Here is a 1,153,433-nt window from a genome sequence, read left to right on the forward strand (position 1 = left end):
ATATATATTCAATTTTCATTGGTAGTTTCTTTATATTAATTGTTTATTTTTATTTATTTTAAAAAAAATAACTCAAGACCAAATAACTACAAAAAAAATAAAACAATAGACATAAATACAATACTTTTTTTAGATGAAAATAAAACTCAACCAAAAAATTTTTTTCTAGCTACAAAAGTAACTAAATAATATATAATTTTTAAAATATTACAATTATAATATTTTTGTTACAAAATTATTGAAAATTGAAAATATCTTTAATTTCAAGTAGTATTATCATTATAAATAAATATTTATAAAGATTTTTTATGTTATAAATATAAAAATAGCAAAGTATCATTTCTCCAATTAGATTCTTTACAAATAATTTTATAATATTGTGAGTTGGCTATTTGATGTTGGGGCATCTATCTATAAAAAGGCCACGTAAAAAAATTAGAATAATAAAAATATTTTTATTTATTTTATATTTATTATCAGAAATTTTTTTTTAAATTTTAAATATTATTAATAATTTTTAGATATGTTAAAGTGCCTTTTATTTTTTGGAACAGTATTATTAATAATTATTCCTTCTACTAGAGGCTATTTTTTACACTTAGATGCCAATGAAGAACAATGTTTTTTTGAAAGAGTAACCGAAAAATCGAAAATTGGTGTTATGTTTGAAGTTGCTGAGGGTGGATTTTTAGATATTGATTATAAAATTGTTGATCCTAATGGTGTGATTGTTGCTAAAGGTGAACGTGAATCTTCTGGAAAACATACGGTTGCTGCTCAAGTTGCAGGAGTATACAATTTTTGTTTCTCAAATCAAATGTCTACAATGACACCAAAAACATTGGTTTTTGCTATTGAGGTTCAATCTCCAGATCAGGAACATCAAGGAACTAATAATGATAATAATATTGATAGTGATTCACAAAAATTAGAAGAAATGATTCGTGAATTGTCGGCTTCTCTTACTTCTGTTAAACATGAACAAGAGTATATGGAAGTTCGTGAACGTGTTCATCGTGCTATCAATGAAAATACAAATAATCGTGTTGTTATGTGGGCTGTTTTCGAAGCAATTATTCTTGTTTCTGTCACTTTAGGACAAATCTTTTATCTTAAAAGATTCTTTGAAGTTCGAAGAGTTGTATAAAAGATAGATATTTAATATCCTGAAGATAAAAATTTGGTACCATTTAATTTTGGTAAACCATTTTTTTTTGGATATAAATATGTAAATAAATTATTGTTTTTTTTATTGTGTTAATTTTTAACTATGATATTTTTTTAATTTTTAAAAGAAAATAAATTTTTAAAACACTATAAAATGAATTTGTATAAATGATTTCTAAAAATCTACAAAAGCCATAATTTTATAAGAAAATTTTTTTCAAATTTTTAATTTTTTTTACTTTTGCCATGGTAAAAAATTACGTTATTTAGGAAAAGTTTAAAAGTTAAAAAAAAATACATTTTTATATAGATATTGCTGCAAAAATGTTTAATTGCTGAATCATTATAATATAATAAGTTTTTTAAACAAAATTTGATATATTTAAGAGTACAAAAAGGTTATGAAAACGTTTGCAATGATAGATTTTTTGTAAAAATTAATTATGAAATTAGATATAATAATTTTAATTTAATTTAAAAATTTAAAATAGTTTATTAAATTAAAAAAAAATATTTATCATAAAAGACACTTAGGGGTAATTTTATTTTTTACATTTTCAGAACTATATTACATGTATAGCACTTTTCATTTTTGAAATGTTTTGAAATGAACTTAGCATTTTCAAAAATTTTAACCTTGAATTTCAGTTGTAATTAATCATAGCTTTAAAAAAGTAATCTTTACAATATAATACTGTAAATAATAATTATTAATTTATTGATGCTTTTTCGAATAAAAATAGGTAGCGTCAAAATCAGATCATACGTTCATGAGATATAAACTAGAAAACATCTTCTAGTTCTTACAATTATTTTTTATAATTTAATATATATAAATATAAAAAATATTTATAACATTTTATTTTGGTAGGAATAATTTAAACAAAAAATTTTTTTATTATTATACTTATTATTTTACAAAAAAATTATTATAAATTAAAATTTAATGGAATGATGAATAAAAATAAACAATTAAATAAAATATTTTAAATTTGACAATAACACTTGATAAAATGTTTTTGAAGTAAAAAAAGACTTTTTTATATATTTGTCTATAAATTTCCATATATATTACTTTATATTTAATTTTTTTTTTTTAAAATTTTAATGAATTTTTCTGAATATACTTAATTTTTAATTAAAATACCATGAATTTTTTAAAAGACAATAGAATCTTTTTGTGTTAAAGGAATGACTCAAAAATTTTAAATTTAAAAAAAAACAATAATTTCTTTAAAAAAATCCTTCATATTATATAATACTTTTTATGTTTTGTTTTTATAAATTATAAAACATTTTTTTTAATATTAGTTGTTAATTTTTATTATTGCTACCTTAACTATATTGAACAAAAGATTTAATATATATTTTTTATTTTTTTAAATTACAAAAAATTCAATTAATAACAAAACATGTCTACTGATAGCAGAAGATTATATATTTTTAATTAGCTAGTACGTCGCATTAAAAATATTTTTAAAAAATTAAATAAGATTTGTGAATATTAAAATTAATATGTAAAAGAATACTGATGAAAAGCAACAGAGATCTCTTTTAGAGTCACTGACGTACAAAGTTAATAAAAAATAAAATAAATAAAATATTTTAAAAGTTTTTAAAAATTTAATTAAATATATAGTAATTTGAGCATTTGATAGTTGATTAACAGTTAAAAAAAGTTTAAAAAAAGTTTTGGAAAAAATTTTTTTATATAAATAATCAAAATTATCATATAAATAAAAAAAAATAAAATTTTAAAATTATTTACTTTTTTTATTTATTTAATATGTAATCTTAAATTTTTAAATAAAATCTTTTTTTTTTTTTAAAAAAAATTATACATATATTTAATATTCGAATTCTCAAAAAAAATTTCTAATATAAAAGTGATTCTAAAATGAAGCAATTATTAATTATGAATAAAATTCATTCCATTTCAAAGAGTATCAAATAAATATAGTGGCAAATTCAAATTCTAAAAAAAAATTGTTTTTTTTATCAGAATTTTTAAGGTATGGTCGGTAATCTAGAATATTTTCAGCCAATTTCTAAATCTTAAAAATAATAAAGTTATAGCTATAAAAATTATTAATCTAGAATAACTTTTGATAAGAAATCGAATGAAACTAGTCTCATCTTCATAGGGTCATTATTTGCTGAGATACTGCAAAGTCGGGAACAATGAATATTTTAGAAAAATTTCCGCCCTTGGTCATATCTCGCTTCAAAATAAAGATAAATGAAAAAAGATTTCTGCAATCGTCTTCTAATGAGTTTTCAAGTGGGGTCTACCTTCAAAATATTTTTATATCTTTAACCACTTTCGAGATATAAAAAAATGATGACAATGAATTACGCGCGAAAAAGTGTCAAGTTTCATATCTCAACAACCATTGGAAATGAAAAAAAGTTTTCAACGTAGGGTACACCTTAAATTATAAAAGAAGCCTAGCGCATCAAATTTCATGGACCTATGACCTCATTAACTTGAGTTATCACTAAATTCTTAAAACTTTTTTTTTAAATCTATTTCTTATCATAACTTCATTTTTAGAAGTCCTATAAAGTTGTAAATAGGCTTAATGAATTCCCCGTAAAAAGGTGATCTAGAAACAACTGTTTATTTTTAAAATATCTCATTGTATCATGAAAGTCGAAATTTACAAAAAAATATTCCCCAATTTCGCCCTTCATCTTTGAATCCTTATAACTCTTGAATTATTAATTTTCTAATATTGTTGATTATATTCAAAATTCATCCCATTTCAAAGGCTATCGAATGAATATAGTGGCATATTCAAATTCCAAAAAAAGTTGCTCATTTTTGTTCACATTTTTAGAGGTAAAGTTGGAAATTTAGAAAATTTTCTGCCAATTTCTGAATCTCTGTAGAACATTATGCTATAGCTATGAAATTTAATTAACTAGACAAACTTTTGAATAGAAATCGAATGAAACTAGTCCCATCTTCATAGGATAAGTATTTTCTAAGATACTGAAAAGTCGGGTACAATGAATATTTTAGAAAAATTTCCGCCTTTGGTCATATCTCGCTTCATAATGAAGATAAATGAAATCAGATTTCTGCAATCGTTTTCGAATGAGTTTTCAAATGGGGTCTACCTTCAAAATTTTTTTATATCTTAAAGCACTTTCGAGATATAAAAAAATGATGACAATAGATTGCGCGCGAAAAAATACCAAGCTTCATATCTCAAGAAACATTGGAAATAAAAAATAGTTTTCAACGTAGGGTACACCTTAAATTATGAAAGAAGCCCAGCGCATCAAATTTCATGGACCTATGACCTCATTGACTTGAGTTATCACTAAATTCTTAAAACTTTTTTTCAAACATATTTCTTATCATATCTTCATTTTATGAAGTCCCATAAAGTTGTAAATAGGCTTAATGAATTCCCCGTAAAAAGGTGATCTAGAATAAAGTATTTATTTTAAAAATTTACAATATTGTTATAAAAATCGATCTTTAAAAAATATGTTTAACAATTTCGCCCCTCAACTTTGAATCCTTATAACTCCTGAAGTTTCAATTTTAAGATATAGTTGATTATATTTAAAATTCTTCCCATTTCAAGGGCTATCGAATGACTATAGTGGCATATTCAATTTTCAAAAAAAGTTGTTTTTTTTTAAATTTTTATTAAAAAAAAATTTTTTAATTACTTATTTTGCTTTATTTATTTGTTGTTTAGTACAAAGATTTTTTATTAATTCAATATTGTAATTTTATAAAAAAAATTATACATATGTATAATATTCAAAAAAATTTGCAGTACATCAGTAACTATAAAATTAAGCCGAGAAACAGTAGGATATAGTAAGAAATATGCTTAACAATTATTTCGTTGATTTCAATTAAAAAGAAATGAATAAAAATATAAATTTATTTTTACAGGTACTGAAGATATTAAAAGTTAGTTGGTTTTATATAATTCATATTTAAAGAAAAGAAAGACTGATGGAAAATTATTCTACTAAAACTGAAAAATATCAAAGGTTACTATGATTCCTTATGATAAAATTAGTTAATTTAATTGTACTTTAGAAATTATATTTTTTTGTCAATTTTTTGTGATATTTTTAAGTATTTACAAAATGATCGGGAAAAATATTTGTTTAAAAAATTCAAATAGTATATTATGATTAAGTTTAGTTGAGATAAAATTATGAAATTTTTTTAAATGATATTATAATTTTTAATAATAATTAATAATTTTTTTTGATAAAAAAATTTTTTTTTATGTTAATATATTATAATAATAAACAATAATTTTTAATTATTATATTTTTTTATAAATGTATCGAATATGATGACGTCAATGACATATATATATGTTTATTACTATCAAAATTGATAGTACTTATCAATTAATATTTAATATCAAAGTATAATCTTTTCAATCTTCAAACAACCTGACATTTTATACAAAAAAGAAAAATAAATATAACCTTGATACAATTAAGAGCACCTTATTTAAAAAGAAAATAATTTGATAAAAATATTAAATTTCTAACTAAAAAGAACCATTTGAAATTAATCAATGTTTGTTTGAATATTTTATTATAAGACTAATACTAGTATATACAATTTCTTTTAACGATAAACATATTTTATCCAATCTTCATTTTTGATTCAATTTCTCATTCTTAATAATTCATCATCCGTTTTCTTGTACAATTTAAATAATTTTAAAAAATATTATTTCATTATTTTAGAAATAAATATAATATTTCTAAAGACTATTTTGGTTTGGGGAATTTTTTAATGAGAATAAAAGTAAAACCTAAATATTTCCTATTCATTCTTCAAATAGCTTATTTACTTTTTCCATTAAATATTCACTTTATTTAGTTATTTTTATGGATATATATAGGAGTAATTTAAAATTATAAGATAACTACATTTTACAAAAATGTTTGCTTTATATTATATTTTTTTTATACCTTATTTTTTAATCTTTATGTCATATAAAAAGTATAATTACTCTTTAAATGGATATTGTTATAGTTTATTTCCTTTATTATATGTATTTAAAAATATTATGTATTTTAAAGTATTTTTATTTATCTTAAAAGAAAAGAATATATATAAAATATATTTTAAATCATATTTTTTATTTTATTTTTTTTTACCTTTTATATAATATTAGAAATTTATTTTCCTTAACAAAACATGGATTCAGAAGCTTTTAGAATTTATGGTAAACAAATGATTGATATTGTTGCTGATTATTGGGAATCTATGAGAGAAAGAAAACCATTACCTGATGTTCAACCAGGATTTATGAAAGATTTGGTAATTTTTTTTTTTTAATTTTTAAATAGTTAAAATTTTTTAGATACCATCTGAACCACCTATTAAAGGTGAAGAATGGAAAGAAATTTTTAAAGATATAGAATCTGTTGCATTGCAAGGAAATACCAATTGGCATCATCCACATTTTTTTGCCTATTTTCCTACTGCTTTATCATATCCTTCTATAATGGCAGATATATTATCTGGTGGTATTGCTTCAATTGGTTTTAGTTGGAAATCATCTCCATCAATGACTGAATTAGAGATGGCAATGACAGATTGGTTAATAAAAGCTTTTCAATTTCCAACATATTTTCTTAATTCTGATGATGGTCATGGTGCTGGAATAATTCAAAATACAGCTTCAGATGCAACACTTGTAGCAATACTTTCAGCTAGAGCCCGTGCTGTTAAAAAAATAAGTGATAGTAAGTTTGATTTTATTTTTTAAATTTATTATTTATATTGTCCTGTTATATTATGTTATTTATAATAACAAAAATTTTTATGTTTAAATGGCTATTTGTCTTATTTATAGCTTTGAGATATCAAAGTTCTTCAAAAAATATAAATAATGAAGATAATGTTATTTTGTTGTTAAAAAATAATATTACTTCTATTTTCATAGATAAATTAGAAATCTTAAAAAAGAAAATCATTTATAATACTAATGGTAAAGAATGTAATGAAAATATATTAGAAAATAATGATATAACAACATTTGAAGCACATAATCCATCATTATTTGAAAAATTGGTTGCTTATTGTAGTGATCAAGCTCATAGCTCTATTGACAAAGGAGCTATGCTTGCTGGAGTTAGATTAAGAAAACTCAAAAGTAGTATTGATAATAAAACAAAAAATTATACAATTAATTCTGATACATTAAAAAAGGCTATTCAAGAAGATATTAATTCTGGATTAGTGCCATTTATTTTAATTGCTACTGTTGGTACAACTAATACATGTGCTGTTGATCCACTTTCTGAATTAGGTCCAATTTGTAATGAAAATAATATTTGGCTCCATGTTGATGGTGCTTATGCAATATCCTTTGCTTTGCTACCAGAATGTAAATATCTTATTAATGGGATAGAATATGCAGATTCTTTTAACTTTAATGTTCATAAAGCTATGGCTGTTAATTTTGACTGTTCTCCAATGTGGTTTAAAGATGCTTCAGAAGCTATAGCATACTTTAATGTCGATCCTGTTTATCTTAAACATGAACATCAGACAAATTCCTTCGATTATAGACATTTACAAATTGCTTTAGGTAGAAGATTTAGAAGTCTAAAATTATGGTTTGTTTTTAGAAATATGGGAATTGAAGGATTACAAAAATTTTTAAGAAAACAAATTGAATTAGGAGATTATTTTCATGATATTTTAATAAAAGACAATCGTTTTGAAATTATAGTTCCACATCATCTTGGATTGACATGCTTTAAAATCAAAGATTCAACCAATGAAATTAATGAAAGATTATACACAGAAATTGATAAAGATCGTAGAATCCATTTAGTACCATCAAAAATTAATGGAATATATTTTCTTAGATTTGTTGTTTGTAGTCAATTAACAACAAAAGAAGATATTCTATTTGCATATAATGTTATAGTTGAAATTTACAATAAGATAATACAATGAATGATTAAAAATTTATTTCTATTTTTATCATAGTAACTTTTTCGTCTACTATTTTAAAAAAAATTATTTTTTAATGTGAATAATAATTCAATTTTATCATTTTTTGCTAAAACTGTAAAAAAATATTGTTTTAGAAATTAAAATTAATAATTTTTGGCTACAACATTTATATTTAAAAAGATAATGTAGTTAAATAATGTAAATAGTTATTGTTGAAAATAGTAAAAATAAATTACTTTACTTTTTATAACTTTTTAATATAAATATATTTTAACAAAAAATAATTTAAATAAAAATTAATTTATATATACATAAATAATTAATCAATTTAATAATGGTAATTTAGTTTTTATTATTTTTAACATTAAATTTAGTTGTTACATTTGCTTTAAAATATAGTAAAAAATATAACAATTTTTATTGTTTTTTTTTGTTGACTTAATAATTCTAAAAATAAAAATAAAATTAATATTTTAAATATCTAAATGGCATCTTCGTTATCAGAATAATCATTTTCATAAATATTATAAATTTCATTGTCAGATTCTCTACTTCTTGTTTCAACATCATCATTATCATTTATTTGAACATTGTCATCACGTTCCATTTCATTACTAGAATCAGAATCACTTTCTTTACTTCTAGTGTCATCGTTTTCTCCAAAATCCTCTTCAATCATTATATTATTTCCTCCATTAACAGAATTTGTCTCCGAATTGTCGTCATAAGCAACAATTACATCATCCATCATCATATCACTAGAACTATCATCATTAATAGAATCCGAAACATCAATAGATTCTGATCCATGTAATGAAACTATATCATTTTCATCTTCTTCATCATCTTCTTCGTCCTCTTCTTCATCCTCTTCCTCATCAATTCCAATCATTCCAACATCTTCAACTTCTTGTACCATATGTGCTATAAATCCATTACCAAATATATTTCTAATACCTAAATTAACAATTTGAAATTGATTTCCTTGTTCTAAAAGATTAATTCTATTTAAATCTCCACCAAATTGAATAACTGCTCTATTAATAATAGAACCATTGTATACTTCTTCTTCTTCTTCAGGTGATTCAATAAGTCTTCTAAGAATATGATCTTCAAATTCTGATGTAACAAAGTCAATATCAGTATCATCAAAAACAGGTGGTCTTTCATCATCAACATCTCTAACGTTTCTGGTAAAATAATATGTACATAATGTTCTATTTCTTTGCCATATTTCACCCATTTCAGTTAAATCATCACCATTAAAAATTGATGAAGATGGATAAATATTTCTGTCAAGAACAGCATAAAATATTGACGGAGTAAATACTCGACTTTCAAATCTCCATCCAAGAAAACTTTGACAATTTTTACAATGTAAAAATCTCCATTTATAACCTTCAAAATATGTCATACTAGGATTTGGTAATCCAGTAACACAAACAGCTCCAGAAACACAATTTTTAAATGTTCTTAATTGATGAATTTCACCATGAGGATTAACACGAAATACTGTTGTTCCTTCATTAGAAAAGCATTCAACATCATTAATTTTAAAAAGATCAGCTGAACATCTATAACATTTAAATGTATTTCTTACAATCATTTCTTCATTAATAAATATATTAAATCTTCTCATAAATTCATGAGGTTTTGTATATAATTGAAATCTACCACTTCTTGAACCAGTAAAATCATCTAATTCACGAAAATTACAAAATATTTTAACCATTAATTGATAAGGATCATACATAAAATACCATCTTTTTATAATATCTTTTAATAAATTAGATGAATAATTAATAAGTCCTGGTATATACACTTCCATTGATTTACGCATAATTCCATCAACAATAGTTCTTAATGGTAAATCAATATTCCATTCATTTTTCATAACTCTTGCTATTTCATAATAACAATCATCACATCTTAAACAATTTTTTATATGATCATCATCTTCATACTGATTTAAATCCAATATTCTATGATAATATGTTATATAATGATAATGATTTTTTATTCTATATTTTTTAAATATCCAACTTTCTAATGTATCATTAGTCAATTGACCATAACCATGTGTCCTTACTAACACCATTCTTCTATCATATGGTTTCTCTGTACCTCTTTCAATGGCTATAACATGTCCAAGTGTTAAACAACCATTTTCAGTTGTTGTACCGGTTCTAAATGCTACAATTCTTCCATACTTTTCAGCATAAGCCTCATCAAAATGATTTTTTTCACTAATAAAATTATATGGTATAGTTATTTCAAAACCTATAGGAATAAAATCTGTTGTTTGAACTTTATAACACCAAACTTCATCACCATCCCTTAAATCATATTGTGCTGGGAGAAATGTATTACATTCATCAAAATGTTTACACCATGAATCAAAAGATTGTGAAGTAAAATAATCTATTGGTTTATATAAATTACCATCATCTTCACGTTTATCAATATCATCATAATAACATATAAAACTTTCTACAGTTTCATTTATTAAATGAGGAAAATTATCCCAAAACTCATCAGTCATTATTTCATATGAAGATTGTTGTTGCCAATGAATAAGTGTATCATCTTCCTCTTCCTGGTTTTGTACTTGGTCAGCCATTTTTAGATAATAAATTTATAAAAAATAAAAATTTATTAAAAGTATGATTAAAATTTTTGATGTTGAAATGCTTTTATTATTGAATAAAACAGTATGGAAAAATATCTACCCTAGAAAATAAAAAAAAAGAATCTATATATTTATCCAAGAACAACCATATTCCAAATTTCTTTTTAAAAAGTATCTTTTATAATATGAAAATAAATATATAAAATCAAGAAAAAATATTTTTTTACTTTTCTAATAATTTTATTTTTATAATAAAATAATAGAAATATTTGATAATAATTAAATTTTTGTATATAAAATAATTACATAGTAAAAAGTAAAAAAGAACTTAAAAAATTCAAAGAAAATTTTGACTTTTTATTACTGATAACAATTTAAATCATAAATTAAGTACAAATACTAATAAATACAAATATTTTATATTATATATAACATTGAAAATAATTTATTTTGGACAATTAAAGTAGATTAAATCCATATCATCAAAAAGATAAAGTTTTTTAAATATATTTTTGTAATATAATAAAAAACTTTGTTATGAAATAACAACAAAAAGCATAGTACCAAACTATTACTTACAATTGAAAAATAATTAAAGATTCTCCAAATTTACATTTTAAATTTTAAAAAAAAATTTTATATGTCAAAAGAATTATTAAAAAAAATAATGTTTTAAAAAATTTAAAAAGTTATTATTTTGAAGAAAACCTACCATAAATTATCAATATTTTTATTGCTTAAATCAGATTATTTATTATTTCAAAAACCTTTTTCTTACATATATATCATATTTTTAAATAATTTTTTTTTTGTAAATTGCTGTGTATTATTTTTATTAAAATTTTTACAATTAATAAATCAATTTAATTTGTAAAATGCTTCTTTTTAATCGTATAAATTTTCAAAACAAAATGATAGAAAAACTTTTTAATTCCTTTTTTTATTCTTTCAAAAATTGGTAATATTTAAAAACTTTTTAAAATTATTAAAAAATTTTTTTATATCATTTAAAATATTTTAAGTTTACATTTTATTTTAAATAAAAGTAATTATTAATCAATATGGTTAATTAATGGTTACGCAACATATGTAAAATAATATTCTTATTATAATTATTTTATTACCCATATCTAGTTTCAAAATATTTTTTATTCAAAAAAAAAAAAACTATTTATCTATAAACTTTTTTTTCTTCAATTTGACCTTTAAAAAAAATAATTATTCAAAAAAAAATCTTAATTAATTATAGGAAACAGATTAAAACTTAAGATAATTGTTTGTCTCATTAATTAAAATATTTAAATATATAAAAGATTAATAGTTATTAAAATAAAATAAATATCCTTGAATAAATTTTAAAAACATTTTGTTTATTGAAAAAAAAAAACACAATATAATGACTAGTATTATGATATTTAATTAATGTACATAATAATTTTATATAAAAATAATAATTGGGATTTGAGATTGTATAAATATAAATAAAAAAATTATAAGGCAACTTCGTATGGCAATATATTTGAGTTCTTCTTCATTTATATGAGTTATCACTGGAAAGATTTTAATTTTTAATATTTTAAAAAGAAAATGACCTATATTTGTTAAAATTTTGTTTTTTGTTTTACAAATTTTTATACATATGTCATATTTCCTTCTTGACCGGTATTAAAACTCGTATTTGGTGAGACATATTTCTTATTCTTTAAATTCTTAGGACTTGAAATATGATGTTGAAGACGTGATGGTCCTGTTCCATATCCTGATTCTCTACCACCATGAGGATATTTTATGTTATTATGTACTCCAATTGGTGATATACTATTATCACTTTGATGTATCTTTTCTAATTCTCTTTCAATTCCAGAAGAACATGAACTTATATTATCTGATGGTAAAATATTTGTAATACATGTATCATTTTTATTTGATGATGATGGTGGTGGTGGTGGTGGTGGACATTTTGGGGGTGGTTTTCTAAATGTATGAATTGTTACATCTGGTTCAGCATATCCTGTAATATCATCATAATGTCTAACTGTACAATATCCTTCCTCTTGTAAAGGAAATCTTAAAGTTGTTGAATTTGATGGTCTTAACATATTTTTAGATTTATTTCCATTTATAGGATATGACATTTGATATGTAAAAATATCATGATTAGATGTACTTCCATACATTTTATTGTTTCCTTTACCCATATTTCTTAATGTTTTTTCATATGGAATTGACCAATTACCATTAGACTCACCAGATGAAGAAGAATTATTTAAAACAACATTATATTGTGGTGATGGTGTACAAAACAATGATCCACCACATACATCAAAACCGGGTCCAGTTGATGATAATTTTTTAATTGAATTATTTCTCGTTGTATGTTTAGATCTAAAATTAAAATGATTAGTTAATGATTATAATTTATTAGCTCTTAATTTACAAACATCTAATGTTTGTTAAAACATATATATATAAAATATTTTGATTAATAAATCTTAATAAATAACAGAAATTTATTATAAAAAGTTAAATTCTGTTGAGTTTTTATATATGTTTTAAATAAAAAACCAATCATAAAATTTTTTGGTGACAGAGATTATTATTATATATATATTTATAATAACTTTGATATAATAAAACTTACCTTTTATATTTTATAACAATAATTATAATTATTAATGCTGTTATAAGAATAAATAATAATGATAATAATATTATTGGCAATATTTCTGGTGAAATTTTAGAAAATTTATTTGTTATATCTAAAACTTCAAGTACAGGAATATAATTACATGATTCTAATTGTGTCTGTCTTAATAATGATATAGGTTCATCTGTTAATAATTCAAAAATAAATGATGGATCTGGTGGTGGATCCAAATCAAATATTGGTGGAGGTGGTATACATTCACAAACCATTTTTATATAATTTTTTTTTCTAAAAAAATATATTAAAATATATTAAAATGATAAAAATAAATAACTAAAATAATTTAAAGAAATTGTACATAAATAAATATTATAAAATATAAAGTTTTCTTATTTTTAAAATCGGATTGAAATTATAGTATTTGTTATTGTCAGTGATTACCAACAACAAATTATGTTAGCAATTTATATATATATAGAAAATCCTAATATGCTTATCCTTTTTAAGACTACCAAAACTGTTAAAAATACAATCATATCCTAATTTGTTCCTCCATCATTCTAATATCTTTAATTTGTAATAAAATGGAAATAAGAATAGGAAACAAATTTACTTATCATTGGTTGTCAAAATTATATAATTTCATTAAATAACAACAAATATATATATATATATATTTCTAAATTTGTATTATTTGGTATATATATATATATATACTTTTTCGTTGACATATATTAGCTATATAATAGTATTAAAGTTATTTAATTGTATAAGGTCATTTAAAAAAAAAAAGAAAATTAATGATGGATATTGTGGATATATATACTACTTATAATTTATATATTTTATTTATATATAAATATTTATTAGAAAGAATATAAAAAATATATATATATATATAATTAATATAATAATAAACACCTACAAATTAATAAGTACTCAATAAAAAAAAATAGAATTAACCACTGAAGTCATATATTTTATTGCCATAGCACCTGTTATTTTATACTATTAAAATCTTAATAAGGATAATCTTTAAAATATTGTTCTTTATTAATAGATCAAGACTATATAATTTAGAATGTAGTAAAAATATATTAAGTGGTATAAAAATGATTAGTAAGAAGTTAAGTATATTCTTTTTTATTCAATTTATGATTGAAACAATAATTCTTGTATAAAAGGATTATCTTTACTGTCAATTTAATATAATAAAAACAATATGATTATTGTATGGACAATTGACATAATCCTAATAATGATAGGTTGTACTAGTATATTAAGATATATATATGTGAAGCAACAGCTGATGAATAGAAAATAAGAATAATTGTTTTAAAAAAAAAATGGTAAAAATTTTTTTTAAAAAAACAGGTGTTAAAAGTTTTGTTTATAAAAAAAAATAAAGATAATAATAAAAGAATCTTTTTAAATATTCTTTATATGAAGGTCAAAAATATATTACATATTATTAGAAAGTAATAATATATATATATATATATATATAACTTCAAAATATCTTTTATTTTCTATCACAAAATCATGGTAAGAATGATGTATTAGAAAATAAAAAGAAGAAAATAATAATATGATAGATCAAGTGTCCAAATAATTGATATAAACAGATTTAATATATATAAACTAAAAAATATAATCCATCAGAAAAATAATAATATAAATGATGTGAGGAGATTATGACACTAAATTTTTGATTGATTATTTTAACAAATCATGACAAGGATTATAGTTTAAATTAATAATTTTATGTACTATTAAATATGTATATATTATTAATAATGTGATGAAAGTTTGTGACTTTTATAATTATAATGACCAGATGTATTTATTGATACAGAAATAATATTTTTTAAAATATCTTTTATATATATTTAAAATGTTTATTAATTAAAAAGATAAACTTGAAATGATAATAAGTATATAAAAAAAATTTAATTAAATATATTTATTTATCTAAAAGATCATGATTAAAAGTATATATAAGATTTAAAGGTAGATTAACAAGCTTTATTCTTAATTCTAAAAAAAAAATAAATAAAAGATCTTAAAAAGGTACCGGTGATTTTCTTTTTATACTATTTTTTAAATCTCATAAAAGTTTTAAATTTCCTTTAACAAAAGATATTTATAAGTAAGTAAATACTATGTAAAGAATGGCATATGTAAAAAGTTTTTATATACTTTATTATAAAGAAATCTTACTAATTTAATGAGTTTTAACTCCACCTTTTAATATAGTATCTTTTTATTATATATTTCTCAAGATTTAATTGTTTTTTAAGGAAGTTTGTTTAAGAAATAAAAACACCTGGATAATTGGTGTTATAAAATAATTTTCTCACTATAATAATTAAAATAAAGATGTTTAGGAAGTAAATTATCAACCTTCCAGCAGTGTTAGATTGTCCAAAAGAATTGTATTGTTAAAAGAAAAATTATTTAAACTTTGTAGTAAGGACAACTTTAAGCAGATGTCATAAATAAAGTATACCCCTGTTTTTTTAACAAGCTTTTCACATGCAATAATATCAAAAAAGAAGTTAAATAAAAAAAAAAATTTTATTAAAGTATATGTGAAATTAAATAATGATAGATACTTTATCAGGTGCCTATATCATATAAATGCTGTTATAATAATATCATAATATAAGACTTTTTCAAAAGTTTAATTTATGTTTATATAACAAATAGAGGAAAAAAAAAGAAAAAATTTTAAATGATTGTTTGTTAAAATATGTCCACATAAAAATATAAAAATATTTCGTATGTAGAAATGTAAATGAAGTGGAATAAAATTATGGTAAAATTTAAAGTAAAAAATTGAATGAATTCTTATATTTGTAATAGTGAACATAAAATAAAAATAGAAAATATAAAAAAAAAAAAATTTTATTTTATTAAATTTTAGGAACATCATTAACTGTCTCTTTCTAAAATGTGAATTATAATTTAAGACAGTTAATTTTTTTTATATCAAATTTTATCACTAAATCATCATGTTATTCATCCTTTCATGATTACATAATAAGAGAAAGAAAAGAAAAATAAGAATGAATAAAAAATAAGATTGAAATTGTTGAGAAGGGATTAAGAAAAATAAATTAAATTTAAAATTAAAAGAAAATTTTTAACATAAAATAGTTTAATCTTTTTTACTATATAATATATATATATTATTATTTTTTATAATAAAAAAAAATAAATATATATTGTTATTTTAGTAATAGCTTTAAATATAAATAGATTATATACATTTACCACCTGTTGTTAAAGGAGGAAAAAAAAAAATTAAGATAGAAATATAATATTTTATTATTATTGCGCAACTTATGACCGATTAACCTTATAAGAAGTGCCGATATGTCAAAGTGATAGGTAAAAAGTTTTAAAGTACCTTCTTAAAAAGATGTAACAATTGTCAAAAGTTGTAAGAGGTAGTTGTTAAAGAGTAAAAAAAAAATAATAACAAGTTAGCAGTTGACACATTAATGTTAACTGGTAGCGGGTTTTCTTACCATATAATTATGATGTTTTTCTATTTATATATTATTAAAATTTTCTACTTTAATAGATAGAAAATGCCGACCAATTGTTTTTGACATTCTCTAGATATATCTATGTAATTGAAGAAACAATAATGACAACATATTAATAATTAAAAAGAATGATACATGCTTTTAATGAGTTTAAAATAAAAAGAACTGTCATCTTCACCGACATTGGAGAATATAATTAACAATACTGTTTATTTATATTCATAGTTAATATCCTTGAAAATATACATTACTAGTAATTATAATGTTTTTTTTTTTAATATTATTTCTTTTTAACCGACTTTTGATCTAATATATAAACATGAATATTTAATAAATAAAGAAGTAAGTTATATTTGAAAAGATTTTCTAAAGTCTATAATTAAATGATATATCAACAAGTCATAAATTTAATTATTTTATATAATTGAAATAATATACAAAGTTTATGATAAGTTATATATATATATATATATTTTAAATATTTAAAAATAAATAAAAGAAAAAAATATATATATTTATTAGAAAAAAAGATGCCGGATCTTGAGAAAGAAATAAAAAAAAACAGATTGTAAATATACTGTATAAAATAAAAAATTTTAAAACATCAACCGACACTGTAAAAATTTTATTACAATATTTTATTAAAAGGTCATTAAACTTAATATATTTATATATGAACCTTTTGTTAATTTGATAAATCATTTTATTTAATAATTATAAAGAATAACAAAAATCATTAAAATAGATAAAGAGGTAAAATTAAACATTTGTTAAAACTATAAAAAGTTTTATCTTAAAATATCATGAATCTTTTTATTTTGCCATTTTAAGAAATTATAAGTACTATATGATAAAAAGAATTATTGCCGCTTTATATTATGAAGTGTTTTAAGGATAATAAAAAGTTTTAAATGATCATCAAAAGAAAGCCAGCTGATATGGTATGTAAATAATATTATAAGATTTGCACTTCAAAATAATTTTTTAAATAAATATTCGGAAAATTGTTTTTTTTTATGTTAAAAATATTTAATCTTATTTGTTATATATTATTTCATTGTAATATATAAATTTTTTTAATATAAAAAAAAATATTTTTACAATAGACATTACAATATATTTTATAGATCGGTTTTCTCTTTTGTGATTAATGACATTTAATAATAAAATATTTATTTTTTTTATCTAAAATATGTCATTGAAAAAAAAAAGAAAATTACAAATCACTTGAAACATTTAGAAAGACAAAATTTTTAAAAATATTAATGAAATAATTATTGAATTAATATATATATATATATAAAGATGTTGTTACTTTATATATATCTAATTACTTTTTCCCAGGCTTTATATAAATATTAATATAAGTTAGGTTTAAAATCATCTAATGACATAATTGAGCTTCTTATATTACTTAAAAATGAATTATATTAAAAAGTTTTAAGTTGAATGACATAATAATATTAATTGATTATCCTCATATGAAGTACCTCTTATATATAAAATCACTTATTAAAGGTACATTAATATGCTAACAGAAGTGTTAAAATAATAGTTAAAGAAAAATTTTTAATAAAATAAATATTGTTACTTGACACATATATTTTATTGTAATAAAAACAATTGCTATATTATAATGTATATTTAATGATTATAAAATAATACTTTTTTTTTAGAAATAAATTATAATGAATATATTTAACATATACATTAATAAAAAAAAATGTTATATATATTACTTTTGTTTTATGAAATCATCTAATGAATGTTTTTAAAAAAGAAGTTTTATTTAAAAAATATAGAAAATTACTCATATTATGAGAGAGAAAAAAGTTAATAATACATATATATATATTTGATCATGAAATAAAAATATTTTATAGATAAATAAAAATAATTAATATTGTATATGTTAAAGTTAAAAGTTATTTAAAAGTATTATCATTGACTACAGTATAAAAGATATATATATACATAAATATTTTAACAATAAAAGAAATAAAAATAATAATTATTAAAATTTATCTCTTTTAAATAGTTTTATAATAAATGAATATAAATTTTAAGATTATACTTCTCTTTAACTATTAAGTTATTTTCTAAAAATTTCCCATTAAATACAAAAGTTGTTAAAGAAGATTTATTACATGACATTTTTACCACTTTTCATAAGAAATTTATCACTTCTAAATAAGTATATATATTTTCTTTAACTATGATATTTTAACTATATATAGATAATTAATTAAATATATTTTTGATATAAAATTAAAAAAATGTTTACGACAACTATTTTATAATTATATTATAAAATTTAAATATGTTTTCTTACTTGATTTCTTTATAAATAATAAACTGGTAATAATAAATTTTTATGATAAAATTTTATAAAAAGAAATATAATTAATATTATATAAAATATTTCAAATAATTACAGTATATTTTTAATTAGCAATACTAAATGATTATTTTTATATTAAAAGAATGTACTTAAGAATATAATATACATTTATATATATATATATTATATTTATAATATGAACTATTTTTATTAACTATAGGTGGTATAAATATATCAAAAGAACATAATAATATATATACTCAATATATTTAGGAGTTTATTAATCAACTTGTCAAGATAAGGATATAAATGATGTATCAAAATAAGTGACAAATATAGTAAGAAAACCGTTATCTTATTTACCTGATCAACAGATTTAAAATATAGTATAAAATGTATTACATTATCAAAATTTTATTTTATACTTTATAAGTATTAAATATTTTTAAATATTAATTATAAGATAAAATTATTTTATTTAACTTTACAATTAATATATCATCTCATTTATACTGATAAGGAAAAATAAACATAAAGTAAATTGTTAACTTTCTCTTATTAAACAAATTTTTGGTGATTTAATCAAAAGTTATGTAGATTTAAAAGATTATCATTGATAAGCTTAAACTTATATTAGATTAACATAGATGATTAATGTAAACATAAATTGAGAATAAGAAATATTTAATTTGTTAATTAGATCATGTATAAATATAATAACTTAAATTAAAAGAAAATAATATTATTAAAGTTAATTTATTTATATATTATATTTTAATAAAAATAATTATTTATTTCTAATGTATATATGTATTAAAAATATAATAAATAATATTTTTATTAATATAAAAATTTTTAGTTTACAAAAAGTATACAAATATTATATGATTATATAATAATTTTACTAAAATCTCTGTAATACTTTATATTGATATATAAACATAGTATAATAAAATAATAAAAGAAAAATGGTATTTAAATAATATAATATTTATTACAATAATTATGAATACTTATATTTAAATCATATTTAATAGTTAAACAAATAATTATTATTAAATAGATAAAAAAATAAAATAAAAAATATGATTAGTCAATGAGAAGAAATAAAAAGAAATTTTTTTTATTGTATTTCAATATACTTTTACTATACACCATATTTTATATAAAAAGAATTTTTTTTTTTTATTAATACATTCATCCATATTTAGAAAATCAAAAGCTTTTCTTTTGTTAATTTTTAGTAATAACAGGAGGTTAGATAAAGTTTATTGTTATATATAAGTTATAATAAAAGTATTATATCATTTATAATGAAAAATCGGTTCTTTTGATCTTATGATATATTTTGATATAATAGTTAAAATATTAATTGTTATTTTATGGTTTAATATTGTATGGTTCATTTAAAAATAATAATAAAATATTTAAAAACAAATAAGTAGTAAATAAATAATATTTTTAGTTTTATTTATAAATAATTAAAAAATTGATATGCATTATATATTATAAAAAAAGCTGGATTTTTTTTTTAGATAAAATAATTTTTTTTTTATAATAATATATGAAAGTATAAATATATTTATTTGATAGAAAAAGGAAGATATATTAAATAATTATAAGAAATAACTTGTATTTTAGAATAATATTATGTTAAAAATATATAAAGGACATATTTTGAAAACACTTCAATTTTGAAGTATTCTATAGGTCAATGATACTTATTACAAAATGATAATATATCCTATTTTTATGATAAAATTATTAATCATTATATTTTAATAATACATTTATATATATACTTTTTTGATAAATATTTTATTTCTATTAATTTATGAGTTTTACAAAATATATGTTTTAAATAAACGATATATTAATTTTATATTTGAAAATACTAATTAATTATATACTTTAAAAATAAATAAGTTATTAAAATTGTTGTTAATATAAAAATATGTTTTATTTTTAAAAAGAAAAATATATATATGTTAACAAGATATATAATAATTTCTCGAGTAAAAATATAAAAGGTAACGGTTCAGAAGTGATAGGTATATATATTTATTAAATATGAGTCAAGGAAATAATATATATACATATATATATATAAATAAAAAGTTATTTACATTAAAAAGAGGAAATTGATAATTATATCATAATCTTTTAATAAGCGTAAAGTAATTATATATAGGTGATTTAAAAAGATTTTTCTATTACATCAAAATTAATAGAAAAAAATTTTTAATTATTTAAAAAAAAAAGATATAGAAAAGAAATTTTATTTTTAAATTGACATTTAATTGAATAAATATTATTATATTTTTTTTTTACTAATGTTATATTACTTAAAGTTAAATAAGATAATAAAATTACTCAATCCAGGTGGTAAAAGAGTTAATTATATCTATTTTTTTATTAAATCATCATATAGCAACAGTTAACATTTTTTACTTTTGTTAAAAATATATTTATAGATGAATAAATAAAAAATATTTAACAAAATAGTATAGTATTATAAGATAAAAAAATTTAAAGAAATACAATTACCTCATGCTATTGAATATCTACATTTACAATTAAAAAGAAAATAAAAAATTTTTACATGTATCATATATATATATATATAAATATATTTATAAAGTACAAAAATATAAAAAACTAATTATTTTAAGATTTGAATTGTGAGAAAAAATATAAATGTTTAAAAATATAAGAAGTATTATATAATAGAAAATTTTATATGATATTTAAAAAAGATTATATATTAGATATAATATTATCAATACTAGAATTATTATTTTTGTTAAATTATTTGGTTATTTTAATATACTTATATAATAACTCACGCTTCTATTAATATAAATAATTAACATAAATAATCATACCAGTTAAATAAATGTAATTGAATTGATATAAATTTAATTTATTGATAAACTTTTAAAATCATAAATAAAGTATGATTTTTCAAATTAAATATTTTGATTTTAAGTTAAAATAATAATAATACAAATGTGACAGCTTTTATAAAATATATAGAGATGTCATTTGTAATTAGGAAGTTTGGAGTATTAATTTTAATTAATTTAAATAAGAGGTTAAGAAAATGTTTCTTATTTAGTAAATTAAATATAAGAAAGTATTTTAAATTAAATTGTCACTAACAAAAGACATTTCCTTATTAAAAATAATATTATAAAATATTTAAAACTTTTATATTTTTAATTAATCCTTCAAGATCACACAATATATGTTATAGTTTATGATTAAGAAATAATGTTTACATATATATATATATATACAAACTCATGAAGAAAAATATTTTAAAGACTAATTATAATCTAAATAACCTCCTTAAAAGTGGTACTTATCTTGAAAATTGAAGATAGTGAAATGTTAATATTTTTCCATACATATTAACATACATTTGTTATGGATATAACTTTTGTAAATACAGTTCAACAAAGATTAAATATTTCATTTACATATCACAATACATAAATATTGTCCCATGATAATAGAAATAAAATATATCTTTATGTGACTAGTAAATGTAGATGTTAAATGAAGATGAAATATTTCTTAAAAATACAAAGAAAAAGATTTTTAAAATGAATTTTAACTATAAACACAAGGGATTTTAAAATAAATGTTTTAATATCTGTTGATTTGTCAAAAAAAAAAGAATTTTTTTTTTATTCATTTTCTATATAAATATAAATGAACATTTATATATTTTTCACAATATTAAAATATATACAAAAAGGAAAATATTTTATTAATATTTTTAAAATAAAGAGACTTTACATGATAATTAATCACTTATTTGTAATAAAAGATATAAAAGATATAAAAGAATATAATAAGATATTTTATAATGATAAAGATAACAAAAATTAATGATAACAAGATTCTATGATTTATGAAGTCAATCAAACATCAGATGAAAACTCTTTAATCTTTTTATTCTACCTAATTTATTACACTTCATATTACACTTTACCTTTTGATATCTCTTTTTATATAAATAATCATTATACCACAATAAAGTAAATTAAAGATATTGAAAAGTAAAATGTTACAAATTTACAAGGTTATTAATATTGTCATTGTCAACTTTTTGATTTGTCAAACAATTTCTGCCGACAATATATATATATTATTTTTAAAATAAATATTTAATTTCAAAACTAAAATATAACAAAAATATATAAATTTTAGTATTAGAAAATATTTTTGATAAGAAAAGTATTAAAAATTTTAATCACAAAATGTATAAATTGACTTTTAAAAAGAAGTGCAAAAGTTATTAAAAATTTTTGTCAAAAAGCCTTCTTTTATATTTTATAAGAAGGATGTTTAAACATTCTCGTCTTTTTAAATTTTTAAAATAAAAATAATGTAAAAATACATAATAATTCAGCTTTTCATAACAACCTAATGAATACTTAACAATATCCTTTTAAATTAATTTAAATAACTCCTTTGTAGAAAACCATTTTTACTTTATTTCTTTTTAACTATTGCCTAAAAGTTAATTAAAAAGAACATTATGATAATGATATGATATTTTTCTATTATATCAAAATATAATATTATGATTATAATATATAAATATATATATTATTAAATGATTAATATAAAATAGATATATAACATCTAAATTAATAATTTCCTCTTTTGAAAAAATAAATTAACTTTTAAGGTAAAATAGAAAAAGTAATTGACTAGTAGTTAATAAAATTGATAAAGCCAATTTGGGAAATGAATGACCACTTTTAGAAATATATTTTTAAAATCCATCATTTTAATTTTCTTTTTATTATATATTTTAGAAAATAATACTCATACAACATTTTCAATTAGTAAAAGAAAAACATTCATAAAAATTATTTTATAAAATAAGGATAGTATTTTTATATTATTTAGCGTAAAAATAAAAAGTAAAATATTCCATATGTTTTCAACTTTATAATTCTTAATCATAACCACCAACATATTGCTTATATTATAATATATACTTTATTTTAAGATATTTTCTAATAAATATTCATATAACTTATACAATATATAAAATAATAATTTAAAATAAAATCATTAATATATTGGTAGTAAAATAAAATATATTTAATTTGCTGTTAACAATCAACAATTTAAAAAAAAAAAATTTTTACTCATAAATCAAAGAAAGACAAAGATAATTTTGACGTTTTGTAATTATAAAAGTCACAAACTTTTGTTAATTCTTTATTAATCTAGAACAATAGGATTATATATAATTTTCCACATGCTTTATATATATATATATATAACTTTAAGAAGAACTAATTCTCAAGAGTAAAACTTTTCTATTCATCTTAAAAGTAATAAAATTATCATTAATTTAACTTTAATTTTATTATTTTTATAAATCATTTAATAATAATACATTTTTATAATCATCAGTTGATTATTAATTTTAATCACCACTTCTGTATACATCACTATTAGAAAGAATAATATAATTTTGTTTTAACAATAAATAAATTAATAATAATAATGAAATAAAAGAATAAAATTAATATTTTATTTTTATAAAAAATAATTAATTTAAAAAAAAATATTTTTTTTATACACTAATACTTCCTTCTCTAAAATTACTTTTACCAATAATAACATTTATTAAACTTGATTTATCTTTTTTTCCTTCTATTAATGCTTTTTCAATTGTTTGTTTAATTTTATCATCACTATCTTTTTCAGTTAATTCATATCCTTCTGCTCCAATAGCTTTGGCAATTTCATGATATTTTGTATGTGATAAATTTACAGCTACACTACTATTAAACATTGGTTCTTGTTCTCGGGCTATCTGTGACCAACAAGCATCATTTCCAATAAGTGAAATAACAGGAAGATTATGTCGTACATATGTATCATATTCCATTATTGAATATCCAGATGAACCATCTCCATAAATTATAAGAACAGGTTTATTAGGATAAACAACTTTAGCTCCAATAGCAAAACCACCACCTACACCTAATGTACCAAATGCTCCAGGATCTAACCATTGTAATGGACCACGTGGTCTAACTATATAAGCTGCTGATCCAACAAAATCACCTCCATCAGCTATAAGAATAGTATCATCACTTAAAATTGAATCTAGATGACTTAATACTTTTAATGGATTTAATCCACCATTAATATTTTTTTCTTCTATTTTTTTTTTATTTTCTTCTTCTTTATCATTATCTCTTTTTCTTAAAGTATCAATCCAATCATTAATATTTGGTGTTGTAGTATGCCTTTTACTATATAATAATTTTTTTAAACTACTTCCAACATCAGCTTTAATTAAAAGATCTCCATTCCAAAATACTTTTTCATTTTTTTTTAATTGTTCTTCATTTCTGTTAATAGAAATAATTTTTGCTTTAGATGAAAATGCTCTACCATAACTTAATCTAAAATCAGGAACTGTTCCAGCTAAAATAATTAAATCAGCTTCTTTTAAGGCATCTTTTCGACATTGTCTCATTTGAAGTTTATTATCTTTTCCTAATAATCCACGTGCCATACCACCAAGATAACATGGTATTCCTAAATCTTCAACAATTTCTTTTAATTCTCCAGCTTTAATTGGTGGTAATGTTGCCTGTGATCCTATTAATAATATTGGTTTTTTAGATATTTTTAATATATTAATAAATTTATCTATATCAGAATTATTAACTAATGGAATATGTACAGGAAGTGGATGTGTATTAATTTCATTCCAAGCATTACCAAATTGTTTTGAAATATTATAAAATATATATGTATTAATAATTTTTTTTATTAAACTTTTTGGATTTGGTATAATACCAGCTTCTTTAAGAACTAATTGATATGGATATAACATATCAACTGGAAATTCAACAAATACAGGTCCTGGTGTATCACTTCTAGCTATTTGTATAGCTTTTTTTAATATTGGTATAATATCTTGTAATCTAGTAATTCTAGCAACATATTTACATAATGGTTTAAATAAAACTATTTGATCTATATCTTGTAATGCACCTCTACCTTTCAATAATGATGGTGCAGCACCACCTAATAATAAAATTGGTGATTCAGCCATTTGTCCATTTTTTATAGCTGTTATTGTATTTGTAAGTCCAGGACCAGCTGTAACAGTAACTACACCAAAAGATTGTCTTAATCTTGCAACAGCATCAGCAGCAAAAACTGCTGTAACTTCATGTCTTGTATCAATAACTCTAATTTTTTGTTTTTCACATCCAACTAATATTGGTGATATATGTCCACCACATAATGTAAATATTTCTTGAACACCATGTGCCTAAAAATATTTAAAATAACAAAAAATTTAAAAATATTATTATGTTTAAACATACTTTTAACACTTCTCCAACCAACTCACCACCATGTCTTGTTGATTTTTCGTTAACATTAAAAATATTTGATAAAAAATATTGATCTTTTTTATAAATTATATTGTGTAAAGATTTTTGAAATTTTGTATAATTATCTATATCAAAGATATATCTTAGAATTAAAAAAAACAATAATATTATTGTTAATAATATGAGGAATATCATAATAAAATAAGAATTTACTGAAATATAAAGTTTTTTTTTTTTTTAGAAATTTTATTATAAAAGTTTATATAAACTAAAATTGATTACTTTATATATATAAGAAAAATTTTTTATTTCTTAATATATATACAAAAATATTTATATATAAATATACAAAAAAAACAACATTTTTTAAAATATTAATTATTTAAAAAAACATATATTTTAGATGCCATAATTGATAACAGTAATAATAAATAAAAAAGACAATTTAAAAAATAATTTTAATTTTATATGTTTGACGTATATTAACTATACATTTTATTGTTAATAGTTATATATTTAATAATTATAAAACATTTTATTCTTTTCTTTATAAATTAAAAAGAAACGATATGATTAAAAAGTAAATTATTTCGTTATCATTTTTGAAGGTTATTTTGTAGTTTCTTATGTATAATTACTTTATAAAGAAAATTGTTTATAACTGATAATAATTAACCTTTAAACTTTATTATTTTTAAATTAAAAGTAATGATAATAAATATAAATAATCAAAAATCATTATCTTTTTTTTGATAATTCCTTTTCTTTTCAAACATTTTAATTACATTTGTTGTAAGATTAATACTTTTATCACTTTCTTCATCTTCTGTTGATGATTCTAAAATTTGTATTAAATTTTTTGTACTATTATTAAAAGCCATTAATAATTCAGTAGATTGTTTTTCTTCATCTTTTATCTTTTCTTCTGTTAAATTGGTAAAATTTTTTAAATCATATATCTTTTTTTCACCATTAATCATTTTCAATTTTTCTTCTTTATATTCTTTGTCAAATTCTTGAGAAATTGTTTGATTTTCATCAATAGGACAACATAAATTAATATTACAATTATATCCATTAGGACAATCTTCATTAACTAAACAATTTGATGGTGTTGATAATGCTTCATGACCATTATAACACATTCTTTCAATATAACTTTTATTTGGTGATAAAATTTTAGGAGATACTGGATATATTGGTAAATTTGTTAATAATGGTGTTAATTCTGTTATTGGTAATGATTTTGAAAAATTTTCAATTGATGTTGTATTTAAAAAATTATTAAAACTATTAGAAGTTATATTTTCTAGTTCAAAAGAATTTTCTGAAATTGATTTTATTTGTTTAATTTTAATTTTATCTTCTTTTTCTATTTCTTTTAATTCCAATGGACAGCATCGATTTCTTTCACATTTAGCTGTAGTTCCACAATCATTATTAATAATACATGATAATGGAATAGTTAATGAATATAAACCATTATCACATAATGATGTAATTGGTCTTAAACAACATACACCATTTACACAAATACTATCATCAGGACATGGTTTATCAATTGAACATACTTCTTCAGCTAAAGGATCTATTTCACATTTATAATTTTTAAAAGTATTTTTTAATTTATTTTGTAAATCAATATTTTGAGTATCTTTAATTTTTTTTGACATTTCTATTGAAATTTCTGGTTTTCGGCAACATTTTCCACTAATACAATAACTATTAGATGGACATTGATAAATTGATGTACAATAATCAGGTTCAATAAATGGTGGTTTATTTGTATCAGGACATTTATATAAATGACAACACATAGTATTTTTTTCACAATATTCTCCATGATCACAAGTATTAAGTGGATAAGAACATCTTTTTTTAGATGGACATACATGAATTGGTAATTGTGTGGTTAAAATATTAGTAATATTATTAGGTTTATAATTATTAATTAATGTTGTTGTTCTTTCAAATTTATTATTATTATCATAATTATTGGTAATATTATTAGTTAAATCATCTATTAAATTTAATTTTTTTTGTTAGTAATTAATATTAATTTTATTGTTAGTATTAAAAAACGTACCTTTAAATTTTAATAAATCAATACTTGGATTTTTAAATGTAGATGCAGAAAAAATTAATCTTTGTCCATTGTTAGTAGAAATGTTTTTAATTAAATCATTATTATATTTTTGATCTCTTAACTTTTTATTTAAGATAATATTTTCATTAATCAAATACCTTTTCTTTTTATGACAACATTTTGTTAACTTTGAACAAAATTCATTTACCTTACAATCATATTTATTTTTACATTTTTCATTTGAAGTACAGTATATAGTAACTATTATGTGTATTGGAAGTAATTAATAATTTTAAGGAAATAGTATTAAAAAAGAATAGGAAAAAAGAAACACAGCAATTTATGATCAAAGATCTTTTTAACTTACGTGAAACACCAGGTCTATCAGCACCAATACAAGCTTGATGTTCAAAAGAAAATGTAGCCATAAGATTTTTACAATATTTTTTTATCCATACTTTGGTACTCTCATCACATTGGAGGAAAGAATTTCTTTCTGGATAATATGTTTGAAGACATGTCACAGGAGCAGAGCATTTACCACCTGGTTTTGAATTACTATCTTGTTCACATATTGTTGGTTGTGCCAACTTTGACATTGTCTTTGGTGGATCTATTTTAGATGAGGATGTCTCTTCTAATACAGTTGGTGGAGCTTTTGTTCCTGATGAAGCTGATCGTGATTTTACTACCCAAACACCTTGACCTTCTCCAGAACTATAAATAAATATTTAATAATAATTTATAATTAAAACAATTATACTTACTCTGAATTAGATTCACATTTCAAAAAAAATTGCGTTTGTTTTCCACCAATTTGAACATCAGGAGTACCAAGTTTACATGTTCCACCAATAACAGGTGTAGATGATTGTGTACAAGTAATTGTTGCCAATGAAAAAATGGCAATAAAAGTAGTCAAAAATTTAACCATTCTGATAGAATAAATAAAATTATAAAAATTGCCAGTAATTGTAGTTTTGTTAAACTATAAATAAAATTAAAAAAAAAAAATTATTTAGAATTTTATTAATAATTATGAAAAAGTTATAAAAAGTTTCGAATATTCATTTTATAAGAAATATATATAAATGTTAAGAGAACGTCAAATTACTTATGGTATATCTTATTATAGACTGGTACTTCATTTCACGTTAAAAAGTTTTCTTAGTAATGAGTGATATTTTTGTAAGTAAACTAAAAAGACACACCTTTTTGTGAAGATATTCAATAAATGAAGGGGACTCTTGACCATTAGTTATAAGTTTGATAAAATATAAAGAAGAAATGATAAGATAAATACAAAACGGTATACATAAGTTATTTAGAATAACTTAAATAATATAATTTGATCTTTAACTATATGAGTACATATACATATAGTTTTAATTAAATGTATCTTTGTTTAAGATTATTAAATATAAAAAGAAATTATTATTAGTTTTTAAAAATGTCATAATTTATCTTTTTACAAACTATTCAAATAGCATTAAAAAAAAATAATATATATATATATATTTGTTAAAAAATCTTTAAAATAATACAATAAATTTATTATGTAAAAATAATTCAGATAAATATAAAAAGTATCTTGTTTTATAAACAAAGATCTTTATCTCAATGTTTATATTAAAATAATATCTTTTTAAAAATATTCGTTTCACTTTTTAAACGATTCAAATAGATAAATAATAAAATAATTTAGTCTTTTTATTAAAATTATTTTTATAAATATACATATATCTAAATTTAGATTGTATATTTAATAGCAAATGATACATTTTTATATAATTTTTAATAAAATATATTTGTTATAATATGTAAATTAAAATTTAACAAGATAGTTAGATAAATATAATATATTATTTATCACATTCTAAAATTCTTTAAAATATGGAGTAAAAAGAATTACAAGACAAATAATCTTTATAATTCTTTTATATTTATCATTGACAAATCTTTTATCCAAATTATGTATATTACTAATATGTATGCTTAAACAATTATAAAAACCTTTAACTATTCTTAACTTCTTTCCAAATTATAATATTATTATATAAATATATAAAGGTTAGCTAATATAAGTTAATGTAAATATCACGAAAAACTTTTGTTTATAAAAAGGAACACTTTATCTTTTATCTTTATATATATGTGCCTTAAAATAGGTAGTGATGAAATTTTATAATATCAATATTATAGACAATATATATATATATATATATATTATAAAAATAAAATGAAATGAAAAGACAATTTTCACGTAAGTATTTTATATGAATAATTGTTAATGATTGTCACGAGGAGTCACGAATCATCTTTGCTTCATTCTTTTTTAATGTGATTTTTTCTTTAGTAGGTAGAAGTTGCTTAAAATATTATTATTTAAAGATTATTTTTTTAATAATTATAATTTTGAAAATTTTATCATAATCTTTTTAAAATAATCTAATAATATATATTTCTTTCTTCAAAAAATATTGCAATTTATAATTTAATCGTCATTTGATTACAATAAGACTAATAAAATCGTGTTTTTAATACACGATTTAAATAAAAAATCATATATAAATATTAATTTTAGATTAACAAAAAAAATTTTCTAAATATTTATAGATTAACAAAAGATTTTTAAAATTAAAAAGTTGTTTTGTAATAATAAAGTAGACATTAATTTTTTTACCTATAATTTAAAATTTTTAATGTGATAGAGAAAAAGATATTTCGTGATTATATAATATTTATCTTATTTTTAAAAATAGTTTTTAATCACAATATTTAAATAATAAATTTTTATAAAAATTTTTTTTAAATTAAAAAAAAATCTATTTAATACTAAAAATTGTAATATAAAACTTATTATAAAAAAAGATAATTTAAATTAATTATTAACCCTATAAAAATAAATTATATATTAAAATAAATATAAAAAAAAGGGTAATGGTGACATAAATTACTTTATAAAGAATGAATCTTCAAAAATATGCCACATGCTGGGATTGAACCAGCGACCTTCGGTTTACAAGACCGACGCTACTACCACTGAGCCAATGTGGCTGTGTTCACCGAAAAAAATTTTGAATGTAGTTTTAGACAAATTTACTATGTTTTTTTTTTATTTACTAAAGTTAGATTAATAAAAATTTATTAAATGACTATATACTTTTGTTTAGAAGAAAAAAATTAATATTTAAAAATTTGTTAATAAGTTATTCATAATTATCAATTTAGTCATTTTGTTAACTCAATTAAACATAGCTCACGAATTTTAATTAAAAAATTTTTGATTCAAACTTTAAATAAATCTAAGAATATATTTTAAATATTTTTTTTATCCCTTTTTGAAGATATTTTTTTACATCTTTTATAATCAAAAAGTATCTTAGAAATAACATTTTAATTATAACTAACACAGTGTAAAATAACTTAATAGTTATGCATCAAAAACTTTAATATTTTTCAACAATCAAAAAAGTTTTTATAAAATAAAAAAAATATTGGTTTAAGAAAATTAAAATGTTACACAACATTTGTCGACAACATTATTTAATAAATGGAGAAACAAATATTTAATGAATATTTTATTATTTCAAATAATTTAAAAAAATACAAACACTTTTGTTTAATATTAATTAAGATAATTATATAAGCTATAAAAATTGTTATTTAAAAAGTATGTTTATGTAAGATTTAATTCATTATTAATCACACAATATTATATACAATTTTTAGGTCATATTTACTTCGTCTTAAATAAAATTATTTATAAGCAAAAACAAAAGTAAATATTTTTAAGATAAAAAACAAAAATACATCTATTTGATAATTCTTGAAAAGTATGAATTTTAAAACAATTATAATTATATCAAGACAAAAACTTTAGACGTTGTGATAATAAAAATTAGAGGAAAAAGTTAAAAATATTTTTTTTAGAGAATTCGATTTTTATAATACTGCACAAAAAAAATGAAATTAAAATAACTAAATTAAATTAGATTTTTGAGAAAAAATGATTAAATCTAGTTATCTTTTCATATCACTTGTTGAATTCAAATATATGATAAAAATTGTATTTTAAAAAAGTTTCAATATTGAAACTCACAAGTCAGCAAATGAGCACTTAAAACTATGAAATTAAGTGTGCTAAGCTTTTTAATATTTTTAAACTACAATTTATGTTAAAAACAAATCTTAAATTTTATATATTTATGGAAAATTTTAATTCAAAATAAATCACTATTTTATTAATAAATTTATTTTTTTTAAACAAATTTTGCAAATAGATTTAAAAAATTTTTTAATTTTTGAATTGATAATTTTTTATGTTTTTCTAGTTAAAAATTCATTACTAACGAAAATTTGAAAATTGTAAACCACTTTTTCACAAAAAGTTAATTAATATATTTTTATTAAACTAGGATTTTTTTAACACAAAACATTATAAAAAAATATACTTAAGAATAGTTTTATTTTGTAATTTATCAAAGTTTTATTTTATTCATCTCAAATTTATTAATATTATTTATTATTTAGAAAGATATTTTTAAGTAAATAATTTTTTAGTAAATTGTAAAATATAATTTGATAGAAATGTTAAATATATTATTGTTAAAGAAATAATTTTTTTATTTACTTATTTTTAAAATTTCAATTTTTTTTAATTTTGAAGGATTTTTTTCGAATATTTTATATTCTTTTTCTTTAGAATTCTTATTATATTTCTTATTTTCAATAGATGAACCATTTTTATGAACATAAATTTTATATTTTAAATTTTTTTTAGGTTTACCTTCAGGAAACCATGGAACGGAATCACTTAATTTTGAAATGTTATCTGGTTTTGCTGCCTGAAATTTTGGGACAATTTTTGATAGAGGAGTTATGTTTTCATTGTCAATACGTACTTCTCTGTTTGATTTTTTCTTTTCTGTTATTCTTTTTTCGAAAATAAAACCATGAAAAGGTGTATATGATAATAAAATTGCAAATAAAAGAAAAAGTGATATTACGAATAAAAAAATATCCATTAAATTATTAATTACATTGTCTATCCTATTTATTTAACATATTAAAATTTAAATATTATTTAGGCATTTGTTATTCAATTTAAAAATTATTGTTTATTAATATTGTTGACAAAATTTGTTAGTAAATTTAAAAAAAATGTACAAAAAATTTTTAGTTTTCATAAAAAAGCCTATTTAAAAAGTTAATGTATCGTATTTCAAGCATTTCCCCAGTTTTAGGTGATTTAACTCCATGTCTTTCATTTTTTAATGGAACTAATTCATATGGTTTATTATATTCTTCTAGTTTTTTTATTAATTTTTCAATATGCTTATAATGAACATTATCGTCTAATTTTCCATGAACTAGTAATAATCTATTTGGTTCACTAGGCAATTTATCTACATCATTCAAAAGACCAGATTTAGTATAATGACATTCAGATTCCTCAGAAGAAGGTAAACCCATATATCTTTCAGTATAAATTGTATCATACATAAACCAATCTGTTACAGTTCCACCAGCAATAGCACCTAAGTAAACATTTGGTGCTTTTTGTAAACATCTTATACTCATAAATCCACCATAACTCCATCCTTGAATGACAACTTTATTTAAATCAAGTTTATTATTAGCAACATTTTGATTTACTACTCGAAGATATTCAATTTGATCTTCAACTTCAACAGTCCCAAAATTTTTATGAATGCAACTTTCAAAATCTTTACCACGATTAGCACTTCCTCTTCCATCAACAACTACCACTGCTATATTATGAGTTAGATACATTTGAAATTTTGCTGTAAGATCCCAATTATTTTGTACAAGTTGAGCACATGGACCATTATATACATACTGAAGTACAGGATATTTTACAGAATCATATTCATCTACACATTTTGGTAAAAATACACAACCATATAAATCATGTCCAGCTTGTTTTGAAAAATATTTATACATTTGTGGTATTACAATATTACTATTATGAACATATGGTGTAATAGATACTGAATCATTATGAATTATATCTGGACCTTGTTCTATAATAAAATCTCCATTAATATTATCTGAACATTTAAAAAAGACTAATTTTGGACGAACAGTAATACTACTAATATTTACAGCAAATCCAAGATCACAATTAATATCTAATGTTAATGTACTTCGATCATATTTTACAGAACGATCATTTGGAGTAATTTGTATTATAGGACTATTTTCATTAATATAACTTGTGTAACATAATTGATGTGTACCAGGTTCATTGTAATTAGCCACAAAAAATATATTTCCACGTTTTTGATCAACATATATAGGTATATCTTTAATAATACAAAATTTATTATTGTCCTCATATGTAAGATTAATAGATTTTTCTGAAATATACAATACATCTTTTTCAATGAAAGCATACTTAATAAATAAATGGTGAAAGTTTTCTTCTTCTGACCCATAAATAAAACCGTAAGCATGTTTATTTTTATCATAAAAACATTCAAGATGGTGGTTAACATTAATCCATGGATTACCTTCTATTTTAACAATTTCAAAAATTTCTTTATTTAAAACAGCAGTTTCAAAATTATCAAATGCATTTATAGAAATTAAAACAAGAGAAGATATGGTTTGAAGTCGATCTAATAGTTGAAGATATATATATTTACCATCAGGTGTCCAACCAATTTTAGCAATATATTCAAACCAAGGCCAAAATAATTTAAGATTTTGATTTGATACTTTTTTTATATGATATATATAATTTTCTGTTTCTAAATTTTTTTCTAACATCAAAAGACTTAAACTACTTATTGGATTTGAAGTGTTTACAAAAGGATATTTTAATATGGTAACTTCAGAGTCATCTGAATTTGATAAAGTCGTCGTTGATACATCACGTTCATCAACTTCTTCATATAACAAATAAGGATTTACTGGACTCCACCAAAATCCTTCATATCTTTCTAATTCTTCTTGAATAACATTAGCTGAAACACCATTGTAAATATATTTTGATTCTGATTTAGAAACATAAATTAATTTATTTTTATCAAAAACATAAATTTCTTTTCCCTCTGTCATAGCTATAAATCTTGGATCAGACGGAGCTAATCTTGCTCTAACAATAGGTTTGGATATTTTTTCACTCCTATTAATTATATCATTACCCTACAAAAAATTAGTTTTTTTTTTTTAAATAAATAAATTTACATCAAATTGTAGAACATCCCCTCCAGCTAGTAATAACATAATTTTTTCATCCTTTGAAACATGATATTCATTAATTCCATGTAATTGTGTTGACCTTAATCTTTCATACAATAATATTGCTTCTGAACTTTTTTGATTATTTGTTAAAGTATTTACTATTCTAGAAAATGGTAATAACTCTTTATTACATCTTATTTCACATTTCATATCAATATGCCCCATATAAATATGTTGGCTATCTGGAGCAGGACCAGGTGCTAATCCAACAACAACATTTTTATATTTTCCATTGAATAAATTTGAAAAAACTCGAGGACTAGTTAATTTTATAGATATTCCAGCTTTTGCTTCTGTTTTAATTTGTGAAATTTTTGATTTTATCTCATCATCCGAAAGATGACGACTATTTGCTCTTGGAATAAATCTCATTACCTCTAAACCTATAAAAAAATTAAACAAAAAATATTTTTATTAAAATTATAATAAGCAACGTAAAGCGTGTTTAAAATAATTTTTATTAAATTAAGAAAATGTTAAATATAAATTATTAAAATAAAAAAATATTAATAATACTATCAAAATCAATTTAAGATAATAAAAAATACATTTAAAAAAATGTAAATTTGTTGATAAACATTTAATTGTTAAAATTAATAAATATATATCACACACACACATACTTACCATAAAAGTCATTCATAATTTGAAATATTTTTTTTTATATAAAATGAAATAAATAAAATCTAAAAAAATATATATTTTTAAAATATATATATATTAAAAAAATTTTTTTTATTATATATATATAAATAGACTTTATAATTATTAAAATAAAATTATTTGTAGTAACAAATCTAGTTTATATATGTCTACAAAACTCAAAATTTCCACTCGAGATTGATAAAAAATTTAGGAAAAATTTCTTTTTTCACTAATATATTAAACATATATTAAGATAAATTTTTACATATAATACTACTACAATATATATTTATTTAAGTGATAAATGTTAAATTAATTATTTGAAAATCTCATTGCCATACATTATAATAAAAATGAAATCTAATTAATTAAGAAGGGATATTTTCAGTTATTTCAAATTAAACACATTATCCTAAATATAAATAAAGGTCATTTTGTCTAAAATTATTATATTTTAACATAAATTATTGAATAAAGTAATTTGTTTATTCTTTTATTATTTTTTTTAAAAAATTATGACAGTATGTATTGTTGATTGTCAAAAATTTTCTAACAAAAATAGTTTATTTTTAAATTATATAATATTGATGTTAATAATATAATTTAAAGATATATTATTTCTAGATGTTATCTTAATAATAATATAATAATGTTTTTTATTTATAGTATCAACAGTATCTTTAAATCACATGCCTTGTTACTTTTGAAACATTTGATCTACTATTGAAATATTATGAAGTTGTAGTATTTCATAAATAAAAGCATTCAACAAATTGTTAATATATATAACATAAAATATTTTTGTTGATAAAATGTAATACATACTCTAATTTACTGTCTGCAGAAAATAGGAATGTATAAATTAATCATACTAAAAATCGTGATCAATTCCTTGTCAAACTATATTATCCCGATTCATGTGGCTTAACATATTTTTATTATATAAGATATTAAAAAATAAAGAAATGTCATGAATAACTATTTATTTAATAAGACAACCCTTTTTGATTTGTATTGATGATTAAATATCTTTTTTTAAATTTCGTTCACTGTTTAGTTTTTTTTTTCCTTTAATACAATTTTAAAATATATATTTATCTTAATTTGTATCATATACCACTTTGTTAAAATAAAATAAAACATAGAGGAATAGTTTAATTTAAAACAGATTTTTTTACATTTAACCTTTGGCAAAAAACTTTGTTGGTAATATTTATTTCCATTAAAAGTATTTTTAGTTACATTAAATATATTACAATTACTAGACAATAACAAATAATATAATCTCTTTTTGTTGATCATTAAAAGACTCTCTCTCCTCCTTATGACATTTTCCTTGCCTTCTCTACTCTAAGTTGCAACTCACAAACTGACCTTGCCTCTTTCTTCTAATTTTAGAGACAATCGATTTCTCCTTGTCGAGTGATCTTTTTATTATATAAGGCTATCTAAATCCATGACATAACAATGTTGAAGATGAAAGCCAAGCGGAATTTTGTTATTCTGCTGGTTGTAGGATTTATCTTAGGATTTTGGATTCGTTCTACAAGATGGATAACTCTTCAACAATTAAATATTAATTCTCTAAGTTGCCTTTCTTTTACTGACAATAACAATTTTCTAACAACTAATTCTACTATTGATAATGAAAAATCTACACAATTATTACTTGTTGGTGTAATGACAGCTCAAAAATATGTTAATACTCGTGCATACAATATTTGGAAAACATGGGGACAAAAAATTCCTGGAAAAATAATTTTTTTTGTTGCTGAGGAAACTACTGTTGATTATCCTGATATGCCTGTTGTCAAATTAAAAGGTGTTGATGATACTTATCCACCACAAAAAAAAAGTTTTTCTATGATTAGATGGATGTATGACAATCACGTATGTTTATTATTATTTTTTTTCTTTTTTGTAATACTTTTTTTTTTAGTTAAATGATTTCCATTGGTTTATGAGAGCTGACGATGATCTTTATGTTAGACATGAAGAGATTGAAAAACTTCTTAGATCATTAGATCCTGATAAAGCTTATATGCTTGGTCAAGCAGGATTAGGAAATAGTGCAGAATATGGTCTTTTAGCTCTAGGATCTCAAGATAATTATTGTATGGGTGGTCCTGGTGTTGTTTTTTCACGAGAAAGTATTCGTGCTGTAGCACCACATTTACAAAATTGTCTTTTGAATCTTTTAACAGGTCATGAAGATGTAGAACTTGGAAGGTGTTTTAAACGACATGTAGGTATACCATGTACATGGAGTTATGAAATGCAAATATTATTTCATAATAATCAAACAGCAACAAATACTATTTCTGGTGAATTAAAACAACTTCGAAGTGCTATTACTTTACATCCACTTAAAAATCCTGCAAATATGAGAAAAGTTCATATTAAAGCATTAACACTTCAATTAAATGAATTAAGAGCAAAACGATTAGCTTTAAAAAATGTATTGAGTAAAGAATTAATAGAACATCGTAATGTATTAAATCGTAAAGTAAATAATAATACATATGATCTTAAAGAATGGGATTATCTTGCATCTAATAGTATATTATTTTGTGCTAATAAGGTGATGTGTCCAAGACATACCGTTGAACATACAATGAAATCTTCACTTGAATCAACTATTTCACAATTGTTTGATGAATTTAATTCTAATGCTAGACAAAGAGGACGATTTTTACAATTTGAAAATATTCAGTATGGATATACAAGATTAGAGGAAAGATTTGGTGTTGATTATATTTTAGATATGATACTGTGGTTTAAAAAATTTAGATTGCCTCATAGAGCAACATTATCAGTAAGAAGACATGCATATGTTCAACAAAAATTTGGTGATATTGAAGGGATATCAGAAAAGAAAGCTCGAATATTTGATATTAAAAGAGCCGGAAATTTTGTTAAAAATAGAAACGAACAAGTTGGTATGGATCTTAATTTACCTGGAACATCATTCATCTACCCATCAAAAATAATTCATATTGTTTTACCATTAAGTGGACGTTCCTCTACTTTAAAAAGATTTGCTAGAAATTTAAAAAATATTGTAAAAAGAGGAGAACTTGTTTTAAATATTGTACGTTATGATTCTAAAAATTCAACAGAAGACTATATAATTAGTAGTATATTAGAAGATTTAAAAAAAACAATAGATGTTAATGAAATTAAAATGGGAAATAAAAATTTTAGTCGTGGTGTGGCATTAACTGTTGGAGCTAGTAAATTATCGGATGACTCATTAATATTTTTCAGTGATGTAGACATGATATTTGACCAAGGTACACTTCATCGTATTCGAATGAATACTATTAGGGGCGCGCAGGTATGTTTATTTATTTTTTAAATTAATTATTAAATTTATTAAGGTATATTTTCCTATTGTATTTTCACAATTTTCACCTCAAACATGGTCTAGAAGTGATGTATCATATAAAGCAAACATTGATAATACGGATCATTATATTTATGATAATTATCGTGGTTATTTTAGACATTTTGGATTTGGTTTAGTTTCTATATATAAATCGGATTTTGATTTAATTGGAGGGTATAATTTAACTATTAAAGGATGGGGAATTGAGGATGTTGATTTTTTTTCTAAAGTAATTAATTCAACTTTACGGGTAATGAGAGCACCAGATCCTGGCTTGGTGCATATTTATCATGATGTTAATTGTTCCGGTGATATGCCCAAACAACAATATCATATGTGCCTTGGTTCAAAAGCGGCTTCATTAGCTTCATTAGATTATTTAATAGAAAAAGTTGACAACATTTAACATTTTTCTAAATATTTATAATCCTTTAAAATTTTTATAGATTTGTTTTGTAATTAAAAAAAAATAAAATATATATATGTATTTGTAAATATTAAATCTTTTTTTCAATTTAGTTTTGGTAGCAATAATAAAAATTAACAACTAATATTAAAAAAAATGTTTTATAATTTATAAAAACACAATATAAAAAGTATTCTATAATATAAAGAATTTTTTTAAAGAAATTATTGTTTTTTTTTTAAATTTAAAATTTTTGAGGCATTCCTTTTAAACTAAAAGATTCTATTGTCTTTTAAAGAATCCATGGTATTTTAATTAAAAATTAAGTATATTCAGAAAAATTCATTTAAATTTTTTAAAAAAAATTAAATATAAATTAGTATATATAGAAATTTATAGACAAATATATAAAAAAAGTCTTTTTTTTATTAATTACTTTTTTTTACTTCAAAAACATTTTATCAAGTGTTATTGTCAAATTTAAAATATTTTATTCAATTGTTTATTTTTATTCATCATTCCATTAAATTTTAATTTATAATAATTTTTTTTGTAAAATAATAAGTATAATAATAAAAAAATTTTTTGTTTAAATTATTCCTACCAAAATAAAAGTTTATAAATATTTTTTATATTTATATATATTAAATTATAAAAAATAATTGTAAGAACTAGAAGATGTTTTCTAGTTTATATCTTATGAACGTATGATCTGATTTTAACGCTACTTATTTTTATTCGAAAACAAAAACTGCATAATTTATTTCTTCATTATCATTTTGAAAAAATTATATTTTGAAAAATTTTGAATTATATTACTTTTTTTTACCAAACTTTAATTAATTATATTTAACTTAAAAATTATTTTTTACAAATAATAAAACTAACATAGAAAACGTTTTTACTAATCTTTTTTTTACTGTTATATCAAATTTTACTTTAAAATTTCTTTTAAATATCAATGTTGAATCAAATGAAAACTTTACAATGCTACTGCAATACCTATATGAAAACGTTACTTTTTTTTATAAATAGCACTATTTTTATCCTATAAAAAGAAAAAAATAAATAAAAATTTTTTAATTTAATTCTTGGTTATTATATGTATTTTTAATAAATTGTATGTAATAAAAAAAATATTTATTTTTAAAAAAATTCACCACATAAAACGTTGTAAATTATTTGGTTCAGAAGACCAAATAAAAGGTTTTAATAAAAATAAATACATTACAATATAATTAATTATTAATGATATTAAAAGTTCTCCTATTAAAGAAATTTTTGAGTTATAATGTATTGATAATCTCCATAACGCAAAATGTACAATAAAATAACGAAACTCTAATAAACCGGCTGGAACAATACATAATGCCAATGAAATAAAACCTCCTAATATTATTATTGGATAAATTCTTTTTTTTAAAGTATTAATTATATAATAAAAAGAGAGAAGATAAAATGGTGATATGACATATTTTATATATGGATGATAATTTATAATTCTCCGCCATATATAAAATGTGAAATGGCGATTGTCAGCAAGTAAATATGGATGGGCATATGTATATTTATAAATTAAAATATTAATAATAAATAATAAAATGATTGAAAGTAAAGAATTTTTGTACATTAATTTAATATTTTTTTTAATTGAAAAAATAAAAAATGGTAATGTTGATACAGAACAAAATGTCATAAAATAAAAAATTTGTGGAAAATGTAAAATTGGTTTATGAGCAGAATGATCACCTAAAACAATTTTTCCATTATTATAAAAAATAACAAATAATATACATAATAAAATCAAAATTATTTGAAGAAAAGCTTTTTTCAAAAATTTTAATAAAGAAGATATTGGATTTTTAATATCAATAATTTTTACAAATAATATGCCTAAATAAAGTAAACATATAACAACATTGGTTTGCCTAGTCAAAATAGCAATAGTAAAAAAAAATGTAGCAAGATATGGATTAGAATTGAATGCTAAAACTATAGAAATAAGAGAAAGTTGATCAGTATAATATAAAGTTGTTGACTGAAAAAATACTGGTAATATTATTACACATATAACATTTAAATATGACAAAAATATACTTTCAATAGTTTTAAAATAACGTCTTCTGAATTTAAGTAAAGCCAAAAATGTCAATGGATATAAAAATGTATTAAAGTAACGTTCATTGTAGCAAAAAAACTTATAAGATAATAAATACATTGCTGGTGGTGTTGTTATTTTATTATTCCATGTAAAGTTACCATTACAGTATCGACGATTTTGATCCATATGAAAGATTTCATCCATATAAGGTTCTGGAACATACTTATTTACCGTTGTTGTAATATAATAATGGATAATAAATAATATTTTGCAAAATATTATTGCTAAAATTGATAACAAAAAAACACTGTAATTTACTTACCAATAAAATTTTCTTTAAAAAAAAACATGAGAATAAAATAAATTTTTTTGAATTGTAATAATATATATTTCTCTAAAAACCACATAATTATTTATTTATTTAATGTACATATTAATATATAAAATTGATAAAAAATATACTCGAAAACAAAAATTTTTTTATAAAAAATTATGACAAATTTTAAACTCTTTTTAACACATTTAATTAAATATTCCAATGATAATAATTTTATATAGAGATTCTCAAAAACTATAATTATTTGAAATAAATTATAATGAATTTTATTAAAAGCGAAAAAAAAATTTATATATTTTATTTTTTTATAATATACAGTCTATAAAACATATTATTAATTAATTAAATATTTTTTTTTTATATATTTATAAATTAAACAAACTTATAATATTAAAAAATTATTTTAACAAACTAATGTAGAAATCTTAAATGGAAAAAAAAATTGGAACTTAACAATTTGTGGGGAATCGCTCCACTTATGTATTATAATGTCAGAAGAAGTGTTTGTAACCTTTAGAAAAACCAAAAGAAAAATTAATACGAGAGAAAGAAGTATAGATGGAGAAAAAGATGATTTAAACGTGTAAGTTTTTTTTTAATTTTTTTAAAATCAATTTTTTAAGTGAAACATTAGAAGAAATCTTGAAAAAACAAAAATCTCGTGAAATAAAAAGAGGCCTAAAAGAAGTAGATAATTCATTGAAAGAAGATTCTTCTAAAAGATGTAAAGTTACAAGATCAAAAGATATATCTTCAGCTATGATTTCTGATGAAAAAAAATCTCAAATAGCAGCAATTCAAATTAAAGATTCATTTTTGTCTAAATTTAGGCCTGAAGGTGAAGAAGAAATTATAACAGAAAAGATGTTTGTTTTTATATTATTTTATTTTAACTATTTTTTTTTAGGAACAAAGATAACGAATTAAGAAAACGAAGGGCACAATTAAATTTAGAAGATGAACCAGAGATTTCTCAAAAATTTACTACAACCACCTTTGAGGATGAGATACTTTATAAAGCTGCTGAAAAAATAAATGAAATTGCCGGTAAAAGTAATATAAAAGAAACTGGCATTGAAATGGATATTGGTATACCAGAAGTAGATGTTGGATTTGAGTGAGTTTTATAAGCTTCCAAAGATAAATTATTTTATTAAATTTATAGAAATAAAGTAAAAAGAATAGTAGAATTGGAAGAGAAAAAGAAAAAATTATCGTTTCTGAAACAGTAAAAAATGTTTATATATTTATATAGGCAAAATGATAAAAATATTTTTTGACTTTCAAATTGTATTTAACAAATAACTTCTTTGACTATGATAAATGAAGTTTAAATAAAAAATTGATATTCACATGTTTATGGCTTCAATAACATGGACAAAATTTTTTTAAATAAATCGGAAAATATTTTAATAAACCGCAACGTGTTTCGAGGAAAGTTATTACTTAAAAATCAAAAAAAACTTTATGAGGAACAAATTATTTACTTTGAATAAGTATAACTTTATAAATGCTATCAATTAGTTCCTATAATTTTTTACTGATTAACTTTACATTGTTTGAATAAATTAAATTAATTATAATAGTGTGATTATGCAATTATAAATAACAATTTCATTCGTTAATTTTTATTTATTTCATCCATTCGAAAACTTATAAAAATATTTTTAAAATATGGTTTTTTTTTTATTAAAAATCCCACTTCCCTGAGGTAGGATAAATATACTGAATTTTGTAATAAAAAAAAATTAAATACTAAGGAAAAAGCAAGAAAAAAATTACTTTGAGATTTCTAAACATTTCGGTATATTTTTTTTTTTTGGAAAAAAATGTTCTTAATTTAAAAAAAGACAAATATAACCAAAAAAAATACCATTCGAGAATATTTATCATCTAGGAGCCAATACGTTAAATAACCATATAACTCGTACATTATATAATTAACAACTCAAAAATGTTTAACAGACGACTGAGATATGAATACAACAACAAAACATTCGCTTGAAATAGCAAGCCTGTTTCCAAAAAAAATGATTTAATTTACTATTTAAAATATTAAGAAAATTTCCAACGATTCCCACATTCACGGCAAAATACAAATGTTGTCATAGGTTCATCCGCACTTCTAGTTTGTACTTGTGTATAAGTACAGTTATATTTTCTACATTTTCCACATTTAAACATGTCAGATGGAGTTCCTTCAGCTATAGACATTTGATGTTCCCTAATTGCCTCTTGTGTATACTTTTCTCGTTGTTTCTTCATTGCGTCTGAAGCCATATCTTCACTTGTCATAGTTGAAAATTTTTCAGGACTGATAACACCAGTTAATACATTAGCACGGAGATCAGGATTTTTTTTATCCCTCAAATTAAAAATTTTACTACGAATAGCAGCTTTGTATTTATCATTAGTATTTGTATGTAATTTAAAATGTTCCTCTTCAATACGTACCGCTAAATCTTCAGGATCTAGTGTACCTTCTGGAAGTTCAGCTATGTTAAAAGCACTTATAAACATTCCTATTACTTTGTTACGATACTATATCAAAATATATTAAAATTTAATTTATAAAAACTTACATCGTCTTTATGAATTTTTACATTAGCTGTAAACGTTTGTGATTGTGGTTGTGTTTTAGATATATTGTTTGTTGGCTTTTTAATAGTTGGCACACTCTGTTGAGGTGGAGGTGGTGTATTACTTGATTTCTTACTAACATTTGTTTCCATTTGAGATTTCCACTTTTTAACTAAAGACTTCATCCTTTTATTTAAAGCTTCATTTCCACTTTTCTTTCTTAATTCATTTACAGTGATACCAATAAGTGTTCTTTTAAGAATATCAATTGTTATGTCCATACTTTCTAATGCAGCAATCAACTCAGGAGCATCAACAAATTCTTTATGCCCATCAATCATTTGTTGTAGTCTTCTTTTAATATCAAGAATATCTTTTTCCGAAATTGAAGGCATGGCAGTAAGTCAAAAAAATAAAATATTAACGGAAATTAATTAAAATTGAATACAAGTTTTGTGTTTGAAAATGCCAATTTTTTGGAGAAATGTTTAAAACTAAGTAATCTCAACACTACAATTTAGTTTAAAGTGTGATACGAAATATATTACAACGATATGAGTTATCAAAGATAAAATTAGATCTAATAATTTATGAATCTGAAAAGAGTTAAGAATCATTTAATTTTGGATTTTTATTTGTTAAACATAGAAAATAAATTGATACTATATAATTTTTGTTTAACCATTTTTTCTAATAAAAACAAATAATGTTTTTTTTTGTTTTTATGATTTCAATGTCAATTTTTTAATTACTTATTTTTGATATTATTATTATTTATTCAAATTTTTATTATTTTTACTTTTGATAAATTTTTTTTAATATTTAATGTATTAATATTTTAGTTATATTATTTATTTTTTATTTTTTAAAAAATAGAAAAAGGAATTATCAAAAATAAGCATTTACAATAAAAATATTTTTTTAAATAGTCTTAAAAATATTTTAAAATAATACCTTTAATTTTTAAAATAACTAGGGTAGTGATAAATTAAATATATCAATTTATAAATTTCAATATATGTTGTAAAAAAGTGAGTAGCACTTTTCAAAATAAAGGATTATTGAAATAAAATAGAACAAAACAAAATTATTAAAAAAAATCAACAAGAATATTGTATAAAATTTAACATAGAAATTTTAACTATGAAATCTTCTATATAAAAATAAAAATATTAAGTTTTATGAATAAATTTGATGAATATAAAAATTGATAGAAAAAACATCATAATAATAATTATTATAATCAATAAAATGGTACATGATGTATAATAATTTAAATTGTCAGTTGACAAATAAAAAATTATGTTTGAAACTCTTAAAATAAGAAGATAAGAAACAATTTTTAACGCAAATTTTGAAAACTGCATAATATTATATTGAAAAAAAATTACTTGTGAAGTTTTCAACTATATATATATATGTATAGTAAGGATGTTAATAATAATTTATTAGGAAAATTTGAATCATTAAGTTTTATTTTTCATAGAAAAGTTTCAAAAAAACGACTAATAAGAAAAACAAATAAATAACATTTTAAAAATGCTGATATTAAAAATCTAATATTATAAAGTGATAAAAAAATTTAAGACCACATAAAGATTTAGAAATAAATTAAAATTCTAAAAGTAAATATTAAAATACAAAAAAGTTTTACAATTTTAAAATAATTCTAATATTAATTGTGTCATGGACATTTTTAAAAAATAATAATTTAAGAAACTATTCTAATAAATTAATAAGAAATAGTAAAGTGCAACTAGAATTTTTCTTGATAGCTATCTGATCAAATTTATTTTTAAACAATTAAAATTAACTGAATTTATCTCTACAAATGCTATGAAATATGTTTTTTTTGGTTTTATAAAATGTATATTGATGAACATTAAGTTTATAAAAAATAATCATATTAAAATTAAAAAGTACCAAGAAACTATGTAGAATTATATTTTTCAAATATATATATTTAAAAACTAAGCTTTAATTTTTATTTTTTTTAAATTTTCTAATCTACAATTAAAAATAAAACGATTTTTTGTATTTAAAATAGGCTATTATTAAAACTTACTTTTTTTAATACTTATCGAAGCATATACATAATTGTTATTATATTAAAAGATGTATTTTTGAATTTAAAAAACTAAAAAAAATTGCAAGTAATGTAAAATCACTTTCAAACTAGATAAAAAGTATTTTCAATAAAATTAATAAAAATTAAAACAAATTTTTATTACTTATTTAAATTTTATTAAATTAACAAAAATAAATTTTGTTCTGCAAAAATATTTATAATATTATTATTAATAACAATAAATAATACAAAATTGTTTTATTAATTAATACTATTAATTTTGTATTATCAATTTCCATATAAAAAAATATAAAATTATTACTTAATAAAAATTTTTTTTTTGATATATGTTGTAACTAAACTTTTTGTTATTTTAAGAAATATTTTAGTATAAATTATAATATAAAAAAATGTAGATAAACTATTAGTATAAAAGAATTTTAAGAAACTAATTAAAAAAATTAAACTAAATAGAAAACATTTATAAATAATAGTTAATAAGTTTACAATAATAATTAAATACATTTGAATAAATAAAAATATACAAATGATTTTAATAAAACTCTATAAATATATTTTTTTAGTTTATTAGTTGACATCTGAAATATTAAAAAGTTATTTTTTATTAAAGAATAGATATTTATTAATATTATAAAAAAAAACACTTTTGATTAAATATGACTATATTCGTTAAACTTTTTGTAAAAAAAAAAGTAAATTAATTAATGTTTTTTATCAGCCAATTCATTTAACTCTTTATCAATAAAATATTCTCCAATACCTGATCCAATACGTTGTAATCTATTATATAAAACGGTAAACATATTAATTTCTTCAATTTGTTCTTTTAAATAAAATTCTTCTATAAAATTTGTTAAATCGGAATCATTATTATTTGAAGCAATTTTATGAAGTTCAATAATTGAATTATTATTAGATTTTTCTAAATTTTGTGCAAATAATAAAGCTTCATCTAATGTCATTATATTTTGTTGAAGTGGTTTAATTGGAAATAATTTTACAATTCCACCACGTTTATTTACATAATCCATTAGTTTTCTTCCATGGTTTGTTTCTTCTTCACTTTGTTTATAAAAAAATTTTGCTGCACCTAACAAAGCTATAGTATCTCTGGCAAAAATATTTGCCATTGCTAAATAATGATAAGATGCAACTAATTCATTATTTATTTGTACATTAAGTGCATTCTCCACTTCAGTCACAAAGAATTGTTTTCCAGAAACAAAGCTTTTATTTTGCATATTACGTATATGAATTATAAATTGATGTTAAATAAAAAAAAATTTTTTTGATATAAATAATTTATAAAAAACTAAAAATTTAAATAATTTTGTAATTATATTAAAATATTATAATGTTATCCTGTATAATATTACTATTAATTGAAATAATATAAATATTCCAATATTTATATTAAATTTAGAAGAGTTGTTAAGTTCATTGACAAAATTATTACATCCATCTTCATCACAAGAACAGGCCTAAAAAATTAATTATTGTAAATTATATATTATAACTTACAGTTATATATTCATTACTTTCAATATGAGGCCATATTTGTGAAACCATTAAAGGTAAACAAATTTTACTTTTTTGTAAAAATTGTATTTCTGGTGAATGAATATCTCCTGCTTGAAAAACATCAGAAGCACATCCTCTAATATATAAATATGGTCTATTTTCATTAAGAATTCCACCAAAATATTGTTTTTCTAAAACAACAACACAATTTGTAGAACAATCTTTAACTGGAACAAAATTAGTTGTTTCATAACTGTTATCGCATGCATAATCAAATCGTGGTTGAAAAAGATTTTGTGGTTTATAATTAAAATTAAATGCTCCTTTTTTATATAAAGTTTCGTATTCTTCTGAAGCACAAGAGAAACATCTTAAATAATGTTAATTAAAAGAAAAATTAATTAAAAAAAGTACTATTAAACTTACTGTATTGCAAAAATGTATTGTTTAAAAAATGTGAGAAAATAAAATAATATAATGATTAGAAACATGATATATAGGTCAAAATATTAATGTGCTAATGAGAAGAAAAGTTGTTTATTAGATATTATGTTAACTTATATATAGTATTAACAATAGATTATCATTACCACTTTTTTATTTTTACTATATTTATATTCTAAAAATAATATAAAATATAATAATATCGTTTTTTTTTACTTAAAATAGTATATAAAAAAATCATTTAAATAAATTAAAAAAATATTATTCAATTTATAATAAATATATGATAAAATAAGCAATAATTTAATAATAATTATAAAAAGAATTTAATATTTTAGTTTAATTTATTTAAATTATATTTTTTATACAACTATTCTTTTTTGTTTAAATTTATTATCAATTTAAATGTGTAAAAGTTTTTAAATAAAATGATTTTAAAAAAAAATTATATTTATGTGAAAATATACAGTAAAATAGTTAAAATTTAAAAGTAACATATTAAAGATATATGAATTCATAGTTATCTTTTCTTCACACTGATACGATGTAGAAAATTTTATATAAAATAAAGAAAATCCTAAAAATGATATAGTAACTCATTATACTTGCTTTAACTCCTTTATATTATTTAAGAAAAGACAGAAAACTTTCGATTTCCGTCCCTAATTGGGAGGACAAAAGTTACATTTGATGTTTAGTTTTCTTTAAAAAGTTTAAAATTATAAACAAAAAGGATAGATGAATTGTAATGTGGTATATATGTGTAAACAATCATATTAATGGGAAATTGTTTAAGATTGTATTAAGGCCTATTAGCAGATCAAATTTAAAAGTAATTTTAAAATGTTAAAGTTACATGTAATGATATTGGCATTATATAATATATATATATATATATATATATAATATTATATATGTATATAAAAGAATATAAAATTGTTATTATATATATATATATATATAGAAGAAAGATGTAATACTATTTTTCAATACAAATTTTGATTGTTAAATAATGATATTTTAAGAAAAGTCTGTCTTATGAAAAAAGAAAAACTTAACTTCTGTTTCTAATCTTTATGTTTGTTATGAACAACAATAAGAAATGGCTTTTAAAACGTTAAAGTAATGTGATAAGTGATAAGCTCTGTAAGTAAATGTATGAGTGAAATTTTAAGTTTGGTATCATACTATACCAGAGAGTATATATAGTACATTATTTAACACTAATTATTCAATCAGAATTTAAGATAAACCAACTTCCGACAACCTTAAAGATAGAAAAATATTTTTATATTATATATATATATATATAAAGTATGGTTGTAAAAAATATCGTTATATATTTATGTGGTTTACGGAGAATTAAAATAATTAGGGTGAATTTGGCATATTTGGATATCTGGCACATAGTAAATATATAAAATAGAGATTATCTTTGATGAATTGGATATTTATTTTATAAACAGTACTGTTAAAAATGGGAAAGAAAATTATAAGGTGAATAAGTATTAAAAATTATTTATAGTTTTTTTTTTTTTGTTAAATAAAACTATTTATGGTATAATACGTTCTAAAAAGTCCTTACAGTCATCAAGTTCCTTAAAAAATTAAATCAATTTTAATAATAATAAAAAAGAATATATATAACTTACTTGTCTTGTGACAGAATGATCTAATCCTTTATAAATTTGAAATATTAATTCATTATTACATTTATTAATAATATCAATAGATTCTTTAACTAATGATATATCAATAATTTTATCATGATCTCCAGTACCAAGCCAAATTGGTGTTTCATTATTATGGGTACAAATTTTAGGAAAAAGGTGTTTTTGTAAAAGATAACATGACATTGTAATAGCACCAGCCAATTTAAAAGGAGCAGACAATGTAGTATATAAAGAAAGACAACCACCCATAGAAAAGCCTCCTAAGACAATTCGGTTATATGGAATGCCTATTTTTCTTTCTTCTTCTATTAATTGATAAATATATTGTCTTCCTTCTTCAACTGAAACATCATCTTCCATTCTTTTTCCGCTATTATTATGAACATCATACCAAGCTGTCATTAATTCTCCTCCATAAAAAGAATATGGTCTTCTTATTGCAGTTGGTAAAATATATTTTACATGTGGAAGTCTAACTTCATTTTTTAATGAATCAATCCATCCATATGCTGTATCACCACGACCATGTAAAAATATGACTGTAGCTGTATGATGTGTCAAAGCAGGAATAATAAGAGGTGGTATTGAAGTAACAGCTTTCATTCTAAACTTATTTAAATATTTAATAAAAAAACAAAAATAATTTATTTAATAATTTATAATAAAAATAAATCAAACATGTTAATAATAATTTAATTAAATTATAAAGTAAAAATATTACATAATATATTAAAAAAGTAAACTATATATAAAATATCATAATTCCAAATTATATAATTATATAGAAAAATCAAACACTGAATTCAACTAAAAAATAAGAATTCAAAACTATAGAAAAAAATAAATTATAATTAATCAAAATTATTTTATAAAAAATGATAAATTAAATAAATTAAAAGATAATACCATGAAATTGTTTTTTAAAAAATAAATTATAATTTATAAAATGACTGATTTTTTTGATTATAATTTATATAAATTATTATATGATAAAAAGATTAGTATATGAAATATTTATTATTTCTTAAAAAAAGTTAATATTTAAAAAAAGGATAGAATAAATTTTGATTTTTATATAATAACTTATGTTTGTTGTTTGATAAAAATGAGCATTTTATTTATTTGTTTTTTAAATTTTAATAATATATATATTTTTTTTCAAAGTACTTTTTTATATTAAAATACATAAATATGGAAAATATAGTATTTTTCTAAAATCTATATCGAAAAAGCAAAGTATTAACTATTTAATACAATTTTGAGTACTTTTCTATTTATATAAAATCATTTTTTTTAAAATACTATTTTTCTTAAATCTGAATCTTAATTAATTATTAGTTTGTTTTTTCTTTAGATAATTTTAGCAAGTTTGTTGTAAAAAATGTTTCTGTCTATACTTTACTGTTTTTTATTTCTTACATCAATAATCCTTTATATGTTCTTACTAAAAAAAATTTTTATGCACTAACAGATTGTAAATATTTTCTATTTTGTCTAATATGAAATCTCTTAAATAAGTAAAAAAATTAGTTAATTAAATATATTTATTTTAATTTACATTTTCTAAAGTTTTAAAGTAATGATACACAGGCATATCATTTGAAAAAGTAAATAATAAAATATAATTTTGTATACATATGATAAAGACATATTTTTATTGAAATAATATAACACATTTTTAATATATTTTTAATCTTTATACTTTGTTTAAAATTAATAATAATAATAAAAAGCATAAAATATATAATAAGAATATTTTATTTATCATAATTTTTAGAATTACAAAAAAAAACATAATTTTTTAAACATAAATATTACTTTTTAATTGTTGAAGTATGAAACATTTTTAAATTTGTTATCTTTTTATTTTAAATCAAAATTAATTGATTGTGATTTATATTATTTAAGTTTTTTTTTATTTTAAAACTTTATTAATTTTCTTTTATTTTTTTAAATAAATTTCAAAGTTAAAACTTCTTTATAAAAAATTATTTTATATTTAAAAAAAATGATATTTCTTATTATTATATTAAAAAGTTTAATAGTTAAAAATATTATATAAAGATTTTTTTATCTATTAAGAAAAAAATCATAATTAAAAATTAACACATTAAAATTAAACAAAAATATATTTAATTAATTTTATTTAAAAAAAATGGCCCTACCAAAACTGAATAGTACCCAATTTTGTTTTCTAAAGATTTAGATATAAATCAATTTTTCATTTTCTGTAGTTTCAGTAATTTTTGAAGAAGATTCATTTTTTTCAGAAGAATTTAATTCATCTAAATCAGGTAATGTTTCAATTGTTTTAATAAAAAGATCTCTATTTTGTTTCAATAGTTTGATGGATTGAGGTATTGTTTGTTTTGAAAGTCCATTATTTGTAATTTGTCCTGCCTCTGCAAAACTAATCCATTTATCCAGTTGTTCTTTAATTTCTTGTTTTTTAATAGAAAAATGACGTAAAATAACATCTTTAAATGCAATTGAAGGATTTTTTATCATATCATACATAGCCCATCTAATTACATTATGCATAATATTTAAATCATAATCAAATGATGCCTATAAAAATTATTATTTATTTTTAAATAAAATAAACATACAGCTTTTCCATTATCAGTATTTCGTGAACGTTCATAACCAGGTTCATTAAAATATGGATCAGAAACAAGAATTAATGATTGAATACTAACAAGAACTTGAAGAAGAGAACTAGTCTCTGAATTCCATCTTTCTTCAGGTCTTCCATGCCAAGTATTTAAAATAGAAAGGCAAACTTTACCGTCTTGATACAAGTTTGGATTAAATCTAACAGAACCACCACCCGTAGTTAAAAGTTTAACTTGTACAGGACTATTTGGATAATCATTTGGAAAATAAATATCAAATTCAAAACATCCATTTTCATATGGTGTATCTTTTGGACCAGTTATTAATGCTTTCAATACATCTAATCTTTCTTCACATGTTTTAATAAAAATAGAACTTCCAAATGATAAAGGTAATGAATTTTTTAAAGTTAACATTTCTTGTGCTATTCGTCGCATTCTTGTTCTAGAAGCTGTTTGTCCACCACCATTATGTGTAACATTTTGTACATAAAAATATGGTATAATAAAACGTTCATTTTCATCCATATAAGATATTGGTAAAAATTGATATTTTTTTAATTCATCAATATATAAATCTTCAATTGAAATAGTTTCTTTTTTGTCATTTTTATTATATAATTCTATATCATCATATATTTTTGATTTTAATGATATAAATAATGTTTCCATATGTCCTAATAAATTAGTTAAAGTTGTTTCACTTATTTCTTCATCATTTGATTGATCAGTAGTACTTTCATTTTCACAAATTTCATCTGCTTCAGTTTTAACTGTTGATATATTATTATCATTACCATATTTTATATCTTTCTTTGTAACTGTTACTATATTTTTAAGATTACTTGTATATGATTTTATACTATCATAAATATTGTTAAAATGAGTAAATATTGTAAAACCTTCTTTATTAAAATTAAGTAAAATTTTAATTAATTCTAATGTTGTTCCAGTACTTTCTAAATGATATTTTGATAAATTTTCTTTTTCATCTTCATTAAATAATTCTAAATATGAACATTGAATTGATTCACAACAAACCATTGTAGAAAGTAATTCAATTAAAGATTCATATACAACAATATGTTTAGCAATATCCATAACTGAATCATTAGAAAGATAATTTTTAATATTATTAGATAATGATGATCTAAATGCCATTATTAAAAATTCTAATGAAATAAAATATTTAGTATTACTTTTTATTTGTACATCCATAATATGTTCATTAATATCACTACGTTCAGATAAAGAATGCCTTGAAATACTCATTGAAGTAAAATCTTCAATACTTGTAGCAATTCCACTATTTAAAGTATTATTTCTTGATCTTGAAAGTCTTGATGAAGCTCTTGAACGAATTTTATCGTCATCAAAAATTTCACTTTTTATAGTCATAAAACTTGATAATATATCAAACATACAAGCAACAATTTTTTCTTCACTTTTTTTTTTATTAAAATATTCTTTTACATTCCAATGTTGATTAGTAGTACCATGTCCATAACCTGTACCTTTAGCCCAATAAGAATCATTATCTTTTTTATTTTCAGATCCACTATACATAAAATAATTTTCTTTATGTCTATTAGAATTAGATGCACTTTTAGCTTGTACTTCAGAAAGTTTAAATTCTTCATATTGTTGATGAAATATAATAAGAGAATTTATATTTATAACAGCTTCATCTGCTTTTTTCATTTGATTTGTTCTTAAATCTTTAAATTTTCCTTTAAGATGAGAATAATGAGAAAGCATAATAAAAACAATATCACAAACTCCACTATTTATTGCTTCATGTCTTAACGATAATGCTTCATTTTCTTGACCTTTATCTGTATTTATTCTACCAAAAAGAGTTTCAAGAACTTTAAATGGTAAAATAGTTAAAGCTTCTTTATCAATATCTTCATCTGTACTACATATTCCAAGTAAAATTTTAATCAAATAAACTGACATATCACGATTTTGATTAACTAATGCTTCAGCATATCCTTGTAATTTTAAAAATGTATTAAAAGCAATCATTACATATAAAGGAATTTGTTGATCATTTACAACAGATATTGTTTTCATATCATTAAATAATGCTGTTAAACCATAATAATCATTTCCTTTATTATTATCATTTTCTTTAGTAGATTTCATATCTTCAATAAATGTAGAAGTATCAAAAATTTCTGGAAATTCAGAACTAAAATCATTTTTTAAACCACCATTTGAAATTTCATTTATATATGAATTTTTATTTAAATTAACTTTTAATAATTGATTTTGCATATGACAAATAGTATCCATTGTTCCATGTTCAGATAATTTACCACTATTCAATTCATATTTTTTACCATGAGCTCTTTTTCTATTTAATTTTGAATCATTTGAAAATAAATTACATAAATTACTTGATTTAGATATTATTTTACGAACATTTTCTGCTATTTTACAAATATGATTATAACTTTCTGAAGTATTTTTTATATATTCAGACATAAGACGTAAACCACCATTTCTAGCAAAATGCATTAATGTTGATTTTGATGGTGAATTTGATTCAACAACAAATTTTAAATTTGAATTATCATTATTAATATCATCAGATTTTTTAATTTTCATAGTAACATTTGAACAATTAACAAATAATGAAAAGAAACCATCAGCTCTATCACCACCATGAATAGAATATCCAAAATTACAAATAGAATTATTTAATAATGATGGTGAAATACATGATCTTGATGTAGTACTAAAACTTGATTCAGACATTGCATCTGATTCATCATGAGAAATATCTTCCATTGTTGTTGTTGTATCTAAGAAATTATTACTTTTATCATTTAATTTTGATATATCTCTAGCATCACATCTTAAAGCATCAATAATTTGTCCTATTGTCCAATCATTTGAAAGATTATCTTTTATAAAACATTGATCTAAATATAAACCATAATTTTCAAGAAAATAATTTTCTATTTCATTTTCTTTTTTAACTAATTCTTCTTCTTGTTTATTTTTTACTAATGATGAATAAAAACCAGGAACATCTTCAAAAAGATCTTGTGCCCAATCAGTATAAGGAATTAATGATTTATCAAATTTTAATCCTTTACAATTATTAGAAGATTCTCTATCATTAAGTTCAAGTTCTTTTGATAAATCTTCCATTAAATGATTAATTGGTGAATAAAGTGATGCTCTACATAACATAGAATTTCTATCACATCCAAATAATGGATGTCTCATAATAATTTTTGAATTATCACGTCTAAAATTATTAGCAACTTCTTGATCTAATGAAATTTTAACATATATTCTTTCTTCATCTAAAACAATTCTATAAACAAGTTGTTTAGCTGCACTTGTTAAACTTTTTCTTTTTGATTGTACAAGAATTTCTGTAACAGCTTCTGCAATTTTAGCACGATGATTACCACCATATGATGTTAAATTATTCATTAAATCAATTACTCTATCAGTAATTTCTGAAACAGTAAATGTTGTTTTTTTAACATAATCATCAAAACTTTCAGAAGACATAAATGTTAATAATGGAATAATAAAACTAGTTGGTTTATAATGATCTAAATATTCACATGCTGCACCAACATAAGAAATTTTTGACAAAAAATTAATAATATTATAAAAAGTAACCATTTTATCTTTTGATGGTTTTGTACAAATTTGATAAATAACTTCAAGATATTGATTAAGTATACCTTTTTCTTTTAATAATTCAATTGCTGTTCCTGATTGTCCAATATGTTGAAGATAATATAAAAATGAACTTGTACTAATTTCCATAATATTATTTTTTTCATTATTATAACCAAATGCTTCTAAAATAGATGGAAATAATAAAGATGTTGCTTTGACAAATGAACACATTAACCATGCAAAAGCTTCTGTAATAGAACTTTGACATGATTCTATAAGTTTTGGAAGTAAAGGTATAATTTTATTACCAATTTCAATACATGTTGCTGCTGTATCATGTTTCATTAAATTATCATTAGAATTTTGCCAAACAATACAAGAAGCAATCCATATTAATGTTGAATCTAAATAATTACCAAAACCATTTTTTGGTGAAATAAGTACTTTATTAATAATAGAAGAAATTGTTTCTAAATAAATTTTTTGTCTTGCAACTGTATATGAATGAAGTAAATGAATAGGTAATTTTCTATTTGGTCCTTGTTTGACAATTGTACAAGATTGTGATATTGCTTCAGCAAGAAATTCCAAACAATCAGGATTAACATAATTTTCTTCTTGAAGATATTGAATAATAAGACTCACAGAACTACATGATAATGATTTTTTTTGTTGATCATAATGTAAAAATATTTTATTTAAATGTTTTTGTACCTCTTCACCACCACCATATACCATAAAATATTTAATAAATGAATGTGATAATTTTTCATATTGACTCCATACATTCACATCATCAGTAAATGTTTTACTTAAAATATCAAGCCAATTTATAAAATCACGTTCATATTTAAATTTAAATACAAGATTATCTATAGCTGGATATCCATTAATAATAATTTGAGATATTGATAATGATGAATTATCAATAGGTTTTTGAAAATATAATCTTACTGCATTAACAGGAAATGTACTTACATTAAATTTAATATCCATTTTTCCTTTACCAACAACTTTTTGTGGATTAAAATTACCTCTCCATGATGATAATGATGGTTCTGTTGCAAACATTGCTTGAATTCCAATACCATTACAATGATATGGTATAGCAAATTTAATTTGAATATCTTTAAGTAAAATTTGATGAGGAAAAGTAAATGTAAGATGACAATGAGCTTCTTCTGAACCAAAATTATATGTCCAATTAATAGCTCTAGTTCTTTTAGCATTTCCTGGAACATGTGACATAACACCATAAATACTACTATTAAGATTTCTCATTGAACCAGTTATATTAGATAATGGTGCATAATTTACTTCACGATCAAAATAATTTTTTCCTTTAGCTATTGATATTTTTTCTTCCATTCCAGTTACAGTATTTGTAAGTTTTTGAAGTTGTCCAAATAATTCTGTTGATGGTGATGATGCTATAAATGATTGTAAAGATGAATTAACATATCTATTTATTTGATCAGCAATTAAATCAACACCTTTTAAATCAGTAAAACATTTTTTATATTCAACATTTTTTAACATTAATTGATAGGCAAATTGTAGTGGTTTTGACATACCAATAAAATCTTTTCTTTTATCTAAATTTAATAATTCATATGAACTTATATTTTTTAATGAATTTCTATTATTTCTATTTAAATAAAATATAAATGGTTCAACAAATTTGCTTGAATTTCCACTTATTAAGTAACTGCTAAAATTAGTTAATTTTGATAATATATCATAAATATAATCTCCAAATGAAATTAAAGCTAATTGAACAGATTCAAGTGATTCAAAATTTATAGCTTTGTCACAATCACAATATGACAAGATATCAAGCATCTTATATAATAAATCTAATTTTTCATTAAGAAAATATTCAGCATAATTTTTATATTTTAATGTATTACTTAAATCTTGAATCATAGTAAATAAAAAATGTTCTAAATGAGAATCACTTTCATTTCCTATATTTTCATCTCTTTTTGTATTTTCATGTTTACAAGTTAAAGACATATAATTTTCATGTAAAAATTGAGCAGTATCACCTGGTAAAAAAGCACTAATTGTTGGTAATAAATTATTATCTACATCATTTTTGTTATCATTTTTTTTTTGTTTAATTTTAGTAAATCCATCATTTATAAGAGGATTTATTTTACCATTATTATATTTTTTTCCATTACAATCTCCCTCTAAACATATATCATTATCCATTACTTGAGTAAAACATTTATTAGGAGGAATAGTTGGCCTTTTTTGAAAACCATCTAATTCAAATATATCAAAAAATTTATTGTCATTTTCATTAAAAATTTTACGATTTTTAACAAGAGATAATATTCCATTAAGAATTGGTTCTAAAATATTAAAATAATGTTTATGTTGTTCAGAAAATGACATTTCTTGAAAATTTATCTTCATCATTATATTTGTAATGTGATTCATTACAAAAGCATTCTTTTTTAAAATATTATATTTTTCTTTTAATAAATAACTTATAACATTCAAAATTTTAGTTCTAAAAGTAGAAAAATTTGATTCATCACGTGATAATGTAATTAATAAATCTCTAACAGGAGCAAAAAATGCAGCTCCAAGATTAGTATTATTATCAAGTTGAGAATTGAAATATGAAATAAAAAATTCTTCAAAATATTCTGAATTAATAAGTTTCCCTGTAATTTTTGAACTAGCTAAGCATGAAAGTTCTATAAGTCTTATAGCTTCATGTGATATATCAATGGTATCAAAATTAAACCAAAATTTTTTTAAACTAATTAATGTTTCAACAGCAGATTCACTAAGACAAATATCTTCATAAAAAAATTTAGCTTTACCATGTTGAGAAATAATTGAATTTAATTTAGTTCTAACATTACCAAGAATATCAAAGAAAGTAATCAATATATTTTTTGCCAAATTGTAATTTTCAATAACACAATTAAAATCAGAAATTAAACAATTAAAAATATTGATAATAGTATACATTGTAATACCCATAAATTTTTTAGATATTGAATCTTCATATTCAGTATGTTGCTGTTTTTCTAAAGGTAAATTAGCAATATTACACCATTTTCCAAGACATTCTTTTAATATAATTTCATTATATATAATATCAGATTTCAAATTAACATCAGTAGATTGAGAAAATCTATAATAAACATAACTTTGATTAGCAGGTAAATATGGCATTATCAAAGAATCTTTGGCCCAAATTTTTTTGTGCAAATTTATAACTGCTTGTAAACAATTACCAATTCTATCAGATTCTAAAGCTTGATTGGTAAAAATATAAGAAGCCAAAACTTCTGTATCAACAATATTTTTTAAATCTTCAGTTATATTATCTATAAATTCATTCATCATTTCAATTAATACTTTTAATCCACTTCTTTTAATATTTTCTGTACTAAGTAAATGAATAAAACGTTGTCTTTGATCATTTAATTGTATTTCATACTTTTTAAGTTGATTTTCTTTAAAATTATTAAATGTTAATCCACATTCTGTTTCAATAACAACATCATCTAATAAAGATTCATTATTATCTTCACTAGTTTGAATATCTAACTTATTTTTTTTAGACTCTGATAAACTTTCATCTTCATCAGGACTTGAATCATCAGCTTGATCAGATTTTTCAGCATTATCAATAACATTATCTACACCTGATATATAATCTTTATTAGCTATTTCCATAATATCTTTTTCAGAAGCATTTTTTGATACATATGATAAAGAAACACTATTAGTTTCAACACTTCCACCTTTATTTCTACCAAAATATATTCCTTCAAAAGAACTAAGAGCAGACAATGCAGCTCGTGATTGAGTTGAAAATTCTATATCAAGTTTATAATCATCATTATCCATATATCCCATTTCTATAACCATAAAAGATAAATATTCTTTTTCAGATTTTGCTGTAAATGCAAATTGTCTTTCAATAATTCTTAATACATCTATCCATCTAAAAATATAAATCATTGATTCTTCTTTAAGAAGTTTTTTCTTTAAAAATTTTCCAACAAAAGCTGTTAAAATTGTAACACGTAAAGAAGATGGTATAGTACAAATTTTTTGATCTGATGGTCTTAACAAATACATAAGAATCATTAAATGTTCATATAATAATTCTTTATTTTGTGAATCAAAATTTGCCATTGAAAATATATCATGTGGAGTTGAAAAACCCCATTTTGATCTTTCCATTCTAGATGCTACAGCTGTATGTGATGGTGCTTCCATATTTTCTATGTTTATTTTAAGATTTGAATCATAATCAATTTCAACACAATCATATTTAAGTTGAGGAAGTTTGTCATGTGAAACTTGACCTTCCAATATATAATTTAATCTTTCACCAAGTGATAAATGTTCACGATTAGTGACAGATGTATGTAATTTCATTATATCTTCTAATGATTCAATAGTAATTGGTGTCATATCATAACCAATTTTTTGACAATCATTTAATATTAAAATATGTTTTTTTACATCACTAATTATAGCTGTATAAAAATCATTTGTTCCTTCTTTAAATTCATTCATTTTTTCAAATTTTGTATATGATGAAAGAATATTTTTTATTTGTTGCCTAAATTCAGCATCAATAGAATCAAAAAAAAGACATTGTAATGCATGTTTAAGCCAATATTGTGTTGTAGTATCAATCATTAATGATATTAAATTATATGTTTTTTCTTTAATAACAAGTGTCAAAGGAAGTGGATGCATTCCTCCATGATTACAAACTTTAGAAATTATTTTACATAAAAGAAGTTTTGTAACAAGTGGTAAATCAGAATTTGAATCATTATGAATTTCAAGAAGAAGATTTGTTAATGTATTAACAATTTCTTTACAAAAGTCAAATGGAATTTTTAGGCGTGCTGAATATTGTCGAGTTTTACTACTTGAAATATCTTTTTTATGTTGATGAATATTAAATTTTATACTATTTTGAATATTTTGAGAATTATGAAAAACTTTATTTGACAACATTTGTCCAAGATTAAATTGTTGTTGAACCATAAAAGTACCTAAATATGGTTGAGAAGAAGTTGGTGATGATGTTAACATATCACCTAGTGACTGAGCTATTGTTGATGATGGTACACTTAATGAAGAAAATACATGTGGTGGTAATGGCATTCCACCATGAGTAATTAAACTAAATTGAAGTGGAGGTGGAACAGTTGAAGGAGGAAATGTAATTGCTACTGTATTTTGTGGTGGATTTTGATTTGTTGTCATTGATATACCATTTTTTTTGTTATTTATTATATTTTGGGAACTTGTAGGCGATATATTAAAATCTTTTGTTTCTGATACATTTAAAGATGTTTTAGGAGATAATGTAGAAATTGCAAAATCACCAGAAATAAAACTCCATCTATCAGATTTTCTTTTATTTACCACAACAACATCAAATGCAGTTGAACATAAAGTTAATGTCCATGTAATTAATTGATGATTTTTATATAAATTCTTTTCAACACATTGTGATACTAAAAAGGTTAATAATTCTTTCATTGTTGATCCATATAAAGCAGGAAATTTTACAGTACTATGAAGTAAAAATGAGAACATCATAAAAAAATCATCATCAGTTTTATATTGAAAATAAGTATAAAATTTTTTAAGAACAGATGTAAAAAATTGTGGCCACCAAGATTTTGAATAACATGTTTGAAACAAAAGGCTTATTAATTTTACTCGTGTTTCAGCATTGCCAAAAATAACAACACTACCAAATATAGAAACAGCTGATTCAAGATCAAATAATTTTTCAACAATATCATTTACTAGCTGAGCATTTTTTTTTAAACCAAAATTGTCTCCAATACGTGTAGTAGATACTAAAGATCTTATTGATAGATTTTGTGATACTTCTAATAAAAATACTGAAATACTTTCGAGATATGCTTGAACACGTCCTAAAGTACAATCATAAAATGTAAAATTTTTAGAATTAAATAAATTTTTAGCATAATTTTGTTTTTCAACAATTTCTAACTGTGAAATTGTATTTGATTCCAATATTCTATTTATAATTCCATTTACAATATTCCATTTTAATTTTTTCATATGACAATTTTCTAAATTTTTTAATAAAGAATTTTGTTCTTCATCATCATTTTCAAGACATCCAATTGAAAGTTCAATTTCTTTTTCTAAATATCTAAAACTAGCTTCTAAATTTTCACGTAATTGAATTAAACTTTTTAAGTCATATATATCTGTACAACTTAAATGTCTATGTCCATAAAAATTTCCAAGACAAAAAATACTAGCTTCTTTTACAAAATTTTTAACACGTAAAACAAGTGTTACAAATTGAACAGGTGACTTAAGATTTATATTATTAAGTATTAAAGATCTTTTAGAAAATGTATTAGAACTTCCAATAATTTCATTTGGTGATTCTTCATTAAATTGACCAAGAATATCAATACTTCCAATAGCATTATTTGAAGGAATAATAATATGAGTTAAATATACAGGTGTTCCAAAATTAATAAGAATAGTTTTTTTAGAACCAACAGTTAATCTATCCATAGTAACAAGTTCTGGAACAGGTACTTGAATTGCAGATTGAAGACTTAAAGTAAATTTTTTATTTATCCAATCTGTTTCTTGTCCTTGTCTATTTTTTTCTGATGTCATTGATGATCCAAAAACTTTTACATGTCCAGTAGTTTCAACAATTTTAAAAATTAATGGTTCACTTTCTAAAATACCATTTAAAAATGTTGGATCAATAATTACATCACGCTCAAAACAATCATTAACATTATTTGATTCTTTTCCCATACTATTATTTATATTTACTTTTGATTCTATAAAATTAGGTATAGATGAACCAAAAGATTCCATTACAGCAACTGGAGGAAAAGGTGCAGACATACCATGTTTTTTTTGAGGTTTTAATTGATTATTTTTAGAATCAGATGAAGTATCAGAAATAGAAGAATTATTAAATGTTTGAGTTCCATTAATAATTTTATAATCTAACAATTCAAACCATTTTTTTGTATTAATATATGAAACACTTCTGATTTCTCCTGTACTTACATAACAATTCATATCATCACATATACTTAACCATTCATCAGTATTACCATATATAAAATTTTTTGCATCAGAATTTCCATTTCTTATATTACCATTTTGTATAAGAAAATCAAAATTAAAAAAACGAATATAATCTTCTTTTGTTGATTGAGAATTTCCTCCTAATCTATGTTGAAATCTAGATAAAAAAAATTCAGGAACAGTAGTTTTAAATCTATTCATGTTTTCTTCACTAATTGGATTAGGATAAATTTTAGTTTGATCATAATTTTTGTTATTAATTTTTTCTGTTGCATCTAATACATATTTTAAATCCTTATAAATAGAATCACCAGATTGTGCAGCTTTATATTGTTCAATAAGAATATTATAATTAGTTTGACTTGTATTACTAGCTGCATTTGTAAGTGAATCAGGAGTTGGTATTTCTGGATTAATATGTTTATTATTATATTTTCTATTCTTTTCAATAATATTATGTGATTCTCTGTTTGATTCACAATTTAAATAACTTTTGACTTTTATTATCGTTTTTGGCCAATCAAACATTTCAAGTTCAAACAAATCACCAGGATACGATATTGTTTCTAATTCTGTTAAAAACTTAGCTTTTTGACGTTTTTGATTATAAACATCACTTAATTTTTTTAATATAGAACAATATTTCATTATTGTTTCATTACAAAGTGCAATATTTGTTGTATCATTCATAAAGTCACTTGTTCGATCTAGTAATGTTGTTAAAAATATTATTAAATTATAAAATGAACTAGAATGATCAAAATTTTGTAAATGAGGAATAACTTTAGTTACAATTGTAATCATTGTTTTCCAATATTCAGAATAACAATTTAAATCACATTTAGAAGAATTCATAAGTTTTGTTAATAATAAAATGATATTATATGATAAATCTTTTGTAGAATGTACAAATCCATACTCTATAATATCCATTATAAAAATATCATTTTGAGACAAAAATAAAAATTTATTAACAATAGAAAGTTGAACTTGAATTGAATTAACTCCTAATATCCAGTTAAGAATTTCAATTGCTTTTATAGATGTTTGTCTCATTTCATTTATTGTAAAAGATTCATTTGTAAAATTAAGAGGAAATCTTCCAAAAGCAATGTTAAGTAAATTAATATGACATTCTGTACTTGTTAACAATGCATATCGTTGTATTTTTGGCATTTCAATATTATTACGATCAAAATCACAAATAAAAAATGATATTTCTTTAATTACTGCAAGTTTTAAATGATCACCATTTAAAATTTCGTATCCTTCACGTGATGTTTTTATTCCACTTACATCACATTTATTTGATTTTGTAGATTTATTTAATAATCTTTTATTTTTTGAACTATGAAACAATGTATGCATATTAAAAACAGAATTTTCTTTTGATAATAATTTTTGATATCTGCTAAGAGATGAAAATTCTGAAGGTACAAATTCCAGAATAAAATAAAAAGTTGTGACACCTCCAGGTTTTACAATAACTTCATTATTATAATCATAATCACAGGTATCTGCTAAAATTCTTTCAAAAAGATCTTGATATCCAACCTGACAAAGAATATTACCTTGATCAATATCAGAGTAATCAAGCAAATTAAAGAAACTATCTTTGTTAGATACTGGTAAAAGATGACTTTTAAATGATTCCATATTTTTTCTCAAAACTCTAGTATTTGTTTCATCAAAATATTCTAACAAAGAAGAAGATTTTTCACCTTCTTTTAATTTCATTATACTAAGTTTCATTTGTGGTAAAGGCATATTAATATCAGCAAGTTTAAATACAATATTAATATGTGAAAAAGAACTTCCACTGGTAAAAGAAATCTGATAAACTTGACAATATAAATCATCCTCAATACTAACAGTAGGATCAATATTAAATGATTTCATTGCAAAACATTTCATGTAATCTTTATTTGAAGATGCAGGTCCTGTTAACATGGAAAATTTGTGATCACTATTAATTTTCCATATTGGTGGTACTTGAATTCTATATTGACTATAAGTTCCTACATTTCCTTCTTTTTTAACAAGTTCACCAACTTTATTATAAATCAATTGGGAACAATTTTGATCAAATAAAATTGGTTGCATTTGAATAAGTTGCCATATTTTACAAACATTTTCATTATTAAGTTGTTTATATGCTAAAGTGTCTTTTAGATATTCTTTCATTTTATCTAATGTTAAATTTGTATCAGAAACAAGTTTAAACAAAATTTTTGTATCCACTTCGTTAACAAAATCATCTGGTACTGATTTTTCAAATTGAAATGACATTGCTTCACCATTTCTATCAATTCCAAGAATAATTTGATTTTTTGTTAAAGCAAAACTTTCAAAATTTACTCCTAATATTGCTTTTTCATTTGAATTTAAATCACATATTTGTAAAATACCATCATTAGTTAAAATTATTGCACTATAAACAACAAGTGGTGGTTTCGAAGATCTAAAAAAATCTTTATTTAAAAGTATAATTTTCTTAATTGTTCCATCAGATATTTCTTTGTGTATAATACCATTAGGTATTAATGTTTCTGTGCATAAGCAAGAATGGTTGACTTTGAATGATATAATGGCACTTGTTTTTGTTACATAATTATTTACAATGAAAAAAATATTTTTAAATTCAGAATCACCAATAATATATTCAATACAATTTGGATATTTCAAATAATGAATAATTGTTTGAGAAATTTTTAAGTAACCTTCAAGTTCAAATATTTGATTTTCAAAACTATATCTTATTGATGATTCTTTACTATTTATATCACATTCATTATAATCATTTGACATACTATCTTTAAACATATCATCATCTTCAGAAAAATCAGCAAAAGCAAGTGCTTCTTCCACTGTTATTGTTGTAACTTTAAATGGAGCACATACATCACGATCGTTGATATTTTTTTTCTTTTGAAGAAAGACATTTTGCAATGTAGTACGATAAGATACTACAACATTCTCGGTAATATTTCCATCACTAACTTGAAATGCTACTACTAAAAATGTAGTTGATCCATCGTTATAATGACCCGAAAAAACATTTGAATATGTTTTTTTAGATAAACCCGTAGAGTTATCATTGAGTGTTTTATATGATATTAAACAAAGCGCTGTAATTTTTGATTTTAATGATTTACTTATATCAATTCCAATATCAATAAGATGTTTTTTATAAAATTGATCATTAAGTAATCCTATCTTAAATTCTACAAAATCTCCAGGAATAATAGAATATGGTTTATGTAAAACAACTCCACATGTATCATCCTTATAATTAATACCAACTGGAACATATTTTGACATTGAATTAGATGTTCCAACAACAATAGAATTAACATTATTTAGATTATCAGATATAGGCCTTGCAACTGTTGATGAAATAGTAACATTCATTGGTATATTATATTGACATTCATTTTTAAAGTGACTACATTTTTGTGAATATCTTTCATGTTCTTGAATCGGATCATCATTAGCTTCCCAAGTAGCAAGACATAAGTTACATGCAAAACAAAAACATCTGTCAACAGCATCTCTATGAATAGAATGATAAAAACCAGATCGAGCCATATAACTAGGTACTGCAAGTGGAAAATTATTATGAGGCCAAGAATGAAATGATAAAAATCTTGCCATTTCACTTTTCATGATATGATTATCTTGTGTTTGAATAACTAATGGTTCACTAACGATACTCTTTAATCCCTGGCAATATGGATCAAATTCCCACAATGCAACACGTAATCTTTCAAGTAAATGATACCAAAAAAATTCTCTTTTCCTGTCATCATCATTTTCTTTAGTAACACTTATTATATAATCCAGAAGTTCATAAGGTTTTTTTATAGTAACAATCGTTGAACTAAATACTCCAGCACTAACAACTTGCATAGCTTCAAAAATACTTTTATCAAAATAATTTAATGATATATTATCATCACCATCATTACTACCTTCTGATTTAGATGAAAAATAAGCAGCCCAGTGAATAATTTCAAATGATCCCATTTCAATTTTAATTTCCTCTTTTTTATCTTTTTCCGGTTGTTTTGGAAGTAATGAATTCTTTAATAAAAAGGTAGATTCAAAAGGAATTCGAAAATTGATATTTGTACTATCTGTTATAAACACTGACTCATCATCACCATTAATTGATAAAAAAATATTTTTATTTTTAAATTCACATAAACACACTGGTATAGTTGATAAATCAGAATTTAATTCATATATAGAACCATTTTCATAATTAAGATAATATTTATCATTTTTTGGATGATAAAAAATATCTTTTATCTTATTTTTTGGTAAAGATACTTGAAGCCTATAAAAAAAAATAAAACAACAAAATAAATAAAATAAAACTTACTTTGATGGAGTGATAACTAAAGGACAATCAGTCAAAGGCTCCAATTGTATAGGCTTTTGGGTACCCATTTTCTCGGTAATAAGGAATATTTTATATTGATAATATCTAATATTCCCTAAGGAGGGATGTCTCGTCAAACTATAATAATCGAACCTTAATTGAGTAGCTACTATAAATAAAAATGTTAATTAATAATTAATAAAAATAATTATAGATAAAAATAGACAAAACAAAATAATAAATTTAACAAAATAAAAAAATATTTTTGTAATAAACAAATATATACATATAAAAAAATTTAAAAAAACAGTATAATTATAAATAAAAGAAAGATCATCGAAACTTAGTTATTTTACCAGTCGTTTTAAGATACAAATGAAAATGTCTCACTTTATATAAAAATCACTCATAGTTTCAAAAGGTGCAAAATACCACAAAAATAGCAAAGTACTTTCAGAGGGAAAATTGTTTTTATCCTATTATTTATCGTTTATATGGTGATGTAATTTTTAATTATTAATTATATAAATGCTTATCATAAAATAAAAAATATTTTTTAAAATTTATTTTGTTTTATTAAGATGATTATGTTTTTAAATATAAAATATATTTATATGATAAATTTTCTTTCAATAATAACATTTGTCAACCAGAAAGCACGTAAACATATGATGAGGACAAATTATAATAAAAATGGAATTTTTGTTTTTTTAATTATAACTACTAAAGTAAAAAATAATATATTTTTAAGGTGTAGTAATAAAATATTTATATAAATTAATTTTTTATTTTAATATAATATACATCAATAAATAATCAAAATTAATACAAAACAAAAGACATGCCAATAAAATAAAAAATTTTAAGATTATAATTAAGGACTAAAAGTACAATAAAGAAAATTCAAGAATTAACTAATTATAAATATAAAATTTATATTAAAAAGTAAATTTCATCAACTTGTATTATAAAATGAATAAATTTATATTAAATTATATAATATTAATAAATATAAAATATTATAAAGTAATAATGTTTGAAGTCACTTAATATTATAAGTAGATAAATTTCCAATCATAATTACTAGAGTATAGATACTTAGAAACCGTTAAGTATAAAATTATATTTAAAATAATGCCTGTAAAGATTAATATTTATGACTATTAGTAAAAAAATGTGTTATTGACCTGACTCATAAGCAAAATATTTTTTACCATGAATAATAGTTTTTGACCTATATCTAAGAAATATAATGTGATGTAGGCCGCGTCATAAATAAATAAAACAGAATTTTTTTTCATGTGGAATAAAGAACACGATTTCCTCAAGAAGAAAAATAATTTAATATTCATTTATACAAAAACAAATATTTTGATTTTACATTTGTTATCAAATAAAATAATTATTTTTTATTAAGAAAACTTTTAAAAATGATGTACTAAATTTATAATTTAATTTTTTTTATTATTAAAAGTGAGAATAATAATTTTAATATTAAAATAAAATAGTTATTTATCTTAACGGTATTGATAAAAAAGTACAAATAACAATCTGTTTAATTTACTAATTTTTCTATGAAACAATGATATTAATAGTATATATATTATAAAATATAAATAATTTTTAATTTCTGTTTTTTTTTTGTATCAAGATTTAATTAGGTATACTATATAAATGGTCAATTAAAGGAAAAATTTTTTATTCATATTTCACTTAAATAACCTTTACTTATTAAATTATATTTTTTTACAATATTTATATTTTTAAATATACAGTATGAAGATCAATAAAGTTATAATAATATTAATCTGTTAAACTTCATTTATAATAAAAATATTCAAAATAATAATAATAATTTGATAATTATTATAAAATTAATATTATTATTATAAGAATTTATGAAAGATATTTTCTGTATATAAAAAAAAACCAAACTGCATTTTATTTATAAAAATTTAACCAAAAAATATTGTTTATTTTTTTATTTAAAAATTACAGAATTTTCATCTACAATAATATATACTTTTTAAATATTTTCAGTATATATAAGAAATATAATAAAATACATTTGATAGCAACTGATTATAAATTATATAAGATAAAATTAAGGATTTTTGAATATGAATTATATAAATTTTTTTATAATTTAAAGGATAATTGAAATAATAATTATCCTTATATATCAAACACATATTTATACTAGTAATAAATTTGTTTTTATCGTTATTTATAACTATATATTTAAAATTATTAATAAAAATGGATTACGATCAATAAATTTTTTTTAGATAAAATACAAAAATAACAATAGAAATTAAAGTATTGAACTACTTTTTTCACTTTGGTAAATTTATAAAAAAAATTTTCACTCTTTTATTTCTCTAAAACTTTATTTAACAATATTAATTACTTATTATGTTAATTAAAAAATTTTACTATTAATATTAATTTTTTTAACAAACCTTTTAATTTTTATATAATATATAATATAGGTTGATAAATTTTGAATCTGAAATTTTAATTATAATTTGTTTTAATTAATATTATTTAATAAGAGTCGTCAATAGTTTAAAACTTAAGTTTATTAAATTACTTTAAAAATTTATTATATGATATACAAATATTTAATTAAAGTAATTGTATATTATAAAATTGGAATTTTTTGATTTCTATATCTTTAAGTAAGTTTAATTTTCAAAAAAATAAATAAATAATTTTTTTAATCGATTATTTTACTTAAAATTTATATAACATCAGAAAGCATACTTTCTTTTTACATTACAATTATAGATGTTAATTTAAAATGTATTTATTATAAATTTTAACAATTAGTCGTATCAAATATAAAAAAATATCAATAAGTTATCTAAATATTGTAGTTATAATTTTTTTTAATTATTATTTTTATATTAATAAAATATTTATATAAAAAAAATCTCAAATGTGTAACCATTTCAAAATTTATGTATATATATAGCAGTGTTTTTATATATTATGAAGTTTTAATTAAGGCTTGCTGATTTGATTAAAAAAAGTAGATTTTTAAGGTTTATATAAAATGAAGAAACATATAAAATATTAATTAAAAAAATTATTTTTATATGGTTAAGAATATATATTATTATTTATGTATAATATGTTGTAAAAAAGGAAAAAAAATTTTAATTAATTTATTTGTGTTTTTTTAAAATGTAAAAAACTTTAACATTATAAAAACTTTTATTATTTCCAAATTAAAAAAATTTTTTTACATAAATAACAAAAATTATCATATAAATATATAAAAATAAATTTTGAAATCATTTACTTTTTTTTATTTATTTATTTAATATGTTAGTTTAAAATTTATATAAAATCATTATTGTTTTTAAAAAAAAAAAACATATATCTAATATTCGAATTTTCAAAAAAAATTTCTAATTCATAAGTGACTTTAAAATTAAGAGATTATTAATTGTAAATAAAACTTATCCCATTTCAAAAGACTATCAAATGAATATAGTGGCATATTTAAATTCTAAAAAAAGTTGATTTTTTACCACAATTTTTAAGGTATAGTCGGTAATTCTGAATATTTTCAGCCAATTTCTGAATCTTTAAAAAAATGATGTTATAGCTATGAAATTAATAATCTAGATCAACTTTTAAATAGAAATTGAATGAAACTAGTCTCATTTTCATAGGTTAAGTATTTTCTGAGATACTGAAAAGTCGGGTACAATGAATTTTTCAGTAAAAATTCCGCCTTTGTTCATATCACACTTTAAAATCAGGATAAATACAAACAGATTTCTTCAATCGTCTTCAAATGAGTTTTCAAATGGGGTCTACCTTCAAAATTTTTTTTATATCTTAAAGCACTTTCGAGATATAAAAAAATGGTGACAATAGATTACGCGCGAAAAGATACCAAGCTTCATATCTCAAGAAACATTGAAAATAAAAAAAAGTTTTCAACGTAGGGTACACCTTAAATTATAAAAGAAGTCCAGCGCATCCAACTTCATAGACCTGTGACCTCGTTAACTTGAGTTATCACTAAATTCTTAAAACTTTTTTTCAAACATATTTCTTATCATATCTTCATTTTAAGAAGTCCTATAAAGTTGTAAATAGGCTTAATGGATTTCTCGTAAAAAAGTGATCTAGAATAAAGTATTTATTTTTAAAATTTACAATATTATCATGGAAGACGAGATTTAAAAAAAATATTCCACAATTTCGCCCTTCATCTTTGAATCCCTATAACTCCTAAACTATTAATTTTCTAATATTGTTGATTATATTCAAAATTCATCCCATTTCAAGGGCTATTGAATGAATATAGTGGTGTATTCAAATTCCAAAAAAAGGTGTCATTTTTTGTTAACATTTTTTGAGGTAAAGTCGTAAATTTAGAAAATTTTTAGCCAATTTCTGAATCTCTGAAAATAATAATGCTATAACTATAAAAATCATTTATCTAGACCTACTTTTGAATAGAAATCGAATGAAACTAGTCCCATCTTCATAGGGTCATTATTTGCTGAGATACTGAAAAGTCGGGAACAATGAATATTTTAGAAAAATTTCCGCCTTTGTTCATAACGCGCTTCAAAATAAAGATAAATACAAGCAGATTTCAGCAATCGGCTTCAAATGAGTTTTCATATGGGGTCTACCTTCAAAATTTTTTTATATCTTTAAGTACTTGCAAGATATAAAAAAATGGTGACAATGGATTACGCGCGAAAAAATAACAAGCATAATATTTCAAGAACGGTTGAATATTTAAGAAACTTTTCAACGTAGAGTATACCTAAAATCACGAATGAAGCACAGCGCATCCAACTTCATAGACCTGTGACCTCGTTAACTTGAGTTATCACTAAATTCTTAAAACTTTTTTTCAAACATATTTCTTATCATATCTTCATTTTAAGAAGTCCTATAAAGTTGTAAATAGGCTTAATGAATTTTTCGCAAAAAAGTGATTTAGAATAAAGTATTTATTTTTAAAATTTACAATTTTATAATGGAAGTTGAGATTTAAAAAAAATATTCCATAATTTCGCCCTTCATCTTTGAATCCTTATAACTCCTGAACTATTAATTTTCTAATATTGTTGATTATATTCAAAATTTATCCCATTTCAAGGGCTATCGAATGAATATAGTAGTATATTCAATTTCCAAAAAAAGTTGTCTTTCTTTGTTAACATTTTTAGGGGTAAAGTCGGAAATTTAGAATATTTTCAGCCAATTTATGAATCTCTAAAAATAATAATACTATAGCTATGAAAATTAATATTCTAGACTAACTTTTGAAATGAAATCGAATGAAAGTAGTCCCATCTTCATAGGATAAGTATTTCTTGAGATATTGAAAAGTCGGGAATAATGAATATTTTAGAAAAATTTCCGCCTTTGTTCATATCTTGCTTCAAAATCATGATAAATAAAATCAAATTTCTGAAATCGTCTTCTAATGAGTTTTCAAATGGGGTCTACCTTCAAAATTTTTTTATATCTTAAAGCACTTTCGAGATATAAAAAAATGGTGACAATAGATTGCGCGCGAAAAAATACCAAGCTTCATATCTCAAGAAACATTGAAAATAAAAAAAAGTTTTCAACGTAAGGTACATCTTAAATTATGAAAGAAGCCCAGCGCATCAAATTTCATGGACCTATGACCTCATTAACTTGAGTTATCACTAAATTCTTAAATCTTTTTTTCAAACATATTTCTTATCATATCTTCATTTTATGAAGTCCCATAAAGTTGTAAATAGGCTTAATGAATTCCCCGTAAAAAAGTGATCTAGAAACAACTGTTTATTTTTAAAATATCTCATTGCATCATGGAAGTCGAAATTTACAAAAAAATATTCCCCAATTTCGCCCTCAAATTTGAATCCTTATAACTCCTGAAGTTTCAATTTTCAGATATTGTTGATTATATTCAAAATTCATCCCATTTCAAGGGCTATCGAATGAATATAATGGTGTATTCAAATTCCAAAAAAAGTTGTTTTTTTTATTCACATTTTTAGAAGTAAAATCAGAAATCTAGAAAATTTTCAGCCAATTTCTAAATCTCTAAAAATAATAAAGTTATAGCTATGAAAATTATTAATCTAGAATAACTTTTGAAAAGAAATCGAATGAAACTAGTCCCATCTTCATAGGGTTATTATTTACTGAGATACTAAAAAAATCGGGAACAATGAATATTTTAGAAAAATTTCCGCCCTTGGTCATATCTTGCTTCAAAATCATGATAAATAAAATCAAATTTCTGCAATCTATTTTGAATGAGTTTTCAAATGGGGTCTACCTTCAAAATATTTTTATACCTTTAACCACTTTCGAGATATAAAAAATGGTGACACTAGATTACGCGCGAAAAAATACCAAGCATAATATTTCAAGAACGGTTGAATATTTAAGAAACTTTTCAACGTAGAGTATACCTAAAATCACGAATGAAGCACAGCGCATCCAACTTCATAGACCTGTGACCTCGTTAACTTGAGTTATCACTAAATTCTTAAAACTTTATGTAAAACATATTTCTTATCATATCTTCATTTTAAGAAGTCCTATAAAGTTGTAAATAGGCTTAATGAATTTTTCGTAAAAAAGTGATCTAAAATAAAGTATTTATTTTCGAAATTTACAATATTATCATAAAAATCGAGATTTAAAAAAAATATTCCACAATTTCGCCCTTCATCTTTGAATCCTTATAACTCCTGAACTATTAGTTTTCTAATATTGTTGATTATATTCAAAATTCATCCCATTTCAAGGGCTATCGAATGATTATAGTTGCATATTCAAATTCCTAAAAACGTTTCTAGTACGTCAGTGGCTTTAAAATTAAGTCTATTTTCATTAAAATTATTAACATATAAATATTTAATTTTAAATCACAAAAAAAAGTAAATGAAATAATTCAATTAAACTTTTAATTATTATAAATATTATTTTCTACGTTATAGATTTTGCAAACATTGTCAAATAACATATATCTAATCAGTTTATTTTTATGATAACAATTGATTTAATATAAGAATAATTAAAAAAAAGTTATTAATTGTAAAATTGACGTTTTTTTTATTATACAAAAATTGATTTTATAAATAGATTGTCAAAAGTCAACATATTTATGGTTAAAAAAATTATAAATATATTTGTTATAAAATTTTTTAAATAGTATGAAAATAATTTATAGTTCAAAATAATCCAAAAGATAAAATAAAAAAAAAATTTACATAACAAAATATTAGTAAAATTGTTAAAAAAAATTAATTTTTTTACTACTATTATGATTATATAGATTAATATAAGAATGATATTATGTTATATTTAAAAAATCAAACAAATATAATAAGATAAAAGCAAATTATCAAAAATAACAAAGGTATTAAATTTTCTTAAAAAAATATTGAAATATTTATAAAAAATAATTATAAAAGTGTATTTTTATAACTTTACTATAAATATTTAAAATATTTTATAAAATTTTTTATATTATTAAAATATTATAACTTTATTTATTTTTAATTAATTTTTTTTTTATTTTTTTATCCTTAATTAAATTTCATGAATTTTACTTTATTTATTATTCAAATTTTTTTTTTATTAAATAAAAATTTGTTATGTTAATTTATTATTTTATCTTTTCTAACATAATTGATGGATAAAGAAATTATAAATAATTTAAAAGTCATCTATATTGATAATTTAAAGTAAGAGACATAGTAGTAATTTAAAAAATTTCCTCAAAATATAATTATTTTTTAGAACTATTGTTAAAAAAACAGTTTTTGTTGCTGGTATTTGTATTGTTTTATCATATCCAATACTTCCATTAATATGTTATTTTTCTCCTAAAACAGCACAAAAAATTATTTTTGGTTTTTCAACATCCAAATCTAATGACTTATCAAATCTTAAAAAAAATGGAATAAAATCAAAAGGAAGAAATTTTTATTTGCAAAATCAAAAAGGTTTACGAATTGGTCTTTATCATATTTTTCCAATTAGTTCAATGTTTCCTTTTGATAAAAATAATAATACTGATAAATATTTTGAAGAAGCTTTAAAAAGTTTGAATGATCCAATAATTCTTTATTGTCATGGAATTGTAGGTGATCGTGGAAAAGATAGTAGAGTTAATATTTATAATCAAATGAGTTGTTGGAATTATCATATAATTACATTAGATTATTTTGGTTTTGGTGATTCAGATGGTGATGCTAGTGAAGAATTATGTGTTGAGTCAATTGTAATAGCTGTTGAATATTTATATTCATTTGTAAGAAGCAATTTTTTTGTTTGGGGCCATTCATTTGGAACAAGTGTTTTATTAAAAGCTCTTAATGTATTAGATGCAAAAGGAATCGTACCATTAGGTTGTATTTTAGAATCACCATTTAATAATTGTTATGATTCAATGAAAAACGATTGGAAATATATAATTTATTCATGGATCCCATATATTGACAATATAATGTTTAAACCAATTATAAAAAATGGATTTATTTTAAATTCCTCTAATTATATTCAAAAAGTTAATTGTCCAATTCAAATTTTTCATGCTCAGGATGATTATATTGTGCCTGTGGAACTTTGCCAAGATCTTTATCAACAAGCAAAAGATAGTAATCGAGATATTGAAATAAAAATTTTTGATGAAGAACTAGGACATGAAAATATTTACAAAGCTAAAGATTTAGGAGAAATTGTTGCCAAATTTGAATCTAAATGTCTTAATAAAAGAATTAGTCAAAATAGATTATGATAAACATTTAAATATTATTTTCTAACATTATCAAAAAAAAAATAAACAAAAAAATTTTGTATTTTTAATATTAACTATTAATTAATATTCTAATAATAAACTAATCTTTAATATAAATTTACAATTACTATTTTTTTTTTAATTTTTAATATGAAAATATCAATATTATTACGTAACATATCAAAATATATTTTATTTCCTTTAGCATTATATATATCATTTCCAGTACTTTTTAAATATGGTGGAAAATATTCACAAAAATTAATATATCTTACACAATTACAAATTCCATCTAATATAAAAAGTCCAAAAAAAAATGGTATTATTGGAAAATCTAAAAATATATATATAAAAGATGAAAATTTGAATAATATTGGTGTATATTATATTCAAGCTTATTCAGATTCTATTTCACATAATAATAATAATTACATTGATAACACAGATATTTTAAAAAGTGATAAAATTTTTGTATTATATTTTCATGGATCTAAAGGTACTCGAGCAAGTAAATCAAGAACAAATCTTTATAATATATTGTCACAAGAATTAGATTATAATATTCTTACTTTAGATTATTCTGGCTTCGCTGATTCTGAAGGTGAAGCTAATATGGAAAATATTATAAATTCATCAAAAGCTTTAATTAATTTTGCTGAAACAAATTTATCAAATAATTATATTGTATGGGGTCATTCATTAGGTGGTGGAATTTTACTAGAAACATTAGCAAAAAATTCATTTAATTATAAACATCTTTTAGGAATTGTATTAGAATCAACATTTACATCATTAAAGGATAGTTTATATTATCATCCATATACATTACTTTATAATTGGAGTAATAAAATTATGGAAACATTTATTATAAATCCTTTAAATAAACATGGAGTTATTTTGAATAATAAATGTAATATTTCTAAAATAAATGTTCCTATATTAATTTTACATGCTATTGATGATAATAAAGTTCCAATTCAACTAGGACAACAATTATATGAGGAAGCAATACTTAAAGGAAAAACTGTTGATATGATTGTATATGATAAAGATCAAAAATTAGGACATTCAGAAATATATCGAGCAAATTCTTTTAAAAACGATATCAATAAATATATTAATAATTGTATTAGTTTTGGTGAAAAAAAAATAGAAAAAATTTAATTATATAAATATTAATATTAAACTTTCATATAAATAAATTAATAATTAACTAAAAAAAATTTTATCATTATAATATAACAATAAATTTACTATAAAATAAAGTATATACAGTATATATTTTGTTAATTATTTTAAACTAATCATTTTATGAAAGTGATTTATACAATAAAAAAGTACAAAAATTATTTATAAAAACAAAAAATTATAAAATGTATAAACATTTATTAAAAAATAAATAATTAGTATAAAAATTTTTTATTTATGTCTTTAAAAACCTTTATAAAAAAAGAGTAATATTTTTAAATCTTTAGTATGACATTGTCCAAAGTATATTTTATTTTTCAATAAAATCAACTTGTTAACATTTCTCTTTGAAAAAATGTATTTTTTTAATGAAAGATACAACATTTATTATATCAGAAAAAAAATTTTTTTTTTATTTTTTAATCTAAAAAATATATTCTTTAATGTTTAAATTTAATAAATTAATTCATTTTTTAAATGTTATATATTTTTATTTTTTTTAATATAGTAAAAAGAGAAAAATAAATTGCGTGTAGTTTGCTTTTATTATATTTATTTATTCTGTTCCAAACATCCATATCATATCATAAACGATGTTTCCCATCATTTCAATATTATTAGTTGGTGGATGAAATCCATATGTACCAAGTTCTATAACATATGAATATTTTGATCCTACTCTTCCATAATAAAAATCCATAGAAGAACCATATACTCCATAATTTAAAAATTGTTTTGCTAGACCAGATTTATAATTTTGATTATACTTTCTTTTTATTTGATTTGCAACATAACTTCCCTTAATATGTAAATAATTCATAGATGAAGGAAAAACAAATTCAGGAAAAGCATATGGATAAATTATTAGATTTCCAAATGAATGAAAATCTAAAACAATATATGGTTTTATTAAAAGTGCATACTTTGCCATTGCACTACTTTCTGCTTCTGAATTTGAAATGTATCCAGGAAATGCTTCCGAACATTCATATGGATCTGCATTTCTATTAAAACTAAAATCAAAATTTCTATTTAGATCAACTCCAATACAACAAATATTTGAAATTTTTCCATTCTTCAAACATTGCCTTCTAGATCTATTTTTTCTCCAAAAATTATCTACTACCATAGAATATTCGTAACCATCTGGATTGATAACAGGAATTATATGTAATCTATATTGTTGTAAAATATTAATATTATTAGATAAGAATTTATTAAGAAAAAATAATGTTGACGAAACACCTATCCATTCTCTTGCATGAACACCACTAATAATAAAATAGTCTTTTTTTATTCTATTTTTATCAATATCAATCACCAAAACATATATTGGTCTTTTTTCATAAGTAATTCCAATTGTTTTTAGATTTGCTATATTACTATATGAATAAGCTACCCATTTTAAATATCTTTCTATTTCCGCAAATCTACTATATTTGTAAAAATTAAACGATGGATTATAGTTCACGTTTTTTCTCCATGTTATACTTTTAACAGTACAAGTAAAAATATTTAAAAAAATAATAAAAAATAATATTTTTATCATTTGAAAACAAATATATAAATCTTTAATGTTAAAATTAATACTTATTAAATAAACTTTGAAACATTATTTTAACCATTACAAAATAAAGTATAGCAATAGTTTAATATATTTTTTTATTACTAATTTGTTTTTACAATTATAAAATGTTATTATAAATATTTTTATTATCATTTTACATTATGATTTACTTCAAATAACAATAACACGTTCCAATTACATATATTTTAAATCATCAATTATAGAAATTTCAAATACTTTAGAAAACCTTTTGATTAAATTAGGTAAGACATCTATAACAGTAATATTTTTATTTATCTCATTAGATATTGTTGTTACTTCTTTTTCATTCAAACCACAGGGTGTAATTTCATTAAACCATTTCAAGTCAGTATCACAATTCAATCCAAAACCATGATAAGATATACCATGAGAAAAACCAACACCTATAGCACAAATTTTACGTTTTTCATTATCAATCCAAACACCAGGATTTATTTTTGATCTACTAACATTATTTATCTTAAAATCTTTTTTACATAATTCTATAATTGTTTTTTCTATAAGATAAATATATCTCTTAACACCAACATTATAATTTTTATATTCAACGTCTGGAGTTACACTTAAAGACGATATTTTTATAATTGGATAACCAACAATTTGACCTGGTCCATGAAATGTTATAAGTCCTCCTCTTCCAACACGATGAAATTCAGCACCTAGAGATTTTAAATATTCTTCTTCTTCAGTTGAATACAAATGATTACGAATACCAACTGTATACACAGGATGATGTTCTTGTAATAATAAATAACATCTAGAGAAATAAAAATATTTAAAATATTAAGTATATATTACTAACCGTTCAACATTTTTTTTTACTTTTTCTTTATAATAATTTTGTAATTTAATTCCTTCATTATATGAAATTCTTCCTAACCATATTGGTGTTAAAATACACTGTAATTTCGAAGTTTTTGTTGATAAAGAAATCATAATAATAAAAATATAATATAAAACAATAACAACTATAAAATAATATAATTATAAAAATTATTTTCTTTTAGGCAACTTAGCAGATGTCTGATAAAGTTTATCTTCACGTGTTCTTGTATACCATTCGTTTTTATTAGTATAAAACATCTCCTGAAGTACTTTATTTGATGGACCTTTATCAGTAGAAATTTTTAACGGATATTTTTCTTTTAATTCCTCTAATAATGGGCTTGTAGCCTAAATTAAAACTTATTTAATAGAAAATATTTTTACACTTACATTAGAAGATTCTTTCTTTATTGGTAATGAATTTTCATAGGGAAAATCTTGTTCAGGATGCCAGCAAAGAACGGTTCCAGATTTTGTTACAACAATACGATTTTTCCTGTAAAAAAAATTATTAATAAACATTTTACTAAACTAACTTTGCTTCTCTTTCAAGATTTAAACGCAAAATAGAAGATGATATCTTTCTATCTACAATAATTCTATTTCTAATTGACAATGAACAAATAGTTCCAAACATTTTTAAATATAAAATTTTATTAATTCTTACTAAAGTATCTAAAAACGATTGTTGTCAAATGATTGGAGTATCGTCACTTTACAATATTCATTAATTTAAATATAATTAATCTAATAATTAAAAAAATATACTTTTTTTAGGAATATTTTAAATCATAAAGTTATTTTAGTTTTTTGTTGTACTAGTGTTATCTAGATAGATATTGAAAAATGTCTACTATTATAAGAATATAATTATGTAGAAAAAAAATCTAAGTACAAATTGGAAATATAGAAACAATTACAATTTAAAGAAAAGTTTGTCAAAAACATTAATTTAACAACTATAATTTAAATAGATGGATTAAGTTACTTTCTCTTTTTTATAGGAATTTATTTTAAAACTAAAAATAATTTAATAATTTTCTACGAGAAAATAGCTGATCTTTCGAAATTGTTATACTCTGTCTATCAGAATAAGTAAATAATAAATTTTATTTTCAATAATAGTTTAAAATTATCTTCATATCAGTAATGTATTTTAAATGTTTTTAAACTTTTATTAAGCACAAATTTTAAAATAAATGAAAAAAAAATTTTCAAAAAAAATAACTGGGTATATTTTTATTCTCTACATTTTTGGAGTACTATACTATATCTATATCATTTGTATTCTCAAGATATTTTGAAGTTTATATAAAAAATTTTTTTAGCAATTTTAACAGTTTATAGCTTTTTTGCTTATAATAAAAGTTTAAAATTATAAAAATTTTTATTTTAAATGACAAAAGAAAAAAATTAAAAAAAAATAAAATTTTTTTGTTTTATTTAAAAATTTTTTCTATTGGCATAATAAAAAACAGTTCATTGAAATTAATCATCGAAATTAAAAGAAAATATAGCAACTTTTTTAATATTGAAATTTATCTTATATATACAACAAAATAAAATATAATTTTCTATTTATTTCAAAATTTACTTCCACTCTCAGATTTTTTTTGTATATTTAAAAAAATTTTGAAAAAAGAAAAAATAATAAAACTAATATTTAAAAAATCACTACCCTTTTAAAAATTCTTGTAATTCTTAATTAATGTTAGCTTATCACCTCAAGATAATGTCAACCAATGCATTCGAAGTATGCATTTGTTTTAATGTTTATAATAAAAAATTCCTTGTACTAAAGTTAAAAAGTATAAATTTTATCAAGTATTGCCACTAACAATTTAAAGATATTTTTTAAAATTACTATTAAATCTTTTTCGAAACATTTGAATCCACCCCCATAAACGAGAAAAAACAGGGGTATTTAACTGGATACCAACATTGATTCAAATGACCTTCCCTCCTTTTTTGCCTTTTTATAAAGCTCATATTCCGGCGACTCCTTAAAAAGTTCAATTCTTTTTTCAATACCACGAGGTGTATCCATGAAAACATTATCCTCAGATTCAGAAATAGCATTGAAATCTTCACCATATTTATCCAACATATCGGCACAGAATCTAATGTCCCTCGGGGCTAACTTATGTCGTCCATCCTGTCTCGTTGTACTATGACTAAATTCGAACCTCTGATGTAATGTATTCTTTGATGTCGAATTTAAAACGCTTTTGACGTAAACTAACACACTTTCAAAAAATTTAGCACCAATGGTAGAATGAAACTTAGAAATATTTGACATTTGTGATGGAAGATTTAAAGAGCCAGAAACAGTTTGCTGACTCGTGACAACATCACTATCAACAGGAATCTTCTAAAATTTAAACAAGTCAATAAAACACTACAACAAAAAGTAGTACCTACCATTACATTTTTTAAACCATTTGAAGTAACATTTACAGAAAGACAATTGCCAGTAGTTTTGTCCTCTGTTTCAGGAAGTTCCAGTACCACTTTTTCTTTAATTTTATTTGGTTCTGTTTTCTGATTACCACTATAAATGACATTACTTGTTGTAATCTAAAGTATATTAGATGAAATTTAAAAAAATTAGAAGGAAAAACTTACTTCATTTATACTATCATATTTATTACTAGTAGAGTTTGAATAAGTGGATTTCTTCCACTCCTTCCATGAAAGAAGTGCTTTTCTAACTGCACCTTTTTTATTTGATACATTTTTGTATCCATATTTAGCATTACAATTTCTTCTGACACTTTTGACTGAACGCATTGTGAAAGTAGACTTCAACAATAACTACTTTGAAAGAATGAAATCATCACCAAAAATTGTCGTATTTATATTTTACTATTAAACTACAAACAAAGTAATTTATCTTACTATAAACAACAAATCAAATAAAATGATTACATTTTATAGTAAGCTATATGATAAAAGTTTCTTCCTATAAGGTATAATACTTTTAAAATGAGTTTTGAGTACAAACAAATAGTACCAAAAGTTTTTTTTTCTAGAACTTTTCTTTTATGCAAAAAAAAGTTATATTAGCTTTTCAATAGTATATAGTATTTTAATTGAAAAAAGAATATATCCAGAAGGGTTTTTAAAAGGAATAATACAAAAGATAGTACAAAAAAAAGATTCATTGGGAATAATTTTGTACTACTAGTGTAAAGATTACTTATAAACTGTCTTCAGCACCAGGTAATTCGAAAAGTTATGAAAATTAGAAATTTATTATTTTATTTATATCAAGTATAATAATTTTTAATTTTAATATCAATTTGTAATATTAATTATAATAGTATAGTCTAAATTATAAATTAAAAAAATACAAAATATATAACTGAAGACAATGTAATATTTAAATTTTTACATCATACTAATGCATTTATGAATAATATTTTTTACAATTTTTAATATATTTATATTTTTTAACTATGTCTGTTAATGAATCTAAAAATACATGTAAAAATGATACATTAACAACGGTAAATTCTCTTATAAAATCGTCACCAGCAGATAAAATAAAAGGTGTACCTAAAAAAACTCCTCAAGAAGCAAAAAATTGGATTTGTGATATAGTAAATCGGTTATTTAATGATTGGATACCACACATTGCACCTGCTTTTTTTACAGAAGTAGAACTTATAGAGTTATGTTATAGAGGACGTGAATCTTTTTGGCAAGAAAAAGGGATAATTAAAGTTACACCACCTGTAACAATTGTTGGTGATATACATGGACAATTTCAAGATTTAAAAGCTATTCTTATTCATAATGGATGTCCACCAGAACAAAAATATGTTTTTCTTGGTGATTATGTGGATAGAGGACCATTTAGTATTGAATGTATCACTTTACTTTTAGCTTTAAGAATTCTCTATCCAGATAATGTTATTCTTCTTAGAGGTAATCATGAATCACAGTAAGTTTTGTTAATTAATAACAAATAATTTTTAAATTTCAGACCTGTTAATATGCATTACGGTTTTTTTGAAGAATGTAAAAAAAGATATTCAACAAGTTTATATGAAGCATTTCAAAGAGCATTTAATTGTTTACCATTTTGTGCAAATATCGGTGGAAAAATATTATGTATGCATGGAGGAATTACAAATGAAATTAATAGTTTAAAAGAATTAGAATTGATTGATATTCCTTGCGAAATTTCAGAATTAGGAGTTCTTGCTGAATTAACATGGGCAGATCCTAGTAATGATAAAAAGCACCCATTTTATTGTGAATCACCACGTGGTGCTGGTCATCTTTTTGGACCATTAGCTTTAAATGACTTTTTAAATTTACATAAACTTAATATGGTTGTTAGAGGACATCAAGTTGTACAAGATGGATATGAGTTTTTTGGAGATAAAAGGCTTGCAACAATTTTTAGTGCTCCAACATATACTGGGACACATAAAAATTTTGGTGCTATTATGCATGTATCAAATAATTTTACTATATCATTTACATGTTTTAAAGATAAAATTGTAGATAATGAAAATGAAGACAAAGATAAAACAAAAGAAATAAAAAAGAAAAAAAAATAATAAAATAATGAAGTAAGGATTATTTAATATGTTTGATATAATATTTACAATAACTAATGTTTTAAAGACAATATTAATTACAAATAATGAAATTTTATATTTAAATGCTTTTTAATTTTTGTTATAAATAACAATATTAAAAAAATGGCTATATATAAAAATTTTATTTTAAAATACTTTGTAAAATTGTATTAATATTACAAAGCACTTGTTGTTTAATTAATGAAATTTAGTAGTCATATTTTTGAATAATATTATATTTTACCAAATTAAAGTCAATAATAAATTCTTTTCAATTATAATTAAATTGATATTTACTTTTTTATTTGAATTTAAACCTTCACATTTGTTTTGAAAATTTTTGATTCATTAAAATTCATTATTTCAGCTAAATTTCCTTGTATCAAGTTAATTGAAATATACCTTGTATAATTATTCTTAAAAAATGTAGAAAAATAGTAGTCAAATTTTTTATTATATTTATCATGTTATTTTTAAATTTTAATACAATACTTTTTCTATTATAAAGTTTTTATAATTTCAATTTTATCAGCAAAAATTTGATTTGTTTTTTTACATAGTATCAAATAAAATATTTTTAAAATACATTTAATCGTTACCTTGATTTTTTTTCATTATCTTCAATTTTTTTTCATAATTTTTAAAACATTTGTTAATTTGTTAAATTTAATATATTTTCTATATAAATATCTTACATAATAAGATAAAATATTTAAAAATAAAAAATGAATTTTGTTAACTATATTTTAAACATTTGTTTCTTTGGACAAAAATATAAAAGAATAATATCCTAAAAATTTAAAATTTAAATCTTAACGTTTTTTATGATTAAGAACAATTTTATTTTTTATGTATAAAGAAAAATTTTAATAAAAATAAAAAAAAATTTCATCAGATAAAACAATTCATTATTGCGTACGTATTTTATTAATCAAAAATTTGTTCGTAATCATATCATCTATTTTTATTACAAATTTATAAAAGTAAAATATTTTATTTTTGTCAAAAAAAAAAAAAATACAAAAAAATGTAATTTATATATATGATGCACTTTTAATGTTATTTTTAATTTCTTTTTTGTAAGCAAAACAAACCCAAAGTGCGTGGATGATTTCAGGAACGACTCCAAGCAATGTAAAAAGATTATTTATTAAAAATTGACAATCAAAACCATTTTCAATAAGAACTGCAAGAGGATAAATAATTTAGATAATTAAGAAAAAACTTACGGGTAAGGAAAGTGATAAAACAATAAAACATATTGATAAGAAACAAGTTTTAGTCATTTTTCTGTTTTTGGTTAAAAAATAGTTATTGAAATTAAAAAATTTAACGCTTAAAATGTAAAAACAAATGTTTGATAAATATATAAAAATTGCATTGTTTAAAATTTAATTAATTAAAACAAGATAATTTAAAAATAATACTTATATCTATGAATAATTAAAAAAAATAATGTCTTAAAATTAAAATCTTAGAATAGAAGTTAAAAGTACGTAAAAAAAATTACTTTAAATTTCAGAAAGTATGATCTATTATATTAAAATATTAAATTAATCAATAATAACACTAAAAAATAAGACATTTTTTTACTTGAAAATTAATATAATCATTATTTACAAATAAAAAAAATCAAGTGGTAAAATATACTTATTTAAATTACATTTTTAAATTACTTTATTATAAAAACGTTAAATTTATCATAACATTTCAATAACTGTATAATAAGAATGATTTATTGGATCACAATTTACAATAATAATTTTTATATTCTAAACATAAAACTATTTTTTTTGCTAATATATATAATGTTAGAGATTTTAAAATTGTTACTTTTAGACAATTTTTAAAGCAATTTATGAATTATCTCTTATCATAAATCTTTAATAACGTTATTTTAAAAAAATAATTTGACATTTTTTACTAATAAGTTAATGAAAAATGTATTCATTTATTAAATTATTTGCATTCTTGAAACTACTTTTAGATTTAGATTAATTTCTGAAATATAATTATAGCATGAATCAAAGTTTTCTATATATCCCGTCAAAACCAGCCTATCATTAACTTCATTTGTAAAAAGGTTATTGATATTTTATTAAAGGTAATTTATTTATAAAAATTAAAATCAGAATCTAGACGTTAAAAAAAGTTATTTATCGGTGATTACTTCAATAACCAACAGTCTAACATTAATAAATTTATAACCATAAGATAAATAATTTTAATTATCCAAAACATTTTTTTTATTTTTAATTAAATTTCTATATTAAAACTGGTATGACCATTTATAATTCATCTTGAATCATGTTTTAAACAAAAAAAACGTTTTGAAATATTTTTAAAGTTTCATAAAAATTTCTTTACTATTGAATTATCTTAAAAATAAAAAAATTTATTACTTTTTAATCTCTATAAATTAAGTATAATACCGCTTTAAAATTAAATTAATTTTTTAAAATGTTTTACTAAAACCAATCAATTTTATATATTTATAATTTCCATGTTGACCGTATAATTTTTTCAAAAAGTTTTATTTTTTCAACTAAATTATATCATATTTAAAAATATAACATTTGGGAAAATATTTTATTTATTTGTGAAAAATATTGTTGTTAAAGTATATACATATTTTTTTAGACTAAATTTTATTACTTCATTTTTAAATAAACTTTTATTCTGGGGGTAGTGAAATAGTTGCTGAACGTGTAAGACTAACTGATTTAGGAGCGTTGTAATTTTTACTGGTAAGAAGATTAAAGTCTCTTAATGCTTTGCATTTTTCTTTTAAATTTTGCAGCTGTTTTCTTTTCTTATAAAGTTTTATTTTTATTGCTTCCACATCTTTTTCCTTGTCATCTACATTAACTTCGTTTTTTTGTACTTCTAACATTTTGTTTTTTAAAATTTTAAAATTGGAATTAATCTAAAAATAGTTTATAAAATTGAAATGTATAACTCACTCTTTCTTTCATTTTTTTATTCCATATTTGGCGTTGTCTTTCTTGAAAAATAGCAATTCTTAGCAATTTTGTTTCCATTTTTTTTATAACTGTTGACATGTCCTCAAATAATTCCTTTTCAGTCTCTCTCATACCTTTTCCAATATTTGTAAAACAGACATTCTTGGTACATACAACGCATGTGATTGTTTTTGTAGATATAAATTCACTAAATTTATTAACTAAAATAGATGATGATATTTTGATGAAAAAAAAACATACTTTTACTGAAACATTGTTCACAAATTAAATGTAAACATGTGAGAAGTAAAAATCTAACATCTTTAGCTTCTAATGGAGTTAAAAAACATTTATTACAACAAACAAGAGAGCTCATCATAAATTTGATATTAAATATTAAAATTAAACTACACAGGAAATATGATGATTTATATGTATAAAAAAAGAACATAGAGTTATTCAGATTGTATTCCATATTCCAAATTAAAATCCTACAAAGACACATATCTAAGGTATTCTTAAGGCAATATGAAAAAAATCCCTTCCAGCTTGAATGACATCTCGTTTTTTTATAGATGGATGGCTTGAATGAATTGAACAGACTTAAATAAAAAAAATAAAATGGGACAGATTACTTTTAGTCTATAGCTTTATAGCTATTAGCTAACTAATTACTTAGTCTACTATAAGAGTTTCGAGCCGGTAATTACTTACTTTCTAAACTACTTTAACTCAGCTGCATTTTAAAAATAAATATCAATTTTACCAGATATTATGGAAATATTTTTTGACTTTGGCGGGATCAGTTGCAGATGACAAAGTCATGAAGTTTTTGTAAAAAGTAAAATGCAACTGATGATTATTTTTTAAGTGTAGATAATATTATTATAAAAGATATGACTTTTATGATATAAATGGAAATAATATAAAAGTAAAAAAATTATTCTAGACTTGATTTTTTCAAGAAATTGATTAAACTCAATCTCGTTTTCGTGGAACTTTTTAATTTCAATATATGACAAAAATATTTTTGAAAAGGTTTCAAATACAAAACTACTAGCTTAAGTAAATGAGCTTTTAAACCTAAAAAAATAAATTTTTAAAATGTAATAAACTTTGAATATGTTTCCAGAGTTTCATTTATTTTTGAGATTTGATATGTGATATTTTTGTGAATTTAATCCTTTATCAAAAATTTAAATCACAAAAAAAGTTGATGATTAAAAAAAATTACGAATGTAAACCCAGCGTGAAAATCAAATGGTAGTTGCTTTTAAAAATTCACTTGTTTTTATTTTTATTTTAAAGCGACATATAAAAAAAAGGTAGAAATGTTTTCTAAATATTTAATCTTTATGACTCTTCATATTTCAACTGAAACTTGTCATATTACCATAGGACTAGTTTCATTCGATTCTCTCGAAAAAGTTAGATTAAAATAGTTAATGTTTAAAAAATTAACTTTACTATTCAAAAAAACTTATAATTATTTTAAATATATCTAATGTGACTTCAAGCATAAGTACTAAAAAAAATTTTTTTTTCAAATTTGAAAATAAAATTACATTCATTTGGTAGCTTTTAAAAAAATATGAATTATAAATATAATCAAGGCTATATTAAAATAAAACTTTACATGTTATGATGAGTCAAAGTTAGGGACGAAAGTGGGAAATATTTTTAAATAAAATTTGATTTCCATGATGTAACTGAAAATATTAAAATTAAGCAAACTATTCTAGATCCTTTTTTTATGAAAAAGAAATTTAAGCTAGTCTCATCTTTGTATCTTTTCTTAAATTCAAGATATGATGAAAAATTTATCCTAAAAAAGTTTTAAGAGCGAGACTTATAACTCAAGTAAATGAGCTCCTAGATACATGAGACTAAATGCGCTAAACTTCTTAAAACTTCTAGGATATAGTCTACGTTAAAAAAAATTTCTAATTTTCAATCGACCTTGAAATATTATTTTTGGTATTTTGTGTGCCTAATTTATTGTCTTCATTTTTTATATCTCATAAACTGTTGGAGATATAAAAATTGACTAAGGACAAATCCCCAATGAAAATTAATTATTAGTTAATTTTAGAAATTCAATTGTCTTTATTTATATTTTGAAGCAAGAAATAGAAGAAAGTGGAAGTTGTTATGAGTTAAAATTAAAAGTGAAAATAAATTTAAAAAATAAATGCTAATTGTATTTAATATTATTGAAACTCTTTAACCTCGGCGTGAATCAGTTGAACCTGACAAACTTATGAAATTTTTGTAAATGTTAGTTACCATTGATGATTATATTTTTTATAATAATGGTACATTACTTTTAAATGAGAAAAAATAATTTTTTTTTCTTTAAAATTTCTCTTGTATAATATTTTATAAGTGGTAAAATATTTTTTTTATATAGATTATGAATAATTCTAATCTATAAAAAAATTTTCTAAGTTGAATTATTTTATTTTTATATATCCGAATGCTCCATTTAACCTTATCTGCTTACTACTGAGTTATATTTTAAAAATTTGTTAAATAAAGTTATAAAATTTCTAATTATCTAATTAATAAAAAAATAATAGTTTAAAAAATTTTGATTTACTTTTTAACAGTATCTTTTTTTAATAAAATAAGTAATAGTGTAAATAAAATATATATAAATTTTTAAAATAAACAGTGAAGTTATTGTAAATGAATAATGTATAAAATCTGATTAAAAAAATTTTTTTTAGCAATAATAGTTATTCATATAACTTTAAAAATATTAACTATATTTGAAGTTTTTGATAACATTCAATGTATTCTTTGTATTGTTTACTTAATTTATTTTAAAAAAAATGAAAAGTTTATTAATGATGAATGAAATACATTTTTACTTATTAAATAATCATCTTTGAAATTAACAATTATATTTAATCTAAAAAAAGCATTTATTCATTATTATCAAGAAGTAAAAACTTTTTTTAAGGCATAATGTTTTCAAAATGTTGATAATATATAATATCTAATTAAACATTTAAAAAAAATTATTTTACTTTTTATACATTTTTAGAGACAATTATTATTTACTAATTTTTTTAGCAATTTACTGTATTTTTAATCGGTTGAATCATTTTAATATTTATGAACTTTATGTTTGTTTAAAATTTTAATCAATTTATTTTGATATTTGTAAAGTTTTCAACTTTATAAACCTATTTATCTATAAGGAAATTACTGAATTCGGTAATTAATTAACTATAAAAAAAATAATTTAGAAATTTTAGAATAGTTCTATTATATGTCTTGTTTACTATTTTTTATGTTTAGTTAATAAATCTATTTTTTAAATTATGAAATTAATAGTAATAATAAATATTTTTTCATTTTTTTGGTATCTGTCCAATTCTAATATTTTTATGAAGTTTAAACAACATATTATTATTTGTTCAAACTATATTTTATTATTCTTTACAAAAATATTTTTTTGATCTCTTAGCATATTTTTAATTGGATTTCTATGTATTCCATATGTATCTATTATATTTATATTTTTTTTTAAATTTATTTAAAACTTTTGCACAAAATAATTAAACTTATTTAAATGTATTATTTATAATATAAACTATATAATTTGAATAAATAATAATTAGTTTACATTATAAAACAAAAAAGATAAATTTTTCTGTCATTTGTTCTAGACTTATTTTTAATTCTTATCATATGTATAATTCATAATGTAATTTATTACTATTATTGTAAAAAAACATTGTTAATTTTTTTTTATAATTTTATTATCTTTATAATCTGATATTATTATTTTGTTAATGAGAAAAATTTTATATATTTAATATGCTTATCAGTGTATCAAATATAGAATACTTAACAATAAATAAAATTAATGTGAAACTTTATTTTGTTAAATTCACAAAATTTTATAGTGTTAAAAAAGAATTTTTTTTAAAACAATTTAGTGAAAGTTATTTAAAAAATATAATTAAAAAATTTGTATATTAAATTCAATATTATAATAATTTTTTAAAATATTTTTTTAATAATTATATACTTCCACTTGTCATTTCATCTGCTTCATCATTATATTTTATTAACCATTCTGAGATAAAACTTATTGGATCTGCTGGTCTTTTAAGTAATACTTCAGCTAAAGCTTTTGTTAATATTGGTGCTACTGTTCTAGCTAAATATAAACCATTATCAGATGTAGGCATTTCCATTCTTTCATGAATAAATTTTTCATATCTTTGTCTATCTATCTCATCATCATCATCTAATTTTGGAGACATTGGTTGACTACTACCTTCAGAAAAATATTCTGGACTTGGTGCTTCATCAATTTGTGGATTATTATCAATTATTAATTCTTCATCAAAAATATCATTTTCATGATCTCTTTCTTTTAACATTTTTAAATCAAAAACAGTATTTCTTCTATAATAATCAGGTGTTCTACCTTCATTATCAACAGCCATTGGATCAGCTCCAGCTTTTGTAAGAATTTTTAAATAATGTCCACCATCTTTTGCTGCAGCAGCATAATGCATTGGTGTTCTTTTATTATAATCTGGAGCATTAAGAACAGATGGAAATGTTGATGCTATAAAACGAATTATATCTGTTTTTTCATAAATAATAGATGTATGTAATGAAGTACATCCATTTTTATCTCTCGCTAAAGCTAATTTTTTTGTTGTCATTATTGTTTTAACTTTATCAATATCTCCTTCTTTAATAGCTTTATGAATATTTTCAATTGTATCAAGAACTTGTGGTAATTCTTCTAAAAATAATTGTGTTTCTGGATTAGTTGATGTTTTATTAACAAGTAAATCACCACAACCAGACAATACTAATTGTTCTAATTTTGGTATATTTGATTCTCTAATCCATTGTTGAATATTTGATTCTAAATAACTTGGTGCAACTCTATTATGTAAAACTTGTTTAAGTGCTTCTTTTGTATCCATTCTCATTCTATCTAAATCAATTTCACCAGGATATCGTAAATAATATTTTGCCGGTCTTCCATTACAATCAAAAATATTTGGATCAGCTCCAACTTTTCTCATTAATTTATAAATATATCCTCCATCTCTCATTGCAGCACTATAATGTAATGGTGTTCTTTTATTTTGATCCATAGCATTTACTGTTTGTGGATAATTTCTTAATAAATATTTTGCTATATCAATTCTATTAAAAACAATTGCTTTATGTAATGGTGTTAATCCATTACTATCACGACATAAAGCAAGTTTTTTTCGATCAGTTAATAATTTTACAGCTCTAAGATTACCTTGTTCTATAGCTTTATGAATTGAATTAATTTTAGCTTGATATTGTGGAAGAACTTCTAAAAATGTTATAGAATCTGTATCACTAACTTGTGATGTTCTCCCTAATAATAATTCAGCATAACCATTTAATACAAGTTCTTCTAATTTTCCAACATTTCCTGTATGAATCCAATCAGAAATATCTTCCTCTAAATCTTGTAATAATGGTCTATTTAATTGTCCTGTTATTAATTGATTTATAACAGCATTATCTTTAAGACTACGAACATTTAATTTTTTACCATGTGTACGGTAATAAAATGGAGTATGACCAAATTTATCTTCAATAAATGCATCACCACCAAATTTTTGTAGTAATTTAATCATATGATCACCATTTGGATCTGCAGCAGCATAATGTAAACATGTTCTTCCACAATAATCTGTTAAATTAACTATTTGTGGATATTTAGCTAATAAATATCTTACAGTATTTGTTTGTCCATGTAATAATGCTTTATGAAGTACAGACATTCCAAATCTATCACGTGCTGTAGCTAATTGTGGACGATCTATTAAACTTTTAACTCTTCTTATATCACCTTCTTCTACTGCTTTATGTATTGTAGAAATTTTAGCCATATATGGAGATAAACCTTGTAAAAATTCTTGACTTAATGTATTTATAGAACTTTTTTCAATAAGTAAATGACCTCTACCATCTAAAACAACTTGTTCTAATGCTGCAACATTTCCTTTATTTAACCAATCATCTATTTGTAATGATGATGGTGCATCTAAAATCAAATAAATTTTTTTTAGATAAAAAATTATAAAAATATAAAATATTTAAAAACCTTCAATTTCTATAATCATTTGAAATTCTTCATTTATTTCATTTTCATTACAATTACATTTTTCAAAAAAAAAATTACACATATTACAATAAATAAAATAAGTAGATGTTTCTTTAAATGTAATCTTAGAAATATTACGTACAAAATTTTTTTTAGAAGCCAATATTTTATTTTCGGCCATTAAAAAAGAAGAAAAAATTTTTTAATATAACTACAAATTTAAAAACCTATTTATTTTTACGTTTGGCTAATGTTAAAAAAAAAAAAATTTTTTGTCAGTCATAATTTATATAGATATACACGCCACCTAGACATGCAATTGAAGTACTTCTATAATATAATATTATTATATCCATTAAAAGTATTTATGATAAAACATAATATATTTTAAACATTATATTGATAAAAATATATTAACTTCTTTTTTATTATTTTTTAATAACAAAATTTTTTTTGCCCAATAATAAATAATAAATAAAGTCATTAAATATACATTTACTATTGTAATTTTAAAATAACAGAAATCTTATAAAATAATTGTTCCCTTACTTTTAATATGTGTTTTTACACTTTACACATACAACATTCTTAAAACAATACCGTATCACTATTAATTATTTCTTTCTATCTAAACAATAACTTGTAAGAATAAAATAAATGATATCATTTTAATACCTTCCGACATATCTACCATTATAACAAAAAAAAAATATTTCAATATCACTAATTACTATACTTTAATTATCGGCATCCTCTTTTATGTGATTAAAATAAAGTAATTATATATAAGAAACAATTTAAGTGCGCTCTTTTTGACATATATTTTAATTATAATTTTATAATACTTTTTGTTATTAAGAAAATATATTTTTCATATATATAATAAATATGTCAAAAGTTTTTTTTTTTTCTTTAAATAATTATAAATATTATAAATAAATAATAATAAATTTAGATAACTATTTAAAAAAAATGTGTAATACTATTTTCAAAATTTCTTTTAAATTTTATAATAAAATTAATAATTTTTTTTTAATACATACCGTTATCAATAATATGTTGAACATCATCTAATGTAGTTTTTCTATGTAATGTTGATGATTTTTTTGGTGAAACTGGTTTGATAATCCTTTCTCCTTTTCCTCTATAATAATTTGCTGTAAAACCATCCTTATCTCTAACATCAATAGCTGCTCCTTTTTCAACAAGAGTATCAAATATAGCATTTTGTTGAATAGCTGCATAATGAACAGCAGCTCTACCAGCTTGATCAACCGTATTTATAAATTTAGAAAAATTGTTTGCAATAAATTCAACAATTTCATGTTTTTCATTTAATACTGCATGATGAAGTAATGTTAATCCTCGATTATCTCTTGCTTGTACAAGTTCTTCATCTGCCATACTTCTTATCTTACGAATATCATTATCTTCAATTGCTTTTATGACGTTATTTAATCGATTTTGTACAAGACGATAATTATGAATATATTTTATTAAATTTTCATTATTTATATGTTTTTTAACAATTTTCCAAATTTGATCACTTTTACCTTCATAATTAATATTTTCAAGAACCCTGTATTGTCTTTTATTAAAATTTATTGACAATATTCTCTGTTCAATTTCAGGACTAATTGTTTCTTTATCATCTTAAAAGTGATAATTTTTTTTTATTATTTTACTTAAATATTTTATTACCTAATTAACATACCTTCAATTATTTCTTCACCTAATGAATTAGATCTTCTTCCTAATTGTTGTGAAATCATTTTTCGTTCCAATTTAATACTATTAGGACTCTAAATAAAATAAAAAAAAGATTAAAAAATATATTTTAATAAATAAAATGAAAAATATTGAAAATAAATAAAAATGTATATATACATATATATATATATATATATATATATATGAATAATAATAATAATAATATTCTAAACTTACAATATCAGCTGTATCTTTTGGTTCAGCTCCACTACTAAGTAATATAGATTCAAGAGACTCTATAATATCCGGCTTTTCATGACATATATGAACAAAATGCATTGCTGTTCTTCCATCCTGAAATAATATTTTTGCATGATTAACAAATATCAATTTTATTAATACACTCATGAATATGATAAACATTTATGTATCTGTAAACACTTTTTAAATAATCATTTATACATACCTTATTTTCAACAGATATACATTTAGGATATATCATTAAAAGATATTGAATAAATTCTTCACGATTCAAAATTACAGCCATATGAAGTGGTGTTTGTCCTTCAACATTTTGAAAGATAGCCATTTGATATGAATCAACTAATTGTTTAAATGTTTGTATATCATTATCAATAATAGATTGGTGGATTGCTTCACCACGCATCTGAATATCACTTTTCATTAAAGATGACATTATTAAATATAAAAAAATATTTAAAAAAAATAATATTAAAATAAAATAACTTTTATCATAAATATACTATATGTATATTTTGATACATGCATATTTTTAAAATAAATAGAGATATTAATAAAACTATATTTAACTTACAAAAAGTTCTTTTAACATTCTTACAAGATCTCTACTTCCTGGCGGAAATATACGATTTTCAATTTTATGCCATTCTCCATTTAAAACCATCTCTTCTAATTGAGGTGCATTCCGGTCTGTTATTAAACGATCTATTTCATCTCCATTAGTTATTGGATCTAAAAAAAAATTAAATTATATATAAATAAGATAAATATTTTATATAAATAATCTATATTTTTATATTTAAAAATATTTTTTTTTTAAATAAAAATGTATTATAACCTACATCTATTTAAACCTCGTATTTGTTTCATATCTAATAAATCTGGAACTTTTTTATAATTTTCTGGTGCATAACCTTCAGCATCTAAAATAGATTCATTAGCCATATGATCAATAAGCATATCATAAATTGTTGAATCATTTTCCATTCCACATATTGCTGCTGCATAATGTAATGGTACTCTTGATTCAACATCTTTTGCATTTATTGCAACTAATGGATGAGTTAATAATAATAAAACAATTTTTGGATGATTATGTATAACAGCTAATGTTAATGTACTACACATAGTAAATGGATGCCTTGCTTGAACACATTTTTTGTATCCAATATGTTCTTGAACACCTTCAATATCACCTATACAAATTGCTTCTAATAATTTTGATATTTTTCTTTTATATTCTGGTAATGTTCTTAAAAATTCTCTTGATCTAATATTAGATGATTCTTTACCATCAAGTAAATGTGCCTCACCACGTAATACTATATTTTCAAGTTTATTAATTTCTCCTGACAGCAACCAATAATTTATATGATTTGTTTCATTTGTAATACCTAAAATATTATATAAGAAAAAATTAATAAATATTATATTAATTTAATATAAATAACAATAAAAACAAACTAACCTTTAGTGCTAATTTCTCTTTTCAAAGGTGTTTTCATTTTATTTATACTATTATTCATTTTTATTTATATAAAAACATTAGTTTTTTTTTTAATCGAAAATTATGAAATTTCCGTTTTATTTTATTACTAAATTAATTAAATGAAAAAATATATATATATATATTTATATATTACAATTATAACAAGGAAGTAATTTTGAAAAAAAAAAAATTTTTTTTTATTACATTCAAAATATATATTATATCTTTTATCAGTATACTTTTCTATAGGACGAAGTAATATTGGAGAAAAAAGATTTTTTATGATGCTTTTATATAGATATATCATCTATCGTATAAGTCATTTTTGAATATAATAAGAATTTCAAATTCATTACCATGGTGACAACAAAAAGAAAATAATAAGGATGAGACATTTTTAATTTTAAAATTTATATTTTGTCAAACTGTAATATATATTTAATTATAAATATTATTATGTTTTTTTTTTTTTTTTTTCAAAATCATCTTATCCAAAAAGAAGATTTTAAACAGATGATGTAAATATTTATATAAAAATAAATAAATAAATAAATAATTTAGAATTTATATATTTATATATATATATGAATAAAATTAAATATTTCAAAAGTTTTACACATAATTAATTAAACATTTTATCATTTATATAACTTTATATATTTCATACATAAAATTTTATATACTTAAGATGTACTTTAAATATACATCATATTTTAAAAAGAATAGAATTTAAAAAAAAAGAATTACATTCTTACATGATATATTATGTCCAAAAAATTTTAATGTATCAAGTACAGTATAATTATTTATTCAACAAAATTTTTTGTTACTTTAAATTACACATTACTAATAACAAATTATTTTAAACTTTATTTTTATAATATTATCTTACAAGAATAAAATAATAATAATATATAAAGACATAAATTTCATGGTTGTCTACTTTTTTTTATGACACCATTATTAAAACAAATTAATTGAATCAACATTTTTTATCAATTATAATCAGCTTTAAGGTTACTAGGTGTTCAAAAGTTTTATATAATAATTATTATTTAAATATAAATATGTAATAATTATAAATGAATAAGATTTTATGATCTGATTACACGACAAAAGACGCCATAGACCACAGGAAGTAGTCATAAATTATTTTTTTTTTTTTTTTTTTTTTTTTTTGAAAATAGAAAAATTAAATTGAATTAATTTTAAGGTAAAATAATAAAATAACAATTGTAATAATAAAAAAATATATCATCAAAAAGGTTTTGAAACAATGAATATCTTTTTATTTTTGTCTTTTATTATTTATTATTACCTTACATTTTTCCTCTTTTTCAAACTAAATATCGACCAGTTCTTACAACTCTTTTTTTATCATTAATATTTATATGTATTATTATAATTGCATATGATTTTATGAGGCTGTCTCATTTATGACAACATTAAACTTTTTCAAACTGCTTCCTTTTCTTAATATTAATAACAATAAACCGAATATTATAGTTATTTTATGGCTTCTTATAATTCCTGAAGTGTGATATAATTGATGAAGGTAATTTGATTAAAATTGTCAATTATATCAAATACACAAAAATTAAAATTTATATTTATAAAAATTAACATTACCTTACAAAAATCAAAATAAAATTTTTTTTTATTTTTTAAATTAAAAATAATTTTTATATAAATAAGAGTATATATTTTAAATTTAATAACTATTACCAACCTTATTAATTCATAAATACACCTCACTTCAACAGTTAATGGACAAATAATAATTATTTAATAACAAAAAATATATATTATTTAAAGTAATTTTGGTCAAATCAAAATTAAATGAACAAATAAAGTTTTAATTATATTTAAGATATAGTAATTATTCTTAAATAAATATTTCAAATGGCATTTATATTATATCCATGAATTTAAATAAAAATTAAGTATCATAAATCTTTTAAATACCAGCTAACATTCATCACATTATTATTTCTTAATCATTTTTTTACCTCTATTATATAAATATTTTGACATTTCCTTACAATTATCACTTTCAAGGTAACAGAAATATGTTTTAAAATTATTGTATTCTATTTAAACTTACTAATTATTATATAAATCTTTCTGGTAAATTTTAGGAAAATTTTCGTGACATCTTACATGTCAATTAGATCTTTTTTTTCACTTTTAATTAAATGCTAATAGGGAGGAGTTAGTATAATTTATAGATGATTATACATTTATTGTGTTTATTACTCCTTCCGTTAAGCTATCTATACAATTTTAAATTTTTTAAGAAATGTATCAAGGACAGGTAAGCTAGATATATAATAATAATTAGAAAAGAAAATTATTAAAAGACTCTATTAACTTAATATATACCTAAATCAAACTTTTATGTTATAAAAAAATAATACTATCTTTTTTTTTTTTATAAATTTAAAGATAACATAATAAATTTTTTCATACTATTTTGTAACTAGTTATCATATCAATTATAACATCTTTTTATTTCATCCTATTATTTTTAATCCTAACCTACACTTTTTAAACAATTATGCCAAACTTCTTTTTTTTTTTTTTATTTATTTTATTACATGATCATAAAGTTACATGGAAAATGATTTTACCCATCAACCTAGCTTTCTTTACTACGACCACAGCAATTTATTATATTTCTTTACCGACATGATCAAATATTATATCTTTGAGGTAATAATAAATTTTTCTGTCTCACCTCATCAATTTCTTTTTGGCTTTTGTATTTTATTTTATATAATGATGGCCCGGTTTGGAGCCGCTACTATTTTTATATAAGGAACGGATATTTAATCACCTAGTTGTTTTAATATATATTATATATATATATATATATTTTTTTTTTATTATTTTCTTTATCTAAAATATTAAATGACAAGAAAGTATTAAAATTTTTTTAAAAAGGTTATAAGAAAGTAACAATTATAAAGAGATAATACAAAAATTACTTTTATTCATGGTCTCTACCTAATTTTATAAACTTCTACCGACAATCACCTATTACAACTATTACCAATTTAATATATTTGTATAAATTTCTTTTTTCTAAAGCCATATTCTTATTTTAATAATAAGTAACTACATCTTTTGTTAAGATACCTTTTTATTTTAATCATCATCCGACCTTGTCCTATCAACTTAACACTCCTTTGGCCTGAGCTATCCTTTTATGTCCTTACATTAATTAACACAACATCTAATAAAAGATTCTATTGTTTTGGTATGAGAAAACTTTTTTCTTTACCTCGAAAATGTCATTAGATCACATTTTTAAAATAAAACTTAAGAAAACTGTAAAGAAATTATCTTTTTTACCTCATATAACTAATATCCAGAAACATTTTGACCTTGAATTTTCTTTTATTTTTCTTCATAATTCCAAAACATTGATAAAATAAATATATATAGATAGGTTATAATAATTATTATTATTAATAATTTTCTTACACCTATCTACTTATACAAATATAATAAAAATATTGTATCAATTTAAAACAAATTATATTATTTACAATCATTCCATTATCTATATAGTAATACCTTAATAAAATAAAAAGAAGAAATTCTCCAAACCGTTCTTTACTCTTTAATTGGTAGTATTTATCTTAAAGCATAAATATCTCTTTTACCTTTACCCCTTGTATCATTTTTTTTATCATTAACATATATACTCTTTTTTTAAAGCAATTATAGCTATCCACTTTTTTTTTTCTGATCCATTCATTCATTCATATTAATTATATATATATATATATATATGTAATATACATATATATTCTTCAATTATCTATTAATAAAAAAACTGTTAAAACATGATAATATCTTTAATATTCTTTTTTTTTTCTTCAATTTTTTTTTATTTAATTTAATTTAATAACATTAGTTATCAAAAATTTTTATATAAATATTTTACCACCTTCAATATTATATATAATATTAATTTTTTATAATAATATCATCAACAATTGCGCAATTGTACTTCTTTTATTTTTTAATATAATAATCTAACATTACTTCTTTTTTTTTTAACAATATATAAGGCTATTATAACAATTTTTAACAATAAAAAGATCATCATATACAATATTTATACATTTTCTTCCTATTTCTATATAATATTATATAAATATACCTGTAGATATAAAACTTTTTTTTTAAAAGTAGTACAGTGAGAGACTGTAACTGTTTAACAGTTTAGTTATAAATATATTACCGTATGTCACGCCTTTTCCTATATAAAATTTATTGGGTGGGAGTATAATCATTCGTTATTATATTGTTGTATATAAAATAATCACTTATACAAATTAAACTTTTGTTACTTTTTAATATTAATAAATATTTATTATATCAATTAAAAAAATATAATTTTTTTTTTGATATAATATCTAAATTTTTTATTCTAAACCATAATATTTTTTTATTTGATAAATATTTTTTTTTTAAATTTTTTTTTGTAATTATAAATATATATATATTTATTTTATAGATAAAAATTATGTCAGCAATGTGGTTTTCAAATGATTTATCATTATCAAATGTATTTTCTGTAAATACACCATTGGCATCTTTTAATGGAATATTTTCATTACCAATTTCAAATCAATTATCATTTAATCAAGTTAATGAAAAAATTCATAAACAAATATGTATTGATATTGATAATAATGAAGATAAAAATATAAAAAAACAAAGTAATAGCTCATTTATGATTAAAAGTTTATTAAGTACAATTGTTGATGAAGAAGAACAAAAATTAAAAAATGATATAAAAAAATTACCTTCAATATCACAATCAATTTCAGCACCATTTTCTGTATGTTAAAAAATTATTTTATAATTTATTTTTAATTTTTAGTATGTTCCTGTTCCTCAAACATCAATAGAATATGTTAATGGTGGTTATGGTATTAAAAATCCTTTATTGTCACATAATAATAATCCTCCGGATGTTGATAGTACACCAGCTCCTACATCAAGTCCTGGTGAATTTATATGTAGAACTTGTGGTAAAAAATTTAGTTTACAAAGATTATTAAATCGTCATGTTAAATGTCATAGTGAAGTAAAAAGATATTTATGTACTTTTTGTGGTAAAGGATTTTCTGATACATTTGACTTGAAACGCCATACTCGTACTCATACAGGTGTTCGACCATATAAATGTCATAATTGTGATAAATCATTTACTCAAAGATGTTCTCTTGAATCACATTTAAGGAAAGTTCATGGTGAAATTCATAATTATGCTTATAAGCAAAGACGATCCAAGGTAAGCATTTATTTTATTTTATTTTTTTTTAAATATATATATTTATTTGTATTGTTATCAATGTTAAGTAGATTATAATAATACTAAAAACTATTTACCATATTAAAATCTTTTATATAAAATATGTGTATATTTCAGGTTTTTGTTTGTGAAGATTGCGGTTTTACATCATCAAATTACGATGAATATATATCCCACTTACGTGTTACACATCCGTTATCAGCAGCTTTAATGAAAATAACCAATCCAATTACACCATCTACATCTTCTTTCACTTCAACTCCATCACCAAATTCTTTATCATCTCCTCCAATTCATATGCCATTAATAAATACACCAACTGCGGATATGTCTGTTTTTACAACACTTCTTGCAAATACTATACCACAAAAAAATGTTAATTTTTTTGAACCTAATATCAGTCCTAGATTATCTTCAAATGGCTCCGCCATATCAAATTCACCATCATTTTCATCTAATTAAAATATAACAACAACAAAAAAAAAACACAAAAGTTTTAGTATAAAATGGTATTATAACAATCAAATTGACAAACTTCTTTTAAAATAAATAATATTTCATCAGATCATCCAATAGATATTTTATTTATGTAAATAAAATTCTCATTATGTTTATAAAATATTTTTGTATATTTAAATACAAATATTAAAATAGTGGCAGAATATATTAAGTTTATAGAAGATTATTTAAATAAATCAAAAGAAAAAAAAATTGTACTTTGGTTAAATATAATTAGAATTTTAATTAGTTGCAAATAAGAAAAAAAAATTGAATTAATTTATTTGTTTACTTAATAGTATGATAGTTAAAAGATACTTTGAGGTAGTGTAAAGTTTTCCACATCATATTTGCTTCAATAAATCACCGACACTGTTTGTAAATTTTTGAATGCCTTTGTTATGATAATATGTAAATATTCATAAAAAAAAATCTTTATTACAAATTACAAAATGTTATAATATATTAAATTTATTAAAAACTATTAAAATATAATGTGCAATAAAATTTTCTTTTTTTAATTTTTATTATATGGGAACTTTAAAAAAATTTCTTTGATATTTAAACAGATGAAATTTTTATCTAGTAAATGTATAAACTAGGAATTTATTAACGTTAATTAGAAAGTAAATAGTATAAAAAATGACAAAGTTAAATAAATACATATTGTTATTTATTTAAAGTTTGTTTCAATAAAAATACCAATAGATTCATAAAATGACTGCCTTTGTTCAGTTTTTACATAGACAACTGAAAAAAAAAAATATATTTAATTTAAGACTATATAAAACATACCATTTGAATCAAATGAATCTCTACGTCCCATATTAGTAGAATTTGGATCAATAACATTATCAAAAATTGAAGAAACACTATTTTTTATATATCCATCATCTCCAATTGTTGTACTTATAGGCATATGTCCAGTTATTCTGACAAATTCAATATTATTACCAATACCAGGAATTTCAAAAAAAATTGGAATTTTAAGAACATTACGACTTTTCTTAGATACCAAGTAACACTTCTTTATTAATGAAGCAAAAATATTAAAAAAATGAAGTGAATAAAGATAATGAAGATCCAATGTTGTATGAGGTCGAACGATACAATATTGTTTGGTAGCAAATAATTGTGATGTATTTAGATAATTATATGCCAATTCAGTTACTGCTTCTAACGATACCTTATAATCTTCAATAGCTTTTGGAATGTTTTCTTTCTGTGTAAAACCTTCAATAAAATTACTTAACAATGACCAAGCTCCAGTAATTCTTTTACAAGCAGATTCTTTTGTTACATTTTTTGCTATTTCATTACTAAGTATTCGTGCAAAATCATTAGCAGAATACTTTGTATAATAACCAAAATGTGCTGTGAATCCAATGTATCTTTTATTTTGATCTTCAATTAAAATTCCAAATATCTCTTTTCTTCTTTGAGCATTCAACGTTGAATAATTTTGGTTAACTTCATTTAATTCAATACCTAATTGAACAAGTAAATGTTTCATTTTTAAAAGTCCACCTTGAGTGTACAGCTTAGCTCTTGCAATGTAATTTTCTGACTGTGACATACTTTTTATTAAACTCCAATGTCTGTATAATGGCAGTAATAACCTTAAAATTATAAACAAAAAAAATAAATTTTATAAAAATTCCCTTACTCAATATCAAAAGTTAACCTTAATTTATCATCACTTTTATCTAATTCTCCTGTTTTAGTACTTGTAAATTTTTTTATTAACATTGCCAATCTATCAACACATGCATTAGTAAATGCATCTTGTGTAATAAGCTTATCAACCATTTGACTTGTTAGGCCTACAACACCACACCACATTAATTCAATATTTGATTTTCCCATATAATGTGCAAGTTCAATCATGAATACTGATGATCCAATACCTGTCCAACTAAACTCGTAATATTTTGCAAGTAAATATCTTTGATTTTGTTGATATTTTCGAACATTATTTTCATGACGTATAGTTCGTTCATAACCACTCTCTTCATTTTCAATGTCTTCTTCATCATTACTACAATAATCACAAATTTCACTATAAGATGGTATTTGTAAATCATCTATATCACTTTCTGAGAGCAATACACGTATTGAATCACGACCAAAAATATTATCTAAAGAGATGGGACGCCTTGAATCAAGAACAAAAATAATAGTATCATTGGGTGTTTCAATAGAGTTTAAATCTTTATTACCTCCACAATTAATTAAAAGTATAGCACCACCTTCTTGTATACAATCTTTCATTAAAGATTGTAAATCAGAAAAATTATCAACAGCAATAAATGTTATTGATATATCATCAAATTTTAATAATGTCTAAATTTTGAAATAATTAATTATTTTATATTTTCATAAACATACATTTAATATCTTAAAAGAACACAAAGCATCTACATCTGTATTAAATATAACACATGTTGGCTTAAAAATTATAAATATAATAAATTAATAATTATCTTACTCTTTGTGATATAACATCATAAAATTCTTTCTTAAATTCTTCTCTAATAATCATTTGAAAATTCAATGATAGTTTTTAAAAAAACAAAAGTAATACAAAAAAAATTTGAAATAAAAAAGAATAATAGAGAGCGCCTTAATTATGACATGGACCGCATATTCTTTTAACACGAATTAGTAAAATGATGAAAATGTATGATTAAAAATATTAATATAAAATAAAAATTAAGTAAATTATATTTAAATTAATAAAAATATAATAATTAAAATTAATTTTTGATTTTGTCATTTGAATTTTTTCTAAATGTCTATTGCATTTAAGGGTGTAGAAATTATATTTGGAGGAGTTTGTTTTTTTGTCTTTTATCTTTACTTTAGTAGTATTTATAGTTACAAAAAAAATAAAAATACAAATGAAAAATCAATTTCCAATGGTAGTGAAAAAAAATCTCTGTTAGTAATGCAAATACCTGAATATGATAGTACTCGTAAACCACCTAGCTCAGATACAACATGTACAGATATTGGATTTCCAGTAGAAAATGGTGACAGTACTTATAGATGTGTTGAAAGTTTACCAGTAGATGATGAAAATTCTCAAAAAATATCATGTAGAAAAGATATGCTAGATAAAACACCAATACAAGAGTATTAAAAAATAATTTTAACATATATTTTTAACAAATAAAAAAATTAATCTCAAAAATAATACATTCAATAAAAGGAAATTTTTAACGATTTTGTTTAAACATATCATTACTGGTACATATAGCTACGTAATTTTGTTCAACAGAATGTGTCCCAGCTGAATTTGTTGCAGTAACTTTGTAAATTCCTTGATCAGATTGTTGAGGATTCTAAATTATTTTTTATAAATATATTATATATTAATGAATAAATTTACCTTTAAATTCATAGTAACAGCCCATTTTCCTACCATTTTTTTTTGTTTCATAACATATTTATCGCCATGTACTAATTCTTTATCCTTAAAGAACCATTTTATTGTTGGTTCTGGATTAGCATTACACATACATTCAAATAATACAGAACCATCTGGTCTTACTTGAAGACTTGGTGCTTTTTCAAAAAAAGGTGGACAAACCATAATAAACTTTTTGATAAAATAAATATATAAAATGAGAATATATAAACTAACTATTTAATCACTGCCGTTGTCAATTTATTTATAACTCCTACGCCTCACTTCAAAAGATATCTTTATTATGTACACTAAGATTTTAATATCATTTTATCGAATAATAACAATAAGAAAGAAAAATTATAAACACAAAATGAAATGATGATCTTGTTAATAATATTATTCACAATTTAATAGAACACATATTAAAACTTCTGTCTTTTTAAAATATTAGGTCTCCATTGTAAAGGATGACTTTCTTCTGTTGCTGTTAAATCTTCTTTATACATTTTGATACTTTTATCAGCATCACCAGTCAATAAACGTGATCCTGATTTATCAAATGTTAAACAAAAAATACCTGATTCAGAATCAATAGAACCAGGTTGTGCTTTTACTTGATCTTGTTGAAAACAAAAACCACTATTCCAATCCCAAAAATGTAATGAACCATTATCACCACCAGAAACTAAAACACCATCTTCGTTACAAGCTAAAGCATTAATAACAGCTTGATGTTGATTTAGTGAACGAACCATTTCAGCATTTTTAGATTTCCATTGCCTAATATTATTTGTCGAACCACTAGCAAACATATATAAAGATGGATGTAAAGTTAGTGCACGGATACTTTTTTTATGATGAGTTAGTGTACACCAAGTTTTTCCTGCAGCTAAATCCCATAGACGTATTGTCGAGTCATGAGAACCAGAAATAATTTGAGGATTCGTTGCTTGAGTAGCAACACAAGCAACCGTATTTGTATGTCCTGTTAAAGTATGAACTTGTGCTTTTGTTCTTATGTCCCATACACGAACTGTACAATCTCTACCAGCCGTACAAAGAACATCCAGTGTTGGATGTATTGAAAGTCCCTGGACAGCTGAAAGATGACCATGATAGTGTCTAACAACTTTGTTAACTTCAAGATCCCAACATTTTACTTGTTTATCCTCTCCACAACTAAATAAGAATGGATGCCTAGGAGATATTTTAACTCCTCTTACAGATGATATATGTCCAGTTAATGATAATTTTAAATTACCAGTAGCAAGATCCCAAATTTTTATTATTCTATCAGAACCCCCAGTTACAAAATATTGATTTCCAGGTTCAACATCAATACACCTAACCCAACCTGTATGACCAGCAATAACACGATACAATTTCCATGGTGGATGCCATTTTGGTTTTACAGTTAATGGTGCTTTTGAAGGTAATAACATTCTAACATTATGATCACTAGATTCCCTATTATTCAAAATATCACCTGATAATTTATTTGTTGAACTACTAGAAGTTAATGCTAGTTGAGTCTTTTCAGTATCTTTAATACTTAATTGATTTTTAAAATTATCTACAGCTTGACCAATATATTGATGTTTTGGTAAATTCATTTTTTCATCAATAACAGCTTTTTTGTTATTCTCTATGGCTTTTTTAACAGATTTACATTCTGAGTTTAATTTATATTTTTTCCATAAATATACACTATAAATTATATAAATATTTAGTCTAAAAATATCAAAAATTACCTTTCATCATCATATAAAGTTGAATCATAATCATGATAAAATAATTCATGTGTTCTTTTCATTGAGTGACATATTGTATCTAAAAGTTGTTTTCTTTTTTCTAAAACATCTTGTGGTGGATTGATATTATTTTCAACATTACTTTCTATTGTTGTATCAACAGGTTGTAAAATTTCCGCCATAATAAAAAATAAACAAAGTGTACACTACTCCAAAATCTTTTTGTTTATATTATTAATAGATTTAAATCTTTTTGAGACTCCAAAATTACTAGCGGTTACTTATGAAACAATGATCATATTATTTTTAAATGAATTGTTTTAATTTGTAAATTTTTTTTTCGAATAAAAAATACCTATTTATCTTTTTGTTGCCAGTTTTTAAATATATTGCAATTTTTTTAGATAAAATTAAATATTTTCTCTTTCTATTCATGGATTGCAAAAGTTTAAAATCACCACGGTTAACTGAATATAAAAGTAAGCATGCTGGATGGAAGAATGATATTAGAAAGGAATATTTTCGCAAAATTCAAGAAAAAAGAGAGAATAAATTTAACTCTTTTAGGAACATTGAAGTGATTAATGAGGAAAAAGAAATTGAAAATATTGGTGTAGACATAATTAAAAATTTTCTTATAGGAAATTGCATTCCCCAAGATGAAGATGAGTTTATCACTATGCAAAAAGAATTATATGAAGAAATTTTTTCAGAAGGTTTGTATAATCTTATTATTTTATTAATATATTTTTTATTTTTAGAATATGACATTCTTGATGAATTTAAACGTCAGTATATGGAATATTCTATTACAGAATCGGAAATCGCAATAACATCTAGTAATGATGAGAAGAAATTTGTAATGTGTCCACATTGTTATAATGGAAATATTAAAGTAAGAAAAATTAGCAAATTTGTTGTTGTTGTTGCCTGCAAAAATTGTGATTTTGATCATACATTTTATAATGAACATATATGTCCCGATGAAGATGATATAAATGAGTTATTTCAAATTGCTACAGCTAAACATCAAAAAACTGGTTGTTACAAAAAGGCTAGTATTTCTTCTGTCAAAGGAAATGATATATTTGGGAAGGATAGTTTTTTATTTATTAAATGTAGTGAATGTCAATATGATAATAAATTTAATTTTGAATTTTTTTAATTTTTATCCTTTGTATATATAGACGATAAAAATAAAATGTGGACATTATTATTTAATCTTTTATAAACTTTTCTAAAATAAAAAAATAGTTTTAACAAAGAGTGTAATAATTTTATCAAAAAAGTATGTTTTTAAATAAATATTGCAAGAAAAATAAATTTTTAGTATCTGTTTACAAAATGATTGTTTGAATAAAAATTTAATTTAAGAGGTAGAAAAGATTGGAAAGTATGGTTATGATGTAAAATTTTTGTAAAAAAAATAATTTTGAAGTTAGATTTGAATTTTTCAAATACATTTTATTACAATTTTATTAATATTATTTTATATATAAAATATTTCAAATAACGAGAGGTAGAATTTATAAAAATTTGTTTAAACAAATGTTTCCTATAATAAATTTATTGTTAACTATAATATACAATATTAAATTTTAATATATAAAAAAATAGTATATTTTCAAATAACTAAGGTTAAATTAAAACTATTGTAAGCTTGATAATAAAGTAAATCTCAAATCAATAAATAAGTACGCTTATATAATAAAAAATAAATAAAAAACTTTTCTAATTATGATACCAATTTAACACAATAATAAAAAATATAATTTCCTTCTAAAAAATTTTATTTTTAAAAGTCAGATTCCGAAATAAATTTTAAAAAATAAACTATTTATATGAAAATATTAATAAACTTTTTCATATTAAAATTTTCGACACACAGTTTTTGGCAGAAGATAAAAAAGACTTAAAGGCATATTGTACTTGAATTTCAAAAATAAATTCAATATGCAAAGTTAATTATGAGAGTACAAAATAAGTAAAAAATTTAAACATTTTTCACACATTTGATAATAAATAATTATATTTAATTTTAAAATATTTTAATTTATTTTTTGAAAGTTAAAATATAATAAAACATGGTTTAAGATTTATGTTAAGGTATATTCTATGAATCACTTAACAAAAGATTTTTTAAAAAATAAAAAAATAAATTTATATTTGTAATAAAAAAATTATTTATTGTAATATTTTAAATTATAACTCAATAAGTTATTCTTATCATACACTTTTTGTTCTATTTTATTAGTCATTTTTAGACAAAATAGAAAAATATACTAAAGCATATATTATTATTGTAATATAATTATAACTTTATAATTTGGATACAAAGTTTGTTTTATGATATATTTTTTAAAATTATATTACATATTCGACGTTATTATTTCAAATAATCAAAAATTGTAAGTTAAAAAATTATATTTAACAAAACAAATTTTTTTTTTCAAAATTAGAAATCTGGAAAAGAATTGTTAAGGTATATGAATTCTTATTTATGGAGAAAAAATAATAACAACACAAATTTATCACAGTTGTAAATTTTTAGATATTTTCTAAAAATAATTAACTTGAAACTCAAATATTCACACTTTTTAAGGTAAAATATAAGTATTACATTATACTTCTGAATCTGAAGTTCACATCCAAAAAATAAAAATAATGTGAAAACGTTTGTTTTAGTGACAATTGTTTTGTAATTATTACTTCATGTTCTTTAATTTAATAGTTGAATATAAATTTTTATTGATTTGTTTCTTACCTAATATAATGATATTCTTTAAAAGAGATAAATACCATTTTTTAATATTTTAAAAATAGTATTTTTTTTTTTACAATATTCACCCCTTTTTGCCAACAAAAGAAAGAAACATGTTATAATTAAATCATTCAAATGAATAAGAATATCTTTTTATATAGTTGTTGTAGACAACTATAAACACAACTTTATAATATTATCATGGGAATTTAGTATTCCATCTGTCTTTTTATTCATTTGGTTCTTAAATTTTACTATGTTAAGGTGAATAATATTGACTTCTTAATTTAGAAATATAAATTGTTAAATTTTTATGATTATATTTTTTTAAGTACTGTTGTTTAAAATTTATTATGAAAAGTGCTTTATAAGGCAAAAATTTATGAATTTTAAATTATTCTTAAGTTCCTGTGAGTACATTTAAAGAAATATTTTTTTATATGTTTGTAACACAAAATGTTACTTAGGTGAATTTTTTTTAAAACAATAGTTCAACAAACTATAGAAATATATTTATATTCTATAAAAAATATGGAAATAGACAAAAAAATAATTTGTTTATTTTTATTGAAAACCATTATTTTATAAAATTTTATTAAAATCAAAATTTTACTTTTTTTTAAACATCATCAATATATTTATCTTTTTTTTTTATTATAAATTTCACAGAGTTATTTTATTTCTATTTTCTCCTACAATACTATATCAATTTTACATTTATATTTATCCATATCTATTTCTTTATAACTTAAATAGGCATCTTAACACACTATATTCTTTTATAAAAATTTAAGATTATTTTTTTCATTTTTGATAAATTATCTTATCATTATTATTGAAATATAATAATAAGATTGGTTTATTGATAGTATTATGAGGTTTATATATTTATATAATATCTTATTTTATGAATAAAATTTTAAAGAAAAAAAAACTATTTATAAAGGAATATTAATTATACAAAATGGAGTCTTATTGTGTGGACCATTCTTTAGGATTCATTTATCTAAAGTGGCATTTCAAAAATGGCATGTTTGTAGATTAGTGAAGATGGTGTTATAGTGTTGTACAAATGTCAACGACATATATTTTACTCATTTTCTGATAAAGAAAAAATTTTGCCTTTTTACATTAAAAAAACTGTCCTTACCATAAACATTCACATACATTTTGTCACTTTTATTTTTTAACTTTTTTTTGATCATTATCATTCTTGACGGTAATAAAATTTTTAAAACTTTTATTTACTTGTGATAAATGACCTTCTTATAATAACTTAATTGTTTATAAGTATTATTATTATTTTTTTTATCTATTAAAATACTTTTCTTATTTTTCTTTGATTATAGTACAATAACTTTCCGCTTTATGATTTTTTAATTGAAGCATTAACTTTGTATAGGTTTTATAATATTTACCAAATTATAATATACATGAGAAAGGCAATATTTTGAAAAGGGGTATATTTTTATATCATTGTATTGTTAAGATGCCATGAATAAAATACTTATAGTTAAAAAAGAAAATATTTAGGAAATATTAATTCATTTTTAACATTTTATTTACCATACTTCTAAATGTCATTTTTGTTGTTTAAATTTACAATCTCTTAGTAAAAGAAAAGTTAAATATTATATATTTAAGTTCAAAATTAAGAGACTCTTTTTTACTTTTTGTAATATTATTCGTTGTAAATTTTACCTTCCATTTGACAATGATTATTATTGACGACTATTATTTTCCTAGCTTACCACAAAGATGTTTTAATTTTCTTTTAATATATATATATATATATATACATAGTTTTAGTAATGTTATCGTCATTACATTAAAATCTACTGAAATCGCACTCAGCAACTTAAAATATTTAATTTAACTTAGTTTATTTAGTTTTTAATATATATATATATATAAATTAAAGATATCCTAATCATAATTTTATCACATTCTTTATAGAATATTAATTCTTCATTTATATTATTATATTTTTAAAACATCAAAAGAATAGCCAATAAATTTGCGATATTGTGGCAATAGCAATATTAAAATCTGGTGTTGTACTTGACACTTGAAATTATTGTTGATTTGTGAACGCATTTTGAAACTAAGACTGCGCATTACACTATTAACCTTTGCATTATATATAAATATATATATATATATTATATTATGATTGAAAAACAGTATTAATCTTCTCTGTTTATTTACAATAAATTTATATATATATATATATTGTAAGATAATAAAATGGTGTTATTGTATGATTTAAGGAAATCATTATTTAAGAAAGTTGATAGTACACATTTTAAGTGAAATGCAAATTTATTTACATTAATAACATATGCTTTCAATTTTATTATTCTCACATTCCAACTATAATTTATTGAATGATTGAACAGTTACAAACTTATATATTTTATACAATTTGAATAAATTTTTTTAATGTTTTATATATTTTTTGTATAGTATAATAATTAAAACAATAATACTGATTTGATAAATTTTTTATTTTTTTTTTTTGCTTGATTCATTTAAAACGTTATTTTTATTTAATTTATATATTATTATTGTAAAATATATTGTTTTTAAAGATTTAACAATATTTGTTATTACATTTTAAATACTAACATTATTTACTTTTTCTTAGTTTTCTTTTTATATAATGTAATAGTAACTATAGATTATTGAAGAGTTTTGGTAAAAAAAAAAATATTTAAGATTTTATTGTTTAAGAGTTACGTTACATGAATAATTTTAAATATTTTAAATAACATTAAAAAAATTTTTTTTTTTTATTTAATTATATTGAACACTTTTTTCTTATTGAAAATATTATTAAATAAATTTTATAAAGATTTTTATTAAATTTTGTTTCATTTAATTTTGGGAGTACCCTGTACAAATTACTTTAATATCTTTTATATACATTATCACATTATAATCTAAAAACTTTGTTTTCAAATTTTATTAATTATTTAATAACAAAAGAAAGTATATAAATTTGTAATTGTGTACTATTTAATAAAACCGGTCATGAATATATTTTTACTTAAATGCTACAGTTAAATTGATATTGACGCTAGCACGTACTGCAATTAGACTTTTTCTTTTATACATTTCTTTTATATAATTTTCACTACGTTTACTTTAATTAAAAATATGTCTTTTTCATTGGTTGCCTAAGTTTTAGAAAACTTTTACAAAATTTTATTTTATAATTTTTTTAATATATTTTGTAACATTATTTTAATGTAATTTTCTTTTCTTGTTTTTAAGTAACCAGATATTTTAGGATAAATACCCGAATGTTAGCTAAATTTTTGGTCAATGTTAATTGATGATTTTATTAGTTTAATTTTATAAAAACTAGTATTCAAATTGTAAAGCATGAACTAAATTTAAGTTTATTTCTATCATAAATTGTTTTGAAGTTAATGTTATAAAATATTCTTCTTCTCAGTACATAAAATTTTTGTGCTATCTTTAAACAATATATCTAATTTATTTTTATATAAATAATATTTACCTCTTTATTTAGTGATAATAAATCTATATATCTATCAATATTATAATATTTTTGTTATATATTGTAATTTGATATTTTTATATAAATATATAAATATCATACTTACAATTGTTACTGATTTATCATATATATATATTTTTTTTTTTTAAATTCTATATTTACAAAATTCGTTAGTAAAAAATTTACTTTTAGCATTTAAAAAAAATAGTTGTTTGTTAATTTACTTCTTTAAATATATCTTTATTCTTCTCTTCAAACTCTAGTTTATGAAGTATTTTTTTTTAAATATATATTGTTTTAAAAAAAAAATAATGTAATTATCTTACCTGTTTTTATTTATGTTAAAAGGATATATAATTTAATTGTTAATTTTCTGCTAATATTTTTTTAAATAAATTTTTTAATTTTATATAATAATTAAGTATTTATTAATTTAAAGTAGGAATAAAAGTTTGTTGTTTTTTTTTTTTATAATTTTTATCCTTTTGTAATTGACAAATAATTATATATATATATATATATATTAAATTACTTTTTAAAATATCTCTAATGTACAATGACTTTTTGCCAATTTTCTCTTCATCTACTATATTTATATTATTTATCTAGGAAGGGGATATATGTATTTTTATTTAACAGTTACATAAAAGGAAGAAAAATAAAAAAAGAGACATATTTATAAAGATGATTGACAAACTTTTTCACAAATTTCCATTATCGGTTCTTTGAAATCGGTAGAAAAGTTTTACGAGTACATTATTTATTGAATAATATAATATTGTATAATAAATATAAGATATTTTAAAAATGATAAAATAAATTTTATTAAAAATATAGAGAAAAATTATATTACTTTATAAAAATATTTCGTATTTTTCTATTTAAATAAATATAATGATGTTGTGATATGTATTTTTTTTTTCTTCTAACAATTTATGAACTTTAGGTGTCATAAAACTATACATAAATAAAATATTTTTATTTTTATAAAAATAAATTTACCTATAAAATATATTTTAAATTATTTTTATTATAATATAATGTCAAATTATAATTTATATTAATTTTATTATTGATGTAAATCTTATAATAGTCAGATCAATGTAAATTATTTTTATGAAAATATAAATTAACCTTGTATTAATATACATTAAATAACATTTACTTATTTATCAATATTCCACGTAATATTCTATAATGTATTACCTTATATATAACAAAAATTTGTTATTAATTAGTTTTATATTATTTTTAATATATTTTTTTTTATGTTACTTTGACTTTTTTAAAAAAAAAATACAAGTGATTCTCTTAAATAAATGGAAGAACTTATTTATTATTATATATATTATTTTAAATTTGTATTATTAATCAACTAGTCTTTTTTTTTTATTAAAATAATTAATAATAATCTTAAATATTATTAACTAATATCGTTCTTTTTTTTTTAAATAAATTTTTCATGTATATATGATAAAGGAAACAAACAATTAATAAATATTATTTATTTAGAGTATTATGAAAAGAAGAAAATAAATAAAGAATAAATAAAATTTCTGTCAATGATCCATAAATAATAATTAAATTTATTTTTCATTTGTTTTTATTTAAACTCACATTACTTTTCTTTACTAACATACTCCAATAATCAAATATATTATTTCCATAAATATTGAAAAATTTTTATCTCTAGTCATCATTTAATTTAAAATAATTTCTACTTAAAGTTAAATAATATATTTTCTTATTTAATGATACAATATATAAACTATATCATTGTCATTTAACTATAATATCTTTGCTATTATCTTATTGTCTTTCAGTATAAATAATATACTAAAAATACAAAATATATTTGGTGACTCACTAAAAATTGCATCATATAATTTTATAATATTTAAAATATGTTCATTCAACCATATTTTATTTTTAATACTATTTTTTAGATTATTATTATTTATATAATTTAACTATCAAAAAAAAAAAATTTTTTTTTTCTTCTATAAACATATATATATATATATTTTTTTTTAAATATTAATTCATTTCTATGATGTATATTCCTCAAGATCGTCTCTCTTGTAGAAGAGATAGTGGTAGTAATGATTATAATACAGTTGATCATACCAATCAAGGAAATTCATTTAATAATTTTGGTAGTTTACGTCGATCGTTAAGGCAGATGAATCCTTTTAAAAGTAAACTATTCAGGTTACCCGCAACACCAAGGTTATCAAGAAAAAATAAAGATTCTAGTGGTGTTGAAACAACAGGATGGAATTTTGAAAGACCTTCATCTGTAACTTCATTAAGAGAATCTATTTCTAATTTAGATAACAATATTTCATCACAAAATCTTTCAACTAATAATTATCATAATTCTCCATCATTAATGATTAGAAAAACAAATGGTGAACATATTAAAATAGAATCATTTAGAAAATCATCTGTTGATAGTTCATTTGATACAAAAAGCACTACATCATCAACACTTCGAAGTTCTTCATTTCGAGTAGGTCGAGGGTCTATTTCATCAACAATTCCAAAAGACAATAATCCTAATGGGCTTTTGCCACCATCGGGAAATATTCAAACATCAACTCATATTACTACTACTACTAATAATAATAATAATAATAATAATAATCGCTTAAGTTATATTGATAGTCTTAGAAAAGGACAAATAAATGATGAGACGGAAAAACAAAAAATATTAATCGAGGGTACAAGAGGATTACAATTATCTCCTCCTATTGATAAAAGAAATAGTTGTTATCAAAGATTACCAAATAATCAATATTCTTCTAATGGTGAAGTATATGATGCTCATTGGCGAACAAATTCATTAACACCACAACTTGATGTAATTCCACATCAAGGAATGTCATTTTCAGCACAAATACCTTCACCATGTAACTCAACAATATCTTTACTAGGTACTGCTTCTAAAAGTTCAATAAAAAATGGAAATTTTGGTTCATCATCTGTTAGATCTGCAAAAGAAGTTCCATTTCAAAGAGCATCTGTTTTAGGTTTTTTCAATAGATCTGAAGAAGGAACACAATCAGCTAGAAATAGTTTTAGAGGACCGACATCTCCTACTAATTTTAATAACTCGTTTGAAGTAAAAAGTTATCAAACATCAACTAATTCACTTCTTAAAAGTGAATTATCATTCAATAATGAAAATAATTCATATAGGTCACCTTTGGTATGTTTAAATTTTTAAAACTTTTATTAATATAAAAGAATATTTAATAGATTAAATTTGTAATTTCTTAATAATAATATACTTTTTTTAAACAAATAATAGATTCATAAAAAAAAATTACGTCTTTCTTTAATTTTTTAAAATGTATTTGTTATTCATTTTATTTTATCATTAATATATACAAAATTACTTTTATTAAAATGCCGAGTTTAAATTTTAAAAATAAAAAAAGAAAAATTAATAATAGGAAAATTTAGTAATAATTATTATGAATTAATATATAATTTTTATACCATTTTAAATTAAATTGTATATAAAAATATAATCATAAAAATGTATTTAAATAACAAAAATATTAAAAAATTGTTACTTTACTATAATTCAAAAAATATAAAAAATTTTTTATTTAAATAATGTATAAATAGATTATTTTGTTATTCTTTTATCCAAATTTTATAATTAAAGATGAATTTTTTTATTTATTTAAAATTAGATTTCTACATTAACTATTATTTTAATAATATATTATTATGTCGTCAAGTCATATTATGTTAATGTAAATATATTTACTACTTATATTTACGCAAATTAACTTTTTTTTTAATCTAGAAATTCGTAACCCTTAAAAAACATCTAAATTGTAGAAATGAATTCATATACTATAAAAATGAATCTCCGATTCGAAGGGGGGTGTAGCTCAGTGGTAGAGTATTCCCTTCGCATGGGAAAAGTCGCGGGTTCAAATCTCCGTCACCTCCATCAAAACACATATTTTATGAATCCAATCTTCTGTAATCTTTGATACTTTTTTTCAGAACATAACACAATTATTTACTTTGGAAGATTTCACTGTACCGTGTGAAATTGACACAGTTTTTGTTGGACGAGAATGGCTTTTTAAGGAACTTTATAGAATGTCAGTTATTGAAAAAACTCAATTTTGTGTTATTGAAGGAGCTAATGGATCAGGAAAATCTGCTATTATCAAACATATTATACTACACAGTCCTTTTTTCCTTAAAAAAGTATGTTTTAACCATTAAAATTTTTTCACAAGATGTACTTATTAAAAATTTAATTATTTAAATAGTTAAATAGTTATAAGAAAAAATGTTTAATGAAATAACTTTTTTTTTTTTAACTTTTTCTTATAATTCTTAAAAAATGTTTCATCTAAATGAATATCGATTTACAAAATATTATGTAAATATTTTAATTATATTGTCATTTTTTTAAATTAAAAACGATATATTCAATATTTTCTATTTTAATATATATTTATTTTTTTTACATATTTAAGTATTAAGAGGGTGATTCCATGGCCCTGTGGCCTAATGGCGAAGGCGTCTGTCTCCTAAGCAGAAGAATGTGGGTTCAAGTCCCATCAGGGTCGTTCTTTTGATAACATTTTATTTAAAAAATTACATAGTTGATAAAAATTGTACTAAAAAAGGAAGCATATTTTTATAAAACTTTTACATATGATTTAAAACATAAATTATAGTAATTTTTTTTATTTTAAAAATTATAAATTAAAAAAAAAGCTAATTTTATTTAAAAGATTATTATATAATTTTTTAGAAAAATTTTTTATTTTTATTTTGTTCTTATTATATTTTTTTTATCATTATTAATGATTGTTTTTAATGAAAATTTTGACATAACAATAATGATTTAAATAATAAAATATTTTAAATACATATTTCAAATGAAAATGTTTTTTTAATAAAAAAAATCATTGTAAAATAAGTACAATAGAAATTTTTATATTATAATAAGGATTATTAATTTATAATTTTTTTATATATATAAAAAGAAATTTAGTCATTGAGATATTTAATAAATTATCATCTTTCCTTTATCATTATAATATTGAAATTTCAAAAAGTTTATTTTAATATGACTACATTTAAAAAGCTAACATAAAAATTATCTATATTGTTTTATCATTTTATAAAAAAAAATCATATTTTTTTTAATAATAAACTTTTTTTTCTTTAGACAATCAATGGAGATACCGTAGATTCTGGTATAGTTTTAGAATCAAATGAATCATCATTGACATGTATAAATTTAAGCTCAAAATATTATGAATGGCTTCGTCAAATTTCTAATCGTGTTGTAGCATATCATAATTGTAGATTATATTCAGCTTCAAGTTGTGCAATACCAGAATTTATTTGTAATCTTGTAGCACAATTTGTACAATGTAGCAAATTTTATCCATTAACTGAATTTTTAAGTAAACCTGAAAATTCAAATTATCTTACAGCTGTTAGTAATCCAATGGAATGTTGTAAATATGATCCTGTAGAATTGTTTAAAAAAGCTATTGGGGAAATATTATGTAATATGCATGATTTAACAAAAGATGAACCATCTAATTGTTGTATTATATTAATTGATTCATTAGATGAGGCAGATTTTCATCGTCTTGAAGATGGTGAATCTATATCATGGTTTTTATCACAAATAAGAAGTTCTATACCTTCATGGTTACGTTTTATTTTAACTTCATCTAATCAAGATGTTATTCATGCTTTAAATATTCGATCAGTTCATATAGATGATTCAGAAATGGATGAAAGAATATTACGTGATTGTCGATTACTTATTGAAAATTCACTAAGCAGTTATTCAGATTGTGAAGAATATGAAGGATTTGTAGATAAAGTTTTACATTTTTCACAGGGAAATATGCTTTTTATTCATATGATTATTGATCTTGTAGATAGAGAATTAATTAAAGTATCTTCTCATGTACCAAATGATATTTCTCAATTATATTTAATATATTTTAAAAATATTTTTAAATCAGAAGAAACATTTGAAGCTGTATCTCCAATATTAGCTGTTATTATTGCATCATTAAGGCCACTTAAATTTAATGAATTATTACAAATTTTAAATTCAAGGAATGAGGAACCTTATATGACAGAGGATAATTTAACAGCATTATTATCATTAATGATACCTTTATTATCAAGATTACAAAATGGTTCTGTTATTATTAGTCATCAAACATTTAGAGAATGGATAATTAAATGTGCTAATCAGGCAAATTATATTGTTGATGTAAGACAGGGTCATATTCTTCATGCTATGAGTTATGTTAGAAATTATGATAAATTATCTATTGATCAAATTTTTGAATTAGCACATCATTTACTTAAAGCTAATCCTTATAAATATATGAAAAATGGAATTGGTGATGATTTACCTAAAGGAAAAGATTGTCAATTAGTTTGGTTACAAATGGCTGGACAATCATTAATAAAAACTTCATTACTTTATCATAAAAATATTATTTATCCTAATTCAAAAGTTTCTCGTTTACTTTTATTAGCAGGAGCTGATGCTAATGTTTGTTGGTCAGATTCACAGGAACCTATTTTATTTGGATATGCACGAACAAATAACGTCGCAATGATTCAATTGTTGCTACAATTTGGAGCAGAAGTTGACTACAGATGTCCTAATACTGGATCAACAGCTTTAATGGAAGCTGCTAAAAAAGGTAATATTGAAGCAACAAAAGTACTATTAAAATTTGGAGCAATATTTTATAATCAAGATGAAGAAGGGCTATGTGCTTTAAGTCATGCTGCTGCTGGCGGACATATAAATTTAGTTATTTTTCTTTTAGAAGAATCAGATAAAATTAATCACCAAAATAGTATAAATCAGGGTAATTTTAATGCACCAATTGCTTATCTTCAAAGTAGTTCTATAAATAAAGCATTTGAAAGTGCTGCAAGTTTTGGTAAAGTACAAATATGTAAATATTTATTAGATTTTACTGATGCTATAACTGATATGTCAACTGCTATGTGTTCTGCTTGTACTTCTGGTCAATCTGAAACTGTTCAATTTTTATTGTCTAGAGGTGCTTATTTATCTATGAATCAATATTGGAATGGAAAATCTGCTTTAATTTGTGCCATAGAAAGTGGAAGTTGGGATTTAGTTGTTAATGTTTTATCAACTGGTAATATTGATGTAAATACAGATCGTTGTGAAAATGCATATACACCGCTTATTGTTGCTTCAAGAAAAGGTCATGTTGGATTAGTAGATTTATTAATTAATCATGGTGCAATTTTGGATATACCAGATAATACAGGAAAGACTGCTGTTATTCATTCTATAATTTGTAAACATGCTTCTACTGCTGCTTTATTAATAGATCGTGGTTGTAATATTAAAATACTTGATAATGATAGAAATAATTTACTTCATTTTATAGGAGAGTATAGTAGTAAATGTTTAATAGATAAATTGCTTGATCTTGGATTATCTTTAGAAGAAAAAAATAATGATGGATTAAGACCTATTGAAGTTGCAATAAAATATAAAAATAGACTTGCAATGGATGGATTTTTAAGAAAAGGAGCCAGACTTCGTGCTACAACATGGAAATTGGCAATAGAAATTGATCCAGAAATGACATTAATTTTAATAAGAAAATTATTAGATGATGCATCATTTTTATTAAGAAAAAAATTAATAAATGATGCAATGCACAGATTTCATTATGCTTTAGCTAGATGTAATGAATTACTTGAAATATTTGAATCATCAAATCTTAGTAATAATGAACGTAAAAATTTTTCTAAAATTATTCCACAATTGAAACATTTTAAACTTCAAATACTTTTTGCTACAGCTCGTTTAAATCGTAAAAATGGTGAATTAATGGAAGCTATAGAAAATTGTAGCGATGCATTAACATTAGCACAAGACAATGATGATCATCGTTGTGAACTTTATTTACTTCGTGCTAAATGTTTTTTTGATGCACAAAATGTAAGTAGAGCTCGAAGAGATGCTGAAATTGCCAATGGTATAAAACCTGGTAATATAGATGTACAAACTTTGCTAAATATCTTATGTATGCCAACTGGTGACAGAAGTTAATATTTGCCTTATTAATTTTATTTTTTTTTTTGTGTATACATATATTGGAACGATTTTTTTTTTCTCAATTATATGATTATTTTGGAACAAAAATTTATATATAATAAATTTATTACTATTATATATTTTAAAAATTTTAATTATTAAATATTTTTCTTATAATTTGAAAAAATAAATTTATATTTTCTTTTAGCAAAACATAAATTTATATACTATTAAAAATATATTTAAATTTTTTTTTCAAAATAGTACAAATAATATAATAGTATATAAATTATTCAGCAAATATTATACCATATTAAAATTATTTATAAAAAATTGTTGTTTAAATTTTTTATTGTATTTTTCTATACTTAGAATTGTTTTTGGCCAAAATAGTTTAATTCAATACTTCTAAATATAAGAATAAAAAAAAAGAAGTTATGAAATTCAATTATTTAAAATAGTAAACTTTAACTGATAGAAAATCTATAATAATGAAATGAGAACAAAAATGAAATTAATTAAATAAATAATTACTTAGATTTTATTTTTAAAATTAATGTTTACATTTTATTAAATTATATGAAATTTAATATTTTTATTACATATATTAAATAAAATCAAATAATATATAATAAATAAAACTTTTTAAATTAATATTATAATCTAAAAATACGTTACAACTTATAAATATAAAAAAAAAAATTTGTTTAAATAGTATTTTTTTGATTTGGTTGAACTTATACTTTCGAATAGATTAAAATTAACAAGTTTTATTAAAAATAATTAGACATATTATCCAGTCAAAATTTTGAAAACAAAAAAAACATTTTTTTATTTATCAATAGTTTTATGCCTATTAAAATTTTTTAATATTATAATAAAATTTTTGTTTGCCTCATTATTATCTTTTAATAATTATTTTTTAAACATTGTTTTTATTTTACAAGTATATTATATCTCAATTTAATTAATTAACATTATTTTAATTGTTATTTTTTAATATATATATATTTAAATAAGTTTTATACAATACAAAATTAATATAATTTTTTTAGGATCATAATATAAAATTATCTTAGTAGATTTTTGAAAGTAAAAAAATTAAAAATTAAGAAGTTATAAAAAAAATTTAATTTAAAGATATGAATAAAAAATAAATTTTAAAAATAATTTTCATATTCACGTTTCAATTAAAAATATTAAAATTAAAAAATTGTTAGAGTTTTTTTTTTTAAAAATTTATTTAGTTTAATTTTATATTAATTAAATTTTTCTGAGTTATTGTATTATGAAATGCATAGTTTAGAATAACTTTCAAAAACATTTTCATAACATGATTTAATTAATTTATAGAAAAATAAAATTTGATGTGTCAAACTTTCATTAATTTTTTAAACATAATGTATAATGAAACACTTCTATAATTTAAAATTTTTTTAAGATACAGAATTTAATATTTATCCTCCTAATAATACATTGGTTACCAAATTTTGTATATCAAGATTAGTAAAATATTTATAAATACTTTATATGTGAATTCTATTATAAAACCAAACATATATCAATTATAAAAAAAAAAATTTTTTAACATTTTTTTTAAAGTATAACATAATCAAAAATAGAATTTTTTAAAGTAATATAAAATAAATTAACTTGTTTTTTTAAACCATTGTAATTTAACAATTATATAACAAATTTTTTATTATTTTATATAAATTTTCATAGTTTAAAAAACAATTAAAATTTTTGCTTTAACTTTTTATTATTTTAATAGATACTTTTAATTGTTAAAATAATTTTATACGAACCAAATAAATTTTTTAGGTTTAATTATTAAGTTTATTGTTAAAATAAATATTTGAAATTTTTATCATAAATTTTAAACAATACAAAATAAATATATACAATTTTTACAAATAAAAAAAAAATGTTTTTAATGAGATATATTTTATAAATATATTATTTCTTTACAATTTTTTTTTATGTAATATAGTTGGAATCATTTATTCTTAGTATTTTTATAAATTGGAATAATTTTTTAATTAAATTAATTACCAAATAACATACATTGTTTGTATTAAAATTTGAAAAACATATATTTTTTAAATAATAAAATTAGTTGTATTGTTTATTTTAATATAATTTTTTATTTTAAAACATTATGTAAAAAAAATGTTTGTTAATATATAACATTGCCATATTATATTGTTTTTTATTTTTATATAATTAAAATAAATTTTTATTAATATTTTTTTAATAAATAGTTTTTTTCATTATTTATTGAAGATTCTTTATAATTTTTATAGTTATTTATTATTATTATATAATTAATATATATGCTCTCATAATTTTCTGAGATATTTTTAATTAATAACAAAGAACACTGAAAAAATATATTAAAAAATTATTATTTTTTAATACTAAAAAAATTTATTTTTATTTTTAAAAATTTTATACAATAAATATATGTATAAATAAATATTTAAACAATATAAATACTTTTGTAACTTTAAAAAAATGAAATATATAGATAGACAATTTTACATAAATATTTTTATTTTAAGTTAAAAAGTACATATTATAATATTAGTATTAACCTCATTAACATAAAAAACCAATGTTTTATTTGCATAAAAAAAAAGTAGTAAAATTTGTTAGCAAAATTATATAAAATGTTTATTAAACAGAATATTTAACAATAATTTTATATGACAAGAGTAAAAAAATTTAGTTTTAATATCTTTAAATTGTTTTCTATTTTTCTTAAATTTTTTTTAAATATAATCAGAATAATAAAATTTTAATTTGACAAATATAAGTTACTTTATATTATTAATTGTTAAAAGTATTAATTAACATATTTTATAATAATTTTTTTAAAATATTTAAATTTTTACAACTTTTAAGTGTATGTTTAAACTTTTTTAACAGAAAAGAAATTTATAAAAAAATTGAGAAAAAATTTTTTTTTATATTTTAATTCAAAAAAGCTATTTACAAAAATATTTTTTATAAATATTTAAAGTTAAATTACTTTTCAATTAAATAAACAATCTTTTGTAATAAATAATTGCTACCTTAAGTAATAGTAAAAGTTAGAATAATTTAAAATGCTTTTTTTTAATGAAATATTGTTATAAAAAATTTTTAAATTTTCAATGTCAATTTACTTTTAAACCACTTTCAATTATTTTCCTTAATTTGGTTATATTTAAAAATATACATTTTGTAACTAATCCTTATTTTTATTTATTTAATACATATAAATTTTTAACATTAATGTTGAGATTGTATATACTAAAATAAAGCTAATATTTTAAATAAAACATTAATAAAGATTTCTTGTATGATAATATTATTCTTTTATATACTAAAAAATTCCCATATGTTCTTAAATTTCTTTATAATATATTGTTTTTTTTTTATTATTATTTCATAATTTTCAAAAGTTAAAATATATTGAAAACAATGTCATATGAATTATTACATTTAAAATTTATAGTTAATTTATAATTTTATAACAAACAAAATAAATATATTTTGGTTAATTTAATGAACTTATACAAAAATAAAGTATCATATTTCATTATAAATTATTATGTATAAATTTTTATAATCAAAAAATGTATTATAAATTATCTAAACTTATTAGCAATATATATTTAAATATTTATAAATTTTTATCTCTTATATAAGTTAAAGAATAAATGATATTATATATATTCTTAAATAATCATTTAAATCAAAAATAAAACCAAGTTTGATTACTATTTATTTGAAGATGTATATAGTATAAATATGTGTAGACAATATGATTTAAAATATCATTATCATTGAAGCATTTAACTCTTTTAAATTTAGTTTCCGCTAAACTAATTTTTGGAAACTGTTAAGGATAACATTATATTGTAAGTTAATTTGTATAGTTTTATGTGTTTACCCAATTTATTATTTGATTATATTTAAAAATATAATTATAAAATAAGTATAAGAGGCATTTGATGTGTGAAATATTTTGAATTATATGATATATTAAGAATAAAATTACTATAAAAATTGATGATAATATTATTTTTATATAATAAAGTTCAAATAATAATATTTTGATTTTAATTGCGTGTTTTTTCTTGATATTTTAAAGAGTATAGTATTTTTGAAGTTGTCGGCATTAGTTAATTTTATATCATTCAAAATTTTATTGGAATATAAAAATGTTATCTCATGGGTATTTTTTATTCTTTAAAAATCCGTTTTAACCTTTTACATACTTCTTCCAACTACTCATTATCTATTCTTTTTGAAAATTTTTCTATAACATCTTCTGTCACAATTGATAATGACTATATTACTTTTATTATTCTTGTCTTTTGTCTTTTTGATTGGTACATTTTAAATATTAAGTTTTTAAAAAGAATAGACACGAAAGATTATCTCATAATATTATATCTATTTTTAGTTTTATTATATTTTATATAGCATGCTTAATAATCAAAAGAATAATTTCTATTTATAATATATTAACAATATATATATTTAGCTTAAAAATTAGTTGTATAATTTTTAAACTTTTCAAACAAATTAAAAGATGTATTTTACAATATTATATACATATATTGTTGTGTTTTTTTTTAAATTATTTATTTAATACTTTCTACTATTGTTTATTAGATAACTTTTTTTTTATCAAATTTAAAATTTGTTTTACACAATTACAAATAAATTTAAAAAATATTTAATAATGATTTTTTATTTATCAAAGTAAAAACGTTTTAAAGATTTAATCTGATATTAGTCATCAAAAAAAAATATTTTATATAAAATTCATATTAAAATATTCTTGTAAACTATATTTTTTACATATATTTAATATAAAACCAAATTATTTATAAATAATTTTTTATCTTGTTTTTTATAATTCCTAGTTTTAAAACTTTATATACTAACTAATTTTTATCTTAATATTTGATTATTTTATTCTAAAAATAAGAATCCAATAAAGTAAAATTTACGAAAAAAAATGATAAAAAAAATAGCATTTTAAATATCTTAAAAATTAATGACAACTATTAGATTACTTTATCATGTAATAATAATGTCAAAAGTACTTTTCAATATTAAAATCAATTAATTCATAAATATTTGTTTGTTAAAAAAATATATTTAATTATTCAGAATAATTTCTATATAATAAAGTTGTAATTTATTTTTATATAAAATAATCAAAGAACGTATTTTAAGATGTGTTAATGCATCTTTTGACAAAAAAATTTTTAATGGGTGTGGTTTCCCTTTTTAAGAAAATGTCATTTTCCTTAGCATTATATAAAAAAAAATATTTTTATTTTTAAATATTTTTATTTACTAGTCGCTTATTTTAACATATAATGATCATATAAAATTAAAATTACTCCAATTTTGTAATTTTTAAGCAATATACTTTAAGTATAACCAAAAATAATTTGATTTTATATATAATTTCTTTATGAAATCTTCTTTAATGAATTTTCTTATGTAATTAAATTATGGATAATAAAATTTTTGTTATTATAACAATTAACCATAAATAATTTAGTCAAATTAAGAAGACATACTATTTAAAATTTTATTTAATCTTTTTTAATATCCGTTGCTATTTTATATTATTAAAAATAAATTATATGTATATTAATTATTTAAAAAATTTTTTTTATTAATATATTTGTACTTCAGTTTTTTTTTTCAATAATAATAACAATATATTTAATAATTTGCTAAAAAAATTGTTATCTTATAATGAAAGTAATAAATGTTATTAACTTATACCTATTCATTCAAATATTTCATACATATTTTGATAGTGTTAATACATTAAGCTGTCTAGTAATAAGACCTGGTATGTTTTATTTTAAAATACTTTTTATTATCTTTTATAATAAAATTTCAAATTCTTATTAAAAACATTTTTTGCAATCTCAAAAGTGATTTAAAAAATTTTACTTTTTTTTTTTATTATGTTTTTAAGAACAAACTTGTAAAAATTTAATAATTTATTTTATAAAACATTTTTAAATTCTTATAAATAAAGTTGGTTATTTAAATTTTTAAAATTTGTTTAAAATTATTTCCTTTGTCTGGAAAAAAAAAACGAAAGTATATGTATAAAAAGAAATAATTTTAATAATATTTTCTGGTAATATAATAGAACAAAATTTTATTCAACTATTTAAAATATATTTTTATTTTATTACTTTAATTTATGAAACATTTTTACAATTGTTTATTTTAAAATTATTGTATTTATAATAAAGTTCCTGGTTGTTAAAAAAAAAAATTTTTATTTTTATGCATTTTTAAATATATTTAATGACATAATATATATTATACTATAATAAAAATAATATAAATGATATATGAAAAGTTAAATTATATGAATATTATGAAAATTTAAATTACTACTAAATGAGAATAAATATATAAGAAAGTACAATAATTATACTTTATAGGAAAAGGATTAATGAGTGAAAGATGTTCTCAACATGCAGTTGGATGTAGAATTAGAATAGAGGGTGATACTATACAATGGTACGAATATTCAAAGTTGTATGACAGAAATCAATTAGTTTGTGTTCATCAAAATGAATATAATTTAAAAGAAATAAAAAAAAGTGGTTGTATAAGAAAGAAATCTGGTAGTGTTAGATGTTGGTGTTATGGCCAAAATAATTGCAATAATCCAGATGTATCAAAAATGTTATATCAAGGTTTCTTACAATTAGATGAATATGAATTTGAAAAAGTTATTGAAAAAGTGGATACAAACGATCAACCAGACTATGAAAATTTTGATGATGATAATATTGATAATTCTAAACAAAATAAAAGTAGTCTATATAAAAAAATAAAGCCTTTTTATACAAATACGTGGTCATATCAATTAAAATCAAATATGAATGATCCTATTCATCATGTTGTAAGTTTTGTTATATCTTATATTATTATTATTGTTAGGCACATCCAATAAGAGGAGGTAAAGATGCATGGCAGGATCCACAAACAATTAATAATACTGAAATTGTAGAAGTTAAACCAAATAAGTATGTTAATACTATAAAAAATGGTAAATCTTCTAGTGTAAATAAACAATCAAAGTATTTAAACATTAAAGAAAATGAAAAAAATGATAGTAGAAAATTAATACACAAAGGAATGCGACCAATTTCTTTAAATAATGGAGAAATTAATGAATTAGGAATATTAGAAATTAAAAAAAATAATATTGAAAATGTTGAAACTTTTTATAAAGGAAGAGGTGCAAAAGTTAGCGAACAAAAAAGACCATATATTCATGGTTATTCCACAACATCAAAACCTTTAAATGAAATAAAAAATAAAGAAAAACATTTATTTGATATAGAACGAAAAATTTTTTTATCACCAAATCCAGAGGTTACAGAAGATGAATTTTCAGAATTAATTAATAATGATGAACTAGTAAAAATTCCTTCTCAAATTTCATTTCATGGTGAATCTAATTATCCAGATATAATTGAAGGTACCTTAGATGAACCATATAAAAAGTTGAAAAATAATAATGATAATTTTACATTAAATTTAAAAAAAAATAACATTTCTGATAAAAACGAACCAACATTTATTTTTATAATAATTTGCTTATTAACACATTTCTTTAAATACATTTTGATTTTGTAATATAAACATTTTTTTATCTTAATAATATATAATTGCAATATTTTTTTTGTTAGTACTTTATAAAAACAAAAGTTTTTCTTATTAATTAAAAAAACAAATATAAATTATATAATTATAACAATTTATCTATCAAATATAAATTTCAAAATATATCAAAATTTAAAATTTTTCATATATAAATATTTTCACATTTGCCATTTTATATTTAATTTCAATTAACATTTATTATTATCATTTTTATCAATATAATTTAAATATAATAAAAAAAGGTAGTTTTTAATTATTATTTTTCAATAATAAAAGTTTATTTTATCACTATTTTGTGAAGAATATTTTTATAATTGTAGACGACAAAATTTTAGTACCATTCGATTTTTTTTAAAGTTACATTAAAATAATTAATGTTTAAAAAATTAACTTTACTATTCAAAAAAACCTATAATTGGTTTAAATATATCTAATGTGACTTCAAGCATAAGTACTAAAAAAATTTTTTTTTCAAATTTGAAAATAAAATTACATTCATTTGGTAGCTTTTAAAAAAATATGAATTATAAATATAATCAAGGCTATATTAAAAATAAAACTTTACATGTTATGATGAGTCAAAGTTAGGGACGAAAGTGGGAAATATTTTTAAATAAAATTTGATTTCCATGATGTAACTGAAAATATTAAAATTAAGCAAACTATTCTAGATCCTTTTTTTATGAAAAAGAGATTAAAGCTAGTCTCATTTTTGTATCTTTTCTTAAACTCAAGATATGATGAAAAATGTATTCTAAAAAAGTTTTAAGAGCGAGACTTATAACTCAAGTAAATGAGCTTCTAGAAACATGAGACAAAATGCGCTAAACTTCTTAAAACTTCTAGGATATAGTCTACGTTAAAAAAAATTTCTAAATTTCAATCGTTTTTGAGATATTATTTTTGGTATTTTGTGTGCCTAATTTATTGTCTTCATTTTTTATATCTCATAAACTGTTGGAGATATAAAAATTGACTAAGGGCAAACCCCTCATGAAAATTAATTATTAGTTAATTTTAGAAATTCAATTGTCTTTATTTATATTTTGAAGCAAGAAATAGAAAAAAGTGGAAGTTGTTATGAGTTAAAATTAAAAGTAAAAATAAATTTAAAAAATAAATGCTAATTGTATTTAATATTATTGAAACTCTTTAACCTCGGCGTGAATCAGTTGAACCTGACAAACTTATGAAATTTTTGTAAATGTTAGTTACCATTGATGATTACATATTGAGTGTAATTAATTTGTGTTTTTAAAACTTACATTGTTATATGATTTATATATGAAGTATATTTTTTAAATATAATTTTTTTTAACTATTTACATAAAAATCATTTATAATATTTTTTTAATAAATATATAATACTTCTAAATAACAGAAATAAGAAAAAAATTTTTGATTACTGTACTAAACACTTCTTATGAAATGCTTTGTTATTGATAATTTTTTTTATATTATGTTAAAAAAATGTTTTTACCAAAATTAGATAGTGCCAAGAATATGGTAATAAAATTCATTGATGAAGAAAATAAGGTGTTCTTAAAATTTTTATACTTTTTTTATATTTTATACATATGAAATTCTTCATTATTTTTGATAATTGGATAATTTTTTTTAGTTTCTAAAATACAGTTTTAAAAAAATAAATAAATTTGGAAAGTTTTCATTAATTATTTTTTGCTATGAGTTTTTGTAAGCATTTTGACAGAAAAAAAAGTTATATGTATAGAAATATTGTTTTTTTTAATTTATATTTTAAAAATTATTTTTTAATTTAAAGTTAAAATGTTATTATAAATAAGACATAAAAATGGATTTAAATTAAAATTAATTTGTTAACTATTTTATATATTAATTTTTAAATTTATTAGTAATTTTTAATGTAATACTTAAATTATATTTATATATAAATAATTTTTAAAAAAAAATTAATTTACATTATATAATAAAATATAATAGTTACTTGTATATATGTATTATTATGTTTTGATAAAAATATTGTTTTTTATACCTTTATCAAGAAATAAAATATAAATCAAATTATATATTTCTATAATTAACTTTATCTAATGACATTTTTTTTATTTAAATATGATTAGACTAATATAATTAGATAAAAAAAAACATTTATATTATTAAAATCATTTTATTTTTGATTATTAATGTACTTCAGTGTTTTTATTTTTTTGTTTAAAATAAAAGAAATAATAAATTTTAGTACATTTTTTATAGGTAAATAAAAGATTTTTCCTACTATTTATAAATTTATTTTCTTTTATTATTTTTTAAAATATAATAAATATATATTTATAATAATAAAAATTTATTAAAGAAACAAAAATTACCATAAAGAAAACTATGTGTACTCTCATTTATTTAAAAATGAAAATATCATAAAGAGGTGAATAAAACTTTTTATAAATATTATTCTATCTACTTCCATATTTTGTATGTGTAACTTAATTTTCTTAAAAAAAGAGATTTACATGTTAAATACTAAAAAACTTTCTATACATTATATACTTCTATAACATACAAATACGGATGATATTTTATGTCAAAAGTTTACATTAAAAAGAAAAAAAAAATTAACATTTTTTTTTTGGATAAAAAGGAGGTACCTAGATATATATATATATATATTTCTTTAGTAAAAAAAAATTACATTTTATAAAAGACACTGTTTAGTTATTGAAAAAATTAATTTGTCATTATTTTTATTTTTTTAAAAAAAAATCTCTTCTTACTTTATAACTTAAATTAATTTTTTTTTAGATATTATTTTTATTATTTATTAATATATATTATGAATCTTTTAACACTATTTTTAATTGCTATAAGATGTTTTGCTCTTTTGACAACTTTAATTGCTATGGCTTTTATACTTCTTGGACCAGGAGTTTGTTATATTGATACTGCAGTTAATGATCTTACTATATGTAATAATGAAGCTAATTTTAATTTTATTGAATGGAAAAATGTTTCATGGACTGTATATTTACATATACCAATAATTATAATTACTTTATCAGGTGTATCACCACCAATATATTCATTAATATATCTTTTTATAACAAATATATGGGAAAAAAAAAATATACAAATGATGAAACTTTTTAAAGGTTCATTAATATTTTTATTTTGTGGTATTATAGAAATATATTTATTAGTAACAATTGATATTCAATCAAAAGATAAATATTATGGAGAGGTTAAATCTTTTATTCAAGGATGGGCATCAGCAACAGGAATATATTTTTCAAATTTTATTCTTCAATTAATTGATATGTTTATTATATATATAAAATTTGATAAACCTATAAAAGGTTCTGTTATATAAAAATAATTTTTATTTTTTTTATTATTTACAATTAATATTTCTTTTTAATTAAATTTTATATATTAAAAAAAGTTAATAAAATAATAATAATAATAATAATAAAATAAGTTGTTTTTTGTTATTTCATAATACATATATAAATTATTTATAATCCCAATATGGAATATAAAATCTTAAAAAAAAGTACATAATAAATGAAATTAATGATATTAAAAGAATAAATCTAAATAAACAATCTAATAATGTTACTATAGATCGTGGTTTAGATTCAGTCATCTGAGAATAATAAGGTGCTTCATTAATCCATTTTGTCCTCTCATCATTTTCTTCATAATAATTTGAACGATTCTAAAAAAAAGAATTAATATTTATATATTTCTTAAATTGTTTTATAAATATTTATCATATATTTATTTTACATATATTTATAATATTTAATAATTTAAAGTACTATAAGATTTATGAGAATAAATAGATAAAACTTACTGCTTTAAGTGTAGGTGGGCGTAAGATTCTTTGGAAAGCACAATTTGTTATGAAAATAGATTCTGTCAAAGCACCAAATGTAAAAATATTTGTAAATAATGCCCAAATTTCAATAGCTTTTAAGTAAAATGTATTTGGTATTGAACCAAAATGATATAAAGTTAAAAAAAATGTTGTCAAAAAAATGATACTACCAAATATTATTCTATTAAATTTTGAAAATGGTGAAAAAAATAAAGGAATAATACTAATAATAGATAATAACATTGTTGGTATAAAATAATTAAATATCAAACTTTGTACATTCCTTTTTATAGTTATTAATAATGAATGATGTCCACGACTCCATGATACAGCTTGCCAACCACTTATCATTCTTATATTTGCTCCACCAACATCAGCATTTGATAGATATGACCATGATGCTCTACTATCATCATTTGAAAAATATATAGAACAATTTTTTATATCAAAAGGATAATTAATTAAACTACCATATGTATCAACAGTTATTTGATATTTTTGTTCATACTCTACCATACCATTAGAATAAACTTTAATATCTTCTTTACCAAGTCCAGTCATTGATATAGCATTATCTATATTTAATGATGGTGACCAGATATAATTTAAACTTCTGAATTTAATTGGATGTATAGAATCTCTAAAATTTCTATAAGATAATCTATTTTCAAGCCATTTTTGTTTAATTTTTAATTGTAATGAACAAACATCTGGTGAAGATGGTAAAAATTTATCTATAACTACAAAAACTGCAACAGAAATATTTGAAGATGAATCCGGGAAACGATAACGTTTAAGAATTTCTTCTATTATTTGTTTATCTGTCCATGGTGGTTCTGTAAAAATATCTTCTTCACCACTAAATATAAATATATTAGTAACAATATTATTATTATGAAAGTAAAAAAATGAATATAAAAAACTTACTTAGAATTAGTATCAATAAATAAATTATTATCATCGTTAGAATGATAAGATGGTGTTGAAGAAGAATTAATTAATGATCTAACTTTTCCATTATTTCTTAATCTTCTTCCTTGATTAAAAGGAAATATTAGGAGAAGAATTAAAAAATAATAATAATATTTCATAAATATTTAAATATAAAAAAATTCTTAAAAATAAGTAATAAAAATTCTTTTTAAAAATAAAGTTTTGTTAATACAAATTATTCTTTAATATATAAAATAATGTATGATTAATAGTAATATTATAAATATAAAGATATATTTAATAAAATTATTATTATCAATCATCACCTGCATGCCATCAACTATATATATATCAAAAAGATAGATTTAAAGATAAAAATCAAAAATATTATTAATACTTAGTCATAATATTGTATTATAATAACATTTATCATATCATATATTAGTTAATTATCGTCTTGATACATTAAAGATATTTCTTAAATATAAAAAGAAAACTGATCATCAAATGATAATATAAAATTGTACATACATTTTGAGGAATGTAATTTAGTTCTATAAAATTGACGTTAAACATATATATATATATATATATCTTTATCTTTTTATCACATGTACATATATATACATTTATTTTCGTCTTGTAATATGAAGAATAAATAAAATATTTTAACAAAATTTACCAAAATAAAGACTATCTATTGAAACAATTGGTAAGACAAATTTATTGACAGTAGTTTATTTTAAAATTTTAAAATTAAAACAATACAAAAAAATATTTTTAAAAAAAAAAAATGAATAATGTTTTTAAATATATCTTTTACCAATTTAAATATTACAAAACTACCATAGATAATTACAGATATAAGTATTAATTTTTTTATTATTATTTTTTTATGTTTATAAAAACTATCAGGAACATAAATATTTTATTTTAGAATAAAAAGTAATCTAATATAAATTTGATTTTTTTTTAATTTTTAAAAATATACGATAATCTAACAAATTTAATTATGATGGTACTTTTAAATAAGTTAACAATAAAAAAAGGAAAATATATATATATATATATATTAAATAGTACCAATATATAATATTTATGTATTATATAATATGAAATATATTTCTTTATTTTCACTTAATACATTTCATGTACATTTTATTACAAACCGTTTTTGACGACAATATATATGTATAACTATATTTTGTTAAAATATTTAACTATAGTACAATAAAAATTTATCATATCTTTGAATTAAAAAGATAAAAAAAATAATAAAATAAATATAAGATGATTCTTCAAAATAAATTAAGTTAAAAAAAATTTTAAATAGTATTATTAAACATTAAATTTAAAAAAAATTAACAATTAAAATAAAACTTTTAAATTTTGTATATTAAATTATATATATAAAAAAAATTATTATATGTCAATATATATTAATAATGATTAATAGATTAATATTATTATAAGAATTTGTTTAAAAACCTTTTTGAAGGGCAAATATTATAGTTGTATACAATTATATTTGTTACTTTTATATTTTATTAACAAATTTTAAAGAAAAGATGATTCTTGATATAATCAACTTTCTCCTCCGCCTTTTTTTGGTGTAATCTTAACAATCTTTTATTTGGGGCATATATCAATGTATATATTTATTTACCTGTCAAGATAATTCTTTTATAATATAATTCTATAAAATATCTTTTATAATCTACTAATATGAAAATATATATATCTTAATTTTCTTAATAAAATTGTTTAATATATCTAGAAAAGGAAGAAGCTTTTATCCTGAAATAAATATAATTTTCATCAATCAAAATAAATATATTGTGGTAATAAATTAATCTAATGTTGTATAAATTGTATACTTGTCACACCAACTTATTTTTATTTATACAAGTAGTATAAGTAAACTTTAAATTATAATGAATTAAACATTTAATTAAAAAAAAAATATATATATATATAATATTACTAGTTAATTTATGATTTCTAATGAATTTTTAATATTCTAACAAAATTTTTTAATAAAAAGGCAATATATTTTAAAAGAATGAAACTTTTTGGTAAATATTTTAAATCTTTTTATAAAATATCTAAATAATTTAACCATAATTGACCTTTAAGAAATAATATCTAAAACACAGATAATTCTTTAAGATGACAATTAAAATATAGATTAAAGTAATACAATAATAGGTAGCAGATGGCAATGAATATCAAGATAAAATTATTTTCTTTATATAGCTAACTAACTTGTTAATTTAATTGACATGAAAAGTATTCTTATTAGTTTATCTACAACCCTTCATTTTTTAGTATTATTTCTTTTATTTCCATTAAAAATATTTTTCTTTTTTTTATTTTAAATCAGCAAACTTTTTTTCATTATACTATACTATTTAATTGGTTCGTTAATTTAACTAATAGTATTAAAATATCATTAAAAAAAAAGTATTTACTATATATAATTTTTTGCCATTATACTGTGGTTTTAATTTATTTTTTTTTAACAATCACTGCTAGATTATATTAAATAAAATAAAGTCATCATGGAAAATAAGATTATTATTTTTATTTATTTATAAATATCTAAAAATAATTAAAAGTCATATTTTATTATCAAAAAAAAATTAATTATTAAAAAATTGTTTATATAATAAACATTTACTTTGTATTAAAAATTAAAGGATTGTATTATAATGAATATAAAAGAAAATATTATTTTATTTTTTTTACATATTTTTTAAAATACTATACTTTTTAGAACCATAAAAAAATATTTCAAAATAATTCTTATTTTATTACTAATCTACCAATATAATGAGTAATTGACATCAATTTGAGTATCATTTTTTTTAGTTTTTTGCTTATCATATTTAACTTTTATTTTACATTAAAAATATTATTTTAAAAAAATACATTTTTAGTAAAAAATGTTATCATAATTTTAAATATTTTTTTTCAAAACTAATGATAAATACATTATTTATTTATTTTTTTTATAAAAATAAAAATATCAATTTTATTTTATCGACTTAAAAGTACAAATTTTAACTTAATAATATAAATCTACTACTAATTTCTATTTTAAAATATATAGTATTTTTTCTATATGTTAAAGAAAGAGTATCTAAAATGTTGAATAAAAATTAAAAGAAAATGTTATAAAAATTAATATATTTTAAAAATAAATTTTACAAATCATTAAAATTTTATAAAACCATATAAAATAAAATGAAAAAAAATTTGAAATATATTTTACAAAATTATTTATTTATTATATAAATTGAATATCTAAATTTTATTTATATTAAGGTTGTTATGTTTAAATGTGGGATTTTCATTTATTATAGTTCAGTAATTTGGGATTATTTAAAATGCCATTATTGTTATTTTATAACATTTTTTTAATCATATAATTTTTTTATCAAAACTTATATATCTGTTTTTTGAATTTCAGCTAATGATTCATACCTTTCAATATCTTGTTTATCATCATTAGTACTTTCTTGTTCTATTTTATCATCATCTCTTGTTTGTGAGGTTGAAAATTGAGTTTTTTCCAAATCTACGTTGTTAAAATTTCTATTTTCAATAACATTATTAAATAATAAATTTACTACATCAACATCTTTTTCTTCTTTTTGTAGTGTTGATAGTTTATTCTCTACAGACTTTAATACTTTGTTATTTTTATTTTCTTTTTTAATTACAACTTCATTTTTAATATCTCTAACTTCCTTGAAACTTCTATTTAATGGAACTTTTTTTTGTTGAATTATATCAGATAATTCGTTTGTTTTAACATCAATTTCATTAACATATGAAACTTTATTTTTATTAATAATTCTACTACTTATTTTTTTCTCTTTTGAAATAATTTTTGATTTTTTTTCAGTACATTCATTATAGCTTATAATTTTAATTGATTTCTTTTTCATATCAATAGAATTTAATCCAAATGATCTATTTATATTTTTTTTAACAGTTTTAGGAATTTTTTTTTTTCTCGACATTCCACAATTAAATATTAATTTACAAAATAAAATTATTAATAAATATTTAGTCAATAGAAATAAAAATATTTTCATTTATGATATATATATATATATATATATTTGGTTTGACAACTGGAATTAATAAAAAATTATTATTTAAAATATTATAAATTAACACAAATTTTAATGAAATTTAAATTTATTTATTACAAATTTTATTATATCACATAGTTTTTTTATTACAATATTTATCATCAAATTTAGAAAAAAAAAATTTAGACAAAAGAAAGTAATCATAAATATAATAATTCATTAACCATAGTGCTACATAAGTTCATACCTTCAATTAATCCTTTATATTTAACAGAAAAATCTGTAATATCTTCCCTTTGTTCCCTTGTTTGATTGACTCTCTCACTTTCCTCATTACTTAATTCTCTAGGATCATCTTCAATATCACCTAAAATACCTACTCTTCTGGTAGCAGTAAACGGTCCTCTTAAAGTTCTTTGCATTTGTTGAAGTCGACGATTCATTTCTTCATCAACTGCATGTATACGCCTTCTTAAATAACTTCTTGATCCATGACCATTAATTCCATGACGATTGGATTCTGGTGGTGGAATATATCTTGGAACTAGATTTAATGTTTGATTAGGTCCTCTTACAATTGTATCACGAATAGGATCAGTTAATGGTATTGGATCCCAACCTCTTGATGAAAAAAAGTTTCTTTCAAAGTCAAGATATCCGGGTTCATATGATACTCTATTAGGTGAAAATTCCGTATTTGTTTGAGCATCAACACCTCTTCTAACATTATCACGTGAAGGTGATGTTTGAGTTCCAGCAGCAACTCTAACTCTCATTCTCATTCTAGCAAGTTCTACACGTTCATTAAAACTTTCATTAGAAGATGGACCCGGTCTTGTTGAAGATTGTTGACTTTCTGAAGAAGAAAGTCTTGTGCTTGTACTTGGACCCGGATCTTCTTCCTGTTTCTCTTCATTTTCATCTGGAGCAAATGGTCGACATGATGGATTTTCGTCATTAGGATTTATAACTATAATTCTTCCTATAGTTGAAGATGAATTACTTTCACTAAACTTTTTAAGTGGTGGGGAATCTTTACCTTTATTTATTTTTTTCTTATCAGCTTCTTTAATAATAACCTGTCTAATTGTATCCCTTTTTCTCTTACGTAAATTTAATTTGTTATCATCTGACTTAATCTCATTAGCATCATTAGTATCATCGGATAGGACATCTTCTGATTGAAGAATATGTTCACCTTTTACCTCTTCAGAAATTTGTTGTTCCTTACCTGAATGACATTCACAGCTACACGGACAATTTTCATCATTCTTTGATTTTTTTGCATCTGGTTCATTGACTGAAGAATTATTATCATCTTCATAACTACTTTGATTGTCATCATCAGTTTCAACATCGTCATCAGACGACATAGTCAATTCTCTTCTTTCAACAGTAATTTGTGTTTGATCAGGACCATCATGAATACTAACAACTTGTGTACCATATTCCTGATCTAATTCATCAACCATAATTGATGATGGAAAAGATGTTGGTGAGAATCTAGGTTGATAAGGAATAGAAACAGGACGTTGCGATTCAAAACCTTCACCTGATTCAAAAATTAAGGAAGGATTTATAGAACCTGCAAAGGGAAAATCACCAATTATAACATAACTGTGAATCTCACCTTCTACTCGATCAATAGAACCTGTAGTATTTCCACTTCGAGTTGATGGTATAGTTCTCCTATATCTCCTCATATTTCCTATATTATTATTTGGCAAAGTTTGTTGATCACTACTACTTACATCTTCAGCATCAGCAAAAAATCCATCATCAATATGATTATTTGGACCATTCCAACCACCATATCTATGAAATCCTATTCTTTGATCAAATGAGTACAAACATCTCCTTAAACGTCGTTGATCCCTTGCTCTTCTAACATACTCACCAATATCAATACCCTGGCGACTAGCTATTATTTGTGGTGGACGTGATACACTTTGTTGATTATTGTTACTACTACTACTAGATCTTGAATTGATACTACGATTAACTCGGTTTAATAAATTATCACGTAACATATGATCAACATGATACATTGCATGCCTTTGTAAATCATTTATAGTTTGTCCCATATCTCTCATTCTATTTAAAAATGGCTCTGGTGCAAGAAAATTAGCAAATATTTGATTATTTACACCTTGTCGACGATTTGGTAAACCATTTGCTTCCCTTTCTCTATCACGATTTTCATAAAAACGTTCTCTTTGTCTTATCCTTTCTTCAATACTTTGACGTTCTTGAGTAGCAATATCTCTAAAAACACGAACCCTACTTTCATCAGGTTCAAAATCTAAAGCCATCGTCGCTTCGACACGAATTCTACCACCACCTCTTGATGGTCTATTATTATGACTGTCGTCATCATTATCTTCATCGTCATAATCAGAAAATGTACCAAGATCTAAAAATGGATTACTTTTGTCATCATTATCATTACTTTTATTTTTTTTAACTTCTTTTTTATTTTCATCATCTTTATTAGTACTACTATCATCATCCATTTTTTCTTCTGAATCGTATAATTCACTATGTGATTGGGTACGATCATCATCAGAATATTCACTAAAAGGTGTTGATGAATTTGTTGAAGTACTATTGTTTTCCTCATTATTAGAATTATTACCACCACCTTGAGTTTGAGCTGTTCCCCCTTGTCCTGGCCTTGGATCAGGAGTCGGAGATCTAAATCTAATATTAAAATCAACATCTCCAAATATTTCAAGAAAATCAAATTGATCACCTCTCCTGTCTTCATCACGAATTTCAAAAGGATCATCTATTGGGACTCCGTTGTCATCAAGATTTATAACGACATTTTCATTTGGAGCTATTGGCTCTCTTTGAACTGGAGGATTAAGACCTTGCTGGTTTTGTCCTCCTTGATCATTAGTAGTTTGTTGCGCTCTTTGCATTCTTATACGATTAATCCTTTGAATTCTTTCATTTTCCTCTCTTCTCATTTCTTCCCTCATTAAACTTCTAACACGTCTTGGTTTATTTTCTTCTTTGTCTAATGTCTTCAAAATCATTTTTACTTTTACTTTTTTAGAAGTTTTCTCACGAAGTCTTTTTCTAATAACAATAACAGCTGCCGTAGCAAGCGTAGGCAACTTCATATCTGGTAATATTAATGGCTGACTGTCTTCAGAATTACTAGGAAAAAGATCAGCAAATGACACACGGGCAATAAACTTAAATTCATAACATTTTTCACTTTTCTTTACTACTCTAAAAAGTCCATTACGGAATGGCATAACACAAATTCCATTGATCTTTAATAATTTTGGAAAAAATAATTTTTTCCCTTCAGGAACTTTTGCTCCAACATATATTCTATCATATCTATTGACACAATTTTCATCAATATCAAAAGCATTTCCAGTAACAAATACAGGTCTACACCAATCAAAAAGAGACGTTTCTTTTGATAATAAAGTTTCACTACCTTTCTCCCTAGCATATTCAGTAATGTTTTCACGACATTCAATTCCATGATTTATACCATTACTTCCAAGCAAAAAACCAACAACCGTACTAAAATACCCTGTACCACTACCAATATTTAAAAATGATAGTCCTTTTTTAATATTTAAAGCCTCCAATGCCATAGCATATACACCAGGAGCAGAAAGATGAATTCTTATAGCATCATCATCACTAGCTTTCCAAGCTTGTAATAAATAAGCATTGTTTTTTCCAGATTGAGGAAAAAATCTTTTTCTGTCAACTAATCTAAAAGCAAGTTCATTTCTTTTTGATTTAATACTTGCTTCAAAAATTAATTCATCAACAAGATGGTCATTGTCAATAGGTGTACTTCCAGAACCACCCATAATTATTAAATATATATATATATATATATAAATATATATATTTATATATATGAAAAAAAAACGTGATTATATATGTATCTTTGATTACATATACTAGTATAAGCCAAAAATCTTAAATACAAAAAAAAAATACTGTTTGTTAAAAATTTGACTATACAATAACAAGTTATCTGTAAAATGTATAACAAGTATATTAAAAAAACTTTCAAATTTTTTATAATAATAACGTAATAAAATATCGATAGAAAATAGATACAAAGAATTTTCAAATATTTGTAGACAATATTTAAACATAAAAATTTGTATTCAAAAATCAGTAAAAAGTAGTATTGGAGTTATGTAGTGTAAAATGAGAAAAATGATAGATTATTAATAGGGTTTCCTTTCTCCACACTCATTTACAAACACTAACTTTATTCCAAAAATAACAAATATTGTGATATGATAATCGAGTATAAAAGAAATTGTATATAAGATATGATTATACTATGAAAATATTTGTAAAATCCAAAGGAATATTAATACATTTTTAAAAATTTAAAGTATAAAAATTATTAAAAAAATAAAGATTTTGCAAAAATACATAAAATTATAAAATAACTATAGTTGTACAATAATTATAAGTGAGTAATTTTATCAAGATTAAAGATAAGACCCCTCTATTGAATAATAAATATACCTTTAAATAAATATTTCCAGAAACACCGCGTTAAAATAATTTACGTTTTAGAGACAAAAATAACTACAAAATAAGTGGCGTTATACAACTGACCACAAATAGTAATTAATAGTCATTTTTACTTTAAATGTATAAAAGTGGTATTATATTTGTTGTGGTGTTATGGAGAGTCGAATGTTTTTAAGACACAATATTCTGTTTAAGAATTTTAATTGTTAATAAACGTATATATTTTTAAAGATTAACCAATTTTCTTTATCATATATAATAACGTAAACATTTTTTTTTCTGAAAAAAACATAAATTACTATCATAAGCTTTTACTACAACTACCTATGTAATGTTATTTTATTTAATTTATTTATAACTACATAGTGATAATAAATATAATATATAATTCTTGATTTTTATATAATCTTATTTAAATACTAATGTATATTTATGCTATTATAAAAAAAATTAATCGCCTTTTAAAGTTCATAATAAAATAAATAGTGTTTCTTTAATTATTTTTTTTTTTTTGAATTTTTAGATTTTTTTTCTAATAATTATATTATTAAAAATGGTATTGTAAAAAATAAGTTATATTATTTCAAGGATTGCATCTAATAATGAGGTTATTTACATAAAAATAATTTATTCAACAAACTGAATTTTTTTTGTAAATGTATATATTATAGTTTATTAATTCTACTATATTTTGTTTCCCTTATTAATTGATTGTTAAAATTATTTAATTTTTGTTTACCTACTGTATATTATTGTACATAGTTAGTTTTTTAGTGATTCTAATCCAAAAACAAAAATAAAAGAATAATAATTTTTAAATATTAATTATTTTAATATTAATGTAAAAGTATTGTGACATTACTAGTGTGATTTACTATTAAAAATAGTAACTTATAACTTGTTAAAAATAAAATAAAATAACCATCAATATTTTTAAAAATAACTATATTCGGCAATTTATTGTAAAATTTACATATGTACTGGTAAAAAATAATAAAAATAAAAACATCCGATTAAATTAATTATCTTAGAACAATTAAAAATTATTAAACTTACAAATAAGTGCATTTTTTTTTATTAAAAGAATATTTCCAATTTTAACATAATTATAAAAAAAGTAAGAAATTAATGAAATTTTTTTAATCATAACTTTTTAAAATGATAATGCTTTTTAATTAAATTATAGTCATTCGATAGCATTCAATTATAAATATTAAAAAGTTAATAAACCTTTAAAATTGAAAATCACATATAAAATTAATGAAAAAATCAAAATTTTTTAAATATAATGATTAATTTTAAAGTGTTATAAAATAATATTATGAATAGATGTAGAAAGATATAAATTATTAATTGAAAAAAATTATATAATTGTATAATTTTCTAAAAAAAAGTTATTCAAATAAGATAAACTTTTTTTAAAAAAAGCCATATGTAAATTATAATTTCAAATAAAATTTTTTGATCTAAAAGTCTGCAACTTTTTTATCATACAATAAATATAATATCATTACTACATTATAGGAACAAAATTTATAAAATTATTAGTTGATAAGTTTTATTATAAAATATTTTTAAGATATATTAATAACTACTCCACAAATATTGAAGAAATTATATCATTTATGAATAAAAAAAATATTTGATTGTTTTATAAGACAAATATAAAGCATACACAAATTTTTTTCTAAATAATATAAAAATTATATCCTTTAATTAAAAAATATTACAAATTATTGCAATAAAAAATGTAACATCTATATTTTAATCATAAGCATCATACTAAGTAAAGCAAAAAAAAAATTTTTTTTCGTGAACTAAAATTATTTATTCTTTGATTTATATCAGTTATTAAAAAAATATTTTAATTTTAAATAAAACAAATAGTTTAATAAATATTTACTTCTATAGATAATTTAAATTTATCATTTATAAAAAAAATTTTTTTAATGAAAAATGACATTTTACATCTTCGTTTGATGTATAAATCAAACAAAAATATATCAAGTAAATAAATTTTAATAAAAAAAAAAAGCTTTATAATTTAATAAATAAAATTTTTAATATAAATCAGTTAAAATATAGTAGAGAAAATAAATATAACTTTTAATATAAATTAAAAAGATTAAAATTGATATTATATAAAATAATTTAAGTAACACTACTATATTATAAAATAAATGATAAATTATTTATTGAATGGAAAATAACATTGAGTGTATTTTAACAATCATATATTAATAAAAAGATCTAATTAAAAATATAATTTATATATTTATTAAAATTCATACATATTAAAATTTTAATTATTAAAATGTGTTTTATCACTATTCGATGCAGATGTTGAAAGTTAAAAGTATATAAGAGTACTATTTAAGCTAAAATGTTAAGAAATGTGTTATAAAGGTATACTTATTGTGTTATATAATTAATAGAAATAAAAAAAAAATGAATAGTAAAAGTTAGTAATCAATTAAAGTAAAAAAATACATTACCATAGAAAATAATTTTTTTTATTTAAAATAAAATTAACTAATATATATATATATATATATATAATAAAATGACATGAAATTATCAAATTTAGTCAATTTTTATAAATAACAATTTCAAAATTATAAATAATTAAAAATAATTATTTAACGATTGTTTTAATTACTAAATTAAATAAAGATAACATACTATTATTTGAGATTTTATTTTTATAAAAAAATTATATTAATAGTTTAAATAAATTAATTAAAAAATAAATAATATAAAAAATGATTTTTATTAAAATGAAACCTTTTAAACTAACACATATAAAAAAAATTACTAATATACATTCAATCTTTTTAAAATTACACTACTTTAGTATAATAATAAAAGGAAAAGAAACAGAATATATAAAGGATCGTTAGAAAAATAAAATATATAAGATAAAAACTTTTAAAATCTTTTAAAAAATGATCGTATTTCAAGTAAAATGAATAAATGCATTATATATATAGCAAAAATAATAAGAGAGAAAAATTGAGGATATATATGTATTAAAAAGTTGGAATATTAAAAAAAAGTACCACCAAACAGAACACATAGAAGTGGTATCCCAAACATACATATATATTTGTGCTTATTTTGTTTTTTGGAGAAATTTTGTTTTCATGGTTTTTTACTAAGAAGTATTGATATTTGTTTTTATACAAAATAAAATAAAAAAATTTATCGATATAATTAAAAAAAAATATTGAATAAATTTTATTTAAAATTTTATAAAAAAATTTGGCAAAATATTTGATCAATTTTATGAGGAAAGAGATTTAAAATTAAAAATTTTAAATCAATATTATGAAATCAATACCCACTTTATTTATTATTTTAAGATTCAAAAACCTTTTATTAAAAAAAAAAATTATTCTAATTTAAAATTGTTTTGTAAAAATTTTTTAATAAGTAACATTTTTGATTACTTATTTATCAATAGAGAATTAAACAATCTTAGAAATTAAAAACAGACGATTAACCTAAAGTTTTTAAGTATAAAAATTAAAATTTTAAATATTTATTAAAGAATATTTTAAGAGAATTTATATTTTATGTTGGTAGATTAAAAAGTTTTTTAAAATATGGAAATAAACTAATACTTACAAATCATACCACAATATTTTAGAATGTAAAATATAAAATAATGCTAACAGTTGAAACAGATGTTAGAAGTATCATTTTTGATAAAAAAATAAATAAAACTTTATAATATGACTAAATTTTTAATATTATATAGTAATATTAAAGATATATTTGACTATGTTTTATTTGTTGTTTCAATAACATTTAACAATATAAAATATTACCACATAAATTCTAAAAAAATTTATAAGATAATATTTAAAAAAAAAAACAGTATATAAAAAGTTAGTCATTGTTTATAAAAGTTACAAAATAATGATAACTCGTTATGTAAAAAATTATCTACGTATAAAATAAAATTTATAATTAATAAAATATTCTAGGTTTATTTTAAAATAAAAATTAATTAAAGTGTATTTTATAGTTATATTGTTGATCGAATTAAGATATATAGCAATATTATCAAAGAATCAATCTTACAAAAATTTTGTTTGTAAAAAAATAATAAAAAATATTTTTAAAAAAACATTTTTTAGCGAAGAAAGTACATAATATTATAGTACAAACTTCAATGAAAACTCAATAAATAATCCATAATTAAACAAAGTACATTTAAGCCAAAAGAATTATAAAGAAATATAGATAATAAAAAAATTTTTTATTTATATAATAAACAGATGGTCTTAAAAAATTCTACTAATTAACTATTTTTATATAATTTAGTAATAAATTTATTTCTAATATCTTAATCATAAAATAAAATCTTCCCAATTTATTTTTTTATTCTTCTATACATTTTATTACGTTGATTAAATTTTAAAAATTTTTATACAACATTTCTTCTTAAAAAATTCTATTTTAAAAATGAAAAATAGTTTCACTGGTGTATCTTGCCACGTCTATAATATATACAATTTGGAAAATAGATACTGTCTTTTTTAATACATAATTTATCGTATTTTAAATAATAATAAGAAAAATGAATATGTTGTGCTATTGTTGAATTTTGATTTGTTGTTTTTATAATATTATTTTCATAATTTTTTTAATTATTCAAAATTATTTAGGTACCAGAATGGCTAATATTCAAAATTTAAACAAGCCTAAAGGTAGGATTTTTAAAAAAAAAAAAGTTATAACTATTTTAGATGCTTTTGAACAACTGGAGGAAGAAACAGGAAATTCTCAACAAATTTGTCACATTCGTATTCAGCAACGTACTGGAAGGAAGACTATCACAACAGTACAAGGTATTGGTACTGAATATGATCTTAAAAAAATTGTTCGTTATCTAAAAAAGGTATGTATCGGTTAAACAAATTTTAAAAAAATATATCTCTTGAAACGATTTTTCCTATTAACTTGGAACATGGTAAAGTTTTATTCATAATTCTTGTTATCACCTAATTTACCAAAATTCATTTTTTTGTCTTTGTTATGTATGTGTTTACTATTTTTTGAATAAGTATGAGTAAGGTATTTTATATTTGCTTAACTATAAGACTATTCACGGTATTTATTGTTTCTACTTCATTTGTTCCTGACGAATTGTTTCAATCATTGGAACCTGCTCATAGATATACATTCAACAGTGGTCATTTAACTTGGGAATGGAAGTTTGGGCTAAGATCACCTATACATGTTTTATGTGTTTCATTTTTATATGAGATTCTACGATTTTTTGATCTTGATAATCACAAGACAATTACCATGTTACCAAGAATTCTGCATGCTATTTTTTTTGCTTTTGGTGATGAATCTCTATACAGAGTATCTCGAAATATATTTAAAGATCTCAAAATAGGTCAAATTAGTTTATTTCTCCAACTTTCTTCTTGGTTTTTGTTTTATTGTGCTCCAAGAACATTGTCAAATTGTTTAGAGACAAGTCTTTTTCTCATAGCATTAAGGTGGTATCCATTTAATAAATCAGAATGGAAAAGAAATGAAAATTCATGGAAATATATTACTATTGGCATGTTATCAATAATTATAAGACCTACAGCAATTCTTTTATGGATTCCTTTAGGGTGTTTACATTTGTGGAGAGCAGAGAATCGCTTTGATTTATTATTTAAAAATGTTTTTCCATGTGGCGTTTTTATATTTTTAGTATCATTATTACTGGATTTTTGGTTTTATGAAAAAATTATTTCTTCTTTATACAATTTTGCAATGTTTAATGTTTTTACTGGTGGAAGTGCTTTTTTTGGAAGTAATTCATGGTATTATTATTTAATTGATGGTTTGCCGGGAGTCTTGACAATCAACATGTTATTTGTAGTTGGTTATTTTTTTGTTAGAGATTATAATGCTTCAAATGATTTAATGTATACATTGATTTTCTATGTTTTTTTCCATTCTTTGTTACCACATAAGGAGCATCGATTTTTATTGCCAATAATACCTATAGCAAATATTTATGGAGGATACTATCTAAGGAGTTTAATTACGAAAAGACGAAAAACTCTTTTCCTAGTTGTTATTTGTATTACATGTTTAATTAATATTTCATGCATCATATTCTTTTCTATTTTTCATCAAGCGGGACCATTACATATAGTAGAAAATTTACGTTTAAGAATTAATGACACAGAACATGTAAATATACTTTACCTAACATCTTGTTACAATCTTCCACAATATGTATATTTTCATGATAAGCCTGGTGTTTCAATTAGAGCCCTTGATTGTTCACCGAATTTAGAGATGAAAAAAGATTATTTTCTTGAATCTGATGAATTTAATGTAGATCCAATTTTATGGGCTAATAAACATGATAATTTAATAAATAATGCTAATTATATTGTAATATATGAGCATGTTTTTAATAGTATGAAAGAAATATTATTGAAACATTTTTTTATTTGTCACAAACAATACCATGGTCCAATTTTAATAAATGAACACGAAGATCATTATCTATATCTTTTGTGTAAATATTAATTCAACTAATACTTTAATTTTAGGAGTACAATTGTAATGGAACTATTGTTGAACATCCTGAATATGGTCAAGTTATTCAATTATCTGGTGATCAAAGACAATATATTAAAGAATTTCTCTGTAAAGTTGGTATTGTTAAAGAAGAAAACTGCAAAGTTCATGGTTTCTAAGTATATAATCTTTATCAATTTTTTTCATAAAATATATTTTATTGTTATGTACTTTAAAATAAATTTTTTTTTATATTTTACATAAAATTTTCCCTATTTTTTACTAATGACATTTTTAATGCAAAGAATTAATTTTAAGAAGTTTAAAAATTTTTTTTTTGCTTTTTTACTACATAAACACAAATGTACAATAAATATATCAATTTATTTACAAATATATATTATATTAAAAATAAACATTTAATAATTTATATTAAATAAAAACAATTTGAAATTACATATTATTAAAACAATGTTATATAATGATTTTTTTAAATCTTAATATTAGTGATAGATCTCTTTTAGAATCACTAACATATTAAATTAATAAAAATTAAAATAAATAAAGTATTTAAAAAATAAATTTTAAAATTACTTACTTTTATTTATTTATTTGATAAGTTAGTCATAAAACTTATACAAAATCATAATTGTATCTTTAGAAAAAATTATACATATATTTACTATTCGAATTTTTAAAAAAAATTTTTAATACAAGTGTGACTCTAAAATTAAGTAATTGTTAATTATATTCAAAATTCATCCCATTTCAAAAGCTATCGAATGACTATAGTGACATATAAAATTTTAAAAAAAAGTCGTTTTTCTTTGTTCACATTTTTAGAGGTAAAATCGGAAATCTAGAAAAGTTTCAGCCAAGTTTTATATCTCTGAAAATAATAAAGTTATAGCTATGAAATTAACATAACTAGACTAATTTTTGAACAGAAATCAAATGAAACTAGTCCCATCTTCATGGGATAAGTATTTGCTGAGATACTAAAAAAATCGGGAACAATGAATTTTTTAGAAAAATTTCAGCCTTTGGTCATATCTTGCTTCAAAGTCAAGATAAATGAAATTAGATTTTTGCAATCATCTTCAAATCACTTTTCATATGGAGTCTACTTTCAAAATTTTTTTATATCTTAAAGCACTTTCGAGATATAAAAAAATAGTGACAATGGATTACGCGCGAAAAAATACTAAGCACATTATTTCAAGAACGGTTGAAAAAAAAAAAAGTTTTCAACGTAGGGTACACCTTAAATTATGAAAGAAGCCCAGCGCATCAAATTTCATGGACCTATGACTTCATTGACTTGAGTTATCACTAAATTCTTAAAACTTTTTTTTAAACATATTTCTTATCATATCTTCATTTTGAGAAATCCTATAAAGTTGTAAATAGGCTTAATGAATTTTTCGTAAAAAAGTGATCTAGAATAAAGTATTTATTTTTAAAATTTACAATATTATCATAGAAGTCGAGATTTAAAAAAAATATTCCACAATTTCGCCTTTCATTTTTGAATCCTTATAACTCCTGAACTATTAATTTTCTAATATTGTTGATTATATTCAAAATTCATCCCATTTCAAGGGCTATCGAATGAATATAATAATGTATTCAAATTCCAAAAAATGATGTTTTTCTTTGTTCACATTTTTAGAGGTAATGTCGGATTTCTAGAAAATTTTCAGTCAATTTTTATATCTCTGAAAATAAAGATGTTTTAGCTATAGAAATTATTAATCTAGAATAACTTTTGATAAGAAATCGAATGAAACTAGTCTCATCTTTATAGGACAAGTATTTTCTGAGATACTGAAAAGTTGAGAACAATGAATATTTTAGAAAAATTTCCGCCTTTGAGCATATCTCGCTTCAAAATCAAGATAAATGAAATCAGATTTTTGCAATTGACTTCAAATGAGTTTTCAAGTAGGGTCTACCTTGAAAATATTTTTATATCTTTAACCACTTTCGAGATATAAAAAAATGGTGACAATGGATTACGCGCGAAAAAGTACCAAGTTTCATATCTCAAGAACGGTTGAAAATAAAAAAAAGTTTTCAACGTAGGGTACACCTTAAATTATGAAAGAAGGCCAGCGCATCAAATTTCATGGACCTATGACCTTATTAACTTGAGTTATCACTAAATTCTTAAAACTTTTTTTCAAACATATTTCTTATCATATCTTCATTTTATGAAGTCCCATAAAGTTGTAAATAGGCTTAATGAATTCCCCATAAAAAAGTGATCTAGAAACAACTGTTTATTTTTAAAATATCTCATTGCATCATGGAAGTCGAAATTTACAAAAAAATATTCCACAATTTCGCCCTTCATCTTTGAATCCATATAACTCCTAAACTATTAATTTTCTAATATTGTTGATTATATTCAAAATTCATCCCATTTCAAGGGCTATCGAATGAATATAGTAGCATATTCAAATTCCAAAAAAAGTAGTTTTTCTTTGTTCACATTTTTTGAGGTAAAGTCGTAAATTTAGAAAATTTTTAGCCAATTTCTGAATCTCTGAAAATAATAATGCTATAGCTATAAAAATCATTTATCTAGACTTACTTTTGAATAGAAATCGAATGAAACTAGTCTGATCTTCATAGGGTCATTATTTGCTGAGATACTGAAAAATCAGATACAATGAATATTTTAGAAAAATTTCCGCCCTTGGTCATATCTCGCTTCAAAATGAAGATAAATAAAATCAGATTTCTGCAATCGTCTTCAAATGAGTTTTCAAATGGGGTCTACCTTCAAAATTTTTTTATATCTTAAAGCACTTTTGAGATATAAAAAAATGATGACAATGGATTACGCGCGAAAAAATACTAAGCACATTATTTCAAGAACGGTTGAAAATAAAAAAAAGTTTTCAACGTAGGGTACACCTTAAATTATGAAAGAAGGCCAGCGCATCAAATTTCATGGACCTATGACCTTATTAACTTGAGTTATCACTAAATTCTTAAAACTTTTTTTCGAACATATTTCTTATCATATCTTCATTCTACGAAGTCCTATAAAGTTGTAAATAGGCTTAATGAATTTTTCGTAAAAAAGTGATCTAGAAACAACTGTTTATTTTTAAAATATTTTATTGCATCATGGAAGTCGAAATTTACAAAAAAATATTCCACAATTTCGCCCTTCATCTTTGAATCCCTATAACTCCTAAACTATTAATTTTCTAATATTGTTGATTATATTCAAAATTCATCCCATTTCAAGGGCTATCGAATGAATATAGTAGCATATTCAAATTCCAAAAAAAGTAGTTTTTTTTTGTTCACATTTTTAGAGGTAAAGTCGAAAATCTAGAAAATTTTCAGCCAATTTTCATATCTCTGAAAATAATAATGTCATAGTTGTAAAAATTAATATTCTAGACCTACTTTTGAATAGAAATCGAATGAAACTAGTCCGATCTTCATAGGGTCATTATTTGCTGAGATACTGAAAAATCGGATACAATGAATATTTTAGAAAAATTTCCGCCCTTGGTCATATCTCGCTTCAAAATGAAGATAAATAAAATCAGATTTCTGCAATCGTCTTCAAATGAGTTTTCAAATGGGGTCTACCTTCAAAATTTTTTTATATCTTAAAGCACTTTTGAGATATAAAAAAATGATGACAATGGATTACGCGCGAAAAAATACTAAGCACATTATTTCAAGAACGGTTGAAAATAAAAAAAAGTTTTCAACGTAGGGTACACCTTAAATTATGATAGAAGCCCAGCGCATCAAATTTCATAGACCTATGACCTTATTAACTTGAGTTATCACTAAATTCTTAAAACTTTTTTTCGAACATATTTCTTATCATATCTTCATTCTACGAAGTCCTATAAAGTTGTAAATAGGCTTAATGAATTTTTCGTAAAAAAGTGATCTAGAATAAAGTATTTTTTTTTAAAATTTACAATATTATCATGGAAGTCGAGATTTAAAAAAAATACTCCACAATTTCGCCCTTCACCTTTGAATCCTTATAACTCCTGAACTATTAATTTTCTAATATTGTTGATTATATTCAAAATTCATCCCATTTCAAGAACTATCGAATGACTATAGTTGCAAATTTAATTTCCAAAAAAAGTTGTTTTTTTTAATAAAAAAAGTTTTTTAATTATTTTTCTTTTATTTATTTGTTGCTTTAGTATAAAAGAATTTATTAATCAACATTTGTAATTTTAAAAAAAAATTATATTTATTTTTAATATTCACATATTTAAAAAAAATTTCTAGTACGTCAGTGACTGTAAAATTAAGCCATTGGTGATAATTCTCTAGCATCAGGTAGAGGTAGCAAATAGCTACCTTATGTTGGAGATGATATTAAAAGTATGTTTTAAACTTGTTAATGTTACAATTAATTTGAACAGAAATTATATTTTCTTTAAAAAAGGTTCTTGATTTATATTTGAAACAAAAATAATGATTTATATTAATTTTTTAAAATTTTCGTTTTAATATCTAAAATTTTTACCTAAAATATTTAAATATTATAAATAATAATAGTTAAAAAAGAAATAAAATGAATTTGTAAGATATTTGATACTTTAATTGATTTTGCTATTTACAAAACAAAAAATGAATGTTAAAGAGAAAAGTAATTGAACATTTAGCCCCATAAAAAAAAGTTGCTGAAGAGTTTCTATCATTTTTTTAAACATTTGATTAAATCTTTTTGAGTATTCTAACGTACTATTTTGTTTGTTGTTTATTATAGTATATTTTTGTTTTTTTTAGACAGAAAAATCAGGAATTTGGTTTAAGATAATTTATTTATTATAATTTATAAAGGATATTTCCAATGTAAATAAAATATTTTACTTAATTTAAACATTTTGCAATTTTAATAAAAAAATTTTTTAATTTAAAATGCGAAACTAGTTTTCGTCATATAATTTTTTGAAATTTTCTTCTAATTATCCAATTTTTTTGATTTTTTTTTTCTATTGCAAATGTAATGCTTAAAAAATGTATTGTTTTTTAGAGTTAAAACTGTTTATAAAGAAAATTAAGTTTTAAAGTTCAAATTAAGATCATAAAGATTTTAAATAAGTAGAATTTTTTTTATGAAAATTTAAATTCGACTAAATCAAAAAAAAAACTATTAGAAATTATTTATCAATCGAATGGCTATTAATTTCATCTTATTAATTGATTATTAAATTTAATAAATAATAATAGATAAATATTTTTTTTATTCTGTTGTTAAAAAAATCATTAACTTTATCATAATATCAATAAAGTTCTTATCTACTTATATAATACCCAATATACATAGAATACACTATGTATAAAAAATTTTTTCATTAAAAAAATTTATTACATTAAATTTACTTTCTTATTTAATGTTATGAATATTTTAAATTACCAGAAATATAAAAAAAAGTACTTATATATTTGAAAATTGGTTAAAAATAGTTTTTTTTTAATAATTACTATAGATACAAAAATGTCAACGACAATGAATCAATTTTATAAATAAAGTATTGAATTTTTATAAAGCATAAATAATTTTTAGTTAAAAGAAAAATAGTTTTTAATATTCAAGATTTCTTTAATATTATTATTAATAAAGAAACAGGTTATTATGAGAAATTGAATAAACCTTTCTTTTTAGTTAGCAAAAATTATTATTTATAATATTTAGATACTAAAAACTTTAAATATTATTATTTAGGAAATTAAAAAATATATTATAAAAATTAATAAATGTTTATTACTTAATAATAATTGTTTTAATATTTTTTTTTACTGATAAACCGTAAAACACATATCTTAAATTTTTTCTAAAATAATTGTTAACTTCTTATCAGAAACATTCATCAAACCATCTTTCATCTACAGATAATTGTTGTTGTTGGTTTCTTGACAAAAGGGAAGTGTTGTTAACACCTGAGGACAAAGCATATCCAGACTGCGACATCGGCGATCCTGAAGATGCCTTTGTGAGAGAAGAAGATGTTGAAGAGGAGCATGAAGAACGGTATAAGGGATGGTCTCCTCTTCCACCATGCTCTTTGTTATTAACTTTTCCTGTGATTGGAGTATTACAATTGATTCCTGTAAAGCTATTATCTCTTGATGACAATGGGGTTGTGCTACTTTCTCTGGATCTAAGCGAGCTAAATGCTCTAAAGGGCCTTAAAAATATAAAAAAATTGATAATTATTTAAATAAAGTGCAAAAAAAAAAATAATAAGCTTTTTTGGTGTGAGCATAACAAAAAATTTTTATAACTAGTAGCAAGTAAATATCTAAAATTTAACAGACCTCCAGAAACAAATATTTTACTATTATTTAAACTACAAATAATAAAAAAAATAATATTAAAATAAACCAATAATACAGGCAAGAAAATTTTTTTAAATAAAACTTACGTTTTAACAAGTGAAAGTTTCGAGGAAACAGGAATATTTGTCTTCTGAGGAATTCTACTTCTACTACCACAAGCACTACTTCTTTCCGCCAATATAAAATCATCTACATTATTATTTTGTTCTTTACTAATGTAATTAATATGTTCCATTGATTTATTATGAAAATTAGTATTATTATTAGCATTTGAAGCTGAAGATGTTGGTCTTGAAATATCATTGTTTTGAGCAATAGCTATACGTTCACGTGCTTTACATAATTCTTCCATCAATGCCATTTCTTGTTTCTTTGCAACAATATTTATCTCATCAATCTTTGCTTTATCTATATCATTACTTTTTTTTTGTAAATTTTTAGATTTTGGTGGTGTATTAGATGATGACTTGTATGAAGTTAGTTTTGAGAAAAATGATATCTTTTGAGGTGTTGTTTTTTGAGATGTTTTGTCATCAATTTCATAAATTAATGATGGTTGCTTAAGTATAAAACGATTTAATGCATTTCTTGATACAGATCTTGTTCTAATGTTTGTACATTGGGGTAGTTTAGATTCTTTTTCTCTACTTCTGTTCTTTTCAGCAACTGATGGTTGAATCTTATTGGTAGTATTTATAAATGTATTACTTGGTTTCATAGGACTTTTTGTAGAAGTATAAGATGAAATATTTGTTTTTGAATCAACTTCTGGTATGCGAAATATAACTTCATTATTTGATGCTCTTTGATTATTTATTTCTGAAAAGAAAAATATTTAACAATTAAAATATTCATACCAAAATTAGACAACAAATTTTGTTTTTTATTACTATTAAACAATAATTTTTCAAAAAAATAATCCGAAAATCTATTGAAAATACCCAAAAACAGGCCAATAGTAAATGCTACCAATAAAAGTGGGAACATTTATTGTTTTTAAAAATTTTTATATAAAATAAACTAAACTAAATAACATCTTCAATCTTCAGGAGTAATTTTTTTATGTAGAGGTATATTTCTCTTGCGTCATTACTTAAGATTACTTGAATTTTGATTGATGATAATGTAGTTAAAATATATAAAAGATATATTCTTTTTTTTTAAATACAACTTTAAAACAAAAATAATAAAATATCAATCATTTGATAAAATATTTTCTAAGTTATACTTTAATAAATTGTACCAACTATTTCTTTTTTAAGAATTGCTGTTTAGAATACTTACGTTTTGAAGAATTATTATACATTTGATCTTGTTGTTTATGATATTTTTCATTCTGTAAAGCAAGATCAATATTATCTACTTCAGACTCTGTATCTAATGATAACCACGTTGAATCATCAATACATTCAGGTATCCTTACAGCTTTAGAAAAATCTATTGACATTAAAGAAATTCTATCATACATATCCCCTCCAGACATTTTTGTAATAAATATAATTATATAATTTATAAATCTGAAATAAAACAAAAAAATATTGAAAAATATCCCAAATTGTGAGGGAGTACGTTGTAAAAAAAAACAACAGAATATATTTTCGATGTGATAGAAAACAAAAGAAGATTATTAAAGTAAACTGATGAATGGCAAAAAGAAAAGCCCACAACAGACTATTTGAATAGGGCAAATAAAGATAGATAACACATTAACAGATAATATAACACAAATAGAGAAAAGGATAACTCTTATAATATTATATTATCTTTAATTTATCCCTCATTAAAACGAAAAGATTGATAAAGATATTTTCAATGGTAATAAAAATTAAAATCATTAATGACAAAATACAAAATTTTATGTTTAATCCTATGATATAACAAAAATTCAGGAAAAAGAAATCCTAGGTTTCAAGTTAATAGGAAAATTAAGACGCTTTCCACAACTCAGTAGCCAAAACTTTCCAAAAGTAGTTCGGATTTTTAATTATTGTTAGATTTCTTTGGAACAATTTTACCATTCTCCCACTTTGAAATATTAAGAGCTCCCTCAGGTGCAGTCTTTCCCTGAGCTGATTTAGTACATTTACTGACTACTTTAGCAGCAATACGGGAATAATTAAGATAGGTAAGTCCAGCGTTTCTCCAAAACATTTTTAGCGTAAATCGAATGAACAGAAGAGTATCTTAAGCCTGAAGTTAAAAAAAACCAAGTGTGAATAATTTAATAACATAATTAAAAATTAATTTTAAATCGTAAAAAAAATACTAATATATTTATCGTTAAACAATTTTTGTATAATTATAACTAATATATCATAATTATTTTTATGAATAAAATAAGTAAATATATAAACAAATAAATATACTCATTTAAAAACAAAACTTCTTATTAGTAACTCAAATAATAATAATAGTGATTAGAATTTACTTTATCTATAAACACTTGTATTTTGGAATTATGTATTCTCTATGTATACTTTTCCACACTTGGTTTTGTAACGAAAACTAATGATTTAAATTTAGAAGATTTACAAAATTATGTTTTCAGTCATTTAGTTTATTTTAACAAAATAGAATAACTAAAAATTATTAGAAAAGAGGTATAGAGTAATTTCCCATGAGGATATACTTGTATCAAAAAATAAAATAATTAAATAGGAATAATAAAATTACTGTAACTAAAGAATCTTTTTTTTTAATTAACTGGAAAAAATATATTATCAATTTATTTTAAATAAAGAAACATTTAATTAATAAAACTTTTATTAAACTATTATAAAAATATAATTTTCAAGGTTTACTACAAGTATTAAATTTTAACTTTAAAAATTATAATAGAAAATAAATGGTCCATTACATAAAGATATATTTGAAAAATATAAAGAAAAGATTCGATAATTGCAACCACTTATATTTTAGGAAGATGATATAAATATAAAGTAGTGATGACAGGCGCCTTTTGCCAGATGGTTTCTGACAAATGAATCTTCCTTCTTTAATATATTTTCAAACACATAATTGAGTTAAATGAAATGATATAATGTACATAACAAAATAAAATAACATTATATTTATCAATTATTACTTTTAAAACCATATATTATTATATAGATTAAACTATTATTTATATATTAGGACAATTTAAATAATTGTTTTAATCATAGGCTAGTAATAAAAGAGAATTTTCAAATAAAAATTATTAATAAAATATAAAATTAAGAGTTTTCTAGTTATTTTTTTTTAATAATAAATTGTAAACAAAGAATATTAATATGATAGTTATCTTATTACTAAATTTTATTTTAAATTCCAGCAAATAGTTATTTATTATTAAAATAAAATATCCTACAATAACTCACTACTAACTAAACTACTCATATGTCTAAGCTTTTTACATTAATTTCAAATTACTATTTTATTAAAAAAAATTTTGTTTAAATAAAATGAGAAAAAGAAAACCATTAAAAAATAATGACAAATAAAATATTAGGCAAATTTTTCAAAATTTATAAAATAGCAAATATGTCAATATATATATATATAAAGAAATTTTCTGCTCAAAAAGATATATATTGCACCCGGACAATACTTTATAAAAGAAAAGAATCGATAGAAGTAAAATGAAATAAAATAATATTAAGAAATAATTTGAAAACCATTTTTAAATAATAAAAAGTTTCAATAATATGTTTTTTCCAAAAACAAAATATTAAACATGCCATTTTTCATAACAAACATAGGATATGACCTCGGTTTGACAATGTATAAGATATTTATCAAAAAGAATAAGAAAAGAAACTTTAAAAAATAAAAAATTTTCTATTTAGTCACAAATATCGTCATAGTTGTATTTGTTAAAAAATATATTAAAGTTTTACGTTAATATTTATATATAGAAAGTGTGGTAAAAGAAAATGAGGAAAAAAGTATATTTTATAATGTTATTAAACTTAATAAAAATTTTATTTTGATACTATAGCTATTGATAACCATTAAAAAAGTAGTCAAATTTGATAATATATTAATTTTAAAAATATTTGTTTATTATATATATATAATATTTTATAGTAGAAGTTTTTATCAATATAAAAAAATGACCAACAAAAGTGACTTAATATATAGTAAATTTTATCTAATGTAAAAGTTATTATAATATTAATATTAATTTAATTACACATAAAAACATAACAAGTCATAAATGATTTATTTACTAATAATATATCTTTAAATAAATTTTTTAAATGAAAAAATTTAATAAAGTATAATTTTTTTACAAATAATACAATAACAAAATTTAAAAAAAATATAACTATATTCAAAATTTTAATATCATCTTTTAAGAAAAAACTTTTAAACATAAGCATGACTTTAAAAATTAATTAAAACATATGTTTGATAAAAGAATAATAAAAAAAAGTCAGAAATAAGTATTAATTAAACACATGACGATTAATTAGTCATTTATATTATTATTATAATAAAATTTCAAAAAATATTTTAATAAGAATTATATAAGAATGGAAAAATATATTTATCTATTTTACGATGAAATAATTTTTAAACACTAAGATGGATAATTTCTATTAGTAAAAATAGTAAATTCATTTTAAAAACTACATAAACACCCACTTGCAAATAATATTAAGCTTTACATATATTGACATAGTTTAAAATTTTATATATTTTAATGATAAAATCAAAGATTATGGACAATAATCAAAATATTTAAATAAATTAAAGGCCAACTTCTTCTTTTATTAATATGTGCATATATATATGCCATTGAAACAGGCAATTGAATAAACTTAACTAAACTATTATCTTAATATTTTACTTTTACACATTTAAAAAGAAGTCTTTTTATCATTTACATTACTTTCTCCACCCCTAAATTTAGCCTTTTCTATGATGTAAATAAAAAATTTTTTACTCATATTGACTGTTTTCAAATCAAGTACAATAAAAATTGTTATTTCATTGAGGTGAATGAATAATATTATAATTCAACTACAAAATAATTCATCCCTTATTTATTTTAATACAGCATTATAAAATTTTTATTTTCAGCCTCAAATTTTAGTATAAATAATAAAAATAAAAATTTTTACATGTATCAAATATTTTTATTTTTAAAATTTAATAAATAAATTTTTTTTATAAATAATGATTTGTAAATAGTATACTTTTAACTATACTATAGAAAATATTAAACAAAATAACCATATAGTATTTTATCTTGAAATATTATCCAAATGACAAAATATATAAAACTAATTTGTTTTACAAATAAATATGATGAAATAAAGCAATATTCGACCTCAAAATCATTTATAATAATACAATATTAATAACTTAAAAAAATTTTTTTTTGTAATATAATGAATCATATAAAATATTATTAAATAGATCAATCAACTTTTTATTAATTGTTATTAAAATTAATTTATAAATTTCTCAATACATTATTTTCTATATACCAATTTAAAAACCTCTCCCATTCTTTTATCATTATTTGTTCTTATATTATTAATATTAATTATAACTTTACCTAAGTATAATATACTTGAAAAAGATAATAACAAATTAATTTTATAAATAAAATTATTTTTACGTAAAACGTTTTTGTTTTAAGCATAATAAAACTTTTATTTTTAAACTACTTTACTATACTTCAAATTATATAATTAAAACTATGAAATTTACCACTATCTTCAGAGTAAATTAAAAGTTTTTAAAAATATATTTCTTATACAATTTATTAAAATAAATTCTTTTGTTATCATTTAATCACTAAAAAAAATTATATTAATTTTTATTTAAATAAAGTAAAAAAGAAAAGAATCTATTCGAAAGTTTTTGATATACGGGATGAGATCTATAGAAATGGTAAAATGTCTACTTTATTGTTTATTTTGTTTGTTGTAATTGATAGTTAACTAACTCATCATTTAAGAAAGTTTATCTCTATAAATTATTTTAATATTTTATAATGGAATTTGATAAACCTCTTCTTAGACGTCTTATAGAAGAACAAATCCCAGATGGTAGATCTAAATTAGAGGAAAGTCATACAAATCTTGAAAGAGTTGCTGCTTATTGTGAAGCTAATTATCTTCAAGTATGATTTTTATTATTTATAATTTTAATTAATTAATATATTTTAGAGTGAAAATAAAAAAGTAGCATTTGAAGAAACTAAGTCATTTGCTATTAAGAGTCTTGGTAGTGTAGCATATCATATTAATAACTTAGCAGTCAATATTCTTCAAACATTAAATCTTCAAAATGAAAGAATAGACGAATTACAGTTAGAAGTATCAAAGGCAAATCATTTGATGAAAATGAGAAAAGAGAAATGTGGTAGAAGGCAAATAGGAATGTTAGCTGTTCCTAAAAAATCTTCAAATGATATTAAAACAGAAATTATTCAAAGAAAACCAGCACCACATTATGAAAGAAAACCTATTGATTATAGTTCATTAGATGATATTGGCCATGGAACTATTATACCAGATTATCATGCACCTCAAAATATAATGTCTGGTAATATTTATGCATCAACAGGAGAAAGAGTTATGTCACAAATTGGTACTATTGCTCGTGCTCCTAGTTCTATTTCAACAACTTATGCATCTACAACAGATCTTCAACATAAACGATCTATTGGAACGTTATCTAGAAGTGGTGTAAGATCAACTGTTAATGAAGGACATTACCGAGTACCACAAATAGCTCCAACACCTAAAATTGATCCTGAATTATATTCTACATTAACAAGAGCTCAAGCATCTCAAATGCGTCAACATTATAATAATTCTCATGAACAAGAAAGTCAATCAACATTATTAGGTGGTACAATTTATGCTCAAGCTAAATATTCACAAAATTATGATGATCGAAATGTTTATGGAGGTTATAACACAGGAACATTACGATCTACGGCACCACATTTTTCTGGAGTAAATCAATATGTACCAATATCAGGTATGAATACAATAAATAATACAAATATGATGACTGGTACATTAACTAGAAAATCATCTAATCCAAATGATTATTCTTCGTTGTCAAATAATATGGCAAATTTAAGATACATTGGTCAACAACCAATTTCTTCAATTCCACCTATTGATGATGATGATGGTTTACCAAATCCTCCACAATTATTTAATTCACAATTTTATAATAATATACAATCATCAATTGGTTCTAATGATTTTAATCATATAACATCAATAAATCAACATTCTAATGAAATATCTTCTATTAATGAACCATCATGGGCTCCAGTTACATATATTGAAAAAGGCGTTGTTATATATGATTATGATGCAGATAAACCTGATGAGTTAACACTTAGAGAAGGTAATATTGTTTATATATTAAGAAAAAATGATGATGGATGGAATGAAGGTGTTATGGATGGTACTACTGGCTTGTTTCCTGGAAATTATGTCAAACCAATTGTTTAATTAATTTTATATAAATTATTAATTTGTTTTTTATTGTATTTATAATTATATCTTATTTATGTATAAATAATCATATTTATCAAAAATATATTTTTGAAAATATAAAATATAGTACATAAATATGATAGCTAGATAAATTTTAATGTTATTTATCAATAATAAAATAAAAAAATAAACAATGTGCAATTTTTTAACTAATTATAAAGAGTTTTTTTTTTATTTTATCTTTAAAATATATTAAATATTATCATTGATAATGATAAAATGTCGTAATAATTAATCTTTTAGTTTAATAATTTTTTAATATATATAGTTATATTAATATTAAAAAATAATTTTTTATTTTCTTTATGTAGTAATAAAAAAGTTAGTAAAAGACACTTGTTTTATTTTAAAATAAATATTTTATAAAATATTATAACAACTATTTTAATAAAAGAATACATTTAAAAAAAATATACAAATACATAAAAAAAAATTACTAAAATTTGAAAGTATATTTTATCGCATTTCATGCCACATTTCTCTTTCATATTGTAATTCAGCTTTATGAAGTAAAGGACCATCACCCGCTCTTTTTCTTTTAAAGAAACCACATTTCCAACATATTAAAATAATTACTCCAAGTATTAATAAACCAACAATTATAGCTAATATAATTGGAAGAATAGGAACTTCTTGAGTTTGAAGTTTAGGCCTATCAGGATATGCATGTGTACTAATGGTAAAAAAATTATTTGATTGATCATCAACTACACCCTGTTCTGGTTTAACTATAATTCTTCCTGAGGAAGATATTTGAACATATTCAATATTTGTATAATAATCTATAAATGTTCTATTCCATAGACGCGTTCTAAATTCAATTTGTGCCGAAGATTCAGATTCTATATAATTAAAATAACATTTAACTTTAAAACACATAACATAATTATTTTTACAATGTACATCAACAATCATTATAGGTGAACCATTTGAATCAGTAGCCTCAATTGGTTCTAAACCTTTAGATCCAAGAAAACCTTTTGTTGAAATTTTTATTTCTGGTATATTAAATATTTTACCTTCTTCAACTTCTCTTTTATTTCTTCCTTTTTGTTTAATAATATTTTCAACTTTTAAACTTGGATCGATAATTAATTTTTGTGGATTTATATAATCATAAGCATCTTCAACAAGACAATGTCTTATTGATTTATCTGCTTCTATTATTGTCGGAGTTTCAAGAAGATATAATGCATAATTATTTTCACCATCCTCATGATCAATTCTAAATGGCCAATCAAATTCAACAGAAACATCTCTAACATAAAATGGTCCTTTATTTGTAACTGTATATTGATGTTTAACCATTGGACCAATATCTTCTTCATATTTTAATTCAGATTCAGGTAAACTATCAATTGTTGTACCAAAATAATTCATTTGTGGAGATGATACACCACTTAATTCAAGTTCAGCTTCTTTTATTATTTCTAATTCTTCTTCCCATATATTATCTTTATCATTTTTTTCAATACTTGTTGAATTAACATTAGCTTTAAAAAATAAAATATTGCTTGTTCTTTGACCTTCTGATTTAACTAATTTAAATGTCACATGGAATGTTATAATTTTTCCTGGTTCAATAGGATTACCAAGTGAAAATATTATTATATTATTTTCATAACTTTCTATATTAACAGAACTTAATTTTTTTGTACCATCTAATTGTGGAACATCTAATTCATCATGATTATATTGAAGATACATTCTTGATTCATAAGCTCTTTCACCTTTATTTTTAACAATAAATTTAATATTTATTGAATCTTTTTCACCAACTCTTGTTACAAATTTTCCTTTTTTATCTTGAGATATATCTAAAAATGTAGCTCCTAATTCTAAATCTGATTCACATTTATCATCATCACCACAACGTTTATTAAATGATATTAAAACTTCATGAGTTGAATTGTATTTATTTAAAATTGGATAATTATTAAGATTTATAAGAGGCTCCCCTTCATTAGGTAATGTAGGTTTTGATTGATCTTTAATACTTACACTAAATTTTAATTTTAATGGATTTAACCAATCTGTATTATCTTTAGATATAAAAAGTTTATGAGATTTTCGTTGTGATTGTTTATTTAAATTTTTTCCACATTCCCAATTTAATGTATATCCATCTTTTGAACCATAAATTTTAGCTCTTCTATCAACACCTAACTGTGAAGGTAATGTTTCAAGTTGGCAAATAAAAACATCTTTTGTATAATCAACTAATTTTTCTTTTGAATAACTTGGATTCATACTTAAGATAGTTGTAAATTCAAAACATGTTTTTGAACCTTTTGGACAATTAATACCACCATCAATATTTAATGAAGTATTAATCATTGAATGATCTGTAATAATATTAATAATAGGTTTTGATCTTAATGCAACAACTGTATCAGATAAAACACAACCGACTAAAAGATCTGGATATCCATTATTATCAATATCACTACCACCAGATAAAGAAAAACCACAACTTTTTAATGGATTTTGTCTTGGAGAAATACCAAGTTTAGAAGCTGAAATAATTTGAGCAGCTTTTATGTTAAAACTTTTTTCATCTTTACTACCAAAATAAATATAAATAACTCCAGCACCATTATCATCAAATGGTGCGCCAACAGCAAAATCATCATATCCATATTCATCTCTATTAAGATTACCTAATTTTGTTATAGAAATTCCAAATTGAGAATATTTTTCTTTACCTCTTAATATAATAGGTTTTTTAAAAACAAGTTCATTTTGATCTCTTGATTGAAATTTTCCAGAAGAAAAATATACATATACAGCACCATGAAATTCACTACCTTTTTCATCAATATAAAATTCGTATGGTGCTCCAACAATAAGATCATCAAAACCATCATTATTAAGATCAACAATTTCAATAGAATATCCAAATCCACTACCAATTTGTTTACCTTTTAACATAAATCCATCATTTGTTGGTAACATTTCTTCATAAGATTGATCTTGAATACTCATAAAAGGAAAAAACACTACAGAACCACTTTGATTATGTCTTGTTGATCCAGATACAATAGTAAAATTTTTTTTATCTTCATACCAAAAACCAAATCTTCCATGTTTAACACTATATCCAACATAATCACCTTTTTCAAATAATTTGTTTTCTCTAATTCCACCTTCTCTTTCCTCAAAACCAAGAGTTGTTCTATCAATATTAATAGAAAAAACATCATCAGATTTATCAACAAATGTTGCATGAACACCACCTGTCCATGCTTTAGCACCAATAGTACCTGTTAATATAACTTCTTCATCAATTGATGAACTAAATCCTTGCATACAAGCACCATAACTATTATGTCTTTCTTGTTTAGATAATCTTCCACCATTACAATTATGAACAATAGATGTTAATGTTAAATCAGTTCCAAGAACATAACAACTACCATCTGTATAACTAACACCTTCATGATATCTTTTTAAAGGAGCACATACAATAGCTCTTCCATTAATTTTACCAGATGAAGATACAGAAGCTCCTAATAGTTGATAATCATTACCCTTTGAGTCTATTGTAATACTACGATCATCTTTTGTTCTTGGTGGTAACTTATATCTTTCTTTATTTTGATATTCAACATATGTCTGAGAACACCATTTATCATTAATTGTTGATTTATATCGAAAATAACTATTTAAAGGACATGAATAAATAGCCCCAGCTGATATAGTTCCTGGTTGACTTGAATTAGCTTTTGGTGCACCAATTAAAAGTCTATAAAAAAATTTTTTTATAATAATAAAATAATAAAACATACATTGGATTTTTTCCATTAAAATGTTCTGCAACAGAAAAACCAAAATGTGAATTGAGTGGACCAACTTTATATGTTGGTGATGAAATATCAATATTAAATGAGAATATTTTATTAAATAAATAGTAGAAAAGTATAAAAATTAATCTCATTTTTATCTTTTATATTTTTTTTTTCATTAGAATTATATGGACAAAATATATATATTATAAAAATTATCAATATATTATTTTTGATGATTAATACAGGAAATAAATTGTATATGTTACAATGAGATCATATAGAATGACGAATTATAATTAGAAAGAATAATTATATAATATAAAACTAAAAATAAAAAATTTAATTTACAATAATAAAAAATAAATAAAATAAAGATTATATTTTATTTTAATAAAAATGAAAAAAAAAATTATAAATAATTACATACCAAATTGTAATATAAAACTAATAGATAGATTAATAGTTACATACAAAACGAAAAAATGAGCATCATTATATTTATTTATTATATAATAGAACATTTCTGATAATAATCATACCCTTTCAATTAACATATCATACTATGAATCATACAAAATATTTTTTATAATAAATAAAAATAAAGTTAAATAAATATATTTATCTATTTTATACAAAATCAACTTATTTTAAATGAATATAGCAAATGGATTAATTTGTTTTTTTATTAAAAATAACTTATAATAATATATATTATATTTTTCTCGGTAGTATTTTTGTATACGCAAAATAAAAAAAAAAGTCAATAAATTTGGCCATACATATATTTTGACAACTGTACAAAAATATTAATATATATTTTTTACTGCTTAAAATTTTATTTATTTTATTATTATTAAAAAAAATATATATATTAATATAATGCCATTTAAAATAAAAGTCAATTAGAGTAAATAAATAAATTTATATTCAAAAAGTAAAAAAAAAATAGAACTATTTAATAAACAAGAAAGATAAAATAAAAAGATACTTTATAAATTAGGAATAAACAAAAGATTTTATATATAAAATATTAATTTAGATTGTCAATGAATATTATTTTATAAAAGTAAATAGAAATAAGATATTTCAAAAGTAAAATATTAAATTTCAAATATAAAATAAAAAATATATTAAAAAAAAAATAATAATAATTTATAAAATAAAAAAAAATTTTTTTTTAAGAATGACATAAAAAGATAAATATTGAATAAAGATATTACTTTTTTTTTATAGTATATCTTTTACCTCTCAAACATTTTAAATGTATACATGAACATACATAAATATAGTTCAATTTTTGTAATAAAAAGAGTAAGACTACAATTATATATATATATACATATATATATATATATGCAGATGTAAATGGAAATGACCTTTTAGTTGGAGAATGTCCAATATAAAAAAGTAAAAGAGATTTAATGAATACATTTATATTATAAGGTGCTATGAATATTTATTAGATTTAGTCAAAAAAATAAAATAAAATATATTACTTATTTTAAATAGTTTGTATAAAAGAATATTTTTATTAATTTAAGAAAGAATGATTAGATCATTATTAAACAACTATTAAATCAATTATCTATTGTATAAAAGTAATAAAAATAAAATGTTTATGAAGAATTAATAATATATTACATAATATGAATCTTTAATATATTTCTTTCAAAAAGTTGGCATATTAAAAGTGTTATAAAAAGTTTTATTAGTTTTTATAATAACATTTAATTTAATAAATTTAAAAAAAAAGAGATAATTTTATAAGAAATTACAATATTATATTATTATTATCTTTAAAATAAATTACCTTATAAATCATTTATTTATAATATTATAATATAATAAATATTAATAACAAACTTTTATGAATCATTAGTTAAAACATATATATATATAATATAAATTAATAAGAAAATAACACTAAAAAGTATAAGAATATTATTTGTGTACATAACCTAGGTTAAGTTTAGTAACTAACAACTACTGATGATGATTCTAAAAATGAAAAGTATATAAATATACACATATAAGTTATGCTAATAATCTTCATAATACAAACTTTTATTTTAACAATATATCAAATAACATTATATTTACTATATTTAACTTTTACAATCATTTATATATTTCTAATATTAATCCATATATATCAATAAAATTAAAATATTAAGTTATTTAAAAATTATGATCTTTATCATTATAGTATATCAGAAAATATATTAAGCTTACAATAGAAATAGATAACTATCTTTTTTCTTCTTCAATATTTTCCATCTCTTAAAGATAAACTTTATAATGTTATAATATTGTAGAAAAATATTTATAAAATATGTCTTATAATACAACAAGTTGTCAAAAAACTTTCTTTAAATATACTCTATAATCATTTTGAATTAAATTTAAATATATTAGTTTTCTTTTCTATATAAAATAAATATATTAAAAATGTTTAATCTTTTAAAAATTTATTCACATTTATAGGCACTTTAAGATAGTTCTTCTTATTTATTTATATTACTATCAATTGATGGTCCTTTATCAGGAGAAGTGTACATCTCATACAAAAGTACAAATTTAGTATAATTTTTATCATTATTAATTAATAATACAAAAGTTTTACATTAAATATTAAATACCACTTAAACAGATGTTCTAAATAATTATATTAAAAATAAAATAAAGATTTAAAAAAAAATAAAACAATTTATTTATTAGTATGAAATATATTATTTATCTTTTTTAAGATTATAAAAATAAGATGTATATATATATATATAATCATCTTTGTTTGATAAAATTTTTATCTTTAAAAATAAATTATTTATGTTTTATTGAAAATAAATAAGAAGAATAAATTCACAAATACAAAAATATATAAATGGCTAACAAATTATGTAGACAAAAGATTTATTATTGTATTATATAAATAGAAACATCTAACAATATTATATATTATCTAATTTATGTATTTAAAAATATCTTTTAACAAAAAAAAAAATTAAAAAATAAATAAAAAGAGACAAAATTTAACTATAATTTTTCAAAAATATCAAGATAAATACAAAGAATATTGATAACAATTACTTCTAAAACAATTACTAAACTAAAAATAAAAACTATAAACAACCACATAAATAAACTTTTATTACATATACAATAACTTCACACTCGAAAGGTAAGTTAACAAAAAAAAAATAATTGGTTAAAAGGATAATTTTTTTTACAATAATATAAATACAATATTTAAAAAAAGATTTCATTTATATATCTTCATAAATATATATATATATATCTGTTTTAACTTTTTTTTTCTGATATTCATTTTTTTTAAAGATTATGATAAGAAGACCGTATACTGAGTATCTATATTGTTTTTTTTTTAGGAAAGATATACATAATAATTAAATACCTTAAAAAGATGATTCTTTTCCTTTTAATGGACCGTTAGAAAAATTTTTAGATAATAAATTTGTGTTAAAAAAATTTTTTAAATTAATCATTTGTTGAGTAATAATTTTTGGGTAAACTTTTGAGTAATAGACCTCACTTCGTCCTTTCACATCTGCTCTATGAATATAATTTACCTTTGACGACCCATTTCCTAATGGCATAATTAAAAAACATGAAAATGTTACGTCAGGAAAGATATTATGTCTATTAGATTGAGAAAATTCTTTATCATAAATACTTCTTTCAGCCAATACAACACCACCTCTTAATTCTGGTGAATCTTTTTTCCATGTTCTAAATAGTAAACATTTTTTAGAATTTTCTTGTCTTTCATCATAATTTTTGTATGAGATCAATTGAATATCACTGTCATTTGTAATAACAACCAAACTACTAGTATAATCAATATTCTTTTCCCAAGCTTGACGATTCTTATTTAAAACTTTCCACATTTCATGAGGACTTACACCAATTGTAAAAGATGCTCTAATTAATTGAAATTTACATTTTCCAATTGGTTTATGATATATTGTGATATCTTTATAACAACAATCTTGAATCCATGTACTCCAATCTAATCCATAATCATTAATTATTTCATTTACTAATTCTCTTATTTGATTTTGGCATTCTTTTATATCTCTTTCAGTTATATTATTAATATTAATTGTTGGTTGAGTATAACAATTATTGACATAAAAAGTAGTTCTTATCATTAATTGTTTCCATAAATCAGTAGGTAAATTAAATAATTGATCATAATGTTTTATCATTAATGCTAAAGATTTTTGTGCTCCTTGGTATTCCATTAATTCCTGTTCAGATGGCATTGCTATTGTCTTACGACGTTTCAAACGTAAATTTGACATTGAATTTGTTGTTTTATCTGATTCAGTATTTAAATTAAATAAAGATGGTGTAAAACAGACTGCTAAATTTTCAGCCGACATATTATTTTCAGAAGCCCATGAACTAATTTTATTTAAAAAAGAAAATAATGTTAATGCTGCATATCTATTAGTGTCTTCCATTAATATTAAAACATATCTTAATGCCTCAATTTGTTTATCATTTGGAAGACCATTAGCAATAGTAATAAAAAAATCACTAAATTTTTCAGAAAATAATTTACCCGGTATCTCACGAAAATATTGTTTTAGTGTATCAGCAACATCATGTACCTGTGATACACTTAAAAGACATTCACCAGTATCCTTGTAAAAAACTTTTTCATTTGGAAATTTGGTAATGCATTGAGATTTTAACCTTTCTATTCTACTTCTAACACCACTTTTTCTAAATATTCCATCAGTTGTTGAAGCATTATCAAGAATAAATTTCATTATTTCAAAAATACATTTAGGTAGGGTCTCACCTTCACAATACCCCTGAACATCACCTAAAGACATTCCAAAACAAGATGGTATTTTTGATGTTCTATAAAATGTTATTTCACCATTTTTTGAAGATTGTTTATTACTACTAAAAAATCTTCTTATATTATAACTAAATGCAGCAACTTTTTTTGTGTTAAGTAACCTAGATGTTGAATGTTTATCAAGTAATCCAAAAAGACATGCTGATGAGGTATCAACGAGAAAATCAATATTTGATACTGTTTGATAAAGTAAACTCCTATTTAAATGTATATCATTATCTAAAGGTGTTCCATATAATTTACCATCATCAGATGAGTCAGAGATAATTGATGTAGATATTTTTGTAATATTTGGTAACCATGATTTTTGATTATCAATTAATTGTGAACTATATCCTGATTTACTATTTTTCAATGGAGAAAAAAAACTATGATGATACGTTAAACTATTTTTTAAAGTTATTGAAGAATTTTTTCTATTGTTAGAATATTTTTTTGAAAGATCTGGACTATGTGAATAATAACCATCATCATTCACAACAAGAGATCTATAAAATTTAAAATAATAAAAAAAAATACATATATAGTAATAAACATACCTTAAAGGATTAACTGAGATAAGTGTTGAACTTTTAACTAAACCACCACTAAAATTTTTATCTTTTTCTTTATCTTTCATCATCAATTTATCAACACTATTATTATTCTTATTAATTGTAGATTGATGGTGATCTAAAAACAATAGATAAAAATTAAATAGACAAAAGATAAATTAATGATAAAATATATATACATATATCTACAAAAATTTTCTTTTAAAATATATATATATATATCAAAAGAAGAATTACAGTCACAAAAGATATATGTATATACTCTAACAATTACAATATTAACTATAATATAAATGACAACAATAGAGAAAAAGATAGATAGAAAGAATGATAAAACATAATAAACAACCCACCTGATGATAATGATGAAGATTGTAATAATATAGAAGAACTTTGTGAATATTCACCTTCTTTTATGTAGTGGTTATCTTTCTCCTTCTTCTCTTTTTTATTATTATTCTTCTTTTCTAGTATAATATTATTATTGTATAAATTTTGATTAGAATACCCATCAATTTTAACTATATTACAATTATTTGGTATAGAAATATTTGATGAAACTCCTTTTTTATTTATATCATCTATATGATGATTGATATTTCTTTTTAAGATTACCTCTTTTGGAGGTTCGTTTGCCTTATAATTTTTAAAGTTATTATAATTATGGTAATCTGGTGATGAAATAATGGATGATGTTGAAGATAATGTTGGTGATTCTCTTGATGAATTAGTAATCAAAATTTTTTTAGTATTATTTATATTGTATGTAGATTGATAAATAATATGAGAATCTGAATTAGATAAAGGTGATCCTAAATTTAATTTTTTATTTTGTAAAATATTTTTTTCCTCAATAATTTCATTATTATCCATTTTTCTTTCAAAAAATTTTTTATCTAATTCTTTACTAAATTTATTTCCCATTTCAATTTCTTTATAATGCCTTAAATTACAAATATTTTTTGATTCTTTTTCACTTTTTTGATATTGATCAATTGAGCAAAGTTCTTTAGCATTAACTAACATAGAAGACATAAATTTTTCAATTGTTCTATAAAAAAAATCATTTAATATAGTTATAAAATAAAAAATTAATTTAGCATAGGAACTTTGATTTGTGATATTTTAAAAATTATTAATAGATAAAAAGGGCAAAATAGTTATATAATTAATTGATATTCTTTACTTAAATTTTATAAATATCATTAATTTATATAAACTTCAAATAATTTAATAAATAATAAGTTTTCATTAATATATAAATATATAAAAAATATTAAATATATTAAGAAAAGATTTCAATATTTTAATATTTATATAAATAATTTCACATAATAAAATAATATTAAAAATCACTAATGTCGAGAAAAGTTATCTATTTTTAAAAAGTAATAATTTTTTTACAATTATAATTATTTTATATAATAATAAATATATATTTTTCTAGTTTGTTAAAACTAAAATTATAAGAAAAGGTCGTTACTTAGTCTTTTCCTTTTTGAAGGTAACTATAAAAAAAGAAGAAGAAAGTAAAATATATAATCCTATTTTATCATTATTTAATAAAAATTTTTATAATATAGTTTATAAAATTTATAACTTAAAATATATTTTATTATAATAAAAATAAAATTATTGAAAATAAAATAATAATATCTTATCTATATATTATATGATTATATATTTAATAATTAAAATGAAAAGATCATGATATTATAGATATAATGTATATTTGTAGAAAAATTATGTATTGAAGTACATATTCATTTAAACATAAACAAAATATGAATATTATCTCTATAAATTTAAATATAGATTGTATATTTAAAAATGTCTTATTATATTTGCGTAGGTTGGATTAAAAAAAATGATAAAAAAAAAAAGAAATATATATGTATAAACTTTATTTTTTGACATACCTTTCATTGAAAGAAGAAGAAAAATCACTATCCTCATTTGATGGTTTTACAAAATTTTTTGAAGGATTAATTGATAAAGAAGAAGTAGAAGGAACATCATCATATATAACATCATCATCATCATCATCTTTTATATTATTTTTTTCTTTTTTTGTATATTCTTCAATAGAAGGAGAATTTTTCAATATACATTGAAAAGGTACAATTTTTATATTTTGTTGTTGATTAGTTTTACCATAAAAATGAAATTTTTTTTCATTCATCTTTAATATTTTTAATAAAAGAATTATAATTAAAAAGGTTATCCCAATGAGAAAGGTTAGAATTTAAATTACAAAAATTATACTTCTAAAATGAATTGTTAATTAATTGATTATCAGTAAAAAAAATTTCACATAAGAAAAATTAACAAATTCTTGTTTTATTAATTAAATTTAAAATACAATAATAGATATTTTATTAAGAAAAATTATAAATTGTTAGTATTATTAAAATATTCACAAGATAATTTTTCTAAATTAAACTAATAAAAAAAAATTATAGAAAAAAAGTAAATATTAAAAAATATTCTCATTGACAACAAGAATACGTGTAAAAATCTCATAAATTTTTATACCATTTTATATCAATGTAACCAATAAAATTAAATGCACATATCTTCTTACTAATAAAATAAATTTAGGTACATATTATTTAAAAAAGTTTAAAATGTGTGCAAATGTGGTTAAAATAATATTAATATATATTTGTATAATATATTTAGATTAAATATATTAGTCTATAGATATTTTATAAAAGAATTATTATTAAAAACTTTTTTAAAAAAAAATATTTTTGACCTTATGAATAGGGTACCTATAAAATATTATATAAATGTGTACAAATATTATATATATTGTTTTAAAAAAAAAAAACCAACTGAATTTAAAAAATATATATATGTAAAATGACATTCATAATTTATAAAAGAAAAAAAAAGAAATTTTTGATTTTTTTTTATTAATAATTATGAAAGTATTTATACTTTCTTTATTAAAAGCAGGCTTTTAAGAAATGTATAATGTATTTATGACATTTTAAGACATTGACTCATTATCTTATATATTTTTTTATATATATTAAATTTTAAAATAAAACTGTCAAAATAGTACACATTTGTATATTGATATTTTTTTTTACAATAGATAATAAATAATAACATTAGATTAGATAGATGGCACAATCAAAATAAGAATAGAACATTTATATATCTATTTTTAAAAAAATATAGACAATTAATGATTTGATAATCATAATATTAATATTAATAAAAAGCAAAATAAATATATATATATTTGATATAATAATGTAATCAATCTTTATTTAAATAAAGTTTTGAAAAACTGAAGTAAAGAATGCATATTATAAATCATGAAAATTATCTTAATTAAGGTAAATGGAAATTAAAATATATGTTATAGTATATTAATATATATATATATTGGTACTTTTTACAAAATGACAAAATTACCATTTATTTCTATTTTTAAAAAGAAGAAATATTTTTTAACCAACATTTATCTCTTTATTATATCTTCATCTATTTTACAATAATAATAAAAAAAAAAGCACATGCGCTTTGTAAAGGGTAAAAAAAAAAAAAAAGAAATGTTAAAATAAAAAAGAAAATAATGATGGATGATACTTGTAAAACAAAGGTTCAGTAAAATATGTTAGTCATTAACTAACATTTATTAATGTTAAAATCAAATTGAGAATAAAATTAAAAATTTTGTAAGGAAACAAAAAGTAGGAACATATTAATAAGTATTATTTATTGTTATTATAAGACAAAAATAAACATTAAACGATGTTATAATATTTCTATATATTAACATTATATATTATATATAATAAAAGAAATTATGGTTAATTGATCATAAATTTACTGTGATAATAAGATAAAATGATATTGTAAGAAATTTTTAAATGTGTATAACTAATAAATTAAATAAAGTATTAATATTATTTTCTCTCTTTTACGCATAATTTATAATTCAAAAACATATAATAATATATAACTTTATTGTATTCTTCAAATTTATTTCTTAAAAGTTAAACTAACAATACAAAACACTTTCTCATATCATCTTTTTATCATAATATAAATTCTACAAGTAATATAATAAATATTTAACTAAATATCTACACATATATATATATATATGTTTTATCTTACTACAACAAATATATTTTGTTTAATAACTTTACCAACTTCTAATTACTACTACTATAATACATAACTTGGTCATTTTCATAACACTTAATTATATATATAATCATATCTAAAAGACAAATAAAATTTTTTAACTAAATAAAAATAATAATTTTAATAAAAGAAATACATATTTAAAATATTAAAAATTTTTTTTGAAATTATATTTACTTGATTTCAAAAAATAATTAAAAATTATCTAATATTTTTGGTTAAAAGATTAACATATATATTATACATATTTATATTTTGTATCAATAAAAACCATCTGATAGAATAAAAAAACTTTTTAAAATTTATTATCCATATAACTTTTAAAATAGAGAAAATACATCTGTTCTTCTTAGGTGTTTAAAATTAAATATATACAACTACTAGTATTAAAAAATTTAAAAGTCATATATAATATAAATATTATATTATTAATTGCTTCATAATAATTTTACAAAAAAAAAGTTTTTTTTTTTTAAAGAAATAATACTAAATAAATTAATTTTTTAATTTATAAAATTTTATATAAAAATCTTATTTTGTATATTAAAATAATAATAAAATTTTTTAATAAAAATTGAGTGGGATTTTTAATGATAGGCACATGTTTTACTTTTAACTTTGTTCTTTCTCTGTTTCTTTTATTTCTCCACCAACATATTTATTTTTGATTAAAAAAATCTTTAGATAGTAAATTAAGAAAGTACTGATAAGAAGAGATAAATTAATATATATTTATACATATACATCATAAAGATACCAGATGAAAGTTTTTTTTTAATAAAAGTATCTTTTATTTGTAAAGTAAAAGATTATGTATTAATAGTATTATTTTATACATATATTTTTATATATATTTATTTACAACAATAATACATAGTTAAATAAAAAAAAAGAAATTTAATCTTATTCCGGTTCGATGTTGTTTTTGTTATTCAAGTTTTACATTTTAAAATTTAAAAAAAAAAAAAAGAACTAATATTGGCGGGTCTGTCTTGAGAAACATTTTTGTATATATATTAAGTTATACTATTTTATTAATTTTTTACTTAATCAGATAATCGAAAATTTTTTCATATATTTTATAAAAAATCTTTCTGATATTCTTTATTGGTTTTTCTTTGTTTGTCAAACATTTACACTTGTTTTACTAATAATTTTATTTTCAATGACCATCAATTTTATACTATTTACTTAAAATTATTTTTGATGTAAATGATTATTTAATTTTTAAAAATTCAAAATATAACATAAAATTATGAAACAGTTTTTTTTATCTTTACTATTTAAGTTTATATGTACAATATATATCTAAAATAATTTATTTAAAATATTTAATGACAATAAAAAAGCGTTCTTTACATTACTATTTTTATTGCATTTTTTTTTATTAATATACTTAAATATTATAAAATTCATAGAAAATCTTTTACTGGTAGAATCTTATCAATAAAAATTTATTTTTTAAAAATAATTAATATCTAAAATTTTTATATACAACTTCATTGAAAATACAAAAACATGAAAAAAATGTCTTCTAATGATGACAATCATATTATTTTTAAAAAACAACAATTTAAACTATATAAATATAAAGCAACAAAAATATTTTGAGTGTCATTTTTTTATTGGTAAAGCAATTATTTCTTTTTTTTTTGTTTGAATAACGATTAATAAAAAAAAACTATTTTTAATATATTTAATAATAAATTTATACTTCTGTAAAGTAGTAATTTTTAAATTATTACTTTTATCTTCTAATAAAAAAAATCAAAATAATATAATGACTAAAATTTAATTTTTTTTTAATTGATGAGAATTCTATCAAGTAAGGCAAATGATTCTGAATATAAATAACATTTATCTATATATTTACTTTTATAGAAATATTTTAAAATAATTCAAATTAATAATTTTCATAATAAAATTCAAGAGTTAAAATAGTATGATTAATATTTTTGCTTATTAAAAAAAATTATTTTTTTAATAAATATTTTGATATCTGCAAACTACTTTGTAATTTTTATTTTAGATTCCTTCTTGTAAATTTTAAAGTAACTTTTTTCACAAATTTAATTCTTACTTGCAGTTTTTTTCATAGCTATTAGAACATTTCTTACTTTCAGGAATAAATTTATGCTAATACAGATAATTTACAACTTTTATTTTATTTCTAAAAATTACTTTCCACTTAAAATATTTTTATCAAAATATAAATTTACTACAATAGTAATTTTAAATAATATGTTTTATCATTATTCATTATTTTTATTTTAAGTCAAAAAAATTGTAGACAACTTTTTATCAGAAAAAAAAAGATATAAAATCTTTGTTTATTTAATAAGTTATTTATACTTTTTTTAAATCATTTAAAAGTTTTTAATAATTAATATTATGGACAAAATTTTATAATATACAAGTATAAAAATAGAATATCAATTTTTATAAATAAATAATAATTCAAAAAAAATCTATTAAAAGATTTTTCATGTTCAACTCAAATCTATAAAAAAAATTATCCTTATCTGATTAATTCTTTTACCAACCTTTTTTGCAATAAAATTTTTATCATTATTTACTTGTTATTTTTTAAATTGCATACTTAAATATATTTACAAAAAAAAAGTTTTCTTAAAAGATCTATTATATTTTTAAAAAAAGCGTCATGTAAATATAATATCATTCAAAACACTTATTATTTTGTTCACTTAATCAATTCTTCATTGTCTTTTATCATGTTTAAAAAGATCCTTTATTAATTTTATTTAAAAGAAGATTAAAAAAAGTTTTATGTGATAAAAAAATTTTTTTTGCCCTTTATTTTCTTTTTTCTCTTTTTTTCTATTTTTTTCTTATAATTTTTTGTTTTTTAGTGTAAAAAAAATTTTATTGATTGTTTTTATAACTAAAAATATAACAGAAATTATTTTATTTTAATTTATATATATTAATTATAATTTTTCTTCTTTTTAAAATAATAATACCACTCTTTCTTTAGAATATCCAATCGAGACCACAAATTTCCTTTACTTTTTCAAAATTATTCAAAATAATTTTGATTAAAAAAGTTATATGAGAGGGGACCAAATTTAAAAGAGATCACCCATGTTTTTTTATGTTTGAAAAACTAAGAAAATTTAAAAAAAAATTTTATTTAAAATTGTTATTTTAAGGGACAATAGATTTAAAAGAAATCCCTAAATTTATCAAACAACAAAAGGATTAAGCTCAAAAAATTCACCTTTTACATAATCTAATACGTTGGTAGCTCCTAATTTAGCATCAGTAAGATTAAAAGTTAATTTTCCAAAGCCATTTCTTAACAATTTTCCTGAATTAACACAAAGACATCCAGATATATTTCTATACGACTGTGGTAACAATGATGATAATAATAGGATATGTGGAATCTCCTTTATTTTGATCATTTCAAATGAATCTGGTGTTTGAATGTATGGTAATCCATTTAATGGTGGATATATTGGATAAAAATTCTTTTGTTCAAAAATATAAGATGTTAACCTGTCTAAACGATTTTCATTTTCAGAAATTTCACTTCTATAATAGTCAGATTTAGATATATGTAATAAACAATCAATTCCTGTAACACTAAATTTTACTCCATTAATAGTAAATGTAGATGGATCCGCGAGAAAAATAATTTTACTACTTATTTTTGATATTAATTCATCATTTAAATCTAGCCTTGGTGTAGGATAAACAGGAAATACACAAACATCACTTTCAACATTCGGTATAATGATTATTTTTAGATGTGACTCAGAAATGTGATTGTAAATTTGATTAAAAAGTTCAGCTAAATAAGTTTCGTGATCAATGTCTTTGTCATAAAATTGTCTTTCTTTTATAAACGGTCCAATCAAGATTAAAACGGAAACATTATCTTTTATTGAAATATCAATTATTGAATATAATGGTGAAAAATCACATGATTCTGGTAGTGAAAATGGCCCTGCACTTACATGAACAATAAAATTTTTCGCCTCAACATTCTTTGGTTCATTATATTTAGCATTTTCAATTGGTGGTAATCCAAGATCCTCAGTAACTTTAAATTTTCTAATTCCTTTTGTACCTCTATAAACAACTCTTTTACCAGAAAATAATGACACCTTCGACATATCATCGAAATCTAGTGGTATTATATCATCTTGAGTACATAATGAAGCACTTTTATCACTAACTTTACAATTTTCGTCTATACTTGTAATAATTTGCCCACAAATAATATCATCTTTTTGTTCTGTTTTATATACATAGTCAAAAATATTTTCATAATAATCATAATCAGCCGCTATAGTTTCAGCAATTTTATCATCTCCGATCATATAACTTTTTTTATCTTTAGGATTTTCTGTTATTATTGAAGTATTTATTGGAGAACAAATTACTCCTTTTTTATATTTCTTTCCACGATATTCAAGTAAATTTTTAACCATTGATCCAGATTTGTTTGAAGAACGTGGTGTTTTTACAGCAGAATAGATTGTTTTGATAGATGTTGAAATTGTTGGTTGAATACTAGAATTTAAATGAGTTGAATGATCAATTTCCATTTCATAATTATCTAATGGATAATTTTTATTTTCTCCCAAAACTTTTGGTTTAATATTTTGATCTCTGATAAAAAAAAAATAAAATAATTTACTTTACAAAATTTAAACTTACATTCCAAGAAATTCATTCTCAATTTCATCAAATTCATCATACCCATCCATTATAGAAAAATATTAACAAGATTCAAAAAAAATTTATTATACTATTTTAACAAGCATACAAAAGAAAGGCGGTAATGAAACATTTATATATATATATACGTTTTTCGTTTCAAAACCAATTATCATTTTAATAATTGTTTACATAAATAAATTTATATCTTTTTCAAATTTTTGCTTTACAATATTATTTACTTGAAAAATTTTTTTAAACAACAAGGTATATTACATTTTAATATTATCTAATTTTTATTTATAAAACTAAAAAATATATTATAGATTTTCAATACAACTAAATAGACCTTTTATTTTATACAAACTTTTGTGATATTCAAATTTGAAAAGCATTTAAAAAAAAATTGTCGTTATTTTGTTATAATTTTTAAATTTTAATTGTTAAAACCATAGACAATATTTAACTATACTACATTTTTTTAATAAAAATTAATTTTCTATCACGATTGTTTATTGTATTTTTATTATTTTCAAAATTTACTAATTCTGTTTCTATCCACTTTTTACACAATAAGATCTTATAGATAAATATATGTGTATATCAATTTAAAATCACAAGTTAGAAACAATCATTATTGACAATATTTATAATGTATTTTTTTTTTATATTTCATTAATTAAATGTATTTTCAAGACAAAAATAGATAAATCTAATATAAATAATAATTATTAATTAAATCGGTGTTCATTCTTTATTGTAAGAATTTTGTTGATTTATGTAGCATAATAATTACATTATATTAAATTTATGAAGTTATTATTTTATAGCTTTTTTAAAAATTAATTAAAATGACAGTACTTATATATATTATAATATTTTATGTTTATTAAATAAATATTTGATTAATTTTTATTTAAACTTGTAAAATACTTTCTTCATTATCCTATTCAAAATATTATAATGCTTTGTAATTCAATTTATACAACCAATTTATATGCATTTTGTAATTATTAATTAAAAATATTTTTTAAAATGAAATTATTTTTGAAATATTTCTTATTTTTGTAATATGATGTATTAATATATTTTTAAAGATTTTCTCTATGAATATACCAATGACAAAGTCTTTTTTTTTGGATGTTTAGTTGGAAGAGTGAAAAAGAGGGTCCATCCGTATATATAATATATATATATATAAATATTTTACATGTATACATGGACATATATTTTACATTATATTTCATTAATTTTTATCTTTTTATTTTATCTTGTTGTGATTAATTTTTAAGATAAACTTTTATTATATTTAGGTTAAAATCTCCACTTCTATCATATTTTATTATTACAAATTTAAATATTATACTAATTATTGTTGTATCAATTAATTAGTAAATTTGCTTTTTAATGTCTTCATCCAGAAATAGTCAAGCTGGTAGTATTTCTTCTATCAATACCAGTTTTAATTTAACTAATTTATTTAACAGTGAAAGTAATGGAACAAATATAACTATTTTAAAACAAGGTTGGCTTCAAAAATGGACGAATTATATTAAAGGATATCAACAAAGATGGTTTGTTTTAGATTCTAAATGTTCACTAGCATATTATAGGTAAGTAAAAAAAAATATTTTTATTTATTTAATTTAAAAAATTTATGTTATGACAACATTTAAAAATTACTAATATGAGAATGAAAAAAATTTTCTTGACTATATTTTAATATTTATTTATTCATCTTTTTGTAATTCTTGATCATTCTTTCTATAACATTCTCACCATTTAATATATCATGGAGTATTGAAAGGTATAGGATAGTTTTGTCAAAAATATATTTATATATTTGCGCAGAAAATATAACGACAATACCTGTAGACAAGTTCTTATAATACTAATAAATGAGTTGAATCTGGTGTTACGTGTATGTGTGATTCAAATGTTTAAATATATGATTGACTGTTAATACTACACTACATTTTGACTTTTTTATTTTAATTTTCAATAATCGTTACAATATCAAGAAATTTTTGACTTACTAACTTTTATTAATTTTTTGAAAATGTTTTTATGTTTAATTGATAGATGAAATATCAGGTAATGGACATAGATAATCATATAAGGAAGTTATATGAATATCATATATTAAAAAGGCATATATTAAATTTAAATTTTGTAAAATATTGTATATGAATCACATTATATATATATTGTCCTATCATTTTTATTAGATAGTCTTTATCAAAGTTTATCAAAAAGAGAATAGACATATTTTATAGTTTTATTATAATATACATAACTCGACATATCTATAATATATTTTTTATTTTTCTTTTAAAGCCTATTATAATTTCCATAATTCCGTTTTTTTTTATGTTTCTATACAAAAATAAATTTTTGTTTTCCTGAGATTTTTTAAATTATCATATTAGGTGTTATATAACTATTATTTTGTTATTAAAAAATGAAAATAAAAAAAAATATTTCTAAGGCTGTGAGAAGAATAGGATGCTTTAAGAGGTTTTTTTTTCTTTGCAATTTAATATTATAATTATTTTTATTTTAGAACTCAATCTGAAGTCAATCATACATGTAGAGGATCAATAAATTTACAAGAGGCAAGAATCGTCTCTGAAAAAAATACCAACAATATTACTATTTCAGCATCAACACAAGTGTTTCATTTGAAAACTCAAAATGAAAATGATAGAAAAAATTGGATTAATGTTCTGGAACAAGCCAGACATCAGGCCATATGTCAAGCTGAATCAGAAGATGACGATCTAGCGATAGGAAATGTTGAATGTGACTTTAAACCTGCAATTGAAAATTTTAATAAAAAACTTAATGATAAGATGAATGATGTAAGAAAATATGAGACAAAATCAAGTATGTTCTTTTATCTCTTTTTTGATTATATTATTTTAATATATTTATTCTAGTTAAGCATTTAGAAGCTCTTCTACAATCATTGAACTCTTTAGATAATGATAATGATAGAAAAAAATTATCATCTAAAGTAGATAAAGTTAAAGAATCAACTCGAAAAATGACTTTAGAAGTACAAACATTTATTGATGAAGCAAATAAAGAAATAAATAAATTATCAAAAGCTATTCTACATGGACAAGAACAACGAAAACAATTACAGGCACAATTAGAAGCTCTTGCTAAACAGCATTCAAAGTTAGAAAAGGCAGCTGAATACAACTCAAAAAAAAATTATTCTTCTAAAAAATCTTCAATTGATAGTGCTTTTTCATCATCAAATAAAGAACAAATTTCTCAAGATATTATTGATATGGATGATCATCCAAACAATAATGAATATTATGATGATGATTCAGATGATGATTTATTTGAAGACGCTTGTGAAACATTTAACAGAAGTGGAACAAAAATATCTCGTAAACAACAAGAAGATGATTCTAATTTATTTGACGCTAAAATTGTATCTAAACACAATGATGAGGTAAGTGATTGTTTTTTTTATATATATTTTTAATAACAAAAAGTATATTTTAACTTTACATGTAAAAATTTTAAGTATTTATACGGGTAGATATCATATAATATTGTAATTTGTATTGTCAAGATATTATATATTATTTGTATATTTACAAATTTTTTTATTTATTATAATTACTAAATTTGTTTTCATTTGCGAAAATTTTAAATACTATCTTTTTGACATGATATGTGTTATATACATATAAAACTTTACCAATACCCTTATTTCTATGTTTATTGTATCTATAACTTTTTGATTACGCCTTCCATTTTTAATATTTAATTTATTGATATTAATTGTTTTAAAAGGAAAATATAATATAAAACGTTAAGTATTGTTATTATCATTATTTATATTTAAAAATATTTAGTTTTATAAAAAAAATATATTTAATATTTGCTTGATTCTTAGAAATATTGATATATAATAACATTTACAATATATATATATTTTAACTTTATAAAAGAGAAAAATGTCCTATCAAAATAATAAAAAAACGATAAATGGATCGCTCTCTCTTCTATATACTTTTTTCTATTTTAATCGTTTACCCCCCTACGTTATTTCTTCTATTTTTCTAACGCATTGTATAAGTTTTTTTTTTTTTTTTTACTACAATTAATATACACTGTTATAACCTTTCTATTCATTATTTTTATATTGGAATAGTATACTCACTTATCATAATAATTCTTCTAATTATTTTAATATTATGTATATATATATATATTTTTTATAATATAATAAATTAATTATTATTCATATTTTTTAGAATCAACAGGTTCATAATCAAAACATCAATTCAAATTCAATTTTATCTTCAAGGACAATGAATGGAACAATAAAAATAAGACGTACAAAAATTCCAGAAAAACAAAATAAACCATTAAACCTTTGGAGTATAATGAAAAATTGTATTGGTAAAGAATTATCAAAAATACCTATGCCTGTAAATTTTAATGAACCAATATCATATTTACAAAGAATAACAGAAGATTTAGAATATGCTCAACTATTAGATATAGCGTCACAAAAAGATTCTTTAGAACAGTTAGCTTATTTGGCAGCATTTGCTTCTAGTTGTTATTCTTCAACCGGTAATCGTACAACCAAACCATTTAATCCATTGTTAGGTGAAACTTTTGAATGTGACAGGATTGATGATTTGGGATGGAGAAGTATAACAGAACAAGTATCACATCATCCACCAGCAGCAGCACATTATGCTGAGGGTAAAGATTGGGAATTATATCAAGATTTTCTTTTAACTTCAAAATTTCGTGGGAAATATCTTTCTGTCCAACCAATTGGTGCCACTCATATATTATTTAAAAATTCAAATAATCATTATACTTTTAAGAAAGTAACTACTACTGTTCATAATATCATTGTTGGAAAATTATGGATTGACAATCATGGTGATATGATTATTGAAAATCATACTACTGGTGATACATGTATTCTCAAATTTCATACATATAGTTATTTTTCACGTGAGCCACCGAGAAAAGTTACTGGATTTGTCAAAGATAAAAATGGATTTGTTCATTGGTATATAAGTGGTTATTGGGATAAGTATATTGATATTGCTAAGGTTACTAAGCAACCTAAAAATAAGGATACTTCTAATGGATCTATTCCTGTTATGGAAACTGGTGAAATGATTAGAGTATGGTCTATTAATGAACCTTTAGAAAATAGTGAAAAGATGTACAATTTTTCACAACTCACCGTTACGTTAAATGAAGAAGAAGATAGGATAGCTCCAACTGATTCTAGGTTAAGGCCAGACCAAAGGTTAATGGAAAATGGTGATTGGGATGAAGCGAATAAGGTTAAAAATTTATTAGAAGAAAAACAACGCGGTGTTCGCAGGAAGAGAGAAGCTGAAGCGCAAAGGGCAATGCAACTAGGTGAACCTTACAAGGAATATGAACCTTTATGGTTTGAAAAAGCTCAAGATCCTTATACTGGTTCAGTTATTCATTTATTTAAACATGAGTATTGGAAATGTAAAGAAGATCAGGATTGGAGTAGATGTCCAGAGATTTTTTAAATAAAATATTCGTATTATGATATTTGGGGGTTAGTTCCCTAATATTCTATTCTATATATATATATATAAACGAGAAACCAGTTGTGAAAATTTTTTTCAATTTTCCACTCTTTAATAAAATTTTCTAAGTTAAAAAATTGTACTAGAAACAAAAAAAAATAATGATTTTCTTCAAAAAAATTTTATTTTTATGTAGATATTGCAACAAGAATTCGACATTAACACATGTTGAAAATGGTTGTTTAAAATGATTTTGAGATTATATTTGGAGTTTCATAAGTTTTTAGTAATTATTTTAAACTTCAGAAATTTCTAGAAAAATTGCTTTAGATGATTTTTTCCTTTATAATTTGCTTGTTATTACATTTTACGTCATTTTTGTTATTAACATATTTTAGCAAAACCAAAATTTTTTTTATGATATACTTTGTATATTCATTAGATCATTTTTTTTATAAAGCAACTTTCTCCAATTTAATAATGAGGGGATAAGATATTTAATATTTCATATTTTTATAAATAAAAAAGTATTATTAGAAAGAAACATTTCCTTCTTATGATATAAATTATAAAGTATTTCTTTTTATTTTAAGATTTTTATCTAATTTTTTAGAGAAGTACTATAAAATCAATTTTTTTATGAAAATAAAAAAAAATTAATAGTAATCGATGCTGACTTAAAACTTGGAAAATTAAAAAAAATAATGCTTTCATAGTGTACAAATATTAAACCAAAATAATATTCATGCTTAAATATATTTTTGATTTTCTAAGAGTATTTTTCTTTAAAATGCTATTTTATTGGTTTTATGTTATAATTAAATATATTTATGATACAAGGAATAAAGTTTTGCAAAAAAAATTATTAATTACTATAATTTTACAATAAATTATTTACTAAAAAATTAAAAATAGATAAAAAAAAAAGGCAATTTAAAAATAAAAGGCAGTTAAAATTAAAAGAAATATTTGATTAAAAAAAAATGATAAAAAAAGTATTTATAAATAAATAATAAAAAATACTTGCAAAATATGATAAAACAATTAACATGATTAAATATAATTTTTTTCTCGATAAACTTTATGACTGTAAATCGAATTCTAAAATGAATCTTCAAAATTATAGTATTTACAAACAACATAAAAAACTTTATTGAAAATAACTGTTTTAAGATTTAGATATAATATATGAATCATTTGCAAAAATATAATTTTAAAATAAAAATTTTAGAATTTTAAATTTAAATAATAAAAATAAGTTTATTTTTGTATTATAAAAATTGTTTATTGTAAGTTGTTACTCAATAAATAATTATTATCATAAAATTTACATTTTATATTATCAGTCTTTTTTTTGACAAATTACAAAAATTTAAAATATATAAAAATACATTATATCAATATAATAAAATTATAACTTTAATATCTGAATGCAAAATCATAATTTATCTAGCATCTTTTAAAATGATATGTATTTGTATATCATTACTTCTTAAAAACTTAATTTTCATACAGAAACAGCTCCACAATCACCAAAAATTCATTTTTCATAAAATAAAATTAAGAAAATCAATATTTTTAACTAAAATGTAGTTCAAGTAAAATTTTAAATAATCATAACTTATTTTTTTTATAAAAAAAATTTGTTCAAAATCAAAACATTTTAAAATTAGATGAAACTTAAATAATTACAGATATATCGCAAAACTAATAAATAATATTAATATTAATACTAAATTTTACAAAAAAAATGTATATACATTTATTATGATTAACTAATACATATATAGTTTGTTATTAAAATACAAACATAAAAATGATATTTTATTTATGATGCATTTTTTGTCTAAAATTTCGAATATTTTTTTACATGACCACATTCCGTACAAATTTGTTTATACTCATCTTCAGAAAGTTGTATCTCGTCTCCATATGTGCACTGATGTTGAAGTTTCATATAGTTCTTATTGAATTTTTCTTTGTCTTTTAAGTCTTTTCTTATTTCATTTATTTCTCTTTTAACTTTATTTATCATTCTTTTATTACTTTTTTCAATAGCTATTTTTCTTGCCTCTTCTAATCCTTTGAAACCGCCATATACTTCATATGCTCTTTTTTCAACTTGGCTCTCTAAAAATAAAGCCATATCACCATACTTAGGATTCCTAGGATTTTTCTTTAAAACAAACCGTAACGCAGGTTTTCGAAGCTCTAAGTCTGCATCTTTTAAAAGATAAATTTGTTTAGCATCAGTTTTAGTAATGAATTTGTAATCTCCTTCATATTCTAATCTACAATCATCACAAACTGGCACACCATATGAAGCCCACAAATAACTTTGAATTAGATTTTTCATGCATCTACTACAATTTTCAGGTGGTGGATTTTTAAAATTTATTATTTCATTCTCTTCAGCATTTTTTTTTCTTTTCCATTGTCTATATCTTTCTCGTGATTCCATTTCATCGTTTTCAGAAATATCAAAACCACCCTTACCATCCCAATTTCTTTGTCTTTTTAAATACAATTTCTCCACATCTGTTAATCCTTTGTTTTTACTCATTTTTAGTATTTATGATAAATAAATTATTTTAAAATACTTACAATTATGTTCAACAAATAAATAGATGCAAATGTAAAAAAAAGAGAAATTTAAACAAAATATTTTTTTGGAATATAGATATCACATCAAATGTGTTATGTTAATACAACAACTATAAAAAATCGTTAAAATTATTATTTAAAAATTAATTCACAAAATATCAAAATAATTATAAATTATTAATAATAATAAAATCAAAAAATCTATGTAATACTTTATTAATATTTGAAAATAAGAATTAGTCATTATATTTTTAAAGATTGTTAATGGTATTAAATTTTTTTTTATTATAAGTATATAAAATAATTTTTTTATTTTAAATATTCATAACCAGTTTCTAAATTTAATAATATATCTAAATCATTGATATTATGTACTTCAACCTCTTCTCTATAATTCTGTAAAAATAAATTATTTTTATTTTCAGTTTACAATAAATTATCAAAACATTTATCTTATCAATTATTTTTTATTAATTTTTCTTGCCAGGAGCAAATTTTTAAGAATTAATTTGTTTTAAAAAATCATTTTTCTTACTAATATGTTTGTTTATATAGTTGTTCAAAGTTTTATATATAATTTAATCTAAAAAATGATTTTATAAAATTTTTAAAATTCTGGCTACAAAAATGTTTTTTCTTATGAATTTCAAAAATTCAAGAGTAATTTTTTTATATAAATTGTTTGTTTATTCTATATTATATACTAATTTAAGGATTATAGTTATAATCAATTAGTCATCCTTCTTTATATGAGATTTCTAAGTTAATATTCTTTTTTGCAATCTTAATATGTTGCTATTGAAGGTCTTTTTTACAATTTTTTTTGTGCTTAACTTCAATTAACTTATTTTTCTACAATAAAAACTAGCTTTTCTTTAACTATATTTTATTTCTAAAAATTTCTATATTACAATAAAATTTTGAAAATAAATTTATACTTTCAAAAATGATTTTTCTTATTATTAAAATAATTATTTTGATATTTAAAAGTAATGTTAAAAATATTTGTTTTAAATGTATCATTTGAGGTTTTTCATAGATACATATTTTTATTGTGAACATTCCTAAATGGTTATTTTTTTGGCGTTTTAAAAAATTGCTTTTTATAAAAAAAATAAAAAAATATTACAACTAAAAATAAACAAAAATTTATTACAGTTACAATGAGCTAAAATCTTAATATAAATAATTTAAAAAACATGCTTAAAATGAAAAAAAAAAATGAAATAGAATCAAAATATTTTTCTTAATTTGTATTGTATATATTATTTTAGTTCAATGAGGAGACATTTATAAATCAATTTGTATTCAAGATGAAAATAAAATAGATAGAAAAATACTTTAGATGTTATAATTTTTACTTGTTCATATAGACAAAATTTAATAGAAACAATATTGCTAAGTCATTTTCAAATGTAAAAATAATTTCTAAATAACAATTTTCACAATTTATCTTGAGAGCTAATAAAAATTCTTTAATAAAATTATCATCATTTGATAAGTATTTTTAATATCTAAAAATATCTTAGCAATTTAAAATTATTAATAATCCAAATCTAACCATATATTTTATTTGTTTTGAACTTTTCATATTAGAAATTAACCATTTAACCATCAGCCTATTTTTGTATAAAATTTAATTCTATGATCATTAATTTTAAAAAATGATTTTTTTGTTTTTTGAAAACCAAATTTGTATAAAAAATAATTTTTAAAAAAAGAAATTTTTTAACTGTCTAAAAATAAAAAAAAATTTTATTAGCTCAAATTCCGCTTATATAATACAAGGATTTAAAAAATTAAAACTACTGAACTTTCACTCCACTTCAACATCCTGAGAACTGCCATTATCACCATTTAAATCTTCAAAATCTAATTTAGCATCTTTAAGTGGTATTATTATGTCTACAACATTTTTTATATATTTCTCCAATATTGGTATAACAGCTGTCCAACCAACGGTGCCATTTGGTCCAATAATATTTTCTAGCTCCTGTTCAAAAGTTTCTTGTAAAGAACTTAACTTAATATCAAATTCTTTGTAATCTTGACTGAGAACGATAGCACTTGTTGGATTTTCTTGCAATATAGAAGAGTTTTCTTCATAAGCTGCTTGCATTGTATGAATAGTATGAAGAATATTTGTTATATGAAGAGGTTCACTAAAAGCAAGACCATTTTTATGCATATAATCATCATATCCAGGAGGATATGGTATTGCTGTATATCTTCCAGAACACCAATGATTCCAATTTTTTATTATTCCTTCATCCATCCAATTTTCGTTTATTAGTCCTAACATAACACTCATTTGCTTATTTATATCTTCGAGATCATCACCTATTTCAGATTCAGACAGTACAGGTGCTTTAGCAAGAACAAATCTCCAAAATGGTATAACATAATTAGGTGGTAATAATGGTACACAACACATTGATCGAACCCAAAATCGTATTGGTTCAAGAGCCGTGTTTGGATCCCCTAAATATTTATTTAAATGAAAATTTTTCGTTGTGTTAAGAACAACTCTTAAATAATCCATATATAAAACAGAAACAAATTGTGCACCAAATGCTTCAGAAGCTGCTTGAATTTGGTGACGATCAAACTCACAGAAAAACCTTTCAAATCGTGGACTAACACCCATTTCATGCCATCTTTGAGTTATTAAAGCAAATATATCAAAGAAATTTTTTTGATCACGTCTTTCAATAACTGCATATAATATTGGTACCCATTCAAAGGCATCAGCAATATTTAATTTTGCATGAACAGTATATACAGTTTTCTTACCATCTTCGCAACCAATTTCACTTGAGCTACGTCCACAAAGAATATCACTTTCACCGCCAAGACGAAGATCTTTGTCTGAAGCAAAAACAAGAATTCCTTGACCACGATCACACATTAAAAGAAAAGTTTCATCAGCACTATTTGTTTCTAAACCTCTTAATGTGAGTTTATACTTCTTCAACATATTTCCAAATTGTTTATCATCCATAGCCATTTTTGAGGCTTTACTTTGTTTAGGCTTATCAACTTTTCCCATTCTTTTATGCCTAAAATATTGCTGTTTTACTTTTTTATATGATGGAAAAAGATTGGCTAAAGCTTCATAACTAGGTTGTTCGGATCCTTTTGGCATATTAGCCGTTAAATGACGTACCAGCCTTTCTCTACCTTCAATCCAACTTTCATGAGGTGTCATTTCTCCATTACGTACACGTCTACGACAATCTCTATCAATTTGTTTAACAGTTGCTTCTAATTCTGTTATTGGTTTACATTCTTCATGATGAACAATACTTCTAAAATCACCAAGAATACAACCATCAAGAACTTTTATTTTTGGTTCAATAATATCTTTATACGTCTTGCGTAATCTACAACACTTACTACAACGATAATATCTTACTCTACCATCTTGTCTGGTATTTGTAAGAAAATACTCACGGTAAAGTCCATTTTCCTCTGGTATAGCTAGAATGGATTCAGTAAAACGTCCTGTTAGCAAAATTTTTACATTTAAACTTTCTAAGGGTGTTTTCATCATTCCATGAAACCTATTCTCTACATGATCATAGTTTTCTTCAGAACCTGCTTTTTCACCCATCCTTTGGTTAGATGGTTTTTTAAATATTGGCTTCTCATCAGCCGGTGTCAATTCAACAGGATTATATCTAGGTCCAGTTCCCGAACTATTGTCAACTTTCTTAAGCATAAAAACTTTTGGAGTACCAGTTGAAATTTGAGTAACATTTGAACTATTAAGCATAGAAGAATTTCCAGTCGTATTATGATAATCAGTACTCGTATCCTGATATTTTGAATCATCAGCATAACTATCCTGATCATAATATTCATATTCATAAGATTGTGTTTCATTATACTCACTACCTTCAGCTTCTCGAGCTCGTCGTCTTTTTTGAAGTTGTTTAAAAACAGTTGAGTGTGATATATATGTACCAGTAACAGTACTAATTTGACGTGCAACATCTCTCATATTACCACATCTTGGATTTTCTTCATATCTTTGAACAATTTCTTCAACTTGTTCATTATTCCAGTCAATTTTTTCTGTATTCCTACGATTTATTGATGATGATGTACCATCATATTCACTTAAACTTGTACGTCCTCTACCTTGTCCCCTAGTGTTATAATATTGCCTTTGTGGGGTTAATGGTACTGGCGTTCCATCAGACTGAACAGTAAAAACTCTTGGAGTCGATGATTGTGCAAATCCTTGAGACGAGTTACGTTTTCTACCTTTTCTTCCAATACTATCTTCTCTTTCCAATACATATGGTTGATTATTATCATAAACAATAGTTTCAGGCGGTAAACCATCATCACCTTCAACATCAATAAGCTCATCTTCTTCAATTAACTCTGATTCTTCACCAACTACTTCGCTATCAACAAGACCACTACTATCCATGCGTCTTCTCTGAAAAGTAGAAATTTATTATTAAACAAAGTTCCAAAAACAACATCGGAAGACAAACTTCTCCCGCCAAAAGTAACTTCTGTTCGGTAAAATAATTTTTATCATACTAAATTAAAATAAAAAAAAAATAAATTAAATTAATCATCACTATTAATGATAAATTTAAAAAAAAAGAATAAAGAATTTTAATTTTTAAACTTACTTTAACACTATTATATGCCTCAATTTGATCATCAACACCCTGTAATTCTTCTATTTCTTCTTCCTTATTTAAATTAACATTATCCTCTAATTCCTCTTCAAAGAGAGGAGTTTCATTTTGATCATTATGATTATCCATCTAAAATAAATAATTAACAAAATAGTGGAAAGATATAAACAAATGACAAACGATTGTTTATCGTGGACAAAATACTTGAGAAGAATATGGAGAAATGATTTGAGTAAACTATTGAATTGGACTGATGCGTCTGCAAATAAATTTCCATCTAAGAGTGGTTGTTGACGCGTATGCAATGGTAATATTTAAATATAGTAGACAAAGTGACATACTCTTCCAATAATATTATACTTTTTACCAATATAAAATGACAGAGAACACAGTGGAATGTCGCGTATATAAGATATATATGTCATTTTGCGGCTTTTAAATTTTACTTCATATGTTGTATAGGTTAGTTATAAACAAACATTTTGGGGATGAGAGACCTTTTTCTTTAAATTTTACACAATTTGCGCGGGCAAAAGAGAGAGACATATGTATGTATGATGATGTGTGATATAATTTAACGCTACAGATTATAACAAACAATGTGCTTTTTATTTTACCTTCTAAATAGAGGCCTCTTTAATAATAGAAGAATAGAGGGTTGTGTGTTAAAGATTGTGTATAGTTAACAATTTGAGTATCGACAGTTTTTTGTTAAATAATATTGATATAGTACATACTGGGTATCAGATATTTCAGGACGCTTCGAAATTCAGGGTACTAAAGTTACAAAAGAAGCTGGAGAATGTATATATTGTTTGCTGGGCTAGGGACAAGATATCTGTGGTGACATTTACATACAAACTTTTTTTTTCTTCTAATTTTTTTTCTGGCAAATTTTTATTTACAACTTTTTTTATCTCCTAATTTGGTAAAATATATTAATAACAGATAATAACTTTGTATTTTATCAACAAAAATAATGTTCTTTTCACACTTATCGATAAGTCAACGGTTAGGAGAGGTTTCTATTCAAAAGAAACAGAGACAATTGCAAAAAATTATGACTGAAGATTTTTTTGGTGTGTATTGTTTAATATCACAAAGTCCTTTAAAAGAATATCAAGGCAAATGTTATATTGGTTTCACAGTGGATCCTAATAGAAGGATACGTCAACACAACAGAGAATTGCTTGGTGGAGCTAAAAAAACCAAAAAAAATGGACCTCATGACATGGTATGTATTGTTGAAGGGTTTCCTAATAAAATATTAGCTTTACGCTTTGAATGGGCATGGCAAAATCCAAGTTTAAGTAGGAGAATTAAGCATTTAAATTTAAAGAAAAATTCTAAAGAGTCACATTTTAATTTTAAGATACGTGTGTGTTGTACACTACTAAATACAGCACCATGGAAAAGGCTTGCATTGTCTTTTCGATGGCTCAAACCCGAATACTATATTGAATTTTCTGATCCACAACCACCTAGACATATGCATATTTATAATGGACTTGTTATTAATAATAAAATTATTATACCTCAAGATCCATCTTTATATATGCCTATTCCTAATTGTTACATTTGTGGATTACATATTAATGCAGTAAGTTTATCACTAACATTGTATTTAACAGTTTTTATTTTATTCATAAACTAAATTTTTTTTTAGGCAGAAACATTAGTTCGATGTATCTCAAAAGAAGTTAAGTGTAAAGTTTGTTATCATAAAGTTTGTCTAGCAAATTCAATATTGGATGGTGAATGTAATCATTTGATACCATTGAAAGGTAAATGTTTATCATGCAAAAGTAATTTTTTATGGGGAGATTTAATAAGAGATAGTGAAACATTAGTAAATATGGAGGGCCTTAAACCTTCAATGGATGATGGTAGCAAAAAAATATTAGAAGGAAATTTTGAACGTATTCAATAATAAAATAGGATAAAATAATTTAAAGTTCACTTGATTGAAGGGGATTTTTTTAAAAATTTCTTTGAATTTTAAATAATTTGAGTACTTTTTTTTAAGTTTTTAATAAAGTAATGCTAGATTTATGTTTTTTTTTTTAAATGTTTTTAATTTTTGGGAATCCGTTCATAACTTTTTTTTATATATAAATAAAAATTTGAAACAGTAGGTTGTTTTTTATTTTGGAACTTTATAATAATTTTTTTTGGAAAAAAAAACATTATTTTTATGAATAAATTATGATAAGATAAAATTATGCACATGGATAAAAGGTGACTAATAAGTATTTTTTAAAAAAAAATTCTTTAGTGTTAAAAATTGCAATTTTTAAATAAATAGAAAATTATGAATAAACTTAAAAAAGTGTAATTTTAAACTCCAAATAATGATAAAATGTTTCAAAAGTAAAAAGTAAATAGTTAAAAAAAAACTGTTTTATTATTTTTTATAAATATATAAGTATATATTGTTTAAAATATATAAAATTAATAATAATTTAATTAAATAAATAGATAAAAAACTCATTATAAATAATGTTAGTTAAAGTTTATTATATGATAATAGTTAACAAAAATAATTTTAAATGTTGATATTAAGATCAAAAGTGTAAATTAATAATTTTTTTAAATATTTATTGTATTAATCTGTATTACAAATTTCTTTTTAACATGAATATTTTGGTGATTTATAAATTTATAAAATACAATAATAAAATATAAATATCATAAATATCATAAATATTAATAAAAAAAAGTAATTTTATCAATGAAATAAAATTTTTTTTTGATAATACATAATATTTTTTTTACAAATCTTAAATTTTCTGTTTATAAAAAGAAGTTTCATAAGTTTTTAAATTCAAAAAAATTATATATTTTTTTAAATAAATTTATGTTTGATATGAAAAATATTTTAAACAAGTTTTTTTTTTAAAAAAACTATGATTAATTTTTAAAAATTGGCATTTTATTGTACAAAAGAATTATTTAAAGTATAAACAAATTTTGAAATTTTTATTACTTAGAAAATATGAACATTTAATTATCTCAAATTTATTATTAAAAATGTTTGAAAATTTGTTTTAAATAGTTTTATCTAGATATTCTAAGCATTTTTTTTTATGAATTTATAAAGCAAAAGAAAAAAAAATTATTGAATAGTATCAAATTATTACTAAATATTTATTAATTTTGTTATTAAACATGTTTTAATAAAAAATTTAATATATTTTTTTTATATTTTCACTCCAAAATGATAAATTGTTAGAAATTGGAGAATAGTGAATTATTATACATATGATTTGTAACATTTAACCAAAATACATATAACTTTATAATCAATAAACAAAATTATTTGAGTAAGAAAAGATTGGTATATATTTATAAAAATAATAAAATATTGCGCATATTTTTTTTGTCTAATCTATTTTCCCTTTTAATCACTTGTGTCCCTCTAATATTTATATGTTAAAACAATTTCAAAAATTGCCAATAACCTAGGAATATTAAATATTTCAATTTTAGAAAGAACAATTTAAATGTCTATTGTTTACATTACAATATCAAATATTGTTTAAAAGTATGATAGATAATAATATCAATGAAGTGTTACTACAACAAAAAGATAATTTATCACAACAAAATATTAATAGCACATATTTATGTGATGGTAAAAGTCTTGTTGATTATGTTATGGTTTACAAAACAACAACAAATGATGAAAAATTAATAAGTGGAAGAAAAAATTTTGAATATAATTTAAGAGTACGTGGCTTAAAAATTGAGATAAGAAAAAGTGAAGAAGATTCTGATATTTGTTTCACTCTTATTCATGCTCCATTTAATGTATTGTTAAGACAAGCAGAAATATTATATTTAAGAATGCCTGTAAGAAAGAATGATTTAATTTTAAGTGAAAAAGATCAAGGAATAATTAATTATTTTTTAGAATATCTTGGTTTTATGAAATTAAATAAAAATATTAAACATAGATTACATGAAGAAATGTATTTTAAAGAAACTTTTAGACAATCAAGATTAACACATTTTATTAATCATGATAAACCAGATATTTTTTTTTCAAAAAGTGATAGATCAAGAATGGTTTATGATTTATTAATTAGAACACATTATAAATGTCAGGATCAGATTCATATGGGTGTTCAAAAATTATTAGAATCAGGAATATATTTAGCTGTTTTTCCTCCTCATGAAAAGTTAATTAAGAATCCAACTTATAAGATACCTATTGATCAGGCTAGTGATAGACAAATATTGTATGATAATTGGGCATCATTTACAAAATTTTATAAACATCAACCATTAGATTTAATAAAAGAATATTTTGGTACAAAAATTGGTATTTATTTTGCATGGTTAGGATATTTTACAAAACTTCTTTTTTGGCCAGCAATAATTGGACCATTATTTTTTATATATGGACTTACTACGGCAAAAAATGATATACCAAGTAATGATATTTGTTATGAATCATCGAATATTTCTTTAACATATATATGTCCATCATGTGATACATATTGTGATTATACTCAATTAAAAGACAGTTGTTTATATGGAAAAATAACATATATTGTGGATAATTTTTCAACAGGAATTTTTGCTTTTTTTATGTCAATATGGGCAACACTTTTTTTAGAAGGATGGAAAAGATATAATGCCCGAATTTCATATAAATGGGGAATTTATAATCAAGGTATTGAACATGAATTAATAAGACCTGATTTTCAGTATAAAGTTAAAAATAAAAGAATTAATCCAATAACAAAAGAATTAGAACCATTTATGCCAACATCATTAAAATTATTTAAACTTTTTTTTTCGGGAGTATCATTTTTATTTATTGTAGCATTAGCATTAGCTTTTATACTAGGTATTCTTGTATATAGAATGATATTAATGAGTACTTTTCATTCATATGAAAAAACAGATTTTAGACATAAATATGGTATGTTAATAATATATGTAACAACAGCAATAATGAATTTACTTTTTATTATTATAATGAATCTTGTTTATCATAAAGTTGCATATAAATTAACTATATGGGAATGTCCTAGAACAGATTCAGGATTTGATAATTCATATACATTAAAAGTTTTTTTATTTGAATTTGTTAATAATTATGCATCATTATTTTATATAGCATTTATTAAGGGAAGATTTAGTGGAGTACCAGGAAATATTGATAGAGAATTTAGAATAAGAATTGGTGGTTATAGAGTTGAAAATTGTGATGTTACAGGTTGTATGGCTGAACTAATGATTCAATTATTTGTAATAATGTTTGGTTCACAATTATCATATTCTTTTTTTGAATTAATAACACCATATATATGTATTAATTTACAAAAATATAAAATTTTTGTTGATTCAACACATAAATATTTTCATAAAAAAATTTCTAATAAAAATGATTTACCAGAGTATGAAAAAGATTATGGATTATATCAGGTTGATAATCTATTTCTTTTTGATGAATATCTTGAAATGATAATACAATATGGTTTTGTAACACTTTTTGTTGCAGCATTTCCTTTAGCTCCATTATTTGCTTTTCTTAATAATATTCTTGAAATAAGAAGTGATGGAAGAAAATTAATTTCTATGTATCAAAAACCTACACCATTACATTCTTCTAATATTGGGATGTGGCAAATAATACTTGAATATTTATCGAGTATTGCTGTTACTGTTAATGTATGTTTATTTATTATTTTATTTATATTATATTATATTATATTATATCAATAAGAAAAATTATTTTATTTTTAGGGACTTGTTATAGCTTTTACAACAGATGTTATACCAAAAAGTTACTATTATTATACACGTGGATCATTGAACGGATATATGGAATATTCTTTATCATATGCTGATACTTCAAAGTGGGATAAAGTTACAATATATACAAATGTTAATATGTGTAGATTTAAAGATTTTAGAAAACCTCCTTGTTCTTTGAATATAACAGATACAAACGGTGATTGTGATAACCATTATGGTTTTTCATATGAATTTTGGAAAATTTTAGCTTTAAAAATAATTTTTGTTTTTGTTTTTGAAAGAGTTGTTTCATCAATACAAAGTCTCACTTCTTATATAATACCAGATGTTCCGGAATCTATAACAATGCTTCAACAAAGACAAAGATATTTAAGAAGAAGATCTATTCTTGAGACTTGGGCTAAAGAAAATCAAGAAGAATGTATAAATATATCAATGAATATTGATGATGAAAATGACGATATTATTACAATACCTAATTGTACTAATGACGTATTAATTTTTGAAGATAATAATGATATAAAAAGTAATTATATAAGAAAAAATAATACAAACAGTAAAATTGAAACATTAATTAATTAATTAATATATTTTTTTTTTAATTTTTTTATTATTATAAAAATGTGAAATTAATAAAAATTTTATTATAATTGATAAAATAGTAGTAAAATGTTATTATATATATCTATCATTAAAGCATTCATTCTCCACCCTCAATAATTATTTAAAATATTTTATCTTTATAATATTATATATATCTTTTAACAAAAGTAGTGAATCGAGAATCTTCATATAATTGTTATAATAAAAATTGTTTTAAATATAATAATATATATATATATATATATATAACTAGCTTTTTGTATTATTAAATCTATATATACTACTATATATTACCCACGATTAGGTAAAAAGTTTTGTGAAGATTGCTGAAAACTTTGTTAAATTTTAGTAAAACTTAAGAGGTCCACTTAATTGGAGCCTAACTAAAAATAAAATTAATTTAAGCTTCCAATGGTTTGCTTTTATTATCTTTTTACTAATATATAATATTATATATAATAAAAGAGAGAAGATAAAGTTGATTTTATTTGTTAAAGTAGAGATAGATATATGGTGTAGTTTTGTGTCTATTATTCTTATTCAAAAAAATTTGAATTTTTACTTATTTTTACCTCAAATATTATATTTATTTTATATCAAAAAATTTTTTGATTAATTATTTTCTTTTAACAAATAAATAATATTAATAAAAAATTTTTTTTATTTAATAATAAATTTTTTATTAAAATTTATATAAATTTTATTGTATTTTATAAGTTTAGATATATTCTTAAAATGATACTTTTATGTAAATTAGATTTTGATAGATCATTATAGCTCATCAATTATTTATCTCTATTGTTAATTTATCTGCATAGTAAATTTATATTTTTAGTTAAAGATGATAGGTTAAAAGTAGGCCTTAAAATACCGAGAGTTAAAATTAAATACTGATAGTTAAAAGAACATAATCATTGAAAATAAGGACTCAATCATCCTTAACACTACTTTCTCTGGCTAAATATTTGTAATTGAGTGTGACAGGATAACTTAACATACACATCTCTTTATCAGCACCTCAACGGAAACTTCTTTTTCCTCAAGTTAGTTGTCAGCAATATATATATATATATATATATATACTTCTTTTTCTCTTTTACTGATAAAGTAAACTGCCAACAAATAGAGGAATGTCGGGAGTGGGGAATAAAAAAATTTTTTTACATATATTTGTTTCATTTCATCTCTCTCTCTAACACAATCTCTCCTACAAACTCATCTTTTTCTGAATCCTAAATTATTATTATTATTATTATTATTTCTTCTTAACTATAGACCCATACACCCTTACAACACCTCATTTTTCTTTTTCCCTTCTAATTGAGATGATATATAATATTATATAGATATATATGTATATTCTATATATTTATATATTGATAAAACCTAAATACTAACAAAATGATAAGAAAAGACATATGTTTTTTCTTTCCTTCTTCTTATGCCATATTGACAAAAAAATTTTTATAGCTATTTATGTATATATGTATTATTTTTTTTTCTTTTATTATAAAAGTTCATTTTGTATTAGTAAATTTTTATATTTAAAAATAGCAAACCTTATTTATTAATATTTGTTTTTGTTCCCTAATATTACATTTTTTTTTATAAGTATTACAAAGTTTTACTAAAAAGTAAAAGAAAAAAAAAAAAAAGAAAGAAAAATACATATATTATAAATTTTTTTTTATATATCTTTCATTCATCTTTGTACCAAATATCTTTCTAACCACCCACAATACATAAATTGTAGAAATATATTTTAAATATTGAGATAACACATATTTTACCCATTTATTTTCTTTTATAAAAATTAAAAATTTATAATAAAAAAAATGAATTAAATTAAATTTTTTGATTTTTAAATATTTTATTATCTCGATTATATATAATATATTATTATATTATTAAAAAAAAAACCTTATAACTACCTAAAAAATTGTATATAATACTTCTTTTTTTTATAACAAAATGTTTTTTATTAAGTAAATAAATTTATTTTGAAATTAAAAAAAAATATTAAAATAGATAGGTATATTTTTAGGGTACAAAAAGGTTATTTTTAATAATATAAAAATTAAAAACAAAATAGTGTAAATAAAACATAAAAATATATAAAAGCAAAGTTTTAAGAAAATTTTTAAGTAAAAAATTTCATTTTTTTTATTAAATTTTTATTTAAAATATTGATTTTGTTAGATATCATTTTACATAAGGGAATAAATTACAAAACAATTATAAATTGTGAATCCATTAATCATTCTTTTTTTTTGAATAAAACATTTTGAAAAAAATGAAATAAAAAGTTTTGTAAAAGAATTTTATAAAAAAAAAAGTTATCTTTAAGAAAATATTATATATATATATATATATATATATGTCTATAATTTAGCTTAACAAAAAAATAAATTTATATATTTCCTCCTCCTGTCGGTTGGTATAATAGTATATAAAAATATATCTGGTAGTAGTTTTCTTCATCATCATCATCATCTTCATATATTACCCTTCTCTTGGTAATGGTGGTAGTGGAGAGAGAGGCACAAAATACTTATATATATTATATAATAAATTTATGTGACATTTTTATATTCTAACATAACTTTATATTTTTCTTATATATCCCCCTTCTTTTTTAATCCCTCTCAATATATATTCTTTATTTTTTAAAAATTTATTTAAAGATTTTAAATTTTCTTTATTATTATTATTTTTTTTTTTTGTTATAATCTTATTTTTAATGTTTCAATAAATTTTTTCAATATATTAGAATTTTTTTTTTTAATTTAAACTTTAATAATACTCTAATACTTTATAAATTTAGTTTAAAAAAATTTTTTTCTTTAATATAAATTAATTTTTTTTCAGGAAAAAATTATAATAATACAAAAAAAAGCAATATATATATATTTTAATTGAAAGAAAAAACAAAGTTACAAATACAGACGGAAAGAAATCCAAAAATAAATTTTTTTTTTTTGTACAATATTTTTTTTTCTATTAAAAAAAGAATATAATTTCAATTACCTTTATAGAATAAGATACATAATTTTATTATTTTTTTATATATCTTCATTCTTATCATATTAAATATTATTTTTTCTAAAAAAATTATATTTTTAAAAATATTTCTATTTTTGGTTGGTAATATTTATATATATCTTTTTTTTTTATTGAAAAAAAATAACCGTTGATGGCAATGAAGATAAATTGCAATGAATGGAGGACGTTTTGATTTTGATGATGGTGGAACATATTGTGGGGGTTGGGAAGAAGGTAAAGCTCATGGATATGGTGTATGTACAGGACCACAAGGTAAAGGTGAATATGCTGGAGCATGGCATTATGGTTTTGAAGTTTCTGGAGTATATACTTGGCCATCTGGTAATACATACCAAGGACAATGGCAAAATGGTAAAAGACATGGATTAGGTATTGAAAATAGAGGTAAATGGATTTATAAAGGTGAATGGACACAAGGATATAAAGGACGATATGGTCAAAGAAAATCTTTAAATTCGCCTGCTAATTATCTTGGAACATGGTCTTCAGGATTTCATGATGGTTATGGAACTGAAACTTATGTTGATGGAGGTAAAAAAAAAAATATTTTAAGATAAAAATTTAATATAATTTTTTTAGGATCATATCAAGGACAATGGCAAAGAGGAATGCGATATGGATATGGAATAAGAAAAAGTGCTGCATATGGAGTTGCAGTAAAATTTAGATCTCGTTCTCATACAAATGCTTCAATGACTTCTCTTCGATCAGATTATGGAGAGGAAGAAGAAACTAAAGGAAAAGAAGATGATATAGATGAATCAGAAGCATGTAAAGGAGGTTTCGTTCTTCGATCTCGTTCTGATGCTCCACAAAGAAGGAGGCGTAGTTTATCTGAACGTAGTTTAGCTGTTAAAAGAACTATTTTAAGTGGCCTTAGAATTAAAAAACAACATTCAACAGGTGATATTCATCAACGTGTTGCATCAATTAGTGGTAGTTTAAGATCTTCTGGATCAACAATGAGTTGTGCATCAGTTGAAAGTCATGGTAATCATGGTATATCATGTAACAAAGGAATGGATCAAGAAGATAAAATTGATGATAAAACAACTGAAACATATAAAGGTGAATGGAAGAATGATAAAAGAAGTGGTTTTGGAATATGTGAAAGAAGTGATGGTTTAAAATATGAAGGAGAATGGTTAAATAATAGAAAGAACGGGTATGGTATAACGTATTTCAAGGATGGTACAAAAGAAGAAGGACGTTATAAAAATAATATTCTTATTTATTCAACAAGAAGGAAAGGTATAATGTTTGTTAGAAGTTCTAAATTACGAGAACGTATAGAATCTAGTGTTGAAGCAGCAAAAAGAGCAGCATCTATAGCGCAACAAAAAGCTGAAATAGCAGTAACGAGAACGATGACTGCAAAAGAGCGTGCTGAACTATCAATTGGTGTGGCTGAACAAAGTCGTGAGGATGCTGAATTAGCACGTATACATGCAAAAAATTTTGATCCAAGTTTTAAGCATCCGGGTAATGATACATTAAAAGTTAATCGTTCACATAACAGGCAACTGTTAAGTCACATATCAGGTAATACTACCAATCATGTATCATTTGACTCGAGTCTTGATCCTATATCAAATCAGGTATCTTTTGACTATTCATCATATAATCAGGGTAATAATACTGGTGGTAATGATAATATTCATACTATAGAACGCCCACCAATGTTTGGTCAATATTCTCAACATCCATCACAAGATTATACAACACCAGAAGAAGAACAAAATATATCAACATATGGACCAAAAGTACAATTTCAACAACAACTTCATCATCAAGATTCACCAATTCAACATCATTCTCATCATAATTTGAATCAAGGACCTAATAATCCTCATCAAAATCAAATACATTATTATCAATATAATACAAATCAATTAGGAAATAATCATATATCATTAGGCCAAAATTCTACTACAACATCTTCTCAATATTATTCTAACAATAATAATAACAATAATAATAGTAATAATAATAATGTTGCCCAACAACCTCCTACTAATATAATACAACCTGCTTCTCAAGATGCTGTTAATTACCACCAACAGTATAACAATAATATTAATCCTACTAGTAATAATGATACACGAAAAAATGTTACTAATGATGAAAATAATATTTTAACATCATCAAATAGGCAGCAATCAAATAACTATGAAATACGTAGAAATAGTAATACTAATAATAAAAATGATAATAATATTAATAATGAACAACAATTAATTACAACAAATAATCCATCTAATTCTGGTAATTTTACAAATTCTTCATCACTTATAGAAGATCATTCTTCAAAAGGACAAACTTTAGGACCAAATAGATATAACACTAATTTATCAAAAACATCTATAAATGCATCAAATTTTTCATTAAATGATGATCATTATGAACAATATAAATATTTAAGTGAAAATGATCAAGGATTAAAATTGAGAAGAAATAGGCCATCATTAATGAGACAGGCTGATGTTAATAATCCTGATTCTAATCATTTTATAAATAGAAGAAGTACATTAGCTGGATCAAGAGATAGACCACCAATAGTTGATACAAATATTATAGGAAATTTAAAAAAAGAACAATCATCATCATTTGATAGAGGATCCCTTCCAAATTTAGTTGATTTATCACAGAATCCAGTAACAATGCATAGAGAAGATGCCTCAAGATTAGCATCTCAAAGACGTCAAGAAGCTCAAAGATTACTAGAAGAAGAAGAAATGTTAAGAAATAATCCTTTTAGATATTTCACACATCCATCATTAAGGAATTGGTTATTAAGATATAGAATTCCTCTAATATTAATATTTGCTAATCTATTTCTCTTATATATTCTTGTTCAACTTCTCACTTACAAGAAAAATTCAGGCACTGGAGAAGAATAATATAAATTATTTTTAAAATTTATTCTTATTTTTGTTGATATAATATTTTTTTAAAAATCAATATGATTTAAGAAAATGAAAGCATGATGAAAAAAACCAGTGTTAATATTTCATCAATTTAACAGTACTTTCAAACAAATTATAACAATTTAATCATTATATTTATAAAATGGCACTTTATGTTTATAGATATATAGTTTTGAAATATATTTATATATAACAGAAACAAACATTTTTTTGAAATAAATATATAGTAGATCAAAAAAAAAACAACAATGAAAAAAAAATGAAAATTTTGGGTAAAAAAAAATCAAAAGTATAATATTCATTGTTAAATATAAAAATAATAGTTAACAATAATATTATATTTCCAATCTTTCTATTTTCAAAAAACTAATATTTACAACAAAAAGTTCTATAATATCAATTGAATTTAAAGAAAAATTTCAGACATTGTTATTAAACAAACTATACCTTTTTATATAAAAAAAGACAAACATCTTTTTTATTATTTCTACTATTAATTACAATAAAAAAAGAATAGCCATAAAAATTTAGAGATATGTATGTACAAAATTATTTTAAAAAATTTTTATTTGTATATTCATATTTCTAACTTTGTTATTGTATAATTTTTTTCCATTTTAAACATTTATATATATCAAAAATAATATAGTTTTTCAGAGAAATGGGGCCTTAATATATATTGTGACAAAAAAAAAAATAAATTTTTGATTATATTTAGTCATTTATAGATTGAATTATTTTATTTTTATTATTGTTTTTTTTTGTAAAGTTTGATATAAAGTTTCTTTTGTAATAAAATTTTAATTATATTTTTAATTTATTTAGTTTAATATTTATGTTATAAAGGTTGTTTTAATTTATGCTTGAGATTCTCAAATTTTATCTTGAAATCTGATAAATTAAGTTTAATAAAATAATCTTAAATAAATTTAAAAATATTTTATCTAGACTAATTTAAAGGTACTTCAATTACGCAAGAATTAAATAATATTTTTTTGTATAAAATTCTTTAAATACCAAAATAATAAAACATCTCAAGATCACTCTTAATATAAATAAAACAAAATGATTCAATTTTATTATTTTTAATTACATAATACAGTATTATCATCCAAGGTTTATTTAAATGTTTTCTACAATAAAAACTTTTCAAGTTATTGACAATAAGATTAGTTTTTTTTTTCTTAAATAGTTAAGAAGATTAATTAACTAAAAACAAAAACTATAGCAAATTGATTGTAAACTTTATTTTTCATTCTTATTGTCTTATTTTATAATAAAAATTTTGATAACTATAATTACTAATATAAATTTAAATAATTACGAAATCTTATAATTATACTTCTATATAAAACAAGTCCATTAAAATATATAAACAAATATAATAACTAATTCTTACTAATTGCCTTTTTATCTTATCTTTCTTTTCATTGACAATAAATTATAGTTCTTTGAGGGTAAAATTATCACTATCAATAGAAGAAATAATCATTGAAGCATAGTAGTTTATATTAATGCCAACCAGATACATCGATATAATATTATATATATTATACTAAATGATTCTTGATTAATATAAAATAATGCCAAAATGATCTCTTTTCCAATTAATACTTCATTTGTTTTATATAACTTTCCCTCGTTTTTTGTTTGTACCTTGTGTTATGTGTTTAAATTCTTTTTTTTAACAATAATTTTACTTGTTAAACATATGCTTTTTAGTGCACTTTTTTTTCTTCTTTTTATTTCAATTTCATGCTCTATTTTTAATGGTAAAAGATTTTATCATTTCTTTTTTGTTAATAAATTTTATTTAATTATCAGTTCTTGTCATCTTTTTTTTTTATAGTTTATTTTTTCTTTATTAGAAAAAATTCATCTATCAAATTGATTGGATTTTTTTTAAACAAAAAAAATTTTTTATTTAACGGAAAATTGTATGATATATTTTACTATTATTAACTTTCTAATTATTAATTTATTTTGTTCAATTTATTATACTATTTATAAAAAAAAATATTATACAATAGGGTTAATTTTGTCAAATTATCTATATTTATATATATATATATTTTTCGTACCTTTTTTTTTTTTTTAATAAATAATATTTATACCAAAAGAAGAAAAGGCAAGTTGTATATTTTGTATGTATGTTAACCTTTTTTAGTACAATTTTTATTATAAAATTCCTGTTATCATGTAACAAAAGTATAGTTTATTTTACTTTTTATCTTTAAAAGGAAAATTTTAATTGAGGGATGAGTATAAATATGTTGGTATTTATAATGTAAAACTATCTTATGATTAATTAAAAGGATATATCCATTAAGTTAAGTTATTTTAATTCTTACTTTTTTCTATATAGTATTTTCATTATGAAATAATTTTTTTTTTGCTACTTAAAACATAAACCTCATTTTAAATTACACTGTTGTTATATATAAAACTAGAACCTCTGTACATCTATATGTATTATATCTGAGTCCATGGTATCATGGATATATAAACCATTATTATAAGTTACATCAAAATCTTCATCTTATCCTTAATACTAGATTATTGCAAAGAATACAAGCTTAAAAGATATATATATATATATAAATATATTTTTAATTCTTGTAATATAAATTAAAGTATGTATCATTGTTATATAAAGATTAATATAATATATATTTTATAATCTATAACTTTTTATTTTTGATTTTCTTAAACACATATATTTAATAATTACAGTTTTAATATTTATATATATTATAACACAGTTAAAAATTTTAATCTTTCTCATAAATATTATAAATATTATCATTTTCGATTTTTATTTGTATATATTTTAATTATTATTGTTACACTAACTTTTCTTTTTGAAATTTATTTCATATTTTTTCAGTATAAAAAGAGAGTGGTATAATTTTATAAAAGATAACTTATAATCTGTATTAAGAGAAGAGATAGAAGAAATATAGAAAAAAAAAGAGAAGATTGTTATTATTGTAACTGAAAGAAAGTTTTTAAAAGCAACATTTGGTATTATAATTATATATCTTATGAAAAGAAAAAAAAAACGAAATTTGGTATTATTTATATAATTTAAAAAAAATAAATAAACTGTCATTTGGAGAAAGTTTATAATTTATTTTTTTTATTTACATTAATTAATTTTAATTTTATTATATTAAGAGTATAAAAAAAATAATATATTATAATTTTTTTTTTCATAACTATTATGGTTTATAGTAATTATATAGAAAAAGACAGTAATATAACAACATTACCAAAAATAGATTGTTATAGTCCACCACAAATAAATGAAGGAGAAAATTGTGTAAGTTTTAATTAAAAATTTACTTAAGATCAAAAAGAAAATATATATATATATATTTCTTTATTATAATTAAAATGTGATAAATTATTTAAAAGTAATTAATTTTATTTATTCTATTACATTAAAATATTAAATGTCTTCACACCTTTATATACATTATCTCATTTTTCTTATTTCTAATATTTTATATTATAAAGAAATTTATATATATATATATATATTATTTTCTTAACTTTTTGTTATGAAAAAAAATGAAAATTATAAATATACAAAAGTTTTTTTACCACTACGTAGACAAATGATTTTTTTTCAGCATTCTTTATCTACTTTTCCTGGTTATTGGGAACATTTTGAAATAACATTATTAAAAGTAAGTTTTATTTTCTTTAAAATATATCTTTTCTTATAATTAAATGTCAAAAGTTTTTCATTTTAAACTTAAAGATGATAATAATCTTTGTTAATGTTAAATAGTTTGTTAGTTTACACCTTTATTCCTATATTTAATAATAATAAAAGAAAGTAGATGTTAGCAGAATTTTGGTTTTGATCACCTTGGTAGTAACATATTTAAATAAATATATATGTATACATATAAAAGAGGAATAATAGTTATTGATATATAAGTTTATAGTTGAATTAAATTGAAGTTAAATCAAATGACAAGAGTTAAGGATATAATGATGATAAAATAGTTGTGTGGTAAGCCTTTAACTTTTCAAATATATACTATATCCCTATCAGTTGATCCAAAAGTAAAGTTTTACATTAAAAGTAGTGTCTTAGTGTTTTATCAAAACAAAGTATACTACCACAAAATACTTTATACTTGAACCATTTAAAACAATATTATAATGACATTTTATTATAACCCTTAGGGTCATATTTGTCTAATATTTCTTAAGTATATTCTAAATATTCTGTTGTAAATATGTATTTATAAAATATTTTACCAGAATAGTAAATTAATCATATCTTTTTTGATAACAAATATATACATATTTATATTTTTCTTATATAATAAGGATTTTTAAATATTTTTAAATACAATTTTTAAAATATATATGTATAAAACTTCTTACTATATCTTGTACTTCCTTCTTTTTCTATTTTCTTTTAAAGGACAAATTGACTATAATAAATTATACTTCTTTTAATATAAATATTAAAGATAAGAAAATTTTCTTTTGTTTCTATTATCCATATTTTATTTATATATATCTATTTGTTATATCATATATATATATGTATATATATAATTTTTTTAAATATATTTTAGCATCCTACTTTTGGTTTTGGTATTGCAATATCCGGTGGTTGTGACGATCCTCATTTTTATTCTGGAGATTCATCTATTTTTATTAGTGATGTTGTGAGAAAAGGCCCTGCATGTGGATTATTACAGTATGTTATTATTATTTATTAATAGTTAAGTAAATATATATATATATTCTTTTTTTTTTCAGACTTAATGATATAATAGCATCTGTTAACGGTGTATCTTTTAATAATATTGACTATATATCAGCTATTAATACTATTAAAAACGCTACACAATTAAGAATGGTATGTTCATTAAGTATATATTTTTTTATTAAAAAAAAAATAATTACAAAATTTTAGATTGTTAAAAGAAGAGTTCCATTACCATTAATTGAATTAGAACAAAGAACATTAAAATTTACTTTATCAAAAAGTAGAAAAAAAGATGATTTTGGTATTGTATTAGGTTGTAAATATTATATTAAAGAAATTACTAATCCAAAATTAGCTGAAAAAGATCCTGGATTAAAAGAAGGTGATATTGTTCTTCGAATTAATGGTCAACCATTAGATGATATATCAATTGATGATGCAACAAAAATGTTACAAAAATCAAAAGAAAAACTTAGTTTAGTCGTACAAAGAGATGTTAAAAGAGGTACACCTGGTAGTAGGTGGCCTTCACAAAATACTGTTTATGAAAGATTGGGTTCTGTTAATGGAACACCAAGACATTCTCCTAGTCCTATGATGACAAATTATTATGTATCAAATGATTGTACAGATATTAATGGACATATTTCTAAAAGACCCTCATCTTCAAATTCTACTAATACAAAAAAAATTTCAGATGATCATGGTAATTATAACAGTGGTGAAGGTTTATATATACCACCTCAATATTGTAATAATATTAAAAAAGATTCAGTAATGACAAATAGTTTAGGTATTGGTAATTCTGTACCATCAAATTGTTCATCACCTTCAATTAATATTGTATCACAATTTTCAAATAATAAAGAATCATCTAGACGTTTGGTAGTATTTAAAAAAGCTGGAAATAATCTTGGTATACGTGTTATTGGTGGTAATCAAGCTGGAATATGGATTAGTGCTATACAAGAAGGTTCACCAGCTGCTATGCATGGTATAAGAGTTGGAGATAAGATAATTTCAGTAAATAGTTTTCCCATGGGTGGTTTAACAAGAGAAGAAGCAGTAAATTATCTTTTGAATTTAAATGAAGAGGTTCATGCTCAATTGGAATTTTTGCCCCATGAGTTTGAACATATTAGAATTAATCAATTAGGGGATAGTTTTTATATAAGAACACATTTTGAGCATAATAAAAAGAATGATAAAAATGAATTGACATTTGATAATGGTGATATTTTCCATGTTAGTGATACATTATATGGTGGTAGTATAGGATGTTGGCAAGTTTCTAGAATTTATAGTGCCAATGAAAATGATAAAAACAAAGAAAGAGTTGGTATTATACCAAATGCTACAACTGCTGAAATTTTAATAAAACAACAAAAAATGGAAACTAATACATTTGCTAAATCATTATTTAGAAAAAAATTATCAATAAAAAAAAATAAATATTTACAAGGAAAAGATAGTAATGATAATGGAAAACAAACTTCAGATGGATTAATATTACCAGCATATGAAAAAGTATCTTTAAGACGTCCACCATTTAAAAGACCAATTATTCTTTATGGACCATTAGCTGATATTGCTAGACAATTATTATTAACTAATTATAGTTATTGTTTTGCTGGTATAGAAGAAGATAAACAAATACGTCTTTCAAATATTGATGCATTAATTAATCAAAGTAAGCATGGTTTATTAAATGTTAGTCCAGAATCAGTTGAACAATTGTCATACGCTCAATATGCACCAATTGTGATATTAATTGATGTTGAAACAAGAAGTAGAATAAAAGAACTTCGTCAAAGAGCTGGTGGTATACAAATAAGTTCAAGAAAATTAATTGAACAAGCAAATAAAATTAAAAAATATCATGGACATTTATTAAGTGCAACATTAGATGCTACAAAAGAAGATGGATGGTTTGAAGCATTAAGACAGTTAATTATTCACCTTCAAGATAGAAGTGTATGGATGCCAGAACATAAACCATCACAAGGAATAGAAGAATTAGTTTTAAATGGTTGGCATGATACAGAATCAGAAGAAATTGATTCAATTAAAGGAGGAGGAGATTATGGTAATATGGGTGAATATACAAATTATAGTATATATGGTGGTAATGGAATTTTAGATCGTGAATCACGATTTAAAAATAATGAATATATGAATAGAAGAGAAATTACACCTGTATCAGCATATAGAACTCAAACAGAATCTTATTTAGCTCCTGTTATAGGTCCAAGAAGAATTCATAATGCTACTAGTTACCATGAAAAATATACTACTAATAGGATTCCAGGTACTTATGATATAAACCAAGTATTACAAGATACTTTTGGTGATCAAGTTTATGGAAAATCTCTTTATGGTAATATAAATGATGGAAAAGAACAATTATTAAAACATTATGATTCAAGAAATTATCCTCGATCTCCAACAAATAAAATACCTTCAAATACAAAAAAACAATTAGTAAATGATACAGATATAACTCATCATCACACAAAAGATACAAGTACAGATAAAAGTTCATCATCATCTGAAATTTCAACAATAAATAGTAAAAAAATTATTGAACCAACAGTTATTGAACATATAAGTAGTGTAATAGATTTTAATGGAGGTAAATTATTATGTCCTGATAGTGGTGTAGAATTAATTATACCACCTGGTGCTATACCATCAGATCATAATCAAGAGATATACATAAAAATATGTAAAGATACATCAAATGCAATACCAATAAATGTTGAGAAAGAAAAATTATTGAGTCCTTTAGTAATGTGTGGACCATTAGGTTTAAAATTTTTAAGACCAGTTGAATTACGATTCCCAAAAACTTTTGATGGTTGTGATAAAAAAAATGAATCAATTGAAGCAACACAAAATAATTGTTTTGTCCTAAAAAGTAGTTGTGGTGAGGAATGGAAAAACTTAGAAGTTAGTAAAGAAAATACAAATAATGAAAATATAAATCAAAAATATGTTGCTGTATCAGTTATGAATTTTTAAATTAATAAAATATTATTTTTGGCTTTATAAAATTTATACATTATATTTTGTTAAAATTATTTTTGTCATTTTAAAACTTTTGATTGTAATATTTTTTAATAAATTTTTAAAAAATAATTAATTTTATCTTATTTTTATTTATTTGTAATTATCAAGAAACAAAGAAATTTTAGTAAAAAATTTTATAATGTATATTTATTATATAAATTAAATGTTTAAATATGAAAAATAAGACAATTACATATTAAAAAAAAAGTATTATATTTTAAATTAAATATCACTATATCATTTTATAACATTTTTGTTAAAATTATAAAACACAATAAAATTTATTTGTTTTTTTAAATTATTAAGTATTTAAAAAATTTATAATTATAATCTAATTTTTTAACAAAAAATATATTTTAATAAAATAATATTATTTTTATTAAATAATTTATTATTAATAATAAAAGTATAATAAATTCAAATTTTATATTAAATATTTTAGTACTTATTTTGTTCGTAATATTAAAGTAAAGTATATTTTATACAACTGCTTTTAAATATATCATTAGTCATAGCATAAAGATAAACCAATGGATACTATTAATAAAACTTTATAGAGTTAATATGATAATAAAAATTGTAGGTGATATGTTGTTTAAAGGTGCCAATTGTCTCTAGTATTAAAATTTCTTCATTACATACTATTATTTGCTAGTTTATTTTTAAAAACTTTAAATATAAAATTTTTAAGAGTATAAATAAAAAATATACTATGTCTTCATATGAAAGAAATTCAAGATTTAATATTCCTAATAAATATGGAGGTAATTCTAATATACCGGTATGTTTTTAATATTTTTATAATAAAAATTTTTATTTTTTTTTATATATAGAAATCTTCAAGTAGTTATATACCATTAAAATGTAGAAGATCATTTAGTCAAGATCCATTTAATAATAATATTAATAAAAATGAAAGAGCTACAAGTATTACTAATTCTTCTATATCTTCATATAAAAATCCATACTCTTCTTCTATTTGTAATAATTCATTACCTTCAAATAAATATTCATCATCTTCCTTCAATTCTTCAATACGGTATTTTTTTAAATTTTAATATATATTTATCTTAATTAAGAGTACGTTCTGGAAGCACAGAAAGATCAACTATTTCAATATATTCTCCATTAAAAAAGTATAATACAACAGATAAAAATAATATTATGTCCACATCATACTCTATTGGAGATCACAAACAATTAATGAAGCCACCAAGTGGTAGAAATACAAATGCTTATTTATCAAATACTTCATCTATATCAAAATCTTTATATTCATCTAAAAATTATTTTCCAATGAAAAGTTCTAGTTCTTGTGATATAAGAAATAAAATATTAAAAAATTCTATTTCAACACATTCATCTTCAATATCTGGATATAATAATTATCCAATAGAGAGATCAAGAACACCAAGTGGATCATCATATACTGATTATAAAATTCGTGACTATAGATCTATGTCAAATTTCGATGATAAAGAAACTTTTAATAATGTATGTAAATTAAAATAACATTTTTTATTAAATAAAATATTATTTAGATATCAGGAAAAGATTATCCTATAGACAAAAATTATAAAAATATATTATCTAAGAGATATAATGATATAAAGAGTGATAAAGAAACATTGTCAAAACCATGTTTATCAAATGATAATATTATTAAAAATGATAATGGAATATTAATAAAAAATGTTGATTTGAAGTCAGTTAAAAAAATTAAAGATAATATAGAAAATAAAGAGAAAATTGAAGAAAAGCTTAAGAATATAAAAATTATACCAGTTACAATCAATTCTAAAACAACATCTAATTCAACAGAAGATATAAATAAATTTCTTTTAAATAGCAAAATAGAAGAAAATAAAAACAACAGTATTTTAAAAAAAAATTTACATAAAAAAAATGATAAAGAATCAATTGTTTTATTAAAATTAGATTCTATAAAAAATAAAAATGAAGAATCATTAAATAAAATGAATAATAAAGAAAGTTTAAAATCACAATTATCATCTTTTACTCCTATAACTTATTTAACTGAAATTAACGAACAAAATGTGTTATCAATAAATAATGCTCTAAAACAAAATAAAAATGATAAAAAAATATTGAATAACGAGAAAAATAATTATATCCCAAATATTAAGATGAAAGAAGACATTAATACACAAAAATCAACTAATCAATTAATATCAAAAACTGATAAGAATATTTTATCTAAAAATATGGATATTCATAATGATACTTCTATATCTACAACTATTATTTTACCTGATATAACTAAAAATGATATTTCAAAAAGATTAGAAAGACAAGAAAGATGTAATGAACATTTGAATAATGATAAAAAGTTTATTAATCCACCTATTTTACTAGTAACACAGCCATCATTACCTTCTACACCACTTTCTCCTAATTCAAATATTAATTGGAATTCATGTATTGATGTTAATAAAAATAAAGATATTGATAATAATAGTGATGAGGAATTAACAGAAGAATTTTATAGTGATGAAGAGGTAACTGATGAATCATATGATGATGAAGATTTAACAGATTTTGAACAAGAATATTCATCTGATATATCAGAAACATTTACATTTTCTTTAGCAACAACATCAATTAATAATCCGCCACCAAAAGGTGATTTATATCCAATTAATGGATCATCACTTCACATTCGTTCAACAACACCATTATCCATTTCAAGTTATGGTTCATCATTTGATTTTAATCCACTTGAACCCGTATTTTCTAGAGCAGATTCTAGAGGTAGAGTTATGAGAGAAAGTATGGCTAAACCAGCACCAATATTTACTGTTTCTGTTCATTATGATGGTATGCCTGAATGGGAAGCTCCATCTGATGAAAGTATAGAAAATGAATTTACTGTTAGACCTAATAGTTCTGGTCATGGTATGTATCTTAGTGCTGATGATTATTCAACTGATGATTCTTATGATGGTGAAAGATTTCATGATACCGTTGATGTTGGTTATACTTTAACATTATGTGATAGAGTTGCAACTTCAAATGCATTAGAAGATAGTGATAGTTATTATGAAGAAGAAGATGAAGAAGAATATAGTTATGATGATGAAGAATATAGTTATGAAGAAGAATCTTGCCATGAATATGATCCTGATGTCTCTCCATATATAACTGAAAATGATGAAGAAGAAATAGAAGAAGATGAAAGTATTATTAAAAGATTATCAATATCACCATATCCACGTTTTGCTTCACCACGACCAGCTTCTGATATCGGAGATGAATCTGTTGATGAACTATCTAGCACATTTGAAGTTCCATCACAAAAATTAAGTGAATTCATTATTGAAAATGTTGGGCCTATTGCAACAGCTGCTTTAAAACTTGAACCAACATTTACTATTCCTATTATTGATAATAACATTGATGTTCATGATCATCTTCCTGAATTAGATGCTAAATATGAGAAAGAATCTAGTTTATTTGTCTTAGAAGAAAACCAACCAACAGAAATTGCAGAAATGAAAGTTGAACCTACTTTTACCAATCCAGTACCTAATGATAAAAATGTTTATTATGATAGAGCATGCCCAATGAGAACAGATAAACCAAAAACAGATTTTGCTAGAAAAGCTGTAATTCAACCAAATAAATTAGAAAAAGCTATTATAAAAGAAGAGAAAATTGAAATGAAAGAGATTAATAAAAATGTAGTTAAAGAAGAAGAAATTATACCTGAAAAAAAAATTGAAAATGACATTCTTGAAAATAATAAGACAAAGAAAGATGATATAAAAATTCAAAATAAAAAAGAAATTAAAAATACAATTCCAGATAAATCAGATATAAGAAAATCAAGTTTAAATATGAATGAAATAGAAAGAAAAATAGCAGAGGAGAAAAAAAATGAAATTGAAAAGAAAAGAACACGTGGATTTGGTACTGTATCAACAATGATGGAAAAATTTAAACAAGCAGAAGCTGATGCCATGACATATAAAAGAAGTTCATTATTAACAAAAAAAGATGAACCCAGAGTTAGAAAACCCTTGCCTGCATTAATAAAACCAGTTATTAATGATGAATTTGAAAAGCAGTTAGAAGAATTAAAAAAACAAATTCGTAATGATAATGATAAAATGCAATCTCAACTTATTGATGCTTCTAAAGGTTTATTTACCAGTTCTGAAGATGCTAAAAGAAAAATTGAAATTGAAAAAATTAGAAATAATCCTGATACTGAAATATTAATTAAAGCTGGTGAAGAATGTAAGAAATGGAAAGAAAGTAGAGATGCCGAAGCTAAAAAACGTTTAGAGGAAGAAGAAAATACCAGAAAGAAACCTATGACAAAAATTCAACAAATCCAAGAAACTAAAAAGAAAAATGAAGAAGAAGCTTTAAAATTAAATAATGAAATTGAAAGAAAAAGAACAGTTAGAAAAATTGTTAAAAAAGAAGAAACAAATAATGTTGTTACCAATGAATCTAAATCTATTTTACAGCCAAAAATTAATAATAAATTAGCTGAAATTAAATCAATTCCATCTTCTTTAGTTAAAAAACAAGAAATAGTATTTAAAGAGACAACAACAAAACCAACAATTAAAATTGAACCAACTATAACTAAACAAGTTAATGTTGATGCACTTGATGAAGTTATGATGGCATTAGCACCACTACCAATAAATAAGCATCAAACAACTAAAAAACTAATATCAACCGATAGTAATAATATTGAAAATATTACAAATAATAATTTTTTAAAAACAACAATTTCAGATGATACAAAAATTCAGCAAAATAATGATTCAAAATTATCACCAAATTTATCAAAAGTTCAAAACAAAATATCACGTACTTTTGAAGGAAATAATAATCCTCGAAATAGGTATGGTCAGAGAAGAAGAACTCAAGAATTGGTAAAATTTATAGAAATTCAAAATCAGCCAAAATTTCGTTCTTATCAATTTCATAGAAAAAATCGATATATAAAAAAGATTTATGATATAGACCAACTTTTAGGATGGGATAAAGAAAATAGTACATTTGAAAAAATGGAAGCAATGTTTCAAAAAGAAAGTCAAAATAAAATAATTTGGAAAGATAATAAAAATACTAAAAAAATAAAAAGAATACCACTACAAAAAATATGGATAAGTCAATTAAAAGATATTGATAAACTTTATAAAGTTAGTGAATTAAGAGATATTGAAAGAACCGTTAATGAAATATAGATTTATATTAAAAAAATTTATTGGGTCATTTAAATATTTATTAATATTAAAACATTTTATATACAATTTCAAAAATAACAACAAAAAAGTTTTATTTTGTAATTTATTTGCTTTTTTTCTTTTTAATATTAGCACTAACCCATCTATCAAATTCTTTTTCTTTTGTTTTGTATATCTCTAATGCATAATATGCATCTAACGCTGAATCATGAGATCCTTCCTGAATCTTAAGATTCAATATATGTTGAGCAAGTAACTTTAATGATGGTGTTCGTCTACTATTTCCAAAACTTGGTAAACAATCCAAAAATCCTTTAAATTTTGAAGTATCTCTAATAAGATGCTTTGGGTGTTTAAGTTTAAGAACACCAAAATCAGAAGTAAGGGAATGTCCAATAACAATTCGATTCATAATAAATGCTTGGACCTCTTTTTGTACTGTACTGAAATCTATACCCATTGTTAAAGAACTTGGTTTAATTCCACTAAATTTAGTTCGATAATCTACAATAGGTACTTCTGGTTTAATATATTTGTCATATATTGTTTTCCCTAAATAATTAACAATAGAAACTCGTGCCAATAAATCTTCTGAACCTAAATGTCCAACACCAACAAATTCACAATCTAATCCAATTTTTTGTGTTACTTCTGATGGCAAAGCAATTCCTCCTTCATTTGACATATTTATATCATTTAAAGATGTTATATTTGGAATTGTTACTTTTTGATCTTCGAAAGATTTTCTTTCCTTTTTCTTAACAATTTTAGATAAATTATTTATGCCATTTTGAATTTTTTTCTTTTTTTTTGTTGTATTACTAAAAATGCTTGTTGAAGGATTTTCCTTCTTTTCTTCAGCTAATTTCTAATAAATACATTACTTTAATAAAATTAAAATAAAACATTACCTTTTGAAGAACTTCCCAATTACTCATATTTAGAAAAAATATTTAAATGAAAAATAAAAATTTAATTCAATTTAACATTTTACCAATTTGTTAACTACCTTAAGAATCTTACAACGAAGTAAGTTATACAAAAACATTTAAAAGTTATTAAAAAATATATTTATAATAATTTTTACTTAGTAAAATTAGTTTTTATTAGATTAAAAAAAAGTAAATGCCACGTAGAATATATTCTGTAAGACATTGTCAACGAGAGGATAATATAAATGTAAATTGGCAACAAATATATCCAGATTTTAAATCAGATAATTCACCTTTAAGTAATAAAGGTAGAAAAAATCAAGGGTTAGCATTAGAAAAGAGGTTTGTTAAATTATTATTAAAATAGTTTAATTTTTATAGATTTCGTGATATAAATATTGATTATGTTTTTTCATCTCCAATGGATAGAACTTGTGAAACTACAACTATTTTATTAGGTGATAAAAAAAATATGATAAATATTGAACCAGGGTTAATAGAATGTTTAACAATGTGTTTAGATCCACCAGGATGTTGGGAAACAGAAAAATTAAAAGAAAAATATGATAAAATAGATTTGTCTTATCAACCAATAATAACAGAATATCCAAAAATTGAAAAAGGATGGGATGATAGTGTATGTAGACTTAGAATAAAATCAACAATAGATGGTATTTTACAGAAATGTTCAGGTATAAATGATCAAATATTACTTGTATCACATGCTTCACCAATGGCTGCAATTCATGATGTTTTAAATGGTCATTGGAACTACCCTTGTCAAGGTTCCATTTCAATTTATGACGAGGTAGGTAACGGAACAGGAACATTTGTTTGTTCCAAATTTAACGATACTACTCATCTTAAAATGCAGCTTTGGGTGAAATAAGTACACTTTTATTATAAAATAAAGAAAAAAGTAAATAATAATTTCAACTTATTGTAAAATTATTTTATTAATAAATATTTTGGCAGATATTTTTTTAATTGGAAACCTTTAAATTTGTAAATTTAATAAAAAAATAAACATGTTATTTTTTATATTTTTTTTATAAATTAACTTTTTATGAAGATTTGATTGTTGTTAATTTAATTAATTTATGATGAGGTTAGGTATACATTTTAAAAAAAGTGTAAAACATGATCATTTCAAAAAGAATATTCCATCTTTTCTTCCATCTGACTTATAAATTAAGATAAAAATAATAAAATCTTTTTAATCTATATATTTTTTATTCTATGATTTGATATATTTATTAGAAACTTTTAACTTTTATATAAATTTTCTAATATAAAAATTTATGAGAATAAATTACATATAAAAAATATGAAATATTGTATTTAGAAGACAGTTGAAAATTGGAAAAAATATGTTTTAAAAGTTAAGACAAATCCAGCACTTTTAATTTTATATTTATATTATGAAAACGTTATAGAAATTTTTTAAATATATTTTCTATTGTATTATTTCAATTATAAAAAGTTTTACAAAGATTAATGCAGATTTAATAAATGTTACTCAAAAAAATATGAATTAGAATCATTAAACAAATTTTAACTATTTTTCTTATATCAAAAAAAAAGTTTTTAAAGAAATAATTTTCACTCACTTTTCTAAATTTAATTTTTTTAACACTTTATTTTCTAACTTATTTTACATTGATGATTATACTCCAAATTTAAACCTTATAAAGGGTTTTTTTAAAAAGAGTACTTTTATTTTACAATTTAAAAAAATTGTTTTAACAACATTAATATTTATTTAGTTCACACAAACAATGTAGAAATGTATACCTAATTGTTTTTAAAGCAAAAAATATTCTTAATTAGTAATAGAGAATTGTTTTATATAATTATATTTAAAAAAATTAATAATTCTTAAAAACATTGCTTATAGAAAAAAACGTATTTTTTTTAAATTATAAATTATTTTAATTGTTTCTAATTTTGTCTAGCTAAAATAAAAACTTTAAAAGTTAAATGCTTAATATGTATTGATATAATTTTTTAAGTATTTTTATGAAAGAAAATTGATAAAAATTAGTTATTTTTTAAATATATTTTCTATTTACATGTAAAATCAAAAGTAATTATTATCCATGATTATATTTACTTTTATTAAATATAAAAATTTTTATGTTTAATCTACTAAAGAATTTTAAATAATATTCGGAAGAAAGTCTACTTTTTCTATTTGTGTTGAATCTAATGAAAATATACTTTTTTTACATTAATTTTTCTCTTTTTTTTTAATAATATGGTTCTAAAATATAGCCAGTTTCTTTTCTTTTAATTATAATTATACTTTTTTTTAGTAAAATAAAATATTTCTATATCTAATTCAAATGAAATTTCATTTTTATTGTATCTTTTTTAAATGGTAAGAGATATTTTAGTTGTAGGATTTAATATTTAAAGATTTTTAAGAGGAATTTTTTTATATCATTCTTTAAATTTAGTTGTACCTATTTTTTAAAATTTTTTATTTTGAATTTTTGACAGTTTACCATTATATATATTTAAAGAACTACTAGTACTATTACTGTAAGTCTTATTGACAAAATTACTTTCTTCTTTACATTTTTATTCTTGTAATATTTATTTGGTAAATTTTTTTTTTTTGCAAAACAATTAAATTTATTCATAAAAATTATAAATTTATATTGGTTAAAGATTTTAATAAATTTTTATTGTAATATTTTGAAATTATTTATATCAATTTTATAAGTAGATTTTTTAAAATTATCAAATTACTGTTTGATTTTTTTAATATTTTGTCAATTTTTGTTAACCAAATATTTTCTTGTACAATGAATTTTGAATTTATATATAATATATTTGTAATTTCATCCTTATTCTATTTACATATTTATTATTATCATAAAATTTAGTTTTTATATAAGTAATTCTTTTTATATTTTATATGTTTTGATTCAAAAGCTATAAATAAATTATTAATTATATTAATATAAATAATTTTTAATCTCAAAAAATATCACAAAACTTTGACGATTTTTTAATATTATTTGCACATTCAATAATTACATAATTTTTATATATAATTTTAAGTGATTACAAAATTAATTTTAATAATTTATTACAGTTTATATATTTTTATAATTTATTTAATAACATTTTTAAATTAGTAAATGATACATATAAAAAAAAATAGTTATCGTTGTAAGATATATAAAGTTTAATTAAGTTACACAAAAAATTATTATTTAACATTTTAATTTAATTATTAATTATATTTTTTTTAGATTGTTTTTAGTAATAATGTCTATTGAAACCAACAACTTTTATGTTGAAATTTGTGATCTTTGTCGATTATATCGCCTTATTTCACCATTAGCTGCTACTAATATTGAAATGACAATTGTTGTATCAAATGATGGTTTACGTTTTGTTACTGAGACAGCATTACAATTTCAAACTATTATTTATTATAATTCTAAAAATATTAAAACATTAAAATTTAATTCTGGGGATAATTTTGTAATTATCAAAATACCAACTAGAGATTTTTTAGATACCTTAATGGGTTGTGGACATAATAGTATTGTGGCAAAACTTATATACGATGAAAAAAAAAATGAAGATAGTCTTTATGTTATAATAGATGAAACGATAACAAAAACTACTTTTACTATTCCAGCATCATCAACAATCATAACTACAGTATTTAATGAAAGCAAAACAAATATAGTTCAAGTATGTACACTTCTTTCAAAACCGTTAAGTAACAATATTCAATATGTTTCGGAATATGTTGATAATGTTAAATTGGTTTTATCATCAGAAGGTATTTACTTTTTTTCAGAATGTGATGGATGTAAATTTGAGGTTAGTTTTATAAATAATAATTTATTTATATTTTTATAGTGCAATATTCTTTTAAAAAGTGAAAATATTATTGAAATTTCTTCTTGTTTTGTAGATATTTATTGGTATACTGCAAATTCACTTAAAAAACTTTTACCATATTTAAATTTAGCTAAATATTGTAAAATAAAAATATCTCGTTTTGGTACTTTAGAATGTAAAGTTGAATTTAATGATTCAAAGTTTTCTGTAAATACCGTTCAAATATGGATTGCTGGAATACATGATCCTAACATTGATATTAACAAAAAATAAAAATTTAACATTCTTTTGGTTTACTTTATAAAATTACAATACTTTGATATACTTTTTTTTATTATAATAAAAATATGTCTACAGTCTGTCTAACCTTTTTTTTTATTGAAATAAGTAAATGTTTTTACATTCATTGTATAAATTATTCATTTTACAATAACATTTATATAAAAATTATTATTAAGATGTTTTCAGATTACACCTTATAATAAAATAAATTTACAATATTTTGATTAAAATCATTTTTCCATCTTAGTCATAATAATTTTATTCATATAAACATATGTATTACAAACTGATTTAAATTGATTTAATAATTAATTACCATCTTTTCTTCTTTTACTTTATCTTTAAGATACCTATAATAAAAGAACAAATCTTCCAATAAATTTCTCTTCCTCTTTTTCTAAAACAGTTATCTGGCCCAATTTTTTCAAATATACACATATCTGAATATATATTTATATATGTACTATTCTTAACTAATTTTCATATCATTTTTGCTAACACAACTGTCTCCAGTAAGAAGGTATAAGAAATGCGTAACTTTTTTTATTATAATAAAATTTTAATGCCATTATTTAATATAATATGTGTATATATAAATTTTTTTTTTGTATATCACTTTATTAATAGAAAATAATCATTTTAAATATAAATTTCTAGACAAATTATTTTAGTAATTATCTATTTAACTTTAAATATAAAAGATATAAAAATGTATTATAATATATTTATCATCATCATATCATTATATAACATTTTAATAAAAATAATTTAAAAAAATTTCTTTTTAACACTATAGTATATTTTTATTAAAAATGATATAAATAAAATATTCATTTATATTTTTATTAATGAATGGCATCTGTTAATTGTATTCATTTTTTCTCTTAACCCTATTCATCTTTTTGTTTCTTTTTTTTTATATTAATCAAACAAACAAATATAATATAAAATTTTTAAAATATAATAGTTAATTACAAAATAAAAATCTTCATATTTTATTTCTTAAAGGATACATTTTATAGATGTGTTTTGTCTGATGTAATTATATTACAACTTCTGTCCTGTTTCTATTAAATAACGCCTTTAACATTTTACTTATCCCTCTTTCATTAATATTATATATATTTTTAACCTTAATCATTTTGAAAACTTTGATTTATAAAACTATCTGCCAATCATTTTAAAAACAATACTGTTCACAAACTTTTTTCTCATCTGACATTTGTACATTCAAGCTGTTGTAGTATTATTATTTAAGGTTATGCTTAATATACATAAACATTTATAATTCATTTTACTTTTATATAATACTTTTTAAAGCAATACTTTTTTATTATTAAATTTTTTTCTAATATATCATTTTTTTTTTAGGGATGAAAAGGATATTCCTTTATCAATACCTTTTAATATTAATTCCATTAATAATTAATGGATTTCTTGAACCACCACAATTTAATTTAGCTAAACATAAGAAAATTATCGCAACATCAACATGTGGTGAACTTCATGGAAAACCTTATCGTGAAATATTTTGTTCATTAGCTTCATCTTTACCATATACACCATATCAACAAATGACTAGTGCAATTGATGGAAATCCTTTCCGTGAAGCTCGTGCTGAACATTCATTTTTAAGAGAAGGTCAAAGTTGTGATATTTGTGAAGCAAATACTACTTTAGAACATCCACCATCAAATATGGTTGATGGTTCTAATGCCTGGTGGCAATCACCACCTTTATCAAGAGGACGAGAATATGAAAAAGTTAATATTACAATAGATCTTGGACAAGAATTTCATGTTGCTTATATTTATATAGCAATGGCTAATTCTCCAAGACCAGCAACATGGGTATTAGAAAGATCAACAGATTATGGAAAAACTTTTAAACCATGGCAATATTTTGCTGAACATAATAGTGATTGTGCAAGACATTTTGGTTATAATTCATTAGCTCCAATAACAAGTGATGATAGTATTGTATGTAGTAGTGAATATTCTAAACTTCAACCAATGGATAATGGTGAAATATATATTAATTTACTTGAAAATCGCCCTGGTAGACATAATTTTTCAAATTCTCCTATTCTTCAAGAATTTGCCAGAGCAACAAATGTTAGATTAAGACTGTTATCAGTTGCTACATTACATGGTAATTTAATGGATATTCATAGAGGAAATGATCCAACAGTTACTAGAAGATATTTTTATGCTATAAAAGAAATAAAAATTGGTGGAACATGTGCATGTCATGGTCATGCTAAAACTTGTGATTATTTAGATTCAACAAGATCAGATAAATTAATATGCCGTTGTGAGCATAATACTTGTGGTGATAGATGTGATATGTGTTGTCCTGGATATGAACAAAAAAAATGGCAATTATCAAGAAGTGGACAATTTTTTGAGTGTGAAAAATGTAATTGTCATGGACATACAAATGATTGTATTTATGATGAAGAATTAGATAAAATTAATGGTTCTTTAGATATTTATGGAAAATATTCTGGTGGTGGAAGATGTCTTAATTGTCAACATAATACTAAAGGTATTAATTGTAATGAATGTATTGATGGATATTATAGACCAGAAGGAAAAAAATGGAATGATATTGATGTTTGTAAAAAATGTAATTGTGATCCATTAAAACATACTGGAAGATGTTCTGAGGGTACTGGAAAATGTGAATGTTTACCACAATTTACTGGAGAAAATTGTGATAAATGTTCTATTGGATATTATAATGAACCTGAATGTAAACCATGTGAATGTTTTTATCAGGGTACTGTAAATAATGTTTGTCTTCCTATTGGTGAAAAATGTCCATGTAAAAATAATTATGAGGGACAATTTTGTGATATATGTTCATCTGGTTATTTTAATTTAACATCAGGTTGTGAAAAATGTCATTGTGATAGTGAAGGTGCAGCAAATGGTGAATGTGATCTTACTACTGGTGCATGTAAATGTAAAACAAATTATGGTGGAGATAAATGTGATACATGTGCTATTGGTTATTATAATTATCCAACTTGTACATTTTGTCAATGTGATCCATCTGGTACAGAAGGTGGTATGTGTGACTCATTAACTGGACAATGTTTATGTAAAAATGGATTTTCTGGAGATAAATGTAATCAATGTGAAGAAAATTATTATGGATATCCTAATTGTAAACCATGTAATTGTGATTCAGCTGGATCAAATTCAACACAATGTCATTCCACAACTGGTGAATGTCCTTGTCGTGAAAATTTTGCAGGTAGAATTTGTGATAAATGTTTACCAGGATATTATGCATATCCTGAATGTTTACCATGTAATTGTTTTGCTCAAGGTTCAAAAGGAAAAACATGTGATTCAAAAGGAAATTGTCACTGTAAAGATAATTTCCAAGGAAAAAGATGTGAAAAATGTAAAGATAATTTTTTTAATTTTCCTGTTTGTGAAGAATGTAATTGTGATCCAGATGGTGTTACAAAAGATTTTGGTGGTTGTGATAAAGTTACACCAGGAGAATTATGTGAATGTAAAAGTAATGTTATCGGAAGAACTTGTAATAAATGTAAAGAAACTTTTTGGGATTTAAAAAAATATCATGATGAAGGTTGTATTAGTTGTGGTTGTGATACAACTGGCACACATTCAGGTCTTAATCTTTGTGATGAAAAGAAGGGTCAATGTCAATGTAAATTATATATTTCTGGAAGAAGATGTGAAAAATGTAAAGATGGTTTTTATAATAAAAATGATATAAATTTTCTTGGATGCCAATCATGTAAATGTAATTTAGCTTCTTCTCAAGGTAATACATGTAATGCTGAAACAGGACAATGTCATTGTAAACCAAGAATTGGTGGTGAAAAATGTGATAAACCAATTGAAAAACATTTCTTTCCAACACTTTGGCATATGCAGTATGAAGCTGAAGATGGTAAAACTCCTGATAATAATGGTGTACGTTTTTCTATGGATTCTGAACAATTTAGTAATTTTTCATGGAGAGGTTTTGTTGTATTTTCACATATACAAGAAGAAGTACATTTAGTTGTTGATGTTATGAAAACATCTGTTTATAAAATTCTTGCTCATTATCATAATCCAACAGATGTTGATAATGAACTTTTAGTATCAATAACACCATATTCATTAACAACTCAAGAACAACCACAACAATCATTTGAAACTATAATTTCTCCAAGTTCAATGCCAACAACAAAAATAATTAATCCTGATAATAAACCAATTCCAATATCACATGGAAGACATATAATAAAATTAAAAACAAAAAAACGTCTTTATTTAGATTATATAGTTCTTTTACCATCAGAATATTATGAAGGACATAATCTTAAAGAGGATATACATGAAATATGTAAAATAAATCAAACAGATAATGAATATTGTGTTAAAATATTATATCCACAAATACCAAATACTATAAAAGTAGAAAAACTAGAAAAAGTATTTGATAATATTATTTTTAATGTACCAAATTCTGGTGAATATGTAGTATTATTTACTTATAATTATTATCGTCCAGAAATTGAACCTGCTTCAGTATGGGATGATCAAAAAAAATTTGAAGGTGTAGCAAATTTTGTTCATTGTCCCTATCAAACACCATGTCGTGAGTTAGTTGTTAGTAAAGGTACTCCAACAATATTTAATGTAACAAAAAGTGGTGAATATAAAATTGGTATAAAATATGTAATACAAAAAGATTTAGAAATTAAGAATATTGAAATTATACCATTAAATGAATGGAAAAATTCATATTTAAATGTTCATAAAGTTTGTATATCATTAAATAATAAATGTGTTGATCAATCATATCCAGATGCACAAAGTGGAATTGTAACAGAAATTGAAGATTCTGATGGAAATAAACCAACACCAGGAGAAAAATTATCATTTGATATAGCTAAGAAGAATAAAATTAATGTAATGTCATTAGATAATTCTCAAAATACTATTGAAGTTAATGGTATAGTTGATAAAGAAAATTATTATAATTTTATTGTTGATTATTATAATCCAAATGGTAAAGAAAGAATATTAAATATACTTTTTAATGATAATAATGAACATACATATGATGCTAAATTAAATATTGAATTTTGTCCTTCTCATTCTGGTTGTAGAAGTATTGTAACATTTGATCAAGGACAATTATATCAATATGTTAAAGATAAATATTCATTAACAATTATTGGTGAAGAAGATCTTTATGAACCAATATATTTTGATACTGTTACAGCTGTTCCATCACAATTATTTTCTCAAAATTTACTTAAATTACAACCATTAGAAATGTCTAAAGAATTTACAAATAGATGTTCAGAAAATTTATATAAAAATGATCCAGAAAATGTTGATGAATATTGTAAAGAAAAAATATTTTCACTTACTACTGATTTTAATGGTCAAGCACAACCATGTAGTTGTAGTGCTTCTGGATCACTTAGTTTTAATTGTCAAGAATATGGAGGACAATGTTCATGTAAACCTAATGTTATTGGAAGAAAATGTGATAGATGTGCACCAGGATATTATTCTTTTCCATCATGTATAAAATGTAACTGTGGTCCTAATGAATCATGTGATGAATATACTGGACAATGTTCTTGTCCTCAACATGTTGAAGGTAAAAGTTGTGATAAATGTGTTAAATATGCTTATGGATATGATCCATTAATTGGATGTCAATTATGTGGTTGTAATAAAGATGGAAGTGAAGGTGGTGAATTAGAATGTGATCCATTATCTGGACAATGTCTTTGTAAAGATAATGTTGGTGGAAGAAAATGTGAATCATGTTTACCAGGTTTTTATGGATTTCCTTATTGTAATGAATGTAATTGTGATACTAGAGGAACAACATCTGACATTTGTAATTCACAAAATTCTGAATGTATATGTAAAAAAAATGTTGGAGGAAGAAATTGTAATCATTGTTTAAGAGGAACTTTTGATCTTACTGATAAAAATCCAGAAGGTTGTTCTAATTGTTTTTGTTTTGGTACAACAGATTCTTGTATCTCATCAATGTTTAATGTTTATTATGAAGAATTTGATAATTTTGCATGGAAATGTGATGATATTAATGGTGTTGTATCAGGTGATAATGGTGAAATAACTTATACACCATCAAATGATAAATTAGTTAAAGATGTTTATTTAATATATAATCTTGAAAGTAATAATGATTATACTGGTATTTATGGTCAATCTATTTCATATTATGCTTCAACAATACCTAATGATAAAGAAAAAATTTTTAATAATGAACCTGATATAAGATTAATTGGAGAACATGGTATTGCTGAAGCATGGCTTCAATTACAACCATCTGATCCATCTAAAAAATTTATTGTATCTATTCAATTACTTCCTGAATTTTGGGTTAAAAAAGATGGTGAACATGTATCTAGAAGTGATCTTATGATGATACTTGTTAAATTAAAAGAAATTCAAGTTAAAGTTTCATATTATGAAAAACCTATCAAAGCTTCTATTTATGATTTTAAAATGACTAGAGCATATCCAGAACAAAAAAGTGATTTATTTACTGTTTCAAGATCATCATCAGTTGAGAAGTGTGAATGCCCACCATCATATACTGGTCCATCATGTCAAGAATGTGCTCTAGGTTATTATCGTATTAAGTCTGGTGATTATTTAGGTTCATGTGTACCATGTGAATGTAATGGACATTCAGATATTTGTGATAAAGATACTGGTATATGTCAAGATTGTCTTCATAATACAATGGGAGATCATTGTGAAATATGTATTGAAGGATTTTATGGTAATGCTACAACTGGAACAGAATATGATTGTTTATCATGTCCATGCCCATTAAGAGAAAATAATGAAAACTTTGCTATTGGTTGTGATGTTTATGAAAATGGTAGACCAGAAAAATGTTATTGTAAAGAAGGATATACAGGTGAAATTTGTGATCGATGTGATACTGGTTATTATGGCACACCATTCAGATCTGATGGTTCATGTCAAAAATGTTTCTGTAACAATAATAATAATCTTACTGTTCCTGGATCATGTGATAATGTTAAAGGATTTTGTAATTATTGTCAAAATAATACATCTGGAATGTATTGTGAGGAATGTGATGATTGGTATTTTGGTGATGCTATTAATGCTAAAAATTGTACTACTTGTACTTGTGTAATTGAAGGAACAGAAGAATGTGACAAAACAACTGGTAAATGTTATTGTTTAGAAAATGTACAAGGAGAAACTTGTAATGAATGTATACCCGAAGCTTATGGTTTTGATTCAGGTGAAGGATGTAAAATGTGTAATTGTGGTGAGGCATCATCTAATAAACAGTGTGATTTAAAAACTGGACAATGTGCTTGTATGCCAGGAGTTACTGGTTTACAATGTGATCGTTGCATGCAAGGATTTTGGAATTATAGTCCAGAAGGATGTAAAAAATGTGACTGTGAAGCTGATTTATCAAAAGGAACTGTTTGTGATGTTAATACTGGTCAATGTCATTGTCAACCAGGAGCTACAGGACCAAGATGTGATCAATGTATAGCAAATTTTTTAAAAATTCCAGATTATGGTTGTAGACAATGTGATAATTGTGTATTTTCATTAAGAGATATGTTAGATGTTATGGAAGGTACATTACAAACAGTTATAGAGACAGTCGATTCAACTCCACCAGCAGCATTAGTTGGAGCTAAATTAAGTAAATATGAAAAAGAATATAAGTTATATAATCCATTAGTTCAAAAATTAATAATTCAAAAAGATAATGAAACATTTTTAAATGAACTTGCTGAAGTTGAAGAATTAAAAAAAAATTCATCACTAAATGTTATAAGATCAAATATGACATTAACTCATCTTAATGAATATATAGAATCAATAAAAAATTTAATTCAAGAAACTAGTGAATTAAATGATGATGCAAAATACATGTATGAAACAACAAAAAATATTGTTGATGGAATAAAACAAATTCCAGGATTATTTATGTCGAAACAAAATATAGAAAATCGTGAATATTTAATTAAAGGTGCTTCTAATATTTTATCAACAATGACTTCAAATGATAATTTTGATATGAAAAAAATAGAAATTATTAAGAAACTTGATGATATTAAAAATAAAATTAATGATATAAATAAAATAACAAAACGAAATGAAAACATTAAAAAGTATATTGAAAAATTAGATAAAGAAATAGACGAATCGTCAAAATTAACAAATGAACAGTTGGATCAATTAATTAATATTAGTAGTATTGTTAAACAGTTAAATAAAACATTAAATGAAAATGTCTTATTTAGAATAAATGCAGCTATTAAAGGTCTTAATGAAGGAAATCAAAACTTACCTTCAATGATATCCAATATAGATAAAAAAATTATTGAAACAAAGAAAATATTGAATAATTATACTAACATTTCAACACAACTTGTTGATTTGAAAGAAACACTTCAAGTTTATATAAATGATTTAAAAATTGAAAATGATAAAATATCAAGAAAAAAGAGAAATATTGATAGTAGAAAATTAAATCAAAATGTTGGAAAATTAGAAATTCAATCAAATGAAATTAAGGAAATGTTTGAGAATACCAAAAGAGTTTCTGGAAATGCAGTTGAAGCGGGAAATGTTTACAAAAATATAACAGAAATTATTAAAAATGCTAATGATATAACATTAAAAGCATTAGAAATATGTGAAGATGGTGCCAAAAATTCAGATGGTCTTGAAAGTATTGTTAAAGAAATAAAAGAAGATAACGGAAAAGTTATGAATACTATCAATGATATAAGAAAAGATCTTTTAAATGATGTTGTTTTTAAAAATAACAAGATTAATGATAATTTAAATGAATTGAAAGAGAAAGTTGGTACATTAAAAGAAAATATTAAAAAACATCGTGATATACCTAGAGAATCTATTGATGATGAAGAATTTGTAAATAAAGTAACAGAAACAAAAAAATCATTAGATAATCTTAAAAATGATTTAAATTCAATCATTGCTAATAGTGATAGTGTTGTTGAAGCCACTAATAACTTTACAAATGATTGTTCTAGGGTTAGTCAAGAAATTCGTGGAACAAAAGTTCAAATAGATGATTTAATAAAAATGAGTGAACCAACAATTGAAAAAATGAAATCATTTGAGAAAAAAATGACTAATTTCACAAGTCATATAAACACTGCTCAAGCAAAATTGGCTGCTTTACGTGAAAAAATAGATATTGCAAGAAATATGGCTAATAGAATTAAGTTAGGAGCACATTTTGAGAAAGGAAGTTCACTTGAATTAAATGTTAAAGGAAAAGTACAAGATGTTGCTGGATTTAGTGATATTTCTTTCTATATGAAAACACGTTCTCTCACTGGTTTAGTAATGTATTTTGGTAACACTGGAACATCTTCATCTATTGAGTATATTGCAATGAATTTAGTAAATGGAAGACCAAAAATATCTATTAATCTTGGAAAGACACCGGTTGAAGTTACACTTAATACAATGATTAATGATAATAATTGGAGATTTTATAGAATTGAAAGAATTGGTAAAAGTATTTCAATTTACCTTAGCAAGCCTATGTCATTAGAGAATGAAGAAACTAAACAGCTAATATTACCATCTGATAGACATGTTTTTAATCTTGATCCAAGTAGAGGTAAATTATTACTTGGTGGAATAACAGATGAATTGATTCCAAAGAAGATAATTAGTAAAGATTTTATTGGTTCAATAGAAGAATTCCGTATCAATAATATTTATAATAGTTTATGGAGTTATAAAAGACAAGTTAATGTTACTGGAGCTTTAGTTAGACCAATATTTAAAGATGAATTGTCAAGTGATGGTGTTAGTTTTGATGGTAATGGTTATATTGCATTACCACATGAAAAATGGGATGTTACAAAAAATACTGCTTTTACAATGTCCTTCCAAACATATGTATCCAATGGTTCACTATTTTTCCTTGGTAAAGATAATGATTATTTAATGGTAAAAATTGAAAATGGATACATTAAATTATTAATAAATCTTGGATCTGGTGATATGGAAATAAGTAGTATTAAAAATACCTATGCTGATGGACATTGGCATTCATTACGTGTTGATAGAGTTGATAAAAAAGCACGTCTAACTGTTGATGATGTAGATAAAGTTGAAGGTGAAACTTTTGGAAGTATGAGTGAATTAAAATATGACAAATTATATTATCTTGGTGATGTTGGTTATGAAACTAAAAAAAAATACCAAGTAATTCCATTTAGAGGTTGTATTAAAAATTTTAAAGTTGGAAATAATTTTGTTGATCTTAGAAAAGCATTATCTTCTAAGGGTGTACAAATGTCATGTCCTTCACAAATTATTAGACTTGCTACATTTACTACACCACAATCTTCTATAAAATTTGAAAAAACAACTATTGATAAAAATATTGAAATTTCATTAAAATATAAAACTATTCAAAATAAATTAACATTATTCACACTAGAAGATGTTAATAATAATAATAATGAAATGAGATTTATTATTGATAATGGATATCTTTATCTTTTAATAAATGAAGAAGAACTTGCTAAATCAGATTTTATTTCAGCATCAGATGGAAATTGGCATTTAGCTTCTTTATTTATAGATAAAGATTCTATTAAAATATTTGTTGATGATATACTTCTTAAGACAATTGAAAAACCAATTTCTATTTATAACAACTTTAGAGAAGTTTCTTTAAGAATCGGTGCTAATGACGAGAAATGTGATCCTAAATATTGTATTAGTGATTTAATCTTTAACCAAAATCTTCTTAATCTTGCTGAAGGCATTGTCAATGATGTCAAACTACAGGAATGTAGTACCGTAACTTCTAATGAAGATTGTATCTCAACATTGAAATCATTTACTTCTAGTAATGAAATTACTTCTGGTGAAAAATCATCTACCTCAGCTGAAGAAACAATATATACTCTTCCCAGTGATGAAGAAGATGATGATTTATCTATTATAGAATCTACAACACCAAAAATTACATATAATTCAGAAGCATGTTATATACCAAAAGATAATAAAGAAAATAATGGAATAAGATTTGGTTTACAACAACATTCACGTGTTGAATATGAAGAACCTTCAATTTTCCTTTCATCAGATTCAATGGCAATTTCTGTTATGATTAAACCAACAGCGGCTAATGGATTAATTGCATATATTTCAAATCCTTTAACAACTGAATTTATGTCAATATATCTTATGGAAGGTTTTGTACATTTTACTTTTGGAAATGAAAATAATAACATTGACTTGAAGAGTAAAATAAATATTTTAAATGAAAAATGGCATACAATAAGAGCTGAAAGAGAAAAAAATGTTGGAATTCTTCAAATAAATAGTAAAACAGAAAATGAAGGACAAACAACTGGAGAAATGAATATTCTTGATCTTAAAGGACCAGTATTTTTTGGTGGTCTTTCAAGTGACATTCAAGCAACGTACTCTAAACTTTTCCCTAATATGACAATCAAATTTACTGGATGCATGAGTGAATTCAAATTAAATGAAAAAGATTTTACTTCACAAAGAAATGATATTGGTATTAAAAATTGTAGTGAGTCAAATGAAATAGGTATGTTTTTTGGTTCATCTGGAGGATATGCTGTACTTAATCAAGATTTTTCTGTTGGTTCTAACTTTAAATTAGAATTTGAAATTAAACCAAGAACAAAAGATGCTATTTTACTTTCTATTGGTGTTGATGATTCATTCAATTTCCAATTAATTAATGGTACATTAAAATTAACAGTTGCTACAGGAAATGTTCAAGAATCAATAGAATTTTCAACACCATATTCAGGATACTTTTGTGATGGTCAATGGCATAATATAATTTTATATAAAAATAAAAATCTTATTTCATTAAGTGTAAATGGTAAGAGTAAATTTTTATTCTTAAAAGGTAAGAAAAAGGTAGATGGTCTGGTAAAAGATGCTCTTTATCTTGGAGGTATACCAAAAGATATTAAATCAAGAGGACTTGAAACAACTTCATCATATCAAGGATGTATACGTGTTAGCACATTTGATAAGAAAAGTAAAAGAGCACGTAAACAAATTAATATTCTTGATAAAGTTCAATATTTTGGCGATATTACTCCAAGTATATGTCCCCTTCATTAAGAAGATTTATGTTCAAGATATTTTAATATAAATACTAATATAAACATTTTTACTATTTCATATTATAAAATATATCTTCAAATATTTTAGAAGTAATTCACAAAATAAAATGCATACTTTATTTTTATGAAAAATTTGAATCAAAAATATATATCTCAAAGGGTTATATATATATATTTATTTTCTTTTTAAAAATAAAATACACTAGTTAAAAAAATCTCAAATGACAAAATTATGATGTGATTTAAAAGAAGATAATTTAACAAAAAAGTTTATAACATATTTTTTCTTTTTTAAAAGTACAACATAACATATAAATTTGTACTTTTGTGTTTTTTTCTCTCCATAAAGTATTTCATTGTTTCTTTCGAATAATTTTTTAAATAACATCTCCATTGAATCTACATTTATATTTGTAGCTTTATTTATTACCATTAGCAACATTTCTTACTTATAAAAATTAATCCTTTTATTGACAAAAATTTCACAATATTTTCTTCATCTATAGTAATTGTGTTTTCCTTAAAAGATTCATTTCTATGAAATAAAAATTTATTTAAGTATTAATTTTGAATCAAATATTTTTTTGTTTTTATTTTATCAAAAAAAACGATACTAAAATTACCCTTATCAATGGTAGATAATGAAAATATTTTTTTTATTTATTAAACTTTCTTTATTTTTTTAATCAATTATCAAATATCTTTTAAAAATAATTATTTTCTTACAAATAATAAAATGTTAACTTTTATAAATTATGATATTTCTAAAAAAAATTGTTTAAAATATTTTCCATATCTAATATGAATTTATAAAAGAATAATACATCATTTTTTTAAATACACATACAATTTAGAATCTAAAAAAAAAATAAAATCGAAATTTCAAATATTGAATCATTTTTTTAATTTAAAAAATAAATGTCAGATGCATCTGACATTATAATAAATTTTTTTAACTTTCACTATATAATTGGAAATAATCAAATTAAAACAATTATTCTAGTTTAGATTTCTTCGAGAAATTGATTAAACGTAATCATATTTTAATAGAACTTTTCAATTCAAAAACATTACAATAAATATGTTTTGGAAAATTTTCAAATATGAAATTCATAACTCAAATAAATTAATATCTAAAACCATGAAACTAATTTTATTCGATTCCTTTTAAAAAATTAGTCTAGAACAAATTGTGTCCATAAAAATATTTTAACTATTTTCAAAGATTCTCAATTGGTCTAAATATATCCAATTTGACCACAAATATAAATACTAAAGAAGTACTTTTTTTTGGAATTTTAAAATGAAATTATACTCATCTTATAGTTCTTAAAAAAAATATAAATTTGTTCTAAAACATTTATTTTTCTTGACCAAAAAAAAACTATCATTTATATCAATTATTGTTCAAAACATTAATTATTTTCTACATATAATGATTCTTTATCATAATTCATTAGTTTATAAAATTTTCATTATTTATTATATTTAAAAGATATAGAACAAAATAATACTTTTAATAATTTAACTATAAGTATATTATATACAAAAAAAAATCACTTATATTTTAATATGGTAGAAAGATTATTTAATTATTTGGATGTGTCAAATTTTTAAAAGTTTTTAATTTTTGTTTAGCGGGAGATATATCCTCTCTAGATACTTTTTAATATAGACCATATGTGTGCTTTTCTCCAATAATAAAAAAATTTATGCGCTGAAATTGTTTATTAAATTTGTTTACTATATACATTTATTATTTTGTTTATTTATAATTTCTTCATAAGCATCTAAAATATTTATAATTTTTATTGAATTTGTCTTCATAAAAACATTGTACAAATATTATTGTTTGATTATGTTACGTATACATACATGTTCATGGATTAGTTATAAAAGTATGTTTTTTTTTATAAATTCTAGGATTAGCGATTATTATATTTAGATAATCAAATATATGGTATTGATATCCATCCAAATGGTAAAAAATTTGCTATTTGTCTTCAAGTTGATGGTGGAAAAGGTAATCTTGAAATGTGGTCTATGAGTCCAATATTAAATGACACAATACCCAAATCCACATCACCCTTATTTAATGTATCATTTCGATCCGGTTTAAATTCTGTTCGTTGGTCAAAATATGATTATGGAAAGTATTTAGCAGTATCAACAGAGGATGGAATTATATTAATTATTGAATATTTAGGTAGATGTCGTGAAAGTAAAGGATCTACAGGAGAAGACGAGGAGGATATTAAAGAATTGTACAAGACAAAGTATGAATTACATGGTCATTCATTGTCAGCAAATAATGCAGAATGGTCAAATGATGGAAGATTTTTGGCTAGTTGTGGTATGGATGGTAAAATTATTATATGGAATGTTAAAAAACTCCCAGAGAAAGTTGTTATTTTAAATGAAGCTTCTGGTGGACATACAGACAATGTTAATGGTATCTCATGGGATCCTATTGGGAATTTTTTAGCTTCACAATCAAATGATAAAACATTGAAAGTTTGGTCTGTTGATGATTGGAAAGTTAAAACTACTATTAGTAAACCTTTTGAAGGTGCTTGTAATTCAACAATGTTTAAAAGAATGGATTGGAGTCCTGATGGTATTATATTAATAGCTCCTGCTGCTATGAATAATAAGACACCTGCAACGCAAATAGTTTTAAGAAAAAATTGGGATTATAAAAAAGACATAATTGGTTTAAGGCAAAATTCAACTGTTGTTAAATTTATGCCTAGCTTAATGAAAGTTAAAAGTGAGAATGATGAAATATCAACAGTTATGGTATGTGCTATTGGTAGTAGAGATAGAAGTTTTTCATTATGGATGTTTCCAAGATATGAAAGACCACTTTGTTTAATAAGAAATTTATTTAATGATACTATTCATGATTTTTCATGGCATAATAACATTGTTGGAGCTTGTTCTAGTGATGGTAGTGTACAATTTATATCGTTAAAAGAGTCTGAATTTATTAAATTTTGTAGTATAGATGAATTAAAGAGTCGATGTCAATTTATTCATAAACAAATTCCAATTCAATTTAGAAGAGATGATGATATGTTAAATGATAGTATAACAGAAGATAGTTGTTTATTATATAAAGTTCCAAAGACGGTACCAGTTAAAACTACATCTATTATTTCTACTTCTTCTATTATCGTAGAAAAAGAACCTATAAAAAATAATGATAAAATTGAAAAAGAAAATTCTACGGAAACTGTTAAGCAACCAAAATTGATTGTAAGATCTAAAAATAATGCTACTGTTAAAATAACATCAACACAAATTATTAAAGAACCTGAAGAAGATATAAAAAATCAAAATGTCACAATAACACAACCATCAATGATATCACTTGAGAGATTAATTGATGAACAACAGTTTGTCAAACCAGCTTTAACAATGGAAGAATTTAATGTTTTATTAAAAACTAAAATTTTACAGGAATCTGAAGAAGATTTGTTGGATGTAAGTTTTGAATCGAATATGGAAACGTCAACTATAGAGCGTGCTGCTGTTCCACCAACTAAACCAATGAAAGGAAAATTGTCATTTACAATACCTGAATACAAAAAATTGTTAAAATACATAACTGAAAGTAAAGCTACAATAGTGGACTGTATTACAGCAAATAATGCTTGTCAATTAATGCCTGGTGTTAATATAACTAGAGTTACAGCAAAACTTGGACGTGTAATAGTTTGGGAAACAGTTATAACATCTAGAGTTGGTGTTGTTAAATTTAATGACCAATATACAGTTCTTGTATCATATGATAAAACAGTAACTATATTAGATTCTAAAACGGGTAGACAATTAATTCAATTTATTCCTAAAGAAATGACGTGTATAGTTTTTTTTAAAAATCATTGGCTTTCATTAGTTTCAGAGAAAGGAAAACTTTATATTTGGTATGTTTTTTATATATCTTAATATAAATTTTATTTTGATATAATTATCTTTTTAAGGAATTTACAAACTTTTCAAAACTCTATAACAATAAGTCTAAAAGCTATAATGCAAACAGAAAAGGAATTAGTAAATGTGTTAATATCACCTAATGGAATACCAATAATTTATTGTGAAAATAATCGTGTTTACTCATATTCAACAACAACTAATTCTCTTATATCAATTTCAAATACATCTGATGTAATAACAAGACATGCTTTAGCTAAAATATGTGGAGATCTTGATTCTCATTCTACGGGAGTAATATCGTCTTTGTTTGATTCTAATAAATTATATTCAAATTTAACGTTACCAGATGACATAACACAATTGTCAATTGAAAGGTCTTTAGAATCATTACTTACAGCCGCTAAAGCATTATCTGATTTTAGTGATTTCAAAAAATATTTACATTTATATGCACAGTCTCTTATTAATAATGGACATACTGAAAAGTTAGAAGGTTTGATAAAAGAAATAGAATCAAATAAAAGTTTAATATGTGGGCATGATTCAACTGAAGTTATAGACGAATTACAACCATACAAAGAAAAAAATCGTAGTTTTGGTAATAGTGCTTCTAAAGGTGTTGATTTAATGGAAAGTATTTAAATATGTAATGTTATCCTCCTGTTGGTATTGAAAAGTAGGAGAAGAAAAGAAAATGTAAAAAACAGATTTGGATTCGGAAAAGTCAGTAGTAGTGTGGTTTCTGAATGAGAGCCTTCAGTAGGATTAATTATTTTTGATATTTTAATATTTAATAAACTTTTCTAATATAAAAAAAGTATGTTGATAATAATAAGTATAGTTTTTTTTTTCAAAAAAGAATAGCATTAGCATTTTCTGAAAAATTGTTGTTTAAAATGATTCCAAAGTCAAGTTTATCTTTACGATAAAAATAGATTGAAGAAACCATTTTTGATGTTAATGTTTCGTAAATAAAAAGTTTTAAGCAAAATATAAGTTTCTGAAGTTAGTCTTAAAATTTCCTTAAATTTTTAAAGAGCTGTAACTTTTTTAAACAACGATTTATCAATGAAGTAATAAAATCACTATTATTTATCCAAATATACACTATATACTAATAAAAATGGTTTTAATAAGAAATTTTATATAAATTAAAAAAAAACTACTTTATTTACGATGATATCAATTTCTTTTTAGCAAATTTTTATTTATAAAAATATAACATAATGAAGAGAATAAACATTGTGTATTTATTGTATAAACTTAATATTCTACAATAATAATAAGAGTGTTTATTTTAAATCGGACAAAATATAATTAAATTTTTGAGAATATAAATGATAATACCGAATTCAAGTAATAGAATCATTGGATATTAAAAAGTTTTAAAATTTGTTCTTTTTAATCATATCAAGCGTTTCACATATTATTATATAATAATAGATAATAAAACTAGAGTAAAAAGTAAAAATTTTTCAATTTATTTATAGACATAAATCATTAATAGCTATAATATAACAGTAATTATCACTATAAAAAAGTATATAAATTAATTTAAGTTTATCTTGTTTTTTTTCTATTAAAAAATTTTTCTATTATATTAAATAAAATTTAAAAAAGTATTTGGAACAATTAAACAACAAACTAAAATAATAAAACTAAATTTTATTATAGATGTATAAAAATTGTTAACAAAATTAAATTAGATTTTATAAATTTAAAAAATACAAATATTTTCCATACTGAATTTTATGTTATTTCACAGATAATTATATTTAATTAAATAGTTTTAAACTAATTTATTGTGCTTTGCAATAAAAGTGCACGCGAAGCGTGCACCTGATTAAATAAGTAAAATTTTTAAACAAACAATAATTTTTCTGATATTTTTTCATTTTCAACAAAAATATTTAAGTTAAAAAAATAAATAATTTGAATTTGAAACAATATGATAAAAAAATATTATTTTTCAAATTTTTTTTTATTTTAAATTGTAAAATTAATTATTTATAAATAAATGTGTTAAGTAAATTGCTTAAAATTCGTGACTCTTAAAATTTTTGCTACATTCATATATAAATACCTTATTTAATTAAAATTTATAATTTCATAAAAAAAAAAAATTATTTTTAATAATTAAATTTAGCGAAATTTACTGTGTATTTTTAAAAAAAATCTTATAAGCAAAATTACTTAAAAATGACTAAAACTTGAGATATTCTATTAATTTTTAAAAGCATACAGTTATTTGGAACTTATAAACTTGTTGAGAAATTTCTTTTTGATAATAAAATTTTTCCATTTTTAAAAAACTTGAAAATGTAGATTTATAACGTCTACATCAGAACAGAAATTCTATTGCTTCCAAAACTTATGAAAATTTTAAATTCTTACTAAAAAAACCTTATTTAATCAATCAAAACTTTTTTGAACAAAATAATATTTCTGTGCTTTTTATTACTGGACAAATATAAACAACAATAAAAATTCAATTGTTGCAGCTTCATTAAACTGTTTAACATATTCGCTTCTTGCTGATTGTGTAAAGTTGTCAGAAGTAATTATTAGAAGACTTGAAATTATAGTAAAATAGAGGAATCAAAGTTTGGAAAAAAATATCACTGTTTTCATGGAATAGATGGCACATGAATACTCACATGGTAAGAAAAAAGTGGTCTACTAAATCAAACATCGATCTCACATCTTTTTTCTTTTATAATTAGATTATAATTTAAAAAAAAATTATATAGCCTTTTCTTTATTGAAAACAATTTCAAGATACTTTATTATATTCATAATTCTGAAAAAATATAAAACATTTAAAAAAATTATTATTTATGTTTGTAGAATTATTTAGTAAAAAAATAAACATCAAATACATTTATTTTTATTGTTTTTAATTATTAATATTTACAAAATGATATAAAAAATTTATTTTTTTAATAATTTTTAATAATAATCATAATTTATCATATAAATTTTTAATTTACAAAAAAAATAATTTCTTTTATTTATTTAAAAAAAACAGAAAATAAGAGGAAAAAACTATAAATAATAGCATTTTATATACAATAATATAAATAATCTTTTTAAAAAATAAAAATTTAATCTCGAGATCCTTAAAATGAAACTATTTCATTGATAAAATTTTAAATACTATCTATAATATTTTTGAAAAAAATATCTAAATCTATTTTTTTAAATTATTTATTTTAAGGTTAATAACAATAAAATTATTATAACACCATGAAACAAAGTTTAATTCATTAAGCGTTTTTAGTAAATATCAAAATTAGAAATTTTGTTTTATATGAAGAAAAACACTAACAAAAAAGTTGTGTAAAATGTAATTTTTAAACAATAATTAATTAACACATTTTGTTCAGGAAATGTGTTACATATATTAATGGCTTTCATTTTTTTTGGTAATTTTGTTAAAATTGTTTTTTAAATATTATACTATTTTCAAGTTAATTCTTGAGTAATAAAATATTTGTTTTTTTTTGCTAAAAGACTGTTTAATAAAACTATCTACTTGGAATGATTTTTTTAGGTTTGAATTTATTAAACATTTTTTTTTCTTAAAATAATTCAAGCATTTCCTTTGTCATTTTTATCATTTTCTTTTTCTTTCTCACTTTCCAAACTAGATAAACCAAAAAATTTTAAAATTCTTTTTCCTACAAGAGATGCTCTAGAACCTTTACGGTTAAATTTTTTATCATTATCTTTATTTTTTTCATGTTCTTTGTCAATACTATTTTTATGTAATTCAAAAGAACATCTTTCAATTCCAGCATCAAAACTTCCAGAATGGACTCCTGTAAATTTAATATTATCATCATCTTTGTAGTCATGAGCTGCCATAGAGTATGCTCTACCAATTCTTCCATAACTACCTCTTACTGGTGTTGAACTGTTTGATCTGCTATTATTGGCATAACCACTTCCTGGAGTAGTGGGATTGATAGACATTCTTCTAACATGTACATTACTTCCAGCAATATTATGTGGAAAATATTCTGGTACTGTTTTAATAATTAATGATTTTTTCCTTTCATCACAATTAATAATTAGCCCTATTCCAGTATTATCATCACTATGACTTTTTCTTCTTCCTCCATTATATTTATTACCTTCTTTTTCCTGTAATCTATCTAATAGTTGGTTATGCATTTCTATGCTAAAATTTGAATATTTAAATAAATAGGTATCATTTTAATTTATCAAATAATATATTTATTTAAATTTACTTAAAAATAAAAAAATACATTTAAATATTATTTTTTTAATTATCAAAAATTAATATTTAATAACATTTTTAAAGAAATAATATTTGTTTAAACTTACCTACTTCTTCTTGAGTATGGATCATTAATGATTTCTTGTTGCTTTAATTTTTCTTTCTTCTTTCTTTCTCTTTCTTTTTGTTCAATTTTCTATGAAAAAAAAAATTAAAAAAAGATTTAATTTAATAAAAAAAGAAGTGGACCTTTTTTTAACAAATAACAAAACTATTTTTAATATATAAGTATAATATAATTTTCTTTTTAAAATATAACTTACTTGTTTAGTTCTTAATGCCTGTGCTCCTAACATTTTTTTATTTTTTAATATAGTTATAATAATTTTTTTTTCTTAAATTTTCTAATTAAAATATTCAACAAAAATATTGAATAGAAAATTTTTTTTTACAATTAAAACAGATAATTTTTAATTATCTAAAGAATTAAATAAATATAAATAGTATTTTTACTGAAGTATTATAAAAAAAAAATAAGTTTAATACCTTTAAATAAAATTATATATTTATATATCTATAAAAATAAAATTAGAAAAAAAGAGATAAATTTTCTGAAGACAAAAGATCACTCTTCAATATCTTCTTTATATGCAGATTGTTTCATTTAAAAATTATAGTAATAAAGAGGAAATAAAATTTTTAACTTATCATGTAGAATAGATGGATGAAAATAGATTTATATATTCAAGAAGGAAATAAATTGTTTTAGTTTAATGTTATTTTTCTATCAGAAAAAGAATAAAAGACACTTGAAGAATGATGATTGAAATAATCTTAAAAAAAAGACACATTACATTTGATAAATTTTTCATGTAAAAAGGTTAAATAGAATATTTATTGGTTAAACTTTTACTATATATATATATATTTAGAAGAATATTATTGTTATATTTTTGTGGGTGGAAAAAAAGGGAGGAGAAAGTATAAAAATTTTGTTTCAAGATCCCAACGACGTTTTGATATTTTTGTATTTGGAAAAAAAAAATTGTAGTAAATGTTAGTCATAAAAAATTTATCATTCATTTTGTCTACAGAGATGTTTTTGATGTCTCCGTGATTTATGAAGTCACAAATATCAATAAATAATTGAAATATAAATGTTAGTATCAGATTGATAAAAAAAAAATTTGTTTTTTTTTATTAAAAAAAAGTAATAATAATTTTATTTTTGTTTTCAGGATATTTAAACATACTTTTTTCTAATACTATCAATGTTTATCTCAATAACAATATTTAGTTTTCACGTGCCCTTACAAATAAAAAAAATAAAAAAATATATTTAGTATATTATATAAAAATTTTTATCTTTTAAATATCTTTTATAAGTATAATCCACCAAAAATTAGATGAAGAAGATTGTATGTATGCGTATATGTATCATTGGTAATTACTGTTGGAAAGAAAAAGAATAGCAAAGTAGTACAATAAACATCCCTTTCTAATAAACTGTCATATCTTTTTCATTCTAGACTTTCATGTTAATCTTGAGTAATTTTTGATAGAAACAAAAAAAAAAAAGATTTATATTTAGAAACAAAATATATATAGATATTATTAAATGACATAAGAGAGAGATATAAAACAGAGATATGTAGTTGAAGTTATGATAATTTTTAAAAAAATCTACATTTCAATAAATGAGGGGTGTAAAAATAAAGAAGAAAAAAAAAGACAAATGGCACTTGTACTATGAAAAGTAACAAAAATTATTTTTGTTCATCTTTTTTCCATTATCATTCCATTATTTAAATTATACGTAATTAATTTTTACAATAAGTTAAATATTATTATTTATAAATTGTGATAATTTTTGTATATTTAGTAAAAAAATATTTATATAATATTGAGATTTATTAAAAAAATAAATAAATAAAAATATATATATATACATATAAATTAAAAAGAGTTCAATATAAGAACATAAATATAAAAATCTCTCTTGGGCATTCTTTGTCATTAGGCTTTTTTAATTCAATTTAATTTCCTATCAATATAAATTATAATATATATATATATATTTTTCAAAATATATAATAATATTATGAGGAAAAAGCTTAGGTAAACTAAAATGTTATCCTTAATGATAAAAATTATATTCTATTTTAATTAATCTTTATTTTGAAATATTATATTACAAATAAAAGAAAAATCAAATCTTATTTTATTTTATTAAAGATATAATAATTATGATTGTATTATATATATATATATAAATATATTAATGAATAAGAAAAATTTTAATGATCAACTAAACCTATTTCCACCTTTATCTCAACTTTTATTATATTGCATCACTATAACTTTTGATTATTTTTGATAATTAAAAGAAAAGATATTTTATATTGTTGATTATAGAGAATATAAAATATTTAATAAAAGATATGTCAAACAAATATTATAAAAAAAAATTAAATATCATTTTTAAATATATTTGTTTAAATTGATATAGGAAAAAAAAATTAGAAACACATATACAAAAAAAAAAATATATATATATATATGTTGCTGTAAACATATATATTTATTTCCAAAAAAAGTGTCATTAATATTAAAGCTCCCTACTCAAAACTTTATAAACAAAAAAAGGGACCTTTTTGTGTCTTCATCAACATCAAAAAATGGAGGAAAATGGAGACAAATATGTTTTATATTTTGATATCTTTCTTCTATTACTATAATATAAAAAAAAATATATATCTTTTAATTCGTCTTATATATATGCAATAATACTTAATATGTTATTTTTAAAAAAAAAATACTTGAAAGTAAATCAGTTTTATATTTAATAGTCAACGAAATAAAGTTTGTTTTTTTTAATATAAGATAATTATCACGGTTTACTAATTTTTAAATTATTTAGAACCACCTTTTTTTCTCCATTTATTATTTCTTGATACATTTGTCATTCAAATTGAATGTAATTATCTATATTTTTTTTATTTTATTTAATTTGTTGGTGAAATAAACAAACTTCAAAATTGTATATAAATATTCTTTACAATTTCAAAATTATAAAAAGTACAAAAAAGAAAAATTTTTTTTTAAAAAAAAAAAACTAAAATAAAAATTGCACTTTTCCAATCATATTAAATCAAAGAATAAGATTTATCTGTTATCATGAAAAATCAAATTTTTATGTTTTTGTTTTTAGGTCATCTATAAAAATAATTAACAAAAAAAGGTATAGTTTATATGTATAAATATAATTGAAAAGAATATAAAATTTAAAATGATTAAAGAAAAGTATTATAATTATAAGATAGTTTATTTTTTAATATTACAATTTTATCTATTATTTTTTTCTAATAAAATATGTATAGGAATCTCTTCAGAAGTAAAAATAAATGGTAGTTTTTAAAAGTATAAAACTACAAAAAAAGTACTACTTGTTTTTTTTTTTACAGTTAAAAGAACAGAGTATCCAAAAATTTTATGTGTTATATTTTCTCATCCAACAAAAGAAACATCAACACTTAATCATATTATAAGAACATGGTTAGCACATTGTGATAAGGCTCTTTTTATTACTACCACAGGGGAAAAATTTCATGATAAGGGAGAAGGAGGAAAAAAGATGAGAATTGAGGTGATAAAAATATCATCTGAAGGAGGGAGAATGGATATTTTGAGAAAAACAATAAAATCTTTTAAGATTATATATAGTAAATTTTTTAATAATACCACTAAACAGGAATATGATTGGTTGTTAAAAGTTAATGATAACTCATTTGTTGTTATTGAAAATTTGAAAAAATTTTTAAAGAATAAAAATAAAAATGAAAATATATATTATGGATATAATAGTAATTTTAATAAAATAAATAAAAAAAAATTATTGAACAAAAAATATATTTCTGGTGGATCAGGATATGTAATTAGTAAAAATGGAATTAAAAATATATTTGAAAATAAAAAAAATTTTTTAGAAAATTGTAATGAAAAAATAGTTAATGGTTATGAAGATATTATAATTGGAATATGTTTTAAAAAATTAGGTATTAAAGGTGGTAATAGTAGAGATGAAAATGGTTTTGAAACATTCTTACCACCAGTAGTTAAAAAAAAATATAACTTAAACCTTTTAAAACATGAAGAAATGTTTAATTTGTTCCCTGGTAATAAATATGAATGTCAAAGAATGTCTCAATATCCCATTAGTTTTCATAATATAGTTTCAGAAAATTTTTATATATTAAATTATATATTTTATAAAAGTAAAGTAAATATTAATATTTATAATGAATAAGATAAACTATTTTCAAAAATAAATAATTTTTTTCTTTTTTATTAATATATATAACAATAATTACTATAATTTTAGTAATGTTATGTAAAAAGAAAATCAAAAAACATTAATCCTCGATCATTATTTTTTTTTTTTTTTTCTAAATATTATAATGAATAAAACAATAATAACAGTACATATACATATCATTTTGACATTTTCTTATATATTTATTAGATATCATCATAGATACCTTTTATCTTTGTTATATTTTCTTATTTACTTAACTTTTTTTTTTACTATTTTTTGATACAAATTACGAAAATATATATATTATTTAAATAATTAACAAGATATACCTTTTTGTTGTTGTTAAATTTTAAATAACACTTTTTTTTACTAAAAAAATATAGTATGTTCTCAATAAATTTATTAAAATAGGTTTAAAATATTTTTAAAAAGATTAAGTTAAGTTTAAAACATTTGTTCATTTCTAATATAATTTTATTATATAAAAAAATGAAGGGTAATAAGGAAGTAATAATTTTTAGCATCATAAAAAAATTAATGTGAAAAGTTTAACAAAATGGTATTTAGTTAAGATTAATTTTTAATTTATTACAAAGAATAAAAATTATTTATATCTTGGTTAAAGGCAAATAACATAATTAGTTCAAAGGTAATTGGTAAAAATAAATTACTATGACCTCTTTTTTTAACTTTCATTAGTTCATTTTTTCTTTCAAATTAAATACTATTTTTAAGAGTATCATTTTTCAAAAAACAAGGAATATATTTTAATTCGATTATCTTTTATTTGATAAGTATTAAACTAAACTCTTTTATAAAATTAAATGAAAAAAATTTTGTAATAATAATATATTTTGAAAAATTACTTTTGTATTTTAAAAAATTTAAAAAAAAAAAAGATTTTACAATATTTAAATAATATAATTCATCTGATGTCATAAAATAATCTTGTCAAATATAAATAAATATCTTTTTATTATTCACATTACAAAGATACATTTATTATTCTGAAACAAAAATAAAAAAAATTTAATATTAAAATTAAATATACCATTAAAATCTTTTTTTTTTTGTTATAAAACAAATAAACATTTTGTCATCTATATTTATTAAAAGATTACTTCATATTTCAAGGCCAAAATTTCTATTTTTTACAAAATATAAAACATTTACAAAATTTAATTTTGAATCATCATATTTTATCTCAATTTTAATATTTTTATTATCATAATTATAATATAGTGAATAATATTTTGACAATTCTTATCACAAAGATTGACATTGAATATAGGTATATTTTATTTCATTTACTTTTATCAATCTTCAATAGACAAGTACATTGCTTCACTGATATAATATTTCTTTTAGTTTTTGAAATATATATTTATATACTTGAAATTTAAAATAAAGTTTTTGATTAAATTTAAAATTGATTCTTATATAAATATCTTTCCTTAAATTAAAACCTTTTATTTATTTTATTATTTTATAAATGAAAAAGTCATACTTTTGAATTAAAATTAAACTATCACCTAGTTATAAGTAAATAAGAATATTTATCAAAATTTTTAAAACTTTTTAAAAGATTAATATTATTTTATATACTATTATAATCAATTTTTAATTTAGATAATAAATGATGCTGTTTTTAGATCGTTTCTTAATGACAGATATTGATATTCCATATCAATTTGCTAATTGTACCTATTTTAAATACCCACATGATTTGAAATATAGAGACTGTTCAATATCATTAGATATGACACCGTGTGAATCATTAAAAGTATGTTTAAAAAAAAAACTATTTCAAATAATAAATATTATTTGTTTTTTAGTGGATTCATTTGGCAAAAAATTTTAGAACTTATTTTTTAGCAATTATTCCCTTTTTTATATCCATATTTGCTATTATAATTAATTTATATTTGGTTTTTTGTTTAATTAATCATTGGAAAAAATGTACTTCTGATAATGGAAATGAATATGCTTCTAGTAAAAAGAAACAATTAATTTTTTTAATTAATAAAACAATCACATCTATTGTTGCATTAATAACATTTTATATTGTTTTATTAGTATGGAAATTTGGTTCATTACAATATTCTAGTGCTAGTTTATTTATTATTGTTGGTTCTTTAAGTTTTATTACATTAATAGGTATTTAAAAATAATAAAGTTTCTTTTTAATATATTTTTAATTTTAGGTTTCTATTTTGCTACAACACTCTTATTATATTTGGCAATTGTGAAACCTGTTTACTATAGAACAGTTGTTACTACTAGAAAATGTTATATTGTTGTTGGAATTATATGGGTTGCTGCATTTTCATTTTCTGTAATTTTTTTTTTTTAAATTACATTATAAATAATATTTTTAACTCTAGATATTAATTGGAATATTGGGAGCAACACTTTTTTATCATGATACGTCACCCATTTCATGTCAATTTAAAACATGTCAAGATCCTATAGCTATATCATTAACAATATTTCTTGGTATACTTTATATTTTTGTAATATTTGAATATATTGTAATGTTATATAAGATGCATAAATATACAAAAAAGAATAGTAAATTAACAGAAGTTATCCAAAATAATTCACCATCATTTTTAAATAAAGAAAATATAAATGATAAAGAAAGAAAATCTTCATCATCATCAATGTCAAATAATATTATAGCAATGAATCGTCTTTCTATTAACTTATGTATTTTTGCCTTATCTAAACTTCCTTTTTTAATTTTGGCAATAGTAACAACAGTAAATTTATATCATTTATCATCACTTGGTGAATTGACAAAAACACCATGTAAAACGTTTCATTTTGGTAAGATATATTTTGAAGTTGAAGCATTAGCATCTTCAGCAGCAATAATATGGATAGTTGGAATGATTTGTGATCCGATTATTGTTTTATCAACAGATAAAGGATTGAAAAAAGAACATAAGAAATACTTTAATTATCTTAAATGCAAAAAGTTTGACTGGAAACCATTACCATGTTTAATTAATAAGATGTAATATTTTTAAACTTAAAATAATTTTTATTTCATTATCTTTGATCTCATTTTTATTAAAATTGTCAATGAATATATTTTTTATTCAATATTCAAGCATATTTATGTTATTTTTGTTCTTTATTATTTTAAATATAAACTAGTTTGAAAATGATTTAAATTTTTATAATTAAGTAAAATCAAAATTAAATAATAATTTAACTAAATTTTCTTATTTTTTAAAAAAAAAGTTATATAATTCAAAATGATTTTTTTTATTTATGAATAATGTTAAACTATCAAAATTTCAATATCTTAAATTTTTATCACTTTAAAATTGATTGTTTAAACATTTTTAAATAAGTATATAAGAAATGATTTTTTTTTTATAAATTACCCACCAAGATCTATTTATTATAACTAATTTTATAAAGTATAAATAAAAAATGAGTATTTAAAAAAAATTATATAAAAGAGAAGGAAAAAAATATATACTAAAAAAACATAAAAAATATTTTTAATTTATAAAAAATACTAAAAATATTAAAGTTATTTTTAAGAATGTTAGTAGTAATATATTATTTATAATTGATAAATATATAAAACTATAATTTAATAATATAAAAAAAAACAATTTTTTTTAAATAAAATATCACTAATTATTATTTAAAATTTTATTTTATAAAAATATATAAATTGTTTTTAAAATCAATGTGATCAATATAAAGTATTATTTCTAAACTAAAAGTTAAAATTAGCTTAATTTTGATTTAATTAAAAATATGATGATTAATATTTATAATATTTCTTGTAACGTTAGAAAAGATAAAAAAAAGCAACATTTTTTAAGAAATACTTTCAAATGTTTCATAATATTTTAGAAGTATTTGTTTTATTTATAAAAGTCTGCTGAATAGTATAATAAGTTGATTATTTTTATAAAATTTATTAAAAAAATTAAATAAATGTTTCGTAATCTTTTTCAAATTTTTCAAATAATTCTTTTACATCTGTAGATAATAAATCTTTAAAATTACCAATAACTACTTTTAGAATACAATAATGAATAAAAACATATTGTTTTTCAGTCTGTATAGCATGTTGTCTCATGGTTCTAAGAAAGTTTATATATGAAATTCCATTATCAAGTTTTTTATTAGATATAACTTTTTCTAAATAATGTTCTATTGCTATTAAACAACCTGTTCTTCCTATTCCAGCTGAACAATGAACTACAATAGGTGTTGTATGATGCCTAACTGAATCTAATATTAATATTAATGGTTTTATATCTTTAGGTACTGACCTATCAGGCCAATTGGTCCAAGAATAATGACATATAAAATGAATCATAAATTCATTTTTATTTTCATAATTAATTTCAAGAAATGTTTTTGTAACTTCTTTACATTTATCTGATATTGGTCCAATTTCAAGACATTTAATAGTAATATTATTAAAAGTAATTTTACCACCTATAACATTTGGAAAATATAAAGCACATTTATTTTTATTATTTTCTATTGTATTACATAACATTACTATTGTTTCTACATTATTTTCTATAATCATTTTCCAAAAATCTTTTCGTGTTGTTAGTAATGGTCCCTGTGTAGCAATAAATTTATCTTTCATAAATGGTGTAGAGATATAATTTGCATGTATAAAATCAGTTGAATTACCTTCTTTTTTTATCTTAACTCTAAATTGATCATTCATTTTTACATCATTATAACGAATTTTTTCTTTATTTTGTGAATCATTAAAATTTTCAAAAGTTGCTTCATTATTTATTTGATTTTTTAAAAAAGTGCAATAATCACTAGCTAGAGAATAGACACCATGATTTAAAATTTCATAGCACCAATCTACAGCATATAATCCTTCAAATGACATTAATAGAAATTATAAAAAAAAAAAACAAATTGTTGAATTGTATAACAAAAATTATATTATTTATAATAAGATATTTAAATTTTTCTGATAAAAAAATTATTGTGATAAATTTATCATTTTATAAAACCAATTAACTGATAAAACTTTAAAGTTAAATTATTTATAATTTAAAAAATTACTAGACATAACATTATCAAACATAAATAATTTTAATAAGTATTTTAATGTTTTACTATAATATTTATTTTATAATTTTAATAAAAAAAAAATATTTATCATTAATTAAAAGATTAAGTCTAAAAATAATTTAAAAAAATAAAAATTTAAAAATTATCAAAAACTTTTAAACATGCTTCACTAGCTGGAATATCTGCATAACAATTTACATTATATCTATCATTCATATTCCATTTCACTATGTTAACACACTTTATAGGTACATTTGACTCGTTTTCGAAAGCCTTTTTAATTCTATCGAGTACAAACCATAAATGAAAATATAAATTTCTTTCATTTAAAGAATACTTATCAAAAATTTCTTTAGGGGTTTTTATTTTTGTTTGGTGAATAACAGAATCTTTGTCACATTCTCCAATAACAATTTTATTACTATTAAGCAATATAGTTTGCATGTACATTTTTGATAATTGATTTAATTTCCAAATAAAGTCTTCTTCATTAATGTGTGAAGGTCTTATTTTAATAATAACAGGATTATCTGTTTTTTTATCAACACAATGAATAATTGAGTTATATGCAATTTTTATAGATTTATCTTCACCTGAACCACTGGGACATTGTAATTCAGAAACATATACTCTTCTATATTGTTTCCAAACATGAATTCCATCAATAAAAACTTTTTTATTGTCAATACAATTTCTCTTTAAAAATGCAGCATATTTTAAAATTCTATCATATCTTAATTTACTAATAAAAGATTTATTTTGTTCTGATGCAATTTCACTATCAGTAGTAGATAATGTTATATTATCATTAGCAAATGATCTTTTTTTTTCCAAAGTATTACTATCTACCATTACAATAACATTATCAATTTTAATACACCATACATTAATAAGAGAATGATGTAAATGGGATGTAGCAAATTTTGTTAGTATACCACTGGAACAATAAAATTCGGCATTACAAAGTGATTTATCTAAAGTAGATGTAGAAATTTTCAAGTTATTTAAAATGTTTCTTCTTAAATTTAATTCCATATCAATTGTTTTATCCTCAAATAAAATTTTATGAGATTTAAGGTTTATGAAAAATGTATCCTGATTAATAAACTTTTCATATAAGTAACATTTGTTTTCAATTTTATTTTGAAGAACATTACCATTTCTATCTAATGAAAATTCACCAATACATATTGGTTTAGAAATATATTTATTAGAATACGTGAAAACCATTATAAAAATAAATTATAAATATCTAAAACATTTAATAAAAATTAAATAAAATATTATTTATCATATAATTTGTAATAGAAATAAGAAATAAAATATAAAATAATATAAATATTTTAACAAAATATTAAGAATCATAAAAAAAATCGTGAACAAAATATCAACAATCATAGAATCTCGTAAATAAAATGATCATGAAATAAATTAATACAATTATATATAATTTTTTATATATATTATATAAATTAAAGCTAAATTTCATATAAAGTAAATATTTATTAAGTAAAAGTTTATTATTATTAAAAAGATTTAATTATTAAAATTATATATATTAGAATATTTTTATGAAATGTCTTTTTTAAGTTAGTTGATAAGATGATATATAAACATTTATCCAATCTAAAAACTAAAATTTTTTTTTTGGAAAATTGTCAGTTAAATTAAAAAATTTAATGGTACAATTTTAATCATAGAAAATTAGAACACATTAAAATGAAGTAATATGTTTTATAATATTTGATTCATACAATATGTATATAGTACAAAGAAAATATATTATATTCCTAAAATTAAATAATTTTTATAAAATCTTTTTTAATTCGTAACTAAAAAATATATTCTTTAATATTAAGTTAATCCCTATAAAATATCATTTTTAGCTGCCCATATTTGACAATTAGCAGAGATAATCTATTGATATATATGTCATTTGATTTGTCTAATTTATCTCTATAAATTGACAAGAAAATTATGATAAAAAAAACATTTATTTACCGTTTTTTTATCAATTTATTACAATATTTTCTTTAAAATTTTCATTTCTCTCCCTAATTTTTTTGAGCTATTTTTTTCAGTCAAACAACAGACAAAATTTTTCCCAGAAACTTTATTAGTATTTCATTCAATTTTTGAAACACTTGTTGCTCTTTTAAACTCATTTTGGAAAATATTGCAAAATTCATCAATACAAAGCATTACAATAAATTAATAAAAGAAAAAAAGATAATATTTTAGTATTTTTTTATCATAATATTTTTATCAACTTATAGGGATGATTTAAACAAATAAAATAAGATCCATATTATTATATTATCTTTACTAATTGTTAAATAATATTAGCTTAAAGTGATCGTTTATAAATGAGTCCATTTTATATTGGATAACCTAATAAAATAAAATATAACATTTATATAATTCTTTGGGATAAAATATATTTTTGAAAGATAATATTCGATTATTTTAACAATAAACATTTTATAAAAAATCTTAACTACAAAAAAGATTATTCAAGTACTTTTCTTAGATATATCATATAAAAAAAATTATATTTAAATTATAAATGATATAAAAATTTATTTTAATATTAAGAAAAATATAATTTTTCAAATTATAATTTGTAAATTACTACTATTTATAAAAATTTTTCTTGATATTTAAAACTTTATTTCTTAAAAATGTCGCGAAAATGTTTGAAAAAAAAGCGGAAATAATCAACAACTAAACTAAAACATTTATTTATTAATGTTAGAATATTAAAAAAGACTAGATTTTATTTTAAAAACTATTATGATCTTAAACCACACGTTCAAGATGTTATAAAAATGTATTATTTATTTTAAGTATAGTCTTTGTTATATGTTGCTTTTTTTTTATTGTGAATGAGATATTCATTCACAACATACTTCCATTAATTTTCATGAATCATTTTAATGTTTAATTTAAATTTATGTCAAAATTTCAATAAATCATAATTATTTTCTGGATGTCCAAATTTTGTATAAAATTCAAATGAAGCTTAAAAAATTTAGAAAAAATTATATTTATTCCTTGTAATCGAATATGTCTTGTAATAAAATCAGAGAGGAAAAAAAAAACAATAAAAATTGGAATATCAAAATACATGATTGTACTATAGGTAACAGGATAATGTATATAAATTTCACTTTAATAAACTTTTTTTTTTTAAATAAAACATTTACAATTATAAAAAATTAAATTTAATCAATTTGAAGAATTTATTAAATGAAAATTTAACTAAAATACTTTGAATCCAAATAAAAATGACTTTTGTTATGAGAAACTTTAATTTAATTTGAAAAGTTACAAAAACTAACTTATTAAATTTTTAAGAAAAAGTGAGGTAATTTTCATGATTACCTATATAAATTTCTTTTATATGATATAATTTTTATAACAAAAAAAGGTATTATAAATTTTTTTTAATTGTTAATTTATTGTTCGAAAGTACACATCATTTATATTTTTATAAGAAGAAAGAATAATATTTTTATTTTTTATAAATAAAAATAAATATTTTGATATGGGATCATATTTTTTTTATGTTTTATCAATTATTTTAAGCCGTAATTTTTTTTTGTACTTTAAAAATAATTTTTTCATAGTCAGAAATATTTTATAGTGATACATTTTTAAAAATAACATTAAACATAAGAATATTTATTTTTATTGTTTTTTTTTAGAAATTTATCTGTTAAGTTTATTTTTACACCAGAAAATTTGGATGATTTATAATATTAAACGACATATATTTATATTATTTTTAAAAGAAAGTTAGTATTTATATTAAAAAAAAAATTTAAATGTTTAATATTAGATTAGCCTTTGATTCATTTTGTACTGTATTTTGATTATTGATTAAAACTTCAAACAAAAAATTTTTTTTATTTAAAATAACATCTTACTTGATATTTTTTATTTCTCATAATATAGTAGCCATATTTTGAAAATATTAATAATAAATTGAAAAATATATATGAATATCATGTTAATTATCAACTAAAAGTTGTTGTTCCTTAATTTTAATGTAGCTTATTTGATTACTATTAACAAAATCTCATAAAAACATATCATAAATTAAAATTATTTATTAGACTTTAATAATAAAAAAAATTGTGATATATCTAATTGGGGGGATATACAATAATTATGTAACAGCTCATATTCACAAATAATATACCGATGAACGTTTTTATGCTTACAAACTATATAAACATTACATTTAAAATTTTTAAACTATGTATATATATTAGATTTCAATGAAATTTAAAGAGCTGTCATTGCCGAGATAAAAAATTTCTAATACAAAACAAATATTTTTTAAAATACCAAATTATGTAATTTTATTTTTAACATCAATTTACATTATAATCATTAGGGTAAAGTATTTTTTTTCTTTACAAATTTGTAACCAATAACTTTTCTTGGCTTAAAATAAAGATTATAATAATTATTTCTTTACAATATTTCATTAATACAGTTGACTAGAAAAAAAAATTTTTGATATTAAAGTTAAAAACAATGTTTTTTTTAATCAACAATATTTCTTATATAACAAAACTAAAATATATTTTTATATACATTTTATCAATAAATTAATATATTCCCCAGAAATACACACAAAAACCTTTTGAATTTTATTCAAGAAAATAATAATTTGACAATTTATAAATCTTTTAATGACAAATTATAAATTTATACTTTTCAAATGCTTAAAAATTTTTTTCTTAGTTTCAAAAGATTAAAAAACACTAATTAATTTTTTAAAAAAAATTCCAAACAAATATTTTTATCATAAAATTTCAAGCATTTTGACTAGTTTAATCTATCAAACAATAAATTTTTTTTATATTACTTAATAATTTGTAATATAATATATTTACTTTATAAATTCATTATAATTATATTTTACCTTTACAACTTTATCTGATAATATTTTAAAGAATAAAAAAAAAGTGTCTTTTTAATAAAACATATTTTTCCCTTAATATTTATAAATTTAACTGTTAAAAAAAATTTGTATTTAGATTATAATTTGATAATCAAAAGAAGATATTTTTTATAAATGTTATTAATACCTTTATATATATCGTCTCAATCGTATATTTATAACTAAAAAAATAATTTTTTAAAAAAAAAAGTTAATTATAGAAATTTTTTGAAGTGAATAATTGTTTAAAATAAGATTCTGTTAATGACATGGTATAACATATAAATTTGATTTATAAACATTTAAAGCTAAAAAATTTAAAAAACAAACTTAATAATTATATAAATTATAAAAATAGAAATATTTTTAAATTTAATTTGTAGTTTCATACACAGATAGCATAGTTGATTATTAATATATTCATGATAAAAAAAAATTGTAAACTAAGCTTTTTAATAAGATAAATTAAAACTATATTAATATTTTTACAAAACAATTAATTTAATATTTAAATGAAAATTCATTTTTAGTTTAAAAATATATTATTATATAAATTAATACGATTTTTTAAATTAATATATTAAATCATAAATGTCGAATATTTAGATAAACTATATGTATATATCATTTAAAAAGTAATATTAAAAAAAAACAGTTAATTTGATATAACTTTTTTAGAAAACTTTTAAGTTACTTAAAATATGTATATAATAATAAGATTTTTTTATTAACTTAAAGTAAAAACAATGTATTCTTTTTTAATTGAATAAGAATCAATTTTATAAATAAAAATAATAACTATATTAATACTCAAGAATGTTCTTATATAAAATCATGTAATATAAACATAAATAAAAGTTTATTAACGAAAGTGCATTTTTCATATTCATTAGATTTAAAATTTTTTATTTACAAAAAAATACGAAAGTAATATTTTCAAATATTAAAGAAAATTGTTAAAATGATATCATATACTTGAATAAAGTATATTGAAAACAAAATATTATAATATTAATAAATAAATTTAATGATAAAATAATATCTAAGTTAATTAAAAATGTACATAGTTATATATGTATAAAAAAATTATAAATAAACACAAAATACTGTATATAATAATTTATTTAACAAAAAAGCTAAGCTGCTATATAAAATATATTAATTTAACTGCAATGTATTAAAAAATATTTGTTTACATATATCTTTAAGTAGAAATATATTTCAATGAGATCACTATTTTCTATTTTTTTTTTTTATTTAAAAATATGTTTTAAAGGCAATATAACAAGTTAATTGTTAGCAATTGTTGCAAAATTTTTGAGATCACTAAAAACTTGAGTAAAAAATGTAGCTGATGTATTCAATTGTAGCATATCTCCAGAATATTTATTAACTATCTGAACACACATATCCCAAAATTTCGAACGATCCTAAAATATTGTATTATAAAACGGTATAAAAAAAAAGTTTTAAAATTACTTGTTGTGAAATGAATGGTTTTAATGGATAACTAATTTCATTACCCATGTAACTATAACTAATAAATAAACAAGTAAAGACAATCATTTGAAGATCTTCTAAATTATTTACAGGAAATGTTTCTTCATCATTAAGCATTGATCTTAAAAGCATAAAAAAGAATACCATATTAGCTGGATTTAAAAATGCAATATCTTGCCAACCCTAAATATATAATAATTAAATTATTTAATAATTAATTATACCTGAACAATTAAAGATCTATCAACACTTCTTAACCACATTGTTAATTGATTAGAAAAAAAATCTGGTACTTTATGAGAACATTTAGTTGTTATCAATAATGAAACACCTTTCAATAATTCAGTTGTTGATGCTTGTATAATTGTCCTTTTTCTTGTCTTATCTATAACATTATTATCATTTTTAATACCAAAATTAAATATTGCAGTATTATATAAATTTGAATTATTATTTCTATTTGTTAAATTAACATTTTTTAATGGTTTAGATAAATTATTTTCAATATTTTGACTTAATTTTTTATCATAATCATTAACTGTTGAGGATAATTTTAAATTATTTTTAAATTTATTTTCAATATTATAACTATCACGATTTATAATCATATTTCCATTTTCTTCTGTACGCATGACTGTTGATTTTGATCTTGTCATAGCTAAAATATGATCACGAACTTTGGAACTTCCTTTTTTTATATTATTTATTGGTACAGACATTATTCTACTTGACAAAATTGATTCTTTTTTTCTAGTACAAATAAATTTTTCATTAGTATTTAAAGGGCATATATTATTTAAAATATTATTATTTCTTTCATCTATTTCAAGATAAGATTCATTAGATGTTATTCCTTTTCTGGATATTACAATACCGCTATCACCTGAAGAGGAATTTGATGCAGTTGAAGAGTATGCTGATAATTGATCATTTGATGAATTGATTGAAAAACTTGAATTAAATGTTAAAGAAGCAGCAGAATCATGAGATTTTGATAAAGCAGATGACACTGAACTAGAGGATGATAGTCTATTTATATTTCTTTTTTCTTTATTAGGAATTCCCGTAGTTGTTTTTTTGGCAAAGTTCCATGCAATACCAAGCATAGAAGAAGATGAAGAAAGAGATAAATGTCGATTTTTAGAGTCAAATAAAAAATTATTATTTTTATTTTTTGAATTACCAGGTGTAACAAATAAATGATTGTATGCTGATGTATTATTTCGCTTTATTAAATTTTCTCTTCCATCAATAGAAGTTGGAGAGGAAGAAGTTGAAGATAATGTTGCACCCATAATTTAAAAAAAAAAAATTCACAAATATATTAATTTTGTTTTTTTAATATACTATATTTAGAAGTGCCTTTTCATTAGTATTAATAAGTTTTTCAAACCCGTGACGTTAATACTAAAAATATTTTAATTATTATATATAATTTAAAAAAAAAAATGTATATACATTTAAGTATAAGATTTAATAAAAAAAAATTATAATTTGTAAAATAAAAAAAAAAAAAAAAATTATTGAGTATATAATAAAAGAGACACTATGACATATAAAAATACAATAAAAAAATTTAAAACATTAAAAGAGATAAAAGAGATAAAATATTTAAAGTATAATGTTATGAGGGGAAAGAAAACTAACATGTTGGCTTCCTTTCTTATTAGTTAGCCATTTATTTTTCTATTTTAAAAGAAGAACAGTACTGATGATATAGTCATGCTTAAGAATATGGAATTGCGTATATATATATATATATATATATATATATATAGTAAAAGCCGCTGGGTACGCTATATTATACTTATATATGAAACAAAATGAATCCTCCACTTTATAGAAGGTTGTTATCATTAAAAGCATTTATATTTCTTTATAACATAGTTTAAACAAAATATGATAATTATTATTTATGAGAAGCAAATGATATTTAAAATAAATAATATTTATAATATCATTTAAAGATTTATATGTTTAAAAAGGTTAAATAATATAATCTAAAAAAAAATAATAATAAAGAAAATAACTAACTCATAATTTTAAAAATGGATTATAGTATATCATAATATATTTTGTTATTTATCCAACATTCAATAAAATCTTTATTTCATTTTATTTCATTTATTTAAGGCTATTTGATGAGGATAATTTAATAGATATCATGATGTTTTTTTTTAATGTAACTAAATTTAGATATAAAAAAATATAATAAAAATTTTTAAACTTCCTACGTAAAAGATAAATAATAAAAGTAAAAGCTATTTGTTATATAAATCTACATAAAAAATTTTATATAAGAAATTGAAAAAAATTATTTTAATATATTATAAACTTTTAATAAATATTATTTTATTTCAAAAATTAAAATATAATTTTATAATAAATTTTCAAGTAATGAAACATTATTAAAATACTATGTCACAATAGATTACAAAATTATTATTTTAGCCTTTATTGTCTACTTGTATTATCATCATGTAAAAAGGAAATAAAAGTGAATTTTATTTTTATCAATAGAATTAATTGATTCTCAACTAGTGTTATTGAGCTATACTTAAAAATACATATGAATCATCATTATTAATTAAAATAAAGTATTAAAAGAAATGTTTTTGAGAATATAAATATAAAAGAAAAGATGTAGTAAACAAATATAATATCTATAAAACCAATTATATTTCTATATAATTAAAACTAACATAGTTAGATCTTTGTATAAAATTATTATATAAGGAAATATAGAGAAATAAAAGCAGTTACCCCAATTTATATCTTAAAATGTATACATTGGGTACATTTTATGTCTAAACAATTCTCATAAAATAGATTTTAGTATGTATTTTAAGTCATGAAGCTTAAAGATAAGTTTTATAGATAATCTCTTCAAAATATGATTTTTACTTTTAAAAGTATTATATATATAAGAATTGACTATTTTGTATGGTTAAATAAAGATAAAATTGTAAAAAAAAATTTTTTTTTTCTTCCAACTTAAGCCAATCCCATGTTGGTTAAGATTAACTATATCAAAGTTGGATGCTTTTCTACTTCCACTAACTATTAATTTATCTTACTTTTCTACTGATAAACGTAATCAAATTTTGACAACCTAGTATATGCTATTTGATGGAAATTTATTTCTGTGACATCCTCCATATTTGTATTCATATTTATCATGCTCCAAAAATGATGGATATAAATATATATATATATATGTCTAATAGTCACAAAAAAAAATAAATTTTTTTTACTATAATAAAAATAGAATTAAAAAGTTATTAGTCAAAATAAAAATTTATTTATAAAATAATATTGTAAGAAAAATAAATTATTTATGTAATAACAACAAATGTTTTTTTTTTACCATAAAGTATAAAGAAAATATTTTATTTTATATATTTTAATTATAAAAAGAGAATCATAATATCATATATAAGTTTTAAAAAAATTATTCAGAATTTTAAAATATAACGAACTAAAATCAACTTAAATTAAAATAATTTCCCATAAAAAAATTTTTTTTAACAATTTAAAATATTTCTTAATCAACATTTTTAATCTTTCAATATTTGTATTTTAATTAACATCAAAAATTTATGATACAATTTATAGATACATTTATATTATATTCATTTTAATTGTTATAGAAATTTAAAATCAAAAATAAAGTTATAAAATTAATATTAAGAAAAATATAGTTCTATAGAAAAATGTTTATATTCTTTAGAATTAAAAATGACTCTATTTACATGTTTTTTTTTTTTGAACAATTTTGAATAGTGGTACATTTTTACTTAGAAATAGATTGCTTTAAATAATGATTATATTTTAGATAACAAACATTTTAACTATTTCTTTGAAACATAAGACAATTATGTAAAAGTTTTAGAATATTTTGTCTCTCAAAATGATAAATAATACCATCTATATAATAAATATATTATTTGCTATACATTTATTTTTAAAATAAGAAAAATAAATATTTTACAAAAATTAAAGAAAACATAAAAACAATTAAATATATAAAACTATAGTATGGGTAAATTAAAAAGATATATTATTATTAAATAATTTTAATAACATTTTAAAAACATTTTTATATATTAAAAATAAATAATTTTAACATAATCTGATAATTTAACATTAATCTTTTTTTAAATTATATTTTGAATGTATGAAAAATAATATTACTATATACGATTGATATTTTATTTTTTAATAATTCATAATTTAATTTTTTATAATAAAGTATTGCCACAAAAAAGCATTTTATATTAAATAAGAAAAAAAAAAATATAAATATATAGTATTAGTTGTTATTTTTTTAAAAGTTTAAATTAAAAAATAATGCATTTATCAAAAAGAAGAATATATATATAAATTTTTATTCATTGGAAAATATGAATGTTTTTTTTTTTTAAATTGTTATGTAAATAATTTTTTTTTTGTTTTTATCAAATCTATATGCATATATACGAATTAAATGATATCTATAGATAATATGTTGTGGAATAAAATATAATAATTTTTTTATCTGTTCTAAAAAATAATTAGAGATTTATCAATAATATAAGAATTGTTTGCTTAAAAATAATATTATCTAATATTTGTTTATTTGACAGTAGATACTTAAATGTGTGTAAACTTTATTTCCTCATATTATAATCATATTAAAATTTACATCTAGTTTAATGAAAAGGTATTATTATTAAATTATTATCATAATGTAAATATTTCTATCTATTTCCGTAACTATTTACTCTCATAAAAAATTATTCAAAAAAAAAAAATATATATATATATATATATATATTACATAGCATTATTCTTTTCACTACAAAATATTTATAATATAAAAATATATAATGTATATATAATTCATTTAAAATGTTACAAAATATAAAAAAAAAAAATTTTTTTATTTACATATTTTTAATGGTATACTTATTTTGGCATTACATTTTTTTTTAGTTAAAGAAATGAAAAATATACTTAAGATATAAAAATAATTTGTTAATGTTAAAATAACATTTAATGGTTGGTATCATTATCTATCAAAAAGGATAAGTATTTTAAATATAAAAATAATTTTATACTTAAAAAAGTTTTGTTAATGTATAGGTTATTTTATTTTAATAGATATATATATTTATCTTTTTATGACTAAAATTGTATTTGAAATGAAGAAAATTACTCTATTTATTAATACGGAAATATATTTTAATATTTTATATTAAAATAATTTAATTTTATACTAGATGCATATATTATATAGGGATATTTATAAAGTTGTCAAAATTGAATATTTAAATATTTTTGAATATAAAGATATTTTAAATTATTTATAAAAGATTATAATATTATGTTATACAATTATTAAAATTTTATATTAATATAATTAATATATGATAAATTACTTTAATGTTAAAAATAACATTATTTATAGACTTTTTCTTTAAGTAGTAATTATAAATATATATAATTTATTTAAAAAATATTAGTAATGAATATTAATAAAAAATCAAATAACAGTATTCAAAATGACAATTTTTTTAATTTTTATTTAAATAAAAAAAAACTTAATACTGTATCAAAGTTATATTCTTCTGAAAAATATAAATCAAATAATATAGATGATAATAATGACAATAAAATGCTTAATATACCAAATTCAAAAAGTATATCTTTAAAATTTTTAAAAAAAGGATATACACCAAATATTGAAAATATGAATTTTTCTAAAAGCGTTTTTAAAAATTATTATGTACTGGAGAGAGATAAAGTAGCATCTCGATTAAAAGTAAAGTATTGTGAAGATAGTCAAATAATTTTTATAGAGTGGTTATCAACGTAAGAGAAGTTAAAATTAAAAATTAATTAAAATATTTATTTTTAGATTCAATTCAATTTTTGTTTCACATATATTTTTACGATGCTCCAAAAGTCTTTTAACACCAATTCCAACATTTATAATTAGTCTTTGCCTTTTACAACTATCATTAATGAAAAAAAAAGAACTTTGTAACAAATCTTTAGAAAATGATAAAATAATAAAAATAAAAAATGTTGATGAATTCTTAGAACAAGTAATGAATATTAATGATAGGAAAAAATTTAATATTTATGATGTTGCAATATATAAAATAAATAATATGTTAAATAATAAAAAGAATTTTTTTGAAAAAATATATTTCTTTATTAAGAAAAGAGATAATGATAAAAAGAATGATAAATCTTATAATGATAGTGATGATAATGAATATGAGATAGAAGATGAAAATAACGATTTTAAATCATTATTACTTAATTTTTCTCCAAAAAATACTTTTGAATATTCTCATAATATAAATGATTATAATATAAAAATGATAATAAATCATTTAAAACCTTATATAAAAATTAATGATATAAATATGTTAGTAGAGAAGTTTAAAAAAGATTCAACAAATGCAATTGCTGTTTGTATATTTAACATTGATGCTAAATGGAAAAATGGAAAATCATCATTTGCTGGCTTACATAATTTTAAATCTCATGGTTATAATGAAATGAAAGATTTCTTTGTTTTTGAAGGTGAATGTAGGATTATTAATGGAAATGATATTGAAATTATATCAATACCATTATTAGTTGAAGGATCAGAGAATAGAAATTTAGAATTTGTTATGATTCGTCCACTAGATGGTGTTAGATATTGTGCTGGTCTTAAAAAAATTGGTGAAATTTGTCGCTTAATAAATATTGAATTAAATTTAATAGAACCATGTCAATGTAAAATTTTAATGCCAGTTATTCATTCGCCAATTGTAGATTCATTAGAAAATATAAATTTTATAGGTGAAAAAACATTATTTTATTCATGTACAAAATCAGCAACTTTTAAAAATATTTATGATTCAACGAATTTAGATGGATTATATTATTATTCTTCTTTATTTATTAATAAAAATGGTATAAAAAGTAATAATAATAATAATGAAAACAAAAATAATTCAATAACAAATGACAATTTATTAAAAGATAAAAAGTACAATATACGTATGGATATTCCATTTCATTATGCTATTCTTGATAGAACATCTAAGGATACTATTTTGATAGGATCTTATTATGGAAATTATATATCTAACTTTCAAAGAATTATAACAGTAGAAAATTTAAAAAAACTTAATGAAGAAAAATTAAAAAAAAGGATGAATTTATTAAAGAATACGCAGACAGAAAAAAATTACAATTGTTGTAGTTAGAAATCATATTTATTGTTGAGAACAAAAAAAAAATAGAAAAAAAAAAGTTTTTTCAATATTATAAAAACATGATATTATTTTACATTTAATGAGTACATCTTTTAATAAAATTTTTATTAAAATGTTTTAAAAATAAATACGGAAATATATGATAAAAGATTTTCTTTCATTTTAAATATTATATAAGATTATTTTTTTTTACTTAAATATAATTTTTTTATTAGCATAATATCTTATATCATGTAAAAATTTAATATTTCTACAAAATTAAAATATTCTATTAAAATTTTAAATAATATTAATTTTATAATCATTACGTATATTTTAATATCCGGTATTTTGTTATATCAATTTACATGATAAACTGAAAACTTTTAATGGTTTTTATTTATTATGAATATTTAACCTATACATATATGTAAGAAGCTATATATGATATTATTTAATTTTCATTTTTCAATCATCCGTAAACATCATTTCATTTTAATATTTGATGTTTAAAAGGAATATAACATTTTTATATAAGATAAGCTTTATCTTATAAGGTATTTCTACAAAAAAAAGCCATTCATTTTCCATTTGACTTAAATTGTACGGGATATATTTATCAATTTATTTTAATGTAAGTCTACTTTTAGGAATGCCAATTTTTCATCCATGTTAAAAGCTCATCAATCTTCAGTTTACTTTTTCATCAACAAAAACCATTTTATTAGTAACACACTTTTTATAAAATACCACATTGTTAATGGACAAAAGCATTCAGTTTCACCTCTACTTAAACTATTTCTACGTTGCTTTTTATATATATTTTAAAAACCTATACAAAATAAATGTAAATTTGTTGACTTGAAGTTAAAAGTTAATTGCTATTATAAAAAAAAAAAATATTTAAAATGTATAATTGTTAAAGTATTGAAGAAAATTTTAATATTATTTTTATTTTCTATAAAAAATTTAGTATTTCTAATTTTAATTTTAAATATTTTTAACTAAAATAAATCATCATTATATAATTTTCATTTCTACTTTTAATATATCATGAAAATTATTATTCTATAGATATAATATATTATATTAATTCCCTATATTTTGTCAAATATCATTTACACATTTTAGAAACCTTATTTAGTTTTCCCATTTTTATTACTTGAAGAGGAAAAGTGCTTCAACAAAATTAGTAAAATATTATCATGATATTAAATATTCTTGACACCTCTAAATACTCTTTTAAACTTATTTATTTTTAATCTTATTTTTTTTTATGGTTTAAAGTTTCTATTTCTACCAACTTATCAAAATTTAATCGACCCTATTTATATTAATAATTCTATGTAATTGTCATTGACAGCAACTCTTTTTTTCTGTCTATATGAAGTCATGTAACTTTTCTTCAACATGTGTGATGGATAGTTTTTATATTATGCATATTTTTATTTAAAATAAAAAAGAAAAAAGAAAATTATTTAATTTTTTTTTTTTATTTTAAATGTATGTCTAGTTATTTGTTTATTAAACATAAATTAGAAATATTTTTTTATTTAAAAAAAAATATATATATATATTTATTTAAATTCCGTTTGTAACATAATTGTTACACCCATTAACTTTCCTATCCTTACTCTAATTAACATCCCATATATAATTCTATTTCTTGCTTAAAAATCAGTAGGTATAACTTTTTTAAGCTAATAGGCAGACACATACAGTATTCTTTTTTATTTTAGTACATATAAATATATTCATTTTATATATATTTTTAAATATAATAAATTTTATATTAAATGAACCACAATTTAAAATATATAAATAAATTTTCAAGAAATAATTATAAACACCATCAAATATAATATAATTTTTCAGGTGATATAAAAGTTAATTAATTTAATATAAAATTATTAATTATATTTTTTTTTCCTTATTTTCTTATGCACTTTAGTACTTTAAATAAATTAATAAAATTCACCATAAAATTTTAATATTAAAAGGTATATTATTTTTATATATTTTAATACTTATTTACTTTTTGAAAATTGTGAAACTATATACGTTATTGAATGTATAATTTACTTTTAGAAATAAAATGGTTTCTCAAATTCCAACTACCTTTTCTGGAGTACAATCTAAATTTGTAGATAGTTCAAAAAATCTGTTAAAAGATGTAAAAAATCCTTTAGATTCATTGAAAAGTAATAGATATAAACAAAGTGAAAATGTAAAAAATAATCCATTACAAATTCATAGTAATTTTATATTAGAAGCTATGGAAAAGACTAGTTGTGTTAAAATTTCAAAACGATGGCAATTAGCACTTTTATCAAATATTGGATTTTTAATAGTTTTTGGAATTAGGTGTAATTTTGGTGCTGCTAAAAATAGGATGGCTAAAAATTATACAGATCCATGGGGAAATCATCATGTAACTTTAATAAATTTATTATTTATTTATTAAATATTTTCAGGTAAAAGAATTTAATTGGACAATAAATGAATTAGGAGTTATGGAATCGTCATTTTTTTATGGATATTTAGTTACACAAGTACCAGCAGGATTTTTAGCAACTAAATTTGCTCCTAATAAATTATTTGGTATAGCAATTGGAATGGCATCTTTTTTTAATATTTTTTTACCATTTGCTTTTAATTCACATTCTGATACACTTGTTGCTACTATTCAAATATTACAAGGTCTTGTACAAGGTGTATCATATCCAGCAATGCATGGTTGTTGGAAAAATTGGGCACCACCATATGAAAGATCTAAATTAGCAACAACAGCATTTACTGGTTCATATGCTGGTGCAGTATTAGGTTTACCAGTAAGTGCATTTTTAGTATCATATATAGATTGGTCAACACCATTTTATGTATATGGTGTTGCTGGAGTTATATGGTCTATTTTTTGGTTTACAATGACATTTGAAGAACCAGCATTTCATCCAACAATAACAGAAGAAGAAAAAAATTTAATTATTAATGCTATTGGTCCTGTTTCACATACACATCCAACATTTTCAACAATTCCATGGAAAGATATTTTAACATCAAAACCAGTATATGCTATTATAGTTGCTAATTTTGCTAGATCATGGACATTTTATCTTCTTTTACAAAATCAATTATCATATATGAAAGATGTATTTGATATGCGAATTAATGATAGTGGACTTGTTGCAGCATTACCACATGCTGTAATGGGTATTGTTGTTTTATTGGGTGGTCAATTAGCTGATTATTTAAGATCACATAAAATTCTTTCTACAACAGCTGTAAGAAAAATATTTAATTGTGGTGGATTTGGTGGTGAGGCATTTTTTATGCTATTTGTAGCATATACAAAATCAGAAACAATTGCTATATTATGTTTAATATTAGCTGTTGGTTGTTCTGGATTTGCAATATCTGGTTTTAATGTTAATCATTTAGATATTGCTCCACGTTATGCTGCTATTTTAATGGGATTTTCTAATGGAATAGGAACATTAGCTGGATTAATTTGTCCATTTGTTACAGAAAGTTTTACAGAACATGGATCACATGGTTGGGTTAAAGTTTTTCTTTTAGCTAGTTTAATACATTTTACTGGAATAACATTTTATGGTGTTTATGCTTCTGGAGAATTACAATATTGGGCTGAACCAAAACCAGAAGAAGAACCATGGAATGCAATTAATCAATCTTCCCATCCTACAAATAATAACAATACTATACAAAATTATGGAACTTCTAATACAATTAACAATAATCAATCTATAAATTCATATCCAATGACAGCTATAAATTCTAATATTAATTATCCTTCTAATATTCAAACAATACAACAACCACATTCTGTTCTAAATGAAGGAAATTATAATTATATTCCTGGAAATGCGAATCCTTTTACTTCAGCATGGGATAATCCTGTTAATGATACAAATAATTACAATAATAATTACCAACAAAATCCCTATCAATAAAAATAGAAAATTTATCTAGTTTAAAAAATTTAAAATTCTTATACTTAAAATTTTTTTACTTTCACCATATAATGTTATTCAAAGTTTTAGTTTCTTTTTTTTATATAATAATCTTTTTTCAATATAATAAATATATTTTACTAGTAAGAGCATTTAAATTGCATAATGTTTCAATATGAGTGTATTAAATTTCTTGATATTTATTAAAGAAAAGAAGTATAGAAGAATGTAAATCATCAATAACTAAAAAGATAAACTAGCTTATATAAATAATATAATGAACAAAGTAATAAGTAATGAATTTTACATATATATAATTTTAAAATAATACTAATAAACTAATATTTTATTTTTAACAAATTAATGTGGAGACCAATTGAACCAAAAGAATGGACCAAAACATTCAATAAAAATAGAACTGAAAATTCAAATAGTATAGAAATAAAAGATTTAAATGATTATAATGAAATAAGCAAGTTTATTTTTTATATTATTAAAATAATATATTTTAAATTTTTATTTATAGACTTACTTCAAGATATTCAAAATATGTCATTATTGTCAATCAATGATAAAGAAAATATTGAAAAAGTAAGAGAATTAGATCCATGGAAAATTATTCGTCTCCTTTTTATGCTTAATCTTATACAATTTGTTGTTCTTCTTGGTTTACTATGGTATATAAAACGTCGAAATAGATTTTTTTTCAAACATTTTATAAAAAATCAACAATAATATCGTATAATTTTATTTTTATATCAATTATTGTACCACTAAGTTATAAAACATTCCATATTAAAATGAAATGTATTGTTAAAATTTTGTAAAAAAAAAGTTGATTTCAGTTTTAAAACAAGTAAATATTATAAATATTCATTTTAAAATTAAAATAATCACGTTATTTATACGTACTTACCAATAGAATATAAATTTGTGTTAACTCAGCTTCTATTATTAAAATTTATATATGAAGACAAACTTTATATTTAATAAGATATCATACATTTTTAGTTTTTTTTTGTGTATTTTAAAAAGTACAAAAAAATACATAATCCATCTCTCCATCATTATTTTTGAATTTATAGTTTTCTTTTTCTAAATAAATTCAACAAGATAGCTCTAGCATATTCTTAACTATTATATTATTATTTCTTGTTTCTCTATCGTCAATCATTTATATTCGCTTATTAAGAAGAATGTCATATTCCAATATATTGTTAATATATTCTATTTTGTCAAATATAAGATTTCTGTAATAAAAAGTAATATAAAACATAAAATTTATGGTAAAAATAATATACTTGATGATAATTTACAATAAATAATTTCTATCTCTTAAACTGTTAGTGAGATATAAAAAATGATGACAAAAATTAGGCTCGCAAATATACAAAAGATCGTACCTCAAGAACAGTTGAAATTTAGAAAATATTTTCAACGTAGACTATAACTCAAAAGTTTTAAAAAGTTCAGCGCATCTAGTCTCCTGCTTCTAGGAGCCCATTTTCTTGAGTTATAAGTCTCGCTCTTGAAACTTTTTCAAAGTACATTTTTCAACATATCTTGATTTTAAGAAGAGATACAAAGATGAGACTAGTTTCAATTGACGTTTTATAAAAAAATGATTTAGAATAGTTGTTTTTATTTTAATATTTTTTATTGCATTATGGAAGTCGGATTTTATTAAAAAATATTCCCCATTTTCGCCTCTAACTTTGACTCCTTAGAACTCATTAAGTTTTACTTTTGATATAGCCTTGATTATATTTAAAATTTACCATTTTTCAAGAGCTATCAAATAAGCACAATTTCATTATAAAATTCTAAAAAAAATTATTTTTTTAGTACTTATACTGGAGGCCAAATTGTAAATATTTGAATCAATTGTAATCTTGGAAAATATTGGTAATATTTTTACGGAGATAATTTATTCTAGACAAACTTTTAAAGAGAAATCGAATGAAACTAGCTCTATGATAATCTGATAGGTTTCAGCCAATATATAAAATGTCGGTAACAATGAATATTTAGAAAAAATTTCCACCTTCTGTTGTATCCCACTTCGAAATAAAGATAAAAACAAGTTGCTTTCTAGTTTCCATTACTAATTAGTTTTTACATATACTAAACATTCTAACTATTTTTATATCTTCAATAGTTATTGTGATAAAAGAGATAATAGCAATTAATTTAGCACGTAAAAATATCAAGTATCATATCATAATAAGGGTTTGAATTTATAAAACATTTTCAATGTGAACTACAGTTCAAACGTTTGAAGAAGGTTTGCGTATTTAGTTTTATAGTTTTAAATGCTTATTTATTTAACTTATGAGGTTTGATTTTGAAATTTTCTTAAAATATAACTTTTTAGTTAAAGTAATATAAATATGAGATTAGGTTTAATAATTTTCTTAAAAAAATCTGATCTATAATAAATGTTTTAGTTCTATTTTTTCCAATTACTCTATAAAAGTTAAATTTTTTTTTAAATATTTCCTACACTCAAAAAATAATCATTAGTTACAGCTGATATTTATTTTTCAAATGTATAGAATCTATGTAAAAATGTAATTTTTATATTTAAAATAATAATACTTTCTGTTAACAGCAACTTCATTATACCTATCAACAGTTTTTAAAATATAAAAAAAAATTTATTATTCTAATTTCTCGCCTATATATATATTTAAAGAAATTGTTCTATTTTAATATATTAAAAAAACGAAACTAAATTTTATACTAAATAATATTATAAATATTTTAAAATTTTGAGTTTTTGTTGGATTTTATTTATGATTTTTGTTTCATTGTTAATTCCCTGACAAAACTATCTATGGTCCAAAAATGACCAAATACATCCATAACCTGCATATTTTCTTCATTTTGAGCAATAATTTGTTGAATAGAATTAGTCATTAAAAATAATTTTGCATATCTCATTCCACCCTCAGCAACACCATTTTTTTTTATCATATAATTATATAAATCTTTAACATATGTATCTCTTGTCCCTTCAACAATCTCTTTGGCATGAGAACTTAAATCAGGAGCATCTAAAAATTATCATAACGAATTTAAAATTATCTTACTCGGATTAAAAAATAATATATATTTAAAGGTAGAAAATTCTTTTAAATCAACTTTTAATTTTCTTAATGGATTCATAATTTCATCCATCTGCCTATGATAGATAGATCTACATCCAGGTATCATAATACCAACTTGAGGACTCCTTAATATATAAGCACCATTTGGATAAATTATTCTATCTGGATCATCATGAAGAGAATAATAAACCCTATTAAGAATATTAAAAGTAAATGAAAAATTGTGTAATAAAGCAAATTTATCATGCTCATGAAGTATATTAAATTCATTAAATAATTTAACCCATTCTAAACATATTCTTAATTCACGAATATTCCAAAAACGAACATCATTCATTGAGGCAGGATATAACTTTTTAAAAAATGTTTCAGTATCTTCATCAAGAGTATCTAGAGCATACAGTAATGTATTTTTTTTTAAAATTTCTTTAGCAGTTGACTTGTCAGGAAATGCCTTACTTCTCAATTTATTACACATATCTTCAATTTCTTCAAGTTGTAAAATATTATCACTACAAATACCTTCAGTAGATGAATCTGGACTTTGAAATACCTCATTACCAAATGACATATCAAATCCATCATTGATTATATTAACTAAATTTCCTTTATTATTTATTTTTGAAGGTTCTACATCAGATATTTTTTTAGTTCCTACTAATTTATCCCTATCATTTTGTATGGCATTAACATCCATTCCTACAGCGATACATTTATTAAAGCGACAATGGCGGCAAGCACATCTAACATCTTAGATAAAAAAAATATATATATATATTTTAAAAAATTTTAAACTATTACTAACATACTCTTATTAATATCACATTCACCATTATATTGACATACAAATTTCTGTGACGTTACAATTGTCCTTCGAAAAAAAGTTTTACTAGAAAAAAAAAGATTATAAAAATAAATGATAATTAATATTTTCAATACCATCCATTACAACTAGCAACTCCATAATGATATCCAGTAGCTTTATCTCCACAAACCAGGCATAACGTTCCTTCTGGTACCTTTCTCCCTACAAAAATAATGAAAAAATAAAAAACAAAATTGATTAATCAATTAAGCAAGACAATAAAAAAACTTACTTTGTGACATTTTTGATTACATAAACAATTTAAATGTTTACTTAAAAACAGATAATTGGGAACACTTGCATAATATAAAAGAAATATTTTCAAAATTACCGTTGTAGGAACTAGTATGGTACCTAAATATCCAAACAAATTTTCCTATTGTCTGAGAATGTAATTTATAAATAGATAAAAACAATAAAATGTTTATTAAAAAAAATATTAATAAATTTTTTATAATACAAAGGTAATAATAAATTTTAATTAAAACAAGATTTTTTTTTCAAAAAATATTTTAAATTACATTAAACAAACTACTCTCATTACACGTATACAAGAAATTGCCATTGATTATAGGATAATATTAACTTGGCTTTTGTCATTTAAATAGCATTTAATATTTAATGATAATTAGTGTTATAAATTTATTTCTCATTTTAATTTTTTTTATATAAACTAATTTATAAATAAAATTAAATTTTTATATATTTAAAACCTATTTTAACATATAAAAATAGGCATTATACTCGTAAATTTGAAATATTATACATGTTTAAATTGTTTTTATCGTTATCATCAAACAAAATATTAATAATACAATGAAAATTGTCTCATATAACGATCTAACGCCTTTAATATGTTTGTGTACATATATATATTCTTTAATAAATAGCGTCTTCTTCATAGACGTTATCGCAACCAAATGTCAGAAAATGAAAAAATCTATTTTTGCACTGAAAATAAATGAGAAAATAATGTGTATGTGAATAAGTATATAATTTGTCAGTATCTATATATTCATTTTTTAGCTTATTAAACAACAAAATTTCAGTGATTTGTTTTAAATTAAAGTAAAACTAGTAGTGATAGTGAACAAGAAGATTATTTCTAATTTTACAGAAAAAATAATAATGATATAGTTTAAATGTAATTCATGAAATGACTATTTTATAAAAATTAAATATGATCTAGATAAGAGAAAAGTCGAAGTGGATAACGATATTTTATTAATCTATCAAAATATTTTTAAGATAGAGTTTATGTTTTATATAAATTTTATATTTGTAAACTATATTTAATTACAATTGCCAACACAACAGAAATATGAAAATAATTTTTTGACTGTATAAATATTAACAATTAAATTACATAGTAATTAATTGTAATAAACAAATATAATTTTTTTTAAATATTCTTTCATATAAAAATCTTTTTCAATATAATATTAATTTAAACATTAATGGCAATTAAAAATATAATATTTTACATTTATGATAACACCAATCTTAATTCTTAATAAAATATATGTACTCTAGTTATCAAAAGGACGTTTTTAAAAATATACGTTTAAATGCACTATTAGATAGAGAAATCTACTCACTGTGACTAGATAATTTATAAAATAATACCCTTGTAACCATTATAGTTCTAAAAATATTTTACCTTCCTAATAACATATATTTAAAAATCGAAGGAAAATTTTAATGATGAAATAACATAAAAAAAAAAAAATTAATAAACTACAGCTTAAAATTAATATAAATACAAGTATAAACACAGATTAAAAAAATTATTCTACTCTAAATCACATGCTAGGAACACTGAATGATTATCTGCAATAGAAACCTTGAAGATCCTTTTTCCTTCTAAATGTTTTGATGAAATTTTCTTTGGCTCAGGTACCATTTTGTCATCATCATCTTCAGATATGCCTAAACCAAGTTGACCTGATGTATCAGCTCCCCATGACCAAGAATTTCCATCATCATCCCAAACAATTGAACATCCAAGACCAGCAGTTGCACCAGCAATCTTAACATCAAATGGAATTTTGTTAAGTTTACAAGACTTCCAATTTTCATTGTCATCTTTACCTTTCCAAGTACCAAGTCCTAAGGCATTATCAATATTCCTTCCAATAGAATAAACCTCTCCATTATCATATCTTACAATAATATGCTGTGCTCCACAAGCATGTGTTATTTTTAATCCCTCTTTAGCAAAAACGGGAGATTTCTTAAATGATGAGATTCTATTATCTTCTTCATCATTTTCTGGCGCCGGAAATCCAAGTTGGTCAAAATTATTCAAACCGGCAACATAAACATCACCTTCTTTGGAAACAGCCATCGTCCAATATCCACCAGCAAAAACGTTTACAAAAACGACAACTTTACCTTTGTTTAAAATATTTGGTACCTTCAATTTGTCCCCAGAATTATCCCCATAAAAAGCCCCTTTACGACTTGAGTATTTACCACTTACTCTTCCCAATTGTCCTTTGGAAAGATCACCAAATGTAAATAATTCCCCTTGATCAGAAAGACAAACAAGGTGATTTTCCCCTGCAGCAATCTTAACAATTTTATGACCTTTTCTAGCATCAATAAGTATCTTAATTCCTTCACGAAGATCTTCAAATACTCCATGATCATTCATCTCACCTCCAGCATCACGGAGATCTCCCCATATAACTACACTTCCAAACTCCGTAACTGCTGCTGAAAATGAAGCACCAGCATCAATAGCAACAAACTAAAAAAAAATTATAATTGTATATATAATATAATTTAAAAAAATTTACCTTCCCTAAAATAGTAACATCTTCATCATACTCAATTTTTGTAAATTCAGTTATACAATCGTCATCAGGTCTATCCTTAAGAGGTATAGTACCCTTTTCATTAATTCCACAACTATAAACATCACCATTTTCAGTTAATAAAACTGAATGAACACCACCAGCAGCAATATCAATTATATCTTTCGGAAGTGTACCCATAATACCACGAGGTTTTCGTGTGGTATTTCTTTGCCCATGCCCAATCTGTTCACCAGTCCCACACGTTAAAACGAGGTCTCCTATAACAGTATTAATGTAATTTTCAAGAGGACATCTAGGTGCTTTAGTTTTTTGTGTTGACTTATTAGGTGTAGGTCGTGGAGTTATTTCATATACCTCTGGTGGAGGTGTTGAAAATTTGACTTTTTTAATGTTTCCATCACTTTCATCATCTGGTGAACCTCTCCTACCACGCTTAGAAGGTGGTGGTCTTTCAATAGCCTCAGTTTTTTCCTCTATTTTATTAGAATTATTACTATCTTTTTTTTCCTTCAAAGTTGTTTCACCATTTTTTTTTTTACCACTAGCATTAGTTAAATTTTTCTTTTTAGAATTTTTTGAAGCTGACTCTTGAGAAGTTACCTTAATTTTTTCTATCTTTTCTGCTGTCTTCTCTGCTTCTAACATAGTTTTTTTTTTGCAAGGCATTATTGTTAAAATAAAACAACTAGAAAAATAACAAATCAAAAGTTTAAATGGAAGAAAAGATTTTTAAAAATATCAACAACAAAAAAAAAACGAATACATATTGAGATTGTCAATACCACACAGACTTTGAAATAAAAATAATTTACTTTTAAATGTAATCATTTTAAATTAAAACGTGAACATTTCTCCAAAAGTATAACCTTAGATAGACAAAATTTTAGTATACTGTTAAAAGTAAAAAAAAAAGAGATCTTTCAAGTACAAGACTTGTCTGATACATGACAATTTTTAATAAATACAAGTAATTGCTATATTTTTGTAAATAAAAAGCTGAGCATTAAGCTATCCTTTTCCCACCCAAAACTTCGGTTCAAGATAAAAACTAGAAATACGTTAGAGGAAATATTTTTTTTGATCAAACAAGTTATAATATAAAAATTAAAATGTTTACAAACATTAAAAATCATGATTATTAAAATTTATTTAAGCATTCGTCGTTTTTTGGTATACATCTGAGTGTTATCAAGATTTGATGAATTTCGTTTTCTTTCTTCTTCAATACTAGGTTCTTTGTCATCTGTATGGCCAACTACATTAAGAAGAACTTTAACTGCCTTAGTATGAACACATACACCAGAAGATGGGCAAGTGCATGAAAATTTTAGTTTTGATTTTGTCAATCCCATGTTTACAACAGACACTTCATCTCTATACGTAACTTGAAATTGACCTGGTGAAATTATTGTAATACATTTGTCATCAACTATTTGTTGAGCTATACTATCAGTAGCTATATTTTTATGAAAAGCATAATCCGGATCATTATCCAAAAGTTCAGATCTATTGGTAGCCCATGGTGTACCTTCCAAAAATGTAGTTGGATTTGATGCATCTCTATAAACTGAATCAACAATACTTGCTATAGGAACATAATATGGAGCTTCTTCCATTAAATCTCCACTGGCTAACACTTCATCAAAGATGGGATTTAATTGTAGTACACCATTTTGTTGATAACTACTTGATACTTCTTTAATATATGCATTACAAAAATAAAATAAACATAACATATTGATATCTAAAGGTAATTCCTGACCATTATACATTTCATGAAGATACTCTGATAAACTTGGAGGTTTTAGTAATAAATCATGAACTTCTGTGCAATCAATATTTACAACTTTTCCTCCATATATAGCATAATATTGCATTAATTGTGGGATAATTATTTCTTCAAAAATTTTAACATCATGTTCCCAATTTTTTATTGACATTGATTCTTTTAACATAACCCACTCGTTACTTATAGCTTCTGCACTTTCACATCCTAGAAGCCTTTCAAGAATATGAGTTGTTGTTTCTTCAAATTCTGAACCTTTCTCAACACCAAGTTCCATAAATGTTAACATCTTTAAACTTTTCCACGATTTTAAAACTTTTAAATGTGGAACATCTGATTCAAAATTAAATTCAAAATCATTAATTAATAATTTATTAAATTCCTCTACTGCAGGTATTTCAATTAAAATTCTTCTCAAAAATTGAGCATGACCATGTTCATTTTCATTTTCGTATAATCGAAATCCAAGAGGAATCAAAGGTTCATCAACAAAGAATGGATGTTTAAATGATAAAACTGACATTTTAAATGATCCTACACCAGGTATTCTTTCATATACTAATCGTGAAGTTTTAACATTTGACATTCTATGACATGTTGTAAATTCTGAAAGTAAAGGTGAACATAATAATGTTATGTTTACGCTTGGAAGTACAATTTCATGTACAAAACTTGATTTATTTCTGTATTTTAATAATTGCTCCATAATATAAATATTATAAACACCATCTTGTGTTAATCTTGCTTTTTTTTTAAAATATCTTATTACATTTTTAACTTGCTGTACACCACGTAAAGAATTACCTAATTCATCACCATTTCCATGTTCTTCATTTCCAATCATTTTATATAGTTCATCAGGGCGAACAACAGAAGAGAAACTACGTGCTATCTTACGTAGTACACGTGGTTGAGTCCTTAAAAATGGTTTTGCCTTCTTACTATTTCGATGAGGCATTGTTTGAGCAATTTCAAGAGCTTTTTTATGATTTCCAACATAATGAAAAAGAACAATACCATTTGGTTTATCATGATCCCATATTTCATAACGACTGAAACATTCATCACCTCCTCTATTTTCTGGACTATATAAATTTACATATCCTCTTTTTAATCCATTACAAAGACTTCTAGTTCCACGTGAACATGACCAACGGTATCCATCAATTCTCAGAGTGCTTCTAACATCGGCATCTGTTAAAACACCTTCTTTATCAATATCTGAACAATCATATAATACAATGCAACCTCCTTCTAAATGAATATAAGGAGGATCACGACAAATCATATCAGGAGTTTGTTCTGCTGTTCTTAATAATGTTAAGTAATCATCATATGGTAATTTTTCTGGTTTATTTGGAATATATACAACTCTTTTACCATCTACAATTTTTATATGAAGTGTAAGAACTTCCTGGCCTAAAACTAAACTTTGCTCAACTAACTGCCCTTCAGGTACTTCACTTATCTCATAGATTTGAATATTTTGTTCTTCCTTAATTTCACTTCCGTTTGAACCATAATCATTGTTGATTTGTTCCCTAAAATTAGGACGGACCGTAATTCATTAGTTCATTAAAAAAACCAGTAAACTACGGCGCTACGGAATCGGCCGCATTTTTACTTCGGCGCGACTGTACCAAAGTTTTAGAAATAAATTTTAAATTAAGCTATAAAGCTTATCATTTAAATATTTATATTTTAATTTAAGGATATGGATAGAATTTTATAGTAAATTACCTGCAAGTAATACTATGAGCATTTTCTTCAACAGCTTCAACATCTATTTGATCGTCAATTTCCTCATCTCCACTTCTTGGTAAGGTTGTATCTGAACATTTTTGAGAACTGGTGTCGGAATTCTTATAAATATGTACCATAGTTTAGGAATAAAAAACAACGCATATAAACCTAATTCCAATATACTTTCGTTAAAGGACCTTGTTAAATAAACTACATATGCATAAAGAGGAAGGATAAGAATTTTGGATGTATTTTTGTCCTAATAATTTTGTTTTCTCAAGTAAATTTCTTCTTTTGACCATAATCTTTAATAATACATAGACAAAATTAAAGTTGAAAAAAATTTTTAATAATTGTAATTTTAAAAAAACATTCTTAGGTTTATAAAAACAACAAAATTTATACTTATATATAACGTTAATTTATTAACTTCAAAAAAGTTAATTTTTATTTTTTTAATTAAATATTATACCTATTTTGTTGATAAAACGATTTTAATAATAATAACCTATTTTTAGAAATTCCATTGTAAAAAAATTGTATAAATGTAAGGCATGTTAAAAGAATGTTAACAATTTTGTTTAAAATAGGGATTTTGAAAATTGGTATAATAAAATTGTATATAAGACTTTCAAACACATCATATTATAATTTTATATAATAATCTTATTTTTAACCTTTTTTGTAATAAAATAATTAAAGAAAATAAAAATTTTCAATTAAATTCAAAGAAATATATTAAAAATTTGTATTTGTTGAAAAAGACAATCAATATAAAGTATGTGAAGTTAAATAATTTAATAAAAACATTTAAAAACTAACTATTAGGGAAAATTTTAAAAACTGTATTTTGAAGATTTATCAAAAATAGAATCATATGTAAATGTGATTTTTACACATAAAATAAGTAAAAAAAATTGTTTGAAAAAAGTGATAAAAAATAGAAACACTTTGGAAAATTAAAAAAAATACTTTCATTAATTGTGTAAACTTTTGAATCAGATATCCAATTGAGGTATTTTTCGTCATTTTCAATCAATATGAAAATTTTAATTATATTGGAAATTTTTTATCTTACAATATGCCATTATTTTGATTTATAATACTACTGTAATTTTTGAGATATTAAATAATCTTTAAAATCATGATAAAAAAAATATTTATTAAATGATTATGTAGTTTATGTTTTATTTAAGAATATGAAATAAAGATGTATTTAAATAATGAAAGAAATGTTAATTTTAAAATTTGATTTATGAAAAAAGTAAAAAATAATTTTATATATATGTATAACTTTTAGAGATACGTAAAAGTAATTTTTTTCTGATAAATATTATTTCCAATAAAAATATTGTTGTTGTTTATATTTTAATTAAATTTAAAATAATTTGAATTTTTTTTAGTTGTTATTAAGAGTTTTTGAAAATTGTTTTTGATGTTTTACATTTTATATTTAGCATTTTTAACATATAAAGTCCAATTGTATTCTCATCATAGTGATATTGAAAATATTGTTTTTAAAATTATTTTTTACTGTGAATTAAAAAAATAATTGTTTTTTATTAAACAATTTTTTTCTCAACTTTTATACCTTCATTTTTTATACTAAAGTTAAAGAATATAACTACCAAAATAAATTAATTGAATGATTTTGACAAAAAGAAAAATGATAAATAAAAATTTTTTCTTTCTATAATACCAATATTAAGATAAATAAAATAATGTCAAAAAAGTAAGAAAATGTGTCAAAAAAATATGTTTGTTTATCATGACACAATATTATTAAAAAAAATTATTATTTCAACAAATGATGAAAGTTATCATTAAGAAATTAAGAAATTATTTTTTAAATTTATTATTAAATTTATCAAACAACTTAAAATAGAATGTTTTCAAACAATTTGAGTAAAACAAATGTTATATTTTGAATTGTAAATATAAATATTTTAGAAATTATTTTTAATATGATAAAAATGTTTCTGTGTGTTGAAAAATTTTTTAAAATAAAAGAAATGAAAAAGTATTATTTTTATTTGTAATTATTTAGTGCTTAAGTATTATTGTTAAGAAAAAAATATGTTTATAATAAAGAAATGTTAAATTGAATTTTTTCTATTACTTTTTTTAAAATGTTATTGAGTCCGTTAAAGGAAAATGTTATTAAAAAATACTTTAATGTAAATTACTTCATTTTTTTGACGTTTGACTAATTTTCATTCTTCCTTTTGTTATTGAACCAACAAAAAATTCTAAATATTATATTTTATCGTAAATTACTATTTCTTTTTTTTAATGAAATTTTAAAAGTAATTGAAAAATAAAATCACGAAAATTTTATTATTGATAAAAAGTAAGTTTAACAACTTTAATATAGTAAATTGGAAATTTAATTTATACCATTTTAAAATATTTTAAAATATTTTACATTAAAATTTCTTTTTAACAATTGAAATCAACTAAAATTTATTAATCCTTATTGTAAAGAATGCTAAAATAAGATTTTTATCTTTTTTTATATTATCTTATATATATATATATTATAAATATGTTATCTTATTATCTTTTTATAATATTATTATAAATACAATTTTAACTAATTAATTGTTTATTAAGTTCAAATGAAATATTCATTTTTAAAGTTGATAAAAAAAATTTTTTACACTAAATGATTATGTGTTTTTAATCAATGAAAAAAAGAATCATATAAATATATATAGTTTTATCGGTCCTTAATGATTTAAAACAATATATTGTATCATGGTAATATATCAATTGAATTATTTTTCTATATAAAAACTATAAAAAATAAAAAGTAATAAATATTTTTTTTTTATATTGATATATATGTTTTTATTAGTTATATTAACTTTGTTTTTTAATAGTATAAATTATAAAATATTTCCATTAAATTAATTTTTTTAAGTTTGATTTAATATTTTTGAATTATTGTAAATTTCTAAGTTTTTTAATAAATAAAAATATATTTGTAGTTTTTAATAATTTTATCAATATAATAATGAATGAATAAATTAAAAAAATTATATTTTAATTTTGTTTATAAATATTTTTTATTACTTTTACACATTAATGTTTTATTAATTTTAATTTTTAAATAATACATTTTTATACATCTTATGTTTATTATTTCAAGATATTTTGTTTGTTGATAAGAAGAAATATTTTACAAAAGGTTAAAAGTAGGATGTTGTTTATGTAGTATTTTTTATCAGAATATTTTATCTATTATATAAGCAAAATAAAGTAATAAATCTCAATAATTTGTTTTGATAATATTGTTTGATTATTTCTTTTTAAAAAATATGTACTAAGAAAATACTTAGAGGAAATGTTTTAAATTGCTCTGACATTTCCAATAAAAATGTGATAAGAATTTTGGATATTATTAGATGGGTAATAGAGTTTTAATTCAATAACATCTTAAAAGATATTAAGAGTGAGAAAATAATTTATTTTTCAATAATATTAAGGGAAATTAAAAAACTTAAAACTCTTGTAATCCCACATTTAACCTTTAACCAAGTGAATGACATTTACGAAAGACATTATTAATGACAAATTAAGATAATTTTAAATTAACAAATATCATTAATAATCTCAATAAGCATTAACATTACACTATATTTTTCATTATTAGATCCCAACAATTCTTAAATTTTCTGTTAAATAGATAGGTTTTTATTATTCCTCTAGATGAAAGAATAATTTTATTTAATTACTTAATGCTTTTTATCAACTATAAATTTATATATAATATTAATTTATGATTTCTATTACATTAAAAAAAAACTATTTTAAATTCAAAAATTTCTAAAGTTTATTAGTAATATTTTATACATATAAAGGCAATCCAGATTCATACTTTTATTATAAATCTTCTCTTCCAATAACAATTGAATTTCTCTCTACCATTTTCCTGTCTTCAAAACTTTATCTCAGAGAATATTTTATTATTATTATTATTATTATTAGTTAAAGAACTCAATTGCTCCTATTTTATATTCATAACTCGCCCTTTTAGATTTTATTTTTGAAGAAGAAGTAATAACCTAATAAGTTGAAGTTTGTCTGTATGTTTTATTTTATTATTATTATTTGAGAGCTTGGTGTGTAGGAAGTTAGATTGAATTTAAAAAAAAAAAGAACTTAAATGAAGATATATAATATTTTTAGAATTATTTTTAATACTACTATATGGACAGGTTTGTAATATATTTTTTTAAATAAAAAAAATTTTTTTAATTTATTTTAGGTATACTTACTATAAATTGTTATGATTGTAACTCTGATACGGGAAATTGTAATGAAGGAGAATGTGAAGGAAAATTGTGTGTTAGAACTGAAACAGCATCATTAGATACTAATAGAAAAATTGTAATTAAAACATGTTCAAATGATGATGAACCTACAGAATGTTATCAAATACCTTTTGGTTCACAATTTATTTCAAGATGTATTTGTGATTATCCATTATGTAATGGTGATAAAGATTCAATATTAGATACTGAAAATCATACAACATTAACTAATTATTTTTCAATAAAATATACTTTTTTGTTTGTAATTTTTTTTATTTTATATTATATACCTATATTATTTTGAATAAAAAAATTAAGATATATTCAACTATTTGATAAATTATGGTTTTTAAAGATTACTAAAAACACCAGAAATAAATGGTCCAGGAATTTTTACCCATCTTGGAATATATCCTGCAACACGTGGATATCCAGCTAATTTTATAAGAAAAGAAGTATTTCTAATACCTAAAATATCTCTTCCATCAATATCTTTTAAACCATATGTATATCCTAAATCGGAAGTAAGATGAATTTTTCCACTTTTCTTAATTCTTTTAGGATCATTATATAATGATACAATACATTTTCCTGGAAATTCAATACTTTCTCCTTGTTTAATCATTTCTTTAATATCAATACCATCAACAGTACTATCTCCAAATAAATCTGAATCAAGAGCTTTCATAGACAATTCTGTTTTTACTGCACCAGGCCATAATGAAATCATTGTTACATTATATGGTTTTAATTCAACTGCCATATCAACTGCCATTCTATCCATTGCTGATTTACCAATACCATATGGAACATTAAAAAAATATTTTAAACCACCAGAAGAACTTATATTTACTATAAGACCATCTCTATTATTAACCATAAATCTGGATCCATAAACTGAGGCAAAATAATGACTTCTCAATCCAACATTATTAATTTCATCCCATATTTCTGGTTTACATTCCCAAAATTTTTTTCCAGTATTTTCAACAATAGCTGTTACACCTGAATAAGCATTATTAATTAAAATATCCAATTGACCATTGTTTTCATTACCAACTTTTTCAAAAAGATTTTTTACCTCATTCATATTATTATGGTCAACATAAACAGCAACACCTTTACCACCTCTTTCATTAATATCATTAATAGTTTTTTCTAATGATGGTAAATCATTTTGAAAGTTAGATAAACTTTTTGTTGAATCACGTCCAGTAGCATAAACTTTTGCCCCAGCTTCACCTAATTGAAGGGCAATTCCACGTCCTATACCACGTGAGGCACCAGTTACAATAGCAATTTTGCCTTTAAGAGACATTTTTTTTTTAAAATGTTACTATAATATAAAAAAATAAACTTTAAAATTGATTTATTTTAAAATTACAACAAAAAAAAATTTACTCAATTTTTGGAATAATAATATTATTATGTATAAACAAAATTACTATTATTTTTTTTTTCTTCTATCTTTTTAATATAATAAAAACGAAAGACATTAAAAAATATATTACTAGTTAATCAATTTAATAATAAGCATAAATAATAATTATATATACTTAACAAATATATCAATAAACATTACATGTTTAATATCTATTTACATTTGTTTGTAAAAATTAAAAAAATATATTATTTTTAATTGTTTATTAAAATTTCAGTTTTTTTATTTAATTCATTATATTTACAATTGAAGAAAAAAAAATATTTTTGATTTTTATTACTTTTGTCATTGATGATATAAAGTAAACCCTATATGATATAAATGTTTACATTGATAAATTCACATGTATTTCATCATTTATAAATGTAAAGTCATACATTCAATAATAATGATTGTTACATTTGTATAACATAAATGTCTTTAACGTGTTTATATTTCTCCTAAATATTTATAAATAAAATGGTATTTATTTTATGTATTTCTGGATGTACATGTAGTGGAAAGACAACATTAAGTAATGCACTTTTTAAAAAAGTAAGTTTTATTTATTTTTTAAAAATATATATATATATATATATAAATAATATGAATAATTTTTTTAGGGAATTAAAAAAAAAATTAATGTAGAAAAAATATCACAGGATGATTTTTATGTTGACAAAGAAAAGGTAAAACAAATAAGAAATAATGAAAATTCAGATATAATTTTTTATGATTATGATTCGATTTCTGCATTGGATAAAGAAAAAATTATTAATGTTATAGAAATGAAAAAAAATAATTGTGATTTGTTAATAGTTGAAGGTACTATGTTATTGGAGATTAATGAGATTGTTACAAACTATTGTGACAAAATAATTTATGTAACATTAGAGAAGAATATTTGTAATAAGAGAAGAAAAAATAGGAATGATTATGATCCACCTGATAATGAGGGTTATTTTGATCAAGTTGTCTGGCCATCATATCAAAATAATTTAGATATAGCAAAGAAGTTATCTCATATGTATGATAAAAATTTTTTTACTTTTGTTGATGGAGAAAGTATTAAATTAGAAGATATTGATAATTTTTGTAATTTTATTTGGAGGGATATCAAATTAAATGTTGTTAGAATAGTTGATGATACTAAAATTGATATAAATGTAGTTAATGAAATTGTCACAACACCATCATCTGGAGCTACTTCAATTTTTGTTGGAACAACACGTGATAACTTTAATAATAAAAAAGTTATACGTTTAGAATATGAATGTTATAAAGAGATGGCATTAAAGGAAATGAAAAAATTATGTTTAAAAGGAAGAGAAAAATTTAAAACAATTCATAATATAGCAATTTTTCATAGAATAAATCATGTTCCTGTGACAGAGGCATCCGTTGTTATTGCTGTTTCATCACCACATCGCCATGAATGTCAGGAGGCTTCTAATTTTTTAATAGATGAATTAAAAGTTTCTGTACCAATCTGGAAAAAAGAAATTTATTCTGATAATTCAGGTCAATGGAAAGAAAATTGTTGTAAAAAATAGATTTTTACCTGTCGTCTTTTTAAATATATATTTAAAATTTAAAAAAAAATATAGTTATTTTTATAAAATATTTTATTATTAAAAAAAAATAGTTACAAGGCACTGGCAAGAATCAAAAAAATATAAGGTTTTACAATAATAATGATAATGTCAATGATAAGTTTTGTTGAAAGACAACTGATATACATATATAAATTTAAACATTTTTTATCTTACTAAATTTTTCAAAAATATTTGATAAAAAAAAATAATTTTTTAAAGTCTAAAATTATATATGAGAAAGACCTTAATCTTTAAAGTGTTATTAAAATAAAAATATCATAATGCATTAAAATTTTGGCCTGCCAAAAATGCTCGATATTAAAAATTAAAATTATTTGTACAAAAAAAAAATGTTAGTTTAAATATAGATTAATGTTAATAGTTAAAATAATTGAAATAGTATAATAATTTTTTTTTTTTTGATATTAATAAGCTGAGACAGTAAAATGGCATTATTAATAGCGCTGGGATTATATTATGAGAACCTTAAATTTCTTTATAATTTTTTTCCTCAAATTAATATTATTTTTGATTATTATTATTATTACTAAAATATTAAAATAATAATCTTATTTTGTGGAGGCACTGTTGCTAAAATATGATTATATATTGTAGGGATTTTTAAAAAAATAATTTTGAGGCTAATATATATATATATTGAAAAAAAAAACATCCCTTCACCTTCTTATTGTCCACTTAATAATATATGTATAAATAATAATAATGATTCCATATAATACGTGCATTTCTTGAACCAAATGTGTAAAATAATATTTTGATTTACTTTATTACTTATTATTTTTGTTACTATTGTATGAAACTGTATATACTTAATTGATACTTTGTGCTCTTGTAAAATTATTAATTTTTCTATTAAATTATCATAAATTTTAAATTAACATTTAAGCCAAAGTTCGTATACCAGCTCTAGCACAATAGTTAATAATGTTCAAGTTTGACAAACAAACAAGATCCTTTTCATTTATAACTGATAATGAATCTCCAGATGGTGAAATGTTACACATTCTCAAACAACTAAAAAATAATACAATCAATTATACTATTTATTTTTATAAACTTACCGAGAACCAACTTCAAGATCTGGTGCATCAAGTCCAAGAGAGGAACAACATTTTCTATTGTCCCTATTTTGATTGGCACAGTAAAGAATTTTTGTTAAATATTTTAAATCACAACCTTCTTGTTGGACAGCTTGAATTAAAGTTTCAGCAGAAACATGTTCTCTATGTTCATAACTACATAAACTATGACAATTTTTTGGAACATGTTGTTCACAACATGAAAGGAATAATTCATCAACGGTTTTCCTTGAAATACATGGTGAAAATGGTGGTTGTGATTGTTCTGTACCACATTCAGGAGAAAGATCTTTATCGGAAACCTCAGTAATAGGATATTTTGGATTAAGAAAAGCATAATCACCACCAGCTTTTGGGGTAAATGAAGGAGCTGCTAATACAACTTGCCTTGGTACTGATACAGGTTCCTGTTCTATAGGAGCTTTAATTAATTTCTCAGAAAATCCAAATAATTTTGGTTTGACTTCTTTTGAAGTTTTTTGAATACGATTTGTTTCTTCAGTAGGTATTACTTCTATTGATCTATCATCATTATCATTTTTTTCATGAGTTGGAATTCTTTCATATTTATAAAGTTTATGAGGGCATTTAGAATGAATGTAATCAATACAACCTCCTAAACATTTTTCAAGTACACGATCAGTACAACAAAGTAATTTTGGTATGGAATCACATGGTGGTAAATTATCAGATTTTGCATAAGATGTTGATAAAATATATAAAGCGGAAACAAAAAGGCAAAGAATTAATGAACTATAAAAAGATTAATTATATGATAATAATATACTTACTTTTTTCCCATCATTTTCTAAATAAACCAAAATCGTTGGACGAACAACTGCAATTGTTAGATCCGAAGATTCCGTAATTATTCCCGTTCTAAAATTACATCAAATATTAATTATATTATTTAGAAGATATAAATTAAAGTTTAGAATAAATATTTTGACGACGAAGATTCTCGAAAACATTATAAAATGTCATTTTGTTAACATAATTATTTGTTGTTAAGTGTTATGTATTAAATTAATAATAGTAATAATAATAAAATAATTGTGCTATAATGGGAATATTGTTAATAAAGCATATAAAAAAAAGTATGTTATAAATTTTGATTTGAATATAATAAATAATAAAGATAATATTTTTATGTTAATCAAACCTGATTGGAATCTGATCCAAATATTCCTGCACCAGCTCCAGCATTTGTTGATGATGAAGAACCTTTATCAAAAAGACCAGCACCAATGCCACCGACACCTCTGGTGGACCAACCTCCATTATTATTTGATAATGATAACCCTGATATACCTCCACCTCCAACACCAAAACCTCCAGTTGAATTACTGGTTGATTGAAGATCTGAAAGAGCCAAGGCAGTGCGTGGTGATTGTGGTTCTGGGAGCATATTTTAATTTTGTTAAAATATTAATTAATTGAAATTTGTAATGTTTTCACAAATGATGTATAAAGATATATACAATTAATATAAGAAAACAAAAGCTTTAGGGTTAAATGTGATAATATTTTAAAATGTTGTCAAGGTTGTATAAAAATGTCAATATATATTTACTTGTAATTATTGTAGATATATATATAACTTTAAGGATGATCTTGAAAAAAGACTTTTGATATAAATAGTTATATTATATATATATATATAATATATATAAATACATATATATATATATATAGTATAATTTAACAGCGACAAATTAAGGTACTGGTAATTGGTTTGTTGATTAGAGACCTTAAATAGAAGATTTGCAAGTCTCCGATAGCCACTGATTTTGTTTATCTGGAACGAAATAATGTTAAATATAGGTAATATGTAGGTAACATAAAAAGAGCATATTAATGAAGATGAAGAAGAAGAAGAAGAAGAAATAAGTAAGTATATTATGAAGGGTCGTTCAAGATAGAGAGATGTATGACCGCCATAAAGCAAAAAAGAAGTGATATCTTTTCTTTTGTAATTTGAAGGTTAGGTTAAATTGTATTAGAAAAATGTATTTAGTACCAAGATTTAAAAGATAGGAAGGAATAGATACTTTTAAAGAAAGATTGAATAATTGTAAGGTTAAAAGAGTTAAAGAAATCATAAATTGTAGATCTTTCATTAAAATGTCTTTGAAGAAAAATTTTTAAAATTCCTTTTTTTTTTAATGAAATAAATCTTTTAGATTTAAAATGAAAGTAATTTATTAAAAAAAAATATGACAAAAAATATAACATAAAGATTAGAAAAGAATATACTATAAAAATAGATATTTATTATAATTTTTTATAATAAATATCAACAAACTTATGATGATAGAAAGTTTTAATACTATTGTTTATATACTCTTGAAAAGCAGTTACAAGTATACATAAAAAAAGAGGTGGGTGAAATTTTTGATGCAGTCTACGTATAGATACTCCCTTCATGTAAGCCTTTTTTGCTGTAGTTTTGAAGAAAGGCGGAAGAAAAATATTAAAAGAGAGCATTATACATATATAACTATTAAAAGAAAATTGAATTTGTGATAAATTAGATGGCAATTATATCTTGATGGTCAAGTACAACTATTTTTGATAGAAAGCAAGTTCATGGACATTCCCTATTTTTTTTTTAAATTATTTTTTTTTTTTGTATACACTTTCACGATAAAATTTTTAAGTTAGAAAAGTTGAAAAATTAGAAAGAAGGGATATATTTTAAAATGAATATTTGATGAGAAAGGTTAAAAATGAAAGAGGAAAATGTGTAGTATTAATTTTGATTTTAAAATTTGTTTTAATTTATTTCGACAAGTTAAAAAATTTGTATAAAATTAAAGATTGGCGCGATATTTTTTTTTTTTTTCAACAATTTTATATTTAAATAATTTAAAAAAAAAAAAAAAAAAGAATATATTAATATGTATGAGGAAATTAAAAATAATTAGATTAATGGCATTAAATTAATAATTAAATTAATAAATATGTGAACATTAATTATGAATTAATAATATAACTTTATAATAATCCCTCCTATTTTATGATAAATTAATAATATTATATTTGTATAAGAATGATATAAAACTTTCTCTATAAAATTGATAGGAATATGTGGCATGTTTAATCAAAATAAATAGAATTTAAATCATCTCTTCTATTATACTAATAATAATTATCTTTTCTTTACTATAAAGTACATATGAATTGCATATGAAAACTGTATAAAAGTCCTATCAATTGTGGCAAATAAAAGCATATATTGTGTCAATTTTATAAATATATAGTAATTATTTATAAAATAAAATAAAATATATAGATGATCTATGATGATTAACTATATTAGGAAGGGGAATTTCAAATATCTTGAGCATCTTTTATACATTTCATTGATATGATTTGTTTATTTCAAAAATTATATCATACTATTTGTACTTTTGTAAAAGTATCTATTAATAGTTACATTTGTGATATACTTTTAAATTAAGATAAAGAGAAATGATGATGATCAAAATATCCATTTAATAAATTATTATTAATAAAAAAATATTATGATATATAGAATAAACAAATATAATAAAAAAAATACAAACACAATAAAATTTTAAAGTTAAAATTTCTTTTAAAAAAAAATAAAAACCTTTATTTACTTTAAAATTTATTTTATTTTTAATTAAATAAAATATTTTATATATCAAAAATGTCACATTTAATTTTTTTAAAAAGGATTTCTTAAAGATATATGAATAAAAATAAGTTAAATTTAAATAAAACTTGTGATATAATTTTTTAATTAAAATATATTCAAAAATATCCCAACTAATTATTAATATGTTTAAAATTTAATTTTAATGATTATTTTTATATATACATATTTGTTTGTAAAAAAAAATTCAAATATTATTTAATGATTAAAGTACAAAAATTAATTATAAATATATTTTGGTTAAATATTTTTGGCTTACTCAAATAAATAATTCGGTCAAAAGATGACCCGCTATCCCAATTTTGTAGAAAATAATCATATTGTAATTAGAAGGTTTGATTAACAGAAAAAGATTTTAACTAGGCTTACGATTTTGGTAATGGTAAAATTAATTAAATAATAAACATTCCAAATATTCAAGTAGGGTAAAAAATATTTTTAAATATTTTTTTTGAAAAATAATAAATATATATATATATATAATTAAAAGATACATGAAGAAAAGTTTTATGAATATGAAAAATAGATAATGAATTAAAGTCTTTTAATATTTTGAACTTTTATATACAAATTTTTAACAATCCTCTTATTAAAAAGCACGTATCATATATTAATTGCATCAATCAAAAAAAGATAATTTAGTTATTTCATATATTGTTATCTCATTAAAATCTTATGTACCATTTATAATGTCAAGAACAAACTTTTTACCTAAATAGATAAAAATGAAAAATGATTAATTTTTTTATATAATTGAAAAAAAAATAAAACAATTTATACTTACGATTATACTTTAAAATTTAACAATAAAACATATTTTTTTAACCTCCGTGATAATGAAAATTTTGTTTTGATATTTAGGTCAGATATAGATTTATATTTATAAAAAAAAAAAATTTTGTGTTTTGATGATGTCTTTTTGAAACTTATGTAATTAAGTCAAGGTAAAGTATGAATCCAAAAAACCTTATTATATTTGGCAAGAATTATTAATAGTTGATTTTATTTTTTTATAACTTAATTTCTTCTGGAGCGTAAGGTACCAAGCACCGTTAAAATAGAATGTATTTATATATATACTCATGTAACAATATGTTTTTTTCTTTGAAATTTTCATGAGTACTAGTACATCAAAGATGATTAGAGAGATAAAAAGATTTTACAAATTGTATTTTTAATGTATCAAGTTCAGGGGCAGATGGCTGGTACTGCTTGTTAAAGGATGATGATTGACATAGGAATAAATTGTTTTTAAATAGAAAGATATATTAAATTTGGACAACTGGATTAGTCATTCCATTTAGTCGTTGAATTATTTTTATTATATCGTAGGTGACGTAACAAATAATAAAGTATTTTAGAACTTTTATATGGCTATATAACCTAAATTTAAAAATATTGTATTATGATATTGTAATATAAATATCTAAAATTGTATTACATATCAATCATTTAATATAATTAATTATCAAAACACCCGATAAATTTTTAATCTAATAATCAAAAAATTTTTTTAAAAATTAAAAATAAGTATTTATAATTGTTTTCATTATTATTTTATATTAAAAATATTGATTTTTTTTTAAATATTATAAAAAATCATTTAACAATAAATGTAAAAAAAAGTATAAAATATATATTAATTTAATATAATAAGTTTAATTTTATCCAGAACAACATTTTTTGTTAAAATTATTATCTATCTGTACTATCTCAATTACCTAGAAAAATATTTTATTTGACTTATTTCATTAATCATTATAGTTTTTAAATGAAAGTTTATTGTTAATGCCCATGAAATTTTAATCTTTGTAAAATAGGTAAAAATTTTATCTGATACCATCAAAAATGATAAGAAGAAACTCAGTATGCTTACTGAAAATTACGATTATATATAAGGTATATAAAAGATTAATTCTTAGGAAAAAAAAAACCTTGAAGTTATAAGTTTAATTCAGGGTTTGAGATACAACAAGTACCGGTTGGTACCAACAAAGTGGCTTATATAATATGCTTAAATGATATTTTAATTATAGCAGTAATTAATTTTAATATCAAGGTATTTGTAATAAAAAATTTCAAATTGTTTCTTTCTTTTATGATACATCTTTTCTTAAATATTTCAAGTATTAGCCTGACTTCAAGTACAAAACTAGGTCATCTATTTAAAAAATTATACGGTGAGAAGTGAAGAAATGTTAATCAAAAAATTTAAAAAGTAATTTTTCACACATATAAATTATTCTACCACGCAATAATTTTTCAACGTAATGATCATTACCTTAAATTTTTTTATACTATCATATATAATTTATAAAAAGCTTTTTAATATTATTTGTACTATAAAAGTTATATAGAAAAATGGCATTGTTAAAATTTAAAATTAGAAGGAACGTGGTTGTCTAACTTATTTGACTATAACAACGGAGCCTGGCACAGACCATGATAGCACAACATTTTTGAAACAATTTGTATAATTAAACAGTGTCTGGAACAGACATTCATTTGATTAACATTGAACAGTGCAAATGATAATATAATTTAAAAAAAAAAACTATAGATAATTAAAGGGACTTTGGTATAAAAAATTAAATAAGTAATAATCAACTTCCTTTTAAACATATTTAAAAGATATAAATTAATTTTTTTTTAAATATAATATTAAATAATATAAATAAAATATAATAATTATTATATAAAATTAAAATATTGTCATTTAGTATAAGGAATGTCAGGTTAATTTTTAGGTAACTTGTACTAATAATATTAATTACTACAATTGTTATATTCATCACTATAACAACAAAAATTTTAATCTGTACTTTACATTATATTATAAGATAACTTAAAAAAAAACTTTTTAATCTTAATACCAAATTATAAATATAATAAATTTTTAAATTGTAAAAATAAAAAAAAAACTTTTATTATTTAAAATGTTTTTAATTTTATTGTTTAAAAATTATGAGAAAAATAATTTTTTTAATTATAATAATCATGACTATTAAGTCTAGTACTTGATTATAAACAAAATATATATTTAAAAGGTTTATTAGCAAATGTCATTATTATATAATGAAATGAAGGACATATAACAAATAATTTGTCTGAAAAAAAAAAAAATTTTCTAAAGTATAAATGAATTATGCTATTATTTTATTTGAAAAACAATAAAAATAATGAATTTTTTTTAAAAAATATTTTTAGAAACTAAAAATTTAGAAATTAATAATTATAATGTTTAATGCTTTTTTTTTACGTATATACTAATAAAAAAAATAAATAAATAATAGAAACTATTAAAAATATATTTTGTATATATATATATATAATGATTTTTATCTTAGTATATTAGAAATTAAAATTTATTACGGATCTTTTATATTTTAAACCTATATAAATTTCTCTTTTACAGCTATCTTTTATATTATATTAATTATAATATTTAATGACAAATAGTTTATATCTTTTTCACTTTCAGAAAATAGTTCCCTTTTCTTTAAAATAAATCTTAGGTCATAGGTAGTATTTGGGTTAACTAATTGCAGTTTAATTTAAAAAATACAAATAAGGATTTATATAAATATTTTAAGTATTAAAAATACTACCTACATTAAAAAAAATACATTACAATAAGATGATAGAAATAAATATATATACATAATTGTCAGAAATAAAAATAATAATTTTATATTTATTACGTAATGTTAAGACAAAATAACCTTCGATTAGAAAATAAATTATAACCATATTATATATATTTTTGTTAACTTTAAAAGATTAAAAAAAATTAAAATTATTAATAATAAATATGTTAACAAAATTATCTTTAATAAGCAAAAAAAAGCAAGCTTTTTTCCATTTTTTCTTAATTAATATATGCTTAAATATGAACCACCTTTTACCATACCCCCATTATAAATCCCGCTTCTTCCAATACAAGTTCTATTTATCTAATTTATGTTCCACCAAATAGCAATCAGGTAATGCCATTTAATCAAATGTAATTTCTCAAATCTTATTATTATTATTTTAAAATAATATATATATATATATATATAAAATCACTATTAAAAATTTTTTTTTTATTATAAATATTTTATTTATATTAATAGCCTTTGGCAATATATTGCCTAATCATGATCCCTATTATTATAATTATGTATAATGATTATATCATACAACAATAAAATTATTGTGACAAATATATATATATATATATACTGGTAAACAAATAGCTATAATTCCAAGAGTTTTAATATATATTAATTGACGTTAAAAAAACACAATAATGTTATAATAACAATCTAATTACCATATATTATTGTTTCGTTGATTTCAATATCTATTTATTTTAGATATAATGATTTTTTTGTTTTTTATTTTGATATTTAACCATATTATAAGATAAACTTTAATAACCTTATAACGTTTATAATTAAGATACAAAAAAAAAAATATATCTATAATATATAATACATATTTCCGCATTATTATTATTTTTTTCTTATTAATTAATCAGCTATACCAGATTATGAAATTCCAACAACTGTTACAGATATTTTAAAATATTTTTTAAATACTAAAAAAAAGACATAAAAATTAATTTTCATGTATATTCACAGATAAACAAAAAAATAAATAATAATAACAATAAAATTATATAATAAAAATAAATACTTTTGTCATTGAAATTTATGCCAAACTGGGTAAGCGTATATTTATTTTATTAAATTTATATATATTATATACAATAAATAGTTGTTTTTAACAAAAGAATTTACCATCATCCATCTGAACTAATATAGGATTACGAAGTATAATATGATCAGCACCTCTAATAGGTAATTCATGATTTCTATAATATTTAATGACAGATGATATAGAACTAAATGTAGGACCTTCTCCTAAAATCCATTTTCCTGATCTTTGTTCTAATTTGATGTGAAGTATACCCGAATTACCTTTTAAAGACATTGCCATACTACCTTCTGATCTTTTTCTTAATAAAAAATATCCCGTATCTTTATTTTGGAGAATCATTTCTGCAATTGTTCTATCAACATTATTATGAATAATCATGTCTTCAGTATCTATTTTATTTTTTTTAATTAGATGTGAATGATATTTATTTGTTGAAGATTTTTGTCCCTGTACATTAAATGAAGGTTGATTATTACAGGTATTTTCTAAATTTGGAATGTCTATTGTATCACTATGAGATGATCGGTGATACGAAGTTGGTTGTTTATGATGTTTGGGAGAAGATGGTTTTGTTGTCAATATTGTTGTATGCCGTGAAAGAGGTGATGATTTCTCTTTAATAGTTGCTTTAGGAGATTGATTATTTAATGGTGATGTTGAGGATGGTCGTGTTGTAATCAAAACAACTTCAAATGGTGATGATGGATTCGAATTTATCGAGGTGAGTAATTTGTTATCATTACTTGTTTCCTGCTTTCTTTGTATATTACTACTATGATGATTACCATATTTCAAATCTTCTTTTAAAAGACAAGTTCCATTGTCAATTGCTAGTTTATAGTCAATTCTATTACTTATTTTATCTTTTTTACAATCATCTTTTTTGTTTGAATTTTTTGAAGATATATTATGATTATTGCAAAATATTTTTTGTGTATCTTTATCAATATTAACTGGGACAACAGTAGCTAAAATATTTTTTGAATTATTACAATTAATTGTATCATTATTTAATTTTTGTTCATAATTTCTTGGAGATCCTTTATCTGTATCTTTCTTTAATTTAATATCATCAATAAAACAATTATTATCAAAATTTTCTTTTGTAATTTTAATGGAAAATTTTTTTTCATTATTATTTAATGTAGGAGATGAGTTTGTAGATGATGATATAGATAAAGAATTACTTTCTGATATTCTTTTGTTATTACTATGCTTTGATGATATTTTAGTTGGTATAATCAAGTTTGAAGTGTTTGCTGTAGCTGCCTCAATAACAGCAATATTTTCAGCAAATGTCTTGTTTTTAAATTCCCATGGTGTATCATATAGATCTTCTTCCATGATACACAATAGCTAAAATATTTTATTTTAATTTAAAGTAAATGTAAACAAAATAATTTTTTTTTTATTAATATAACGTTTATGAAAAAAAGTAATAATAATAAAATAAAGTAAATTTATAAAATTTTTATTAATAATTTGTAAAAATATTATAATGCAAAAAGATAAATATAAACAAAATATTTAAAAAGTAAAAAAGAAAAAATATTTAAAAGTTATTTCTCACGTTAAAACAAACAAAAGATAAATAAATAAGAAATATAATCACCTAAGATTAATTATTTTCTAATTTTTACATGAATCATTAAAAATACTATAAAATAGAATTTTTATCTCAAAAGTAAACTTTTTCTATAACAATACAATTTATAGATATAATATTTTAAAGAAATTTAAAAGTAATATAATATTTAAAATTTAAAAGTAAACATGATGTTGTAGGTTATTATTATTATATTATTTCTTTTAATACACCTTAATTTTAATATTTGTATTAAAATGATATTATAATAATGAATGGAACAATGAAAGTTATATAAAAAGTTTTATAAAATAAACATGTAAATTACACAATGAATAAAAAATATATATTAATTATAAAAATTTAAAAAAAGATAATATTGAATAAAATAATAAATATAATATAATATGGCAGAAAAAGAAATAAAATACCAAATAACAGAAAGTAACTTAAAATTTATGGCTACTTTTTTAAAATATTTTCTTGTAACATATATTTTAAAAATAATTTTTAAAAAGAAAAATAAGCATTAAAGTGTATATATTTTTATTAATCATACTACTAATTTTTATATTCATCAATACTTTATTTATTTATTTTTTTTTCTAAATAATTTTATATAAAAATATAAAAAAATAATTTACGGTTTCTTTCTCAAGATCATAAATTTTTACAATCTACCTAACTATAAAATAAAAATAATGGAACTTTTTAATTAAAGTTTACTATGTAATAATATAATGGGATGAAAATGCAATGATATATAAATAAATGTTGGAATAATATGATTGCTATAGATAATGTGACTCATACTTAATATAACTACAATAAAAAATTACCTATAAAAACCTGTTAAAAAGTTTAACTAATAAAGCGCAACTTTTTAGAAGTTATATTACTCATATAATTAAACATTGATTAATAAATTATTTTATATTTTAATATTGTATCAATATATATATTTTTTTTTAAAAAAAAAAAAAGTTTTTTTAATATAAAAAAAAATTAATATAAAGTAAATATTTTGTAGAAAATAAAATAGAACAGTTTTTAAAAAATAAAAAATTTATTATATAAAAGAAGTAGAATATATATGGGTTATGAAATTTTAGAGAAATGAAGGATACAAATATATGTAACAATGCATTTTATATTTATAATACACATTTCTATTTTACAAATATGTACTTTTTGTAAGAAATAAAAAACATTTATATTAAAAAAAGTTAAGAATTAAAAATTTATAATAAATTACAATATAAAATTAAAATATATAAATATTTTATTATCAAAAAATAGGAAAAAATTAATGTTATAGTTAAAATAAATTAATTAACAAAAGATATATATATATATATATAATGGCATATATCTATTAATATACTATAAAATAAACATTTCTAATGACTTGTTTAGATATATAACAAAGTTTTTAAGGAACATAGATATATAAAAAGTAGAATGTTTAACTTTTAAATATATTTTGATAAACAGTTTCCTATAAATTTAAAGAGTCAAATATATATATATATAAAGTAAATGGAATGAAAGAAATTATTGGTATGCTATTTAAATAGACCTTTTATTAATCTGGATTAGTAAAAAAAAAAGAGATTATGATGAATATATATGTATATATAAATGTGGGATTTTTAAACTTATATAATAGAAAAAGTAAAAGTTTATTAATTCTATTTAAATGTAAAATAACTAACTAAAAATAATTTTAAATAAAAGTCATAAAAAATTTTCAATACTCAATATAATAAATCTTTATTCATTTTAATAAAACTGTAAAAATTGTATAAAAATGTGGTCTAATTAAATATATATAAATAAAAAAATTTAATTAAAACATATTTTAATATATATTAAAATAGTGGTAATAAAAAAAAATTATATTTAGGATTTAGCTATACAAAATTTGATACTATTTAAATATTTCAATCAGATGAAGAAGTATAAATAGTTTAAATTACAAAAAAAAAAATAAAATTATAAATATGTATATTAATAAATAAATTTTTATATAATATTTAAGAAAAAAAAAAGAAAAACATTCTAAAAAGATTTAAAAAAGTTATGTTTAAAAATATTTAAATATTCTTATTGATAGAAAAATGATAATAAAGAACATTTTGTTTAAATTAAAGTAATGTTTGAATATCAAAAAAAAAAATACCAATAAATATAAAATTAATATTTAAAACCATATGGAACATTTTTGTTTACTTGTATTGACAATATACAATAAACATAAAAGTTTTGGTTTAAAAATAAATTAAGATTATTCTAGTTATTAAAAAGTTTTTATTTAAAAGAAATAATAATAAAAATAATATACATACTTTGCTTATTAATATATAAGAAACTATATTTATTATTAATATTTTCTAATAAGTACAAAATTTTAAATATATATTTTAAAAATATATAAGATATATTAAAATTACTTATATTTTATAATATTGTTATTTCTATAACATTTCATGAAAAATTTTAAAGATAACAATTAAGTATAACAAAGAATTTTCTAAATAATTAGAAAGAAAGATAGAAATTGTTGTAGAATATATGATACAATAAAGATAATTTACTTATCGTAAGAAATGTCTTATATGTAAAGTAAAAAGCCTTGAGAAGATTATAGATTAAGATAACTTCCATGTAAATTGTAAATATGCAAAATAGTAAAATAAAATAAAAATCTTTAATTTTTTTTTACTAAAAGTTAAAATAAGTATTGATATTATAATATTATTTATAATATTAAAAGTTATCAGTAGTATTTATTTAATTTGACTCACAAAAATCTTTTACTAAATTTATACAAGATGATAATCATTTTCAATAGATATAATTTTTATATCTTTTCTTCAATATTTATAAGAAAATTAAATACAATAGAACTTCAATAAATTTTATAATGTCTATTTTAAAAGTAGGAATGACAAAGTTTGTAGTAGCTATTGTGTAATATTTGTATATTTGATAAAATTTAAATTTATAAGAAATGTAATGTAAAATTTATTTTGACATATGATAGTTTGTAAATAAGGTGATTTGTTATTTATTATTAAAAAATATATATATATATATTCTACAATAAAAAAAGAAATATTTTTTTTAAATAACTTTATTTTAATAATACAAAATAGAAAAACATTTTTGTATTTTTAAAAATAATTTTATTTATAACAATATTAAAATACATTTTATTTTAAATATATATATAAAATTATAGGTCTGGTTTATATTTAATCCACAATAATGTATTAAAAAAGTACCTAAAATATATGAGCAAAAGAAAATGCTATAAAACAGATAATAAAAATTTTCTTGTTTAACTGTTAAATATTCACTTTTTAACATTATATAAATAGTAACAAAAATATTAAGGGAAAAAAAAATTTTTTTTTTTGTACAATTAATTATAGATAAACAATAAAATGACATTAATACTTTTTGTTTATTATTTCATAATTAAGGTAATGAAATTTATGTTTATTGTAGTTGTCATATTTTAAAAATAAATAACATAAATGATACTTATATTGGACAGTTAAATAGTCTTGAATCATTCATCTACATTCTCTTTCTATTATAATATACCACATCTGTAGTAGGAATGAGCAGTTGTTTTAACAATGAGGTTCACAATATAAATGTTTAAACTACTATTACATGAATAAATACATTATTAGATGGCAGATGATTTTAAAAAGTATATTATAACAAAAGTAAAGAAAATTATAAAAAAAAATATATATATATATATAAATATATGTTTTTAATAATTTATATTTATATAAATTTAAAATTTAATTTTTAGATATAAAATATAATTAATTATAATACATCAAATTACCAATTACTTAATAAGTTACCGAAATTTTAAAATTATCTATTTTCATTTCTTTTTATCGTATTATAGAAATAACCATTAAGTATATAATACATTACAATAATTATCAAAAAGAATATAAATGTATTCGTTATCTTTTATAAACAACTCATACAATTTAGTAATTGATGTTTTATAATAAAAAAGTATCTTATTTGATTATTGTCTTATTATAAAATGGAAGATTATGAAAAAGATAAACAATTTCTAGATATGTCTTTTAAACCATATTTAGTTAATGAGAAAAAAACAAATTTAGTAAATCTTAAAAAAGTCAATGCATCAAAAGCGGCTAGTATTTTAATTTTATTACAATATAAAGGTTAGTATATTTTAATAGCACTTTTTTTTTTTGGTTAATTTATTAAATTAATATTCTACCAAATTTACTTTTTTAATTTATGATGTCAAATCGATTTATAATACAAAAGGAAACATCTTTTTCTCATATAACTATAATTTCATTTCTTTATAATTTATACTTAAATTTACAGATGGTGATTGGCATGTACTATTGACAGTAAGATCTGTCCATCTGCGCCGTCATCCCGGAGAAGTAGCTTTTCCCGGTGGTATGGTTGACAAAGAAGATTTAAATGATCCCGTTAAGACGGCTTTAAGAGAAGGAATTGAAGAAATAGGACTAGAAATTAATAAAATTGATATCATAGGACAATTACCATGGGTAAGAACTAGATATAATATCATAATACATCCAATAATTGGAATAATTAAAGAAAACTTAATATTAAGGTATGTAAAGTTTTTAATAATCTATAATAATAAATATAACATTTACCAATTTAAATATAATATTTATTAAAATGTTATATCTTTTTTTTAAAATAATTATTAATTAACTATTTTTTAGACTTAATAAAGATGAAGTATCGCAGTATTTTACCTGTCCACTAAGTATATTTCTAAAAAATGATATATATACAACATTTAATTTTAATAACTTTCAATTTCATTCATTCCAATATAAAGAATATAATATTTATGGAATAACAGCATGGATTTTGATAAAAATTGCAATGATAATCTATAACAAGAAACCTCAATTTAATTTAATGTATGTTGATGATAAAATGGACATCCAACAAATAATTAAAGAAAGTTTTAGAAAAGGAAAAAAACCAGTAGCAGTTACAAATGAAAAAAAAAATAAATTATAGATACTTTTTTCTTTAATAATTTTTAACAATAATTTGAATTAATATTATATAAAAATTCCTAGAATAACAAAATAAAAATTAATATTTAGCTATTAATTGTAAGATTCTTGATAAAACAAATTTATTAAGACCTTTTTCATTTGCTCCTTTTTCATTTATATAATAGAATGTTTCATTTGTTGGATCATACTCATCATACAAGGTATATGGTCCATCAACATAACATACATTTGTTCTGTTATTAACAAAATCTAGAAAAAAAAAAATTTAATTAAAATTTATATAATTAATTATACCTGGATTATCTATATTTATAGCAATTGTATTTAATTGACCTGTTGCAAAAGCAAATTTATGCCCATCACTAAGAATTAAATTTGAAACAAATGGTTTATCAAGATCTGTAAATTGTGTATATCCATTACAATGTGCTTGAGCATTTAACCAATTAAATAGAGAACTTATAGCAACACTATTATACATATTTTTTGATACATTTTCACCATCATTTACTACTTTCCAATAATCAAGACGTTTATTAATATCTAAAGTATTTTTTAAAGCTACACGACCATATTTATGTGTCTCTCCACAATCATATTCATATCCCGGACATTGCCATAATGGATCTTTATCAGGCCAAAGATTAAAAATTTTTGGTGAATAACAGATATCTTTAAGATCAACATCTTTATCAAAAAGTGGAGACTCAACAGTTTCATGATCATTAAGTGAAAATAAATGAGTCATAGGGTTTTCTTGTCTAATATGTATAGCAAATTCATCTCTCATTGTAAAAGCTAATTCTCCCAATTTTCTTCTATCATCACCAATAAATTTTTTCATTAATCGTCTATTTAAAATAGGTTCTTTCTCCCATATAGGTTGCCATTCATAAAAATGAGAAAAACCACCACGAACCCAGAATGACTCTATTCTTTCTGTTTCTGATATTCTTAAATTTTTAAATGATTGTCTATTAATACCAAGGTAACTTTCAGCATCCCAAAGAAGTGCCCTTAAAAATTTGTCTGTCTTTATTTTGTCTGAATCAATTGATTCAGTAAATAAAAAAGATATCAATGATTCTGTTACTTTTTTCTCAAATGCATTAGTTGGAAAAACAAGATTCTTAAACAGATTATCAAAAGATTTCTTATCATTAATTAATCTCATTTTAGTAATATATTGATAATATGATGAACAGTCAAAATATTTAGGAACCACAGGTAATGCCCATGCTTTTCTTGTTCCAAAAAGTTTTGGGTGCCATCTTCTATGCCATTTTTTTTCAACCCTAGTCCATTCTCTCTCATATGGATTAACAAAATCAATCTTTTCTTGTGGAGTTTCCAATGATTCAACTATTTTTTTAATTGCTAAATAGTCAGCTAAACGAGGACCGGTACCAGTTTTGTTGGCTTCAGGCATGAATTCTTCTTGTAACATATGTTTAGGCTCATGTAAAGGATATGTATTAAGATAATTTGGTGGTTTAACATAATTTAATTCTTGGTATGTTGATGTTTTATCTTCATTTTTAATATTACTATTTTCATCATTAACAGGAGTAGAAAAAAATCTAAAGTTTATTTTAGAAATAGTATTAATTGTTGACAAAGTTGTACAATGTCTTAAATACATTTTTAAAATAAAAAATAAAAATTTATTAACAATTAAGTATCTTAAAATGAATTTGGAATGATGTATGTATGTTACTTTATTCATTTTATTTAGTAGAATATAATAGACGAAACAAAAGAGAACAAAAAATTTATTACAATAAGTTTTATCTTCCAATGAATATGATTCCAAGGAAATAAAAAATATCATTAGAAAAAAATTAAGAAAATCACACTTTTGATAAAAAATAAACAAAAACAATTTGTTCAACTTTTATTGTAAAAGTAAAAGTTTGATAAATTGAAATACATATTGAATACATTTTAACAATCTTTTTCAAAGATGAAGACAATTGAATATAAATACAACAGAATCGTGGACAAAGACTTTAAAGAACACCATATTAAAATTTTATAAAATAATATTTTTCTAAAAATTGTTCTGATAATAATAAAACCATATAGCAGTATGAATCTTACAATAAAATTGAAAATAGTAATAAAATATTTAAAAAATTGATAAATTTAATTTGTAAAAAATTATACTATGCAAAATAATCAAATTGAGATACTAAAAAAATAGCAATTTATTAAATCTACTTTAAAATTTTAAGAATGTAATTTATTAAAAAAAAAGATTATAACTTTTATAAAAAAGAAGCTATTAAGAAATGATTTTTACTGAAGAAAAAAAAAATTTCGGAATGTATCATATTAATGAATCAAAAATATTTTAAATCTATTTGAGAAAAATACACAATAAATTTTAAAATACTTATTAAAAAGACTTTATTTTTAGATCTTTTTGAACATTGCACTTTCCCCTAATTTTCCTATGTAAAAAATTATAATTAAGGAAAAGGTAGCATTAGCAAACTCAAATAAAGTAGGCTTATTTCAAAAATGAAAACAGTATAATACAAAAAACCACTGTGTTCTTTATTTGGAACTACTTATAAATACAATTATTTTTAAATATTTATTAAATCACTTTATACAATATACATATTATTTACATTTAAATTTACAAACCTAATACTGTATCTCTAAATCCTTTTTCAATTGGTCTTTCATTACAAACAGTTTCTTGACTACCATTAGTTGCATAAACAATAGCTTGTAATGGATAATCTTCATTATTTTGAGGAACTTTACTCTGTTCTAATGTTGAAGTATTGTTTAACTCTTTTCCACCGTTAAATATTGATAAAGAAAAAACATCACATCGTATTTCATTTGCAATACGAATCTTTAAATCATATATTGTTTCAGTTGAAAACATCTAAAAAGTATACATAATTTGTCTACAAATTTTGTTAAAATTACCTTTATTGAAAGTTCGTTTTTCTTTGATCGCCTTCCAAAACGAGATACTTCATTTTTGTCACAATTGTTATCATCTTTCACAATTCTAACAAATATAGAACCTCCATCAGGATAAATGTATTTACTATTTTCTTGATCTTCTAATGCTTTATTGTTACAATCATTACAAAATTCATAACTATTAATTGTTTCTTCTCTATTTAAAAATATTTTCTTTGAATTAATATCAAAACCAAAATTTGAGATAGTTTCTTGTATAAAATTCCATTCATTTTCATTTACAGGAGCTAACATTTGTGAGTATTTTTTCATCTCTGGAGATAGATAAGGCATATTATGATCTTCACACAAAACACACTCTTGACAGATTCCAGTTATTTCATCTACTTTATCATAATTTCTAAAATTAATAAGATTTTTGAGAAACTGTTTACAAATTCCTAGTGAAAAAGAAGATTCATTTTCCATAATATTTCTATTTTCAATGGTTTTTAAAGTAGGACCAAGTGTCTTCTTAATAGAATATATCTTTGAGATATAATCCTGTCTTTTACTTTCTTCCATATTCTGAATTTCAATACATTCACAACACTCAGGTGTCTGATATGGGACAGCATAAAAGTCTGCAAAAGGTTTTACTAATTGATTCCATTCATTCTCAGTGATATACGTGCGTTTTTTGATAGTAGATAAATTACCATGTTGACATTTTAACGTTTCATTAAATAACAATGATTGAACTTTGTCTTGCATAAACAATTCAAGACCACTAAAAGAATCCAATTCAGAATTATTTTTTATTTTTTTTGGTGAAACATCAGAATTTTGTTGTTGAAAACAATTATCAGTATCTCCCATGCCAATATTAGATATGTCATTTGCAAAAGCCATTGAATAAGTAGAATTATCAGTTTTAAATTTCTCTCCAATACTTAATAAAGCAAGTTTTTCATAATTTCTCAATTCATCTTTTGAAACCCAATATCCATTATTAAGATTATCTTTGTGTATATTTGATATTAAAATTTTTTCAGGAACACGTTTAGAACACTCTAAAATAATTTTTTTTGCAATTTTCTTTGTTTCTTCAAAACTATTTTCATAATTTATTTTTTGAATAAGAATTTGAAAACACTCAAGACATATATTGTCAATTGTAAGAAGTGAACAAGGAACATATTCACTATCATTTTTAGATAAAAATATATTCATAGATAATAAAGATAAAATATCTTCTGCTGCCTCTCTTTGGACAGCTTTCATTTTTCCTGAAAGTATGAGCTCCATATGAACTTTCTGGTGACAACAAAGTTCCACTGATATTGATGGACAAGTATTTTGTTGGTAAACTTCATTTTCAAGACGATCTAAAACTCTGTCAAAATTATAATCTTGTTCTGGATACTCATTTATATCTAAAGAAAATGCTTTTTTTCTACTATATGATTGATACAAACACATATTAAATTCTTTGATTAAATTTGTTGGAAACCAAACAAAGTTTGTCATATTTTCTTTATTTATAATAACATTAGGTATTTTTAATTTATTAAAAATACGATAAACTATATTATAGTATTTTTTAAAAACATGTCTCCATAATTTATCACATAATGTACCTTCTTTTTGAATTTTAAATAAATCATTTAATTCATTTTCAATTAAACTTCGTTGATTATCGTCAGGATTAGGTATTGGCTCATCAAGATTTTTCATTTTGTATAACAACGCATAACAACCCTTCATATCGGATCTTATTTTACCAGTAGGTTCATCAATATATCCCGGAGTTTTTACCTCTTCAACAAGTCTATCGTTATATTTAAACCATTTTCCAGAACTAGGTTCTTTTATTATATCATAATAATGTCCACAGTGACTTTCTTTACCTTCATGTATCATTACAGCAAATAATTCATATTCAATTTCTTCATCCAGCTCATTATTAATCATTGAACTATTTATTATCATTGGATATTCAATTGGTGTCTTTATTTTTACATTTCTTCCAAGAGCGTCATATGATACTCTATTTAATTGAATCAATAATACAGGAGGGAATTTTGTAATTTTAATTTGCTTTTCAACATGTCCAGAATTAAAACACCCTGAACATTTAAAATCTTCTAATCTTTCAGTACTAAAATATTTATTAATAGCCATTGGCAAAGTTTTAACATCTTCTATATGAAGATGAAAACCACAACTTTCCATTGATTTGTTACTTTTATGACCACAACTACAAACTAATGTTTGTTCTTGCCTGCAATTTAAACATGTTTGTAGTAAATTTCTTAATTTTCCTCCATTTGGATGATTCTCAAGTCCCCGTTCTAAAGATGAAAAAAATAAAGTAGTAAATTCTAATGCATCATTTTGTTCATTATCTAATTTTAAAAGTGTAATAAGAGGTAATGCACAAGCGTCTTCAAAAGGTGTTATTTGCATAGTAATAAATAATTTTTTTAATGCCAAAATTATATCCTGGATATTCATTTTAGGATCTTTTGGAACAAAATCTTTTATTGGCATAAAATCGTAGATAGCTCTACGAAAAGGTGTAAAACTAAACCAAATTTGTATAAAGCTATTTACATAACAATGATTACCAGTATTATTCAAACCACATGGCTTATCTTGTATTGGTCTAAGATTTATATTATTACCTTCCTCTTCATCAATAACTTTTTCATAAATCTTCTTCCAAACATCATTATTAATGCATTCAAGGCATCGACTATATTGCTTACAGTTTGCCTTTTTATTTGGAAAAGTATCATGATCACATAGTACCTTATTTAGATTAACTAAATCAAATAATAAAGATTCATCAACAGCAACAATATTTTTGTGGTAAATTAGTTCACGTGTCAAAATATCACGCCTGTCAGGTACCTATAAGAATAAATGTTATATTATGATATCAACTTACCTTAGATATAGAATTAAATTTTCTTTTAATCTTATTTTTCATCATTTAAATAATTTATATTAAGAAGATAAATTTATAATAATAATATTCTTCTTCCAACAAAAAAGGCAGTTCACCTAAAAAATTTAAATAAAAAAAAAAACGATGGTAAATGAGAAACAAAAACATAATTAAAGAAAAAATAATAAATAAATAAATATAAATTATATAAAGTGTAATCATTCTTATGAATATACCAAGTGCGCCATATATAAAGTCTAAACTTTTTTTCGGTGTAAGAGTATTAATTGGTATATTGTTTCAAAACGAGACTAAGCTTAGTAAAAAATACATTTGTGTGTTGGCTTATTTTTCAACCATTATTTGTTGCTTTTTTTTAAATTGAGATTGAATAAAACTTTTTTAATTATAAGTTTATAAATTAAATTTAAAAAATTGCAAAGTGTTAACGATTTTATAACTAGTATTGAAATAAATTTGTCAAAGTCTTAAAATGTCAAATTATCAACCTAAGCCGGGTATTTATCATGTAACACATCCGACAAACAAGGTGCAGTGGTCTAATTCATCAATACCATGTACTCTGTACAATGACTCTAATACAAATAAATTAAACCCTGTAAAACAGAATACGTTACATCAACCTATCAATGGTCAATTTTCACACAATTATAGTGAGTTTTCAAGAAACGGTTCTTATAATAATCAATCAGGAATGTATATGGCGACATCTGGTTTTTCTTATAATTATTCTGGTCATGGTATGGTTTAAAGTTTGTTGTTTTTTTAACTATTATTTTAGAGGATACAACAGTAGCAAAAGATTCTGTTCCAAATGGTAAAAAGCGTAATGCATGTGACAATCGTGAAACTAGTATTACCAATATCAAAAAACCAAGAGTTATGATAATAGAGAAAGATGTTGGTGTTGAAGAGACAAATACTTCCGAACCAAAGGTTTCTGTTGCACCACAAATTGCCAGTGCAATATCATCTCATAAGAACAAACATAAGAGTCATTTGTTTTCACCAAGTTTTAAAGATTATATAAGACGGCAAAATGATAAAGTCTCCCGTAATGCTAGTGAGACGTATCTAAATGATGGTAGTTTAAATCCAGAACTTTTTGTTAATAATGATTCAGAAATTCCTAATTTTCATTCTAATGAAAAGATATTTTCTAATGTTGAAAGCAGCAACTATGAGGAAGAAGAAGATAGCTGCGATGATACTAGAGAAAGTTATCTTCCAAAATCACTGGAGTTACAAAATATTGTAGTTAATGCTGATCAGGAATTTTCAACTGCTAAAGTACCAGGTAGTAATGATGGACATATTAATTCAACATCATATCCTTTATCAGAATTTCTCGAAAGTGATTTTTCAAAAGTGGTTACTTCTGAAGATTTTATGACTGGAACTAAAAATATGTACAAAAATTTTGTCATTCAATTTCAACCTGTTGTAGATGGCTTAGTTGACAAAGCTAAAAGTACAAAAAAAGAGGATCGAGACAGTTTAGCTATGGATATGTGGCAGTTGGGATGCCTTGAAAATACTATTAGAAATAAGGTGGAAAAAATTGATGTTGCTGAGAAAAAGTTGCTTTCTCTTTTAAAAAGTTTGGAAAAAAGGAAATTTATATTAAATAATATTGAAAAAACAATACATGAAGGTAAAAGTAAGATCTATAAAGCAGCTGAAAAATAGTGATCCAATTATTTGATACTCATGTAAATATTTTAATATTTTCTTTTATTGTAAATATCTATTAAACAAAGATTTTTATCAGTCGCTTTTTTTTTATCATTGTGTTCGCGAATGCTAAGATTTATGATATCAAGACTCGTTGTTCTATTATCTTTTTTTTTAAAATATAAATGTCGTTGTTTTGGTATATTCATTCTTTTCCACACCATAAATTTAAATAATATTTATGTTTAATTTTACTTCAAATATTTCATTTTCAAATTTAAAAAAGCAAGAATATATTAGTAATAACTTTTTGTTTTTCATCTTAAAATATTTTTATTGAATAATTAGAACTAATTTTATAGATAGTCATATAAATTGCAAAAAGTATTTGTATTCAAAAAGTTCTGAAATTATGTTAATATATATCATATTTATCATATGAATTCTATAGTAATAATATAAACTTTAAACTAATATTAATTAAAAAAATTTTGTATATAAATATTTTTTTTTATGTTTTATACATGTTTATAAACATTAAAAAATTACTTAATGTAAGATAAATAGATGTTGTCATATAGTAATAAAAATATTAAAATGGTTTTATATAGTTAAGAATATATTCTAATAAAAAAAAATAACCATTATATTTATCAAAAGATAAAGTACAGAGTATAACAAATTGGTGAAATGACTCTTTATGTAATTTCTTTAAAAATAATTTTTAAAATTCCAGAAATATTTGTTAATGCGTTTATCATCTATTTTTAGAATGTATAACGTAGTTTTTGTTCTTGGACCACCAGGTGTTGGAAAAGGAACATTATGTACAATGATTCAAGAGGTTAGTTATAAAAACATATCTTTTTATAATTTTAGTTTTTCAGAAACTAGGGTACAAACATTTAAGTGCAGGTGAATTATTACGCCAAGAAAGAAATAGAGAAGGATCTAAATTTGGAGAGATAATTGAAAATCATATTAGAAATGGAACAATTGTACCAGTTGAAATTACCTGTCAATTGTTAAAAAATGCTATGGCTCAAAGTGGAAAAGGGAAGAGTTTCCTAATTGATGGTTTTCCAAGAAATCAAAATAATTTGGATGGATGGGAAAAAGAGATGAAAGATTGTACAAATGTCCAGCTTGTTCTTAATTTAACATGTTCTGAAGATATTTCTATTGAAAGATGTTTAAAACGTGGTCAGGGTCGAAGTGATGATAATGTTGAAAGTCTTAAAAAAAGAATTAGAACTTTTCACGAACAGACTCTTCCCATCATTCAACATTATAAAAAATTAGATATTGTTAAAGATATTCCAACTATATCAACACCAGAAAAAGTTTTTGATGTAACAAAAGTTATTTTCGATGAAGTTGAACAGCATGGTATTAAAATATGAGATTTATTCTTTAATCATTTAAGACAAATTTATTATATGAACTTAGAAAATTGATTATTTTTTAAAATTTATAATTATATATTTAACTTTTTAAATAATAAAACGAATTACCAGTTAAAAGTTACAGTAAACAAAAAAAGAGTTTTATAGACAAAAGTTTACAAAAATTATAATAATTGAATTTGCCAGTATTCAATATTAAATTTAATCATATTAACTGAAATATTAATATGGGATGTGTTCTAAAGTTGGTGACCCCTCAATGACTTTTTTAAATAAAATTTTTTTTTTAATTTTTTTTAGTTTGACTTAATTTTATAATCATTGACGTACTAGAAATTTTTTTTGCATATTTGAATATTATTCATATGTAAAATTTTTTTTAAAATTACAATGTTGATTTTATAAAAATATTTTATACTAAAACAACAAATAAATAAAGAAAAATAAGTAATTTAAAAAAAACAACTTTTTTTTAGGAATTTGAATATGCAACTATAGTCATTCGATAGCCTTTGAAATGGCATGAATTTTGAATATAATCAACAATATTAGAAAATTTATAGTTGAGGAGTTATAAGGATTTAAAGATGAAGGGCGAAATTGTGGAATATTTTTTTTAAATCTCGACTTTCATGATAAAATTGTAAATTTTAAAAATAAATACTTTATTCTAGATCATTTTTCTACGATAAATTCATTAAGCCTATTTACAACTTTATAGGACTTCTAAAAATGAAGTTATGATAAGAAATATGTTTGAAAAAAAGTTTTAAGAAACTAGTGATAAATCAAGTTAATGAAGTCACAGGTCCATGAAATTTGATGCGCTGGGCTTCTTTCAATATTTAAGGCATACCTTACGTTGAAAAGATTTTTGAATTTCCAACCGTTCTTGAAATACTATGCTTGGTACTTTTTCGCGCGTAATCCATTGTCACCATTTTTTTATATCTCGAAAGTGGTTAAAGGTATAAAAATATTTTGAAGGTAGACCCCATATGAAAACTCATTAGAAGACGATTGCAGAAATCTGCTTGCATTAATCTTCATTTTGAAGCGAGATATGACCAAGGGCGGAAATTTTTCTAAAATATTCATTGTACCCGATTTTTCAGTATCTCAGCAAATACTTATCCTATGAAGATGGGACTAGTTTCATTCGATTTATATTTAAAAGTAGGTCTAGATAAATAATTTTCATAGCTATAACATCTTTATTTTCAGAGATATAAAAATTGGCTGAAAATTTTCTAGATTTCCGACTTTACCTCTAAAAATGCGACCAAAAATGAACAACTTTTTTTGGAATTTGAATATGCCACTATATTCATTCGATAGCCCTTGAAATGGGATGAATTTTGAATATAATCAACAATATTAGAAAATTAATAGTTCAGGAGTTATAAGGATTCAAAGATGAAGGGCGAAATTGTGGAATATTTTTTTTAAATCTCGACTTTCATGATAATATTGCAAATTATAAAAATAAATACTTTATTCTAGATCATTTTTTTACGACAAATTCATTAAGCTTATTCACATCTTTATAGGACCTCTAAAAATGAAGTTTTGATAAGAAATATGTTTGAAAAAAAGTTTTAAGAATTCAGTGATAACTCAAGTCAATGAAGTCATAGAACCATGAAACTTGATGCGCTGTGCTTCTTTTGTAAATTAAGGTGTACCCTACGTTGAAAACTTTTTTTTATTTTTAATGTTTCTTGAGATATGAAGCTTGGTATTTTTTCGCGCGTAATCCATTGTCACCATTTTTTTATATCTCGAAAGTGCTTTAAGATATAAAAAAATTTTGAAGGTAGACCCCATTTGAAAACTCATTAGAAGACGATTGCAGAAATCTGATTGCATTTATCTTGATTTTGAAGCGAGATATGACCAAGGGCGGAAATTTTTCTAAAATATTCATTGTACCCGATTTTTCAGTATCTCAGCAAATACTTATCCTATGAAGATGGGACTAGTTTCATTCGATTTATATTTAAAAGTAGGTCTAGATTAATAATTTTCGTAGCTATAGCATTATTTTTTTGGGGATTCAGAAATTGGCTAAAAATTTTCTAGATTTATGATTTTACTTCTAAAAATGCGATCAAAAATGAACAACTTTTTTTGGAATTTGAATATGCCACTATATTCATTCGATAGCCCTTGAAATGGGATGAATTTTGAATATAATCAACAATATTAGAAAATTAATAGTTCAGGAGTTATAAGGATTCAAAGATGAAGGGCGAAATTGTGGAATATTTTTTTTAAATCTCGACTTTCATGATAATATTGCAAATTATAAAAATAAATACTTTATTCTAGATCATTTTTTTACGACAAATTCATTAAGCTTATTCACATCTTTATAGGACCTCTAAAAATGAAGTTATGATAAGAAATATGTTTGAAAAAAAGTTTTAAGAATTCTGTGATAACTCAAGTCAATGAAGTCATAGAACCATGAAACTTGATGCGCTGTGCTTCTTTTGTAAATTAAGGTGTACCCTACGTTGAAAACAATTTTAAATTTTTAACCGTTCTTGAAATACTATGCTTGGTACTTTTTCGCGCGTAATCCATTGTCACCATTTTTTTATATCTCGAAAATGGTTAAAGATATAAAAATATTTTGAAGGTAGACCCCATATGAAAAGTAATTTGAAGACGATTGCAGAAATCTGCTTGCATTTATTTAGAATTTGAAGCGAGATATGAACAAAGGAGGAAATTTTTCTAAAATATTTATTGTTCTCGACTTTTCAGTATCTCAGTAAAAAATTATCCTATGAAAATAGGACTGGTTTCATTCGACTTCTATTCAAAAGTAGGTCTAGAATATTAATTTTTATAGCTATAACATCTTTATTTTTATAGATAAAAAAATTGGCTGAAAATTGTAGGGATTTCTGATTATATCTCAAATATTGTGATATAAAAAACATAAATTTTTTTTTTGAATTTTAATATGCCACTGTAGTCATTTGATAGCCTTTGAAATGGAATGAATTTTTAAAATATTTAACAATGGTTTTTTTTAGAATCACGTATGTTTCAGACATTTTTTTTGAAAATTCGAATATTAAATATATGTATAATTTTTTTTTAAAATACAATAATAATTTTATATAAATTTTAAGCTAACATTTTAAATAGATAGATTGAAAAAGTAAATGATTTTAAAATTTATTTTTTAATAAAAATTTATTGAAAAATCTACTACAAATTTTCTTAATTTAATTTAATTTAATTTTTTTCTTATGATAATTTTGATTATTTATGTAAAACAAATTTTTTCTAAAACTTTTTTTAAACTTTTTTTATTGTTTATCAATTATCAAATACTTTAATTACTATATATTTGATTAAATTTTTCAAAACTTTTAAATACTTTATTTAATTTTATTTTTCTATTAATTCTCAACGTCAGTAACTTTAAAATAGATCCAAACAATTTATTTCATTTTGATACTGCATTTTTCATTCAAAAAAAAATCAAAAACTACATAATTTTTTTCTCCATTATTATAATGAAAAAGGTATGTTTTAAAAAGTTATAACTTATCAAAACGAAAAAAAGTAAATAAACGATAGATTTGTTAAATAATTTTACATATATCTTAATAACGAAAAATATTATAAATATTGTATAATACCCAAAATTTAGAAAATAAAATTATACCAAGACAATTTTTTTGATAATGACTTTTTTAAAAAAAATTTGAATTAATTTATGTTTTTTTTACCTAATTTTTAAATTACTATAGCTAAATTAAAAATTAATTTTTACAAAAACTAAGATCGGTAACGCTTTTCCCAACCTTTTTTACCATTATATCAATTTCCACTTAACAACGCTCCAAATTAAAATGTTGCAACAAAAATTTTTATTTATTGCAAAATATGTTAGAAAATGTAATTTTTTTAGACTAAATGACTTTAACGTATTTATTTCAGATATATAAAAAAGTAAAAGAATGACTTCAGTGTTCACAAAACAAATTTTTGTTAAAATTTTTTTTTTATATTTATTCAGTTTTATTGTAGAACTCCTTAACATATTCAGAATTTTTGACATCACTTAGTGAAGCTCTGGCGCTCGGAGCAATCTTCAATAACGATTGAATAACATCAGCTGCTTTCTTATGAACGAAATCAGGAATTGTAAATCTTGCCTGACTTATCTTCAATAGAGTATTTTTGGTAGTTGCATCGCCGAAAGGAGCTGTACCAACTAACATTTCATAAACTAAAACTCCTACAGACCAATGGTCAACTTTACTATCATAACTTTTGTTAGTTTGAGATATCATTTCTGGTGGCAAATAATCTAGAGTGCCACAAACAGTTTGACGCCGTGAATCAGGTGTATATACAGACCATCCAAAATCACCAATTTTAAGGTCATCCCTCACAGTAATTAATAAATTTTCTGGTTTAATATCTCTGTGAATTACACCAAGTCCATGACAATAATCCAATGCATCGGTTAATTGATAAAGATATTTAGCAGCAACAGCATTTTCTAATTTCTTTTGTTTTTGAAGATAGTTAAATAAAGTTCCTCGGGCAGCATACTCAAGAATTAGATAAATTCTTGTATCATCGTAAAAATAACCATACAATCTGAGGATATTTGGATGGCTTAAATTTTTTAACAATAGTATTCGTAAAAGACATAACTTACCGAAGATGAAATTGAATCTCTATTTCTCTTTTGATTTGTACACGAACTTGAAATTTCTCTATCTGTTCTTTAAATAAAACTTTTAATGCAATCACAAAGTGAGATTTTTTCTCACGAGCCAGATAGACATTACCAAATTTACCCTTTCCAAGATTTCTGCCAATCTCAAAGTTATCTAATTTCCACATTTTAACTTTATCTTCCTTTACTTTTTCATCTTTATTACCTTCTTCTTTATTCTGCACATTTTCTTTGCTAAAATAAAATAATAATATTAAAATTTTTTGAATATTCTTACCCATCTGCTTGATTATTTTCTTCAGTTTTTTCCAAATTTTCACATGGAATAAATTTGTTATCAATTGAAACAGGATCTACCGTGGTACTTTCAGCCATCTTACTTTTTTTTATACAAAAATTCAACTATTAAAAAATATGGGATTAGAAATAATGTTAATAGAATATCACAGAGGCGTTAAAGATGAATGAATACAAACGCGCCTATTTGTATGATTATTTTCTTCTCAAGAGTTGTAAGAAAAGAAACAATATTTTAAATGTCTACTCTTTTATGATAATATATTATAATATATCTAATTTGTATGTAAGATAAGAATAAAAATTTTGATTTACAAAATAATAAATATATATGTTGTTTATTTTAATTATTAAAATTGTTTTTTCCTTTTTATATGTACTTTATACAGACATTTTAGAAAATTCAAAAATGTTTCGGATAACTAATATTGTTCCTAAAATTGGAAATGCCATTTATCTCCATACAACTCCATTGGCAAGGTAACAAATCATTTAAAAAATAAAATAATTTATTTTTAGTTCATCAGTATTTATGAAACGTCAAAAACGTATAGATCCAGAAGTTGCCAAACAAAGGGAAATGAGAAAACGAAGAAAACTTGAAAAAGAGATTCGTTTGTTAAAAAAAGAAGCTAAAAAATTTAAACCCATAGAAGAACTTAGTATTATTGATGAAGAAAAAATTAAAAATATCAAGTAAGTAAGGTTCTATCTCTTAGTTACTTTATTATTATTTATAGAGAACGGCAACGTAATTTGGAATCACCCTCCAAGGATTGCTTGAAAAATGAGGTAATTCTTAGAAAAAAGTATAATGCTTTACAAAATAAATTATGGAGAATAGATGATACATGGATTAGTAATACCCTTAATGCACAAGAAATTGCGCTAGAAAGATTAAAAATTTTATCACCAGAGCTTTATGCTTCTGCTATCAAAATTGACGATGGTATTATTAAATATAATTTTCAAGGCCCACCACTAGTTCAATTCCATAAAGAATACAAAGCTCCAGATGGAGATTTTATTGATGTAACTAAAAAATGGTGTTAGTTTTTTAAAAAAGTTATAATACAACTTGAATTAATCTTTGAAAATAGTTTCTCCATATTTTATTTGTTATAAATGTATGCTTAATTCCAATAAATTTTTATAAATCGTTTTAATTTACTTTAAAATATTTTTTTAATAATGTCTAAATGTGTTAATTCATTGTACTCGTTACTTGGAGTGAGTGAAGATGCATCGTTATTGGATATCAAAAAAGCTTATCATTTATTTTTAAGAACTAATCACCCTGATAAAACGGGAATTCAAGGAAATGAAGATATAATTCAACAAGGAATGTTTGCTTGGAAGCAATTAGGAAATGAAGATACCAAAAAAGCGTATGATAAGTTTCTTCAGGAACAAAAGTTGCATTTGTTGAAAAATAATTATGAATCTACAATATCAAGTTGCCAAGTGTTAGATGAAGATGATATCACACTACTAAAAAATGAAGGAGAAATTCTTATTCCTTGTGTGAGATGTGATTATGATATCAGATTATCGTTGTCTGATTATTTATGTATTTTCAAAGAAGCATTCTTTGAATGCCCAGCTTGTTCTATGATTACAAAAGTAATTGTAAAAAATAATTATAGTAAATAAATCTCCCATACTTTTCTTTACTTTAAAACATTAATATTTTCTCCTCTTTGGTATGTTAAATTAATTCTAACATATATTTATTACGGAGAAAAATGATAAAATATTTATCTAATATATTGTTTAATGATCATAGATAACAATCCTAAATTTATTTAATATTTTTTATCTAAATATCTCTTATGGTTTCTGTTTTACAATAGTATAACTTAGAAATTTATGTTGGGTCATAAAATTATTGTGTCTTGAATGGAATTTTGGTCAATTTATTTTATAAAATAAGAAGTATATTCGTGGAGGATCCATTAATATTAATTGATTTTTTCTTGTGCATTCATTTATTAATTTATAAAATTAAAAATTATTGACACATATTTTAGAAGAAAGATGCTATTGTTGTCAAAGAATGTAGTAAAACAATATCGATACAATTCAATAATGATTAAAAAAATTGATCGTATTTTAATTGCAAATAGAGGTGAGATAGCGATGAGAATTATTGGTAGTGCTAAAAAAATGGGAGTTGAGACTGTTTCTGTATATTCTGAACCAGATAAGAATTCTTTGCATATGAAACATGCCGATTTTTCATATAATATTGGACCTGCTAACGCTTTACAAAGTTATCTTAATATGGATAAACTTATTGATGTTGCTTTAAAATCAAATTGCCATGCGGTCCATCCCGGTTATGGATTCTTAAGTGAAAATTCTGAATTTGCCAGAAAATGTAATGATGCAGGACTTATTTTTGTTGGACCATCACCAAAAGCTATAAGTGATATGGGACAAAAAAATGTAGCAAAAGATATAATGAGAAAAGCTGGAGTTCCCGTTATAGAAGGATATCATGGAAAAAGTCAAGATAAAAATAAATTACTTGAAGAAGCAAAAAAAATTGGTTTCCCAGTAATGCTTAAAGCAATATCTGGTGGTGGTGGTAAAGGAATGCGTGTTGCTTTAAATGAAGAAGAATTTTTTGAAAAAATGGAATCAGCTCAAAGCGAAGCTTTTAAGGCTTTTGGAGACAATAATCTTTTGATTGAGAAATATATAGAAAAACCAAGACATGTTGAGGTGCAAATTTTTGGTGATCACTATGGTAATTACGTTCACTTATGGGAAAGAGATTGTTCTATTCAAAGAAGACATCAAAAAATAATTGAAGAAGCTCCTGCTCCAAATCTTGATTTTGAATTCCGAAAAAAACTTGGAAAATTGGCTGTTACAGCTGCAAATGCAGCTAATTATGTTGGCGCAGGAACAGTTGAATTTATTATAGATCCTAAAAGTGATTTTTATTTTATGGAAATGAATACAAGATTGCAAGTGGAGCATCCAGTTACTGAAGCAATTACTGGAGTTGATCTTGTTGAGTGGCAAATTAGAGTTGCACAAGGTGAACAAATTCCTTTAAAACAAGAAGAAATAAAATGCAATGGTCACTCGTTTGAAACTAGAGTTTATGCAGAAGATACTGAATCTGGTTTTATGCCATTAGCAGGGAAACTTTCTTATCTATCCTTCCCAAAAAACAATATTCGAATAGATACAGGTGTTTATGAAGGTAGTATTGTTTCTGTACATTACGATCCTATGATAGCTAAACTAACTGTCCATGGAAATAATAGAAAGGAAGCTTTAGCTAAAATGGAAAAAGCTTTAACAGATACACACATTGGTGGATTAAAAACGAACATTGATTTTGTTAAAAATGTTGTTCAACATAAAGAATTTATTGATGGTAATGTATATACTGATTTTATTGCAGATAATGAAAAGATTCTTTTTTCAAAGAAAGATAAGTCTGAAGACAATATTTTAGAAGCATCTATTGGAAGTCTTTTACTTTCTGTTGGAAGAACGATTTCAAATAATCCTTTTAACATTGATGAAATTTACAGAATGAATTATGTTCCTGTCAAAAAGTTTAAAATTGACAAAGATAATATTGAAGTAGAAATATTACCTAACAATAATTTTAAAATGAAATTTAGAAGTGAAACATATAACATTTCAATAGAAAAAGTAACATTTAATGAAAATAACAACTACAAAGAATGCAAATATTTAGCTGAAGTAAATGGAAAAAAACTTAATGGTAAAGTAGTTCTTATAAATGATGAACTTATTACATTTGGAGTTGATACATGTGAGTTTAAATATCCATTTTCTGCTGTAACTGCTGGTGATGTTTCGAATGATATAACCTTTGGAGCCAAAGCTCCCATGCCTGGTATTATTGATAAAATTTTAACAAAAGTCGGTGATAAAGTAAAAGAGGGTCAACCTTTAATTGTAATGGTAGCAATGAAAATGGAATATATTATTAAAGCACCAAAAGATGGTTTGATTGAAAATATTTTATGTACCCCCGGTAAAAATGTTTCTAAAAATGCCATTCTAGTAAAATTTGCTGATAATTAAAAGAAATTTTATTGTTGTGGGTAATTATTTATAAAAAATTAATTATCTTAGTGGTTTGAATTGTTTTTAAAATAATTAGCGAACAAACAAAATAAATACTTTGGATTTCTTTTAGATCTGGTGTCTCCTAAAATAACTTTTTTAGATAAATTTTATTTTCAAATTTTCTTAGTTTTTCTGACATAAAAAAACATGGGGAATCAGATAAAAAAAAAGATTTCTAGATTAATTAAGTATATATTTAAAGATAAGTAACAGAAGATGTTTTTATCTTTCTACTACATTTATTACAGATAAAGTTAAATTAAAAATAGCTTAATTTAGTTAATAAACATAGCAATCAAAAAAAAAATCATCAGGTGATCTGAAATTTACAAAAATTTTATGATTTTGTCAGTAGAAACTAATTCACAACAAGATTGAAAAAAGTTTTGATAGCATCAGGCATACCTAACATTTATTTTTTGAATGCACTTTCACTCCTATATTAGAATCATCACAACTTCTCAACTTTTATTTTTAACATAACTACGGTTATATTCCAAATTAATATTTTTTTAAGAACTACCAAATGGAATAAAATATCATTATCAATTTTCAAAAAAATTTACTTTTTTAGTACTTATAATTTAGATCAAATTGAATATAATTAAGCCATTTGTAAATCTATTAAGATAGTAAAGATATTATTACGGAGAAAAGTTATTTTAAACTAACTTTTTAAATGAAATCAAATGACACTAATTGCATAATAATATAATATGTTTCAGTTGATATATTAAAAATCAATAAAAGTAAATATTTAGAACAAAAAAAACTTCCATTTTTTTTACATCTTGTTACAGAATAAAAATAAAAACAAACTGATTTTTTATTTTAACTAATAATTAGTTTAAATAAGACTTCTACGTCCAAAATGTTTTTATTCGTTAGTGAGATATGAAAAATGATGGCAATAAATAAAGCGCAGAAATATACAAGAGATTGTATCTCAAGAACGGTTAAAACCAAAAAAATTTTTTCAACATAGATTGTATTATAAAATTTTAAAAAAAACCAATGTATTTAGTTTTATTGTTCTAGATTTTCATTTACTTGATTTATAAGTTTAGTACTTAAAACTTCTCCAGAACACATTTTTTATTATATTTTGAAAAGAAAAAATAAACTATACTACCTCAAATTTAATTTATATATAAATGTAAAAGGATAATCTAAATTTAAAGAACTTAATTGTAAACTCAAACTACATAACGAGAATCACATAATTTTTTACAATTCAAGATGTATGGTTAATCAACTTTCATACAAGAGTTCAAATCACACAACAGTACACTTTAAACCATTTTATCCCGTAACGATCATTCAAATTAGCGCTATTACCATTATTCGTTTTTGTTACTTAAATCATAAGTTTATTAATCAGAATTTTCTGTTAACGATGGAATTAGTTCAAAACAAAAATGTTAGAAAAATTTTTAAGAAAAATAATGGAAATATAATTACTATCGTAAGTTTTATTCATGAAAACTCATTAAAAAATATTTATAGATGGCTGATGATGATAGTGATATAGACAATGGGCATGATTTACAAATGTATGCAAAGCCACCAACGGGACAAATTACAATATCTGATGTTGAAGTTTTATCTAGAAAAAGACTTAAGATTTTGCAAAAAATTGAGGAGATTCGTGAACGTTATCCAAAAAATAGTGAAGAATATGTTGCTAACATGGATTCTATGCTACGGGAATACTTACCAATAGCAATTGGTAATATAAATGATCCGAAGAAAAGAGATATCGCTCGAAGAGATGACTTAATTTCTCATTTTATCTTAAGATTAGCTTTTTGTAAAAATATTGAACAAACAAGATGGTTTTTAAATCAGGAATATGAATTATTTAAATATAGAATTTCTAAGTTATCCAGATATGAAGTTGAATGCTTTTTAAAATTAAATAATGTAAATATAGAAAAAGTTTCATCTACTGAATTGAACCAAATTGCAGATTTGTTATCTAAAGCTACATCTAGAAAGCTCTTGGATGTCAAACGATCGGATTATTATAAATTAAATTTTCTTGAAGCAATAAATCTTGTAAGGATTAGAAAAGTTTACTTGTCTTATGGTACTGCATATGTCAGTTTTAGTGACTTAGAGGATATCATGTCATCAAGGTTCAAAACAAATATTGCTGCAGCAATGGCTCGCCAAAATCGAATGCTTTCATTTTTGCAGGAGGAAGAAAGATTAATACCAATTCTTAAAAATGTAACCAGTAAAGCGTACCTTGGAAAAAAATATAATGGTCAAGATACTCAATTAGATGGAAGCATTACTCTTAATTCTATTGATCAAATGTGTAAAGATCATTTTCCACCTTGTATGAGAAATATTCACAATACATTAAAAATAAATAATCATTTGAGATATGGTGCTAGAAACCAGTACACAGCTTTTTTGAGAGGTATTGGTATGTCACTAGAAAATGCTCTTAATTTCTTTAGAAATGCGTTTATTAAAAAGATTGACTTTGATAGATTTAAAAAAGATTATGCATACAGTATTAGACATATATATGGACAAGAAGGGCATAGAAGAGGTTTGAACGCATTTTCATGTCCAAAAATTATACTTTCAAATCCACCAGGTCCTAATGATTGTCACGGTTGCCCATTTAAGCATTCTGATAAAAGAAATTTAATACATCTTTTGAGAAATATGGGTTTAACAACAGAACAAGTTGATGTGGTTCTTGAACAGATAAAAACAAATCGTTTTGACTATGCCTGTACGAAAACTTTTGAATTTTCCCATAAACTTGAAGAGAATTCTTTGGGAGAATTGATCATTCATCCAAATCGCTATTACGAATTATCTCGGAATTCTAAAACTTGTTCATTTGAGACAATGTAGATATGCAAGATACTTTTTGGAAATCTTTCTACTAAATCAAAATGTTATATATAGTACAAAAAAAAGAAAAACATTTTGACATTATTCAGATTTTGGTTAATTGTATTTTTTATTTGTATAAACTAATTTTTTTATAATGTGTTAATTTCTAATTGTGATGTTTTTTATAAATGTTTAAAAGAATTAGTGAAATTTTAATATCTACATACTTTATATTAAAAAATCTTACCTATAAAAACATTATTTTTATAATTTTTTTTTCTTCATAAGAATATTCAAATGGATAAAGAATCTAAAATTAAAGAAAATATGAAATCAAAAAAGGAATCACAATTCAAGAATCAACAAATTTTAGAATCAAATAATAATAAAATGAATCCACTTATTAATGAAACAAATTTAATTGACTTTTCTTTACAAACTGAAAAAAAGAATTATATAAATTTAAAAGATAAAGAAACGAAAAAAGAGAAAAAAAAATCTTCTGAAAAAATGAATAATGATAGTAAAATTAAAAATATAGAAAAAGAAGCAATTTTACCACTAGATAATACACAATCATTGATGTTAAGAAAAACAATTCCTGTTTCAATTGCGAAAACACCTGTTTCTTCTTTAGAAGTATTGATATCTGATAATTCAAAAGTTTACAAGAAAGAAAGTTTTAAAAAAAAATTAGATATGGAAAAGTGTATGAAAACAAGTGAAGATATACAAAAATGTGTTACAAATCAAATAAAAAAAAATGATTGTCTTACTAAAGTTATTTATAATACTGAAAAACTTCATCAAAACATAAAGAATAAACATTTTGGTATTAACAAAAATATTTTAAATATGACAAATAATGATAAAAATAACAATTATATACCTTTTTATACATTTACCAATAAATGCCGTATTTATGCTGACATGATATCTCCAAAAACTTTAATAAAGATTGATAATTATAATAACTATGGTAAAAAAGATTTAAATAATGAACCATATTATGTTGGAGTAATGAGTAGTAAGACAGCTGATAAAATAAAAATTGAAGAAGATGAATTTTTTTTGAGAAAGGTAGAATTTAAATGTGAAAGTATCTTTTTTATTAGTATTTTTTATAATAACCGATTAAGACATCATCTTATTCTAAAAACAGCAAAAGAAAATCTTTTTTATATTAAAAAATATTGTTTTCAAGTAAGTACTAATTTTTCTACAAATTAATAAATTATTTTTAAGACTGTACAAGAATTGATTAGATTTCATCTTGAACAAAGGGTACCAATAAAAAATGACATACTTTTGCATTCATGGGTAACTACTTTTTCTTGGCACAGACAACACAATGAAATACAATTAATCAAAAAAATAGCTAGTAGTTCGTTTAGTCAAATTTTTATTGGTAATTTAGAAGAAGGAAGTTTTGGTAAAATATTACAAGTTGTTATTAAAATTTTTACTTGTTCTAAAGAAAAACTTAGCTTAAAACAAAAAAATCAATTTATTTCTGATGCAAACATAATTATAAACTTAAAATCTAAATACCTTATTCAACTAATTGGTGTATGTATACAAAAAGAACCATTTGTTGCTATTTTAGAATATGCTTCTAAAGGATCATTGTCAAAATTATTAACAAGAAATGAAGTTACAGAACAACAGAAACACAACTATTGTTTACACGTTGCTTATGCTCTCAAATATCTCCATGATAATTTAATTATGCACAGAAATATTGCAGCTAAGAATGTATTGATTGGAGGCAATAATATAGCTAAGTTATCTAATTTAGGATTTGTTTTTCAAAGTTCTAGCAAGGATAAAAAAAAGGAAAATTTATTAAGATGGACTTCTCCAGAAACTATAAAGAATGGAACATATACATTTGAATCAGAATCATGGAGTTATGGTATTTTTATTTCTGAAGTGTATAATGATGGGGAAAAACCATTTTTAAGAATACATGATTGGAAAAATTTGGTTTCTATAATAACAAATAATAAAGCAAAAGATAATTTAATTATTCGAAAACTTCCTGATGATTTAAATAATGTTTTAATAGCGTGTTTAAATTTATCACCTAATGCTAGACCAGACTTTGATGAAATTATAAGTATGATTGAAGTTAAAAAAATGACAATTCATAAAGGCATAATTAACTGGACAAAAAAACTTTATAATCAATTTTTTGTTTCATTAAGTAAGAATCAATTATTTAATAATAAAGCCTTATATAAAAAAAGAATATATGAATCAATTTCTAATAGTAAAATTGAAAGCAACAGTGAATTATCAGTAAAGTCAAATTAATATTTTCATATTAATTTTAAAATATAAAATTAATGTAGTTATTCATAGGTATATATTTTCTTTCCAAATATTAGCATGTTTAACAAGTTATCAATGACTTCTTTTTAAGTTTATTAAAAACTTTTGAAATAAAAAAAATTAATTTACTAAATATATTTTTTTAATTTAGACTTTTTAATTTTTTTTTAAATATTGACATATAAACATATCACAAAATTTTGAAAAATGAGCGGAAAAATTATTTTATTGGATTACAATTTGTATTATTACAATTAAAAATTTTTTATTACAAGTATTATTTTTTTTAATTATATTTATTTTTTAAGTTTAGCGATTCTAAAATTACTATTTTTGTATAAATCTTTTAAAAATTTTTAAAAATTATATTTCATCATAAATTTTAAATAAATGTTACAATATCGCTTTTTTTAAAAAATTTGTAGCTTTTTTTTACTTCATCTGCATTTTTATAACTAATTTGGGAACTTAGATTCATTATTAACATTGAAATATGATATACTTCTAAGTGTTATTTATATCTTGTTGGATATTGCATATTATTAGTTTTAGTTTGAAAAATGTTATTAATATTTTCTTAATATTGTTGATTTTTAAAAATTCTTATCAGAATCAAGCATTTAATTATCATATTTTTTTTAAATTATCTTTTAAATGAAATCATAGACATTAAAAAATTTTTATCACATATAAATTATTATAATTTTTAAATTAGCAATAGTTTCAAAATTTGGTAAAATAGAAAAAGTGGTTTTTAATATTATTTTTTCTTTTATAATTAAAAGCAATGTTTTTTTAGTCTATATATTAAAAAAAAACATTAATAAATAAATAATTTATGTCTCCGTTATCATATTGTAAAAATTAATTTATAAAAATTTATAATTGATTATGTGTACAAAAAACATTAAATTTAAGAATAGTTTAATGTATTACATAAAAAAAAATCAACTAATCTATTGAATGATTGCTTCAGTAATAACAAGTATCTCTGCCAACATTTCATATTGAGCCCTATAATGAATAGATTCGAGAGCTTTTAAAGCAAAATCAGCATTATAATTGTAAATAGAAAAATAGACTCCACAAATAAGTTCTCTAAGAAAAATAGCGTTAACAGGAATCCTTCGACGATTTGAAAAATCTTCAATAACTTCCAACTGTGATATATTACCCAATATTCGAGAGCTTAATTGACTTTCAGGAAAATTAAATCCACATTGAGTAACTAAAATTGCTAGTATGCAAATTGATCGACCAACAATTTCTGGAGACAATCTTGACAAATTGGAATTAATACCACGTAAAAGTCTATTCAAAACAAGATATTTAGTTTCAGCATTAAATTTTTCAATTGCTTGATATGGTCCAATTTTAACAGTAAATAAACACTCAGGTTCAGTCTCATAAGATAATGATGAATTATCTCCATTGATTAATCCTAATTTTTTAGGATTATGATAAACAGAAGGTGTTGAGATAGAAGGTATTCTTATTTCTTCAACTTTCTTTTCCATATCACTTGATCCAGGACCATTAGCAAGAATTTCTTCATTATAAATTGCTAAGAAAAAATTTTCAAAAAGAATTGTTTTATTTTTTTGTTTTTTAGATAAAGCTGTGAAATATATAATCATAAAAGAAGGTATTAATTGTAGTGTAAAATATCTAAAAGCTCCTATAAAATATATAAATTATAAATACCTATATAATTTTACCTTTTTTATAATATAACATTAATATTTGAGCAATAATTGGTTGAATTAGGTAAACATCATTATAGTGGTTAGTTAAATATTGTATTAAAACTTGTGTATTAGGTATTAATTGATTAAGAAAATTTGTATAATCTTCTATTCCTACTGTAGGATCTTCAATACTTTTATAATTGTTAGATATTTCTTCTAACCAACTTTGTAACTGTTGTGAATTCATAAAGAAATCTACAATATTTTAGAAAAAAAAAATAAGATATAAGATTATTTATTGTGTTTATGGTAAAAAAATTTTTTTGACAAAATGTATAACAAATATGGACTTGAAACCAATATATTTTGTTCCAATAAATATGAATATAATATTTGTTTTCGTCGTAGAAATATATTTGTAAATTTTATAGAAATTTTTAACTATAAATACTTTGTATTTAAAGTAAATATGTTTTTTTATCTTTGTATTTAAATATGTATCTTAAATAATTAGATTATTAAATGAAAATATTTCTAGAAAAGTTTTATCATAAAAAAAATGTTATTTATTATAAAGAAATGAATGTTACAACATGTTATTAATAAATTTAAAAACAAATCACTTTAAATACATATTGAGATATTTTGCAAATTATAATAAATCATTTACTAAATACAAATACAAAAAACAACATACTAATATATATTCTTAGCACGATTTTATTGGAGATTAGAAAATTAATGCAATTGAAATTTTTTTTTGTTGTTTCCTGAATTTTATTATATATCTAAATGGTCAAACTAAAACACAGGTTAGTTTTTATATTTAAAATAATAAAAAGAAAATATTATTTTTTTAAAGGTATTTTCTAATTGAAGTTATTTTTGAAGATAACTTTTCTCAAGCAACACAATATGATATAATAAAAGAAATAAAAGATAAAGTTTTAGAAATGTATGGAGATTATGGATTAGGTACATTAAATTCAACATTTGGAGTATCTGTTGCAGAAGTTGGTAAAGGATTAATTGTTATTAAAGTTGGAGTTGAATCAGTGAATTTTCTTAGAGGTTCAATTCCTTTTATTGTAAAAGCTGGTAAAGCATCATGTATTTTAAAAATTTTATTAGAGGCTGCTTCAATGAGATCAATTAATAAAAAGATGGTTAGAATTAATTTGGATCAACTTTATGACAAACTTAGTAATTCCAAAAGTATCAAAGAAAAGATTGAAATACAAGAAGGGATTATTAAGGTAACAGGAACAAATAGTGAAAGAGTTAGATTTTAATTTTTTAAATTATAAAAAAATGTGTATGTAATAAAAATAAAACAATTTTATAAAAAAATGATTGATAACAAAATAATTTAATATTATTGAATCTTAATTAGTTAGTAAATTAGAAAAAGTAATAATCTTTGTTTATTTCCAATGGAATTTTTTACAAATAATTTTATAATAAAAAATTTAATTCTAACTTGTAAATGGTTTATAATTTAAACAAAAATTATTACATTCAAGATAATAAGGTATTTATAAAAATAAAATTAATAAAAAAAATTATTAGTATAAGTTAATGTATATAAATTTGGTAGCCCTAAAGAGGGCTTTTGGGATAGAAAAAAGCCAACAATTAAAGAGTAAAAAATTTAAGCACGTTCACCACGAATTCTTCTGGCTAATTGAATGTCTTTTGGCATGATAGTGACACGTTTGGCATGAATAGCACATAGATTTGTATCTTCAAAAAGTCCTACAAGATAAGCTTCGGCCGATTCTTGAAGAGCCATAACAGCTGATGATTGAAAACGAAGATCAGTTTTGAAATCTTGTGCAATTTCACGAACTAAACGTTGAAAAGGCATTCTTCGAATTAACAGTTCAGTTGACTTTTGATATTTTCTAATCTCACGAAGAGCAACAGTTCCAGGACGATATCTATGTGGTTTCTTAACCCCTCCAGTAGCAGGGGCAGATTTACGGGCAGCTTTTGTAGCAAGTTGTTTTCTTGGTGCTTTTCCACCTGTAGATTTACGTGCAGTTTGTTTTGTACGAGCCATAGTAATATGAAATAAAGATTCTAATTTTAAATAAAAATGGTAATAAGTAATTTAATTAAAAGCTATTTATAGTGAAAAAAATCTATACGCCTATTGTACACAAATGCTAAGAATGCGCTTAAGTATGTACACTCCTTATATGCACAAGGTCAAATTATTGTGTATAAAAAGAAAAGTTTTTTTTTTCTTATTATTACCAGTCATTTTGACTATATTATTTTACTTGTCATTAACTGATAAATATGTCTGGCCGTGGTAAAGGAGGAAAAGGTCTTGGAAAAGGTGGTGCAAAACGTCATCGTAAGGTTCTTCGTGATAACATTCAAGGAATTACAAAACCAGCAATCCGTCGTCTTGCACGTAGAGGTGGTGTAAAACGTATTTCTGGACTTATTTATGAAGAAACTCGTACTGTTCTTAAATCTTTCTTAGAAAATGTCATTCGTGATGCTGTTACATATTGTGAGCATGCTAAAAGAAAAACTGTTACTGCTATGGATGTTGTTTATGCACTTAAAAGACAAGGAAGAACACTTTATGGATTTGGAGGTTAATTTTTCTTTCTTATCAAATCATTCTTAACATTATCTTAATCCCAACGGTCCTCTTAAGGACCACTAAAAAAATTATTTACTTACTTTTTAATGATAAAAAAATTAATTTGTAATTATATCAATATTCTTTTGTTAAAATTTCAGTTTATATAATTTAATTATTTTAAAATTTTTGAACTATCTTTTAAAAATTTTGGTTTGTTTTTAAAGTTATTGCTTTGATTGAATAATTTTTGTAAATTAAAATACTATTAATAAAAATATTTTTACTTGATTATATATTAACTCTTTTTTTTTAATTTAATTTTTTGTTTTGATAATTGTTTTGAAATTTTAGTATTATATTTCTTTTTTAAAAAATGATAGTGATTTAAAAAATTTTCATGTTTACACAAAAATTTATCAAAAATATAAATTTTTATTTCTTTTAAAACAAAAAATTAATTGTATTCATTTTGTACAAACCATATTATAACTTTTAATTTTTACATAATACAGAAACAAAAGTCATATACACATAATATATAGTCAAATACAGCTTGTTAATTATCTATTTTCTTTGACTATGAATCAAATTTACTTTTGAAAAAAAATTATTTAATGTGGTGGCCCTAAAGAGGGCCTTTGGGATAAAAATTTTTTAAGATTTTCATAAACAACACTTTATTTGGAACTAGTAAATTTGGTGACAGCCTTAGTTCCTTCAGAAACAGCATGTTTTGCCAACTCTCCAGGAAGAATAAGTCTAACAGAAGTTTGAATTTCTCTAGAAGAAATAGTAGACTTTTTGTTATAATGAGCAAGTTTTGAAGCCTCAGAAGCAATTCTTTCAAAAACATCATTGACAAAAGAGTTCATAATTGACATGGCTTTTGAAGAGATTCCTGTATCTGGATGAACCTGTTTCAAGACACGATAAATATAAATAGAATATGTTTCTTTTCTAGCCTTTCTTTTGCCCTTCTTATCTCCTGGACGAACAGATTTTTGACTTTTAACAGCTTTTTTTCCTTTTGAAGCAGTTGGTGGAGCCATTGTAGTAATTTAACAATTAAAAAAAAAAACTATACTAGTTTTTATAATTATCCAATAAAACTTCTATTTATATACACCTTATTTGTGTAGTTGAGGTGGAGTGTATACATTGTGTTTTGACATAGTTCAAATAAAAATTATTATAAAATTGACCTAGTTTTTAGTACTGCCTTTATTACACAATTAATGTGTATATAAGCATCTAATTTTAATTTACAATTTACTGAGTTTTGTACTCATTTATTTTATTACTTTCTTACTTTTTATAATCAATTATGTCTGGCCGTGGTAAAGGTGGAAAAGCTAAAACTTCAGGAAAAGCTAAGAGTCGCTCCAGTCGCGCTGGACTTCAATTTCCAGTTGGTCGTCTTCATCGTATGCTTCGCAAAGGAAACTATGCTGAACGCGTTGGAGCTGGAGCACCAGTATATCTTGCTGCTGTTCTTGAATATCTTGCTGCTGAAGTTCTTGAATTGGCTGGTAATGCCGCTCGCGACAACAAGAAAACTAGAATCAATCCAAGACATCTTCAATTAGCCATTAGAAATGATGAAGAATTGAACAAACTTCTTAGTGGTGTTACTATTGCTCAAGGTGGTGTACTTCCAAATATTCCTTCATCTCTTGTTCCAAAGAAGTCCGCTGCAGATGAACCAGCTGAATAAATTCAAATAATCCTTTTTTTATATAATATTTTATCCCAACGGCCCTCTTTAGGGCCACACAAACATTTGATTTTCTTTTTGTTTATTTTTAAATTTATTTTAATGTTTTCGGTTGAAATATATTGTTATCTTTTATCAGAATTGTCAATCTTTTAAAATATCACTATTATTTGAATTTCAGGTACTTATTGTTTTTATCTTTCACATTTTTTTAACAGACATAGAGAATTAATAAAAAAGTTTTTTTTTTCAATACATAGTTACCAATAAAAGTTAACATAAAAGGTATAAACAATATATTAATTAAATAAATTATACGATTAAAATATTGCTAACAATTTTTTTTTGTAAAAATATATATTAAAAAAATAATTTAATATATAAAAAAAAGTTAAAATTTTTTAAAATAATCAAGTTAAGTATGTTTCAAAGAGGATAAAAAATTGGATAAATATAGGTTAAATTAAATTTTGATTAAATAAACAATACTTTTTAATAAATATATTTTTTTTATAAAAAATTGTTGTTATCTAGTGAATGAAATATTATTTTTATACTAAATTACTAATTTCAAAAAACCAATTTTTACAGTAAGAGAAGAATAATTTATGGTAACAAAAGAAAAAGTTATTATTATTTATAATTTTTTATTTTAATTTCATAATTAAAGTTACACTATAAATTTTTCTGCTTGAATTTACATATTTTGATATGAATATATTTGTGATAAACGATATAAAAAACAACTTATGTTATTGTTATTTTTTATCTACATCATAAGCATTTTGAAGTAAAAGCAATAAATATAAGAATAATTAATTAATATTTTTTTACATATAAATAAAGTTAATTAACAAATTATAAAAGTATTAAACTAATTTATCATTTAATATTGTTTAAAAAGATATTATATTAAAATAATAAAAAATAAAATAACATAGTACATTAAAAATAAATTGTTATATAAGAATAAATATTTCACATAAATTCATTTTTTAGTTTATCTAAATTTTTTATTCTAATCATAAAAACAAAGAATCTTAATAGAAAGTGTAAGAAATGTGAATCTTTTGATATTTTTCAAAAGAATACACTTAAAAGAAGTTTTAAAAATCAAAGATATAATAAAAAAAATTTTATATCATTAATGGATGAAATTGATAAAACTTTCTATGCTAAGAGAAAGAGTCACTTTAGAGGGATGTTGAAAAACAATGGTACTTGTGGGGAATATTCAAAGAGACCAAAGAAAGTTTTATAAAACCCGTTTTAGATAAGAGTTTTGCAACGTTGGTTGAAGTATTGAAGATAAAGATAACTTCAGAAATTATTATTATATCATATATGTAGAAGAGATAAAAGCAATAAGTACCAAACTTTGTTTTTAAATATCTCTTTTTTTTAAATTAAATATTTAAAATAATATTTATCACTTTGACAAAAAATTTATAAAATTTTTAAATATCTTTATTTTGAAAAGAATAATATTTTGGAAATTATAGTATAGAATTCGTTAGTATTTATAAAACATCTTACATTAAAAATTTTTGATAAATTGTTACTTGTATTTTATTATTTATTTCCTTTATCTTTTATTTTTCTTTCTTCTGTATCATTCTTAAAAAGTGTAAATGATACAACAAGTTGCCTATCTACATTCATTACAGCAGCAACATTATCATGAGTTCCTGTGTAACTTGGTGCACTAAATACTGTTACAAGTTTACGATCAGCAAAAAATTCAAATCCATCTTGTACAACTTGGTGACCCCTAACAATTAATTCCAAATTATGCCTTGCTAAAAAAGCTTCCAAAGCTTCTTTTCCAAATACACGAGCTGCACCACGTGGTGATTCTTCATATCCAGATATAGCACAATCAGGATCTGCCCAAGTTAAATCAGCAAGAACACCCAAATCAGGAATTTCACATGGTCTTTCAACACGATCTAATTGCCTAAGATCAACAAGATCCTCTGAAATTCCACCATGCATACACAAAATTTTTTTTCCTACTCTTGCACAAAATGGCATACAATTAAAAGCCCATTGAAAAGCATCATATAAATCGGATGAATATCTTTTCTTACATTCTGAATAAAAACCATAGTGCATATTAACAGGTCTAAAAATTTTATTTAAAATATAAGTGTTATCATTTTCAAAAACATACCTAGATTCATGGTTGCCTCTAAGAAGTGTTGTCTCTGTTGGATAAAGAACTTTAAGAACAAATAATAATGTAATGCATTCAATACTAAATGAACCTCTATCTACATAATCACCCAAAAAAACATAACTCTTAAATGGTGGAAAACCATTAAAATTCATAATTGCTAACAAATCTTCATATTGACCATGAATATCTCCAACAATTATAACTGGTGGATTGACATCAATATATGTCTTAGACATCCAGAATGTTTCTCTTGCTCTATAACATAATTCCATAAGTTCTTCTTCAGTAAATAAAACAGTTGAAAGTGAAGGTCTCCATTCATGAACAAGACGATTCATCATATCAGAGAGCCATTTTTTTAAATCATTTTTACTTTTTGGTGGTAATTTACTAAGTTTAATAAAAGCTGGAGACATTTTTTGAGTACTCTCATTTTTAAGTTCTGATTCAGACATTTTTTTTTGTACGTTTTTTAGGTCTGACATAGTCAAAATATATAACAAAATTGTTTTTTAACAATTTTTTCATATTTTTGATATAAATTATGAAAACAAAATTTTAATATTTTGTTGTATTACTAATACTCAAAAAAAAGAATAAATATTATATAATGCAAAAAATATTTTTAAAAAATTTACATTAAACAATATTTTCACCTTTTTTTTATTTTTGATAATATTTTTTATTACAACTTTCTATACATATTGTTCCACATTAATATCTTTTAACATCAGCTACAATAGACTATGAAAAATAAAATTTTAGAAAATTTATAATTATATATTCTATTTATAACTTTATTTATTGCTTATTTGTATACTTTAAACTTGTAAAAATTAATTTATGTTCTTGCAAAAATCTATTGACATTGTTTTCATCTTAGATTATTACAAAAACATAACAAAAATTCACAATAGATTTAATTATATCATTATCATAAAATTGTCAAAATTAAGTTAAATAACATGTTATTTATACTCAACAAATATTAAAATGTCCAGAAATTGTTTATTTTTTTTTTATAATTTTTTCTTCTATAAATTAATGATAATTTTAAAGTGAAATGTCTAAAATATTTTCTATATTTAACATTAATCTTTAAAAAATATGTAATTATTTTTTTAAATATAAAAACTTAAAAAATTCCGCGTAATATACAGGAGAATTCAAAATTTATGTAAAAAAAATCAACACCTGAAAAGAATGGATACATTTTTGCTTTATCAAAAAAATATTTATTTTAATCATAATTACTTACTCAATTTTTGTCAAATTTTATTTGTAATAACTTTTTAATTTTAAATAATGTAAATAATAAAATTTATAGAAAAATGAAAGGTTTTTTTTTTAGTCTAATAAGTTTTTTATATAATTTTATTTAAAAAAGAAAAACATTGAACAGTTATTTAAATATATAAATAAAGATGTTTTAGTTAATAAAAATCATTTTTTTGGTTTAACATCAAATGTACCAATTTATTTTATAATTGGTATATAGTCTTTGTGGGATTTTGATTATTATCATACTGTCACATTTACCAGAAAAAAAAAAAACTTTGGTTTTATTTTTACTGTATTTTTTTTTCTAAAAATTATATTTTATAGATTTATTATAAAAATAAATATTTTAAATGTAGAAAATTTTTTTATTTAGATAATTAATTATACTGTTTTGTTATTATGGTTCATGTAATTTTCGATTTATTACATAATATTTCTTATTTGCAGAGTGTGTAAAGAAATTTATTTATTCTGTTGACGTTTTATCTCACTTTCCACTAAAGATTTTTTTTTTTTTTGTTATACATTTCTTTTTAAATGTTTAATTTATAATTAAATTATCAATATATAAAATACTTTTATATTTTAACTAATTATAGAAGTATGTAATTTATCTAAAATCATTAATTATTGATATATTGGGTATATTAATTCAGTATGTATATAGTAATATTGATTGAATGAATGTTATTTTTAAAACATTACATCAGATATGTACGTATAAACGAAGTATCGTTTTTTCATTTGAACTCTAAACAAAAATAAAAAGGCTCATATTTTGTTTAGAAGTATTAATTTCATTACGATATTCAATATTAAATTTATTTAAATACTATAATAAATTTATTTAAAATGATAGTTACAATTATTGCTTATTTTTTTTATACATATAAAATTATGTAAATGTACTTTCATTTAATTTTTATTACAGAATTAAAAATGAGTGATTATCTGGGTTTGTTAAGGAAGGAACACGTTGAATTACAGGAAAAATATAATAATTTATTAAAAAAATATAATTCTACTATTGCAAATTCAAAGATTGTTAATGATTCTGAGGAAGTGTCTTTTATATATAAACTTGCAAAAAATATTTCTCAATTATTTGACAGTAAATTGTATAGGTATGTAATAAAATAATAAAACAACTAATCTTTTAATTTTTCTAGTGATGTAACTATTAAAATATCAGATTTAGAAATAAAAGCTCACAAAATTGTTATTACATCACATACAAATCGATGGGATCCAGAATTATTAGTATCCAATATTCTAGAACTAACAGGTAATAATTTTGAAGATTCCCATTGATCTCAAACATAAAACTAGTATTATTTTAATTTTTAAATATAATACTTATTTTCTATCATTCCGTTTGGGTACCAATAGAACCTCCAAAGATGTTATCAATAGGTATATTGTATAGTCAATTAGACGATGTCAATATCATTTGGGTTATATTAAATGAGACATGATAAAAATATAATGGTATTATATACCAACAATCTTTTATCATTATATTTAAAATCTTATTATCCTTTTTTATTAATATATTTTTTTTTCTTTTAAATAATATGTCATTTTTTATTTAATTTTAGATATAAAATATAAAACTGTATATATAATATTTAAATGGATGTATAAAGATGAATTGGATGATTCATTAACAATAGAAGAATATATGGATGTCTTATCAGGAAGCAAAAAATTTAAATTAGACTATTTGGTATATCTTTGTGAATCAGCTTTAATCAACAAATTAGAGACAGATAATTGTATTTGTATTTATCAATTTTCAGAAAATGAAAATTTAGAAAGATTAAGAAAACATTGTATTAATATTGTATCAGAAAGATGGGATGATTTCAAACCAGAACATTTTTCATCACTTTCTCCTAAATTATTATATGAAATGGTTAAGGGACATTCTAGTTCTGTTTTAAGTAGTATTATAAGATTACAACGAGAAGATGTTTTATTTTTATTTTTAATTGAAAATGGTCAAGAACTTGAAAAAGTTATTAATGAATATACTGATAAAGATGAACTTCCATTAGGATTAGCATTAAAATCAAAACAATTTTCAATGGCAAAAACATTAGTTGAAAATAAGTGTAATATTAATGCTACATACAAAGATGGTAAATATTTATTATTTGAGGCTATTGAGGATGATAATATTGAAGCTGTTGAATTTCTTGTTTCTCATGGAGTTCATTTAGGTGCTGTTCAACCAGAGACAAATGAAACTTTATTACATACTTTTGCCAGTAGTACTTCTATGACAGATGGTATGTTAAAATGGGCTACTAGTCAAATAAATAAAATGGATTTTGTAAATCAACTTGATAACAAAGGAAGAACTCCATTATTTATAGCAATTGATAAAAATAATAAACCTATAATAGATTTATTATTAAAAAATGATCAATGTGATGTTAATATATCAAATATTGATAAGATTACACCATTAGAAGTATGTCTTTTTGAAATAAAAGATTTAGAGATATGTGAAAAATTAGTAAAAAAAGGTGCTAATATAAATAGTAGTAATGGAATGGGTCAAAGTTTATTACATATTGCTGTCATGAATATGAATATTGAAGCAACAAAATTTATAACATCTCACAATGGTAATGTTAATATTTTAAATAATGAAGGTGAAACACCTTTACATATATTATTAAAATATAAAAATAATTATGGTTTAGATGAAATATTAGAAATATTACAATATCTAGTTAATGAAACATCTAATTTATCAATTCAAGATAATGATAATTTAGATACAGTTATTCATTTAGCTGTTGATAAGATAGAAGTATTACAAAAATTTTCTGATTATAAAGTAGATTTAACTATAATTAATTACAATAAAGAATCACCTTTAAAAAAAGCATTGATAAATAATCATTTTCATAGTGGTAAACTTTTAATAGATCTTGGTAGTGATATAAATGAAAAAAATGAGGATGGAGAAACATTATTAGTGTTAGCATTAAAAACAAAAAATTGTGAAATGGCTAAGTTTTTAATTCATGAAGGAGGTAATTTAAGTGATAAAAGTAAAGAAGGGTTATCATGTTTAGAAATTGCTGTTGATAATAATTTAACAGAAATTGTTGATACATTATGTCGTTCTGGTGTCAATATTAATAGGATGAATGAAAAAACTTCTTTACCTCCATTATGGAGAGCAATTGAAAAAGAATTATTTGAAGTTGCAGAAATATTATTTAATTATGGTTGTGATGTTGAAGGATGGGCTGAAGATGAAGAAAAAACTTGTATCCAGACATTACTTCATAAAGCTATCGATCAAAGTAATCAAAAAGGTGCATGTTTCTTAATTGAACATGGAAGTAATGTAAATGCATTAAAAAAATATCATTCTAGTAGTGATGATGATAAACAAAACCCTCTTCATATGAGTGTAATATGGGGATTAACAGATGTAAGTATGAAATTAATAGCAAATCCTAATATGGATTATGGTGCACAGGATGGTGATGGAAGAACACCAGCTCATCTAGCAATTCAGGAGCAAGATATTGAAATTTTAAAAATTCTTCTTTCAACAGATGATGTATCATTTTTAAATATACGAGATAAATTAGGAATGACACCACTTGCTTTAGCTATGAAATTAAAGAATGTTAATGCTGCAAAAGAGATTGTTAATCGTTTACCTCATGCTGCTGTTCAAGTTAATGGTAATGGTGAAAATTTATTACATTGTGCTGTTAAGAATGATGATCTTGAAGGGGTATTTTTTCTTTTAGGATTACAAATAGATGTAAATATTTTTACTCAAGATAAGTATAAATTTACTGCTTTACATCTTGTTGCTCGGACAGGAAATGAAATGATTATGAGAAATTTAGTATTAGCTGGTGCTAGATTAAATTCAGTTTCAGAGAAAGGTTTAACTGCTATGCATATTGCTGCTTATCATGGACATTCAACAATACTTCAAATATTAATTGAAAATGGTGCAGAATGTAATATTGTAGATACTCTTGGTAATAGTCCCCTTCATTCAGCTGTTTTAGGAGAAAACGATGAATGTTTTAAGAAGTTACTTATTGAAGGTAATACAAATCCTTTTATACAAAATATTTTTGGCCAAAATTGTCTTCATTTAATGGCAGGTGTTTCACCTAAAATATCAATTATAATATACAATATTTTAAAACAATTTACTCCTGATTATCCATTAGAAATTATTGATGCTGAAGGGAATACAGTATTTCTTCTTTCATATATTCATGGAAATGGAGATTTATGTAGATTATTAACAAAGTCAAACGTTTGTGTTGCTATTACAAATAATCAAGGAGAATCTATTTTTAATATTGAAACACCAACAAAGCAACTTTTATATGGACTTTTAGATAGTTTGCAAAATGAACCAAAATGGGCTGAAGGTGAAACATGTTTAGAGTGTAAAACAAAATTTACTTTAACTATGAGAAAACATCATTGTAGGCATTGTGGAAGATTAGTTTGTTCTAAATGTTCTGAAAAAACGATGCCTTTAATAAAATATGGAATTCAAAAACCAGTACGTATCTGTGAAATATGTCATGATGTTTTAACAGTAGGAGTGGAATTCTTTTAGATGTGGTGTCCCCTAAAATATCTTTATTTAAATAAAATTTTTTTAAATTTTTTTTACACTAAAAAACAAAAAAAAATAGGAAAAAAAATTTTGGTACTTTATAGTTTTAATCGTCCTCCATTTTCCGTTTTTTTTTGCATTTTCAAAGATTACATGATAAATTGTAAAAAATATTATAAATTAATGAAAAAAAGGTAATTGATAATTGAATTTTAATAAATAATTTTATAAGCAATAAAATTTGGATTTTTTGATAAAAAAAGGAGAAAATGGTAATTAATATTTGATTTGTACTAATTACTTTCATAATATATTTAAATTATTTTTGGCCTGTCCTCAATTTTTTTAATCTCTTTTTATTTCATTTTATTTTAATCATTTTTGCTTATTACATAAATAATTTTTTTTAAAATTTTGAAAATATTTTTTTTTTAAATTACAAAAAGAGATTGGAAAGGAATCTCATCTTTCAAAAAATAATAAAAAAAAATAAATGTTGAGGAAAGTTATGACAAATAGAAAATGGAGGGATAAAACCATAAAGTACCAAAAATTTAAAAAAAAAGAAAAATTTTAAAGCAATAATTTTTTAAGAAATTTAAAGAAAGTAAATAAAATAAATTATTTTTAGAAAAATTTAAAAAGTGATACAATTAATTGTAAATTATTATATACATTTATCATAAAAAAATTAAATATTTTAGAAAACAATTATTACTAACTCCTTGATATCCATTTCATGTCAATATTTTTTTTATCAATTATATAAAAAATCATTATTTTAATTCGTTTTGATATTTATTAAATTAGATTTATATAAAGTATATTTAATTTTTACTAAATATTTCACATATTAATTATTTCTTTTTTTATATTAATGAATAACTATTTGATGATTGGGACAAATTTTTAACAATATATTATAACAGTTGTCAATAATTGATACAAGTTTGGTATGTTAAAACTAACATTATTACATATATTTATTAAAGATTTTAACAATTCATTTTTTTTTGTATAATATTTACTCAAAAATAAAATAATATTATTACACAATTCATCAAATGGTTTTTTTTTTATTATTAAAGACTTATTAAATTTATCGATAAAAAAAAGTACAAAAAAAATATATATGAGTATCTTTTTATTGGTTTTTTGATAAGTCAATAAGAAGCTTCATTATTTTTTAAATATTAATGTAATGAATCTATTAAATGTAACAATTTTATAATGTATTTTGTACCCGTAAAAATCTTAACATAGTTTTTTTTCACACTCTTCTTAACATAATATTCTATGATCTTTTAAGTAGAAGTGATTATAATTCTATGGTATTAATTTATCATCGTAATAATTTATAAAGAATTTTATCAGTTCATTATTTCAATTAAAATTATCTATTTCATTTAATTTGAAATTTTTTTTATAATAGATTTACATTTTATCTTTATCGTTACATTTATAATTAAATTTTTTTTAATTAATAATTTAATTATATAATTTTAGTTTTAAAAATGACACCAGCTCCACAATTTTAAAGTTCTAGTGGAAGTGTAGATGTAGAAAATTTTGACAGTATGTTACCTTCTGAATTATTAAAGTATTTTAATGTAAGTTTACTATGAATGTTTTTTAATATATACATTTATTTTTAGATTTCTCAAGGTAATACTGAATTTGCTCCTATTAAAGATATCGGACATTCTGGAGTTTGTACAAATATTGTTACTAATGCTTTTGAAATATCTGTAAATAGTGTTAAAACATGGGTTTATCAATTTGATGTTGGAATTATAATTACAATTAAAAAGAAAAATGATCAAGTAAAAAGATACGAACTTAATAAGACACAACTTGATGGTATTAAAATGAAAGAGTAAGTTTTGATAAATATAATATTATGATTATTATTTTATAGTTATTATTTTCAAACATTAAAAATAATAATGGTAAAACTTTTTCCAATGATTCAACATATCTGAAAAGAAAAACTTCAAATTTTAAAATATTCTATAATATCTGACTTTCATTGCATATTTTTTACAACTGATGATAGTCGTAAAAGAGTGATTGAATCAAAAAAAGGATTATGGAATGTTGTTGTTCCTGATGAATATATTTCTTTTGTTCAAAGTCTTTCACTCAATTTACTTGAAAATCTTCAAAAAGTTGAGTTGGAATTTAAGCTTACCAATGAATTTGATGCTTCTGATTGTTTATTTAAAGATTCTGTTAATGATAAAAATTGCATTCCTTTTTTTTTTATTTATTAGTTGATATCAAAAAAAATTTAAATTATGAGGAATGGGCTAATTATAACAATGGTAAAAGTTGTTTTATTAATCCAGAAAAATATGAATTTAGTGAATGTGATATGCCACCACTTCCTGATGCAAAATATCTTTGGATAAGAAGTTTTAATAGTGTTAGACAAGCTGGTAATATAAAGAATGATAGTGTTGGTCTTATTTATATTGTTGATTCTATTAAAAACTGCATTTCATGTGCCACAATTATTAATTAAAAAATTTTATGAAATGATAACAAGACCTGGGACATGTTCAAGAATTGAAAAAATGAAATTTTGTGGAACTGTTTATGAAAATATTTCAAATAATTTTTAAGGAATAGTATGCCATTGTATTAATTTAAATAGAAAAGAAATAATTATTCATGATATTGATGATTATGGAGCTGATACTAAAACAAATTATTATTAGAAATGAAAAAATGACAATTCAAGAATATTATTTAAAAAAATATAATATTACTTTATAATTTCCATCATATCCATTGATTATACAAAAACTTAAACGTAATGAAGATGGTAAAAAGATAAAGGGTTTAAATTATTATCCAATGGAACTTTTAGAAGTTGCAAATTATCAAAGAGTTAAACTAAAATCTCAAACACCAGATCAAATAAGATATTTAATAAAAACATGTGCTATAAATCCTCCCACTAGACTTTTTGGCATACAACGTTTATTTAAAGCTCTCCAAGTAACAAATAATGAATTTCTTCATTATCATAATTTAACAGTACAAAATAATCCAATAAAAGTTTCTGGACGTGTATTGGAGTCACCTAAAATTGCTTATGCTAATAATCGCTATGTTAATACTAAAGTTGATAATAAATCATGAGATATTGATTCTCAAGATAAATTTATTATACCATTAAAAATTACTAATTGGGGATGTTATTATTTTAAACGAATTGGTATTTGAAAACTTACAATATCTGATATTAGACAATTTTTGATATTTATAAAAGTCAAGCAAGACAAAAAGATATTTTTATTGAAGATTGTTATGAAATAAAACGAGTTTTTTCAAATGAAAAGTATCTTGAAGATTTATTTATTTATCTTAATAAAGAAAAAGCAGATTTTGCTATATTTTTATCACCTGCTAAATTAACAGAATTGCATCAATTAATCAAATTATTTGAAAGAATATATGATGTAACAACTGAAGATTCAAGACATAATACTGTTAAGAATATAATTTTTAAAAAACAATATAAAACATTAGATAATATTCTTATGAAAACTAATGTTAAAGTTGGTGGATTCAATTATAATTTAATTAATTCAGAAATGGAATTAATTGTTAATAAAAATAAACTTATTATTGGAATTGGTTTTAATCATACAAGAAGTGGTACTTCTGATGGATTAACAACTGTTGGATTTGCTGCTAATACAACCAAAGATTCTTCATATTTCTCACTTTTGGTTATGGAAAACTCCAGTGGCCTTATAATAGTCAATGTGAATTCAGTAATGCAACTGCTTTCACATACTATGGCTATTTTCGTCGGTTTATGGCGGATTCTTTTGACAACGAAGATTGTGTCGTCGGTAAAAAAAGAATCGTTGTAGAAATCGATGGAAACAAAACAGAAGGCACCAGGTCTAAAATTCAACCGTAGGAGTTCCAAAAAACTAATTTATTAATATATATTATATAAATAGATATATTTAAATGTTTTTAAAAAAAAATTTAATAAACATATATAAAATGACACACCCTTAGGTTTTTTAATTTTAATAGAGATCTGTGTTGTAAATTTTTTAAAAAAGTAAAAAAAAAATTTTGTTAGCTGTACTCCTAAAGTTGAATTTTGTCTTTTTTTTTAAATTACATAAAATTAGAAAAATAGTTTAAAATAAGGGTGAATATTATTAATTTGTTTTCTTGCAAAATTAATGGTAAAAATGAACTTGATGAAGTTTTCAACATTGGATAATATTTTGTTTCTTTATACAATAATAAAATGATAACATTTTAATAATTAGAATGTTGGTGGTTCTGATAATTGAGTCCAAGGATTGTAAAAACCATTATTTGTTTCATCAGCATCACTTTCTTTTCTTGGTGATGGTAAATCATATCCTTTTTGTATTAAATAATCTAAAAAATGTTAGTAAAAAAAATAATTTATTCAATTAATAAATATTACCTTTAAGATATTTAGCTTCTTCTTTTGCATTTAAAAGTGCTTTAAAAAGCAATTGTTTAAATTTAGTTTCTTCACTTAAAGTATGTTGCATTCTTTCTTTATCATTGTTTAACATTCGAATTTTATCTTCATAATTTTTTCCTACTAATCCTATTTTAGAATCATATTCTTCTTGAAGTTGATGTAATTTTTTTGATAGTTTGTCATAAGAATCGTCTTTCGATAATAAATTTTGTTGTACATTTTTTAAGTCATTTTCTAATTCCAAAATTCGTGGTTTACAAGTTAAATTACAATCTATTTGTCTAAATTCTTTCAACTTTTGTTTTTCAACCTTTAATTCTTTTTCTAATTCAATTTTTTTGTTATTTAAATCAACAATTTTTTTTTCAAGATTAGTAATGGTAATTTTATCTTGTTCTCGACATTTATTAATATTAATATTTTCTGTTTCCAATTGTTCATATTGTAATTTAATTTTTGTTAACTCTGCTTTAGCACTTTTTTCAGCTATTTCACATTTTACTAATTGACTACGAAGATCTTTTTCAATTGAAGATTTCTTTTTTAATTGTAATTTTAAATTTTCAATTGTTTCATTGCTAAAATAATAAAAAAATAAATTTCAATAATAATTTTTTATAATACAAACCTTTCTTTTAATTGCCTAGTTGTTACATCTTTTAATTCTAATCGTTCTTCATTTTCTTTGTCTCTATAAAATGATGTTTTTGAGTTATCTCTTAGATTATCATTATAATTATATAAAATACTTTCACCATTATTTAATGCTCCATTTAATTTCAAAGGAGAATTACTATGTTCACCTTTTCTATTTTCTATATCACGCCCCCTTTGTCGTATTTTCTTTTTATCTTTAAATAAAATGGATCCACTTAAAGAAGGACTTTCACGAGAACTATAACAATCTTTATTACTTTCTCCATTTTCACCGAGTTGAAAGAAGTCATCTTCTTGTGTATTAAATTCTTCCTCACTACATTCTTCATATGTTAAAGAACTATTATCACTTAATGAATCAGAATCATTGTTTTTGATAAATATGCTATTTAAATATTGAAAACAAAATGTTGTCATATAAATGAAAAATTCATAAATATTTTTAAATGCTTCTGATTTATCTTTGCTTCCGACAGGTTTAACAAACTCAATATTTGAACCCCAACTTGCAGTTGAAATAGAATCTGTATCATCTAGTTCTTCTGAATTAATACTTTCTTTAGATGAATCTTTCTTATCAATTCCATTTATATTATATTGATTATTTTTATTATTTTTCCCGTTACATTTACTTTGTTTTCTAGAATTTTTATATGTATTGCTTTTTTGAATAGTTGAAAACTTTTTAATACTTCCTTCATTTGTCACCGTATCTATTATTGTTGATATAGGAAGATTTTCATAATTTTTGCTATTCTTAATTAATTGATTTTCTACAATATCATTATCATCAATATAAAAATTTTCTTTATCATTATTGTAATTATTTACAGTTTCTAAATTAATTCCTGTTAATTTATATCTACATTCATAATCATTTTTAGGTGAATTTACTGCTTCACACATAATTTCATAAATAGGTGAATTTTTAAGTATTATACGTTTTTTTTCTCGATCTTCTTTCCATAAATAATAATATTTAAATAGTGAAAATATAAAACATAACATTGGATAAGAGATACAATGTGCAGCAAAAGGTTTACAAAAATCTAAAACTGTAAATGTGAAATAATCTTTTGTATTAGAATTACTAAATGCATCATCACTAATATCGCCTATATATTCCATATTTTCAGTACCTTCAAAATATGATTCTGTCTTTGTTGTATATATTGTTAATGAATTTGGTGCCAAAAATGATTTTCCACTCCACACATGTGTTTCAATTTTATTTCTACCGTATATTTCAAATAAAACAGATAATGAAATTAAAAATGCCGTCATTATACTCCATGAACGGTCACCTATAATATATTATATATTATTATTAAATCAAACTTACTTGAATAATAAATATATTGAGTCCATACCCAAGCTGTAGCAATAATCAACATAAATGGCACCGGTACAAAAAGACAAAAAATGAGATCTACAGTTGCTATATGAATAAGAAAAACAAATGTTAAATCAGGATATTTCAAATATTTTGTTAAATTATTATTTAAATTGTTTTTCTCACAACAATTTTTAATATACAACCAAAATGGCCATAATAATTCAACACGAAAACCAGTAAGCATGTCAATTGAGAGAAAAAGTATCCATACTAAAAATAGTTTAACGTATTGAAAAAATGAAAGAGAATTAGATTCATTCCCCACAATTTTTGATACTTTCTTTATGTTTCTTTTAGGCTTTGGAATACCTTCACCACGTGCCCTTTTAATCATGATTTTTTTTGTTGTTATCAATTTAATAGAATTGTTAAAACAATAATATTTTTAATTAGTTTAATAGTCAATTTGTATTAAAATCATAAAGAATAGTTATATAAATATTAAAATATGTTTTAAAATGTCTATAGTAAAAATAAATAAATAAATAAATTTTTTATCTTTATGTTTTTAAAATATAACAAATTTTTAAAATAAAATAACGTATATAAAGCTTCGTTATTGACCTTCTATGATAAATTGTTGATACTATATAGAAAATATAATAAATATCAATAAATGAACCATTTACCAAAGACAAATGTGAGAGATTATATTATTCTTAAAGTTATCTTATTGAATTAATTATAATATATATATATATGTATAAATTTATAATTTAGAATAATACATTTTAAAGTCTTTTGGCGAAAAAAGTCCCATGCCTTCATTAGATAATATAATCGATAAAAATAACAATAATATATTTTTATATGTCTAAATAATTTTAATAATAAAAAATCAAATTATAAATTTTTTTTAATAAATATATATATATATATATAAATTATGGTAAAAAAAAAATTTTTTGTTTTAAAAAAATTTGTTTTTTTTAAACTAATTCTATAATTTTAACATCTCTCATTTGCTTTTCGATTGTCTTTCTTAGCTGAAAATATGTTGTTAGCACTACAACATCTAACATTATGCGGCCACTGACAACTCGAGAAGACAAAACATTAAGCCACTAGCACCAGAGACGCAATATATATGAATACTCTATAACATGGTAATGCAATTATATTCATTAATACATTAATAGTAAATATTAAAGTTATCAAATATAGTTTATTTTAATTAAAAACAATCAAAAAATTTTAAATTATTATACTAATCAAGAAAAAAGTAATTGCATTTTAATAAGAAAAAAAAATAGAATAAATTGTAATACTTAAAATTTATAAAAGATAAGTTTATTGATGAATAAAAAAAAATTTTTTTTTAAATAAATTTTTAAAATTTTATTAATTCCTATTTAAATGGCATATTTTTTTATAAAAAAAAATAAAATTATAAACATTTGTTGCAAAGTTCTGATAACCTTAATATCCCCATCTATATACTTTAGCGAATATTGATACATTTATTTATAAATATTAATATTTAATATATTAAAGTCAAATTTCAAGTTATACTATCTAAAGTGATAATTAAATAGTTAAAATTGTTGTTTTTAAATTTATAAAAAAAACTTTGTAGTAAAATGATATTAGTATAATCTTAGTTATACAAATATATTCAATCGAAAATTTTGAAAAAAGACATAAGTCTTTAAAATAAATTATTGTTATATATATAAATAAACTTTACTCCAATAATAATGTCGTTTGAAGATAATACAATAACAAAATTTTATAATATCCTCTATTTGATATATTAAGTGATAAAGATAAACGAAATTAAAGAAATGAATATGTAGTTAAATGATTGAAATCAATGTTCAAGAAGAATTAAATTAACAGTTAAGAGACGTGTGCAGTAATAGCTTGGTAACTGATAATTTTTATTTATGTATTAAAAAAAGCATTTCTAGAATAATTTTATAGTAGTTTGTTAGTTATTAATACAGATGATCTTTGAGCATTACTAAAAATTTCTCTAAATAATTGTAAAATACTAAAATAGAAAGAGATTGCTTTTCTGACCAAAAAAAAAACAATATATTTTGATAATTTTTTAAACTAATGATTTAATCAAAATATTATGATAATTTATAATTAAATAAAGTCTATTAGAAGTAATATTTTATCAATTTACTAGTTTTTTTCATTAACAAATGTTTAAAAAGAATTCTTTTTTTTAATAAAACTTATATTAGATTTTTTTAATAATTTATTATATAATTGTACTAAAGATAAAAAAGTAAATAATAAAATGTTGAAACAAGATTATTAAAACGTGTATTATATTAAGAGCATCAAGATTTCAAATTGACTTTTGAGACTTAAATGAAATAAAAAAATGTTCTAAATATTAGATAATTAAATTAATAATTGTGTTTTAAGCATGTAACTTGTTTGATTATTAGATTTAAAATTAACTTAATGAAAAAAAAAGATTGTTTTATCTTTTTTTTTTTATATATATAAAACTAAATTAAAAATATATTATTATTATAAAAAATTAATAATGAAAGATAGTTATATTAATATATAATAATTTGTTAATAATTTTACATGACAATATGGATAATATTGACATATTTATATTAATATTTCTTTAATAGAATATCCAGTAAAAGGAGAGAATGATAAAAATAATATATTTTAAATTATATTATTTATATGAAAGAAAGAGAGTAAAAATGAAATTTATGGCAAATTTTGACATTTAAAAACATTAAGGTGATATATATTTTTGTCAGTAGAGGAGTATACAAATTATTAAAGCCTAAATTTAACTATTATATTTTATGGATGGTTATATTAAAATTGTATAAATGTCTTTTTATAAAAATTATAATTTACATTATATATGCATTTTTTGATATTATTTAAAATATATCAATTTGTTTAAAATTTATAAATGTTAATAATAAAAAAAAATAATAAAGATAGCATAAAAAAGTATATTTTACATTAAATTTTTGTAAATATTTAATCATATAGATAAGAAATATATTTATTCTACAAAATTAAAATATTTGTCTAACTTTTTTTTTTTTTTAAATTTACTTAAACAATTAAAATTGTTTTAATATTAAAATAATTTATAAAGAAACACGTTAAAAGTTAAGATTTTAAATAGTATAACATTATATATATATATATATTTCAACATAAGAATATTTTTTTATATTGTAATATATTTGTTAATAATAGGAATAATGGCAATTGACTAAAGATTGGCTGTCAACTTCAAATTATATATATATATATAAATATATTTTTTTCTTTTTAAATAAATATGTAAATAATTAATAATTATATAAAATAATAGAATTCCTACATCATTAACTATAATATTCTTAGAAATTTTTTTTTTATTAAAATGAAAACATTTTAATGAAATTATTGATATGGTTGCCGTGGGAACAAAATAAAATAATGATTCTTAATAGTGTCTTAATTTATGTTATTCCAGTAGTTATACATAAAAGTAGAATGATATTTATAATTAAATGGCATTTAGTATTATATTTTGTATTTTTATTAATTATATTTTGTATTTCGAAAAAATTAATAACATTTTTAATAGATATAAATTTAAAATTTTGTCTAATATTTTTAATTTTAATTATCTTTTATCATAATTTTTATTATAATATATGGTTTAATGATTTTATTCAACATATCATTTAAATTTATATTTACATATTATTTAAAGTGATAATTTTTTTTTGCAAAAAGATTTTATAGTAATAATGATATAATTTACCTATTTTTAAATTGTTGATATATTCAGTTATACTAATTATAAATAAATATGAAAAGTTTGATAAATTTTCTTTTATATATAAATGAAAAAATTATAATATTTTCATTAAATAATTATTATAATTTTTAAAAATAAAATAAGTTTAACAATATTATTATTATTTTTAATATTTTTAATTGAAAAAAATAATTTTTTTTAAAACATTAAAAGTAGTTATTTTAAAAGATTAATGAAAGTTATATAAGTATACTTTTTTACATATATACTTCAATTAACACATCAATGTATTTTTATTATAAATTGTCAAAGAAGAAACAAATTCATAATCACAAGGGACTTTAAAAACTAAAACTATAATTCTATTTTTCATAGTATATAATATATCATTATATGATACATAAAAATACATAATATTTATAAAAATTTTAGTATATATTAATGATTAAAATTTTTATGAAACAATTTTATTACTAAATAATAAAATGAAAAATAATTTATAATTTTAAAATAAATAATTAATTCATTGTAGGATACAAAAAAAAAAAAAATCAATTAAATTAAGAGTTTTAAGAAAAGTAGGTATAATACATTAAAAATTATAATTTTTGTAAACAATTATAAATATATAGTGAAAGAATACTTATATAAAAAAATCATTTGTTAATTTATTTATCAATTTAAAATATATAACATCAAAACTTTATTTAAATAACATAATTATGTTAATATTATAATATTTAGTAAATATACATTTAATTATTTTAGGAAACATTTATATATTTATGGATAAAAATATTAGTGAACAAGATTCATTTAATATTCAAATAACTTTACGAAATGGGATATTATTTCCTGGTGAACGCTTACAACCAGTTTTTTGTAAACCAAAGTTAATTCCGTTAAAAAGTGTGACCCTTGAAAAGTTGGAACGAATGCAAGAAGAAGCATTAGATAAACTTGAAAAACTTGATAAAAATATAAAAGAAGATAAAGTAAGTGTTAAATAATAATTATATTAAAAAAATTTTTTTTAATTTTTATTTATTATACCTTATAACAATTAAAAAAAAAAAAGTTTTATTAGTTTAATAATATTTTTTAATATATTAATAAAATATTTATAGTCCATTAACTATAATTATATATTAAAAATAATTATTTGTAGAAATTTCTTATTTATTATTTTTCTATTTTAATTAGAAAAATTATATAAATAAAAAAATAGAATAGTAAATATAAAGCTTATAATTATATTTTAAAATAAAATATTATGTTAACAATAAAAAATACTATTTATAATGTGAATATTAAATTATTCTAATAAAAAAACTATTTTTAGGAAGAAAGCAATTTAAAAGGAAATTTAGGGAAAGATAGTAATGAAATTGAAGGAATGAAAAATTATTCTAATAAAACAGATGTTTGGAGTGCAGATGATTAAAAATACATTTTTATATTTATTATTATAATAAAAGGATAAAAAAGTTTTTTTAGATGTTTTTTTTTTTCTAATTTAGACTACCATATGCTAAATGAAAGATAGTTAAATTTTATTAAAAATTTTATTGAGTTTTATCTTTATCTTCTTCGTTTCTGTTTATTTGAGCTGCCTTTATTTTATGAGCTTTGTAAATTAAAGATATTGTACAGGCTATTATAAGAGAACTAACACCAATAACAGTCATTTTTTGTGAATCTTCAGCAGCATCAAGAACAAATTCTTTAAGTTGTTCATAAAATTGTTCAATTAACGTTGGTGGTTCTGGTACACGATGTCCACGTTGATCTTTAAATTTAGATAATGCAAATAATGTTAATGTTCTAACATCTTTGGCAGGATCATTGTATCGATACATTTTACCTCTATGAAAAAGTAAAAAACATGGTGTAAAATGTTCATCAACTTGAAAACGTTCAGTTACATCATCATTTGTTGATGTATCAACTTTTCCAACATGTACTAAACCTCTTAATTTATGTGCTACTGTTTCCCAGAGTGCAATGAATGCTCTATCATCTACATCATCACCATTATAAAACATAACAAACCAATCTAAAGAACCTTCATTTGGTTGATATGAATTAACTAAATTTTCAAAATTATTATCTGTCAAATCCCATGTAGCTATTTCATCATGAGCTCTAATCCATCTTAATATTGTTTCAGGATTATTAATTGGTATATCACATAAAACAGGATTACGATGCCTCCTAACATATAATAATGCTGGATAAGTTTGAATTCCAAACTCAATAGCAACTGTTCTATCATTTGTTTTGACAACTTCTATATATCCACTATCTTCAATAGCACTATCAATTTCTTCAATAACATTTAAAGCATCTTGACAATCAGGGCATTTTAATTTACCATCATCTTAAAATTATAAATATTAATTTATATCATATTTTAACTTACAAAAAAATATCACTAAGTTTTTAGAAGCTTCTTTAATAAAATCATCGATTTTGTCTTCATCAACATCTTCAATAGTAAATTCATCATCCATAATAGTTTGATGGTTTTTAGGATTACTTGGAATATAATCATTTGCGTCATTCTCTTTTTTTGATCCTTTATTTTTACCAGATTTTTTGTTTATTATAGGTGTAGAATGGTGAATTGCATCATCTGCAGCTGTGGCTTTTGTATGTGAATTCTTTTTTTTACATTCAATAACACAAATTAATGTAGAAAAAATAATGAATAATAACAATAATATAGAAAATATTTTTGACATTTTTATAATTTTCTTGTTAAAATTAAAAAATTTCGTTTAATCAGTTAGAAATTATAGTCTATTTTATATTAAACTTATAGTCTATCAAAAATGTTTAATAAGAGTTTTGTTGATAAATCAATGCCACTAGCAATAATCATTAACTTTATATTTTATATATCAGTAAATTATTTATGAAATATCACTCTAACGTTTTATTATATATATATATATATATTAGTTGAGACATTTAGAAAATTTATCTAACTTATTTTATTCAGTTTCAATTATATAACAAAGATATACGCTTTTCAGAGAGATGAATAATATTTACCAGACAAATATAAAAAAAGCGAGATATTACTTTTAAACATTGTTTACCTTACGTTATATTATTATTAAGAAACGAATAGCTTCTAAAGAAACAGTGCAATGATTTTGTATATAATATTTTTTTCATTTATAAAATAATTGCTTCTTTATTTGGATTTTCTTTTACTATCTTTCGTTGCTTACAAAGTTTTAAAATTTTATCTTTTTTATTTAAAATATTACTTAAAAAATTTGAAATTTTGCAAATATTATAATTTCCACGTTAAAATAGATCTTTAGTTTATTTTAATCATATTTTTAGTAATTGTAGTTGGTTAAAAAGTTAATATTTATTTTTAGATATTTGGTATCATATGTTCTAAATTCTTCTTCATCTTCTGATAAAAATTATTTATGAATATTTTTATTTTGAAAAATGTTATTAAAATTTTTGCTTTTTCAATTACTTTTTTGAAATTTTTTTTATAAAGTACAAAATTTCATGAATCAAGTTTAATTTGAATAAAAAAAATTGTTTTTATCAGTTGCAATTATTATTCTTAGTAAAAGTAGACTAAAGATAAAAAACATTGCTTTAGCTTTATTGCTTCAAACTTTTATTAAAATTGAGTCATTTTTTTTGTCATCTTGACTACTGATTTGAATTGACTACAAAAAAAAAACAATAACTGTCATCTGAAATATTAGTTTTTATTTACAATAAATATATACAGTAATTTACATTTAATTTTTTTACTACTTTTTAATATAATTTTTTATAAGATTATTTTACCTATTTTTCATCAATTATTATCTTTTTTTTAATTGTATTATTTTTAAAATAATTAATAACTTCTGCAACCTATATTAGTTATCATTGTCATAAAATATGAAAAAGAAAAAAACTATAGATAACAAAATTTTAAACAAAAAACGTTTATTTTTTAAAAATATTTGTTTTCAAGATTATCTCAAGAACCAATAGAAACAATTTAATAACATATAAATCATTTGATAAATAATTACAATCTCCAAGGGTGTTCTTTGATTTTTAACTAAATATATTTTATGAAGAAAGTTATGACCGTGCAAAGTAATTCCCAATTTTTTTGACCAATGAATTAGATATCATTTAAATATAATATGTTTTAAATATGTGTTTTTTTTTTGTAATTTCAAAATTATATCTGTGTAGACAAAGTAAATTATTTCATAAAAAAAACTTCTTGTTTGTAACCAGCAAGATTAACTAAATCAGAAAAGTTTTTTTTTATTTTAAAACTGAAAAAATTTTTATTAACAATTCCAATTTCACTCATATATTATTAAGGATATATATAACAAAATTACACTATAATCATTTCCCTGAAATATAGTGGCAAAAAAAATTTATTCAAAATTTTTACTGGTAAAACTTTTTTTAATCAACTCCTAATTCATCTACTGCTTTTTCAATATTTAGTATATCAGAATACTTTTTTTTAATATCACCAAATGTCTCTGTTTGAAATATTTCACGTAAAGATTCTTGAAAATTAAATTGATTTCCTTTTACTGTTCCTGATTTTTCTTTAACGAATGTAGTTACTGATCTTAATAAATCTTCAGCAGACACAGAATTTACATGATTTACATTTTCAATTCTAAACATAAATATATTTAAAAAAAAAAAAAATTACCCATGCATATTTTTTTCAAAATTGTCATCTAATATTTCTATACTATCAATTAATTCACCAACTTTATCAATAACGGCTATTCTAGAAATTTCAACAACATCTGCGCAACTTAAACCTTGTGATTTCGTGGCAATTTCATCTATTATATTAATTTTTTCATTATTTAAATCTAAAGATGGTAAATAATGTTTAAACATAGCTATTCTCGTTTCAGCATCAGGTAGAGGAATTTCAATTTTAACAGGCATCCTCCTAAGTATAGCTGGATCAATTAAAGTTGGTAAATTTGAAGCAGCCATTATAACAATTTTTGAATTAGACTCATTAAAACCATCCCATTGTGACATAAATTGAGCTTTAAATGCTTGATTAACTTCATTATCAGTCTCATTACGAGTACGAAGAAAACTTTCTATTTCATCAATAAAAATAATTACAGGCTGTAATTTTTGTGCCAAAGAAAACAAAGCAGAAATCATTTTTTGTGATTCGCCATAATATTTATCCATCATAATAGACATATCACAATTAATAAATCTACAACCACATTCTCCAGCAACAGTACGGGCTATTTTTGTTTTACCAACACCAGGATGTCCATACAATAAAACTCCTTTTGGTGGTTGTAGTAATTTATCATTTTTTTTGAAACTTAAAAGTAATGGATATACAATACGACGTTTAAGTGTTGATATGATATCAGAATATCCAATGATATCATTATAACTACCACCATCTGAAGGATCAACAAGACTTAATAAAATCGTACTTTCATATTCAGTAAGTGTTGGTGGATCCGAAAAACCCATTTTCTTCAATATATCACCTGCCTTTAAAAATTTTTTAAATATATAAAAAATTAATCTTACATACTTTATTTTTTACTTTTTTCCTTTGATCTAATTCTGGATATATATAACTAAAAGAAACTTTAAGAGCAATCAATGTTAATCCTAATCCAATAACTGATTGAGCAAAAAAAGTAATTATTTCTTCTTTCAGACGACTCATGATTAATTCTTAAAATCTATAAATAAAATTATAAAATAACTTGACAAGATCGTTATAAAGTGTTTAATTTCGACAAATAAACTTTGTAAAGTATAAAAATTTCATCAATTGTTATTGTAAATATAAAATAATCTTAAAAATGTTTTGATAAGATATTTCTGTAAATTTTAAAATTATAATTTTAAATTGATAATAAAGAATAATAATCGTGTTGAGTATACACTTCAAACATTATTCCAAAATAATTTTTAAAATTTATATAAATGGTGTTTTTTTAATTTTTTTAAAATAGAGCAGACAGCAAGTAGATATAAGCTTATTTTCATTTAAATTTTTCTGGTATAAAAGTAATTATATATGAGTTAAAATTATAAATAATACTAAATAATGATAATAATCATTTCTTATGTTTATCCTAATATTCATTTTTTAGGAAAATATTTTGAAATTAGAAATTATTTGGGTATATAAAAATTGATCAAAATTCAAAGATATATTTATTTTTATAAAAAAAAGCTATCCTAAATAAACATCTGTATTTAAGAAATTAAGAAAATTTATCAGCTTTTTTCATTATGTTTTTATGTTATATATTACGAATATATAAAATTCAAATGAATAAATTGTATTATTTTAAATAAATATTAAAAAAAAGTGGAATATTCTTTTTAAAAATTGTTTATTTTTCATTATCTTATTGTTATAAAATATATTTAACAAATATATACTATAATCTTCTCCCTAATATATAATGGTAAATAAAGTTTGTTAAAAATTTTTACTAATTAAACTTTTTTCCTAATCAAAAAAATTATTAATCATCTTCTCCAATATAATATATATTAGAATATTTTTAAATGATGTTGTTTACTGTATATGTTTAACATATTTTATGTGATTATTATTATAAATTATATAAAATTTTTTTTTAAAAATTAAATTACCAATTCAAAAGATTTTCAACAGATCCAAAAATTACATAACAATTGTTTCTATTTCTAACTTGTAATATTTAAAAAAAAAAAGTTTAATATAATATATTTTTCTGCTTTCTTTTTTTTATGCTTTTTCACATACAAATTTAGTAATTGGTTTTACAGTAATAGAAAACATTTTTACTACAATGGCAAAATTAATTATTAAATGTATAAAAATTTTTAATTGACAAGTTATGATTAATATCTTTTTAAAATTAAAACAAAAAATAAGATACAATTAAAAAAATCATATTATAACTATTTTGTTTTTTTTTTTATTTAGAGAAACTTATGCTTAGTTATAAGATAAACTTATATAATAAATACATTTTTTTAAATAACATAATTTTTTATGTTAGAAAAAAATTTGTTATTTCATTTCTTAAAAAAAATTACCCACAATTAAATTGTTTTAAAAAAAAAGTCTTTTTTTTTGTTAATTATTGATATAAAATATTTAACATATATTATTTCCACAATAATTTTATAGATATTAAAATTTTTCATTTTTATTTTATTTCTATCATAAAAATTTATTTTAACAAAAAAAAAGTACACTAATTTTTTGATAGCTTTTTTTCAAGTTTTAATATTTTAAAATATCTTAAAAGATATTAAAATTTATTTTAAAAAAATTTAAGTATACATGTAATTAGAAATTTTTGCTTTGTTATTGTATATCTTTCTTGAAAATGGTTAACTCTCATGTTAAATTAAAAAAAAATGAAAAGAACAATTTATTAAATTAAAATAACATTTGAGAAATGATTAAAAAAATATATTAAAGTTGGCATTTATATATTAGTTCTAAATTGATCTACTAATTAAGTTTTTATTGCATACAAATTGGTGTAATATATTGAAAATTTTTAACTATTAAAATATTGCCTTTCATACAGTTTAAAGTAAATAAATTAATGTACTAAAAATGATTTAATGATCATAAAAAATGTATTTTAATAATTAGTTAAAATATTTTTAAAAAACAAAACAAATGTTTTAAATATTCAACAGTTAAATAGAAATTTAATCATTACTTTTAGTGGCAATTTTTTTTATTGCAATAAATTATAGACTATAAGCTTAAAAATTTATCTATTTAATAAGTGTTTTTAATTTTAATAAAAAAAAGAAGTTTATTTTATAATTCAAAACAATATTTTTATATTTTAAAAATAAAATAGTTTTTTAATAACTGTAATCTTTTAGTTTATTATTATACTTTATAAATAATTTTTATATGATTATTATTGTTGATATTAATTTATTGAATTGTTTATAATAATACCTTTATCTTTTATAAATATTTATGTCATGTCACTATAAAGTTGTATAGTTTTTTTTTTTTCTCATTTCTTTAGATGTAAAATAATTTTATTGTTTATAATATATCCCAAACTTTCTTTTTAAAATTATTATTGTTCTTTCAAATTGAAGCAATTATTATTTAAAAAAAATTTTTTTTTAATGTTTACAATAAAATATTTCATAAACTAGCCTAAATAATCTTTCTATTTGACGTCCTCTAAGCTTTTTATTTCTTACCGTTTTATTAACTTCTTTTTTTTTCCCTAAATTATACAAAGGAATAAATATGAATAAAAATTAAAAGCACACAAAGTTTTTTTTAAAATAATAAATATATAAAATCAACTTAGTTATAGATTTTTTATATTTATCTTTTATTAATATAAGAGTGGTTTTTGCTAAAGTTTTGATGAGAAAATTGAAAAAAGATTATTTGATATTGAAGAAGGTGATTTGAACAACAAAAAAAAAGAATTTTTTTAAGAAGATCCAACATCTATATATATATTTTTTAAATTATGAGTAATTCAAACAATCTAATTGAGTTGAAGAGAGTAATTTAATATTTTTTCTCATATAAAAAGAAAGTTATAATATAATACTACTCATTTTTATATATCTTACAAATTACGGTTATTTAAAAAAAAATAAAATTTATTTTAAAATTATTATATATTCCAATTGAAAATATCATTATTTATCTTTAATAAATATTATTAATTATTATATTATAATATTAAAAAAAAAATTTTTTTTTACTATTCATATTTAGATTAATTTTATCATTTAATATTTTTTTTATATTAATCTTAATGTAGGCTTTTTATTTGCTATTACAAATGCTTTAAAATGTCACATTATTTTTTTTTTAAATTATATTATTCTTTTAAATTATAATCTTTTATTAAAATTTTTTTTATCTTTACATTTATATTATTACAAAATTAAAAAATCAAATTTTTTTATATTTACTATTCATTTTATTATAGTTACAATTTTTTACATAAAAATAAAAAGACTATTTTTAATATTAAAAAGCATCAATATTCATATATAAAAAAAAATTTAACTCTACCTTTTTACTTATATCTATTGATCTTGATTGATGATAAAAATTAAAGTATATACATATATACCTACATAATATAATATAAATAAAAAAAATTTTATTAAAGTATTGTTGATAGTTTTTTTTTTTATTATAAAGTTTAAAATATCCTACTAAGAATAGTTGTTATAAAAATCTTTATTAAAAAAGTAATTTACTATAATTCTTTACCGTAAAAAATGAGTTTTTAAGATTAATTTTTTTTCTGTACTAAAAAAATATAATAAAAACTGAATTTTGAAGTGTTTTATAAATAATCAAAAAATTATTTGTAGAAGCAATAAATGGGATAACATGATAAGGGTAATAAAATATCAAAATGTTATCATTATTTAAAGTTGGAACGACTTATGATTAAAAACATAATAATTTAAATAGGTAAAGTAATATAAAATGATATCTTTTGTGTCATGAGATTTTAAAAGTTATAAATTGAAGAAATATTGATAAATTTTAATAATAATCTTTTATGTGTCTGTTATATTTTATTATAAGTTAATGTTATTTTGTTTAAATATATTTTATAAAAAAAAAAAGATTAATATTTGATAATTAAACAAATTTCTCTAACATCAATTCCCTTCTTTTTTTTTTTGAATGTTATAAAATATAAAACATTATTAAGCTATGAAAATAAATTCTTTATTTATTTGATGACTTTAATTATTAGCCTTAAAGATTTACCTTACTAATCTACTCATTCAATTCTTCTCTACTACTATTTTGTTAAGTTAATGAAGATGTCTGAATAGAAAATGAAATTTCATTTGAATCCAACTAACTATTATACTTTATCATATACCTATATATATATATTATATATTGATAATAAGTTAACTATATAAATTATTATGTGAAAAGTGAATACACTTTTGCAGGTATCTCATTATTGGGACACCTAGGCGTGTTTAAACAAAAAATTTCACTTAATTTGTCAAAAGTTCTGAAAAGTAAAGAAGCTTTCAATATTTTTCTTATTGTTGTAATTTAAGAAATGGATTTACTTTTACTACAAACAATTTTGAGAAGATGAATTATTAAATGTAACTCAAAATCCATTTCTTATTACATAGTTATTCTTTTAAAATTCTTTTTACCAAACTTTTCTTTTCTAATTTTAGTTCCTAAAATAATAATAATCATAAAACTTTAATTCAAATATTGTTTTGTTGTTTTTAAATAATGATGGAGGAACAAGACAAAGCAACATCTCAACTTCTATTTGAAGTTGCTGAAATGAATGATAGAAATGAAAATAATAAAACTAAACAGTTAGGTATGTTTTTATTTTATACATTTATTATTATTATCATTAAAAAAAAATACTTATTTGGAAAATATTTCTTTTTATAACTTTTTAATAAAAAATAGTTTATAAAAAATTAAAAAACAGATTAAAATAAACATTTTATTTTTAATGTTTTTCTGGTAATTTTGAGAACTAAAATTAAACATGAGATAATAAAAGTGTAGGAAAGATATTGTTATTAATAAAATTGAAATGAAATTTTTTTTAAGGAATAAAAATAATAAAATTATTTATAGATTCATGGAATGTTCAACCAATGAGAAATACAGAAGTTTGTTTCAAAGAAAATAGAAAAAGAAATCGTTTAAAGTTTTGTAGTTTTTGTATATATTTTATATATGGTATATTAATGTTTTTATTTGGAATAATTGTTACAATTATTTTACTACATTTTTGGAATCCATCTATATCATCAGATCTTTTAAAAGTTATTTTTTTCTATATTTTATTAATATTAATAATTATATAATATTTTTTTTCAGATAATATCATCACCATTTTCAATTGATGAAACTTATGATAAAAATAATAAATTCAAAAGTTTTAATATTATAGAAGATTCATATAATGATGAGTTAACAATATGTTGTCCAAAATTTGAATATAAATCATTACGATTACTTGAATCAATTGAGCCTTTATCTTATAATATAAAAGTTTACCCAAATTTAGAAAATTTAAAATTATATGGAAATGTAACAATACATATTAACATAAAAAATAAAGAAGATATTATTGTTATTCATGCTGATAGACTTAACATGATAAATTATAACATTAAAATTAATGGTGAAAAAGTTAAAGCATTATTTAAAGAATGTACATGTCAAGAACAATGGTTATTTGAACCTTCTAATCAATTAAAAACTGGTGATATTGTTGAACTTTATATTGAATATTTAGGAACAATTCAAACTGATATGAGTGGATTGTATATTAATGAACATCGTAGTAAAAATAATAATATTATTAAATCAATTGTAACACAATTTGAACCAGCTATGGCTAGAAGATTTATGCCATGTTTTGATGAACCATCATTTAAAGCAATATTTAATTTATCTATTATAAGAGAACCTAATCATTTAAGTAGATCAAATATGCCTATATATTATTCTGAAGAATATGAATATAATAATGAACTAATGGTCGATTATTTTTTACCAACTGTTAAAATGTCAACATATATCTTGGCTTTGGGAGTTTTTAATGATTTTAAAAAAATTCGACGAATATCAAAAAATACCATTAAACCAGTAGAAATTAATTTATTTGCCAGTTCTCAAATAATTAACAATCAAACTGATTTTGGATTAACAACAAGTATAATGGCACTTGAATTTTTTGAAAAATATTTTAACATTGGTTATCCACTTCCTAAAATTGGTTAGTATATTTATTTTACCATACAAATAATATAATTTTAAAAATAAAATTTTTTTAGATCTAGTTGCATTGGATACATTTTTAGAATCAGCAATGGAAAATTTTGGTATGATTACATTTAGAGATTCATCTTTATTATTCAATGAAAATAACTCAACATCAAGAGCAAAACAACATATTGCTAGTGTTATATCTCATGAAATGGCTCATCAATACTTTGGAAATTTAGGTAAGTTATAAAAAAATATTTCGTTTAATTAGAAACAAATATTTATATAACAAGTATTTGTGATTTAAATCATTATAACATAATATTATTTTGTTATCTTTTTTTTTTTTGATATTATACTTTTTATTTTTAGTGACATTTAAATGGTGGAATGATTTGTGGTTAAGTGAAGGTAAGTTGATGTTAGAAAAATATTGTTAAACATTGTAATTTTTTTTAATATCAAAATAAATTAATAAAAAAAAAAATTAAATAAATAAATAAATAAATTTATTTATTAGGATTTGCAACATTTATGGAATATTATTGTATATCAAATTTATACCCAAGTTGGAAAGCAATGGAAGCATTCTATGTAGATAATTATATATCAAGTATGAATATGGATGGAATGCTTAGTAGTCATCCAATTTCAACAAAAGTAGATAATCCATCAGATATATCAAGTATTTTTGATGCAATAAGTTATAGTAAAGGTGCAGCTGTTATACAAATGATTAAAGGAATAGCAGGAGATGGTGCATTTCAGAAAGCAATACGAGAATACCTAGATATATATTCTTATAAAAATGCAGAAGGTCAAGATTTATGGAATATTATTCAAAAACATGTTGAAGTATCAAGTGATATTACAATAAATGATTTAGCTGATGCATGGACATTAAAAATGGGATATCCAATTGTAAGAATGACATGGGGAAAATCAAAATCAGAAATTATTATTACTAATCAAACACGATTTATTTTTATTAAAGAAGATAGAAATCATGAAAATGATTATAAATGGCCTATACCTATTCATTATATTACTGATACAATAAAAGATTCAAGATTAATATGGTTTAAAGAAAATGATGAAAATTTAAGATTAGATTTAGGTAAACATTCAAAATGGTTTTTAGCTAATACAGACTCAAAAGGGTATTTTCGTGTATTATATGATAATAATAATTATAAAGCTCTTGTTAAACAGCTTAAAATTAATCATAGAAAAATTAAAACAATTGATAGAAGTATTATTATTAATGATGCTTTTACTTTTGTTAAATCAGGTCATTTAGATATTGGTGAAGCATTAAATTTAATAGAATATTTATCAAAAGGTGTAGAAAAAGATAGATCACCATGGTATGTTACAAATCAACATTTACTATATATAGATAATATATTAAAAGATTCTCCAATATATGAAGATTATCAAGATTTTAAAAGACATCTTATATTAAATTCTTATGAAAATTTAGAATGGAATAAACCAATACACATTACAGATAAACTTTTTCAATCTGAAATTTTTGGTATAGCATGTAAATGTGAGATAAATCATTGTTTGAAACAGGCAAAATTATTATTTAAAAAATGGTCAAGGAATAAAGATTTAGTTCCAATTGATTTACAAAAAATTGTTATAGAAGAAGGTGTTCGACAAGGTGGTAAACAAGAATGGGAATTGGTATTTAAAGAATATCAAATTGCAACAAATCCCTCACAAAAAGATTTATATTTAACAGCATTAACACAAACAAGAGAAATAAAATTAATAAATAGATTGTTAAATTATTGCCTTAATCCATCTATAATTAGGCCAAATGTTATGAGTAAAATTATTGGTAATTTAATGAATAATCAGGTTGCCTCTGTACATGTATGGAGATTTTTTAAAATGAATATTAAAAAATTTAAAGAAATGTAAGTTAAAAATTTTTATAACATATTATTATAAATTTATATAGGTCCCCATCAATATATAGATTAATTCGTAGTTTAGTTTCAAAATTTAGTACTAAATACGAGTATAATTCATTAGTAGCCTTATTTGAAGAAGATAAACAATTAAAATTAACTGTTAGAAATTATGAAGAAATATTGCATTCAATAAAATTAAATATTCAATGGAGAGAATTAAATGAAATACCAATAAGTAATTGGATAAAAAAATGGAAATCCAGACAATATTTGAGAAATAAAAAAGTTAATGATTATTAGTGAAAAAAAAAAACTCAAATAGAATCTCGATAATTTTTTTTATAAAATTTAAAACGATTTATAATTTTTTACAAGTAAATATTATAATTACTTTATATGATTGATTTTTAATTAAATAATTTATAAGATTCTAGGCGAATAAAATTATTTAATTTTGATATAAAATAATTAAAAATAATAACATATTAATAAAAAAATATATATAAAATATCATTTATTATTTTTCTATTTATATATAGTTACTTTAATTATAAAATATTATTTATTTATTAAATTTAGTTGTAATTTATTTTATAGTGATAAAAATATATAAATTTAAAATAAAATATCTAAAGCACTTATATAAAGTATTTCTTAAATATCTAATATTTATTAAATTTATGTTTAAGAACTTCTTTATGGTAAATTGAATTTTAAAATGGTTATAAATATAGTTAGCCTATTTATAAATGATAAACTTTATATTATATTGAATGAAACATATATATTTTATAATAGTTTTTTTTCAAATAGGTATTTGTAATGATTCTGAGAATCGTTTATTTGAAAATCTATTTTCATCTTACTCAAAACTTATTCGTCCTATTCAAAATACTAATAATACAATTGATATTCTTTTTAAAATGAAATTAAATCAAATTATTGATGTTAATGAAAGGGAACAAATAATAAAAGTTTTTGGATGGCTTTACCATCAATGGCATGATTATCGTTTAGAGTGGGTTCCATCTGATTATGGTGGTACAGAAATGTTACATATTCCTGGTGAATTAATTTGGTTACCAGATATTATACTTTATAATAATGCTGGTGGAACTCCATGGGTTAGAACAATTACAAAAGTAGATTTATATTATAATGGTACCATTATTTGGGAACCACCTTTCATATATGATTCAGTATGTCCAATTAACACAAAATGGTTTCCATATGATGAGCAAGTATGTGGATTTAAATTTGGAAGTTGGAGTTATAGTTCATTAGAAGTAGATATATTTCATCCTGAAAAGCAGAAAATGGTTTTAGGATATGAAGATGACAAAACTATATGGTATATTGAAAATGCTATTGATATTGATGAGTTTCAAGAAAGTATTGAATGGGATGTTGTTGAAATAAGAGGATTAAAACATAAAGTTAAGTACCCTTGTTGTGAAAAATATTGGATTGACATAACATATTATATAAATATTAGAAGAAAAAAACTTTTTTACACAATTAATCTTATGATTCCTTGTATTGTTCTAGCATCAGCGTCTTCATTTGTATTTTACATTCCTTGTGAAAGTAATCTTAAAATTCAATATTGTATTTCAATTTTTGTTGCATTGACAATTTTTTATTTACTTCTTATTGAAATAATTCCACCAACAAGTACTTTTATTTCATTAATAGGAAAATATTTATTATTTACAATGTTTATGGTTGCATATAGCATATTTTTTACTGTCATTGTTCAAAATATACATTATAGAAGAGAACAAATGCCATCATTTATAAGACAAATATTTATTAATATTTTAGGAAAACGTATATTAATTTTTAGAGATTCTGAAGAAATGAAATTTCATAAAAAAGAAAGATATAATAAAAAATTGCCTTCACTATCTGCTTTAAGAATGTTAGAAAGACATTTTAAAAAAACATCTAACATTAAAGCTAGATATGAAGAAGAAAAGAAAAGTAAATTATTAATTATTAATAAATTATTTGAAGGAATAACAAAATCAGTCAATATTCAGGAAAAAGAAATTTCTAATATTAATGCTGATTATGAAAAAGTGGATACATCACAATTTGATAAAAGATTAACAAAAGTTGGTTATAATATTCAATACATTGCTAAATGTCTTCAACGTCATAGAAAAATTGAAGAGGTAAAATTGTTTTTAAATAAATTTTACAAATATTTTAGATTGGAGAAGATTGGAGATTTGTAGCAATGGTTGTGGATAGAATTCTTTTGGCTATTTTTTCTATAACAATATTAATTGGAACATTATTAGCATGTTTCTCAGCTCCTAGTCTTCGTGACTATAGAAAACCATTAAATAATCCATACTTATCAATGTATACAAAATATCAACAATAACAAAATAATTATATTATAAGAATAAATTGTAGTACTCATTTTATATAAGTTTTTTTTTACAATAATTTTAATAAATTAAATTTTTGTATTCTTGGGGAATCATATATAAATGAAGATCAAATTTTTTGAGAAAAAAAAATTTTTATTAACTCAAAATTAGCATGTATATAGAAAAATTCTTTCAATAAAAATTAATTATTAAAAAAAAAAGTATTCCTGCCAACGATAATAAATAGGCTTTTCCACCATACAACTTTTTTTTATCACTCCAATACATGAATTTTCAAATAAAAATTCAGTAACTTTAGAAATGTTATTTTCTTTTAAACACTCCAATTCATCCCCCTCTTCGATGTCATTAGAAAATGATTTTAATTCATTATCAGCAACAATATATACAAAAATTTTTGAATTTTTTTTTAACTTATTACAGTACAAGGTATCGTATTGACTTACAATTTCTTTATAAAGATTTCTTTGTTGTTTATCATTTAATGGTCCACAATTTTCATCACAACATTTTCCTTCTTTTCCTATGTGTAATGAACAAAATGTTATTGGTATTTTTATAATTTCATCAGGTTTATAAATGTTAGGACCAATTATCAAATAAAATTCTTTAACAATATCAATATTTTTTGATCTAAAAATTGATACCAGCATATTTTGAAACTTAAAAATAAATTTATAAAAAATTAAAAATAAAAATTACTTTTATGTATAATTCTAAAAATTTTGGATATTCTTTGTCATTGTAGTTAGATAAAATATTTGCCACAGGTTCACTAACAAATCCTTTACCAAAAATATAACATTGTACAAATATATCAATTATTTGAGATATCCCATGAATACAAAAACATTCCCCGCCAAATTTAATATTCATTCTAAGAGAAGTAATTAATAAATATATTAACCATTACATATAGTGTTTTAAAACTAAAGGCCGCGTCTTTTTTAATTAAATTATTGTTTCTAAGATCAAAAATGTTGTTGTTAGAAAAATATTCCAAGTTGTAGATTGTCTATCTACGTGCAAAATTAAAAATATAATTTAATATATATAAACATTTTCTAACTTTCTCTTTTATTAATTTTATTTTCTTAGTAAAAATGTTATTCCTGAAAAGTCTGTTAAATTCCAAGTCTTTGGTTATCAATACTGTTAAGGTATTTTTTTTAAAATCATTATCATTTTTTATAAATAATTTTAGAATTGTTCTAAACTGTATAAGTTAGGAAAACTTAATCATGTTGCTATAGCCGTTCCTGATTTAGAAAAAGCGGCTAAACTTTATCGGGATCTTGGAGCTAAAGTTTCAAAATCTGTACCTCAGGAAGAGCATGGTGTCTATACAGTATTTGTTGAACTGGGAAATTCAAAAATTGAACTTCTTCATCCATATGGTGATAATTCTCCTATTGCTGGATTTTTAAGCAAGAATAAGACAGGAGGAATGCATCATGTTTGTATTGAAGTATCTGATATTAATGCTGCTGTTGAAAAGGTACGCTCAATGGGAATTAGAACTTTAGGTGATAAACCTAAAATTGGAGCACATGGAAAGCCTGTAATGTTTTTACATCCAAAAGATTGTAATGGAGTTTTAACAGAATTAGAACAAGAATAAAGGCAATTTTTGCGAATATTTGTTCATTGTCTCGAGCTACATTTCTAATTACAATAAAAATAGAGATTTAATAAATAATATTCAATTGTTTTTAATGTAACTTTTATTAATTTTTTAGAGACTATCTTTAATCTTCAACAACATATATGAGGAAGATTAAAGCTAACCTAAAGTTTTTTTTTATTGATTTTCAACATTTATACTTTCCTTAGAGAAAAAATTGTGCCAATTATGAAAAAAAAATTAATTTTTTATAATTTTATTTTTACATAAATTTAACTCCAAGAAGGCAAAGAATTTTTTTTCTAAAATATACATTATTTTATATAAATTTTATACATAATTTAAATTTATTTCTAAAAAAAAACTTATTTTTTTGAATTAAAAACAATTTTAAATATCTATAATAACTTTTTTTATTGTCCCTGGAGAACATGACCATTTTTTAAAAAATATAATTTCATTAAATTAATTATATTTGTTACTGAGATAACTGTAAAAACAATTTTATCTATATACTATTAAAAATAAAAAAAAGATATTTATTAAAAAAAAATAAATAATACATTAGTGAGGATCATAGTTAAATGCCAATACGTTTAAACGCTTCTTTTAGTATTTTTCTTTTCTCTAATACCTTTTCTTCTTGATCATAAATATCCTGTTGTGTTATTTCAATTTTTTCAATTAATGGTTGGTCAAGCGTCAGAAGATATTCAGGATGTTTTATTAATTTATCATGAGGTAGTACCTGCCCTTCAACAGGTTTTTGTAATGTTGAATGTATAGCAGCACATAATGATGCTGTAGTTGCTTCTTCATTCAAAATTTCAGGAACTGCTGATACAATTTTTGAAGGTAATTCCATTTTTTCTGTAAAACATCTTACATTACCTGTAGCAACAGACATAAAATTATCAATAGGCACAGATGCTCTAAGATTTTCAAATACTTTAGGATAAAAAAGTTGATATGGTTTTGTATTCTTTGCTGCATTTGTACTCATACCCTTTTTAAGTTGTTCTGTTGTTGCTTTTTTAGTGTCGCGAGAAGTCGTTACAACAAGTGTTACAGGTTGTTGAAAAATTGACACTGTTTTTCGCATACTTGGAACATTTGATCCATCAAATCCCCTACGTACTGCACCACCCTTACCACGATTAGTTTTACGAATACCACCTGCTTCTGTTTTTTTATGCCTTCCCATTTTTTTCTTTTATTTTTTTTTATCTACACTAAAAATAGTATAATTAGAACATATTATTGTAATTTATAAAGTATAAATAACCGATTTTAACGATTTAATTACATTTAAATTAGTTGGCAAAAATATTTGTAAAAATAACAAAATTATTTAAAGCACTTAACAATAACAAAAACAAAACAAATTGTAGGAATAATAATATAAAAAAAACATAAACAATAAAAAAAATTAATCACTACGTCTTTTTTTTACATTTTCTTCACTATTGTTGTCACATTTTCTTTTAGCTCCACAAGATTTGTCACTATCACAACATTCATCTTTTACATTGCTGTCATTTCCTCCAGCAAGTTCCAAAAAATCGTCCAATGACATTTCATCACACTCATCTTCTCCACCAGCAAGTTCCAATACAACTGGATCTGGATTTCCATCCTTATCAAGATGATCAACAAATGTCAAACGAGGTAAAAGCTCAAATATTTTGTTAGCATAATCTGGAAGATTGGTAAGTTCAGAACCAGAAACAATTAATTTGCTTAAGTTTTCAAGATCTTTTAACGATGATAATTCATTAAAATCAGAAATTGGATTATCAGAAATATTAATAATAGCTAACTCTTGGCATTTGTTTAAATATTTTAAACCAGTTGAGATATTATTAGAAGATAAATCAATAATTTTCAAATTAGGCAAAGCAGGAAATTTTTCTAAACTAGTGATTTGACAATTAATAAGAGAGATAATCTCAACATTCTCAAAATCATCTGTAAGCCCATCTAATGTTGATCCATCACTATTATCTAAACCCAATTCAGTAACTAATTTCTTAGGAATATCCCGTATTTGTTGATCAATTTTTTCAGCAATAGTCGGAATTTTTTTGGTCGACATTTTCACTTAACCTACAAATGGACGGCATTAATTTTGTTTCAACAATAAAAATGGGCATTAAAAATAGATAATTAATACGTTAGATAATTTTCGATGTATAATTTAGTATATAAATAATAGAAAAATAATTTATATAATATAAAAAAATTCCATTATTAGAAAAAATTTTTTATCGTATTCTTTGAATAATAAGTTATATTTGAAAATCAATACATAACATCGTTGTGAAAGACGACAGCACTATACATTACTCCATTTTACTAGACTTTTATTAATTGGAGTGTTAATGAAATATGTGGTCTTAATTATATCAATTTAATGATAAATATATTGAAAATATATAAGGATGTTATAGGTTCATGTACAAGGTAATTTTTTTTTTGTAGTGATTGAATATATTATATAAAAGTAACTTAAAATGACATTAGCAAATTTAAATAATAATAATATATATATATATATTTAACAATGTAATTATATTAATATCTTTAATTAATATATTATAATAGATTTCCTCATAAATAGTAGTGAAATAAAAGTAATATAAATACTTTTTTAAAATATTTAAAAACTTTTAAATATATGTATATACATAGAGTAAAAATACATAAATTTAAGATAGATGGGCCTTTTGATTTGAATATAGGTGTTTTGTTTTGGCAGAAACAGTATATGTACAAAGTTTATGCGCGAATATGAATGCTAAATTTATGGGCATATATATATAGAGAGTGAATGGACATTATTCTAGTTTTTGTTATACATCTATGTACTATCTTCCTTATTTTTTCCTAGACTTTTCAACTATAAACTCTTTCTTGCCATTTTAATCATTTCGATAAAAATTTTTACACACAAAAGAAAGTAAAAATTTTATGTCATTTATTTCCTCATCATATATAACTCTTTTTATTTAAATATTTCCTATTGTTAAATATAGAATCAATAGATTTTAAATATTGTTTTTTTTTTCTTTCTAAAATAATTTATATATAAAAATACACCAATATATTATTTTTTTAATATTATTTTTATAATAAAAAATTATATATTTTTCTTAGCACAGTTTTTAAATAATTATTATAGAGACATATTAATAATTTAACAAAATATAAAAATTGAGACCAACTTTCTTTGTGTTTTAATAATACTAGTAATATTTTTGAAAAAAGACATGTAATTTTTAATAAAAAAAATTTCATTATTAGGAAGATTTTAAAATAAAAAATATAATATTAATTATTTCTCATAAAATATCTTTAAATATCCCATAATATAGTTTGTTTTTTTTTTATTAAAAATTTTAAAACTTTTAATGTATAATAATATAAATTTATGTCTTATAACACATATTTTAATACTATACAAAGCACTGTTACTATATTATTTTAACATTAAAATAACTATTGACCTTGTTATCCTAGACCATGATTCATCAAAGAAGCTAAACTTTGTAAGTATGAAGATTAACTATTATACATTATTCTTAGTCAAAAATATATTGATAATTTAAATGTAAATATTGCAATAAACTATATTATATATAAAATTTATAAAATATATATATTTTTTTTATATATGATATATTTAACATTAATATAGTATGTAATTTTTTTAAATATTTATAAAAATATATTTCTTCTCTAAAAAAATAATCCTTTTTATTAATTTTATATTAAATTTTTTTTAACTTCTTTTAGCAAGAAGTTATAAACAAAAAATATTTGTTTTTAGTTCTATGAGTTAAAATTGTGTAATTATAAGTCAAAATAAAATAGTATAAATATTGTTGAGAAACAATTTTTTTTACTAACATTTTATTTTAACTTTATTTTAAACTAAACAACTTCATTTGCTTAATTGTATCAAATAGCATTACTTATTTGATATATTACATAAAATACATTACAATTTAATAATATCAAAATTACTAACAATCAAACATAAATAATATGTTTATTTATAATATAAACTTTGATTTTTTTAGTACTGTTTGAATTAAATAAAAAATCTAATAACACAATTTTTTTTTGTTAATACTTATTCATTTTTTATTTGTCCTCAAATTTTGACTTTAAAATAGTAAAATTTAAATTTTTTTGGAGTATTTTGAAAATCAAAGTGGGATATAACAAAGATTTTGTCTTTTTCTATAAATATATTTTTTTCATACAAAGAATATTATCAAAAAATTTTTAGTACTTTAATTATTATTACATTATCTATTAATAGATTTTTTTTAATTGATAAAAAGTTATCATACAACCATAATACTAGATCTTTTAATGTAGTTAGTATAAAAAAAAAAGGTCAAAAATATATAAATAGAAATTTGACGAGTTGTTTAAACTTTGCTCTGCTTAGTTATATACCAATATAATATGATAATATTTATTACTTTCATTATTGTTACTCTCATTTTTTCCTTTTAAAATGTCTACATAGATAATTATTTAAGAAGAAAAAAATAAACTATATATTTTTAAATATTAAGTAATGGTCAAAAATAATTTAGGTAGATTTATTTTATAAATCATTTAGTTTAATATTTTTATATAGAGTTAAATAAATATTATATTATGTCGATTTAAAACTTTTTAAATTATTAATATTTATACGTCACATACCTCTATATGGATGTTCTATGAATTATATATATATATAAATTAACCAATTTTAAATAAAAAGACACATCAATAGTTTCATTATTGAGTAAAAGTAGTACTAGAAATATTTATTTATTTTGATAATAATATTAAAAGCCTAATAATTCAAGCGCCATATTTAATCAGTTAAATGTAATGTCTTGTTATTAAAACAAAATTTTTATATAATGATTTGTCAAAAAAATTTACATTCGTTTTAAAAATAAACTAAAATCGTAGCAAGACTATATCTTAAAGTTGAACCACAATGTATGTGTTATCCAGTTATGTTTCTGAATATTTGTTAATTGACTATTCTTCTTATCACTTTTGTTAAAATTTCCCTTTTTTTTTAAGAAAATAAAATAAAAATAAACAATTAATGTAAAAATGTATCTTAAAATAAACAAATTTTAATTAGTATTTTAAGGATACTTATATTTTTTAATATAATTCTGTAATTTTAACTATTTCATGAAAGTTTCGTTTTATGTAAAGTGACACAATATTCTATTTTATATAATAGATATGTCGATGTTGAAATTTGTTTATTGATCCGTTTATAATTTTTAATGTTTCAAAGTAAATATTTTTTTTTCCTTTTATATCATTTTTTTTATAGCAATTTTTTTATTTTAGATTTCTTCTACTTACCATTATAATATATATATATATTAACACCACCAATGTAAAAAGATGTCTGGTTCATTAAGAGAGGCAAAGGTAAAATCTTCAACAACAACATTTCCAGTATATGAAACAGCTCCAACAGATGATTTACCTCCTATACCTAACAATTTAAATGCCTCAAGTACGCCTTTTAATGAAAGTAAAGAAAAACAAAAATTAGGGCATAGAAGAATAGATAGACAAGGTGAAGTGTCTTATAAAAAAGTGCCAACAAATGCATTGATGGGTGCTGTCCAATTAGGGATAACAAACTCAATTGGATCATTGGCTAATAAACCAGAACGTGATATACTAATGAGTGATTTTCAAGAAATTTTATCAGTTGCTTTTCCAAGTGAAGGTTCAATACAAACTCCTTCACATCAGTACAATGATTTTCGTTTTAAAACATATGCACCAATTGCTTTTCGTTATTTTAGAGAAATGTTTAATATTAAACCTGCTGATTTTTTACGATCATTATGTACTCAACCACTACGAGAACTTTCAAATCCTGGAGCATCGGGATCTGTTTTTTATGTTTCTTCAGATGACAAATTTATTATAAAAACAGTTCAGTATAAAGAAGCTGAGTTTTTACGTGAATTATTACCTGGTTATTATATGAATATATGTCAAAATCCAAAAACATTCCTACCTAAATTTTTTGGCCTTTTTTGTTATCAGGTATAATTTTATTATTATTATTTTTTTTATTAATATAATACAGTAATTTATTAAAATTTATTTTTTTACAGAGTTTAGGAAAAAATATTCGACTACTAGTTATGAATAATCTTTTACCACAAACTATAACATTACATGATAAATTTGATTTAAAAGGATCTACTTATAAACGATATGCTTCCAAGGCTGAAAAATCAAAAAAAAGTCCAACATTAAAAGATTTAGATTTTAATGAAATTTATCCAGATGGTATTTTATTAGATCAAGCTGTTTATGATAGTGTAATAAAAATTTTAGAAAGAGATTGTTTAGTTTTACGTTCATTTCAAATAATGGATTATTCATTGTTATTGGCTGTACATAATTTAGATAGAGCTACATTAGAAGAATTTGAAGCAGAAGCTAATGAAGGACATGAAATTGAAGGAAATTATAATCCTCAAGATACTATTAGTAGTCATACAAGTTTAATAAGGTTAGAAAAATGGAAGAGGATTCAATCTCAATTTAATTCAAGTTTGTCTTCAGCGTATGTTTTTTTTATTTATTTTTTTTAATTTTTTTATATAGAGAACAGGGTATTCCTGCAATGAATAGTAAAGGAGAACATTTGTTGCTTTTTATGGGAATAATCGATATTCTCCAAAGATATAAATTAATAAAAAAATTAGAACATACATGGAAAAGTATTTTACATGATGGTGATTCTATATCTGTTCATAGACCTGATTTTTATAAGAATCGTTTTCAAAAGTATATCTTTCATACATGTTTTAAGAGAAGTGAAACTGGTCCTCCAACAATGAAATCTTCCCATAAATTTAGATCTCTTGTTCAAAGTTATTTAGCAATGCGACAATCGCCAATTACACGTTCAAATAAGTCAATTCCAACGTCAAATTTTGCTATTGATGAAAAAGAAGAAGATGAAATAGATTCAAGAAAGTTATCAATAGATCATGCTCCTTCTTTGTACCCAACAAGGTCATCTCTTTCAAATCGAGCGAGGAAAGTGGAGCGTTTATTTGCTTCATCATCAGCAGAACCAACAGATGTGGCATCGCGTTTTAACAATACATCACCCAAATCCAGCTTGTCATAAAAATTGACAGCAATTCTATATATATATAGACAATAAATCAGTTGTGAAAATTTTTTTTGATTTTCTAATTTTAATAAAATTTTCTAAGATAAAAAGTGTATTGATAACAAAAAGAGCAATGAATTTTTAAAAAAGAATTACGTTTTTATTACAGATGTTGAATCAAAAGGTGTAACATTAACATATGGTACAAAGTTGTTGCTTGATATGATTTTGAAAAGAAGTTTAATTTTAAGTAAAAAAGATTGAATAAAATGTTTTTAGTGTTAATTTCTTCTAAAAAATAATTTTGAGACAAAATAAAAGATTTCTAAGTCATACTTGAAATTTCTAAAAGTTTTAATAAATATTTAAAGGTTCATAAATTAAAAAAGAATTATTGTTGAAAACAAAAAAATATACCCTAAACAATTTCCTTTATTATAATTTTTTGGTTCTTAAAATATTTCAACATAAAATTTTTTTTTAAATTATAATATATTTTATATATTTATGAGATTACAACTTTTCATATAGCAGTTTATTTTTATGTCATAATGGAAAGAAATATAAACTTTAGCCATTTTTTGAATGAAACAAGTATCGTTGGAAAAAAAGACTTTTCATTCTTAAGATAGAAATTATTAGGCATTTATTTTCATCATAAAATTTTTTGGATTACTTTTAAAGTCACTGATGTACTGAATTAATAAAAAATAAAGTAAATAAAGTATTTTAAAAGTATTGGAAAAATTTTTTTATTATATTCATATTTAAAAAAATATTTTTTTACATAAATAACCAAAATTATCATATAAAAAAAAAATAATAAAATTTTAAAATTATTTACTTTTTTTATTTATTTATTAAATATGTTAGTTTAAAATTTATATAAAATCATTATTGTTTTTTTAAAAAAAATTATACATATATTTAATATTCGAATTTTCAAAAAAAATTTCTAATTCATAAGTGACTCTAAAATTAAGGGATTATTAACTATAAATAAGATTTATTCCATTTCAAAAGACTATCAAATGAATATAGTAGCATATTTAAATTCAAAAAATTGTTGATATTTTATCACAAAAATTAAGGTTTAGTCGGTAATCTTGAATATTTTTAGCCAATTTCTGAATCCCTAAAAAAATAATGCTATAGCTACGAAAATTATTAATCAAGACCTACTTTTGAATAGAAATCGATTGAAACTAGTCCCATCTTCATAGGATAAGTATTTGCTGAGATATTGAAAAGTCGGGAACAATGAATATTTTAGAAAAATTTCCGCCCTTGGTCATATCTCGCTTCATAATGAAGATAAATGCAATCAGATTTCTGCAATCGTCTTCTTATGAGTTTTCAAATGGGGTCTACCTTCAAAAATTTTTTATATCTTAAAGCACTTTTGAGATATAAAAAAATGGTGACAATGGATTACGCGCGAAAAAGTACCATGTTTCATATCTCAAGAACCATTGAAAATAAAAAAATGTTTTCAACGTACGGTACATCTTAAATTATGAAAGAAGCACAGCGCATCAAGTTTCATGGACCAGTGACTTCATAAACTTGAGTTATCACTAAATTCTTAAAACTTTTTTTTAAACATATTTCTTATCATATCTTCATTTTTATAAGTCCTATGAAGATATAAATAGGCTAAATGAATTTGTCGTAAAAAATTGGTCTAGAAACAACTGTTTATTTGTAAAATATCTCATTGTATCATAGAAGTCGAAATTTACATAAAAATATTCTCCAATTTCGCCCTCAACTTTGACAGCTTATAACTCATGAAATTTTAATTTTCGGATATTGTTGATTATATTCAAAATTCATCCCATTTCAAGGGCTATCGAATGACTATAGTGGCATATTCAAATTCCAAAAAAAGTTGTCCATTTTTAGTCGCATTTTTAGAGATAAAGTCGGAAATTTAGAATATTTTCAGCCAATTTATGAATCTCTAAAAATAATAATGCTATAGCTATGAAAATTAATATTCTAGACTAACTTTTGAAATGAAATCGAATGAAACTGGTCCCATCTTCATAGGATAAGTATTTTCTAAGATACTGAAAAGTCAGGTACAATGAATATTTTAGAAAAATTTCCGCCTTTGGTCATATCTCGCTTCATAATGAAGATAAATGAAATCAGATTTCTGCAATCGTTTTCGAATGAGTTTTCAAATGGGGTCTACCTTCAAAATTTTTTTATATCTTAAAGCACTTTTGAGATATAAAAAAATGGTGACAATAGATTACGCGCGAAAAAATACCAAGCTTCATATCTCAAGAAACATTGGAAATAAAAAAAAGTTTTCAACGTAGGGTATACCTAAAATCACGAATGAAGCACAGCGCATCCAACTTCATAGACCTGTGACCTCATTAACTTGAGTTATCACTAAATTCTTAAAACTTTTTTTCAAACATATTTCTTATCATAACTTCATTTTTAGAAGTCCTATAAAGTTGTAAATAGGCTTAATGAATTTATCGTAGAAAAATGATCTAGAATAAAGTATTTATTTTTAAAATTTACAATTTTATCATGAAAGTCGAGATTTAAAAAAAATATTTCACAATTTCGCCCTTCATCTTTAAATCCTTATAACTCCTGAACTATTAATTTTATAATATTGTTGATTATATTCAAAATTCATCCCATTTCAAGGGCTATCGAATGAATGTAATGGTGTATTCAAATTCCAAAAAAAGATGTTTTTCTTTGTTCACATTTTTAAAGGTAATGTCGGAAATCTAGAAAATTTTCAGCCAATTTTTATATCTCTGAAAATAATAATGTTATAGCTATGAAAATTATTAATCTAGACCTACTTTTAGATAGAAATCAAATGAAAGTAGTCCCATCTTCATAGGATAAGTATTTCCTGAGATACTGAAAAGTCGGGTATACTGAATATTTTAGAAAAATTTCCGCCCATGGTCATATCTCGCTTCAAAATGAAGATAAATGCAATTAGATTTCTGCAATCGTCTTCTTATGAGTTTTCAAATGGGGTCTACCTTCAAAAATTTTTTATATCTTAAAGCACTTTTGAGATATAAAAAAATGGTGACAATAGATTACGCGCGAAAAAATACCAAGCTTCATATCTCAAGAAACATTGGAAATAAAAAAAAGTTTTCAACGTAGGGTATACTTAAAATCACGAATGAAGCACAGCGCATCCAACTTCATGGACCTATGACCTCATTAACTTGAGTTATCACTAAATTCTTAAAACTTTTTTTCAAACATATTTCTTATCATAACTTCATTTTTAGAAGTCCTATAAAGTTGTAAATAGGCTTAATGAATTTATCGTAGAAAAATGATCTAGAATAAAGTATTTATTTTTAAAATTTACAATTTTATCATGAAAGTCGAGATTTAAAAAAAATATTCCACAATTTCGCCCTTCATCTTTAAATCCTTATAACTCCTGAACTATTAATTTTATAATATTGTTGATTATATTCAAAATTCATCCTATTTCAAGGGCTATCGAATGACTATAGTGGCGTATTCAAATTCCAAAAAAAGTTGTTCATTTTTGATCGCATTTTTAGAAGTAAAATCATAAATCTAGAAAATTTTCAGCCAATTTTTATATCTCTAAAAATAATAATATTGCAGCTATGAAAATTATTAATCTAGATCAACTTTTGAATAGAAATCGAATGAAACTAGTCCCATCTTCATAGGATAAGTATTTGCTGAGATATTGAAAAGTCGGGAACAATGAATATTTTAGAAAAATTTCCGCCCTTGGTCATATCTCGCTTCAAAATGAAGATAAATGCAATCAGATTTCTGCAATCGTCTTTAAATGAGTTTTCAAATGGGGTCTACCTTCAAAATTTTTTTATATCTTAAAGCACTTTTGAGATATAAAAAAATGGTGACAATAGATTACGCGCGAAAAAGTACCAAGCTTTATATCTCAAGAAACATTGGAAATAAAAAAAAGTTTTCAACGTAGGGTATACCTTAAATTATAAAAGAAGCCCAGCGCATCAAATTTCATGGACCTATGACCTCATTAACTTGAGTTATCACTAAATTCTTAAAACTTTTTTTGAAAAATATTTCTTATCATATCTTCATTTTAAGAAGTCCTATAAAGTTGTAAATAGGCTTAATGGATTTCTCGTAAAAAAGTGATCTAGAATAAAGTATTTATTTTTAAAATTTACAATATTATCATGGAAGACGAGATTTAAAAAAAATATTCTACAATTTCGCTCTTCATCTTTGAATCCTTATAACTCCTGAAGTTTCAATTTTCATATATTGTTGATTATATTCAAAATTCATCCTATTTCAAGGGCTATCGAATGAATATAATGGTGTATTCTAATTCCAAAAAAGTTTCTAGTACGTCAGTGACTCTAAAATTAAGTCAATTTTTATCTAATTTTAAACATAAATATTATGAAATCAATTTTTGAGGAAACTAAAAAAATATTCTATGATATTAATGCCGACTTCAGTTTAAACAAAATATTGTTACCTAATATTCATTTAAGTGACCAAAAAAATATATGTTCAAATTTTTAAACATATCATTTCTTAAAATTATATTTTATTAATGTAAAGTTATGTATAAACATATAATATGAAAAATAAAGTCTTAAAAAAAATGGAATTGAAAATAAAAAGTATAAATAACTAATTGGTTTAAAATACTTAAAAATTAAAATTAACACAATAAATATAATTTCTTCTATAAAGAATTTTATTATTATAAATTGGTTTTTAAAATAAATTTTCAAAATAAAATTTTTACAGGAAAACATCAATAACTTTTTTGAAAATAATAATGTTAAAATTCTAATTTATGATTCATGTTAAGATATAATCTATATAATCACTTACAAGTATATAATTTAAAAATTATTATTTTAAAGTTTTAAATTTAAAAAAAAAAGTTTATTTTTGTAATATAAAAATTGTTTATTGTGATAATGTATATTGAATATCAATAAGTTATTATTTTAATATAACTTGTTTTTTATTTTATTAGCATTTTTAAACAAACTAGATAAATTTTAAAAATTTTAAGAACCACGTAATAACATCAATGTAAAAAATATAATTTTTTTTAATCTACTTTACTAAGTCATATTTTTTTATACAATATTTAAAATTTTTGATAAAACTTTAATTTTTAAAAAAATATTTTTAAATAATGATAAATTTTGTTAATAATTGTTACATCAGTAAATAATTTTATTGTTGTTTATGTGTCTTCATATGCCGATGAAGATTACCAGATTGTGAAAAACGCATAGAACATAAAGTACAAGCATATGGTTTTTGACCTATAATTAATAGAAAAAAAAGTTAGTTAATTTTTTTTTAATACCTGTATGAGTTCTCATATGTTTCGTAAGAGTTGAACTGTCAGTAAAAGCCTTTTCACAATGAAGATGCCTGCATCTGTATGGTCTATCGTGAGTATGAGTCCTTAAATGTGTTGTTAAACTTGATGATTGTGAAAATGATCTAGAACAAATTTTACAAGTAAATGGTTTTTCTCCTGTATGTACTCTTCGATGTGCTGAATTGTAAAAACAACTTATTTTAAAATTATTATGTGAAATTAATATAACTACCTGTTAAATTAGCTGCTTGACTAAATGATTTTCCACAAACCTAAAAAAATAATATAATTAAAAAATTTCATACATACTTCACAAGTAAATGGTTTTTCACCAGAAAAATGTTGTTTCATATGAGCCTTTAATGTACTTTTCCTACAATATTGTTTACCACATGTAGGGCATATTAATAATTTGTTAATTTCATCCTCAACTTTTTTTTCCTCATTTTCTATATTTGGGAAGACATGAAGAGGAGTATTAAACTTTGGATTATACATATTTGTATATGTTGTTCTTCTTAATCCAAAATTTGTATTTGGAGTATAAGAAAATGTATTATTTAAATGAAATTGATTCATTGATAAGGTATTTTGGGTATTCCATACTTGTGTACTTGCTTGCATTTGAATAGGAGCATTTCTATGATTTGGAAGTACTATATGTGAATTATTAGATAAGGATGCTGCATCAGGCATTATTAAATTTTCAAAGCCTGCTGTTGGAGCATTACATGATGGAACATGATGCAATTCAGGGGTATAAGAATTCGGAAGCCAGTGATTATGTTCAGTTGATTGAGGATAACCATGATTAGAAGATAGAAAATTAGATTGTTCAATAAAAGAAAATGAATTAAAATGATTTACAGTTCCTTGTGGAACTGATGGTCCTTGTGAAAAAGGAAAAGATTCTAAAGTATTACTGTACATCTATACCATTTAAGAATAATAAAATGAATATATCTCAGGATATTATAAAATAGGTAGCTACAATCGAAGCCATCTTTAATTATATGTTTAATTTAAGAGATTCTAATCCTTTATTTCAAAAAAAGGGTTTCATCTTTTATTTTAATATACATTTAAATGGCTTCATAATTGATTAAAAATATCTAAATGAATGTAATAATAATATTTATTTTTAAAATATAATATTTTATAAATTTCTTCAAATATATGTAATTTTTAATGAAAAAAAAAATACAATTTAAATAAAAATAAATTTTTTAGGCAGGTGTTTTGTTTTACAGTATATTTATAACTTGTTTCCATCCTTCAATTATATATATTAGATTATCCATTTAATATATAAAAATAATAATTAAAAGATAAGAAGGATAAAAATTACTATAATCCTTGATCAATTTATTGAGGATACATATTCAATAAGTGTATCATGTGGAATGAAATTTCCTTTAATATTCATATCTTTCAATATACTTTCAATTTCTTCAAATGGCATTTTTTCTCCAAAATTATGAAGCATCATAATTAACTCTGTTACTGAGATAGATGATTCATTAAAAGTATCAAGAACGGACAATCCTTTTGATATTTCTTCAATTGGCATACATTTTTGTTGATTTTCATATAAAATTTCAAGAAATGTTGGAAAATCAATATTAAATTTATAATTTTTTATATAATTTTTTGATTCTATTAATGTTGGTGAGAATCCAAGAGAACGCATCAAAAAACGTAGTTGTGAATCACTTTTAATAATTTCATTTTTGGTGTATAAATTATAACATTCTTTATATCTTTCAATATCTTTTTGATTAAAATGATGAGACTAAAAATAAATGTAAAAAAATAATAAATATAATGATTAAAAACATACCATTACCAAAATAAGTAATCAATGTTATTCAAGTAACTGTATCGAAATACCACAACACTATATTTCTTATAAATAGTCTTTTTATTTTAATATTATTAAAGTCGTGAGATAAGAATAAATTAAAAAAGACTAGTTTAGGTCATTGGTATTGTCTTGTCATAGAATAATATATATAGTTAAGTAGTTTATGACATTGTTGATAAAACAATATATGTACAAATATTTATTATATCAACTAAATATTATAATTTTTACAAATTATTATATATTTTTAAATAGCAACTGTTTTAGGTTCTTTAATGTTATTACTATTAGTTACCGGCATTGGAGATACATTCTTTTTTTTAAATTGATAAGTACCTTTTCCTTTAACACAATCTTTATTTACATGAACCTCAACAATATCTGATTCAGGAACAAGAAAATCTGCCTCTCTTAAAACCCTTTCAATTATTGATCGTAAAGCACGAGCTCCTGTTTTTCTATTTAAAGCCATTTCAGCTATTTCTTCCAATGCGTCATCTGAGAATGTCAAAGTTGATCCATACATAGCAAACATTAATTGTTTTTGTTGAATTAATGAATTTTTTGGTTCTTTTAAGATACGAACTAAGGTATTTTTATCAAATGAATGAAATGGAACAATAATAGGGAAACGTCCAACAAGTTCAGGAATTATACCATATTTAATAAGATCATCTTGATCTGTTTTTAAAATTAATTTATCACGCTTTTCGTTTTGTTCTTTCATAGAGAGATCTTTATCTAAAATATTTTCATTTTGTTGCTTTGGACCACCAAAACCAATAAATCGCTCATCAAAACGCTTTGCAACCACTTTTTCAATTCCAACAAATGCACCAGACCCTATAAATAAAATATCCTTTGTATCAATTTGAACAGTATCTTGTTGACCACCAGCAGTTTTTTTACCATTCTTAACATTAGCAATTGTTCCTTCACAAAGTTTTAATAAGGCATGTTGAACTCCTTCACCACCAACATCTCTAAATGTATGATTGGCACTGTCTGATGTTGAAGCAATTTTATCTATTTCATCTAAAAATACTATTCCTTGTTGTGCTTTTTCAACATTACCATTTGCATTAATAAGAAGTTTTGTTAAAACACTCTCAACATCTTCTCCTACATATCCAGCTTGTGTTAACGATGTACAATCACATAATGCCATAGGTACATTTAATATTTTTGCTAATGTTTTACTTATATGAGTTTTTCCAACACCTGAAGGTCCTAATAATATAATATTACTTTTATCTAATTGAATATTATTATCATCAACATTTTTTGTTGTTCCTTCAATAATTGGTCGATTATATATACTATTGTTATTATCAAAATAACCATCCTTACTACTATAAATATTAATTATAGAAGAAGAATTTGATACATTTCCTTCTATTTGTGCTGTCTTATTTTGTGCTTGATTATGTTCAACACGAAGATAATGTTGATAAACACCAGTAGATAAAACTTTTTTAGCTATATCTTGACCAATAACATATTTATCCAAAAATTGTGTTATTTCACGTGGATTTGGTAGTTTTTTAGTTTGTTCTTGATGTTCAATTAATTCATTAAGTTGTTTAACAGTCGATGCAAATACAGAATTACAACTTTTACAATGGTAAAATTTATTACTACCTTAAAATTATTAATAAAAAAACAAAATTAAACATTAAAAAATAGAAAAAAAAACTTACTATTTATTGTTGAAACTGGAAAAAGTTCACCACCACATTCAGAACAATATTGATCACCTTTAAATTTTTTTCCACCTCCATCAGTGGTTGAACAATAATGCCTACGAATATAAGAATTTTGTTTTTTACTAGTACTATTATCAATATAGGCAGAATAACTCCTTCCCAATGAAAAAATTCTAGATAATGAAACTGTTAAACGGATACTCATAACTAAAACAAAATTATATAAGTTTAAAAATTATACATCAATAATTAACGCAACATATAAATATCATAAGATTGTATCAAATAAAATTTAGTGGTATTATGTTTGTATATATTTATATAAAAATTTTAAAATATAATCAAGAAAAAAAAATTAATGATAGAAAAAATCTACAAAATAATTATATTTGTTGATCTTGTTTTAAGATTTATTTCAAAAAAGATTTTAAAAAATTTTGATTGATTAATCATATTTTTTAAAAATAAAATTATTATATGAAATTATTAATAAAATTAAAACAAATGCTTGGTATGATAAGGTAAAATTAGCTCATAATTTACATATTATTAGTTATTACTTAAATGATTATTAAAAATATAACTATAAATATTACAATAAATCTTTTAAAAAAAATAATACCAAAATATAAAATTGTATCATTTAATAAAAATTTTTATTTATATAATAAAAAATAGAATGTTAAAATCACCAAAACATTATTGTTACAGACAAAACAAAAGATATAGAAATATTTATTAAAAAATAAGTAATTTTAAATAATATCAAATGAAATATTATGATGTTATTTATTTTGACATAATTTTACATGGTAAAAACAAATACATTCCTTGTAGGAAATTTTGAATGTTAGTATAATGATTCTATAAAATAAACTTTTTTTAAAAAATATAAAAAAAAATCTTATTACTTCAGGTATATTTTAATATAACTTAATTAATTGATAAAAAATATAACTTAAACGTTGTCAAAAATATTATTCCAAATACAATTTTTACTGGTACTAACTTTTCATTGGAAAATGGCAAAGCATATATATTTGTTAAAAAAAAGAAAAACTTTTATATATGTATAATTTGAGTTTTAAATTTTTACCACAAACACATTAAAAAAATTATTTAATTTTTGAACTTCTGTCTAATAGAATAAAAAAAAAAGTTTGACTATAAAATTTTTTTAATTTTTATTTCAAGGATAGAATACACGTAATCTACAGATTGTCTTATCTCATGGATGTATAATTCAAAAATCACAATGATCAAGTAGTGTTAATTATTATAAGAAAAAATTTTGTGAGATATAAGATAGACAGTAAATACAGCTACCTAAATTTTTCCTAAAGCTATATTTATAAAAATATTCATCATTCAGTAATTAATTTTTTATAAATTTTTAGTTAGATGTTATATTGTATAAATTAACCTATTTTTTTTTAAAATTTAAAACACATATAAAATTATTTTTTTTATTAATAATTATTATATTCAAGAAGATTTATAAATATTTATTATTCTAAAAACATTAATATTTTTTACACTTTAAATAAATAGTCAATTTATGTTATAAAAGTAAAAGATAATTAAAAAGTTCAAGGACTTTGTTAAATAACAAAATTAATTATCATTAAAACATAGTTACTAATAAAATGCAAAAAATAATGCTGTTAGTATAAAAATAAATAACAAAAATTAGGAAAAAATATATATAAATTAATAAATAACTTTGTAATATATTACTAAAAACTATAATTTGTATCATTTTCTGGTTGAAATAATATTTCTAATCTAATAGTTATCAATGGTAACATTTTTAAACCTAGTAAATAAAACAATATAATATTAGTTGAATAAACTATTTACGGTTCTTGGCTTGTTTACATATGTTTCCAATATGTCTCATTGTCAATGATAACCAAAAGTCATGTGATAAAAAAATACTTAGTACGATAATATAGATTTTAAATAATATAAAATATAATTGCAAGATTGATTTGAAAATGTGTGAGGAAACAATGCGACTCTTGAAGCGATGTTTGTTCAATTTTATTGGTAATTTAATATTTATGTTTGCAAAAAAAAACTTTCACTTTTTAATATACATTTGTTTTTTTATTATTATAATAACTTTTCTTTAAAAAACTTTAATTGTTTGAATTTTTAAATACGACATTTGTTAATATAAATTAATAATATTTATAATATAGATAATTATTAAAAGGTAAACTATATTATTTGTAGAAAATATAGTTTTATAAAAAATTCAAATATATTACAAAATGTTTTTAATAAATAATTCAATGAAATCTTATAATATCGTAAGTAATCAAAAAAATAAATTAAAATCATGGTATAATGCTAGCAGTTTCAGAAACCATTTTTTCCCAAACATTCAATGTCCTTTCTTGAGTTAAAACCAATGATTCTAAATACTCAATAATTGCTTCTTTAATATCAACCATTCTTTGGTTGACAAATCTGTTATATTCCATACGAATGTACTTTGAAATATCTTTAAAATCTCTTTCAAAATCATCAACTTTATTTTCTGCTTCCTTTAATTCATCTCTCATTGCTGCTGCTTTATCAGCTTTTCCTTGTAATTCTAATTTTGTTTTTAATTCTCTCTTTCTAACTAAAGATGCCTGAGCTGCCTGAAGATTTTGCCAAGTTTTAACTCTTTCATAAAATGTTTCTTTTGTAACACTAATCAAACTTAAATGTTCTTGAATTAATTCTAATAAAATTGCACTGTCTTTTACAACTTGTTGAGTTTCTATTTGACTTAGACATTCTTTAGTTTCAGCTAATTTGGATAAAGCTCGAGAAAGTGAGGTATTCTCTTCACATGAACTAAGAAGGGCTAGTTGCCTTGATAAAGATTCTTGACTATGGGCCATACTTTTTCTACTATTTACTAAATGCTCTAAAATGGCTTGAAGACGGAAGAAAACATCTTCATTTTCATCTAAATGTGTTTGAGCTGTTTCAAACCAACGATCATTTTCATCCATAGGTAATGTCAATTTACTAAATGTTTCAGTAATTGTTTTGAAAACTTTTTTAACACTATTACCACTAATAGCTGATGTGAAATTTGCTTTTATTAAATCACCAGACATAGTTAGAAAATCTCTAACATCACAATCAATTACTAATCTAGGGTGTTTAACAACCCTTTGCAAAAATCTCTGTAAACCACGCATTCTTTTTTCTGCAATATCAATTTGAACATGTTCATCACTAGCACCCCCACTAGGATTTACCTTAGTTTTTGCCATTGCAGCTATTGATTTTTCTGGTGCTTGGGGTATAATAATACCATATACTTGATATTTAATATGAAGCTTTTCTCTTAATCCTAAAAAATCACTAAAACGACGGTATACTTCGTACTCTTTATGATTATAACATTTGATTCCATCAACTTTTGTTATGATACGATAAACAAGATATGCACCAATACCATCTCCACGTTTTTCATAATCAGTAATGGAGATTTTAATATTTCCTACCATTTCAGGGGTCATTACTGGTGATTCTCTTGGTGAACTCTAAAAATTACTTATAAACTAATGATATTAATTATTAACATACAACTTTTATAGGTGTTTCTATAACAATATCACTTGGTTTGACAGTTGGTGAAGTATCAATTGATAAGGCAATCTCCTCCTTCTTAAAATCGATGATTGATGTCTAGAAATAATTAATTGTTTTTAAAGAAAATCATAGCAAATTTGTTTTCTTACATTTTTAGCATCTTCTTTTTCATCATGTTTAATATTTTTAACACCATCAAGTGTTAAAGGATCCTCAAGTACAGTTAAAGTAGATGGTTCAACTTTTGGTGTTTCAATATCATCATCATTTAAATTCAATGGTTCTCTAGTCATGTCTTTCTTAAAAATATAAAAATACTAATAATAATAATATATATAAATATTATATGATTAAAAAATATAAAAATGATAGTAACAAAATAAAATTAAGTTTAATATTTATCAAAATAAGTAGTGGAATTTCGTTGTCATTCAATAATCTGCACACGTCATATTTTTTTAGACCTATATATACAAATAATCCAAAGCCTATATTTAACAAATAATTTTCTATTAAAAAGTTAAATTAGGATGATAATTTAATGATAAAATAAAAAGTTAAATACATAAAATATTAGTAAAAGATTATTGGTTAAAAGTCTTTTTATAAAAAGATTTCATTATGAAAATTTTATTAAAATTAACTCACAATTATTAAAGTACTACTGATAACTGATGCGCAATTTGTTGTGTTAATAATGTAATTAATTAGTTTAGAATATAAACAAAGTAAAAATTTAATTTTTCAATTGTGTCAGATAAAATTCTATACATTTTAAATGAAAGTTGTTATTTTAAATAAACAAAACATTTTTATTTATCATTTAATATCAAATAACAAAAAAGTATACTAAAATTAATTATTTAAAACTACGAATTTAGAATTTAATTTACACAATAATGTAAATAAATGATAAATTTAATAAAAAAAATATGATAGGATATATTGGTAAAAGTAAGCAAAATTAGGCTTTTTAAAAATATTGAGTCTGAGTATTATATGACATTTATATTACCCTAATTAAGTCGTCATTTATACGTATAATCTAAATAGAAAATTTACATATGAATTTAATAAAAAAAAAGTGTAAATATACAAAGATTATTTAAAAAGCACATAAAAATACCAATGAAATAGTAGAAAATAAAAAATTTAATTTAACAGAAAGACTTTTTGAAAAAAAATTTTTATCCAGAAATATTTTTTAAAAAAAAAATTGAATAACTGAAAAAAAGAATAAATTTATTATATAAAATTGTCAAATTATTTTTTAGTTTTTATATGAAATTAATTAATATGTAATGAATACTTAAAAAATCCAGTTATTAAAAATCAAAAACTTTGCATATATTTAAATATTGTTACTAAAAGATTTTATAAATTAAAAATATTATCATTAAAAAAATTTAATTACAAATGATAATTTTTATAGTTATATTGGTAATGTAATAGTTAATTTTGAAATAAAAAACATAACATGATAAATGTATTTTATTCAATAATAATTTTAATAGTAAAACAAAAAAGTTTTTAAAATTTTTCTTATTTTTACGAATAAAAAATTGTTATTAGATTAATATAGGTTGAAAAAAATATTCATATTTCTTAACACTTTGTTAAAACTTAAATTTTTTTTTTTGGTAATACAACATTTAAGAAATATAGACGTTTCATTTAAAATTTTTTGTAGAATTTGAAATATTATTTTTCTTAAATTTTATATATAAAAATAAATATTTTTAAATATAGCCATTTGCAACCAATCTTTTTGATCATGTTTCATTGATTTTCAAAATGGTAGTTAGATAAAAATTTATAATTTAATTTATTTTATTGAAAGACAGCGTAAATTAGTATACATAACAAGGTAATATATAAATAAAATTATTTTATTATCAATAACATTTTTTTTCAAGATTTTAATTTAAAAAAAATTAAGTTTTGAAAAATATATAATTTCTTGCTTTTATTTTTATAATAAAATAAAATTATAATAGAAATTTTTAAAGCTTATTTCAATTTAAAACTTATTTATAAAAGTTATATATTTAAAAAATTCTGATTATTATAATCTACTAAATTATTTGGTTAAAATATTGTATCATTAATGTACACAAACTTTTATTGTTTAAATTATTTTCTTATCTTCTTTTTTAATATAAGATTTTTTTTTATGTTAAACAACATTACATATTGACTAAACTATGTATTATTAAATATCCTATATTTCATATTGTCTTTATAGTTGCCATAAAAAGTAGTATATAAAATATTGTAAAATTGCTTTAACATTTTATTTTTAAATACTTTTAGCAAAAATTGATTTTCGTTATTTTATTTTATGCCATAAAAATATTATGCTTTTTATTTTTAAATGTTTTTGATTTCACATTTTCTTTTTATTGGATTATTTTTTTTTTATTTCTAACATTAATACATCTTTAATAATTATATAAAATATTTTAATATATGAATATTTAAAAAGTTTTAAATTAATGAATAGAAAATAACTTTCGAAAATTTTATATTGTTATTTTGTTATAAATTAGATGTAATTTATTTAGTAGTGAAAAAAAGATAACAAAAATTCTTAAAAATATAGCTACTTTTTTTAATTAATTCTAGCCATTTATTACTCATTATAGATGTTATGTAAAATATATTATTATCATAACAAAGTCTGGTACCATAAAAATGAATAAACAGTTGTATAAAAATTTTTTTATGTTTAAATTAACATATAATAAAAATATATTATAAGTTTCAATATTATAAAATAATCTAAAAATTAAATTTTTTAATGTTAACTTGTTTTCAAAGTATTTAATATTAATGTAAAAATTAGATGATATTTTTTTTCTTCATTAAACAATTTTTTACTTCCAATAAAAAATTATTAATTAAGAAAAGATTTTTTTATGTAAAAATTGATAACATCTTTAAAATTTATAATAAAAAACTATATGAATATATTCTTTTTTAAGAATTTTTAAATTATTTCTATTAAAAGCATTGTTTAACTTAATACTAATCGATTTGCTATAGAATAAAAATAATTATTAAAATACTTATTTAATTCCTCAAAATCAATGATAAATTAAAATATAATATTTTTTTTAAGTTAATTAAAAGTATGTTCTCAAATACCAATATTTAGTATTATGTTATATTATTAAATTTTGACGTGTTTTGGTTGATAATTAAATATAATATAGTATCCTTATTCCAATTTATCTTATTTGTAGATTTTATATAAATATTTTCAAGTTTCAAAATAATATTTATTTTTTTAAAATGAGTGTAAGTTTAAAATTTGATAAAACATTATTACTATTTTAAAGATTATTTTAAAAGTTAGAAAAGTACCAACTGATGAATTGGCTGTCTCTAATTGTGCTGTTGTCAATAAAGATGATTTTGATAGTAATGGTATAAAACATATAATTATTCAAACAGGACCAGCACATAGATTTGCATTTTCAATAAAGAACCATCCTGGAGTTCCACGTGGTGAAATTGGTTTTGGAGTTCCTGCTCGTAAATGGGCAGCATTATCATTAGATCAAAATATTCAATGTAGTCCTTTTACTGTTCCAAATAACCAATTTATTGAATCAATCACTGTTGATATAGATTTTTTTACAAAAAAAGGTGTATGTAATGATGTATTAGATTCAGATGATATGTGCCGTGAATTTTCAATGCAATTTTCCGGACAAGTATTTACTGAAGGTCAACAATTAGTTTTTAAGTACCAAAATCCCAAAGATAAAAAAGAACACACTTTTTCATTGAATGTTATACAGATAACAGGAATGGACGTTAATGCTGCAATTGGTGGTGGTGGAAATGGATCTACAGGAAAAATTTATTTTGGACAATTAATGGGCAATTCTATGGTTATATTTGATAAAAGAGAAGGTGCACAATTAAATTTAACTGGAAAAAGTAAAGGAAAAACAGCTTTTAAATCAATTATTTCTCCTGATTGGGATTTTGAAAGTATGGGAATTGGTGGTTTAGATAAAGAATTTTCTGCCATCTTTAGAAGAGCATTTTTTAGTAGATTATTTCCACCTGAACAAGTTGAACAATTAGGCATGAAACACGTTCGTGGTATTTTACTTTATGGACCACCTGGTACTGGTAAAACTTTAATAGCCCGTCAAATAGGAAAAATGTTAAATGCTAGAGAACCTAAAATTGTAAATGGACCACAAATTTTAGATAAATATGTTGGTGAAAGTGAAGCTAATATAAGAAAATTATTTGGTGATGCTGAAGAAGAATTTAAAAGATGTGGAAATAATTCAGCTTTACATATAATTATTTTTGATGAAATTGATGCTATTTGTAAACAAAGAGGAACTCAAGCTGGAAGTTCCAGTGTTCATGATACTGTAGTTAATCAAATTTTGACAAAAATGGATGGTGTTGATCAATTAAATAATATTTTAGTTATTGGTATGACAAATAGAAAAGATATGATTGATGAAGCTTTGTTAAGACCAGGAAGAATGGAAGTTCAAATGGAAATTTCTTTACCAGATGAAAATGGACGTGTACAAATTTTACACATTCACACAGCTAAAATGAGAGAATATAATAAATTAGGACCTGATGTTGATATTAAAGCAATTGCTAAGAAAACTAAAAATTTTTCTGGTGCTGAAATTGAAGGTTTGGTACGCGCAGCTCAATCAAGTGCTATTAATAGATTAGTAAAAGTTGATGGAAAAGTTACTGTTGAGGCAGATGCATTTGAAAAATTGAAAATCACATCAGAAGACTTTGAATATGCATTACTTAATGATATCAAACCAGCATTTGGTTCAGCTGATGAAGTTTTAGAAAGATTCCTTAGTGGTGGAATACTAATGTGGTCACCAGAAATATCTAAAATTCTTGAGACTGGTGACATACATATTAATGATGCTAAAAGTCCTGATTCTCGTGGTTTTGTTACCCTTCTTTTGGCAGGATCTCCTGGTGTTGGAAAGAGTTGTTTAGCAGCACAAATAGCTAAAAATTCAGGATTTCCATTTGTTAAAATATGTACACCAGAAACAATGGTTGGTTATACTGAAATAGCAAAATGTCAAGCTTTAAGAAAAATATTTGAAGATGCATACCGAAGTCCTTTAAGTGTAATTATTATTGATAATATTGATAGACTTCTTGATTATGCTTCTGTTGGACCAAGATTCTCTAATCAAGTATTACAAGCATTACTAGTTTTATTAGGAACTAAACCACCAAAAGGTAAACGTTTACTTGTTTTAGCAACTGCATCACAAAGAACATTTTTAAAAGAACTTGATTTAATGTCAGCATTTGATGATGTAATTGATGTACCAATGTTAAGAACAATAGAACACGTAAGGCATGTTCTTGATGATTCTAATGTATTTACATCTCAAGATATACAAGCAATTGAAAGAGATCTTCGTTCAGCTGGAGATGTTATGTACATTGGTATTAAAAAGATATTAAGAATTATAGATTATACTAAACAATGTGATCCTAGATTCAGAGCTTCAACATTTGTTGAAAAAGTTATTAATTCCGCTTTTAATCAATATTAAATTTAATTTTTTTTGGCACTATTCACTTTTAGTATGGCTGTTTTTTTTTTTTTTGAAATATAATATGCAGAATAAAATAAAAACTTATATATATTATTAATATATATAGGCAAGGAACGAGTTATGAAAATAATTTTCGATTTTCCAATTTTTAATAAATTTTTTTCAAATAAAAAAATGTAATAATAAAAGGTGCAATCATTTTTCTTTCTAAAAATATTATGTTTTCACATAGATATTGCAACAAAAAGTACAAAAAAAGACGGTGGAAACTATTTTTGATGTTAATTTTTTTTACAAAATATTTTTAAAGCTAAATATGTGCATTTTAATTTAGATTTAAAATTTTCCAAATTTTTTAAATTTCTAAAATCCTATAATATTTTTAAAAAATTGTTTGTCAGTAAAATAAAAAAAATTTCCAAGGAATTCATAACTTTACATTTTGAAGACTATTAAATTTATATATTTTTTTGCTCATGAAATATTTTAGAAAACAATTTTAATTTTTATTAAATATTTAATAAGTCATAATGTTTCATAAAATAAATTTTTTAACATGATTATCGATTGATATAGTATGTTGCTTTTAATTTCTTTTTTGAATAAAATTAGTTTTACTAAAGAAAGACATATCGTTCTTGAGATATGGGCTAATAAATATTCATTGTTGTTTTTCTTTTAAAAGTTAAATAAATAATTTAAAAGAAATTTTTTAAAAAAATAAAAAATTTTCTTAAATATTATGGAGTTTTAATTTTAAAAAATTACAAGAAAAAGTATTGTTATCTAATATATAAATATGTGATCAAAATATATGTTCAAATTTTTAAACATACTATTTTTTAAAATAATATTTTATCAATGCAAAGTTATGCATAAATATACATTATGAAAAAAAAAGTTGTGAAAAAAATTAGATTGAAAATAAAAAAATATTAATAACTAATTGTTGAAAAATAATTACAAATTATAATAAAGCAATTAACACAATAAAAATATATTTAATTTCTTTTGTAAAAAATTTTATTACTGTAAATTGGATTTTAAATATAAAGTGTTCATAAAAAACAGTAATATTCTTTTTTTAAAATAATAATATTGAGATTCTTATTTATGATTTAAGTTAAGATATAATCAATAAATTACTTAAAAAATGATCATTAAAAAATAATAATTTTAATATCATAACATAAAATAAAAAAAAAATTATTTTCATAATATAAAAATTGTTTATTGTGGTAATGTATATTGAAAGCCAATAAATTATTATTTCGATATTTTTTGTATTTTATTATTACATTTTAAAATTTTTATGTACAATAATAAATAATATATAAATATTATACTCTTATAGAATCATAACCTTCTGCTTTTTTATCATTTTTTACTTTATTAGTTATAATATTACATTGTAATGGATTTTTACCTAAAATTGTAAAAATACTAACATTAGAAGGAAGATAATGTATAGCATTTGGAAAGATACTTGTAAAAAAAGAATGTTTCATTGCATCTTTAGCTGATTTCCTTTTATTTGGATTTAAATTTAAGAAACCATTTAATAAATCAATTCCATCACAAAGTTTTTCAAATTCTCTACTAATATAATGCCATGGTTTTTCATGATAAATATCATGATTTGATATGTATGTATTGTAGAGTGGAAGATTTTTAACATCTGACCATATTTCAATTGTTAATGTACCACGTATTTTAAATATCTTTTCTAATTGATCTATATTTCCAGATGTTCCTGGAAATAATGGTCTACCCATTGTCATTTCTGCAAAAATACAACCAACGCCCCTAGAAAAAAAAAAATATTTTTATACATTTAAAAATTTATTTTTAATTTTCTTACCACATATCTAATGAACAAGAGTATTCTGTTGAACCAAGTAAAACATCAGGAGGTCTATACCATAAAGTAACAACTTCATTAGAGTATGTTCTTGATGGAACACTTTTTGCTCTAGCTAAACCAAAATCAGCTAATTTTAATTCACCACTTTCTGATAATAATAAATTTTGAGGTTTTAAATCACGATGTAATATTTTTCTTTCATGACAATATGCTAAACCTCTTAAAAGTTGAAATAAAAAAATTCTTATTAAATCTTTTTCTAGACCTCGTTTAAAAAATTCCATATATTTTGAAAGATCTGTATACATATATTCAAAAGCAAGAATTAAATGATCTGAGTGATGTATTATTTGATATAAATGAACAATATTTGAATGATGTAAATCACGAAGAAGTGATGCTTCTCTTATAGCAGTAAATGGTAATCCTTCCATTTTTTGTAATTGAATTTCTTTTAATGCTACAATACGTTTATTTAAACGATCATATGATTTATATACTGTAGCATATGATCCTTCACCTAATTTTTCAAGTTTAGTATATATATGATTTAATGGTACTGTATATGCATCATGTAATGAAATCTAAAATTTTAATAAACTTAAAATTATTAATAATATAACTTACTTTTCTTCCATAAAGATCAGATTTTGAACCATTTTTACTTCCTACATATCTCATTGGTGTTCTACATTTTGTATTACCATTTATTATATCATCATTTGATAATGATGGTTTTGTAGATAAATCTCTAAAAACTGTACTACTACTTTTTGATCTTGATGGTTTATTACTATCAATATTATAATTAATTCTATTTGGAGTAAAACTTTGACTCATTATTTCATTAAATGAATTATTATACATTGAGGATTTTGTCATTAAATCAGTATACCATGATGATGACATTTTAATATTATTTGAAAAAGTATCACATTCATCTTTACAATTTTTTGTATTTATAAAAGTAAATTCATCATTATCATTTTTAACATTATTATTTTTTTTAGATTTTATAAAAGAACCAAATGTATTTGATATATTTTTTCCTTCTTTTTTATTATTATTGTCATCATGTTTAATTTTCATTTTTCCACGTTTACTTGAAAATGATTTATTAATTTTATTTAAATTTTCACTACTTTTAGAATTTCTCATAATTTTTAAACTTTTTTGATTTAATACTGTTAATGAACATGACTGTCTTAATTCATTATTCTTATTATCATTACTTGAAAATAAATTACCTAAAAATTTTAGTATATTTTTTGATTAAAAAAATTAAAAAAAAAAAAAACTTACTTATTTGACTAGAAATTTTATTCCATATATTGGCCATATTTCTAAAAAAAGAATAATTATACATTAGTTATGCCATTCTAAACATATGGTTTTTTAAAATAACGAAAATAATTGGAATAATTAAGATGAATAAAAATAATGATTAACATAGAGAATTATGTTTATGGGAATAATATATATATATATATATATACATCAATAACTCATTTTTTAGAATAAAAAAAAATATGGAAATAATATTATTAGAAATTATATATATAATTAGAAAATAAAATATGTATGTATATATTTTTTTTTCCACTTTGTTATTCTTTTAATCTTATTTTAATTATAAAATTTTCTTTTATAACTCTTTAACTTTTCACTTTTATTAGTGGCTTTTTACAATAGTTTTAGTATTTTAAGTAGTGATAATGTTAAATTTTAGTATATATTAGTAACTAAATGTTGATGCCGTGTTTCATTCATCTGTTCTTCTTTACCCATTTTACCACTACTTAGAAAATAAATATATTGTCATTTTGTGATGATGGAGGGATAGATATGATAACATTATAATCATTAAACTTTATTATGAAGGTGGAGAAAAAAAATAATGGATTGTGATATATAGAATGAGTAAAGGAATATTTGATAGTGATTATTTTTAAAGTGAAAAATGACATAAACTGAGAAAATAATTTAATCAAATACTAATATTAATTGAAAGCAGCTAATAAATAAAATTAAACAGCCTTCTCTTTTTCCTAGACGTTACATTTAATTAAGATTTTGATGCTTTGAACTATTTTATTACACTTATGTTTATTAAAATATATTTTATTAAAATGTATTATGTGCTTTTAAGTATTTATTATTATAGAAAAAAAAAGAGATGTAGTATAATAATATCAATTAATATAAAGAAATAAGAAGAAAAAAAACTTATGAAAAAATACATTCTTTTTTACTCTAAAAACAAAAAAAAAATGTATATATAAGTTAAAAAATTTATTATAAAAATGATAATTGAGAGTTTAAAGATAAAGTATTTTTATCTTATTTTTTAAAAAAAAAAAAAGAAATTTATATTAGATGGTATCTACTAAAATACTATACAAAATTATTTCGAATATTTAAGTAAAAGAGAAAATTTTTATATTTTAAAAAGGAAGTGTTATATATTTTTAACAATGTCATTAAGCAAATAATAACTATCCTACACTATTTAAAGAAACTTTTTTTTATATTTTATTTATGCCATCATGTATGGAATAAATTTATCCATTTAATTTGAACAAGTCTATGCTCTGACATCGGTTTTACCAAAATTTATCTTCTTTTAATATTTTAATTTAAAAAAATTTATTTCGGATTAATATCATCATAAAAATTAGTTATAAATATATAAAAATAAATTAAATATACTTTATATTTTCAATAAAATTTTTTAATTTAGCTTTTATACTTAATATATTTATTAAAATTTAGTTAAAAAATATATGCTTAAGAAATATTTTATCACGAAAAAGAACAATAATTTAAAGAAAAAGATGAATAGAAAATAATACATTATAATAATAAAAAATTGTAATTTTAAATGTAAAATTCTAGTATTATTTTGTGGCATAATTAATAAAGTTACTAATAAAATTATATTTGTAATATTTTATATATTACATATTTAACAACAACATTATCTAAAGTTTTCCTTCTAAAAATTTATATTTATTTAGATAGAATATATTAAATAAGGTTTCAATTCATGGTAATAAATTTAGGTAGTTACTTTAACTTATTTTATTTTTATTTTAACTTTCTAGGTTGAGTAATAACTTTTTACCAATATAGAAAAATAATTAAATAAAAACTATTCAATTTTTTTTTAAATATATTTGTTATATTTTAAATAATAAAAAAAAAAAAGTTATTTTTAAAATAAAAAAAAAAAAAAACACTGTGACATTTATCAATCATAATATAGTTAAAAGTACAATAGAAATTATAATTAATAATTGTAATATTTTAAACAATATTCATATTGTTGTAAATAAAAAATATATTATTAAAAATATTTGTTAAATATACTATTATATATAAAATATGTCATTAGTAATAATATATTAAACCTATAGTAAATATTTTTTTTTATATTTTAAAAAATATTTTGTAAAAAAAAATCAAACGAATGTTATTTTACTTATATAAACAGTTTAAAATTTATAAAATTTTAAGTAAAAAATACAAAAATATCATAGTTGTTTAAAATAATTATATCCTAAAAACTTTTCAACAAAAATTGATATTTATGTAGTTATTATATAAAAATTTTATTAGTTTTTTTGTAATAAAAAATTGTTTGTTTATATCACTTAATGATTTTATTATACTTTTTTTATTTTTATTTTTATCATAAATAAATGAACATCTAATTAATGTAAAACTAATTTTATTTCTCAATGATATCATTAAAAAACGTATTTATAGCTATGTAAACTTGTAATTTCTTTCTCTATATTTCTAGCTTTTAAATATTAAGTATCTATATTTTTTTTGTTAGAAATTATCATTTTAAACAATATTTTATTATTGTGGTGATTGTTTTAGAATTTTTAATAATTTTTATCAATTTAGATATTTAAAATTAGTTATTAAATAAGTAATATTGATGTAATAACTAGAAAATTTTATTTGTTTCTTAATTATTATTTATTTTTATATACAAGTTTCAATTTTTTTTTTTATTTTTATTAAAAATAAAATTTTAAATAGTAAGACTAAAAAATAAGTAAATATAAGGTATAAAAAATAACATAAAAAACTTATTAGCAATATTTTTTTAAAAATCATGTAATATTAATAAAAAAATCAATTTTCTAGAATATTTAATAATTTTACCAAAACCACCATAATTAATTTTAATCAAACATTTAAAAGTTATCAAAAAGATTGTAATAAATAGTAATTTCACAATCTTTTATTTTTCTTTTTCATATATCAATAATCACTTTTCATTCATTCATTAAATAATTGTTTTAAAAGAAATAAATTGAAATACATTTAATATTTTAAAAAAATATACTTTGATGATAAAATTATGTTAAAATTTTGTCAATCGGAAAAAAATTTAAATTCTTAATTGTTATTTTTGATATTTATAAAATTTATTCTAACTTTATTAAACAAAATATTTTTGATTATATGATAATTTTTATTTTACTTTTAATTTTGTAACTTATTGAAAGAATATTCAATTAATCTTTTTTATTTAAAAGAAAAACTTTTTCATGGTTGTTTAAAATTAAAATTATTAAAAGATTTAATTAATAATTGATCATAAATAAAAATTTATATATATATAAAATTTTTTTAAAAAAGAATACTAATTATCAGTGTAAAATAATAAATCAAAAAATATCTTATGACAGATGTACTTTAAATAAAAGTATATTTTTATGTTTGTTTAACAAAAAAATATATTGGTACAATTAGTAAATATATTTTTAAAAAATCATGATTAATATATCTTATAGTTTTTAAACTATTGTAATTTTATTTTATATAGAAAAATTTTTAAACATTAATAAATTTGATATAAGGTTAATAAAATTTATATCTTTTATCATTATAAAATATTATTATACTTTTAAGAAATTTTAAAAAATTTTTATTGTTACATATTTTATAATATATTTTAAAGAGTTGTTTAAGATTAAACTGACTTTAAAATTACCACGTTTATTTTATTACTTTTTAAAAACAACATACTGATATTGTTAAAAATAGTACAAACCACCAATATTAATGTAATTAACTAAAAAGTTATTATAAAAAATGTTTTATAAAAGATTTGCTTGACATTTTAATAATTTTTATTTTTGATCATAATAAAATTGTTTTTTTTTTTCATTCTTAATTTCTTTATATATATATTTTACTATAAATTTCTATAACAATTTAATGTTTAATTAGAAAATTAATTTTGTAAAAAAAAAACTTTGTATAATTTATAAGAAATAAAAAGTATCAAAAGATCAAAGTACAAATCATATAGTTTTTTCTTATACAAAATTAATAAAATAATTTTATTTAAAGTTTTAAAATTTTATTTTTTTTTTAAATAAAAAATTTTTAATCTATTTTACTTTTTAATTAAAATATTAAAACATTTTTTAAACAAAGAAAATTATTGTATATTGATTTATTATTACAAAAAAAAATCAAATAGTCTTTCATATTATTTTAATAATAAAATGAAAGATGATAATTTTTATTATATATAAATATATATATATATATATCAAATAAAACTTTTTTTGGTACTTTCCGGTTTTAACCCCGCCATTTTCAAATACCCATAACTCCCCCCAAAAGTTTTCTTTTTTTATAAAACTTTGAGGGATGAGATTCCTATCCAATCCCCTTTTGTAACTTAAAAAAAAAAATTGAAAAAAAAGTTTAAAAAAAAGTTAAAAAAAAAGTTTAAAAAAAAATTTTATTTTTCACTTAAAAATTCATAATAAAAGCGAATGTCCCTCAAAATGGACTCAAATTCTTTTTTTTTATTTTTTTGCCGCCATGTAAATTCATACATGTAGCCTTCTAACATGCTTCTCCGTGTTCCACATTGTCTTTTGGACCTTTCTTTCACGGATCTCCAAACTCTTTCAATGTTTTGGGTATGAGCATTTGTTAGTGGGTCCACAAAGTTATATTTGTGATTCACCTTCAAATGCTCATACCCAGAATCACTTACTTGAGAATAGCCTCTCCACATATCAGAAATAATGAGTGTTTCTGGAGCCACTCTTCTTTTCAAAACTTCCATTAGAGTTTCAGAAGCTCTATTTGCAACTGGCTCCACAAAACACTCCTTTGTTTCTCTGCAAATTCCACCAAAACACCATTGCTGCGGTAGGATTCTGCCACAATTATATTTTCTTCGCGAAAAGAGGGTTTCATCCACTTCAACTGTTAACCCTTTTCCTCCTATTTTATTTTCTTCCTTTTTCTCCAAATAAAGACAGACTTCCCTCAAATAACTGTTCCAAGCAACAACAGTGTTTTTATTCAGCCCCAATTCTCTCTTCATATCTTCCACAGACGATTGTTTGTGGGCCCAATAATAAATGAATGAAATTGCCTTTTGTAATGGCAATTTGGTTCCATCAAACCATGAATTCACCCTTATTCCACTTTCTTTGCGGCAACTTCTTAAATTACAACGCCATCTTATTGGATTCGTAAAATTGAGCTTCATAAAATGACCATTTTCACATTTTCTTACTGTTGGAAGTAGATTATGCTCTTGAAGATATTTTATTGCTTTTTCTTCATCAGAAATCTTTTTTGTAAGTGTAGAAATATTCATTATTCTGGAAAAAAAAGAATTATTATTGTTTTTGAAAAAAATAATTATTTTTAATTAAAATCAAATATCAAATACCTTTTTTTCTTTTTTTTTCCTTATTTTTTACCAAAAAAATTCAAATTTTATTATTTATAAAATTATTCATTAAAATCAAATATCAATTACCTTTTTTTCATTAATTTATATTCATTTTTCATTAAAAAAATCAAATATCAAACTTTATTTTATTTTAATATTTTATAAAAATTTTAAAAAATTATCATATAATAAATTAATATGCAAAAAAAAAATAATTTTTATATGTTAATTTTATTTAATCAGTATATGGCGGGGTTAAAACCAGAAAGTACCCTTTTTTTTGTAAAAAAATTTTATTAAAAATTAATCTGAGTTAGGTTATAAAAAAAAATTATTATCTTTTACAAGGAGTTGGTGCTCTAGATCCCTGCGTGCTGCTACCAAGAGAACCAAATAATTCAGGTCTACTATCATGAAGTACTACTCCTGGTCCACCTAATCGTGGTTGCCATACATCATAATCTAATTTTTTAAGTTCATCTTTAATCATTGATATAACAGTATTTGATGTATCAGGTTTCAGAAATGCAAATACACACCCACCTCCACCAGCTCCAGTCATTTTTGGATGAATTCCATAACGTGATAATAATGTACAAATTTGATCTACTTTAGGATGTCCAACACCAAGAGAAATTAATAATTGATTATTCATACGACATAAATCCTAAAAAAAAATAAGCAAAAAAAAAATTATATGTATATATAATTAAGTTATACTTTTATTTTAATAATTGTTAAATTAATTTTTCCCTGTATTATAATTAATCATTTAAACATACATTAAGTTTAGAAAAAACATCATTAAATTCTCCCCTCTCTTTTAGATCACTACTGACGGCACTAGCATTTGACAACCTTTTACCGCCAGTTGTATAAAGACTTAAACTCGAGGACCTTCCTCCTCCACCACAACTTCCATATGCAGCACTTGGATTAAGCTATAAAAAGTGAAATGTGACAAGACTTGTGTTTTTAAGCATTATTTTAAACAAACAAAAAGCGTAAAATTATTTTCCTTTTTTTATAAAAAAAATTAAAAAAAAAACCACTGACAAGTGATGCAAAAGCATTATAAAAAAAAATGGAAGAATAGTATTGGACAAAAAGTTATGACAATTTTTTATTTTTTTTTTTTTATTATTTTTTAATTAAAAAAAATAAAACTCAAGTTTCAAATATCCCACTTATATATAATTACATTTTTAACAACAATATTTAAAATGTTAGATATGCAAAAAAAGTTTAAGATAATTAAACTCACTTGTAAAGCACTATGATCAAATTCAGGCAATGGTGTATGAGTATTACTTCTATCTCCATTTTCTACTAATGAAATAGCATCTTGACTATCCTCTGGAACATGTGTTAAAATTCTAGCACCTTCTTTTGAGATTGCATCTATTGAATTAAAAATTCCCTCAATTACATCTTTAAATTTTTTTAACCTATCTTTGACTGTTTGTACCATTCTAGTAGTATTTCTCTCTACTTTTGAATTAACTAGTATAACTCTTAAGTCGGGAATGTTTTTCAATGTTTCTATTGGTTTCCCTGGTTTATAACTTGCAACACCCCCAAATGTGCATACAGCGGCATCTAAACCACTTGCTCTACCATGAATAAGTGATTCTGCTGCAGCTGACCATCGACGGATTGTGTCTAAGTGAATATCTTCCCATGTCATTGTTCCATGATCATCTGCAGGAATTGTTGGAGCTGGAATGATACCAGCTGTCTGAAGAAGCGCTGTTGCAACGCATACACAAAATGCACCTGGAAATTGAATGGAATCTAGGTTTAAATATGAGTTAACAATTGTTAATATGGGTAAATATTATTATTATGGGGAAATAATATATCAACTATGTTAAAAAATTATTAATAATAAATTGTTTAAAAATATTACTAATAACTTACCAGAAGATCCTAATCCTACACAAGCAGGAAGTTTAAATTTTACTGTTACTTTAACTGCCATTAGATCCCTATAATAAAATATTAACTTTAAAATAAAATAATACTAAAAGATATCAATTATTAAATTATAGTAAAATAACACATACCAATTAATATCATCATCAACAACATTACAAATAATTTCAAATATAAATATATATATATATATTTTTTTTTTTAAATTTGTTTTAATTACAAAACTTTCTAAAATAAGAATGACAAACAACACTAAATTTTATAATATATTATTATAATAAAAATATTTCAGGCAAAATAAATAAATAAGAAAATTGTTAATTATTTATAATAACTTACCGTTTTCTTTGAACAACACCTAGTAAAAGATACCAAAAAGCTAGTATAGCTAAATGTTGTACACCACATTGATCTTCACATGATCCTGAAAGTTTTCTAGCATATGGAACAACAACTTCTAAATTAGGTGGGCCATCATCCGGTGGATGTTCTGATGATAATCTTTCACCTGCTTTCAATAAATCTTTTAACATCCATGTTTTTTCTACACCTAAATCAGGTAATGATAAATATATCCTTTGATCTGCTGATGTAAATAAACTAGCATATGTACGTAAATCTATGGCCCCAGCTACAGCAGTCTAAAAAATAAAAAAAAAAAAATATTTAAAGAATATATAAAAAAAATTTTTTTTATCAAACCAACTCTTCCATAAACAACTGCATGTTCCCCAAACAGTATTATTTTTCCCGGAGCGCTAACATATAGACCACCGGAGGCACTGGTAAGCGACCGTAATGGAGATGCAGTTGAATTGGTACTTCCACTTAAAATATGTGAACCTGAAGCAGAGACTGGATGATGACTATTAGACCTTGCTGATGTAGATGAAGATGCAATATCGTCATTTTCTGTTTGGGCAACCATCGTTACTATAATATAAAAATAATATATTAGTACAATGTCAATATTTTTGTTAAAATAAGAAAATGTCGAATGATATATGTAACAAATTATAACAATTCTCTTACTATATTTTCTTGTTTTTTACCACTTAGAAAAAAAAAAAAAAAAGAAAACATTTTTTTATTTACATTATTATTAAGAGGAGTAATTTCCCATCTAATGTAATATTAAAATCTACATTTATAGATATATTAAAATCAAAGACACTACATATTTTATTATATTTAAGAAAATAAAAAAAAAAAAAAAAGAATTTTATATGTTAAAAAAAAGACTATAAAATTTTGAAAACATGAATGAGGTATTTAGTCGTTAAAAATTGATTTGTTATGTAAAATGTTAAAAGGATACATAAGACAGATAATAATGTGATAATGAGGTGATAACTAAAGAGAAAATCAGGCATGTTGTTAAGTTTTAGAATATAATAGAGCTGAAAATAAATAAGTAAAATGATGTAGAGTGTAAGATAAGAAGTTAAAGAGATTTTGATTAATAATAATAGGGAATTAATTTTTTACTATACTTACAAATAATAAGCATTTAAAAATTTTAATTTATAAATAAAATAATTAATATATAGTATTTAGTAATCATTTAAGAAAGTATAATAATGTACTTTTATAAAAAGATAATTATAAAAAAAAAAAATTAATAAGAAATAATATAGACAAAGAAAGTTATGAATAATAGTTAAATAAAAAATTTCTTTTTATAAACAATAAATTTAATATTTTAATATATATTTTATTTTTAAATGATCAAAAATAATTACTTTTGATAGATTCATTATATTATTTTACGGAAGCTTTATTGAGTTTTTATCATTTATATTAGTTATAGTAATATGTGTCTCTATATTGAGATGAAAAATGTATATTTAAACGGGGAAAGAAATTTCTTCTAACAAACTAATATATGAAGATAAAAAGTATATAACATGCAGATCTTTTAAATAGTTTTTATATAATGGACATAAATAAATATAAAATATGTTATAATGCCTGATTGAAAAATATAATAATAAGGTTATATATTTTAAAAAATAGTTTAGTAAGATGGAGTTTAATTAAGTTTTATAATTGAATAATATAGAAAATAGAAACATTGGATAAAGATATTTTGTTTTATTTAAAAAGGCCAACTAAAAATTTGGACATTATAGTCGTTGGGGTACTACTTTGTAATAATTAAGAAATGTAAAAAGACACTAACAATATATATATATATATATTATAATAATAAAAAAGAATATTTTAAGAATTTTATTAATCATCTGTATGTATACATACATTCTTTTTTTTTCGATTATTAATTTGTTATTCTTAAAATATTTATATTAAAAAAATTTATGTACATAATTAGTTGATAAAAGTATATCTTTTCAATATATAACTAGCTTATATCATGTGAATTAAAAAAAAAATTGTTAAATAATATATATTAAAAGATTATGTAATAGTTGTTGTATGCATATATTAAATTTAAAAATTAAAATTATTTTTTTTTTTTTAAAAAGAATTACCTTAAAAGAAATCTTCCTCAATCTTACATCTTATTCATTCTATCATTTAAAGTATATAAACTTTTAGTCATTCCAACTTCCCATCCCCACCCAGCTTAAAACTATGCTTTTAAATATACTACCCAGAAACAAGGCTACTGTCTTGCCAATTTTAATATATAATATATTCATATATATACAAAATTTATCCATTGAAAAATTGGGTTTAAAGGAGAGAGTGTTGGATAGAAGAGAAAAAATAAAAACAGATTTCGATGTTATAAAATAAATGATGGGAAATGAAATTTTTAAATTTTTATAGAAGAATAAAAAATTTTTTTAATAAAAAAAAGGTGTTGAAATATACTTATATGATATAAAATAGTTAAAATAAAAATGTTGTAATTTGTTTAATATTAAATATTTCCTATCATATATCGGCATTTATAGCTTAAAAAAAAAGATATATTAAAAGTAAAATATAATATAAATAAAAACGTAATATAACCAAATTTTTCATATCCTAATACTATAATATATTTTTCTTTCACTAAATAAATTTATAGATTAGAAAATACTCTATAAACATATATAAGATGTTTTTTTTTTTTAAAAAAACATTTTTTTTTATATATATTTTCTTATAATATCAATAAAAAAATATTAAAGTTCAAGAATGTTACAATGATATAAAAAAAATTATTTAATTGTAGGAAAGTGTTAACAAGACAATGAAAATAATACATTTAAATTATAAAAGGAAGAAAATATATCAAAAGTTTAAAAAAGATTGTATATTAAAAATGCATGAAAAAAAAATCGTACAATTGCTTGAATTTTAAATTATTAAAAATGATATAGTTTTATTATAATGTAAAAAAATCTTTGGTTTATAATTTAATTTTAATAAATGTATTCTATTAAAATTTTTAAACAAAGAGAATAGTTTAAAAATGATTGTAAAAAAAAAAGAAATTATTTAAAATAATTATGTATAGAAAAAAAAAAAAGCATTTTTAAAAGTGATTATAGTTATATGAAAAATAATTTTGCTTTTCTGATTAAGGTATATTGCAAAATTATATTCTATTTATTTAAAAAAAAAATTCATCTTTTTTTAAAATATTATGAATAATGTAAAATAATAACAATAAAAGTGATAATGTAGGTAATAAGAAAAATGGCATAATATTAATAAATATATTTATATATATATTGTTTACTCTGCAAAAAAAATGAAGAAGAGTTAAAAATTATCTCTTCAGTTTTCTTTTTAATAATCTGTTGGAAATTAAACTCTAAAGACAAAATATTATTTGATATGTTAAATATATTTAAAATATAAAATTATATTTAAAGGAGAAAAAATTTTTATTTAAAGCTATTAATTGCTCATTTAATAAAGTTAACATAAGTTATTATATTGACATTATCAATTTATAGTTCAGGAAAAGTGTTGGCATATTATAAATAACAATTATTGAACCAAACTAGTGGTTTTATAAATTTGCAACAATATTTAAAGTTAAAAATGATAAAAGCTGTCATATATAAAGAATAGAAAGATATATTTAAAATGATTTAGGTGAATAATCATGATTTGTATATAATATTTTAATCTTATTAAAAATAAAAGAACGTTTATTGATAACAATTATAAAATCAAATTTATATTCTAACTTTACTTTACATTTTAATGTTATCTTCTCTTATCCTCAATAACAACATTCGTTTATTACATACATTTAAAACCTCTTTTTGGTTTTCAAGTTTTAAAAGAATTCCCATCCATACGTCCCTATCCAGTACTTTATCATTTCATAAAAATTGACTTTATATTATCTCAAAAAAATTTTTTTTTTAATACTGAAGCTACATAAAAAAAGACATATTTATTTACAAAAAAAAAACAATGTTATTTTAAAAATAAATATATAAATTAAGAAAGAAAATGATATATATAGTTAATTCGTTTTTGTTAATCTGGAATAGCAGAAAATATATTTAAAAAAAAAAAAACTATATAAAAATTTTATAAATTAAACATTTATATTAACAACTTAAAGACTATTTTTTTATATAAAATATATAAATGTTTTGGTAAACCTTTTCTTATTTTTTTTTTTACAATTTATTTTGCCATTCTTCTCCAAACAAAAGAATTTTCATTGTTGAAAAGTATCATTCAAAATAAAAGCTTAGAAAAGTTTTGAATCATTTTAACATATAAAAAGATGTATATATATTTATTTATATATACACATTTCTGTCTATATTCTTTATTTATAAATATATGTAGAAGAAAGTGACCATGTAAGATAATTTTGTTTCTGTTATTTTATAAAAGAATATAAGAAAAGTGTCTATATGAAAGGGATGGAGTATTTTTACTTGTTAGAATTTTTATATAATTTAACTTTCACTACCAAGAAATAAAGATAAATTGAAAGCTAGATAAAGAAATTGGAGATTGATACTTAGAGAACAGAATTATGTACATAAATATAAAGCTTTTGGGAATTTACTTATTTTATTATTGTTATAACTTTTACTCGCACAATTTGATACTACTGAGAAAATTTTAAAATACTACTACAGTTATGTAATATATTCATATATACATATATCAAAAACGTGAATTATATTTCATTTCTTATTATAAATATATATATTTTTTCATATTTGATTATTTATATAATAACATTTTTAAAAATGTCATTTAATAAAAAAAAAAAAAAATAAAAATATCATATATTTTGTTAAAATATAATAGATAATAATTATTATTGATTAAAAAATATATAAATATAAAATATCTAAGATAACTTTGAAATTGAGACATCCTCAATAATATAGAAAAAAAAAAAAAAAATTTTTTTTTTACTTTAAAAAGTTCAATACAGGTAAAAAGGTAATATAGGAAACATAAAAATAAATAAAATAAAATAAAAAATTAATAAATATATGTACATACATTTTTAAATTTAATGTATGATAAAATAGATATTTTTTTTATCATAAATATGTATTTAATTTAAATATTCTAGATATTTTATTTTTTTTTAATAAGAAAAAGATAAATAAGTAGTCGATCAAAATAATTTCTAATACTAAAAAATAATAATATCAAATTTACTAATATTTAAGTCAATATTTTTTGTTGAAAAAAAGTATAATATTAACAAAACATATTTTGTGTACTTTTTGATTTATTTTATACAAAAAAAAAGTATGTAAATAAAAAATGTTTTAAATAAATTATATTATTTCTATCTCTACATTAAAAATAATTAGTTTACTAATTGGTCTTTTCCTTTTTTACAATCCTAAATAGTTATATTGTATAATTAAAAAATGCTTAAATTTTTTTAATTATCCAAAATTATAAAAAAGGGCAAATTAAGTATATTTGAGTTTACTTTTTTTTTTTTTGTTTTATTTTAATAGGAAATTTAAAGTAAATAAAAAAAGATACAAATAAATTTTTATGATTATATATATTGTATTTTATAAAAAAAAAAGTGTATAAAATTACTTTATTAAATTTTAAATGAGTATAATTTATTTTAAAAACATTTTGAGATAATTACATTGTAATAATTTAGATATATTTTAAAGATATTAAATATTTTATGTTTCAGGAATCGGTATTTCAAATTAATTTATTTTATATAAAAATGTTATATAGAAAATTAAAAGTGAGTTAGTATTATAAATTTAATAAATTATCGTAAATCGATGGAAAATATAAATCAAAATGTTACTGTTTATAAATGTTATATTTATGTTTAAATTTTTAATATTTATTGATATTTTAATGTTTATAATATACTATGATATTGAAAGTATTTGAAAAGAAATAATATATTTAAAATATTATATATAATAGTTTATAATTTTATAATTATAAAATTTAAAAAAAAATATTTTTATTTTTTAAATGTAGAAAAAGATTTACAAATGTAAAAATTTTATATTTTTATTAAAGTGGAGCTGAAGTTGTAAAAACTCGGGCACTACATACATCGGTAGCAGTACAATCTCCCATATCATTACAAACTTGGATTGGAGTTTTACCGGCTTCAAAGTCTTTGTAGATGGTGTCAATCATTTTATGTACTTGTTGAAGGCAGATTTGACCATCCTGTTGATTAATGTGTCCTAATCTTAAACATTCACGTGTAAGCTCATGAAGTAATCTGTTTTCTGGAGTTTTTTGGTGGAAATGTCTTTCAGCATGTCCAACGATGTGACAACAAATTCCACATGATGTCATGGCTCCAAGAGCAGTACAAATAATTCCAAAGAATGCAACAAAAGCAAGAATAAATTTCATTTTTCTGAAAAATAAAAGAAATGTAATTATATAATTATTTATTTTAAATAATTAAGAAAAACTTTCCAATTTATAAAATTTGTATGATACTATTTTACTTTTTATATTGGCATATTATCAAACTTTTTTTTATCATTGAACGAGATCTTTTATCAAGAAAATGTACAAATAAATTTAATAATCATCTAATTATATATGTTATCAATAAATTATAACTAAGAATTGAAATTTTATATACATTTTTGAATATAATATTTACAATGAATTTTATTAGTTAGTATCAAAATATACTTTACCTATAGGTAATGATCGTTGATTAAAAATTTTTTGCCGAAATAAATAATTATATTATCATTAAGTAATAATAATCATTATTACTATAACTTATTTTTAAATTATACGGAAATAAAATTTTTACCAATATTATATCAATCATAATGTTTGTAATTATGTAATAAAACTTCTAATGATTATTTAAAATCCGTTGACTAACGGAAAAGGAAAAAATAAAGTTTATTAAAAGATATCAATTTGTTAAAGGCAGATTACCAAGATTGTAAATTTTTTATTACTAAATATTAAGAATTATTCTTATGTTGTTAGAGTTTAATATTATAAGAAATATCATTAAATATTTATTTACATAACATTTATAATTATAATTTCCTTGTATGTTGACTTTTTAGTAACCGATAGCATGCTGTTGATGTAGTATATTTTTAAAAGATAAAAAAAAATTTTTTTTAATATATATTATAATAATAAAATTATTTTAATTAAAAATATTTTTTTAAATAAACATAATAAAGGTATATAAGATAAAATAATAAATAAACAATAAGATGATTCACAAATATATAAAAATTAGATAAGTACATCTATCATTTGCGTTACTTTTTCTATTTTTGAAAAACATAAATTATTTTTATATTTTTTTAAAATATTTTTCTTACAAAAAGTTAGCTTGTTTCAAATATTTACTGTAAATTATTATTTATTATGTATTAACTCTAATATTTGTGGTACTTTAATGTCTTAAATTCTATTTCTTTTATGATAAGTTACTCCGTCTGATCTTTTTCAACATTCTTTTCTTTAAAAATGTGTTATATTTTATTAGTCTATTAATGTTATTATCATTAACATAATTATTGTCAAATGTATTAATGATTTAGATGTGGAAATTAACATATTAATAGCTAATTATAAATACAAAGACTTCAAAATAGTATTTTTAGAGAATCTTTTTAGAATCATAATATTGTTTTTTTTAAAAAAATTACTGAGATTTTTTTCAATTGTTGTATGAAACTTTAGTGATTGGGTTTATTTTTAAATTTTCATTATCATATGAATCAAATCCTTCTTTTTTAATACTGTTAAATTAGATTATTTACAATGTTGTTTTAAAAAAAGTTGTTAACTTTTTTATCTTATCAGTTACTTTTTCGGAACTTTACTATTAGCAGTCAAATCTTAAGAATCAATTTTTTTCTCAAAGAATCATTTTTCTTATCAATATATAAAATGGTTTATGGAAATGTTCTCATTGCACTTAATATAATATATATTGTATTAGTAAAAAAAGTTTTTAAATATAATAAAATTTAAGATATGATAATTTTTTTGCAAATGAAATTTATTAATATAGAATGTGTATTTTGTTAAAGTGATCAACTGATAAAGAAATGAATATTTTTTAAAATTAATTTTTGATAAAACTTATTTAACTCAATTAATTTTTATTATTTCTTATGGTAAAAATAATGTTTAATTTATCCCAAATGGAAAATATGTACATATATTTGTCTGATAACAAACACCTTTATAAACCATCTATTATATTTCTAATTTTTGATTAAAATTATCTTTGTAGGATAACTTATTAAAATTTATATTGTCATATTTTTATTATAAAAAATCAATCACTAAAAAAATGTTTTGGATTCTTAAAATTTGTCGTCAACAGAAAATACTTTTTTACAGATCAGTCAATTCAAGTAAATGTTCCTTACATATATTTAAAAATATTTCAATACAAGTAAATAATACTTCAAATATACTTGGTGGTATTAACTCACAATTATGTATGCCTATTCGTTCAGTAAGAACTCAATTTGATAATGTAAAAAATAATTCTAACAAGAATGAAGATGGAACAAAAAAAGATAATTTTGAAAATCAAAAAGAACAAAAAAAAAAAACTTTTTATATTTTTACTATGATTGAATACACATGTTTATTATTTCTTTTCATAGTAAATATTTATATAGCTTATCTTTTGGCAATAATGAGATTGAACAAAAAGATTAAAAAACATCTTGAATTTGATATTCATAAAATGGATGATAATTCAATAATGATTATAACTTTAGATGACTTTATTGAAACTTATTTGCCAACCGGAGAAGTAAGTTTTAAGATTTTATATTATAATGAAGTTTAGGTTAAAAAAATTATACTTCCAATTTTTAAAAAAAAAATTCATCGTTATATGGCTGTTAAATTAAATGATAGTTGTGTTATAAATGATAGAGTTTTAAAAAATAATGTAATATTTGTACAACTTAATGGAAAATATAATAATTCTAATGAAATTGCTAAGTTAATAAGAGGAAAAGAAAATAATATGAGTATATCTTCATTTAATTGTATTCCTGTAATAAATACTGGAGATGAATTACGTCGTCTATTTATTCAAAATATTACAATAATTGGTTTCTTATATTTTATTGGCATAATGTTTAAACCCAACATAATAAAGTTATTTCAATCTATGAAAAAAAAAAATAATATTAAATAATATCCATTTTAACATTTTCTGGAAAAAAATAAAATGTTTTTAGTTTAAAAAATAAAAATTTATACATTTTTCTAAATGTTGATTTAAATTTCGATAAAGTAAATTGTTCCACTTAATATATATTATTTTTACAACATGTCCATTTAACATTTTAACAATATTATATTTAGTACTTTTTTCATTTGCAAATTGTTTTTATTTAATCAATCTTTTAATATTTTAATGTTTAGTTAAATTTTTTAAAAAATTTGATATATCCAAGCAATTTTTTAAAATATAATGTTTATTAAAAAACAGTTATATAAGTTGAAAAGCAAATTTTTAAAAGTTTTAAATTTTTGTTTAATATAAAAAGTACTTTGGTTACATTCAAAACTTATAAAATAATTTTTTTGATTGTTAATAGTTTTTTTTCTCCTAACAGTATATTTTAAATTTTAAAATTTTTCCTTTAATTTACCGGATATTATTTTGTAAATATTTTAAACATTTTTAATAGTAAGTATATTTTCATTAATCATATTAAGTATTGAAGAGTTTAAAAACATTATTTTTAACACAATTTTTTTTTTCAAATATGTTTAGTAAATTGTTTAAATTATTAAAGTTAAAAAAAAACTACTGTTTACAGCAGCTATTATTTAAATTTAATTAAAATTTTGTATTGAATTACAAGAATAATAAATTTAAGTAAAAATTTGTAAAACAAAATGACATTACATTAAAGTTGAAATTTTTTAAAATAAACATTAAGTGGTTTGTTGAAAATAAAAATTTATTAACTGTTTCAATTTTTAAAAATATACTTTATTATGTTTTATTTGATTCTCGTTATAATTAAAATAAAAACAATTTATTAGTCATGACAATATTATTAAAACATTTTAAAATATATATAGCTAAAATTTATTAATGTTTAATATTTGAATATTTATTTATTGGAAAAAAAACTTGTTAAAAGACATTTAAATTATAAATGATTGAAATATGTAAATAATAAACTTTTTTAAGTTTTGTTGAAATTATTACAATTTGATGTTTTATTAAATTCTGTCAAAAAATATTTTAATAAACCTTTTTAGACAGATCTAAAAATATTATAATTACATTGTTTTGATAGTATGTCAGAGATTAAAAATTTATTATCAAATTTTTGCTGTATCAATAAAAATATGATAAATATATGGAAAAATGAAAAAAAAAATAGTTGTAAAAAGTTTATTTTAAAATTGTTTTAGAATAATAAAAACAAAATATTGTTTTGAAATTTATCTACACTACAAGCTTTTCAATATAATAGTTATATATAAAAATTATAGAAAATAATTTAAAATATCATAATAATTAGCTATTAAAAATTGTACACATATGTTTTTTTTTGTTAAAACTTAAATTTTTTTTTTATATTTTCACTATATTCAGATTATTTTATTCATATCATCTGGTTTTGAATTGTTACTATCCAAAAAAATATTTTTATTTAATTATTAAATAAAAAAATAATTGGTAGTAAAAAAATCTATTATAGGAATGACTAAATAATTTCACAATAAACCATAATTTTATAAAAATAATCTAGTTTGTATTTTTTTTAATATAGCTTACAAACAATATTGCCGAAATTGTAATATTTAAAAAAAAAAGTCAAAATAAAATTTATTGTATTTCTAGTAATTTTTAATAAATGTTATATGATAAAATAAGAAAATTTATTTATTGTAATAAAACAATTTTTTTTTAAATAAAAAACTTATGAATTAGATAAAAATACTAGTTTTTTGTTTGAAGAACCATTTACATGATAATTTTATAATAAGCTAAAAATCATTTTAAAATACAAAAATGTAATTAAAAATTAATATTTTTTACAACTATGTAAAAATTTACAAACAACATTATCTGATAAAAGTATATTTATAATCAAGAAATAATACCAAAATTAATCATTTAAAATAAAAACGTTTTATAAATATTTTTTTGGTGTTTTGTTTGATGAGTGACCTTTCTCAAAAATAAATATAATGGTGCAATTGATAATCAAAGGTTACTTTTTAACATATAACTAATAATCAAACATATCACTAAATAGATGTGTTTAGTAAATATAATCATTTAAATTAATAATACTTTAAAGTTAATAAGAAAAGTTTTTTTGTGCCACTTAATTATTAGAAGATAAAAAAAAATATTTACTAAATTTTTTATAAATCGAATTTTTTATTTATTAAAAAAAGGATTAAATAGACTTTTATCTTATTGTTATATATCTTATTTTTAAACATATTATAAATACTTTTTTTTCTATCAAAGTTAAAATATGATAAATATTTTTTTTAAACAATTTAAATTTTATTGGGAGTTTCTTCTTTTTTATTGTCAAATTTTATTTTATCTTTATAAATATAAGATGAAGAAGAAAAAATTTATACTTATAATACTTTTAATAACTTCCTCTTTTAATAAATAACTTAAAAACTAGAAATATTTAATTCTATATAATAATACAATATTATATTTTTCACAAAAAAAAAGGATGTTGTCAAAAAGTTAGTACCCTTAAAAAAGTAAATTATTTGATAAAAAGAAAAATATACTATTACACATTTAATACTTTTTTAATTTTTTTTTTAAATTATTTTAATATTTTAACAATGTCAAATCATTTAATTTTTATTTATTTACAAGATTTTTACAAAAAATTATATAGTCTACAAGTTGAAGGTCAAGAGAGATTGACGCGTAGTATATGTCTTAAACAGTTTCATTTTAAATTAAATAAAATAATTTTTCAAATTTTATAGTAATATTATTTAAATGGCCTTCAATAATTTTAAATGCTTCAGGATGATATGAAATATATATTTATATTTTTTTAAATTTGTCATATAATATCCTTAAATTTTAGAGATTATTTTGATATAATGGTATTATTGTCTAATTATTCTATATTATTTATTATATATTGTTTATGTTTAAGTATTACTAGCCAAATTTCTCAGATAAATAATGATAGAAGAGATTCAATTAAAAAAATTAATTTTCAAAATTTTAATCAAAGAAATGTTCAATTTATACAATCAAGTGATGTAGTTCCACAATTATTAAACAAAAAAAAACAACCAATTAGAATTACAAGTGCTCAGGCCAGTAATATACCTGGATTAAGCATGCTAAGAGGTCAAAATCTTCCTCCTGGTACAATAATTCAAAAAAGAGGACAAAGCATAAAAGTTGTCTTACCAAAAATAGAACCATCTGATATAACAGATAGAGTACAATTACAACAAAAATCATTACAAAGACTATCTTCAAGAACAAATAATAATCTTCCTTTATCATCACGACAATTACGAGGACCTTTTCTTAACAGAGAAAGACAACAATTACCACAAAATTTTAAAATACAAAATACAAATTTACAACAAAATAAGATACATCTTCCTCGTCAACCTATTAAAAATGTTCAATCATCCCAACAAGTAACAAATTTATCATCCCCCAAACGACAATTTCTTCCAATCGGACCTTCACGTAATGAAATTTCATTATCTAATAAAAAACCAAATCTACTTTCAACTTCTAATACTCTTAATATTAATAATCATTTTATTCATACTAATGGTATTCAACCTCCAGCACCATTAACTAAAGAAATAGAGGAAAAAAGCCATGGTAGTCCACCATCAGAAGTACCACCAAATGATTTTGTTGTTGATGAATTAAATAAATCTAATAATTTCTTAGAAACTGCCCGAAAACTAGCTTTAGCTCACCGACTTAGAATAGCATAATAAAACATATTAAATTTATGATTGTATAGAAAAAAAAAAAACAATTGATATTATTAATTAAGAGGTAGAATATTTCATATACAAAAATTTATTTTTTAAAATAATATCATATTATTATAGTTTAAGTTTTATTATATCACATATATATTTTTTTTAAATGACAAAATTGTGTAAATAAAAATTATAAATTCACTACCTGTTTTTTTCTTATAATTATTTTTAGTTTCTGTTAAAATTAGTTTTCATTTTGAGTATAAAATTCTAATTTTTGTAGATCGTCAATAATCACATAATTACTAACATTTTCTCCACACATTGGACATATTTTAACAGATAATTTTTTAAATTCAGAAGCAAAAGCAGGAAATTTACAATTATTACAAATTGCTAAGTCGTCTTTAACTATATGTTTTCCAGTAATTATACAAAATGGTAGTGTCATTTTGCAAGAGAAACAAGTTAAAGAAAATTCTTTGACGGGTTCATTACAAAATGGACAGTTTGTAAAATTTTCAACAACATCACCCTTTGAGGCATTTTCTCTTTTCCTTGCAACTTGTTCAATTTTTTTTTTATATTTTTCAGCAATAAATTTTCTATTCTCTGGTTTCATTAATTCTACAGCTGCATTGTATGCTGTTTCAAATAACATTGCTTGAGCACAAACAACAACAGTAGAAGTTAATATTTGTATTTTATGAGATGGAAATTTTGAGATATTTTGTACAATTCTTATTAACAAACGACTCGCAATTTCTGGTCTTTTTGATGCCATTAAAGGTTTAACAAGAAGATAAGAATGAACTAAAACTAAGGATGATTTTATTGTATTTGGTAATCTAATATTTTTTTTGAATAATTCTTGTGACATTTGAAAAAGAAGATCTCTAGCAACACGATAATTCCCCTTAAATTGTTCATTATCAGATATAATAACAGCAACTTTGGCTGCTTCTTTATATTTAGCTGTTGAAATATAAAATTTAAATATTAATTTTGGGTCTTTTGGAATTCCATTTTTGTCATCTATTAAATGTTGCAATAATATATCCTGAAGTGATGTATTTTTACTTGCTGCAACACAATCTATAGCTATATATAAAGCATCATCTTTATTATCATTACGTAATAAATATTCTAATGCTTGTAAATAATTACCAGCAAGATAATAATATTTACCACATTTTGTCCAATTATTTTTTTCTTGATAATATTCAGCAATCTGAAGAAATTGAACACTTGTTCCATAACTTTCTAAAATATCTTCATAAATATCCATTAAATTTTCTTCTTCAGCTAATTGAAAAGCTTCTTTAAAACATTGTGAAAAAACTAGAAATTGAATTGCTGATTTTTTATCATTAATAGAACAAAAGAATTTTGAAACTAATTTAGCTCCTTCAATACTTCTACTTTCTTTAACTAATTTTACAGCACTTTCTGGATCATTAAGATAATCAAGGTAAATTCTTACAGCATTATCATAATCACTACCATTAATATATGCTTCAACTGCACTTTTATATTTACCTTCATTTTCCATTACTTTACCAAATTGTGAATGAATCTTAGGTGAACGTACATTTTTTAAAAGTTCTGTAACTTTTGTATAATTTTTTGTTTTTAATGATACAGCAGCTGCCCGATCATAAAAATTACCTAATTCAAAAAGATTGGCAGCATCAAAGTATTGTTTTTGTTGTTCTAATATTAATGCACATTCTTTTTTTAACGATCTTATTGGAATTTGAGATGCTAAAGCAATACCCTTTTTAAAATCTCCTATCTTTAAACTGGTTCTAGCTATACCACAATTACATATTTCATTGTGATGATACTCCTCTTCTGTTGTATTTTCATTTTCATCAAATAAGCCTTTTTCATAATATTTTAATGCTTCTTTGTAATTTCCCATAAATTCTAATTGTTGAGCATATTCTTTTGAGATTACTGGAACATCATTTGGTGATAGTTTACTTGCTAATGCCAAAGCTTTTTCCCAATGAAGTAAATCTCTTCTCATATCTAATGCTTTTATGGGATTTGAACTTTGCAAAAATAATTCTTCAGCTTTATCAAAATCTCCAGTAATCTGTAATAATGATGCTGAGAGTAAAATTTTTTCTTCAACATAAATTAGTTCTTCTAATGCCCAAACATAGGCTACTTCTCCTATATGTTGATATATTTTAAGACCTTAAAATTAAAAATATTTTTAAAATGTAACTTTTTTATATAAAAGAATATATTTATTAATATTGTTATAATGAAAAAAGTGTTTTTCACTCAAAAAAATAAACATCAGGCGTACTTGGAATTTATAAAAATTACACGAGTTTGTCAGATATAAGTAATTTGCATCAAAATTAAAAATGTCATTTTTTTACTACTTATTTTTGAAATCAAGTTGGAAATATTTAAACTTATTGTAAATCTTTAAAAATAGTGAAGTTATTTTAACAAAGATAATTTATTTTAATCTAAAGTTTCAAGGGAAATCAAATAAAACTTTTTCTATTGTTATCTGATATATTTCAGTTGAAATATGGAAATGTTTGGAAACAATAAATATTTGAAAAAAATTTCAACCTTCTTCAATTTCTTACTTCAAAATATAAATAAAGACAATTGAATTTCTAAAATTAACTAATAATTAGTTTTCAATAGGGGTCTACCTGTAAACAATTTTTACATCTCCAACAGTTATTGAGATATAAAAAATGATGCCAATAAATTAGGCGCGCAAAAATACTAAAACTTATATCTCAAGAACGGTCAAAATTTAGAATTTTTTTTCAATGTAGACTATATCTTAAAAGTTACAAGAAACCTAGAGCATCTAGTCTCCTGCTTCTAGGAGCCCATTTACTTGAGTTATAAGTCTCGCTCTTGAAACTTTTTCAAGATACACTTTTCATCATAACTTAAGTTTAAGAAAAGATACAAAGATGAGACTAGCTTAAATCGACTTTTCATAAAAAAAATAATCTAGAATAGTTGTTTTTATTTTAATATTTTCAATTGCATCATGTAAGTCGGATTTTATTAAAAAAAATTCCCAATTTTCGCCTCAAACTTTGACTCCTTACAACTCATTAAGTTTTGCTTTTGATATAGCCTTGGTTATATTTAAAATTCATGATTTTTCAAGGGCTATCAAATGAATATAATTTCATTTTGAAATTCTAAAAATATTTATTTTTTACTACTTTTGCTTGAGGTCAAATTGGATATATTTGGACCAATTGTCAATTTTTGGAAATAAATATGTTATTTTTACGTAGAAAACTAATTTCAAACTAACTTTTTAAAACAAATTTAATAAAACTAGTTTCATGATAATATGATAAATTTTAATAATATAGAAATGTTGAGAAAATTGAATATTTAAAATTGGTTTTCATCTTATTTTTATATAACGCTTTAGAATAAACATGAAAACAAACTATTTTTTTTAATTCAACGATTAATAAATTTCCATGACAAGTTTGGGTTCAAAATATTTTTATATCTTCAACCGTTAGTAAAATATAAAAAAAATAGCAATAATTTAATCGTGTAAAAATACTAAAAGTTATATCTTAAAAGCTGTTGAAACTTAAAAATTGTTTTTAATGTGAACTAAAAATAAAAAATGTTAAGAAGGCTAACAAATCTGGTTACAATCTCTTAGAAACTTATCTATCTGAATTATAGGTTTTCTTCTTGAAATTTTTCTAAAAATATATTATTCATCATATTTCAAAGTTGAGAAGTACTATGAAAAAAAAACTAAATCTAATTGATTTTTAGAAAAAAAAATCTAATCTTAAATAATTATTTTAATTTTACTATTTTTAATTACATCATAAAAGTTAAATTTTTTTCTAGATAATTCGCAAATTTTAAAAAATAATCATCAGATACACCTGACATTTAAAAAAATTTAATAAGTTTGTCAGCTGTAGTTGATTTGCGCCTAGACTAAAAAACTTTTGATAATCTCAAATACAGCTAACACACATCTTTTTGAATTTTCTTGTCAAAGTTTAATGATCCATCTCTGTATCACATAAAGACAAGAGTTCGAAACACGATCTAGTCGAGTTGCAATGAAGATTGTTATCCCTGTCTGAAAGGTAACATACAATATAAATATTATGTCGATAAAACTTTATAACTGAGCTATACGACTTTTTTTTTTCTTTTTTAAATTTATAATAAATTTTTGTAAGAATCTTACCTATTTCAACATTTAAATCTTTTAATACAGCTTGACCAAAAGAATGCCAGTGTTTCTTCATATTTAATTTTTCACACAATTTCCATGCATTACTCCACCTATAAAAATTTTTGTAACAATGGCAAAAATAATATTATATATAATAATTCTTTTATATTTTTAAAAGATATAAAATTGTTATAAAAATATAAATCGTAGAATATTTTCCTATTATTACTAACAAATCAAACAAACTTTTAATACAACTGTATATACAAAACTCATGTATTCATTGTATTATTCTGAGTCTTTTCTTTTATACAAAAATAAGCAGTTAACAAATAATAGCAAAACTAAATTAGGTGTTTAAATAGAGGACATGAAAATAAAATAAATGATCTTTTTGATTGTGATTCATAAATATATATATTATATATTATATATAATATATTAAATTAGTAATAATATATTTTCTAATCTTAAAGTTGGATTAGAAAAGGTTGTGTTTTGATATAATTTTTATAATTTACTAAATTATTTTATTTAATATTATGGGTATTTTAAAAAAATACTTTATAATATTTTTATTAAATTGTATTTTAAATGTTTCAATAAGCAGTGAAAATAAACTAAACAATACTTATTTCTTTGATTTATACAATATTTACGTTTTGGAACATTCATCTAAAGATTTATGGACATGTAATGATAAAGTTACGATATTCATTGAAAAAGAAATTTATGTTACATCTGCTACATGTTCCAAATCTAGTAATATTATCACTTTGACATGTGATGTATGTCTTAAAAATAGTTTTTTTTTTTTTTAATATTATATTAAATTTTAGAGTCATAAGGATGCATATCAATTTGTTTCATTACCTTCAAATACTATTAAAACTTTTAAAATTAAAATATCTGTTGGCAATGAATCTTTTGATGGAACATTTGATGCAAATATGACAAATTTAATGTCACCACAGATTGTTCTTATCAATGCAACAAATATTTCTGAAGATATATTAACAAATTCTACAGAAATTGAAAAAAATTTTTTTAATGCCTATATTGTTTTTATGATTGCTCCTACTAGTACTTTATTTAATAAAACACAATCACAAGGACAATTAAGTTATATTAATGTTGTATTTTTAATAATAATAATTGTAGCAATATTATCATCAATAATTATATTATGGATAATAATGTGGAAATATGCTAAAAAACGTTGTTGGAAGAAAAAAAATATTAATAATAATACAAAAAAAAGAAGTACAAAAGTATTATATAATGATAACAGTGCATGGATTGATATAAATGAGTTACCATCATTAAAAAATTTAAGCATTTCATGTGACAATTTTAATGAATCTAAAGAAGAAGAAAAAAAAAGAACACGACCGCAAAGTAGTATCATAGATAATCGACCAAAATTAATGAATAAAAATATCAATACATTTAGACAAGAATCAATTAATACTGTCTACCCAGTTTAAATAATTTTTTTTTTAATAAAAATTTACCTTTTTAATATTAATGTTTGTTCAAATATTTTCTCAATTTGTGGTATAGTTTTTTTATCCCATACCATATCCATTTTAAAACTTTCTAATAAAAATCTATTAATTTTTCCTGTTGATGTTAAGCAAGTAACAACACCTTTATTCAATAATAATGGTGTAACTCCATATGGAATTTTTTGAGAACCAATAAATATTAATTCATATCCAGTTACTTCTTTTTTTTCAATAATATAAACAAAAAATGCATAATCATCATAGGTAACCAATGAATTCTTATCAATAGTAAAATTTTCCCATAAACAATTTTTAAAATTAGCTTTTAATGATGTTGTGGAATTAAAAGATACTAATTTATTATTTAAAGGTGAATATAAATATGTTTCCATTCTATCATCAAAAAAACAAACACGTAAACCATCATTTTCTGCTGATATCCAATTTATAGAACAATTATGTTTATATTCATTAACAAATGCCCATTCTTTAAGAGAAAAATGTTTTATTTCACAATGTGTTGTAGCAAAAATAAAATATTTTTCAGATAAATCCATACAATCAATTTTAAGATCATTTTCTTTTTTAATTCTTTTAATATTCTTATCAAATGAATCTGGAAAAATTAAAGATTGATTTTTTGTATCATTAAAATTTAAATTATCAATAATTTTATGAAGTTGTACTCTACCACCAGCAATCATAGCTGCAGCATAATCATCATTTATTTTAAGTTTAATAATACTTGAAACATATTCATATTCACTTTTTAATTCACCACCTTTTTTATTATATGTATAAAACCAAACATGATTATTCATAGCTATTGCTATGTATTTTAATGAAATAGCAATAAAAGTTGGTTCGACTTTTATTTGAAATTTTGTTATTTCTTCAGATGTATGTGTATTTAATTGTACTGTTACCTCATTTAAAGATGATAATACAACTGAACAATCTTTATATGCACCACCAATAGCTGGTAATTTTAATAAAGAAACAAGTACATTACCATTTTGTCCAGAAATAAAAATAAATTGTCCATCACAATTAGTTCCAACTTTTGCTAAACCTTTTGTATCAATATCAATTTCTTGGATGTCTGTTACATCACCAATATTATCAACAGATCTTATTTTTAAATGTGAATCACCTATTGATAATAATTCATTTGTTGCTTCATTTAAATATACATATGATAATGAATTTTTAAATTCCTGTATAACATATAATTCTTGTCCAATTTCAGATGATTGTGCAGAAATACAAACAATATATCCATTACTAAAACCAAGAAGTATACATCCATCAATAAACCATAAATATGATACAATATCTCCATATTTTTGTTGAAATTGTAAATTAATAGGATTTTCAAAATCATTAGAATTGATTAAAATTATACTTTTGTTACCTATAATACCACTTATATATAATTCAGTATCATTTTCATTAACCTCTCTTGGTTGACTTTCATCACGTAATTTTTTAAATCTATGTGATTTTATTGTATCAGCTGGTGCATTACAAATTAAACATGCCATATTTTCTCCCTCAATATTTGAAATTGAAATTGAAGAATCCTCAGAGGAAAGAACAAGTAAATTATCCTCAGTAAAACAACCACTAATAATAGCTCTTTGGTGTTTTCCAAGTATTGGAACTTTTTTTGATGTTTGATGATCATATATAAGTAAATTTCCTTTGCTATTTCCAACAGCTAATAATGAATGTTCTCCTGACCAACACAAAAAACATGGATTTTCTTTAGATCCTATACTACAATCTAATCTATCAATCTTTTTTGTTGGTAATTCCCATAAAGTTAAATATGGAGAGTCAGTTGTTGTGATAGCTAGAATATTACCACTTTTATCCCATTCCATATTTATAGTTGGACTGGATAAAAAATTTTATTAAAATTAATTTATATTCTTACCCCTCTAAGTTAAATTCATCTATAATTTTACCAGACTTATCATATATTCTTATAAATGAATTGAAACTAGCAACGGCTAAATAGTTTCCTTCAGGTCTCCAACGACATAATGCTTCCCCAGAACCATTTTGTTCTTCTGTTAACTTAAATAGAAATTTCATTATAATATTTATTTTGGATTAAATTAAATGCCAAAAAAATTGAGTATCAATAAGTGTTGCTTAGTAACAGTTATGTACACTTAAATTAAATAATAATCCTTCTTATAATTAGTTAAATATAAAAAATTAAATAAAAAAAAAATTATAAAACAAAACAACAATTTATTTGTCACAAATCTGTTTAGATTAACAATCAAATAAGATAAAACAAAATTATGAAACAAGAGCAGAAGCAGTACTAGAGTCGTATTTCCAAGTTGGTGGGAGTTGTTTGGAGGTCTTGTAGTATCTAGCAAGACGATGAATTCTAGATTCTACAAGAATAAGTCTGTATTTTGAGTCAACATCTTTACGTTGTCTTTCTAAATGTTTTCTGATGTTAACAGCCTTCTTGATCAAATGGTAGAGATCTTCTGGTAACTCTGAAGCCATACCCTAAAAATTATTAATTAAAGAGATGTTTTGTTAGCAGTGTAATGAAATGAATGACCAATTTTGTTGACGTAAAGTTTATCTTTAATTTCATTTCAAAACCCCGTCTAAAAAACTAGTCTCTTTTCAATTTTAACATACTTTAGCTTTCAAGATACGAACGATTTTGTTTCCGGTGATACGGCGAACTTGGGCAACTCCATGAGAGTCACGAAGAACAACACCAATTTGTGATGGGCGAAGACCCTTTCTGGCTAATTTGACGATGTGTTCTTGAACCTCTTCAGAGGTAAGTTTCATCCATGATGGAACAGAACGACGGTATGGAAGAGATGAGCGGGAATTACCCTTTCCTGGATTGTGCATACGGCCCATGATTAAAAATATATAAACCTAGAATTAATGAAAAATATAAAGTGAAAAATATATATATATTTCTAAGATAAAATAATTATAAGTTAAAAAAATATTAAAATTTAAGTATATACTAGTCGACATTAAATTTGGGATATTAACACTTAACAATCTTTCTTTGTGAGAGACATTATATGTTTCTGGAATAAAGTGTATTGTTGCTTGTAAAATTTTATAAAATGTTTCTACCAATTAAATTATAAACTAAACTATTATTTACATTTAATAAAAAAAACCATATCTATTTTATAGATGTGTTTTGTAGATATATATGAAATGTTTTCATAACAAGTAAATTAAACTTTAAATAATTTTAGTTATAAATTATGTAATTATATAGAAATGCATGTCTAAATTTGTTTCAGTAATTTCTTATGATTTTGTGTAACTTTTTTCAAAGAAATTATTATAAGTATTTTTATGAGCAGATTAATTAATTTTTAAGAGTCAGATTACACTGATTTAGTGATTTTTTTTATTAAAATTATTATACAATTTCAATGCTGATATTTTAGCAATTTGTTTAGATTTTTGAAAATTGTATTTGTGATAGAATTTTAATTTTTTAAACACAAAGAAAGAACAATATAAAGTAAATTTTTACAATAAGAATGTGTTTTTTTTTTTGAAGACTTTCAAAAAATTTATTCAAATTAAATATATCTAAATAATACCTTTAAATGTCAAACTAATTGATATAATGATAAGTAATGCTTTTTTAAAAAATTTATCTATAACAAGAATGTTAAAAACTGTATAAGCTAAATTTTTAAAAAAACAATTTGACTACTAAAATCTTGTTTCTATTAGAAAATATTTAATGAAGTAACTGATAAGAGAAAAAAGTCAATAACTTTTATTAAAGTAAATATACTTATAATCTGATTTTATTGAAACATAGAATAGAGTTTAGACTACATGACATTAAAGATTTGAAGATAGATCTAAATACTAAAGATTGACACTAACATTTAAAAAATTCTTAGTAACATTTTAAAAATAATATTATTAATGATTCTGATTTATGATCTATTTTAAATTATATTATATAAATTATTAAAAAAAAAAACATCAATTTTAGGGTAGTTTACCGTAGAAGAAAAAAGAATTCTAAACAATGAAATAATATAAATATAAAAACTATGTAATAGTCAATATAAATTTAATATATAACTAACACAAAGTCTATAATAAATTTAGCATATAAAGATGGTTTTATTATTTGTTAGTTGAATATAGTCTAAATTTTACTATATATTAATACCGGGAAACTAGAAATAATTATTTTTTAAATATTATTTTGTGTGTTAACCATCGTTTATATAAAAAATAAAGACAAATAATTGATATAAATAATAATTAAAATCTTAAAATAATTGATTTATTGTTCGTTTCTTCATCTTTTATAAGGCTAATACCCTTTTCTGGTTCTATCATTAATTTCAGAAAATGTTTTCCACTTTCATTACTACTACTACTAATTTTTTTATCGTGATTACCATATATTTCAGTACTAAAAATTTCAGGTGGAGTTGATTTTACATCTCTTCTACCTTCATTATTATTTTTACATCTCATGATAATTTTTGTCCTACAGCCATTATTTTCATCGCGTATTAGAGATGGTTGTGATGTTCGTGTCATTGACTTTCTTACAAAATCTTCTTCAATTTCTCTTAATTTTGCAGAAAGTTTTTGATATAACATTTTTTCTTTATCATCATATGATATATTTGATTTATTTTCATTTCTTTGTCCCGAATAATCTTTTAGACAGTTTTTGACATTTAATATTTCAATTCTTACTATTGGAAAAAGGTGGATATTTTGTTTTTCAATATTTATTAAAACTCCAGTTTTATTTATTTTTTCTATGTCATTCTCTTCTTTTTCTAATCCTTCATCAATACAGTAACGAAGAATACTAATCAAATTGTTGATTAAAGTTAAATAATCAAAACCTTTGCAATCAGGATTTTTTGTTACAATTTCAAAAATATTCCAATTTGTTTTTAGAAGTTTTGTTACAAATTTGATAAATAAAGAAATATTAATATTAGTATTTGTGATACATTTCCATAAACAGTCATTTTTTATATTAAAAAAATGAAATTCATATGACATATAAGAATTTGTTACCTCAACTTTTTCAATAAAATCAAGCCAATAAATTGATAATTTATTATACTCTTCAGATGACTCTGAATCAAGAATCATTTTTTTATATGCTTTTGAACATAACATAAAAAGATCCCTTTAAAACTTAGATTAAAAAAAAATACTAAAATAACTTACAAATTAATTTTTTTTATTTGATTATTTTCAATTAATCTAACACATTTTGCATAACATTCATCATTATAAGCTTTCATTGCTTCATAAAAAATAATTCTACTAGTTTCAAGTTCAAATTCACCGTCTTCTTCACCATCACTAAAACCACTGGAACTACCAATACTTCGTAAAGTATCAGCTTTATTAATTTTAAATTTATTTAAAAAATTTCTATTAAATGAAAAAGAATCAAAATCTTGTGAATTAATTTCTTGACTATTAGTATCATCAAATGAAGAAATTGTAGAATTTTTTGACATCACCGAATTACAGTCGTCATAAATAAATTCAGAAAATAATAAATTTTTTATATTCTTATCCATTTCAATATTATTATTTGATTGAGTTGATAAAAGATGTCGAAGTAATAACAATTTCTATAAGAAAAGATTATTATATATATAAGAAAAAAAAAGTTATAAATAATATATTAACATACCTTACAAACATCATTTGTTAAATCTTTAATTTCAGGTCTATTTTCAGTAAAAATATTATATGGTGAATTTAGATCTTCAATTTTTAATAAAAAATTATTTAATGTTTGTAGTAGTGACATATCTTTATGAAGGTCATATACTTTATTGAGGTATAAATTTTTTTTATTCATTAAGTATTTTAAAATATTTTCTATATATTTGTAGCAATTATAAATATAAATAATTGTTATAAATTATGATTTCATATGGTAAAAAGATTATAAACAAAGTATCTAAAAAGGAAGAAGATTAAGGTATTGAAAGATAAATATATTTTCTTTTGATAAGAAATTAAGTATTTTAAAATAAATATAAGAAATAAATAATAATAGATATAAAAAGAAAGTTCTAAACAGTACAACAAATATGTAACTTTTTATTTAATATTAATAATAATATTAAAAGTGTAGGTCAAATATTTTATTTAAAATTTTGTAATGTTCACGCTTCTTTACTAGTAGATAGTTCTTAAAACTAAATGTTACAATAATAGACAATTAAGAAAAGTCCTATCTTAACATGTTATCGATATAGAATAATGATAGATTAGGTAATATAATAATATAACATAACATAAGTTACATTATGTTATAGTATAATTTTGATTAAATAAAATTTATTTCAAATTATCAGATTTAAAAGAATAAAAATAAAATATTTTTATTTAATTACACATAGACATGAAGCCTATATTATTAAGTATATGTTTAGATAACAAAATAAATATTAATATAAAAATATAGCACTTTATATGGTATTTATTTATGTATATGTAAGAATAATTGTTTTCAATTTTAAAAATGATAAAAAAAAAATTATACGATTGTGTCCTTAACTGATAAACAAGGTAATTGTATTATCAAAAACAAGAATAATTTTAATCATTTACATAAATAAACTTAACAAAAAAAAAGATAGAATAAAAAGTGGTAACAAAATAAATTAAAGATTAAAAATAAAATTTTGATTGATTCTTTGATTATCATTGTTTGTTAAATAATATAACACAATATAATTAAAGACCCTTATTTTGTCAATATTAATTGACAATATAAAGTTTATTAAATGTTAGGTAGATTTACTTTTGTTAGCATTTTATTGAAAAAGTTAACAAATTTAAAAGAACCTATCAAAGAAAAATAGAATATATAATATAAATTTTTATTCTTTAAATATAAAATTTTATAAACAATTTTTATTTTAAAAATTTTAACTAATTTTTAAACTAACAATTATGATTTATTAAAAAATTATTTTTAATAATAATAACAAAAAAAAAGCATAAGATATATACAATCATAAATTATGGAATGTTTAAAATTTTATTATTCATAAACATATCCTACATAATGTTATATAATTAAGATCATAAGAGGATAAAATATATAAAATGACATTAGTTATAAATAGTAGTAAGGAATTTACAATAAATTTAAATACATAAAGGAAGTTGATTATTAGTATGAATTATATAAATACTTTTACATTGAAATGATTCAAAATTGTTAAAACGATAATTTTGTGTTAATATTATTTATATTAAAACAAATTTTAGTTATATTATTAAAAAAATAAAACATTTATAATAATATTATGAAGGAGTGGTCGTAATAATCTTCTTAAAATTTCATAGATTAATATGACAATATAATATTAGCAATAAAAAATTTTAATTTTTTTCAATGAAAAATGAATTTATTCTGTATTTAAAAACATTAATATTACATTTTTTTCTTTTATAAACTAATAAAATATTTTGTTATCTCATTTCTTAACACTTTAAAAAAAAACATATTGTTATGTAATGTATGTTTATCATGTATAATTAATATTTTACTGATTGATTTTGATAACAACAATAAGTAAATTTTAGAAAATAAAATTTTTTAGAAAATAAACATAAAATAAATATTAAAAAGAAAAATAACATTATATTTTGAAGAAACTAAAGTAGTATTATATTTTTCATGCTTAAACTTTTAACTTAAATTGAAAAGAACGGAGTTGATATATTTTTATAATAAATAATTTTATTACATTTATTCTTAAATTCATTGAACCAGTTTTTATAAAAATTTTAAATCATAAACTTCAACGGAAGTTTATATAATTAAATTAATATAATTGAAAACTTGATATATATAATGTAAAAAAGTTTTTAGTAAATAATGTTGTCTACAATTTACATCATAGATTTTATAAATTCTGAGGTATCATTTTATATAGCACTTAATTATTTAGTATAAGTATAATATTGATAAAATACTTTTATAATAAAAAGATACATAATAAGTTAATATTTTTTTATATTAAAAAAAAGATTATTAATTTCACAGTATAAATAACTATTTAATTATAAAGGTTATCAACTTTTTTATTTTTTTACTTTTTAAATAGTAATTTATTTTAAATAAAAATATAAAAAAATTATAGTTTATTTATTTATTTAATAAAAATTAATATAGAAATAAATGTCACACTAAAATATTTCCATTTGTTTCATTTAACAAGTTATTTATCATATCAGGAGTTTCATATAAATTTGTAAAATTACTATTAATTGAAGTATTTGTGTTTACATTTAAATTATTTGGTGAAGTTGATGTTTTTATTGAAAATGAAATTGGTAATAAAGGTTGTTGAGTTCTTTGAATATTTTGATAATCAATTATACGTGTAGAAGTATTCGGTTGATTAATATTATTTTTAGAAGTTACTAATTCATGAGAAAAACTACTTTTAAAACTACCATCCAATGATTGGTGATTAGTATTGTTTAAATTTTCAAAATTTGTAGGAAAAGAAATGTATATTGAATTTAATATTTGAAATACTGAAGCAATATGAATAAAATTATTTGTATCTTGTTGTTTATTTTTATCTCCTAAAAACTTTGTCATATCAAATAATTTCAGACATTTAAATCCTATTTTATTAAAAACATCAAATATTGTACTTTGTGCAATTATTTTGCTTAATTTATTTGCCTGAAAATTATTTGAAGAACAACAATGATCTTTCAAAGCATTTATTAAGGTAGATCTTAATCTATCAACAGATGGTATATCTTGAAGATTAATATCACAACATTCTTTTCCTCCAACATCATCTAATTCTATTTTTATTTTTGAATTGACATTTGAATTAAATGTTTCATAATTCATTGCATAAGAATCATCTGTACATCTTTCATTTTTTCTGTTTAATAATTGTATTGTCATTAATGTTGAAAAACTAGCATGATCCCACTCTAATTGTGAATGAAATATTTTAGCTATTTCACCAATACTTTTAAATAATGGTTTAAAACATTGTTCAATTTCTTTAATATCAATTTTAATATTTGATGCAGAAAAATAAAAATAATGTCCTTTTTCATTATCTTTATCAATTATTTGTATTTTATTATATGGATAATAGTAACAAAGTTTTAATGATAAAAGTGAAAAAAAATTTCTACCTAATAATGTTGTAAAATCTTGTAATTTTAAACTTGAAATATCAGGAATTTTCATAAAAAATTGATACATTGATATATATTCATTATTTAATAATTTAATCATTTCATTAGATTCTATCTATAAATTAATATGAAATATATATGTTTTTTTTTTAATTTATAAATAAATAAATGACTATATAATAATTTAATATATTAAAGTTTATTAAAACATACCATTGAGTCATATTTTTTTTCTTCATTAATTGTATTATTTCCACCTTCAGTCCAGGCTCTTTGTATCATTGTAATAAGAGGCATTTGTGGAGATGGTGGTTTGTCTGTTGCCTGACTTTTTGCTTTAGATGGTAATCTTCCACGTCGACCCTGTAAACATCCATACCGTACAACCTCTTTTACCATACCAACAGCAAGACATTTTTGAAAACGACAATATTGACATCGAGAGCGATACCTTTTATCAATAGGACAATTTTTTGAACCAGCACATACATATTGAGCTTTTTTTTGAACAGTACGTTTAAAGAAACCTTTACATCCTTCACATGTTCTTGCACCATAATGTTGGCATACAGCAGTATCATTACAAACAGCACAAAGTTTATTTGAATTATCCATATTATTTCTATGATTTTGATCAATGATACTATAATTATTAGATATTATATTTGATGTTGTTAATGTAGTTGTAGTATTAGTAACATTATTTATATTATTATTATTAATATTTCCTGTATATTGATTAGAATTAATTAAAGCAGCAGCAGTAATAGCTGAGGCATTTGTTGAATTTTGTGCCGACATAATAAATGGTATATTTGTAAATGATGATGCATGAAATGGATGTGGAGGAATTGTTGTTGAAGTGGGAAATGAAGATGTATGAGATATTGCATGTGTAGACATTCCGGATCCAGTATATGACTTATCCGAAAATGGAAAATTTAAATTCATAAAATTATGACTATTATAGGATGTATTTGATGTAGATGTTTTTATATTTGAAGATATATCTGTTATACTTCTACCTTTTAAAGATAATGAATCATGTGACATATTTGTTGTATGTAAAGAATCTTGATTATTAGGAATATCAAAATGTGTTCCATAACTTAAAAATGGATTTGAATATGTATGTTGATCAAATGTTCTACATAAATTAGCTGTTGATGAACAAAAGTTTGAACCTGGTATTGTAATTGAATTATAACTTGTTGGAAATACAGTTGTCATTTGGTTTTGAGGAAATTCAACACTAAATAAAAAAAAAATAATCTTTTTTTTATCAAAAAAATAAATTTTAAAATACCTTGTGCCAAAAAACATATTACTATTATTATTAGTATTAGTATCATGATTCTGTGCAGTAACATTAAATATATCATTATAATTAAAACATCCTGGAGTATTATAATTTTGAAATGTTGTAGTATTAAAATCATTCACATTCTGAAATCCATTATTTGTTGTTGGAAGATTTATTTCTGTATTTGAAATAGTATTAATTAATCTTCCATTTATGTTTACATTAACAGTACCATCACTATCTGGACTTCTATTTGTATTAGCCTAAAAATGATATTTTATTTTAAAAATAAACTTTAATGTCTCCTTTTAAGAAATATCATATAATCTTAAGTAAGAACTTACAACATTAACACTATCACTGTCTCTTATTCTTCTGTCACTTTGTTCTCCTAATATTTGTGTTGTACCAAAGTTCATAATATTATTAGAAAAGTCCTAAAATTAAAAAGATGATATTTGATTGTGAAAGGACATTGGTGCATTCTGGATTTGTAATATTTTAAATCAACTTTAAGAGGAGGATCTAATAAAATTAGTAAAAAAGATTTTTTTTTTTTTCATCAAGATCAAGGAGGAGTTAACTAAAGAAAGAAATATAATATTTAAAAAAATAAAAAAAAAAATAAAGAAAGTACTATTTTTGTTGGTAAAGAAAATATAATTACATTAACAATTATAAAGATACAATTATTTTAATATTAAAAAGTTAGTAATCAGAATTATACATATATCTAACAATTATAATTATATAAGATCATCATACAAACATTGTAATAAAAAATAAAAATATTGGCATTTTATAATAAAGGTTATAAAAATGATATCAGTTTCAAATACTTTATAGACAGATATGACTCTTTAGAAACTACACATTACCCAATAAACCTTAAATTACCAAGTTATTTTACAATTAAAACAAAAATGAAAAAGCGGTGAAAGTGGGTTTAAAAGTTTTTAAGAAGGTAAGTTACAAAAATGTTGATATTTTAATGATTTCTTTGTGAGTAATCAAGTTTAATATGACTAAGACAGTAGCTTACATCTCTACATAAAATGACTCAAAAATTTTGAATTTTCCGAAAATTGTTAAAACAATTAAAATAAAAAAAATATCAACAATAAAAAAATAGATAATGCTTGTAATTATATTAAATATATATATATATTTTTTTTTTACATTAATAAATATTCATATAAATATTATAATATAAAAAAAAATAATGTGTGGTAAAAAATATCTTTATTAGATAATTTATATTAAAATCTATATATCTAAATTTTACATATTTTTTTTAAATTCCCAAAAGAAAAGATATTAAAAAGTAATCTGTTTTAATTAGGTAAATCATGAAGTATATTATATATTATCAGAAAAAGCATATTTTGAAATGATATCAGTTCTAGAAATGGACTCAATTACCTAGAGAGGTAATTATATTTCTATTAGGTAACTATTAAACTTAGTTGGATGATTTTATTATTAAAATAATTTTAAAGTAAAAAAATTTATATATATTAAATTATCAAAAATATAAAATTTTCTTTTTTTTTTTTTCTAATCAAACTATTAATAATATTTATAAATATGGTAGAAGAAAAGAAAATTTATAAATATTTTGCCAATATCATGTTACATAGGTGTTATTTTTATTTATGTTTAAAAAAAAAGTTAACTTATTATTCACTTATCACGCATTTGAAGAAATAAAGATGTGTAATAATTGAATAAATTGAAAAGAGTATAAAAAAGTATAAAGACAGTAGATATTGCTATAAATGTATTTTATATTAGAATGATGAGTTATATATATATATATATATTTATACATATATAGAATTTTTTGTACTGTTATTTTCTTTTATATAATGATAATGATTGTTTTTTATAAAGGTAACTTTCTATTGTTAATTTTATTTCCCTTTTTCTAATTGTTTAATATATTCAATTGCATGTATTTTAATAGACAATTTATTAAAAGCTTTGACCATTTATCACTTTTTATTGGAAGTTCTATCAATTTTATAACAATTTATTTTATTACAAAAAAAAAATTTAACTTAAATTTAATTACCATTGTCATTATTTAATAATATCTTCATTAAAAATCATTGAAATTTAAGTTAAGATACCTTAAATAGATAGACGCCATATTGGTTTATATATCATTAAATTAAAATGTGTGAAAAGGTAAATTTTTAAAAAATTGTCAACAGTTTATACAGTTTTTTTTTTTTAAATGTACTTTCATTATTATACATCAAATTTACACTTTAAATCATTCTCCATCATTTGACATTTATCTTTATTATAAATTTTAAATAAATTAAAAAAGATATATTTGTTATTGTAATTTATTCAAAAGAGTATATTTAGGTTTTTTTTTTTATTTATTTATTCATTTTTGAACATATTTCAAATATCAAACAGTAAAATTTTTAATTTTAATTCGTGCATATTTTTAAGGTTGTGATTACATTTATTATTTATTTATATTGTTTTATCAAAATATCAATCCATAACGAACTTTATTTTACATATCAAAGAGGTAATTTTTTTATTAATGAGCTACAGTAATACAAATTATACCAACACCCACTTTTGATAAAAAAAAAAGAAAAGAAGACTACCGCTTACCACATTTATTTTTGATGGAAGACAAACATTTTTCAAAAAAATATCATTTTGCTAAATACAATGTTATAAAGTAACAAAAAAATATGTTGTTGTAGTGTAAAATCAAATTATTGACAATTAAAAAAATAATAAGAAAAGTTTAATCAAATGATTAATGACAAAGATGGTCTTCATAATTTTATTCGGTACATTAAAAGTTAATTTATTGTTAAAAGATTAAAATTTAAAGCATATGTTTTTTAATTTTGAATAATAAAATATAAGATTATTATAATATAAAAGAAATACTGGGACATAACATTTTTTTTTGTTTGAAAATAAACCAAAGTTGAAATTTTCTTTTTTTGTTTCTTTATAGTTTTAGTTACCACATTTTAGTAAAAATCATTTTGATAATAATTTGATTTATTTTTTAATAAAATATCTAAATTTATATGAAATGAAAAATTTAAGAAATAAATTAATTACTTTTTTTTTCTTTAATTTATGTAAATAAAAATTTATTTTATCAACAATAAACAATATATTTACTATTACGTATTATGAGAACATCTATATTTGAAGTATATTTGTTAGCATTTAAATTATAAAATTAAGCAAGTAATGCACTTTTATTATTATAATAAAAATTTCTTTACTTCAAAAAAAGAAAATCATTTATTGTGGTTTATGTAAAGTATAAGAAATATAATATTATATAAAGTAACAAAATCTATAATGCAGATTTTAATATAAAATATATATTGAAAAAAAAAATAAATTTTTTATTAAAAAATTAATGCTTTTTCTATTCTTTTTAAAAATAAAATTTGTAAAAATTTTAAAGAAAATAATTTTATTAGATATATAATATAACAAAAAAAAAATTAATAAAATTTAGCTTTTACATTAAATTAAAAAGAGAAATATAGCAATATACTTAATTATTTTTACAACAAAATGAATGTATATGTATAAATATATTTCAATATTGAATATATTGACAATTTTCTTTTTCCCATTATTAGGAATACTTAAGATGTTGGCTAAGAAATATAGAAAAAAAAATTGTTCATGTATGCATATAAAAGTAATTTTAAATTTTAAATTTAGTAAAAAAGCAAAACTAACAAAAATGATATAAATCATCTTTAACACTTATATCAATTATAAAAATATTATAAAAATTTTATCATAATTATTTTATTTTAAAAATTAAAAAAAAAATAAATATTTTATAATACTTTTTTACTTTTACTTTCCTTATAAATTGAAACCATAAAGAGTTAATCTCCTTATTACGTCAATTCTTAATAAAAGATGTAAACAGGAAAATTTTTTGTAATAATAAAATAATTTCTAATAACTTTTTTTATTTAAAAAATTTATTTTGAGACTAAAATTAAAGTTTATCTATGAATATAATATTTTTAATGCTAAAGCTACTTTTATTACAAACATTTTTATTATATAAATGTATTGGTAAATCTTATTTTTATAAACTTTTTTTTTTAAAATTCTATAATAATAGTGTATAAATTCTTTGTTAATATTTAAAAATCTTCTTAAATTTAATTTTTTGTTAACTAATATTTAAATAAAGTTTTTTTTTTCTTTTTAAAAATTGAAAATATATAATATATATAATCATAATTTTACTTGTAATATGTTTTTTAATATTTTTTGTTTTAAAAAAAAAAAACTTGCTTATTGGTTTATTAAAATATTCCTACTTTTCTTTTATTAAAAAATGTATGCATAATTATTTGAATAACTTATAGTACAAAATTAAATAAAATATAGTGTTATTTTATATATGTATATCTTTATTATAAATTTTATCCTTTTATAAAACTTAAATATTTTAAAATTATTTTTTAAAGAATAATGTCTGGACATTCTTATTTTATATTTTATAAGAAATATATAAATGTTTTCCTTTTATTGAATAATAAATAATTCAAAAATAATAGAATTTAAAAATGTCACAAAATATAAAAGAGTCTTTTATATTGTATTTGGTAATTTTTTAAAAATAAATGTTTAAAATATATTTTATATATTTATTGGATATTTTATTATTTACTATTATTTTATCTTTTTTTTTTTTTCTAATTTTACTATATTCTATCAATATATATTTTCATATATGTAATATTAAATATCTCTAACTAAAAGTAGCATTTTATTACAAAACATATTAATTAATTTTACTGGAAAAATATTTTAATAAATTATTACTCTTTAGAATTTGAAGTATATAATAATTTAATAATAAATATTTTTTTTCTTCTGATAATAAAAATAAAAAATGTTTAGAAATATAATTAACATAATTTAGCATATTTGTTATTATATAAATATAAAATTTTAGTTTATAATTATTTTATTATACTAATAAATGTATATTAGATGAACTTAAAACTTTATATGTTTGTAAAAAATAAAACTAAATGAATATTTAAATATTGGAAAAAGTTTTTTTTTTAATATGAAAGATTATTATTTAAAAGTAAATTTTTTTTTAACTAATGATACTCTTATAAAGTAATAGTTTTTTTATTATATTTTTCAACTTTTTATATAAAAAAAAATCTTTTTTGATTTTAAAACATAAGATAATGTTGTAGTTGTTTTTAATGTCTCCCAAGATAATATATTTATCACCTTTACATGCTATAAAAATGTCAATAAGAAAAATTAGCTGTTTTTTTTTTCTATTTATATTGTCAAAAAAATTAATTTTTATCAAAAATTTTTTAAAACATTATTCATAATTTTTTATAATTATTATTTATAAAATAGCATAAACTTAAGTCTATCATATAATTATTGTATATATTTCTTTGGTATATAATAGTATATTTTTAAGTTTGAGTTTTAATTTTTCTTAATTATAATTATTATTATTTAAGTCTTATTTAAAGTAACCTTATATCATTTAATATTAAAATTGTGTATTGTTATAAATTGTATAAGTATTTTTTTTATAATATTACTTTTTTTTTATAAATTATAATAATAATTATAGTTATTATTAATAATTAAAATATTTATTTTAATAATATTATTTATTTTTTTTATATTTAATATTAATAACTTATATAATTGTAATAAAATTATGTTCACTTTGGTGCTTGATTGTAAAGATTAAGTTACATAAAACTTCCGCACTAATAGTGTAAGTTCGGTGTTTAACCTATGATGATTCGTTATGACCGCCCCAGACTGACAGTCTTTGACGAATGGTTCCTAACTGAGAATAACCGAATTAAACTTTTTACTTTTTTAATATTAAATATTTTATATTATAGATAATAAAAATTTCTACAATATTTTTAATATGATACCTATTAATTATTTAACAAGTACAACTTCAATAAATACTTCGAAAATAGTACATTATTCTATGGAATCATCTTCAAATTTATCACCAGAAATTGTTGTTGGAAAAAAATCATTAGAAATAAAAGAAGGTGAATTACAAAATAATTCAATAGATAAAGATATTAAAATAATACCAGAAACATGTTTAAATTCTAATGAAAATTCAATGCAAAAAAATTATAGTGAAGATGATGAAGATTCAAAAGATTTTTTGTCTACCAATTCTTGTTATTTTATACGTCAAAGTAGTGATACAAGTTATAATAATAGAAAACTTACTAGAAGTGAAGCTTTAGATGATGAAATTTGTGATTATGAACGCCCTACATCATGTAATTTGTATTCAGGAATTTCAAATAATAATAAAAAGGTAATTTTTACTTTATAAAAAAAATATAGTTAAATATATAAAAAAAATTTATTTACTTTTTTTTTATATTAAAAAAATTTTGTTAAAAAAATATTTACATGATTCAAAAAAAAACTTGATTACTAATAAATAATCTTTTTATTTTTTTTACCAAAACAATTAACTATATTTATATGGTAATTTTTATTTGTATACAAAAAAAAACTCCTAATCTATTCTTTAATTTTACTTTCATGCCCAAAGGAAAATATGTTTTATAAAAATTATTGCATTGTGGCAAAAACAATTATTATCTTCTTCAATATCAATTATTTTCCTTAAATATATTTCTTATACATATTTTTAAAATAATAAACTTTCAATATCCATATTCTATATTTATCTAATCTTTTTAAAGAAAACACTTTAAAGTATAAATAAAGTTATAAAAAAATTAAAATTTTTAAAAATTATATTAATAATATTATAAAATTTAATCAAACTTTAAATTTTTAATAAAAATAAAGTTCTATACTTTTTTTAATAAAATTATAAATATATAAAAAAAAATATTTTAATGGATTTTTCTGTTTGTACATAACACTTTTATTATTTTTTTTTTTTGTTCATATTATATTTTAGAATAAAAAGTTTTCTATTATTTCTTCATATTTGATATTATTTTTAGTATATAACAACATTATTCAATTTAATCCCTAGACATCTCATTAAATTTTTAACTTTTTGTCTTAACTTTTTTTATAGCCTATATAGTGAAAATCTTTTTTAAAAGACAATTTTCTATCTACTGATATAGTATTGTATTGTAATATAATGATAAAAGAAATAAACATAATTTTTTTTCTAAAAATAAAACTTTGATGAATATTCTATGAATTATATTAATATATATTTTGAATGATAAGTTAAATATAAATGATTAATAATCTTAACTTTTATTATTTATATATAAAAAAATAAATTTTTTTTTTGTTTATCTTTTTACTTATATTTATCATTATTGCTATTGAAGAGTGTCAAACGAGAACTTTTTAAAAGGAAGTCAAAAATGAGATGGAAGACTATATTTTTACTAATCCATAAAACTTCTTCACATCTTTTGAATATTGGGAAATTTTTTTTATATTTATTAGTTAAATTACATGTTATCAATTAATTATATTATCCTCTTACCTTAGTAATTTATTTTTTAATTTCTTAAATTAATCATATGAAATTTTAAAATATTTATTACCTCATAAATAACTTTTATTTTAAAATATAAAATTATATTTACAAATAGAAATCTATTTAAAAATATTATAATTTTTAACACAATATGTGTACTTTAAAAAGCTGTTTATACCTGTAATTCTCTATATTATAATATATTTATATATAAATATATTTTCCGCCACTTTTCAAATTGATTCTCAACTTATATACTACATTTTTATTTCTTATACCACAACACAATATTAAAACATCATATGTTAATACCTTTTGTTAAAACATTTTATATATTCAATATTCCATAAATGAAAATTTATTTCTAAATATTTATTTAAATAGAGTTTGTCACTTACATTTTTATTTGAATGATGAAAAAAAAAATATATATCTTTTTTTTTTTATTTATATTTTAATGGAATTGAATGAAATTTTATTAATTAAAATTTATTAACTAAAAATAATTGTAATAATAAAAATTTTATACATCAATCAACATTATTTTATATTTTAGAATTTTGAAATGTCTTCATATATTAATCAACATACTAAAATTTTTAAAAATATAAATACATCATCAAATTATGTTCAATTGAATCAGTATAAGTTAATAGAAGATATTGGTCAGGGTAGTTATGGAATTGTTAAGCTTGCTTACAATGAGAAAGATGAAAAACATTATGTATGTTAAAAGAGACACATACTTTTTTTTTTAATAAAATTATCAATATATTTTTAGGCTATGAAGGTATTAGATAAAATGAAGTTACTTAAAAAATTTGCATGTTTTCGGCCTCTTCCTACAAGAAGAAGTAAATCATCACCATCTACTAAAGCTAATCCATTACAATTAGTTCAAAGAGAAATAGCTATATTAAAAAAATTATCACATCCTAATATTGTTAAACTTGTAGAAGCATTAGATGACCCAGAAGATAAATTTATTTATATTATATTTGAATTAGTTGAGAAAGGTTCAATTATTGAAATTCCAACTGATAAACCATTATCAGAAAATAAGGCATGGAAATATTTTCGTGATACATTAAGTGGCCTTGAATATTTACATTATCAAAAAATTGTTCATCGTGATATTAAACCATCAAATTTATTATTATCTGAAACTGGTCAAGTAAAAATTGCTGATTTTGGAGTGTCTTGTGAATTTGAAGGAATAGATGCATTTCTAACGGGTACAGCAGGAGCACCTGCTTTTATGGCTCCAGAAGCTTTAATTGAGGATGCTTCACATTTTTATAGTGGTCGAGCACAAGATATTTGGAGTTTAGGAATTACATTATTTTGTTTTGTTTTTGGTAAAGTACCCTTTTGGGATGATTTTATAATAGCATTACATAAAAAAATAAAAACACAATCATTAGAAATTCCCAATGAACCAATTATTTCTGATACTTTAAAAGATTTACTTCATGGAATTTTAAAAAAAGATCCTGGTCATAGGCTTATGTTAGTCGAAATTAAAAATCATCCCTGGGTAACAAAAGATGGTAAATATTTAATGTTAAGTGAAGAAGAAAATTGTCATTTAGTTACTGTTACAGAAGAAGAAATAAAAAATTGTGTTCGTATAATCCCACGTTTAGATACATTAATATTAATAAAATCAATGGGACATAGAAAAAGATTTGGTAATCCATTTAGATCATCTTCAAAGTCTAGAACAATAACAAATCGCAAATGTAGATCTGTTAGAGATACAAATTATTCTTCAATAGGTTGTAAAAATATAGAAAACGGAATTAAATTACATGGAAGTTTAAGTGATCGACCAGAATTATCAAAAGAATCTCAATCAATTGATATAAGTGATAATAACTCACTTGACAAAAAGATAAAAGAAATTTCATTAAATTAAAAATTTATTGTATTTATTTTATACCCATTTATGTCAAAAACGTGTTATACTTATCATACAAAACATTTTATTTAGTAGTGAAAATTTTTAACAATGATTACTTCATCTTAACATTTAATATTCACACTAATAAAAAAATTGTATAGATGTGTAAAAAAGAAAAATAATATTTATTTTAATTTACAAAATGTAATTTTAAGCTTCTTTAAAATATTTTTTACTGTTTTAAAAATTAAAAATTGCCTTCTACAATAATAATTCTAATACCTTTAAGATATTATATATAAATATTCTTTTGAAATATATTTTTATTTTACTTTTTTTTTTTTTTTGTAAAATATATTTTTTTTTCATGTTTATAAACATGTATTGTTAAACTTACAATTAAACTATTGATTTTCTATTACTAGCAAAAATAAATTTTTAATAAACCAATTTATTGTTAATAATATTTTTTTTTTCTACTAGATAAACCTATTATTATAAATTAATTATTATACATTTAATTTATAAATAAAATTTTAAATAACAAGAATAAGATAATAAATAAAGTATTTAGCATCCAAAATTTTATCTTTTATCTTTATTATAATCAATACTTATTTATCCTTTCTAATTTAACTTTTTAGTTTTTAAATATTGCATTTAGAATATGTCGTCTATACAAAATTTAGAATCTATTGAAAAACTAAATTCAACTTTAAATACAACTATTAGTTATATTGAAAGTCCTATGTTTCAAAATGACTCTCAAAAATATGCTTTATTTTTATGTAGTATAATTATTGGAATTGGTGCTTGTTGTTATTTTATAATGGCTGTTATCAAAGATCGTAATATTAGAAAAGAGAATAATAATATATATGAAACAAGAAATAAATTGCCAGGATATGCTGAAAATGATATTATTGGTCAAGCAAAAGAAAGGTTTAAAAGAAATCAACATTAATAATTTTCTTTATATTTTTATATATGTTTTTAAGTTGTATCCATAAACATAAAGATTATTTTAAAATATTACATATATAGTATATATTATATAAAAAGAAAAATACTTTTTAAATATTAATATTCTTTTTCGTGGCGGCAATCGGCGAAATGGCCGAGTGGTCTAAGGCGTCAGACTCAAGTTTTCTATAACTTATGCATTAAATGCAAGTCTTTGGGCTTTCTGATCTCGTTATCGAGGCGTGGGTTCGAATCCCACTTTCGTCAAATTACTAATTTTTTTTTTTAAATTTTATACTATTAAATAAAATATTATTAATTAATTTTAAAAAATAAATTTTATTTAATAACAAAGTAAATTAAACAACAAATTAAGGATAAAACATTAAAAACTTTAAAAACGATTAAAATCTGTTACATAATCTTGCAAATAGTACTTTTGATTATCAGAAATTAAATTTGCTATTCCAACTAATCTATTTATTCCAAATTCAGTAGCAACAGATCCATTAGGATTTTTTGCGTGTTCAATAAATATATTGTTTATAAATCGTATAACATTGTAAGCATTTGCAAATATTGCAAAACCAAAATTTGGATTGTTATTATGAAAACTTATATATATATCCATTTCATACATGTTAGTATTTGTTTCATAAAATATTGTAAATTTAGGTCCATATTTATTAAATTTGTTAGCAAGATCAACAAAATCGTTTTTATATTTCATTATACTTTTTGTATCAATATACTCTTTATCACTAAATGGAGATATTTGATTATCTAATTTGGCAAAATGATCTAATATCAAAAGAGCATTTTTTTCAGGACTTGCTATATTTGGTGATGTATAACTGAAACTTATTTGATTTAAATATTTTTTTAATAATGATATATAACCACTGTTGAAAGGATATCCATCTAAATGTTCAAAACATTCTTCTAGTTTTATTTTATAATATTTATATGTAACAATTCCATCTTTAGTTTCATTTTTATATTTTTTTCTGGATTTTTTGTTTTCATCTAAATAATTTTCTTCTATAAGACTGTTTTCAATGAGTTTTTCAATATCAACAATTGTTGTATTTTGATCTCCACTATTATCTACAAAATGCAATTCACAATAAACCTTATTTTCTTTAATAAAAACATCACTAAGTGTAACCACTTTGTAAGTTTGACAACCATTACTAGAATAATATATTTTAACACCAGATTGTAATAATTCCTTACTTGGCTTTAATTTACCAGCCAAATTTTCACGACTATATTCTGACTTATCTGTATGTCCTGCCATTTTTAATAAAAAAAAAAAAAAGTTACACAAAAAATTATGTTATTTTTTATATTATAAGAAAAAAATTAATAAGTATCTTGTAGCGATGAAAAAAATGACTATTATACTTCTTTCTACTTAATAAATGATTCATTTTTCCAAAATATATCATAAATAAATGAAGTTTCCACTTAATGAGTTCTCATGGGATAAAATATTATATACAAATCAAAGTACATTTACTATTGTTTCACACAAAGATATTTTATGTTTTAACGTATATAAAAATCGTTTTTTTTTTTTGAATAGAAAATATTCATATTTTCTTATCTTTCTCAGTTATAATATAAAAAAGATTATTAATGATAGATCATTTTATTCTATGGAAAATTCCAACTCACTCAGGTCTACAATGGCCTCCATACTTTCTCAAAATCAGGCATCTGATAATGATAATCAATTTAAGAAAGCTATGGAACCATTACAAGAGTTAATAAAAGTTACTGAAAAAAATATATCAGATTTAAGTGAAATAAAAGAACATTCCACAATGTTATTAAAACATCTTAGTAAAAGGGTTCAGGGAAAGTCGAACAAAGAAGTATTTTTAGACTTTGTAAGTAGAAATTCACCAATAAGTGTAAAAAATTTGAATGGTATACAAAATAGTGATTATAGTGTTGAGGCTCTTAGAAATACTAAGTCACCTATTATTATGCCTCAATTACCACATTTTACACAGGAACGAATATTGAATAGTTTGGATGTTATTAATAATTCATCCAACAGAAGGGAAAATTCTTTTTATATTGATGATATTAATAATAATGATCAACAAAATGATTTTTCAAAAATTTCATATAATGAATGTTTAATAAAAACTCCAGAAAATGAAAAAAATTTAAGAAGATTATTAAATGTACAGAATTTTCATGATACACCTAAAGGTAGAGTATCATATAATCATTTAAATATTCATAGTGGTATTAAAATGAAATATGATGAATCACCAGATTTACGTTCATCATCTCATATAAGTAATGTTACAACATCTGATAATGGTAGTAAAATAGGATATGTAACATTTACCTCACCAAAAAGTTTGCCTTATTACAATCAGTCTCCTGTACAAAGTATTTTTAATAAAAATTATGATAAAGATAAAAAGATGTTTGTTGTTTCTATTAAAGCAATATTAAAAGAAACACCAGGAATATCTATAATTGGAAGATTAATTGGACCAAAAGGAATGAATATTAAATCTCTTGAAGAAGAATGTAGATGTCAAATATTTATTAGAGGAAAAGGATCATCTAAAGTAAGTTAAAAATAATTATAAAAAATAATTTTTAAATCTTAAGGATCCTGAAAAGGAGAAGAAATTAAGTAGACATCCATGTGGAGCACATTTTTCTGAACCTCTTCATGTTATTATTCAAACCTCTGATGTAGATTATAAAATTGCAAGTGACAGATTATTTGAAGCAGTAAATAAAATAAATACTGCATTAGATTTCACTAATAATGTAAAGCATTTAACTGTATTGGAAAATATTTCATGTAAACAAATTGATTATCTTCCAATAAATGCTGGATATTAAATTACTTAAAAAAATATTATACTTTTAGTTGTGATACATATTATCAGGATTTTTTTTATAATCCTTTTATTTATAAATAAAGACATAGATAAAATTTTTATCATTTGTGTTATTTATAAAAAAATCTTAAAATTATATTTTATAACTTTTTTTATTTAATATGTAATACTTTATGTATAAAATCAAATAATTTATCTTTAAAATTTGTATCTCTTAATAGATTAAAATTATTTTGACAGTAATATAATTAAAACACAACGTGTCAAATATTATTTTTTATGAATATTTTTTATTCAATTAATATCTTACTATCATAATTGATAAATGTAAAATAGTAGTAGTAATTTTAATAAAATTAAAGTTGTCTTATAAAAATAAAAAAAATTAATTATATTATTTAAATAATATTAAGTGATAAAATATATATAAAAGTATATATTTTAAAATAAAACTTCTAAAATAGATATAATATTTTATTTATAAATACATATTTAAAACTTTTAAAATATTTTTATTAATTTTAAGAGTAAAATATATTTTAAATGAGAAATATTATATAAAAACAAAAACAAAAAAATTTATTATGTATTTTGAATATATCAATAATAAAAATCCCGTATATTTTAGAACTCGCATTTATAGGTTGTTAGACAATTGCTTCAAGTCTAACTTCTATATCTTTTGAGTGTGGTGTAAAATATTGTTTAATCATTTCAAGAGTTATGTGTAAATATTGTTCTGGTTCTTTAGAATAAGCTTCATATATAAAAGGATGCTTTGGATGAGTAATAGAATCAGTATATGGAACAGCAGGTTCAATTTGTGTACCTTCATGCCATTCATTAAAACTAGTTATTGAAACAATATCTGCCCGAGCAGTATGTGCACCTTTAAAATGTTCTTTGTAATATTCTCCACCATTTCTTTTTTTAGTATTAATTTGATTCCATGGACGTACACGTTCGTCATTATATCCAGGTCCTACAGATGGAACAAATAAAAGATCATTTTTTTCGCAATATTCAGAAATATTTTTCCAGTTATTCATTGTACTACCATATGTAAAACCATCAGAAGCAAAATAGGTATAAATTCCATCAAATCCAGCTTTCAAAATTTCTAATTGATCAGACTCATTAACTAATAATCCAATTAAAATTGAATCATATCTAGAGTGTCTAATTGTTAAAGAACCATTTAATAATGTAAGTTTAGACCATTCAGATGAATCTATTAAATAAGAATCATAAATATAAAAGACAGGTTTTTCTAATTTTGCAATATCTTTAGCATCTTTTTCAAAAGAACTTCCTTTATTAACTTCTATTTTTTTTGGTTTCATTTTATATAATCCACTGTGGTTTCCATATTTATCAATTATATATACAATATCTTTGTAAACATTTTCTATTGTCCTACCTTTATATGGTTCCAAATGAAATGTAACTTTTAATTTATATTTAATAGCAGTATCCAAAATCATTTGAATTATATCTTCCCATGGTTTTCCTTCACTATCACTAATATCTTTTGGAAACCATGAAACAGCTATAGCATCAATTCCAGCAGAAGATATCATTTTCATATGCTTATTAATTATTTCTGGATCACGTGAAGAATAAGGCCCCAACAATGGATAATATACAGAAGCTATTTCATAAGGTGGTTGATAAGTGTATGATGGAACTGTTGAAGGATCATCCCATTTTTTCAATACATGATGATTCCAATGATAATAAGAACCATTATCAAATTTAGGTATACCATACCAAGGATAATAGAAAACATGAATTGGAGCACTTGTATGATCTTTTTCATTAACAACTCTTGTAACATTTGTATTTAATTTCGTTGTTTGAATAACTTTTTGTTCATCAATTATATTACTAATTGAAGAATTAGTAGTAATTTTATCTTTTATAATATCTGTTTGAATATTATTATCAGGTAATTTTTCAGGTGTCACTTTCATTTTTAAAGTAACAAGATTATCTGGTTTTTCTAAATTATTACTAATATTTATTTTTTTAGATTTTGGTATAATATCCATAAAAATAATTTTTTCTTTATTTTTTACAATATTAATGTTAATCTCTTCATTTTCATTGTTTTCATCTAATAAAACTTTTTTTTCTCTTACTTGAAAACTACGAATCTGTAGCGAAAAACAAAATATAATAAAAATTTTAAAAAAAATTATACCTGTTTATTATTGCTAGGATTCATAATAGCAATAAAACCTAAATAAAATGCAAAAACCATTGTGCATCCAATAAGAAATTTAAGTAGCTGTAATGGTCGCATTTTCCAAAATATTTCAAAATAAACATACAAACTAGAAAGAAAATAAATAATATATATACAACTGTCTTTGATAAATTTCTAAAATCACGTCTAAAATTAATAAGATATATATAAATAAATAAGAATACACTTTTCTTTAAAAATAATTTAATCATTCTAAAAGAAAAATAATAAAAATATTACAAATTAAATGACCACATATAATAACCACGTTTAAAAAAATTAATAAAAAAAAAATTGAATATTACACAAAACTATACATTTTATATAAAATATTTATATAATGGATAATTATATTTACTAAAAAAATAAAAAAAATAAAAAGTTCCATAAACATAGATGAATATAATAATCATAAAATAAAATAAATATTTTTTAAAAATAAAATTTATAAGCATAATTTTTAATACAGAATAATATTTAGTAGATATTATAAAGCATAATGATATAATTATTTAATCTTATTAGAAAATAATTATGATATTCTAAAAATAGAAAGTTTATTTATAAAATAGTGAGTATCGCAACTCCAATTAATAAAAACATGTGTCTTATTTCGAATGCTTGAAAGTACCGGTTTGTTTATAAATATATTAATTCAATTGTATTTAATTGTATTTTTTTTACTAATTAACACAAAAATTAGAATTTTTTAATATTTTATTTCTAACAAATTTAAAACTAATATCTTTTTAAAATAAATATGAGTTTTTATCAACAAAATTCTGATAATAAACAGCGGAAATTTTTTTCCTTTGATGAAAATGGACTTCCGAGTTGGAATGAAAGTCAATATTCAATTTTTTGTATGTTACAAGTAAGTAATAAATTTAAATATTTTTAATACTAAAGTTTCATTAGACTATCATTGATCCAAAACTTCGTGATGAAATAGCACATAAAATTTCACTACTAAAATTAATGCATGAAATAGAATATTCTGAGGAAGTTAATGATACAGTCACAAATTTTTTTAATGACAGTCAATATGAACCAATAACATTTGAGAGTCAAGAATCAGAGGACAACAGTTTATCCTCTAATGATACAGATTTAAGGTCGATTGTAATGTCTGAATGTACTTTTAATTTACCAGATTTAATGGATACTATAAAAAGTCGACTAGGTTATGATGAAAACAATGATAATTCTGTTGTTTTTTTTAATGATACATATCAAGATTACAATGATTTTAGTTTGAGTCCTTCAATTAGACTGTCTGATTCATATAGTAAATATATCAAAAATAGTCCAGAAGAGTGTAATGAAGTTAATGAAAAGAAAGTTAAAAAAGTTCAGTTTAAAGATAGTATATTAGTGTCAAGAAAATCTCAATCTACTGAAGAAATGGATAGTTATTCCAATAATGATTTATCACAACAAAATACTTATTCTACTTTAAATAAAAAAATAAATTGTAATGAAGAAAATCCAAATATATTATTTGCAACTCAACAACTTTTTTTTAACAATAAAATTAACTTTGATAATAATAGTGATTGTTTAAAATCACCTAAAGATGATTATAATTTTTGTACATTATTTCAAACTCAGGCAGATTTTGCTGCTAACATTATTAAAGAAACTAATAGAGAGAATGAAGATATTAATATTTTTGCTTCACAAATGCTTGTTGATAACACTAAATTTATAACTGCTTCTCAGTTTCCAGTACCCAGTAGAGGTGACAAATTATTTAAAATACCTTCACTTCCAGGTATTGGAAATTCAAAAAAACAAATTATTCCAAAAGAAACATTTGCTTTAAAAAGATTTTGTACTGTGTTTGAATCTGTAATGGATAGAACAAAGGAAGGAGAAAATTTTATAAAAGAAGAAATAAAAAATGCGGAGCAAGATGATTGTAATTTTTTTGAATCCGACCACACAAGTGAAAGAAAAGGCTCACCTCTAGAATTAATTAAACCTAATGACAATATAAGTTTAAAGAAAGAAAACGATATAGAAAGAATTAATAATTTAAATAAGCAGAATGATGATGTTTTTATAAATCGTTCTGACCTTTTAGAAGTCAATAAAAATGAATTTTGTTATAATACTAGTGAATCAGAAACTATAAATTCTTTTATTGAAGAAAAAATTTTGATAAGATATGGGGATTCTACTTTACCATATTTAAGAAATAAATTTCCACTTTTAGATAAAGCATATATAAAAGAAAATGAAGAAAATTTTCCAAAAACTTTTATTGAAAGTCAATATATTGATAGAATATCTTTAGAAACAACACGACTGTCATTAACAGTTTCAGAACTAGCTTCTTTGAACATTGACAATAGAATAGATGCTTTTACTGAATTTTGTTATTTGCTAAAAAAATTTAAATCAACAATTAAATCTATTAAAACATTCAAAGAACAAAATCATTTTGATATAAATAAATTTGATAATTTTGGTATGACACCATTACATTATGCGGTTCTTACAAATAAACTTTCAATAGTTAAATGGTTAATTGAGGATTGTAATCATTATATAAATCCTCATGGTGGATTTGATGCTAAAACACCACTTCATTTAGCTGTTACTTTTAAAAGAACTTCAATTATTAAAGAACTTTGTTCTAAAATTGGTGTTGATGTTTATGCAAAAGACATTTTTGGTCTTACACCAATAGATATTTGTGATTATGATGATAAAATTAAATCTTTATTAAATAGTTCTAAAAGGAAATCATTTATAAAAAATAATTATTTTAAACTTTTACCAAAAATTTTGGTTGATTCTTCAATAAACATAGAAGTTATAAAAAAATGGAAACAAATACCTTTGAGAAAATCTTACGAAGTAACATCATTATCAAAAGTAACTACGCATTGGATAACAAAATCATTACCTTTAGATATGGTTAAAGAATCAGATTTATTATATGAAGCTTTAATTAGACGGGTATATGTATTACATGAAAATTCTATAAAATTAATTTTTGAATCTAATTCAATTGACCAATTTAATATTGAAGAGAATAAATATGTATATTTTAAAGGTATCCTTCTAGACAATGGTAAATATGAACATTCAAATTTAAAAGAGGGTCCAAAATCTAAACTAGCAATGAGACCAAATCTATTTCGTGGATGTTGTTTTTATATTCATAAAAGTGGAGTTGAGAATAAATTATATAATAAATTACAAAGATGGATTATACTTGGAGAGGGTGAACTTTTGAAAGATAAATGGTCTATTGAAGATGTACTTGAAAATAGAAAACATGTTGTTCCATTTTACATAACAAAAGATGATGCAAATAATTTTCATAATAATTTATCTCCCTCTCTTCCTATAAATACTTTTATAATTACGGATAAACCAAATGAAGATTGGATTCAAGATTTAAGTAAAAAAAATTTATTAGTAAAAACATCAGAATTTGTAAAACGTTCAATTCGCTCTTTTTCTCTTGATTATAATTATCCATAAATAGATTTTAAATATTCTTTTAAATATACAAACTTAAATTGAGTAAATAAATCTTTTTTTAGTTCTATATGATTATATCTCTTTCCTCTCCTTTTTAAGTTATTAATATTTATTTAAAATAATTTTTATTCTCATTTTTTTATGTCAAATTTTAAAATCAACTGACTTTTAGTATTTTTAGTAATTTCTTTTGAAAGTAGTGTTTTTTAGAATTTTTTACACATACATCACCTAACATAAGAATCCTTTTTAATTTCATAAAAAAATAAGTACTTTTTTTTAATTTTAAAGTTTTTTATTATTTATATTGTTTTCAACAAAATGAAAAATTACTAAATTAAGTTATATTTACAAAGAAATTGAATAGTTTTCTTTCCAGCAGAATTAACTTAAAGAACTTTCAGATGATTCAATATGTTGAAATATTAAAATCGATTAATTGGAATGAACAAAATGATAAAACAAATATCAATTTTATTTTATTCTTTTTTTATTATTTATATGAAAATTTAAAGTAATTTTTATCTTGTCAATGGAAGAAAAAAATTTTTTTTTTCAATAAAAATGGGGAGAGGATAAAATTATAAAGAGCATTTTTTTGAATACTTAAACATTTAAAAAACTTTTTTGAAAAAAAAAATTGAGGCAATTGATACTAAAAATTTTAAAATGAATATAAACATTTAACTTTTTTTAAGATTTTTAGAAAAATGACATAAAATAAAATTAAAAGCTTATTTAAATTTAATAATTATATTATTTCTAAAGATTTTAATTGCAATATTTATTAGTAGTATTTTTGTAAAAAAATAAAATACCAAATATTTATAGTTTACAGAAAAAAAAAAGTATTAATATTAAAAAAAAATATTATTATTTTGACAATGAAAGGAGTGTAATATACAAAATTATTTTGTTATTTATTAGAAACTACTTATTTATTATTATTGTAATAACTTTTTTTTTAATAGTAAAATATTTGCTTTTATTAATTATAAAATTTATGGATATAAAGATTTAGAAAATAATAACTTATTCAGATAAACTATCTCGTGAAGAGATAAAGATATATTGTGAATAGATAAGTTTATAATAATTTTAAAATAATATTTATTATAATATTTTTTTTAATCATAAATAATATTAGTATAATTGTTCTTATTAAATGTGATATCTATTTTTTATCTAAGTAATTATTGCCAATAAATCTCTTATTAAAAATTTACTTAATTTTATAATTATTTCTTATTTTTTAATAATATAGTTTTTGGTTTGTATATCTTTATTTATAATGCTTTCTATAAATTGTATTATATTATAAATCTTTTTCTTAATACTTATAATCTTTCATAAATTTTTAGGATAGTTTATATAAAATGGCAAACAATAATAAAGAACAAATTTTAAGAGAAAATAATATTTACTATGATATTTTTATTTGCTATAATAATAATAGTTATTTCTGGTAATGATATTAATTATAATTGTGAAATTTTAAATTTTTCTAATAAAAAAGGTAATAATAAATAATAATAATTTATTTTAAAATTTTAAGGAATATTGACGTCTCCATTATTCCCTCAACCATCTAATCCAAAAACTTGTAATATTTATCAGATTGTAGCGCCTGATAATTATTCAATAAAATTATACTTCTCTTATTTTTTATTTTTACCACGATCGCCTAGATGTACTGATTATATTAGAATTTATACAAATGTCAATACAACAGAAATTTCTAAAGATACAGAATCATTTTCAGAATATTGTAGTAATGAAATATTTTCAAATATTACATTTATATCAAAATATAATTATATGTATATTTTATTTTTATCAGAAACAGGAAAATCACATGGATTTGTAGCACATTATAATTTACTTGATAATGCTAGTTATAAACAAAATGCTTTACAATATAGTGATTATGAATTTGAGACTTATGGACTTAAAGGAAATTTATATTCTCCAAATGCTCCATATTATCCTCCAAATAATATTTTGGTACATTATTATATTCCAGCTATTGATGGTAAAAATTTAATTGTTAATATAACATTTTTTGATTTTCCAAATGATTCTTGTGAAAGTGATTATTTGTTGGTAAAAAATTTACGAACCAAAGAATTAATTGAAAAAATTTGTAGTGGTTTTAAATATCCTTTATATTATATTTCATCAATAGGATTTCAAATTGATTATAAAACAGGAAAAAATACATTAAATGTAAGAAATTTATTTTAATATATTATAAATATTATTATATTTTAGACATTAGGTTTTAGTTTAACTTTTGAACATCAACAATTAGAATTTAGTAATATTAGTAATGATACATCTTTTATTACTAACAAAAATAATAGTTTATTTAAAATATTTGAAAAAACAGATAATTTTCCATCCATTGACAATATTGTTTGGTATGAATTAACAATGTTAGCAGCTTCACTAAAAATAGATATCCAGGCAATTGCACCTCAATCACAATTTTTATTTTCTATTAACAGTAATTTAAATAATGAAAAAAGTAAGTACAAATACATATTTCTAGTATTTACTATATTTTCTTCTTATTTTCTTCATATTTAACAATGTCTCATTTTATTTCCTAAACTCTAACATTATTAATTTTCCAAAATAGATAAAAGCTTTTATTGACTATTTTCTTTAATATAACATTCACATAAAACCCTCAAATTTAAAACCATAAATATTTTATTAGAATAGTTTTGAAATGGTTCTTATTTTTTCATTTATTATTATTATATCTCACATTAATCATATAATGATATTAGGCAACAGAATTTGTCCTATCAAAATTATATCATCAAAAGCTGCTAATGAGGCTAAGAAAAATGAAGATAATCAACAAATTGTATATAAAGAAGGAATATTTGACTCTCAAGTACATGGATTATCTAATCAAAAATGTCATATTTTATTTATTGGTGCTGTTGGAGAGTATGTTCAATTGACATTTACAAAATTTAATTTAGAAGTTGGGTTATCTGATTACAATGTAAATGAAACTAAAGGGTAATAAATTATTTTTTTTAACATAAAATAAAAAATTTTTTTAGATGTCAAGATCATGATCATATTGGTGTTCATGTTTTAATAGGATCAAGAATGTCTAAAATAAATGATTTTTGTGAATCTCAAGAACCACCTCAATTAATGTCACCTAAAAATATTATTGCAATTGAGTATATTCCAAGAGAATCTGATGTATTACGAAGTCAGATGTCAAATCATGGTTTTCAATTAAAATATAGATTTTTAAATGATATTACTGAAACTATTAATATGGACGCTATTAGAGATACTTCAAAAAAATGTGCTTTTATATTTAATATGTCAAATCATGAATCTGGAACAATGATGTCAATAAATTATCCAGGATATTATCCTAGAAATTTAGAATGTGAATATATATTTATTGCACAGGATGGATATGTTGTGGCTATTAATTTCGATTATTTTGATGTAGAAGGTTTTGCTGGTTGTGAAGATTCAACACAATCTGACTATGTTTTATTTAGTAATTACAAAACAGTTGATAGAACAAATAGAAGATTTTGTGGAAAAACAAAGCCAAATTCTGTAATATTAAGTGAATCAAATTACTTCAGGATGTTATTTAAAACTAACGACATTTTTGATGCAACAGGCTTTTATGCTCATTATCAATTTTTAAATACCCGTAAGTTAAATTTACTTAAATGTTTTTAATGGCATATACACAAAAAAAAACTCATTTATTTTAACTTAATATTTACTTATTTTAGAAGAAAGTAACACAAGAATAAAATTTTCTGTTCCCGTTTTATCTAATAATGATAATAATTACAATATTTTTAACAAAATATTAACTTTTATTCTTTTTATCAAAATATTATTATTTATCATTTTTTAAAAAAATAAAAAAAATTATTGTGAAAAAAAAATAATATTATTGAATCATCATATCTTTAATAAAATCTCGACAAACTCCGTTTATACATTTAAATAATGGACCACAATCTCTTGGAGCATGTGAACAAAATGAACCTTCAACACGAATACATAATCCATTATCGCATCTTTCTCCAATTTGGCATACTGTATGTATGCAATCTAAAAAAAAAATTATTTTAAAAAAAATTTATTACTTACTATTTTTTAAACATTCACCATTAATACATTCATACCCCTCGGAACATGAATTTTCTTCACATAATAATCCTTGAATATTTGAACATAAACCTTCTCTACAAACATTATCATATGGACACTTATTTCGGCATTCTAAATCTTCAACACAAATACCTTGTTTACAAATTAAAACATCTCCACAATCACCATTATATGCACATTTTGTTCCTAATAAACTACTACAAACACCATCTATACATACTTCTTCTGCTTCACAAGCAATATTAACACAATTATCTTGCATCATACATTGACCATTTTTACAAATCATTCCAGGATCACAATTACATTTTTCTCTTGGTAATTCATCAATAATTTTACATTTATTATTAACACATTTAAAACGTGGTCCACAATTAAATGAATTCCAACAAAAATTATCAACAATTTTGTAACATTTTCCACCTCTACACATTTCATCTTCTTGACAAACCACATTCCAACAATGATCAATTCTACAACGTCCACTAATACATTTTCCTTTGCTACCACAATCTGATGTCATAGCATTAGCTACATCTTTATCAACTAATGTATTTCTATCACATGGAAGACCTTCAACAGGCCAACAAACACCATTAAAACATTTGAAGTCATCATCACAAACAACATTATCACATGTCTTTGATATTATACCATCTTTTTGACAATTTCCATTTATACATGTATAATTTTTTGGACATTCATAAGCTCCAAAAAATAATGGGCATCTTTCAGATAATGATAAATTAAAAAAACAACATAATAATAGAAAAATATATAGTAATAAGTTAAAGTTATATTTAATACAAAATATATAATAATTTTTATAAAGATATATCATTTTATCATTTATACAATTTTAAATTAACAATACAATAATTAATACGTCAAAACAGATTTTGTAAATTTTATATGAATTACTTTTTAAAGTTATATATATATCTTTAGAAAGAAATGTAATTAATCATCCATGATAATTTAAATTATATTGATATAATGTAAATATATAATAATAAAATATTTTAAATTTAATGAATCATTGACATTATTATAGCACTTATAACAAATTAAAAATAAAATTTCAAATATATATATTTCTTTAAAAGTGATAAATTTTAAATAAATCTTTAACCAATAATGTATTTAAATTGAAAAAAAAAATTAACAATTATTCTTTTTTACACAATAATATAAATAAAAAGATAAATATGTTTAATAAACCAGTTATTATTTGCCATCAATAATTTTTCACTTTCTTTATTCATTTTAAATTACTAATAATTTTCAAGATATATCTTATATATTCTTGTTTAAATAAATGTTAAAAAATATTAATTATAATTGTTGAAGTATACTTTAGTCATATAAATTTTGTATCAATATACATATTTAAAATTTTTTATGTTTATTTCCACACAGGAGATAACTAAGATAACAATCTTTAAAATTTTTTTTTCTATCAATCTGAATATATATATATATAATTTTTTTTAAAAATGGCTTCTTATTTAAAATTACTAGGTATATCTACATCTAGTACTTTGATTTTAAGAAATTTTTCTAAATTTACACAAGTCCTACATACTGTCTATGATCCAAAAATATTTATTGAACCAATTGTTGATTATGAAGAAGTAAGTTTTGGAATAATTATATAAATTATATATAATTTATAGCTTCAAAAACCATTAGCAAAAGATGATGAGAGAAGATTTAAACATGCAAAAGCAATGAATTTTGATCAATCACCAGTTTTTTACCGAAATCATGTAGTTGATAAGCTTGTTCGTGTATGTATGAAAGATGGTAAAAAAGATATTGTTAGAAATAATGTTTTAGAAGCATTAGAAATTATAAAAAGGAAACAATACAAAAGTTGGCTTAAGGCATCTGATAATGAAAAAAAAGCAATAGAATTAAATCCTTTTGTAATAGCAGAAGTAGCTATTTCAAATTGTAAACCAATGCTAAAACTTCAAAAAACTGTTAAGGGTGGTATATCTTATGAAATTCCACGTTCTATAACTGATAGTGAAGCTGAATTTAGAGCAATGAAATCAATGAGAGATATTTGTAGGACTAAGGCTCATCATGGAGAAAGTAATTTAGCACAAATGCTTGCAACCGAATTATTTGCCGCTTACAATAATGATGGGTTAACTATACGAGCAAAACAAGAATTTCATAAAACTTGTGAAGCTAATAAGGCTTATGTTCAATACTTGAACTGAATTAATATAACGTTATTTCATATGTTTTGTTTGTTAATAAATTTTTGTTCTTCTAGTTTAATATTCATTAATAAACGTCTTCAAAACACCAAAATTTTCGGAGTAAGACATTTTTTGTATTTTAATTCTATATAAATGTTAATAAATAAAAATACTATAATTGTTGGAACAAAAATTATTTTGGTTCCTTATACTTTAAAACATGTAGGAAAATATCATCAATGGATGCAATGTCCTATTTTGAGAGAAGAAACTGATTCTGAAGAGTTATCAATTGAGGAGGAAATTGAAATGTGTAAATCATGGAAGAATGATGAAGACAAGCTAACTTTTATAATATTATCAAAAGAATTATACGATAAAAATAAAGATGAGGTAATTTTTAATTTTTAATTTTTAGATAATATTTTTAAGGTTGGGGCAATGATTGGTGATATAAATGGATTTGTACACTCAGACAGTATTGAACTTTCGGTAATGATTGCTGAAAAAGATTATAGAAAACAGGGATGTGCAAAGGAAGCTCTGAAACTTATGATTAAATATTGTCAAATAGTGTTAAATTTTAATAATTTTTTTGCTATCATTAATGACAATAACATTAAAAGTATAAAACTTTTTAATCAATTAAACTTCACAATTACAGAAAAAATTGAAGTATTCAAGCAAATAAAGTTATCCAATAATCATATAAAAATTGAAGACAAATTAGAACTCAATTATTACGAAACAAATAACAAAACCTGAATATAGTTGTTAAAATATATTTCGATTAAATATTTGTATTTAATTATGTAGATATATCATAAAAAATTTCAATTCTTTTAATACTTAAATACATTATACATTGTATATAGACTGTCATAAGTTTCATTTAAATAATATTAGTAGTATTATGATATAATAAATGTAAAAAGTTAGATTACTCCCTACTTTGTTAACAGTATATTATTTTAAAAAACCTGCAATGAGTAGTAATAAAAAATTTAGTTTACAAATACTTTTTGAAAAATATTTCTAATTATTTAAAAAAAAAAGAACCGAACTATATAACAACTATTACTATAATATTAACAAAAAAATTTTAATGATAAAATTATTTTTTTTCTTCCTCTTTTTCTACTGGTATATATTCATTAACATCTACAGGAACATAAAATTGATTTTTTCCAACCATCATAACAGCACGATTTATAAAAGGTCCTAAGTTTGGGTCACGAAGATTACATAATGCCTGTATTATTGTCTTAATATTACATAAAATTTCATCATCTGTCATATTTAATGTTCCGATGACGGGAGTAGATAAACCCCATTGTGGGTATACAGGATCACCAACAACATTCATTCTTACACCCTTCTTAAATTTATCTATCATTTCAGGTAAATCTTCTCCAAAAGCTCCATTGTTTTTTGTTGGAAGTCTAGATTTGAGAATACCTCTTAATGGTAATATTGATGATCCCATATCAGAATGTGCCACACAAAAATCATAATCATCAATCCTAAATTGTCCTTTTATTATTTTTTTAATAACATCTGGTCCTAAAGCTAATTCAGCTCCACTTTCAACAGCTAATTCTTGTAATTGAGGATCAGCCACAAACGCTAAGATAGCCCTTTTCTCCTTCGTTTCAACTGGATAAGGAACAGGTATGATATGATCACTATTAGCAATCATTTTTGTCTTCTTCTTAGTTGTCATATTTAATTCTATTCTTAATTTTATAAATCCTTTAGGATTATTAAAAATTGCAGGTTGTTGGAGTTCTCTATGCATTTTTAATGCTTCAGTAATTGGATAAAATTGTGTTTTAACTTGATGATTAAAAAAGACATTTGTTGTTGGGTGATCAGGAAGGCTAGTTTCATTTTCAGGAATATAACGTCCTGGATGTTGTTCAGATGGTGAAAGTAAAGATTTCATTCTTCTAATTTGAATTTTTTCCATAAAATTATATTGTTTTCTAGCAGCTTCTTTAGCTTCACGTTTCAACCTTTTTTCTAATCTTTGTTGACGTGAGATAGTTCCTTTTAAACAACGTTTTCTACCTAAAATATTAAATAATATTAAACGTTTTACTAGAGAACTAACCTCTGACTTGAAAAATATCATAAGAAGAAGGTAGTAAAAATTCATTATTCAAAGTTTGGGATCCATTTTGATTAATCAATCCAAAAGCAGAGGAACGTGCCTTAGAAAATACAGAAAATGAATTCTTTAAAAAAGGCAACATTTTATAAACTTTTACTTTATATTATTTTCCAACTAAGATATACATGTTTATATATATTGGAATTATATTGACTCTATTATATATAATATATAAGAAATAAAATTATATTTAGTATGCCTTTAATAAAAAAAAAAAGAGGAATTCTTGATGATGTAAATATAAAAATATCTCCTGATATTAATAAGGTATGTTATTCATATAAATTTTTTAATATAAATATTTAGATAATGAAAAATTCAGTTGTAGGACCAGCAATTGAAAAAAATATAGGTCAATGTATGAGAGATAAAAAAATTGGTGAAAAGAAGAAAGAAAGAAAAGTAATTATAATATTTTCCTTAAATCATAAATTTTTTTTAGCTTAATCGTGAAGAAACAGCAGGAAAAGGGTGGTTTGACATGAAATCACCTGAAATGACGGATGAAATTCGTCGAGATCTTGAAGTGATACAAATGCGTGGTGCTATAGACCCAAAAGCACATTATAAAAAGAATGCCTCTAAGGAATTACCAAAACATTTTCAGATTGGTACTGTAATTGAAACGAAAGCCGACTTTTACTCAAGTAGATTAACTAATAAAGAAAGGAAAAGAACAATTGTTGATGAGTTGTTGGCAGAATATGATAAGAAAAAAAAATCTTAGTACATTTTTTTATTAATGTTTTTTTGTTATTATTTTTTTGTTAATACTTTGTTGTTAGTATTTTTGGGTACTTTTCAATTTTGATAGAACCATTTTTTTTTTGGATAAAAGTATGTAAATATATTTTTGTTTATTATTAATTTTTTTATTACAATCTTTATAAACACGGAAAAAAATTTTTATAAAACATTTAAATATTAAAAAATATTATAATCATAAGAGATATCATTTATTGAAAAATAAGATAATTATTTTGTTATTCGAAAACATTTTTCAAACTAATTTTTTAATCTTTTATACAAATACTAAAAGGTTTTAACTGATAAAATTAGAAAAATTAAGAGAAGGTAGTTTTTAAAAATTGCTATATCATTGGTTTAAGAATATAATTAAATATCTTTTAAAATCATTGACGAACTGAATTAATAAAAATAAAATAAATAAAGTATTTTAAAAATTTAATTAAATTTATACTAATTTAAACATTTGATAATTGGAAAACAGAAATAAAAAGTTTTGGAAAAAATATTTTATTATGTTCAAAGTTAAAAAATATTTTTTTACATAAATATCCAAAATTATCATATAAATAAATAAAAAAATATTTCTAATTTATAAGTGACTCTAAAATTAAGAGATTATTAATTATAAATAAAATTTATCCCATTTCAAAGACTATTAAATGAATATAGTAGCATATTCAAATTCAAAAAATTGTTGATATTTTAACACAATTTTTAAGGTTTAGTCGGTAATCTTTAATATTTTGAGCCAATTTCTGAATCCCCAAAAAAAAATGCTATAGCTACAAAAATTAAAAATCTAGATCAACTTTAGAATAGAAATCGAATGAAAGTAGTCCCATCTTCATAGGATAAGTATTTCCTGAGATACTGAAAAGTCGGGTACAATGAATATTTTAGAAAAATTTCCGCCCTTGGTCATATCTCGCTTCAAAATGAAGATAAATGCAATCAGATTTCTGCAATCGTCTTCAAATGAGTTTTCAAATGGGGTCTACCTTCAAAATTTTTTTATATCTTAAAGCACTTTCGAGATATAAAAAAATGGTGACAATAGATTACGCGCGAAAAAGTACCAAGTATAGTATTTCAAGAACGGTTGAAAATAAAAAGAAGTTTTCAACGTAGGGTATACTTTAAATTACAAAAGAAGCACAGCGCATCAGGTTTCATGATTCTGTGACCTCATTAACTTGAGTTATCACTAAATTCTTAAAACTTTTTTTCAAACATATTTCTTATCATATCTTCATTTTAAGAAGTCCTATAAAGTTGTAAATAAGCTTAATGAATTTGTCGTAAAAAAGTGATCTAGAAACAACTGTTTATTTTAAAAATATCTCATTGTATCATAGAAGTCGAAAACTACATAAAAATATTCCCCAATTTCGCCCTTCATCTTTGAATCCTTATAACTTCTGAACTGTTAATTTTCTAATATTGTTGATTATATTCAAAATTCATCCTGTTTCAAGGGCTATCGAATGAATATAATGGCGTATTCAAATTTCAAAAAAAGTTGTTTTTTTTGTTCACATTTTTAGAGGTAAAGTCCGAAATCTAGAATATTTTCAGCCACTTTCTGAATCTCTGAAAATAATGATGCTATAGCTCTAGAATTTATTAATCTAGACCTACTTTTAGATAGAAGTCGAATGAAACTGGTCCCATCTTCATAGGATAAGTATTTTCTAAGATACTGAAAAGTCGGGTACAATGAATATTTTAGAAAAATTTCCGCCTTTGGTCATATCTCGCTTCATAATGAAGATAAATGAAATCAGATTTCTGCAATCGTCTTCAAATGAGTTTTCAAATGGGGTCTGCCTTCAAAAAATTTTTATATCTTAAAGCACTTTCGAGATATAAAAAAATGATGACAATAGATTGCGCGCGAAAAAATACCAAGCTTCATATCTCAAGAAACATTGGAAATAAAAAAAAGTTTTCAACGTAGGGTACACCTTAAATTATGAAAGAAGCCCAGCGCATCAAATTTCATGGACCTATGACCTCATTGACTTGAGTTATCACTAAATTCTTAAAACATTTTTTCAAACATATTTCTTATCATAACTTCATTTTTAGAAGTCCTATAAAGATGAAAATAGGCTTAATGAATTTGTTGTAAAAAAATGATCTAAAAAAATGTATTTATTTTCAAAATTTACAATATTATCATGGAAGACGGGATTTAAAAAAAATATTCCACAATTTCGCCCTTCATCTTTGAATCCTTATAACTCCTGAAGTTTCAATTTTCGAATATTGTTGATTATATTCAAAATTCATCCCGTTTCAAGGGCTATCGAATGAATATAATGGTGCATTCAAATTCCAAAAAAAGATGTATTTCTTTGTTCACATTTTTAGAGTTAAAGTCGGAAATCTAGAAAATTTTTAGCCAATTTTATATCTCTAAAAATAATAATGTTGGAGCTATGAAAATTATTAATCTAGACCTACTTTTAGATAGAAGTCGAATGAAACTGGTCCCATCTTCATAGGATAAGTATTTTCTAAGATACTGAAAAGTCGGGTACAATGAATATTTTAGAAAAATTTCCGCCTTTGGTCATATCTCGCTTCATAATGAAGATAAATGAAATCAGATTTCTGCAATCGTCTTCAAATGAGTTTTCAAATGGGGTCTACCTTCAAAACTTTTTTATATCTTAAAGCACTTTTGAGATATAAAAAAATGGTGACAATGGATTACGCGCGAAAAAGTACTAAGTTTCATATCTCAAGAAACGTTGGAAATAAAAAGAAGTTTTCAACGTAGGGTATACTTTAAATTACAAAACAAGCACAGCGCATCAGGTTTCATGAATCTGTGACTTTATTAACATGAGTTATCGCTAGATTCTTAAAACTTTTTTTCAAACATATTTCTTATCATAACTTCATTTTTAGAAGTCCTATAAAGATGTAAATAGGCTTAATGAATTTTTCGTAAAAAAATGATCTAGAATAAAGTATTTATTTTTAAAATTTACAATTTTATCATGGAAGTCAAGATTTAAAAAAAATATTCCACAATTCCGCCCTTCATCTTTGAATCCTTATAACTCCTGAACTATTAATTTTCGAATATTGTTGATTATATTCAAAATTCATCCCATTTCAAGAGCTATCGAATGACTATAATAGCATGTTCAATTTCCAAAAAAAGTTGTTTTTCTTTGTTCACATTTTTAGAGGTAAAGTCGGAAATCTAGAAAATTTTCAGCCAATTTTATATCTCTAAAAATAATAATGTTGGAGCTATATAAATTATTAATCTAGACCTACTTTTAAATAGAAATCAAATGAAAGTAGTCCCATCTTCATAGGATAAGTATTTCCTGAGATACTGAAAAGTCGGGTACAATGAATATTTTAGAAAAATTTCCGCCCTTGGTTATATCTCGCTTCAAAATGAAGATAAATGCAAACAGATTTCTGCAATCGTCTTCAAATGAGTTTTCAAATGGGGTCTACCTTCAAAATTTTTTTATATCTTAAAGCACTTTCGAGATATAAAAAAATGGTGACAATAGATTACGCGCGAAAAAATACTAAACTTCATATCTCAAGAAACATTGAAAATAAAAAAAACTTTTCAACGTAGGGTACACCTTAAATTATGAAAGAAGCCCAGCGCATCAAATTTCATGGACCTATGACCTCATTAACTTGAGTTATCACTAAATTCTTAAAACTTTTTTTCAAACATATTTCTTATCATAACTTCATTTTTAGAAGTCCTATAAAGATGAGAATAGGCTTAATGAATTTGTCGTAAAAAAGTGATCTAGAAACAACTGTTTATTTTAAAAATATCTCATTGTATCATAGAAGTCGAAAACTACATAAAAATATTCCCCAATTTCGCCCTTCATCTTTGAATCCTTATAACTCCTGAACTATTAATTTTCTAATATTGTTGATTATATTCAAAATTCATCCCATTTCAAGGGCTATCGAATGACTATAGTGGTGTATTCAAATTCCAAAAAAAGTTGTTTTTTTTTGTTCACATTTTTAGAGGTAAAGTCCGAAATCTAGAATATTTTCAGCCACTTTCTGAATCTCTGAAAATAATGATGCTATAGCTCTAGAATTTATTAATCTACACCTACTTTTAGATAGAAGTCGAATGAAACTGGTCCCATCTTCATAGGATAAGTATTTTCTAAGATACTGAAAAGTCGGGTACAATGAATATTTTAGAAAAATTTCCGCCTTTGGTCATATCTCGCTTCATAATGAAGATAAATGAAATCAGATTTCTGCAATCGTCTTCAAATGAGTTTTCAAATGGGGTCTGCCTTCAAAAAATTTTTATATCTTAAAGCACTTTCGAGATATAAAAAAATGGTGACAATAGATTGCGCGCGAAAAAATACCAAGCTTCATATCTCAAGAAACATTGGAAATAAAAAAAAGTTTTCAACGTAGGGTACACCTTAAATTATAAAAGAAGCCCAGCGCATCAAATTTCATGGACCTATGACCTCATTGACTTGAGTTATCACTAAATTCTTAAAACATTTTTTGAAACATATTTCTTATCATAACTTCATTTTTAGAAGTCCTATAAAGATGAGAATAGGCTTAATGAATTTGTTGTAAAAAAATGATCTAAAAAAATGTATTTATTTTCAAAATTTACAATATTATCATAAAAATCATGATTTACAAAAAAATATTCCACAATTTCGCTCCTAAACTTTAATCCTTATAACTCCTGAAGTTTCAATTTTCGAATATTGTTGATTATATTCAAAATTCATCCCGTTTCAAGGGCTATCAATTGACTGCAGTGTCATATCCAAATTCTAAAAAAGTTGTTTTTTTTAATTACTTATTTTTCTTTATTTATTTGTTGTTTTAGTGTAGAAAATTTTTTATTAAAATCAACATTGTAATTTTAAAAAAAAATTTTACATATGTATAATATTCAGATATTCAAAAAAAATTTCTAGTACATCAGTGACTCTAAAATTAAACTATATAATTTAATGTATTATCACTAGATAACGTTTTGTCTCTTACCATTATTTTTCGTTTAATTTAAAATAAACTAGTTGTATTAAATGTTTTAAGCTACAAAATTTTCTATTTGTAATTCAGTTTCAAGAATTGACATTAAAGTAAATTTTAGTTTCAAGCTTAGTTTTAAACTAAATTTGAAAAAGTAAGTAGATATTTTGAAGTATTAAATTTTTCATTTAATTTTTTTCAATTTCATTTTTTTGAAACAATACATTACTTAAAAAATTTATTTTGTTAATGTAGATAACTTATAAGATAATTAAATTTGTCTATAGTTATAAAAAAAATTAATTTTTATTATTTATATTTGTTAGAAAGAAATTTTGTTATAAAATCATTTGTTTTTTTGTTGAATCAAATATTTATAATTTTTTCCTGTTGATTAATTTTTTTATCTTCTTTTATTATTCATCTTCAATAATACTTTTATAAATGTATCAAATTTTATTTTTGATAACTAAATAATGATATTAAAATACATTTTTAAATTAATTTGAGATAATTGAATTTTTACATAATCAAATTTACCATAAAAATATTTAAACGATTGAACACTTTTAGACTTATTTTATTATTATTGTTAATAAGTAAACAAAATTTTCAAATAAATTTCAAAACTAAAAAATATAAAAAAATTAACAATAAATAAAAATAATAATATATTGTTTATAATAAAAATATAATAACAAATAATATTTATTATAACTAATAAATATCAGATAAGTAAATAAAAAAAAATTACTAATATAACTAAACAATAATGAATTGTTTAAATATATGACTTAAAATTTATACACTATAATTTCATGTTATAATATAATTAATTTAAAAACATCTTTAATTTATTAAAATTTGCTATTAATTGAATAAAATCAAATAATATATTACATTCCTGTTTATTCTTTTTAAATAAAATTACATAAAATGATAAGTTTATTACGTGATAACAAGAAAATTTTTATTATAAATAAATGTTATTAAAATATATAACTTTTTATAATCTATATTTAATATACAATTAGTATATAATTTATAAACACATAATAAATTATAATTTAATTTATAAAAAAAGATAATTGTTTCAGTAAATTTATTTGTAATGTAAATACTTGATATTGTTAAAATTAAAAATAATAAATAACTTTGATTATAATAAAAAAATTCATTTTTTTATTCAACATATTATATAAAAATTTCTAAATAAATACTTAGTTATTACTTTATTTTTAAAATTTATAAAGTATTTTAAGTAACGTAAACTAGGCAAAGCATCATAAAATACTTAATTTTAAGGCAAAAAAAATATTTTCTATCAATCACAAACACTTGAAAATTTGATAGCATATTTAATTTAAGCTAGGCTGAATATTAATTTACTTAAGTCATTTGATTACTTTATTATACTAGAAATGTTTTAATTTCATCATTTACTTTAGTTACAATGAATAAATTTGTCTAAAAAAAACTTTACTTTTTTTTTTAAATTTTTTAATTTAAATACAATTAATCATAAAACATTAGTCATATAAAATTATTTGCTATATTTATAAAAATTTTATTAAATACCATATAATTCTTATAATCAAGTATATTTATAGTTATTTTCAATAATATTATAATTTATAATATTTTACTATAAAAATAAAATTTATAAGTTAATAAATATTATTATTAAACTGTATATATTATTTTGTTTAGTTACTAATTATTTTTAATATTCAATTTACTTATTTTCTTACGTAAAAAATATATAAAATAACAAAATTTTATTATTACTTTATATATTTTACTGTTAGATATTAAAAACATTAGAAGTTTTTTTTTTAAAGAAACAATTACATTATCTATTATTAATTTGAATTTTCTAAAAAAAATTTTTTTTTTACTATTTAAATATTAATTATAAGGTTAAATTTTATTACATATTTTAAATTAAATAGCCATAATTTTACGACAAAATCATTTGAAAACTTAAAAATACATTTATATTAATCTTTATTATTGATAACTTTAAAATTGTCTATTTGATTTTATTCAAAAATGTTTCTAGATATTTTCTTACCTCATAAATTTTTATTATTACTACATTAAGTTATTATTAATAAAACTTTAATACTTATCCATAAAGTTTGTGTTACAATTTTAAATATCTTTAACAATATATTCAAACAAAAGGATAAAAAATTTTCTTCTATATTTGTGTTAAAATGATTCAAACAAATAAATATTTATTTATTTAAAAATAAATTGGTATTTTAAAATAATTTTTTTTTGTTATATTTTATAACTTAAATTTTTTTTTGAAAAATTTTAAAATACCATAGGAGATAATCTTAAATAATATGTCCACTTGCCAATAAATAAAATTTATTATTATATAAACTTTCTTTACGTTGTCACATTAATATACGTTTACATATTAACAAAATCACAACATATTTCGATATCATTATTCCTTCAATCTCATTAATATAACAGCTACCGATTGCTAATATATTAATAGACTTACCACATTCTAACATATATTCTAGGAATATTTTTCTAGCTCGTCTTAAATATATCAGAATAAACATTATATTTATTACTTGTTTGAAGAAAAATATTAGTTGGTAGTAAAAAAAAAAGTTTTACTACGATATATTTATACTAAAAATATTTTTGTCAAAAAAAAAAAGACAAGTGGAATATATTATATATTATTTTTTTATATACTATATAATTTAAGAAAAGGGCAAAGAAATTAATGCTGTGTGAAAATTAGATATTATATAAAATAATTGAAATAATTTCTTTCCTTTTTTTTTTCTTTATTTAATAATAAAAAATGAGTATAACTAATAGAAATTCAAATACCTCAACAACTGGGCTTTATAGAAGAAAGTATAATGATAATTTATCTACTGGTTCTGAGTTACGAAGTCTTTCAGCAACTCTTCAACCACGATCTGTAGGAACAAGGTAAGTAAAAGATTCTTTTATCAAATTATTTTGATATTATCATGTTTATATAACTTAATTAAATTTATCTTATTATAATATCATCTAAATAATTAAATTTTCTTTTAAATTAAATATATTTAAATATATCATATATAGAATTGGGTACTTGCTGCAAAAATTTGGTGAAAATGTTAATGTAAACAGGTATAAAAGAATGTTACATTTTCAACTTTATTTACCAATTTAAAGTTTTTGCATTTTTTTTTTTTTTTGCTTATTTTGTCTGGTATAATATTAATTTTATTTAATACTTCTAATAAAAAAAATTATTTATTTAATATATTATTAAAAAAAAAACTTTTTTTTAGTTGGAATTCAGTACGGTGGAATAAAACTCAACCAACAGATGCATATAAAGGACATTCCAGTAGATTATCTAAGGCTTTCGAACCAACAACGTCAACTACTACATTGCCATTTAATTCATTTTCATTATCACCAGCAATAAAAAGAAATTTAGGTACAAAAACTAGTAGTAGTTTAATATCTTCTACGAAAACGAATAATTATACTGATACAAGTGGTTTAAAATCTACATATAAATTCGATACAAAAAGTACAATTGAAAAAATTGATAATACAATGAATAATTGTAAGTTTAGAAATTTAAACAAAAATAATGTTACAGATAATGGATATAAAAGTAATATAGGGTATAAACATCAATATGCATACCTAAATAATTATATTAATATGCCATTATCTTCAAGTAAATATTCATCATTATTTAATCAAAAAAGTAACAATAATCATTCAAATAGAAATAATAGATATAACGAAACATTGAATTATGGACGAAGTTATTGTAAATATATTTATTTGCTTTTTTATTTTTGCATTTTTTTTTTAATACTTTTTAATAGTTAGTAATAATATTCTAATATATTTTAATTTTAGCTTTACAATCAAATTCATATAAAAATAATAAATTAACGGTACCATATTTAAATAGCAGTAATTTAAGAGCATCATCATCAAATAAAATTGGAACCAATAATTCTACTATTTTTGATAGTAAAAAAAGAAGCGTATCTAATTTATATTCTTCTTCATTAACAACAAATTATTTAGGAAGAAGCAATAATTATAAAGATGGAGGAAATTCAATGGCAATTACTTCAGCAATGTCAAATTTGGGTTCTCAATATTCTACATCAAAAAACGAAAGACCATGGAGGCAAAGATTGGCAGATTCAGCGAGATTAAGAAATTTAGAAGGAACTGGTGAAATTGCATCAAAGGTTTCAAATAAATATATGATACATAGAGCTGCAAAAAGAGATTCATTAACTTCTGGTGATGAAATGTCAATGAATGTAAGACAATATCGTTCTGTATTTGATAATACATCAATATCTCCACCTTATTTATCTCCAAATGTTAAAATACCTTCTTCATTTGATAAATCAACTTCAGGAATATATAATAGTTTTCAGGATGATAATGATTCAGGTGTAATGTCAAAATCAATAACTTCACGAAGTTCTTGGAATAACAGTATAATTTCTAATAAATCTTCAACTTCACAATTAAATAAATCAATTTCTCAAATGCACAATAGTACAGATAATAGTATTAATAAAACTTCTGATATAAAAATAGATATTCTTAAAAATAAACATATGGATGATATAAAAGAAAGTGGTATAAAAATGATTAATAATAAAAAATCTATCAAAGAGAGAAGTAAGTTTATAGATGCTATGATAAAACTTATATTACTAATAATATTTTTATTTTGTATTTTTATATATATATATATATATAATTATTTTTATTCTTCCTATATATTAAATATAATATTTTCTTTTAAGCTGAACGAAGAAATTCTAGAAAAAATCTTCTTTCACAATCGTCAATTGATAATAAAGATAAGAAAAAAGATTACTCTTCATCATCATCATCATCAAGTGGTGAAGAAAATATGAATAAAATGAAAGAAAATCGTGATATATTAGGGAAAAAGAAAAGGAAACTTCGAAAAAAAGATAGTTTGATTAATAATGAAATAAAAAAAGAAAATTATGGTATGTTTTATAATTATTATTTTTATATATACTATTACTACTTACTATTTTTTATATATATATTATTTGCAAAAAACCATTGATTTAAATCTATATTAATTTTATAATTATTAAGATAAAATAACTTAAAAAAGTTTAAAGGTTGATTATATAGTTAATTTACTAACATAATTGTAGGCATGCTAATACGTTATTATACATTTAATATATTTAATGATAGCTTTCTTTTATTTATGCAATCAATTGTGTAAATTTTTTTTACTGTTTAACTATTTGATTTAACTAAAAAAAAATTTTGTTATTTAGTTTTAATAAATTTTTTTTCTATGCATAACAAAGATATTTAATTTCTTATAAATTATAAAAAAATTTTTCTTTTAAATTATATATTTTTTTTTAGAAGCACTAATAAATTTACAAGTACCTGAAAAACCAGTTGTAATAAAAAAAATTGTAAAACAGCCAAGTATCACAGAGTTTCCTGTAAGTTTATATTATCAATATATGTCTTTCATTAAAATTTGATGCATTGTTATTACACAATATATAAAATATTTAAGACTTTAATTGAAGATAAGCTTAAGTTTGATGTATTAGGTTATTAAAATAAAAATATACAAAGTTGATAGTAAATCTCAATTTTAGTTTTATTATAAATATTAAAAAATTATAATAAAAATATATTTTGTTTATTTTATTACTTAATTCTCTTTTTATAACTTAAAATATAAAATATTTATTATTAATACACTTTATTTAATTAACATTTTATATTATTAATAAAATTATTTATAAAAAAAAAACTTATATAATAATTTTAGCCATCAACACCAACTATAATTACACCTCTTTCAACAACTCTTGAAATTATAAATGATAAAAGTAAAGAACTTATAAATAATATTTCAAATAACATGAAAGAAAATAAAAAGACAAATGAAGTTAAAAAAGAATTAAAATATAATGCACCTAATACTGAATATATAAAAAGGACACCTGTAAAAACATTCATTAAAACAATTGCCGAAAAACCAATAGTTGTAAATGAAAATAAAAAAATTAATAGTAGTAATGAAAATAAAAAGGTAACAAATGACAATGAAAAAGAATCTTCAGATGAATCTAAATATAATGATGTTGTTCATTTTAAATTACCTTCAAGAATACCAAATATAAGTATAGAAAAACCATTAAATAAAGTAAAAGATAAAAAAATTCCTCCAATACCTGGTATTTACATTAATGGTAACAATGAAATAAATATAAGTATTAATAAATGTTTCAAAGCTCCAGAACCAAAATTTTTGGAATGTGAAAAAATTTCAAAAGTTATTTATACAAAAGTATTAAAAAATATTCATGTAAATGTGACTGGAACGTTTAAAGAATTAAAACGGAAAAAGAAAAAGATTCTTGTAATTCGATCTTCATTTGATTTAAAAAAAAATATAAAGGAACAATGTGAATTATTAAATTACACATATTATGATAAAAAGTAAGTTTTAAATGTAAAACATTTATCTTGAAATAATTTTATTACGAAATTTTGTATTTGTATATTAAAAAAAATAGTAATTAAAATTATAAATAATTTAAAAATAATAATAAAATACTAAAAATGATGATATACATAAAAAAAGGATTAATTTGTATAATAATTTTAATTTAATATGATAGTTTATTGTATAGTTAAGAAATTATATCTTTACAATAATTCTTAAACATCAACAATCCTTTAGAATATTCATTCACTTATTTTTACATCTTTTTAAATTCAAGTAAAGTGATAAAAGCAACACTTAGAATAATATTGTGACTACGATTTGTAAATCATCATAGTGCGCAAGAAAAGATGATAAAGTTCTTGAAGACAAGTTTTGTCGCATAAATATGTTATAAGACGTGTGTTTATATATAAACTTTAGTTCATATAACATACATTTTTCATTTTTATATATTTTATCAAAATTTTATTTAGGTTAAGAAATAAAGAAAACCTCAAAAAGAATTTTAAAATTCCTAAAAAACTTGTGGAAAACATATCTACTGAGAAATTATTAGTAAAAAATATTTCTGAAAAAAACGTTAACAAGACAAGTATTATCAGAAAAGTCAAAAGGTAAATCAAAGGTTATTTTTTTTATATCTTTTTTAGTATTCAACGTGAAAACTTTTCTTGTAAATGTATTTCACTTAAACAAAAATTATTGGACTTGGATGTTATCAAAAAATCAGAAGAAAAAGTAGCTAATGTAACAGTTATGACATCAAATATTACTGATATTAATTTCAATTCTATTTCTAAAAAAATTAATTTATATTCACCGATACATTCAATTGGTAGTTTAACACCAAAAGCCATGACTGAAGAACCATTAAGTGTTGATATATCATTAACATTACCTGTAAAATGTTTTCAAGAAATGAAAAGAGCATCAGCTCCTCCTGAATCATCATATAGAAGAAGAAATAAAAATAATGAAACAAGAGCTAGTATAGTTTTAAAGAGGTTAAGACTAGAAGATCCGTCAATTTATGATACTCAACCAACTATTATTCCTGAATACAGCCAAAAATATATCGTATGTTTACATTTATTCTTTTATATTTCAATACATTACTACTTTAATAGTTTCATTTTTTTTTAAAATTTATAGTAATAGTTTTTTTTTAAACAAAATTACTAAAGTTTTAAGAATATTTTAAATAAAATGAAATTTAAAAATATATGTTAAACGTTTATATCCGGGTTAATTAAACTTTGATATAATTTAATGGTATTGTTAAAATCAATTTATTACTTTAAGTAACGATTTATTTAATAAGTTGGCACTTTAATAATTATATTATTAACTAACTAATACACACATATCTTCTATTATTTATTTTAAAGTTCTCATTTATCTTTTGGCAAAAAGAAGGTAAAGAAATTGAGATATATGCATTTGTTAGCTCAAAATTGTCTATAACATTATATAGATGTCCTAATTGTTATAGGCTTACTGATGACTCTCTTATCAATAATATTTGAAGAATAAGATAGAAAATAAAAGTGATTATTAACTTTAAACAAAAAGGATACATTATAAAATACGATTAAAATCATTTTTAAATATTTTTATATATAGGAACAACTTTATTACTATTAAAATAATTGTTTAAATATTCTTTTTTTTTTTTTTACTATTATTATTAGTAAAAATTATACATATTTAATTAAATTTTAATACATTTATAAATTTATTTTTTAGCATTTAAAGGCAGATCCTAATTATATACCAGGAGATCCAATAATATTACCAGACTCATCTACATTAGAAGAATATGTTCGTAGAAAGAGAGGAAATTTAGAAAAATATATTCATGAACCAATTATAGAAGAAAATTCATCTTTATCATCATATTCTAATAATACATTTAGCCATTGTGATAGTCCTAGTATTGCATCAACAATATCTGAATATCATCCACCATTACCAGTTAAAATAATTGAACCTAATTTTGCACATACATCAAAAATAAAATCCATTAAAAATATTTCAAAATCACATATAACTTCTGTTGAAAATAATAATAATAATTATAATATGATTGATATGGTTAATTTTAACTTGAATAAACCAAAATTTGTTACTAATAATAAACAAAGTGACAATGAAAAGGACAATTTTTTAAATTTAATAAGAAGACCTTTAAGAAGTAGAGAACATGTGCCTTCAACAAATATTAATAAAGTTTTTGATAAACCACATTCTGCATTTGAAGAAAGAATGCAAAATCAAGCTAAAGCTGTTGTATTAAGAAGAGCCAATCCATCTATTACTAATTCATTTTTAGGATCAAATTCAAAACCTAATGAATCAATGGTTAGTCATTATTTTTTAACCTTAAATTATATTTACTTATGATATATTTTAGAATGCATCATTTGATGTTACTTGGTCATCACCAGATACTTTAAATGATAAAAGACATTTATCAGCTGACAGTTGTAAGTAGTGTTATCTTATATTTTCTAATTTTTTTAAATTATAATTATTCATTATTTATCTATCTTTAGCTAGTAACAATCAATCTATACATCAAACACATAATAATTTTATGACTTCAAGTAATACTCCAGCAAAACAAAAATTAGCACAAACTTTTGCTCATGCTGCAGCGGTAGCTTCACAACCTAGACATGAAAGATATGCAGCACATTTACCTGCATCAGGAAATTCACAGATTAATAGAGAATCAAATGGAAGACAATCTACAACAAGTGTTGATTCTAACAATAGGTTTGTTAAATTTTTAATATATCTCCTTTAGTAGTTATATATATATATATTATTTATTATCAAAAAGTTACACATTGTTCTAATAATATATTCATTTAACTTTTCATCATTGTTAACATAAACCATTTTATTTGATAAATAATTGACATAGGCAAGAAGAGTTTAATTCAATGTTGTACTTAAAACTAATCATAATGTTAGAAAATAAAATAACATAATTTAAAACATTCTATCAATTAATAGAATAGATAACTATTTTTTATCATTTTGTAAAATTATCTTTATTTTTATATAATCATAAAAATAAACATTATATTTTAGTTTTAATTTATATAAATATATTTTTTTATCCCATTAAGATGCAATTATATTTAAAGTTAGATAAAAATCTTATCCTGATTAATGATTCCTTAAAAATAAAATCACACATTTTTTACTGTTTATCAAATATTCTCATTATATTAATCATTTGACATTATTTTTGGGGTATCTATATACTATTCAATATTTTTTTTTACTAGTTATGTTATATTAACTTACATCATAAACTTATAAATGTATGAGATACAATCAACTTGTTTTTATTATTTTTCTTAACATAATTTTTTTTAATACCTATAAATTTAATGGCCATTTTTAGTTTGGTATTAGAAAAAGCATCAACACAAGTAGAACAAATGATTGATAATGCTAAATTTAAACATCAACAAACTCGAAACAAATTTAAAGATGCTATAGAATATTTAGATCAAATATTTGAAGATTTTAAAAAAGATACTATTATGGATGAAAATAAAAGAAAAACATCAATAGGTAAAGGAATAAATGTTTTTCCTACAACTGGATATGTTGGAAAAAATGCTTCTAATGAATTTAATTCATTAAAAAATAATAATAGAAGAACAATTGATCCAATAAAAAATATTACTCTTTATCATCAATCTAATGGACAGGTTTCATCAAATACCTCATCTCGTAAACCATCCTATTCACAAAATAATTCATTAATTGAAGATAATGTTGTTGAAGTTAGTGAAACAATTAAATTACCACCTACAAATAAAAAATTATCCTCAGATAAGTTAGATTTTACACAAAAATGGCTTGTTAATGATGTTAAATCATGGGTTCATTCACAAAAAAGTGAACCATTTAATAATAATGAACCTACTAATTTTGATTGTGATGAAGGTTCAGTTGGAAGTTGTTCAGCTGAAGTTGCTGCAATTAATTCTAAAGAAAGGGAACGTAAACGTATTTCTAGTGTAAATAATGATAGTAATAATATCAAAAAACAAGTACCTAATAATTATTTAATAAAACCACATCCCTGTAGACCACAACCATTTCCAATAGAAAATATGATGAAAAAAATTCCAAGTATAGAACAAATTCAAGGTAACATTTATCAACCAACAGGATCTCAATTTTTTAAACCTCCATCAATGGTATCTTTAAATGAATTATCCATAGGTAGAAGTAATAATAATAGAGCTCAAAGTCAAGAATATCAAGGAAATAATAATGAATATAATAGTGGAATTTTTATGAAAATAAATGATAAAAATGAAGACAAAAATAAGGCATATAAAAACTTTGGATCTATACAATCATTACCAGATGCAGGAATGTTAAGAAATCATAATGGAGGATCATTAAAAATTGTAAGAAAAAAAGATGATGCTATGAAAGCTATAGATGCATTGGTAGCTGAACTTGAAATGAATGTAAATGATGAAAATACAAAAAGAAGAAGTTTTCCTTTAAATGGAGGTAATAAAAATAATAATAATCAATATGCACAAATAAATAAAGAATATGAAAAAAATACATGTATAGGTTTACCAAAACTTGCATCTGCATCAAATTCATTATCTAAAAAACATAGGGCGAATGATTCACATCAACTTGATGAAATGGCAAATTTATTGACAACAGTAGCGAATGATGTTGGAAGTATACATTCACGTCGAGGAAATTTTAATAACCACCAGGTATATGAATCACCAATTAAAGGAACACATAATCCATTTGAAAAAATAAATAACGAAAGAATAGGAAGTAGTCGTGTCGAAGCAATGCATAGTATATTTGAAAACAAAGGAATGCAATATGACAATCATTATAATTCCGGAGGTAAGTATTCATTTTAGAAAAACAATCACTTTCATTGATCCCGATATAATTTGAAGATTATGTTATTTTATTATCAAAAATAAATTCATTAACATAAAACTATTTCTATACAAAAATATTTATTTGGAAAATGCTGACAGTGATTTAATTTTATTAAATCTTATACAATCAATAATGATATATTAGAGTATTGGCTTTAATATATTATTTATTTTTCTAATAAGGTTAAAATTAACCACATTATTTTTGCTATGCTTTTATTTGCTTTTTATTATTTTAAAGCTTTACCTTTTGCCAATTTAAAACTATTTTATTAACAAAAAATTTATTATTTATTTTTTAGCTAGTAGTCACTTTAATCAAGCTAATAATCAAAAAATTTCCGGTAATCTATGGAGTCGAAATTCTGCTAATCAAAAAAATATAAAACAAATTTCTCAAAATACCATTGAAGATGACAATTACTATGAGGTATTAGATTTTGATATAAATAATTCTAAACAAAAGGTACCATCCAAAGTATCATTAAATAATACAACAAATTCTGAATATATTCCATCGTATCCTAATTCACAACCACCATCTTTTCCACCACAATCAAAACCTACTTCTACAGGCAGTTTTATCAGTCTAAATAAAATGCCATTGAATGAACCAATAAATATAAGCAATAAAAGAAATAATCTTATGAAAAGTAACAGTTTATCAATGGAACATTGGGAAAAACAAGTTCTTCAAGGGCAATCTTCAGGAAGAAAATCTCCAGGGAACGCCAGTCAAACAAATAGAAAAAATACACTTGGAAGCAGAATAAAAAACTTTATTTTTGGAAGCAAAAAAAGTTTAGAAAATATTTAATAATTTAAAACAAATGTTTTATATTTTTTTTAACTATAATAATATATATTTCATTATTAATGCGTGTTATTAAGTTTTATTTTAAATAAATATCTTTATAATAATATTTAATATTTATTTTTTAAAATTGAGAAAAAAAATTATTAATAATAAAAAAAGTAATTTATCAAAAGTATAAATGTTAAATTTTCACAATTCCTTAAAATGATATAATAAAACTATATTTTTATTAGTAAATTTTATAAATTGTTTTAAAATAATTTCGAAATTTAAAAATAAGTTTATATTTATTTCAACCATTTTTATTAACTAAAAATGATAACATTAGATTTTTTGTGAAGCATGATATTTTTATAATGAAAAATATTTTGATAAAAAAAGACTAAATAAATTTTTATTTAAAATAATAAATTAATACAATTACAAGTAGCGTTCTTGTAACGAAAAATTGGATTGAAGAATGGCATCTGCATTTTTAATCTGAAGCTAAATTTGACATTAGTTATTTAATAGCTCTGAATAAATTAAAAAATAATTTATATTTTATTTATCATAGTAACTATTTATACGTCTAAAAAAGTATTGTTAACAGTTTGTTGTCTTAATAATAATAAAAATATTTACAAAACAAATTAATATTTTTTTTATTAATAAAAAATTTTTTAAATAAAATATACTGTGATTTTTATATAAAATTAAAATTATAAATTTAATTTGAAATTAATTTATTATGGATTATTTTTTAATCTATCCAATTATTTAATTGGTTATTTTAACAAACTTAATAAATTACATACAAATATTTAATATTTATAATAAAAAAGTTTTAATGATAATATACAAAATATTAAAACATGTATTATAAAAGTTCCTGTTTAATTTAATATTTTATCAAGTATATCATGTTTTACTTAATCATTTTTTTTCACTAAAATTTTAAGATTATTACTAAGAATAAAATTTTTTTTTGGTATAATTTTGATAGAAATATAATTGATGTAAAATAGAAAAATAATATTTAAAGTAATGCTAACTATTATTTGTTAAAATTTTTATGTATTAAAATATAATATCAAAAATATATCAAGGTTAAAAATTACCAACAATATTATTGATGACATAAGTATTATAAAAACTTCTTTTAAAAATTTAGATACTTTATTACAACATAAATGGTAACTAATGCAAATATCCATTTTTATTTTATTTTACCTTTAATATAACGTCATAATATATATATATATAAATAAATAAAACGTCATTTTAAATCCTGAATATTTATAACTATTATGTTAAACTATATATTTTTATAACTAGTTATAATTATATTTTATATTTAGAAGTTTCTATTCAAATTAGTATTATTTTTTCTATCCCTGATCAATAATTTAATTTATCATTATTTATTGTTGAATAGATACTCTTTATTAAAAAAACAAGCTTTATTTTCTAAAAAAGACGTTATTATATAATATTGTTTAATTAGTTTTGATTAATAAAAAATAACAAATTTTTTTTTATAGTTTAAAATATTTTTTTTTTTTGTTATTATTATATATTTATAATATAAATATTACATTATATTTTAACAATAATTTATATGATAGAAAAAAATATTAAAAAAATTTATGATCTATTTACGATTATATATTATTTAAAATTAGAAAGAAATTTTTTTATATTTAAAGATTTTCATACTTCTTCATTAATTTTTTAATTATATTTATTCAGCCCACTTTTTTTTTCATTTATTTATTTAAAAATTATAATTTGGTTAATATTATTTCATATTCATTTAAAATGTACATTTCTTCATTTCTTGAAATAAATATTAATTAATATCAAGTAAATTTGAATTGTTTGAATTTATAAGTCACGCTGTACCACTAGTTGTTATGACAATATAACAAAAAAATTTTTTTTTTTTTTATGTGATTAAAGATAAATGTTCATTTTTTAAAAATTTGTTAAATTTTATATTACTTGTTATACTATATATAATAAATAATAATATTAGAGTAATATTTATTTTATATTTTAAAATTATATATATATTAGTTATAAAGAGTTAGTATAAATAAATTCAAAGGTAAAAACTGTTTATGTTCATAACACTATTTTAATCGTTATTACAGTATTAGGTTAATTTTAATCGATTTAATAATATCTACTACCTGTGTCATTTATTTTTCTGATACAACTTTTATAAAAGATACAAAAAGATCCTTGTATATATATATATATGATAGATATTTGTTACTAAAATATATTGTAAAATATAAAATATTTAATCTTAAAATATAACGGTTGTTTGACCTTTATTTTAACCAATATTTCTTATTTATATAATATATATATTGCGCATTAAATTTATTAAATACTTTATTTATTTTTTTAGATTCACAATGAGATCTCATATACGAATATATTATTCTCTTTTTTTTATTTTTCTTGTATTATTTCCATCTAATGTATTAGGTAAACGTTCCTCTGGAGGTTCATTTTCACGTGGAAACTCTCCACAAAGTAACAGCAGACCATCAAGTCATTCTACAAATCAAAATGGTAATAGTGGTTGGAATACAAATAGTGGTTTTCAACCAGTTGGAAATCCTAGAGGAATGAATAATCAAAATAACAACTTCCATCAACCTAACAATTTTAATAACCATCAAGGTGGTGGTTTTAATCAACCTAACAATTTTAATAATCATCAAGGTGGTGGTTTTAATCAACCAAATCAAGGATTCCGTAATAATAATTTTAATTCACATCCTAAGTAAGTTTTTTTTTTAATATTTTTACAAATTTATTTATAGTGTACCACCACAAAAAAGTACTGGTCAATGGAAAACAGCTCTTGCTGCTGGTGCTGCTGGAGCAATTGGAGGGATGTTACTTTTCGAAGGAGCAAAAGCAATAATTAAAAATGCTGCTGAACCTTTTCATGTTCAAGGAAAAGATTATTATTGGGGAAATGAGAATTACAAACAACAAAATGGAATGTTTATGTGTAGTATTCCATTAGAACAATTACAAAATCAAAAAACAAAAAGAGATGTTGAAACAACAACAACTCCTCAAACTACAACTTTGTCAACAACAACCATTGCTCCTGTTAGTGGAAGTACACCATCACCAACTAATGTTTTACAAAATATTCAATTTGCCAATGGTGATAGACCAAAAAATGTTGTTTGGAGTTGTAAACAAGGTGTTGAAGTTTGCTGTGGTATGAACTGTTGTCCAAATCCACAAATGAATTCTCAAGGTGGTAATAATAGTAGTTCACACGGCTCTTCCGGACCATCAATATTTTCAATCATTTTATTGTCAGTTTTTTCTTTACTTACATTTTATACACTTCAATAATTTTTGCCTTTTTTTTTATTTTTATATATTTATGTATACTATTCTGTAATTATTTAATTTTACATATATGAAAAAAAAAGAAATGTAAAGTTGTAAAAAAAATTAAACATTCATTTTTCCAATTTTTTTTTATTTTCTTTTATTTTCAGTATTCTTTTTACTTTATTATTACTTGGATGTTGTACATGCGCATTAATTTACTGTTTTTGTAAAAGTTTATTAGATAAATGTATTGGCCAAGATGAAAATAATGACCAATACAATAATCAAAAATATGACAACAATTATTCACAACCACGTAAGTTTGAAGATATATAATATATTAAAAGAATTTTTTTAAGAACCTTCTTATCCGATGCAAAATTATCCACAAGAAACTCAACAACAGTATCCTTCTTATCCACATGGTAATCAACAACATTATCCAGCTTACCCATCAAATCAAGGTGGATATCCATCAAATAATCAACCATTATACCCTACATATAATTAAATTTTCCAGTTTTTATGTAAAAGTTTTTTGCCATACTATTTCTTATTATGAACAAATGAATTTACTTTTAAAATTGACGATCTATTTACTTTTTTTTTTAAATATTATTACAATTATTATTTAAAGATAAATAAACATTTTATTTTATCATACTAAAAAAATTTTTTAATTTTTCAAAATGTTAATATTTATTATGAAGTAATCATTAGTCAATTTTTGATAAAACAAATGTAGTATTTATTTATTAATATTTCTTTTTTTTATATAATGACATCTCATTTTTTTTAGTGTTTCAATATTTATATAAAAATGGTTTTGAAAAAAATAATTACTGACATTAACAGGTGATACAAAAGTTTATTTTTAAGTAAGCATTAATAAACAAGAAGGATTATATGGTCCTATTATGAAGATTTGGTGGAGTAATGTTTAATGTTTAGATAACAAAATATCATTATTATGTTGTGATGAGTATTGAATTCTCAAAATAAAAGTTATAATTTGAGTATAAATTATTTTGAATTATTGTCTTTTTTAATTATTTGTTTATTTTTTAAAATTGCCTTATTAAATAAATTACCATATACAATAATATGACTTTTATAGAAATGCCTGTATATCATTCTCGTTTCAATGACTGCCAAGAGATGATTGGGAATATGGCCTTATTGCCAATAAAAACTACATTTAAAGGACCAGCAATGAAATTGGGTAATTAAATTTATTTTACTTTAATAGCTTTTATTATTTTATTCATTTAGATATTAATTCAGATGAAGTCGACATTATTGATGAAGCATTACTATATTTTAAGCCAAATATATTTTTTAGAGAATTTGAAATTAAAGGCTCTGGGGATAGAACCTTGATATACTTAATTCTTTACATTTCTGAATGTCTTAGAAAAATACTTAAATGTACTGATAGAATACAAGCTCAAAAGGATTTAAATATGTTATCTTTAAATCAAAAAATTCCGATTCCAGGTGATACAGATTTTCCTCTTAATGGAATGTATAAAGCACCATCAACAAAACTAGAATCTGAAAATATGAGAATGTATCTTCAGCAACTTCGTCAAGAGATTAGTCAGAGACTTCTTGAAAAAGTTTATTCTAACAATGGAGCTGCTTTGAAGTGGTGGTTGTGTTTTAGTAAGAAGAGGTTTCTTGAGAAATCACTTATTCGTCCAGGTGTTGTTTTTTAATTATTTTATGCAATTATAATTACAAACACACTTTTTAAAATTGAAAAATATTTTAATCTCTTATAAATTATTTTTTTTATAAACAATTTTTTTTTATTTGCAACACAAGAAAACTTTTGGATTTCTTTTAATTGTGGTTACGCATATAAAAACTTTTTTTAATAAAAATTTTTTTACACTAAAAAACAAAGAATTATAAGATAAAAAAAAGAGGAAAATTAAAAAAAAAATCATCTTTTACTTGTCTTTTTTATAATATACTTTTTGTGTACTATTAAGAAAATTAAATTAAATTATAATTTTCTGTTACAATAACGATTAGTAATTGAAAACATGAAAAAATAATTTTTTTAAATTGCTATTTAAAAACAAACGTAATAAAGAATTTTGTTTATTTTATTTTATACTATTTATCTATCATTTTTTTGCTTATATTTTATCAAAAATGTTAAAACAAAATTATTAGTATTTCATTTATTTAAAAAATTTTAATATTAAATTTACTGAGAAAATATTCAGTAATTGTGATTCATTTTAAAAGATGCTTTTTAAAGTGAAATAGGGCACTTTTTTTAAATGAAAAAAAAATATAAAGAGGAAAATTTTAAAGATTATACTTCCATTTGATTAATTTCATTCGTTTTAAATTGTAGTAAAATATAATAAAATGTAATTGAGAGTTTCTAGAGTATTTATTACTCCTAGAACCTAGGAAGAAAATAAAATAAAATTTAAATTGTATACTTTTACTATAATTCTTATGAGAATTGAATATGGTAACATTATGTAATAAAGTATTTGCTTGAAAAATTTACTTTTATTTAAGACTTCATTTAACCAAAAAGAATTTCTTGAATTGTTTCAATTTTTATTTATATAAATTTTTTTTTGTAATGCTTCAACGAAGATCTTTAAATAATGAGTTACCTGAGAGGAAAGGTTTGTTATCAGATTTTGATAATAATGATATTCCTCCTGATAGTATACCACCTGCTCCACCAGATCCTTGGAATATTGATGATTTACTTCCAGAAGAACAAGTAAGTTTTATTTATTCTATTAAAATGTTATAAATCATATTCTATCATGGTAAAAATTTTTTATTTTTCAATTCAAATTTTATTCTTTAAGATAAATTAGGCTTCTAAAATTTTAATATATTTATATTTTTTAAAACAACACCAAAAATGCTAAAAGCATATCCTGTGGGATTATTTGTGATTAGAGTTATAATGTAACAAAAAGGCGTTAGCATATTTATAAATATTGTAACTTAAACAAAGGATAAAATTTTATCATAAAATCGGATATTTGATATTTTTTAATTTTCCATTTTTAAACTATAGAAAATATTTTTTCACATGTTAATAAATATATTAAAATGAAGGCGATAAATACTATGCATAGATTAAGAGCTCAAAGTGCAGCTTTAAAACTAAGCAAAAAACTAGAAGAGACAGAAAATGGAGAGGTTAGATATTTAAAAAAAATTTCATATTTCTTCTTTTTTTTTCATAAATTAATAATTTAATTTTAAGGAGTTTATAAATCCAATGCCATTATGGAAAAAGTATGGCAAATTAATTTTATTTCACATAGGATTATGTTTTTTAAGTTTATTATATATAATTGGTGGAGCCTTCATTTTTTTTCATTTTGAAAGACCTAATGAGTTAGCAATCAGATCTGAAAATATAAATAAAATAAATGAAGAAAAAACAAAAATGCTTAATCATGTTTGGGAAATGCTTAATGATGATACTTTATCAAAAGGTAATTTAAAAAATATTTTTATAATATTATTTATTTAAAATTTTTTAAAGAATATATTGAAGAACAGGCTATGGAATATATTGATAATGTTACAAGATTATTGTTTGAAGCATTTGATACACATTATATAACTGCAACACATTTAAATCAAGGAATAGATTCTAGTGAAGATGAATATTCATGGACAATTACTACTGCAATATTTTTTACAACAACTCTTTTAACAACTATAGGATATGGTAATCTTGTTCCCACATCATTTTATGGAAGACTTTTTTGTATTGTTTATGCTTTATTTGGTGTCCCTTTAATATTAATAACTGTGGCAGATATTGGAAAATTTCTTTCCGAAAATATAATTCGTTTATATGGTGCATATACCAGAGCAAAAAAGAAGATTAATAAGAAATATAACGAGAAAATGAACAATAATAACAATATCATTCCTATAGATGGCCAATTTGAAGGAGATGATGATAACACAAAAGAAAAAGACCAGTTAATGCAATTTGGTTTGGGAAATTATGTAGCAATTCCAATCTTACTAATTGTTACAATTCTTTTAAGTTATATGGCAATCGGAGCCTTAATAATAGCAAATTTAGAGGGATGGCATTTTTTTGAAGGTTTTTACTTTAGTTTTATTACAATGACAACTGTAGGTAAGTATACAATTTATAAAAATTACTTAAATATTTTTAATTTATACTAATTTTTATAATAATTATTAATTTTTAGGATTTGGAGATATTGTTCCTCTCAATCACCGTTTCTTCTTTTTTGACTTAGCATACATTATTGTTGGTTTAGCAATAACAACAATGTGCATTGATTTGTTTGGTGTTCAATATATAAGAAAAATTCATTATTTTGGAAGAGCAATTAAAGATGCTAGATTTGCATTAGTTAATGTTGGAGGAAAAATGGTTCATGTTCCAGATTTAATGAGATACGCAAGTGTATTACAACAAAAATATGGACAAAAAAAGAATAACAATGAAGATATAAAAGGAGCATATGCACCAAAAGATTTACCTCTAATACGATATATTGATTATGGAGCAATGGCATCATTAGATTCTTTATCAAGTATTTTTAGTACTGTATTTGGAAAAAGCAGACAGCCTAGTATGGTATAAAATATGTATATTTTAACAATATATATAATTAATTAAAGATAAAATGTTTTGTATTTAATGTTGAAAAATATTATAATTATTAAATGGTAAATAAAAACAACTGATATTTGGAAATATATTTGCTCATATTCTTTTTGATAATTTTCAGTTTTTGTATAGTCATATAACTTTGATTAAACTTTAACTTTTCAATATTGATTTCAGAAAATTTAATATATATTGTAATACCTAAAAAAATAGATTCACAACTTTTTTCTTTTATTTATATTTCAAGAAAGTATAAATTTTTTATCAAATTAAAGTTTTTTAATTTTATAAACATTATAAAAATTATATTTTAAGGTATCTTTTTTGAACGTTATTTAAGAAAATAATGTCTACTTTAAATTTCAATCTATATTTTATTTTTTTTGTTTGAAGTAACATAGTAATTTTTTGTCACATTATCAGCCTTGATACTAAAAAAATAGTACTTTATACGTTTTATTATTAAATAAAATATCTAAACTTTTTTTTAATCTTTCAAAAATTGCATTTCATTGAAAATTAAAAAAATATATGATAGAAATTCAGATAATAAAAATACTACTAGCTTTTAATAAAATAATAACTACATAATTTAAATTTTTGACAATATTTTTTTATATTAAATAACTTTTTTTTGATACAAAAATAAATATCCTAAATTAAAAAATATTCCATTTGTGTTTGTAAATATATTTATATAAATTATTTTAGATATAACAAATTGAAAATAAACAAAAATTTATTTAAAAAAAATTAAAAATTCATTACAAATACAATTAGCCAAACGCTGAGTAAATGATAATAATTAGCGTAAATAATTAAAAAGTTGACATTTAAACCGTGAAAATAATAAAAAAAAAAAAATTTTTTTCTATTTTATAAAAGAATTATATTTCTTTGCATATTTTTCTTCAAAAAATGGCCCTACCAAAACTGAATAGTACCTTATTTCATTTTCCAATTTAAAGCTGGTAGTAGAAGAATAACAAAATTCCATTTTTCTAATACATTATACTTTTTTTTTTAAAAATCATTAGAACTACTTTCACTGGGCATCATTTCATTCAAACCCAAATTTTGTAAATCTGGTCGATTTAAATTTCTTGCATACTCTTTTATTTCCTCATCACTAAAATTATCATAATCTGGTGAATCGTCTCTCATTGAACTTTTACTTTGACTGTTGATTGATGCAATAGCAGATCCAAAATTGTATGATGAAGGACTATTTATAACATCATCATAATTAGGGTAACGATTAGGTAGACATAAATTAGAAAAATCTGTTTGATTAGGTTTTTGGTTCTGATTATTAGCTGCACCAGTTATCCATTTATGTTGTAAACATTGACTGGCTGTAGCTCTTTCTTTTTGATCATATTCTAACATAGGTAAGAGAAAAGATGTGAAAGACCGAGCCTTTTCAAAAGGCCATTCATATTTTTGAGTTAAAACCTCAAGTAAACTCCATGGTCTAAGATGATGAATATGTTTCAACTGTCCATTTCTATTAAAAAATTCTCTCCAGTGTTTACCTTGTCTAAATACGTTACCGGGAATTTTGCCTAATAGTTCAATAATATGAGCTAGATGATCTTCATCACGGGAATATGTTTCTGAAGAGTGAGGTTCAAAGAGATAATCACCAGTAGCAAGTTCAAAAATCATACAAGCAAGAGACCAAATATCAGCAGGTGGACCATATCCAGCACCAATAAGAACTTCTAAACTTCTATATTGACGAGTTTGAATGTCCTCTGTAAAATGATGATCAACCCAACATGCATTTCCTAGATCCGCCAATTTAACATCAATTTTGGAAAATTCCTCTAGACCATCATTTAATTCTCCTTCTTCTGAATTTAGTATAAAACCACTTGGAGGATGTTCACTTCGTGGACTCGCAAATGCAGAAGGACTTAAAATTTCTGATGCAGAAACATCTCCATTTGGCATGTTTATTTCATTCAAAGTCTAGAAATAAATGTTAATTATGTTTTTTTCAATAAAATAAAAAAATTAAAACATATAATAATAGACATTAAATAACATAAAGCATGGTAAATATTTAATCGAGCAAACAGGACATATAAAAATGTTATTTAATAAATGTCTCCAAACCTTAGTAATAATAGAAGATCCTACTGTATTACAATTACTATTTTCTACTTGATTTGATACTATAGGATGTTTAATAAAAGGTTTTAAGCCGATTCTGGGTATCGATGGTATATTTGTTTTAAATAAAGATTCAGGCAAAAATGATTTTTTAAGAAAGTCAGATGTGTTTTTGTTATCTCTAATAATATTACAAGCAGAAGATGACTATAAAATAAAATATTAACCGTCACACAATTTTAAATACATAATTTCAAATGATAGAATATAAAATTTTTTTTTTGCAACAAAACTTACAATTTTTGAATCCGTATTCTTTTCTAACTCCATACATTCATCAACTTTTATACCAGCGACATCTTCTAATTGTTCTGTCAACTTTTTTAAATGCTTTTTCTTTTTCTTTCTAAGTTTCTTTTTTTGATTCTTATTTAATGGTCCAAGTCTACCATTGATAACACTTTTAGGAATTGATGCAACAGCACTTCCTCCCATATCAATACCCTTTTTCCTACAAACTATAGCTTCTGTAGCCATTTTTTTAATATCAGCATGTGACATAGTCACTAGTACATTCTCAGGCTTAATATCAGTATGAATAATACCGGCTTTTTCATGAAGAAACACAAGAGCTTCTAAAAGTTGTTTTGTAATTTCTTTTACTTGTTCCAAAGGAAGTCCATTGTAATTACTTTTTATAATTAGTTTTAAAAGACTACATCCTAAAACTTCAAAAACCATAACCACATGTTCTTCGTTGTCTTTCCCTGGTATGACAAATTGATCCAACATTTGAACAACTTTATCACCACGGTTATCATATTGCGCCATTGTTTTACAACGCAACAAAAGCTTTATCTCATCTAAAGCTGCATCACGATATTGTGAAGCACTTTTCAATATCTTCAACGCAACAAATCTTTTCTCTTCAGTATCCCAACAAAGCCAAACAGTTGAAAAATGACCCCAACCAAGTTTTCGAATAACATGATATCTTCCATTAAAAACATCACCAATGTTAACAAAATAATATCCACCTTTTCTGTAGTCATTTGGATCCTCTTGTTCTTCATCGTCGCTTCCTAATGGTGCCTGATATTTTGGATCTTTAGCACCATCAGGATCAACTAAAACCCTCGCTGATGGACTTCTATGATGTTGTTGATAAAATGTTTCATATTGTAATTGTTCGTGAGTTAAATCACCATTTTCAAAAAAATATCCTTGGTGTTCTTGAGATGGACTTGGTAAATAATTTTCTGGGGAATTAAGGGAAGAAAATTGATCCGGCTCCATAAAATCGCTTCCTAATTCTGGATGATTTATTCTAAAAAAAAAAAAGTAAAGAACAATATTTTAAGGAAGACAATTTATTTACAAAAATAATCTATCTTCTTTTTCACAAATACTTAGTAAACTACCAGAAAAAGATAAACTGTTATCTGATTCACAAACATCTAAATATATAGATTCATTTTCCCAAATAATACTATTGTCAATTTGCGTTAACTGTTCGTCTGATGTTAAACTAGAATTAGTATTTTTACAAAAGGGCAAAGGGAACAAAGTATGTGGCAATTTTTTTTCCACAAACTTATTAGAAAACGTGTACTCTGTCAGACCAATGTCCGTATATTCATACAAATTACTAAAGTTTCTATCTATTATTGGTTTAGAAGAAAATTCTATAGTACTACAATAACAATTTCTTTCAATGTCATTTTTTTCACAATTACAATTTAAATTAAATATACTAGGTAAAGCATCTTCTTTTGAAAATTCTCTCTCATTGTCAGAATAATTTGTGTCTACAACTGATTCAGTATTATCTATTTCTACTATATTTTCATCCCCATAATACCACGCATTAGTAAAAAAATTACATAATATTGAAAGTAACATTGCATTTCTATATAATTATCTCGAGAGAAATAAATTCAAAATTAGTATAAAAAAATTAATAAAGTACTTTCATCAATATCAAAAATATGCTATGAATTTGCTTAAGCATATCTCAAATATCTTACTTATCACTAAGAAGTATTAGGATATTAATATTACTTAAATCAAAAATTATGAGAAAAATAAATGAGCAATCAAATGGCTGCTACATGTACGTTTCAACATCTCAAAGAGATCTTAATACTAAGATATTAATTTATATATAACATAGTCATCGGACATGTATTGATAGTCATTAATATTTTTTTGTCTATAACATCTGACAAATACGAAATAATATTTCATAAGGTTGATTGAAACGTATAAAACAACAGCAATTCTATCGCATCATCACAATAAGTATACAAAATAAAAGAAATTAGTTTAAACTTTTTTTAAATAAAAAATATATATATGTATATATATATATCATATATCAAATTTTATGCACTCTGCTTTTTTACCTACCTATCTAAAAGAATTTGCTCATTGTTTTGATTATTTCCTTCAACAGTACTTTTCTAAAAATAATCAATATTACTAGGGAAAATAACAAACATACCTTTTTCTTATTCTTATTTTTCTTCTTCTTTTTTGAATTTTTAGATATATCAGGCTGTGTAACAAGATTATTCATATCTTCACAAAATTTTAATTTAGACAAATATGAAACGTTAATTGAAGTAGAGTATGTGCCTTTAGATGGGGAAAAATTTGGCAAATTGTGACAGAATTTCAGCAAACCGTCGGAAAACGTTTTTTTCAGATAACTATTATCACTGTCACAACTTTTCACCACTTGTTCTCTATCAAACGAACCAACTAAATATCTTTTTGTCTGATTTTCACTGTCGTCTTCAGCAGCCCTTCTTCTTTTCACAGATGACTTCAACATACAGCGGTAAATCACTATACCCTAATATCAATTTAAAATTGTTCACACACTTTGCTTAAAATAATAAGGTGATCCAGTTGTTCATAAACCACAAATTAACGCTATAAATATATAGTAAAATTAACATGAGTAATAATTTGAATTTTAGATAACATCAAACTACATATTTAGACCATTCAATTAAAATAAATCGTTGTAAACATCATAATCAAAATTTTAAAAACTCGTTATAAATAATTTGTTGAAACTCGTTCAAAATCAAGTATATTTAAATAATGCTAATTTTAAAATATAGTTACTATTCAAATGTAATAAAATATATATAAATATACATATGAACAAAATATTAAAACAAAGGTAAAGTCAACATAAATACAGAAAGAATGACATAAGTCATTTATTATAATGAAATAATAAAAAAATATTTTCAAACAAATAGTATTTACTACAAAATATCACACAAATTTCACAAAAATAAATCGATATTGTGTTTACTATTTTGGAAATTACCATCATACATTTATGTGTAGAATAGTAAATAAAATTTGAATACAACTACATTACACCCCAAGGACATACTTAAAACGTCTTTTATAAAGTAAGTACGTTAAATTTGTTATTGTAGACTTTATAGCTTTGTGCTTAGTAAATAAAGAAGGTCGACATTTAAAATAGTGGACGCATTGTATCCTACAACGAAAAAATTAACTTATGTCTTATAACGAAATTACTTTGGTATCATTAATATAATCTTATAAATCTATTGCAGAATTGGTTTACTTTATTTTAATATAAATAAAAAAATAAAGTTTTTATTAAAGAATTTATTATTTTGGTATTTGAAAAACGACAACTAAATTTTTTGAAATTGCAATAGATTCCTAAAACTTTTTATCTTTTAGAAATTTTATAAAATAATAAAACTTTAAAAACAAATCAAACGGAATTGATGTTTGTTTTTTCTATTAAATAAACTTTATTTTAGACGCGTCAACTATTTTCAAATTTTTTCCAATAAGAGTAGTAATATTCTAACTAGATAAGGACGCCTGCAAATTATGAAAAAAAATAATAATAACTAGTAGATAGTAGAAAATACCACGTGCAATGTTTTATCGATAAAAAATTTTTTTTTAAATATATGGAAAAAAATAACAACAAAGAAATGAGAAAATATTTTTAAAAACAAAATATATAGGAGAAAATCTTGAAAAATAAAATGGCATGTGTTGTGTCAATAAATAACTTAAAATTTTTCATCAATGACAGTTTCAAACGTGCTTACTTTTTTTATCTATTACTACAGATTTTATAAAACATGTGTAAATATAATTTTACATTAAAACTACAAAAAAAAACTACTATAAAAAAATAAAACATAGTAAAATGATAATATGAAAAAATTCTATTATTTAAAATTTGTTTTTAAGAGCTACAAAACATCGAAATGTTAAATTTATAAATAATAAGACATATTACAATACCATTCATTTATAGTTAGTATAAGTAAAAAAGTAATGTGGATTCATCATTTAAATTATTAAAAGTATTTTTATTTACAATAAAAAATTCAAATATATTGTTGTTCATGAAGGTCTTTCTACGTAAACTACTTTGTACATTCACTCCACAAATTTTTGCAATTAGTTAAATACAAATAGTATCTTTAGTATTTTCTTTGCTACAAAAAAATTTGATCCTTTTAATGGTTTTCAAAATTCTCTTATTCTGGAGTATTGATTATTCCAGAAACGTTTTCTGAAAAAGTTTTTGATTACTTAATATTTGTTATATTTGTAACACTATAATCTCAAAACTTTCTTTCTTCTATAATAAAGTTGTACCTTCGAAAATTTTCTATATCTTTTTTTTTCACAAAAAATGTTATGCTTTATTAGATTATTAATAACTTTTTTTTTAATATTGTAAAAGTCTTCTGAATGAAATTTTTATTTTGCAAAGATGAACTTATTTTTTAATTTTATTTCTAAATTTACAGGCTATAAAATTATTCTTTTTAAATAATCTTTATAAAAATTATTCATGAATTGTGTTTTAATATAAACCTTAAATTAGAATTTTAATATTTGTCTTTTTAAAAAAGCTACATTAAGATTTTTTATAAAAGATTAAATTTTTTATTATGAAAGTATAAAGCAATTTTTAACTTTTTTTTATTATTTTTGTAACTATCTTTAAACATTGAATAAATTTTCGAATCTTAAATATTATGTACTCCAAATAGTCCTATATCTTCTTATCAAATGTTGTTGTTGGCCTTTTAATTTTAAACAAATTATTTGCTTATTTTTTTTTATTAAAAATTCATTTATGTTGATTTTTTTTTAAATATCTTATCTTCAGATATCTATGGTTTTACGAACGAAAAAATGCATTGATTATATAATTATTTTAAAAAATAACACAACTATGTAAAAAAACAATAATTAAATGAAAACAAACAAAATGATTTTAGAAAAAAGAAATGGCAAAAATTGATACAAAATATTACATTCCAAATAATAAATATTTACATGTATTCGCCGTAAATAATAACAAATATTTCCAAAATAGTCATTGTTTATTTTTTGATATTCTATTCATATCAATCTTTAGGGTGACCAAAATAAAGTCAAATTTTAAATAAAGTTCAAAGTAATAAAAAATTGAGTAATTTTTAATATGGAATTATACTATTAAAAATATAAATTTATTAGTGTTTAAAAATAAAATTTAAGAATAATAATTATGAAAATAAAACTTAAATAATAATAACTATAAATTCAAAAAATGATATAGACTTATTCTAACAATCTTTTTGAAAAATAAATGAATTAAATGGAAACTCATAAGATCATAAAATAAATATCTTTCTAAAATCATAATCTTTAAAATTATATAAAACCACTATTACATCATTTTTTTTAGCATCCTTTTAAATTTATCATATAAGAAATCATTGTACTAATTTATGTTTAATTTTTATGAATTTAACTTTTATATCTGAAAATATTGCCCTTAATAAAAATTTTAAGTTTATGTATAAAATCTTCTACACTTAATTTTATCAGTGTGAAGTTATGAGTATACAAAAATTAATCCTACGACGATTTTTTTATAGATGTAATGTGAATAGTGCAATTGTGAATTTCAATGAAAATACTCCCTTCATATAGTTGTGTTCATATTTTAATAATAATTATTTCTCTGAAATTGTAAACAAAAAATCAACTTTTTTTTTAATATATTTTTTTTTGTTTAGGATTTTGTAAATAATAGGAATTTTAAAAAAAAAAAAAATTGATTAATATTATAAATTATATAACAGTGATGGGTTGTAAGATCAAAGTTCTATTTGTTTATTAGTTTGTAATAAATTTGGAGTATTTATTCCAAAAATGTATATGAATTTTAATTATAAATTTATTTATTGAATATGTGGTATTTTACAAAGTAATATTAACTTTCCAATCGTCAAATGAAAGCAGTGGATAAATGTTAATATACATTAGTATTACGTGTAGAATATTTATTGAATGATTTTTTTTGTTTATTTGTTTTAAAGATTATAAAGTGTGAGAAGTTGTTATGGACCATTAATCATAACCTTGAAAATTTATTATGTTGTTTCAGGTAAATTACAAATTTAGCTCTGTTCAATTTTAAACCGTAAAAATTTTTTTTATACTAAATTTGAAAATTTAATTACATAAAATTACTATAATATTCACTAAATAATAAAATATATGGTTAAATTTACAATTTTTATGTGTTTAAAAATATTTTAAGATACCAAACTATTTATTTTATATAATTAATATTGAATATTATAAAAAGCTAATCGCACTGAGTATCGATGGATTAGTAGTTTGTTATCTCATATTGGCCTAGATTCATTATAGTATGAAATGTCCAGTTTTATTAAATATTATATTTTCTTTCATCAATTTTAATAAAATTTATTATTTTTTTTGTACATTAATTTATAAGAAAGGTTTAATAATCCTTTATTATTTTTATATTATGATTAGAACTCAATTTAAAACTGTTTATCCTTTTGAAGTTAGTGGAAATCAGCTTAGAATGTTACAAGCTGATATTGAAGCAATAGAAGCAAAGGATATATTTGCTCCAGATAAAACAATATCAGTAGGTTAGTTTAATTTATCTAATGTTTATTATATATTTAAAATTTTTTTTAGCAACAGATATAAATGATAAAACTAATTCTAGTAATTTGCCTAACATTTGTAAAACAAATAATTCACCTCAATCACCAACTAATAATTTACCAAAAATTGGTTCTTTGAATATTCAACGTGCTGATTTAGATAAAGTTCAGGAAAAAATAAAAGTTATTAAAAAATGGACTGTAAATACGTTTAAGAATACAAAACAAAATGTTTTGGAACATTTAGGTAAAGTAGAGAAAACAATTGATATCGAAACAGAAGGACAAATTGAAGGACTGAAAGAATTACATAAACGTTACAATACACTTTTGGCAACAGCAGTAACTTTTCAAAATCATTTTACTGTTTTAAATAAAGCAAATAGAGATTTAGCTGAAGGATTTTATCAAATTGGTTTAAAGGAAACAGAATTGACTAATGAATGTAATGATAATCATGAAATTTTAAAAACTGTCAGTCAAAATGGCGAATTATTTGAAAAGGAAATTAATAAATTTATTGATGCTATGGAAACATTATGTGACAAGACAATGCAAGATACATTTATAACAATACAAATGTATTCAACAACACGTCTTGAATATGATGTTGCTAAATGTGAATTAAATGACTTAAAAGATAGTAACAAAGCTACAAATGCATCTATTGAGGAAGCGGAAGAAAAAGTTAGAGAATATAAAAATAAATATGAAGGAATGATAAATGATGTTAGAACAAAAATATCGCTTCTTAAAGAAAATAGACTTAAAGTTATGAAAAATCATATGCATGCCTTTCAACAGGCATTTAGAGCATATTCTAAATCTAATATGATAACGGTTAACTGTCATACAAGTACTTCAAATTCACAATCATTTCTGGAGCATTAATTTATTTTATTTATTTAATTCTCACAAATCAAATTTAATTATTCATCTTTTTTTGTTATGTGTGTAATTTAAAATATAATATTTAATATATTAATCAATTTCATTTCTAAATGATTTTTTTAATTGATGCCAAAGACAAACTGGTTGACCTTTTCTACGTATCATTTGTCTCCAATGAATACTACCTAAAGGTAATGATAAAGCACCAAGAACTGTAGTTCCTGCCAATTCACGCTTATCATTAATAGTATTATAAACTTCAATTACTAGATGATATCTATGAAGTGCTTTTGCATTTATTTTAAACAGAAAACTTGCAGAAATAGGTGTTTCAATTGTTTTGTTGTTTAACTTGTTATCTATTTTTACACTTAACCCTTTTCTTTTAATAAGGTTTATATTATGAATAACATTAGATTCAAATGCTTTTACTGCTTCAATTTCTTCATAACTTAACGTATTATGATTTTTGTCTATTTCAATATGTTTAGGAATTATATTTTTAATTGTTTCTTTGGGTGATGTTTTTTGAAGTGATGTAATATTTTTATTAATTGTTGTTTCTTTAATTTCCATTTCTTCAATCTTTTCTGATAAAGAAGATGATTCATCAATATATCTAATACTATCATCACTTCTTGAAAAGAACATACCATTTGAAGAATGAATAGAATCATTTTTTTTGGATACTTGTTCCTCTATTTCTTGAGAATTTTGACTTGTTCCATCCCATTTAGATGAATTACAACGTAACATGTGTGATAACTTTCTACTAACATTTTTTTTTAATATTTCTGAATCTACAACTTTTTCTTCCACCATTTTAATGCCATCATATAAAGTTACACGTATATATGGTTCTAAAATAAAAATATAAAAAATATTTAATATGCTAATACCTCGAAAAAATGTTGGGGCTCTTATTTTACTCATTGAAACTGTTATAAATTGTATTTGTGGTGCATAAGTTAAAATAGTTAATATTTCACTAGGAAGATATTCCTTACATTCAATAATTGATAATGGATTTTTTTTACTACTCTCTGGAGTAGAAGATATACTTTCTTTATTATTTTTCATGATTTCCTTTGCCTCAAGTGTAATATTACGTTTTATAGTTATTTTTTTATCAATAAATGCCATACTACAATCATGTTCTGTATCACCGGGTAAAAATTTCATCCAACTATCTTTATGAGGAATAATTTTTTCTTCTAAATAGTCACCATGTCTATTTCCCCATTTTTTGTGTTTATGTTTAGCTGCTTTTCCATGAGGTGGATGAGAATTATTAAATTCATTACTATTTCTATTTGCTCTTGCTGCTGGAGCAGGTTGATTTTTTCCTGCAACATGTATATTTTTTGGTCCCCATGAAGCAGATGGATCACAACCTGCTTGATTTGGACTCTTAAAATAAAATATTTTTAGTCCTTTTTTTTTTATTAAATAAAACGTACAGTTTTATGAAGATTTACTGCTTTGTATGGTAGATTAACAAATGATTGATAGTCGTAAAAATGTTTAGCTAATAAGTTCATTTCTAAAAATAACTTAATAAATATAATTTTTTTTTTATAAAAATTATGGATAAATAAAATACATATTATAATGTATTTCTATTTAAATATTTCTAAAAAAATTATAAAAAAAAAGTAAAATAAATTTTTTAAAATAAAGGTGGAAATTAGGTAAAAATAGTAAAAATAAAATAAATATTCAATATACTAAATAAATACTAATAAATATTTAATATTAAATTATAAATAATAAATTATAATTTCAAATAAGATATCATTATTACAAGAATATGATTTTTTTTTTTTACCATAAGATATATATTTATTTTAAAATTCATTATTGAATTTAAAATGTTTTATTTCAATTTTTTTTTGATATGTGCATTAAATAGAGGATAAAAAAAAGATTCCCTAGAATATAATAATTCACTTATCCATTTTCTTTAATTATAAATTACTTTATTTTTAAATAATGTCATTGTCACTTGGGTACAGTTAAAAATTTTGTTTTTATTTATTTTTTTTTAGACAAAGTAACAAGTGTAATGGTAACGTAAGTGGGAATAGGCATCATTATAAATGGGAATCCTTTTTAAGAATATATTTGTTTTTAAAAATTTAACACATTTTAGATAATTTTTTTTATAAAAATTAAAAGTTTCGTTTAGTTTAACTTTAAAATTAAAATAAGTATGAAAGGCCAAAAAATTTTAGTTAATAAAAAGTAAGTAAAATTAATAGAAAAGGAAAAAAAAAAAAAAACTTTTATAACATTTTATTCGTACTTATATTTTTTATTTTTATGCATGAAGAAAAATATATATTAAAATATGTTTAATTATCTTATTAAATATTAATAGGTAATGTAATTTTCTATAAATCTTATTTTATAAAATTTAATTATTAGTAATTATCATAAATTTACGTTAAGTTATTTTATATTTCTTATTGGTTAAATATAAAGATATAGTATTTGTACGAAATGATAATATAAAAAGTGTTCGACAATTTTTACATGTGACGACCGGAAACTTTTATATAAATAAAAACTTTATACAGAAAGATATTTTAAAAAAGTTCATCCTTAATTTGCTATAACAATTGCATTAAATACCAATAAAATTGGTATTTATATTTAAAAAGTATAATATTTCAAAAAATTTAAACAATTGACGATATAAAAATATATACTTTAAAAGGCTATTAAAAATTATAATTGGTAGATAAACATATAGTATTACATTTTTATAACTTTGGAAAAGAAAGTATAACATTTTTTAATTGTTATTTTTAAAGGGTATATTACGATCATAAATATTATTATTATATAATTTATATATTTACAAAATATAATACTTTTTCTATATATTATTTTTTATAAAATTTTTTAATTTAAAATATTTTTTAAAATATACTTTTTAACTTATTTAAATTTAATAAAAATAAATTTTTTTACAAAAAAAAAAATACCTTTAATATTTTTATTTATAACAATAACAAAAAATTTTGTAACACATAAACAAAAATTAATAATAATATTATTCTTAATATAAAATAAAAACAAATGAATAAATAATAATTTTTTAATAAAATTATTTTAATAAAAATTTTTAAAAAATTAAAGCATGATAAAAGTATTTTAATGAATATATAGTTATTATATGACTAAAATATCTTTGAATAAAGGTAAATATTTTGATTTTTTTATTATTTGTCTTTTTTGAAATATATGAGAATAAATGATTGAATATTTAATATTTTTGTAAAGTAAGCTTTGTTTTAATGGAAAAAATTTCTAATAAAAGTTATGGTCAAATGACATCCGTTTACTAAAAGTGTGTATTTATTATTTATAATAAAATCATTCTTTTAGATAAACAAAGCTTTACTACACTAATATATAAAAATATTTTTCCTTATTTTCTAACTGTTGCGTGGTACAATCAAATTACTAAACTTTTTAGTAGTAATTTATTCATTATCCCTCTCAAATTTATTACTTAATCTACTATCATTATAACTATATATATATACATAGAGATAGATAGATAGATATAGACTATTATCATCCTATTACATAATTTATTTCTTTTTTGGATAAGATATTTAGCTTGTCAGAATATTTAAGATTTTAAATCCAATTGAACAAGATGGACAATTTTATGGTTAGAATAGGGATATAAATATACATAGAAGTCATGTTATCATCATCTATTTAAAGTTTGATAAAATTAAATATAAATATTTGACGACGAAAATTAGTTAATGATAATTTAAAAATACTAAACTAAATTAACTCATAAATTTAAAAATATTAATTTTTAATAAATAAATGTACAATAAAATGTTTTCTAGTAACATTTCACAAAGTCAAAGCATACATCTTAAATTACTTAATTATAAATTAAATTAATGGTAAAAAGTTTTTTTATTTCTCATGAAAAGGAAAAAAAAGTTCATTTATCATAAATAATATCATTATCTTATCCGTTAACATTATATACTTATAAAAATAAATTTAAAAAAAAAAGAAAACTTTTCATTTTAAAGAATAACCTTTCATTATGTTAATTTTTTTTTAATTTATAAATTTATAACATGTTTTTTTTTATATTTCTAAGTTAAATTATTCATTTATCACAAGTTAAAAAAATTTTTAAAAACATTTAATAATTTAATGTTAATGATTTTATTTCATTAAAAGAAAAAAAAATGAAATTGACACTAGGAAATGAAAAAAGAAAAATAATCTTGTGAAGGTTTAATTATAGAAAAAAAGTAATTTGAGTGAATAATATTAAAAAAGAAATATGTAAAAATGATCATACATTAGATATAAAAGATTTGAAAAATGTAGAAAAATTTTGATAAGAAATTAAAAGAAGATTTTAGACAAGTATTGTGGGAACCATTAAGATAAGGATACTTAGAAAAAAGAAAAAAAAATGTTATTCTCATAGATATAATCTTTGAAAAGAAGATGAGTTTACTAATTTTACAAACATTGAAAGTATTAAATAATTTTTAAACAAAAAAAATGGTACTTGATAAAAGTTATTTTGTAAATATTTTTAAATGCTTTCATTATTTTCTCATACAATGTAAACAAGGATAATTTTTATATTCTCATTAATATATAAATTATATATTATAATAATAATGATAAAAAAAATTTATAGAAACTATTTAGTTGATCAATTGTTATTTTATTTATTTGAAATCAAACTTTTAAATATAAAATTGGCATATTTTAAAAGTTAATATAATGATTCTTTATAATTATTCTTAGAAAAAAAAAGTCTTTTTGTTTTAAATAATTAACTTTATATTCAATAGAACAATAAAAACTTTAAATCAACGTTATTCTCATTTTATAAATCCATTACTTTATACGGCATTATTATAATTACAGAGTACCATACCACTTAAAAATCTTTATACTTCTTCTTTTACAAAACAATTATATATATATTAATATTCATCTTATCTTATTAACTTCTTAATAACTCATCTTATCCTTTTCTGTCATTTTTATGAATCACAAATTATTACTAAATCATCAATCATCAATTACATATTAAGTTTATATTTTTAAAGATTAAATATAAAAGCATACTTCTTTATGATAAAATTAATTTAATATTAAAGTAGCATCATAGTAATTTTATTTTCAATTTATTTTCAATTTATTGAGATACTATTTTTTTTTATTATAATTATTGGTATAATATTTTTCATGGTAAGTTTTTATAGGTGTATTTGTAAAAGTTTTATTCAAAAAAATGTTATCGTTTGATAATGATTTACTAAAATACATCCTGAAATTTCAAAAAGCCTTCCGGCATTCATTTTTACTAAATAGGCAACGTTTAGTAAATGTTGAAACATTTTGTTCTCCTAATTTTCTAATTTTAAGAAAATAGTAAATTTTTATTGTTATAGTATTATATTCCATTCTATTTCATTTACTATTTTTTTATAATGATACTTTATTTGTATATATGTATTGATAATAAATAAGATTTATAAATATTTTGTTTGTTTATGAATGCCAAAATAAAAGATTTAAGATGTTACCAAAGATTTAAGAATTTATACAGTATCAAAAAGTAAATATTTCTTTATTTGTATTATTAAAAATAAACGTATATTACAAGGTTACCTTTTCTTTTTTACTTTTAAAATATTTATAAATATTGTATAAATTATAATAATATTAAATCATAAATTATATATAATTCTTTTTATTACTTAAGATGTTATACTTAATATATATTAATTTTAATAACTATAATAATTTTCCCATGATTTTATAATAAATCAAATTTTTTATTTTATAATATTTAACTTAACAATTTAACTTGAAATTAGAACATTATTTTTACATTTTCTTGTTATTTACTTTTCAATTTTAATCAATGATATATAATATCAAAAACTCTTTTCATTTACCTACTTGATAAAATAAAACTTTTATTCTTTATTATATTTTTTCGGATAAATTTCTTTTTTATTTATATATATATACTTTTTTTTATTATATTAACAGAAATTAATTTTATTTTTTAGTAAAAAAAAAAAATTAAATAAAAGAAGATTGTTACAATTTTTTTAAATACATTTTATTATTATATTTAGAAATTAAAAAAAAAACAATAATAATAAAAAAAATGAAACTATTTAATATGTTTGTTTTGAATAAAATTTATTGGATAAAAATTTTATATTTTTTTATTTTGTTATCACCAATAATAAATGTTATATCAGAAAAAGAGTTACATGAATTTTGCCCTCATATATATAATGAACAAATACAAAATTGTGTTTTACCAGTATCACAATATGCCAAAATTCTCCATCAACAAAATGGACAATCTATGACTTCAGAATTTAATCAAGCTTTTAGTATTCCAAAAGTTGGAAAAGATGTCTTCCATGAATTATGTAGATTAATTAGAAATTTTAATTCTTGTATAGTTAAATCAAGAGATGAATGTCCAAAACATATTACTATAAATTTAATTGATGCAAGCTATGGGTATTTATGTAATGAAGCACATGATAGTAAGTTTTTTTTTTTTAATTTTGACAAACATAATATATTTTTAATTGTTAGTTTTTTTAAATTCAGCAGAATGTCTTATGGAGCTTGATTTACAACCTGATATCAAACAATGTCATGATGAAACTTTACAAGAAATTGAAACAATTAGTACAACAACTGCAATAACATTACTTTTAAAACTTGATCGAATGTGTAGTGCATTAAATTATTTTTCTTCATGTGTAAAGATTCCAATTAAAGAAAAGTGTGGTAATGAAGCATGGCATGTTATATATCATGTTCTTAAACATACTACAAAAACATTAATGCCAGGTTGTACATTTAATTATAATCATCATATAGGAAAACATTATATTAAAAAAGTTTCTAATCATGAAGATATTGATAACTTCAATCAAAATTTAGAAAAGCAAGATAAAGAATTAAAAAATAATAATGATAATGAAGATAAAATAAAAAAATATAGTGAGAATTATTTTGATGCAACTTCTGAAGTAATAAATACTAATATAAAAAATGAAAATGATATAAATAATTATGATAGTGAAACTGTTGAAAATGTGAATGATATTATAAATAGCAAGACATCTATGATGAATGATAAAATAAATAACAGTTTAATAATAAACCATAAAAAATATCCAAAAAATGAATTTTTCAATAATTCAAGTAAAAATATTTCACATTTTAAAAATATAAATATTATTCTTGGAGTAATAGTGATTATTTTTATCATTTTTTATTTGTAGTTTATCATATTTACTGTTTATAATTACATAAGCTTTATTTTTCTTCTTTTTTTTATTAATTTAAGGAATTAAAATTATGACGATTAAATAAAAAAAAATAAATATTTTTATAAATAAAAAATAGTATATAAAGTAATAAAATATTTTATAATATTAGTAGAAAAAAAAATATGTCTATACTTAAATTTCTTTTTATTTTCCTATTATTTAATAAAATTTCTTTGTCATTAAATAAAGAAATAGATGATAAACTAATTAGTACTATTGATTATAATAATGAATTATTTGAAAGTACATCAAGTAAAAATAATCTTATGTTAAATTGTTTGGATACAAATCCACATTGTGAAAGATTACAACGAGCATGTCTACTTCCAACATACAAAATAAAAATGCAAACAGAATGTCCTTTAACGTGTAATTTATGTACACATTATGATAAATTTTCAAAAGATAATCATAATGTTGATTACAATTCTTCAACTTTTCAAGTACAAACATCATATTTACTTACAATTGCTTTAATTTTCTGTTTTACAAACTATGAATTTCTTCATTTATAATTAATTTTTAAATACCAAAAAAAATTTAATTAAAATTTTTTATATTTAATAATATATGTATTTTTTTTTTATTAGAAATTATTCTTAAAATAAATTTTTTACAGTAAAAATAATATTTAAACCATTTTGAGATTATTGATAAAGCTTTAAAATAATTCTGAGAATTTATAATTTCTAGTAAACAAATTATTTATATAATTTAGATTATTATACTATCAAACTTCTTTCATAATAGATGAAGATGATGTTTTACTCTAAAAAATAAATTTTCATTATTTTTAATTAAAATAATTGAACATTACCGTTGAATCAGTATTTATTTTCCCATATTTTTCAGCAGCTAACGAATTTTTGCTGTGGCTTGTTTTATTATATTTTTTAATAAATGGTATTTCAAATTCATTATTTATGCTAAATAATTTTATATTATATTAATATTTATAAAAATTTACTTACTTTCCAGAAGGAATATTTTCTTCTAACCATCCAATTATTTTAGATATCCACAATTTTCCAATTACTGAATTTTTTCTTTCACGATATGTTTCTATTTCACAATATGAATGGTATAATCTTAAAATTTATATTTAAAAAAAAAAAAACTTTTAATGCTTACGTAAATAGTCCAGTTGTAAGCCAATAGGCAAATAGAACATCAACTGTGTAATGTACTCTGCTAATAATCATACTAATCATACCAATAATAGCACATAAACCAACAATATATTTTATAAATTTATATTTATTAGGTGAATAGTATGAAACAGATAAAACACCTGTCATCATAATTAAAGAATGACCACTAAATAACATATCCCCACATAACATTTTTGTTTCATTATCTTGAAAACCAATAGCAATAGCTTGTCCCATAACACGTTTAATAAATATTTCTAAAGTTCTTTCTTCTGGAGATATTTGAGATTGACAACTACTATAATTATCATAATAACCAGAAGGTAATTGAGTACAAATTAAAGAAAGAGCTCTCATTATATATAAACTTGATACAATAAAAAGAATTCTTTGTATTAAAATAATGCGATGTTTATGAAATATGAATAAAAAAATTATTGAACTAAGACATATTGTTACCATAAAATCTCCAATTTTTAATGCCCATCTTATTTCTGGTATAAATGAAAAAATTATATCTGGTAATGCTGTTCTAAAAATAATAAATATAAAAAAAAAAATATTTATAATTTATTATTTTATTTTTTAATTTACCTTCCACTAAGATCATGAATATATGCTAATGCTATCCAATTTAAAAAACTAGCTAATATTTGTAACAAAATAACAAAAAAAATTTTTTTTGGTTGCAATAATACTTTTTCTCCATTTCCATTTTTATTCATACTTTTTCCTTCTAATCCTAAATTCAACTCAATGTCACTGTTAAAAGAGTTTTTGTTAAATGATTGTGATAATTCTGCTTTGTCGTAGCTGTCTAAAAGTAAAATTAGTACATTAAAAAACATATATATATTTTAAATAAATATTTTTAAAACATTGTATATTTTTTTATTATAATATTTAATTTTCTTAAATATATATAAAAAGTAAACAGTTATAGTGTTTAAATGAGTAATAATTTTTAACTTTTAATTATCAAAGTTATTATATTAAAGAGATTTATAACATTCAAACACAACTATTGCTAATTTTGGTATCTTTAAATATATAGTAATATTTTTAAAAAAAAATTAATTGACCTTGAGTCAAAAACCAAGTTCAAGAAAATGTCAATAGTTTTTAAAGAAAAAGATAAAATAAAAAAAAAAGATAAAATGTAAAAGTATGTTATTATGTGAAGGTAATATGAAATATTTGGTTGATAAAAAAGTTACCAGATTAAGTATCTTTTATTTAAAAGATTTTATCAAATATATATTATGTTAAATTTCTACTGAAGTAAGTATATGAATAAACTATATATAGGAGAAACATATTAAAAAAATTAATACATAAATATAAATATTGAAAACGCTTTATTAAAAGTAACATTTTATAACAAATATATGAATCATTACTTTATTTTTTTTTAAAGTTAAATATATATATTTGTTGGCCTAAAATTAATAATACTTATTCATTTTATAGTATTATAAAAGAAAGTTAAAAATTTTTTTTTATTCATTTTTTTCCAATAAAATATTTGTTTATATTATATATAAAACTATAAACAGGTAATAGTAAAAATGATCACTTTTTATATGGAATAAAAAATCGTTTTTTTTTATGTATAATTTTTTAATATTTTACACTTAATATTACTTTAAAATATACTAAAATTATAATTAAATAATCTAGGGAAGTCACACAAAAACATTAAAAATATATGTATGACATATTTATAATCTTAAAAAATTAATTTATATTATTTTTAATTTTAAAAGATACAAATCAAAATTTTAATAAAAAAAAAGTAAAGTAAAAGTGTAATTATTTATATAAAAAAATTTTATGTTAATCTAAATAAACATAATTAAGCATTGTATTAGTATTTTTGACCTTAACAATTTATGTGTCAATTCAGAAATATTTTATTAAAATAAACTACTTATGTGTAATAATAATATAATAAATAAATGTTATAATGCTAAAATTTGCCCTCACACCAACGCTATTTTCTACTATAATAATAATTAGATAATATTTAATCAAGGTATTAATAAATCGTTAAAGAATGTTGAGGAAAAAAAAATAACAAACATATTTCTTAAGGATATATATATATATTTTTAAAGTAATTGTTTAATGATACTTAATAACTTTAAAATACTACTTTTTATAGATAATGAAAAAAAAAAAAAAAAAGTAAAATCAGCATAAGAAAAATGTAGAATAGTTTTTAACAAATAATAAATAATACAACTTTGTTATGTACATAAAAATGACAGGTTTTTAATAAATTGTATAGTTATTTTTCATGTCAAGAAGCTTCCGATTCATGACATGATTTTATCTAAAATAACTAAACCGCATTTTTATGACGTTAATTTAAATATCAAAACATTATTTATACAAAGAATCACAATAATAAAAATCAAATATTAATTCCTATTCTATCGAATTTTCAACAATCATAAATAATTAGAGATTTATTTTTAATTATATTTTAAATAGAATTACATAATTAATATTATAAATATATATGCATCTAAAATATGTGAATTTATGATTTTGAAATGAGAGATTCACATTTGGTAGAATAATCAATATACATTAAAAATAATTCAATAGTACTTTAGGAACAATATTTAAGGTTTGAAGGTACTATTATATATATATATATATATTAATATACATATGAAAACTAAAATTGACTTTTCACTTTAATATTTTTTTTTTATTATATAATAAATTTTTTAAATGATACAGTTGTGTTTACTAAAATTGAACAAAAAAAAAATATTGTAAATATATCATGAAATATTAATCAAAAATTAATTGTTTCTAACGTAAAAATCAAATTTGTTAATTTTATTTGTTAGATATTAAAACTTTTGAAAGATAATTTTTTTTTTAATATTTTTTAGAAATTTTAAAAATTAAAAAATGAAGTACATAAAAATATACAAATATCATTATATTGGAATTAATATATATCTATATAAAATTATTATTTAAATTGATAAAAAAAACAATTTACTTAATAATGATATTATTTATTTATCAAGTAAATCAATTTTATTTTTTTAATAAGTAATAGATTTTTTAAAAAGTTAAATTAAATTGAAACAAAAAATATTATTAAATTTAAATAATATTATTTTTTTTTTCTATTTCTATTTTTTTATTAAAAATATTAAGCAATTTTAAATATATTAGAATATGTTGTAAATTTTATATGATAAAAAAAAAGTTACTTACTTTTTCTTGAGTTACAAATACCAATTTTAAAACTTTTCCAAATACGACGAACAAATTTCCTTTCATTTTCTAACATTAGCCTACGCATCCTGATACTTTTGATGAATAATAGAATAATATTTATCTTACTTAATAAATCAGAAAAGGTCATTAATAAAGGTGGTTGAATTATTTCTAAAAATTAGTTATAAATATAATGTTACAAAACCGTACAATCATCATAAGTATACTGATAAAATTATAAAAGTAAATCATGTGTTAATAGTTTAGGAAAGTTTTTCTCTTATATTTTTTGATAAAACTTTCTATACTATATGTACTGATAAATTGTTCAAAGGATCTCTAATCATTATAATTTTGAGAATATAATTATTTGATATACTTTGGAATCATTTAATAAATTTATATAATAAAATTATAATTTTTATTACATTTGATTATTTTTTCAAGTTATTTTACTGTTTAAATTAGTAAAATGTTACTATCTTAAACTTTTAAATATTATATGTTTTAAAAATAAAAATCTTTATTAACTAAATAAACAATATTATTTTACATTAAAAAATAAATGATAATTTAAAAATTTTAAATAAAATAATAAAAAATTAAAATAAAGAAAAAAAAATCACTTTTCTTTTGTAGTTTTTTTTTAAAATTTGTTTTTTAAATAAATTTTAGTTATTACTTTATTAGAATATATTTGTAAGAATAGATATAAAAGGTATTGTTATTGATATATATATTAAAATTTGTAATCTTGAAGAAAAATTACAGAAATTTTTATCATTACAGTAACATGTTGTTTGTGGAACTTTGAACATTTCCATACTTCTACAACCTAATTTGGTAGAATCTTGATAGATAGCATCTTTACTATAGTTACTTCCTCTAAAAGGTCCTCCAATTGTAATTGTATCTACACCACCAGGATAACTACTTGGAACGGGAGAATTTTTTACTCTTTAAAAAATAATAATATAAAAATAGTTAAGTTGAAACAAAAAAAACTTACAATGTTCTATTTTCACATCCTTTCGTGACATAACGCCCATCAACAATTGCCTTAACACAATAATCACCAATACATAAACCCGAATTACATTGTTCAGGCATATTACAATTGTAACACCACACTTTACCCTGTGCAATAGCTGCATCTTTTGTTTCTTGTGATATACTATCAAATTCTAAAATATTTTTAAAAAGAAAAAAAAAAAACTTAATCAATTATAAATTAAACATACCAACTACATTTTGTGCATAAAGTTTTATAGTAAAAATAAGGCAAAATAAAATTATGAGAAAAAGTTTCATCATAAAATATAACTTCATCTTTTTAAAATAATAGTATTTTTATAAAAAAAAAAAAATTTACAAAATATAAACTATTTGTCTTTTAGCCAATCTGATAATATTTTTAAACTCTGAAATTTTTTTTTCCATTACGTTATAATATAAAAAGTTATACTTTAATTGAAGCGTAAATTAGTTGTGAAAAATGAAAGTAACAAAAATATATGAACCTTAAAGAATTTTCTTTAACAAGTTTCTTTAAATTAACTAAATTTATAAGGAATAATGTATAAATAAATATATTGAAATAAATATCATACTGTGAAATGTTTATATAAAATCTTCTTAATTGAAGAAACAAGAAAATATATATCTTTTAATAACTATATATTAAAAGTAGGTGTGTTTTATAGTATTTAAAAATTTAAAGCATGCTTTATCACTTAATTAGCTTCATATTACTGTAATTTTATACAACATGCTAAATAAAATAATTTAAAACATTTCTGATTTATTTATTTAAAATTAATTTCATACTTTAATTTATTATACAGGTCAAAAAAGATATAATATTTTAATTGAAATTAAATATTTTATTTTATGAACACTTAAAAATATTATTTTCTAAGGTGTATATGCTTATCAATATATATATATATATATATATATATATAGAATTTCAAGATATAGATATAATGTTTCATGCAATTGTAAAAGACTAACTTAAGTTAAAATATACAAATATATATAATAGCTCAAAATAAAATTTATTTAATTTCATGATAATAATAAAGGTGATTTTTTTTAAATATTATATAATTTACAAATTAAATAACGCATTTTGTTTATATAATATTATCACAAAATGAGTGGCTATAAGTCTAATGGTTTTAGATATTTATCAAAAAGAATATTGAAAATAATACTATTATATATTTTATTTAAATAAATAAGATAATTGTAATAAATTGTGTTTCATTTTTTCTAAATAAACATGTCATAAATAATTAATGAAAAGTATTTGAAATAATTTTAATAATTCCTTATTGACAAATTAGCTACATTAAGTGATATTATATACTGAAGCAATTGTTATTAAGTTCGACAACATAAATTATCTTTATGAAATAAACAAAAAAAAAATTATCATTTAGTACTTATAACAAAAATAACATATTGATAAATTTTACAATATTTTGTAAGGATTAAGTTTGTTTGTACTAAAAAAAAAATTATATTTTTTATAACTAATATTTTAAAATATATTTTTAAAATAGAAAAATTCTTTACAGAATTTCTTTGAATAACTTCCTATTTAAAATAAAAAAAAAATCTTTCTCTTAATAAAAAATATTATTTAGTAATAAATATTTGCCAAAAAAGTATTTAACTTGAAAGTTAATATTTTAAACAAAGCTAATTATCTTTTCACTTCATTTTTAAATATTTTGAACAAATTTTAATTCTTTTTTTTTGAAAAACTTTCATTCTACAAAATTAATGGTCCTAACATCAAAAATAACTTTTATTTCATATATTTTGGCATATTATAGATAATGTTTCCCTAAAATTTGGATATCTAATAATTAATAAGTTACAAAGCAAAATACTAAAATTGTTTTTACTTTTCAATATTATTAATACTAAAAAGATACTTATTTTAAAAACTGTCAAAATTTTTCATTGTAATTAGTTTCATCACATTGTTGAAAAAGAGAATATAGATTTATTTAAATTTCAAAAAGATAAAATGGTAATTTGATAAAAATGTAAGTGTTTTGCAATTTGTTTTGTTCTTTAAAAAATTAGATTTACATAAAGTATATATGATTTTAAATTCCATCAAATATTTTATATATCATTTGTTTCTTTTTCTTGTTAATGGATTTTTATTTTATGGTTAAGACTGTTTTCAACAACATATCATAATAATTTTCAATATGGAATAAATTACTTATATATTATATTTAAGATTATTAAATATACCTTTCAAATATATTGATAAATTTTTTTTATATAATAGTAACCAAAAAACAATTAACATTTTTTATACAGTATATAATTCATCAAATAACTTCATTTTTTTTTTGTTAAAAAATAAGTTATATACAATAGTTATTATGTTTTTTTGAGAAGCTTCTGATAAAAAAAATTTATAGTTTTCTAATATTTGGTGATTTTTAGAATATCAATTTGTATATATAAAAAATTTTTACAATAAAATTACTTTAATATATCATAACATATTTAATTCTTTTAATATAATTCTTGTAATAATATTTTTTAACCCTTTAAGTAAGAAAAAATAGCTTTCATGGATACAATTTGCATAGTAATAGTATATAAAAAGTTTCATTAATTTATTATTTCAGATTAAATCATCTAACTTATTTAGTTAACATTTTTTTTTGTAATATGTTTACATTATATTTTTTATAATATTTTATTTTGTAATTTTAGTTATTAATGTAGTATTGGCTTCACAATTTTGTATTACTTACTTTCCAAGTCCTAGAAAATCATAATAAAATGTTAGCTTTTAATTAATTCACCTATTTTAACGTAATTTTTTTCCAATAATTTTTTAATATATATAATTTTCAGATTCCATGAAAATAACTGACATTTTAGAATTTGTACAAATATTGTGATGAAGGCTTTTGAAAAAACTAAAAAAAAAGTTAAAACCTAAGTCTATTAATTTATGTTAAAATTATTATTTCTATGTAGAAAGAAAAATAATCAACATAATAAGATACAATGTTATGATTATGAGATGAGAATGAAAGTTTAAGAAAAGTAAATAACTCCAAAAAAATTTTTTTCAATGATTTAATATATATTTAGTCAATTATTTTCATAATTAAAAATATTCTTTAATTTTTGATTTTTATCATTTATTTTAAATGATTGATAATAAACTTAAGAAGATGATTAAATCACAAAATGGATTATGAAATGCTTATGTTTCTAAAAGGTGCATTCTCTTTGTTAAAAAAATTTGAAACGGGTTCTAAAAATAAATAAAAAAAAAGTTTGTGGCACAATATATGACAAAATTTAAAAAAATCTTCAAGGATTGGTTTGTCATTATATTCACTTCAATTGAAAAGAAATCATAAACAAAGCCATTGAAAGTTGTGGAATTGACACTAGAAAAATCATTGTTAACAAATGAAATACTAAGAATATACGATGTAATATTTCAAGATTTGTGATATAGTACCGTTGATAATACAATTTATAAAAAAAAAACAAATTAGAAACATTAGACAACATTATTATGAAAACAACTTTCATTCTATACACTCTAATTTCCAAAATACTGCTAAGACACCTAAACATTGTACTCTCTGCAATGATAATAAGTATACATTTGATAAACTTAAAATTTTAACAAAACCCTTATCTTACGATTACCAAATTGTAAATGTACCAATTATAAATACACCAAATGTAAATATATCAATTGTGACTATGCCAAAAAGCTTAAAAATTCTTGTATAATATTATTAACTAATATATTAATTGTAATTAAATAACTTTGAAAAATCTTATAAAAAAATTAGGCTAAGAAAAATATATATTTAACAACAAAAGAATAAAAGTATAAGGATTCAATCGGATAAAGTTTTCTCGATACAAATGTATTATCTAAAAATCTATTAAAATAATTCTTTTGTTTTTTTTTGAGAAAAAGTGTTTCTTTCGTGTAATTAAAAATGGTAATAATAACTTTAAAATATTTTTACATAAAATTGTAGTTTAGGCATAATAAAGAAAATATCTGCTTTAATAATTACAACACAAAAATGTACTATACATTTTGTCTTCATTTTGCAATGAAAATTTTTTACTTTAAAACACGTTATAAAAAAAGTTTATCATCTAATATTTAACTATATAATTTTTATTTATTAGTTGTCAAGTTTGTTCTTCTATATTAGACTATGCCTAATCAATTTGATAATTATGAATAAAAATCACAAGAAATTTTAGAATTTATAAATTACAATAACATTTTTATTACATAAAAATTAAAAGTCTATTGTAATTTTTTAAATTTAAATTATGTTTTTTAATTTTTTTTATTAAGTATTAATAAATAAAAAATAAAAACACTAAATTATAATGAAAAAATTTTTTTAATTAAATTCTAACTAAATATATTTTTTCTAATAATTGAATAATATAAACATAGTAATAAATAGTTATGAAGAAGTACTAATTTATTTTTAATGTTAAAAAGTGTATTGGAATCATTAAAATTATTTTTTATTTATAATTATATTTGATATTATATTAAATTTAATGTTAGTTGCTGAATAAATGCTTATGTATATATATATACATTAAAAGTTTACCTTAATTAGAAAAAACGACATTTATAGTTCATATGAAATATTTAGATATATATATACTTAACTTATAACATGTGAAACGGTTTTTTTTTTTATAAATTAAATATTTGTAATATCTTATCATTCTGCTATCAATGTTTTAATTTTAATTTGTTATATTATTTATGATTTTTTTTGGTACGGAAAATTCTTATGAGTAGTTTTTAAATGTATAAAATAACCAAAATTTATTTGGATGTATTCAAGGCATATTCTCCTGAAGTGTCATTTGTTGGACAATTCTTTACATTTTTTTGATTTAAAACAATTACATATATTAATAATATTACTTGTTGAAAACATTCTTATCATGATATTATAATATTTAGAATACTAAATTTAGTGATGTTGTTTATCAATTTATAGTAACCTAACTGTCTTACCTAGTTTTAATTTTTATAATACTTGACATATTATACAATATTATCATGCTTCTAGTTTATAGAATAAAATATTCTTCTTTCTGTTAATCATTTTAATAAAATTTCCTTGAAACGATATAATATATTGACATTTATTAAGTAGAAGTAAATTAATTTTTCTAAGTTTTGACTATCTTATATTATTATTATTATTAAAACAATAAAAAATATATGGTACAATGTTAAAATCAATTACAAAAGTGGGAATGCTTAGTTTAAAGAATCATTCTATATTAATTAAGGTATTTAATGTTGTTTCTATCCAGTTTATTTTTAATTTATTCTTTTAACAAAATAAATTTTATGGTTTTTTTTTAGAATAATTTTTCAAAAATGACTGATTGCGGTAAAGTTTTTACACCATTAATTCCTGTTGAAAGATATCATTATGAAGGACAAAACATGCTAAAAGATTCCATTAAAATTGTTGATGAAGAAGCTTTTGAAATTATGAAAAATGTGAGTTTTAGCACATTATTATTATTATAAATTAAATAATAGGAAAAAAAACGTCAACGTCGTGGTCTTGAATTAATTGCTTCTGAAAATTTTACCACAAAATCTGTTTATGATGCTTTAGGATCAGCTATGTCAAATAAATATTCAGAAGGATATCCTGGAGCAAGATATTATGGTGGTAATGAATTTATTGATAAAATGGAGATTCTTTGTCAAACTCGTGCTTTAAAAGTTTTTGGTTGTGATCCAGAAAAATGGGGTGTTAATGTTCAGGCATTATCTGGAGCTCCAGCAAATCTTGCCGTTTATACAGGACTTTTGCAACCTAATGAAAGAATTATGGGATTAGATTTACCTGATGGTGGACATCTTTCCCATGGTTTTTATACTCCTGCAAAAAAAGTTTCTGCAACTTCAAGTTTTTTCCAATCACTACCATATAAGGTTAATCCTAAGACAGGATTAATTGATTATGATAGACTTGAAGAAAATGCTTTACTTTTTAGACCAAAAATTATTGTAGCTGGTAGTTAATTAATTTTTTTTTTTAAATTAAATAATTTAATTTTAGGAATTAGTTGTTATGCCAGACATCTTGATTATCCACGTTTTAGAAAAATCTGTGATAAAGTTGGAGCTTATTTAATGGCTGATATGGCTCATATTTCTGGACTTGTGGCTGCTGGATTGATTCCATCACCTTTTGAATATGCTGATATTGTAACAACAACAACACACAAATCACTACGTGGACCCAGAGGTGCCTTAATATTTTATCGTAAAGGAATTCGTTCTGTCAATGCAAAAGGAGTTGAAGTTATGTATGATATAGGACCAAAAATTGATTCTGCAGTTTTCCCAGGTCTTCAAGGTGGTCCACATAATCATACTATTGCTGGTATTGCTGTTGCTTTAAAACAATGTTTGTCTCAAGAATTTGTTGATTACTCTAAACAAGTGATTAAAAATTCAAAAGCTCTTGCAAATAGATTGATGGAACTTGGTTATGATCTTGTAACTGGTGGAACTGATAATCATTTATGTCTTGTAGATTTACGTCCAAAAAATCTTGAAGGTGCACGTATTGAAACAATTCTTGATATGGCTCATATTGCTTGTAACAAAAATACTTGCCCAGGTGATCAAAGTGCATTTAGACCAGGAGGTATTAGACTTGGCACTCCAGCTTTAACTTCTCGTGGTTTTAATGAGGAAGATTTTATTGTTGTTGCTAATCTTATTGATGAAGCTATTAAAGTATACATAAAATATCAATCAGTTGCAGGAAAGACAATGAAAGATTTTAAAGAATTTATTTCTACTAACGAAGATTTTAAAAATGATATTACTAATGTTGCTAACAAAGTCGAAAATTTCACCGAAAAGTTTGACATCCCCGGAAATGATGAATGTTAAGTTATTATCTTTTCTCTATATATGTTAGCAAAATTTAAGCTAATAAAATTTTCTTTTATTTAAAAAAAAAATTTCATCTTTAAATAGGTATGATTTTATGAACACAGAAAAATGTGTTGATTATAGTTATTTTTAAAAACGATACAATTACGTAAAAAAAAAACTTTTAATAATTAAGTAAAAACAAATTTATTTAATTGAAATCTTTGAAATCATAAGATAAGAAATCTCTTTTAAGCCAAATCTTTAAAACAATATAAAATATAAATCTAAATTCAGAAGGTAGAAAAATAAATTTTAAAAATACTTCATATTTGTAGCAGTAAAAATTGAATCTTGTTTTAAATATCTTAATAACTTTTTTAAAAATAATAATATTAAAATTCTAATTTAAAATCAATTTTGACATATAATTTTTAAATCATTAAAAAAAAATTTTTTTAAAGAATGATTTGAAAAATAGTGGTTTATAAAAGAAGAATTATTAATATGAAAACAATTTTTAAAAAAAAAATGTATTTATATTAGAAATACTATTTCTTGATTCTATGAAAATAAAATACAACAAAGGTGAAAGAAAAGAAAGTTATGATGAATAGAAAAATGATACAAATAAATACTAATCTTTAGGCCATTAATTGACAAAACCAAGATAGACTGCCTTAGTTACATTATAACTAGTTTTAAAAAAATTTTGCCATTTTAAATACACATAACTTAATTTAATTTTTACTAAATTTTGAAGGTTAATTTAACAATCGCCTAATCTTTAAATGTACTAGTTTATTTACTTTATAAAACTTTGTTAAAAGAAATAATAAACTTTTAAAAATTTCTCCGATTTTAAAAAGATCATTTATTGGGTTAAAGTAATAATAAGTTATTTAGCTATTATTCTACTTTTAATTTCATTACATTTTTAATACATCTGCTCTTTTAGCTTATCAATTACAAACTTTTTAACTCTAACATTTGTTTATAGTTTATTTTTATGAAGATATACAGTTTTAATATTACAATAAAATAAACTTTTTCCATTAATTTTTAATCTTATTATTTTGATCAAAACAATGTTAAATTATCAATCTTTATATATTTAATCACCAGATTTAATTATGATTTCCTTTAAATTATTTCACCTGTTTTTACACCAAACATTTCTTAACTTTTTTTTTTTTTATTTCTACTATCTATAAATAATTTGTTATTACAATATACAAATAGTGATCAACAGGCTTTATTTAATAACTTATCTTACATATTTATAAATGAGAATATTTATAGATTGACTTGTTATATATATATATATATATGTACATATATGCGCCTATGCCAATCTGATATATAAAGATGAACATCTTTTATAATTAATAATTTAGCATGTCTAAGAAGGATTACTTTTTTCTAACATTATAAGTATCTTCTTTAAAAGAAAACTAAATAAGTACAAGACAGGTGTGGTGTGGTGTTGTATTAACAATAAAAACTTATAAAGCATTCTTTTTTATTTATATATAATAAAAACAGGCGACAGTATTAAATTAAAAAGTAATATTAATAAATCACTATCAACTTCTTTATTCAACTAAAGATAAATTTTTATTTACTTTATTATCATAATTATTGAAACTTTATCCTATTAATTTTATTATCACTATATCATATTTCAACTCAAAATATTAATCCATTTTATTTTATTATTTTTGATTGTATCTAATCATAGATTATATTAATATCAATCATAGTATTTCCTTATCCTTTTTAGCTTTAATTATATAATATAAGAAAAGTTATATGTTACATTATTTAGTAACTTTACCATTTTATGCCTTCTAATATTCTACTTAACTATGAACATTTAATATTATCAGAAATAGTTTTTTGATAAAACATGTAATAGTTTGGTTGGATTTATAGTTTATTATTTTATAATATCATAAGATACTCTATTCTATTTCCGTATCATATACAATAAAATATTTAATATTTACAATTCATCATTCTTAACAATAAACCACTAACATATTTTCTAATTCTATATATATATATATTATTTTTTTTAAATAAAATACAAAATCTTATGTTTAATTTTTTTTTAAATTCTAATATATTAAAGATAAATTTTTTTTTATTTAATTATATATATTATTTTCATATTTTTTGAAAGATAATATTAAAAATCACTTATTAAAAAGTAAGTATGATGTTTACTAATGTATTGTTAAAATATTTCACATTTTGACACTACAATTATAATTTTCCATATATAATATGACAAAAGAATAAATATTTATTTTAAATCTGGTTGTAAAAATATTATTTTAACAATATTTAACCTATCTAATCACTTATTCAATACAATTAGCATCATACCAACATCCCCAAAATATAACCTCATATATCGTATAATTGTTCTTTAATTTCCTTCTCCTAGTGTTAACTAGTTAATATTATTCATATTCAATGAATCATATTTGCCATCTATCATTATCATTACAATCCATGAATTATTAACATTATTAATATATATCTAAACATAGTTTATTATTAATATTTATTACGAAGTTTATCATGTCGACATTAAACAGCTACTCGTTTATTTTTATTATTTTATATATTAACTTAAATTTATGGAAATTATTTTATAATAAATAATTTAATTTAAATCTTTTAAAATATATAAATTTAAAATCATTCACCTAAATTTAAAAATAATTTTTTTTAATGTACTATAATAATATATTAAAATACTAACAATTTTATCTATAAAATTTTTTTTTTTTTTACATTTATCATTTATAACTTTTTTTTTTAATCTTATTTTCAATATAATTGATACTTTTAAAATTATACTCTAAATCCCATTGGATTTTAAAAATTTAGTATAACATTTAAATATACAATATAAAAGATGTTTATATTTTGAAAAAGTAACATGACTTTTACCAAAAGTACGCAACCATACATATTTTTCACCATCTGTTAGCTTATGTCACAACTTTTTTTTTTTTTACCTAAAAACAATATAAATGAATATGATGAAAAGACTAAAAATGGTTGATACATTAATCAACTAAACTGTGAAATTTTCTTTTGATCCTTACCATATGACCTTTAATGTGTTAAATGAATAAAGAACTCATGTATACCATAATAATAATATTTAATTCCTCAAATTATAGTAAAAAAAAAAAACTAACTTTTAGTAGATTTTTCTTACTCTTAATTATATAGTTGTTGTTTTTTTTTTAATAAAGTTATTTAAATTTTATTATTTATAAAAATATTTGTGAAAAAAAAATTAAATTACGATATAGTTTTTTTTTTTTATTATTTAATACAATTTGTAAATTAATTTTACTATATACATTATATATCTTTCTTTTTTTTTTTTAAATTAATTTTAAAGTCTATTTATTATTTTAAAAACGTTTTTGCGATTACTTTTTTTTTTTCCATATAAAGTATATAATAAATTGTAAATGTATATATATATATTTATATGTATTTTATTGTTGATGCTATAAAGCATAAAGTAGTATTTTAAAGGAAGTCTATTATTCTTTCTAGTCTTCAAACTTTTTAATTCTCTCTATGGCTATTTTACTTTAATTTAACCTAATCGTTATTATAAATTCTCTATTTATATATATTATAAAGGTATTGTTTATGCTTTCTTTTTTTTTTTTTTTGTTATTTATAAAATATTTCTATATACATTTTACAAAATAATATTTTTCTAATTTAAATTTCTGTTTATCTAATCATTTCTAGTGCAAAATTTAAAAACTTTTCATTCTCAAACTTTCCACTTGACAATATCTTCTTTAAACTTATTTATCAAATTCATCATTTATCATACCAAAGTAGTATATATGGTACTTTTTGAAACTTGAATCGTATAAAATTAAGAATAGTATTAAAATATATGTAAAATATAATTCTTAGTTTACTTGTATAATTAAGGGTTTTATTTTTTAATGCTTTATTGGTAAAACATTTTTAATAATATAAAATTATTTTAAATTTACAAACTTATATTATATATATAAAGTTATTTTCAACTTAATTATATTATTATTAAAAAGTTATAAATTTATTAATATATTTCTTTTACCTTTATTATCATTTTTATAAAATTTTAAAATTCAATCAAATCTTATTACTTTTCTTATTTATTATATATTACAAAAATATCAATTACTTTACATCTATCAAACTATAATTTTAAGGTAGAAGAAGTAGATGGAAAGAGGTCATTACACAAATAATGTGACAATTTTATATCCACATTGATGTCAGAGGCTTTTTATCTTCTGGCTAATTTTTAGATAAAGAATATATTGATGAAAATAATTTTATATTCAATGTTTCTGTCTTATCAATAAATATATATATATATATTTATATAGATTATATATATGTATATATTTAAAAAAAAAAATTTATTAAAAATTTTAAAGAATAATTTCGTTTTAATTGATAAATGTTTTTGTTAATATTATTTCTTTTTTTAATAAATAATTATATATAATTTTTTTTTAATATTATTAGGATATATAAAATCAAAGAAATGCGATTTGGTACAGGATCTTATAATGTTAGACATTCAGAAGGACTAAATCCTGATATATTACAAAATTCATCTAACTCTAAACAAACACTAAATTGTACAATATATTTTCTCGATGATACAGAAAGAACTTTTACGGTTGGGGTAAATATATTAAATTATTATTATTAAAAATTAATTTTTTTTTTTTTTATAAATTTTAGAGAGGAGCAATAGGACAAGAAATGTTAGATAAAGTTTTTGAACATTTAGAATTAGTTGAAAGAGATTTTTTTGGTTTACAATTTTTATCATTTCTTGATTCACAGGCAGAACATCCACGAATGAGATGGCTTGATCCCCAAAAATCAATAAAAAAACAAATGGTCTGTTCTCCATTTAATTTATATTTTCGTGTAAAATTTTATGTTTCTGATCCTAGTAAATTAGCTGAAGAATATACAAGATATCATTTCTTTTTACAAGTTAAACGAGATTTAATAGAAGGAAGATTAATATGTCCTGAGTCATCAGCTGCTCTTCTTGCCTCATATGCTATTCAATCAGAAATAGGTGATTATAATTCTAGTGAACCTGATAATGATTATGTTGAAAATTTTAAAATAATTCCAAATCAATCTTATGAATTAACAAAACAAATAAAAGAACTTCATAAACTTCATTCTGGGCAGACACCTGCAGCTGCTGAATACAATTTTTTGGATCATGCTAAAAGATTAGATATGTATGGTGTAGATTTATATGAAGCTAATATTGATGATGGTATTCAATTGCTAGTTGGTGTTAACTCTTATGGTATTTGTTTATTTCAAAATGCACAAAAAATAAATGCATATCCTTGGTGTAGTATAATGAAATTAACGTTTAAAAAGAAAATATTTAATGTTGTAATAAGAATTTTAAATGAATTAAATGAAGAAGAGGATAAAGTATTTTGTTTTCATGTTATTACATCTCAATCATGTAAATTATTGTGGAAAAGTTGTATAGAGCATCATACATTTTTCCGATTAATAGCTCCTCCAATACCCCCACCAAAAAGTATATTTTCTCTTGGTTCTAGATATCGTTATAGGTATTTTTTTTTTTAAATAATTTTTGTAAAAAATAAATTTTTATAGTGGTAGGACAGAATTTCAAACAATGGAAGAGATGAAAAGGAGAGCCAGAGTTGAAAGAGCTTTCATGAGAGCAAATTCAAGAAATAATTTTAGTAGAGCAACTATTACTGGTATTGGTACACGTAGTTGTGGTTCTACAAGTCAACAAAATAATTTAGAACAAATTACTGAAAGGGAGTTTAATAATTTAGAGACAACATTTGATGATGCTGATAGGGGTGAATATACCTTAAAAAGCAATAATGGTATATACAAGTAAGTTTTTTTTTTATTTAGAAAATTATATACACATATAAAAAAAAATAAAATTAAAAAAAAAATATATATATATAATATTTTTTAATATATTTATGTCATGTATTTTTGTTTCCCTTAGCTTTTTGTGCTTTTAAATATGTTTTAGTTTTAAAAAATATGAAGATGAATGTATGTCAAATGAAAGTGTAAGAAATTCAATTACCTCACATACATCATGGGTAGCAAAAATATTTCCATCTGGACATTGGAAAAGAAAACAAAATTTATTAAGAAAAAATTTTACACTTAACAAAAGTTTACGAATTAATAATAATGGATCATCTACTTCTAATTCTAGTATAACATCTTTTTTTCATAGATTAATACCAAAATTAGAATCAAATAAAAGTAATATAGAAGTGAGAGATGATTATGTAGAGAAAAATCATCTTCGAATTTTGAATCATCGAAAAATAGATGAATTTGATGGATTAAATTATAAAAAAATTACAAAAAGGTAGGGTGATTTAGCTTTTTTTTGCAAATGTAATATAAGACTTGTTGTATTTGTTTATGATATGTAATATATCTGTAAAAAAAAATTATTAAAATTATCATTTAAAAGTAAAAAAAAAATAAAAACAAAACTTGTTTAAAAATATTTTTCAATATCCATAATTAAATAATCTATAAAATTTACAAGATATATAACCTTCCTATGTATATTCAATTAAAAAAAAAAAGTATTTTTATTTTCATATTTTCCTACTTTTGTCTTTTAACGCCATTAACATTTTATAGCTGATCATTATCATAAAAATGTTTAAATATTTCTTTTACTCTGTCTCTTTTATTTATTCACCTTTAAATGGGAAAAATTAGTTGACTTAAATAACTTCTAAGTTAATTTATTTTTTTTACTCTTATTATTCTGTTAAAAATATATAGTATATTTACAATTATTTTATCATATGAACTTATTTTTACATTCCTTTAATGCATTTTTCTATCTTTTTTTTTTCTAACAACTTTATCGTCAATTTTTGGTTAGATAATAGGTAAAATATTTTTGCGAAAGAATGTATATATAAAATATATATATATAATTATTGTTTTTAATTAAAATGGTCATACAAATTACATTGTATGGTATTTTTATATATCTAAACATATAAATCATTTAAAATTTCATTATATAAAATATATTACCTTATAGTTAATTATAAACATGAATTACTTTAAACAATACAAATTAGATAATAATCAGTACTTTTATATAAATTTATTTAAGATTAGATATTTTATTATAATTAATTATATATATATATGTGTACATATTTTTTTTAGTATACATTATTAAATTTTTTCATGTTTCATCAAAAAAATTTACCAACTGAAAAGTATGTATATTTACCAATATCTCCTGGTACTTATTGTACATTACCTAGAGCAAGACTTAAGAATGGAAATATTAATTCTTCATCTATATTAAATATTGATGATTCTAAAACATCTCCTTCTAAACCTCCTATATATTTAAGAAGAAATTATATAATTAATTCTGAATATACTCCACGTATTAGTGGTAATTTTACAAATAATACAAAAATAAAAGATAATGATCCAAGAAATATGAAGAAAAATATATATTTGATAAATTCATTTATATATCCATTAAGGTAAATTTTTTTTTTCATTTAATTTAATGAAAAATAGTATTGTATTTATGTGTAATGAAAAAATATTTTGATAAAATGATACAATTGTTTTATTTTATTTCCATATATAGTGTTTAATATAAAAATTAATATGAAACATATGTTTAATATTAAACTTTAAGATTATTTCTTAGTACAATATTATCAAAATTAACATAATTTTATGTTTAATTTTCTTTATCAAAATTCTTGTTATTTGTGAGTGTAAAGCTTAAATAGTTTAAAACACTTAAAATTATGTTTTATTTTTATCTTATATAACATATTCTTAAACTTTAAGGGGCTTAGAACTTTTTAAAATCTTTTTAGAAATATCTTATCATTGTTATCATCTTTTTATTATCCTTTTTATCCAATTACTATTAAATATTTAATCTTTCTATCTACAATTTCCTTTTACATCATTATAAAAATATATATATGTCCTATGAAAATGTATTAAGAAAATAAAAATTTCTTAACAATTCAGTTGTATAGTTGTAGTGATAAAGATATAAAAATATTGTTTGCTTATGTATTATTTTTAAACTCAAAAAATATTATATTTTATATTTCTTTATTTTTTAAAAAGTAAATTAAAATATAATCAAAAAAATATATATTTTATGTATGATTAATTTTTAATCAATATAAGATTAATGATATATTTTGGCAATAATTAAATTTTCCTATCAATATTTATTGCAAGTTTTAAAGTAAATATTTTAAATCAGAATTTTTAATAGCAACTTTTAATGTTAAATAATATATAATGTAATATTAGATTAAATAACTTTAAAATTTTGCCTATATTACCTCATAGATGAATTTTTATAAAACTAATTGATTGGCACAAATATCAAAATTTTTAATCTGTTCCTGTTCTTTCAATAGTGTTAGCGCATTTTATTTAACTTTTTATCTTGAAAGATATATCAATCATTTAAAAAGTCACTATTTCGAAACAAAAATACTTCATTTTTATTCTATCTTTGACTTCAAAAGCAGATTATATTATATTATAATAATCATTTTCTTTATCTCAATTATATTAAAAAAAAAAAAGTCTTTAGTAAAATAATAAGTTTATCTTTAAGATTCTTTATATTTTATTGTGTATGTATTAAAAACAACCACAATAAAATTAAAAGAGATATAAGTAAAAATATTTTTCGCTTTTTTTTATTTTCTTTTCACAAGTGGTTTTTCAAAATTTATAGGGTACTTTAAAAATTTAACATCCTCAATATTATTTATTTATTTATTTGATAGATCTTTTATTATTTTTAATTTTTAAAAGATATTTTATACAATTTCTATGTTAAAATACGCTATTGGCCCTTGGGTCTCTTCACTTTATGGCGTTAAACCGGAAACAGGAAAGTGCAATGATGATAAAAATAAATATGAGGAAAATTTGTTAAAACAAAGTTCTATTTATGGAACTACGAGAATAGTTAGTAAACCTCCAAAACCTTATTCTTGTAATATATATAAAACAATGACAACAAACATGAAAAATGGAATTGTCAGAAGAAGATGGTAAATTTACTTGTTGTAAATATTTTTTAAATTAATCCACCAATTTATCTATAGTTTTTTTTTTCTTTCTGTTATTAACATATTTATGCAATTTTATATGTAGGCGTAAGAAATTTATTATTAATTTAATTTAATTTTTCTTTATTTCTAATTAAATATGAAAATTTATGCATTATTTGTTTATATTTTAAAAAAAAAAGTAAAATTTTCTATTTTTTTTAATTAGAATTATTTACATTATTTATATCAGTTAATTATAAATATTTAATAATTTTTCCTATCACAATTATAATTGTATTAGAAAATGTTGGCTTTTCTAAAACTTTAATTTTGTTATCTAACTTTCTATCCTTAGAGTAAATAATCCAATTAAAATTTTTTTTAAATATTTTTTATCATAAGTTTAAAAACTTACTATTTTTTTTTTTATTTTATACTTAAAAAAATGGATAAAAAAAAGATTATTTTTGTAATTAATTCTCTAATGACATTTATATATTTATTTTTATAACACTTATATATTTGTAAAAGTTAACAATAATCAATTTATACCACTTTACTGTTCACTGTCTATCATTCAAACTACAAATAATCAACAATTGAGTTAATATAACAAATCATATATTATATAGAGGTACTAAATAAATAAAACTTGCTTCACACATATTTTATCGACGACATGTATATAAGGTTGATTATTGATATAACTATATTTTTCACTCATTTTATTGTTAAATATTGCCTATTTTTAGAATTGATTAGAAATTTAAAAAAATAATTTATATAAATTGACATAGATTGTGGTATTAAATTTAGAAAAAATATATGGTTAAATTATTTATGATTATTAATTTTATATTATTAATATCATACATGATTCTAATCATTTTTTACTTTAAAATACTTTAGAAACATACAAAAACTTGATTCTAATTTTATAATTCAAACATCTATTTCCCTCATATAAATGTAATTTCTTTTTAAATAAACAGTATTTGTCATTAACCAATAATTGTGTTAAAATAAAGAAAAGACGATATATATAATTTATTTTTCCTACTCAGCTTAATATGTTAAATATTATTCACTTATCTAATTACTTCTTAAACAATGTTATGTCATTCATAAGATTTTTTTTTTTGAATAATTTTAATGGATATTGAAAAAAAAAGAAATTATTTCATTTTTAATGCTATTACAAATAATTTGATGTTTTTAAAAATAAAAAAAAAATAATTTGTTTATCAAATTCATAAAATTTTTATTTCTTTTTTTTAGTGAAAGTGTTGCCCCATCACCGAGTAATACATTAGACAGAAAAATAACAAATTCAAAAAGTCATTATAGTCCAATAAGAAATCAAAAGGTTGGAAATAATTCTGATACGACACAAACTAAACACCAAATATATGATGACAACAAAATAAGTCTTCGACAAAATATGAATCAACGATATAACAAAAATACTCCTGATAGTAATTTAAGGAGACTTTCACAACCAAAAGAAACTACTTTTGGTGTTAGTGGTAACGATGAAGATGGAATAACATATTGTACTGGTAATTGGACTGTTCCACAACACAATGAAAACTATGATTCTGGAATCTCAAATGGTAGTAATAGTTATGGATATTATCAACAACCAACTAATGTAAGTTTTATTAATTAAAATTGATATTCATATATAATATCATATTATATAATAGAATAATATTACTTAAATAATTAATTTATTAAATCAATTCTAAATTTATTATATAATAATTGTCTATTAATATATTATGAAATAATAGAAAAATTAATTAATCTATATAATTTTATTGAAATTCTTTTTCTTATCTTTTCTTTGATCAACCTTTAAAGTTATAATATTACATCCACCGTAATAAGATATATAAGATATAAAATCTCGACAAAATCATATTATAAATATATGAAAGACAGCTTATCAGTGTCTACCACTTTAACATAACATTGTATATAGAACTTTAAGAACAACATGAACAACCTTAACATAATTATATTTCTTGATCTAAACATGTTGTTATATTAAATAAAAATTTCTAAATACACAATTGTAAAGATACTTATAAATAATTTTTCTATATTCTTTTTAAAATTGTTAAAATTTTATATATATATATATATGTATCATATATGAATAATATTCCTTATTTCCAATAATGAATCTGCTTAAAAATTAATTATAAAATCTTATTGACAAAAACATGTTTCTATAATTACTATTATTTTTTATTCATACTTTAAAATATATTTTTACAACTAATTAGAAGATTTAAAATATTTAATCGTTTTACAAATGTATTACTTTATTGTTTGATATTTAAACTTTTTTTTTTAAAATAAATTTACAATCATTTTAGTTGAAGACACAATTGTTATATGTTTTTAACTTTTAAAATACATATACTACTTTATTTTTCTTTCTCTTATTTTATATTTGTAACTGTTTTTCTAATTCATAAAAAAGCAAAGATTTTAGATAACTTTTATACTATACTAAATTTCTAATTATTCTTTATATTTACTTATTAATTACCTGTATCTTGGCTTTGTCTTTTTTTTTTACCTATTTATTAAACAATCTTTAACAAAAGTTAACTTTTAAAAACTATGACATCTCACAATATAGCTTAAATCCAATATTTATGATTCATTGTGGAATATATAAAATTATTTTTCTTCTCCATATTTTTTTTTTTTATTTTACTTTCAATATATATTATTTCTTAATTTAATATTATTTTATTAGAAAATATTTCTTTTAGTGTTTCTAAAAAAATAAATTACGTTGTACTAATTAATTTACTAGTATTAATATTATTATATTATTTAATATAAAAAAAAAGTAAAAATAATGTCTACAGCGGCATATTTTTTAAAAGCTACAATGCCTCAAAAAGTTCATGATTTTGTGATGCTTTCTAAAGAAAGAATGGAAAAAAATACTAAAAATACTAAAAGAGCTACTAGTAGAAAAGCAATACAACCAGGTATTGTTGCAAAAACTAGAGCACGCTTAGAAAAAGCTGAAATTTCAGTTGGTCCAAAAAAACAAATATTAAAAAAGATTACAAATAAAAATGATTTTATGAATCATGATTATAAAGAAGAAGAAATATTGGAAGAAAAAAATGTTAATGTTAAAGAAGAAATATTAAAAAAAGAAAAAGAATTATCAAATAATAATAATAATAATAATTTAAAAAAAATTATCTATATTTCAAATAATAAAATCCCCTTACCATATGACATTTCAAAGGTTGAAAAAGAAAAGGTAGTAGTATAATAATATTATATTTTATTATTCTATTCCATATCAAACATCATCATTTTTCTTTTATTATATTTTTATATTATTTACTAGTTAACTTTCCTTTACTCAAACAATTTTATCTTTTATTATTATCTAAATTTATCTTCGATGTGTAACTAATATTATTAAGTATCAAAAATTATATAGAAAAAAAAAACATCTATTAAATTGAATTAATGTACCATTGAAGATATGGATATATTATAAATATTTTTAATTTTTTTCTATAAATATCAATTTCTTTTTTAAAGTACTTTTTTATATGTAAATATTCTTATTATAATAATATCTTTTTTTTTTCTAAAATTTTTTCTTTAATGGTATTACTTCTTGAATATTTTAAATTTAGTCAGATAATTACCACCTCTTTATTATAAGTTATTATTATTGATACTAGTTTTCAATTTAATTATTTTCAACACTAGTTTAATTATTTAAAAATGTATAATTTCTAATTTCTTGTTCTTAAAATTTTAAACTTTAAAAGTTTTTGGGTTAACTGAAAGCGGATATGTATAGATAAAGATAGACCCTATCGTTAGAACTAAAAGACAATACAATTTTATTTAGTTTTAAGCTAGTCTTTATAATTTAAATGATCTTCTTAGATTACTTTTGATTTTATATTAGCCATACTATTTATACTTTAACAATTCATGATATAATATAATATTTTAAAGTTAGAATATATTTTACTCAAAAAATTTTTTGACACACAATATTCTTATATTATACCTCTTACTTTTTTTGTTTAAAATGATAGAAAATTTTTTATAAAATATATTACTATAATATATATCATTTTCTATATATTTAATATTAAATAATAATATTACAGTTAAAATATTTTTTAATTTAATAAGTTAAATATATAATATTTAAAAGAAAAATTATTTAAATATATTTTTAATTATCTAAAAAAAAATATATTAAAATTAAAAATTATTGTAAAATAAATTAATATTTATATTTATTATAGACAGGAAATGACGCTTCATTGCCAAGTACATTAAATAAAAGTACAACATCATCCTCCTCAAAAAGTCCAATAAACAATTCATCAATAAATACAAAAAATTGTCAAAACAATAATATAACAATGCACCAAAATACTATTAGTACGGGGAACAATTACAAAAGACCCAATATATCTTCAAATTCTTCATCTACAACAAGTAGTACATCATCAGCCTATGGAACAGCAGGATCTTATTCATCAAACAATTCTCACAATAATAATGCTATGTATAACAATAATTCATCTAATTCTTCTATTTCTAATCATACATTAACAAGAAATAGTAATAATCCATCGCGTGTGACTAATTCTTCAACTAATCCACCTAATGGTTCTCCATACAAAAATTCACCACGTATTTCACAACAAAGTGGTATTGTTTTAAATCAAATGAATGGATATTCACCACGATCTTCTGTTGCTAGGTAAGTTTTTTTTTTTGTTTATATATTATATCCAAGATATTTTCTTCTTTTTTTTTATAAATTTATTTCCAAGAGTATATATAAAAGTTGATAAAAGTGTAGTGTAGTAGATAATATATTTTACATGAAAATATATTTCTCAACATAAAACTATATAATATTTAATAACATTATAAATATCTATGACAATATTATTAAAAATTAAAATATATCTTATATCTATTATCAAATATATATTTCTATATAGTTTTAGGTAAGATAAGTTTAAAATAATGGTTTAAAAGAAAAAAATTTTTTTTTATTTCTAATCACTGTAGTATATATTATTGTGTTTTTATTATTATTGTATTGACACATCTTTTAACTTTTATATAATATATATACTCTATATGCCTGTCTCATTTATTAAAAATAGTATTTTCATCAAAACAGTCTAACTGAAATGTTTCCTTTTTAGTTATTCCTCATATACATCGTCAAATGGACTGCCTTCAACAAACAATCAATCGTATGGTGGTACTAGTAATGCCAGTAATAACAATAATATTTCAAATGGAACTTTAACTAATAATAAAACAATATCAAAAAATTTATCTTCATCTAGTCCTGTAAGACAAATTTCATCATTATCACAACGACGCTCACCTAATAGTGGTATTAAGCCTATAAATTGTTCTCTTGTAAATAATTATTTTGCTAATCCAGAAGAGAATCTTGTCACAATAAGAATGAGACCGGATCTTCAAGGCAAATTTGGTTTTAATGTTAAAGGTGGAGCTGATCAAGATCATCCTGTTATTGTTAGTAAAGTTGCAAGTGGCAGTAGTGCTGATAAATGTTATCCAAGACTCAATGAAGGTGATCAGGTTAGTTTTTTTTTTAATATTATAAAATATATTATTGTATTTTTATTTATTTTTTTTATCCTATTTTAAAATTACATATTTATATATATATATATATAAAATATAATGTATATGAAATTAGTGTACTTTATATAAAAGCACTTATTGTAATATATATTTCATGGCATATATAAATAATATCATCATTACACCATTACTAAACCCTTTTATTACTAAAGATGATATATACAATATTTAATATTTATCATTTTCACATTAACATTACTAATCTATATAATTTAATAACAAAGTTTTTTTTTCTTATAATATGCTAATATATTTTATATAGAAATATATACTTACCAATGATTATATTTTATTTTAAATTAATGCAATATTCTGGAATTTCTTTTGCTAGAGAGATTAAATATTGCTAGAAAAATTGATGTTTTATATAATTTTTATCTTTATATATATATATATATATATATGAGTCATAATGTTTATGGTTAATGGTAATATGATTTTACATTTAATGTTACGAAATATAAAATATAATAAAAAAAAAAAAAATTACATATAAATATCATGTGATAATAAATGTTATTTTAACTACATTTAAGTAATTTTTAATTTTATTATTTTGTTTAAGGTTATTATGATAAATGGTGAAGATGTTACTCATTGGACTCATGATCAAGTTGTAAGATTTATAAGATCAGCAAAAGATACACCTACTGGAGAATTAATTTTAAATATTAAACCAAATGTCTATAGATATGGAGAACACGAAGAACCTACTTCTATTAATATTCCAGAAATAAAACATGTAGCTGATAATATTCCTAGAAAAGATATGTTAAAACAATCTCTTCGTATATTACAAGAAAATTTACGAAATGGTGTGTGTGTCGAACAATTTGAAACTTTATATAGAGTTAACCCAGAAATGAAAATGCTTGATTCAAAATTATCTGATAATACTTCTAAAAACAGGTATGTTAATATTCTTCTTTTTTGATGGTAATTATAAATATTATTTAAGGTATCGTGATATTTTACCATATGATGAAACAAGAGTTAGATTACAAAAAAATGTTTCTGGAGATTATATTAATGCTTCTCATATAAATATAGAAATTCCATCAAGTGGTATTATTAATCGTTACATTGCATGTCAAGGACCTCTACCAACAACATGTGGAGATTTTTGGCAAATGATATGGGAACAGTCATGTAGTACAATTGTAATGTTAACAACAACTATTGAAAATGGTAGAGTTAAATGTCATCAATATTGGCCAAGATTATATGATTCACAAGATTATGGAAGATTAATAGTAACTTGTATTAAAGAAAGAGAAACACCAAATTGTTCTTATAGAGAAATTTCTATTAAAGATAGTCAAACAAAAGAAGAAAGAAGAGTTTCACAAATGCAATATACATCATGGCCAGATCATGGAGTTCCTGAAGATTCTAAACATTTTCTTGATTTTGTTGAAGAAGTTAGAAAAACAAGACATGGAAGTGTTGACCCAATGGTGGTTCATTGTAGTGCTGGTATTGGTAGGACAGGAGTTCTAATTCTTATGGAGACTGCAGCCTGTAAAATTGAAGCTAATGAACCAATATATCCAATTGAAATTGTAAGAAAAATGAGAGATCAGAGAGCTATGTTAATTCAAACAACGGAACAATATATTTTTGTATGTGATAGCATTCTTAAAGCATATGATCATAGAATGTTTATACCAATATCTGAATTTCACAAATTATCTCGCTAAATAATTTTCATAGCTATTTGTATTTCTTAAGAACGGGTTATTATCTCTATCATTATCTAATAGTTTCCAATAACACAGTTCTTTAAAATTTGCTGAAATTATTATAAAAATTTTCGGTACTTATATGTTAGTTCCCCTTCCTCAAATGAAAGGCAGCAAAAAACTTATTAAATAAAAAAAATATTTTATTTTTTGTTTGTAAAAATATTACTGTAAATTGTTTAAAATTAAAAATTAAGTACAAATAAAATTTTTCAAAAATTGATTAGTTGATTAAAATTGTTATAATAGAATATTTCTGTAATTAGACAAAATAATCTTCATTTATTTGAAATGTTAACTATTTTCAATACCAATTGCTATTATCTCTTTCACATATTATTAGAAATGATAAGAATTTTCTGTGGTTATTCTTGTTTCAACGCTTCTACAATTTTCGCATAACTTTTTTTTGAAAGCATTTCCACAAAAAAAATTTTGGTTTCCTACAGATTCTACCAATGTACCATTGTTGTTCAATGCCTTTCTACAATTATTCTTTCTTTTAGCAAAAACAGTTTTCTTATTTTCACCCATGAATAATATAAAATAATCTTTATTATATTTTTGATTTTTAACGTTTCTCTTAAGCTTATTTTTAAAAAGCTATCAGAAAACTTACATTTAGATTCTTTGTTTCCATGATAAAAATAAAAAATTTAGATAAAAGATGAATTTATGTGAAATTTTTGTTTTTATATACCAATTTATTTTATGATATACTATTTTTATATCTTTTATTCTTTTAATATTATATCTTTTTTAACAAAATTAAATGATTAATTACTTTATTATTTTTATAATCTATTAATTTATTTTATTTATATGTAAAAAATTCAATTATTTACTGTAAAATGAAACATTCGCTAACTAATCTTATATTATATCATTTGTTTAAAAATATTTGAGAACTAAATAAAAAAGTAACAATATTAATAATTCTTTTTTTAATCACTTATCACAAGCACATTCTTATCAAAATATAAAAATTCAAACAGAAAAAATCAGATTATAACTATTAATATAAATTTATAATAAAAAATTTAACAAAGAAATTGTAAGAATTTATTTATTTTAAACATTTATACATTAAATGAATCATAAAAAAATAAAAGTTTAAAATAATTAAATTATATATAAATCATAATGACTATTTCTTTTGTCAACATAAATTTTTCTTCCCTTACTATTAAAAATTGGTCCTTGAAATAGGTGATTTGATATTAAAAAAACATATTTATTAAAAAATTTTGTTTATTAAATAAAAAATTCATTTAACCTATATTTATCCAATTTTACATACTTAAATTGATTATTTTAAAAAATTTAAACATTTTTATATATAAAATATTAATTTAATATATTTTTTATAAAAACAAATTGTTAGCAGTATTTTAATCATATAGTTTATTTAATTAATATATTGTTTATACCCTGTATGTTAATTTTTAATAGAAACCAGTTATTGAAAAAAAAATTACTTTTTTTTATTAATTCCCTATGACAGTTAAAAAAATTATGAGAATAAAAACAATAATTACCCTATTTTACTATGAAATTTTTTTCTACAAATAATACAGAGTTTTTTAAGCTTAAGACTCTCTTTGAAAATTTTTTTATTTTTACAAAATTAATAAAATAAAGAACAAAAAAGTTTATTTAAAAGTTTGTCGTTATTTTAAAATGTTAAACGCAACAAACAATTTAAAAAAAAAATTATATAACTTTTAATTTACATAAAAAAGGAGCACACTGACTCTAAAATAGACTTGAATCTTTCTTATCAAACGCATCTTTAAGTAAAACTTCCACTAATTTGTGATCAATTGTGCTTTCAATATTTTCACTGTTGTCACCTGTTACATTCTCCTGAAGTTTTAACTTATTCTCTGCATTCGTTAACATTGGTTCTTCAACCGTATTTTTAGAAATAAAACGGTAGATATTTACCTCTTTTTTTTGACCGAGTCTATGGGCTCTATCTTCAGCTTGTTTATCATTTTGAATATTAAAATCAATGTCGTGTATTATAACATTATTTGCAGCAGTTAAATTTATACCAAGACCCCCAGCCTTAGTTGATAAAAGAAAAACAAAGATGTCATCGTTTTGATTGAATTCTTCCACCATTTGAAATCTCTCCATAACAGGTGTCGATCCATCAAGTCTTTTAAAATGATAACCTCGAATTTCAAGATATACTTCAAGTATATCCAATAACATTGTAAATTGACTAAAAATCAAAACTTTTTCGTTTGATGCTTTAATTTTAGGTAACAATTTATCCAAAGCATCAATTTTTGCACTTTCCAAAAACTTTGAATCTTCTAAAGCATAAATAAGTGTCTGATCAGTTGTAAGACAAAGTTTATGAATAGCAATATCGCTCATAAAACCTAAATCTTCTGCTAAAAAAATTGGATTCTTTTTTTTATAGGAATCATTATACATAACAAGTAATTCAGCAATCTTATGACACAATCCATCATTGTATATCCACCTATATAATAAAGGATGATTAGCAATTTGTCTTAATTGCATAAGACCACCCACACTCGAACCATCACCCCTATGATATGCCATCCGAATATCGTTAAGACAATAATCATATATTTCAACTTGTAATGGTTTTAATTCAACATACATAATTTCTTGATTTTTTTTTGGTAAAGATTGCAAAACATCAACCTTTAATCTTCTTAGCATAAATGGTGCCAAAATAAGTTTAGCTTGCTCAATTTTATGAGATTCATATAATTCATCAACAGTTAATGGTGTTCTATCTTCTTCACAATGTTCCTTTTCATATTCTTGTTTTAAACTTGTAACTGTATTTGTTCGCTTCCCGCACTGAGTTCTTATTTGAAACTGTCCAAGTAGTTGGTCAATATCATCACAATAGTTAAGAAACATCTTGCTCATTACAAAATATGTTAGTGAAATTAATTCAATCAAATTATTTTGTAAAGGAGTCCCAGTTAGAAGAATTTTTCTTTTTCCCTTAACTTTCATTAAAGAACGATATCGAGTAGTATTACAATTCTTTAACATATGACCTTCATCATACACAACATAATGAATAGAAAAAGCTTTAAAAAACTTTCTATCTTCTTCTTTTGACGTAATCATATTATATGTTGTCAAAAGAACATCTATATTTTTTGTGCCTTTAACTGCTTCTCTTCTTAGTCTTTTGCGTTCCTCCATAGCACCATAATAACATAAAATCTTCAATTTTGGTGAAAATTTAGAAAATTCGCTTTGCCAATTTTCAATAACTGAGGAGGGTACTACAATCAAGTGTGGTCCACAAACACCACTTTCTTTGAGATGTGTTAGAAATGCAATAATTTGTATAGTTTTTCCAAGACCCATTTCATCAGCTAATATAGCGTTGTAACCTAATTTATGCATTTGGATTAACCAATTAAGACCAATTTTTTGATAATCATGAAGTGAACAATTACTTAATGATGCTGGTTGTTGAACTACTTCTTGTTTGCTCATATCTTGAAGTCTTTTTGACATTTCTTTAGCTTTTCCAGTACAATCATCAAGAACTTTTTCAATAATTCCTCTATTTTCAAGGTAGTCAAAATATACCTCAATAGCCTGATTACCTCTTGGGACAGTGTTTAAAGCTTTTTGAAATTCATCAAATGAATTGAAAGGACGCATTGACATGATGAGATTAACCATCTTGTCGGATATTCTTGGTGTGCTACGAATATCTTCAATTTTTGCATGATTAAAAAAATCAATTGTTTTCTGTTTTAATTCAGAGTCAGAATATGTACGACAAACATCTTGATTGTCGTCACTATCAGAACAATTGTTAAATGTTCCACAGTAATTTTTATCGTTAACATCATCCTCTACTTCCTCTGCTTTTATTCTCTTACTTTTTTTAGAATTTTCTAATTTTTTCGATTTCATAGGTGACTTAACATGATCATCATCTGAACTATCAATAGTTAATTTTCTTTTATTTGTTTTTCCCTTAACGGGTTGTACATCTTCATCGTCACTACTTTGAAGAGCATGAATAGGTAATTCACTGGTCACTTCGTATTCAATTTCACCACTTTTCTGCTTTGAAATTTTTAACCGCACTGGTTCAACAAAATCTTCTATTACCTCTTCACCACTTGAATCAGCTACTATATCTTCCATTTTTTCTTCAACCTGATCCTCATCACTAATATTACATTCATAATCATCATCTTCTTCAGCAATAAACTGACCATCTTCTAATTTTGTAACTTTATGTTTTTCTAAAATTAATTATATTATAAATTCAACAAAATATTACTTTTAGAGTAAAGAGATTTCTTTGGTTGACATTTTGTAACATTTCTCCCTTTATCAGAACTATTAAGAACCTAATATAAAAATATTAAATTAAATTAAATTACACATTTAAAACATACCAATTTAAGTTGCTCTTTTTTTTTAGCTAAAGTCTCCAAAAGCCTAGAATTTGAAACAGAAGATACACCAACTCTTTTTTTATCGTCAAAGCGGTTCATTTTTATACGACCAGTTGTAGAATACACGTTTCCAATGTCTCTGTATACTCCCGCAATTCAAAATATCGTTGTAGGAATTTATTTCGTACGTCACTCTTCTTTTAATTGACATAAATATGGTTTTTTGTTCAAACAAAATATATATTTATTTCTATATAGTAAGCGGGAAATAATTTAACATTTAAATTCAAAGTACAGAATATTTGTTGTTATTTTATTATACATATAAAGTGGTTCATGAATGTCTTCCCAATAATTAAAATTATAAGAAAAAAAGAGAAAAAAAAATAAAGGTTATTAAAATCAAATATCACTAAATTATAGAAAAGACCTTGAAAAAAATTATATTTAAAGTTTCACAAAAGAATTTTTATTTTATAAGAAAATAAATTTTTGATAATATTTAAAAAATGTATAAAATGATAAGAAAAGACTTTCAAACAATAATAACCACACTCATTAAAATGGTACGTGATATAGAATTATGTATATATAATTTATACAAAAATAAATAAATTTATTTAAAAATCCATTTTTGAAAATTGCGTTCTATAATTTAAATCTTTAGAAGTATAATATTTTTAGAAATAAGTCAGTGATTTCTTCAAAGTTAAAGCTATTTACAAATAATTTCTATTAAATGTTATAGAAATTTTTAAAAACATTTTATACTATTGAATTAAAAGAAAAAATATTAATTTTCATGTTTCTCTTTATCATTCAAAATTTGATAAAAAAAAAGAAACAATAAAATTTTAAATATTTTTTAAAAATAAAAAAGTTGTAATATAAAGTGCTTTTAAAAATTGATTTAATTTTAATTTTCTTTTTAGAAAAATTTTTTTAAGGCTTTATAGTTAGCAAAAGGAGAGAAGAAGTAAACACAAATGTAGCTGTAGTTATTTCGATATATAAACTTTTAATATATAAAATGATTATGCTTTTTATTTAAAAGTACTTGTTATATGTATATAGCTATGCACTTTTAAAAAAAAATTATACATAGTATATTTTTAATTTATTCTAATTTTGAATATTAAAAATTTAAATATTATGTTGTTATGATAAGATTTTTAGTTTATAAATACATTTTATTAGATTTTCTTATTTATTACCATGAATAATAGTACCATTCCCCTTCATTACAACACATCATTATCACAATTTGAAATACCAGGTATTTCACGACAAGATGCTTTTGTGAATTCAAATGGGAAAGAAAAGACAATCGCATATAATTTTGTTATAATTTCATTATCAGAAATATCCTTTAAAATGAGAAACCAATTATATTTATTCGATTATTTTAATGAAGATAGTGGAATTAGATTGATAGGATACTGCATTCCTATATTTGTTTATCGTCGTTTTTTTGTTGGTCGAATGCCTTTAACTCATAAAGAAATTGTAAGAAGAAAATCTGGCAATCCAGGTGATTCACATGGTGTAAGTTGAATAATATTTATAATAATAATAATTCAATTTTTAGTCATTATTAAAACATGTAAAAATACCAATTATATCAGTTGAACCAAAATATCCAAAAAATTGGTTAAAGTACGTCATAAACGGATATTCTGATATTTATCCATATAATCAAAATCCAAGTAATTTGTACTATAACAATGATTATTATATGGCTCAAAAAAATGTCTTAAATTCTTTAACTCCAAATTGTGTTGTTGATTTTTATAATCTAAATAATTGTCCTTTTTTGATTCCATTTAGAACATTTGATTGTATAATCTGTTACATGTTAATATTTTCCAATTGTGAAAAAAGTAGTGAGGAGATAAACAAATCTTCTATATCAAAGTAGTTATCAAACATTTTATTTTATTTGTTTAGTATTGTTATAAATATTTTTTTTTAAAACTTTTTATTTATTATTTCAAATTGTATATGTTAATCATTTTTTTAGAATAATTTTAAAAGTATTACTTATCAATGCAATATGTCATTAAAATTGCACATAATTTTAATTTTTTTTTTGTAATTATAATCACATATATATTAGAATTACCAGCTCCGACATTAATATAATGCAAAATTAAGTATATATCAGTTCTAACTAGTTCTGTAGTACATTTTTATGATTAAAATTATCAATATAAAATGTTATATTTTGCATTATGTTTTAATCGAAGAAAAATATTTCGATTAGCATATACCAATCTACCTAGATAGTTATATACTTTAAAGTTTTTATAATAAATATAATTATTAAAATATTTTATTAATGTTTTTTTTTTAAATTTATTTAACAATTATAGGTAAAATGTTACTAAAGGAGATTTCTAATGATAATTTAGAAGATTATTCGAAAAAATTAAAAATATTTCCAAATCTTTTAACAATTTATCATTCCATTGACACACAAAGAAGAGGGTTATTTCCATATGCTGAACATTTTGTTTTCGAAGGGAAATATAAAAATGAAAGCATATATTTTGTATATAGAGAAAATATTTACGTTACTTCTTTTTTATTTATTGGTAGTACAGCAACATCAATAGAATTTGTTGAAAAACTAGAAGAAATATATGAAGAATTGTTTAATATTTTTCCAAAAATAAAAGAAGTTTCAAGTTTTTTGACTATTGGAGCTGCATTTCTTACCAGAACATTTAATAATTGGTATGGAAAATATTTTGGTACAGAAAAATCTGTTGAATATCCAACATATTTATATTATATGAAAGAAGAACAACAATTATTAACAAAAAAATTTATTCCTTCTTTTTCTAATGAATATTATTATGATAATAATATATCTGATGATGATTCTTTGATAATAAATACTACATGGCGTCATGCCAAAAAAGGAGATCTTGAACAAACTAGGTATATTTTTGTTTAAAAATTAAATTACTAATTTTAAGGGCTAAATTGAAACATTTACCTTTTGCTTGCATTAAATTTAAGGGTAAACCAGTATCATTTGAAATGAGCGATCCTTCTGGATTTTTAAATCATCAATTTACAATTGAAGAACATAGAAAAAAAGGACTTGGCTTAGCAGTTGAACTCGAATTATCAAAAAAAATTATTGATATTGATAGAGTACCTTACAAAACAGTTGAACTTTATAATAAAACTGTTTTAAAAAATAGTGATTTTTCACCATACTGGACAAGATGGGATGATGAAAGTGGTAATCCAATTGAATTTCTTTTTATTCCCATAATTAAAAATTGACGACATTATGATTAAATACATCCTAGAAACTTTGTTTTTATTAAAAAATTTTTAAATATTTAAATAAGTGTTTAAATAAATGATGAACATTAGAATATCAAAAAAATTTTTTACTTATCTCGGCATAATTTTAGAGCCACTGACGCATTAGAAATTTTTTTTTTTAATATTATAAATATGTATAATTCTATTTAATATTACAATGTTGATTTAACATAAAATGTTTTTTAAAAAAAAATTAAATAAAAAAAAAGTAACTAAAAATTTTTTTTTAAAAAAAATTTAGAAAAACAACTTTTTTTGGAATTTAAATATGCTACTATGGTCATTCGATAACCCTTGAAATGGGATGAATTTTGAATATAATCAACAATATTAGAAAATTAATAGTTCAGGAGTTATAAGGATTCAAAGATGAAGGGCGAAATTGTGGAATATTTTTTTGTAAATTTCAACTTCCATGATACAATGAGATATTTTAAAAATAAACAGTTGTTTCTAGATCAGTTTTTTACGAGGAATTCATTAAGCCTATCCACATCTTCATAGGACTTCTAAAAATTAAGATATGATAAGAAATATGTTAAAAAAAAAGTTTTAAGAATCGTGTAATAACTCACGTTTATGAAGTCACAGGTCCATGAAATTTGATGCGCTGTGCTTCTTTCATAATTTAAGTTAGACTCTACGTTGAAAACATTTTTGTATTTTCAATGGTTCTTGAGATATGTAACTTGGTATTTTTTCGCGCGTAATCCATTGTCACCGTTTTTTTATATCTCGAAAGTGGTTAAAGGTATAAAAAAATTTTGAAGGTAGACCCCATATGAAAACTCATTAGAAGACGATTGCAGAAATCTGATTGCGATTATCTTGATTTTGAAGCGAGATATGAACAAAGGCGGAAATTTTTCTAAAATATTCATTGTTCCCGACTTTTCAGTATCTCAAGAAATACTTATCCTATGAAGATGGGACTAGTTTCATTCGATTTCTATTCAAAAGTAGGTCTAGATAAATGATTTTCATAGCTATAACTTTATTATTTTCAGAGATTTAGAAATTGGCTGAAAATTTTCTAGATTTTTGACTTTACCTCAAAAAATGTGAACAAAGAAAAGCAACTTTTTTTGGAAGTTGAATATGCTACTATATTCATTTGATAGCCCTTAAAATGGGATGAATTTTGAATATAATCAACAATATTTGAAAATTGAAATTTCAGGAGTTACAAGGATTCAAAGTTGAGAGGCGAAATTGGGGAATATTTTTTGTAAATTTCAATTTCTATGATAATATTGTGAATTTTAAAAATAAATACTTTTTTCTAGATCAATTTTTTACGAGAAATTCATTTAGCCTATTTACATCTTTATAGGACTTCTAAAAATGAAGATATGATAAGAAATATTTTTAAAAAAAAAGTTTTAAGAAACTAGTGATAACTCAGGTTAATGAAGTCACAGAACCATGAAACTTGATGCGCTGTGCTTCATTCGTGATTTTAGGTATACCCTACGTTGAAAAGTTTTTCAAATTTTCAACCGTTCTTGAGATATGAAACTTGGTACTTTTTCGCGCGTAATCCATTGTCACCGTTTTTTTATATCTCAAAAGTGGTTAAAAGTATAAAAATATTTTGAACGTAGACCCCACTTGAAAACTCATTCGAAGTTAATTGCAAAAATCTGATTTCATTTATCTTAATTTTGAAGCGAGTTATGAACAAAGGCGGAAATTTTTCTAAAATATTCATTGTTCCCGACTTTTCAGTATCTCAGCAAATAATTACCCTATGAAGATGGGACTAGTTTCATTCGATTTCTATTCAAATTTTGGTCTAGATTAATAATTTTCATAGCTACGACATCATTTTTTTCAGAGATATAAAAATTGGCTGAAAATTTTCTAGATTTCTAATTTTACCTCTAAAACTGTGACCAAAAATGAACAACTTTTTTTGGAATTTAAATATGCTACTATGGTCATTCGATAGCCCTTGAAATGGGATGAATTTTGAATATAATCAACAATATTAGAAAATTAATAGTTCAAGAGTTATAAGGATTCAAAGATGAAGGACGAAATTGTGGAATATTTTTTTTAAATCTCGACTTTCATGATAAAATTGCAAATTATAAAAATAAATACTTATTTCTAGATCAATTTTTTACGAAAAATTCATTAAGCCTATTCACATCTTGATAGGACTTATAAAAATGAAGCTATGATAAGAAATATGTTTGAAAAAAAGTTTTAAGAATTTAGTGATAACTCAAGTTAATGAGGTCACAGGTCTATGAAGTTGGATGCGCTGGGCTTCTTTCATAATTTAAGGTGTACCCTACGTTGAAAACTTTTTTTTATTTTCAACCGTTCTTGAAATATAATGCTTGGTACTTTTTCGCGCGTAATCCATTGTCACCATTTTTTTATATCTCGAAAGTGCTTTAAGATATAAAAAAATTTTGAAGGTAGACCCCATATGAAAAGTAATTTGAAGACGATTGCAGAAATCTGATTGCATTTATCTTCATTTTGAAGCGAGATATGACCAAGGGCGGAAATTTTTCTAAAATATTCATTGTACCCGATTTTTCAGTATCTCAGCAAATATTTATCCTATGAAGATGGGACTAGTTTCATTCGATTTATATTTAAAAGTAGGTCTAGATTAATAATTTTCATAGCTATAACATCTTTATTTTCAGAGATATAAAAATTGGCTGAAAATTTTCTAGATTTCCGACTTTACCTCTAAAAATGTGAACAAAGAAAAACATCTTTTTTGGGAATTTGAAAACACCATTATATTCATTCGATAGCCCTTGAAATGGGATGAATTTTGAATATAATCAACAATATTAGAAAATTAATAGTTCAGGAGTTATAAGGATTCAAAGATGAAGGGCGAAATTGTGGAATATTTTTTTTAAATCTCGACTTTCATGATAATATTGCAAATTATAAAAATAAATACTTTTTTCTAGATCACTTTTTTACGAAAAATTCATTAAGCCTATTTACAACTTTATAGGACTTCTTAAAATGAAGATATGATAAGAAATATGTTTGAAAAAAAGTTTTAAGAATTTAGTGATAACTCAAGTCAATGAAGTCATAGAACCATGAAACTTGATGCGTTGTGCTTCTTTTGTAAATTAAGGTGTACCCTACGTTGAAAACTTTTTTTTATTTTTAATGTTTCTTGAAATACTATGCTTGGTACTTTTTCGCGCGTAATCCATTGTCACCCTTTTTTTATATCTCGAAAGTGCTTTAAGATATAAAAAAATTTTGAAGGTAGACCCCATTTGAAAACTCATTCGAAAACGATTGCAGAAATCTGATTTCATTTATCTTCATTATGAAGCGAGATATGACCAAGGGCGGAAATTTTTCTAAAATATTCATTGTACCTGACTTTTCAGTATCTCAGGAAATACTTATCCTATGAAGATAAGACTAGTTTCATTCGATTTCTATTCAAAAGTTGATCTAGATTATTAATTTTCATAGCTATAACATTTATATTTTTAGAAATATAAAAATTGACCGAAAATTTTTAGATTTCTGATTCTACCTCTAAAACTGTGACAAAAAAAAAATAACTTTTTTTGGAATTTTAGAATAAAATTGCATTCATTTGATAGTCTTTGGAAAATTATGAAATTTAAATATAATTAAAGTTATATTAAAACAAAAATTTTGAAATTGTTAAAAGTCAAAAATGTGAAAGATTCTTCAAAAAATAAATGTTAAATGTAATATTACTCTTATTCATCTAAATATTTTATCCAAGTTTATCTGTGAAGCACTAAAATGTTATAGTATAATAAAAATACTTTTTATTTGTTGATCGAATTATTTATTAATTAAATATATTATGTTTAACTATTAGCTTCAGAAAAAAAAAATAAATAAAAATTTATAATTTATTTAATAACTTAATATCTATCGTAACAACAATATCATAGATTATATAATTAATAAAATTTTAGTAAAATAAATAGTTTTAAAATGATATATAAGGCTATTTTATTGAGAATTTCTTTGTTTGTATTCATAATGCCATCTATTAAAATCTACATTAAAAACAACAATAGCTCCAGAATCAAGACCTGCCAAAATGAAACGTTGATTTGTAGGTAAAGATAAACTTCTAATAGGACTATCTGTTTGTTGGAAAGTATAGACTATTTGTAATGGAAATAATCTTAAAACACTAATACGTCCATTTTCTGTACCAATTATTAAATATTCACCATCTCTTGATAAGACTGCTGAAAAAATTTTTTCTGTTGATTTGTGTAAAGGTACATTTAATTGATAACCTGTTGATGTAAATGTTGAAACAATTTCGTGATTATATATTACCGTAATAATACAATCTCTATTCATCATTATATGTGTTACACCAGGATAATCATTATATTTCAATGGATCTAAAACACGTTGAAGATCTTGACTTTGAATCCTTCTTATCAAATCTCCAGAAACTGTATGCATAAGAACAGTACCATCAATACTACCACTAACTACTATACCATTTTCTGCAGAGACTGCCAATGCTGTGATTCTTGAATCATGTCCTGTTAAAATAGCTCTTGGTGCAGCAGGTTCTCCACAAATATTATATTCACCTGCTATAAAATTTGTTACAGTATTAAAATGCCATAATACAACTGTACAATCTATTGATCCAGAGACAACATAAAAGTCCATATTTGGTATTTGCTCTGATCTTCCTAAACATGTAACAACATCACCATGCCCATAGACAACTTGTTTTATAGTAGCATTTTCTGAATCAATTACCCTAAAAGAATAATCTGGATAACCACAAGCAATAATTATTTTTGAATCAAGTGATGTTACAAAATTTGAAGATGTGATTGGAAATCTTTGATCAAATGAATCTCCTAAATGTCTTTTTGGTAAAATTGTTGAAGGGTTTCCAATTGCTAATAATGGATCAACTGTAAGTGGTAATTCAGAAGCTGGAGGATTGTTAATAATTCCTGATCTATCTTTATCATCATTTGATATTGGAAATTGTGAATTAGGAGAAGTTTGATGAAAATTAATATAGTTGTTATTCCATTTATTTAATGAAAATACTAAATTTTGAGCTATTGATATAACAGTAGGATTTCCAAGAAGTAAATGTGTATTAGCAGATAAATGAACGACTGGTGAGTTAGATATAAATTTCATTAACATGCATAAATCATCGGTGACTGGTTGAAAAGAGAATGGTGATATTGACAAAAGTGATTGTCTAACTGGATGTGGTTCTATTAATAATTGTACAGGAGTTTGTCCAAATGATAATATTTGTTTTTCAATACCTTCTCTTGTTATAGGATCTTCAATAGCTGATTTATTAACACTACCTTCATAAGACAAATAATAAAAGACATTTGTTGCTCTAATGGCTTCTGGTCCTCTTTGTTTATAACCAAAAATTAAATCAATCCATTGATTTAATTGGCATGAAACTAAATCTGATTCTAAAGCTTGCCTATGAATTTGGATAAATTTTTCAGGTGAACCTTCTGCCCATGGAGGTAATTGAACATCATTTACAATTTGACCATTTTCTCTGATTCCAAGATCATATTTGTTTGTATTTTTCAATATTTCTGGTAAATAAAATAGTTCAGGAATCAATTCTTTTACATCTTGAGGATTCTTTTGACAATTTTCCCATGCTTGAGCAATTGAATGGAATAAACGATCTGAATGATCAAACTTTCCTGATTGTAAATCTAAGAAAATCGAAGTATAAGGTTCTTGTCTAAACATCCAATTTAATACAAAAGCTTCAGTTGAATAATGAGTTCCATAATGAAATGGTGGAATCGTTTCATCAACCCATGAATCAAATCTATCTTTATAAAATTTTTTCCTAGCTTCAGATAAAGCTCCAATTGGTTTTGTAAGATCTCTAAAATTACTTGGTTCTTTTAAATCTAGTGTTTCACTAGAGTAATTTGATAAAATCCATGGAAAAACAGGATACTGATTAAGATCATTATATGTACGACCAGAAATTGTATTTAAAAACATTAAATAATCAAAGTTAGAAACTTCACGACGTTGCCATTTTGTCGGCATATCAGAAAATTTAAAAAGTTGTTTTGGTTTCATAAGAGAAGTTTTTCTTTTTTGTGGTAAACCATATTTTACTCCAACTCCAACTGATGGTAGATGTTCTACAACTAATTTTACAGTATCATAATTATCAAATGAAAACATTATTGCCGTTCTAGAAGCAATAAAAAGTTCCAATGCTGTATATTGAAGCATATATCTCCTTAAGAAAATAGCACGTATCTCTGGAAATCTCCATCTTCCATGAAGAAAATCACAATATCTAAGAACCTAAAAAAAAATTTATTATAATGATTCAAAAATATGTTTATAATGAAATATTAAATTTTCTTTTTAGTTTTTTTTTATAAAACTTCTTAGTTTTTTTTAATAATATATTATATTGATAAAATCAATAAATAAAATATCTTTATTTTAATTTTGAATTTTCTAAAAAATTTTTTAAAGTTTCATCATAATTTTTAAACCATTAAATTATTATGAACATAAAAAACAAGTATTCTGTTGTTTTATTCTAGAGACTTTTAAATGATCAAAGAAAATTCTAAAATAATTATAATCATTTTAGATGTTATTTTGATATTTTTATTTAACAATTTTTTTTTGTTTAAAGTTTGAAACTTTACATTATAATAATAGTTAAATATTTATAAAAATGTAAACAATACATGATAAAAATAAAATCAGAAATATAGTTATTTTTCTAAATTTTTGTCGTACCTTTTTGTTTTATTTTTTACTATTAATTTAGTATTTTAAATAATATTCTAAAATTCTAAACATAAAAACGATAAACAAAATTAATTTCAAATTTTCTGAAAATAAGGTTCAGAGTATGAGTTATAAAACAAATCTAAAATCTATTAATCTCTACACAAGTAGATTCAAATTTTACTCAAGAAGTATTATTTCTATATTTCAAAAATAAAAACAAATAGACATGTTTTTTTTTAATTGTCCTTTTTATAACCTAATTTTTTAGAAAAACTATTATTACTTAAAACAACTAGTAATTATATCCTCAAATATCTTATCTATAAAATGTCTAAAATACTAATCAGACTTTTCTATCAATCAAAATATATCAGCGCAACATAAAGTTAAATTTTCTTTCTATCAATTATCAAAGAAACCACCGCCCTTCAAAAGTGTATATTTTTATATTTCATTTTTGGAGTAAGAAATATTCTTGAATGTTTAATTACACGCAAGCAAATTACAATAATATAATTCTTTATAAAATCTATAGTTATATACATGCGTGACTAGTTAAATATCTCCTTATCCATCATTATAATCTCATAATATACAAGAAGGAAAAGGTTAAATTAAATTAGTACTTTTATATTATATTAGTGTAGATGTTTCTTATTTATCAATTGATAAATAAAAACGCCAATTAAATTATGATGTGCCATTATAACCACCTTGACAGATTTAAAGATTTTCTCCAACGACTATAAAGTATATTATTAAATTAGAAAAAGCATAGAGAGAAACATTATCAAGTAACAAGTAATTAACATTTGAAAAGTGATATTCTTCTTGTAGCATATGTCGTGACAGAAGTGATTAAAAGTTAAGAAAATAAAAATTTTGTGATTTATTGATATTGGCATATAGAGATTATACAATGATATTCTTTAAGCACTTTTTTTTAAAAATTAAAATAATAAAATAATTTTCTTTCAAAGTAATTTATGTTTCTTCATATTAAAAAAAAATAATTTCAATCTATTAAATAATCTTAATAAAAAAAAAAAAGTCACATCAACAAAGTTATTTTATAACTATATAACTAAGCAAAACTATATAATTATTTTTATTCAAAACCACTTTATATGTGGCATTTATATTTTTAGATTTTTTCAAAAACATTATAATATTAATCAAAAAGAATGATTTTTAAGACAACTCAAAATTAACTTTGATAACACAATCATTCTCATCAATCAAACTTTTAAAATGAGATTACAACAGGATAAAGTAATAGAGGTATATATTTTCAAATTATTACGTTAATAAGTTTGGTATAAGCTTAAATAAAAATTGAATTATTCTATCGTTTATTTATTATTATATGTGTATTTATTGCTTTTAAATAAAAAGTAATATTATAAAAAAATTTTTATATTTTATAATTTAACTTTTTTCTTATAAAATTGATAAAGATATTTTGAAAATTAATAAATACTTTTGTATTTAATTTAATAAAATAATTACGTCATTATTATAATAAAAGATTAATTTTGTTATTAACATTTTACACACTGTTTATTGTAACATATTTTTACTCTGTTTTCTATAAAAACATAAAGAAGGACGTTACTTTTTAGAATATTTTACATATAACCAATATAACTTTTTTCAATTTTCCATGTAAGGCGGTACTACACACGCAATTTCCAGTGCACTGTCAAGTTTATAAAGAGAAAGTATATTACTGGCATATGAAGTATAATACTCATTTCAATTTCTATTAGTTAACTTAAATATATATATAAATTTATTAATAATATTTTTTTCTTAGTATTTTAAATTACTGTATAACTATTAAAATTATGCTTGGAAGAAATCCATCAACTTGTTATCAAATATCTAATTATTATTCAACAAAAGTAATTCGTAGAAAAAATCATATTCGTGAAACATGTGCTATGATTGCTAAAATAGCACAAGATATTCTTCATGATGTAGAAAGACAAGAACCAAGATTCATAAGTACAATAATTGAAAATCAACAAGGAAGATATGAAGGTGTAAGTTTATAATTTTTACTAACTATGCACGTTTTATAATTAATGGCAATTAACTAATTATAATCAATTATAACATTTATGCATGATGAAATACATTTTAATATTATCATTATATTTTTAATATATTCATTCATCAATATAAAAGTTAGTTATATTAACAAGAAAAGGGTATAAGAAAATATTATTAAATAAATTATCTATGCACTTGATATTATTATTATTATTTTTTTTTTTTTAAAATAAAAATATATTTTAGATCATTGCACATTCACCAGATGAATTTGAAATACTTTTATACTTAAATCAAATGGGAGTTTTCAGTTTTGTAGATGATGGTACAATACCAGGATGTGCTGTTTTGAAATTATCTGATGGTAGAAAAAGATCAATGTCATTGTGGGTTGAATTTATTACTGCTTCTGGATACTTAAGTGCAAGAAAGATAAGATCAAGATTTCAAGCATTGGTGGGACAAGCTATTGAAAAAAGTCAATATTCAGAATCTTGTGAATTGATTAAAGATACATCTGATGTTAAAATAAAAATACAAGATAAATATATTTTACAAATAACTTGTGCATTTAGATGTAATAGTATTTGGCCTCGAAGTGCAACTCATTGGCCTAATATTAATTTAATTTGGCCTTCCCCTCAAATTGCAAATGAAGTCAAAAGTGAAGGTTTTGATTTATTATCAAAAGAAACAATTGTTCATGGTGGACCAGGTATAATGTTAAATAATATATCTCAAAATGAACCACCATTACCAATACCTGGTAGTAAAGGAGGTAACACTGTACTTTCAGCAACTACAACATCTCAAAATAATTCTACTATGGAAGGTGATGCATGGGCTATGAATTTAACTCATGCAGAAAGTATATTAATATCTCATCCAACTAGAAAAAAAACTTTATCAATATTAAAATCTTTAAGAGATGATCATTTACAATTTCCTAATAGTCCAATAACAAATTATATAATTAAAACATTAATATTATTTGAATGTGAAAAACATCCACATGATTATGAATGGAAAGAACATTGTATTGGTGATAGAATATTAGGAGTACTTTTACAGTTAGTAAGTTGTTTACAATGTAGAAAATGTCCCCATTATTTTATACCACAATTGGATTTATTAAAAGGAAAACCATACCAATTGTTAGATGAAAGTGCTAAAGTAACATGGAAATTAGCAAGAACTTTAATGCTTGATGCTAGAGCTTTAGAATCACTTTGAAAACATTAATCTATTTTACCAAAAAAAATTAATCTTAATATTATTAATATGAATATATTCGGTATTAATAAAAGTTAAATAAAAATAAATTTTAATATATTCATTTTTAAAATATTGCGGTAGAATTTTTAAAGTTAAAAAAAAAATACAAAAAGATGTTTTGAATGTTTTAAAAATGATTGACATATGGGATAAAGACTTTTGACAAATTTATATTTAAAAGTCAATTCATATTAAACTCAATTTTTGTTAAAAAATTTTTTTTATTATAACTTAATAAACAAACCTTTGGATTTTGTTTTTCATACAAATCATCACCTTCATCTGCATCAAAATAAAAATCTGTCATTGTAATAGATATTGTTCCTGGTACAACTAAACCAGGAGCAATTAATTTACAGGGAGTTGAATAAATTGAATTACTATCTAAAAAAATTTTTATTATATTTATATTTTTAATATACCTTTTTTTGTTATTTCCATATCCATACTTTCTTCTAACCATTTACATATATCCGCATCTTCAACTTGATGTTCTTGTGAATTATTTCCAAGTGATGAAACAATAGCATTCCTTTTTTTTAATTCTTTTAATAATTTTTGTCTTGATTCAGATAAAGCTTCTTCAGATATATTACTTATATTTTGATGTAATCTTGCCATTGAAAGTCTTCCACCATGTGGATTTGGTATAAATCTTTTTCGTCTTCTTGAATCATCTTCCCATGTATCAAGTTTCCAAAATATAACAGGTTCTTGTTCATTATTTGACCATGCTCCATTTGGTGACATAATCATTGTTTTCATATTTTCTAACATTTTTTCTGCTATCAATAAATCTCTTCTTCTAGCAGATTCAATTAAATGTTCACATAATCTTTCTTGTTCTTTTCTTTCTTTTAATCTTTCATTTGATTCATTTTGAAATGCTGTATGTTTTGATACATCTTCAGCACGAAGACGATTTAAAATAAAATCAGCTTCATTAGCAACTCTTAAGATATGTTCTCTAGTAGCATGTGCCATAAGACGTCCTATAAAAAATCAATTAGAAATTATTCTTTTGTCGCATTATATAAAATAATAAATAGGAGGAGATAAAAGTCATAAAAGAAAAATTCTAATTAATAAATTATTAAAAATGATTATTTTCTTTGTACTGTGTCAATAAAAGGAATAGAAACATATCAAAAATGATACTATTATACATAATTAATATGTCATCTATCAAAATAAAGTTAAACATATGCTTACCTTCATTAACAAGTTCTATAAAAGCTAATCCGGCATGCTTTTGAAGAGATGTTTGCCATTCTTGACTACAAAGTAACATAACTAATTCTATAACAGAACCTTGAAGATTTTTTAAAGTTTGCATCACTTTATCATCATTCATTATTTCTTGTCCATGTGTACCAAGAAGACTTTTTTGAAGGTAATTTTTAAAATCAATCATTATTTCACGAAGAACAGGTGCTGTAGATTCAAGAGCTTTTTGTAATCTTTCTGTTAAATATGTTTGTTTTTCACTTTTTGTCATTGATAAAAATTTTATTGCATCAGAATTATTGAAATGATTTAATTGATTTGTTTCTTCAATTGTAGGTTTGTTAACAATTGTAGTATTATCAATTATTTTTATAGAAGCAATTTCTTTCAATGTTTTTTCTTCTTCTATGTCATTTTCTTCTTCATTATTATCTACATTTTCTATATTATGTGAAACTGTATCAGATATCTCATCTTCATAATTTAAAGAATTTTTTGATGATAAATTTTTTTCTACACCATTAATTGATGGTGATTTTAAAGTTTGTCCCGAATTATTAGTATCAAAAAAAGGACTTGGAGTTGTTGGTGGTTCAAGAATATCTCTATATCTTGAAACCATAAGAACAGACAAGAAATAAATTATTGCTAAAGCCAAAAATTGTGCTTGTCTTGGTTCATCCATATCACGATATACAATTCCACGAAGACGTGATAAATCAGAATTTTGTAATAATCCATCAACATCTGGAATAAAATTAGGAGATGGTAAACCATTAATTATATCAAGAACATTTTTGTAATTAGGAAAACATTCATCAATAAATTGTATTATAGCATCAGCACGTTGTATCTGTTTTTGTGTTGCATTATCTCCAGGAAGTATTAAAGAAGGTCTTTCATTTTTAGAAACACGACATGCAAGTATATTTCTAACAGCAACAGTTGCAGAAAGACGAAGCATTTGTCTTAATATACCCCCATTAGGCATATTTTTTTCTTGTTCTAATTCTGTTAATTGAGCAGCTGACATAAAAATAAATGAATCAGCTAGTATTGCAAAACGATGTAACAAACGAGCTGAATCATAAATTGCTAATCCTTGTTTACTTGTATCAATAATATCTAATTCTGAATTAGGTGATGTTGCAGCAGCAAGTAAAGGTAAAAGACCTCCACATGACATTATTAAAGAATCAGACAACTGACTAATAATATGTATTGTATTTGAAATAAAAGTTTGATTATCTATACCAGTTATAAAATCAGTAAATACTGGCCCAGAAGTATTATATTTACTTATTGTTGTTTCTATACCATCTAATAAATCATTTAACAATCGTAATTGAACATGACTCCAAGTGAAATCAGGAGTCCTATAACATGCAACATTTTCATCAGAATTTTCTTGTTTCATTTCACGTTGATAATTTTCCCAAGAAACTTTTGCATGTGATATTGCTAATGTATCAACCCATACACGCCAACCTCCAAACTCTATTTTTATAGCATGTTCTAAAAGTACTTTAAAAATTTTATATACAATTTCAGAAATATTTGCTTCAGCATCAGTTTTAGGATAGATAAATGCTAAAGATATTAACCATTCTTGCCATACAGATAATTGTAAAATTGTACGACGATTATCTTTGTTAGAAATACATAATTTTAAAAGATCTTGTAAAAAACATTTTCTAACTTCCATAGATTCATTACATAATTCAGATTGGGTAATTAAATTAGTAATAACTTTCAACATTTGAGGATTTTCAAAATTAATATTATTTATATTATTTTTATTTGTATTATTTTGACTTTTCATTTCAGAAGAAATTTCTTCAACTAATATTTCATATAATACATCATAACAAGCTTTTGATAAATATGTACAATTTTGTAACAATTTTTCACTAATTAATGCAAGTAAATTTTGATTATGAATACTATCATTTTTTCTTTTTACTGTTGATCTACAAAGAAAGTTTCCTAATATTTTTAAAATTGGTATTCTAATATTTTCATTTGGAGATGACATTAAATCATAAATTACACATATACCTTTATTGTTATCAAATGCTGGAACCATAATTGCAGCATGAACAGCTAATTGTTTTATTATTTGACATAATATATCAAAAAGATTTTCATCTCTTGATTCTGTTGCAAGAAAATTAAATATTATTTGAAATTCTTCATCACGTTTATTATCTTTATTTAATAATTGTTCTTTATTAAACATTAATTTATCTATCAAATCAAGAATTAATTTTCTTATAATTTTAATTTCTTCTACATTACGTTTAGTTTCACAAATTTTAATATTATTACTATCTTCAACATAGTCAGTTGGTCTTGCAATCCAATAATTAATTTTCAATGCATGTACTAATTCTAATACAGCTGGTGTTCTTCTAATAACTGTTCCTAAACCATTTTTACCTAATCCTTCATCAATTAAATATTTATATAATTCTTTTTGTACATCATATTTTGCACGATACCATAATTGTGGATTAAATAAAATATGATCAACTAAATGTTTTAATAATGGAAGTCCAGTATTATGACGACTCATTAAAAATTTTGCCATTTCAATTAATGTTTTTAAAACATCTAATGTTAAATGATTTGGAGATACATTACTTAATGTATGAGCTACAATAAGAAAACCTTTTGAATGAAATAATTGTTGCTGAGCACTTATAGAAGTTTTTAATAATAATAATATAACTGATAATAAATTAGCACAAATATGATAATCTATCATTTCATTATGATCAGTATGAAGCATATCAACTTGTGTAAATAATGGTAAAAGCATTTGTATTCCACCAACTGAATGAAGAGATGAATGAATTGAATGAGTTGTTACAACTTTGACATTTTTCAATATTGCATGAGGAACTTGAACAAAAAATGAATTCATAGCTTGTGAACCAGATGAAGCTTTAGAGGCAGTAATTTTATTAGAAGGCATTAAACATAATTGTTCATGACAATTTTTAGGACAATAAGCTAATACCATTGAATTATTAAGTGAACCGTCAAATAAATGTTTTTTATATCCATCAGGAAGATTACTTTCTGCATCATGTTTAAAATAACTTTGATAACCAGGTCCAAGACAAAATAAACAATTAGCTTGTTGAGCAGAAATTGATTGTGAAAAAACATATATAGCACATATTTGTCCACAAAAACTTTCATTTGCATTATTTTCATTTGGACCACAACCAATAAAACAACGATTAAAATGATCAGTTGTTGAAACTAACCAATTAGCTTCTAATGTTTCTATTAATAAACCATCAATATATACATTTATATCATTTTTTCCCCATCTTGAATAATTAAAAGATAATGCAATATGATGCCATTTTCTAGGTATTAATGGTTGTTTTATACATTTTATACACTCTTTTTGTCCACTACCACCATTAGTAGATTTAATACAACGTATAACAAGACATGAACCCATGAAATATCCAGAATATCCTAAACCCTTCTCTGTACAAAAATAAAATAAATATGGTGTTTCTCTTTCAAATTGAGCTCCATTAGATGGATCCATACGTAACCAAGTACTAAATGTCCATCCATTTTGATAGGGCCATTTTATTAAAGGAGGTAAACTTAAACCAGATGATTCTTTTCCTGGAAATGAAAAAAATACATCAGCAGTATCTTTTTTTGGCATTTCTTTCATAACTGATAATAATTTAACTGAATACCTAGGCCAAACACCATTTGTAGCATGTAAAGCACGTAAAAATCTTTTTGTTTCTTTGACAGTAATTGAATATGAAGACAAAACTGAAAGAAGTTGAATTATCAAATCAGCAACAGTATTTTCACAATTTGGTAATCTATCAAGTAATTTTGATATTAATCCAATTTCTGAACACGCTTCAAGATTAATAAAACTTTTTTTTACAGAATGACTAAATATTGTCCATGTTTTAATTTGATCATCAACAGATGATTTATCTAAAATTTTCAACATACTATCAATGGCTTTAGGATATTCTATTCTAAATTTGGAATCTAGATCAAAAATACCACCAACTAAAACATTTAATATTTCATCTACTATTACTCCTGCCTCTACATCTCCTTCATTAAAAGTTGTTTCAAGACGTTCTAAAATTTCATCAGGAGATTCATTATAATCCTGTTTAATATTACACAAAACAGGAGGTGGTAATGGTGATATTTTTCTTAAAACATCTTGATCATCTTGTTTATCTATTTCATGAGAAATAATTGTTAAATCTATATCTTCATCAATACTTCTAATTTCATCAATTGTCTTTGATAAATTAATATTTGAAGTTTCATCTGATTCTGAATAAAACTCGTTAGGTAAATTTATATCTGAATGTAATATTGTTTTATGAGTAGATTTTGTATATAGTTCAATATTTTGAAACTCCTCTTCTTCATTATCTTTCATACCAAGCGAACCATCATTATTTTTATCTTCCAGAGTTGAAGACTCAGGTGAATCTTCTGAATTAGAAGCAATATTCACTTCTTTGACAGAATTAATTTTAATTGGTGTTTGAGTAGTAATAGAGTTTTCATTATTAGATATATCATCTGTTAATGAAGGAATTTTATCAGAATTTTCGTTAAAATGTACATCTGACATCATTCCATACTGAAATTAAAAAAAAAACTTATTATAAAAATATTTTTATTACAATATACAATGAATTATACTCGAACACAGTAAAGAAATATTTTTTATACAAATAAAATAAATCAATTTATAATATCTAAAATAATTATAATATATATATTTTTAATTTTTCGTATAAATATATAAAATTTGAAAGTACAATTAGAAGTAAAAAATAATCTTAAATTCTTATAAAAATTTTAGAAAATAAAGTACATAATAAAATATCCTAATAAAGTATTATTAATATCAAAAAATTCTTCTTAAATTTAAATAGTTATAAAAGGAAAATAGATTAAAAAGTAGTCTTAGAATTGATAAGCAAGTCCAGTAAGTATCTTTAAAAATGAACATATTATAAATTATTAAATATAAGCTTATTTCTTTATTACTATTAATTTGTTAAGTTTTTAATAAAATTGTTATGAGATAAAAAAAAAGTTTTTATTATTAAGCTAGTTATATACTTAAAAATAAATAGTAACAAACAAATTAGATAACATCTAATACTCTCATCCAAAGTTACATAAATTATATTTGAAAAATACTAGTACAAATAATAAAATTAAAAAAAAAATAGATAAATAATTTTTAATAGTATACAATACTTTGTGGTTTTATCCACCACTTTAAAATTATCAAAAAATAATTAGAAATTAATTTTTTTTTGCATATAAAATAATTGTATGATAAATTGTGATAAATGATAGATTAAATAAAATAAATATTTTTTTAATCATTAGTAATATTAAAATTATTTTTCTTTTTTTGGGTAGATAATAAAAAAGTATAACAAAAAAAGGTGTTTTATATTTTATTTATTATTTTGTACAATAAAATTAATAATTTTAAGTATCTTAATATAGTAAATCTTATGAAACTTCTTGAGATTATCCCTGCTGAAAATAATGCTATTCAATTCCTTCAAAATAATAACTTAATTCTATAATTAATTAATAGTCAAATGGTCATAAAATATTGTTTAAAATTATAAATCTGATCACATTTTAGGAGACTTTTTTAATTTTACTAAATTTTTATAATAAACAAAAAAAAATTTTATAAAGCATTGTTTTTTAAAATATTATCAAAAATATTTAAAATTAATTTATTTTAATATTTTACAATAGATAAAAGATAAAAATGATTTTAAAATGTGGGAAATAAAAGTACAAAGAAGCTAACTTATTAAAAATTTATTTAAATAATGTTATTTTTTTCTTAATATCTATTTTATAGAGAAATATGGTTATTTATTACATAGTTTATATTGTTAATAACATTTTTTTTTCATAGTATTTTACCCATAAATTTAAAACAAATAAATGTTATCATTTAAATTTAAAGATAATCTAAAATATAAATTTGATTGTATTCAATGAAAACCAGAAAAAAATATCTAATAAAATATAAAATAAACTATAGTTCATTTTAAAAATTAAATTAATGTTGACTTGATAAATTAAAGTTTGAATACTAATAATTTTTATAATAATAAATTACAAAATTTTAAAGCTTTTTATACTATCACTAAATTTCTTTAGATTAAAATTTATTAAAAAAAAAAAGCTAATAGCAAAAATAACTTTTCTAGACATAAGCAACAAAAGATTAAATAAAAATATGTAAGTTACAAAAGACATTAAAATTAAGCTATACTAACATAAGTAGTTGAAAACTAATAGTATTAAACATTAAAAATAATCCACTAGTGAATTAACAAAAACAAAATTATATAGCTGAACTGACATCTAAGATTAAAAATTTATTAATCAGTTAAATGTTAAAAAAAAATGTAATCAATTAAAAACGTAACATATTCTACAAATTCGAAAAAAGTACCTTATAATATCATCAATATTAAATACTTCTAATTGTATAAAATATATAACATTTTCTGAAATTATGAAATAAAAAGTTGAATCATGCAGAGAAAATTTTAAACTTTTATAAATATTATTATATATATGTATATGTTAAATTTACATTTAAATAAATATCAAATTCAGTAATAACGTATTTTAAAAAGGGTAAAAATCTTTTTATTTATACAATTTTTATACTAAAAGATTGTATTTATGAATTAAAAAACAAAATTTACTACAATAGATTTTTTTTTTTTAAAACATCAAAAATTATTGTGGTAAATTAATTAATAATTTTATTTATATATTTGCCATAACTTATCCAAGTAATAATTTATAATATACTATTTATATTTATTTGAATATATTTGTTATTTGTACAAGAAAAATTTCTTAATAATTATAAAGTTATAAAATTCTAAATCTGTCTAACTAAAAGGGCAGAAAAATTATACAAATTCGTATTATTATTTATTTAAAACTGCTATAGTTAGAATTTAATCTAAAAAAAAATATAAAAAAAAATTTTAGATGTATAAAAAATATTTAATCTGATTAAATTTATTATCAAACTATTATTAACTAGTTATTAAAATGTTTTCAAAATAAACTCATTATTTAAATATAACATTATTAAAAGACAATTTTCAAAAATAAAACTTCCTTGGATATTTTCACCTTAGAATATTATTGAAAGAAAAATAAAAGAATAAAATGGTAAATAAATATTTCACTTAGACATTCTTTTTAAATAACATTTCTTTTCCAAGACTTCATTTTATTTATCTTTTCCTTTATAATATCCAAGAAATTTTCAATATTCAAATGCAAAACTTTTAATTGCAACTTAAAATATAAAAGACAGACAAATTAAATAAAAAAAAGGGAAACTTTTAGTGCACTTCAAAAAGATTTTTGTATAACAAGATCTTATCTTTAAAATTTAGATTCCCAAACTAACGTTTGATATATTTAGAGTTTAGAATATTATACTAAAAACAAAAGTTATCTATAATATATATTATAAAAAAATCTCTTAACAACAAATAACATTTTTAATTTTATATTTATTTTAATAATATATAAAAAAGAAGGTAAAAATAATATATCATTCTGATATAAAATTGAAGGCAAATAAATAGAATCCTTTAAAATTAATTAAAAATTATTTTTTCTTATATATATTGACAAAATTAAAAAAAAACAAAAAAATTTTTTTTTTTATTTTAAATAGAAAAATGCTATAAATTAAGAACGGCTATTAATAAGAAAAAGAAACAAACAAAGAAGGTAAATACTTATATAATATGACTCATTTAGTAAAAAAAAATATTAATTAAAAATATAGCTAGTTAAAAGAAGGATTTGTAATTAAAAATATATTTTATAATTATCATATATTTTTAAATGTCTAAAAATATAAACAAGCACATATATAGTTATAACTAAATTATTAAAAATAATATAATGATAAAAAAAAAAACACAGTCAAGTATAATAACTACATTTTTGAAAATTAAAAAATACTAAATTCATAGAAGATAAAGATATGTGCAATATTATATTATTATAATTTATAAACCACTATATGTAGCCATGTATGATGTATCTAAGGAAAAATATTCTTTAAACATATTTGGTCAGTTTGTAATAAAGAGATACTTGCATGGAGTGCCGTAAATTTTCCATACACACATCTTGTTATTTAATAACTTAACATTAACAACAATTATTAATATGTAAGTAAAAATGATTAGAAAAATAGTAAAAAAAATTAGAAATAAAATGCAAAATGTCTAGAAAAGTATATTTGTAAAATAAAACTATTAATAAATTAAGTTTATAATTAGATAAAATAAAAATAAATATTTTATAGTTAAAAAAAACAGATAAAATTAGTGAATAATATAGCGTCAAAAAAATATTCATATGAAAATGAAAAAAAAAAAATAATGAAACAGGAGAGCATAAATAGAAGTATTTTGTAAACGTTAAGAATATAAAACATTTTTATTGTAATGGAGCTATATTATCAACGCAAGACATTTACCCAATCAATTATCAATTATATATTAAATTTTTTTTTCCAACTGTGTCATATAGTGATATGATAAACATATAAAATTAAAAAAAAAGGTATTTATAGAGGTTTTCTTATTAAATATATGTATATATATTATTAATAAGAAAAAAAAAACTATATATTTAATTAAAAAAAAATACTAGTAATCTTTTTAAATTTAATAAAAGGCAATTCATTCTGGTAGATGGTAATGGTAGTTGATAAAGTGATAAAGAAATTATTTAGTTTTTTTTTCCTTAAAATAAAAAATAATAATGATATTTAATGTGGTAATTTTAATAAAGTTATGATGAATATAAAAATGTTAATAAAAATTTCTAATTTTTTTTTCCTGAAAATATAACAAAGATAATTGATAGTCAATTCTGGTAAATGATAATTAACAAGATGACAAAGAAAATATTAAATTTTTTTAAAGATAAAATAAAAATAATTTATAAAAAAAATATAAATAAAAGTTATTGTTTTTTTTTTTGTATTATTTAAGTAAAAGTTACCTATATGTTATAGATAAATAATTAATTTTACTCAATACAAAATTTTAAATAATTGTTATGTACTTTTGCTAGATACCAAGAAGTAATTCAAAAAAAAAAATATTGCTTTTATTTTGAGAAATAAAAAAATTTTTTATAAAATTTTCGAGTAAAAAATAACACTAATATCATATAAACAATGAAAACATTTTATTCTAAAATATACTCTAATAAATAAAATATATTATCAAAGAAATTTTTGATGAAAAGAAAAGTGCTTCTACTCTCAATTTCAAAAAATATGGTAAAATTTGATAAATTTTTCTTTAGTTACTCTTTGTCATCTTTTACATTTCATATAAATATATATATATATAAATAAGTTTATTTTATACTTGTAAATATTGTACAATTTATAAAAAATGTAATAAATTTTTACATGATATAAATGCGCACTAAATAATAAATGTTTGCATAGGATGATGCTATAAATTTAGTAGTTTCTATGAAAATCTTTTAAGTCAAACAAGTACAAGGAGGTTTTATGCCATAGTAAAGGAAATTAGAAAGAATGACACGTGGAGGAGAAATGACCCGTTGATAAATATATATATAACGCCTACAATTTAGACAGTTTTATAAACTTTTCATTGAAATGACCTATTATAGGCAAAATGAGGGAATCGTTTGTACATAATAATGCTATTATCAATTTATAATTCTTTTTAATTGATAGAAATTAACAGTAAAAAAAAAATTATTTGTAACAAAATAATATATATATCAATAAAATATTTATTATTATTGATATGATTAGTTGATAAAAAGTCAATAAACATGATGATAAAAAAAAAAAACTCAAAATAACATAAATAGATACAAAAAAAAATTATATTGACATTCTTGTTATACGAAGTAAATGATCATCTCCAACTGAAGCAAGAGTAGGTTTGGTAGATTGTATATTTAATGCTGTTTTATTAGATATAGGAAAACGTAAGCGTTTAACTGTTTTTCCGTGTAATTTTTTTGATATAATACATTCTAAATCATTATTAATGAATTTCCATACTTCAACTTTCCCTGATTCTAAACCAATAGCTATGATAGATGAATCTAAAGGACAAATAGCCACAGCCGTTATTGATTCTGAGTGTAAATAGCTTTTGACAAATGTCACTATCTCATTCTCAAACTTCCAAATCAAAAACTTTTTATCTCTTCCAACGGTAACAAAATATTGATCATTTGGAGCCCAATCACAATACCATATAATTCTTGTATGATTATTTTTTGAATTAGCTTCTGGTCTAGCAAGCAATCTCCAGTTTGTGCCATCACTATTCTCTTTTTTAAAAATAGACCAAGTTCGATCTCTGGAACATGTTAATAAATAATTACCAGAGTGAGAAAATTTAATTCCAACAACTGTTAGCTGATGACATGTTAATTCAGCTTTTCTTTTCCATGTTTCTGTATCCCAAATATAGACAGAAGCAAAATTAAGATGAGAAGCTTTACAAGCAGTAGCAATTAATTTTTTGTCAGGTGATGAATCAATGGCAAAAACTTCATAACCATGACCATATAACTTAAATTTTTCTGGCCACAAAGTATTTTGCATCAAGCAATCCTCTGTTGGAAGAGATGTTAAATTTTTTGGATGTGATGAAAAAATAGCCATTTCACTTGACATAGCATCATTTACATTTGATACAGGATTTCTATCATCATCAACATTCATTTCCTCATCAGAAACGTTGGTAGCTTTATTTGATAAACCAAGTGATGGAACAAAAGCTCCATAATCTGTAAGATTAGAATAATTATCAAATAGTTCTACTGGATTTTTATGAAGAATATTTGCTAAAGAATTGGCAAATGTTGTAGGTGCTTTAAAAACTCTAAATATTTTTTCTTCACCACCAGAAATAAAACAATCCGAGGAAAGAACTTTTAGACATGTTCTATTATGTCCATGCATTTGTGGTCTACTTAACTCTCCAATAACAAGATTATTGTAAATGGAAAAAATTCGAGTAGTTTGATCATTAGAACAGGTTATTACAAAATTTCCTCTAGGATCCCAATCAACATCTGTAACTGGTGCAGAATGTCCTGATGGCATAATAACACTATCCCAATCTTCATTTTCATTCATTTTCCAACAATAAAGTCCTCCATAATATGAATTTGCTATTACTTCATCTCCATTATCACCAAATGTAGCTCCATAATATCCAACAGCTTGACCACCAATTTCACCTAGTCGATGTTCTTCTAACCATACACCTCGATCATCTAATGGTTCCCAAATCATAATAAATTTATCTATAGAGCATGTTAAAATTGCTAATTTAGATGGATGCCATTTAACGGAATATATCCATCCTTCATGTCCTGATAATATTGTTTCAACATATACTTTCCATGAATTATTTTGCCCTTCAAATATAATTTCTTTTGTTTTTAAAACATTTTCTTCTTTTACAATATCCATTTTGTCTTTGTCAATTAATTCAAAATTCCATATTCTTACAAATGTATCTTGTGAAGCTGATGCTAAAAGTAATTGGTTTTCAAATATATTAAATGTTAGATCACGAATCCAATCTAAATGTCCATCTAAAAATATTTTATTAACAAAATCTCCACCATTTTTATTTTTTGTCAAAATAGCTATTGTTGAGTTAGATAAACTTAATGCTAAAATTATTTCATGAAAATATGCCATTGCCCCACACAATGTTATCATTTTTCCATATACAATTTCTTGTTTTTTTATAATTGTCCAGTTATTATAGTGTAATTGTATTGTGTAACAGTAAGTTTTTCCTTGATGAGAAGAAAATAATATATATAATATTTCATTTTCAATGAAACCATAAACAAATGTGACAGCATATCCTTTGGTTTCTTTAAAACATTCCATCTCTTTTAAATAAATTGATTTGCCTTCATTTTCCAATAAATTGATTTTTACTGTACCATCTTTATCTCCAGATAATAAAATTTTTTTGTTATTATCAACAAATTTCAAACAAGTCAAATCATTATCATGAATATTATAAACATAATTTGATGTATAAAATCCTTCAATCTTATATTATCTTCATCAAATTATTTTAATAATTAAACTTACTTTTTTCTGAAAAAATATTACATTATTAGATGAGGAGTATACTCCAGTTCCATTATTGTCATGATCAAGTACATGAGGCATTTGGCAAACACCTCCTGAAATAAATATATCTTCAAATGCCATTATTCACTAAATATAATTGTAATTAATATTCAAAATATAAAGTTAAAAAAAAAGATATCAAAGAACTAACACTTTTGTATTATTAAAAAACATTTTTAAAGTATAGAATAACAATTTTTATTAACAAAGAGATATTTTAATAAACATATATATTTAAAAAACTCCTGTCATTAAAATAACAATTCATAAACATGTTATTGATAAGCCATAGAAGAAAAATAAACTTAGATTCTCAACAACGTAAAAAAGATTATTTCATTTAATTAATTTTCTTTCTTAACGAAGTCTTCTGGCTTCACGTTCTGCTTCAAGAAGTGTAAGAACATCTCCCTCACGTACTGGTCCTTTAACATTACGAATAATTGAACGAGCAGGATCGTCAAGGAATTCAACACGAACCTATTAAAAAATCATATATTATAAATTATTTAATTAACTTACTTGTGTACATTGTCCTTGTGATCCAGTACGTCCGAGAACTTTTGTAACTTTAGCAAGTTTAATAGATTTGTCCATGACTTAAAGATAAACCTAGAATTTTATTTATATTATTATAATTTTTAAACAGATAATTAATTAATGAAAATTGATTTTAATAAAAATATTAAGTATTTTTTATAAATAAATATATAGAAAGAAATAATAAATTTAAAATAATTTTTTTTTATAAAAAATAAATAAAAATTAGGTAAAAAATAATCTTTAGAAGGAAAAAAAGGTAAAGAAAAATTAAAAAATTCTTCTAGGGATAACATTTTTGAGAAAACAATCGTTTTAAGAGTTCACTTCGATTAAATAAAACAGTTTGGAGAAATACTTACTTTTTATATTATTAAATTAACTTTTCTCTTAACTTTGTATGTCTAGTAATATAATATATAAATATATTTTCGACATTAAATAATTGGACTTAATAACAAAAAATTAATTACAATTAACTTTAGGACCAAACTAGTTTATTTGTTTATAATAATATTATTAAATATAAATCATTGTATGATATATTATTTTTTTTGTTAAATTTAAGGAAATTACTTGAAAAAATATGTTTAAAAATAATTTTTTTTTCTACCATATTGTATAGAAAACCTTTTAATAGTTAAGCTTTCATAAACATTGGAACTTTATTATGATGAGAAATTATTATATCACAGGGTTCTTGAAGCCATGGTTCACCATCGACTTGCATTGGAAATGTTTTTCTTGTAGTAATGTGAATTTTTTTAACCTGTGCCAATGACAATGGTTCTTTTACTCCAGATCTAAGAGTTATTAAATGAAACATATTTTTAAATCCAATTATTTCAATTAAACCATCATCAATACATTTAGGTGTAAACATTTGATCAGTTTTTATATTATGAAAATGTTTTTTAAAAAAATTCCCAACTCTAACACAAATTGATTTTTTATTACTATGAGACATATTTGTACCACCATGTATAAATGGTGTATTTAAAACACATATACCTTCTATACCGATTCCTTTTATATTTAAAGGATCATCATCACAATTAACATCTATTTCATGTGAAAATTCATTCCAAGAATTTGAAAACATTTCTACAGCACCAAGTTCTATATAGTGTAATTTGTTTTTCGTTCTATTTGAAAATAATTCAGGATTTGTTTGGCGTTTTTTATGAAATTTATGGCATATTTGTGCATCCTATGATAAAATATTTTTTATAATTAAAAAAAAAAATTATTAAAACATACAATACCAATACTAAAATAATTATTAAATATTGTTGCTGGAGGCTTTTTTTCAAATTCATTTTCGTCATTTTTTATTATATTATAAATATTTAATCTCCAACGATCAAGATAAACAATTTTACTTTTTTCCATTTTTCTTAATAATTTTAATGGTTTAACTTTAATAACACCACCACCCCATTTTAAACTTCTAGATAAATCATTTCCTGTTCCAATTGGTAAAATCATCATTGGAGGTCTTAAATCATTTTCAAAATTACATTTATCTAATGTTTCTTGAACCCATGTAATAGTACCATCACCACCACCAACAAGAATTCTAAAATTTTTAATAAATCTAAAATTATTGATAGCTTCTTGTGGTGTAATTTCATCTAATGAGTAAACTTGTCTAGGATGTAATAATTGTAAAAATTGTTTAAATATCTCATTGCCTTCATTACCACCACTTTTAGGATTAATCAATACAAGTACAGGTTTTCTATTAATATCTTTTGCTATAATATCTACTTTACCAGTATTAATATTTTTTTCACACCAATCTCTAGGAAGAATAAAATTTTTATAATAACCATATGTACATTTTTTAGAATTTTTTATACAATTTTGATGAAATGTTTCATGACACCAACGACAACGTTTACCTTGAAATGGTTTGACCATTAAAAAACAATTATTACATTTTTGTTTTTGAGCTATTTCTAACCAATGATGTATTGTAATATCTTCTTTAATTGTTACATAATCAGTTATACAATTATTTGGAGCTTCATTTAAACATGATTGATGACAAAAAAAAGAACAAAATTTACATATAAAACCTTTTTTTTTACTTAAAACAGAAGTTCTATTACGACAAACACCACAATACAATTTTGTTGAAATACTTGTAAAAGACCAATGGTGATTAGTACCATTGATAGATTGTTGATTTTCTTCTAGTAGAGCTTTAATAACATCATTATTTTTAATAATATTAATAGCATCTTGAATAATTATACTTCCATTTTTATCATACACCATCTCCTTATTTAATGTAAGTAAAATATTTTGTATAGAATCATTAAGTTTATTTTCTCCTTCTATATAAGCAATTAATTGATTTAGAAACAAGTTAATATCAACCTTGCTGATAATTCCATCATTACTACAATCAAAATATGAGAAAATGAATAAAAGCTTCTCTTCATATGAAAATTTTGATATGAGATCAACATTTTTGAGTATAGGATAAATATTATTTTTTGATATGTTACATGTCTTCAAATGTTCATTAATTATTTTTTTCATACGAAGAATATTACTATTGTTATTTCTATCTTTTTTATATTGACTATCATTACAGATATATTTAACATATTTAGTTGTTATGTCTTTCATTAAATCAACATTACTATTATGATTGTTATTTTCAATTGATTGGATTGAATTAATTTTTTTAAATATTTCTTTAGATGATGATATTTGAGATGATGTTGTTGGATCATTATTAGAATTTTTAATTAATGAAATATTTTCTCTTGTATTGGTTATATAATCATTACTTAATACTATCTTTGATATCTGATGTTTTTTTTGCTTATCATTAATTGATGATTCTTTACTTCTTTTATTTAATTCTATTGATGTTGTATCATTATCTTTAAATTGACCATTTACAATACATTCCTTTGTTACTGAATCATTTGGTATTGATATTAGATCTGAAAATGTATAAATTCCAGTATCATTCTCATTAATAGAAGTATCATTAGAGATTGTCTTTCCCTGAATATTCGAGGTTTTTTTTGATGATGTTCGTCGTTTCATAAAATAGGAATATTAAAAGGGAAACTATAAATGTCTATTATAAGAAGGCGTATTAATTATATGTACATTTTAGAAAGTTGCATCTTGTCTGCTATCACCAAATATTGATCTTTTTTTCTTTTCAAATTTTCCAATAATGTGGGTCGACCTTTTTCATAATAGATATATATATATATAATTTGATATACCAAACGAAATCTTTGTACTTTGATCAGAAAAAGATGATTATATATATATAAATATTATCAACACTTAATGATGATTATATAATAAAGGATAGTATTTGATGAAGTGTAAAATGATCATGTGAAACATCAATATGAATGTAATTTTTATATAAAAAATAATTAGAAAGAAACAAAATGTGGTAATTATTTCATTTTATTGTTTGATGACAATGTTAAGTGTTTGAAAATAATTGATAAAGTAAAAACAATTAATTGTAATGTGACTATTTAGTTATAACAAAGACGTCTTTTAATAACAAAAAAAATATTTTGAGGAAATTAAGTAATTTTGAAATATCAAGCAAATATTTAATTTTAAAGATTTTTATCATTTTAAAACAGGTATCATATATATTTTTTTACTTTTTGTCATTATAAATTATTTAAAAGATAGTTATCATTAAATATATAATTACAAACTTTTTTTATTTTATTAATTTAATAAAATATTTATAAAAATAATAATTTTTAATTATTTAAAAAGTAAATAAAAATATTTATATTTATTAAAGGTTAAAAGATTTTTATTTTTAAATGATATAAAATAATAAATGTTAACAACAATTACCTTGAAATTTTAATATTTTATCTTAAAAAGTTTTCATTTATTATATCAGTAAAACTTTTGTTTGTAGTGGATATTACTGATGACTTTTCTATTTTTTTTTGAACAATTTGTATTTTGTTAAAACGATAAAAAGTAAAAAATATTACCAATATAATGAATGAAACAATCATGACAATATTTAAAATAAAAATATCTTTCAATGAATGATTCTTTATTATCGAAGGATTATTTTTTTTTTCATTTTTAATTGTATGACTATTACTTTCTTTAAAATTATAATTTATTATTGGTATATCATTATTTATTTCATTAACAAAATCTTCAATATAATTAGAAACTTCTATCGTTGTTTGTCCATTTCTAAATATTTATTAGAAAAAAGTAAAACTTTATTCATCATACTTTACCTTTTATCAATAAATTTAATAGTATAAGGTGTTCCATTAAATTTGACGAATATCGTTGAATCATTACTTTCAATATATTCAAGTTTATTTATTTTAATTACTTTATTTGTTATAAAACTTTCTGATGTTATAAAATTATGATTTAACAAACTAATTATAATTAAAATATTCTCAAAAATATTCATATTTGACGGTAAAAAATATTTTAAAAATTATTTACACTATACCTTTTATTTTAAATTTATAGTGAAATTTTAATATTATTGTTATAAAAAAAAAATTTAAATTTATTTTATTTATAACAATTTATTAAAATGCAACATTGTATAGATAAATTTTTTAATTTTTTTAATTAACAAATGACATTAAAAAAAAGAATAAAACTGGAACAAAATATAAATGATCAGTAAGTTAATTGTACTTTTTAATGATAAAAAAATATAAATTTTAAGGATATATAATAATGAAGAGAAAATTATTAATGAGACATATTGTGATGAACCATTTCGTGACAAGTATAATTTTAATAGATTATTGGATAAAAAATTAAATTGTAATTCAGATTTAACTGTATCAAGTGACACTTCAATGGATATATCAACAACTATGAGTTTATCAACATTATCTTTACATAATTCAAAAGAAATTCAAAACCAACTTAATTGTACTGGTTTTAATAAAACATTATCTATTTTTGAGAATAATTTCAATGATACAAAAGATAATCTTCAAAATACCATATCAACAACAAACTCAAGTATGCCAATTAACACAATTCATTATTTAAATCCTAGTTTATTGGAAGAAAAAAATTTTTTAACACTAAATTCAAATGAAAACATAGAAAAATTAGAAAAAAGCAAGTTATTAAATGAAATTAATTTTAATAATAGTTCATTAAAATTAAATGACAGTTTTTCTATATTTAATAATTCTATAAAAAATAGTACAGCTTTAGTTTTTGAAAATATTTATTTTAAACGAGATATAGATAATATATTTTTTATTGAATATACATCAAATTATAAAAACTTAAAACAATTAGAATTAATATGTTTTACTATTACATGGATTCAATCACGAATATATGAAATTATTTTAGTTGTACCAAATTTAAGATATTTACATCAACATACATTAGAAAATAACTATTTACAACATGTTAAATATAAAAAAGGAAAAGGAAAACTTACGAAAACTGTTATAAAATCAAATGATCCAATAGAAGTTATTGAATCAATGGAATTTTTAGATATATCTTTATATAATGATTCACTTTATCAATATTTATTAATTAATCAATTATTAGATATATATTATAAATTTGTCTCTTTATATATATATTATTGTGATTTAAAAATTGAAAAAATTAATATAATTTTTGAAGAAAATAAATTATTATATGAAGAATTTATTAATTGTAATGAAGACAGAATCAATACAATTAAATGTCTTAATAATTATCTTTAAATAATAATAATATTTAAATTATTTTTACTAACATTATCAACTAAAATCACTTAAAAATAAATAATTATTAAAAATTACACTTTTAACAGTACACATATATAGTTAATTTAACTCTTATATTCTTATTTAATTAACCATTATAGAAATAACAATATATATTTATAGATATTTTATTATGATAAGATAAATATACAATGATATAAAAGAAAAAATTAATAATACTACTGGTCCAATAATTAAAGGACAAATAATTCAAGGGCATTTTATTTTGTTTTATTTCAAGTATTATCACTCCGTCAATATATTTATTTTTATCTTTTTAACTTTTACAATAACTTATTTCAATTGACGGTGAGAACTTTTGATTAAAGAATAGATGATTGATTTAATGGTATATAAATTCACTATACCTTTAAGTAATTATATTTATTTAATACACTTTCAAATAAATATAAATTTTTTTTTTATTCTAAAACCATCACGTTATTTATAGTTATTTTATATTTAAGAAAACAAAGTATGTTTTAATTAAGTACACACATTAAATTTAATTTTGAAGGTTAATTTTAATCTATTTTAATAAAATTTTATAAGACAAAAAAAAAACTTTATAAAATAAACATAATAAAAGTTTTTTTTTTTAATGTTTTAAAATTTGTTTCATTATAAAAATAATAAAAAATATATGTTAATAATGTTATTAATTTTATACATAAATATGATTAAGATTAAATTTATTTTTATATAAAATTTTTAAGATAAAATTTTTTAACTTTTAATATCATAATTTATTAAATCATTAAAACATTTATTTACAGAAATTTGAAATATTCAATTAGCCAAGAAATAAAGAACCTTGAAAACAATTTATATCTTTATATTTAATCTTAAAATTGTCCCTTTTATGGAATATGTTTTTTTTTTATCAATACTGTATCTTAAAACACTTTTAACAAAAGAATAATAATTTTCAAATGACATAATAAGGAACTATTTTCCTGATTAGCAACAATTGTACACAGTGGGTATAATTTAGCTACTTTTGATGTGAATTTTTATTATTGCCTTGACTTAATATTTTTTTTATAACAAAATTCTTTACAAAGTTTATTTTTTACAATTATAAAAAAAATTCTTGTAAAAAAGATATTTTTTACAAAAAAAAAACTATTTTTTTTTTAAATTTAAATACACTTGATCAGTGATTTCTTTTTATTTCTTTTTAAATTAAAATCATAATAATTTTTGAACAAATATATATATTTTTTAATGGCAAACTTTTTTAAAATATAATAATTCATAAAACAGTTAATATTTATTAAAGTATAAAAAAAATGTTAACAAGAGAATTGTATTATTAATCTTATTAAAAGAAGATTATAATATACATAATAAGATTAATATCATTTTACTAATCGTTTCAACACCCTCACATAAATTTTAAATTCAAAGTTTTATAAAAAGTTAACAAAACTTCTACATTTTTCTTTTTTAAAGTGTCAAATCTATTATAATAAATAGACTTATTATAATAATATATAATATATGGTAAAAGAAATATATATATATATAAAAATTTAATAAAATAAAAAAAATAATAAATAAATAAATTATATATAAATAAAATTCATCCCCTAAAAATTTCTATCCCCTTTACTCTAATACCAAATTTGGTAGGAAATCGCAATTTTCTAAAATTTTAGGTAGGCGATCGCATCGCAACATCGCAATTTATGTCTTTATCTCTCTTCTTCTTCTTCCATCATTTATATATTATTATACTTTTCTACTACACATTTCATGTGTCATGGTAAAAATAATATATATAATTTATTTTCTTGTATTAAAGTTTAGGTCTTTTAGATCTCTATATAGTATTTTATGATTTTTGTAACAGTAACCCATAAATGCTTAAATATTTAAATGAAAATATTATTTTTTTTTTGGGTATTCATTAATTAAACTTATATCTATACAAATATATTATTGTTTTATATTTAGATTCAATTATTGTATTTAAAAAAAAAAAATTTCAAGTTATAAAAAAGAAGAAAAATTATTAAAAAATAATATAGTAAAAAAAAAATGAATTTTGTTACTAGTTTGCTATCTGCCATTTCTCCATTGTCAGATGGAGATTTTGTTGATAGACTTAATTATTGTTATACAACAACAATATTAATAGTTTGTTCTGTATTTATATCAGGTTGGAGGTAATTAAAATAAAACATTTTTAATCACAACATTAACTTTTTTTTTTTTAATTATTTTAGTTTTGTTGGACAACCAATTCAATGTTGGTTTCCAGCTTATTATAAAGGATGGTGGATGGAATATGCGTTAGATTATTGTTATGTGCAAAATACATATTTTTTGGGATTTACAGATATTAAACCAGATAATCATTGGGATTTTGCAGAACATATCATTCCAATACCAAATAATATTACTGAAAGAGAAGAAAAACAAATTGGTTATTATCAATGGGTACCATTTGTTTTAGCATTACAAGCATTATTATTTTATCTTCCTGTTGTTTTATGGAGATCTATTTATAATTCTGTTGGTTGTAAGGTTAAAGTTATCTGTGAAACATGTTCAATCAAAGGAAATATGGAGAGTGATGAAAGATCAAAAAATATGGATATAGTTGCTAGATTTATTGTTCATGATCAAAGAATACATAGACAATTTAGAAGTTCATTAAGAAATAAAATAGAAGGTAATATTGTATCAACATCATATATTCTTATAAAATTTATATATCTTCTTAATGCTGTCTTTCAATTTGCAATTGTTAAATGGATGCTTGGTACTGATTCAATATTTTGGGGATTCCAAGTTGCAGGAGATCTTTTAATTGGTAAAGAATGGCCAGAAACAGGAAATTTTCCCCGTGTAACTATGTGTGATTTTGCTGTAAGAGTTTTAGGTAATCTTCATAGGCATACAGTACAATGTGTCTTAATGATTAATATGTTTAATGAAAAAATATTTGTTATTCTTTGGTTTTGGTTTGCTTTTTTGGCTGCTGTTACAACAATATCTTTTTTTAATTGGTTATATAAATATTTAAATGAAAGTTCTGATCATGATCTCATTATGTGTTATATGATGAAGGTAAGCATAAGATTATTTATAATTATATATATATTTATCTATAAAATTAATGAAATAATCTTTTAGATTTATCCTACAATTACAAAATCTCCATCAAAAAAGAAATTGTTACGCAAGTTTATTAAAAAGACTCTTAAATCAGATGGTGTATTTCTTTTACGTTTAATATCACTAAATAGCGGTGATCTAGTAACATGCCAATTATTAGACTCTTTATGGAAAGATTTTGTTGATTCAGAACCTTCTGGTGAAAATACACCACTTTTAATTACAAATGGTTTAGACACTCCTGATGCAGAAAAACAAGCCATGCTTTAGAAAACAATTCTTTTTTTTTAATTAAAATTTTGTAACATATATATATATATACATATAATTTTTAGTGAGATATATTATCATATATATATACATATAAATGATTATCATTCTCCATAAATTAATTCAACCTAAAATTTTACTATTCTTTTCAATTATCTATCACTAAACTTTCAATACAATAATGTGTGAAAAATCTCGATTATAAAAAATAAAATTTATAGATATAATTTCAATTTTGAATAATAAAAAAAATTTTTTTATAATATTATACTCATAAATCTTAACTTATTCTTTCATTGTACCATTTTATATTATCAATAGTCTTTTATATTCCTGTTTGTTTATTCATTCATTTTGAAATTTTATGATATATCAATCTATCACCAATAATATTGCCATTTATTCTAATAAAAATCATACTTTAATTGTACGTACCAAAATTATTATATTACCCTTGAAAATAACCATGAATCATAAAGTTTAATGTATATACAGAAGTGTGTATTTATCTTTAAATTTAATTTATTAGTATAAAAATTTTTATAGGTAAAATCCCCATCAACTTTATTCTATATAATCTATTGTATTTTCCTTAATATTACCTTTGAATTAAACTTATTTTTAAAACAAATGTTTTAATATGAAAAATAATAATTACTTATCATTATAAAAAAAAATTATTAATATAAGTAATTTTTTTAATAAAATAAATCTATAATTAGTTTTTTTTTTAACTAATATTTTTTTGATATTTTATTGTATATATGAAATATGAAATTTCAACATTTACAAAAAAAATTTTAAAATATAAAACATTATAAATAAAATTTTTGTACTTTTATCAATTTCAAATAATATATAAATTTATAATAATATTTATTTTAATAATTTTTTCTTTTATAATCTTTAAAGATACTGAAATAAATATTATCTTATTTAAAAAAAGTTAACTTTTAAAAATTAATTATTTGTTAAATAATATTTTAAATATAATAAATTTTTTTAATAAAAAATTTAATAATATAAAAAAAAACATTTTTATACTTTTTAATAATATAATTAAATATCCATTATATATATATGTTATTTATTCATTTTTGCTACTATTAAACAACAGTACTTATGCGACAAATCTTTTTACAAGGAAAGGTTATAAATAGTAAGGTGGTCGCTAAAATTATTTTGTATTATCGCATAAATATTTCTCTATACCGTTGAAGGACACAGCGATAATTTTACCATTTGTTATGCCTCTACATGTCTGTATAGTATTATTTTGACTTGAATCCACTTTTATTTTTATTATAATTATATGTATACATATATTCATAATCTTTTTGATAATACTTTTTAAAATATTTTGGAGTTATAAGAGAAGTCACGCCTTTTCTATCTTTAATAACTCAAAATTTTTCTTTTCTATGTTAACTTTTGTTAATACCTTCAAATATTTATAGAAAATTTTTGTTAATATTTTATGTATGATAATATTAATTTTATTAGTAATTGTAATTATTTTATGGTGATGAAAAATACAATTTTAATGAAGTTTTATGAGGTGATAAAATTTTAACATAAATATAACAAATTTAAAGGTTTATTATTTATAGTAAATTTTAATTTTATTAGTATTAAATTATTTTAAGAAAATTTTTATGATTAATTTAATACTTATTATAATATAAATTTTATAGGAGTAATGATCTTCTTAGACAAGTTCTTACAAGGTCTGAAACCACAATTTGATGATGATATTATAGATCGTCTAAATTATTACTATACACCAACATTATTTGTTATTTTTGCATTAACATTAAGTGCTAAACAATATGTAGGACAACCTATTCAATGTTGGATACCAGCACAATTTACAGGAGCTTGGGAACAATATTCAGAAAATTATTGTTTTGTACAAAATACATATTTTCTTCCATTACATCATTATATTCCAGCAGATGTTCAACAGAGAGAAGATCGAGAAATTGGTTATTATCAATGGGTGCCATTTGTATTAGGACTTCAAGCTATTGCTTTTTATCTTCCATCATTATTATGGAGAATTCTTAATTGGCAATCAGGTGTTTCTGTTAAAGGTATTGTTAATATGTGTCAAGATGTTAATAATATGTATATTGATAAAAGAAAAAATTCTGTTGAAGTAGTTGCTTCTCATTTATCTGATTCACTTCGTACTCAACAAGTTTTAGAACGTAAAGGTTTGTTTTTAAATAATATAAAATATTTCTAATTATAAAAAAAAAATTTTTTTTTTTTATAGGATTTTTATCACCATTACTAAGAAAAGGAAACTATTTAACATATTTATATATATTTGTTAAATTTTTATATTTTTTACAAGTTTTAAGTCAATTTGTTATTTTAAATAATTTTCTTAGTACCTCATATACATTTTGGGGTTTTGAAATACTTCGTGATTTAGCTTATGGAAGAGAATGGCAAGAATCAGGTCATTTTCCTCGTGTAACTATGTGTGATTTTGAAGTTAGAGCACTTGGTAATAAGCATAGACATACTGTACAATGTGTCTTAATGATTAATATGTTTAATGAAAAAGTTTACCTTTTTATATGGTGGTGGCTTCTTATTGTTGCTATTGCTACTTTATCTTCTCTTATTTATTGGATTATAATTAGTTTCTCTCCAAAACAAGGAGAAGCATTCATTTCACAATATTTGCGTGTCAATAATCTTATTAAAGGAAATGATGATCCAAGTGGTAAGTTTAAAATTAATAAAAAAAAAAATTTTATTTAAATATATTATTTTAAGAAGAACATGCTATAGGTAAATTTGTTCACAAAGAAATGAAAAGAGATGGAATATTTTTGCTGCGTATTATATCAGCAAATGCTGGAGATCTCATTTCAACGGACCTTATATATAAATTATGGGAAAATTTTTTAAGAAAAGAAGCTGCCAATAGAATGATTCCTTCTGCTCCAATAAAATTAGATGACAATGATTTTCCTTCAGAAAAAACACCTCTTGCGTGATGATGTCTAAAAATTTAACGAAATACTTACTTATTTCAACAAAATACTTATAAATGTTTTCAATTATAAGCTGGTTTTTGTACCTGTATATCAATTTATAGTCTGTACTTTCAAAACATATATGTTTTTATCTTAATTTTATATTTAATAAAAATCAAATTGATATTTTCAAAATAAAATGATTTACTAAATTTATTGTATATATAATTTTTATTTATTAAAAAAAAATAATATTTTATATAGTTTTAATCTTTAGATTAAAATAATAATAAAAAAAATCATTTTTAGAATAAAATTAACATCATGACAATTGTTGTTTGATATTAAAGATAATTGTACTAATATACTTATCATGGAAAAATAACTTGTACAAAAAAATGTTTCTGAAAATAAAAACTATCTTATTTAACAATAAACAACATATTTTATTTTTCTAGATTTTGGTTATAATTTAAAAAGAAATTAATTTTTATTATTAAAAATAAACGGTATTAAAAAATATAAAAGATATATTTTAATAGCTATAAAAAACAATTAATAAAAGATATTAAAAAAAAACCACTCATTTGTAAATTTTTATTGTTTAACTGTTTTAAAATGATTGATGTAATATTGCACAACATAATTGGTCTTTCAATAAATGTTATCAAAAAGTTATTATCAAGGGACGTATGTAAAAAAAAAATATTAGAAGAGGAAATAAACACAACTTTTTTTTGTTGTATTTTGAAGTCATTTATATAACTTTAACTACTAAAAAAAAATTTTTTTTTTTGAAATTATTTTTTTTCATATTAGATAACATTTCTAATAGAATTAACATTTCAATACATATCTTCATATTTATACATTAATAAATAAGAATTGTAAAATGCATGTTTAATTTTGACATATAAAAATATTGAAAATATTTAAGTATATTAATTTTTTATAATATAAAAAAAGAAACATTAATTTATTCCCAATTCACATCTTCCATTGACATATATGTCATCCAATAAACAATGTTAAAGATTAAAAATATCTAAAAAAAAAATAAAATAAATTTATAAATTATAAAATATTTTAAATTACAAATGGAAATGTTATTCTTGAATATTTGTCAATATTTGAAGGATTCAATACAACAAAACTACATTTTCCATTGTCATCATTTAACATCATATTTGAACACATCAAACTACCATTATTTATCATATGATTTTGAATATCATTATTATAAACAGAATTATTAAAATTAAATTGTGGTGAATTATCACCAGGAGAATCTTCCTCATCATCTTGTTCATTTCTCTAAAAGTTTATCAAATTTTTAAATATTTTAATAATAAATATACCTGATAACTTAATAAACTTTTTTTATTATTTGTAATATTATTTGAAAAAATATTATGAATATCATTACTTTCTAAATTAATATTTTCATATTCACAATTATTATTGCCATTAATAGTTAAATTTTTTTTATTTTCAAAATTAATCAAAGCAGATTTTGTCTCTTTTCTTTTTAAAATTATTTTTTTACGTTTTGTCATGTATCCTACAGCAGCATACTCAAGAAGTGAAGCAAAAACCATTAAAAATGAAAAACCAAGAAAAATATCAATTGATTTGACATAAGAAACTTTTGGTAATGTTGACTAAAAATAATTATATAAAATGATATATAAAGAATTAAAATAATAATACTTACATTTGTAGTTGTCATTAAAGTTGTCATAGTTAAAACTGTTAATACACCAAGTGATATTCTTGCTGGAGTAGATTCTCTTCTAATCCAAAAAGAAACCCAACTTATAATAACAATTAATATTGAAGGTAAATATATCTACATTTTAATATTTTATAAAATAAATAATAAGTTTACCTGTATAATATAATAACCAATATTTCTTTTAAATAAAAATTGACAAAATAATCTTGAATAACTTCCGGAAGTTAAGTTTTCAATCTTACTTCCTAATCTAACATCTTGTAGTATAAATTGTGGTAATTCAAATTCAGATCTTGTGACTGAGTCTTTTCCATTAGTAAATTTATAGTGTATATCAAGAACACTATATCCATAACTTTCAATTTCTAATGAACATAGTTGACTATCCATTGGAAATAGTTTAAGCTAAAAGGAATAAAAAAAAAAAAGATTTATTTGTATAAATAATACATATAAACTATAAGCATATTTATTATAAAATTCTTTTGGGAACAAACTTTTAATATAGTAAATATGAGTATTTAGAAATATATTCAAAATTACATAACAAAAAAAAGTATTCTATTTATGTTATATTAAAAGTATGTTATTATAAAAAAATAATTTTATATAAATTAAAAATTACCTTCATTGGACATGTTGCTGTTACTGTAAGTCTTTGAGAAGTAAAAACTGTTCCATCAGGTTCTATTCGTAAAAAAGAATTATGAGTTGTTGCTATATGAAATGATGATTTTTTAGTGTTTGGAAAAAATGTATCCGGTTTCCAAAGTTTTTCTAAATAATCAACACCAACCGTTAATGATTTTATATTTTTAAATGCTTTTCCTATTTCACCAAATGCTAAACGATTATCTTTATATGTTTGTCTTAGATAAAAATCTAAAGTAAAATCCTAAAAATATAAATGTAATTTTTTTTTTAAAACTATTTTTAAAATAATTATTTTACCATATCAACTTCAGATACAGCTGAAATAGAACTTATATGAAGTGTAATACCAACTTCAACAGCCTCTTCACCATATAAAGGACGTAATCTTTTATCATATCTTGTAGAATTAGTTAAATGATCAAGAATTTTAGATATAATAGTGGGATTAAATTTAGAATTTTTTTTTCCATAACAATAAATAAATAAAAATAAAAACAACAGAAAAGTTTGAAAAAATTTCTTCATAATAAACTAATTAATAAACATATCCAATTTTAGAAAATATAAATTTATACTTTAAAAAAATATTAAAAAAAAAAACTTTTACTCAGATATTGGAAAACATCATTACTTATTAAAAAAAAGGAATAAGTTTAACGAAAAAAAATATTTTTGTTTTCTTTTTTTTTTTACTCTAAAAAATGAGATATTTGTTAAAGCAGTCATATATTTTTTCTAACTTTATTTTCTTATATATACAAATAATTCCTGCGGTTATGAAAAGTAAAAAAAAAAAAAATTAAAAGATAGTATTTTTATTTTAAAATAAATATATAAAAAAAAAATTGTTTGAAATAGATATTGTATAAAGAAATGTTATAAAAAGTAAAAAAAAAATTGAAGTATTTTGTTCATTTAATACTAAAATAAAAATATATACTTATATATTTTATAGAATAAAATAAGATGAGTTATCTATTACATATATCTATTTTGTAGTAAAATTATTACTGAAAATAAAAAGTTCATGTTATCAAATACGTAACTTTTTAATAAATATAATATTTTGGTCTTTGACATACACTGTTTTCATGTTTTATAGTTCTTGAAATTTTATAAAAATGTTAGATAAAAAAGGGCATATGAAAGATGATTAAGATTTAAAATGAATAAATTGGCATTTTAATATTTGAAGTGATGAGAAACATTTTATTTTCAATAATATTTTACTAGACAAAAAAAAAGAAATGTTTTAAATTTTATATGATTTATAAATATAAAATATATATATATGTATAAATTTTAAGGAAATGAAATAAAATAAGATTGTATATATTATTTACTTATATATTAAAAGATTAATCTTTTATTAGTTAATAAAAATAAAGATTTTTTTTAACATAATTTTTTAACATAATCCTAAATGAAGAAGTTTTCTTATAGTACATGGACCTTCCCAGAAACCTTTTACTAAACCATTCCAATATAATGCTGGCATTAAATGAACTTTCATAGCAAAATTAAGATAACTTGGTATACTTTGATCTATTGGCATTGTTTCAACTGGTCCATTATAATCAAATTCTGCTAAAATACCCTTATCATAACTAATTAATAATGGACATGATCCATAACCAGTATATTGATTATCTACCTTTTTTCCATTCATTGCATTTATAACATTCTCTTTTAATATTCTAAATTGAGATGCTAAAAAAAATGTTTATAAATATAAATATGATATATTATGATATATTTTACTTACATATTGCAGCTGCAGTTTTTGCATTTGGAGTATTTGTAGCATCACCAATACCAAAAACATTTGGATATTTAACATTTTGAAGTGTAAATTTATCAACATTTAACCACCCATTTTTATCAACAAATCCATCATCATTTTTTGCACTTCTTATCATAACATCTTGTGGTGAACAAGGTGCTCCAACATGTAAATATGTAAATTCTTCCTCTACAAATTTTCCACTTAATGTACCATCATCATTTAATTGTTCAAAAGTTGCTTTATTATTTAATGGATCAACTTTAACAAGATTTCTTCTTGTATTTAATATAATTCCTCTTTCATCTACATGTTTCATAAGTGCTTTTGCATATTTATCAACACCAAAAATTTTTGGTAATGTTGTATTATAAATAACATCTGTATTACCTCTTTTTTTATTTCTTCTTTGATAATCTTCAAATAGGTAACATATTTTTTGTGGTGCACCAGCACATTTAACAGGAGTATTTGGAAATGTAAATAATGCTTTTCCTCCTTTAAATTGTTCCATTTTTTTAAATGTTTTTTCTGCAAAATGAGGTAAATATATTGAAACAACATTAGTATCATTATTTAAGCTTTCTTCAAGTCCCTCTATTAAATCATATCTTGTTTGGCAACCTGTAGCTACTATAAGATAATCATAACTAACTTTATCACCATTTGAAATTTGAATTAAATTTTTACTTGGTATCAATTCTTCAGCATTCTCCTGAATCCATTTAACATTTTTTGGTATTAAACTTTTTTCATCACGCATAAAAGATGAAAGTTTTCCTAAACCACTACCTACAAGAGTAAAACCAGGTTGATAATAATGTGTTTTTTTTGGTTCAATAATAGCAACACTTCCTTGAGGTAAAGTTTTAGAAAAATGACTTCCAACACATAAACCACCTGTACCTCCGCCAAGAACAACTAACTTAAAATGATCTATAGTATATAAATATTTTAATAATTATAAATTAAAAAAAATTTGCTACAAAAGGAGCTTACGTGTACTAGAGGACAATAAGTTTGTTAATTTCATTTCTAAAATTATATATATATTTTTAAAATAATATTAAAAATAGATAAAAAAAAAAAATTATACAAATATTTTAAAACAAAATTTTTCTTTTACAAAATAATTTTTCTGATTGTCACAAACTTTTATTTTAATATACTTTCTTTTTATAAACAACTAGTTTAATGATCAATGAAGTTACTTTCAAATCTATCTTTTTTCAATCAATTACACAATAAAAGTATGTAAAATCTTATTGCTTTACACAATTATTGACTAATTTTGTACTATTTATGTGTCTTTTTTGTTAAAATTTTTTTTTTATATAATAATTCTATTAATATATTTAATATAATATTATTTACCATTTTTATTGAGATTAAAAAAACCAACTAATTTATTATCTTACATTAAAATAAAAAAAAAATTTTTTTCTATCAATTTTTATAAAATTTTTTAATTAAATTTTGTTGATTACATTAAAAATTGTATAAAATTCAATGTATTTGTATATATACAGATTTAAAACTTAATTATTTGTATCAAAAAATTTATGAATAATTCATGAAAGTTATTAATAATTATATTTATAAAAATTTGAAATATATTTAACAGAAATATATGATATTTTGTGTACTTATTTTACTTAAAAATAATTTAATTTAATAAAAAATTTGAACTATATTTATTTTTAATATAAAATTTTGTAAAAAAATTTTTTTTTATTTATAATTATATTTAAAATTAATAAAAAAAAATATAAAATGGTATTACTTTAAAAAAAAGAAAAGATTTTTTATTAGAATTTTAGATTAATATTGTTGTTAAATTAATAGGTATAAAAAAATAATAATTAGTTCAAAAATAAATTGGCTAGAAATTTACAAACAATGTATTAAAAATAATTATTAATAATAATACTAAAATATGTAAACGGAAAAAATAGCCTTGACCGGATAACCGATATTAAGATGAAAAAAGATTATCCAATAATTATTATTATTTTATGAAATAAAACTTATATTACCTTAAATGTTAACAAAATATTTAAATGAAAATCTTTTCATGCTGTTTGAGGTATTATATTATTTTAACAAAAATCTATTAAATATTGATGATCATACTATAAGTAACTTTATATTTATAATAACTCAATATATAAATGGGTCAAAAAGGCATACCAATAAATTAATTTAATAGCATTTTTGAAAATAATTCTTGTAATATCTATATTTCCTCATTCTTGTATTATTATTTTGTATTTATTCTAATAATATGAAGAAAATATTTTTTTTATTACTTTTTATTTATCATATTTTTGGTGAAAATTCTTTTAATCGTAATAGTACACATAAAAGAAGGTAAATTTATTATTATTATTATTATCATAAATATATTATTAGAAGATATCGTAAAAAACCAAAATATGTATCAGAGGGAGCTTCATTTTTACCTACAATTAAACCATATACTGATAATGTTGATAAAATAATAACAGAAATAGCTGATATTTCTGATTCATGTTTTAAAAAATTTTCTCATACAACTATTTTTAATTCACAATCTTTTGAAAGAAAAAGTGGAATTTCATTAGATGAATGTAAAAAAAATTGTTTTAAAAATATTAAATATTCATTAAGAAAAAGAATTGATAAATCATATAAATGTCAAAGTATTGTTTATAATGAAGGAATTTGTGATTTATATAATCATCTCGGTGATGAGGCACCTTCTATACTAGTACGCCTCAATAACAGTCATTATTTTGAACCATCAATGACAAAATTATGTATTGAAGGAGAAAAAATAAATGAATCTAAAATAATTAAATTAAAAGAAATACCAAGAAGAAATCATATTTATAATTCAATTGAAGATCAAATAATTGAAAATTCTTTTCATCCTATAATAATTGAAACTCCAAGTGAAATAAGAAGAAAAGAATCATTGTTATCAAAAAGTAATACATTAAAAAAAGATTTTCCACCACCAAGACATATAAGTATGGATGTTAAAAAAAAAGATTTTCAAAAAACGTGTGAATATGATAATAAAGTTGAAAGTTATTTAAAAGTTTCTGGCTTTGAGTTATTTGACAACAATAAAATTATCCTTGAAAATACTAATTATGAAGAATGTGCAAATATTTGCAATTATAATAAAATTAATGACAAACAAGTCCAATGTAAATCTTTTGATCTATTTCAAACAACATGTCTTTTATCATCTGAGTCAGCAGTGCCTTTAGGTAATAAGCAATTAAAAAAAAATTTAGCCTCAAATTATTATGAAAAAATTTGTGTAGAAAAAAATTTAATTAAAAATTGTCAAAATGTTTTTGAAAGATATCCACAAAAGATACTTGTTGGATATGCTGAAATGGTTTTAGATTCCTCAACATTTGAAGAATGTTTTAATTCATGTTTAAAAGCTGAAAAACTTTTTGGTTTTCATTGTAAATCAGGAATGTACTATTTTGAGGAAAAAACTTTAAATTGTATTTTAAATACAGAAAGTAAAAATACCCAAACAATTTTATTTACAGATGAGTTAAATGACATTGTAGATTACTTTGAAACTGGTTGCATTAATAATAAGGTAATAGAAGATAATAGGAACCAAAAAGAATTTAGAAAGGAAGACTTGATATTTAAAGATAAATCTCATCCAAAACGAGGTAGGTTATTATCATTTTTGTCTAATAAAAAAGATGCATAATTATGTTATACTTAATAGATATGGATGAAGGAACACTTTTAGTTACGCTTCCATCTAAAGAAATGAACAAAGAATTTTTAAAAAATATGAATCCCAAATGGATTGTAGTACAATAAAACAAAAACAAGATAAATATATTAAATTACAGTTTTAAAATTATATTAAATATAATTTATATTTTTTTTATTTACTAAATAACATAATTAGACATTTTAACCTCTATTATTTTTAATTTAAATTGTATTAATATAAACAGTAATAATTAATATATTAATTTTCTAGCAATAGACTAATTGCAGAAATTAAATAATAAAAAAAAATTAAACTATTATATTTTTAATCATTAAACTTAATTATTGTAATTACATAAACGTTACATTATTACTATAAAAGAAAAAAAATATAAATTTATATATATTAAAATTTATATGGTTAGAAAATAACAAGTACAAATAATAAAAAAAAAAAAATTTTTTAGAACGTTAATTTTTTATTATATGTTTCCAAATATTAAACAATATTAATATTTAAGTTAAACAAAAAAATAACATATTATTTAAATTATGTCAATATTACGCCATATTTATTCTTTTTCTTTAAAAACCTGTTTAATTATAAATATATATCTTATCAAACTTTTTATATGAAAATTTTGAAAAATATTTGTTACCTATATTTAAAAAGTATTTAAATAATTAATGAAAAGGAAAAAGTAATGAGACTAAGAAAAGTTGATGACTTGGAGAAAAATTAATCAAATCTTTTTATTTTGTAAATCTATTTTTTTTTTTCAAATGATACATGTTGAGGTAAAAGAGAGGAAGATACCCAATTATAAATATAATTTATTTTTACAATTCAAAGAAAAAAGATATTAAATAAAAAGAAGATAAGAAGGTTAGGAATTTCTGAACTTTAAAATGTATTTAAATATCTAAAAATTCCATTTAACAATTATTTTCTATATATCTTTTTAAAAATTTATATTATTAATAATATTTTACTTTGTAATATATACGTTATGAATGAGAGTCAAAAATTTTCAAATATCTATAGAAGATTTTCAATAATTTCTGTTACTATTTCAACATTTACTGTTATTATTTGTATCTTTGTTGTACCATTATTTTTTAATTATCTTTTAAAAATTCAAAGTTTAATAAATGAAGATTCCAAATATTGTTATATTAAAAGTAATAATATTAAACTTCAAATTGAAAAAATTAAATTTTTAACTGAAAAAAAAGAATCTTTAAGATATAAAAGATCTGTTGATAAATGTTGTGGTTGTGGAATAGGACCTATTGGTAAACCAGGTTTACCTGGGCCTAATGGATTACCGGGACCTGATGGATTACAGGGAGAAAATGGAAAAGATGGTCTTGAACCTGTTTTATCAAAAGAATCACGTAAATTTTTTTATATTATTAAAATTTATTTTAATATTATTTTTTTTAGTTTTTATTGATTTTTGTTTTGAATGTGAAATAGGTAAGTAAAAATAGTGAAAAATTTTTAATTTATCATAAAAAATATTTTTAGGTAAACCAGGAAAACAAGGAAAACCTGGAGAAAAAGGAATAAAAGGTAAAAATGGTTTACCAGGAATAAATGGTAAACCAGGCATACCTGGTAAACCTGGATTACAAGGAGCAATTGGAATTCCAGGAAAACCAGGTATAACTGGTAAACCTGGTTCTCCAGGTAATTCTGGTAAAAATCATATTATATTTGTATATGGATTAGATGGAATTCAAGGACCACCTGGAGTTCCTGGTTTACCTGGAATAAAAGGAAATAAAGGACCTAATGGACAAAAAGGTGAAAAAGGACAAATTGGTTTTAAAGGAGAAAAAGGAAAACTAGGTATTCCTGGTAAAAATGGTGTACCAGGTCCTCCTGGAAATATGGGAAAACAAGGATCAACTGGTGTTTGTAATTGTCCTGTTCCACGAACGGCACCAGGTTATTAAAATTGTAAAAAATAAAAAAAATTTTTATGTAGTAATGATAAAATATTTACCTATATTATATCTTATTTCCTCAAATTTATTAATTTACTTTAAACTTTATCATTAGAAAAACATAAATTTCTAAAAACCTGTTCATTTTTACAATATTTATTAGAACATCAAAAAATGACCTATTATAGAAACCTGCTAATTTTTATAATCACCTGCCAATCATCTTTAATATTTTTGCCTTCACTCCCTTTCTTTCATTAAATTATCTTAAAACATGTTTAATGTTATCAAAATATGTTACTTATACTTATTTGTTATTTATATATATTTACAAATATAAAAACATATATACATATAATATATTAAAAATGATGAAATTACAATCTTACTTCTTCAGCAGTTAGTTGTTTTAAAAGTTTTTCATTTAATTTGAAATTTGTTTGTATTAACATTGCTCTTTCAATTATTCTTACACGTGGTTTATCTAATTTATAAAGTGGATGTATTGGAATTGGAATTCCCTCTTTTAACATATCATTAACCATTCGTTGTAAAACTTCTTTTGTTAAGATACCAGCTTGATTCAATTCCTGTTGTGTTATTACATTTGGTGATTCTGTTGTAAATTTCATATTTTCAATTGTTACTTTAGGTTTTGTCATTGTATTAGATAAACGCATCTTCATTGAACTATCGACTTCAATTATAAATGAACCAAATATTTTTTCTTCACCAGTATTTTCAATACCTAAAATTGTTATCTGACCAACAATATTAAATTTGACACCACCTGATGATTTTCCATGAAATTTCATTACAGGTGCATTGATTGTCTTATATAACATAGCTAATTCGCGATTTGGAAATGTTCTTTTAAGAGTTGGAAAAAGATCACCAAGACAAAATAAGACACCAGATGTTAAACTACATGATGATTTCATCATTGATGAAAAATGTGGTGTTTTTGAATCAATTCTAGTATTAAAAATACCAATAGTATGCCCATGATACATAAGAGTATTTGGAACAAAGTCTGAAACAATCAACTGCATCATGACACCTTCTTTAATATCTTCTGGATAGTTAAATTTCATTGCACCAAATGGTGTTCCACCTCTACCATTAAGAGATATTTCTGAAACTGAATCAATTTCTAATACATTTTTTATTACTCTTGGTTCTCCAACTATTCCATAATCTAATAATAGATTGTTTGCTTTTGTTAAATTAAAACTTGATGACAATGATCTTAATGCTTGCCTTTTTGTTCTTGAATATTCAGTATTACGTATTTGTCTTCTTCTTGATAACATTCTTGAGGCTACCTCTTCTAATATGGCTGTTTCAGCAAGAGTATTCATTGGTAATTTACTTGGTATTAAACTAAATCTATCATTTATTCGATCTTCAATTATAACTTCTATTCTTGAACATATCATAATTTCAAGAATTTCTTTATTCTCTTTTCCTATATTTAATTCAATTTTTTGTTTATCTTCATTACTTAATGTACCACTAGTAATCTTAATTTTTGGTGTTAAATTTTCTTTAATTTTACATAAATTTAATTTAATATTTGGTGTACCATGATTATTATTTAATATGTTTAATCCAAGTAATATTTCAAAATTATTATTTAATAATAAGATATCACCAACAAAATGTTTACTCTTATCAATATTACCATTAATTTCACCATTAATATTCATATCAAGATTAGAAACTTCAATACTAATATTATTTGGAGGAGTTAATTTACTATTTACATTATGACCACTTTTTTCCATTTTTACTTTTAAATTTTTTAATTCAACATTTCCATCATTAAATTGAATTTTATGGGGAGGTAAATTAACGGTAGCTGACATAATTTCTGTTATCAAAATATTGCCAACAACTTTTGAAATAAATGATACACCATTATTTGTTAATCTTATTTTAACACCAGGAAAACCAAGATTTTTTTCATCACTTAATTGATTAGGTATAGTAGTAATACAAAAATACAATGGTATAAAACATATTAAAAAAAACTATATATTAATAAGTAAATAAATTAAATATCATATATAATAAACTTACATTAGAATAACAAATAAATGAAACCATAAGAATTATAAGAAATTTTTATTATTAATAACCTCCAGAAGCTAGTAATAAAAATGAGAAGGTTAAAAATATAAGAATAAAAGGAATAATTTTTCTTTATATACACTAAGAAAATGCTATACTAAATATCTGTAGAAAGAGGTAGAATTAGTTAAATAAGTTGTTATAGGTTATATCATGAAAAATGGTAAATTTAAAAAAAAATCAAGACAATCCTCTTTTTAAAATTAAACAAGCCCCTTATATTAAATAATGTATATACATTATATTTATTACATAAAACTATTTCTTAGATAACATTTAACTTTTTAAATATAATAAAAAGGTGGTAATAAAAATGACAAAATTATTTTAAATTAATAATAAAAGAAGAGCTTAATTAGTTTTAATAAGTATGACCTGATATTTTTCTTTTCTATATTTAGTTGTCATCATCCTTTTTAATTATATCTTTTTAATAATTATTAAATAATTGAGTAATTTTTTAATGTCAAATTTTATCTAATAACAATAATAAAGATTCAAAATATTTTACCTTTATTTTTTATTTTAGTATTTTAAATTATACAATATCTTTTCTTTTATTTATTTTTTTTAAAATATAATAAATATAAAAATAACATTATTTATAAAAATTATCTATATCTAAATATTTTATTTATTAAAGATAAAATTTAAATTAATAAATGTTGCAACTTTTCTTATGATCAAGTTATTAATTGTAAACATGATATTTATATATTTTATATAAAATTTCTTTATCAAAAAAAAAAAAAAATAAAACTATATATTTGAAATGTTCAAGGTAGCTTAATTACAATTATCACAATTTTACCTGGTTTGATAGAATTAAAATGTTTGTATATATTAAATAATTTGTTATTTTTTTATTGAATATATAAATAAACGATTTTAAATTATCTTTCTAAACTTTTTTTTTTTCTTATTATTAATAATATTAGTGTTTAAATTTTAATTAAGTGAAAAGGGTTGAATGTTACATTTAATTGAAACAAAAAAAAAAAATGAAGGACTTTTAAGAAATTGGTTTCACATATCTGATATATATTATTTTTACCTGTGACGTTTTATCATTTATTTTTCTTTTGTTATTTTTTTTTCAATTTTACAAATTTTAAAAGGTTATTTTTACGATCTCAAAAAAAAAAAAGAAATATTATATCATATCATATTATAATCAAAATTATAAATATTTTGCTAATAACTTTAAGTAAAATATCTTTTTTCTTTTTTAATTTATATTTAATCCTTGAAATAGTTTATATAATTATAAATGACATTTTCTCGAATCAAGTCAAAGTTCAAACAGGTTTTTAGTTGATTGCTGGAACTTAGAAAATACAGGTTTACAACTCCCTCATTTTTATTTAGTTTTAGCAAATAAATTTTATCAAAGACAAAAATTCTCTTTTTGCAAACAAAACACGTGTCCTGATAACGCTTAATCAAATGATTTACATCATTTACATTTTTAAAAGAGTGGAAAGGTAGTTTATTAAAAAGAAAAACCGGAAATAACATTTTATTATAATATAACTAAAAAAAAAAATTTACATATAAATTTTAAAAAAAACGTGGCATAGCACGAACTTCAGCAAGTGTTTTATCAATTTTTTCTAAAAAACGATCTTTTGGTCTTGTTGTAAGTTGAACAAAATTAGAACCAATTATTCTAGAATCTTGATTTTTTAAAAATTGATGATCTCTATACATGTATGGTGATAATGGTGATGAATCAAATTGTTTATAATCAATTAACATTTGCCTATCATTATATCTCCAATCATGTTTGTCTGGGGCTTGATATGAACTGAAAGCACCCTTACAATCATCTGATGAATAAATTGGATATTGTCTTCTATTAAGAGTAGAAAAATATTCTGAACTACATTTTGGTTTATAAACAACATATTCAGAAAATCTTGTAGTTTCAGGTTTGCATAATCCAATTTCAGAATATAATTCATCCATTGGATCATGATGTTTTGAATCTAGATCAAGATGCATATCACCTATATAAATATATTAATTTTTTTTTTAAATTAATTTTATAATTACCTAAATTATCTAAAGCATGTTTTCCAAGATGTTGTTCCATTTTTAACATAGTTCTAGCAGAAATTCCTTTAGAAGCTTCAGTTACACCTTGTGGCATTCTATATTCTTCAGAAAAAGAGTCATCTTTATTATTTACATTAGAATTTTTAAAGATAGATTTAACATAATCTTCATAACCATTTGTTATTGGTCCACCAATAGAAGAATCAGTATCATACTTTTTATGAAATCTTATATAATCTCTATTTGGTTTATTTTCACTCCAACCAAGATATTCAGACATAACTAATCTTTTTAAAAAAAATAGTTATTTTAGATAAATATACTAGAAAAAATATAAATGATAAAAGATACTGAATTTACTTTGATATAAATCTGTTAATATTTTACAAAGAAAATATTATTTATCTTTAGAGTAAATATTGAATAAATTATTATATCTAAATGATATATAAATTTTAAAGTAAGAGAATATATATAAAAACTATAATACTTAACTTTGAAAAGATATAATGCTTAACAATTTTAAAATTTTTCATTAAGATAGATAATAAAAATGGCATAATATGAGATTAATTGTAAATATAAAAGAGATCATTGTATTGATTTTTTTTTTCAGTTATCTAATACAAATTTTATCTGAAAAATAATTTTTTTTTTAACAAAACAATATAACTTTTTATTTTTAAATGTAAAACAAAATACAATATAAAGATACTATTAAGAGGAAATTAAAAAAAAATTGTTTTCCACTATTTAAAAAAAAATTAAATATTATATATATTAATAAAAAAAAATAATTTTTTAATTTTTTATTACAATAATAAGGAGAATTTTTTCTTCCCTATAATAGATTAAGAATCATTTTTAGTTGGTAAAATAAAATTCAAATAACGTTTATCAAAATATTGTCATTTTACATCAAAATAAGATAATTAAAGAATTGTTCAGTTCAATTAACATCACAAGAATAGTTAATAAGAATAACATTTTATCAAAAAGTCTTTTATATTTACATATTATATTCTTTCACAAGATACTGTAAAAGATGTAGTTTATTTTTATTTATATATATATACATACTATAAATGCTTCAAAAGATAGAGAGAGTAGTGACAATTATGGATATTGAGGAAACTAAAACTTATCATTATACTATATATAGACACACCCCTTTTTGAGGTTAGATAGATAGTAAGAAATTAGTTGATGATTTTATCAAATTATTTCCTAATTCACCTCATTCATCACTTCTATCTCTATTTAATATTTTTATCATTATTAATATGAATAACGGAGATTCTATATCGTCAACTTCATTTTCTTTAATGGATAACAAAAATGATAACAGAGAATCTATTAATACTTCTGACAAAAAAAAAGGATTAATGACAGCATTAACTGTTGTACCTTCATTCTTATTCAATCCTCATTTAACATCTTCTAATGATAAAAGAAGTAAGTTATTAAAATTTAATATTATTTATTAATATTATATCAGATGATGGTCATGATTCATTAGAATCTCCTGAAAGTATTAGGTCACCTGATGATGATGGTAAACATAATCATAAAAATCATAATAATAAAAAACATTCTCATCATGAAAAATCTTCTTCTTCATTTAATAAGAAACAAAGAAGAAATAGAACTACATTTACAACATTTCAACTTCATGAACTTGAACAATCATTTGAAAAATGTCACTATCCTGATGTATATGCTAGAGAAATGTTAGCACAAAAAGTTAAGTTACCCGAAGTTAGAGTTCAAGTATGGTTTCAAAATAGAAGAGCTAAATGGAGAAGAATTGAAAAAATTGAAGCTTCTGCTTTATCAGATATTTCTTCAATTAAAAAACCTCTTTCGTTTCAAAATTGGAATTGGAATCAGGATGGTGCATCTCCTATTATTAATAATCAACTTAGTACATTAACAAATAATAATAATGGTAGAGATGATTTTATGGCAACGTTTCCAAACTTTAATGCTAATATAAATTCAACACTTAATATGGGATTATCATTAGATAATAATGATAAAAACTTAAGTAATAACTATTTTATGATATCATCACAAAATACTCCTGCAGCAGATATGGTCAATCAAAGTTTTAATAATCTTAATACTACTAATCCATTTTATTTTCCATATTTTACTAATAGTCAAAGACAAAATTACTATAACAATACTACGACACCTTTTATGGGACAAGGAAATATTTTAAATGTACCAGGGAATACAGCTTCTGAAAGTTATCTAAATACAGTATCTTCAATTAATACCAATTGTTTATCAACAACACCTGACAAAGAAAGAATCTCAGAAAATTGATATTATAACAAATAGTAACCATAATCTTGTTATGTAAAAAAAAAACTAGTTTCAATTTACAATATTCAAAATTTATTCTTTTGATAAAAAAGAAATTTTATTATATATTATTAATTGTACTTTTATTTACGTTATAGATTCTCATACTTATATAGTGTTCAACTTTAACATTAATTCTTTTCCTGACATTGACGTAATTTATAAAATTGAAGGAAAAACATTTAATTGTTTATAATTTCTATAAAGAGATTAAGATGTTTTGTGTAAAGTCAACCAACAACAACAAGCATCTTATAATCCGAGATTAATCTTTTAAAAATCTTCTTGTGTTATTGCATCTTATCTTAATCATACCCTCATTATTATTATTAAAAAGTTGATTAATAAAATTTTAATATTCTTTAACTATATAATCAGGAAGGCTTCTCCTAATCAGTTTATGTATATGTTTAACAACAATCATTAAATTATGGTACAATAAATCTTAGTAATACTTTTTAACTCTTTTGTTTAACTTTTATCAATGACAAGTGCCAAATTGACACATGATTAAATTTGACGGCAACTGGTGCTCCTATAAATGTAACTATGACTTGTTGGAAATATAATTAAGTGGATTTTTAAGTTAATAAAGATGAAGAAGAGAAAAGAATTAACTATTGGTAGGAGCATCTGATATATTAAAAATTCAATTCAATTTTCATTAAACAAATTGATGCACCTTATGGTTAAAAGGCATATGTACTAAAATTTTGATATACATTTTATCAATGTTAAAAATATTAGGGAAATTATTTAATATTATTACTATTATAAAATATTTTTTATATTTACTATTTTAAAAATATTAAAAATATTAAATATATATCTTTTTATCATGTCTATAGTTACATTTTATAGTTATTAAAGTAGAAACTCATATTTAATTACGTAATAACAATAAAGAGATTATACCTTTTCTTTAATTAAGTGTGTTACATTAAATCCATTAATTAAATAATATATTTGGCTGGTAACTATGGTTCAGTGAAATACAACACTTATTATAGTGACAATTATATTACTTAAAACATTAGAACATAATTATAAGTTTAAAATATTTTGTAATGTAAAACATTAAATCATCTGGTTTTTCTATTCTTTTCATTATTACTTTTGACTCTTCTTGGATTATAATCAATCATTTTATTGATACCTTTTAGAATTCTTCCAAAATGAGACATACCATGAGTTAAAAACCAACATCCAACACCAAAAAGTGCTCCAAAAAATTTGTGTGATGTTGTATGATAATATAATGAGGTTATAATTAATTGAAATATCCATATTAAATCTAATAATCCCATTAAACTAAATAATATTTGAGTTATCTTTTTTTTATCCCTAGTTTCTGTACGTAACCACCATTTATATCTTTTACCTTCTTCACTTAATATCAAACTTGAATAAATCATCAAAAAACAATGTCCTGAAATATCAAATCCATTAATCCAAATTCCACCAGAAGTATGACAAATCTCTCGACCAATAGATTTTTTAAAATTATTTTCAATTTTACATATTCCAGTTTGTTTTTCATGCCAAATAAAATATTCAGTACAAATATACCATGAAATTGTTGCAAATATTAGACCAAATAAATCTTTTATAATAAATTGATAATTACCACTATGATTTGTATGAGAAATAATATAAACAAAAGGTATCGTTAATGATAAAGTCCAAAACCATCCTAATTTTACTATAAATTGATTGAGAAAATTATGTTTCTATAAATATTATATAAATTATATATATATATATATTTTTAACGAAATAAAAAAAAAATAACAAACCTCAGAAAAATAACCTATACTTTCAGGTTGCATAAAATCTCCATAAAGAGATATAAAAAATACTAAACTAAATAATACAATACCTTTATACAGTGAATCTATATTTAATAATGTTCTTGATAAACCTGATGTAATGTCAAGAATTATTTCACTGGTTGTTTTTACTCCAGAAGGAAGTTTTTTTCTTGGTGATTTATATGTAGTTGACATATTATTATGAATCTTTACAAACTAAATTTATAACAATTATTAAGAAATGATATAAGTAGTGATAATTGAATGATTAAGACGTGGCAAAAGCTTTTGATAACAATTATATTCTCTCAAAAACATAATATCTTAGACAGAATTTGTGAACTTTTTTTTTTGGAAAAATATCACTTAATTAAAAAAAAAAGTAGAAATAAAGTTTTATCAAATATCAATATGAAATATAAATATAAATATTTTTTTTATAATTAATAATATATTAGAATTTAATATTGTTTCCAGGTCTTCTATATCCAATAGCTCCATGTGCAGTTTCATAGTCAACAGTATTAAGCATACTTTGTGCTATTTCAATAACTTCATCATGATCAATTACATTAGTAGTTGAAAATAGAAATTCATTTTCTGCATCAGCTATTTCACTTAAAGATTCAATTAATGTATTAAATCTATGAATGATCATCCCACAAGTTTGAACAACTAATATTCCCATTAAGAAAACAATGATGAATAATCCTAATGGATCAATTTTTAAAGCATCAGTTGTTGCTTCAAATTGTCCAGTCATTTCATTCATCTTTGTCCACTCAAAACCATTGAAAGGTCGGAATTCAAATGATAAAATATTTTTATGTTTTTGAAGTAGATAAATTGCTAAAACCAATAAAGCATTTAAAATTAAAATTGTGAAAGCAACTTTATTTCTAAGATCTATTAAACATTCAGCAGCCTTTTGATTTTCTTCTTTTGTTGTCTGTAAAGGAGCTAAATATGCATCTATAAGTTCATGCCAAAAAGTATCTTCTGCTTCTCCTAATTCTCCCTTACTACATTCACACAAAGTTTCTATATCCATCCATGTATAATCTTGATAAATTATCTTTTCTTTAAGTGGTGGTTTTGCTACTACATCATTATCATTATTATCATTCATTTCATTTCCTTTTATATTTTCATCATTATTGGGAGTAGCAAGTTTGTTTTCTAAACTTTGAATAGCTTTTTTAATTTCTTTATATTCTTCATTATTTTTAGTAAAACAGTTATAGAATATTTTTCCAATTTTATTTAAACCAATTTTGTTTGAAAATTTCTTACAAATTTTAACAATGGGGTCTTCAACGGTTGCAGTGGAACCAGTAGCTTTAGCAACAGCCTCTCTTGTACCCCAATTGATAACATTTAAATTAATTAAAGAATAGAGTGCCATAAAAATATAAGTAGAAGGAATCATTAAGAAAAATACAGATCCATAAATAATGTTTGTAAATTCATGTGGATGTATAACAGCAGCAAACAAAAATATAACGACCATATTTACGACAAACATAGAAGTAGGTGAAAAGATTGTTTCAAGGACAATCTGTGATGTCGTAGCTATCATTACTGATAACATAACAAATGCATAAATTATACTTATTGCTTTAGCAAATTTAAGTTGAACACTAGATTCATATAAAAAACAACAAGCTACAAAACCAAGAATTGGAATTGAATTGTACCAAATTGTTTTGTCAGAAGAAACTCCAAATGCAGCAGTTTGAGCAAAAACTATCATTGTAAATATAATTGCTGGACCAAACATAGAAAATCCAATAACAATTGCCTGATATAATATATAAAGTTTTGAGATAGCTGCATTATTTGCTACAGCTACTTTATAATCCAATAGTAAATCTACTGTATTAGCTATTGATGATGGAGTCCATCTTCTACGTTGATTAAAAAATTCTTCAAATCCTTCTGGTGCATATGTTTCGGCATCCGATGACGCAACATATTCTATTCGATAACCTTTTTTCAATAACAATGTTGATAACCAACGATCTTCACCTTGATCATATTGAACATATTGTCTTGCTTCTTTAGAAATTTGAGTATATTTATGCATAATATTATCATCCATTAATGCAGATGCACGGAACAAAGAAAAACAACCTGGAGCACAAAGAACACAACCAAAGACATGTTCAGCAGCTTTTTGAAACCAATGAGCAATAGCATATTCAAATTTTTGATACCATACCATTATTCCAGTACCAATAGGGTGTATTCTACCACAAGCACAACCAATATCATTCTTCATTCTCATTAAATTTAGTAATCTTAAAACAGCTTCAGGTTTAAATTTAGAATCACCATCCATTGCAAGAATGTATGTGTTATCAGCAACCATTTTTCTATCTTGAGAAGATATATCAGATGCCATTATTCTATGTCCAAGAAGGTAATACATGTACATAACTTGAGACCACCTTTTTTTATGCCTAATTTTTTGTTTATCTTTCAAATGAACATATAAAACAGTTCCATGTTTGAATTTTGTTACAAATCTTCCTCCATAAGCTGTTGATATAAGAATTCTAACAACTTCTTGTGATCTTTGATTAGAACCATTATCATCATCCTCTTCATTGTCTTTTTGAGGTTCATCCCAATTTAACAGTTCTCTCAGAAGATTATACAATGTATCAAAATATTCATTTGGTATTCTTCCACATAATTTGTTATCTATCCAAGCATCATCAAAAAATATGTGAGCTTCTAAATTAAAGAATGAATTTTCACCTGATCTTCCATCTTCAAGTCTCTTTCTTTCTTCATCTAATTTCATAATAGAATCTAACAATTGTTTCATTTCATTTTTTGTTTCATGCCACATTGTAGCACATGCATAAATTGTAGGTACATTATCATAGGTATTGTTAATAACATCATCAATTCTTTCACCATCTTTAATATGATAATCTCCCAACAATGCATCATCAATAAGATGCCCATCATCTAAATAGTTAACATTTCCTTTCTTTTTAATTCTATGACTAAAAACAAGAAGTGATTGATCAATAAAAAGTCCATTTGAATTTGGTGCTACAGCTTCTATATATTCATGTCGCTTTGAAGTTTTCTTTTTTTCAATAAAAGTAAAAGCCCAAATAATATGACAATAAAACCAAAGAACTCCAATATAAAAATCAAAAGCTATTAAATTACTTTCTGATGATGTATATCTATCACCTCTAATAGCTAAACCATAATCTGATAATAAAGTATCAAAGAAACATTTTGACTCTTCATATTGAGCAATATAAATAACCCAAAATGATGTTATTGGTAATAAAACATAAGGATGCCATAATGTTGTAAGTTGCATTTTCATGGCAGAAAGTAAACGTATTGAAAGTCTTAGTAAAGCATTTACAATGACAACTGCACCACTTAACCAAAATATAGACATAGCTTGTGTAGAAAATTCTAATTGTAATAGAAAACCAGAAACCAATACATCATTAATTTTATGATATTCAACAGCTTTACCAAAAACAAAACACGAAGCAAAAATTCTACATATTGCTGTGATGAGTCTAGTTTTCGAGTTAACTTTTTGTAAACCATATTTAATTCTAAACAAAGAATCAAAAACACCGTTAGCATTACTTTTAAAAATCCACGACTCCCAAAAACAAAATCCAAGAACAGGTATCCATAATAAAAGTGAAATATCATTATATATTCTGTAACCAACAAAATCCCATATATAAAATGTTGTAAAAAAAGAACAGCATATATAGGATAATGGTACACATACCATAAGCCATAACATCCTTTCACCAACACCAATATTATCAACTATAACTTTTCTCAATAAACTAAATATTTTCAATGAAATTGGTGCAAAAGCAAATGAAGATGTAAGAAAAATACAACGAAATAAATCAAGATTTGGAAATAAAAACATTACAATAACCAATGAAGCTGCTGAACGTAATGTTTCAAAAAGAATAAATGACTTGACAATTGGTATTGTTTCGTGTTTTGTTAAAAAATAACTTGAAAAACTTCTGATTGCTTCAACAAAATCAGGGAGAGTTTGAATAAACCATAAAGATAAAATGATTGCTGCTATTACATCATTTCTTTTTTCAGCATAATCCCCTATCTCAATACCAAAATCATTTGCTTTAGCTTTACATTTTTCTAAATCTTTTATTTCAATTTCTGTCATATTAGAAATATTTGTTGAAAGAAGATATACAACTAATCTTGAAAATATTGATCCTCCAAGTAATAAAAGACATGATATAATATAAACAGTTAACTGAAAAATATAAATTTTAAAAATTTCTTTAAATTATTTTAAAATGCAACATACACGAAAACATTGCAAAAAATAGTTTGATTTTGTACTGTCTTGGAGATGTGCTGTGTAAACAGCTCTAGGATATGACTTAAAAACATCCCACTCATATTGAGAATTTTCTTCAGATTCCGCTAATCTCATTTCTTTTCGTTAGTTAAAATTTAAGAAAAAATTTAGATGATTCAATAAGTTTATTACATATAACAAAATGAAAATGTAACGAAAAAAAAATCCTTTTTTTGGTATGACATCAAATCAATGCCAATAGTTATCTTTTATAAATTTACACATATATATGTTAAAAAACATCCGAAGAGTCATCAAAACATTCTGTTTTAATTGAAATTATAATTAAAAATTTGATAGTACATTATGTAGAAAAAAAAACCAATAAATATTTTAGAAATTGGTAAGGAAAGAACTGTACAGTTGTCTATAATCATTTGAAACCATATCTTTGCGCTGCAAGTTTTCTTTTACTTTTATTACTAGCCCATTGTTCTTTTAATTTCTCTTCATTTTTCATGGCAAGATCAGCAAGATACGTAATTTGATGTTTTTGTTTAGCCAATTTATTTATTGGATTTTTGGGATTTACTTTACTTGCATTAACAATTAGTGCCGCATTTCCGTAATGCATGTTGGCTCTTATCGTACTTTCAATATTAGGGCCTAATGAAGAATCCACATTAACATCTGTTATATGTGTTTCTACTCTAGCGGCAGCCTCTCGAGAAATTCCCCATTGTGCAAGTTCATGACGGTAAATTAATTCATTAGCTTGCTCTTTTGTTATTGTACCTGGAGTTGTATTAGATTCATTTTCATCTTCTATTGTATTTTCAGAAATTGTTGGTGTTGGTCTACACGGACCTGATATGTTATTATCCATAAAAATTTCTAAAACTGGTTTTGTTTCAATTTCTTCATATGAAGAAGATGGTAGAGAAAGAGATGACATACCAAACATATTTGTATATCCTTCATTACTATCTTCAGAATCATCTTTTATTTCTTCATCAACAACTATGGTATCTTTAACCTCTTTCTCTTTTTTTATTTTTCTGGGAACAAATATTAATGAATTGTTTGTTTTAATTTCTTTTTCTTTTGTATTAGATGGTTCTGGAAGTTTTTGTAATAAAGTTTTAGCATTAGTTTTTACTTTGGAAAATTTTTCTATACTACTTTCTTCTATTAATTCAGCTTCTTCAGCTTCTAGATTAGCTATTCCTAAAAAGAAAACAAAAAAATTAACATTAAATAAAAAATCAAACATACTTTGCTTTATATCACTTAATTTATAAAGTGATTTTAATTTATCTACCTTTTCTAATTTCTTTTTTTTTATTGGCTGTGGCATTTCTTCATCATCATTGGAGGAATCATTATCTGATGATGATCCATATTCCGCAACTAAATCCATAATATTAATTAATAGTATTTAATGGAGGTAGTAGAAAACAGAATAAAGAAAGACTAAAGAAGGTCTTGAAAAGAAAACATTATATTTGTTGTATAGTATGTCTTTAGTTTTTTTTGTTAAAAGCTTGTTAAAATACTACTATATTATGTATATTAATGTTACATTATTGTAAATTTAAGATATTTTCTCTAATAACATTTATTTTTTCTTTTGTATATATATTTATTATTTATTGTACACTATCTTTAAAAAATGGAAATAATAATTTTGATATAAATATTTATTATCAACCCAGAAAAATTATCACAAAATTTGAAGGTTGTACATTTGAAACATGTTTTGATTTATCAAAATGTAAAAGTGACAATCTAAAATTGTATGTATATCCTAACAATGAACATTCTCAAGAACCATCATTAGTTTATTCAAAATTTTTATCAATTTTACGTAAATCACATTACATAACAACGAATGCTAGTGAGGCATGTCTTTTTATTTTATCAATTGATACAATTGATAGAGATCGTATAAGTGAAAATTATGTAAGAGATATAGATATGCAAATATCAAATCTTCCAAAAGAAATATGGAATGATGGTAGAAATCATTTGATATACAATTTTTATCATGGTACCTATCCTGATTATGCAGACCACAATTTAGGTTTCAATTATTCTAAAGCAATGATTGCACGTTCAAGTTTTAGTGTTTCAAAATTAAGGAAAAATTTTGATATGTCATTTCCTTTATTTCATCCTGATCACACTTTTACAAAACTTGAAGCATCTAATGAAAAAAATAAAATGAAAAGAATTAAAAAAGAGGATAAATATTTTGTTTCCTTTAAAGGAAAAAGATATGTTTATGGTATTGGTAGTGAGACAAGGGATTCTTTACATCATTTACATAATGGTCAAAATATTATTATGGCAACTACATGCAAACATAATAATGATTGGAAAAAATTTGAAGATTCTAGATGTGAAAGTGATAATGAAATGTATGATCAATATGACTATAATGATTTATTAAGAAATTCTACATTTTGTCTTACTCCTAGAGGCAGAAGATTGGCTAGTTTTAGATTTTTAGAAGCATTAAAAGCTGGTTGTATACCAGTTATTTTATCAGATGATTGGGTTTTGCCATTTAATGAAATTATAAATTGGAATGAAGGTGTTGTTTATACTCCTGAAAATATGACATTTCTGGTATGTATTTTTCTAAATAAAATTTATTATATTTTTATTTTAGTTGATTGATCAATTAGGAAGATTAACCTTTAACAAAGTTGAAAAAATGAAAAATTTTGGTCAACAAGTTTATTGGAAATATCTTAGTAACTATGAAAGCATTATTGAAACGTCTATTAATATTGTTTTTGAACGGGTTAGGTTAGCACGAGAAAATATTTCCAAGACGTTTAGATAATATTGTTAATAATGGTATTTTTGTATTTATTTTATTTTTACTTTCAATTTGTTTACATGCTCGTTAGCTATAAATAAATATTTCGGTGATATATAGTTAATTTTTTTTTAATTTTAAAAAATTTTTTCTACTAAATCTTATGTACTACTTTTTAAATTACAAAATTAAATAATTTTATGTTTTAATAAATTAATCAAGTATTTGCTAAATTTTATATAATAAATAAATTATATGTAAATACTCAATGCTTCACAAAAAAATGGCTTTTGAAAAAAATTTTAATTTCAAAATTTATAACTTAAGTAAATCAGCTTTTAGCAACATTAAACATGGTGCGCTAAAATTCTTAAAGTTTTAACCTATAGTTCACATTGAAAATAATTTTAAATTCTCAATCGTTTTTGAGATACCATCTCTGGTTTTTTCACAAAAAAAATCTATTGTTATAATTTTTTATATCTCGAAAACAGTTGGAAATATAAAAATATTTTAGACAAAAACAAGTCATAAAAAATTATAAGTAGTACAATTTAAAAATCAGTTTGTTTTTATTTCTATTTTGAAGCAAGATATAATAAAAAGTAGAAATTTTTTTTAAATACTTATTGTTCACAATTTTTCATATTTCAACTGAAACTTATTATATTACCATAGAACTAGTTTTATTCGATTTTTTTTCAAAAGTAGGTCTAGAATATTTATTTTCATAGCTACAACATTAACATTTTTAGAGATATAAAATTGGCTGAAAATTTTCTAGATTTCCGATTTTTCCTTCAAAAATGTGACAAAAAATAACACCTTTTTTTGGAATTTGAATATGCAATCATAGTCATTCGATAGCCCTTGAAAAGGGATGAATTTTGAATATAATCAACAGTATTTGAAAATTAAAACTTCAGGAGTTATAAAGATTTAAAGTTAAAGAGCAAAATTGTGTAATATTTTCTTTAAATTTCGACTTCCATGATAATATTGTAAATTATAAAAATAAATACTTTATTCTAGATCTCTTTTTTACGAGAAATTCATTAAGCCTATTCACATCTTTATAGGACTTTTATAAATGAAGTTATGATAAGAAATATGTTTAAAATAAAGTTTTAAGTAGTTAGTGATAACTCAAGTCAATGAAGTCATAGAACCATGAAACTTGATGCGCTGGGCTTCTTTCATAATTTTAGGTATACCCTACGTTGAAAACTTTTTTTTATTTTCAACCGTTCTTGAAATACTATGCTTGGTATTTTTTCGCGCGTAATATATTGTCACCATTTTTTTATATCTCGGAAGTGCTTTAAGATATAAAAAAATTTTGAAGGTAGACCCCATTTGAAAACTCATTTGAAGACGATTTCAGAAATTTTATTTTATTTATCATGATTTTGAAGCGAGATATGACCAAGGGCGGAAATTTTTCTAAAATATTCATTGTCCCCGACTTTTCAGTATCTCAGCAAATACTTATCCTATGAAGATGGGGCTAGTTTTATTTGATTTCTATTCAAAAGTAGGTCTAGAATTATAATTTCTATAGCTATAGCATTATTATTTCCAGAGATTCAGAAATTGGCTGAAAATTTTCTAGATTACCGACTTTATCTTCAAAAATGTGACAAAAAAAAACATCTTTTTTTGGAATTTAAATATGCTACTATATTCATTCGATAGCCCTTGAAGCGGGATGAATTTTGAATATAATCAACAATATTTGAAAATTAAAACTTCAGGAGTTATAAGGAGTCAAAGTTGAGGGGCGAAATTGGGGAATATTTTTTTTAAATAACGACTTCCATGATAATATTGTAAATGTTAAAAATAAACAGATGATTCTAGATTAGTTTTTTGCGAGAAATTCATTAAGCCTATCCACATATTCATAGGTCTTTTAAAAATGAAGATATGATAAGAAATATGTTTTATATAAAGTTTTAAGAATTTAGTGATAACTCAAGTTAATGAAGTCACAGAACCATGAATCTTGATGCGCTGTGCTTCTTTTGTAATTTAAGGTATACTTTACGTTGAAAATATTTTTTTATTTTCAATGGTTCTTAAGATATGAAATTTGGTACTTTTTCGCGCGTAATCTATTGTCATTATTTTTTTATATCTCGAAAGTGCTTTAAGATATAAAAAAATTTTGAAGGTAGACCCCATTTGAAAACTCATTTGAAGACGATTTCAGAAATTTTATTTTATTTATCATGATTTTGAAGCGAGATATGACCAAGGGCGGAAATTTTTCTAAAATATTCATTGTATCCGACTTTTTAGTATCTCGAGAAATACTTATCCTAAGAAGATGAAACTAGTTTCATTCGATTTCTATCTAAAAGTAGGTCTATATTAATAATTTTCATAGCTATAACATTATTATTTTCAGAGATATAAAAATTGGCTGAAAATTTTCTAGATTTCTTATTCTACCTCTAAAATTGTGGTATATAAAAATAATTTTTTTTGGAATTTGAATACACCATTATATTCATTCGATAGCCCTTGAAACGGGATGAATTTTTAAAATAATTAACAATGGCTTAATTTTAGAGTCACGTATGTATTAGAAATATTTTTTGAAAATTCGAATATTAAATATATGTATATATTTTTTTAAAAATACAATAATAATTTTATATAATTTTTAATCTAACATATATTAAATAAATAATTAAAAAAAGTAAATGATGTTATAATTTTATTTTTATTTATTTATATGATTATTATGGTTATTTAAGTAAAAAAATTTTTTCTAAAACTTTTTTTTACTTTTTATTAATTATAAACATTCAAATTACTATATATTTCATCAAATTTTTGAATTTAAAAATATAATTATTTATAAAGAGTGAAGATTCATAATGATTTTTTTTGTACCAAACTAATTTAATAGGATAAAAAATAATTGGTTATTCTCATGTCTAAGTGTCATTTGTACCTGAAATATTGTCTCTAAAAATCTTTATCTCTATTAATAATAAAAAAATAATAAAATTAATTAGTGTAACTGTTTATAGATTAATATATTATTATATTATTCATTTAAAAATTAAAAAATATTATTGTTTCATTATTTTTAAATTACACGTCAAAGCGTTAATTGCACAATTTTGTGAATTGTTTATCATAATTTTTGTTGCAGCATCTATAATATCTTCTTTTACAACAGTATTTCCGTAACGATTTAATTCAACTTCTTCTTCATTTTTTGACATTGAAGGTTTTTGTTCATCAATGAAACGATCAGATATTTTAATTAAATTTTTTAATAATTCTTTATTTTCTTTTTCACAAGAAGAATATTTAAAAACGCTAAGTTCTTTATTACTTTTTCTAGTACAAGCTTGAAGTGTTTTTTTTTCTGTTTCCGTTAATGTATAAATAACATTAACTTTATAATAAAATGATTCCATTATTTCTGCTCTTATTGAAAATGGAATATGACGTGTCAGCTTTCCAACATTTGATGTTATTTGTCTTGGTTCATTAGATGATTTATCTTTCATAGAATCGAATGACTTTGGAGAAGTAACTTTTGATCTAAATGCATCCAATGAAATCATTCCTCTAACACTTTGTATTGGATCAACAACTATAGCTATACTTCTTGGATTCAATGCTTCAAATGACTTTTGAGTATTTATATCAATACGTGATAACCAACAACCATAACCTGGATGAGAATGATACCATCCTACAACTTCATCATCTCTTTTAGTCAATCTTAATTTTTCAAGCATCTGAAGTTGATATGCTGGATCGATACATTCTACTGTTGCTGTAGATGCTTTTTGTGGCATTCCAAATACATCAGTAACTTTAATTGTATATTCATCAACAAATTGCCCAAGAATTAATCCCATAACTTCCATAGGAATACCTGATTTAGCATGTTTTAACATTTTCATAGTAGCAAGAGGAGAAATATAAATAGATTCACAAGTATCTGGTTGATTTGGTCTATCTAAAGGTAACTTTGGAGCTCCATTATGAAATTCTTGTTGCTTTAAAAGAAGGTTCAATAGAGCAGTATCCATTATTCAGTTGTTATGTTAAATATGAATTAATGTTTAAATAATTTTATGATAAAAAAAATTTAAATAAAAAGTATTAAAATTTGTGAAGAAAATTTATATTTATAATAATTCATTAATTTTCTTTTCAATATTTACAGATTTTTTTAAGATATTTTATAATGGATAAAGGTGATCCTATTCCCATTAATAATGAAGAAGAGTTTACATCAAATGGTTCTATTGTATCACCACCAACATACACAGTTCAAGAAATTGATGGAAAATTATACAATTCTAATTTAGGTATTTGCTGGCCAAAAAGACCTCAATTTGGTTATCATTCATTAACTGAATATAAAAAAAGGAAAAAACAAATAAAAAATAAAATAAAAGAAGATTTAAAAAAACAACAAAATTTTGAGAAATTAGCTCAGATTTCTGAAGAAAATATGGCACAATTAGATTATGAACCTTATACCTATGTTGGATGTAAAAGTCGAAGTGAAATAACAAAACTTTTAAAGAAAAAGACATTATTTTATATTTACCATGAAAATGACGAATCTGGTAGTTTAAAATCATTGAATTTACCTTTAAAACTTGCTTACAAATCTTCCGATGGAAAAAATTTCTTCTTCAGAATTAATAGATCAAAGAGAAATTACTGTTACATTGAGTATGGACCAAAAATGCGTAGCGAAGTATACTCATGTTTGGAAAAAATGATAGAATGCTTAAGACTATATGGACATATGGATTATGAAAAAGGAACTTTTGATATGTTTCCAATAGCTGACATCGAAAAAAAATTAAACATAATGTAAACATTTACTTTTAGAGGAATGTTTCAACAGGAAAAATAAAACATTTAAACTAAAATAAATACTTATCATTAAAAAAATATAAAGTAATTTAATAATTTTTCGTCACTGTTTATTTTGTTTATCACATTATAAAAACAACCTATATTAATGTGGGATCTGTCTATTTCTTTTTTTCCTTTTGTAATATTTATATATATTTATTGTTGTGATGAAACTTTTTGCAAGAATGACGTAATACAATTATCGTATTCTCGTACTAAATTAGAACAGTTCCATGGCATATTTTTGTTACTATCGAGACAAACTAAAATAGAATTTTCATTTTGAGCACACTCATTTTCACGTTGAAACTTAAAAAAGCGATCATCGACACGCTTTGCTGCATTTTTAAAAACAGCCTTCTTTGCCTCAATTTCATTTTCAGAAATTGGTTGATTCCGTTCTATGATTTTAATTTCTTTTAATGGAATATATTTTATATTTTGATCATCTACTTTTGAAGTAGGTGGTGTACTAAAATATATAAGATCAATAAAATAATTCAAATAAAATGTAAACTTACGAGTTTTCTGACTTTTCATTTTGGTTATCTATATTTTCATTATTAACACGAGAAACTACCTGTTTAGATACTTTAACGTTATGATATTCTTCTGGTACTTCTGCTCTTTCAATAATAACAGTTTCACCAACCTTTCTAGCATTGTATTTGGTATTACTTTGATTAGAACCCATAATAAAAATCTTGGATATCTAAAGATATATGGAAAACTGCTATGAATATTTTTCTTTTCGAGAAAATCTTAGAAACAAAAATGGAGTTATGTATATTTAAATTGTTTCTTAAGAAGATTCGGAAAGTTCAAAATAATTATCATTATAGTTACATTGTTTTTTTCAATATTTTATAACTTTTTTTAAAAGTTTTTTAATATGTAGTGATTAATTTTTACTAATGTTGATAAAAAATTTTGACTTCTAATTTTAATTTACTTTAACATATTGTCCTACAATTATATTTTATCATCTGTAATTTTTAAAACAAATTGAAAAATAAATTTTTTTAATAATACTAATGTTTTTTTTTTTGAACATATTACATAAAAAAATAATTTCTACTACATTTATATTAACCTTTTATTAATGTAGGAAAATGAAGATCAACTGATTATAAAAAGAGCCTTTATTTAATAGCAAAAACATTTTTTAATTACTTATAAGTTGATGATAATATTTTAAAAATGATATTTTTTTAATCATAAAAATTTTTTATATCTCTTGGATATTATAAGTGGTAATTTTAATAAGTGTAAAATTATATTCATTTGATAATTAATACGCATTTTAAATGGCAAAAATATTTTATATTACAATATTCTTATAATATATCTTAAGTATTTAATAACATATAGAAGTTTAATTCACTGTAATCACATGCATAAAAATATTTTTATCTTTCATTTTGCTTATAAAATTAACTTAATTATATATTTATTATAAAAATTGAGCAAAAAAATTTTTTATAAACTTTTATTTTAATATTATATAAAGTATGATTTAATTTTTTAATGGTGGAGAAAGGAAATAATGAGTGATATTAAAAATTAATTATTCTTATATTTTCACCTTTTTAGAGAATGAAAATATAAATGATTTTGTTTTATAGCATTAAACATATTTTATGTTATACATTTATATAATATTAAGTAAAATAGTATAATTTAAAAAAAAAATTAATAATTTATTAGCTAAAATAATTTTTGATGAAGATAACTTTATTTACCATATAACATATATTTAAAATTAATTACAGATAATTTGAAATTTTACTATAAATAAAAATTAATGTTATAACTTATAAAGTTTAATAAACTTAATCAGAATTAAATAACATAAAGTATATAATAGTCACATTTTTTTTATAGAATTTTTATAATTATTTTTCATATTTTTTTTTATAATTGCTAACTTTATTTATATTTCCTTTTTTTAAATCTAATGAAGTAGCTATACTTTTACTTTTTTTTCAATTCTTTTTTCAATTTTTATAATAAAAGTGTTTGCTGTGAATAGTTTATCTTTGTTAATTATATCAACTGATAAGAAGGTAGTTTTGTTAAGTTATTTAATATAATTGAAAAAAAAATTGAAGTTTAGTTAAATGATAACATTATATATGTTAATGTTATAATATTTTCAGATTATTTTTATTAAAAATATATTCATTTATCAGCTTTATGTTCCCTTTAAAAGTTTTACAAAACAAATATTTTATTTTTAAATATTTAATAAAAACAAAGACAAAAAAAAATGATAAAGGAAAAAAATATAATAAAATATGAAGGAAGCCAATTAGTAATAATACAAAAAAACAAATAATTGCATGATTACAAACATCATAATATAATCATATTTCTATAAAACTACACCTGTTTTAAATATGAATAAAGACTATATAAGGATTATTTTTCATTAAAAAATGTTAATTAACATGATAAATTAATGTAAAAAAAAATGCTTTATTTACATTTATTTAAACAAAATTTATAGGCATTTATGATAAAATAAATACTGATTGTCTGTCCTTAAAATAAAGAATCTCTAGAAAAAAAAAAATAAATTACTCTTATTTAAGATTTTTAGTAAGTACATAAAACAAAAATTTTTTTTCACATATCTGAAGAATATTTTCGTTTTTTAATTGATGATGAACCATCATTAAAATTAGTATTATTTTGTAAATGTTCTTGTATTGAATGTGATTGATGAAAGTCTGATAATTGGTTTTGTTGAACATTTTTATGTAACTGACAATTATTCACCTGTTCCAAATGACGAAATGAAAAAGGTGACGTTCCTTGTGAAAAAATAGATGTAATATTGTAGGGAATTGTTTCCTTAGGAAATATTGATGACGGATTATGTAATTTTTGTTGAAATAAATGTTCTAAATTATTAATTGAGGATGATGTACCCGTATATTGATTTGATGCTACAGATGATGGAGAAGGATATGAAAAATTTTTTTCAATTGAATTTTTTATGCATTGATGGTTTGGTTGTTTAAAAATATTATTGTTGTTGTTAATATTATTATTTAAGGATACAGTATCATCATTCAATGACTCTTTTATATTTGGTTTTGGTGTTGCAATCAAACACACATCTCCAGTTTGAAGCTTTCTACATTCTAATCCATATACACTAAGAGATCTTACTGGATTACATGAAGACCACCCGTGAGATTGTTCAAAAAAAGGAAACTCAGAAACAGCATTAACAGTAACAGTGGAACTTGAACCAACCATTTTAAAGTTTAATTTATATTGAATTTGTGTATTTCGTAAATTATCAAAATTTCCAGAAACATCAATTTGATTAATTGTTAAAACAATACCATAATTTAATTCAACTTCTTTCATATTAGCTAAACTATTTTTAAAATCTTCTAAAACCATCATATTAACAGGTTTAGAAGTACCATCATAAAGTTGTATTTGTGTCCCTCTCATATAATGTGTAGGGTAATATGGAAAAGCAGTCAGTTCTCCTTTTAATGGTTCTATATCAATTTTCTCTGTCTTATCATCACCATTAGTAATATTTGTAAGTTGTCTATCCATACTTTCCTCCTGATAATTATTATTTGCAATTTGTTGTAATAATGAATTACTATTTTTCTCATTACTTTGGTTAAAGGTAAAAATATTTCTTGGTAATATTTTATTATTATTATTAGGTTCATTGTTAATTTGATAACAATTCTGTACATTCTCAACTATACTCGAGGCACCTGTTTGTGATAATCTTTCTAATTGTTCTAATGAAGAGTTTTTTTCTCCTATATTATTTTTTCCACTTCTACTTAAGAGATTATTATTAGATGATAGTGGATTATTAAGAGGATTTATATCTAAAAGTTATAAAAAGTTTCAATAAATTATATTTAAAAAAAAAAAAAATTATAAATATATAGTAATTACATATAAATAAATAATAATATTAAAAATAAAATTAATAATTGAAACATACCAACTGATGAATTAATAGCATTCATTAAAATCATATGTTGTTCAAATAAACCATTTGAAACAGGAGAACAATTATCTTTATATGTAGTTGTTGTTGGAGGAATTTGTTGTAATTGATGGATAAATAATTTTTGTTGTAATAATTTTTGTTGTTGGTCTATACTATTTTCAATTTGTATATGAGATGGAAGAGTTGGAATTTTAAAATGACCTGAGTTATTTGATAATAAATTATTAGATGAATTTTGTTGGCTATTAGTATTAATATTTTTTCCTAATATTTTTAATAAATTTTGATAATCATTTCTAGATAACATATTAGACAAATCATATGAAATTGGTTGTGTTAAAGTGGACTGAGAACCACATGAAGTAAGGTGCTCTAAAATAGTGTTATTGGATGATGGTTGTAAAGCATTTTGAATTAACTCAATTTCTCCAGCTGCTACTCTATTATTGGTGTTATTATTAGAAATTGTAGGTGTGGCTAGCTGAGAAGCTAAATTAAAAAAATAATTATTGGTAGTTCCAATATTAGAATGCGGAGTGTCAGAGTTCATGTGTTCCTATCATAAAATCAAAAACTAAAATAAATTAGAAATAGAGAATTATTTACATTATTAACAATAAATTTACGTGATTATATTCATGAAAATGTGGTAATATAATATCAATCAAATAAAAAATTAAATTTATTTGTTAAAATTATCGGAATAATATAAAAAAGAGTACAAACAAACATTTTTCTTATCGCTACCACATTATAGAAATAGTATAAAAGTTATTATATTCAGATGGAGCCTTTTCTTCCATTATATAATTGAGAAAAATGTCTATATGATAATGAGACATATATCATTGCTAGCATGTTTAAACGTGTACGTTATATATAAAGGTGTGAATGAAATTACACAATAAAAAAGTCCGGACATAACAATTTTTAAGTTTTATTATAATATTATTAATGATAAATATATACATATATCCACATTTATAAAAGTATTATTAAAAATATAAGAAGGGAAAATGTTAAAAAAATTTTTTACTAATTTCTTCTGCTACAAATTACACCTTCTTACGAGAGTATATGTCTGTAAAATAAGAATTGGTGTATGAACTTTTAGTAAACTGCAGAGAAAAAGCAATTTCTTAAATATGTAGGAGGAGCTATTTAAAATTAGAATTAATCTTATACGTTTAAATAATATAAACATATAAAAATATATTTATATCTAAGTTATATAAATAAAAAGATAAATATAAATGAGAAGAAATAAGGATTGTAATAAAAATTTATTGGTTGATGAGTGAAACTATGAAATATTTATAAAGACAAATCAAACTAGAAGAAAGATCAGTTAGTTTTGTTGATGAAAAATAAATATAAAACACAGTAGAGAAATAAAAATATATATGATAAAAAAGTGTTAGGGAAATCATGTTTGTCACTTTTAAGACAACCACGTAGCATTTTTTTGAAGAAGCGTACATATAAGCAAATGTGAAAAATAAATAATTATAAATTTATAAAAATGATTATCAATACAAAAAAATGATTATAAATTACAAGTGCACAATTATTCATATACCTATGTATGTATTAGAATAAATGTTCACGAAAATTGAAATATTTCTTCAAACTTTACGTCTTTTTACCACTGCATATATATTTTATATACCAAAATATGTAAGTCAAAAACATAGAAACATTAAACTTTATAATTATTAAGTTATATTTTTTTTTGTCTCTTTGCAGTTATGCTTGTATTAAGATATAAAAGTATGATAAGTGAATGTAGTGTTACTATAAAAAATAATTCTGAAACCGTTATCTATTTTAAATTATACAATATGAAACATGAAAATTTTTTTTCACAAACTATATTTTATAAGGTACTTCATTGACAGTTTTCGGCATAATCATTTTCAGAAGAATGCTAAACTTCATCAAATTGTCAATAGTATTTTTTTAGTTTAATAAAAAAATTATAAAATAAATAATTTTTATATTACAAATATGAATATATTTTTTAACTTTTATATTTAAAATTTTTAAAATAATTATTTTTTAAAAATAATTTTTGATTTAATTCATAATCTACATCTTTACATGAATCTTAAAATTGTAATAAAGATTTGTTTAAACTTTTTTTACTTTTTTTATATTTTATAACTACTTTGCGGATTTGAATCCATTTTTAAACTTTTAGTCTGATATATTTTAAAATCTTTCCTATCATCTTACAAAATTAGACTATTAGTACCTTTACTATGAAAATAGTTATTAAAATTTTTCAATTATCAATTATTTTCTCAAAACTTTTTTATAAAAGAAATATAATTTCGAAAAATTTTTTTAAAAATAATATTATAAAATTTATTTAGTATTTAGGAGAATTACTTATATTACTATACATCATATACTATTTCAATGGTTGAACTTATCATTACCTAAAATTTTTTTTTAATTATTTATATATTTTTTAAAATTTATTCTCAAATTTTAATGTTTTTGATTTTTAATAGAAGATTACAAAGTTAATATTATTTAAAAAAAATTCATATGCTGTTTTTAAGGGTTTTTTTTAAACTCTGTGTTTTTTATCTTAATCACATTTAGTTTCAGAAAAGTCACTAATTTTTTTTAACACATATTTTATTTCTTTAATAGTTTCTTGTTACAATGACATTTTTAAAATCATACTTCTTATCATTATACTAATTATTTTGAAATTTAAAAGAATTATGTGAAGATTTTTTTATATATTTTTTTATATTTTACAAGAAAAATATATATTTATTTTGTACAGATCCATTTATGGCAATTCTTTTTTTTGTATTTTAAATTGTTTTTTCCATTCAAATATTAAAAAAAATATCATAATTGATACATTAAAAATAAGCATAAATTTATTTTAAATACAATTAACTAAAACTTAAATAAATAAAAAAATAACATTAAAGTTACGGAATATTGTAAAAAAAAATGGTTCTATCAAAATTTAATATTACCAAAATTTTTTTCTTTGTTTGTACACTAAATATATACAATTTTGATTCGATTAGAAGGTCCTCGTGAACCACCTTACATATACATACTCTTATTGAATCGTCATTTTACACAAATAAAAGTTACTAACTTTATAGTTTATTCTTGACATGTGTAATTTTAATAAAAAAAAAAAGATATTTCTAAACATTAATTCAAATGTAATATTTTTATTCATCTTATCTTTACGTCAACAATCATATCTACTCCAACCATCAACAGTTGGTATATTTTCAGGTGACCAAATTAAAAGCTTTTCTTTTAATACTTTTCTTCTTAGTTCTTTTAATGGTTGATCAATTGCTTGAGACTAAAATGAGGAAAAAACGATAAGAAATAATAATCAATTACAAATGATAGTTAAACTTACCATATTGATAAGATAAGATTCTGAAAATTTATTATATCCAATAATACCTAAAGATAAGGCTGTCGAAACAAGATCATCAATAAAAATTGCAGATTGGTAACTTAACTCTTTCAATGAAATAGAAGAAGCCTTTTCTTTATATTTTTGTCTTATATAACATAATAAAATTGATTTCCAATATTTTCTGTATGCTATTAAACCTTGGTCAGATAATGGATGTTCTGGTGATCCAATTTTTTTTTCTCTTTTAGATAAAGAATAACTTAAATCAATTAATAATTGTCCATAACCATGACCCATACAATGTGGCATAGTAAGAATACATGACAAATTATTATTACCAGAAGGTTTCATTTCCTTCGAAAAGTATCCAATAAGACTAAAACCTACTTTTGTAATTTTTGTAAGAATGTAAAATTGAAAAAACCATACACTATAAGCTGAAACTTTATGTGGAATAAACAAACTGGCTAACCAGCATAATCTTCTTGCATAATCAGGTTTTTTTTTACCATCAACTTCAAAAATTGATATCATTTCTCTTTCATCTCTATATATTTCATTTCCAGGTGGATGTTTCCAGCTACATAATTTATCATGTTCTATGTATGCTTCTTTTTCTGGAAGTGGTGTTAAACAAAATCTACATACATATATATGTTCTTGACTTTTAATATCATATGGATATTTTGATGGAAATAATCCCTTCATAACAAAATTATGATAATGAAGTGTTGAAGTAACTTTTGGATTACCATCATTATCATGTAAATTAGGGGTATTTTTTTTTTTACTATTTATATATAATTTAAAATCTGATTCATGAGATATTTCTTTCATAATTTTAATTTTATCATTTTCATCCATTGATTTATTTTCTATTTCCATATCAAAAATTTTTTTTAAAGCTTTCTCCATTACTTTGGAAGAACAGTTTTTTATTGTTTTTGTATCTAATTTAATTTGAATGTATTGATTAACTTCATCTTTAAAAATTTTTTCATTTTCCATAATACTTTGTTTATTATCTTTTGAAATTTTTTTACTGTCTATACTTTTATTTGTACTACTCCTAAGTTTCCTTTTGATTAAATAATTTTCCTCTTCAATTTCTTCATCATTAGAAGATTTTTGTGGATTATCTTTTTTGCAAAAATAATTTTTACATATTTTACACCGTAATTTTTCAACTTTTTTACCTTGATTTTCAATACATGGACCACATATTGGTGAGGAACAATTATAACATTCAATAAACTCTGGATCAACTATCATTTCTTTACATATTTCACATGTTATACATTTAGGACATCTAAATTTTCCTTCATTGCATTTTTCTTTAAAAAAATTAATAGACTTTTCTTTGAATAATAAACACTCTAAATGAAATGGTCTATGACAAATAAAACAATTTATTTTGAATTTGGTATCATTTGGTATTTTACACAATTGACAAAAAGTTTGTTGAAGTTTGGCAAATTCATGTCTTGAAGATTTCTTTTGACTTTCAAAATCCATAAATAGAATAAAAAAAATTTATTTGTTTATAGATAAAAAGGCGTAAAAATGTTCCGTTTAAGAAAAAAGTGGAGTAAAGTCATTTCATGGTTTGTAATTTATTTTACTATGAATGCACCAATTTTCAGTTGTTAACTGTTAAGTTTTCATACAACTAAAATATTATTTGTATTCTCTGTCGTAACTTTCACTCATAACCAAATATTGAAACATTACTTATATAGTTATTTGAGAATTAGTTCTTCTTTTTTTCTCAATAACATTTTTTCTTCTTCTTTTTGATACACAAATCCAAAATATACGTAGAATATAAATATATATTTCACCTACAGAAATAATATTCATTCCAAGGAAAAGTCCCATACTTCCACCAATATTTGAAAGAACTTCTGATATTGTTGTTGCTTTTACTTCTTCATAAAAGGTATAAGAGTTATCTTTAAAAAATATATTTACTGCTACAAAATTATTGTTAATAAAATTTGGTGTCCAAGAATTATTTCTTCCAGCTAATTTATATAAAGCCTCAGAAGGAAAATTTCCACCATAAGAATTGTATGCTGAATAAATCCACGATTCACAATCAGGAGCACATTCTTCACATAAAGGTTGTGGTATAATATCATCTAAAGAATTTTTATTCTTTTTAATACAATTATATAATTCAAATGGAGTACATACAGCATATTTGTCATCAATGTTATATGAATACGGAGCACATCCACAAAATTCATTAAAATATTTAGCTCTGCATAGTGTTTTACAATTTCTAGAAGAGTATTCTCTGTTATCTTTATATTTAGAAGGCCATGTTTTTGTACAATTTCCCCAATCATTAGATTCTAAAAGTTTATTAAATTCTAATTTTAAAGCAGTGAAAACTCTTGTTCCAGGAGAAGCTGTACTATCTTCAGATGCAAAAGGACTTCCTGCTTTTTTTTCATGCATACTATATCTAAAACCTTTTTGAAAAATATCTCCAAATAAACTTTCTTTTGCAATATCAGTATCAATAAATAATTGTTCTTCTGAATGATAATCAGCTATTATCATTAAACCATTATCAACACCAAGTCTAACAGAATTGTGAAGCCATTTAATATATGAAGATTTAAGATCAATTTCATAACATTTACCATTCTTGGTAAGGATTGGTCTTGCAGCACTACAACAATCAAATTCCTGACCTCCTAAAGAACATATTCTAAGCATATCTTCACAATCAAAACCAGCATTAAATATGAAATTATTTATTGAAAAAGATTTATGTGTAGAATTAATATATTTTTCAAGCTCTTTTTGTCCTTTAACTAAATCTCTATAGTCTGCAAGATTCATAAGATCTGTAACTTCTATTAATGACATTGAGATATAATCTAACAATTCTTTACTAAACGTGCCAGTTTTATTTAATTTATTTACATAGCTGTATCGTATTGGATTGAAATTACAAAAAGTTATTGAAGGAAAAGGTAAACCTTCTTCTTCAAAAATTATTGAAATTTTAGAAAATGTTGGTTTGCTAAGAAACATGGCAATTAAAAAAGTTGATTGTAAAATAAAAAATGATGTACATAATATAAAAATAATTATCCAAAATAATTTTAGTTTTCCTTTTGATCTGATAATATGACCTGGACCCATAACTGATGTAGATGCTAAAAAATTAAATATTATAGATTTTTAAAAAATTTTTAAAGTTACCAAAGAATTTTTTTGTTTCATATTTACTTCCTTTTAATGAATGTGATTTTGTTATACTTCTAACTCTTTTAACATATTTTGTATTTCTTTTGATTTTAAAAAAAGGCCAAACTATTTTTTTAGAAACAACATCAGTACAGTTACTTTCCAAAGTACAAGTACTCATATTGATAATAATTAATAATATTAATGATAAAAATTGGTATAGTAAAATGATGTAACAAATGGAAAGACAATAAATAATATAATAAACTTTTGTATAAAATTATCACACGTTATGATAGGAACTTGTAAAAATTAGATATTACAAGAATAATAAAACAATTTTATACTTAAAATATATGATCATAAATATTTAAAAAAAAAGATAAATCATTTTATCAGTTTTTCTTTCTTCACAAATCGACGTTAAAGAAATAAAATTTATATTTTCATAAAATAAAAAGTATATTTTTATAAAACTTGTATGTGGGTGTATATTTATTGATAATTACTGATTATTTATATTTTTAATTACAGATACATTTAAATAAATATCAATACTACAAACTTTAAAATAATTCATTAAACTAATTTAATGATAAAAAAAATGAATAGCAAAATTTATGTATGACATTTTTAATCATAAATATATTTTCCATTGTTTAATATATTAAGTATAATAAAAAAAATTATTAGTTAAGATTAAATCAAATATTTTTACTTAAACATAAATATATTTTTTTTTTATAATTTCATATTTTCACATCATTTAATCGATTTAAATAATTTAGTTGAAAGAATTAAAATATTATCCTTTTTTATAATCTGCTAAAAAATAACAATTTTTAAAATTAAAAATAATTTTATGAAAATTAAATACCAACACTTTTAATTAGTAATATTTTTTTTCTTACTCAATCTACCGTATATAGTGTATCCAATTTTTTTTATTAAAAAAAGACATTTCAAAATTTTATATGATTTGTTAGAATACTTTTGATATAATCATCTACAATGCTTTATAAACATTACTTTAATATAATGATAAATTTAAAATTTTGCTTATTTAAAAATTGAGAAAACAAAAAAATATATGTTGATAATTTTATGTTCACAGTAAATGAAAGCATTACAATAGGTGTTAATCTTTATAAATAATAAAAAAAAATTATGTTAATCAAAATTATTTTAATTTTATAATGTTTCTATTATACTTTTATCTTTTTTAGATGCATTTTTTCTTAGAGATAAGTTTTCAATAAATTCTTTAGCAGTAATTAAAATAGATTTATCTTCTTCCTGTTTTATTACTTTGTCACAAAACATATCAATAATAAAATCTAAACACACTTCAACATATTCAATTTTATATGTAAATAAAATTATAAACATGCATAATCTTAAAAAATGATAAAATGATGTCAATTGTATAAAACAATTCAAAACAATTTCAAATATATTAAGAATTCCAAAAAATATCCAATATTTTCTACTAAGTACTGAATGTTCTTTAGTTTTATCATTAAAACTATCTATTGTTAAAACGATTGGTATAAAAAAAGCAATAAATTGACTTATAGAATAAAATCCATCTGAATTGTATAACAAACGACAGAATAAACATAAGATTAATCCAATTATTGTCTCTCTTTTAATTTCAAGTAATTCTTCATATGTAGAAATTTTTTTTTCTATTTGTGGAAATTTTTTTAGTAATGTTGTCATTTTTTTCATTATCAACTTAAAAACACTTTCCATACTGTTTTCAATTAATAAGAAAATTGTTAATTAGAAATTATTCTATAGATTTTCTTAAATTTATTCATAAAAATAATTCAATTTTCAAATTTTATGTTTATAGTCAAATTAAAATGATTCTATTAACAAAATTTTTAATACTTTTTTAAAAATTAATTTAGTATATATATGTAATTTATATGAAAAAAAAATACCATGATTTAAAATATAAACTTTTAATTATATATTGAACGATTCATAAAAAAAATATTTAAATTTAAATTATACTTTGCATACTATTAAAAAATATATATTTTTTTAATGCTCCATTTATCTTTAAATTTTAAAATATAGCATCATTTTTATTTAAAAAAATAAATAATATATTATCTTATATTTACACATTAATTATATAGTAATAAAAATTGAACTTTTATGCAAAGAAACAATAAATTGTTTCAAACAAAAAATAAAAAGATAACTTTATATTTACAATGGGATTAGATGTTAAGTTTTTAAAAAAATTAAAAGCTTAACAAATAAAGTCATTTAAAAAAAATCTAAAAGATAAAAAATAATAAAGATTATAAAATAAAAAATTTTGGATTTTTGCAATCAGCATGATTGTTTCAACTACAAAAATGTTTTAGATATTTAAAAAACAAAACAAAATTTTATTAGTTTAAACATCACCTATATAGTATAAAGATTAAATAGGTAAATTTAATAATTTAAAAAAATATATATACAAAAGCTAGTATTGTGATGACTCGTGATATCTTGAATCCCTTCCATACATTTGTTTTCTGTTATTAGCTTCTAATTTAGGACAATTAGAAATCTTATGACCTAATCCAGAACAATAAGAACATCCCTTATCTTCAGTAGAAATTTCTTCTTTATTCTCAGGTTCTTGTTCTTCACTATTAACTTCAATAACCAAATCTTTAAGAAATTGTGGTAATTCTTGATCAGCTTCAATTAATAGTTGTTTTAAATCTGCTAGTGTCGATAAGTCAGATTTTTTATTTATAAAAGTTGTTGCTAAACCTTTTTTTCCAGATCGACCAGTTCTTCCAATTCTATGAACATAATTTTCAATATCTTTTGGCATATCATAATTAATAACATGCATAATATTAGGAAAATCAAGACCTTTTGAAGCAATATCTGTTGCAACTAAAACATCACGAAAACCCTGTCTAAATCGATTAATTGCTTCGTGCCTTTCCTCTTGATCTTTTTCTCCATGTATTGATGCTGCAGCAATTCCTTTAGAAAGTAGAAATTCACATATTTTATCAACATCTCCTTTTCTTTCAGCAAATATTATTACACGTGGTGGTGTTTTTTGAAGATAGTCTAGAATTTTACGAAGTTTATCTTCACCTCTAACATATGTTATATCTTGAGTCACATTTAATGAAGCTGCTCCGGCTCTTCCAATATTAACAATAATAGGTTTTATTAAAGCTTTTTTTGCAAAATTTTGAATTTTCCTTGGCATTGTAGCTGAAAATAACAACGTTTGACGTTGCGCTTTAAAATATGAAAAAATATTTGCTAGATCATCCTCAAAACCTAAATCTAACATTCTATCAGCTTCATCTAAAACTACGTAGCGACAAATTTGAAGATTAAAAGTTTTAGAACCTAAGTGTGCCAATAGACGTCCAGGAGTTGCAACAACAATGTGTATTCCATTACTAAATTGAGTTTTTTGTTCTGCCATATTTTGTCCTCCAATTGTTAATGCTACTTTAATTTCAGGAAGACCACCTTGAAATATAGTACCACCAATATTTTTACATACATCATAAATTTGTTGAGCTAATTCTCTGGAAGGAACGACAATTAATCCATATGGTCCTTCATTTCTAGAAAAAGGCAATTCAATTTCTTGTTGAAGACAAAATGCCATCAATGGAGCTAAAAAAGTAATTGTTTTTCCAGCTCCAGTTGAAGCAATGCCAATCATATCACGACCAGATAATGCTACTGGCATACCTTGTTTTTGAATTGGTGTTGGTAATTTTATACCTTTCAAATTCATACCTTTTATTAAAACTTTTGGAAATTTCATTTCTTCAAAACTTTCTATTATTGGTGGTATATCTTCACCTTCTACAAGAATCATTTGTTTTTTTCTATTTTTTGCCCATTCTTCTTGTGCCATTTTACGATATCGTTTTGGTGGTTTCCAATTTGTTTTCAATGGTTTTTGATATGTAATACCTTTAGCTATTTCTGTAAATGTTTGTAATCCTCCTTTAGGACCAATTTGATCTATAATATCTTCATTATTTATTTCTTCATTTATTGGTTTTTCTAAATTTTTTAAATGCCTTTCAAGTAAACTTTTTACTGGTTCATTTGTCTTTGTAATTTCCTCTTCTTTAGGTTTTTTAGAAGGTATTTCAACTTCTTCAAATATATCTTCTTCATCTTCATCTAACAATAAATCTTCTTTCATTTTTCTTTTTTCCTCTTCTAATAATTGTTTTCTTTTTAACTAAATAATAAAAATATTTAAATATATTAATTTGAACTTACAGCATACTTAGATAATGTACTTTCAATGTCTTCATTTTTATTACACATTTTACATTCGTTTAGATAAAATTCAAACTTATATTTCTAAAATTCTACAGTGTCTTATACAGATATTGGAAATAAATTATGCCACTTAAAATATTGACTATACATACTTTAAGATCTAATTATTTATTTTATTACAATACCTTATAAATTAAAAATTTTCTATTAATAGTTTTAATATATAATTATTTTTCCATTTTTGTTAAACATTATACTTTATACTTTGTAGCGAAAAATAAGAAGTCTTATCAATTTATATGGCTTTATACGTAATTATTTTTACAACAGTCAGATCATTTTATTTTTTACTTTTGGTATTACATAAAATTATTTCTATCTATAAATCGATTGTCTTTCTTTTTAACAAATCATTTTTATTTTATTAAAATTGCAGTAATTATACTTTTTTTTTATAATTTTCAGATACATATATATATTAAAAGATGCTTTGTCCTTGTACACTTAAAATTTTTGGATATGGAGCATTGGGATTTATCTTATTGAAATTTTTTTTTATTCTTAAACGTCTGTTTTATCCATTTTTTATTGCATCCCCAATTAGTTTAATCAAGAAAGCTGGAGCTAGATGGGCTGTTGTAACAGGATCAACAGATGGTATTGGTAAAGCTTATGCTATACAGTTAGCTAAAAAAGGTTTCAATATTGTTCTTATTTCACGTAATCCAACAAAATTGCAAGATGTCAAACATGAGATTGAAAAAATTTCACAAGATATTGAAATCAAAACAATTGCTTATGATTTTACAAATGCTTCATTAAATGATTATGAAAAAATTATATTAAGTGAACTTAAAAGCCTTGAAGTTGGTATTCTCATTAATAACGTTGGTTTATCTTATGAATATCCAGATATTCTTCATAAGATTGACGGTGGACTTCAAAGAATAACTGATATCACTGTAATTAATACTCTTCCTCCAACATTACTTACTGCTGCCATTCTTCCACAAATGGTTGAACGCAAAAGTGGTATAATTGTAAATGTTGCTTCATTTGCCGGGTTTCATCAAATGCCAATGTGGGCTGTTTATTCAGCAACAAAAAAATATGTCAATTTTCTTACTGAAATTCTTCAGAAAGAATATTCTAATACGGGAATTTGTTTCCAAGCTCTTAATCCAATGATGGTTGCTACAAATATGTCTAAAGTTAAAAAGACATCATTTTTCACACCATCTCCATCACAATACGTCAAAAGTGCTCTTAATACAATTGGTAATGCTTCTAGTACTACTGGAACTTTTGCTCACCAACTTCAGGCAGAAATTTTAGGATTGTTACCAGAATTTGTTCTTGATTATATTTTTTGGTCTACAAGTAAAGTAACAAGATCAAAAGCTTTGAAAAAGAAAGAAAGGCTTGCAGCTGAAGGAAAAAAAGACTAGATTGTTAATAAATAATTGTTTATTTATATACTTATATTCTATCATTTTCATATAAATTTTTGGTTTCTGTTTTAATGTTTCATGTAAAACATTTAATAAATAACCTGCTATTTTATTTTTAATATTTTTAATTTTTACAAAATAATATATTATATAAAAAAAATTATTTTAAAACAAACAAAAGTTTACGATGAACATTCTCCCAATTGTTATCTTTATTTGATAAACTAACTGTTTTTTTTGCTTTATATTTATCGTCATATGTCTTTTATCAAATCATATATTTTTTGTTCATTACAAATGAAAAGGATACTAGTTATTTTGATATTATTTTTATTATATACTACATTTGTAAATACCAATAAAATATTTTGTAACCATTTAAATTTACCAATTAATAATAATATTACGGAAAAATTAATATTGTCAACAAATTATACAATTGTAACACGTATCACAAACTTTATAAATAACGAAACTTCTAAAGTTACCGAAAATAACTATACAAATTTTGGAACTTGGACATTACATAATAGAAATGGTTTACAAAAATGGATATTGGGTGAGTATAGTGATTTTGTTATAGAAAATTATACTATGGAAAATGAAGAATGTAGAAAATTAGAAGGATATAGAAATATAGAAGTATATGGTCTTACAGAATCTGTAAAAAAAATATTTAACATTACTTTTAATTCAATGGGAGAAATAATTAAAAAGCTTACAGAATTTTCATATGATACTTCTAGTTTATTAAAAGACAGTAAAGAATTAAATGGTATTGATACAATTACATGGATGGGATGTAAAAATTCTACATTTGATGATCAAAAAATTCAAGTTATGATATCATACTCTGGACAAAGAACTCAACAAAAACCATATGATTCAAAATTTTCAAATCCAGTACCATATGAAATTTCAATAATTGAGTATAAAGGTTAGTTATAAACATAAAATATTTTTTACATTTATAGATATCAAAAAAGACAACTTAACTGAAGCTGAAATTAATTCAAATGTTTTATTATCAATTGTTGAAATAGAAAAAAGTTCAGAAAAAAAGAAATATTTGGATATTTTACCTCCAAGAATGTCATTTTGTAAAAATTTACCAATTAGTGTTCTTCCTAAAAATATTCCTAATAATTTTGAAGCAAAATATAAGATGTATAATAATGTGAATAACAAAATAAGCAATATTGGTATATTTTATAGTAAAAAATATGATTTAAGTTCATATGTATTAGAGGATAACTTTAATTTTATTGCTCCATTTATTGGAAAATTTGAAGGAAAAAATAAATATAAAAAAGTTAAAATTATACAAGATTTTATTTATGGATATGAATACATACTTTCAGAGGAAGATAAAAAATGTTTAAATGTCAAAGAATTATCAACTGATTTCATAAATACAGGAACTAAAAACAATTTAATATATTTAAAAGATCCTCAAAATTTTATGTTAGATCCTTTGGGAGACAATTTTTATTATTATGGTTCAATTAAGACAAATATAAATTTAACTTTTGATTCATATGTAGCTAAAGATGTAAATGGTGGTATAATTGAAGTTTTATATACAAATGATTATTGGAAATTTAATGATTTGTCTGGACCAATTTTACATACAATTAATTACAAATCACCATCTGTAAATTACAAATTAGAATTAGTTTCATTTAAAAATACTACTAATGAATTATTTTCTACAATTAATTATGATATTTCATCGTGTTTGGAAATACTAGATAATTCATATTATTATATTAAAATCAAAAATACTACTACGAAAATTATTCAAAATCTTGGATTACAGAATGTTTATGATGAATTATCATATACATTGTCAAATAATTCACAAGTATCTTCTCCTTTACGTTTTACAAATTATTTTATAAGACAGTCAGATGAAGATGTCCTAATTTTCTTTTCTATTTCAAATAAAATAAATATTATTCCATCATCAACAATTCATTTCAGAAATCAAACGACAATTGATGAAATTATAGCTAATCTTAATTCAACATTAACAACAAAAGAAATTTCATTTCAAGTATATAAAACTATATTAACAATTCGTCAAAATTCTTTTATGAAGAATCCAACTACAGTACCACAACCTAGTCCAAGTCAATTTGTGGGATATACTGCTGCTTCATTATTTGTATCATCATTTTTTTCATTTGCTTTTGGTGTACTTCTTGGTGTGGGAGGAATTGTATTTCAATGGAAAAGACAGAGATTAACAAATTTATCTTATCAAATATTTGAATAACAATCACCAAAAAAATATCTTTAAAAACGTGTAACTACCCAATTAAGTGCTACAAGATACAGAAAGCTAACAAGCTGTATTTAACCTTTATTTCATGTATACAACTTATTAGAAGTATGTATACTTTCTCTATTTTGTATACACTTTATAAGCCGTATATTCTGTAGAGAAAGAATACAAATAATAAGATCCAACTGGATTTTATGAAGAATTAAAAATTAAAGACTTCACTAACGTCGAGAAATGTTCTTTTAATAATTTAAAATGATTTAATTTAAAAATAATTTAGTTGTTATAATTTTTTAATTGTATGAACGCTGTTAATTTTTAATTATTCCTTTTCTTATAAACTTTAATCACCAAAATAAAATATTAATTAAATAATTTTTTGAAAATAACAAAATAGATAATAAATTTTAAAATTTAAGCATTAATAAATTAAAAAAACATTTCAATTAATTAATTAATAATCAACTGCCTTTATTTGAAATATTTTTTAACTGTATACAGGATACATACAATTTGTATACAGCTTGTAAACTTTCTGTATATCATACAAATACAATCAGTATCTATACCGTACATTTCTTGTATACATTTTGTATATTGCATACGGCTTTAAACCGGATAAAATAATCAGTTATTGTTAAAATTAATTTACCTATTGATATACATTGTACCAAATATTTCTTTACAAGAATAAATCTGTAAATTGTTTTAATTTTTATAAATTTATCTTTATATTATTCTATTGTTATGGCTTCATCATCTACTAAAAATGCTGTTGAACGTGCATTGAAATATGTATCTTCTACCTCAAGAATTAAATTACAAGACCTTCGAGATAATCCTGGTGCAAGAGTTTCTGGACGTCAATTAAAAAAAGCTCATAATCAACATGGTCATACAATTGGTGAACTTCAACATGCTGCTAAACCACCATTAGGATGGGTTTGGGGAGATTTCTTTCGTCCATGGCATCGTATGTTTCCTGGGGAGAAACATTTTAATGGTGATATAAATTTAAGAAGAGAATACCCACCTATATCTTTAATTGAATTACAAAGATTAATTGATTTAAATTGGATTGATACAAATAAACTTATAGATATAACTACTTTATGTAATACAAGACGTATAGTAATAGACCCAAGTCAAAGACAATTTGGTGTTCAATTAAACGATGAAGGTGGAGAAGTTTTTGTTGCAAAAGTTAACCTCGAAGTTCAATGGGCAAGTGAATATACTATTGCAATGATTGAAAAAAATGGTGGAACTATTAGAACAGCATATTATGATTTAAATTCCCTTGAATGTGCTGTTGATCCTAAAAAATGGTTTTTATCAGGTAAACCTATTCCTCCTAGAAAAGCTCCACCACAAAGTTTAATGCTTTATTATACAAATCCAAGAAACAGAGGATATCTTGCTGATCCTAAAGAAGTAGAAAAGGATAGAATTGAATTAGCAAAGAAATATGGATATGAATTGCCTGACAGTACTGGAAAAGCGAATGAAATTAAAAAACCAACAGAAGTTTTTATGGGAATTGAATCAGGTTCAATTGTTAGTTTAACAGATAAAAAAGTGTTTATTCCAAAAGATCCAATATTAAAAAAATATTATACTGATGAATATCTTGCTGATTGGCAATATTAGTTTTTTTTTTGTTATTTTTTTTATAAATATTATAAGATTTGTTATTGGAAGATAAACTTTTATTAGGAAAAATGTAATAGTAGTAACAATTAATAAATTATTAAAGTATTGTATTTTTTATTTTTTGAATTTTGTCATTATAGAATGCAACATTCTTCCAATGTTGACTTTGGTTTTTAGATTCTTCCTTATCTAGTTCAAAATGTCCTTTTCCCAATAAAGAAAATTTATTAATTTTTCCAATCCATTTAACCGCAATTCCATTGAAAATCATTTTACTTTCAAAAGAAACATCACAATCATCATTAATAATTGTGTATTTAGAAACTTTTAAGTCTAAATTTATCCCTAATGAAGGAACAGTCTAAAATATGAAAATGTATGATGAAATTTTCAATCTTACAATTGGAATAGATTTTTTTTCACAATTTTGTAGAAAAGTTTCTTGTCTTTCAGATTCTCGTGCATGTAAGCAACCTACATAACTGATTGCTGTTTCATTACTTAATTGATTAAGGATTTGATCTTTTAAAAATGCTTCTTCCTGATTTTCATATATTTTACTCATTTGTAAATTTAAAAAAAAAATACAAAAAAAAACAACTATTGTTAGCGGAAAAATATATAAACAAATGTATTTAAGTCTTAGTAGAACATATAGAATAAAAACATCATAAGATATTCCGATATTAGTCAACAGACTTTCTTATTCATTAAACTTATCTTTAAAACTTTAATGTTTAACATCTTAAATGACATTGATACTATTTAAACAACAAAGATATACTTCTAATGTATATATAGTTTTGCTTTATTTATATTGAAAAAAAAAATCGATTTAAAGTAATGATTAAAATTTTGTAGAAGATATAACATATTGTTTAGATTGTTATTTTCAAATTATTTAATAACAACAATAAACTTAATGATGATTTAAGAAATTTATATTAATGATAAATTTAATCTACTAAATAAATGATAATTTTTAAGTTTTAGTATTATTATAATAAATTTTTAAAAATATTAATTAATAAAAAAAAAATTAAGCATAATTATTTATACATGTAAGGTAAAGAAAATATATTATACATTTATATAAATTCTTAATTATAATTTTTTTTTTATTATATTTAATGTTTCTCTTTACCATTCTTCTTTAAAACACCCAAATGTTCTTCTTTTAAACATTTTAATTTCAAAATTTATTTCTGTAGAAATAATGTATCAAAAATATAACAAAAAACTACAATTAGCTTGATACAATTTTTCATACATATATCATACCACTGAATATTCCTTTTAATAAAAACATACGTTTATAATTCTATTTCACAATAACTTTAAAAATTTTTTTATAAAGAGTAACAATTATTAAATGATTACTTTGTGCGTAAAGTTAGTAGAAAAAAAAATTTCTTATCATAAAATTCGTGTAAATTGAATACTAAAGTTAAATAGTTAGAGCATAAAATTACCAGCAATGACAAAAAACATTGCGTAGTATAATGTTATGTGCCAAAAGCCAGAAAGCAATAATGAGGCTGTTGGAATATACAGAGAGAATTATAAATAGATATTTACAAATGTTGGTATTTTGATAAAAAAAAAATAATAACTTCAAAAAAAAAGTATATAAATTTAGTAAATAAAGCTATAAAATTAAAACAAATCTACAATTAAAAAGACTAAGAGAAGATTAGTGAAAATATTTATAAAATCAGAACAGTATATAATTGTAATAATGTGGAAAGACAAAATTCCATATAAAACAAGAAATGAATATTCAACTAAGGAGTCCTTTAATGACGTAATGATTAACGGTAAAACTTTTATAATGTCAAGTTTTGATTAAGGAGAACAAAAGTTATTCTTATAATATTCAATAATAAAAATTATCAATTAAATAAAATAATAATCAAATCAAAAGACTTGGGGGAATTTTATGTATGTGTGTTGATTATGGAGCAAAAGCAGTGATTTTTAATTGAATGTGTTCTATGGATCTCTTTTTCCGTCGGTAATCAAATCAAACAATATAAATTTTTTTTGTATGTTTACATCATTGAAAAAATTATACGTATTGTTTGATTGCTTTTATAATTCGACGATTCAAATCTTTTTGCTAGAGATTGATAAGAGGCTAGCTAATTTAGCTGATTGAATTGATGTTAAGTTAAAAATTTATAATAATTAAAAAAAACTTTCAAAAAGACATTTTGGACTAATTGTTTAAATATGTCCATCTGTGTTCTGATCAATCACACCAAGTTGTATTCTTTTAAATTATGTTGTAATATTGTATCTTTTACTGCTGCGAATACAAACCGAATGTTCTCTGTGTCTAAAAATAAGAAAAAAGATAATATAACTTTTTTGTTATTAATAATAATAAACATACCAGTAGCACAAGTGAAATGTGAATAGATAATTTTATCAGCGTCAGGATTTAAATCCACAAACATTTTCAATATAAATTCTCGAGCAGCTATTGCATCTTTAGGAGGTCCGTCATATTCTGGAAAGTAATCAGCCAAGTGAGAATACATTATTTTTTCTTCCAGAAGATCTTTCTTGTTTAAAAATAATATAACAGAAGAATTAGTAAACCAGGGATACGTAATAATGGTTCTGAATAAAGCTTTTGATTCTTCCATTCTGTTCTCGTTGTCAGATTCTACAAGTACTTGATCGTATTCAGAAAGAGCAACAAGAAACATAATCGATGTAACATTTTCAAAGCAATGAATCCACTTACGCCTTTCAGATCGTTGTCCTCCAACATCTACCATCCTAAAAATAATTTGCTCCAAATCGAAAGGATATTCGATAATACCAGTCGTGGGAACACGAACTCGTAAGATGTCTTGTTCTGTAGGCAGATAATCAGGCACAGCTAACCGTCGCACATCACTTAAATAATATTTTGTGGAATCAGTAAGTTGGTATTCTCGCCTTCTATCGTAGGCTTCCTGAATTCCACTGTCTTCCCAAAGATCTTTAATATAGGACACATAAGGCTCTTCAAATGACGTTACATTTTCATAGTCTATTGCTCTTACTACATTCGCTTTATCTTCTGAATCTTCATTACCATAAGGAATTCCTAATGTGTCCATGGCACGAATCATGGATTGCATTGCCATAAAGACGTTCTGAAAGACCAATCGAATGTGCTGCCGTTTGTCGTCTTCTGAGTATCCCTGACCATGAATGATGCGCATTTGTTTAATAAAGGTTGATTTGCCGGACTCTCCCGTACCTGTAATAATTGATAAAGCAATTATAAAATTACTAATTTCTACATCTATCTTATAGTAAACAGTAATATTTTTATTTTACACTTAATCTATTAAAATATTTTAAATTTTTATTGGTCTCTTTCTCTAAATATATACTTATAAAAACTATACTGTTTTACCATATATGTCTATCTAAAAGTAATTATCTAAAATGTTAAATATCAACATTCCTAATCTAATAAAAAAAAATATAACGTTTATTTGTCAAAAATTATTGCCTGCCTATAAATAACAGTAATTTGTATGTTAAATTGAAAAAAAAAAAAAAAAACTAATCGAAATAACATTTTCATTTATTTAAAATTGTTTTAAAAAGAACTTAAAATAACCCTCTTTAATAATATATTATTTTATCTTACTTATCTTTTTATTCTATAAAATATAAGTAGACTTTTTATAGTGTTACATATTAACAGCTTTTCCTCACTAGTACTATTTTACTTATAGGGAAAATATTAGACAAAAAAAAAATTTTGGTTAAAATATAGTAAAGTAACTATCATTTAAAAAAACAACAACAAATATATATATATATATATATATATACATTACTGTACAATAAACTTCTTTTTTCTCTTCATTAAATTGATAATTAAAAAATACTTTAATATTCAAAATATTCATGCAAAATATAATGTTATATTAAAATATAGAAGAAAAAAAAAATCCATTAATTAACTTACCCAGTAATAAAAGTTTAAGCTCACGTCTGGCATTTCGTTTATCTCTCTGTAATTGTTTTTCAATTTCTTGATTTATACGCTTTTGTTCGCGAGCTTCCTCGCTTAAACAACAGGCCATGGGGCCGTCTTTGACGACCTGTAACAAAGAAGTTAAGTGTTTTGAAATAGAAAGTAAAAAATTTAACAAGGTTTCAATCATGTAGTTATACTTAGAATAAACGAAATATGACTGTTAAATATTATTTTTTCCCAAATTCAGCTTCTAGATATCTTCAGATTGAATATATAAAAATATGAAAAATTTTATTGAATAATATTTCTCCTTTTTCTTAACTCTTCAAATTAATAGACAATATGTTGTAAACATGAAGGAAATAGAATAAATTGATTAATATTATTAAGTATTAGTAAAGAGTTCTTTTAAATACAAAATTAGTAGTATAGAAATTATCAATAAATACACTATATTATGTTAAACAAAATCTATGATATCCAAATAAATATACGTTAAAAGATTTATACTAGTCAATGTATTATTCTGTTGATGTTTGCGGCGTCGTCGTCGTTATCATCATCAAGAAGTAAAACTTGGTATATTATATTCAACTATCTTATACATATATACATATATATATAAGATAGAACGTAATGGAGAAAAGAAAATCACGGGGAAAAATATTATAGTTTTGGTGATATACAACTGCTGCCTGATGGCGAAGATCAACAAATATTAACAATAAAAAGAAAGGAACAGGCTAGAGAATTTACTTGTATGTACAAGATGATCTGTCATTTACATAAGATGATCCATCCAAAATTGAATACTAACTTAGAAATGTAAACATTTTATCACTTCTTCTGGATATGTAAAATAAGAATAAAATATTAAAAAAAAAACACAAAAGATGTTATATTATTGAAGTACTATAGATATGACTGAGTATCTATTTAATATTTATAATAAAAAAAAATATTGGTAGTTAAGTAACATAAAACTTAAAATGAACTTATAAAATTTTTTAAACAAAAATTACTAAAAATCAATTTGTTAAAATTGGTTTATTAATGTATCTAAAAAGCAGTTGTATAATAAGTTAATAAAAATATTAAAATTTTTGTTATATATTTTTTGGTAAAAAAAATATTGGTAAATCGAGCAAAAATGTATCTCTTATATAGAAATTTACTAAATATCGAGTAATAGTATATATATATAACCTTATATAAAAAATACTAATATCATAAACGTGAATTTACCTTCAAGTACGTTATAAACATCTACTTAAATTTATAGGGTGAATAATAATATTAATTTAGTTAATAAAAATTAAATATATATATAATAATTTAAAATAAATAAGATTATGAAATTATAAAAAAAAAGAAACAAACACCTATAAATAATTTTGATGAGAACTGTTTTTATGTTTTAAATTTTATTGTCATCACTTTCAAAAGCTTATGTGTATCAATAGATGCACAAGACATACTAAAATATAATGACAAAAAAACTATATACATAAAATGGAACTTGGGAATGAGAAGTACTAACAACCGGACACATATTAGTAAAACTTTCTATTTACATATGCAAAAATCAAATTTAATGATAATTTTACTACCCTTAACAGTAATTCATATTTCGTTTTTAATGTATTTCTATATAAAACTACATTAATAAATAAAAAAAAATTATTTTTTCTAATATTCAATTAAAGCATGATTGAGAACAATATTATTTCTAGTACATTTAATAAAATGTACATTTACTCATTCATTTTTGCAAAAATAATCAAAATTGAACCTCATCAAAATAAAATTTCTATATAAACTGACTTTTATCAAGCACGCCAAGCAATTGATTCTAAAAAAAAAAAAAATACTAATTATATATTTAAAAAAATCATTGAAAAAAAATTTACCATAAAAATAGTTACCAGCTAATTACTTAGTCGTCGGCCGGCCGGTCTTCGCAATCGATCCTTCAAGAAGATACTGGTGATTCTTCCGGGCCGTGACGAAAGAGGTCTCTCGTAAGCGAGATTTGTGACAAGGCAGTGGTTAGGGCTTGTATATTGAAGATCCAGAAGAAGCCTAAAAATAATAAAATTTATATATACATTATCGACTTATATATACAAATAATTATATATGAGTATACATACATATGAAAAAGAAACAACATCATAATGGTAAACGAAATTAGAAAAAAAAAAAAATTATATAAGCATATATAAAAATGACATTATCTATTTGGTATTGCGACAAAATTTTCTAAAATTATTTTTAATTATATTAACCTGATTTATTTTAAAATATATAAATATAATAATTAAAAATATTTATATATTAAAATATAGATAACATACTAAGAAAAAAAAAATATTATCTAGAATATTACTATATTTTAAGGTTATCTTGAATTGTCTTTTTTTTTTATTGAATGCATACAGTTGTAGATATTTTTTTTAACTATTAATAAAGTGGCTTCTGGTTGTGTTCATCAATTCAATTCTTAATACGCTGTTTGCGTGTCACTAAATAAGACGGCATAATGATGAGGTTTAACTATAACTAAGATATGCTATGAGTGATGTTGTACAACTAATCTAATATCTTTTAGGGGGTCAATTAGCATTAAGCATCACCCTACATAGTACATTTAGGTTTGATGTACTATTTTTACTATCCTAAATAATTTTAAATGTTTTAATAATAGATCAATTAAAAAAAAAAATTATCTAGAAAAAAATAACATCTAATTACAATTCTTAAACAACAACTTTTTTTAAAATATAATAACATTCAATAACAATGTTAAAAATTAAAAAAAAAAAATCAATCTTTCTTGAACATTATAATATCTAGATAAACATTATATAATATTGTTTTTTGATAGAAAAAAAATATAAAAATGAATAAATTGCTTTAAATTTATTTAGAAATATTACAATTATATAATAAAAAAAGTTAAATCAAATAAATATATAACAAAAATAATAAAAATGTATTGATTATTAGATATGTAATAAAAAATAAACAGAGTTGTAGAAAATTAAGAGCTTTATAATATTAATTTTCTTCCACACATTTATTATTGAAATGTTAATAAAGGAGAAAAAATTTTAAAATATATAAAGATACTAAGGGCAAATATGGATTATTTAAGAAGTAAGAAATATTTTAACGTTTAGAAACCTTTGTCAAATAAAAAGGAATTATCAAAAATTTTAAAAATAAATAAAACCTTCTCCAAAAATAGATAATTATAAAAGATACTATTATAGATGCATCAGATTAGCTTATTCGGGTATTCTTTAAAAGGTATATTATATATATATCTATATATATATTTATTATATTTATTATATATATATATATATATATAAATATATATATATATATATACATGTATATAAATACATTTATATATATGTATATACAATAATAACAATAATAATAATAATATACATATATATGAATATATTGAAGGCAAAATAAAGCTGGTGCTATAATGAAAGATAAAAGGTTACGGCGAGACGAAAGCCTCTCGTTCGATGGTACAACAACTATAGCCATAGAAGCAGCAATACTGACAACACAACACAATATAATGTATAGATGATGTAGTCGATTGAAGATGTATCATTATAAAAAAAAAAAAGAATGCGACGACCGTTAGCGGCTAATATCTGCTACTCTGTTACCCATTATCTCACTGATAAATACTCTGGTTCTTATATATAATCCTTATATTAAAGAACAAACTAATGTAGTAGCAGGAAGAGATGGAGAACAAGTGGATATAGAATGTTTATTGTTGGCCGATGAATTATAGTTCGATTCGTTAGCACATACAATTTACAGCTTTCTCTTCCCTCAATGTTAAGAGGTCCTCGCTACTAGTTACATTTGTAGGCTATTTTAATCTGTCGCCTATAATTGTTTGCGATAATAAATAGTACCACAATGTATAAATAAAAAGCGTTAGTGAAACGCACATCGAAGCAGTTGGTTGAGAATACTTAGCTACTTCTCACTGGTAAGCGTTGTGTTATAGTCCTCATTGGTATAATGCGTTAAAAATAGGACTAGAAGAGTTCAATCAGAGTTTGCTAACAATTGCTTCGGTTCTTAGCTCTCGCTACACTCTTTAATGCTTACTTTTGATAGTCTTTTTCAGCCAATGCTTGCTTTATTTTCATTGCCGACTTAGCTTTATATTTAAGTATAGTTCTCCTGTTAGCTACTAAATTGTGAGGGAGAATTTGTATGATGACCGCTGTAAGGCTCATTTTTGCTTAATGAAGGCATACATAAAAAAAATTTATATCTTAAAAAAAATTTAAAAAAAAAAACTGTTTTTGGGATCTGAAAAAATATTTTTTTTTTAAATAAAAATATAGTAGTAATATTTAGAAATATTTATTTCAATATAAAATTTTAAACAATTTTTTAAAAGTAAATAATGTTTATTTACATTAATAAGTTTAAACTAATTTGACTACTTGAAATTTGAAGATTGAAAAATGAATTTACTGAGCAATAAAAAAATTCATTAATTTTTTATCAATAAAATAATATAAAGTTTTCTACAAATTAAAAGCAATTTAATAATTATCTTGGATGAATCTTTTTCTATTCTCAATAAATCTTTATTTTTATCCATATCTTTTTTTTTTTTTTTTATTTATGATAGTTTGATAAGACGATCTTACATAAATGTTGGAACATAAAATAGTTTGTACACTTAACATCATAAAAAAGAGGTCCTATCTGGTAACATAACACTCGTTACTGACGTAGTAGGGTTTATTGAGAAAGTAAGGATAACCTCAAATTGGCATATATAAGGCAGCTATTAACACAATAAATTCTTTATTCAATATTATTTTGGGACTGTTATATAGTCTTTCTTTGTCAGTAATAAAAGAAGAACTTGTAGATTTCATCGTTTTATCTAATTTAAATATATAGATACATATATATATATATATATATAAATATAAATTTTTTTAAAAACTATATGCAAGTAGTTGTAAATATTTGAAAAAAAAAATTTTTTTTTTTTTAAATAGAATCATTAATATTAATGATATGTTCCAAATTTTAAGTAAGGAAATTAATTATCAAAGGGAATTAAATAAAGAATTATTAAAAGATCAAAATTGTCGTTAAATTACAGGATAAATATCTAAATTATAGAAGAGGAAATAATGAATTAAAATTAATAGTAGAATAATCCTTATAAGAAATAAAATATCTTTTTATTGTATTACTTTTATTTTATTCCCAACTAACAGCATTTTCTATGTATCCTATTTGAAAAATTGTCTCTTTCTATACTTGAATAGTCTTAGAATGAAAAACCTCTAATAGTGTACTAAAAATTTAATGCCAATAATATTGTGCTTGACATAAAAGAAAACAAAAATGTTTCTATGGCAAATAATGTTCTTATAAATTTTTACAACCTGTATAAATAATTTTCAACATAAATCAACTACTAAGTATAATAAATTAATTTTAAAATTGATGAATTGTCAATTTTAATATATAATTATTTTCTATTAATATTTTGGTAGATTAAAAATGAAATTAGAATGAATAATTATGTAATTCAATAATAAGCTCGTTAAATAAATACTTAACAAGATTTAACAATGTTGCAATTATTAAATGACATATTATAAAAATGATAACTGATCGTCATATTTTAAAAAAGACAATTTCTATTTAATCAATTACAAGTTAAGTGTTTCTTTTAAAATTGATCTTCGTATCTTTTAACATATGATTAAAAGTCGGCATTTATGCTAAATCTTTTAAAAACAGAAGATATATTTTAAATAAGTATTAAAAGAAATTTTATATAAAGAAATTACTACCCTTATTTTCATCTCCTGGTATTCTTATCAATTTGAAAAGTCTTCTTCCTTGTCATATTTTTATCATAATTTTATAAGACAATTTTAATTTTCTAATTATCTAAAAAATTTATTCTTAATATATCTCAAGTGAACATTAATTTAAACAAGTGTCATAAAAAACATTTTTTTTTTTTTTAAGAGGGAAGGATTAGGACAAAATATTATTACTTCCATTTGTAAATCTTTTATATAAAGAAAGTTTATTAAAATACTTTTTCTTTTCAAATATTTATTTATAAGTAACATTACAATAAATGTTTATGTTGCTTTTAATATAAATAAAAATTTAATCTTTTTTTCTAAAAATGGCTTCTAATATTTTATTGTTGCCTTTATATTTATTTCCATTGTATATTCAATGGTGTGTTGATTATAAAAATGTACAATTAATTAATTATAAAATGAATTCATTGTACATTAATTCATCTAATAAAGAATTAAAAATATCTTATAATAATAATGATATTTTTATAAATGATCATATTATACCTTATCATTTAAATCAAACAACAAATGAATTAATATTAAAATGTAAAAATAATTATCAATTAGAATTTTTATTTGGAAATACCATATCATATACAATAATTTCACCATATTTTTGTGATTCAATTTCATTTAACAAAAGTAAGTTTATAAAAATTTTATCTAAAATATTAATTTTTTTTTTCTAGCATCAATTTATTTTGATTATCCTATATCTGATTTTTTACAAAATGTTACTCAAAATAATAAAATTTTAAAACAAAATAATTGTTCGTAAGTAACTTTATAAAATTAAGAATAACTTTTTAAAATTACTTTAAAAGATTTATGAAACAATTTTAATTACATACCATATGTTGAATGATTTATTATATATTTAAAAATCTAATAAATCTTAATAATTTATTGAAAAAATAATTAAGAAATATTTAATTATACTAATTTTAGAAGTACAATTAGCAAAAAACGATTGATGAGGTTTTTATCAAAAAATGACAAGAAAAGTCAACTTGCGTATGTTGGTGATATAATAAAAGTTTTTGAAGGAGATAAAGTACCTATTACGTGGAAAAATTTATATGTATTACCAGAACATCAAAGATTTAAACTAAAAAATTCTGATATAAAATTTAATATTATTGATCAACCATCTCATGGTATTTTACAATTTTCAAATGGTAATTTGGCAAATAGTTTTAGTTATGAAAATTTAACAGAAAATCAAATTTTTTATAAACATGATGGAAGTCAAATATCAAAAGATTCTTTTGATGTTCAAGTTGAGTTATTTAAAAAAGATGAGGAAATATTTAATTATGTAGATTTTACCAAAAATACTTTAACTATTTATATAGAAGTAATAAATATTAATGATCCACCAGTGTTAGAATTAGCAAATGATAAATATTCTATTATCATACCAGAAAAATCATGCCGACTTTTGACAATAGATCAATTGATTATTTTTGATGTGGATAATTCTAATGATGATGTATATGTTACATTATTAGAAGCTCAAGGTGTTCTTATCCAAACAAATTTATCAATAACTGTCACAAATTTTACATTAAATCAATTAATCAATCATCAGGTAGAATAATCATATAATTTATATTTAAAATAACACTTAATATTTTATAGATTTATATATGTGATGATAAAAGTGATTTAAATTATCGTTATATAAAATTACAAGCTTATGATCAATTATCAAATTCTAGTGTTCTTACACTTAATTGTTTAATTAAAAAAATTTCTTTTAATGAATTATATAATACTGGAGTTTTGGTTTCACATAAATCACATCAAACAATATATTCAAATAATTTAACATATAATATAAATATAAAAAATGTTTGTGAATTGGAATATTATATTATTGATGAACCTTCTTTTGGAGTAATAGAATGTCTTCAAAATATTGGAGAATTTGGTAAATGTTCAAAATTTGAACAAAAAAGTATTGATCAAGAAAAAGTAAGATACAAACATGAAGTTGACAATAGACCATTAAATGATACTTTTAATTTTATTGTAAGTTATTTTTAAATTTTAAAACAAAAAATTTAATTATTTTATAAATGTATATTGTTGGTAGATAAAGTTATGTAAAATATATAGAATAGTTTATAAAACAGTTAAATTAAGTTTTTCTTAACTACATAAAATATATTTTAACTTGTAATTTATTCAATTATATTATATTTAAAAAAAATTAGTTATGATAAAAAGAAATAGTCCAATTAGTTGAAATATTTTTATTTTATTAATTTTTCATTACATTTTTATTTTTATAATAGTAGCTAATAAAATTAATCATTATAAAAATAATAAATTATAATAATAGAGTTTTTACTTCTAATTTTATAGTTACTATTTTTCTCATAATATCTTATTAAATATTATAGTTTTGCAAAATTATATATTATTATTGTTATTTGATAATTAAATTAAGATATATTTATTTTATTTTAGTATCTTAATACCATTAAAAAAATATCAAATTATTTTACATAAATTAAAAATTTTAACTAATAAGTATTTAAATGTGATATATTTTTAAAAATTGTTAATAAGAAATATTATAATGTAATAAAGAAAACATTTATGGGGATACCAATAACTATTTAATATTTCTATTTAATATTTTATTTATTAACTTTTGACATATTATTAATTTTTTTTTTGTCATTTTAATGATACAAATTATTAATTTATGCAAATATAATATTAAATACATAAATATTAAAATAAATAAGAGTCTGTTTGTAAAATTCATTTACATGTATTTAATAAAGTTTTAAAAGAGACTCTTTAATTAAAATTTCATAATTATTCAAAAAACTATTAATTTCTTTTCTTATTATATGTTAAAATATATACAATATTTTTATTATTAATAATTAAAATGCTTATGTCATAATTTTGAAAATTTGATTTAAAACATTATTTTTTGCATAATTAATACAAGCTAATGGTAGTTTATTTATTTTTATGTGATTATAAAATATAACGATTATGTATAATGATATATTATTTCTTGGAAAATAAAATATCATTAATGGGTACAAAGTACTTTTAAAGTTTTAATAATGTTAATATAATATGAGAAATTGTCTATGTAATACGATATATTTTTATGATTGAAAAACATTAACAATTATTTTAACTTTTTATAAAAAAACATTTTGTTTTTTTTTAAGACAAAAAATAATTTATCGTTACAAACATATAATTTTCAAATATAAAAAAAGTAAATTTAACTACTACCAGTTATGAATATTTTAATAACAAAATAGAATAGTTTTTGTAAAAAAAATATATAAATTTTGAGTTATAATTTTTATTCAATATATAATTAATTCTTGGGTGTATAATATAAAAAAATAAATTGTATTTATAAAAAACTTTTTAACTGTTTAACAAATAGACATAAATATTTTACATTTATAAAATATAATTAAAAAATTAGACAAAATGTTCAAAAATTACCCAGATGTCGATTCCGTGGTGTAGTCGGTTATCACATCTGTCTAACACACAGAAGGTCGGCGGTTCGAATCCGCCCGGAATCATCCTTTTTCTAAAAATAATCTTATCATTTAGGTATCATGTAACAATATAACAAGTCAACCTAAAACTTTTTCCATTAAATTTGTTCCATTAGATATAGATATTTTTAATTTTAAACCATTTATTTTGAATAATACGGAACAAAGTTATTTGGAAAGATCCAATTTAGTAGTTATGACAAAACCACAAACGTTTCAACCATATGAATTAATTTATTATATAATAGAACCACCCAAATTTGGTATTTTGTCTCGTAAAATTAATGATAAAAAAAACAGGAGAATAGGTGTATCTTCAAATTTTACTCAAGAACACATCAATGAAAATCTCATTCAATATAAACTTCATTTTGTACAATATTCTGTTGTAAATGATTATTTTATTTTTAAAGTTTTAACTCCAACTAAGGTTTCTGAAATTAAAAGATTTGACATTATTTATATTCCAAGTGGGAATTCTGTACAACTTATTAATAGAATAATTTCAGTTAAAACATTTAGCAAACAACCAATTTTAAAAACTTCATTATGGTTAGAGACATCAGATGATAATGACTTTTCTTTTACTATTCTTATTCCACCAATGTTTGGTAAAATACTAAAAAATGATAATACAAAAGATTTAATAAAATTGGAAAAGAATAATTCATTTAATTCTGAAGACATTGTAAATGGAAAACTATATTATAAACATGATGGATTTGATAATTTAAAAGATAATGTATATTTAATTGCCAGAAGTATTTATAAAGAAAATTCAATAATCCCTTTTTGGGTTACATTTCATATGATTGAAACAGAAAATTTATCATTTATATTGAATCATGATGCATATGAGATACAATTACCTATAAATAATGAAAAAATCCTTCACCCATGGATGTTTTTAAAAAAAAATACAAGTAAATTACAATTTAAAATATTAACTAAAATGGAGAATTTTAAAATAGTATCAAATTTTGATAGAAAAAAAATAGTTTCAAGTTTTAACAACAATGATTTAGAGAAAAGAAATTTGTTAATAAAACATTTTGGTTCAAAGTTTAATGAAATTGTAAAAATATCTGTAAATAATGGTTTTTTAAATAAAACAATAAACGTTAGAATTTCAGCAAAACAACCATCACTTGAAATTATAAAAAATATTATTAAATATAATATAAATACAAATGATAATTTTAATCTAATTTCAAGAGATAGTTTACAATCAAATTGTAATCTAAATATTGATTTGTATGAAATACAATATAATATATTAGAAAAGTATGAATTTTATCGTCTAGAAAATGGACAATTAAATGAAATCCTTACATTTTCTCAAATGGATATAAATGATAATAAAATTTTTTTTAAGTTATCAAAATGGCCATCAAAGATAACTGTTGAGGTGGTTTGTAGAAATATTAAAAAATTAAGTGATATACATTTTGAAGAAAATGGAAATATAACAAATTTTGTAATTAGTAATATATCACCATTAAATGTCTCTTTTGCATCAATTGAAACAATTACAACTGATGTCATATCGGTTACTCCAATTAATGACGAAGATAAAATTGTTTATGAAATTATAGAATTTCCTAAACATGGAAATATTCTTATAGATATTGAAAATTTTTCTAAAAGTTCTAAATTTTATAAAGAATCTGTAAATCAAATTTCTTCTTCAATACAATCAAGAATGGAAATAAAAAAATTTACACAAGAAAATTTGAAATTTAAAAATATTTTTTATGTCAATAATGGTGTTGATGAAAATATAATTAATGATTATTTCTATGTAATGATTCATAAAAAAATGTCTAGTTTTGGTCCATTTAAATTAATAATTAATATAAAACATTCAAATATTAAAAAGTTATCAATTAACTTATATTTACAATGGAATTTGAAGAATAGTATGCAAGAAATACTACAATCATATTATCATTTATCAGAAGAAAATAATGTTATTTTTAAAATAATTAAACAACCCTCAATAGGAAAAATATTAAAAGAAAAATTACTTACAGAACAAAATGAATTTGTTAATGAATTTTATAATGATGAATTGGAAAAGAATGAGATATTTTATAGTACAGAAAAAAATGATAAAATAAAAAATAAGGACAAATTTATTGTAAGAATTTGTTCTGTAAATAGTGGAAAATGTGAATTAGATTTAGAATTTATTATCACAATAAATTCATTTGATATAAAAACAATAGATTTACTAAAAAATGAACGTTTAATTGTTTGGAGTAATAATGAACCATTTACTATAACAAAAAATCATTTATTTGTTCAAGATGATAATAAACCTTCAGAAAATATTGTATATTCAATTACAAAAGTTGTAAATGGATTTGTATCATTGAAATCTAATATATTAAAACCTATAAAATATTTTACACAAAATGATATAAATTCAAATATTATTCAATTTACTTTAACACAAGATTCAACGGGTGGTTTTGCATTTACTATATCAAATAGTATAAATAGAATTGAACCAGAATGGTTTACAGTTGAAAAAATGATAAAAAATAATATTATATTTGAAAATAATGCAAAATTATTTACATACCCATTAGGAAAAGAATTCATAACAACAAACTTGCTAAAAGTAGCTTATTTAAATAGTTCCAATGAAAATATAATTTATCATATATCTAAACAACCTAAATATGGAAATATTTTATTGAATGGTAAGATAACAAATTTATTTACACAATCAGATTTAATTAATAAAAATGTAATTTTTCAATCTACAAATAAATATCAAAAATATTGGACAATTAAAGATTATTTTCTCTTTAATATATCTATAAATAATAAAGTTTCTTCTGGAGTAGAAAAATTTAGAATTACAATTACATATGCTTTGATTCAACAAGACAATCAAAATTTATTTATACCTACATCAAAAATGTACGTTAGTGCTAATGGTGCTTCAATATTAACACAATCAATTTTAAATATGACAGATATAATAAAATATTTATCAAAAGAAAAATTAGCATTGGAAATATGGAAACCTCCAAAATTTGGGGTAATTAAATTTTTTAAAGGAAATGACAAAATTGATAAAATTATTGGAGATCAAATATTACATTTAGATAAATATATTTACTACGAAAATAATCAAAATAATCAAAAAGTTGATAATACATGGTTTTCTCTTTGTCCTGAAAAAGAATGCCATAAAAAAAGAAGTAGAATGAAAATTCATCTCCCAATTGAAATAATCTCTCCTATGATGAAAGAAATACAATTTGAAAATTTCGATGAAATTATTTACGTTGATGAAACAGGAATTAAAATTTTAAACAATCAAATTATAAAAGTGACACATCTTTTTTTATCATCTTCAAATTTATATTTTACTGTTGACAAATTAACAAAAAATACAACACATATATTTGTGGAAAACAAAAAAAGTACAAAATTTTCACAAAATGATATTGATAAAGGTATCGTTTCTATAAGAAAATCATTAAATTTTACTGAATCATCTGATTTAATACAAATAAATATAGGAGGACATAACAGAGTGTTAAAAATAATTTATCAATCTATAAAATTAGAAGTTACCAATAATTCAAATATTCAATATTATCAAGGTAAAACTTATGTAATATTAAATCAAACACATCTTAATGTTCAAAAAAATGCTAATAGAGATAAAATAATATATAATATAACAAAAATTCCAAACAATGGAACATTTTATAGAGTTGATGGTGATAAGGAAGTTTTAACATTTTCACAAGAAAATATTGACAATGGAGAAATTTTATATGCTCAAGTAAATATGAATGCTTTTCAAGATTATTTTGAGTTTTCAATTTTTTATGATGGAAATGAAATCGTTAAATCAAATTCTAAAATAACAATTATTCCTACTATCAGTTATAAACCATTTACTTTAGAGGGAGGAACGATGTCTAATATTGATATAAAATATATCAATGCTACAACAATATCAGAATTATCACCAAGATTTTATGTTATTATTAATCCAAATTATGGAAAACTTATTTTAAATGGTATTACTCCTTTAAATGAATCAATTAAATTTTTTACTTTTACGGACATAATTGAGCACAGATTATTCTATGATGCAATTGATACGAAAAAACCTCTTGTAGACAATATTCAAATCGAATTGAGAGGTGATTCAATACAACCTGCTAGATTTAATTTTACAGTCCACATAACACCAACATTACTAGGTTCACATGAAATAGATACTACAATGAAAAAAAAACTTTATGAAAATGATATAAAAATAGCTAAACCATCTATTCCAAAAATCCAATCTGATAACGAGAGTAATAATCTTTCTGTTATACTTGCAGTATGTATTGTTGTTATAATTATATGTGTTTTATTTTGTAAAAGATCATCATCAAAAAAAAAAGAATCACAGCCACAACTTCACCAATTAAATGATGATCAAAATCCAAATTTGTATAGAAGTTTGGAAGTCTTACAACTAAGTAAACAATTAAATAAAAATACAATTCATCATAAAATACCAACAACAAATTTATTAGAAAATACAGTATATGCAAAAGTAGGAGAACAAAAAATATTGGATAGTACAACAATGTCTCCTAGAAATAACCGAAAAACTCCAACAAAATTTGAATCGTCAAAAGAATCATTAAAACCAAATATTCTACAAACTTTTGAAACACCTAGAAGTATAAATAAGTACAATATATCAAGTAGTCGTTTGGTTTCATTCCCATCAAAAGAAATTGCTCAGATACATAAAACTGAATCTGAAACAAATTTTCATTCAAGAAAACAACAAGGAAATACTACTTTAAAAAAGGATCAATATTGGGTATAACGCGAAATTGTACTTTACTTTTCTTTTAATTTAATATAATCTTTTAAACACTAATAAATGTTATTTTCTATTCTTTAAATATAAGGTGTATAACAGCTTCATTTGATGAAACTCAGATATTCCCACCACGATAATAACCACATGCACCGAGTAAAATTTTTCATTTCTTTTCCGTATGGGACTACACATTGGTATCTCAGATATCGTAAGTTTTGAGTATTTCATCTCCAATATTGAATGTTACTTCGCTTTAGGGATAAATAATTTCTAATCTTTTTAAATGATTGTTGTAATTTTTTATCACCCATAACCCTTTTATATATGTTTATATGTTGAATTTAATTTTTAAAGATACGTTTTTTACAATGTCATCCTGTAGGTTTTCATCGTTTTTTAATATGATGACATGTGTGCATAAGTGGATAAATCATTTTTTTACAATTTTTTTTCTCCAAAAATCGTCATAAATTATAATTATTTCTATTTTCATCGTGTTTTCTATAATTTAATTACTATATATTTAATATTTTAGCGCTTTTTTGAAACAAATTATTTATTTCATCGTTGCTCTCGTGGCTGTAATTTGTTTTGCAATTCTCATCTTTTGATCGTTGCTGGAATTATCTCGTCATCATGTCTGGAGCTCCAACACCATACATTGGAAGTAAAATAAGCTTAGTATCCAAGTTAGATATTCGTTATGAAGGCATATTGTACACCGTTGATACTAATGAAAGTACAATTGCTTTATCCAAAGGTAGTAGTTTATTTATTGATTTTTAGATAATTAGTTTTGCTTTTTTAAATACTTTTAGTAAGATCATTTGGTACTGAGGATAGACCAACATCAAATCCTGTTCCTGCTAAAGATGAGGTTTATGAATACATTATTTTTAAAGCTTCGGATATTAAGGATTTAATTGTTTGCGAAACTCCAAAGCCTGTTCAAACTGTCGGAGGCCTCTATGACCCAGCTATTCTTCATATTTCTAAGGAGGCTGCTCCTTCTCAAACAAATCAATCTCCAAAGGTTGCAAATAATGAATCTAGTGGAGAAAAAAGTAAAAAGTCTACCAAAGAGACTGACGCTGGTAAGGGTGACAAAAATAAGTCTGTCAAAAAAGAATCATCTAAACCTCCACATCGTGAAAGTAGTGGAAAGCAAAGTCATGGTGGAAATAGAGGTTTTGGATCGAGAGGAAATTATCGTGGTGGATCTCGAGGAGGTCGTTTTAGTCACCGTGAAAAATTAAAGTTTGATTCTGATTATGACTTTGAAAAAGCAAACGAACAATTTAAAGAAACTTTAAGCCATCTTACTAATGATCTCGGTAAGACAACTATTCATGATGGTGAAAGACAAGAGGAATCAGAGAATGGGTCAAATATAGCTTTGTCTGATAGCAAAGCTGGATCTGAGGAAAATGCTAACAAAGAACCATGTTATGATAAACAAAGTTCTTTCTTTGATTCAATTTCTTGTGATGCACTGGAAAAACTCAAAGGACAAAATTGTCGTCCTGATTGGAGAAAGGAACGTATGACGAATCAGGAAACTTTTGGTCACACGGCTGTTCGTGCTCTTAATTACAGACGTGGACGTGGTGGATTCCGTGGATCTAATAGAGGTGGACCAAGTTATCGTAAGAACGATGGTAAAGGAGGTAGTGGACGTTTCAACAATGGTGGAAAACATTACTACAATCAAAAACGTTACAATACCAACAAGGCCCAAGCTGTTGAGACTAAATAATCGCTGTAGAAGAAGATGCTAGATTGTGTTTTTTCCTTCAAAAGTCAGCCTACGTTTATTACTTATTATTTTCTATCACTTTTATAACCCGCGTCATCTTTGGTTGCAGCACACTTCTTCTAACCACTTTTTCCGGTTTGTGTCATCTGCACAGTATTGTTATAATATTTTCTACGTATTCCTTTACCCTCGCGACGTATAATTTATTATTACTTTAATTATTTTAAAGATGATAACATTAATTTCTATCAAGTTGACAATCGGAAAAGACCTAAATTAACACAATAGTCTATTTGATTTTTATTTATGATAATAAACTATTAATAATATATAAATTGTGTACTTATAATATTTTTTTTTATTCTTCTACATCTGTAGATGTTTTTGTTCCAAATAGATTTCCTGGTTTTGGTGGTAATTGGGGTGGATGATGTTGTCCAAGTGATCCTTTTGAAAATCTTGGAAGTAATGGTGGAGGTGTTAAAGGATATTTTGTTGTTTGATTTAAGTTTCTTGTAAGAGAATTTGATGAATGTGATATTGAGGAATTTGTCATACCATCTTCTGTTAATGACAATTGTGAATCAACAGGTGAAGATGTTGTATTTGTTGATGATAAAGGAGGCAACACTGGAACTTTGGGAACATTAGAATTATAGTTATTCATTGTAAATGATTTACCATTATCATTTTCATTTGATGTTTGACTAAGAGACAAGAAAGCGTGCCTTCCAAATGATGGTGATGCAATATCTTGATCACCTACATTACTATCTTTATATGATGATGACATTTCATTATTCTTTTTATTTTTTAAGTTTCTTGGTGCTTTTGGTCTTCCTTGATTTAAATTAGGTAATGGAGATGATACAGGAAGGAGAGTCAAAGATTGAGAATTTTCATTTGATTTATCAATCATTTTTGTATTTTTACCTAATGAATCTAAAATTATATTTATAATTATTTTTTAAATTTAAACATACTATTTCTTATACTAGGCATTACTAGTGGTGTAGAACATCCATTTCTTCTAAGCATTTCATAATCTGGATTAGGTCTTAAATTTTCAAGCATATCCATAAATTCTTCACACATATCTCCAACATTGTGCCATTTAAATTCTCTAAAACAATCATTAACAGCATCACGTAACTGTTGTTTAAGAAAATACTTAACTGGATTATTTTTTACTTTTCCATTAAAGCCATAGTCATAATGTATAACCTGTTTTAATTTATCTAATGAACATAGAGATTCTTTTTCATATAAAGGAATTATTGCTTCTATAAATTTTTCTATGTTATTATTAACAATAGTACTATGATCATCTAAATTAAATTTTTTAACAGATGGAATAACATCTGATAAATGGTAAAGTATATCTTTTTTTTCTTCATTTAAATCTCCAACAAGATATGACATTTTGTGCTGAAATCTTCTAAATGTAACATGACATTTTAACATTTCTTTTTCTTTTTTCATGCGATTTCTAGCTAAAAGATCTTCAATTTGATAAATAACTGAGATTACTTTTGCTTTATCAGGTTTATTCATAGCTTCAGTAACATCGTAAATAGGATATGGTATTGATAGTAATTGGTGATTTAAATGTAATCCATTCATAATATCAATAAATCCTTCAAGAGAAATTTGATTTCTATCAAGTAACAAAGTTTTTAATGAAGTATTAACTTGAAGAGCTTTTGATAATAATCTAATAGTATATTGTCCTAACTCATTATTAGATATATCAAGAGTATGTAATGATTTGGACCATCCTAAATTATTTATTAAAACATTTATAGCACTACCAAGTTTACAATCACTAATTATAAGTTCTTCTAAATTTGAAAAATCATCTGATATAATTTTTGTTAATTCTAAAAGTGTATCTGACAACACATTTAAACTTTGTTTTGATCCTTTTTTTAAATGTAAAAATGTTGAACCACCAATGTCTAATTTTCTTAGAATTGGCATTCTACCCGTAGCGGCAATAATTTGAATCCAGTCACTTTCTAAATTATTATCTCTTAAATTAAGTTCAGTTACAAATTTTAATTGATCCATATGACATTTTAAAACAGAGGAACCTTTTTCAACAGCTCCAGCTAAATTTAAAGATAAATTTGTTAAACATTGATTATTTCCTAGACCTGTTATAATTGCTGTCCAAATTTCAGAAGGAATTGATGAATAAGCAAATGAAAGAACTTTTAAAGATGAAAATTTTGAAAATAATTCTTTAATTTCTGTAGTATTTTCTTTACTTTTTTTACTTATTGTGGTATTTGATAATATAAGATTTTCCAATGAATGAATTAAATTAGTTGAACTAATTATTGTAAAAAGTTTTTCAAGTGGAAATTGTGTATCCGACAAATCTAATACTCTTAATTTAGGACAATATGTTAAAAAGTTACAAAACTCCTTCACATCATCTTTTAAATAGTTATTTGATAAAATTAATTCATTTATATTTAAATGTATACCTTCTTGTAAATTTTTTATTACATTACTACAGAAATGATCCAATGATTTTTCATGAATACAATTACCAAAATTTAAATATTTTATTGTATCAGATAATGTTGCTATACTTCCACCAAATAATGAAAAAATTTTCTTATCATCAATAATATTTCCAGATAAATCCAAAGTTTCTATTTGACAATAATTATTTTGCCTTATATAAGCTGATAATGTATTTAAAAAATCTTTTGTCAAACCACATGATTTTAATATTAATGTTTTTAAATATGGTGATCGTCTAACAACACAAAGAATAGCATCAATAATTTCATTTGTAAGTTTAACAGAATCAACAGATATACCATTAAAAAAAGAAGAAAATTGTGCTACAGAAACAATTGCAGCAATATCTTTTGATGATAAATGAGTAAAATCTTCTAACCTTAAAATACTAATAGATGAAGCAGCATAAATTTTTTCTATATCCCAAATAACTTCTTCTTTAACTTGCTGATCATATAAATCACATATAGCTGCATAAGATTTTCTAAAATCATTACATGGTAAATATGGATAACAATTAGGTAATTTATCATAATCAGTATCCCAATTTTTTTCTAATTCAATAAAATTATTAATACATGGTCCAATTGTAGGAAAATAATGTTTCAATGAACCTAAGATATGTAATTGAATTTCTTTTTCTGTTAATCCTTCATCCGTCTTTATATAATACTTCTTAATAGAACCACCTTCTTCAAATGAAATTGATAATTGATTATTTGATAAAATATTTATAGCTCGAATACATAAAATGTTAAAAGATTTTTCAATTTTCAATGATGTAGAAGTTTTTCCGTTAACTAAAAATAAGCGAAATTTGGATATAACAAAAAATTTATTATCCAATTTTTCTGGTTTTAATGAAAAACTTAAATAATAGCATACTCTAACATTCCAAAATTTATGACCAAATAATTGAGTACTATGCTCTAAAATATAATAAAATATAAATTTTTAAAATTTTAAATACCTTTTATATAATTACAAATTTCATTCGTTGTATTTCTAGGCAAAGACATTATTTAACATAACTTTTCTAAAAAAAAAAAAATTTAAATATTTAAAAATAAATAGTTAATAAAATATTTAATTATAATATAAACGAGAAATTTTATATATTAAAAATTAAATGTAATATAAAAATAATGTATGCATAAATAAATAACACGTGAATACACTATATATTGTTGTCTTTAAAAGATAACCGAATAACTATTCCAATTATATTTAGTTGATTGTATTGAGACTGGTAGCAAAGGGTACGGATCTCATCCTCTTCAGCTGTCCATTGGACCAACATACATATATTTTTGTAATGAATATAAATTGCCATGTTATTTCTTCTTGGACACATACACTTAATAATAATTCAAATATCCTTTTCCCTATTAACAAGGATATATATTGGTAAAAGAAAGAGTCATATCCGAAACATTAATAAAAAAGAATATAAAAGCTTGAATATCAAAATAATATTAACACTAGATATTAATACATGATTACTATTACAAAAGCAAATATTAATCTACTTAAAAAGATTTATATTTTTATTAAATGTACATAAGTATTTAAAATGAGAATAAAATATTAATGATTACCAAGAATAGTAGTCATATTAAAAATATAATTTCAGTACAAATCAATAATCTGATTCATCAATAAGGCAAACACTATAATGTTTTAAATATGTATAAAATATATCATTTGTTCAAAAAAAATTTTTTAAACAAAAAAAATCAAATGAATTTAACATATAAACTATAATAATTTATTATAACAGTTTTTACTAAAAATCAAAAAAATTTTCTTTTCAATTGAGTCAGAAAATAATTTTTAAATAAAATACAAGGTAAAATATTGCTTTTTCAACAAAAAGAATAGTATATTTTGATATAATATTTATGACTCAATATTTTTAAAAAAAAAAACTAATTATAATTTTCCATAATCAATTTGAAAAAAAATATTTTTAAAATTCTTTTATATATTTTGTAAATAATATATATCTTTATTTACATTCATGATTACTGGTGCAATAATGTTAAAATAGCATTTAAAAATTATTAATTCACATGTTGCCTAAACTTTTTATTATAAAAATGAAAATAACTAGAATTACGATGCAATGAAAGTAAATATGGGATAAGATTGACATACTTTGGTAAATATCATATCGAATTAATATAAAGATAGATCATTTACTTTACCGTAAAACTATAACACATTTATATATTAGATTAAAGCAAAGAAAGCTTTACTATTTTCTTAATCAAATAATAATAATTTTAATAATATTTTAAAAAATAAAGTAAGAAAAAAATTATGACAATCTAGACACGACCCTATTAACAATAGATGTTATTACAGTTTATCATTAACCTAGTACCATCCAAGTCATATGTCAATAAATATAAATATTATAATGTCTTGATAATTTTATATTTACTGCTATCAATCATATTATTAAAATACTTCTTTTTTCTTTTAATTATAATTATCTTAAAAATTAAACTGGCCAGAATGCAAAAAAATAAATTTAATTTAGTGTAGTATTTTTAATGTAATGATTCTAAAACATTTTACACTTATTAAATTATTTTTTTATTTGCTAAAGATTTTATCTAAAATAAAGTTAAAAAGATAATAAAACATAAAGTTTTAAATGTAATTAATAATACTTATTTTATAAAAAAAAAATTAATGGTAATATAAATTAATAAAATTATAAGTAAATAACATACAACAATTCCAGAATACTTGCATTACAATAAAAATTAAAAACATCTTTTTTCATGAATTTACATCAGTTAACAGTGATGTTATACCTCATTTTTAAACTTATTTTTTTTTATTTTTTCTGTTGAAATAAAAACTTTCAAATCATTTCTTTCAGAAAATCTTTTTTGAGATTTTTTATAACTTATACTTTTATATGAATTTAATATTATTTTTTTTTAAAAAAATTATTAAAATTTATTGTAATAAGATTAAAATTTTTATTAATCTATATGTAAAACATTTATAAAATTTTGATTATTATTGACTTACATATCCACTTTCAGAATTTGGATTCATTTAAAAAATTATTGTATTATATACTCCAAAATCTTTTCTATAGTCATATGAAGTTAAATTGTAATTATTCTTTTTTTTAAAAGAAGTTATTAATTCTTATCTTTTGAAAATCTTCCTATTAAAAACAAATTTATATGAATCAAAAAAAAATATTTAGACTAAATAAAATATAAATAAATAAAAATTATTTTGATTTGATAATTAAATAAGAATAAGCACTTTAAAAAACTTATATATTTATAATAATATAAGGTTATTCCTACATCAATGAACATTATTCACTTAAACATTTCGTTTTCTTGAAACGAATTATTTTTGGTAAATTGTTTGATGAATTGTTGACAGAAAAATTTTTTCTATATAATTTTTAATTGATATAATGATTATTGTTTTTTTTTATAGGAATGATTAGAAACGTTCTAAGAACTTTAGGTGGAAATAAAAAACTTTATTGTTGTTCTGTTACCAGAGGTACAGTAACTGATACAACGAATACAGAAAAAAAACCACTACGTATGTTTTACATTAAAATTTCAAAGTCAGTTTTTCTTTACAGCACCATCATTTTATAAATTTAACGAAGTTAAACGTGATAAGCTTGCAAATTTTGGAAGATATATCGCACAATGCTTACCAAAATTTGTACAGCAGGTACAGTTTGCTGCTGGTGATGAGTTAGAAATATTAATTCATCCATCAGGTGTAATACCTGTAGTGACTTTTCTTAAAGGTCATCATTCAGCACAATTTACAAATTTAAATTTTATAACTGCAGTTGATGTTCCAACAAGAAAAAATCGTTTTGAAGTTGTTTATCAATTTATTTCTATTAGATTTAATGCTAGAATAAGAGTTCGTACTTACACAGATGAAATTTCTCCTATTGAATCAATAACTCCAGTCTTTAGGGGTGCTGATTGGTATGAACGAGAAGTTTATGATATGTATGGTGTATGGTTTAATAATCATCCAGATTTAAGAAGAATCTTAACTGATTATGGATTCGAAGGTCATCCATTTAGAAAAGATTTCCCACTCTCAGGGTATAATGAGGTTAGATATGACCCAGAACTAAAAAGAATTGTTTATGAACCAACTGAATTAGCACAAGAATTTAGGAAATTTGATTTAGACACTCCATGGGAAACTTTCCCAAAATTTAAAAATGAATCAATAGCTTCTGGATATCATGTTATTGACAAGGAAGATAAGAAAAAAGTATAGGGATATGAATAGGTTGTATTTCAAAAATATTTCAATAAAAATAAAGTTTTTTTTTTCCATTTAAAAGTAGTTTATTTCACTATATAATATTACTTATAGTTAAATGTTATCGGATTACATATAACTATATTTTTGGACATAAAAAATAAATATAAATTATGTATCATTCGACGATTTGATTTGTGTTATAAGTCTTCATTCTTAATATCACAAAAGCACTTTTCTACGAAAGGCTTGGAGCAGGAGATGCCGTACCACTATTTGTGGCTGATGTGGTAACACCACCTAAAGTTATTGATGGTTGAGGTTCTTTTGGTTTAATAAGATTATTAAAGAATGAAGCTAAAACACTATTAGATTGCATTCCAGATTCTGACTCAACAATATTAATTGGTCGTTTATTATTTTGTATTGGTTCAATGTTGTGGATTTTTTTTAAGAAAACTTGTTCATCTTCAACTTGAACTAATACTGGTTCTTTAGATTTTAATTTTGGTGTAAAATCAGTGGTATTGTGAAAAAGTTCTTCTGGATTTGTAATAGTTTCTTTTAAAATATCAAGTTTATTTTCATCATCCCACCCAGCAGGAATTAAAACACAATCACGTTCTGTAACATTTGGAGCTCTAAAAAAAGGTAAATTATAAGCTCTATGACATAAATATTTTCCGAGATACTGAATTTGTTTATCATCTTTTGTTGAAGTATAAAATAATGAAGCACCTATAGACATGCAAAATTTTCTAATATGATATTGGATTTTATCCATCTCTTCATTACTCATTTCTAATTGAGTATCGACTTTAGTTAATACAACAATAACTGATGCACCACAGTTATCACTAAGAATATTTTTTCCTAAAGGCAAAACAACATGATTATCCATACCAGAATTTTTTTCTAAATCTGATCCTTCTTCTTTAGGCTCTTCATATTCTTGCCATAATTTAATTTCTATTAATAAAATAAAATAGGAAAAAAAAAAATTAAACATACGATATTTTTGAGCCTCTGCAATTTCCTCTTCTGTATATCTAACTTTTAAAGCCGCATTAACAATATCATACCATTTTTTTAAGTTACTTAACATAGTTTCTGGACGTTCCCAACTAGCACATAAAATAATAATTGTCCTAGATAATTGAGGAATAAAAGCAGTTTGAAGTAATTCAGAATATGATTCATCGCCATCTAAGATATACATTGGCATATTTAATGAATCAGGTAAACTTAATGCTGTAACAGCACTCATTGTTCTATAACTATAACTAGATTCTTTAAAATCTTGTTGGACTGTCATAAAATTATACTCTAATGCTGCACCATATCCGGAAACTTTATCGTGTCGTGTTAAGCATTTTACCAAAGATGATTTACCACTTCTTGAATTCCCTTAAAATTATAAATTATATGAATTATAATATTTTTTACCTAAGACAATAACAACACTTTCTGGTGCTACCGTAGCTTTAGTTTGAAATAAAAAAGTCTTTTCTTCCTCACAAGTTACAATTTCAGCATTTGGAGACATTTTGAATTATTTGTTACTAAATGTTAAGATTATAGCATACGGCCGTCCAATAAAATGATGACTAAATTCGTTATAAGATAAAGTTGAATAACGGTCTTCATATTTGCAATATGTCAAAAGTGTAAATATTTAAAAAAGTTTTTTTTAACATTAATTCCTATAATATTATATATAAACAAAATTTGAAATAATAAAATTGTTATCTATTTTTAGATATTAAAAATATTTTTTTAAGAGGAAGTTACTTTACTTACAAAAAACGAAATAATTAGAAGAAAAATATAAATACAAAAAAATTGTAAATTATTATGCGTACTTATCTTTAATAAAAATAAATTTTTAGAAGAACTTATTGTTAACTTTTTGATATCAAATTTATACAATAATCAAAAAAAAACATAAAAGCGTTGAATTTCAAATAAAATTTAAAGCAGTAAAAGCTTAGTTAGATGTGCATGATTTTAATTAAAATTTATAGAAATAGTATTAATTAGATAAACGAAATTATTTTATCACTGTAAAAGTGTTTTAAAACTGATAGTGGTAAATAAATTAGTGTTTTATTAAAATAAATTAAAACAATTAATTTTTTAACAATTGTAAATATTATTGAATGAAATTTATTTAATAAGTACTTTTAATAAAATATTAATTTATTATAATACTTATTTTTTAACATCAAAGGAAAAGAATAAATACTGCAACTAACGAAACTAACGCAGCAAACGTATACATGGAAATTTTAATTATTTTTGAAATAATTGATGGCTGTTCAGTATCAACTATACCTAGATTAGATCCCATATTTTGTAACTTATTAATTATAATATTCTTATCATTGTTTTGTTTAAACATTTCTAATAAAGCATTTATGCTTTTGACAAATTCACTTTTTAGATAATCAATTGTATTAACTTTCTCACTATATGATTCTAATAATTGAATTATTTTCTCATCAAATTTCTTTATTTGGTCAATTTCGTTATTATAATTAATATTCAATGTATTAATTTTATTCAAAACATCAGTTAACAAAACTTTTATTTCTACATACCTATCTTCCAATTGTACTTCTTGTTTTGAAAAATTTTTTATTTCATCAATTTTGTCAACATGATTAACATTAAATTTATTAACTTTTTCCGAAACATCAGTTAACCAAACGTTCATTTTTTTATACATATCTTCCAATTGAAACATTTGTTTTGCAAATTTTTTTATTTCATCAATTTTGTTATCATGATTAACATTAATTTTGTTAACTTTTTCCGAAACATCAGTTAACAAAACGTTCATTTCTTTATACATATCTTCCATTTGAACTATTTGTTTTGCAAATTTTTTTATTTCATCATTTTTGTTATCATGATTAACTTTATTAATGTTATTTAAAATACCAGTTAACAAAACATTCATTTTTCTATATATATTTTCCAATTGAACTATTTGTTCTGTAAATTTTTTTGATTCATCGCTATCATGATTAAGATAAACTTTATCAATTTTATTTGAAATATCAGTTATTAAAGGTTTTAATTTTCCAGATTCTCCATATAAATCTTTCAACCTCTTATTTTTAATATAATCAATTATAATACTACCAAAAATTCCAACACCAGTTCCTATACATGTACAAAAAAGTGAAAAAAATCTTGTTTTTTCAACTCTTTCTCTTTCTTTTTCATGAGAATGACGCACTCTTCTTGATAACTCTTCAAATGTACTTTTTTCAATGTCAACAGCAATATTAAATTGTTTTTGTAAGGGTGTTTCCAATTTTAATAATGAATGCTCCTCTGTTATTAATTTTAAATATGCATCATGGCCACGAGGTGTTTTTTCCATTTCTATTGTTACATGTTTTATTTTGGTACGTAAATCATCTAGTTCATTTTGAAGCCCTTGTCGTTTCAGTTGAGCATCTATTAATGCTTTCTCCATTTCCATTACATCATTTTGAATTTTTTTTATTGTTGTTAATCCTACAACATCTTCATATCTTGATTGAATAATTTCTATGTAATTCTGTATTTTATCTAAAAATTTTCTAGGTTTTGGTATTTGTGAAGAGGAAAAAGCATAACAATTGATAACGTATTTGGATTTTAAAAAACATTTATTTACTCCTTTATACATTATCATATCTTCCTTTATACTTTATATATACTGTTATAATTTTACATTTAAATTTAATAAAAATATGATATTGAAAACAACAATTTTAAAACAGTTTTAAAGAATCATGTAGTAATTTTATAATATTTATTACCAAAATAATATATGTTTATGTCACATCCAATAAATCTTCTTTAGAAGAAATATCTTCATCATCATAAATTTCTTTCCCACTTCGATATATACTTTTTCTAACTCTAATTTGTTTTTTTGGTGTATTTACATGATTATTTAAAATATGTCTATCTAAATTTCTTTTTGTTAAAGAAGCATATTCACAAATCATACAATGATATGGTTTTTCTCCTGTATGTGCTCGAACATGTACTTTTTGAGCTGATGTTGTTCTGAACTTTTTATCACAGTAAGGGCATGAATGAGGTTGATCACCTGTATGAGTACGAAAATGGGCAGAAAAATTATGACGATAAAGCCAAAGACCACATGTTGGGCACTCCATTTTAGGTTTTTTTAAATGTTTTACTGTTCCATCCATATTAAGTTCTGTAATTCCAGAAGTTGAAGACGATACTAGGTGAACTGATTTTTCTTGAATATCACAATTGTTTACCGGTATCACACTTTTGCACGTTAAGGATACATCGTTAATATTTTTATTAATATGCTTTTGTAATAAATTAGAATTTTGAAAATTTTTTTCTCTAGATTGAAATGAAACATTATTTTGAGTTTTTGAAGTATTTAAAGTAGTATCATTTTGTATATTTTCACTATAACATAAATTGTCTGTAATATGTTCATTTATTTCATTAACTTTTTTTCCATAAATATCTATGGGTGTTGCTTTAATACCTTGAAAAAATTTCTCATTTTCATAATCATCATTATTTGAAGGAAAATTGTTTATTAACTGATATACTGGTAAATTAGAATGATTTATCATATCTTTTTCACTACAATTTTGCGTAAATAATGTTGTAGATTCTTTATTGTGATTATATGTCTCTTCATATCCATGAACTTCCCTTGAAATTTGATTTTCTCTTAAATACATGTCATAAATTGCTGATACTTCTTTCTCAAAAGCTTCAAGCATACAGTTTTCGACATGAAGCATAAGTTGATCTGTTGTATAAAAAACTCTTGAACATTCAGGGCATTGAGTAACCACATTTACATTTAATTGTCGATAGTAATCATTAAATATTGGTTCATTGACTTCAACAAAATCTTGTTGATCATATGAATTATCTTCAATATAATAGTAATCCTCTTCTAATTGAGTATTAGTATCACATTCAGCATCAATACTAGTGTGTTTTCGTATTGATACAGGATTCATGACTCTTTTAGTAGTTGAGGAACTGCAATAAGGTTGGTGTTTTATTCTATTCATTCTTTTTGCATTTCCTATAACATTAAATTTAATTTTAATTAATAAAAGAAAAACATATATCATTATTGAAAAAACAAATAAATTACTAATATTCACTAAAAAAATAGTTCATTTAATTAAATAATATACAATTCAAAATATGTCTAAATTATTAAAAATTTTTGCAAGTACTTCATCACGATTTAAATTAGGAACTGTATCTTTCTCATGATATTCATTAGTATTTAAATCCTCGTTTGAATATGAAGTGAAAACACTTGAATTATTTTCAGATGTTTCATTTAACATGTTATCCATATTTAATGATTTCATTTGTTCATTATTTTCAGAATTAACATCAATAAATGAATAATTATTTTCATTAGTTATTTTTCTTTGTGCCTGCTCCATTTTTTTTTCTTTCATAAATAATCTTCTTTTTTTATAATACTTGTCTTTCTTATCTCTTAATACTTTAACATATTTTTTGAAGAGATCATATGTATCAGATTTACCATGCTTAACAATTTGTCTTAAACTTTCCGTAACTCTCTAAACATCAATATTAAAATAAAAATAAAACATACCACGATATCAATAACTTGGTCTTCACAAATTGCTACCAAATTATCTCGTGCTTGTATTGGCCTTAATTGATTACATAAATGATGAAAATTAATAAATAATAATCTTAGTTGTTCAATTCTTTGAATTCTTTCTGGATCAGAAGGACAACGTATTAAGACATCTAATAAATCAAGATAAGCTGCTATCATACTCATGTTCAATTTTTTTAATTCTTTTTTAATATCTTCCTTAGAATTATATAATTGAGGAATTTTTAAATCTATTAAAGATGGTTCTTTATCATTATCCCGATCATATTCAATACCAAATAATTTGTATTTTTTAGGAATTGGTGGTGGATAACGAAATCGTCCTGATTTAATGTTATCAGTTGTATATTCTTGTGCATATTCAGGTGGAAGTGGAAAAGGTGAAATATTTATTGCTCCTTGATTTTGATCCATGTTGATTTAATAATAATATAATTTAATAATATAAAGAAGTAAAATAATTAATGCTCAAGGAACTTTGTATAAACTATTGCATAATCATTACTCCAAAAATGTTTCAAGATATATATGTAGATATATATTTAAGTTGCTCTTTCTACTTAAGTAAAAAATATTAGAAAATTATAAAATATGCTTTACTTTATTTATTGATATTTTAAATATATTTGTTGTATTATTATTATTTTTTTAATTTTAGAGATGGCTTTAAACTTGGCAAAAAAAGTTATAGGACAAAAAATTAATATTCTTCATCATTGTCGAATGGCTTCTAATATGACTGTTCGAGAAGCACTCAATATGGCATTGGATGAAGAAATTGCCAGAGATAGTAAAGTTTTTTTGTTAGGAGAAGAAGTTGCTCAATATGATGGTGCATATAAAGTATGTTTTTGTTATTTTAAATTTTTTAATATATTACTTCTTACATTATGTAATTTATAAATTTTATAGGTATCTAAAGGATTGTGGAAAAAATATGGAGATAAAAGAATAGTTGATACGCCAATCACTGAAATGGGTTTTGCTGGTCTTGCTGTTGGAGCTGCATTCCATGGCCTTAGGCCAGTTTGTGAATTCATGACGTGGAACTTTTCTTTACAAGGAATTGACCATATATTAAATAGTGCAGCAAAAACATTTTACATGTCCTCTGGTAGATTTAATGTTCCTATTGTTTTTAGAGGACCAAATGGTGCTGCTGCTGGAGTTGCTGCTCAACATTCACAAGATTTTAGTGCTTGGTTTTCACATTGTCCAGGTTTAAAAGTTTTAACACCATATGATTCTGAAGATGCCAAAGGCTTATTGAAAGCTGCAATTAGAGATGATAATCCAGTAGTATTTTTAGAAAATGAAATTTTATATGGTCAATCTTTTCCAATGTCAGATGAAGCATTATCACCTGACTTTGTTTTACCAATTGGAAAGGCACACATTGCAAGAGAAGGATCTCATGTTACTATTGTTTCTTTTTCAAAGGGTGTTCAACATTCTTTACAGGCAGCTGAAGAATTGGCTACACAAGGAATTAATGCTGAAGTTATCAATCTTCGTTCTTTAAGACCACTTGATTCAGATACTATTAAACAGTCAGTTATGAAAACAAATCATTTAGTAACTGTTGAGACAGGTTGGCCTGTTTGTGGTTTGGGAGCAGAAATTGCTGCACAAATCTGTGAATCAGAAGCATTTGATTATTTAGATGCTCCAATTGCTAGAGTTACAGGTGTTGATGTACCAATGCCATATACCTTGACTTTGGAACAAGGTGCTTTACCACAAAATCAAGATATTATTTCTGCTGTTAAGAAAGTACTAAACGTTCAATAATTGAGAAATTTTAGTTTCCTTATTAAAATTTAGGTTTTTACAAATAAATATTTGTTATTAAGTAGAAATAGAAATTATAACATATATAAAGGGATCTAAAAAAAAAAAACTATAACAAATTTCTTATATATTTAAAAATTGGATCTATTTTAGAATCGGTGTCCCCTTTTTATGTAAATTAAAAGTTAATAAAGTTTTTTTTTACATATTTGTGGTAAATTTGACATTTTAAAAACAATAATGAAACTTTAAAAAAATTTTTTTTTTTGTAAAAACTTTTAGATTAAATTTTTTAATGAATTTTTTTTACTAATATTATAATTTATTAATATAAAATTCTATCATATTATAAATATCTAAAATTAGTGTTAAGATATATATCAACATTAATAATGAAAGAAAATTTTTACTTAAATTTTCTTTTATAACTGTAAAATAGTATAAACTTTGTAAAATTATATCATAGTGTAAATGATCTCAATATACTATTGACGTAAATATTTATTAAATTAACTATAGTCATGATCATATATATAAAACACAGTAGATACTAAACTAATGTTTAATGTAAAAAAAAAAAGTTTTAAACAATATTTAATAAAAAAAAATACATATTATAATATCGTCATAACAATTTGCATAAAAATATTATTTTTAATTAGTAAACTAGCTATAGTATATTGTAAAATAAAAAAATTGTTCTTCCTAATATTATATTATTAAATTTTTATATATTTTATAAGAAAAGTAAAATAAAAAAAATTCAAGTTAAACAATTATTTCCAATGTTTTGCCAAAACTTCCATTATTGAATCATAGATGACAAAAGTAATGCCTACATCTAAACATACTCTACTTAATCTTGGTACAGTTCCTTTGTAGAATGCAAAGAAACCTTCATTTTTCCATATTTTTATTGCACAATCTAATGTTGATTTGTATTTATGTCTTTCAAGACTTTGCATTCTTGTTTTAACAACATCAATTGGTGTATTACCATAAACAGAAGCAGCTCCAGCCATTACACCCATCAAACCAACAATTGGTTTTGAAATACTTTTTGTATTATCACCATCTCTATACCAATCTTTTAATGTTTCCATTACAAAGAATCGTATTGCTTGATTTGATCCTTGTTTAGCCATAGTAGCAGTTAAACCCTGATATAAACCTTTCATTCCTTCTTGTCTTACAATACATCGCACTCCATGGAAAAATCCTTTAAATTTTGGTTCTTTTAATGTTTGATCATTAATAAATTTTACTTTTACTGTTTCCATTGGAGTTACAACAAAGAATGCCTCAGAAAAACCTGCACCCAAACCACAATAAAGTCGTTGAATTGGTGTTAAATTTCCTTTATCATCCATAACTTTACCTTTTAAATATTCAAAAGTTCCAAAACGAAAAGATGACTTTGGAATAGATCCATAAAGAAGAACTGATAGACCTCTATATAATCCAAAGAAACCATGATTGTTAACTGTTTGTTTAACACAATCTACTGGTCCCTAAATTTTTCCATGGTAAAATGTTTTTAAAAAATAAAATACCTTATATTTAGGTAAAACTGATCTTTCATCTAATTGAAGTTGTGTTTTAACATATTCAGTAGGATATGTTATACAAATTTCAATAGCACCAGTTAATCCACCAATAACAATTCCTTTTATTGTTTTATCTGATGGTAAAAAACGGCGATAACCAGTTAAAGTTTCTTGTGGATTTATATTATTTTCTTTATTTGAAATTTCAGATATACCCATGATATCTTAAATATTTGTAAAATAAAAGGAAAAAAAAAAACTAAAATTTAAAATTTATTTTAGATAATTTTGTAATATTAATTATAAAATAAATTAAAATAACTAAAAGAAATAATATAACATTATATTATACTTATAATGACCTAAAACTTGCGTTACATTTTCAAAAGTTTCAAAAAGAAACATGTCATCAAATTGTTATATACAATCAGTGATATCTTTTAACCCGCACTAAATAAGTAAATGACATAAGAAATTTCCTAAAAATTTAGTTTTTAAATAATATATATAATGAGATAGTTGGGTACCCTTATCAATAAATTTGGTTAATAGAAATTTATAATAATGATATTAATATATGTATTAAAAAAAAAAAGTTTAATTTTAAAGAACGAAAAAGAAATTGTTAACTAAATTTAGTTATCTTGATCCTAAGTAATATATCAATAATCTATAAAATATACATAGTATAATATTAAAAATTGTTTGATTAATTAGAAAAAAATTATAAATTTTAGATGTATGTAATATTAAATTCATCTTTGTACAAAAAAATTATTATAAAATGCTTTAAATAAATGGTTATAGGAATAATATAATTTATTTAAAAGTAAGAAAAAATTTGTTTTATTGAATAATATATTAATAATATAAATGCATTATATCTAAAAGAGTATTGATAAATATAATTAAAATATTAAAACAATCAAAATTTAATCTAAACAATTTAAAAAGTTACAATAACAAATGACAATAAATTTAAATATAAAAATTTTGAGTAAATTTTTATACTTTATAGTCAAAAATATAAAATAACTTTGAATTGATTCATATATTATTTTTATAAAGTAAAAATTTTAAAATACTACTTATTTTTGTACACATTTTTTTTTATTTTGAAAAATCATTAGTAAATAATAAGTATTAAAATAAGACCAATATAAATTTTAAATATATATCTATCACTATTATTTTAAAAAGAATAAGTTTGACAATGTAATATATTTAAGAGTAATCTTTTGGTAAGAGATTTTACGGAATGAGGATCATTCTACAGTTAAAGTAAACAAAAAATGATAATGATTAAAAAAAAATATTTTAAAATTGAAGAGTATTATTAAGGTTATTTTTACATTACAACATAATTTCCTCTTTTTATTAAAAACTTTTGTTATTTTTTGTTTTTTAGTATATTTATAATTTTATTGATTTAACAAGAAAACCATTTTCAAGGTATTAATGAAAACTTGTAATGTATTTGTTTATCACTATATAGACTAATATTTTGGGAAAATTTACTTTAATATGATCGTTAAAAAAGACTATTTCATTTGGTTTTATATATCAATGTTTTTATGATGTTTTGATTTTTAGTTATTTGATTTTACATTTAATTAAAATCTTTTTAATTATATATGTATGTATTTAAAATCACATGAGATATTTTATTAACTAAATAACTTAGAATTCAGTGGTAATATAGTTTATATTTTTATATATTACCATTATAACTCTTTTAGGTTATTATAATCTTTTTCTTTTAACATAAAGTCACTAATCAATGAAATGTTAAAGCTTTTATATTTATTATATTTTTATTTTAAATAAATATATACAATGTTAGATATAATATATGTTAAACTTTATTTTTTAAAAATACTTAATATTTAATTAACATTGTTTTGTTCAAAATTATTGACGTTATTTTTTTTAATAAATAAATATATATATATATTGTAAATACATATTTAAAATACTTATTTTATAAAGATATTATTATATCAATTAATTATTCCTTAAATGATAGTTAGTAAAAATCTTTTTTTTTTTATTTATATCATATACATGATATATGATATATATATATACATTAATAACTTTAAATAAAAGAAAAACGATATATCAGTATTATTGTTGATTTTTATAAATAATTTTTAAAAATATATATTATTTTATTTCATTATTAAAAACAATTTTTTTTTTATTTGAATAATTTTTTAGTTCAAATATGACTTCACCTTTAACTGAAAATGATGAGTTAGCTCAAAGGCATAACAATTTATTTTCTAATACAACTTCAGAATCATTAAATTCTATAACAGAAGACAATGAAAATGGAAGAGAAAGAACAATAACTGCAAATTCAATAAGTCCTGAACAGGCATTTATTCATATGATAAAAGCAATGCTTGGTACAGGATTATTATCACTTCCATTAGCATTCAAACATTCAGGTCTATATGTATGTTTATTTATTTGTTTAATTTTTTTTTATATATATGTAAATCATAAATATATATAATATATATATTTTTTTTTTTAGTTGGGATTAATATTATTAATAATAATTTGTTTTGTATGTCTTTATTGTATGAGATTAGTTGTTTATGCAGCACATTATATTTGTGCTAGAGATGGTAAAGAAACCATTGATTTTGCTAATGTTATGAGAAGTGCTGTAGAATCAGGACCAGAATGGATAAGACATAAAGGATATTTTGCTAAACAACTTGTTAATATATCAATGTTTATAGCACAACTTGGATTTTGTTGTGTTTATTTTGTATTTATGGCTGATAATTTGAAAGATTTTTTTGATTTAAATACCTCAATAAATTTATCAAAAGGAATTTGGATGCTTTTTTGTGCTATTCCTATATTAGGAATTTGCTCAATAAGAAATTTAAAATTACTTGCACCATTAGCATTAGCTGCTAATTTTTTGTATATAGGTGCAGTAGGAATAGTTATATATTACTTTTTTTGGAATCTTAAACCAACTTCTACAGTTGATAAATGGGGTAGTATTAATAATTTGCCACTTTTTTTTGGAACAGTAATGTTTGCATTTGAAGGAGTATGTGTTATTTTACCTATTGAAAATCGAATGGCAAAACCAAAACAATTTATAGCATGGAATGGAGTACTTAATACATCATCATTTGTTGTTCTTGCTATATTTGCTATTACAGGTTTTTATGGTTATTTAGCTGTTGGAGATGATGTTAAAGATACTGTTACATTAAATCTTCCTAATACTGTATTTTATCAATTAATTAAAATTATATTTGTTTGTTGTATTATGGTTTCATATCCATTACAATTTTATGTACCAATGGAACGTGTAGAAAAATGGATTACCAGAAAAATTTCTCAAGATAAACAAGTATTGTATATATATATTGTACGTTATTCTGGTGTATTGACAACATTATTAGTTGCTGAATTAATACCACATTTAGCTTTATTTATTTCTCTTATTGGTGCATTTGCTGGATCATTTTTAGCTTTATTTTTTCCACCAATTATTGATCTTTTAATATCATATTCAAGATGTTCTTTAGATGAAACAATATGGTTAAAAAATATATTACTTCTTTGTTTTGCAATATTAGGATTCACAACTGGAACATACTCTGCAATATCTGATATTATAAAAGCATTTAATAATTAAATGTAAATTTTATAATATTATTTGTAAATCAATATAATAATTTTAGAAAAAAAATAAGATTAAGGGTCTTTTATTAAATGCATAATTTATTATTAAATTACCAATTTTTTTTATAAAAAAAAGTTATAATTTTAATCTATTTTTATAATAAAAAAAATATGACAATTTATGTGATAATTTTAATTTTAACAAAAGTAATACGTTAAGGTATTAATTTGCATTTATACATAATTAAAACTCAAATATATTTGATATTATAAATAAATTTTTATACTAAAATATTTTTTATTTTATATTCATTTTATTTAATTTTAAAAATATATCTAATTAAATTAACCAATGATATTATTAATTAAGAAATGGATGAAAGTATAATATCATCTTCTTTTTATGTACCAAATATTTTATCATCTAAAGTATTAAAAACTGTTAAAATAGTAACAATTTCTGTTGGTGGTATTATATTATTAATAGGAGACTTTTTATTACTTTTTGCTCATTCACTTAATAGTAAATTTCTAGGAAATGATTTGGATTATGAAGCTATATCATATTATGTAAACTTTGGTGGAAGACAAATATTTTATTGTGTTAATTTTACTATAATTATTATATTTATTTTAGCTATTTGTAGTAAAAATATCAATTTATCAATTATATATAATTTATTTTCTGTAAGTATAAAATTAAATTTTATAGTATAAATATTTAGATAATTCAAATTTTTGGAAGAATTATTTGGTATATAGCATTAATATTATCTATTTTTGCAAGAACTATACTTGATATTAAAGATGAACCAAAAAAAGAAAATAAAGGTTTAATTTTAATAACAATTGTTTTTTCATATGAAATTATTTATTATTTTTTTTCTTTTATATTTATGAAAATATTTATTAAGCATTTAAGAAGACATGATCTTAAAGTTAGTAATAGTTTAAATTCTACTGCCGAAATTTCAAATTTTTCAAATGATTATTCATACCATAAATCATTTTTTTCAACAGCTAATGATACATTAAATTTTGAACATATATCATGGTTGAAATCAGACGATTATTCTTTAAAAAATTGTTACATTCAAAATGATATTAATAATAATAATAATAATAATAGTATATTGGATAATTCTGAAATAATATCAAATACTTTGATTGAAAAAAAACCTAATTTCTCAGAAAATACAAATAAATATTATTTAAATAATTTAATAAAATTAGATTATAAGAATTCAGATATTTCATGGCAATCTGACTGCTAAATTTTTCAATATATAATAATGTATTATGTTTTAATATTCGTCATAAATATAACTTATTAATAATTTTCCATTTATACACATACTACCAAATATGTATATATCCTATATTTATAAATGAAAAAAAAATAAATATTAGTATATATTTTAAACATTTTTCTATATGATATTTTGTAATATTTATGTAATTACATTTAAAAGTATATGTTTAATTTTTTGTAAATAATTTATATAAAAAGCAAATAGTAAAAATAATTTATTTTAGTAAAAAGTTATATTTCTTATTTTTTTATATAGATATGTAAAAATTATCAGTTTTTTTTTTATTGAAAAATATTAAATAATTATAAAAATAATTAATAATAGATATAGATTTAAATATTTGATAATTTATGATAGATATATTTTTGATGATAAAGTCAAAATGTTATTTAAGTGATATAATAATAAATTGAAAATATTTCTATATTTGTTTTACATAATAATGTTCGGTGTTTCAACATTTGATGAAATACTTTTATGAGGAAGAACACAAGCTCCATTTAAATATATTTCATCTTTTATAACAACATCATCACCTATTACACAATTATTTTCAATTCTTACCCAACTTCCAACTGAACATTCTCTTCCTATAATACTTTGATTAATCCAACTATGTGATTTTACTGTACTTTTTGAAAGAATTGTACAATTTTTAAGGCAAGCACCATCTTGAATTTTAACATCTGGTCCAATAACAACATTAGGACCTATTTTACACCCGTTACCAATATCAGCCGTTTTATCAATTAGTACATTACCAATAACAAAATCTCCTGTAGCTAAATCTTCAGAATTGTTATCATGTAAAAATTTTAAATACATAACAGTACCCTTTAAAAAATCTTTAGGTTGACCAACATCCATCCAGAAACCTTGTAATACAAATGCATATAAATCATTTTTTTCAACCATTAAAGGAAAAATATCTTTTTCAATTGATGTAGGTTTACATGAAATTTTTTCTAAAACTGAAGGATTTAAAACATACATTCCCGCATTTATTTTATTTCCCACATATTCTTGTGGTTTCTCAACAAATCTTTCAATTCTCCCATTATTTTCATTAAATACAACAACACCATATTTTGATGGTTCCTCAACTTTTGTTACAGCAATAGTTCCTTCTTTACCATGTAATTTATGAAAATGTAACATTTTTTCAAATGGAAAATCACATATAACATCTGAATTAAGAACAAAAAATGGTTCATTTCCTGTTAAAAATTCTTTAGCCAAAGCTAATGGACCAGCAGTACCAAGTGGTTCTGATTCTAATGAAAAAATTATAGTTATTCCTAAAATTTCAGCATGTTTTTTTATTTCTTGTTCTAATTGACTAGCACGATATGATACTGCAAGTATTACAGTATCAACACCAGCCTTAGCTAATGCTTCTATTTGATGAAGCATCATAGGTTTGTTTGCAAATTCAACTAAAGGCTTTGGTTGTGTTAAAGTTAATGGTCGAAGACGTGTACCATAACCACCTACTAATATTAAAGCTTTCATTTTCTAAAAAATTAGTTTACATAAATATCAAAATATATTGAAATAAAAAAAATAAAAACGATGATCATATCCTTCAGTTATATTATTTATAAAAATTAATAAGAATAAATATAATAATTTTGATAATAATTCTTTATAAAGTATTAATTGAATGCCATCATACCTTTAAATAAGGTAGTATAAAATTTTTTTACATAAATTTTAACATAGATATGATGTATTCTCATTTAACTTTAGCTTCTAAATACCTGACATTTTCATATTTCTACCCCTTAACAAACACGTTGGAGATGTTTGGAAAAATGTTTTGGTCAGGGCCGCAATACAATTATTATAAAATATTAATGTCCTATATTGTTCAAAAAATTTTTAGTAATGTTTCATGATACCGCCTACATATGGTTATATTGATATGGCCAAGCATTAAACTATATTTTTAATAGTTTAGTTTTTTTTTTTTCTTTAACTAATATATATATATATATTAAAAAAAATAATACATAATGAATTTTTTTGATATTTAAATACTTCCTTTTAATCGTTTTTAGATGTTTTGTTTTAATATAAAATATTTTAATCTTAATGTTATTTAAATATTAAATTATTATTTTTATATATATTAAAATTAATGAATTTATTTCTAACATTTTAAGTATATTTTTAATAAGTTTAACTCTTTTTTAAATATTTTTTTAATTTAATAAAATTAAAAAAAAAAAAAAAGTTTACACGTTTACAAAAAAATTTTGTCTACAAATATATATATATATTATTATTATTATTATTATTACTTTTTTTATAGGGTTTTTAAGGATGATATGTTTAAAATTTTTAACCATAGTAATATTCCTAACAAATTGTTTATTATCTTTTAGTCAAAATGTTGGTCTAGCTCCAGGATTATATTGTGGTTTAAAGACTTGTTATGAAGTACTTGGAATAGATAGAGATGATTTTACAAAAAGTGAACTTTCTAGATTATATAGAAATTTTGCCAAAAAATATCATCCTGATAGGGTAACGGGTGTTGAGGAAAAAAAAATTGCTGCTGCTAGATTTAGAGAAGTTGCCACTGCATATGAAACTTTAAAAGATGATGAAACAAAACAATTTTATGATCATTATTTGGATCATCCAGAAGATAGATATTATAATTATTATCAATATTATAGAATGAAAGCGGCACCCAAAGTAGATATAAGAATTGTAATAATTGTTACTATTATTCTTGTTTCTGCTTTTCAATATTTAAGTGCAAAACAAAAGTATTCAGAAGCTTTAAGTTATGCTATAACAGTTCCTAAATATCGACAACTTGCAACAAATATAGCTGTTGAAAGGAAACTTATTTCTTATGATTTAAAAGGTAAATTAATTAAAAATAAAGGTGTTGATTTGGAGAAAATTATTCGTGATATTATTGAAGAAAATATGGATATTCGAGGAGGATATAAGAAAGAATCATTCTATGATACATTACTTTTTCAATTAATTATTTTTCCATATACTTTTGTTAAATTAATATATTGGTATGGAAGATGGTATTATAAATATAATATATTAAATAAAGAATTAGAAATGGAGGACAAAATTTATCTTATTTGTAAATATTTAGATATGACTGAAAGTCAATTTCATTGTTTAGAAGAATATGAACAAGATTTAATATTTGAAAGATCTTGTTGGATAAAGGAAAATGCTAAAGAATATAAAAATGATAAAGATAGAGAAGAAAAAGAAAAATTAATGAAATCTGCACAATATAGAAGATACAAAAGGTACATGAAAAATAATGCTGGTAATACAATATCTTTCTTAGATGACTAGGTTTTTTTTGTTATAAGAAAATTAAATCATTTTTTTATTCTATTATTTTAATATTTTTATATTGTTAATGTTTTTTTAAAATAATGAAGAAAAAAAATTTTTACAATTTCAAATTATAAATAATTTTTTTTAAATAAATTTATTTATTGTCCTTTCAATTATTAAAAAATATCAAATTTTGAAATATAAAAATTAATATTAATAAAGTGCTTTAAATAAATTAAATTCTTTAGAAATTTATTTATTTTAATTTGGGTAAAGAAAAAACAATTATGTTTTTCATATTTGAATATTAATTAAAAAATATTTTTTATCATAAAAAAATAAAATTTGACATATTTAAGCAAAACTACAAATTGTTTTCTCAATTATATCTGCAGCTTCATTGATTTCTTTTTCATTTATAACTAAAGGTGGAGCAAATCGAATTGTATCTCCATGTGTATCTTTGGCTAATATTCCATTATCACAAAGACGTAAACAAACATCCCATGCCTTAATTTTGTTATCAATTACAATAGCTTGTAATAATCCTCTACCTCGAACTGTTTTTACTAAATTTTTAGGAAGTTTTTGTAATCTTTCTAATAAAATTTTTCCCATTTTTTCTGAATTTTCAGGTAAATTTTCTTCAATAATTACTTTAAGAGATTCAATAGCAATTTTACATGCTAATGGATTTCCACCAAATGTACTTCCATGAGTACCTGGTGTTATGCAAAGCATTATAGGATTATCTGCCAAAACTGCTGAAATAGGATAAGTTCCTCCACTTAAAGCTTTCCCAAGAACAACAATATCTGGGCGAACATTGTCATGATCAACACAAAGCATCTTTCCTGTTCTACCAAGACCTGTTTGAACTTCATCAGCAATGAATAAAACATTATATTTAGTACATAATTCACGTACTTTTTTTAAATAATCAGGTGATTGAGGAATAACAACACCAGCTTCACCTTGTATTGGTTCAATCATAAATGCAGCAATATTTTTATTAGATTTTAATTTTGTTTCCAAAGCATTAATATCATCATATGGTATTTTAGAAAATCCAGGAACAAATGGACCATACTTACCATAACTATCTGGATCAGTAGATGCTGAAATAGCAAAAATTGACCTTCCATGAAAATTATTTTTAACAAAAACAATTTCAGCCTCATTTTCTGGTACACCTTTAACTTCATATGCCCATCTTCTAGCTAATTTAATAGCTGATTCTGCTGCCTCAACACCACTATTCATTGGTAATACTTTATCATATTTAAAAATTCCAGTAATAAATTCAGCATACTCTGATAAAACATTATTATAAAAAGCTCTAGATGTTAATGTTACAACTGATGCTTGATCTTGTAAAACTTTTACAATTCTAGGATGGCAATGTCCTTGATTTACAGCAGAATAACCAGATAGAAAATCAAAGTATTTCTTTCCATTAACATCCCAACAATTTACACCTAACATAACAAAATATTATATATTAAAATTTATTTTTTTTTTACCTTTTGCTTTAGCAATAACAACTGGAAGAGATTTATAGTTATGACAACTATATTCAGCTTCTTTTTCCAAATAATAAGCTTCATTATTAGGAGATGTAGAAAGAGAAGGTAAAACTTTAGCCAAATTTTTTTGAGTACGAATAAAATTAATCAATGAAATATTTCTAGGAATAATCATTTTTTTTTTAATATTTCTGAAAAAAATTTTTTTTTATAACTAATAAAAGTATTCTAAAAATATACAGTATATATTCATATGTTAATTTAATGTTACATACATAACATTCAATATGGTAAATTAATAAAGATCTTTAATATTATAATAGGTCATAACATACTAATATTGTATCATATATTAATATATTAATAACTTTGTTTTTGAAATAGAGAAATATTAAAATGATAATAAGTTAATTATATTTTTCTTTAAACAAAACTTTCATATAATTTATAAAGAAACGCCTTTTTTTATATATCAAATATTGTAAAGTATAATCTAATATAAATAAAAAGAAAAAAAAATATTAGATTATTAATTAGTGATGGTATGAAATGTCAAAATTTGAATATATGTTTTTTTAATCTTATAAAATGCAAATTTAGAATACTTATCAATAAATTATATAAGATTTATAACCGTTATATGATTTAAAAAAAAAGATAATGTTCTGTCTAATTTTTAATTAACCTGTTGTATATGTTAAATAAAAAAAATATATTTTCGTACTAATTAAAAATTTCAACGTCATATTATAAATTAAAATATTTCTAAAAATTTCATTAAAATATATTTTAAAAATTAAAATCAAGGTGTATTTTGAAATAATTAATTGGAAGATTGATGATTACCGATTAAATAAAAATTCATTGGTTGTAATATTTATTACAATAAAAAAAAATGTTTAAGTGTAAAAAAATAATCGATAACACATGATTTATTCATAATAAAAAATAAGGAACTGTTGTGGAAAATTTTTAAAAACTTATTAAAAAATATTTCAAATTTACCTAAATTAAATAATCTTTAAAATGATAACAGGAATTAGAATCATAATATAATGTATCATAACCACTTATAATTTTCTTAGCTATTTCTAATCTATTAATAAATGTATAAATATTCTACAATATTTTATGATTAATATGTTTTAACTGATAAATGTCTAATCTTTTTGTACAAATCTCAGTTGCTTCAATAGCATCAATTTTATAACATTTAAAATCTAATAAATTTTTTTCTCTTATTTCTTGTGATATCCATTTATGAGGAATGTTTTAATAACTTAAAAACATAGCTAATATATGTGCAGATATTTTTTTATCAACAAAAATTAATGTATTTCTAAGTTTAAAACAATTTTCAAAAGTAATTTGTTGTTCTATTTTTAAACCTTCATAAATAATAATATTTTTATCTTTCCCTGTTGAATGAATAATTTCGTGTGCATTCTTTTTGCACACATTTTTTAAACGACAATTGATAATACTTTCAACATCGTTTTTCAAAATATTTTTGGTGTATTGTTTATAAAATAAATTAAACGCAGTTGAAAAGAATAATGTTATTCTTTCATTGTTCTTAGCTTGGAAATTTAAAATACATCTTTCAAAAAAAATCTTCTAATATTTTTGGAGTACCAAATAAAATATTATATCCTTTACTTATAAATAATTTACTATTCCTCACAACTGTTTGGCCAAAAACATTTCTACATGAAATTTGAATACCAAAACAATATTTACAAATTTGATTAAAATTTTGGATTGTTAATTCTTAAACTGGTATAATTACAAGAACATATGTAAAAACTTTTTGTTTTAGAAACCCACTTTTATCATTGAATTAATAAATAGAAAAAAATATGTAACTGTTTTCTCTTTTCTATTCTCACTTTTTGTTTTTCAATTCATATTTTTCATTATATAAAGTATTACAGAAGATTGAATCTTTAGAGATTTCACAAAACCAAACTTTTAAAAATTATTAAATAATCTTTCATCAAGATTACATCCATCCACGTGTAGTAAAACTCAATATTTTTGGAATGATAATTAGTTGTAACATTGTCATCAAATTGGATAATGTAATTATAATCTTTAAAGTTTGCTTTGTCATCATTAAATAATTCTTTATACTACCAATAATTAAAATATAATTAGATCATGATTTGCCTATGTCATTTTTTTTTTGATAAAAGAATGCATCATTAATAAAAACATTAATTTTATTTTTAGAAACTCCTTTTTTATCATTTAATTGATAATTACTAGGAGAAAAGACAACATACAGTATTGTTTTTGTAATATTCTCATAATCAAATTTTGACTCTAGTTCATATAATTTATTGGTAATACATGAAATTTCATACTTTCTAATAAATGTAACGTCTTTTAATATATCACTTTTATTTTTGTTACCGGATACATCTTTTTCTTTTTCAAAATAATTTTCATTTCTAACTTCTTACAATAACTTTTATATTTATTATATATATTTTCAAAAAATTCACTTGTAGTTTTTTCTTTTTCATTATTGTTAGTTAAATCGAAGTAGTCTTGCAGGTCTTTTAATTTAAAAAGTTTGTCTCAATTTTTTGTTTATTTTATCAATGACTTCAGTAATTTCTTTAGAAAAAAATAAGTATTATGTTGGAAAAGGAAACGATTCAAAATTTAGACTGTTTTTTGGTTCATCAAATAGTATATTATTATAATTTCTAAATTATTTATTAATATAAATTCTAATAAAATTATCATTTTTTATCCCAATAGATACTCTTGATCAAGATTCTATTATTTAAAACAATTTTTATGTATAGAAAATAAAGTGTAAGTATTAACAAAAGATATAATACAAATTAAGATTATGTGAAGTTTAAATAAACACCAAGTTCTTTACTGTTATTATATGATATCATCTTAACTTAACATCTTAAGAAGTTTTAAAATAATATCATTTATTTTATTAACAATGAAATAAAATGTGATGTAATAAATTAATTTTTATTGAGAAACAATTTTTATCATAATGATATCATGTACATTTTATTTTAATGTTACTATAAATATTTGACTTTTAATCGTTTAATAATATATTTTCAATACAACAATTATTTGTATATATTAAAAGTTATATTTATAAATAATTGTTATGACTTTTTTATGTTATAAGTTATTTTGAAAATAATTGAATTTGATCGAAAAATATAATTAATTTTCTTACTTATTTTTTTGAAACATTTATAAAATTCTTTAACATATCATCGGAAATTATTTTATTTTCTAAACCGTTAAATAATTCTTTTTAAAATATAATTTTTGTTGAAATAAATTTTTATGGTAAAAATGTAAATTACAAAATGATAACTTAATGTAATTGTTTGTACTTTAAAACAAATTAAATTATACTTATAAGTTTTTGCTGACTGACATTTCAAGGATAAAAATCTATTGACTTTAAATAAGTGTTATGCAAAATCTTTATTATTTTTAAACTTATAACATTTTTAATAGCATAATTACTTAATTAATTTAAAAAAAAAATATTTTATATGTTTCAGTATATTAGTAAAAACATAATAGGTAATGGATGTTACGTAAATCTATTGATGATTTATTAATGACACGTTTCTGTATTTACGTAAATAGGTTAACATGTCAATATAATAAATATATCATTGTTTCAAATTTCTACCAAAATTTATTAATTCTAATAAATCTATAAGTAAATATTTATGGTATAAAATATAATTTTCTTAATTATGGAAAAAAAACCATTTTTAAATTGCTATATTTGATAAATCTTTTCAAACTAGACTAAATATATATAAATTAAGCTATAAGTTTTTGAGATCATTATGGTATATAGTTAGGTAAAAATATTTTATTTATTTTAATCTGATTTTTTTAAACAACTATTATGTTTTTGTTAAGATTGTTATTTTCTTGACAAATACTGCAAGAATTTGAAAGATATTTATAATTTAAAAAAAAAAGAAAAGATTTTTCCATGATTAATATTCCTTGGACATTATTCGTAAAAACGTTTTTACGATAAAAAATGAGATTTTATTTACATCAATAATACTTCTTAAATAAGTTGTTTTCAATTTAATTTTTTCATAAAACAAAGGTGTTTTTGTAATTTGCGAAGTGATAAGTGTTATATATTCATTTTTGTTATCCTTCCCATTCCTAAATTTACACTCATACATACAGGTAAAACTAATGGACAAGTTAAAACTAATTTTGTTCCTGGGCGTTTATCCTCATTAATTGTTAGAAGAAAACCAATTAATTCTTTCATTCTTGAAGATAAGTGACTTCCAAATTCATTATGTCTACCCTAAAAAAATTTATAAAAATATTAATTATGTAATTCAATTTATGCATCAATTAAAAAAAAAATATTTACCTGAGTTATTTTCATAACAATAGAGGGTAAAGATTCACCATCAAACGCTCGAGTTAAATGAGTTAATTCATATAAAATACATCCTAAAGACCACATATCACTTTTTTGATTATATTGTCTACCTAAAAAAAATATATTAATAATTAAAATAAAACCAACCTTCACAAATTTCTGGAGACAAATAATTTGGTGTTCCAACAACAGTAGAAGCTACACTTTTGGTGTTTAATTGTTTTGAAATACCAAAATCACTTAATTTAACAATTGTTTTTTTTTTATTCATTAATATATTTTGTGTCTTCAGGTCTCTATGAAGAATAAATTTATTGTGTAAATAATCAACTGCCATAGTTATTTGTGTAAAATAATTTAATGCTACTTCTTCTTTTAACAGAACACCATTTTGATCTTGTAAAAATTTTGATAATGTTCCCCCTTCTGCATATTCCATAACAATACTTAATGCTCCATCTGAAGAAAAATATTCTATGTATCCAATAATGTTAGGATGATGTAATTCTGATAAAATTTTTACTTCACCTTAATTAAAAAATATATTAAATAATTTAATATTTATTTAATTACATACTCATTATACTTGCTTCTTCACTATTTTTAAGTCCTAATGTTGAGACAGCTTTAACAATCACTTTTTGCCTAGATATATCTTTTTTTTTACGGCATAGCCAACAAATTCCATGAGCACCTCTACCTGCAACTGCTATTTTTTCATATTCTTCCATTTATTATCTAAAAATTTATTACATTTTAAATAAACAAAATTATTGTCATTTAATAAAAAAAGTTTTATAAACAATTTAGAAAGTATCATATAGAAAATTATAAAAAAAACCACACTTTTACAATAAATATATTAAAAAGATATATGTGAATTTTTCTAAATTAATTATTATAGAAAATAATAAAAAAAAATTAATAATAAAAAATCAATTTGCAAGTTTTATAACTAATAAAAAAATGATCCTTTTTATATAAATTTTTTTTTGTTCTCGTTTGTTTTTAATTATAAAATTGTAAAGACATTATTGGAGTTATTACAAAGAAGCAGAAACAAGTATTTTGATAATATTTTTTAAATATTCATGAGTTAATTTGTGTTGCCAATTAACTAATAATATAACAAAGCTTCTAAATATATCAAATTTTAATCAAAATTAGCTATAACAAAAATTTTAAAATGGAGTCATAACTAACTGGTAAATTTATTTTCTTCTATATATTTATAAATATAGTGTGTCTACCTACGCCTACTTTTTTTAATATCACTACAACATTCCTTCTTAACATACTACATTAATAAATTAATGGTCATTCAAAAATTTACCTTTTTATATCGCAAAAATTATATCTTTATAATTTAACAAAAGAAAATAAAGATATAGATTACTTTAAAAACTTTAATTTTTAATAATAAAAAAGATTTCATAAAAAAAAAAATTTAAAATATTAACAAAAATTATGCAAAACTATTAATTGCACAAAAATAATAGATTTTTTCATCAAAATGCCTTAGGCATATTGCAGCTTTATATAAATGATCATTTTTAGAAAATAAATAAATTATAAATTTGACTGCGTTAATATAGTAATTGTAACAAGGTAGTTAAAAATATTTAATAATAATTAATTAGTATATATTCGAAGGAATTTTATTTTTTTTTTATTAATTTTAAAGTGAAAATTAAATTACTTATTTTAAATATAAAAAATTTATTAATAAAGTCACATACACTTGACATTAATAAATATTCTATTGTAATTGTAATCAAATTCCGTTTGGCCAATAAATTCATTCAAAAAAAATGTCATTGCTTATATAAATAATTTATAAACTATTTATTAATCATAAATTATATTATAAATTTATTTTTATCATTGAAATAACATTTCTCTTTTCTTTTTTATATAGTTGATTCATAGTAGTAAAAGTTTTTTTTTTAATAAAAAAAAATAAAATAAAATTTAATAACAGCAGTTAAAGAAACTTTGTAAAAATAATCTCCAAAGTATTACAATTTATTTTCATCAAAAATTTTCTAAGAAAAATTGATAAATATATACAATTCTATTAAAAACAAGTTTAGTAAGGTTAAAGCGCAAACAATAAAAGATTGTTATTATCGATTTAAATTGTTAAAGTATAAACTGTGGTTGATAGTACTATTTGAAAAATTATCAATTGTTTAATGCCAAAACTGTCAAATTAGATTTGTTATAATTTCGATTGAATAGTAACTTAATCTTTCAATTCTATTGGTAGAGCGTTTACTAAACAATTGAAGACAGTTTACAATAATAATAATTACTTATTAAAGTTTTTATTTATCTAAAAAAAATTAATGACAGAATATTATTATTATTTATTTAGATAATATTCCTTTAATTTCCATATTCACGTGCTATATTATTTTAAATTATTATTAAATATAATACTAGTTAAAAAGTTATAATTTTGGTATTAAATTTTTTTTAAGAACTTGATTAACATATTTTTATGATATGGGAAATAAAGATTCTTATTTAAAACGATCATATGATGATCAAACTGATTTTGATATTCCTATAAAATATGAAGAAGCAGTTGAAATATGTAAGTATAAATAAGTTAAATAAATTTTATTCATATAATAGTAACTGATTCAGAATTTCGTAGACTAGAGACAGCATGGAATAATAGAAGACAAATGAATGAATTTGAATTTTGTAAAGAAATTTTTAAAAATACAAAAGTTCCTAAAAATTTCCAATCATTAATATATCATAAATTTTGTTGGGATGAGGAGGCAATAACTTTTGAAACATTAGTTATTTCTATAGTTATTTTAACAAAAGGTGATTTAGCTATGAAAAAGAAATTTTTACCAGAAGTTAATGAAAGATTTTTTAATATATTTTCCAATGACTCCACTATGATGGATAGAGAAGTCACCTTAAATCATAATTTATATGAAGTTTTGTCAGGTGTTACACATTTTACTGAAGAAGAAATTGGACTTTTAAATAGTTTTTTCTATGATATTTGTACAATTCAAAAGAATAAAATGAATTTTGATAAATTCAAATTTATATGTAATGGGTCTTTAACGTTTTCTCAAGTAAAATTATTATTTAAAGCATATGATTCTAATGAAGATAGTCATATTGATTTTAAAGAATTTTTATGTGCCTTATCAGCATCATGTAGAGGACCACCGGTTGAAAGAATAAAATTTATTCTACAAATGTGGGATAGAGATAAAGATAATAATTTTAACGAAGAAACTATAAATAATATTTACAAAGAATTAGATATTGAAGAGAAAAACAAAACTTTAAAAATAAAAAATGGTAAAGTTTCTTTGTATGATGTTATTTGTTGGGCAAATGGTATAAAAGAAGTAGAAAATTTTTTAGAATTAATAAAACAAAATTCATATATATGTTTTGGTTTACCATTACAAAAAAATGAAGAAGAACTTTTAATTATTAAGGGATACAAAAATTCTGTAAAAAGAAAATTAAATACTGAATATTATATAATATCATATAAATGGTGGAATAAAATGATTAATGAAATGTCTAAAGGTACATATGAAATTGAACCAATTTCTGGTGGAGAATATCTTATAGAAACAAATTTTCCATATGAATGGATGTATATTTATGAAGGTCGTCAAATGATTGGTCCAATTTTAAAAGAAAACATTGTTGAAAATGTTGATTATGTTGCTATTGACAAAGCACTTTTTTTATTTTTAAAAAAAAAATATGGAATATATGACAATGAAATTAAAAGATATTGTAATTATGATGGAATAATTGATTTATATCCACCTTTAGTATTAATTCATTGTCATAAAGGATATGAAAAAAAACCATGGTTTTGGAGTTTATATCCAAAAACATTACCAATAAAAGTTTTAAAAAATGATGCACAAGAAGGTCTTGAAATAGATGATCCTAATGCAATAAGACTTTGGTTGATGCCTGAAATGATTCTTATTGATGATGAAGATATTTCATTAGAAAAATTTACTAATGATAGAAAGTTTTTAAAAATTCTTCTTGAAATACGAAATCGAGATATGTCATGGCCTGAAGAAATGATTGAATTTTTAAATATAACAAATGAATCATCTACATTAAATAATGATGGATATTTTTTATCAATGCCTCTTGTAAATAGAAGTGTATTATCTGTTGAAAAAAAAACATCAGGAATTGTTGGTTTAGCCAATTTAGGTAATTCATGTTATATGAATTCCGTACTACAATGTCTTATTCGTACTGATGTTATTACTGATTATTTAATAAAACGTTTAGATGAAAATGTAGAAGATAATTCTTTGACAACAGCTTTTGGTAAATTTTTATGTGAAGTATTTGCAAGAGAAAACAACAAATTTACACCAGGTGAATTAAAAAGAATGATTACAATTAAATGCCCATTGTTTGCTGATCAAAATCAACAAGATGCAAATGAATTTTTATCGTGTTTTTTAAATACAATTAGTGAAGAATTAGCTAATTCAAATAATGAAAAAGGTATTGTACCTGATACTACTTATCTATCAGACACTCCTGCTGATTTAGAATGGAAAAAACAATTGGAAAGAGAATTTTCTATTATAACATTGAAAATTTGTGGACAATTGAAATCATCATTAACATGTCAATCATGTTTTAATGTTTCTGAAACATTTGAACCTTTTACATTTTTACAATTACCAATCCCAGATAATGAATTACTTTTATTGACTATAATTTTAGTACCACAAAATGGTAAGACACCAATAAGAATGTCATGGTCTTTACCAGGGCATGTAAAACTTCCATATATAAAATCATTAATAAAAAACAAAACTGGTATCATTGAAACATCAATATTTTTTGCTATTTTGGATTCAAATTTTAAGCTTAAACAAAATATATTTGAAAAACTAAATAATGAAAATGTAGAAGTTAAATCATTATGTTCATTAAAAGAATGTAATATTATTGCTTTTGAGATTGTTCCTGAATCAACTGATTCTTGTCCTGTTTTTGCACTTAATAGAAATGATCATTTTAATGATATTTATATTATTAAAGCAATTGATGGTATAACAAGCTTTTTTTTTGGAATGCCATTAGTTTTTCAATATAAACCATTAATAACTAAAGTTTCTGACTTTTATAAAGATGTTTATAATAGATTATCTCAATATTATTTAAAAGATGGAAATAAAAATAGTACACATAACAGAGCAATTGATGCAAGTGAAGATTTAAAAGGTAGATATCCTTTTGAAATTGTAGCAGTAGATAATTCATTTGAATGGTGTGCAATATGTGATTGGACAAAATTCTGTAGAGGATGTAATTTAGAAGACCTTGGAGAATTTGTCTCAACAGATATAAGAAATATAGCAATTCATTGGAAACCATCATCTTTATATCTTAATTATCAATCAGTTATGGATTTGATGTGTACAGATGATGAATCAGTAGAAAAAGAAAAAGAAGAATATAGAAAACCTGTAAGCCTAACGACATGCCTTAATGATTTTGTAAAACCTGAAATATTAGATGACAGTTTAACATGTAGCTTTTGTAATAAAAAAACAAAAATGGAAAAAAAATTCCAAATTCAACGACAACCAAATATTCTTATAGTAAATTTAAAAAGATTTGTATACATTCCTTCTAGTGGCTGGGTTAAATCAAGAAAAGCTGTTGAAGTACCATTTACAAATTTTACTATTGTTTCTAATGGGTATACTTATGAATGTTATGCTATTGTAAATCATTATGGTGCAATTGGTGGTGGTCATTATACTGCGTATACAAAAGTTAACAATAAATGGTATTTATTTGATGATAGTTCATATAGTGCTATAAATATTGAAGAAGTTGATGTAAAAAATGCATACATGATATTTTATAAAAAACAAGAATAGATATTTATATATTAATAAAAAATTAAACGTAATATATACACATAAAATAATTTATTTTAAAACATACTATAATTTTTTTGTCTCTACCGTTTTTTAGTAAACCAGAAAGTTGATGAATTCTACAACATTTATATAAGCAAATTTGCATTATTTTTCTCAACGTGAATTTAGCAAGATAGGTTTCACGAATCTTTGTAATCGTACCTCATTGTTTCTTTTTTCTTCAGCTAATATTATTCCTACATTATTTTTTTTACTCTTATTTTTAATTAAAAATTAAAAATCTTTTTTTAAAAATATTTATAATCAAGAATCTCATATGTAACCTTTATTCAAAGAATGGTCATATAAAATTTTCAAACTTTTGATTATAGGAGATGTTATTATCTTGTAATTTCAAAAGTTTCAGATTTTATCTCCAAAGAGGTTTCCTAAATCATTCTATATCAAATAACATAAAGTTATTATAATTATTGATATTTAAAATAATTTTTTTTATAAAAGATTTAAAAAAAATTCTTTTGTGAAATCTTATTAAAGTTCTTTTATAAAATTTCATGGTAATTTATTTTAATTATCTTTATTAAAAATATATCGTAATTATACATTAAAAATAAACAAAAATTTATTCACAAAGATAAAAATCTATCATTAAAATATAATTAACAAAATCTGAATAAATGATAATAGCTAAAATAAGTAATTAAAAAAAATTGACATTGAAACGGTGGAATTAATTTGTAAAAAAAATGACTCTACGAAAATAAATGGTAACATTTTTTTTTTATAATTTAAAAGATATATTTAATGTGACTGATTGATATATATATATTTTAAAGTGTTACCACTTACAATTAACATTAAAAAAATGCCAATTTTTCGCTGTGAGATTCATTTAAAAAAATAATTCGTAAGATAATTGTAAGCTCTTCCTTTTTTATCAAACGCGTATTTTTTTTGTAGCTTTAATTAATTTGAATAATTGTTATATATTTAACTTATATTGACTTAAAGAGTTTAATTTATAGAAAACCATTCTAACAAATGTACTGCAATTAATTAATTTTAATGGATAAGACAATAGAATCAAATCATCAATTAAATCTTGAAAGTGTACATTTTTCAAAAAATGAAATTATTCATTTGGATAACTATTTTAAGTATATCTCCACACATTTTGATGGTGTCATAGATTTTAGAAGATTTGTCGAAATTTGTGTTGGTACTTTGACTCAAAGGCAATTAAAAGGTTTATTTGAGGTTTTTGATGAAGATAAAACTGGTTGGATAACTTTTAAAAAATTTATAGATGGTTTAGGATATTCATGTAGAGGTACATATGATGAAAAAATTAAATTTGTTTTTAAAATGTTTGGTATAAATGAAGGTGAAAATTTTGATAAAATAACATTTGATAATATTTGTAATGAGTTATCAATACCAAATGAAAAGAGAAATTTAGTTTTTGTAGATGATCAAATTTCTTATTTTAATATATTAAATTGGGCAAGAAATTTGCAAGAATTTGATTGTTTTTTAAATGTGATAAAACAAAATTGTTTTGTTTGTTTGAATCTACCATTATCTTCTTTTGAAGAGGAGGTAATTTTATTACAACGTTACAGAATAACTTTTAAAAGAACTGTTAATACAGAAGTAATAATTATTTCTGCAAAATGGTGGAATGACATGATAGAACAATTGTTAAATGGATCAAGAAATATTAAACCAATTAATTATAATGAAGAAATAATAGATAATGATTTATCGAAATCAATGGAAGAATTGTATAATCTTAAAACTCCGTATGGAAAATTATTGAAAAAAGGACTTGTAGAAAGCATTGATTATGTTGTTCTAGATAAATATTTGTATTTTTGTTTAGAAAGAAAATATGGATTATCTGGTTCACCTATAATAAGATATATTAATTCAAATGGTGAAGTTGATCTTTATTTATCTATGGTATTCTTATATATTAAAAATCAAATTAAAAAAAATATTTTATATGGAGTATGGGCATTTCCTAAAACAATACCATTATGGCATTTAAAATTATCTATTCAAAGAGAAAGTGAATTTGGTAAAAATTTTGAAGTATTATTTTATTTATTATCAAATGAAAAACTTATAAAGGATACTTTAAAATCATTAGAAGATTTATTTGGAGATCAAAATCGAATACAGTTACTAATTAATTTACATTACTGTAAATATTCAATGAGCAGAGAATCAGAAGAAGATTCAGATGAAAATTCTAGTGATAATACTAATGTTGGAAATATATTATCTTCTAATGAATCTATAAATAATTTAGAAATTTCTCAATTAAATTTGGATAGTGTAGTAGGATTAGCAAATATTGGTAATTCTTGTTATATGAATTCAGTTTTACAATGTTTAATAAGAACAACATCAATTAGTGTATATATTTTAAGAATATTTAATGAAATTAATAATAATCATTTTTTAATTTATGCTTATGGAAAATTTTTACAAATTGTTTTTCAAAAACCTGGTATAGTATATTTTCCTAATGAACTAAAATTTGCGATTGCATCAAAATGTCCTGCATTTGCAAATTGTCATGAACAAGATGCTGGTGAATTTTTGTCAAGTTTTTTAAATATTCTAAGTGAAGAAATTTCTACTTTAAATAAAGAAAATGGAATAGAACCTAATATTTCTCATTTAACCACATCTCCTGGTGATTTAGAATGGAAGAAAAAACTTATTAATGAAAATTCTATAATAACAGAGGAGATATCTGGTCTATTAAAATCATCATTGACTTGTGAGTCGTGTTTGTATACTTCAGATACTTTTGAACCATTTACTTTATTGCAGTTGTCAATTCCTGCAGATAATAGAATTCTCGTTAAAGTAATATTTTTACCGTTAAAAGATACTTGTGCTACTCGATTGTGCTTTTTAGTACCAGGAAAAGAAAAATTTTCTTCAATAAAAAGATTGATTCAAGAAAGAACTAATGTACATAAGAATAATTTATTTTTTAGTTTTATTGATAGTAAAGCTAATTTATGTCAAGATAATTTTAGAAAATTAAATGAATTTAAATTTGAAGATATTGAAAGTATATTATCTAATTCTGATCACAATATTATTGCTTTTGAAATCCCGACACTAATTTTTAATTCAGTTTTAAGTTTTGCAAAAATCAGGTCTGCTAGTGCAAATTGTTTACATAAAAATAATTCTCTTGTCTTTATTGGTATACCTTTTCCTTTGCATTATATTCCAAAATCAACTCGTGTGAGTGATTTTTATGATTATGTATACGATAGATTATTTAATAATAATGAAAAAAATAGTGAAAATATAATTAATGAAAATGAAGAAAAAATATATCCATTTACAATAAAAATGGTTAATGTGAGATTTCAAGAATGTAGCTGGTGTAGTGTCTCAAAAGATTGTCCTGGATGTGATATAAGAGTATGTGGAGAGTTTCTTCCATCAAATAGAATTTATTTTGCTATTGATTGGAAACCAGAATTTTTTACCAGTGATTTTAATTTAGAGGAAAAATTTTTGGTAGCTAATAATTATAAAAAAACTCCAGAAGAAATTGAATTTTATTCTTCTATAACTTTATCAGCATGTTTTAATGCTTTTCTAAAATCAGAAATATTGGATCATGAACTTGTTTGTAATTCTTGTTTTAGAAAAGTTAAAATGAAAAAACAATTTAAAATTGAAAGAACACCTAATATTTTGATTATAAACTTAAAGCGTTTCATGATTTATTCAACAAATTTGTCGAGAAAATTGTTAAATGGTGTAGATTTTCCGTTAACAAATTTTTCAATTGATGAAGGCGGTTGTACCTATGAATGTTATGCGATAGTTAATCATATTGGAGATATTAATAATGGTCATTATATAGCATATGCAAAAATAAACGGGATTTGGTACTGTTTTGATGATATTAATGTTGAGGAAGTTACTGTTGATCAAATTGACAAGACAAACTCTTACATATTATTTTATAGAAAAAATCTATTTTAAATTTATATAAATTTCTTTTTATACTTTTTTTTATATATTGGAAAAATATATTGTTTTTTTGTCAAACAAATATTAAATTTATTTGTTTTTAAATTACAAATAATTAGTTATGATTATGTAATTTTATATGCATGAAAAGATGTATATTTAAATTAATTGAATAAAGTAAAAACATTTTTATATGTTACAATTTTTTAGTACAAAAATAATTATTTTTTTTATACTTTAAAAAAAATAATAAAAAAAAAACGTTTTATGAATTTACTTAATCTTTTAGAAAAATTTGACTTTAGTTACATACAATTAACCACTATTAATTTATTTTAAGTTTTTGTGCTAAAGAATATTACAATAAAGTTTATAATAACTTTATAAAAATAATTAAAACATTAGGTAAACGTTTAGCATTAAAATATAAATTATTATGAAAGTATAAAACCGTTAAGAAAGATTAAATTATAGTAATTGTGGAATTTTTAAAATAAGTTTCTGTATAACGGTAAAAAGTAAAAATATTAACACAAAAATCATTCACTTGAAACTAACTTTTTAAGAAAATACTAGTAATATTAGCCTCATCTTTGTAAGGTAATTATTACCTGAGATATTGAAAAGTCGGGAACAATGAATTTTTTAAAAAAATTTCCGCCTTTCTTCATATCTCGTTTCAAAATCAAAATAAATACAATCAGATTTCTGCAAACGTCTTCAAATCACTTTTCATATGGGGTCTACCTTCAAAATTTTTTTATATCTTAAAGCACTTTCGAGATATAAAAAAATGATGACAATGGATTACGCGCGAAAAAATACCAAGCTTCATATCTCAAGAAACATTGAAAAAAAAAAAAAGTTTTCAACGTAGGGTACACCTGAAATTACGAAAAAAGCCCAGCGCATCAAGATTCATGGTTCTGTGACTTCATTAACTTGAGTTATCACAAGATTCTTAAAACTTTATATAAAACATTTTTCTTATCATATCTTCATTTTTAGAAGACCTATGAATATGTAGATAGGCTTAATGAATTTCTCGCAAAAAACTGATCTAGAATAAAATATTTATTTTTATAATTTACAACATTATCAAAGAAGTCGAGATTTAAAAAAAATATTCCAAAATTTCGCTCCTCAACTTTGACTACTTATAACTCTTGAAGTTTTAATTTTCAAATATTGTTGATTATATTCAAAATTCATCCCGCTTCAAGGGCTATCGAATGAATATAGTAGCATATTTAAATTCAAAAAAAGATGTTTTTTTTTGTCACATTTTTGAAGATAAAGTCGGTAATCTAGAATATTTTTAACCAATTTCTGAATCTCTGAAAATAATAATACTATAGGTATAAAAAGCATTTATGTAAACTTACTTTTGAAATGAAATCGAATGAAACTAATTCTGTCTTCATAGGATAAGTATTTGCTGAGATACTGAAAAGTCGGGAACAATGAATATTTTAGAAAAATTTCCGCCTTTGGTCATATCTCGCTTCAAAATGAAGATAAATGCAATCAGATTTCACCAATCGTCTTCTATTGAGTTTTCAAATGGGGTCTACCTTCAAAATTTTTTTATATCTTAAAGCACTTTCGAGATATAAAAAAATGGTGACAATGGATTACGCGCGAAAAAGTACCAAGCATAGTATTTCAAGAACGGTTGAAAATAAAAAAAAGTTTTTAACGTAGGGTACACCTTAAATTATGAAAGAAGCCCAGCGCATCAAGTTTCATGGTTCTATGACTTCATTGACTTGAGTTATCACTAAATTCTTAAAACTTTTTTTCAAACATATTTCTTATCATATCTTCATTTTAAGAAGTCCTATAAAGTTGTAAATAAGCTTAATGAATTTTTCGTAAAAAAGTGATCTAGAATAAAGTATTTATTTTTATAATTTACAATATTATCATGGAAGTCGAGATTTAAAAAAAAATATTCCACAATTTCGCCTTTCATCTTTGAATCCTTATAACTCCTGAACTATTAATTTTCTAATATTGTTGATTATATTCAAAATTCATCCCGTTTCAAGGGCTATCGAATGACTATAGTGGCATATTCAAATTCCAAATAAAGTTGTCCATTTTTGGTCGCATTTTTAGAGGTAAAATCTGAAATCTAGAAATTTTTCAGCCAATTTTTATATCTCTAAAAATAATAAAGTTATATCTATGAAAATTATTAAGCTAGAATAACTTTTGATAAGAAATCGAATGAAACTAGTCCCATCTTCATAGGGCCATTATTTGCTGAGATACTGAAAAGTCGGGAACAATGAATATTTTAGAAAAATTTCCGCCCTTGGTCATATCTCGCTTCAAAATGAAGATAAATGCAATCAGATTTCTGCAATCGTCTTCAAATGAGTTTTCAAATGGGGTCTACCTTCAAAATTTTTTTATATCTTAAAGCACTTTCGAGATATAAAAAAATGGTGACAATGGATTACGCGCGAAAAAATACTAAGCACATTATTTCAAGAACGGTTGAAAATAAAAAAAAGTTTTCAACGTAGGGTACACCTGAAATTACGAAAAAAGCCCAGCGCATCAAGATTCATGGTTCTGTGACTTCATTAACTTGAGTTATCACAAGATTCTTAAAACTTTATATAAAACATTTTTCTTATCATATCTTCATTTTTAGAAGACCTATGAATATGTTGATAGGCTTAATGAATTTCTCGCAAAAAACTGATCTAGAATAAAATATTTATTTTTATAATTTACAACATTATCATAGAAGTCGAGATTTAAAAAAAATATTCCACAATTTTGCCTTTCATCTTTGAATCCTTATAACTCTTAAAGTTTTAATTTTCAAATATTGTTGATTATATTCAAAATTCATCCCGCTTCAAGGGCTATCGAATGAATATAGTAGCATATTTAAATTCCAAAAAAAGATGTTTTTTTTTGGCCACTTTATTAAAAGTAGACTTGGAAACAATTAATATTTTATAAACTTTTTTATTTGTTGTTATATCTCATTTTGATATAAAGATAAAAGAAAAAAGGGTCTGAAATCAATTTCTATTAAATTTTCATTTAAATTTTACATTCAAAATACTTTTTCATTTTCATTAATTTTAAGGTATTTAAATAAATCAGGGTATTGTATATGACACAAAAAAATACCAAACAATATATTCCAAGAAAGGTTGGAAATTAGAAAACAATTTTCAATACAGAATATTTTTTAAAATTAAAACAAGGACAATGCATTAAATTTTATGTTTTTACAACCTTATTATATTAAGTTATGATTACATTCCTGAAAATGTTTTTTAAATATATTTCTGATCATATTTCAATTCAATAAACATCTATTAAGACGAGACTAATCTTAACGATTTTCTCAAATAATAATAAATTGAAATAATTTTTTTAATAAAATATTTATTGCTCTCTTTACCAATTTTAAATTATTATACTTTGTTTGAGTTCTATTTTTTATATTATGATTATATTATAAATTTATTTTTTTTAATAAGTATCAAGTAATTTTTTAGTATTTATAACTACAAATTTTCTAATCGACTATGATATATTTTTACTTTTTAATATTCATAATTTTAAAAAATTAATTTAAAATTTATAATTATATTAATAAATAACAAAATTGATAAAAAAAAATTTTTTTATAAAATTTACGTTGTTTATAATAATAATTCAGATTTTTATATATAATTTTAATACATATATGCCTTTGTAATATTAATCTTCATCAAAACATGTTAATATAATAATTTCGAATAAAATGTCTAGTCATAAACCTTCTATAGCTAGAAATGTTTCATCAAGTGGAAAACGTTCTATAAAGAGTGATAAAAAAAAACCAACTGAAGTTTATAATAGATATTTGTTTCCAATGACAATAACTAATATGTATAATGGAATTAAGTACATTATAACTGGTTTACAAAGGGTAGAAAAATTTGGTGGAATATATATAGTTACTGATAAAAATACAAATGCACTAAAAAGTATAAAATTTGGATTGGCTGATAATTATCATGTTGAAATAGACGTATATGTAACATGTATGGAATTATTTCCTGATACAAACAAAATTAACAAGATAATTGATTATGGAATTATTGAAGGAAGAGATGAACCTTTTATATTAATGGAAAATATGGCATTAAATTTAGGTGAATATCTTAAAACATTTGAAAACAATAGATTCGATTCATTAACTGGATTTACAGTATTATTAGAATGTTTAAAATGTATTAGTTTTTTTCATAGTATTGGATTTGTTCATAGAAATATAAAACCTTCTTCTTTTTATATTGAATTAAATGATAATAAAAGTATTAATAGAATGTTTATTTGTGATTTTGAAGGTGCTCAAAGAGTAAATTTGGAACCATCTAAATTAGGAAATATGAGTAATTCGCTTAAAGAAATATATGAAAGAAGATTAAAAGAAAAAACTTGTGGACTTAAATATTGTCCAATCCGTCAACATAATCCTTGTAAACCTATTTTTAAAGATGACATAGAAAGTTGGTTTTACATGGGATTATTTTTTTTAGAAGGTACACTTCCATGGGTTAAATGTTCAAATCATGATGAAATGAAAGTTGAAAAAGCAAAACAAAAGATGAGAGATCCTGGTAATAATTTTTACAAACATGCACCAATAAGATTTACTACATTAATAAATCATATAGATAACTTTGAAGAATCTGAACCTATTAATTATGATTTTCTGATTGATAAAATGGAAAAATATATTAAATTTTTACAAGAAGAAGATAAAAATAAATTTGAACTTTCAAAAGATAAGTATATTATGGAAGCAGAAAAATATAGAAAAAATGGATCTGTAGAAAAAGGAAAGATGAAAAATAATGGAGAAGGAAAAGGTGAACAAGCTAAATGTGAGAAGAAAAAAAAAGCAATGATTTAAAATAAAATTTTTAAGAATTTATGTAAAAAACTTAATATCACTAATCATTTGAGTGTATTTTTAAATTTAAATTAACTGTAACCTTATGTGTTTAAATAAATTTTAAAAAAATTGTAGTCTATTGAAATGTTTATCTTTAAAAATTTTAAGTGTAACAAAATTTAATTAACTATAAAATTTTTTTTTTATTTTTACTAAATTGTTAGTTGTTTTTTTTAAGTAAAAATATTTATTTTGATAAAAAAATATTCAGCTATATTTAAAAAGTTGACGATTTTTAAAAAAAAAAACAAATTAATAATTTATTGTTAACATAATAACGATTCCCATATTTACAATTATTTTAAAATTTTGTTAAAACATTGGTATATTTTTTTAATTTTAAATATAATGTTTATCTGCTTTTTTTTTCATTATATTAATTTCTTTAAAATTTGCTTACATAATCATTAAACTATTTACTTACTATTTTATTTTTAATTTTTTTTTCACGCTTATCAAAGTTTTAAAAATCATTTAAAATTTATATTAATATTATACATTACAAATAGGTTGATAAATCGTTGATGTATTTTTCGATTTATTATACATATCAGAAAAATATAACTGAGTTTGTATATAAAGTTATATGATTCTAGTTGTAATTATTTAGAATATTATTAAGAATATTATAATTGTAATTTTTTTAAATTAAATTTTAATCATTATAAAAAATATTGATTTTTAATTATATATAAAATAAAAAAAATTATTTTTCATTTTTATTTGTATTTAATATAACTTTATTATTCATAATAATATATTAGAATAATTAATAAGTAATAATAAAAACAAATATAAATTTTTATATTTATTTAAATATACTTTTAAAAATATTTAAAGCACTTTCTTCATGATAAATTTAAATTTATTGTACATTTACATAAATTATTTGGTATTGAAAATGATAAATTAAACATTATATAAACAATAATAATAAGTTAAAAGATTAATATATATCAAAATATATTGAAGATATTAATATAAAAAGAAACATTTTAATATAATTAATAATGTTATAACACAAAGTACATCAAATATATTTAAACTTGAAAATAGTACTTTTTTAATTAAAATTGTTAAATTTTATAATATAAAAATTATTTTAAAAAGAACATTAAATATAATCTAAAAGTTATTATAAAATAAATATATTTTGTTTAAATAATACATTTTTTTAAATCTATACAACAGAATGATTTGTAACACCTTGAGAACTTGTAAATTTACCAAAAAATGATGTTCTAACATATTGTCTTGTACACCAAATTCTAAAAGTTACTTCACTATCTGTAGGTCTGTAAATTGATGCACTATCTGCTGTTGTTATAGATGATTTTCTATTTTTTTTAACTTTCTTGTTTCTTCTATTTACAGTTCGTATTTTCCATGGACAACAACATGTTATAAAATGTTGACCTAAAACATAAATCATCATTCGTAATTTTCTTCGTATTACTGGTGTTCGTACTGATACTAATAATGGATTTAATAATGGATCAACAAAAGATGCTATTCTCATAACTTGATACCATCTAGCAAAATCAGCTACTTCATCTGGATTTTCTAACCAAAATACTGATATTTCAATAACTGTTTGCCCCAATATAGATATAAAAAATGCTGTAATTGATAATAAAAGAGTATTAAATAATGTTTCCCTTCTTTTATGTGGTGAAACATCACTTTGTTGATGAATTTTTAATACACCATTTTGATGTCTTACTTTCCAATGATAAAATAATGTAACTATAAAAACGATTAATGCTACAAAAAGAAAAATTAATGTAAACAATGTATGACCTCTTAAAAGATAAACTCCAAATCTATGATATGGTTCAACTCTATCACATCTTTGGCCAATATCATTATAATGTGAAAAATGACGAGCCTTATTAGTACATTCATATTCATTTCTTCTATAACTAGAACTAACACCATCTAATAAATTATCTAAATATGTAATTGCCGATATTTGAAGAAGAGAAAAGATAATATGGGTAATTATAAGAAATATCCAAACTAATGAAAACACTGTAATAACACAAAATTTTGAAAGTCTTATTGCTTTTCCAGACATTGATTTTGAGATAACAACAAGAACAAGAACTAATAAATGAGTTAATCCTAATAATGAACCATTTTGTGATAATGAAAAAAGTGTCTCTTGAACTAAATGTTTGTAAAATTGACTAGGAGCAAATAAATGTGATTGTAAAGTTTCAGCAATAGCATATGCAGCAGATTTTTCTTCACCAATAGTTGTATCAGATAATGGTGCATATGGATTTTCTGTAAGAAGATCTGAAAAAAGTATACCAAATGATGCTACAAATAAAAAATTTGAAAAAAGAATATTAAAAATAAAAAGAATAGTTGCTGTTGATAGATGAGATTGTGTTTGATATAATAAAATAGATAAGCATAAAGTATTGAAAATAACTAATATTAAAAGACACATTTCAACATAAACACCAATTAATGCTTGACTACCAATATTTTGATAAGTTTTAGATTCAATTAAATCAAAATATATACTTTCTGTTGTATTACAATCTTCATTATAATCATCAGGTGTTTCTATTATAATATCATCATTTGTTGTTTGATTAAAATATAATAAACTATTTTGTAATATTTCTTCTTCAAACATATGATTTACTTTTTTATCAATTCTATTACATTTCATAACTTTTTCAATTTCTTTATATACTGTCATAGCAGCTAAACTAAAATGTTGAAGTAATAATCTTGTTTTTAACATTAAATGAGGTAATATACTTTTTCCTCTAATAGTACTTGATAAATGGGCACTTAATGAATTCATAAATATATTATCTTCTGTCAATGATTGACCAAAGCCTTTATATACAAATTGATTATGATTTATAAAAAATTCTTGTGGTGTATCACAGTTTCTTGCGAATCGTTGAAAGAAAATATTTACTCTAATCATACCACCTCGAATATTACATATATTCATAACACTTTTCATAAAATCTGTTTTATTCATTACATGACATCTTTCGTACATTTCACTATATACGGTAACTACTTTTTGACATATTAATCTATAAATAATTTCTATTTATTTATTTATATATTTATTATAAAACTTACTTTCTATCTTCATTATGTCTTTCAAAAAGTATTCGAAATATATCGGCATAAAATTGTAATTGATAAACACCAATATCATCAGTCTTTTGGCAAACTAATGAAAAACCAGCTTTTAAAAAATTATAATGAAAATTACTATTATATTTTTCACGAGAAAATCTAGACTTTATTTTTCTTACAACACTACAACTTTGTAAACTTGTTATTAACCATATTAATCCTTCATATTTAGGATTCACTTTTGTTTCATTATTATTCATACATATTTGATGAGTATCATTTGATTGAAACAAATATGTCATCTAAACTCAATAAAAAAAACATTATGTTATATAATAATATTTATTTAAAATTGTAATTTATTTTGTAAACATACCGCTCCATGCATTCTATCTGTATAAATAAACTTATGATTGTTATCAGTACATAGTAACGCTAATTGACGTGAATTATTAAATGGTGGCATCCATTGTTCTGTAGGCAATGATTCAATGATATAAATAGTATGTAGAAAAAAAATAATTAAAGAAAAAATTGATAGAAAATACATCTTAAGATATAAATTTATAAATTTTCTTTGCAAATATAAATTTTTATTTATTTTTTTTTGTGAAATATAAAATTATATTCTAAAATAATTGTTTTAAAGGTCACCAAACAATTACATAAATTTATTTTAATTAATAATAATATTTCGTTATGACTTAAAATATTGTTTGTTAAAATAATTCTATGATAATTTCAATTTAAAAACACAAGAAATAAGATTATATTAATATAATTTTATAACATGTCAATCCAAAATGGACAATTTTAATCATAGATTTATGTCTCAATGACAAACTGAAGAAAAAAGAATTTCAGGATGAATCATTGAATTGAAAATTGATGTTATAAATAATGATGCTAATTGCCAAATATGTCATGTTATATTGTCTTATATATTTCCTTATACTTCTCAATAAAATGTTAAAAATGACATAATTTAAAATAAACATAGACAATAAAAACATTTTGCATCAGTATTGTTAAAATATTTTTATTTTACATCGAAATAAAAATTAGAATGTTCACAAAAAGAGGATATTTAATGACTTATTTTTTTTTTGTTAAAAAAAAGATAAGAAAAAAAAATATTTAAAATTTGAAAAGATTTAAATTTTCCCTTGTTTAATTGAAATGATATTGTCTCATTATATCAAAACATATTTGTAAATAACACTGTAATTGTATCGCTTAATCATAACCTAGAATTACATTTTGAAGTACATTTGAAGTATTCTTTTGTTATGGTCAATCACTTTTCAAAATCAACATTATATTCCAATAACCAGGATACATAGTATTTGTAACAAACAAACTTTCTTTAATTTTTATTTGTTAATGAATTTAAAAGTCTGTGCCAAGAAGTGTCAGGAATATTTCTAGAAAACATTTGTAATTTCTTTATTCAGCCATTTTTTTTTTTTTATTATCATAATTCAAAATTTCCAAAACCTAACTATAATAATTTTATTATCAACAAAATTAATATGATTTTGCAATGTTTACATAAGAATAATGTGATTTAATATGGATACAAAAGCAATAACTATAATTATTTAAATGAGTTGGTAAAAGAGGTACGTGTGATCTTAGACTATTCCGAAAAGTACTTTATTCTTTTAAAAATCTGTTTACTGGTACATATTTATTAGTATATAGGTAAAAAATATTATATAAAAATGTTTTGTATAAACTTTAAAAGATTAATATACTAAACATTCTTTTTATATGTTGTTTAAAACCTCAAATTATTGATATATAATTTATTTTATTACTTTATTACATGATAATATATAATAATAAAAAAAATTTTTATATATATATATACATATTAAGAAATATTAAATTATCTTATTTATTTAAAATTAAAAATTACCAGTATATGTATTAAAAGAATTATTAATGTTAGTTTGTTGTGGATATATTTATTATATATATTCTATTATAACAAAAGATGTATCAAAATTCTTAACATAAATTTTTCATTCATCTCAAACTTTATGTAAACATTAAATTGAACTTTATCTCCTTCCGTGTTATCACTTAGACATAAAAAGACACACTTATATCCAGAAATATTTGATTATAGTATTAAGAATTTTGAAGAATCAAATAGCTCGTTCAGGTTGGTAATGAGTAACACGAATTTTGCTGCGTCTAGAAATAAATTTATATCTTTTGATTGTATTCTTTAAATAAAATATTTTAAAGATAAAATAAAATGTTGCTGATACAATAAAGTAATTGACAATTATTTAAAGGTTTTTATACTTATTTATAAAAATAAATGGCTATTATTTTTGCCCTTATCAGATACAGGCGGTCAAAGAATAAAAATAAAGATTACAGTTGTATATACTTGAAGCATATAAGCAAAAATGATTGGAAGACATTAATGGTTCATATCATTTGTACAATATTTCTACATATCATATAAAAACCATGTAAAGTATAGTTAATGATAAAAATTTTCATTTTGTAGATGAAAATGAATCTTTTTATATTTATTATTATATTTATTCATTATTTTTATTTTGTTTTTATAATGAATATTTTTTACAAAAAATAAATAATTGAACTGATTAATTTTTTTTTTCCTCTATATCATTATTATTTAACTAACATACTATAAGCTGTTGGTCATTTGTTTATTATATAATTCAGAAAACGTCACAAACCACCGTACTTTTTATATTTGCAGAATCGTTTATTTCCTTTACTCATCAATTATTTGCGGAGTCCATTTTTACGATTACGTCAGATGCCTTGAGCCCTGGTACGTGTCACTATTTACATTTGGTCAGTGGGATCTCAGTATTTTTTCTTAATACTTTTTCACAGACAAATGTTTCCCGGCTGAACAAAAAATTTTTATAGTGAATGTAACTTGTTATATTTGTATCACCATTTACATTTATTTGTTACTGGCTACCTTCCTGAGCCAGGATCTTTTATTTGAGGACAACTAAATCAAACAAATTTTTTTTTTATCACTTCTCTTTCTATATTACTTCTTTTCTTTGGTAGGTCCAATCACTATTTAGTAAATAGAAATCTTTTATATTCTCAGTATTAAAATACATACATACAAGGATCAGGAAAAAAAAATATATATATATATATTTGTTGGAGACAAAGAACCTAAAGCTGAAAGCAGGAGGAGCTCCAAAACTTGACATGACCTGGCACGATCACACTTGACAATTTGTTTGACAATAGACAGGTAAAAAAATGTAAATGAACTGGGACCTAGGTTTATGTATGTAAATGTTTTTGAATGAAGAAGAGTCCCAATCACCAGAGAAAAACTGTATCACAACCTGCATAATATTTTGTTGACCGTACATCTTTCAATTATTGTTCCTCGAATTTTGTCAGTTTAAGTGGTAGCGTGCGCGTTAATCCTAGAGTGTTGATAGCCGAAACGCGAATTGCGAAACCATTCCCGTGTTTACGAGATCCACCTACTTCTTTACCTTACATATAATCACCATTTACATAATATATATTTTCTTTCAATCATCATTTTATTATCATTATTTTACTTCATCATTTCCTCTTTCAAACTCCACCCTAGATTCTAAATAAATAAGAATTTTAAAGTGTTGACCAAAAGACATGCCTTTAAAATATCCTATACTTAAATGATTTCAGGATACAATCGTAAATATTAATTTTGTTAAAATATATTTTTAAATTAATGCCTTGGAATAAATTTTTTTCTTTTAAATTTACTCTAACGCTACCTACTTCAAACTTTTTAAATATACATACAATTATTTCTTCAGCTGTCACCGACAGCCTTCTTCAGCTTGCACTATTATGTTACGCTTCAAATTTTTTTTTTTTTTTGTGAATAATTTTTGTACACGTTATTATATATATATATATATATATATAAATATATATATCTTTAGTTCTATATTAATATACCTACTTTATACTTTAGAGAAGAATGCGCGAACTCTCTGAAAACGTAAATGTAAAAATTGGTCAACAACCTTCTGAGAATAGTACCAATTTACTTACAACATCAGAATCATTATTATTAGCATTGGCAAGTAAAGCTACAAATAAAGCTTCTATATTAAGTCTAGAAAATATTAATTCATCTAATAATGTTGAAAATAATATTAAGAAAAGGAGACGTAATATTGGTAATATGGATAATACACTTGATGGTTTAGTTGCTAGAAGAGCTGAAACTGATCCTAATGCCAAATTATATCAAACAGAAAATGAAGTCATTGAAATGCCAGATGATGATGAAGAATTAAAGGTAAAAAATCATTTTAAATAAATATTTTAATAATTTTATTTTTGTAGAGAATTGAAACTGATGTGGATGTTGGGAATCGTTCATGTAGTGTATGCGGATACAAAGGTAAATACTTTATTTTTTTTACAAATTAAAAATTATCTTATCATTAATGTAATATTATAACAATATTGATAATTTTATTAATCTTTTTTTTTATCAAATTTTTGTTTCAGGTAAATGGGTTTCTGAAATGATACGACATAAAAGAGTACATACAAATTCCAGGCCATTTAAATGTAAACTTTGTTCCAGGTAAGTATTAAATAAATAAATTTAAATAAAATTAGTCATTTAAAAATTCAATAATTATCAATTTTCTACTTTTATAAAATTTTTTTTTTCTATTTTAAAAGTTAATAGTTAAAGAAAAAAAAATGCAAGAAAGTAGAATTTTAGATAAGGCAGTATTTAATACTTATTTTATAATCCAAAATAATAAATACCGCTACAACAAAAGTCATATTAATTATTTATCATTAACATTAATTTTATATATATTTTTTAAATAATCACATTTTATTAAAATTAAAAAAAAATTTTTTAAAGCAAAAATTAGCATTTTTTTTTTAGAACCTCACGATGGAAGGCAGATCTAATACGTCATGTAGCAAAAGCCCATGGAATTCGTGTAATTTCAAAATATTCACGATCAAAGGCATTTGAAATAACACGACATAGTAAAGATGACTTAAATATTTCACAAAATTCATCATCATCATCATGTGGATCACCAATTCCTTCTAAAGAAAATAATTTATGTAGTCCAAAGATAAAAAGAATAAAACAACAAAAATCTTCTTCATTTAATACAGAAGGTATAATTAAAAATATTGCAAATATCAATTCATCAAATAGTTTTAAATGTTTAATTTGTCGATATGAACAAGAGTCTATCGAAATGATGATTCAGCATTTAGATAAAATACATTCAACGTCTCCATTTGAATGTATTAATTGTAAACAAAATTTTAAAGAAATTCAAGAAACAGCAGCTCATTGTTCATTATCAAAGAGCAATTGTACACCAATGTCAATTAAAATTAATTTTTCATCTATTTGTAATAATACACTTTTTGAGTCTTCATCTGCAATATCTGCTTATCAACCATCAACAAATCATTTCCTTCCAGAATTGGTTGGACTTTCTTCACCTAATTCACTTCAATCAGAATCATTATCACCATCATCAACAATCTCCAGTGCCAGATCTTATGAAATACTATCTACTTCTATTGGAAATGAATCTTCATCAAATTGTAATGATACCATTTCATGCAATGATTGTCCATTTACTTGTAATGGTCATGATAAACTTTTACAACATAAATTAGGCCATCTTACACCAAAAGGTCCATTTAATTATAAATGTATATTTTGTAATTGGTTTGCAAAAAAAAGATCAACTGTAGAACAACATATGCTATTACATACACCAAATCCTTCAGAATTTATGTCAGAAGTGGAAAAAAATCTTATAACACCAGCAACTAGTAATGATTTTTTTAATTTAACTCCTCCTTTTGAACAATCATTTAATCATACGGGAAATATCTCATATGATGCTATTGCTCTATCTCAACAATTAACATCTTTTCAAAAAACATTATCAATTTCACCATTATTTGCAGCAATTACAGCTGTGTCAAATCAAGCAAGTCCTAATCTTCCAACAACATCTAATATAACTCCTCTCACTTTGCTAGATTTACAAAATTCATTAACTAAAAATCAATCAAACCAAAGAAGTAATATTAATTCAATTTCTCAAATGACAACAATAACAAATCCATTTTTAGCATTTAATTTGTGCAATATGTTATCATCCAACAGAATGTAATAATAAATCATAACAATTTTTTTTTTCTCTTTTAAATTTATAATTTATTTGTTAATAATTCATAATTTTTATACACTAACCGCCTCCTTCAATTTAACTCATGGATTTTAATTTGATTATCAAATTTTTATTATTATTATTTTTTAATATCCCTGTGATTTATATATGAATTTTCACTTATTTAAATGCTTTTATATATTTATTTTCGCAATGAAATTATTTATCTTATATAAATATTGTCAATTTTTATAAATGATGTTCTATCTTAAAATGCTAGAGAAAGAAAATAATATAATAAAAAGAAAAAAAAGTAACAAAAGTATATTTTCTAGTTTTTATTTTATAGATAATTTTTAAAGAAAATAACTGTAAATTAAATGAAAATATAAACAATAAGTTGATTAACAAGGTTTTAAATAAGCTTGTTATAATAAATATCAAACCTGTTTATTCCTATTTTATTGGACTTTTGTAATAATAATTGTATATAATTTATATATTATTTTAGTTAGTGTTTATTTAATTTTAAACTAAATAGATAAAAGTAAAATAAACTACTAATCGTTATATTGTGTCTTTCTTGTAAATCAACAAGAATAGTTTGAAGGTGTCCATCAAAAATTAAATAGACAAGTAGAGGTCACTAACAAAGTATTTTGTATTCAAATAATAATATTCAAAAAGTGACAATTTTATTAAAAATATTTATTAATTTCATTAAGATGGTAAGAAGACGATCTGTAACTTTGATGTCAAAAAACAGACACGCCTCAAGTAACAAAATTCTAGGTAAGTAAGATAGATTTTCTTTAAAATTTTTTAAGAATATATATTACTTTATTATTGGAGTATATAATATACTTGTTTTAAAGTTTATTTATTTTAATAAGTTGTGTGATAAAAGCAAAATGCCATTTTATCATTAAAAGAAAATAATATTGATTTTTATTTTAAATTAATGCAAATGAGTGATTTATAATATTTAAGTTACTTTAAAATATTTATTCTTTTAATTATTTATAACAAAATTTATGCTTACTTATATTCTTTTTAAAATCTATTATTTTCAGAAACATTCAAATTATTATATTAAATAAATTTTAGATACATTAATGAAGGAAAATACAACAGAAGAATTAGGAAGAAATCGAAATATAATAAATAATCATGGAAAATCTTCAAAAAAAATTTTGTGGATTTTTATTGGCTTATTTATTATTTTAGGTATGAAATTTTTTTTTATATTATTTATTAAATAAAATATATTTTTTTTTAAGTAATAGCTTCTGTATTAGCTTTAAGTGGTGTATATTATAAATATGTAATGAATAAAAAAGAAACTCTTGCAAAAGATAGTTATTTAAAACATTTAATAAGTCAAGTAAATCAAGGAAAAAATGTACGTTGGAAAGCTAAGTTTAATAAATTTGGTGAAAAAGTAAAAAATTTTAATTATGAAACAGTAAGAAATAGTACAGCCGTAAAAGAATACGTAGCACATTTAGAAAAATTTTTCAAATCAGATCGAATGAAATCACATTTACAAATGTTGGAAGATTTTCCTAAATCCCAATTACCAAAAGAATTTGATGCTAGAATTAAATGGCCTAATTGTCCAACTATTTCAACAATTGTTAATCAAGGTAATTGTGGATCATGTTTTTCTGCCTCAGCAGTATCTGTAGCATCTGATAGAGCATGTATAGGTAGTAATGGTACATATCAAAATTTCTTATCAATAGAAGATGTTTTGTCATGTTGTAAAATTTGTGGTTCTTGTTATGGAGGAGATCCACTTAAAGTATTAGTTTATTGGGTTTTAGAAGGAATTGTTACAGGAGGTAGAGATGGTTGTAGACCTTATAATATGGATATTTCTTGTGGAACACCTTGTAGTCTATCAACTTATATTGAAGGAGAATATAGAAGATCATGTATTCGAAGTTGTCAAAATACTTATTATCAAAATGAGTATGAAGAAGATAAACATTTTGGAAGTATTGCTTATACATTAGTTTCAAGATCAATGACAATTAATAAAAATGGTGATAATCGTGTAATACTTTCAAGTATTGTTGAACATTTTAATAAATCTTCACCAACACCTTTGACATCAGAAGAGATTCGTACAATAATAAAAAAAGAATTATTTTTAGCAGGACCAACAACAATGGCATTTCCAGTAACAGAAGAATTTTTACATTATAGTAGTGGTATATTTCATCCATATCCAGAAGAAAATTTTACAAAAAGAATAATTTATTGGCATGTTGTAAAACTTATTGGATGGGGAACTGATTCTGATGGAAAACATTATTGGCTTGCTGTAAATTCATTTGGAAATTATTGGGGAGATAATGGAATATTCAAGATTGATACATCTTTAATGGAACATTTTGGTCTTGAATATGAGGCGGGATTATTGTAAAGAAGATGTTAAAATTATTTTGTACATATTAAATATAAAACCAAACTTTTTTCGTTATATATTTGTATTTTAATTAAGTATAAAATATAAGTTATCTACAAAAAAAAAAAAATAAAAAAAAGTTTTTAAGTAATTAATTGGAAATTATTATGTATAATTAACTACAAAAATTGTATTATTATTGATATTTCTATTGAAATAGATGAATTATTATATTTTAGTTTTTAAAGAAATTAATTTAATTTTGTAACTTTTTATTAAACAAATTTTAACATATCATCTTAAAAATTATCTTTAAAAAAACATTGATTTTGTAAAGTAGAATAAATGTGAATGAATCTATTAAATTTAATGTTTAATAAAATATATACTATTTCACTCTTAATTTTTATCTTATAAAAGTTTAAAAATAAGATCATTTTTTTTTTATATATGTTAACAAGAAAAAAAAAGTGTTTTGATGACAATATTACTATATAAATAAAATTTAGTCATCCAAATTGTTATTATTAAGATGAAAAGTTTTTTGTTTCTACTGACCATTAATTATTTAATATTTGTTTCAAAATCATTTAAACTTTCACCTCTTGATAAAGAAAGTTTTTTTGAAAGTGATAATGATGGAGAGGAACATTCTAGTGAGACATCCATCTATGATATATTTTCTGTTGATGAACAAATTGGTACTGAAGATGATTACACAGGTCCTGATGAATGTCTTCATTATTGTAATGATAAAATGATTGGTATTGTTAAACCTGCCATGTCAATGTCTATGAAAATTTCTGAGAAATATAAAATTATTTGCGAGTTTGTTTAGTTATATATATTTTTAGAAATATTTTTATTTTATTTTAGAGAATATCAGTCAGCAATAACTTGTATGAAAGAAAGACCACAATGTCCAAGTCAAAAATTTTTTGTTACATCTACTAGCGGTTTAAAGTATATGTGCGAAGAACAAAAAGATGCATTTGATGCTACAATTCCATGTATTACTGATTGGTTCCGATATTCAAATTCTGGTAATTTTTATTTAAATTTTTAATAATTAAACTTTTAGAATGTGAAACTCTTTGTATGGCTTCAAATTTGGTAAATGGAATTTCATTAAAACAATTGTTTCAACAAGATTTTAAATTTCTAGAAGCATTTGATCCATACATTGCAAAAATATCAATAAATGAAATGTGCCGTGTTGCTGAATGTATGTTATCATGTTATAAACAAAAATTGAACACGCGTTGTGATGGAATAGCAGGATCAATATTGGCAGAAGTTGTTCTAAGACCAGTAGCTGATGTGCAAGCAGTAGGAGGACCAATATCTCCTCTGTTAACATCACTTTTGCCATTAAAATGTGCCTTTTTACATGATACAAATATCATGAAACAACTAAGAATTGATGAAAGACTAAGCAAGGAAATTGCAAAAAAATATCGACTTCAAAAGGAACTTCCACAAAAAAATACAGAAAAAATTGACATAAAGGATATTCAAGATCCTTTTGTCTATAATATAAGTAGTGATTCACCTTTTAGTTTCTAAGATGATATATATTTTTTCTATAGATATATTTGTAAGTAAAAATTATATTATATTTCTTTATTATAAAATATTTTTGTTTTTAAAATGCTACTACTGATAACATTGTCAATCTTTTGTTTTAAAAAAAAATATGATATAATTAATGACAATTCTCACTGTATGTATTTTTCTATAGTTTCTCTGTAGAAAAATATTATCTTAATTTTTATATACGCGTTAACTAAATATATAAATATACATATATATAATATCAATACTAAACAATTTATTAAAGTTTATTGACTTTAAACCAATTTTTGTCCTGAAAATAAAGTTAAATTATTAGATTGATATAATTATCATTTATCTATACTTCTTGATAAAAAAATAAAAAAAATTTAATTTATAAAAGTTTTTTGAGGGGGAACCTCGTCTAAAAGAAATCCATTTTGTTTTCAAATATGTTTATTATCAATCTACATTATTTATAAAATTTAACATAAATAATTTTTTAATTCATTTGTTTATCTTCGTTTTTTTTTACAAATTATAAAGTTTTAATAAATTTTTTAATCTAATTTTTAGTTGTCTATAAATCTATTATGGAAACAGCTGAATTATATGATAGTCGTGTTAATTCACCAACAATATCTTACAGAGATATTAAATTATTAAAAATTCTTCGTAAAATTGAAGCTAAAGGTCATTGCCTTACTCAGAATGAGATTCAACATGCTACAATAACAGTTTCATCCATAGATTTAGTAAGATCATATTATTTCTATGGAAAAAATGCATTTCGTGATTATGTTTTAAATTATAATCTCGATCCATATAATGCTTTTACAGGTGAAGATGTTCCAATTAAAAATGGTTTCATTAAATTAATATTTTATGATGGTTCAATAGTTGTTAGAAAAGAATTTCTTTTAAACTATTTTGGCTATTTTAAATATAAATTTGATAATATTACTGATAAAAAAATTAATATTTTTCGAATTGAAGATTTTTCTTTTGATCATTTTGCAGTAATTTTAAAATATTATTATGCACAAATTATAGTTATATCTTTGGATATAATTGTTGACTTATATAGAATTGCTGATTTTTTTGTTGTAGATTATGCTTTCATGAAGCGTATTACATCTTATATGAATTGTTTTTATTCACAAATTGCTAAGACAATTGGATTTTATCGATATCACAAATACTTTGAAGATGAATATTTAGGTGGTGATAATACAAATTTACAAGTTTCAAGTAAAGAAGAAGATGAAGACATTGATCGTCTATATTATCTTTATCAACATAAATGTAATAATGGAATTGAATATGAATTTATGGATGATGATGGTGATTATGATAGTGAAGATGATGAAGATGATGAAGAAGATGAGGAAGATGAAGAAGATAAAGAAAATGAAGATATTGATAATGAAAATGTAGAATATAATAGTAGTATGGATGATGAAACTATTGATGATGAAGATATGAATGACGATGAAAAATCTAATCATGATACAGATGATTATGTAGAAGAAACTATAAATAATGATGATGAAAATAATATTGAAATGAATGAAGAAGTAGATTTTTTAAATGATCTTAATAATGAATTTAACCGTTTCAAATGTAAAATGACAGCTAAAAAAAGAATGGAAGATTACATTGACAAAGTAAAAGAAAATCCTTTAGAAAGAACAAAAGATATCTATGATATTTTAATTAATGAAAATGAAATATTTATTTACAATGAAGATGAAATTGAACCAAAAATTAGCCATTTAAAATTGCTTAATCCTGAAATAACATCATTTGAGCGTTATGAATATATTGTAAAACCAAATACAAAGCATGCATTTGTATCATTTAAAAATGGTTTTTTAATTCTTAGAAATTCATTTTCATCAAATGAAAATATTGTTGATAATAATATATATTGTGAAATTTTTAAAATTTCTGATACAGCAAATGTAAATAAGATGCTAGATACACATATTGAAACAAAATTTGATTTTAACATTGGAGATAGAATTTTTCATGATTATTTTATATTTAAACATGATAATTATATTTATTGTATGTTTTTTTTTAACACTATATATATATTTTATTTTAGTAATTTTAAATTGTCAAAGACAAAGTAATGAGTGTTCCTTTTTCCGTTGTAATATTTACACAGGAATTAAAGAAGAATTATTAGCTCCAGATGAAGTAACTAACTTTTACAATGTTTGTTTTTATAAATCTAGATTCTATTTTCTTTTAAAACCATCACAAAATACAAATTTAAATGTTACTAAAATTGAAAATAATGAAAATTTAATAGATAGTCCACAATTTATTAATAGTTATTATTTTGATCCGATTGAAATTTCATGGAATAACTTTCAACAACCATTATATTGTGAAGAAAATATAAATACTTGTCTTCAAGTTATTAATGATGACATGTACTATTTCAAAACATCCGTTTTTTGTCAAGAATTTACGCTACAAGATAATGTATTACGCTATGACATATCCAATGACTGTAATTGGATTCAAATAAAATAAAATATTTTTGAAGTAAATTTCTATTATTTCACCTTATATGGTCAAATAGCATTTTTTAAAACAGAAAAATTTATTTTGTTAACTTTTTATACTAATAAAATTCATGACGTATAATTCATATTTATTTTTCAAATACAATATTAATAAGTTATCTCATTAGAAGCTTAAGATTGTTTATCATCTGTTTTTTTCTTGTCATCGGATTGATTCATTGATTGTTTAATAGCCCACTCGATTTGTTCTTCCTCTGTCATAAATTCAAGTTGAACAGATGGATCAGATCCACTAATAGCACTTTCAATCTGTGAAGCGTCAACACCTTCTAATGTCGATACTAATTCACGAAGGTAGTCAGGATCACTCATCAAATTATTGAAATCTTCTGTTTCCATAGCTTCTTCTTCCTCTTTTGTTTCAACATTTTCAGTTGTAGGTTCATCTTCTTTTTTAGAAGCTGTTTCAGGTTCAGAAGGTTTATCAACATCAGCCATTGACATTTTTAAAGCCCAAGCAAGTTGTTCTTCTTCAGTCATAAAAGCAACATCTGGTGCATTAGGTTTTTCACTACTTGTTTCCATTTTTTCTCCCTCATCAACATTTGCTACTTCTGTTCGTTGTTTTTGTCTTTGTTCTTCGAGAGAAACTCTTAAAGCAAGTGCTAGATCAGGATCATCAGCATCATCAATACCAAATTCAAATCCTGATCCAGTATTAATAAGATTACCACCAGAACCATCTTCATTCATACATATAGCAGAAGATGCAATGGCCTCAGTCAATAAACCATTTGTAGCAATAACCATATTAGAACCTTTTCCTTCTTTACCATTTAATGTTTCAATAAATTGTTCAAACATTTCATTATTTTTTTCAGCAGCCTCTCCAAAACAAACAATATCAACATTTACTTTTTCTTTCTTTAATTTTTTAGCTAATTTAACTAAATCTGAATTATCGATATCTTCAACTGGACTTCCAATAAAAACAATGATCCTCATTTTATGATTTTTATTTGGACGATGCTTTAATGCTAGATGAGCTGTTCTTATAGCAGGAATTACTTTTGAAACATTTTCAATTTCAACTTCATGTAATTTGATGAATAATTTACGATCATCTTGAGTCATAGTAGAACGAACACGAACATCATCAGCCATAGTCAATAGTCCAACAGCATTCTCTGGATTAGAACGTGTTTTACACTGAAATAAAAGATTTATAGCATCTTTCTGACATTGAAATCTTGTGGGGCGATAGTCACCATTCCTCATCCAAGCGGAATTATCAAGGCTTTAAATTAAATAATTTTAAAAATATCAAAATATAACGTACTTACCATATCATAGTACTCTCTTGCACCATTCTTTTTTTTCTTATCAGTCCACAATAATAAGATTCTTTCTTAGAAATAATATCTTATTTGTATTTTAAAAATGATGACAGGAGGAACAATATACCAAACAATCGCTTTGAGAGTCTTAGGGAAATGTTGATGATGATTATATATTTTAATTTATGAACATATTTGTAATATTTGATAATAAGTATATTAAAAAGATAGATTATTATTTATGGAAAATTTTTTTTAAAAGGTTATAAATATTAAAATAATTGTAAATATTTCAGTATAAAAAAAAATTCATTTGTTATCCAAATATTTTATCTTTCATAAATAAAATATAATTAAATTATATAATTAAATTTTTTTATAATGTGTCAATTCTGATAAAAATTATTTTAATCATAAATATATGTTTTTGCTGATTGATTATACAATATTGTTTTATAATATTTATCTTCTTTCTTTTAGCACATCATTAAAACCCAAAATATATTATTATTATTACGTGATAAATACATAGCATAAGTACTGAACATTTGTTAATGATCACAAAAGTGACAGCTATAAAGTTGTTAGTTGTTATAGCAATCTCTACTAACTTTGCTTTATAAAATTTTTCAAGTATTCTCATTTTTATAATTTGATACATTTTTATCAAGTTGATATGAACTTTTTATCTTATCATATAGTATAAGAAAAATTAAATAAACCTTAAAATACATTAAACTACTTTATTAAAGTTTTCATATTAAAATATGCCAGAACAAAATTCATTTCCGTCTGGTACCTCTACTACTGCAAATGTATATCCATTAGTGATACAACAAGCTGAAAGAGAAGATTCTGAAGAAGGTTATGATTGTTGCTGTTGTTTAGATAGTTTTAAATTTAAACGAACTTTAAAAGCTATATTATATGGTCAAGTATTATCTCTTTGTTTATGTGGAACTGGTATTGGATCACAATATTTAAGTGAATTTAAAGTTAATACTCCAATGACACAATCATTTTTAAATTATTTTTTTCTATCATTTATTTATGGATTAAGTCTTATTTTTAGTGATGGAACAGAATCTTTTTTTGAACTTATAAAAGATCGAGGATGGAAATATTTATTATTAGCAATTATAGATGTAGAAGCAAATTATTTAGTTGTTTGGGCATATCAATTTACAAATTTAACATCAATTCAATTATTAGATTGTTCTGTAATTCCATTTGTTATGATATTTTCATATCTTTTTTTACGTGTACGTTATCTTACTTTTCATATAGTAGGAGTAACTTTTTGTCTTTTGGGTATAATTTTTCTTATTTGGGCAGATATATTGGAAAATAAGGATAATTCTTCACAAGTATCTAATAAATTTTTAGGAGATTTTTTGTGTATTGCTTCATCTGCACTTTATGCATTATCCAATACAGGGGAAGAAAAGCTTGTAAAAAATTATAGTCGAAAAGAATATCTTGGATTAGTTGGTATTATAGGGTTTGTAATTTCTGGTATTCAACTTTCAATTTTTGAAAGGTATAATTTAGCTGAAATTAATTGGACATGGAAAGTTGTTGGAATGTATTTATTATATTCAATTTCAATGTTTATATTTTATTCAATGGTTTCTATTGTATTACAAAAAACATCCGCATTAATGTTTAATTTATCTATTTTAACAGCAGATTTTTATTCATTGATAGCAGGAATATTTCTTTTTAATTATCAATTTCATATATTATATTTTGTATCTTTTGCTGTAGTTATATTTGGAAGTATAATATATTCAATAAAAGAAACAGAAATTGCAGAGAGTAATGAAAATTGTTGGCAACTTTTTAAAAATATATTTTCTAATTTTAGTTTATGTAATTTACCATGTCGACGAAATAAATCTATAACAATAAATTCAAATGTAAATGAATAATAAGACAGAATATGTACAATATTTTTTAAAATAACATTTGAATTTAAAATGAAAACATTCTATTTTAAAACTTTATAACCATATCAATTTTATTATATATTTAATTTTTTCTTTTGTAATATAATTCATTTGTGTTTTTGTACTTATAACCTATGTATAAAAAATTTTTAATATTATAGTAATAAACTTACTTTTATATTAGAATAAAAATAATTACTTTGTTTTGAATTAACATTATTATTACTATTTATCATATCATTCATATATGAATAAAATTGAAAATAATAATTCAAAACATTTTAAAGTATTAAATTTTTTTTTTGATTTATTATATATAAAATTAAAAATATTTATTAATTTTGTAAAATACTTTATTTTATTAATAATTGACAACACTTACAAAATATTATTAATAAGTAATTAAAAAACTATAAAAAGACTAAAAAAAATTTATTATAAAATTTAGAGATTGAATTTTTTTACAAATAGTTTACAAATTTATCTTATAAAAAATGTAAAATTAGTATAAGCTATATTTTAAACAAATACAATTTAAATTATTTATGTATTATTAAGTATTTAATAATTTTAATTCAAATAATTAACATGTTATTTATTTACAAGTTTATGAAAATACTTTTTTTTGACAAATAATAATTAATCTTACACTTTTCGGTAATTAGCAAATTATTCATAACAAAAAAACATGATTTTTTATTAATTATAATTGGAAAATGAAATAGTATTCATTTGAAAATATATCATATCAACAAGTCAAATCATGCCTTAATTTTATATGATTCAATTTTAATAAATACTTTATTTATCATTTTTAAAGTATCACTGTGCCACAGGAGTATTAATTTGTTTGTAAATTTTTTATTGGCAAAATATTTTAAAATTTTTTTTTAATATTTTAAATATATTTTAAAATTATATACTAATATACCTTCTAAACAAAAGATACTTGAGAAAAGAAAACTTAATTGAGGAAAAGGAAAAAACTAGTTAAAAAAATTTATGGAAAGACATATAATTAATACCAACTACAGTATTTGTTTGTAGTAATATAAAAATTTCATAAATTATATAACTAAATTATTAAAACAATTTGCATAAAATAAATAAAAAATTTATTTTAACTTTTCAAAAGTTACTTTACAATATTGTTCCTTTCAATTTTGAAATACTTTTTATACATATGATTAGTTATATATTTTAAATTTGTTAATGTTAATTGTAGTTGAAAAAATTTTTGAACAAAAACTTTTATATTTGATAGCTTTTAAATTGCCAATGAATAAAGTTTTCATAAATTTTCTTAATGTAACAATGCTCAAATCATAAGTCAAGCTTTTATTAAAATTTCTATAACTGTTCTTTATTAGCAAAAAATGTAGATTATATAATATAAATTGTTTTTTTAAACAATTAGATTTTTTTTTTTAATTTTTAAATATGAAATAGAAATAAGTTTTTAATTATTTTTCTTCAAAAAAGTTGTACTTTTATCTTCATTTATACATTGTTATCAATATTTTTAAATAGAAAATTACCACAAACTACATTTATTTTATTTTTAATTATCTGGTATAGTTGTTTTGAAAGCTAATTTTCTACTTTTGCAAGTAAATATAAAGAAAATCTCTATAATTTCAAAATTTTCCCCATAAATGTTATGTCAATAGTTACCAAGAATATTTAAAAAAAAAATAATATTTCAAATTTAAACCACTTAAAAGAAAACCATTACATAATAACATATGACATTAGAATAGTAAATAATAATAATAAAAAAAAAACTTTGTAGTAAAAATAACGTTTAATATAAACATCAATATGCATAAACAAAAGAATTTTGACATAATTGTAAAATTAGTGAGATATTGAATAAGTTAATTTTATAATACTTTTAAAAAACATGATCAATAAATGCATCACCTTTTCTACCTGATGCTAATTGAGATTTACCCTTTGGTCCCTGTTGAGGAGCATTTTTAAAGTTATTTTTCATATTTTTAATATGTGCTCCACTACCAGTAGTAAATTCATAAAAATGTTTACCCTAAAAAGTCATTTTAATAATATGATTAAAAAAAAATTTACTTTTATACGACCAAATAATTCTCTTAGATCTTCAGCTGGCATTGGATAGTGAAAAAACATATCATGATCTAATGCTTTGTCAGCCGTCATCCGTTTTTTTGGATCAAGGGTTAAAAGATTATCAATAACAGACATAATATTTTGGTCTTTTACTTTTTGTCCCAATGTATTTTGTATTCTCCTTTTTACACCTTGTGGGAGATTAAATTTTTTATAATTATCCAAACTTTGGCAATTTGGCATACTTTCTGGATTTATAGATCCACATTCTCGGACAATTTTCTCAATAACTTCTGTTTCTACATTACCAGTAAATAATGCTCTATCATCAATAAAAAATTCTGAAAGAATACAACCAGCAGACCACATATCTATAGCTCCATCATATTGTCTTTCTCCAAGCAGCAATTCTGGTGCTCTATACCATAATGTCACAACTCTATTTGTATACAATTGTTTTTCATTTTTTGAAACTGTATGTAGCCTAGAAAGCCCGAAATCTGCTATTTTTAATGTACCACCTTTTTCTGATGATAATAAAATATTAGCAGATTTTAAATCCCTATGTAATAATTTTGAACCGTGAATTGCATATAAACCGTTAAACAAATCTTTGGACATTTTTTTAATTTCAGGAATAGTAAGTTTTATTGTTTTATTGTGAGCAATAATAGCACATAAATCATGATCACAAAATGCTAGAACTAAATAAAATGAAGAACATAATTTGTATTTTCCATCAGTATCTTTATCATCTTCAGATACTACTTCTAATAATTCTGTCACATTTTCATTCTTAACCATCTGTAAATACTTAATTTCACGTAAAGCAGTAATTGGGAAACCATCATCCTTTGTAGGATCAACTATAATTTTTTTTAAAGCAACATCTTTATTAGTTTTTAAACACTTTCCTTTAAAAACTAATCCAAATGTACCTTCACCAATTTTTTCTATTTTTTTATACTTATCTGATAATTTTGACATTAAAGGAAATTGATAATTCCTTACATATTTCTTCATTTCTTCAGTAATAAAAAGTTTAGGTGCAGCTGATTTTCTTGCTAACTCTTTATCAGGATGTTCTCGTTTTTGACCAATGGTTACTTCATTACTTTTAAAAGGAAAACTATTCATAGTATCTTCTAAAAATTTTAAAAAAAATTAATAAATAAACATAATAAACATAGATAAAAATGGCAAAAATATTTATTGGTAGAATAAAAAATCGCTCATAGACAACAGCTTTTAAAGTAACTTATTTCCAATACCTGCATTCTACAACGATTTGTTGGCGGTATGTTAGATAAAAAATTTTTTGTATTTACTTGAGGATATCCATCTATTTTTTAATAATTTTTTTCTCCAAGAATTAGATATACAATATAATTAAAAGAAAATAAAAATGATTTTTTTTTGTTAATATATAATTGCTGTCACTATAGTATAATATTCTGTATTTTTAACCATGGATGAAATATTTTTTTTTTTACAATTATTATTCTTATCTATATACATATTTGATTTTTTAATAGTTAGAAAATTTTATATTCTCTATATGGCGCAAGATATATTTTTATAAATTGTTTTAGAAAATCAGTAAAAAGAAAATTAAATGTATTGGAGTACGGTTTTTCTACATCAATAGTAATTTAAAACTATAGCGCTGACCACCTCTTTATTACCAATCACTTTTACCAAAGAGTAAGTATATTGGCATTACATATTTGTGTCTTCTTTTTTATAATCATAAGAGATACTTTGCAATTTTAAAATGACAATTCTACATTGTGACTAGGAAAAGATATTTTATATTTCAATTTCTAAAATATTTTATTGTGTAATAATTTTTAATCTCAACTATTTTAAATTGCTATACTTCATATGAAGCGTTAACACACACGTATTGAGGATTGGTGCAGTGTTTTATATAATTCTGTAAATGCAAGATTTATTTTGCTTGGTGTACATTGCTTACACATATGGTAGAATTGACTTTATACTCACTGCCCCACATTAATATTTTTGTTTTTTTTATTTAAATTATCGACTGACTCTAAAATATTTTTAAGAGACTTTTTGTACCAATGGTTACAATATATAGTGATAAATAGTAATGTTATTCACTTGCATCAAAGTTTTTCATTGAGTTTTTGATATTTTTTTGAAAGGTTTTTTTTGTGAACGATTGCTTTTTATTTATGATTTAAAACGTCCCAGTTGGGTATACTTTACTCTCCATATCACATTGTTTTAAATCATTGAATTTTAAAATTTGACTAGTTTGTTTAAAAAAAAACTACTTTATTATGTGTTTACCTTTCTATGCAATAATATTGCGACTTTTAAAATTATGATCGCTTAAATTTTAGTAATTTATTTTAAAATAAAATTTTAAAAAAAGTTCATTGGGAGAGATGTCAAACTTTTATCTAGAATTTTTTTCCCATAATTTATTGTTTAACTATTCTTCTTTTATTTTTTTTTTATTGGGAGATTGTGATCGAAAAATATTCTAAATCGGTTTAACATTATTTATTGAGTTATTGAATAATTTATTGCTTTGTGGTTTTTTTTTCAAGCGTGATACATCTTTTTTACATCTATCTACGTGGTAACTATTTTTATTTGTTTAAATCATGCATTTTTATTATAGTTAGGAATTATGCCTCTTCCACTTCCAGTAGAGAAATTTCTTGGTGATTTAGATAAGAAACTTCATCAACCCGGATATTTTAATGATATTTTTGAGAACGTTGAGAAGAAAACAGGAATTAAACGCATACACATTGTAGGAGGTTAGTAAAATAGTTTTAAATATATATATATTTTTTTTTGCAGGTTTCTTCGCCTTAAATGTTCTTTATTTGATTTTTGGACACTATGCAAATTTAATGTGTAATTTCATAGGATTTGCTTATCCAGCTTACATCTCAGTCAAAGCAATAGAATCAGCTCCAAAAGAAGATGACACTCAATGGTTGACATATTGGGTTGTATATGCATTCTTTAGCGTTATTGAAACATTCTCTGTTGCAATTGTTTCTGTATTTCCACTATATTGGTTGTTCAAATGTGCTTTCTGTCTTTACCTTTATTTGCCATTTACCAATGGAGCTCAAATACTTTACTTTAGATTTGTTAAACCCGTTATACTCAAACACCAACAATCTATTGATGAAGCTTTGAAAAGAGCCGCTAGAGTTGGTGATTCTGCTCGTGAACAATTTGAAAAGACAGTTAAAGTTAACTGATGGTGATAACTATTTTTCTTTTTTTTATTGTTAATTTTTCCTCAAGTGTTTGTATGCGTTTAAAGTTGGGAAGGAAATTTGATAATAGTTGTCGCATATAAAAAAAATTTTTTTTTTATGCAAAATTTAATAGATTTTTTTTTAATGGAAATTTTAATAAATTTTTTTTTACACTGGTTTAGATATATTATTTAGATATCTTGGAGAAAGAATAGTTAATTTATGAAGAAAATATTACCATAAAAATTTTTTTTAATATAAAAAGAGTATTTTCTTTTTACTTATAAATGTTACAGGCAAAAAAAAACAGTATTATACAGTTTGGGGTAATGTATTTAAAAACAATACCAAAGGATATATCTGTTAAAACATTTGATATGAAAATTTAATAAATTTAAAGTTCTTTAATATAAAAAAATTAGTAAGTGTTTTGAAGATAAATATAATTGAAAACAAAATAACATGTAATTTTATAAAAGACCTTCAAAAACGATAAATTATGATTTTATAAAAAAAAAATGAACTCTAAAATCTTTCATTTAAAAAATATATAAACAAAAAAACTAAAATTTACAAAATAACAAACGTTTTTGTCTTTAGAATTTTGAGAACCGTAAAAAGCTATTATTAAAAAAAATACTACTTATAAAATTTCTAACTAAGTAATAATAATTATATGATTAAAAAAAAATTCTTTGGAAAATTCTGATTTTTGAAATTTTTCCTTTGAGAAACAAATTTAAAAAAAGTTAATTTGTGTAAAAAAGTTTAAAATTAATAATATTAGAGTCTTTAAATTGAGAAAAAAAATTTATATTTGTAATTTAAAACTTATTATAATATTGTGTAACTTTATTAATTATTCTTATTATAAACTTTGCGCTTTATTATTACTAGTCATATTTAGATAAAGTAGAAAGATTAGAAAACTTTTAAAGATACATTATAACATTGCAATAAAATTATAATTTTACTACAATTTAAAATTTATAATTATACATCTTTTAAAATGATATGATATATCTGTATGTTATTATTTGAAAACATTAGAAAATTTAAATTAAAAAAATATATTTAATCAATTAATTTTTTGTTTATTTTATAAAGTCTTCTATCAATATAAAAAGACGCAATTGACAGCTTAATAGAACAAGACTTTTTTTTTTCAAAAAAATAAATATAGAAAACTGGCAATGGAAAAATAAAAAACAACGAGGTATAGCCATGAATATGTTTAACAGCTACCTAATCATATTCAATTGGAATGAGAAGAATAAATGTTAAGATTTATTCTTACAAATTTTAAGAATTTGGAATTACAAAAATATTTATATTAATTATGACCATCTATTAAATTCTTGATAAAGTTTATTTGTAATAGATTTTTATTTTTAAACAATTTAAAGAAATATATTTACAAAAAAAAAAATAAAATAAAATAACTTTTTGTTTAGTAAGTTCTTTATTGCCTTTTATTTGAGGGAGGGGAACTAACGGATAAGTACCCGAGTTTTTTTTTTATACCCATAAAATATAATTTCCATTATGCTTAATGTGGAAAATAATTAATCATACACTGGGTGTTCTGGGCACCAATTAGAATTACCACGACATAACCACGTATCAATACAATGCTTGTGAAAAATGCAAAAGCATTCTAATCGTGCTATCGTACTCCCTTTTTCCATTTCTTCTAAGCAAATAGGACATTCTCCTCTATCTTGTGTTAGTACTTCATCTAAATATAATAAAATATAATAAAAAATAAAAGTAGAAATAACGTACTATTATATTGTAGACGTGGTTTTAAACATTCATTCAAATGTGCTGGCAACTCTTGGTTTGAAATTAATTTTTTACAAACTGGACATTGACTTTGAGATCGTACTATACGAAGTGCATCATGGTTATTGTTACCTCGTCTTCTATTTTGACTTCCACTATCTCCAAAAAATAACAAAGGGAATCCCAAAGACATAGTATTTCCAACATTGTTAGACCCTTCTGAAATGAATAGCTCATCCCCACTTGATTCAAATCTTCTTCTACTAGTGCGATTATTACGTTCAATAGATGATTCTCGTCTTCTAGAGTTATTACCAGCACCTGAATTATCAATTACAGAGTTCGATCTTTGACGACTCTAAAAAGTTACATCAAAATATAAAAAAGATGCCTACTTCGATACTAGACTGAACAGATTGTTTAGCTCCCATATTGAAATATTCTTAGCAAAATTAGTATATAATTAGTATAATATATATATATATATAACTATCTGTTTCTTTTAAAATACTATCTAAAAACCATTATTGACAAAAATTAAATAGTATATTTAAAGTATAACATCAATAAAGCCTAATATTTACCAAAAAATATTTAAAAAATTTTCTTACACAATTAAACATTGATTTTATGGCAGATATAACAAAAATTTTAGTAGTTGAAAAACTTAATCTTAAGAGTTGCTTTTGAGAATAATAATATTAAAAATTAGATGTAATTGAACTAAAAAAAAAATTTGTTATTCAATGAATTAAATATAAAAAAAATAAAGTTTATCTAAAATGTTATAACCTTTTAAGATTAGAAAATATGAAAGATGATTAGTATACATATAATGATATTTTATAAACAAAAAATTTTAAATAAGAGAATATAATTAAGACGGAAAACAAGATGTAAATTGGAGGTTAGGAAGGAATAAATAAAAATTTTATAAAATTGGATTTATGTATGAATGCATAATAAAATCGTAAATTGTATTGGTAAAGTAAAAAATAAACAAGTACATTTTTTTGATAGTGTATTATTATTAATTATATTTTTCTCTGGACATGGAATACTTTTTATTTTAAAAACACACTTGTTAATTGAATGTCATAACTAAATTCATTGTTATGTAATTTTAAGCCTCCTATATTAATCGATGGTAAGTGATAAAGCAAAAGATAGTGAAAAATAATATGTCGGAATGGTGATTGCAAGCATAAGATTGGGCGGCGCTCTGATAAAAATGGAACAATGTGTATAAAATTTATCGTTTTAGGAGAAATAAGTAATTTAAAAAAATTTATTCAAAGTTAGGTTACACACAATTTTATTTTGAAAACTTATAGGTAATAAAAATGAAACCAAAAAGTGAAGAACGACAACATTTTTTTGAAAAAACAGTCTCTAGAGGTGTTTTAGATATGAAGGTAAGTTTATAACATATTAAAATGTAGTATTAAAGTTTTTAGTTTATGAAGCGTACTAAGAATAAAGTTGTTGATTTTAAAGAGAAACAAAAAATTAACAATATATCGGATAATGTTATTAACAAATTTAGGGATAATATAAAGTTATCTGGTTCCTCGAAAGCTATGTATACTTTGGGGAATAATTCAACTAAGTAAGTTTTAAAAGTTGTTTTTATTTTACAATTTTATCCTTATAGAAATAATAAATTAGTAAAAAATATATCATACATCTTTGAAGATAGTTATATGAAATTACAAGATCTTAGCTTTGGAAGAAGATCTTTTAAAGGTTTTAATCAGGAAGTAGAGGTATGTTAACTATTTAAAATAAAATAATTATTATTTGTAGAAATTAATGACATTTTATGATAATCTTAAAAATGAAAATAAAGAAGATGAAGACTTTGAACACATGGAAAAAAAAGATGTAGATGATAAAGAATTTGTTAATTTGTAAGTTTATAACAAGAAAAATATTAATTTTAATATTTTTTTTAGAGTGGGATCTAAAAAATTAAAAAAAATGTTTAACAGAAAATCAAAAGAAACAAAAAAAGAAATTTAAATTACTATTGTACAAAAATTACTTCTATATCTTATCATATAAAGTATGAAGATTTGATTAAATTGTTTTACATGAAACATATCTTGAAATTATTTTTTTTTATACAAAATTTTCTATAGTATTACTAGCAAAATGGAAAGAATAAATTACATTAATTTTGTTAAATTATATAATAAGAATTTTGAAAAATAATAGTTATTTGATTAATTTTAGATAAAATAATCAAGTTAAAAACAATAATATAATTATAGTATATAATACTTAAAATTTTTAAATCATCATTAATATTTAATTTTACCTTACCTATGTATACATTTATTATTATTTTATTTTTTTCAAATATTTATTTATTATTGTAATATGGTTTTTGACCAAATTTACCTAGGATATATGGAAAAATAGTATATTCAATGAAAGTCTTTTGTCTAAATAGATAAAATATCATTTGATATTGTAAAAACAAATTTTTGGTTAATATTACATTTTGGGAATATGTGCATTTCATAGATTCACGTGGTTTATAATTAAAATATTAATCATTATTGATATACTTTTGTTATCATTTACAAAAAGCAATATTTTATATACTATTTTTTTTACCAGTATTTATTATATATTAATTTATTATAGAATATACTTCTTATAATATTAACCTAGATATATAGTATAGTTGCAGCATATTATTAAGGATTCATTTTGTTGACTACAAGTATCATAAATATTATATACTTGATGTAATTGAAAAATCATATTAATAAAAATGAGTTGTAATGAAGTTTTTATAGCTCAGTTAACTGAAAATCAGATTGGAAGAATTAATAATTTTTTATATAATGATACTATATTACAAAAGAAAAAAAAAAAGAAGAGTGAATTAGATGTAAATGTTACAAGTATATTAGATGATAAAGAAAATTCCGAAGATGAAAATTGGGAAGATAATCACTTTATTGAAGTAAGCGATAATTAAATTTTTATTATATTAGAAAATATTATTGTAGAATGATGAAAAAGGAAATGAAGAATTAAAAGATAAATGGATTAAAAATACTCTTATAGGAGTTTCATTGAATAGTGAATACATAGTATTAGTAAACTTTAGAAAATTTGTTGTTTTAGAAAAAAAAGGAAATCAAATGAATATAATTGTTGAAAAAGATGTATCAGAATATTTAGATAATCAAAATAAAGATTTTATACGATGTGTTTATGTATTACCTATATCAGGTAAAGGAAAAATTGATGCTGGGCATGTTAATTGGACTTGTATTATTTTGGGTTTATCTACGGGTCATGCATTATTTTTTACTGAAACTGGTGTTATTATTTTTAAAGAACATATTTCTCATTTTGCAATTAAAAGAATAGATTTTGACAATTCTACATTACCTGGTAATCAAGAATTATCATTTTTATGTAAAAATAGATTAGTTGTTTTTGAAGGAAAAGGTTTATTAACAACATTAATTTCAGCACGTTCTAAAATAGCTAAAAATGAAATGAATGTTAATGATATTTCAATGAGTCTTGATATTCCATGTCATGTTTTATATTTAGAAAATGGATTACAATCTGAAGATTTTCAAATTACTAGACCATATAGACCTCCATTATTTGATCGTCTGGTAGAAGGTTCATTTTCAGATGATGGAGAAAATGCTATTATTAGTTCAAAACCAATACCAGTATATTCAACATATATTACAACAGGAGGAAATGGATGGGCTGTTTTTAATTGGTGGGATAAAGATTCAGGAAGAGATTTAATTACAGAAGGTATACATAATGTAAAAAAAATAGTTACAGAAGGTGTAGCATCATATATTCCTAGTTTTGGGATTCGTTCATTTTTTGGTTTGACATCATCTCAAACAAAAGATGTTGTTAAAAAAGATCTACCATCTTCGATTCCTTATTCTCATGCTCCTGCAAAATGTATATTAAAAGATGAAGGTCGTAAAGGAGAACGTATTTTTAAAGCTCCAGAACCATGGGATTTTGCTTTGATATGTGATTCAATAGCAAGAATTTCATTAGTTTGTACCAGAACAAACATAATTTTAAAAATGTGGAAAGGGTAAGTTAAATAAAATAAAATTATTATTTTGTATTTAATTTTAAAGATATCGTGATGCAAAATGTGCCTTCTATGAAACATATGGTGTAATGGATTTAGATAATAAGAAATGTAAAACAAAAACATTATTTGTTATATTTTATTTACCTAGAAGGGCTATTATTGAAATATGGTCTTTAAGAACTGGTAAACGTGTAGGAGCATTTCATGCAGATAAAAATGGTAGATTACTTCTGGTTCAAAATCAAATTTTGGGTTGTCGTAATGATTTACGTTCTTTTAATAAAAATTTATCATTTATTTATATTAAACCAAATGGAATGTTGGTTACATATTCAATACCATTTTCATTGTCATTATGTCATGAATTAGATGCTTCTACTCATGATAAAAATTTAATATGTGAAATAAGAAAGTCACTTAAATTAAAAGATAACGAAAAATGGTTTGAATTGATAAAAAAATTACAATATGTAGAAAATATATATAAAGAATACCTTGAATATATTTATAATGAGAATTTAACATTAACATCAAAAATTGATATTACCAAAAAACTTTTAAAAGAAATCAAAGATGAAAATAAAAAACATAAAATAAGTGTTATTATGGAGTATTTAAAAATATATGAATATTTTTTAAAAGTACAAGATGAAAATAACACTAATGAAGATGTTGAAATGATAAATTTTAATCTTACACAGGATTTGGTTAATGATGCTTTATTAGTATTAAATATTTCTAGTAATAAAATATCTAAAAATGGAAAGAATGTTATTATTTTAATGGAATTTTTAAAAGTTATTGAATTACAAGATCAATTATTATTAGATAAATTTAAAAATTTTCAATCATATCTTTCTTTTGGTGATTTAATTTTTAATCCAGTATTAAAAGGAATTATTTCAATAGATGATTTTATTAATCAAATATCTAAACTTCCTTTCGATTATTTTTATATTATGAAACTATTTACAATTTATTTTTTATCAAATAATAATGACATAAATTATATGAAAATTTTTAATTTTGGAAAATCAATGATGAAAATGTTTTTAAATAATATATCTTTTCATGAAAAATCTTCTATAATGTCATTTATAAATGGAAAAGTTTTAGAGACAAATAATGTTAGGAATGCTTTAATGTTAACAATGATTTTATTTTCAATTAGTCAAGAAAATGAAAATAATGAAGAAAATATTAATGTACTTAGTGGTTGGGAAGACATTGATATGCAAACTGAAGCTTTATTTCTTACTGTTCAACATTTATTAATATTAACATTTATTTCAACTTTACCATATTCACCAGAAGTATCATTAGAAAAAGTTTATCAAAAAAAATATTCATTTTATCGAGAAACTTTGGGGATGTGGCTTTGTCAATTTTATGATAGTCAATCTATATTATTATCATTACTTACATCACCTGAAGAATTAATAACTCATTGTCATGTAAATGAATTGTACACATTACCATCTAATCTTCGTTATAATTCATTATCATTAAAAGACATAGATCAAAATTGTTGGTTACCATCATTAAGAAATATTTTAAAATATTTTCCTTTAAGTATTAATATAGAATTTTTATTTGCTGATGTTTCTTGGGAATGTATTTCATTATGGAATAAATCAAAATTTAAAAATATTTCAAAATTAAATAGTTGTATTAATTCTTTAAGAATATTACAACCATATCCAACTATTCAACATGGATTATGTCTTATGATATGGGATACATTTTTACAAAGTCCTTTTAAAGCTTTGTATGATTTATTAAATACATCCGGTGATTTACCAACAGATAGAGAACTTAAAAAATTTATTGGTATAGGTGAGACAGAAATAATTGAATTTGTAGATTGTATTATTGGTTTATTTAAATGTTGGATGAAAGCATTAAATGTTATTGAAAGTGCTAGTTCTGTAAAAATATGTTATGAAGATTTTTTTACAAGATTTTTTGATTTTGGAAAAAATACTGATAATAATATAATTAAAGATACATTAATTGAAATATCAATCAAAAAACAACCCGTTAATTATCATCTTATTTTACATCATTATCATTTATCTACTGTTATTAGTTTACAACTTTCATTATCATTACCTACTAGACCAAGATTTTTATTTGATCAAATAGGTAATAGAGCTTTTTTTCAATCATTACATTCACATCCTTTAATTACAATATCTGATGTTGATGAACAATGTACAAAAAGAAGACAAGAATTTATGGAAAAAGCTATTGAAAATTTTGCATTAGAAGATGATTGTTATGCACTTAATTATTGGAATACTATTTTAGAAATATCATGTAGTTGGAATTTAAATATTGATGCATTAAGAATAAAGGTAAAAAAAAAATGTTTCATATTTTATTAAATTTTTTTTTAGGAAATTTTTTTATTTTACCGTCATTCTATGGATTTACGTGGTGAGAAGGCAATGTCTTGTTTAGTCAAACATGATCTATTAATTCCTTCTTTAATTCCAATAATTGCTTTTCGTATTCGTTGTTTATTAGAAAGAAATTCTGAAATTAGATCAATCTTAAAAAATCAAATAATATCACTTGACACAGCATTATCATATATTGAAGTATTAGAATTTGATGAAGCTGAGATAAAAGATTATAAACCTGAAGATTTGATACGTTTAATAAGTCGGTTATTAAATATAATTGAAACAGAAAATATAAAGAATGATTCTACTAAATATTTGCTTAAAAGTTTTCTAGAAATTGTTTCAAAATTTTAAAAATGAATATATTTGGCAAATTTTCTACTGTCATTTAAAATTAAATAAAAGTTATTATACAATGAAGTTAACATATAAATGAATACCATAACTTAGCCGTAAATTTTATTTGTATATTTAATTTATACTTCAAAAAAAAAATTTTTTATTTTACTTTAAAGTTTATAAATATTTGTTTTTAAGTAAAAATATTTTATATTTCAATAAAATTCTTTATTTTTATTTTTCAATGTTTTAATTATATTTTGATTTAAATTTTATAAAAACAATACTATATTAATTTAGGTACAATTTAATTATTATTATAAATTATTAATCTTAATGTCTTTCTTCTTTATAAATTATACATTTTTAATAATATTAATGTATCTTATTTTAACAAAGTACTATTTATATAATTACCTTCTTGAAAATTTTATAAATATATTTAAAAGTTATTTAATTTTTCACACATATATAAAGTACTCTTTATTTCTTAAATATACAAAACTTTTAAAAAGTTAGCGCAATTAGTAAATTTTGATATTTACAAATATTATTTAATTATATTTTAGAAATGGATTTTAGAATATGTATATTTATTTTAATGTTATCAAAAATATTTTCTATCTATGGAAAAAAATGTAAATTGTATAAATGTTCTATAAATTATTCAAAAGATATGCAAAGAAATAAAGTAAATATTGGTTCAAATAGATTATTTTGTAAAATAATAGAATCCTATTTAAATTGTTTAGATAAAAATCTAAATTATTGTATGGGAAATTTACAATTTCATACACTTAAAACTATTCTTACCAAACAACAAGAATATTTTAATTGTAAAAATATTATAAAAAACAAAAAATTTTCTCATTGTTCAATATCATTTAATGAATTGATAAAAATTAAAGAACCTAAATATTATTGTGCTATATTTGGAGGTAATCATATTCAAACATTTTATGGATATACATTTCATTGTCCTTTTTCTGTTGGTACATATACAGCTATTTCAAATAATTATTTATCAATACAAATAACTTTTGATTATTTAAATTATAATAATAAAAAATTAACAGTAATTAAAAAAATATCAATTATTATAAATAAAATGAGTAACTGTACTCATCGAAGATCATATACAATTACTAATGATGCAAAAAATTTATTAGCATCATTTAATGATGGTATGACTTATGGAGGTAAACGATTAAAACCATCAGTTGAAATAAAAAAAATTAATTCAACATCAATACAAATATCATTAAATCATATTTTAACTAAAATTAATTTATATAAATTTAATACCTCATTATCTATATCTATATTAACATCAAATGTCAAAAACAATTTTAAAATTTTGAATGATACTGTTGTAGATAATTATAATTGGAATCATTTATGTTATCATGGTTGTATGATGAATTTTTCAATCAACAATTTATTTAAATCTAAATCTAATAATGTAATAAATAATTTAGAAAATTTTCAAAATTGTTATAATGTTAAACCAATTAATGATTTTGTATCATCAAAAGGTAAATTTAATTTTTAATAATTTATAATTTTTTTAAAGATATTTGTAAATCAAAAAATTTAAAAAAATTTTACCTTGAAAGTTGTATTTTTGATATGATGTATTATGGAAATTCATCATATATAATGGCAAATTTTCCAATTCAACAACAAGAAAAAATTTATAATATTAAAAATAATTTAAGAAAACAAAATTTAAAATTTTCATATAATTTGTATCAAAATTTGACATGTACAAATGTTCAAAATTCTCAAGTTTATAATGTATTTTTAGATAAATTTATACAAAGTATAATTATTTTATATTACTTTTTACACAAATTATAATGATAAGATTTTTATATAACTTTTTAACAATTAATATTATCTTACTATCAATCTTAGCTTATAATTTTTATAAAAATTTATAAAATATTTTCTAAAGCATTAAAATATATTATATTAAAATTGTATAATTTATTTTTATCCTTTATTTTATTAACTTATTTTATAAACAAAAAGAAATTAAGTTTGTTAAAATATTTATCATTAAAAATATATAAAATAAATTGCAATGTGTAATTAATTATATATTTTAACATTAAACTCAATGATAAATTAGATAAAGAAGAATAACTAATATTTAAGATATGTTTCAACAATTTAATAACATTTGAAAAATGGCTAATGGTGTAATTTCACAATTATTTTTTTTCATTTTTTTTATATTGTTTTATAATATATATGGAGTAACACCTGATTCTCGTTCAGTGGCAGAAGATGTTATTAAACTTCAAATTTTAATTGATCAACAAAATGCTAGAATTGAGTCATTACAAAATGTAAGAAATAATATATATTAATCATTACTTAATAAACTTTTTTTTTTTTTAGCATGTTGTTAGTATTATGCAAAATATTAATCGTAACAGAGATCCTCAATTACCAGGTCCCCAAGGACCACAAGGATATCCAGGTATTAAAGGTGATAAAGGATATACTGGTATACCGGGAATAAAAGGTGAACCTGGAATACCAGGAATAAAAGGTATATCTGGTCTAACAGGTTTTCCAGGACCTAAAGGTGATAAAGGTGATATAGGTCAACAGGGAATAGGAATGCAAGGTTTACCTGGATATCCAGGTAAAGATGGTATACCTGGTAAACCTGGAATAATTGGTCCACCAGGAAAAAAAGGAGATAAAGGTGATATGGGAGTACCAGGAATGCCAGGGAGAACGGGATTGCCTGGTGAACCTGGAAGTGTTGGAAAACCAGGAATACCAGGTGAAGTAGGAGAAATTGGACCACCAGGATTAGATGGAAAACGAGGACCACAAGGTCTGCAGGGAATACCTGGATTACCAGGATCAAAAGGAGAACCAGGTAAAGATGGCTTACCTGGACTTCCTGGTTGGTTAGTAAATGATAAAGGTTATTGTATTTTAAGTATTGGAAATTGTCCACCAAGTTTTGTAGAAATTAGACAATATGAAATGTATATTGATCAATACAAATTTGGAGAATATGCCTTATCAAGAACAGATCGTATGGATAATCGTGAAGAAAGAATTCCTTTAAAAGTTCAAGCTTGTTGCCACTAGCTTTTTATTAACTGAAACAATGACAATTACAATAGTAAAATCAATTAGACATTTACTACTTTCTTATTTCCTGTACTTGTCTAATCTATATGATGAATATTTTTTTGTCATTAAACATCTTACTTATTAATTTTTATCTAGAGGAAGTTACTTCATAACAACATTATACAGTATTTATAAAAGTAAATCATTATCTTTATTTTTTTGTTTTCAAATGAAACAAGTATAAAGAAATTCTAAATTTAGAATGTTTTCTGAATTCAATCTATAGAAAAATGCTTACTTAAATCAAAATCTTATTGAGAGTTTTGTATGTCATTTTTTTTCAAGAATCTTTTTAACACGTTTTAGAAATATTTAGCAATCCAAAATTTTTATGTTTTAAAAATTTTAAAAATAAAGTTAACATTTTTTGTATTTGTTAATAAAGCTTTTTTCATAATAAATACTTTTTTTAATAGTTTTTATCTTTTATTTTATTATTTTCTATGTACTTATTTTTGTTTAAAATTTTTTTTTTATTATTTAAAATGATCATATCAAATTTTAAAGATGATATTTTTTTGTGAAAATTAATGAAATATTTTTAAAAGTCTTATCTTTGAATACATTTTTTCAGAATGTTAATAATTTTGTGTTTAAGTAAAAAATTAACCTTTTTAAAAAAATGCCTTCATATTTTTAAAATTTTATATAAAACTCAAAAGTTACAAAAATGACTTTTTTTTTATAAAATTACTCTAAACTTATAGTTTTTAAAAATTAATCTAATTTACAACTAAAATCTATATTACAAAAAAAATCTACAAAAAATCTAAAAAATTTTATAAGTATATAAAGCATACATAATTATAATTTTGAATATTAAGTTTATATACTATAGAAAACTTTTTTCTCTCACCAAAAATAATTATTTTAAATATAAAAATATTCCATTATTGTTTTTAAATATATTTATAATAAATCGTTTAAATTATGAAAAATCAACAAAAATTTACTTAGAAAAATAAAAAATTCATTACAAATACAATTAACCACAAAACTGAGCAAACGATAATAATTAGTATAAATAATTAAAAAAAAATTGATATTTAAACCGTGAAAACAATAAAAAAACTTTTTTTTTATTATATAAAATAATTGTATTTATAAATAAAAAAAAATAAAATTTTTAATTATTTTGCATATTGTTCTTGAAAAAAAAATGGCCCTACCAAATTTGAATAGTACCCAATTTTCTTCTTTGTTATATTTATTTAAAAAAATAATAAAACTCCTTCTAAATAATCTTTTAGTCTTATATATTATAGTGCAAGCAATTTTCTATAAAATTCTGTGTAAATTAAATAAAAATTTTCTACCCGAATAATGAATAGCTTAAAATGTAAAAAATTATAGTTGTAATTTCCAAAAAATATTTCATATTTTAATAATGAAAGTTTTAATTAAATTCATGTTTTGATAAAATACCCGTTAAATATCATAGCCGTTTCATATATCTATATGTAGAATTGAATAATTTCCATACTACCAGAACATGTCAACGTTATATAACTGTTATGAGGCAAGAAATCGAGCTTTTTTGGGTTGTGGTAAATCATCTGCATCATTAGTTTCTTGGTCATATTCATGAATATTTCTTTGTACTTTGACATCTAAATAATTTTGAAAAGAATTTGATAGAGTGATGTCAGTACCCTTTATTAATATATGATTGTTGGCTTGGTGAAGTACACCTGGAGAATCAACTATAGGTTCCATAGTTGGTGATGAATTATTACTTCCTGAAGTTGATGGTTGTGCAACGACAGATTCAGATGATTCAACATATTCTTCTGACTTTATAATATAATATTCATCTTTAGCACGTAATAATTTTAATGCTGCAATTTCTCTTTTTGAACAACGAATATTTTCCAATCTTTTTGGAGAATAAACATTATTTGTTCTTATAGTATTATGAATACGCTTTTTTTCAACAACTTTAACAGCATCTTCTAACATAGATATTAACTTTTTTCCTTCTAATAACAATTTATCACCAGCAATCATTACATTTTTCAAAAACTCATTACCATAAGCAGAAATGTTAGCAAATGAGTGAAAATTAATACTCGTTATAGAATCAGTAAAAAATGGAAACTGTTTTAAATACTTTTCATCACATGAATCATCACTTCCCATTAAGTATAATGTTAATCGTTTTGTTAAGTCATCATTATCCGTAAATTCATTTGGCACATAAAAATTTACACGAGCTAATTTATTAAGAGTTGCAGTTAATGGACCTTTTGTTATTGTTTCTTTTTTCATAAAACTTTTATATCGTTCGTATATTGTTAACGGAGCATCATCTTCACTCATTGTAAATTCACTAACTATTTCTAATGCAATAACAGTACCAATATTAGGAAAACCACCAGGTAATGCATCACAACCAAGAAACATTCCAATAGCAATTAATCTATTTCTATATAGTGAATATTCTCTTTCTAATGTATCCATACTAAGTATTTTTACATTTGTTATATCTTCTTTTTCATTGCCCCACTCCATTATATATAACTTTCTTCCTCCATAATAAAGAAATTCAGGATCTTTGGTAATTATTCCACTACATTTATTATTATATTCCATCAGCGCCGCTTGCTTGCATGAAGAAATTTGAAGAGTTGATGTTGAAATACGTAATGATGTTAAAAGAACCTAAGTTATATATACATATATAGATTATAAAAATTAACGATTGATAAGAAAAAAAATTACCTTAAGCTGTTGACAAACATTAAAAACATCAACAATTGCTGGATTATAAGTTTGGTTTTTGGTTGACTTAGAATTTCTATTTTTCTTTTTTTTAATTACATCCATCTCTTCAAAAAAAACAATAGGATTGATATTATTTTCAACCAGTTTGCAGATACGTTGCACGAATCTATAGCCAACAGAACGGCGATCTAAACTAGTTGTGCCTTTAATTTCAAAAACCCATGATGTCCCATCAATAACCACTGTTTGACCAAATAACTCGCTAACAGATATAGGTTCAGCGAATCGAACCACAAAATCATAGAAAGGTTTTGACATAATTGGACATGGGTAAAATTTTAAATCTATAAACATAATATAACTATTATTATTCTCATTTAAAATAAATTGATAATTTACGAACTAGATTATTTAAAAAAAATATATATATATATTGTTATAATATAAAAATTGTGATTATTGCAAAATACACCAACATATCAATTTATTGATGTTCGCAACATAGATTGTTAAGTTATCGAAAAATATATGAGATGTTAAATTAAAACTATAACAAAAACTTATTAGAAAAACTGATTGTAAAATGAATAATCGTTTTGGGAATATACTAATATTAGCTGCACTTTATAATTTCACAAAGTAAAAAATAATGCTTTCTTATTGTATAACAAATAATCAGATAGAGAATTTTATTTCTGTTATTGTTTCATGAAAGTTTTTAGCAAACAGTCGCTACAAGAGATATGAATGGTAAAAAAATAAAAATACTAAGATGAGAAATTAATGATTTTTCATAGACATAGACTCCATTATAAAATATACACTTCTATTTCATTTATACAACCAATTTATTTCAGCCACCAAACAACCCGCTGTACATTTTGGCTGTTCAGTAAATTTTATTTCTGTGAATAGTGAATACATCCCTCTATCATTATAAAAGTGGACACTGCGCTCTTGTGTGTTGCTGATATAAGTATCGTCAATAGACGGGCACAATATGGAGAGAGTAATGTTTGTGGTGTTATAGTGTTGTCTAGGAAATTGAAGAAAAATGTAATATTGAGGAAAGGAAAAAAAAAAAAAAAAATAAATGACTGCTCAAGATTATAAATGGAAGGAAAAAAAAACAATAAAATCGGATAGATAAATACCATGGTTATTTAAAAATTATTCTTCAAAATATATATACTTATATCAATAAAATTTATTTATCAATTTAAATGTAGAAAACATCAAATTTAAAGAATAGATAAGAGTGTTTATAAGAAAGTTTATACTAAATGTGATTCCTATATTTAAAAAAAACAAAACAAAACAAAAAATTATATGTAAATGTAGCGGATGGACGACATGTATAATTAAATTGTATACAAAAATCACCACATTTTTCTGATACCATACTATGAAAATTTCTTTTTATATTTATATATATATATATATATATATACATTTAAATTTATATCTATGTAGTATACTATTATGATATTGCATATATTTAGATGGATTGCAATGACAAGATGAATAAGTATACTATATCATTTTACATTCAAAATGACACATCTTGATATAATAATAAAGTTTTTCTAAAAAAAGTAACGAAGAGTATTTTAATTAAGAGATCAAATTAATTTATGAACATAAAATATGTTAAATTAATATAAATAATGTAAAAAAAAAAAATTTTTATATCACTTTATGTTATTATTGCACTATTTTATTAGTAGATTTTAAAATAACTTAAATATTCCTTATTGTTAAAAATTTTATATCAATTACCAATTTTATTATTAATAAAAAAATACAATAATTGTGATAAAATATATTAATTCAAATAAACTATAATTTATTTTCACTGTATTATAGCTAATATTTGATAATATTGTTTATAATCTGACTAACATATTTCAATCTTTAAAAAATTTGTCCTTTTAAGATAAAATTTTACTATAGTATATAATAAATGTGTAATGTTATAAAAGTAATTAATTCTATAATTATTTCAAAACAAATACTATATATTTAAATTTAAAATCAAATTTAACCATATTTGTTATACCAAATAATAAATGAAAAAAAAAAGTAAAAGGTAAGTATTCAATATCATATTACTTTTACTGAGAATTTAAAATTCTTTTATGAAATATAATCATAGTAAAATAAAAATTTTTTTAGATTTATATGTGAAAGTAAAGAGAAATGAATTAAATTAAAGAAGACTGCTTATATATAGAAATTTAGGGAATTAATGAAAATAAGCAAGTTACAATTTCTTTTAAAATTAAAAGAAATAAGTAAAATTTAATGTTCAAAAAATTTTTAAAAAGAAAAACATTTAATGCAAATTTTTTTATTTTATAATAAATGATTACGAAATTGTTTGTCATACATTGATGAATTGTAACAATTTGGTTACTATGCAAACGTCATTGTAATAATATTTTTTTTTAGAAGCACATAAAACTAATTCTTGTTGTGTGGAGAAAGATTGTCATCATCACTATCGTACGTTGGAGTTGTAAAACGTTTTTTTTCACTTTCTTTGATTCTAGCAAATGGTCCTACTTTTAGTTCACCAGCGCTTGCTTAAAAAAATACTAAAAAAAAAAAGATTATAAAATTACATACATGATTTTCCATGTGATAACTGAAGTTTTTGTTGATGTTTCTTCAACATTGCTTGAGCAATTGTCTCAGCAGTTGTTGTTATTTTCTGTTGATGATCATCACTGTTTGAAGTTAAATTATTTGTAGTATTATTTTGTTGTGGTGTAGTCATTATTAAAAATTACAGTACAAATATTTTAAATATTACTTTATAAAAATAAGTAATGAATGGTAAGAAAAAATTAAATATCTTGGAAGTTCTAACGGAATCTTAATTATTGTTGCCTTGGTTACTTAATCTGTGATTTATTAATTACTTCTTCAAATTTATGTGAAATATTGTGCTTAATATACTTTTAATATTTCACATTTATAATATTTTATTTAAAATAAAAAATAATTTCTTAAACTTATGTCTACAAGGAAAAAATAATAAAATATAAAATAATTTACTGTATTTTTTTTTTAAAAATATTTTTGTTTTATAAAATATAATGATAATAAATAACTAAGAAACAGAATATTTTTTTTTTCAAGTTAATCCACAAGAATAATCTTATCTTCTCTATTAAAAAAATCATTATGTGCAAATAAAGCAGCGTTATGGGTTGGTGGACCAATAACATTAATAGGAAGATTCCATTCAACTGATTCAACTTTTAAACTATTAGCAGCCCCTAAAGTATTATATGCTTTTTCTACAGTAGCAGGAAAATCACTTGTAACAAATTCAAAGTGTAATCTATATGATATAGATAAAAATTCTGTATGAAAACATAAATTATTTCCTGTATCTAAAGGTAATTGAAAAGCCACAGAAGAATATTGAGAACAAACACCATAATCTGTTTTTAATGGTACAACACATTCCTTAGAATCTAAACTACCAAATCCTTTCTTTATACGTTCCACACATTCTAGTCTAACAAGATATTCAATACAATAACTTCCTTGTTTTTGAGGAAATTTTAATTTACCTACAATTAATTCACCAAATTTAAAATTCATTTTTGGCATATCAATATGACAAATAACACCTTTAGGATCATCAATTTTAAAAGATTTTCCACTAGGTTTAAAACAAAAATCATCAACTAAATCTGCAACAATTTCTCTAAAATGTTTTTCACCATGATCACAATCATTATCTATAAAAAGCTCAGATTGGCAATCTTCAGATTTTTTTTGTGGAATTTCAAAAGGATAATTCATTAATTCAAAAGATAATTTTGTAATTTTAAGATCATTTTTATGTGGTTGAATTGCTATACTAATACTATATTCATATACAACATATGTCCCTGTGAAACTAGGAATTATTTTAATATCATTAGGAATTAATAATTGAGCATTAAAAGATTGTGTTTCATTTTTATTTACTTCAATATCACAAAATAATACTTGAGGTTCACCTATATGTTTACTACGTTTTTCAAATCTTTCAGATTTTTTAACTCCTTTACCAGGAAAAATTTCAAGAAGTAATTGAACACATGCCCATGATATTATTTCATTTTCTCCTGAATTAGTAATAGTAACTTTAATTGGAACATATTCTCCAGGTAAAAATACAGGAACATCTTTAGATATCTTAACAATTCCAATTAATGTCATATTCTAAAAAATATGAAACACAGAATAACTGTATAAAATTATCTACAAGGTGAAACCTTAAATATTATGAAATAATGCTAATATTTTATTTTATAAACAACTAATTAGAAATTTTTAATTTTTCTTTTCTATTTTTCAATATATTTGTAATAAAATATTCTCCAGCACGATAACTACTTCTAACAAGAGGTCCACTAGCAGTATATAAAAAACCCATTTTATCACCTACTGTCTTCCAATATTCAAATTTCTCAGGTGTTATCCATTCTTTTACAAGTAAATGACGTTTAGTAGGTTGCATATATTGACCTAATGTTAATGCTTCAACACCTACTGAACGAAGATCTTTCATAGTTTCTTCAATTTCTAAATCAGTTTCTCCAAGTCCTAACATAATTGAACTTTTTGTAATTAATGAAGGAACACATTTTTTAGCATGTTCAAGCATTTTTAAACTTTGATCATATTTAGCTCTTGGATCTCGTACAGAAGGTGTCAAAGATCGAACAGTTTCAATATTGTGAGCATATACATCTAAACCACTTTTGGCAATCATTTCAACAGAATCTTTATTTCCTGCAAAATCAGGAACTAAACATTCAACTAAAATATTTTTAGCTTCATTTTTTAAATGTTTTACAGTTGAAGAAATATGGTTTGCACCACCATCAGGTAAATCATCACGATCAACTGATGTCAAAACTATATAATCTACACCCCATGAAGCAACTGCCTTTGCCGTATTTATTGGTTCTAAACTATCCAATGGTCCAGGTGAACGGGCTGTTTTAACAGAGCAAAAACGACATCCTCGAGTACAAGTATCTCCCATTAACATTATTGTTGCTGTTGATGGACTTTCATCATCACCACCCCAACATTCACCAATATTTGGACATCTTGCTTCCTGACAAACAGTAGCAAGTTTTAAATTTTTTAATTGCTTTTTTAATTTTGTATAATTTTTTTCTTCAATATGTGTTACATCTTTTTTCAACCATGGTGGTAACCTTAGTCTCTTCATCTGTTTAGTATCCAATTTTAAATCATCTAAAATATAGTAGGGCAAACTTTTTTGGAAATCTTACGATTTTTTATAAAATCTTCTAATGAAGGACCATCGGGTAATTTTGGTCTAGTGGCAAAACATCTTGAATGTAAGGTAAATGTTTTTCTAAAATTAATGCTCGCAAAACGAAAGATCATAACTTCTCTGACTAACTAATATAGTGACACACTACCAAATAATATAGTTTTAAAACAAACATAAGAAAATTAAGTAACGATAACTTTATAGCCTGATAACTTAGTATATGTGAATGAAATAAATAAATGGATTATAAAATTTTTAAAATACCGGATATCATTCCTTAATTAAATATCTTAAAGAGAGGCCAAATGATCTTTTACTTGGTGTTTTGTTAAACGTGTAAATCCTTGTGCATTGCAAATCGCAACTTCAACATTATCTTCATTCATACCAACATCAAAACATTCACGGAGTGTTAATAATGCTGTGTGAACTCCATCCTCTAATTCTAATGTTTTGTTATAACGTTTTTCTAAGAAAGTTTTTGCATTAATATCACCTTTACCTAACGCATTAGCTTTCCAAGCAAAAAAGGCTCCAGATGGATCAGCTTGAAAAAGTAAAGGACGAGCTGGATCTTTGTCCCATCCAGCAATAAGTAAAGAAACACCAAATGGACGAACACCTCTAAAAATAGAAAAATAACAAAATATTTAAATTATTTCAAAATACCCAGATTGTGTATATTCTTGCATAACAGCAGCAACTTGGGTAACTAATTGAGTAACAGGGATTTCTTCTCCATACATTAATTCATATTGCATTGCAATCTTACGAGCTTTCTTAACAAGTAAGCGATAATCAGGTCCCATTCCACTATAAACACATCCTATATGTTTTGCTATTGTTTCAATTTTAGGTTGATCTTCAAATAAAACACTTGATTTGTTTTCTGTCGCTAAAACTACACCATCTGATGCTTTTAAACCAACTGAGGGTTGACCATTTTTAACGGCATTTAAAGCATATTCAATCTGCATAAGTTTACCAGATGGACTAAAAATTTTCTATTTTTCTATAAAAAGTACTTTTCGTTACCTGAATGTAGTTAAAGAGAATCCATAGTGATCACCCATCTTTAAGAATTTTTAGAAAATATGGAGATAAACAATTTCTTGTGTGTTAATGATGATTTTGTTAGACGACGTTCCAAAATACCCGAAAAAGTCGTGTCGAGATACAACGTTGGTATTACCAAGCACCAAAAAAATGAAAAAAAAAATCCAGAAAGAAAATAGTAAGAATTTTTTATTGAATGGTTAAAAATAAACTAATTTACAAATTTACTTACAAATAAAAGAATCAAATTGTTACTTCTGTTATATAAACTGTTATAAGATTCGATGATATCGAGCCAGAAAAACGGTGGCGGCACAATGGGCATGTAGAACCACGTTTGACAATGTTCTTTTTCGAGACTTGTGCCCATTTTCTGCAACAAGGTTCACAGCCAACCAATTTAAAGCAAAACGCACAGAACATGGGATTTTTAATTTCTGGACTTTCACTAAGGCATATTGAACATTCAAGATGAGTACTTTTCAAAAACTCTTTTGTCTCTTCAATTTGTAATGCCCTTGCTGTTTTCTCATTTTCCCTTTCATCCATACGAATTTTTTTTTCATTTTTTAAATCACCAGCCTCTGAAGATCGCCTTTTTCTTCTGTTTGCGGACAATGGAACTCCCAGAACTACTGATGATGAAAACTGTTCGCTTGATCCATCTATATGATTTGAATTATTCTCGTCACTAAATACTTCTTCCATATCTTCAGAGTAGTCATTGCCGTCATCATCTAAATATGTTAAAAGTCAGATAAAACTAACTTCACTTTGAATATTTCAACTCACCTTGCAAAAAGTCAATATCATCTAAAAAATGATATAATTCATCCTCTCTAAGAGAACTATCAATACTAATGCTGCTTTCAGATTCTTCATCGCTAATAGAATCAATGGTACTAACACTGTCTTCTGACTCCTCATCACTGTTCTCACTTGAATCATCAGCAAAAACAGCGTTAGCCAAATCTAAAAGGCGTAACGTCGTTGAGGAAGAATTTTCATTGAAAGAAAGTTGACCTGTCGAATTTGAGAGTATGCTAATATCCTCAATATCAGAATCACCTCCAGACATTCTGAAACAAAAAAAACCTGTAATAGTCAATATGAGCTTATTTTACCCTGCGTGAAAGTTAGTAAACGAAGTTAACGCTATGAAAAACTCTATTAAAAAATAGATTAATCAAAAAAAATAAAAATAACGGAAATATTTAAATTTACTGATAAAAACAAAGCTAGTAAACAGCGGCAAATATCTCAAACAGAAATATTTTTAAATATAACTCCCTTTGCAATTGAAAGTACGATTAAAAGCACAAAGTTCAGCCTAAATAATATAAAAAAAACTTCCAGTCAGAAAACTTTGTTCTTTTGTTGAAATGCACTATCTTTTAAATATATTGGAGACGAGATATTTAGTAATTGGTAAAAACAATACGGATATTATATCGTCAGTAATCCTTTTTTCTAAATTCGTTCATGGATAAACATTCATAAATGAATTTTATAAAATATTTACTTGTCAGTATTGTTTGATTTTCAATAGGTGTTATCAACTTCGATTTAGATATAGATAGTGTTATTGATAGAAAAATCATCAGAAGTTTCTATTCAAATTTAATAGTACATTTAGTACAACTTTAAATTCGCTTTAGTTTTATGTGAATTAGAAACAAATGGATTTTTTTTATGTTTATAAAGATTTGATGATTGAAATAATATAAATAAAATTAAGAAGTTTAGAATTTTTTTTGATTTTAATTTTGTGACGTAAATATTGTTGTATGTACACATTTAGGAAAGTTATAAAGGAGTTTCTATTTGTAAAATTTGACCAGTAATATATATTAACATTTAAATTTAGAAACAGGAAATAGATATTTGACTCTTCTTATAGTTAGTAGAAAAATTTTTTTTTAACTTCAAGATTAAACCATACTTTTTTTAAAATATTTGGTAAATCCATTAGGAGTTCTGAAGGTTAATTTAAAGCAGAAAAATATTTTACTTGTTTATTTTTAATGAAATAATTAAATGATTTGTTCTAATTATAATATTATGGTTATGTAAATTGACATAACAAAACAATTGTTTTTGAGTAGTTATTTACTACGAAAAAATCATTTAGAAATTACATATATAACTATATTAAATATAAATAATTATCATTTGATTTTTGAAAAACACTTTTAGTATCCAAATAAATATTGTAACTAAAAACATATATTTCTCCATTTTAAACAATAAGCTTTTAATTTAAAATTTTTTTGTTTTAAAAAAAAGATATATTTTTGTTTTTATGTTATATTTTAATTTAATTCGTAATCAAAAAATAATTTTTATATAAATATACTTAGAAAATGTAGAAATGAAAATTGTATGAAAATTTTATTAGGATTTTTAAATAAACCTTTTAAATAAACGCTGTTTTATAATATTTTACTATCAATATCCAAAATAAATAAACATATAGAATTTCCTGAATGTTGAAACAATTTAGATACTTTGTTTATGAATCTTAGAAACTGCATAAGAATCTTATAAATAACAAATCATTATGTAGTAGTAAAAATAATGAACAATAATATTATAATTATCATAAATGGGAAGAAATACATTTTTAGCTTTTTAAAAAAGTGTTATAAACAATCTTATTTAAAAAATGATAGAAAACATTTTCTCAGGACATCAAACTACGGATTAAGAAGAAGTTCATAATTTAAAAGTTAATAATTAACATTTAAAAAATAAAAAAAAAGTTCTGGCAAATATATAAGACGTAAAATTTTAAGTTAAATAATATAATGGATAAACAATTAAAAAATTACTATCATTCTGTCAAAGTGATAAGAAAACAAAAACTAATAACTTTCTTCAAAAAAAGCATTCAAAAATTTTGATTGAAAAACTAGGCCAGAATTTTTTTTATGAATCACATTCAAAAATATGTTTAAAAAAACTATAGTTTTAAAATTTATTTTTAAGCTTAGAAAAAAAAATTTTGAAGTATTTTATACTTATTTCATATGAAAACAGAAAAGTAAAAATATAATTTTATTCTTATAAATACTACACAATGTAGTATTTCATTCGTTTCTTGATATTTAATATGTATTATATTATCATGACTTGAAATTAAAAGAAGTTTATTTATTATACATGTAGTGATAAAACAATTTGATATTTTTTCTACTCTTTTTCTTGGTATTTTTTTTTGATTTTTAAATTATTTTTTTTTTCAGTATAACTTACTTTTATTGTAATAAAAATTGGATAATTTTTATAATATATTTATATTGTTAATTTTTATAAATATATTAAATATTTTTTAAAAAAAATATGTTTCTTGTAGAATATTATTTAAGTTCTAAAAACATGTTAGAAGGTTAAGAAATAGTAATTGATTTATCACTATTCCAGTTTTTATTCTCAAAGTATTGTTTATTTTTTATTTTTAACCGCACTTTATTTGAATGATGATGCTAATATCTTTTTAACTTAGTCAATAAATGCTAATTAATTAAATATGTATTAAATAATGTATATTATATATTTTAGTCATCAAATTATAAATGTAAAAATTGTAATTATCCAAGTTTTTTTTCAATTTTAACAATTTACAAACCTTTGTTAATTATTTTAAAATTTTAATAAAAAGTTTTAATATTATCAAATGTAGTAATATAAAAATGTTTTGTCAATAGATTTAGTTTGGGACTAAGCTCACGTATAATTTTTTGTAGTTGCCTATTAATACTATATTTTTATTACCTTTTCACTACAAAATTATAAATAATTTTCTTTGATATTTTTTTTATAATAAAGATAACTGGATATAATTATAGAAAAAAAACATTAGCTGATATTACTAAATTAAATATACTAGTTAAATAATTCTATCCTGAATCTATTTTTTTTTTCTTCAAAATTATCAATTTATTTAAAGCTATAAACATTTTCAAAGTTTTACAACTAAATGGTAATAACAATAATTAAAATGCTATCTTTACAACCATCTACAAAACAATGACTTCCATCTAATTTATTCCAAAAATAAATCTATGCTAAATTTCTCTTTTTATATTTCCTGAATATTCTTCTTGAATTGTCATTTTAAAAGATGTCTCAATTTAATTTTTTTTTTCTGGAGTTTTTAAACGTAATATTCTATATAGTTTTGATGGATTCACAAAACTATATTTATTAAAAATTTATTTACATAAATTATAGAATTTTTAAAGATCAAATTTTCATTTAAAAATTAAAAAAAAAATTTCTTTTCTTATAATATTATTTTCAAACCATTAGTAATAGAACTTTTTAAATTGATAACAAATATATTATAACTTTTCTTTTAAACATAAAATTTCTATTTAAATATAATTCTTTTAAATTTGTTTTTCAAATATTTTTCTAGATTTTTTAACCTTTTTTCAAATTTCTAGTGGAAATTTTTTTTTTGTATTTTAAAACTATCCAATATTTATAATTTTTCATGCAATAAGCTAAAATAGACTATAAAAAAATTGTTTATGTAATATGAAATGACTAGAAATATAAAAAACAATCACCAGATATTTTAAAATATATATGTATATATTTTTTTTTAATTTTAAGCAAAATGTTTAATATTTAAAATTATTTTTTTTTTTCTATTTTTATTTAAGATTGTTTTGTTAGGATGATTATTAACGATGCCTTAATTATTAAACATTTTACCATTTTCTATACTTTAACTATGCTTTAGGGTTGAAATATAAGTAAGTAAAGTTGTTAACAATTTAAACATTTACAAAACATCAAATTTTATCAATTGTATAGTAAGGTTAATTTCTATTGAGTATATTCATATTTTACAACAGAGATGTAGTATATTGTAAAGATTCTATAACAACAGTAGAGAAAGTAACAAAGATAAAATGGGAAAAAAAATTAATGAGGATATTTTATCAATTTATTCTTTTCTTTTAATATTATTGTTTTCTTTTGAAAAAAAAAAATTAAGCTATTTTTACTTAATTTTTTATATTTGTTAACTACTAATAACTTTTTTAAAAAATCTTAAATTATTAATATAATTTTTTCCTGTTTTATTTAATAAAACCTTTTTTTTTATTCATTATAAAGTTAGTATGATTAGAATATTTCTAAAAATTTGAAGCTGTTATTATTTATATCTATTCTATTTATCATATATTTTGTTTTTTTTTGTAATATTATTAATAAAAAAAAATCAACATTTGGGGGAGTAAATTAATTAAACTTTTAAGAAATTGTTATATTTAAAATTTTAAAAGTATAGTTTTATTTAAATTTTAAAGTAATTTAATATTTTATTTCAAAATTACAAATAAATATAACAATTTCTTATATATACAAAATTTTTGAAAGTAGTTTTGAAATTTTTTTTTTTCTTAATCTCTTTTAAGAAATATACATGTAAGTTAAGAAGAAAATTTTAATAGTATGCTTAACAAAAGAGTGTCTAAATTTTAATGATTATTGTTATCGCTCATTGACCCATAGACTTTATTCTTTGGTACAGTTTTTTGACACCATAAACATAGTAATTTTCTTTCTATCATTTATTTTATTTTTTTTTTATTTTATTTATATAAATAACAGTTGTAGTAAGTTTTTTTTTTTTTTCATTGAGGCTTTAACAATACGTAACCATAAATATCATTACTCATTTTTAATTTATTATTTAAATTTTGTATTTATAAAAGAGTTGTATAATATTTATATCAAAGTATATGACATAGCTTTTATTATGAAATATCAAAAGTTTTAAAAAATGTATTCAAGTTTAATCCTTAAAGATTTCAATAGCTTATTTTTAGCAACTATATTTTTATTGTCCTTATTCTTTTGACAGTTCTTTAGGGGGTATATAAAAGGATAGATGAATGAAGATATATATTTTTGAAATGTCTAAAGATAAAAAGAAAGTTTTTAAACTCAGTCATTTAATATAGAATATAGAAATATTTAATTGCTTCAGGTTGAAATTTAATTTATAAAATTGCTATACGAAATTAATAAATCTTTTTATAACAGTATGATAAACAACCATTAAATTGTTTTTTATTATGAAATATACATTTAAAATAATATTTATTTTTCATTAATTTTTAGTAAAATTTATTTTTTAATTTTATACATTTTTTATTTTTGCATAATTATTGCAAAAAAAATTTTAAATAAACTTCTATTTAGTATTTATTAACTTATGAAAAATAAAATTGTAGTACAATAATTTTAATATCACTAAGAAGCACATTTAGATTTAAATAATGTGAGCTTTTTATAATAATTGTAAGGATTCTTTACGTATTTATAAATTTTTTTTTAATAATAATTTTAAATGTTTAAAAGTATATTTATAAAAAAATATGTATTATTTTAAAAATAATTTTAAAAAAATATATTTTTTTTTTTCTATATAAATAATTATTTGAAAGTATAAATATAAACTAACAAAAAGAACTAAATATAATTATAATTTATTTATTTTCAATGAAAATATAATTTTTTTTGTATATATATATATTCAACTTTCTTTCATTTTAATCCAGGTTTCATTTATTAAGTGACTTGTAAATGGATATGTTATCTCATACAATTTTATCAATAATAGCAATTGAAAATTTTATATATTTATTAACAATTGATAAAAAAAAAAACTATATACTATAATAAATAATATATGCTATTAATAATTGCTTTTTATAAAATTAAAGTATAATATTATGTACATATTTTATTAAATAATTTTACAAAGTAATTCATTTAAATTTTTTTTTTATAAAATTTGGAATAGTTTATTGTGTATGATAACATTGGTCAAAGAGTTTCTTATTACATTTGTTAAACTTATGAATTTTTTATTGATAATCTTTGTTGAAATTTCTTAAAGAAAGAGTGACTTTTACTAAATTAAATTACCTTATTTCATTAAACTATCTTTAAAGGAAAGATGGAAGTAAAATTATGTCTATGTAATATAATCTAAATATTCTTTTCAACTTTTACATGAATTGACAAGTTTTGTTAAAAACAAATAATTTATTGTTATCAAAACTTCATAAAATATATATTTTAAAATTTATATAAATGTAAAACATTTTTACATTTTAAAATGATATTTTAATTTTATCAAAATAATAATTTTTTTTTTTAATTAAAAATATTTTCAATGTGACAATTCTCCTAACTTTTTATAATAATTTTTATAGATAACGTTATCCAAATATTAATTTAAGCAAGAAATAAATTTTTTTTTTATTTTGAAAGAATTTTTAATTAGCACTTTAGAAATTTTCTATTTTTAATTATTATTTCCATTTGTGAATACGATTAATATAAAAAAAATTAACACAGTTAAATATTTTATTGTTTTTATAAATAGTCAACGAGCTTGAAAATTTTTTTTTTTTTTTTTAGATTCTAAAGTTAAAAATAAAATTTAAAAATTATGTAAAAAATATATGAACTGTTTGAAAAATAATAAAAAAAAATTTTTTAAAAACAAACATATAGGACATATAATATATTATATAGCCACTTTCTATATTACACTTTTCCCACCATTTATTCAATCATTATTCTTTAAGCTAAGATATACAACGGCATTTTTTTTTTTTTTTACAATATAATATACCAACCATGAGATTGTTACAAAAATATAAAGAATATATTTTTATCGATATTTATAATTATAAACTTTTTTTTTTATTACTTTTTTTTAATAAAATGATAATAATAACAAAAAAAAACTTTAAGTACATTCTATTTAATGCATCTTATAAAAGATTAATTATTGACCAGATACAATCTCATAATTTTATCAAAAAAATACTAAAAATTTTATTAGTATTTTATTCTTATTTATAATGATTATTATATATTCTATTTTTATTTGTAGTAGTATTAAAATGCCATTATTTTTATTCTATAGAAATTACTTTAGATGTCCAGTTAATAAGAATCAGATTTTTTATTTCATAAAAATTATACAATTTAATGATTAAAATAAAATATACTATTATGCTATAAAATCATATGAAATAAAAAATTTTTTTTTTAAATTTTAATATGTTATAATTATTAACCTGTCATATGATCTTATACATTTCAAATATATGTAACAGTAGCTAAATTAAAAAAAAATTATTTTATTGGTTTTCAGTATGTCATATTTATACAATAATAATATAATTCTTTGTCTGGGTATTTAAGTTAAATAATCAATTTTAGGGTTAAATGAAATAGATAGTATTTGTTTTACACTTAAATTATATTGTCTTCTTATTACTTATAACTTACTTCAGGCAGAAAAAATATTACAATTGATTTTATAATATATTTATTATTATCTTTTATTTTTTTTTAATATATATAATAATATATATAAAATACTTTTAAGATATTTGAAACTTTTTTTACTTACTAAAAATATATATATATAAATAACAATTTTGTTAACGTCCCATCTATCAAAGATGACAGGCAACTCCTTCCTTTTGAAATCAAACTTAAATTGTTATGAAATTTCAATAACATTCACTTTATATTTATTTTCCTCTACCAAATGTTCTTTTCGCCTTTTCACTTTCTTCCGTCACATGTCATGATCAAAATTTTACCCTCATATTTTTTGATAGAATGTAAATGACAAACAATATGCTGCTTAATAAAATACCTATAAATTAGAACATAAAGTAAGAGTATCATATAATATATTTTTTTTTCAAATTTGTTATATTGATAAATTGAAATACATTATATATTTTAGTATTATCATTAAATTAATTTCATTATATAATTCTTTTAAAAATGATAACGTTAAAAGTTATGTAAATGTTTTTAGTTTTATTTTAACTTGATGATAAATATCTTTAAGTTATTTGATTATACTTAAATGTTCGTGTTATATATATTTATTTCATAATTGTTATCAAAATATTTGGCTATCTTTACCACCTGAATTCTAAAAAAAAAATTATTTTTACAATAAATCATTTAAAATTATAACAAATTAAATTTATTTATTTATATGTTTTTTATATATATTTATAAATAAATACTAAGCTTAGATTTTTTTTTGTATAATTTTATGTTATATATTGTAAAAAAAAAAAATTAATATTGAGTCATGAAATAGAAATAATTAAATATATTTGTTACATTATTGTATTATTTTAAACACATGTTAAATTACTTATATTTTATAGAAAAAAAATGATCTCATTATTTTATATAAAGTGAAGTGTTTTGGTTTGAAAATTATTGTTCTGTTTTTGAATATTTTATAAATAATTTAGTTAGTGTTTAATTAAATTTTGTACATTGACAAAGATTCTTATTTCATTATCTTCACTTTCACTATTTTTGTTAATTTTAAAGATAAATAAATCAGTGTAATTTAGGTGACAAACTTTTTTCTATTTTGACTACTTTAACTCACCCACACAAACTGTTTCATATATTTAACCTTGGAATTTAAAATAATATTTATGAATAACTATCACAATGATTAAAATTCATTTTAACATTATTAAAAAAAAATTTTTAAAAACAATTTATAACAATAAAAAATATTTTTTACAATTGTCAAAACATTAATGAAGCTTTTAAATATTTTATTTTGTATATTTTAGCTTTTAAAATTTAGAGAAATTTCTAAAAGTAATATTTTATGTTAAATAACACTTTTTAAATAGTTACTAAATGATTTTATTTTAAATTTTTATTAATTTAATGAAATACCACATATATGAAGTATAAATGTTTTTTTTTTTATTATTAAATAATCATTGATTAAATGATAAAACTGTTATAACTTATAACAAAAATAATACAAATACAAAAAAAACTTTTATAAAAATAAAAGTATATTTTTTTTTAAAACAATTTTATTACTGAATTAAAGAGTAAATTTTTTAAAAGTCTATAATTTATCTTTTTTATAGTATGATAATTTGCTCATTAGATATTCTTACTACATTTAGTTTTTGGATATATAAAAATTAATCTTTTTATGTACTTTTTAGTTAAAAAGTCAGTTACATTATTAAAAATGAATGTCTACATTTAGAAGTAAACTTTATATATTTGTAGAAACAATAAAATAACTTTTTAAACTTATTCACTTTTTATAAATTTCAAATATATATTATTTTTACTAACAAATATTTTATCAAAAATTTTTGTTCTTTTAAATATATATTATATATATATATATATATATCATCAAAAAGTCTTATTTTAAACTATTAATATAAAACTTTTAATAGTATAAAAAAATTTAAATATGCACAAATAACTAACTATATTATATATTATTATTAAGTTATTCATACAATATTTTGTATAAAGTTACAAAATTAATTTATTTACTAAAAATATAATTATATATTTTGTATATAATTTAAAATATAGCGTGTTTAACTAATAATAAAAATTGATAAATATAAGATGGATAAGAAAGATACTAAAGGTTTTATAATATTAAAAATGATGCCATGATATTTTTTTTTCTTTTAATTACCCTCGATGTTATTTATTTTTATTTAAATATTATCGTTCATATATTTATATATATATAATTTTTTTTTTTAGTTATCTAACTGCCAATTTTTTTTTTTAACTTTCTATCAAGTTTTTATATTAAATATAATGTCTAGAATAGCATTATTCGGTCAAATTAGTGAAATTAATGATCACTTATATTTGTCAGGTGCTGGTGTGTTAACACCAGAAAAAATAAGGCAGAAAAAAATTAGTTGCATTGTAAATGCCACAACAGAAGAACCAAGTGCCTATCAAACGGGTGTAGATTATATTAAAATTAGAATTGAAGATAATCCATATGCTCCGTTAAATTCATTTTTTGATATGGTAGCTGATAAGATAAAAGCTACGAGAGATAGAGGTGGTAAGACATTAGTACATTGTGTAGCTGGGGTCTCGAGATCAGCTAGTCTTGTTATTGTTTACCTTATGAAACATGAAAGAATGAGTCTAAGACAAGCTTATCAATATGTTAAAGCAAAAAGACCAATAATACGGCCTAATGTAGGATTTTGGAAACAAATGGTTGAATATGAAAAAAAACTTAGAAAAAATTGTTCTGTTACAATGATAATGACAGAACATTGTGACATGCCTATTCCAGACGTTTATATAAATGACTTAAGAAAACATATCATAAATAAAACAGAAGATCATAGTAAAAAACCATTAACAAGTTTCAGTGATTATGCTAAAAGAAAAGGATATTCATCAAGGTAAATTTATTATTTTTATATATATTTATATAAAAAAAAAATACAAATTGTATATATACATATATAAATATATTTTCTATTTTATTTTATAATAATTTTATATTTTTAGCGGAGGAAATTTAATAGGTAGTCGTCGTGGTACCTCACCATCATTAACATACAATACCAGAAATAATTATCCTTCACCATTTCATCATACACCATCTTTTTCACTATTATCTCCTGCACCAAATAGAAGAAATAGACAAGAAAATATATTTGGAAGCATTTATAATTCAGGAAGATCCCTTTTTTATCCAGCTTTTTAATAATTTTTTTACCAAATTAATATTTTGTTAAAGAAATTAATATTATAATTTGAAGTTTTTTTTTTTTACTATTGAAAAAAAGATATTATTACTATAATTTGATGTTAATATATACAAACGGCTATATATTTAGATATAGTTAAATTATATATAATATATGTTATAAAATATCTTTTATAATAATACTTCAAACAAAAAAAAATATGTACCTATTTCAATAATAAAGAATATTAATAATTAACCGTATTTGTCTTATTTTTATTTTACATATATTAAAATTGTTAACTTAACAATAGTTATTATCAAATTACATTTTAAAAATATTATACATATATATATATATATGAAAACTTTCAATCATAAATTCTATAAACACTTGTAACTTAACACTTTCTTCAATCAATTGTAAGTTATAAATAACAAAAAGATGTACAAATCATTTTTGTATCTTGTATCAAATTCTCATATTACTCAAATTATTAAAAATCTCTAAACAATAAGATTCACTTGAATTGATAAAAGTAAAGTATATAAAAGATGAATAGTTGTAAAATAAAAAGGTTTAAAGATAGTGAAAACAATATGTTAAATGTGGAAATGTGCATTAAAATTTGAAAGAAATTTTATATCAAATAAAATGTAAGTTTATATTTTGAAATTTTCTAGTTAAACTTTATTTCAAAATATTTTTAGAAAATTTTTGTTACCTTATTTATTTTATTATTTAATAATTATATATATTTTTATTACATAAACAAAAGTTTTGCTTTGAATATCTGAATTGTTTACAAAACTATATGATTAAAAAGTCATGTAAACATTTTAGATATACAAAGCTTAACAAATGTTTTATTTTTTAATTAATAAAAAAAAATAAACTTAATTGCCATTACAAATATTTATGTTAAATATAATGTTATATTAAATTTTTTATAAACTTGATAAAGTTTATTATTTTTAGTGTAAAAATTTTATTTAACAAAAAAAAAATAGCTTATTTATTTTGGATTAAAATGTTGTTACTCTCAGGTAAAACTTTTAGTCATTATTATTTCAATAAAAGTTTTTAATAACTTCAATCATTATTTTTTTCAATTCGAAAGTAATTATCAATGCGAAAATTACATTTATTTTAAGTATACTATTTAACTATTTCTGAAATATTATAATAATGAAAGTTAGCAATTATCAAATTATCATACTGAGTAAAGTTAAATTTCAAAAAAATTATTATATTGACAATCAATTTCTTAAAAAGAATTTATTACTCTATTGTAATACTAAAGAAATAAAAATATAAAGTAAATTTTATTTAAGATAACTTATTTTTAATAATATTAAAATTTAGTTTAACTATTTAATATATTTTTAAGTATGATTATTATATCATCTTTAATTTTTGCTATATTTTCTCTTTATTATATTTATACATATGGAAGACTTCGCCTAACCAATAATAAAAACCTTTATGAAAATGATACTGAGAATAAAAATCTTATTAGTGGAAAATTATATGTTGAAATGAGAACAAAATTAAATGATTTCAGAGGAGCAAGGAATATGGAATTAATTATTCTTATTTTATCTATAATAATGTTCCAATATTATGCTATGAACTTTTTTTGTAAAGAGACATATATGGATGATGATGTGAAATCAAAAAAAAATATCTTTAAAATTAATATTATTTTTAATTATTTAAAACAATTTTTATATTTTATTTGTATGATCAAACACCTTTTTATATTTTTATATTTTTATATTTGCTTTTTTAAAGAAGATATAAATAGTGAAAAAAAAATTGATAGATAAAAATTTAGTTATTACTTCTTTTTTTTTTATCTTTTTAAAATAAAATATGTTAATGTAAATATAATATTGATGTAACAAAAATATAAAAAAGTTTTGTTTTTTAAATGTTTTATCTAAATTAATATATATTATAAATCGTTTAAGAATACTTTTTTTTTTTGATATTTTATAATATGTTTTAGATAAATAAAAAAGCATAGCATAACAATAAGTATTTCTTGAGTTAAAGTACAAAGATTTTTTAAAATTATGAATATAGTAATCTTGAATAAAAATATACTAAATCCCTAAGTAGTCAAATTTTTATGGATAAAATATTTGGCATATATTTAAAAAAAATTATGTTATAAAAAAAAAGTAAATGTCAATAATATAACTTATTGTTTGAAAAAATGATAAATAATATAACTTAATAGAAATAAATAATGTTTAATAAATTAAATATTTATCAAAAATTATATAAAAAAACATTAATTAATTTTTTTTTCTCTAATTTTTTAAAATATAAAACATATTTTTTGTAGTTTTATTTTTAGAGTGTTTCTAATGTGTTAAACAAAAAAATTTATTGTATATTTGTGAGATACATTTATTGGTAATTTATATTTCATAGTTTATTTTTAATATTTCATATTTAGCAAAAGATTTTTTTAATTTTACTTGAAATGTGATTATTAGTATAGACATGTAACATCAATTATGATGATTCACAGATTATAAGTAGACAGGAAAATTTCTATTTAAAATAACAAAATTTTTTTTATTTTGTGTATTTTTTTTTTGAGGAACTTTTTAGAATATCATTATTACACAATTATAAATTGGTTGACTGTAAAAATTTTTTTTCAAATATACAAAAACATTATTAGAAGTAATGATTTTATTATATTTATATTAAAAATTGCTTCCTTGTTGTTGTGTAATATTTGATATACTCATGTCTAAAAAATAAAAATATCATAATAGTTTTTTTTTTTTTTTTAAGTTATAATAGTTTAAATTTTTAAAAGTGTAAAAATATTATCTATTTTTAGTATGTTTGAAAATTTAAATAATTAATAAAATACTGAAGACCTAAATTAGATAACAGAATATTTAAAAAGATAGAATATTTTAAACTATTTCCAACATAAAAATACTTACTTAAAGAAGAAAAAATAAATAAGATTATTGCAGGAAATTTATATTAACAATTTTTTTATTTCCATATATTTTAGTAAAAAAAATTGATTTTTAAAAGAAATTTTAAGGTGAAATAGAGCTTAAGGTACAATTCAAAAAAAGTATTTAAAAGAATAATTAGATGACTTAGTGTCATTCTTTATTTTTGAGTTGCATTAATTGTTTATTTCTATAGAGTTATCCATATCTGTCTCCTGGTGAAATTTTACTTTTCCGGTAAAAGGTAATTCAAATAAAATCTACAATTTCTATCTTACAATTATCTTTGTATCAAAAAAAAATTAACATCATTTTATGGGTATTTAAAATAAGTCATTTATATTTTTTTAAATATTTTTTATTTATAATGTTTAGATTTTTTAATAAATAAAATGTACGTTTAATGGTATAAATTTTTTTTTAATTTGATTTTTTTTAAGTATCGTATTACAAATAATAAAATTATTAAATATTTTTTGAAACATTATAGTTTTAATTACTTGTTTTAATTTAGGAATAAAAAGATTTTGAATTAAATTTATTATTTAATAACTTTATTAGAATAAATTAAGAAAAGTTTTATTTATAAAAATATTTTTTTTTTATTTAAAGCTTAAATTATGGTAATGTAGTATAATTTTAAAAAATATGAAAAAATTAAAGAAAGATTATTATCTTTACAATTTTTAAACATATATTTTACAGAGATTTTTTAGTTTACTCCCTAGTAAATAAAAATTTAAAAAAATGATAACTTTTACTAAAGCCAAGATAAATTATTTTTGTTTTTTGTGTCTTTAAAACACACAAAAATTACAGTCATTATAAAATGTAATTGGTAAATGTGATAAAAAGATGTTGTTAATGTGTATGAAATCTTATTTTTAGAAAGAAAAACTTTTCCATTAGATAATTTACAAAGAAAATTTACTTATGATAACAAATTTAATTAATATTACTGTTATTCAATGGAAATATTTTTATCATAAAATTAATAGAAAAAAAAGTTATTGCTTTATTTTTAAATATAAAATTAATTCAATTCATAATGATAGTTGATGTTAAAACAGTTTTAATTCATATCATTTTATAATTCAAAATACATAATTGTGTTGAAAGGTTATTTAATTTGAAAAAATGATAATAAATGTTGTGCCTTTATAAAGTTAAAAAAAATTTATTTTATAATAGAAGTTAAATATAAAAATTTTGATTAATATTTAATTAATATAAAAAATATATTAAGTGAAACCATGATACAAAAACCAAAGTTTTATTTTAGTACTTTTTACGTTTATTTGAAGGTAAACATTTTTTTTTTCTAATTATAAAAGTAATTATTTATTTTTTTTAGTATCAAAAATAAGGATAAAAATTTTTTTAATTTTAATAAAGTAAATATAACTTTAAATTTGATAAATTTAAATCAGACATTTTTATTAAATAGAATTTAAAATAAATATTTACTGTATTTTTACTTTAAAACATCAAAAATTAATCCAGAAAAATGTGTTTCTCTCGAACATAGTATTTTCCATTTAAAAAGATTACCTTTTGAGAAATAATAATTTTAGTAAAATAATTAAAATTGACAAAAAAAAAACATTCTAACGTGGGCTTTTTTTTTTTTTGTTGAAAAAAATATTTAATATTATTTAAAGTTTAGGAATTTCAAAAAATAGTAAAAGGTCATTTTAAATTTTATTAAAAATTTTTGAATACAAAATGTCTATAAAAATTGCATTAAAATTGAGGCAACGTTTAGTATCATTCTTGTATCTGATTTATAGAATAAGAATTAGTTTTATAAATTTATTTATTTTAACTAAGAAAAAAAATTAACTGTTATTTTTAAATTTTTTATATCTATTTTTAAAGATTTCCAATAAATATCATACTTGTTTAATTTGACAATATTTGGTTCATTCTTCTTTTATCATATATATTTAAAAAATATTATCTTTAAGTTTATTTGTACTTAATTTTAAAATTTTTATCTTTAATATTTTTAATTTAGAAAAAGTAATACAAAAACTTTTAATTTTTAATCTTAAAAATAGTATATAATATTAATGAAGACATAAAAATTATATACATTTTTGAATATTCACAATTGCTACAAATAATATTTTAATATTTTTATATATTGACCATCTAAATGTTTGTGACACATTTACTCTCTTTAAAACTTTTATGGTAAGTAAAAATTATCATTCAAACTTTTTACATATATTTTTATTTTCAATAAATAGTTTATAAGTAAGTACATAGCAAAAAATAAACAAAAAAAAATAAACAAGGAAAATAAATTAACAAGAAAAAAAATTGTAAGTTTTTTATGTAAATAATTTTTAACTATCTAAATAATGATATATAACTTTATTTAAATGTAAGTTTTAAAAAATATTCAAAAATAAATTTGTTAAATTTTTTTCTACATCTTTCCTTAGTATTCAATTTGATAAATGATAGTTTTTATTTTAAATAAAAGTTAAATTTTTTGCTAAAAAACATTATTATTAATTTTTTTTATTTTCTTAATATTTTTTTATTAAATTTAATTGTTTACACTTATCATTGTTATTTGTTTCAAAAAAGAATCATTTTAAAGCATATAAGAAAAAATAATTATGTTAAAATAAAAAATATTTTTATGATAAAATAAAATTTTCTAATGGTTATATTTTTAGGAAATGTTGGTATTTTAATGTTTATTTGAATAGTAATATAAACAATATATTATATTTTTAATTACGTAAATAATCATTTGTCATCCCCATGAAGAAAAATAATTATTAATTAAATGTGATAACGCATTAAAACACATAAAAAAAAAGATTAGTTAATAATATTGATACCAATATTTGTATATTTTATATAAAATACTTTTTTTTTTAACTTGAAAAAATTAATTTTTTAATATTTTTTGGATTGAAGCTATAGAAAATTTGTATAGTGACCTGATATATGAAACATTTTATATGCTAATAAAACTTTTAATTAAAAAAAAACTAAATTATATACCAATAATTGATGATATAACTTAAAAATTATAATATTTGCCAAAAAAAAAAGTTAAGATAAATAATTTTTTTTTCAGTATATATTAAATGTACAAAAGTTATCACAATTTAAATGTGATAAATTATAACATTAACTGACAGATATACCTTTACTTTTAAAACAAGGTATTATTAATTTTATTGTTTTTATACTTAAGTATTAAAAAAAATATTTTATATTAACCGTACAATTATTGAATAAAATGAAATATATTATCAATTTTAAAATAAATTTATATAAAAACATAAAAAAAAACAATAAACCTCATTTATTTTTTTTTAATTTAAATATCTCTAAGGTATAATAACAACAAATATAGAACAAAGTTTTAAAAATGTAGCTTCAAATTTTATCATCTATGTGTATTGAATTTATTTTTTTTTTGTAAAATATTTAATAAAATTAAGAAAATATAATATTTATTATTATTATTTTTCTATTTTTAACTAAAAAAAATTTAATATATATATTAAAAAAATGTTTCTTAAAAAATGTTGATGATGCAGAAATTTAATTTAATATATTTATATAGATTATATATTTTAACAGGTAAAATATTAATTTTATTCATCTACTCAATAAACTTGTAAAGAATCAAAAACTTTTTTTAAATATTATCAAATATTTTAAAGACAGTGTATGAAACCACAACAATATCTATATTCTTTTTTTTTTCTTTACAATTTTAAAGATATTTCTGAAAGAATATAAAAGTATTTGGAAATTTTGTTTTCAAAAGGAAATGATGTTTTAGACTAATACATATAGATTGAGAAAAAAATTTTTCAAATCTATTGTTAAAAAAGGAATACTGTAACAAATAATTTTCTCAATGGTCATTAAATAATATTTCATATATAATTAACATGGTTATGTAATCATAAAGTTAAACTTTTAAAATAATACTATTTTGAAATAAAAAAAAAACAAAATCAATGATACAGGTTGATTATACTAAATATATACTACTGATACATGGATAAATTATAACATTAACAATTGAGTAAAATTTTATTTGACAATTCAATGATTTCAAAGATCAATTACTTTTAAAAACAAAATTTCCAATACTTTTCCTATAGATTTTTAAAAATAACAACAAAAAAAAAACTATATATATTGTTGCAATTTTATATGTTAATATTTTTTTTAGATTAGTGATAATAATTTATAAATATATTTGGTACTACAGTCACGAGAAGTAATGATATACAAATTTAATTTAATACCAATAAATATACCATTTATGTGCATATATTAAGATTATAAAAATCGGAGAATTAGATTTTTACTTGTCCCAAGTTTGTAAAAATACGTGTTTTAAATAAATTTAAAGTTATACCTAAAAGCTAACGATTAAATCTCTTGACAGCGTCATATGTTATTCACTTTCTCAGTGATAAGTCATTTTTAAAATGTAATAACATGTCTAAAATTATATGGATAAATTTCTTTTACTAAATAGTACGAAGGTTATAAAAAATATCATCTTAATATTTTTGAATGGCCAAAAATCATTTATATTAAATTTGAATGAAATCAGAAATGTTTTAATTTTTATTAGATATGTAGTTGTTATGTTAGATGAAACAAAACAAAAAAACATAAATATCAATTAAAATATACCTTTTGACCATAATTCAAATTATAAACATTTTTTTTAATCTTATAAAGAAAAAATAAAAGAATAGAAAACTTTAAAAATAAACATGAAAAGTTATTTTTTTTTATAAAACATTATATTTTATCAAATTCTAAAAATGATTTAAAAACATGAGTTATTAAAAATTACGTAACATATTTAAAATATGTTAAGAAAATTTGATAATTTTTTTATAATCTAACAAGATATTAATAACTATTGATATATCATCATATCTTTATATTTTATAATTTTTAGTTTAGAAAATGATAACATAAAGTTAGAAAAAAAAAAGATTAATATGTATTTGAAATAAAAGCTCAATTAATATTATATTAGTCCTATTTATAATTTTTAATTATATATCAAAATTAATGTTCTATTTTTTTTGTCATTAAAATTAGAAAGAATCATATATTAAATTTAAAATTATATAAGAAATATGAAATTAAGCCTTTTTTTAGTAATTATATAAAAAAAATAAGTTTAACTTTCACAAAGTGATAATATATAATTTATTTAAAAAGATTTTTAAGACTAATTCAATATCTTTCATATTATATAATTATAAATTATTAAAATTGTAAATAATATTTAATTTATCTTAGTGGTTATATATTAAATATTCTAAAACCAATGTTTCAAATTTATTTTATTCTAAAGGGACATTTTAAATTATTCTATTAATTATTTATATTAATGTTTTTTTTCATACATAAAAATTTTTTAAAATATAGCTCATAATGAAGAGTCTGATTTTTTTAAATATAAACAATTTTTATTACACAATATACTTTAAAATTGTCATAAACAATATTATATTTATCTATTTAATTTTTGCAATGAAATTAAATTTTTATTAATGATAAAGACATTCAATTTAAAAATGTCAGTAAATTTGGTCTTTCATTTTGATTATATCATTTAAAATTTGACAAAATAATATATTATGTTATTTTTTTAATTTATTAAAATTATGTTAAATATATAATTTAAGTTAAGAGGGTAGAAATGTTTAATAAAAATTTATATGAAAAAAACAAATTTTTTTCTATTACTAGTATTTGAATCAAATTACAAATAGGTAATAATAATATATAAATGCAAAAAAAAAATCAAAAAGTTAGTTTATATTTTTAAACTTTATTTTTTTTACTTATTTTAACGCTTTTTAACAGCTTAACATATGAAATTAAATTTTTTACATTTAAAGTTAAAGTTCATATATGATTGAGATGTAAAATGTCAAAAATATACTTTATTCAAAAGCTTAAAAGTATATTAAATTATTTCAGTTTAATAAATAAACCATAGTCAACCATATTTACATTAAAAATACTTTTTTTTTAATTTCGAATTGAATAAACCTTTTTATTTATTTTATAAAACAAAAATTACTTATTTATAATTAATATATATATATATGTAGGGATAAAAAATTTGTTATGCTTAAAGCTATTGTAACTAGCACACCAAAATATATACTATTATTTATCATAGGTAGTTATTTTCTAAAAAATTTTTAATAATTTTTTTTATCATAAATTCTTATTGAAATTAGTTTATCTTCTATTTAAATTAAAAAAAAATTAATAATAATATTTGTTAAAACAAATGATAAAATAGATAAATAAAATGTAAAATTAGATTATTTTTTATAATTAAAAAATCCAAATATATTTTTGTGATAACAACTATTCATTAATAAATTTATTTTAATATTATATTAAGTAAACCTATTTAAACTATATTTGTTAAAAAAAAAATACATTTGGAAATTAATGTTAAGCTGATTGTTTTTTATAATTTGTTTTAATTTTTAAATCTATAGAAAAATTTGTTTACACTATCACTCAAAAATTTCCATATTTTTAATATTTATCAGTTGTTTTATGTATATTTGTATAAAAAATATATTTTAAGTTAAAAAAAAAGTGTAACTTAATATTGTAACCAACAGATTCAAAAAATTTATACATGATTAATTTATCATCTAAAATTTAATCTATATTAATATTTAGATTTATCATTAAAGTTTTTACTCAATATTTTATTTTGTTAAATGTTATTTTTTTTACTAACAATTACATATTGAAAAGCATCTTTTTATGTGTCTTTTTTTTTTGAACAAAAAGTAACTTTCATTAAAAGAATTTGTTTTTATAATAAATGATTTCAATTATATTATATTTTTTTTGGCCAAAGTTTGTTTTCAATAAATGATTTTTTTAGAAAATAAATCTTTTATATAAGTTATATATTTTTTTTTATTATCATCTTTAATATTGTCAATGTTTATAACATTATTCATAGCGTATATTTGCAAGTTTTATTTAAGTACAAATTAAAAATTTACTTGAATAAAAGTTTTAAACAGTGTTATCTTAGATATTGAAAAGTATTTAAATAAACAATAGAATAATAAAAGGATTGCAATCATATATTCACATCATGAGAAATATTTACTTTTAAAGCGAAAATTTTCCATTAAACCTACTGATTTTCATTATAATATATATGAACAATTTTCTTAAATTATTTTATATTTTTTCAAAAACATATATTTTAATTGGTCTTAATTTATATTTTGTTGGTTATCTTGTGTGTGGTTTAGAGTAAAAATTTAACAACTTGAAGAATATAATTTTAAAAAAAATATTGTAGTAGTAACATACATACTATTGTTTCATGGATTCAAACAAATATTTATTGTTTAAGATAGTTATATTTTAACTTTTGTTATTTTAAACTATTATTATATAGTTTTTAAATAGAGAATAATATTTTTTTTGTAGTAACATTAGTAGTTGTTGTAGTTTGTTATAATAAAGTATTTTTATGTTTTTTAAAAGAAATTTATAAAATAATACTTTGATAAATGTTATATAAACTTATTTTATATTTATTTTTAATACAATCAAATAGACCCTATTATTTTAGAATAATTCAAATTCTTTATTTAAAAATACGACTTTCAAAATTATTTTTTTTTTTTTAAATTTGTTTAATCTTAATATTATATAAAAAAAAGCATTAAAACGTACTTTAAATCTTAACTACTTTTTTTTATGATCTATAAATGAAAAGTTAAAAGAACTCTGTTGAAATGTAGTGCATATTTTTAAATTCCATGTCATAGCATACAATGTTGAATTTAAAAAGTTTTTTCAAAATATTTTTTACTTACTATTTATAGAATAGCATTTTATAAGATAAATTTTTAATTTATTGAATTTTTAGAATTTTTTCTTAAAATTTTAACCTTAAAATATTTTTTTAATAATAATTTTTGTTATCAGATACTGTATTATATGTACAATTAACAAATTTATGTGTAAATATACTTATTTAAAATTTCTTACAATTATTTGTATATGTAATTTATCATTTATACTTTCAGACATCCTTTTTATCGTAAAGAGAAATGCTTTTTTTGATAATAACATTTTAATAAAAATATTTATGTCCTAATTGACATTTAATATTTGTATTTTGCCAAAAATTTCAAATACATCTATTTATATATTTTAAGAGCTTTGTTTTGAAAATGGTACTTTTACTAAAAGTTGGTAATTTTTTTAATTTAAATTACTTAGGAAGAATTCAAATTTTTATCACTTTTTTATATTGTAATATTCCACATATTTTAATGATAAATAATGAATCAAGAAATTATATAGATAAAATTGACCATGAAAAATTATTTCCTTTACGAGCAGCTTTATTTTTACCAAAAGCTTTCAAAAATTCAAATAAAAACTTACTAGCAACTATTGAATCAGTGATGCCAATCTTAGATATCGCAATAATAGATGCACATAAAAAATATTTAAGTAAATGGACTAAAAAAAGATATTGGATGAAAGTTAAAGCATTCCCAATTTCTGAATGTGAAGACCAAAAAACTGCTGCATGGAGTGCTTTAAAAGCCTTAGAATGGGCTACCATAGAAAATGTAAGTTTTTTTTTAAAAAAATAAATTAATTTAATTAAATTTTTTAATAGTTACATGCATCTTTTGGTCCTTCTTGCGATTATGCATTAGCTACAATTAATAGAATTTTAAGTTTTTACGAGGTTCCAATGTTTTCAAATGCTGGTTTTACAGAATTTTTTCATGATAAAAATTTATCATACCTTACAAGAATTGGAATTATAATGGAAAAAATTGAAAATTTAATAGGTGATTTATCGCAAATGTATAATTGGAAAAAATTACAATTACATTATCAAAAAAATTTTTGGCATACTGAATTATTAGAAAATAGTTTTTGTAAAATTATAATGAATGTAAGTTAGATAATTTTATTTATATAAATAATATTTATTACAAAGGATATTTATGGTCGTTATTCAGGAAAAATGAATGTACAATATAGTATATTAACAAAAAGTAATTATCGTGATTATCTTAAAGCAAATGTAGGAGTTGAATATGGAAGTAAGTCTTTTATTTATAAATTAAAAATTAAAAATATAAAAATATTATTGATAAAAAAATTAATGTTTATCAAATTATTTTGATACATAAAACTAAAAATTATGATAAAATTTTTGCAATAATGTGTGTGCAACAAAAACGATATAAAATTTTCTTATTCTTGTATCATGACATTTTAATTTAAACATTTTTTTTATCTCCAACTTCATTTCTCTTTTTGAGACAATCTTACTAGGTGAAGTTATGGGATTCTATCTTCTTTATCATTCATTAATTTCCTTGTTTCTAATATTTATTATTGAACTAGTATTATTGTATACTTTCTATCAATCATATCATTTTTATGACTATTTCTTTTCACTCAATATTTATTTATGTTTTCTTTCAAACAATAGTTATTAGTAACATTCAATTCAAAAAACAATACATATTTGTTATTTGATCAGTTCTTCAAAGTACTTTTAATACTAAATTTTTATAGTAATACATATATATATTCTTATGTCTAAAATTTTAACATTACATTAACAAAAATAGCTAACTGTTTATTTTTTTTTTTTTAAGAATTGTTAAAATATTCTCTTTCTTTATTATCTTTTACAAAGTAATATAAAATATATATTATCCATTTTATGTGTTAAAATAATAGAGGTAGCTTCAATAATTTTTTTTCAATCAATTCTTATATATTTTTTTTAACATAAAATAAATTTTAATTTGCAATTCTCCAAAATGTTAATTTAACTTTTATAATATTTTATTTAAACATTATTCCTTTTTTTTTACTTATAATTTTTTTTTATTATTATTTAGATCCTTATTTAAATTAAAAAAAAATAACAATTATATTTTTATATTAAAAGATTTATTTAAATATTACTATTTTAAATTTATTAAAAATTTTTTTAAAATATATAAATTACATCAATTTTATCTTATCCTTTTTCTCATTAGTGTCATCTATTTTTGCATACCTTTTGAAGCAAAAATAAAAAAAAATATATAAATAAATAGAAAGCAAATAGTGTCATTTTTAAAATTATAAATAGTGTCTTTTATAAGTATTCATTTTTACATTTAATTTATGTTTTAATTTAAAGTTATTTTTCATCAGATTGTCCTTAGATAAATTATAAACGTTTATATATTATTATAATAATGGATACACTCTCTGCCGTTTTCATTCATATATCATCATACATTGTTATTTTAATTTTTCCATACATTGCGCTACTATTTCCATAGACATAGGATAGTTCTTCACCATCATTATTTTATTTAACATATAAGATTTAACTTATTATTGTTATTTAAAAGATATTTATAAGTGTAAATAATATAAGCAAAAATAATACATTTTTAATGTTTTATTTTTTAATTATTATATATATATATAATATATAAGTTTACTTTACTTATTTAAATTTTTCTTATAAGAATAAATTTTTATTTTTAATTGACAAATAAATGTATAATCACTTTTTTTTATTATTATTAAATTTTTTTTTTTGATTTTCACATCACAATTTATATAAATACATTTTAAAGTTAAAAAAAAAATTTTTATTCTAGTATAAAATTTAAATGTCTATGGTAATTATTTTCTACTTTAATGTCCTAGCCAATGATTATTATATAAAAATTTTGTGAACATATTAGTTATCGTAATATCTGGTATGACGTAAATTAATTAATACTACCATTTAATATTTCTTGAACCAATCCCAATTTTCTTCGTGGAATGATGTTTTTTTAACATCAATCTCATCATGAAACTATTTTATCTACATGTAATTTTATATACATTAGATTTTTATATTATTCTTATCTTACAATTACAATATTTCTGTTTATCTTATGTTTAACATTTACTTTCTAATATCTAATTTTTAATAATATGTTGTTAAATTTCAATAATATAAATAATAATACTAAAAAATTGTTTGACAAAATATTTTTGTAATCACTTTATTATATATTTATATATGTTGTTTATTCTTTTATGTTATATTATGTAATTTTAATTTATTATTATCTTTTTTTTTTATAGCTTACTGAAATTAAAATTGTTACTTATCATATCTATTAATTTTAATTTACATATATTCAATATCAAACACCTTTCATCATATATATTTTAATCTTCTTTTTCTTAAAATTTTGTTCAAATATATGATGCCATTCAATTTATTATGATCCAATATAATCAAGTTACTATAGTATTACTTGTTTGTATTTTTATTTTTACATTATTTGTTAAAAATTATTGTTATGGTCCAAATATTGAATATTTAGAAAAGAAAATACACAATGGAAGGGAAGAATTTTTAGATTTATTGGAAAATAAATATATTTTTAGTGAATTGATGGATAATTCTAAAAAAAGTACTAATTTATGGAATAATATTAAAGAAAATTTTAAAATTAATGATAAGCATGATAATGTTTATAAAATGGAAAAAAGCATTACTCATAATACATATCATATTGATAAAGAAGATAAAATTATAGAAAGACATCATAAGAAAAAAAATCGTAAAAAAAGAGGAAGTAATAAAAATATTTCAAAATTTAAAAATGATTATGAAACAGAACCATTTTTTGTATTAATTCCATTACCTGAAAAAGCAAATGAAGCTCCTGAATGTAAATATAGAAACCCTTTTAATCTTGATTTGTTATCTGTTAGACCAGTTGTTGAAGAAGCTATAGAAGAAATACAAAATAAAATTTTTGCTAATAGAAATATAAGAATTATTCCCTTTTTTAATGATACTAAATGTTCTGATGCTATTGGACCTAATTTTGCTGTTGAATTATATAAACAAGAAAAACTTGACTGTATTATTGGGTATGCTTTTGTTTATTCATTAGCAACAATTAGTAGACTTTCAACATTATGGAAAGATGGAATACCAATTATATCACCTATTGGATTAACATCTAATTTAGATAATAAAACGGAGTATAAATATTTAACTAGAATTACGGGATCATATAAAGGTGTTGGTTCTGCAACATCTAAAATTATGAAAACAATTAATATTACAAATGTTTTGTTTTTATTACATGAACCACGACTAGTTAGAACTCAAGATATTCCATATTCAGAATGTTTTCATATTATTGGATCATTAATATATGAATTGGTAAATAATAACGATTTTGTCAAAAAACAAGATAGTTATGATGTAATTGATGAAACACTTCATAATACCACCGTTTATAAAGAAAAATTGAAAAAGTTGAGTGTTAAAGGAAATGGTATGTTTTAATAAAATATTTAAAAAATTATTATCAATGTTTGTTGCATACACATACAAATTTAAATATAAAAAGAAATATTATATCTGACACATGTATTATAATATTTAGATCGTAGTATATATATATATATATATATATTTATATATATATAAAATTATTATCATTGTTAAAATGTTTTTTTTTTCTAATTTATTTAAACAAATTATATTATTACATTTATTTTAAATTGAAAAAAAATCATGTTTTTTTTTTATTATTATTTTTATAACATATTTAGTATAACACATTTTACCTTTCAATTATAAATTTTAAAAAAAAAATGTTTTATTAATTATTTATAATATATTTAAAATTACTTTAATGATTTACTATTACGTAACGGCTTTATAAAATTTTCATTTTTATTATATTTACTTATAATATACTGGCAATTTTGTAATATTTATATGTGATTAAAATCAAAGCTTATTTGAGTGCTAAATAATCACGAGTAAATTTTTTTAAAAATTTTTCTGCTTTTAAATCGGAAGTTTATACATATTTATATAAAAATATGTAATTAGCAATACATGCGTCTATTTTTAAATTATATTAGTGATTTTTCTGTGATATAATTGCATTTTTATTTTTATTAAAATAATAATGCGTAATTAATGTGCAGTTTTATTAATGCATACCTTACACAATTAATTGAGGAAGATATATAGTTAAGAATGTTGATTTGGCGTGTTGTAGAAAATACTTTTAGATCAATAAAATAAAAATATATTTCTTTATCATTACTTATTTACATCATTCTCTTCTGTTTTATTTTTTTATAAACTTTTAAAGTTTATTATAAATCATATATTTATATCATTATTTGAAATTTTAATGAATCGTTTATATCTTTGTTTACGAAGTTAAATATAAAAATTAAAAAATTTTTTTTTCTATTGTTATGTAAGCTGTAGGGACACATATAGTTAAATTTATTGTACATATCATTTTTCTATAACTAAATTAAAAAATATTGTTGGAAATAGGACGATCAACTTTCTCCTATCGACATATTTATTATTTTTCTAGACGATATCTAAAGAATAAAGTATTTATACATACATTTTCTACTACTATGAATTAAATAATTACCACTAAAAAGTATATCTCTATATATTAAATAACAAACAAATGATATGAAATGTATGAAATTTAAGGTATTAATGTCAAAGAAGTATATAAAAAATATTTTGTTTTTAAATAAAAATTAATATAGGTTCTATAATTAAAGCACTAACTTAATATAAATATTTTTATTTCAAAATAAATTTTTCAGATCCATGAACGAAGATTTTTATAAATTTTATTTGCTAAATAGATATTTACTTATTCGCTTTTTGTTAATGCCAAATTAAAGTTGTTGTTTTTTTTTTATATAATATATTTAAACTTGGGCTTTATTAAACAACAACTCCCTCTAATTCAAAATTTCTTAACATTGTTTTTTTTGTCTTTTTTTTTTGTAATACTATGTATAGCTATATATTTTAAACATTTTAAGAGATATTTATTTTTAATTTTATTGATAAATGAAATGGTTTTTAACAATATGTTTCCTTTTATTTAGTGTGTTTTTAGTTAAAAGTGAAGAAAAGCAAAGAAATTAAGTAAAAGAAAGAAGACATTTACGATTTTTATTATTAATAATTTTTTTTTTATGATAACTCTTTTATATTTTATTATTATTATTATAAATATAATTTAAGGCTTTTTTTTTTAGTTACATGTTACAGTTTTTATAGGACACTATGTTAAATAAAATATAAAATTTAATATAACTATGGTTTTCGAGTAACTTTAATTACTTCATTTATCTTAATATAAATATTTTTTTTGTTATTAACGCTTATCATACTAATTTGTTCATCATATACTGCCTTTTAACCGTATCATTTTAAATATCCATTACATTTTAAAAATACTCCGTCTGAATATAAAATTTTACAACATATATAAAAATATCTTGTTAAATTTTACATTGCCAAATTTCTCATATTCTATATTATGTAAGAATGTTGTTTCATTTCCCCTACTTTTAAGTACATTCTTAGATATTATTTTTAATAAACAAAATTTTTTAAATAAGAAATTTTCTTTTTCGATCTCTTCCAATAATAATTGCTTATTTAAAACATTTTTATTTGACAAATCTTTATATATAGAATTGGAAAAAAAAAATTATTTTCAGGAATTGAAATAAACTAAATATGTATTATCGGTTTGTAGATATATTTATATGTATTCTCATTAAAATGGTTGGTTTTTAATTTAAAAACAATATAGTGGTAATATATAGGCTTATATTAAAATAAAAAGTACATATAATAAAGTGCCACAAACTTAATTTATAAATATTTAATATAAATTATTAAAATAAAAAAGATATGTCATATGCCAAATTATGTTTTTAATAATAATTTATTACAATATGATTTCTGTATAAAAATATTTAATGTTTGCTTATTTACGCTTAATATAAAATTTTTGTTAGAAATATTGTAAATAGGAAATGCAGTTTTAGGACAATTTTTGGTTATATAACTTTTCTATACTTATCATATGGAATATTTGATGTAAGTAAAAATTGTTGTAAAGTTAATAGATGTCGGCATAAAGTCCATGTCAGTGAGATAGTCAAGTAGCCGTCTCTTCTATATCATCCTTGGTAGGCTATTATTTATATAAATATATATATTGTGTGATTTTGCAAAAAATCAATTTGCTAAATATATTACTTTAGTGTGCCAATTTTATGTTAAAAATTGTTTCTTTATTACATTCTTTTTATACTTTCATTGTTATCTCTAATCAATCGATGTTTTGACTTTTTTTTTTTTCATTAAAATGATAGTGGCAATAAAAATTTTTGTCAAAATATACATTTAAAGATTTTTAAGTCATTTATTATATATATATATGTATTTTTTTTTTATTTACATAATATTTTTGACGTTAGTTCTTTATCACTTACTAAATATATTTCCTTAAACCATTTCCTTTCATAAACCCATTTGATATATAACCATATAATTTTAAAAATTATCTTTATTTTCTCAAAACCATCATTATTTGTCTATTTTAATAATTATAGCATTAATAAATGTTACACGAAACCAGAATATTAATGTCTTTTATTTAACCAAATTCGTAATCATTTTTTTTTAATCAAAGTTATAGAAAAAATAGTTTACATATTGAAATTTGAAACCAATTTTTTTTTAATAAAAAATTTAAATAACTATAATGCCGTTCTAATATTTATATGTATATATGAGATTATATGTTTTTAAATATTTACTTTTTATACTAATAATTTATACATTTATACATCGGCGGCTTCTTATTATTTACAAACCAGTCTAATAATAAAATAGATCTATTTAAAATTTTAATAATATATTTTTAAATCTATCTTAAAAATCTCACATTTCCTTGTCAAGAGTACTTTGAAAAATTCTTTTGACTCATTTATTTATCGTAATATATATACATAGTTTATTAATATATCTTTTTAAAATACTACTTAATTTCTTAAATTTATATATGGTATGTAGTTTGCTTTATTAGCAATAATATATATAAATGTAAAGGTATATTAATAAATAATACATACATAGTAAGTATTTATTAATAATAACCTAGTCTAGCTGACCTTTAGAATGAAATGGATAACAATTTATGATTGTTGTAATACTTGATGGCTTATAATCTTAGAAATAATCTTTCAATTAAAATTAGAGATTTATTGATTAAATAAATTATACTTGCAAATAATAAAATTTAAAAGTTACATTTTTAAAATTAGATTTTGTATATTTCAGTGTTATTATATATATATAATTAAATTATTTATCGTTGTAAAAACCTTATTGGTTATTATGTATTTTCTGTCATTTAAATTACCATTAAATCTACATTCTTAATCTTTATGATAAAAAGTTACATATTTTAAAATTATTTTTTTTTTATAAACTTTTGTGTTTCATTAATCTTCTGCCTAAATTTTTATGATAATGTGGTATATAGAGTATAACCAAATAACAGGAAGAAGTTTTGTTCTAAAATACAATTGAAAAAAAAAAAAAATTTTTTTTAACTAAAAAATAATAGATTGAGGGATTAATTTTTGTACATTTTTTTTATCATTAAAATAACTGATTATATTGTATTTAAATGTTTACAAATAATTTAAAAAAAATAATCATTTGAAATATAAAATATTTTGTTCATTATAGATACATTACAATCTAGCATACATTCTTTTTTATAATAACATTTAACTTTTTAATTCTTCAGAAACTGGCTTCAATATATAATATTTGCAAAATTTACAATAACTTTATTTTATAAAATTTAGTATTTTATTTGTCAGTTTACCTTCAATTATTTTTCTACAATAACTAATAAAACTAAAAAAAAAAAAAATTTTTTTTTCTTATATTTACAGTATAAATTTTAAAAAATATAACAAGTATAATTTTATAACATTTAAAAAAAAAGAGTTTTTAAATATTTTAATGATACTTATACTCTTTATTTACATTTTAAAAATTACCATATATGTGTGTACTTTGAAATAATTACATTACTTTATCAGAAGTTTTTAAAAAAATTAGTTTTGTTAATTATTCTTATTTATATTATTTTTTGTTTCTAAAATATTAAAAAGCAATAGTACAAAATATTTGTAGGAATAAAGTACTACTACATTATTATTTTTATACATATTAGAAAGAATGATTTTTATTTTTATGTCATGAATAATTTTAAACTATATTTTAAAAAGTCAATTGGAAATATTTTATTTTTAATAATAGTTTACATATTGAAATATTATCAATAACGGTCTCATAAAATGTTAGATTTTAACACCTGATTTATGAAACCTTATGATATGTTATAATAGACCTAGTAAAATATAAAAATACAACTATCATGATTACAACCCTTCCATTGCTTTGTTATACAGACTTTTAATATGCTTAAAGCTTATCACAATTATACATTTTGCTTTTTTCTTTTGCACTCTTTCATTTTAAATGAATTAATATACTTTTGTTAGAAATTGATTTATTTTTTATACTTTAAATTTTATTTAAAAAAAATACATTAACTTTTAAATAATTTTTAATTCAATATTTTCCAAGGATATTTTATAAAAACTTACTCATATTATTAACATAATTAATTATATGTTAAGAATGTAATTTTAATTTATTTCTTTAGAATATCTATAGAAATTTTATTCAAAAGAAAGAAAATAAGTATTTAATATTTTTGCATTAATAGAAATTTATTTTTTTTATATAATTTATTTTTCTTATTATTACAATTGACAATAACTTATATTGAAGAAAATTTTTTGAAAAAAATAAAATCAAATATTCTCTTATATTTTATTTTCATGACTTTTACATTAAAGTTGGAGTTAGCTAATAATAATACATATATATATATATAAAATATTTATGTTGATTTAGTAAAGATAGATATGTATTATCTTTACTATCACCTCTCTATCGTGTTCCTTTTAACTAGAACAACAATATATTCTGGTTAATTTAACTAAAATAACATTTCTGCTTATTATTAACATTTTATCTCTTGTTAAAAAAAAATCTCTCTTGCCAAATCATTTTTTTTTTTTTTTGTAATAATTCAAATTACCATTATCAAAAAATTTTATTTAATACCTTTATAATAATAATATTTGAAAAATTATAAATATTTTATTTCCTTACAGAAATCTATTTCAGAATTCTACATGGTGACATAGTATCGCCAACATTTCTAAAATAAGCATATTTTTTTTTTATATATATATATATTTACAAAATTTTTATTTTGGATAAAATCTTTCAACAAAAATATATTTGGTGGTAATTTTGAGGAATTTCTAGTCATTCATCTCGTTAACTGTTATCATTACAACTATTTTATTGCTATTTTTGTATTAAGCAGTATACATAACTATACATTTATCACTCTATAATTTGGTGATTATTATCAATATAGCTCAATATTTATTACTCAATTATTCCATTGAAACATTATATATATATATATATTATATCCTCAAATTTTTTTGTCCTTCCATTGTGTATTGATAAAAAAAAAAATATATATATATATATATATATATTTTATTAACCTAATTTTCTTATCTTCCTAATAAGTATGAATTTAAAAATTATTTTACACATATTGGTGGTACATTCATTGTCAGCTATTACAAAAAAGAAGAATCATTTTCCATTTAATGCATTATTAGTTTTACCATCTAAAGAATCTGAATTTGATCATTTTCGATTAACAATAAACAAAGCTTTACCAGTTATTGATATTGCAATAGATGATGCTGTAGAACAGGGATATGTTCCAAAAGGTTTTTTAAATGTTACAACTCATGATTCAAGATATTGGCAAGATATATCATTAGCTGAAAGGTATGCAGTACAAGGTGTTGTTCAGGCATATACAGAAAATCGTCTTGATGTAATATTTGGATTTGCTGATTTTTATTCATTAGCTACAGTGGCAAAAATTTCACCAGCATTAGGTGATGGTGTACCAGTATTAACAACAGCCGGTATGATTTCTCAATTAGGTTCAAAAAAAATATATCCTTATCTTATTAGAATGCAAGGATCAATCACACAAATGGCTGATTCTGTGTATCAATTGGTAGCTTATCAAGATACTACAACTAGAACAATAGAAAATATGGAAACTTCTGGTATTAGAAATAAAACAATACCATCAATTTCAACAAATTTGGGTTATAAAAATTTATTTTTCATATATAATGATAAAAAACGTGCTGTCAATAAAAAACTTCATTTACATAAAGACGGGTCTGGTGATTCAGGGGAGACCGAAATAAGTTCCTATTGTTATTTCAGTCTTTATGCTATTAAATCTTATTTTACTTCTAAAAATCAACATTTTAAAGATGTATGGAAAATGTCTGCACCTTCATTGGCATTTGATGAAGATAATAATGTATCACAAATTGATTTAAAAAATTGGTTAAAATTAGGTTCCACATATGCTAATGGTATGTTTTAAATCTAAATATTTTACTACATGTGTCAGATATATAAATATATTAAAAAATATACAAATAAATATTAAACATTAAAAATGGGGATTAAAATATAAATAAAATTTATACAAAAATAATGATATATTAAAAATTATTTATTTATTATTTTTTTAAAAATACGATTTATTAATTTATATGTTTTTTCATTAAATTATTTCTTATATCAGAGAAATAATCTATTTAAAAAATATGAAAATACATGAATAAAATTTCTTTTACAAAAAAACATAAATGAGACTTCTGATATCATTTTCTTTATTTTAATATAAAATAGTTCATTTAATTTTCTGCACCATAATTAAAGTATATAAAATGTTGTAACATAAAAATTTCAAACAACCAATCATCATTTAATATATTTTCAATTTAACAAGTAAAAGCATTTTATTAGAGCAATTTATAGAAATACTTTATAAAAGACAATATTTGAAATTATTATAGAAATTTAAATAGGAACTTTTATTAATTTTATCAATTTTATTTATTTAAAAGTATTATTATAGTATAACAAAATAATAAGGTACTTTGTTTTGTTGTAAAATTTCTATTTATAGTAAAATAATTAAACCTTATGAATTGTGTTTTTTTTAAATGTATTGCCAATAACATGTTATTATAAAATTTTTTTTTTCCAAGACACAAAAAAAATATTGCTTTAAAAAAAAAATTATTTTGTGCAAAGAAATAGGAAGGAAAAATTATTTAAATTCTCCTTAATGTAAATAATATAAGTAGGCAAATGGTTTTTTTTTTTTTTTTGTTTAATTTTATAATGGAACTATTGGTTATATATATTAAATTATATTATACTTATTTAATTATTACAAATTATAAATTATTCATCTATTGTAAAATATATATTTAAAGTTTTCTTCCACTAATTAACCATGAAATTTATTCTTTTAATATTTACATTAAAATGTCAATTTTTCTACATTTTACATAAAATAATAATTTCTCTAAGTACAAAAATTGTGTTTATATTTCACTAAAAATTTTGTTTATCATATAAATTAACATATACTTTTATTCCTTGAAATAAAATTTTTAGATACTTATTCTATGATAATTAGAAGACATTACATTTCAAAGAAAAAGTTATCATTAAAAGCGCTTAATAATTATTTTAAATATGTTACTTTTTTTCAGGATATTGTAAATAGCTTCATTAAATAAGAAATTGACTAATGACAATTTTAATTATACATGAATATAATGGCTAGCTAGCATTTCTTTATAGTATTTATTGTTTTAAAATTTACTAAACAATGAAAAAATTTTTATCACTAAATAGAAAAATAACAATTTATATTTAGGTTAAAATTTATTACTATAATTTTATGCTTAAAAAATTATTTATTGGTTTAATTTTTTTTAGTATCAATTTCTTTTAAAATAAAAAAAAAATTACTCTTTATTTTTATAAAAATCTTTAAATATTATTATTTTAACAAAGCTCTTATTGCACTTTAAAATTCTATTTTTATTTTACTTAAGCTCCTTTTACAATTTTTAAATATATTTTCTAGGTTACTTATTTAATATATAATAAAACAAAGTTGTTTTAACATATTTAATATTATTATTTTGTAACTAATCTTATTTTTTGTACTTTAATTCTCTTTTAAAAACTACATTGGCACTAAACTTAAAAAAAAATTTTATACCATTTTATACATACTTTTATTATGTTATAATTTTATATAATATTTTAATTTTTAAAGCAATATTTAAAAGAGATATGTTTAATAATATAAAGTAGAAATTACTTTTTGTTAAAAAAAAAAGATATATGTTAATTGTTAGCTGAACAATCTTATTTATCCTAATAATAATTATAAATTATCGATGTATATATTTTATATGCTATGTACAGTTCTTCTTATTTTATTTCGAAAAACAAAAAAAAGGTGAAATTTTGTTCTTTTAAATAAGGATATTAATTTAATTTTTTTCTCCATATTTGAAACCTATAAATATTAATTTTAGTTTAGTATTAAAAACTTATAACATGAAATGTAATTCTCATTATCATTAAAGATATTATATAATTTTATTCCTAACTTTTTATGCTTAAACTATTTTTACATAATATATTTTATTTTATATAAGCATCCAATTTCATCTTTAGGTTTAATTTGATATTAACTTTTATTAACTATACTCGAAACAAACATTTTTAATCAAAAAATACCAATATCCTATTTTTTTTTTAAAGAAACATTATAAAATTTTATTTTTCACTCAATAGGCATTTTTATTTTACAGTTGGGAATTAAAGATTTTTTTATACTTCTTTCTTCGTATATTATTTTTTTTTCTTATTACTCAAAAATAACAATCATTATTTTGGAAAATATCTATATAGTACCAGACAATGCATTCTTAATTTTATGCATCTTACTTATCTAATACTATTAGTAGTTATTATATTTAAATAAGTATTTTTTTTTTTAATATTAAAAAAAAAAAACATTATTCACAGGTTCCATATTATTAATAATATAATATTCACCAATTTTTCAAAGGAAAATTTTAATTTTTATAAAATATTTTTTTTTTATTAATATTCGTATTTTTATACTACCCTATAGTTTTTACTTTATTTAGGGTCATTTGCTTTTTTTTTTGTTATACTATTACTATATTACAATATAATAAAATATAATAATATTAAAAATACATGCAGTCATAAGAATCAAATTTCATATTTATTTTTCTATCAATATGTTATTTTCAATTTTATTTATAATATTTGTAACTATAATAGAAACTTATGGAATAGTTAATTCAATAGATAAATCATATTCTAATTCTTTACCTATTGATATTGTTATTGCTTTACCTAAAGATGGAACAAATAAAAAAACAAATCCATATGGTTTAGATATGCTTAAATCAAAACCTGTTTTTGATGTAGTATTAGAGGATATTTATTATGAAAAAAAATTATTGCCAGTAAATTTTTTTAGATTGACTTATGTTGACACTGAAAATAGTGATGCTATAGGTCCTCAACGTGTTATAGATAGATATTGTGCCAATAAAGTAGATGCTATTATGGGATTACCATATGTATATGGTTTAGCACCTATAGCAAGATTTTCTGTTTTTTGGAATTTAGGAGTTCCTGTTTTTTCCACCTCAGCTAAAGTTGACATATTTAGTAATAGAGAACAATTTCCTTTATTAACACGATTAACTGAGTCTAATGCAAGGTTAGGTTCTGTATTTGATCAAGTTATCCCAATACAAGCTAAAAAATTATTTTTTTATTTTCATGAACAAGAAAATCAAACATTAGGTATTGGAAAAAGTGAATGTTATTTTACATTAAAAGCAATGAAAAATAATATAAGATCTGATAAATTTGGAGAAGACCATTCTAGTAGAACTTTTAATGAGTATACTACTAATAAAAAATTTCTTTTTCATCAACATATTAAAAATCTTAAAGCTGCTTCTTTTATTTCAAAAGGTTTGGAATAAAATAATATTATTAAAACAAAAAAAATAAAAATAAAAAAAATTTTTGTTAAAAAAAATATATAAAAATTAATTTATTATAAAAAAAAATTTATAAATGATATTTTAATAATTTTTTAATTTTAGTTATTATTCTTTGTGCCAGTCCAGACACTGTTCGTGATATAATGTTAGCTGCATATGATTTAGGAATGACACAATCTGGAGAATATGTATTTATAAATATTGACGTTTCTACAGGGTAAGAGAAATAAATAAAAAAAAAAAAATTTTATTATTATTATATTTTTTAAAAGTTTATGCTATTCGCCTCATATTTATTATTTTTTTTTTAGTTCACATGCTGAGCAACCATGGTTAAGAAGTAATGATACAAATCCTAAAAATAATGAGATAGCAGAACAAGCATACAAGGCATTAAAGACAATATCATTACGACGGTCTGCAATGGCAGAGTATGATGATTTTGAGAAGAAAGTTAAAAAAAGAGCCGAAGAAGTTTATAACTATAAAAATATAACGGGTAAAGAATATGAAATGAATAATTTCATTAGTGCTTTTTATGATGCTGTTCTTCTTTATGCAATTGCTTTAAATAAAACAATATCTGAGGGAAAAGATGCTAGAAGTGGTAAACATATTACAAATAAAATGTGGGGAATAACATTTAAAGGAATAACGGGAAATGTTAGCATTGATAAAAATGGTGATAGGTATTCTGATTATTCATTATTAGATTTAGATCCAAAAGAACGTAAATTTGTAGAAGTAGCATATTATTCTGGAAATAAAAATGAACTTAAAAAAGTTTCAGATTTTCATTGGGTTGGTGGATCACCACCAAAAGATTCACCTGTTTGTGGTTGGGACAATTCTCTATGTAATAATGGAGAAAAATATTATCCACATCTTTTGGTTGCTGCTATTGTAGTGATTATCTTCCTAGCTGCAGCATTTATATTTTTCTATAGAAGATATCGTCTTGAAAAAGAAATTGCTGCTATGTCATGGAAAATACGATGGGAAGAGTTAAAATCAAAAAATTCTGAATCTCATGAAAAAAAACAATTTAAGAAAAAACATAAGTCGCATAAGGCAGCTTTATATAATGATCCAAATGCAGATCAACATGATGCTTTACTAAGAATTAATAGTAATGGTTCAGTAAATAGTGATAAGGTAATTTTTAATTATATTTTGATTATTCAATTATTTACATTTATCTTGTTTGACTTGTTATGGAATGAAAATTTAAAAATATACTTATTAAATTAATATATATATGTATGTATGCTATACATATATATGTATATATATGTATATATATAATTTATATATGTATAATTAATTAAAAATAATCTTTAAAAAAAAAAATAATACATAATACATATACACTATATAATATATATGTACACTTTAATATATTTATTTATTTTAACATTATTTCTTTAAGTTTACCGATGAAGATCCGGAATATATGAATATGAGACAAAGATTGGTAGGTGTAGATGTTTTTATTACATTTTTTTTTAAGTTTTTATTACATTTATGTATTTTGTCCTCATTATTTTACTTTAAATGTTTGATTTTTAATCATTTTGTGTTTTGAAATTTTTAATAATGTGATCTTCTCATTTGTTTTTAAATGTAGATATCTACTTTTAGCAAAAGTATAATTATATTATTTTGAGTAGATAAAAATTAAAAACATATGTGGGTTTGCTTAATTATATAAAATAAAAAAAATTTTTTTTTTTGTGTTCCAACAATTAAATTTATATAACAAAGTTAAAATTTATGACTGCTTTTTTCTTGTTATAAATTAATATCACCAATTTGTTGTATTGAAATACATGTTTTGAGTATATTTGCACCAAATATTACTTTGTCCATAGCTTTAAATTTTTATTTAAAATTATAATATATAACTATTGGTATTTAATCATTTCTTTTGTTTTTAGAGAAGTAGTTCTTCTGGAGCAACTAGAAAAATATCTGCAATGATTTTTGATAGAAAATTGTCTTTGTTTACAAGAAAAAAAAGTTCTCCAACAAGTGATAAAGTATTAGATTTACATAATGGGGTAAGTATTTTTTTTTTAATATTATTTAATTATAATAATTATTGTTTTAGAATTATGATGAAAATAATGCTTCATCACCAGTTGAAACAAATAATAAAAAACTTGCAACACATTCAGAAGATTTAGAATATGGAAATGGTGGTTTTAGTTTTAAAAATCGTAAATTATCAATTCAATATTCAAATGGTTCTATTAAAAGTGGTGGTTCTGTTGAAACAATTCATATGGCAAATAATTCTAAAATATTTATAAGATATGCTTATTATAAAGGACAGACTGCTGCAGTAAAGATGCTTAAAATAGATCCTGTTAAATATCCAAAATTAGAATTATCAAGAGATACTTTAATGGAATTTAAAAGAATACGTGAATATTCACATGATCATATTATTCGTGTTATGGGTGCTTGTGTAGATGCTCCAAATTATTGCATAGTAACAGAATATTGTCAACGTGGATCATTAGAAGATATTTTAGAAGATGAAAAAATAAAATTAGATACAATGATGAAATTTTCTTTACTTCATGATTTAGTTAAAGGAATGAATTTTTTACATCATTCTGAAATTAGATCACATGGAAGATTAAAACCAAGTAATTGTGTTGTTGATTCACGTTTTGTATTAAAAATTACTGATTATGGATTAAATGAATTAAGAGCTTATGAAGAAATAAGTCAAGAAAAAGATGATTCACATGAATATTGGAAGAAATTTATGTATACTGCTCCAGAACTTTTAAGATTACCAAATCCTCCTAGAGGTGGTACACAAAAAGGAGATGTTTATTCATTTGGTTTAATTGCTCATGAAGTTGTATATAGATGTGGACCATTTTATAGAGGAGAAGAATCACCAGATCCCAAATTTATATATGAACAAATATTTAAAGGTCCTGCTGCAGGAAAAGAAGTTTATAGACCAATATTATTAGACGAGGTTCCAAATGATGAAGGTGGACCTTCAAAACCAGAAAATATGGAACAATTGACAGCATTAATGCAAAGATGTTGGAGTGAAAATCCAATAGATAGGCCTGAATTTTCAGAAATACGTAAAATTGCAGGATCACTTAATAAAGATAATGAAACAACTAATCTTGTTGATAATTTATTAAAACGTATGGAACAATATGCAAATAATTTGGAATCATTAGTCGAAGAAAGGACACAAGAATACCTTGCTGAAAAGAAAAAAGTCGAAGAATTGTTACATCAACTTTTACCTCCATCAGTTGCAGTACAATTAATAGCAGGAAATTCTGTACAAGCAGAATCATATGATTGTGTTACAATTTATTTTTCTGATATTGTTGGTTTTACTTCATTATCATCTGTATCAACACCAATGCAAGTTGTAACATTACTAAATGATCTTTATCTAGCATTTGATGGAGTTGTGGATAATTTTAAAGTTTATAAAGTTGAGACAATTGGAGATGCATATATGGTTGTATCTGGTCTTCCTGAACGAAGAGATGATCATGCTTCACAAATAGCTCAAATGTCATTAGCATTATTACATAAGGTAAAAACATTTGTTATTCGTCATAGACCAAAAGAACAATTAAAATTACGAATTGGTATGCATTCAGGAAGTGTTGTTGCTGGTGTTGTTGGATCAAAAATGCCAAGATATTGCCTGTTTGGAGACACTGTAAATACATCCTCTAGGATGGAATCTAATGGAATGCCATTAAAAATACATGTTTCGTCACAAACATATGATATTTTATCAAAAGATCCTGATTTTAATTTAGAATTACGTGGTGAAGTAGAAATGAAAGGTAAAGGACTTCAAACAACATATTGGTTGAAAGGGTACAAAGATCAACAAATTCCAGATTTTGGGCCTGATTATAGTAATTATAAAATGCCACTGAAAAAGTAATATGTCCTAAAAAAACAACGGTGAATCAAATAATTATCCATCAAGTATATGATCTCCCGTATGTTTCGTTGGCCTTACAACTTATCTTCCAACTTATAATTTCTTCGACCACGGGTTATGACTAATATTTTTTTTTTTACAAAACTTACCATTTTTCACTGGTTACGATAACTACAAGTTGTTAAATTTCTCATAAGCTTTGTTCTTGTATTTATCAAAACATATACAGTATCTTGTTTTTAGACATTTGATATTATATTATTAGTTTATATTTTAATAATTGATTTTTTTATACATTAATTTTTTAAATAAATATTTTATTTAATAAACTTAATAATTAATTTATAATGATTCTATTAAATATGATAATCTTTTATCGTCTTTGGAGTAAAAAAAATTTTTAAAATCACTTAACATAATGTCTTGAAATTTTTCTGTACACCTAAAAAAAAATAAAAAAAAATGTTTTTTTTATATTAAATAAAAATAAAACATACTCCGCTTTAAATGTTTGAGAACGATCACTAAACATATGATTCCATGACCATTGAAAAGTTTCTTGATATTCTTGATACATACAAAACATTCCTCCTGTAATATGAACATATTGAATAGTTTTATTTGATTCACTATATTTAAATGGAAGAAATCCAAATAATTCTAAAATTTTATTTGCAACAATTTTTTTATTTTCTATTGATAAACCAGGATATTCAAAACGTATTGGTATTGGTGCACGTAATGGAGAAGAAGCTACATTTGTAGCTAATGCAAATAAATCTTCAGGAATTGGTACAATATGTAATCCATAATGATCTGCTTTATGAACCCATTTTTTAACTATTGCAATAATATTACTTGCTGTACTTATCATCCAACGAAGTTGTAATTCATATCCTTTACCAATATAAAATACTTTATCATATACACCTAATGCACATTCTTTATATCCTAGAAAACCATATGTGGTTTTAAATGTTTTAGATGGACAAATTTCTATTCTATAATTATCACGATTCTTCATCGTACTTTCACGATTAATAATTTTTTCTGTTTCTAATATTACTTCACATTCTGCTAAATAAGATTTAGGACAAATTTCTCTAAAATATTCTAAAGTTTCTTTAGGTAAAATATCAGGAAAATAATAATATATAAATCCCCGAAATTTTCTTTGATCATTTTTTGGATCTGGTACTGCAATTTTAATTAAATTTTCCTGAATTAATTTATCTAAATATTTATCCACTAAAACCCATTCCTCCAATCCAATAACACTTCTTTTAAGAAATATCATAAATTCAAGAAGAATAAACATTCCATCAAGAATTAAATCTTTATATTTTAATTGTTTTAAATCTAAAAAAGATTTTTTAACACCATTAAAATTATCTTTTTTAATTTTTGGATGTTTTTCTAAATTTTTAAATACTATACTAGGTCTTGAAAGAGGATTAATAAATTGCATAAACATTGAAAAATCAAATAAATGTTCATCAAATTGTTTATCAATTATCATATTTTTTTTAAAAACATCACCCCTTTGTTGTTCCCTAACACTTTTCATGTATGCTTTACTACTAGGTAATAAAACAAATCTTGCACTCCAAGCTTTTAAATCAATTTTATCATCATCAAAATACAATCTTGGACAAAAACGAGATTGTAAATTTGAATCAAGTATTTTCCATTCTATAATATCAAGATTATGATGTTTAAAAGTTGTTGTACTTGCAATATAACTATTCATATCAGGAACTTGAAAAAGATATTTATATATTTCTTTTGAACAATCTGTATCTGATTGATTTGTAATAATTAATTCTTCTTTACCCTTAGACAATGTATTTTTAGAAATACTTGATAATATTCCATATTTTGTTTTTACCCTACTTTCTTCACTAAAAGATGGTGTTTTTGGACAACACATTGATGTTGGTATAAGTTTTTCTACCACAATTTTTTGTTTATATAAACGTAGTACATGATAAAATTTACTAAAAGACATTGCACATTGTTTTATTGGATCTTCTTCTGATTCTGTTAAAAAACCTGCTGTTGTTAATGCACTATCAATCATACAATTTGGTAATAAAACAATTTGAAATCCTCTTTGTAAACGTTGGTAAATTAATTGTTCAAATAATAAATTATCAAGGTGATTTTGTAATTTTGTTTCTTTATTACCATCAATATTTTTAAGACTATCTAAAAATGAATCTTCAATCCAATTCATCATTAATTTTCTATCTACTGGAACAACATGACATGAACTACTATAAGCAGTCAAACTTTGACCATCAGGAAAAAAATCTGTTGTTAAAGGTAATAATCCAGGTCTAACTAGACTTTTCCAATCACAACCAATTTCCATATCTGGATCCCATTTTTCTTCTCCTGTACTTCCCCAAGCCCAAACATTCTTTTTACCATCACTACCTGAATTTAAATCCATTTTTTCAAGTTCTGTTTCTTCACCCTTTGACAAAACATTAATACCACAAATATAATGATGAGATAACATAGCTCTACCACGTTTATCAACAGGAAAGACATGAATCCATCGTCGTCTATTAGCAGATATCTGTACAATTGATGCCTCAAGCCGAAATGGATTTATTAAAAATTTGTTGTATGCCGAAAATCTAGAATTTGTAATTTTCTTGCGTTTTTTGTTTACATCATAAGTAGTTTCTAGTGATTTTCCCTGAGGTGATTGAATATTAATTTTTTCTCGATATAATGTTCTTTGACAATCATAACTTCCAGGTATAAATTCTGAATTGACCTTATTTTTTCGATTACTAAATGTTCTAATTCTTTTGTTTTCAAAACTTTTTTTTCTTTTTTTAGCTAATAATTCATTTTGATCTTCATCCATTGAAAAAACAGCACCAGATACAACATCACCATCTTCACTATAATTTTCATCTTCCATAGCCTCTTCAGCTAATTCATGATATAATAAATCATCGTAAGTAACTCCTATTACTTCTGCTACTTCTTCAGGTACAGTTATTTCTACATTTTTACAATCATTTAAAACTTTTGATACCTTGTCATCGACGTTAATTTCTTCTTGTAATCTTCTCAAATTATTATTTTTTGATTCATTTTTATAACAGGAAAAAAGTCTTTTTTCTTTTTGATTATCATATTCATACATATCTTCAATTTCATCATCATTAACATCCATAAATAATCCAGGTTTTGTTTTTTGAAATAAATCTTCAGGAAATGTAATTCGTGGTTTAAAACTATTTACAATCAATGATGATCTTTCTCTTCTATAGTAAGAATAATTCATCCAATGAGGAATAAAATATTCTTCACTTTCTTTTCCTTGTTCACGAAAGACAAAAAGTGGTACTGCATGTAATGGTTGTTCTCCTAGGCAAACAATATCTAATGAAATACCAGCATCAATAATTCTTTGTTTTGTAAATCGAACTAATTGTTTATCAACATAAAAAACACCACATCCAGGAGTGACAAAAATTACCTGTTGTCCAGTTGTTTCAAATTTTCTATCTGAATGATAAAGAAAAAAATTATTCATTGATAAATTTAATACTTCTAAAAAACAACCATCTGATGCAGATGACACATCAAAGCTTTCACTTATTTTACATTTTGGTAAATTTACTTTATGATAATTTACAATAGAAATTCGAAAATCATATAATGCTGCTTTTAATTTTGGCATAACTGTCATCCAATCATTATAACATTCATTTTGGACAAGTAAATAATAAAAATCTTGGTATGGTCTACTTAAATAATCATATCTAATATTTAATTTTTGTCTAATTTCTTTTGTTAAATATTCTTCTTTATAATGATAACGAGTTACAGCAATTATACTAACATGATGACCACATTTTTCTTCTTGCCATCTTTTAAATAAATCAGGAATGAAACCTTTAACACATTTTTCAAAATATAAATCACCTTGATGATCCATATGCCACATTTCATCACTAATTTGAATATACATTAAAACTTGAGTACACAATGATCTAAATACAATTTTTGTATCTTTTGAAATAAAACCACTAGTTTTAGTTTCTCCTTTTCTCCACAAAAATGCTGTTCTAAGTGACATATTCATAAAATCAAAATACTGATTCAAATTAACACATTGATCAATAAGACATTGCTTAAGACGCCACATATCAGTTCTACTTACATAACAATCATTAAAAGTTAACTCTATACTATCTAATTTTACTTCTTTTTTTGTAGCTCTTCTTATCATAACAAGATAAGGTGAATGAAAAATACGATTATTACATAAATCTTTATAATTTTCAATACCTTTTGTATATAATCTCACTTCTTTTTCATTTGGTCCTGAAGGTGTAAAAGGTAATATTATATAATTATCTGAAGATAAACTTTTAACATGTAATAAATCGTCATTTTTCAATCCTGGAATTAAATTATTTGGAAGTTCAATATAATCATCATCAATTGTACCATACTCATGATTTTTCATTATAAGTGTTGTTGTTATTGTTTCTACTTTCTTTGAATAATTCTTTTCAAATGTCATTTTATCACTTAAAGACGTCATTATATTTTGATTAGATATATCAATTAAATAAAAATGTTAATAATAAAAATTAAAAATAAATAATAAATATCAACATTAATAAATATTGAAACTAAAATAGAAAGTCTTAGGTTATTATGTGTTTTATACATATATCACCATTTCTTGTTCGTGATAAGAGTAAAGTATTTACATGATTCAGTGGCACGCCAAATTACTATTATTTTATTTTTGTAGAATTAAAAAAATTTACCATATCACATATTATTTAGATAACAATTATAAACATTATTTTCTAAACAAATTGAAAAACTATTTTATTTTGTACATATGTATATATATATATATATATATATATTATTGTAATTTGTAAGCATTATTAAATAATATTTTTTTTTAACAAGATTTATATTTATGAATAAAATAATATTTTTATATTCAACTATTTCATCAACAAAATACAAAGAGAAATGTTTTTTTTGATAAAATTATTTTATGTAAAAATTTAGTTTATTATAAAATATAAAGAATTTTTTTGAAAATGTTTTTACATTCAATACCAGGAAAAATAATTTTTTATTTTAAAAATAAAAACATTATTAATAAATGAAATAGAGAATTTATAATGATAAAAATGTTTCTGATATATAATACTTTTCAACAATCTACTAAATTTTATTAGTTTGTTTTGAATTTTATATAACTAAGTATTTTTATAAAAATATAAACAAATCTATTTATTTCACACATCGTTGAATATACCTCTTCATATTATTAAATTTTTCCACTTAAAAAATTAAATCAATAGATATATAATATGTAAAAATTGACACCAAAACAGATTAAATTACACATTTCTAGATTATTTTTTTACTTTAAAAATTTATAAATTAATAAAATTATATGAAAGTTGTACTTTGTTAATATTCGTTTAGTATATATATAACGATATCGTTATGTTTTATCACCATTCTAATACTTGTCTTAAGTTTTAAAACACTTTATTAAAAAATTTTTTTAAGAAAGATTACTTTATGACATTAATAAAATACAGAAATATTTAAATTAAAAAAAAATGATATACATATTTATAAAAAAAAAAAGTTGTTAAATAACATAATCCAATTCTTCACGTACATAATTATTTCTATCAGTATTTTCAATTCTAGGATAACCAGCAACTAACGCATCTTGAGATCCCAAAATAAGATTATTGAAAACTTTCCAAATAGGTTCACGAACTTTTCTTGCTGGATGCCATAGTCCTTGTAAACAATATTGCATTACTTTTATAGGACCAACTGAAACTCTCATAGCATCACAAGCAAAAATATAACGTTGAATAACATGAGGTGAACTTTCTAAAAGATTTGGCCAAACATGATTTAATAAATGAATTAATGCATCCTCACAACCAAAACTGTAAACTCCTAAAGTTAGATGTGCAGTTGCATCAATAGCAATTTGTCGATGAACAATGTCTCTTTCCATTAATGCATCAACAAGAAGAGGAGTTACAGCATAAACATAATCTTTTGCCATTTCACCAATATATTCAAACATGAAAGACAAAGCTTTAAGAACACCATTTTGAACATTCATGTCTGGAACACGATATTCATTCATAATTGCAGGTAAAACAGTGAATGGAGCGCAACTTTCTGCAACAATAGCAATAGCCACAGTAGTACATACACGAAGTTGTCTCTCCTGTACTTTAAGATTATTTAGAAGAGTTGCTAATACATCATGTGGACCAATAGCTTTTGCAATATATCCAAAAGTGTTAATAGCAGCTCTTCTAATTGATTTTTTATGCGCTTTTAGTAAATCTAATAATTCAAAACAGATTCTCATCCATTCTCTTGCAGATACAAACTCACTTCCTCTATCTGCAATTTTACCAACAAGACAAACACAATTTTCTAATACTTTTTCATGTCGATTTTTTAAAATAGGTGTCAATCGGGGTAGTAGATCTTTAATTGGAGGTGTCATTTGAGTCATACCAACAGCATCAACAATAGCATTTAATGCTCCAATAATGGAACCTAATACTTCAGGATACTCCTCTCCTAAATATTCAAAAAGAACCAAACCTAAATGTTTTAACATTTCAATTTCATCACATACTTTAAGTACAGAAGATATTTGAGAAATCAAATCAGCACTTTGTTGCCTAACTTTAGCAGTTTTATTATTTAATCTAAATAAAATGGTACCACCAATTTGTTGTAAATAAGCTTTAGATCGAAGACCTAATGATCTAACAACTGTACCAAAACCATTGAGTAAAACAGCATCTTCTTGTGTTTGTTCAGTAAACGCGTACATAATACCATCAATTAATAATTCTTCCAATCTTTGGTCAATATCATTAGAACCCATAAGTGTAATAATACACTCTATTGTTTCAATGACCATCTTCCTATACTGTTCGTTTTCATCTTTTAAATCATCTACGATCCTGGCAATAATTTCAGCTGAACCAACTTTCATAGCAATTTCAACTGTTGTATCAACAACTTGAGCATAATTTCTACGATCCATAGCCATACGAGGTGTCCAAAACGATTTAAAAAACGGATCTAAAATATCTTCACGAATGTAATTAGCTTCAACACCTTCTGTTCCACAACATTGTTTTAATACTTTTAAAACAATCTTTTTCATTTCATCGTCAGGAGAATTAAATTCACGTTTAAGTATAATCATAACTTCTTTTGTATAATAACTAGCATATGTAGCATCCATTAATGGAATCAAATGTCCAATAGCTTTTAAAAATGCTGCCAAATTCTTACCTCTATGAGTTCTAATACCATGCCAAAGAGGTTTAAAAACAGAATCAAAAGCATCAATACCATAAGGTGTTGCAGCTTCAGCTAAAGCAGCTAAACACAATGCAGTAATTGTTCGTACTTTCTGTTGCTCATCTTTCAAACCACTTTCAACTATTTCAACCAAAGATTTTAAGTGTGGAACAATAGCACATCCCATAAGTATAGCTAATTGTTGAACAATTTTTATACCTGTGTGTCTAGCATGCCAACTTTTTTTTGACTTACATACAGCTTTTAAAAATAGTATCAATGATGGAATTCCTAGAGCTGATCCAACAACAGCAAATGCACGAGCTGTTGTATTTCTAACATATTCATCAGGATTATCAATATCAGGTCTCATAGTTGATATCATTGTAGCAAGACCAGCTGCTTTACTTAAATTTGAAATAATTTCTCGTCCTTCTACTCTAGCATAATAATCTTCATCAATAAGAAGAGGTTCAATAACTACAAGAATTTTATGAACATAAGGTCTAACAAGATCATCCAATTTGTATAAAATTCTATCAATTACTTTAACTAAAAAATGCCTTTCTTGATCTTCTAAACTTGGAGACATTAATAAAGGAAGAATTTGATTAAACAAAGGACCAGCTCCAAGTCTACGAGCATTTTCTGTTATTTTACGTAAAGCACTTTTTCTTTGTTGTGGTGTCCCATTTTTAATTTTTAACAAATATGTCATTATTTCAATTTCGTTTTTTTCTTCTTTTGTCATTACATTTTCATCTAAATCAAGACATAATTTTTCAAAATGTTGTAAATCACTAGGTTTCAATGGTGGTAATTCTTTATCTTTTGGTTGAGTATCTACAATACCAGCAACACCAACTTCCCCACTACCACCACCTCTTCCAGGTGTTTCAGGTATAAAAAAGCCGGTACCTGTTCCATGAATTGGTGTTGGAGTAGCAAATAATTTTCTTGATGGAGTTCGTAATGGAACATATCCAGGAGGTGGAGGAACAATTTTATATCCACTAGGAAATAGTGCAGATAATTCTTCATCTGACAAAGGTCTATTTCTGTTTTCAATATCTTGTTCATAACGTGCCATGGCAATTTGACTTGGTGTCATGGGAATTAAACCTGGAGCTGGTGTTTGCATACCCATAGCTGCAACTCCAGCTGGAGTAGCCCCACCAGGAGTCATCATACTACTGGCAAGTTGTCCAGATGGTGTTTCTAAATTCTCCGTTTTTAGCATAGGAGTTTCAGAACCCATACTTTCCATTGATGGTGTTTGATCCCAACGACTTCGTTGTCTAGAAGACCTTGTGGATTCATTCTTTGGTTCAAATTCATCAGTATTTAAATTAATTGGAGTATCTGCTCCCCATCCAGAAGATGCAAATTCGCTTTCTGTCTTTGGTGTTTCATCCCATCTATTTCTTCTAGTAGATGATGGAGCAGGAGTAGCATCCCAATGTTGATTATTCACTGGTGTTGCATCTAATGGTTGTCCTGGTGCAGGAGTTTCATCCCATCTACTCACATTAGGAGTAGAATCTGTTGCCGAAAGTTTTGGAATGACGATTCTTTGTTTAGGAGCACCCAAGTTATTTGATCTTACTGACCCACCACCTAAAGTATCAACAGATTTTTCATCATCAAGTTTTGCTTTTTTTTGTACAGGCCCTGAAGGAGATAATGGTTTTAGCGTACCACTTTTAGCCTTTTCAATCATTTCTTTTTCGATGGCTTGTTGCTCAGCACGAAGACGCTGTTCTTGCATGACTTGTGCAAAATTACGATCCCTAACATCAGGTGTTTGGTCAACTGAAGAAATAAATTATGAAAGATTTAGTAAAAATGGTAAGTAATAATAAAAACATACTCATTGGGTCTACCCTTTCTGGGGATAAAACACGATTCATCCATCTTTTTTGATAATCATTTTGTCTATCTGCTATTGTTTTTGTTCTTGTGTCTGAAAATACATCATCATCCTAGAATAAGAAAAAAATAAAAATTGCCAACAAAATTAAAAGGATTTATAAATATATTTACCTCAGCATTTTTACATGTTTCTTGTAAGAATTTAGCTGGATCAATTTTGGATGTCATTATTATAATATACTGGAAATGATAATGGTTTTTATTTTTTTTTATTTAGTTTCAAAAACAATATTAATATGTATATAGTAAAGTAAGCAAATTTTAAAACAAAATTTTTCTTGGAGCAGAATTACTTCGTAGGTACTCTTGTCGCGCAATCTTCATACCTCACCATGTTTCAGTTATTAGATACACAAACATATCTATTGTGCGCTTAAATGAATGTTGAAGCTGACCACTCCTTCATGTTAAAATTACTTTATCGAATGACAGTGTATTAGCAGAGGAATAATTTTTAAACTGAAAATAGACATATTTTATATTATTTATTAACGAGAAAAAAGCATATGCTATAAATTTCTCAATAAAATTTTTTATTAAAAAAAAAATGAAAATATATTATTATTAATTTCCTCTATTAACTTCTATTAAAGCTATTGTTTCTAATATGTTAGTAAAGCATTTGGACAAAAGAAGACTGCAGTATTTTACTTACAATGAAAATTATGATGCTTTAAATTCATTGCAATATATAGTTTCATCATGGAATTGCGACCAATTTGCTGAGTGGTTAAAAGGTTAGTTATTTTTATATTGTATTTTTTTTTTACGTTTTTTTTTATTTTAGGTGTTGATGATGGAATTATTGCATACTTACCAAAAATTAAAAAAGCAAATATTACAGGAAAAAATTTAGATGTAATCGATGAAGAATATCTTGAAAATATTGGTATTTATAGTTTTGGCATACGGAGAATTATTATGCAAGCGATTAATAGTTTATTATATTTCTGTCGTGATATAGAAAAAGATAGTTTACAAAGACTTATGATGATGTGTGTTTCAAAACTTGATATGTTAATAGGATGTGTGCAGAAAGTTCAAACAACTCCAGAACAAATAAAAAATTTTTCAAAAGATAATTTAAGATTAAATGTATATACATTTCTTAATAACACTTATTCAAATTTAGTTTATGTTGTGGATGAAGTTAAAAAAATTGTTTTTTGGCTTGATAGGAGTCCATTTGATAGATTAGATATGTATATACAAATAAGAGAAAAAATTTTAAATGATTGTATTGATTTAGCTAAAGTTGATAGTTTACGATCAAGAAATATTTTAAAAACAAATTCTATTTATACAAAAGCTAAAAAAATGAGAGAATATTTAATTGATTTAATTAGAACCAGAAATGATCCTATTTTTGTTTGTACAAGTTTTACAGAAAGAGCCGTTATAAAAATAAATGAACCAACTGAATTGGGTATTAATATTCAATCTTCTTTTAGAGGTGTTCATGTAATTAGTGAAATAAGGACAGATTCACCTGCTGATCGATGTGAAAAATTAGATGCAGGAGATGAAATTTTGCAAATAAATGGTATTACTGTAATTGGGTGGGAATTACAAAAGATTGCTAAAATGTTAGTGTTTTCAGAGTCTAATTATAATGATACAGATCATAATATTGGAAAACAAATAGTATTACTAGTTAATAAAAGGCCACGTAACCCTATTGCAGCAAAAATGTTTATTAGACCTAATAAACCAAAACAAAGGTTATCAAAAGAAAATAAACTTAAAACACTAACTGATTTTAATAATATTTTTTCAAATAATAGACCAATATCTCCTGTACCAGAGGATTCTTCTATGCAATGGTTGAAGTTAAATAGAACGTCTAGTTTAAATATTGCTAAATCTGCTTGGAGGAATCATAACCAGAGATATGCTGGTTCAACAATTCAATTTGCCTCTATTGCACATATATCACTTGAAGAAGAGGATTCTAAAAAAATTAGAAGAAGGAATTCTATTAGTGGTGATAAACCAGACGGAACAGAATATGAAGATGTACCATTTGAAATAGAAATAGACAATGAATTAATGCGAAGAAATTCATTTGTTAGTTCGTATTTAAAATCTCGTAGAAAACGTACAGTATTTAGGCAATTTTCAAATGATACTATTATTTTAGAACAAGACAATTCTGTAGATGCTACTTCATCAGATATACCAAATATTATAATAAGAAGAACAAAACGAATGAGACAACAACCAAATGAACATGTAAAATCATTTATTAATAATCGTTTAACAGATGAAGATGTTGATTTTAATAATATTAATGAAGAATTAATTGAAGGAGAAAATATAACTGCAAATTTAAATTATGCAGAAATTGAGTTAGTTCAAAATGATAATATTTTAGATTTAAATATTGATAAAATTCCATGTGTATCGGATTTAGATTGGTCTGCTCCAATAAATGAAATAACAAAATTACATCATAAACAAGAGGATAAAACTAAAAATCATAGTTTAGGAAGTTTAGAATCACCAAAAGTAAACAGTAATTTTTATTTTGATTCATCTCCATCTAATTCAGCTACACCCCGTTCAAATATTTGCCCTATATCCCCATTATATTACAACAAAGTTCCTCTTTCACCTTTTGGAATAAATAATCGTGGTAAATGTTTTACACCGGCTTCAACTACTTTTACAGATATATCGGAAGAGTTATCTAGTAGTAGACAAAGTACTTCGTCTACCTATAATGTTATAAAAACAACATCTCCATCATCATCAGTTTCTTCTCATTATTCATTGGTTTCAACAATACATAAAACAAAACCAGCTTTAAATATGTTAGCTCCATTGGCAGAACCAGATGACAGTGGAAATATAAATACACCAAAACGATTACCAAATCAATATTTAAATTCTAATTATGATAAAAAACCATCATTAGAAGATATAATTGAGATAACTGAGATACCATATGTTAATTTATCTGGTATCCTTATTGAAGGTTGGATAAAATATTTACATTATAACAATTTTGAAAATAATTGTATTCAAAAAAGTCAATCTGGAAATGATGTATCTAGCTTTTTAGGTAACAGCCGTTGGAGAAATTCTACTCGATATAAATTTACTAAAGGTTGGGCTGTTTTAGCCTCAATAAATGGTGTTAGGTATTTATTAATTTATTCAAGTCAAAAATCAGAAAAAGCTTCTATTTTAATTCAACCAAGATATTTTAAAATATCATTAGATATTAAATTAAAAACTTCTAAAAAACATTTATTGTTCTTAAGTAACAAAAGCTTTGAAATTTATTTAGCGACTTATACTCGTGAAGATACATTATTTTGGAATGATTATCTTATTAAGGGAAATTTGATGATTAATGAAGTTGATAATATTGATGAAATAACACAAAAATATATTTTACAACGTAAGTTACAAAATAATATATTTATTTATATTTAATTTTTATTTATTTTTAGATTCTTATTATATACGTTCAAATAGTAGTACGGTAAAATGTTATAACAATAACAATAATATTCAGTATTCTGCACATTTAGAAATTCCTTCAGGAAATGAGTCAAAAAATTTTTTAAGTTCATTGATCTTTAAATCAAAATTATTATCTCGTAAAACTCCTAGTCGCGCTTCGATGAACAGCATTTCATAAATATATTGTCTTTAACATACTTATATATTTTGTTTATATATATATATAATTTATCTACTGATGAGATACTAAAGAATTTACAAAAAAAATTTTTTTATTTTTTTTTTAATGTTAAATGTTTGTATTATTTGTATAATGTGATTATTTTAGTAAATAATATTTTTTTTTTCAAAAATGTATTATAATTATTTGTTATATATTGCAGTATGATGTATAATATAGTGTTATTGATTTTAATATCATTTTTTTTAATACAACCAAATGTAGGAGACATTACCATTTCAAAATTAGATAAAACTAAATTTTCACTTTCTGAAAAAAAATACATAATATATGATGTTAATTATGGTGAAGGATTTAATCTTAGAAGAGATGTATATTTACGAATTGCCAATACAATTAGAATTTTACGTGAAAATGGTCATAATTATATATTAGTATTACCACCATTTGGTCGATTATATCATTGGAAAAAAGGAGAATCACAAATTCCATGGAAAAATTTATTTGATATTAAATCATTACAAAAATTTATTCCAGTTATTGATTTTAATGATTTTTTAAAAGAAGAGGGAGGATATATAAAAATCGATTTAATTTTATATTTACAAGGATATAAAGAAGGGTGGGGAAGTCATTTTGAAATTAAATATGATGAAAGGGATTGTATTGAAAATAAATATTATAAATATGCAAATAATAGATGGTATGGTTGGTTTTTTGGTTATGAAGATAATGTTATAGCTAAAAACTTTCAATGTTTATCAATACAAGGGCAATCAAATACATTATCAAATGCCATAATACATTCATATATAAATAATCGAATAATATTTATTGATAGAGCAGAAGTAATTCTTCATGATATTTTTTCAGATGTTTACTATTGGAGAGCTAGAAGATCTATGAGATATGCACATTATCTAATTAAATATGGAGACTTATTTAGAAGTGAAATGTTTAACTCTACAGATATTAATGATAAAACTGTTATGGATGATGATTGGAGATTGGTAAAAAAACAACATGGAGATGCTATTGGTGGTAATTATGTATGTGTACATTGGAGAAGGGGTGATTTTGTTAGATCTCATAGTAAAGATATACCATCAATAAAAGGAACAGCTAATCAAGTGGAATTATTTGCAAAAAAGTATAGTTTAAATAAAGTATTTGTATCAAGTGATTGTAATGATATCGAATGGCAAAAACTTAAAAATGAATTTAATAATAATTTAGAAATATTTCGTTTTGAAGATAAAGATTTATCTGATGGTGGGATATCAATAATTGACCAATATATTTGTTCACATGCACGGGCTTTTATTGGTTCTTATGTTTCAACATTTTCATTCAGAATACATGAAGATCGTGAGATTATGGGTTTTTTACCTGAGACAACTTTTAATAGATTATGCCCAGACAATGATCTTAATTGTGAACAACCAACAAAATGGTTAATTAAATATTCGTAATTAGTTTTTCATTAATTTATTTTTATAGTTAAAAAAAATATATTAAAGTTTGTTTTTACATTCATTTTGTACTAAAGGCCCTAGAAATGGTTTGTCAATAAAAAAACATATTAATGGCATTTTATCACTACCAAAGAAACTACGTTTAACACCATCTGCCTTTTCTACAACAATCCATGGTACACCAAATGCACCTTCAGCAACAGCTTCCATAGTGCTAGTTTTAATCTTTTCTTTGACAGTTAAAGAAGAGGTATTCTTTAAAACATTATCAATAGTTTCTTTATTTAAACCAATATTGGTTCCTACTTCTATAAAATCATTTTCTGTATAGGCACTTTCTTGTCTTGACCACAATCTATTCCACAATTCTCTTGAAGCTGGAATAAGATGTTTTTCATTTTCATTTTCAAGTGCAACTAAAAAACGTAATGCATTTAAAGATCCTTGAGTAAAAGCAGTTTTTATAAAATCTTTAGGTGGAACAATCTTCATACCATAATAATCTGATGTCAAACCTAGTTCTTTCATAACATATTCACTTTTTGCAGGAACCATAAGTGGTGACTTATTTGATGTTTCTTTAAATATTCCACCAAGAAAGACAGGTTTTAATTTTAAATTAAAATATTGCTTTTGTTGATATCGAAGAAGTGTCTTGAAAAAAAAAATTAAGAAAAAAATTTAAAAAGCTTACTTCGAAACCAATCCATGAATAAGGAGAAATAATATCATAATAAAATGTAACTTTTGGTAGCATTATTTCTTTCAGACAATCTAAAACTACTAACTATAAATAAACAAAACAATTTGTTAACGACAGTATTGATTTAAAATAGTTTATCAGCTAATAAATATTGCTACATGAATTCAATGTCAGTATGATAATTGCTTGCATGTAATTCAAACAATTAATACATTGAGAAAACAACAATACAATAAACAACTAAATAATTATGTAAACAAATGTTATCAATAACAACACTTTCAATAATTTTTTGCTAATAAATTTCTTATGAACAAATACAATAAATCAAAAATCAAATTAATTTTTTATAAAGAAAAAAATTTATAATTAAGAAAAAAAGTGTGGTGAATTAATATTTTATGTAAGATCAAACTTTATGCATGAATAAAAAAGTTCGTCTTATTTGCTTCACTATTAATATATAAAAAATTTATCTTTCTCAGATTTATTTAAAAATAATAATTTTTGAAAAATAAATTTTAAGTAAATGGTAATCATTTTTTAAAACATGTTTTTCACATACATCAATTAACAACAATTCATAAAAAAAATGTTGTAACTTTATATTACAACACTTTGAATCTACATCATTATAACAAATTATTCAGATCTAATATTAACAAAGTGTATAAGTAGATAAAAAACAGACATATATATAATGAACCTATCATTAAAATTAAATATAATAACAAAATCAACAATCTTCCTTTATCATGAAAAAATTATGCTCTGATAAAATAAAAGAGTAAAAATAACAAAATATTGGTTGATACAAACTACAAAAAAATTTTTACTGTGATTTATTTATAGTAATTACATTTCTTAAATTTCAATTAACAATCTTGCCACTATGAAAATTTAAAAAAAAAAGTTAATTTATAACACATTTTACAACATTTGATCAATTGACGTAGCAATAAGAATTTTTCTAAAGCATAGTAAAGATTTTCTAATTATAGTAACAAAATTACAAAAAGCCTGATACCATTTGACAAATTCGACCAATATTTTTTACTAAATTTAGTTAAAAAAAATGTCACAAAGAAACGTTTACCACAATATTGAATATTTAGAACGATTTAAAGAATGATAATATTATTTTTATGATAAGAAAATAAACTTTTAAAAATATAATAAAAGAATATTAGATGACCACAATTTAATGAAAAAAAACAATGACAAACTAAAAAAAATGATATTTTATTTTATGCTTTTTTAACAATTAACTTTCTTAAATAAATAAATTAATATTGGAATTTTAATTTAATAAATTTCTAAACATATTTTTTTTAAAAAGTATAATATTTGATAGTATTCGAAAAATCTACTACTTTCCAACAAATTTTTTCAATCCAATTTGTGTTATTTGTCTAATCAAAAAAAAAGGTAAACCAAAATTAAGATAAACAATACTTTATTTGCTAAAATTTTGTAATTTACCAGAAATTAACATTTCAATTCTAATATTTCAAAACTTATCCTACAGCGAATTACATGGAAAAGTGATTGCTCTTTTAAATTCCTGTTTATTTTTCAACAGTCATTTTCTATTGCCATACATTTTTGTATATTTTTTTATTTTAGTATGGAAGAGTATGTAACAACTTCGAAGGATAAAAAAGAAAAAAAAAGGAAGAAAGAAAAAAAGGAAAAGGTAAAAGAAATTTTTTCATTGTCAGATTCTTCGGATGATGAAAGTAAAATTAAAGAAAAGTCAATAAGAGAAAAAAATTTTTCCAAAGTTATTGAAACTCCTGATGTAAAACAAGATGGATTCCAAATTATATTACGTAAGCATCCAGAACGGATGTTAAAGGCTTTCGATTTAATTAAAAAAGATTTAAAATTTACTAGTGAAATATTTTCAAAAGAAAATGTTAAAACTAAAGCATTTTTTGAAGCATCACCGGCAATACCAACAAAGGAGAGGTATGAAGATACTTGTGAGTCAGAGGATGATTATGATGCTCCACCAAAAAAAGTTAAAAAAGTTAATTTAGTTGTTGAGAATATATCAAAACCAATTACTCATATAAAGATGTTGGATGGAGAAAATAATGTTATTTTACCAGATAAGAATATTGAAGAAACTTGTGATACTTTTGTTAAACATGCAAAGAAAATACGTATAGGACATTATCTACCACAAAAAGAAAATGAAAGAAAAAAAAAGTTGAAGTTTTTACCTGATGACGATGGTATTATGAGAAAAGGATATCCTTTTTATCATTGGCATAGACGTAATATTACTGATACTTATAAAGCTAGAATTTTACAATATAATATTAATATTATATATGGACCATTTACAGAGGAGGAAGATGAAATTATTATAAAAAATTGGAAAAAATTTTGTAAAAATCATGATACTAAAGAAGAAGAGTTATTTTGGTATCTTGGTACGTGTGCATTAAATCGTAAATCAAAAACATCTAGAAAAGAAGAAAGAGATTTTATAGAAGAAACAGCTATGATACCTAAAATTTGTAAAGGCTTAAATAACAGATTATCTAATATGGTTATTTGTAGGCTTAAGAAGTTATACTCTCCTTTGAATCTTTTAAATAATACAAAGTATATATGTTTATTTACAAGAAAAGAAAAGGATGAAATTATTAGTTTGTTAAAGAAATATAATCATAATATTGCCAGGGTTGCTTTAGAAACGAATAAATCGTGGGTATCAGTTCAACATTTGTGGACTCTTGAAAAAATGAAAACAGATTATCCATTTTACGCAATGGCTTATATTTATAACACAATTGAAAATTCATCTCTCGTAAAAATGAAAAAACTTCTAACAAGTGATGAAAATTTTGATGATATTTTAAAACCAATACTTGTTAACTTAACTAAAGAAATTTCTGATACCACTGTAGAATCAATTTCATTTGTGATTAATGCAATGAGAGAATATGTTAAAGAAGAAATGAAAACAACAAAGAAATTTAAAAAATCAATAAAGTTATTACTACCATGGAGATTTTTTGATGCAACAGTAAAAGACACTTATCTTATATATATTAACATGAGAATAACAAATATTGAAAATGGAGAAGGAACAAATCTGAAAGATAATATTTTATATTCAGAAATAGAAAAAAATCGATTCTACATAAATTCACCACAATATCCAAAAATCGCATTTGACTCTGCTCATAAAAAATATAAAAAAGCAGCAAAAATTTTTGGAAAAGGTATTATTAAACATAATTGTGGGGAACGTTATCAAGATTTGCTAATAGAGAAACATATTATTGAAAATGTTTTAAAAGACGGAGAAGATTTGTCACTTTTACTTGAACGTATAGATCAATGTAAAAAAGTTTTATTAAAATATTTATATACATTGAAAAAGATTGATTTTGTATCATATGATTTTGAACCACATGAAGTAAATGCTATTGACAAATAAGACATTGTTTGTTGTTATTTATAATTAAATTTTAATTTATATCATAGTATTATTGTTGTTAAATGTTAATTATTTTTTATTAAATTTACTTCTTGTCACTTTTTTAATAAAAATATATTTGGGCCAATTGTGTATCTATGAAAATAGTAAAGTTAGTTTTTATAAAAATAATTTATTCTAGAGTTACTTTTTAAGAAGAATCGAATGAAACTAGTTTCATAGTAATATAATAAGTTTTAGCCAAGATATGAAAAGTCGGTAACAATAAATTTTTAGAATAAATTTCTACCTTTGGTTATATCTCGCTTCAAAATAAAGATAAAAGCAAACTAATTTTTGGATTCGCTACTAATTATTTTTTATAAGAGGTATGTGTTCAAAATATTTTTATATCTTTAACTGTTTTCGAGAAATAAAAATGGATAACATTAAATTCGGCGTACAAAAATATTAGAAACTATGCCTCAACAATGGTTGAAATTTATAAATAGTTTTCAACATGGATTATAACTTAAAAGTGTTTGAAAGTTTACCGCATTTAAATTTTCTGGTTATAGATACTCATTTACTTAAATTATAAGTTTCATTCTTGAAACGTTTCCAAAACACATTTTTAGCCATATTTTGAAATTGATGTGTTCTATAAAAACTAGACCAAGTCCAATCAACTTCTCAAAAAAATTTGATTTAGAATACTTGTTTTAATTTTAATATTCTCATTTATATCATGGAAGTCGCATTTTTTTGACAAATATTTACTGAACGCAAAAAATAATTATCATGTGCATCTAACATTTACAGAAACTTTTTGAATTTGTCAGCTGCAGCTGATTCCCGCCAAGGTTGAAGAGAATTTCGATACTATCATATACAGCTGACATATGTTTTTTGAATGCAAGGCAAAATAGCTTTATTGATAATTTATAAATATGTAAGAGAGAGTTCGATTCTCAATACATCATCATACTATTTGCATCTTAAGCAATGCGTACTGCTGATCATCTTCTAGGTAAGATGTACCAGAATCGTCGTATTGCAATATTAGCCTTGAGGTAATTGTTGCTCGTCAGTTTACTTAATAAACCAGGGGAGTGTCAAATACCTCTTACATTTTATAAAAAATGTAGTGATAAAAAAATTTATCACTTTAAGTTAACGAAAAATAAATAGATAAAAAATGATTGGAACTTAATTAGTTAAACTTAAAGTACTTTATCAATTTTAATATTTTTTTTAAATTTAATATAAATTAGATGTCACCAACTTTTTAAATAATTCAAAAAAAATACACATTTAAAATAAATTAAAATTTATTTAGAAATATTAAAAATTCATTGTAAATACTATGAGCCAAAATTTGAATAAATAATTAAAAAATTGACATTGAAAACGTGAAAATAATTAAACAACAATTTATTTACATATTTTTATCTAAAAAAAAGTGGTTCTACCAAAACTGAATAGTACCCAAATTATTTATCTGACAAAATAAATTAATAGCCATGACCATGTTTGGAATCATGGAAATTTCCATTCTCAAAATTATGAGAATGCCCATGTCCAGAATCATGAGAATGCCCATGTCCTGAATCATGAGAATGTTTTTTTCCAGAATTATGAGAGTGATCATTTCCAGAATCATGTGAATGTCCATGTCCTGAATCATGAGAATGTTTATTTCCAGAATTATGAGAATGACCATGTCCTGAATCATTAGAATGTTTATTTCCAGAATTATGAGAATGACCATGTCCTGAATCATGAGAATGTCCATGTTCAGAATCATGACTATGGCAGTGATCTTCAACAGAATCTACAGTTCTTAAAAATTGTCCCTTTTTAGTAGGTGGAACTAATTCGTAATTAGGACATGTTGTTTGAATCCTTTTAACAAATGAACTTTTTTCAATTTGAATTGAACATTCTTTAATTCCTTCATCATTAAAAATTTTCTCAATTGCAAATCGTACAGCTTGTTCATTAACTTCATCTTTAACTTGAACATGAATACTTATAACATTATTTCCACTTTTCAATTGCCAAAAGTTTACACGTGAAAATGACAAAACTCCTTCAATAGAAAGAATTTTTTCAAGACATGCTTCATATTCAAAAACTTCTTCATCACTTACTCCTTGCATTAATGTAACAGTAGCATCTTTTAATAATGGATAAACTGATCCAAGTATAAGTATTGATAATACCAATGAACATAATGGATCAACAAAAGTCCATCCAAACATTTGTATTAAAATCGTTGAAATAATAACAAAAACTGAACCTAAAGTATCTGCTAATACATGTAAAAATACACCTTTCATATTGGCATTACCACCATGTGAATGACCGTGTGAACCACCACCACCATGAGAATGACCATGATCACCATGAAAAGCATACATTCCAAATAAATTAACAAATAATCCAGCAACTGCAACAAAAAGAAGTTTATCAGTTTTTATTTCAGGTGGATCCATAATCCTTCCTATTGCTTCAAAAAATATAGAAATAGCAATAACTACTAAAAACATTGCGTTAATAAAACCAGAAAGAATTTCAATTCTTCCATATCCATATGGATAACCTTTAGAAGCTGGCCATCTCGATAAAACAGATGCTACCAAACCCATAATTAATGCAGAACAATCAAATAACATGTGAAAAGCATCCGAAATTAGTCCTAATGAATTAGTTAAATAACCATATATAAATTCTACTCCACAAAATGCCAAATTAATACATAAGAAATAAAAAATTCTTCTAGAGTCTGCATTTGAAAGAATATCTTTTAATGTATCTTGTATAAATAACCAGGCTGATCGTGATGTTTTTTGAAGAAATGCCTCACCCGTCGTAAACAACGGCACCCCAGAAGGAGATAAACCAATAAAATAACCACCATGAGATTTTTGAGTATGTTGATTAGTTAATAAATAAGATGCACAACAAAATAAAAATACTGTTAGCACAACCCCACCAGATATCATATGCATTCCTATAAAACTTTCAAAAGGTTGATACCATACATAAGCTAATATTAATGAACATGAGAACATTGTTATTGGTGACCATCGAGCAGATGCGATTACAGGATCTGCAACATGTTGAAAACATAAACTTTCAATATAAAAATCTAATATAAATGTAAAAAGTGTTGCTAATATAAGAAGAGCAAAAAATGAAAAGTATCCATCAACAATAGTTGATGAAGATATAAATGCTAAAATTGCTAATGGTGATAAAAATAGTCCTGTCATAAGAGTATTAATTGCATATAATCTTTTTGGACCTCCAATTTCAACTGCTAATAATCTAAATGATGAATCATGATAAATTTTAAATAATGATGCTATCATTAACAAAAAAATCCCCCCTTTGTGATCTGCAAAACCAAACATAGATAAAAATTTATAGAAAAAATAATTTAATCCACTATGATGTCCATGGGATTCAATATGATTAGTCTCAATTGTTGTATCTGGATCCATAAAAAACAAAGCAACAAATCCAATAATTAAACAAAAAACTCCTCTTGTTTTTGAAGTTGTTTCAGTACCTTTAATAAATGATGTTAAGGCTACAAGAATAACAGTTGATGAATGTTCAAATACTAAAATTGATCTAAGTGGTCCACAAAATGTTATTCCATAAAACCAAAAAACTTCTACTAAACAATTTATCAAAGAAAGTTGTCCAATTCTTGCATGAATTGAACCTCTTAACTTTGATAATGATTTACCAGAAGATAATGGTTTTTGTATTGGTATTAATATTACAGATGCCATAATTTTTATAAGCCATAATAAACTAATACAATGAATTGATCGTTCAAGAATATCAATAAAAAATATTCCAATACATTTAAAAATTTTTGCCAATATTAGTAAACCAAAATATGAGGATGATCTAGAAGTACAAGAAAAATTTTTGTATAATAATTTAATAAAAAAAAAAAACTTACTTCGAATTAGTCAACTTCCTATCTTTATCCTTTTTAAAAATATCATGTGCTAACATTATTTTAACCTATTTCGAATACATAAATTCAATTTATTATATATCTAAAATAATTTTTTAAATTAATGGCCACGTAATGTTTAAAAAGTAAGGGGCACTGCTCCAACAAACTTTTTTATCAAAATGATACACCCTTTAAATATGAAATGTCGATCCTCCACGTAGGGTGATACAAAAATTTATAAATAAATATATAAAATATATATAAAATTACTTATTATATTGGATAATATATAAGAGGACCTGATTGAAACAGGTTTATAATGGTTATGGCGTTTAGTAAGAATTTGTTTTTAAAATATGCACGTATTAATTATATTAGTTGTAATATTGCCATTCTATTTGTATAAAATAACATATTATTAAATACAAATAACTTTCTTCAAATTTTATTTATTTTCCTCATATTTCAAGATACTTTATAAATATATTATACTTATAATATTTAAAATAAAAATTATCATTTATTGAAAATAATATTATTTTATAAAATGTGAATAATAGTTTTTTATTCTGATCCAAAAAAAAATAAATAATTTTTTTTTAAATAATATAATTTTTGTAAATAAATCATTTTGAATTTAAATAGAATATATTTCTAAGAATAATAAATTTTCTATAAATGTTTGGTTCGTTATGAGAACACCAATACATCATTTTCCAAATGTAAACAAGATACCACAACAATTTTTTTTTAGAAATTTATTTTATTTGATTTCTATATTTTTTTTTAAAAAAAATATATATATTTATTTTATACATAAAACTATCTAAATATACTGTATATTACAGTGAATTATTATTGTTTTTTTAAAAAAAAAATATATATATATATATATTAAAATAAGACATGAAACTATATATATATAATATTTATAAGATATGAGTAAATGTACAAAATGTTTAATATGTTTTAAGTGGATAGTAATATTAGGTATTATAATATTAGCTATAAAAAATTCCATTGCCCAAGAGAAAATTATTAAAAAAGATGATGATTCAAAGAAAAATGTATTGGATGCTATTGTTAATGTTGAAGAGAATGTTAAAAATGGAAATATTACAATGTCTAATTTGACAAAATCAGATTCAGTTGTTAAGTCAGAAGTTATCAATAATGAAGCTATGGAAAGAAGAGACTCATTATCAATATTTTTTATATTATCTATTATTGCTGCTGCAACATTACTTGTTCATATTTTAATTATTACTGAATGCCGGTTTATTCCAGAATCATTATGTGTTGTTTTATTGGGAGCTTTTATTGGCTTATGTTTAAGTTTTTCAAAATATGATTGGTCAGAGGTTGAATCTTTCAATCCTAATTTTTTTTTCTTGGTACTTTTACCTCCAATTATTTTTGAATCTGGATATAACTTACATAAAGGAAATTTTTTTGCTAATATCTTACCTATATTAACTTATGCCATATTTGGTACTGCAATTTCAGCCATTATAATGGGAATTTCTTTATGGTTTCTTGGGAAAATTTATTTATCATATAATTTAACAGCTGTAGAAGCATTCGCATTTAGTTCTATGATTTCGGCTGTCGATCCCGTAGCAACGTTGGCAATATTTCAAGCTTTAAAAGTAGATGTTCAATTATATATGTTAGTATTTGGTGAAAGTATGTTAAATGATGCTGTTTCTATTGCTCTTACTTCAACAACATTAGAAATGACTGGAACAGAATTTGCAAATTATTCTGTTTTTGGTATCATATGGTATGCTATAACAAGATTTTTTTATATGTTTCTTGTATCTGCTTTTCTTGGATTTTTAATTGGATTATTATCAGCATTAGTAAGTTTATATTATTTTTTTATTATTTATTTTTGTAGCTTTTTAAACATGTAGATCTTCGTCGAACACCTTCCTTAGAATTTGCACTTTTACTAATATTTTCATATCTGCCTTATGGTTTGGCAGAAGCCTTGTCACTTTCGGGTATTATTTCAATTTTATTCTCATCAATTACAATGAGTCAATATACCCATTATAATATTTCACCAATATCTGAACTTACATTGCAACAAACATTTCGTACAATTGCATTTGTTTCTGAAACATGTACTTTTGTGTATCTTGGAATGGCTTTATTTACATTTCATTTAGAATTTCGACCAATGTTCATTTTTTGGTCATTAATTCTTCTTTTTGTTTCAAGAGCTTGTAATATATTTCCTTTAACTTATTTGTTAAATAAATTTAGAAGGCAAAAGATATCATTAAGAAATCAAATTATTATGTGGTTTAGTTCAATGCGTGGTGCTGTTGCTTTTGCTTTAGCTTTACATATGGATTTAGAATCAAATGAAACAAAACGTGTCATATTAACTAACACACTTTTTCTTATTTTATTTACAATAACTTTTCTTGGTGGAACAGCTCTACCAATGATAAATTTTTTAAATAATTATTTACCCAATGATTCTGGATATTCTTTAGTTAAAGATAATTCAGGAAGATTAATCAAAAAACGTCGTTCAAGAAAAGAACGTAATAATCGTAGTGGATCTAAAAAAAGAAAATCATCTCCAGTTATACTTAGTAAAACACAAGAAATGACAAATTTTGACAATAACCCAGATTATTTTACAGAACAAGAAGAAAGTGATATATTAAAACGTAAAGGAGGAGGAAACATATTTTCTCATTTTAATAATAATATAATGAGGAATATTTTTGTTCGAAAATTTACACTTCAAGAAAAAATTGAGAATAAAGAAAAATTTAGAAATCTCGCCTCTGAAGCAATGAAATCACTTGTTGAGGGAAGTGAAGAAAGTGAGGGTAGCGCTAGTAGTCGTTGCTTGTTTAATAGTGATGAATGTACACAAGGGTCTCAGTCTTCACAACAATACATAATTTAATAAACTTTTATACATTCGATTTTTTATAATAAAATATTAATAAGTTATTAAAGATTCCAAATATAAGCATTCTCAATGTCATCCTTTTGAAGTTCAGAAAAATTTGATGGAAATATATTTTTTGTATTAAATTTCTTAAAAAATTCTAATCTATGAAAATCAGGTTTTTGTTGATCTTTATCTGTAGAAGGAAATAAAGCTTCATAAGTTCTATGAGGTTCTTCTCCATAAATATGATAAACATTAAATTTAGATACATTATTTGGTAGTAATCCTATTGGAACACCAACTACACATTTCCATGTATCATCTGGTAAAATAGAATTTTGTATGTCTAATTCAACATCCTCACAATTATTCCTCATTTTTTGATAGTCATCAAAAGCATATATTAACCAATGTCCATGAGGACCTAATTCTATTTCAATATATTGTCCTTGGTTATTAGAAAAGAAAAATTCAACAACTTCATAATTCCATAAACCAGGTGTATATCCAGCAAAAGTATCTGGAAAAGTATCATTATAGAAAGGAGCTTCAAATGTAATGTATAGATAATTTTTTTCAAGAAGTCCATTTCTCTCAACACCTTTATATTTAAAATTTATTAAAACAGGATTCGTTGTTATCTTCTCTCCATTCCATAAAGTTGATATTTCATAATTACAATATTCGTTTCCTTCTTTTATAACACTTTCGGGAAATGATTTACAAAACATTAGTTAAAAAAATAAAAAAATATTACTAAAAAAAAATATTATTGGTGAAATAAAAGATTAAAATAAAATATATTTAGTAGTAAAATACTATTTGAAAAAGTAAAATTTATAAATATTTTAATTAAGGTAATTTTGTTTAAAATCATGAGCAACATCCATAATAGCTGCAAATCTATCACTAGTAGATTCATTTATAAGCGAATTTATTTTTGAATATATTTTTTCTTCATCATCTTCTAAATCTAAATGAAATCTATGTAGAACTTTTTCAACAGCTTTATCCTTTTCAACAGCAATATCTGGGATTCCGGCATCTAACATTAATTGAAAAAGATTCAAAATTAAATTAGCATTTCTGCGTAATATACAAAATGCAGAATAACAATAAGTAACGAACATCTTCCTTCGATCACTATTTTCAACACCTAAAGCATTCATAATATCTGAATTTAATTTCATTGGTGGTGGAAAAGGTTTTGGATCACGTCCTAAAATATATCCAAAATCAACATGAAACATTTTACCATTTTCACATAAAAGAAGATTATCCATATGACGATCACCTATACCTAAAATGTAACATATAATAGAATATCCAGCTAAACTTTTTGTATAATTATTTAAAGCTTCAATTTCAATATCTTCTGGTGTTTTAGCTGGTCTATATTTTTTAAGCATTGCCCTAATACCACCTTGATTATTTACTTCACGAAATGGATATGCTTTGATAAATTGAACAAATCCTTCTGTTGGACTTGTTGCTAATACTGAGTAAGGTGTAAGGCACAAATCAAGTTTTTCTTTTTTCAAAAGCATGTCCATAACTTTTATCATTTGAACAACTAATTGATCTTGTCGTAAGTCATCACCTCTTTTATATAATAATGTATAATTATCATTAGCACTATTAATCTCATGTAAATAATGAGAATTTGTAGCAAATGTTAATTTCATTGGCATTTGTTTTGAACTAAAAAGTTTTGTATCCTCAGGAATAATTCCATATACTGTAACTTTGGGGTCGAGTGGTAAACTTAAACTATGTAATTTTGTAAATGTTTCATCTTCACTAAGTCTTTGAATACATAAATCACGTTTATAATCTAATCTACCATTTTCATCTGCAATATTTTTACCTAAATTTTCAAGTCCATTAACAAGCTTAAGTTGATGTTCTATAGTCATTTTTATTTCCCTTCCTGTAGAACCTAATTCATCTAAAGCTAATAACATTTTATCTAAAACATCTTTAAATAAATCAGAAACAGCTTTATCAACACGTTCATTTGCCTCAATTTCTACCTTTAAATACCAATATAATAAAATAGCTATTTCTCTATTTTTAGTACATTTATCAACTAAAAAAGAAGCAAGTCCATGATCTTCAAAAGTCTGCTCAATATTTAAATCTTTTGAAGTTAAAATTAAAAAAACATTAACTTCATATCGTATACTTTGAACAAGTTGTGGTAAAAATAATAAAATTATAGAATCATCTGCTTCTTGCAATCTTGCAACAGCATAACTTCTTACAAAAGGATGAATAAATTGATCACTTAATAATTCTAAGGCATCAGCAGCATCACATAATGCCCATTCATTAATAAATTTTATTGCATGTTTAACTTCATTTTCAATTTCCCAATTAATACATCTTACAAATTTTGTTAAAGCAGATGGAAATTTCATTAACCAATATCTAAATTTCCAAATTAAATCTCTTTCTTCAGAAGTTATTGGTACACAACTAGGTTTTTTAATTATTCTCTCTAAGTAATGTTTCATTTGGGCACTTGGTTTTAAATTCCTATCATCACCTTGACAATTTCTAGTCATTTCATGATGACGTGATTCATATAAATTTTCTAAATCTTGTTCTGGATCAACATAAGCACTAACAAAAGGCATAAATGGATGAGATAATATTGGTTCTTCTTGGTAAAATACTAATGTAAATGGATTTGTATCATATGTAAATGTTGGAAGTTTAATACTTAAATATAACCAATTACATTTTCTTTTTTTGTCAGCCTTAATTTGTTCAATTTCATTTAATGATATTTTATCTAAGAAATGTACACGTTTCATTAATCCATTTAGATGCATTTTAGATTTTTTCATCAATTCATTCATTTTTTCATCACCATGTGGATATTTAGCTAATTTGAAAGCATTTTTTGGTGACATTTTCCAAGGATTATCCTTTGTTTCACCTTTTTTTGCAGGATCTAATCTTAAATCAATTATATCACTTCTAAATGTTCCTCTTTTAGAAAACAACGTCATAATAGTTTCTCCAATAAATATTTCTTTACAATCTGAACTAGAAATATCCCATACAGAGAAATGAACAAATGCATCTCGTGTTAGTTGAGAATATTTAATTGGAAATTTCATCCATTCATTCCATGTTTGTATTTTTCCTGAAGATAAACTTTCACTTTTTCCTGATGTAGATTCTTTTGTATTTGTTACATATTTTGTTGGCATTGTTGTTCCTACTAATCGTCCATTTGAAAATAATGAAACTTTTAAAAACATTTGTCCAGTAATTTCATTAAGAATGTTAGGATACATTCTCATATATGAACTTCTTTCCTTTGCACATTCAAGTGATAAAATATTTATTGATAAAGGAATATCAAGATCATTTGAAAGAACATAATTAAATTCTCGTTGCATAAGTTTATCTAAAATACTTTAATAAATAATGTAAAAAATTAAAATATTTTTGGTATGTTACCAGATAAGAATAAAAAAAAAATTAATTGGTAGTTAAATAATTTTGTTAAAAATAAAGTAAATAAAAAAAAATTAAATTAAATGAATTAAAAATTTCAACCATAAAAAGAGATCAAAAAATATTACTTTATTGGCATTGATCGTATAGAATCATTATCACCATCTGCTAGAAGAATTGGATTATTCGAGTTACTTGATCCCTGTTCCATCAAATTTTTTGGTATAGCTACAGAAGTTTTAATTGACAATGGCGATGTAAGTGAACTTAATGATATAATTCTATCTAATGTTTGAACATTTTTTTTTCTTTTATCATATCTTATATTAACACCTCTAGAGGTAGATGTCGATGTCATTTTATGAAAACCATTAATCATATTTCCATAATCATGTGATTCTTCAAAATATTTACTTTCAAGTTTAGTAATTTCATTCTCTAAATTAACCAAATTTTCAATACATTCTCTTCTCCTTTTTATCATTTGAAGAAGTTCATTACCCTCTGCACTATGAATACTTTTTATTGTTTCTTGATCTTTCATATCTATAAATATAATTATATAACTAATAAAAATATATTTACAAAATATATAAAACGATAAAACGTTATAATAAAAAAATTTTTATAAAAATATTATATTTATTTTCGTAATGGACAGGTAGCTGAAGAACCAGAATAAATTCGAAAATTATCAGGAATATCTTTTGGATCACAGTTTAATTCTTTTGCTAATAATTCAGTTTCATACTTATATAATTGCTCCTCTAACTTTTTTAAATCTTTCAAAAGTTGATCTTGTTTTTTCTTTGAATTATCAATAATTGTTGTTTTCTTTTTGCTTACCATTCTAAAATACTATTAAAAAAACAATAGTAAATATTATGTAATATTATAAAATATTTAAGCGAAACAATCGCTTTGAAAAAATTAAATTACTATAACACAGTATAATTTTAATTTAAGAAAAAATTAATGCACAGATATCTATAAATTTTCTTGATTACTAGGATGCCTGTTGATAAACATTTGAAACATACTAAACATAGATTCATTTGGATTTCCACTAAAAGTATTGTATATTCTTTGAAATGAATGTTTCTTTATTTCTGGTAATTTTATAAGAGACTCAGATAATTCAGATATTCGATAATTTTTTAATTCACCATATACAATTAATGTTTTCAAAATACACTCAACTTCTTCAACAGTTGTTTTTAATTTTTCTGCTAACGTATATAATTTAACATTTGTTTCATGTCTGACTAATTTTTTTATTTCATAACAACGTATATTTCTTTCCAATTCTTCAACGTACTCCTTAATGAAATCATCTTTGTCAAATGAATTTTTATAAATAATTAATGTTTCTTGAAATTTTTCTAAGTCATAATTCTGATATGCGGTAACTAAATTAGTCATAGCTACAACTTCAGTTTCATTTTTAAAAGCTTTCGTTTCCTGTGATTCAAATGGATTAATTTTAGATCTAATTAACATTGAAGCAAGAACATAGTACTTTAAACAAGACAACCTTCGATGACTTCCTGTTTCATCAAAGCACTTAAAAGCAGCAAAAAAATCGGAATGAGCTGCATCATAGTCTTTATTAAACAAGTGCATTTTACCTCCACATTCATATATAACACCCATAATCAAGGGATGTGAAATTGCTCCTTCAACTCTAGTAGCCTCATTATAAATTGTTTGAAGTGCACGTGTATTCTTTAATGCAGTATGTAGCTCAATTTCCAATGCATAAACTTCAAGTAATTGAGTTGCTTTTTTCTGATCATTATCACTTGTATCGTTATTACAATATGTCCTTAACTCTGTTAAAATTTTTTCTAATTCACTATAATCCTTTGCTTCAAGATATAATCTTCCAAGTTTTAGTTTAGTTTTGAACCAGCATCTTTCATTTTTACTACTTTCTAATGCAGATAATGTAACTTGATAAAATTTTTTTAACATATCTTTTTGTTTAGCTGTAGAAATAAGTTCAAGAATATTACTTATACTTTTTTCTGAGTAATTTTTTGTTACAGAATTTTTAGTATATGCAAGCATAGATTTATAATAATCCAACATCATATTATACTCTTCCATCCTAAACGTCATTTTTATCATTTGTTTTAATGCTTTAAATCCCCATTCACCTTTGCTTTCTTCCAATTCAAGAACTTTTTGCATTCCTGTTAATGCTTCCATTACATTTCCTTCACTTTTGTGTGCTTTTGCAGAATAATACTGATTTTCAAGATTTACATCAGGTTCGGATACATTATCACTATCACTATATTGCTAAAATAGTATTAAACAAGTAATTAACAAATTCTATTGAAACTTACAAGTTCATACTCGTTGTCAATATAGTCATCATCATCATCACTCATATCGCTTGAAAAAAATAAATATTAGTAATAATGTTGAGTAAAAAGAGTGTTTTCAAACTAGTATATTAAAACATTGGAATAATATAGTTTTTTTCTTTCTAAAACACATTGATTATTATTTTTGCACAAAAAAACTAATATTTGTTGTTAAAATAAAAATTTATTTTGAATTTTCATTTGATATAATTAAAATTTCGAAAATTCTAAAAGAATTTTTTTAAGTAAGGTTTCTTTACAAGAAACAGATAAATTTTAAAATTTTATGTTTAGAAGATAATAATTACATATGTTTTATCAGTTGTTTTTTTGGATTACTTTTTATTTTTATTAAATGTATATTTTTTTTAATTAATATTTTAATAACTATGAGTTTTTATTTTATTATCTATAGGTACAGGAAAAAGGTAATATCTATTTAAAATTACCTAATCTAAACTATGTCTGGAGATAATGCTCCAAAATGGCGTTATCGAACACGACCTGATACTAAGGCTTTTGAAAGAATACCAAACTATGATTATGACGATGACGATGATAGTAACGATTCTGATGATAGTATAAAATTTCATTACAATTCAATAGGACATTATAAAAAGCCTGTTATTTTAAATAAAGATAAAAAAAATGAACCGTTAGAAGATATACCTAATGAAAACACACTACCAACCATGGCACCATTGGAAACTTCTGAAGAAACTTTTTACAGTAACATATTGGGAAGTCTTGAAGGTGGATTGCGTTTTTTAATTTGTCATCCTTGTAATGTTATAAGAAGGCAGTGCCAAGTACATCAATTTGCAAAATCTTTACATCTCCAACCGTTTACACTAATCCCTGTGATATGTAGATCAATCTCAAATGATGTAGTACTTCTTTTTTTTAATATAGTGTAGTATTATTTTATTTTTCAGGGACTTATGTCTTTATGGAAAGGATCCATTGGTAATATATTTGTTTGTGGAATATCCTATTTAGTTGAGATTGTAGTCTCTGATGTATTCAATTTACCACATAAAATTCTTTCAAATGATACAACAAAAAGATATTGGAGACATATTGGAATGAAGGCAATATCGTTTGCATTGGTCATGCCTTTTCATATATCTGCATTTATTGAAACAGTTCGTTCTAGAGCAGGATTGTCACCAGGAGACTATAGATTTACTGAAGTATTAACTAATGGAATAGATAGATTAAAGTATGATATATTAGGACCAAGAGACAATTCAAGAAAATTTTCTATTTTTTATTTATCAATTCCTGGTACATTATATTATACGGCTCACTATATGATTACCTTAAAATCATATAATTTTATACACCAAACAGTAACAAATTATGTAATGCGTAAAAAACCTTCAGAAAGAACTTTGTTTCATCGATTTTTGCCAAAGACAATTGCATCACTTACCTCAATTATTGTAGCTGATGCATTATTATATCCATTTGAAACCGTTCTTCATCGTTTATATATTCAAGGTACAAGAACATTAATTGATAATATGGACACAGGAGCTTCTGCTATTTCTATTTCTGCTAAATATTTAGGGGTAAGAGATTGTATTCAACAAATGTGGGAAAAAGAACATAAATGGGTTTTTTTGAGTGTAAGTTTTTTTTTATGATTATGTTATTTTTATTCATTATAAAATTATAGGGTATTGGTGCTCTTATGCTTCAGTCAACTTTACAACTTTCACTATTAAAATGTACTCGTTATGCCTTAGAATATGGTACCAAAACATTGCATACAACCTCTGAATTAACTCCTATGATCCACTCTACAAGTACATTACCCAGAGAACCTAGACTATGAATGCCATCAATAATCTTTGTGTAATGGTATATTTTATATATATAGGAGAAATAAGTTTTGAAAAATTTTTTTTGATATTTTAATATTTGATAACATTTTCTAACATAAAAAATTCGTTGATAACAATGAGTGTAATCATTTTTCCAAAAAATAATTTTTTAATAGATATATTGCAGCATAAATTGCAAAAGAAAACAACATTAGCATCTACTTCAAAATTGTTGTTTCACGTGATTTTGAAATGAAATTTAATCTAAGGGTAAGAAAAGTTGGAGAAAACATTTTTAATGTTAATGGTCTGTAAATAATAATTTTTAAACAACGTAGAAGCTTTTGAAGTAAGGTTGAAAATTTCCCAAATTTCTAAAGAGCCATAACTTTTTAAAAAAAAATACTTATCAATAAAATAGAATAATTATTTTAATTTATCATTTTTACACTATACATCGAAGAAAATGTTTTAAAAAAGAAATTCTACTTTATTTAAATTGATACCAATTTTCTCTTGGGCAATTTTTATTTTTAAAAGTATAATAAAATAAAGAGTGATTAACATTGTGCTTTTTTTATAATAATTTTATATTCTTGAATACTAAAAAATAGTGTTTATTTTAAATCAACTAATATATAATAAAATTTTTAAATTAAAGTAATAAAATTGTTTAAAAATAAAAAAATTTGAAATTAATTCTTTTTCTAATCATATCAATCATTTTATATGTGGTTATATATTGGCAGATAATATAAACTATGAAAAAAAAAATTTTTTTTGAATATTTGAATATTACATAAGTATAATTTTTTTTAAAATTACAACGTTGATTTAATAAAAAATTTTTATACTAAAACAACAAATAAGTAAAGAAAAATAAGTAACTAAAAAAATTTTTTTGATAAAAATAAAAAAAAACAACTTTTTTTGGAATTTGAATAAACCATTATTTTCATTCGATAGCCCTTGAAATGGGATGAATTTTGAATATAATCAACAATATTAGAAAATTAATAGTTCAGGAGTTATAAGGATTTAAAGATGAAGGGCGAAATTGTGGAATATTTTTTTTAAATCTCGACTTTCATGATAAAATTGTAAATTTTAAAAATAAATACTTTATTCTAGATCATTTTTCTACGACAAATTCATTAAGCCTATTTACAACTTTATAGGACTTCTAAAAATGAAGTTATGATAAGAAATATGTTTGAAAAAAAATTTTAAGAATTTAGTGATAACTCAAGTTAATGAAGTCATAGGTCCATGAAATTTGATGCGCTGTGCTTCTTTTGTAAATTAAGGTGTACCCTACGTTGAAAACTTTTTTTTATTTTCAACCGTTCTTGAAATAATGTGCTTGGTATTTTTTCGCGCGTAATTCATTGTCATCATTTTTTTATATCTCGAAAGTGCTTAAAGATATAAAAAAAATTTTGAAGGTAGACCCCATTTGAAAACTCATTTGAAGACGATTGCAGAAATCTGATTGCATTTATCTTCATTTTGAAGCGAGATATGACCAAGGGCGGAAATTTTTCTAAAATATTCATTGTTCCTGATTTTTCAATATCTCAAGAAATACTTATCCTATGAAGATGGGACTACTTTCATTCGATTTCATTTCAAAAGTTAGTCTGGAATAATTATTTTTATAGCTATAGCATTATTATTTTTAGAGATTCATAAATTGGCTGAAAATATTCTAAATTTTCGACTTTACCTCTAAAAATGTTAACAAAGAAAGACAACTATTTTTGGAAATTGAATATGCTACTATATTCATTCGATAGCCCTTGAAATGGGATGAATTTTGAATATAATCAACAATATTAGAAAATTTATAGTTCAGGAGTTATAAGGATTCAAAGATGAGGGGCGAAATTGGAGAATATTTTTTTGCAAATTTCGACTTCCATGATAATATTGTAAATTATAAAAATAAATACTTTTTTCTAGATCACTTTTTTACGAAAAATTCATTAAGCCTATTTACAGTTTTATAGGACTTCTAAAAATGAAGTTATGATAAGAAATATGTTTGAAAAAAAGTTTTAAGAATTTAGTGATAACTCAAGTTAATGAAGTCACAGGTCCATGAAATTTGTTGCGCTGTGCTTCTTTCTTGATTTAATGTATACCCTACGTTGAAAAATTTTTTTTATTTTCAATGGTTGTTGAGATATGAAACTTGACACTTTTTCGCGCGTAATTCATTGTCATCATTTTTTTATATCTCGAAAGTGCTTTAAGATATAAAAATATTTTGAAGGTAGACCCCACTTGAAAACTCATTTGAAGACGATTGCAGAAATCTGATTGCATTCATCTTCATTTTTAAGCGAGATATGACCAAGGGCGGAAATTTTTCTAAAATATTCATTGTTCCTGATTTTTCAATATCTCAAGAAATACTTATCCTATGAAGATGGGACTACTTTCGTTCGATTTTATTTCAAAAGTTAGTCTACATAAATGATTTTCATAGCTGCAACATTATTATATTCAGAGATATAAAAATTGGCTGAAAATTTTCTAGATTTCTGATTTTACCTCTAAAAATGCGATCAAAAATGAACAACTTTTTTTGGAATTTGAATACGCCACTATAGTCATTTGATAGCCCTTGAAATGGGATGAATTTTGAATATAATCAACAATATTATAAAATTAAAACTTCAAGAGTTATAAGGATTTAAAAATGAGGGGCGAAATTGTGGAATATTTTTTTTAAATCTCGACTTCCATGATAATATTGTAAATTTTGAAAATAAATACATTATTTTAGATCATTTTTTTACGACAAATTCATTAAGCTTATTCACATCTTTATAGGACTTCTAAAAATGAAGTTATGATAAGAAATATGTTTGAAAAAAAGTTTTAAGATTTTAGTGATAACTCAAGTTAATGAAGTCACAGAAACATGAAACCAGATGCGCTGGGCTTCTTTCATAATTTAAGATATACTCTACGTTGAAAATGTTTTAAAATTTTCAACTGTTCTTGAAATACTGTGCTTAGTACTTTTTCGCGCGTAATCCATTGTCACCATTTTTTTATATCTCGCAAGTACTTAAAGATGTAAAAAAAATTTTAAAGGTAGACCCCATTTGAAAACTCAATTGAAGACGATTGCAGAAATCTGATTTCATTTATCTTCATTATGAAGCGAGATATGATGAAGGGCGGAAATTTTTCTAAAATATTCATTGTTCCCGACTTTCCAGTATCTCAGCAAATACTTATCCTATGAAGATGCGACTACTTTCATTCGATTTCTATTCAAAAGTTAGTCTACATAAATGATTTTCAAACTGCAACATTATTATATTCAGAGATATAAAAATTGGCTGAAAATTTTCTAGATTTCTGATTTTACCTCTAAAAATATGACAAAAAAATAACTTTTTTTGTAATTTAAATATGCTACTATAATCATTCAATATCCTTTGAAATGGGTTTAATTTTTAAAATAATTAACAATAGCCTAATTTTAGAGTCACTTATGTATTAGAAATTTAAAAAAAAATACATTAATGATTTTATATAAATTTGAAACCAACTTATTTAATAAATAAAATAGTAGAAACATTCGAGGTTATTTTTTTCTCTACATATTGAATACTACATCATTTACACGTTTTTTTCGTTCTCGAGATAAAGGTTAAAAACAATTATTACAACACAAAAATTTTTTCAAATTCTAAGTTGAATAAAAATGCTTTTAAATTAGCGTTCTTAGAAACAAAAACATCTCTAGAAAATTTTTAATAAATTTCTTAAAATTAATAATATTTAAGTTCAGGTTTATACTTTATATTAAGATATAAACGGTAAATGACTTCTAAAAAGATATTGAAAAATATTAATTTTAGAATTTCCAAATTCAAAAACAAGAATTAATAACTTAATTATCCTATTATTATAATTATTTTGAAAATGATAAAGTATAACTTACTAAATAAAGTATTTAATTTATTATTGAAGTTAGAAATCAAATTGTTCTATTAAAAAAAATAGATTATATACTAAATGATAATAAAATATACGTACATTAAAGTTTTAAAGATTTAAAAAAAAATTAAAAATTTCTTCTAGCTTTATGTAAAAAAAACAACATACAATAATCTTTACATTTTAAAATAAATTCACTACAAGAATAAACAGAAATATTATAGATAATCTAAAATTTTTTTTTTAAATTAATTTTTTTATTATTTTTTTTCTAATCTCATTAATCGCAATCTTTCATAATTCCTTTCAAGAGCTTCTGAAACTCTATGTCTTGCTTCCATACTTTGGAAACCCAATCCTACTCTAAGAAGTGAATCATTTTCTTCAATATTCATCATTATATCCATTTCTATTTGATTTCCTAAAATTGATGCTCTTTGATTTTCTGCATGAAATTCTGTTAAAATTTGTTTTTTTAGGGTTGCTCTAATTAATTTCGCCATTAATTCTGGTGTTATATAGTTCGACTCAATGTTTAATACTTTTAGACTAGGAGAGGTTTCTAATAAGTCAATCAGACCACGTGCTTCAGAATCACTCATTGCCGTATTAGCCATTGATAATTTTGTAAGGTAGTCACTTTTAATTGCTTTATCAATTAAACATCTTAACCTTTCTTTTGAAATACTTTTCATATTATTGATATTAACTTCTTTCATTGTAGGATCATTAACTTCAAGTTTATTTATACATTCTTCAACATTAGTTTGATTTTCAGGTTCATCTTGAACAATTCTAGGTTCAAAACCTCTTATTACACTACCAAATGATGTTCCTGTTCCATCATCTTGCCCTTTTCCTTTTAAAGCATTATAATATTGGGGTTGATTTAATACATTGTGCATTCCTAAAATACCAGCTAAATCTACTAAATCTCTTTCTGGTGCTTTATGTAAAGCTTCTGCTAATTCAGTATCTTCCTCTTCATCATCGTCATCATCTTCATCTAAATCAATTTCAATTGGCATTTCCATTCCTTTTGCCTTTTTCTCAATGTCCGTTTCTGTTTTTGCTTGATTTTCTTCTGAAATTCCAATAATATTTAATCCAGTAGAAATTTTTTTCGGTTCATCATCTTTAGTCTCAAATACTTTTCCCCTTTTAATTCCTGGAACAAAAGGCACCACCTCTTCCCAATCTTTTTCTTTTGCTGCCTCTTCCTCTAAAAATTTTAATAATTTGTTACGATCAAAGGGTCCTGTTGGAGTTTTTTTTGTTTGATCTCGACAACGTTGAGATGGTGGAAGAAGTGAATTCTAAAAAAAAAAACCATTTAATAATATTAATTAAAAATAATAATAAAAATTATAATAAATTAATTTAACTTACATCTGGATCAAAATCACAATTAAGGTCTTCTAATTCTTCCGGTGACATTTTGGATAATATATCTTCTAATTCTGCATCATCAAATCCATTCATGTCATGATTATATAAATCTATTCCTGATTTTAAACTTTCTTTTTTTTGATTTGTAGTTGATGGATGATGTTGATCTTTTGCCAAAAAACTATAAGAAAAATTAGGATAATCAAATGTATTCATATTAAAAAATAGATTAAAAAATTTTTAATATTACAAATTTGTCAATTTAATGTTTATTTTATATTTAAACAATAATCTTTTGGTATATTTATATACTATTACAAGTATAATAGTATGGTATGAAAGTTGAATACTTTTAAGTTATATTTTTAAATTATTTACCTCCTTTAAGTGATCGGAAGTAAATAAATTTTGTATTGTTATTCTTTTATTATCTATTTTATTACTAAAATTATAATTGGTATTGTAAAGACATAATTTTAATAAATTAAATGTTGATACTAGAAGAAGAAAAGAAAAATACAATTGTAATTTTACTTTAGTAAAGAGTTTTACTTAATACTTTATAAAACAAATTTTATTCACTTTAAAAAGTTTATAATAACTAAGTATAGAGCTCATTGATAATGTCTAATGTAAAAGATTATAAAGTCATATGTTTGATTATATAATAAATATTAAACAACATATATATGTACTAAGTGATTTATAATAGAAACATATAAAACAAACAAAAAATGACAATCATCATTGTAAAATTAATATTAAAAACTATTAAAAAACTTACTCAGATGGTGACATTTTTTATATCGGAAGTAATAAATTTAATCTTTTTCTCAAGATTAAATCAATTATAAGATTGCCAGCAAACAAATAATAAAACTATAGTGTAAAGTTGCACTGTTCCAAACCTCAAAAGTTGCTACTATATATAAAATATCTTTGTTTATTGAGAATATTCTTAACGATGCCAGTCGTCTGTCTCTACTATCTGCAAAGTGGCTCTTTATTAAGATTATTTTTTAACACATTATATGAAAAATATAAATTTTAAAAAGCAAAAATATTGATTTAAAATATAATAAGAGGTCAGATTTATTAGCTAAAGTTTAGCACATGATTAAATAATATTACAACAAAAAGTAATGAATAATAGAGTATACTTTTATTAACTTGATAAATTATTTTCTATATAAGAAAACTTTAAATTAATATTCAATTATAAATGTTTGATTGTTAAATGTTAGCTAAATAATAAAAGCATTTTCATATCACACATGGTAAAGTTGTTTAACCCTTTAAATCAACATTGCAAAATACACATTCATTCATTCATTCATTTATTTAAAAATAAAAATTAACAACTTTCATATATATATATATTTAGATGAAATTAGAAATATTTTATATAAAAATCATTATTAATTTTTTATTATAAAATTATATAACATACATAAAAAAATTATTAAAATATTAAATCACCAAAATAAATTATAAATTATAATACAATTAATCTATATATTTGTTAAAATTAAATCATTTTTAGATGATACTTAATGTTAACAATTATATTTTTGAATAGTTCACTAGTTACCCAAATATAACGTCACGCCCTATAGCTGGAAAATCTACTATTCCGTCACCACCAATTAATTTTTCAGATTTTGTATTCATCGAAATTCCAAAAATATCTCCAGATTTCCAAGCATTTGGTATTTTCCAAGTTGTTTCATATTCATTTCTAAAATAATATATAATTATTATATACAAATATACTTTAATTATTTAAAAGATAAACAAAAAAATTTATAAAAAGTTTTTTTTTTTTTTTTAACCCACCTTTCTTTTCCTTGTGTTGATACAACTGAATTAATTGCTGGCCTAGTTGGATCAAGTGATGGTATAATAAATCTACTTCCAATTCCGGGAATTTCTTGTTCTGTTGCTGTTACCCACCTTAATCTTGTATGTTTTCCTTTTGGTACAAAAAAAAGTGGAGGAATTTCTCTTTCCTCAACAATTTGTTTTGTTTTTTTATCATAAATATTTGGTTCATCACCAAATAATTTAGCAGCATACATACGTGGATATGTTGTAATTGCATTTCCACGTGTACCACTAAAACCTCTTTGTTCATTTGACATAAATGATGGTTTATCAAGTTTTTCAGCCAGATCAGTTCCTTCAAATAAAGCAACTAAACCTGGATTATTTTTTAAATTTTCTAAAACTCGACTATGTTCATTTCTAAATTGTTGAAGTTTAGAGGGAGTTTTTCTTGTTTCACTTGAAAATGGTGATTTGGGCTCACTATTTTCTATAAAAGGCATTTCTTTGTTAAAAAAATTTTCAAGATTATTATTAGGAAGAAAATTATTATTACTTTTTTTTAAAATATCATCATTTGTAACACCAATAATTAATGGCAACATTTTTCTTGGTCTTTTAGGTACTTTTCTTGGCATTACAAAACCAGGCTGAGGATTAGGATTTGTTATTGGTTTTATTGGAGATAATAATTCTTCTGGATCTGTTAATGCATAATTAATTTCTTCTGGTGTCATCATAGGAACTAATTCTTTTTGTAAATTTGTTGATAATTCAATAGGAGATTTTCGTAAATTTGTCATTACACTACTATCACTTTCTAAATTCATATCATTTAATCCAAGAACTAATGCTGCTTTTGGATCATTTGCTATGAATTTACTTATAGATTCTTCTATATCTGTAGCTCTTGGTTTTCTACGTCTTTTAAAAACATCATTAAAATCTTCCTTATCTGCATATTTATCAACATCTAATAGTTTACTTCTTGTTGGAAATGATTCAATTTCTCCACTATCATCAGTATAATCATCATTATAATTATTAACAGATGAAGGTATTTTTTTGCTTATTTCGATATTATTACCCAATCTCTCAGCAACAACAGGATTCATGGAAAATTGATTTGTTTGAAGTCGTTTTACACTTTTTTCAAAGTTTTCTTTTAAATATTTAGCTAAATCTGAACCTAAAGGTGGATCGTTTGGATTAACATTTGAAGGGTATTGTGCCATCATTCTAGGCATTGGTCCACCTCCTGGCATTTGAAATGGATTTTTTCCAGCAATCATATTTGCAACAAGACCTGGTAATATTTGTTTTTGAAATTTTTCAAAAACAGCTTTAGCTATCTGTTCTGTTGGATCATTATTTTCAATTTCTCTTTGAGTTTTTAACGCCTGTTCAATTCCTTTTAATGAACTTCCAATAGGAATTCCATTCTCATGTAACATATCAATAAATTTATTTCCTGTTTTAGGTTGCATTTTTGCTGCTTCTGCTTGTTCAAAAACAGCATCAGATGCCAATTGTTCAATAGGAATTTTTCTATATTTTTCATACTAAAAATATATTAATAAATAAACTAAACATTATATAAAAAAAACAATTTTTAATAGTGTAAATCAAGATTGGTAGTTGACATAAAAATAGATATTAAAAAAATATTATATAAAAATTTAAATTTGTAGTGATAAGTCCATCTAATTTCTTATGTAAATAAATGATTGTTAATTTATCATTCGGAAATATATAAATATTTATTTATAATTTTTTTTTATATAAAATAATAAATTTATTCAATATTAAAGCAATCAAATGGATCACCATGTCCTAATCGTTTATATCTTTCAATAATAATAGTAAGATAATCTCTTATAATTTCATAATCTGGCATATCATCAAATTGTAATGATCTTATATACTTATAAATATGTAAAAACTCTAACGGTAAATGAGAAAGCATTTTGTTTTCAAAACGTATTTGAAAAAAACCACACAAAAAAGATGGTAAATTACGCCATGGTAGTGTACCTTTATAAAATTCTACTAACATGTAAAAGAAACTAAATAAATCATCTCTAAAACTTCTTGTATATCCATGATTATGATAAGGAGATGCATAAATATGAGTTCCAGAAAATTTCTTTGTTCTAATTTCTGATTTAAAAGCATATTCATCTTTATTTCTATTAATAATTACCAAACTTTCAGATAATCCAAAATCAAAAAGATATATATTTTTTAAATTTCCACCAACACCAGTTGCAAAATTGTGGCCTTTGATATCGTTATGAAGGAAAAATTTCTGATGAAGATGTTCAATAGCTCCAAGGCATTGTAAACCAAGAGCTGCAGTGGTGTATATATTAAATGAAGAAAACTTTTGTTTTTTTCTAATTTCATTTAAAGTATTACCAAGCAATGTCATTACAATTATTGTTCTACCAAATAATTTTCCAAAAATATAAGTCTTACAAAAATATGGACTTTCTTTCAAATTATTAAGTACAAAAATTTCATGTTCAATATCATATAGGCGATTATTTTTTGAAGATACTTTCATAGCGTAATATTTTTCTTCATTCCTATTGTTTAAATGACAAACTTTATAAACCACACCAAATCCACCTTTACCAAGTTTATCAATAATAAATAACCTTGGTGCTATTTCTTTTCCATTAATAAACATCTCCTCATCATCATATGATGAACTATTTGTTTCAGTGATGTCAGAAGGAGAACTTTCTTCTACATATGAATCATCAGTCTCATAAGTATTTAAAGAACTTAAACTATTGGAATCAGAAGAAAAACTACTATCTGTTGGAGAATTTTTAGAGACACCCAAAGAGGTATTTTCATTTAATATATCATTTTCATTTAATTTTTGATCACCTTTTGTTGATTTAATTATCCTACGTACAGCATTTGGAATTTTCATCCAATTAATCATTTTTTGGATTATTTAAATATAAATGATTTTTAAAAATATACAAAAAAAAAAGAAATCCTTTTAAAAATTTTATAAAATTGTATTCATTTTTTTGAATTTATTACACTCTAATAGAAATCGTTATAGGACATATATTCAAATTTTATTTTTATTTTTAAATTTCTACAAAATGTCATTATCAAAAATATATTTGGACAAACCAATATATTTAGACTATAATGCTACAACTCCTTTGTCAGATGGTGTCAAAACTTCAATTATAGAATCTCTAGAAATATGGGGAAATGCAAGTAGTAGTCATTTTTATGGTATAACACCAAAAGAAGTTATTAAAAAAAGCCGTAACAATGTTGCTAATATGATTGGTACAACAATAGATAAAGTTTATTTTACATCTAGTGGAACAGAAGCAAATATGTGGATTATATGGAATAGTATATGTAATGAAAAGATAAATATTGTTGCAAGTATCATTGAACATCCTAGTATTAAATTACCTTTAGAATACTTTGAAAATAAAAATTTTATTGAAGTAAGATGGGTAAAAATGAAGGAAGGCATAATTGACATTGTGGATTTAGAAAATAAAATTGATGAAAAAACAGCATTAGTTACGATTATGTTAGCAAATAATGAAACTGGTGTTATTCAACCAATTAATGAAGTTGTTAAAATTGTAAGAAAGAAAGAAAAAATATATGGAAATCAAATAGTAATTCATACCGATGCTGCACAAATAATTGGAAAATGCAAGATTAATATAAAAGAACTCGGTGTTGATTGTATGACTATTGTTGGTCATAAATTTTATGGACCTAAAATAGGAGCACTAGTTATTTGTCCATTATCAAAGATGATACTTAAACCAATGTTTTTAGGTGGTGGTCAGGAAATGGGACTACGATCAGGAACAGAAAATATTCCAATGATTGTTGGTTTTGGTAAAGGATGTTTAGAAGTAATTGAAACAATCGATTATACTCATGAGCATCTATTAAAATTGCAGAAATATTTTGAAAATAAAATGTGTAACATTTTTAAAAATAATATAAGTATAAATTTTTCTTCATACGACAGAATTCCTAATACATCGAATGTATGTTTTGAAACTTTAAAAGTACCATCAACAGAATTATTAAAATTATGTACTAAATTTGTAGCTAGCGTAGGTGCAGCATGTCATTCAGATAACACTGATTCATGTATAATGATGGCTTGTGGTAAAAGTGAATGGCAAGCTAAACGTTGTATTCGTTTCAGTTTTGGTAAACAAACAACTTTTAACGAATTAGATATAGCTATTCAAGATATTCAAGAGAACATACCTGATCTGGTTTAACTTTTTTTAAAACATCTAATTGTGTTTGAAATGCATTTTTAGCCATTTCCATTTGTCCTTTTTTAATTAAAGCATCTAAAAATGTTACTCCAATTTCTTCTAAAGCATATTGACTAGGTAACAATTGTTTTACTTTATCATCATCAAGTGTTATTGAATTTAAAGTGATTTGAGATGTATCTTTGCCGGCTACTGAATCAGAAGGTAGTTGAGTACTTAATTTAATATTTAAAATAAATATAATTAATATTTTTGTAAATATAATATAATTCTTCATAATATAAAAATAATTTTCATACAATTAAAAGATATAGTAATAGAATAACACTTAAATCATTTAAATAAAGATAAACTAATGCCCTGAATAAAAGTGCTAACCACACCTGGTAACCTAATTAAATTTTTAACATTGTTCCCTTTTAATGTAATTAGTATTTAAAAGTGTAATTATGTAACAATTATTAGATTTAAATAATATAATATTTTAATAGCACTTTTTGTAATATTATACATCATTACATGATAAAATATCTCTCAACTTACTTTTGTTCTTATATAACAAATTGTAATATAATAGTAAGATAACGAAAATTTCAAGGAAGAGAGATAATTTCTTTTAAATCCAGTTATGAAATAAACAAAATGAGAATGATTTATTTTAAAACACTATTAAGTAATGGAAGAATTTAACTTATGCTACATTTTAAATAACCTAATACATTTAAGATACATATAATTAACATGTATAATTTAATTGTTTACATTTTTAATTTCAATTGACCTTTCAAAATAGTTATTTATATGTTACTTTTTTATTATCACTTTTTTTATTCTAAAAATACATTTTTGAAAAATTTAAAACATTAATTGTTACTAAATATTTATTTTTTATTTTTGATATAAAAAAAGTTATTGATATCAAAATTTTATTTTTGACTAAAATATTAGTTTTGAAGATTAAAAAAAAATGTTTTTTTATATTCAATATATTTATTGAATAATTCAAAATCTCTAGTAAAATTGAATATCCATTATATTTAAATAACAAAGTATTTAAGGATTTTTAAATTTTATGACGTTTATTTTTTTAAAAAATCAAGAATATAAAACCTTTATCTTACATAGTAATCTTAAAATTCAACTATATATATTTGAAAAATATTATAATACGATATATTTATTACAAAGTAAAATATTATATTTTACAATATATTAAAAGTTTTAATTATGTAAAAACTTTTAAAATAAGTATTTTAAAACATAAAAGCATAAATATTATGCATATATATATTTATTTTTAATATACAACTGTTTTCGACATTTAATTGTTTAAAACGTTTTTCATTATAGTATCATTATTTAACTTTTTAATCTTTTGTATATATTAAAAAAAAACTTTATTATAATCTCAGACAAATGCTGACGTAATTTAGTAATTTTTTTTTTTTTAAATTATGAATTAGTAAACAATTATAATTAGTTGAAAAATTAAACTACAATACAATTATTTGCATTGAAGTAAAATATTAAAGTTTATAAAAACTTAGCAAACAACCTACTATTAAATCTGGAAATGAAATATTTAAACATATAGCTTATTTGTAGACATTTTTGCAATTGGTATTGTTAAAAACACAACATAATATTGTTTAATCATTTAATATTTCATATCATAATCTTTTATCAAAAAGTAAACACAATATTAAACAAATAGTTTATGAAGTTTATTATTATTATCCATTTCTTCTATTATTATAAGATTTTATTTATCCAATAAAACAAAATAAACTAAACTCTTGTTTCAGTTCTTTTATGATAGAAAGTAAATTTTGTGAAACCTTCACATACAAATAATTGATTTTGATATATAATATATTTAAAATAAACAGAAACTTCCTATATTAAAATGCTAATGAATAAAGATATATGTATTTTAGAAATTAGAACCGGTCTTGAGGTAAAATACTTCAAAGCCCTTCTTAATTTATCTATTAATCATGAACAAATGGGTGGAAAAAATTATTAAGAATGATAAATTATTACTTACTGTATATACGTATTTATATAATAACAACTTTTTAGGTTTTAAAATTATATCTAATAAATTTACTGTTAATAATGATTAAAAATTAATGTCAAAGTAGTTTATTTAATCTGCCTATCTATTTTTTTAATTTGACAAAAAAAAAATATTAGTCATACAAATAAAAATATTACTATAAATGAATACCTATTTTTTAATACATATTTTATCTAAAAACTTCTTCAAGACAAAAAGTTAAATTAAATAATTATTTTATTTTTTTAAATAATTTTAATTTACGTTAAAATATTTTTAATGAAAAAAAATTTTTAATCATATTAAATTTTTCTAACATCTTTTGTTTTTATATTTATTATACTAAACAATTATTATTTTAAATTAATTTCTATTCTTCATGTCATTTGATATAATCATAATTTCGTTTTTATCAATGACCAGTCAATTAAGCATTATAATATATACAACTTGACCACACGTTTTATATCACTTTTACTTATAATGTCTTACAATTACACTTACTCAAAAAAAAAAACTAGTTAATCCTGAGTAAAAATTATTTTATATAAAAGAAATTATTTATTGTTTCAAATATAAATTATACTTTATAATGTCAATTTCTTTTATTTATACATATATTTAACAATAGCCATTATTTTTCTGAGTACAAACATACTTAGAAAAATTAATTTTACTTTTCATTGAAAAATTTAAATATAAAACTAATGATAATTGTTGTTATTACTTTTATTTTAGTAAAATTATTATTACATAATAAATCTTAAAATATTATTTAATATTAGAGAGCTTTTAATAAAGTTTGTAAATTTTTATAATATACTTTAAACTGTAAAAATTTTTAAATATAATAAAATAATAGTAATATTTAAAAGTAATTTTATATATGTTTATTATAATTCTAACATTTTTATTGTTTATAAAAAAAATGCATTTAATAATTTTTTTTTTATTTAATTATTTAAAATGTTTTTTAAATTAATTTTATAAAATCTTGTTTTGTTATTATTTTTAAAATGTATTAATTAAATATATATAATAATGGTCAAAAAATGGTTTTAAAAAAATATATATACATTTGTTAGTTATTCCAATCAAAGCATATTCCATTTTGTATTGTTGGTATCTTTTTTTAATATTAATGCTTCCAAACTACAATAAAAATTTTTTAAAATTCTTTTAAATGTGACATTTAAATTAGATAGAAAAATTAATTATTTATTTAATATTATTTTTTATCACTTTTTTTATTATTTCTTGTTTTTAATTTATTTTTATATAAAATGTTTCATATATTTGTAAAACATTATTTTTTTTTTGTTTCAACAATTAAATATAAATATATAACAAACAAAAAGAATTTATAATCATTTATTATCATTAATACAATATTGTTAATGTTTTAAAAATATTGAATTTATTTATTACTTTTTATTATAGACTAATTTATCATTATAATTCATTTTACTTCCTATAACAATAGAATTGCAATTTATATTTGGACAGGTGAGATGATATATTATAATGAAACATTAAAAGTAAAATAAAGAAATTGAAATATCAATTCAAAATTTGTTTTGATGGGTAAAATTTTAAATATGAATAATACGCCAACTCATAGATTAACGAATTACTTTATTATTTCTGTTATAATATCAAATTTTTTTTTCCTTATCATTTATGTGTTCCTATTAGATATCTCATTAATACACTTATAATTATTATTAAAATTAAAAAATATTATATGTACTTTTTAAACAAACTTTTGTTAATAAGTTTTTTTTTTATAGATGTTTTTTTTTTATTCTTCCTAAATAATACTTCTTCTTATTATTATTAATAACATAGATACTATCTAAATATTCTATATATGTATTATTTTAAAAATAATTATGTATATTTCAATGATCAAAAAGGCAATATTTGTCATAAAAGTTATAAATCATTTTTATTTATATTAAAAAGGAAAATCATATCATTTTGCTAATTAAAATTTTTTATAATATAAAATTATAATAAACTTTCTTTCAAGTATATATTTGTTAATACGATCAATCATTTAAAAAAAAAAAGATCAAATAAATTTCCGGTGTGGGAAGTAAACATAAAAAAAAAAATTGAAAACATATTTTTATTCTCTTGACTGTCTATGATTGTGTATGTTTGATACTTACTTAAATAATAATCTTGAATTGTAGATTATTTCTCTATTATATATAACTATAAAATTTTTACAAAATAATTGCTTCTACTTTAAATTACAATTTTAACAATTATTTGTGTAAAATATTGTAAACGATTAAAAAAAAATATAGAAAAATAATATTTTTTTTTTAATAAATAATTTGATTTAAATAAAAACTTTACTGTTTTTTTTTACAATATCAAGAAAAACTAATTATATCAAAGTTATTAATTATTTTAGATTAAATTTTAAGTAATATATTATGCAATATAAATATTATTATTCATATATTATATCAGTCATTTTAAATATTTGTTTTTACCTTCAAAAATAATAGATATTTTTAATATATAAATTTTAGTTTATAAAAGTTTAAGGTTAAGTTAAAATAACAGTATAAAAATTTTTCTTAATATAACATTTGAAACATTAAATGATAATATTACTTAAGATAAGTTCTTTTTTTTTAATAATCTTAGGTTATAATGTAATAGTTTAAAAGTATATATCTCTTAATTACAAATAATGGCCAATGGTTAAAGATGACTAGCATTAATTTAAGCTTCAAGATAATCATTGCTTAGATACGCTTTTTTAAAATATTACAAATTAGAAAATATATAACTAATTCTTGTTTTTCTATTAAAGTTTGAAAAATGTGCGTAAAACTATACTAAAAATTTTTATCAATTATTAAGCATAAAATCTAGATTTTTTAATAAAAATATTTCAAACTCTAACACTTATTATTATCCATGTTTGTATAATATTAATTAGGCAATGCAATTTTATTTATTTAACATCTAATTATTAAAAGATCATGATGACGCATTAGTCAAATTTGATCTCATCAATTTTATATTTTATTAATTAAGTAACAATAATTTGAAACGGAAGCTATAATAAAATAGAATGGTCCTTTATAAAATCCGGATTAATTTGTTACAATTAAATAAAAATAATTATATACTATAATGTATTATAAATTAAAAAGGTATGTTATTTAATTGGTACATGTTATCATAACATTTACACTAACTTTTATCAGTCCTAAATTATTATTAATATAAATATATATATACTGTATATTTATATATATATATAATGTATAAATATATATATATATATTATTGTTATGTTTTTATAGTTTTCTTTAAAATTAAATATTTTAAAGAATATTTAATAAATATATAATATTTTTGACTATCTAGAAATTTATACAATATATTTAATTATAAAAACATATATATATATATATATTCTGTTGTATAAATGGCATTATATAATTGAAAGATGAGTTTATATAATAAATTCGTGTACACATATATATATATATATATATATGACGCCAACCTGTCTATTTCTCATTATTATTTTATACTTTTACTACATTAAATATTTTTTATTTTTACCTTTGGTAGATTTTTAAAATTACTAGTAAGTATTATTTAATGAATATATATATGTATATATATATATTTATTTTTAAAGAATCTCTTGAAAAATATTTAATTTACCACTTTAAAAAGAAATTAATTTTTGTAATTAAAAATTTACACAAAGAAACATTTATTTTTGAGGCATATACCTCATTTTATATTCATACAAACTACTCAATATTTTATCCATTTGTTGTATAACAATTTAAATTATAGGAGATACTTTAATTTTACATTTCTGAATGTTTTACTAATTCTTTAACGACATCGAGACAACATGGCGAGTTCTTATTGGTACCTAATTTCAAGATTGCACTCAAATAAACTATTTTTTGATTGTTAACCCACATATTAAAAAAAAATACAGTTTTATTTGTTAAGATGATGACGAAGGCGATTTGATGCTTAGCATTTTCTTTATTTAAAATATAGTAGATATTCAATTTTTCAAGGATATATATGATTATAGAGTATAACTTTGAAAATTGATGTCATTAAAATACAATCATTATTTTTAATTTACTTACTTCTTTTTTTTTTTCTTCCTTCTTTTATATTATCATTACCTATTATGAATTTTAACAATAAAAATTGTAATAATAACACTAAAAATTATAATTATTATGTTATTATTTTAAATTAATAATTTGTTTTATATTCTCAAAAATAAAATACATTTAATGATATAATATTTTTAATTGTTTTTGTCAATTATTTTTTAAGGATATTAATAAAATATTTCTATATTATTAATAATATGATAAAATCTGTTCTAAAAATTAGATATTATTACAACATTATTACTTTTTATTATTATTTATAAACCTTTTTTTAAAGTTTGTCTAATCATTCATTAATGAAGAAATGTTGTTAACTTTAAACAATGTTCTTTTTTAAACTAAATTTTTAATTAATATTAACTTATTGTAGCATACTAGACGGCATTTACTTTTAATAATAATATGAAATACTTTTGTTAGTTTTTTTTTTTTAAAATCTTCAATATATTTTATAAATTTCTACATATTCTATACTTTAAATTATATAAAATAATTGACATGCTTTGTTTTTAAATTTTCTTTTAACAAAGATAATAATGACAAACTATCATTAGATAATTTTCAATCACAAATTAATTTTATATATATATATATCTTTTTTAAACTTCAAGAATATATGTACATTTATATCATATGATTTAGAATATTTAAAGGGCATTGATAAAATAATTTAATTATCTATTTATGCTTTCATATTTTGTTACATAGAACAATATATTTTAACATTCATATTTCCATGACTTAGTATTTAAATAAAATTTACACTAGAATTATAAAAGTATAGATACACTTATATTATTATAAAAACAACTTAAATGATCAAGAAAAGATCAAATTTTATATACATGTTTATTTATAATAATCTTTAAATTAATACACTTTTTAGTTATATTGAGAATTTTCTCAAAATAATAATTTGGTATTTTTTTTACTATATAAAATATTTGCTATATACTATTACGTTACATCTAATTTTTAATATATAGTTTATTTTTAATCGTTAGTTTATAAAATAAAAATTATACAAATTTTTTTTTTCTCCATATTAAATATTTATTTAGTTTGATTTATATAACAGAAAATAATTATTTTTTAATTATATAAATTTTTTAATATATTGCTTTTTTATTAATAAGATAATTTAATCATGTAGAAAAATATTTAATAATATTATTATAAATTAAATTTTTATAATATATTATGTCTATTAAGTATTATAAGTAAAAACAAAAATATGTAGGTGTTTTTTTTTATTTAGATAAATATTTTATAAAGTAAAATGTTGTCAAATTATCATATTCATCATTTTATTTTTTAAAATTCAACCATATAAATATCATTTCTTTATTGCACTTTCAATAACAAACCCTTTTTCATTAGAGAATAATATCAAAAGACAGCTTTACTTTATTTTATTTCATTTTTACTATTGGCACGGATATAGTTGATGATCAAACATTAAATATAACTAATACTACAATTAATGTAGTGGAATGTCTTCTTTTTTTTCTTTTTTTTTGTCAATAAAATATAGAAAAATATAAAGAACAATACTTTTAAAGTAAAATTTAAATATATTTAGTACAAAGAACATCTTTTTTATTTTTCTAAAACCCTCTCAAAATGTAATTATATAAATCATTTTTTATGACTTTAAAATATATATATAGACATATTTTTATTATTTTTTTTTTAAACATTATTATCCTGAAATATTTTATGTATAATTAAAAATTTTTTATTTAATTGATATCTAAAAATATAAACCGTCTTTTTAACCATTTTCTTAACTTATTACTTTTATATTCTTATCTATGATAAATTTTATTCAATAAAATTTTTTATTATATTTTATTGACATTGTTGTCCAACTACGTAAAGGTTATACAACAACATCATATTATATATTCTCTGAATTTAGATAATACCTAATATTATTACATCAATTGTTGATTTAAAGAATTTCTCTATGCTTATTTTTATCTTTATTAAAAACATATTTCCATTTTGTTTGATCATTATTTATAAAAAATTAATAAATAAAAAGTTTTCAATTCAAACATTTGTATGCATTTTTTCTTAAAATAATAATGTTAATATTTTAAATATTATTTCCACTTTATCGGTCCACTTTAAAAATTCTTATAATATTTAAAAAAAATATATATATATATAAAGCATACTTTCTCAAAAATTATTATATTATATATATATATTTATATATTTAATTTATACAAATATTATTAATTAATTTTTTATATTTAAAAAAATTAACATAATATTTATTAAAATTGATTATTGATAAAATACTTGAAAAAAAAAGAAAGGAACATTTGGTAAAATTTTTGATGATAATTACATAAAATTATAAATTTTATTTTAAAAATATTTAACTAAAAGTTTCAATAAAATTTTCACTATTAGGTTTTCACTTTTAAAAAGATTCATTTGAAGATAAATGATTAATTATTGTTTAAGAGATAATTTATTTTATGTATAAATTAACACACATTTCTGTTTATATAAAATAAATTTATACAATAACAAAAATTATAATTTTTTTTTCTTCATTTTAATAAATCTTTTATTAAATAAATGTTATAGTCTTTTTTTTTTAATAATATAAAATTTATTTTATTATATAATATTTCTCTAAAATATAATACTTTGAAAAATAAGTGTGTTTTTATTATTAACTTTTATTAATTTTTTTAAATGTTTAAAAAAAATTTGGATTCCAAAGAAAATATTATATTTTTACTTTATTTTTTATGTATTAAATAAGCAATATTATTTTATTTTTAACTTAAAAAATCTATATCAAAAACCAAATTATCATTTGTGGTGTTTGATATTCTGTAGAAAACTTTCTTAACAATATAAATAATGCAATATTTATTATTATCTTTATATCAATTACTTATTTTAAATTTTTTGACATTATCACAACAAACAACAAATGTTTATTTCATCAATCTATGTTTTATTATGGTATTAAAATGTTTACAGGATTATTTAAGACATTAAAATTAAAATACAATTTTAGCTGAAAAAGAGGTAACTTATACATTCATGCTATTTTCCTCTTTTATAGCTATAATGTTCATAGAAGAGAAAAAAAAAATTTTTTTTTCTTTCTAATTTTTATCTAATGCTTATTAAAAAGGAAGAATTTTTAGAATGAGATAAACATTTATATATATATATATATTAGTAGACTTATCTTATTCAATTATAATAATTTTTGCATCATATATTAAAGTACTTTGATAACGACAATAAAATATCTTCTTTTATTTTTGTTAACAATAAAACAACAATATAATTTTATGTTTAATAATCTTTTCTTAACTAAACAGTTGCCAGTCTTTTGTTCCTAATTTTGAATGATACATAAATTATTTTGTCTCAGGCATCTATTATTTAATTCTATTCAATTTTATTTTTACTATTTATAAAAAAGGTATACCATTGTCTATACAAATTTAATGTTATTTTATCAACAATTATTTTAAACATTAAATATATATATATATATATATATATTTTATTATATAGAAAATAATTTGTCAATCAACACATTTTTGGCAAAAAGATTATTTAGTAAAAATTGTTATTTTTTGATTAAAATTACAAATTTGTATAAACAAAATAATGTTGATAAGAAACATGAATCCAAAGTACACACTTTCTTTTTTTTTTTTAAAGATAATTTTTATATTTAAGCTTACTTTGTTTACTTTCATGAATTTTAAATCTATACCACAAAACAATCTGGCCAATCATTAATTACTTTGATAAGGCCGAATAGAATTATCAATGTTGTTTTCATTTTTTATCACCATATTAATTTAGTGATAATGAAAAAATATACAATTTTTATCTTAATTTCTACTTCATACTATCTTTATATCAGTGTTTATATTTTGGTTTTAAGATAACTATGAAAATATATATAAAATTAATAATATATTATTTTGTCTTATTTTATAAATATGTTTCTATTAGGTTATTTTATAACAATATTATTATTATTTTTTTTTTAAATTACAATTTATTCTTTCCATTAGAAAGTCTTAATCTTTGTTTTTTTAGTACCATTGAAAATTGACTATTTTTATTATATCAAGCTTTTGTTACTATTACTAATCATTCTTTCTCAACAAAATCACTGATTGTGTTGATTTTTTTTTATCATCATCTATGTTATACATATATATGTTTTTTTTTATTGTTTTGTGTTTTTCACGCTAACAAATAATACCCGAACAATTGAGAATCTCATATGGATATATTTATTTACTTTAATTTATATCATTTTCAATCATATTATACATAAACAATATGAAACAATTAAAATAAAAAAAAGGCGGTGTCATTTTGGCATGTTTGATTTTTAACCGTTAAAAGTTGTCTTCAAAGTATTATATATAAATATATATAAATTATTTATAAATTTTTATAATATCAAATAATATAAATTAATCCATTTTTAAGCTTCTGATATTGGCTTTATTTATTTACATTTTTTTTTTATTTTTTCATGAAGAGATAATATATATCTTTTCAATGTACATTTTAAAAATGATTAATCGATAGTTCAATGATCAATTCTAAATTTAGATTTTGGCTAAGTTATAAAGGAATATAAAAATGTATCTTTAAATTTTAAATCTTATAACTTTTTTTTCTGTATAAAATAAAAATGGTAAATATAAATATAATGTAAAAATTTATAAAATTAACTATATCAGATAATTTTAATATATTTTATATTAAATTAACTAATTTTAATGTATGTCAAAACAATTAAGATAATGTATAAGCAAGTTATGAATATTTATAAATGGAAAAAAATATAAATAAAAAATTAATTTAAAAAAAAATGTTTGATCTCAAATACTATATACTGTAAATTTTATTTTACATTAAAATTTACCATGAATGTAAGATTCAATTTAATCATTCTCATAAAAATTATTTATTACAATATTATCGTGTTTACCTTTCATATGCCTCATTATGCTTTTTTTTTATTTTTTTTTTACTTTTTTTTTGTTGATATAATTATATATTTATTTTCAGCTTTTATAATATATATCCGGTGAATAGTTAAACAAAAAATATTTTATCATGTTTGCCTTACAAACTTCTTGTCCTAAAATTGAGACAAAAAATAATGTTAATACTTGTGAAGAAAATAATACTAATATTAATAATAATTCAATTAATTTATCACCAAATAATACTTTGTGTTTTGAACATACCTGGTCAGTTCTTATTGCTAGAAGGTAAATTTTTTTTTTTTTATAATATTTATATTTTATTTTAAAAAAAATTATAGAAAATTATCTCCAACTGAATCAGTAATTTTAAATGTTTCAAAACCTTTTTGTATTTCTCATAATGCTATTCAATTTCAATGGTGTTTAAAAATTCTGGAAGAGGTAGACTTTTGTGCAGATAATAGTGATTATGGGTCTTATGAGTCAAATACAATTGATGGATTCAGTGATAAAAAAGTTAATGTATTTCTTTATTATAAATCTGGTCCAAAAAAGAATATAAAATTAGTTTCAGCAAAGTAAGTTATTAATAATATTTGATTATTAAATTTTTTTTTTTTTGTAGTATTTGTATAAAAAAACCAAATAATGAAAAAATATTTCCAAAATTTCATATAAAAGAAACTGAATATATAATAGGTTCTGGTTGGACTGCTGATATGAAAATTTTTCAGAGAGATTTTTCAGAATATATTAATGCAAATGTTGGTAATTATGTACATATTTCTGTTCAAATGGAAATTAGTTCAGAGTATTTTATTTATCAGGGATATCTACCAAAACTTAGTTATGATGATAAAGAACTTGAAAATATTTGTACTAAAGTTGTTGAAAATGTTTATGATCAAAGTTTATTACCATCAACTGAAGATTCTCCTGTGTCGTATTTGACAATAGATGCATTAGCAATTCATAAAGAGCTTTTTAAAAAAGGTTGTATTGAATTTGAAAATGTCTGGAAAAATTTGTATGCTGATAAAAATATTGACGTTAATTTAATAAATAGTGCTATGGCACATACTTATTTTAAATTAAAAATTCTTCCACATTTATCATATTTTGAAGATTATGGTGAATTTTTGGATAATTGTAAATATGTTAGATTTATACCATTTTTGAAAGAATTTGAACGTTATGCTTGTGATAGTTTATTAAATACAACAAATGATTTGGATTTAATTACACGTTTACTTGTTATATCAGAAAGATTTGAAATGCCAGTACTTAAAATGGTTTCATTGGGTATGTATATTGATGTAATATCACAAACAAAGAAAACATTAAAAGAGTCACAAGATAATTCTGATAGCCTTTTAGAAATTAAAGATGATCTTAAGCAAATTGCTAATCAAATACATTGTTTAAGTGATAATGAAGAATCATCAGGTGAAGAAGATAATTCACAACTTATTGCAGAACGTGTTATGCAACAAATTACAAAATTATCATTAAGTGTTCAAAAAGTTTCGATGTCACCAAAAATTATTTCTAATTCTTCTACACCATCTTCTTCTCCTATACCATTAGCTTTTGCTTACCCACAAACAAGAAGAAATTCTTTAAAAAATTCAAGAGATAAACGTGGTTCTACTTCATCAATTTTATCTTGTCCTGGTGCACCTTTTCGTTCTATACTTAATTCATCCTCATCTGACTCAACATCACCAACAGATTTATCAGGAGGTTCTTCATATATTGCTATGTATAATCCAGGGTTTCGTAGACGTTCAGTTACTTTTAATGCAGTAAAAAATAAAACTATTGTATCTTCAGAAAATAATATTTATAGAGAAAAATTGGAAAATAAAAAAAATAATCTATTTAAATTTGGAAAATTAACAGAAATTGAATCAACTGCATCTTTGTCATAATTTTTTTACCTTATCCGGTTATCAAATTTATGATATATATCATCATGTAATTTTAATTTTGTTAACACAATTTAATTTACTATTTTATAACAAAATCATATGTATATTTTAACTTATAATTGTCAACAGTAATCTACCTTATTTTTTTTTTATTTACTCAATGTTTATCAAAAACCCCTTTAGCAATATATATATATATGTAGATGTCTTCCTAAACTTTTAATTTTTACGGGTAGCAAGGACATTATTACAATTTAAGATATACAATTATTACCTGGCACCCGAATTTGTTAAATTTATGTAATTAAAATCTTATAATTTGAAAGCCATTAAAAAAAATCATTCATATATTTATTAATTACATCTATATTTTGCTTTGATTTATAAAATAAAGTGTCTTAAATTGGCAAAATAACATTGCCATTAAACTTATTAATTTAGGCATTTAATCATACTTTCTATAAATTACTTTAATTTTTACATTTATTATTATTGTTATCAGGTATGTATTAATAAAAAAATTGTGCTTACATAATATTAAATTCATTGTTTATTTTAAAATGTCAAATTTGATGAATAAACTTTTTCCGAATACTATTGACGTCAAATAATTTTTTTTAAATCACATAATATATATATCCCATAAAGTGTTTTAAAACAAAATTTGTAATATTTTTAAATACCTTTTTAAACTGATTGGTGTTATTTAAAATATAACAATTTAAATTAATACTCTTTGGCAATATGAAAAATTAAAAAAGAAAAAAGGGAAAAAATTAAAAAAAATTATCTTTTAGATAAAAATTTTTATATTTAACAAATATATTTTTATAAAAATAGAACTCATATTTTTCATACTGATAAAAAAATATTGTGTTTACATTTATTAAAAATTAAATAATATTTTTACCTCAAATAGAGTAATGATTCCAACCAAAAAATAAAGAAGACATAGTAACAAAAGATTTAATATATGGTATATAAGGGACTAACTTATTTTATATGTTTAAATTTATTAAAGTGTTTCATTTTTTTCTTCTTATTTTTTATGATTTCTTTGATATTTTTTATCTATAATAAAAAAAAAGCTTACGTTTATAACCCACAGCATTTCTTAACATTAAAATTTTTGTCATCTATAAGAAAATATTATTAAAAAATTATGAGATGAAAATTGATCTTCATAGGATAATTTTATTTTTGCCATTGAACCAAAAATTAGTGTTTCATTTATCTGCATTAAAAATAATAAAATATATTTTTCTAAATAAAATTATAGATTAAGTTACAGCACAATATTAATCACATCATTCTATTGTTAAAAGAAAAATAATGACTGATTAAAGTTATAAATACATTTATGTTAAAGATTAAGTTGATTAATTTAATATTCTTGTGAAAAAAAATTTTTTTTTTGATTGATAAATTTGACTGTAGAATTATGTTATTATTATTTTTTAATTTCAAGGGATAAACAAAAATTAGTGGTATTAAAAATTTACAATTTTAACAGATTACTATTGATAAAATTTTGAACTCCATTATCAGATTTATGATATTTAGTTTGAATTTATAAATATTAAAAAAGTAAACATATTATCAGAAGAGAGTACAAAAAAAAATATAAAATAAAATCATTGTAGTTTGATTGGTAAAACAATAATTTTTTTTTGAGCAATTTATATGTTAAAAATGTATATGTAAACGATAAACAAAAGATTTTTTTTACTAAATGAAAAACCATTAAGTTTAATTTCTACATTGATAAAAATGAATAAATATTATGATAATAAATGTTTCTATTCTTTTATGTTAAATACTATAGTATCATTCAAAATTCTGATCATATTCTGATCATATTCACAATAATCAAAAAACTTTAAAATTTAAACTTTTCATTCATATATATTTTAACCATGGTTATATTTCTGAAAACCATTTCTTAAAGAGAAAAAAAATATACTTTAATTTTTTACCCATGGGTACAAAAAAAAGTACACTTCTTCTTACTCAACTTTATTTGTTATATAGATTTATTTTACAAAGAAAGATTTTTATTATTGAAAAAAAAGTTTCTATCAATTACTTTTTATTTTACAAAGAAAGATTTTTATTATCGAAAAAAAAAATTGTCCATCAATTACTTTTTATTTTTTTTTTATATCACAGGGGGAAATATTTAACAATTTTTGTTAAAATATACAAATCATTTATTAATAAATTATATTTATATATTTTATTTTTAATTTATATAAATTATAAAAAGATTTTATATTATTTTTAGTTTTTTTGATGAATGAAAAATTTGAAACAAAAATTGAACTAAAAGTTTTACTTGGTAGTAAATCTAAATCTGAAGACATTCAATTGACACTTGATTTTATTTTATTTGAACAGGGAAAAGAGAAATTTCAAATTGGTAAATTAAGTGATTATGTTATTAAGCAAGATCTTTTACTTGGACAACAAATGTCTGTTTTGTTATCATGTCCATTTCAAATAATATCTCCAGAATTTATTAGTATATTAAATTTACTTACAGAAACACTAAAACCAATGTCTGTTTATTTTTTTGTAACAATTGGAAGATTTTCAAAAAGTCATGAAAATTATGAGTGAGTTATTATCATTATTTTTTTATTATATTTTATTTTTAAGATTAATGAATAAAGCTGTACATATATATAAAATAGGATGGGGTAATTATTATTATCCTGGTACTTTTATTGATCATTATAATGTAACAGAATTATGGTCAAAAGAATATATTAATGATAATATAGAGTTTCGTAGATTATATGAAAATAACTGTGGAAATATATCACCTATATTTGCTGATTTTTATCATGATAGACAATATATGGAAATATATTTTGCCATACCTATGTGTAATCAAGATTGTACAATTGAACAAAGAAAACAAAGTGTAGCTAAGATTGTCTTATATTATAATAAAATTATTAAAATGTCAATTAATGATATAAGAGAAGATAAAAAAGAAAGTGGTATGTACATTGCAAGTCTTTATTTTTGGACAATGAATCCTGTTTCAGTTTATTATTATCAATATGTTGTTGCAAAAATTGGTGAAAAAGAAAGAAAATTCTGGGAGTATAAACAAACAAGATCATTTATTGATGAAAATTCATCATATGTTAAAGAAGCTATACATGAATCATCAATTTTTTATATTCAATTAAGATTATCAAGTAATGATTTAATGAATTTAATTGAAAGATTTAAATCTTTAACATCAAAAGAGGTGGAGTTTACTAATTGGAGATTGTTAACTTTTGATAGAAATTTTTATGTTGAAAAACCATTTCAAAATAAAGAATGCAAAAAAAAAATTGATAATCAAAGTGATTTTTCATTGTCTTATTTAATTGATGCTGTTTTTTCACGTGGATTTAATATCAAAGACCAACTATTAACTTCTTCTAAAAGAAGAGATGATTTTTTAGATATGATTTTAAAATTTTATCAGGAGAATAGAAAAGTTACTTTACTTTCATTGGAGTCATTTATTAATAAATTAGATGAATCAATTGTTGTAGGAGATATTTTAAATATATTTGAATGGGTTTATAATAATGAATCTAAAAATGTTGAAATAACAGATGCTATAAAAGAACATGAAAAAAAGGAACATTATGTATATGTTAGAAAAATTGTTATCACACCTACAAGAAAAATTTATAGACCACCAGAATTAATGATGCATAATAGAATGTTACGTCAATTTGATCCAAATGGAAAAAAGACATTAAGAATTTTATTTAGAGATGATAATAAACGACCAATAAAAGAAGTTAGGAATGAATATATTATAGAACAAGTTTTAAATGATTGTCTTGATAATGGATTAAATGTTGGAGGTCAGTTATACAATTTTCTTGGATCATCAAACTCTCAAATGCGTGATGGAGGATGTTATTTTTATAGGGGGACAACAGATGAAATAATTGAATTAAGGAAGAACTTTGGGTTTATTAAACAGGAAGTTGTTCCAAAAATGATTGCACGTATAGGGCAATGTTTTACTCAGGCTTTAATAGCAGAAAAGGCTATTGTTCAAGAAAATAGAATGTTAAGAGATCCTGACTATGAAACTCCTCGTTGGATAGGTAGCAATGAAAAAGTTGGATGTTATTCAGATGGATGTGGAATGATTTCATATAATATGGCAGAAAACATTTTTAAAAGTTTAAATATTTTTAATCTTGTTTCCTCATGCTATCAATTTCGTTTTAGAGGTTACAAAGGAGTTCTTTCTGTCTGTCCACATTTAGATAAATCAAATAAATTAGCTGAAAAAAATAAGATTAATCTTATAGGTTTTGCAAGGAAAAATAATTCAATACTTAAACATGAATTCGCAGTAGATAGTGTTTTTAGATTTTCACAATTAAAATTTAAAGGTAACTCAGAAGATCGACATCTTGAAATTGTTAAATCTTCACAACCATCATTACTTTCCTTAAATAGACCATTGTTAAACGTTATGGATCAAGTTTCAAAAAGACAGTCTTACAAATGTAATAAAAGAATATGTAACAGAGTTCATGAATTGTTTGATGTTCATGTTTCATCAATTAGAAAATGCTTACTTACTGAAAGAGGAGCATTTGAAATTTTATCTTCTATGCCAATAAAATGTTTTGGTGTCAATCAATTAAATAATCCAAAAGTAGTTTCATTTCAAGTAGAACCATTTTTTAAAAGTATGATTAATTCATATGCTTTATTTCAAGTTCAAAAAGTTTTAAAAAAACTTAAAATCCAAATACCATGTAATATGGGAAGAACAATGTTTGGAATAATTGATGAAACAGGTATACTTGAATATGGACAAGTATTTGTTCAATATCATGAGAATATGAATGTTATGACAAATATGAATGATATTAATACAAAAAAAATAATTCATAAAGGTAAAGTTATGATAACTAAAAATCCTACTGTTGTATCTGGTGATGTAAGAATTTTTGAAGCAGTTGATGTTCCTGAACTTCATGATATGGTTGATGTAGTTATTTTTCCACGTGATGGACCACGTCCTCATTCGGATGAAATGGCAGGAAGTGATTTAGATGGTGATGAATATTCAGTATTTTTTGATGAAAGTTTATTTATTGACTACAATATGCCTGCTTTTGATTTTGATGCTGGTAAATCTGTTAAAGATGTTAAAGTAGGTGTTAAAGATGAAAATGAGTTAGATATAAGAATGAAAGAATTTATCAAAGATTTTTTAAAAACTGAAAGTATTGGAACATTAGCATCATCTCATTTAATGCAGTCTGATTTTTTTGGACTTGATTCTGAAGTTTGTGTTAAAATTGCTATTAAACACAACAAAGCTCTTGACTTTGCAAAAACTGGAGAATTTCCAGAACAATTAACTACAAGATGGGAAGGAAATGTACCACCAGAAACACCAAAAGTTGTGGCAGATATTTTTGAATATCGTGCTTTGAAAAAACCTTCCTATGAATCTAGTCGTTTGATAGGAGAATTGTTTAGACGTTTACACAATTTAGAAACTCTTTTATCTACATCTTCTAGTAATTTTGAAAATGATATACAAAAAAAAAATCCTTTATTTGACATAACTAATTGGAATGAACAATATACATTAGCAACAAAATTTTACTATAGATATGCTGCTGCAATCACAAGTCTTCAAGATACATATGGAATAGACAATGAAGCTGAATTATTTAGTGGTTTCAGATTAAATGTTCGAAATAAAATTACAGATAATGATGATGATGATATGTCTTATTTCAATACAGATTTAGTAATAAGAAGAAAATTAAAATTAATTCTTTATAATTTTAAAATTGAAATACTTAAAAATTTTGGTGATATAGATAAATTTTTTAATGATCTTCCTAAAGAAGAGTCTAATGAACGTATAGAAATAGTTTTAGAACAACCTTTGGCAATTTATCCAGAAACTTTAAAAAAGTTTGTTATTGCTGCTTATCATGTATCATATGATATGGTTAAATGTGGTGCATTTAATATATATTCATTTCCTTGGATATTTTGGGATGTTTTAAAAAAAGTTGGTTCATTGAATTTAGTTAGAATGGAAAATAAACAATTTATTACTTCAAAATATTTTGATTCTTTACTTACCAATCATATTAATGAATATATTTTATCAGATACAAAAAAAGATAGTTTTGAAAAATTTTGTCATGAATTAAAAAATAATCAACAATTAAAAGAATGTTATAGATATGTCAAACGATATATTAATTTGGATAAATTATTATATTTTCTTTTAGAATGGGCAAAAGAATGGAATATTATACCTAAAGTAAATAAACATTTGTTGATTGTTTTGTTTATTCAATTATTATGTGGTTACTACAATATTAATTCAATTGAATCATATAATTTTATAGATAAAATATCAGAATTAACAAATGAAGAATTGATGACTCCAATTGATATAAATTCTATTCACGGTGGTTCAGGAAGATTTTGTCTTGACATTCTTTCTTTTTTAAGTTCATATCAATTTAAAAATTTAAATCATATATTTGGATGGGATATGGAAATGGGATGTGAATATGCTTTACTAAATTTTGAATGGATTTCTATTTACAATGCTGCTGTAGAAACTATTAATAATTTAGCTTTTTCTCATACTTTTGATGCATTACCTCAAATTATAAAAAAAGTATGTAAATATCAAAGTTTTCCACCTATGACTGTATATTTACCAAAAGAAGTATCAATTTGTGCTTTAACAATATTTGAAAAAATAAAAAGAATTTCTGGTTTAAAAAAAATTCATCATAGAAAAAATGAAAATTCATATAAAAGTATAAAAAATGTAACAGAATGGGTTTTAACACCAATTGGAACTTATGAATCATATATAAAATTTAAAGGTATTGTTAGACCAGTGATTCCCACAAGCATAAATATTATACATGAAATTGATTTGGCTCATTATATAGCAATGAAGTTTTTTGCAAAAGTAAATAATGTTTCTATTTTTAATTCCTAATCTTAACTGTATATATTTAAAAATTTTATTAATGTTTTTTTTTTTCTTATAATAAAATTTTACAACATCATTTTTTATTTTTACATAAAATATGTTATTTTACTCAAAAAATAAATAATAGAAAAATGTCATATAGAAATATTTTACCAAATAACATAGAAATGACAATATTATAAATGACTTTAAATAAAATTACTTTTAAAAAAACAACAAATTAATTATCAAAAAATTGTTATTTTGTTTACTTCTTTTTAGTATTTTTCTTATATGGAAAAAGCAATAAATATTACTTTGGAGTTGTACGTATTCACAGTATTGTGATAGTGATTTTTCTTTAATATTTTAATTGCACTCACTTTTTTTTTAAAAAATGAAATTCAAGTATATAGTATTTATCATTGCTATTTTAAATGGTATTAATGGAAATAAATGTCCAAATTTTACTAACAAACAATGGTTTACATATTTATTTTCAAGAATTTGTCCCATAATTGAAGATAAAAGATGTTTGTCATTTTTACCAATAGATGTTTTAACAGATAAAGCAAATTGTATAAATTGTAAGTTTAATTATATCAATAAATTAATTTATGTTTTAGATAATGATATCCATAATAATCATGTACGTGCAATGAATATATCTGCATTTGAAAATTTAAAAAAGAAAGAAAATGAAAACGGTATAGCTTGGTGTTCTCTTGTGATATTTTACCGTGAACAATGTATATTTACTGAAAAATCACTACCAATTTTTAAAAGTATTCCTCATTACTTTTCAAAACTATTAGTAATTGCTGTAAAAACATCAGAAAATTCTAAAATATTTCAAATGCGTGTTGTTGAACCATCTCCAACAATTGTTCTTTTGTCAAATGGAGAGTATTATTCAAGGATTCCAACAGTAAATATTACATTAGAAAAAATGGTAGATAAAATTCTTGAACAAACAGATTTAGAAGTTAATGAAGATCTTAAAGATTATATTAAAGAAAAAAAATATAAAATTATTGAAAAGGAATATTTTGACAATTCAGATGATGACATATTTAATGCAAAAGCAGATGATAAATTTATAAATGTTCAATTAAAACTTGCTATACCAACAAGTGTTCTAAGTGGTTTTTATCTTTACATTATTTCAGAAAAAGGAAAATTTTGGCGAGACATATTGATAAATTTTGTTAGACCCTTAAGAAATAGATTTAATAATTTATTATAGTTAGTTAAATTTATAATAAAATTATAAATAGTTAAAAAAATCTTAGTTTTTTTTTGTGAGAATAAAGTTAAACTATACACGGTTTTGGAGATTCATATTTTTCTGGAATAAATTTTGAAACATCTTCAATACAATATATATTTTTTTCATGATTATCTTTGTATTTCTTCATTTTTTTTACCCAAAACGATATCGTTCCCCATCTAAGTGGAAATTCTACCGTATTTTTTACTTTACCATGACCATTAGTTTCAAAAAATTTAGAAATATAGTAGAGAATGCAAAAATTTGAGGCAGTTTGTGTTGATAATGTAACATTATAAGCATATAAATGATAATGAAGAAATATTCTCGACGTTATATAAAAAGCAATAATTACATCAATACTATAATGTTCATGAGCAAGTAAAATACAAAATATACCAGTAAAATTTAAAATATAAGTGATTATATGAAGTAAGCAGAAACTGTTGCTTGTATATTCAATTATGGTAAAATTTAGTAGTGTTAAAGCTGTTGTATGTCCACTAAACATATAATCACCACACGTAACTATACCACCAATTGAAGATCCCATGTGAATAAAAATATTAATTGCTTCTTTTATTTTTTCACCAAAAGAAGGAAGTAACTATAAAAAATGATTAAGAAATTTGTAAAGTACAAACCATTGATCTACAATTAATATGAAGTCCTGGAACAGATAATGAAGTTACATACATTGTTATACAACGTAAAAAGTAAACTATTGAAGCAATTACTAAAAATCTTCTCATAATTATCATACGATGGTTATGAATAATTACTAGTACCAATAAAATAATAAATAAAATAAGAATACACCATTCTGCTGCTATAAAAGCTTTTGGAACATATGGAATGTTATCCAAAACAATATCTGGAAGAGATGGATATTTATCCATATCTAAAAATAAACAATAAAACAAGAAAAAAAATACCAACCTGGTACCTTTTCGTGAACCAATACCATTGTAAATGAAGTAAGAAAAAGTGTTAAAACAAAAATGATGAATGAAATCACCAATTTATATAGTGTAGTGAAAAAATTATCATTTTGAATCTGAACAGATAAATTTCCAGTATGGTAGAAACTAGTAACCGACATTCAAAGTAAAAAAAAATAATAGAAAATATTAATTCTTAACACGAAAATATTCATGAAAAATATTTTCCGCCTTTTTTTTCCTTTCCTAAAATTATGTTGCTTATTATACATGGTAAAAAAATCAAAGTTGTTTGTTTTTAAAACAAAATAGAATGTTCTGTTGTTTTCTTTTCTTATTAATATGTATTTTACATTTTTTGTTAGAGAAACAATTGCGTGATTATGAAAAACAAAATTTAAAAAAAAATTAAAGTTTAGTTTTTTGTTAGTTTTTGACAAATAATAAAGTTTATTTGATTTTAACAAATAAATAAAGTGCTAGAGAATTGTTGAATTAATAGTTTATTAGAAAAAAGTAGAATGTTATAACATAATCAAATGAATTTAATTATAAAATAAAAAAAAAACGATATGGTGAGGAAGATGTTAAAGTTGAGTTGAAGTTTATTAAAAAAACATGCAATTAGAATTATTTTAAGATCATATTCTACTTGGTAATATCATAATTTGTTTATTGTAAAAAGTATGAATAAAAGATTAACTTACATAGAAGAAATGTAAATTTTATTATTTTTTTATATTAAAAATTACTAGTAATTTTTAAATTCAAAATTTCGTTTATCTTGTTTTAAATATTTATGAATATCTGATAAACCATATTTTTTTTTTGTTTCTAAATATTTAGATTTTTTAGTCGTACCAAAAACACTAAAAGTAATGTCCTTTAAAACTCCTTCTCCAGAACTATCTGCTATTTCAATATTCCATATTCCTTCTGGATTTTCACCGAAAATTGCAACAGAATTGAATGCATAATTATTAATATGTGTACTATTATCAAGATTTCTTTCATAAATTAATTGAAGTTGTGTATTACTAGGACTGTTTAACCACAATTGAATACTTCCTCGTTTTACATTTTGTGTTGTTATTTTAAGTTGAATATATTCAGCAACAATAATTTTATTTCCAGTATCACTACACGCACTAAAATAAAAAGAACCTTGAAGGAGTGTGTTTTTTTCCCATTTTTGAGGTTCAAAATTTTGAAATTTAATTTGACATTCATTTAATCCTGGTACATGTTCCCATAATATTCCTTCAGTAACCATATCTTTAGCATTAGCTAAACCAAATCCAAAATATGGATTATGAAGAAATCCCGCTCCATTTATTATCCAATTGTTATTAGATTCTAAAATCATTGGTATTGGATTTGCTGTTAAAATAGTAATATATTTTAAATCTCTCCATGTTAGATTATTACGTGCTTCCAGGACTAAAGCAACAATGCCAGCAAATAATGGTGCTGAAGCAGAGGTTCCAACTGATTTTAAGTCACATTTATTAAATATACCTGTTGAAAGTAAACTTTCTTTTTCATCTCTTTCATATTTACTGTTAGAAAAAGTTGATATAAGTGCAGTAGAACATTTCTCACTATAACTGGGACGTTGAAATGAAGGCCCTACAGCTGATACTGGAAATGTAAAAACATGTGAAGCTAATCCATCCATAGTACAACTGTCATTTTTTATACCACCGTTGCCAGAAGCAAATATAAAGATAGATCCTTTTTTTTTTCTACCATACATAACACCATTACTAATTGCTTCTTCTACTAAAGAATGAACTGTTTCAAGAGTTTTTCCATCATCAGGTGGACCCCAACTTGAGCTAAAAATATCTGTTTTATTGACATTATAACTAAAAGCTTTTGATTCTTCCAATGAAGTTACTTCTCCACCCACTAAACGAATTGCACCAAATTTTGCTTCAAATGCAACTCCAACTCCACATATTGAATTATTTGCTTTCATTGCTATTAATCCAGCACAGTTAGTTCCATGATCATTAGATATTTTTGAATTTAAAGGTGGTCTTGGGTCATAATTATTTTCTACAAAGTTTATTGATACTTCAGGTAAGTAATTATCTATTAAATCTGGATGTCTGTAATCAACACCATCATCAATAATTGTAACAACAACATTTTTTCCAGTATATCCCATTTTCCAAACATCAGGAATTTGCATTCCATTATAATATTTTTTACTATTATTTTTTACTTTATTTAGATTATTATTTAAAATGTACCATTGTTTATGATATTCTATATCATTAAAGTCTGTTAATAATTGGTTAGTATTTGTTCTTGAGTTTAGTATTAAAATTTTTTCTAAAACAATTGTTCCATTATACTTAATTTTTGTTATATTTTTTAATATTTCAATATCTCTATATTGTAATGTTTTATTACTAATTTTAATATAATAATCAAATTTTAAAGTTTTAACATCATTATCAGTCAAATTTAGTGATTTTGCAAAAGTTTTAGCATTTTTAAGATTTTTAAAATATGCAATAATTACTTTTTTTCCATTAATTTCTACTTTGAAATTAAATAGAATAATTAATATAATAATTATTGTATTTAATGTTTTAATATTTATAAAAAAAATCATTATTAATGGTATAAAGTTTTATATCTCACATATTTATACAACAAATTTTTAAATATAATAATTACACAAATTTTTATGTTTCAATACCTTCAATATAAATTTTTTGTTGATTTTTTTTTGAAATTTTATATTTCTTTAATTCTTCATGGAGAGCAATAATTTGTTCAATGGATGAAAAATCATCAATATCAACACCATTTTCTGTAATAGATTGAACAAATCTTTTACCATATTTTAGTAAATCTACTTTATCTATAAGTTTATCTTTACTATTTTTTTGATTTATATAATTTTCAATATTTGGTAAATTATATTGTTTTTCATTTTCTCTATATTTGGGCATTTCTTTTGTACCATGAATGACAAAAGTTAAATTACTAACAAAACCTTCTGTTTCAAGATCCACAATGTGAACTTTCCATTCACCATTTGGATTTTCACCCCATGTTTGAACAGAAGTAAATGGCCAATTTTTAAAACCATTTGTAGAGTCATCAAGATGTCGTGGATGTAAAAGTTGAGTTTTTGTTCCTTTTGGACTTTCTAACCAAATAGCTAAATTACCTCTATATCGATTTTTTGCTTCAACTAATAATTGAACTTGTTCAATATATTTAACTTCATTTTTCATTCCTTTACAACCATCAACATAAAATTTTATATTTAATGATTTACTTGATGTTAACCATCTTTTTTCAAATTTTGGAAATACAATTGAACATGTAACCATAACAGGAATATGGGTCCAATTATTTGCCAATGTTACCATTCTTTTAGCATTTATTAATCCAAATCCAAATCTAGAATTAATTAAAAGACCTGCACCATTTTTTTGCCATCCTTCTGGAGAACTTTTAATTAAACCTGATGGTTCTGCTGTCCAAACAATAATATGTTGAATATCTCTCCATGTTAAAGAATTATTTGCTTCTAATGTTAATGCTATTATACCAGCAACTGTTGGTACAGATGCTGATGTTCCAGAATGATCAGTAGCACATTTATTATTTAAATCTGTTGTAGATATTAAATTTTCTGTTTTTGATCCAGATGAATATGCACTAACAAGAGTACTTGAACATTCCTCACCATACCATGGTGAATTGTTATTTTGTGTAACACCACTAACAGATATTGTATAAATACTTGCTGCATAACCATCACAATTACAATTATCTGAGTGTATTCCTCCATTACCAGAAGCCCAAACTAATATAGAACCTTTTTTTCCTCTACCATTATATACGGCACTTTTTAATGCTAATTGTGTTAAATATCCAGGTCCTTCAACAGTTCTTCCATCATCATTGGGGCCCCATGATGCTGCAAATATATCTATAATTTGATTTGCATATGTTATTGCTTCTGCTTCAACACGATCATTAACTTCACCATCTAACATTCTTATTCCTCCTACTTTTGAATTAAATGCAACACCTACACCACATTTTGTATTATTAGCAACCATTGCAATAATTCCAGCACATTTTGTTCCATGTTTATTAAAATCATCCATTCTAGGTAATGGATCATTATCATCATCATTAAAATCATATGATGCACGTGATTCATAATTTTGTCTTAAATCTTCATGATTATAATCAATTCCATCATCTAATATTGATATTACAATTCCTTTTCCAGAATATCCCATTTCCCATGCTTCTATTATTTGCATATCATAAAATAATTGAATTGATTCATTTTTTCTTTCTTCATCATATTGATGCTATAAAATTTTAAATATATTTAATAATAAATTTAACTTACTATTTGCCACTGATTTTTCCATAAAGGATCAATAAACATTGGAATAAATGATTTGTTTTGATAAAATTTATTTTCAATATCATTTGTTGAATTATTTAATGTATAATTAAATATTGAAATTAATTCTTTTTTATATCTTTTATAATTTTTTTGTATCTCAATCCATTCAATATTAGAATTTTTTTCAAGTTCTTTTATCAAATTTATTTTTCTTTTTAATCGATTATAATTTTTATTAATATTATATGCCATATTATTTTTTTCTTTAAGTACAAATATATCATTAAATCCTTTCATTTTTTTGACAATTTCAAATTGAGTATTTTTTATTATTTTAACCAAATTTTTTCTACCACCATGAATTTTAATAGCCCATTCTTTAGTTAAAATATTATAATCTATTTTATTAATATTGTTAATATTATTTTGTTGATAGATATATTTTCTATGAAATTCTTTTAATATTTTAAGTAATTCTTTTCTTAATCTTTCTTCTTCATCAATATTTTTTATATAATAATCATTCTCTATTATATTGATATAATTTTCCCCTTCTAGATTATTTATTAATTCATTTTCTTTTATTAATTGTTCATTAAAATTATTAAATTTATAATTACCATAATTGGTATTAACTAAGAAGGTAAGAATAATAAAAAATGATAAACAATTTATAGAAATATATATATATACACTTGAAAAAAAAGGAACTCGTGAATTTAGTAGAAATATCATGATTTATAATAAAATTAACTAAAAGTTATAAGTTAATTGTTGTTGATAGAAAATATTTTTTATTTTATTTTGATGATTGTAATAAAGAAATTTATGTTGATAAGTATAATAAATTTTATTAACAACGTTTCATTTAATAATAATTATTGTTTAATAATAAAGAAATCAAGAAAATAAAAAAAAAAAGTAATGTTTGTATAGTCTTGAGAACAAACCAAAATGAAGAAATATATATATAATATATAATTGACACCTTTTATCATTTTTTATTAATGATCAAATAATAACCGATTTTAAAGTGATAATCAAATCTAAAATAGTTTTAATCTTAAAGGATAAAAGTAATATTTGTTTATAAGAAGAGAAAATGAGAAGAAAGAATAATAATAATCTAATGATAAGAATTTTATTTCTTTCTTTATCATATTAAAATTGTGAATTGTTAAGTATAGTTGTAATCATAAAATTTTTATTTAGCAATTTCTTAAACATTTGTGTAAAAATTTTCTTTCATGTCATCAATTTCATATAATAACTCATCCGTGTTCTCCTCATTAGTATTTCTTTTTGCTCTCCAATGAATTCTTGCAGGTACAGTTAGTAAATAACCATGATCATAAATATAAATTCTTTTATCAAATGGATTATATGATATCATATTTGTATTTTGATACAAATTCACCCACTTAATATTTGGAGCTTTATATTTATCTCTATAAAAATCATAAGAAATAAATATTTCTGATTTAATATCAGTTGTATTTTTAACTAAATATAAAACTCCACAAACAACAAAACCATTTCCAACATCTGTATGATTAACCATTGTAAGATTCCATGTTTGATAAATTGTTAAATTTGAAATATCAACTTTAGATACGGATAAAAATGGTTCATCTTCATAATGAAACATAACCCATAAAGCATTCTCATCAACAGCCAAGTCAAAATAATTATTATGAAGATTAAAAAGATACTTAAATAATAATTAGAAATTTATTAACTATTACTTACATTTTTTTTACGAAATGATACATGATCACCCATAAATAATTCTTTATATCGTTTTGTTGCTATGTCATATTTAATAATTGAAGGATATCCAACTCTTTGATAATAAAAACTTCCATTAAAAAATGTAGGATTTGTACCAGAATAAACATATGGTAATATATGACTTTCTTCAATATTTTGCCTTCTTAAATCACTTTCAGATGTGTATTCATGTAATACATCACCTTGAAAATGTGGTGCTAACCATCTTTTGTCAGAATCTTTACCAGTCTTTGGATATGCATCTCTCATCCACGCACCATAAAATGTATTTGAGTGAGCATGAAAAACTGGACGACCAACTCCTTCTAAATAACAATGAGCTGTTGCTCCTTTAATATATGGTGTTTCTGTAACTTCTGGTTGGACAAACCAATCATCTGTTATATTTGTTAGACAAACACGCATGCATGATTCAACTTCTGTCATATTTTCAATCATCTAAATATTTTAAAATTATATAAAAAAAAATTAATAAAAACTTTTACATACACGTTCAACAATAATTGGTAAAGCCTTCTCAATAACATAAGGCATTTCTTGATCTTTAAATTTATCTCCAAAAATGTTATAATTAGGACATTTCATTTCTTCAATTTTTGGACATTGATCTTTTTTACTAGTCATTTCAAATTCTGTTGCTACTGTACATTTTGGACAAATAGCATTGTTACCTTTTTGGCCTGGTGGACCAGATGGACCAGGAGGTCCTGGAAGTCCAAACAGACCTTCCTTTCCAGGAGGACCAGGATTTCCTGGTGGTCCAGGTTTACCTTGTATACCAGGAGGACCTGGAGGCCCTCTTTCTGATCCATTTTCATCAACACAATACTCATGTAAATCCAAACATTTATCCATTAATTCATTCATCTTTAAATTTTAATGTTTACAACAAATTATTTTTTTTTTTTATCTTAACATTTATTTATAATTTTTTATTGAGGTTTAAACTAATGAAGAGTATGTTTACATACGTTATGATTTAAAAAAAAATATATATATATATAAATAATTTTTTTTTAGTTTAATCATACGTAAATAATAAAAATAAATTTTTTTTAAATTTTATATCAATTACAACTTACACGAATTTTTGACAATGATTGAAGCCACATTTCAGATTTGGTTAAATTATAATTTTGATTATCTGGATCAATTGAAACTATTGGATCAATATTACTATTGTCAATTATTTCTTTTTTTATTCTTTTATTCCAAGTTTCTTGTAGTTTTATTTTTTTAAAATGTTGTATTTTCATTGCTGTAAAAAGTAGACGATTTTCAAGATTATTCAATTCATAATATGAATGTAAAAATAAAATTATTGATATAGAAAATATAAATAATTGGAAATATTCCAGATGTTTTAAAAATTTTTTTCTATTATTTTCAAGAAATTCATTAACATCTTCAATATCAGTTTTTTGACCGCTATCAGAAATTATTGTATTCATAATTTTAGTAACAATAATTTTATCAAAATTGTTTTCATCTACTTTTCTTCATAGTAATAATATATTCAAATTCAATATTGTTTATATAAAAAATAAATAAACTATATTTTATTATATAAATATATCAATCCAATGAAACTTTACACTTTTGATTAATTTATTTTAAACACAAATTTAATTAAAAATTCTTATAAAATTTTTCATATTATTATTTTTAAATAATGCTATTTGAGATATAGCTAAAATCTATGTTGTTGATGTTTCTTTCTTTAAATCAATAAGAAAAAATAAGTTAAAGTGTATATATATTTATTTTTAATACAAATCTTTTAATTTTATAAATAGTTCTTCTTAATATAATTTGTTTGTTTACAAAAATTAAATTAAATAAAATTTTATAAACAAAGTAATTTGAAAAATAGAAATATTAAACCATATAAAAAAATATGTTATATATTTTGTTTAATAAAGTGTTACTAATTTTTCAATCTGGTTTAAAATATTCAATATAAATGACAAAAGACAGTACTCAAAATAATAATTATATTGTTAAATTAAAGCTTGTTGTATCATTGAAATTTTCTTTAGATTTTATCTTTCAAGTACTCCAAATCATTGAATAAATTTTTAGATTTCTAAGTCTATTTACATTAAAAATCATCGTTGATGAAAAATAAATGTGTTACTTATTTGTGTAATTTAAAAAAAAAAATTTTTTTTTTTTAATAAATATATAAACAATTTTACTAATTGGTATTGATATATATAAAAAAAAGCTAGAAAGAATTTTTTCATATCTACACTTTTTTATTGTTTTATTAGTTTACTATAAGAAAAGGGAAAAGTTTTTTATACTAGAAACAATTACTTTGAAAATAATACTTACACTTCAATATAGTGGGGGCGATTTTAACTGACAATAAATATAATTATTATAATTTTTTTTAAAACATATGATAAAATTTTTCTTAAAACATATTCTATCTCTATACATTTAAATTTTGAAAGTAATAGATTGATTGTAAGATGAAAATGATAGAAAATAATTTGAAACAAACATACTATGTATTATTAGTAAAGAATAATCTTTTCTATTATATTTTATATAAGAAATAGAAAATTGCCATTGATCTGATTAAATTCATTGTTAAAATTTGTGTGTCTATATTTACTTAACACTCTCTCCGATTTATCAAACTTTTTCTAATTTAAAAAAAAAAATAATATAACATTATTTTGTAATAATTTTAAGTAAAGAATGAAAAAGTTTTATGTTCTTATCAATTACACGGCAAAAATAATAAAAAAAAATGTATGTATGTATGTTAATTGATAAAGTGATATATAAATAAATATCTCGTGTACCAGGCAAATGTTTATTGTGCCATTGAGAAATAATGCATTATAATATTCTTAGTATCAAAAGTTTATATATTTTCTATTTCTTGTAAAGATCAAAAATTTTAAATGTTATGTTGTTTAAATAATTTCACCATTTACTGGAGATCCAGAGATGATTTGATAAAAATATTATTATATGTTTGTAATAAGTAGTAAGCCAGCAGGCTTTAATATTTTACTGGTAACTTTATTAATCATTAACATTTTCTTTACCATCCTCCAGATACTTTTCATTACCTGTCCCTCTTTTTCGCCTACTCTAAAGAAAGTATATCCTAATTCCAGTTATTAGTGATGATCACACATACAACATTATTATTTTCTATAAATCTTTATCTATTCCTCATGGCACTCACATTTAGTTTATCGGGATCTCTGTATATACTATACCTATAGTCTCATTTACCTATTCAATGAAAAAATTTTCCTTATCATTTCTCTTCCTTTATATCTTTTTCATTTTTCATATTTATTCCTATTATATTTGACGTCTCTAACGCCTCTCTCGTTATTCACAAAACACCCTTTCTAATTTGATCTTACTTTAACGCGATATATCCAACCCGCTAACGACTTTATCAGTAGATTCTTCCTACCCCTGTCGACCACTACTTGTAGTTATTACTCGAGACTTATTTTTGTTCTATTAGCTTAAGACACTCGAGAGAGAGAATGTCCTCTAATCTTTATAAAAGTCCTTCTATGGCCAATGCCAATATTTACAAATCACCTTCTGTATCAGCTTTTGCTGGAGGTGCTGCTGCTTTTGGAAATCTTTCTGTTGCTGATCTCGGATCTTTAACTAGACTTGAGGTATGCTTTATTTTATACATTATTTTATTATTTTAACTATTATTCAATATTTTTATCTATAAAATTTTATATAATTTTTTAGGACAAGATCCGTCTTCTTCAAGAAGATCTTGAATCTGAAAGAGAACTTCGTAATAGAGTAAGTAATAGTATATTTTATATTAAAAATTTCTATCTTATTATTATTAGATTGAGAGAGAACGTGCTGATCTTTCTGTCCAACTTATTGCTTTAACTGACCGTCTTGAAGATGCTGAAGGAACAACCGACTCACAAATCGAATCCAACCGCAAGCGAGAAGCTGAATTATCAAAACTTCGTAAACTTCTCGAAGAATCACAAATCGAATCTGAAGATGCTATTAATTGCCTTCGTAAGAAACACCAAGACAGTCTTCTTGACTATCAAGATCAAATTGAACAATTACAAAAGAAAAATAGTAAAATTGATCGTGAAAGACAACGTCTTCAACATGAAGTTATTGAACTTACTTCTACTATTGATCAAGTTCAAAAAGATAAGGTACGTTTCATAAAGATATATATATATATAAAACAAAATTTTATCTAGTTTTTATTTTAAATTTTTATCATGCTATAAGCTTGATTATTTTATTACTTTTTATTAATTAAACAAACACAATATTATTTATAAAGTAATATATTTAATATATAATACAAGTAGTCACATTAACTAAATATTATTTTATCTTTACCAATTCAGATCTTATTTCCAAGAAATTACTTTATCTTTATATATCCCTTGTTCTTAAAATTGTTGACAAGTTGTTGATGAGCAATAAGATGACGACTTGCATTGAAAATTAAATAAATGTTGAACGTTGATACTTTTTCTACGCACTATATAATATATATTTGTAAAAAAGTAAAAAAAAATTTTTAAAAAATAAAATGTTCGTTTACAAAGATTATAAATATTAAATTTTCTTTTTTTTTTTTCATTATATGACTCATTGTTGAAAAAAAAATTTTTTTTAATAAGTTATATTTCCGTATCATAAGTTATCTTTATTTGAGTTTAATAAATTTACCACTTTTTTCATATTTATTTAAAACATTAATTAGAGAGACTTTTAATATTTACACAAACTAACTAAATTGATAATAAATTAACTTTGTCAGTTAAATTTTACATTCCCATTAAATCTTATTATAAAATTGTTTTCTCTATTATATTGCAGCCCACGATATTTAAGACGGCACAATATCTACAAATGTTTTTACTTTATCTGCCATTACCTAGAGCTTTAGTATTTCAAAATAAGTTTATAATATTTAAGAAAATAATCAAAAAGTTGTATATCTATTTGTATTTAGTTGTTGAGAAAATGATAAATAGGATCTATCTAGATTAAATAGAAAGATGAGATTTTAAGTAAGTTTACTTGAAAGAAATTCTTTTAACTCAACAATGATCACTTTTTATTGGCAGCTGTTAATTTTTAAAAGTTACTTAATTATTTTTACAAAGAAATAAATTGATAAAATTTTAAGATATAAAAGATAATTTTATTTTTAAACATAAATAATTTTATATACAATTAATTAAATAATATATTTACATATATATAATTAAAATAATATTTTTAGCATATTGCTGAAAAAGCTGCCGAACGTTTTGAAGCACAAGCTAACGATCTTAGCAACAAAGTTGAAGATTTGAATAAACATGTTAATGATCTTGCTAATCAACGTCAAAGGCTTCAAGCTGAAAATAATGATTTATTAAAGGAAGTTCATGATCAAAAAGTTCAACTTGATAATCTTCAACATGTTAAATACCAACTTGCTCAACAACTTGAAGAAGCTAGACGTCGTCTTGAAGATGCTGAACGTGAACGTTCACAAATGCAAGCTCAACTTCATCAAGTACAACTTGAACTTGATGCTGTACGTACAGCTCTTGATGAAGAATCAAGTGCCAGAACTGAAGCTGAACACAAACTTTCTCTTGCCAATACTGAAATCACACAATGGAAAAGCAAATTTGATGCTGAAGTTGCTCTTCATCATGAAGAAGTTGAAGATCTCCGTAAAAAGATGCTTCAAAAACAAGCTGAATATGAAGAACAAATTGAACTTATGCTTCAAAAGATTTCTCAATTAGAAAAGGCCAAGAGTAGACTCCAATCTGAAGTTGAAGTTTTGATTGTCGATTTAGAAAAGGCACAAAATACTATTGCTATTTTGGAACGTGCTAAAGAACAACTTGAAAGAACTGTTAACGAACTTAAGATACGTATTGATGAACTTAGTGCTGAACTTGAAGCAGCTCAACGTGAACTTCGTGCATGCCAAGCTGAACTTCAAAAAATGAAACACCTTTACGAAAAAGCCGTCGAACAAAAAGAAGCCCTTGCTCGTGAAAACAAAAAACTTCATGATGATCTTCATGAAGCTAAGGAAGCTCTTGCCGATGCTAACAGAAAACTTCACGAACTTGATCTTGAAAACGCTAGACTTGCTGGAGAAATTCGTGAACTTCAAACAGCTCTTAAAGAATCAGATGCTGCTAGACGTGATGCTGAATCCCGTGCTCAACGTCTTCAAGCTGAACTTCAACAACTTAGAATTGAAATGGAAAGAAGACTTCAAGAAAAAGAAGAAGAAATGGAATCTCTTCGTAAGAATCTTCAATTTGAGATTGATAGACTTGCCGCTGCCCTTGCTGATGCTGAAGCTAGAATGAAGGCAGAAATTTCAAGACTCAAGAAGAAATACCAAGCTGAAATTGCTGAACTTGAAATGACTGTTGATAATCTTAATCGTGCTAATATTGAAGCTCAAAAAACAATTAAAAAACAATCAGAACAACTTAAAGTTCTCCAAGCTAATTTGGAAGATTCTCAAAGACAACTCCAACAAACATTGGATGCCTATGCTCTTGCTCAACGTAAAATTTCTACTCTTTCTGCAGAACTTGAAGAAGTTAAGAACGCTTTGGATAATGCTATCCGTGCTCGCAAGCAAGCTGAAAATGATCTTGAAGAAGCTAATGGACGTATCAATGACCTTCAATCTATCAATAATAATCTTACTGCTATTAAAAATAAACTTGAAACTGAACTTTCCACTGCACAAGCTGATCTTGATGAAGCTACTAAAGAACTTCATGCCGCTGATGAGCGTTGCTCTAGAGCTCTTGCTGATGCAGCACGTGCCCTTGAACAACTCCATGAGGAACAAGAACATTCTATGAAGATTGATGCTTTAAGAAAATCATTAGAAGAACAAGTTAAACAACTCCAAGTACAAATTCAAGAAGCTGAAGCTGCTGCTTTATTAGGAGGAAAGAGAGTTATTGCTAAATTAGAAACTAGAATTAGAGATTTGGAAACTGCTTTAGATGAAGAAACTAGAAGACATAAAGAAACTCAAAATGCTCTTAGAAAGAAAGACAGAAGAATTAAAGAGGTTCAAATGCAAGTTGATGAAGAACACAAAAACTTTGTTATGGCACAAGATACTGCAGACAGACTTCTTGAAAAACTTAATATCCAAAAGAGACAACTTGGAGAAGCAGTATGTTTTAATATTTTATCTTTTTAGATTTAAAAATTTTTTTTAGGAATCAATAACAATGCAAAATCTTCAACGTGTTCGTAGATACCAACGTGAACTTGAAGATGCTGAAGGACGTGCGGATCAAGCTGAATCTTCATTACATCTTCTTCGTGCTAAATCACGTACTACAGTAGTTGGAGGAAAGGCAAACGCCTCAAAAGTTTACGTTCTTGAAGATGATTTTTAAGAAAGATACTTGAAAAATCTTATCAAAATATATATTCATTATAAAATATGTTTTTTTTATATTTTTTTAACTTTATACAAAACCTGTTTTGCCGCCAGTGGCTGAATTTTTGAAATGAAACATAACTCCATTTAATAGTACCATGGTTGCAGACAACGACATTTGATAATATTAAAATTTTAATTTTTAATACTTGTCAGTTTTTATATACTTTTATTGAAATGTTAAATAGTATATTGAAAATTTTTATTATCTACATTTTATAACACAATTATTTTTTTTTTTGATTTAAAAACAGATTAGTCATCAAATAGAGACAAAATATTTAAAAATTAACAATATTTGTAGATGACTTTATCAAAATTGTTGTTTCATTTGTATAGTAGTATAAAATCTTTGAAAATTTAGTTAAATATTTTTAGAAATCATACAAGAAATTATCTAAATTTTTCTTACTAAATTTCAATTATTTTTTACATAAAATACTTTGATTTATTTAAATTTAAGAAAAATACTCTAATTGATCCTTTCAAATCAAAGGAAGATGATTTTTTTTCTCAAAATTAAATGTTATCATAATTCATCAGTAGTTTTGTTTTGTAGCCATTTTATACATTTACTTTTCAAAATAAAAATATAATAAGAACATGTAACTTTAAAATAATTTTTATTTAACTTTTTTTATCAAATAGTTTAATTAACTTTTTTGAATAATTTATGTCAAAATGTTAGTATACATTTTATAGAGTTTGAGTAATTAAAAATTACAATTATTGAAACAAAAATATAATATATAGCTACAAACTTTTCTATTACCATCTATTTTTCTTAAACAAATTGATTAATATTATTTTCATTGTTGTGTGGTTTATTTGAGTTGAGATATTAAAAAATCTGGAAACAAATTATTTTACTATTAAAATTTACAGTAAGCTTGTAAATTATGATTTTATAAAAGTAAGTTGTATAATTTACATATAAAATATATTAATAAAATTTAAAACTAATTAATTTTATTAAAAAAAATAGTCTAAATTATGTGAAAATGAATTTCTTACAAATTTGCATAACTATTTTTTAAAAACTACTGTAAATAATTTTTATGAGAACATTAATTTTATTTTAAATCTGAAACTTTAGAAAATTATATTTTTTAAATAAATTGTTGATTGTATATAAAAGTTTTCATCAACACTTTAATCTTCATATGATAATTTTTTTAAAGTCAAAAATAAAATTATTATTCAAAAATGGTAAAAATTGATAATAATTTTTTGTTTTCACCAAAATATTTTAAATAGGATTAAAAATTATTGTTTTTTTCTTTCTTTATATATATTACAAAAAAGTTTTTATTTTGCTCTATTTTAAATTTCTTATATATATTGGTTGACATTGTTTATTGGTAAATTTCAGCTGAGATATTTTAATGTAATGATAATAAATATTTTAGAAAAATGTTTTATCTTTGGTTGTATTATACTTAAAAATAAAGATAAAAATAAGAAATGTTTTTCAATCAATTTTCAATCAGTTTCTATATAGAATCTATTTTCAAAACATTGTTTAATTTTTATTCATCTTTGAGGTATAATAAAAATGACAAAAGAATTAGTTTAAAAAATCATTAGAAATTGTATCTCAAGAATAATTAAGAACAACTTTTTTTTTCAACGTGAACTATACTTAAAACTTTGAAAGAAGTCTGGCACACAAAATTTCATGCTTCTACAGACATTTTGATTTGAGTTATAAACACATACTTGAAACATATTTTAAAATATTTTTTACTATATCTTAAGATGGAAATATTCTTTATAAAGGAGACTATATTTATTGATTTTTCTACAAAACATTAATCTTATATAACTTATTTTAAAACATTTTGTTATATCGTAAAAAGATAATTTTTTTTTAGAAAATTCTTCTCTTTCTTGCTTTTAATTTTATATTAATACAACTTCTAAAACTTTCTTTTTAACATAACTATGATTATACTATAATTTCATTATTTTTTCAATGAATATCGTATGAATATACTTTTGTTCTTATATTGAAAAAAAAAATTTGAAAAAACATCACATTTTATTTTTTTATTCAAGTAGAAAAGAAACAGGAATCATATGAAAATTTGAAACAGATAAACTTTAATAAGTAGGAAAATCAAATCATGAAATTGATGATAAATTGGTAGATAATTTAAATTTAATAGTTATACAAGAAATTTAAACAATTGAACAAACTTCATTTTAATTCAAAAATATATTGTCTAATTACAAAAAAAAAAATATTTAACAATAAACATGTAATTTAATCACTAGCCTTTTAATAACTTTTTTTTAATAGATTTTAACAATATTTAACTTATAATATTATAAAAGAAATTTTTCTCAAATTGCATTCTTGTAAGTTTTATTTACCTATTACATATTTAATATGGGAAACTAGTGTTTTATTAAAATGTTTAGTTAAAATAACTTTGAAATACTTTTAAATTCTTTTGAAATTTAAATTATATCATATATATTTTCAATTTAATGTATAATTTTTACATTTAAAATAAATGTTTTTAAAAATAATTTTAATATATAGGTTAATGAAAATCTTTATAAATAAAATATATTTTAATTATTAGAATAAAATCAAAGTGTTAATTAAAATGAAAAATAATAAATTTATTTTGTTACTATAATAAGTTAAAAATAATATTATATAGTTTGTGAATCATATAATCTTAATAATTAAATAATTACCATCTATATTTTTATTTCAATTTTATAAAAAAAAAGTCGACTTTATAAGTACTTATTATTTATAACAAATCAAATTGATTTTTTTTTAAGTATATAGGTTTGAATAAAAATTTCATATAATTACAAATATCTATATTCTATTAAAATCTATGAAAAAAAAATATCTTGACATAACAAAAAATTAATTTTTATAATTTGATTAAAGGTTATCAGCTTCACATATACATCATAGTTTGACATTTCTTAGATTATATTTTAACATATTTCTAATTATTTATTTTTTTCAAAATGATTATAATGTTAAAATTTATAATTACAAAATATTAACACCTGTTCTTATTGCCAGAACAAAATCTATTATATAAATAACAAGATTGATGAAACAAAGAATCTTAAAATTTTATAATTATAATAATGAAATTTTTTAAACTTACATCAGCAATTATCCACTCTGCTCTATGGCACACTATATCAATTTGTTTTCCATAAGGTGGGTAACAGGCTGCAAAATAAGCTTCAAGAAAAGATGTAACTAAATATAATAATATTGCAAATCCACTTATTGCTACATCCTAAATTTAAAAAAAAAATAAATTAAAATATAAATAAATTAAAACATACAAATTGTCGCCAAAAATACTGCTTATTAGCTAAACATATTGTTAATAATAGGCACAAAGTACATATTGCAAAAACTGAAACAATTCCAACAACGGCACCTTGCCATTCAGTTCTTGTCATTATAACAAAATCATGAAATGAATAACCTGTAGATGGACCAATAACAAGACCTAATATAGCAGCACCTAATATAAGTTCAAAAATTTTTATAGTAATTCTAGCAAATAAGGGATATTTCTTACTGACAGCCTTCGGGTCTCTCTTACGATCATAAATTCCACCTCCATAAATAGATTGAGGATATTGTTGATGAGGTTGATAAATTTGTTGACCTCCATAACTTCCAGGATACATTGTAGTTGTATGAGCAGTTTGATAATTAGTATAATATGGAGTAACACGACGTAATGTTGGGTTGTTAGGTGATATTGGATTATATGGTGCAGCTGATGTAGCGCTTGGTGAAACTGGTCCAGTATTATTATAGTTAAAAATATTTGTACTTGGTGGTTTTGCTTGAAAATATTCTATAGGTTCCTATAATATGTATGATATATAAAAGTTATTATATATATATAATAATTAATATAAAGACAAGATTTTTTTTAAAAGAAGGAAGGAAGATTTAATATATTATGTAAAATAAAAATTGATATAATAAATAAATGTTTCAATATTATTTACATTACTATGTAAATAAGTTGATTCACTATATAAAACATGATTTTTATTCAAGTTGCTAATATATAACGGTCAAAATTGATTTTAAAAAATTTTGAAAAGAATATTTGTCTTTAAATATTATTAATTTTAACATTTATAACTAGTTATTTTATTTAAGGATTAGAAGTATTTTGATTAAACTTTACTCCTTATCGCATTAAAATATATTTATAAACTGTTAATAGAATAATTTAGTTATTTAATAATTATTATAAAAATTTTTTTTTTACCTACCTGTGAATATTTTATACCAGATGTTGTTCTAATTCTTTGATTATATGAATTATTTAATATTGTATTAGAAAGTCTTTTTTTTGGTTTACTTTGACTAGTATTGTATGTTGGAACATAATTTGATACATACCTATAATTTGTTAATAATGGTGGATCAGCTGAGTGTCCACGAACTTGAGTATGATTATTTTTTTGAACACTTGGATATGGATTATAAGAAGCATTATGAACTGATGTTGGTCTTGGTAACGTTCGTACTGGAGCCGTTCTAATAAAATTAAAGAAAGTTATTTAAAAAAAAATTTTTTTTTTGAAAACAAACCGTGATCGTCTATAGGGATGTAATAATGTTCCATTTTCTATATTACCACCACCAGTTGTTGGAGATGGTTGAGGATATTGTCTATAGGTTGTAGGTAATGTAACATCAGGATTATAAGAATATCCACCACCATAATCATATGAATATGCCTGATTATAATAAGCTGGACCATATTGATTTTCTAAATATCCATTTTGACCATACATTCCCCTATTTTGAGGAATTTTTTGTTGTTGATATTGTGAATTATAACCATTTTCATATATATTACTCATATAGTATTTAATATTTATAGGAATATCAGTATTGTTTTTATTTTTATATTCAGAAAATTTTCTAGTAATTTCTTTATCTTGAATAGTATTATTATTATCAAACTCTTCGTTAGATTTTTTTTTAAAATTTTTTTCAAATTTATCCTATAAAAAAAAAAAAATATTTATATATAAATACATAAAAATACTATTAATAAATATATAATATATGTTTATAAAAAGAATTTATATTACTTTTAATTATAAAAGGTTAAAGTATAAATATGTATAATATAAATTTGGGTAATACTTAAAAGTGTATATCTTAAAGATTATTTGTTAGGGATAATTCTTGAAATGTTTAACATAATAAGAGGTATAAGGAGTGGAATTTAATTGTGTAAAGGGATGGACAAATAAGATAATTATTTCTAAATAATAAGAAGTTGTATTTGTCTTATAATAATCTAACTTTTGTAGCTTGTTTGTTTTAACATAAATTATAATACCATTATTCATTCTTCAAAATTTCCTAATTCTTGTTGAAAAGTAATTAGTTTGTGTAAATGAAAAAGATATAGTTTAGTACATCATTTGGAATTTTTAAATGAATAATGTATATAATAGTTAAAATAAATCATCTATGTTAAAAGTATTTGATAGTATATATTTTATAAAATAGATGTTCAAGTTTAAAGTTATGTAATATATATTTTAAAATATATAGTTACTTTTTTTTTAAACTATAATTATTAAAAAAAAATTTTTTATGTAATTTAACAAATTTTATTCAAAAAAAAATTTTTAAATTTTTGTCAAAAAAAAAAAAAACATTTTAAATAATTAAATTTTTATTAAATATAATAAAAAGATAATTATTTTTTGGGAAGAGAGATAGAAAATAGTATAGTAAGAACAAAATCAAGTTTTAACAATTATTACTAAAATAAGTAATTTTAACAAAAGTGCTATGTTGAAAAGAAAATTATTCAAGTACATTTATTTTCTATTTATTAAAATCATAAATAACTCATCCCAATAAAGAAGAAAATTTTTGAAACAACAAAAGATTTGTCAAAGCTAAATGCTATATATTTTTATATATATTTTATGTTAAATAGAAATTTTAGTAATTTCGACAAAGATATTACAAGATGTTGAAGTGTTTAGACTAGTATTTTTATTTAAAATACTTGTAATTTATATCATTTTGTCAATCGAGAGTAATGAAGCTTTAAAGATATGGCGCATCAAAATAATTTAGGTATTTTTGTTTTTTTTTTTTATGTATAATATATATAATATCAACTTACAGTTTTATTTATATATGCATGTTGAAAATATTGCTGTTGAGCTTTTTTATATGCTTGAGCTGGAATGATTTTTATTGGACCAAGAATTGATGAATCTAACACCATTTAAAATTGAAAAAAAATAAAAAAATTTTTTTATAATAAATTTTAATTAGTTACAATTATAAATAATTTAAAGTGGCAATAGCCAAATGATTAAAATAATTTTTTTTTAATTGTATAATTTTTGAAGTCATATAGTTGTAATAATTATGAATAAAAGAAAATCTTTAAGAGAATTTAACCTAAATAAATTAAAAAAGTTTTATTTTATATTATATAATAAAATATTATATATTAATAATAAATATTTGAGTACTTAAAAATTAAAAATGTTTAAGGATATGAGAAATATAATTTTATAATAAATATAAAACAATAACATTATTTTTATTCTTATTTAACTTGTTTAAATATTATTAATATACTTATACGGTTGATTAATATTAAAGCATAATATTAGCTAGTACCATTATTTTAAGATTTAAATTTAAGTGTTATATATAGGATATTATTGTATAACACAAGTGTTCTTTAAGTAGATTTTTAAATATCAAAGTATCTATATAAAAATATAAGAAATAAATTTAGAATAAATATTAATAAAAATTTGTTAAAATTTTCATATTAATAGAAATAATATTTTATATAAATATTAAAAAATGTAATTATATATTTAAGTTTAATGCTTATAAATAATATTATAGGTGAAATTGATCTGAAATTTATCTATAATACATGTTTAACAATAGATATTTTAACTAAAGAATAAAATTTTGATAAGTAAAAGTTTTAAAAGATTGGTATAAACAATAGCGCGATTTAGTTAATGAAAGGTGAAAGTAAAAATTTTGGTTAGTTGATATTTTATTAAGATGATTTAAACAAAAATATGATACTAATATGAATTTTTTTATTAGACATATATTGATTTGAGTAATAACAAAAAAAAAAAAAATTTCATGAAAATATAAAATCGTTTTCTTAAATGAATATAAATATATATTAATGATAGATTTTAATTGTTATATATTATAAAATATTCATGAATATTCAAGATATAGAAAAAATATTTCATGCATAAATTTTTAAAATAGTTTTTAAACAATTATTTATTTACTTATACAATGTTTATGTTAACTAATAATTGCACGAATTTAATTATAAAAGTTTTGGATTATTTCCTACCCATCATACCATTATAATTAGATAGATCTCGAAACTTATATTTGAAGTGTCGAACAAATATTATTTTTATTATGATAAAAATTCTTAAAAGAAATATCTTAAAATTAATGTTAAATTTTTTTTTTATTTTTATAATTATTAAGTGTTTGATATAAAAAATAAATAAATAAATGATAAACACCTTAAGAAATTTAGTACATTTTGATAATTATCTTAAAATAATAATAATATATTTTTTAAATCACAAAACTTCTTAAATTCTTTCTATAAGAAGATACTATAAAATAAGTAAATGAAGAGCCATTATCATAATATAAAGGACTTTTAAAGATTAAATAGAAAGATATAAATAGATGATTACTTTTCACTCTTTTATCTTCAAATTTCTATTGTACTAAATCAAGTGGTAAGGAGTGATAAAATTTATTTCTTTTTTACCGCATTATAATACTAAATAAATCAATATTTTTAATACAATATAATCTATAAAATATTAAATTAATTTAATATAATTCAATAATATAACAGCTAATCAAATTAAAAATGTTAAAATTTTCTTGATAAAATAATAAAATAGATATATTTTACCATTTTGTACATCAAATTCTTTATTTATCTATTTAACTTATCTATTTACATTAATATACTCTATATTTATCTTTGTATTCGAGAAAATAGTAAATAAATTTTTAATTTCAAGATTTATAATTTTTCATAATTTATAATCATATATATTTGAAACATGTTTAGACAGTTATATATTTTAAAAAGTATTATTTTTATTAATAAAAATAATATTTTACAAAACATACTTAACCTTTCACGAAATTTATTTATCTGAAAATGTTTTCTTAACCATATACAAATATTAATTTGTTGTTATATATTTTTAATAATAGAAATAGTAATATTTTTATAAAATTAATGTTTTTAAATCTAGTTGTATTCAGGAATTAGAATATATCATATATTGAACTTCTTTATTTATGAGTAATTTTGGACATAAAAAAGTTATTGTATATTACATGATCGTGCAAAGCAATTTTAATTGATCATTGTAAAAATAATATTAAAAATTCTTGATTTATATTGTTAATATGCCTTAATAAATATTATTTATACAATTAAAACTAAAATAATAAATACAAAAGAATCATAAAGGTATATAATAACATTTTTTTCATTTACTTATTTAGTTAAGTTAACATTAAATAAAATGTATCTTTATATAAATATTTTATTAACTGTTATATTTTTTATTAATATAATCTATGCCATTGATATTAAAAATAAAACTATTAGAGATACTTCTTTATGTGAATGTCCTTTAGAAGAAGTACCATCATGTACATGTAAACCTAATACAAAATTTATTTTACCATCAACTGAAATGAGTTGTTATTGTTTAACAGAAATACTTTGTAATTGTATGGAAAGAATAAAAAAATTAGAAGAACAACGAATACCACTTTTTGATTCACAATATACAACAAATATATTTCATACAACTATTTCTCCATTTTATGATATAACAACAACATCAAATTATGACATATGTACAGTTAATTGTAATAAAATTTGTATTGAAACATGTAAAACAACACCAATACATAAACAAAATATTTGTTATGATATTTGTAAAAATACATGTGAAACATCTTGCCAACAACCTGAAATACCAATACACTCCACAACATATACTCCAATACATACAACAACTGTTACACCAATAATATATCATGAATCTGAGTATGAAACAACATTATATCCTGATATTTATACAACTCATGATAATTATCCAATTTATCCATCATTTATTACCACAACATCATTACCAAATTTATTTTTTGATGTTAATAATAATAATCAACAAGATTGTTCATTACAATGTATAGAAAAATGTGGTGAAAATTTTCCAGAATGTATATCAGCATGTCAAAATATTTGTGAATGTGAAAAATCATGTAAAAATCGTTGTAATCAAGAATCTCAACCATCATATTCATGTACTATACCATGTCAAAATATATGTACAGATAAAAATAGTATAGTAATTAATTTACACAAATATTTTAATAGTCGAAAAATTGGAATGTCAAAATTAAATACAGAAATAAAAAAAGAAAAAAATATAAAATTATCTTCACCTTCATCTACTTGTCTTATAAAATGTTATCAAAATTGTCAGGTAAATAATACATTAGAAGTATGTTCAAATTATTGTCCAGAATTTTGTAATTGTACAAAAACTTGTACAGAGTATTGTTCTAAAAGAAATATACCACATCATCAATGTGAAAATGCCTGTTTTAATACATGCAAAATAAATAATAAATATACTAAAAATTCTAATAATGTAAAAAAACATTCTCAACGATGTGATGAAACATGCTATAATAATTGTAATTTATCATCAAAATGTGATAATTTAATTAATTATAATTCAAAAGAAAATTGTAAGCATGAATGTAAAAAAAAATGTAAAAGAGAATGTTCTACTCAAGAATTAATTACAAAATGTGCTAAATCAGAAAATGATGATAAATTTTGTATATGTCCAAATGGATATCGTTCCTGTGGAGATAATAATTATTGTTGTCTTCTAAAATAAATATTTTATTTATAAATTATTAAAATACTTGTCATTCAATATATTGAATATTATATTTTTATAAATAAATAAATTTAAATAATATAAATGTATATTTTAATATTGTAAATATATATAAGAAAAATTTCATTACAAAAATAATTTAAAAATTATATATTTATAAAGTTATATTTTCAAATGGATTCTGATAATCAATTTACAGAAAGATTATCAATAAATAATAAACAATCATTAAATGAAAACTTGGAAAATAAATTATCCATATCTGGTTGGCCTTTATTAACTGAAAAAGTTTCATTTGGTAGAATTTCAGGTACCGATTTGTCATCTTTTGGAAGACAGTAAGTATATCATTTGATTTAAAAAAAAAATTATTTTTTTATATTATATATAGATCATCAATAGGTTATAATTTTCAATACATTTCAACACGTCCAAAAACTTCACTTTTACAAAAAGAAATTGAAGAAAATTCTAGAAATCTTAAAAATTTTATACTAAATCAAAATATTTTTTTTATTGATCCTTTATTTGAAAAAAAACAATTTAATTATGCTACTGAGACAAACTTCCTTGAATATCTTCAAATAATTGTATATCATATAGACAAAGACTACCAATGTACCAATCTTCAGGATGATTTAAATTTTTTTTTAAATCTTTTTGATTTAGAATCATTACAAGAGACAATCTTTAAAAATATTACAAATAATTGGAAATATATTGTTGATGGATTTGTAAAATTAATAAAAATTATAGAATTTCACTATAATATATTTAAAGTTGAAAATTATGATGAAAATAATTTTTTAAACTATTTAAATGATCTTCCAATGCTTGATATTTTAAATAAGACAATTCAAAATATGGGTTTATCAGATGATTGTAAACTAGAACATTATGAAGATTCATTAAAATGTTATACAAAAAATTGTAATGATATATATTTAACTGATAATAATAATTTAGAAAATTTAAAACAAAAGGTTAAATTTTTACAAAGAAAAAAAAAAGAACATGAGAATGTATATAGAGAACTTGAGACACAATCTTATAAATTAGATTTAATGAATAAAGATATTGAAAATTTAAATAATAATTTAATATCAAATGATAAATATATTACTAATATTCGAGAAGAGTTAAATAAAAAAATATCATGGATTGAAAATAAAAATAATGAAATTATTAAAATAAATGAAGAATGGATAATTACTAAAGACAAAATTAATAATCAAAAAATAAGTAAAGAAGAAGCAAGACAATTATTTACAAACACAGCAATTATCAGTAATCGAATTGATATTTTGGAGGAAGAAATAAAATTAATCAAAAGAATATATAACGAAAAATGTGACAAAATATCAGATTTACAACAAACAATTGATATTAAATCACGAAGTTTCACAGAACAATTAATAAAAATTTATAAAAGTATATATAAAAATACATTGTCTGAAGACATAGACTATAAATATTTAGATATTTCAGGTGACTTAAATCAAACAATAAACTATTACAAAACTACTCTTTCTTGTATGATAGAAAATTCAATTGAAATGACAAATAAATTTCTGATATTAAAAGAAGAAGTTTTTTTTTGTTTAAAAAATAATATAAAAAATATGATTAATGATTGTGAAACATTATAGAAATTTTAAATAATTTTATACATTATATTAATAATATCTAAAATTAAAAAACAATTTTTTTTTTCAAATAAACTTTTTTGTATTTATTAATAAATATTCAATACTTAAATTTTATTAAAAAAAAAATTGATGTATTTTATTCATTAATTTTTGAATAAAATATTTTTTGTTAAAAAAATAATTTTAAATATATAAGATTAAAATCTTTAATTTTTTTTTTATAACTTTTATAATAAATATATTAAAAAGATAAAATATTTTATATAACAAATGATTAACAAATATATATTTACTTTTTATTATTTAATTTATTGTAATGTTTTATAACAATAAAAATATGGTATATATAATTTTATTATTTAATAAGGCACGTAAATTAATTAAAAAAATATTTGTCATTAAAATTTGATATTTTCTATTTATATTTCTAAATGTAATTGAGAGAGTTTTCAAGATTATATATCGATATATATACAAATTTTGTTAGGCACAGGGTTATACACAAATTTAATTTGATAATATACACCATTATCCCGATATCTATAAAATTATTTAAGTAACAAAATATAAAACTATGAAAGAAATATTAATAATATAAGCCCGTTTATGGATTGATTCATTTTAATATTACCTTCTTTTTTCAATTTTATAAGCAATAAGATTTTTTTTTTTGTTTTTTGTTTTACAAATATTCTTGTAATATATTTTTTCATAAATGTTATTACTTAAAATTCACCGGTAAAATAAAAATTTTTATCCATCAAATGAAGCAATAACTTCTTTAGATTTTATTCCAAAGTTATTATAATTATTTTCAATACTTGATGAATCCCTATCCCTAAATGAATAAACAGTTGGTGCATCAGCCATTTTGTCTAGAAATGTTAAACAATCCAATAACACTTTATCTTCTTTGTCATCAAACCATGATTTTACAGCAATAGCATTCTCTGGATGAAAAGCATAAGAAGCAGGAGAATTATCAATTATAATAATTTGATCTAATGGTCGTCCAAGTTTTGAGAGATCTTTGACATAATTTCCATTATAAAGAACACAAGACTCACGAAAAAGACGAGATCGCAAATTTCCTTTTGGATCCAACAAATCGGATACGGGGTCAGCATATTTAGCAAGACTAGCTGTAAACAAAATACATTCGTATTTTTTACCTACTGCATCTAAAAATTCATCAACATATGGTCGTTTCAAGACATAAACTTTATGTTGAACACCTTCAATTTCAACTGGAATAATAAAATCAGCATTTTGAACTGGCTATAATATAATTAATATATTTATAAATATTTAAATTAATATAAAAACATACCAAAAATGATGAATGTACTAAAGTTTCATCAAGATCAATAACTAGACATTTTTTACCTACATCTTTAGGTAATATAGGTGATAATAATACATCTTCATTATTTATTTGTATATTTTTAATTATTTCATTTTTTTCTGTAAAAATACTTGTATTATTACCAATTTCTCTTAAACCTTCTCTATGTGATATTCCCTGTGACATTCCATCTTTTGATACTTGAGTAATTATATTACTTAAAGAATCACCAGAATTTCCAACTAAAGATGAAATATTAGTAGTGTAATTTTTAAATTTTTCATTTATATTTAAATTATGACAATCATAAGATATAGCAATAAAATAATTAACCAAAGGTTTAGGTAATGTATAAAAAATAATAATAAAAAAATTGTTTGTTAAAAATGAATATGGTATTTCTAACATTAGTATATAGTTATAATAAAATATATAATTTTTATAGTTATAATATTAAAATATATTTTAATAATATATTATTTTAAAATTACTATTAAATTTTAATATATTAATAACTAATTTATTACAAGAATAATAAATTTATTCATTATATTAAATTTTGTTATTTTAAAAAAATATATTAAATAAATTTACTCACGATCAACATATAATATTTAAATTTATATGATTAAACAAACCTGTAGATATTTTGCCATTTTCAATTTTTATAATATTATCATTATTTTTAATATTTGTAATTATATTATTGTTTGATGAATACCCGTTACTTTTATTATTTTTAAAGTTTTCAGTATTAATATTACTATTTAGACCATTATTTTTTTTGGCACAGTATTCATGGGATCTTAAATTATTTGGTGGTCTTAAACAGCAACAAAATGTACTAATAAATTTTGGAACTTTTGCCTTTTTTCTCACTTTCATATCATTTCCTTTAGAATTATGTTTATTATCTGGTGAGCTAGTTATAATACTAGTATTATTTATAGTTAATGGCTCCTGAGCTTTATCTAAAATAAAATAAAAATTATTAAAATAAATATAATAATAATAAAAATCAATTATTATATTATTATTATTAAAAAAAAAATTAATTCAATTCCACATATCCATGTTAATATTGGTAATTATTATCTTACCATGATTTTTATTTAATATAATTTTATTATCAATATTTTTTGGTAACCGCCCTCTCTCTTGGCTTTGGTAATTGTTTATAATACTCATAGCATTATTATTATTACGTGTAACTAAATATGAAGAGTCCAATTTTTTATCAATATCTATTTTTTTATCTCTTTCTGAGATAAATTCCTCATACTGAGGATAATATGGTATATCATAAGATGTTGATTTTTGATTAATTTTTGGAGACCGTATCATTGTTGGTGTTTCATTAGAATTAATATAATTTGGCGGAGGTTTTGAAAACAATGGATTAGATTTTTTTACCATTTTTGGTGATTCATTAGTGTAAACAGAATTATTTAAATCATGATAAATAGAACTTCTATCTTTATTTCTATATTGTTTACTATTGTTATAATTCCCAGTTTCAATATTATATGTCGGTGTTATTGGTAAATGTAAAGGGAAAGAACCAGGTTTTTTAGGTTGATTATGATAAATATGACGCCTATCTACTCCTGATAGATTTGGAGATCTATTAACTGAGCTTATAGCATAGCCATATTGATCATAATAATCATTTGGTAAACCTGAACTTACTAATGGAACTACTGTACGTGACTGTGATATGTGAGATAATCCATTATTTTGATTATTATATCCATCCATTTTACTCCCATAGTATGTGAGAGAATGGCTTGGGCGTGGTAAAGGACTTTGAAGATTCCTTCTCAACGATAAAGGAGATCTTTGTGAAGAAGTCGACATTATCATAGTATTTTTTGATCCATTATCAGAAACATAAAAATCTTTATTAGTATAGTATATATTATCCATAGAAAAAAGAATATACAAAATATATTTTATATACTATAAAAAATAACTATAAAGTGGAATATTATTTTAATTTTTTTTATCATAAAAAAATATGATAATTTAAATAAAAAAAAAGGTAAAGAAAAAAAAATCAATTTTTAAGAATTAATATTAAATATAAAATAAGCTAAATTATAAATTAAAACTCTTGATTATTAACATAAATAATAAAGATCAACCTAGTTTATAAAAATTCAAACAAAATATGTAATATTGAGATATTCTTTATTATATATAACTTTCAAATATTATATTAACAGCAGCTGTGTGATAATGTTAATCAGTCATTCGATTGTAAGTATTGGCTAAAAATAACATAAAAATGTAGATATATATATATATATATATATATATTTATTTATTGGAGACAAAGAGATATTTTCAATTTGTTGTAATATATTATAAAAGATAGCTCAAGCGTATAAAAATTTTAACTTTTTAATTTTGAGTGAATGTTAAAAAGAATGATTTTATAATTTTTATATAATAATACTTAATAATGATATCGTTTTGAAGTACAAGAAATAAAAAGGATGTCAAATGTATATATATCAACGAAAAATATTTCGTATAAAAATAAATTAACATTAAACTTTTTAGTAATAAGTCATTATTACTACTAATAATATTGTTAGATATATAAAATTTAAGACAAAAATAAAAATGATAATTATTTTTTTGTTAAAAATAAGATTTAATTGAATGAAAAATACTCATATTATAAATTAATTAAAAATAATGAAAAATAAAATGTACAATATCCTTATTAATATGACTTGTATACTACTAAGTAGTTATATATTTTAACATTTAACATAAACAAATTGATAAATTCAGGAGGAAGTAAAAACAATTTATATGCATGAGTTAATATTAAAAATACCTATAATATAGAGTGATTATAATAGATTGTCTAAATTATGTATAGAAAATAATATATATATATATATATAAAACATGTGGTTAGTTGATTTTCGAAGCCGGAATATAAGTACAAAAAATTAATCTAGTAGTTTTATAGGAACAGATTTAAATAAAATGTTTGTATGATTAATATAAACATAAATATTGAAACTATATTATATTATAAAAAATAATGATAATAAAGTTTGCGTAACATAGGAAAAAAAAAGTTTGATATATGAGGAGGAAAAGATAATGATAGCAAATATAAAGTTACTGTTCAATTAGAATAACTAGCTGGATGTAAAGAAAAATTACTAGATTTGATTGCGCTAACATTTTTAACACTTTCTTCAATACTTAATCTTACATTTAATCGTTATTTTTACCTGCTTGGGCCGAAGAAACAAACATTCAAGAAAGGTTAACGATAAAATTTTGTAAAATAAACAAGTAAGAAATACTAGAAATTTAAAGTTTATATAAATTAATATTTTAGTATACATATAATATGTATATATATATATGAAGCATATTATAATTAATATACATCAATGTCTTTTCATATATTGTTTAATAAAATTAATTTAGTAAGAAAAAAAAAAAACGTTATTATATTTATAATTAAAATACCATAACGGGGGGAATTTTTTTATTACCACCATCAATCTAAAATTTGATTCATTAAATATTATTTCTTGTGACGATATACAATATTATAATTTTATGTCACTGAAATCATATATAAACGTATGATTTGATATAAATATATATTACAATAATTGTAATAAATATTTTAAAGAAATATTTGATAATTGTTTCTTATGAAAGTATAACATAAAAATTAATAAGAAAAAGTTTTTTAAAAAAAAATATTATTTTAATAATAAATAAAAAATTAAATAATAAATGTTAAAAATTTTTAACAATATTTTTATAAGATTTCTTTTTTTAAAATTTTTTTTTTTAAAATATGTATAATGAAAAAAGATATATGAAATTTAATAGTCATAACATTGGTCCCACTTTAATAGGAAATGGAAACTAAAATTTAATAGAGGTATAAAAATAAATATAATATGATTTAAATAAAACCAGATAGATATAAAATTTAAAAATTATATTTTTAAAGAATATACATTTAGTTAAAAATATATAATTATAATTGTTCAATATACCAATAATTTTTTTATTTATTAAAAAAAAAAAATTAATGTTATGATGAAATTTAAACACTTTATAACAATAAACGTTTTTTTTTTTAATAATGTTTTGTCACAATATATACTCTTCAAAAAGTATGTAGCTATAGATAGTGAAAAAAATAATTAATATTGAATATAGTAGATTCAACATATACACTGTCAAATATGCAGTAAAATAAAAATTGCAGTTATTGAGACAAAGATAATGTATAATTTTTAAAATTTCTTTTTATTTAAATAAATTTCTTTTTCGCTTATGAGTAAAAAACATTTGGAATATTTTATACTACCTCAACATAAGAAGAAGTGATGCAATAGAGAATAGAAATACAAAAATAATTGTTTATAAAAGAAAATCAATTATTATAATATTTTTATCTGAAACAGGATTAAAGAAATATGTAGAAATTAAATATAAAAAAAAAATGTATTAATAATAATAATAGTAAATAATAATTACAGAAAAAAAAAATTTATAATTATATTCACATGATCTTTAGTTAACTTAAAAAAAGTAATTAAATAAATATATTAATATTTAATAATTTGTAATTACCAATCAATAGTTAATTTATTGAAAATAAAAAAAGAAGCAGAAAAAAGAATGTTATAAAATATGTTATGCTAATCATTTTACATAATTAAAATTATAAAAGAATTCCTGTTTCTTGAATTACTAATACAGTTTCTTTTATTCTCTAAACGTTAACAAACATTAGTATATAACAAAATTATAACAAAAAATCATTAATCATTTATTTAATCATATGTTATGATTAAAAATAAAATTATTTTAACATTGAAAAATTCTCTATATAATGAGTATTAAAAAGAAATTAAATAAATATTTTAAATAATTTATATAATGTTATTACTAATAATTTTTAAAACAATATTTTTTTTCCCTGTCATAAACATAAAAATGTCATAATATTTTATGGTATACAAAAGTTATCATATTTTTAAATATTAAAGAAATTAAATTTATATAATATTATGTATAAAAGTGATGAAAAATATTTTCGTTTAGTGAAATTGAATTTAGAATGTAGTCATTTAAAATGAAAAAAAAATATATAATTTTAAAAATAAACTTTGATATAAATATTTTGAATAGAAAATTAAATAAATGTTAATTATTTGGTTTTTTTTTAAATTGATTTATATATTATATTTGTATTTTTTTTTGATTTTTTAATATTTAATATTTTTAATGCAAAAAATTTTAAAAATTAAAAAATAATTGTTTCATTATTTACTTTAAATTAAAGTATTCTAAGAAATATAATACATGGATATGTGGATATATGATTAATTTTATATATATATATAGAAAATTATATTTTTTAACACACCTTTATTATTATTTGTTTCTTCTCTTAATGATATTGTAGAAGTTTTTGATTCAGATGAAGATGAACTATTCCTGTAGACAATTATATTAGAATTATTTTTATTTCTATTATTTAGCAAAGGCCCACAACATCGTTTATCATTTGTACATATTTTCCCTTTTTTACATGATTCAAAAGAGTCATATTTAGCCTATAAATTATAAAAAATAATATATATAAAATTTAAAAAAAAAAACATACATTGATACTGTCAATAACATGTGCACAAATATCTTTTGAAACGGGTATTGCTGATTTAGTCATTTGTAAATATGATAATAATTGTTAATATATACTTTTCTGCACGTTTAATTTATTATACTATCAAAATTTTTCTAAAAATTAAAAATTGTTCATTGGTAATTTATATAGACAGGAAGGATATTTAAATTCCAGTGATATAAAATAATAAAAATTTATAATCAATGTAACAATTAATTACATAAAAGCAAAAACTATTTTTAACTTTAAAAATATTTGTTGATCAAACAACAATATTATAAATTAATAAAAAAAAAAAATGATTAAAATGTATAATAAATAATATGTCATTTTAAATTCATTTATTAAAAATAGAAAATATTATATTTATTCTAAACATAAACCTTCTTAAGAGTTTATGATATCAGAATAACATAGAAAATATATAACTCATTTCAAGGTGTTATAGTAAAATTATCAAATACGCTTGTATACCATAACAATGCGCATTACAAATATTAAAATAGAATAAAATGTATGTTTTCATATATTGTCATTTTATTGAAAGTTTAAAGAATATTGAAGAGTGATTGTAGAAAGAAAATGTTATAATAAAAGACATGATAATAATAGAGAGTCTATAAAACATAAGTATTAATTTTTCATGAAAAATTAATATATACTAAAATAAAAATATTACCTAAGATTTTAAGTATATCTTATAGTGAAAAAAATAATTTTAAATCATTAATATTTGGAAATATATTCTTCAATGATAATATAGAATATTATATAATTGTATAACCATGTTAATATATTATTATTTTTTATTTAATTAAATTTTTATAATGAAAATTAAATTATTATTTATAAATTTTTTTTTTTTATGTAATATTATAATATTATTTTTGACGTTATCTAAATATAAATTAAAATAAAATATTTCTAGATAAATTAGTTAAAAATTACCCTTTAAAAGGGATTGAATAACAGCAATATTGACATATTTGATAAAGTATCTTATCTTATACATTTATCAAAAGCATTAATGAAACACATGTGTGTCAGGAATAAATAAAATATTGTCTCACTTTAAAACTTAATGTACCTTTATGTTAGTAAGTTCAGCTAAATCTTTAATAAAATAAATATTTAAAGAATAGAAATAAACAAAAAAGATATATAATAAAAATAAAAATGCTGTTATTTGACTAAAGAAAATTAAAGAAATATTACATTAATGATAAAAAAAAAAAAAATTTTTATATATTTTTATAGGAGATGAATAAATGATATAAAAATAATGTATTAAAAATAGTTATTCTACCGAAGAAAATATTTCATAAAGTTGTATATTTAAATGTATTATTTTATTATAAAATAAATAAAAATATAAAAAGTTTCTGATCATGAAATAAAGAATGTAATTATGTAACCATGAGATGTAACGTAATTTTATTCATATAAAAAATATAAAAAGTGCTCATAACAGTGGTAATTTTCTTCTTGTTTCTTTATAATAGTTACATGACCGAGAAAATATAATTTGATATTACTAAAATATTTATTCTTTATATTTAAACTTTATAAGCCTATATATATATATTTATAAAAAAAAAAAATTTTTTTTTATTTATTCATTAATAAAATTTAAAGTAACAAAAAAAAAATAAAATGTAAATAATATTTAATATAACATTAGAGATAAAAATAATTTAAACAATTATATAAATATAATTCTTTCTTATCAATGTATTAAAATCTGTAATATTTTTTTATGTATTAGTACATAATTTATAATATCAAAATTTTTATTTTTATATTTACTTAAATAAGAACTGGAATATTTATTAAACAATGTCTCAAGAACTTTTTTAAAGTAAATTTTATGTAAGTATTACTAAATTTTCAAAGTGTAATAAAAATTAAATACATAAATATTATAATTTAAAATAACATATAGATAGATGATATAATGAATACAATTTCATTAGTAAAGTAAATTTTTAATATTAAATTACTTCATAAATAATATAAAAACAAAGTTTTAAAGAAATAATATATAATTAAAGAAAAAAAATGTCCAAATTTTTTATTAATACATTTTTGAAATATTACATATTTTTATAAAAATATTTATTATGACGTCAATAATTAAAATAATATAATACATTTTAAAGATAATATTGTATCAATAATTAAAGGTGAAATTATTTAAGAATATCAATATTTCGTAACAATAGGATTTCTTAATATATTAATAACAAATGTATTTATTATTATCAATATACAATAATAAAAATCATACAAATTTTGACCTGTAATATTAAAAGTACTAAGAAAATTAAATGTTATAAAGAATATTAAAATTAAGAATGTAAAATAAAAAGACAGTGTAAATTTTAAATTAAATAAAAATTTTTGATAATACCAAGCGCATTAGGCAAATAACTATCAATATATTTATTCAATCATTCAACAACATATGATAAAGTATAATAACTAAAAAATTGTTGATCACTAAACAAAGACTCACAAACTAAACTATCAATGTTTTTAACTATTTTTATATATTTTCATGTTAAAATATTTTTAAACATTATATAATGTTAAGCTATCACTAAAATAATATAAATTTTAAACAATTTTGCCAATAATGTAAGATAAAACTATATATTTTTTTATATATATTTGCAATTCAATTTTGTTAAATACTTATATAGATACTTGTTTTGTGTTATTATATAAAAACAAACAAATTAAATATAGCTTCTAATAGTTCAAATTAAAAAAAAAAAAAAGTAGAAATAAATATAAATATTCAACAGGTTGTTTAAAATATATAATTAATAAATATCCAAATATTTTTTTTTTATAATTTAATACAAAACATATAATAATATATGCTTTAAAATTATACATTATTAGTAAAACTTTAGTATTAATAAATAATAAAATTACAAAATATTTGCAATCTAATTTGTATCACTTAATGATATTTTATAAAATAAAATTTTATAAAACTTTTTTTTCCCGAAAAAATCTTTTAAATATTTTTTTTCCTAATCATTTAAGATAATCAATTAAATTGTAATAATAAAATGAAAAAACTAATAGAAAAATTTTTTATTTTACACAATAAAATGACAAAAATAACTTAAAAAATCTTTCATAACAATCATTAAAATTCAGAGGAAAATGTTAAAAGTAGAAGTGGTTGAAGAATATTTAATTTTCAAAATATGTATGAGAGTTAAAATGTATAAAGAGTAACATTAACTAAACACTTAAATTTTTTTTTTATGTATGTTTATGAAGAAAATAAATATTTTAAAAAAAAAATTAAATTATTACACGTAATTTCGTATAAACTTTAAAAACACAACATATAAAAAAGGTTACTTAAATATTTTTTTTTATTATACAAGGGCATTATAATGTCATTGAAAACATTATGTTTAATAAAAAATACTACTTTTATAATTAAAGATATTTTGTTATTTAAAATATTTTACAATGCACAAATATTATGAATATATTTTAAAATAAAAACATTCTATAATAATGTAAACACCTTTAAATAGAAATAAACTGAAGATTAAATATTTAAAAATTAATGTGTTATTAGAAATATCGCTTAATTTTATTAAGCTAGAATATAAATGTTGTATATATTAAAATAAAATTATTCTGATAAATAATTTTATAATAAGAACATCAAAAAACTAATATTTGAAAGAAGAATAAATTTATTGCTTTTCAAAAGAATTAGAAATTTAATAAATATACTCTTATATCTAAAATGAGAAAAAAAAATAAACATTAAAATTTATAGATTAAAAATATTTCTTGAGGTATAAGAATCTATAGTTCTATTAATTTTATTATTTATGATAAACATTGTAAAAATTTTTAATATAAAATAAAATAATATATAAAATTTTATAATCATAACATATAAGAAAAGTATTAATGTTTATACATAACAAATTAATTTGAATTTTTTAAAATAAATAACAGGTATCATTTAATTAATTTTAAAAATTTTTAATTTATTATATAATTAAAAAAAATAAAAATTATTTATTGTTTACAAAAAAAAATGACAAAACCATACCAAAAATATATTAATTAATTATAAGTCATTTTTTTTTAATTTATAAAAATATTCATATGGATAACAAGAGTGAAGATATTGATGTGAACTACCCTCAGGTGAAATTAATCCTAATCTAATTTCATAGTCCAAATTTTTAACCTAAAACAAAACTAATTTTCTTGTAAGCTTCTTCTTTCTAGTAGTAGTCATTGTTAATCAAATTTTTATTACATCACATTCTATGCGTAATGTTTCACAACTCTTTGAAAACTTATTATTTTTATTTTTAATTTTTTTAATTTTTTTTTACATCAGATTCATCAGAGTTAAAATCTACTACTTCATTTAATTTGCCAATTACCTTATGAATTGAAGAAATAATCTTTATTAAACTATCATATTCTCTGTTTTGATAAAACGTGTAAAAAAATTTCAGTAAGACTTTCATACTGGGTCTTGATTTCATTTAAAATACTGTTTATTTTTTTATTTTTTCTTGAAAATTTTCTTTTCAGAGTTTTTTTAAAGAATACACATATGTTGTCTTTTAAATTAAACAACATCTTCTGTTATACTATTATTCTTCTTATTTATAACATCAACTTTTTCTGATAACTTAAAGCTTCAATTATTTCACCATGGATAGAATTATGACATATGGAATTGATAATAACTTCCATCTTTTCATCAAATCAATCAACATAAAACGTAAATAACTTAATTAGATTTTATTAAAATAATATTAATAATAAAAATAGGTATATAAAATAAAATAAGTTAAAATATACAATATTGTTTAATAATTTATTTGTCCGAGAAATAACTGCTATTTTTTATTTTTCCTTCAACTTCTTCTAATGCCTGTGAATTACAATAATAGTCTTCTTCCAATTCACCAATAACTTCAGAAATAGTTGTTTTAACTGAGTCATTTAAAAAATATTGAGAAGGTTCAACTAAACTAGTTGTTCTATTGACGATACACTCTTCTGACTCGTTAAATAGTTTTTTTTGCTTAATTTCACTATCACTAATTTTTTTACTTATTATTTGTAGTTGAGATTTTAGTGATGAAATTTCTTTACAAAGTTGGATATTCAACTTATTGAATTCTTGATCATGTTTAAGAATTTCTTTGTCATCATTTGTAAGACAATCTTCATTAAATAATAAGTTTTCTTTCCCATGATCTAAATTAATAATACTTTCTCCCGATATTCTAACAATTTTTTCTTTTTCAGAAATGTTATTCTTAATAGAGGAAAGCTTTTTTTGACACTCATCAAAATTATGTGAAATAGCTTTAATGTATTGTACCTTTTCAGAAAAACTTTCTTGATGCATTATTACACATGCATTTAAAGTTTCTAAATGATTCAATGCTTTTCCAAAATCGGTGGTTTTTTTGTTTAACTCTTCATAGACATTTTCATATTCCATATTTATCTTTTTTAAATTTTCAACTTGATTGTTACTTTCTAAAAGATTCTTCTTAAGCTCTTCAATATAATTATTTAGCATTGAAATTTTAATCTCATAATTTTCCTTTTCTTTCATAAAAAGTTTCTCTTTTTCATGGAATTTATAAGTTGCCTGATCCCGTTCATTTTTAGCAACTTCTAACAACAAATTACTATTATCTTGACTATCCTTTTTTTCTTCAAATTGGTAGAAAAGTAAGTTGGATTTGTCAGAATGTTCGTCAATTTTTCCATCATCTTTTTTGTTGTCGTTTTGTAGTTCTAAATTTGTTTTGCCAACTTTTTCAAACAAATCATATACTTTCTCTTCTTTTTCATCAAAAGATAACTGAGAAACCTGATTAACCTCCTTATTGTCAAAAAGGAAAAAATTTGATTCCCCATAATTACGAGGAAAGGAAAGTAATTTGAATTCTGAATTTGTAGAATTACTACAACTATTTAAAGTTGAAACATTCTGTATCAAATTTTCAACGACATCCGAGACATCTTTATCCAAAGTGGTAACAGAAGAATTATTTAATTTGCCATATGAAGGTGGAGATATATCATCATCTAATGATAAAATTTCACTTGTAATTGATTCTTCAGGATTACTCTCCGTAAAACTGATTGAATTTACACTATAAAACGTTGAACCAAAAAAGTTATGATTTGCAAGAGGAAAACGATCTCGGCTACTACCAGTGTTAATTCGTTTCCTAGGTATTCCAAAAGTACGAGGTCCTAATGGAGAATCCTAAAAAAATTATTTCATTTTTTAAAAGTAAAACACACCATATTTTCCTCATCAGCATTGGAAGATTTATCGTATGGTCGTTTAGATGCCATCTATTATAAAGTAGTTTAGAAAATATTTTTAAATCGTAGTTTTCTTAGTATAAATAATAACTTAAACCTGGTAAAATATAAAGTTAATAGTACAAAGTAAAAGAAAGTTTGATTATCGGACGTTGGTAAGTTGTTCAAACAATTTTCAAACTTTTGCCTTTAAACACAAAGATTTTTTTTACAATGTAATCAAAGTGATAACGCTGAATTTCAAGTTTGTTTTTATATTGGAAACCGAAAAATTTTGTTACAGAACACAAAATGATTTTATAAAATTCTTTCTATTAAGTAAAATGGTATACATAATAGAAGTGATAGAAAAAACTTTTGAACTGTTTACTTCTGGTTATATTTTTTTAAATTATTTAATAATTTTTATTTAATTATTAAATGTGTTAGTTTAAGATTAATATAAAATCATAATTATATTTTTAATAAAAATAATACGTATATTAAATATTTAAATTCCAAAAAAAGTTGTCTTTCTTTGCTAACATTTTTAGAAGTAAAGTCGAAAATCTAGAATATTTTCACCCAGTTTTTGAATCTCTGGAAATAATAATGCTATAGCTATAGAAATTATAATTCTAGACCTACTTTTGAATAGAAATCAAATGAAACTAGCCCCATCTTCATAGGGTAAGTATTTTTTGAGATATTGAAAAGTCGGGGACAATGAATATTTTAGAAAAATTTCCGCCCTTGGTCATATCTCGCTTCAAAATGAGGATAAACGCAAACAGATTTCTGCAATCTACTTCTAATGAGTTTTCAAATAGGGTCTACCTTTAAAATTTTTTTATATCTTAAAGCACTTTTGAGATATAAAAAAATGGTGACAATGGATTACGCGCGAAAAAATACCAAGCGTAGTATTTCAAGAACTGTTGAAAATTCAAAAATCTTTTCAACGTAGGGTACACCTTAAATTATGAAAGAAGCCCAGCGCATCAAGTTTCATAGTTCTGTGACCTCATTAACTTGAGTTATCAATAGATCCTTAAAACTTTTTTTTAAACATATTTCTTAGCATATCTTCATTTTTAGAAGTCCTATAAAAATAAGAATAGCAGCAATGAATTTTTCGTAAAAAAGTAATCTAGAATAAAGTATTTATTTTTATAATTTACAATATTATCATGGAAGTCGAGATTTAAAAAAAATATTCCACAATTTCGCCCTTCATCTTTGAATCCTTATAACTCCTGAAGTTTCAATTTTCGAATATTGTTGATTATATTCAAAATTCATCCCATTTCAAGGGCTATCGAATGACTATGATTGCATATTCAAATTCCAAAAAAAGTTGTCTTTCTTTGTTAACATTTTTAGAGGTAAAGTCGGAAATTTAGAATATTTTCAGCCAATTTATGAATCTCTAAAAATAATAATGCTATAGCTATGAAAATTAATAATCTAGACTAACTTTTGAAATGAAATCGAATGAAAGTAGTCCCATCTTCATAGGATAAGTATTTCTTGAGATATTGAAAAGTCGGGAACAATGAATATTTTAGAAAAATTTCCGCCCTTGGTCATATCTCGCTTCAAAATCAAGATAAATGCAAGCAGCTTCCTGCAATCGTCTTCAAATGAGTTTTCAAGTGGGGTCTACCTTCAAAATTTTTTTATATCTTAAAGCACTTTCGAGATATAAAAAAATGGTGACAATGGATTACGCGGGAAAAAATACCAAACATAATATTTCAAAAACGGTTGAAAATTTAAAAAAGTTTTCAACGTAGGGTACACCTTAAATTATAAAAGAAGCCCAGCGCATCAAATTTCATGGACCTATGACCTCATTAACTTGAGTTATCACTAAATTCTTAAAACTTTTTTTCAAACATATTTCTTATCATATCTTCATTTTAAGAAGTCCTATAAAGTTGTAAATAGGCTTAATGAATTTTTCGTAAAAAAGTGATCTAGAATAAAGTATTTATTTTTAAAATTTACAATATGATCATCAAAATCGAGATTTAAAAAAAATATTCCCCAATTTCGCCCTTCAACTTTGAATCCTTATAACTCCTGAAGTTTTAATTTTAGTATATTGTTGATTATATTCAAAATTCATCCCATTTCAAGAGCTATCGAATGAATATAGTAGCATATTCAATTTCCAAAAAAAGTTTTTTTTTTTGTCACATTAAAAAAATTTTTTTAAATTATTTATTTTTAACTATTTATTTGTTTTTTTTAAAATAAAAAATTTATTAAATCAACATTGTAATTTTAAACAAAATTACACATATATATAATATTCAAATATTCAAAAAAAATTTCTTATAAGTCAGTGACTCTAATATTATGCCTTACATGTAAAGCTCTACTTTTTCATAAAGTAAAAAATGAGTTCAATTCATTATAACTTCATTTAAAATTTGCCCAAATTTTTAAAAAAATTACTTTTTTTGCAAGCCCTCTTCTAAATATTGTCTACTATTATATAAATCGTAAATGTATCTGATTACATTATGAGTTATCTTTAAAAGATCTTTAAGTATGCATTTAAATTATGAGATTTACAGTTAAATTAGGAAACAAATTTTTATTAAAGTTTGCTTTTCTCACTGAAATGCAACAAAACTAAAGAATTTGTTTATTTTAGATTCTTAAATATGGTAAAAGATCCATTTACACAACATTGAATCACCCAAATTTTTTATTTATATTTATATTTATATTTTTTTTAATTAAAAGTATAATAAAAGTTTTAGTCATAGTTAATTTCTAATGAAATTTTTATTTTTTAACATCTATTTAAAAAATATTTAAAAATAAAACGTAAAATTTATGTATTCAAGTGTATACAAATATATTTGTAAGTAATCATTTAATTACATTATCCAAATCATATCTAATTTTAACAATTTTTATCTTCTCCAATATTTATAACACCTTGTGAAGCAATAGAGAAATTATCATTATAAAAAGCCATAATCATTCTTTTTTCATTTAATTTAAGTACTACTTTAAAATGAATTCCTTTTTTTAATGTGATAAAAGCATAATAAGTTTCAATATAATCTTTCATTTCATTTAATTTTTTTATACATTTTTTGCTATATTTTTCACTTTCAAAGTAATTTTTTAAATCTTTTACAAAATGTTTGTTTAAAACGTTTTTTACTTTAATCATTTCTTTAGGTAATTTAAAAAAATTGCTTTGACATCTACAATTTTCGATTGGTACTTTCATTTCTTGACAACTTCTTTTTGGAAGTAATGTTGTTAAAATATTCATAGAAGTATTATTATCATTGTTACTTACTAATGTTTTATATAAATCATACGAAGTTAATGATTTATCATTATTATATAGTAATGTGCTATTATATTCATTTGTTTTTTTTTCTAATGGTAAGGATATCATAAGATAAGGATTATAATACATTACATTATTGCTTATTAGTATTATATATGAACTGTTAAAAGAAGAACCTTGATATGTTAAAATATTCTCAATAATTTTCTCCATTTTTATTGATTCTGAACCCACAAAAGATTCAAATAATATTGTTAATGAAAATGATGGTTTATCTTTCGACACATAATTAGGCTTTTTATTGAAATTGTTCATTATTTTATCAATGTAATTATTATTGTTTGTACACAAAATACCATTGGTAAGATTACTATCAATAAATGTTTTTACTTGATAACCTTTTTTTTTAAAAATGTTGGTTAATAAAAATTCATCATTCTCTTCTACACAATCATTATTTAATTTTCCATTTAAAAAATTATTTATTCTTTTGTTTCTACTACTACCTATTGTATGATAAGATGAAAAAACACTGCCATATTTAGCATATTCTTTTAATAAAAGTTTATTATTTGATTGTAATCCATCAAGTATAATAACATGAACATCCTTTTTATAATCTATTATTGAATAATTATTTATTTTGAGTTTTGTAAACCCATTATAATTAATAAAACATGTATCATTTGGTTGAACGCTATATTTTAGTAACTGAATTGAATCACGTACTGATAAAGCTTGGAAAATCCGAAGAGAAGGAATAAATATATTTGTGCAAAATGATAATGAAAAGATTACAATAATAGGAATAGCGAATTCTATGATTATTTTCCATGGTAAACGTTTTAAAAATAAAGTGACTAAAACATACTTTATATTTATGAAGAAAAACAAACTTACATTTTTTTAGAATTTTATCAAAAATAAGTAATTTGTTATTTGACTGATTACTTTTACAAGTATCCATAATTCTAATATTTTTTAAATTAATTTTTCCTTATTTTAATACCTATTTTACATTCAAATTTTAAGCATAAGTAAATTTTCTATTTATTTTTATTATGTTTTAATTTAGAATAGAAAAATTTAAAGTGTCTTCAAATTTGATTGATAATGTAATTATTTTTATGCAATTTGTATGTAAAAGTTGTTTAGAATATTTTAATTATTTTAAAAATAATTTTTCCAAAAAAATAAAATAAAAAATAAATAAATAAACAAATAGCTATCTTCGAAGATTTCGGAGAAAATGACCAATCCTTTCTTTGTCACTTTCTTTTGCAATAATTTCCTTTGTTGATTCATTACACCAAAGTAATAAATCATTTTCTTTAGTAAATTTAAGAAGAGCTCTAAATTGTGTTTCAGAGTCGAAATGTTCCATGAATATTGCCGGTTCTGTTTCAATTCTTTGTCTTTCTTGTTCCCATAAAGTTATCTAAAATAATGTAAATAATAATAATATTTTTTACTAAGTTTACCTGATCAGATATTGTAATAGGGACACAAAATATTGGTCCATTCTTTTCAATACAATCAATTTTTGAATTTGAACGAAGAAATGTTATTATCTGTTTTGCTGTTATCCCAACAGAAAGAGCTTTTCTGACAGAATCCCTGGTCAGTACTCCAACAGCTAAATCATCAAAACGATAAAGCATATCAGTAAACGTTGATAATATAGCAAGTTGTAAATCATTATCAGAATATGCATAAACACGATAGTTGCTTTCAGCAATAATGAATCCTGCATTTTTATTTGCTTCTTGCATATTTTCTATTGATGTACTTGATACAGCTAAATTATTCATGAGTGGTGTCAAAAAGAAAAACCCATCCTTTCTTTTTCTTAAAAATACCAATCCTAATTCTCGTAAATGTACAAAAAAATTTTGTAAATCCTCATTCCAATCATCACCGATATTATAAGCTTTTAGTTGTAAATTATGATTTGTATTCGAAGAATGCTTTGTCCCTGATTGACTACCATCTTTTTCATCATCTTCGATATCTTTGTTAGTATTTTCATTTTGAAATGTTCCTGCTTTATTTAAATCTTTAGAACCTTCATTATTAAAATTTACAAGAAGTGTTAATTTTAGTAAAAATTCAAAACAATAAAAGTTATCTTCACCACTTTGTTTTTTAAAATCAAAATATTGAAGTATATATGTCCATAATTGTTCAACACGATTAAGTAAAAGAAATTGAAAACCTTGTGATGTAATTTCTGTATCTAAACTTCCTCTATCACGAACAAATCCAGTTTCTTGAAAAAGAGTTTTTGTTCCTATACTAACTTTTTTTGCACTTTCAGGAGAAGGTAATGCTAAATAAGTTAAAATACACTCCCAACGTTCATTAGCCTTTTCACCTAAGTCTTTTCCCGCAATTTTTTTTGCTTTCTTTTCAGATAATTCAGCAGTCTTCAAATTAACAATATCTTTTGGTTCAAGCATGATACCAGTAATGTAATTTTCTTTAAAATCATGATTTAATGATAACTGCTTTTGTTCTGGATCATTTATAATTCTAAGTCTAAATAATAAAATTAAATGAGGAACCAAAACTCTTAAATGATCATTTTTGAAAGATTTCTTCCAATTGTGTAAGGGAAGCCATAAAAGTTTTGTTACAATATTTTGTGATAACTTAGGTAACATTCTGTATACAACAAGACATATTGGAATAGATTTATAATATCTTAATAATTCATCATCTGTTAACTTTATTAAGTATCTTAACAATGGTCTATCAGATAATAAATCACCCATTACTAGATAAAAAAAAAAACAACAAAGGTAAAATATTTAAAATAAAACAAATTTTAGATATATCTTACCAAGGAATTGGTAAAAAGATTACTTTTATAAATATTATTAAAATGCGATATTTTTTGATGTTATTATCATTTATTTAGAAATTTTAAATATTTTTGATTTAAAAAAATATATTCTTAATTTAAAAAAAAGATTGTTTTTTTTTCATTGTTAATTAAATATTCATTCCGTATAATCTAAAAATTAGAAAAATATTTTTTTTAACCAACAATTTGTTAATATTTTATTGATATTCTTACAAACATGCAGATATATATATTTGAAAATAATGTTATTATCACTTTATTCTACAAGTATTATTAAATTTAAAACAATATTGTAGTTTTCTAGATTATTCTGGAGGCATATTGAGAGTTTTAAAATGTGCTTCATAATCTAGTATGAATTTGTTTAATTCTGGAGTTCTAATATTTTTAGAAACACAATAGTCAGCAATTACTTTAAAAATAAAAAGGTATTGTATATCAGTTTGTACTGATTGAGGTCGCTGAGATCTTAATATTTTTACAAGATCATATACTAAGAATGATTGTTTGTTAAGTATTTTTGACATTATAATATGAAGAGCTGCTACAGTTCCTGTTCTTCCAATACCAGCACTACAATGTATTATCATTGTACCTTTATACGTTTGAAGTCTTCTCAATAATTTTAAAATTGCAGTAGAGTTTTTAGGTACCAATCGATCAGGCCAGTCATTCCAATTTATAATCTCTACTGCCATATTAATTTTGTTTTGTTCATCAATAACTTGCAGTTTAATAAGTGCATATGAAGGATCTGATTGTTCTGTATTTAAATGTTTTACAGTAACATTACCAAATTGTAATAATTGGCCTACTTGTATTGGCCAATACTGAAAACATCTTGGTTTATTATTTTCCATTATTTGGCATAATTTTGTTATTACAACAACTTTGTCCTGTACTATCATTTTCCAAAACTCATTTACAGTACTATCCATAGGAGCTTGGCAACAAATTATTTTTTCAGTAATTAATTTATTACCAACATAGTTTGCATGTATATAATCAATTTCACCATTCAATACAACTCGTGTTTGATCTAAAAATTAATTACAAATATATTTTTTTTTACTAATTTAAAATTTTTAATATTTACAATTTTAACTTACCACAACAAACAATATCTTTATATCTATTTTTATTCATATTTGAATCAAAAGCCGTTTTTGTATGTTCAGCGAATACAGTAGATTTGAGTTCAGAATATTCTTTAAATATTTGTTGTATTGTATATTTTGATACATTAGCAATAAATTCTTTTAATACTGTTCTTTCTGTTTTTATACCTACTACTTGTGTACTCTTTTCTTTAGGTGGTAACTCAGGAGCTCCTTGATCTTGTGTTTGAAAATCAGTAACACTTCCTTTTTTGTCATTTGTTTTTTCTATATCATAATCATCAACAGTACCACCATTATTACATGTATCTTCTGTACGATTTCGAGTTTTTCTTGCTCCCCGTTTTCGTAATGCTGCTTTTCGTTTATTATTGCGAATCATTACACAATAATATATTAAATTATATTTTAAAAATAATTCATTATATAAATTTTATTTATTTAAATTTATATAATATTTAAAATTTTCCAAAATATTATAAAGATAAATTTTAAAATATTAATTTGATTAATTATTATATACAATGGATAAGATAACTTTACGTTCAAATTTAAATAATAATACAAAAAATCCTATACAAAATAATTTTTCAACAAAGTATACTCAAGAAATGTCTATAAATTTAAATAAAACTACAGAGAATAAAAAAAAAAGTAAAGTAAAAATTTTTACTTCAAATGGAAAAAAAAAGGTTAATAAAGTTGGAAAAGTTTCTAGTCTTAAAACAAAAGTGGAAAAAAATGAAAAGAAAAAAGATTTTTTGACAAAAAAAACACAAATAATTTTAAATTGTACAAAAAGTTTAGAAAAAAGTTCTTTACCAAGTAGTCAAACATTCGAAAAAGAAAGTTGTAATAATGTTGTAACTGAAAACAAAACAAATTATATTCAAATTTATGGTGAAATTAAATCAGATACAGTAATATTAGAAAATGAATTATATATATATTGTAATAATTTTGATTATGAAGAAATTAATTATGATAAATATATAAATAATTTTGATTTTACTCAAAAAGAAAAATATGATATTTTTTATAATCCATTACCAATTAGACCATTAAAAATGCGTGGTCGACAATTAAATTTTTATAAAGCTGTACAAAGTATAAAAAATCAAAAATATTCAATTGAATGTACTTGTAAAAATATACGAAATCCAATTGTTAAAAAGATTGAAAAAAAATCATATGGTGTATATAGTAATACTAAAAATGCATTTAAAGTTTTTTTTAGAAAATCAACAGGAAAAAGTTTTGTTGAACGATGTGCATTTTGGCCTTCAAAAAGTGAATATTTTTTTTATCAAACAAATAAAATGATTGGAATGAGTTATCAACAACAAATTGACAGTGAAGCAATTTATATAAAAGGTTATGGATTAAGTTATGAAGAATTAAATTCAAAAATGAATCCAAAAAATATGGTTATTGATAGAAAAGTTTATTTAGGTTCAGAAGAATATCTAGATGGAGGAAACTTTTTATTTGGTTATAATCATCCATGTTTTTTTTTAACAGATCCAATAGAATTTTTTTTTATAAAATCGTCAGAAAAAAATGTATGTTTTTTTTTCTTCAATTATATTATTGTTTATTTAGGTAATTGCATGTGCATATACAGAATTAAAAAGACAACCAAAATATATATTTATATATTCTCATCCTAATGCAATGGATTTATCAGATTCTATTTGTGGTTTTCCAAATATATCTGATTTAGCTCGATTTTTAGAAGTAAATTTTATAACATATGATTATTCTGGATATGGTATTAGCAATGGTAAACCTTCAGAAGAAGTTTTAAAAGAAAATTTAAGAGCTGTTATTGAATATGTTGTCAAAAAAAGAAAATATAATCTTGAAAGAATTGTATTATTTGGTTATTCTATTGGAGGTTCTTTATCAGCAATTATTGCAACAGAATATCCTAATTTAGGTGGTTTAATTTTACTTGGAGCACCAGCATCATTAGGTACTATTTTAAGATATCAATTATTAAAGTCAAATATTAAAGTAGATGACGATATTTGTGATAATGTTTTTAATACTGTTAAAGCTATATCAAATGTTGAAACACCAACTTTAATTATTCAATCAAAAGCTGATAAAATGGTTCCACATTCAAATGGTTTTGCTATATATAAAAATGCAAAAAATCCATTACCACCATATTTATTATTAGATATAAAACATAATTATATGGATACTTCTGCTGAAGCATTATTAAAAATAAAAGAATTTATTCAATATAATTTAAAACAAGATCCTCTTTAACATAAATGAGACTGATTATATATTTAATAATTTTAAGTATCATATAACAAGAATAATATTAACAATTCATCTCTTCTTCTATTCTTCACACTAAATAAAATTTTTTATAACAATACTATATTCTGTTTTTTTTAAATGTTATTGAAAATTTATAGTTATGTTTTATATACAGAAATAAATAAGAGTTGAAATAATATTATTTATAGTTATATATTACTAAATATCTCATGAGAAAACAAAAAAAAAAAAATAGAATGTTGTACTTATTAGTTTTTATCTGATAATGATCATAATAAAAAATTAATACTACTATAATAAAATTTTTCCTATAATTATTTTATTTTTGTTATTATTTTTTTTTTTGTAAAATTTTAAAAATTTTTGTTTTGAGATTCAACAAAAATTTTTCTATGTTACAAGTAACTGCGCATTACTTAATTCTTTCAAAACATCTATTTATGTCTTAAATAAATAAACCATTCTCGAGAGAAATAAATTTTTGCCTCTTTTTGTTATTTTTATGAAATTGAGTATGGAATCGTCGAATATATAATTTTATGATTGTAAAGTATTAAATGTATATAAAAGTAATGATCTATAACATAATATTTTTTATGAATATAATCATTTTTATTCTAAAATAATTTTATCATTTTAAAGATCGCTACAATTTTTTAATGCCAAAAGAAAAATATTAATATACATATATATATACAATTTTTTTTCGATAAAAAAGTTTGGTTTTATATTATATATTTTTAAATATTAATGTATGCTAACATTCATAATATGCCTCAAAATTTAAACACTTTTTTTTACTTGATCATATTATATGATATTATAAATATATTTTTTATATGTTAAAGTTTAATTTCTATGTAATGAAATTAATTTTTTTATTCTGAATTTTATATTATAGTATTTTAAAGTTTTATAAAAAATAAAAAAAAAATTTTTTTTATTAAATAGCTAAGAAACTGATAAGAAAAACATTTAAATATAATAAAAAATCAATTGTTATTATAAAACATTTATATAAATTTTACTTTAAAGTTAAAATTTATTAATTTGTAATATTTTTATTTTATCTAAAAAAAAAATTACTTCTTCTTCATTTAAAGTATTACTGTTTTAAATTTATTTATTTATTCTTATTCTTTTTCAATTGTCTCTTTGATAATTTTAAGATTTATTTTTATGTTAGAACATTAAGAAATGAGTATTTAACAAAAATATCATCTACTATACTATCTATGACAATGCCTTTCTTTTAAGCATATCAGTAACTATATAAAATATATGAAGAAACTAAATAAAATAGTGCCATTTTATTTTGTACTGATGTAGTCAATCATAAAAACTATTGAATTTACATCCATGCTATACAATTTTATAAATAATACAATGTTGATAAAGATGGTGTATATAAATTATTTGAAAGACATATTAAATATGGTAGAATTGAAAAAAAGGCAAGTCAAAAATCTTTTTGACTAATCGCTTTCACTGATATAAATAGATATATATCGCATCTTTGATATGCGCGAGTCTATCTTAAGTTACAACAATATATTCAAAAAATATGGTAAAGTAACAAGATTTGAGCTTAACTAAGTAAAAATGTTAAGTAATAAAATAAATACATATATAAATATTTATGTATTTAAAATTTATGTTTGTGCTTTATTTTATTATACTGTTCAATAAAGTTTTAAAATCATTTTTAGATGTTAGGAAAAAAAAATTTAATATTATTTAAAACAATTAAATATTAAAAAATATATATATATTATATTTAACTAATTTAAAAAAAAATATAAATTTTTTTAATGTAATTATTTTTTTTCTATTTATTATATAATATATTATGCCATTTATATTTTTAATTAATTATTTTTATTTATTTTAGCTAATTTCTCAGGAATAAATAAATCTATATTAACAATATTTTAACATATATTATATTAATAGTCATATCTTCTAAAAAAAAAAAGTTGCCAAAATCAACCAATAAACCTTTCTTTTTACTGCCAACCTAAATTGTTTTTTTTTTTGGTTAATGACAAGAAAAAAAATTGTTTTTTATATAAAAAAAAATTACTTATGACAAAATTGTCTTTCATATGTTTATATTTACAAAAGAAAATTACCTACAAATAGTTGGATACATTAGTTTAATAATTTATGTAATATGGGTCGAAGACATAGAAGATCCAAAGTTACTAGAGTTGTAAATCTTGTCAAACGAATAATTGCCTTTTTCTTTTCTCATGTTGGCTTATGTGCATTAGTATGTTTTATTATTAAAAAAAAAAAAGAATTTTTTATTATTTTAAAAATTTAGGTTATAGGGTACGCATTATTAGGAGCAGTTGTTTTTCGTGCAGTTGAAGGACCTCATGAACAATTTGTTCAATCAGAAATTCAAATTGCAAGGCAACGTGCTGTAGATATAACATGGAATGCAACATTTAGAGTAAATAAACTAAATAAAAGTCAATGGCAACGTGTAGTATTTTCACAAGTTAAAAAATTTCAAAAAAGAACAATGTGGGCTATAAGAAAAGGATATGATGGTAAAGAATATGGTGTATCTGCTCAATGGACTTTTACAGGTGCTTTCCTTTACTCTTTAACTGTTATTACTACAATTGGTTATGGAAATACTTCAGCAAAAACATATTTTGGTAAAACATTAACTATTCTTTTTGCAATTATTGGTATTCCATTAATGCTTTTATTTTTAACAAATATTGGTGATGTGATGGCAAAGATCTTCAGGTTTTTATATGCACGAAGCATTCGATTTAAATATAATGTAATATTATGGCATAAGAAAAGACAAGCTGCTAAAATACGAAAAGCAAATTCTCTTGTGGCTAAATTAGCCAGAGCTCAAACAATGCGACAATGTATGTTTAAATAATATTATTTATTATATTGATATTTTTTTAAATAATTATAGACAATGGCACTATACGTGGCATGGTACGAGATGATACATCTCTTGATTCATTAGGTTTTGGTGTAGCAAATGCATCAGATGTTCGTGAAATGTTAGTAGCCAGAGCTCACCTTGATCAATTAGAAGTTAAAGAAAGTGTAGAAGCTCAATTGCAAAGAATATCTGTTCCTTTATTTTTAGTATTGTTAACAATGTTAGCATATCTTATAGCTGGTGCAATTTTATTCTGTCTTTGGGAGGGATGGACTTTTTTGGATGCCTTTTATTTTGCATACATAAGTCTTACTACAATAGGTTTTGGTGATCTTTTTCCAGGAGCATCAGTTGGAAATGATAAAGATGCTCAAAAAAAGTTAGTTATAACTAGTGTATATTTGTTATTTGGTATGGCTTTACTTGCTATGTGTTTTAATTTAGCTCAAGAAGAAGTTGTTAATAAAGTTGCATGGATAACAAGCAAGTTTAGGTCAAAAGAAGAAGATGAAGAAGAATATGAGTGAATATTTAAAAAAAAATGTTTTATTTTTTTTTTACAAATATGAATCATTTTTAGTACAAATTGAAAATTACATTAATTATTATTAATTATTAAATTACTTTATTCTTCTTTTATCTTTTATGATGATGTAAATATTTATTATCAATAATTTATTTAAAATCTACTGAAAAAATAAAATATTATTTGATAAAATTTATTATTCTTATTTCACATTAAAGTTAAATACAAAAATTAAATATGAAATTTAGTATAAAATCTAACTTTAACCTAAAATAATTTATATAGTGGTTTTTATTTTATAAAACTTTATTCATTATATATTAACTGTTAAGGTAAAAAAATTCTCGATTTCGAACAAAAATACAAAATATTTATCAAAAATTCATTTAAGAAAAATAAATAATTTCTACTGAAAAGGTCCATTCAAAATTTTTCATCATAAAACATCCTAATATTAAATTAAATAATATACTCAAAAAAGGAATAACAAAAATTAATCAATAAAAAATGATCAAAAAAATTAAAAAAAAAAACTTACAAAAAAAGTACTGCTAGTAATTGGCAAAAGAATTATATAATTCATCGTACTTATCCATTTCGATAGGACCCTTTTTTTCTCTTTACCCTTCTTTATTATCTTCACATTTATCTTAGATGAATAGTAAACTGTCACATTTTGTATTAATTTTAGGAAAATATACTTCTCCATGTTCTTCTATCTTCACATAAATTCTGCAAAGTAACTTTCCAACATTTATCATAAAGTGCTTTAATACTTCTTATTCTTTTATTTTATATTTTCCAAATTATTGAAAAGAACATCATTAAATATTAAGAAATTAATAGTATCTTGTTTACCTTTATGAAGACTTAAACGATTAATTTAAAAAAAAAAAGTTTTATTTTTATATTGAAAATGATGAAAAAATCTTCTAGCAATATGTTTGTTTTTCTTATCAAATACCTTGTTATGATTTGTTATAAATTTAATTTTTTTTAGAATTTGTCCCCCTAATATTATTTCAATACATTTATTGAGTAAAATTTCTATTATTTTATATGGAACTTTGTTTATATAAGATTATTACAAAATAATAATAATATTTAATTACCTTTAAAATTACAACTTTAGTTTCCTTTTTTAAAAATAATACAATATATAAAGTAATACAAAAAATCTTTAAAAAAATATACTTTAGACATAATTATTTAAAATAATCAATTTTTACAACTAAATAAATGATAAAGATTTAGTTAGCTTCGGCTTCTTATATATTCTTATCCTGTGATAACTTTCTTTATTATAATGAAAAAATCTCTCATGATTAAATAAAAATTAAACATTTTTTAAATTCATATCATTTAACTTTTGACATAAAAATATTTTTAAACTTTATAATAATATTAAAAAAATAAAAAGCAAAAAAAATTAAAATATTTATTTGGTAGCCTTTGATATGACAATTTCAAAAAGACCAGTACCTATTCATCACTCTCATCGGAGCTATCAAGAACTTTTGCTTTTTTACTTTTCTTTGCTTTTTGTGGAGTAGCTGATTTCCTTTTACTACCTTTTTGAGAACTTTCTGGTGGTGGAGGACTAGCAAACTCGATGTCAGATTCAGAATCAATTATAATTATTGGAGCCTTTTTAACATTCCTCTTTGTTCTTTTCTGTGCAACTGGAGAAACTTCCATTGCATTTTCGTCATCTAATTTGTCACTCTCACCACCACTTTCTTTTTTATTTTTATTTTCACTTGCCTTTTTGGTTACTTTCGGTTCTTTAGTTTTCTTCACTTTTGGTACTTTCAAATCATTATCTTCTAATGCATTAGCAATTTCATCACCTTTAACTTTTGGAAGGGGTTGAGATTTTACTTTCTTAGGTTTCTTTTCATATTTATTTTTTAAAGCTTCAAACTCAACGTTTACAATTTCAGCATTTGGATTTGGTTTGAAAGAAGCGGCATCGACATTTACCTTATTTTTCTTGTTTTTTGCTGAATTACCGCCTTTAGCCAATTTTGACTGTGCTGTCTTAATGGAACCTTCAATATCTTGTAATTCCTTTTCTTCCTGTTTTTTCAATGCTTCTTCGAAAATTTCGAGATCGTGTTCCCATAGATCAGCCCACGATTTCTTTTTAAGAGTTTCTAATTCCTTAAGTTTATTACCAGCTTCCTCAAGAAGACGATCCTTTTCTTCCTCAGATAATTTGATAAGAGCCATATTTACCAAATAGTCATAATCAGCTAAACGCTTTTTCAATCCAGCTTCAGTAGATGTTCCACCAGCCTCTTCACTATCTTCTTCGTTTGCTTCTTCTTCTTCAATCTCAACTTCACCACACATTTCTAATTCTCTCTTTTTACAATAATCTTTCCAGGCTTTAACAGGATCAGGATCAAATTTTTCTTTAATTAATTGATCTACAATATTCTTCTTCTTCCTGTTTTCCATAACAATTTCTCCTTTTATTTTACATACAATAAAACGTGCTTGATTGGATAATCTTTTTGATTGAGCCTCAAGCATTCCTACCAAAAATTCTTTTCTTTCAATATATTTTTTCTTCCTGACTTCAAAAAACTCCTGACAAATTTGTTCTGGAGATTCAAACTTGCGAAGGCAACCTTCAGCATCAAAGAGAACCATCGAAGAAGTGTTAATAGGAGTTTGAAGTTTTAGAATATCATGAACTCCTTGAGATAAACATTTCTTCATATTTTGTTCTGTCATTTTAACAATAAACTTTACCGTTTGATCAGTGTGATATTCTCTATAGTCTTGAATGAGAGCTGGAGATTTATCAGTAGAATTAGAAAGATCTTCTAATACACTTTCCTTATAATTTTGTGTCCACATTTTAATTGGAAGTTCCGTTATTTCTAAAGTTTCATCATCTAATGTTCCAACTCGTCCACTTGAAATATATTTCTGTTCATCAACTTGCATAATTGTACCCTCAAAATGTTTGTACCATGGAATCATTTTTTTCATTTGTTCTCCTCTAATAAGTCGACGAATATTTTCAGTAACATCACGTGGATTGTAATTAGGTATTTTGGTACTCCAAGCAGTACCTATTCCTTCAGCACCATTAACCAAAACCATTGGAATAATGGGACAATACCATTCTGGTTCAATTTTCTGATTTTCTTCAAACAGGAATCTAAGAACATTTTCATCTTCTGGAATAAATATCGTTTTGGTTACAGGACTTAATTGTGTAAAGATATAACGAGGCGATGCAGAATCTTTTCCTCCTTGAAGTCTAGTACCAAATTGACCAATAGGTAACAATAAATTAATGTTATTTGATCCAACATAGTCCTGAGCCAAATTAATAATTGTCATCATCAAAGATTGCTCACCATGATGGTAAGCGGACATCTCTCCTACAGCTCCTGCTAATTGAGCAACTTTAACTTCTTTCTTGTCAGCACGTCTGAAACATGTAAACAAAACTTTACGTTGACCTGGTTTTAAACCATCAACAAGACATGGAATAGATCTTTCGTTATCCATATTTGAAAAAAGAATCAACTCTTTGTTGATGAATTCGACAAATGACACACTTCTAGTATCTTTATTATAAAGATATTCTTCAATACCACCATTTTCACGACGATCTTTTTTTTCTCTCATCCAATTTGAAAGCCAAGTTTTTCTTGCTTCAATCTTCTTTTTACTAAATGCCATTTCAACAGCTCGTTCACATTCAGGGCCAGAATATGTAAAGGGAATTCTATGACGATCCATATCACTAAAATATTCCTTGGCTTCTTTAGAAGTTGAAGTACCCAAACCTTTGTAGTACTTTATTTTATATGATTTCCAATTATCTGTATTATTTCTCCATTCCATGTATTCAGGTAAAGAAAAAAAACTAATAGAAGTACTACCTTTAGATGCTTTAACAATTGGAGTAATAAATTCTTCTACAAAATTATTTTTCATTAATGCCGGCCAATTACAATGAATCCAATTAATAAGTAAACCTTTAATATGAGAACCATCCTGATCCTGATCAGCCATTATCATTACACGACCGTATCTCAATGTTTTTCTTTCTTCTTCAGTTTCATACTTTAAACGATATTGCAGACCCAAAATTTTAATCATATGTCCAATTTCTTGATTATCATTAATCTGTTTCATTGGGCAATCACGTACATTTAACATTTTACCACGTAGTGGAAATACTCCATAAAAATCACGTCCTACAACACCAAGACCAGAAACTGCAAGCGTTTTGGCTGAATCTCCCTCAGTAAGAATAAGAGTACATTTCGAAGAATTTTTAGTTCCAGCTTCATTAGCATCTTCAAGTTTTGGAATACCTTTAACTTTAGTAGATTTTTTTGTTGAACATTTTTTATCTGCTTGTTCTTGCTGTTTAAACCTAACCCAGGAAAGAACTGCCTCAACAACACCACACTTTAGAACTTCCTTATAAAACTTTTCGGTCATCTCAGCTTTACTTCCAAAGCTTTTAGCCTGAAGTGTCATATTTTCCTTAGTTTGAGAATCGAAAGTTGGATTCTCAATTAAACAATTAACGAAAATCCACATATGATTTTTAATTTGAAAAGGTTTAACGTTGACACCAGATTTTGCACCTCCAGCTTTCTTCTTTACTGTGTCAACGAGATTAGTAGTAATTTGATCAGCAATATAATCCACATGTCTTCCACCTTTTGAAGTAGCAATACTATTGACAAAAGAAACTGATTGAAATCCTTTTTCAGATACAGTCAAAGCGACTTCCCACCTGTCATTGATTTTTTCATAAATAATTTTAGGTTTCTCTTCCTCATTACCAATGGCACTTTCAACGTATTTTTCAGCGTATTCTTTAAATGATTTTATTGGAATACACTTTCCGTTAAGGTATACACGTACACCTGGTGTAGTACCAGCAATATCATAGGCACGACGTGCCATTAGTCCAACGATATCGTCATCCAATTCTTTCATTTTAAACTTTTTCAAATCAGGCTTAAATGTAACCTTAGTATAATCATCTTCAGTTGCTTTTGAAATCTCCGCTTCTTTATCCTTAGTCATATTGTTAATCCATGTTTGTTTAAATTTTTTCTTATATTCTTTACTAGAAGTTTCAAGTGTAAATTCTGTGGAAAATATATTACAAAGCTTAGCACCATAACCATTTCTTCCACCAGTTGTTTTCTTCTCATCATCGTTGTAATTAGACGAAGTTAAAAGAGTACCAAAAATTAATTCTGGTACGTACATCTTTTCAACTTTATGATGAGCTACAGGGATACCCTTACCATTGTTGAAAACAGAAATTGTATTATTCTTTCTGTAGAAATATAGAATATTACCCAATATTATAAACCTACTTGTCAATATCAACTTTTATAAGATTCATTTTTTTGTCTCTTTGTTTGTTATCAGCTGCATTAACCAGAATTTCATCAAAAATTTTATACAGCCCAGGTACATAACTGATCTCACGTTGAACTAATTTATCCTCGTCCATATCATAAACCCAAGCAACTCCTTTATCGGTATATTCCACAGAACCTATATATGTATCGGGACGTAAAAGAATATGTTCTAACTGAGATTTCTTCTGATACATCTGTTCAATTGTTTGTTTCCCATTAGTTCTGCTTTCATCAATATTAGTAAAAACTTTTAAATCGTCCTTTGATGGACCATTACGTTCTTTTAGTGTTAGTTTAGAAGTCGATGGTACAGCCTACAATAAAATAGAATTGATATTTCATAATTTATATACTTACATCATCGAGATCCATTTCATCATAATCTGACATTGTGATAATGTACAGTTAAATAAATAAAGAAAAATGATGACTAAAAATACAGATTAATAATATGAATATTTTATGTAGAATTTCATATATTAACGGAACGAAATCTGAATAATGACAAAATTTACAAATAACTAGAATAAAAAAAAACCAAATGAATTAAAAGTTTAAAAGACGAAACAAAAAAAATGACACTCTTAAATATTGCAAGTGGCTGCCGATTATTTTATACCACAATGTTTCTATATTTAAAATAAAAAGAGTTATGGAATGTTCTCGAAAAACTTTAAATGGAAATTATGTTTCTGTTTTGTTCACTACAAATTATTCTTAGTGTTTTGAAAGTACAAATATTGTGGAAACAAAAAGATAAAAAAAACACTGTTTTTTTATTATAAGTATAATGTAACATAAAAGAATTTAAAATATATATTTATTCACACATAAAATCGATAAGTCTTTGTACTTTTGATATATAAATACTTATAATTAGAAAATATTTAAAAAATAAAAACATTTAATATATTCTAAAATTTTTTTATTAAATTAATTTTGAAGATAAAAAGTGAATATTTTAAATTCATTATATATTGTACTTTTCAAATGAATCATCGAACTATATTGTAAGAGCAAACTACAAAAGTTTACTCATTCTAAAATCCCTTTAAAAAACCATGCATTTATAATAAAATAGTGCATATTGGCGGGAGCGAAATAGTTTTCGAAACACTTTCGTTTTAGGACAAAACAAAGTTTTTCAAAAGTAAGTAAACAATACCAATTAGTTTTCATGGGAGATTTGCTAACATGAGATTAACTTCTATGAAGTTTATCAGGCACAATATGTGATAGAAGATTTTGTTAAAAACTTTTAAGAGAATGTAGTTAAAATGATTTTTAAAAAATTTTTTATGTAATGTACGGATTGTAAGGAACTTTGTTAAACTTTCAAAATAAAATTCATGTTGTAAAATTTTTGTAACTATTATTTGTTTCCTAAATACATTGGTTGTTGCTTTCGCGTTTACACAGATGAGATTAGTTTTCCGTTATAGAGAATGGTGGTTTTTCTAATTAAATTTTTTTTTTTTCAATTTTCGGTTTACAATATCCATTTTTTTCTTTGATTGTCATAATAGACTTAAAAGTAAAAATTCTCTTTATATATTATTATTTCCGTTTGACAATATATAAATTATAAAAAAAGTTATTAAAATGGAAAAAAAAAATTTATTAAAGAAGATATATTACGTAATACAATAAAAACACAATTTATTTAAAAAAAAATTCGTCTGTCATATTAGGTAGAACAATTAAATTGACAATTCTTAAAATTTTATAATTAAATTTTTTTCAATTTCTCATGTATGTCATAATTATTTATCTAGAATAAAATATGTATTAAAAAATATGCCTTAATCAGAAATCCTTATTTAAGGTTAAGCAAAAAGTTTTGAAAGTATTTATTTAATAGACAAAAATTTTTAAATTTATTGTTACAGAGAGACATTACTAGTTTAAAATAAGTATCTATACAAAGGAAAAAAAAGGTTTATTTTTGATTTTCTTAGATTATTTTGGTAAAAACAAGAAAGTATTATTTATCTTCACTTTTTATGAGTAGTCATATTTTTTAATTAAAAAATTTTATCTTATAAATTGTTGCTTTTGTATTATAATGATGCACAGTGTTTTGTATATTAAATATAAAAAAGATTACTCAAACATAATATTAAATGTTTTATGATAACAAAGTGAGCAATTTTTTTCCATAGCATTGCAAAATTTATCCTTTAACATTTTATCAATCAATTTAAATTTAAAAAAAATTTTTTGGTTTGTATCAAAATATTTTGAGATAATTGAAAAGGAGTGTTTTTTTGTTTCTGCGTTAAATTAGAAAATTCAGAAATAGTAAAAAAGAAACTATTAATCTTATTAAAAAACGAATATCATATAAAAAAACTAAGAATAAAATTAGAACATAGTTATATATTTATAATTTTAAATAATTCACTTAATGTCGTTATTGAATCGAAATAAGATATTGCAACAGAAGATATACAAAGTTATGTATGAAGATTTTTTTCGTGATATATTCTCTACAAAATTCTCTTCATTAAGTAAATAAATGTAGAATATATCTCATCATGAATCTAAAATAAAAGTCACAAAATGATAACTTTTCCAAAAAATCTAAAAAATAATAATTAAAAATAAATAAAAATATATTTTTAAATATCTACTATAAAAACAACTAGACTAAATTTGAATAAATAATTTAAACAAAATGACCACATAAAAAATTAATAATAATAAATACTTTTTTATATGTACTAACATATATAATTTTGATTCAATAGGAAGATCCTCTTGAACCGTCCTGTATTTCTTAGACACTACAAAATAAAATAAGATAATCTACAAAAAAATATATTTGAAAAGAATGAAATATTTCTTTGAAAACATCTTCAATTGAATTCTAATAAACTTGAAAAAAAATATTTTTTTAGATCATTTTTACTATTTATATGAAATAACAAATAAGTAATTTTAATGGATGTTTTTTATTTATCACAATATTTGTTTCTTTACTCAAAATTATCATTTTTCCAAATTAATTTGCGTTACAAGAGAAATGATTTTTTAACCATTGTTTTATATTAAGTGTAGTTAATTTTTAACAGTAAATTGATATTCAATTTTGTTATAATGGGTAATTGTACACATGAAGTTGTTTGTAAAGATATGTGTGGTCTTTGTGGTGCTGATTTAAAAAAGTAAGTATTTACCTTGTTTTTACACTTTTTTCTTTTGTAGAATTCGTGAAAATAATCCAAACAACTTTTTAACTTCAAATTTTCAAACAGCATCTGTTCCAATGGTTCATCATGTACCTCAATTACTTGTTTCTGATAGACTTGCTCAAGAAATAGGTAGAAAAGATAAAGATGATACTTTAAAAAAAAGAAAACTTATTTTATTGGTTGATCTTGATCAAACTATTATTCACACAACTAATCAACCTTATGAAGTTGATCCAAACAATCCTGCCAATAAAGAAGTTATTTATTATGATCTTTATGGCGTAAGATATTATACAAAACTTCGCCCTTATGCAAAACAATTTTTAGAAAATATTAGTAAACTTTATGAACTTCATATTGTAAGTTATGGTCAGAGAAATTATGCTCATAAAATTGCATATATACTTGATCCTCAAAAAAAATTATTCGGCCATAGGATTTTAAGTAGAGATGAAATTTTTAGTAGTAATCACAAAACTAGTAACATGAAATCATTATTTCCATGTGGAGAACAATTAATTGCTATTATAGATGATAGAGCTGATGTATGGCAATATGCAAATAATCTTTTACAAGTTTCACCATACAAATTTTTTGAAGATACTGGCGATATAAATGCACCACCAAATTGTTTGGATAGTTTGGATGAAAGAAAACGTTTTGAGAAAAGTAGACCAGTTAAAGCTGTAGAATCAGACAATGATGTACAATTACAATCTATTGAAAAAGTACTTGAAGATATTCATAAAACATTTTATCATGTTTATGATGAACGTCAAGAAATAACTGATCTTAAATCGCTGATTGCTGAGAAAAAAAATCAAGTTTTAGATGGATGTCGAGTTGTGTTTAGTGGAATCGTTCCTTTAGGTATGAATGCTGAGACACATCCTTTTTTTATGTTATGCTCACAGTATGGTGCAATTGTTGATGATGATATAACAAAATTCACAACTCACGTTATTGCTTCACGATGGGGTACATCAAAGGTGAAAAAGGCCGAGAAAATGGGAATTTTTGTTGTTTCAGCTTTATGGGTTTATAAAAGTGTTGAGAATTGGGAAAAAGTGGATGAAAAAAATTTTTTAATTGCTAAAGACCCAAATGCTGAACCAGATATTGATGATAATACTAAAGGTAATAAATGTTAAAGTAAATTAATTCAATTTTTAGATGGTATTTTTTCTTATAATGACGAAATTGGCGATATTGATCTCAAAGCAATGGAGGATGAAGTTAATGAGGCCATTAGTGAAGGAGAAGATGAGGACGAGGAAGATTCTATAGATAGCATTGACGAAGATTATTTTTCAAATAATATATTAAGAAAGAGATCAAGATCAGATGAGGATGAAGATGATGAAGAACCATCATCAAAAAAAGTTGATCTTAAGAAACCTCCTGAATAGTATTTTGGCGTTTAAGTTTTGAAAAAATATGCTAAGTATTTGTTTGGTTTTTGTTTAAAAATATAGTACTATTCAATTTTAGTAGTAACATTATTTTTGCAATTTTCAATTCAATTTTTTTTATTTATTCGGAATTTCCTTTGACTATGTTTGTAATGAGTCATAAAATTTTTGAACTAAATTTTTTGTCTATTTTTAAAACGTTATTTTTTTAACAAAAAAAAAAATTAATTATAAGTATCTTTTCTCAATAAAAAAAATATATTTTTATTAGTAGAATTGCAAAAAAAAACCATAAATAGTACTTTTAAACATCTATGAAATTAATACAATGATAAGAAATTTTATTTTTAAAAAATTATATATAAAATTTTTATCTAAACTAATTATATGTATTTTTAAAAGAAAAATAGGTTATGAAAACAAATATTCATGAAATTTTAATCTGAATGGAAAATTTTAAAAAAGTTAAAAACTTTTTAAATAAAGCTAGCAACATTATGAATTAGCAGAAAGATAGAAAAAAGTTTAGAGTGCATGTTTTAAATGATTCAGGAACGCTCTTAAGATTTAAGAGTATAATAATTTAAAAAAAGAATGAATTGAATATATTATTTAACAATTTCAATAATGTTTTAGAGATAACATTAATGAAATAATTAGACAATTATAAAGGTTAAAAAATGTAATTTATTTTACAAAAGTGTAGTTACAACAATTTCTAACTAATTAACCAGAATATCCACCATTTGAAGCTGCTGGGGCTGCACTTTTAGAAGCATATCCTCCACCAGATCCACCTGATGCAGCTGAAGCTGATGCACCTCCTGCTCCACCATATCCTCCTCCATTTGAAGCTACTGGAGCTGCACTTTTAGCAGCATATCCTCCACCAGATCCACCTGATGCAGCTGAAGCTGATGCACCTCCTGCTCCACCATAACCTCCTCCATTAGAAGCTGCTGGGGCTGCACTTTTAGCAGCATATCCTCCACCAGATCCGCCTGATGCAGCTGAAGCTGATGCACCTCCTGCTCCACCATATCCTCCTCCATTAGAAGCTACTGGGGCTGCACTTTTAGCAGCATATCCTCCACCAGATCCACCTGATGCAGCTGAAGCTGATGCACCTCCTGCACCTCCTGCTCCACCATAACTTCCACCAGATCCGCCTGATGCAGCTGAAGCAATTGCGCCTCCAGCTCCAGCTCCGCCTGCTCCTGAACCACCATAACCTCCTGCTGAAGCAGCACCAGTTCTTGGAGGACATGGACAGTATTCTAAAGAAAAATTATTAAATGATAAAATAAGAAGAATTAAATTTTTTCCTTATTAATATAATTTGAACTCTAAATACTTAATAATATTTGTTGTTAAGATATTTTTAAAACTTTTTTTTTTGAAAAAGTAATAAGTGCTTACCTGCATCACCTCCAGGTTGTCCTGCCATACCAGGTTGACCTGGTGCTCCATCAGTTCCTGGATTTCCTGGTCCTCCTGGTGGTCCTGGAGGTCCTGCTGGACCTGGTTGACCTGCGCCTCCAGCTTGTCCATCACCTCCTGGTTGTCCATCTGATCCTGGTGGTCCTGGTGGACCTGGTGGTCCTGGAATTGAAGTTGTTTTTGTTCCTGGATTTCCAGGTGCTCCTGGTTGACCATCTGTTCCTGGGTTTCCTGGTGGTCCTGGAGGACCTGGTGGACCTGGAGGACCATCTTGTCCTGGATTTCCTGGTCCTCCGTCATTTCCTGGTGCACCGTCTGGTCCATTTGGCCCAGCTGGACCGTCTTGTCCTGGTGGTCCTGGTGGTCCAGCAGGGCATGGAGGGCATGCATCTTCTGTTTTGTATGATGAACTACTCATTCCTGATTCTCCTGATTTTCCATCTTCTCCTGCTAAACCTGGTTCTCCATCAGTTCCTGGAATTCCATCTGGACCAGGTGGTCCTGGTGGACATGATTGAGCGGCTCCACCAGCAGATTGAACTGCAGCTGAAGCTCCACCAGTTGCATAACCACCTCTTTTTTGTCTGAAAATAGCATTAATATGTGATACTCTATGCTCTCTTTCAATATCTTTTTCAATAAGCATCATTTGATTCCATGCACCATTAGAAATTTCCTTAAAATATTCTATTTCTTCGAGAGAATTGTTATGAAAATCACTAACATCCATGCTAATATTGACGAAAAAAGATAAACAAGCAATAAGTGCTATAATACTAATAGCAATAGCACCAGAAGCTACTGTTTGTCCACTAGAAGCTATCATCTTTACAGAAATGACCGTATGAAATGATGTCTTCTACTAATTTTTTTTCTCTTTATATAAATTTTTTTCCATAAATATATACATGTTTTTAGATAGTTTTATTTTACGTAAAGTGCTATAAAAATCTGGATTTTATTTATTATTACTTGTTTATAATTGTTTCAATATAGTTATTTGATCTATTATTATGATAGTGTTACTTTTGAACCTGTACACATATTATATCTTTTTTCTAAATACTGATATTTATGTATGATTATATAACTAACAAAATTTTTGATGATAAGATATATTTTTAACGGTTTAAAATATTTATAATATTAATTTCAAATTAAAATTACTATATAATATAATAATCAAAGAAATTTATAAATATTAAAAAATATATAGTTTATTTTTTTAAATTTTATTAAAACAATTAAACTTATTTATAAATTTAAATAAGCATCAGGAATAAATTTAAATAACAATTAACATTGGAATTTATTTATAGTAGTAAAACTTGTAAGCTGATATATAAAATCAAACATTTTTTTTTATCTTTTTTTATTTGTAGTATTTATTTAATATTGTTTAATTTTTATAGATATATCTCTTTTAAATAATTTATTTGAAATATCTTATTTTATTTTTGAATTATTTGTATAAATTACTTCTTTCTAAAAATATTTATTAGAATAAGTTTAAATATTGTTTTTAAAAAATTATTAAATTTAAAATATAGTATTTGATTAATTTTTTTATCAATATAATTCTTTAAAGATATTTGAAGATTAATTTAAAGTAAAGATACAAAACACATTTGTTAAGGTTAAATATATATATTTTATAAAATGGACATCTATATACTCCTTTTGTTAAGTTAAGCCTTTATTCAATAATTTTTAACAAAAAATTTATCAAACTATATTTAAAAAAATTTGAAAATTTTATTAGTAATGTTTAATATTTGTGAATATAAATAGAAAATATATACATTGCTTACATAACGACGAGTTGTTTGATGTAGTATAATGCTTACCATTTAATGTATATAATAAATCGATTATTTATTAATGTATTACTTTTAGAAATGGATGAGTTAAAAATGTCTTTTAATACAATAATTACTGATTTGGCATCTAAATTACAAAATTTAACAGCTGCAGATCCTTCTAATGAAACAGAAATGTAAGTTATTACCTTAAAATTATTATTATTTAAAAAAAATTAGTATGGCTAATAATTTTTTAGAATATTATGTTCAAACTGAGGAAGGTGCTAATTTACTTGAAAAATATCAACAATATTTAATTTTACTTAAAAAACTTAATATTGATAATTGTCGGGCATCAAATCAATGTTCTACCAGACTAGGAAATATGCAACAAATTTTAACTGAAAACACAGATACTTATAATAAGTTAACTGAACAATTAAAAAAACTTCCTGATATGGCTAAACAATTAAACTCTATTAATAATAGAATAGATGTTTTACATAAATATATAATTCAATCGGAACTTGCATTACATCAATTATCATACTTTAAAGGCGAAACTACATTATAAAATTTTTTTACTTTAATTTTTTTTTATATTAAAAACTTAACAAAAACAACAATAAATTTAAAAAAAATAAAACAAAAATTTAACATAATTATCTTGTTGTAAATTCAAACCACTGTTTAATAGCTTCTGAAACTGTTAACGGAAGTGATGTGATATCTCTTAAAACTGTATAAAATGGAAATGGAAATAGACTCATATATGGAGTAAATTGAACAGTACCATTAGGCAAAAACTGTGTTTGTTTCATATCCATTATTGACTTCTTTCCATTATCCAAAATAATAAAAAGAACGGTAACTCTTTGTGAAATTAAGTTTTTAATAGCATTATTCAATTGATCAACTTTACCGGATAAAGCTCCATGACCATCTGAAAGTATAATCATCATTTGATTTGAGGGTTTTTCTGCATTTGCATCACTTAATACTTGAGATGAAACATTCAGAAGATTTAATAAGTCTGTTTTATCTTGATCAAACTTTAATCCTTGTAATAGTTTTCTTCCAAATGTATCCCCGTGTGTTGAGAAATCCGAAATCATTTGAACATCATTACCAAATTTGCAAACAGCTATTTCACCTATTTCAAGTTGAGAAAGAGCTTTTTCAATTAAGCATGTACTTTGACAAGTTAATTGATTTATCTTATTTTCATTCATTGAAGCAGAATCATCAATAGCTAATAATACTTGATAATTTCTTTTAGCTTTTTTAGTTCGTCTCATCCAAATTTTATCTTTTCTATGACCACTAGCAATGTATGAAATGAGTCTTCTCATATTGAGACGCTTACCAGAACGATAATCACCTTCTAGTTTTGAAGCAATAGTAGGTTCAATTATAATTCGTAAGTATTCAGTTAATTCATATGCAAGAGTTGACACTGAAGACGTAATGTTACTCCACTCATTATCAAAATGTCTGTTTTCTTCAATATTTCCATCTTCAGTAAATCTATCTACAGTAAAGTTTTTCTTTATTTCACTTAAATTATCAAAATCTAAATTTTCAACGTCTAATTTAATAATAGATTTCTTATAAGTATCATCAACATCCATTTCATCATCAGAAACAATATTTTCTTCTTTATCCTCATCGAGTGAATTTTCATCATTTTTAGACATATTAACATTATCTTCATCTTTCTTAATCTGTTTATATTTTCTATCATCATAAATACCTCTTGTATTTTTAGCTTCTTCCATAGTAGCACTTTTAATAATTTGCCTTTCTTTTGTACTATTTTTATTATTATGTGCAAGTAAATAATCCTCATCATCTGTCTTAGCATCTTCATCATCTGAATGACCTTCTACAGATTTATTATCATCAACCTCATCTGTGTTATCTGCTAATTCTTTATTTGATTCTTCTTTCTCTGAATTATTTATCTCAGAATCTTCCTGTTTAGGATCATTTTTCTTTTCAACATTTTTAGATTTTGAAGCAACATTTTCTGATACGTTTTCAGCAATTTCTGTTTGATTATTCTCATTAGAAGCACCTTCAGTATTTTCTTTCTCAATTTGATTTTCCTCAGCTTCTTTAGATTCATTTTCAATATTTTCAGTAGGGTTACTTGAATTGTCTTGACCTACATTATGTGCTTCACTATCATCAACTTTCTCACCATCATCATTTGCTTGACAACCATCGTTAACCATTTCAAGCTCTGGTGGCAACTCTTCTGCAGTTGTTTCTTCTTCATTTTCTTCAACTTCACCAGTATCTGTTGGATCTTCTTGGTTTTCATTTCTTGCATCATCTATCTGTTCAGTGTCGTCTCCGACAGATTGGTTGTCCTCAATATCAGTATCATTATCTACATCACAAGTATTTATATTTTCAAGATGATCTTCATCATCTGTGTTTTCGTTATCTTTGTCATCATCATTTTGATTTGCTTCATCATCATCATCATCTTTACCTTCTTCATTTTCATCTGTTAGCTTTGGTTCATCCTTTTCACCACTTACCGGTGAATCATTATCTTTAGCACCAAGCTCATCTGTCTCCTCTTTAGCTCCTTCGTTTCCTTGATCAATATTCATATCATCATCTTTATCTTCTTTGTCCCATATTTCAGGATCTAATTGTTTTTCATCTTCTTCATCAATATCACCTTTATTCCAATCTACATTAGGCTCTTTATCATCTTCCTCATCATCATCTTTGTTGTCACCCTTTTCATCATTTTCTTCTAAATCTAAATCTTCAAGATCTGCTGCAAAATCTTCATCCATTTCAATTGGTTTTTCATCATCATTTTGTTTCTCTGGAACATTGTCTGGTTTTTTGTCATTTTCACCCTCTAATCCTTCAATTTGTCCCATATTATCAATTTGATCAGAAACATCGTTTTCTCCCTCACCTTCTCCCATTCCAGCATTCTCTCCACCACTACTTTCTTTACCATCTTTAGTTTCACCTTCCTCAGATTTTGGTATAGAATTAACAAATCCTTTTTCTAATAATGTGTAGGAGAAATTTTCAAAATAAATGTAAAATAATAAAATATCTTTTAAAAATTGACTGATGATGGAATCAAAATGATTGTAAACTTTTGTTAAAAAGTCACAAGCATCAACAGCTTTCTTTAAATATTCATAATCAAATATATGATTTTGGCTAATTTTAACAACTAATGACAAAAATCTTTCAACAGGAACATTTATAACAGAGACACCTTCAAGAATTCGTTTCACATCATCTATTGGATTATGATTATATTTAAAATTAAGATCATTAACTTGTTCATTAATTATTTTGTACATTTTTTGTAAACATAAAAGAACACTTTCAAGTTCATCAGATGTTTCTTTTTCATAAATTGAAGTCATTTCATCCTCTTTTAATTCGTTAACTATTTCTTTACAAAGAAAATTAATATCATCCACATATTTTGGGGTCCAAGTTAAAAGATTTTTAGAATATTTTTCTATTTCCTGACATTTTTTAGTGACTGTTTCAACAATTAATGTTACTTCATTGACATTCCAGATTTTGTATTCAAATTGATAATCAATTTTTTTTTCAATAAAAATTTTTAATTCATCTGCCATATTTTGAGATTTTTCAGCATAATCAAGAATATGCTTGTATTGACTATGTTTTTTATATAATCCATCAAAAGTATTTGTAATATCATCATTAAAAATAGAATTCATACTATTTTCAGGAGCACTATGTATTATATCAACTAAACTTGTGGTTATAGTAATTAATTTTGGAAGGTGTTTTGTAATATTATTTAATTTTCTTGAAAAGTTTTGGTGATGGAAATTTTTACTATTTAATTGATAATTTTCTTTACTTTGTTTTAAAAATTTGTCAATTATTTTTAAATCGTATTTAAACTTTCCAATACTATCACCAGTCATTGAAGCATTATATAACCAAAATAAACAATAATCAGTAATTCCTTTTATGTGATTTAAAATTGAAGGTGTTATTTGATCATTAGGTTTTGTAGTATGTTTCAACAAAGCATTTCTAGAAGCTGCTCCGTGACGTAAAAGTTTTTCAATTATCGTAACATCATTTAAATATTTCAATTCTATTTCCATAACTGTATTTATAGTTAATTTTTCTGAAATTATTGTCATACCTTTTCTACTATTTAATCCTATAGCATTACATTTTTTAATAAGTAATGAAAACATTTTTTGACGATCAAATTGAGCTCGACCCTGTTGCTTTTCTTTTTCTTCAATACTACCTTCATATACAATTGGAGTTTTTATTAAAGTATCACAATGAATGACAAATCCAATAATATTTGTTATTTGATCACGATCAGTTACATTTATTAAATTTTCTAACATTAATTTCATTGTCTTTGACTCTTTTACAAGTGCCTCAGAAATGATATTCTTTGGTAATTCAAATTCTGTTTCAATTAAATCATCATAATTAGGCTCCATTGGTATTTCAAAAACATCAGAAATAGGTTGTTTACAACAAAATTTATAATGCCTTAAAATATTAAATAATTGTCCATGAGCTTTTTTGGTACTTTCTTTTACACTCCATAAATTAAGATCAGTGAATTTGAGAACATCAACAAATTCTTTCAATTCATTTTCAATTTTTGATGTAACATCTTTTAATTTTTTATTTATAGATTCTTTAAATTGTTCCAAATGTTTGTGTGCAGATCGTAATTTTTTAATTAAATTATAATAATATTTTTTTCTTTCACCAATATCATTATGATTTAAATAAAATTCTATCCATTTAGCCATAAGAAGAGCACTTTGAAGACGTGCATCAAAATCTGTTAATGTAGAATTATATAACCATTCAATAAGCATAGCTAAAAGATTTTTAGTACTATTTTCATCATCTTCCAAATTAAGACAATCATAAAAACTTTCAATTAAAGGAAAACTTTTTAATAATGTCAATTGATTATTTTCATAATAAACTCTTTTTAAAATATCTTTCCAACATAAGACTTCCATCTTTTTCCATTCAAGCAAAAGTTTCTTTAATGGTTCAGTTTGATTAATAATTGAATGAGCACGATCAGCAATTTGCTGCCAATTTTCACACTCATTTAGTATTCTTTCAACACGTGCAGCAAGAAGCATAAGTGGTAAATTAGATGAACAATTAAAATATCTATCTATACATTCTAATATACTAATAAGTATAGAATTATCTTCATATTCACTTTTAAGTTCTAATATACGAACCTCAAGATCCTTAACTAATTTAATTGATTCAAAAACTTCTTTTGGTATATTTTCATGGTAAACATTAAAACTTTTTGCATCAATATTAACAGAAGTTGTTTTCTTTTCAATTTTTTGTATCATTTTATTAAGAGCAATTAAATGACCATCTATAGTACTTTCTTCATTTATAATATTTAATCTTCCACTAGGTATTAGATAATTTGTTAGATATAAAGCAGGAAGATAAAGATTATCAGCTTCTGGTGTTTTATAATCAACTTCTTTATCAATAAAAGCATATAATAATTCATGCATTTGTTGACCTGTTAATGATGGTTCATTAATTAAAGCTTCTGAAGAGACAGCTATAACATCTTCAACAAATGCTTCATCTGAATAGTCAGGAAAAACATCTTTTAAATCCATTTCATCTTCATCAATTGGTTCATCCTCATCCTCATTAATACCTTTTTTTTTATAAATAAATAATTTTTCTTTTTTTTCAGTATTATTAGTATGCCAAATTTTCCATTTTTTAAATATCCAATCTAAAGGTGTTTTATCAAAAGTAAGAGGTACTTTTACTGTATTCAAAATAAAACGATATTGAAATTGAATTGGAAGAAAAGAATAAGAAGAAATCATCCATTTTCTTAATGAATCATTTATATGTTGTGTCTTAATTATATCATGAATGTTTATATCTTTTGGAATTAATGATTCAATTCCAATTTCTAAATTATTTAAATAACATTCTATTCTTCTAGAAAATATATTTGTAGATAATGTAAAAATATTCAATGCCGTAAGATAAGGAATAACAATATCAGGAAGATTAAAATAATTTTGACAAATATTAAAAAATCCAGATACATTCAAAATAAAAGAATCAATTTGATTCTTAAGCATTTTTAAACTAGTAAGTGATAAATCTTGCCATGTATTATTAAGCAATTTTTCAGAAACAATTGTATATTGTTCTTCTACAAGACTTGTAAAATTAATAAGTTCTCTTTTCATTGATTCAAAAACATCATACTTTGGACGATAAAAGTTTTCATTTATATTAATTTCTTCTAAATTTTTTGTTATTCTTTCATTTGTTATAATAAGATTGTATAAAAGAGGAAATTCTGTAAATTTAAATATATTTGTATTTGTAAAATTGGCTGTAACTTCAAGATAATTTTTAAATACAATAACCAATCTAGTTGTTAATTCCATTTGTGCTTTCCATACATCTGAAACAATTTGATCATAAAGTAAAGGATCAATAAGACAGATTGGAGGTGTAAATGATTTTAACAAATGTAATCCCAACTTTATAATTCCATTCCAAAATTCATCTGAATTACTAGTAGATTGAATATAATCCAATGAATCATCATAGAAATTTTTCTTCATTTCATTTGTTGATCTAATATGATAAAATTGAAGTATTTCAATTAACTCATCTTTTATTTCTTTTGATATTTTAGTATATCCTCGTCCATAACACCATAAACTATTATAAAAATCTTTTATATTTCTCATTGCTTTACCAAAATCTTTTATTGTTATTTCACAAAATGAATTATTAAATTTTAAATTTCTCCATACATTTGAAACTAATTCACTTATAATTGGTGTATCAACAAGATCTATATTTTTTTTGGCAGAAATAAAATCACCAACTGCTGATGAAGAATTTAAAAATAAAAGTAAATAGAAAATACGTTCATCAATCTCATTATTCCACTCAATACTTTGAGCAAATAAAACTCCAGGAAATATTGAACATTCAATGTCACTTGATTTAATTAATTTACGGAAATATGATACATCATTTATCATATCTAATGATTGTTCCAAAGCACCACCACGTGTTGGATCTTGAATCTTTATTCTTAATTGACTTTCTGCATAATTTAAGGCTAATAAAGCATTTTTAAGATATTCATTATCATCCTCAAATGTTGAACAAAAATCAAAAGATTTACGTACACTGTTAAAGAATGTTACTTGATTTCTATCTTCTTGAGACCAATATTTATTAATACGAGAATGAAATCTAAATAAATTCATACTATTTTTTGTTAAATTAACAAAATAATTATGATTGATACTGTTCCAAGTAATTTGTGTTGGCCATAACCCAAAAATGTCAGATGGACTAGTATATGTAAATTTAATTACAAGGATTATTTTTGTTAAAAGTTCAATATACTCAGAAAAGACTTTTTCTCCACGATTTTTAGAAATAATAAATTTTTTAAGCTCATCAACAAATGAAGCAATATGAAGAATAACTGGAGAAGAGACTTTTTTAATATCAATTTGTCCTTTATTTGCTTTAACACTTGTATTATAAAATGAATCTTCTGAAATTTCAATATCATGAATAATGTTATGACACCATATCGAGAAAGATTCAAGTGAGAAATCATCTAAAATTCTGTCAAACTTTGGATTGTTTCTAGATGACAAAGTAAATATTCTTTGATCATTGTATCCTTGAAGTGATAGAAAATGATCCAATAGATAATTAACAGTAGTCTTATTAACACTATTAAATAACTGAAAAATAAATTCCTTTAAATCATTAATTTCTTTTCCATCAAAAGCACATAAACACCAAAGTAATCCACTAACATAATCTCCTTTAGAAGCAAATTTCCAAGCATTAGCAATCCACTTCGGTAAATCTTCCTTATTAATGTCACAAACTTTTGGAAACCACAAAGTAGATGTTTCTGATAGTGTTGTTGTATCCATGGAATTATCTTGTTTATTATTATAAATATCACCATTTAATGCAGCAAAATTCAAAATATCTTTCGCCTTCATATTTTGCAAGCTACTATCAAATGACAATTTTTCTTCATATTCAATTTTATTATTATCAATATTTATCAAATTGAGTTTATCCCTAATATTATTCCACCAAGCGTCACTTTCTAAAATAAACATTTCAACAGAACGATTTCTCATAGCTCTTGAAAGATTTCCAAATTGTGGATTCATTGTGAAAAACACTCTAAAATTTTTGTGTGCTTTTATAACACCATCACCTTCAACAGAATGTTCAGGAAGAGTTAATTCTCCATCATTTTCTAAACAAGTATTAAGACGATCCAACACAGCACCACTACAACAATTGACATTTTCAATTAATATCCATTCGCCATTAAGGTATGAGTTAAGAAATACAGAATTTCTCCATTCAAAACAAAGATTTGAACTGGCAAATTCTTCATCATATTTTGATAAATTGTTTTTTATTTCATCATTAATATCTAATGAACAAATAACATGAAGATTGTGTCGCAATTGTAAGATATCTTCTGCTTCTTCAGCTTCTTCAATCAGTTTTTCAACAACATTTAATTTTTTAATGTCATTTATGTAATTTTGTTTAAGATTATTAAAATCAACAGCATTAGACAAATGTTCATATGATCCTAGAAGTTCCAAAGCATCTGTATTAGCTGTCAATCTCATATGATTCAATTTTTTTCCATATAAACCAGCTAATATTTCAATCAGTGTCCTTTTACCGATAAAACTTTCACCAACCAAAAGTGTTAACCAATTCATATTAACATTTACAATAAGTTTTTGTAAAGTTGATAATTGTGATGGTAGTAAAAATTTCTTATTTTTAATGAGATATTTAATGTCATCAGTTGTAAATGATTCTCCACCAATTGAAATATTATCATCAATACAACGAATAGCAGGAATAAGAGGCATAAAAGGTACTCCAAAAACACTGTAAAAAATTTCTTTCATTACATTTTTATCATTTGCATTTCTCATTCTAGAAATATATAAAATGTCAAATCCTTTATCAACATCATTCTCATTGCTTGTAATACTAGCCCATCTTAAAAGATCTCTTAAATTAAATTCATAAGGTGAACCTTCAGGAATCCAACCATTCTTAATTTTTTTAGAAATTTCTTTATTTATTTCAACCATATTTTTAATTAAAGTATCACTTAAATTTTGATTGCTTTTTTTCAGTACCATTTCAAAGTCATTAGGTGATAATTCATCAACGTATATTGAAGTAAATCTGTTTAAAAATGATTTTGGAAGCGATCTTCTACCACCACCTTGGCCACGAGGATTTTGACAAGCAAAAAATCTACAACTTGAAACTCCAATATCAAATGTTTTATTTAGTTCTGCTATAAACAATTCTTTACGATGATCAAAACATGAATTTAATCCTTCTAAAACGCTTTGTGAAGCCAAATTCATTTCATCCAATAAAATCCAACATCCTTCTTTTATTGCTTTTAAAATTGGTCCATCTTGCCAAACAAAAGAAGTTTTCCCATCTTCTAAAGTTATTGGTACATCACAACCAAAAAGATCACATAAATCCGTCTGATCTGAAAGATTAAGACGAATTAACTTATGTCCAGTAACTGAGGCAAGAGCCATAACAGTACTACTTTTACCAGCTCCTGGAGAACCTTCAAGCATAACTGGTTTGTTTATCAATAAAGCACGTGCAAGTCTTAAGACATTCTTATTACAAGTTGGTGCATCAAAAGTAAATGACTTAATAACTTTCTGAGGGTATTTGCCTAATAATATTTCAAACGGTGGTATCGATAAACCATCATTTGAAATTTGTACTGGTGCTATGGCATCACAATACACATTTTTAAATCCATCTGTTGAAATACCATTTGTAATTAAGATACTTTCAAGTTCATTTAAACAATCATTTTTTATTTCATTTTCATCTATTGAACTCCGTGATATCATTATGCCAAAAGAATCAAATAAAATTGAAGAAAATGAATGGTAAATTGATAATGCAATTGAGATTCCCTTATTAAAACAGGCTTCAAACATTTCTGAAGCAGCAACAACATCTCTAATAGAAAATGGAAATCTAAAAATGCACCCGTATTTCTTACTAAAGAAAGCAAAAAATTTAATAATAACTTTTGCTACATTATTTAAAATATTTTTTTTAAGCCTATTCGAAGTAACCAAATGATGAAGTCTTCTTTCAACAATTTTTTGATATTCCTCTTCCGAAAATGAAGCTTTACACCATATTTCAGTAAATCTGTTTCTCAATGCTTTTGAAAGTTCCTTTTTTCCATAGTCACCTCCTGGATTCATGGTAGCAACAATTTGAAAACCATCTTTTGCAATAATTAATTCACTTTCACCAGCATCACTCAAAAGAAGAGTTCTTTCTGACTCAAGTAATGGATTTAGACGTTCTAAAACACTATCAGCAGCAAGTGAAATTTCATCTATTAAGATACTTTTTCCTTCTTTCATAGCCTGAACTACAACACCATCAACCCATTCAAAATCTCCTGATGGTAACGGTCTTATTCTTCCTAAAAAGTCAGAGGTTTCTGTTTTTTCATGACAATTTATTGATAAAATTTGATCATTACTAATTAATTGTGATAAAGTTGTTTTACCACAACCAGTTTCACCAACAAGTAACACAGGTTCATTTACTCTCCAAGCTTGATATGATAGTACAAGCATACGGCGCATTCCTTCTGTCAATATAATACTGCTATTTTCATTTTTGGACATCAAATCAACAACAAATTTTGGCATAAATATAGAATCAATGCTAAATAACTTTTCAGGTTCAATATTAACTTTTAATTGCTTTTCTAATACACTTTTTATAACATTTTCATCATTTATATTTCTACATCGTCCTGCTAACAAAAAATATCCATGATTAGCAAGACATTGTTTCCAATCTTTTCCTTCATCACCACTATTAGCTAATCTTCCTGCCCATCTAAATACATCTCTTAATGTCATTAAACCATCACTAGCTGAAAATATACCACTTAAACTTCTTCTATTTCTCAATTCCACTAATACATCAACCATCTTTTGAGCAGAAGATGGAGCAACTTTACATTTATGACAAATAATTTCAACTAGTTCTTCCATTGGAGCATGATCAAATCGAAGTACGACAAATCTATTTAGAAATGCTCGTGAAAGTCTTTTTCTTCCTGCATAACTTCCAACTGGATTTTGAGTTGCAAATAATCGGAAATTTGGATGAGCTTTAAAAGCTTTATTAAATTCAGAAACAAATAATTCACGATTATCGTCAAGAAGTCTATTTAATGCTTCCAATACATCAGAAGGAGCAAGATTTAATTCATCAAGAATAACCCAATCACCATTTTTAACAGCTTTCAGTAGAACACCTTCAACAAAATTTAATTTTCCATTTTCATCAGGAAGATAACTTCCAATGTATTCCTGAATATCTGTATATTCATGATTATTAATTCTATATACACGATTTCCAGTTATTTTTGCAAGATACATTATCATTGAAGTTTTTCCAGCAGATGTTTCACCTTCAAGAAGAACTGGAAATTTACCTGAGCTAACTAAACGTCCAACTTGTCGAAGGTTTTCCTTTATTGTTGTAGTAACAACATATTGATTATCCTCTCCAATATCAATTGACCCTTTTTTAACAAAATAACCTTCAATATTAACAAAATCTTTAGAAGCATTTTTGGGAGTTTTAAGAACAACGTTTTTTGCTTTAGCAAAATAATGGTCAATAATTTTTACCATTTTACTACGTTCATTTAAAGATAAATTGGATGTAAAAGACATAACTATAGCATCATAAACTGAATAGAATACGTTACCATATAGGTTTTCAGAAGCAACTGACAAACTACGACATAAATTTCTAAGTGAAAACATTTTTGGAAATTGAATTCTAACTTCAGCGTAAAATTCCGTTATTTTATTCATATTTTCTAATGAAATTGTTGGAATATAATTTTTAACAATTTCACATAATTGTTCTGATTCTTCCGTTTCATGAACAAAAAATTCTGTAAATCTTGATCTTACCCCAATAGGTAGATTTCTTTTTCCTTCATCTGTTGCTGGATTCATACATGCAAAAAGCCTAAAGTCCTTATGCAATATTGACGTCTGATCAAGAATATGAATAATAGCATCTAAACATTCAGAAGAACTAAGATTTATTTCATCAACTAATAACCAATGCCCCTTTTGAGCAGCTTCAGAAACTATTCCTTTTATATAGGCAAAAGGAAATGCAGATGATGTTAATGATAACTCCATCCTTTGAACTCTTGAAATTAATTTAGCCCATTCAATAGCTGATTTTCCATGTCTAATTGCATTTTCAGAAGCCTTTTTAATTAATCTAAGACTATCAATAAAATTTTTACTTTCTAATAATTTGTCTAAATGTCCAATAAATTTTTGGTTTTTCTCCATGTTAAAACAATTTTTCATTAAATCCAAAAATGTTTCTCTTATAGGTAGCAATAAAGTCATTGGTGAAACAGGTTTATATCCTCCGATTAAATCAGAAGATTCTGAATGTTGAGATAAATTAACAACTTCCAAATGTGCATTTAAATACATAGCAATTGTTTGAATACCTGAAGTTTTTCCAACTCCAGTTTCTCCAGTTAAAAGTATTGGTTCTTTATTATCAATACAAATTGCAATTCTTTCCATTAATTGACAAAGATCTTTAGTCATACCATATGAACAATGTTTTATTTTAATAATATGTTCTTTATGTTTTGAAAGAAATACTCGTCCAATTGTAACACCGGTTTTAGATGCTTCAACAGAAGGTTTCCTTATATTTAAGGCATGATGAAGCTGATCAACAGTAACAGCTAAATGACTAGCTATCAATTTTCCAAGTTCAAAAACAATTTCCTTTTTATCCACAAATAAAACCCATACATCTATTAATTCCATCATTACTTTTACATTTTCTGATAATCCATTAATTTTTTCAAGACGTTTACAAGCACAAAACAAATCTCTGAAAAATAATTAATAAAATAAAAAAGAATAAATTGTCTTACTTTGAAATTAATTGTCTTCCTCGAGGTTGTAATTCTTTTAATTTTTCAGAAAGTTTAATAAAAAGTTCTAAAATCCTTTTTGAAATAGTTAAACATCGTGGATATTTAGAATTTATAATATTGAGTAATTCTTCATTAGTAAAAGAATTAAGTTCAACCTTGTAAGGTATACTTGACAAAAGAGAACTTGTTTCATAAGGAATTGAAATTCCTGTGCGCATGCTTGCAACAATTCTACAACTATCATTTAATTTAATTAAATCCCCTGAAACTAATTTAACCATTCTTTCACGACATAAATCCATTATTGCAGAAATTAAATCAACTGGTGCTAATTCAAGATCTTCAAGCAATATAATAGTATCTGTTGACAAAGCTTTAGTAAATTCTGATGGCCTCCAAATAAATTCTCCTAAGACATCAGTACAATGGTAAAATCCAAATAATGCTTTAGAATCCAGTTGGTCTGACATTTGAAAAACATTATAATTAATTTTTAAATCATTTGATATTTCTTTAACTAATGTAGTTTTACCACATCCAATAGGTCCTTCAATGATAACTAATGATTTTTGCTTTGTTAATTTAATAATCTTAGACTTTTCAAAAGAACGATTCAAAGGTGAAGATATTTTAGGAATTTTTGTTTCGATAGAATCTTCATTTTTTTCCAATGATGTCCCATTAGTTGTAGAATATTTTCGCTTTTTTTTATCCACAACCATATCTATAAAAAAAAAAAATTTTTTTTTAATTTTTAAAAAAAAGAAAAAAAAATATACAATAATTAGTGAAATGTGAAAATAAATATTTAAAATTAAAATTTCTTGGTATGATGTTTTAACAAAACTTTGGTAAAGCGTTACCCTATTTTTATTACACGCGTTATTAACAATTCGTGTTTATCTTAAAATAGGATAATCTCAAAGATGTTTTTGATTTTATCTTTTTTGCATATGAAAATAAAAATGTTAAAAAAAAGTTTTTCAATAGTTATTATAAAATTTTATCATTTTTTGTTACGTCAATTTTAAGATTGTATTAATATTCATGTTTTCATATTTATTTACTTTTTAGAAATATTATAAAAAATATTATTACCACTTTATTTACAACGAAACCATGTTCTTTCATCTTACTTTAGAACATGAGATTTCATTACATCCTAAATATTTTGGTCCAAACTTGATGGATACAGTAAAACAGAAACTTTTTAATGAAGTTGAAGGAACATGTACAGGAAAACACGGTTTTGTTATTGCTGTTACAACTATTGACTCAATTGGTCATGGCATGATTCAACCAGGTTAGTTTTTTATTTTATTTATTTGTAACATATTTAAGGGCGTGGATTTGTCACATATTTCGTTAAGTATAAAGCAATCGTTTTTCGCCCATTCAAAAATCAAGTAATGGATGCAATTGTTACACAAATTAATAAAGTCGGAATTTTTTGTGAAATTGGACCATTATCTGTTTTTATCTCACAACATTGTATCCCCCAAGATCTCAAATTTGACACTATTAATGATATTCCATGTTTTAAAAATGATGATGAAACAATTGTGATAAAAATTGATGATGAAATAAGAGTTAAACTTATTGGTACCCGAGTAGATGCTTCTGATATTTTTGCAATTGGTACATTAATGGATGATTATCTTGGTTTAGTTTCAACCGAATAATTATTTTAATTTTTTTTGTAGATTTTTCCTATTTACTATTTCGGTTTTTTTTTTTTGTATATAATGAGTACTTTTTTTTCAATTTAATATTTTTTATGATTGTATCGTTTTTATCGATATAGAAATATATTATTGGACATAAAAATATAATAATAACAATTTTTAGGATGTTTAAACAAATTTTCGCTTCTGCTCTTTTTGATGAAGTTAGGCGTATGGATGGACGCCAACTGATATACCAAGTCCTCAATTTTGGTATGATAGTATCTACAGCTCTTATGATTTGGAAAGGGCTAATGGTTATCACTGGAAGCGAAAGTCCTATTGTTGTAGTTCTTTCCGGTTCTATGGAACCAGCATATTTTAGAGGAGATTTGTTAACATTGTATTATGATAGAAAAAAACCTATAGAGGTTGGTGATGTTACAGTATTTAAAATAGAAGGACGAGATATTCCTATAGTCCATAGAGTTATTAAAGTTCACGGAAACAATGTTGATGATCTTAAATTTTTAACAAAAGGTGATAACAATCAAGTAGATGATCGTGGTCTATATCTTCCAGGACAAAATTGGTTGAAGCAAGCAGATGTTGTTGGACAACCTCATGGTTATATCCCTTATATTGGTATGATAACAATCATAATGAATGACTATCCACAACTAAAATATGCAGTACTTGGTGTACTGGGTTTATTTGTTTTGATTCACAGAGAATAAATTAAGTTATATTACTTTTTATTAAAAAATAAATTTAAAACAAATTATATTTTATTCATTTTTTTCATGTTCACTATCATTATCAACCAAATTCCATTGATCTTCACTTTCCTCAAGTTCCTCTTCTTCTGTTTCACTTTCTGAAAAAATTTCATCTCTATCAACAGAAAAATCAGAACTACATATTGAGTATGTAATAATGGAAAAAAATGCTAGTGGAACACCAAAAAGGCATGAAGCAAGAATTGGTTGGTTTGCAAACATTTCATATACATTTTTGCATAATTCGAATATTGAACGACGGACATTTGTAATTAATGAATTTCCTCCAAGTGGTTTAATTTCTCCTTCCATTATTGAATTTAAAAATGTTTTAATAGAATGTGGTGTCATTTTGGCAGGTTCATCATTACTTATATAGTATTCATAAGATGAATAGTTAAAAACTAAAATTCCAGGGATGTCAAAATTTCCAATGACTATAGATGTAGGAATCGCATTACCATCAACCCATCCAAATTGAAACATTGATGACATTTCTGTGTCTTTTCTTACCATCAAAGCTGCTTCATTTGCTATTTTTTCAAATTTTGAAACTTTTGAATCTTTTTTAGATCTTTCTAGAAAATCAGATATTATTAAAACTAACAATTTCTTAGATAAAGTTCCAACTGCATGCAAATTAGCATAATTTATTTGTGGCATCAATATCCATTTTTCTTGAAGTATCCATTCTTTAAGTGAAATATCATTATGAGGATAAATGTAATGTGTTTTATCTTTAAATACAATAACAGTTGGTTCTGATAAAATTTTTATATTTCCTGGTAAAACATTTGCTACTTTTGTTTTATAAAAGTTAACACTAACAAATTCTTTTTCAGCAATATCTTTAAATTTCTCAAAAAGTATATCTTCATCACCGACAAACAAAAACACTGGATCTTTGTCACAGTTTTTAATAGCGTTTGTTAACTCAGACTGTTTATTAATTACTTTAATTACTGGTCCAGAACTTTTTATAACAAAGTCTAACATTTTTTCATTTGTTCTTTCACCTTCATAAGGAATTTCAACACCATTTCTAAAGAAAATTATTGTTGGATATCCTTGAATTTTTAATGCATTTCCAACATTACTAAATCTTGTACAGTCTACCTTACCAATACGTACATCAATTTCTTTATCCGCTACAGCATGTGCTAAATGTTCCCAAGTGGGCATTAAACGTTTACAATGTCCACACCATGGTGCATAAAACTAAAATATTTAATTTGTAAATAAATATAAATTATAAAATCCTACCGCTACAAACCACATTCCTCCATTTTTTACATCAAGAAATTTATCATTTAATTCTAATACATTACTATGTGGTTTTTGTTGGCAATAAACATTATAGATAAAAAAGAAAAAGAAAAATAAAAGCACATTGAAATTGTTCATTATTTAAAAGAAAATAAATTTATTTTATATAGTTCAAATCAATGTTTTTAGTTAAATAGGCCTTTAAAATTGTTAAATGCCGAGTTTATTGGTATATCGGCTATCCACACGATTATTAAGAAATTATAAACTTTCAATTTATTAAATATTAATATAGTCGTTTTGTTATTTTAAAAATAATTTTTTTTTTAGAGTATACAAAAACAATCAATATTTCTATAATAATTTAGCAATGCTTAAAGTATACATTTTTGTTACTTATAAAATAACTTTATATATGTTCTGGAAATAATCTGAGAAAATATATTATTTTTGTTAAAAATACTATATTTTTTTTATTTTAAAGAAAAACTACTTTTTTAAAATTTGTGATTCATCAATAATATTTAAAAAAATATATAAATTATACTATTAGCATATAGAACTATCAATTATTAAAAATTTAATTTAAATAGTAAAGTACAAAGTCTCACAATTTAGAATACATTTTATCATATATTTAAAAATAACCTAAAAAAATTAATTTATCAATCTTATTAATTTTGATTGGATAAAGAAACATTAAATACAATTTTAACTATTTATTTATTTTTTTTATTAATTATTAAAAAATAAGGATAATGCACTTTAATAAATAAAAAAATAAGGTCTTAGAACGATATCTTGCACATGTTTTAACATATTGGAAAAATATAGCTTTAGATGTCTGATTTATGCTGGCTATAGAAACATGGTAAACAAATAATTTGATTTTTCTATAATTTAATTACTTATATTTTTAGATGAATCGAACTTTAACTAAAACTACTCCTAGTTTTTTTCAGTATTTTCAAAGATTTAAAGGTTCGAATCCTAAAGTTGGTCTTCCGGCACCTGTAGATATTAATAAAAATAATGCTGTTTTTGACGAAAAAACTCATACAGGACAGGTATTAATTAATAAAATTAATTTTATAATATTTGTAATAATTATTTTAGGCATGGGATCAATCAGATTATCGTTTACAAAGATTTCACACTGCTGAAAAAATGGTAAATCCAAATATTGCAATGGATCTTATTGCACAAGTTCCTTCAACACCTTGTGAAGAAAATGTTGTTTCATGTGATGGTGGACATCCAGCTCTTGGACATCCAAAAGTTTTCATTAATTTAGATAAGCCTGGTAATCATGCATGTGGATATTGTGGACAAAGATTTTATAATACACATGTTACAAAAGAAGAACATAAGAATATTAATTACATAAGTTGCTGAAAAATTTTTACTAGGTTATTTAGAATAAAAAATATCATAAAACAATTTTAAATATAAATTAAATTTTTCTTTCTACAGGTTACCAATTCCTGATTAATTTTTTATACCATAAAAAGTTTTTAAATCATAAAAAAATATATTTTATAGGTATATGCAATCTATTGCCAATGATTACCAAATATGGCGTGAGCCTTTGATAGAAGTAGAACATGGTGGTCGTCAAGATACTGCAATTTTTTTAAGAATGACTGATCAAAGTCAACAAAGTATGATTGAAGCTCATCTGAAGAATTTACCAATTTTTCTTCATGTAAAAGCGGATCAAATTTACTTTGAAATTGCAAAAGATGGTAGAAATGAAATTTTAGATGTTAATACTGTAAGACATAATTCAAATGAAACTGAACATGGATTAGCTTTAAACACATCTGAAAATAAATTTGAACATTGTGCTCTTTTTAAGGGTAGACTTCAGGTATATTTTTTATTTTAATTTATTAAATTATTATGTTATTTAAGATTCAAGCAACAAACAAAAGTATTGATCAAGCCAGAGCTAAAGCTCAAAGGGCTAAGGAACAAGAAACAACAAAAACGGCTGTTAAACTTGATATAACAAATAAAGATAAACGGAAAAATATTCCAACAAAAGCAATGGGTGATAGAGGACCACCTAAAGAACCAGTAGTATCAAATAAAAAACATTCTCCAACATTAACATCTCGTTATACGGGACAAACATTGACAGAATTAAATAATCAACCTATGTATTTAAGAGTTCTTCATGTTGTTGCAACTGGTAAATTTAAATCTATTGATGAGATTGTTAAAAAAATTAAAACTGATTCTTATGGTAAGGGAGATGTAAGCCCTAACAATGAATTTGCTGAAAAATTAGCTTCTATTCCTAAGATTGTTGAAGAGATTATTGATAAATCTCAAAAAATGATTACTCTTAAAAGAGAATTATATGGACAAATAGATAAAAATTGGAAATGGTATACATCTGAGGAGCGTGCCAATGTTAGGGGAATGTTATCAAAAAGACCAGATACTAATATAGTTGCTCCAACAAGACGTTCAGGTATGTATACATTATCTGCTCCATCATCTTCCAAAAATCAAGAACCTAACAAAGAAGTTAAAGAACCAGTTTCAACTAAGATATCTGTTTCTCCACAACTTGAAAGTGGTGAAATTATAGATGAAACTCCTACAGAATCTCCTAAAAAGAAGGAATATCTTTTAACACCAAATGCTCCTTCTGAAGACTATTCAACACATTTTAATGATATAAAAACATTAGAAGAATATGAAAAATACATACTTCTTCATGAAAAAGAATATAATGAATATTTGTCATTGCATAATTATCTTAAAGATATAGCTAAAAAATTTGAAAATTTTCAAAAATCTCTTTCAGAAACTTCTATAAATACAAAAGAACATCAAAAAGTATTACGTTCAGTACAGTCAAATTATGAGCATTATGAAAATGATGCTGAGTTTCTTCGTAAACGTCAAAGACACCTTGATCTTCGCACCAGACTTGAAATTTTAACAAATAAAATAGAGGAATGGGATAGACGTGATAAAGAAAAAAGATAGTGTTATTGTTTATTTAATTTTTATTATTATTTTTTTTTATTATAATGCATCTGTTTAATAATTATATTTCAATTAAATATTAATAGAAATTGTTATTGAATATTTTATTTTTAATAGAAATTACTTTTATTACTAAGGTAAAGTTAGTATAAATATATTGTAATTTTGATAATTTCCATTTCTTGATATTAAAAAATACGTATAATATGAATATTTAATATATATATATAATTTTTTATATTATTTTTTTTAGTAATGAATAATTAGTATTCTAAATATATATATATTTTTTTTAATTAGAAGTTTAAATATAGTATTTTGTCAAATAATAAATATTTTTTTAACAAACAAATTATATAAATAATCCATAGTTTGAAACTTTTCTTATTAATTAATAAATAAATTTTTCCTTGAAAATTTTTTAATCATACTATTAAATATAATATTTGTACAATAATATGACACCTATTTGGCAATTAAATATTATAAATATCTTTACAATAAAAGACACAAGTCATAAATCACATGATAAAAATTTTTTATAATTTATATCGACCTTTGAATCAAGTTAAGCTTCAACTTCTACTTTTATCAGATGTATCATATTCAAAATATTACAAATATAATCAATCATTAATATTTAGTTTAAGTTGAAGAAGGAAGAATTGTCTGGGAATAACCTTTTTTAATTCTATAATTAGACTATTTTTGAAAAAATTTCTTTACTTTTATTATCATTAAGTATAATCAAATTATCAATTTTTAATCGCGCATCTTCTTTTTGATAGAAATAGGTAAAATTAATGAATAATTAAAAAACGATTTGTTATATTCTATATTATTTTAAATACGCTTTTCTATCTAACTTATTAAATATATATATTATATAACTTCTTACAAAATAAAATTTAACATACAAATGTTGGAAAAAAATTTTAATTGTATAACTTGTATATTTATAAATTGAAAAAAATATTATTAATCATAAAACTATTTATCATAAATAATATTACAATATTATTTTTTTTAATCTATTTTTTTTTAATTACCTTCTGTTATCATCTACTTTTGTTAATAATTTTTACCTTTACATAATTAATATTTTATTTTATTTTTTTAATCAAAAAAATAAAAAAAAAAAAGTGTATCTTGTAATTATGATCATTAAAATATATTTATAAAATTTTTTTCATGATCAAATATGGAAAAAAATATATATAAATATATATATATACATGTAATGTGTTTACAAAAATCGTGTGGAGAAGTTTTTTTAAAATGAAAAAATTGAAATTTTAAACAATGTTTGTTTTTAATTAACATTCTTTTCTTTCTTCAAAAAAATCGTCATATTTTTGATTGAAATAACAAATTATTTAGATAATATTACTTTCTATAGTTGATTACGTATATATATATTATATATATATATATGTTATTGCCTTTTACATTTGTTATCAAAGTTTGGAAAATATTTTTAATAATTTAACAAAAAAAAATAGATATTTTTAATTTAGTAAAAGATGAGTGAGGATACCATTCATCATATTACTACATTAAATACTAGTGAAAATGAATCTCATAACAATTTATTTTCTTCTACTTTCGGTGTTTGTAGTAATGGACCTGACGATACAGTCAATAGTTATCATAGAAATAATAAAAATAAAAAAAAATACCAATTTATAGAGAAAGATTCAATGATTAATGAATTAGTAAGTATAATTATTGTTTTTTTTTTTTCTATTTAAAATATATTATTAAATTTAATTATTTTTTTTTTTTACTTTGTATAGGATGAAAAAATTCAAAATTGTTGGATAGAAAAAACATTTAAAATACGAGAATGTATTAAATTTATTCCATCTTCTAATGAAAAAGATAAATGTTGTTGTGGAAATTATAGTTCTTTTCATTCACATAAAGCTTTATCAAGATTTACAACAGCTGTTATAAATAAAAAATATCCTAAATCAGTTAATAATAAAAAATGGAATATTTTAGAACATACAGAATGTAAAAGTACTGATTCATATGGTACAATAGAATTTCAAGGTGGAAATCATGCACATAAAGCTTATTATTGTAGGGTTGGTTTTGATTCTAATCCAAAAGATATTCTTTATTTGATGGAAAATATATGGAAGTTAGAGACACCTAATTTAGTAATAACTATACATGGTGGAATGACAAATTTTGAAGTTCAACAAAAATTAGGAAAAGTTTTTAGGGAGGGACTTCTTAAGGCTGCACAAACAACAGGTGCATGGATTATAACTTCTGGAATTGATTCAGGAGTAGTAAGACATGTTGCAAGAGCTTTAGATGATGCTGGAATTTCAGCAAGAATGAGAAGTAAAATAATTTTATTAGGTATTGCACCATATGGTTTATTATCAAATAGAGAAAAATTTATTGGAAAAAATATTGTTATACCATTAGATCATCAACCATATAGTGTAAGAAATAATTATACAATGTTAAATGATAGACATTCATACTTTTTACTTGTTGATAATGGTACTGTTGGAAGGTATGGAGCAGATATGGTTTTAAGAAAACGTTTTGAAAATTATCTTTCATTACCAAATAATCTTTTTTATCCAGCAAAAAGGATACCTATTATATGTGTAATACTAGAAGGTGGTATTTGTACTCTTGAATCAGCTCTTCAATATGTTACAAGGTAAAAATTATATATATATATTTAAATATAATTTTTTTAGTAAACCACCATGTCCTGTTATTGTTTGTGATGGAAGTGGACGAATTTCAGATTTATTATCTTTTGCACAAAAAAATCTTTTACAAAATGGGTAAATAAATAAATAAAATATAATTATTAATGCTATAATTTTTTAGATTACTTTCACCACCAGTAAGAAATGATTTAGAAATTTTGATAAAAAAAATTTTTAATGCAGATTCAAATACAGCTCATCAAATTCTTAATACTATTATGAAATGTGTTAATCAAAAGGATTTGGTAAGTAACTATATATTCATTATAAATATTTAAAGTTAACAATTTATCGTTATGGAGAAGAGGGAGTAAAAGATGTCGATTATACTATATTAACAGCAATTTTACGTGGTCAAAATTTATCTCCAATAGATCAATTATATTTAACATTATCATGGAATCGTGTAGATATAGCAAGAAGTCATATTTTTGCTAAAAATAAAGAATTTAATTCTAATGTTTTATATTCAACATTAATGGATGCTCTTCTCCTTGAAAGAGTAGATTTTGTTAAACTTCTTTTTGAAAATGGAGTTAATTTAAGTAAATTTTTAACAGTTTCAAGATTAGAAACATTATATAATTTTGATAAACAAGAAATACTTTCATTGTTACAATTTTTAATAGGAACTCAAGCAGAATCAAAAAGATATAAAAATTTAACACTTTTTGATATAGGTATAATAATTGAAAAATTAATGGGAAATGCTTATAGAAGTAATTATACAACAAGACGTTATAAATCAAAAAATGGTATTTCAAATAAAAATAAAAATAATTTATTTTCATCAAGTAATAGTAAAGTGGGATCATTAATATTAAGTAGTGGTAATTGTTCCACAAATTCAATTTATTTTAATGGAAAAAATGAAACATTAAAAGAAACAGATTTTGGTGGTAGAAATAATTATATACAACATGAATCTACTGAATCAAAAGAAGAAGTAGATTTTTCATTTCCTTTAAATGAATTAATGATATGGGTTATTTTGACAAAACGTCATGAATTAGCTAAATTTTTATGGCAATATGGTGAAGAAGCAATGGCTAGAAGTTTAATAGCTATAAGATTATATAAAGGTATGGCTAAAGTTGCTTCTGATGATTATACAGCACTTGAAGTTAGTACAATATTACGTGAACATGCTAATGATTTTAAAAAATTGTCATTAGAATTATTAGAACATTGTTATCAACAAGATGATAGACAAACTAAAAAAATGTTAACAACCCAATTACCTAATTGGGGTCATCATACATGTTTATCATTAGCATTTTTAGCAAATAATAAAGAGTTTTTAGCTCATCCATGTTGTCAAATTCTTTTAGCTGAATTATGGTATGGTGGACTTCGTTTTCGTAGTCAATCAAATATAAAAGTTATTGCAGCAGTTTTATTTCCACCAACTATTTTATTACTTGATTTTAAAAGTTCTGCATACAATTTACCTAATAATATATCAATAAAAAAAAAAGATTCACAAATAAATGAAAATAATCATATAATAAATAATTATAAGAATATTGATAAAAATATAAGAACAACATTTTCTGAAGATAATGAAATAGAAGATGAAAATTATTTTAGTTTTCCTAGTAGAGAACATTTAAATCAAAAAAGAAGAAGTGTTGTTTCATTAACATATAATTCTCTTTTTCCAGAAGGACAATGTGGATGGAGAAGACTTTTGGGAAAAAAAGAAGATTCTAATGAAAAAGATAACAAAGAAATTGATCAAATAAATTCTTCAAATATTAATCAACAAACAGATTATATTTATGTTGATTCTTCAAATTTAGAAAAAAAAATAGATGACAATCAAAAATTATCACTTGGAGATAAATTTCAACATTGGATTATATTATTATTTTATAAATTTCTTTTATTTTATAGAGCACCTATAACATCTTTTTGGATATGGGCAATATCATTTGGTGTTTTTTTAACAACATTTACATTTGTTTTATTAATTGAATTTCCAATAGAACCAACTATATATGAATGGTATATATTTGTATATGTTATTTCAATAACACTAGAACATATAAGAAAATTATTAACATTAGAAGGTTCATCTATTATTGAAAAAATACGAGTTTTTTATAATACAACATATTGGCATATTTTAACATCAACTGCTATTATGACATATTTTATAGGTTTTTCATTTAGATTAAATAAAGAAACAATACATACTCATGGAAGAATTATACTATCTGTTAATTCTGTTTTTTGGCATATGAAATTATTTGATTTTCTTTCAGTACACCCTAAAATAGGTCCATATATTACAATGGCAGGTAAAATGGTACTTAATATGAGTTATATAATTGTAATGCTTCTTGTAACATTAATGGCATTTGGTTTATCAAGACAAGCTATTACATATCCACATGAAAAATTTAATTGGTTACTTGTTAGAAATATTTTTTATAAACCATATTTTATGTTATATGGTGAAGTTTATGCAGGTGAAATAGATACATGTGGTGATGAGGGAACAAATTGTGTACCAGGAGGTTGGATACCACCAATAATTATGACAATATTTTTATTAGTAGCAAATATTCTTCTTATAAATATGTTAATAGCAATATTTAATAATATTTTTACAATAACAAATGCTATGTCTCAACAAGTATGGATGTTTCAAAGATATTCTCAAGTTTTAGAATATCAAGATACACCAATAATCCCGCCACCTTTTACTCCATTAATACATTTATATCTTATTATAAATACACTAATAAAATGGTCGGTTAGAAAAAAGAAAAATATAACAACATCAACAGATTATAAAAAAGTTAAGAATATGATGCCTTTTGCAATAAAAATACATATGACTAAAGATGAATTAAGAAGAATACATGATTTTGAAGAAGATTGTATGGATGATTTATGTAGAAAAAAAAATAGTTTAGTTAAAAAAAATTGTGAAACTGATAATGATACATATAATGAAAATATTGAAATTATGACAGGAAAAATTGTTGAATTAATAAATGATAATCAAAATTTAAAAAATAATTTAAATAAAATTCAAGAAGATTTAAAAAATATTGAAGAAAATCAACAATTTATAATTCAAATGGTTATACAAAATCGTGAAAAAAGTATGAATATTAATTTTAAAAAATTTTTTTTTTCTTTTTTTTTTATTTATATTTAATTATTTTTTTTTTTAGGAAAAAATAGTGAAATACAAAATGATAAAGAAATAGATTGTAAATCAACATTAGATGATATAGAAGATCCCGATTCAGAAAATGATGAACCATTTATGAGAAGTCGATTACCTACATATGTTGGTGATAAAATACCCTTAAAACATTATGTACTTCCTCAATATACTTCTATAACCGATGGATTAAGTAATAAATTGCGCCTTCGGGAATGGCATAAACTGTCACTAAGTCGCTATGTAAGTTTATAAACAACTAATTAGCTCTATTTAGTTGCCTTCAGCAAAATAACACTTTATGTACATTATTATATCTTTTTTACTTATAGAGTCAAATTGATGATCAATTAGGAAATGAAGCTAATTTTGATATAAATGTGAATGAGATAAAATCATCAAATTTTTTAAGCGATATGCAAGATATGATGAAGATTAACAATGATGAAGATAACCTATATTTCAATCCTCTTTGCCCTAAGGTATCTTGTCATCATTCAAATCCTAAAAATGATAACATTTTGACTACTGTACCTTTGCAATCATCAACAAAAAAACAATTTGATTAATGGTAATATTTTTATTATAAATTACGTATGTATATAAGTTTTATTATTGTAAAAAAAAAAAAAAAAATTGATAATAATCATTTTCATGGTTGTTACAGTTTACTTGACAAATATAATTTATATCTTTTTAATTATTTAAGGACATATACTAATAATATAAAGATATATTATTATGAAACACTTTTTCTTAAATGCGGTAACTTTTTATCTCTTCTTTCCCTTATTACTCTTTAATTAACAATCCAAAATTGCAATCTGTACCACTTTATCCTTACTATATATTCAGGTGAACTGTTGTATCCTCATCTTTTACTTAAAAACAATTCTAGCGATATATCCTTGTTAGCTAATCCACTGTTACGTAATGATCTTTTATCTTGATCTGCCCACTTTATAACTTCAAAGTGCTTAACCGACTATCTTCCCTACTGATTGCCTGTTCTTGATGAAGCGTGTTTTCTTTCTTCCCACCCAACAGCAGGAAGGTTATAGAAATGAAAGAAAAAATAATAACATAAACTTCACTCTCTAAAATTTTTTTTCCGAAAGAAAATTTACAGTGGTAAAATCAACAGCAATCTTTGTCATACTGTGCCTGAAAAGTTAAGATCATAGGTCAAAGGAAACACGCCTAATAAAGCTTTGTCCTTAAAACTATTACGAAACATTGTTAGATAGTTCATTTACGAACAATCATATTTTTTGTTTATTAAGCCGATTCTATTTAAAAAAAAAGCCTTACGGTTAAGTCATTTCCTTCTATTACAGGACACGACATTCTAATTAATTGTTTCTTCAATCTATACTTGAAGTTCCAATTATCGTAACTTTTATGTATTTTTTATTTAATAAATTATACATTTTTTTATAGATAATGACGGATATTTATACATCTTCAGCTTCTGCAAATAATTTCAAAGCTATGTGGTCATTAGATACATCAATACCATATCAATCAGGAAATGAAATAAATAATTTTAATCAAAATAATCTTTCATATTCAAATGCATTGGATCCATCACATTTTTCAAATCCTAATATTGTAGCAACTTTTGCACAACAACTTTCAACAATTTCAACAAATTATTCTAATTTTAATCCAAATTCTTCACTTTCCAGTAGTGCTGGTTCACCATCTTCTTATGCATCAACATCACCTCCATCAACAGATTCTTTAAAACCACTACTTCCAACACAACAACGAAAAAAAAAACCTCAACCAGTACCAGATGAACAAAAAGATTCAGCTTATTTTGAGAGAAGAAAAAAAAATAATGAATCAGCTCGTCGTAGTAGAGAACAACGAAAATTGAAAGAAGAAAGTTCACAACAAAAAATATGTATTCTTCAGGCAGAAAATCATAGATTAAAATATGAACTTGCTGCTACGACAAATCAAATTGCAGCTTTAACAAATGAATTAAATCAACTTAAAAATAGTTTAGGTTTACAAGCTGCAGCAGCTGCTGCACAAAGTCTTGGACAACCATTCATGATGTCTAATTAATAAATGAAAAATATAATTTGTTGAAAATAATGGAAATATCAAATTTTAATTTTTAATTTCTTTCATGTATATTTTATGAATTTAAATTACTTTTTTTTTAAAAAAAGAAGAAATTGCACAACCGTATCTCAGTAATAATATATTTTAATCTTAACAAAATTTTTACAGGTGTTATTTTTTGTATTAATTTTAAATAAATGTTTTGTTCATAATAATTACTGTTACTAACTTCTTTTTATTTAGTAGTACAATTGTTATATAATAGAAGAGAAAAGATGTTACTTTACTTGAAGTAGTATCTAATTATATTTTAATTGTTATTTTAATGAAGATAACAAAGTATTGTTTAATTTAACACATTTTATAATAATAAATGATATATATATATAAAACGATAAGATCCTTATTATTCTTGTTTGTTTTAGAATACTAGAAAAACATAAAAAGTGAATTATGAAGCTATAATAAGTATTAGATATAAATTTAAGTGTTTTAAGAAGCTTTATTACATATTATTCCATTTGATGATATGCCGGTGTTTTGTTTACAAAAGATTGTTTTTTTATTTTTATGTGAATTGCATAACAAATAGTTGTTAACGGAAATAATCTTATAAGAGTTTATAGAAAATATAATTTTATCCTCTAAAAAAAACTTTACATCAAGATGTTAATATCAAAATAAAACAAGAATAATTAATTATTTCTCATATTTTTATTAAAAAGTTTAATATTTAAAAAAAAAATTTTTTTTATCAATGGTAGTATATTTAAAAAATTTTATACTAAATTAATATTTTGTTTTGTTATAATTTTTTAATATATTATTTAACTACATTTATAATATAATTTAAGATTATTTATAATTAGTATTACGAGTAAATTTAATTTTTTTTGGAAAACATTTAAAATTAAATAAACTAACATTTTTTATGATCTATTATTTTATTATAAAATAATATTTATAAAATTGTTTATAGAAATATTTTTAATATATGAAAATTTTAGTTTATCATAAATAAATAAATAATTATTTAAACATTTAAATTAATTTCAGTTGTTTTTTATATATATATTAATAAAAACAAAAATAATGTTAAAGAAAATAAAAAAGTTTGACAACAAATTTAACAATATATTCTTGTGAATCCTATTGCCTTTCAATTTTTATTTTCTAAGTAACATAACATATTAATGTTTTGTTTTATGCCCATTTGTCATATCATAGAAACATTTATATTAATCATAATCATCTACTCAACTTTTGACTAATTTTATTTGTAGTGGATTTTAAATAATTTACATAAAAAAATATTTTAATATTTAATAAGTTTTTCATCTTTCCTTTGTTTGAAAAATGTTAAATAATAGATAAGTATAAAAAATTTTAAAATGGATTTTTAAAATTTGAAAGAGATGGTAAATCGGGAAGTTTGAGATCTTTAATTTGTTGTGAAACATTAATATTTTTGATAGCTGAAACAGCTCTTGCTGGAGCTGCTGAAATTCCTGCTTCTTGCTTTTCAAATTTTTCTTGTTCCTGAACTCTTGTCAATATTTCATTCATATTAGTTTCTAATACCATTCCACCCATTACAAGTTCACTTAAAATATTATGAACTTTATCTACATGAAAAACTAAATCTAATTCACATACATTTTCAAAACACCTGTCAAGTGTTTCAACAAAAACTTGAATCAAATCTAATATCCCTAATTCACTTTCAGAAGAATCAACACAGAAAACAAAATATAATGTTGCATAGTGACGGTATATTAATTTATAATCTGATCCACCAATTAATAAACTTCCTTCAAGAAAATTACATACATTCTCGTCTCTTTTAGAAACAATTTGAAAAGTTTCACGAACAATTTGTTGTTGTTCATCTTCAGACTATAATATTTTTAAACTAACTTATATTTTTTTTTTAATAACTTACATAATTACTATAAAATTTTAATAAACGTGGCTTTCCATGATTATTAAATACTAAAATAGCTTTTATCATTATAAAAATATTAATAAATATTAAAAAAAATATATATTTCTAATATATTTTAAATAATTGTATGTTTTATTGGACTTTACAGTTATGACGCGTTTTTCCAAATATCACTCTCAGGACAAAAGAGTATGATTCTTAATAATTATCATTAAATAGTTTTAAATATTTTATTTTTACAAACATATGTAGTGTCCTTATCTAGTTTTATCATATATTATTATAAATATAAAGAAATTTTTTTATTAAAATTAGTTACTAAGTTATCATTATCAATAATTTATTATTATAGTAAAATGACAATAAATAATAAAGAATCTCAATATTTATTTATAACATATCTTGATGCGGGTTTTCTCCTGTTGTCTGGATATATACATCTATTTTAAAGTAGCAGATAAATATTTATAATTATTACTATCATACATTGATCACAATTCTATATTTTGTGCTATCAATGTGTTTGTATTTTGCATATATATACAAATTTTTCTGTCTCTAATGATGATCAACAGTCTAAATCGATTTCATATTAGTTTAACAATAATAATATGTTTTTTTTTAAAAAACTTTTCTTTCTTATTTAAATGCTGATAAAATGTTATCTATACTGATAAAAGTAAGATTTAAATTAATATACTTTGTTGTTTGAACTGTACTTGTATTATGTTGTTGTAAAACTAATTATATAATATTTTATATAATTTATGTAATATTATTATCTGATTATCTTTTTTTTTGTATAATTATATATATTTTTTTATTGTAAATTATTTTATATTATTTATTTTACTTGAATAACTTTAAAAATGTAATTTTTATTTACTTTTTATTTTTTTTTATAGAATTAAAATTTTGTTGTAATTCATTATATGGAAGAGCCACATTTTTTAAATATACAAAGAAGTTACCAGATATTATTTTCATATGCTGGAGCAGAAGAATCTAAAGAATGTATAGGAAATAAAATTACTGGTGATGAACATATATATTCACTTTCTTGGAGAAGGTAAATTTATTGTATGATTATTTGTTAAATTTATTTCATTAGAGATTCAAGACAATATCCTTATCCATTCCAAATTAAATTTACTACAAAATTTGTAAAATACAATGAATATAAAGCTCTAGATCCAACAGATCAAGAAATAAAACATTTTAAAAAAGTACCATTTTTACATATTTTTTTTATTAATTGCTCAACTCCAGAAGAGTATCGTTCTAAAATACGTCATGAAGTAAGTGAATGGTTTGCTAATTTAAACAATATTGAAAAGTCACAATGGATTATTGTTTTTGATAGTAAAAATGCAAGAGAAAAAAAAAATAGAGGACAGGTTATGGAAAGAATAAAATCAGATTTTTCTTCCTACTTTTCACGAGTAATTGAAGTATATGATAGAGCATCATTATCTGTTTTAGAAAGTACTATTACTGCATCTATACTTATAAGTATTGAAACATATGCCAGTATGTTAGAAAGTTTTTTATTATATGAAAAACAGCATTTTACTAATACTAATTTTAATCTTCTTGCTTATTCAAATGGTTTTTTTATTTTAATGCATTTTTATTGGAGTATTGGATTGTTAGAGACGGTCTTATCACAATTAGATGATCAAAAACTTTTTTTAGATGATATTGTAGAGTCATACTCAAAGAATGGCAATGCATATGAATGGGGAAGACGTGATGAAGTATTTGATAAATTTGAATTGTTATCAACATTAATGGATTCAAAACAATCTGTAAATTTTAATTCACTAATTATTATACCGTATTTAAGAAAATATATACTTGCCCAACAAATTATGACCTCATTTGCTATCTATTTTAACAAAAGTAAAAGAGCTATCAATTCTGATGTTAATGAAAATTTAGAAAGACTTGCAATCTTAAAAATTGACATTTCTTCAATAATTCTAAATAGTCTCTATGAAACAATACAAAAAATTAACTCAGATATTAATTTACTATCATTAAAAATTGATAAATTTGTTTACAATATTTGGATTGTTCTTATTGTATTAGAATGTTTTGAATTTGCTAGTATTTTGACACCACAAATGTTTAACTCTGATCTTGGATCAAATAATATTTGTTTATTATTAAAAATAAAATGTGATTCAATGAAATTTTCATGGAATGAAATGAAGAAACGTAATTTTAAACTTTCAAAAGAAGAGTTAGATAAACTTCCAATACATGGACCATTTTTTGGAAATGAAGTAAATTTATTATCTAAGTTTAAGGATTGTCTTACAAATAGTGAAGATTTTCAATTGTATATGGAAAGTACATTTATAGAAGCAATAATGGAAATGAAAAAATTAAAATATTTTAGAAATTCAATTTATATTAGCTATAAATTGGCAGAAATTTATAAAGAAATGGATAATTTTGAGGGTGCTTTAAAAATAAAAGTAGAATCTATGAAAGATATTTTATTTGCTGGAGAATGTCATAGTGCGATGACAAAATTATTATTAAGAGAAGTTATTGATGAAATAATTCATTTTCCAGATAAAGAATTTTATATGAAAGAGTTATATTTATTTTGTTATTATGGTTTAAATTATGCTCAAAATGAGGAAGGAAGAAAGTTGTATCAAAATTTACTTTTTGAGTTACCATTAAATGATATTATTGATAAAGTTGAAATTCCATCTTGGTTAAAAAATCAAATTCCATTTAAAATAAATTATAATGGTGCAAGTAATCATTTACTAAAATGTACAACTAATAAAGAGGAAGAATTTAGATTTTCTATATCAACAAAATTACCCTTAGAAATATTAGATTTTAAAGTTAAAATTTATTTTCGTCTAGTAAATAGAGAAATTTTAGCTTCATTAGCAAAAAAAAGATTTTTGTTTTTGTGTAAATTTAATTCTGAAGAAATAGTTAATAGATTTGGGTGTCTTCATAAAGGTGGGTCTAATGAAACGGAAAATAAAAATGACACTAACTTAATATCATTTGAATCCACATCAATAGATAATAATGAATGTATATTACTTCCAAATGTGGCAAATAAATATTCAACGTGTCTTAAATTTTCACAAACGGGTTTATATATGCTTGAATATATTGAAATTATGTTAAAAGGAAGTTTAAAGTTTATAGTAAAAAATAATTTATTATACCAAGGTAGTAATGAAAGTCAATTATTAAAACCGTTATTTAAAAATGTTTTTGTTATTGTTGATAATGATCCACCAACTATAAATTTTGGAGAAGAATTTGAAAAAACTTCTCATTATCTTTTAATGGCTGGTGTTGTACAAAAAATATATATAACATTGAATGCTGGATCTAAAAGTATGGATGAAAGTATACTTATTATTGAATCTAAATCTGGATCTGAAGATCGTTTAGAATTTTTGGGATCTGATGGAGAATGGTCAAATAATGTTAAAATTAATATTAGAAAATTAAATGCAACAGAGACAATATCAGTTGAGGTACAACTTTATTTACCTACTGCGAGACTTTCATTTTCAAACTGGGAAGATCCACCAGTTACTAAAAAAATTTTATTTAAATGGATGGGTAGTGATAAAACTATGAAAATTGATTTTAAACCTTTAATTAATATTATAACAACAACATCTATTATGGACAATAAGGCTTTGTTTGAAATGGAAATTTATCGCAAACATGGTAAAGATTTTATTATTCAACCAATTGATGCTAAATTTCAGCATCTTTCTAAAGACATTGATACCAAAGAAGATCAAATTGATATTAATCGACTAAATATTGATATAATTGAAAATCTAGATATTGATTCTGTTTATTCCATTGTTTGGCTTTTAACAAATAATCAAAAAAAAATAACTACAGCTTTGAATTCAATTTTAAAATATAAATTAACTTTTAAATATAAAGTATTAACATTTGATAATTCTAGTGGTAAATACATTGAAATTCCATTTGAAAGAGGTTACCAATTAATATCAGAATTTAATTTTGCCCTTCCAGCAATTGAATATGAAATTTGTGCACAATTATTATCAGAACAACCACAATCTGTTATTTGTAGAGCACAAAGTACTTGTGAAATGGTTTTATCAATTAGAAGTATAACACGTGTGGTTGAAACAATTATTGTTGGTTTAGATGCAGATCCAAGTATTTGGAAAATAACTAATAAATATAAGCAATTAACAATAAAGGATAGTGGATTAGGCCAGATAGCTTTTTCTATTATTCCTTTAGTTGTCGGTTTTTTACCATATCCAAATATAACCGTCTTTTCATTTAATAAAGAACATGGTCAACCAGAAAAGATGAAAGAAATAATTGATAATTATCCACAGGTTATCGGTAAACAGATATGTACATTTTCAAGAACAAAAGGAAAACAGATACATGTTTTAGGTCAAATAACAATAGAAAATGCTTCGTCAACATCAAGTCTTCCAATTTTAAATCATAAAAGTCATAATAGAGGAGAATCAAATGTTTCATCTTCCAGGAGCTCACTAAGAAGTTCTGCAAGACAAAAATTGCAAAAGTTTTTTGACAAATAAAGATACTTTTCTATTTCAGTAGGGACTTTATTAAAACTAAAAGAAAGTAATTTAATGATGTCTTACGGAAATAAAATAGGTCTTTTTGAAATTGTCATAACAAAGACTAATCAAATAAATATTTTATTTTTTTTTAATATTATTATAAAGTTTAAAAATATTTTTATGTCAAATGTTAAATGATATGAATTTAAACAATGTTTAATTTTTATTTAATCATGAGAGATTTTTTCATTATAATAAAGAAAGTTATTACAGGATAAGAATATATAAGAAGCCGAAGTTAACTGAATCTTTATCATTTATTTAGTTGTAAAAATTGATTATTTTAAATAATTATGTCTAAAGTATATTTTTTTAAAGACTTTCTGTATTACTTAATATATTGTATTGGTTTTAAAAAAGGAAACTAAAGTTGCAATTTTAAAGGTAATTAAATATTATTATTATTTTGTAATAATCTTATATAAACAAAGTTCCATATAAAATAGGAGAAATTTTACTCAATAAATGTATTGAAAAAATATTAGGGGGTCAAATTCTAAAAAAAATTAAATTTATAACAAATCATAACAAGGTATTTGATAAGAAAAACAAACATACTGTTAGAAGATTTTTTCATAATTTTTAATATAAAAATAAAACTTTTTTTTTAAATTAATCATTTAAGTCTTCATAAAAGTAAACAAGATACTATTAATTTCTTGATATTTAATGATGTTCTTTTCAATAATTTGAAAAATATAAAATAAAAGAATAAGAAGTATTAAAGCACTTTATGATAAATGTTGGAAAGTTACTTTGCAGAATTTATGTGAAGATAGAAGAACATGGAGAAGTATATTTTCCTAAAGTTAATACAAAATGTGGCAGTTTACTAATCATCTAAGATAAATGTGAAGATAATAAAGAAGGGTGAAAAGAAAAAAATTGTCCTATCGAAATGGAGAAGTAACGTATTTCTTGCTTCATTAACAAATTGTGTTTATTATCAACAAAAATTTTCATTTAAAAAAATTGAATTCTTACATGAAATTTTAAAAGTGATATATTTTCAATAGAATAAAACTAACTTTTTTAAAAAAAATTATTAATATTCAATTTTTGTGCAAAGATAAATTAATTCTTTGAGATACATTAAAATAGAGTTTCAGTAGTGCATTCAAATTGTAAAAATAGTTATGAAAATAGAAATAAATTTAACAAATTTAAATATTTTTTATACTTTCAATAATAAAAGGTGAAACTGAAATTAAAAATTCTAGTAACTTTTTAGAAAATAATAATATTAAAGTTCTGATATAAAATTATTATACTAAAACAACAAATAAATAAAGAAAAATAAGTAATTTAAAATATTTTTAATGAAAATTAAAAAAAAACTTTTTTTTGGAATTTGAATATGTCACTATAGTCATTCGATAGCCCATGAAATGGGATGAATTTTGAATATAATCAACAATATTTGAAAATTGAAACTTCAGGAGTTATAAGGATTCAAAGATGAAGGGCGAAATTGTGGAATATTTTTTTGTAAATCTCGATTTCTATGATAATATTGTAAATTTTAAAAATAAATATTTTATTCTAGATCACATTTTTACGAGAAATTCATTAAGCCTATTCACATCTTTATAGGACTTCTAAAAATGAAGTTATGATAAGAAATATGTTGAAAAAAATGTTTTAAAAATCTAGTGATAACTCGAGTAAATTAAGCCACAGAAGCATGAAACCAGATGCGCTGAGCTTTTTTCATAATTTAAGATATACCCTACGTTGAAAAATTTTTTTTATTTTCAATGGTTGTTGAGATATGAAACTTGACACTTTTTCGCGCGAAATTCATTGTCATCATTTTTTTATATCTCAAAAGTGCTTTAAGATATAAAAAAATTTTGAAGGTAGACCCCATTTGAAAACTCAATAGAAGACGATTGATGAAATCTGATTGCATTTATCTTCATTTTGAAGCGAGATATGACCAAGGGCGGAAATTTTTCTAAAATATTCATTGTTTCTGACTTTTCAGTATCTCAGAAAATACTTATCCTATGAAGATGGAACTAGTTTCATTTGATTTCTATTCGAAAGTAGTTCTATAATTATAATTTCTATAGCTGTCACAATATTTATTTCTGAGATATAAAAATCGGCTGAAAATTTTCTAGATTTCTGATTTTACCTCTAAAAATGTTAACAAAGAAAGACAACTTTTTTTGGAAATTGAATATACTACTATATTCATTCGATAGCCCTTGAAATGGGATGAATTTTGAATATAATCAACAATATTCGAAAATTGAAATTTCAGGAGTTATAAGGATTCAAAGTTCAGAGGCGAAATTGTGGAATATTTTTTTTAAATCTCGACTTCCATGATAATATAGTAAATTTTAAAAATAAATACTTTATTCTAGATCACTTTTTTACGAAAAATTCATTAAGCCTATTTACAACTTTATAGGACTTCGTAGAATGAAGATATGATAAGAAATATGTTCGAAAAAAAGTTTTAAGAATTTAGTGATAACTCAAGTTAATGAGGTCATAGGTCCATGAAATTTGATGCGCTGGGCTTCTTTCATAATTTAAGGTGTACCCTACGTTGAAAACATTTTAAAATTTTTAACGGTTCTTGAAATACTATGCTTGGTACTTTTTCGCGCGTAATCCATTGTCATCATTTTTTTATATCTCAAAAGTGCTTTAAGATATAAAAAAATTTTGAAGGTAGACCCCATTTGAAAACTCATTAGAAGTCGATTGCAGAAATTCGTTTGCATTTATCTTGATTTTGAAGCGAGATATGACCAAAGGCGGAAATTTTTCTAAAATATTCATTGTTCTCGACTTTTCAGTATCTCAGCAAATAATTATCCTATGAAGATGGGACTAGCTTCATTGGATTTCATTTCAAAAGTTAGTCTAGATTATTAATTTTCATAGCTATAGCATTATTATTTTTAGAGATTCATAAATTGGCTGAAAATATTCTAAATTTCCGACTTTACCTCTAAAAATGTTAACAAAGAAAGACAACTTTTCTTGGAATTTGAATATGCTACTATACTCATTCGATAGATCTTGAAACGGGATGAATTTTGAATATAATCAACAATATACTAAAAATAAAACTTCAGGAGTTATAAAGATCCAAAGATGAAGGGCGAAATTGTGGAATATTTTTTTGTAAATTTTGATTTCTATGATAATATTGTGAATTTTAAAAATAAATACTTTTTTCTAGATCAATTTTTTACGAGAAATTCATTAAGCCTATTCACATCATCATAGGACTTATAAAAATGAAGATATGATAAGAAATATGATTAAAAAAAAGTTTTAAGAATTTAGTGATAACTCAAGTTAATGAGGTCATAGGTCCATGAAATTTGATGCGCTGGGCTTCTTTTATAATTTAAGGTGCACCCTACGTTGAAAACTTTTTTAAATTTTCAACCGTTCTTGAAATATTATGCTTGGTACTTTTTCGCGCGTAATCCATTGTCACCATATTTTTATATCTTAAAAGTGGTTAGAGGTATAAAAATATTTTGAAGGTAGACCCTATTTGAAAACTCATTAGAAGTCGATTGCAGAAATCTGTTTGCATTTATCTTGATTTTGAAGCGAGATATGACCAAGGGCGGAAATTTTTCTAAAATATTCATTGTTCCCGACTTTTCAGTATCTCAGAAAATACTTATCCTATGAAGATTGGACTAGTTTCATTTGATTTTTATTCGAAAGTAGGTCTAGAATAATATTTTCTATAGCTATAACATTATTTTTTTCAAAGATTCAGAAATTGGCTGAAAATATTCTAGATTATCGACTATACCTTTAAAATTGTGATAAAAAAACAATTTTTTTTTGAATTTAATATAATGAAAAAAGTTTTCCAAAACTTTTTTTTACTGTTTTTCAAATATCAACGGCTCAAATTACTATATATTTAATTAAATTTTCAAAAAATTTTTAAATACTTTGATTATTTTATTTTTTATTAATTTAGTATGTCAGTGACTCTAAAAGAGATCCATCAATGAATCATTTTGAAATAGATTATTTGAAAGATAATAATTTTAAAGTTTTTTACTTTAGAAATATAAATTTTTATTATAATATTTTATGAAGAGATATAATATATTTTTATTACTAATAAATTATAACAAAAATAAAGAAAAGAACATATTCTTTTATTATTATATTAAAAAAATTAATTACTATAGATATTTTTATATAAATAATAGTTAATATTTTCCATACATTTAAAAAGTTTTTGAACAAATTTATAATATAATATTAATTCTCTTTTACAAACACCTTTTTACTATACTATTAGTTGTTATTATCATTAGATTTTAATCATCTTTTTTAATAACACAAAAATATTCTATTAAATTGAATAACTTTATTATTGTTAAAAAAGTATAATGTATGTTATGAGAATTATTGATAATTTGTTAATTAATTAATTTTTTTCTACTGTAAGATCATTTTTTTTCTTACAAGCTATTTTTTCCTTTTCTGTTTTTGGACATTTAAGTGATATTGGAAATACATAAGAATTTTTGTCAATATATATAACACCAGCTAAATTTTTCAGCTCTTCATCATAATCACTGGCACTAAAAACTGTTATTAGATGACCTTCAAAAAGTACCTCATATCCAATTTGGCACACTTGATGTCCTCTTATAACAAGATCTATATTAAGTTTTTTACAAAATTGTGTCAATGCATTTTGACCAAATAATGATGAAACACCTCTAGCAGTATTTGGTTCATATAATTTTACAAGTTTATCTGGATCTGCCCATAACAAATCACATGCAATTGAATGAACATTTTCTAATGGACGCTTGATTTCTCTAATACAATCTAAAGATTTAATTTTTGAAGAGATACCACCATGCATACAAAGAACTTTTTTAGAAATGAGTGCGGCTAAAGGAAAAAATGAAAAAAGTCTATTGAATTCTTCATAAATTGTAAACATTAAATTATTATCTAAAATACGTTGTTTTAATTCTTCTTGAAAACCATAAACTTTATTTATGTGTTTTAGTTCGTGATTTCCACGTAATAAATAAATATATTCTGGATATTTCATTTTTAATGCCAAAAGTAATAACATAACTTCTAATGAATTATCACCTCTATCAACATAATCACCTAAAAATACAAATTTTTTTGTTGGTGGTTTTCCAAATTTTTTAAAAATCCTAAGTAAATCATTATATTGTCCATGAATATCTCCACATATTATAACAGGTGGATCAACTTCTATCAGCGAAGGTAATGATACAATTTCTTTTGAAAACATATGCTGAATCCATTGAATTTCTTCTATACAATAAAAAATACAACTTTCATCTTTATAATTAAAATGTTTTTCAATAAATGTATCAAGATCTAAAAAATCCCAATTTTCAATTTTAATATTCTTATTTGCTTCATCTTTCCATTTAATGTTAAATTTTGCATCTTCTTCTTCTAAATTATTTTCTACTACATTTTCAGTAACTAAATCAGCAATTGGTTTAACTGAAGCTTGGAAAGAATGTTGATTTTTTGATTTGTCTTTAAATGAAATTTGCATTTGTGATGCTTTTCCATTTATTGGTATAACTGCAGTATATGAAGAATTTACCATATCTTTTCGATTATCAGTTTTTTTGTCATATTGTTTTACATCCATTCGATTAATAAGACATTCCATCTTTTTCAATAAATTGTTATTATTTTTTTTGGGTATTTCATTTACCAATTTTTTTCCATTGCCAATATTAGTAGATTTAGTATTTTTTGTTGGCGTTTGTCTGGAACTAGCTAATTGATTATTTTTAAAAGTTGAATTAATGTCTTTCATAGGATGTGACATCAGAAAAAAATATGTAAAAAATGAACAATTTTTATGAAATTTTACTTGAATTTTAAATAACTTTTTATTTGTGCATTTAAAACAAAAATTTTTATATTGACATATTAATTATGTAAATTTTTTATATTTTATTCAAATAATTGTTAAATAACACAAATTAAAGATTCTGACGACAAAAAGTTTTCTTATGCTGTGATCTCTTAAATTTTAAATTTAATTTCTTTATTTTTTAATGAATGATTTATATCATTCTACATTCTACATTCTACATTATTTTAAATTATTATTGTTTAAAATTATCTAGAAAAATAAATTTTTATTATAAAATAATCATAATTTAAAATTAACATATTAAAAATAAACAAAAATTAACTTATAGAAATTCATTACAAGTATATTTAGCTAAAATTTGAATAAATTAAAAAAAATTGATGTTGAAATCATGAATCACTTTATATACTTCTATTGGTTAGTTATATTCTTTTAAGTCAATAACAAAAATATTAGTTACTTGCACTCTATTATTTTGAACATCCACAGCGCCAAAAACGGCATCACATTGATTAAAAACTTCTTCAATATGAGATACAATAATAAATTGAACATCACTTCGAAGTGATCTTAAAGTTGCTACAAGATACTTCAATTTTTCATGATCCATATTAGCATCAACTTCATCAAAAATTAAAAATGGAGGTGAAGTTATTTGATGACAAGCCAATATCATAGACAATGATACAATTTTCTTTTCTCCAGTACTTAATTGACTTAACTCACGAAGCTGTTTCCCTGGAAGTTGGCAATATATATGAGTTCCTTCAAGATATGGTTCCATTGAAACCATATTGCATTGCATATAAAAAGAACAATCAAAACTTCTAAATAATTTATGCATAAATTCTTCCATTTTTGTATTTAGTAGATTGTATAGTTCTTCAAATTTTCTTTTTCTTTCTATTTTTACATTTCTAAATAATTCTGAACACGCTTTTCTTTTGAATTTCACTCCCTCCAATTCAGAATCTAAAAACGAAAATTTTTTTTTCAATGATTCGCATTGAAGTTTATGTGTCTCCAAAAAATTCAAAGTATTAATTTCACTTTTAATACTTTCTTCAATTTCAATCGCGTGATTTAACAAACTATCCAATGATTCTTCAAACATAACTCCATATATATCAGCTAAATATGATTTATCAAAAGATTCAATAGATAAGTGCTCATCAAGTTTAATATATTCATATTTTTTAATGATTAAAGAAATTTTTTTCTGAAAATCAAAAATTTGAAGTTTTAAAGATTCAATAGTTTTTGTAGAATCAGCTTTTAAAATATCAAGCCATGACTTCAATTCTTTGATAGCTTTGTCTAGTTCCTTAAATTCAAAATTACACTTTTCAATATGTGATTCATTACTTGTTATGTTTTCTTTTAGTTCTTTTGTAAATTGAGACAATTTTTCTATATCTTCTGCTAAATTTGTTATCTCATTCCTATTACCATCAAGTTCAATTTCAAGCAAAAGTAATTGTTGCGAAGAAGCTGATATTTCAAGTGAATTCTTTTCTTCTTGCAAACAATTAATTTTTTCTTGAATTCCATCAATAACTTTCAAAAAATCTTGAACGTTCGACGAATAATCTTGAGAATCCAATGATTTTACGTTATATTTTTCTAAAAAACTACGAAAAATTTCATCTTTTAATAACTTTCTAGATTCAACTAAATCGCTTAATTTTTCTTGTATCATACTTAAATCTTTATCATTTTCAGAAATGTTTCCTATGATTGTGCTCTCTTCTAGTTCTAAACATTGAAATTCATTTATCAACTTTGTTTTTTCAGATAATTTTTCATTTAATGTATTACTTTCTACTTTGATATCCGCTTCAAGATCTTTTATTTTTGATTCAATATCATTTAACTTCATGTTAACTTCGTATTCCCTGTCTTTACTGAAAACTAATTGAAGCTCCAATTTATTTAGTTCAATAACTTTTTCATTATAATTATCTATTTCGCCTAATACATTAAGTGACATTGCATTTAATTGAATTCGATTCCTATAAAATATTGTTCCATCATTAACAACAATCTTGCATTCATCATAACGACTATCCTTCCTTAGTGAAATTGCTACATCAATATTATCACAAAACAAAATATTGTTACATACATAATCAACAAGTTGTTCTGCTTCTTCAACATTTGATGTTACCAATGGTTTTAATGGTCTGTAATTATTACTTGTATAAATTGCACTAGAACCAATTACATCTCTTAATATTGGAAGAGAATCTATTGATAAAATATCTGTTCTTCCTATGTTATTTTCATTGATAAAATCAATACAATTCAGTACAGAATCAAAGTCTTTGACAACAATTATATTTCTTTTTTCAAAAATATAAGAGTAAAATAGATCACTTTTTGATGTTTCATTACACTTTAAAAGATCCTCAACACGACCTAAAATATTATTACCAAATTTATCCTTCAATTTTTCTACAACATCTTTTGCTTTTAAATCTTTGTCTCTTATTTTTTTCAACATGTTTTTTTTTGTTATATCCTTTTTGATACATTGAATTTTATTTTCTATTTCTTTTACTTCATTAGATATATGACAAACATTTAGTGATAATTCTTCTTGAATGCTTTTACTTTTATTTAATTTATTTTCTAATTCTTTTTTACCATCCTCAAGATTTTTAATCTCACTATCATAAGCTTTTATTCCATTTTCAAGAATAGACTTTTTATATAATACTTTTTCTAACATTGAACAATTAACTTCTTTATTTTTATTCAGTTGTTCTAAACATGATTCATTGTACTTTATTGAAAATTCTAAAAAGTTATTCCGAGATTTATATTTATAATCTAAATTCTTAAATTCTTCAGTCATGGTAACTTTTTGTAAATCATCTTCAACTATTGAATTATAGGCCTTTCGAGCTTTTTCTTGTTCATTTTGCTGTTTTAAAATTTGTTCATCAATCACAGCAATACGTTCTTTTAAACATTTTTCTTCTGTAATATATCTTTCTTGTCTTTTTAAATTTTCTTCAAACAATTTGTTTTTTACTTTGTGTTTATCTTTCATTTCGTACAATAAATTCATATTTCTATTAAATTCTTTTTTTTGTTTCAATAAATTATTGTAATTAACTTTCTTATTATTAAGAAGTTCTTGTCTTTTATTATCGTATTCTTTAATTTTTTCCTCAGTTTCTTGTATTTTTTTATTTTTTTCATCAACATCTTTTTCAAAAAGAGTTAGTTGGTTTTTCTTTAAAGATATATCTGAAAGAAGTTTAAAAGTTTCTAAATTAACCCTTTTCCTAGTGCTTTCTTCTAATTGTGCATTAAGAGCAGTATTTTTAGCTTCATTTTCTTGTAAAATTTCCAAGATTTTCCTTTCATTTAAACTGCCTTTTTTGCTCTTATTTAAAACTCTTATTTGAGAGTCATAACCTTCTAGTTCTTGTTCCAATGACTTATATCTTTGTACTACCTCTCCACTTCCAGCCATTTCTTCAATATATGCTGTTATTTGTTGAGGACTCATTTGTATAATAAAACCAATATCTCCTTGTCCAACGACAATATTATTTAATCCATTTGAAATATGTAATTTACTAAGTTCCAACTTATAATCATCTAATGATACAATTTCTCCATTTACCTCATATTCAGGCCATGAGGTTTTATTATTAAAGTTATAAAATATTTTTTTTTTAAGTGTAAGAGTTTTTGTTCCACATTCCCAAAACTCTAATTCTACAGAACAATTATTTGATAAGGGTGTCCTTGTATTACTACCATGAATAAGAAAATCCATTCTACTAACTCTCAATTTTTCGTTGTCAGCGTTTAATGCAAACATAATACCATCAATTAAATTTGATTTACCTATGATGTAAAATAACAAAATTTACTTTCCTGTAACTTACCAGATCCATTTCCTCCTATAATTCCATTTAAATCGGCGAGAGGACCGAGTGTAACACTTCCTCTGTATGTTTTAAAATTAAAAAAATGTACAAATTTCAACTTCATATGAAAAAATCTAAAGATAAATTAATTTAGGATTATTTATAAATATTACTGAAACACGATTGGTATTTAAAAAAAAGAAAAACTATACATTGAAAACATAAAAAATACGCGCCATTTTTATAAATAGATATGCTCTTAAATACAATACATATATCATTATAAATCCCAATCGTCATGTCAATTTTTAATTAAGTAATTTATAATAACATTTTCTTACAATAAATAAAGCCTTAAAATTGTCTTTGTAAAAAATAAATTTGGTAATTTGTTTTAACTAATAAAGTAAATCATATTTAAAAGTTTCATTTGACAACTACATAATTAATTATAATATTCAAGGTTTAAAGAATGAAAAACAAATTTCAGATGTAAACATTTATCAGTTGACCATCTTTTTTTACCAAAACAAAAGTTATTTATCATTTGAGAAAAAGAAATTTCTAATTTTAAAGTTTTGAAATAAAATAAATTAAAACAGGGAATTGTAAAAAATATAATTAATAATAAAGAGGATAAAAAAAATAAAGTAGCATTAGAAAACATCCCATTATTCTTAGATACTAAATAATAAAACCCGCGATAATATGAACGAATTTTTTGGAGTAAAGAATTTTACTTTGTTTGTCATTGGAGAAAATGATTTTTTATTAACTGGAAAGAATAATGTGAAAAATTTACCAATGAATAAATTTCTACTAATCCCACAGGTAAAGCTTTTTTTTTAATCTAATTAATTGGAATAAATTCTCAATTTGCGATAAAAATAAATGATGACTAAAGGCTATGTACAAAATGTTTTCTTTTCTTTATATAAATTTGACATGTCATCGTTATCTATCATGTGGACTAATTTGAATAATGGAAAATAAAGAATTGTTTAATAATAATGATAACGGTAATTTTATTTAGAAAAATACTAATATTTTTATTTGATCAAAATTTCTTAATTTTAATTTGCATAAAAATTTATAGATAATGTCATATTTAATGCTCAAGTAAAAAATTCTGGGAGTTTTAATGAGTGATGGATTTATTATAAGAATCAGCTATAAAAAGTAAACTTTCAGGTAATTTATAAAATTTTTTAAAAACATTATCTTAAATATGGTATTTAATTTTATTAAAAATTTCACCAAACATAATATTTTTAGAATTCTTCTAATATTTACTAAAATTTAATACATTACCTCTCTGAGGCTTGCTTAATTGAGTTAGAAAATTGACTTTACATGGTTTTGTATTTGTTCAACTCTTTTTTGACTTTTGAAAATAATTTCTTCATATAAACTAGAGGTCATTATCAATTTTTTAGGTAAGTAAATTTCTTCGAAATTTCTACTTATCAACATATTTATATCGATAAAAATAAATTTATTTACTATATCATATAATCTGTCAATGGTAAACATCATAAATAATATACATATATACAAATTTTCTACCAGCTTAACTAACAATTAAAATATCTCCACTAAAATTTCCATATGGCAGTCTTGATTTATCTAGATTAGCAAAATATTTATGTTTCAGGACATATTTGACATCTGCACGTCTTACAGGATCGTAGATTAGCATTTGACGCAGCAGTTCAATTCCATCACAATTGAGATACTTCATAAGTCGAGCTTCAATATTGTTACTTTTCCATTTTGGAAAAGATGGTTTATAATCTGGTAAACTAACAACACCTGGCCATATATCCTCGTTAGGTGTTCCAAGAATTCGAAATATTCTATATAGTTGATCTATTTCACTGTCTCCCTCAAAAAGAGGAAAACCTGAAGCCATTTCTGCAAATATACATGCAATTGACCACACGTCAACGGCAGTTGAATATCTCCTAGCTCCTAACATTAGTTCAGGTGAACGATACCAAAGTGTGACAATCTAGAAAAAAAATAGACTTTATAACATTTGTGATAATTTTACCTCATGAGTGTATGAACGTAAAGGAACACCAACAGTTCTTGCTAATCCAAAATCTGCTAATTTAATACATCCAAAATTATCAACTAGTAAATTACTCGGTTTTAAATCTCGATGTAAAATTCTCCTTTGATGACAAAAACACATAGCTTGACAAACTTGATATGTATAACTTTTTACAAGCTGCGGTTCCATAACTTCTCCTCGCGGTATTCGATCCATAAATGTTCTTAAATCCATAGGAAGGAATTCAAATACCAAAGATATTCCTTTAGGTTGTAAAACTACACCTTCCAACGAAACTATATTTGGATGTCGAACTTCACGAAGCATGGCTATTTCTCTAAGAGTAGTTTGAGGGACTCCCTCATTATCATCACCAATTCTCACTTTCTTTATAGCAAAAATTGTCCCTGTAACTTTATGTTTTGATTTGTACACTACACCATATGTCCCTTCACCAACTTTTTCAAGATTAATAAAATCATCCAACGAGCAATTATGTATATTATCAGCAAGCATAGTAATTTGTAAGTAGTTAGTAATTGTAATAAAGTAGAAGGGAAAAAAAAGTGTCCTATGACAAATAGAAAAAAATTAACGATTAAGATATTGGTCACTAAACTTATTATATAAATAACAGTGACCTTAAATAGTTAAAAGTTGTTTTTTCATCTTGTGATTGATTGTAGATAAAAGTTTAAATTGTTTTATCGTAAATAATATCGATGATATTTTGATGAACTGATTTAATTAATTTAACATAATATAAAAGTTTTATTAAAAAAAGTATATAACTTTTGAATTGTAAAATTTTAAGATATATATATGTATACATGTAGAAAATCAAATTAATTTGGATATTTATAAAAAAAATATGTTTTGTTATATTATTTTTTTATAATTTATTTTTTTTTCTATATTATATTTAAATATAATCAATTAAAAAAAATAAATTAATAATATATACAAAAGTTTTTATTTAAAAATTATATTTTCGTAATGAGGTTTATTTTAAAAAAATTATTTGCAAAAAAAAAAATATATTTTCTAATTAAGTAATTTTATTGTCATTTTTAAAAATGAACTCTAAAATTTTATGTATTTTTTGACTTCCCGTAATATTTATTTCTGGATATTTAAAAATTTTTTGTAACTATTATATTGTTGGATTAAATGCATGTAATGTTGGTGTTTTAATTGTAGTTATCTCTGCTGTATGCCTTAATCTTCTTGATCTTCTAAAGCAAAAATATATAACAAAGAACATCATGTTTGACCCAACACATACTATTGTTATTATTATAGAAATTCCTATTATCCATACAGGGGCAAATGTTTCACTAGAATTTGTTGGATTTATAAATATACTAGAAATAGAATTTGATGTTGTTGATTTGACAGTTTCTGGAATTACTTCTATCGTAACTGGAGTAGGAAATTCTTTGGTTGTTGTTTCTTCATTAAATGAAAGATTTTGAGATATTATCTTAAATAAATAAATATATAATATATTTTTAAAATATCATTTAGAAGAACAACATCTGTTGATTAATTATATTATTATAATAATTAAAAAAGTAATAGTTGTTTTAAGTTACTCCTAAAAAATAACAGATGTTGGAAATTTTTTTAAAAAGGTATGTTAATATATAATATTTTAAAATGTATTAGAAAAACCATATGGAGTCAGGTAGTAAAAATAAGATGTAGGTAAATTTATTATTAAAAAGTTATTGACATGTTTATTTAAAATTTGTAATTAATCATACATATATATATATATCATATTAGCAAGATAAAATTCCCCAAGTTTTATGATGTTATATATATGTATTTATATATAAATATAAAACAAAAATTAAAAGTTTCAAAAGAATTGTTTCCTACGGTTTTCAAAGAAAAGAATAACAAATAAATAACTAGATAACATTTTTAATGACTAGGTTAATTATTAAATGTATGATAAAGATTTTATTATCAAAGGATACCGCAATTTATTGATATCATACTGCGTGTAGAAACATTTTTTAATTAAACAAACTAACCTTTGATATGTCTTTACCAATTATAATTGAAACAACACCAGTTGACTGTTCAGGAGCATCTACTAAAAGGCAGCTATTTAATGGGCAAGAATACATTTGACAATTTTTATTATTATCATTTGTTAAAGACATAGAGGAACGTAAAATACCAGAAAATGTTACTGAATTGCAATCTGAAAAAAAAAATTATTTTTGTCTTTTTTTAAAAAATATTTTATTTTAAGAACATACTTTCAAGACTACAACAGTAGTTTAGACAATCTTTTAAATCATCAGTTTCTATTGTTTCGACTAATTGTGATGTTTTTGGTGAAAAAATTTTTTGAGTATGTATTGTTAAATTTCCACAAAAAGAATCATTAGCTTGGAGTACTCCAAATAATGTCACTAGTAAAAATAATAGTAAAATATAATATGAATAGGCATTCAACATTATATTTATATACAAATAAAACTAATAAGTTGTATTTTCAATGTAACCTAAAAGTTGTTAATTTACACAAAAAAAAAATAAAATTTGTGAAAATATATTATGTTACCATTATATAAAGAATAATTTTGTAAAAATTAATAATTTATTTTTATAAAATATCATTAGAAAGGGTGAACATGTTTATTTATTTTAATATAAAATTACACAATAGTATTAACAATTATCAGTTATTCAAACTATTTTTATTATAATACTTAATAAAACGATGTAATTAAAATTAGAAATAGTAACTTTATTAAAAAAAAAACTATAACAAATAAAAATAAACGACTTTATGTTTTTTTTTATAATTTATACTATAAAAACAAAATAAAATATTTATTTAATTATTTGCCAATACTCCATAAAAATTTCACTTTTAAAATTACTATTAAAGAAAAATCAAAATAAGGCATAATTAAATCACCAATCATACAATTAAAAGTCTATAAAAATAGATGGATTGATGGAGATAAATAATGGAATATAAATTAATTCACCTAACCTTAAATAAGCTCTTCTTTAGTAAATTTTTAATAAGAAGATCTCGTCACAATATTATTGTAATCACTTATATTGAAATAATTTTATATCTTATCGTAAGTTGTAAATAAATCTAGTTTCATAGTTATTCTCAAACCATAATCATTTAAAAAGAAAAATTCTTTTTAAAGTAAATAATAGCAGGATTTTGATATTTTACTGTTTTTATATAACAAAACAAAAAAACATTTATTTTTTTTAGATATATATTTGTAAATATTGTATAAATTGATATTTTAAAAACAAAACTTAAGCGCATTAAAATATGACTACATTACTATAATTATTACTAAAAAAAAATGTTTTAATAATTCTTAATCAAATAGAATTAAAAAAAAAAAAAAACAGGCAAACTATTAGAAAATCCATTAACAAAAATGTTGAATTAAATAAATTAAAAATTATTTGTCTTTTTAGTTTATAAAAGAAAAGAAATGATGAAAAATTAATATAAAAAAAATTATATTTATATATACCTAAAATGTTTGTGATTAAAAAGATTTTTATATATTAATTATAAAAAAAAATGTTGAATAAATTTTTCTTCTAATGGAACACATTTTTTTTTTATTATTTATTTTTAATTAATGTAAAAAAAAAATTATTTAGGATATGGGAAATTTTAAATATTTATAGAAAAATGTTATTTTAAATAGTATTACTAGAGAAATTAAAAGGTGAAATAAATGTTATATGATTAAATTATTTTAAAAGTAACGGAAGTGAATACACATGAATGAATTTTAGAAGGTTAGAAATAATTAAAGTAATATTCTTTTAATAAAAAAAGTTTTTAATTTATAATAATATTTTTAAGAATAAGAATATTGTCATTTTGATAAAGTCCTTCATTATCATGTTAGTATGTTGATGGCAGTTAAATAGATAATATAACCTCTTGAAATTTTACACCACCCTTCTTTTTCAATATTTTAAATACTATATTTCTTCAGACAATAATAATTCTTAACTCAATAAATTACAAAACTGTCAAAACTTTATTTAATAAAATAATGTCTTTTTCTCTTTCTTGGAGATGGTTCAATCTAGATTTATCACACTTTTATAATAAAGAGAACTTGAAAGAAACCTACATACAATAATAAGGTGGGAGAATTTTTATATAAATTATTAATATTTTTAATGACCAAAACAATATGATGATTGTAATACATAACTTGTCAATTGATTCCACTTCAAAGTAAAAATCTTATTCCTCCTATTATTGACTATTACCTAGCTCATTAGCTCTTAAGTTATAGACGTCTTAGCAATAAATATATATGTTTCTGTAACTATATATATAATAATAATAATAATAATGAATTACTTGTTTGTTTAAAATAAAATGATAATTTAAATAGAAATGAAATATATTAGAGATTTGGTATAAAAGTTTAGACGGTAAAATATACAATATAAAGAAGACACCTGCTATGGCAATCTTTCAAGCATATGGAGGTTAATATAAACATAACATATATCCCTTTTTATATGAACAGGTAATTAGAAGATAGTAAAATAATTTTAATCTATTATATATATATTTTTTTTACCATAAACTGATTATACTTTTTTTTTATAAAAGATTATTTATAATAAATAAAATATCAAAATAAAATATCATTTAATTGGTATTTATAAATAAATATTATTTATAAAAAGTTAGTCACCTATTTTAAAAAAGGCAAATAATAAACTTTTATTTGTCTATACTTAAACTAGTATATGTTTAATTTTTCATATTGTTTATATATCACTTGGTTACGGCAACTTAATATTACATATAAACATATTTTCATTATAAAAAAAATATATTTTATTTATAGAAAAGATTTTAGATTTTAAAATAAGAAATTTACTATCGTTAATAAATAATTGAAGCATTATTTTTTTTTTCACTATTCTTTAACCAACAATCTAAACATAATTGATATGTTACTTTAAGTTTACTAGAAAGTTAAATACATAAAAGTAAGTATATATTTTCATAATAATAATATATATATGACTATATCCACAATATTTTATGTTAAAAGAAGTTAAAATAATATTGAGGGATAAGTAAAATGTATTTTTGTAATCAAGATATATATTTACAAAAGATTAATTTAATCGTTAATCATATTATAGTGTAAAATTATTAATAATATGTAAAAGCTTATATGATGTATAAAAGTGTATTTATAAATATAACGTTCCATTAAAATAATTGATAGATTTTATGATAAATATTTCATTTGAATAAGTAATTTTATAAAAAATACCGACAATATAAGTGAAATGACTAAAAACGTTGCTATGGAAAATTTTATGAATGAAACATGCTATTCTACAAAAGAAAACATTTTTTTTTTACCAACAATATTTTTACTTAAAAATAAAAAAGAAATTAATTTTTTTTTATTTTAAAAAAATTGAGGTTAAGAATGGATTACTCTTGATTAAGATGATTGCATATCTAGATATATTTAAAAGTAATTAAATTAAATTTGTGATACAATTAAATTGTAAAGAAAAGTATAATTTTTATAATAATTAAAATTTAATTAATAATAAAAAAAACAAAAAAAAATAACTTAAGTAATAACATATATATATATATATATTATTCATTTAAAATATTAGCAATAGAAAATAATAGTTCATTTTTTTTCTCTTTTTTATTTGAAACATTTTCATTATAACATTCATTACTTTTTAAATTATTATACTTTAATATATAATTAAATAAATTTTCATTATAAAAATATTTTAAAAATTGAAAAATTGAAGGATATATATAAGGAAAACTTGTATGTGAATTGGTAAAAGGATAATTGCAATAAAAATTATTTAATCTACTCTTTTGATTGAATAAGTATACAAATTTATTACTACTTTCAAATATACTATTTTCTTTTATTTTTTTCATATTCTCAAAGTTTGTAATAATGTCAAAACTTGAAAATTTTTGTTTTGAATGAATATTTAACTTATCAATGGTATTTTCTTTTTCTTGATTATTGTTACTTACATAATTATTGGAATTTTTAGGCTTTACACTTAATGACTCATTTATTTGATCATTGCTGTCAAGTATTGCTGATATTTTAAAATATCTTGACCTCCTACCATATCGAGAATCTATAATTTTATAAATATATTAACTTTTTTTTTAAATACTCTCAAATACATTTATATATTATTGTTTAAATTTTGAAGGTTAATTACAATATAAGACGGGTACTTTTAATAGTAATATTCACTTTAATTAAAACCCTTTTATAGTTATTCAATAACAAAAGAAATAATAAATATTTATAAAAGTCTTTTCAATTTTAATTTTTCATTGTAATTTTTATTGTAAATGTATTATTGTAATAAGAAAATCTATTAACAAATAAAAAGCTTTTTGGTAAACTAATCTAAAGAACAATTAAAATATAAAAAAAAAAATTTTGTGATAGATGGATTAATTTGAGTAAATTTTTATTAATAAAAAAAAAGTTACTTACTTTGGGGAGCCATTCCAACTTTGAGGCACGTTTTATATCTACAAGCTTTACATAAAGTTCTATTTTTTCCTTTAATATTGCAATTCAAATTATATTTACATTTCAATGAAATAATTTCAACACATTTCTTTAAATTTTCTTCATTTGAGGGACTTTTTAATAATAATGATAATGATTCAGGTTTACATGTCCTTCCAAAAAATGACTATAAAATGATTAACTGATTAAAAAAAAATTTAGTATAATAAACTTACCTTACATCCTTCACAAGTAAATGCTCCAAAATGGTATCCTTTTGCTGGATAGTCACATACAGCACATTTTAAATTTGTCAATTTTAAATAATTATCAAATTCTGTAGTAAAAGAATTTTTTAAAGTTTCATCTTCAATTTGAGACATCTTGAATAATTTTTTATTCTCATTTGTAACTTATTATATACTTTAAATTGCTTATCTTTGCCTCATTTACCATTTTAAATATTATTCATATAATTTATTTCTTAATAATAAATTAATATAATATAAATTTCTCAGGTCATTATTATATATATTAAAAAATATACATTTCTTTAACTTATATTTAATGATATATATTTTAACCTTAAATATATATTATTTTTTTTTTAAATATATTTATTTAAATATATACTTTTAAGGTTATATTATAAATAAGAAGGACAAAAATGTAATGTTATTTTTTTTTAATAATTTTCTTTATTATAATATAATAGATAAGTTAATGATTTTCTTCTCATGTTTTAAGGTTCATTAATTTAATTTCTTAAATATGGAGTGATACATTTAACGAAAGAGGTTATGAGAAAAAAATGTTGCTAGGAAACAATAAAATTGATAAACTTTTATAATATTATTTATTTATTTTTGGGATATGTTACTTTACAATAATTATTATGGAGAAAGAAAAAAAAATTGAAGAAAAAAGGTATGTTTAAATATGAGAAAAAAAAAATTAACTAAAATTTTTATCTTAGAAAAAGTGGTCATACAAAAAAAGATAGACAAAAAAAGGTAGAAAAAAAAGGTGAGAAAAAAAAAAAATCTAAGTTAAGACAAGTAATTGAGTATGAGGATGACTTTGAAGAAGATGATGATGATACTAGTAGAAATACAAAAAATATTTCTAATTTAGAATCTTTACAAAATAAATATGAAAATGATTTTGAAGAGTATTCTGAAGATGATGAAATAAAATTAGAAGAACAAAAAAACTCATCGAAAATATTTCAACGTCTCAATAATCAAAAAGTATATAATTCAATGGGTAAAAAAGAAGTAGTAGTAGAAAGACCTATTACAAGGGATATTCGAAGAGTTACAAAAAATTTTAATAATACTAATCAATATAATACTTCATCCTCATCAGTTTCAAGAATAATAAATTTTGACAATGCACGAACTATTAATTTAGAATCTATCTCTTCTTCTCTTTCAAGATATAATAAATTTAAAAATTTAATTGATATAGAAGCAGTAACAATTTTTTTTGATCATATACCACCAATAAAAGATTATGACTTTTATATGTCAATGTTTGGTTCAAAAACAAAATCACAGGTAGGATGTCAGACTGGTGATGATAATAAGAATATTGGTATTATGACAGATGGTTTATTTGAAAAGGTAAATTTTTGGTGTCAATTTCCAGAATTAGACCAAACAATTAATTGGGGTACAGAGGGTGACAAAATAATCGATAATGAAATTAAAAAAAAAGAACAATTAGATGAAGAGTTATTTGAAACTTTTAATAAAAATAAATTAAGAGATGAAAAATTAATTAAATTGGTAGATGCTATGGAGAAAATTGTTAATAAAATAACTGAAGTTAATGAGGTTAATATGAAACAAAAAGAAGGATCAATTTTAGACCATAAATCTGATTTTAATTTTACATATGGATATAATGAATTAAACAATCAATTTTATTCTGAAAATGCTTCTGTAACAGCCTTACATTACTCAACTTCTTCATTATCAAATACAAAAAGTAAATTTTTATTTGTTGCTGTTAAAATGGGAGTATGTAAAATTGATTCAAAATTTAATAATAAAAGTTTTATTATTCAATATTCAACATCTAATTATAAAAATATTATAAATATTTTTTGTACAACAGGTGAAGTGACAACTTTATGTACATCACCTAATAATAATACAACATTAGTAGCAGGAACAATATCAGGAACAATATTATTATTTGACTTTTATGAAAGTGAAAAATTTTTTAAAAAATATAAATTTAATTTTGATAATAATATACAAATATATCCTGTAAGAATGGCATCTTTTGATACCTCATATGAAAGTTTAAATAATGAATTTATTGAAATAAATTCACCAATAGTTTCTGTATATGGATTTACATCTAAATTTGATACTATTTCATTTTCATTAATTTCATTAAATGAAAATGGAATATTAACTTTATGGAATGTTTATAAAATTGAAACACCATCTATTGAAATTGAAACAAATCTTGGTCTTCATCGTCCATCCTCAAAATTACAAATGAAAAAATGTGAAGTATTATATCCACTAAAAACAATTCCATCAATAATTTATTCACCAACTCATGTTATAGCTAATTTTATGGGAATTATATTACCAAAAAACAATAAAAATGATATACAAAGTAAGAATATAGTAACAGGAAAAGGAATAAATATTCTTATTGCAACAGGAAATGGTTATGTATTAAATACAACTGTATCAACATTAGGAATTAAAAAAAAAACTAATTTTTGTAATGGTCCACGTTTATTAACATTATTGGATGAAAATACTTTTGAAATAACATCTATTCAATCATCACCATTTAGTGAACATATATTTGCTATTGGATTATGTACAGGTAATCTAATTATAGGTAGCATATATGATAAAGGGATAAAAATAATTTTATCACCACCTATATCATCAAAATTTATTGTAACATCAATTGAATGGTCACCACATGAAAATGGTGTTATATATAGTATTCATAATTATAATAATTTATTAATTTGGAATATTAATATTAGTAAATCTCCAATAGCTGTTATAGATTTAACAACTTCAATTGGTGATGAAAATATTAAAATATCTACAACCAAATGTTTTATTGGTGAAGATAATTATCCTTATCTTATTTTTGGATTGACAAATGGAAAAGTTCAAATTCATAGACTTGAAAATGTATTAAAAATTGATGATAGGAAAAAAAATAAAAGTTTAGATGAAATTTTAAATAATATTTTATCTTAATATTTATTTTTTTTTTAACATTTTTTTATTTTTTCTTATTTTATTTTAACAAAATTAAATATATTTTTATAATATATCTTATCATATCTGCCATTTTAAATATGATTTTCTGGAAAATCAATATAAAAGTTTAGCTAATCACTTTATTTTATTGGTAGTAGGAATATATATATATATAATTTAGCAAATATATGTGTAGTGTTATATAGTGTTTTAAGTAGTTTTATGATAAAATAGTATTTTATTATAACATTTTCTTTTTTATTCAATGGCAGTTCCTCATTATATTCGAAAACGAAGAGATTCAGAATTATCTGAATACAGAGATCCCCTTGATGAAGATACTCAATCAATAAAAGAAAAAAAAGTTGATGTTAAAAAACTTTTTGTTACTGGATTAAGAGAAAAAAAATTATTATTCTTAATTATTTATGTGATAATTCTTTTTATAATTGCCGTTGGAATGTTAGCAGTAAGTTTTAAATAATATTATTTATTTACATTTACCATAATTTTTATTTCTTTATTTACATTTATATTAAAAAAAATTTTTATAACAAATGTTTTGTTAATAGTACTATATTTAAGTAATATTATAGCTTAATATATTATTGATAAATGTTTTACAAATGAATGCACGAGGAATGAGATCAGTACATTTTAATAATTATATAGATCCAGAGACAAATCAACAATTAACAATGGTAGATTTTACTGGAGAAAAAATTAATTTAGGTCATGTAATAGCTGAAAGTGGAAAAGTATATGGAGAAAAAGATAAAAATATGCGTATTGAAGGAAGTAGAATTATTATAAGAAGTGGAGAAAAAGGTCCTAGTTATTCAATGAGTAATGGTGTATGTAAAATTGAAAATGCAGAAGATTTTCATGTATTAAATAGAGATGATGGAAAAATTTTGTTTAGTGCAAGAAATCCATTGATTGTAATAGATAAAAAAATTAGAAAAATAAGTACAAAAAATATAGTTACAAATAAAGTTTGTTTTTATTAAAGATATTAATATTATTTTTTTATTTAACTTTTAGATAAGAAGTCCAATTAATGAAGAATTAAGTATTGTTGGAAATAATATTAATCTACGTGGAAATGAAGGAATTTTATTTGATTCAAAAAATTTAAATATTACTATTGACACAGCTTTACGTCTTAAGACATCTTCTGATGGTTCTTTAAGAATACTTGCACCATCAGTTCGCCTTGCCAATACTCATAAAACATTACCATTATCTTCTTCCCCAGCACTTACAGCATCTATTGATGCCTTTAAAGTATGTATCTGTAGTTCAGCAAGACCCAAATTATTTATTGTTCAAGGAAACAAGCCATGTACAGCAAATACTAATATTTGTTTGTAATCATATTAAATAATAATATACTATAGATGTATTTTTCTTTTGTATATTTTTCATCAACTATTATAAATTTTAATCATTGTAGTTATCATTATTAAAAAGTTTTTTTTTGTCATTTTATATATTTTTTAAATCTAATTTTAAACTTTAGAATATTATTGTTCTTATAAAAAATTTAGAATTGAGATTTATTATAAAATCTTAATACAATTTCAAAACATTTAATTTTAAGTACCTTTATTTTAAAAAGTTTTACTAATATTTTTTAGTATCTTTTTCACTTTTAAAGCATATCTTTTTATATAATTCAAGTTTTAAAAATTAATATATTAAATATAAACACAAAAGTTATTTAGAAAAATCAAAAATCTATTACAAATACAACTAGCTAAAGTTTGAATAATTAACATTTATCAAAAAAATTCTTAAAAAGTTGACATTTTAAGTAGTAAAAGGAAATAATCCCATCAAAATTATTTCTACTATTTCTTTTATATATAAACCATTTTGGTTTAATAAAAAAATTTTTGTTAACTATCCTATATTATCAATAAATATTTTTATAATTTAAATAATGATATTACTGTTCTTTAAATTAACAATTTCATTAACCAAAATATTTTTGGTAATCATAAATAAGATATAAATTCTAAATGTCCACTTATCTTTCTTCTATTAAAATGATTTTTCAAATATAACTTAATAAAATTTTATTATGATATATATAAAAATATTGCACTTTCATTTAAAAAATTGTTTAAATATAACAATAAGTAAACATATAATTCGTTTAACAATATAAAGATAATACAATATTAGTACATTGATATTATATACATATACACTCAAAAATAAATATAATTGTATGGTTGAATAATAAATAAAATCTTAAAACATTAATCTTGGAATAATGTGTATTAACGGTTTTCCCAAACAGACTTTTGTTTACCAATTCTAAGCTACTTCGTGAAGATAAAACATTCTATCACTTCTAACTTAAAGAACATAAATAAAAGATAAAATAAAATTTAGATTTCAAATTTTCAATTATTATAAAGTCGTTTGAAAATTAGATGTTATTCATTATTTATTATATATGAAAATATTTTTTAACTATTAAAAATAGAAGTAACAAACGTAAATGAATATTTTGATCATCTACTTATTGCTTTTATATTAACATAATTTTAATTTTTTTTTAAATCTAAAATATATATATATATATATATATATATTAATAACTATATTAATAAATTCAACGACCGCACCCACATTTTTTTTCTTCATTGGTGAACTGACGCCTGACCCATATATTTATTGTGAAGAAATGATTCTTTTATTATTATAGTAAGATAAAGCTAACATTTTAAAAATAACATGACTAAATTATGTAAAGCTTTCTACAACTGGGCACCTTGTATATTAGCATGGACGCTACTACTATCATGTTCTGGAGCATTCTTTATTTTATTAAGTCCAGAGTTAATTAAATTTATTGGTATATATGGTTGGGCTGTTGTTGGATTTGATGTTATTTTTTTCTTAATATCTGTTGTTAATTTTATGAGAGCAATGTTAATGGATCCCGGTATTATTCCTAAAGGTTTGTTTATATTTTTTTTTTATATTTCTTTATTTATGTTTAATATTAGCCGATTACTCAGAAGAACAGTTAAATGACGACTTCAGATCACCATTATATAAAAATGTTGAAATTAATGGCATTACAGTGAGGATGAAATGGTGTACAACATGTAAATTTTACAGACCACCACGGGCTTCACATTGTTCAATGTGTAATAAGTAAGTTATAAAATATCAATTATTAATTTTTTTTTTTCTAGATGTATTGATACATTTGATCATCATTGTCCCTGGGTTCATAATTGTGTTGGAAGAAGAAATTATAGACAATTTTTTTTCTTCCTTCTATCTTTATCAACACATGCAATCTTCGTCACAACAATATGTGTTATTTTTGTTGTTACAAATCAAGATGACTTATCATCTCGTCCAAATTTGTGTGCTCTTGTTCTAGCGGCAGTTTCGGGAATTTTTTCTCTTCCTATTGTACTATTAACAGTGTTTCATATTGTATTAGTTTGTAGAGCTAGAACAACAAATGAACAAGTGACTGGTAAATTTCGTTCTGGATTTAATCCTTTTACACATGGATGCTGGAAAAATTGTACTAATACATTGTGTTCCAGTGAAATGCCAAGTTATATAAAATATAATTATCCTCAAATAAATCCTTTCTCTCTTGAAGAAGACTATGAAAAAACGCCTGCTGTTGTTTATGTACCAAATGATACTCCAAGTAAGGATGGACATATTAAATTTACTAAGTCAATTGCAGAAGATGATTCTATTGGAACTGCTCAATCTTTAGGGATGATATCATCATCTTATGGAATTGCCAAACAATCGCAACATAATACTTCATCTGATTCTAGGTGTAATTTATATGATGATCAAACAAATAATGAAGAGTCAATACCATTAACCACATCTAACACTATTTATGAACAAAGTGTACGTGAAGCTATGGAATCAATTGTAACCACACAACAACCTTCACATAAATCATCAAACGTGTCAACATCTAGTAAATCATCCATACAGATCTCTGACTTTAAAGGACCAAAACCCTTAAAATTTACTGATGCTGTAAGAATACATGATAGTTTAAATCAAAGTGAAGATAATCACAGTAACAATGAAGAAACTGAGATTCGGTAACACAAATATGTACCAAAAATTTTTTTTTTTATACCTATTAGCAGCTTCCTTGTACTTTCAGTACCATTATTAGTGGCACTCAAACATCTTTCCTTAATAAATTAACGCTAACTTTAATTAAATAAAAAGATTATAATCAAAAATTGCTCTAATAATATAGTAATTAAAACAATACGGATGAATGATTGTGCCTACTTTATATAATTGCCACCACACCATTTACTCTTTATCAATAATTGCATAAAATATCATTTTTTTAATTTACTAAAAAAAGCTCTTAAGCATTTTTAAAAGTAAAATAGTTTGAATTAAAAACTATGTATTATTATTACACTATTGTTATATACAAAATTTATTTCAACTTATATGTTTTTGTTTTAAATATCAATAATTGAAATTTGAAAGAAAATACAAATAAATATATCTTCTTTTATTTAATTCTTTTTTTATTTCTAAAAATATGAATATTTTAATACAGGAACCGTAAATACATAGTTAAAATTCCCGAAAGCGGTACAAAAATTTCTTTTCATTATTTAAAAAAAAAAAATATATAAATTCTATTTTTATAATACAGCAGGTGGTTGGTCATTATCATGCTAAAATAAAATAAATTATTTTAACAAAGATATATTTACATTATCTTCATTTCTTCCATTTCCGTTATTCTTAGTAGATTGTGGATCTCCGGCGGTACGTAAACTTGAGGGACGTAAAGCATACATAAAAATGGCGAATGCTACCCACATTCCCATAATAATAACTAAATTATTTTGATCAATTCTTGGCAATGTTTCACCATCACAATCAGTATCAGTACAATATTCTTGATTTTGTTGAAGCTATATTTTAATAATTAAAGTAATTGTTAATTGATTAATATTTAATGTTAACCTACCAAAGCAGAAAGTCTATGCATTATAGCTTCAGAACTAAACAAAGCTTCACATTGATCACTCATGGTAGATTCCTGTAAAAATTTTTAATGGAACTAAATAATAATCAGCTTTTAAGCGTCACAAGAATAGTCAAACAGCTGTTCGAGTTAAAACACCTTTTATATATTATCACGAGAGGTGGATCTATTAAAGAAGTAGCGAATGATAAAGCGACACTATCGTTATTAATAATCAATAGTTAAATTTGTAAACTATATAAATATATATTATGCAAACAATCAAAATAATGACGTGTCCTTAAAGTATATATAAAGTTAGCATATTAGGGAAAAAAGAAATTATATTAGCATGAAAATATTTTTTAGTACCAAAAGTTTAAACTTGTTTTTTTAATTTCTTTGATTATACGAAAAAAAATCACGTGAGAACTGTTTAAATGATTTTTGTCCGTTAATATTGAATTCTATGAATAAATATAAATATATAAAGAACCACTTAAGTTTCAATAATTTTTCTCTTATTAAAATATTTCTATTTTTAAAAAAAAAAAAAAAATTAACGATCACTAATCAAAATAATATAAATTATATTCCCCTGAAAATCCTTCTTGGAAGGATATACCCCTTTAAATTAGTATATCTCTCTTTTTTTTCTACATCAATAGAATGACTTTGTTGAATGTTATTAAAACTATTACAAAAAGTTTTCATATCCCTTCTAAACGTAACATTCATTTAACTGTATTAAGAAATGCTGTAAGTATTGATTTAAAAGAAAAAATAATTTACAAAGAAACGGATATTCAAAAATGGCGTGCACGTTTATATTATCAAAGTAAGAAGAGAGGTATTCTTGAAAATGATATAATTTTTGGAGGTTTCGCTAGTAAAATATTACACAACCTTTCACCAAAACAATTATCAGAGTATGACAAAATAATTAATGGAGATACAAATGAATGGGACTTGTTTTATTATGTGACTGGAAGAAAAGAACCACCTCAAGAGATTGCTGAAACAAGTGTATTTCCAATTATAAAGAAATTTATTTCAGAAAGTGAAGGGTTTAAACGTTATAACTAAATAATTATATTGTTAATTTTAATAGGGCCATCTTTTTTTTTGGAAAAAAATAATTAAATATAGATTTTGTTTTTTTATGAATGATAATAAGTAAATATAAATATATCTTTGTTCATTTTTAATGTGTTAATTTTTATTGTGATTTTTTTTCAATTTTTTAACGATATAAAACAATTTTTCATTAATTCATTATAACAAGAAAAGATGGTAAAAATTAAATGTATTTTCAAAAAAAAAGTAGGTAACCTTTTAGAAAATAAAGGAATTTCAAATAAAATACCACAAAACTGTAGCAAAGACTTTTAATAATAGGATATTAAAATTTTTTAAAAGAATTTTTATTTAAAAATCTTCTAAAAAAAGATAATAAAAAGTTGTGAAATAAAATTTAAAATTATATAAAATAATAGATAACGAAATTTAAATAATAATAATGACAAGCAAATTATTAGTAAGATTTATTTCATAAAAAAGTTTGATTTTTAAACATTTCTTTTGACAAAAAAAAACTTTGAAAAATTAATTGATAAGAGAAAAGAGTTAATAATTTTTTTGTAAATGAAGATACATATTAAAATATAACCCATGAACCATTTGTAAAAAAAATTTTTCAAAAATAATATATTTGGAGCTTTTTAAATTAAAAAGATAAATAAAAAAAAAGTTTATCTATGTAATATAAAAATTATTCATTGTAATATGTAACCAAACAAATTTCTCTTATTATATATTTTGCATCAAATATTATAAGTCATTTCTAAAAAAACGTAGAAAAATTAAAAAAATTTTAAAGACTTATTATAACATTTTAATAAAATTATAATTTTATAAACTGAGTACAAGGTCATATTTTATCATATAATTTTTGAAATGATAAAATTTATCTGTAAATAATTATTTTTAAACATTAAAAAATATATTTAATCATCTACTATTTTTATTATTTTAAAAATTTTTTATAAATTAAAAAAGAAACATTTAACAGCCTGTTGGAACATGAGATTTCTTTGAATAGGAAGGATATAGAAGATTGCTGATGAAGAAATAAGAAATAGTAAAGTACAGACAAAAATATTTTTTATAGTAATTTTGATGGATTCAATTGAAGAAAGAAAAGTTGTTATTTTGTTAAGATTTAGATTTAAGAAAGGTAGAGCAATGAAAAAATGATCTACAAAAAATGAAAAGGATCTAAATAATACTTATAATTTTAATCAATATATGTATTTATATGATATAGATTTTTAATACTAGTTTTTATTAAAATTGTTTATTCTAAATAATAAATGCATACTTTCAATTAATTTATATAAATTGCCTTGGGGTGAATTAATGAAAATCGTTAAATAAAAATTCAAGCTACAAAGAATTTAAAAAAATATAATTTGTTAAGTAGAAAAAAATTTAGAAATCAAATTTGATTATTTTATATGCAATTTATCTTTAAAATTAATGGGTAGAAATGGGAGCACATTCTCCATCACAAGCAGCTCCATGACGAACAACCATAACTGGTTTCAAATCATCTCCAACTTGGTAATCAACACGTCCAATGCCATTCAATTTGACACTAACTGTATTATTGAGTTTTCCATTTTCGTAAACATCAATTTTAAAGTTACCAATTCCACAGACATCAGCTTTCTCTTGGAAAGTATTCCTTTGTTTTAATGATGTAAATGTCCATCTAAAATTATTAATTTTAATGATGTCAATAATTTATACTTACTTATCTCCTGCTTTTCCTAATGGTGGTGTTACTTGCGCCTGAAATTTCTTAGTAGTATTAGATTTAACATGAATTATAATATTGCATGCAAATGCATTTCCAATAATAATTGCTAGAATAATAACAAAACTGGCGAAAGGCTTCATTATAATCTAAAAAATTTAGTTATTTTACATTTAATTTAATATACAACAACTAGTTTTAACAATATATTTAATTTAAAAAAAAAGGAGCTTTTATACCCAATTTTACAATAAATTGAGAGGTATCAAAATACAAGGTCGTTACTCAAAAATATTTATTTCAGTTGACATAAATAAACAAAGAATATAAATCTAAATAAAATAGTTGTAAACTAAAACTATAAATTATTTTTTAACAACGCTCAAATATCTTATATAATTCACGACAATTTGTTACTTTATAAACAGCCATATTTCTTCTCAAATTTTCCGATGGGTGAAATTTTGGTATCAAGGGTATTAAAATTTCTCTCACTATCTCCTGCCATTGCTCTACTGTTTTGTTTAAACAATAAATATTTTTTTCAACTTCGACTTTTGCACAAAATTTTGTTTTGGGAATATAAAAATTTGATAGTATACAACATATTTGTTGAATACAGCGTGATTCATTATTATAATCAACACCACCAATTAAATTGTATATAAGACTAGGCAATGCCTCATAATGAGGAACGTAATTTTTTAAAAGTAATGGAATTGCTGAGAGATAAGGCTTAGAATTCTTCGTTTCAATTAATATCCCAAAATAATCCCATAACATATCTTTTTGTTTCACTAAAAATTCTATTCCTTTTTTAACATCAGAAATAACAGATTCACCTTCAATATCCCCATTGTTAAGTATAAAGTAACATCTTAACAAATCATCCAAATAGGGCAAATCATCATCACTTTCTGCTTCAAATCTATAAATACTAAAATTTCCAAATGAAAAAAGAAATAGTTGATAAAATATTTCACCAAAAATATCAACAAAATTTAATCTAAATAGACAAGTATTATGTTGAATTAAAAGATAGTCTAAATCATTTGGAAATCCAACAAATGTAAAACAATGAAATATTTCTTTCAACTCGTCATCAACTGATTTAAATACTTCATCAATTAAAGATTTTAATGATTTAAGGTCAAATTCTCTAACAAGTGATATTTGTAACGAATCGTATTTTTCTTTCAATTCAATAACTCCTGCAGGATTATCAATGGAAACCAATGTTACATCTTGCGAAATACAATGACGTCTAAAGTCGTCTTTATTATCTTTATAGAAAAATTCAGATATTTTTCTGTCTACAGTATTTGTTCTATCTTTATAATAATCATACACTTTTTTTGTTGAAAATTCATTTTGTGATGATTCAAATGTTTCAACATCTAACTGTGCATTTTTGTATTTATCACCTCCACTAACAAAATCTAAAATTAATGGTTGATCACTATCTCTCATTATCTTTGATTTTTTTGCAATTGGTTCAGTTGAAGAATTTAACTCTTCAGTTTTTGAAGTTGAAGAAATTATTGATATTTCATTATTATCTTTTGATGAAGAATTATCACATATAGAACTATGTGTTAAATTCAAATTTTCCATTTCCTTGTTATTACACTCTATTGTGTCGTTTTGTAAACCTTTCGTCACCCTCTGTGATACTGGTGTGTTGTGTATTTTTAATTTTTCATATCCTAAAACATCAAAATCAAGAGATAAATTTTGTGTATTATCTTTTAACTCTATTGTGGCACTCGCTTCATTACAACAATAATCTTTTAAATAATCACAAAGTTTTTGAATAATCTGTTCAGAGTTTAAAAAAATAACATTTTTTTTAGATGGATGTACATTAACATCAACTCTTTCAGGGTTAATTTTTAAAGAAACAGAAATAAAATTGCATATTTTGTCACATAAGCTGAATGTATTATTAATAGCATTTTGTAGTGAATTACATTCGACTAGACGTTTGTTTATAAATACATGGAAGATTCGTTTATTTTCTACTTTGTCCTTTATATATGTTGATGTATGCGCAGCCTTTGGCTTCGTAAAAACAAATTTACATTCAAATTGAAGTCTTTCATCAGAAAAACTTCGCTCCACAAGACAATTTCCAATATCTCCACCAAGTAAACTAGAAACACAATCCTTAATGCTATTATTGCCAGAGGTTCTAAATGAAATTTTATTTAAATCACTTTTAAATGAAAAAGATATATGAGGATTTTCAATTGCATATCTTGCAATGGTGTCTGATATACGATTTCTCTCTTCTGTAGAATTTTTAAAAGACTTCTTTCGTACTTTAAGATTTTTGAATAAATTTCTGGCAGTAACTATTGTACCAACCTTTCCTGCAGCCACTTTTATTGTCCCATCAAGCTTTCCCAATACAAAATCAGCACTATAAGCCATATTTGAACTTGGTACTCTACTAGTAATATTTAAATCAGATATACATGAAATACTTGCTAAAGCTTCTCCCCTAAATCCATATGTTTGCATTCTTTTCAAATCCTCAGTAGATTGCAATTTAGACGTTGTAAATCTTTCGGCAACAATGTTTAAATCATCCTTATGTATTCCACAACCATTATCCTAAAGTAAATTATCGCTAAATTTATATTTATAACTTACTTGAATTTGTAATAAACCCAAACCACCATCAGAAATTTTAATATTTATTTCCGTTGCATTAGCATCCATAGAATTTTCAATAAGTTCTTTTATTGCATTTGAAGGTTTTGCAATAATTTCACCTGCAGCAATCAAATTTACAACATCATCTGGAAGTTTTTTTATAATCCCCATGTGATATTTTTTTTATAATCTTATAAAAATGAGATAAGTATATATAGAAATGATAACTTTATTGTGAGCGAACTCTTTAAAAAATATTTACTTATGTCTGTTAAATGTATGACTACAGGTTTTAAAGTAAAAACTTTTTTTCAGTAAGCGCGTGTTTACATATTTCTCTTAAAACGATATTTTTTATCTTTTGGAAAGAAGATTTCATTTGTTTAATTTTCATTAAATTTCTTTTCTCTTAATCTAAATTCTTTTTTTTAAATTAAATTTATTTCTAGTATTTTTACTTTTTTTTTTTACTAATTTTTTAATTGATTTTTAGGTTTAGATATATTAAACAATGATTCAAGAACAATCAGTTTCATTATTGTCTCCTCAAGATATTCCTGCTTTTATCAGAAAAACATTTGATCATTATTTTGGAAATTACAATTACACAAAGGATAATTTTCTTCAAGAACAAGCTAAAGCAGGAATTGATGGATGGGTTGATTTATCAATTTTTGAAAAATTTAAAAAAGTTTCTGAATATGTTAAAAGTGAAGAATTGAGACCATATGTTTTTGAAGGTTTGAAAGATGGTAAATATTTTATTTTTGATGAAGAAAAAAAAGCTGTTAAACGTAACCCAAATATCCCTCTTCCAGAAAGTTCTATCTTATATTGGCAAGGATGTAAAAACCGCACTGCATTTTTCAAAGGCTTTCCTTTAGATGCTACTTTAGATGAAATTATTAACTACTGTGAAAAATATGGTGTTGTAGAAAATGTTAGTAAACATACTAATCACCAAACCAAAGAATTTAAAGGTTCTGTCTTTACTATCTATGAGACTGTTGAGGAGATGCAAAAAGCTCTAGAGGGAGATGATAAATTTGGAGAACATGAAATTAAAAGAACAAGTCGAGAGGAATACATGAAAGAAATTGCTGAAGAGAACAAAAAAAAGAAAGAAGAAGCCAAATCTATGAAAGAAAATAAAAACAAAGCTGTTGAAGATGCCGTTAATACTCCAACCTTTAAATCAGGAAATGTTTTAGCTTTAACTGGTCTTCCTGAAAAAGTTAATTTGAATGACATCAAGACTTATTTTAAAAAATTTGGGGACTGTGCATTTGTTCAACTTGAAGAAGATGGTAAAGCAAAGGTTCGTTTTGCTGGTGATACAGAAAATATAGCAAAAGAAGTTTTGGAGAAAGCTCTTAAGGACGGTGAAGGAAAGTTGGCTCTGTTTGCAGAAAATGGAAATGTTGAGGCAAGTGTTTTGACTTCAGATGAGGAAAAAGAATATTGGAAATCATACTATCATCATATTAACACTAACAAGAAAGGCAATGGAAACTTTAAACGTAACAAAAAAAATGGTGGCCGTGGTAATTATTCTAGAAACGGTAGGGATAGAAATGGTGAAGATGAAAATAAAAGTCAAAATAATAAACGTAAAAATCAAAATGAATCTGAAGTAGAGGAAAAGAAATCTAAAGTTGAAGAATCTGAAACTAAGGAGAAAGAAGTACATGTTGGAGATAACTAATGTAAATGATTTTCTTATGAGTATTGTTATGTCTATTTAATTTTTTTTTGTTTCAATCGACGCTCAAACGTTTTTTAATTTTCATTTGTTTTATAAAATTTGTAATAAAAAATAAATTAAGATATGTTTAATATTTTAAATTCCTTCTCTCAGGCCGGTTAAGTAAACATCAATTGGTAAATGGTATTAATGTGGCTCATTTGTATTTCGCATACCAACACATACGGTGATAATTTAATATATTTATAATGTTATTTTATCACAAGATATTTTTCTTTCTACTTTTTCAACTATTTTTTAAATTTGCCTACTTAGCAGTTGATCATTATAGTAATCATAATAATAATGAAAAAATACACCAATCAATGGATAAAAAAGAAACAGCGAAAGAAAGTTTTGCCAAGCATGAATCAGAAAACATGTCAAAACAATGTATGTTTTTTATTTATTGATTTGAAAAATTTTTTTATTTAGATTCTAAATTGTTGCACATAAAGAGACGTGAACAATTAAATAGTATACAAAGTTTGTCAAATCAAAAAGATTATAAAAAACAAAAAGACACCGTAAAACAATTGATTGCTGCAATAAGAAAAGTACTTATAGAGGACAAAGAAATATTATCCAATATTGAAATTAACAATATTGAAGAAATTTTATCAGATAAGTCTTTAATACGAGATAACTTTGCTAGGGTCATAGAGAACATTGCATTTTTTGGTGACATTACCTTGCGATTCCCTTTACAAAGTGGCATTAAATACAATAAAGATATAGAATTTAATTCAGCTGTAAATTGGGCTTATAATTTTTCAAAAAATTTTTCCTACCTATATGATGATGGCACTTTAAAAATGTTTCATTTATTTGCACAAGAATTAACAATTATTCCCCGAGAAGCTAACTATCGTAATCCATATGATATCAAAAATATCAAAGAAGATTTAATTATAGAAGCATCTTTAAAGATGAAGAAAGAACTAGAAGAAAAGAAAAAAGCAAAAAAAGAGGCCAGTTTAAAGATCAAGAAGGACAAATCCCAACATAATGAATTGTGAAATCTTTATTTTAAAATTCATTTTTTAATTTATTTTTTCGCATTTCTCCATTTCAAAATTGAATTGTTTTTAATATTTTGTTATTTTTCTTTATTGGTTTTATCCATTATATTTCTTATTTAGCTAAAATGCATATTTTCATAATATTAAAAATTTGACTCTCGTCACGATCCTTATGTCAGTGTTGGAAGTGCCTTTCTGTAATCGTATTTTATGATATACAAAATCTCCATTACTATATAATTTTCATTTTAATTTTAGTACTATGGTTGTTCTTAGCAATAAGCAATTGAAGGATTGTTATGATGATGGAGATCTTGACTTATCATCATTGAAACTTACTCAATCTCCATTGTACAAGGATTTGGTAGCTTTACCAGCTTTGTCAACTATTGACTTATCATCGAATTTAATTTCGTGTCTTTCTAATGATTTTTGCCTTTTGGTAAAATTAACCAAAATTGATTTAAGTAAAAATCAATTGACTGTTCTTCCAGAAAATTTTGGCGCTTTGGTTAATTTAAGAAAGCTTGACCTTTTCGACAACAAATTAAAAGATTTGCCGCTATCTTTCGGAAGATTACAGAACCTTAAGTGGCTTGATATTTCTGGAAACCCATTAAATGAGGATCTTTTAATGGTTGCCGGGAAACATCAAGGAAATAAACAATATGAATCATCTGCTCTAAATATTGTTGCTTACATGCAAAAACGTAAAGAGAAAAAAGACACGGAAAATAAAGATGCAAGAAATACTAGTAAAAAGAAAAACAAAGAAGCTTTGAGAGAGGTTAACCAGCTTATAAATGAAAATATTGAGGCAAAAGAAAAAAGCAAGATAGAAAAACAACAATCCAAGAAGAAAGGTTCAAGTAAAAATGGGGAAAATAGTGGGTCAACTGGTGTGTCAGTAAATGGAGGGAAAAAGAATCTCACTAGTCAAAATACCACAGTAAGGAATGGAAGTAAGTATATAAACCATGTGCTTTCTTTTTTTAATTTTCTCTTCGATAGCATATTTTTCATAATATGTATTATTTTTTGGTATAGAGTCGCTTTGACCATTTACGATTACATTGTAAAGTATATTATAATAATTTAAGATGATGCTATCGAAGAGTAAGTTTGCTTATTTTATCTTAGTAACATTAATTTTAATTTTTTTTGGTTTAGCTTGTGGATTATTTTGCAATTTTGTTTCCGGTGTAATTAAATTGACAATATTACTTGGATTGTTTTACTCTGTCTTACTTGGGTATAATTGTCATCAGTACTCTAAATCACCAAAAAGTGTTTTTCTTCCACGCTCAGAACTCTTTTGCAGAGATGCTTTGAAAAGCTTTGAAACAAAAAATCTGGTTCCAACTCTTGGTGCAAATTTGAATAGAGCTGTTTTTGGTAGTTATGACAAATTTGTTCTCCCAAAAGTTAACTTTGTAGCTAAAAAGTTAGATGACATGGGTGTTAAGGACTATCTTGTTTCTACTACAAATTTTGTTCATACAAAAACTGTCTCCGGTGCTTTATTTGCACAAAAGTTTGTCAGTAAAGGAGTAAGTTAACATATTATATGTTATCATATTTTTCTTATTATATTTTAGACTGTTTCTATTCAAAAATGGTACAATAAAGATGGATTCAAATACGTTGAGGCATTCAAGAAGGCCGCAATTGAAACTCTTCGTTTTATAATTGATAGTATCTTTAGCATTGCTGAATGGCTTGTTGAGTTCTTTACACCTATTTTTGAGAAAATTGCAGATCTTGTTGTTCTCCTTATCAATGACAGAGAAAAATTTGTCACCCGTGTCTCACAATACTGGAATGAAGCTAAAGAATCTATTGTCAGTAGAGCATAAATATATAATATATATATAGATGAGAAATGAGGTGTGATATTGTTTTCGATTTTTTGATTTTAAATAAATTTTTTTTTTTAAAAATTTTTTTTCTGTTTAAAAAGTTTTTGATGCGTAACCTCAATTAAAAGAGATTCCAGTACTCTAATCTGAGGACCAAGGTTTATAAGGATTTCGGTAAAATTGAAAACAAAGTATTTGAAAAAAGGATTTGTAAATGTATAATTGCAATTATTTAAAAAGAGAAACAATTTGATATTATAATAATTAAAAAGAAGATAAATATTTTTTAACAATAAAAAGAAGACATTCAAAAAATTATTTTGAGAAGTGAAAAACACAAAAATAACCCTTGATATTCTTTTATTTACCTTTATAAACATTTATCTATTATAAGTAAAATCAAAGAAAGTATTAAAAAATGGGAGAAATCAACTATAATTAATTAACAATTGATAGTAGATTAATTTTATTAACTTATTTTGACACATATACTCTCCTCCAATTATATGTTTTTATCATAACATTTTAAGTAGTTTGATTATATCTTATCTGGAACACATTATCGTAATTGGTGGTAAAGTGACACAAAATTTTGGGAAATTTCAACAATATTTGAATTACTTTTGATAAAATGTGTGCGAGGATTTTACGTCGTAGTACTTCAAAGTATCCTGTTAATGAAAGTGAATATATTGGAATTGCTGGTTACACAAATCAACTTTTTCGACATGCTGTTAAAAACGGTTTTCAATTTACGTTGATGGTTGTTGGGCAAAGTGGATTGGGAAAATCAACGTTCATAAATACGTTGCTTCAAACCAATCTATCCGAATATGAAGGAAGACCATTAGCAACAACAACAAAAATAAATGAGAGAATTTATTATGTTGTTGAAAATAAAGTAAAACTGAAACTTACTTTAATTGATACACCAGGTTTTGGAAATTCAATTAATAATTCTTTTTGTTGGAAACCAATTGCAGATTTTGTTGATTCTCGATTTTCTGAATATATGGATGAGGAGATTAAAATTGAAAGAAAGACAAAAATTGAGGATAAACGTGTACATTTATGCTTGTATTTTATATCACCATCTGGACACTCTCTTTCTGAAATTGACATAAAATTTATGAAAAAATTGCATGACAAAGTTAATATTATACCCGTTATTGCAAAATCAGATACTTTAACTACTTCTGAATTGTCTCTTTTCAAGTCAACTGTAAGAATGTTTACAATAACTAATTTTTTTTTTTAGATTTTAGATGATATACAAAAAAATGAAATAAAAATTTATGAATTTCCGGTAGAAGAAGAAGTACGTCAAGATATCTCAAAACCATACAAAAGAGTTCCTTTTGGTATTGTATGTTCAAATAGTGTGATCAAAGATCAGAATGGTCATTTAACGCGAATACGTAAATATCCATGGGGTATAGTTGAAGTTGAAAATTTGGAACACAATGATTTTGTCTTTTTAAGAGATATAATTTTTAAAAAACATTTTATAGATTTTGTAGAGGAAACACATTGTGTACATTATGAAAATTACCGCTACAATAGGCTCGTAAATAAATTTAAAGATTCTACAGGATCTTTTAATCCTGTTTTAGAAGCAGGAAAAAAAATAACTGAATTAGAGAATGAGTTTAACAAACAAAAATTAAATATGGATAAGATATTTACAGAGTGTGTACTTAATGGGGAAATTCAATTAAAAGAAAAAGAGTTTAAATTAAAGGAATCTGAGACTAAGTTAAAAGAAGAACTTTTTAAAAAGAAAGAAAAACTTAAGAACTTAAGAGGAAATATTCAAAATTTAGTAGAATAATCAAATTATCATTACCTATTTAATAATTATTATAATTCTAAATCGGGGAAATTGTACTTGTTGTTTATTTTTATGTTATTTCTATTAATAAATTTATTATCTAATTTTTATATTTATTTCTAATTTTATCCTATAGTTATTGTTCTTTAATTTTTATGAAATAAAAATATACATAAATTTTATAGATTTAAAAATATAATTTATTATTTTTCTTTCAATGAAGTCAACAAATAACTTAAATATTATACTGTTATTTGAATTATTACTATGCTAAAAATAATTTTTATTAAGTTACAGGAAACTTTTTATATATACATTTACTCAATTAAAAATAAATTATTAGTTTGTTGTTTAAATAAATAATTATTTACACTAAACCATTATTTGCTATTAAAAAGATAAAACTTTAATTATTTTAAGAAATATATTATTAAAAAAAAACTAAATACTTTTTGATTAAACTTTACTTTTAATTAGTATTTAAGAATATAACATAAAGTAAAATTAGTTTAGTTTTAGTTTAAAACACTAATGTTTAATTAATTAATTAATAAACTTTTAAATTGATACATTAATGTATTTTTTTATACAAATAATAATATGGAAAAGAATATCTAATATTTTAAAATAGAATTGTTTACAAAATATTTTTAAGGATGATTTTTAAATGATTGATAGAATGTGTTTATAAGTTTTTTTTTAATAATTTTATAAAAATAGAAATATTTGTGTCAAAATAAAATAAACAATTAAATAATATATTTTAAAAATATTTTAAAAAAAATAAAAAAAAGTCAGCTGACATTTATTATATTTAAAATAAAAAAGGTATAAAAACAAATGAAATATTAAAATTGTACTTTTTTTATTTAAAAAAATTATAAGTTAAATTTTTTTAACAATTTAAAATAATCTTATTTTAAAGATTAATTGTAAAAAATAGTAGAAAAAAAAGTTCTTATATAATAAGTATTCTTATTATCCAAATGTAAAATTTTACATTATAATTACATGAAAATAATATATACAATAATTCATTAAATTGTAGATAATGAAAGAAAATATTGGTATCCTTTTACATACGAGTAGGAGAACTATCAAAATTATGAGGTTTATGAAGAACTCCCATTGGTATGGTATCTTTTGATGCAACATCAGTTACACTTCCAGTTTCAAGAAATCTTTTGTGTAAATTTTTTACAAGATCAACACTAGGTGGTTCCATTCCAAATTCAGAAACATAACTAAAAAGTTATTAGATTAATTTTTTATGGATATACATTAATATTAATCATACCGTCTTTTGACAATAGCAAAAGAATTAGTTTCTTCAAACCAACAAACAATTTTAGCCTTTTCAAGAGTAGTAAGAACTCTTTGAGAAATTAGTCTAGTAAAGTTCATTTTTATGTTAAAGAATGCTTTAAAGTGTACAAATTAAATAGTAAAGCTGAATTGATCTGGCAAATAATTACTTACTACTATTTTAAATACCAAATTTAAACATCATAACCACGCCTTTTTAAACAGAGAAGGCAGTATTAAGAATGATGGTATAAGATATTATATTTGATATTGCACGTTTTATATATATTTATCACATATTAAAAATCACACCCATAATTGTAAAGATAATCCAAAAAAGATAAAATTAATTTATTAGACAATGCTTTTAATGATTTTATAAATAAAATATAGTTATCAAATAATATAACATATGATATATATTAATTGATTTTTTTTTCAAAATTATTTATAAAATTTATATTTCAATATTATTCTTAAATAGATAAAGTTGTATTAAATTAATAAGCACCTGATATATGATACTATAAAATATATTTTTAAAATATTGTGCATAATTTGTAATATTATTATATCATAAAACGTTGTTTTGATCAACTTTTTCTTATCTTTATTATTTTTAGTCTTTTGATTATTTAGTTCTAATTTATTTTTAAATAAATAATATGAAAAAGTTTACATTACTTGATTTGATAAAAAATATATATGTAAATGAATTGTATACATATCAATATATTCATATTTATTAATAAAAAGAAATTTAAAAGTATTAGTAGTTTGTAAAAAGTATGAATATAAAAAATTTTTTATTTTAATAATTAATTAGTTGTCATGCACATAATTTATAATTAACTTTCATTAAAAGTAAATGAAACATTTGTCTGTCTTACGTTTGTTTCCAGTACAAATAAACAATGTACTTGTAATTTATTGTATAATATTAATTTTTTAAAACACCAAACAACAATATTTTATACCAATGTCGTTGAAATAACTTTCAAAATCATTGAATTAACTAAAAATATTTTGACTTCTTTAAATAAAATTTATATAAAAATAATTATTAAAATTTTTTATTTTTATAGTAAACACATGATAAAAACATTAATAGTTATATTACACTACAAACTTCATAAAATATACTTATAAATCTAAACGTGCAAATTTAAATAATAATTTGAACAATAAAAAGGATATGTAAAAGAATAATCAAAGATTCTAACAATACACTATATAATTTAAATGACATTAAAATGGCAGTTAATGCCGACTATTTAACTTTACATAATAAATATACAATACTATTATTATTTAATCTGTTCTAATTTAACTAAAGAATTACCGTTATAAAGTAATTACAAAATAAAATAATTTATTGTCTGTTTTTTGACATAGGTAAATGACAAAAAATAAATACAATCTTTTATATATAGTTTTAACCCTGGAAAATGATACATTTTTTTTTTAAATATTATATAATTTACAAATGTAAATGATAAAAAATATACAAAATGAGACAGATCAAAGAAAAATAGTATAAAAAAAGTGATTAAAAAAAATTATATAATGAAACATAACTTTGTACTTGGATGAAAAAAAAAAGATTTTATTTTAGTATGTTAATTTTTTTTTTACATTTTTACATAAACTTTTCACAATTTTCTTTTTAAAATAAAATTATTAATGCAAAAAATAAATTATAAAAAATTTCAAAGATTTTGTTCGTTTTTTTTTACTAGAGAAATACAAATATACAATTATTAATTTATATTAAATAAAAACAATTTGAAATAAGACATTATTAAATGATACTATATGATTATTTTTTTAAATCTTAATATTAGTGATATTTATTCAGTATTAGATAGAGATAGCAAATAGCCACACAATGTTTGAACAGATATTAAAGATAAATTTAACCTGTTAATGTTATTATTAATTAGAACAGAAATATTATTCATTTAAAACAAGTGTCTGCTTTATATTTGAAACAAAAATAGTAATTCATATTAATTTTTTAAAAAAGTTACCTAGAATTATTTATTGGTAACAATTTAAGGTCACTTCCTAATTTAATTGTTGCTTCCTGGAAAATTTTTTACAAATATCACACATTTTGACACACTTAAAAAGATGAATTTTAACTTATTTTTTTTTCTCCAATAAAATCTTTATAATAATTTTTTATTTTTATATCTTATAATTTGATCTAAAATATTTAAATAATATAAATGATAATAGTTAAAAGATATCAAATGAATTTATATGATATTTAATTTTTTGATAGATTTTACTATTATAAGAAAATATTATTAAATAATTAGTCTATTAAAGAAAAAGATTCTGAAAGAATTTTTATTTTTGTTATAAGCATTTGATAAAAAATTTTCTAAGTATTTTTAACGTACTATTGGTTTTGTGATTTATCATAGCATATTTGTTTTTTTTGAGAAAAAAAAATCAAGAATTCAGTATAAGGTAATTATTGTAATTTATAAAGAATATTTCCAATGTAAATAAAATATTTTGTTAATTCTATACATTTTGAAATTTTAGAAAAAAAAAATTGTTTTATTTCAAGTATGAAACTAGTCTTTGCCATATAATTTTTTGAAATCTTCATCTTACAGTCTAACTTTGTATTTATAAACAAAAAAATGTATTTATTTTCAAGGTTAAAGCATGTGTAGGAATAATTTTGTTTACTTCATTGATAAATCTTTTATTCAAAAGTTTTCGTTGTTTAAAAATTAAACAAATTTGGCAAATTTTAAGTTTGACTTTAAAACTTTATATCTTACTTAAAAATTATTTTCTGAAAAAATTATTATACTTATCATTATCAGCGTATCTTTCTATGTTGGAAAGGTTTAATAAATATTTTAATATCGAAAACAACTTTTTAAAACTTGTTTCTACTTTATATATATAAGATTGTTAGCATTATTTGAATCATATTGTTTATATAATAAATATATTGGTTATAACCCTGTATGTTAACTTTTAATGGTAATCAGGTATTGAAGAAAACAAATTCATTTTTTTTAAAATTCTTTTGTATCATTTTCAATTAAGAATTCATTATTTCAAATACAAAAAAAAATTTTTTTTTATCAATTCTCTATGATTGTTAAAAAAAATATTGGGAATAAAAATAACAAGTATTCAAATAAAACACACATTAATTTCGAGAAACCACTTTTATTTATAATCAAAAGAGATAAAACAATTTAAACAGAGGCATTTTTTTTATTGGGCAGGAAAACAGAACAAAGTGTATGACAATATCTAAAAAATATAATTTCCAAAATAAAGAAATAAATAATAATTCTACGATAATCTTTAAAAATTACACGCATTAAGACTAAATGGAATGAGGGATAAGTAAAGATACAAAAAAATAATAATAAAATTTCTTTTTTAGTTAAAATATTTGACAATTCAAAAATTTTTAATTATTGTTATATAAAAATTGAATATAATAGCTACATATAATTTTCTTTCTTTATACTGCTAGCGTCAAAAAGTACAAAAAAATATGAAATAAAAATTTAGCAATATTCTTTTGTTCCATTAACAAAATAAAAATTAAAAAAAGCTCTTAAAAGGCTTCACCCGCCACATTTGAGGTGTTCCAAAATAAGTAAAATTTGTTTTTATACTTACTTATTATGGAAATAATAAAAATTTTCATTGTATTTTTTTTTACATAAACTTAAAAATAATATAAAATATCTTTCCTTATTCGAGACATAAATGGAAGAGAGGAAAATCAGAAGCAGAGTAAGTTAAATGACACACCTTCATAGGAGGTGATTAAATTTTAGGCAGAAGATAATGAAACTTCATTTGTTGGGAAGTTATTAACAATCCCTTGAGATTTATCATTCCAAATAAGAGACATTATTTCAAAGTGATCTTTATTACCTCCATCAAATCCATTTGTTGGAGATTCAGATAAACCTTCATCTCTTGAACCAGTACTGGATGCGGATGAATTTTGACCACAACCAAAACTTCCACCAAATGAAGAAACAGCAGAATTGATAGATCCGTCGGCAGAAATACTTTCCTGAGTCATAGTATTATTTACTACACCACAATTGTTCATTCCTCCAAATGGACCATTCCATGGATTGAAAGAATTGTCAGTTGGTGAACTTCCTGTTGATGGAATAGAAGATGTCTGCACACTATTATTGCGTACCATTGGAGATATTAAAGAACCACCACTGTTATTACCTACTACTTGTGATCCAGTAACAACATCAATAGGATTATAGAATGGTTGTGAATTGTTAGTTAGTGATGATCCATCATTTGAAAATCCTTGTTTACAAATTAATCCTCCATTTCTCATTCCATTAAGTCCAAGCATGCTAAGATTTATATCTGTTCCATTTCTTGGAAAATCTCCAAACACATTATTAATGTCAAATAAGCCAGAATTGACAGCTAATTGTTGGCGAATTTGGGAAGCTGGTGCTAAAGATCCATAAGTGGGTCTATTCTCTTTTAAATTTAATGAACCAAGATGTGCTGAAATAGCTGCTGCAGCTAATGTTGATTGAAGTTCCATACTACCAAGTTGTTGAGTAGTATCAGTTATTGGCATATTTCCTGTTCTTTCATAAATATGTTGTTCAATTTCATGGCGAGCTGACTCAACATTTTGTGGTAATCCAGTAACCTGTAAAAAATAATAAATAATAACTATTATTAAATATAAAAAACTACTTACCTCAAAAACTGGCTCTCTCTCACGACTTGGTGTTATGATATATGTATGTGTATCTTGTTGAATTCTTTTAATTGTAGCTCCCTTTGGTCCAACAACGAGACCAACAACACGAAGTGGCACACGAACATATGCAGTTACATGACCAGGTGCTGGTGCACCACCCTGACTATGCCTTCTTGAAGCTCTAATTTGAGTAAAATGTTCAGCAGCAAGTTCGATTTCTGTTTTAGCTTCAAAAACATCCTCTGGACGACCAGTCACAATAAATATAGGATCTTCTCCACGAACTGGAGTCTTAATATAAGTATTTGTCTTTGCACGTAAAGCTTTAATTTTACATCCCTGACGTCCAACAATTTCAGCGACATGTTCACTACTAGGAACATTAACTGTCTCTGTAATATTTCTAACTCCAGATATATTAAGACGTAATTGTTGTTGGAAATTAAAATCCTCAAGTTCATTAATAGGAGAATTATTTCCTTGTGATAGAACGTCGTCATCATGAGGTCCCATTTCATAGAACCACGCTCCTGGAAGTTGGGATCTTCCTTGGTTACTTCCTACTTCATTGGTAGTTAAATATGAATTAGAATTTGGAAGGTAATTTCTGTGTATGGATTGTGATAAAGTTAAGGTATCTTCATGCATTCTATCTCTAAAAAAAAAATTTGTAATAAAAAGAAAATAAATATCATATAAATAATTTTACACATAAATTAAGTTTAAAAAATTCTAACATTATAAAATAAAAAATTGTTACATCTATAGAAGAAATCACAAATTTTTAAATTAAAAAAAAAATTTGAAATAACAATTAATAAATATCTCTCAAAGCATCGTGTTTTAAGTGGTTAAATTGATCTGTCCCAAACAAACTGTTCATCAGAAGCGCGTATTTTGTTATTATACATGTATTACTACACATCCATCCTACATCTACTATAATATATAAAAATTCTGATTTGAATGAAAAGAATAATATACTAAAAGTCGTTTAAAGTGTGGCAGATGCTGCCTTTGTTACTAGCTATTTAAGGTAATTTTAAAAAGAGAAACAGATTGAAAGTTTTTTATCGTATAATTAACCTGTTTATTTTTTTAGGATATAATATATTTGTGAATATAAGAAGTATTGAGGGTACTTATATGATCATTTTTCACAACAGCGTGTCACATAGCATACTTATATATATTACTATAATATTACAGATAACATTAAAGTAACAACAAACGTTAAACAGTATTTTTCTTTTTTTTTTTTTTTGTAATATCAAATAAATATTTCTATTAAAAAAAAATAAAACAATATAAAAATCTAAGAAAAAAAAAAGTTGAAAAAATTGGCAAAGAAATAAAGTTTTTCTTTTCTTTTTTTTTAAATTATCAGATGTAAGACATAAACTTTTTCATAAAAATAATACTCTGGTAATTGGATATATATATATATATATTTTATATACAAGAAGGCAATGAAGAAACATCAACTAATTTTATAGTAAGTGCAGCAAAACATTTCTATCTATCACAATTTATTCAAAATATAGTTCGTTTTTTTCTTCTGTTATAAATAGATAAAAATACTACTATAATTTAACACAACAATTGCAAATGAATAAAAAAGATAATCAGTTTTAGGTGAGGTAAATTATGAAAAAAAAAATAATAATAATAATTTAACCTAATGTATTATCAAAAACAGGTTGGTAGTCGAAAAGCCACAAAAGGTCACAAGAATACGATATATCTCTATCATATATGTACTAGTGTATTTATAAAGTTTATATGAATGGATATATAATTAAATATAAATTCATAGAGTTGTTATATGAGGCGCCAATTTAAATGTTTTGAAAACAAATAAAAGTTGAAAAAACACTAGTAAATTGATAGAAGAAAATGAATAAAGTAAAATTAATAATGAAAAAAAAAGAAATATATGTATATGTGGTAGAAAAATAAAATATTCCTATTGTTCCCAAATTCTATAACACTTAATGCATTTAGAAAATTATTATAAAATAGAATACTATCGATAAAAATTTTGTTACAGATCAAACACTTATTATTCATGCTTTATATTTCCCTTCATTCTACGGTACCTGAATATATTGTAAAGAAAAAAAACCTTGAAAAAGTAAATAGACTGAGGAATACAACAAATGAAACATAACAATTTACAAGACAAACTTTATCATTTTCGTCAAAAATTCTACATTACGAATAGAAAAAAAAAATATTAGGTGTTTAGAAAATAAACATACAAAACACAATTAAACGTATATAACAACAAGGAAAAAAAAATACTTTTAAATATAGGCTTTCTAAAACAAATATAGAAACAGACTCTCTCTCTTTTTTGATATGGCATTTTTCTCTCTCCTATTCATAAAAATGAAACTTTGATAACCCATTAGAGGATTACAGTCATTGAGTCTTGGGTTTTAGTTTTTATATATTAAAATAATTCAAAAAAAAGGCAAAATATGCTATATTAAAATAAAAATTTACACATATTTTCAATGCCATTTGAATTAGAGCAAAGATTAATTTCTACTATTAAAGAAAGAAATTTTCTATTGAATAATTTTAGTAGAAAAAATTAAATGTTATTAGGAATTAAAATGAAAGTTAAATACATGAACTGTGTAGAAGACAAAATATATTCGATGGTATAAAAGAAAATAGATCTGCACAAATAAATTTGCGTTTGTAGGATTGTCGTCTTGACACGTCTTTTCAACTGAACTTTATTATATCGACTTTTTTCTATGCAGACTTAATCATTATACTATGGTCCAACCAAGATAAAATAAGCATTCATAAAGAATTGCATTAATTAACCAATTTATCATTTAACATTCATCTCTTTAATAGTTGCCTGAATCTATTTAGGTATATCACCAAAAAGGACAGTGCAAAATTAATTGTCAATTAAAAATTAATGCCCTTTTTGATTTAGTCAACGAGCTGATTTATTATATAAAAAAAAGAAAAATTAAACAACAACATCTTTTTTTTTTATTTTAACTAAAAAAAACTAAGATTATAGTAGATATAACAGAGAAGACCTTTTATTTTAGACTTAAATTTATTCCATTGTAGAAATATGATTTCTTTTTTTTTTTCTAAATTTTCTTTAAAACTAACTAGTACCATTTATACTATTATTTCTATCATATATTTACTACATTTTTTTTTTTGTCTTTTTTACTACTAACAAAAGTATATATATAGTGATGAAAGCACAAATCGTTTCGTCAACAAAAAAGGTCTTTCATTTATTTAATGAAAAGGTAAGGAAGAAGTACAAAAAGAATAAAAATTTTTATGATAATAGGTAACAGATGGATAAAAATAAAAAAAAAATTTTTTTTTTCTTTTTTAAATTTAAACCATGAGATGCTATGATATGAATGATGTATTACATTAATTAAAAAAAATGAATACTAAGGATAAAAAAATAAAGATAAATAGATTTATACTGGAATTAGATAAGATAAATTTTTTGCTTGTCTTCTTTTTAAAATCATACATTAATGATAAATAAACATTATGAAATAAATTTTGAATATATAGAGAATTATGTATAAAAAAAAATATATATCTGGAAAAATATAGATGTACCAATGTATAAAATTCACCCCCGTTAATGATGTATTAAGATAATGTCTAAGAAGAAGAAAAAATAAAGAAAGATAAAGTTTATGTCATTGAAAAAGAAAAACACATGTAGACATAAATTGAAGTTTATCTATTTCGGCAACCCTTAAATTCAGATGAAGATCAAAATTGAAATAATAACGACATTCAATTTCTCAATAAAATAAATAAAATATTAATGTTCAAGGGTGTACCTTGAAAGTGCAAAGCAATAAATTTTATAATTTAAAAAAACTAAAGATTTAGGTTATAAAAAGTAAAATCTGGTATACTCTTATAATCAAAGACAAAAAGAGACCACCATTGGTAGAAATTTTATAGCAACCAAAAAAAAATGTAAAACATAAAATGTTTCTTATGCAATAATATGATTTATTAAACGCTTACCCAGTAAATTATTATTATCTATCTTATAATTCCTAGTTAATAGAATATTTTACTATATTTTTTTCCCTATAGAATGTTAGGGTTTATAAAAAAAAAAAACTCTTAATGATTCACTCTTGGACATTGTATATTTACACCAATATAAAAAAAAAATCCCAAAAAAACATCCTTTAGTTGTGGTAATAGCTATTTCATAATATATACATTGTAAAAAAAAAAAGATTTCTCCTTTATTTTTTTTAACAATAATAAATATTATTTCCAGATTAACAAAAAAAGTAATTTTATTTTACAACAGTACACTATATAATATCTATAAAATCTTTAGTAACCACGAATTATAGATAAAAAAAAAATAAAGGACTGTTTATGACAATAAACTTAAAGCAAAAAAAAATTAGTTTGCACTTTCTTTTTGATAAGGAAGACAGTATTTATGTATCAAAAAGCAATAATTACAAGCATCTATTTTTACGAATAACATTAAAAATAATATATTAGTTAATGACAATAAAAAAAAAATTAAATATACAACTATTTCTAAGTATCTTTTTTCACTTGGACACATATTTTATTCTACTTATGAAAGAAGAAAAATATGCAATAAAAGAAATGTTTTCTTTTCCCCCTCTATGAGTGATTTTAGCTAGGAGAAGAAGGCGAGTGCTCAAAGAAGTAGTTCAACCGAGACGGCATTAAAATTTTATTTGTACAAATACGTATAATAAAAAAGAATCGAGAATAAAATTCCGGAGTGCTTTTTCTTTTGTCACTACAGTTTGTTTGTTGAAATGGAAGAAAATAGAATTGAATAGAGATATTTAATAAAAAAAATAAGATACCGGAGACCGAAAAATGAGAGATTTTTTTTTTATTAATAGCAAGTGAAATGAAAATAGATGTAACAATTGTTCAGAAAAGAAGAAATGACAAGGATTATTCTTAAAACTTACGTGTTAAATTCATGTTGTGAAAGATGTCCTGTGTTACTGGTGAAGTCGGTGTCACCTGATGAAGCTCCGCTGTCAGATGAAGAACAAGTCTTAGGCTGTTGTTGAGAAATAAGGTAAGGATAGCCTGAAATTAAATGAAATTGAAATTATCTTGAAAACAAATAATATACATATTCTATATATTATAACATATATACATTTTTTGTAGATATATGAGAAGAATCTTTCTAAACAAAATGCAACCATGTTTACCTATACCCTCTCATTTTACTAAACATTGTAATAAATAACACATCCCGCTTTCTTTTCTTATGTCATAATCAAATACTTCAAAAAAAAACTACAAAAAGTTAGTTAAACTTTAATACTTATATACTTTACATAATTCATTGTTGGGATAAAATTTAAATGGAAGAAAAAATTAATTCTAAAATGTTAAATAAATCTATCAAAGTAAAATATTGAACTACATAAACTCCTCTTGTACTACTAAAGGAAATGTTGACAGCATCTCCATTAACAGGGAAATAATGTAGTAAAATTCAAGGTAAAAAAAAGTGGAAATTTTATTATTTCTATGAATTTAAATTATCTTCCTTTTTTTTAAAATATAAGTACAAATGTAAAAAGGAAAGTGAGTGAGACATCATCTATCAAATAAAAGAGAAAGTAAGATGATTTACGAACATTTATTAATAAATAACTGTGAGATCGATTGCAAAAGACCCTAATATAATATCTATAATAATATATCAACTTCATCCTTACTACCACCTTCATAATGACAATCATCAAAAATATGATAAATTTTGTATAATAAGAAATTATACACATACATTTATGTACACATACTAATAATAAATAAGTATTATTGTTATTATAAGACGTCAAAAGATTTTAACATATTTTTCGATTACACTCTAAAATTATTGTAATGCTTTTCTAATCAAAAACCAAATATCCGATGATATCTGATATTTTAATGATATAAATATATATATATCTTCAATTTTACACAATATTATAAAAGTAAAACCTCTTATTATTAACAAGGTTATGATGTGAAAAAAAAAAATTATTAAGAAGGAAATTTTTATTTCCTTTTTTTTATAGAAAATAATCTTACCTCCATTATTAATATTTCCATCACTATTTTGTAAACAGCTGTTTTCCAATTCTACTATTTCCATATACATCTTAGAATTATCCCAATTTGGCGAGTCTTGAGTACAATTCATTTGTAGAATCACCAGGTTTAGAAATTTATTTGTTAGTAAAAAGTGTTAGTAAAATTAAGATAAAAAAAATATAAGAAATATGCTGCAAAAAGCAACCAGTATTCTAAAAAAAATATATATATATAAAAAATTTCTTGTAAAAAGTATTAAACGTAAATAAAGATTAAGATAAAAGATAATTATGTTTCTTGTACAAAACAAATAAAGCGTAATGGAATACTGATATAAATTAACAGAAGAAAAATATATTAAATAGTGTAAAAAAAGACATGATGCGTACAAATAAGTGTTAGGAAGGCCATTTCTAAAAACATTGTTTTTATATATAAATCAATCGTGAAGATTGTGTTTAATCTGTTATTATGATATATACTTGTTGTATTAGAAAATGTCACACATTAAAAAAGAAAAGTAAGACATTCTTCTTTATGTCAAAATATCTCTGAAGCTTCTTCAATAGATTTTTTTTTTTTTACTTCTTTTAAAATGGTGACTATATTTCTCTTTAAAAAGTAAGTAGTAATAATAAAAAAGATTGAATAAAAAAGGATTAAAACTAACAACTAAATATATATATAAAAAAAAAAAGACAAATTGTATACAATAATAAATTATATGTTCTTAAATTTTTCTAACCAAATAATAGTAAATTTTTAAAAAAATTGTTACTTATCTTTTAAGATCTAATAAAATAACGTCAAATAATTTAATGGCAATCAAATGCCTTTTTTGGTCCCCGCCTTTCTTTTCTATTATTTTCAAGATGAGGAGGGAGTTTTATTAGAAAAAAGAAAAGACACATATGATATAAAGATTGGGCAATCAACATTCAGAGAAGAGTTCACTCTCTCTCTCTTATAATAAATAATGCTTAGGCACATGCGCAAATTGAACAAAAGGTGATTGATTGATGCTTATGACAGCAGGAGGCCAATAAAAGAAAAGCTATTTTCAAAAAGCAACAATGAATTAAGCTAAGGTTGATGAAGAGTCTTCCCAATTAACAATTCTTTATATGTATATATTAATGATTTACTAATAAAAATATTACCCCCCCCCTCATCAATATTTCCTGTTAATGAGTAAATATCGAGTAGATGCCAGAAATGATTAAAAAATAATGGGTGAATGTATTATGGAATGATAAAGTCTTTTCTTCAAACAGGTTATTTTATACCAATATAATAATATCTTTATGACACTTATTTTGTCTTTTTAAAATAAAAAAGAAGAAAAAAACTATAAAAAGTTGTGATGAGCCTCAGTTAAAAAGAATAAAGATGTTTTTATATTTTAATTTTAATTACAAGGTTATAGTCTATGTGTTATAAGTATAGAAACAAAGAAAATAATATAATAATTATGCATGAAAAAATATTAACATTTTATAAGAGGATAGCCCTTTTTAAATGATAAATATATTTATTTACTTTTTTTTTGTAATATTTAAAATAATTATAAGTTAAAAGAATTTATATTTTAAAAAAAAATAACAGTTATATAATTAGTTAAATTTTAAATGATAATATTAATGTGAATGTAAAATTTTTAAAATTTATTTATATAGATATTTATAAGAGCTAAAGAAAAGATATATATATGTATAATAAAAACTTTTAGATAATAATAATATAATACAATAGATTCTTTTGTCCAATTGAAGAATGTGGAAGGTTTTGTAAGAATACTAGATTTATAACTAGTAAACAAAAATGATTAAGAAAAGGAAAATGAAAGTGTTAACAAGGTACTCAACATTAAAGTATCACCTTTCAAAGGATCATTGCCGGTAAAGATATAATTAAATAAAAGAAAAACAAAAAAGATATGGTAAATATGTTATGAAGGGGGGTTTCTAAGTTATAGTATAAGTAAATATAAATATATATCCTATCATCATTTATAGCTCCTTTTTGAACTAAAGAAGTATTACAATAATTTTTATCGATATATATATGTGTATTGTTCACAGATATATATATGATAATAATAATATTTAAGTATAAGAATAATAATAAATAACGTTGTGTAATATTACATATGTACAGTAATAAAGGAAAAATGTTTGTACTATTTTTGAATTAAAATAAAATATATGTATTTTACCTTTGTCAATTTCCTCATTATGCTATTTAAAGAAAATATATTATAATAATACACGGAGACATTGTATTATTTTCATAAAATACGAAGAAGAAATGATAAAATAATTGCATGGTGTAAATAATTATCTAAAATTAGTAGAAATCTTTGTAAAGGATTAATATATTGCTATTGATAATATATTAATTGAGATGGTAGTTATACTCATTTTCTTATCAACATAATTTAAAATGTATCATCTTCTACATGATTTGGCCATAATCATCTCTCTTTTTTTTTTCCTCCCAATATACAATTACACTATAAATCGTTTTTGATTTTAAAAATAAATAAATAATATAATACATTTTAAAACTATTAGAAATGTTGTATTTTCCATCTGTCAAATAAATATAACATTGGCACTATTTTGAGAATATATATAAAAGTTAAGATAAAATTAAATAGAGGTTGAATCTTACTTTTCAAATATATTAAAAATAAAGATTGTATTTATAAATTAAAACATTAAATCATAAAAATTTTATTTCTACTTTATAAAATTTTTTTTTAACATGAAAATCATTTATTTTATAAAGATAAAAATAATTTCAATTGTAAGTATTATAATGACTAATAAAGTTACAAAAGTACTGTAAAAATTATATGTCTTTATATAAGAAAAAAAAAATGAAAAAGATTTATAATCAAGAAAAGTAAGAACTAAGACTATTTCAAACAGAAATAATAAAAAAAAAATTATATAAAGAATTAATAAATGAAAGTATTTATAAGAGGATAGAAAAGGTTCAACAAACAAATAGAATAATAATAATAATGGCTAAACAGATATAAATTTTTTTTTTTGAATGAACATTATATAATAATAGATGGACCAAATTGCGCCATCTCTGTTACTATTTAACAAAACAACATTATTATGTTATTACAGGAATAAATATATATATATATTAAGAGAGAATAATGACATAATACTTTTTGAATTATAAATTTTAAATTTAAAAAAATAAAATACTGATAACAATTTTAAATTTTTTTTAAATCTATATTTAATAAATTAATAAATAATATTAGGTAAATTATATAATTATTAATAAATTTAATAAAAATTAATTAGAAAAAATCTGTTTTTTTTTCTTCTATAATTATTTATTAATTTAACTATTTATTACTTAATAAAATAATTTTAATTCTCTAAAAACAATTGTTTTCCATTTTTAATAAACAATTTTATCCAATTACTTTTGAAGCTTCTCAAGGACGTAATGAGAAACTTTCTTATTATTTTTATTTCTGTCCTTTATATACATAAAACAGCTGTCCATGGTTTTAATAAAAGTGGTGGATAAACTACTTTTGTAAATTTATCATAAAAACAGACTATTAAAGTGATTTGGCAATTGGCTTCATAGTAATTGCACATTACAAAAAGGAAATATGACATTTTGACATTAAAGAAGTTTAAAATGATTATTATGAATAATAAAGAAGGTTTTATTCATTTATATTTTTATATATAATGTTTAAAATCTTTTAAATTTTTATATATTTTTATTTAAATATGTATCATGTTATAATATAGTTATTTTATACTTTGTTATAATAAAAATATTATAAAATAATTACTATCAAAAATAATAGTCATAAAAATTAATAGGAAGATAATTTTATAGTACAAAGAATATAATGAAAAAAAAAATATTATTAATAAAGAAAATAATAAATAAAGTTTCAAATTAAAGAAAATAGTAAACTTATTATAATATTAAAAGTAATAAATAATAACAAAAATATAATATATAAAATGTAAATAATAAGAAATCATTATAAGAAAAATAATTAATTTTATTCCTAATAGTAATCAAAGTTAAAACAATAATAAACTAATTATTTTATGTTTTTGATTATAAACAAATGATAAATCATATATATATATTTTTTAAAATTTACTAATATTTTTAATGATTATTAATCAATCAGAGTATCATAATTTGTAAATATAAAATTTTATATTTCTCTCATTTTTGAATAAAAGAGCATTGATTAAAAATATATTAAATAATAAATATAAAAAAAAAATAATATATATATAGAAAATACATTTTTATAAAGATTAATAATTGTCATAAAATCATTATATGTTAAAGTCAATAGAGCTATTATGTCAAAATGTCTAAAAATTTCATGTTAACAATAGTTTCATAGAAATTTAGTAAGGATTTTGATAAAAAGAATTATTTTTAGTATTCATAAAAAAAAAATTATAAGAATAATTTTATATGTTAAGGAAACTGGTAATTGAAAAGAACTTATATATTTATAAAATTGATCTACTTAGTAATGTAGATAATTTGATGAAACGATGCCATTTTATGATGAGGTAATTTATAATACAAAAAAATGTTATAAAATTATTTTAATAAAAAAAAAAAATTGATCTTTATAAAATGAATTATATTTAGTTAATGATTTCTATAATATTTCAATCGAATATAAATGGTTGTATAAAAGATAAATAAAGTTAACAGCTGGGATATTCACTTACAATATTACATGTATAATCTGAAACTTATTAAAAAGTTAATGATATACTTTTTTCCTTCTAAAGAATACTTGATATTATGAATAGAAGTACCTATCAATAGATAAACTTTGTTTGAATAAGCTTGTTATTTTATTCAAAAGTAAATATGACCTAATAGAAAATTGTCCATCTATCTCTTCCTTTATTTTATATATTGTATCATGTAAAAAGAACTGATGAAAATAATTTTTTAATATTACTAAATAGATAAACAAAGTATATATTTTACTTTTTCATAAGACTTTCTTTAATTATACAGAGACACAATAAATATATAATGATATAGAAAAAAAAATATATATAATAAAATTTAATAATTATCTTATAAATTACTTAAATACATATTTAACATTTTATTAATGATCAAATAAACATCTTTAAAAGTTATTTAAAATAAAAGAAGAAATAAATATTTTTATCATTATAAAACAATAACATTTTAAAATTACTTAAATAAAAAGGAATTTATTATAAAAAGAAATATTAATTGAATCATAAAAATTATAAAACTTTTTTTATCCGGTATTATTATTATTACTATATATATATGTATTTTTTTTTAATAAACTTTGATAATATAAATATTATAAAAATAAGCTCATATTCAGTTTAAAAAGATAAAAAGTTAGTAAAAATTTTTAATGTTCTTTAACGCATCCTCTTTTTTCAATATTGAAGAATGGTAAATGAATCATTTTTACAACATTTTTAAACGGTGCTATAAAATTTTTGATATGCAACATGTTATACATCTTTATGAGTTATTAATGAGGATAAAATGACTTTTGGCGGGTTATATATATATACTATTTTACATTATGGTGCTTTTGAATATATTTTTATTGGTAACATTTGGATGTTGTATGTATGAATCTTGCGCGGGTAAGTTAAATGACAAAATATTTATGTGAATAAATGTGTATAAGATAGATCACCTTCACGCAGATGGTTGGAATAAAAATTTTTATGTTAATTACTTCAGTTGACAAATATTTTTCTGTAAATTTTAAAAGAGAGGGGTGAAAAGAATAAAAAAAAAATTTCAATAAATATTTTATAAAAAAAAAAAGTGTATATATAAATATTTTTAGAATGATTAATTTTTTTTTTTTCATAAATTTAAAAAATAATTTTAACAACCTAATTTAATATTTTAAGTTACAGCAATTTTATTTATATATACATATATATATTCAGTTTCATGAAATAAAAATATAATAATGACATTAATATAAATAAAATTGTGGCTTCATTATAAAATGTTCAATTTAAAGTTGAAATTATTCTTTATATAAACCAATAATCATTATCATTACCATGATTACCCTCATAATAATTACTTACACTCACGTATGTTATGATATTAAAATAGAATTCTATATATTATATATATATATCATTTCACAAATGTAGATAATTGAAATAGTAGTAAAAAGGTAAATTTTATGAAGCGTATAGAACAAAGATTTAAAAGATTGAATGAAAATGATGAGTTGAGATGTGGAGTGAAAGATGAATTTATATTCCATTTGTTTGCAAATTCATTAATAAATAAATTTAATTATCACCAAAGATAGATATGTCTTTAACAATCTATTCTTTCTTAATAAATATAAGAAAATAAATCTTAAAGAAAAGTGTCTGTTTCATTTGATATAAATGATGATATCTAGCTACTATAATATTCCATTAAAAATCCAAATAAAGTCAAGTTTAATATATTAAAAAATCTTTAGTCTTCACCACTAAATACTTATACATATTTATTCTTAATCAAAAGTATCTTTTTTCATATATTGTGACTTTTGGTTATCTTTAATCTAAGAAAAAGAATACAATCTTTATTGGTTTTTTTTTTATGAAAAAAGATAAGAAAAGTCTATTTCTAATACTATCCAGATAAGGAAATGATTCATTTTTATCTTTTCAATCAACTCAACAAAAATAATGTTCTTACATAATATCTTTTTAAACAATAAACTCATTAAATAAACTATGCCTTTTCCTTTTATCATTTTATCTTAAAAGAAATATTTTGATAGTAGCAATAATCTATTGTATAAATATATTCTCATTTTACTGTCAGAAATTAATCAAATTAACTTGTTTATATAGATTATATAAAAAACCTCATCTTTCATCAAAGATCACATCTCATAAAATATTACTATTTAATAGAATAAGTTTAATTTAAGAGTCCACAAATAAACAATGCTAATAAATTTTTTGGCTGACTAACAAATAATAGATTATAGACAATGTATATTGATAAATTAATGGATTATCGAAGTAATTTAATGTCTACTTTTATTACTAAAAATATTTTTCTTTAAATAATTACAAATTGTAATTAATTTTTAAAATTACTAATTTAAAGATATATTTTAATTATAATAAATATTTTAAATTAAAAGATAAAAAAATTTTTTTTAAAAAGATATATCGTATTCATTTTATAAATTCTATATTTATTTAAAAAAAAAACCATAAAATATTTACATAAATATATATATTATTTAATATAAAAAAAAAGACTAATAATTACTTTATAGTAAAATTTAATCATAAACTTATTATTTAACAAATAGTATATAATTTTGATCAAAAATATAAAATAAAATTTTGAACAAAGAATTTTGGTTCTCTTTTATTATCAAAACATCAATGTCCTTCATGCTATTTTCAACAACAGGTGTCCTTTTAAGGCACTTGTCATGAATAAATTATACAGTTGATATCTAAATGAGGGATGAATAAAATTAAGTTTTCTTTGTCAAAGCATATACATAAATGTCTATAATCAAAATATAATTCCTTTTTTTTTTATTATTATTTTTCTATTTTTTCTTTAAACAATATACAGGTCAGGGATTTCTTTTATCAACATTATATGTAAATTTTTTGTTATCATTTTTAAGTGATGCTATTTTAAAAATATTTTATCAAATAATTTTCTATTATTTTTATTTATAAATAAACATAAAATAACATATGTATTTTAAAAAAAAAAGCCATTTTTATTCTTTTTTATTTTATTTTATAAAAATATATCTTTAAAACTTTTATCTTTTATAAAAGAATTTTTATATATACTATGATGTAAAACATTACATTAGTATGATTTCAATGAAGAAGTAATAATTTAATCTTACATCTTTACTAAATTTAATTTGATACTACATTATTAATATAACTTAGTTTGTTTGAAAGTTTTTGTCTTCTAAAGAATTATTCTTTTAAATGAGAAAGAGTATTATAAAGACTAAGCGTGATAGAATATTAATTATTTTTCTGTGTGCCAAAAGTCGGTCTTTTTTGCCTTTCATAATATAAGTAAAACAAAAATATTCTATCTTTTCAAGTGGCTAGTTGAATATACTTCAATAGTTTTTTGGATTTTGATGTGTGAATACACATATATATATATATATGTACACTCAAGAGGAAAAGATTTCTACAAAGTCTATTTTTACCATCATATCACTTAATTAGATTTCCTCTAATTATGTACCGCCGTTTTTCAATACTATAATTAAAAATAAATTTCATCTTTTAATTATATGAAGATATCTTATATTACTAAATGATGTATTCAAATTACAACAAAAAAAAAAGAATAAAATTATCTTCATAAAAAGTAGTTGATCGATGAATTTTACATTTAATCTCTAATACAATTTACCAAAAAGAATTAGCATTACGCAATGATCCAAAAGTAATCCAACAATGAAAAAAATTTTTTTTTTATAACTCAATGAAACATGGTTACATAAATATATATATATATAATGTAATGATTGAAAGATTTTATTTTTCAACATATATATACATATATGTCGAAAGAGTGGAAAAAAAAAATTATAATTAACAACCATATAAAGACTACATAAAATAAATATCAAAAATCATGTTTCAAAATATATAAATGATGCCGACACATATATATATATTAATTTTAACCATTAAAAGTTTTTTCAATAAATTTTTAAATAAATAAAATGTTAAGATAAATGTCAAATCTTTAGTAGTTACTTTCACTTTACTACTATAATATAAAATATGGTTTTTTCAATTTCAACATATTCTTTTTTTTTTAATTTTAAATAAATCTTCAAATTTTATATGTTTAAGTTTAATTAAAATGGTATTAATATAAAATAACATTTTTATATATAAAAATTGTTATTTTTTTTTATTAAAAGAAAAAATGAGAGATCATTTTATAATAATAATAATAATAATAATAATAATTTATCATAGATTACCTTCAAAGTCAACAACTTTGTATGTTAAAACATTGTTTAATTACCATGACATTCCAATAGAATCTTTATAATAATATTTTAAATAAATCACGATTTTCTCGACTAATATTCTATTATTAATCCGGATTAGAAATAAAGTATGGTCATCATCTTTTAATAAATATGATATCATCTGTATTTGTAAGCTAATTATTAAAATACATCTGGATAAAATGTAAAATAAATAGTTATTGGTTGATAGAAAGTTTGTGTAACTTAATCAAACTTAGCACATACAAAAATTTTTAATAATAAAAAAAAATATTAATGATTAATTTAATATTTTTATATTATTATTAACAGTAAATAATAATAATTTGAAAAAGTGATGAAACAATATATAATTGTGTAAAGAAATATACAATTATATATAATAACACATAGTTATTTTAAAACTAAATAAATACATATATATATCTATCATCAAGAAAATATAATTGTTTTCATATTTCGACAAATATATTTTCTGACAATGTAGTCCAATTATTAAATTTCTTTCTTTATAATTACCATTAAAATTGGTAATACTACAATATCGTCTTTATCTAAATACGTTATTTATTCTTTGATTGTTCTTTCAAAGTTTGTAAAAACTCATTTAGCTAAAGGTAATTATATAGAAATAAATTATAATTAATCTAGCTTTATAAAACAAAAATTTATAGTTTACAATATTCTTTACTTTTATGATAACTTTTCATTAACTAACGATAATAATTGCCATCGTAAATAATAATTTTTTTTTATCTTTAGTTATAAATATGTCATATAAATCTTTTTAAATAAATATACTCTATTGACAGCTACTTTATAATTTTCATAAAAAGACAACAAAGTTCACAAATATATATATATGTATACAAATAAAATTATAAATATGGAAATGTATTATTACCTAATTTGTCTATTTAAATCAAAAGCTATCATTAGTATAAATAACTCATTAAATATAAAAGAATTTACCAACCTATTTCGGCATAAATTTATATAATTAAATACAATAATATAAATTACATCATCAAAGAATTTGGCTTATTTAAAAAAAAAATGAATATATTAAAAAAAAAATTACAATAAAAGAATATGCCGAATTAAACAAAGATATAACAGTATATTAAAAAAAGTATTATATATTATTAATAAATAAAATATGATTAATGAATTTCAATTATAATAAATATTAATATATTTAATTACTTATATATTTATTTATTTTTAATCATTATCAAAGTAAAAAAAAATAATATAATCATAGAAAAAATAGTAAATTTTTTTAACGAAACTATAAACATAAAATACATTTATATGTATACTGTAAATATTATTATTATTATTATTTTCAATGAGACTATTATTGCGATACTAATGTAAGAAACTTAAAAATGTATTAATATCTTTTTCATAATTTTAATAATATCAAAAAAATTTTTAAAAAATATAAATAAAATTTATCTTTAATAACAATATAATATAAAAATTTGAATAGTCTATTAACAAAATGTGGAAATGATGGTAGTATAGAATTGCAATTATTGTACAAAAAAAAATGCATCTAAAATGAATGTATTACTAAGTTATGAAATCAAAATTATTCATAATATAACCTAGAAGATAAAAACAAGTTTAACTTTATCTACCTAAAAATTATTTTGAAAAAATTAAATGAATTATTTTATAGAAATATAAATAAATATTTTTTTTACACAATATATATAAGTCTATTGACAATTACATTCGTAAATTATATAATGCCAAAGTATTTGGTTAAAAAAGGATTTTATTCATTAGAAATTTAATCTTTCTGAGAACTAATTAATTTTTTATTTATAATATATTTAAAATTTTCTATAATTTATAAAATTCAAAATTATTTTAAATAAATAAAAAGTGATTGATTATTTAGACTTTAACTTAATATAAGTTAAAAATAAATATGTTTCGTCTTGAAATAATAAATTAAAAATTACTAATAATTCATGTTAATATTTATAATAAAATATTACTTATTTTCAAATATTTTTCCCCAGTTAGTTATTAGAAAATATTAAAATTACATAAATAAAGTTATTATTAATCTCTACGGAAATTATTAATTACACTTTTCTTACCTTTAACAAAAAAACAATAACAAAATTAACTTGTATTTTAAAATTAGACTGTTTTAATATCATAATTAGTTTCATGTTAACGCTAAAATTTATCTTCCAAAATAAATACTAAATAAACAAAATAATTCAAAAAAAAAAAAGATTTTAAAAATGCTACCAAATATTAACTATTAAATTAAAAAATAAAAACTTATTTTTTTTCTAGTTTACAAGAAATATTTTTAATAATTTATCTTTACAACTATAAAAAAATTAAAGTAACAACTATTTAATCCATTTTATTAAAAAATTACATCAAACTGATGTTGAATCATTTACAACTGTTTCGATAGGTTCTTCCCAATCTAAAAGATAATCTTCTGGACGTTTAAATAGACGTGGAAAACTTTCTCTTTCTTCATTTGTATAATCAATTGAACGTTTTGGTACTTCTTGAACTTGCCTTAACTGATTAGAAATATTTTTTTGTAAAAATTCAGGTATCTCTGTTGATGGAAAAAGGTGTAATCTTTCTATAACCATTCTCCTTACTAAATTATTTCCCAATTTTTTGTAAGTAGCAAGAAACATTATTCTACATGGATCATATTCATGAATTTCAAATGCTGTAAAATCGTTGCGCCCCTTAGGGTACTGATTATCAAAATGATAAGTAGTATGTTTCCAATCAAACCCTTTCATAGCAATATCTTTACAATTTATTACTACTACGTGATCACCACAATCGGTTTCAGGATGATAAAAAGGTTTCCATTTACCAATTAAATGATCAGCTACTTTTTGACCTAGTTTATAAGGATCTTGTTGATTAGCATCCACAATATGCCACTGTCTTGAAAATTGAAGCCATTGTTTAACTCTAGAAAACCGCGACATTCCTGTAGAATTTAATAAATGTTAAAAAATTTTAAATAACAATATATATAAATAAAATCTTTCCAAGATAATCGTTGGAACAAACCATACAAAATTTTAAAACGGTTGATAAAAATACTGAAAGATTTATTATCACACCACATAATAATGCACATTTTAAGTACAAAAAAAATTAAAAATATAACGACTAGAAGTAATAATTACCAAACAACTTTTTCTTCATATTCTGGTAGGACACAGAATTTTTTGGCACTTTCATATCCTAACATTATAAATAAAGAATAAATACCATTATTTATCATTCTTGGAATTAAACCTTTTGAGAAAACAGATAAACCTTCGTATTTTATTATTCGTTGTAATGTTTCTAAATAAGTCGTCCTATGTACTTGAATACGAATTCTTAAAACATCAAAAAAGTTGGTAAAAATAGCAGTAGTAACACCACCAAATAAACCAGATAAAGATTGATCTATAGTTAAATTTTTAATATCATTTAAATTTTCTTTAAAAATATCTACACGTACACGTTTAAATAAATCAAGATAATGATAATAACTAGACCAAAATACAATTGATGAAGGAGCATAAAGCATTACTGACGATATATAACCCCTATAAAATCCTCTTAAACCATCTACTTTGTAAACAGCAAGAACCATTCTCAATCCAAGAGTCAATTTTCCTTCCAGTTTATCATTTCTTAACGCTTTTATGACATCTAAATTTTTTGCACCACCTGTAAACATCTCAGCATTTTTATAAACCATCATATGCTGTGCTATTAAATCAGTAGGAACAAAAAGTAATTGTCCAAATAATGAAGCAACACCTCCTGAAACAGCAGATATAGTAGCAGATCTATGTGGTCCAAATTCTTTTGACAGAACTCCTCTTATCCGCTCATACACATTTGAATACATAAATGAGACAGACAATTGTGGTAAGGTTATCCAGAAACCACGATAAAATGCTAGAAATCCTTCGTTTCTGGCAATCTTTCTAAATGCATCAAATGTTCCTTTATATATTTCATTTTGTCGCTGAAGTTGTAGTCTAGATTTAACAACAGACATCGGGTATAATGCTGTTCGAACTGTCCAACTGGTAACTAAAGCCATTGGATAAAATTTTTTTAAATCTAAATGTTCCCATTCTATAACATGTAGTTTCTAGAAACAATACCAAGTAAAAAAAAGAGGAAATGTTATTAATACCTCTATTGCATCAAGGGATACAGCATCCGTATCAGAGGATGTCATGTTTCAATTAAAATATCAGTGCTAGGAGAAATGACACATCAAGAATTTGGTAGAAATCACAATTATAAATTACGGAGAAGTGACAACCATCCAAAATATTAGAATATACAAATAATATTTCGTGATGAAACACACGACAGTAATAAGTCTTTTATCACCTTTGCTAAAAATACTTTTTAAAAAGCATTTAAATGTTCTAATCAATCTTTGAATAATAAGTTAATTAAAAACAACTTAAAAAAAAGTATTTTTTTTAGAATTAAAGTATTATAAAAAAATTACAAAGTGAAAAAATTTTTTTTTAATTTGAATCTATATAAAACTTTGTTTCATTGAAAAGATATTTATGAATCACATTAATATTCAGGGTAAAAGATATTTAAATAGCCGTAAAGATAAAAAATTATTATTTGAGTTTGTTCTTCTGAATTTAATTTAAAATACAATATTTTTTTTCGACTTTTTGAATATTAATACAAATTAAATATCAAAATTTATAAATTACTGTAATCTAAATATTTTTTTTGTAATTAATAAATACATGTAGTAATTTACAATTATTTGTATTATTATTTTTACAACAATTTCTTTGTTTTTAAAGTTATTTCATTTGTTTTTCTTTTATTATTATCTTTTATTAACATAATAGTATAATTTATTTAAAACAATTATAATTAGTAGAATCTTCATTAATTACCATTATTTTGATCTATAAAGAAAAAAAATTTGATTGGTTCCATTTTGTCCGTATAATATAGAAGTTAAATACAACTTTCATTAATAAAATTTTACATCTTAGCACGATCTTCCGAGTAAAACTGTAAGTGATTGGTGGGAAAAATTATTGTTGAAAATTGTCATCTAATATACTAAACGTAACATTTTAAGTTGTTGTTACTTGTTGAAATGGATATATTTTCATTTGTACCAAAGACGCCAGATGACAAAAAAGTTTCACAGTTATTGAAAGATGTATATAATAAATACAATATATTAACAAAATCTTTAAATAAAAATTCAAGTATACGGTTGTAAGTTAAATAAACATTTCTCTAGAAAAATCACTTACTTTTTTTAGAAAAAATGAGGAAATAAAAAAATTGGTTGTTACATGGGAAACACTTTTTTCCTATAGTTATGTTGTAGATACTGTTCACAAAGAAAGTAGTATTATTGATATTGGTTTGAGGCATCTAATTGAGCTTGTAACAATTTCTGATGATATTGTTCCACTAGGTATATTTTTTTTTGTTTTTAATTTATATAATTACATTTTTTTAAAGAATTTTTTGAATGGATTGGTGCAATTCTTTTTCGAACGTATTGTTATGTACCACCAAATCATTTGATAGCTAAGTTGATTGAAGATTATGCACCACAAGTATGTTCATTACACAATAAAGATACCGAATATGAATATTTAAGTAGAATAAAAACAATCTTTTATGGAATACATGAAGATGAATCAGTTGTGACATTGTTTGAAACTAATGAAAATATAAATAGTGATTTAACAAAAGTTGAGGTTAATGTACAATGTGATCAAAGAAAAGTTTATTTAAAGAGAATTCTTTTACAAGTCTTGGCTAGTGCAGATTTTGTTTTTCAGAAATCATCTAATTTTGAAGTTTTGCATCAACTAATCATTCCAGTGATGGACATTATGACAAGAAAAAATGAACCAGTTGCAACTACTATGTTATGCTTAAGATTTTTAAGCTTAGTTTTACCATTAATTGATCCACTTTATTCATTATCAGGTCATATTTACTCGTATATTTTTAAAGTTTTTAGAACAATAGATGATGATTTTATAGATTTTGTTGAAGATAATTCTTTTGCATCTTTGTATAAAGAAATTGTTGGGTATGCTTCTAGTGTTCGAGAATGTTTATCTATTTGGTTATGTAGAGTTCCACAAAAATATGGTCCAACACTTCACGAATTAACTTTATTTTCAAAAGTAGGAATAAAAGTACTTTCTTATGTTAGTTTATGTTCAAATCCATCTGTAGTAATGACTTCTATGATTAGTGATATTTGTAATTTTTTAATTCATGCTTCTACTCTACCAACATATTCTAATGATTACTTTATAAATGAATTTAAAAGTTGTGTTAAAAAAATGATAGAATGTATTTTTACAAGTGGAAAAAATATCCCAAAAAATGTTATTCTAGCACTTTTTAATTTTTATATATCAACAAACGATGATTTAGAAACAGAAGAATTTTTATCAAAATTATGTGATCAATCAAAATCTATTTTAAAAAGGATTAAAAATCAGAATGCTATACTATCGTTGATTATGGCATGTCAAGCTACAGATACTATCAAATGTCAGTTTGTTCCAGATATAACACAAATAAAAAATATTATTACAAATATTGTTGAAGAATGCCCAAATGAAGAATCGTTTGAAGAACTATTTCGTTATATTGCTGAATTTTTACCTTTATACACGTCAGATCCTTCTACTTTATTTTTACTTTTGTTGCAACCTTGGTTGGATGTAAAATGTTTATTTGACAAGGAACCACCTGAAAAATACTTTTTATATCTTGGAAATAATACATTTATTAATAGTAGTAAATTCAAAGCTTTATCAATTCCGTGCATTGTAAAGATACAACAAGAAAATGCACTAAGAAGATCAATTTATCATTATTCATTAATGAATTCTCCAGATGATATACAACATATAGCTTTGGAGTATGCACCTATCTTCGTATCGCAATGTGGTAATTCTGTTTTTAACAGTATTTCATTTGATATAATGAAAAAAATGATGAATCCTGGAGTATATTTAGATAAATCGAAATTAAAATTATTTATTACATCTCTGTCAGAGATAATTTGTGCTTTAGATAAAAATAATGTTTTTGAAAATAATAAAATTAAATGTGTGTTGTGTACAAAAAATGAAAAATCAAAAAATATAACAGATATTGAGTTATCAGAAGAATTTATAACATATTTTGTTAAAATAATTGAAGATGAGAACAATGATGATGAAATAAGAATAAAATTGTCATCACTATTAACATCAATATTCAAGCATACCTCTATTAGAACAGACTACTTTCTTCAAATTGCTAAAGGATTTTTCAAAATGCTTGGATACTACAGATCTGAAAATTGTAATTCTATGAATGTATGCTTACAAGAAGTTGTTTCAAGAGACATACCAAAAGAAATTCTTTCTATTCTTCGAACATCTTTAGATTCTCTTAATCCTGAAAATCATTATCCATATCTTAATATTATTTCAACAACAATTAATGAAGGACCATTTTTACTTTCATGTATTTCTAGGATGATCAGTCTTGCTGCTGATTTTTGTTGTCACGGAGATAGAACTGTTGTTGACATGTCTAAAAAAATTATTATTGTTAATGCAAAAAAAGCTGGAGTTCCAACAGAAACTCTCTTAAAACGATACAGTCATTCAGTAATACCTTTAATAACACAGATAATACTTGATCGTTTATCACCAACCTCAAATCGTCCTGAAATTCTTTCTGATAGTGAAAAAGGTAATTTGATTAATAGTTATTTTCGGCAACTTGCTGATATTTTTAATATTCATCCAAAAGGGTCTTCAAATGATCGACTATTAGCTACAGTTAGAGAAACAATTAAGTATGTTGTTGCAAAATTATTGTTTGTCGATGAATCTCAAAAAAAATCATCCAAATATTTATTGAATCATTTTGCTAGTTATGTTTTAAAGGAAAGTCTTTCTCAACTTATATCTCGTTCTATCAATGTGGCGTTTGAATTTTTTTTTATGAGTTCATATAGACGTGATTTAGCTTTGAGTTATATTGAAGAACTTACCGGAAAAGAAATAACTTCAATTATTTTTGAAAATAGATCATCCCTTAAATTAACATTTTTACAAAATTTATCACGAAATAAAGCTACATGTTTAAAACATTTATCAACACTTTTTTGGAATGATCGTAATAATGCATTTAGTTTAACTAAAATTATAGAAGAAAATGTTATGGGAATATTTGCTGGTTTTAGAATGAGTATTTTAGAAGAAGAACGATATTATCATCGAAGTAAGGATCTTCAATCACTTGCAGTATTAATTAGTATAGTAGATGAAGAGTTTGTTAATAAAGTATCGAATAAACTTTTAACATTATTGCGATCATTGTCGATATTTGGAGAAATAGCAATACCACCGTGGTATTGTTTTATGGAAAAATTGTCTGTTAAAAAAAAAGTTGAATTATTGCCAAAGATTATAACATCTGTTGCAATGCTTCTTCAATTTCCAACTTCGCAAAGTATTATAAATAATTTTTTACAATTACGTTTAAAAGAAAAGTTATGTGCAGAGGAAAAAGAACGATTTGATAGAGTTTTTTCGATCATTTATATGTGCAATTTAAAAGATCATGGTAATAAATTTAATTCTGAATTTATGCATGAATATGGACCAGTATTAGATGTTCAGTGTGCACCAAAAGCCACAATAACAAACTGTGCAAAAGTTTTATATGAAGAAGGTTCTGAAATTGTTGAAATAACATTGAAAAGACTTGATTCATTATTAGATGGATCTACAATTGATGATCAATTATCACAAGAGTTGATTCCTGCAATTCTTTATGCAATACGTTGTAATAACAGTAAAAATATACGTAAATTGGCATGTCTTGTTCTAGGTAAAATTGGTGCTGTTGATCCTGGTCGACTGAGAAGCCATTTTAAAAATACTGATGAATTAAGTTATGGAAAAAGTATTGAATATGATAATTTTATGGCAGATACACCACAAGACTTTCTTATTGAATTACTCGAAAATCTTTGTCAACTTCTTTTAGGTTGTATTAATGCCAAAGATACTGATAATATTTCATATGCTATTCAAAAAGTTTTAAAAGAAGTAATTAATGGGACTGAAGATGGATCTAAAGTATGGGAAAAATTAAGTGAAAACTGTAAAACTGAATTGAAACCATTTACAAATTGTGGATTATATTTACATCCACTTCAAAAAAATTCTGTTGACAATAGGATACCTGTAGTATCGTATTTAATTACTGGTAATTATCATTCTTGGTCAAAAGCATTTTACTTTACTTTATCAGAAAATTTAACAAATGTTGTTGTAGGAAAAGCCCTTTCGGCTGCATCTTTTGTTGTACATGTTGACAATCCAGAATTTTTTTTCTATCTTTTAAAAAATGTTGTAATACAAGCATTTATTGAAAAAAATGGTAAAATTATTGAAGGGTGTAAAAAAGAATTTTGTGAAATTTTTAAACGTTCTTTAACAGAAAGTGGATGGATTCGTGTTGCTGCTCAATCAATATTTGCTCTACTTGATGAATTAACATTATTTGCTTATAAAAAAAAAGAATCTGAGAAAAATGGTTTACAAAGTGAAATTTTAAAATTTATCTACGATGATATTTATATTCTTAAATATAATAATAAAAGATTGGTAATAAGTGCTGCTGAAGCTTGTCAATGTTGGTTTAGAGCTTTAAAACTTACTGAATATTTTATGGATCAAGATAGTTGTGAATTAAGTCAGACTCTTTATCATAATATTGCTAAAATATCAATGGAATTGGATGACTTTGATAATACTCTAGGTTGTTATGAGTGTATTGAGGATAATTTTGTACCTACTAGTGAAGAAACTATTTTAGCACTAGAAGCTTCTAGAAATTATACAGAAGCTTTGGCATTATATGGACAATCAAAATCATCACCCGTTTCTATGATTGATTGTTTACTAAAAATTGATCAACCAAATTTAGCTTTTAGTCAAATAGCTAGTATATTAAAAAGTTACACACTAACAGAAGATGATAAAAAAAGACTTGAAGAAAGAAGAATAGTAACATTATGGAAGTTATCATATTGGGATCAATTAGATGATTCTATTGGTCAAAGTGGGGATATACAATTTGAATCATGGGAAGCTTCAAGTGCTGCAATATTCAATGCAATTCATAAAAATGATGAAGTTCTTTTAAATAAAGCTATAAATGATTGTTATGATAAGGTGGAAGTAGAATTATCTGCTGTAATTTTACAAAATAGAGAAAGTTATGAACAAGCATATCGTTACATTCAAAAATTACATATGCTTTTTGAAATTAGTGATTCAAAGAGATTTTTATTTGTTGATGCTAATGAAAGTATAACAAAACAAAATAAAGAATTTACAAATGTGCTTTATAAATGGAAAAAACGAGCAGATAAATGTATTCAAGGTGGTGGAGCACTTGAGCCAATATTAGCAAATAGACGTGAAATTTTAAAAATGCTTCCAAATGATGATTCAAGTAAGGCTATTGGATATGAATATCTTCATTCTGCACAACTTGCTCGTTTTGAAAATAATTTAAATAGTTTGTGGTCATTTATGACACGAGCAAAACATTATCCTGTAAATCTTGTAAAATTGGCCATAGAAGAAGCAGCATATCTTGCTAAAAAAAACAATCATTCTCATGCTATAAAAGTACTTGATCGTTCTATATGTAAAACTTATCGTGAACTTAACGTGTTATATGGACTTAATAAGACAAATTGTTTTGATCCTGACAGAATGGATTCAGAAGAACAATTTTTGGATGAAGATAAAAGTATATATCTTAAAGCTCGTTTACATGAAATTGATTATCGTATTGCTGCTGGTGTTGGTGATTTTGAAGAGATTTTTGTAATGTTTAGAAAGTTAATTTCACAAACACCTCCTCCACAACAAGCTGAAAAACTTTGGTATAAATGGGCAGTATTTATGGATAATTATTATTCTACAAAAAGTAAATATGGTTTTGATACACGTTCTATTAGAGAAACTATTTGTGCTTATATAAATGTTTTAAATAGTGGAAACAATTATGTTCATCATGCTCTTCCACGATTATTAACTATTTGGTTAGATTATACACATAAATATCATGAGTTGGCTGAATGTGCTAGTGTAAAATTATTAAATGAAGTAGTAGTATCTGCTTTTGAAAATAAAATTAGTTGTGCTATTTCTTATAAAGCTATTCAACAAATTTTTTCAAGATTAGCTCATCCTGATGCAACTGTTTTTCATGCATTAAAATCTCTTGTTATAACATTAATTGATAAATTTCCACATCAATGTTTATGGCATATTATGGGTATATATCGTATGGAAATAAAAAATAATGCTAATACCATTCGAATTTCAAGGATGAAAGAAATTATTCAATTTGCTTGTACAGAATTAAAATTTAAACAAGATTTTAGGTATACAGTTAGAGCTTATGATTATTTTTCTGGAACATTAATGGATATTGGTAATAAAAATACTAAAAGTGACAAAATAAAAAGCATAGAAATACCTAGATTAAAAGATTTTTTTAGAAATAGTAAACTTATTAGTAAATCTGGATCTAGAATTCTTTATCAAAAATTACCAAGTCCACCTAAAATAATTCTTCCTATGTCATTTTTACTTGATGATCCTATTTCAACACCTTCTTATAATTGTTTTGCTTTAACACAAAATGTTAATAATGATGAAATTTCATGTTCTCCAGAAACAATTAATGATGTTTATATATATGATATAGATGAAGATTTTGCAATATTACAATCATTAATGAAACCAAAACGTTTAACATTAATAGGAACTGATGGAAAAAAATATCCTATTTTGTGTAAAGATTCAGATGAACTTCGTAAAGATTTAAGAGCTATGGAATTTAATAAACGTGTTAATTCATTACTTGTTCAAAATCCTGAAGCTAGAAGACGACATTTACGTATACGTACATATACTGTAGTTCCATTACAAGAAGAAGGTGGAATTATTGAATGGGTACCTAATTTAGTTACATTAAAATTAGCTTTATACTCACAACTTCGTTATAAAGTAGAAAACTTTAATTCATTAAATAATGAAACTTTTGTAAAGTGGGGAAAAATGCCATCAACATTGGATAGAGTAAATTTTATGATTCAAAAATTACCTAGTGTTTTTCCAAAAGTACTAGGAGAATATTATAGAAGACAATTTGTTGATCCAGGACGATGGTATAATGCAAGACTTAATTATACAAGATCTTCAGCTACTATGTGTATGGTTGGTTTTATTCTTGGACTTGGAGATAGACACTGTGAAAATATTCTTCTTGATCAGAAAAGTGGTGAAATTATACATGTTGATTATAATATTTTATTTAATAAAGGTGAAAATTTAAGAATTCCTGAAATTGTACCATTTAGATTGACAAGAAATGTTATTGATGGTTTTGGACCATGTGGTGTTGAAGGTCACTTTAGAACATCATGTGAATTGTCTCTTGCTACAATGAGAGACAATAAAGAAATGCTTTTAACACTTTTACATTCATTTATTCATGATCCATTACTTGAATGGAGTGGTGTTGAAAGAAGAGCTCAACAATCACGTAATGAACAAAATTTTGGTGGTTTACCAATGAAAACTGATCATGCACCAATAGATGCAAAAAATGCTATTATTAATATTGATCGTAGACTTTCTGGATTTATAGTAACACCAATTTTTTTTAAAGATAGATATAATAATTATCCGATGAGTGTGAATGGTCAAGTAAATAAACTTATCAATATAGCTAAAGATAATAAATATCTTGCTAAAATGTATGTTGGTTGGGCTCCATACCTATAAATCTCTTACATTTATTATTGTATAAATCTGTATGTATCTTATTTTTTTCTTGTTGTAAATAATTATTTCTAATTAAAAATTCATATAATAAAAAAAGAATACTTTATTTTTTAAAATTAAGAATGATTTAATTTTATCATATTAAATGAAAAACAAAACATATCGTTGTAAAAATAAAAGATCAACAAAATAAGGAAAAAAAAATATTAAAGATATAAAGATGCTGCAAATACAATATCCCTTTTTATGGCTGCTCTAGCTTGTTCAAATTTATCAGATAATGTCTTATCTCCCATACTACCTGCTGCACAAGTCATCTGTCTTAGTAATTCTTCTAATCTTCTCATACATCTTATTATAGATCCTTCAAAAACGGTTGTTTTTTTTAATAATTCGGGAAATGTTATACCACTAGCCCAAGCATGAACAACATCCATAAGTTGTGGTTTAAAAGATTTTATATACTCAGAGAGATCTTTTTCAATACCTACATCTCTTTCAATATAATATATTCTTTTGGCATATTCTTGCATTGTTTTAAGGCACCCTGATAACTCTTCTTGTAATTTACTTTGACCAGCATTTTCTTGAAAAACAAAGCAAGATAATAAGGCAGCAATTTGTTTATAATCTAATTCAGTAAAAACACCTCCAAAAATCATTTCAGTTAATACTAATTCATCAGCAGCCGATATTTCACAAGCAACACGTCCTTTTTGTGTTAAAACACCATCTTCTTTACAAAATTTCATTTGATAAAGTACCTCTATCCTTTTTTTTAACTCTTCTTCAAGTAATAAAGATTTAGCTTTTTTAAATTTATCTAATGCTTCTTTGGCATCTTCAATAGCTTTTGCCTTTATTTGATATTGTTTAAATAATTCATCAAAATTAGATAACTTCTTAACTTTATGATTATCTCTAAGATGAGTATATGCCTTTAAATTTTCTAAATTAGAAGCAAATTGTGGACATTTAATATTCATCTCATTTATTGGATCAAGTAATTTTGGTTTACCATTAAATCTTTTTAATGCAACAACAAGTAACTTTCCAATTGTTTTTAAATAATCATTAGATTCTTTATTATTTTCTGGAATTTTCAATCTTATAGAACTTATAGATTCAATGCAGTCTAGTGTAGTATCAACAGAAATCATTACTGACATAGAAGGATCCGTTGGTGGAAGAAGATTATTAACATTTCTTTCATGTTCTGTTCTAGAACAAACAAACATCCCAACAGTAATAACATAAATTATTTCAGGATCTAAACTATCAGCAGATTTTTGTGTTTTTTTCCAATCTAAAATTACTCCCCATCCAAAATCTTCTTTTTCAACTTTCATTTTAACAAGTCTTCCAGTAGCAAGAAATGGTACAATATTTTTAGGTTTACGTATCTCTTCAGCAACATCCTTTTCTAGTTGTTTAATTTTTGCAGTAATTTCAAAATAACTTTGAATATCCTCTTCATGATCAACTTTAATTTCTTCAACAATTGCTTGTTTTTTTTTAGCATCTTGTAAATAATTAGGAATATTTGCATAATTTTGAAATTGATGAAAAGACTTTTCAAGCATAAATTCTGGATTAATACCATCAACTCTAAGAAGATTAAGAACCATATTATATGTTAAACGAAAAGCTGAATCCATACTATCTGTTTTTCCTTTAATCATTTGTTTCAAGTTATCAGCTTTTATCTGTTGATCAATCATAACTATTACCATACCACGATCATCTTTCCCCCTTCTTCCTGCTCTACCAGCCATTTGAATATACTCTCCTGAGGTAATCCATCTATTATCTTTACCATCAAATTTCCTTGCAGCTGTAAATAAAACTGTTCGAGCAGGCATGTTTAAACCCATTGCAAATGTTTCAGTAGCAAAAAGTACACGAATTAAACCCTCACCAAAAAGAATTTCTACAGTTTCTTTAATAATTGGTAGTAAACCTGAATGATGTATACCAATACCTCTTAAAATAAATGGTAAAACTTGTCCAATTTGTGGTAATTGTCTATCTGCTTCTGATAATAATCCAATAGCATTATTAAAAATTTCCTGTACAACTTTTTTATCTTTTTCATTGTTAAAATCCATATCTTTTAATGTTGTAGCATATGATTCACATTCTTTTCTACTAAAACTAAAAACAATAACAGGAAGCATATCTCTATCCAGAATAGTTCTAATAATTTTACATACATTACTATCACCCTTAACACCACCTTTTCTACCTCTTTCATTAATTTCTTTTGCTGCATCACCAGCTGTTTCAAGAATAGATATTGCTGAATTAAATTTATCTTCTCTAAATTCTCCTGTTGTTGTAACTACTTCAAATAATCCATTTCCTCCACAAGGATAAATAAAATGTTGTAATGGTGTTGGTCTATAATCAGTATAAATTACATGACATGGTTGTTTATGTAAGTATGCTACCCATTCAGCAAATTGTCTGGCATTTGGAATAGTAGCCGACAAGAATACATAATGTATATTATCAGGTAATAAAATGATTGTCTCTTCCCATACAACACCCCTCTCACCATCTCTCATATAATGTATTTCATCAAAAATTACCCATCCAACTTCAGCAAGAATTTCTGAACCACGATATAACATACTTCTTAAAATTTCTGTGGTCATTACAAGTATTGATGCATCAGGATTTAATGTTACATCACCTGTCATCAAACCAACATCACTAAATTCTTCTTGAAGTTCACGATACTTTTGATTTGAAAGTGCTTTGATCGGAGATGTATAGATAACTCTTTGTTTTTCACGAAGACATACAGCAATAGCATACAAAGCTACAACAGTTTTACCTGCTGAAGTATGAGCAGATACTAAAACTGATTGATTATTTTCAATACATAATACAGCTTCTCTTTGAAAAGAGTCAAGTTTAAATGGATAATCTTTAGCCGGTTTTCTTGTTGGTAATGACAATGGTTTATATTCACAAATATCGGGAATAGCAATCTATAAAAAATTTAATAAAATTTAAATACATTAATTTGTAAACTAACTTCATGAGTACAATTTTGTTGATTTTCTAATGTGATAATTTTAATATGTGGTGAATTTGGAATTTCTAAATTTTCAAAAAGTTCATTATCTATACTTCTTTCTTTAAATTCACTAAAATTAGTATCAGATTTTTTGACTTTTTTAGGTACAATAATAGTATCACCATTAAGATTATTAGATTCACAAGCTTCAAGAAGGGCATCTATTTCATCTAATTGTGTTTCATCATTCTCGGTATCATTTATTTTATCAACACTAATCGTTGATATATCTTCAAAACCCCTTTTATTACTCATTATGAAATAATTATATAATTGAATATTTATATAGAAAAACAGGTGAAATTAATATAATAATTATTATAAAAATTTTAAAAACTATTTATAATTTAAAAGACGAGATACCAATTTTAAATTGGCGTTGTAAGATATTCTTGTATCACTTAATACTATATATATGCATTTGTTAATACAAGCAATTTCTAGATGATAAAATTTTCCTCAACTTTAAAAATTTTTTTTTTTTAAATTTTTTCAAAAAAACAAAACAACTTTAATAATTAAAAATTAAAACTTTATTTAAAAATTAAATAAATATTAAGTGAAATTTTATTGTCTTTAATTTTATCTATATATATAAAATTATGAAGTTTTAAAGTAATATGTGTTAAGAAATTAATATTATATAGTTAACACAAAGTCAAAGTATAAAAAATATGTCTATGTTGTGGTTAATAATTGTCTTCTTCTACACTTTTTCCTTAGGGTGGAATTTGATTTGATGACATAAGAAGTTGTATAAAATGGGTAATGGTCATCTTGGTATCATTTTAATCATTGTTTTTTTTGTTGAATATAAATTAACACTACTAATTTAATTATTTTGCAATGACATTACTAACATTACAATCCCACTTAGGTTTCCTCAACAATGTTCTTCTTCTAGGAAAAGAATATGAAGATTTTGGATGTTCTCCAAAAAGTATCCAATGTTATGTAAGTAGAGTTGATGAAAAAAGTGGAAATATTTGGTTAAAACCCATTAAGACAATTGGTCTTAAGAATGAACTTGATAAATTATGTCAGTCATTTTTAAAAGATATTGATAACAAAGAACTTTTGGATGATGTAGGTTGTTTATTTTTGTTGTTTTAATATTAATTATCATTTTTTAGTATACTATTTCTAATGTTGGATTGTGTGTAACACCAACAGGAGAATTAATTGGAAGAGGTAAATTAATTGGCATGGATAAAAAAGGATGTTCTATCATTCAATGCATAGATGATGGTGTAATATATGGCAATGTAGATAAATCATGTATTTATAAATTAGATCGTTCTATGGTTGAGAATAATTTTGCATTTCCATTGTGTTTTATTGCCAAAAGCCTTCCAACTTTTTATCTTAATAAATATAGATTGTTAGGAGTAACTGATATTCATCCTGGTGATTTTGTAAACGTCAATATAGTTAATGTTACTGGAACAATAGTCCATGCTATTTTTTCTTCGTGTACCAAAATGATTACCTCAATTAAATACGACTACATTGGATTGGATGCTTTTGGAGGGGAGAATTCTCAATGGAGTAAATTTTGTGAGAGTAGCAAATTTGATCTAACCTACAAGGATGATTGTCAAATTAATAGATACCATGAAATTACTGACGCAAACACTGACGGTTATGTTGTTGGTATTCCTGATGAAGAGACTATTTATGTAAGATCTGTTTCTTTGAGCATAGCATATTGTCACTTTCTTGATGCTTTGACGAGTTCTTATTCAGTAGGAGAATTTAACAAATTACTTTATGTTAATAAGGTTGTTTCTGATGATGTTGGAAAAACATTTGTTTTCTTTGACTCTGTAACAGTAAAGTTTTATCGTGTTGAAATAACAGGTGTTGGTTTTGGGAAATTTTCTTGTTATTGTATTGATCAACCAAGTCTACTTTTTTTGGATGTAGAAAATAAACCTGATATTTTATGGAAACTCACTAATACTTTTTCTTTACCTAAATTTTATTGTAAAGTAAAATTGGGTAATTTTAAAAATCGAAGTTCTTTAATGAGTAAAAATGAAATTTCCTTACGTAGAATTTCTACTTTAAAAAATTTATTTAAAGAGAATAATCTTGTAACAGTCGAGCGTCGTACAGGTAGAAAATTTCTTACTGTAAGACATGAAGGATTGGATTTGGTTGAAAGATACAAAGATTTGATGCTTAGCAATTATCACGATAACATGGATGTAGTAACTAACACACTCGGTACATTTAAAGAACCATCATTACGAAAGAAGGGCACTTTTGCTTCATCTATGAATGCTTCATTTAAAGGAAAGGGAAATACTTTGGGACAGTCACTAAAAGCTCAGTGTTCAATGAAAATTTCTCCAAATGTTCCAGAAAAATTGGAAGAAATGGAAGGTAATAAACTTTTTGCATTTGGCTCTTTTAAAATTAAAAAAAGTGTTACTGAAGATTCTACAGATGATTTATTACCAGACTATATGAGTGATGAACTTGTAAATGAGTTATGTGAACAGTTTGATTGGGGTTTCGGCTATGGAACTTCTCAAAAATCCAGAGAAGAAATTGATTTACCTGTAACTGAATTTCTTAAGTTGAATATCAATTACGACGACAAAATTCAAAAAGAAAAAGAAGAATCCCCTGTATTATGTAATGAAGAGTGGAGTCGATCGAATAGTAGTCTTTCTAATTTAACAAATACAAGCAGCAAAGAAAATTCAAAGAATTGTCGTGCTGTAAGGTTCAAAGGCATTCCTTTTAATGATTCTCAAGATGCTAAAAATAAGGAATCTAGTAATGAAAGTATTGAGAAAAAAACGTCGGATATGAGTGATTGTGATAGTGGAGTTTCTAATAGTGGCACATCTTCAATTGAAAACATTAGCCGACTTGAAAGGAATGCTTCAAATAATTATCTAAAAAGGAAACTAAAATCTACAAAGCCTTATGCTGTAGTCGATATTTACAGTGCCGATGAAATTCGTATTTTTAATGACGTATCATTAAATATGTATCGAAAGATTCGTGATGCTTTGATGAAACTTGATGATGTGAGTTTATAAAGTAATAAAATAACCTTCATAAAATTGTTTTTTCAGAATCAATTAGAAAAAGTGGAACTTGATAAACTAATGCCTGACACTATGTATATACTAAAATATAAGAATGAACGATATAGAGTATATGTAAAGGATAATTACATGAATGAAGGTGATGATTCAGACTCTGATCAATCTTATACTTCTTCCAATAATCATGAATATACTAAAAATGCAGATATTATTTTTGTGGATCAGGATACAAAACGGAAGTTTACTTTTAAAAGTAATGATGATGTTGAAATATACAAAAGTCCAAATGAAATTAAAAAATTCCCACTTGTTCCATCGGAAGTAGTTTGTTTAGCAGGTGAACATAGAAATGATTTAAAACTTCGTGACTATATTTGTACTCCACAAGCAACTGAATATTTAAGACAATTGTTACCTCCATTTGAACTTAAAGCAAATGCTAATATTAAGTTTAGTTCAACTGACATTGCTGGAAAAAAAACTATAAGTATAAGAAATCTACAAGGGAAAAGTTTATCTCCATTATTTTCAGCATTTTGCCAAAAATTAGCTGCAAATAAAAAATAAACATTATCTTATTATAGAATAGATTTTTTTTTGTTCTCTATCATATTATGAATTTAAATAAAAATATATAAAGACAAGAAATATTATGTAAAAAATTGTTTTTGATTTTGCATCAATCTTTTTAGAAAACTTTTATGATAAAAAGCGTAATCGTTTATTAAAAATGATGAAAATAAATTAATTATAGTGCTTTTTCATAGAAGTATTGGTGGAAACAAATATTTCATTCTCAAAAATTAACTGCTTTCATAGGAACATTGATAAATTTTTACAAAATGCAATTATTATCAGATGAATTTCAAAAGAAAGCAAAAAATATTTTGGAATCATTTCTAGAGTCAATGACGTAGTAGATTAATAAAAAATAAAATAAAAAAGTATATAAAAATTTTAATAAAATATATGATTAATGGAACATTTAATAATAAATAAAAAGTAAAAAAAAACGTTTTAGAAAAAATCTTTTACATAAATAATCAAAATTACAAATAAATAAAAAAAAATTTTAAAATAAGGTTAAAATAAATGATAACAAATTTTTTAATAAAATTTATATAAAATCACTATTGTATTTTTAAAAAAATTGTACAATATCCAATATTCAAATTTTCAAAAAAAAATTTCGGTACTTTGCGGTTTTAACCCCGCCATTTTCAAATACCCATAACTCCCCTCAAAAGTTTTCTTTTTTTATAAAATTTTGAGGGATGAGATTCTTATCCAATCCCCTTTTGTAACTTTAAAAAAAAGTTGAAAAAAAAAGTCAAAAAAAAAAAACTTTATTTTTCACTTAAAAATTCACAAAAAAAAAGAATGTCCCTTAACATGGACTCAAATTCATTATTTTTATTATTTTTCCTCCATGTAAATTCATACATGTTGCCTTCTAACATGCTTTTTCGTGTTTCCCTGCAAATCGCTTCAAAACAATATTCCTACGCTATTTTTAGCGACATTTTATAATATTCATAATTTTGAGATAAAAAATTATTTAGTACAAATTAAAAATCAATTAGTTTTTTTTTCTTTATTTTTTACCAAAAAAAATTCAATTTTTATTGTTTATAAAATTATTTATTAAAATCAAATATCAATTACCTTTTTTTCATTAATTTATATTCATCTTTAATTAAAAAAATCAAATATCAAACTTTATTTTATTTTAATAATTTATAATAATTTTAAAAAATTATCATATAATATTCTAATATTCTAATATGCAAATAAAAAATAATTTTTATATGTTAATTTTATAAAATCAGTAAATGGCGGGGTTAAAACCACAAAGTACTAAAATTTCTAATACATAAGTGGCTCTAAAATTCAGCCATTGTTAATTATATTAAAAATTTATACCTTTTTAAAAGGAATTGAATGACTGGAGAAGCATATTCTAATTCTAAAAAATTGTTTTTTTTGTCACATTCTAGAGATAAAATCAGAAATCCACAAAATTTTCAGACAATTTTTATATCTCTGAAAATAATATAGTTATACATCTAGAAATTAATATTCTGGACATACTTTTAAATAGAAATCGAATGAAAGTAGTCCCATCTTCATAGGATAAGTATTTCTTGAGATACTAAAAAGTCGGAAACAATGAATATTTTAGAAAAATTTCCGCCTTTGATCATATCTCGCTTCAAAATCAAAATAAATGCAATCAGATTTTTAAAATCGTCTTCAAAATACTTTTCATATGGGGTCTACCTTCAAAATATTTTTATATCTTTAACCACTTTTGAGATATAAAAAAATGATGACAATGGATTACGCGCGAAAAAGTGTCAAATTTCATATCTCAAGAACGGTTGAAAATTTAAAAATATTTTCAACGTAGGGTATACCTTAAATTATAAAAGAAGCACAGCGCATCAAGTTTCATGGTTCTGTGACTTCATTAACTTGAGTTATGACTAGATTCTTAAAACTTTTTTTTAAACTTATTTCTTATCATATCTTCGTTTTTAGAAGTCCTATAAAAATAAGAATAGCAGCAATGAATTTCTCGTCAAAATGTGATCTAGAATAAAGTATTTATTTTAAAAATGTACAATATTATCATAGAAATCAAAATTAAGAAAAAAATATTCCCCACTTTCGCTCCTCATCTTTGAATCCTTATAACTCCTGAACTATAAATTTTCTAATACTGTTGATTATATTCAAAATTCATCCCATTTCAAGGGCTATCGAATGAATATAGTGGTGTATTCAAATTCCAAAAAAAGTTGTCATTTTTTGGTCACATTTTTTGAGGTAAAGTCGTAAATTTAGAAAATTTTCAGCCAATTTCTGAATCTCTGAAAATAATGATGCTATAGCTCTATAAATTATAATTCTAGACCAACTTTTGAAAAGAAATCGTATGAAAGTAGGCTCATCTTCATAGGATAAGTATTTGCTAAGATACTAAAAAGTCGGGAACAATGAATATTTTTGAAAAATTTCCGCCCTTGGTCATATCTCGCTTCAAAATGAAGATAAATGCAATCAGATTTCTGCAATCGTCTTCAAATGAGTTTTCAAATGGGGTCTACCTTCAAAATATTTTTATATCTTTAACCACTTTCGAGATATAAAAAAATGATGACAATGAATTACGCGCGAAAAAATATCAAGCACATTATTTCAAGAACGGTTGAGAATAAAAAAAAGTTTTCAACGTAGGGTACACCTTAAATTATGAAAAAAGCTCAGCGCATCAAATTTCATGGACCTGTGACTTCATCAACTTGAGTTATGACTAGATTCTTAAAACTTTTTTTTAAACATTCTTCTTATCATATCTTGATTTGTAATTGTCCTATAAAGATAAGAATTGCTGCAATGAATTTCTCGTAAAAAATTGATCTAGAATAAAATATTTATTTTAAAAATTTACAATATTATCATAGAAATCGAAATTTACATTAAAATATTCCCCAATTTCGCCCCTCAACTTTGAATCCTTATAACTCCTGAAGTTTCAATTTTAAGATAATGTTGATTATATTCAAAATTCATCCCATTTCAAGGGCTATCGAATGACTATAGTAGCATATTAAAATTCCAAAAAAAGTTGTATTTCTTTGTTCACATTTTTAGAGGTAAAGTCGGAAATCTAAAAATTTTCAGCCAATTTTTATATCTCTGAATATAATAATGTTGCAGCTATGAAAATCATTTATATAGACTAACTTTTGAAATGAAGTCGAATGAAAGTAGTCCCATCTTCATAGGATAAGTATTTTCTAAGATACTGAAAAGTCGAGAACAATGAATATTTTAAAAAAATTTCCGCCCTTGGTCATATCTCGCTTCAAAATGAAGATAAATGAAATCAGATTTCTGCAATCGTTTTCAAATGAGTTTTCAAATGGGGTCTACCTTCAAAATTTCTTTATATCTTAAAGCACTTTCGAGATATAAAAAAATGGTGACAATGGATTACGCGCGAAAAAGTACCAAGCATTATATTTCAAGAACGGTTGAAAATAAAAAAAAGTTTTCAACGTAGGGTTCACCTTAAATTACAAAAGAAGCACAGCGCATCAAATTTCATGGATCTGTGACTTCATTAACTTGAGTTATGACTAGATTCTTAAAACTTTTTTTTAAACATTCTTCTTATCATATCTTCATTTTTATAAGTCCTATAAGGATGTAAATAGGCTTAATGAATTTGTCGTAAAAAACTGCTCTAGAATCATCTGTTTATTTTATACATTTGCAATATTATCATAGAAATCGAAATTTACAAAAAAATATTCCCCAATTTCGCCCCTCAACTTTGAATCCTTATAACTCCTAAAGTTTCAATTTTAAGATAATGTTGATTATATTCAAAATTCATCCCATTTCAAGGGCTATCGAATGACTATAGTAGCATATTTAAATTCCAAAAAAAAGTTGTTTTTTTTTTGTCACGTTTTTATTAGAAAAAATTATGCATCTGTATGATATTCAAATATCTAAAAAAAGTTTCTAGCACGTCAGTGACCATAAACTTAACCTAGATTTTGAATCAATTGGTGTCAAACATTTAAAAATGATTCCAAATATCTACAATCTATTTTGAAAAAAATGTTATATGATCAAGTAAAAATACGCTGGAATCGTGGTCCTGTGGCGCAATGGATAACGCGTCTGCCTACGGAGCAGAAGATTGTAGGTTCGAATCCTGCCAGGATCGTCAATTTTTGTTATTTTTGTAAATTTAGACTAATTGTTTATAACCTTTTTTAATTAAATTTATATAATTATGATAAGAACACAACGTAAAAAAAATACAATTCTCTTTTATATATGAAATAAAGTTTCTAACATTTTTACACTTTTTTTAACACAGCATGGTTGGAAAATTAACTTTTTGAAATTTATTTATTATTTAAATAAAGTTTATAATCTTTTAGATATATTTGATTTTTTCCATTAAAAAGTTTGTAAAAGTCAATAAATTTATAGAAGTTCTTTTAAACTTAAAATTAATATTTGTAAAATCAGATACAATAGTATATTATTAACAAGAATTAAAATATTAAAGTGAAATTTTTTTTTTCTGTAAATTTATTTCCAATAACATTGGTTTAGTTGTTATAATTAATTAAACAGCAGCATTTGACATGAGCATAAATTATACTAGTTTTAACGTTGTTTGCAAAAACATAATTAATAGTTTTATGTTATGTCAAAATTAAAAATTATTTAGAAAACTAAGTTAAAATTTTTGAGATCAGTAGAATTTGTTTTGAAAGTAATTTTATATTTAAAAAAAACACTGATAATTAAATTTGCTTTGTCATTATTTTCACCATTAATTCTATTGAGAGAAAAAAAGTACATTTAAATACTGTCATTTCTTTAAATGTATCCCAACATTACAATTATTAAATATAATTTTTGTTGGAAAACTAATATATTGCAATTAATCTTTCCACCTATAATCAATTATACTCCATTCTTGATCTTTTTGATAGTTACATTTACTTATTTTTGGAATTAATTCATCTGAACTTTGAATAACGTTTGCATTTGCGTTAAATTGAATTTTCGATGGTTTATCTAAGCACAATTTACTTTTCAAATGAACAAAATTATTATACTTAATCAAATAAATATTTATTTTTTTTTTTTATAAACTTACAGTTGTATCAAACTTCCAATACTCAATATCATAATCCATACATTCTTTTATCTGCAATTCATAAATAGTATCTGAACCTGTTACTAGAGATGCTGATAAACAAACATTTTCATCACTTCGAATTTGTCCTTTTTGATTTATTAACCACATCTATAAATAAAAATTTAATTATAAGAAAATATTTAAATGGTATTTTTTTTGATAACAAATAAAATTAGCTTACTTCAGTAGAATCAAAATTTATCATTGAACAATTATGCATTTTTGGTTTTCTAAAGCCTTTAGAAACTGTATGCCAGTGTAAACAAGATTCTTTTCTATATTCTAAACTTTCACCATGAATAATCTAAAAAAATTATTTAATTTTAGAAAAAAAATTACCCTTCCAAAACGATCATTAACCATTGGTAGAAAATGATCTGGCCAAATATTTTTCAAATACCATTCAAAATTTCTACAACGTAATTGTTTTCTTAACTCTACTCGATCAGATATGTCTATTTTTTTACTAATATTTTTTGCAAATTTATTCGTTTTATAAAATAAATGTTTCCAATCATCCATCCAAACTTCAGCTACTCTTGCCAAATTTTCAAAAATTACAGCATTTGAAGATTTTCCTTCTGGAAAATCATGAGGAGAATTTTTCCTAAATATATGGCCTACCCTTGAGCAAAGAATAATTTCAATTCTTCCAAAACATTGCCATATCCTAAAACTCATTTCTATATTTTCACCACCCCAAATATCAAGATTGATATCGTAAGACCCCATTTCAAAAAAATAGTTTCTATCAATAGAAAATAATCCACCAGCCATTGTTGGTGTTGGTATTGGAGCAATTGAATTTTTTCTTTCTTTAGCATCTTTTGAAGATATTGAATACCAACGAAATTGGAGATTCCAATTAAAACCACCCCGAAATATATCAATTCCTTTTTGATAAGAAAATGTTTCATCGTTAATTACATCAATAACTGGACAAGGAACATTTCTTCTATCATCTTTAATTCTTTGTAAAAGTGGTTCCAACCAACCAATAGTACATTCACAATGACTATCAAGAAATGTTAAAACTTTTGCAGTAGCTTCATTAGCTCCCATTAATCGTGCTTTTATTAGACCAACTCTTTTTTTAGATCTTAAAATTTTAATTTTAATTGGTTGTTTAATAACAAAATCTTCTAACTCTTTTTTTAAAAATAATCTAGAACTAAAATCATCAACTAAAATTATTTCTTTTAGTAATTTTGAAGGTGATCTATTTATTACACTTGTTATAGTTCTTATTAAAGTACTATAAGCTTCATTATGATATACAATAATAACAGATGTATCGGGTAGATTATTTTCATCATACTTTATTTTTCTACATTGTCTTCTCCTTTGATCCGGTAATGATCGATTTGCTGCTATAAGATCACTTGCAACTAAATTAAATTGATTAATTTCAAATAAATGTTTTCCTAATAATTGTTGTTTTTTATTTAAATGAACAGATAAACCATTTGAACCATATCCTTTTTGAGGATTGTAAGAATTAGAATTTAATTCTTCATAAGTATAATTAATTTTTGATTTTGGTATTGGTGACCCAATGTAATGGCCAACAACAACTTGAACTTTGTGACCGTTAAAAGTATCATCGTTTTCCTTTAACATTTTATATTCTATGGTATTTTCATACTAAAAAAAATAATTTATTTTATTAAATTATAAACATACATTATCATTTATTATAAAAAAAAACAATGTTATAGTTATCCAAATAAAAATAAATATTAGAATAATGAGACATAATAAAATTAATCTATTTCTTATCATAAAATGTTTTTTCATTTTTTTTAATATAAATTTAAAAAAAAATATACGAAAAAAGTTTGTTAAACGAGGATAGATAAATAAATTGATTGAAAGATGAAACATGAAAAAACACTAATCATATATAACCTTGAATATAAAAAAGAATAGATACCCACATAAAGAAAGAATAACTCATTATTAAAAGAACAGAGAATTATAATTGTCATACAACATATTTAGAAAAGAATAAACTACTTATAATTATTAAACTAATTTTTTTTTTCAAATTTATAGAAAAAAAATATATATATATAATCTATTTAAAGTTTTCATTATTTAAATAATATTCCAGTTTCTACATATATTATGTTAAAGATTATTTCATTCAAAAATTTTAAAATATTAGTTTTTATTATATAAAAATTATTATTATTTCATATCTTTTAAAAAATTAATATCCTCAAAAATATCAATTATTTAAATGTAAAGTTATAGACTTTTGCATTTAATAAAAAATTTCAATAACATTATACTTTATAGATTCAATAAAATATCTCATATATTTAAAGTTAATTATAACTAATTAACAGATAATGAAATTTAAAAAAAAGTTTTAGAAAATTGTGAAACAAAAAATATTATTATATAATGACTAAAATATTAAAAAATAAAATAAATGAAGTTGTATAACAATATGACAACATTTAAAAAAAAAATTCATTTTTAAAAATTGGATTTTAACATAAAAATTTTAAGAAAATAATTGGTATAAAAAAAATATAAATAATTTTATCCAAAAAAAACGTGTTAAAATTTTGAATTAACAAAATGAAATAATACAAAAAATTGTGGGAACGACGGTGATTGGTTAAAATGAAGAGTGGATTTTTTTTAATTAGAATATTAGTGTAATGAAACTTAGTTATTTTTTAATGACAACTTTACATATTTCATTGAAAATTAAATATACATATAAGTTAAAAATTTTAAATATAATGTTTATATAGCTTTCTAGTATAAAAACATTCTTCGGAACATTCTTATCAGATATATTTTGTGATGTAAACATTGCATGTTCTCCTAATTAGGTGATGCAAACATTCTTTATTTTAAAATATAATAAAGGGTTTAATGTAAATTGTGTCTTTCATACCCATAAGAAGATAGTGAATCTGTTAAGAACTATAGTAATCGCTACATGAAAAATAAATGCCACAACGATTGGTAATTTAAATTTTATTAAAAATATTAATTAACAACTGTATTTATATTATTAAAATTTAAATATTTTTCTGTATTATTTTAAAATTTTAAGCAAAAAAAAAAGAGAAAATTTTGGCACAGATATGCCTTAACTTCTATTTAAGTTTTTATAACAGTTTATTTTTGATCTACATGTTGTTTGTGGTAAAATTAGTTATTTAACCTTATTTTATAAAATTAAAAAAAACTTTTTAAAAATTTCATTAACATTTTTAGAATACCAAATTGGCAAAAATATGTAAAAAAAAACGGTTAAATTCTAAAGTTGGTTTCCCTTTCCTTTTTTTGATTGAAAACTACGTTAAAATTATTTCTTTTTCTGATTCCCCGTTTTTTTTTATGCTAGAAAAACTAAATAAAGTTAAAAAAAATTTCATTAAAAAAAAGTTATTTAAGGGGGATCCGACTTTAGAAGAAATTCAAAAAAAAAAAAAAAATTTAAAAAAAAATATGTAAAAAAAACTTTATTTACATTAAACATCCTGATGATTTACAAAACAGAATTTATTATAAAATAATTATTATTATGTAGATTCATTGACTAGAGTTTGTGTTGCACCCTCACGATCAATTGAAATTAACACATCATTGTTTATTATTTCTGGGGATACTGAATCTTCATCTTCTGTGTCTTCATCCTCCTTAACTGGTATGTCTAATCTTTGTTTATTTTTTCCCAATAATCCATCTGCAGCCATAACCCGATAGCAAAGAACAGAATTAGTGATACTTAATGAAAGAATAACCAAAAATGACATAATTCCTATAAAAATATTCATATATTTGATGTTTGATATAATCCAGTAAAGTAAATAAACAGATACACCATTACGAAATATCATAAATGTTACAATATTTAATAAGGCAATCAATTTAAAAGCAACAGTAGACTTTTTGATTCCATATAAATTCATTAACGATCTTGTGTGAAGAAAAATGCTGTTTAATTCCATTAAAAGTCCTAATGTAACTAAACCGAGATACTTATTTGTAATTAAGGTAATCAAAAATGCCGATATAACCATAACATGATGAAATAACAACTCAATTATCCTAACTGATCTTTCATTTATCAAAAGATCAATAAGATCATGAACAATATATCCAAATGACATGTATACCTATAATATTTTAAGATAATAAAACTATAATTATAAAAAAAAATTTTTTTTTACCAAATATGTTGCGATTTTATGTTGATAACCAATCAAATCAGAAACCAAATCAGGATAATAAAGAATTGCATATAAAGCCCAAAGGCCTGAAACAATTGAATGAAATAAGGAGACAACTTCATTTGAAATTCTCCATTTTTTATTTGGTGGAATTTCTTGTAATGAAACACTATTCCTACTTTCACCTCTTCTATTGGTGAAATAAGAAAATGTTCTAAAAGTACATTTACCAAAAAGATACCAACGAACAGCAAATTGGAGTAATCTAAAGGAAAGAAGAGATATGACAATATATAATAATGCCAATCCAACAACCTTTAAATTTTCACTTGTCAAACCCAGCATTTCCTTTTATGAATAAAAAGTAAAGACAATAATTATGTGTTATAAAAATAACTAAAATTATATTTTAATTAAAAAAATGTCATTAAAAATCTTAATATTAAACATAGTTAATCGACAAATATTATTAGTAACAAATGATTAAAACTAAACAGTAATATATAAGCTTAGAATAAATCAATCTATTTTATAAAATAATAATAAAAGTATAAAAGAAATATCAATAAAAAAAATATTACGAGTTAAGAAAAAAATAAATAACTAAATAATATTTACCAAAATAAAATTGAATTTTTAAAAAATACCAAAAAATATCTAGTTACACAAGAGTAAAAGATATATTTTTTTTTTAAATTTAAACAAGCCATTGGGTAGTTATCAATGCAAAAAAAAAAAAACTGTGGAGAAAGGCATCTATATATAGTATATACATATAGATATATAAAATTAATTAATTTTTTTTTATTATCTATCCAACCATCATAGATGGAGAAGAATAATAAATGCCAAAGTTGGAAAATAAAAACTTGAATAAAGAAATTTACATTAAATTCTAAATATTTGATAGAAAATATGTATATATAATATATATATATATATATATCGAATGTCATTTTTTTTTTAACACCGCCATTGATTATATAATATCTTTTCTTAATACTAATGAAACATTTTAACAAAAACAACTTTTCCTAAGTAATTTTAAATATTGACCATTATATAATTTTAAAGTAATTAATATTATTGATATGAGTAATAATAAATTTTCTTTTTACATTAAAAATATAAAATACTTGAAAGAAAAAAATAAATAAATACATAATTTAAAAGATGAATCATAAAAAAAAACAGAAAAAAGGAAGACGTGTTGTGTATAACAATAGTTTTAAACTAAGACTGTATTCTATAAATTATTCGAAAACTAAGACACAATATAGCGCAATTTGGTGTACATATAACACTAATTGTATCTATTAAACCATTATTATTGCATCATGGTAAGCTCATTCCAAACTATTATTTATTTATATACATCCTCTTAGAAGAATATAAGTACTTTTTAGAAATAAATCACATATTATTTTAATAATTTTTATATATAATTATTATATTCATAATATAAACTAACTGTAATGTTTACTTTTATATTATAGTCAAAAAATCAAGTTTATAAAAAGAAAAAAGTTTATATGTAAATTATTAAATTTTTTAAATGATCAACATAAATGTTGTATTAAGTACATTTACCAGAATATTTAAAAAAATATATATATAAACGTATAATTGAACTAATTTATATAAATTTTATCCCAATAAAATATAATTCAAAAATATTTATTATATCTACATTAACAAACAGGAAAAAAATTAATCTTTGTTAAAAAAAAAAAATAGTTTCAAGACACGTGTATAAAATTTAGTACTAAAAGTAGATCAGTAAAACGATATTTAAATTATTATTAATATATATTCTCATAAATTCTTAAGAATGATTTATTGCAAAATAGATAAAATATTACATACATATTATAAAAAAATTTGGGATTTTTTAAAATATAAATTGTTATCATTGTCAATATAAATATAAAATATACTTAAAAAAAACAAATATTGAATTAATTAAAGAAAGTATAAAAAAAAATTATGTAATTAATAAAAAAAAATATATTTATAAATAAAAGTTTAAAATATAAAATTTTTTAGTATTAATAGAAATTATTGATATGACAAATTTTATTTATATTTTATGTTCTTAAAAGAATGACGAATGTTATTAGACAAAAAATTATTTTTATAGTAGTTACGCATTAAAATCATCTTTCTGAAGATGATAAAAAATTTTTTTAATAACATGTTTCTTCCATAATACATGCCTATATTTTTATACTGATAATTTAAAAAAAAAACAATTTTTTATGAGTATAACTATGAAATCTTTTAGTTTTTAAATTTTTTTAACTTATCTAGTATGTATTTAATTGTATCTTAAAATTCAGTTGAAATTAAAATTTGATGGACTTTATCTGTTAAATTTTATCTTATCATTAAAACATAGATTTATTCATTTTTTTTTTGTGATATTTTTGAATTTTAAGCAATGATATAATTTGATATTAAAGCATTCAACTGACAGATAATTATTCATTTTTTACCAATGATAATGATTATTTTTCTTTTTAAAAGTTTAATTTTTGATACTTAACAATTATACTGTAATTGATAAATGTTTAAAATTAATAAATCAAAAATTATTGTCCATTTTTCTATGATCTTCTACCCAATAAAAGTATTATTTTTTTTAATTGAAATATTCTAAAATTATTGGAAATAATTTTTTCTTTTTTTTTTATCAAGTTTTTGAAAAATGTGAAAGGAATTTGTTAAAGATATTCTATTTAAAAATCTTGCTAAATTGGTAATTATATATAGCTTCATTATTTTTTCTAATTAATATAAAAAAAAGTATTAAAAAAAAAAAGAATAATTGGCAGGTAAAGTAATTATAAATTCATAAAATAATATAAATTAAAAAAATTTAAAGTAGCATTCTTAGAATAACGTTATTTAGCTCATTTCATTGGAATAAAAAGTACGGAAACAATCTTCGTAAGAATATAAAATATAATGCGTTGGAAAATAGAAAGATAATTTGCTTTTTTTTATGTAAAATAAAAATAAACGATTCTTTAGTCTTTTGTGTAATAATAAAATAGATTCAGGTAATAAATAATTGTATTTATCTATGGCTATACGTATTGGAAGAAATGGATCATTATTTTTTGGACAATTAGCGTTAAGTTTAATGCAATCACTATTTATGTTTTCATATGTTAAAGTTTTCCTAAACATTTATCATATTTCACAATATTGGTTTAGTATAGGACAAGTATTTTTTATGATATGGAATGCAATAAATGATCCAATATTTGGGTACTTACAGGATTTTGGTAGCAATTGGATGCGCCATAGAAATAGAGTATTTTTAATATTTGGACCACTCCTTGTTATTAGTTTTTTATCATTATGGTTTCCATGGTCTACAGATGAGAAATCATCAACATTACAAGGATGTCATTTAATATTTAGTCTTTTTTTTTATGATGCATTTTACAGGTACATTAATGTTATTTTAAAATTTAAAATAAAATTTTTTAACTTATTATAGTTGTTTGTCAGTGGCATGGGGAGCATTGTTTGCTGATTCATCCAATAATCATAGAAAAAGAGTACAGGGTATGAAATATTCTCAATTAGCAATTTTGATTAGTGTTAATGTTATTGGTTTAGCAGATAAAGTTTCAAATAACTTAACTAATTTTTCAAATTTTCAAAATGTTACAATTGTTGTTGGTTTTCTTTCAATTATTTTTTTATACTTTACTGGTATCGGAGAAAGCAATAGCATTTTAAATTATCGAAAAAATGGTTGTGAATTACATATCAAAGATGATGAATCACAATCTATGTCATTAAAGGAAATAATTAAATTGTCTAAACAAATTTTAAAAGCAAAAGATTTTCAAATAATAACTTTGACGTCATTTCTTCATAATTGTAGATCTGTTGCTCATTTAAACTTTCTTTCAATTGCATTAGATTTACTTATACCAAAAACTATTTTTTCTGAAACATCATGGAAAAGACCACTTTTTGTTATTTTAATAGCACTTGGTCCTCAAATAATAATAATATTATCTGAAAAATTAGTTGTACATTATGGAACATATAGAACGATGATGTTCTCATTTGTTATTTCAATACTTTCCTCAATATTTTATTTGTTCTGGTCTTCGCCAAGAGTGATATTAATTTTTATGGTTATTGATGCAATAACTGTTCACTCATTTGCACCATTATTTAATATTCTTTTGTCAGAATTTATTGCTGATGATGCTCGAAGATATTCACGTTCAAAATACTTGTCATCTTTTGTCTTTTCAATCAATTCATTACTTATGAAACCAGCACAATCAATCTCACCTATTATCATTGTTTCATATCTTAATTCATCTGGTTATCAAAAATATATTACAAAGGTGTTAACACAAACATCACCAGATTTTGTAAATCTTAAATACTCTATGGCAATTATTTTATTCTTTACTCCTTTTTTAATTGGATTAATACAATATTTTGTTTTTAAAAGATATTCAATACAACACAATACAACTATTAATAAAGACAGTATTTTATTAAAAATATAATAATATTTTTACTTTATAAATAAATTTTTTATTCCATATATATATATATATATAATGATAACTTATTATCAAATAAACATAAGAAATAAAATTTCTATTTTTTATAAAATTAAGTGGATTTGTTTATAGTTACTAAATTACAGTATCTTTCAATAATAAATAATTTATTTATAAGTTAAAAAGTTTATTATATTTTTTGTTTAGAAATATTAGTTATATCAATATACATGTAAAATAAAACTCAATTTTAAATTAATTTATTTATATCATTAAATGATCATACAATATTATTTATGTTAATTTTAAAAATAGATTATTTTTACAAGAGTTAATGCAATAGTCAAAAGTAAAATGAACTTTTTTAATTTAAAATTGATATAAATAAAAGAAGAATTTTAAATAATTTTTATTTTTGTCATATACAAGTATTTTATCAAAATTTTAAATACTCATTTTAAATATAAAAAATCATCTTATATAATCTATTTATTTTAGTTGATAACAAAAAGATTATCAAATAAAATATGCAATATTTTAATTTAGTGACATTTTGCCACATCTTTCGTTCTAAAACTTTCTGATTATTACAATGTCAAATATAACGTGTGAAGAAAATTTAAATACCGTTGAAAATGTTATCGTCGAAAATTTTTTTTGATGATACATTGATATTAACAGCCTTATTTTCTTATACTTTCATTGTTATTGGAGCATTTTTTAATAGAAATAGTTGTATAAAGGCAAATTTATGGCTTGTTATTGTCATTATTGGAGCTTTCATACATTTTTCTTATCAAATTAATATTTCAATTATTCAACTTCCAAAAGTTTTATTTAATAAAGTTTTTGATGGGACTTATAGAAGGTAAATACATACTTTAATTTTTCTATCAAACATGAGTTTTTTTTTTATAGAACTCACTTACTTCTTTTATGGTCTCACTCAATGTTTCTAAACTTTGTTTTTTGTAATCTTATATCTTCACAACAATCTTCTTCAACAATTCATAGAAAATTCTTTCATTTAACTGGTTCTATTATAACTTTATCTGGACTTTATTTAGATCCTGCTTTCACAAGACTTGCTTCAATATTATCTATTATTATTTACCTTATTTTAGAGGTAAATAAATTTAGTTTGTGTTTTTAATTCAATTTATAGACATATCGTTCGCTATCAATATATCCATATAAAAAATTATTAAATGGTATATTTTTAACATTTTTAGATGATCAAGATTCAAAAGATTTAATTTTAACACCAGTACTTTTAATGATAGGATTATTTTTACCAATAATTTTATCACCAGTTTCTCCTGGTCAGGTACCCTTACAATTATATCATTTTACTGGAATAGCTTTAGTGGGAGTAGGTGATGCTGCTGCTGCAATAATAGGAACAAAATATGGTAAAAGAAAATGGAATAAAATTTTACCATTTATTAATAATTCTTGTACAAGAAGAAAAAGTTTAGAAGGATCTATAGCTTTTGTTATTGGAAGTATTATAACATTGTACATATCTGAATACATGATATTAAAAAATTATCCTGTAAAATTTATTAATTTATCTAAAATTGTTACAGTTTCTATTATAGGAAGTATGATAGAAACTTTATCTAACAAACATGATAACATTTTACCTGTAGTAATTGGATTTATCTTTTTATATAATTGTTATTGTTGATTATTTCAAAAAATACATTTATAATAAATTAATTACTATTAAAAATAATTTTTATATTTTTTATATACAATCAGGCACAAATATCTATATAGTATATAGTTAAGAAATAAGCACTGAACATCTTTTTTTCTTTTTAAAATTTTAAGAATCTTTATTTCTATGATTAGAATAAATTATTTGGATAAAGTAAAAGATGGATTTATGTGAAACTTTTATTCTTATATACCAATTTATTTTTTAATGTACTATGTTTTTTTTATACCTTTTATTCTTTTAATATAATATCTTTTTTTAACAATATTTAATGATAAATTACTTTATTATTTTTAAGATCTGTAAATTTACTTTATTCATATTTAAAAAATCCACTTGTTGTAAAAAAAAAAAATTTACTAACTGTTATTACATTGTATTGCTTGTTTAAAAATATTTGAGAAGTAAATAAAAAAGTAACAATAACAATAGTTGTTTTTTTTTGTCATTTATTACAAACATACCCATATCAAAATATATAAATTCAAACAGAAAAGATCAGAATATAACTATTAATAAAAATTAAAAAAAAATTTTAAATTAGCAAAGAAATTGTAAAAGTTTATTAATTTTTAACATTTAATGAATGATTAAAAATATAAAAGTTTAAAATAATATGGTTTAGAAAAATTAATTAAATCATAAATCATAATAACTATTTCCTTTGTCAACATAAATACTTTTTCCCTTACTGTCAAAAATTTGATCCTTGAAATTGGTGATATGGTACAAAAAATATATTCATTGAAACGTCTTGTTTATTAAATTAAAATATATTTTAAACTATATGAATCCAATGTTACATTCTTTGAAACATACTTACATTGATTATTGAAAAAAATTTTAATTTTTCTTTATGTATTAAGTATATAACTTAATATATTTTTATAAAAAAAAATTGTTTGCAGTATTTTAACTGCGAAGTTTATAAAATAAATATATTGATTATACCCTGTATATTAACTTTTACTATGTAACCGGGTATTAAAAAAAAAAATTTCTTTTTTTTTAAAACTCTTTTATATTATTTTCAATTAACAATTTATTATTTTAAATACAAAAAAAAATTTATTATTAATTCCCTTTGACTGTTCAAAAAAATATGGGGGAAAAAACAATAAGTACTGACAACTTTTATCCTAAATTATGAAAAGAATCATCTGAATTTTGTTGCTGGTGTTGCATGTCTATCGAATGTAATTGTTGACCTGGACCATTAACATGATGATGAATGTAATCACTTGAACCTGTATTCATGTTATGACCCTCAGATAACAAAAACTGTTCCACATCTGCCCAATTATGCCCCAAGTCTGAGTTATCACCTAATGCTTTCAACGTATTGTTATCTCCCGAAGTTGGTAATAATAAATCTGGTAACTCTGTTTCTTGAAATAATGAATTATTAACCATCAAATCCCTATTATATTCATCATCGTAGTTAAATAAATCATTCATATCATTTTGATCAAAACCTAAGTCTCTAACTGCTGCTTCAAGACTAGCATCTGGATCACCTGCCTGCAGAGAATCCTGTATCTGATCAATTATTGGATTTGATGAATTATATGAATTATTTTGAGGTGAAATAATTATATCTTGGTAACTTGTTGTTGTTGTTGATCCTTGTGAGTTATTATTATTCAATGATATACTACTACTACTACTGCCACTCATCATCATACCAATAGATGATGATGATTGATGCATAATAATACCATGATCTGCCGTTGTTGGAGGTTGTGATTGTTGATGTTGTGATGATGATTTTGTAATAGAAGAAATATCACGAACTTCAACACCTCCATATCCATATTGATGATTTGATGGTGTATATATAACATTTGATGGATGAGAATTATATTGAACTGGTTGAATTTCATTTTTAATATTTATTTCATCTTGTTTCAAATGAAGTTCATAATGATTTCTACAATAACCTTCTGTTAATAATGAATCTCCCATAGAAACATTTGTAATACAATTTAAATCTTTACATTTACTGTACATATTTTGAATTTGTTGACCATTTGTTATATGTAGAGAACAATATGTTGAGTATGGAACAGTTTTCCTACCACAAATATTACTACAATTATTATTACTTTCATCATCCTCACTATTCATAGTATCTGTAGAAATATTTGAATTACCTCTAAAAATACATCTTTTCATTGATGTACAAAAATATCCATCTAAATCTTTATATCTTTTATTAAGTTCTCTACATCTTAAAGCTGCTCCCACAGAATTTAAATTATTCTTTGAAGCAGTTAAAAGGCTAACTGAAATTTGTGCCCTTTTTACTAATTTATGTTTCTCTAATCTCATTTCTTTTTTTAATAAATACATTTCTATACTCCCGAAGTAATCTTTTTCTGGTGATTCAAAATGTGCAAATGAACTCCATTCACCAAATAATTGAGGAACTACATTTTCAAACTCATCATCTTCTTCTGAATCTGATGGTTCAAGACCTAATGAAAATAAATCCGTCTTATCAAAATCAACATCCTCTATAATGTTACAAACAGCATCGACATCTCTAATTTTTCTAAATAATCCACCAATTCTTCTCCTTTGCCTTTTTTGTTTTAAATATATTATTTTTCTTCGTTTACTTTTTGGTTCTTCGCAACAATAATCATTATTTATTTGTTCCTCTTCGTCAATTCCTATATTTTTTTCTATTGCTTCAATATCATATACTCTAGGTTGAGGCTTAAAAGCATTTGGATCTATTGGTAAAGCACCATAAGGTAATCCTAATGGAATATTAGTTGAATTAAATTTTATAGAATTTTTTGTTGTTAATGATAATAATGATTGATTTAATGTTGTAGTAGGTCCCTTTCTTATAGCTTGTGGTAAAACCTCTTGACGTAAAATAGTTGTTGTTGATGGTCCTCTTATTCCCTGATTATTACTATTCGTTGTTGTTATTGTTGTTGTTAAACCAACACCAGAGGTAGTAGAAGTTGGCCTTGATGACGGCATCTGAAGTAACTTTGCCGCTAACTGAGGATGCTTTGTCATAACTTTTGACTGATTATTTGGTAAAGGTTTTTGTTTGGTATATGATGAAACAGATACTAAATTATGCTCACGACGATGAGTTGTTCCGGTGATAGAAGATGCTGTTGTTGTCGGAGATTGTTGTTGTGAATGAGGAGATGGAGTAATTGTTGCTGAAGTATAAGGCGACACTGGGTTTCCTGGTGACAGTAAATGTTTATGAATTGGTTGTGGTGAAGTAGTATCTTTTCCACCACTTACACTACAAGGCCCGTTTGCATATGAATTATTTGACATTGGTGGAGGTTGAATAAATCTACGATCAGAATCTTCTCTACCATTAATTATAATATGCTGTGCCTGTTGCTGCTGTTGTTGATGATTTGAAGAAGTATAACGATGAGATTGTACCTGGGAATTATTATTACTATTTTGATAATTATTTCCACTATGTTGAGAAGGAGGAATATTATTATTTACAATATATTGCCCATTATTTCCTTCATAAGAATGAAAAGTACTTACAGGGGTTGTTGAATTTCCAGAAGACCAAGGTGATGTATGTTGCTGTGGATGATGATGAGAAGGTTGTGGAGGATGATGAGGAGGATTATTATGATGATGATGATGTTGTTGGTAATCATTAGTAACCATCATACCGTCTAATGAATTATCAACTGAATGATAACCATCACTTATATGATTATAACCGTTCCCTGAAGTCATGACAATTGTTTGAGAATTTCCACTTCCAGACATTAAATATTCATTATGTTGCGTATTACTACTGTAGGAACGAGTCTGATTATTATTATTGACATGTTGTGGTTCTTCAACTAAATATTCACCATCTTGAATATAACAACATCCACTAATAGAAGAAGTTTCATCGTATGCTGATGCCGAAATTGTACTCATATTACCATCTCGCGACATTCCCATTTCTGGATCTTCAAACAATGGTTGTTGTGGTTGAAGATTTTTATTTTGTACTTTATTTCCAACAACAACATTACAGTCTTTTGGGAGACTTTTCTTTCTAGGTTCCATTAATCCATTCATAATAAGATGTGTTGAACAATAAATTTCTTCTTTATCACTTCTAATAGCATTTGTACATTGTTCAGATTCTCCTTTTTTATCTATAATAAAATAATAAAAATAAAATAATTTTTTTTTCCTTACTCTTTGGTTTTTTAATATGTTGGCACTGTTTATAAGGAGCAGAAGGGTCTGACAAGATATGACGTATACAAAATTTGAATGAGCAAATGGCTCTTTGTTTGCATTGGCCTTTTTTAACATCAATGAATTCACAATATACAGAAGGCTCATTTTTTCTAATTCTTTTTTTAGTATTGGATGCAGGTATCTGAGATTGTGTTGGTGCTTCTATAATAATGCTACTACATGGTTGATTATCAATACTACTTTGAAGTAGATTGTCATTACTCTGCGACAAAGTTGAAGTTGGAGAACACCAACTTTTAGAAGTTGGTGTACTTTTACCATCAGATATGAGATCCTCATTCATGTTGCTACTTACAATATCCTCAGATATCATTTTTGTCTCGACTACTGCATCATATGGTTTTGACTTATTATTATAGCCATTTTGAGAAGTTGAAGATATTATATTTGCTTGAAATTGTTTATCATCTTTATTAGATACAGTACAAGAAGACGGAGTAGGTAACATCATACAATCAGGAGATGTTTCAACAACTATCGATTCCTGGTCCTCTTCTTGAGATGTAATGTTTAAAGTAGTTGTTGTAGGTCGCGAATATTTATTGTGTGAATCGGCACCACAACCAGTTGAAGAAACAACTTCTTCTGAGGCTTTAGAAATATTATTAGATGCAGTTTCAAGGGTCTTCTGATCTATTTGTAAATTTAATTGCATATTAACACCACCAATTTGTACTTTTGCTGGAAGAACAATGTAATCTAAAAATAAAAAAAATTTATTAATTAATCGTTATTTTAAATTAAAAAATATTATTAAAAATAATAACATACCTTGAGTATTAGATTGTTGTTGTACTGTAGTACAGAGTTTTAGAGTAGTATTACCAGAAACAGGAGATCTCGATTTTGGAGAGCTAGATATCATTTGAAAACAATTTGTCCAAAAAGGCACATCAAACTACTTTAATATTGTTGTGAGCGCCAATACAAGAAATATTGTATAATTTTAGAGATCGAAAAAATATACGAAGTTGTAGCTTATTTATTAAAATATATAATATTATGTTGATTTGAGAATGTACTTATGTTAGTTTTTAAAAACTTTTTAAAGAACACATTAGTTAATTTATCAAATCTACAATGAAATAACACATCAAATAAAATAAGAGAAAGAATATATGGGGTACACAATCGATGAATGTGACGTAATTTTAACTCACATAAAAAATAATTTTTGCAAAAAAAAATGTTCATATGTATAGTTAAAAATATTTATACAAAGAAATTTTAATTTATTTTTTATTTAATTATCTTTTTAAGACAAATTATGAATCAAAAGATATAATAGGAGGAGGTTAAAAAAAACAAACAATCTTTAAAAAGAGTTGCCATGGCAGCTCTCCAATTTCGATCAATATAGAGGACAAAGATACTCTTACAGCGATTATTACAAGAACAGTGTGTTTATAAAATTACGTTAAATTATTGGTGTATTTAGAATTTAATTAAAAAAAAATAATGGAAATATATTATTTTTTAATAATTAAGTAATAATAAACTTTTTATTTATAAGTAACATCTCTTTTCATATATTATTTTATTCTATACTACAACTTGTATAGTGAAAATATCTATCAAATTAATTTGATTTTTTGTTTTGTTCATATGTGATTAAATTAAAAATAGCATTTTATTAGTCTCAAAAGAACTATATTTTTAAGAGTTATATGTAAAAAAGAAATATAACAAGTAAAAATTAAATTTCTAATATTACAGTACATAATTTTTAAAGTTAAGTGAGAAAAATAATGTTTTTATGGAAATTGACACACTAAATTAAATATATTTTTTTCTAACAATATCTATCTATATTAAAATTTTTTAACTTGTTAAAAAAAAAATTTTTTTTTATCATTATAACATATTAATTGATATGCCATTTGACTATAAATGATTGATATATATATAATAAAAATAAAATAATTGATAGTGATGAATAAATTATAATGAATATCAAATAATTAAAATGTTACTTACATTTAAATAAATTTATTAATAGTTCTAAGTTCCGCAATATAATTAGATATTATTAAAAAGGATTGTTGATAATTTTAAAACTTATTTAAAAATATCAATCTATATATTAATTTCTATTGTAATAATTAAATAGTACATTAAATAAATCTTTAAAAATAAATAACATTATATATAAATATACATATATTTAAATTTATTATATATGAATAGAATTTAAAAATATTTGTAATTATTTTTTTTTTGACAAATATTTAGCTTAATTAAAATAACAAAATATTATTTTTCAATCAATGATAAGATTTAATTATATGTTAAAAATATTTTATAAATTATCATAAAATATATTTTACATTATTAATTTCTACAAGTTGCAATTTAAAAACCAAACTATTTTACCACCATCATATTACAATTCCATAATTAATAATTGGAAATAAAAGCCAATCTTAGAAAAATTATTCATTATAAAAAGTAGAATTTTAACAATTTTATTTTAATATGAATAAAAAAAAAGTTTAAAATTCTCACATATTCCTGATATTTTTTTAATAAAAATATAAAATGACCATTTTTAATTAAAAATTTACTATGTTTAAAATGGTATTAAAATATTAATTTTCTAATCTTGAAAGGTACACTACTTCCCAAAATCTTTTGAAAAGCTTAATGTAAAAGCAAATTTTCAATGATTTAAAATTATAATTTAAAAGTTTTTTATAATTTTGTAGGTCATAAAAAGTAATCCACCATATCATAATTATTAAATAGAAAAGAAATTAAAATAATTAAAATTTTTATCACTAAAATGAAATCACTACATTGTCACTATTAATTATTTTTTACTAACTTTCATATAATATATAAAGGCTAATGCTATATTTATTAAATGTTATTTTTTATAATTAAATTACTTTTTTGATTTATATTTTATAAGTAGTTAAGTTTTAAATAAGAAATGATATTGATGGTAAGAGAGATGACGTGATAAGAATAAATTAAGAAAAATAAAGATGATACAATTTATTTCCATGACAACAAATAACTATTCTGTAATCACAATTTTCAATATTTATTATATTTTTAACATATTGTACTAAAAAACCAAAGTTTAAGTTTAAAATTTTGTATCATTTAATTTTACAGATTATGACAGAGAATGATAATATTAAAAATGAAAATGTCAATAATATATTTGAATTGATTCAAAAAGGTTGGTTTTTTTTAAAGAATTTTTTAATATTTATAGTAACAAAAATGTATAATTTTAGGAGATGATAAAACAGTTAAAAATTTAATAACAAATAATGTGGTTTCTATAAATTGTTTAGATGAAAATGGACTATCTCCAATCGATCAAGCTGCTTTCAAGGGTAATGAAGAGTTAGTAGAATGGTTGTTAGCTAACAAAGCCAATCCACATAATAAAGCTAATAAAGATGGTTACACATCTTTGATGTTTGCGGCGCTGTCAGGTATGTTTAAGTGTGCTGTAAAAATAAAAAAGTTTTATTATTTTTGTAAATTATAAAGATAATATTAATATTAATAAATTATTTAGGGAATTCAAAAGTTTGTGAATTATTACTTGAAGCAGGTGTAAATAGTGAAGCATTAAATATTCTTGGTAAAAGTGCTTCAGAAATAGCTGCTTTTACAGGGCAACATGAATGTGTCAGTACAATTAACAGTTATATTACATATGGCTGTGTTGATAAAATACTTCACCCAAATGGACCTAAATCTTCTGAAATTTATCCTCCAGTATTAGTTAAATTTATTCATGAATTAGTTAAGGGAAATGAAATTCATCCTGTAAGAATTATATTTAAAATTGTTAATAATATTATTATTAAACAATATCCAAAAAAAATTCTTTGGGTTATTGATAGATTATTTGAAAGGCAACTGAGATTTAAATCTTCTAATGAGGTATTAATATAAAAATATTTAACAAATTATAATGTATGAGTTTTTTTTTTTTAGATGATGTCATTAAAATTATGGATTATATATTTTCCATTAAATGAAGTTATGAAATTTGTTAAAAAATGTGAAAATGAGAATAAAGATGATGAGGAAAATTTTGACACGGAAAAAATTTTATTATCTTTTGCTAAAAGAATAACAGAAATAAAAAAAGGATCTATAGTAAAGGAGTATGAAGAGATTATTTTAAGAAATACAATTCAAGCATTTCCTTATAAACAATCATTACTTCATCATACAATTTCACGTGCACTTGGTAGAATTAAAAATGGAACACGATCTAGTGTATATACTACTATTATACAAGGTTTGTATGGAGAACAACTACTTATGAATTCTAAAATTTGTGAAACTTGTGGTTTTATTGGATCAAAATTAAGATGTCAAAGATGCAAAACAACTTACTGTTCTCAGGACTGTCAAAAATTTGATTGGTCATCTCACAAAGATTGTTGCAAAACTTTAGCACAATTATATAAACAAGAAGAAGTCCTACCAATTGAAGAACTTGAAAATTTAAATTTACAAAAAAATTAATTTTTTTATTAATATTTTAATGAAATAATTTTTAAATACTTGATTTAACATCAACCAATTTATATAAGAATTTTATACATTCTTTTTCTTCTTTAATTTCTTCATCCATTATAATAATGTCTTTAAAAATGTTTTTTATTTCATCTTTCTGAACATTTGTTATTTGAATAAATAAAAGTTGTCCACAAAAACTTTTTAAATATTCTTTATTTTTAGAAGCCATCAATTTTAACTCTTTTTTGTATATTTTCATATCAAATGTATCTGTTATGATTGATTGAGGTATATTTGTTTTAATATCATTTATTAATGATAATCCTCTTTTATAAAATTGAGATATTGTTTCATTTTTTTGTTGTAATAATAAAAGTAAAAATTTTTTTGTTATCTCATTATTTGATAATTTTTTAGTATAAAGTAAAATTGATTCATTTTTTTCTGTACTAATACCGTCTTGTTTTTTTATTTGATATAATTTGTCACTAAAACCTGAATAATCTCCAATTTCACGTATTGCATAATTAGATCCATGATTTGATGGTGTAAAATCATGAATTTTATTCCATTTATTTATAAAAGGAGATAATGTTGTTGATAATAGTTGATCTTCTAATTCTTTATATTTTAAGAATAAAGGACTAAATCTAATCCTTGTACTTTCTTCAATAATAGGTTGTGTTTGACAAAAAACAAATAATGATAAATCATTACAATCTCTTGTTCTTAATTGTTGACAGATTGTAAATATTTGACAACGTTTACAATCTCTTATAAAAACACTAAAAAAATTTTTTGATATTAATGTATATAAAAAAAAAAAGTTTTTTTTTTACCTTCCATTACATGGACCAAGAATAATAAGACAATCTTCAGAATCATCTATATTAATACTTCCAGATATATCTTTAACAATAATAATACAATTATTACAATTCTCAACAACATATTGTTGTCCATTTATTTCACCATTTTTTCTTACAGAATATTCATTTTTTAAATCTTTTGTAATATATAAATTAGAATTTTCTCTTACTTTATCCCATGAAAAAATTTGTTCTTTTACAATATTATCTTCATCTTCTTTACCACAATTATTTGTAGCTGATGGTCTACCCAATAAACATTTAACACAACAAAGAGATTTCATGAATTTATTTAGTTGACTTGGTTCAATACTTGTTCCTGCTATATAATTTTTTGATGATCTTCGTGTGGAGCGACAAATAGATATCCAATTTATTCTATCTTGATATAATGACTTGTCTTCTTTTAATATATCTTTCAAAGAAATGATTGATGTTAAACTAGAAGTAATAGATAATTTTGAGTCCAGGATTATGATATTATTATATTTATTAAAAGAAAATATTATATTATAAACCTTTTTGTTGCTATGGATACAAAAATATGATAATTATTATATTTTATTAAATATTTATCGTGTATATAATACAATATATTTATATTATATTATTTAATATAAATAGGTAATCATGACATTATTAATTTTACTTTCTTTATACTATATAAATAATAAAGTATTTATTAATAAGAATATTTAAAATTAATACAAATTTAATCTATGAGTCTTTTTTTTTAACATAAATAATAACACTAATAATATTATTTTAACCAATATTAATACTTAAATTCAAATTCAATTTTCTTACATTCTTTTCTAAAAAAATTTATTCAAGAAACCAATAATATATAAACATTATGACACTTTTTAATTGAATTTTAATTTCATAAATTGATCTTTAAAAATAATTAAATTTTTTACTTTCATAACTATCTTTAGAATTTGGATTTATTTCTACATCTTTAATATAATGTACTTCATAGTCTTTCCTATCGTTCACCAAAAACTGCTTGTTAATACTTTTATTTTGAAGGATGTTATTAATATTTTTCTGTAAGCACTTCATTTCTGAAGATTCATTTTAAAATCCGATTTACAAAAATAATGTTTTTTTGAAAAAAAAAATTTAATTTTTATTGTGTTAATTGTTTTATCACATTTTGTAAATATTTTTCATCATTTATTTATTAATACTTTTCTTATCAAATCATTATTTTTATTTCAACTACCTCTCGTATTTTCAATTGCCTTTTTTTTTATTTACGTTGTTAATTTGTTAGCAAATAATTTACTATAAAGTTATAATAATAAACAAATTTCTTTAAAAACTTTTATGCAAAACTCTCGTATATTAGATAACAATATTTTACCTTATAATATTTTTAAAATTAGGTTAAAAAATTTTAAAATTAAAATAAATGCATTATGACTTATATCTTAAGAATGAAAAGTCCCTTATAACGGTAATTATTTCATTTGAAGTAACATTAGAATTTATGTACTTCTATATATTTTTATCTTCTCATCATTACATTAAAAAATCTGCTCTATGAAAAGTTATGATCTATTAAGTATACAAAGTACATTAAAATTTAAAAAAATTTGGTTTTTTTTTTAAATATTTTAAGAACAAAAAAAAATATATATATATATGTAATAGCACACAAAATGTAGAGGAAACAATTATCTAAGACGCTTATTTTGAATTTCAGTGATAAGTGATGTTTTTAAAAAGTTATGGAACTTTAAACATTGACAATTTCAAGTCTAACTAAAAAATTTTATATTTAGTTTCAAAAGTTTTTTTTTTTATAAAAATTTAAAACAAAAAATGTTTTATTCAACTTTTTCCTATCTTTAAGTCAAATTTTTTTTTTCAAAACCATTATAAACAACCATTTAACAGCACATGCTAATGTTTCATCTTCTGCTACAATAATTATAAAAAAAATGTAGCTTTTTCTTTGAGAAAAATTATTATTCTTTTTGTTATCAATACATTTTTTTTTTACCTTAGAAAATTTTATTTAAAAGTAGAAAATCAAAAAAAATTTTCACAACTGGTTTCTCGTCTATATATATATAGGATTTACAAATAAAAAAAAGTAATTTTTTTAATCTTGTTAAGGCATTTATAAAGTAAAAATAAAAATTTAGATATTCCTTTAATGAAAGGAAATGTTACTATATATTAAGAATGTATCTTTGGCAGGAAAGTAATAAATATATTTGAATGTTACTTCTTTTTTTTTTTGTTAAAAAAAATTTTTTTTTTTTCTTCTTTTATTTTCTATATAATATATAATTAGAATTTCTCTCCGTATTGACAAAAGTTGACATGTATAATCACTAAAAAATATATATATAATATCTTGTGATCACTTTAAGTTAAAATAACAGCAAAAGATAAGAAAAAGTTGAGATCAAAAGAAAGTGTTAAGAAATAACACAACAACAAGTTTTTTTATTTCGATCTCTGGATGAAGTCAAAAGGTCATCTTTACTATTTACTTTCATACCATTCATTTCATGATGATTTCCTCCACCTTGTTGATCACGACGTTTTTTTCTTGATGTTGAGTTTCCTATTCTACCACGTTCAAAACGTCCCATTCCTTTAAAATCTTCATCATCTTCATTATAACCACAATCATTTCGATTTTCTTCTGCATCTAATTTTCTTAACCATTCATCTGGTGAAATAACTTTTTGTTTTTGACTTGTACCTCTACCTATAATTCTTTTATTTCCACCACCTGGAGTATTTTCTTTATTTCTATTAATATTACTATTTACAGAAGATTGTATATTATTAAATAATTGACTGTCATCTTTTCTACCTGAAACATCTTCTTTACTCCATGATCTCATTAAATCTGTATGCTCTTTTTGAGCTTCTAATCTAGCTAATGTTACACCATTTCTATCTCTTAATGATTGTCTTTTTATAGTACCACGTACACCTAAAGGAGTATCTGCATTTGCTGCACCCGTTTGTGGACTTTCAAACTTTTTTCTTTTTCTTGATTGTCTTCTTGAGTCACGTACACCAAATTTACTCTTTTTCCTAGCTTCTTGTTGTTGAACAGTAGCTATAACAGCTTTTGTTCCAGCATCCTCACATAAATCCATTGCTGTTTCACCACTACTTGTTTTTGCATTTATATCACCACCATATTCACATAATAATTCTATTAAATCTGGTTGTGCCCAACATGCTGCTGCATGTATAGGCATCCATAAATCATTATCACGTACTAATGGAGAAACTCCAACACGAAGAAGAAATGCTGCTACATCATAATATCCATTTGCAGCAGCTACATGTAAATATGTTGAACCATCTGATTGCCTAGAATCTAAAGGTAAACCACGTTGATGAAGTAATTTCATATCATCAAGCATTCTTTTTTCACCAGAACCTCTTTCTTGATCAATTTGTTCTTGTGTAATACCTCTAGCAGCCATTTCTGATTCAATAAGATCTAATGTTGCATCATCATCACAAATATCATATGGCATATTACCATCTGCATTAACAGCTAATAAATTTGCGTTATGAGCAATAAGTATTCTAACAATATCAATATGTGCACAACATGCTGCTGCATGAAGTGGTGTCCATTGTTCTGTATCTTGAGCATTAACATCAGCACCATATCGTAAAAATAATTTTAAAATAATTTCATTATTGTCAATGGCACATTGATGTAAAGAAGTTAAACCATCCTCATTATGTGAATTTGGATTGGCACCTTCTTCTAATAGTTTTTCTACCTCAATATGATCTCCACGAACGGTAGCCTCAAGAAGAGCAATTTCACTTTTAAACCTTAATCTTGGTCTTCTAGGAGGTGGTGGTGGTAATAATCTTTCTCTTTCTTCATTCTTCTTTAATTGCATTCGTCGTCGTTCTCTGTAGTAAGATAAAATAAGAAAAGAAAAAAATAATTAATTAATAGGTAATTTTTATTTTAAAAAAAAATAATAATAAAATTAAAAAAAAAAAAAAACATACTTTGCTAGAGCAATCCTCTCAGTAGGAGACATTTGCTCTATTTCACTTAATTCTGCAATCAACTCTGCATGATCCATATTTATAAAAATGAAGTGAGGAGAAAAATTTTATACGTATAATAATATATTATTTTCTTTCAGTCCGTTGTATTGTGAAGACTAAAAAAAGTAAAATATATAAGTTTAAGAGATACCATAGCATTTTGTATATATTATTTATTATAATACCGCAAACAAAAGAAAATGTTAAGAATAAATGTAAAAATTTAATTAATATTTCATATTATTGTATATAAAACTTCCAACTCATAATAAAAATAAACAAGAAAAAAAAATACATAATAATTTTTTTTTTTTAATTTTATATTTTGAGCCTTTTAAACATTAACTGAAGAAAATAAATTAAAAAGGTTTTTTTAAAAAAAAATGTAATATAAAATATTAAAATACAAAGTATAGAAAAATATTTTTATATATTGATATATCTAGGATTTTTCTTGATTTAATAATATTGATAATGTTATAAATAATAAATAATTCATAGAAAAATCAATTATAAAAGTTTTGAATTAAAAATCAATGAACAGTCAGGTATGTAATTTCAATGTTATTTCCACTCTTTTATATAAAATGTTAAATGATATTTATAATAGTAATATTAAACACCATTTATAGAAATCTTTTCTTTTTTAACTACTGATATTTATTACATGTATACATATATATAAATATTAAATAAATAAATTATAATTATACTTTTTACCAATAAGTAACATACTTTTTTTTTATATAAAAAATATTTATAAAAACAAACCATATATATATATATAAAATATATATATTGTATATATAGGTTTATACTATAAATATATAAAAAGGCATTTGAAAGTGGAGATAAGAAATTTAATAATTTTTTTTAGGATGTATGTGCTAAAGAGAACAGATTTTAAAAAGATAAAAAACTTTTTGGTTAATGAGGATTTAATATATAAAAAGAAAAAATATTTAAAAAGAAAATTTCGTAATATAAAAATTTTTTAGTAAAAAAAAATGTATGTTGAGATGTTGAATTGAGTTTGCTTTCCCCTTCATCAATATGTTTTTTTTTCTTTTTTTAAAAAAAAAAATAAAAAAGAATAATGATAAGAAACTTTTCAAATGACTAATTTTTCATTATACCTGCTTTTCTACTCCACATACTATTTTTATTAAAATTAAAATTTCTAGTAAAAAAGTTTTTAAAAGAAAAAAACAAATTTCTACTATAAAATTATATTTATCAACAAATAATTAGTAGAAAATTGAAGATTCAAAAAGGACATTTAACAATATTATTATAAAGAAAGGGTTATAGATTGAAATGATAAAGAAAATAGTAATTTACCAAAGTAAATAGCTAACTAATTCCCTTTTCTACAAAGGTGGTGGTACTGTTGATGATGATTGTGATAATGACAACGAAGACAACAAAACGTCCGCGTTGATGTCAATCATCAAGGTATATATATATATATATATTTAAAAACGCACATATATATATATATATATATATAGTGTCGTGTACCACAACCCCTTCTATGAGATATAATATGAGATGACACAGAGGGTACAAGTTTTTGTGGTGCGGCGTGTAGTAGTTTTTAATAGTAATGGACGATACTTTCTATCAAAGGCCCACAAAAACAGTCTCATGTGCCGTCCAATCAAGGGGAAAATCTTTTTCTGTGATTGTTCTATAATAATAAACAAAATAAAAATTTTTGGATACCAATATTTTTAATATATATATATATATATTTATTAATCTTAAATATGACCTTAAAAAGAGAAACAAGAATGGAAAGTGAACAGTATGAATTGTGTATGTAAAGAAAAGATGAACTTTATGTTTTAGAGAAATATATAAAAAAAAAAACTATTACAAACAAGATAATATGCAAAATAAAAGAAGACGGTCGACTGGTTCTATTTTTATTACTAGTAATTATATTATAATACAAACATTTCTATTTCATTCTTCAAAAGTACGATTGTTTCTAGCTAATATACAACTTCCAGCATACAAAGCAGCATTCACAAAACAGAAAAACTATAATAAAAAAAAAGAAATATTTATTTAGATGTAATAATAATAAAAAATAAAACTTACTGAAGCAAAAGCCCATTCGTATATTGTCCTACAACCGTTATGCATTATACCATCACCACCAATATCATTACAATTATTTGCCCAAGCTCCAGTTGCATAGTATGCTTCAATAATCCCAAGAATGAAGTAAAATGCTACAGCAACAATTGAAAAAACAAAATCCTATAATAAAATAGTTTGTTTTATTTTTATTAAAATATGATAAAATAAAATTACCGTAACTATCCATGGCCAAAAGTCAAGATGACTTTCATGAAGATTGAAAAAATATACAACAAGGTAAATAAAACTGATACAAAAAGTAACACCAACAAATATTAAAAGAATAGTTTGTCCAAAAAGAATTCCCTTGAATGGTCCAGGTCCAAAAACACTGGTAATAAGACTAATAATAATCAAAGCAATAATAATTTCAATTATTCTTAGTACTCCTTCTGGTCTACAACAATATTTCTTGTTTATTTCACCTCTTCCAAAGCTGTATTCAATATCCTGCTCATGAAGACTTTTTGTAATAGTAGTTGTAGTAACTAAAGTTCCATCTGGTTGTGCTGTTGTATAAATTTCACGTTTTACGTTACGTGACATTACTATAGATATTATATTTAATAAAATAACAACAATATGTTATACTTTATTTAAAAATAAAATGATTTAAAATATAATAAATAAATTATAATACAAATTATTAGTCATAGCCTATTATTATTTTTATTATTTATTTAAATAAAATCAAAAATCATAAAATTTTCTTTTGTCAAAAGATATCAAAAGCAATTTATGAAAAAAAAAAGTTATAATTCTATATAAGAAAATTTATTAAGATAACTTAGTCAAACAACATATATAGATGTATAAGTGATTGACACTGAAATGTATGTATTTATTAAGAAATATATGTTTGTGGTGCGCATTTATAATGGGAAGAGTTTTGTGGTTAAAATCACTTTTAATATATACATAATGAAAATAGCATAGAAAGAAAAAAAAATTATATTTATTTGAACATTGAATGTATATATAGAATACAAATTAATATAATTAAAATTATATCTTATTTAATTAAAATACTGATAACTTTTGATTTTTCCCTAACATCCACAACTTGATCCACAACTTGCAACAGGAGGTGGAGGAGGTGGTTGTGATGCTTGGCAACAACAGCTTTGAACTGGTTGACAACATCCACAGGATTGTTGTTGACAGCAGCATCCTCCACCACCACCACCACCACCAAAAAAGAAAGATTCAGTAGGTATAATTAGGAATAAAATAAATATAATATATCCAAAATTAAAATTCATATTATTTTTTTTTTAAATTTAATAAATTTTTTTATTAAAAAATCACTTTAAATACTTTTTTTTGGCATCATTATCTAATAAATTTTTTCATAAAAAAAACAATAAACCCATAAATAAACACCTGTTTTTTTTTACTATTTTTCATATTTTCATTAAATATAATTATGCTATAAAAAAATAAAAGAACAAACTATCTTTAATTTTATAATATATATTAATTAACAACATTAAATGACCTGTTATAAGGAAGAAGTTTAATTTCCAAAAATAATAATTTTCTTGACATTTTTCTACCAAAGATTCGGTAAATATATAAATAGTAATCAATCATTTTATTTAATATAATATTTTACTACTTAATTTCTTTTTCTTTTTCATACAATAAATTTATTAATAAACCGACGACCTTCTTAAATAATTTGAAATTTAAAATATTAATTATAAAGTTGTTATACATTTATATATATATCTATATATATATATATATATTGTAAATATATACTATAATTTTTTTAAAGATATATTTAAAAATATGAAAGTTTATTTATTGTATTTTTTAATTATTGTGGTAATAGTAATATCTAATATTAAAATTGTTGATACATTCTTAGCATCTGCCTTCTCTGCTATTTCTGGTTCTACTACTGGTAAAAGTCCTAATTGTAAAAATTGGAGTGATTATGGTCCATGTTTTAGTACATCTGATAGAACATTTTGGAGTTCATTACCTAAACAATGTTACAGTAATAGATATATGCAAGTATGTTGAAATTTATTTTATTTTTTTTATTTTTTTCATTTAATTAATAAAGTTAATTGTTGGAATTGGACAACCAATTGTACAAAAAATTATGGATTATAGTGAATTATTTAATAAATCAGCACGTGCCTGTGGAATGTGTAATGTTCAGTTAGCTTGTAGTACCGGTTGTTCATATCAACCTGGTGCAAATAGTTTTGGTATTTCTGATCGTATTTGTGATTTACCTACTGAGAATCAGGCATGCGCTATGACACCAGAAGCATATGATGCAGATACAGGTAATTGTCAAATATGGCCACCTAAAGGTGTGTCAAGTGCAGATTTCTTAGGAGCATTTGTTCCACAAAATATACGTGATCAAGTTTGGGGATTAAAACCTGTAAATTGTATATCAATTGGACAAAAATGTTTTTGTTGTTGTGCACCATATTATGTTAATCCCTGTGATGCAAAATGTACTTTAACACCTTGTAGTAGGAGGAAATCTTTTGCCTCTGGTGATATAAAAAAACTTCGAGAAAAGTGGTTAAAAAGACAAGGATAGTTATAATTGATCATTTATTTTATTTTTTACCTTTACTATTAGATAATTTAATAAAAGTATTTTTAATTCAATAATTTCTATGATCATATATAATGTTATAGGATTATGTAGAAATACCAGTGAAGCGTTATATTCTTGAAACGTAAATATCAGTGTCATTATACCACATATCTTATAACAATTTTAAACTTTTATTTAACTTGTTTTATTGTATTATTCTTTGTAATAATTTATATAATGTTAAAAATTTATTGTCATTTTTAATTTTAGGCATTTTATTAAGTGATAATTATAATTGTTTATTAAAATCATGAGTTCTTCCCATCGACGTCTTGTTAAGGTAAGATTATATGTCGATTTTTTGTTTATTTTTAATTTATAAATGATAATTTTTTTATGTTAACTTTAGGAAATTAATGATATAAAGAATTCTGGAAATGCGGGATTTGTAAATCTTGAATTTAATGAGAGTAATCTTCTTCATTGGGAAGGACTTTTGATACCAGATCGTGAACCATATAACAAAGGTGCTTTTAAAATATCAATTGATTTTCCACCAGAATATCCATTTAAGCCTCCAAAAGTATTATTTTTAACTAAAATATACCATCCAAATGTTGATGAAAAGGGGCAGGTTTGTCTTCCAATTATAGCACCGGAAAATTGGAAACCAGCAACAAAAACGGAACAAGTAATTAATGCTTTGTTGGGTCTTATTGTAGAACCAGAACCAGATCATCCACTAAGAGCGGAAATTGCCGAAGTTTTTATTAATGATAGGAAAACATTTAATAAGAAAGCTGATGAATATACCAAGAAACATGCTGAGAAGATTCCTGAAAATAGATAATTTTTTCAAGTCTTATACGGTTGCTACATTACTCTTTTTTAAATATCTCCTTCGTTTCTTCATCATTCATAATTTTTATGTCTTAATAGTATATTAAATATGTTTGATGACTTATTTGATAAATGTAATTTACTTTTCATATTATTATCAATTTAAATTTCTATATATAATTGGTTAGAACCATATATTGTATGCGTGACACGTATGATATTTATGAATTTACCTACTAATATTCTTTTATTTCTTTGTTATCATTTGGATATTGATTTTGTCATTTAATGTTATATTTTGATTATAAATAGAGATTTAAAATTTTTTAGACTAAAAATTGATACAAAAGAAAATGCGTGTTCTTGTAACTGGAGGTACAGGACTTGTTGGTTCAGCAATAAAAAAAGTATTTTATTATATATATATATATTATTTATAAAAAATAATATTTTAGGTTATTTTAGAAGAAGATTGTAAAGAGGATGAGTATATTTTTATTGGTTCAAAAGATTGTGATTTAACAAATCTTGAAAAAACTAGAGAATTATTTAAAAAACATAAACCTACCCATGTAATTCATTTGGCTGCTAAAGTTGGAGGTTTATTTGATAATATGGCTCATAATTTGTCATTTTTTCAAATAAATATGGTAAGTATAAAAAAATAAAACTTTTATTATTAAATAATAACTGACTCAGGTTAGCGGTTGTCTTCATTTTAAATTAACAATTCAGAGACTCTAGCTAAATGTTATCATCATAGTCAGTTTTCTTTTTACCTAAAACTTTTTATGAGTACACATTGTTCATTGAACTTTAGTTTAATGTTTTACTAAATACATATAAAGTTACTTTGACAGGCTGTCAAACTGCAATTAACTTTTATTAATAAATATTTTTTTTTAGGATATTAATAAGAATGTACTTCAATGTTGTTATGAAGAAAATGTTATAAAGTGTGTTTCATGTTTATCAACGTGCATTTTTCCTGATAAGACAACATATCCAATAGATGAATCCATGATACACAATGGTCCTCCACATGACTCAAATTTTGGATATTCTTATGCTAAAAGAATGATTGATATTCTTAATAGAGGTTATGCTCAAGAACATGGTGTAAAATATACCTCTGTAATACCATGTAACATTTTTGGAGAAAATGATAATTATAATTTAGATAGTGCTCATGTTATTCCAGCAATTATACATAAAGTATATTTAGCTCAAAAAAATGGAACACCATTAACTGTATTTGGAAGTGGTACTCCATTAAGGCAATTTATTTATTCATCAGATTTAGCTAAATTATTCATTTGGGTTCTTAAAAATTATGATGAAATTGAACCAATAATTCTTTCAGTTGATGAGAAAGATGAAGTTGCAATTATGGATGCTGTAAATGGTGTTGTAAAAGCAATGAACTTTACTGGTGAAATATTTAAAGATACATCTAAAGCAGATGGTCAATATAAAAAAACTGCTTCCAATTCAAAATTAAGAAAATATTTACCAGATTTTAAGTTTACACCTTTTGAGGTGGCATTAAAACAATCTGTTGAATGGTTTATCAAAAATTATGACAATGCTAGAATTTAGTTAAATTTTTTTTTTTAATATTATTTACAAATATTTATTGTAAAGATTTTTATAAATTTATTCAACTTTTGTTTTCTAAATAAATCATTTTTGCTAACATAGCATCAAAGCCAGTAGAAGCACTGGTGTCTTGAATTACATTTTTAAATTTATCAAATAAATCCCATTTAACATTGTAATGATCGTTAACTGCAATTGGTCCCAGCATATTTTGTTTTTCATATGTAAAACCTGTTGTTGGTGATAATGATAAACCATCTTTTTTTCCTATTGGCACTCCAAGAATAGAGATACTTTTATCTCTTCCATATTGTATTTCATCTTGTGGTTTAGCATACTCACCCAGTGATTCTAATAAATTGTAAAGAGGAGTTATCTAAAAGATTGATAAAAAAATAAGAAAAAAGTTTTTAAAAATTTATAAAATAAAAAAATTAACAAAAAATTCATTTTAAAATAAACAAATTTTAGATAAGTCTCGCCAACTTATTTCCAGTTTTTGGAAGTAAAGGATTTTCATAAGGATTTGGTAAAGTTGGAACAGGTAATAAAGTATGAAACTTAAGAAGATCATCAGGTTTTGGAGTAGGGAAGACAGGTTTAAGAACTTTTGGTATTTGTTCAATAATATCATCAACAGAAACTTTAGGTTTAGCTGTTGTAAACATAGACATAAGTGGATTAGCAGTAAATGGATTTTTTAATTCTATATTATCAGGTTTTGGAAATCCAAATATGTCTTTTTCAACCTCGTCTTTGCCAAAAAACTTTTCTAAAATTTTTATGGGTCTAGATTTTAATAGATTATTATTATCATTATTATTATTATTATTATTTTTTTCAATTAATGGAAAAATGGATGGAAATGCTTTTAGAGGTTTTAATGGCTCAAATTTGGGATCAACTTGAAATGAGTTGGCGAGTTTTTGGAGATCTGAATAAGCTTTAACCTCAGGAACTGATGATGGTTGATGTTGACGTGGTGAATCATTATTAATTAAATTATTTGGTAATGGTGTTGTTGGAAGTATTGATTTGAAAGGAGAATCTTTAGCATATTTTTCAAAATCTCTTTTAAAAGGTTGTATAAATGGATTAAATAATTTCTCTAATAATGTTGGAGCTTTTGTTGTAGTTGTTGGTTTTAATCCAATCGCTTCTAAAAATGAATCTGGATCAAACATTGATGCTTTTTTTTTCTCTTCATACTTTTCTGCATACTCATACATTTTTTTGTTATTTTCAGCAAGTTCAAACATTCTTTCAACTGGTGATAATATTGGTCTTATGATAGCATCTGTGTCAATATCATTCATTGATGGATAACTATTTCTTTCAAGAATAGGCATATCACCACCTCCAAAATTATAACCTTCCGGTCTATTAGAAGCTAAAATTATTATTAATGGTATGTAATTTATTTATTTAAAAAAAAAAAACCATACCATAAAATGGTTGTTGTGTTAATACATAAGAAATTAGATAAAATAATATAAAATATTTAACTTTAATATTCATAAACATAATAAATACATAGATAAAAATATAAACAATTACTGTTTGTGTTATTTAACAGGAAGATTTTATATGAAAATTTTAATAATTTTAATTTAGAACTTTAAATATAGGTCAATCTAAGTAAATATTTCTTTTTTATTACATTGTTTCAAAAGTGAAATAATTTTACTATTCAATATTCAACCTACTTTTTAAAGAATATATTATAATTACAAACAATAACTTAAATGAACTAAATAAAAATTTCAAAAAAGTATAATAATTATATTAATAATTCACTATTTATAAGAAGCTTCAAGTCTATTTAAATCATTATTCCATAAATCTTTCCATGTCGATGATTTTAAAAGATCAATTTTTTTCTTCTTTTCTTCAATTTTTTGCTTTAGTTTTTCATTTTCTGTTTCAGTAAATTGGTAAAGTGAAATATTTGTTAGGTAATTATAATCTTCTTGATCTTTTTTTAATGGATTAGAAGAAAATCCATTTAATTTTAATTTTTCTATTAATTGACTCTTTGATTTATTTACCAAAGACATTCTATTTGACAAAATATTATCTATAAATTGTTTTTGATTTTTATAATATAATGATTGCTTTGATAATAAATTTATCTCATTTAATAATCTTTTTTCATATAAATCTTTACGAATATCAAAAAATTCATTAAATATTTCACCTGTATTTTTAAAATGTTTTAAATTATTATTAACATCAAATAACATCATATTTTTTGTGCTAATAGTTTTTTTTAATGTTCCTAACAATCCTTTTTCTACATTTTTTTTACCATTTAAAATTATTTCAAAATGAACATCATTATTGCTATGAAATTCACTATATGACTTTAAAATTTTTTTTTCATAAAGAGGTTGAAGAATTTTTTCTTTAAAATCATTTGTCCATATACCAATTGGAAGTTCGGTAATAACAACCATAAGTGTATCATTTAAATGATTAATAGTAACATTTGCCAACCCATTTATATTATATGTTCCTTTTTTAGCAGTTTCAACAATTGTTCCTTTAAAATTTCTATAATAAGGTACCATATCTATTGGTTCTTTTCCATTAATCATTAATCTTATATTATTAATTATATCAGTAGGATTGTAAGGAAAAATACTAGTACTCCATCCTGTAGCAACTCCTTTTCCACCATTTACTAAAATTGTTGGTATTATTGGGACATAATAAACAGGTTCAATTATTTGATTTTCTTCTTCAATATATTTAAGTAACTTATCATCTTCTTTTGGAAATAATAATCTTGTAAGTGGATTTAAAGATGTATGAATGTATCTTCCACTTGCAGAATCATCACCACCACAAGCTCTTGTACCAAATTGTCCAATTGGTTGGAGAAGATTAATATTTCCTGTACCTACAAAATTTTGAGCCATCTTAACAATAGTAGATATTAAAAAATCTTCTCCATGTCGGTATAATGTATAGTGTGCTGTAACTCCAGACAATTGATTAACTTTTATCTCATCTTTTTCAAATTTACTAAACATTGTATAAATAATTTTTCTTTGACTTTCTTTTAAACCATCTACTACACTTGGAATAGAGCGTTTAATGTCATATTTAAAAAACTCAGCTAACTCATTTTTAGCAAAATCAGCAATTGAAAGAAAATTACCATTTGAAGTATTAGAAGGAAGATAATTTTGAATCATAACCTTTCTGTCAAATGTTAAATTTTTATTAAATGCTGATTTTATTGATAAATGATCTTCTTCATTTGTACATGTATAAGTAATTAAATTTTTTTCAATATCTTTAAAATACTCTTTAGCTTCTTCTTTTGTTGATGTTCCAAGACCTTTATAATATTTTATTTTGTAATTTAAAAAATCTTCTTTTTTTTTTGAATTGTTTAACCATTCATCAAATTCAAACTTATTATAAAAATTAATTGTCTCACCTTTACATCTTACTTTTACTAATGGTGTTTTAAGTGTTTGAATAAATCCAGATTCAACAAGTTCAGGCCAAAATTTGTGAAACATATTTATTACAAGACCTTTTATATGTATACCATCTAAATCTTGATCAGTAAATAAAATAATTCTTCCATAACGTAATGAATTTCGATTACTAGCAATTGAATAATCAATGTTTTTCTTGAGATTAATAATTTTTATAATATTTTGAAACTCAACATTTTTAATACAATCTTCAAAAGATAAATTTCGAGCATTAATACTTTTACCTTTTAAAGGAAAAACACCATAAAAATCTCTTCCAATGACAGAAAAACCAGAAACAACCAATGCTTTTGCTGAGTCACCTTCTGTAAGAAATAAAGAACATTTAGATGAATTATTGGTTCCTGCATGCAAAGCATCCTCTAACTTTGAGAGAAAAACTTTTTTATTTTTTATCTCTTTTTGTGATGGTAATATTTTTTGAGAAGATAAAATGGATTCAGGAATAGTTGATGTTTTTAAAAAATCAGAAACAAATGTTTGAGGAATAATACACATTGATCCAAATTCAGAAACTCTTGAAGTAAGTTGTTCTTTTGTTTGTGAATTAAACGACGGATTTTCAATAAAACATTTAATAAAAATATTAATATGATTTTTAATATGAAAACTTCTTATTCTTGTTAAATCAATTTTGTCTTTTAATAAATTTACAATATGTGATATGATTTGATTTGCTATATAATCCACATGACTTCCACCAATACGTGTAACAATATTATTTACAAAACTAACTTGTTCAAATCCCGAAGTTGATTGAGAAATATATATTTCCCAACGATCTGTTTTAAAACATTTTAAAGTTTCTTTCATTTCTGATAAATGTAATTTTACATAATCCTCAAAATTTGATACGTTAATAAGTTCTCCATTAAATGAAACTTTAACTCCATTACACGTTCCAGCCAAATCAAATGCTCTTTTTTTAAGAATACTGACAACGTCATCATTAATACTACTCATATTGAATCTTTGTAAATCTGGAATAAAACTTACTTCAGTATAATCTTCATTTTCTAAAAAATCTATATCTTTAATGATTGGTGGATCACTTCTGGACATATTATCATACCATGTCTGTGAAAATTTTTTTTTTTCTTTTGAATCAAAACAAGTGATAGAAAATTGTTTTGAATAGATATTACATAATTTTGCACCATAACCGTTTCTACCACCAACAATTCTCTTTTTATTATCATCATAGTTTGAAGAAGTTAGTAAATGACCCATAACTAATGTGGGAATATAAACATTCATAGATGGTTGAAATTGAATGGGGATACATTTTCCATTGTTGCGTACTACAATTTTATTAGAATCAACAATAGAAATATCTATTCTTGTCATATTAGGATCTCTTTGTTTATTATCAGCAGCATTTACCAAAATCTCGTCAAATATTTTTAAAAATCCGGGAACATATGAGGTCTTACATTTTATCATTTGACTAATATTATCATTATACAAAAACTGATTACATGTTACCTCTTTGGTTGATCCAATATATGAATCAGGTCTTAAAAGAATATTTTCTCTATGATTTTGTTTTTGATATTTAGTTATTATATTACAAAACAACCTTTTAAAACATCTACTCCTAGATAACATTTTTAAAATACTTTTAATATGAATCATTAATATTAGTTAAAAATATGATTGTGGAAAGTTAACACATGAAATTTATTTAATAGTACAAAAAATTAATTTATTAGTCCTCATCTTCACCAAATTCATCTTCAGAATCACTTGCCTTCTTCTGAACTTTAGCTTTTAAAAGTTTAGTTGCATTCTTAAAAACACCATTTGTATTCTCTCCACAAACAAAACATTTTTTGTTTTTTCTAAAGTTACTAATAGCACATGATTGACAAAAGAAATGTTGACAATTAGTAACTACAGGATTATTAAATTCTTTTTCACAAATAGAACACTCTGTTGGAAGAGCATCTTTTTCATCATCTCCTTTTATAACATATTTATCATCACTATCTTTATCACCTTGATTATTACAATCATTATCTATTTCCCACCCATGTTTGTAGTCTCCACGGTCATGTAAAAATTTACATGAATCCCCAAAAGTACAAAAACCTGTCTCCTTGTAGTCTTTACATACATCCGGAGCATAGTCAACGCGGACTGAAGTTTTTATGTATTTACTAGGACGCATATCTTAAGTTCCACTGTATCCACAGTAATGTTTTAATTAAAAAATTTAATTTTAAGAAATAAAAAACTATAAGTTACACCAAATAGTAACTAAAAATTTCAAAATATTTATTTTATAATTGTGAAATAATCTAAAATTAAAGACAATTTTAGTAGTTACAAAATATAATAAAAAAAGAAGCAGCCTTAAAAGTAATGGTTATAAACAGTTGTTGTTATCTTATTAAAATCATTCATAGTAGAATGAGATAATAAACAAAAAAGTAAAACTTTTGTACACTTATATTTAAATATAACAAGACTTCTTGGAGTAATGTTTCCATGTAGAAATATATCAAGAGATTACTTGTGATTTCTATGATAGTTTTAAAAATTAATGAAGTTTTCTATAGTTTTTAATTATACATAGATAAATTTCAAACAATACTATACAAATAAATATAAACATAACAAAATAGTAAAAATTAATCTGAGATTGAGATTATGGTTATCAAATTTTTTTTATTTTTTAAATAGGAGATAGTTATTATAATTTTCTAAAAATTCAAAGCTAAAGTAGTCTTCTTAAAGTAAAATTAATGGCTTTATAAAAATTTTTTTGTATATTATACAGAAAGTTAACATAGTTGATATTATCACTTTAAAATGTGCAAAAATACAGAATAGTTTTTTTTTAAACAGATAAAACTTAACTAGTTTCCTGATAAATTGTAGCATTGTCAGATAACTTATAATATTTGACTAAATTTCTAATAAATTAGTGTTGAAATTGATTTTTTGTATATATACTGAGAATATTTGATAAAAGTACTACTACTGTGATTTATTTGTAATTTTAACTAATTTTTAGTGATAATTATTTTTTTAAAATCTTATAATAACACAAAAATTAGTTTTCTAACTAATATATAATTTGCTTTTAAAAACATTACCCTATACATATTATCTAAAATAAAAATTTTTTATAAAATTGATAAAAACACTTTTGATACAATAATATATATATTAATTAAATGGTTGTTTGACGTTCCATTTTCAATGTACTTTGATTAATTTTAAAGAAATAACCATATGATTAAAGACCTACAATGATAGGGAAATAGCAATAAACGAAACTTTTAAATAAATCTTAACACGAAAATGAATATCAGTTTGGTAATATAATAATGAGTAGCAGAATTTTTATGTTAAATGGAATTTATTAAACGTGCTGGAGCTACTATTTCTTTCCTTAAAAATTGTTCTCCACTTTTTGGGGGAAAGAGAAATATTTATGCTAGTTGGATGAAATGTAGCAGTAAAGCTGCAGCTTCTCAACAATTTGAAACGACTACTAATAATTTAGAACTTCCTGAATTTATAAGAGAAAAATTAGAAGATCTTCAAACAGAGATTGTGTTGTCACTTTTGACACATGATGATAATACAATTGGATCTTTTGGTTCATCAACTAACTCTTCCATAGACAAAGGAAATAATTTTACAAGAAATTTAGAAAATATGGCAAGGCATTATTTTAATCAAGGAGGAAAATTATTTCGGCCAAAAGTTTCTTTAATGATGGCTAATGCTATGAATCAACATACTGGAAATGGAGAATTGATTTCATTAAATCAATATAGAATCTCAATAGTTTCAGAAATGATTCATACAGCTTCTCTTGTTCACGATGATGTTATTGATAAAAGTGATATAAGAAGGGGTACCCCAACAGTTAATGCTTTATGGGGTAATAAAATGGCTGTATTGGTAGGAGATTATATTTTAGCAAAAGCTACACAAATTCTATGTAGTATTGGAAATCCTGTTGTAATATCTACAATGGCAAAAATTATTGAAGATCTAGTACAAGGGGAATTTATGCAAATTAATAGTAATAATTCATCAAATAAAGATAACGCTGAAGTTAGATTTCAGCATTATTTAATGAAAAATTTTTATAAAACGGGAAGTTTATTTGCCCATAGTTGTAAATCTGTAGCAATACTAGCTGGGTGTAATGAAAAAGATCAAACAAATGCTTTTGAATATGGTAAAAGTCTGGGACTTGCATTTCAGTTAATAGATGATATATTAGATTTTTCTGCAACAAGTGAAACTTTAGGAAAACCTGCAGGAAATGACTTGAAACAAGGTCTTGCAACTGGACCTGTTTTATATGCAGCTTTAAAGTATCCAGAATTAAATGTTTTAATAAATAGGAAGTTTTCACAAGAAGGTGATGTAAAAAAAGCTTGGGAAATAGTAATGGTTTCTGATGGTTTAGAAAAAACAAGAGAATTAGCAGAACGTTATTGCCTTTCAGCAGTTAGGATTGCTAGAAGTTTACCAAATAATTTTCAAATGAGTGAACGGCTGGCAGATGTTGCTATAAATCAGATTAACAGACAAAATTGAAGTATATTGATACATTTGAATGTCATTATATCAAATGAATAATAGGGAAATTTTTTTTAGATAACGTTTGTTGTTATAGATAGGATTTTTTTTTTGTAAATAATAATATATTATTTTTTGAATAAACATTATATTTAAATTATAATATCATAAATATTACATTATTTTTATGACTTGAAATTATATTAATTTTATAATGACTTCTGAAACAGAATTTGGTTATATTGAAGAAGTTCAACCTGGTGAATCAGTGACTACAAAAAAATCTAGTTATAAAGTAATAAAATTGTTAGGAGAAGGTGGATATGGAGCTGTTTATAAAGTTCAAGATTTAAAAGATTCAAATAAAAATTGTTATGCAATGAAAATAGAAAAAAAAGTTCCTAATAGAGAGCATCCAAAATTAAAGATGGAAGTTGCTATATTAAAATTATTAAATTTGGAAAGAGGAGCACAATCTCATTTTGTAAGACTTGTTGATAGAGCTAAAAAATCTAACTATTATCTTATTTTAATGGATCTTGTTGGTCCAAATTTATCAGATTTAAGGCATGCTATGGCAAAAAAACATTTCTCTCTTTCAACAGGTTTTCATGTAGCAGTACAATGTTTAGAAGGATTAGAAGATCTTCATAAATGTGGTTATATACATAGAGATGTGAAACCATGTAATTTTGCTTGTGGTGCAGGTACTAGAAAAAGAATTGTATGTTTATTTTATTAGTTTTAAAAAATTTTTTTATAGGTTTATCTTTTGGATTTTGGTATGGCTAGAAAAATTGTTAATGAAAATGATGAAGTTAAGTCACCAAGAGAAAGATGTAGATTTAAGGGAACTGTTAAATTTGCTTCATTAAATGGTCATAAAGGATTTGAATTAGGAAGAAAAGATGATATTGAATCATGGTGTTATATGATAGCTGATTTGATAAATGAAAATGGTTTACCATGGAAAAAAATTCAAGATCGTCATAAAGTTTTTGCTGCCAAACAAGCTATTCGCCAAAATTATGAAGCACTTTTTTCTAACTTTAAATTTTCCAAAGATTATGGAAAAGTTTTGGAATATGTAGATAGTCTTTCTTATCCAGATAAAGTAGATTATTACTTTATTTATGAAATGTTAAAATTAATGACTGAGACAGAAAGTATTAATTTAAATACAACACTTGATTGGGAAGTTTAATATTTTGTTATAAAAAATATTTTTTACTAACGTCAATACTTTTATAAGGAATCTCGCTTTTAAATAATAAAATATATATTTACAAAGTACAGTTAAACATTATATACAAAGTTTTATAAAATAAATACATCGAGACATTGAAATTCAATTATTTAATACTTTTTATTAGTATAAATATTTAAAAATATTGAAACAAATTTGAAATAAATTTACATAAATTTAAAAATATAATTAAAACTTTGATAATAACTTTTTAAAATATAATTATTAAATTTTTCTTAATTTAAAATATTATTAAAATACTGTAATATAGTACATGCTTACTCACAGAAATTATTTACTTCATACTTGATATTAATATCTATTATTTGTTTTTAAAAAAATATAATAAAATTTATATAAATAACCCAAATACATAATAATATCTTAAATTAAAATAAAATAAATAATATAAATTTTTTTATGATATCTAAAATATTGAAAAATAAATTAAATGTGTTTTTTGTATTAAAAAAATTGAAATAATATACAAAATAAAATGATAAAATTTAAAGTTTTATGGTATATATTTTATAACTTTAAATTACATTTTTCTACTATATATAGTAAGTTATAAAAAATACATTTTTTAATTTGTTTAAAAGAATAGCATTTATATGTTTTAATATTTAAAAGTAAAAAATTATAAATACAATTAAGAAATACCATTTAGTTATCTCTTTAGTAAAACTTTAAAAAAAATATATTTAATTAAAAGTTTTAAGTAAAAAAAAAATATATAAATTTACTATTGCTTTGTTTTTCATTCAAAAATTATTTTTTTTTTTTTATTGTAACAAATGATTAATTTTTGTTGATTGTTTGTAAAAATAATTTTTTGACAATATTTTAAATCATATTATATATTTAAAATGTTATTTTGATTTTAAATTTTATTTAAAAGTTAAAGCTATTTTAAAGTTCTTAATGGTTTCTAATGATTTTATTATACACTTTAAATAATTTACAAATAAACAACATCAACTGATATTTATTGTATTGTTATTATTATATTGAACCATTGATGGGTAATAATATTAAATCATTATTATTGATAAGAAAAAAGAGAATTTAATGGTTCTTAAGTGAAAGGAAAAGAATAAGAAAACAATTTTTATATAAATGCACGTATGCTATCAATTACTACAATTTTAAAAAGAAACTTGTCTTGTTCTTGTAAAAGAAAAGTATTAAAATACGTTTTATGAAAGAGAATCATTGAAAATATAGAAGATATATATTTATAAGATCTGGAGAGAAGACTTTTGACAGCTAACAGAAAAGACAAATTAATTGTTTTGAAGCAGTTTAAAATCAAATATTGATATTAAAATAAGTGGTATTGAGATAAGTGAGTAATAAATGAAATTAAAATACATACCTCTTTATGTTTATCGTCTAGTCCAAAAAGATTTCTGTTTCTTTACAACAATCTTTCTTAAGATTTTGATATAAAAGAAGAGATAACTTAGTTTAAAGTTATTTTTATTATTTCTATTAAAATGGAATCTAGCACTATTCCTGTTCAATCTGAAGCCGCTGGAGTATGGGATTGGCCATTGCAACAGGGTGATGGTGTTGTTAAAGTTTTGAATACCAAACATAAATTTGAAGTTGGCTTGGAATGCCATTTTTTTACTCCAAATGAAATTGAAGTATGTCATTTTTTACATATACTAATTATTTTATTTTAGGTAAAAGTTTCTGGCAATGAAGTTTTAATTTACTGTCACCATGATTCAAGAAATAATGAATATGGTTCAGTAAAAAGAGAAATTCATCGTGCATACAAATTACCAAATGACGTTGATGTAACTACCGTCAAATCTCATCTTTCAAATAGAGGAATCTTAACAATTACTGCAGACAAGAAACATTAACTTTTTTTTTTAATTTGACTATAATATTTGCATAATTGTTTATTAAAAATTCAAACTACTAATTTTAACTTCTTTAATTAGGTAGTTTTATTAAAAATATAATAAAAAAATTTTATTCTAATATTATATTATATATGTAAAAATTATTAAAAAAAAAAAAAAAGAGTAGTGTGACGAAAGAATGATAAAAATCTTCGTGTTTTAATAATTGTGATTCATAAATTTATAAAACTGGTATATTAATAATTTTTTTTTTAATTGAAATACTATAAACAGTGTAAAAATTACAAAAAAAGAATCTCCTTTTTTTCTATTCATATGTTCAATTATTTAGTAATTTATATTCACCTATTTATTCTTTTTTTCATCGTTGATTATTATACAAAAATTTGACGTTTAAAATTAGTAAATAAATTTATTAACAATTCAATCAAAATTACAACGTTAAATAAAATAAGAGAATAATTAATATTAAAATAAATTAATTATTCTCTTTAGAAGTGAACTTTAAAAATAGCACTAATCTACTTTTAAAATTTTTAATACAGTTACCAGAGTAAGTTTATTTACTAAATTTTTGAATGAAGACATTGTCGACCCAGATTTTCAAATACATTATTTCTTTAAGTAAAGTGACCATTTTTACAGTATAAAATAATGATAAGATTTGTTAATTTAGATTATTTAATAATACTAAACTATTAGTAAAATACAACAAATATTGTATTTTAATTATATATAAATTAAATTATATTCAATGATTTAAATTTTGAAAAATAAATAATACATTATTTATATGAATATTTATTTTACCAATTCATTATAAAACAATAAAATATTAAAAAAATATCAAAAAAAAAATAAATATTTTAAGGTATAAAAGATAATATAACTGGATGGATGGAAATAAATAATAAAAATATAATTTAAAAATATATATAAATCATGAAAAACATGAAATTAACACATACAATAATTAAATAATACTATCAAGAGTTTTACAACAAAATATGGATGGGTGTGGAAATATTTATAAAATATCCACTTCTTATCATGTCTTGATCATCTCTTTCTTGATTTTAACATAATCTCTTTATATCTAGTACATTTTAATATAATAAAATTCTTGTATTTACAATAAAATAAGGAATACAATCTGATTTTCTTTCTAAATTATTGACCTATGATATCTAACTAAAATATCTTCAAACATAATTTAGACTATTTACAATTATTTTAATATTCATTCAATCTCTATTTTTAAAAATTTTCTTTTCTAATTATTTTTGCTTGAGGCATTTTTCACCTTCGGTTACCCTGAGGTTATTACAATTGAATATTTCACCTATTGACAGGTTGAGTTTGCCGTTAGCAAAATTTCAACAATCATATTTTAAATTATCATTTTATCATATTTATATTTTATCCTTTCCTTAAGGCAATCTAAACCCAGAGGGTTGGTTAGAATATCATAAACTTTTGAAACTTAAGTGCCGGAGGCATACACTAAATTTGAACTTGGTATACTAGTTAGCTTAACTTTTTGTTAAGTATACTTCTTTTTTTTATCATATATACCTTAAGATAAAAAAGAATGAATGTGAGTATAAAATATAATAAAAAGTATTTATCAATCTTATTTATTGCCATTATCATTTATAATTTTAATGATATATTTTATAGAATATACAGTTAAGAAGTATACCGCTTCATAATAATGGAATAAACAATATTCATCCAAATCAGATGAGAAACACATCATCTGTTTCAACAGTTCCAACACAACAATTTCATTACATGAATAATCAGATGAATGATTATATAATAGAACCAAATACCAATCAAAATCTTGGAATGATTAATATTGGAGAGAATCAACAAATAACACCCCGATACATTGTTTCAAATCATCATCATTCTTCAACATCAATAGTAGAAAATCAAATATTTAATACTACTAATCAGGGAACTGTTGTATATCCAACTGGAAATATGACTAATATTAACAGTACTATTACAAATAATAGAAACAATAATAATCTAGGAAACGGGTATATAATGAATTTTATTGGAAATCAACGTACCGACAATTGTGATTCATCATTTATATCAATTAATCAATATCCAACACAATGTATGCAAATGAATCCTAATAACAATGAACTTGTTGTTACACATTACCCTAATAGCATGAATTCCTCACCAGATCATCAACAAATTATTAGCCCAGATATGAGACAGTCTCAAAATAATCATATTATAAAATTAGAACTTGATAATAATTCTGGATATTCTTTAAAGATGAATAATATTATTGAAAGTGATCGTGATCATTCTTCAGATGAAAGTTATGTTAGTGAACAACAACCAAATAGTGTTATTAGAAAATTAGTAAATGTTAAAGAAGAATACTGTGAAAATAATAATTCAATTTTTCCTCAAAATATTTCACATTTACAACATCAATCTCATCAAATTCCGCAAAATAATAATATTGTCGGAATTCAAAGTATGAGCTCAGTCACTCCATCAGTATCACCAAATCCTTTAGAAGTTTTTTGTTCTGTTCCAGGAAGATTATCTTTATTAAGTAGTGCAGCAAAATATAAAGTTACAGTTGGTGAAATTCAAAGAAGATTATCTCATCCTGAGTGTCTTAATGCATCAGTTTTAGGAGGAATTTTAAGAAGAGCAAAATCTAAAGATGGTGGTAAATCATTAAGAGATCAATTAAAAAAAGTTGGTCTTTCGTTACCAGCTGGTAGGAGAAAAGCTACTAATGTTAATTCATTAACGGCTCTAGTTGAATTTGAAGCTCTTCATTTGGCAAAAGATTTTAATCATATTTGTGAAAATGATTTTCCAGCAAAACAAATTGCAGAATATATGATTAATAGTAATTTAAATAATAATGATATTCAAGGAATACAAAGAAAAAAAAATATGATGATGGCTGCAAAAACTGTACTTTCAGAATTTAAAGAACTTCTTAATAATGATAGAAGTCCCTTATGTACCTCAACACCTATTCCTATTTTAGATCCAAGTATTCAAAAACATCTTACACATTTTAGTATGGTAAGTTATATATATATTTTTTAATTTTTATTAATTTTTTTTTTTAAATTAGGTAACACACGGATTTGGATCTCCTGCAGTTCTTGCTTCATTAACAGCAATAATGAATTGGATAAATGAGAGTATGAAAGTTCTTGAAATGAAAAGTTAAATATTTTTATTTATTATATTATTATTTTTAAAGTATATTATATATGTATATTTTTTTTCTACTATATTGTAACATAAATGATAATTAAAATGATAATTTTTCTATTTGTAACACATAAGTATATATTTTATATGATATATTAATTAAAAAATTTACTCATATTAAATAAAATATATATAAAAATACTTTATTAAAGTCACAAATAAAAAGTATAGAATTTTATTAGCAATAACCTTTTATTTATTTCACATAAACTATTTATTATCAAATTTTTTTTTTTTCTAATAATATAAAAACTTTATACAATAAAATATGAGAAAATTATTAATTTATTCGTAAAATCTTTATAAATTTTGCAAATATTAATTTTTCTTTTTACTATGAGTAACTTTTAAAGACAAGAAAATTTTATAAATATACTAAAAAGAAGAGGTAACATAATTTAAAAATGTATTACAAAAATATTAAAGAAATATTTTCCTCTGAGTTGTAAAAAATTTATCAAAATATTTACATTTTAAATAAGATATTTATTTTGAAAAATCTTTTTTTTTGCATGACTATTTATCTTATTTGAACTTTTATATATTTATCTGAGAAAATTTTATTTTAAAATGAAAATTTTTATAAATATGAGTAATTTAAATGTTTTAGAATATAATAAAAAAATATTTTTTGATTAATAAAGAAAAAATAGAAGTGTAAAAAATGAATTTAGTTGCCAAAAACATAATAAATAATTTGATAGCATTTCTATTGGGATTTTAATTTATTTTATCACAAAAGTCATCACCAGACTTAATTATATATATATATATATATTATAAATAACATAGCCTTATCATTCTTAATAAAAAATTTCAATAAAAAAAAAAAAATTGGTGTATTAAGATTTAAAAGAAATAAAATGCATATAAAAAATTTGCTTTCTATAATATATTTTGATATTTATTATTAAGTTAATATTAAGAAATATTAATGAATCTAATTTTCATAAAATGGTTTATAAATTAATCAAAGTTATAGTTTTAAAATACTCTAGTACAGTAAATATTATTCTTCATTTTAACAACATTATTTTTAATTAGAAATTTTAAAAGCGATTTAAAAAAAAATATTTTTAATTTTCAAAATAATTGTGTGGTTTAAATAATTTGCTAATATTAATTTATTTATTTATTTTTCAGTAATTTAGAATTCTATTTTACAAGATTTATTAATTATTATCAGAATTTATACATTAATTTTTATGCTTATATATTAAAAATTAATAAATTATTTATTATTAATTACAATACACGTATTTTTAATAGTAACATTTTCTAGTTTTAATATTTTTAAAAAACAAAATTACTTATAATTCCATTTAATAATAGATTCTAATTATTTTTTCCTTTTTTTTTATAAACTATAAATCTTTTGTCTTATTATGATATCAGAAAAAAATAATTTAGTAAATTATTTAAAAGATTTATTATTTTTATTTTATAAAAATATTTTTATAACTTAAAATTTTTTTAGAAAACTGTAATAATTCATTGTTTAAATAATGTTTTAAATATATTTCAATTTAATGACAAAAAAATTAAAATTTTATTTTTTAATTTTTTTTAGATATTTTTGATACAGTATATTTTTATTACAAGCTAATTTAATTTAATAAAAATACAGTATATTTTTATTCTATTAAACCATTGATGATTAATTAGAGTATACCATTTTTTTTTTAATATTTCCTTAAAAAAGTAAATATCATAAAAAAAAAATTTTTTTTTAAGAAATTACACACAACATTATATATAGTTATGGACACTTAATGAAGTGTTAAGGATAGAAAATGTTATCTTATATAAATTAAAAATAATTTTTTTAATGAGAATATTTCATAATATATTTTACTTTTTATTCATCTAATCTTTTTTTGAATATTGATACTAAAAAAAACAAAATATATTATTTGGAAAGTTTATTTTATCAAATTTATCATTTACAATTATTTATATAAAATATTAAAATTTACAATTATAAAAATATTTTAAAAATATAAAATTTTTTTTTCAGTAAAATGAATACTAATATCTAATGATAATTAACGCCTCCATAAAAATGAAAATTGAGATATATTTTAACTTTTTCACAGTTGTAAAATAACTTCATTTTATAATTAATACTTTTTAACTTTAATACTATTAATTTTTTGCCTTTTTTATGCTTTATATGTATATATCTGTTTTTAAAAATCACGCTATTTCATACCTAAAAACATTAAATTTTATCTTCTACAATATCGTGACTGATTACAGTTTCATTTTATAAAAATAAAATAATACAGAATATATTATATATTTTATATATCTAGTTAAGTAGTTAAAATTGAGGATATACATCTTGTTATCTTTTTTTTTATAACAATATCTAAAACAATGCTACTTTAACTTTTTAAAGAATTAATTTAAATTTATTGCTACTAATTAATACCCAAATGTATTTCTTAATGATATATGTCCAGCTGATAATATAACTTAAACTAATGAGAAAAATTGTTTTATTACTCATTTAAGGATATTCAAAATTAGAATCCTTTACATAATAAAAGATGCATAAATGAATATTTATTTTTCATTATATAATTGTTTTTTTTACTTAAGATCATACTTTTATATTCTTGAAATTTAAATTAAACATTACTGAATGTAAAATGAAGTACTTTTCATATCACCGAGTGGGGGGTGTCAGTTGATTCTTTTTCATGTTCTCATATGACATAAAAATGTTTTTAGTATGTATATTTTATAAAAATTAAAACAGTAAAGTAAGATATTATTGCTGTAGTTTTATTTTTAATAAGGATTAATAGAAACAAAAAAACTATAATCATTTAATTCTATCATTTCTAAGCGCTTTATTTTATTTCTTAAAAAAAAAAAAGATAATGTTTCTTTAATTATTGTATAAATTATTTTAATAATATAAATACATATTCATTAAAAATATATCTTGATATTAATTATAATGGACATTATTTTAGAGTAGTTTTAATTATCGTATAATGATTACGTAAATTAAAATGTTTATATTGTTTCATTAAATTTTACGTTGATTAAACTTTTTTTTTTACACATTAAAGTAAATTTTAAATTCTATAGTAAGCCTATTTTTGAAAAACAATTTTTAATGAGATACTAAAAGCTTTTCCATAAATTATTTTATAAAACAATATTTTATTTTAGGTCAAAAAATATTAACAATATGAAAAATAAAAAAGACCCTATAAAAAATATTTCTTATAAATCATCTTTATTTGGTTGTAAGATCCATTTAATTATTGTTTTTATTTTATCAATTCTTGTTTTTCAATTAAACAATGTTGTTGAAGGAAAATTAAATAAATGGGATCAAGCCACAGCACTTTGGGGAAAAAGATCTGTAGATACATTAATGTATGACTACGATTTTCAACCTGATATTTTATTAACAAATGGATATTATATGGCAAAGAGACCTTCTAAAAATTGGCAACAAATGAATAGTTTATGGGGAAAGAGAAGTTCAAAGTGGGATAATGCTAATGCTTTATGGGGAAAAAGGTAATAAATTAAAAAAAAAAATTTTTACAATATTAAAAAAATTAAATTTTTTTTTTCTATAGAGCTACATGGAAAAGTGCAGATGGTTTATGGGGTAAACGTGCTTCAACCTGGAATAATGCTAATGGACTTTGGGGACGTTAATTAATATAATTGTTTTAAAAAAAATATTGAAATTTAATTAATTTTGTCTCCCTTTTATAATTTTTTATCTACTTTTATATCCAAAGCGAAGTTATTTCAAAAATTATTTTTTAAATACATAATGAAATATTTTCATGCTAAAGTTTAAAACTTTCTGATGACAAAAATATTATTTAACAAATTAAAAAACAACTTTTTAACAATATAAATATATATATAGTCAATCAGTACTTATATATTAATTTTCATTTATATGATTATTATAAAATTAACATTATCTTGATGATGATTGGAATCAGTTATTTTTCTTATATTGTAACGACACATTCAGTGGTAAAAATAAAGTTAATTTTCAAATATAATTTGTTAAACTTATTTTTTTTTTTAATAAAAAAGAAAATTTTTTTTTCCCTCTTAATTAGAAATAATTTAATGTATTTTGCATATTGAAAATATTATTTAAAGGTATTCCTATCCATTTAATATACAATTATACTTCTATTTCAATTAATTGGTATGCATTTTTGTATTATATTTTTATTTATAGTTACAATTATATTGTCTTTTAAAATATTATATCATCTTTCAGTTAATGTATAAGTCATCCTTTTTTTTTACCTGATTTTAACAATTTGTATGAATTTTTTTTTTATAATCATCATACTATACAGTAGTATTGTGTCAGTTGCTTATTACCAAGTATGTTCAATATAAGATAAGAAGCACCGTCTTTTTAAATCCCATATATATATATACATCTTTTTCATTATTTATATACACCATTTTAATTACATTTTATTTTCATTTTATGACTAATTTTGTTGTTTCTTTTAGATTTAATTACTAATACCATTCTGTTTTATTGAATTTTTTTTTTCAAATTTATTATGAGTAAGGAAACTAAAAATAAATCTGTTAATAATAAAACGGTAAGTATTTGTATAATATCATTATTTTTAATTTTTTTTTAGGCTATTAAAAAGACAATAGAAAAAAAAAAGAAAAAAGATCCCAATGCTCCAAAAAAAGCATTATCTGCTTACTTTCTTTGGTTGAATGATAATCGAAATACTATTAAAAAACCAGGTATGGGAGTTGCAGATGTAGCTAAAGCCGCTGGTTTAATTTGGAGAGGAATGGAGGCAGAAGATAAAGCTAAATGGGAAAAAAAAGCCGAAGATGATAAGAGGAGATATGCTTCTGAATTGGAAATTTACAAAAGGAAAAAGGAAGACAATTAAGTGTGCTGATCTTTTCTGATATAAAAATTCTCTATACTATTAAATTCTGGTAGGGTGATTTTTTTGGATAAAAATATGTAAATAAATTTTTGTTTATTTATAAAAGTGTTGATTTTTTATTATAGTAGTTTTTTAATTATTAGAAGGAAATAGTTTCTTTTTTTATTAAAAAGAGTTATCATAAATGTTTTTTCAAAATAAAAATATGTTAATTTTTTAAATAACCTAGAAATTAAATTTTTTTGTATTAACATTTTTAAACAATGAAATAATTTGTATAATGATAAGAAGTATCATTTTAAAAGTATAAAATAATTTTTCATAAGTTTATTATAACAAAAAAAGATAAGAAAAATTAAATATATATTGAAAAAAATTAGTAGCATTTCTAAAAATAAAGGTAAAAGAAATAAATAACAAAAAATTGTAGAAAAGACTTTTAATAGATGCACATGAAATATTTAAAATAAAATTTAAAAAATATGTAAATTGTTTAAAAATGTCTTTTAAATAACAATAACAACTATCACTTAACTGGTGTATGATGTATAATGATATCATTAACTTATATGAAAAATAAAAAAGATAAAATTTTAAACTTTAAATGAAATCACAAATTTTAAATGTTTTCTGTATCCAGAATCTTAAAAATTGAAAAAAAATTATTTTTAAAAACAAGAATTTGATTCTTAAAATTTTGTTCCTAACAAAAAACTTTTAAAAAATTAATTGATAAAAAAAATGTTAATTACATTCTTTAAAATAAAAATACTAACAATTTGATTTCAAAGAAAGATGGGAAAAAATTTAGATCATATAATATTAATTATTCTAAAGTTTATCTTAGTTTTAAATAAAGTTATAAAAGAATAAAAACTTAAGAAAATTTTAAAATCTTTAAATTTTTTTAAATAAGAACGATATTAAGAATTGAAACTAAAATTCATGTTGAAGCATAATTTATAAATCACTTTTAAATAAATTTTCAAAAAAATATTAGTAATAAAACTTTTAAATTTAGAAATAAAAATAATTTTATTCTTGTAATATAAAAGTTATTTGCTTTAGAAGTCTTTTATTAAACTAAAAAAATCTTATTGACAGCCTTATAAAGTATGGCATTTTTTCAAAAAAAAAGAAGATATAAAACATTGCTGTTAAGGAAAGAAGAAATATTCAAACAGTTAAGTAAATATAGGGATTTAATTCTAAAGATATGATAAGATTTAGAACTTTATTGGTTCTCTAGGATTTGACATGGAGAATGATATGTCAACAAACAAATTAATTTATCAAAACCGGAAAGTATCAATGTTTCTAATATTGTCTTATTTATCACATAAAATTAAAATAATTATTATGTAAAAACTCCAGGTATTTTATGCATATTTTCTTTATCAATTTTTTTAATGATTATTAATTATTTTATATTTTGTTAAAATTTTTATTAATTTCTACCTTTAGTTCTATTTTTTTTTTCACTTTACTATACATTTACACAAATGATAAATAATTTTTATTATACATCAAAATGTTTATCAAATAAGTAGTGCCCTTTAAAAGTATAGTTGTATTATAAATGTTAAAAGTATCATAAATAGTGTAGTGTATTAAAACTTTGATAACATTTTAATGATGTTATATATACCATATACACATATATTTAATGATGTAGTGATAAAAATAGCACTATATATAAGTATAAAAAGAGAGATTTTTAGATGAAATGAAGTAGTAATTGGAGATAAAAATATTTATTCTCTTTTTAATCCTTTTCTTATTTAATTGGTTCTTTCATGAAACTAACTAAAAGTAAACTAATTTGAAAAAGAATTTATAAAAAGTATGCTTTTTTTTTAATACATTAAAAAGCATGTTGTCAGAAATGTCAATTTGTTGTAAGAGATATGCTAAAAATTGAATCTGAAATTTTATATCTGTTATAAGGAAATTGAATATCCATATATATGTTTTTTAATTAACAATATCTAGTAAAAGTTATATCAAAAAAAATAAATTAGCCTATAAGATTTGTTCACTTTTTTATATAAATTTTAAAAATTTTTATTAAAAAAGCTTTTAGAAAAATAAATTTTTGTTTTATTAAAAATTGTGATAGCATTTATATAATTGAAAAATTTATGATTGACTTTTAGGTTGATTTTAAAAATAAATAAACTTATAAACATTTGATAACTACATTTATTTATTTTATGCCTAAATAAAATAAACGTACTAAGTCCAAACAATTTCTATTATCTATTGATAAGTATAAATATCTAAATTGTTATTAAATTAATGGTATAAATAGTAAATAAATTTTAATGGATACTTTTAATGTTGTATTAATAATAAAGTTTATAGAAATATCTCCATTCATTATTGTATTTATTGAATGTTTATAAAAATAATATAATAATAAATAAACATAAGTATAAAAAAAAAACATAATAAAGTAAATGTTTATGATATGTTTTATTATTTTTAAGAAAAACTCTTGATAGTAAGTTTCATACATACAATATTAAAAATTTTTCCTATTTATATAATATATTAAATAAGATTTAACCCATTTTTTTTTACATGATAAGAAAAAAATATTAGATACGAAATGAGAAAGTTGAAGGTGGCGCCTGTTGATAATGATGTGCTTGAAGAATTAATGATGGTGGTTGCACATATTCAGTTGCCGTTGGAGTTTGATTAGGTGAAATTCCACTAGTATTAGATGAAATCGTAGTTAAATCTTGTATAGAAGAAGCACGTGATTGACAAGCTGATGTCAATCTGACTTCTGCAATTGACGGGGCATTTTTAGTAGCAGATGTTATAGAAGAATTTCTTCTTTCAGGTGGTGGTGGTTTCCAATTGTCACGAAGACGTACAGATGTTGATTTTATAGGTTGATTAATATTTAACGGTGATATTTGTCTTGTTAATGTTGTTGAAGTTTCACAGTAATCATTTAATACAGATGATAATTGATCTATTTGTGATATAGTATCACTTAAAAAAGAAGAACATTTTATTGTAGTATTGCCTTCATCAACTGACAATGCTGAATCCCCGCCATAAAGTGAAATTGGACGTACTATTGAAGTACTATTATCACATAAATCATTTGATGAGATAGAAAGTGAATTAAAGCCAGATGTCTGAGTATTTGGTGGAGATCCATAAAAAGAAGAAGTCATTGATTGTCTTCCAGGTAATGGTGGTTTACCTAAATTTGTATTTGAAGAATTACTAATAAATGTTGATGCTGTTAATGTTGGTCTTTGTAATGTATGTTGATGTGGTAGTATTAATGTTCCATTTGTTGAAATGGCACGAAGATTTGTAATAGATTGATATTTACTATTATCTGATGACTCAGTATTCCATGTTGCTATACTAGCACTAGGTGATGGAGGCCTACATACAGTATGTTGACTATTAGAAATTGAATCACTTAAATTTTGTTGTGACTTTCTTAAAGTAACAGATATACGATTATTCCAAGATTTTTCAGAATTATTTACTAAATCATCTATAGTTACAGCAACAATTTCATGAGAATTACAATTTGTTAATGTACGTTCTAATGAATCACGTATTTCTTTAAAATTGCGTCCTTCCTCTATCATGTCAACCTGAACACTCTAAAAAGAATAATTAAATTATTTCATATATATAATTACAAAGAGAAATTGATTAATAAATATATATAATAAACTTTTAATATAATTACCATTGCAGGGATGATTGAATTGACGAACATAATAAATTGATTCCTCTGATACATTAATGCATCAATACAACCATTTTTTTGTTCTAATTTTATATAATCATTAAATCCTTTTTTATGTGAATTTTTTGATTTTTTGAATAATCTCCCGTATTTTCTTTCAATATCACCGAATTTTGTTTTTGAAATTTGTGTTTTTTTTTCTAATTCTCCAATAAAATGTTCCGTTAATGATGAGGCTAAACTTTTGATATGATTTTCAAAAGATCTTTGACGTAGACAAAATCGTGTTAAATCAGCTCCAATATCTCTAGATGCACCTTTCAAATTATTTGCATGATCACTAATTTCTTGAATAGAATCTAAAAAACTATTTAAAGTTGATGCAGTATTATTTAATGAAGATACAAGTTTCTTTGCCTTGGTACATGCATGTTCAAAAGCAATAGATGTTGCCTAAAAAAAATAAATATATATTATTTTGTAATAATTATTTATATAAAATTTAAAAAATTTATTTAAAAAATAAAAAACTAACCTTTGAATCACACAATAAAGAATTGAACAAGTCAAAATAAATTAAAGAATCTGATGTCATTATGATAGGTCTCCACAACTCATCGAATGCTTTGCGTCCTCTTTACACCAAGTATTTAAATATATACGTATGAGGGAATATAATAAAAAGATAGTATGGTTGAGAGTAAAAAGTGATGTTGGGGTGGCCTATGTTTTGTGTTAATGCAGATGATTTCAGGCAGGCGTGGCCAAATCTCTACGCCGCGTTCGGAACAATTTGTTAAAGTTGATATTATGTATTATAAAAGTATGGCAAAATAGACCAGAGATAATACAATCCTCTTATTTTTTTATATAGTTTACTTTAATTTCTAAAAAAGGTAAGCATTATCAAAAAATAATAATAAAAAAAAGAAGTTTTTATAATATCATATATAATATTTATTTCAAATAAACTTAACATTTACCAATTTTATAAAGTTTTAAATAAAGTTTTTATTTTAATACATGTGCAAAATCGGTAAAACTTAACAACAATATAAGAGACCTTTAAAAATACCAGTTTATTTATTAATATATTTATATAAAAAATAATGAACAAAAGAAAGGAGGAGAATAGTGTAAAAAAAATTAAAAGTTGAAACTACTTTAGATAAGTATAAAGTAATTTATAATTAATAATTGAAGAGATAACAAAATGGGATAAATAAAATTTTGATAAGCTGGAAAGTGGCATATTAAATTATTTGAACGAAAAAAGTACATAACTATACTATTTTATTAAATATTGTGACATTGAATCGGCATACCACAACATTTACAAATGAAAAATTTATTATAAATAGTTACAATGATGATAATAGACAAATATGGCGTAAATTTAAAAGTGTAGTTAAAAAAGAATAAGAAGAAACCACAAAATTGTTTTCAAATGCAACATAGTTCTTTAAAATAAAACCACTTACGTATATTAACAACTTTATCTTAAGATGCAAATCACAAATAAGTAACTTATAAACAAATATAAAAATATGTGCTTAAACTTTATTTATTACATAGTAATATTTTCAATAATAAATAATAACTATATCTATTTGTTAATTCAGAAAAAAAAAATTTTTTTTTCCTACAAAAATAAATTTACTTTTCATGAATATTGTTAAATGCTTCCTATTTTTTTTTTCAAGTAGAGAAAAAAAATAATTAAAGAAATAATATTTACATGGAAAAGAGTGATAAAAACAACATATGTATTTGTATAAATTAAACAATATTATCCATATAAAAAACGATTTTATCTTCAAAAGGAATACAAATATTTATGTGGTATTTGTAAAAAAAAAAAGCCATAAGATAAAAGAAGCATAAATAACAAGGCATTGGAATTAGAAATATTATTTTTATAAACATAAATGAGTATACATTACTTATACACATTTATTTACGTTAGAAAGATTGTTAATAAAATGTAATATATCTTTTTTTTAAAAGCAAATTTTAATAATGTAAAAATATAATTAAAAAAATAAAAATTATTAAATAAACGATTTTTTTTTTATTCATAGTAAGCAAGAGATTACGCACTTTAAATAACATAAGGTACTAAATACCAATGCCGTTGTAAAATAAAATTTGTCGACACGTCAGACCTTTTTAACTATCTTCAATTCTCATTTATTTTATAATAGTTGTAAAAATATTAGAAAATTTTAAAATTTTTTACAATATTTTATTCTTAACGTATTTCTTTTCTAATATTATTAAAATTGTATTTTTAGACTAAGAAAAATAATGAATTCTAATGGTTTCACACAAATAGTTGTAAAAACAAAGTATGGAAATGATATTCGTAAAAAAATTCTTGGACATAATGAAGATTTAACTTTGTCAAGTTTACAAGTTTTTATTCAACGTATTTATGATATTGAATCAAGTGCTTCAATAATTCTTAAATATCGTGATTCTGGTAAGTAGCAAATATTTAAAATTATAACATGTAAAAATGAAGTATGATATCGCGTCAAAATAAGTTTAACTAGAAATTTGTTTATTCTTATACTTTATCAGTAGTATCTTTTTGATTATTTGATATATAATATTGAATAGTATGTATAGTATTATTAATTATAATGGTAGTAGTAGGGTCCTTTGTATAACATTTAAGTGTATTTATATATGTATCATCTATATCTAGTTGTATGGTCAAAAGTTGTATTGTGCTCTACAAAAACAATAAAGATAAATGATGGTTTATTATTCTTTTAACATGAGCTCATTTTAATAATCCTATAATCAAATATTTTACTTTGTTTTCTTTACAGACGGTGATTTTATTACCCTGAATGATGATAATGACGTCTTATTTGCCATTCGTAATGAGCAAAATTTATTCATTGAAGTGACTAATGATCTTTCTGGTGCATGCGATGGCAAGAAATTTTTAGAATTACTCACAGAAGCTCAAAAAAAACTTGATAGTGCAGTTAGTGCTTTCCAGAGATGTCATAGAAAATCTGATAATACAACTGATCAATGTGAAAAGAATTTTTCTGTTTCTAGACCTGAAACTCCTGTAAAAACTGCTGATAATGTAGCTACTATACAACCATCTGTACAAGAATTTGTAGGTTGAATCTATTTTATTATAATATATAATATAATTTTTCTTTAAGATACAGACATGTCCAATGAATCCTCAAAACAAAATTCAAAATTCATTTGAAGGTAATGTATCACTTCAAAATAACCCTTGTAATGGAAGTGGAACTACGGAATCAGCAGATACGAATATTGAAAACGATGTTGCAGATCACCAATCTGACATATCGGCATTTGAACAACTTAATTTGAATGAAGCTAATTCAAAAGGTGATAGTGAATCAACATTAAATGGTTTTAATAACATCAACAAAGAAGATGTTCCACAAAATCCATATGCTCATGTTCAACCAATGCAACAATTTAATCAAAATTCAGCACCACAACCACCACAAACATTTAATGCTCCTCCTCCTACTCAACAACAATTCCAAGCTTCACAAACTCCAACACCACAGCATTTCTATCAGCAACAACAAAGTGTACCGTCACCATACCAACAAAACACACCTTCTTCAACTTTGAATCAGAGCATTCCACCTCCACCAACTCAATATAACGTTGTTTCTCAAACAATTCCACATAACGTTGTTTCACCACAAACACAACAACAACAACAACCACCATTCCCTCAAAATACTGGGCAACAACAGCCAAGACCATATCAACCAAGTTTCCAACAACAACAACAACAGCAACACCAATCTTCACCACAGCCACAATATCCATTAAACGTACAACAGTACCAAGGACAACAGCAACCTCCTGTATCACATCCACCAACTCCAGGTCAACCACAACATCCAATGACTGGACAAGGATATCCAGGATCAGTTCCACCTCCTTCAAACTTACCACCAATGGGTGCTCCTGGAGCAAATCCATTTGCTAGACCAAATCAAGGACACCCTACATATGCTCGTCCAAACTATGGAAAACCATATTAATTTAAAAGAAAGATACTATTCAATTGTGGTAGGGTCGTTTTTTTTGAGTAAAATTAAGTAAGTAAATTTTTAATTATGATATTTTTAATTATTGAAAGAAAATAATTTTTTAAAAACAATAAAAAGAATCGCCATAAATGATTTTTCACAGTCAAAGTTTTTTTTTTTTTTAATTTTTGAGAAAACATTTTTAGCATTTGAAATTAAAATAACACATTAAAATCTAAACTTATATTTCTTTTATGAAAAAAGGCATTAAATATTTATAATAAAATTTAAAAAATATGTAAATTGATAAAAAAAAAAAACTTAAATAACAATAACAACAATCACTAAATTAGTGTATGATGTAGAATGATATAGATAACTCATATAAAATATAATAAAATAAAAATTTGAAATTTTTTGTATTCAGAATTTTTGAAAATTGTAAAAAATTGCCCTTGAAAAAAAACAACACATAAAATTTTTAACTACAAAAATAATAGTTTGATTAATAATAACATTAATCTTTCGAAAGAAAAAATTTGATTCTTGAAATTTGGTTACTGATAAATTATTTCAAATAATTAAAAAAAATTGAACATATATTTCAAGATAGAATTTGTATACACCATCGTTATATATATATTAAATAATAGCATTTTTTTTCTTAATTTTTTTTAAATTACAAAAAACAAATATTCTATTGATGCTTGGATCATGTAGAAAGAAAAAAAAATAACGTCATTATCGTTTTTCTCAAATTTTCTTTTAACATCAAACAAAACTTTACTTCAAATTATCATTTTGCAGCAAACGTTAACTTCACATTTTTCGTCTACAACGTATTTATTTGATAAAAATTTTCAAAAAAAAAATAAAAAAACATTTCTAACATTTCATTATTCGTATATATATTAAGAAAATTTAGATCAACACCATGAATTCATATGTTCACAATTTTCTGGACTAATTACATGTCCAATATTACATTCATTTATCAAAGGACAATGCATACAAGGTACAGTATTCATTAAATTAGTCATTGTTCTTGAGTTGACCACCCTTGTTGCTCGATAACTAGCCTCTTGTCCTAAAAAACCCGGTCGTTTTTCAGCTTTTCCATCTAATACAGCGACTTCAAGAATACTTTCAACATCTGATTCAACTAATGGAATCCTACTAACTCCAGCTCTTTTTATATAATTATTAACTTCAGAAACTTTAACAAAAGAATTTTCTCTAGCTGTAAAAAAATCTGTAGGATTATTTGCTTCGGCAGATTTTCGTTTAGTTAATAGCATTTGTACACAAACTTGTACTAATGTTTGAATAAATTGTGTGTCAAGTTGTTGATCTGAAAAAAATGTTCCTCCAGTTAAGGAGGAATCTGCTTCTAAATCTGAAAGCATATAACATTTTTTTGTTGTTCCTACCGCTTTAACAGATTTAACAATTTTCTTTTGTTCTAACATTTTTAGTACTCGCCTCATTTGTGTTTGAGCTAATCCACTTTTATCTCTAATATCTCGAATCCAAATACCCATATTTCCAGCTTCCTCTATTAATGAATATACCTAAAAAATTATTGTTAAATTTAATAAATACCGTAATTACTAATTGTTCTTCAGGTGTAGCTCCAGTTATCTTTGTTCCAGTACATAATCTTAATGTGAATCCTCCACCACCACCTTGAGAAAGCATTTCAATTTTTCCTAGAGCCAAAAGATTATTGATGGCATTACCACGGCTCGTTTGATCAAGATTAGGTGTTAATAATATTAAATCATCATTAGAAACTCCTGCTTTAAACTTTTCTAACACTTGTTTAACAACTTCCTCTGGATTTACCTCTTCTGCCGTCATAATTCAATGGATAAATATAAAAATAAGTTAAAATGTTAGAAATCAAGTTCAAGCACTAATAAGCTTATTACCAAATTGCCATTCAAACAATCGTGATAAAAGATTTGTATGGGAGATACTTTTTGCACTGTATGTTTTGATGTAAACAAAATTAAGGAATAATATATATGTCGAAATATTTATTGTACAATTGTTTTGAACACTAATACTATTTACAATAAAAATAATTAAATGTACTTTACATGTTTAAGAAAGAAAATAATAATAATATTAAAAACTTTTAGCTTCAACATCTGTCAACAGCCTTTCTATATCTTCTTCTTTTGTCTCTACTATTTGTAATGTTGGTCTACTCTTATAACAGTTGTAGTATTATTAGTTAGTGAGACTTTACTATAAAATTTTTCCAATACCAATTTCTATGTATGCCTAATATATTACCTGTTTATTGATGTAGAACATCTAATTATTAAGATAAATATACTATTTTAAAATTAATTGAACAAAATATCAATCCATATTATATTATCAATTTAATATTATTTTTTATTTTTATAGTATTTTTTTTTTATTGATATCAGATATACCCTTTATTTTAATATATATTTTTACAGGAGCAATCGATATGGCTACTAAAACTGATAATCAGAAAAATGAAGGGCAGGAGGGTGAGGTTAATGAACTTGAATGTAAATTCAAAAAGAAAGTAAGTTTAGAAGATAAAGAAGAAGTTCCTTCTGATCCTATTAATAATAACAAAGATGCTAGTCCAAATAATGATAACAAGCATACAAGAATAAGAAAAACTCAGAAAGAAGATAATAAAGATCCTACTGATATTCCTAAAAATGGAAAATATTATATGCATGATGATAGAATTGAAACTATCAAAGAACCTAGTAAGAAGAAAGGTTTAAAAAATGAAAAAGAATGGAAACATGATAAATTTGAGGGAGAAAAACATATTTCAAGATGTAAGAATGACATAAACAAAACAGATATTGTTGATACATGTGAAAGAGAAGAATCAGTAGAAAAAAGTGTAAAAGGAAGAGGAAAAACACGATATGGTAAGAAGGAAAGTCTAGAAATGGATGAAGTTGTAGCTATGCAGATAGAAAGAAAACAATCAAAAAATCATGAAAGAAAAGTAAGACGTAAAAAGAAAACAGAGTTAAAAAATGAAAAAGAAGATACAAAAACTGAGGTAGAAGACCAAACTAATAAAAAAGATAAAATAAAGACAAATATAGTTGAAGATAGTACAAAAAAAAATGGTAACAAAATAAAATTATTAAAAAATTTTAAACAAATGAAAGGTAGAGATGGTGTGACAAGACAAAAAAATAATTACAAAACAAACGGTAAGTTACAAGCTTATCAGGAGAGAGGTGATAACAATTTACCTAAAAAAGAAATAACAATGAATAAAAAAAAAACAAAAAATGAAGAAAATTTAAATTATGTAAAAAAGTATGAAGTTGGTGGACATGTTATAACACAGCCAATTAAAAGCTTCCAAAAAATTTCTTCTGACCAACCAGTTCGTAGAAATTATACAAACAATCGTAACGTAAATATTTCAAAATCTTTAAGAGGTGCTTCTACAATACGTCGTGGTAATAGAGGGACAAAGGGTGGTCTTCATTCTAGAAAGCAAATAACTTCCACATCTGGAGTGCAACAACAAAATGTTGCTGTATATGTACCACCAGAAGCAATTCCATATCCTCATGTTATTCAATATGCTAATGTTATCCCAGCAACACCAATTTTACCTCCAACAGGGGCTGTGTATTTTAATCTTCCATCTGCTCAACAACTTCCAAAACCTGAAAAGAGGGAACGAAAGATTCTACCTATTGCTGAACCATCAAATGAAGCAAATGGGGAAAATAAATCATAAATTAATAATACTAAAACTAACAAAAAATATAATTTCTATTCTATTTTTTTTTTAATTTTAAATTTCTATATTATATATATCTAAAAAAATAATGTTATACATTTTATTTTCAAATTTTTATTACTATTTTATTAAAACGTATACAATGAATAAATTTAAATTTTTATTATAAAATATTGTATATTAATTATTTTTTTATAAAAAAGTTAATGTATAAAAAAAATTATTTAAAATGCTTTTTCGTACTTTAATATTGATGATATTATTTTTAATTAACATCAAATTTTCATATCAGGAATCAAATGATCTAAAAATTTTGGAAGTTTATGATGTAATTAATTCACAACTTTTAATTAAGTATAAAGGAACACCATTGTATATTAATTTTACTGAATTAAGGTCTGATTTATTAATTTACTTTAAAAATATTTTATTATTTTAGTAACGGAAAAACAAGAATACAAATTAATGAAATCGATGATGAAGAAGGTATGATTGGTAATGAGCAATACGAATTAAATAATTTTAGATATAAAGAAAATAATAATACAAAAAACAACGGCAGCTTTATATCTCAACCAACAAATAGCCAAAAAAATAATGATTACCCAAAATTTATTTTGTTTGGACTAATTGTTTTTGTTATAATAATAATTATAACTATTATTTTGTGTTGGTTTTATTATAAAAAACACAAAGAAGTAAGTAGAAAAACTAAAACACTTAAAACAAAACAGTCAAATGTTGATAAAGATACTAAATCATCAACTACTAACAGCATTGCAGAGAAGAAACATACAATAGATAAATCTTCTTCTAATTCAACTGCTTTGACTTTCCCTATATCTAAGTCAGATACCTCATTTTCATCTTCAACAACTTATCATGTTCCAAAACTTGAATCTATTGTTATATCGGAAAAAAATGATACTAATGATACATCAACATTAGTAAGTATGAAATCTTTATCAAATCGTAAAAATTTATCCATAAAATCTTTATCAACTTTTATTAATGCTTTAGCTTTTTTTGCTCTTGAAACAACTGAACAAGAAACTACAAATAAAACATTAAAAAGTTCAAATTTGCAATCTACACAATTGCCATCAGAAATGTTAACAGAACAATATCTCATAAGTAGTTTGCCTAATTCAAAAGTTCAAATAAAACCAAGTTCATCTCAATCCAAAACCCCATATACTCGAATAATTAAAACTGACAACACACAAGATTCAGAAGAAGAAAAAAATAGCAAAAGTGATCCACCAGAAGATTCAACATCAAGTTCATTCAAATCATCAAATATAGGAAGCATATCATCGATTCATCATTCTGATATTTCTACACAAATATCCAAATGATAAATTTATGCTTTTTAAGCTAACTTTTTTCATTAAAATAGATTTTAATTCTATGAAATTTTAACAGTTTTAAACAAATAAATAGTCGCTGTAAAACAAGGAATTTATATTTTCTAAAAATATTAATATGATATTATAATATTGAGAAGAAATAGAACTATACTGTTTAACTAAAAATTTTTATATTTTTTATTATTATAAAAAAGTTTTATAAAATAAACTACACTCAAAAATCTAGATAATTAAAATGTTCCTTAAAAAAATAGGAAATACAAAATTTTAAATATAAATATATTTATATTTTTAAAATTCAAAAACAACTACTCTTACGATTAACTGGGGAATCAATGGATATAATTTAAAAAAAATACAGTCATCTGGTAGATAATTTCGGTCCCCATAAATTTTTTTTTAATATTTTAAACAAATATGTTTTTCGAAAAAAAGCATAACTACTAAAAATTTCTTTTGGTCCAAATTTAGGCCAAACAAACGATTTTATTTTTAACTTCTTTTGAAAAATAAAATTTTAATTCATATTAATATTCAACTCAAGTATATTTTATCCTCAAAAAAATGTATTTTCTGCGTTCTTGGAATCATGTATATACAAAAATTAAATTTTTTTATATTTAAAAATTTCATTTTTTTAGTTGGCGCAATTGTTGTTCAAGAAAAAATTTGAAAATATGAAAAAAAATGATCAAATTTAGTCTAGCCTATATATAGAAGGATATATTAGGGATTAAGGATACTTATATTTCAAAACAAATTTATTTTGAGCAAAGATATTTATGAGGAAATGAATTAATCTGGGTAAAACTTAATTAAGGCGTTATATAATATATATGTAAAAATGTACTATATATCCACAACAAAGTTTTTTATTATTATTATAATAAACTAATTTGGTGGAATAACAACGGCATAAACGTAGCAAGCTGCCAAGATAGACTTGTTCTCCCAACGAAATGCATAATATTCTGAAAAATATAAAAACGATAAATATGTATATTATTAACATATTAAAAAAAACGATTGTTTTTATTAAAACTTACGGTCAGAATTTTTGTCCCAGTAACATGTAGAAGAAATATTCATTCCAGCTCCAATATTATTCTGTAATATAACACAACTCACAATAAATTTGTATGGTCTGTCCATTGTAACGAGATTGGCACGAACCGTTTCAACAATTTGTTTAATCCACTTGTTAGCTTCATTATAATCGTATGTAGATTTTCCAATTATTGTATCCAATGCTTCTTTACAGACAGCAGATACTTCTTCTTGTGTTGGTGGTTGGGATTTATCTAGCATTTTTTGTTTACAATTCTGAAATATAAAAAAAAATTAATATATAAAAATTAGGTATATATATAAAAGGCTAGTCGATTTGAAGTATATATTTAACAAGTATAAGGACATGACATATGTATGTCAATTTTATTGTAACAAAAAAAAAAGGTGACTATTTAAAAACTACCACTTAGTATTATTTTATTCTTATCAGTAAATTCTAACATTAAAATATAAATAATAATAAATATAATTAAAAAAAAAAAGATAAAAATTAAAAAAAATTTTAAGAATATAAATGGACATCTTCAAAAATCGTATGGTTGTGTCGCGTCGAAATAAAGAAATCATCAGGGCAAATGTGATAAAGTGCGCTAACGTTTTTTTTGGGAAGATGTTCTTCGAGGACGTTGTAAGAAAAGAAAAGAACCCACAGTCAATGTGTAAAAATAATCACAAATAATGAAAAATAAGGCTATTATTTGAATGTAATAGCTCCTAAAGCGTTATCAATATTTATTGATTAAAGTTATAAAAATCAAAAATGATAATGGACAGCTATTATAAACATTATGGAAATTTATATTATCATTTCTGTAAATGTACATTGCAATTTAAGTTTTATCATTGACACTTTTTAAAGTTTAATGTAGAAGAGAAAAATTAAATAGATAAAACTTCCTTGTATTAATATTTATTTTTTGACACAAAAAATAATTTTTTTTCACGATTTTTAATGACATAATTATAGATACTGTATAATATATTTTATTTTTAAAATGAATAAAAAAATATTTCATTTTAAAATTCCTTTGGATATTCAACATGAGTTAAACATTTTGATAATTCATCACCAAGTTTTTTAGTACTAGAACATAATACTTTTCTCGACATTATATCAAATGGGCATCCTGTTGGATCCATTAAATAACCTCCTGATTCCTGTACAATTATTCCAGCAGCAGCCACATCCCAACAATGAATACCATATTCAACATATGCATTAATACTCCCTTGAGCTACATAAACCTTTAATTAAAATATAAAATTATTCTTAAAAAAAAAATACTTACCATATTTATAGCGGCACTTCCAAATGATCTGTGTCTACAAAATAAACAATTAATAATAAATACTAAAATATTTTTACCCATGAGCTTCATTATCAACCATTAAACGTTGATAAGTATTTAAAAAAGATTTCACAAGGTTACTCGAACGATCAGATCCTAATTGTGTTATAATAACAGCATCATTAATTGCTGAAATATATTTTAAATGTATTAATATTTTTTTTGTAGATGTTATTTTTATTATTAAACTTTTTTAAGTAGGATATGCCTTGTGAAAGCCTTTCTGCTATTACAGTTTTATTCTTACCCTCGAACACCTTTATGAACTTGATTCTTCATATTATTAGTTACAATATCAAGCCATCCACTACCGTGTTTTAACATATTATGTATACCCAATGATTGACAAATTACACTTTGTGATAGATCTAAATATAATATGATGTTAAAAAATTGCAAAGAAAGACTTTCAAAGGATTAATTGATCATACTACTTCAAGCAATAAAAAAGCCTTTATTTCTTACCTTCAACATTTGGAGTTTTAATTGGGAATCCATTTTTAAAAGCTCCTTTTCCATGTTGAGCATACCATAATTCATTGGTAATAGGATTGTATACTATTCCAGCACGAACCTGTTTATTAATAGCTAATCCAACACATATGGCAATCATTGGAATACGATGAACAAAATTTGTGGTTCCATCAATAGGGTCAATAATCCATGTTGGAGCATCACTCCATTCAACTTTAACTCCAGCAGCATTACTTTCTTCACCAATAAATTTATGATCAGGAAAGGCAGCAGATAAATTTGAGATTAGCAATTTCTCAACAGCTTGATCTGTTTCAGTAACTAAATCTGTATTTGATGCTTTTGTTGAAACTGAAGAAAATGGTTGATCAAAGGCATTACGTACAACCTATAAAAAAAAAAATAAATAAAGGAAGAAAAAATTTAATTTACTCACAACTCCTGCTTTTTTTACTAAATCAAGAGCAACTTGAAAAAATTTATCTTCATCAGGATGTAATAATTGAGTAGCCATTTATGATTCTATTATAGGGTCTAAAATTAAATAAAAAATTGATTGAAAAAAAATGCCATTCCAAAATAAAATAGAAAAATATAAAAACGTCAGTAAATATACACATAGTGTTATATTTTTGAATGTAAAAATAAAATTCAAAAATAAAAATATTACTAGACGATGATATAAGTAAGAGAAAAAATAATTCTAGATGAATACTAACATTTTTATCATAAAAAAAAAAGAATCTGCAAAGAGCTTTTTGTCAAGAACAATAAATTAATTAAAAATAAAAAGATAAGCTAACTTAGTTACAAGTATAGGAAAATTATGCTTTATATATATATATAGTAGATAAAAAAGAGGAGAACATAAATTTTCTAACATTGTAAGCCTTTTTACTAAAAATTAAAGCATATATATACATATACATATTCAATATCAAGAAAAATGAAAAAAGTCACGTCCTTCTTTCCAATTCTTTTTATTAATATAGTTTTCTAAACAACCATTTGTCAGATCCAATTTCACACAAATTATGACAGGTGCCTTGATTTCCCTAAAATGATAATTTGTTTAAAATTGTTTATAAACATTGAGTAATTTAATAAGGTAATATAAACATACGAAATTGGTACAATTGGAATTCGATGTGTCACTTTGCGAAGTTTTTCATCATATATTTCCAAAAATTTACGGTTTATTTTTTTTCCATCACAATCACAAAATGCTTGCACTTTGCTTTTTTCCTCCTCTCCTAATGAACTTTAAAAAATGAATGATTAAAATTTACTAAAAAAATAGCTTAAAGTAGGAATATTTTAAAGTTAGTGGTTCCTTAATCTTAAAATTATAAAAATAATTTAAACATAAATAGACTATTTCTTTCAATTTCTACATATAAACAACTGGTGTTTAAAATTTTGGAAAATTTAATCTTTTTCTAAGAATTAATAAAAATTAAAAATTCGCTACAAGACGACAAAAAATTAGTTAATAAAAAAATATAAAAAATTAAAGGTAAATAAAAAAAACTTTTTGAAAATAAATTATAAATTAATTAATAACTTCAATAAAAAAAATTTTCAAAAATAAAAATGAAAAAAATATTTGAGGGACCATAAATTTTTAAACTTTAACCTTATAATATACCGAAATAGTAATTTCCCTTGTTTTCCTGCACTCCATATAGAGAATGATTTCCATTTAGATAAAACAACTTCAGTGATTTCTCTAACTCTCATATACCAAATAGTTTTCTCATGAATATTAAAAGTAGCACAGTTTTGATGATAACGATATGTCACAAGGTTGTTTGGTACTTTTTTTATCAAAACACCTACATATATTGAAAAAATAAAATAATTATTGGTTTCTACCTACCTTTCCTTAATGCCCGATAGAAAAAATCTAAATCCTCCGGAAATCCTTTTGGGATATTTGTTTTAAATCCACCAACATTGTCATATAATTTTCTACTCATAAACCATGTTGGAGCAATAACTGTAGGCCCATTAGAAGTATAACATTGTGTCATTAATTGTTCATCAGTTAAATTATTACCCCATCTTGTAAAACGTACAGTAGAATCACATGGAATTCTGGTAAAATTACATCCTAATAATACATTAAATGGTTCATCATTCATTAATATATACCTAAGTTGTTTATCAATTCTGTCAAAAGCAGAAATATCATCTGAATCATTAAAACATAAATATTCTCCAGTTGATTGAATAATAGCTTGATGTTTTGCATGTGCCACACCACCTGATTCATTTGTCATAGCTTTCGAATGAATGAAAAAAAAATTTTTTTCAACAAAAATATTTTCCCATTTAGTAATTATTTCATTTGTTCTATCATTTGAAGCATCATCATAAATTGATATCTAAAGTTAAAAACAATTTTCAAATAAATTATTTATAATAATGTGTATATTAAAAAATACCTCTAACTGTACATTTTCATCACATTTTTGATTAAGTAAAGCTTTTAATGTGTTATCAAGATAATGTTCACCATTTTTTACTGGAACAATAACAGACTTAAAATATTTATTAAAAAATAATAATTTAATTAATTATGCTGCAAATATTATAATAACTTACAACTCTTAATTTACTTTTTCTGTTCATACTTTATTTTATAATTTAACTTTGTGTTGTAATTGATATTTTTGATTATTCAATTTCTAATAATTGTTATAGTTACCGGTGAAACTTTAATATATGTAATTAATTGATAATATGTTTATTAAAGAATAATAATTTAAAAAAGTATAAGATTTCAATAATAAAAAAGATTAAAAGATTATTTTAACTAAGAAAAATATTACTCATCTTTATTTAATGTATATTTAAATAAAATAGTAGATATTCTTTCTTTTTTTTTACTACTTATTGTAGTTTGAAACATCATTTAATAGTAAAATAAGTAAACGTTTTCCCAAAACTTTTAACTCTTACCTATCAAGAGTTGAAACAATTTTTACCCATAATTTTGTATACATATATTTTATAATAATATATATTTCATAACAATCTATTTCACTTTATTCCTATAAAATAAATATATTTTTATAAACTATTTCATTTCTATCAAAAGAAAAAGAATAAAAATTATATTTTTAAAAGTAATCAATTTTTGTTATAGAATTTTAATTTGTATTATTTGTATAATGAAAGTTTTTTATTTAATTATCAATTAATGTTCTAACATTATTTTTTCTATATTTAACTAACTATTCTTAGTTATTTATTTTTTTCTCCAATAATAACCAAAATCATATGTATTATTTTACATCAATTTCTTTTTTCATAGAAAAAAAATAAATTTTGCTAACTGTTTCTTTATACTGGATATATATAGTATTGAGCTATTTATTTTTTTTTTTATATATTACATTATAATTTTTTTGTAATCAACAATTACTTTAAAATAATGATGACTGTTTTTTTAGGAAGTTTGTTATTTGCTTATTATAAAAGATGTCTGATGAGCAAATACCAAAAAGTTCTGATACAGGAGTAATTCCAGTTGAACTTCAACCAGATGGTATTGTTGTTGAGATTCAGGTAGGTTTTTTTTTTCTTTTTTTTTTATTTACTTGATTGAATTTGAATAAATGAATTAATCATTATTGTAGATTAATAATATTGTTAGTAACTATCAAATTCCTATGCACATTGATCTAAGAAAGGTAGCTTTAAGTACTTGTGATGTAATATATGAACGCGCAAATACACATCTTGTTAGGCATAAGAAAAAATATAATTGTTTTATTAAAATATTTAATTCGGGTAAAGTTGTTGTAATGGGTTGTAGAAGGTAGGGATTTTTTATAACTTTTTTTTTTAAATATTTTTTTTTTTATAATTTTTATAGTGAAAAATCTGCTTTATTAGTAGCTAGAACCACGGCAAGGATGGTACAAAAAATCATGGGAAAATCAGATCAAGTGATTAGAATAAGAAATTATAAGATTAGTAATATAATGGCTACCGTTAAGTTTCCCTTTAATATTCATATAGAAAAAATGTCAAGGAAGTATCCAGTTAATTCTCAATACGAACCTGAATTATTTATTGGCCTATTATGGAATTTTCATGATCCATCGATTAAAGGTGTTTTGAGAATACATACAACTGGTTCCGTTACTGTAACAGGAGCTGTATCTGAAAGTGAACTTGTGGAAATTGTTCAGCGAATTTATCCCGTTATTAAACAGTCAAAAATGTAAAGAAAAAAAAAATTGTGTTATAAACTATAATTTTGTTTGTGTATTGCTTTAATAAAGTATTTGTAATCAACAACCTTTTTATTTATAAATTACAATATTTTATTAAATGTTAATGAAATTTTTATAACGGCAAGAATGATTATTACAGTTACATATATATATGTATATATATAATTAACTATTTGATACAATTTAATTTTGGCATATAAATACATATTGATAATTATATACTTAATAAATTGATAATAAAAATTAAACTGCCATTAAATAAAAAAATATTAAATGTAAGTAAAAAAAAAATAATTAATTAATAATTGTTAATTTTATTCTGACAATGGCAAGAATGATAAACAAAAAATAGTATATTCGTATTTTTTTTTGTTTTTTTTTTAAAGCAAAATTTATAAAGAGAATAGTAAAAGGAGAGAGTAAAAAGATTATTCTGAGTTAATACTTAAATGAGTAATATATAATTTCAACTGAAGTTTGATAGAAGAATAAAAAAAAAAACGATACTGTTGAAGTAGACATTATATAGTATATTGAAATGTATCTCTTGTATAAAAATTGTTGACAAGAAGTAGCGGCAGCTGATATATATTTGTTAACATAAAAAAAAATATTGTTGATTCATTTACAATATATAATAATTGATATTTCGATAAAAAGAATTTTTCTTTGTTGCATGGATTTATTAAAAAATATATTTCTGTATAAAAAAATTATGTTAACCATATTAGTTAATAGTTAAAATGTATGATACTTGTTAGTTTTATTTTATTTTTTTTTTCTCTCAATTATAATTATCTTTATCAACCATTTCTTTTTAAAGTTCAAACACATAGACTATATAATTTGCGAAAGAAATGGGAAATACTTGAATAATTAGATTGACCTTATAAAAGTATACATTTCAAAATAAAAATTTGTTAAAATTGCATATATATTAAATAATAAAAACAATAATAATTTTGATAATTTCACATTATATTTGTCTTGATAATAATTTAACATTATCTGATGCCTTCCAATTATCTATTTGTTCCTTCCATTTTTCATAATTTTCTTCTAAGATATTTAATAATTCAGGAATTTGAGCAAACCCGCACCAATGTGTAAATGCTTCTCTTACAAACATATCAATAAAGCCAACCTGAGTTCTAGGAACATTACAAGTTTCTCTGTTAAAATGTAATAAAGAAACAGGCAATCCTTTTTCAATCTCTTCTTTTGTCTAAAAATAAATAATAATTAATATATATATATTTTTTTTATAATAATTAATTAACATACCTGTTCAAAATATTCATTCACAATTCTAAAAGCCCAATCTTGTGAGATCTTCCATTGCCTTACTGGATTTGAGATATCAGCACATTTTATCATCATTCTACATATTGCCAAACTATTTGATTCTCTATTTTCTTCATCTGGTAAATTTAATAATGTTTGTTGAAATTTTGTTAAATACTCAAAATGTCTTGACATATCTGTAGCAAGAACCATGTCAACTATAGCTTGTCTTAATCCATTATACTCTTCACGATTCATATTTTGAAAAATATTAATATTTTTATCTGGTACAGTGATTTGGAATGTTAAAGCAACATGATGATTTTCTAAAACTGATTGATCATTATACAGAAGAGCTAGATGTTGTCTTGTATTTATCAAATATCCATTACCTCGTCCTGGATGATCAAGATCATGAATAGCTGCAGCAATTAAAGCAGCAATTGCATGTGTATCAACAACATGTTCTGCAACCACCTCAGATTCTAAAAATACTGAAGTTGCCTGAAGGACATCTGCTGCATGTGTTGCATTATGATAACTGTTATCATTATGATAATGACTTTCTATTACTTGAAACCATCTTCCAATAATTTCTCTACTACAATTTAAATGTTCATGAACTTTCCATTTGTCAAAAATTTTCATACCTAAGTATGTTAATGCATGATGGTCAGTTATTCTTTCTAATTGAATGATATCAAAATCCCAATTAGTTTCATTTTCAAGAGCATTCCTAACATCAGTTGATATTCTTCTCCTATTATTATCACTAATTTTTTTATTTGTATGAAAAGCATCAACAACACTTCTTTTACGTTGCCTTGATAATGATGGTTGAACCTATAAAAAAATAAATATAAAAAAAAAATTTTTTTTTTCTATTTTTGTAATTATTTTTTATTATGTGCTAAAAAAAAAGTAATAAAATCTTACTCTAATAAGTCCATCATAATATCCATTATTTAATCTATCAGAATCTTTCATCTTACTAAGTTGTGGTGTATAAAGTTCATTAGAACTTAATGTTTTAACTGCTTCTCTTATCATGGGTTTCATGTCTTCGTCACACCTAGATAAAGCTTCACGCAGCAAACCAATAACCTATAAAAAAAAGACCAAATTATTTATTTAATATTAAAAAAAAAAAAAATCATGATCGATGTAGTTTATAATATATATTTTAATGTTAAATAAATGATATTATTTTTCTTAATGATAATTTAATAATAATCAAAAATTATACTTAAAGTTAATATTTAAATAATATATATTTAAAATAAAAAAAAACTTTAGCATCCCTTTTTTTTAAGTATTAATATATAGTAGCAAAAATTATATAATTAATGTTTTTTTTTATCAAAAATGAAAGTACAAAAATGTTTAATGAAGACCTTTTTTTTAAGGTAATTTCATTTGTATAAAGATAAGAATAGATTACCACAAATAAAATAAGATCACATAAATGTGTATTTTAAATTGTAGTAGTAATAGTTTTTATATTATTAAGAAATTTATGAAATAAATAAAAATTAAGATGAAACTAGTATTTCAACCTTTTTCTTATTTCTGCTCCAAATGGAAAGAGGAAATATAAAAATATATTATATATATATATGTTGAAAATGTAAAATAAATATGAGTAACAAATTAGTACAGTATGTTAAATAAAAATTTTTCTTCAAAAATATGAATAAATTTTTGATATTAAAAATGTGTAGTATAATTTATATTTTTGATTAGATGTTATGACATCCTTCTCTTTTATATATTTATATAAAACTATATAACTATATAATATATTATTGAGGTAGTATAAAATTTTATTTTAATGTAAGAATAATCTTTCTTTTTTTTTTTTATTGTATAGATATATATTATTTTTAATATTAATAATAATTTTTAAAATTTGGTATCATTTTTTTTTTACAATTTTATTATATATAAAAATAAATGTGTGAAATGAAGAAATAAAAATTTCTCAAAAAAAAAAATAATTTAATTTTAATAAAGAGAAAATTATAGAAAAAAAAATTTTTTTTTTAACTAAAGAATAAATGTATTGATGATAATTGCATAAATAATGAGGTATAGAATAATTTTTCACATTTTATATTAGCTATTTAAAATAATTAATCTACATATAAAATAGTTTAGTAGCATAAAAGTATATTTTAATAAGATTAAAAATTAAAAAATTACATTTTTCTGAAAGTCACATGCTTCTACAATAGTTAAAAGGTTGGAAATAATTTTTAAAGCGTGCATAAATAAATGTATTATACAAATATTTTATTAGTTTTGCTAAATATTCTATTAGAGTAAATTTATTTTCATGACAACATTTTTAAAAAAAAAAAAATTACATGCCGTCTTACTAATTATTATATGAGATAGAGTTAAATTATCAAAGAATATAATAAAATAATTTTTATTTATTTAGAGGAAAATTGTTAAAAAAAAATATATATATATATACTTTTTTTATTGTATATATTTTAAAGTGGTTACTTTCTAAATATGTATACTCATTTTAAGAAAATATATAATATAAAAAAAAAAACCTTTTCTATTCTTATTTTTATACCATGTCATTTTTAAAAACATTTATAAATAAAATAATTGTCACTATATTTAATAAACAAGTTTTATTTTAAAATTATTAAACTTACCTCATTGATAGGAGATTCAGGAAAACCATTATTTGAATTTCTACTTTTAAAGCTAGACATGTCTCTATAGATGGAATCTAAAAAGAATATGATTGAAAATTGTAAAATAAAAATTGTATAGTTATAAAGATAAAACTAACCGTCATTACTTCCTCTCTTTACATATACATATTGAGAACTGAAATAGAAAATTATTTGATCCTTGTATGTATGTATGTTTAAGTTATGAAAGTTCTGATAAGAAGAAGTATGAAATAATATAATCATATCTTCTTACTCTACATATTATATAATATGGAAAAGATAATAAAATTTTTTTGCATCATTTATATATTATACAAAATTATATATATATATATTTAAATTGTATAATATTAACTTTATTAAAAATAGGTAAAAAAATAAAATAAACTTACTTGTAAGAGGTATTTGTTAATGGAATTGGAATACAATGCCATTCACATGATTTTCTTCTCCCAGAAATATTATTTTGATTAATATTATTATCACCATAATTAATATTTGGTACCTCTATACCCGTTGTACTGAATGTAACATTACCAGCCAAATTTTCAGAATCCAATGGTTGTGGTGTCGTTGGTTGGGTGATGGATGATGATGTAGATGATTGAAAAATATTATTATTACGTGTTGTAGATAAATTATTAAGAGAACGTCTTCTCATACTGGAACCTTTTAACCCTAATATTTGACTTCTACTAAGACCAGTTAACACTTCGTAGGCTTTGTTAACGTACTGTATAGAATTTGTTTGATCGCAAATTTCAATTGGTTGTTCTGCCTAAAAGTACAAAGAATGTCATTCTAAGATAAGATATTTTTCATGTCACAAAAATACATTTCAATTATCATATTTTAAAAATGACAACAAAAAAAAAAGATATAAAAATTGGTGGTATTGTTAGTTTATTTGTAATGAAAAGATAACAGAGAAATAGAAGGATAGATAGAAATGATTATTTTTATTGAAAAATGTTATTTATTACGGATTTATATTTTTAAAAGGTATAGTAATATGATAAGAAAAATTTATAAAGTTAATAAAGACTATCATAATGATGTTTTTGATAAGAATTTTAATATAGTACAAATTATTACTGATCTTATACCTGATAATCTTCTTTTCTTTATATATCTACTTAAAGGTCTATTTAAAGTAAATTTGTATAAAATATACAAATATTTTATACATTTAATAATAATATATTACATTTAAATATATATATTTATATAAAAGGTCTCTTTATATAATGTTAAAGAAAGGCAAGTTTGGTAAAAAAAAAAAAAAAAAATATTAAAATAAAACTTGCCTCTTCAATTACAGCAAATAAGGCTGGAATAGCTCGAAGTCTTGCGGAGAGTCGTGCAAAGAATTCAAATAATGAAATGTCTGTAGAGGTGGCGACTACTGTCTGAAAAAAAAAAAAAATGAAAAGATATAAAATTTTATAAAAGTTTGTTAGAAATAATTGTTTTAATACTATTATTAAGTATTAATTAATTAATTAAATAAATATAATAATACATGCTTAAGTTAATATCAATATTATTTATATAATTTATAATTTGTAAATAATTAAATTTTTAATTATTTAATAATATTAGATACTTACATGATGAATCACACTGCTCACCAATCTTTGTTTTCTTTTTTCAGATATGGATCTTTAATTATAAAATTATAAAATTATTAAACATAAAATTTTTAAAATAAATAAAACTAATTATAAATTTAATTTTTAATTTAAGGCACTTAAAAAAGAAATCTTTTTATTTTGTTTCTATCATAAAAATGTTATCATAATTTTGAAGAAACAAAATTATACATACATATCATTCTTCTTTCAATAAAAATAACATTATTATGATTATTATTGTTATTTTCAACTATCTTTTCTTTTATATATATATATATATATATAATTTTATATCTCAATCTCCTTTATACATATTTTATTAATATTAATACAATATATATATATATATATACATGTGTCCTCATAATGTTATAAAGATTGAAACGATAAATATAATCATAGTTTAGTTAGCCTTTACTAATGGATAGGCGTACAAATATATGTTAAAACTTAAATAAAAAACCTTTTATATTTTTTTTTTTTTTTGTTAAATATACATTTTCAAAGAAAAGACTTCCCTTCTTTAATTGTTGTTTAGTACAATTATACAAATATTTCTTCATTACAATTGAACAAAAAAAAAAAAAAAAAAGAAGAAGAAGAATAAAATACAATATATTTTTTAAAATAATAACTTACCGTTCAACCAAGGCAACTAAAAAGACATCATCTTGATAATAAGGCAATGTATGTAAAGATCTAAAAATTATTTTAAAATTATTTATATAATTTTTTAATAATAATTAAAATTTTATTATTAATTTTTTAATTAAAAGATATAATATCATTACCTTATAAATATATTATTTTTATTATTTATAAAAATAATTCTCATATTTTGAATACCCTTTAAAAATGAATAAATTATAGAGGTAAAAAAAAAATAGTATTCTTTTTTTTTATTATTATGTATAACATAAAACGGAAACAGCAATTAAATTTAATAAATTTCAAAATAAATAGAAAGACATTTAAAATATAAAAATTATTTGTAAAATAAAAATAAATACTGTCATGTTAAATAAGTATAAAAAAAATATTATGTTTATCAATTAATCTTCATTTCCGGTGATTCTTTTTTAATTACAGCTGTATATTATAATTAATTTGGATACAATAAAAAAAAAAAAAGAAGAAGAATTATTCTCTTTTAATGCATTACCACATTACTTCGTTATAGAAAAGTTACTCTTCTCTTACTTTTTAACTTAGTTCTGATAAATTTATTGTAAAATTTTTGTTTCATTTAATTTTAAAATATATTACATTATCTTAAAAGTGTTTTATGGTAATGTAAATATTTTTTACAAGATTTATTTGAAAGTTTAGAATAAATAAATACAAAATTTTTTTTTTGTTTTTATAATTTTTTGTTTAAATTTTATAAATTTCCCTCAAAATGACAATTAGTTAAATTTTTTTTTTTTTTTTTTTTAGAAAAATAGATAGTTACATTTTTTAAAAGATATAGTAAAAATAAATATAAATATATATATATAGTTGTTATAAAACAAATATGATAAAATTGATTAATTTGATTATCCAAATTTATAATTAACAAAGACATATAATTTTTTTTTTTAATCTATTTTTATAATCTAATTTTTTTTTAACTTTAATTATTTTTTAACATATTATTTAATTAGAAAGAACAAGATATAAAAGATTTTAAAAGTGTGAAGATTGCTTATTAAAAGTGTAAATTTGCAGACAAAACTATATAGGCTATCAATTAAAAAAAAATCAACATATAATATATATTTTGCAGAAAAGATAATTTGTAAAATATTAAACGTCTTTTTATTTTGATCACATACTAGTTAATTAGATTAGTAGTAATTGCAATCTTTGGAAGTAAGAAAAAAATTAACTAAATAACTAGTATATAAATTATATTTTTAAAAAACAAAAATTTTGATAGCGGAAATGGGTGTGGTAATGATATTTAAAAGAAATATATTATTTGCTTTTAGTGCTCTTTTTAATATAAAAAAAAAAGAAATTATATAGAGAATTGTTAAGATCTTTATATAAAATTTATTTAAACTTACGAAATAAGAGATGAAAAGGTGGATATTTTTGAATCAATGATTATGACAGTTGGAGTAAAATATGCATTTTCTTTGCTTAATGATTCCAAGTCTTTTGAATCACTATAAAATATATTCCAGCCACTTTGTGTTAACGCTTCAATGAATGGAATATTTACAATTGATGAGATTGCAGATATTATTAATGCCTAAAGTACCATTTTTTTAAAAAAAAATATATTTTTAAACATTAAAAATTATAAAATATTTGGATGTATAATATAATTTAAAAAAAAAAAAATTTTTTTTTTTTAAATTCGATATTATAACAATAATAATTGTTAGAATAATAATATTATTTATATGTACTTACGGATTTTTGTGATTTCAACAACATATGCCCAAATGCCTCAACTGATGTTGGCATTTCTTGTACTGGGGGAAGTTTATTAGACTTTCCAGAAAACAATAATTTAGAAGATAATATATTAGATGTTCTTTTATGAGAATTTTTTTTGCCATCTTTATTATTATTACTTTCTGATTCAGAATTTTTTGGTAATAAAGAACTTGTTGGTGAGTAATCAAAAGAGTTTGATGATGTTGTAGTGAAAGAAAATTTTTTATCCTTTACTTTTGTTTCTGTATTTACATATTTAATAGTAGATGAAGAATTTTCTAATGATCTATTACTACCAACTAATACAGAATTGGAGGAAGCAATAACTGTAACAGGAGTACTGGAAGATCTTTTTGAAGTTTTAATAGGATTATTAAAATTTTTTTTTCTTTTATCATGTAATGTTGTACTATTTTGACTAGTATTATCAACTCCATTTTGATTATTAGTACTATTTCCACAAATTAAAGTAAACGGAGTCCCTGAACAACTGGCTCCACAACACCATCGCATCACTACAAATATAAAAATAATTTTGTTTAATATATATATATAGTTTTATAAAATATTAAAATAAAAATGAGATAGATCATAGAAAGAATATATGAAAAGAAGTGTTTTCAAACAATGATTGATAAAACAATTTCAACATATCATCTTTACTATAATGAAATTTAAGATTAGGCAGTTGGGTAGGGTAACCAATAAAACTTTAGCTTAGTCATAGAAAAGCCAATGACGGCATTTTTTAAAATATATGCATATATATAAATATATTAGAAACAAATAAAGTCGTTATCTTGAGTGTGTATATATAATAATGAGACAGAAAATGTTTAATAATTAAATAGAAGCTCATTTGCATGTATTAGTACAATGTAATGAAAAAAATAAACATTTTTTTTTTATTTTAAAATCAATCTAAACTATTATGTTAATATTTGAAAGAGATATTTTATATTTATATAAATATGTACGTATACAATATATATATATATATATTATGAATATAGAGGCCTACATATGTAAAATTCATTTGGTATCTAACAAAATTGTGCATTTAAGGAGAAAAGTTTTTTAAAAGTAAATATTACGTATAAAAGAAATGACAACAAAAAAAAAACAAACATAAAATTCTTAAATAATATTAATGAAATTTTAAAAAAAAAAAAAAAAAAAATTTATTAATACATTTTTACAAAATTCAACTTTTTTTTTTATTATATTTTAGGGTACCATTTTTTGAACCAACGAAAATTTATATAGTATATATCACCAAAAGTATAATAAAATAAAAAGCTTTGTTTATATATAAAATTTTAACTGATAAAAATACACATTAGTTAAAACCATATTGATATTAAAGTGACTAACAAAAACGATGCCATAAAAAAATCTTTATTTCAATAGAATATATAAAAGAATTTATATTAAAACAATACTAATCTTATAAAAATCTTATTTATTAATTATAAATGATAATTTAAATTACCATAAAGTATTAATAATATTAAAAAAAAATAATAATTTGATTAAATAAAAAAAAAAAAATCATAAATATAAAAATGAAGAATGTTTTGAAAATTTAAATTATTAAAAGAAAATTAAGTTAATTAACTAAAAATAATATATTTTTAATAACTATAAAAAAATTACTTCTTATATATCTTAAGTCTTTTTATCTTATTAAAAAAAAATAAGTTCTCACTACTTTTTTTTTAAAGATAAAAGAAGAAGAAAATAAATTTAACGATAGAAATTATTGCTATTATTATTATAAAAAAGTGTGAATACAATATGAAAAAAATTTTATCTTACTTTAAAATCTTTTTCCTTCAAAAATTATTATCTCTTGAATAGTAGTTTTAAATTTATTCAAATATTTTAGAAAATATTAGAGCTAAAATATTGTTAAATATGTTTGTTATTTGGTAAAAAAAAAAGAGTGATGTGATAAGAGGAAAAAGATATTACATAGTAATTATTTTATTAATACATTTAAAGATAAAATAATCGACTAAAAATGGAAAAAGAAGAACAATTAGAAGATTTTAAATAAATATACATTTATATTAGTTGGAATTATTTTTCTTTTTATTTAAACTATCAAATGTAAATAATATTCGGACATTTAATTATATAACAACAATTTTAAGACTTCAAAAATAAAATCATTTTATAAAGATACATATTATTGAATCAATCTTATATATATATATATATATATATAATATATAATATATTTAAAAATAGAATAATATAAAAATAAGATAAATTTTTATATAATATTATATAAATATTACAAAAATTTACAAATTAAGTATAGAAAATATATATAAAATTAAAGTATATATATTATATATATATATATATATATATTTATTAAAGAATAAATTAATGTTAAATAATAGTTACCTAAATATTTTAAACATTTTATATTTCTATTTGACAAGAGAAAAATTGCTGAAATGTTACTCATTTAGAGAAAAAAAGTTCTTGATTACACAAGTACAATGTCCCAAGATAATTAAAAAAGAATAACAAATATGTGTTATGAATAGGAAAAAAAAAATTCAACAGGGAAATAGTATTTAAAAAAATATTCCAGGAACTTTATTCTAATACTTTATGTTATATATACATAGAAATATGTATTAACTCAAACTAAAGACAAAAAGATGTTAACATAATAAATATAAACTAAAGAATGGAGTAGCTTTTCAAAAACAAACATGTCTGTTTTCTTTAAGAAAAATAAAAAAGAGATATATATAAAGTTTATTTCAAGAGAAGAAAAAAAAAATATAATTTAACGTATAATTAATATAAAAAAATATATAAAAACATTTAAGATTTATTTTTATTTATTATTTTAATACTAAATATCATTTATTATATTTAAAAGACAAAAATTTCTTCAAATTTAATGAAAATAAAATTATAATCATTTATTAATGATATTCAAATTTTGATTAATGATTCTTAAAATAAAATTAATTCTTTAAAAATTATTATTATTTAGCTTCTACTTTAAAATAGCTTAATTCCTTTTACTCTCTTATTGACTATAGATAATAAAAAAATATTGTAAAAAAAAAAAAAATTTTTAAATATAATAATAAAAAAGTAAATTTAAAATATTTTAGGAATATAATTTTTAATCAAAAAAAAAAAAGATATTATTTAAGAGGAAAAAAAAAAAATTAAAAATTAAACTATTTATTATATATATATATTTATATATATATATATATATGAAAGATAAAAAAATTATAACCTTTATAAAATTGAGTTTTTCATTTTCTCATTAATATCTCTGCTTTTTATTAATTCAATGCTTTCACTCAAAATAGTTATAGTGTATGTTACCAAAATATAAAAATTCTACACTGCTTAGAAAAGGAAATATATGTGTATAAAAGTTTATGGAGTTAAAATATAGTATAGATATATGTAATATAATGCATCTGTATTTTATGATATATAACTTTTATAGTTAGTTTCAGCTTTTTTCATCAAATCTGGGACCGCTTATCTCCTTTTCCTTTGTTGTTAATTTGTTGAAGTCATCATCAAAATATATACAAATATATATATATATATATCCATTGATATATATATATATATGAACAACAAAAATTTTTATTCTTTTAAATATTGTCATTGGTTCCCCTTTTACCAATTTTGAGAAACATTATTTTATTTGTTTGCTTTACACTTTTTAAAAATATATTACAAATGAGGGTTAGAAAAAGTTCAATATTTTAAAATATATATATATCTATCTTTTTTGTCATTTTTACTTTAAACTTTATAATAATTATATTTTATTGACAGTAAAAATATTTCCATTCTATAAATAATATTGAAATGACCAATATTGTATATAAAATGTATTTATGGAAAAATAATGGTAAAATTGAATATGATAAATGGAATAACAAAAATTTGTGAATAAAATTAATACAATTTTAGAAGGAAAAAATAATAATTATATATATATGAAAATGTACAAGAAATGAAATTAATTAATTTATTTAAATATTCTCAAAAAAAAAAAACTTTAATATATAATTCATTGTAAAATTTAAATTATTTATATAAATATATATATATATATATATATTTATAATATTTTTTTTAGTATAGAATTGGTATAGTACCATGATAGATTACTTAAAAATAACAAAATATTTTTAAGAATTATATTTTTTTTTTATTTACTTCAAATAAAGAATAATGTAATATAAAGCAACAAATAATAATGGAAGAATATAAATTTTTATTAAATAAAATATTGTTTAATATATTTTTTTTTTCACCCGGATATCCGTTTCTGAAAATAAGTTTAGAATAATAACTTATGTTAATATATTTCTATTAATCATACTTTTTAATATTTATAACAAATAATTTTAAATAAACTATTATATCAGTTGATTATTTTTGAATGTAGTAAATTATATCACTACACAAATTTATAAATGAAATGGAATGTTAAATTACTTCAAATTTTAAAATAATTATAATATTTGAATCAATCTTAATAATATTATTAGAATTATTATAAACAATAAATGAATGATATCAAAAAATAAAATGAATATAAATTTAAAAAATATTTTATTTTAGAACTATAAAAATATTTATATTGTTATATTGTTATTTTATCAATCACTGATCATATTAAAATAAAATTATTTCTAAATTTATTATGAATCATAAATCAATGGTATAATTAATTATGATATGAAAAAAAAACATAGCCTTGAATGGAGGAGTAAAATATTTATAATATAATGATATATATTGAATATTATACCTTTTTTTTTATTATAAAGATTACAAATTTTTATTTTTTAAATAATATTTAATTACTGACAAAGAAAAGATTTAATTAATTAATATATATATATATATATTTATTACATATAAATATCTTTAATTATCATACTATTCTTTAATGTAACATTAATGATAAAAATTAGTCAACCTATCATTTTATTTAATAAACGATAACTATTAAAATTACTCTTTTTATTTTGAAACACACCATTTTACATATGAATACTTCTAGTTATTAAGTTTGTTTGAAATTATCTTAACTATTATAATTATATAATTTGGCGTTTGTTACTTATGCAAATAAAATATTGTATATGTATATATATATGCTATTTTTGTTCATTAATATAATATATATATATATATCATACATATATTTTAATTCTACTAAAATAAAAAGTTTAATTTTTTAATAATAATAATAAAATTTTCATTTTATTGTTTTCTTTTTTTTTTTATCTTTTCTTTTAATTTTTATTAATATATATAAAAAAAAAAATCTTTTATATATATTAATATTTAAAGTTAAAATAAATGAAGGATATAAAATATATTTATACTTTATTTATCATATTTTACCTTAAATTATTTTCTACATCAATTCATTCACAAATTGTTAGACCTTTTGAAATTAGATTTTGGAATGCATATGAACTTGAAGAACCAAGAAAAATAATTACAACAACTACTATTTCTACTACTACTACTATTACTACTACACATACAATTCCAACAACAACTATAGAAATTATTGATGAACCATCATCATCATCATCATCAACAACAACAACAACAATAACAACAACTGAAGATGTTGAAAAATGTAAAATTTCAAGTGATGAAGAATTAGAAAAAATACTTAAAGATTCTGGTGTTTATTCAGAACTTTATATGGCACCTAATATAAAAATTGCATCAAAATCATTTGAAAATTTAGGTGGTAAAAAATTTACCCAACCATTAGTTAAATATACATGTGATGCAAATTGTCAAGCTGAATCAAGATATATAAGAAAAGTTATGCATGCAGAACCAATAAAAGAAATTGATCCAATTGTTAGAAATACAATACGTAATTCAATTCATAAATCTATACAATCAACATCAAGAACATGGTGGAATGATAATGAATGGAAATTTAATAATCGTGGTAAAAGAGAAGACTCAACACATATGATAAATTCTGATGAAATAATAAAAGAAGAAATGAGATTAAGAATAGAAAATTCAGGTAAAGCAGATGGAATAGCAGGAACAACAATTGCATTAAAATGTAACATTGATGGTATGGATAACAATCCAAAAAATGGATATCATCTTTGCAAATCATGTAGCGCAATACGCCAACTACCAAATAACTATTTTCCTCGAGTATTAAATGAAGTAATATGTGGAGAAGGATCATGTTTAAGAAAAGAAGGTGAATGTATACAAAGATTTTTACCATTTAAAATATTAAAAAATCTTGGAACCTCTTTTTGTCCAGATTGGCAAATGGTTACAATTCAATTAAGAACTTGTTGTGATTGTGTTATCCAACCTGGTAGTTCATTATTAAGATATATTATAAATTAATCTAAAGATATAATAAAATTTATTATAGAAAATAAAATTAAGAAAATGGCAATGTCAAATGTTATCTAAAAAATCAGGTATGTATATTTAGCGAATATATATGTATATATATATATATAAACATAAACATTACATCTAAATAAACAAAAAAAAAAGAATAGTTATCATAAAAACATTTTTAAAATTCATTACCAAATTTTTTTTTTTATAACATTAAAATGTATTTTCAATTTATGATGAGCATATACATTAATTATATAAAGTACATATAATTACAAAATCTTAATTGTTTATAATTTTTATATAAAAAATTATAGATCAACATCAACTAACAACTTTTATTATTTTACAATATATGTTAAAATCAAATGAAATTACAATTATGTATAGTAAATAAATTAAAGTTTTCAATATTAATTAAAAAAGAAATTTTATATTAAGTAATTATTTCTTTTTTCAATTTTAAAAATATGTAATATACTTTCTGATTATATCCTTTTCCTTGTTTTTAAAATCACAATAATTTTTTTAAAAATTATTATTTTTTAAAATAATTTAATAAATATAATTTCTTAAATAAATCTTTTATAATAAAGAAATTCATAAAATTTTCTAATAAATTTTTTAAAATATATTACGTGCCGTGAAAACAACTTTAAATTACATTTAAAACAAACTTTTTTAATTTTGAAGATTATTTTACGATCATTTGAGCATTTCTTAATTAAAAAAATTAAGTTATATTTTTTAAGAACCTGAATAGTTTTTTTTTTTTAATTTTTTTTAAAATATCTAGAAATTTTTATAAACAAACTGTAACTTTTAAAAAATTAGGGGAAGGTAAATTATATAGTTTTTTGTGCTCTTTTAATTGTGTCTAATATTACAGGAAACAAAAACATGGTTTTGAAGATATTGTCAAAAATATTTTTTTATACCCCAATATTTAGTCTTTTTTTAATTTTTAAATTTAAAAAAAAAAAAGATAACAAAGTATTAACAATAAGTATTGTATTTTAATAAGCTAATTCAATTAAAAATATTAAAAAATAAAAAAAAAAAGTAAGTACATCATATTATAAATATTATTATTAAATATTTTGTTTAGGGGGAATCATTTTTCCATGTAACTCATCTGGTATTCTGGGACAATGTGCATTTTTGTCATACCACAATTGCCACTTTGCTAAATTAGTTTTATAAGCATCAAATTTTTTACACCATTCACGTTGAATGGAACGAAATTGATCTATTGATTTTGGTTGAGTGCATTTTTCATTATCTACAACAATATTATACATTGAAATTCTAATATTATCTAGTAAACATTCATATGTTCCAGTTTGTTCAGATGTTGCATTAAATATTAGAAGTCCACCATTTTTTATTGATATTATTTTATCATTATCTTCTTCTAATATTTTTCCATTCTTCTTCCAAATACTATTTATTTTACCTTTTAAAATAAATGAATCACCCGGATATAAAATTTTTTCAGTAGCTTTAACTCTTGTATTACATTTATCAACATTAAAACTTCCTGAAATCCATCCAACTGTTGTTTTATAGTGTTTTTCTGTAAAAAAACATTCTTCTCTAACAATATTCCATGAACAATATGGATCAGAGGCACATGAAGCACAATTATCATATGCATCACATTGTGCCAATCTAAATTGAGCAATTTTATTATCATCAGCAGCAAATAAATATTCATTTGGTAGTATTGTTAATGAATTTACTTTATTAAAATTACTTAGTTTTAAATTTATTAATCTCCTTACAATACTTTTACCATTTTCATTTTTTCTATATGAAAGTTTCATTATTTCTTGATCTGCTGGAATATGAACAAATATTACATTTCCATTTTCTTTATCAAAAGTATCAACTAAAATTGTTGAATATAATTTATCTCTGTTAAATATTAATGGTTCACCACCAGGAATACTATCAGCAATTAATAAATGATTTTTGGCAAAATGTAAATCAGAATCAGAAAGTGTTCTTGAATCACCAATACAACTTCCAGGTCTTTTTCCTATAATATTTTCTGGTAATGTTTGAATCCATAATGAATTAACATTAGGTTGTTCCATTAATATACCATTATCAAATAATTGATTAATTTGATTTAAACTATATATACATATTGCACTTGCTTGAAAAGGTGATTCAGCTGTTCTCATAGATGCATAAAAATGTACATCATTATCTTCTTTAACTTTAAATATACTTTCAATATGATCAAAATAAAAAGGAAAACTTCCTGTTGATAGGGAACAATTAAGGCGTCCTTTAATAAAAGATGTCCAAACTTGTTTCATAACATTTTTACCACCTAAATCGTTTTTACATATTCTAGCTACACGAGAATAAATTGTTTTACCACAACCTTCAAATTCAACAGCTATTTCTCGGAAAAAAAAGTAAACATAATTACCCTCATCAAAAGCTCCAACAAATTGTGGTTCATTAAGCCATTTTGAATCAGTAAAAACTGATCTCATAGATGAAAATATTTCTTTACCATTTTTTGTTAATGGTGGTCTATATATCAAATGATTTTCTTGTGAAAGACCTGTTCTAATTCCAGAATAAATAGCAGGAAGACCATCAGGATTTCCTTCTTCTAAAAATTAATAATACTCATTATATGTTAATAAATATTAAGTATAGTAATAATAATAATAATAATAATATATAATAATAACTTACCAACATAAATTGCAGTTGTATTAGTATTATCATGTGTTGAACAAACTCCAATTGAAATAGTTGGCTCATCAATAGTAGATAATGACAAACCATTTAATCTCATTAAAGTTGGCTTCATAGCTTGGCTAGTACATATAATCAAGTCACCATTAGATGTTTGAAAGATTTCTCTAATCCAATTTGCACATTCTAATTCAGAATTTCCTAATTTAATACATTCCTCTTTTTCATCATTCTCACTATTCAATTTTTTTTTTGCATACTATTGTAAATAAAAATAAACAAAAATATTTTTTTTTTAAAATTTTTAACATACCAAACTTTCAGAACTAGTATCATTAATATTATAAATCCACAATCTAAATAATGAATCTTTTCCAGTAACATATAATGAAGCAGATTTGGGATCTAATTTCAATGAATTATACAATAAATTACCGGCAGAAAAAATATTATCTGGTACTATTTCATAAGTATTTCCATAAATATATGGTACAAAAATATTTAATAATAATAAAAAATACATTTTATTAATTTTTTTTAATTAAAAATTTTCATTAATAATAGAATAACAGTATATTGTTTAAAATTTAGTAATATAAATAAATATCTAAAATGTAATTAAAAAAATTTTGTTAAATATTTAAAGTTAAAAGTTTTTGATACTTTTTTTTTTTTAAATCATTTTTAAAAAAAAAATTGTTAAAAAATATTCGATGAATAGTACATTTTTATTTTTAAATTATGAAATAAATTTAACATTAGTTTGTGTAGTACAGAAAACTATACATAGTAAATACAAATGAATAAAAAGATGCAATAAAAGGGACGGCTCTCTATTCTAAGTTTTGTTGATGGCAGTTGGATGTATGGTTGAAAATAAAATGGACAGTCTTACCCTTTTTATAGTATATATGTATTTATAGAAGAAAAAACCTCAATTTTTGAGTAACCTACTAAAGCGATAAACATATTAAGAAATGACACATCAAGTTAAGCAGATGTTGTTAAGGACTTTTTACAATTAATTTTAATTACTCAAAAATAACTTTTTAATATACCGATTATTTTATTAAATATATATTCATAACACTTAACACATTTCTTTTTAAAGTATATAAAAAAACTATTAAAATGTTTTTATTTCATATTGTTTTTTGTGTTATCTATATTTATTAGAAAGGCATTTTATAAAAGAAAATTTTAACAGGTAATATATTTTATCATAATATGATAATTAAAGTATTTAATGATAATATTAAATCAAATAGTTATATCTTTATTTCTGAAATAAATACTATATTATTTATGTGAATTATACTTTTATACAAAGAAAATTTATTTATAATATAAAAATGTTATTGAGAATTATCAAATAGAAAAATACAATGTTTTATGAACCATTTTTAATATAAAAATAATGTATTATAAAATCAATGAAGTAAAAAATTATAATATACTTGTGTATGATTGTTGAAAAATTAAATGATACTTATACAATATATTTTCTCAATGGCATAATCAATTTTTTGTTTAATTAAAATAAATCACTAAAATATTATTGATTTATTAATTTATAGTTCTATTTCAAGTTACATTCTATTACTCTTATAATAGTTTTCATATGAATAAAAAATAAAAAAATTATTCTCTTGTAACCGTAACTATATTAGATAATTTATTTTTTAAAAATTACTATTTAAAATTAATATATTTTTATAATTTTCCTCAATAATAATATTAATAATACTATATAATTTTATTGTAAAATAATAATTTATCACTAAATTGTTAAATTTATGTACAAAATATATATATGTATGTCATTATTTTACAGTAAAAAAAATTAATTTTGACCTGTTTTAAAATCACTGAAAGCAAATGAAGGCATTGAAGGATATTGAAACAAGTTTTGTGATTGCTGAACATTCTTACTAATTGCAGAGTTATTTACTTCAATTACAATAGAAGGTTTGATAACCTCCATTCCAAATTCTTCATTTTTTTCGCTTTCTTTATCATTTACCAAATTCATTGATTCATTAAAATCAGAAGAAGTTGACAAAAGAGCTTCAAGTTCTGCCTTATCATCGATACTTTTTAATGCTACCATATCAAAAACAGTATTTGGAGTTTCAAATTCTGAAAAATCTATAACTTGCTTTTTTTCATTAGTAAAAGTGGTACCAGAATGGCACCCATTAGTATTTGATGGTATAAGTAAATTATTTTCATGAAAAAATTGTGTATCATTTAACGAGTTAGAAGGAATTTTACAAGTAACTACCTGGTGTATTAATTCATCTTTCTCTACATTATTTGAGAAATTGGTTTGTTCATTGTCATTAAAATTATTTAAAATAGTTGATTGTGAAACATTTTTATAAATATTTTGAACTGATAATTTCTTCAACAACATTGCTTCTTTCTCATCTTTTAATTTTTTTAATTTTTTTTCTGAATCTTCAACGATAAATCGTTCAATATCAAAATCATACTAAAAATATATTCATTTTTAATAAGATAAAGATAAATTATATTTCCGTTAGTTAAAATTTTTACAAAACAAACCTTTATCGATAAACTATTTACATCTGGTACCTTAGAATGGTGAATAATTACTTCAGGTGGAGGAAAACATAGATGTGTCAATTCAAGTTGTAAATTTTTTAAAGAATCTAAAAATTTATTTTTATTGATATTTAAAGTCGTTTAATGATAAACATACCATGGAAACGATCGTGATATGACATGACTTTAGATCATTCTTGTTATACAATATGCAACGTAATCGGTTAAAGTTATTGACAAAATATGTGCTATGACAATTTTCTAAATAACGCTTATTCTCTTGAAATGATTGTTACTGAAACAAAATTTGTTTGGAATTATGTAATTCATTCAGTACTCAATTATTTCATCCCGCCATGTTCTTCATTTATTACAATTTTTCTAAAAATTAATTTGTTATATCTTAGTCTTTTAGTTTTTTTATATGAAAATATGAAAAAGTAGTTGAATGTGAATTCAAATTCACTATTATTATTCATTGTTATTTACATTATATTTAAAAGTTTTTATTGTTATTTCATTTTTCTTTTAGAATTATTTAAAAATCATGTCGGATAGTGATGATTCATTTGTCCCTCCAGAAGATACTAATCCAAAAAAAGAAAGTAAGAAGAATATGAAAAGAAAAAATGAATCAAAGAATGAGGAAGATGACAAAAAGGTAGTTTCATCTAAAAAACAAAAAAAAGATGAAGGAAATGAAAATTCAGCTGAAGGAAACTTTATTGTAGGAAAAGATGGTGTTAAAGTAAGTATGAGTAATGTATAAATCACAATGTTATAATTTTTTTCCAGATGTATTCTCTCGGAAATGAAAGATACATACATAAGAGTGGTTTTAAAGGTAAAGAATACATTAACATAAGAGAATATTATAAAGCTGATGGTGAACTAAAACCTGGTAAAAAGGGAATATCTTTAACTATTGAACAGTTTGAAAATTTGAAAAATGCAATTCCTTTTCTTTGATAAGTTTTCGACATTATCCTATATGTATATAGAGGAAAAATAAGTTGTGAAAATTTTTTCTTTGATATTTTAATACTCAATAAACTTTTTTAACATTAAAAAATGCGCTTTTAACATGAAGTATAATCATTTTCTTCAAAAATAATTTTTTTCGTAGATTTATTGCAGCATAGAGTTCAAAAAAAGCAACCGCTGCAAAATTGTTTAAGGGATTTTGAAGTGGAATTTATTTTAAGGGAAAAAAAGATTAGGGAAACTGTTTTTGATGTTGACATTTAGTAAATTATAATTTTAGGTAAGATAAAAGCTTTTGAAATTAGACATTAATATTTTAAAAAATCATAATTTCTTTTAAAAACAGTTATCAATGTAATAAATCATTTTCAGGGAATTCATGGCCCTACATTTAAAGTGCTATCAGTTTTATAAATTTTTTTTTTGTTTGTAAATGATCAAAAAAAATTTTAAAATAGTCATAACTTTAAATAAAGTTATTTTTTTAATATGTTAATAGGTTGGTTAATTATGTAACTTTTGATGTTTTTTTAATGAAAGCAGTTTTGCCAGAAACAAACGTCTCGTTCTTGTGGTATAGATTAAAATATTTTTTTTTTCAAAGTTGAAACACTTCAAAATTAACTTTTTAAAGAAAGTTAAAAAATGTCTAGGGCAAACTTTGCTAGCTTCAATTTAAAAAAATTATTTTTTACGAAACATTAACATTACAAGTGATTTCTTCAATATTTTTTATACCTTAAAAAAAATTACTTTAAATAACAATTTTGCACTCTATGATGTAATATGTGTATGAAAAAATGATTATACTTAATGTTATCAACGTATTTTTTTATGTTAGAAAAGTTTATTGAATATTAAAATGTCAAAGATAACTCTTCACAATTCATTTTTCCTCAATATATATAAAATAATAATTACCCACCACAAGTAAATGGCGCGTGAAATATTTTGTTTATCAGAGAACGACATCCCAAAGTGCATTGTTTCTGCGTCTTTTTTTCCTCTTCTTCCTTAAACATTGATTCATAGTATCTGTCTCTCCTCTAACACACATATGTTGTATGTGTGTTGCTGATATAGCAGCTGTTTATCAGTTTGCAATGTATTATATATTTCTGTTTTATGTATGTGTTTGCTTTTCTTTTCCCCCTTTTATCTTCCTTATTTTTTTAGATGTAATTTTCTTTTCTATAAAGATATTTTTTTTCTTTTGTAATAGGTATTTACAGATGGGTTTTAATTATATGTTAAGAGTTTTTTGTTTTGCAAAATTCTAAAATACTTCTATCTTAATTTCAGATATAAATCATGAAGTTTATAGAAAATGCAGATTTAGACTTGGTCGCAAACACTATAAGTGAAAATGCGATAGATTGTAAATTTGATGTAAGGTATGTTTAAATTCTATATTTTTTGTTTAATTTTATAAGAATTGAGTCATATTCTTGCAAAATGGTAAACGTTGATAAAAAAGAATGGAAAAAGATGAAAGATTTCAATAATGAATTACAACCTTTATCTCCTCCAGAACTTGCATCTAGTGAGGGAAGATTTGGTACTAGTCCTAATCATGGTCGTTTCCGACATCTATCTCAGAGTTCAATATCTGGAGGTGACTCTGATTTTGATGAACCTCATTTAGTTAATGCTATATCTAGAAAAGTTTTATTTGACTTAATAACAGTTTTGAATCACAGTTATGGAGATTATGATTTTTCAGAATTACCTAGTGAATCATTCACTTATTTTTCTGATTTTAATGTAAGTTATTATTTTAAAATTATAATTTATTTTATTAATTTTTAGCAAGTTGTCAAAGATGTAGATTCAAAATTTGCCTCATCTTTAAGTAATAATGCATTTTTAAAAGATTTATATTGGTCTGCAATAGATAAAGAAATTCAAATTAAAGGATGTTCTATATTTAGGTAAATATTAGTTTTTAAAATTAAATAATTATATTGTAGTTTGATACCTTCATATGAAAAAGATCCATTTACAGAAAATGGATGCATATGGTCATTTAATTATTTTTTCAGAAACAAAACTATGAAAAGAATTTTATTTTTTTCTTGTCGTGCTATGAGAGGTGATTCAGGATTTGAAAGTTCTTCTCCTGATGAATTTATGAATGATCAAGATTAAAATGATACAAAAATAATAGTCCCAGGCAAATGATGTATTTATATCTCATTTTTTTCTACTTTAAAGTGTACAATTTTATATTATCATTTTTTTGAAGATTTCCCGTGATCTTAGAATTTTTTTATCCATTTACATTTGCAAGAATATTTATACATAGAGACATTTTTTTGTCAAACAGTATAAATTTCTACTTAACCAATACAGTTATGCTAGCGGTATATACAACATATTTACACAATAATGTTTTTTTAACTACACAACTATGACTAATTTTGTTTTTTTTTTTATTTAATTAAACAATTTTTAATTTAATTTGATTTTACTGGTTTTATACTCAAGTAATATTTTAATATTGTTTTTTTTTTATTGTAACATATAAATATTTAGATTTTATGGGATCAAAAAAAGATAATTGTATAGATGATATTGATAACCCTCATGTAGCAGAGATAAAATATGAATATCTAGATCATACAGCTGACATTCAACTTCATGGTTGGGGTAGTAATATTGAGGAAGCTTTTGAACAGACAATAATGTCAATGTTTGCTTACATGTCGGGTGACATATCTGAAATTGAAAATTGTTATACTTTTGATGTTACTGCTACGGGACATGATATGAAAACGTTACTATTTAATTTATTAAATAATTTTTTGTATAATTTTACTACCGAACCATATTTTATACCAAAAATTGTTAAAGTTCTTGAATTTGATAGAAATGAATTTAAAATTGTTGTTAGAGGATATGGTGAATCATTTGACACTTCATGTCATTCAAAAGGAGCTGAAGTTAAAGCAATAACATTTTCTAATATGCAAATTCATGAATCTTCTGATAAAGCTGATGTATTTGTTATTATTGATATTTAATTTTTTTTCTTCTGTTGTCTACTAAAATTTATAGAAAAATTATTGTTAATAATTCTACTATTGAATATGTTATTTATTGCAAAAAGTTTATGTTTAAATATTTTTGTTTGTTTATTTATTTATTTTAGTATAAAAAAAAAGAATTAAAATACAATTAATTTGTAAATAACAAATGACTATAAATATATATGAAGAGGAAGCAGGTTCTCTTTAGAACAACACCAAAAAAAAAAATAATATATATGTAATTTAACAGAGGAAAAAGATATTAAATGTGAGGATAAAGGCGATAAGATATTAAAATAAATCTGCAAAACCAAAAATTTTTCAATGATTCATTTATATATAATATTTATTTTGATATGATCTACCTTTTTCTAATAATTATATTTGTCTTAGAAAAGTTAACTTTTTCATTAAATAATAAAATAATAGGGGTACCAGAAGTTGAATGTACTCCACAAGAGATTACTGTATGGTTTTCAACATTAAAAATTTTTAAAGGAAAAATATATAGTATTGGATATAAAAATGATTCTGAATGTATTGGTAAGCATACTGGTATCAAAATAACTTTTATACATATTAAACGAAATTCATGTGGTATGATTGTAGAAAAAGAGGTAAATATTGTTTTAATTTAATTTTTATCAAATAATTATTATAATTCACTATACATTTTTTAAAAATATTTTATTTTAGGCAATAACAAATAATTGGAAATTTTCCATTAAACTAACTGTTTCATTTAATCCACACTTTACAACAAAAGCAGATCATTCTTATTTAGTTACATGTAGATTTAAATTCATGCCAAAAGTTAATCTTCCAGTTACAACAAAACCATCATATCCTAAAATATCAAATGGGATATTAGCTTGTTCATATAAAATAGTAAATAAAACATTAGGAACTCATCAATATATTTGGAAATGTCCAGAACCTTTGAATTTTGGTATTTGTTTAAGACTTACTAATTGTAAAGTAAAAAATAAAATTTCAAATAAAATTGTTGGAACAATTAATTCTTTTGGATGTGCAAGTAACAATAAATATAGTTTAGATTATTCACAAGTAAATTTATTAAAAATAACAAAAATAGTGTCAAAAAAAATTTTTATTGAAAACTGTAATTTAGAGTTACGAAAAAAGAAAAATAATTCATGTCCGGTACGTTTTATAGATAACAATATTAATATTAATTTAGCTTCCTGTTTGTTAAAAACTTTAAAATATTAAAAAAATTAAAGAAGATAATAACATGCTAGTAAAAAAAAATGCAATTTATTATGCTTGGATTATTATGTTTGATATTAAAAATTAATTTTACAATTTTATTCAGTGTTCATGTAACTAAATTTTTTAAACTTTAAAATAATATTAAATAATGAATAAATTTTTAAATATATTTTCTAATAATATTTAATTATTCCTTCTTGGTTCTTCTTCATTAATTTCATCATTATTTGTAATTTCAGTACCAGTTTCTTCTTGATTATCTACTTCAGCAGCTTGATCATTTGCCAAATTCTCAAGAACTTCATACATATTTGTAATTTCATTACTTACAATATTATTGTCTTGAAAATCTTCTTCATTATTAATTTGCTGAAGATTTCTTTGTATTTCTCTGTGATCTTCAATAAGTTCTTGAATTCGCATCCTTAAAGCTCCAGCTCTTTCTCTGATATTTGACATTTGAAATGGAATCTAATAATAAAATATTTAAAAAACAATCTTTTATCATAACTATAAATTTTTTATGATAAAGTATACATATATAATTTATTATATATACTTACAAAAGAAACATTATTTTTATTAAATAATTCAATCCTATTTAACCTTTACCATAACACTTATGCGCAAAAGCTTAAAATAATAAAAAAATTCTTCCTTATTTCAATAATTCTAATATTACAATATTATATAAGTATACATATATCTTATGTTAATTAAACAAAACTTTACTCAAAAAGATTTTTTTTTTAATTTCGTTAAAGTTAAATATATTTTAATAGAGTCAATATGAGTATATTTTATTTTAATTTACTAAAATTGTCAAACTAATGGTATTGCAAAATTTCTTTACATATTAATAAATTTATTATATACATTTTTATTTCACTTTTTTTTAAAATTTATCTATAAAATATATGTTGAATTTTTAAAATGTCATTTTAGATAATATTTTTTTGTTTTATTTTTTAAAAAAATGTTTAACTTAAGACGGACATGTGAAGAAAATGGTAAGTTATTTTTTTACTAATATAAATTGAAATAAAAAAATACTATTACTACATTTTTTTTAGAAATGCTATCTAAAATAGATATGAGCCAATATAAATATGCTAATGTAGAGGGAGTTACATTAAAAACGTAAGTTGTTTATATGTCAAAATTAATAATGATTTTTTTTTCTAAAAAAAATTTATAGCTCAACTGCAATACTGTGGCTAGTTATATATATTTCAATAATGGCAATTTTAGTTACAATTTTTGAAATTATAAAACCTAGTATCACAGATATGTAAAAATAAAAAAAAATAATAAATAGTTTTCATAAATAACTTACCATATTTGTGAATAAATCTAACATTACTTGATAATTAAAAAGAGCATTCTCAGATGAACCTTGATTGTCATCTCCTTGTCGATGTTCGTATTTTATACCATATTTCTTTGCCAGTGATTCAACATCATCTTCAACTTCTTTTGGAGGAAAAGGATCTGAAAAATTGTTAGCACTCATGTTTTCTATTTGAAATAACGCCATATGACGTTTTAAACTTCTTGGAACTCCGATAAATAGTATAGAACGCCTAAAAAATATAAATTTAATTATTTATGATTTTAATATTACTTTTTAACAACTTCATCTAGTTTAAAAGATTTATCTTTTTGTATAAGTTCAAAGTAATGACGTGATTTTTGATCTAAGAAAGCTATATTTTCAGGTTTTTTTAATATATCAATAGCATGATGCAAATATACTTTAATTAAATATTGATAACCAATTGGTTGTTTCACAAATGTTATTAAACTTCCAAATGAATAATTTTCAATTCCAGAATCAGCAAACATTGACATTTTGTCTAGAAACAAAGTAACTAGAAATGGAAATCTTACAAATGCTTTTTGTATAAATTCATCAGCTTTTTCTTTATAAATTTCTTCTCCAGTCTCTAAATATGTTTGATTATATACTAATGCTAATGAATATAAAAAATTTGGTAACCATTCTAATTGAATTGTAGTATTAAATTCATCATAGAAATTAATTAACCAATTACTATTTCCAGCTTTTAAGGCTAATGTATCAATACACATTAAAATACTTAAAGGATCATTTACAACATCTTTCATATAAATTATCTTAGCATATTGAAAAGCAGTCTCATAACATTTTCTGTCAATACAATGCTTCATATACATATGTAATAATATAAAGAAAGCTCTGTTGGGTTCAAAAATATATGGTAATCTATGATTTGGTGAAAAAATGTCAAATTCACGTGAACAACAATATTCACCAAACCAAATACCCCATTCAATGAGGTCTTTTGCATCTTGACTATGATCTTGAATTATAAGAGCATTGGCAGCAACTGCAGCAGAAGGTAAATGAAATCCATGTGTTCGAATAGTATTTAAAACCCATTCAATATCAAATACATCAACAGCATCACGAAAGGCTAATTGTGTTTCAACATAAATTTTTGATGGAACAAATTTAAAATATTTTATATCATATTTTTCATCTATCATTTTCATTGATAAAGCCCCAGGATCTTTTTCTAAAAAACGAGGTTTCTTCATCAATTTTCCAACAAATTGTTTAGTTCCACCACGACGATTACGATTCATATTTGAGAAGCGTGATTCTCTGGTACCAAGACCATTAAAAGCAGCTCCGAGAATTCTTTTGTATTCTGCATCAGGGTCAAGATTTTTTGGGTCTATCTTCCATAAATCTACTTTTTTAAAAGGCGTTTTTGTATCTCCTAAATTTTGTAAATTATTTAACCCATTATTTTTTTCATTATCTTCAATTTTCTTTCTCTCACTAATTTCCAATTGACATATCCTTTTTTTTATTCGCTCAATTTCTTCTGATTCAATTTTTGCTAGATCAATTTTTTCTCCTGAGGTTTTTGTTTTTACTTTAATTTCATTATCTGAGTCTTCGCTATCTGAATGCTCTTCAACTTTATAATTTTTAAAAATTTTTTTGTTATTCATCAAAAATTAACATAATTATATAAATTATAATGAAAATTAAGTAATATAAACGATAAAAACGTTGTTTTTTAAACTGTAATATTAGAAAATTTTTATAAAACAAAAAGCTAAATTTAAAAAAGAACTAATTCTTCCACCATTCAGGTTTCAAAACAAAAACTTTTTCATGATTACATACTATTTCTTTATCAATTTTATCAATAGCAACAATTCCAATACCTAAATTATCTATACGTTTTATTAATTTGCCTATTCTTTTATTATTTTCATCAAATAATTGTGTACTATCACTAACAAGTTTAGATTCAAATTTTAAAGGTAGTAATCTTTTTCTTACAACACCAACAAAATTTGTTCTTGCAGTTAATTCTTGACCAACGTAGCATCCTTTGTCAAAATTAATTCCATTCATTAAATCACCATTCATATTTAATGGTAATTCATTCTCAGTTTCAAAATTACCTTCAGGTATTCCAAAAACCATTCTTCTTAAATGATAATTTTTTTCTTCATCTTTGTTTATGTTAACATCAACATCCTTATTGCTCAAAATTCTTGTTCCAAATGTATTAGTTCGTGGATCCTTGTAAGCATTTGGATTATCATTTATTTGTTCTACAGTAAAATTAACATTTTTATCACTATCTGTAATAATAACATTTCTCCGTATTTTATATAAATTTAATAATTTTAACATCCTCTGAACTATTGTATGATCCATCTCTAAAAGAAATTCATCTTCTACTTTATATACCAAAAGATCTGTAACAATTCTTCCTCTGGAATTAAGAAGAAAGGAAAATTCAATACCATTATTAGTTTTATCTAATTTTCTAAAATAAGTAAGAATTAAGTAAAAAAAATAAAATTTTCTGAATACCTTAAATCTTTAGTTAATAGTGCTTGAAGAAATGAAAACGATTCACTACCTTTTATGGAAATTAACTTCCTAAATGGTAATAAATAGCTTTGTAACATGTCATATCAAAAGACCAACTGATAGCACTCATTTTCCCAAATCTTCTTTTTAAGACATTTTTTTAAAATATTGTTACAAGTGATAATGATAAAATTTAAATTCAATAACTTGTTAATTTATTCTAAATATTAGTTTAAAAAAATTAATTCTAAACATTTAAAAGAATAGTACTTTATTTATAGATGATTATTTTTCTATACTTTTTTTTATTTTTTAATCATTAGAAAATTTTTTACGACATAAATTTTATATATTTTAAATTTTTAGCAACATATTGTTGTTTTAGAATTAGTTTTAATGATAAAATTTTTTGAATAACTAACAATAAATAAATTATAATCAACTAAGACAATTTTTTAACAATAATATATTTATTTATTAAAGAAAAACTTTTTAATCTACAGTAATTTTCAAAAATTGTTACTAATAAAAAAAAATATTTTAGAATCACTTAACTCAAAAATAACAAAAAGTTTTTTATGTTGTTGAAACTTAATTTAAACTTGTCAACTAAAATAAAAAGAATTTAATATGATGTATTTTATAATTATTTTTTATTTATATAGGAATTTTATTTTTATCAATTAAAAATATATAAATTGATATATAACCAAGTTTTTTGATTAAAAAAATAATATTAACTTCAATTTTATTTGTAGTAAAATTTTCCTCACATATGCTTACGTTTTATTTGTAAAATCAATTGTTAAATTTTTTTTCTTATATATTTTTGGAGCATAAACATAATTGTAAGCATTGTTTTAAATTTGTATTAGACGTGTTTACTATTGAATACATATAACACCAAATATCGTGTTAATTATTATTTTCTATCTATTTGTCAAATCCTTTAATATTTCAGATTAACAATGGGTATCTTGGAAAAAATTAGTGATATTGAGAAAGAAATATCTCGCACTCAAGTCAACAAAAGAACAGAAATGCACTTGGGTTTTTTAAAAGCCAAATTAGCTAAATTACGAAGTGAATTGTTAGAGCCCACAAGTAAAAATGGTCCAAAAGGAGTTGGATTTGATGTCACAAAAAGTGGTGATGCTAGATGTGCTCTTATTGGATTTCCAAGTGTAGGAAAATCTACATTTTTATCTACAGTTACAAAGACAGAATCAGCTGTTGCTGCATACGCTTTTACGACTCTTACAGCTATTCCTGGAAAGATCGAATATAATGGAGCTAATATTCAACTACTTGATTTACCTGGTATTATTGAAGGTGCAGCTCAAGGTAAAGGTCGTGGAAGACAAGTTATAGCAACATGTAAATCGGCAGATTTAGTTCTGATGATGTTAGATGCACATAAAGGAGAAATTCAAAAAGATTTGCTTACAAGAGAATTGGAAAGTGCAGGAATACGCTTAAATCAACAACCACCTGATATTTATTATAAGCAAAAAAAAATTGGTGGAATTAAATTCAATAAAACAGTTCCTTTGACAAAAGTAAATGAAAAACTGATAATTACAATATTACACTCTTACAAAATTTTTAATGCAGATGTCGTTTTTAGAGAAGATGCTTCTGTAGATGAGTTTATTGATGTTGTACTTGGAAATAGGGTTTACATGAAGTGTTTATATATTTATAACAAGATCGATTCTGTAAGTCTAGAAGAGGTAAATAGATTAGCTAGGTTGCCGCATTCCGTTGTTATTAGTTGTAATTTAAAATTGAATTTGGATTATTTATTAGAGAAAATATGGGAATATCTTGCTTTGATTCGAGTATATACCAAGAAACCTGGAAATCCACCCGATCTTGGACCTGAAGATGGTATTATTCTAAGAGGATGTTCTACAGTTGAAAACTGTTGTCAAAATTTACATAGAGCTCTTGTAAATGAATTTAAATATGCAATTGTATGGGGTACTTCTACTAAGTTTTCTCCTCAAAGAGTTGGATTAACTCATAAATTAGATCATGAAGATGTTATTCAAATAATGAAAAAATAATTATTATTTTATGTTATACTTTCTATTATAAATAAAAAGGATTTTTTAATTAAAATTTATGATATTTAAAAAAAGGTACTTTTGAGTTTTAGAAGGGGCAATTTGTTTTACATTTAATATGCAAAAAATTAGAAACTTATGAAATTTTATTGTTTCATAACAAAAAAAAAATAGTCTTAAATAATTATAAAATTTGAAAAAAAAATTTAAGAAAAAACAACTTTTTTTGGAATTTGAATATGCTACTATAGTCATTCGATAGCCCTTGAAACGGGATGAAATTTGAATATAATCAACAATATTCAAAAATTAAAACTTCAGGAGTTATAAAGATTCAAAGTTGAGGGGCGAAATTGGGGAATATTTTTTTGTAAATCTCGATTTCTATGATAATATTGTAAATTTTAAAAATAAATATTTTATTCCAGATTACTTTTTTACGAGAAATTCATTGCTGCTATTCTTATTTTTATAGGACTTTTAAAAATGAAGTTATGATAAGAAATATGTTTAAAAAAAAGTTTTAAGAATCTTGTGATAACTAAAGTTAATGAAGTCACAGAACCATGAAACTTGATGCGCTGAGCTTCTTTCATAATTTAAGGTGTACCCTACGTTGAAAAGATTTTTAAATTTTAAACCGTTCTTGAAATATTATGTTTGGTATTTTTTCGCGCGTAAACCATTGTCACCATTTTTTTATATCTCGAAAGTGGTTTAAGGTATAAAAATATTTTGAAGGTAGACCCCATATGAAAACTCATTAGAAGACGATTGCAGAAATCTGATTGCAATTATCTTTATTATGAAGCGAGATATGACCAAGGGCGGAAATTTTTCTAAAATATTCATTGTTCTCGACTTTTCAGTATCTCAAGAAATACTTATCCTATGAAGATGGGACTACTTTCATTCGATTTCTATTCAAAAGTAGGTCTAGATAAATAATTTTTATAGCTATAGCATTATTATTTTCAGAGATTCAGAAATTGGCTGAAAATTTTCTAAATTTCTGATTTTTCCTCTAAAAATGCGATCAAAAATGAACAACTTTTTTTGGAATTTGAATACGCGACTATAGTCATTCGATAGCCCATGAAATGGGATGAATTTTGAATATAATCAACAATATTCTAAAATTAAAATTTCATGAGTTATAAGGATTCAAAGTCGAGGGGCGAAAGTGGGGAATATTTTTTTGTAAATCATGATTTTTATGATAATATTGTAAATTTTAAAAATAAATACTTTATTCTAGATCACTTTTTTACAACAAATTCATTAAGCCTATTCTCATCTTTATAGGAGTTCAAAAAATGAAGTTATGATAAGGAATATGTTTAAAAAAAAGTTTTAAGAATCTAGCGATAACTCATGTTAATGAAGTCACAGAGTTATAAAATCTGATGCGCTGTGCTTCTTTTGTAAATTAAGGTATACTTTACGTTGAAAACATTTTTTTATTTTCAATGGTTCTTGAGATATGAAATTTGGTACTTTTTCGCGCGTAATCCATTGTCACCATTTTTTTATATCTCAAAAGTGCTTTAAGATATAGAAAAATTCTGAAGGTAGATCTCACTTGAAAACTCATTAGAAGACGATTGCAGAAATCTGATTGCATTTATCTTTATTTTGAAGCGAGATATGACCAAGGGCGGAAATTTTTTTAAAATATTCATTGTTCCAGACTTTTCAATATCTCAGCAAATAATTATCATATGAAGATGGGACTACTTTCATTCGATTTCTATTCAAAAGTAGGTCTAGATAAATAATTTTTATAGCTATAACTTTATTATTTTCAGAGATATGAAAATTGGCTAAAAATTTTCTAGATTTCTGATATTACCTCTAAAAATGTGAACAAAGAAAAACATCTTTTTTTAGAATTTGAATACACCATTATATTCATTTGATAGCCCTTGAAATGAGATGAATTTTGAATATAATCAACAATATTCGAAAATTGAAACTTCAGGAGTTATAAGGATTCAAAGTTGAGGGCGAAATTGGGGAATATTTTTTTTAAATCTCGATTTTGATGATAATATTGTAAATTATAAAAATAAATACATTATTCTAGATCACTTTTTTACGAAAAATTCATTAAGCCTATTTACAACTTTATAGGACTTCTAAAAATGAAGTTATGATAAGAAGTATGTTTGAAAAAAAGTTTTAAGAACCTATCGATAACTCAAGTAAATGAAGTCACAGAATCATGAAACTTGATGCGCTGGGCTTTATTCATAATTTGAGATATACTCTACGTTGAAAAGAATTTTAAATTTTTATCCGTTCTTGAGATATGAAACTTGGTACTTTTTCGCGCGTTATCTATTGTCACCATTTTTTTATATCTCGAAAGTGGTTAAAGGTATGAAAATATTTTGAAGGTAGACCTCACTTGAAAACTTATCAGAAGACGATTGCAGAAAGCTGATTTCATTTATCTTGATTTTGAAAGGAGATATGACCAAGGGCGGAAATTTTTCTAAAATATTCATTGTTCTCGACTTTTCAGTATCTCAGCAAATATTTATCCTATGAAGATGGGACTAGTTTCATTCGATTTCTATTCAAAAATTGGTCTAGAGTAATAAATTCTAGAGCTATAGCTTCATTATTTTCAGAGATTCAGAAAGTGGCTGAAAATATTCTAGATTTCCAACTTTACCTGTAAAAATGTGAACAAAATAAAGCAACTTTTTGTGGAATTTGAATATGCCACTATATTCATTCGATAACCCTTGAGATGGGATGAATTTTGAATATAATCAACAATATACTAAAATTAAAACTCCAGGAGTTATAAGGATTCAAAGTTGAGGGCGAAATTGGGGAATATTTTAATGTAAATTTCGACTTCTATGATACAATGAGATATTTTGCAAAAAAACAGTTGTTTCTAGATCAATTTTTTACGATAAATTCATTAAGCCTATTCATTTCCTGATAGGACTTATAAAAATGAAGATATGATAAGAAATATACTTTAAAAAAAGTTTTAAGAATTTAGTGATAACTCAAGTTAATGAAGTCACAGGTCTATGAAGTTGGATGCGCTGTGCTTCATTCGTGATTTAAAATGTACCCTACGTTGAAAAGATTTTTAAATTTTCAACCGTTCTTGAAATATTGTGTTTGGTATTTTTTCGCGCGTAAACCATTGTCACCATTTTTTTATATCTCGAAAGTGGTTCACGATATAAAAAAATTTTGAAGGTAGACCCCATATGAAAACTCATTAGAAGATGATTGCAGAAAACTGCTTCCATTTATCTTCATTATGAAGCGAGATATGACCAAGGGCGGAAATTTTTCTAAAATATTCATTGTTCCCGACTTTTCAATATCTCAAGAAATACTTATCCTATGATGATGGGACTACTTTCATTCGATTTCTTTTCAAAATTAGGTCTAGATTAATAAATTCTAGAGCTATAGCATCATTATTTTCAGAGATTCAGAAAGTGGCTGAAAATATTCTAGATTTCCAACTTTACCTGTAAAAATGTGATAAAAAAAACAATTTTTTTTGGAAGTTAAATATGCGACCATAGTCATTCGATAGCTTTTGGAACGGGATGAATTTTGAATATAAGCAACAATGGCTTAATTTTAGAGTCAGGTATGAATTAGAAATTTTTTTTGAAAATTCGAATATTAAATTAATGTATAATTTTTTTTTATTTATTTATATGATAATTTTGGTTATTTATGTTAGAAATTTTTTTAAAACCTTTTGAACTTTTTTATTTAAATTTTTTTAAATTCATTACGTCAGCGACTCCGAAAGATATCCTTAAAATTTATATGTATAAATTCTTATTTTTTTACATTGTAGTCCTTTTTACTTTGAAAAGGCTTTATAAAGTACCTTCTAGTTTCATTTGTTACTCATTATGTATATCATACATTTCTAAAAGAATACAGTACTAACTTTTTCACCAGAAAGAAAACTTCAAATATTCATTATTTAAAGAAAAAACGGTAGTTGTTTGTTAAAGTTTCTTTATCAAATAGCTAATGAAAAAAATAATTGATAAGTTTAATTTAAACAAAAATTTTTTTATAATATACTTTTTTTTATATATTTCTTGTCGTTATAAAAATGTCTCTACCAAAACTGAATATTATCGTTTTTCATACATTTTAAATTTATTCTTTATCATAATGCTATATGAAACGCTTCAATGATTGTAAATTAAACAAAATTAATTATATTCATAATTTAATATGATTAAATTTATTCTTATCATTTTTTGAATAATTTAATTGATATATTTTAAACAAAAATAATAAATATTTTACATACAATAAAATATCACATGAGAATAACAATTTTGAAGTTATTTATCATTTATAATATTGTTGTACTTGTTTGTACCGATAACAATAAAATTAATGATTTCGAAGAAAAAGTATTCTCAAAAAATTCAAGAGAGTATTGGTTTCAAATCATGAAAAATGAAACGATTGTGAATAATTTAATGAAATCCTGTTTTGTTCCAATACCAAGGTTTAATGAACGTGGTGGATACTATTCTATGTTAGATACAGTTTCTAGACTAGGTCGAATAGCAGCTTACATGAGAGTTTTTCGCAGATATATTAAAGCCCCAAATGGTTTGTCCGATTTTTCAAAACTATTTCCTGATTATGAATTTGAGTTAGATTCAAAAATAATGGAATCATGTACAGAGCATATATGGGTAATAAACATTCATTTTTATAAACATTTTTTAATAGATTTGTGTTGATACAATCTCAAAAGCAATTGAATCAAGGGCTAGTATTTTTTTTCATGTAGATCCAACAAACGATATAGAAACATTTGATTTAAATGAAGAAATTATAACAGAAAAACTTACAAATAATATGTTTGAACAAGATTATACTATAGCATATATATTATGTTTTTTGACGACAAACAGAAGTCCCTGTTTAAAACATTTACCATTTTGTAAATATAGAGTAGATTCTAAATACAATAAGGTTTGTTATTTTAAAATATTTTATAAAAATTTATTTTAGTGGCCAACAAAAGCATTCAATTTTAAAAATAAGCATTTTGTAAGAGATGAATTTTTCTATAACTATTTTGGTCAACATGAACCAATTGATACATTAGGAGAATTTGAACCATGGAAATGTGCAGAGGAAAGCTTTTGTCCAGATCCATGTTGTGGAAGATGGGAAAAGAGAAGTGAAACTTGCATTGCGTTAGATAGATGTCCTACACAAAAAGATGGAGATTCTCTTATAGTGAAACATTGCGAACTTTTTACATTATTAAATCGTAATTTTGAAGATATTGTTAAAAATAATTGGAATACAACTTGCAGTTGTCAAAAAGGAAAATATGAATATGATTTGGATCTTCAGATATGTGTTGATATAGACGAATGCCAAAAAGAAGTAGGAAGATGTGGAAGAAATCAAGAATGTGTTAATTATATAGGTAGTTATGCTTGTCTTTGTCGTTTAGGGTTTATAAAAACAAAAAATGGAAGTTGTATTGCGAATCATAATGTACGTAAAAATGATTGGCATAGTCATAACTATTCACCATTACAAACAAATAATTATTCATAAATAATATTTCTTATCATAATTCTTACATAAGTATCAGACAATGATAAAATTCCAGTAATAAAACCAAAAATCAAAATTTGTATCTATTTTATGAATGTAAAATTGATAAAAAAAATTTATATAAACATTCTTATGTTTGATAACATAAGTAATAGATAAACACCTACACAACAAAATTCATCCAGCCTATTCAAAATGACGTATAAAAACTCTACAATTAAAGTAATATTATCATTTAAATTTCTTTTTTCCCATCCAATAAGTATAAACAAAATATCATGTCTATTGACAAAATAAATGTTATCACTTCCTCATCACAAACTAATTACTTAGAGGCTAATGATAACAATAAATTAAAAGAATCTTTACCAACTTATGATGAAATTATAAATTCTTCAGAATTTAATGATATTCTTCGAGAAAATAGATATGCACGTCTTCAATATCTTGTCCCATATATTTCCTACAGAAATGAACATCCACCAATATTTACTACTGTACGATATCAAGATACAGAATCAGTATGTGAAGAAGACAAAAATAAAAGGATAAAATCCAAATTGTTTGTTATATCAATTTTTTTAATTATTATGATTCCAGCTGTATTTATTCTTGTAGTTATTGTAACAAATGTATCCGTAACATAAAAATATTATTTCATAACTAGTTTATTATTATTGTATTAGTTCAATTAAATTTTCAATGATAACAATTGTACTGTAAATAAAATTGATTGAACCCAACCTGCATATTTTCCAAATTTTAACTCAAAAAATTCTTGTACATCGTGTACATCTTTATCTTTGAACTTTTTTTCGTCTAATGATGATAAATAATTTTTTTTGACTAATCTTTTCACATGGACATCACAAGGTACCACATGATAATGACGTAAACCCATAAGTAATATACAATCTGCTACTTTTCTACCAACACCACAAAATTTTAATAGCTGTGTTCTAGCTTCCTCCGTACTTTTAGTTTGAAGTGTTTCTAAAAATTTGGATCCACCTAATTTATTAATCATTAAAATTGTATCTGCAATATATTTTGCACGATATCCAAATGAATGTTTTCTTAAAACTTCATTTAAATTAGAAATATTTTGTAATTTTTCAACATTTGGTAAAGAATAAAATTTCATATTATCATATTCAAAACATTCACCATATAACTGACAAAATTTTTCAACCATTTTTGATATTCTAGGTACATTATTATTTGAAGAACATATAAAAGAAATTATTGTCTCAAAAACCTCTTGATTTAATATTCTTATTCCAAGTAAATTTGGATGTTCATTTATTACTTTTTTAAAATATTTATCATTTATCCATTCTTTTGAAAGTGAAGTTACATTAACATCTAAATTAAAATAATGATTGAATATAGCATGATCTTTGTCTTCATTTGTCTTTGTAAAAGAGTGTAAAATTTCATATTTTAATGTTTTATCATTAAGTTGTTCAATTTTCCATACTCTATTATAAGCAACACCATAATATTCTGTTGAAATTAATGTTTTTCTTGATCGCCATCTAAATTGTCATAAAAAAAATATAGTATTTTATCACATATATGCATATTACCTGAAACTTTGACCATTAAATAAAACAATTTCAAGATTCAATACATTTTTAGGAATATTAATAACAGGCATAATTAGAAAAAAAAAATTTTTTTTGAATTTTTTATATTGTTTAACTTTTCTTTTTAAGACAAAATTATGGATATAACTTTTTAGTATTTTGAAATGATTATTAAGAATTTTTGTATTTTTAAAATTAATAAATGTCATTCATTTGTTACAATAGAAAAGTGATAATATATTTTAAAATTATTAGAAATATGCAAAATTTAATCATTTATTTGTGAATATAAAAAAAAAATTTTTTTATGTTAAAGATTAACTATGTCTAATAATTATTGTGAATCATCATCTAGGCAACTACATAGTTACCCGGTAAGACAAAAAAAATGTCTTACAATTACTCATCCTTCTCAGAGTTTCACAAACAATTTTGATGATTCATGTGATTCAAAGACATCTTATAATTACAGCAGAAAATCTCCATTTATTAAAGAGTTTCTATCATCAAAATCATGTTCTTCAACAAATTATGGTTTGAGTAATTTTAAAAAACAATGTAATTATCCACAAGAACATTCAACAGAAAAAATTTCTAATGATATATCCTCTGAAAATTTTCCATCACATGACTATCCAATTTTACCTCAATTTACTGGAGAAAATTTAAATTCAAATACATATCTAAGTAATTCATCATATTCCTCTGATGATAGTGATAATATTAATTTTTTGTTGTCAAATGATGAAACTAAAAGTAAACCATCTTCAGGGTTTTTTACAAATTCGAATTCTTCACAATATTCTTATGAAGATGACAATGGTTCATTAATTAAATATGCTGAAAGGCCAAATTTTGGATGTAATGGCAGAGTTGTTTCTTTAAAAACAAATTTTTTTGAAATAACATTTTCAAAGGCTCCAGTTGTTATGCAATATCATGTTGAAATTACTTTTAGTGGTACACGTAATTTAGAACGTGATGAAAATAGAAATATATTTTGGAAAGCAGTTGAAGAACATCCTGAGATATTTCCTAATAAATTTGCACTTGCTTATGATGGAAACCACCAATTATATGTAGCTGGTAAAATTAATATGAAAGGAGATACGCATCATCAATGTATTCTTGTAAATGTATCAATTTGGAAAGATTCTAGACCTAGCATTACTTTTGTTGTTAATATTACATGGTGTGGACCTGTTTTATTAGATTTAAAAAGAGACTATACTACAGTTGATCAACATCGTCCTGTTACACCGATTCAAATTATTGATATTATTTTTAAACAAAGTCTTACTTGCCCATTTGTAGAACAATCTTCTAATTTCTATTGTTGGAAATCATCAGCTTATCGTATGCCTGTTAATGGTGCTGATGCTTTGTCAATTGGTGGTGCTAAACAAGTTTGGACAGGATTTTTTTCAGCTGCTCTTGTAGCATTAGGATATAGAGCTCTTCTTAATGTTGATATTGATTATACAGTTTTTTATAAACCAAAAATTTCAATTTTACAATTTCTATGTGATGTTTTAAATGAAAAATATGGATCAACAAATTGTAATTCAAAAAATCTTGGTTCTAGATATAATAATAATTATAGAAATAAAGGATTATATTGTGACTCATATTCTGGATATAATAAATTTGATGAAATATCTATTTCATATCTTATGAGAAATGGTCAGGAACCGTGGACAGTTGAAAATTTGTGTGAAATAAATCGTTTAACAGAATCAGAATTTAAGATATTTGATGACGCCATAAAAGGATTAAAAATTCGTGTACGTTCAAAAGATGGGCATCAAAGAGTGTACCGTGTTAATGGAACTAAAGGATCAGCTGATCAACTTACTTTTTTCATAAAAGTTGGTGACAAAGATGAGAAAACTTCTGTTGCTGATTATTTTCAAAAGAAATATGGTTCACTTAAATATCCATCTTTACCATGTTTACATGTTGGTCCATATCATAGAAATACATATTTTCCATTGGAAGTTTGTTACTTAGAAGATCATCAAAAGTATACAAAAAAACTTAGTGAAAAACACACAGCAGCTATTATTAAAGCTGCTGCTGTTGATGCTCAACAAAGAGAAGATAGAATTCAAGCATTATTTAAAGATGCATGTTTTGAAAATGATCTATTTTTAAAAAGTTTTGGTCTTAGTATTGCTCCAAAGATGGTTGAAGTAATTGGAAGAGTTATTGAACCTCCTGGTATACAATATGGTCCAAATATTAATCCTAACATAGATGTATGTTTAAATATTTTATAAAATTTATTTTTTTTAGACTAAGGTTTTTCCAATAGATGGTGCATGGAGTATGGATAATCAATCGTTATATTTACCAGCAACTTGTGAATCCTATGCATTAATGGCTTTAATATCTCCTAAAGATGAACATATATTACAAAATTTTGCAATAAACTTAGCTCAGAAAGCTCAACAAATGGGTATGAAATTTCCAAACTGGCCAGATGTTGTTAAATATGGTAGAGCAGTACCATTTGAAATAAAAACGTTGTATCGTGAAATAAGTGAATATTATGTTCATTCGGGAAAAAATTGTAGTCTTGTTATAATAGTTCTTCCATGTAAAAATGCAGATGTTTATATGACAATAAAAGAAAATTCTGATGTTTGTTATGGAGTTATGTCACAATGTATTTTATATAAAAATGTTTCTAGGCTTTCTCCAGCAACACTTAGTAATTTAATACTTAAATTAAATCTTAAATTAGGTGGTATAAATGCAGCAATTACACCTAATAATATGAATGATAAATATCTTATAAATCAACCAACATTAGTTATTGGTATTGATGTAACTCATCCAACACAAATTGAAATGAAAAATCATGTACCATCAGTTGCTGCTGTTGTTGGTAATATTGATATGTATCCACAAACTTTTGCTGCTACAGTTATTGTTCAAAAGAAATGTCGTCAAGAAGTTGTTGACCTTGTTCAAGCTATGGTTATAAGAATCAAACATTTTAAAGAATGTACTGGAATGAAACCAAAAAGAATTTTAGTTTATAGAGATGGTGTTTCAGAAGGACAATTTCAAGAAGTTATGAAAAAAGAAATGGTTGGTATTAGAAATGCATGTCGATTATTTGATCCAAATTACAATCCACCAATAACTTATATAGTTGTTCAAAAACGGCATCATGCAAGAATGTTTTGTAGACATTTAAATGATGCTGTTGGAAAAGCTAGAAATATTCCACCAGGAACTATTGTTGATACAGGAATTACATCTTCAGATGGTTTTGACTTTTATCTTTGTTCACATTTTGGTATTCAAGGGACAAGTAGACCTGCTCATTATCATGTTTTATGGGATGATTCTAAATTTACATCTGATGAGATTCAAGCATTAAGTTATCATCTTTGTCATAATTTTGGAAGATGTAATAGAAGTGTATCAATTCCTACACCTGTATATTATGCTGATTTAGTTTGTACAAGATCAAGACTTCATGTTAAAAGAGCTTTAGGTGTTTTAGAAACAGATAATGAATATGATGATGTTTCACCATCAGGAATTCATTTACCTCATCGTAAAGAATTATTTAAAAACTTAGGAGGTAAAACACTTTGTAAAACATTAAACAAAAATGATCTTGATATATTACTTCAAAAATGTGTTGAAGTTGTTGATGTTTTGCAAAACAAAATGTATTTCTTATAATTTATTTTTATTTTTAATAATTTTATTGTTTTAAAAACAATTTTATACATATTGTAATCTTTTTTTTTTTCTAGACTATTAACTTTAATTATCTCTCCATAGATAGCACAATAAAATTATCATTTTTATAATAATATGTATGATGCCATTTTAATTAATAGTCTTGAAAATGAATGATAATATTTAAAATTTTTTACAACTTATTAACACATATTAATTGGTAATCGGTAAAGGAAAAGCTTTTTATATAATTACAATAATTATAATTTGATGGCACGAAGTAATCACTATCATAGAAAGGATAATAATATACAATTGATAAATTAAAATAGTGATAGGAAGAAGAGATTAACAATGTCCTAATTCTTCTTTTTATAATTGTTTAAAAATAGCAACGTTTATATGACCGTGAGTATACATTATTTCCTTTTAATGACCTTCACATTTAACGTCTTTTTTCATTCTCTTTTATATATTCATTGATTTCATTTTACTTCAACTTTACCTCTATTTGATTTTTTTTTCTCAATAAATATATATAATGATAAACTTCATTTTTTATTTAAATCTATTTTTATTAAATATAAAATTTGTTAATGGAGTTTATTCTGTTATTGGTACACAAGAAGCTATGGGTTTATGGTGTCCAGGATATCTTCTTGGACCACAATGTGAAGGTGTTTTTATTTAATATTTGATTTTAATTTTTAATAATTTTAGAAGATGGAATTTTGACGTATTCAGAATGTTGTGGAGATCTACATCATCAATGTTGTACAAATTTAAGATATTGGGTTATTTTTTTACTCGTTACTTCTTCAATAACTATTTTATTGATATTCGGTATTTGTTTATGGAAAAAAGTTTTTCAAAATAAAACAAATAATTTTATTGAAACAAGGCAACCTCCAAGAAGTGGATATACTCCAGGTGTCAGAACAGGAAGACCCGACGCTATTTAAATATTTTATTAAATTTAAAAATTACAACTATAAATATTAAAATTATAATGAAATAATTTTCTAACTTAAACAATTATATTTTTTACATCAATATAAATTTCATCTTCTCTTCCAGAAGCTCCTCCAAATAATGATGTTCCACAATCACTAGGTGTTGCATTTTTATTTATACTACTACCAGGCATTCCTGAATCTTTTTCTGAAGAATGTAATGATGTAGGTTCTATAATACAGGATGATCTAACATATCCTTGATCCATCCATTCATTTACTTTATCATTATCATTTTTTCTTAATTTTTCTAAAATAGAAAATCTATGACAATTACTAGAATCTTTTTGTGATACAATAGGAATTCTTTTTGGTGTTTCATCATCACTTTCATAAATTGTTGATAATGTTTTTTTTCCTCTGCATCCATAATTTGATTTGTTTTTTTTAAATTGACGAATTGCATATGGTGGTACTTTAATATCGTTAAAAGCATTTACTTCTTGATTTCTTCTTACTCTTCCACATACCGTATTTTCGCTTCTTTCTCTCATCAATAATATTGTTATATAACTTGATATAATCATAAAAGTAATTATTAATATTAATATAAATACTACATTTAAAATATTAGTTAATGTTTTATTTGATGTTACTGAATACATTTGTTTATCCTGATTATTGAATTTTTTATTATAATAATAATCTTCACTATTAGTTCTTTTTATTTCTATGATTGCTGAATAGCATTTACCTGAAATTTCTAAAAAATTTGTACCATATAAAATTGATTGCTCAAGAATATCTGTTTGTGAAGAAAAATCACATTCAACAGGTATTTTAAAAATTGGATCTTTTCCTATTATTGTAGAAGAAAGTGTTAAAGTGGAAATTGATTGACCAAAAAACAAATTTGAAAGTTTTATTTTTGAAAGCTAAAAAATAAAATAAAATAAATGATAAAATTTTACATACAATTTGCATATTTTTATCAATTGATGCATCTATTCTTATAGCATCTTGATTATTATTTGATAATAAACTTAATTGAAATCTAGGTTCTGAACATCTTGTTGTTTTAAGACAACCTTCACGAAAATTAAGATTCTTTAATTCACCTTCAATTAAAAAATTACTTTTATTTCGTGAAATAGGTATTGATGTAGAAAAATTAAATATAATACATAAAATTAAATAAATAAACATTTTAATTATATACTTAAAATTTGGAAATAGTTAAAAAATTTCATTATATATAGAAAATTTTATTCTTAAGGTTGTTAGCATTATTTTAGTTTAAAATTGTTCCTCATTCTAAAACAGTAAACATTTAGAGTCTATTTATTTCCCGGAAATGATAAACATAAATGTTTGATTTATTAATAGGAAAGGAAATGTAGTTAAAGTCAAATTTAAGTGGAATTTAATAACTTAAAGGCTAACATTTTTACTAATTATAAGTGTTTCAAATTTTAATATACTTTTTTTAAGCATTAAAGTATTGCTCCAAATGTATTTTTTTTTTGACTATAATAGTTATAATGTTTTTATTTTTCATCTAAATAAGATAATTAAAAATATATTTTTACTATAATTTAATTTTTTTTTATATTCCATTTAAATATATATATTAAAATGTAAATAAAATTATCTTTTTATTTATCAATGTATAATAACTTTATATACAATATTTTCATTTTATATAATATGATAAATTTTCTACAAATTATTTAAAAAAAAAAACTATTAAAATTGTTAATTTCATTTAAATTATATTAAATTTTGAAAAGTATTTACCTTTTGATCTTCTAAATATATGTTATATATAAGTAAATAAAATTTTTTATTTTTATTTATAAAATTACAATATTATAATAAATTATAAACTTATTTTGTCCAACTTATACTTTATTTTGAAAAGAATAAATATCATAAAAGTTGCTAGACAAATTTTTAATAATAATAAAAAATAATTTTTGACATTAATATAAAATTTGTTTTTAACAAAATGTTAAAAAATTAGATTAAAAGAAAGATTTAATAAACAATATTTAATACAATTATAAATTAGTTTGTATTAAATAATATAAAATTAATGATGAATGGAGCAAATGGCAATTATCATAGTAGTATGCATATGAATGAAAGTGGAAACGAAGCAACATCAAAACTCCTTTTAATGATAGTATCATTTATGCTTGGAATAGCAACAATGATTATTGTTCTTATCTCTCAAGGAAGAATTGCTTTCAAAACTAAAAAGAATAAAAGTAAAAAAAGACATAAAAAGGAATCCACTTCTGATTCGAAAACATCAATTCCAATGACAGAAATTCAAAAGGTTGTCGAAGATTTACAAAAGCAAAATAAACTTAAAGATAATTCTGATGGAACTCCACAAATTATTGTTGTACAAAAGAAGTAATTAATAAAAACATTTAAATTATCCAAATTATAACTAAAATTATATTTAATATAATCTAACGAATTCATATGGTTTTATTTGTAAATTTTTTTATAACCTATTAATAAACATTATTCCAATAGAATTTTTTATTTGGATATATTTTAAACTTGTATCTTTTATTTCATTTCTTTGTAAATTTTTTTTTTTTTATATTTTTTAACAATGGTTAGTCATAATGATGGCAAAATGGAGAGTGAAGGTGTTTTGGAAGATGCTGCTGAACTTTTATTTCCTAAAGGTATATTTTTTATTTATTTTCTTTAATACCTTTTCTAGAATTTGAGGTTGCCAGTTCTGATACATTAATGACATCTGAAGTTTTTCTTCTCCTTGATCATAGGAGACAACAAAATGAAAAGAAAGAAGAGATTGAAGAATTAAATCCTGTTTTTTTAAA

At 22.0% G+C, this 1,153,433-nt stretch overlaps 334 protein-coding genes across 334 annotated transcripts in view; 166 read left to right on the forward strand and 168 right to left on the reverse strand.

The window, feature by feature from the left end:
- Positions 1-523: 523 nt before the first annotated feature.
- Positions 524-1,147, forward strand: SRAE_2000003500 (Transmembrane emp24 domain trafficking protein 2; the record flags this gene model as incomplete). The annotated part of the gene is made up of 1 exon (XM_024650815.1): positions 524-1,147. The coding sequence occupies one exon, from the start codon at positions 524-526 to the stop codon at positions 1,145-1,147; it is 624 nt and encodes a 207-aa protein (XP_024504554.1).
- Positions 1,148-6,364: 5,217 nt separating this feature from the next.
- Positions 6,365-8,137, forward strand: SRAE_2000003600 (Aromatic-L-amino-acid decarboxylase; the record flags this gene model as incomplete). Its single annotated transcript, XM_024650816.1, has 3 exons — positions 6,365-6,487; positions 6,531-6,915; positions 7,026-8,137. 3 exons carry the CDS (start codon positions 6,365-6,367, stop codon positions 8,135-8,137), a joined length of 1,620 nt encoding a protein of 539 aa, XP_024504555.1.
- A 481-nt stretch (positions 8,138-8,618) lies between these two features.
- On the reverse strand, positions 8,619-10,757 carry SRAE_2000003700 (Hypothetical protein; the record flags this gene model as incomplete). Its single annotated transcript, XM_024650817.1, has 1 exon — positions 8,619-10,757. One exon carries the CDS (start codon positions 10,755-10,757, stop codon positions 8,619-8,621), a length of 2,139 nt encoding a protein of 712 aa, XP_024504556.1.
- A 1,640-nt stretch (positions 10,758-12,397) lies between these two features.
- On the reverse strand, positions 12,398-23,340 carry SRAE_2000003800 (Hypothetical protein; the record flags this gene model as incomplete). The annotated part of the gene is made up of 3 exons (XM_024650818.1): positions 12,398-13,151; positions 13,408-13,701; positions 23,309-23,340. 3 exons carry the CDS (start codon positions 23,338-23,340, stop codon positions 12,398-12,400), a joined length of 1,080 nt encoding a protein of 359 aa, XP_024504557.1.
- A 1,573-nt stretch (positions 23,341-24,913) lies between these two features.
- Positions 24,914-29,719, reverse strand: SRAE_2000003900 (Cysteine-rich repeat and Thiamine pyrophosphate enzyme, C-terminal TPP-binding domain and Thiamine pyrophosphate enzyme, central domain and Thiamine pyrophosphate enzyme, N-terminal TPP-binding domain-containing protein; the record flags this gene model as incomplete). The annotated part of the gene is made up of 7 exons (XM_024650820.1): positions 24,914-26,635; positions 26,691-26,911; positions 27,505-28,719; positions 28,786-28,901; positions 28,944-29,046; positions 29,153-29,502; positions 29,553-29,719. 7 exons carry the CDS (start codon positions 29,717-29,719, stop codon positions 24,914-24,916), a joined length of 3,894 nt encoding a protein of 1,297 aa, XP_024504558.1.
- Positions 29,720-33,410: 3,691 nt separating this feature from the next.
- SRAE_2000004000 (Hypothetical protein) lies at positions 33,411-33,812 on the reverse strand (the record flags this gene model as incomplete). Its single annotated transcript, XM_024650821.1, has 1 exon — positions 33,411-33,812. The coding sequence occupies one exon, from the start codon at positions 33,810-33,812 to the stop codon at positions 33,411-33,413; it is 402 nt and encodes a 133-aa protein (XP_024504559.1).
- A 151-nt stretch (positions 33,813-33,963) lies between these two features.
- SRAE_2000004100 (Peptidase S9, prolyl oligopeptidase, catalytic domain and Peptidase S9B, dipeptidylpeptidase IV N-terminal domain-containing protein) lies at positions 33,964-36,700 on the reverse strand (the record flags this gene model as incomplete). Its single annotated transcript, XM_024650822.1, has 5 exons — positions 33,964-35,168; positions 35,207-35,237; positions 35,305-35,958; positions 36,001-36,440; positions 36,685-36,700. The coding sequence occupies 5 exons, from the start codon at positions 36,698-36,700 to the stop codon at positions 33,964-33,966; spliced, it is 2,346 nt and encodes a 781-aa protein (XP_024504560.1).
- Positions 36,701-38,178: 1,478 nt separating this feature from the next.
- Positions 38,179-40,496, forward strand: SRAE_2000004200 (Chondroitin N-acetylgalactosaminyltransferase family-containing protein; the record flags this gene model as incomplete). Its single annotated transcript, XM_024650823.1, has 3 exons — positions 38,179-38,592; positions 38,642-40,039; positions 40,083-40,496. The coding sequence occupies 3 exons, from the start codon at positions 38,179-38,181 to the stop codon at positions 40,494-40,496; spliced, it is 2,226 nt and encodes a 741-aa protein (XP_024504561.1).
- Positions 40,497-41,652: 1,156 nt separating this feature from the next.
- On the reverse strand, positions 41,653-43,004 carry SRAE_2000004300 (Putative Dol-P-Glc:Glc(2)Man(9)GlcNAc(2)-PP-Dol alpha-1,2-glucosyltransferase; the record flags this gene model as incomplete). The annotated part of the gene is made up of 2 exons (XM_024650824.1): positions 41,653-42,881; positions 42,920-43,004. The coding sequence occupies 2 exons, from the start codon at positions 43,002-43,004 to the stop codon at positions 41,653-41,655; spliced, it is 1,314 nt and encodes a 437-aa protein (XP_024504562.1).
- A 418-nt stretch (positions 43,005-43,422) lies between these two features.
- SRAE_2000004400 (Hepatocellular carcinoma-associated antigen 59 family-containing protein) lies at positions 43,423-44,166 on the forward strand (the record flags this gene model as incomplete). The annotated part of the gene is made up of 4 exons (XM_024650825.1): positions 43,423-43,517; positions 43,558-43,800; positions 43,842-44,051; positions 44,100-44,166. The coding sequence occupies 4 exons, from the start codon at positions 43,423-43,425 to the stop codon at positions 44,164-44,166; spliced, it is 615 nt and encodes a 204-aa protein (XP_024504563.1).
- An 823-nt stretch (positions 44,167-44,989) lies between these two features.
- On the reverse strand, positions 44,990-45,909 carry SRAE_2000004500 (Zinc finger, TFIIS-type domain and Transcription elongation factor, TFIIS/CRSP70, N-terminal, sub-type domain and Transcription elongation factor S-II, central domain and Transcription elongation factor, TFIIS family and Transcription elongation factor, TFIIS-related family and Transcription elongation factor S-IIM domain and Transcription factor IIS, N-terminal domain-containing protein; the record flags this gene model as incomplete). The annotated part of the gene is made up of 2 exons (XM_024650826.1): positions 44,990-45,475; positions 45,517-45,909. The coding sequence occupies 2 exons, from the start codon at positions 45,907-45,909 to the stop codon at positions 44,990-44,992; spliced, it is 879 nt and encodes a 292-aa protein (XP_024504564.1).
- Positions 45,910-48,304: 2,395 nt separating this feature from the next.
- SRAE_2000004600 (Ferritin/DPS protein domain and Ferritin-like diiron domain and Ferritin-like superfamily domain and Ferritin-related domain-containing protein) lies at positions 48,305-48,844 on the reverse strand (the record flags this gene model as incomplete). The annotated part of the gene is made up of 1 exon (XM_024650827.1): positions 48,305-48,844. One exon carries the CDS (start codon positions 48,842-48,844, stop codon positions 48,305-48,307), a length of 540 nt encoding a protein of 179 aa, XP_024504565.1.
- Positions 48,845-48,952: 108 nt separating this feature from the next.
- SRAE_2000004700 (Caenorhabditis elegans ly-6-related family-containing protein) lies at positions 48,953-49,615 on the reverse strand (the record flags this gene model as incomplete). Its single annotated transcript, XM_024650828.1, has 3 exons — positions 48,953-49,084; positions 49,125-49,494; positions 49,551-49,615. The coding sequence occupies 3 exons, from the start codon at positions 49,613-49,615 to the stop codon at positions 48,953-48,955; spliced, it is 567 nt and encodes a 188-aa protein (XP_024504566.1).
- Positions 49,616-51,121: 1,506 nt separating this feature from the next.
- On the reverse strand, positions 51,122-51,844 carry SRAE_2000004800 (Phospholipase/carboxylesterase/thioesterase domain-containing protein; the record flags this gene model as incomplete). The annotated part of the gene is made up of 2 exons (XM_024650829.1): positions 51,122-51,166; positions 51,221-51,844. The coding sequence occupies 2 exons, from the start codon at positions 51,842-51,844 to the stop codon at positions 51,122-51,124; spliced, it is 669 nt and encodes a 222-aa protein (XP_024504567.1).
- A 1,599-nt stretch (positions 51,845-53,443) lies between these two features.
- SRAE_2000004900 (Ubiquitin-conjugating enzyme, E2 domain and Baculoviral inhibition of apoptosis protein repeat domain and Ubiquitin-conjugating enzyme/RWD-like domain-containing protein) lies at positions 53,444-69,063 on the reverse strand (the record flags this gene model as incomplete). Its single annotated transcript, XM_024650831.1, has 4 exons — positions 53,444-53,809; positions 53,851-57,779; positions 57,816-68,950; positions 68,996-69,063. 4 exons carry the CDS (start codon positions 69,061-69,063, stop codon positions 53,444-53,446), a joined length of 15,498 nt encoding a protein of 5,165 aa, XP_024504568.1.
- A 7,615-nt stretch (positions 69,064-76,678) lies between these two features.
- SRAE_2000005000 (Hypothetical protein) lies at positions 76,679-77,786 on the forward strand (the record flags this gene model as incomplete). The annotated part of the gene is made up of 2 exons (XM_024650832.1): positions 76,679-76,731; positions 76,787-77,786. The coding sequence occupies 2 exons, from the start codon at positions 76,679-76,681 to the stop codon at positions 77,784-77,786; spliced, it is 1,053 nt and encodes a 350-aa protein (XP_024504569.1).
- A 150-nt stretch (positions 77,787-77,936) lies between these two features.
- SRAE_2000005100 (Hypothetical protein) lies at positions 77,937-78,950 on the forward strand (the record flags this gene model as incomplete). The annotated part of the gene is made up of 1 exon (XM_024650833.1): positions 77,937-78,950. The coding sequence occupies one exon, from the start codon at positions 77,937-77,939 to the stop codon at positions 78,948-78,950; it is 1,014 nt and encodes a 337-aa protein (XP_024504570.1).
- Positions 78,951-79,530: 580 nt separating this feature from the next.
- Positions 79,531-82,045, reverse strand: SRAE_2000005200 (Octanoyltransferase family and Peptidase M14, carboxypeptidase A domain and Biotin/lipoate A/B protein ligase domain and Ribosomal protein S32, mitochondrial family-containing protein; the record flags this gene model as incomplete). Its single annotated transcript, XM_024650834.1, has 7 exons — positions 79,531-80,407; positions 80,789-81,340; positions 81,386-81,404; positions 81,544-81,551; positions 81,596-81,756; positions 81,799-81,904; positions 81,945-82,045. The coding sequence occupies 7 exons, from the start codon at positions 82,043-82,045 to the stop codon at positions 79,531-79,533; spliced, it is 1,824 nt and encodes a 607-aa protein (XP_024504571.1).
- A 1,287-nt stretch (positions 82,046-83,332) lies between these two features.
- Positions 83,333-84,198, reverse strand: SRAE_2000005300 (Ribosome biogenesis protein Nop16 family-containing protein; the record flags this gene model as incomplete). The annotated part of the gene is made up of 3 exons (XM_024650835.1): positions 83,333-83,779; positions 83,830-83,985; positions 84,034-84,198. 3 exons carry the CDS (start codon positions 84,196-84,198, stop codon positions 83,333-83,335), a joined length of 768 nt encoding a protein of 255 aa, XP_024504572.1.
- A 668-nt stretch (positions 84,199-84,866) lies between these two features.
- On the forward strand, positions 84,867-85,979 carry SRAE_2000005400 (Calcineurin-like phosphoesterase domain, apaH type and Serine/threonine-specific protein phosphatase/bis(5-nucleosyl)-tetraphosphatase domain-containing protein; the record flags this gene model as incomplete). Its single annotated transcript, XM_024650836.1, has 2 exons — positions 84,867-85,354; positions 85,397-85,979. The coding sequence occupies 2 exons, from the start codon at positions 84,867-84,869 to the stop codon at positions 85,977-85,979; spliced, it is 1,071 nt and encodes a 356-aa protein (XP_024504573.1).
- A 2,695-nt stretch (positions 85,980-88,674) lies between these two features.
- SRAE_2000005500 (Zinc finger, RING-type domain and Zinc finger, RING/FYVE/PHD-type domain-containing protein) lies at positions 88,675-89,342 on the reverse strand (the record flags this gene model as incomplete). The annotated part of the gene is made up of 3 exons (XM_024650837.1): positions 88,675-88,926; positions 88,964-89,184; positions 89,225-89,342. 3 exons carry the CDS (start codon positions 89,340-89,342, stop codon positions 88,675-88,677), a joined length of 591 nt encoding a protein of 196 aa, XP_024504574.1.
- Positions 89,343-92,997: 3,655 nt separating this feature from the next.
- SRAE_2000005600 (Ankyrin repeat and Ankyrin repeat-containing domain-containing protein) lies at positions 92,998-98,566 on the reverse strand (the record flags this gene model as incomplete). The annotated part of the gene is made up of 8 exons (XM_024650838.1): positions 92,998-95,030; positions 96,134-96,742; positions 96,805-96,892; positions 97,038-97,154; positions 97,267-97,467; positions 97,636-97,793; positions 97,904-98,455; positions 98,530-98,566. The coding sequence occupies 8 exons, from the start codon at positions 98,564-98,566 to the stop codon at positions 92,998-93,000; spliced, it is 3,795 nt and encodes a 1,264-aa protein (XP_024504575.1).
- Positions 98,567-101,163: 2,597 nt separating this feature from the next.
- On the forward strand, positions 101,164-104,344 carry SRAE_2000005700 (Zinc finger, C2H2 domain and Zinc finger C2H2-type/integrase DNA-binding domain and Zinc finger, C2H2-like domain-containing protein; the record flags this gene model as incomplete). Its single annotated transcript, XM_024650839.1, has 4 exons — positions 101,164-101,262; positions 103,079-103,405; positions 103,448-103,861; positions 104,000-104,344. 4 exons carry the CDS (start codon positions 101,164-101,166, stop codon positions 104,342-104,344), a joined length of 1,185 nt encoding a protein of 394 aa, XP_024504576.1.
- Positions 104,345-105,053: 709 nt separating this feature from the next.
- On the reverse strand, positions 105,054-106,922 carry SRAE_2000005800 (Cell division control protein 45 homolog; the record flags this gene model as incomplete). The annotated part of the gene is made up of 5 exons (XM_024650840.1): positions 105,054-105,130; positions 105,176-105,999; positions 106,047-106,723; positions 106,769-106,828; positions 106,869-106,922. The coding sequence occupies 5 exons, from the start codon at positions 106,920-106,922 to the stop codon at positions 105,054-105,056; spliced, it is 1,692 nt and encodes a 563-aa protein (XP_024504577.1).
- Positions 106,923-107,171: 249 nt separating this feature from the next.
- On the forward strand, positions 107,172-107,522 carry SRAE_2000005900 (Hypothetical protein; the record flags this gene model as incomplete). Its single annotated transcript, XM_024650842.1, has 1 exon — positions 107,172-107,522. One exon carries the CDS (start codon positions 107,172-107,174, stop codon positions 107,520-107,522), a length of 351 nt encoding a protein of 116 aa, XP_024504578.1.
- A 76-nt stretch (positions 107,523-107,598) lies between these two features.
- SRAE_2000006000 (Immunoglobulin subtype 2 domain and Immunoglobulin-like domain and Immunoglobulin I-set domain and Immunoglobulin-like fold domain-containing protein) lies at positions 107,599-107,975 on the reverse strand (the record flags this gene model as incomplete). Its single annotated transcript, XM_024650843.1, has 2 exons — positions 107,599-107,724; positions 107,772-107,975. The coding sequence occupies 2 exons, from the start codon at positions 107,973-107,975 to the stop codon at positions 107,599-107,601; spliced, it is 330 nt and encodes a 109-aa protein (XP_024504579.1).
- Positions 107,976-108,214: 239 nt separating this feature from the next.
- Positions 108,215-109,725, reverse strand: SRAE_2000006100 (Pleiotropic regulator 1; the record flags this gene model as incomplete). Its single annotated transcript, XM_024650844.1, has 2 exons — positions 108,215-109,499; positions 109,544-109,725. The coding sequence occupies 2 exons, from the start codon at positions 109,723-109,725 to the stop codon at positions 108,215-108,217; spliced, it is 1,467 nt and encodes a 488-aa protein (XP_024504580.1).
- Positions 109,726-109,976: 251 nt separating this feature from the next.
- Positions 109,977-110,708, forward strand: SRAE_2000006200 (Hypothetical protein; the record flags this gene model as incomplete). Its single annotated transcript, XM_024650845.1, has 3 exons — positions 109,977-110,022; positions 110,185-110,259; positions 110,305-110,708. The coding sequence occupies 3 exons, from the start codon at positions 109,977-109,979 to the stop codon at positions 110,706-110,708; spliced, it is 525 nt and encodes a 174-aa protein (XP_024504581.1).
- A 7,172-nt stretch (positions 110,709-117,880) lies between these two features.
- SRAE_2000006300 (Ankyrin repeat and Tetratricopeptide-like helical domain and Ankyrin repeat-containing domain and P-loop containing nucleoside triphosphate hydrolase domain-containing protein) lies at positions 117,881-123,958 on the forward strand (the record flags this gene model as incomplete). Its single annotated transcript, XM_024650846.1, has 4 exons — positions 117,881-119,041; positions 119,857-120,066; positions 121,043-123,233; positions 123,288-123,958. 4 exons carry the CDS (start codon positions 117,881-117,883, stop codon positions 123,956-123,958), a joined length of 4,233 nt encoding a protein of 1,410 aa, XP_024504582.1.
- A 5,757-nt stretch (positions 123,959-129,715) lies between these two features.
- SRAE_2000006400 (Hypothetical protein) lies at positions 129,716-131,632 on the forward strand (the record flags this gene model as incomplete). The annotated part of the gene is made up of 4 exons (XM_024650847.1): positions 129,716-129,815; positions 130,426-130,892; positions 130,931-131,016; positions 131,053-131,632. The coding sequence occupies 4 exons, from the start codon at positions 129,716-129,718 to the stop codon at positions 131,630-131,632; spliced, it is 1,233 nt and encodes a 410-aa protein (XP_024504583.1).
- Positions 131,633-134,468: 2,836 nt separating this feature from the next.
- On the forward strand, positions 134,469-135,002 carry SRAE_2000006500 (Hypothetical protein; the record flags this gene model as incomplete). The annotated part of the gene is made up of 1 exon (XM_024650848.1): positions 134,469-135,002. One exon carries the CDS (start codon positions 134,469-134,471, stop codon positions 135,000-135,002), a length of 534 nt encoding a protein of 177 aa, XP_024504584.1.
- A 141-nt stretch (positions 135,003-135,143) lies between these two features.
- On the reverse strand, positions 135,144-136,603 carry SRAE_2000006600 (Neurotransmitter-gated ion-channel transmembrane domain and Neurotransmitter-gated ion-channel ligand-binding domain-containing protein; the record flags this gene model as incomplete). The annotated part of the gene is made up of 3 exons (XM_024650849.1): positions 135,144-135,350; positions 135,489-136,371; positions 136,440-136,603. The coding sequence occupies 3 exons, from the start codon at positions 136,601-136,603 to the stop codon at positions 135,144-135,146; spliced, it is 1,254 nt and encodes a 417-aa protein (XP_024504585.1).
- A 3,288-nt stretch (positions 136,604-139,891) lies between these two features.
- SRAE_2000006700 (Hypothetical protein) lies at positions 139,892-140,473 on the reverse strand (the record flags this gene model as incomplete). Its single annotated transcript, XM_024650850.1, has 1 exon — positions 139,892-140,473. The coding sequence occupies one exon, from the start codon at positions 140,471-140,473 to the stop codon at positions 139,892-139,894; it is 582 nt and encodes a 193-aa protein (XP_024504586.1).
- A 275-nt stretch (positions 140,474-140,748) lies between these two features.
- Positions 140,749-144,393, reverse strand: SRAE_2000006800 (Protein-L-isoaspartate(D-aspartate) O-methyltransferase family-containing protein; the record flags this gene model as incomplete). Its single annotated transcript, XM_024650851.1, has 4 exons — positions 140,749-141,530; positions 141,588-142,133; positions 142,179-142,961; positions 142,998-144,393. The coding sequence occupies 4 exons, from the start codon at positions 144,391-144,393 to the stop codon at positions 140,749-140,751; spliced, it is 3,507 nt and encodes a 1,168-aa protein (XP_024504587.1).
- Positions 144,394-149,762: 5,369 nt separating this feature from the next.
- Positions 149,763-151,803, forward strand: SRAE_2000006900 (Protein translation factor SUI1 homolog; the record flags this gene model as incomplete). Its single annotated transcript, XM_024650853.1, has 3 exons — positions 149,763-149,796; positions 149,836-149,987; positions 151,657-151,803. 3 exons carry the CDS (start codon positions 149,763-149,765, stop codon positions 151,801-151,803), a joined length of 333 nt encoding a protein of 110 aa, XP_024504588.1.
- A 5,681-nt stretch (positions 151,804-157,484) lies between these two features.
- Positions 157,485-159,449, reverse strand: SRAE_2000007000 (Hypothetical protein; the record flags this gene model as incomplete). Its single annotated transcript, XM_024650854.1, has 4 exons — positions 157,485-157,815; positions 158,053-158,785; positions 158,824-158,931; positions 159,251-159,449. 4 exons carry the CDS (start codon positions 159,447-159,449, stop codon positions 157,485-157,487), a joined length of 1,371 nt encoding a protein of 456 aa, XP_024504589.1.
- Positions 159,450-159,946: 497 nt separating this feature from the next.
- Positions 159,947-160,117, reverse strand: SRAE_2000007050 (ATPase, F1 complex, epsilon subunit, mitochondrial family-containing protein; the record flags this gene model as incomplete). Its single annotated transcript, XM_024650855.1, has 1 exon — positions 159,947-160,117. One exon carries the CDS (start codon positions 160,115-160,117, stop codon positions 159,947-159,949), a length of 171 nt encoding a protein of 56 aa, XP_024504590.1.
- Positions 160,118-163,955: 3,838 nt separating this feature from the next.
- Positions 163,956-165,438, forward strand: SRAE_2000007100 (Abelson interacting protein; the record flags this gene model as incomplete). The annotated part of the gene is made up of 2 exons (XM_024650856.1): positions 163,956-164,084; positions 164,131-165,438. 2 exons carry the CDS (start codon positions 163,956-163,958, stop codon positions 165,436-165,438), a joined length of 1,437 nt encoding a protein of 478 aa, XP_024504591.1.
- Positions 165,439-165,939: 501 nt separating this feature from the next.
- Positions 165,940-169,420, reverse strand: SRAE_2000007200 (Integrin alpha chain family and FG-GAP repeat and Integrin alpha beta-propellor repeat and Integrin alpha-2 domain-containing protein; the record flags this gene model as incomplete). Its single annotated transcript, XM_024650857.1, has 4 exons — positions 165,940-166,265; positions 166,380-168,143; positions 168,189-169,228; positions 169,272-169,420. 4 exons carry the CDS (start codon positions 169,418-169,420, stop codon positions 165,940-165,942), a joined length of 3,279 nt encoding a protein of 1,092 aa, XP_024504592.1.
- A 3,264-nt stretch (positions 169,421-172,684) lies between these two features.
- SRAE_2000007300 (Crossveinless c) lies at positions 172,685-176,898 on the reverse strand (the record flags this gene model as incomplete). Its single annotated transcript, XM_024650858.1, has 4 exons — positions 172,685-174,650; positions 174,702-174,834; positions 175,070-175,767; positions 176,636-176,898. The coding sequence occupies 4 exons, from the start codon at positions 176,896-176,898 to the stop codon at positions 172,685-172,687; spliced, it is 3,060 nt and encodes a 1,019-aa protein (XP_024504593.1).
- Positions 176,899-182,086: 5,188 nt separating this feature from the next.
- On the reverse strand, positions 182,087-183,619 carry SRAE_2000007400 (DNA polymerase alpha subunit B; the record flags this gene model as incomplete). The annotated part of the gene is made up of 2 exons (XM_024650859.1): positions 182,087-183,521; positions 183,570-183,619. 2 exons carry the CDS (start codon positions 183,617-183,619, stop codon positions 182,087-182,089), a joined length of 1,485 nt encoding a protein of 494 aa, XP_024504594.1.
- Positions 183,620-184,976: 1,357 nt separating this feature from the next.
- SRAE_2000007500 (Oxysterol-binding protein 2) lies at positions 184,977-189,133 on the forward strand (the record flags this gene model as incomplete). Its single annotated transcript, XM_024650860.1, has 5 exons — positions 184,977-185,182; positions 186,133-186,455; positions 186,509-187,038; positions 187,850-188,174; positions 188,211-189,133. The coding sequence occupies 5 exons, from the start codon at positions 184,977-184,979 to the stop codon at positions 189,131-189,133; spliced, it is 2,307 nt and encodes a 768-aa protein (XP_024504595.1).
- Positions 189,134-191,250: 2,117 nt separating this feature from the next.
- SRAE_2000007600 (DNA repair protein complementing XP-A cells) lies at positions 191,251-191,696 on the reverse strand (the record flags this gene model as incomplete). Its single annotated transcript, XM_024650861.1, has 2 exons — positions 191,251-191,263; positions 191,323-191,696. The coding sequence occupies 2 exons, from the start codon at positions 191,694-191,696 to the stop codon at positions 191,251-191,253; spliced, it is 387 nt and encodes a 128-aa protein (XP_024504596.1).
- A 1,857-nt stretch (positions 191,697-193,553) lies between these two features.
- On the reverse strand, positions 193,554-196,527 carry SRAE_2000007700 (Hypothetical protein; the record flags this gene model as incomplete). The annotated part of the gene is made up of 2 exons (XM_024650862.1): positions 193,554-196,187; positions 196,390-196,527. 2 exons carry the CDS (start codon positions 196,525-196,527, stop codon positions 193,554-193,556), a joined length of 2,772 nt encoding a protein of 923 aa, XP_024504597.1.
- Positions 196,528-197,377: 850 nt separating this feature from the next.
- SRAE_2000007800 (Structure-specific endonuclease subunit SLX1 homolog) lies at positions 197,378-198,328 on the forward strand (the record flags this gene model as incomplete). Its single annotated transcript, XM_024650864.1, has 2 exons — positions 197,378-197,998; positions 198,065-198,328. 2 exons carry the CDS (start codon positions 197,378-197,380, stop codon positions 198,326-198,328), a joined length of 885 nt encoding a protein of 294 aa, XP_024504598.1.
- A 1,616-nt stretch (positions 198,329-199,944) lies between these two features.
- On the forward strand, positions 199,945-202,749 carry SRAE_2000007900 (Anoctamin-1; the record flags this gene model as incomplete). Its single annotated transcript, XM_024650865.1, has 2 exons — positions 199,945-202,080; positions 202,156-202,749. 2 exons carry the CDS (start codon positions 199,945-199,947, stop codon positions 202,747-202,749), a joined length of 2,730 nt encoding a protein of 909 aa, XP_024504599.1.
- A 3,236-nt stretch (positions 202,750-205,985) lies between these two features.
- Positions 205,986-208,733, forward strand: SRAE_2000008000 (Junctophilin; the record flags this gene model as incomplete). Its single annotated transcript, XM_024650866.1, has 2 exons — positions 205,986-206,364; positions 206,413-208,733. The coding sequence occupies 2 exons, from the start codon at positions 205,986-205,988 to the stop codon at positions 208,731-208,733; spliced, it is 2,700 nt and encodes an 899-aa protein (XP_024504600.1).
- Positions 208,734-211,983: 3,250 nt separating this feature from the next.
- Positions 211,984-216,519, forward strand: SRAE_2000008100 (Polychaetoid; the record flags this gene model as incomplete). Its single annotated transcript, XM_024650867.1, has 5 exons — positions 211,984-212,082; positions 212,396-212,452; positions 213,362-213,486; positions 213,549-213,648; positions 213,706-216,519. 5 exons carry the CDS (start codon positions 211,984-211,986, stop codon positions 216,517-216,519), a joined length of 3,195 nt encoding a protein of 1,064 aa, XP_024504601.1.
- A 760-nt stretch (positions 216,520-217,279) lies between these two features.
- SRAE_2000008200 (Hypothetical protein) lies at positions 217,280-221,795 on the forward strand (the record flags this gene model as incomplete). Its single annotated transcript, XM_024650868.1, has 4 exons — positions 217,280-217,348; positions 217,401-217,606; positions 217,647-218,061; positions 218,109-221,795. 4 exons carry the CDS (start codon positions 217,280-217,282, stop codon positions 221,793-221,795), a joined length of 4,377 nt encoding a protein of 1,458 aa, XP_024504602.1.
- A 103-nt stretch (positions 221,796-221,898) lies between these two features.
- On the reverse strand, positions 221,899-222,733 carry SRAE_2000008300 (RNA exonuclease 4; the record flags this gene model as incomplete). The annotated part of the gene is made up of 2 exons (XM_024650869.1): positions 221,899-222,663; positions 222,707-222,733. 2 exons carry the CDS (start codon positions 222,731-222,733, stop codon positions 221,899-221,901), a joined length of 792 nt encoding a protein of 263 aa, XP_024504603.1.
- Positions 222,734-222,920: 187 nt separating this feature from the next.
- On the forward strand, positions 222,921-223,616 carry SRAE_2000008400 (Histidine phosphatase superfamily, clade-1-containing protein; the record flags this gene model as incomplete). Its single annotated transcript, XM_024650870.1, has 4 exons — positions 222,921-223,069; positions 223,109-223,185; positions 223,228-223,364; positions 223,410-223,616. The coding sequence occupies 4 exons, from the start codon at positions 222,921-222,923 to the stop codon at positions 223,614-223,616; spliced, it is 570 nt and encodes a 189-aa protein (XP_024504604.1).
- A 2,390-nt stretch (positions 223,617-226,006) lies between these two features.
- On the forward strand, positions 226,007-226,867 carry SRAE_2000008500 (Hypothetical protein; the record flags this gene model as incomplete). Its single annotated transcript, XM_024650871.1, has 2 exons — positions 226,007-226,573; positions 226,613-226,867. The coding sequence occupies 2 exons, from the start codon at positions 226,007-226,009 to the stop codon at positions 226,865-226,867; spliced, it is 822 nt and encodes a 273-aa protein (XP_024504605.1).
- Positions 226,868-228,249: 1,382 nt separating this feature from the next.
- On the forward strand, positions 228,250-239,073 carry SRAE_2000008600 (Laminin subunit alpha-5; the record flags this gene model as incomplete). Its single annotated transcript, XM_024650872.1, has 1 exon — positions 228,250-239,073. The coding sequence occupies one exon, from the start codon at positions 228,250-228,252 to the stop codon at positions 239,071-239,073; it is 10,824 nt and encodes a 3,607-aa protein (XP_024504606.1).
- Positions 239,074-240,933: 1,860 nt separating this feature from the next.
- SRAE_2000008700 (WD40 repeat and TUP1-like enhancer of split domain and WD40/YVTN repeat-like-containing domain and WD40-repeat-containing domain-containing protein) lies at positions 240,934-243,656 on the forward strand (the record flags this gene model as incomplete). The annotated part of the gene is made up of 4 exons (XM_024650873.1): positions 240,934-240,973; positions 241,021-243,004; positions 243,062-243,388; positions 243,437-243,656. 4 exons carry the CDS (start codon positions 240,934-240,936, stop codon positions 243,654-243,656), a joined length of 2,571 nt encoding a protein of 856 aa, XP_024504607.1.
- A 2,949-nt stretch (positions 243,657-246,605) lies between these two features.
- Positions 246,606-247,613, reverse strand: SRAE_2000008800 (Hypothetical protein; the record flags this gene model as incomplete). Its single annotated transcript, XM_024650875.1, has 3 exons — positions 246,606-247,197; positions 247,365-247,453; positions 247,581-247,613. The coding sequence occupies 3 exons, from the start codon at positions 247,611-247,613 to the stop codon at positions 246,606-246,608; spliced, it is 714 nt and encodes a 237-aa protein (XP_024504608.1).
- A 2,933-nt stretch (positions 247,614-250,546) lies between these two features.
- Positions 250,547-251,563, forward strand: SRAE_2000008900 (Glycoprotein-N-acetylgalactosamine 3-beta-galactosyltransferase 1; the record flags this gene model as incomplete). The annotated part of the gene is made up of 2 exons (XM_024650876.1): positions 250,547-250,664; positions 250,722-251,563. 2 exons carry the CDS (start codon positions 250,547-250,549, stop codon positions 251,561-251,563), a joined length of 960 nt encoding a protein of 319 aa, XP_024504609.1.
- Positions 251,564-253,235: 1,672 nt separating this feature from the next.
- SRAE_2000009000 (G protein-coupled receptor, rhodopsin-like family and GPCR, rhodopsin-like, 7TM domain-containing protein) lies at positions 253,236-254,595 on the forward strand (the record flags this gene model as incomplete). Its single annotated transcript, XM_024650877.1, has 4 exons — positions 253,236-253,355; positions 253,408-253,729; positions 253,777-253,907; positions 253,957-254,595. 4 exons carry the CDS (start codon positions 253,236-253,238, stop codon positions 254,593-254,595), a joined length of 1,212 nt encoding a protein of 403 aa, XP_024504610.1.
- Positions 254,596-255,527: 932 nt separating this feature from the next.
- On the reverse strand, positions 255,528-256,466 carry SRAE_2000009100 (Protein-tyrosine phosphatase, receptor/non-receptor type domain and Protein-tyrosine/Dual specificity phosphatase domain and Protein-tyrosine phosphatase, catalytic domain-containing protein; the record flags this gene model as incomplete). The annotated part of the gene is made up of 2 exons (XM_024650878.1): positions 255,528-256,045; positions 256,103-256,466. The coding sequence occupies 2 exons, from the start codon at positions 256,464-256,466 to the stop codon at positions 255,528-255,530; spliced, it is 882 nt and encodes a 293-aa protein (XP_024504611.1).
- Positions 256,467-256,789: 323 nt separating this feature from the next.
- Positions 256,790-257,884, reverse strand: SRAE_2000009200 (Hypothetical protein; the record flags this gene model as incomplete). Its single annotated transcript, XM_024650879.1, has 1 exon — positions 256,790-257,884. The coding sequence occupies one exon, from the start codon at positions 257,882-257,884 to the stop codon at positions 256,790-256,792; it is 1,095 nt and encodes a 364-aa protein (XP_024504612.1).
- A 5,013-nt stretch (positions 257,885-262,897) lies between these two features.
- SRAE_2000009300 (Cdk5 activator-like protein) lies at positions 262,898-264,403 on the reverse strand (the record flags this gene model as incomplete). Its single annotated transcript, XM_024650880.1, has 3 exons — positions 262,898-263,038; positions 263,088-263,291; positions 263,333-264,403. 3 exons carry the CDS (start codon positions 264,401-264,403, stop codon positions 262,898-262,900), a joined length of 1,416 nt encoding a protein of 471 aa, XP_024504613.1.
- A 4,361-nt stretch (positions 264,404-268,764) lies between these two features.
- SRAE_2000009400 (Hypothetical protein) lies at positions 268,765-270,358 on the forward strand (the record flags this gene model as incomplete). The annotated part of the gene is made up of 2 exons (XM_024650881.1): positions 268,765-268,961; positions 269,008-270,358. 2 exons carry the CDS (start codon positions 268,765-268,767, stop codon positions 270,356-270,358), a joined length of 1,548 nt encoding a protein of 515 aa, XP_024504614.1.
- A 2,083-nt stretch (positions 270,359-272,441) lies between these two features.
- SRAE_2000009500 (Vesicular glutamate transporter) lies at positions 272,442-274,317 on the forward strand (the record flags this gene model as incomplete). The annotated part of the gene is made up of 2 exons (XM_024650882.1): positions 272,442-272,777; positions 272,821-274,317. 2 exons carry the CDS (start codon positions 272,442-272,444, stop codon positions 274,315-274,317), a joined length of 1,833 nt encoding a protein of 610 aa, XP_024504615.1.
- A 363-nt stretch (positions 274,318-274,680) lies between these two features.
- SRAE_2000009600 (Hypothetical protein) lies at positions 274,681-275,052 on the forward strand (the record flags this gene model as incomplete). The annotated part of the gene is made up of 2 exons (XM_024650883.1): positions 274,681-274,789; positions 274,844-275,052. 2 exons carry the CDS (start codon positions 274,681-274,683, stop codon positions 275,050-275,052), a joined length of 318 nt encoding a protein of 105 aa, XP_024504616.1.
- Positions 275,053-277,110: 2,058 nt separating this feature from the next.
- SRAE_2000009700 (Transcription factor HNF-4 homolog) lies at positions 277,111-278,534 on the reverse strand (the record flags this gene model as incomplete). Its single annotated transcript, XM_024650884.1, has 5 exons — positions 277,111-277,373; positions 277,410-278,177; positions 278,237-278,316; positions 278,367-278,454; positions 278,525-278,534. The coding sequence occupies 5 exons, from the start codon at positions 278,532-278,534 to the stop codon at positions 277,111-277,113; spliced, it is 1,209 nt and encodes a 402-aa protein (XP_024504617.1).
- A 1,550-nt stretch (positions 278,535-280,084) lies between these two features.
- Positions 280,085-281,759, reverse strand: SRAE_2000009800 (Regulator of chromosome condensation; the record flags this gene model as incomplete). Its single annotated transcript, XM_024650886.1, has 3 exons — positions 280,085-281,044; positions 281,094-281,675; positions 281,715-281,759. 3 exons carry the CDS (start codon positions 281,757-281,759, stop codon positions 280,085-280,087), a joined length of 1,587 nt encoding a protein of 528 aa, XP_024504618.1.
- Positions 281,760-282,259: 500 nt separating this feature from the next.
- SRAE_2000009900 (Zinc finger, SWIM-type domain-containing protein) lies at positions 282,260-284,780 on the reverse strand (the record flags this gene model as incomplete). Its single annotated transcript, XM_024650887.1, has 2 exons — positions 282,260-284,441; positions 284,641-284,780. 2 exons carry the CDS (start codon positions 284,778-284,780, stop codon positions 282,260-282,262), a joined length of 2,322 nt encoding a protein of 773 aa, XP_024504619.1.
- A 4,031-nt stretch (positions 284,781-288,811) lies between these two features.
- Positions 288,812-289,263, forward strand: SRAE_2000010000 (Hypothetical protein; the record flags this gene model as incomplete). Its single annotated transcript, XM_024650888.1, has 2 exons — positions 288,812-288,863; positions 288,914-289,263. 2 exons carry the CDS (start codon positions 288,812-288,814, stop codon positions 289,261-289,263), a joined length of 402 nt encoding a protein of 133 aa, XP_024504620.1.
- A 45-nt stretch (positions 289,264-289,308) lies between these two features.
- Positions 289,309-290,277, reverse strand: SRAE_2000010100 (Dehydrogenase/reductase SDR family member 1; the record flags this gene model as incomplete). The annotated part of the gene is made up of 2 exons (XM_024650889.1): positions 289,309-289,964; positions 290,016-290,277. 2 exons carry the CDS (start codon positions 290,275-290,277, stop codon positions 289,309-289,311), a joined length of 918 nt encoding a protein of 305 aa, XP_024504621.1.
- Positions 290,278-290,859: 582 nt separating this feature from the next.
- Positions 290,860-291,932, forward strand: SRAE_2000010200 (Molybdopterin synthase sulfur carrier subunit; the record flags this gene model as incomplete). Its single annotated transcript, XM_024650890.1, has 2 exons — positions 290,860-290,934; positions 291,003-291,932. The coding sequence occupies 2 exons, from the start codon at positions 290,860-290,862 to the stop codon at positions 291,930-291,932; spliced, it is 1,005 nt and encodes a 334-aa protein (XP_024504622.1).
- A 944-nt stretch (positions 291,933-292,876) lies between these two features.
- SRAE_2000010300 (Domain of unknown function DB domain-containing protein) lies at positions 292,877-294,482 on the reverse strand (the record flags this gene model as incomplete). The annotated part of the gene is made up of 4 exons (XM_024650891.1): positions 292,877-293,009; positions 293,057-293,827; positions 293,866-293,882; positions 294,237-294,482. The coding sequence occupies 4 exons, from the start codon at positions 294,480-294,482 to the stop codon at positions 292,877-292,879; spliced, it is 1,167 nt and encodes a 388-aa protein (XP_024504623.1).
- Positions 294,483-301,523: 7,041 nt separating this feature from the next.
- On the reverse strand, positions 301,524-302,804 carry SRAE_2000010400 (SH2 domain-containing protein; the record flags this gene model as incomplete). The annotated part of the gene is made up of 1 exon (XM_024650892.1): positions 301,524-302,804. The coding sequence occupies one exon, from the start codon at positions 302,802-302,804 to the stop codon at positions 301,524-301,526; it is 1,281 nt and encodes a 426-aa protein (XP_024504624.1).
- Positions 302,805-307,126: 4,322 nt separating this feature from the next.
- Positions 307,127-308,075, forward strand: SRAE_2000010500 (Peroxisomal coenzyme A diphosphatase NUDT7; the record flags this gene model as incomplete). The annotated part of the gene is made up of 4 exons (XM_024650893.1): positions 307,127-307,271; positions 307,444-307,702; positions 307,821-308,024; positions 308,066-308,075. The coding sequence occupies 4 exons, from the start codon at positions 307,127-307,129 to the stop codon at positions 308,073-308,075; spliced, it is 618 nt and encodes a 205-aa protein (XP_024504625.1).
- A 130-nt stretch (positions 308,076-308,205) lies between these two features.
- Positions 308,206-309,771, reverse strand: SRAE_2000010600 (Ribosomal protein L37/S30 family-containing protein; the record flags this gene model as incomplete). The annotated part of the gene is made up of 2 exons (XM_024650894.1): positions 308,206-308,378; positions 308,424-309,771. The coding sequence occupies 2 exons, from the start codon at positions 309,769-309,771 to the stop codon at positions 308,206-308,208; spliced, it is 1,521 nt and encodes a 506-aa protein (XP_024504626.1).
- Positions 309,772-310,773: 1,002 nt separating this feature from the next.
- SRAE_2000010700 (Ubiquitin carboxyl-terminal hydrolase 48) lies at positions 310,774-314,052 on the reverse strand (the record flags this gene model as incomplete). The annotated part of the gene is made up of 3 exons (XM_024650895.1): positions 310,774-311,031; positions 311,076-313,970; positions 314,008-314,052. 3 exons carry the CDS (start codon positions 314,050-314,052, stop codon positions 310,774-310,776), a joined length of 3,198 nt encoding a protein of 1,065 aa, XP_024504627.1.
- Positions 314,053-314,500: 448 nt separating this feature from the next.
- On the forward strand, positions 314,501-315,717 carry SRAE_2000010800 (Hypothetical protein; the record flags this gene model as incomplete). The annotated part of the gene is made up of 4 exons (XM_024650897.1): positions 314,501-314,681; positions 314,721-314,768; positions 314,810-315,325; positions 315,371-315,717. 4 exons carry the CDS (start codon positions 314,501-314,503, stop codon positions 315,715-315,717), a joined length of 1,092 nt encoding a protein of 363 aa, XP_024504628.1.
- Positions 315,718-316,450: 733 nt separating this feature from the next.
- SRAE_2000010900 (UMP-CMP kinase) lies at positions 316,451-317,105 on the forward strand (the record flags this gene model as incomplete). The annotated part of the gene is made up of 2 exons (XM_024650898.1): positions 316,451-316,546; positions 316,590-317,105. The coding sequence occupies 2 exons, from the start codon at positions 316,451-316,453 to the stop codon at positions 317,103-317,105; spliced, it is 612 nt and encodes a 203-aa protein (XP_024504629.1).
- A 4,037-nt stretch (positions 317,106-321,142) lies between these two features.
- Positions 321,143-322,197, reverse strand: SRAE_2000011000 (Protein kinase domain and Serine/threonine-/dual specificity protein kinase, catalytic domain and Protein kinase-like domain-containing protein; the record flags this gene model as incomplete). Its single annotated transcript, XM_024650899.1, has 4 exons — positions 321,143-321,758; positions 321,802-321,868; positions 321,944-322,056; positions 322,100-322,197. The coding sequence occupies 4 exons, from the start codon at positions 322,195-322,197 to the stop codon at positions 321,143-321,145; spliced, it is 894 nt and encodes a 297-aa protein (XP_024504630.1).
- Positions 322,198-322,528: 331 nt separating this feature from the next.
- On the forward strand, positions 322,529-323,172 carry SRAE_2000011100 (39S ribosomal protein L40, mitochondrial; the record flags this gene model as incomplete). The annotated part of the gene is made up of 3 exons (XM_024650900.1): positions 322,529-322,599; positions 322,639-322,815; positions 322,860-323,172. 3 exons carry the CDS (start codon positions 322,529-322,531, stop codon positions 323,170-323,172), a joined length of 561 nt encoding a protein of 186 aa, XP_024504631.1.
- Positions 323,173-323,310: 138 nt separating this feature from the next.
- On the forward strand, positions 323,311-323,772 carry SRAE_2000011200 (DnaJ domain-containing protein; the record flags this gene model as incomplete). Its single annotated transcript, XM_024650901.1, has 1 exon — positions 323,311-323,772. One exon carries the CDS (start codon positions 323,311-323,313, stop codon positions 323,770-323,772), a length of 462 nt encoding a protein of 153 aa, XP_024504632.1.
- Positions 323,773-324,207: 435 nt separating this feature from the next.
- On the forward strand, positions 324,208-326,196 carry SRAE_2000011300 (Biotin/lipoyl attachment domain and Carbamoyl-phosphate synthetase large subunit-like, ATP-binding domain and Carbamoyl-phosphate synthase, large subunit, N-terminal domain and Biotin carboxylase, C-terminal domain and Single hybrid motif domain and Rudiment single hybrid motif domain and ATP-grasp fold domain and Biotin carboxylation domain and ATP-grasp fold, subdomain 1 and ATP-grasp fold, subdomain 2 and Pre-ATP-grasp domain-containing protein; the record flags this gene model as incomplete). The annotated part of the gene is made up of 1 exon (XM_024650902.1): positions 324,208-326,196. The coding sequence occupies one exon, from the start codon at positions 324,208-324,210 to the stop codon at positions 326,194-326,196; it is 1,989 nt and encodes a 662-aa protein (XP_024504633.1).
- A 1,441-nt stretch (positions 326,197-327,637) lies between these two features.
- SRAE_2000011400 (DNA primase large subunit) lies at positions 327,638-329,118 on the forward strand (the record flags this gene model as incomplete). Its single annotated transcript, XM_024650903.1, has 2 exons — positions 327,638-327,706; positions 327,748-329,118. 2 exons carry the CDS (start codon positions 327,638-327,640, stop codon positions 329,116-329,118), a joined length of 1,440 nt encoding a protein of 479 aa, XP_024504634.1.
- Positions 329,119-329,397: 279 nt separating this feature from the next.
- Positions 329,398-331,416, forward strand: SRAE_2000011500 (Tyrosine-protein kinase Fps85D; the record flags this gene model as incomplete). Its single annotated transcript, XM_024650904.1, has 2 exons — positions 329,398-330,303; positions 330,346-331,416. The coding sequence occupies 2 exons, from the start codon at positions 329,398-329,400 to the stop codon at positions 331,414-331,416; spliced, it is 1,977 nt and encodes a 658-aa protein (XP_024504635.1).
- A 974-nt stretch (positions 331,417-332,390) lies between these two features.
- Positions 332,391-333,369, reverse strand: SRAE_2000011600 (Hyccin family-containing protein; the record flags this gene model as incomplete). The annotated part of the gene is made up of 2 exons (XM_024650905.1): positions 332,391-333,112; positions 333,153-333,369. The coding sequence occupies 2 exons, from the start codon at positions 333,367-333,369 to the stop codon at positions 332,391-332,393; spliced, it is 939 nt and encodes a 312-aa protein (XP_024504636.1).
- A 545-nt stretch (positions 333,370-333,914) lies between these two features.
- Positions 333,915-334,414, forward strand: SRAE_2000011700 (Ribonuclease P/MRP protein subunit family-containing protein; the record flags this gene model as incomplete). The annotated part of the gene is made up of 2 exons (XM_024650906.1): positions 333,915-333,934; positions 333,985-334,414. 2 exons carry the CDS (start codon positions 333,915-333,917, stop codon positions 334,412-334,414), a joined length of 450 nt encoding a protein of 149 aa, XP_024504637.1.
- Positions 334,415-334,773: 359 nt separating this feature from the next.
- Positions 334,774-335,184, reverse strand: SRAE_2000011800 (Histone H3; the record flags this gene model as incomplete). Its single annotated transcript, XM_024650908.1, has 1 exon — positions 334,774-335,184. The coding sequence occupies one exon, from the start codon at positions 335,182-335,184 to the stop codon at positions 334,774-334,776; it is 411 nt and encodes a 136-aa protein (XP_024504638.1).
- Positions 335,185-335,426: 242 nt separating this feature from the next.
- SRAE_2000011900 (Histone H4 family and Histone core domain and Histone-fold domain-containing protein) lies at positions 335,427-335,738 on the forward strand (the record flags this gene model as incomplete). Its single annotated transcript, XM_024650909.1, has 1 exon — positions 335,427-335,738. One exon carries the CDS (start codon positions 335,427-335,429, stop codon positions 335,736-335,738), a length of 312 nt encoding a protein of 103 aa, XP_024504639.1.
- Positions 335,739-336,401: 663 nt separating this feature from the next.
- On the reverse strand, positions 336,402-336,773 carry SRAE_2000012000 (Histone H2B family and Histone core domain and Histone-fold domain-containing protein; the record flags this gene model as incomplete). Its single annotated transcript, XM_024650910.1, has 1 exon — positions 336,402-336,773. One exon carries the CDS (start codon positions 336,771-336,773, stop codon positions 336,402-336,404), a length of 372 nt encoding a protein of 123 aa, XP_024504640.1.
- Positions 336,774-337,048: 275 nt separating this feature from the next.
- SRAE_2000012100 (Histone H2A domain and Histone core domain and Histone-fold domain-containing protein) lies at positions 337,049-337,438 on the forward strand (the record flags this gene model as incomplete). The annotated part of the gene is made up of 1 exon (XM_024650911.1): positions 337,049-337,438. One exon carries the CDS (start codon positions 337,049-337,051, stop codon positions 337,436-337,438), a length of 390 nt encoding a protein of 129 aa, XP_024504641.1.
- Positions 337,439-339,010: 1,572 nt separating this feature from the next.
- Positions 339,011-340,072, reverse strand: SRAE_2000012200 (Calcineurin-like phosphoesterase domain, apaH type and Serine/threonine-specific protein phosphatase/bis(5-nucleosyl)-tetraphosphatase domain-containing protein; the record flags this gene model as incomplete). The annotated part of the gene is made up of 2 exons (XM_024650912.1): positions 339,011-339,563; positions 339,612-340,072. The coding sequence occupies 2 exons, from the start codon at positions 340,070-340,072 to the stop codon at positions 339,011-339,013; spliced, it is 1,014 nt and encodes a 337-aa protein (XP_024504642.1).
- Positions 340,073-341,837: 1,765 nt separating this feature from the next.
- On the forward strand, positions 341,838-345,519 carry SRAE_2000012300 (BTB/POZ-like domain and FYVE zinc finger domain and Ankyrin repeat and Zinc finger, FYVE/PHD-type domain and BTB/POZ fold domain and BTB/POZ domain and Zinc finger, RING/FYVE/PHD-type domain and Zinc finger, FYVE-related domain and Ankyrin repeat-containing domain-containing protein; the record flags this gene model as incomplete). The annotated part of the gene is made up of 7 exons (XM_024650913.1): positions 341,838-342,022; positions 342,068-342,183; positions 342,497-343,558; positions 343,610-343,945; positions 343,988-344,352; positions 344,401-344,989; positions 345,050-345,519. 7 exons carry the CDS (start codon positions 341,838-341,840, stop codon positions 345,517-345,519), a joined length of 3,123 nt encoding a protein of 1,040 aa, XP_024504643.1.
- Positions 345,520-347,096: 1,577 nt separating this feature from the next.
- SRAE_2000012400 (Hypothetical protein) lies at positions 347,097-348,043 on the forward strand (the record flags this gene model as incomplete). The annotated part of the gene is made up of 4 exons (XM_024650914.1): positions 347,097-347,129; positions 347,175-347,395; positions 347,438-347,468; positions 347,822-348,043. 4 exons carry the CDS (start codon positions 347,097-347,099, stop codon positions 348,041-348,043), a joined length of 507 nt encoding a protein of 168 aa, XP_024504644.1.
- Positions 348,044-348,378: 335 nt separating this feature from the next.
- On the forward strand, positions 348,379-349,406 carry SRAE_2000012500 (Argonaute/Dicer protein, PAZ domain and Stem cell self-renewal protein Piwi domain and Ribonuclease H-like domain-containing protein; the record flags this gene model as incomplete). The annotated part of the gene is made up of 2 exons (XM_024650915.1): positions 348,379-348,648; positions 348,774-349,406. The coding sequence occupies 2 exons, from the start codon at positions 348,379-348,381 to the stop codon at positions 349,404-349,406; spliced, it is 903 nt and encodes a 300-aa protein (XP_024504645.1).
- A 413-nt stretch (positions 349,407-349,819) lies between these two features.
- SRAE_2000012600 (Macoilin) lies at positions 349,820-352,398 on the reverse strand (the record flags this gene model as incomplete). The annotated part of the gene is made up of 4 exons (XM_024650916.1): positions 349,820-349,938; positions 349,988-350,589; positions 350,640-351,972; positions 352,011-352,398. The coding sequence occupies 4 exons, from the start codon at positions 352,396-352,398 to the stop codon at positions 349,820-349,822; spliced, it is 2,442 nt and encodes an 813-aa protein (XP_024504646.1).
- A 4,202-nt stretch (positions 352,399-356,600) lies between these two features.
- On the forward strand, positions 356,601-357,259 carry SRAE_2000012700 (Cilia BBSome complex subunit 10 family-containing protein; the record flags this gene model as incomplete). The annotated part of the gene is made up of 2 exons (XM_024650917.1): positions 356,601-356,810; positions 357,158-357,259. 2 exons carry the CDS (start codon positions 356,601-356,603, stop codon positions 357,257-357,259), a joined length of 312 nt encoding a protein of 103 aa, XP_024504647.1.
- A 121-nt stretch (positions 357,260-357,380) lies between these two features.
- On the reverse strand, positions 357,381-358,559 carry SRAE_2000012800 ([NiFe]-hydrogenase maturation factor HyaE family and Thioredoxin-like fold domain-containing protein; the record flags this gene model as incomplete). Its single annotated transcript, XM_024650920.1, has 2 exons — positions 357,381-358,195; positions 358,238-358,559. The coding sequence occupies 2 exons, from the start codon at positions 358,557-358,559 to the stop codon at positions 357,381-357,383; spliced, it is 1,137 nt and encodes a 378-aa protein (XP_024504648.1).
- Positions 358,560-360,270: 1,711 nt separating this feature from the next.
- Positions 360,271-361,540, reverse strand: SRAE_2000012900 (AAA+ ATPase domain and ATPase, AAA-type, core domain and P-loop containing nucleoside triphosphate hydrolase domain-containing protein; the record flags this gene model as incomplete). Its single annotated transcript, XM_024650921.1, has 3 exons — positions 360,271-360,493; positions 360,530-361,359; positions 361,403-361,540. The coding sequence occupies 3 exons, from the start codon at positions 361,538-361,540 to the stop codon at positions 360,271-360,273; spliced, it is 1,191 nt and encodes a 396-aa protein (XP_024504649.1).
- A 4,575-nt stretch (positions 361,541-366,115) lies between these two features.
- On the forward strand, positions 366,116-371,935 carry SRAE_2000013000 (Glutamyl aminopeptidase; the record flags this gene model as incomplete). The annotated part of the gene is made up of 9 exons (XM_024650922.1): positions 366,116-366,209; positions 366,479-366,669; positions 366,725-367,628; positions 367,687-367,857; positions 367,991-368,029; positions 368,139-369,546; positions 369,591-369,778; positions 370,357-371,720; positions 371,759-371,935. 9 exons carry the CDS (start codon positions 366,116-366,118, stop codon positions 371,933-371,935), a joined length of 4,536 nt encoding a protein of 1,511 aa, XP_024504650.1.
- A 198-nt stretch (positions 371,936-372,133) lies between these two features.
- On the reverse strand, positions 372,134-372,821 carry SRAE_2000013100 (Hypothetical protein; the record flags this gene model as incomplete). The annotated part of the gene is made up of 2 exons (XM_024650923.1): positions 372,134-372,607; positions 372,648-372,821. 2 exons carry the CDS (start codon positions 372,819-372,821, stop codon positions 372,134-372,136), a joined length of 648 nt encoding a protein of 215 aa, XP_024504651.1.
- Positions 372,822-373,048: 227 nt separating this feature from the next.
- SRAE_2000013200 (Methylmalonyl-CoA epimerase, mitochondrial) lies at positions 373,049-373,566 on the forward strand (the record flags this gene model as incomplete). The annotated part of the gene is made up of 2 exons (XM_024650924.1): positions 373,049-373,105; positions 373,150-373,566. 2 exons carry the CDS (start codon positions 373,049-373,051, stop codon positions 373,564-373,566), a joined length of 474 nt encoding a protein of 157 aa, XP_024504652.1.
- A 583-nt stretch (positions 373,567-374,149) lies between these two features.
- Positions 374,150-374,773, reverse strand: SRAE_2000013300 (Methyl-CpG binding protein 2/3, C-terminal domain-containing protein; the record flags this gene model as incomplete). The annotated part of the gene is made up of 1 exon (XM_024650925.1): positions 374,150-374,773. One exon carries the CDS (start codon positions 374,771-374,773, stop codon positions 374,150-374,152), a length of 624 nt encoding a protein of 207 aa, XP_024504653.1.
- Positions 374,774-374,998: 225 nt separating this feature from the next.
- SRAE_2000013400 (Acidic leucine-rich nuclear phosphoprotein 32 family member A) lies at positions 374,999-375,664 on the reverse strand (the record flags this gene model as incomplete). Its single annotated transcript, XM_024650926.1, has 1 exon — positions 374,999-375,664. The coding sequence occupies one exon, from the start codon at positions 375,662-375,664 to the stop codon at positions 374,999-375,001; it is 666 nt and encodes a 221-aa protein (XP_024504654.1).
- A 3,341-nt stretch (positions 375,665-379,005) lies between these two features.
- SRAE_2000013500 (Phosphatidylinositol-4-phosphate 5-kinase, core domain and Phosphatidylinositol-4-phosphate 5-kinase, core, subgroup domain and Phosphatidylinositol-4-phosphate 5-kinase, C-terminal domain and Phosphatidylinositol-4-phosphate 5-kinase, N-terminal domain-containing protein) lies at positions 379,006-380,767 on the forward strand (the record flags this gene model as incomplete). Its single annotated transcript, XM_024650927.1, has 4 exons — positions 379,006-379,665; positions 379,737-379,914; positions 379,963-380,194; positions 380,236-380,767. The coding sequence occupies 4 exons, from the start codon at positions 379,006-379,008 to the stop codon at positions 380,765-380,767; spliced, it is 1,602 nt and encodes a 533-aa protein (XP_024504655.1).
- A 5,223-nt stretch (positions 380,768-385,990) lies between these two features.
- SRAE_2000013600 (Protein glass) lies at positions 385,991-387,074 on the reverse strand (the record flags this gene model as incomplete). Its single annotated transcript, XM_024650928.1, has 4 exons — positions 385,991-386,082; positions 386,127-386,321; positions 386,377-386,416; positions 386,454-387,074. 4 exons carry the CDS (start codon positions 387,072-387,074, stop codon positions 385,991-385,993), a joined length of 948 nt encoding a protein of 315 aa, XP_024504656.1.
- A 430-nt stretch (positions 387,075-387,504) lies between these two features.
- SRAE_2000013700 (ATP-dependent Clp protease ATP-binding subunit clpX-like, mitochondrial) lies at positions 387,505-389,919 on the reverse strand (the record flags this gene model as incomplete). The annotated part of the gene is made up of 3 exons (XM_024650929.1): positions 387,505-387,936; positions 388,268-389,649; positions 389,709-389,919. The coding sequence occupies 3 exons, from the start codon at positions 389,917-389,919 to the stop codon at positions 387,505-387,507; spliced, it is 2,025 nt and encodes a 674-aa protein (XP_024504657.1).
- A 2,137-nt stretch (positions 389,920-392,056) lies between these two features.
- On the reverse strand, positions 392,057-393,607 carry SRAE_2000013800 (FI18122p1; the record flags this gene model as incomplete). Its single annotated transcript, XM_024650931.1, has 3 exons — positions 392,057-393,265; positions 393,309-393,410; positions 393,464-393,607. The coding sequence occupies 3 exons, from the start codon at positions 393,605-393,607 to the stop codon at positions 392,057-392,059; spliced, it is 1,455 nt and encodes a 484-aa protein (XP_024504658.1).
- A 3,001-nt stretch (positions 393,608-396,608) lies between these two features.
- On the forward strand, positions 396,609-398,899 carry SRAE_2000013900 (CDC48, N-terminal subdomain and AAA+ ATPase domain and ATPase, AAA-type, core domain and CDC48, domain 2 and Aspartate decarboxylase-like domain and P-loop containing nucleoside triphosphate hydrolase domain-containing protein; the record flags this gene model as incomplete). The annotated part of the gene is made up of 2 exons (XM_024650932.1): positions 396,609-396,614; positions 396,656-398,899. 2 exons carry the CDS (start codon positions 396,609-396,611, stop codon positions 398,897-398,899), a joined length of 2,250 nt encoding a protein of 749 aa, XP_024504659.1.
- Positions 398,900-400,242: 1,343 nt separating this feature from the next.
- SRAE_2000014000 (Ecdysone-induced protein 63E) lies at positions 400,243-407,418 on the reverse strand (the record flags this gene model as incomplete). Its single annotated transcript, XM_024650933.1, has 5 exons — positions 400,243-400,708; positions 400,764-401,350; positions 401,394-402,013; positions 402,069-402,109; positions 406,655-407,418. 5 exons carry the CDS (start codon positions 407,416-407,418, stop codon positions 400,243-400,245), a joined length of 2,478 nt encoding a protein of 825 aa, XP_024504660.1.
- Positions 407,419-407,830: 412 nt separating this feature from the next.
- On the reverse strand, positions 407,831-410,359 carry SRAE_2000014100 (Mevalonate kinase; the record flags this gene model as incomplete). Its single annotated transcript, XM_024650934.1, has 6 exons — positions 407,831-408,163; positions 408,279-408,437; positions 408,761-409,290; positions 409,417-409,484; positions 409,771-410,072; positions 410,138-410,359. The coding sequence occupies 6 exons, from the start codon at positions 410,357-410,359 to the stop codon at positions 407,831-407,833; spliced, it is 1,614 nt and encodes a 537-aa protein (XP_024504661.1).
- Positions 410,360-415,884: 5,525 nt separating this feature from the next.
- On the reverse strand, positions 415,885-416,238 carry SRAE_2000014200 (Saposin B domain and Saposin-like domain-containing protein; the record flags this gene model as incomplete). The annotated part of the gene is made up of 1 exon (XM_024650935.1): positions 415,885-416,238. One exon carries the CDS (start codon positions 416,236-416,238, stop codon positions 415,885-415,887), a length of 354 nt encoding a protein of 117 aa, XP_024504662.1.
- Positions 416,239-418,174: 1,936 nt separating this feature from the next.
- Positions 418,175-422,832, forward strand: SRAE_2000014300 (Hypothetical protein; the record flags this gene model as incomplete). Its single annotated transcript, XM_024650936.1, has 3 exons — positions 418,175-418,648; positions 418,685-418,980; positions 422,019-422,832. The coding sequence occupies 3 exons, from the start codon at positions 418,175-418,177 to the stop codon at positions 422,830-422,832; spliced, it is 1,584 nt and encodes a 527-aa protein (XP_024504663.1).
- A 235-nt stretch (positions 422,833-423,067) lies between these two features.
- SRAE_2000014400 (Tetratricopeptide-like helical domain-containing protein) lies at positions 423,068-427,115 on the reverse strand (the record flags this gene model as incomplete). Its single annotated transcript, XM_024650937.1, has 2 exons — positions 423,068-425,028; positions 427,055-427,115. 2 exons carry the CDS (start codon positions 427,113-427,115, stop codon positions 423,068-423,070), a joined length of 2,022 nt encoding a protein of 673 aa, XP_024504664.1.
- Positions 427,116-427,584: 469 nt separating this feature from the next.
- SRAE_2000014500 (Hypothetical protein) lies at positions 427,585-428,529 on the forward strand (the record flags this gene model as incomplete). Its single annotated transcript, XM_024650938.1, has 2 exons — positions 427,585-427,830; positions 427,882-428,529. 2 exons carry the CDS (start codon positions 427,585-427,587, stop codon positions 428,527-428,529), a joined length of 894 nt encoding a protein of 297 aa, XP_024504665.1.
- Positions 428,530-428,552: 23 nt separating this feature from the next.
- SRAE_2000014600 (WD repeat domain 19) lies at positions 428,553-430,650 on the reverse strand (the record flags this gene model as incomplete). Its single annotated transcript, XM_024650939.1, has 2 exons — positions 428,553-430,449; positions 430,490-430,650. 2 exons carry the CDS (start codon positions 430,648-430,650, stop codon positions 428,553-428,555), a joined length of 2,058 nt encoding a protein of 685 aa, XP_024504666.1.
- A 213-nt stretch (positions 430,651-430,863) lies between these two features.
- SRAE_2000014700 (40S ribosomal protein S13) lies at positions 430,864-431,457 on the reverse strand (the record flags this gene model as incomplete). The annotated part of the gene is made up of 2 exons (XM_024650940.1): positions 430,864-431,085; positions 431,224-431,457. 2 exons carry the CDS (start codon positions 431,455-431,457, stop codon positions 430,864-430,866), a joined length of 456 nt encoding a protein of 151 aa, XP_024504667.1.
- Positions 431,458-432,855: 1,398 nt separating this feature from the next.
- SRAE_2000014800 (Hypothetical protein) lies at positions 432,856-434,389 on the reverse strand (the record flags this gene model as incomplete). The annotated part of the gene is made up of 3 exons (XM_024650942.1): positions 432,856-433,750; positions 433,792-434,207; positions 434,270-434,389. The coding sequence occupies 3 exons, from the start codon at positions 434,387-434,389 to the stop codon at positions 432,856-432,858; spliced, it is 1,431 nt and encodes a 476-aa protein (XP_024504668.1).
- Positions 434,390-436,783: 2,394 nt separating this feature from the next.
- Positions 436,784-439,494, reverse strand: SRAE_2000014900 (Hormone receptor-like in 38; the record flags this gene model as incomplete). The annotated part of the gene is made up of 4 exons (XM_024650943.1): positions 436,784-437,887; positions 437,986-439,024; positions 439,079-439,338; positions 439,420-439,494. The coding sequence occupies 4 exons, from the start codon at positions 439,492-439,494 to the stop codon at positions 436,784-436,786; spliced, it is 2,478 nt and encodes an 825-aa protein (XP_024504669.1).
- A 5,606-nt stretch (positions 439,495-445,100) lies between these two features.
- Positions 445,101-448,533, forward strand: SRAE_2000015000 (Protein kinase domain and Serine/threonine-/dual specificity protein kinase, catalytic domain and Protein kinase-like domain-containing protein; the record flags this gene model as incomplete). The annotated part of the gene is made up of 3 exons (XM_024650944.1): positions 445,101-445,448; positions 447,172-447,339; positions 447,397-448,533. 3 exons carry the CDS (start codon positions 445,101-445,103, stop codon positions 448,531-448,533), a joined length of 1,653 nt encoding a protein of 550 aa, XP_024504670.1.
- Positions 448,534-449,185: 652 nt separating this feature from the next.
- Positions 449,186-449,482, forward strand: SRAE_2000015100 (Hypothetical protein; the record flags this gene model as incomplete). Its single annotated transcript, XM_024650945.1, has 1 exon — positions 449,186-449,482. One exon carries the CDS (start codon positions 449,186-449,188, stop codon positions 449,480-449,482), a length of 297 nt encoding a protein of 98 aa, XP_024504671.1.
- Positions 449,483-449,875: 393 nt separating this feature from the next.
- On the reverse strand, positions 449,876-450,781 carry SRAE_2000015200 (Hypothetical protein; the record flags this gene model as incomplete). Its single annotated transcript, XM_024650946.1, has 1 exon — positions 449,876-450,781. One exon carries the CDS (start codon positions 450,779-450,781, stop codon positions 449,876-449,878), a length of 906 nt encoding a protein of 301 aa, XP_024504672.1.
- Positions 450,782-451,142: 361 nt separating this feature from the next.
- Positions 451,143-452,361, forward strand: SRAE_2000015300 (Protein quaking; the record flags this gene model as incomplete). The annotated part of the gene is made up of 2 exons (XM_024650947.1): positions 451,143-452,078; positions 452,122-452,361. The coding sequence occupies 2 exons, from the start codon at positions 451,143-451,145 to the stop codon at positions 452,359-452,361; spliced, it is 1,176 nt and encodes a 391-aa protein (XP_024504673.1).
- A 646-nt stretch (positions 452,362-453,007) lies between these two features.
- On the reverse strand, positions 453,008-454,665 carry SRAE_2000015400 (Glycoside hydrolase, superfamily domain-containing protein; the record flags this gene model as incomplete). The annotated part of the gene is made up of 2 exons (XM_024650948.1): positions 453,008-454,516; positions 454,564-454,665. 2 exons carry the CDS (start codon positions 454,663-454,665, stop codon positions 453,008-453,010), a joined length of 1,611 nt encoding a protein of 536 aa, XP_024504674.1.
- A 703-nt stretch (positions 454,666-455,368) lies between these two features.
- On the forward strand, positions 455,369-458,106 carry SRAE_2000015500 (BRCT domain and Ankyrin repeat and Ankyrin repeat-containing domain-containing protein; the record flags this gene model as incomplete). Its single annotated transcript, XM_024650949.1, has 2 exons — positions 455,369-455,482; positions 455,527-458,106. 2 exons carry the CDS (start codon positions 455,369-455,371, stop codon positions 458,104-458,106), a joined length of 2,694 nt encoding a protein of 897 aa, XP_024504675.1.
- Positions 458,107-459,531: 1,425 nt separating this feature from the next.
- Positions 459,532-462,022, forward strand: SRAE_2000015600 (CUB domain-containing protein; the record flags this gene model as incomplete). The annotated part of the gene is made up of 6 exons (XM_024650950.1): positions 459,532-459,622; positions 459,662-460,332; positions 460,378-460,633; positions 460,902-461,142; positions 461,187-461,809; positions 461,895-462,022. 6 exons carry the CDS (start codon positions 459,532-459,534, stop codon positions 462,020-462,022), a joined length of 2,010 nt encoding a protein of 669 aa, XP_024504676.1.
- A 36-nt stretch (positions 462,023-462,058) lies between these two features.
- On the reverse strand, positions 462,059-463,123 carry SRAE_2000015700 (Hypothetical protein; the record flags this gene model as incomplete). Its single annotated transcript, XM_024650951.1, has 2 exons — positions 462,059-462,222; positions 462,262-463,123. 2 exons carry the CDS (start codon positions 463,121-463,123, stop codon positions 462,059-462,061), a joined length of 1,026 nt encoding a protein of 341 aa, XP_024504677.1.
- A 655-nt stretch (positions 463,124-463,778) lies between these two features.
- On the forward strand, positions 463,779-464,513 carry SRAE_2000015800 (28S ribosomal protein S7, mitochondrial; the record flags this gene model as incomplete). The annotated part of the gene is made up of 2 exons (XM_024650953.1): positions 463,779-463,916; positions 463,959-464,513. The coding sequence occupies 2 exons, from the start codon at positions 463,779-463,781 to the stop codon at positions 464,511-464,513; spliced, it is 693 nt and encodes a 230-aa protein (XP_024504678.1).
- Positions 464,514-464,738: 225 nt separating this feature from the next.
- Positions 464,739-465,260, forward strand: SRAE_2000015900 (N-acetyltransferase 9; the record flags this gene model as incomplete). The annotated part of the gene is made up of 2 exons (XM_024650954.1): positions 464,739-464,888; positions 464,928-465,260. The coding sequence occupies 2 exons, from the start codon at positions 464,739-464,741 to the stop codon at positions 465,258-465,260; spliced, it is 483 nt and encodes a 160-aa protein (XP_024504679.1).
- Positions 465,261-465,609: 349 nt separating this feature from the next.
- On the reverse strand, positions 465,610-466,750 carry SRAE_2000016000 (39S ribosomal protein L1, mitochondrial; the record flags this gene model as incomplete). The annotated part of the gene is made up of 2 exons (XM_024650955.1): positions 465,610-466,565; positions 466,609-466,750. 2 exons carry the CDS (start codon positions 466,748-466,750, stop codon positions 465,610-465,612), a joined length of 1,098 nt encoding a protein of 365 aa, XP_024504680.1.
- A 113-nt stretch (positions 466,751-466,863) lies between these two features.
- On the forward strand, positions 466,864-467,395 carry SRAE_2000016100 (Deoxynucleotidyltransferase terminal-interacting protein 2; the record flags this gene model as incomplete). The annotated part of the gene is made up of 3 exons (XM_024650956.1): positions 466,864-466,935; positions 466,975-467,070; positions 467,111-467,395. The coding sequence occupies 3 exons, from the start codon at positions 466,864-466,866 to the stop codon at positions 467,393-467,395; spliced, it is 453 nt and encodes a 150-aa protein (XP_024504681.1).
- A 7,887-nt stretch (positions 467,396-475,282) lies between these two features.
- SRAE_2000016200 (Hypothetical protein) lies at positions 475,283-484,762 on the forward strand (the record flags this gene model as incomplete). Its single annotated transcript, XM_024650957.1, has 15 exons — positions 475,283-475,416; positions 475,555-475,602; positions 475,767-476,050; positions 476,087-476,263; positions 476,356-477,144; positions 477,273-477,485; positions 477,886-477,968; positions 478,307-478,980; positions 479,464-479,604; positions 479,641-480,067; positions 480,737-481,351; positions 481,404-481,476; positions 481,546-481,768; positions 482,409-483,904; positions 484,248-484,762. The coding sequence occupies 15 exons, from the start codon at positions 475,283-475,285 to the stop codon at positions 484,760-484,762; spliced, it is 5,892 nt and encodes a 1,963-aa protein (XP_024504682.1).
- Positions 484,763-487,167: 2,405 nt separating this feature from the next.
- Positions 487,168-488,627, forward strand: SRAE_2000016300 (Domain of unknown function CX domain-containing protein; the record flags this gene model as incomplete). Its single annotated transcript, XM_024650958.1, has 5 exons — positions 487,168-487,438; positions 487,481-487,541; positions 487,582-488,094; positions 488,284-488,432; positions 488,476-488,627. The coding sequence occupies 5 exons, from the start codon at positions 487,168-487,170 to the stop codon at positions 488,625-488,627; spliced, it is 1,146 nt and encodes a 381-aa protein (XP_024504683.1).
- Positions 488,628-489,235: 608 nt separating this feature from the next.
- SRAE_2000016400 (Actin-related protein 2/3 complex subunit 3) lies at positions 489,236-489,834 on the forward strand (the record flags this gene model as incomplete). The annotated part of the gene is made up of 2 exons (XM_024650959.1): positions 489,236-489,338; positions 489,389-489,834. 2 exons carry the CDS (start codon positions 489,236-489,238, stop codon positions 489,832-489,834), a joined length of 549 nt encoding a protein of 182 aa, XP_024504684.1.
- Positions 489,835-490,594: 760 nt separating this feature from the next.
- Positions 490,595-492,746, forward strand: SRAE_2000016500 (Potassium channel subfamily K member 18; the record flags this gene model as incomplete). The annotated part of the gene is made up of 5 exons (XM_024650960.1): positions 490,595-490,620; positions 490,661-490,874; positions 491,373-491,607; positions 491,658-492,269; positions 492,346-492,746. 5 exons carry the CDS (start codon positions 490,595-490,597, stop codon positions 492,744-492,746), a joined length of 1,488 nt encoding a protein of 495 aa, XP_024504685.1.
- A 1,050-nt stretch (positions 492,747-493,796) lies between these two features.
- On the reverse strand, positions 493,797-497,727 carry SRAE_2000016600 (Protein kinase domain and Serine/threonine-/dual specificity protein kinase, catalytic domain and Protein kinase-like domain-containing protein; the record flags this gene model as incomplete). The annotated part of the gene is made up of 5 exons (XM_024650961.1): positions 493,797-494,747; positions 494,895-495,098; positions 495,189-496,218; positions 497,301-497,353; positions 497,395-497,727. The coding sequence occupies 5 exons, from the start codon at positions 497,725-497,727 to the stop codon at positions 493,797-493,799; spliced, it is 2,571 nt and encodes an 856-aa protein (XP_024504686.1).
- A 4,023-nt stretch (positions 497,728-501,750) lies between these two features.
- Positions 501,751-502,789, forward strand: SRAE_2000016700 (Arfaptin homology (AH) domain and Arfaptin homology (AH) domain/BAR domain-containing protein; the record flags this gene model as incomplete). The annotated part of the gene is made up of 2 exons (XM_024650962.1): positions 501,751-501,880; positions 501,930-502,789. 2 exons carry the CDS (start codon positions 501,751-501,753, stop codon positions 502,787-502,789), a joined length of 990 nt encoding a protein of 329 aa, XP_024504687.1.
- Positions 502,790-502,879: 90 nt separating this feature from the next.
- SRAE_2000016800 (Hypothetical protein) lies at positions 502,880-504,330 on the reverse strand (the record flags this gene model as incomplete). Its single annotated transcript, XM_024650964.1, has 3 exons — positions 502,880-503,649; positions 503,689-504,199; positions 504,250-504,330. 3 exons carry the CDS (start codon positions 504,328-504,330, stop codon positions 502,880-502,882), a joined length of 1,362 nt encoding a protein of 453 aa, XP_024504688.1.
- Positions 504,331-508,994: 4,664 nt separating this feature from the next.
- Positions 508,995-510,686, forward strand: SRAE_2000016900 (ShKT domain-containing protein; the record flags this gene model as incomplete). The annotated part of the gene is made up of 3 exons (XM_024650965.1): positions 508,995-509,373; positions 509,426-509,839; positions 510,361-510,686. 3 exons carry the CDS (start codon positions 508,995-508,997, stop codon positions 510,684-510,686), a joined length of 1,119 nt encoding a protein of 372 aa, XP_024504689.1.
- A 215-nt stretch (positions 510,687-510,901) lies between these two features.
- Positions 510,902-514,653, reverse strand: SRAE_2000017000 (Phosphatidic acid phosphatase type 2/haloperoxidase domain and Sphingomyelin synthase-like domain-containing protein; the record flags this gene model as incomplete). The annotated part of the gene is made up of 6 exons (XM_024650966.1): positions 510,902-510,940; positions 510,989-511,097; positions 511,143-511,259; positions 511,303-511,854; positions 511,917-512,139; positions 514,566-514,653. The coding sequence occupies 6 exons, from the start codon at positions 514,651-514,653 to the stop codon at positions 510,902-510,904; spliced, it is 1,128 nt and encodes a 375-aa protein (XP_024504690.1).
- A 601-nt stretch (positions 514,654-515,254) lies between these two features.
- Positions 515,255-515,882, reverse strand: SRAE_2000017100 (Hypothetical protein; the record flags this gene model as incomplete). The annotated part of the gene is made up of 3 exons (XM_024650967.1): positions 515,255-515,525; positions 515,578-515,752; positions 515,810-515,882. The coding sequence occupies 3 exons, from the start codon at positions 515,880-515,882 to the stop codon at positions 515,255-515,257; spliced, it is 519 nt and encodes a 172-aa protein (XP_024504691.1).
- A 4,977-nt stretch (positions 515,883-520,859) lies between these two features.
- SRAE_2000017200 (Serine hydroxymethyltransferase, cytosolic) lies at positions 520,860-522,555 on the forward strand (the record flags this gene model as incomplete). The annotated part of the gene is made up of 4 exons (XM_024650968.1): positions 520,860-520,922; positions 520,999-521,139; positions 521,182-521,665; positions 521,711-522,555. 4 exons carry the CDS (start codon positions 520,860-520,862, stop codon positions 522,553-522,555), a joined length of 1,533 nt encoding a protein of 510 aa, XP_024504692.1.
- A 4,573-nt stretch (positions 522,556-527,128) lies between these two features.
- Positions 527,129-539,137, forward strand: SRAE_2000017300 (Protein-tyrosine phosphatase, receptor/non-receptor type domain and FERM domain and Protein-tyrosine/Dual specificity phosphatase domain and PDZ domain and Protein-tyrosine phosphatase, catalytic domain and Pleckstrin homology-like domain and FERM/acyl-CoA-binding protein, 3-helical bundle domain and FERM adjacent (FA) domain and FERM, N-terminal domain and FERM, C-terminal PH-like domain and FERM central domain and Band 4.1 domain and Band 4.1 family-containing protein; the record flags this gene model as incomplete). The annotated part of the gene is made up of 9 exons (XM_024650969.1): positions 527,129-527,272; positions 527,332-528,203; positions 528,250-528,504; positions 528,653-529,003; positions 533,004-533,376; positions 536,042-536,505; positions 536,963-537,371; positions 538,003-538,346; positions 538,396-539,137. The coding sequence occupies 9 exons, from the start codon at positions 527,129-527,131 to the stop codon at positions 539,135-539,137; spliced, it is 3,954 nt and encodes a 1,317-aa protein (XP_024504693.1).
- A 1,797-nt stretch (positions 539,138-540,934) lies between these two features.
- Positions 540,935-543,705, reverse strand: SRAE_2000017400 (SWI/SNF-related matrix-associated actin-dependent regulator of chromatin subfamily A member 5; the record flags this gene model as incomplete). Its single annotated transcript, XM_024650970.1, has 3 exons — positions 540,935-543,450; positions 543,489-543,558; positions 543,607-543,705. The coding sequence occupies 3 exons, from the start codon at positions 543,703-543,705 to the stop codon at positions 540,935-540,937; spliced, it is 2,685 nt and encodes an 894-aa protein (XP_024504694.1).
- A 1,116-nt stretch (positions 543,706-544,821) lies between these two features.
- Positions 544,822-545,524, forward strand: SRAE_2000017500 (Hypothetical protein; the record flags this gene model as incomplete). Its single annotated transcript, XM_024650971.1, has 2 exons — positions 544,822-545,151; positions 545,195-545,524. 2 exons carry the CDS (start codon positions 544,822-544,824, stop codon positions 545,522-545,524), a joined length of 660 nt encoding a protein of 219 aa, XP_024504695.1.
- Positions 545,525-545,983: 459 nt separating this feature from the next.
- SRAE_2000017600 (Acyl-CoA N-acyltransferase domain-containing protein) lies at positions 545,984-546,903 on the forward strand (the record flags this gene model as incomplete). Its single annotated transcript, XM_024650972.1, has 2 exons — positions 545,984-546,549; positions 546,588-546,903. 2 exons carry the CDS (start codon positions 545,984-545,986, stop codon positions 546,901-546,903), a joined length of 882 nt encoding a protein of 293 aa, XP_024504696.1.
- A 4,038-nt stretch (positions 546,904-550,941) lies between these two features.
- Positions 550,942-553,215, reverse strand: SRAE_2000017700 (BEACH domain and WD40 repeat and WD40/YVTN repeat-like-containing domain and WD40-repeat-containing domain-containing protein; the record flags this gene model as incomplete). Its single annotated transcript, XM_024650973.1, has 1 exon — positions 550,942-553,215. The coding sequence occupies one exon, from the start codon at positions 553,213-553,215 to the stop codon at positions 550,942-550,944; it is 2,274 nt and encodes a 757-aa protein (XP_024504697.1).
- A 2,366-nt stretch (positions 553,216-555,581) lies between these two features.
- Positions 555,582-557,022, forward strand: SRAE_2000017800 (Protein mab-21-like 1; the record flags this gene model as incomplete). The annotated part of the gene is made up of 2 exons (XM_024650975.1): positions 555,582-555,779; positions 556,036-557,022. 2 exons carry the CDS (start codon positions 555,582-555,584, stop codon positions 557,020-557,022), a joined length of 1,185 nt encoding a protein of 394 aa, XP_024504698.1.
- Positions 557,023-557,245: 223 nt separating this feature from the next.
- SRAE_2000017900 (Neurobeachin) lies at positions 557,246-562,942 on the reverse strand (the record flags this gene model as incomplete). Its single annotated transcript, XM_024650976.1, has 3 exons — positions 557,246-557,448; positions 557,487-558,056; positions 558,277-562,942. 3 exons carry the CDS (start codon positions 562,940-562,942, stop codon positions 557,246-557,248), a joined length of 5,439 nt encoding a protein of 1,812 aa, XP_024504699.1.
- A 5,343-nt stretch (positions 562,943-568,285) lies between these two features.
- Positions 568,286-570,661, reverse strand: SRAE_2000018000 (Elongator complex protein 2; the record flags this gene model as incomplete). Its single annotated transcript, XM_024650977.1, has 2 exons — positions 568,286-570,496; positions 570,539-570,661. The coding sequence occupies 2 exons, from the start codon at positions 570,659-570,661 to the stop codon at positions 568,286-568,288; spliced, it is 2,334 nt and encodes a 777-aa protein (XP_024504700.1).
- Positions 570,662-570,937: 276 nt separating this feature from the next.
- SRAE_2000018050 (40S ribosomal protein S28) lies at positions 570,938-571,177 on the reverse strand (the record flags this gene model as incomplete). Its single annotated transcript, XM_024650978.1, has 2 exons — positions 570,938-571,060; positions 571,103-571,177. The coding sequence occupies 2 exons, from the start codon at positions 571,175-571,177 to the stop codon at positions 570,938-570,940; spliced, it is 198 nt and encodes a 65-aa protein (XP_024504701.1).
- A 583-nt stretch (positions 571,178-571,760) lies between these two features.
- On the reverse strand, positions 571,761-574,189 carry SRAE_2000018100 (Diacylglycerol kinase gamma; the record flags this gene model as incomplete). Its single annotated transcript, XM_024650979.1, has 2 exons — positions 571,761-572,330; positions 572,381-574,189. The coding sequence occupies 2 exons, from the start codon at positions 574,187-574,189 to the stop codon at positions 571,761-571,763; spliced, it is 2,379 nt and encodes a 792-aa protein (XP_024504702.1).
- A 1,561-nt stretch (positions 574,190-575,750) lies between these two features.
- Positions 575,751-576,861, forward strand: SRAE_2000018200 (Hypothetical protein; the record flags this gene model as incomplete). Its single annotated transcript, XM_024650980.1, has 2 exons — positions 575,751-575,797; positions 575,844-576,861. The coding sequence occupies 2 exons, from the start codon at positions 575,751-575,753 to the stop codon at positions 576,859-576,861; spliced, it is 1,065 nt and encodes a 354-aa protein (XP_024504703.1).
- A 2,085-nt stretch (positions 576,862-578,946) lies between these two features.
- Positions 578,947-580,299, forward strand: SRAE_2000018300 (Innexin family-containing protein; the record flags this gene model as incomplete). The annotated part of the gene is made up of 3 exons (XM_024650981.1): positions 578,947-579,074; positions 579,135-579,981; positions 580,048-580,299. 3 exons carry the CDS (start codon positions 578,947-578,949, stop codon positions 580,297-580,299), a joined length of 1,227 nt encoding a protein of 408 aa, XP_024504704.1.
- A 1,553-nt stretch (positions 580,300-581,852) lies between these two features.
- Positions 581,853-583,313, forward strand: SRAE_2000018400 (Innexin family-containing protein; the record flags this gene model as incomplete). The annotated part of the gene is made up of 5 exons (XM_024650982.1): positions 581,853-581,857; positions 581,994-582,026; positions 582,118-582,515; positions 582,578-583,036; positions 583,090-583,313. 5 exons carry the CDS (start codon positions 581,853-581,855, stop codon positions 583,311-583,313), a joined length of 1,119 nt encoding a protein of 372 aa, XP_024504705.1.
- A 955-nt stretch (positions 583,314-584,268) lies between these two features.
- SRAE_2000018500 (Gamma-aminobutyric acid receptor subunit beta) lies at positions 584,269-586,206 on the reverse strand (the record flags this gene model as incomplete). Its single annotated transcript, XM_024650983.1, has 7 exons — positions 584,269-584,337; positions 584,388-584,606; positions 584,651-584,953; positions 585,007-585,141; positions 585,181-585,432; positions 585,653-585,922; positions 585,979-586,206. 7 exons carry the CDS (start codon positions 586,204-586,206, stop codon positions 584,269-584,271), a joined length of 1,476 nt encoding a protein of 491 aa, XP_024504706.1.
- Positions 586,207-587,089: 883 nt separating this feature from the next.
- Positions 587,090-588,497, reverse strand: SRAE_2000018600 (Pyridine nucleotide-disulphide oxidoreductase, FAD/NAD(P)-binding domain-containing protein; the record flags this gene model as incomplete). Its single annotated transcript, XM_024650984.1, has 3 exons — positions 587,090-587,391; positions 587,447-588,400; positions 588,464-588,497. 3 exons carry the CDS (start codon positions 588,495-588,497, stop codon positions 587,090-587,092), a joined length of 1,290 nt encoding a protein of 429 aa, XP_024504707.1.
- Positions 588,498-589,748: 1,251 nt separating this feature from the next.
- SRAE_2000018700 (PAN-1 domain and Apple-like domain-containing protein) lies at positions 589,749-591,307 on the forward strand (the record flags this gene model as incomplete). Its single annotated transcript, XM_024650986.1, has 3 exons — positions 589,749-589,834; positions 589,877-591,150; positions 591,210-591,307. 3 exons carry the CDS (start codon positions 589,749-589,751, stop codon positions 591,305-591,307), a joined length of 1,458 nt encoding a protein of 485 aa, XP_024504708.1.
- A 905-nt stretch (positions 591,308-592,212) lies between these two features.
- SRAE_2000018800 (Nematode cuticle collagen, N-terminal domain and Collagen triple helix repeat-containing protein) lies at positions 592,213-593,164 on the forward strand (the record flags this gene model as incomplete). The annotated part of the gene is made up of 3 exons (XM_024650987.1): positions 592,213-592,600; positions 592,650-592,682; positions 592,734-593,164. The coding sequence occupies 3 exons, from the start codon at positions 592,213-592,215 to the stop codon at positions 593,162-593,164; spliced, it is 852 nt and encodes a 283-aa protein (XP_024504709.1).
- Positions 593,165-593,532: 368 nt separating this feature from the next.
- SRAE_2000018900 (Lipid-binding serum glycoprotein, C-terminal domain and Bactericidal permeability-increasing protein, alpha/beta domain-containing protein) lies at positions 593,533-595,264 on the reverse strand (the record flags this gene model as incomplete). Its single annotated transcript, XM_024650988.1, has 3 exons — positions 593,533-593,903; positions 593,946-595,188; positions 595,238-595,264. The coding sequence occupies 3 exons, from the start codon at positions 595,262-595,264 to the stop codon at positions 593,533-593,535; spliced, it is 1,641 nt and encodes a 546-aa protein (XP_024504710.1).
- A 1,584-nt stretch (positions 595,265-596,848) lies between these two features.
- Positions 596,849-597,626, reverse strand: SRAE_2000019000 (Hypothetical protein; the record flags this gene model as incomplete). The annotated part of the gene is made up of 2 exons (XM_024650989.1): positions 596,849-597,297; positions 597,344-597,626. The coding sequence occupies 2 exons, from the start codon at positions 597,624-597,626 to the stop codon at positions 596,849-596,851; spliced, it is 732 nt and encodes a 243-aa protein (XP_024504711.1).
- A 1,003-nt stretch (positions 597,627-598,629) lies between these two features.
- On the forward strand, positions 598,630-599,677 carry SRAE_2000019100 (Retina and anterior neural fold homeobox protein 2; the record flags this gene model as incomplete). Its single annotated transcript, XM_024650990.1, has 2 exons — positions 598,630-598,801; positions 598,845-599,677. The coding sequence occupies 2 exons, from the start codon at positions 598,630-598,632 to the stop codon at positions 599,675-599,677; spliced, it is 1,005 nt and encodes a 334-aa protein (XP_024504712.1).
- A 1,121-nt stretch (positions 599,678-600,798) lies between these two features.
- On the reverse strand, positions 600,799-601,722 carry SRAE_2000019200 (Fat storage-inducing transmembrane protein 2; the record flags this gene model as incomplete). The annotated part of the gene is made up of 3 exons (XM_024650991.1): positions 600,799-601,446; positions 601,513-601,550; positions 601,596-601,722. 3 exons carry the CDS (start codon positions 601,720-601,722, stop codon positions 600,799-600,801), a joined length of 813 nt encoding a protein of 270 aa, XP_024504713.1.
- A 259-nt stretch (positions 601,723-601,981) lies between these two features.
- On the reverse strand, positions 601,982-606,004 carry SRAE_2000019300 (Chitin synthase family-containing protein; the record flags this gene model as incomplete). Its single annotated transcript, XM_024650992.1, has 2 exons — positions 601,982-605,821; positions 605,876-606,004. 2 exons carry the CDS (start codon positions 606,002-606,004, stop codon positions 601,982-601,984), a joined length of 3,969 nt encoding a protein of 1,322 aa, XP_024504714.1.
- A 298-nt stretch (positions 606,005-606,302) lies between these two features.
- Positions 606,303-607,289, reverse strand: SRAE_2000019400 (Proline-rich protein PRCC family-containing protein; the record flags this gene model as incomplete). Its single annotated transcript, XM_024650993.1, has 2 exons — positions 606,303-607,096; positions 607,145-607,289. 2 exons carry the CDS (start codon positions 607,287-607,289, stop codon positions 606,303-606,305), a joined length of 939 nt encoding a protein of 312 aa, XP_024504715.1.
- A 471-nt stretch (positions 607,290-607,760) lies between these two features.
- On the forward strand, positions 607,761-608,720 carry SRAE_2000019500 (Exostosin-like family-containing protein; the record flags this gene model as incomplete). Its single annotated transcript, XM_024650994.1, has 3 exons — positions 607,761-607,771; positions 607,810-608,500; positions 608,544-608,720. The coding sequence occupies 3 exons, from the start codon at positions 607,761-607,763 to the stop codon at positions 608,718-608,720; spliced, it is 879 nt and encodes a 292-aa protein (XP_024504716.1).
- A 3,059-nt stretch (positions 608,721-611,779) lies between these two features.
- Positions 611,780-612,757, reverse strand: SRAE_2000019600 (26S proteasome non-ATPase regulatory subunit 14; the record flags this gene model as incomplete). The annotated part of the gene is made up of 1 exon (XM_024650995.1): positions 611,780-612,757. One exon carries the CDS (start codon positions 612,755-612,757, stop codon positions 611,780-611,782), a length of 978 nt encoding a protein of 325 aa, XP_024504717.1.
- Positions 612,758-612,915: 158 nt separating this feature from the next.
- Positions 612,916-613,560, forward strand: SRAE_2000019700 (Hypothetical protein; the record flags this gene model as incomplete). The annotated part of the gene is made up of 1 exon (XM_024650997.1): positions 612,916-613,560. One exon carries the CDS (start codon positions 612,916-612,918, stop codon positions 613,558-613,560), a length of 645 nt encoding a protein of 214 aa, XP_024504718.1.
- A 197-nt stretch (positions 613,561-613,757) lies between these two features.
- Positions 613,758-614,295, reverse strand: SRAE_2000019800 (Cysteine alpha-hairpin motif superfamily domain-containing protein; the record flags this gene model as incomplete). Its single annotated transcript, XM_024650998.1, has 2 exons — positions 613,758-614,073; positions 614,123-614,295. The coding sequence occupies 2 exons, from the start codon at positions 614,293-614,295 to the stop codon at positions 613,758-613,760; spliced, it is 489 nt and encodes a 162-aa protein (XP_024504719.1).
- Positions 614,296-616,229: 1,934 nt separating this feature from the next.
- On the reverse strand, positions 616,230-618,151 carry SRAE_2000019900 (Ataxin 1; the record flags this gene model as incomplete). The annotated part of the gene is made up of 2 exons (XM_024650999.1): positions 616,230-617,473; positions 617,593-618,151. 2 exons carry the CDS (start codon positions 618,149-618,151, stop codon positions 616,230-616,232), a joined length of 1,803 nt encoding a protein of 600 aa, XP_024504720.1.
- Positions 618,152-620,830: 2,679 nt separating this feature from the next.
- Positions 620,831-622,528, reverse strand: SRAE_2000020000 (Histone acetyltransferase KAT7; the record flags this gene model as incomplete). The annotated part of the gene is made up of 2 exons (XM_024651000.1): positions 620,831-620,950; positions 621,011-622,528. The coding sequence occupies 2 exons, from the start codon at positions 622,526-622,528 to the stop codon at positions 620,831-620,833; spliced, it is 1,638 nt and encodes a 545-aa protein (XP_024504721.1).
- A 216-nt stretch (positions 622,529-622,744) lies between these two features.
- Positions 622,745-624,398, reverse strand: SRAE_2000020100 (Na+ channel, amiloride-sensitive family-containing protein; the record flags this gene model as incomplete). Its single annotated transcript, XM_024651001.1, has 3 exons — positions 622,745-623,170; positions 623,210-624,186; positions 624,233-624,398. The coding sequence occupies 3 exons, from the start codon at positions 624,396-624,398 to the stop codon at positions 622,745-622,747; spliced, it is 1,569 nt and encodes a 522-aa protein (XP_024504722.1).
- Positions 624,399-626,705: 2,307 nt separating this feature from the next.
- On the reverse strand, positions 626,706-628,552 carry SRAE_2000020200 (Probable ATP-dependent RNA helicase DDX41; the record flags this gene model as incomplete). The annotated part of the gene is made up of 2 exons (XM_024651002.1): positions 626,706-628,463; positions 628,505-628,552. 2 exons carry the CDS (start codon positions 628,550-628,552, stop codon positions 626,706-626,708), a joined length of 1,806 nt encoding a protein of 601 aa, XP_024504723.1.
- Positions 628,553-628,992: 440 nt separating this feature from the next.
- Positions 628,993-629,955, forward strand: SRAE_2000020300 (Estradiol 17-beta-dehydrogenase 12; the record flags this gene model as incomplete). Its single annotated transcript, XM_024651003.1, has 1 exon — positions 628,993-629,955. One exon carries the CDS (start codon positions 628,993-628,995, stop codon positions 629,953-629,955), a length of 963 nt encoding a protein of 320 aa, XP_024504724.1.
- A 597-nt stretch (positions 629,956-630,552) lies between these two features.
- On the forward strand, positions 630,553-632,236 carry SRAE_2000020400 (Hypothetical protein; the record flags this gene model as incomplete). Its single annotated transcript, XM_024651004.1, has 2 exons — positions 630,553-630,895; positions 630,933-632,236. 2 exons carry the CDS (start codon positions 630,553-630,555, stop codon positions 632,234-632,236), a joined length of 1,647 nt encoding a protein of 548 aa, XP_024504725.1.
- Positions 632,237-632,992: 756 nt separating this feature from the next.
- SRAE_2000020500 (39S ribosomal protein L15, mitochondrial) lies at positions 632,993-633,895 on the forward strand (the record flags this gene model as incomplete). Its single annotated transcript, XM_024651005.1, has 1 exon — positions 632,993-633,895. The coding sequence occupies one exon, from the start codon at positions 632,993-632,995 to the stop codon at positions 633,893-633,895; it is 903 nt and encodes a 300-aa protein (XP_024504726.1).
- A 100-nt stretch (positions 633,896-633,995) lies between these two features.
- On the reverse strand, positions 633,996-634,463 carry SRAE_2000020600 (Core binding factor, beta subunit family-containing protein; the record flags this gene model as incomplete). The annotated part of the gene is made up of 2 exons (XM_024651006.1): positions 633,996-634,259; positions 634,299-634,463. The coding sequence occupies 2 exons, from the start codon at positions 634,461-634,463 to the stop codon at positions 633,996-633,998; spliced, it is 429 nt and encodes a 142-aa protein (XP_024504727.1).
- Positions 634,464-636,153: 1,690 nt separating this feature from the next.
- Positions 636,154-640,065, reverse strand: SRAE_2000020700 (Guanine nucleotide-binding protein subunit alpha-11; the record flags this gene model as incomplete). The annotated part of the gene is made up of 6 exons (XM_024651008.1): positions 636,154-636,236; positions 636,294-637,154; positions 637,878-638,013; positions 639,714-639,741; positions 639,897-639,971; positions 640,043-640,065. 6 exons carry the CDS (start codon positions 640,063-640,065, stop codon positions 636,154-636,156), a joined length of 1,206 nt encoding a protein of 401 aa, XP_024504728.1.
- A 4,143-nt stretch (positions 640,066-644,208) lies between these two features.
- SRAE_2000020800 (Chondroitin sulfate proteoglycan 4) lies at positions 644,209-652,204 on the forward strand (the record flags this gene model as incomplete). Its single annotated transcript, XM_024651009.1, has 5 exons — positions 644,209-644,434; positions 644,482-644,566; positions 644,741-645,383; positions 645,434-645,826; positions 647,399-652,204. The coding sequence occupies 5 exons, from the start codon at positions 644,209-644,211 to the stop codon at positions 652,202-652,204; spliced, it is 6,153 nt and encodes a 2,050-aa protein (XP_024504729.1).
- Positions 652,205-652,837: 633 nt separating this feature from the next.
- SRAE_2000020900 (Trailer hitch) lies at positions 652,838-653,957 on the forward strand (the record flags this gene model as incomplete). Its single annotated transcript, XM_024651010.1, has 2 exons — positions 652,838-652,961; positions 653,020-653,957. The coding sequence occupies 2 exons, from the start codon at positions 652,838-652,840 to the stop codon at positions 653,955-653,957; spliced, it is 1,062 nt and encodes a 353-aa protein (XP_024504730.1).
- Positions 653,958-654,315: 358 nt separating this feature from the next.
- SRAE_2000021000 (Leucine-rich repeat, ribonuclease inhibitor subtype-containing protein) lies at positions 654,316-657,511 on the reverse strand (the record flags this gene model as incomplete). Its single annotated transcript, XM_024651011.1, has 7 exons — positions 654,316-654,593; positions 654,639-654,899; positions 654,941-655,080; positions 655,129-655,657; positions 655,778-656,068; positions 656,114-657,421; positions 657,463-657,511. The coding sequence occupies 7 exons, from the start codon at positions 657,509-657,511 to the stop codon at positions 654,316-654,318; spliced, it is 2,856 nt and encodes a 951-aa protein (XP_024504731.1).
- Positions 657,512-659,971: 2,460 nt separating this feature from the next.
- On the forward strand, positions 659,972-660,791 carry SRAE_2000021100 (NADH dehydrogenase [ubiquinone] iron-sulfur protein 3, mitochondrial; the record flags this gene model as incomplete). Its single annotated transcript, XM_024651012.1, has 2 exons — positions 659,972-660,080; positions 660,124-660,791. The coding sequence occupies 2 exons, from the start codon at positions 659,972-659,974 to the stop codon at positions 660,789-660,791; spliced, it is 777 nt and encodes a 258-aa protein (XP_024504732.1).
- Positions 660,792-661,014: 223 nt separating this feature from the next.
- SRAE_2000021200 (Dynein light intermediate chain) lies at positions 661,015-662,322 on the reverse strand (the record flags this gene model as incomplete). The annotated part of the gene is made up of 4 exons (XM_024651013.1): positions 661,015-661,417; positions 661,469-661,745; positions 661,788-662,183; positions 662,223-662,322. The coding sequence occupies 4 exons, from the start codon at positions 662,320-662,322 to the stop codon at positions 661,015-661,017; spliced, it is 1,176 nt and encodes a 391-aa protein (XP_024504733.1).
- Positions 662,323-663,000: 678 nt separating this feature from the next.
- On the reverse strand, positions 663,001-664,458 carry SRAE_2000021300 (Hypothetical protein; the record flags this gene model as incomplete). Its single annotated transcript, XM_024651014.1, has 1 exon — positions 663,001-664,458. The coding sequence occupies one exon, from the start codon at positions 664,456-664,458 to the stop codon at positions 663,001-663,003; it is 1,458 nt and encodes a 485-aa protein (XP_024504734.1).
- A 148-nt stretch (positions 664,459-664,606) lies between these two features.
- On the reverse strand, positions 664,607-666,864 carry SRAE_2000021400 (Zinc finger, C2H2 domain and Mediator complex, subunit Med7 family and Zinc finger C2H2-type/integrase DNA-binding domain and Zinc finger, C2H2-like domain-containing protein; the record flags this gene model as incomplete). The annotated part of the gene is made up of 3 exons (XM_024651015.1): positions 664,607-665,868; positions 666,034-666,385; positions 666,424-666,864. The coding sequence occupies 3 exons, from the start codon at positions 666,862-666,864 to the stop codon at positions 664,607-664,609; spliced, it is 2,055 nt and encodes a 684-aa protein (XP_024504735.1).
- A 246-nt stretch (positions 666,865-667,110) lies between these two features.
- Positions 667,111-668,241, forward strand: SRAE_2000021500 (Pyruvate dehydrogenase E1 component subunit beta, mitochondrial; the record flags this gene model as incomplete). Its single annotated transcript, XM_024651016.1, has 2 exons — positions 667,111-667,293; positions 667,363-668,241. 2 exons carry the CDS (start codon positions 667,111-667,113, stop codon positions 668,239-668,241), a joined length of 1,062 nt encoding a protein of 353 aa, XP_024504736.1.
- A 776-nt stretch (positions 668,242-669,017) lies between these two features.
- On the reverse strand, positions 669,018-670,007 carry SRAE_2000021600 (Tricarboxylate transport protein, mitochondrial; the record flags this gene model as incomplete). Its single annotated transcript, XM_024651017.1, has 2 exons — positions 669,018-669,752; positions 669,795-670,007. 2 exons carry the CDS (start codon positions 670,005-670,007, stop codon positions 669,018-669,020), a joined length of 948 nt encoding a protein of 315 aa, XP_024504737.1.
- A 2,008-nt stretch (positions 670,008-672,015) lies between these two features.
- SRAE_2000021700 (Amino acid transporter, transmembrane family-containing protein) lies at positions 672,016-673,461 on the forward strand (the record flags this gene model as incomplete). The annotated part of the gene is made up of 2 exons (XM_024651019.1): positions 672,016-672,249; positions 672,331-673,461. The coding sequence occupies 2 exons, from the start codon at positions 672,016-672,018 to the stop codon at positions 673,459-673,461; spliced, it is 1,365 nt and encodes a 454-aa protein (XP_024504738.1).
- Positions 673,462-673,820: 359 nt separating this feature from the next.
- On the forward strand, positions 673,821-674,722 carry SRAE_2000021800 (Hypothetical protein; the record flags this gene model as incomplete). Its single annotated transcript, XM_024651020.1, has 2 exons — positions 673,821-674,135; positions 674,174-674,722. The coding sequence occupies 2 exons, from the start codon at positions 673,821-673,823 to the stop codon at positions 674,720-674,722; spliced, it is 864 nt and encodes a 287-aa protein (XP_024504739.1).
- Positions 674,723-675,193: 471 nt separating this feature from the next.
- SRAE_2000021900 (Mannose-1-phosphate guanyltransferase beta) lies at positions 675,194-676,273 on the reverse strand (the record flags this gene model as incomplete). Its single annotated transcript, XM_024651021.1, has 1 exon — positions 675,194-676,273. The coding sequence occupies one exon, from the start codon at positions 676,271-676,273 to the stop codon at positions 675,194-675,196; it is 1,080 nt and encodes a 359-aa protein (XP_024504740.1).
- Positions 676,274-677,086: 813 nt separating this feature from the next.
- On the forward strand, positions 677,087-678,100 carry SRAE_2000022000 (DnaJ homolog subfamily C member 25; the record flags this gene model as incomplete). Its single annotated transcript, XM_024651022.1, has 2 exons — positions 677,087-677,639; positions 677,700-678,100. 2 exons carry the CDS (start codon positions 677,087-677,089, stop codon positions 678,098-678,100), a joined length of 954 nt encoding a protein of 317 aa, XP_024504741.1.
- A 339-nt stretch (positions 678,101-678,439) lies between these two features.
- SRAE_2000022100 (Ornithine aminotransferase, mitochondrial) lies at positions 678,440-679,786 on the reverse strand (the record flags this gene model as incomplete). The annotated part of the gene is made up of 2 exons (XM_024651023.1): positions 678,440-679,563; positions 679,609-679,786. The coding sequence occupies 2 exons, from the start codon at positions 679,784-679,786 to the stop codon at positions 678,440-678,442; spliced, it is 1,302 nt and encodes a 433-aa protein (XP_024504742.1).
- Positions 679,787-683,770: 3,984 nt separating this feature from the next.
- SRAE_2000022200 (Protein kinase domain and Serine-threonine/tyrosine-protein kinase catalytic domain and Serine/threonine-/dual specificity protein kinase, catalytic domain and Protein kinase-like domain-containing protein) lies at positions 683,771-684,765 on the reverse strand (the record flags this gene model as incomplete). The annotated part of the gene is made up of 4 exons (XM_024651024.1): positions 683,771-683,953; positions 684,023-684,144; positions 684,182-684,562; positions 684,612-684,765. The coding sequence occupies 4 exons, from the start codon at positions 684,763-684,765 to the stop codon at positions 683,771-683,773; spliced, it is 840 nt and encodes a 279-aa protein (XP_024504743.1).
- Positions 684,766-686,542: 1,777 nt separating this feature from the next.
- SRAE_2000022300 (Ubiquitin carboxyl-terminal hydrolase 32) lies at positions 686,543-689,602 on the forward strand (the record flags this gene model as incomplete). The annotated part of the gene is made up of 4 exons (XM_024651025.1): positions 686,543-686,633; positions 686,675-687,112; positions 687,158-689,541; positions 689,591-689,602. 4 exons carry the CDS (start codon positions 686,543-686,545, stop codon positions 689,600-689,602), a joined length of 2,925 nt encoding a protein of 974 aa, XP_024504744.1.
- Positions 689,603-689,631: 29 nt separating this feature from the next.
- SRAE_2000022400 (Ubiquitin carboxyl-terminal hydrolase 32) lies at positions 689,632-689,961 on the forward strand (the record flags this gene model as incomplete). Its single annotated transcript, XM_024651026.1, has 1 exon — positions 689,632-689,961. The coding sequence occupies one exon, from the start codon at positions 689,632-689,634 to the stop codon at positions 689,959-689,961; it is 330 nt and encodes a 109-aa protein (XP_024504745.1).
- Positions 689,962-691,029: 1,068 nt separating this feature from the next.
- On the forward strand, positions 691,030-693,990 carry SRAE_2000022500 (Ubiquitin carboxyl-terminal hydrolase 32; the record flags this gene model as incomplete). The annotated part of the gene is made up of 1 exon (XM_024651027.1): positions 691,030-693,990. The coding sequence occupies one exon, from the start codon at positions 691,030-691,032 to the stop codon at positions 693,988-693,990; it is 2,961 nt and encodes a 986-aa protein (XP_024504746.1).
- A 3,766-nt stretch (positions 693,991-697,756) lies between these two features.
- On the forward strand, positions 697,757-698,914 carry SRAE_2000022600 (Protein kinase domain and Serine/threonine-/dual specificity protein kinase, catalytic domain and Protein kinase-like domain-containing protein; the record flags this gene model as incomplete). The annotated part of the gene is made up of 1 exon (XM_024651028.1): positions 697,757-698,914. The coding sequence occupies one exon, from the start codon at positions 697,757-697,759 to the stop codon at positions 698,912-698,914; it is 1,158 nt and encodes a 385-aa protein (XP_024504747.1).
- A 1,222-nt stretch (positions 698,915-700,136) lies between these two features.
- SRAE_2000022700 (Hypothetical protein) lies at positions 700,137-702,539 on the reverse strand (the record flags this gene model as incomplete). The annotated part of the gene is made up of 4 exons (XM_024651031.1): positions 700,137-700,702; positions 700,757-702,024; positions 702,074-702,375; positions 702,450-702,539. The coding sequence occupies 4 exons, from the start codon at positions 702,537-702,539 to the stop codon at positions 700,137-700,139; spliced, it is 2,226 nt and encodes a 741-aa protein (XP_024504748.1).
- Positions 702,540-706,073: 3,534 nt separating this feature from the next.
- Positions 706,074-708,276, forward strand: SRAE_2000022800 (Zinc finger, C2H2 domain and Zinc finger C2H2-type/integrase DNA-binding domain and Zinc finger, C2H2-like domain-containing protein; the record flags this gene model as incomplete). The annotated part of the gene is made up of 4 exons (XM_024651032.1): positions 706,074-706,397; positions 706,445-706,502; positions 706,613-706,691; positions 707,010-708,276. The coding sequence occupies 4 exons, from the start codon at positions 706,074-706,076 to the stop codon at positions 708,274-708,276; spliced, it is 1,728 nt and encodes a 575-aa protein (XP_024504749.1).
- Positions 708,277-708,998: 722 nt separating this feature from the next.
- Positions 708,999-710,704, forward strand: SRAE_2000022900 (Cathepsin B; the record flags this gene model as incomplete). The annotated part of the gene is made up of 3 exons (XM_024651033.1): positions 708,999-709,065; positions 709,381-709,500; positions 709,554-710,704. The coding sequence occupies 3 exons, from the start codon at positions 708,999-709,001 to the stop codon at positions 710,702-710,704; spliced, it is 1,338 nt and encodes a 445-aa protein (XP_024504750.1).
- Positions 710,705-711,218: 514 nt separating this feature from the next.
- Positions 711,219-712,252, forward strand: SRAE_2000023000 (Hypothetical protein; the record flags this gene model as incomplete). Its single annotated transcript, XM_024651034.1, has 3 exons — positions 711,219-711,514; positions 711,563-711,729; positions 711,768-712,252. 3 exons carry the CDS (start codon positions 711,219-711,221, stop codon positions 712,250-712,252), a joined length of 948 nt encoding a protein of 315 aa, XP_024504751.1.
- A 581-nt stretch (positions 712,253-712,833) lies between these two features.
- On the forward strand, positions 712,834-714,787 carry SRAE_2000023100 (BTB/POZ-like domain and BTB/POZ fold domain and BTB/POZ domain-containing protein; the record flags this gene model as incomplete). The annotated part of the gene is made up of 2 exons (XM_024651035.1): positions 712,834-714,310; positions 714,351-714,787. 2 exons carry the CDS (start codon positions 712,834-712,836, stop codon positions 714,785-714,787), a joined length of 1,914 nt encoding a protein of 637 aa, XP_024504752.1.
- Positions 714,788-714,951: 164 nt separating this feature from the next.
- On the reverse strand, positions 714,952-716,131 carry SRAE_2000023200 (26S proteasome non-ATPase regulatory subunit 4; the record flags this gene model as incomplete). The annotated part of the gene is made up of 2 exons (XM_024651036.1): positions 714,952-716,077; positions 716,124-716,131. 2 exons carry the CDS (start codon positions 716,129-716,131, stop codon positions 714,952-714,954), a joined length of 1,134 nt encoding a protein of 377 aa, XP_024504753.1.
- A 753-nt stretch (positions 716,132-716,884) lies between these two features.
- On the forward strand, positions 716,885-718,022 carry SRAE_2000023300 (Solute carrier family 35 member SLC35F1/F2/F6-containing protein; the record flags this gene model as incomplete). The annotated part of the gene is made up of 3 exons (XM_024651037.1): positions 716,885-717,618; positions 717,658-717,935; positions 717,985-718,022. The coding sequence occupies 3 exons, from the start codon at positions 716,885-716,887 to the stop codon at positions 718,020-718,022; spliced, it is 1,050 nt and encodes a 349-aa protein (XP_024504754.1).
- Positions 718,023-719,960: 1,938 nt separating this feature from the next.
- Positions 719,961-721,624, reverse strand: SRAE_2000023400 (Cyclin-dependent kinase 9; the record flags this gene model as incomplete). The annotated part of the gene is made up of 4 exons (XM_024651038.1): positions 719,961-720,113; positions 720,155-721,299; positions 721,426-721,432; positions 721,595-721,624. 4 exons carry the CDS (start codon positions 721,622-721,624, stop codon positions 719,961-719,963), a joined length of 1,335 nt encoding a protein of 444 aa, XP_024504755.1.
- A 1,195-nt stretch (positions 721,625-722,819) lies between these two features.
- Positions 722,820-723,408, forward strand: SRAE_2000023500 (TB2/DP1/HVA22-related protein family-containing protein; the record flags this gene model as incomplete). The annotated part of the gene is made up of 2 exons (XM_024651039.1): positions 722,820-722,952; positions 722,996-723,408. 2 exons carry the CDS (start codon positions 722,820-722,822, stop codon positions 723,406-723,408), a joined length of 546 nt encoding a protein of 181 aa, XP_024504756.1.
- Positions 723,409-724,973: 1,565 nt separating this feature from the next.
- SRAE_2000023600 (RE59544p) lies at positions 724,974-725,624 on the reverse strand (the record flags this gene model as incomplete). The annotated part of the gene is made up of 3 exons (XM_024651040.1): positions 724,974-725,146; positions 725,194-725,551; positions 725,589-725,624. The coding sequence occupies 3 exons, from the start codon at positions 725,622-725,624 to the stop codon at positions 724,974-724,976; spliced, it is 567 nt and encodes a 188-aa protein (XP_024504757.1).
- A 912-nt stretch (positions 725,625-726,536) lies between these two features.
- On the forward strand, positions 726,537-727,215 carry SRAE_2000023700 (M-phase phosphoprotein 6 family-containing protein; the record flags this gene model as incomplete). Its single annotated transcript, XM_024651042.1, has 5 exons — positions 726,537-726,608; positions 726,651-726,802; positions 726,848-726,959; positions 727,000-727,103; positions 727,149-727,215. The coding sequence occupies 5 exons, from the start codon at positions 726,537-726,539 to the stop codon at positions 727,213-727,215; spliced, it is 507 nt and encodes a 168-aa protein (XP_024504758.1).
- Positions 727,216-727,975: 760 nt separating this feature from the next.
- On the forward strand, positions 727,976-732,057 carry SRAE_2000023733 (Rab3 GTPase-activating protein non-catalytic subunit; the record flags this gene model as incomplete). The annotated part of the gene is given in 5 exon segments (XM_024651043.1): positions 727,976-728,170; positions 728,217-729,292; positions 729,339-730,867; positions 730,880-731,652; positions 731,695-732,057. 5 exon segments carry the CDS (start codon positions 727,976-727,978, stop codon positions 732,055-732,057), a joined length of 3,936 nt encoding a protein of 1,311 aa, XP_024504759.1.
- Positions 732,058-732,613: 556 nt separating this feature from the next.
- Positions 732,614-733,902, forward strand: SRAE_2000023766 (von Willebrand factor, type D domain and Repulsive guidance molecule, C-terminal domain and Repulsive guidance molecule, N-terminal domain-containing protein; the record flags this gene model as incomplete). Its single annotated transcript, XM_024651044.1, has 2 exons — positions 732,614-733,577; positions 733,616-733,902. The coding sequence occupies 2 exons, from the start codon at positions 732,614-732,616 to the stop codon at positions 733,900-733,902; spliced, it is 1,251 nt and encodes a 416-aa protein (XP_024504760.1).
- Positions 733,903-734,673: 771 nt separating this feature from the next.
- Positions 734,674-735,159, forward strand: SRAE_2000023800 (Collagen triple helix repeat-containing protein; the record flags this gene model as incomplete). Its single annotated transcript, XM_024651045.1, has 1 exon — positions 734,674-735,159. One exon carries the CDS (start codon positions 734,674-734,676, stop codon positions 735,157-735,159), a length of 486 nt encoding a protein of 161 aa, XP_024504761.1.
- A 1,557-nt stretch (positions 735,160-736,716) lies between these two features.
- SRAE_2000023900 (XPG-I domain and 5'-3' exonuclease, C-terminal domain-containing protein) lies at positions 736,717-738,282 on the reverse strand (the record flags this gene model as incomplete). Its single annotated transcript, XM_024651046.1, has 2 exons — positions 736,717-737,865; positions 737,926-738,282. 2 exons carry the CDS (start codon positions 738,280-738,282, stop codon positions 736,717-736,719), a joined length of 1,506 nt encoding a protein of 501 aa, XP_024504762.1.
- A 2,109-nt stretch (positions 738,283-740,391) lies between these two features.
- Positions 740,392-740,707, reverse strand: SRAE_2000024000 (Hypothetical protein; the record flags this gene model as incomplete). Its single annotated transcript, XM_024651047.1, has 2 exons — positions 740,392-740,513; positions 740,557-740,707. 2 exons carry the CDS (start codon positions 740,705-740,707, stop codon positions 740,392-740,394), a joined length of 273 nt encoding a protein of 90 aa, XP_024504763.1.
- A 365-nt stretch (positions 740,708-741,072) lies between these two features.
- On the reverse strand, positions 741,073-742,149 carry SRAE_2000024100 (Retrograde Golgi transport protein RGP1 homolog; the record flags this gene model as incomplete). Its single annotated transcript, XM_024651048.1, has 1 exon — positions 741,073-742,149. The coding sequence occupies one exon, from the start codon at positions 742,147-742,149 to the stop codon at positions 741,073-741,075; it is 1,077 nt and encodes a 358-aa protein (XP_024504764.1).
- A 100-nt stretch (positions 742,150-742,249) lies between these two features.
- SRAE_2000024200 (Lipoyl synthase, mitochondrial) lies at positions 742,250-743,355 on the reverse strand (the record flags this gene model as incomplete). The annotated part of the gene is made up of 2 exons (XM_024651049.1): positions 742,250-743,199; positions 743,238-743,355. 2 exons carry the CDS (start codon positions 743,353-743,355, stop codon positions 742,250-742,252), a joined length of 1,068 nt encoding a protein of 355 aa, XP_024504765.1.
- Positions 743,356-743,532: 177 nt separating this feature from the next.
- Positions 743,533-744,315, reverse strand: SRAE_2000024300 (Proteasome subunit alpha type-2; the record flags this gene model as incomplete). Its single annotated transcript, XM_024651050.1, has 3 exons — positions 743,533-743,866; positions 743,912-744,235; positions 744,278-744,315. The coding sequence occupies 3 exons, from the start codon at positions 744,313-744,315 to the stop codon at positions 743,533-743,535; spliced, it is 696 nt and encodes a 231-aa protein (XP_024504766.1).
- A 226-nt stretch (positions 744,316-744,541) lies between these two features.
- SRAE_2000024400 (Zinc finger, RING-type domain and Zinc finger, RING/FYVE/PHD-type domain-containing protein) lies at positions 744,542-746,267 on the reverse strand (the record flags this gene model as incomplete). Its single annotated transcript, XM_024651051.1, has 5 exons — positions 744,542-745,035; positions 745,091-745,377; positions 745,423-745,465; positions 745,523-745,536; positions 746,236-746,267. The coding sequence occupies 5 exons, from the start codon at positions 746,265-746,267 to the stop codon at positions 744,542-744,544; spliced, it is 870 nt and encodes a 289-aa protein (XP_024504767.1).
- An 8,714-nt stretch (positions 746,268-754,981) lies between these two features.
- Positions 754,982-755,900, forward strand: SRAE_2000024500 (Dual specificity phosphatase, catalytic domain and Protein-tyrosine/Dual specificity phosphatase domain and Dual specificity phosphatase, subgroup, catalytic domain-containing protein; the record flags this gene model as incomplete). Its single annotated transcript, XM_024651053.1, has 2 exons — positions 754,982-755,592; positions 755,702-755,900. The coding sequence occupies 2 exons, from the start codon at positions 754,982-754,984 to the stop codon at positions 755,898-755,900; spliced, it is 810 nt and encodes a 269-aa protein (XP_024504768.1).
- An 11,327-nt stretch (positions 755,901-767,227) lies between these two features.
- SRAE_2000024600 (Extracellular ligand-binding receptor domain and Periplasmic binding protein-like I domain-containing protein) lies at positions 767,228-771,294 on the forward strand (the record flags this gene model as incomplete). The annotated part of the gene is made up of 4 exons (XM_024651054.1): positions 767,228-767,533; positions 767,584-767,868; positions 767,914-768,019; positions 770,240-771,294. 4 exons carry the CDS (start codon positions 767,228-767,230, stop codon positions 771,292-771,294), a joined length of 1,752 nt encoding a protein of 583 aa, XP_024504769.1.
- Positions 771,295-777,502: 6,208 nt separating this feature from the next.
- Positions 777,503-785,889, forward strand: SRAE_2000024700 (Atrial natriuretic peptide receptor 2; the record flags this gene model as incomplete). The annotated part of the gene is made up of 7 exons (XM_024651055.1): positions 777,503-778,382; positions 781,201-781,908; positions 782,043-782,157; positions 782,252-783,095; positions 783,370-783,414; positions 783,878-784,000; positions 784,051-785,889. The coding sequence occupies 7 exons, from the start codon at positions 777,503-777,505 to the stop codon at positions 785,887-785,889; spliced, it is 4,554 nt and encodes a 1,517-aa protein (XP_024504770.1).
- Positions 785,890-786,231: 342 nt separating this feature from the next.
- Positions 786,232-790,377, reverse strand: SRAE_2000024800 (Vacuolar membrane-associated protein Iml1 family-containing protein; the record flags this gene model as incomplete). The annotated part of the gene is made up of 3 exons (XM_024651056.1): positions 786,232-786,331; positions 786,387-790,320; positions 790,374-790,377. The coding sequence occupies 3 exons, from the start codon at positions 790,375-790,377 to the stop codon at positions 786,232-786,234; spliced, it is 4,038 nt and encodes a 1,345-aa protein (XP_024504771.1).
- A 1,174-nt stretch (positions 790,378-791,551) lies between these two features.
- On the reverse strand, positions 791,552-795,357 carry SRAE_2000024900 (Armadillo-like helical domain and Splicing factor 3B subunit 1 domain and Armadillo-type fold domain and HEAT, type 2 repeat-containing protein; the record flags this gene model as incomplete). The annotated part of the gene is made up of 3 exons (XM_024651057.1): positions 791,552-795,069; positions 795,128-795,239; positions 795,301-795,357. The coding sequence occupies 3 exons, from the start codon at positions 795,355-795,357 to the stop codon at positions 791,552-791,554; spliced, it is 3,687 nt and encodes a 1,228-aa protein (XP_024504772.1).
- A 439-nt stretch (positions 795,358-795,796) lies between these two features.
- SRAE_2000025000 (GDP-fucose protein O-fucosyltransferase 2) lies at positions 795,797-800,313 on the forward strand (the record flags this gene model as incomplete). The annotated part of the gene is made up of 7 exons (XM_024651058.1): positions 795,797-795,926; positions 795,977-796,732; positions 796,790-796,910; positions 796,974-798,166; positions 798,254-798,595; positions 798,648-798,809; positions 799,106-800,313. The coding sequence occupies 7 exons, from the start codon at positions 795,797-795,799 to the stop codon at positions 800,311-800,313; spliced, it is 3,912 nt and encodes a 1,303-aa protein (XP_024504773.1).
- Positions 800,314-800,355: 42 nt separating this feature from the next.
- On the reverse strand, positions 800,356-801,073 carry SRAE_2000025100 (Glutathione S-transferase kappa 1; the record flags this gene model as incomplete). The annotated part of the gene is made up of 2 exons (XM_024651059.1): positions 800,356-800,970; positions 801,011-801,073. 2 exons carry the CDS (start codon positions 801,071-801,073, stop codon positions 800,356-800,358), a joined length of 678 nt encoding a protein of 225 aa, XP_024504774.1.
- A 1,573-nt stretch (positions 801,074-802,646) lies between these two features.
- Positions 802,647-804,476, forward strand: SRAE_2000025200 (Hypothetical protein; the record flags this gene model as incomplete). The annotated part of the gene is made up of 1 exon (XM_024651060.1): positions 802,647-804,476. One exon carries the CDS (start codon positions 802,647-802,649, stop codon positions 804,474-804,476), a length of 1,830 nt encoding a protein of 609 aa, XP_024504775.1.
- Positions 804,477-805,969: 1,493 nt separating this feature from the next.
- On the reverse strand, positions 805,970-808,493 carry SRAE_2000025300 (Zinc transporter 5; the record flags this gene model as incomplete). Its single annotated transcript, XM_024651061.1, has 2 exons — positions 805,970-808,382; positions 808,438-808,493. The coding sequence occupies 2 exons, from the start codon at positions 808,491-808,493 to the stop codon at positions 805,970-805,972; spliced, it is 2,469 nt and encodes an 822-aa protein (XP_024504776.1).
- Positions 808,494-809,375: 882 nt separating this feature from the next.
- SRAE_2000025400 (Sodium/hydrogen exchanger) lies at positions 809,376-811,369 on the forward strand (the record flags this gene model as incomplete). The annotated part of the gene is made up of 3 exons (XM_024651062.1): positions 809,376-810,299; positions 810,338-811,046; positions 811,098-811,369. 3 exons carry the CDS (start codon positions 809,376-809,378, stop codon positions 811,367-811,369), a joined length of 1,905 nt encoding a protein of 634 aa, XP_024504777.1.
- A 47-nt stretch (positions 811,370-811,416) lies between these two features.
- Positions 811,417-812,088, reverse strand: SRAE_2000025500 (UPF0462 protein C4orf33; the record flags this gene model as incomplete). Its single annotated transcript, XM_024651064.1, has 1 exon — positions 811,417-812,088. The coding sequence occupies one exon, from the start codon at positions 812,086-812,088 to the stop codon at positions 811,417-811,419; it is 672 nt and encodes a 223-aa protein (XP_024504778.1).
- Positions 812,089-812,205: 117 nt separating this feature from the next.
- On the reverse strand, positions 812,206-815,677 carry SRAE_2000025600 (Phosphatidylinositol 3-kinase catalytic subunit type 3; the record flags this gene model as incomplete). Its single annotated transcript, XM_024651065.1, has 4 exons — positions 812,206-812,576; positions 812,613-814,786; positions 814,957-815,374; positions 815,488-815,677. 4 exons carry the CDS (start codon positions 815,675-815,677, stop codon positions 812,206-812,208), a joined length of 3,153 nt encoding a protein of 1,050 aa, XP_024504779.1.
- A 112-nt stretch (positions 815,678-815,789) lies between these two features.
- On the reverse strand, positions 815,790-817,224 carry SRAE_2000025700 (COP9 signalosome complex subunit 2; the record flags this gene model as incomplete). Its single annotated transcript, XM_024651066.1, has 3 exons — positions 815,790-815,815; positions 815,869-817,132; positions 817,180-817,224. The coding sequence occupies 3 exons, from the start codon at positions 817,222-817,224 to the stop codon at positions 815,790-815,792; spliced, it is 1,335 nt and encodes a 444-aa protein (XP_024504780.1).
- Positions 817,225-817,661: 437 nt separating this feature from the next.
- SRAE_2000025800 (Solute carrier family 25 member 46) lies at positions 817,662-819,040 on the forward strand (the record flags this gene model as incomplete). The annotated part of the gene is made up of 3 exons (XM_024651067.1): positions 817,662-818,087; positions 818,136-818,831; positions 818,882-819,040. The coding sequence occupies 3 exons, from the start codon at positions 817,662-817,664 to the stop codon at positions 819,038-819,040; spliced, it is 1,281 nt and encodes a 426-aa protein (XP_024504781.1).
- Positions 819,041-823,249: 4,209 nt separating this feature from the next.
- On the reverse strand, positions 823,250-825,176 carry SRAE_2000025900 (FI20012p1; the record flags this gene model as incomplete). Its single annotated transcript, XM_024651068.1, has 3 exons — positions 823,250-824,305; positions 824,379-824,559; positions 825,163-825,176. 3 exons carry the CDS (start codon positions 825,174-825,176, stop codon positions 823,250-823,252), a joined length of 1,251 nt encoding a protein of 416 aa, XP_024504782.1.
- Positions 825,177-825,965: 789 nt separating this feature from the next.
- SRAE_2000026000 (Hypothetical protein) lies at positions 825,966-827,689 on the reverse strand (the record flags this gene model as incomplete). The annotated part of the gene is made up of 3 exons (XM_024651069.1): positions 825,966-826,116; positions 826,215-826,707; positions 826,759-827,689. 3 exons carry the CDS (start codon positions 827,687-827,689, stop codon positions 825,966-825,968), a joined length of 1,575 nt encoding a protein of 524 aa, XP_024504783.1.
- Positions 827,690-827,997: 308 nt separating this feature from the next.
- On the reverse strand, positions 827,998-829,158 carry SRAE_2000026100 (Protein kinase domain and Serine/threonine-/dual specificity protein kinase, catalytic domain and Protein kinase-like domain-containing protein; the record flags this gene model as incomplete). The annotated part of the gene is made up of 1 exon (XM_024651070.1): positions 827,998-829,158. The coding sequence occupies one exon, from the start codon at positions 829,156-829,158 to the stop codon at positions 827,998-828,000; it is 1,161 nt and encodes a 386-aa protein (XP_024504784.1).
- Positions 829,159-829,327: 169 nt separating this feature from the next.
- SRAE_2000026200 (Selenocysteine lyase) lies at positions 829,328-830,497 on the forward strand (the record flags this gene model as incomplete). Its single annotated transcript, XM_024651071.1, has 1 exon — positions 829,328-830,497. One exon carries the CDS (start codon positions 829,328-829,330, stop codon positions 830,495-830,497), a length of 1,170 nt encoding a protein of 389 aa, XP_024504785.1.
- Positions 830,498-841,873: 11,376 nt separating this feature from the next.
- On the forward strand, positions 841,874-843,677 carry SRAE_2000026300 (Hypothetical protein; the record flags this gene model as incomplete). The annotated part of the gene is made up of 3 exons (XM_024651072.1): positions 841,874-842,031; positions 842,085-842,324; positions 842,372-843,677. The coding sequence occupies 3 exons, from the start codon at positions 841,874-841,876 to the stop codon at positions 843,675-843,677; spliced, it is 1,704 nt and encodes a 567-aa protein (XP_024504786.1).
- Positions 843,678-845,969: 2,292 nt separating this feature from the next.
- Positions 845,970-850,707, forward strand: SRAE_2000026400 (RNA-dependent RNA polymerase, eukaryotic-type family-containing protein; the record flags this gene model as incomplete). The annotated part of the gene is made up of 2 exons (XM_024651073.1): positions 845,970-846,292; positions 846,336-850,707. 2 exons carry the CDS (start codon positions 845,970-845,972, stop codon positions 850,705-850,707), a joined length of 4,695 nt encoding a protein of 1,564 aa, XP_024504787.1.
- A 370-nt stretch (positions 850,708-851,077) lies between these two features.
- Positions 851,078-851,926, forward strand: SRAE_2000026500 (Thioredoxin-like fold domain-containing protein; the record flags this gene model as incomplete). The annotated part of the gene is made up of 2 exons (XM_024651075.1): positions 851,078-851,267; positions 851,307-851,926. 2 exons carry the CDS (start codon positions 851,078-851,080, stop codon positions 851,924-851,926), a joined length of 810 nt encoding a protein of 269 aa, XP_024504788.1.
- A 375-nt stretch (positions 851,927-852,301) lies between these two features.
- Positions 852,302-852,648, reverse strand: SRAE_2000026600 (Sphingomyelin synthase-related protein 1; the record flags this gene model as incomplete). Its single annotated transcript, XM_024651076.1, has 3 exons — positions 852,302-852,312; positions 852,350-852,557; positions 852,595-852,648. 3 exons carry the CDS (start codon positions 852,646-852,648, stop codon positions 852,302-852,304), a joined length of 273 nt encoding a protein of 90 aa, XP_024504789.1.
- A 994-nt stretch (positions 852,649-853,642) lies between these two features.
- Positions 853,643-855,088, reverse strand: SRAE_2000026700 (Prohormone convertase 1; the record flags this gene model as incomplete). The annotated part of the gene is made up of 1 exon (XM_024651077.1): positions 853,643-855,088. One exon carries the CDS (start codon positions 855,086-855,088, stop codon positions 853,643-853,645), a length of 1,446 nt encoding a protein of 481 aa, XP_024504790.1.
- Positions 855,089-855,590: 502 nt separating this feature from the next.
- Positions 855,591-857,584, reverse strand: SRAE_2000026800 (Prohormone convertase 1; the record flags this gene model as incomplete). Its single annotated transcript, XM_024651078.1, has 2 exons — positions 855,591-857,246; positions 857,288-857,584. 2 exons carry the CDS (start codon positions 857,582-857,584, stop codon positions 855,591-855,593), a joined length of 1,953 nt encoding a protein of 650 aa, XP_024504791.1.
- A 922-nt stretch (positions 857,585-858,506) lies between these two features.
- On the reverse strand, positions 858,507-860,529 carry SRAE_2000026900 (Gliomedin; the record flags this gene model as incomplete). The annotated part of the gene is made up of 4 exons (XM_024651079.1): positions 858,507-858,998; positions 859,037-859,516; positions 859,568-859,945; positions 860,161-860,529. The coding sequence occupies 4 exons, from the start codon at positions 860,527-860,529 to the stop codon at positions 858,507-858,509; spliced, it is 1,719 nt and encodes a 572-aa protein (XP_024504792.1).
- A 2,073-nt stretch (positions 860,530-862,602) lies between these two features.
- Positions 862,603-866,514, forward strand: SRAE_2000027000 (Paramyosin, long form; the record flags this gene model as incomplete). The annotated part of the gene is made up of 5 exons (XM_024651080.1): positions 862,603-862,743; positions 862,826-862,882; positions 862,933-863,265; positions 864,354-866,285; positions 866,332-866,514. 5 exons carry the CDS (start codon positions 862,603-862,605, stop codon positions 866,512-866,514), a joined length of 2,646 nt encoding a protein of 881 aa, XP_024504793.1.
- Positions 866,515-869,580: 3,066 nt separating this feature from the next.
- SRAE_2000027100 (Hypothetical protein) lies at positions 869,581-872,839 on the reverse strand (the record flags this gene model as incomplete). The annotated part of the gene is made up of 7 exons (XM_024651081.1): positions 869,581-869,658; positions 869,702-869,839; positions 869,889-870,073; positions 870,131-870,425; positions 870,846-871,113; positions 871,168-871,586; positions 872,735-872,839. 7 exons carry the CDS (start codon positions 872,837-872,839, stop codon positions 869,581-869,583), a joined length of 1,488 nt encoding a protein of 495 aa, XP_024504794.1.
- Positions 872,840-875,177: 2,338 nt separating this feature from the next.
- SRAE_2000027200 (Hypothetical protein) lies at positions 875,178-876,572 on the forward strand (the record flags this gene model as incomplete). Its single annotated transcript, XM_024651082.1, has 1 exon — positions 875,178-876,572. One exon carries the CDS (start codon positions 875,178-875,180, stop codon positions 876,570-876,572), a length of 1,395 nt encoding a protein of 464 aa, XP_024504795.1.
- A 177-nt stretch (positions 876,573-876,749) lies between these two features.
- On the forward strand, positions 876,750-878,224 carry SRAE_2000027300 (Hypothetical protein; the record flags this gene model as incomplete). Its single annotated transcript, XM_024651083.1, has 2 exons — positions 876,750-876,913; positions 876,967-878,224. 2 exons carry the CDS (start codon positions 876,750-876,752, stop codon positions 878,222-878,224), a joined length of 1,422 nt encoding a protein of 473 aa, XP_024504796.1.
- Positions 878,225-878,977: 753 nt separating this feature from the next.
- On the reverse strand, positions 878,978-885,300 carry SRAE_2000027400 (NLI interacting factor domain and Dullard phosphatase domain, eukaryotic and HAD-like domain-containing protein; the record flags this gene model as incomplete). The annotated part of the gene is made up of 7 exons (XM_024651084.1): positions 878,978-879,502; positions 879,555-879,688; positions 879,728-879,811; positions 880,208-880,540; positions 880,670-881,467; positions 884,998-885,187; positions 885,238-885,300. 7 exons carry the CDS (start codon positions 885,298-885,300, stop codon positions 878,978-878,980), a joined length of 2,127 nt encoding a protein of 708 aa, XP_024504797.1.
- Positions 885,301-890,140: 4,840 nt separating this feature from the next.
- Positions 890,141-891,648, reverse strand: SRAE_2000027500 (Hypothetical protein; the record flags this gene model as incomplete). Its single annotated transcript, XM_024651086.1, has 2 exons — positions 890,141-891,556; positions 891,595-891,648. 2 exons carry the CDS (start codon positions 891,646-891,648, stop codon positions 890,141-890,143), a joined length of 1,470 nt encoding a protein of 489 aa, XP_024504798.1.
- Positions 891,649-894,517: 2,869 nt separating this feature from the next.
- SRAE_2000027600 (Hypothetical protein) lies at positions 894,518-895,886 on the reverse strand (the record flags this gene model as incomplete). The annotated part of the gene is made up of 2 exons (XM_024651087.1): positions 894,518-895,779; positions 895,820-895,886. The coding sequence occupies 2 exons, from the start codon at positions 895,884-895,886 to the stop codon at positions 894,518-894,520; spliced, it is 1,329 nt and encodes a 442-aa protein (XP_024504799.1).
- A 258-nt stretch (positions 895,887-896,144) lies between these two features.
- On the reverse strand, positions 896,145-897,693 carry SRAE_2000027700 (General transcription factor IIH subunit 4; the record flags this gene model as incomplete). Its single annotated transcript, XM_024651088.1, has 2 exons — positions 896,145-896,357; positions 896,401-897,693. 2 exons carry the CDS (start codon positions 897,691-897,693, stop codon positions 896,145-896,147), a joined length of 1,506 nt encoding a protein of 501 aa, XP_024504800.1.
- A 397-nt stretch (positions 897,694-898,090) lies between these two features.
- On the reverse strand, positions 898,091-899,285 carry SRAE_2000027800 (Protein-tyrosine phosphatase, receptor/non-receptor type domain and Protein-tyrosine/Dual specificity phosphatase domain and Protein-tyrosine phosphatase, catalytic domain-containing protein; the record flags this gene model as incomplete). The annotated part of the gene is made up of 2 exons (XM_024651089.1): positions 898,091-898,824; positions 898,895-899,285. 2 exons carry the CDS (start codon positions 899,283-899,285, stop codon positions 898,091-898,093), a joined length of 1,125 nt encoding a protein of 374 aa, XP_024504801.1.
- Positions 899,286-899,427: 142 nt separating this feature from the next.
- Positions 899,428-901,180, forward strand: SRAE_2000027900 (Hypothetical protein; the record flags this gene model as incomplete). Its single annotated transcript, XM_024651090.1, has 2 exons — positions 899,428-900,465; positions 900,506-901,180. The coding sequence occupies 2 exons, from the start codon at positions 899,428-899,430 to the stop codon at positions 901,178-901,180; spliced, it is 1,713 nt and encodes a 570-aa protein (XP_024504802.1).
- Positions 901,181-903,371: 2,191 nt separating this feature from the next.
- SRAE_2000028000 (Potassium channel subfamily K member 18) lies at positions 903,372-904,645 on the forward strand (the record flags this gene model as incomplete). Its single annotated transcript, XM_024651091.1, has 3 exons — positions 903,372-903,470; positions 903,525-904,092; positions 904,146-904,645. 3 exons carry the CDS (start codon positions 903,372-903,374, stop codon positions 904,643-904,645), a joined length of 1,167 nt encoding a protein of 388 aa, XP_024504803.1.
- A 1,481-nt stretch (positions 904,646-906,126) lies between these two features.
- Positions 906,127-910,454, reverse strand: SRAE_2000028100 (DNA topoisomerase 2-beta; the record flags this gene model as incomplete). Its single annotated transcript, XM_024651092.1, has 3 exons — positions 906,127-909,976; positions 910,017-910,378; positions 910,422-910,454. 3 exons carry the CDS (start codon positions 910,452-910,454, stop codon positions 906,127-906,129), a joined length of 4,245 nt encoding a protein of 1,414 aa, XP_024504804.1.
- A 2,709-nt stretch (positions 910,455-913,163) lies between these two features.
- On the forward strand, positions 913,164-914,667 carry SRAE_2000028200 (RNA polymerase II subunit A C-terminal domain phosphatase; the record flags this gene model as incomplete). Its single annotated transcript, XM_024651093.1, has 5 exons — positions 913,164-913,231; positions 913,272-913,539; positions 913,586-913,617; positions 913,704-914,395; positions 914,432-914,667. 5 exons carry the CDS (start codon positions 913,164-913,166, stop codon positions 914,665-914,667), a joined length of 1,296 nt encoding a protein of 431 aa, XP_024504805.1.
- A 729-nt stretch (positions 914,668-915,396) lies between these two features.
- On the reverse strand, positions 915,397-916,936 carry SRAE_2000028300 (Nematode cuticle collagen, N-terminal domain and Collagen triple helix repeat-containing protein; the record flags this gene model as incomplete). Its single annotated transcript, XM_024651094.1, has 2 exons — positions 915,397-915,947; positions 916,090-916,936. 2 exons carry the CDS (start codon positions 916,934-916,936, stop codon positions 915,397-915,399), a joined length of 1,398 nt encoding a protein of 465 aa, XP_024504806.1.
- Positions 916,937-918,008: 1,072 nt separating this feature from the next.
- Positions 918,009-918,486, forward strand: SRAE_2000028400 (Hypothetical protein; the record flags this gene model as incomplete). The annotated part of the gene is made up of 2 exons (XM_024651095.1): positions 918,009-918,106; positions 918,150-918,486. 2 exons carry the CDS (start codon positions 918,009-918,011, stop codon positions 918,484-918,486), a joined length of 435 nt encoding a protein of 144 aa, XP_024504807.1.
- An 88-nt stretch (positions 918,487-918,574) lies between these two features.
- SRAE_2000028500 (Midasin) lies at positions 918,575-931,766 on the reverse strand (the record flags this gene model as incomplete). Its single annotated transcript, XM_024651097.1, has 2 exons — positions 918,575-930,998; positions 931,042-931,766. The coding sequence occupies 2 exons, from the start codon at positions 931,764-931,766 to the stop codon at positions 918,575-918,577; spliced, it is 13,149 nt and encodes a 4,382-aa protein (XP_024504808.1).
- A 397-nt stretch (positions 931,767-932,163) lies between these two features.
- On the forward strand, positions 932,164-932,726 carry SRAE_2000028600 (DNA-directed RNA polymerase II subunit RPB7; the record flags this gene model as incomplete). The annotated part of the gene is made up of 2 exons (XM_024651098.1): positions 932,164-932,347; positions 932,386-932,726. 2 exons carry the CDS (start codon positions 932,164-932,166, stop codon positions 932,724-932,726), a joined length of 525 nt encoding a protein of 174 aa, XP_024504809.1.
- Positions 932,727-932,893: 167 nt separating this feature from the next.
- Positions 932,894-933,445, forward strand: SRAE_2000028700 (GM04682p; the record flags this gene model as incomplete). The annotated part of the gene is made up of 1 exon (XM_024651099.1): positions 932,894-933,445. The coding sequence occupies one exon, from the start codon at positions 932,894-932,896 to the stop codon at positions 933,443-933,445; it is 552 nt and encodes a 183-aa protein (XP_024504810.1).
- A 51-nt stretch (positions 933,446-933,496) lies between these two features.
- SRAE_2000028800 (Protein disulfide-isomerase TMX3) lies at positions 933,497-934,765 on the reverse strand (the record flags this gene model as incomplete). The annotated part of the gene is made up of 3 exons (XM_024651100.1): positions 933,497-934,554; positions 934,609-934,705; positions 934,751-934,765. The coding sequence occupies 3 exons, from the start codon at positions 934,763-934,765 to the stop codon at positions 933,497-933,499; spliced, it is 1,170 nt and encodes a 389-aa protein (XP_024504811.1).
- Positions 934,766-935,673: 908 nt separating this feature from the next.
- On the forward strand, positions 935,674-936,148 carry SRAE_2000028900 (NADH dehydrogenase [ubiquinone] iron-sulfur protein 6, mitochondrial; the record flags this gene model as incomplete). Its single annotated transcript, XM_024651101.1, has 2 exons — positions 935,674-935,820; positions 935,870-936,148. 2 exons carry the CDS (start codon positions 935,674-935,676, stop codon positions 936,146-936,148), a joined length of 426 nt encoding a protein of 141 aa, XP_024504812.1.
- Positions 936,149-936,299: 151 nt separating this feature from the next.
- Positions 936,300-937,756, forward strand: SRAE_2000029000 (Occludin/RNA polymerase II elongation factor, ELL domain and RNA polymerase II elongation factor ELL family-containing protein; the record flags this gene model as incomplete). The annotated part of the gene is made up of 2 exons (XM_024651102.1): positions 936,300-936,623; positions 936,668-937,756. The coding sequence occupies 2 exons, from the start codon at positions 936,300-936,302 to the stop codon at positions 937,754-937,756; spliced, it is 1,413 nt and encodes a 470-aa protein (XP_024504813.1).
- A 1,523-nt stretch (positions 937,757-939,279) lies between these two features.
- On the forward strand, positions 939,280-944,247 carry SRAE_2000029100 (Transient receptor potential cation channel subfamily M member 1; the record flags this gene model as incomplete). The annotated part of the gene is made up of 7 exons (XM_024651103.1): positions 939,280-939,471; positions 939,553-940,442; positions 940,483-940,572; positions 940,619-940,742; positions 940,805-943,613; positions 943,686-943,921; positions 944,011-944,247. The coding sequence occupies 7 exons, from the start codon at positions 939,280-939,282 to the stop codon at positions 944,245-944,247; spliced, it is 4,578 nt and encodes a 1,525-aa protein (XP_024504814.1).
- A 172-nt stretch (positions 944,248-944,419) lies between these two features.
- Positions 944,420-945,754, forward strand: SRAE_2000029200 (Protein giant; the record flags this gene model as incomplete). The annotated part of the gene is made up of 2 exons (XM_024651104.1): positions 944,420-944,443; positions 945,119-945,754. 2 exons carry the CDS (start codon positions 944,420-944,422, stop codon positions 945,752-945,754), a joined length of 660 nt encoding a protein of 219 aa, XP_024504815.1.
- A 1,386-nt stretch (positions 945,755-947,140) lies between these two features.
- On the reverse strand, positions 947,141-947,765 carry SRAE_2000029300 (Adaptor protein complex AP-3 small chain sigma3; the record flags this gene model as incomplete). Its single annotated transcript, XM_024651105.1, has 2 exons — positions 947,141-947,650; positions 947,697-947,765. The coding sequence occupies 2 exons, from the start codon at positions 947,763-947,765 to the stop codon at positions 947,141-947,143; spliced, it is 579 nt and encodes a 192-aa protein (XP_024504816.1).
- Positions 947,766-948,631: 866 nt separating this feature from the next.
- Positions 948,632-952,294, forward strand: SRAE_2000029400 (TRAPP II complex, TRAPPC10 family-containing protein; the record flags this gene model as incomplete). The annotated part of the gene is made up of 3 exons (XM_024651106.1): positions 948,632-948,768; positions 948,811-948,997; positions 949,037-952,294. The coding sequence occupies 3 exons, from the start codon at positions 948,632-948,634 to the stop codon at positions 952,292-952,294; spliced, it is 3,582 nt and encodes a 1,193-aa protein (XP_024504817.1).
- A 4,477-nt stretch (positions 952,295-956,771) lies between these two features.
- On the reverse strand, positions 956,772-958,184 carry SRAE_2000029500 (Serine/threonine-protein phosphatase PP1-beta catalytic subunit; the record flags this gene model as incomplete). Its single annotated transcript, XM_024651108.1, has 1 exon — positions 956,772-958,184. The coding sequence occupies one exon, from the start codon at positions 958,182-958,184 to the stop codon at positions 956,772-956,774; it is 1,413 nt and encodes a 470-aa protein (XP_024504818.1).
- Positions 958,185-958,653: 469 nt separating this feature from the next.
- On the reverse strand, positions 958,654-962,246 carry SRAE_2000029600 (Structural maintenance of chromosomes protein 1A; the record flags this gene model as incomplete). Its single annotated transcript, XM_024651109.1, has 2 exons — positions 958,654-962,099; positions 962,141-962,246. The coding sequence occupies 2 exons, from the start codon at positions 962,244-962,246 to the stop codon at positions 958,654-958,656; spliced, it is 3,552 nt and encodes a 1,183-aa protein (XP_024504819.1).
- Positions 962,247-963,692: 1,446 nt separating this feature from the next.
- On the reverse strand, positions 963,693-964,694 carry SRAE_2000029700 (Cyclin-dependent kinase 1; the record flags this gene model as incomplete). The annotated part of the gene is made up of 2 exons (XM_024651110.1): positions 963,693-964,133; positions 964,176-964,694. The coding sequence occupies 2 exons, from the start codon at positions 964,692-964,694 to the stop codon at positions 963,693-963,695; spliced, it is 960 nt and encodes a 319-aa protein (XP_024504820.1).
- Positions 964,695-965,331: 637 nt separating this feature from the next.
- SRAE_2000029800 (Zinc finger, nuclear hormone receptor-type domain and Nuclear hormone receptor, ligand-binding domain and Zinc finger, NHR/GATA-type domain-containing protein) lies at positions 965,332-971,133 on the reverse strand (the record flags this gene model as incomplete). The annotated part of the gene is made up of 6 exons (XM_024651111.1): positions 965,332-965,661; positions 966,221-966,393; positions 966,452-966,607; positions 970,248-970,361; positions 970,733-970,937; positions 970,987-971,133. The coding sequence occupies 6 exons, from the start codon at positions 971,131-971,133 to the stop codon at positions 965,332-965,334; spliced, it is 1,125 nt and encodes a 374-aa protein (XP_024504821.1).
- A 512-nt stretch (positions 971,134-971,645) lies between these two features.
- On the forward strand, positions 971,646-973,998 carry SRAE_2000029900 (WD40 repeat and WD40/YVTN repeat-like-containing domain and WD40-repeat-containing domain-containing protein; the record flags this gene model as incomplete). The annotated part of the gene is made up of 2 exons (XM_024651112.1): positions 971,646-971,677; positions 971,727-973,998. The coding sequence occupies 2 exons, from the start codon at positions 971,646-971,648 to the stop codon at positions 973,996-973,998; spliced, it is 2,304 nt and encodes a 767-aa protein (XP_024504822.1).
- A 268-nt stretch (positions 973,999-974,266) lies between these two features.
- Positions 974,267-975,375, forward strand: SRAE_2000030000 (Sarcoglycan complex subunit protein family-containing protein; the record flags this gene model as incomplete). Its single annotated transcript, XM_024651113.1, has 3 exons — positions 974,267-974,470; positions 974,598-974,996; positions 975,046-975,375. 3 exons carry the CDS (start codon positions 974,267-974,269, stop codon positions 975,373-975,375), a joined length of 933 nt encoding a protein of 310 aa, XP_024504823.1.
- A 1,374-nt stretch (positions 975,376-976,749) lies between these two features.
- SRAE_2000030100 (Palmitoyltransferase) lies at positions 976,750-978,114 on the forward strand (the record flags this gene model as incomplete). Its single annotated transcript, XM_024651114.1, has 4 exons — positions 976,750-976,975; positions 977,025-977,175; positions 977,217-977,692; positions 977,732-978,114. The coding sequence occupies 4 exons, from the start codon at positions 976,750-976,752 to the stop codon at positions 978,112-978,114; spliced, it is 1,236 nt and encodes a 411-aa protein (XP_024504824.1).
- A 566-nt stretch (positions 978,115-978,680) lies between these two features.
- On the reverse strand, positions 978,681-979,075 carry SRAE_2000030200 (Small integral membrane protein 14; the record flags this gene model as incomplete). Its single annotated transcript, XM_024651115.1, has 3 exons — positions 978,681-978,713; positions 978,753-978,956; positions 979,013-979,075. 3 exons carry the CDS (start codon positions 979,073-979,075, stop codon positions 978,681-978,683), a joined length of 300 nt encoding a protein of 99 aa, XP_024504825.1.
- Positions 979,076-979,678: 603 nt separating this feature from the next.
- SRAE_2000030300 (Succinate dehydrogenase assembly factor 2, mitochondrial) lies at positions 979,679-980,095 on the forward strand (the record flags this gene model as incomplete). Its single annotated transcript, XM_024651116.1, has 2 exons — positions 979,679-979,847; positions 979,890-980,095. 2 exons carry the CDS (start codon positions 979,679-979,681, stop codon positions 980,093-980,095), a joined length of 375 nt encoding a protein of 124 aa, XP_024504826.1.
- A 1,449-nt stretch (positions 980,096-981,544) lies between these two features.
- On the reverse strand, positions 981,545-981,970 carry SRAE_2000030400 (Hypothetical protein; the record flags this gene model as incomplete). Its single annotated transcript, XM_024651117.1, has 2 exons — positions 981,545-981,782; positions 981,825-981,970. 2 exons carry the CDS (start codon positions 981,968-981,970, stop codon positions 981,545-981,547), a joined length of 384 nt encoding a protein of 127 aa, XP_024504827.1.
- Positions 981,971-982,199: 229 nt separating this feature from the next.
- SRAE_2000030500 (Mlh1) lies at positions 982,200-984,656 on the reverse strand (the record flags this gene model as incomplete). Its single annotated transcript, XM_024651119.1, has 2 exons — positions 982,200-984,443; positions 984,483-984,656. The coding sequence occupies 2 exons, from the start codon at positions 984,654-984,656 to the stop codon at positions 982,200-982,202; spliced, it is 2,418 nt and encodes an 805-aa protein (XP_024504828.1).
- A 340-nt stretch (positions 984,657-984,996) lies between these two features.
- SRAE_2000030600 (Lupus La protein) lies at positions 984,997-986,190 on the forward strand (the record flags this gene model as incomplete). Its single annotated transcript, XM_024651120.1, has 1 exon — positions 984,997-986,190. The coding sequence occupies one exon, from the start codon at positions 984,997-984,999 to the stop codon at positions 986,188-986,190; it is 1,194 nt and encodes a 397-aa protein (XP_024504829.1).
- Positions 986,191-986,555: 365 nt separating this feature from the next.
- SRAE_2000030700 (Coiled-coil domain-containing protein 134 family-containing protein) lies at positions 986,556-987,248 on the forward strand (the record flags this gene model as incomplete). The annotated part of the gene is made up of 2 exons (XM_024651121.1): positions 986,556-986,622; positions 986,665-987,248. The coding sequence occupies 2 exons, from the start codon at positions 986,556-986,558 to the stop codon at positions 987,246-987,248; spliced, it is 651 nt and encodes a 216-aa protein (XP_024504830.1).
- Positions 987,249-987,513: 265 nt separating this feature from the next.
- SRAE_2000030800 (Leucine-rich repeat and Leucine-rich repeat, typical subtype-containing protein) lies at positions 987,514-989,107 on the forward strand (the record flags this gene model as incomplete). Its single annotated transcript, XM_024651122.1, has 4 exons — positions 987,514-988,200; positions 988,352-988,367; positions 988,422-988,801; positions 988,850-989,107. The coding sequence occupies 4 exons, from the start codon at positions 987,514-987,516 to the stop codon at positions 989,105-989,107; spliced, it is 1,341 nt and encodes a 446-aa protein (XP_024504831.1).
- A 634-nt stretch (positions 989,108-989,741) lies between these two features.
- Positions 989,742-990,941, forward strand: SRAE_2000030900 (Septin-2; the record flags this gene model as incomplete). The annotated part of the gene is made up of 3 exons (XM_024651123.1): positions 989,742-990,045; positions 990,094-990,332; positions 990,369-990,941. The coding sequence occupies 3 exons, from the start codon at positions 989,742-989,744 to the stop codon at positions 990,939-990,941; spliced, it is 1,116 nt and encodes a 371-aa protein (XP_024504832.1).
- Positions 990,942-992,016: 1,075 nt separating this feature from the next.
- SRAE_2000031000 (Hypothetical protein) lies at positions 992,017-992,345 on the reverse strand (the record flags this gene model as incomplete). The annotated part of the gene is made up of 2 exons (XM_024651124.1): positions 992,017-992,185; positions 992,239-992,345. 2 exons carry the CDS (start codon positions 992,343-992,345, stop codon positions 992,017-992,019), a joined length of 276 nt encoding a protein of 91 aa, XP_024504833.1.
- Positions 992,346-996,069: 3,724 nt separating this feature from the next.
- On the reverse strand, positions 996,070-1,003,228 carry SRAE_2000031100 (K Homology domain and K Homology domain, type 1-containing protein; the record flags this gene model as incomplete). Its single annotated transcript, XM_024651125.1, has 4 exons — positions 996,070-996,936; positions 996,988-997,645; positions 1,001,991-1,002,114; positions 1,003,117-1,003,228. The coding sequence occupies 4 exons, from the start codon at positions 1,003,226-1,003,228 to the stop codon at positions 996,070-996,072; spliced, it is 1,761 nt and encodes a 586-aa protein (XP_024504834.1).
- Positions 1,003,229-1,014,621: 11,393 nt separating this feature from the next.
- On the reverse strand, positions 1,014,622-1,016,465 carry SRAE_2000031200 (Solute carrier family 25 member 44; the record flags this gene model as incomplete). Its single annotated transcript, XM_024651126.1, has 5 exons — positions 1,014,622-1,015,186; positions 1,015,456-1,015,605; positions 1,015,647-1,015,675; positions 1,015,731-1,016,375; positions 1,016,421-1,016,465. 5 exons carry the CDS (start codon positions 1,016,463-1,016,465, stop codon positions 1,014,622-1,014,624), a joined length of 1,434 nt encoding a protein of 477 aa, XP_024504835.1.
- A 906-nt stretch (positions 1,016,466-1,017,371) lies between these two features.
- SRAE_2000031300 (Serine/threonine-protein kinase ATR) lies at positions 1,017,372-1,025,133 on the forward strand (the record flags this gene model as incomplete). The annotated part of the gene is made up of 3 exons (XM_024651127.1): positions 1,017,372-1,017,496; positions 1,017,544-1,017,701; positions 1,017,749-1,025,133. 3 exons carry the CDS (start codon positions 1,017,372-1,017,374, stop codon positions 1,025,131-1,025,133), a joined length of 7,668 nt encoding a protein of 2,555 aa, XP_024504836.1.
- Positions 1,025,134-1,025,339: 206 nt separating this feature from the next.
- On the reverse strand, positions 1,025,340-1,028,473 carry SRAE_2000031400 (Superkiller viralicidic activity 2-like 2; the record flags this gene model as incomplete). The annotated part of the gene is made up of 2 exons (XM_024651128.1): positions 1,025,340-1,028,129; positions 1,028,177-1,028,473. The coding sequence occupies 2 exons, from the start codon at positions 1,028,471-1,028,473 to the stop codon at positions 1,025,340-1,025,342; spliced, it is 3,087 nt and encodes a 1,028-aa protein (XP_024504837.1).
- Positions 1,028,474-1,029,064: 591 nt separating this feature from the next.
- Positions 1,029,065-1,031,850, forward strand: SRAE_2000031500 (Hypothetical protein; the record flags this gene model as incomplete). Its single annotated transcript, XM_024651130.1, has 3 exons — positions 1,029,065-1,029,304; positions 1,029,352-1,031,262; positions 1,031,311-1,031,850. The coding sequence occupies 3 exons, from the start codon at positions 1,029,065-1,029,067 to the stop codon at positions 1,031,848-1,031,850; spliced, it is 2,691 nt and encodes an 896-aa protein (XP_024504838.1).
- A 4,909-nt stretch (positions 1,031,851-1,036,759) lies between these two features.
- On the reverse strand, positions 1,036,760-1,038,802 carry SRAE_2000031600 (Polypeptide N-acetylgalactosaminyltransferase 3; the record flags this gene model as incomplete). The annotated part of the gene is made up of 5 exons (XM_024651131.1): positions 1,036,760-1,036,936; positions 1,036,979-1,037,128; positions 1,037,202-1,037,324; positions 1,037,381-1,038,664; positions 1,038,704-1,038,802. The coding sequence occupies 5 exons, from the start codon at positions 1,038,800-1,038,802 to the stop codon at positions 1,036,760-1,036,762; spliced, it is 1,833 nt and encodes a 610-aa protein (XP_024504839.1).
- Positions 1,038,803-1,040,568: 1,766 nt separating this feature from the next.
- SRAE_2000031700 (TRAM/LAG1/CLN8 homology domain-containing protein) lies at positions 1,040,569-1,041,564 on the reverse strand (the record flags this gene model as incomplete). Its single annotated transcript, XM_024651132.1, has 2 exons — positions 1,040,569-1,041,165; positions 1,041,220-1,041,564. The coding sequence occupies 2 exons, from the start codon at positions 1,041,562-1,041,564 to the stop codon at positions 1,040,569-1,040,571; spliced, it is 942 nt and encodes a 313-aa protein (XP_024504840.1).
- A 2,740-nt stretch (positions 1,041,565-1,044,304) lies between these two features.
- SRAE_2000031800 (Major facilitator superfamily domain, general substrate transporter-containing protein) lies at positions 1,044,305-1,045,766 on the forward strand (the record flags this gene model as incomplete). Its single annotated transcript, XM_024651133.1, has 2 exons — positions 1,044,305-1,044,675; positions 1,044,728-1,045,766. The coding sequence occupies 2 exons, from the start codon at positions 1,044,305-1,044,307 to the stop codon at positions 1,045,764-1,045,766; spliced, it is 1,410 nt and encodes a 469-aa protein (XP_024504841.1).
- A 632-nt stretch (positions 1,045,767-1,046,398) lies between these two features.
- SRAE_2000031900 (Dolichol kinase) lies at positions 1,046,399-1,047,373 on the forward strand (the record flags this gene model as incomplete). The annotated part of the gene is made up of 5 exons (XM_024651134.1): positions 1,046,399-1,046,631; positions 1,046,682-1,046,889; positions 1,046,929-1,047,085; positions 1,047,131-1,047,318; positions 1,047,365-1,047,373. 5 exons carry the CDS (start codon positions 1,046,399-1,046,401, stop codon positions 1,047,371-1,047,373), a joined length of 795 nt encoding a protein of 264 aa, XP_024504842.1.
- Positions 1,047,374-1,048,620: 1,247 nt separating this feature from the next.
- On the reverse strand, positions 1,048,621-1,052,617 carry SRAE_2000032000 (INO80 complex subunit D; the record flags this gene model as incomplete). The annotated part of the gene is made up of 3 exons (XM_024651135.1): positions 1,048,621-1,051,643; positions 1,051,687-1,052,451; positions 1,052,524-1,052,617. The coding sequence occupies 3 exons, from the start codon at positions 1,052,615-1,052,617 to the stop codon at positions 1,048,621-1,048,623; spliced, it is 3,882 nt and encodes a 1,293-aa protein (XP_024504843.1).
- A 2,067-nt stretch (positions 1,052,618-1,054,684) lies between these two features.
- Positions 1,054,685-1,056,252, forward strand: SRAE_2000032100 (Ankyrin repeat and Zinc finger, MYND-type domain and Ankyrin repeat-containing domain-containing protein; the record flags this gene model as incomplete). The annotated part of the gene is made up of 5 exons (XM_024651136.1): positions 1,054,685-1,054,696; positions 1,054,873-1,054,939; positions 1,054,998-1,055,201; positions 1,055,288-1,055,658; positions 1,055,713-1,056,252. 5 exons carry the CDS (start codon positions 1,054,685-1,054,687, stop codon positions 1,056,250-1,056,252), a joined length of 1,194 nt encoding a protein of 397 aa, XP_024504844.1.
- A 31-nt stretch (positions 1,056,253-1,056,283) lies between these two features.
- Positions 1,056,284-1,057,399, reverse strand: SRAE_2000032200 (Protein XRP2; the record flags this gene model as incomplete). Its single annotated transcript, XM_024651137.1, has 2 exons — positions 1,056,284-1,057,031; positions 1,057,086-1,057,399. 2 exons carry the CDS (start codon positions 1,057,397-1,057,399, stop codon positions 1,056,284-1,056,286), a joined length of 1,062 nt encoding a protein of 353 aa, XP_024504845.1.
- Positions 1,057,400-1,059,550: 2,151 nt separating this feature from the next.
- On the reverse strand, positions 1,059,551-1,061,209 carry SRAE_2000032300 (MYPT-75D; the record flags this gene model as incomplete). Its single annotated transcript, XM_024651138.1, has 2 exons — positions 1,059,551-1,061,030; positions 1,061,133-1,061,209. The coding sequence occupies 2 exons, from the start codon at positions 1,061,207-1,061,209 to the stop codon at positions 1,059,551-1,059,553; spliced, it is 1,557 nt and encodes a 518-aa protein (XP_024504846.1).
- Positions 1,061,210-1,063,142: 1,933 nt separating this feature from the next.
- SRAE_2000032400 (Marvel domain-containing protein) lies at positions 1,063,143-1,063,868 on the reverse strand (the record flags this gene model as incomplete). Its single annotated transcript, XM_024651139.1, has 3 exons — positions 1,063,143-1,063,220; positions 1,063,281-1,063,442; positions 1,063,497-1,063,868. 3 exons carry the CDS (start codon positions 1,063,866-1,063,868, stop codon positions 1,063,143-1,063,145), a joined length of 612 nt encoding a protein of 203 aa, XP_024504847.1.
- A 503-nt stretch (positions 1,063,869-1,064,371) lies between these two features.
- SRAE_2000032500 (Hypothetical protein) lies at positions 1,064,372-1,064,584 on the reverse strand (the record flags this gene model as incomplete). The annotated part of the gene is made up of 1 exon (XM_024651142.1): positions 1,064,372-1,064,584. One exon carries the CDS (start codon positions 1,064,582-1,064,584, stop codon positions 1,064,372-1,064,374), a length of 213 nt encoding a protein of 70 aa, XP_024504848.1.
- A 532-nt stretch (positions 1,064,585-1,065,116) lies between these two features.
- Positions 1,065,117-1,065,891, forward strand: SRAE_2000032600 (Hypothetical protein; the record flags this gene model as incomplete). Its single annotated transcript, XM_024651143.1, has 2 exons — positions 1,065,117-1,065,344; positions 1,065,397-1,065,891. The coding sequence occupies 2 exons, from the start codon at positions 1,065,117-1,065,119 to the stop codon at positions 1,065,889-1,065,891; spliced, it is 723 nt and encodes a 240-aa protein (XP_024504849.1).
- Positions 1,065,892-1,066,201: 310 nt separating this feature from the next.
- SRAE_2000032700 (Ubiquitin-conjugating enzyme E2 L3) lies at positions 1,066,202-1,066,741 on the forward strand (the record flags this gene model as incomplete). Its single annotated transcript, XM_024651144.1, has 2 exons — positions 1,066,202-1,066,231; positions 1,066,301-1,066,741. 2 exons carry the CDS (start codon positions 1,066,202-1,066,204, stop codon positions 1,066,739-1,066,741), a joined length of 471 nt encoding a protein of 156 aa, XP_024504850.1.
- A 343-nt stretch (positions 1,066,742-1,067,084) lies between these two features.
- SRAE_2000032800 (GDP-L-fucose synthase) lies at positions 1,067,085-1,068,330 on the forward strand (the record flags this gene model as incomplete). The annotated part of the gene is made up of 3 exons (XM_024651145.1): positions 1,067,085-1,067,138; positions 1,067,187-1,067,381; positions 1,067,638-1,068,330. The coding sequence occupies 3 exons, from the start codon at positions 1,067,085-1,067,087 to the stop codon at positions 1,068,328-1,068,330; spliced, it is 942 nt and encodes a 313-aa protein (XP_024504851.1).
- Positions 1,068,331-1,068,391: 61 nt separating this feature from the next.
- Positions 1,068,392-1,069,854, reverse strand: SRAE_2000032900 (Hypothetical protein; the record flags this gene model as incomplete). The annotated part of the gene is made up of 3 exons (XM_024651146.1): positions 1,068,392-1,068,706; positions 1,068,873-1,069,720; positions 1,069,776-1,069,854. The coding sequence occupies 3 exons, from the start codon at positions 1,069,852-1,069,854 to the stop codon at positions 1,068,392-1,068,394; spliced, it is 1,242 nt and encodes a 413-aa protein (XP_024504852.1).
- A 272-nt stretch (positions 1,069,855-1,070,126) lies between these two features.
- SRAE_2000033000 (DNA topoisomerase 2-beta) lies at positions 1,070,127-1,073,450 on the reverse strand (the record flags this gene model as incomplete). Its single annotated transcript, XM_024651147.1, has 1 exon — positions 1,070,127-1,073,450. The coding sequence occupies one exon, from the start codon at positions 1,073,448-1,073,450 to the stop codon at positions 1,070,127-1,070,129; it is 3,324 nt and encodes a 1,107-aa protein (XP_024504853.1).
- A 100-nt stretch (positions 1,073,451-1,073,550) lies between these two features.
- On the reverse strand, positions 1,073,551-1,074,012 carry SRAE_2000033100 (Ring finger protein 113A; the record flags this gene model as incomplete). Its single annotated transcript, XM_024651148.1, has 1 exon — positions 1,073,551-1,074,012. One exon carries the CDS (start codon positions 1,074,010-1,074,012, stop codon positions 1,073,551-1,073,553), a length of 462 nt encoding a protein of 153 aa, XP_024504854.1.
- A 1,190-nt stretch (positions 1,074,013-1,075,202) lies between these two features.
- On the forward strand, positions 1,075,203-1,076,408 carry SRAE_2000033200 (Decaprenyl-diphosphate synthase subunit 1; the record flags this gene model as incomplete). Its single annotated transcript, XM_024651149.1, has 1 exon — positions 1,075,203-1,076,408. One exon carries the CDS (start codon positions 1,075,203-1,075,205, stop codon positions 1,076,406-1,076,408), a length of 1,206 nt encoding a protein of 401 aa, XP_024504855.1.
- A 196-nt stretch (positions 1,076,409-1,076,604) lies between these two features.
- On the forward strand, positions 1,076,605-1,077,594 carry SRAE_2000033300 (Protein kinase domain and Serine/threonine-/dual specificity protein kinase, catalytic domain and Protein kinase-like domain-containing protein; the record flags this gene model as incomplete). Its single annotated transcript, XM_024651150.1, has 2 exons — positions 1,076,605-1,077,114; positions 1,077,154-1,077,594. 2 exons carry the CDS (start codon positions 1,076,605-1,076,607, stop codon positions 1,077,592-1,077,594), a joined length of 951 nt encoding a protein of 316 aa, XP_024504856.1.
- A 1,541-nt stretch (positions 1,077,595-1,079,135) lies between these two features.
- On the forward strand, positions 1,079,136-1,079,513 carry SRAE_2000033400 (Alpha crystallin/Heat shock protein family and Alpha crystallin/Hsp20 domain and HSP20-like chaperone domain-containing protein; the record flags this gene model as incomplete). Its single annotated transcript, XM_024651151.1, has 2 exons — positions 1,079,136-1,079,288; positions 1,079,328-1,079,513. 2 exons carry the CDS (start codon positions 1,079,136-1,079,138, stop codon positions 1,079,511-1,079,513), a joined length of 339 nt encoding a protein of 112 aa, XP_024504857.1.
- A 1,594-nt stretch (positions 1,079,514-1,081,107) lies between these two features.
- Positions 1,081,108-1,082,742, forward strand: SRAE_2000033500 (Transcription factor AP-2; the record flags this gene model as incomplete). The annotated part of the gene is made up of 3 exons (XM_024651153.1): positions 1,081,108-1,081,113; positions 1,081,197-1,082,591; positions 1,082,644-1,082,742. The coding sequence occupies 3 exons, from the start codon at positions 1,081,108-1,081,110 to the stop codon at positions 1,082,740-1,082,742; spliced, it is 1,500 nt and encodes a 499-aa protein (XP_024504858.1).
- Positions 1,082,743-1,085,991: 3,249 nt separating this feature from the next.
- Positions 1,085,992-1,086,473, forward strand: SRAE_2000033600 (Hypothetical protein; the record flags this gene model as incomplete). Its single annotated transcript, XM_024651154.1, has 2 exons — positions 1,085,992-1,086,329; positions 1,086,392-1,086,473. The coding sequence occupies 2 exons, from the start codon at positions 1,085,992-1,085,994 to the stop codon at positions 1,086,471-1,086,473; spliced, it is 420 nt and encodes a 139-aa protein (XP_024504859.1).
- An 887-nt stretch (positions 1,086,474-1,087,360) lies between these two features.
- SRAE_2000033700 (FACT complex subunit SSRP1) lies at positions 1,087,361-1,087,714 on the forward strand (the record flags this gene model as incomplete). Its single annotated transcript, XM_024651155.1, has 2 exons — positions 1,087,361-1,087,402; positions 1,087,445-1,087,714. The coding sequence occupies 2 exons, from the start codon at positions 1,087,361-1,087,363 to the stop codon at positions 1,087,712-1,087,714; spliced, it is 312 nt and encodes a 103-aa protein (XP_024504860.1).
- Positions 1,087,715-1,090,314: 2,600 nt separating this feature from the next.
- SRAE_2000033800 (IRSp53/MIM homology domain (IMD)-containing protein) lies at positions 1,090,315-1,092,039 on the reverse strand (the record flags this gene model as incomplete). Its single annotated transcript, XM_024651156.1, has 3 exons — positions 1,090,315-1,091,355; positions 1,091,445-1,091,897; positions 1,091,980-1,092,039. The coding sequence occupies 3 exons, from the start codon at positions 1,092,037-1,092,039 to the stop codon at positions 1,090,315-1,090,317; spliced, it is 1,554 nt and encodes a 517-aa protein (XP_024504861.1).
- Positions 1,092,040-1,093,751: 1,712 nt separating this feature from the next.
- On the forward strand, positions 1,093,752-1,095,505 carry SRAE_2000033900 (Protein TFG; the record flags this gene model as incomplete). Its single annotated transcript, XM_024651157.1, has 3 exons — positions 1,093,752-1,093,926; positions 1,094,282-1,094,583; positions 1,094,633-1,095,505. 3 exons carry the CDS (start codon positions 1,093,752-1,093,754, stop codon positions 1,095,503-1,095,505), a joined length of 1,350 nt encoding a protein of 449 aa, XP_024504862.1.
- A 914-nt stretch (positions 1,095,506-1,096,419) lies between these two features.
- On the reverse strand, positions 1,096,420-1,097,353 carry SRAE_2000034000 (DNA-directed RNA polymerase III subunit RPC6; the record flags this gene model as incomplete). The annotated part of the gene is made up of 2 exons (XM_024651158.1): positions 1,096,420-1,097,064; positions 1,097,105-1,097,353. The coding sequence occupies 2 exons, from the start codon at positions 1,097,351-1,097,353 to the stop codon at positions 1,096,420-1,096,422; spliced, it is 894 nt and encodes a 297-aa protein (XP_024504863.1).
- A 625-nt stretch (positions 1,097,354-1,097,978) lies between these two features.
- SRAE_2000034100 (Btz domain-containing protein) lies at positions 1,097,979-1,099,259 on the forward strand (the record flags this gene model as incomplete). Its single annotated transcript, XM_024651159.1, has 1 exon — positions 1,097,979-1,099,259. One exon carries the CDS (start codon positions 1,097,979-1,097,981, stop codon positions 1,099,257-1,099,259), a length of 1,281 nt encoding a protein of 426 aa, XP_024504864.1.
- Positions 1,099,260-1,099,515: 256 nt separating this feature from the next.
- On the forward strand, positions 1,099,516-1,100,620 carry SRAE_2000034200 (Hypothetical protein; the record flags this gene model as incomplete). Its single annotated transcript, XM_024651160.1, has 2 exons — positions 1,099,516-1,099,658; positions 1,099,702-1,100,620. The coding sequence occupies 2 exons, from the start codon at positions 1,099,516-1,099,518 to the stop codon at positions 1,100,618-1,100,620; spliced, it is 1,062 nt and encodes a 353-aa protein (XP_024504865.1).
- A 903-nt stretch (positions 1,100,621-1,101,523) lies between these two features.
- On the reverse strand, positions 1,101,524-1,101,940 carry SRAE_2000034300 (Dynein light chain Tctex-type 3; the record flags this gene model as incomplete). Its single annotated transcript, XM_024651161.1, has 2 exons — positions 1,101,524-1,101,603; positions 1,101,679-1,101,940. 2 exons carry the CDS (start codon positions 1,101,938-1,101,940, stop codon positions 1,101,524-1,101,526), a joined length of 342 nt encoding a protein of 113 aa, XP_024504866.1.
- Positions 1,101,941-1,102,720: 780 nt separating this feature from the next.
- SRAE_2000034400 (Inositol monophosphatase family-containing protein) lies at positions 1,102,721-1,104,040 on the reverse strand (the record flags this gene model as incomplete). The annotated part of the gene is made up of 6 exons (XM_024651162.1): positions 1,102,721-1,102,948; positions 1,102,993-1,103,026; positions 1,103,070-1,103,181; positions 1,103,310-1,103,420; positions 1,103,518-1,103,914; positions 1,103,963-1,104,040. The coding sequence occupies 6 exons, from the start codon at positions 1,104,038-1,104,040 to the stop codon at positions 1,102,721-1,102,723; spliced, it is 960 nt and encodes a 319-aa protein (XP_024504867.1).
- Positions 1,104,041-1,104,463: 423 nt separating this feature from the next.
- Positions 1,104,464-1,106,160, reverse strand: SRAE_2000034500 (UDP-GlcNAc:betaGal beta-1,3-N-acetylglucosaminyltransferase-like protein 1; the record flags this gene model as incomplete). Its single annotated transcript, XM_024651164.1, has 6 exons — positions 1,104,464-1,104,581; positions 1,104,650-1,104,787; positions 1,105,175-1,105,361; positions 1,105,406-1,105,913; positions 1,105,974-1,106,069; positions 1,106,134-1,106,160. The coding sequence occupies 6 exons, from the start codon at positions 1,106,158-1,106,160 to the stop codon at positions 1,104,464-1,104,466; spliced, it is 1,074 nt and encodes a 357-aa protein (XP_024504868.1).
- Positions 1,106,161-1,107,012: 852 nt separating this feature from the next.
- On the forward strand, positions 1,107,013-1,107,764 carry SRAE_2000034600 (TATA box-binding protein-like protein 1; the record flags this gene model as incomplete). Its single annotated transcript, XM_024651165.1, has 3 exons — positions 1,107,013-1,107,099; positions 1,107,171-1,107,352; positions 1,107,410-1,107,764. 3 exons carry the CDS (start codon positions 1,107,013-1,107,015, stop codon positions 1,107,762-1,107,764), a joined length of 624 nt encoding a protein of 207 aa, XP_024504869.1.
- Positions 1,107,765-1,108,749: 985 nt separating this feature from the next.
- Positions 1,108,750-1,116,330, reverse strand: SRAE_2000034700 (MIP06327p; the record flags this gene model as incomplete). The annotated part of the gene is made up of 12 exons (XM_024651166.1): positions 1,108,750-1,108,998; positions 1,109,058-1,109,383; positions 1,109,450-1,109,900; positions 1,109,994-1,110,161; positions 1,111,730-1,111,806; positions 1,111,870-1,111,907; positions 1,112,146-1,112,531; positions 1,113,061-1,113,162; positions 1,113,364-1,113,415; positions 1,114,027-1,114,086; positions 1,115,439-1,115,626; positions 1,115,791-1,116,330. The coding sequence occupies 12 exons, from the start codon at positions 1,116,328-1,116,330 to the stop codon at positions 1,108,750-1,108,752; spliced, it is 2,637 nt and encodes an 878-aa protein (XP_024504870.1).
- Positions 1,116,331-1,121,196: 4,866 nt separating this feature from the next.
- On the forward strand, positions 1,121,197-1,122,237 carry SRAE_2000034800 (Hypothetical protein; the record flags this gene model as incomplete). Its single annotated transcript, XM_024651167.1, has 1 exon — positions 1,121,197-1,122,237. One exon carries the CDS (start codon positions 1,121,197-1,121,199, stop codon positions 1,122,235-1,122,237), a length of 1,041 nt encoding a protein of 346 aa, XP_024504871.1.
- Positions 1,122,238-1,123,328: 1,091 nt separating this feature from the next.
- On the reverse strand, positions 1,123,329-1,125,481 carry SRAE_2000034900 (Sema domain and Immunoglobulin-like fold domain and WD40/YVTN repeat-like-containing domain and Plexin-like fold repeat-containing protein; the record flags this gene model as incomplete). The annotated part of the gene is made up of 3 exons (XM_024651168.1): positions 1,123,329-1,124,869; positions 1,124,956-1,125,217; positions 1,125,272-1,125,481. 3 exons carry the CDS (start codon positions 1,125,479-1,125,481, stop codon positions 1,123,329-1,123,331), a joined length of 2,013 nt encoding a protein of 670 aa, XP_024504872.1.
- Positions 1,125,482-1,126,801: 1,320 nt separating this feature from the next.
- Positions 1,126,802-1,127,708, reverse strand: SRAE_2000035000 (Hypothetical protein; the record flags this gene model as incomplete). Its single annotated transcript, XM_024651169.1, has 3 exons — positions 1,126,802-1,127,452; positions 1,127,527-1,127,633; positions 1,127,684-1,127,708. 3 exons carry the CDS (start codon positions 1,127,706-1,127,708, stop codon positions 1,126,802-1,126,804), a joined length of 783 nt encoding a protein of 260 aa, XP_024504873.1.
- A 365-nt stretch (positions 1,127,709-1,128,073) lies between these two features.
- On the forward strand, positions 1,128,074-1,128,495 carry SRAE_2000035100 (Activated RNA polymerase II transcriptional coactivator p15; the record flags this gene model as incomplete). Its single annotated transcript, XM_024651170.1, has 2 exons — positions 1,128,074-1,128,274; positions 1,128,322-1,128,495. 2 exons carry the CDS (start codon positions 1,128,074-1,128,076, stop codon positions 1,128,493-1,128,495), a joined length of 375 nt encoding a protein of 124 aa, XP_024504874.1.
- Positions 1,128,496-1,129,821: 1,326 nt separating this feature from the next.
- SRAE_2000035200 (Repressor of RNA polymerase III transcription MAF1 homolog) lies at positions 1,129,822-1,130,658 on the forward strand (the record flags this gene model as incomplete). Its single annotated transcript, XM_024651171.1, has 4 exons — positions 1,129,822-1,129,904; positions 1,129,944-1,130,274; positions 1,130,320-1,130,441; positions 1,130,481-1,130,658. The coding sequence occupies 4 exons, from the start codon at positions 1,129,822-1,129,824 to the stop codon at positions 1,130,656-1,130,658; spliced, it is 714 nt and encodes a 237-aa protein (XP_024504875.1).
- A 392-nt stretch (positions 1,130,659-1,131,050) lies between these two features.
- On the forward strand, positions 1,131,051-1,131,533 carry SRAE_2000035300 (Protein archease; the record flags this gene model as incomplete). The annotated part of the gene is made up of 1 exon (XM_024651172.1): positions 1,131,051-1,131,533. The coding sequence occupies one exon, from the start codon at positions 1,131,051-1,131,053 to the stop codon at positions 1,131,531-1,131,533; it is 483 nt and encodes a 160-aa protein (XP_024504876.1).
- Positions 1,131,534-1,131,895: 362 nt separating this feature from the next.
- On the forward strand, positions 1,131,896-1,132,755 carry SRAE_2000035400 (Zona pellucida domain-containing protein; the record flags this gene model as incomplete). Its single annotated transcript, XM_024651173.1, has 3 exons — positions 1,131,896-1,132,156; positions 1,132,236-1,132,703; positions 1,132,741-1,132,755. The coding sequence occupies 3 exons, from the start codon at positions 1,131,896-1,131,898 to the stop codon at positions 1,132,753-1,132,755; spliced, it is 744 nt and encodes a 247-aa protein (XP_024504877.1).
- A 200-nt stretch (positions 1,132,756-1,132,955) lies between these two features.
- On the reverse strand, positions 1,132,956-1,135,775 carry SRAE_2000035500 (Transcription factor 25; the record flags this gene model as incomplete). The annotated part of the gene is made up of 3 exons (XM_024651175.1): positions 1,132,956-1,133,243; positions 1,134,109-1,134,355; positions 1,134,397-1,135,775. 3 exons carry the CDS (start codon positions 1,135,773-1,135,775, stop codon positions 1,132,956-1,132,958), a joined length of 1,914 nt encoding a protein of 637 aa, XP_024504878.1.
- Positions 1,135,776-1,135,899: 124 nt separating this feature from the next.
- SRAE_2000035600 (Putative transferase CAF17, mitochondrial) lies at positions 1,135,900-1,136,753 on the reverse strand (the record flags this gene model as incomplete). The annotated part of the gene is made up of 2 exons (XM_024651176.1): positions 1,135,900-1,136,608; positions 1,136,656-1,136,753. The coding sequence occupies 2 exons, from the start codon at positions 1,136,751-1,136,753 to the stop codon at positions 1,135,900-1,135,902; spliced, it is 807 nt and encodes a 268-aa protein (XP_024504879.1).
- An 870-nt stretch (positions 1,136,754-1,137,623) lies between these two features.
- SRAE_2000035700 (AT06125p) lies at positions 1,137,624-1,138,724 on the forward strand (the record flags this gene model as incomplete). The annotated part of the gene is made up of 1 exon (XM_024651177.1): positions 1,137,624-1,138,724. The coding sequence occupies one exon, from the start codon at positions 1,137,624-1,137,626 to the stop codon at positions 1,138,722-1,138,724; it is 1,101 nt and encodes a 366-aa protein (XP_024504880.1).
- Positions 1,138,725-1,143,220: 4,496 nt separating this feature from the next.
- SRAE_2000035800 (Epidermal growth factor-like domain and EGF-like calcium-binding domain-containing protein) lies at positions 1,143,221-1,144,325 on the forward strand (the record flags this gene model as incomplete). The annotated part of the gene is made up of 3 exons (XM_024651178.1): positions 1,143,221-1,143,442; positions 1,143,480-1,143,725; positions 1,143,765-1,144,325. 3 exons carry the CDS (start codon positions 1,143,221-1,143,223, stop codon positions 1,144,323-1,144,325), a joined length of 1,029 nt encoding a protein of 342 aa, XP_024504881.1.
- A 278-nt stretch (positions 1,144,326-1,144,603) lies between these two features.
- SRAE_2000035900 (Hypothetical protein) lies at positions 1,144,604-1,144,972 on the forward strand (the record flags this gene model as incomplete). The annotated part of the gene is made up of 1 exon (XM_024651179.1): positions 1,144,604-1,144,972. One exon carries the CDS (start codon positions 1,144,604-1,144,606, stop codon positions 1,144,970-1,144,972), a length of 369 nt encoding a protein of 122 aa, XP_024504882.1.
- A 44-nt stretch (positions 1,144,973-1,145,016) lies between these two features.
- Positions 1,145,017-1,145,985, reverse strand: SRAE_2000036000 (N-glycosylase/DNA lyase; the record flags this gene model as incomplete). Its single annotated transcript, XM_024651180.1, has 2 exons — positions 1,145,017-1,145,863; positions 1,145,915-1,145,985. The coding sequence occupies 2 exons, from the start codon at positions 1,145,983-1,145,985 to the stop codon at positions 1,145,017-1,145,019; spliced, it is 918 nt and encodes a 305-aa protein (XP_024504883.1).
- Positions 1,145,986-1,146,237: 252 nt separating this feature from the next.
- SRAE_2000036100 (Argonaute/Dicer protein, PAZ domain and Stem cell self-renewal protein Piwi domain and Ribonuclease H-like domain and Protein of unknown function DUF2650 family-containing protein) lies at positions 1,146,238-1,150,578 on the forward strand (the record flags this gene model as incomplete). Its single annotated transcript, XM_024651181.1, has 5 exons — positions 1,146,238-1,146,288; positions 1,146,331-1,148,172; positions 1,148,210-1,149,512; positions 1,150,219-1,150,293; positions 1,150,337-1,150,578. The coding sequence occupies 5 exons, from the start codon at positions 1,146,238-1,146,240 to the stop codon at positions 1,150,576-1,150,578; spliced, it is 3,513 nt and encodes a 1,170-aa protein (XP_024504884.1).
- A 65-nt stretch (positions 1,150,579-1,150,643) lies between these two features.
- On the reverse strand, positions 1,150,644-1,151,775 carry SRAE_2000036200 (Hypothetical protein; the record flags this gene model as incomplete). The annotated part of the gene is made up of 3 exons (XM_024651182.1): positions 1,150,644-1,151,504; positions 1,151,545-1,151,657; positions 1,151,706-1,151,775. The coding sequence occupies 3 exons, from the start codon at positions 1,151,773-1,151,775 to the stop codon at positions 1,150,644-1,150,646; spliced, it is 1,044 nt and encodes a 347-aa protein (XP_024504885.1).
- An 889-nt stretch (positions 1,151,776-1,152,664) lies between these two features.
- Positions 1,152,665-1,152,994, forward strand: SRAE_2000036300 (Hypothetical protein; the record flags this gene model as incomplete). The annotated part of the gene is made up of 1 exon (XM_024651183.1): positions 1,152,665-1,152,994. The coding sequence occupies one exon, from the start codon at positions 1,152,665-1,152,667 to the stop codon at positions 1,152,992-1,152,994; it is 330 nt and encodes a 109-aa protein (XP_024504886.1).
- A 204-nt stretch (positions 1,152,995-1,153,198) lies between these two features.
- Positions 1,153,199-1,153,433, forward strand: part of SRAE_2000036400 (DNA-directed RNA polymerase II subunit RPB4) — a gene marked incomplete at both ends in the record, with an annotated part of 479 nt that continues 244 nt past the window's right edge. The window contains 2 exons of the mRNA XM_024651184.1: positions 1,153,199-1,153,274; positions 1,153,313-1,153,433. The exon at positions 1,153,313-1,153,433 is cut by the window's right edge and continues 244 nt beyond it. Coding sequence (XP_024504887.1) covers positions 1,153,199-1,153,274; positions 1,153,313-1,153,433 — 197 coding nt within the window. The remainder of the gene's footprint in view (positions 1,153,275-1,153,312) is intronic.

The sequence above is a fragment of the Strongyloides ratti genome, assembly GCF_001040885.1.
Source record: "Strongyloides ratti genome assembly S_ratti_ED321, chromosome : 2".
In the NCBI taxonomy this organism is placed as follows: Eukaryota; Metazoa; Nematoda; class Chromadorea; order Rhabditida; family Strongyloididae; genus Strongyloides; species Strongyloides ratti.